The following is a 930,472-nucleotide window of genomic DNA, read 5'->3' as shown; positions in this document are numbered from 1 at the left end:
GGGCCCCAAATGGATGAAATGAAGATGGATACCGTCGATCGGCTCCCTACTTGTTGCGATACATAATTGGAGAGAGCAAGGATTTTTGTTGAACCTACCACGCGCGGTCAAATGACCGTTTTTGAAATTTCCTTTAGAATTTCTTGTATACGAAGTTACTGTATCGTGCATTGACTTTTTCTATAATGTGGATACAATCCATTTTTTTCAATATTCACGACTTTCTGTATCGTTTACTTTACGTTTATCCAATTAGCTAAAAATCTCTTTCTATATTAAGATAGAAATGTTTTTTTGCAGCGGTCATTTGATCGCTCATGGTAGGAATAGGTGAATACATGAAATGTCGGTAGGTTTAGCGTTAAACGTTACTTACTTTTTTTTCGAGATGGATACTTTTGAATTAAATTTCCGTTATTCTCTAAATCTGATCGATCGTCAACATCAATTTCGAGCCAAAAACAATTTTTGGATAATTAAAACGAACCGAGAATTTATCCCACGTAAGTGCGAAGTAACGAAGAGAGAGAGAGAGAAGAGCGTATCCGAGTGGATTGAAAAATCGACAACAGGAGTGACGAGATCGAGTGGGCCGTTTCTCGCGGGTCAGGTGTTCCCCGTATTGTTTTTTCGAGGTGACGAGGGGGAGGGGTGAGAAAGGGTCAGGTAAGACAGCGGGCACCACGCGGCGTTGTGTCAGTGGGGGGCCCCCGAAGAAGGGCCCCGATGCCCGCCCACATCGCGGCGAACAGCGGCGCCCTATCCGATCCTAAAATCCCGATCTTTCGGCCACGATAAACCTACGGCCCGGATATTTATTATTTGTAATTTACGTCGTGAGATCCGGCTCGTTAAGCCTCCACCACAACTTGGAGGCTAGAATGTATCCTTCCTCGTATCGCGTCCCTCCATCGCCGTTTTTTCCAATTTCGAGGGAGGAAAATCATGGGGAGAGGTGGCGCACGATTTCTTTCCCATCTTTTTGCGAAATCGAAAATCGGAAGCTTCCTATTTTCTTTGTTCGAAACAGCGCCGCACACGTCGCTCTCTTTTTTCGGTCGCACGAGGATCGATCGCTTCGTCCAAGGGGATGAGTTGGGTTAATGGACTTTGAGATTTGGTGAGAATTGGGGTGGCGGTAGGAGGAGGCGATGTTGGGGACGGCTCGATTTAACGGTAGGAGACTAATTTTTGTGCGGTATTGGGGGCTGGTTTGGGGAAAGGATTTGGTTTTCTAAGATTTTCGAAAGATTTTCTCAGGATCATCATTTGAAAATTCGATTGATTCGGAATACGTGTTGAAGAAACGTAACAAGAACGTTTGATTGAACAAAGTTGCATCGTAATGCAAAATATAAACATAAAAATCGCCAACTATTAATGATACTTAATCTAAAAAGAAATCAGAATTGTTTGATTTTTTCCTATCGTTTATTCAAGAAACTCAAAAAAAAAAAAAAAGTTGCAAACTGGATCGTTCAAGTTCGGAACAAAAGAGTGGTAAAAAGAAGAGAGGGGAAAAAAAAAAAAAATAAAGTGGAAAAAAAGAAAAGGAAAAAAAAGCGAGAGACCACGACGAGGGGGAAGGGGTATCGAGACAAAAACTGAGAGGCGAGGAGAGAGAGAGAGAGAGAGAGAGAGAGAGGCGTGATGGAGGTGAAGAAGTTTGCCGAAGAGAAGAAGCAGAAGAAGCAGGAGGAGTAAAAGGAGGTGGTGGAGGAGGAAGAGGAGAGTGAAAAAGAGAGAGGCACCGAGTAATTTAATACCGGAAGCGTCTTGAGCGTGACGCCACCCTGAAGGTGCAGGATACGCGTCGAGGATAGGCAGGTAGGAGGTGGGGCAAAGAAGGTGGAGGCGATGGCGATGGTGCAGCCAGTCAGTGGGAGTCGGTAGGTACTCGAGGCCGCCATGCAAGCCGAGCTTCCTTCGTGTGCCTCCTCTGTCTCTTTTCCTTCCATCTTTTTCCACCGACCTTCTCCCTTCCCTCGTTTCCCATCCTTCTTTCCTCCGCGGTGCACACGGGAGAATCGCGTCGCGCCTCAAGCTTCCTTCGTGCTTCTCCGTCTACTTTCCTCCCTTTTAGTCTAGAACGTTCCGTCTTCTACCCAAGTCCAACCCAAAATAAGGCTGTTCCACTGCTCGGCCCCAGTCCTTCGTTTCGCTTATTCTAGATGCAGTTACACGTAGGGATCGGCCGAAAAAACGTACTCCGCTCCGTTTGGCTCGTCTTACAATTAGGGGATTAGGACGTCTGGCTGGGTAACGAGTCTGACCCGGCTCGTCCCCATTCCCCTGCCGCGTCGCCCGCTTCTCCTCGTCTCCTTCCTTCCTCTCATCGCGCGTATATAATATACTTCCTTAAATTTTGAGTCGAGGAATCGTCGAGTGGAAGACTGGAATTTAGATATCTCGACACCCATGTAAAACCGCTGTAAACTTATTCTTCTCCTCCATCTCCGATCATTTCAAAAGTGCTCGAAGAAAAAGCGCTTCCAAACCGCGCAATTTATTCGACATTTCGAGCACAGGAAGCTTCCCTAAGCTCAAACACCACGCTTCTCTCTCCTCCATCATCCTCGCTTATTTAAACACTCCTCCCCTTTCTCTCTCTCTCTCTCTCTCTCACCGTGACACTTTTTTCCCGGACGAGACGAGAGCTTCCTCCGTGCGACTTTTCTCTTCTCCCATCCACCTTTTCCTCGCTCCTCCCCCTCAACGACCGTCGTCTCTCCCTCGCCACGTCCTTTCCCTCTTGCGTATTTCACGTACGTACGCCTCTCTCCGTGGCCGCGTGTGCGGGAACGCCGTTGTGTGGCCGATCTTACGTACTGCGGAGCATGTACACGGCCGGGATGTAAGTACGTACCTACCTACGCCCAAAGGGATTGAATTACCACCGCGAGCCCCTATGTGGCAACTCTCTTACTTAACCTACCGTCGGGAACTGTATCGACGCATTTTTCTTACACGGGGTGTCCCGCAAAGCGGGCCAAGCCTCGCCTCTTTCACCGACCGGTGAATTTTAACTATACCCCGCTCACCCATCTCGTCCATTCCTTTCGATTTACCCGACTTCTACTTGAGGCGTTGGCCGTCGTCGGTTCGGGAACAGGAGGTAACAGGTGCACGATGGTAGGCGCGGTTATTATTTAGGGCGCGTTTCGTTTATGATAAATTTTAATCGAGAGCAAACGGTTTTTTCCAACTCGAAGAATATATGTCGTTGATCGTGAAAATGTCGATGGCTAAGATCGTTTATAGATTACTTGATGGAATATATCGGTGAATGAGTCGTATTTGCTCGTTTAAAAATGTCGGGAAGTCTCAAGGATTCTGGCTGCTTTTTTTTTTTTTTCAGTTTTTCAGTAGAATTAAGGGTATAATTTAATTTATATTATCGAATAAAGAAGGTGTAGAGATATTTCTGTGGATCGTAGGTTGTTTGATAAATGTTCAGGTGAATTGATGATGGAGGGATGACCAAGGATATTTTAAGTTTCGATTAAGGTCTCGAGAAGATTAAGAATTAAGATAAGACCGTGGAAACCGTGTGAAAAACGGCGTTAATTATGGCGTCTAATCCTTCGAAATATTCTTCCATTCTGTCTTATGAAAATTTTGCGTATCACGCTTACACTCTGTTTTCACATGTCTTTCGACACGCGATAAAATTTTCTTTTAAAGATACCATCATCCCGAAGCAAGTATTCTGACGTATTTTACAACGAGGTGAACACAAATACGTTGTAATCGAGTGCAAAAGGTTAATAGAATTCTTGCTTTGAGACTTGTATATCCGAATTATTACGTTACGAGAAAAAGTTCCGATATTTTATTGATATTTGAACTTTATTTCAATAAATTCAATACACGAATTGATAGCGACGGATAAATGATAAATTAATAATTTTGATTGAGCAAAGAAAATTACGTGCGTACAGTATATAGAAGCACGAAAGAGAGATGTTATAACTATTTATGCACCACTACTATCGATTCTATCTAAATTACTCCTTAAAGAATAACAAAAAACGACTTAAAGTCGTAAAACATTCATAAACTAACTAATTTACTCTTAACTCTCTCGTCCACACGAGACACGAAGAATAACCTCTCTCTAAAAAAAAAAACCATAATATATCTTTACATGCTTCCATTATAAAAATTACATCCAAGATATAAATAAATCGTAAATTGCAATAAGATCTCAAACTCCTTCGTAACAATCCTCGAGCCAATCTTATTAAGAAAAATCTTGTAAAAATTTAAAAAATAAAAACTATAATACAAATACTTGCTTCTCGCTTAAAACCACCTAAAAAAAAAAAAATAATAATAATAATTACACCATCCAACCACCAAAAATCTCCAAAATTCTCCAAAATTCTCAGTTTCTTAATTACGTTTCACGCGAACGAAAGGGGAGAGGAGAAGAGAAGAGAAGAAGAAAAAAATAAGCTTGCCGTCAATCTTCACCCCGTGGGACATAATTGAGTTCTCCCGCGCCTCCCAAAGGACCGTTTCTCCCGGAGGAAGGAGGAGGAGGAAGAGGAGGAGGAAGAGAGAGGACGAAGGGGACGCGTAAGCTCATCTCGATCCCTCCAACGGATTCACGGTTCCGCGGACGGGTCTGCGGGAGGATGGATCGTGGCCACGGGAGGACGAGCAGCCGGAGAGGAGGCTGGAGGAGGTGGTAGGAAAAGGAACGGAGGCGGGTAAAGGGGCTCTCACGTTACCTTCGGTGCGGCCAGGTGTCGGGTTACCTCCGACCTCATCTTCCTCCGTGCCTCCGCGAGTTTGCCACCATCGACATCGGCTACGTCTCTACGTCTGTCCTTACGTACGCCTACCATCCGTCCTGTCACCTTAGTTTCGCACATGTCCCGCTTTTTCGCCCGCTCCTTCTCCATCGCCGCGTCCACCCCCTATATATCCGTTCTGGAGTAATAGGTCGAGGACCTCGGGAGGGAAGGGGAGGGCGATAATCGTGTGGAAGGCGAACGATTTCTTACCAACCACGTAACTGGAGGAATTTGGAAGGACGAGTTTGGAACAGTTTGTTATATGTATTGATCGATTGCGTCGCGGGATTGGAGAAGAGGTGATATCGTGGAGATGCGTGGTGTAATTTTGTCGACTTTTTAGAGTAGGTTGTTCCTTTGGGGACGAATATTTCTTGTCGAAGTGGATCTTGTCGAAGATATACGTTTTGAAAGTTTGCTAGTAGTAGATTGTTTCTTCCGTTCTATAGATACATTTCAATTACGAATTGTATATGTAATCAATGTTCATCGTATCGAATAAATTTCTAAATTTCGGGAATTAAATATTTAAAAAAAAAAAAAAAATGGTAGATTCGGGTCAAACAACATTTGGGGAGGAAAAAATCGAACAAGAAGAAATTTTAATCTTGTCTTGATCAAAATTTTCGCTCGAAGAAACGTTTAATTAAGGGTGGAAGCCATGAGGTGAAAAAAAAAAAGAGAGAGAGAGAGAATGGAAAACTTCAAGGTATTCATCGCTTTTGTTTCATCGTGATGTAAACGGAATAGAGGTGAAACAAGTAAAGTATCGATGAAATCATTTTTGACTTATCGATCAATGGTCGGCCCCCTTGTATAATTACTTCAGTGGATAATTAAAACGCACCCCAGCCGCATTTCCTACTCTTCATATCTTCGGCAAAGGGTGTATAATCGATACTGGCATCGAGGGGTGTCCGTAACTGGAAATGCTGCGATCGAAAACCACCCCTTCTATTGTCTCCGCATATCATCCCCTAAATACCCCGCACCCTTCGATAAACAACTGCGAAACAACCTATAGATGTAATAACGATACTTTCGATTACTATTCGTCGGAAGTAGAGATAATTAATTGGGAGAAAATCGTTGAAAGTAAACGTATTTACCTTTATCTTTTTTTTGCAATTCACTTTATACGCTCTCGTTTACATATCGTCAAAAAATTTGGAATCACTATAAACGCATTTATTCCATACAAGAAAGAAGAAAAATATTTATATACGCGTATATATTATTAAATTTTTGGATTGGATTGGATTACGCGTAACGAATCGTCCGTTCTCCTCCACGAGAATTCTTCTCGTAAGCGAAAACGTGTTAGTTTTGATCGACAAGCTTTCGGAAAACATATTATGGGATCGCGTTTGGCCACGTGTTGATTCACGTGCATCAACGAGAAACCACCGCGGTGTGCTTTCGTACATCGATACATGGAACAGAAAGGGAGGACAAAGGGATCGTTGGTATACGCGCTGTGGGGATGTTAATGGTCGAGGGTGTCGCGTAACGAGATCATAACGCCAAGAGGGTGGATCGTGCGAGCCTATCTTCTCGCCGTTCCCGACTTTACTCCAATTCCTCGTCCGCGAGAAACGAGAGTGGCTCGTGTTTCCGAAATATTTGACGAAAACACGGGAAAACAAAGGAAGAAGATCAATTCTTTTTTTCCCCCCGATTAATAGTTAATTCTTTAACCATAATCAGGTATTAATTCCAAAGCTTATTTGCAATCTTTCTTTCGCCAACTTTCAATCGCGCGATATCCACCACAACTTTCGATATTGCTTCATATTATTTCTAGACGCGTTCGAAGCGGGACGATTCCCAAGACAAGGTTGGAGAAAACGTCTCGTAGTTATGATATCGTGGTGGATATCGGGGGCAGCGGACGAAGGTGGAAAGAAGGGGCACCCGTCTCGAAATTGCACGTTCGAGCGCAACGAATGCGACGGCCGAGGTGGTCATGGTACCCTGGCGCGGTACCATTCCTCTGTGGTAACTGGAGAACGGAGACAAGTATCAGTTACGAGGAAAACTTCCGTGCACGCATTAACGACGTCGTATGTCCTCACGTACGACGTACGAGGGTCGCGGCGAGAACAGGTACACAACAGGTCCGAGGGAAGATCTGGGTCGCGCTATTCGGTTAAATAGAGCCGAGTCGAACCGAATCGAGCCGATGCGATACGAGGCGAGCCGAGCGGAGCCGAATCGACTGCTCGATCCGATCCGTTGACTTTTTGGAAAAGAAAAGCGGAGATCGGTGAAATAATTTTCTCTTCTCGAAGCGATGAGAATACGAGTAAAGTGGCGGGAGGATTTTTACCGAATATTTCGGTGTTAATGCGGGAATATGGAAACAAATTTTGGAAGCATGTGAACAGGATCGCGTACATCACGTCGGCACGTGGCCACGGTGTATATTATCTGTGATTTTGGTTTTCGATTCCATAATGCGCCTTTCGTGGTGTATTAAAGGATGAAAGGACGACGAATAAAGGGGCACAGACACGTGGAAGGGAGAACTGGCACACGCGGATCATTATTCTTCTTAACGATCCCCTCATTATCGTGTCGAAACAAATTGATGCTCCTGTTCGCTCTCCTAGATGTTGCATCGTTCTCCTTCGTATTTTCAAAGTTTTTACGTTTCGTTATTTAAGTACACTACGTTAATGATTAACACTCTTCGTTCGCGTAACGAAATGTTCCCTGGCAACGATCAAGTATCATTATTTTCTACACGTTGTCCTCGTGCATTATATTCCCACTCTTGTATCGTTAAATTCGTCTTTCGACGAAATTCAACAATTTTAACAGCTTATCGAGATCATTAATTAAACTGCTGCTCTTTGCACTTCTTCCAAATAAAATACTACCTTCCGAACCGATATTAATCGAATAATATCGTGTTTTACGTTATATTTTGGGGGGAGGGGGCCGCTATTAGGTTATACGACACAAGAGTCCTCGCTATTGGGTTCCATAATTTGGGGGTGGTCTCCTTCGTGTCTCTCACGACGTGGGAGTAGTCGTCCCATGAAACGGGAGTCGTTCGCATCCTCCACGATCAACGAGTTTATTTCCACGATCTGGAACCTGTTACCATCCACGAGGATCGAATCCCAACGAAAAACTGAAATTGAACGCAAGCGCGCGCGCAAAGAGAGAAGAGATTTCATCGCGGCGTGATAATAAATTTACAAACTCTTTCGATTCCCAATGGAATTCTAGACGGACGCCGTCCCCGCGTGAAATCGAAGTCCAAACCGATCAACAACGATCGTCTATTCCATCGTCCCCGAGCCATCAAAAATAAATCCAAAACAAATTACTCGGTTATATAGCGGGAAGAAGTTACAGCCTTCCCCCTTCGCGTTTAATTTCCAACGCGATGCATCGGATGCAATGTCTCCACCAGCCAATTTTCTCCAAATAATTCCCGGCTAAATTGAAAATGCTAATTTTGATCTACATTCTCCGATTACCCCCTCCATTAATTCCAACGATTTTTCTCGTTTCCCTGTTAATTAATACCTAAACTATCTCCTATTCTTGATTAAAAATCTAAGCATATATATATATTATAATACGATCAAATAAACTTTTAAATATTTAATAACTGAATAATATTTGTTCTTAAAAACTGATAAACAATAATAACGATTAATTCATTTCAATTCCGTAAGCCAGGCTCCAGCTTAGCTTAGATGATATTAAAATTCCTACGTAATTAACACAACCACGTTTCGATCCAATACGAGATCGAATTGGCGACTTGACGGAGATCGTGGGACGGATCATACGAGGATCACAATGGCGCGCGTTTCCTCCGGCCGTATTTACGAGTTGTGGCGTTATGATCGCGTGACTTTGGGGACCGGTGCTATTGGTATCCGGCAATGCATCGGTAATGAAACGAGGCAGCGAGCAAGAGGCAATAGTCGTAAATAGCCGGCTACCTACTTACTCGAGAGACAGAGAGAGAGAGGCGTGGTAATTGTTTTGCCAACGTTGGCCCCGTTGTTATTGCCGCGACCGGGGCCCCGACACTTGGATCCATTCCATTGTCGAAGGATTTTCTGGATCCACGAGGATTGACTCGATCTCAGGTTGATGATAACCTCGTGACAATCGCGGTAAATCAATAGGCCGATCTTCGAGATGGACGATAAAACGAACGGTTTTGACACGAACGGCCGATATATAGTTATTAAACGATGCGTTCGGGCGGAATGGAAGAGTGAATGGTAGATAAACGAGGCTCGAAATAGTTCGTGCAAGTGGACGGGCATGATTCGTCCAGGCATGCGCAGGGTTACTGACATTGCTTGAAAATACGTATTACGTATACTTCGACGGATGCATCGTTGGCTCTGCAAATTTTTACATGCATCCCGATTGAAACGCGCACTCGACTTTCATGCCAATATTATCCATCAGTCACTCAGCTCGTAAGCATAAATTATAAGTTAAATCACGCGTTCGTTCATCTCTTATCCACATAAAAGATACAAGATTTTTAGGATTAGCTTCGATCAAAACTTATTATTTGTAGAAAAAGAAATCCGATAAATTCAATCTTGCGATCTCCTCTTGTTGAAAAAAGAACGGATAAAATTCTCTTCTATTTTGAAAAGGACGATGCACCAAAAAAAAAAAGAAAAAAAAAGAAAGCTCTCGTTGTTGAGCAGAGGGATGGATGCCGTATATTTCCAGGGGGCGCCGTGAATTTCCGGTGGTATCTCGATACAATCTTGGCCGTGGTCGCGGGCAAAGATTCTTCTCGATCCGGTCGAAGACTCGCGCGCGGGAAGACAACGTCAGGATAAGAGGAGGAAGAAGAGGAAGAGGAGAAGGAGGAGGGAGGTGCGTGCGTGGAGGGCACAAGAAGGGGTCGAGAGAGTGGCAAGAGAGTGGAGAGAAACAGAAAAGAAACACGCTACACTCTATAAATACGAACGGGTAATTGATTCAGTAATAACTAACTCAACCGAGCCAACGTGAGGCGTCCTCTCTCGTGCATTCCTCACTCTGTTCCCTCTTCGTTTCCTCGTCTGCCTCGTCCAGACCTTTTTCTTTCCTTCTCTTCCTCCTCCTTCTTCTTCCAGTTCTTCTTCTCCTTTTTCTTCTTCTTCTTCTTCTTCTTCTTCTTCTTCTTCCTTCACCTCTTTCCACCTCCACCGATTCTCGCGTGTTCCACGCATAAATATGTATGCCGGTAATAATATAAGCAGCCACGGTGGTGGTGCTGTTTGGGGAGAGACGCTTTCGTATCGTAGGACCCCGGGGTACCATACGTCACGCCCTTCTTCTCGCGCGTACCAACGACGACGACACCGCTATCGATACGTACCAAGAGATGTCGAACACCGACTCGTGGGTAGATAAACTTCGATTTTTCGGGTGTTGCATCATCGGTAATACGTTCTTCCTTCGTTCGTACATTAATAACATTTCACTCGATTGTAATGATACTTAAGAGAATAAGAGATAAGGTAAGAAGAAGCTCCTCTCGAATTGTATCGGCGTATCGGGAAAGTAGCGGACTAGAGGTAGTGAGCCAGGGATTCCCCTAGTTTCAACGCCCATTATTCCATATTCAATTTGTGGGTTAACCGATAATTGCGTAACGCCATTCGTATTCGAGCACAGGCGTATATTAATTCCCCCCCTGCCTCTGTCGTATTTTCTCGGCCATCCGGCTGAAACCGCCCGCCCGCCCCGTGGCCGAGGTTAAACGTCCGTAGCTGGCCAACAACCCCGGCTCGTTCCGTGCTTTCGCCGATCTTTATCTGTTATCCGGTCCCGAGGGAGGCGGCAAGGAGGGCCTTTCCTAGACCCGCCACCGTGCACCACCTCTGCCGCCGCAATTAGAGATACACGGATGCACGGTTATTATCCGTCGGATATGCGCCATCGTTGCGAATATGTTGCATATAGCTAACGAGACACTGGCCAGACTTGATTTATCGTGCTACGGGGTAGTACCGGGGAGAACGTTGAATTTCTATCTAGGCTTTTTTTTTCTTCTTCTTCTTCTTCTTCTTCCTTTTTCTCTTTTACCACCGTAATCGTTTGTTGTTTCGATATATACATAGGGGGAGAGGGGAGAGGAATGGTTGAATTGTATCGATGAATACAATTTTTATGAATAAATATTGTAGGAGGGTTGGCACATGTGAATAATAAAATATGGTTATTTCAATTGATAAAATTGAAGTACGAGATAATCGAAGAAATAATTGATGAAACTATTATTAAGTAAGATGCTATTATATGTATTTTGTAATCTTCTTCTTATCTTAACGTGTTCTCCGCCAATTTTTTTGTGTCGGTCCTCAAAAGAAAAAGAAGAAGAGAGAGATTCGCGACGATATTTTAAAGTGTCGGGCAATAAATAGAGCACAAAACGAAGAATTATAATATGTCTCGAGCTAAATAATATACGAGTTTCAAAGAAACGAGAGGCGTAAGAAAAAAAAAAGAAATGAAATTAACGCATCGCATGCATCGGCGAGATGTTCGGGACTGGTCCGAACGTGTTCGAGAGATAGGTCGTCGCGGGTGGGGATTTACGAGGAACTGGTAGCAGTAATATCTGCCAAATGTATAATTAACGGTGGGCCGACAGGCTGCTTCGAAAAATGCTGAAATTCGAGCTCCCATTGGGCGCGGTCGCTTCTGGGTGGACGAGTGATTTCGTCGCCCCGAGGGTCGGTCGAGAGCATTCCGTGATCGATCCGACGATCGATTGTTCTGCCTACCTGTTACCGATCCTCGAGAAAACCTATTGCCTAAGTATACCGCTTCCTGCCACGTTGACACACGTCAAACCACCTCCGATAACTCGAAATTATTTTGCACCAACCTCTCTCTTTTCTTTTTACTTTATAAAATATTAATCGTATTAATCTTATTATCTCAACGCCATTATCTATCAGGTATTAACACAAGATATCGTAAAAGTTATCTCGTTTAACGTAATCGTTTCCCGCAGAACTCGAATCTCAATTAAAAAGAAGAAAAAAAAAAAAAAAGAAAACACGTAAGAAGCCCATATCAGAACCAATAAGAGATCTCAATCTCGATAAATACCGATATTCTCTCGTCCCGCGTGACAAGAATACCGCGGGACACAATGGGCCACGCGTGTAATACAAACGGCACTCATTAGATCCTCGTCGTCGATGGTGGCTAACAAGACACACGAACGAGGAAAGAGGAACTTCTCTCGGTGGAAGCTCATCAGAAGACGGCCCTGAGCGTTCCGCGGCGAGGAGGGTGAAGGGGGAAGAGAGAAAGAGAAAGAGAAAGATAGGCAGATAGAGAGAGAGAGAGAGAGAGAGAGAGACAGGAGGGGTCTGGCAGGAGCGGAGGCTGACGGGCAAAACTGGTGTGGGGGCTAGGTGTTAAAACACGGTAATTAACAACGAGGAACGGCGTGGAGAACGGACGAGGACGAGAGAGACCACCTCTCGGCCGCTCTCTCGGTGGCTACCAAGATTTACTGCCAAATGGCAGCGTATTTATGAACTACGCCTCGTGTGCACACCACGCCACGTTGTGGGGGACACGTACGAGGCGGAGAGACCGCGTTGTGTAATCACACGTGCGGGACGAGGACGGCAAGCATCGGGGCCCCGGCCGTAAGAAGGGCCGAGCAGTGGAGTGCTAACCGGCCATCGATCATGTTTCGTGGATAGTTAGGAGCCATGAAACATTCATGCACGATCGACCACCCATCGCAGGCCCTCGTCTTTTCGCTCGAATGGGCAAACGCAGCGGCCAGCCCGTTTCCATCCTGCCTGTCCACGAAAACGTTTTCCCGCCCCACACCTCCCTCGACTGAGAGAGGCGTATCCTAGATCGAGAATTCATTAATTGGGGGGCGGGGGAGGGAGAGAATCGATTTAATTTGGATTTGGTTATTTGGACTTTTGGTTACAGCGAAGAAAGTGATTTTACGATCTTTTACGAGCGTTTGAGAGCGTTTTTAGCTCAATCGTGTCTTAAAAATACTTGAACAAATATGGGAACATCTACTAAGGAGATCAATTTTTGGAATGGACAAAACGTCCATTTCGAAGGTTAAAATTAAAGGATACATTATCGCTATTTTCGTGAAAATTGTTGAAAACTGTTCCTATCACTCGACACCATCGACGGTGCACAATCAATGATCTTTTTCCTTTCAAGAAGGAAGGAACATGACGTTTCTCGATTGTCACGGCAACGAAGCGTGATGAACGTTCGTTCGTTAGGGGAACTGGCCGGCGATGGTAACTCTTTCAAACGACGACGCGGGCTACAAACGAGGCCTGTTTAGACGGTCGGAAGAGCGCCGACAGTACGATGAACGACCAAGGAGAAGGGAAGGGAAGGGAACGAAACGAGGACGAAGCTTGATTGGAGAAAGAAAGAAAGAAGGGAAGGAAGGAAGGAAGGAAGGGAGAGAGAGAGAAAAGAAGAAAAAAGGATGGATAACGTAGCCAGGACGAAGAGGACGAGACACTACGTGGGGGATGAAGGGGGGAGGGAGGGCGCGTCAGACCCTTGGGCCGTCATAAACAATAGCAAGGAGTAATTGATTCTCTAATAACTTAACGCGCCAGCACGAGGTGGCCACTAACAGCCTTAGGTAGGCATAATGTATTATAGCCGGCAACAACTCGACTGCCAAGGAGAGGAGGCTTCGACGAGCACGGCCTACGAGCGCCTACGAGATTTAAGGCTCCGTGCCAATAATAAAGCAGCCACCTTGGAAAATGGCAAGAGCCCGGCGAGACGTCGGTCTCGTACCCGCTTTGCGCACGAGGAAACCCACCACCACCACCATCACCACCAACACTACCAACATCTTCCGCGCGATATACGATCTTCCAACGGGGCCTTTCTTCTCGACGACCTGGCAAAAATACACGATTTTGTCAATGAAATATTATCGACGAACGCGAACATCGATGAATCTTCGATATATCCTCGCTTGAAAATTTCTCTTTTCTCTTTTCGATTTTGCAGAATCAAGAAATTGGATTCACAGACGATAGGAATGTGAGAGATCGGTGGTGATAGTATGGATAGCGTTATATTTTTTTATTTTTCTTTCTATTTCTCTCTCTGAATGAAATTCTTATCGTGATCATTGTTTTAAATTGAAATGTCAGAAAAATTGTAGATATTATTTATGATCTAAGATGTAAGAATACACGTTCTTTCGCGTTAACGTGCAAATCTTTAAATCTTTAAATACAATACTCGATATCGTAACTTTGTCCAAATCATACTTTTATTTTCGTATACATATATTTTGAATAAATTTTTCACTAACCTTATCGCGTAGTTACACAATTGTTATAAACGTATACGCTATCAAAAATCATCTGATCCGTGACGAGATGATGAATGATAATTTTATCATAAATTTTTTCCAAAACATATTCTCACATTTACATCGTAAACTCTATTATATATATATATATACATATATTAAAATTAATCTCGTGTCAACGGTATTTTAATTCCTTCTTGAAAACCGTTCCAATTAACCATGTTACATAATTTATCCTCCCCATTTCTCTTTTCATTTTAACAATAAAACGTATCCAGATGAAATTCCAAACGAAACAAAAAAGAAAAACCTATTCCGATTCACTGAAAATTAATTATCTCCATGAAGCGATTAAAATATCACTAACAAAAAAAAATATTCCCTATAAAATTCCCTATCGCGACAGGCAACCGCTCTCGATCAAATGTCGCGATGAAAAGCGATGAAAAATCGCGTTGCCTTCGGCGTGGTTGGGAAAAGGGGCGAGGGGAATCGCGAATCGAAATAAAAAGATGCGAAATCGGGGTGTGAGGATCGCGTACGGCGGCACGGCGCGGTCTGTCATTAAGCCCGATATATCTCACACCGGCAACAACACATCGCAAACAAGAAATGACATCGAAGCCCCGGCTCTCTCGCGGCCATTAACGCGTCTGCGCGTACCTGCAACTTGGCAGAACGGCCTCCTCCACCCTTGGCCAAAGCCAACCCCACGACGCCTCGACAATTCGTGAGAAATCTCACGGTACTCGTCTTGGCCGCACAACGAATTTTTTTCAACAACAAATTATATAGGAAATAAAGACAAATAGATTCTAGATTTATTCGTTTTAGACGTTTTGAGACATGGAACATTCGAAATTTAAATTTAATTTAACGAAATCTATTATTATCTATTACTGTTGTACAATGGAATTTGAATTTTTAGACAGAGATAATAGAGTAAAATATAAATTCCGTAAAAATGAATTTCAATTGAAAGTGATATCGTCGATGAAGAATATAATATTAACGAAATAATTAATTCAGAATGTTTTTCCTTAAGGTTAAGTCTTTGGTTAGTTTTTGCACCGTTAATTACAGAGGCTCCCCTTTTTTTTCGTGAAGCCACCAGCATGCCCCTTTGTCCGCGCGAGTCTGATTTCCGTGCGAATCAATTTTTTTTTTTTTTTTTTTTAATTTATTCTCATGCGCAAACAGACACACGATCCGTTTTCCGATAACCGACAGTCTCCGTACTGTCACTCACGATCTATTCGTCCAATCTTTCCTCGAAAACTCTCGAAACAACGGACACGCGTGTAACAAAACACAATGGAACACACCAACTATATATTCCTTCATTCAAAGATACGATTATCCTTACAAAAGATCGACGAAAGATTAGATATTGAAAATCGATTTCGGCATTTTTGAAAATTAATTTCTCTCTTTCTTCTCCGCGGTACTAGGTCTGAAAATCTCATAAACCTGTGGTTTCTCCCCGGCGCGGTATAATTTAATTCCACGACCAAAATAGGGGATCCTGGATGGAAACGAAAGAATCGAAAGCCCCCCCTTCGTTCGATGGCGTGTCTAACGCTTTTTGACAGTTCCCGAGGCAACCAGGCCTCGCCGTCCGTGGTAACCGCAAAGTTTCAATAAGGAGGCACGATATAAAACCGCTTCTCCACGTATATAGGATGATCGGCCGTGTAAAAGCGGCGATATAAAATAGCGCACAAGCGTGAACGCGAACAAGCGAATAAGGTGTACGTCAACGTGACTAAAGAGGCCTCGTTACCATAATCGTCGATGCAGAGAGAAAGAGAATAAGGTGGCCGGTGTATTCTTAAATCTGGCAAGCCAACACCTAAACACGGTCATCATCGGTTTGCGGTATAATAAGATCACACCGTGGCCGGGGCCCTGAACGAGCCGCTCGTGACCCTCGTACCTGGCGATATACTTACGCCACCATACGCCTCGTTCCTCCTTCCTTCCCCTATACCCATCCCCCCTCCCCCTCCTCCTCTTCTTTTCCGTTTCGTCCTCCCTCCCTCCCTCCTCTCTCTCTCTCTCTCTCGAAGCGTCCGTCGAATCACCTCACCGTGGACCCCGAAGGCAAGAAAAAAACAAAGAGGCAAGAAATTATCGGCGGTTTAAAGATGATTTTCTGCACGGTCGACGCCTGCCCCCTATACACATGTACTTTGTTCCCCTCGTTATTAAGCCTATCTCCGAACGAATCACTGTAATACGCCCGTAATGTGTGACAATTCCGGTGATTTGTATCTGGTTGGCGCGCATGCGGAAGTTACACGCCGCGTGTTCACATTTTGTGCAGTGTGCATAATATACGTATATACACGTGTATTGTCGTGTATTGTCGTGCTCGCGTTTAAAATTTTTTTGCGCTTGTTGATCCGTTATTATCCGTTGAAAAAAATTGGAAGAATTCGGGCTACCATTGATGAATATTGATTGAAGGATCCTTCGCGTACAATCGATTTTCGATTTCAAAACTAGCGAAAAATTAGAAACATTGGTAGAAATATTGTTATACCAGATCCATCTGTACGAAGAAACATATAGGTGGGATAGATTTTTGTCAAGAAGGGATATAGAATGGATACACGATATTTCAGATCGATATTAAAAAGAGATAAGATTGTTAGATCATTTATTATAAATACGAATAAATGTACGATTTTGAACGTGTATTTTTTTTTTTTTTTTTTTTTTTTTTATTATTCTCGTTTTTAGGAAGTAGAAGTTTACGATTCGTTAAGGGCCAATAAGGAGACATTTGCATTTGGATAATTTGGATGTCAGAAAATTTTACGAGCCGATCACCCGGTACCTGGCCGGCACTCGATACCCACGGCACGTCCCTTAGCCGACAGACGAGGACGGAGAAAGAAATTATCGGCGATTTAAAGCTGATTCCTTGATCGGTCGACGCCTCCTCAACCCGGCCATACACCGGGTATTCCCTAGCCTGGTTATTACGGTTATCACTTTCCAATCACTGTAATACGCTCTTAATGCGTGACGATTCAGATGATTTGTGTGTTTCGAGGGGAGGGGAGGGGAGGGAGAATAAAGGGGGCGGCCGATGGGGTTGGGGAACGGGACGAAGAAAATGCGAAAACGCGAGGCGTGCTGCTCGATCACGGAACCATGGTTGGGATCGAGAGGAACGGTGAAACGGATATTTCTTTCCATCGGAACTTGCTACGATCAACTCAAGAAATTTTCTTAAATTAAAAGTTTAATCTCAAATTATAATTAAAAATTATAAGTAAACGATATATATTATAATTTTAAGAATAATTCAATCGAAAGGAATGTACGATATAAAATCAACTTTTTGATTTTGATTGATTAATTTTATCGATAATCGATTATTATTATTATTACTCTTTTAAAAAATATTAGATTCAACGAGGAGAACAAATTCTTCAAACTCGTTCGTTAACGTATTATTTCGAATTGATTAGATTTCTCATAACATAACAGCTGACCGATGCGCTGTGTAAAAAAAAATCCACCAAATCGTTAACGCGAATCTCGATAATGCAGTAAATTCTCCTCTCGTTTAAAATCGCATAAAGATGGAAGAAACTCGCGAGGCATCCCCTCGCGAGAATCTCTCCGTACATTTTTCAATTCGAGTAATACTCGGTACGACACGTACCTCTCATACGAGCGGATCGGTTGAAAAGCCGCAGGAGAATTGAATGGCCGTCTCGCGAGAGGAAAGAAAGCGGACGACGAAGAGGAAAGAAGAGGGAGACACGGTGAAAATGCGAGAGAGAAAAGATTAGAGGAAGGAAGGAAAGAAGAAGGCAACCACCACGAACGACGACGACGACGACGACGACGACGGCGACGAAGAAGAAGAAGAAGAAGAAGAAGAAGAAGATCGAGCAACAAGATCTCACGAGGTATCTCGATAAATCCCTTTCGCTGGACAAATAACGACAAGGCTCATTACTATAAACACGTCTCGCGTGGTCTCTGCGTGTGGCACGTCGGCCTCTCCGTTCCCCGACTATTTATTTTTATATCTACATGGATTTTTTTCGTTATTATATTATCTGAACCGTTCGTTCCTAATCGTGACCGTGGTCGCACACCGTCCGACATGTTTGTCCCCGCGTGCGTGAGCCGCGTGAAACCTCGATAAACAATGTAAACGAGATCGGAATATAAGAAGAACGGGCATCGATGCAATTATTTTTATCACTCGTCCCTCCTCGCTCCCCACCACGTTGAATTTCATTCGACGAGGACCACCCTCCCGTACGATTTTTCGTTTCCCGTACGACCGGCTTCAGTGCCGTGAAGATTTTACCTAAGAATGATCCGTAGGTGTGAATTAATTACAAGGAGAAAGCTTTATCGTGTTGACTCGCGCGTCACGAAAGCATAACGCGTTCGATGCTCGTTGATTTGAGAAGGCGATTAAAGGTCGCGTTACATCCACTCACTGTGTCCCGACACAGGGTGATCGTTATTATATTGCCAATCATGCTCCATTTTTACGAGACATCAAATTTAATTAATCTTCGGCTTCGAACATTTTTCTTTATTCTTCTTCTTCTTCTTCTTCTTCTTCTTCCTCTGTTTTTAGTTTTTATTTATTATCTCCCCCTACTTTTTCATCTTATTTTTCAACTCGTTCGATTGGTTTCGAATACGAAGGAAGGGAATATGTTTGGCATGGTCTCGTTTTGGTTTTGTAGATTACGGCAACAGGGACGAGAAGCCTGGTGCACACGTATCGACGTCGATCGATATGTCAATTAATTTTCATAAGCAGATCCGGTTAAATGGGCAGACACAACCCAATGGGGGCACGTACGCTCTGTTTCGCGCACCTGGTCAGATTCAGGGTTTCCCCTCCTTTCGAATTTTTTACTCTTCTCTCTTTTCTCTTTTTAATCTGTTTCCCTCTATTTTTTTTTTTTTAATTCAATTCGATTCAACTCGGTTCAATTTATTTGCTAATTTACATGTTTACATTTTTACATTTCTTCACTTAAAGAAAGTTAAGTTAGTCAAAAGAAAAAGTAAGAGTGAAAGGGAAAATAGATGATCGATAAAAAGAATATTTGAGTACTTTTAAAAAGTTTCTATTTTCAACAAATATCATACTTGTTCGAAATTAATTTAATTTCCCTTCGAAATTATGCAAAAACCGAACTCCCTTATTCTCAACCTATTTTATATTTCGAATCGATGTTCCCCGGAACAGATGCGAAAAGGCACCACCTGTGCCAGCCTCGCGTCATCTTGCAACTCCATATCGATATACTATCTCGAATCTGCATCATTTTTTAATTACACCATTCGCGCCTGCTAAACAATTATCCCTTAGAACTTCAGGTTCCCTGCGCGCGCCACCTCGTTCTTTCCCTTCTTCTTCCTCTTCCTCTTTTCTCTCTCTCTCTCTCTCTCTCTCTCTCTCTTTCTCCTCTTATTTTTATTTATTTTCACGAACCCTTCAGGATAAATCGTCGAGAAGGGGAAGAATCGGTCGATACTTTGAGGGGCCACGTCTCGTGTAATTTTCATCGAGTGGGTGGATACCCATTATTTCGCATTACAGGCTCCTTACCGGCACCGATCCTCTCGTAGAATCGCGGCCCTATCGCGACTTCGCGTTACGTTCGCACGTCTTCCGCCTGTTAACACGCTTCCCGACGCGCCGCGACTTTAATCTTCCGCGCAGCGTGCAGCAACGTTCGAAGAGTTGGAGAGGAGAGGGGGAGAAACGTTTCTGGTATGGCCTCGACGAAGAGAACCGCACGAACAGGATGATTTTAAAGTTGAAACGGAAAAGTGCGAGATAACGCGCTTCTCTCTTCGCGATTTTTATATATATTCAACCGTTTCTACGTAGATATGTTGAGATATCAATTTTTATACGTTAATGTGATGTTCATATTAAAAAATAATCTTGAATTATTATAGAATTAAGATTAGAATTAAATCTAAAACCAATGATATAAGGCTAATTTTTTAGATCTATTAATGTTTAGATTGTGTAATATGTTATATATATTATCAATTATATTATATTAATATATAGATTTGTTGATAATTATACGTTGATATTAGAAAATATAATTTTAATTATATATTAATTATCAATAGCATAATAGATTTTATATTTTTTGTTTTTGCAATATTTCTAGAAATATAAAAGTATTTTTGAAAATTAATTTTAGAAAAATTTTTAGAGATATTTACTTTAAAAAGATAAGACGTGTATCTATAGAATGTATCTATAGAGAAATTAAGAATCAATACAATGTACATGTAAATATATAAATATTTAGATACATGAAAAGATATATATATATATAAAAGAGATTTCTAATTAGATTTTGAATTGTATACAGATATCTTCATAATAAAGAAACAGATAGATGCATATCGTTTTTTGATTCGATATCGATACACGACTGCCGGAATTTAGCTTTCCTTATACCTGTGAAGTTAGCCATTATATCTGACAAATCCTATCATTACGCTAATAATTGGGATGTCAAAAATAAAACGAATCGGAATATTAAAAAGAGTTGATATTATTATTATTTCAGAATTAAAGTTATTAAAATTAATAATTATAAAGTTATTAAAAAAGAAAATTCGAGAAACTTCCAATAAATTCGGTACAAAAATACGTCGTATATAATAAGCAAACCGGTTGCTTTCTTCTTACCGACTAAAGCAACCGTAATAAATCATTTCGCAACAAGGTCGTCCTTTCTAGCATATCAATGTAGCCACAAGGTAAAGCAAATAATTGATGAAGATGAAGAACGAAAATGAGATGCAAATAAATCAATGAAAACTTATGAAAAATCGATAAGAATTACTTAGACGTCACGTCATAAACTTAACCTATATTAAACATACTAAATATCTAATTATATACATTTTATATACATTATAGCGATTTATAAGGTTCAATATGAAATCTGTAAAATGACAAGTTTTTTGAAAATTTGCAAAGTTTTAAAAAAAATATATCGCAATTTCCAATACAATCGATAAATAGCAAACAAATACTGTAAAAATTTATAACGAATTACAATGAATAATTTAAATTTTGCATTAAAGATTAAATTTTCTAGTAACTCAAAATTTTAACAAGAAACAGCACAATCTATATTAGGGAAACGCTAATTAAAAATTTCTCTATTACTTTTTGCTATATTTTTTTACATACCGATTATCACGAACGAATAGCAAGAAACACGATTCCCATCGTGTCCCATGATGTGCGGCGAGCATGTGTAGAAAGAGAAAAAATGCCGGCACGACTGGTGAAACACAGCGTAGAACGCGAGCGGCGTGGAAGACTGTAGTTAGCGACTATTAATATCATCGATCGGGATCGATAGTTGCCTGCGAGGCGTCATAATGATACGGTGGATTCAACGGAGCCCCATCGATACTTTTTCGATACCCGCCACATACTCATCGTACACTCAACTACAAGTGGCGCCACTAACGATCACTGCGAAATCATATGCGTCCGAATAAACTAACGATAACTTATTTCAAATGATCGCCTAATTATCATTCCATTAATTACTTGAGTCAATTTGAAATAATGATAACTAAAGTGTAAAGAGAAGAAATAGAGTAGTGATGAGCGCCTATAAACGACATGCTTTGTCAAAAACTCATTATCAATGATCTTGTAAAATATTTTTTATAAAATTTCTAATTTTAAATTTCTAAATTTATATTAACAATGAGAAATTAATCAAAAATAATAGTTTTCTTCGTTTATTCATAGAGGAATTTAATGTCAATGATTATGTAGCAAATGCTTTTTTGATCGATCATTAGTTTATTTTTAAAAAAATTGATCAATTTATTTAGAAAAAAAATATAAAATAAATATAATATAATAAATGTAGTAAACGTTTTTCTACCATTTGAAATTATAATAATTAATTAAAGTTGTTAGTTTTAGAAAATCGTGAATTGTATAAAATTGTATAAAATGTTATAATAAATATTATAATTGAAAATATAACAATATAATAATATAATTTTTACTTATTAAAAATAAAAATATTTTTCTACGCATTACGTTAGAAATATTTATAACATTTAAAGCAAAAGATAAACTAGAAAATATAGTATAATATGCGTGGAAATAGAAAAATAGAAACATGTTATAAACTATAAAAAGTAAAAAATACGTGATTTGTCATCAAAAGACATATTATGATATATGATAATTATATGAGAAATAAAAATTCAATATATGAGAAATGAAAAGATTCTTGTATGCATAGAAAAAAATTTTATATATATATATATATATGTTTAGAATGATAATAAATAATAAATGATTATTGATTACCTGTTAGCAATAGTTCCATAATATATAATATATAATAACAACACATTTATCACACTAAAAATTCAATAAATATTTAACAATAAATATTTTTTTTTACTGAATTTATTGTTAAAATATAATTATTTAAGAATACGTTTAGTGCGTCACAACTATCGCGAATTCTGTTACTCGAACTGATTATTAATTCGATTATATTCGATTATATTCGATTATATATCCGAATATATCGATTTATATTTATTATTTTTTTCTTAATTTTACAATCTGTAATATACTAATAATTAAATATTTTTTAATATTAATGTATTGGAAATAAATATTATGTTCTTAATTTTTTAAGTTAAATATATGAATTAATATTAACAAAATTATATAGCATTATATATAATAAAAATTGAATCTAGGGAATTTTCAAACCATTTCACAGTAATGCATCAAGCATGACTTCCGTTTTCGTCCATCTTGAACATTTTAGTTCATAATTTAAACACATAAGGTAACCGAGCGCCCATGGTCAATTCAATCGCGCAAACTCCGGAAAAATAATAAACAAAAGGAGCGATGGACCTTTTCCACCGAAGCTGTCCGATAATGTGTCGTATCGTGTCCTTGCATGTTTAAGTGTTTATACACGTGAAACAGCATCGTGGGGTGAGTTTACGTAACAGAAGACTATACGTTGTTAAAGTAACGTATTGCGTCCTACAAATAACCCTTCTATTTATATTTATTTGAACATTTAGTGTGTAAAATTGAAGAATTTTGAGGTTATATTGACAATCTATGATGGTCGTGTAACAAAAGGGCTCTAATGCATCGGCGTTATCGTAGAAACTTCAATTTCTATATTCAAGCAATTTCACTGAATTTGTGTAATAATATATTCGATTGAAAAATTTTCCTCTTATTGGTTAAAAGTATAAAGATATATTAAATGTATATTGGTATGCAATTTAACGCATTTGCTCCGCCACATTTGTTACTACGAATTTTTAGCCACCCCTTCTACGGCCCCTATTTAAGATCGCATCATACTTACGTGACATGATTATTGATATTCTTTAACTGATAATTTTGTTCTTCTTGCTCATTAAACTTAATAATGAATAATATATTCTCTTTTTTATTTTAAAGGTAAAATCTCATTGTTTATATATACATTATTATTAAATAATCGTAAAATTTTTTAATAAAAATAAATAAACAATATTTTTAAATATTAAATGATATTTACATACATTGTATTTATTAAAGCAAAAATTTTTTTTTATATATATGTATATATAATTTTTAAAAAAAATATATATATATATATAATATATTATCACTTTCTTTTTTCACTTAAAATAAATTTGTTTTCAGTTACAAAATGACAGAAGGTGGTGCAACTAGAATGAAGCGCAATGGCGCTCGTTTGTTTAAAAATCCTCCTCAGCCCCATATGTGTATACAAGACTTCATACAGGTATATTTAATTAAGAAAAAGCTTTAAATGTTTCAAATATTTTTAAAATTTCATATGAATTATTAAATTTACTAATTTTATATAATTATATATTATAAAAATTATTTGTTGAAACTTTAATTTGTTTTATTATTTTAGGGCACTGCTGTCCCATGTTATGTAAATGTTTTATCATGGGAAAAAATTGCAATGCCATTGAAACCTTCACAGCCTGTACCATTTTATGGTGGAATGAGAGTTCGACCACCACGTACAAAAACGGAAGCTGTAATATTTGCAGTAATGGCTAATCCAGAAGTTCTTCGAATTAGTGGTAAAAACGCTCAAGATCCAAAGGTACTTATTCATAATTATTATATTTTATTACATTTATGAATAATTTCTCACATAACTTTATTTTTGCTATAGAAGCGTACCAGTTTAATAGAACTTTTACTAGATTTTGTGGAAAGGATGAATGCAGGCGTAATTTTTATGAGACAATATACAATATTGAAAGATCGGGATATTACTGGTGAATTAAAAGAAGTTTGGAATGCAGTACAAGCAAGGCGAGATATGGAGCAACCTCCTCCGCAGCAAGAAACTTGGATCGACGCGCAGCCACCTGTTCCTCAATATCCTCAGTATCAAGATCATCAACAACAAGATTACACATCACAACCTCCACAATATCATTCAAGTATAGCATATGGTAGGGTAATGAGTAATGAAGGTATGCATTATGAAAGTTATGGTCATCAACCTCAGAATCCAGTTATCTCACAAAACGATCAATTATATCAATCCGGGCAATTAGTACCACAACAGTATCATGGAAACGTTCCTCGGATTACACCAATCGCTTCTAGAGATCGTAGAGATAATATAGTACAGAATATTCCACAACAAAACTGCCCTGCATATCCATCCCAACAGTATCAGTTTCAACAATTGCCTAGGCAAATGGTACCTCAATATGTAAATTCAAATGTTCATCCTAATGCCAGTCTTAATTATGGGCCAACTACAAACTCTAACGTTAATCCAGCTATGAATACGAATTTAGCACCACCTTTTCAACCATATATAACTTATCAACAGCGAATTGATAATGCAATGCATATTGATATGCGCAGAATGCAACCACAACAGCAACAAATACATTTAAATCATGTACAACCTGTTCCACAATATGAACCAGCAACACCATATAATGTTCAAACAAATTCGTCGATTAACGTTCTTACAATTAGAGTAGGTAGACCACACATGGGTGTTGCTCAGAAGAACAACGCTAGTAAAAGACAAATGAATTCTCCTACTCATTCAAAACAATCTTCTTGTACAAATTGCCAGAACAAAGATATGTCCGATAATGGCACGAAACCGAAAAGTCCTGTTAAAGTTTTACAACGGGAATTGCCATCGAATGATCGACAAGATATAAATAATCATATACTCACTACCAATAATAAAATAGGTATCGAAAAAAATTCTATTGAAGAAACAAAGAATATAGTGCAAGTGACTGATTTAGATGAAGAAGTCAAAAAAAATACTGATACTTCCAATAGCGAAACGCCCGAATTACCTAGAAAACCAAATGATACTCATACTTTAGATTCAACGTTAGCGAATACAGAACGAGATACAATGAGTTTTATTGACGACAACACTACTTTCGAAGAGAAACAACAAGAAATAAAAAATACGGATATTCCAAATGGTCAAAATTTATCTGATCAAAAGCATTCAAAGTCAAAAGCGATTGTAATGAAGGGAAACAAACACAAGGAAAATACGGAAAATAACAGAACAATTCGTATTAGATTTGTTTCTGATCAGAAAAACGATAGTCCGAAACGTTCTCAAACAGTTAATAATATTATCAAGAGCGTTTTTAAAATTCATCCAGGTATGTCTGCTGAAGAAACGACAAGTAAAAGAAAAACTAATGGTCAAGCTAAAAATAATTCTAAGATTAATGGTGAAAATGAAGAGATACAGCAAGGATATACAATATTAAAAAAAACAGAGTCTACTACTCAGGAAGAAATAGCGAGCGAATTAGCTCAATTATCCATTCAAGACTGCAAAGATGCGACCGAAGTTAGTCCCGTGCTCTCGTGATAGCCTAGTTTGTAGCTAGTACCAAGTACTAGCTTGCAAATAAAGAGCAGTGAATACAATGTAAATAGATAGAACATTAATCAATAAAAAAAAAAACGAATCTTAAAGAGGGGGACATAAAACAATAGAAATGAATATAATCGTACCAAAATATCAGGACGTGCTTTTGCTGACGGCCATTTATTTTTTGACGAATCCATTCGTCTTCCTTGACATAACTTTGACAAGACGGATCATAATGAAAAGTTGTTTAAATGAAAAAACTGCAAAACTGAATATTTTAAATTAAAAAAATATCTATTTTCTGTGAATGTATGCAGATAAACGATATAAAAAAACTTTTAAAAGGAGATCTTAATAAGATTGCTCCTAAGAAATAAGAAGAATCTCATTAAATGTTAAACGAGTTGAACAAATATTCACAATATAAGTTCAAACAATAATATGAATTATACATTAATATATATTTATTCATCAAGATCCGTCATGCAATTTAGCTTCCAGTAATGTTTATTAATAGTCTTCAAAAGAAAAAATTGAATAATTAAATGAAATAGTGATACGCTATTATAGTGAAATTATAATACATCATCTATATACTGAATGCAAGGAAACTCGACTTTGGATTTGAGTAGATACTCAATACACGTCCGGAATGATAAAAAATCGATTATGAAGGAAGAAAACTGGTTAATACATCTTATTCAGTAACATATAATTTAACGTAAAACATTAAGTCGTTCCCGTAGATTAAATCGAGAAAACAGTTTCACAATGGAATAAGAGCTGGTCATCGCGTACTTACCTTCCAACCATGCAGTTAGTGGAATTACTTTTGGAATTATATCGAGTGGTACAAATCGAATATTTAATACCATATTATGAATCATAATAAATATTAGATTTTCTAGAGTAGTTATTAAGGATTGAATTCGAATTCTTATCTACGCATTAATATTCTGTACAACTTTTTCTCTTATTTTATTTTTCATACTCGTACATAAGATCTTGCGCATAGAAAAGGATTTCAAACATTATATTTTGAAATCCAAAAAGATAAAAAGGAAAAAAAATTTTGTCCACTCGGTATATTCTTTGATAGTACCATTACATTCTAATGCATAGTTTATTAGTTGAAAAATACACAGGGCTGCCAAATCTTCGTGAATCATATCAAAATATTTAGAGAAATATTACATAAATAATTTATTGATTGACCAACTGTTTCTCATTAATTTGTACGCGCTGTTCTACCGCAATTTTTAATTTGCCTCAGAGGCTCTCAATGATTTGTTAAAAAGAAGATAAGAAAGATAAAAATATAACGGTTCATTTTGTCGATATTATGTATCAATAATATTGGAGAGTCAATTAATAAGCTTGGCTTCGTTCACAATGTGCACGAATCGTATCTGTGCATTAGTTGAACATCGAATTAACTGAGGCCTCTGTAAATTTGACGTGCCGTTTTGCATTCTAAATATTACAAAGTACTGCTGCCACGCGAAACGACATCGTCATTTATCAATTTATTTAGCATTATTAAACCACTGTCATGCGTTCTCATAACGCGAATTGCATATTTTGATATTTTAAAAGGATATATTCTATAATTTACAATTAATACAATGATCAAAACTTTTCGAAATGAAACCAAAACAAAAAAAAAAAAGAAAAAACCGTAAAAATTACAAACAATGTCAGCGTGATCTGTCTATTGAGCTAATTAACCTCAATATTTGTTTTGGTCATTCTCCCGATTTCTTTTTTCTTTTTTAACATCAAAAAAAATTTTTTTAAATATGTAGACATTATTTTTTTAGTATATTTGAGGTAGTTTGTTAGTAAGTCTAACAATAAGATCTCAGCTCGTGATAAAATAATAAGTTTGATTATCGGTAATCGTGGCACTGATGGGAAAGGACCAATCCGCAAGACCAGGGTGCAATTAATGATTTCCAGAAGTCTGGAAACAAAGTAGAATTCCTAAAACGAGCTGGTTCTCGAGTGGAAAAAAAGTGCTCGATCTGTTTGTTAATTTTTTTTTTTTTTGTTTTCTTTGTTCTTCTATCATCTTCGGCTTGAAAAAATATAATAATTCAATAATTTGACACGTAGAAACTGTCACGTGCTACAAACAAATATTAAAACGTTATCGTGGTGCGTGCACTATGCATACATATTACAAATATATACACGCACATTCAACATATATACATATACTTATACATATAGAAACATTTTTTCCTTATTTTATACGACAGCACGTTAGACAAGACAAAACATTACGGGTTTCATGTTTAATCGGAGAGAATGCGAGCAAATCATCTATTTTATTATTTTTCGAAAAAGAAAAAAAAATTTACATTTTATATGAATCAGCGCCATAAATGCGTTGTTTTTTTTAAACGATCGTATAAATTGCTCATTAGCAATTTGTCGTAATTACTTTAGCAGTAAGTCTTAAATGCAGCCAATTGTCATTCCCGTCATTGTATTTCGTTTTCTTTTTTTGTTTTAATTTTTTTTTTTTGTCTTGTTCTATTAATTCACAAATACATAATTTTTTTTTGCATACGATAAGAGGAGCGGATGTCAAACGTAACTGAAATCGTTTTGCGTCGAGTTATTTAGTCAATTTTTATTTTAAAATGCTCAAATGACTAAACGTGTCAAAAATGTTACGTTTAATCAGAAAATCTTATTAATTTTATCTAAGAAACTTTATTTACTTCCTTCTCGTCTTCTCTTCTTTTTTCTTTTATTTCGAATACAATTCTGAGCGGCTTGGCCCCTTCCTTTGCCAAACATCCCCAAAGTCCCTCCTCTCATTATTGTTAATAATATGTATTCAGTATTCGTGTTATTTTAGATTCTTATTATTATTGTCAGGTATATTCTGGTTTATTATATCATTATTACCATGAATAATGTAATCTATTATTATTCTATAATACATGGTTTTTCCAAAGCTCGTCTGCTGTTGTTTATTTATCTGTCAAAATTATATTTCCCATCATTTATAAGAAACATTAAATCTATAACATTATATAATAAGCTTCAAAAAATTTAGTTAAATTAACAAAAGAAGATACATTCAATGTGTTATGATTGACATATATGTAAATGTAAATGCAACTTACTTCATGTTCTTATCAACTTTTTACTGTTTAATATTGTATTTATATCTATACATATTGTTTACGCTTAGTTTCTTCGCCTACAAATACAATTACTTATTGTTACAATCAGCAAAACGTGTCATATAAGATCCTCAATTTTAATTTTTGATATTTTGGAGCTATTCAAAATGTGTTAGTATCCTATTTTTTATGTTTTACTTTTTCAATCATCTTTTTTATTAGAATAAAAGATTTATATGATGGTCAGCTTTATAATTTATTACTAAACATTACAACAAAATAATCTACAATATTAATATTATTAATCAAAAATATCAAATCTTTTATTCAATGTGATCATAGATATTGCCTTCTTAAAGTAATATTTAATATAGTTATTAAATATAATAAAAATACAAAGATAGAAATCTATGTTATTAGATATTTCATTCATTCTACATAAATGAAAAATATTTTTTAATTATATTTTTTATAAGATAAAGGATATGTCATATTAATAAAATAAAAGATTTAAATTATTTTTATGAATTCAAGTTTGAGTTTAAAATTTAAAAAGTTAGACGATTTAGTTCATTCTATCGATAATATATTGTTTTGGTGCTGATCTTTATTTCTCATCCTATTTTATCTTTAAAATGTTTTTGAGACATTCAAGAGATAGCGCTAATGGCTAATTTTTATTGTATTTCTATTCTTCTGATTGTCTATATTAATTCGTATAAAACTCTAGAGATGGTGCTGATTTCTATATTTTTATTCCATCTATATCTTTCTTCCACTATTTATTCTTCTTATCTCTATTTGCTCTGCAAAATTTATGCGCTCAAGAAAAGATTCCGATATATAATTAACTTTATTATCTTCTCTTCATGAAATCGTAAATATTTTATTATTATTGTTATTGAATAAATAATAACATTTATAATATATTAATAGTTTGTATAAATTTAGCCTTCATTATATACTTCATTTGTGATTATAATGAACTTATCGATAATATTGTATATAATTCAAAAATAAGGATATAGGAATTAAATAATTCCTAAAATCTTAAACAAAAATAAGTATTGCATGTCATGTCTATCTTATATATCGTTTATGACCATATGTTGTCTGTAGTTTACAATAATATTATACGCGTAGAATGTCAAAACGATGTCGAAAATACAATAGTAGTTACTTTCACTAGCGAACACTATACAAGTTCTACGTGCATATAAAGTTGATAGAAAAGTAAGAGTAAAACATTTTTTCTTTTTTTTCATTTAAGATTTATTTTCACCAACTAGGGAATTCACTCTATCGATAACTTCATCCATTATTTTACCGGTAACCATGAAAATTTGTTTATTATTAATTTCCTTATTATAAATTTTGTTTGAAAAAAATTATAATTTTCTAAATTAAATGAATTTAAACTGTCATTATGTTGAATGTTTTTACAAAAACAATCAATACAATACAATATTTAATCTATTATTAATTTAATATTTATAAATATATTTAATACAATTTACATTTATAAATTATTAGATAATTCATAACACGAAAGTGATTTAAAATGTAATTAAATCACTAGAAAACATACGAGTATTAAAAATCAAATAAAATTACGTATACATATACACTGTAGATCACAAATTTTGTATAAAATCATAATATAAATTTTAAATAAATAAACAAAAATTTATCCGAAATCATAAAAATCTAATCATAATGAAAAATATGGTATTCAATTTTGAATGATATATTTTTAATACATAATAAAAAACTTTTATAATAAAGAATTTGATGTTCGATTTTCGTCCTTCAGATTTTACATATACACATACATATGTACACACACATCTATAACAATATTTATATATATATATATATTTGGATTGCATCCAAGAGAAGGAAGGAGCGAATGAAAAGTAGGAGACTACCTTTCTCCTAAGATGTGCGCTAGAAACTTATTTCTTTCATTTCTTTGCAATGCACGCAACTAGAACGATCAAATAACGAAGACGTGATAATTTTGTATATATTATTTATGCCAAATTGTATTTTTGCGTGATATTTAATCATCTGTTTAATCATCCCCTACACAAGACTTAGTAATACTATATAGTGATCTATGGCAACGTGATATTTTCAGCAAAATGCTGATTATTTTATAGTGTATTCTATGATAAATATATTTTAAGTGAAAGAATCGATTCTGTTATTCCTTTATACGAAAATGAGGGAAAAAAACGAACAAAAACATCAATATTTGGAAAAAGAAGTGGATTTCACAGGTCAGTGTTTTTTTTTCAAAAAGTGCAGTGATGATGATATTTGCTATAAGTGACCAAATTTGTGTTGTTTTGTACCAATTTTTTGTTTTCATTGCTAAGAGATTCATTTTTGTTCCAGAATGATTATTTTGCTTTGCAATAAAAGTATTTGCATTTGATTTTTTTTTTACAAAATAAAAAACTTTAATTTAATATAGATATATAATATAAGTTGATTTTCTTTTTTGTAATATTAAAAATTTAAAATAAAATATAAAATATAAAACTTTATTGTAAAAATTTTAAAATATGAATATAGTAATGTAATTAGCAGAATTTTTTTGCTCTTAGAGATAAAAGTTATTTATATATCGATTTCAAATAAAAAATATAAGTAAAATATGTAAGAATATGTAATTATTAATTATTATTATTATTATCTTTTTTTATATAAAAATCAAAATTTTTTAAGCTTGATCGCATTAAGATTCTACGAATTTCAAAGTAAAAATTTTGATCAAATAATAATTAATATATATTTTCGGCTCGTATTGGATAAAAGAATGAAAAAAATTTATTATAAATCATTACTTCATTTAACTTTAAATAATAACTTTATGAAGGATGTATATAGTATATAGTATATAGAATATAGTATATAGTATAGTATAGTATATATATAGTATAGTATAGTATATAGTATAATATAGAATATATACTTATATATAAAGTTTTGTAATATTTCACAATTCCAATAATTTTTTTCAATTGGAAATTAATTAATATAATAATTTATTATATTAATTATATTAAATTATTTAATATAATAATTTTTGTTTTTAAGCATATTATAGTGTACATTATATTATAAGACTTATCTTATTATATATTATATATCTTAATCATTATACATATATGTATGTATATTTATTTCTTAAATTTATATTTAAGAAAGTTCTTAAGTTTGCTTTATATAAAAATCATGGTTGATTGTTACATAAAAATTAATAGATCATTGACTATAAAAATTTTAAGAAGAAATTAAAATTAAATAATTAAACTCAAATATATTTTAAATTATTATATATCAAGTTATTATATATTTATGATATAAAGATGACTAATGATATTAATGTAATTGGTTAATATTTAAATATATTTAATTAAAACAATATTAACAATAGTATTTAAATACGCAATATTTCTTTGAGTCAAGTTAATATCTTGGATATTATTATAATTATTATTATATTTCTTAATACCTCGTTTTACATATTTCAAAGAATTGCACATAATTTTTAAACATGTAATGCAATAAAAGTGTAAATAGAAATCCACGACTTACTTTTCCTTGATTATTTAGCTATGAATAGTAGTAAATCAACTCGTAATTATTCTATTTTAACACTATTCGACTAATTATTTAATAAACATTAAGTAGGAAAAAATGTTTAAGCAAAGACAATATCGAAATATTGATCGGTGAAAGTAATTTTTTTCGTAACATAAGTGACATAATCTTGATAATTTAACTTTCTAATTACGAATGAGAAGAGAATAAAATATTTGTTTGTAACGTTTTTTTATCGAATATTAAAAATATGTAAGTTGAAATAACAAATGTCTAAAGAAAAAATCAAATACGATAAAATTTCAATTTACAACATTTAATTTATGCATAATTAAAAAATTGTTTACTTATTTACCATTTTGAAATAAATCTCTTGATATAATAATATTTAAAAAAAAAAAATGCACACAATAGTATTTATTCTCTTACAATAAAACGATCGAACATACGATTAGATCGGATAATTTGAAGTCTAAACAAGTTGCATGTCTTCGAAGTTTCGCAATGTCTTATAATAGCTTTTGTATGAAGCAATTTATTGAGTTATTTTGAAAGTTGTTTTCATATTTTTTATTTTTGTTTACTGATATATAATATCGAATAATATAGATTTTGAATCTATATTATTGAAATTCTGAATTACTGTAAGACCTATCTACCATAATTATATAAGCGGCCACATAATATAATCATTTCTTCTAAAAAAAAGTATAATATATAAAAGTATAATAAGTATTAAAAAAAATATAATTTAAATTTAATGTTGTATGTTGATAACATAATAACATCGTAGTCATAATTTGTTGTAAATTATAAATGATATCTTAATGATCAAAAAATTATGAAGAACTTCATTAAAAATCTATTCTTCTTTAAAAATAAAAAATAATAGAATAATTCAATATAATCAATATAATTTCATAACAAGTTTAATATGGACAACATACATATTGTATGCGATTACCATAATGGGCATCCATCATTCTTCTTTATTCCTGTCGCGTCTACTGCACAGATGTACCCACTTTCGATGAGTTTGAATACTAAATGAATTTTGCCGTATCGAATCGAAGATCACTCTACGATCAACATGCGTGAGTTTGTTTTACAAAATCGGTGGACTGTTACGAATTTTGTCAAACAATGATCGACTCGTCCGACAACTTTTTTCAACTAAAGATAATCGATCATTTGTAGATATTCTAACTCATTATATTATATATTATTATTATATATTATATTAATGATTTAATTAATTATTATTAATTATTTGGAAAAATGACACTTGTATAAATAACATAAAATTTATAAAATTTATATAATGGATACTAATGATAAAATGCAATTGAGCTTATTCCACATTTGTATCATAAAATACAAATATTTTATTATAAAATTATATATTTATAAAATTTAACAAAAAATTTTTAGATAATTTAATAAAAGTTTTTATAATTTTTAAGAATTTTATGGGAATTTCTAATTTTGGGAATTTAGGAAATTATAATCTTGGGAATTTAGAACTTTCTAATTTTGGTAATTTAGAAATAATTCAAGGACGGTATAGGACTATAAAGTATAGGATTCGAAGAGAATTAGGAGACTTGAGCTGCAAAACCCAGGTATCCAAAGTCCAAGATTATATTTCAGAATTTGAAAGAGAGTTCTTTTTGTCTGATCTTTTATCCTGACCTTTTGAGAAAAAAATATTTAAATTTCAAGTTTTGAGTTTAAGATTAATGATTTAAACTTCATATAAAAAAAGAAAAATTTTATATGAAAGATACTCATTTATTTACTATTTAATTTATAAATTAAAAATATAATTTACTATTGATCAGAATGATCAAAATATTAAAATAATATTATTAATATTTTTTCATTTAGATGTAGTAGAATCAAAACTGCAGACGTTGTTAAAAGATGGAACAAATACTTTCATGGATTTCGAATGGCTGGAACCAGAATTGCCGTCTTTCTTCGACGAAAAAAAATTTCTTCTCGGTCAACAGATGTTTTATAACAATGCTTTCACCATGATGATTGCCAAACTATGTGGATTGTTATCTTTATTCGCTGTACCATCGATCAAGGACGTTTTAATGTTCACTGGACAAAGTAGCATACCATGCACCGCGTTTCGCAGATATGTATCCACTGTTTTGCATAATTGGATTTGGTATGGAAAAAGAGCCGGTATAGAAAAAGAGTAAGTAATAGTAAAAATTTTTTTTAAGAAATAATTTCAAAGAAAAGGATAATTTATTAAAAAGGATAAAAAACAAAGATAGAAGCTCAGACAAATAATATTTTATAAATATTTAAAGGAAGGAAAATACCAAAAACACATTTGAGATTATCATAATTCGTCGCAAATTTTTTTCCTTTATGATTTTAAATAACAAAATATTTCTTTTTTTGAAGAATGAATAATTTTTTTTTTTAATTATCAATAATTTTTATCGAAAAGAAATATGTTTATCATTTAATTAATCAATTAATTAAAGTATCTTGTATGTATCTTCAAGAAAATTGTATAAAAATTCATCCATCCGAAATGGTTAAAAAGAAAATTAAAAAGTTTTCAAAAAAAAGATAATAAATCCTCTTCGTTGATTCAGTAGCTTACTAATTCAATTTCTTGGAAATGTGAAACGTGTTAAGAATAACGTTTCCTTTAAATTAATTTCTATTTTGTCGCTAGAAATAGCATCTTTATCATATATCTCTATTTATCATTAAATTTACAATTTAGAATTTCTACTAGGCAGATTTAACACGCGTGAAGAAAATTTGATTTTTTTACGAATACTATCTAAATATTCTGCACGCGATAAAAATATTTTTGGAAAGATCGACATCACAGAGAAACATCATTGGTATACGAGGAATCAACAGGCGCAGCACCGGTATTTTAATCGATTTATCTTGCCGAATATAATCCTCTATAAATGATCAGACAGAATAATTTCGTATCTGGGAAAATCCAAAATGTCATTGAATAACAAGTGTACTATAAATATTTTTATACATATAACACAATATTTAAATAAGGAATATTATTATAAAGAAAAAAATTAAACTTTTTTTTTTTAATTTATTTTGTAAATATTGTAAAACGGTTAAGATAATAAAAAGAAAATTGATTCTTAGTTCTAAGCAGATAATTGTAAAATGAATCAAATGTGAATCTTGAATTTATTTAAAGCAAGATATTCTGTAGGATTATTTTCTTTTTTTATCTTTTACAGATTTCTCGAGTCGTTGAAAATTGTGCGAAAAAAACACTGCGTAGCGTTTCGAAGAAGCTCAGAAGCAGGGCTGAACAGAGTCTCGCAACTGGATATGGCATTGGCTCAATTTGGATTCATGGGTTTCACCCTTTTGGGCGGTGACTATCTTGGGGTGAATAATAATTTCGAGGAACTAGAAGGACTGATTCACTTTTGGCGAGTCATTGGCAGTATGTTGGGCATGGAAGACAAGTTTGTATATTCTTCAAACAAAAACTTTTCTTTTTTCATTTTCAATTTATACACCGATTATCGAAAATTTGGATTTTATAAAAAATCATTTCATAATTTGAAAAATTGTTCTAATTTAATATTGGCCAGTATATTTTATGTAAATTAGATAGATATTAGATAAATATTAGATAAATTAATTTTTTTATAGTTTAATACTTTGAATACTTTAATTTTCATAGTTTCTATAATAAAAGTAACTTTGGTAGATAATTTTAAAAAGATTAAAATAGAAAAATAAATTTTTATGTATATAAATAATTAAATATATTTTATATACAGGTACAACTTATGCACTGGAAGCGTTGAAGAAACACTTGCTCTTTGTAGACGACTTCTAGACGAAGTTTTTCTTCCATCACTCGCTTCTAGTGGTAAAGATTTCGAGGAAATGAGTCGTGTTTTAATCAAATCTCTATGGTCCGTGAATCCTTATTTAGATTCAACAGCTTTCGTCCAATTCACTTTTATTTTTGCATCAAGTATTGCTACGAATAATAATCATTCCTTAAAAATAGGTAAACCATTTTAATGATAAAAGTATTAATGATTATTTAAACAACAATTTAAATGAAACAATTTAAATAATTTTCAGCTCCATCAACCATGTCGTGGTATAGCAGATTTATATTGAATCTTCAGTTATTTACACACAAATACTTGCTACCATCTTGCTATTGGTGGTCCAGATTCTTCAGGGCATTCTTCAATAGTCAAATGCGATTAGCGATCTATTTGACGGAAAATTTGCCATTTCTGGCTTTCTGGAACTACGGTATAAAACATTCTTACATCGATATATATAAATATCGCGTCAATATCCGAGCTTCAACCGCAAACGAATAATTAAAGAAGATGTCTTCCTTATCTAAGATGTACATAATTTGAAATGATTATGATTATAACATATAAAACGTTAACTTATTATAATCAGTAAGAGTATATATCAAAAAATATTCTGTGAATGCTTAAAATACAACTTAAGATCGATTTTAAATAGAAATTCGATTTAGAAAATAAGGATTACCATTATAATAATTTTATATTAATTATTGTACCTGCAATACCAACAAGAAAATTCGTACTTAAAGAATAATTTGTATTTAAAGCTGTATTTAAAATTATGTATTGGCTAAATGTAAATACAGATATATTTGTACATACGTATAATATACGTGCTAAATACAATCTCAAATTAAAGCATAACTATCTATCTTCCCGCTAATAAGGTCGAATAAAATGATGAATTGGGATAGATGTGAAATTAGTTTCAAATCAAAGACAATGACCCATCGAGCATGCACAATTCTCGCTTATGCGAAAACCTTAAAAACTGTGTAATTTTTCCACGCAACGTTTCGTAATTTTAGTCAAGTCTGCCTTATCTCTCGCACCATGGCATCTGGTGAGTGTTTCCCTTTCAGATGAATCTACAATACTTATCGTATGAATCGCAAACCTGTCGTTCAACCCATATTTTTATTTATTCACTCGAAACAAGTCGCGACTCGAGACTTTCGTTTTTCGTTTACCTTTTTTGAAGATAAATTGCTCGCCAATATACGTATATATCTAAGTAAAAAATTATTAATCGAATCTAAGATCGGTGTATCCTTTTAAAACTCGAGTTGCAATAATAGAGTTTATATATGTGAATTAACCTTGAATACTATATTGCATACACGACACTGTGACTGCGATAAACATATTACACACATAACTATAAAAACAGATTTAATTTCGTCGGACAAAATACACAAATTTTAAAGGTTATGATCGAACGTCGCATTCTAATTTAATACATTTTTGTAAAAATCGTAAAATTTCTGCACCGATAGAAAGTTAGAACTCGTTGTATACGAATTTGTGATCGTATAATTCGAATAATTGCACCTTAATCTCAGGAAATTATGTTTTTTCTTCGATAACTTCCGGTCAGTATCATTCTCGAACATGCACCACAACGACATCGCATGTCACTGCCAATTTTACAGCGCTTTATTATTTGCAAAATTGAAAGATGAAAAATAGTTTGCGTATTTCTTAGCTGCTATTTAACGAACTAAGTTTTTTTTTTTTCCTTATTAAAACGATGAAATAAATGGAATATCTATTATTTTCGAGTGGCTTTATTGTGCAGATATTGTATGAAGAAGAATATAAATTTTTATTTTTTCCCCCCCTCCCCCCAAAATTTTGATATTTTACAAATAGTTACAAATTAATCAGCAACGTTGCTTCATTTTGATATAAACTGGTGATTCTAGAAGATATTTACAGGTAAAGCAACGAAGATCCACTGAATGAAAAGCGTAGAATAATACGGGAAGATTCGTTGAATGTCGAGTAACGAGGGCAGCCGAAAAAGCAACATAGTATTTAAGAAAAATGCAAGAGTTCCGTGCAACTGTGGATGGGAGGTGAGATTCGGCTATGGTGTCGCGGTTACCCTGGCCATCTTCGAGGCAAAACGGTTTTTCATGTTGATCCTGGAGATATTCGCCGAATGGCAGATCATTCGATTCGCGGGTGGTCTGCGACCAGTCGTATTTACCTTGACGAACGTCAGCTTGGGTCTGCCGACTGCTCTGATCACGGTCCGTAATATACGGAAGTGAGTACACGATTAAATTTATTCCAATATCTTTGAAATTTCAAAGTGAAGAAAAGAAAAAGCGTAATGAAAAATGAATCCTCTGATAAAGTCGTATCCGTCCATTCGATATTCTCTTTTATTTGTTTATCCCTTCTTTATTACACAAATACGATCGTCAACAATTATTTCGTTGAACTGGCCGTCGAACGCTCATCCATTTATTTTTCTCGTTTAGACGAAAGGTGCCACATTGTTGCGCGAAAAAAAGACGAACACTGCAATGCCTGCTTATAGTGATTGCGATATGCGCCATAATGAACGCTGCCACCATAGTCTCCATAGGATATCACATAAGCGTCAGGCAGGAGACATTGATCGATATTTTCAACAATTCGATGCACTTGTACGCGAGTACAGCATCGCACAAGTACGCGATCGACGAGATACAGTTCATCTTTCAGTGCTGCGGTCATTCCTCTTACGCAGATTGGTTCCTCTTTGACTGGCAGGTGAATCCACCATTCAAAAAGGGTAACTCGAAACACGGTATAGCAAGTGTGAACAAAAAATATATACAAATAATATTTAAAATGCAATGTGATATCAGAAATGTAATTCCTTGATCAGGGTGTGGATTATGCCTCGCGAGAGGAAATGGCAATTCACAGTCCGATATCCGACGAAGAATATAGGGATAAAAGTGTTCCGTTTAGCTGCTGCAATTTACATGCAATGTCACCGTGCGAGCACACGCAAATATCGGAAAACGATATCAGAACTATAAACATGAATGGTTGTGTCGAAGTCATGAGTCCTGTTATTCTCAGGATCGTGATCGTGGCCTATGTCATGACCAGCACATTGGTGATCATTCAGTTTTTTTTAGCTTTTTTAATCTCAAAGGTGATTTTAATTACCCTATAAATTCTTATCTCTCTCCCTCTCCTCTCTCTCTCTCTCTCTCTCTCTCATTATATCTTCTCATCACGTATAAATAAAATAGACTGTCATTGACGAAATGCAAATTTCTTGATTAAATTTTCGACTTTCCTTATAGATGATACGGAAACTTTTATGCGGAACGTGTCGCATGTATCGTTTTCCCAAGTCCTTTGCCAATGAGTCTACCAGCGCGTCGTTGGATAGCTCAAGGTAATCGTTCGTAATTTGTTTTTCAAGATGAAAATATATCGCGGTCGTAAATTGTTCAATAATTTCAATCGAATCGTTAAATTTCAATTAAGAACGAGTTACAATTTATCGATAAAACAACTAGAGTCGCGTCGTTTCCGCGGATCCCAGTGTGGTCCAGGGATAAGATAATTCTAGAATCGACGCATCTTCGACGTTTAACATGACAAATGAGACCTCTTATCTCCCCACTTTCAGCTCAGAGACAGAAAGGCGCTCAAGCACATCCTCTTCGAATTGGGAATCACGGCATGCGAAGAAACGCGATAAACGTAAACGAGTCGATAAACAAGTGTCGACAAAAAGCATTTCTTTTAAACGTAAAGACAGCTTGAAAAGGGATTTGAACACCTCTTCCTCACCGTTCGATTCTTCGCCAAAAAGTGGGAAACGTTCTACTCGTTTTAATAAGATTTTCGGTGCCGCCAGGATCAAACCAAGCGCCCACGAGCAACACACGATATCCAAAAAACGAATGTACGACGATGAAACGCGTTGACAAATTTATTATTCACATGTTTATCCCATCCATGTAAATCATATCGCGTCACAAAGGATGTTTTACGATCATTTAGATGGATTTATTAAGATTTATTTATTAAAAAAAAAAAAATAAAAAAAAAATAAAAAAATAAAAGTATTAACAAGTTATACGCGCAACACGCTCGAGTTCTCGAACAAAGAAAAAGTTCAAGAACAAAGAATCGAGAAGATAAGTGTAAAGATCGCTTCTTGGAGGAACAGCTGGCAAACACTGGAAAAGAGAGATTTGATCTTGCAGGTAAAAGCTTAATTTTGAAAGATATTCGAAGGCTGGAGGGAATTCGAGAGGAGAGATGAGATTTTTTTTTTTCCGTGGGAAGAAACACCTTGTGAAAAGAAACGCAAAAAAACATGACATGTGATAAAGGTGTGATGCTAAGACAAGGCTAACTAATCGTCTTTGATAATAATGAAAACAAATTATAATGATCAGAGAAGTTAGCGAGGGAAAACCGCGTTTGTAGTGGGGATCGACAAATCTTCCGTTTAGTAATTCAAGATCGTCCACTGGAGTGCAGTACGACTCAAAGCACTGTGGAAGACGCATTGATAAACCTAAGTTGCATATAAGGCAAGATATTCCTTCGTATCTTTATCGAAACGATTTGTCACAGGTTTGTAAAGTTCTGTCTCGCAGATTTTACAGATGTAGTATTTAACATAAGCTATAGTTTGGTAAGACGTAGGCAATATTGTATAAGTGTACGGTTAGACTATGAATAATGTAAATGTATAAAGTTATCGCTATTGCTACGAAGAATCGTACCGATTTTTGAAATTTTTGAAACCAATCTGAAATCGTTACACGTAAACATGATTCTCAGAATTAATGTTGTTTTCGCATTTCTGCGATAAAAAATTAAATCGAGTTTATCATTTCTGAAATGCATTGGATAATGTTCTTTTATTCTAAATCTTAATATTTGAGATATAATCTACATGCAAAATAATAATAATTTCCTAATGTAAATGAAAGTATCAAAATATATGTATTTTACGACATTAAGATGTAAATAACATTATAAATATTCGAATAAAAATCAAAAATCTTAATTTTATTCGTTTCTTCTTCATATAAGCGCGCGAAATTGCTAATGCTCCCCACTTTTTCTCATACATGTGATCGGTAAATTTCGTAAACATTCGTGCGTCGTACTTCGATCCCCACTACCAGTGATCGTGAGTCTTCGTCCCCTTCGGTTTCATTCGGATTACCAAGCGCGCGTTCGCTTAGTTCACTTAGTTCAGTCGAGAAGCGTTAGCGTGTCAGTAGACGTCGTTGTACTTGTTGCAATCTTTGTTAATAATCGCCACTCTGTCGATATCATAGCATGTGCCCACCAGTTCACAGTCACGTATACGTTTACCTGCCGCATCACCAGCCCCACAATAAACTCGTCTCTTACGGCTACCGTTAGGGTTGCCGTGACATCATATCTAGTTGTGTTTCCTCTTAGAAAAAAACCGGTAACGCCATTGTAAGGTCTGCAAGTTTTCCTTTCGTCCTCTCGTTAAAGAATGTATATCCAGCTGTAGCTTAAACGAAGAATCTCTATTGGTGTGCAGTGATAGTATGATTTTTTTTTGGATATTTTAGTGAATTCGAAATCGCGATTGTATTAGGTGGGTGAGTTTGCACGTGGTAAATGGCAGTGTGCACGAGCATCACAACCTCAAGCTACATATTTTCCGTCCATAGTGGTGCTATTTGATCGAACGTAAACGACAAAGATCAAGAAAAAGAAGGAGAAATAACACGAAAAAACAACACGCTCGAAAAAGAAGCAATCGAGTGAACGGAACAGAAAGATCGGGGACAAGATACGAAATTGCGAGAGCAGCCGAAGTCTGTGTAACGAAGAAGGAAAAACCGAGAAAGAAGATAGACAAAGACAGCAATAGAAATCTCATTTCGACGAGTAACTAGCCACAAGCAAGATGAGCTGCTGCACGAGTGCTCCGATTGTAACCCAAACCTGTGAGACTCTTCTGAGCAAGTGTGAAATCCCGATCATCGACCTCGCTCATATGGGTAAGTTTTCACTGTTTTATTCAAAATTTATATAAATCGTTAAATATTAGCGAGCAATCAATGTGCAACGCTGTGAATTAAATTATGAAGTGTAAAAGAGAAAAGAAAAAGATGTCACAAATCGTAAGATGTCGCATTTAATATCATAGGTCAACTTGACGAAATTAACTGTATTACAAAATTGACATAGCTTAAAATTAACCGCGATGCACAGGCACGTGGCAATACGCGACAAGATATATACACGATATCCTAACGTTCTTAATGACTGACCGTTCCACTCGATATGACTTCACGCAAAAGTTCATGGTTACATCGATCATCGATCACTCGATTGTACATGTAAAGAAAAAAAATTGACTATAAAATATAAAGAACGAAGGTTGATATTTTTTTTTTTTTCTAACCAGAAAGAAGTTTTTTAAATACTAATACAAAGAAACAATCTACACTATATTTCTATTGTAACAGTCGATTTCGTACCGAATGATATTCTATATATACGTGTACTTCTCTAAATATATACTGGCAGGATACAAAATCGTTGGCCTTTCGCATGTATTTTTAAACCGACTGTTTTATCACGTGGAAAACGTGATCGTGTTGTGCACGAATGTTGTTTGGAGAATTCGGAATAAGGAATTTTAAAGTTTCAAAGGGTGACGCTTTTACAGTTGCTTGGCAACGAGGCCAGGCAACAGGCCAGACAGACAAGCAAACCAACAGAAACAGCTTGGCTGTTCACAGTCAGAGGCACCTACCTCGGGCCCAACGATCCGTTGAGGTCAGAGCCCGTCTCACAAAGAAGGGCCCCTCCCTTGGCGCCCTCCTCGATTCATATAGGGTGTTCTGTAATTTGCTATTTATATTTATTTTTACAACAAAGATTCACCATAATAATTAAGAATATTTTTTATAATCCTTAATGTCATTGTTTGGCAAAATTTTTCTGTTTTAAATTTCATTTTTTGTTATTATATTTTTAATATTATACTTCGTAGGAAATTCATTTAAATATAAAAATAATACTTAAATATACTATAATATTTGTAATAATGACAATTAACAAATAAATTAAATCGATTGTGATATCAATCGAATCTTTTTTTTTTTTTTGCTTTTATCTGTTTAATTGATTATAAGCACAATAAACGAAATAAAAAAAATAAACTTTATTTATATAGTCTTTAATAGAATTTAATAGATATAAAAGACATTCTTTATTATCTATAAATCACTTCGCATCATCTGTAATCGAATTGTTATTGTTTCTCTATAATGTTTTGATTCCTTTATACTCGAGAATTGAAAACGATAGTCAAACAGTTCAATAGCAGCTCGGGTGTTCAAACAAGTCATTCAGTTGCTAATATTGATAAACTACATTGCAACAATTCTATTGACAAATACAATATTGACAGTATTAGAATTACAATTATTCATTGTGATTAAATTCTCTAAAATATTTTAAACAGTATTTAACATTATAAAAATATTACTATTTTTAATGTTTAATTGATTTCTATCTAATGTAAAACATTAAAGTTATATAGATAAGTTCAATCGCAGATATTGATCGTGGATCAGTACAAAAATATATGAATTCTCGTACAGCTTTAATAAAACATATTGATCATATATGTAGATGAAAAAAATAGTAACGTTTCAATTCATTATGAAATGTTCCATCGTTTCATTCTTCTCTACATATTCATTTCGGTTCAATTCAACCGTTTCTTTCGTCTCTATTCATACATATATATTCGATGCTGGATGACAGGCCAACGACTCCCGATTCGTATACAGTATCACTAGCGTTTTAGCATCATCTTAAAGAGACATAGTATCGTTCAAAAATGTTAAAATCACAATCAATACGGAAATATCATTGCAGCAATAACATTAGTCATCGATTATGTAAATAATGTGAGTAAAGTTAATTAAAATTCCTGATATATACTTCCTTAGTCATCGTTGATCTCTTTATGTCAGGTGTATATATATATATACGTTGGTTCCTATTAGGTTAGAACTACTTGCTGAACAATGCTTAGAACATGTTTTCCAAAGAAACTGCCATCGAATAACAATTGCGCAAAATCTGTACTACGTACTTAACCTCAATTGCAATCGCGAGAAAATAATTTTTATCAATGCACACAATCGTCCCTGCTTATAATTGGATGCATGACATTGCTTCTTTGTTCTACGCTTCTTATTTCAATTGGCGTTCCCAATTTTACTTTCATCTCACGAAGGCAGCCATAACTAATTATCATCATTCATTAATTATCATCAAGTTCGCATCAATAACTGTCACATGATTGTTTTTTTCGCGATTTTTCAACTTTCTTCAAACCGCTTCCTTCCAAAATGTTCAACGATTTTTGATTAATATTTGTTTTTAATCGATATATATCTGGATTCTGTGTCTATCTGGATATTTTTTATAAGTTTTTATTTCTTACTTCTAAATCGTAATTGTTGATTTAATTTGATCTTTTTATTCATTAATACAAAGTTTCTATAAAGAAAAATCTTGAAAATAATTTTACAGTCCGGAATTTCATCCTTGACAAGATTTTTCAATGATAAAATATGTCCTCTTTTTGACGCATTACATTAACATATATTAAATTGAGGGATACGCGTATATATTATATTATAGTGTTAATTGGAAATAAAATTAAATGTTTCAATACGAACTATATCACGTTCATGAGTTATGTCGTACATATTTTGATCGGGAATCATGCTACAAAGTTATGCGATTCCATTCACTTTTCGCATTGTTTGACTACTATATTCCGAATAGAAACTGTTTGTTCATATCGCACATGTGCATGTACGTACCGATGTAGATGAGCGCTACGCTTTTTTTCTTTTCGTGTGCGCACATTACACGTGCCTGTCCCCCGTGGCCACGATATGCAACGGCGCGAATAAGCGGATGCTTACGCGCAAATCCAAGAATAGACCTTCAGTAATGTAAATTTTTTATTTGTTCGTTACGAAATATCATTAAAATTAATTATTAAATGCATTCTACGAACTGTAGGAAAATTGACTCAATATAATTATGTCGATCAATTCACTACTCATATTTTTTATGATTTTCTGATTATTCATTAATGATATTGTTATTTTTATTTAATAATCTTTCCATGATATTACGACATACATATGATATTGTGACATACATATAATATCAAAATATATAAAAAAATAATTTGAGATTAATAAATACTGCTAAATATAATTTTAGATTTTTCTCCATTATAAGCAATAAATTTAATGAAACCGCTGTATCAAATAATTTGTCCTATGGTCCTCCATTAATTCGCGACCAGTTGATCTATAAAACATCATCGTATATATAACACTTCACACTGAAACAAGTCTAGCAAGCTTTTAATTGTTCCGTGCCAATCATCATGAAAGAATTCGGTCGATAGTGTTCGCGTCCGTAACGGGAAAAACAGCGTGACGCGTGTTTCAAAACCTTCCCACTGAAATGCCGCCATCCTGTTTGTTAGTCCATAGTTCAACGATGAATACTTTTAAACTTTTTCTGTTTGAGGTAACCGTAAAAAAAAAAAAAAAAAAGAGAAAGGAAAATAACAATTAACTTTAACAAAAAAAAAAAAAGGAGTAATAAATCAAACAAATATATATTGTGCATATACGATACACAAGTTACTAAAATAAAATTACTAGAAAATCCCTCTGCTGATGAACTGGAGACATCATAAATTCCTCTCAATTTTATTGATGAAATATATAAATCTTCTTATATAAATCTTTTCTTTATAAAATTTACACATACATATTAACAATTAGATTGTTAAAAACAAGAATATTGCAAAAATATATAATAATATGCATTTATTCGTACAAAATCTTTCTCTCTTTTTTTTTTTTGTCTAATCACATTCTCCATTCCAACAAATACTCCTGAAGTTTTCACATTAATGTCTTTCACATAATCACGGAATGCGTAAAGCGACGAAGACTATGGCGAGAGATCGTTTAGTATCCGGAGAAAATACGTAGGCAGTAAGTTGCAAAATTCGTACTTGCGCAAATACTATTTATCATGAACGTGCAATCAGATGACGTTGATTAGAATCACGTAAATTCTTATTCAAATTATTGATCGAATTAAAGTTTGTTCATTAGTTTATATTAATTATATTTTCGTTAAGCAAAAAAGAATGATTGCCTATAATAACATCTATAAATAAATTACTCTTTATGATGCATCTCGTATTTAAATTGTTTTGTGAATATAAATTAGAAAATGCAATCAAGTTTTCCAAGAATCAATTGTGACGAACAATGGCAACCGGAAGTGATGTGAGACGAATGACCGATAGTATAACCAATGTATAAAAAAAATTTCAATGCTAATCAGATTAAAATTACCAAAAAAAAAAAATTTTATTCTAATTAAATTAAAATTAGCAATTTAAAATTAGGCACGCAATAAATGTGACTATCATAAAGATTAAAATGTGCAATAAATGAAGATTAAGGATAAATAAAGATTTAAAAAACGTCGAAAGAGGAAATAAATAAATAAGGACAAAATAAGAAATAAAAAAGATATAATATCTGTATATATACTTGTTTAACGGAAGATACAACCAAGTGGAAAGGGAAAGGGATGCGGAAAAAATTAGAGAAATTGGGTCATCTTTCTGGAGCAAAAGCTCTGAAAAGAATTGAAATCGTCAATTGCGCGTGTTAAATTGTTATATATGTACTTTCAAGCAGAAAACAGAGAATGGAGCGTAAACAAGGTCGACGGTTACTTTAATCATGTGTTCCAACCACTGAAAAATAATAACATAAAAAAAACATATATTTCTGTATTGAACGTAGCAATTGTTTCCAACATATCGCATCTCTTCTTTTTAAAGTGGCACAATTTACAAACATTCATTTTTTTCAAAAAACTGAATATTTTGAACGTATTAACGCATTATTTTGTAAATAAATATATCAATAAAGATAATAATGATCAAATCAAGAAAAATATCGACATTTTCATGTTTAATCCGATTTCGAATTATATTTAATTCATTTTAATTCTAAAAAGAAAATTTTTGAATCGTAATACCTCCATAAGAAGAATGTAATATTAACGGAAAATTTTACAACTGATAAATTTTGTTTGCTTTCAATCTCAATGAATAAACAAATCGTTAAGATAAATTGAATATTTAATATTTTGCTAAAAGAATATTTAAATAATTTATATCTCTTATAATTGCAATGTAATTGTTTTTATGAAACAACAATGCATATTAAAAACAATTGAAATAACACATATCGTATTAATAAGTTATAGTCTAGAAAGATAATATAATAAGAAAGATAATATTGAAAAATTATAGATGATATTTATTCATCATATTCTGATTCTGTTTATAATGTTTTTTTGAATTTTATCGATTATAAATTTTTATAAAAATTAGCCAATTTATTTCTTTTAAAAATACAAAATAAAATTTTGAAACTAGAAATCGGCAAGATGGCCGACTACCACTCGTAATAAGAAAACTTATTATTCTAAAAAAAATATTCGTCGAATAGTTTGATATTATGTTTCCTAGATACAAATCTACGTGATGATAATGTTCTAAAGAAGTGATGGAACGGAAATTTTATTGGCGCGATATTGTACCCGATCCACCTGTGAAATAATAGTTGCTAACTGAAAAAAAACGTGCCGTATGCTAGCACCAATTATTACTTATTATATTACTTATTTATTCGTATGCGGTTAAAATATTAAGGAATGAATAATGTAGATCATTATCATTGAATTCACTTTCGTCGTACGCTTTAAACTGTAACCAATATTCGTGTTACCTGAAAGTTGGTTTGGTATGGTTACAATTTAATTGAAAGCAATTTCTGTTTCCTATTCTATTACTATTCAGTCTTACTTTATACGCATCTGTTACGCATTTAACTTTCTAATAATAAGTAAAATTATAATATAATTGTATTTAATGGGAGAAAATTAATTTTGAAAAAAACATTTATTTCTCTTTTTAATCATATATTTATACATTAAACGTTTTTGTAAAAAAAAAATATACGATCCTTTATTACATCATAATGCAATAAATGCTTTAATTTTTATAACATAGTTTTTCACGATTTTTTGTTAATAATCATAAACGTATGATCAGTATTATTCCCTTGATTACAACAACATGAATCTTTATTTATTAAGCAATTCTATATATATATAATATTTTATTAAAAAAATTTGTTCTTCATTGAATTTCCCATTTTTCAGAGTATTATTTATTTTATTATCAAAATATTTTATTTTACGTCTACTGTTTTTCAACATAACAATCGTTTTTTGTGATGGATATCTAAGATTTTTATAAGATCTAAAAGAAAATAAAATGTTAAAAAGAACACGAAGAAAAAAAAATTTCTATTACAAAATAAGATTTTATATTCAGGAGAAACCCGATGAAAAATGGAGTCGTCAGTCGACGTCATACACTGCTTAAAACGCACGTAATTTGTTTTTCTTTTCGCACGGTAATCGTATCATAGACAAGATACAGACTAGACGTGATATCTTATTAGGACTTCGTGTTATGTTCTGAAATACCGACCTAGAAAAAAAGATTGTTCTTATATAATTAATTATCTTCTATAATTTACATAGTACGGTCAACATAAGAATTCGCCTCATCATTTGTAAAAAGAAGAATATAGAAATATGTAATATTTTATTAATAATATTAATATTAAAAAATCATCGATAGCACGGAATCTTAACTTTAACCATTATATATATGTATTATATCGATAAAATATACTATAAAATTCCAAAATTTTTTAAATTGAATTTTATAGTATTTCTATTCGATCTATCATTAATCGAATATCATTTAAAAACAATTTCTAGGGTGCACACATGACTAGGAGAAAATTTTCACTAGTTTCTCCTGGTACCGGCAGTCTCACCGATACTTTCGCCTTGTAAAACGAATCGAATATATATGTATACTATATATTGTTACCAAGTAAAGATGTCTTTTAATATCTCGTCTGTCACTGTTTAAAAGAATTGTGTATTCGTCTCAATAGATAAAGACAATTTTGCAGTCTACCTAACTGATAAGCTCATGCTTACTAATACCATTCATTTTGAACGTCATGATACGAATACTATCGAGCACATTCTATTCGTTATATTTTTTTACGTTTATTTTTATATACGATAAAACACGTTATGCCTAACAATCTTTATTGAAAGCAAATGGAATTTTTAAAATATAAAATATTTTTACAAAATTTCTTACAAATCGTATAAAATTAATATGTTATTATATTAACCTTTAAAATATATTGAATAATTTAAAATAAACAATTAATAAAAATCATATAATTTAATTAAATACAAATATGAAATTAAATACAAATAAAATTTATTTAAATATTATTCAAATATTATTCAAAGTTACAAAGTTACGAAGTTAGGGATAACAAGTATCTTATAATTTAGGGATATAGTAAAATTTTCATAATTTAAAGAAGTAATTTACCATTAACACATCAATTTTTTTTTAAAAATTAAGATCTAAGTGAAATAATAAATATTATCAAAAAAAAAAAAGTAGAAATAAAAAAATATTAAACAAAGTAATGGAATTTTCTTTCATAACCATAATATTTAAAAGACTTAATACTGTAAATTGATTGAAAAAAAAAAAAAAGGAAGAAAAAAATTGCAAATTAAATATCACTAGTTAATAGATTAGGAACATTTCTTTTTTTTTATATAATATTTGTCATTCTAATACTTGGTTTCACTATAAGATAAAACAAATCGTCTAGCGGACAATAGATTTTCCAGTCAACTCATAAATTACCTACCCAGACCACGTCTCGATAAGTCAGCGTGTCGTGGTCACGATGGAATGGTAATTTATACTCGAAGGTTCGCGAAACGACCATTTCAACGACATTCTTTTTTTTTTTCTTTTTTTTTTTTTTTGCGCTTGGCACCAACTGTTCGAATTATTCGTTTGCCTTTCGTATGTTCTTCACGTGAACAATGAGTGCACGGCGCGGCGTCTCGAGATACAAGAGTCCAGGATCAACATGATGAGAAAAAAACTCAAGTATAGATATTTGCAATAGATTTCCAACGGCTGATTTACTGCACAGCGATTATACACGATCAGATGCTTAGAAGAGGGGAAGGGACGATTTACGACGGCATGTGACGAAAGACCTTCGCCTCCGTCAGCGCTAATGTTCACGGAAACCGTTGCCATTCAGAGTTTTGCGTGAATTTTCTCGGCATAGCTAATTGATGCGAGCTTAATCATACCGTCTTCATAGATTTATTTTTCCGGATTAAAATCGTGTCTGTTGTCAAAACTTTCGTTTTATGATAATGACTGAAATATAAGAGTAAACAATTTCTTTTTTGATCGCTCATAGGGATAATGAGGCAAAAAGGATGTGGACAATTCCGATAACATTTTTTGTGATAATTACACACGATATAATAGGGAAATTTTTTATTAATCCTTTTTTAAAATATTTAAAAGTTTTTTTTTTTTGATTTAAAAGAAAAGCAAAATTTTCGATTGAAAAAAATTTTAAAAATAATTTTTTTGAAATTACTTTATAATAAACAAAAGTTGCAACAAACTTATTTATCTTAAATTATAAGGTATTGCTATCGAAAAGTGAAAATTTTATAACCACGATCCCTTAACTCCGCCAACTCTCAGTGTTGCATAAGAAATGAGTCACGAATGCGCTTAAACAAGAAGAAAAATATCGAAAATGATCGCCTAGACACCGTCGTTTTTTATGTGGAGAAATAAATCCATCACGGTTACTGCTCATTTTTTATTCATCAAAAGCAATTAACACTTTTGAATGTAATCGGATCATCTTGTTTCGCATTTACCTTCCCTTTTTCGATGTTCGATAGTGAAATTCTTCCTGTATAAATTTCTTTCAGAAACGGTTGGAGAAAATTTTTTAACGTTTTGTTTCATTTCATAAAAAAACAACGAAGAAAAAGTAAAAATATAATATAATAAAGAATAAAAATTTATAAAACAATAAAATGAAACAAAAGAAATGAAAAGTGAAGAAAAGAAAAAAAAAACGATTTATTCAACTTAATCTTATCAGCAATTTATGTCGCATCCTCTACTTCATTTCTTTGTTTAATGTTTTACCTATCACTTTACCTCCGTCGATAAATCTCAGTTTTATGAAACAAAAGGTTTCACGAAAAAAAAGATATATATTTTCTTCAAGATATTTTTTATTATAATACAATGAAAAGCGGGAAATTGAACAGAACAGACGTGAGCGTTATAATAAATCAGATCGTTGATAGAAATTAGCGGTCGAAATGATTTTTTTTTTTGTTGAACCTAACCTAACTGAATCTAATCTGCTATGTGAAATATATGACACAACAATCTGTGACATTTATGCCAGTTATTTATTTCTTTATTGTCACTTGATCTCTTATATCGAGCTTGTCAAATTAACCGATTGTTTAAAAAACAAATCAATTTTAATTTGCCAAAAAAAAAAAAGTGTAAATAATACATAGTTGATCACATAGTATTTCACATTGGATATTTGGTATATTTTATAAAATTCTATATCAATTTTTGACATATAATATATTTATTATTTTATTCTATATTCCGATAGTCTATAATAATTTAAAAAGAAATTTAAAATAAAGAATATTAAAAACTAAGTATATTCAAGAAACATTGAACTTTTGAAATTAACTGTACTAACCTGTTAACTGTATCTAATCTTTATGGATAGTACAATTCAATTCTTTAAATAAAATATTAAAAGTTCTTCAGTTTGCAAAAAAAATAAAAATTCATCATAATCATGATAAGATTATTTTGTAACACGCTAATTGATATGAATAGTTTTATAAAAATTTAATAATGTAACTCGTAAAAGTACCGTTAAAGCCAATTTTAACGGAGATTGACCTGTTCGGTCGGTTAGTATCCTACCTGGATGTTTGTCGAACTATTTCACGGAAAGCAACCAAGATAAATCGAATGCAAATTTTTCCTGGTCCAAATTTATCCTCGTGTTATTTTGTTATCATGATAAAGAAAATTTCGAAAATTATATTGTCTTTTGTATATTATCCTTTTACAAATATTTGATTTCGAAAAAGATTTGAGGAACAAAGAAACGATTTCTTTGAGGTATTTGATAAATAGGAAAGATTAAGTTCTAACTATCAAAGTATTAAATTGCTTGGAATAATAAAATGTATTGTTATGGAAATTTCGACTGATGTTCAGATTGAAATCATAATTTCTTGTAAAGTAGCGAAAAATAAAAATTGCGCAATTTTTTGCAATGGATGGATAAAAATATTTTGAAAGATAGAAAATCTTGTGAAACATATGTTGCGGATAATGGCGAAGATTATTCACATTTTGAGTGAAAAATCAATTATAAAACAACTTTTAGAAGTTGTTTTAATGATATATGTTAATAGACACGCAGAGAATTATAAATATGTTAACATTATTTTCTTAATATCTATCTCATTAATTTTAATTATTTTTAACTATATATAAATAAAAGAGAGGAACAACAGCCTTCGAAGTCTCAAATATCTTTGCGTAATTTCCAGAAACTTGAATCGTAATAAAATAGTTCAATTCTCGTGACAAACATATTCAAAGCGATATAATTGTATTTAGTCGAGTAAAATGTCACACAAATTAAATTGACTTTCTTGTGCGATAACAGATAAAGTTTCGATAAGGAACATCGATCAAAAAGTCTTAAAATATGTGAATTATTGGAAGAGATTTTCAAAATTTCATATCAGCAGAGGCTTAAATAATAATTGTTCGAATGAATGAAATGAAAAATAATAACAACTTGATTCTTTTGAGTCAGTTAACAATTTGAATAATCTTTAAATAAACGATCAATTATTTTTTTTTTCAATACGTTTCATATCGAGAAGAATTAAACTTAATATCGTGTCACGTTAGAAATATTAAAAACAAATTATTAACACTTTTAATACAAAATTTAACGTAGAAAATAATACGTAGAAAAATTTCCAACAGTTTCATCATTATATTGTTAAATCTTTAACAACGCGGTTTCTTCAGTTTGTTTAGTCAAACAATTTCTTTTCCGGTAATTACGTTTCCCTGAAATGTTCAAACGATTTCATATTATTTTTCCGTGAAACGAAACTACAAGGAAATAAAACTGATAACGCGATGCGAGAATTTCACAGAAAAAATTATCTTCCTATTTTTGATTTTTGCACAACGTGGTCTAGTGTATTCAATGTAGGACATAGAAACTCAAAGAAGAAACGGATCTATTTTCTCGTCTCTCCCTTCTCGTCTGCTTTAATCTCTTCTTACTTTTTCTTTTCGTTTTCTGTCTGTCGAGTTGTCACAGAAATAGCAAACTATATGCGAAATACAGGCATTGGGACACTTGAAATCCGAACTGCGCCGATTTTATATTAAAACTGATTTATAAATTTTCCCATTTTTCTGGGATGGATGAAAAAATAGAACAATGGACAATTTTATAAATATATAGAAATGAAAATGATTTGAAAAAAAACGTTTATCAATTAATGCGCAGAAAAATTAATTCATACATATAATGTAATAATGTTTCAAAAATGTATTGCTCTCTTAAAATATCTTATCTGTTCTTTTTTATTATTTTTCGAGATATGTGGATATATTTGAAGTTCGACATTCTTTTACACCAATTTAGAAATACGTTATATATACTTTGTACTTTTAGGCTCTAATTTTTTTTTTTTTTTTTTTTTTGTTTTAATAAAAATCGCAGAAAATCAATGATAAAATTCATTTCAAACATTTCGAATTGTTAAGATCGAGACATTTTAATTAAGGAGAGACAATGCAGAGCTTTCCATTCATCAGTATCAGTTATCAAGCGATAAAGATAGAAATCGATTTAATTGCCGATTATTCCAATTACGATCACCTGGCGCAAAATTTGTTGACGTTGATGAGGAATATCTATAGGTATACTGTGGTGTAAGAGGAAACGTGTTCTTCGCTGTGGATTTTTACACGATCTCTCGTGTCGCGAAATGAAATCACGTTCTCACGAGCGAAGAAGCCCCGAGAAAGCAATCGTCGTCGCCGCGTGGCGTTGAAACAAGATCTGTCGGTGAGCGCATCGTGCGTGAATCGTGATAACATTTCTTATCGGTATCTTGCGAAAAATGAGATCGAGACATGAACTTCGCTTCTTGCTTCAAATCGCACTTTTTTTTTTTTTTAATTTAAAGTTTTTTATTTAAAGAGAATCGGAAAAATCCGTTTTATCATTAAAGCTTACGATTTGTTTTAATTTATAATTAAAAGAAATTTTTTTTTTTAAATTCTTATATTTGTTATATATAATTTATATATATTTTAATTTTTTCCAGCGTAAAAACTAGATGAATAAACAACATTTACATACAAAATTTATAAGGAGTCTAATAGCATAATTGTTTCTGACTGAAAATATGATAGATACGTAAAGTTTAACATTGATAAGATAAAACTTTCCAACTTCTTTTAAAAGAATTTTATTTTCAAAAAATATTAAAAAAATATTTATTTTATTTTTTTTTAGTAAGAATAAGTTTTTCGAATAATATTTTTTCATTTAAAAAAAAAAAATTTTTTCTTAAATTCTAATAGAAAAATAATTTGAAAAGTTTTAAATCTAAATCCAACATTCTACATTTAAAAAATATTAGAGTATCATTATAAAATGATTATACTTATACACAAGTGAGTTAAGATATAAATGTGGAATTTTAAATCACGAGATTGTCATTTCTGCATAGTTTCTTTTTATTCGATTAAAAATGGTTTGGAGAAGTCGTGTCACAGTAAAGATCGTATTATCCACACGATTCTCGCTGTTATTCGTCAATATAATACATCGTATTATAATACGTCATCAAGGAATTTGATCTCTATAAATAATTGTCGTGGAGTTAATTATCACCGTGGCCGTTTAAATCATCCTCACAGCTGAAAATCATACGTAAAACTGCATGTTTTGATGAATATTGAAATTTATAACTTTATCAGAAAATAAAAATGTAATAAATTTCTTATTAAACAATTGCATGATTTCATACTTTGTATTTCGATGTATATATATATATATTTCATAAACAAGCAATTATGCATTTTTTTTTAAAGAGATACAAAAATAAGAAAGAGATAAAAAACGTAGATAAATAATATAAATAAAAGATTCTCAATTCAAAATAAAAAAAAAAAATTACATGAATCAATAAACAAAATGTTATAACTTGTTTAAATTTAAAAAAATGTTTAAAGGTTTTAAAAAATTCTAAAAATATTAATTAAATTAATTAAAAAAGAAAAGTAAAAGTATAAAATTTACCATTCAAAATATAAATAATATAAAAAATTTTAAGCTCTATGTACTAACTTTACTGTCGAAAATTTCAAATTAATTCTAAAATTAAAAACTTGACTTATCTAAAGTTTATCCGTCAATAGATTCTTATAATTTATAAATATCGTAAATTAAAAATAATAATTTGTGAAGGAACGATCTATCCGCTCCATGTATCTTTGAAAAAGATAAAACACAATTGACACCGAGACATTATCGCTCTTTGTCAGCGTAGTTTTAAGAATAAGTTTCCTAAGAGGAAAAATGTTTTCATCTTTTTGCATTCTGCATACCGATAACCGCGTGTCTATCAATGAGTAGCAATGAATGAAAGAAATGATCGATACGTACGGTTAACGGGGTAAGGAGAATGACTTCGTAGTATTATCGTATGTATTTATCGTACGAAAATACTATTATCATAGGAGAAAAAGATATTAAATGATTTTGATACAAGAACACAAATTTGAATACCTATTTTGAATCTTAGAAATTTGAATTTTGAAATTCAGACATTTTGGATGATCAAGTCGAATAATTTAATTTCTTATTTTGACAAAAATAGTTATAAAAAATTCAATTTTTATTTAAGAAGTTTGAATGACGTAAAAAATAAATTTTCCAAAATTGAATCAAAATTCTAATTTAATCGATACGGCAATTAAAAATTTGAAAATACTCAATACAATAACTTCAATAATCAATGATAATCATTTTCAACAAGAAGAACGTGGATGGAAATATCTAAATATATACTTATATTTCCTCTTCTTTTCTCTTTTCTTTTCATTTCTTTTTCCCCGTTCATTCTTCTTATTCTTTCCGCTTTGTTTCTCTAGGGACTGAGAGATGTCCTCAGAAGGGTGTCGTGAAACAAGTGTCTTCGAAACTGGTAAGGGCGCTGTCCGAGAAAGGATTAGCTTTACTTGTCAACCATGGCATTCCGGAATGCAAGGTACGTATTTTCATCGATATTGATTTCGTATAATCGTTGGATCGAACAACGATTCAAATATTATCCATATCCGTTTTTCGTATTGTGCGTATAATTTTTAATCTATATTTATTCTATATTTTTCATCTATATTTATTACAATTTATATATTTATATAGTTATATTTATAGTTATAGATATATTACAGTTTAATATAATATATTATATTTAAAAATTTGAAAATTTGTTGTTTCTTTTAAAATTATTTTAAATTTTTGTATCTAAGTTCAATTACAATTGAACTTGAAATAAAGATTTTGAATCAATGTTCAGATATTCAAGTTACTCGCTATCGCAAAGTACTTACACAAATAATTAAGTTCCGAGAGTTTACTCGACTCGTGCGTCTCAAGCACTTGATTCATTTTAAGTAAGAAAAGTGCTCGACTCAAATTTCGGATACTTGATTCGTTTCGATAACCAGAATATCCAGCTAGGATGTCAACTGCTTAATTCTATAAAATAAACTTCGCCTCACTATTTTATATTCAATCATTTAATTTGATACTAATTTAAGTTTAAAAAAAATATTATATATTTGATAAATTTTACAAATTTTATCATAAATAATTCATCATCATCATAATAATTTTATTAATAATATAATTGAAATATATAAATTCGTCCATTAATAATTTAAATCGATTTAATTAACTATAAATAAATAATTATGTATATATATGTATATATAGAGAGAGAGAGAGAGTTATCAACTAGTTACAAATTTATTAAATAAAATTTTGATAGTCATACAAATTCTTTCTTCGTACTTTCGATCGCATTATATGCTCGATGAGATTTTACCTTGTAACGAAACTCATGTCCTCGGTTAACTTACAAAATTACTCGCATAGAACCAGAATAAAAGAAGTCAAGGCGAAGTACTTACAACAAAAATCATCGAAGAAAAAATGTATAAAAATCATAATTTCAAAGAAGGAAGAAAAGATGTTGAAGAAGATGAAATTAAAAAATAATTTTCTATCATTCATTAAATTATATACAGAATGATTTAAAAATCATTAAAAAATACTTATAATTTATTTATAATAATAATTAATTGTTCGTATTTTTAAAAAAATTATTTGCAGATATATATTATATTTTATATTTTGAATTTTTTCGAAAATATTTTATTCTTTGTCTTTTTTCTACATTTTTATTCTTAATATTTTTTATTCTAAAATAATTTTTAATAGATAATGAAATTTTTTAATTTTATAACCAATTTCCAATTTAATGTCATCAAATCTCAAACAATAAAACTGCACATCTATATGTTAATAAACGATCATAGAAAGAGTTTATCTTTGCCGAGTAAAGAATACTTATATGATATTATTTTCTAAAATTAATTGAAAAATGTTTTCATTTTAAAAACGTCATAATAAAAAAGATTATTATGATCTTAAATAGTTTTGCAACGTTCGGTTTATTCTACATTAACGGAGATTTCACAATGTTTTCGTTATGACAGTATATCATGACGAATTTTTAAGAATTATAAAATGGACAAAATAAAACAAGGATGGATCTTATGATAACTTTGGCGAGACTTCTTATCCTCAAGAAAAATATTATCATAATCAATATATTATATTTTTAGATAATTCATTCAAAAAGTATAATGCGTATGATCTATTAAAAATAGTAGTTCATGTATTTATCCTTTATCTCTTATTTATGTTTAGAATAATAAATTAATTTATTTGACGCATGCATTTCACTTTCGATATTATCGATTAATTTAAAAAGAACAAATACCTGGAATGATTTGTGAATGGATTTCTTTTTCAAGTTTTGTTTCTATTTTTATTTAAATCAATTTCAAATAATTGTCATTTTTTAATAAATTATCTATAATTTTTTTTTATTAATTATCTTTTGTAACACACATATGATACACATTCATTAAAATCTTCGACAATATTTGAAATAGAATTATTAGATATAGTTCTCTAAAAGAAACGAAAAGAAATCAAACTAATAATATAATTCCATTCAATATATATCAAAAATTACTGTATTTTTTTTTATCAATTCTTAATATTAATAAAATATTGCATAAAGGAAATATGTATTATAATATAATAATTTTAATGTATAAAATTTATAATATTATATATTGTATCGTAATAATTTTATTAAAAAATTATTACTATTCTTGGATTTTTTTATATCCCTCTTCAACTCTTATAACAAAATGTCATTTTTTATCTTATATTTTTCATATATTTTCCTTTATCATTTGAATATATATTATGGATATCTTCTACAGTCAATAAGATGATATGTAGGTTTTACGATTCCGCAATTCAGCTGGTTGTGATAACAAAAATAGCACGCATCACTGTGATGAAAAATTCGACGTCATCAGTTTTATCGATATCTCAAGGATATTACCTGGCAAGGTTTCTGATATAAAAATTTTAATTACATAATGCTTGATTCAATGAAATATAATTATAATATACAATTGTTTCTATTACTAATTGTTTTAATCATTAATCATTTAAATTTTTTTATAAAATCTACAATATTATATGTATTTTTATAGATGAAGGCGGCCTATAGAGCTTTCGATACATTCTGTGAACTTTCAGAAGATGTTCGAACCAAATATGAGCGTAATCCTATGGGCAATTACGGATACGTGAAGCCAGGACCATCAAAGTAAGATTTTTACAATTATTAAAAATATTGATTGATTTTGAATCGATTTTATTAAATAACATTATTTAAAATCTTTTTCTACCGATTATTATTATAGATATACCGATGAAAAAGAAGCTCGACATGTTTTCAATGTGATTGGATGTGGAGGAACTCTTCCGGATGAAGAAGTGCCTGGTTTCAGATTAGCAGTCAACGAACTTGCTCGAGATTTTAAACAACTGTCTGCTATGCTTTTAACTGTAATATCACTTTTTAAATTGTTATTAATTTTAATTTATATATATATATATATATATATATATAATATTTTCGAATTTAACAAGATTCAATATTTTTTATATTATTCTTTTAATTATTTTCAATCAAAAACAATAAAATATTTATATTCGATCTTTTTCAAATCATCAAAGTATTTAACCAAAAATGGATTTTTCATTTATTTGGATAAAGAATTTAAGCTTTTTAATTCAAAAATTTTTAAGAAAAAGAATTTTTATGAAATTAATCAAATTCATTTGTATCATTAAATTAAATTATACAATATTGTATATTAAATTATGCAACATTTAAAACAATTCGAAAGTTTTTATAGATTATTTAACAAAAACGAATTTCTTTAACTGTAAGTAACCTTATAAACCAATCTGTCCAACAAACAAACTAACGTGATTGGTTTCTTCGGTTGCTTTACAGCCATTAGGTACTATAAAATAAAAATAGGGGCCAATGTATGTGATCTATGCCTTATAGGCTCTGGCCGTGGGCCTAGAGCAATCCCCTGATTTCCTGCTCTCGAAGCATTCGCGCATGCTGGAATCTGGAAACGAATCAACTCTTCGTCTTCTTTACTACCCTCCTCTTGGTGCACCAGCGCCAGGATTGGCTCGTTGTGGCGCTCATTGTGATTATGGAACTTTCACTTTATTAGCACAGGTAGAAAAATTTATAAAACTTAATAATAAAATGAATATCTGTGATTATGTTTAGCATAAGTTATACCTTTTTCAAAATATTTCCATCTTCAGATTGAGAAGATAACTGTATAATATAATTAAAGCACTTTTGTAAAAGATAATCTCATAATTAAAAAAAATTTAAGACAAATTTTTACAAATGTAATACATATTTAGAGAATATAACTTGTATGGATATTTTTGCTTAAATTTAATTTATATATATTTTTTATTTAAATTTTTTTAATTCATTAAAATATATATTGTAATATAATAAAAGTAATTTTTATAAAATTAAAAAATATTGCTTTTAATAATCTAATTATTTTTAGGATTGCGAAGGTGGTCTAGAAATACAATCTCCATATGGAGAACGATGGGGAAGAGTTGGTCATCTTCCAGGTGCCATTTTGGTGAAAACTGGCGATATATTAGCAAATTGGACAAACAATCAATTACAAGCATTAAGACACAGAGTTGTTGTACCAGAACACTGTGGTCGAGGTCGTCATTCCATTGCATTTTTTGTGCATCCAGATACTAACACTCCTATTGAACCTTTAGATACAAAAATTGTAAAAACTAATCAAGAATCAGCTCCATGTCGTTTACAGAAAAAAAAACGCGGTGTTTTGAATGCGTACCATCATATTCAACGTCGTCTTCGAGAAACTTATGCTTCTTAACACTGTTCATAATTATATATTCTTATTTCTAGATAAAGATATTTTAGAAAAATTATTATTGAAATTTGTACTTTTGAAAGAAATTTGAAATTTTGAATATCAAAATAATATAATAAAATTTTACGTATTTAAAACATTGTTTTTTTTTTTTTTTTTTTTTTTTTTGAAAGAAACTAATTCAGAAATATATCTGTTTCAAAAAAAAAAAAACAAAAGTTTGATTTAGAAAATGATGAAGTATAAAAACTAAAATATCGCATCATAAAACAATAATAAAGAAATTTGTACTTACATTTTGTAAAAATGCATTTTATATAAATAATTTAATTTCTCATTAATAAAGTAGAAGACAATCCAATATTTTGTAATTGTTTATTTTATATTGTCCATATATAAATACAACAATATTAAATTAAAATCCAGGATCCCACTCAATTTTTTTTTTCTGTTTTTTTACATTGATACAAATAATAATATCTCCAGGTTGAAATGATATCATTGGATCTTCAAATCTAAGACCACATTCATGATTTGTTTCTATCGATGGCACTTCTTCTTTTAAATGTCTCATTGATACTAATTTTCCTATAAAATTTTCAAATATTATAATCATTAATTCTTCAATAAAAATATACAAAATATGTATTACATTAGCATTAATTAAATAAAAAAATAAAAGGGAAAATAAAGAATAACATAATATTTATAATAAAATTTATAATAAAATAACAATATAATATTTTTTCAAACTAATAATAATAATAATTAATATATTAATTTTTTAATTTTCTGATATTACCTGAATAAATATTTTCATTTCCCCTTATTACATGATATAATCCAGATTTTAAAAGAATACCTTTAACGCAACGGCAACCTGCAACATTTACTTTTTTGTTTTTATCTTTTATATCAAAGTTTTGCAATACTTTTGCTTCTCCTATATTTGAAAAGAATGACAAATTATTATTATTATATTTATATTATTATAATTATATATTATTAATAATTAATCAATAATTATATATTATTACCTAATATCTCTTCAACATCAACTTCAGGCAGTACATTATAAATTTCTTCTTTAATATTATCAATAAGTTTATATACAATATTATAAAATCGAAGAGATATGCCTCTTTTGTTAGCCTCATCTTTTATCTGTTTAGTTGTATTTACATTAAATCCATAAATAATTGCTAGAAAGATAAATAATGTAAAATGATTCCTGTATTTATGATATTCTTTTAAAATATTTTTTTGTTACCTTTAAATGTATCCGCTAATTCTATATCCGATTGCGTAATAGATCCTATACCATAATGAACAATGTTTAAATGGCATATTGTATCATATGTATATGTATCAAAAATATCTAGTAACGCTTCAACACTTCCTGCCATATCACCTTTTACAATAATATTAACTGCAGGAATAAAATTTTCAATTTTATGTTTTCTATTTTCTTCGGTTATCTTTCTCACTTTTTCCATTAATTTTCTATCTTTTCCAAATAATCTTTTTATTTTTAACATCTTCTTATACTCCTGTAATTATAAAAACATATAAATTTTATTTTCATAAATTATTTTTATAAAATATAAATTTACCATGAGATGTTTTTCTAATTTTTGATCAGCAGCTGCTTTGTGTTCCTTAGCTAAAATTTCAGCACGTTGTTTTTGTCTAAATTTTATAACTTCCTGTAGTATTTTATCATTTTCTATTTCTAATATTTCATCTCCAACATCAGGTAATTCTTTCCATCCAATAATTTGCACCGCTTCTGATGGTTTAGCTTCTAAGATAGGATTACCGGAATCATTAAACATACCTCTTACTTTCGCTGAGGCTATTCCAGATACTATTTTTAAAAAACAAACATTAATGAAAATTAATTTAATCAATTTAATTTTATAAAATTTAATGCAATATATTTTACCTAATAAACATCCTTTTCTTAAAGTACCACGTTGAATTAAAGCTGTCACTAATTTTCCTCGTCCAATATGATTACTACACTCAATAATAACACCTTCCACTAAACCTTCAAGATCTGCTTTTAAATCCATTAATTCAGCTTGTGCAATTATAGCTTCTGTTAATTCTCGTAAATTAATTCCTTTTAAAGCAGATATTTTAACACATTGTATTTCACCGCCAAGTTCTTCAATTACAATTCCATGTTTTGCTAATTCATGTTGAATTTTAATCTGAAAGAATAAAAAAAGTTATAGATTTAAATTTCTCAATTTTTTATTTTTAATTTAAAATATTTAAAACTTTAAAACATAAAACATTACAATGTCAATGTTAGGTTTATCAATTTTATTAATAGCCACAATAATTGGAACTTTGGCATCTTTTGCCATTTCTATACTTTGCAAAGTTTGTTCTTTAACACCATCATCAGCTGCTACAACTAATACTATAATATCTGTTATATGTGCGCCTCTATGTCGCATAGAAATGAAAGCAGCATGTCCAGGTGTATCTAAGAATGTTACTCGTTCTCCAGATTCCAATGTTACTAAAATTCAAATATTAATAATTTAAATATAATTTTATTAAAAATATAAAAATATATTTTTATGCTCATTCCTGTTTTTTTTTATATAATTTAATATATTTTATCACTATTTACATTTCAATAATATTTTAATAAAACTTAATTAAATTAAAATTTAATTATAACAGGATATGATTCTTCATAAAAAAAGAAAATAAATAATAAGAAATACATTTTTTTTTTAATAAAATTTATTTTTAACATTTGATTTTAAAAATATGTAAAGAATTTGTCCATTTAATTCTAAAATTAATATATTGAAAATGATTCAAATTGATAATATTTAAATATTATAAATAGAGATATAAGAAATAATTGAAATTAATATTTAAATGAACTATTATACTAAAATTATGATATATATTATAATATATAATAACTATAATTATTATAATATATAATATTAATATTAATTATAATATATAAATATAATGTATAATTAATATTAATATATATTAATAACTATTAATAATTAATATTAATAACTATTAAATATTATAAAAAAATTTATATCAATAATAAACAAGTAATAATAAATAAGATAATAGTAGTAATAAATCATAATATATTATAAAAATACATCATATTATAAAAATAAATATAAAGAAAAATATACATTAATTAAATCATTACCTAAGTTATTATTATATATTAAGTTCACGCGTACTTGATAAATTTTCATAATCGATTTTCTTGAAAATGAAGTCTTATTTAAAGATATTCTAAGATTTTTTTATTTCTGATTTTTTATAAATAGTCTCATCCTGCTACTATAAATAGAGAGCAATCTATAATAATAAAATTTGAAAATAAATGTTTAAAGATAATTAATTCAATACCAACCATTGAAAGCACCAATACATTGTGTAATACCACCAAATTCAGATTTTGCAACTGATGTATTTCGTAATGCATCAAGTAAAGTAGTTTTGCCATGATCAACATGCCCCATTATTGTTACAATTGGATGTCGTTTTATTAATTGAGATTCATTTGGTAGAGACCTATATAAAATTAAACCATATTACATAATATATTTAATTAAAATGATTAAAAATTGTTGTGTAATAAAAAAGAATAAAAAAAAATTCATAAATTTTAGAAAGTCAAACTAGTCAAGTAAAGAAAAAAAGTTTTAATAAACATGAATCAAAAAATTAATATTTTTAAAGTTATAAAAAGTTATAAAAAAATTTTTTATTTTTTATATTTTTTAAAGCGAATAATTTATTCATTTTGAAAACTGATATATTGCATAAAAACAAAATAAAAATCATTTTATCATTTCTTCTTTTCCTAGTTTTTTCTTAGAATTTTTTCATCATATCTGTCTTTCACTTTTACATATATTTGATATCTTAATATTTAGCACATTTATCTCCTCAAGTAAATAAGCTTTTAGTGAAGATAAAAAATTATAACTTTGAAAATATTAATTTTTTAAACTGTATATATTGACTTTTGCTTTTTTATTTATATATCTATTTTCTATTATATAATAATCATATTAATTCATATTACCGTTTAGTAATATCTTTATATTTTATATTAGTTTCTTTAATTTTTTTTGATATGAATTTGTGTTTCCCACCAAGATATTTTACTATGTTAGTTAATAAAGGCATAGTCGTTAAAATACTATTTTCTTTATATGTAAATTTTTTATTTATAAAATAAAGAACATCTAAAACATCATTAATATCTCTTTTGGCAGAATCTGCTAATTCTTTAACTGTCATCTTATCCCACACTTCTATTACTGGTAATGATTTATTTTTAAATTCTTTATTTATAAAATTATTTAATTTGTCTTCATTAAGTATTGTTTTCAAATCCTGAAAATAATTTTAATTATAAATGTACATTTTAATATATTTATAAATTATATTTAAATCAAAATCATACTAGTTCTATTTCTTCTTTATGTTTTTTTTGTTTAGTAAAAACTGATGTAACATGATAATATTGATGATGAATATGTAATACATTCATGGTTTGTAAAGTACAATTTATATTTTGTTCTCGCCATATAATTTCTATTACTTGTTTTGATAAACTGTAAATAAATTATATTTATGAAAACTATATACAATTCTATATATAAATTAAAATTTTAAATATTTAATAATATTAAATATATTAAATATATTATTAATATATGTTTATATATGTAAATATATATAAATATAATATTAAATATTTAAGATCAATATTAGATTATAAAGGTTATGTTTACGATTTGCGTATAATAAATACAATAGGAATAAACATTATATGTAAATATATATTTATTAAATATTATATAATTTCATAAATAAAAAAATCAAATTATTTATAATTCATAATATCAAAAAAAATACAAAATACCTAGATCGAATATATGTTCTGACAATGGAAGCAGCCATATTTATTTTTACATATTTATACACAAAAAAAGTATTCATGTATTGATATGTTTAATTCACACATTCATAATTTTATATACCATAAAGAAGATATAGAATAAATCTAACATTAACGCACTTTTTGTCTCAAAAATATTAAGATTATTTTATTATTATTCTCAATATTACCGAATCGACTCAGAATAATATTGAATAATATATACAATATTGAAACTGAAATTAAATTTTAATATAAAATTATAATATAATATAAAAAAAATAAAAAATAGAACAAATATTGTTACAGAATTTAAATTATGACTTTTATCACCGAGCAATGCTTGTATCAAAACAATTATAAAATGAATTGTGCAATTAGGATGGGCTATAGTTTTGGTTTCGTTAAAGATAGAGAAAAATAGAATAAAGAAAAAAATTGAATGCTAGTAAAATTTATATTTGTCAATACTAAAAATACATTTTTTTTTTTTTAATATGCAAGAATGTATCGCAACAAGAAGATATTTAAATATACAATTACATATTACATATTAAACTTCATTTTTTTGCGAAAATTGACGCATTATTATCCGTGTCTAATAAATTGGCACCTGAAGAATGCAGACGATAAACTATTAAATATGTAACATATACTATTAGCGGTAATTAATATATAATGAGTTTAACCAATTAATAAGAAAATATATGATTCAATTATATGATTTGTGTTTGGTTGATTTATCTTGCTAAATTCTATATTTTTCCAGGTATATACTTATAAGTATATACTTATAAGGTATATACTTATATATACTTATAAGCAATGCTTATAAATATATATTCAGTATATTCAACAAGTCACTTTAATTCGTTTTTTTAAATTTTCAGTTAAATAAATTTCATATTTTCCTTGAATAAATTATGTATCTCAGAAAACAAAAAATGAAATATTTATATTTTTTAATTAAAAATTAAGATACATTGTAGTTTTTAAAACAAAAAATGATAAAAATATATTTAATTGACATCTTATATATCATATAGTTATGCGCCGTAAAAAATATACAAAGAGAGAAAATCAATTTTATTTTGAAAAGTACTTTAGAAATATTTTTAGAAATATTTTTGAAAAAAATTATTTTTAAAATTTTCATAATAAAAATTCCATTAAATGTTAAATTTATCTTAAATTTATCTATCTTTATAAATATTTATAAAATTATAAAAAAATTATTTTTGAAATTTTCATAATAAAAATTTTATTAAATGTTAAATCTATTCTATATACAAATTGAATTTTAATTATAATAATATTAATTCAAAAAATAATCATTCAAAAAATAATTTTCAATTTAGAATTTGAAAATTATTTTAAATTTTAAATAATATAAATTAATTAAATTAATTTCATAAATTCTTATGATTATGACTATCATTTGAATTACATAATTATTATATTATATGTATAAACAAAATTATGATTTAAGTTAAATATATTACAATTATTTTTTTTAACTGTACGATTTGTTCATTGAATCGTTCATTTTATCAATCTTTGTCAATCTTTATCTCAGAAACAATATATTAATATAAAATCTGAATAATTAAATAAATAATAATAAATTAATATACAAAAAATATATTTTCTATTTTTAAAATTTATTTTTAAAAATACTTCTTTCATATTTTAAAATAATATTTTGTAATTTACTAATTTTCTTAAATATTTAATTTAAAATCTGTTTAGTTGACTTGATTAGTTGACTTGATTAGTTGAACATTTTGATTTTGTCAAGATTTATATCATTGATTATTTGATATTTTATTAATAATATATAATAATTAAATTATATTTGATAAATATGATTGTATTATTTTAGTATTAAATTTAATAATAAAATTTAACTGATTTTATAAAATATGATAATTAATAAGATATATTTTATAATATAAATATATAAATATTGTCAAATACAAATGAATTAAATTTATTCGTATAAATAAGTTTGGAAAATTGAATAATCTGAAATTGGTTATCATCGATATCGATTCTTCCATTCTATGTTGATAATTTTGAAGTTAATTTCAGATCATTTGTACATGAATGTGAACTTTTATACTTTCAACGTCATTGTTCATAAATGGCTAAAATAATTAAATAGTAATGAAGAAAAATTCGAAATTACAAATCATACTTATTTTACAATTAAATTTCTATTCATTACATATAAAACATTCTATTGATATAATTTTTTAATTTAAATTTACAAAATTATAAATATGTCAGACAGTATGGAGCGAGATAAAATTGAATTGTTGACATCTAAAGAAAGAGAAGAAGAGGAAGAAATGAAACGAGAACTTTTAGGTATTTTAGGAACTTTTGAATATTCTAAATTTTATATCTTTCTAATTATTGATTTTGTAATTTTTACATTAATTTAAAAAAATATTTTTTTAAAAATAATTCTTAGATATGAAAATGTATGAAACATGGTATACTTATAAGGATATGAAAGAAATTTTAGGATTCATTAATGAATCTAAAGATATGGCAAATATGGCTAATGATGAAAAAAATGCACAAAAGGTAAATTTATTAATATTAATTTAATTAATATCTAATAAATATAATTTGTTTATTTATATTATATAATTATAATGTTTAATTAATATATAATTTTAAATAATATATAATATATTTTATTAATTGGAATTATATGGATTATACATATTATGTGTATATTGATTGAATCAATATATATATATATATATATATATAAAATATGATTTTTAGGAATTAATGCAATCTTCTAGTGATTGTTCTTCAGAAGTGATGCTCAAGACAAATTTAATACAAGAACTGGAAATACAAGAACACATCAATAATACATCTCAATCAATACATTCACATAGATCTAATCATACATCTCCAATACATGAAAGAACATTAACTCATGATTGTAATTCTGATCTTGCATCTGCTATTGTTGATTCAAGAAATTCTGTATATAGAGGAAAAAATTTGGATAGTGAAGATATATTTATTAGATCACAAGATAACTCAAATATGAGAGATAGCTATTCTCATAATATGAGTAGATATATTTCTTTAAAATTGAAAAATTCTTCACAAGATTCGGATATTATAAATAATGCAGAGAAGAAAATGGACATATATTCTGAATGTGATAAAAAATTGGATCAATGGCAAATTAATCCCCTTGATTCGTGTGTTAGTGAAAATGATGTGCCTTTGCAAGAGCCAAATCGACCTGTAGTTCAAGATCGTATGCCATTTAAATTATGCAAAGATGCACAAACACCTGAAATGCTTGAGAAACTACTGCCTGCATTAAACTTTTATTTGAAACAAACAGCAGAATTATGGCATAGTTGGCATCGTACTACTGATACTAAGTTTCAATGGGGGTCACCCATTCAGGTGGGTACCTCCATTCAATCCATTTCTTACAGATCCTATCATTAACGAATATGAGAAAATAATAGATTTGGAAAGTTCATATTTTGACAATCAATATTAAGTTTTACTAAGCATTTAATTAAGTTTAAAGAGAATTATAGAATGAATTATAAATTTCTCAAATAATAAAATTATTCTAGAATTGGACATTAAATACAATTAAAAATTTGAAAATTAGTTAATAAAAAAGTATTATTTTTCAATAAGATGATCTTATTATCAAAAATAAATAAATATAGAATCTGTTTTGTAAATATAATTTCATTGTTATTCATTTTGTTTTTAAATCTTTTTTTCTGAAAAAAAATTAAATGCTTAAATTTTTATTTTATTTATTTTTCTTTTTTTTTCTAAAGAAAAAAAATGAAAAAATTTTCAGAACAGATTTCTTTCTTTTTGATTATGATTAATTTAAAATTTTTTTATGAAACAGATCAAAGAAAATTCGTGACATTATAAAATTAGTTAAAAAATTATTAAATTTTTTTTAAAATATGAACTTTCCAAATATTTATTTCTGGATATATAAATTAAATTTTTCATAATATAATATTGTGCCATGGAAAATTAAAATTAAAGTTAAAATTAACTATATGCACATTTTTTTTGAGTTTAATGTTAATATTTGTAAAAGTTCTAGAATTACTATTTACAATTTTAATATAAATTTTTATTAATTCTTTTCAATAAAAAATGTGTAACTGGTTATTATAATATATAATATAATATAATATCTCTTTGACATAAATAATATTTGATGTTATCTCTTATGATTAGCAGTACAATGGTTGTGATAAAATTAAACTAATATATTAAAAATAACTTTAATGGCAAAGTTTACATATTTTTTATTTATATATATATATATACCAATAATATAACTTGAAAACAAATAACATTAATACTTTGTATAAAAATAATTAAAGATTATGATTGGTGTTTCTTATAAAAATTGCATTTATACAAATACATGTATTCATAAATGTTTATAAAGAAAAACAGTAATTAAAACTGTAAGCTTCAAACAATCTTTGAATAAATCATATTTCTATAAAAAAAGAATAGTTTCATTGTTATAATTCTAATCCTTCTTTCAACATTTCTATAGGTGGGTCTTACTAAAGATAATTTGGATAAAAAGTCAATAACAAATATTAAGACTGAACAGAATGAAATGGAATGTATAAATAAATATAGCAATGAACGAGCTAATAAACGTAAATCAACTATGATTCTTTCTCTTTCTGATGCAATATATTCTAGCAGTGATGAAGATGAATATATTATTAAAAAAAAAAAAATTCAATCTTATGAAGACAAAAATAAAGAATTAAGTTTAAATAAAATGGTATATACTGCTAAATGCAATGAGAAAAATAAAAATTTAAATCATGATAATATTAGTAAACTTCTTGATAATAAAGAAATTGAACATTTCAAAATGGAACATAAAAAAGAATCCAAAGACTGTTTGCAATCTGAATTACTTTCTTTATGTCCAAAAAAAATTATACCTCAAATTAGAAAAAATATTAATAAAAATATAAAACACATTGTTAATATGTCTCCCAATAATTCAGTAGCACATAATAGCAATGAGAAAAAAAATACAGTGAATTTGATATCTAAGGATAAAAATAATATTTTGACTGATGAAGAAATTCTCATAGAATTAGAAAAAGATAATGAAAAAGTTAAAACATTTGAAGATAATGAAATTAAACCACTACCCATAAAAAATTTTTCATATAGAATAAAAAATGAATGTATAACTTTAGAAAAACTTCAACTTGAGAAACAAAAAAAATTTGAAATTCAAAGAGAAAAAGCTCAAAAAAAAGAAATCGAAGATAAAAAAAAGAAAGAAGAATTATATAAAAAACGAATAGAAGAAGAACAAAAAAGGGAAAAGCAAAGAGAAGAAAAAGAAAAAGATAAAGAAGAAAAAAACAAAAGATGGAATATAGTATATATGAAATCAAAAAAAAAAATTAGCAAAGAAGATGAAAAAAAATTACTGAGTATAAATAAACAAAATGAAATATCAATAGATGATAACAGATTGCTTGAGGTAATAAGTTTTTGTATTTTTTCTAATAATATAATATCACATAATGTTTTATATATTTCATATATTAATTTTTTTAGGATGAAAATATTTCTAAAACTAATGAAATTGAAATAACAGATAATAATCTTTCAAATAATATAAATTGTCCTATATGTAATAAATCTTTTCCAAGTGATAAAATAGAAGCACATGCTGCTGAATGTGAACAATATATATCTGAAAGTGAATATGAAAATGATCTACATTTATTAGAAAGTAAATCATTATCAATAGCTATTAATAATGCCGAAATTCTTGAATGTGGTGTTTGTTCGAAATATAAAACGACTAATGGAATACATTATGAAGAACATGTTAATACTTGTTTACAAAGACAACATGAAGAAGAATCCTTAAATGGTAATAATTTCCATTTTATTTGAAAAAAATATATACAAAATCACAATTATATTTCTCAAATTAACTTATAATTATATTATATATAATTATATATAATTGTATAATTTATAATGTTAATAATATCATATATTTTCAGAATATTCAAGCAATGAACTCGGCAACATTCCTAATTCGCCTATTCGTTGCTACCGACCAATTAGTGAACAAACTGATTCGTATATAGATTATAGAAGACAATTTCCTTCAAGCAGTAAAACACAAATATATTCCAGTAGAAAAAGAAAACGTTAAGTACAATTCCTATCTTTAAAACAACAATATGTATATATCTATATACTGATAAAAAAATTGATATTCTATCATGGCTTTAATAACAATGCTATATCATTAATATCATTGAAATAAGATTAATACATTATAAAACGTACAATTCAAACGTTTTATAAAGAAATATCAAATATAATTTCTTTTGCATTTGTTGTTTATAACATTCCATGTTTTGTAAACATTTATATATATGTATGTATTATGTATTACAATCATATTTTTTATTTTTGATTAAAATTAAGTTAATGTTGATTAAAATATGTTTCTCTATCGAGAATATAAATTTAAAAATGAAGTTTTATTTAAAAATTACTATTTATTTTTTTAATAATACGCACATTAAATTTAAATAATTTAATAATGTAAAAATTTATGTTAGAATATTTTAAAAAATACGTTTCATGCAAAAAACGTATAAGTGTACTGATAATCTAATATCAATTTTTGTAGATCAATTGTAAGCATTTATATTATTATATAATAAAATGTATTTTTATACAGGATTATCATCCTGAATAAAATATTTTATTTACGTTTTGTTTTATTTTACTATAAATTATGAATTAATATATTAATTATATGCAAGTTATATAATCAATTAAATATATTATAGCTGTAATTATAATATTATTCAATATTATAATTATAATTATATATATTGAAATTATTTTCGTATTAAAAAAATATTTTTTTTTGTTATATAAAAAATATGATAAAAATTAAAATTAAAGTATGAATGATAAATTATTTTATGATTCATAAACACATATCTAACATATATCTAATCTCTTATCTAACATATATTTCGAAGAAACATGATAAGAAATTCAATTCAAGTTCGACATTTAAATATATAAGATTTATAAAAATAATATTTAAAAATTATATAATATTAAATATAATATAAAACTTCATTAGATTCTCTTAAAACAAGTATTATGAAAATATTCTTTCAATTTATAATCCTTATATTTTTAATTTATAATGTTTTGACTCTAACCTTAGATGGTTCATGGATAGGTATTAAATATGTTATATTAATTATCAATATATAAATATAATTTATAATGATATTTATATAATATCAATCTTATTAAAATTACATATATTTTTAATTTAGGTAAAATTACAACTGACAAATATGAATATGGTAAGATTTTGCGAAAATGATTATCTGATACAATTGTAATATTTTTTAATCATACATATTTTTAGATATCACATTTCCTGCAACTGTACCAGGAGGTATTTATACCGATTTAAGCAATGCTCATATTATATCAAATAATTTTATTGGATATAATGATTTAACTAATCGATGGATCAGTAATCAATCAGTTTTATATACTAAAAGTTTTTATGGTAATTATAAATTATTTTATATTTAATATAAAAATATTAATATATTTACATAAAAATATTTAAAAAAAAATTATTAAAGTAAATTATTTATTTTATAGTGAATGATACTTTATTAAATGTTCCTAAAATACTATTAATTTTCCATGGTGTGGATACATTTGCTAAAATTCTTTTAAATGCTAAAAAAATTGGAGAAACATCAAATATGTTTTTAAGATATACATTTGATGTGACAAAGGATTTAAAAGTAAGCTATTTATTTTCATAAAATTATTTATAATATTTATTAATACATTTTCAGAAAGGAGAAAATTTATTAGAAGTTTTTTTTTCTTCTCCTGTTAAAGTAGCTGAAAATTTATATAATGAACAAGCATCAAAATATATAATTCCTCCAATATGCAATCCAAATACTTATAATGGAGAATGTCATATAAACCATATAAGAAAAATGCAAGCAAGTTTTGCTTGGGATTGGGGTCCTGCTTTTCCATCAATGGGTATTTGGTATGTTTATATTCATTTCTGTTATTGCTTTATATTAATTGAAAAATATTTTAGGAAAAGTGTAGAAATAATTCCTGTAAATGAAATTTATATTATGGATATTACAATAGATATCCACAAAGAAATAAATTTTTGGAAAATCATGATTACATTATTCTTTGAAACTACTTTACAAAAAAATAGCCAATTTATAATTTGTGATATTTCATCTGTTCTTAATATCAATGAACAATTAAATATTTATAATTCTACTAGTATTAATTTATATACAAATAATAAATATATAAAAAGTACTACATTTCTCAATGTACCTATAGTATGTACATAATCATAAAATATCATTAATTATATATGATATAATTACATAATTAATGTCTAATCTATATATATTTAAAAAAAAAATTTTTTTTATATAGGATCTTGTTCATGAATGGTGGCCAAATGGTTATGGCAATCAAACTCTTTATTCATTAACTGTAACTGCAACTACTTCTACTAATGTTAAACAAAAAACAATACGTATTGGTTTCAGAACAGTAGAACTTGTACAAAAGCCTCTCAAACAAGGATTAAGTTTTTATTTTAAAATAAATAATATTCCAATATTTGCAAAAGGTAGTAATTTTATACCAGCTAGTATTTTTCCTGAATTAAGTACTAAGATGGATACAATTAAACATTTATTAAAATCTGCCAAAAAAGCAAATATGAATATGCTTAGAGTGTGGGGAGGTGGACTTTATGAATCTGAATTATTTTATAATCTAGCTGATGAATATGGAATCATGATTTGGCAAGATTTTATGTTTGCATGTGGAATGTATCCTACCACAAAAGAATTTCTTAAATCAGTTAGGGAAGAGATAATACAAAATGTACGAAGATTAAAAAATCACCCCAGTATTGTTCTCTGGGCTGGAAATAATGAAAATGAAGCAGCTTTATATGATAATTGGTATGGAACTGGAACTAAACAAGTATATAGAACTGATTATATCAAACTTTATGTAAATTTAATCAAGAAAACAGTTGAACGATTAGATTCTACACGACCTTTTGTGATATCTAGTCCTAGTAATGGATTATATACAGAACAATATAATTATACTGGAAAAAATCCATATTCAAAGATATTTGGAGATGGTAAAATATATCTCTTATTTTAATATAGAAATAGTTTATCTTTATTAATAGTTTATTAATAAAATAATATTTTAGTTCATTATTACAATTATTTTAATAATGGTTGGGATATGCACCAATATCCTCGTGCAAGATTTTCATCTGAATATGGATTTCAATCATTACCATCAATATATACTATGTTGCCAGTTGCAAAATCAATTACTGATTTGGATATAGACAGTAATTTTCTTAAACATCGTCAACATTTACCATTGGGAATATTTTTTTTGAAAAATCTTATTTCAAAAAATTTAAAATTACCTAACATTCAAAACACTTTAAAAAAATTTGAAAATTATATATATTTAAGCCAAATTAATCAAGCAGTTTCTGTAAAGATACAGACAGAATTTTATCGACAATCAATGTCGGAATTAAATGAAGTAGGAGAAGGAATGACAATGGGTGCTTTATATTGGCAATTAAATGATGTTTGGCAAGCTCCATCGTGGTCTTCTATTGGTAAATAATTATAATTGAAGATAAGATGTAATATTTAAATCTATTTTGTCATCATTGATGACCTATTTTTTTAGATTTTGATGGGCGATGGAAAATGCTTCATTATTATGCTGTGGAATTTTTTGCACCTCTTATTGTTACATATTATATTCAAAACATGGATCTTTCCATTTATATCGTTTCTGATAAAATATATCCAATAAAAAATGTTACTTTAGAAATGAATCTTTATACATGGAATAGTATAAAACCTATACAATCATATTTTCATTCCAATATAACTATTGTAATTATATGATAAAAATAATCATTAATTTATTTTAATATATAATATATTTTATATATATATATATTTTATATATATATATATATATATATATATATATTATTATGAACTTATAATCAACATTTTATTAATAGGAAGCCAATGCAGTAACTAAAATTGATGATAATTTACTCAAATATTCATGGATTTTAAATTCCACAACACTTAATGAATGCCAATTTAATATCACTAAAAATAATTGCATTACAACACTTACCTTAAGAGATAAAAATGGATTTTCAATAGCACCAAGAAATTATATATATCCAAGTAATCCCCTGAAAAATATTGCATTACCAATAGCAAATATTTCTGTAAGTTTATATTTAAATTTGTAAAAAAAATATTTTAATTAATTATTTTGTTTAACAAATATATATTATTTTAGGTAAAAATAAATGATTATCATTTATCTGAAAAATTCTTTAATTATTTAGATTTTGAAATTGAATTAGTAACAAATAATATAATACTTTTTGTATGGCTGGAAGCTGGTAATATTTGTGGTCATTTTTCAGAAAATGGTTTCCATATGTTTGAAAATACGAAAAAGATTTTATTCCATGCATGTGATATTATTACATCAGAAATGTTAAAAACAACTTTAAAAATTACTACACTTTCTGATACTTATTAAATTGATTCAATTTATCCATTTTTAAATAACTAAATAATTGTTTATCTTCATAATATTAAATTTCATGTTTGTGGAAAATATGTTTCGCGATGTAAATAAATTTCAAATCCAATAAGAATAATAAATATAATTAAAATTATACTAATTATCAAATATATTAAATTTGACATTATTAACTTATAAATTTATTTTTAAATTTCAAATGATAATAAAGTTTATAAGTTATTATTTAAAAACATACAATAATTTTTAATAACATTTTAATTAATAACAACAAAATTTGATATGAATAATACTGAAGTTATCAAACAAAGAAAAATCAATACATACAATATTATAAACAAAGAAATTAAAGATATCATACATTAAATATATACGTATTATTTTGAAATATAATAAAAAGTGTTAATTTTTCTTTTAAATTCTTCTTAAAAGTTATAATATAATTATAATATTTTCAGTTCAATAATATATTTACAATATTAATAAGCGTAAGCTTTCAAAAATTTCTTAAAATTTTTTAATTGTTAATAAGATACATCTATTGAAGAAATTGATCAAAAAATATATAAGCATATTATAATATTATATAAATTAATATACTTATAATAGAATTCTTATTATTTGGATATCTGAATATTCGGAATATTTATCATAATCCGAATTCGTTCTTATTTAAGAATATATTTCCTCAATAGCAATCCATAAATTCGAGTAAGAGCACTAATTTATAATTTCTGTTATAAGCAAAATAATACTAAACTTTACTTTTTTAAAGACTAGATAAATTTTCATATTTCGTAAATTATTTTTTTTTTTTTATAAATTTACATTTTTTTTATTATATTGTATTATATTGTATTATACAATACAATATTATACAAATAATTTTTTTTAATATTCTATTATTTTAAAAATGCAAAATTTAAATATTTTTAGAAATAATTTAAATTTAATTTTTACATAAATTTCAGATTTCAGATAGTTAAGCTTTAAATTTAAAACATTAATTCTTATTATTAGCCTTATATTTTTAAAAATCAATCTATGAGATTGAATAAAATAATTTATAAAAATTTGTTAATTTTTTTTCTACTATTTAACAATAAATATTAATTAGAAAATTTTTTATCAATGTTTAATTTCTGTATATGTGGATATAACTTCTTCTGATGGTGAATGCAAGTAACGGCGACTTAGATTAATTGCTACCATTATACAACATAATAATAATGGACCAAAAATTACACCTTCTACACCTAAACAAAAAATTCCACCTGCTATAGAAAGACCTGTAAGGTAAGGATGTCCACCACTAAAATATAAATATAAATCATTGTATTTTATATATAAATAAATAAAATATGCTTATTTGAATAAAAATTATAATACCCTTTAATTTCCTTGTAGAATTCAGTTACAACAATATTACAAGGAAGAAAATGAAACATGAAAAATAAAATAGCAATCATAGGTCCTTGATTAAACCAGAGTTCTATAGTAGCTGGGATACAAGCAAAATATGCATCCAAAAATGGAACAGCTCCAAGTATTGTTGCAAAAGTTGATGGTAAATAAATTATTTTTACTTGAAATAAATTATGTGTAAACCATGTCCACATGCCAAAAAAACAAGCAAGCTTAAATGTTGCGGTAAAAACTCCAATTACAGCTTCTTGTAATGCTACAGCAAATCTACAAAACATTAGATATTTATATCTATTTTTATATAATATCTATTTTTGTATAATTCGATATATATATATATATATATATATATATAATATATATTATACATACCCCTCAATTTGGAGAGTGCTTATAAATCATAAAATTTATTTTATAAAAAAATTTACACTATATTAATATAAATATATTAATAATTTTAATTATTTAAAAAATTTACCTGTGACAACTAATAGGACTGAATACTGTTGTTAATTCAACAGGTTTATATGTTTTTTCACTAGAACTAAGAAGATAAAAAAGTGTTGTAAAAAACACCACCTTAAAAAAAATTTTTTTGTATATAATATATATTTTAAATATTTTCAAATTATATATAACTTTGATTGATAATTACCATGCTTAGAACAAAGTTAAATACTGCCGTTCCACTCATAAGTATAATGTAAAATAGTTCTGTAAAAATTGTTAATATCACAGACATATTTCCTTTAATTATATTCCAAATGGAATCCAATACTGACATAAAAGTTCCAATATTTTCTTTTATAAAGTTTTGTATACCAGTCATGTTAAATAATTCTAATATATAAAAAAAAATATATATAAATATATAAAAAAATATATATATAAAAAATAATTTTTAATTAATATTAGAAAAATAAGAATTAATATTTATTTTAAATACAAAATCTTACGTAAAGGTGTTTTCCCAAAACTTTCTTTAAAACTTTCCCATACTGAATAAGCCACTGTAACATCTACAGTAGGTCCAATTAAATTAGAATCTGCATTAGACATCATCCATGCTTGATAAAGTCTATCCCAAAGTTCTAAAACTTTTTTTTCCATTTGATCAGCCTTAGCAGCATCTAGATCTCTTACTAAACTTTTTATCTATATTACATATATATCACATGTTATATCACATATATGTCATTATTAAGATATATTTATCAATAATAAGAATATATATATATCTTACTCCATCAGAAATAGCACTCCGTCCATATGTATAAGCATTATCTAATACACTATTAACTGAATCTTCCCAGTGTTCAGGTAACCAATCAATATCTGGATTATTCATTAAAGATGAGTTAAGTATTTCTCCAGTAATGTGAATAAGATGCATACCTTCTGTATAAACCTAAAAAAAATATAATAATATATAATTATCTGTAAAATATGCAAAATAATTTTTATAATAAATTCATTTTACCTGTATTGTTATAAAAATAGAAGTACAAGTAGTAAATATAAGTAATCCAAAAATCACAGCAATTGTTACTACAGAATCAACTGAAGCTTTTAAAACTTTTGTTAATTTTTCATCAATTATGATTCCAAATTTATATAAACCTCTAATATTAGCTGGTAAGAGAGCTTGATGTCTTTCTATACACCATGCTTTTATAATTTGTTTTATAATATTGTATTGATTTTCAATCATTTTCCATAATCCAAAATAATTACTAAGTTGTTTAATGATATAAAAAGCTATAGGAATAATCAATATATATATCATCCATCTATGTTTCCAAAAAAGCATACCTATGCAAGCATATAATGTACCATACATATATTTGTCAGTATCAACTTTATCATTTTCTATATCTATAGATATTCGTAATTCTGTTTTTAATCTTCTTAACAAATAACGATCACGTAATGACATAGAATTAGTAAGAGGTTGCAATTTATTGCTCATTACAGTTCTATTATTTGCATCCAATGACATTGATTTTTTGGAAAATTTTGTTTTTGTTTCTTGGTATTCAGTTTTCTTATCTATATTTGTCTTGTTATCTATATTTTTTTCATTAGTATCTTTTATAAGTTTTTCATTTTTGAAAGATGAAGAAAATGAACTTTGCTGTATATCTGTAGTTAAATTATTTGTTAATGCAAAAGATATTGCTTCCATAAATGTCATATGTTTATCTTCTAATTCTTGATTTTCCATAATAAGTACTACTTCATAAATAAATCCTATTAAATATAGTATTTGTAATGTTATAAATACAATAATTTGATAAGCACCTAATATATTAGAAACATATAAACTAATTATGAACCACATAACAAACGATGTAAAACGAAAATGAATAGAGTTATTTGGTGTCCAATAAATATATAATATAGATAAATATCCAAGAAGTATAAATGTAATCTGAAAAAATTACACTAATATTGATAAAAATACATATTTTATAAAACATTTTTTAAACAATTAAAAATTACCATAATAGTATTGCAAGTTGTTATAAAAAATCCAAAAATAATATTAAATATCAAACATATTCTCCATATGAGACAACTTAATATAGTAGGTGTATAATGATATATACCTAAAGCTAATGCTGTCAATAAAAATGCACTAGCAATATATTTCATTTGTTTCCACAAAAATGATCCTAAACTATCAGAAGCTTTATCTATTATTTGCATAGGTAAAATTATTAAATTTATTATTAAAGGCGTACGAGATATTTCTGCTTTTTCAAACCACGACTGTACGATCGTAGTTAATGAGCATTTGAAAGGGAATAAAACAGAGCCACATAATAAAGCCCAGATTAAAGGTTTTACAAATGGTTTCAATATAATATATAATCCGTACCCAGCCGCTGAAATTAGACACAAGAGAAACAATGCCACGGCATTATAAATGCCTTGTTTTAATGCTTTTTCATGACCTGCACTAAAGTTTGATAGCATGTTAAAGAGGTTATCCATAGGTGATTTCGTACTATCCATCATGAATAAATAATCAACTTGTTTTTAGCACTTATTATTTAATGTTGAATTTTTGTATTACTTAATATCTTGTTAAAAAAAAATTAAAAAAATATTTAGAAAATTATCATCAATTAGAAATAACAAACTGTTGCAAGAAGTAAATACTATATACTACTATGTAGTCATTTATCCAATATTCTATATTAACATGGCGTATATCACCATTATTATCAATAAAAAAAATAAAATGATCAAAATAGATTACATGATAATATATAATAATATTTGTATTTGAAAATTTATCTCTTTTTTTAAATAAAAATATAATAAATTAAAAAACTTACGAATAAATTTTTTATTTCTTATTAAATTTTCTTAAATTTTTTATTTCAAATTAATTAAATTAAATAGTTAATTTTATTTCAAATTAATTAAATTAAAAAATTATTAAGATAAATTTCTTTTTTTAATAAACTCCAGAAATTTATTTTTCACAGTTTGATTAATCATATCATAAAGATATAAAATATTAATTCAACACAATTTTTTGCATATGCACAAAACGAAATTTTAAAAAATAAAACTGTTTTCATATGCAAAATTTAAAATGAAAAGATTTTATTTATTATTGATCAAAAACTATACACCTTAAATATATAAATGAATACATAAACATAAACACATGCTAAAGATATAAATCTGATGTTATAGTTTAATATTTTCGGAAGGTTAATAAAATGACAAAAGTATTATAAGATCGCCTCAAATATTTTTTATACAGTCTTAACCATCTCCGAATTATTAAAAAGCACAAACGTTTATCGCATGTACTTCTTTTTTTTATTTATAAATATGAAGATTATCGAAACGCGTTTCATGAGACAAAGGCATTTGTTGCTTTTAATGAATAAAAGTAAATATAAATGCTTTTTTTGGATATAATTTTATATGATTTTACATTCTTTATTCTTTCTCTTCTTTTTCTTATTTTTAGCTTATTTTCGATTATATTTATGATTTTATTGAACTCAATAAATCACTGCCAGCACGTAAAAGTTAAAAATACTTGATTTAGTGAAAAATTCATTATACTGTATGTGCGTGTATAATACGCTTGTTATTCATGTTTGTTGCAACCAGCGAATAAATCTACCAACACTAATCACAGTATTTTGATCACAAATACGTACGTCAAACATTAGAAATACATTTGAGACATTATGCGATATTAATTATATGGACACAATTATTCATTTGAATTTTTGTAAAACTATTGAACATATTTTATCTGTTTTTCTTCTTACATTTACTAAATAATAATACGTTGAAAAGAAGATACGAAGATTTTAAAAGATAATATTATGATTGAAAATAGTAAAGAAACTTTGACTTAATCACATTTCTATTTTTTCATTTTTTTTATCATTAATACTTATTAAATTTCTTAATAACTGTCACAAAAGTTAATTAATAATCATATAATCATTGGTAGTTGTTTCTAGAATTTGTAGTTCATCTTAAAATGCACCCAAAAAATCATGATTTATTCTATCATAAAATTGCTATTATATTTAATCCCTTAATTTGATTTTTTTAAAAGTATGTTTCATAAATAGGTAAACTACAAAATACTTTTCAAAATGATTATTAATTAATTAATTAACATTAAGATGACAAAGAAATAAACATATCGCACAAGAATATCATATAATCTTATTATTAACATTCATTGCTTTCTCTTTTCAATCATTTCTTATTGTAATATATTGTCGAAATCAAAAATACACGTGATGATTCTTGAATCTTAATATGGACAAGTTATACTTTAGTGCCATCGTCTAATAATAAGCTATGATGAAAACATGTATATATTTTTATATCAAGCATATAAAATAAATTATGAGTTTGTATCTAAATTGTATATTAGGCTATAGAGTTGAATAAAATAATTTAAAATGAAAATACTTTAAGAAACATATTTTGTTAAATAATTGGGATTTAATATTTCTAGCAAAATTACTGATCTGATATACTAACTTATTTATTTCAATATATCAATATATCCAATACTTAAAAAAATATATATTTCTTGAAATATATTGTTAAATATATTGTAATTTATTGTTAGAAATATTATTTTACTGAGCAATTAGACTAACTCAAAAAATCCTAGCCCGCATTTGTTTTTTATAATACAAAATTACTGAAAGGATAAAAATTAAAATTTAATTATACTAATTATTTCTTGAACATAAATTCCCAAAAATGTTTGACAAATGGCGATAAAGTAACTTGTTTATGTAACAAATTAGTAAAAAAAACAATAAATATATATATATATATTTTCCTCTTTTTTTTAATAGCAGTTATTATATAATATATATATATATATATATATATATATATATATATATATATATATATATATAATATGTAATAATAATAAATATAATAAAGCAGTGCATGTAAATTAAGCGCATACATAAAAGTTTATATGGATATGTTTCCAAGTTTGTTATACATTATAAGAAAATTACATTTAAATAATATTTTGCTGATTTTTAACAAATATTTTGGAAATTTAATGATAAAATTGTCCATTTGTGATGTGAGATATTTGTAATTCTTATATAAACAAAAAATACTTTATACCAATATTTCAAATACTTTTTAATTGCGATAATTATAAATGTTATTATGATAATACGAAAAATAATTAAAAATATATTAAATGAATACTAAAATTTATCTTTATAAAATAAAATTTTAATAATGTTTTTATATGTTTAATAATTAAGTTTTGCAAACAAATTATGTGAAATATAGTTTCAATAATCAAAATGATTGCAGTCCAAAATATAAATGAATGTCTTTAAAAATTTTGTTCAAATAAACAAATTATTTTAAAAATATAACAAAACATATTTACAATATCAGAAATAAATGTATCAAAATAATTAATATTATTTATCTAAATGATAAATTTTTTTTATTATTTGGACATTAAACATAAAAAATGTAATATTATATATGTTGTAATTATATATGTAAAGTTTAGAAAGTTGTGTTGAATAAATGTGAAATTGTCTATAATTTTATATATATAGAACAATTAATTATATAATTAATTATTCATAAATATTAAAAGTATGATGAAAATATTACAATGTGACAAATTATTTAAAGATAAATATGTAAATAATATTTAAAAATATACAATTTAAAAAATTGACAAAATACTATTATTTTATAATTTATGTTAAAGAATGAAAAAAATCTGTAATATGTCGAAAAATTAAATATGGAAAGACTTATAATTTTAACAAAAGTTTTAATTATGTTTCTTAAATTATTCACAAACTTTTTCACAACTTCTATTATTAAATACTGGGTAGTTTTATATTGTGTATAAGTGTACATGAATATTATGAGGAGATAAATAATCTCACAACACTAACGAACATTTATTATATAAAATGAAAATTGTTCACTTCAAATTGATGATTTTTTTTTCTTTCCTTTTTGAATATAACTTAAATAGGCAACAAATATCTTATTTACCTACATTTGGAAAATAAATCGCATTTGATACATATATAGTAATATATGTATCATTTTTTAATAACATAAGAGCACTAAAATTTGTCCATTTAGATCTTGAATTTTCGTCTTGTTATTTTAAAGAATCACACATTTATATGTAAACTTAGTCCTGTATTATATGCTTCTATAATAAAAGCACCATTCAAAACATGTAGAGAATTAGTTATTTTTTGCTTGCAATTGCACAATTGTTTGCAAATCAAGAATCGTCTTTTCCAACATTTCAAACCAAGAAACATTAGTCAACGAACATCGCAATTGATTCGTACAATTATTGGTTGTCACAGTATCAATTAAACTCGGAGATATTGTACTGATGTTTGTAGAAATATTTTCTGCTTGAATATTGTTTCTTGATATGGTTTTATCATCTCCAGAATCAGAAGAAGTCATATCATTTACTTCTATTTTGTCTTTTTCTTCGATGTTTATGTTAGAAACGTTTTTTTGCTCATTAAATTCTTTAATTGGTAAATGTAATTCTTTATCATTAGTTTCATTATTTTCATTCACCATAAATTTACGTTTTTTCGTAGGAGCTTCTACTTCCTGTTGATTAGACTCTTTTACTTTAATAGCTCTGGTTCGAGACAATAACGTTTCTAAAGCTGGTAACAAACTACTTGGTGGCTTCAGTCTTGTACTGCTATTGTAAACAAGAGCTAAGGCTCTTAAATCTCCCGTTAATCTATGCGCAGAAGCTTGAATATCTACTGCTTCCACCATTGCCACCATAGAACTAACTAAATTGTCAATAAGTAAGCAAGTTTGTTCAGTCAATACATGGTTAGCAAGTTTTGGAAAGAAGGTCTTGAGAAAAGCATGAATTGCCGGTATCCCTAACGACGATCTTTCATCTAATAACACAGCATCTACATAATCCACTGTATAGGAAGAACAAAGAAGAGATGCAATATGTTTTCTGTCTATATGTGTAGCAGCATGAACATCTAACCATAATCTAGGAAATAAGGCTAAGTGTAACGGAACACCTGTAATCAAATAATTATTATAAACTATTTTACTTCCCAAATTTTAGACAATAAATAATATTTACCTTCAAACCCTAACATAGCACTCAGATTAACTAGTGTATCTGTCATACAATCGTTATTAATTGCTAATCTGCACATTACATCAATGAGTTCATGATATGGTAAATAAAATTCAAGTAAAGCATTATCATATTCTGGATCTACTCCTTTTGATGCTTCTAATTGAGAATGTGGTACTGCCATTTGAACCATTGGTCTAGCAGGTCGAGTAGGCATTTTTCCTGGAGGAGTAGATCTTCTTGGAAGATAAGGACCAGGTGGAACAGCAGCATGAGATTCTTGAAGAGCTGCATGGCAGTGTGATAGCAATGGTGCTAAAATTGAGATTGCTTCAGCAGGAACAAGCATTACAAGTTCTTTCAAAAGATCTATAGCAAGATTTCTCATATCTGGAGGATTGTATGTATTTAACAATGTTGCTAATTTTCGTAGAATATCTGGCCATTCTTTACAATTTGCTAATATATTTCTTGCATCAGGTCCATCTCTAGCAGTTCTGATGCATCGTACAAGTTCCACAATAATGGCTATAAGTTCAGCTAAGTCACCAGCAACATGACATGCTGTGGCTTCATGATACATGATATGCAACATATGAAATGCTTCCAGAGCCATACTTAATCCTCCATTATATACAACATAAAGTCGATCATCATCTGATTCAATCAGAATACTGTAAAAAATTGATTAAATATACCAATTTATAATATAAAAGCCAATAAAAAGTCATAATATAAATATTTTAATTTTTGTTTTGAATTGATATATATATATATATATATATATATATATATATATAAATAAAAAAATATATTATTAAATATATATTTATACCGAAATGCAGAAATAAGTGTAGCCCAACATGATCGTCCATCTAATCCTTGTAAGTACGAAGATAAAGTTCCTCTTCTGAATGATGCAATTTCAGCTTCTTCTTGTTCTGTTTGATCAGAATGTCTTGCAACTAACAATTGCATTAATTTAAATAGTTCATCCACAGCCTATGTAAGAAAAAATAAATTTTTTTTTTAAAAATTATTTTAAAATAATTTTTTTTTTAATTTTTTTTAAAAATAAGTTTTATAAAAAAGTTTTATAAATAAGTTTTATAAAAAAAAAAAATAAAATTTAAATTAATAAAAATCTTACAGTCGAATATTGAGTAGGGTGAGGTGTTATATTTTTGAATGCCCATTGAATATTTTGATGTGCTGCTAATTGTCTTGTAAAAGTGCGTGATTGTTGACAGCATAATCGTAATAAACCATAATAAGCAGGTAACATTACTCTGTTAAATAATACTACATCCTGATCTTCATGATCAGCGCTAAAATTTAAATAAAATTTAATAACTCAAATATATTATTTCTTCATATTATTTCAATTTTGAATTAAATAAATAGTACATACAGTATATAGTTAAATGCAATGTTCTTTGTTATATGAGGATTATGAAGTATAAGAGCAACATTTTCCGGACAATCAGAACAAACATGATACCAAAATAATAATACAGCTTGTTTATTATGATGCACTGGAATGCTAGGTTCAGAAAGTTTTGGATGAAAAAGTGTCCATAAATCATTCAGATATTGTCCGAACTGAAAATAAAAATATAAAATAATTATATAATAATGATTAAAATTTAATATTATATATTATATATTATGAAATACTTACCATTAACTTCTCTGTTTTAGAAATAACACAATATGTAAGTAATGCAAAATAGGCAGTGAGTTTCATTGTACCATGAGTTTGTATATCAATATAATGTCTTGCAGGTTGCAATAATCGTAAAAGTGCAGTATATATTTTATGCAAAATTAAAGTAGCTTCTGGGGATAATTGTAATTCTCTAGATGTATTGCATCCTAAACCTAATCTATGAGCACTGCGATAACCTTGTCTGAAATGAGTCGATGGAACCAATGATACAAGAAGAAAAGCAGCTGCAGAACGAACTCTTTGATTTGAATGTTCCAATAAAAAATGTTGTAACCATGTATCTAATCCTTGTAATACCCAAGCATGTGCAAGTTTACTTCTTGTAACGGCTAAAGCTAGCCATTCTAATGCTCCATGTGGAGCAACTCTGGCTGCTTCCCAAACTCTGCCTAAAATCAATTGAGTCATACATGGCAACCCACTTAATCCTGAGCTTTCTGTTAACAATGTCAATAATTTGAAAAATGGTTGGCAAACATCTGTATGTTTTGTTATAGCTTGAAATATCATTGTTATAATATGTATTGCTAATCTATCATTCCAACGACATAAAGATTGTATCAAGTTTCGTGTTTGATTAAGATTAATGACATCTCGTGTTTGCTGATATAAAAAGGGAAACCCTTTACCTCCTGCTACAGCACTAAGATCTATTGGAGACAATGATAATCTAAAATATAAAAATATAATATGTAATGCAATTCTTATATTAAATAAAATTAACAAATTATTAAAATTTTTAAATTTACCTATGATCAGATCCTCTACTACGTTCAACTAAAGTTGCTATTAAGGTAATCATTTTGTCTAAAGAAGCAGGTCTCAACTTTTCTGTTGGCATAGCAACAACTTCTTCTTCCTCTTCTTCTTCACTAACTGCATCAACAAATTCATGTGTTTTGTGTCCAAGATAAAAATTTATCATAGTTGATATAGCTTGTACTCTTATTAGAAATAACGTTTCTTCTTCACCCATTTTACTAAATTCATATAAAAAACTGAAATATTCAGTAAGATGTTTCAAATGTTGTTTCGCATGTTCCATAAGAGACAAAAGCATTCTTACAAATCTTGTCACGCATGATCGTGTGCCAACCGTATTTACGTCATTTTCTTCATCACAAAGAAGATATAAAGGTGCTTGAGTAGCGCGCAAACGTTGTATCACATGAATACATAACCTTTGGAACATTTGTCTTACCATTTGATTAGGGCATTTGACTAGAATTTGAATTGGCCACCATGAATCTCCAGCCATTTTTTCAAGAAATCTAGCACATGCACCAGCTGAACCATTAAATTGTTTTGTTAACAATTCTACCCACTGCACCATTGTTGGTTTTTCCTTGGCATGAATAAAAGTCTCCATAAAAAACGATGTTGAAAGGTCTGCTGACATTTCTGTTATATCAGATTGTATAGAGAATAATGTTTGTGGTATATATCCACATATTTGCCACATAAATGTAAAGTATGTATGTTCAAATATATTTTTGTCTTGTAAAAAATGCATATTATCTTGCCATATCCAATCTTCAAGTTCTTTATTTAGTTCTAATGGTGGTAATTTATTAGTATTTTTATGAATCAATGAAGAAGATTGTCGTCCATTTGGACTTGAAACAGTAGCTTCTTCTTCTTTTGCTTGATCTCCAGGATCAGTGCACCATTCATAAAATAGCATGTATGCTGAGTTTGTTTTTTCAAAACTAAAATCCATAAATTTATCTGTAACAGAATCATAGGTTTTACTTGTCATTTCTCCACCAAAACATTCTGCTGCTATTTGATTTGGATCAAATGGCTTAACTTCTGCATCATTAAATAAAAACCATTTATCTTTATTAGGAGATGTACGATCTCTAATAAAACTGTAATAATGTCCACCATCAGCTGTACCAGTATGAACTGTTACACCTATTAAATCATACTGATAATGTTCCATTTCTGTACCATCATCATCATTTAATTCTGATTGACAATCACTTTCAGATTTTCTTTTTTCAAAAGCTTTCTTTTCTTCTTGATAATGTTGTGGTATAAGTTTTTTTTCGACATATCCAGACATATCTAATCTTAATGGAAAACTAAAATGTGTATTTACTTTTTCTTTTGACATAGTTCCCATATTAAATGTATATCTCATTGTATTAAAACACAATATATGTGGTAATTTTTTAAAACATGCTCTTTTTTCTGCTCTTGCTTTTTTACCACATTGTGAACATGTATACATATTATCACCCTCCAAAGTATCTTTAACTGTAACTTCATCTAAACTTTCATAAAGATTTCTCATATCAGCCACTTGGCAACGTACAGTATAAAATTCTTCTAGTGTTCTACTTACATGTTCACAATCTAATGATACAACATTATTAGATATTACACCACAAAATAATGTTTTTACTAAATTTTTTAAATCTGATGTCATTTCTTCTAATTTTGATACAAGGTCTATAAAAAATTCAGCCATATCTTTTTGTTCTCCAGTATTGAGAGGTTCATGATTCATGGTATATACTCGGCAAAAACTTCGAGGATTATATGCTTTTCTTTCAGACTCTAGAAGATAAGCAAACATTCTTTGTAATTCTCTTAATGTAAGTTGGTGTTTATTTGCTCTATTACAATCAGCTCCTAATATAGAGACACGTGCTTGTGGCATCATATACAAATGTTGCATACAACTAGCCATATAACAAGTAGCACCTAAATTAGTTAAACCAACATATCCACAATCAGAACGTCCATCTTCATGTGGCCAATAATCCCATGGATATGGAGAATGAGGACCAGGTTTATGTTGAATTAGTAATTTTTCATGAAGAATTCTATAATTATCTGGAGCAGATTTTACAAGTTCGACTAAAAGGTCAAAAGCTGCTGATCTGGAAACTTGACTTTTACATTTTGGTACATGTTTTGATCGAGGATTAGGCAATGCAAATAAAAAATCGAATACTTCATGTAGTAAATTTTGTCCAATTTTCCCTTGTTTACAAGGTGGATTATGTGTCATAATGTTACAAGTAAGGTTTAATAATCCAACTAAACCATCATCTTCTACTGTATTGTGTCGTGTCTCAAGATGATCTCTATTTAAAAGTGAATCAATTACTCTTATTGCTAAAGCTTCAAGATCTATTGTTAAATTAGAATCATCTGAACCTTCTTTAATAGCTTCTTCTGGAAGAGAATCAACTAATCGACAAACAAGCCAAAAATAATCTCTACAAGCAGGTCCATATGGTTCTTTTCCATCATCAAGTACTGGATGTAAATGTAATGGTAAATCTGGTTTTCGATGAGAAGGTTGCATTGCTTCAGCAATTACAAGGTGTTCCAATAAAGTATTTAACATTGGTACAATTAAATTGGAATTAATAGAATTTTCATCTTCAAATCCTGTAGTTCCTAAACATAATTTATATAAGGCTGTGCAAACTTCTCTTCTCACTGCTGGTTCAGGATCTTCCAATACTAATCTTCTTAACCAAGTTTTTCCAAATGGTTCTGAAGATGAAAAAAGATACTGCTTAACTGTTTCATTACTGTGTACCCAACAAACCAATAAAGCCATAGTATAATGTATAACTTGTGATCTTCCAAAAAGTCCTGTTTTGTAATGATTTGGATCTCTTGGTAAAGATGCTTCATTTAATATACTTGTTATTCGAGACATAACAGCTTCAACATTCATCATTGAAAGCATCACTTCGCTTAATTTAGGTACAAGCAATTTATCTGCTTTATTTCGTTTTTTTTCTTCTTTAACAACACCCAAATAACAGAGTTGTTTTAATAAACTAGCAAGACAGTCCTGCTGCCATTCACTACCATCACCTTGTTCCAAGCAACCAGACATAAAAATATCAAATAAATGACGTAAACCTCCATGTTGAACAAATAATGTGGACCAAGTAATATCTTTTTCTTTGTCTTCATGAGTATCGTCTGTATCGACATCACCTTCGTTACCAGATGCAGTAGATGTACAATTCACAACAGAAGATTGATTCGTTGTACTACGTCTACTTAATGATTCTACTATATATAAAGAATACATTAGTTTTTGAGGACTAGCAGGATCTAATAATTCTAGCAAGGTTGTTTCTCCCAATTTTTGAAATCCTCTTAATAAGGTTGGACTAGTTGGTAGTAAAGTTAATGTATCCCAAACTCTTCTCGAAAGTACTTGGGCTTTTGTATGAGGAATTTCCTGTCCTCCTTTGACAATTGTTTTCATAGCACTTAAAGTTCTCATTAATGTAAATAATTGTTCAAAATATTGTGGACGTAATAACAATAAAGTCGGTAAAGATTCTCGAGGAGGTGGTGGCAAAAGAGATGGTGAATCCACATCTCGTTTATTACATCTACCCGTACCATTACCTCGACCAGCACCAGGAGAAATGAATACTAGTTGACCATCTTTAAATCCCATTTCTTGCAATGTCTTTTCATCAAAATCAATAGTTAATTCTTGACCTTGTGTAATCATCCTAATTGGACCATCAGTAAGTAAAGAACCTAGTACTGAACTATTATTTTGACCCGCATTTGTATTGGATGATGATTTTTCTTGATTATTTTGAGTATCATCCCACCACTTAGCAACTTCAGCTCTTAAATCAGCTACATAATCAGTACTAAGAAGAGTGAAACTTGTTTTTTCAGGAATTCCTGCAGGCTGTACAAATATTCTTAACTGTTGACCTTTTTCCGAAGTATTCATAGCTACATGACTACCGGCACCTCTACCCTCTAGTATCCAACGTCGCAAATGATATGCATACCGTTTTCGGAATGCTTCTAAATGTGTTCTTAATAATAACAAAGCTCTTTGTATACAACGTAAACTAGCTTCTTCATTTATTTCCAGATCAGCACTAGCTGCAGCAAGGTGAGTCATACATTGTGAAACAAATTCTGCTTCTTGAGTTAATTGTCTAGACATGTAATATCCATTTAGGTATTGTATAGCTGCCATACTGACATCTGTACTTTTTGCTTTTAATGCAATTCTCCACAAGAAATCCATACCAACTGAATCCACATCTCTTAAAGGTCTGTCCAAATGTGCAGCAGCTAAACGAGCTAAATTACACAATTGTTGAAAAAGACTGAGGCCTGTCATACTAATAGTTTCAGGTGGCAAACTTGGTAATTTACGCATACATAAATGTTTAAGTGTATCCATTCCAAGTGCATGTTGTTCTGTTGATTTTGCTTGACTAAGCAACCAACTAAATAATTCATCTGCACACGTAGAATCTTGTGACAAACATTGCCATAATATGTCCACCTGTTCAAGACTTAGACGAAAACAATCAGGTGAACCTAAAGGTGAAAAAATAGAAGATAAAAATTGTAATCTAACTTGTATTTCCGTTTGATGAGAATATAAACTATTTTTTGGCCCTATACTAGTATATGTTTTCAGATTATTAAAGAAGTGTTTCATCATTCCACGTTCACGATCAGCCCATGTTGTTATTGTATGTGCATCCATTGCACCAAATTGTTGAAAACTGGCAAGTAATTTAGGTAATAATCTTAAAGATACAACTACAGAACGGTTAGTTGCAAGATTTTCTAAACAACCTTCTATAAATTTCATAGGTATCAATCGATCAACATTGAAACAAAGAAGATTACACAAAGCTTTTTCAGCTTCCAAAGCTAAACCTTCTCCTAATTGACCAATTTTATCATCTTGTAAAAGATCCCACAATAATGTATTTCCAGCTTTACATACAGTATCCAAGTTGAACTGAGAACTAACACGTGTTACTGTTTGGCGAATACTTCTTACTTGTGGAGGACGACAAACAGAGCGTCTGATTGTCATTGTTGGATGAGAATGATGAGGATGATAAGCTTGCATTTGTATAGCTGTTAAATGACGTGCAGCTAATTGAGCTAATTCTTCTTCACAACCACTTTCCTCTCCATCAAAATCTGCCATATTTTTTTCACTTTTATTAGATATTCTACTACTATAAGATCCTTCTTCATCTGAAAGCATTTCGTCTAATCCGGAAGGTAAAAATGTAGGTCCAGTCGCATGTACTAAACCTGCAAGTTCTGATATAACAGCACCAGGTCCATCTGCTGCTGCAAGAACACCAGCTACATCACTATCATCTTCATCATGCGAAGTATCTGCAGAATCAGGAGCTCGATCTACATTATGTGCTACTAATGACATATATTTATTTTTATTAGCTCTTCTTAAAAGTGTTGCTGTTGTTGGAACTTGTTGATCACTTGGATCTAAAGCCATTGCTTGTTGCTTTACACGATCTAATGCATCAACATTTTTTGGATCATCAATAGAAACTAATCCACCAGTATCTAAAGTACTGTTTAAAACATCTTCCGGCCTATATTTCATATCTAACATTAAATCTTTAGTCTTTATGTTATTTTCTTCATTAACGATACCTTCTAATGTTTTATCTACAGTAACTAATGAACGTTTTTGAGGTTTTTTCCGTTTTCTTAATACTTTTTTCTTTCTTTTCTCAATTGCAACTGTTTCCTCTGTATTAGATTTTTCTGTATCTGCTTCTGCATCTGATCCACTCTGTTTTTCTTTTATATCATCTTGTATATTACATGTAGAATCTTTTATCGATTCAGCAAAACATTCAGATTTTTCTATTGTAGGATCTTCTCCTTCGTTTGAACTTGTTTGTACAATTGTTGTGCCCATACTTTTTGCTTTAAATGGACCTGTTAATATTTATGTTATATAATTATAGTATTATTAATATATATTATTAAGTCATATAATTTAAAAATAAAAGTTTCAATTATATATGCAGCATACCTTCCCCATCACTACTATCACCTCTTGCTTGTTTTCGTGGTGATGGTCCTTCTGATGGTGCAGGACTAGGTTCTTCTTCATCCTCATCTGGACTGCTTCCATCTATTCCACTAGGATCACTAGTACTACTACCACCAATGCCATTATTACCTCTTAAAATCTCTCTGTTTTTTATAGATAAACCTCTTGGATAACCTGAACCACCTGCTGTCCAAATAAATTTTATCAAAGCAGATGCCAGGAATAAACTTTGTTCTGTATGGTCTTTTGGCTCCAATTTTCCTAACAAAGAGTATAAATGTAAAACTGGAGTTGGAGCCAAATGTTTTACTAAGGGTGCCAATAAATCATATACTGGACGACCGCAGTGTTTTAATTGTGCAGCTTGCCACATAGTATCCATATCCGAACATGTGATTCTACCTTCCATAGCTAAGAAACTTAGTACAATATGACTTTGTTTAATAACCTCTACATGCAAATTTGGTCCAAATATATGAGCTATTATATTATTTTCTGTTAACCAAGCTGCTAAGGCATGGCCCACTTGTTCCACTTCAGCGACAGTTTCACTATTGCAAAGTTCATTGAATGCAGTAATATGAGCATTTATCTGAGCTATTCCTGCTAATCTCATTGTTAAAGTTGTACTAGTAAAATATTTAAATGCTAAATCCAATCCATCACGATCAAAACTTGGTAAAACAGCATCAATAGGATCCTTTACTGCACTCCACATGAAATCTAAGTGTAAAAAACTATTAATTCATAATTGAAAATTAATATATCAAATTATTTTAATTTTATTTATTTCAAAATTTACCTGCCATTGTTCTAACTGCTGGTGTGCGTAATTCTTTATCTGCTAAGCGACACATATATTTCATAACACGACTACGTAATGGTATAAAGAGCTGAATAACACTACCATAATTCAACCAAAGTTTTAAATTACAAATCACTGCAACCATTGAATGAGCAAGACTAACAGGTAATGTGTTTTCCATATCAAAACAAGCAGACATTAAATTAAAACCACCTTGATGACAAAATATAGAAACTGCTCTAATTAAAGGAGCTGGCACTTCTGGGTCATGAGGTTCACAATATCCTCCTTCATCCTTCAAAATAATAAAAAAGTAATGTATAAATATATAATATATTTAACAAATTTATAAATTTTTAACAAATTTATTTAACTTTATTTATAATATATTACTTTTACTGGAGCTAATGGATTAATTGCACCACTATGTTTCATTGCAATATATAGAGGAAAATTTAATAAAAATATTTTTGAAAGAAGATGGAATAGTTTTTCTCTATCTTGTTGAGACCAATTTTGTTTTGTTTGTGTTTCTGTTTGTGCAAAATCAGAGTTTTCTATTTTATTTTCATCTGCTTTTTCTTCTTCTTTTTCATCTTTGGATAATACTTTTGTTTGCTGACCATTTTGTTGTATAATTTGTAATTGTTGTAATGTACATAATACAACACTTTGTGTTAGTCTTATAAATCGATCAAAATTTTTTATTTCTCGATAACAGCACATGCATTGTCTATAAAAATAAATGAAAAAAAATTTTTAAAACAGAAATAATACGATTATATTAAAAATTTAATATATATATAGTTTGTATAAAAATTTATATAAAGTTTAAAAAACAAAAATAAAATCAGACCTTTGCACCCACTGATTAACATAATGTAATGTTGTATCCACATCCGAAATACAAAGTAATCCCAATCCATCTTGTTCCTTTGATGATCTTTCATCATCTAAATATAAATTATAAGTTAAAAACAATATAAAAATTTTATAAACAAAATCAAGAAAACATTCTTATGTTACTACTATTTTTTTTTTATTTCAAATATTTAATCTTAATTTTAATAATAATTACGATTTTTGTAAAATATAACTTATTTAATTATTTTATTATTTTATATATTTAATATTGAAATATATTCGTGTATTAATAGGCTTTAAAATTATATATAAACGATGAGGTTATACATTATAATGTTATAAACGAAATTTTATAATATAAAGTTAAATATAATTATAAAAATAATTTTTATAGTAATTCTTTTTCTAAATTATTTATATTAAAATATTAGATGATGATACAAAACAAAAATTTACAACATGCCCGAGTACAATAGGTTAATATGAAAATATTGTGCATTTTGCTTACAGGAGAGCAGAAGATCGTGAAAGTCAACACATACATCGCACATGGTTTTCTTCCCTTTAGCCTCTGAAAGGCTTTTAATCACGTTAAGTTCATCACTCAATTTCACCACCATCCATTGCAAAAGTTGGTAATATTATTAAACATTTGTATTCTGATTATCCTCAACACTTGATTAATTCGTTAGTCACCATATTGCTTTTTTACGCAGCTGCATTCACTTGCCGCTTACTTCAGATGAACAGCAGTAAATAGCTTTCTATTTTTTGTAAATTTTTCGTATTTACAAAAAATAATATAATAACGTAAAACTATTTCACTTTATTATTGTAGTTTACGAATGTATCTTATTTAAATAATTCCTAAAAAATTTAATCTTATGCTTATCAATATGAATGTCATTATGACAGAAGACAGCTGATCGTCGCCATATTTTATTGAAGTAATATGATATATAAATTATTGTATCAGTACTTCAAATACTACTATTAACATTATACAAATCAAAAATTTATCTTTTTTTATGTACATAAGCGATATAAAATTAAATATTAATTAAATTTTATTTTTTGTAACTTAATATTTGTTTAATTATTTAATTATAGATTTGATTGATAAAATATATAATTTATTTATAATTTATGTTTGTAATATTAATAAAAATTATAATACATTATATATGTGTATATATATTACTAAATATATAAATTTTTCAAAAAATTATGATTATTAATAATTAACTATTTATTGATAATTAGTGATGATATATATAATTAAATAAATATAATTAATAAAATGATATTAAACAAATGATTAAATATAATGATATTATAACAAATAATCTTATTAGCAATAATTTATATAGCAAAAAATAAATGTTATTAAAACTATATCAAATAACTTTAAATTGTTTAAATAGAATAAACAAAAATAATAATAAATGAAATTATTTTTATTTATTATATATAAAATAAATATATTATTATTACAATAATCAAATATTAACTTTAAAAAATAATCAATGCTAGAAACTTAATTTAAAACAATTTTAATTTATCAATTCTTTTAATTTTATTTATAACCTTTAAAACTTCCTTCATAATCTTTAATTATTAAAATATTAGTAAACTTTAAATATATTATAACAATTCATTTTCAATTTTTTATATTTATTATATAATATTATTTAATTAAAAATATTATTTAATTAAACTAAATGACTATATATTCAATTTATAATATCAAGGAAGAGTAAGCAATTTTCTCTACAAAATTTTGATATGGTATGGTAGAAATACAGTGCTTGTAGCGCCAGTTATTCAGAACTATGATAAACAATCTCGAAAGAAGCATAACATCTTGTGCGATTTATAGAATAGTAATTTTTGTGTGAAGTTATTGACTTGTGTCGGGTTATAGGGTGTCGATAAGTATCATACATAAAAAAATAAATTTTAGTAAATAATTGAAATGGGTAGCACAGATAAAGCTGTGATCACGGGTTTTATATGTAGACTTTGCAGCAAAATGAACCGTTTCGTGATCCACATATACGGTGAAGAGGGTGAAAGAATGAAACTTGCTGAAAAAATAAATGCTTATCTCCCAATTACGGTAAATTAATTATGTACTTTTATATTTTTTTAAATCATTTTTATCAATATCATTGTTAATAAAATTTTTATCTTGTATATTTTATATATGACTAAATAAGATTTCAGCTTGTTATATTTTTAATTTTTTTTATATAAAATTTTTAACCATATTTATCAATATTGACTCAAATATAATAATTTAAAGATTAAAAATTGTACATCATGATAAAAAAAAGTTTATTTTATTATGATTTTATTAAGTTTTTTAAATATAATTATTATATTAATTTATTAAAAATTAATTTAAATTACTTATTTATTATATTATATACATATTATATATTTTAAGAACTTTTATATGTAAACAAAGTTTCTAATTTTTTAAAATATATGTGTAAATATATAAATAATATTAATATATAATAATAATATTATATATTAATAAATAAATTTAATTTAAAAATTTAGAAATATATAATTTTTATACTTTTGTCATATAGGTAAACATGAATGACCCATTACCTAAAACGGCATGTCTACATTGTATCGAACGACTAGAAGCTCATCATGAATTAATGGGACAATTTTTGTTAGCTAAACGAAGATTAACAAAGTCATCAACAGTTGCATCAACTTCGACACAAACTGTTGATACTGCGCCAACATCTAGTTCACCTCCATGTTGACATATAGAATTAAAAGCATATCTTTACGCTCAATATTATTAAACATTTTCTGTATCTTATTTGTATTGTTATTTGAATAATTTATTATTAGGAACATAATATTGTTAAACAAAAAGGTATATATATAATTAATCAATTCATTCAGCAATCCATAAAATTATTTGCTTAATTTACTTGTCTTTGATGATTTTATACAATTTTTTCTTAAAATTATTCATTTATTGTATAAACTTTTTATTTTTTACACAAATTATAATTTTTTATTAATATTATAACATATATATAATAATTATTTCTTTGTATTTCATTACTTTTTAAAAAAATTAAAATTTTTTTTTGACTATATTAAATAAAATTAAAATTAGGTATGTTTATATAAATATCTTTAACTTATTTGAATATTAATGTTCAAATTTTTCAATTAATATTTTATGTTATGTATTCTGTATAGTTTTTATTATATATATATATACTTATATATTATATAATATATATATATATATATATAAAAACAAATTTGTAATCATTTTTTAATAATGTCAGATAATATATTGCTTCTTTAACAAATATAAATTGCTGGTGTACAAAGATAGATAGCTATGTCAAATTTCTTAAAATATTAAATAATGTCACATTATATATAATTAAAAATAAATTAAAAATAAGAAATCATTTTATTGACAGATGTTTACTAGCATTATATATTAGATACACAAAATTGTCAATACTAATATACATAAAGTAATCATGTTTCATTTGTTATTAAATATTAATGGTTTTATATATAAAATATATGTATAAAACTATAATAATAAGAATATTTGCATAATTATATCATATTAATATATATTATTATGCAGAGTTTAACAAAATTTGAAATTTGTTTACCTCTAAGTTGCAATATAATGAATAATTTATAATAATTTTCAAAATAACAACTTTCAAAATAAAAATTTTAATTAATTACAATATTTTATATTTTAAAAAACTAAAAATCATTTTAAGAATAATACAAGGATAAATGATATTACTATAATTTGTTAAGATAGGATTTATTTCTTAACAATATTCGCTAACACAATTAAATGTCACGTAGAACAATATTATTGGTTGGCGACACAATCCACATTGTGCTTACTATATGTATTATTTCACATGTAATTCATGATTTACAAAGAGAAAATTTGTTTTTAGAAGATAAGGATGCGTTCGTCACTCAAATAGTTCGTCATTTGTTATATATTCTTAAATATTTTAATATTATTTGTTTTATTCAATATGTTATCATTATTACATAAGAAAAGACAATATAAAGTTATGTATCTGTGATCAATATATGTACATAATAGTTTATTTATATATTTAATCAATATCCTGAAATTAATATCCAATACCTGTATAATATTTTTTTACAAATATTATTGCCTAAATATGTAAAGTACATAATAAAGATAATGATAGATCATAATGAAGTAGCAGACACATATATTCAAGATTTATAAGATAATGTTATATTTATTTATTATTTTTTAAATTAATAAATAGAGATTCATTTAAATAATATTATATTTAAAAATGATTATTTTGACAAAAATGTATACTTCATATATCTAGTTTAAACTATGAAATTCAATTAATAATATTAAAATATATATAATATTTAAATAATATCTTATATAACAAATTTATTTATAACAATAATCAAAAAGAAAAAATATGATTGATATTAATATTTGAATATTATTGTTTGCAATCTTGCTGTTAATTATTTTGTAGTTTATTAAATTGAGTTACATTATACAAATACATTATATTACAATGCTTTTGTATTAAATGTTTTAAACTATTTTCATGTTGTTATTTTGAATAATGAAAACTTTTGAAAATAAAATTTTTTATATATTTCTGATGAGATCATTTATAATAAACAATAAAAAATAATAAACAATGAAATATAAATAAGACATTCTCTGTTTTTATTCTTTTTACGCGAAGTTAAAATACATTCTGTTTATTATTTGATTGAGTGTCGATACACATCGTCTTGACTTCTTAAAACAAATATTTAGCATGTGCTACTGCAAGATTTCTGAAACCATTATACAATAATATATGTAGCTATACTTGTGTGCGATAAACTACTAAAACCTGACTTACGAGTGTCTTTAACACACACGATGTAAAATATGTACAAAGATTTATGGAGCCCAACTCCTAATTTTCTTTCATTTTTCCCCCAATGTATGATCATGTTGTCTGATACCATAAAGCATGTCCGCGACTGATTTTTTTATAAAAAATATATAATATATATATATCTATATAAAATTTCATTCTTTTCTCAGCCAACATGTCTTCGTACAAATTTAATTCCATTCAGGGGTATTTGATTTTGTTTTCTGCAACTTGTTTCTTAAATTTAATTTTTCATTTTCTTTTAATTTAGTACCTGAGGTACTTTAACTCTCAAATAGAAATATAAATGCATCTTTGACCAATTACGATATATATGACGATGAACGTCTAATACCTATTTGATGATTAAAGCACAATGGCAGCAATTTTTCGAATATAATGCAAAAGGCTGTAAATTGATAAATGTTGTTGAGCTGCATTCATGACAATTGCATAAAAATCCAATTTTATGCCTTTTGTCAAGAAATTTAATTTGAAGTACGAATATGATTATTAATTACAATAAATCTTAATATTTTATGTTTAAGAATAACTATAATACGATATTTTATTTGTGTAAATTATTTACATAAATAAAAGTAATTCTTTTTTAGAAATTAAAATTGTGCTATATTTCACATGCATATCAATGTACAATCATCCATTCATAAATTGTTTACGTACATTGCTTTGAATATGATCATTTTTTTTATTACTTTAAAAATTATATTAAATTGCAACATTTTATTCTTTAAATAAAAAATTTCGATCATAAGAGTGCTAAAATTCTAATTATATATATATATATATATATTGTGAATCACTATAACATTACTATATTCTAATATATACAAAATTTTCTATCCTAGAAAGAATGCAATGGTTGTTGACATCTTTTTATCGTCTTGAAAACAGCTCAACTGCTAAAAACTATATTCGAAACAAAAATGATAGACGGCTTATGACAATTATTTGTTCCCAAGATGTCTTTACAATAACACACTATCGGTAACATTTTTCTCAGCCTTTTCTTAAAAAACAAGAATGAACGATGAAATGATCATCAAGTTCGATAATTTGTACTTTGCATCTGAGCAGGTGAAATGACAAATTAAAGGATAAAAATTTTTAACTGTCATATTATGATCTTGATAAAACAATGTACAACACAAAGCACATATGAATATATTTTTTCATTCTGATAAATGTTCCTCCTTTACTAAATCTTATATCTATATCTACAATTTATATTAATAGAGAAAAAATTACCTAAACAATATTAGGTAGATAAAAATTGTCATGAAATCTGCTGTAATTGCAGGGTGTCCATACAGTGATTCTATTCTATTATTTATCAGTGTTGTATAAAAGTTTCTTTAACGCAGATTAAATAAATTAGGATATTTGAAGGCAGCTCATCACGAACAAGCCTGTTGCATTTCTGCTTTAGCTGCCTTTATGGCTAGAACCAAATTAAATACATTTTTTGTATATAAAAAAAATTTTATGTAAAAATTTTTATATAACATTTTATTTATAAAAACACTAAAAATTGAAAAAAAAATATATATATAAAATTTTTACCTTCTCGTTCTCTCCTTCTTAACTTTTTTCTGCGTCTTTCAATAGCAGCAAGTTCAACTTTCACAGCATTATATGTTTTACGTAATTCAGCTAATTTTTGCTGCAATACAGCTATCCTTTGACTACCATCCAATTCAGGATCTATAATATAAGAAAAAATTAATAAATTTTTTTATAATTAATAAAATAAAATTAAAATGGAAACTATCTAACTTTTTACCTAATTCCACATAAAAATTATATTTTGTAGGTCGAGGTGATCTTGATGAGTAATTACTCAAATCAGGAACACTACTTATATTCGTATGATTTGTTGAAGTTGAATTAACTCCACATAAATTAGAACCTTCACTTGTATCATCGCTATCACTTCCACCACCATGTCTACCATGTCTATTACTATGTCTTCCTGTTTTTTTAGTAGTGTTTTTATCACATTCTGAATGCTTTCTACTTCTTTTACGTTTTTTAGGAGATTGTGTTTCTTCAATAGATCGTTTTGCTGGTGGTTTTAATATTCTATCTGCAGAATTTCCTTCAATATTTGGCAATGTATCATCTTCACTAAATCCTGGACCTTTACCACCGCTATCATTATCTGCTTCAGAACTATCACGATTATGTTTCATATTATCCTCCGAAGTTGGTGATGAACCACCTGTTCTTTCTTCTCTTGGAGATCCAGAAATATTGGAAATACTTGAATCAGGTGTAGTTGGAGGAGTATTATCCATTACAGGTGCTGCTTCATTGCTTTCTCTTCTCTGTGCAGACATTAGTGCAGGTAAATGTTGATGATGAGATTGTTGCCTCACACCAAGAGTAGGATTTTGTTGTATAGATAAAGAAACTGGAACAGATGTTTCTACAGTTTTTGGCAATGCCATACTAAGAGTAGCAACAGTACTGCTGGTTGTACTTTGACCAGATGTAGGTGCACTTGCAAATGGCATTTCCATTAGTACTATATTACTTTCTGTAGTTTCAACTTTTGGAGGTGTACAAGATGGACCAGCATTTATTTGTTCTATACTTTCAGTAATAGGTGCTGGTGAACCTGGTATTTCTTCTTCACAAAGCAAAGAATTAATTGTTTCTCCTTCTTCATCTGTTTTTGTAATAGATATTTCTTTAATTTCACTTTTAAATTCACATTCTTGTTGTTGGTGTTTTAATGATTGCATAGATTTTTGTATTTGTAATTGTGAATATCTTTCTTGTGTGTCTTGAAGCCTATCTAATTCTGCTTTTAATTTAACATCAAAATTTGATGAAGTTTTTACATCTTGTGATTCTTCATTATCAATTATTAGCCTCTGTTCAGAATCACTACTATCTGCAGAATCTACCACATCTTGACTAATTATTTTCTTATGTTTTTCTTTTTCTTTTTCTTTGTTAAAATCATGCTCTTTAAATTCATCTTCTATTTTTTTAGATTTATCATTTTCTATACATTTCCATTCTTCTTCTTCTTGTATTTTTTTATGTTCTATTTTAGTTTCAACAAATTTTTTTATTTCTATTTCTTTTTTTAGTTTAAATTGTTGAAGTTCTTCTTCTTCTTGTTTAATTACCACACACATTATTTCTTTACATTGATCTTCATTATTAATTATAATATCTTCATCTTCTTGTTTTTTATTTTCACTTTCAATTTTAGATCCATGTTGATCTTCTTTATTTTTTTGTACAACTGGAATATCTAACTTTTTACAAATTTCTTTTGAAGATTTCCATACAACTTCGGAAATTTCTTCTTCTTTCTTCATATCTTTAGTTTTATTACGAAAAGCCATTGCAGCTGAAAGTTTTTCTTCTATTGTAGATGTAGCTGGTAATCTTGCACTAATTGGTGCTGGAACTGTTACAATTGGAGATGAAACAGGTGTTATATCTAATAATTTTGATTCCAATGATTTTAATTCTGGAGATTGACTATGTAATGGAGATTTAATTATTTCCTTTGGTTCAACAAGAATATCAGATTTATTTGAAACTGATAATGTTGTATCTTCTCTTATTGATTCAATTTGTAAATTTGAATCTTCTTTATTTAATTCTATTGAATCATTTGCATCATTAGAAGGGAACATTTCTTGTTGATATGTAAATAAGTTTTCTTGTTCTGCTTCTGAAACTTCTGCTTCTGATATTATTAAACGATCTTCTGAATCATCATGAGTAGCATCATCATCTCCAGGTAAATCACTAAATAAAAGATCTATACCATTACTTATCTTATTTGTTTCCTCAATGATGGGTATAGGTTTTACTTGATTAAATGGTGGTGACTCACAAAGTTTATCAAATGCTTCTTCACATGTTGTTAATGATGTAGATTGTAATTTATGAGAAGCTAAATTATCTGTAATATCATCAACTCTTTTACTAAATAATTTTTTTACTTTTTTTCGTGAATCAATATCTATTTCTGATTTAGTTTCTTTTATTACTGGTGATACTATTTTTTGTTTCTTCTTAGGACTTTTTGGTTCATCTTCAAATACTCTCTTTTTTATTTTATCTTTTTCTCCACTCGTATCTCGCTTATTTCGTACTTCAAATTCAAATGGTTCTGGTTCTTTAAATTCATATATATCTTCTGTATTATCTATTATTTTAGATTCAGACATTGTTTCTAATTTTGATGATTCTAAATTTTTTTCTGATTTTGGTGAAACTAAAACAACATTCTCTTTTTCTTCTATTTTTATTTCATCTTCTGGATCTGGTTCAACTCTAACAAGTTCTAATTTTACTGCTTTATCAAAACCTTTTAATTCAGATCGTATTTGATTTAAATCAAAATCTCGACCTTTTGGCTGTTCTTCGTCACTATCTGGTTCAGATTTTATACCTTGCGATTTACTAATTGTCCTTCTTAAACGTCTACCTCTACGCGGTTCTTCCAAATTATCTTTATCTTCTTCACCCTCACTAGTTTCCTCGGGTTTTATTTTATCTTCTACTCTATATCTAGCTTCCCTACGTTTTCTTTCCTCTGTAGTTTTAGATTTAGTTCTTGTTTGTTCAGATTCTGTAGTATCTGAATCATATGTTTCACTTTCTTCAGTTTCTGATGGAACTATATCTGCATGTCCAGAAGTTCTTCTAGTTCGTCTTCGATGTTCTATATTGGATATATCATTATTTCTTGTTCGTGTTTGACGATTATTCGCTGGTGTTGCTGGACTTTTAGTTCTAGAGCTAGAACTTATAACAGACAATGGAGTTGTAGATCTAACTGGTTGAGATATTTCTTTATCTTTATCTTCTCTTTTGACCTCTTTCGTTGAAGACGAAATTGATGTAGGTGCAACACTTTGTGCTCGACGTCGATTTTGAGATGTATTTGAATTAGTATTAGAAACCATTTTTGATGATTTATTTATATTATTCGATAAATTCGTACTAGGAGTTTGAGGTCTTGAAGTAGCTTTAATCCGTTTTACTCTTCCTTGAGCTTGTGTAAAATTCTGTGCTATTCTTGATGGTTTAATCCATTCATCATATCTTGTATTCCATCCAGTATAATGTACTAAATACATTGGTTCTGTACCATCTTTCTCCATGTCAATAATCTTTGCTTCATAAGTAACTTTAGACTCATGAGTAGGTCCATAATAAACTTTCAATCTATCTCCTAATTCCACAGGCCCTTTATAACAAGGAGCTGAATCTGTTAACTGTTCATCTGTACGTGACTTTTCTACTTCATATTCTTTTCGTTTCCTTCCTCGTCTTTTTAAATCTTCATCTATTAATCGTCTTTGTTTAGATAAAGTTTTTCTTTCTGATTCTCTTGATGGAGTTCGTGTTTCTCTATTTTCAGAAGGCGTTTTACCTTTTACATTATCATCTTTAGATTTTGATCTTGTTTTAGTAGCATCCTCTTCTTTTATTTTATCATCTTTTTTTTCTTGTCTTTTAAATTCATTTTTCTTTTTTTCTATTACTTTTTTCTTTGAGTCTTCTTTATTTTTAGATTTACCTCTATTTGGTAATGATAATGATGTTGAAATTTTTTGAGATTTTTCACTGGATGATGATTCAGCTTCACCCTCAATATTCACATCACTTTCTTGTCCACTACCGCTTTCCTCAAATTCGTCTTTCTTTTTTATTTTAACAATTTCTTCTTCCTTTATTGGTTCTTTCTTAGCTTCTTTCTTTTCCTTTTTTTCTTCTTCCATAATTTTTTTATCTTCTTCTTCTTTTTCATTTTTAACTGATACTTGAGGAGGTACAGGTGTATTTCTGTCCTTATCTCTAATCAAACTTCTTCCAGGACGTTGTTTACGCATAGTACCTCTTGGATGATTTACCATAGTACAACCTAATTTTCTATAAAAATCTTCAAAAGAGTGTAAGAATTTTTTATAAGCTTGTTTAACCAAATTGTGCGTAGATGGTGAATTTTGCATTGTAAAACTCAGGCGACGCGTTATCAATTTCCATTGATTTTGATTTGTTACACGATTGTAACCTCCTAATTTATAAACGGCACGAAATAATCTATATAAATCTATATCCTCAGAACCAATCATTGGGCAATTGTTAATAGGTGTTCCTCGATCATCCATAAATTTATATAATTGTGCTACAAAATGATCTTTTTCTTCACGTGGTTCGTCATCAGAACTCTGCAAAATAAATAAATTTTATAATATGTGAAAACAATAAATTATAACTATAGAAAAAAAATCTTACATCAGAATCAAGTTCTCCATCTGAATCACTGTTTCCACTTGATACAGAATGCCCAAAAAGAGAATCTCTATCCCAATGAGGAGGTAACTCATTCTTTTCTAAAAATAGTAATGCCTTTTCTACTGCAACCTTCAATGTGCTATTTTCAACTTTGTTGACAAGTTCTTTTGTAAATTCAGTGGCTTCTTTCTTCGGAACTGTATAACTGAATATGCAAAAAATATCATAGTAATATAAAAAAAAAATATTTAAATAAACAGTAATATTGTAAAAATTAATTTTTAATAAATATTTTTTAATGAAAATTAATAATAAACTAAATAAATTTTATATATCTGATATTGCATGTTAGAAAAATTATTAAACATCTCGTAGTTCTAAATAAAAAATATTTTAATGAAAAATTAATGAAAAAAAAAAAATTTAACATATTAATATTATTTTATTTGTAAACTTATCATAAATCGTAAATATATGAATATAATATATGAATAACTTCATATATATCTATAATATTTATGTACTCATATTTTTCATAAAACTTGTTTACATATAAATACAATTTAAACTTACTATCGTGCATCCTTAAATGAGCGCACAAGATAGTCATCTCTTACTCTAATTCTCACTGTATCTTGAGCAGTAGGTGCAACTACTAATCCAGGAAACCAATTATCTTTCTTCTTTTTGTCCCCAAGTTCCACACATACAACTCGTCCAATTTCAGGTTCTGTCTCCATTCCTTCTTTTCCAGTTCCACTAGAACCTGAATCACGAGTTCCTCGTGGAGGGCTATCTTCATCATCACTACTTTCATCTCTTTAATAATAATTCTTTGATAAATATTAATTCAAATTATATTACAAAATTATACTATAAATATTATTTCATTGTACTCACTGTGCTTGTCTAGAGCGCCGTCCTCTTCTACCTCCAATTACTGGATTGCCAAAATGCTCTGGATGTGTCAAAGGAAGTTGGTCCAAAGTTTCACTTTCTGCAAAATGTCGTCCACTTTTTAGACAAAGTGCAGTTCTTCTTAATGTTGTAATATCTCCATCATCAAAAACTACAGTATATTGACTGCAATCTTGGATTTTAGTAATAGTAGCTTCCACATATTCTTTTCTATCTCCATGTTTAGCTTCAACAGCTGCACCTACTCTTAAAGTTCCTTTTATCTGATCATCAGCTACTGTTGCTGTACCCAAACCTTGTTTATAAGTCACTCTGCATTTTACTGATCTTACTACTTTTCGAATTTTTGCTTCACAGAAGGCACCCTTGTATTTAGCACTAACCTCCGTACCCACTGATAGGTACGGTGGATCGTCTCCCTGTAACAAAAGATATATCTATATTTAAGATTTATAGTTTTTTTTATGTATAATTTTTCATGACATACTTTTATAAATATTTTATTATACATTCATTCTCTAATTATAATACAATAATAAGAAATATATTTAAAATTTTAATATTTTGTTATACAGCTTTAATAAAAAATTATAATAATATATAATATCAATAAAATTTTAAGTAATTATTATTAATTTTTCATCTAAATATACCATTAACATCTAATTTCGTTTTAAATTATATTTCTATTATTATTAACGATAACCGAAAAATAAAAGTATCAAAATTGATTTAAAAACATCAACTGTCTTGTATGATGAGCTATTGTTTATGTAGGCGGTCATGCCTCGCAGGTACAGATTATTTTTAAATCGAAATTATCCTACGATAAACAAGAACTTTCGCACGAAGATATTTCGTTGAAATAAAACTCATACTTTGATATCTTAACCACGTTTTCAAAACGGAGTCCACTACGTTCGTGACAGCCTGTCGATTTCTCAGACATCAGGTAATAGTTGTAACCTCGAAGGTACTTTAGGTGAGACATTCGTCCGAAGTAAATGACCTGCGAAAGCGTTGTAACTACATAACAAAAGCACGGATTTTACTTTCTCGGTACGCACGGCAGAAAAAAGAACTCAACTATACAATCTTTGCGCACTTGTTTCTACGTCAACTTTGCTCCCGCCTGTTTCCTTACCAGCATCTTCTAGCGCTCCACGATCTCCATATAAATAATCTTAAGACACTGGGATGTGTATGACATTAAAGTCGAAATTTACATTATATTATTGAAAGTAATAACACAGGAAAAATCACGTAGACACGGAACCTGACCCCTTTCGTCAAACCAACACTTCTCGGCTCGAATGCGTACAAGCTCCTGTTCCCTGCCCATTTCCACCCCGACGCAACTTGTCAGCTAGCCACTCGACTCCTATTGGATGATGTCTTTGCACTCTCTGAAAACAACTGACCAAAGATACGAAATTAAAAATATTATCTTATTGATAAATTATTAATAATTTTAATAGCTATATTATTATGTTAATAAGTTAAGATTTTTCAATAAGGTTTAAAAATAAATGAATATCTATTTAAGATAAAAATTGAAATAATAGAAAGACCGCACTGCGCATATGACAGGGATGTATCAATGTGTTCATAACATCATGATTTGGGACGTTCTATCATTTCTTTTAAGAATATTTGGATAAAAATAATTTCATATTCTCACTATAACAAATATTGGTGTATTTTTTATTATTAAATTTAATGTATATGTATCATATGGATTACCAAAAGTATAAATATTTGTTTTTTAAATAAAATAATGTTTTGAAATCGATATTTTTTTAAAATAATAATTATATGATGTATTGTGCGAAACATTATATAATTTCTATGTCATATAATGATTGATATGATTCTAATATGAAAAACGAATAAAGAATTTATAATTTAAATATATTAGTATGTATAAAATATATTACAATTTCTAGAATATACATCACAAATATTTTTATTATTCTTAAATGTAAAATATAATATTGTACATTCATTAAAATAAATAATGCTAATTTTAATCTTTAAAATATATATATATATATCATATATTATGTATACGTATATATATATATATACTTGAGTATATATATATATACTTATATATATATATATATATATATATATATATATACTTGAACATTCAATTAATTTCTTTAATTGAATATATGTTTATAGATTAATGTATATTATTCCGAGAATTTTATAATATATTATAATTATAATATTAAATAATAAGGATAAAAAATAAGGATTAATGAAGAATAAGATTTTTTTTAAAAAATCTATAAATTTATAAATGTATATATGTAATTTTGACATTAGTTATTTTTTCACTTATTTACAAGCAAAGACAATTATATTTAAATAAAATATTAGTTAATCCGAAACATAAGTTTCAATTAAACATCATTATAAAATCTGTAAAATAAATCAACGAGTAAATTCGATTATTTTCAATAATCACTGTTTGAATATTTGTTGACAGAATCATATTTAGATTTTGCCATGTGCCTTCATGTTACGTTCCTGTCTGTGGTCGTCTGCTGTGACGCGGAACAAAATGGCGTCGAGTAATGAAGTGCCGGTAGAAATCAACCAGAGTGGCATGTGCACAGCAGAGAATTCAGTAAGTTTTAGCTCAATATTTTCATAAAAGTAAAGAGAAAAAATCTTAACAATATTTTTGATATATTAATATGATTACGAGTAATGAGCGATATTTCATAAACTTTTAAAAGAAGAAAATGTTTGAATGTCGTTTGTCATTATAGTTTTCACTATAGCTAAGTATCTTAAAGACAAATTGATTAGCTCGGATTTATTTCTTTAAGTTTCCTAGACATATTTTTAAGAATAATTTTTAATCGTTTGAAATTATTTGTTAATATTATTACAAGAAAATTAGATTACGTTCAATCCTTTGTATGTGCTTGTATTTTTCATATGATAATACAGAAATATGTGTGCGTGTAAAGAATCTCGTTTGATCATTCGATCTTAAATAGACGCCATTCGTTTTGGCGGGCACGTGTACGTCTTTGGTGTCGACGAAAACGAGTATATTTAACGACTTCATCGTTGTGAAGTCTTTAAGTTTTCTGTTACTGATGAACAACATTGTAATTAATTTAATATTAATTTTTATTATATATACATAATAATAATTTTTATTATATTAAATGAAAAAAAATTTATATATTTTAATTTAAGATAATGAATTCATATCACGTGTTTATAGATTTTTTTCTTAATATGTATAAATCCTAATTAGTTATAATATTTTTCATAAAATGAATAATAATTTAATTAATATGTTTAATTATTATAGAAATATATTTTTTTAATACAACATTATATTCTCATCTAATATTGGTAATATCAGTATAATTAAGATATTTTATATTCTTTTAAATTAATTATATATATATATATATATATATTTTAGATTAATTATATATATATATATATATATATATATATATATATATATAAAATTATTAATGATATAGAATATAATATATATATTATATTTTGTCATTAATAATTTTTGTTTTTGTATTATTATAGGTGTCAAAAATGGAATCTATGGAAGTTACAGAAAATACTGCATTAAACAAAGATGCAACACCATCATCTTGTAGGGAATCTATATCTGTGGATGATATGACATCTCGAGATTATTATTTTGACTCATATGCACATTATGGAATTCATGAAGAAATGCTGAAGGATGAAGTGCGTACAGTGACTTATCGTAATTCTATGTATCACAATAAACACCTTTTCAAAGGAAAAACTGTTCTTGATATTGGCTGTGGAACTGGTATACTTTCAATGTTTGCTGCTAAAGCTGGAGCAGCCAGAGTTATTGGTATTGAGTGTTCTAATATTGTTGAATATGCAGAAAAAATTGTGGAAGCAAATCAACTGTCAAATGTCATAACAATACTTAAAGGCAAAGTTGAAGAGGTTTCGCTACCTGATGGCATTGAAAAAGTTGATATAATTATTTCTGAATGGATGGGTTATTGTTTATTTTATGAATCAATGTTAGATACAGTGCTTTTTGCTAGAGATAAATGGCTTCGTGAAGATGGAATGTTATTTCCTGATAAAGCAACTTTATTTATTTGTGGCATTGAAGATAGACAATATAAAGATGAAAAAATAAACTGGTGGGATGATGTATATGGATTTGATATGAGTAGTATAAGAAAAGTAGCAATTAGTGAACCTCTAGTGGATGTTGTGGACCCAAAACAAGTTGTTACAAATGCATGCCTCATTAAAGAAGTTGATTTATACACAGTAACTAAGGCTGATTTAGAATTTTCATCGCCATTTACGCTACAAGTTCGTAGAAATGACTATGTGCAAGCATTAGTCACATTCTTTAACATCGAATTCACCAAGTGCCACAAACGTATCGGCTTCAGTACAGCACCAGAAGTACAGTATACTCATTGGAAACAAACTGTATTCTACTTTGATGAATATATGACTGTTAAGAAAGGAGAAGAAATATATGGTGTATTTTCAATGAAGCCCAATGCAAGGAACTACAGAGATTTGGATTTCAGCATTGAATTGGACTTCAAAGGAGAGTTGTGCCAAGTACATGAGACTAATACTTATCGTATGCGCTGATATCTATCAGATTATTTATCTTCTTCCTTTTATTTCCATGATTCATAACATTGTAATCAAATAGAAATCAAGACTTTAATTATCATTGAATTATATTAGATGATTTAATGAAATTTAATAGTACGGTACAATGAATGGTGTGAATTATTTTAACGTTTTCATCCTTTAAATATAAGAAAGTTAGAGGCTTCCTGCTTAAGAATTATAACGTCCAGAATCTTTGTTAATCTAGTAAGAGTTTGCAATGTGACCTACAATTAAGGAAAATAGAATTGATATACTTAATCACAATTAGTGTACATTTACAAGACATTATTTCATGTAAGTGTGTATTAGAAGTATGAATACTATGATAGTTTCATATTTTTATTTTTTCCTGTGACCATTTTGTATTACATATTGTAAATTCCTGTCTTTGTTTTATGTATAACTTATAATTTTGCGCTATTAAATCATTATTGATTTGATATTGTATAAAATTACCAACTTTTTATTTATCACATTTTTGTACCGTATTCTTAAAAATTAATTTTTTTTTCAAATTTTTGACCTGTAGATTATGCATATTAAACTAAATTTCAAATAATAATTTCCAAATGCTCGTTTACATTATGTATGACAAATGAAAAATTTATATTATATTTTGTTAATTTGATAGTAAATTGAACCTCATTGTTAGTATTATTCATTTTATAAAACCTTTCTATAATTATGTTTGATATTAGTAATATTTATGTTACATTATATTTTCTTTAGTACTATATATAACATTTATATTACTAATAGTATTAATATAATAATGTATAAATATTTAAGATTTTTGCAATAATTTGATAAAACATTTGATGAGTATTAAGTTCAATATTCTGTAAACATTATTTAAAATTAATTCTTTATTAATCTATGTATTGACACATGAAAATTTTATATTTTGTGTATTTTCTTAAATTATCAATTTTCATAACATTGAAAGTTAGAATTAAATTTTTTTAAAAATTTGCAAATATACATTCTATTTCAAAGTTGATAATCATTTTATATAATTTTAAAATTTTAATCCATATCACGACTTCAGACAGAAAATAATATAATATGTTTGAAATATATATGTAAATAAATAGAAAACTTTTTATATTAATTTTTTTTTTAATAAAAAATCAAAAATTCAATTTAATTTCAATACATTATATTATTTTAAAAATTTTTTTTTAAAATTATTAAAATATATTTTAATATTGCTTTTTAAATATTAATATTAAATTAAAAAATAAAAAATATTTATTAAATGAATTAAAAATGAAAACATAAATATATAAGAAGAAATAAAAAATACTTTTCCATAAACAGAAATTAATTATGAAATTTAATATAATATATTATATATATGAAATGTGCTTCAAATGAAGTGGTATATAATATGTCGAAATATATTAAAAAATTTTGAGCAAATAATTGTTTGACATCAATTTATATCAAAAATATATAAATGAATATAAACGAAAAAATTTAATAAATTTTATAATTAGTTGTTATCTATACATATAATTTTTCTCTAAAATAAAAAAAATCTTCATAGCATATGCTGAAATTGTTTGATAATCTTATGTACTAACAAAATGAATGCATATGTGGGTTTATGTGTATACACGCGCGCACGCACGCGCATTTAATATTTATTTCAAGATTGAAAAAAAATAAAAATTATCTTTTTTTTCATATATAATTAAAACTTAAAAGATAAGAAAGTAATTGCTTTTATATAGTTTAACGATTTATATAGCATTTTATAACAAAGTTTTGTACAATTGGCTATATAGTACAATATTATTATTGTAATGAAACCAATATCTTCACACATTAAAGTATAATTTATACAATGATATTAATATTATAATCATAAATATTGTGTATAACTCCAAAAAATTATGAATATCTATAAATCAAACAAAGTTATTAGGTAGCTAAACCCTTCAAACAATTTGCTAATTTTTGCGTTTTATAATCGCTTCTTAATTGTATAAAATTTATTAAAACATTACGATCTAATGTTGCCTGTAATAAAAACATTTTTTAATTTTAATTAATATAAAAAAATTGTTTAATTAAATTTTAATTAAATCATAATATGTACCAATTGATCTCCTGTACAAACTTGTTTCAAATTTTCTGGTTTAACTAATAATAAATTGCATAAAGCATATAAAGTATCAAATGAAGAAGTAACAAGATCTATTTCAAGTTCTTTAACACATTTACGATATTCGTTCATATCGCATATTGCACACATAGCACCAGCAGAATTAAATTGAAACTGTTGTAAATGATCATAAATAACTTTATGAAATCGTACTCCAAGTTCAGTTAGAACATTATTTAAATTTTTTCCATCTAAAGTACTTCGAATATGTCGTATCATCCCATTAACATACTGAACTACTGTTAAACAAGCTGAAGTGCTTAAAGTATCCACATCAGTTTCAGGTTTAAAATCAGTCTTTCGTTGTTCATTTTGTAAGTATACTTTTACCCAACCAATAATAGCATTTATACTTCTATCTAATCCTGTCTCTAATTTCATATCAATTTGATCCAATATAATTTTTTTCTTTAACATGCAATCTCCATGTTTGGGTGTTGATCTAAAAAAAATTATATACTTTAGATGCATTCTTAAAAATGAAATATAAAATTGATAAAATAAATCATACATAATAAGAGGTATCACACTGTCATTAAATTGTTCTTCTAATAAGCGTACAATTGCATTGCATTGACGTACAACATTAAAAAAATGTATTTCAGGTTGAGTTCTACTTTCAGGAATTGGTACACTTTGTAAACCCAATTCTAATGCATAATCAACATGTTCACTTATTAAATATTGTAATAATATTTCAAAAATTTGAAGTGTGTTTATTGGTATTTCATCAGATTTTGATAATAACTGACATCTTTGAAACGCCACTTTACTTCTTTGTAATAAAGCAATTGCAAGTTCCTCTGATAAAAATGTCTCTCCTCCATAATTTTCTATTTGTGCAATATTGATATTAGTTCTTGCACCTAAAACTGCTTGTAGATCTCTTCTTAATTCTTGAAATCCTCCACTCTGCAATTGTTTCTTTTGATGATTTTTAGATTCATAATATTCAATAAGAAGAGCTGCTGATTTTTCTCTTAATGCTTTTATTTCAATACTAAAATATTGCATTGATTAATATTTAATTATTATATATATTATTATATTCTCTCAGTTATTCTATCAACTTACATGATATAAGTATCCAGATATTTTTGAAATATATTTCTAGTAAGTTTGGTAAGATATGTTTCATCAGTACATATATTAAACATTTTTAATTCTGTAGATAATTTCACAGTCCTTGTATATAAATCATATAAATTTTTAAGATACTTATCAGAATCAGTTTTATCTGCTAATTTAGCAACTGCATATTTTTGAAGTCTTAAATGATAAATATTTAATACAAATTTTGCCATCACTTGTTCAGGATTTGTAAATACCTGTTGCATTAACTTGTGATATTTCGTACACATAGGTATAACATCCTGAAAAACATCCTTTCCACCAAATGAACCCATCTGGCTTTGTTCTATAAATGCATCTATGCATTGAGAATATCCTTTAAAATGAGTTAAGACTGATGCTAATTCTCTCATACGATTAGCATCTTCTCTATTATGTGCTCTAACAAATTCTTCTATAAGATTTCTTTCAATTTCATCATATTTAGTAATAATTTTTTTCTTAGCATGTTCAAATTTTTCAGACGGTAATTCTTGTGAAATAAGATGAAGTTTTTGAATCACATCTGCTGCTTCATGTAGCTATTATAAAATAAAGAATTTTAATTTTTGTTTTATATATAATGTAATTATAAATATATAAAACAGATATTTGTACCGATGACTTATCTGTAAAAATTGGATCTGTTAAAGGTCCAGGGCTTAAAAAATCTGAAAAATGTTTCATTAATTTTTGAGCTTCAACAGCTCTAGCTCTTGGTGTATTAACACTTTCTAATTGATCTCCTAAATGTAAAACCTTAGTAGCCACAAGATTTATTCTTTCATCTAATTGATGAAAGAGATCAATAGAATGTTTATTTCTTTCTTGTAATTCAAGTATTTCAAGTATATGTTTTGCTTCTTCATCTTTTAATGCTGTTTCAAGTTTATCACATTTTTTTTGTTGACGTTCTTGTAGAATTTGTAAATCTTTAATTGCTTGTAAAAATGTCTCGTGCACTATTGTAGGATCGAAAAATGTCTTTCCATCGTCTTTTATTGTATCATTAAGTGTTCTCCAAGCAAGTCTTTCAACAAATTCTTCAGGATCAAATGGATCCTGAAACATGATATTAAAAAAAATTATTATTAATATTTTATAAATTAATAATAAAAAATTAAATTTATTATTTTAATATTACAATTTACCTGTTCTAATTCTTTCATATACTGTTGCATCATTTTGATGAAATTCAAATGATAATTATGAAAGTAAGGTTACAATTATATAGTGAAATATAAATATTATTTCTATTGAATAAAAATAATAGAAAAATATATAAATTTTAATAAAATATTATAGGTTATTTATTAAAAACTACAGTTTAACTTTAAAAACATTTTATCTTTCGATTATTTAACTTTCAATGTATCCTATTCTATCTTATATTAACTATACAAAGAAGAACGTATACATTTATACTTACTTTCTATATCAACTTTCTATATCTATAAATATATCAATACAATTTCATATACTATTATAAATTAAAACTAGAAAACGTATTTATATAAAATAAAAAATAATAATTAGTTTTCAACTTATACATGATATTTATTTTTTATAATCATACATTCTACTTATTACATACGTTCTTCTTATGAAGTTTCATACATTATTATTAATTAATCTATTAACTAATATTATTATATTGAAATAAATCCCATAATTACGAAATATTCTTATTTTGTTTCATAAAAAATCTGTAATAACAATACAAAAACAAGATTAATTGCAATCGTAATATTTTTTGTATTTGTACAAAATATGTCTTTTCTCTCTTTTCTTTCTTCTTTTTTTTTATATGATATACAAAGTTTTTTTTGGTATTAATATTGCAGAATAAAATTTTACTAGAGCAATTTGATTTATTAAATTTTATAAATATTTTTATAAGAAAGCAAAAACAATTGACAACGAGTATGTAATACAAAATAATATTAACTAGACTTGAATAATTGATGCAAAAGTAAAGTAATATTGTAGTTAAAAAATTTTATCTTACAAATTCATATGAAACATACTTTATGAATATAGTTACAGAACAAATTATATTGAATTTATCAAGCGCTAGAATATTTTACAAACGATATGACGTATTTATAATAGGCGAATAGTTTCATAAATTTTATGAGCAGCACAAAGTTTAAAAAATTGATGTAACTCTATAGAAATTACCAATTGGAAATGTTTTTATATGCGTAGGTATATATGTGTGTATATGTTCATGTGTGTGTGTGTGTGTGTGTGTGTGTGTGTATATATATATATATATATATATATATATATATATATATATATATATATATATATATATATATATACATACGCATATACACATTTTTGTATGTATAAGTATTACAACTTTTTGTAATAGTGTTGAAATGTTTATTAATATATCATTGTTAAATTATACTAATGAGCACTGAAAAAAGGGAGGCAGCAACGACGGCACGTTTCAATTATATCATTATTCTAATTCTTGTTTATCTCAAGAGTTGGAATAGATGTGGAAAAATGTTTGGGTAATATGAAGAGTAAGAATGACTTGTTCTAAGACAAAAAATATTCAATTATACATGTTACAATAACGCTAAAAAATAAAAGTGCTTATCTTTATAATCACGATACATAATATTACGTATTTTATAAATTCGAATTGCTGTTAAACATATCATTGCATAGAATCAATGATCATCAATGCTATTCGAGAAATTTTTCTATGGTCAATTTTTTGCATTAAATAATTAGCAAGTGAATAATTATGTTCTTCTTTCTTAAAAAAAAAAAAAAAAAGAAAAAAAAAGATAGAACAAAAGTTGTTTTATTTAACTCTATAACAGAGTTGGTGGTCCATAATTAATAATGCTTCACACCTCATTTTTTTTTCTTTAATATAAACTGAAACTTCCACAATCTTTCTTCGTGTAATATCTTTAAGCAGTATAAAACTGCTACCATAAGATGTCCTTCTGAAATTAATAGATTTAACATTAATATACAAGCAGAAATTTTTCAAGTTATAATTTTCAGTTATATTTATGTAATTAATAATCATTATTATAAAAAGAACTTACTTTGGTTTTAGTTGCACAATTACATTTCTCAGCAGCATCCAGATTTAGAAGATTCAATTGGACGTCCATGTTCTATTTTCACTTTATTTGCTGGATCACTGTTACCACTTGATGGAGGACCCACTCTAAGTTTTATTTCTGCAGCCATTGTCATAAAAGCTTGTTCTACATTCATTGCATTTTTTGCAGATGTTTCCAGAAATGGTATACCAAGTTGATCTGCATATTCCTATTTATAAAATTTAAAATATTAAGATAAGAATATATTTTTTGACATTAAATTAATAACAAATATATAGGAATAAAAGAAATATGAACAAATTTAACAAATATTGAACAAATTTTTATTAATTATTATTAATATTTTTTTTATAGATTTCTTACTTTTGCTGTTGTGTAATCAACAACTTTTTTAGTATGAAGGTCACATTTATTGCCGACTAACAATTTATTCACATTATCACAAGCATAACGATCAATTTCTTCGAGCCATTGTTTAACATTATTAAATGTTTCTTGATCTGTGCAATCATAAACAACAATAATACCATGTGCACCTCTATAATAAGAACTTGTAATTGTTCTAAACCGTTCTTGACCTGCTGTATCCCAAATTTGTAATTTTATTGTTTTTCCATCTAGATCAATTGTTCGTATTTTGAAATCTACACCAATAGTACTAATATAACTTTCTGTATATGTATCGTCAGCAAAACGGAGTAAAAGACACGATTTTCCAACTCCTGAATCTCCAATTAAAAGTAACTTAAACAAGTAATCACTGCAAAAAAATATTTATAATGAATAAATAATTATATTTAATAAATTGCATGTATAATCTTAATAATAAATTTTTTATACAATTTGTTTTATTTTTTATTTTAATTTTATAATTTATAATTTATTTATAATTATATTATTATATTAATTATATTTATAATTAATTTTTTATAATTTTATAATTTATATATATTTAATACAATGTAAGATATTATTTTTATCAAATCAAATATTGATTACATATTTATTTTAATTACTATTTAAAAATAATTTTTAAATTTTTTAGAATAATAAACATAAATTCATTAAATAATTAGTCTTTTTATATATATAAATATAAATAGCTTAAAAATTAAAATTTATAACAATTAAAATTAAATGATACAATTAAATCTTGTTTAAATAATAAATAATATATATTTAAAATTATAATTAAATAAAAATAAAATTATATATTAAACTATAATTATTGAATATTTAAATAAAATGAATCATAAAAACATTTAAAAAGATTAAAAAAAAAATTTGTAAATATATATTAAAAATTAAGATTAACTTTTTTCTTTAAAATGATAGAAATATTTTGTAACAATACTTTTAAACAAATATATATTACACAAATTTTTAATAATTATAATAAAAATGTTATTTGCATTTTGACAAATAAAAATGTTCAATAAAACAAATTTTATCTTATATTTTTTTATAACATTTACTAAAATGAATCTTAAATTATATTAATATAATTTCTCAATTTAAAATTTTTAAATTTTAAATAAACAATCAATGAATTAATAAAAAGAGAATATATGGAACAAACTGAAAAAATTAAAAATAAGCACAACAAAAAATGAATTTCTAAAATATGGCTTACGAATATGAACAGCAAGGGAGGGGGAAAAGGTGAATCTGTCAGATAGTAAACGTTAAACAAAACTTTATCACATTAATTCAGCTATGTAATGTATAAATAATTAAATCAGTCTCTTTGATATAGTTCAATTGTTAGAATTATAAATAATTGATTATGTGATATTTTCACGAAATGAACATTCTTAGATACACTTATGCCTGCGCAAAAAGAAGTTTACTCACTACTCGGGATTCATAGTGGACATGCTATGCTTAAGAACACTCTTACTAATATCTGTACTGTTGTTGCGGAAATCTAGAAAATAAACACAATTCGATGAAATCAACAATATGACAATATAAATTCACAGATCACGTTCTTCAATACGAAAGATCTGTAACAATGGCGGTCACGGTAACTCCTCCCCAACCAGCAAATGAAATGTCTACCATTGACGTAATGCCAGAATGGCAGCAGGTGCTGTTTCACTCCCTCTATTTGACGGGACACGAGCGATTCAGTGCAAAATCACGTCTGCGCATTTATCTTTTAAGATCATTTTCTTTCTTTTTATTTTTTTATAATTTTTTAAATTTTTATTCTTCTTCTCAATATATTTTATAATTTTTTGATATTACAAATAAATACAATACTCAATATTCTATACAAACGAATAAATATATTAACTATTTCCATACAAAATCAAAAATTATATTCAATATTTTATATATAACTATAATATATATCATTGTATATATATCTGAAGTCACGACTTTAGAATATACTTTCAAGATATTGTTTCTAAGTATGATCAATATAATAAGTGAGTAGGTACTTATTATATACAGGTTATCTATGTGTGTATATATTTATACACATTTAAAGAAAACTGTTCGTTATTTAAATATCAAAAAATTTTCGTTTGTATTATTTGTAATAAATTATCTATTTTCAGAAAAAAAGTAAATATTTCTTTTATGAAATATTAATATGATGTGACAATGTAAGTTAGTAATTTCTAATGTATATAGATACATTATATTTTTAAGTTAATAAATAATTATTAACTTATATTTTTAAGTTAATAAAAATAAGTTTTTTTTAAATTATATATATATATATATAATTGATTATATTTAAATATTTAATGAGAATTATTATTTTAGCCAATCAGAGTTAATAATGTTTCTATTGTTATTTTTTTTTTTAATGCATATAAATATATTTGTAAAAAGAAAATCTATTATATATTACATTATATTGCATTTTCAAGTATTTGTTTTTAATTATTAATTTTGAAGTTTAACATTATTTAAAGATAGTCTTTTCTTTATTAAAATAAATTTAATTTTTTTTAATGCGAATTAAATATTAAACTATATTTTTAATATTAAATTATATTTTTTTCTGTAGATAAATATTTGTATAAATTAGTATAAATATATGTTGTATGATTTTTATTCACAAATATGAGGTATGAAATTTTATATATATATATATAATATATATAAATACATATGTATAATTATATATATATATATATCATAATTATACATATGTATTTATATTTTAACATTTCTAATATGAAAATTTTTTCATTATTTTTATAATATATTAAATTTATAATAAATTGTGTATTATTTGAAATGATTATTTTAATAAAATATAATTTAAAAATATCTTTTCTTTTTTTTAGAGAAAATCATCAATAAAATTTCTGTATTATTATAAAAAGTGGAAAATTACCATTAATGTCGCCCATATTTTCTAAAAATGTATCTTCAACTGAATTGTTTTTTCGAACTGTAAATGGAAGTAAATTGAAACTCATTGATAAAAGTATTAAAACTAAAAATGTTATGAAATTTGTTTTATATAAAAATATACATTTGAATGTGAATATAACTCTCCTTGTATTATTTGGAACAATAGTTTTATGGAAAACGTTTAATATTTTCATACCATTTATTGGATGTATGATAATATTACTATTGCAATTTATTTCTTTTATTACTTCTGTAAACAAAGGTTTGTTAACTAATTATCATGAACTTTTAGATTTGTGTTAATTTCTATATTTTATTTATAGATACGTTAACAGTAGTAGAATCTGTTGGAATATATACTGAAAGAAGAAGAATATTTTATGGTCTTAATTCTTGTGAATTTATTCCTTGGGATACAATTGTGGATATATTTATTAATGAAGTTATAATAGGAGTAAATATTAAAAATTTATGATAGAAATAATTTTTTAAATATTTACTATTATTATTAATATTTAATATAATATTACTATTATAATATTTATAATACTATTATAATATTTGATATATTATAGATATATTTGAAATATATTGATATATTATACTTATATTTTTAGCAAAAGGTATTATATTATCTTACCATTATAATAAGAGATACATTTAATGAAAAAGATTCAATAAAATTAGTTCCTTTATTTCAAAACTTAATACCTGAAAGAAGATGCCTGGAATATATGTACGAAAAACTAGCTGGATTGATTGGACCCAAAAAAAAGAAAGTTTAACTTTAACAGTGCCTGGTTCATATTGGTTGTGTCATAAGAACAATATATATAAATTTGTTTTTAAGTATCACCATACAACTAGGTAAATGTTATTGATAGTTATTGATATTAGATATATTGAATATTATTGATTTAGTATTAGAATTTTAATTGAATGTATTAGTAATCATTAATTAAATATATTTTTAATGTATATATTTATAGAAATGAAAAGCAATTTAATTTTGAAAAAGAATTAATGAAAGTTATTAGAAGGATTATAAAAAATCAACCTCCTCGAAAACAGCAATTTTGTACAAAAAACCTATTAGTTACTTTCAGTATCCTTTTTTTTAAATAATAAAATAATAAAATAAAAAATATACTTCCAATTTAATTTTTAATTTATTGTAATTTTAAATATTTTGTATTCATTATTAAAATTTTCTTAACTACATTTTATAATAAATAGATCGTACATCATGGACTAGACAAGATAAAATATTTGCAATGATGAAATTAAAAAAACGATCTCTTGTAGCATTTTCTCATGCATTTATATTAACTATAAGACTGTTCCATTCTACAGAAATGGAACAGAATTTATGTAAAATAACATCTTTTCCTTCAGATAATACTTTAATTTATCAAAACGAAAATTCAAATAATACACATACATATAAAAATAAAAATGAGAAAGAAAATAAAAAATGTTCTGAATGTTTAATACATTCTTCTGAAAATAATTATTCAGAAAAAGATAATCAGTATGAAAATATTTTTCAATCAAATAATAATATGGTAAATGATAATTTTAAAAAATTATCAGTGAATGAAGAATCAGAAGAACAAATAACGAACCACGAAGATACAAACCAATTTTATAAAAATCAAAATATATCATTTAAGGTATATATATCATGAAAATAACATTGAATAAAATAAAAAAAAAATATTAATATATAATATTAACTTTTACAGGATAATAATGTACATCAATTATCATTAGAAAAAATTGATAGAAAAAACAATGAATTATTAGATGATAAAATAAAATTAAGTGAGGATAATATTCAAAAAAACTTTGAATACAAAGATGATTTTATAAATAATACTAAAATGCTAAATAATAATAGTACTCTTGATGAAATTAATGCAGATTCTGCAAATTTACCATATCAATACTTAATAGAAAAAGAAATAGAAAATGCAAAACGAAATATTAAAAAATATGGATTAGAAGAAGTAAATAAAAAAAATACCACAAATTATACACAAATAACTACAAATATTATCAAAATGCAAGAGTCATCTTGTCCTAAAAAAAGAAAATATGCATTAAATAATGATTCACGATCTTCTGATATTACAGATTTAGTAATGGAAGGATTAATGTTTACAATTCGTCAAGGGAAAGATGCTGTAGCAGTTATAGAACAGAAAACTAAATTAGAAGTAGATGAAGTATTAGAAAATTCTGAAAAAGTTGAAACAAAGAAAGGTGAAAAATGTTTACGAAATTCTAGTTTGCTTGGTTTAGAAAATTTAATAACAATGATTGAATTACCAAAAAAAAATGAATCCGAAAATAAATATCAAAATGTAATTAATCAAGAATATACTTTAAAAAGTAAATCCATAAACAAACACATATTTAATAATATAAAATATTCTTTAACAAATAATAAAATTAATGAACAAAATATTGCATCTGAAGTAGAACATAAAAAATGGAATACTTGTAATAACTCTATTTTAGCTAGTACTAGTTTTTCATACAATGATAATAGTTTAGATATTACAAATAAATATTGCTATACTGAAACATATGATGATTATAAATGCAAAGAAAATACAAATTTTATTGTAAATAAGAATTTAAAATATAAAGAAGAAAAAGATGAAGAAGAGGAAGACATAATACCTGAAGCATTACAAGATGTAATTTTTCAATCTTCTGACTTATCTCTTAAATTAGATAAATGTGAAGATAAATTACAATTAATGTCAAATAAGGATTTATTAATGGATGATATTGACAATGAAGAATTGAAATCTGAAATAGGCAAGAATGAATTTAATTTTCATTTTAATAAAAATCCACACTCAAAAATATATTTAAAGGATGATCCAAATTACAATTCTTCTGTAAACTCTGTTCTAAATGAAACACAAAAATTATGTAATAATACAATATACGAATCATGTAAAGATACACGCAAATTAAATGTCCCAGTAATTATTTCAAATCAAATTATTACTTTGGACCAAATACCTTTACCTTTACAGAAAATACTTAAAAATAGATTATCAATGAAACAAAATTGCTTAAATAATGAAAATAAAATAAATAAAGACAATATTGAGAGTTGCAATATACAATGTCAAGTAAAAAATAATGTTTCTAACATAGAAGTAGAAAATCAAAGTGCAAATAGTAATATATTAACATTATCCAAACATTATCAAAAATCTATAAAAGATAATAAAGAAGTATATGATAAAAATACTTTATCTCCAATATTAAAAAAGGAGATGAAGGAAATAAAATATTCTGATATTGCAAAAGATAATGTAAAAAAAGAATTACAAGAACAGAAAAATTGTATTAATAAAACAAAATTGCCATTACTTAAAATAAAAGATATAACACAAGAATTTTATAAAGATCTTTCATATTTGCAAAAAAAGAAAAATTTAACAAATCAAAAATATTTCAGATCAAGAAGAAAATCATTAATATTAAATAATACTCATAATGATGAAATGCATATACAAATGGTTAAATTTTTTCAAGATATTACAAGAGGTGCCAAAGTTGTTATAAGGCGCATAAATATAAATAAATATTCATAGTTTAAATGTAAAATGTTAGTAAAGTATTTATTTTTAAAAATAGAAATATAAAAAACTTTAAAATATTTTAATTTATACTTTTAACAGTACATTTAGAATTTTTTGTACATGTATTTCATTTAATAAATATAAATAATAAATAAATGTATATTATTTAGAATAATTTATTATATATCAATTTAATGTTCTAATAACTTGTTAATACAACATGTCTTTTCTCGTTCAATTTGATCCATAATAGCTTTTAAATTATTCAATTTATTTATAGAATTTTGTAATTTAGAATCTAAGTAATTAAAACATATTTTATTTTTATTAAAATTAAGATTTCCTTTCATATATTTGTCTTGCTGCAAATCAGGTACGTCATTTATAATTGATTTTTGAAATTTCTTCAACATCTGCAAAATATATATATTTGATAATTATATATATAATATTTTAATAAGAAGCAAAACTTAAAAAATTAAAAAAAAATAAATATAATATAAATTCATAACAAATTTATTATAAAGATACTATAGAATCTATTATAATCATTCATTACGTTCATATTATTTTTTAGTTTAATAGATTTCTGAAGTTCATCTGCACATCGTGATGGATATCGTTCTCGAGCATCACAAACTTCAAAAACTGCATCTTCGCATTGTTGTTCAATATTGTCTAAAAAATTAAAAAAAAAATGTAATTCTTTCATTTTAACCTTTATTTTTCTTTGTTTTAAAATTTTTACACTTACCCATTGCTAATAATATTTAAATTATTATATTTCAATTTAAAACAATGCTATGTTTAATTAATTTAAACGTAAAAATATATATATTTCATTTAAATGAACATTAACAAATATGTTCATATAATATTTGTATTATAAAAAAGAAAAAAATAAAAAGTAATAATAAAGTATATAACGAATAGAAAATAATTAAAATTTAATGTTATTAGAAATTTAAATAAATAGAAACAGAAATAGGCTAAGTACAAATATTGTTTTCAATGTATTTACTAGAAATGTGATTAAAACCTCGAAAGGATATTTTAAAAGATTTCGAGTTCTCGAATCTCGAAATTTTTTATTGTTTATTTTTATGAAAAGTAACAAATAATTTTATATAAAATTATGAAAATATTTTTATAATACAAATTTATTTTTATTTATCTATATAAATAATAATTCAATTGATTTTATATTTAAATTTTTTAACTAATTTTAATTGATACGATTTCATTAATTCATTATAATAATTTATATAAATTTTCTTTTTTACAAACAAAAGATAACTATTATTATTGGCTGTTATGAACCTAAGATTGGAAAATTCTAGAAATCAAAATTTATTATGATTTTAATTTTTAATAAAATACTATTAAATATTCCTTTAAAAAAAGAGAGAAAGAGAAATAAATATTCTGCATTTCGAGAGTTTCGAGTTTCGAGAATTTCGACATTTACAAAGTTTTGGATTTGAATTTTATATTATATAATTTTTATATAATTTATATAATTTGAATTTTAATATTATGATTGAATTTTATTATATAATATATTTTATATAATCATTATATTTTATGTACAATGATCTTATATATAATATTTTAATATGTTATTGTTTAAGAGATTTATTTGATTAAATGTATAAATAATTAAAATATTTGTATATTATATATTATTTATTTAATTTCATATTGGTATAAAATGATATTAATTTTATCTTCATTGAAATAAATTTTTGTTTAATATTATTTTTATTTTAATCATTTTAAAAAATTATATTTCTTAAAATTGTGAACAAATATTTTATTCTATAAAAAACATATAAACATTATTTATAATGAAAGACAAGTATTGCAAATGAATTAAATATTTTTTTGATGTATAAAACGTATTAATATATTAGTATAGATATAATTAATTCAAAAGTAAATGCATTATTCAGAACTATAAATTAATTAATAAAATTAATTAATAAATGTTCATGTTCACAATTTTTTTTAATTTTTTAATTAATTGTTGATCATTAAATTTCATGACTATTCAAATAGTTAGAGAATCATATGGTCAACGGAAATTGTTAACATCGACATCTTCCGTCCGCGTGGCATTTATTTGATCTTACTTTTGCTGATATTCGTAAAGATGCATAATTTACGGTATACACCGCCATTAAAATTGTGAATGCCGTTATCTATACTGGCAAGAAACAGTTACTTAAAAGTAGCAATTCTTTTTTCTCAGTACAATTAGTGAAGTAGTGAAGGAACATTAAAAAAATCTTATGTTTTTAAAGTTGTCTAAAAATATCATATTTTCAAAATATTAGTAGTTAATTACTCAAATAATGGGATATTTAAAATCTATCGGTACCGTAATAATTTATATCGGTTTTTTTTTAACTGTTATTACCTTTCTACCGGGTATACCTCCAGAAGTAGAAGTTTCCGAATATAGGTATGATATTTATTTTATAACAATATAACTTTTTAATATATTATACACGTGCATAATACATGTGTTATGCATATACATAAATAATTATTATTTTATAATAAATTTTTAAGCATAAAATATCCAAATACACAAACTGAATTTAAAAGTCGATTAGAAGAAATAGAAATATTGTTTTCTGGAGAAGTTAATGGTCCGGAAGATTTTGCTTCATTTAATGGAAAAATATATACTGGTATATATGGAGGTTATGTTGTACAAATTGAAGAAAATCTTATTAAACCACTTGTAAAATTTGGTCAAAAGTGTGGTATGTAATTGTGGTACTAATTATTCGAAAATATTTAGATTTTAATTTTTTTTAATATATTATTATTTTTTATTTTTTGTATCACGTATTCAAGTCAAATAAATTTAATTATAAATAAATATAAAAACTAAAATTTTTATCAAATTCTTTTTAATAAAATGCATATGCTAAACAAAAATGATATTTGTAGATGGTTTATGGCAAGAAGAAAAATGTGGTAGACCTCTTGGTTTAAAATTTAATGATAAAGGAGAACTATTTGTAAATGATGCTTACTATGGTATTTTTAAAGTAAACATTAATACACGAGAATATATAAATATAGTCAATAGTTCTGAACCTATTGATGGAAAAATTCCAAAAATAGTCAATTCATTGGATATAGCAAAGAATGGCGATATTTATTGGACGGATTCAAGTACAGACTTTTATCTTTATGATGGAATGTATTCAATTTTAGCTAATCCATCAGGAAGGTAAGTTTTAAATTTTTAATTAAGTTTTAATTAACTTACATTTATTTTTATAATATGTAAATTTTACTTTATAGACTTATTCGATATAATGCAGCAACAAAAAAAAATGAAGTACTACTGAAGAATTTAGGATTTGCAAATGGTATTTTATTAAGTGATGATGAAAGTTTTGTAATTGTATCAGAATCTATTAGTTCACGTATTATTAAATATAATTTAAAAGGTTCAAAAGCTGGACAACAAGAAATTTTTGCAGAAGGTTTACCTGGTGTACCTGATAATATAAATAGTGATGAGCAAGGAGGCTTTTTAGTATCTTTGATAATCTTAATAGATTCTAATAATCCTTATTTAATTCAATCTCTTATACCTCATCCATATATACGAAAAATGTTATTGAGATTATTTTATTTAATAGAAGCTCCATTTAAATTATTACAAGATATTTATCCAAATTATTATTCTGAAAGAGTGTTACATATATTAGGTTCATTCAATGTAGCAAAATATATACAACCAAACAGAACTTCAGTAATTCTTAGAATGGATAAAACAGGAAAAATTTTGGATACTTTATTCATAAAGAATGTTTCTGATATATCTTCTGCTCATATATATAATGGTTATTTATGGCTTGGTTCTCCTTGGAATGAGTATATTATGAGGATTTCATTAAAACAAGTATTTCCAAATTTAGCAGATAATAAGAAATCTTTAGATATAAAAGAAGAGAAACAAGAAAAACCATTTTTAACAGTTTCGACTACACCAAATGTTAAAATAGAAGCAAAATCTAGAAAATTAACTGGTAAACAAGAAGAAGTTATAAAATCATCTCTGAAATCAACTATTAAAGCACAAACAACACAAAAATCAAATTCAGATGCAACAATATCAAAATCAACAACACCAAAATCTATAAATCAACAATCTAGCAGTATCTCTTCAAAACCATCACCATCATCATCATCTTCAAAAACATCAAAAGAAGTTATGAAAGATAATTTAAAAATTGAAAAAGATGATTCAAAGGAAATTAAGAAAGATAATTTTAACTCACAAATTAAATCTGAAACATCAAAAAAAGTTTCAAATGAAATTAAAAAAGATAACTCCAAATCACAGACTAAACATGAAATATCAAACAAAGATAATGAAGCAAAAATGAAATCAAATCAGCCTGTTAAAAAAGATATTCATGAGACTCAGTTTGGAAAATCTAAATTTGTAAAAAAAGATGATAATTCCAATAAGAAGTAAATCAATGTGTATAATTTGAGATATTTAAGTTCAAAACTGCATTATATTAATTCTTCCATGTTAAAAGTTCTACATTTCAAACATATCGACTTATTTGTTATATTTTATAAAATTTATAATGTATAAGGTTATGTTAGTGTTATAGAATTTATTTCTTATTTATATTTTTCCAACAATGTTAAAAGAAATAATATTATTTTATTGTATATTAATTTTAATATAATTGAAAAATGTGTTAGAGACACAATGATTTAGGTTTGTATATAAAATTGAAAATATCATGTTGTTTTTATAAATCATTCCATATTATATGTATTAATATAATATAATTTAATATACACATATATATAAATACATGTGTATATATGCATTTTGTAAATTCCAATTTTATTTAATTGTATAATGAAAATGAAAGTCAAATGAAAAAAAAGAAAAAATCTATTTTATTATAAATATTTATTGATTTGATATAAATTGGCATTTCAGAAAAAAATTGCATAATATAATAAGATTATTAAAGCAATTGTTTTATAAATGAAATAATTTATATTAGATTACATATTTGTTTATAATATTTAATTAAATTTGTTATTAAATGTTTCTTATTATTATAAAAATAATATAAATCTTCCATTAAATTTTTAATTTCTATTTTTCTATGCTAACTTAGCATATTTTTCTATTTAGAATATGCTATATGTAATATATAAATATATACCTTATAGTTTATCTTTAATAAAATATATATTTATGTAAATTAATTTTGAACATAATGATGGAAAAGAAATCTTTTAAAGGTATAAAGGGATGTATAATATAAAAATAAATTTCCTTTTTTAAATATTGTCTTTTATTCAACTAATTTATAAGAACAAACAAAATTCGAAATCTTTAAGTACATATTTATGATTGCTATATGTAAGACTTTGAACATATTTATTATATTGAAAAAATATGTTTCATTCAGATTAAAATTTAATAAAATAATTAAGGATAAATTTATAATTAATTGTATTTAAATATTAAGTTGTTATACTACAAACATAGGCAATATTGACTTCAATTTATTACTTAAATTTTGTTGGATTTTCCATAAAAGAGTAGCATTTTTAACAAAATGCCAGTGTCCATTTCTTTTTTGTTGTGCCCATTTTTGTGCATTTAACAAACATTTGTAATAATTTAAGATATCTTTATCTTTTATCAATTTTTTTAAAGAATCTTCTGTTATTATAGCAAAACCAAGTTTTGTTAATTCTTTACCAATTTCTATATGTTCCTATATAATTTAAAATTATAAATCCTTAAATTAAAGAAATGAACAAAATAAAAAGATTATTTTTTACCTTATTTTGTTGCATGGATACTATGCAAACTACATAATTTTTTTCTGTAGCTAAAGGTATGAAATTTATATCTTTTCTATTAACAATTGTTTGTAACCAACTGATACCTAGAAATAATTTTAATTAAAATAATATATTTATAGATCTTTTAATCAAAAAATAATTTAATCTTTGCTTACCATTAACTGTTATATCAAGACCTGCTATTTTAATTGGTAAATATTTTGGATTACTTAATCGAGGCAAAGGTATTAATGGCTTATGATCAACCATTAGAAGTGTACCATAATTGGGTTCTATATGTGTCACAGTACCTTGAAGTTGAATTTTTTTGTGTAAAAAACGAGATGGTATACTGGATGGTTTTCTAAATTTAACAAACTAAAAATACAATAACAAAAATATATAAAATTTATAATTAAACAAAATATTATTATTTATTATACATACAGGTTTAATTTGATATAGTGCAATTGCTAAGCTTATACTAGTGATTCCATAACTGAAAATCTGAAATTAAAATTGATAAATTATTATTTGTAAAACAAAATATAGGTTAGAATATACCTTTATTATCTTAGTATTTGTTTCACTAAAAATTATAAATTTTTCTAAAATATTTAATTTTTTTTCTGGCATTACTGTTTTCTTATTTTTTTAAAAGATATTATAATATCTGAAACATGTATATAAAAATGTCTTACTAAATATATACATATATATATTTAATGAAATATTTGATCATTAGTTATTTTTATGTAAATTCCTGAAGTTAAGAAAAGATTAAAATATTATATTTTTTATATAAAAATTTTTATATTATAAATATATTAAATTTTACAATAAAATAAGAAGAAAATAAGAAATATTTATTTATTTTTTAATTTTAAATAAGAATAATATTTTTTTGTAAATATATTATAATTATAATTTGTAAATAATATATTTACAAATTATATTGTACTAAATAATAATGATTATAAATTTAGATCTATATAATTTAATATATAGAATTTTATAATATAATGAAAAATATATACATTTTTTAAAATTAAATCGATAAAATAAAAATATTTTAAACGTTTTTTATTTATTTTTCATATATTTTTCATATATTTTAATCATTTTAACATATATAATATATAAATTTATAAATAATTAGATTACTACACAAATTTTTAAAATTTTTTATTTATAAATTTCTTAATTTATTTTCATTTTTTATTTTTGTTTATTAATATTCATATTCACTTGTATGCTGACATGCGTGAGTCAGTGCGCTACATTGACGTTATATCTAAGTCAAGGCAAAATTCATCATCAAGAAGATCATCAATAACTTTTTGAACGAACATAATACAAAATTAGAACAAATAATTGAAAGCAAATAATCTACAAAATAATTGAACAATTTAAAATACATTATAACAATGTTTTGTAATGGTCAATATTTGGAAATTATTAAGGTATCAATTTATAGCTATTAACAGCTGTCAATTACATTTATATAAATAAAACAGAAGCGATATTTGTAGGCTTCAAATAATTGTTTAGTTACGGTTGTCGTTACTGTTCAAGAAAAGATAATAAAAATTAAAGAAAAAAAAGTTTCTACTAATAAATGGCTTAATCTTGAAGATTGGATAGCATTATATAAAATTTTGGAGAAAGCAATTTTACGCAATTTTCAAACAGAAGAATCACTTCAAAATTTTAAAAAATGCAAATGGAAAAAATCTACAAGACAACTGGAAGTCACGTAAATAAAATTATTTTCTATCATTATTTCTAAAATTAATTTTAATTTTTCTTATTTAAATATATTTTTTGATATATATAAAGTACATATTTATTATATATTGTTATATATTTAATATATAATAATTATATATAATATAATAATATGATAATTGTTTTAATATGATTATTGTATTTAATTTATAATGATAATATATTGTCTTTATTATCTTAATTTATATTATATATAACATATTATCTTAATTTATTACATTGTAATTAAAAAAGTATATACATCAATGGCTATCTCACAATATTTAATTATTATTATTTATTTATATAAATATTTTTATAAATCATAGATACACATTTGAACCATCAGAAGGTGTAAAAGATATTATGTCATTTCCTACAATTAGAGTAAATGTATCTCCTGCAAAAAGAAAATTGACAAAATCAGAATTGCCCAAAGTAATAACAAAAAAAAAAGAAATTTGGAATCAAATAACAGAAAATATAGTTAGAAAAAATTCCAATTATATTCATGAAAAAGATAATTATAATTTATCAAAAGAACCAGAAAATAATGATTTAGTGATGAAGGTATCTATTGATGCAAAAAATGATAAAATAAAGAGATGTTTTCCAATTGAAAGTATTAAAAATGATATATTGGAAGAATATGTGCCAAATGCACCTATGTCAAAAAAATTATGTGCAAATTTGAATTATATACAAAGCAATAAAAATACATTAAAGCAAATTCAAATACTTTCAAATGAATATTCTCCTATGGTATCACAAAGTAAAAAAATAATGGAAGAAGTACAATATATTCCGAATTCTATAAATTCATTAGATAAATCGTATGATACATATGAGCCTAGTGCTACAAGTGTTTTGTATCATCCTGAAGAATATATTCCAAATTCAAAAGGTGTAAAAGCATTCATTGAAGAATATCATCCAGATTTCACTAATAAAACAATGAAATTTGATAATAGTTATGTGCCATCACGTGTTCAAATAACTAACAAAAACTCCAAAAAATTATTTGAAAGACACAAAAAATTACAATCAGAAAAACATATATTAAAACAAAAAGAAATATTAAATCTTAATGAATTGACATGACATCGTGATTTTTTTATATCGGATTAATATCATTTCTAACATAATAGCAGTATAAGCAGTTTATAATATTCTGGCCTAACTCATATATATATATATGTATATATACTCATATGTATGCATAAAGCGTTACATCCGAAGATTAAAGAAAAATATGAATGAAAAAAAATATATTTATTTATTAAAAATATTTTAATAAATAATAAAAGTAAATGTGGACTAAAATATATAAAGATCAGAATATTATATGTAATAAATATAAAAAAAATCTTAATTTTAATATTATTATAATAAAATTAAATTATATTATAATAAATTAATTTTTTTATAATAATTTTCAATAGTATTTCATTATATAATAAGTATAATTTTAATAAAAAGTAAAATAAAGAAAATATTTTCAGTAAAAATATTTGTTTATTATTATTTTATCTTTATGAATATATAGATTTATGGAACCTCTTAATCATTATCTTCATTTTCTGAAGTTAAATCTTCGACTAAATTTTTAATTATTTCAAATTTTAATTCTCTATTTTCTTCTTTGACATTTTCCTGTTCATCATCCATTTGATTAAGTTCTTCATCATCTGTATCATCATCTGCTCCAGGATGAGCAGAAATTTTATAAGATGGATTATTGGGTGTTTGCACCATACCTGGTTTTTGCCACACTTTTTGTGATTCCTATAATATATAATTAAATATTATTTATTGTTTAATAATTATTTTAATAATTAATGAATAAAAAAAATTTAACTTACCTTCATACCACTAACTTTTTCTATATAATAATCATAGACAAATTTAGCCATATGTGGCATATCTTCAATTTCCATTGGTAAAGTTGAGGGAATAGTATTGTTAAGTCTTTCTGTAGGATAATGTTCTTGAGGAAGGAGCTGTAGTTTTAATGGCCGTTGCATTAGCTGAGCGAATGCGGGTGTTAATTCAAAACAATTTTTAAAAAGAGACACTCTAGCAAAAACATAAAGACCAAGACGTGCTCTTGACATAGCAACTACTAATCGTCGTGCATCTCGTAAGTGACCTACAGCTCGTGTTTTTACAAGAGATAATAATATATAATCATTTTGTTGACCTTGATATTTATCAACCGTTGTTACTTTATTTGGTCTACCTATTAAAGGATTGCTAGCACATCTTATATTTATCACATCTCTTATTAAATGCTTTTGTCCATTATAAGTAGTTAATATACTTATTTTATCAGCTGGATAACCAAGAAGACGCATGTACATAAATACAGCTACGCAATACTCAGCTTCAGCAAGATTTTGATAAAAGTAAGCACTAGGTTCACTTTCACCCACTCCATTGAAATCTTCGACGTTAATAAGTTGAAAGTCATATAAAAATCCAGCATTTGCTACTAAATATTCTGGACTATTTTCCACATGCGCGAGATTACCTAATTTCTTGTAACGCCAGTTATATAAATTACAAATACTAGGTCTTGCACGACCTTGACCATCAAGATCAACTGTAGGAACACCTAATCGAACAAATCTTGCAAAAAGAGATTGTTCCATATTTGAATATTTTTGAAAGGCCATATTTTTAATAACTGGTGGTAATTGATGATGATCTCCTATCATTATCCAACGTTTTAATCGATTATATCCATCTTGAGGATTCTGTAATAATAGTGGTATAAAAGTTTCAATTTCTAAAATTTGAGCAGATTCTTCCATGAGAATATTGTCATATTTAAATCCCATATCTACAAGTTCACGTCTTTTAAGGGCAGCATGAGTACAAGTCATAGCAATAACTTTTGCTTCTTTAACTAATAAATATTTTGATCTATCTAAACCAGATCTTAATAATTCAAAAGCTCTAAACTCTTCTAATTGGGCAAAAATTCGCTCTATATATCTAGAAAAATGATATTTGATTTAATTATAAATATAATCTCCTATATAAAATTGTTCAATAGAATACTTACCGGAAACAACTACGTGCAATTTCAAAATCTTCTTCGAAAGTATTTCGTTTAAATAATGGTTTTGGTGCATTATCAAAGAATTTATGAAATGAAAATTCTTCATCTATAATGAAAGCAGAATCATTTTCTGTTTTTTGTCTTTGTTTACTTCTTGTTTCAAAACGTTCCCATCTTGTTAATATTTGATACATAAAAAAATGTCCTGCTGTTTCACACGTATAAGCTACATCACCTTTTACATTTAAAGATTCCTAAAAATATAAATATTGAATACTATATATGAGAAAATGTCTTAATTATAATAATATTAATTAATAATATATAAATAACAAACCTGCAATCTTTGAACTTCCATTAAGAGATCCAAACGTTTAGCTAAAACATAATTAACTCTACCATATCTACTGAAATCTTTTTCAGTTTCTAGTGCTTCTTCTCCATGACCAAGACGTAATAAATGTCTTTCATCAATATCAAGTGCCATAATTTTTTCAAAAAGTTGATTAAGTGCTTGATTAGAATGTGTAACTATAAGTGTTCTTTGATTAGGAAAATTATGATAAAGATTTGAAATAATTTGAACAGCAACATCTGTTTTTCCAGTACCAGGTGGACCTACGACAAGCGTCAATCCTGGTTGCATACCTGCACGAATAGCTTCGACTTGTGTTGGTGTAAAAGGAATTTGATTTCTGCAATAAAATTTTATGTAATATTATTATATTTTATCATTAATCATTATTTTATTATTATTAAAAAAATAGATATTTTTATACTTTTTTGGTTCGTTAGCCTTATAAGGACCTCTACTAGGTGGTACATGAGGTTCAACTTTAATAATTTTCTTTATTGGTTCATTATTATGTTTAGCAACTACATCTTCAAATGTTAAACGAAAAGGTCGTACTAATTTTGATTCTTCATCAGTAGAAATTTTAATTTCGTATTGAGGAAAACTATTTTTTAAATGATTTATGTCAAGAAATGTATCGTTGAAATCCATAGTTGCAATTTCATTTGGCATTCTAGTAAAACATTAAATGTAATTATATAAAATATATTCTAATAGCAATTCTAATATTTTTTTTATTTTAAGTATAACATTTATACAATATAATGTTTATATAAAATTTGTTTGATATGTACCTAGAATAACGAGCAGCACCAGGATCACCATATCCAAGAATTATATCATGCAGCCAATCAGGTACAACGCATTCTGTATTCATAAGTTCTCTTATCGTTTCCAAAACTGCTTTGAAGTTATTTTCTTTAGGTTTACGTCTCATTATGACATTAAAACTTTCATAGACATCTTCACCACCATGACTAGCATTATCCATATCGATTCTGTATTGATTGCAATCTAACCAAACTCTATATGTACGAGTATCTCCAGGTAAAATCGGTCGTGGTTCAGGACCATCTTCAATTACTCTACCATTTGAATCTAACATACCTTCAACTTCACATCCTCGAACAGTTGTTAATCCAACTTGTGGTACAAAAGGTAACTTATGACTATATTTCGTACCTAAATAATAATAAATTATCAAATTACAATTATTTAATTTATTATAACTAATTATAAAGAATATAATAGGATAACCAAAATTTTACCAATTAGATTTTGTGGTTTAACTGTAATAAGGAAACAAACATCATGTTTTCGAAGATTTTCCCATTCAGATTTAATCTCTTTACGAACACTTAAATTTATTGTGACGTCGGCACGTACTCTGGATGGTCTTTTCTCACCAATATTAGGTTTTGCTACTTCAACTACAGCAAACTGTGTAATAGGTTGAGCCATTCTAGCCCAACCACCAAAATAAACACCACCATCCTCTGCTCGCCTACAAAATATAAATTATTATTAACATATCATTTTGATAATTCAACATATATATATACACACATATATATACACATATATATATATAAAAGAAAGTAATTTACCAAGGACTCAGTCGACTTACAGCATCTTCAATATCTTGTCGTATTTCATCTATAAATATTCATATTGTTATTTATTCTATATCATTATTTATTATTATTTAATCAATGATATTAATTTTATACATACAGGTTGATTCCAGCCGAAATAAATTAAAGTTCCTTAATAAATAATCGTGCAAAGTGAGAAATTGTAAATTTAGTTTTGGCAGAGCTAAACAACCTTCGCCAGAAAAATATTCTGTTGGTACAATGCTTTCATTCCAGATGATTTCTTCTGTTGGATAAAGTGGCATTTCATTAAGTTCTTCTAATTGAGAAGCTCTACGCTCGTGACGTGAAATCTAAAAATTTATATTATCTATTACTTTGAATTTCTTATTTTTTTTAATTTATTTATTTTGTTATTCAACTTACCAAAAGTTCTCGAAGAAAGTCTATATCATACCGATACCAATTCTCTTCTTTCTCGCGTTCTTTTGATGGTACCAAACTGAGATAGCTTGCGATTGATCTTAATTTTTCTTGACTAAAAATTTTTATAAACAAGAAATATGCAAATAATTTATAATTTAGAAAAGTATACAATAAGTAGGATTCAAAATGTTAAAGTATTACCTAAGTAAACCAAAATGTTTATAAAGAGCTTCTCTTGTATCAACGCTTGCCACGTTCGCCAGTGCAAAGCTTCGTAAATCCGGGAACTTCGCAAAAACTGCTTTCTGTGCAGAGTTCGAATTTTGTTTTTTGGTTTGTGCTTTTGTATTCCTTTGGATTTAATACGTGAACGCCCATTCTAACGACAATGTTGATGATTTGACAAATAATACAGAAGAATTGTTTAAATGATTCATAACTCAAATATTACAATAAATATTTATTTACAAAAATTAAAATATCAAAATGAATATAAAAAATATAATTTAAAATATATATGCCATTTTTAAATTATCTGATAAGAAAAATTATTTATTATTATTATTTTTTTAGAATTTTTTTTCCTAATGATACAAAATTTAATTTTAAAAATTAAAGAATTTTTTAAGCGTTCAAAATACAGACATAGATATATTTTGTACCTGAAGTGAAGTAATCTTGGTATAATGTAATTGAGTCATATCATGATCAGTGAGAGGATCACCACTTTCTTCATTGATTTCAAATCTGGCATAAAATTTCAACATTTCTAGTAACTGAAAACAACAAATCAACAAAATTTCAATGATAAATAAATAATATTAAATTGTCAAGAATCATTATTTATCGCTATTACTATTTATAAACGATTTCTATCGTCATTCGTTATCTATTTTTTTTATATTTTATTACATATTAAACATCTATCTATTTATTTTATAACTTATATCTTTAATTTGTATTTAATTTTCTTTATCAATAATTATTTAATAATTTGATTATCAAATTATCATTCAAAGTTCATCTTAAAAGAGATGAACTTTATGATGTTGATGAAGCAACAATATAGTTTAATCATTCTTTCATTTTACATGAAAATATTACGTAAAAATATCGTTAAAATATGAGCATGGGTACTTTTGTATTTTAAATAATAATTCAATTATTATTTCGATTATTAATGTAAAATAAATGTATTATTATTTAAAGATATGAAAAGAAATGTGAAATATTTTAAAATTATTTCAATTTTTAGTTAATAGATATTTCTATATTTTTGAGAAACTGTATGTGTTATCTCTTACTGAGTACTTAGTTCATCAATGCTTCATCCACAATTGTTTCAGTACCACGCGCAACGTTAGTGTGTCAACGTATCTAAGCTGCTCTTTGTCGATGTGTTTCTTCGTTATATCAAGTTTTAATTTGTCATACGTTTCGATCAAGTCATTCGTGTGAAACATGAATGGATGAACTAATGGCCGTTTTTTTTTTCTTTTTTGCAAAAAACGATTCAAAGTTGGTATTGTGACACAATGCTATTTTTTTTTTAAGTTAAAGTTATAAGTGATGAAGAAAAATATCCGTTGACATTTTTTTAATGTAATCTTTTGATGGAATGTTTAAATAAAAGAAAACATATTAAACATTAAATTATATATTAAATTATTAAATTATATATTAAACATATATAATTTTTCAAAAATCATTTGACCGAATAGATATCTTAATACAAATGTAAATAACAAAGATTAAACATTGATTGATAAATCTAATCTAAATCTAAATTTTACGATTTGTTCGTTTTAATTTTTCATCAAACCAATTTTTTAAACATTTTTAGCAGTATAATCGATTAAGGGAACTAAATTGACTAGTTAATTATTCGGTGAATTTTGCGGAAACAAATCCGTTTTTTTAGTAAGCGAAGAACAAAGAAATGTGGTAACGAGAATCAAAAATATAATGTTGGACGTGAGTTACAACAGGCACTCGGACACGTTGCCAACTAAAGGTCTGTACATTTCTATTGTCGAATCTTTTTCATCTTGTATATACATGCATGTATATGTACATGTATATAATATATATATATATATATATATATATATATATATATATATATATATATAAATTTATCTCAATTGCATCTAACATTGAATGTTTTTCGAGACTTGTTGAGTTTATAATCCATTGTTTATCCGAGGATCATACATTCATAATTTACTTTCAAATCTTTCGAAATCTCATAATTTAATTTCATTAAAGAAAATTGATATGATTGATAGATATTATAAATAGAGATAGTAATAATATAATTCGAATAATTTCAAATAAAGCAAACATGTTCAGAATTTATATGAATTTTAAGTTTTATATCTATATATCCTGTTTGACACGTAATACGTTGAGAATTTTGTTTATAATTGATGCATATATATATCGTCAGAAATTTTCGACAAATTATTCTATGAAATAATTAATTTTTCTTCTTTATTTGAAGAATGAACATGAAATTTCATGCAAAAATACGTATTGCTTCGTGTAAAAAAACCTGGGAAAGAAAAAATTTTATATACGTTTATGTTTTTTTTCTCATTGATCATGTTGACGTAATTGATAAAAAAGAAGTATCAAAACAAGGAAAATAAAAAAATCATAGATTCTTGTTTCTATGTGCTTTTGATATATTGACAATATAAACAACATTATCGTTTATGATTAAAAAACATTTCGTGTTATGAACTTTCATATATAAACTTTTTTTGCGAAACTATCTCTATACAAATAGGAAATTCTACAATCTCTATACAAATAGGAAAAAATAAAAAATCAGCAACATGTGATTTTATCATTTTCGCGCGTGTTTGAACTCTATTTATTCTAGCCTCAACAAAAGTATATAAATATCGATAAAATTCTCTTTTTCAATCACGTTCAATGCAAATAGTAAATGCAACACGATGCTGTAAATTATATTCCATTCTATTATTCCATTTAACATTGTAATTAAAGATTTTAATGATATAATTGTGAAAAATAAAAATATAATATAATATAAAAATATAATATAATAATATAGAATGTATGCGGCTCAATGAAAAAAGAGCAACGGTTCGTGTGCAAGAGCATTGAAGAAGCCAGGAAGAGAACATAAAGAGCATTCTCGCTAACAGAAGCACTCTTTCTTTTCAATGCGATCGTTTTATATTGCATGCGTGCATATAGTTGACTTTTAACCATTTTTTTAACCATCGAATCGCGTTTAAAGAAATGCGAACTTCTCAATTTATGGTGCGTTTGATATACTAGAATTGCCAATAATAGAAATAATTTTTTGCAATATGTCTTATTAGAAATCTATATATTATTATCTTATCAGAAACAAGAAAATGAATTAATCGTTTTTAAAAATATAGTAATTAATATTTTCTTATGTGTTACTTAATAGAAACAAAGTAAAATACATAAAGTACATAAAAAGGCATAAAAAATATTTTAAAATTAAAAAATCACTTTTCTTTTGTTCGTTTATATATATTTATTTTCATCATCATTAACAAATTCATCGTATTATCATTTATTTTGCTATTAGATCAATAGACACACATATATAGTATATACATATACATATATGTATATATTCTGATAACTAGAAATAAAATAATGGAAACTTGCCGATATACATGAGATTCTTTATGTATATACAAGTTTATCGTATATGTTATCGCAAATTTTTGTGTTTTTATCGTTGAAATGTCACGTTTGAAATAAATGAGCGTCTTTCTTCAGATTGAATAAGATATTAAAGAAGATAGACTTCTAATCTTTATTTATATATATAAGCGAAGAATTGGTGACAAAGATTCTTAATGAAAATTTTTATATTTATAAATTATATCAACATAAATATACATAAAATGTGCATACCCACATAAATATAATTGGAGTATGTTGCAATCTAATCAATATTAATATAATCAGTATAATTTCCATGAATAATGAAAATTTCCGTGAAGATCAAACGTATTGCATACATGATTCAGGTATTTTCAAATTTATTCTTTTCTAGGATTATTATGGATTTTTGTTTTGTTAATATGGACGATCTCATCGAGTCTAGCGATCAACATCAACTGTTGCCCAGACTCAACGTGGTCGTCATCTTCGAAAAATTGTTCCGATGGCACAAAGATTCGTCTTACATGCCCGTCTGATGGATATTACATAATCGATTCTAAAGAAGAAAACTTTACTATAATCGAAGAATATGGGATGCCATGGCTTCAATTCGTAGAGATGAGTCACATAAAATTAAAGGCAGATAGGTAAATCATAATATTAGTTCTATTTTATTCGATATTATTTTCGAGTTCAAAATTATAAGAAAATCTTTTTTTAAGAAGATTTGTTTTGCTTAAGTTTCAAAGAATGTTAAATTATAGATGATCATAATAATTTGGATTAAATTTAAATTAAGTTACTTAATTTTAGCTAATGAAATTCTATATCTCATATCTATATCTTTGTAATAAATGTAATTAAATTTTCTTATTCAATAAAACATAGAATAAAAAGAAAGAAAGAATAATAAAATAGAAGAAATGCTTAGAATAAAAATTAGATAATTAATATATATAAAATTTGATATATAATATATATAATGTTTCTTTTTAAACTTAAAAAATTTTTTCTTTCATTTTTTTCTCAAAACATAAAGAAAAAATAAAATTATCTTTTTATATTTCGCTTTTAAATATTTTGAATTTTTTTTTGGATAATTTTATTTGAATTTATAAAAATATTCTGTATATGTTTAATTAATATGTACGCTATAATAAATTAATTCAATATTCAGTTTCTGCGTGACAAATTGGGAAAACAACTCGCAAGTGGTTTTGATATGCTTCGAAGGCGAACATTACGTGATGTGGAAGAACACATTGTTTTGTATTCTTAGTATCATATCAGCCATATTCTTAATCGCCACCCTAGCAGTTTATGTTTTACTACCAGAATTAAGGGAAATTCAAGATAAGGCGATGATGGCTGTGGTCACGTCATTAGCAGTCAGTTACATTATCCTTTCTGTACAAAATTTAAGATTGTCAGGAGAAGAAGATTACACAATATGTGCCTCTTTAGGTATGATATGCTGATATGAATTCATACAAATTGATTTGAACGATAATTCATCTAAATATTTCTTTAGGGTTTATTTTATATTTCGGATTTATGTCCGTATTTTTCTGGTTAAACATTGTTTCTTTTAATATATGGAGAACAGTTTGGTAAATATTTTATTAAAAAAATATTTAAAGTCCAATTTTTTCCATTTATACTTCTAATATATCTATTAATATATATTTTTTTCAGGTTTAAAGATTTTATAATCGCAGATAAACCACTTTTTATTATTTATAGTATTATTGGATGGGGTGGACCAATGTGTTTTTTAATAGTATCCTTGATCGCTCATCATGTAGATGGAACCCATTTGAAACCTGGTTTTGGAGATAATACTTGTTGGTTTAACGGTAAAATCGATATTTATAAAATATTAATAATTTTTAATAAATCTTATTGTTATTGTCCATATTATTATAGGCCCTGAGCAAACGTGGGTATATTTTTATGGACCAATTGCTATTTTATTGACGTTAAACATTATCTATCTTGGCTTAACTGGCTGGCGATTGTGGCATCAATATAGAGATTATAATGGAAGCAATTTACGATCACTTCGTTTTAAATGTCTGCTTTATATCAAACTGATATTTGTCATGGGTATTACATGGATATTTGAAGTAGTTTCATTTGTTGATCATAGTAAAAATGATTTTTGGTAATTTTTATTTATTTATTTACTTATTTTTTATTTTTTTAAAAGCGCTAAAAATTAATTTTTTTTCAAGAAACAATTTTAATCAAGAAATAATAGATTATTTGATTAATCTCATTTATAAATAATAATTTCTAATTTTAATTTCTAATTTAAATTTCAATCTAGGATACCAACGGATATACTAAATGCATTACAAGGTTTAATAATATTTCTACTATTAGTCGCGATGCGAAAACGTGTCAGAAAACTGTTGGCAAAAAAAAAACCTTGTGGAATTAGCTTTCCAAAATCTTGGACAGCTTACGAAGATGAAGAATGCGAAGAAGTTCTACCTGAAGAAGTTGAGTTATCGCAACATGACTAATATTTGTTAAAACATTTTTTTTTCACCGATAAATGTGATTTTTATTTTTTTTTTTTTTTATATCAACACCGTTTAGTTTGAAATAATCATAAGTAGTGATAAAGAAAAAAATTATATATTTGTTTGTTAATAACAAAGTGATAGAAGAATTGTATAGAATTTATAGAATTCAATACTTTTTTACCATTTACCTACTAGTAACATACATATAATTTTTATAGCTAACGTATTTACTAGAAATATATTTTTTTATAATCTCAAATGAATTGTCAAGAAATAATAATATTTATAATAATAATAATTATTTAAGAATCTCTAAAACATTACTGAGTAATGAATATTGCATTATTATGTCAATTATAATTGTGTCATCAATTGTAATTTTTATAGATATATATATATATATATATATATTAAGAGGAAATCGATTATTATCGCTTTGGTATACTTGTCATTGTAATAATTTTGTCTAATCACTTTATTGTTTCCTTTAAAAACGTTCATATCAAACTTTTTCATAAGTGGCTGACGCAGCATTTATAATGGCGAGATGACAATTCATCTTAATATATATATATATTACATCTTTTAAGTATTAAATAAGTGTTAGTCAAATTCGTTTTTCTTTTTCGAATGTAAATGTTGGAAATTAATAGAATTATTTTTCATAAATTTAACAAATAAAATGTTAAGTTTTTTTTTCAAATTTAATTGATAAAAAAAAGCAAACAAAAAGAAATAAAATGAAAAACAAGATTAATTATGAACGATAAAAATTATTTTAAGCATCGTAACACTAATATAAAAATCGTATATAATATTACTTTGTATAGAATTATATTTTAATATTTTAATATAAATTTTATTTTTATTTTCTATAAAAATTATGATATATTTTATCTTTTAATAAAAGTGGATAACGTAAATCAGATTTAAAAAAAAACGAGAGAGATTTATAGTATATAGAAAAAAAATTAGATTAGTTAGAATTGTAATCTTTTTTATATCAAATTTTTAAAACGATTAAAGAAAACAATAAATATGATTAATAAAATAATATGCTGTACTATAAAGAAATAAATTAAAATGCTAAAGAAACATATATTCAATAATTATCTACATATTATTATAAGTAATATTACTTGACTATGCAAAGATTAAAATTAACATTGTCGTATTTGATATACATACATATATGATATTGTAATGTGATGTGCATGGTGTGCACATCAATGAAACATTAATGTTACTAATCAATATTTTAGTAACGCAAAAAATACTTCTGCAGCAAGAAAGACGTAACATTTTTATTGTTTAGTAATAGCTATATAAAAGATGATTCATATATATCAGTTTATAAACAATTTTTAGATTTTTTTTCTTATATATTATAATTTAATATATTTAATATATAATATAATTAATTTAATATATACATATAAGCATGAATTGCAACCTATTTAAATTTAATTCATAGACATATAAAATAATCTTTTTACAGATTTTTTATGTATAATTATGTAGAAATTATTATTCATTTATAATATAATCTGTTTTGAACTTTCTTTTATAACTTGTTATTTATGAAATATTGTCATTTATATATTATTATACTTATATTAATAAGTATCAATAATATATAATAAGTATGTGTATAAATAAACTGTGTATATATATAATAAATAAATATGTAAATAATAAATATTTATAATATAAAAAATTGATATAAATATAAAAAAAATCAAATTAAATACTATATATTATCAATTAAGTCTTATAATTAATTAAATACTATATATTATCAATTAAGTCTTATAATAATATATATACCTATAATAATCGATTATTAAACAAAATTTCGTATTTTGATTTCCATTATATTCAGCATGAATTCATTTCAATAATAATCATATGAAAAAAAAGAGCAAGTAAATACTTTTATAAAATATAAAAGTATATATATTTATAAAAATATATAAGTATATATATTTATAAAAATATATAAGTATATATATTTATAAAAATATATATAATCGTATATGGATATGATTTTAAATTATATGTTTAATATATTTATATGAATTTTAAATTATAATTTTTGTCATTCATAAAGAAGGTTTACAAAACTAAAATATAAAAAAAAAATGTAAAAATAAGAAACATGAAATAGTTTCAAGAATGATTATCCAATATATAGATGAATAAATGATGAAATAAATGTAAATAACAAAACTATTAATAATCATAAATTTATTATATAAATATCAATAAATCGTTATAAATGACGTTATTATAAATATTCGAATAAAAATAGATCCAGAAACTTGAATAATTTGAGGAAGATGAAAACATAAAAATAATTATAAACATTTTTTAATTTTTATACATTTGTAACATTATACTTTAATATTTTTAATTAATATATTTTAAATAATTAAATTTGATTTCATTATTAATAAAAAATCAAAATAATTATAGTATATCTGATTAAATAATCTATTTTATTATTATTTGGAGTCAGAAAAAAATTGCTCTATTTCCTTCTGGACCTGCTATTATATTTTATTATAATGTATAATAAAATTGTTGTAGAAATTGAATATTATAGAACTTGAAATAAAATTGTAAAATTATCAGAATAGTAAAGATACAAACATCGGAAAAAAATATAATGACTAGTGCAGTGAATGAGAAAGGTAAGGATGAGTAGGGAGGGGCAAAAGGAAACGATGAGACAGCTATAAGAGAGGGGGAAAGAGAGAAAAAGAGAGTAGACAAGTTGGCGCGTGAGCGAATAAATGAAAGAGAAAAAGAGATAAAAAGATAGTGCAATAGAGAATGGGAATGGATGGGATGTGATGTGATGGCGGATATGGCAGGGGTAGGTCTCACTAGGCGGGTAACCCGCTGGCGGCATTGGCAGGTATGGCGATGATCACACGAGAAATTCACCGTCGCGTTGCAATGAACAAGTGAATAATAACGTCATCGAGGTAATCGTAGTCCTCGCAAAATTGATTAGGAAAAACGTTTACTTAACCACAGCCAAGAAAGTTGATTGGCGAATGCAAACTAATGTATGGAAACGAAACAAGAGTAGGAACGGTATTGATTCAATGATATGTATTATCTCATGAGTGCATTATTTATCATCATCGGTGTATTGGGGTTAAATTATCCCCTTCTTGCGAATACCGATGGAAAATCGAATTTAATTAGCGTGGCAAAGTGTTGCGAACACAATGAGCTTCTTGTCGACGACACGTGCACGCCATTGACGGAAACGAATGAGACGGAGTGGAGACCGGAATTTATAGAAGAGGTCAATGGCTTTTCAAAAAATAAATTAATTAAACCGAATTATCAATTAAAGATCGGAAGACCTAAATGTCAGTCTAATGAGCGTCAATGGAATGTATATCATTATCGATCCGGTGACGATCGACTTGCGATATTAACGAATGGTGTCTTACGACATTATACTACTGATTTAACAAAGGAAAAACATGAATACAATAATGTATTTGGATTTGATGCTGCAAGTTCAACAGATGAAGATAATTTTGAAACAGTATCAATTCATTATGATTATCCATTCGGACATTATTGCGCTGACAAAGCAATTTTGAGCAGAGATCGATTAGTAGCGATGTATGCAATGATTTGCGTACCTGATGTAATTGTTACATGGTCAGATACAAATTATTTGATGAAACATGCGATTGATCCTACCTTTCATGCAATATCTATAATCAGTTATCTAATTGTCGCAGTTATCTATTTTGTTTTACCACAACTGCGTGATCTTGTGGGAAACATGATAACTAGTATGACTCTGTGCCTTATAGCTGGTCAATGTGCATCAACAGTCAGAATCTTTACGGAATTTGGCAATCACGTCAGTTTTATGATTGCTGGTACGAAATATAAGATATTAAAAGAAATTTTAATTACACTTTTTAAATTATTTTTTATTACAGAAAATTAAAAATAATAAAATTCCGATTAAATATAACTTAAATAAAAAGCAAATTAACATTTAAATAAATATTTATGAAAATATTTTTTTCAGATACTGTCATGTATGTCTCCTTATTAGCTGCATTTTTTTGGTTAAATGCCTTCGGTTATTATGTATGGAGCACTTTTCGTTCACGAAATGTATTTTTAAGAGTTACTGATGGTAGAAAATATTGTTATTATTCTACATATGTTTGGTGTTCAACAATTAGCATAGCTGGTACTGCAATTTTTGCACATTTTACTTTAGAAACTAATAAACCTATTATTGGCGGAAAAATGTATCCACCTCAAGAAACGATTGGTTGGCTTGGTATTTCTGTACTATTTACATCAATCGCATTTACAATAATGATTGATTTATGTTTCGTATTAACAACCGCGAATAAAATAAAACGAATGAGTACATATGGTCGAATTCATCATAAAATGAAATATAGCTTTAGAATGTTTGTTTTCTTATTTGTAACAATGAGTACTGGTTGGTTATCATTACTATTATCGAAATTAAATTACGAAGCATTAGAATATTGTCATATCATCATTAATTTATTAGAAGCAATTTTAATATTATACGTTTGTGTATTCGGGCAGAGAAGAGTTACATTTTTACTTAGTAAAACGTGTAACTGCTGTAATTCAGGAGAAAATGTCGAGGGTCTTGATTGGGGTGAAGAAATGACTGCCATTAACGCGGGATATTAAAAACTATGTAAAATATTTTTTAATTTCATGAATATTTCGAAAAATATAAAAGATATGAAGATATATCAGATGAAAGTTGTAAAATATTAAAAAGTTAAATAATTTATTTAAATTTGTGATAATTTTGAAGATACATTTCTAGTTATAATATATTTAGACAGTTATTTCTATATATTTAAAATATTTTGATGTCAATTATAATAATAAATAATAAAATGAATAATATAGGTTCAAATTTCAAAAAATTATAGCTTCAAATTTAAAAAATTCGAAATTCATTTTCGCGGTAACTTTATAAGATCATTGCAAAAATAAATAAATGATGCTATTATCCATTTATTCCTCTTATTATCCTATGTTTATCTATATCATCAATCTCTGCATCTTCCGAAATATACTTTATGAAAATAAAAATAGAATATTTGATATATAGTATGAAATTTGATTTGATAATCAATAATTTTAACAACATTATATTTTATATTTTTGAATAAATTTAGTGAGATTCAAAATTTTTTACAAGTAAAATTCTTTATAAGTATTCTTTATAATATAACGTATTTTATATTATAAAATCATATAAAATATTACTCTAATATTATAATTAAATACACAATGAAAAATAAATTATTTCAATTAATATTAAGAAATATACTATCTATCAAAATATCATTTTTCTATTTACTTTAAAATTATTGTATTTGTATTGTATATTAAGTATATTAATATATACTTAATAATTATTATATATTTACTTGGAAATTATAACTTACCTGACCAAATAATTCACCTTCCAAACGATGTAATAAATTGGATAATTGACATCGTACTACTAAATGACAATCATCCATAACAGTATTAAAAAACCGTCTAGTTGGTAATAAAGCTTCTAAATCTATTACTAACTCCAGAAATCTTTCACAATATCGTACTTTATCTGGTAAAAGTAGTCCTATTAAAAAATACATATTAAATTATTATAAGACAAAAAATCTTTATTATAAAAGATTAGATTTTTATTTCTTTCATTTTACCTTCCTCTGGTATTGTTTCTAATATTGTCATAAATTTTATCATCAATTTATGTAAAAATTTACGTTCCCATTCTAACTTTTCTTTATATTCAGGATTGTCTTTTTTTCTTATAACTTTCCAATATTTTCTCCATTTTGGATATTTTCTAAATTCCAATTCTCTTCGACCTTGTTGTAGAGAGATCCACATAGCTAATGACACTAATCGTTTTACTTCTTCTCTAACTAATGATACTTCCATAGAATTAAAACAATGATTCAAGAAAACAATCAATGCTGTTTGTTCTTTTAAGTCAAAATCCATTATACTTTCTTCAAGACATGCTTCTAAAACTTTTTGAAAAAAATCAGAAAAATGTTCTGAATTCTTTTCAAATGCCTCCCAAACTTGAACACGTTCTCGAAATTTTTCATTAACCATGACAACAATAGACATTGTATGTGCACGAGTTGCAATTTTTGCATTATAATTTGGCCATAGAAAATTTTCTAGATACTGACTAAATTCTAACATCATAATTCTTCGAATAGAAAATTTAGATGCACATATTTCTTGAATATAAATATCTTCTACTATTTGAGAATTAAATGGAAGATGTGAATCCATAGTATGTGGTGCCCAATACTTATTTGCTAGCTGTAATTGTTTATTCAAATAAATAAATAAATATATATTTCTTTATAATAAAAAAATAAAATGCTAAATTATAAATACCTGAGTTATACGATCAGCATTAATTTGTTCTACTGTAGGAGCAGGATTATTGCTTTTCATTGTTATTTGATTTTCCATATTGATTTTATTATTATATCAAATTTTTAAATATAAAAATTCATTGATATTTTGAACCAGCTCTGATAAAATGTTTATATAACCTATAAATCTTACAAGTCTTACCTTAGATCATATATACATATGTCTACATCAATATATATAGTTAGTTTAAGTCTGTAATTCTATAATCTTATCGATGAATCTGGTTGGTAGTTTCTAGATAAAGTATAATTTTTTTTTTGTTTTATTCCTTTTTAATTTCTCAATTATTTAATGCTAAAAATATAGCTTAAAATTATGTTCACAAGATTTTAAAGATTTTAAAATTACACATAAAAATTAATTATTTAATGTTTATAAAAAATATAACCTAATTCAACTAATATTAATCAAGATTGACCAATGTTGTGTATGATAATAAATAATATATATTCACATCATACAATTATGCATATAATTATGTATGACATTTATGTATGATCACTTTTTTATATTATATCATTTAAAATATTATTCATTCATATTTTCATTATTCACATTTATTAAATAATAATATTATATATACATTGAATATTCTATATACATAATTATATATGCAGTTTTTATTCGGAACTTATAATTCAGTTGCTCATTGGTTACACTAAAATTTCAATTATTACTATTGGTTAAAGATACTTGAAAATATATATATTATATAGTATATAAAGTCAAATGACTGGGTATATTTACAATTATTTATTAAATTTTTATTTTAAAATTAAATAAAGACAAATATACGGAATATAGAATAAGAATAATAATAATAAGAAATAATAAGAATAAAGGTTAGTATACATTTTTTTCTCTTAAATAAAAAATACATATTTTGTTATTTTTCTTACTATATTTTCTTATATTTATTGATAGATAAATGATTATATATTTCCACACAAACATTCAAGATACATGCAGACTAATAGTATTTATATACTTGAATTTAAATTCGATTTTAATCACTATCGTAATTTATTCAATAGAAAATATTATTAAAAAAAATTGTATATAGTTTTATATATAATTTTTAATTTAAAAAATATTTTTTTTTTGTTATTATAATATTTTCAAAAGTTCTAAAATTTCAATTCTAAAGTGTTCAATTATATATGTTCAAGTACAATTTCTAAAAGTGTTATATCGAAATATTTCTAATTAAAATAAACGTAATGTCGAATTCAAGAAAAACCAAAAGACGTGATAGTGACTCGATAGATGTTAATTTTAAAAGAATTAAATTATCAAATGAAGATAATACTGAAGCAGAGAATAATAAAATTCTCAATGACGCATTACTTGGAAACATATCTGAACAAGTATTGTCAGTAGAACGTGATTTAGTCATAGAATTAGGAAAAATTACATTCCATTCGCCTATAGAATATGTTTATAGTCCACTTGAATATGCGTTTAATATACATACTATGTATGTACAAAAATATTGTAATACTATCAAAAAGATATTGTTTCTTGGAATGAATCCTGGTCCTTGGGGTATGTCTCAAACTGGCGTGCCATTTGGTGAGATAAGCATGGTTCGTGATTGGTTAAAAATTTGTGGTCCTGTGGGAAAACCAGTCAAAGAACAACCAAATAGAAAAGTAACAGGATTTCAATGTAATCGCAGTGAGATCAGTGGGAAAAGATTATGGGGTCTTTTCCAAAAGTTGTGTGGAAGTCCAGAAAAATTCTTTCAACAAGCATATATACATAATTATTGTCCTATTGCTTTAATGAAAAAAAATGGCTGTAATATTACACCAGCCGAGATAAAGGCAGTATTTTTTTTTTTTTTAAATATAATTATATTTATATAAAAATTATATATTTTTAGGGATCAGAGATACAAATATTACATTCTAATTGTGACAAAGCTTTATTAGATATCATTAGAATCTTAAAAGCAGAAATTGTGATTGGTATTGGTGGATATGCAGAAAAACGAGCACAATTTGTAATTCAATCATCAAAATTACCTATTAAGGTGATTATGAAAATTTGAATTAAAGTAGATTTGAAATATATATTTTTCATATTTTTATGTTTTTAGGTATTATGTTTACCTCATCCAAGTCCACGTGCTGTAAATAATAAAAATTGGAGTGAAAAAGCAACCAAAAAATTAAGTGAATTTGGATTACTTGAATGTTTTATATCTTAGATTCATTTTACATTAAAAGTTTAAGAATATTTAATAAGAAAAATAAGAATAAAAAAATACAGAAAATTTTTTGTTTGTTTATCAGTATTGTACAAGTATTAGTTATCAGTTATATCTAATTTACTATATGTAAAATCTATGTGATTGTTTTAAAAATTTATGATAATTTATACTATTACATATGAGTGTATTTGTTTGATAATATTTCTATAAAAATATATAAAGTTTATGTTATTATAATTAAAAAAAAAACATAATGGATATTTTAAGTTGGATGAATATTGCTTTACAAAAGGCAAATGATTCATTACAAGCTGGTGAAGTTCCAGTTGGTTGTTTATTTATATATAACAATAAAGTTATTGCTACAGGTAACAATACAGTTAATGAAACTCATAATGCAACTCGACATGCAGAAATAAACTGTATAGATCAAGTTTTAGAATTCTGTAAAACAAAAAATTTAAACTATAAAAATGTTTTTTATAATATTAATGTTATTGTTACAGTAGAACCTTGTATAATGTGTACATCTGCATTATGTCAGCTACAAGTATGTAACATTATATATGGTTGTGGAAATGATCGTTTTGGGGGATGCATTAGTGTTTTTGAAATACCAAAACTTTATAATTCAAAAACAGTAATAATGGGAGATATTAAAGGTCATGAAGCAATGACTTTATTAAAAGAATTTTATAAAGGTACAAATCCAAAGGTACCTGAATCAAAGGTAAAAAAAAATCATAAAAAAATGCTACAAAAATACTAAAAATTAAACAAAGATTTAATAATTTTTATGACTATAATTGATAATGAAGAGGAAAAACAAAAAATATTATAAAATACTTTTATTGAAAAAAATTATTTTGAGTTGACATTTTAGTTGACTAATAAAAACATAATTTAATTATATTATTCACAAAATAAAATATACCTTTTAATTAAAATTGTAAAAAAAATGAATAATAAAATAATAATTATTAATTTTAATTTTGATAAACAAAAAATTATGAAATTGATCATTCCTCGTTTTTTTTTAATTTTTGTAAATTATTATTTCAATTCATTATTAAAAGATAAATTTTAATTTTAAGTTGGATAATAAAATACATAAATAACATGTCAAATAATTTTAGAATTGATTATATATTGTCAATATTTATATAAAATTGTAATAATTTATAAAATTCTTAAAAAATATATTTATGAACACCATGAAAGATCTAATTCACATTTACCTTGATACCATCTAACAAGTAATTGATTTTTTAATGAATAATCTTTTAATATCATATTTTTTGTCTAAAATAATAAATAAATAATATATATATATATAGTTTTTAATAAAAATAAAATTTATTTTAAAAAACCTTACTATAGGAGGTGGAAAAATTCTTTGAAAATCCATTTTGTTCTGATGTTCTAAATAACTTTGTGAAAAAATCATTTTAATTTCTGGTGTAAAACATGGACTACACAATTGACATTCTACACGAAAACAATCATTACATTCTATACATAATTCTGGTAAAACCATTATATTCTTGTCAGCTACTTCCATTTGTTTTTCCATTTTATTTCTAAAAATTAAAAATATAAATTGAAATTATTTCAATAATATACCTTAAAAAATTTTTAATTTAATTATAAATTTATAAGACCTTATTTTTAAAGAATCTTTTCTGATTCTTTGTCCTATGCCGACTAATGAAAATAAGTTGAATATAACTTGTTCATAAAGTAACTGATTTGCTGGATAATGTGCTGAGGATAAATTTGGAGACATATTTGCCTCCATGATATATACATTTAAATCTTCATCAAGAGCAAAATCAATTCTAATTAATTCGAAAAAATTTCTTTCATTTCCAAAACGTTTTACAGCTTCTATAATATAACTTTCTTTCAACAAGACAATTTCTTTGATTGCTTCATATATATCATTCCAAACTTTTTCTGGATATTTTCCATGCGAACGTATATATGCGTCGAATGAATTTTTCATTGAAAATTTTAATTTAATATAATAATGTTTCAAAGATGGAACATTCCAAATTGGCAAGTAATCATCACCAACTATATATTTGTCTAAAATTTTAGAATTGAATGGGTAATATTTTATAGAACAAAATCTAAAAAGAACATCACCTTTATATGCATATATTCTAAGAGGATTCACAGATGTAATTACAACATATACTCCAATATCAAATTTATATCCATCTATAAGAAATGGTCGCTGTATAAATTCTTGCATAAAAGATCCAGTTTCTGTAACACTTATTTCGCTTGTATTTTTTATACTAATACCTCGATGATTATTCGATTTTTGTATAAATATTTTTTCAGAATGTTGATTAGTATATAAAAGAAATTCTTCATATTGTTCTGGTATTTTAAATGCTGGTAAGATATAGCGACTTTCCGATGTTGATAAATCTACTTTATTTGTAATGTATCCGCAACCAGGAAAATGATTGATTCGCTGATGAGGTTTCAATTTGTTCATACTAAAATTTAAAGTTCTAAATGGATAATCATGTGCCCACAGTAAATCCCAATTATATTCATCATGAGTTTGTTTAAAACCCAAACGTTCTAATACGATAAATATATGTTTTAAATGTCTAATATTATTACTTTTTGTATATATTCGATATAATGGATTTCTTTCTTTCATTTCTAATACTTTTATTTGCATTTTTGTTAAATTTTCTTGGTAGTGTAAAAAAGAAAAAAATAAATAATATAAAATTATTGGACCCACTATAGAATATAAAAAAATCTTTAAAAATGTTTTCATTTTTAAATTAATCATTTGAGTATAGATTGTAGAATAAACATTCTAAAAACAGTTTAATTGTTAATTTAAATAATGAAAATAATATCATTTTAGAAGATTTACAAACCTCTTTATTCGACATAATTAAATATAAAATTCTAATGAAATTATATATATTTATGGAATTATATAATTACAAAATATATATATATATATATATGTAAAAAAACACAATGTATTTGAGATTAAACCATTAAATTGTCATTTAAAGTACCGTTATAAATTTCTCTATATCATTCACTTCTAAATGAGAACATACATTTAAGAATTAATTTTTATAACAAATCGCACATATTATTTTTCAGATATTCTATTTACCGTTTTTTAAAATGACTTTAATAAAATAAAACATGCAAAATTATTTTCAGTAATAAAATTTATTTGGTTTATTATAATGATTTATATACTTAGTATTTATATTATATTACTAAATTATATTTTTTATATAATTTTAATGTATTATATGTATATATAACAATATATATTTAAAATAATTAATTTTAATGAGATATTAACATTTAAATATATTTAAAAATTGGCGGAAAATATATAGAGTATTACTGCCATGGATAATGTAATGTTTGCAAATTAATACATAGATTAGAATAGATTACATTACATTTTCTATTTAATTCATTTTTATTTTAATCCATATTCAAAAGCATTAAGGCTTCTTTACAGAGCTTTGTCCTGATCATTTTAATATTATTGTATATATATTTTTCTAAAATAAAATCAAAATTTTGAGCAATAAGAAAATTTAATAAATCCATTTTTATGAAAAAATTTTACAAGTTTATTTTTATTAAGTTGTAATACAAAATATGTGCATAATTTTTAATTCATAAATAATTCAATTCATACATGAATCTGTATTAGGAATATAGCAATTAAAAAATGTATGAATATAATATATAATGCATAGTAATATTTATAAAAAAATGTCAAGAAATTATTTTTAAAGTATCGTAACAATCGTAACAATATGTTTTATAGTCATCTATATTATACACAAGAATAATTAAATCGAAAAATATAAATTTCTATACTTTATTTTTTATTAGCATATTATATCTTTATTTTTTATTATAATTTTAATTTATATTTTATTTATTGTTTTTATAATAAAATTGGTTTTTAATTTTAACTAATAACGTTACAATCTTTCTATATTGAACGTCACATGTGATACGAAAAATATTAAGGTATTAACAAGTGAATTCAGCATTAAAAAGTATTGCATATCACATCTAGTTTATATCTTATTTGTGACTAACATTGTTTTCGATCTTTTAGATTCTTGAATCGGTGCAGTTATCATTTCAATAAAAAAGAAATGGGTTTTCAAAATATTTGGTATTCGCATCCGCGAAAATATGGACAAGGATCTAGGTCTTGGTAAATATATTATTATTTTTTATTATATTATACTTCAAATAAATAAATTTGTATCAAAAAATTACATGAAATATATTTGACCGCGTGTCAATGTTTTTTCTATACATCATCATATATTTTTTTCAATAAAAATTGTTTTAAAATATTAATTACTATATTATTATTATTTATTATTAATTATAAAATGATATTTTAAAAAAACTTTTCTGTATTTTTTAATATTTTTAATGATAATAAGATAATAACCTCAATATTACAATTAATTATATTGTTATTTTATAGTCGTGCTTGCGCAAATAGACATGGATTAATTCGCAAATATGGTTTAAATATTTGTCGACAATGCTTTAGAGAATATGCTGCTGATATTGGTTTCAAAAAGGTATAAAATTTAATCTTTTAAATTTAAAAATACATATGTCTTTATTTATTTTTCAATTTTCTTTTACAGTTGGATTAACATTACAATAATTCCTAAATTCATTCAAATGTAAATCCCATATAATATAACATTAATTAATGAAATTGATTTTATTGACAACATTATTTTGAAAAATTAAATTATGTTGTATTCTATATAATTATAATAATAAAAATAATTTTATGAAATATCAGTATCATTGGTTTTATTAATTTTTATGTATTTTATATATTTTTATAATATATAATACATAAAAACTATGGTATAAATTAGCATTAAGCAAAATTTTTTAATTAAATAAAGTTAAAATTATCTTAAATTTGAAAATTATATTTTTCAAAAAATTAAATAATGCGTTATTTAAATTTATAGATATATGCAAGATCTTACATAAAAAATCTATTTTAAAATAATTTTGTTTATATTTTTATAAACTGTATAGATTTCTAGAAATCAATAAATAAGACACGATGTAATTTTTTAAGCAATTTCAAGTTATTTTTTCTTTTACAAAAATTTTTATTTCGGTTTTATTAACAAGTTATTAAAGAAAAACATTAACCAATCATAAAGTACGTGCCACTAATGAATTACCAGATTTAAACAAATAAATTAAAATAAATATGCTTGACAATTATTAGATAAAAATTATATCAAATTATATGATTTACGAACTATGAATAAATTAATTATCTTTATTGGTCAAAAATCATTTTTACTATATTATCAGTGATTCAATGATGATTTATTCCCTAGATGATTATATTTTTCTATGTCTGGCAATCTTGCTTTTCACAATAATACTAAATAATGTTTTAAATGTATATACATAGACAGTACAATATATGAGTTATTTATATCTTAAATAAAAAATATTTGTATAATATTTGCATGTATTTTTTAAATGCAAAATATCATGGTATTTATAAATCCTCTACATTATACAAGTCTACTTGGAGATTCTGCATCGTACGTTTGGCGAACTTTTGAAGCAGTAAGTTGCAAATTTATTAAAAAATTTATCATTAATAAAAAAAAATAATTTCTACTTTTATTGTAATTAAAATATATTTAAATGATCTTATATAAATTTTATGAAATTAATTTATTACATTAAAAATATTATAACTATTTACTGATACGATGCTAAAATAATAATAATGATATTGAATTATAAACATTTTTGTTAAATAAAATTAATATAATATTAAATATTTATTCTATGTTGTAATCATTAATTGAATCATTAATTATAAAAATAATTACTAATTTTTTAAAATTATAATATTTGTAATAAAAATTAAAAATTATGAAGTTTGTCCATCTGTTTTTATAAAAAAATTTTTAAGTGATATTAAATATGCAATATTATAATTATAATATATTATTACTTTTAGGAAGTCAAAATACAATTTGTACCTAACAGAATTTATTACTTATAATTACAACTTATATTAACTATTATTTTATATATATATTATTTAATATTTTATATATATTTTATATAAACTTACCTTTATAATTATTGATTTATAACAAATAGTTTTAACAATAATTTGTATATAAATATTATATCAGAAATTGTCTTTAGGCACCCAAATATTTGGGATTAAAATCAAAAAATGAAATAAAAATACCATCACCAATACCGCTATGGAAATTAGCTGCAGATACAGGACCATATGTTAGACTTGCTGCTTTTAGTGGTGCAGCAGCTGTAATTCTTAATGGATATGGTTTTTATAGTAAGATCAAAATTATTGTGTTCTTTTAAATATAATTTTGTTTAGAAAGAATTTTAATTATATAATATTATAACTTAATATAAATTTTTTACTAATATTTTTTGTTAAATATTTTTTAACAAAAATAAATTTTATGCAATCTTTTAATATATTATTTATATAAAATAATTTTCATTTATTATATTTTAGAACAATATCCAAAATATGATGAAATACACCTCAAAAAAGTATTTGAAACTGCAAGTTATTTTCATTTTATTCATACATTAGCAATGTTAGGATTACCTCTATGTAAAAGACCTTTGTTGGTATGTTTAATTTTGATAAAATATCAATACATAATTTGGAAGAATATATTAATTACTATTTCATTATTTAGTCTACAACATTCCTGGTTTCTGGAATAATATTATGCTGTGGAACTTGTTATTATTATGCATTTACGGGTAAGAAACAACATGATATAATAACAAAAGTAGGTGGAATGTGTTTCATAATAGGATGGTTATGTATGTGTATTTAAAATTTTACAAAATGATAATGTATGTGAAGAAATAAAAAGTTAATGAAAAAAATTATTATGTAAATGTAAAAAAAGATTGTTATTATTTTTAAATTTAAAATAAACTATCTATGATTGATATTTTTATCATTATGAAAATATTATGAAACTACTTATGAAATAGTGATTAGAAAAAATATTTTGTTGGCAGGCAACATTTGTATTTTCATTTATTGAAAACTGCTAAAGAAATATAATATGATCTAAATAAAAGTAAAACTCATTTATACTAATGAATTGATGTAAACATAAATTTGTAATATTATTGATATAAGTTTAAGTAATCCTAAACTATTATACATTATATTTGTATTTCTAACTGCATATTTCATGTAGAATGATTTTTGTTCTACATTATGTATATATTATCAACTATTCGTTATTGTTATTCGTTATTAGAAATGTAATGCAAAAATACAACATGTTTTATGTTTTATCATAAAATACATAAAAATTATGAAGTATAAGAATATCGTAGATTGTCAGAAAAGAAATTTTGTATAATGCTAAAAAAAATATTTCAAGGATGGAACAAAGTTTTGAAGTAATCTTATTAATTTTATTTTAAAAATTAAAACGAGAAATAATGATTTAATACCAATTAATTTAATCGCTAATTTATCAATTAAGTTCCATATATATAAAAATAAAAATCAAAAGTGATGTATGTATATATTGATCATTTCAAGTAATAATACACAATATAAATGTAAAACAAATAGTCAATTATTTTCTTTTCTATTTGTGATCAATTCATATTTTCATAATTTTTGTATAGAATCACATTTCTACAGAAATATAAGAAAGTAATGTACCTTGTATAATCCATTTGATACACCAGCTTCGCTGATTTTTATATCCATTCTATTTCGTATTATACAGTTGTCGTACATGTTTCATAAATAGATACTTTGCCTGTAAATAAGTGGATATAAGAATTTTCTTCGATTCATGTATCATTATGATGACTTGATTTGATGATGTTGGCTGCTTTCTTATACAGCTAAGTAAAGTATTAATTGGACTATCTTACCTAGAATAAAAATATCAAATAAGTTTAATTAGTGATACATTGAATAAACTTAAATATAAGAGATTTGCACGTTAATTCGCGCAGTGCTCGCATACTGAGAATTAAGCAGCGAACAAAAGAGATCGATTAAGAAATTAAAACGATAATCGTAAACACGCAATTATATTCGCAGTTATTATATTTTTATGGTGATGAAACATGAGCTACGTTATTAGCGCAATTTTTTTTCTTTTTTCATTAATTTTAACTTGTGATTTTATTACAATTTGCAGTGAGGCATGAAATTGGCGATTTATGGCGATGCTAAATGCACCACTGATATAAAATTTACTTATGTCTAATAGACGTCCTCTCAGACTAAATTATATTTAATTAGTATAGAGTTTCGTAGCAATATCATTTTTTTTGTTACTATTATATAAAGTATTTATATAGACTTGCGCATATTAAACTATATTTACAACTTTTATTAATTATTGTAACACATCAAAGATAAGTTTCCTAGAACAAGGCTGCTCCCATTCTACCTGGTTCATAATACCACAAGAGGAAACTCATAGTATAGAGCTAATGTCATCTTTGCACTTTTTTGAGAAAATATATCACAATCCGTATTTATAAGTAAAAAGATAAACATCAAATTAAAATTTATTTAAATGAATTCTCACTAAAATCAAGAAAAAGATATTTTCGAAAAAGCTCATATAAAGTGCAAATATACTGAGAGTTGAAGAAAACGCGCGCGCAGTTACTTTTTTAAATATTTTAAATGGTGTTTGAAGAATTTTTTCAACCTGGACAATACGATAGCAAAAGAGCAAATGGCGCGCCGGTTTTCCATCCGTTTCTAGGAAAGGTGGAACGAATGTTGTCCTTCTTGTGCAGCTATTCGCAACTTTTCCCGCATTATTTCTAATGTTGTATAATCAGGCAGTTTTAAGTAATTAACACAAGTCATTACAGATGGTAAGAAATCGTCTGTTTTCATAGACGGATCGAACGTTTTACGCACTATTGTTAACGGCGGTGTTAAACTCTTGAAACCTGAAAAATAAAATTTTATTTTTATTTTTTTTTTATGAATATATTAAATATTATATAGTATATGATATTATATAGTTTATATAATTTATTTGAAATTTAAAATTAAAAATTTACCTCCAACTGGTAATCGAGGTGAACCTGTAACAAACTGAACGAACTGCCTTTGTTCTTCACTATTATATTTTGACATAACTTCAAATAGAAAACGAATAGCACGAGAATCTGGTGTATAACCATGATCAGTCCTACAGCATTCCGAAAGTGTTTTCACATCCCATTGTCCACCTGATTGTGCATGTCCACAGAATACAGCTTCCAGTTCTTCAGGAAAGAATAGTCTTAATTGTGATGGTGGGAAAACAGATTCAAATCCTTCCCTAAATGCTTCCATTTGTCTGAAGACACCTTCGTATAAGAACCAATGTACTACCAACTAAAAAATAAATTACAAATAATACTATTACAATAATATAATACTACATGTAATATTATAAGAAAAAAAAAATAACACTATATAATAGAGGGAAAAACTTTAAATAATAAAACTAATTATACAAAAAATTCATGAATTTATTATTACAATACCTTGATATATTGATCTAGGTTATAAGTAGTAACGGGTATTTCACTTCCGCCTTTCCTTAATTCGATATTTTCATAACCCGGTAATTCGAAAACGAGGCCAAGATCGGAAATTAGACATCCATCTAAATTTAGTGACTCTATTAGTTGTGCTTTTTCATGTGGTCTTAATATTTGATCTTTCTCGATTGTTTCCTTTTGTCTAATAACTTGCTGTAATCTAGTAAGAGTTCGATGTACATCAGGACATACATGTGCTAAATCAGCTAATGTTAGCATATGTTCTTCTCCCAATAACCAACGATAGAAAGTTAAACTGAATGGTAAATCCAACTGTAAAAAATTATAAATTTAATTTTATATATATAAATTATATAAAAATTATAATTATAAATTTGAAATCTTTTTATTATTTCTTTGAATTAATCAACAAAATAAATTTATACCATTCTAGAATCATATATCGCTTTCGCCATAAACTTTCCAAGAAACTTAAATTTTGTTTTAAGTTTTGCAAGATGAGATACTTTAGTACTCCATGAAATTGGCATTGGAAAAAGTCCTTGTGGAGCATTAACATATCCTGCCTCAGTAGGACTTGAACTACCATGCCAAAGATCAAGATCAGCACGCTGTAATTCCTGAGAGACTAGAGCATAGAATTCCAATGTTGGACCTAAACCGGTACCAACCTACAAAATAATATCTATAAGATTTACTTTAAAAATAAAAAATAAATTATATTGCAAAGAGCAAAAAATAGACCTCATTAACATATTGCACTTCAAGTAAGGCTTTGCTAGATGCTAAATCTTGTATAACTAATTCTGCTTGTTTGAGAATATCCGTTCTGGAAATGGTTCTTTTTCTTCGTTCTAAACGTGGAGTAACGCGTTCTTGGCTATCCGATCCCGATAATTCTGGAGCGGAATCTAAGAGACGTTGTAAAGCTCTATCTCTATCAAATGATGTTGCATAGAGTAATAATTGTCTTGTTTCAAATGGAAATAAGAATGGACTGTAAATAATTAAAAAATATAATTTAACAAATTTATATTGATAATTTATTACAATTTTCATAATACTTACCATACTGTAGCAATTTGTTGTAACCATAGAGGTAAGTTTCCAGTCATGATCACTAAAGGATCTTGTAGCTGCCGACTTGCTTTTGCGGCTATTTTATTATTAATAAAATCTTGCGGAGAAAGTAAACTTAAACCTTTTAAGTGAGGAAATAAAACACCCCAATGACGATTTAAAGCATGTAAAAGACGTAATAAACATAAACCATCCAATGAGGCATCAGTAATAGTAACTGAAGGTGGCAAAGTAGGTGACAGATAAGGATCAAGTGGACAACGTTGCGGAGGAACTGTTCCTTCAAGCCACAAACTATCTTCTTTTCGTTTTGAACTGATCTTTGTACTTTTTCCTTTGCCTTTGCGGCTACTACTCTGTGAACTTGATCCTGGTTTTGGTGATGTTATAGTTTCTTCTTCTGGTACAGGTCTAAATATATATAAATTATTTTTTATTATTTAATTTTCATATTTTTCTTAAAAAGAAGGGAAAATAAAAAACACCTGTAATAAATTGTGTGAGTCTGTACCCATACAGCATCATGACCAAGTGGTGGCTCACCATCAGCTTCTGCTTCTGAATGATCCATTCCAGTACAACCAAATTGTCTTACAGCTTGATAAACAGTCATATTAAAAGGCAGTACTTCATCTCCAATTAAAAATTGAAGTTTATGTTTTGCTGATCCTTGACTTATAACTACTGCTGCCTATAAATATTATTAATATTTACTTAAAACAGAAAAAAGATTAGACTTATATATATATACATATACATATACACAAACATATATACAAATATTACCAATGTATCATCTATATCATCTTCACTATTATCGTCGTCACTAACCATAGATTCTGCTTCTCGTATTCTACCATATCCACGAACCATTAAATAACGTTCAATTGCTTGCACTAATGCAAGAGGATCTATTTTAACAGTACCCCCTTTCCATTGTTTTAAATTATTACAATCTGGATGTCGTTGAAGATTACACTATATATTATAAAATCAAAAAAAATTGAATTACATTATTACTATTATTATTATTTATTATTTAAGAATTAAATTATACCTTGAGTTGATGTGTATTGAAAAATTTAAGAGCACTAGTGCCTCCACGACCAGCACCAGATCCTGCCGGTAAATCGTGTACTTTTACAGGAAATTGTTCCAATTGTGCAACACAACTGTTTAATTTTGCTACTAGAGCACCAAATGCTCCAGGATTAAGATCAGTAATATTGTTATCCTGATGCATCTAAAAATTGAATACACATACACACACACACACACATACACGCAGATATATATATATATAATGTACATATATACATACATAAAATATATATATATATATATATATATATATATATATATAATATAGAGAGCATATTCTTAAAAAAATTAAATCTCCATTAAATCATGCTACTACATTTATTGATTTTACTTACAGTTGATTCTGCAAACAATTTCCAAAACATGCGAAGGCGATCGTAACGATTACCAGGAGCATCTATAGTAGTGAGGTAGTTGAGCAGAGCTTTGATAAGACCGCTATAATTCATTTCAAACGGAGATATATCACTTTCAAGTACTATATCTCTTAACTCAGTAAGTGCCGATAACATTTCATCCAATTCCTAAGAATACATTTTTCAATTATTAAATATTAAATATTAAATTTATATTAAGATAATTTATACTTACATTAGATTGTAACCGTTGTATGGCAGAAGTAAGCCTGGAAAGAACCGTCATTGCAGGATGCGTGCATGGAGCATCATCTTGATATCGTGCCAAAAATTGAGCAGCCTGTTCACGTACCCACGCTTTAGCTTTATCTCTATTTCCTCCTGTTAGACTTGAATTACTAGGCGGCTTTGACAAACTTGTTGATGAACTTGTATCTCTTTTATCGTTAGCAGAATTTGAAGATGATGATTTTCGACCCCATCTAGCAGGATTAAGATTTCCTAAGAAACGATTATTTTTAGGAGCGAAACCAGTAAATAGAGATTCAGGTTGTTGAGTTTGTTGAGGTGTAGTACTGCCTAGTCTAGAAAATCGACCTTTTTTATTTTGCCGTTTTCTTTTCAAAACATCTCCAATTCTCCTAACAAAATATTTAATATAAATAATATATTATAATATATATTTTCAATATAATTTTCCATAGTATTTTAGATTATACTTACAAATGAGCACTTTGTGGTGTAGTTACATCATCTACAGTAGAATTTAATTCATTTCTAGTATGTGTTTCCATTGATGCAGAAAGATTCGATTTCAACTGACATGTTGCAATTGTACCAAATAATATGTTACCATTCGTTGATGGAGAGGCAATTGGAGATGTAGCATTATTAGACGAAAACATCGTGGTGGAACAAAGCGATGTATTAGATGGACCTGGTTGTGGGCTTGGTAATGATGTACCTAAAAAAAATAAAGAATATTTTATAATAGTTAAAAAATTTAATATACATAATAAGTTAAATAAATTACCAGTACTAGAAGGACACTTGGGTGGTGAAACACCAAGAGGTACTTCAGGATCAGCTAGTTGACGTATTTGATGCAAAACGCCTTCACGATGAAAATGAACCCCAAATACTTGTGGTAATCTTTTCATTAATATGCTTGCCATTTGCAGAGCTCCAATAACAATTCGTAAATCTTGGGATGCCAACATACCCGCTATATGTGATGATACCACTTGATTTTTTAAAACATCCTATTTTAATAATAAAACAAACAAAGTTTTAAATAATTATAATTAATTTTATAGATAGAAATATATGTTCTTATTTATTATATTTGCAATTACCTTAAGTAAATCAGTTGAGGCATAATAAACCATACGTAAAAGAGCTCGAAGACATTTACATTTTACAGCAGGACCAGCAGAACTGCTGTAGACTTCATATAACACAGAGAATAGAGTTCGAATGAACGATACTAACCATTCATTTGTTTCAATTACTGGAGGTACAACATCCATACTAGAAAAATTTATAATAAAATTATAATATTATTAATTATTATAATAATTAATAATAAATTTATTTTAAAAATTAACTTCTATATTTACTTAGATGAACATGTAGGACTTTTTCCTTCTGTAGGATGTGCATTTACTCTACGAAAAATGCTTCTTGCTAATCCAATATCTTCATTAATTTGTTTCATCACAGTTAAATCTATTGTATAAGTTCGACCTAAAGAAGAAAGACAGATTTCATCCTCACCATTTTGAAATGCCATCTGAAAAAATTATTTTTATTTTACTATTTTCTATAATATTTATATAGTACATAATATATATTATTTATAATGATTATAATACCTCAATGATTCTAGAATCAATAGTACTAAATGGATGGCAGCAATGTCTTTCATCGCGCCATTCCCAATGAACATTTTCTTGCTGATTACTGGTCCTTTCAAGTAAACTATTTACACTAAATATGCCATCTGTTGGTAATGGAGGCATAAGTTCTTCGATTAAACAAGTGATTTCAAACCATTCTTGTGGAGATCGCGGTACTAATTCTACATCTTCTGTTTTAACTTCTAATGATCCAGTTAAAAGATAACTTAGTGTAAAAGCTATATTTTGTTGTAAAAGCAGCTGTGCCAAATCAGGACAGCGATTTGATATCACAGAGAGCATTCGCAACACTGTTATGAAATTACTAATGCTATTAACAGGTGGGGTAATCATAAGCTAAAATAAATATATCTTTAGCAATAATAAAAAATTTATTATATTATTAAAATAAAAAAATATATTTTTCTTACCAATTGTTGTAAATTCTGAAGAAGTTCTGCATTAATAATTTTATGCAAAGTTACCGGATCGTGTTGAAAACTATCAACTAAACGACTAAATGCTTGGCAAACACATTCAACACTTTTCTTATCTTGATTTGTTAGTCTACTTGTCAATAAAGGTAAACTATCAGCTACTAAGTGAAAATCATCAGGATGAAGATTTTGACAACAGTTTGCTGTAATTGTTAATGCAGCCCGTTGTGCTGTGATATTAAAAAAATCGACAAATTTTAAACAAGCTGATACTCCTCCCTAGAAATGAATAAATTAATGTATAAAAAATATTCATTTTAAATCATTATATGATGTTTGTTAATAAATACATACTTCATGTAAAATGGTTTTACTATGTCTCCGAGAAAGCATAGCTAATGCTGTTAAACATTGTTCTGCTACATCCATACATTCAATAGATTCTAATTTTTGTAAGAACACTGGAACAGCATCAACTACTACTGTCGATGATCGAGGTAAAGCTTCCATCATGTAAGTAAGAGCACGACATGCATGTGTCATTATTACAAAATTATGTTCTATTCCGAGTAAATTTATTAATGCTGCAACGACTTGTTTTACAGGAAAACCAGCTAATGTATCTTCATTTCCCATAACAAGAATTTCACCCATTCCTATAACAGCTTGTAATTGTTCCCCCTCATCATCAACAGCTTGTAAACCAGCCAATAGCTGTTGTGCTTTAGCAGCTGAAATTATAAAATTATTTTTTAAATAATACAATTTTTTATTTAAAGATTTTTAATTAAAATTGAAAAAGAATGAATTATAAAAAAAAAAATAGAATACCAGAACTTGCACCCATGCTTCTATTTAATAAATGTTGCATTCGTGGTGCTAAAGCACCAAATACATGAGGAGGTAAACCTCTAGCTTCAAGTAATGCTTGCAATCTCCCAACTTCTCCATCATCACTTTCACTATCTCCAGTAGTTCCGGACATTCCAGATGGTCCTCCACTTGCTTAATTAATAAATGATATTGATAAAATACTTCAATTTTATTACTTATATATAAATCACTTGATAAATAATTCGCAACTATCATATGATCAATAACAAATTGTTATTAAATTATTAAATACAATAATACCAATAATATAAAAATATATTACAAATATTGGCAAAATCAATTAATTATTTTGTAGTATTAATTAGTGCCGATTGCTAAATTATTCGGTAGTAAAATGCCAATGTTTATAAGGATGCAATTTTACAGATTAAATATATTACTCGGCTTGGCTTTGTTCTCAAACGGAACAAAAAATTTAAAATAATGGTAGAAATATTACTCTCGAGAAAAAAATAGAATAACATTAAACGATTCCGAATATAAAAATTTATTATTTTTTTTTATAAATTTCTCATTTGTTTATCTTTTTAATTTTGCGAATAATTTCAAATGAAGAAGAGGAGATAACGAATTATTTTTTTTGAATCAAAAATCAGTTGTTTATTAGAAAAATTGAATATGTGAAATTTACCAGTAGCAGATGTAGCTGTAGATGCTAATTCGTCTTCTCCTGTTGTAGATACTAATTGATTGCTAGAAACTGTAGATGAAACAGTTGTTGGAGTGGTACTATTAGTCATAGATTCAGTACCTGACATTACACTTCCTCCAGAACTTCCTTCTATCACTGCCTTTCTTGCACGTGACGAAGAACGATGTCTATTTAAATAGGATATTATAAGATATAAGTATAAAACATGATTTTTAAAATATCATTGATTATCATTTTTAATAAATCTATTACCTAGAGCTTGAACAAGTTCCTGTAGTATCTTTTTTATGATGCTTTCCTGAAGTTTTGTTAATACTTGATAGTTCTTTATAGTCACTGGATAATTTTGTGCGAGAACGTAATATATGTTTGTGCGTTGGATGAGGGTGTGTAGGGTTGGCAGTGGCGGCGGCAGACACAGGTGGATTGGCAGTGGCTGTAGTGATGCCACTAGTGCCTGCCCCGTCATGTGCCAATGCCCCCCCACCACTCTCCACAGAATTACTGGCTGCGTTACCCACTCTGATGCTGGACTTCACACTTAAAACTTGACTACTCGCACTGCTACTTGCGCAGGTTGCACCACCGTGAGATTTTGACCCTAAAATATTAAAATATTTTATTATTATTATTATTATTAATACTACTACTACCATTATTGTTATTGTTATTATTTTTTATTTTTATTATTATTATTATTATTATTATTATTATTATTATTATTATTATTATTATTATGATTTATATACGAAGAATTCAATACTGACTTTTAAATGATCTAAAATTTGATTATTATCGAAAATTATTATAACTATATTAGATAATAAGAAAGAGAGAAACGTTAACATATACGGATAATGGTTTAGTGTATATAAAACAAATTTTTTTAAATATAATTATTTTGAGCATAATTATAGATATCAAATATCTTCATTAATTAAAAATTGATAATAAATATGTCATATATATGTCATATAATTAAATAATATTATATACATATTGTTCTTAATGGAATAAATTTTTTCTGTTTAAGCATGTATTCTTTTTTTATATATATCTATTGCATTTATATTCATATTGTATGTGTTTCTAATAAATATATCCCTATGTTAAACCTAAATAAAAATAACTTTATTGAACACATGCTTTTATCCATTTTTAAATTTCACGAATATTTTTCATTAAAAAGATATGTGGTATTACAAATTGATAATAATATTATATTTATAAATGTAATTAGAAAATTTATTGAACTAATGTTTATATACATATATGATAATAAGAAATAATAATAATGAAAAAATGATTCAAAATAATTGTTATATAAAATAAATAATTGTTACAAACATTTAATTTATACATACAAATTTATTTTTGTTTTAATAATCACAAAGATTTTTTAATCTATATATTAAATGATTAAAATTTCAATTAAAATTTAATAATGTTAAAAATGATATTTGCAATATTATGATATTATTTATTTGCAAAATATAATTATAGTATTAGAAATAATATTCATATATTAATTGCATTGTATATTTCCATACTTGCATATAAAACTTTATACATCTCTCTCTTTTGCAGAGTACACAATGTATTTATATATATATTTTTTTAATAAAGTGCATATACGGAATATATATATTTTTGCTCAACATTATCACAAGTAAACTATATTTACCTTATTAATTTGATACTATCCATCCCATTAAAGTAAATGAAAATATTTCAGATTATTGCACATTTGGATATATAAATTTAACATATTTAGAAATTTTCAAAACTGAAAATAATACTTATTTTAGTAAAAATTTAGATCATTCAAATAATATTCATAAATCTATAAAAGTTGAAATACGTTACTGATAATAATTATTAATTATATACAAAATTTAAATGAACTTTACCACATAAGATTTAAATGAATTATATATATACAATTATATCATTATGTTTATAAGTATTATTTAATACTTAAATGTTGTATTTTAATTTTGGAAAATTCTTTTAAATGCAAAGAATTCAGAATTAAATAAAAAGTTAAAACTCTATTTTATATATAATAAATATTAAACATACATTAGATTTATTTCTCATATTTGTAAATAATTAAATCTATATCTATATTTTATAATATTCTAATTATTATATTGATTTTTACTTTATTTTCATATCTCATGAAATATTTTTATATCAAAATATAATTTCTAAATGATGAAATAACAGAATAAATGAATTTAAATTTATATATATATATATAAATTTCTCACACACACATATATTTCACCATATAGAATTTTAAATAGTATAAACATATTGTATAAATTACATCATATTTATTGTATATGTCTGGAGAAATATTGTCAATCAAATTTGACACAAATAATTTAATCTGATATTAAGTATGATATACTTGCATATGGGTATGGAAAATCAATTTAGAGAGCAGATTTATAGTGATTTGTATTCATTTAAAGATATCTACTCATGAAATTTGTAAGAGAAAATAAGGGTAAGAAAATGTAGTACGAAATGTGTACTCCTTAGGCTTACCTTCTTGATGATACGTTTGTGTTGATATTGGAAAAAGTGCTTTGACAGCAGACACAAATCCTTCCAGACATTCGCTCATCCTCAGGCCTAATGATACAGTCTGATCTATGACTCTTATTTTGGTAATACTTTTTTTCTTTAATTTTAAGATGTGAATCAAATCCTAATCAAATTTTTACTACCCTATACTTTAACCTACTACTTCATTAAATGAAGGTTGCAAAACATATTGTTTTAATAAATAAAGATTCTTTTAATTGATCATGGTACTAAATTTATTTGGTATTATTATACCACATACATTTTGTTGATATCAGTATTAGCATTTTTATTTTTGCATGTTAGAATTATTATTATCATTCTATTTATAAGAATACATTAATTTATAAAAATTTCTATTTAATTCTATAAAATTAAACCATTTAAAAAATTTTTTTGTTTTTATATATTTTAAAAAATATTTTTTAGTTTTTATAAAAAATTTTATTATTTATAAAATTTTAATATTAATTTTTTAATATGTTAATAAAAATTATTTAAAGAATGTACGTTAAATAAAATAAAAATTATTGATAATAAACAAAAATATATTTATATTTTTTTTTAATAGATTAAAATCTTTAAAAAATATTTCTCAATTTAAATATTTTATTAAGTAACTGATATTTATTACATTTATAGCAAATTATAAAACATTATAAATAATGAAGTTCAACTACTAATAAATAGATTAAAAAATAATGTTAACTAATTATATTATATTATAAAAATTATAAATTCATTTTTTGTAAATAATAAAATTTTTAAGATTAAAAATAATTAATTTTTTTCAAATAAAAAAAGCTTATTTTAAAAAAAAGTACATATTAATTAATTATAATCATGTAAAATATATTATTGTTATTAATTATTTAGTTATTATTTATTGTTACTATTGTTATAACTGTTTATAGTTGTTACAATTTTTAAAGTTAAATTTTTAAAGTAAAAAGTAAAAATTAAAAGAAATATATTTAAGATTTAATTTGTATTATGTGTTCACTCAAATCACACATCACATCTCATTGCAACCAACACTTTTTAATATGAAACAAATAAATACACTAACCTCTTCCTCTTGATGTAGATGGATGACTAGTAACTGGTGTAGTAGTTGATGTTGGTACCAAATTGTTATATGACAAGTCCTCTTTATTATTATAACCACTGGATAGTGATAAATTGTAACTATTATGTCCTTGTGATATGGCTTGTGGATTTTGTGGTGTACGAGAACGTGTCCTTGATGCAACACAATCAACAGCTGTTAAGTTTAACTCTGGTAGACTTGTTCTTGCAGTACTACGTTGTCTTGTACTATTTCCACTAATATTATAATTTGATTGTTGAATCTTATGTTGTGATCTCCAATTATTATCTATAAAAAATAATGTAATTTATAATTAAAACTTTAAAATAATAAAAGAAAAAAATAAAACAAGAATTATATTCAATTTATTTAAAAAATATAATTACCTAAATATGATTCTAAGCCACTGCCATGACTTTTACATTCACTTTTTGATTCGCTTTGTACTACTGAATCACTTGAATGTTTACAAGAAGTATTATCAAAAACTTCAGATGATTGTGGATCACCAATAGTTTGTCTACGTCTTTTTTCTTCTACTGTGATAGGAATAGAACCAGTGCTTTGTCGTTTTCTATAACCACTACTACCACTGCTAGAGCTCTTCCCTCTAACTTTAGAGGTGTCTGCTGAAGCACTGGCCGTCTCTACAGACCCCCCTGATGACGACTGATCTTGTTGATCTGCCATAGATTAATCGACTCATGCCACTATTCTGTCTGTAACAAAATAGAAATATTTTTTATAATTATTCAAATAGAATCTTGCAAAATTTTATATATAAGTTTAAATATATATTTTAATAAAATAATTCAAAAAACTATAATAAAGTTCAAAAAACTTTTGACAATATATTTATTATATAATGACAAAATTACTGTCTATAAATGGAAATTAAAACAATAAAAAATCAAAGTTAAAAAAAAATTTTAATTTTAATAATTATACAATAAAATAAAATATAGTATTTTAAAAATTAAAATTAGATGAAATTTTTTATGAAAATTTTATAAATATTATATTTATCTAACTTTGACTAAATTTGTATATTTGAAATTAATAAATAAATTATTCATTACTTAAAAACATATATTTAAATTTAAAAAAGTATATTATTGTTTAAAAATGTAATAAAAATATATATACCTATTTATAAATAATACGTTAAAAGCAAAAAAATATATATGCATAAAATTCTAACAAAGTAGACTAAACAAAAATCATTTATCACGATAAATCAATCTCCATTTAGATAAAAACAACGTAATTAAATAATATAGAAGAAATGCGCAATTAATGTTTTCCTCCACGGTGAAAGAGATAGTAACAAACCCAAGAATCATAACAAACACTACAACTGGTGCCCGTTTATAATATGGATAATGCAAAATTGTACCGTTGACATTATAGAATTTCTTTTAAGAATACTAAAATTACATGGTTGTAACAAAGCCACGAATAAATTCAGTATACTGTAAAAAATTCAATGAAAGATGTAAATAATTATAACAAAGACTCATAAGTGAGCAAGCCACCATTTGCTTGCGAACAAGTAATGGAGGACGAGTTCTTTCTTCATCTCTTTCTCTCTTTCGTTTCTCTACTCTCGTTACTGTATGACCTCAGGTTGAGGTCCTCGAAAAAGAGAACTCTACTTGAATGTACAGGTTTACATCAAGAAAAAAAAATAAAAAAAAAATCCCAAATTATAAATAAGATTACCTGAATGTCGGAAAAACATGCCCAGGGCATTGCGAGAAAAATGTCTTCTTGTCGATGATTTTTATAAGTACAACGTTTCTTATTACGTACGACAGAGAAATGGATTCTCGTGCAAGCACGTACGTTAGTGAGTGGCTATGTGCACAGGCACACACCAAAAAACGCACCGAATGCACTACCGAGGCACACTGAAGCAACTCAGCGGAATGCGACGGCTATCGAGATCGGGTTGGTTAGAATTGGGAAGCTGGAGGACGCTCCGCCCCCATCAGGAAACGTCACACACGAAGTCAACGGAGGTGCGTTCGAAAACACGGTGCCCGCGTGGAGTGAAATCGTAATTCATAACGGAACAGCAGACGTAAAACCGGCGCGAATAGCCATCTTGCTGCAGTTTTTTCAAACACCAACTTTTACTTTCTGTTCATCTATGATGTAAAATTAGCCGCAAACAAATGATCGAATATCAGTGACGAATTCAAATATATAATAGGTTATTCCTAGGTTAAAATATTTATAAGTATATATATATATATATATATATATATATATATATATATACATAGTTTATCATATAATTATGCATGTATATATATTATTGTAATACATCAAAACAATTTTTCTTTTTATATTTTTTAAGTATGCATAATGAAATTATAAATTATAAGTAAAAAGTTATTGAGAACTATTTAGTTTTTAATCAAGTCAAATATAATTTTTTAATGTAATTTCTAATTTAATATTAATGAGTAACATATAATAAAAAAAACTATAAACATTGATTAATATGATGAGGTTAAATTAAGCGCAAATAATAATAAAACAATAATAAAACAACATTTGCATTATCAAATGCAAAATTAATATATATTAATATTAATTTAAATATGTAATAAATTAAATAAAAATTTCATTTGTTATAAAAATTATTAATATATCTATAATCTATCTTACATTAAAATAAACTTTAATGATACACAAAGCTTAATTGATAATCAGTTAATTGATAATTAAAATATATTTTTGAAATTAATCACGAATTTAAAATTTAAACAATTATAAAATTGTTATTTTATCATTTTTAAATTTTCTGCGAAAATATGTAAATTTCACAATATTATAATAAATGAATTCTAGTTCTATTGTTTAATCCTGACAAGTATGTACACATCGTTATGATTGGTTGAAAACCTCGTTCGGTAGTATCCAATTGGCCGATAAGTTAAAATATTTCGCGAATTACGTCAAACTTGTTTGTAATAAATAAGGTATACTAAAATAAAATGAACAAATTTTTAACATTGTTAAAGACAGTATAATTATTAAATATTTCTTGGTCTTTAATTTTACTTAAAATAATTACTTACCGAAAAAGGGAGCTCCTCCCTGGAAGTCGGACTCCAGTTACGCAATGCGATGTACAAGAGGACACGTGAAAATACAGACTGTGCTGTCAAGTCGATTCGAGCGTCGTCTGCTACGATATCTCGACCGAGGATTATACATGATGCAGGTTGTATGGTTGATTCAAGTGAAGCACGTGTGTTTCGTTATATAGCCATAGTATAACCACAGATAATATCTCACTGTGGTATAATGTCTTTCAAATAGTGATTGGTTAATATATATTATTTGTTTTTTTTTAACCAATCAGTGAAATAATATTAAAAATAATATTAATAATATTAAAAATAATATTATAGCTTTTTACTTCATGAAAAAAAAAATAAGTTAAAATATATACTAATATCTTATGGGTATTAATGAAAACTAGCATATGTATTATTTAAATATTATTAATATAATTAATTTAAATATTTAATTGTTGAATAATTTAAAAACTCATTTAATAATTTAAACTCATTTATAATATTACTATTTTGGAAAATGTAAATATCTTTTACATTTTAAAAAATATATTTTAAAAAAGTAAATTTTTGTAATTAATACTTTAATATTTGAAAAAAATTTGTTGTAAGTTATAAATCATTTTTTCTTTAAAATAATACTTATTTATTTATAGTAACAATAACTAATAATGTAATTTTTATGGATAATTCAATTATTTTTCATTAATGCTATATAATAATTGCTTCAAAGATTCTTCATTAATAGTTTGCAAATTATTTGCATTATTATTTACACCACTAAAATTTTGTTCTATATCTGTATTAAATATATTCATTTCCATGTCATATGTTGCATTTTTAAAAGTATCATAAGGTTTTGATATAATTTCTTTTTGTATGGGAGATGATACTCGTAAATGTTCCATTTCTACAGTGGGTGAAGATAATCCATTTTCAAGTGGAAGTATTATCATTGAAAAAAAATCATTTGCATCTTCTTGAAATGGTTTTTCAGTTTTTGAATATATTGTTTTACAAGTTTCTAAAGATTTTTTAAATGTGGAACTATTAGGAATATCAGATTTCCATATATTTTTTGTTCTTTCATTTTTATTGTTTGTTTCTGTACATTCTTCCAATTTTTGTTTCTTATTTGTAATAGTTTTTTCAATATTACTTTCTTTTGTTAAAAGATGTTGGCCTTGAGTATTTATTATTAGCACATATTTATTTTCTTCATTATTTATAATATTTAGCATTGATTGATTTTCTTTTAAAAAATGTTTTTGAGTTTTATATATATCATTGTTTATATCTTGTATATTGGATAGATTTATTGACTTTTGATCTATGGTATTTGTTTGATGTATATTTCCTATTTGTTGTGCTGGACATTTATGAGTTCTTTGACTTACCTATAATCAAATATTGCATTATAAATTAATTAATAAAATGTCACATTTTTGTAATTATGATATACCTTGTATCTAAAATTTTTTCCACATATTGTACATTTGTAAGGCATTACACCTGTGTGAATTCTACGATGAACTAAATATGAAACACGTTGACGAAAACATTTTCCTAAAAAAAAAGGTATGTGAATTATAAAACTATTTAATAAAAAATTAATTTTTTTATATTATATATTATTTTATATTATATTTATTTTTAATTATAAAAAATAATTTATAATAAATTACAAAATTTGCAAATTATAGATTATATAAAAGCATAATTATTGTTTATTTAGTTATTGTATAAGCTATATTATCTAATAATCTAATAATAAACTACAAAACATTGTTATACATACATTGCAGAAACAGAACAATCCATATTAAATTGTTAGTAATAACTGAAAACAAAACATGCATTATTCTAAAGTTTTTATAGCATTATTTTAAACAAAAATTTTATAAAAGTTAACATACCACAAGTTTCGCATGCAAAAGGTTTTTCTCCTGTATGAATTCGTTCATGATTGTGTAAAGTAGATAATTCTTTAAATGATCTGCCACAAGTTGTACATGTATGAGGTTTATCATCTTTATGATATAATCTATGTTTATGATATGATTGTTGGAAAGTAAATGTTTTATTGCATATATTACATTTATAAGGCATTTCTCCTGAATGTAATCTTTTATGTTTTTTTAAAAAATATTTTGTTGTAAACATTTTACTACATATATCACATTCCCATTGTTTAGCTTCATGAGTTTTTAAATGTTGCATTACATGTTGTTCCTAAAATGATAATTTATTTTATTTTTCTATAAAAAATTGTCAAATAAAAATATACTATAAAAAAAAATATTTTAAATGCTAATTAATTATTAATTCTACCTTTTTAAATTTTTTTCCACATGTGGGGCAATTATATTTATTTTCATTAAATATGAGTTCTATTTGTTCACCTTTGGCTAAAGAATCTAAAAATATATATATGTTAATTAATAAGTTTATTATTTGATTTGATTATTTATTAATAAATATTAATATTATAATAAATTACCTAAATTACATCCCATATGTGCTACTCGCATATGTACCATTAAACTACCTTTCATCTTAAATACTTTAGAGCATAAATGACATGAATAATTCTTAAGTAAATTTTCAGGAATAATATTTAAATCTTTTTCATTAATCATATGTACTAATTGTTTATGTAAAAGCAAAATATTATGATCAGGAAAATGAAAACCACATATACTGCAACGTTCAGTCTTTTGTTTTGTTGATGATAATGTTTTTATAAGTTTCAATTGAGGTAATATTTCTTTTTGTTTAAGATTTTCATTTTGATTTTCATTACATGTAATATATAAATTTTCTTGTACATCTTTATTATTAGCTTTTTGTAATGATATGTTAGTATAAGCACTTGAAAATTTATTTATTGTCATTCCATTATTATGAGATTCATTTTTTTCTATTTTATCTGTTATATTTTCATTTTGTTGTTGAGTCTGCATCCAATTTTTATATGTCTGAACACTTTCATATTCTGTTTCTGGATAATTTTGCATATAATTTATCTGTCTAATATTTTGATTAAAGTATTGTGTAGCATAATTTAATTTCATTGTTTCTTGCAATATTTGTTGAGAATCTTTTTGTAATTCTATCTCTTTGTTTTTTTGAAATGTATTTGTTTCTTTATTTTCACAAATTGAATTTTGTTGAGATGTAATTTGAGATGCATGATTTAATTGATTTTGATCAATAGATACTTCTGAATTAAAAACTGGAGATTCATTTTTTGTATGCAAGCTTTGAGAAGACATTGAATTATTTTGAATATTTAAAATATTTTGTGAAAATTTATTTGAATCTGTAATTTCTATTTTAGACACATTCCAATCTTGAAAAATTTCTAAATTATTTTCTAAATTATTAATTGCTGATGAATTATAAGTATTAGGAATAATATTTGTATGTTTCAATGATTCTATTGTATTGTTATTGCTTAAATTAATAGTATGACTAAATAAATGAATAGTAAGTTTATCAATACCAAGCAATACTTCATTACATACAGGACATGTAAGAGGTCTTGTAGCTACACTTATCAATCCTGCTCTCAATGCATCCAATGTTAAAAAACTTGGTTGTGCGCACAAAGGACATGCTAAAAGTCTTGCACACATGTTTCTTACCACTCTTTATTTGTAATATATTTTATTTAAGATAATTAATATTATATATAGTATAGTTTCATATTGTTTCTTTTTTATAAGACACTGTAATTGTTATTATTAATATATATTTAGTGATATAATACAATAATATAAATGATAATTACTCTTTTCATTTTTTTTTAAATCAATAAAAATTAATTTATTTTTGACTATTAAAAATACAGTGTGTGTGAGATACAAATTTAAAGCAACTGATTAATTTAAATTTAACATTGTCATCTATAATATTAGGGTTATGCCTGAACTTGACCCAATAGCACAAATTAAAGATCAAAATCATACCTCAAATATCAATAATTAAAATAAAAAATACAATAGAGTAGAAACTTTTTTTTTCTTAAAATACACAGAATAAAATAAAGTTTTATATTTGACAATTTAATTATAGAACAAGGATTTCAAATATTTATCTGGGATTCTTTTAATTCTTTGTGAAGTGTATATAATGCTTTTGAAACTATATTTAGAAAAAGAGCGGGATATTTAAGAAGAAAATATGATAAAATCAAGGATAATTTTATTAAATTGAAGAAGTATAAAATTTATAATAATATAATATTGTAATAAATATAAAAAATATTTGTTTTAAAATGCTGGACATTTGTATGGTCTACCATCCTTACAACAATATTCTCTTCCAGCAGAAAGATTTGTATTAATCCATCCACTCTTACAGTTTTTAATAAATAAATAAGCCTAATATAAAAAATATATACATATAATTTATCATAACATAAAATTGCATAAGAATATAACATAAATTCTTTATTATGAAACAGTGTAATAAAACTTACCTTTTCCTTATAACAATCACGTTCTATTGAACTACATAAAATTTTAGAACTATTTGGAAGATATTTAATAATCTATAATAAATATTTAATAATTTATAATATATATATATATATATATATAATATAATAATATATAATATAATATTTAATAAAGAATTTGAAATAATAAAAAAATTAATAATGATATTAATAAAATATATATGTAATAATAAATTTATGTTTTTGTGAAATAACTTACAGTATCTAAACATTTACTTATGCAAATTTTATTTCCAATTGGAGTACATGGAAATGTTCCAGGCAAACCATGAATAAGAGCAGGATTTCCTTCAAGTGATTCTTTATTATCTTTTTTAAACTCTCCATTTAAAAAAATTCCACAAATGCAGTTAATTGGAGATTCAGTAGTTAAAATTTTTAAAGTATTATTTAAAGCTTTTACTTTAATTTGATTATCTGCTAATATGGATGAGAAAAAGAAAAGAAATAGTAAAAATATTGGATGCATTTTTTCTGCAAAAAAAAAATATGTTTATGTCAAGTTTTATCTAAGTAATATTAAATAATAATTATAAATAAACAAAAACAGTTTCTAATAATACATAAAATCTATAAGGGAATTATAAATTATTGAAATAATAGAAAAATATATATTTTTCAATTTATTTTTTCTTTTATAATTAATTACATTACTTACATTACATATAATTAATAATTACTTACATTAATTGAGTTGATTATATGAAGTAATGAAAATTATAAGTTATTCACTTGCATAGAATAATAAAAATGAATAAATTGTGCAGGTTTTATTAAAAATGCCTTGTCTCGTTAAGTCAGCAATTAAAATAGGTCACATACTTAATAAGCAATATTTCATAATACTGCAATCATATTACACATAAGAAAACTTAATTTATTTTTTAATAAGAATATAATTGTAATATATGAACATATATATATATATAAAATAAGAAGGATATTTTTATAATAAAATATAAATTTATACAGTGTTATATCTAATATATTGATATTTTATTTAAATATTGACTTTTTAATTAGTTTTGCATTTCCTTTTAAAACTATTTTTTCTCCATTTGCAATACAAATATATTCACATTTCATAATTTTTCTTATAGAAACAATTTGCACTTTTATTTCTATTATATCCCCAGCATAACACGGTGCTGGAAATTTGAAGTTTTGCTCAACTACTATAGTTCCTGGGCCTGGAACTTTTGTACCAAGTATTCCTGATACTAAACCATTAAGTAAAGCACCATGAACAAGATGATTTGATATTTCAAAATGTATTGGATTATAATCACCAGTTAATTTAGCAAAATTTAATATATCATCCTTTGTAACTGTTTTAAAAACTGATATTTCATTTCCAGTTTTTAGAGTTTTTAAAATATCTGAAGATCCTGTGCAATATTTTTTTAACAATTTAAAAAATATTTTTGTTTGCATTTTATTTTATATTTAAGATGATTTAAGTTGTAATATAATTTCTTAAATTATTTTATTTTTTAAAGTTTTAAAATTTTTTTATATTTTAAAATATTTATTATGTATTTTTAGAATTTTCAATTTTATCTTTTATTATAATACAATCATTAAAAAATATTGTTATCAAATTTTTTATACGTTTATTTTTACTACTTGATAGATGAGATATCTTTTCAATTAATTCAGTTGTTACTTCATTTTTAGAGTCAGGATTAATTAAAAATATTAAAGTGGTAATTATTGAAAGTATGGTATCTTCATCTTGTAAAGAAAGTAGTGATGTTAATAATTGAATACCTTGGTTACGTAAAATATATAATTTATTTATTGGATCTAAAATATAAGTTTTATTTTAATCACTATTATCATAATTAAATATATTTTATCAAAATAATAATTTTTGAAATAATTATATACATACCAACACAGATATTACAGATACCTCCTACAGCAAAACGAATTAATTTTAAATTATCTTCTGATAACGTATGAAGAAACAAATCGATTATTTTTAATTGTCTTATATATCCATAATTAATAGGATCATATGCAAAATTAGCAAGATTTGCCAATATTTGCTCCTTTGCATCTGTGAAAATAATAATATTGTTCTAATTTTATTTAATTATTCTTTAATTATAAATAATTACATATTTCATATAAATTACCTTTAGATTTAGTCGTTTTAAATTCTGTAGCTAAAAGTTTTAAGAAATCATAACGACCAATAGAATTTTTACCAGTACGTTTTATCAATTGTTCCTTACTAGTAAACATAAGAGAATAATTTTCTTTTATATTATACAAAAAAACATTACACTTACTAATAATGATTAATATTTAAATCATGTTATTTCGTTAGTTTAAATAGAACATTTTTAATCACTATTTTATATTATAAGCAATAAAGACTGTTATCTACGTTATTATTCAATAAAATATTCTGATTAATATTTAATGCAATAATATAAAGACAGGAAATATTAATTTTATAATATACTACAAAAGACAGTTAAGTAATAAGATTATTCGGATATGACGTTTTAAGATAACATTCTATGTGCATTCAATATGACTATCTAATTTAAATTATAGTCAATGACCGGATGTTATATTGATATAAAATTAATCCTATTGGCAATCGAACTATTTTTAATTTTATCTTGTTAATAAATCCAATCAGCAATTTGATATTCACATCGAACATGGTGTGTGTCTAAGCGCAAAACATTATTTTTAATATATATATATATATATTCTATATATTTACATATATATATAGACATCATTGGGAGTCATGATTAACACGTAGCCGGTGTACAACGTGTCTCTTAACAGTTCTAGCCTAAGTACATAGTGGTTTGATAATTTGTTGTGAACTGCTTGATTTGTAACGTGTCGAATAAAAACAAATATTAATATGTTTATGGCAAATGTTTTTTAAAGTTTAACGAAAATATTTTTCATTATATTTATAGATATAAAAAAAATATGTTGTCAAATAGAATATCCATTACAAATACTAGAAAAGATATGTTTCCCGATAAGAAATCGTCATCTAAGCAAATGAAAACTTCTACATTAACAAATGCTGCTGGTCTTAGTTCTCTCATTACTTTTACTGTTTTGCTACTTGCTTGGATCTCAGGATTTGCTTCTCGATTATTTGCAGTAATACGTTTCGAAAGTATCATACACGAATTCGATCCTTGGTATGTATTTTTATGTTATTATATTAAAATATATATGTATATATTAATAATTTAATGTAGGTTAATATATTTTGTTTAATGTTTATTTAATATCTTATAATAATATATTAATGTATATTAATTAATAATTTTAGTAATATAATAATATGTAATATATTATATTAATATTATATATGTAATATAAATATGTAATATGTAATATATTATATAATATTAATATTATATATTATTTTATAATTATAATATTAGTATAAAATAAAATATTTATAACATAGGTTTAACTACAGAGCCACAGCATACATGGTGCAACATGGATTTTATAATTTTATAAATTGGTTTGATGAAAGAGCATGGTATCCATTGGGTCGCATTGTAGGTGGAACTGTTTATCCTGGATTAATGATAACATCTGGATCTATACATTATATATTACATTCTTTAAATATCCCAGTACATATAAGAGATATTTGTGTATTCTTAGCTCCAATATTTAGTGGCCTTACAGCCATTTCTACGTACTTATTAACAAAAGAAATATGGAGTGCAGGAGCTGGTTTATTTGCAGCATGTTTTATTGCAATTGTACCTGGTTATATTTCAAGATCTGTAGCAGGAAGTTATGATAATGAAGGCATTGCTATTTTTGCACTACAAATTACATATTATCTTTGGGTTAAGTCAGTTAAAACTGGCTCTATTTTTTGGGCTTCTATGACTGCTCTATCCTATTTCTATATGGTATCTGCATGGGGTGGTTATGTTTTTATTATTAATTTAATTCCACTTCATGTTTTTGCATTATTAGTTATGAATCGATTCAGTAACCGTCTTTTTACAAGTTATACTACATTCTATATTTTGGGTCTTTTATTAAGTATGCAAATACCATTTGTTGGTTTTCAACCAATAAGAACATCAGAACATATGGCAGCTGGAGGTGTATTTGGATTATTAATTTTTGTAGCAACTCTCAGGTATGTTAATTTAATATATTTTCAATATTAATTTGGTAAATATTTCTATATAATTTTATTATTATAGATATTTAAGAACTGTACTTACAAAATCTGAAATGAAATACTTTGGAGGAATAGTTGCAGTTACAGCTGGTATTCTTTTATTTGCTTTAATTTGTTTAACTTATGCTGGTGTTGTTGCACCTTGGAGTGGAAGATTTTATTCACTTTGGGATACTGGTTATGCAAAGATACACATTCCAATAATAGCATCTGTTTCTGAACATCAACCTACTACATGGTTTAGCTTTTTTTTTGATTTACATATTCTTGTTACAACATTTCCTGTAGGTCTCTGGTACTGCATTAAACGTATTAATGATGAACGTGTTTTTGGTAAGATTCAAAATAATATTATTTTGTTATAAAAATTATTAATTATTTATTTTACAGTTATATTATATGCTATAAGCGCTGTTTATTTTGCTGGAGTAATGGTACGACTTATGCTCACTTTAACTCCAGTTGTTTGTATGCTTGCTGGAGTAGCATTCAGTGATCTTCTTGAATTGTTTTTTAAAGAAGAAGATAATGAAAGAAACGATCGAAGTAATAATGGTAGTGAAGAAGAAAGTGAAGAAGAAAGAGAAAGGAGTCCTGGTAGAGCATTATATGATAAAGCTGGTAAACTTCGTAGAATGAAACATGAGAGACCTAAAGGCAATGGTGATGGATTAGGTGTTAATCTTCGAAATGGTGTTGTCATTGGTGCATTTATGTTAATGATGATGTTTACATTGCATTGTACTTGGATTACAAGTAATGCATATTCTAGTCCTTCAATTGTTCTAGCATCATATAGTAATGATGGAGGTAGAGCTATTCTTGATGATTTTAGAGAAGCTTATTATTGGTTAGCACAAAATACACCTATTGATGCTAGAATTATGAGTTGGTGGGATTATGGTTATCAAATTGCTGGAATGGCTAATAGGTACATATTATTAAAAAATAATACATTAAATGTTTTATGTTAATATATTTTATAAAATGATATATAATAATATGGAATATTTTCTATTTTAATGTAGAACTACACTTGTGGACAATAACACTTGGAATAATTCACATATAGCTTTAGTTGGAAAAGCAATGAGCTCAAATGAAAGTGCTGCTTACGAAATTATGACATCATTAGATGTAGACTATGTTTTAGTTATTTTTGGAGGAATGATTGGATATTCTGGAGATGATGTTAATAAATTTCTTTGGATGGTACGAATTGCTGAAGGCGAATATCCACAATACATTCGTGAAAGTGATTATTTCACTGAAAAAGGAGAATTTCGCGTGGATTCAGAAGGATCACCAACCCTTTTGAATTCACTAATGTATAAATTAAGTTATTATCGATTTGGAGAAGTAAAGATTGATTATCGAACGCCATCTGGTTATGATCGTACACGTAATGCCGAAATAGGAAATAAAAATTTTCAGTTAACATATTTAGAAGAAGCTTATACAACTGAACATTGGCTTGTTAGAATTTACAGGTAATTCTATAAATGATAATAACAAAATTATGAATTAGTTTTACATACACAAATATTTTTTCTATATAAATTTCTATATAAATTTTGTAAATATTTTTAATTTGACATATAATTTTAGGGTGAAAAAACCGAATGAATTTAATAGACCGACCATTCCAATATCTAAACGAATTGTTACACGTAATGCTAATTCATATGTTAGTAAAAAGGTAAAGATTTTATGTCTTATAATAATAAATTAAAATTTTTATTTTCGTACAGTTTTAATCGTATCGTTTCATATTTTTTAAATTATAACGTTATATAATTTTGAAATGTAGTTGAAGTTGTGGGGGGGGGGACATTAATGTTTTAGACACCACGCCGAAAGAAAGGTTATATAAAAGGCCGGCCAACTATTATTAAAGGACAAAAACCTCAACGAAAAACTACGTAACATACATTATTATCTAATTCATAATAATTTTCAAATACAACTTTTGTAATAAAAAAAAAAGAATTACCGTCCCTTGGGTCTGCCACAAACTATACCTCAAATTAAGATTTTAATATCATTAAAAATTGAATCAATTAAAATATAGAATAAAATAAATTTTCAACATTGAGAATAATTGGAACAATTTTTTAACGAGAATAATCTTCAAAAAGAGGATTTAATTTTACTTATTACAATATATATTTGTTAATTTTCCTAAAATTCATCTTTAAATATTATGTATAATGTTTTTACATATCTCTTAAGTAAAATATAATTCCTATATGATAACAATTTGTAATAAATTTTTATAAACAAATTCACATTTATAAAATAGAAAAATGGTATCATTTTGCATTTTAAAGATTTTTGTACTTAAGTAGTTTTTTAATTTTTTGTTTATTTCATTTATTATTTTATATATATTATATTCAAATTGCAAATTATGAATATGAGCTTTGAATTATTAATGAAAAACATAATACGGAAGTTAATGTGTAAATTTTTGTTATATGTATGTAATGTACACTTAACACTAATAAGAAATATTCACTAGTCAAAATGAACAAAAACATTTATTAAATATCAGCAGGTGAGATCAGAGGGATTAAATACATGTTATGTACACAATTTATTATATACTATTTTTGTTGAACATTTATTAAAAAACAAATTTGTCATTTAAAAGTAATATATTGGATTTCTTTTGTATACTATTAAAAAATATAACAAAAAAAAAGAAAAAAAAATTAAATTTTATGCAATTAAAAATTTTAAATAACATTTTACATTCAAGTCTAAAATTTATTCTTAATTATCTTGATCTAAAATATTATTTCTTATTTTTATTATAAAATATATTATTTATAATATGTATATAACTTATTCTAATTATTATTTTTAATAAACATATGTGTTTAAAAGACATGTTTATGACAAAATTATAATTAAAATAATTTTAGATATACAAAATAGAAAGTGTATATATAATCATTGTATATTTAATTATAAAAAAAGAAACAAAAAAAAATACAGATGAAAAAAGTACATATTATTAAGAATATTATTTTAAATGAAATTCTCCTATATATATATTAAAAAATTTGCAATTATATTACTGAAATGTTATAAAATATAAATATAAATTATAATATAAATTAATATAAATTAATTAAAAAATTAAAATTATAAAAATAATTTAGTATATAAACATATGAAACATGTAAAATAATAATATGTACAAAAAACATATAAAACAATTTATGTAATTTATATATCTATGTTATTGAAAAAAATAACATAATATTTGGATCTATCAAATCTTTTTTTGCAGTAGAATATTAACAATTATAATATTAACAAATATAATAAACAATTAAAATTTAATAAATAACTAATTATTTCTTAATTATTAATTAATAAAAATTAGTTAAGTAATTAAAATTATAAAAAAAATAAATCAACAGGTGGTATTCTGCAACATATAAATAAATATAAATAGGTTATAATTTTAAATGTCAAAATCAGCTGATCATTTTTTTTAAGAATGTGAAATTTATTAATTTTAATTTTTTTTTTTTAATTATCTATTACTTAAGTAATATTTAAATATAAAATATATATATATATATATTTAATATTGATTGTTAATTTAATAATCAAATGTTTAAATTTTAAAAATGATAGAAAATGTAAAAATTTTTTAAATCATGACATTTTATTGTGTACTATTATATATATATATATATATATATATATATATATATATATATATTTATTAATTATATTTATATTATTTTATATTAATTATAGATAATATTTTTTTAGAATATATTAATCATATTTGGAAAAGTTATTTTTTTTATTAATTATTAAAAATGAAAAATTGTTTTATGTTTAAGATTTCTTTAAAAAAATTTTTTTTCATCTTAAATGTTTATTACAAAAATGAAAATTTATTTTAAATCAATTTGTAAAATCAATTTTTTGATTAATTTAATAATAATAATATAATTAATAATAATATTTTTTTATCACTATAAACATTAATTACAATCATATATAATTTAAAATAATTTTGTAAAATAATATAAGATAATGTTTCATGTATAAAGCAATTTATTGAAATATAGAAAATCATACATTTATATAAATCGTATATTATTTTAAATATAATAAAACATTAAAGAAATTAAACTAAAAAATGCATAACTCAAATAATGAAATATTATCACACATATGTTTTTGTTTCTATTATTTTAAAAAAAATTTTCTAAAAAAAAATAAATTAAATACTTATATATGATAACAGTTAAAAGGTTATGTAAAAATGAATAACGAAAAACAATCTAAACGTTTCTAATAGAAATAATCAAAATTTTGTAAAAATATATTTTTGTAAATTATCATATAAAATTAGTTAACACTTAAAATGAGCGTAAAATGTTTGTATACCAAATTCATAATGATAATACAATGAATTCAAAGATTTTTCGCATCAGAAACTGTTCGTGTGTGCAGTGTCCGCCATTTTGCTTTCTTTACATCTGACATGTCTTTCTAATGTTATTATCGATGAATGCTGGAATTTGTGCGTGAATCTTCAATCCCGTTGAAGTGTATTTTGCATGAAAAAGGTCGGATTGCTTCTGATTGGGCAACAACCTCTCTTATTGTTGGGAATAATTTTCATTGTCCCAACCTCGGTTAAACTAAACGAAACGAATCCATAAAGGAAACTTCGTGATAGTATTTGTGAATAGTTTACTCTTGTTATAGGATATAAATATGCTGCAAGATTCATTTTATGAATCTTTCTGACTGTATTATTGAAATTCAATTACAATATTTTGCATAGTGTCATATTACCTATATAAAGTGAACATAACCAAACAGTGTTGATATCCAACATAATGCACTCATGTCAACACTAGAGATAAAATGTTTATTAATATGGCTTTGTCTTATCAGAAATTATCAGAACTTTTAGAATCCAAATTTAATGTTTTGATGTTTCGTGTAATGCAATTATTAAAAAATGTATAGAGTATATTTAATTTGAATTGCTATGCGAGGCAAGGATTATTTTTATCCTGATCTAGCCATGGACTAAGTTCACGCTTATTGCTTGAACCAAGAGAGACTTTGATATCCATCTGACATATTATGTACAGAAATATGCAAATTTAAACTTAGTGATACATAGCTTTAACTCATCTAAACAATTGACTGCTAAAGTATTATTTGCACTTTTGAAACACAGAAATTTTATTGTCATTTAAATATATAAGATTTTTTGTAAGATTCCACTACATAATTTGATACTGAATATAGGTATATAATAGGTAATCAATTTTAATGTTTCTATTAAAGTATAATCCATGACAAAACTAAGTTTTGTACATATGCAGATATATGTAAATAACACAGCCAAATGCACATTAATATTATTAGCATAAGTAGTACATATGACTATTTTATAATTTATTATATTTTGTACAAAAATTCATTTTATTAGTTGTATCATCTTGATGCATATGTAAACATTAATGTGTCTAAAGCAAATGTAAGAAATACCAATCTGTGATATAATACAATAAAAATAATTTTTTATTTTTTTATTCTCAGTATTATGAATTCAGAAATATTTATGTATGGATTTGGATTTAAGCATATGGCGTGAACTAAGTTTTATCTAGATAAGAGAAAAGATTTGGAGGGTTTGAGAATGCAGGTAGAACAGGATACAAGGAAAACGGTAATCAATGAAGGTCCCTATATCCGAAAATTCAAACATGGACAATAAATTAAAGTTTTCGGATCGCTTAAAGGCTTTGCTGAAAACTGAGGTTCGTCAAGATGTCGATCCCTACATTTTCAGTGAACCAGAGCCATTTAGTACACATACAACAGGAAGAAATGTTACAGTAGTGTCATCTAAAAATTCTAAAGTAATGCAAAATTGTAAAAATAATAAAACTAAAGGAAAATGTATGAAACAAAGAATAAGGATAACATCCGTATCAGATGCGGAATTCAAAGTTGTACAAGATCGTGCTGTAGAATTAGATGCTGACTGTAATGTTGGTGGTGGTGGCAATGGTAATGGTGATGGTGAACATATAGATTATAAATTTGCAAAAGCAATTCAACAAAAACAACATCATATTGAAAATTTACAAAGACTAAAGAATAGAAGGCAAAGTCGGGACCATATGTTATTGTATTATCCTAGAGCTGGAGATGAAATATCAGATAGTGATTCTAGTGGAGATGAAATGACAATTTATCAGCATTATTGGTTTTCTGGAGATAATACTTCAACATTGAATCGTTCAGCTCGTCTCTCTCAATTGCGCTCTCAATTGAGACGAAGATTACTTCAATTACATAAAGGTGGAACAGACTCAGAAATTTTGTTACGTGATAGAGCTAGATGTTTATTGGAAGCTGCTTATAAGGATCCTGCATCTACAGCAAGAGCTTTAAGTAGTTCTCCAAGTACAAGCAAAGTAATAGATGGACCACTTTTAGTTGGTGGACTTTGTGGAGCTGAAGGATGTCAACAGACATCTTTGCCCTGTACACGTCATTGTTCTCGTCATATTATGTTGAATGGAGATCAACTTTTATTTGAACATTGCACTGCCAAATTTAGTGATAATACACAATGTTGTATTCCTGTGTTTGATGTTGCACATGAATTACCTCTTTGTCCAGAACATGCAAGGAAAAGAGATAATTACCATCGTAAAGCACAAGAATCTAAACCAAAGAAAACTCGAAAAAAACCAACATCTCCCACAATTCCCAGGCCTAAACCAAAATCTAGGCCAAAGAAACGAAAACGGCCTCCTGTGAATAAACTTGAGACTAATAAAGATCCTACTGTAATACATGAAGAAAGTCAATATTTGAATCAAATAAACTCTAGTGAAAATCAGACAAAAGCTTTGAATAATTTGAATACTGTAGTGCAAGGAAGTTCAAATTCTGCTAACTTAAATCTAGGATTAGGATTAGGTCTTGGAGGAGGACTTAAAGTAGATTTAGGAGATCATGAAGTGTTTCCTTCTCTGGATCCTGCAGAGCACGATTTTGGCAATGTGCTCAATAATTTACCTGCTGATGCTTTTAATGACTTATTCATTGGTAATTATAATATTGTTCCTTTCTTTTACAATATTTTTTCATTAATATTTTATATATAATATAAATTATACATTGATTTATATGAATTTATAATTATTTATTAATTTATTAATTTTATACAAAATGTTAATATATTAATATATATTATAAATATATATAAATAATTATAATATATTTATAAAATATTTGTAGAGCATCAATTATTAAATACAATTAATTAAAATTTACATTAGAAAGAATGAGACCATTTTATCTCTGTTATCTCATCACACATTTAATTTCTATCTCGCTTTATTCAATACAAACTTAAATTATAACTTATAGTTCTCAATTATTATTACAATTTATAATTCATAAATGAGTTTGAATCAATAGTTTTATACTTTATTATAGAAATCAACTTTAATATTTTTTTTGAATTTTTTATATTTGTTTTGAACTCTAGAATTGATTCTCCAAAACTTACAAATATATTAATTATTTTATATAATATTAATTTAATATATATTTTTTATAATTTAGAATTATAAATATACACATATACAAATACGAAATATGTTATTTTAAATATTATACTAAAATCAAAAATACGATTTTCTATTTTATTTTCTATTCTATTTTCTATTTTATTTTCAGAGGGTAGAAATGGGGAATATGAACCATCAAGAGAAGAGGAAGAAGAATTAGAACGAGCATTAGAGGCAGTAGATAAGGATGTACGAAATTTGGAAAGAATGGGACAAACACATGGACTTTTAGAGCCAGCCTTACTGGCTCAACTCATGTCAGACATTGCTTCGTAGCCCCGTCTATTTTATTAAGATAATGATTTGAAAATGAGTTCATGTGTGTTCCTTACATATATAAAAAAAAAAATACTGTTTGTGTCTGTGCTGCTAAATGTAAGATTGTGTTATTAACTTCTGTTGTATAGTTATAAAAATTCAAGAAAGGCAGGGATTGATATACAGCAAGGAAAAAGAAATAAAAATTATCAGTTGTTTAATATAAATTTCGTTGGGTAAAACTACATCATATAGTTATAGATTCATGAAAAAAAAAAGAGATAATATTCTAAAAATTTCATTTTTACTGAAAAGTAATCATGAAAAAATTACAATTAAATATTGTTCTTTTATACATTTTCAAATTATTTTGAATATTGTTTAAAAGTTCAGTTAGAGTGTTTTAGTTATAACAAAATAGATCATATAATAGATCATTAAATATTTTTCAAAATATTTATAAAAGATATAAAAGCCAAAAGACAAAAACATTCTATAAAATAATTCTATTATATTTGAATCTTTCAGGGTACATCAATTCATTTTTATTTTATTACTTTAGTTATGATACAAATTGAAAACTCAATTTATTTAAATACATTTATTAATTCATTTTCGCTAATGACTTTTATTTTGTTTTTAAAATAAAATATAACCCGGAAAATATAACCCTGATCTGCAAGTAATATTCATAAATATTTTGTAAAGATATGATCAAATGATTTTATGTAACTTCTTTAAGTTGTATAAATTTTCTAAAATGTTTTAAATAGAATTAAAATCTTTTATTGAAAATCAGTACACTACTATTTTCACTGTATATTTTGATAAGAATGTAATTTAATTTTTGTTTAAATAGAAGTTAGAAATGTTTTATCAAATTATTTTCTACCAAGAAATTTTGTTTATAAAAAAATAAATAAAATTGCATGAACACATGACTGAACTTAAAAAAAAACTACATATATATATAAATAGTTATTCATTTTTATCACCTACCTGCTGTAATAATATATGCAAATAATTGCAAATAATCTTATTAATATGCATAATGATCACTATCATCATTTTCTTCATTTTGTATTATAATCATGTAGACAAATGTTCAATAATAGATAGCTGTAACATATAATTAAAGATTGAACTTAATAAGAAGTGCCGAAATAGTTTCATTTTTGATATTTTTAGTAATTGTAATATGTTTAAATTTCTTTTGCAGCCTATGAAAAAAAAATGACACGCAATATATTATTTTAATATGCAAAATAATAACATAAAAAAATTAAGATTTAGAAGAATAAATAATTTTAGTAAGGCATAGATTTTGAGAATAAAACTAGATTGCTATTATAATTATAAAGAAAACTAAATCATTTACTGCCATTTAATATTTAAATGATTAAAACTTAACATTCTATTATATGTACATGTAACATTTTCAAATGTATATATAATATATTTCAGATCATATTATATAATTTTAATACATATCATATTTAAAATTAAATAAAAATATTTTGTTCGCTTTGTAAATTATAAATAATTAATTAGATACATTCACAAGTAATACCAAGATTTTAAAAATTTTTGTGAAATCTAGTTTTTATTATCAAAGTTTCTGTGCTAAATATATTTATTATCAAAAATATTAATTTTTGTATCTTATATATGCGTGTCATTATTCATACATAATAGGTTGCAAGGAAGTGTATCTTGAATAATAAATGTTTTAGCTAAATGTAAATCATCACAAATGGACAATGAACTTGCCACTTGTAAATGGAAAAAATACAATATAATTTACAATTTAACCCATATTGGGATTAAATTAATGTCATATATATATATATATATATATATATATATATATATATATATATATATATATATTGATATAATATTGTTATTATATATATATTAGTAGTAAGTAGGTACAGTAATTATTTATATAAGAACAATGCAAAATTTAATCAGAAAACAAATGCATTGCTTCAGATGTACCTATATATGTATCTCCTTGTAAAATATCAACATTAGTGCGCATTATTAAGCATTATTAATTATAATAAGCATATTTTTTACATTGTCTTATTGTACTCAGTTTATCCACCCTTATCACATATCCTTAAAAAGTTATTTTTTAAACATATGTGTCTATATTTAATAATATTTTAAGATAAAAAAATTAATAGTATTTTTATTTACAAATCTCTTTCAATATATGTTACAAATTATTTTAAAAAATAGTTTTTCATATTATGTATTAGTTATTAACATTTGTTTTCCTTTATTTAATTAACAATATCAATATTCTGTACTTATATTCATTATTTCATTCAGTTTTTATAATATTAAATGAAATGCTAATAAATTATTTTTAGAGTAAATTTTTCATAAAATCAAATGTAGGCACATATTTTCAATTATTTAATTGTTGCTAATTTATATTAATATCAATAATTACACAAGAAATAAAACGGTCTTGAAATAACAATTAACCATTGATTGTGTTCTATTTATTTTATTTTATTTTGAAAAACATTCAAGAATAATATTTTATTATTATTTCTTATATATCATATGAAATATTTATTTTAATTATCTCTTGCACATCATAATATGTAATAATTTATAATAATTTTCTTGTAAATAAGTATATATTTATTACAAATAATAAATTTACAAATTTTATTTATTTAATTATAAAATTAATAAAAACTGAAATTATTATAAATAATATCAATTGATATATACTTATATATAGATATATAGTTTATCATAGCAATGTGAATAGTTTTATATTCGATAATTGATAGAATATATCAATTATTTTTATTATTTGCCGTATATAAACATATTATATTATAACATTAAAATTTTTAATTTATTGATAAAATAATATATTTTTAATTTAAACTTGCATAAATATTCTTTTAAAGAATATATCTTAATAATTGATATTTAAAAAAAATTTCAAATTTTTCTAAAAAATTTTAATACAATTAAAAATAATCTAAATTATAATAGTATAAATTATATTATATTTGGATTAAAAACATTTCATAAAAAGATTTTGTTATTAAAACTTCTTTTTAAAATTTAAAAAATAAATATAAAATACGAAAAAATTGATATTGATTTAGATATTTATACTTATAATTTTTAATTTGTTTTTAAGTAATCAATCTAATAATGTTGATACTGAATATGTATCGTATTCGGCACGTTTCTGACGTTTTAATTCTCTCATCAACCAATTCTTTCTTGCTCTTTCTCGAGCAATTTTATAGCCTTTTGGTGATATATCTATAGTTTTCATTGAAAAATCTCGTGTCAGATCAGGTTTAGTTTGAAATAATGGAAGCCTTTGAATTTTTATGGGTATTTCCTATAATATTAAAAATATAATTTAATTTTTAATAAAAACATATACTTATAAACAAATCATATTTATAAGAACTTACTATATCTTGCAATGTATCTTTAATACTTTTTTCATATTTTTTTCTTTCAGATAATTGAATTTTGTCTTGTTCTTCATCTTTTTCTTCCAAGGGCATTAGAGTAATATCATAATTTGCTCTGTTTTCTCCTAAAATTCCTACTTTTATTCCCAGTTCACGTAACTTATCTTCTTCAACAACAAGAGCATATTTTAAATAAAGAATACGTTCATCATCATAATTTTCTTCTATTCCTGTAAATTATATTGTATCATTTTTTTTTCTTTCTTTTTTTTTTTTTTTTTAAGAAAGAAATATATAGAAAAAAATAATACCTAAAGATAAAAGACGATAATCATAATCTGAATATATTAATTCTTGTATTAAAGGAGAATTTCTTAGTAATTTTCTTTTTTCTTGTATTTTATGACCTTGTAATATTATAATATCATCATATAACATATCCTGAATAGTATGGCTTATACTTCGTCTTTCTGCTATGTTATATGTTTCAGTTCTAAATAATCTATGCAATTCTATTTCTAAAATAAATATTTTAATCTTTATTTTATTATTATATTATTTTATTCTTTATAGATATTTTATAATATTTATATTATTATAGTTTTTATTTACCAATTAAACTAAAATATTTGCGTTCTAAAGCTATCCAGACAATGCGATGTGTCATACAAATCAGTACTTCAAATATTCTTAAATCTTTCTCTCCTTGTGATTGTGTTAAAGATGTTCCTTTTTTTCCACCTGTCATATGATGATATTGAATAACATCTTGACATCCTATTATTAAATCAGCATATTCTCTACCTAAAACACAACGAAGATTTTGCATTTCTTCTGCATATCTAAATCTATAACCCTGTGCCAAAGGATTTGGTGCTTTTTTCATAGTAGCTGCACGTTCCTTCATTAATTCTTCCCATGTTATCACATAATATTGAAAATAAAGTATTGCAGCTCTCAAAAAACGATCAACAATTGGTAAATGGAAAAAATTTATAAACTGAGGACTTATGGGACTGATCAATAAAAACATCACAAGATCTTTTATATCTTGTAAAATAATGACATCTGGTTCACCTGGAGATACTTTTCTTAAATAATATCTTCTAAATCGTAACTGAAATATATTTTGAAAAATATAAAATATAATTAAAAATATAAATGAATCATCTGTTTTCTGATATTTACCTTTTCACGTTGACTTAAGGTTTCTTGAAAATTTAAAATTAAATATGCATGTGGACAATACACCTTTGATTGGTAAACAGGATCAGATTTTTGTTTAATTTTTTTAACATGTTCATCTTCAGTCTTTTGTGTACTTATATATTTAAATATAAAAAGAAATTATAATTGTAATAAATATTTGTCATATTTCGTTTATGAATAGATTATAATTTATACAAATTTATATATTTATATAAAATTTATATAAATATATATTTTAATTGCTAGAAAATTTATTACCTTATTAAAATTAATGCATCAGAAATTTCGTCCCATGCAAAGTATCTATCTTCCATTTTTAAATATTAGAATAATAACATTTTATTCGTAATAATTGAATTAGTAAAAAGATAGGTTAATTAATTAAGTAAAAAGCAAATCACTATTCAATGCTGCTTTAATGCTAAATAAATTATTAATTGCATATATGTATATGCATTTCTTCTTTTGTAAATATAAATATAAGTTTAAAAAAAGATTAATATTATGATGTTATATATAAATGTAACATATAAAATATTTAGAAAGACGTAAAGAAAATAATAAATATTCAAAATCATTTTCTTTAGACTTTATATTTATTTTTATATTTATAAAAATTGATATATATAAGAATTTATATCTGTGAAAATAGTTATGAAATTATATATTGTTATAACTTATTTTTTCATTATTAAAATATAGATATAAAGACATTTTATAGGTATTTTAATTATTAAATTTATAAAATAATATTAAAATTTTTTTGAGTTTTCAAAAAAATAAAATTTTTGATTTTCATTTATCATGAAATGATCACTTTTATAATAATACAATTATTTATTATTCACATCATTTATTTACATCATTAGTTTCAAAATTAGCTAAACGATGTTTTGGAAGGGAATTTAATATTGGTTGATCTTCTGCGAAAATTGCTATGTTTTTTAATTGATAAAATGGTACATCATATTTAATTTGCTTCTTTGGATCTGAAGTATAATGATGTATTTTACATCTAACTTTAACTTCTTCATGATTATTGATTTTAATAAGAATATAAAATTCTTTATTTTCAATAGATAGATTTGGTCCAGATATAGTCTTATCTGGAAGAATTATAGCATCTTCAGGTACAATATATCCTAATTTTCGAAACGATACTCTCACATGCCATTTTTCTATAGTCCATGGAATATCCATGGACATTGATAATGATAAATAACACACAGATAATACATTCATTGTTCTTTCAACAAATTGAGAACTATACATAGATAATTTCTTCTTTTCATCTTGGTCTTCAATTAAATATTTTTCTAGATTTTCAGGTGTTGCATATACAGCTAATTTGGGTAGTATCAAAGTTTCATAAGCCTTTTGAGAAGACACTGTGACTTTCTCACCTTTTTCACCAATTTTTTTTACAGTTTCTAGCAAGACAATATCAATTTTTTTTTGTGGTTTAACATTTGTATCTTCTACAAGCTCATAAATGAAATGTTTATGTTTTAACTTTGCACGTGTCTCATATTTTTTATAAAGAGGCACTGGATATTTTCTTTTTAAAATAAACGTATTCTAAAATAACAAATAATAATTATTTATTTTAATTAATAAAATTAATATTTAATTTTATACTTATAATTTGTTGTAAATTAATACTAAATATTACCCGATTTTGTTGTATTAATACATTATTCTGATGCGAAAAAAGTAATTTTAAATAATTTCTACACAATTGTGTATACTTTAACATATTTATTTCTTTGTTGAATACAATATAATTAAAAAGCATATAGGAATCAATATTAAACTACAGTGAAATTGTTTCAGGTTAGGTTAGGAATACTATTATATTTTTGTGTATATATTACTTAAATTGTACTAGATGTATACAACTTGAAATTATTAAATTAAATTATTTTGATATCATTATTGAAATATATAATATGTTTTTATATATATATTAAAGAAATAATAAAAAATTAAATAATTTAATAATAATCTTTAATAATCTATCTGTTTTTTATAAATAAAATTGAATTTATTTTTTAAAATTATATAACCTATATAATGTATATAATAATATAATCTGATCAAATTATATTTGGAAAGAATAAATAACTTTTAACAATGGAAACATTGAATTCACCATCAGATAAAGTTTTATATCAAGCTATTATGGAAATTAAAGAACCAGTGATATTTCAACGATTCTTACAAAATGCAAAAGATGATTATTGTTGGAAATTATTTGAATGGAATTTATCGGAACTTGCTGAAAAATTCGGAGATATTAAATTACCATTTCGAGTTGGTTATAATGCTAAATCTACGGTAAATTGCTATTGCTATCTTATTTATCTTATTTATACTTTTTTTTATATATTATTTTATATTTATATTTATTAGTATAATAATAAATTTAAAAATTTCATATATTTCAGAATCCACAATGGGAAGTAAATTGTCCAACAGTTTTAATGACACTATTAGAATTTATTCAAAATATGAAACTCCATGAAAATCATAAAAAGTGGTATTATTTTGATTATAAATATATGCAAGAATGGTTTAAAAATAAACCAGAAATAATAAATTCAATAAATTGGAAAAGATTTAATATTGATAAAACTGGTGATGATTCTACTATTTGGATTGGAAGTAAAGGAGCTCATACAAATTGTCATCAGGATTCTTATGGTTGTAATTTAGTAGCTCAAATACATGGAAGGTTAGTTTTATAAGTAAAAAGAAAAATAAAAACAAAAAACAATAAAAAAATAAGATTGTTTAATAATATATTATTTTCTTTAGGAAACAATGGTTATTGTTTCCTCCAAATTCAACTAACTTTCTTCGACCAACAAGAATTCCTTATGAAGAATCTACAATATATAGTAAATATAACTTTTTTTGTCCTACTAAGGAAGATGAGACTAATATATTAAAAATAAAAGACACAGCAAAACTAGTAACTTTAGAACCAGGAGATATATTATTTGTGCCTCCTGGTTGGTGGCATTATGTTGAATCATTGGATTTTAGTATTAGTGTCAATATGTGGTTACCAGTATTAACAGATAATATATCAAGAGTTAAAGAAGCTATTGTTAAATTAATAGTAGCTAAAATTGGAAAAGATATCTATAATATACCTGAAATTAATGAAATAGATAGTATAAATTTGGTAATGTATAATAAATATTTATTAGTAATAATGTTAAATTATATTAATATTTTTAGTTATATAAATATTAAAGATTAAAATTAATTTATTTTAACAGCTCAATATTGCTATTGAAGAATGTAAACATATAGAAAATGTAGAATCACCTAATAAAAAAATAAAACATAGTACATGGACTGCCAAAGATTTAGCAATAGAGTATCCAGTTTATGTAAAATTACCTCATGAGCTTAAAATAACAGAATTAGAAGAATTTTTGAAAATGAAAAGGGAAAGATTTTCTGAAGAATATTTTGAAATGTTAAAAGAAGATTCTTCCAAAACTCATATTAATCTACAGAATATTTACTCTTCTGCTCAATGTTTATCTGAAAATATTATCAATGCACTTTGTCATCCTGATGTAGTTAATAAAGTTACTGAATTATTTCTATCCTAATATTTATGTAATATATTGTGGAATTTTCAATTTGTTTACATAAATTATTATCTATTTTTTCATTATTTAATATTTAATTTATTATTAATATTGAATTCATTTATTTTAAATAATTAAAACTTAAAAATTTTATATTTTATATTCATTTGATATTCATTTGATGTTACATTCAATTTTATTGTTTTATATAGAGGTTAAGGTTGACTAGTTGCACAATTATATTTACATATTCTGAGAATATAGATAATGCGTGTATAAAATTGTGACTAGTGATATTTCTGTGATTAATAATGGGTCTGTTAACAGTACTTAAAAAATTAAAACAAAAGGAAAAAGAAATGCGCATTTTAATGTTGTACGTATCTTTCTTTTTATATATCTTTCAATATTTATAGGTTAAGAATATGTTATTGTATTTAAGTTAGTATATATTTTTTTTATAAAATTACATGTATATTGCATTTATACATGTATATCTATATTATTTATTTTAATGATTTTTTTTTATATCTTGTAAAAATATAATTATAGTTTAATATAATATATATATTAAATTATATATATAAATTATAGTTAATATACATATATATAATTTTTGTTTCTTTTATATATATTTTGATTCATATATTTTATATGTTTATAGAGGTTTGGATAATGCTGGTAAAACAACAGTTTTAAAAAGAATTAATGGAGAACCAATCGACACAATATCACCAACTCTTGGTTTCAATATTAAAACTTTGGAACATCGTGGATATAAATTAAATATATGGGACGTAGGTGGCCAAAAATCATTGCGTTCTTATTGGAGAAATTATTTTGAATCTACTGATGGTCTTGTATGGGTAATTGATAGTGCAGATAAAAGAAGATTGGAAGATTGTAAAATAGAATTATATAAACTCTTACAAGAGGAGAGATTAGAAGGTGCAAGTTTATTAATCCTTGCAAATAAACAGGATTTACCTGGAGCATTATCTGCATCTGACATTGCAGAAATTTTGGAATTACCTAGTATTAAGACTCATCATTGGCAAATATACAAATGTTCAGCAATTACAGGAGAAAATCTTGTAGAAGGAATAAATTGGATTGTTGATGATATTTCTGCTAGGATATTTTATATAGATTAATAATAAAAAAGAAATTAAATTTTACAATTTACATTGCTAATATTATAATGTTTTATAATATAATATGTTTATTTCTTATATATTAGAAAGCAGAGTTATTATATAATTATACTTTATTTAAACTATTAAAATTAAGATATTATAAATAAACTACAAAATTCGTTTTTATAGATTCTCTTCCTCATTAGTTTCTTTTATTTCTTTTTTTTTAATTTTTTTATTTTTACTTTTGATTTTTTTAGGTTTTTCTGTTGGAAGTTTTGTATTTGGATATTGTTTCATGTAAACAGATTTTAATAAGCCTTGATCAACATTATTTTTTATACCACTAAATGCAATCATTAGTTCATTTAATAAAGATTTAGATAAGTTTAATTGGAAATTTTGCACCAGTTCTAAAAACTTTCCTGCAATATTAATTTTAATTTAATAAAAGTAAATACTATATCGTTTTTATTTTTATGTACCTTTCGAAATGAGATCATCAGAAAGTGATAATACAAAATGACCAAAATTTTTACGACGTCGTTTTTTTTTTGGTCTCATGGCTTCATAATTGGCTCTTTTTAAAAGTATTGCTTTTACATCTGGACCTTCAATTTTATAATTACTAAATATACCTCCCAATTTAATGTCGACCCATGGTTTACTATTTTGAATTGTTTCAAGTTCTGGTATTATGTTTTTATTTGCCCAAATATTCGTAAGATCTAAAATACGTAGCTGACTTTCTGACGATTTCTCTGGTGTAATTGCTTTAACGAGAGCAAATGCACCATCAGCTTTGAAAGGATTGTCACCTATATATAGTTCCTCGAGTGTTGCATTTCTTGATAGTGCTCTTGCGATGACAGTTACATCATCATTAGTAAAACGATTTCCTGAATATAAAAGCGGTATGCGATATGAACTAGACATTTCATTATTTATTAAATATCCATATTCATTATGTTATATTTTAATAAGAAATGAAGAAATATTAATACTGAAAAAAATCTTAATATAGATATTTGATTTTTATCTTTATGTTACCATTCAGATGCAACTTTTTTAATGTTGAAGATCGCAATAATAATCGACGCAAATACGAAATACATTCTTTTCCTAAAGCGTTCCAAGATAAATCAAGATCGCGTAAAGTTTCATTTTCCTCGAGTCCTTTAATAAATTTCTTCCAAGTTTCTGTTGTGTATAAGGAATTCCAAGATAATTCTAAATGTTTTATTATCTTTGAACAACTAACTAATTTTTGTAAAGCATCTGAACACGATTCATCGAGATGATTGTGATTCAATAAAAGAGTTTCAATGCTTTCATTATTGCAAATTGCCTGTACAAGGTAGTCAATACCTTCCTTACGTAAATTACAATCGGAAAGATCTAATGTTTTCAATGTTTCATTCATAAAAATTCCATCATATAATTTCGCAACACCGTTTGGACCGATTTTACATCCTGATAATAACAAAGTGTGTATTATATTGTTTTTTAAAAGCAGTTCATTTAAATGATAACAGGCATCCTCTGATAACCAATTACCCTAGAACAATTATTTATTTAAGCAAAAATTTTAAGAATTTTTTCTTTTTTTTTTTTCTTTTATACTTTTATAAATTAAGTTCTGAAAATTAAGTAACATTAAATAAAATAAGAAAATATCAAATTACTGTAAGGTTGATCGTATTCACAGTAGGATTTTTCATTAGAGCTTCAGATAAAGGTTTAATGATACGGGAATTGAATCCGTAATATTGTAAATTGATTTTATTAGTTCGTAACATGTCTTCCATTGCTTGTATAGGTCTTATATAGGATGCTTTAACTAAATCGAAAAATTTCATTATACCGTCATCTGCGTAAGAAGGTCGACGTTCCTGAATGGTCCAGAACGCTGGTACTAAACCAGGATCATCAGGGATTGGAAACATCGTATAGAGATTTTGCAATTTCAATCGGGAATCACTGATATCTATGTCTTTAAGACAAGGATGAATGGAACTTTCTACAGACAATTCTTCAGAAACGATGGATTCTTCTTCTGAGGTGATCAGTGTTTTTTCCGATACATCTTCTTCCTTTTTTATATCTATAGATTTAACATTAAATACTCGTTCTTATATTTTTTGTGCACATGAATGATATCCTTTTTCTTTAAGTTAGGTTTACCAAAATAATATTACACCAATCACTTTTTGTAGCTCTTCTTCTTCGATTTTTTCTTCGGCTATATCTTCAAATTCCATTAAAAAATCTTCAAAAATCCAGTCCAGTTCTTCTTTGATTTTCTCTTCTTCTTCATCTTCCAGAAATTCCCATTCTTTCCTATCCCATCCCTTATAGTTTAAATAATAATTTGATACATCTTCGGGATCAATTATATTCTAAAATACATATGATAAATGAAAAATTAAAAAATTAGCTGAAAAAAAAGAAAAAAAGAAGATTATAAAATTACTTGGGCCTTTTTTAAAGGATCCATTTTTTTATCTTCAATTAATTAAAATTTTTGATTAATTTTTTTTAATTTATTTTACCAATAATTTATTTAATATTTTTTAAACATGAAGTTATCACGACTAACGATAACGTCGAATTCTTCCATTGAATAACTCTAATCGATTATATATATTTCCTAAAAAAAAATCACATTCCTTTTCCAGAATTAATTTTACCCTGAAATTTGTCATTTTTCGATATTTTTTTCTTTTCATGCTACTTTTTTTTTTTTCAGACCAAAAAAGATAATTATTTCCTTCATTTGCAACAACATTCATTTTCCTTGATCAAGTGTCATTTCAGATATCAAACATGTTCGATCGTGTTCAAACAACTCTACGATGTAACCATTTTTAAATACCCGGAAATAGCATATTGGTAAAACGTTTAAACGCGTCACATTTCTCTAGTTGACGTTATTAGAGAGTAACCTTGATGTTGTTGCGCTTTCTCAAGGCATATCCCGTATTTGTCGTCGTGAAGGTACTCTTAGATGCTCGTGGTTCACACGGACCTTATTCGGCCAAACAGCTAGGCTGACTCATTTACCGGGTATTCGTCAAGTGACTCTTCTGGGCCATTGTATTGTAATTTCGGCAAGTCGTTCATTCAACAGTCACGCGGTTGTATACGCGGCTCATGTATCGTGGTCAAAATCGCCCTCGATGATCGCCCGATCCTCCTCTCTCACGAAATTGCCTACATACACGGCCTTTGTTAATCTCAGACGCGCTTTCGATGATAATGAACACCGTATTGTACTCGATCAAATGATCTATTTAAATCCAAGCTCGGTTTTGTTGACGAGATCCGGATCCGTCAACCGCTGGCATCGTTCGCCAGCTATATTAGTTTTAAAACGAGTTTTAAAGTTATTCGGGATTATATTCGAAAAATAATGATCGATACAAAAGATTTTTTTATTAATTATTATTATGTATTTTTTATATTTGTTAAAGGTGCATAATATAGTTTTTCGTAAACGCGTTGGAATTGTTAATTAAATACAAAAAGAATGAATTTGAAATTTTTTGATAAATGAAATACTAATATAATATCAGAATTCTGTATATAGACATAATAGATAGACAAAATCAAATATTTAAAGGATTCAAAATATCTCTTCCCATTTTACAATTAATGATAAATTTTATCTTTTATCGTTCTTTGTTACAATCATGATTTCTCTAAATAAATTTTGATACCTTTGCGATTGGCAAACGAATAAATAATTATTAAAATTCCGTATTTATTATCATTATTTTATATTACTCGAATATTACTCGACACTGTTCATCATTTAAATAAGAATGTATTCAAACTACGCGTTGCTCGTTCTGTTTCTCATCGTTGGATCGTGCCAGTTGCTCCCGGAAGGCACGTCTACCTACGATTCTGCGTTCCCGGTGATTTGAATGCAACTTGCGCGGACATCGACTCGGGCTCTCACCACGTGAGAGAATTCGTTCGGTCTGTTGCTGTTCGGGTGCAATAAACCAGAAGTAAAAACGAAACGGTGTCATAAGGGTTGTACTTTTTATTGAAATTTCTTCATCATCATCATCATCATCATCATCATCATCATCATCATTATTATTATTATTATTATCATGTCGCTGTCGTTGTCATAGTCATCGTCGTCGTTGTTGTAAACTTAGGCGGAAAGAAAGAAATTGCGGGACCGGAAGGAGCTTAACTTTATTTACACGCACTCATTCACACTTCCTTCGCGATTATTTGACACGGGATTGATCACAACGCGTGGATTATCCATTAGCTATCTAAATTGGAGACCAGGGACATTAGTTCCGTTGAATTGAAAAACAGAATAAAAAATGTTCACGAGATCGTTATGATCGATCGATCGTATAGTATAATATAGTATAGTATAGTATAGTATAGTATAGTATAGTATAGATTGGAACTATTGTCCATGATCTCTCAATAATTAAAATACAAGGCAATAAAATATAAAAAATAATATAATATAATATAAAATAATATAATATATATATATATATATTTTTTTTCTTCATCGCTTCTATATATTTTGTATAATATTATAGATTTTTTTATAAAATAAACTATCTGTTATAAAAAATTTCTTCCGTTATCATCTTACAGTACGCCCAATACGGTTTTCTTTCTCGTTTAAAGTCTAGTAATACGCGCGTTTCATGCGTCCGTCGTTGCGCGTCGCCATACGCTTGGAACGATATTAAGAGGAAAGGGGAGGGGAGGAAAAAAAAAAATAATAAAATTGCACATCTAACAGAGGGAAGAAAGGAGGAAATAGGATAAAATACAATCCGAAGTGGGACGGGGAATTATCTGGATCTATGTAATGGGTTTATTTACATCATACAACGTTTCGATCACGCGAATGGCTATGCCATATGTCGCATCTTATCGATTCCTACACGCTCCCTTCACCCTCTACGCAGGAAAAATAAAAAAGAATACTTCCTTTTCATTATAGATCGACTCGTGGATACGACGATACATCACATGAATAATTAATTAATTTTTGTGTAATTAAATCACGAATCGCAATGATAGAACCGTGCGTAATCCTACTGATTATTATACGGCAAACGGATGCAAACCGTTGCAAACTAGTTAGCAAACCAAATTGAAGATTTTTCTTAACACGTTATCGTTATCAATCGTGATTTATTAATCATGATTTTTCCAAGAGGGCGCTACGAGGGACTCGATAAATCTTATCGCGCAATAATATTCTCTCTCGCATTCTTTCTCTCTCGTTCGCTCTATGAGTATCACAATAATATCGTCCGACGGAGCGTCCGAAGCCTGCTTTCGCGCAGATTAATTCGCCTACGTGCGCTATTATAGCTCTACAATATCTACGGTGGCCTGCTATGCCGTCACTTGGCCCGTGTTCTCAGCTTCGGATCGTAGGGGAATGTTTACGATTGTAACGCGAATACAACGTCAATAGATCAGGCCTTAAGGCTGTCCGTAAGGGACGACGGCATTTAGAGATGATACAGGCTTAGCGAAATTAATAAGTACAGGCTATGTACATATGTACAGTACGATAAAACAACTCGGCAACTTGTCAATATATAATTGTAGACCGGTCAATTATTGTCGTTGCGTTATTAGCGAGAGACATATTAGAGAAAGATAAAGAATGATGTTTCTCATGTTTAATGAATCAATTTTTTGTTGAAATGGTCGAATTTTATAAATCAATACTATCGGTAAAATAACGTTAAAATAATTCTCCTCTTTCTCTATCTTCCTACATACTTTAATATCTCCCTTCTTTTCGTATCAATTCGCAGAAGGAAAAAAGATTTGAAGTAAAACGCGGTTTCGAGGTTTCTTAATTTTTAGCGGATAAAAAAAAAGGCAGCGCAATTTTATTTTTCGCAATTTCATTTTCTAAAGTAAGCGAATATCCGTTGAATCGTGTATTATTAACCCTTCAGTCTGTTCGTTGCAATTAACCGTTGGCGTAAACACTTGGTACAGCGAGTCCGATAATTCCGTTTCACCATCTTTTCGCGTCTCTCACTCGCAAGTGTTTTTTCCGAATGAAATTTTTCACGAAACATCCGTAAGTCTGCGGGCGTTACACGTGCACCGTCAGTACTTGATGCGGTCCCGATGTCTGATTGCTGCTCCCTTGCTGAGAATACGTCGGCTCCTGCAATCTAGGTTTGCTGTACGGTTTATGAGGCCCTTCTTCGTACGTAAAACTAGCGGTATTGTTCCTGGCTTCTGCGCTGGGAGCTTTGTAAAGTGGTGGCAACCGATGTCTACTCTCGTCCGAGACCATTTCCAAACTCTCTTCGGTTGCACCGAGCGCACCCAACGAAGTTCCAGACAAAGGTCTCACCACGGAAACTCTTGGTTCTCCTTGATCCTGGTCTTTCAAAGGGTTCGCGTATCTCCTAAGATTCTCCTCGTTTTGAAGATTGTTCGATTTTTCGTCCAAATCGCTGCGGTGTCGATGCAACGATGTCTCGCTGCTGGTCGTCGCGGTCAGGCTGGATCTTTGTCTGACCGTTCGAAGATACCACAGTCCACCGAACAAAGCCAACACCAAAACGGTCGCCAGAGCTCCGCCGAGGACGGCCACGTAGCTTCCCGCGCTGCTCGAGTTTACGGAACTCGGTTCGCTGAGCAAGGCCGTCTCCACTTTGACCTCGAGCACGGAGGCCAGAGCGAGTGGTCTGCCCAGGGGTCTGCTAAGGGCCTCGCCTAGATCTCTGGCCGCATCTGCGGCCGCTTCCGAGAATATGGTCACTTCCACTGTGTCGTTATCACCAGGCTTAAGATCGCACAGAAGAACGATCGACTGTGGCCTTCTCGGATCGGATAGAAGTTTTCTCAATCGTCTACAGAGGATCTCTACCGATGTACTGGCGGCCAGAGTGTCTCTTCTTAACAGGATGGTAAGCCTGGAACAGGTTGGGCCCGGCGTGGCTTGTCCAGGCCAACAGGAGGGCGGTGCCGGTAGAGCGGGCGGCCCTACTCTTCTTCCAGTTTCCACGGGGCGACATTCGCCCCATGCTGGACACGGCGGAGCTAGACAACTTTCGTTCGGACTAGGCACGCATACCTCGTGAGCCAGACACGATGTACCGTTCAGACAGTTTCCAGGACCGCACCAGATATTGCTGCACTGGTTCTTCCCGTTACGACATTCGCAGACGTTGCAATCGTCGTCCCAGCTAGCCACCGGGCATCCTGGTCCACCCGCTGTACGAATCTCGCAGCGTATCCCGGTCCTTCCTGGCGGGCAGATGCAAGTGTAGCTCGCTATACCGTCCACACACGTGGACCCAGTCGTGCAGGGATCGCTGGCGCATTCGTTCACGTTTATACGACAATCTGGACCGGTAAAGCCTGGCGCGCACTCGCATCTGAACCAGTTGATCCCGTCCACGCATTTACCCCCGTTCAAGCAAGGCAATGGCTGGCAATCGTCGACGTCTCGACGGCAATTCGGACCCTCGAAACCTTCGCGACAGACGCATCTGTAATTCCCATCGGCGGTGTTCACGCAGGTCGCCCCGTTCTCGCAAGGATTGCTCGCGCACGCCGGAGATGCTATGTGGCATGCTGCTCCCTCCCAACCTGGTGGACAGTGACAAGTGAATCCATCTCCGCGATCTTGGCAAGTTCCACCGTGGCGACAGGTACCTGGTTCGCAGTGTCCAGCGCGAAGAGTACAAGTTTTGCCCTTCCATCCACCCCTGCAGATGCAGGTGAAGTCCGCGACACCGTCCACGCAGGTGCCGTTGTTGCGGCAGGGTGAGTTCGTACACTCGTCCACGTCTGAAGATGAACGATAAGAAATAATTTTATTGAAAAGAGATTTTTCATCGATCGTGATAATCTATTTTATTGCGTTTAACACGTCTCTGCACGAGGAAACAAATTAAAAATTACGAAGTTTGAAACGTCGGATACAATCGCTTACCTTGATCGCACAGATCTCCGGTCCATCCCTCTCTACAGATACACTGGAACGAGTTAACCAAATCGACACACGTGCCACCGTTCAAACAAGGATTACCCCTGCAATCGTTGATGTTCTCGTGACAGTGCATCCCTGTATACCCGGCGTCACAAATGCATCTGCCACCGCTGCATCTACCCCTGCCGCCGCATGGTGTGCCCTCGCTGCCGCACCCGGACTCCTCGTCCATCATGCCGAATTGCGGATTATGGGAGGCTGGCTCGGAACAATTCTTCCCTTGCCATTGTTCCGGACAGTGGCAGTAGTAATCTGTCTGCGTATTGAAACAAGGCGCGGAATTTCTGCAAGGGTTCGGGCTGCAATGATCCTTGTCGATCTCGCACTGATATCCGGTGAAACCGACAGGACAAACGCACTCGTACGCGTTCACCAGGTCTCTGCATTCGCCGCCGTTCTGACACGGCTTCGAGGCGCACTCGTCGATGTCCACGTCGCAATCCTTGCCCGAATAGCCGGCGGTGCAGCTGCAGTGATAATCGTCGACCAGATCGATGCACAATGCCCCGTGTTGGCACTGGCCGATGCAATCGTTGATGTTCTTCGTGCAGTTCTTCCCCGTGAAACCGCTCCTGCAGCGACATCTGAAACGAGGTCGAGATTTTCTAATTAAACCCTTGAAACTATTCATCCGACCGATGTTAAATTTTCAAATCGTAATAAAACATAATAAAACAAATTGTCGCTCGCTCACTTGTAATCACCGGCAAGATTCACACAGGTCAATGAATTTTTGCAGGGGGATTCCTTCAGGGCGCACTCATCCACGTCGAATTGGCAGAGAACACCCTGCCAGGCCGGTGGACAATTGCACACGAATTCGTTCTTCCCGTCGACGCAGGTGCCGCCATTTTGGCAAGGTTGGGAGGCGCACTCGTCTATATCCGTGGCGCAGTAAGGGCCGGAGAATCCAGGGGCACACTCGCAATGCGCGCTCTCACCGAGTTCCCTGCAAGTCGCTCCGTTGGCGCAAGGATTGGAGGCGCAGGGGTTGTCCACCTTCTCGCAGGTCGGTCCCGAGAATCCCTCGGGACAGGTGCATTTGTACTGGTCCGGCGCCGTGTTCTCGCACGTCCCGCCGTTTTGACAGGGCTCGTGGGTGCCGCAATAATTGAGGTCCTGGTCGCAGAGGATGCCGCCCCAATTCGTGTCGCAGATACACTGCCAACTGGAACCGTTGCAATATCCGTGCTTGCAACCAGGGTAGGGGGTGCACTGGTCGCAGAGTTCACCGCGCCAACCGTGTCGACATTTGCATTCGCCGCTGACGTTGCAGTGACCGTGGACGGGGTGGCAACCCTCCTTGCACACCGCTGAAACAGATTAATCGTCGCCGGTCAGTTTGGGAGGATTATTTATACAAGGTAATTGAAAATTGCGCTACTGTCCATCGTATAACGCTAAAATATAACGCTAAAGCATAGAAATGAAACTCTTCTTGAGAAAATAATACGAGAAAATATATATATAAATAGATAGATATCAAACAAAGATCAGAAGTTATTTTTACGGTGATTGTGGTGGTATTGCAATATTGTCTTTTTGCTTTAAATTATTTTGTTACATATAATAAAAAATTATATATTTTTGTTGTTTTAAAATAATATATTTAAATATTTTTTAACTAATTATAGCCAACTTTTGATAATGATGAAAATTATAGAAAAGATACGGAAATCTTATAACTATATATACATTCAGAAAAATGATACGTATATGCGGAATTATAAAAAATTCTTTTTAATTCTTTCATATTAATTATTTTTCACAGCAATATATCAAATTTTCATATTTCTTAGCGAGAGGAATTTATGAAGTTGAAAAAAAAAAAAAAAAAAGAAAAGAAAAGAATTACGTTAATACGAGTGTAAACGTTGAGTCACGGAATTGTAAAGTTCGTTGTAGCTAATTACATTTTTGTTAAAAAATATTGACGGCGCCACGTCATGGCCAGACGTGAACGAAATAAACGACGATTTTCAATTCCGGCTTTTAATGGTAGAAAGACATAAAAAGCGTGTTATAAATTGTTTAGACTATTTTATCCTTTAACCACCTCTTACCGGAATAACCGAAACCACTTAGATAAGACGTATAAAATTAAACACCTTTTAAACCACTGTACCGACTGCAGGTAATTAATCTATCTCCTCTTATATCCGACGTTTCACGTACGTACAAAACTCGTATTCCTCCCTTTCCCTATTCGTTTGCAGGCCCGTTTACAATAAAGATCGCGTATCTTCGGCTTACAATCCGCGAATCGCAACCACCAACGGGGGCCATTTTATTCCCATTCGCCCGTTCTTTCCACGGTGTATATATACCGAGTCTCCCCAATAACGTAGAAAGAAGAAGAGCCACCATCGGCCATAATTCAAGCGACTTTCCAAAGGAATAATCTCGCCGAGACGAACAATAAACGTGGCGCTCCGTAAACGCGGCACAAAAGGCCCCCGTGAATGGAAGTTAAAACACAAACGATTAATCCGCCCACGGCCACGAAAGCATAAGTGTCGGATTATTTTCCACGTTCACCCGACGGATTATACGATCAACGACGTTTCATATATCTCGTCCCGAGGAAACCATTGGCGTATCCATCCGTGTATGACAAAGTGAGCGAGAAACAGAGGAGGAGAAGCAGGGGGAGAAGCGGGTTAACAGGTACACACGTTCGCCTTCCTCTCCACACACAGGTGGCTAAGGATGACGAAATCCAATTTCGTCCACGGTCGAAATGAAGAGAAACGTGGTGTATATACAATGTATCGTATGTATCGTATCCCTGGAAACGAGAGTTTCGTGGCCGATTGTGACGGTGAAACGGAGACGGGAGAAAATGAAACGTGACAGAGATCCGTGGCCGCGGTCCGGAGCAACTCAATTAGCCGGTGGGACAGAAAGACGGATGAGAAGTGACAGAGAGAAGGATTATCCTTTTGACCGTGAAACGAAAACTCACGCCGCGGCGACACACGCGTGCACGCACGCATATACACACGCACACGCATATACACACGTGTAAGGGAGGCCTGCGACTTTTAGCCAGCTTGCCGTCTCTTTACCGTTACACACCGTGGCCCCAAAGAACCGGAGGAATCGCATGTTACACTACGTAGGCTCCACGTAGATTCTACGTAAGTATTTATATATTGTACGGAATATAGAAATGAAAGTAGTCTTAGCTCGTTTCGATATATAATCGATTAGAGAGTTTGGCAAAAATCTTCGGATGAGGAATAGATTTTTTAGAATACTTTGGACAGCGATTCGTATCGGTTAATTAATTACTTTATTGCCAACGTCATTGGTAAACCGGTACAAGATTGTTAATGAGATTCATTCAGATATACGTATTAAATTAATAGTGAACGATTCGTTAGAGGAAGAATCGAAGAATACTGAAAATACTTTTTCACATCATCTCGATTGGAAAACCCTTTGTCACAAATCGGGTGTCAACCGCTTAAATCTATGGATCACTTCTACGCTTCTATTCCACATCGATTATTTTTCAACCGAACAGGATTGCACCGATCACGACGCGTAGCTAGCTGCATATTTTAACCTATGCGCGTATGCGCACGTATTCATCTCCACACAAGACAGGAGTAAACTCTCGAAGGACTCTCGACCCGTGCATCCTTGTGGATTCTTTAATGATTAATGGCCGAGCCTTCTCGTTCTCGCGAATGGACGACCAACGCACGTTTATGGATATTTATGCGACTGCGGCGTGATGTTCCGATACGGTAATAATGATCGATCCACTCGTTCTCTTCCATCCACATTCCACGATTGGCTGATTTCCAATTATTGCGTGGAAGATGGGAACGCGAAGATTTCCCTCGCAATTACGCTCGCGGAAATCGGAAGAAAGAAGCGAGGTCTGCTCGATCAACGGTGGTTAGATGAATCACTCGTGAATTCAACTGTGCTCAACCCTCTTTTTCCTCATCGACGAAGCAACAGGTGCGCGTGGGCGCGAGGAACAGGATCCGCACTCTCGTTACCGACGATTCTCGCTTCGTTTAGGGATTATCCGTCGCCGAATGGAGATATGTTTGAGGGATATGTTTGTTAGTCAGGTAACGTGCTAATTACGAGCTCTTTTGCTCGTGAAATCGAGCGAATCGAGTCAAATGTGCGACGAATAATTTCGTTTCGTCTTCGAACGATTCTCGTTGACGAGTTTTATGGACGACGTGATTTATAAAATGAGCTTTATTGGAAAGTGAGCTTCATAACAATTGTGAAAAGTACGATGATTATTACGAATATTGTAAATTAGTCGTTGATGTGATATGCTGTTAAAAACGAGAAGTTTTCGCTGCCTGTGGATAGGCAACCCGCAAGATTCCTTGCTCGGTCGATACAAACTTGATATAAAAACGAGAAATTTACTTTATTGTTTATCACGAAGGATCAATATATTACAATTATAATATAAAAGCTCGTTAATTTGGAAATATTGGTTTTTTGAAAATCTAACTTTTTCTTTCAATTTATAACTTTAAAATTTTCGTTTCGTATCGAAAAAGATGTTTTTGTGTGTATCGTCTAAGAATCGTTTAGTAACCAGATTTCTCCGTTGAACGGTTACGTGTTAATTAAGAATTGTGAAATTTCTTGTCGAATTTCGGCGAGCTGGTCGTGCGAAAAGCAATTAACAGAGGTTTCACCGCGGCAAATCTCACGAGGTACTTAACGTTTCGCGTGTAGGAACCCCTCGACACATTAACAACATTTCGCCAGTACAGTACCGTTCTTTCGTTGTTCAGGATCTATAAATCTAGCCGGGAACATCTACAGTTACACGTCTATGGAATTTTTTTTGTTAATCCGCCGCCGGTAGGCGAATTAACCTGCTCGATTCATCTTCGTACAACCGCGGTTTCTTTTATTTCTTTATTCCCCCGATCTGGTGAACGGAACAGATGCGAGAAGAATCGGATTACAGGTGAAGGTTCACGACTTTCACGATCCCAACCGTTTTACCTTTGCCACTAGCGCCGATAATCTTTCTGTAGAATGGCTAACGTTTATCTTGCGCCATTACCAATATTTATCACTCATCAAAGTAATAAAAACTATAAACCACAAAAAACGGTGAGTTATAACCTCCTCTACCTTCTTTCCGGATAATTATTCTTTTCTTTTTTTCACCGCGAACTAAACTTTCTATATAAATAAATTTCTTTCCAAGCTTTCGAATTTCTGTCCAAATTTCTGCAATGATAAATAACGGATTAAAGCTAGCTAAAGCTCTTTCAAAATAATCCTTAAACGAATCGAAAGAATTTATTCGATCGTGATTTAATTTCACGCGATCTTGATACCGTGTTATTTGAAATGCGGCCGACTTCCTTCCAATCCTTCCAATCCTGGGTAAAAGAGCATCTCGAACGATTTTACGATCTCCACGGTGAAAAGGGGTCAAATGCAAACGAACGTTCTCGCTATGAGTTTAGAAATACTACGTTGTACTCTCGGAGGAGGAACGGTGTGTTGCATGATGCGGTCGGTGCATAGAACTCGTGTGAAGACGATGCACGAGTGAAATTCTCGTATTGACCTTTCACAGCGCGACAAAAATGCTGGAGCCAGTTCTCTCCTCCTCTCCTTCTCTCTCTCTCTCACCCTTTCTTCTCATCTCTCGTAACCGACCGACCGACCGACCGACCGGTCTCGTCGTCTCACGAGTACACGATTTCCACCGATAGTCCCTAATTGGGATCGTTTGTCCTTTCCTTTTTTCCCCCCTACGTTCGACGAAAGTGGAACGTGTCTAATTGTGATACCGATAATATGATCCTCCTGCATCGTTAAACCGCCGGAATAATTCGTTGTCAAGGGGGATGCGACCCGGTTCGTTTCTTCGAATACATTCTCCGTGTGAATATTTATTGTCTGTGTAGGAGAGGATAGGAAGGTAACGATGCAGTTTTTTCTATAGATTTTCTTCTCGGTTATTTTACAGATATTCGTTTCTACGGATTTTGGAAAACTTAGTTTTATTTTTCTTCGCTAATATAATAATTTCAAACGTATTTTCTGTTTCAGAAGATGGTGATTTATAGATAGATCAATCGATCCACGAGTTAGGTATAATAATTAATTTGAAATTAACAAGGTTGAAAATATTATTTATATATTATTTATATTAAGACGAAGGGAATGAAGGGTAGAGAAATCTTATACGAACATCCTGTACGAATAATTAATTAGCTTTTTTTATTCCTAAATAAGATGTAATTCGATGTAGTTTTATAAGAAGATATTCGTGTAATTTTCTTCGATACGTGTTGCTTGTTCGTGCTCGATTGCCGGTATATATCCAACGCTACCATCGCTTGATCCGTGATCGATCGAAATGTTTTTCTGTTAATAATTCGTTAACAAAATCGTAAACGAAAGTTTTTGCAAAGGAAAATATTGAAACTCAGTCTTCAGTTAACTTCAGTTAACCTATATCTTTGGAACATCCTGTATAAGTCATGAAAAATTTTTTCAATCATCGTGATAACGCGTGTACTTTACTCGCTAGTCTCATGTGTTAACGAATAATATCGAATACCGATGATATTGTCGATAAGAAGAAGATATTAAACAGGAATGCGAAGCGAAACGAGAAAATCTTAAAGTTCACAGTGTCAAGGGAAACTGGCTGCGTCCTCGAGTGGTGGCAACCACCACTTTTCTAAGCCTAACTTAAACCGGGAGTAATTTGAGGGATTTAAATTCGATGCCCGTTTTGTCACAGTTCTTATTATTACCCTCGAAACAATTCGAGAAGCATAGTTCAGTTTCACACGATATCACCGCGCTTGCTAATTACTACTACCACAGAAAAGTCTAATAGTTGCTCGTCCTACTTTCTCTGGCCAGTTTTCAACTATTCGAGCACAATTTAATATTCTTTCGAAATTTAAACCAGGCCTTTGTATCGATACTTCGATCACGTTTAAACGATTATAATTAACGAACGATCGAGCAAGATATTTGCATATAAAATGCGGGAACGATGTGTAAGTAAACACATTTAATGGTATATTTTATATGATAACGATTAAATAAGTTTTTATAATAAATTGTTTATTCAAGGACAATCGATATCTCGAAGAAAAAAGTCTTGATGAATAATTTTTTATGTCCTTATTTTGCAATTAATCTTTGATCTCTGTTATTTAATCATTGAGTTCTCACGATTCATTTTTCTCACGGAGAAACAAAATTATTTATCGTTTCGTTTAAAATTTATAACTTTGTAAAATTGTTTATACATATTGATTAATTATTCCTTACAACATATTTAATATACGATGACCAAGATTGTATTCATCCCGAATACTTCAGACACATGTTTACTTTTTTAAAATTCAAAAAATTCCTATACTACAATTCCTACACTAAATTATATAGAATCATATACGTGGAGAAGATATACTCGATAATTTCGGTTATATCAACTCGCACAACATGAAATACCGATTCGTTAAATAATCGTACTTTCTCTCCGTACAAAAGTAAATCTCTTCAGATTTTTTTGGATGATTTAGGGTCGATAGAGTCGTCGATCTCTTTAAAAAAAAAAAAAAAAAAGAAAAATGTTCTCGAGGGAGGGATAAGACGGGTAGCACGGGTCGGACAAGCGGCACACACGGGGAGACGGAAGTAACGATTAAGCAGCGAAGAAAGAGCTGACGTATTAATCCGGCCAGCATTGTGCGAGGGGATCTGGCGTGATGCTGCCCGCTACCTTTATGCACGATCGTACGACATGCGTCTAACGTCCGCCAATTGAGGCACGCTTCGAGATAATTCGTGTGTTTCACTGTGTTTGCGTATTTGCCAATCAGACGTGCGCGAGACTCGAGGTTTCCGTCCGACAACAGAACGAACACGTGGAACGAATTTTCCAACTACTACTCTTCTTACGAATCGTTGAACCCGTGAAACTGAACACGAACGAAACACCTTTCTTGACAATTTTCTAATACCAATTTCAATTTTCACCTTTCCTTTTTCTAATTTCGAAAATTTCGTTTCGGGTGAAAGAGAAACGCTATTTAACTTGATTTATTTTGTAGTAAAATTTGTAACGTTTCTACAGATTTTCGAAGACACGATAAAGATGAATTTAGAGTTGCCAAGTTATGGTGGTCGATCGACTTTGAAATCTCTGACGAATAAAGCTGAAAGATTTGTTTGCGTTAGATAATATTATTGAAATTACAGGATAAACGTCTATCTACAATGTGTAAATTTTATGCAACAGAACGAGCATTTTTCCTTCCCACTTGCGATTTTTTGCAGCTTGACATTGGAAAACTCGCTTACACAATCGATCCTATGTCCGCTATCGGACAAGATTTATAGCCATACATCAGTTTGTTCTTCTCGATCTCGAATATATATACATCTACTTCGTAACGATCGATAAAATGTATAATTGATTATTTTTCTGATTCAAGATTCGATCGAAAACACGATTGAATCGGGAGAAAATTCGTTCAATTTAAAGGGGAACAAAATTTCCCGTCCATCGATCTCTCGCCTCGATCATCTTGCATTGAATATCGCCCTTTTTCTCGGCAGAGAGAACGAGAACGTATCGTATCGAGACGTATCACCGTTGAAAATTCGAGTCGATCGATCGATCGATCGGCTCATTAAACGCGGAGTCAACGGTTCGTGAGAAAAGCGGATCGCGCGGCTTGCCTGCGACGCGAGATTTCACGCTTCGAAGATCGATTAATTATTCCCTCGGCTGGCGGAGCGAGGGAACAAGAAAAAAAAAAAAAAGAAAAACACGGTGGAATCGTTTAACCGGCGATATCCTGGCAAAAGGCCTTGCGCGACGCTTCGTTGCATACGTAACGAGATCTCGTCGACGACAAAAGCGTGTTACCACGCCGTTTCACGCTTTTTGCCGTGACTACTAATTTTTACGGATATATCGCGTAACGCGTTTCTTTTCGTTTATCCATCCCCTTCGGTCATTCGTGTATCGTTCCGCCCGATTAAGTCGAACGCGTTCTTTGTCTCGGCTCTTAATGCTTCCGGTGACGACGACGATGATTTAATGATGAATCGGAGTTTACGAGGGTTAAGTTAAATATATCCGTTTAATCATTTTCGATTCCCTTTTCCAATTTCTCGCTCCTTCGTTTTACGAAGGAAGTGGTTCCAGATCCTTGTCGATCTTCCTTTTAGAAATTTTCTTCGAGATAGAAATTACCATCAAAATCGCCGACGAATTTATTTCGCGAACGAGCGAAATTGAATTAAGAAACGAATAAATCTTATGGATAAAAATTACACACGTAGTACGAAAGTGGGAGAGGAAGTAACGTTTCAGAATCACGTGTTAATATTCAGAAATAAATCCCGCAATGACGAGAAATTGATGAAAATTTCGTATTGCGTATTAATGGCGTCGATGATCCGATACGTGGCGGATTAATCGTTAATAAATAATCAATTGAAAAGAATTCTATGTTAAAATTAAAGCGAGAAATTTTTTTGAGATTACAACTGCAAGATGCAAGCTTAAAAGTGTAAAAATTTTCGATAAAAAATTAATTATTAATTAATTATCGATGTCACGTGGTTCGAAGCGGTGGCGAAGTATTAGGAGCCGCATAACCAAAAATAGTGGCACGTATTCTCTGTCCTTCTCGCACAATGTTGCTGTCCTTATCTCTGAGAGTGACGTCACGAATACCTCCTTGCACATTCTGCTATACTAGTAGCAAGTTGGAGCTTCGAGCGTCCAAACGCGAGATGGCGCCACCGGTACTAAATTTTTCTATTTATTTACTTTCCTTGTCTAACTTACGGGCAACAAGGAACTATATTTTTCTATATATACGATTTTTATGCTCAAAATATAAAACGGATGAATAATTCAAATTCTAAAAAATTTTCACATCTTCTTTCATCAGATTATATTCTTCTAATATTCTTTTAATATGAAAATCAGACACAATTTTCCTATTAGAAATTTTAATCTTGTTTTTAGAAGAACACAACCGGACGAGAACTTTTTCGTGATTACCACGAGTAAAATTTTTCCTACGAGACGTACACGTGTATTTAAGAGCACAAAATTTTAAATTCTTAATACACGTTCCTAACAAACTACGATTCTCAATATTTGATCGATACAGAATCTCACATTGTGGACACATTGAAAATATCTAGTTTCTCACTGACTTGTTTTATATTTATACACAGTAGTCATACTTTTTCAACGTGCAACATACAGATAAAAAAATTTCATATATGCTTTTCTCTTATCGAATGGCAAACAATTTTTTATCCATCCATGTAAAGTTAACGAAAGAGTGGAAAGTTGAAATTGTTGAAAGTTAACCTACCTATCTCACAGTCGGCGCCTTTCCAACCCTGTATGCACACCTTGTCGCCGTTCTCGTCGCAGGTGTAATGGCCGAATATGTCGTTCCTTGGCCTGCAGAACTTCGTGCAGGTCGCGTTGTAATAATGATCCGCGCACTGGACCCGAACGCGATAAGCTAGATGAGCGTTTCTCCCTTCATGATTGAGAGTGTGCCACGTGGGTCCTGGCAGGACAATGCCGCTGAAACTTGCTTCCTCGATCACGCCTGTGCTCGCCTCGTCTCTCGCTTGCAGGATAAGCGTGAATTGCCTCTGCGAACCGAGAAAAATACCGTATAACGAGCCATTTTATAGGAATCTTATGTGGCCGCTGTATGGGAATCTTCCCAGACTCCTTAAAAATATCGATAATTCTTAAAAAAAAAAAAAAAATAAATTATTATAAATTAAAATTAAACTCGGCTCTTTCATCGGTTTTGCTTCGCTGGTTCTCAACTTGTGGACTATTAAACGATCCTTGCTGTCATTTTTATTCGAGTACTCTAAAGCAATTGCATAGATCGAACGAAGAACGATAGAATCGTAATTTTTATATCAATTTTTCCCCCATTTTTCTTATCTCATCTATATAGGAAGAGTCGTGCGGTTTCGAACCAATTGACGTACGTAACTTTGCACACATTTCCTGAGAGCAGAACACTTCTTGTTCCGGCAAACGCGAATCGAAAATACGGAAAGATGATGTCACGATGTTGTCTAGGGCTGGTTCGAAAGAGGAAGAGAGGTGGTTTGATGAAGGCGGCAATTAACCCTTGCCCAGCTTGAATAATTCCTTGGCCGACGTGGCCACCAGTGGAACCGTTCAAGATGGAGTTTTGCAAATTTACACACGACTCTCTCGACCTTTTGCCTCCCGTATTACTCCCATAATGGGATTATCAATTTTTTCACTTCCGTTTCCCGTCTACTTCCACATCGACCTCTTCCACGTCACAACCTATATATATATATATATACAAGTAAATAAGTACATAGACTCTACAAATTTCCTTTTATCTTTGATGTTCATCAACGACGAATCATTTCTAATTCCTCGTGGATTCGAGATTCACTCGCGTCCTATCACACGCTTCGATCCAAGAAGGATTAAACATTGAATTGCATCAGGATCCAATCCGACGAAAAAGGTAGGAAACGACCCACTCGAGAGTCGCCATTCAGACCAGAAGGGAGGTAAAAGGCGGAATCGGGAGGAAACGCTTTATCGAGAGTGGTGGCAAGCAAGCCACCACCGATAATTACCTCTGGGAAGGGACGCATTTTTCACCTCGACGCCCGTCCTCTCCTCAGCCACAAATCAGAATAATTACAGCCAGAGTTTGCGTGCTCTCCCTCGCGTTGCTCCGTCCACGGCCGCGTACCTCGATTGCCACCACCAATCAAGGCCCGTGAGTGACGGTCGGCTAATGCAATAAATAAATTCCAATCGCGCTGTCGCGGAAGACAGCGGCTATCTGTTCGGGCCGGCAGACCAGAAGCGAAGGTAACCAAGCGATGGATCCCAAAGGGGTATGTCCAAGAAGGTACGTACGATAGAAAGCTGGAAGTGTTCCCCATGGAACCGGTCCCGTGGAAAAGAGAGAGAGACAGAGAGAGAGAGAGAAAAAGATCGCGGCGAACGAGGCGCATCGGTGATCTCGCGTGTACCCGGCTCGTGTGTGCGCGCCCGGTTTAATGAACTCGGTCGGATCTCGTTGGTAGAGACAATGAGAGGAGGTTGGACGACGAGCTTGGTTCGAGGTTCAGCTTCGATTTTTTAATTGGAATCGCAGGTGTTTCGCGTGATCGGTCAACCATTCGGGGGTGGCTTGTGAACTGACAATTAACCCTTTGCGCTCGTGTATAGTCCTACATTTTATTATATATATATAAATATATACGTATAATGTAATTAGATTCTATATGTATGATATAATTCCAGGGACTTTTGTTACTTACTCGATTGGTAGCCTTCTTATTCCCCTCGAGATGCTTCCAATTTCTTTCTTGTTTCCGATTAGTTGCTTTCGATCGGGGGAACAAATAAATATATAACATAATTACATTGCAAGGACTCTTGTTACCTCGATTGGTAACTTTCTTACGCCTCGAGATGCTTCCAATTTCTTTCTTGTTTCTTTCCGATTCGTTGCTTTCGATCGGGGGAACAAGTAAATATATAATATAATTACATTGTAGGGACTGTTGTTACCTCGATTGGTAATCTTTTTAAGTATAAATACGAATTTAATGGGATATCTTCTTTTTCCTATCCCATTTTCAATTATTCCTCGAGACGCTTCCAATTTCGTTTCGTTGCCACCTTCGATCGGCGTAGCGATCAAGGGTTCCTACCAGCGTCACGATACATGTGGGAACCACGTCGTTCCCCCCTCGTCGATCGATTCCTTTTCTGAACGGGCGGTTCAACACGCTCGGCTAACCGCTCGATCGTGACCGCACTGTTGATCGACGAATTAGCGAAAACATTCTCCCCCGCTGGCAGCCTAAATGCTTAGATAACGCGGCTAATGTCGCGCGCCTTTCTCGCGCGACAAATCGCTTCCTAAAGTGGCGCGACACTTCCACCGTTGGAAACCCCGCGCGTTTTTTTGCCACGCCGACCGATTTGGGAGGAAAACGATCGTTGAAACCTGTTCGATGGCGGTGATTCCCCGCCATTTTCGCTCGAGTCCTTTGATGAGAATTCCGCCTCGATGCTTTTTTCTTCTTCTTCTTCTTATTCTTTGGATACGCTTAAGCAACGAAAGTAGAAACATAGAAAAATTGAAATTGATTCGGAATCAATGGTCTCGATAACATTGTTGAACATTAATATGACAAATGTCAATTGAGAGCACGTATTATTGAAGCGAATTGTAACCCCTAAGGGATCCAGAGAATCGTTATTTAATTCTTTGGGTGGATTAATCTTCGACTTGCGTAGTGTTGTTGTTAATTTAAATACAGCATAATTGGATTAAAATATATTGTATTATACAAAAGAGATGTGTAATTAAGAAAAGAAGTTGGAAATCTTCGAATATCCCTTTTCAATATTGCGATTCAAAATAAATGAAAAAAAGAAAAAAAACGATTAGGTCGGATTCTCAAGATGGCGATTTTCAAGGAGAAACTCGTCCAATCCATTTTTTTCCCCAACGTGGAGGCGAAAAATCCTTGGACGCGGGCATAAAGGGCAGCGTTGTGGCCGATCACGGGTGAACACGAGTGTCTCGTGCTAAATGTAAAGTCGGTTCACTCGTCTCTGCCACTACCTAGAGCAGATGAGCGTTAATTGGTGTTAATTGGTGGCTCGCTTGGGGCCCGCCGTTCCCACGCCCGCGACTTTCATTCGTTCGCCTTTTTTTTTCTTTTCTTTTTTTCCCTCGCACCTCGTACATATATATTCTAATTCGTCCATCCGTTCGAGTCGTCCATCGGCTCTTCGTCAGAGCCTTCCTTCCAACGTTGTCCAACCGTCTTAATCGATATGAGTCAGCGTTGGGATCCCGGACAAAATTTCTATTATTCGTGGCGTTCGATCGTGTCGTGTCCCTTCCTCTCCCTCCGTTTTTATCCTTTCTTTTAAGGATAAAGAGAGGGAAAAATGGAAAAATAAATAGCGACAAAGTGGAACAAATTTCTCTAGATTGATTCTTTGAGGGGAATAGAAGGATTCTATTTGCTATTTATTGTCCCTCTTCGTTGGTAGGATTGTAATTAGATGTACACACGATGTATGACTTTCAAAATTGAAATTTCCATTTTCTCCAATCCATTGTTTCCACCCAAGGAAACGGATTTATTTCTTTTTCACATTAATCTTACTCTCGTATCATTTTAAATTAATTAAACCTTTCGATAAGTCTAAAAAGAATTCCAAGATCGGGTACAATCTTGATATAGAGAATTAATTAACATTACAATCGTAACACTCAATTGCTCGTATCTCTCGTAATCTCGTATAATTAGAAACTTCGAAGCGTGAAAGAGTATAAAATATTATACCCGGAGCGTAATTAATTTTCACCAAATAAATAACGTGCCCATCTTGGACGTTACACCTTCTTTTACTTTCATTTACATTCTCTTTCGTCCCATCTCATCCAAGGAAAGTATCCACGACGGGAAAAAGAGATCCAAGTGGATCTCCAGGCGAGCGTAGCGGTGGATCTAGGAATTCGCGTGGGCGTAGCGCAGAAAAGCAGCGTTACGAGCGAATTTCCCCTTTCACCGGGCAAAACAACGTCTCTCTCTCTCTCTCTCTCTCTCTCTCTCTCTCTCTATTCGTAAGTTCGAACGTATTTAAAGAGCGCAGCGTGCAACAGGCGTTCCGTGTAATAAATTATCGGATGGATAAAAGTCAGGGTAAAAGTCAGAGCACCGCGTGTCTCGATCGATCGATCCGGGTCGCGTTGTGGGCGTAGGAAATTCATCAGGTCGGTTATTATTCCGCGAGATGCGGTTCCAGCGAGGGATCAATTAATTAATTTTCTGTCTAATTTATGGTATTTTATACATCGTGGCGGTTCTCGATCACCGATTTACGGCCGTGCTTCGTGATTTCGCACGGATAACGGTAGAGGGATGATGGATACACGTATGCATCTGTAACGATGCGTTACAGATCGGGTATGCATTTATTTCGTATTAAACGCACAGAGGGGGATGCCTCGAGAGATGCGAATGCGGTTGTTACCCGGCTCTCCAGTGTTTGCGCTAGAAATTTTATGGATACTTTTCACTTGCGACGATTACCGTTTTATACAAGCGTTATTTACGATCGTAAATTCTGAACAAACACCGTGGAACACCGTTATTAGTCGCACGGAATGTTATTAGATCCGGTAAGAGAGAGAAATAATAATTATCGTTTGTTAAATAAAAATATAATTCGTTCGTTTAAGAGCGATAAATATTTGAACGAAAGGGGTTGGGAAATTGGGACGGCCGTGAGAATCTTCTTCACACGCGGCGACGATATTATTAACTGCATCAATTTTATATCTTCGATCTTTCAAAATATAGGAAGAAAAAGAAAATAGAGAATCTTTTTCCACCGCGATATCTCTAAAATCTAAATTGATTAACTTTGCTAGATGTACGATATCGCGAGGACAATCTTCTTTTTCTTTTCGTTTCGTTGGGGGAAAAAAAAGGGGTTGGAATCGATTCGAAAATGGATGCGTTTGGCCGCAGCGATAATGAAAACGGTGATTGTAGAAACGACGCATGTCCGAAAAGGATCGGCGGAAGCACGTAGAGGAGGTCGAGGAGCGGCTCCATCTGGCTGTGGTGGCGCTCGCCAGGGACGCGTCGTTACACGTCGATCGTGGGGCTCGGTAACTGCACGTAGATACTTACGCACGCCGAATAGAACGCCTTCTCCTTCTCTATGTGAGGCAACGTGTCTTTGGTTTCGCGGAAAAGATCGAACGAGCGGTACGTGAGGACGCGTACTAAGCAGCGAGCGGATCCAACAGCACGCCCGCAACCGATCCGGGAAGCCTTGAATGGTTTATGCCTTTTGTCGATTTATTCCGCGAGCTTTCCCTCTTTCTTTCTTTCAATGATACCTCCTCCTTTCGTGTTTTATGGCGCTGCATGCTCATACGCGAACGATTAGAAATTAAAATAAATTGAAAACGTGGCCGAGCGAGCGTTGACAATTTGCAAATTTCTTCCCGTCGTAAACTTTGCGAATTCAGATTCCCCGTACGGGGGTCGTGTCGAATATTTCGAATGGTTTCCGTGAAAAAGTTTTACTTGCGCGGCAATAACGCGTGCGTGCACGTGTTCGAACGTCCTTTTTTCCAATTCAATCGCTCGGATTGCTCACCGCAATACTTAATCTTACTCGCTCTACAAATTTATATTGTCAACAATATTAACGTTTATCGATTGGAGAACGTTATCGCGTCTATTCGTTTATTTACATTCGCTCGATCGTGTCCCCTCCCTTCTTTCCTTCGAAGGAAATACGCTCGATTCGAGTTACGCGGCTCGGAAGAATAACACGGCGATTTATTTCGCGTCTCATCGCGCGATATCATTTTCCATATTTTATTTTCCGTCGCCATTTCAAACGCAGGGAAAAAATCCTCCCAAAGAATAGCTCGAATAGAAAATTCTCACGATCCGTACGCTCAGGAAAATCAGCTTGAAGAGATCCACCTCCACGCGCGATAAATTCGATTCCACGGAATTTCGAGGGGAACGGGGGGGGCGGCGATCCTCCCCGAAAGCTGCATTCCAAACAGCTCCACCGTTCAATTACTTTCGAGAGCCGTTTCGAAGGAACGCGAGCCGCGGACGAGGCCGAGGAATCCCTCGGCGGAATTCCGACTTTTGATCGCTTTCGAGCACCGCCGCTGTGTTTACCCTTGACCCTTAAATCTCGCCGCAACAATCGGGGGGTCTCGAGGTCAGCCGTCGCGATGCGATAAATTCGCAGACTTATAAACCCCTCTCCTCCCCCTCTTCTCCGCGATAGAGAACGATTCATCGGAACAAGAAGAAGAAGAAGAAGGAGAAGGAGAAGGAGAAGAAGAAGAAGAAGAAGGGGTTGTTCCTTTGAAAATTCCAACCTTTGAAGGCGAAGGGAAGTTTCGTTCTGGAATCCTTTCCTCGTCCACGGTTCCCAATTAGCCGGTTGGCTAATAAATCTCGCGTTGTCCCCGAGGAGAACCGTGGAGAGGTTCTGGAGAGAGGAGAGAAAAAACGAAGCGAGGAGGAAGCGGAAAGAAAGAAAGAAAGAAAGAAAGAAAGAAAGAAAGAAAGGAAGAGGTTTGGAGAGGGGTCTGTTCAAGCCACTGTTCACAGGGGCACAAGGCCGAGAAGCCTTGGCACGACGATGTCGCGACGAGGAGTCGCTCGGTTAAAGGAGACGGTTAAAGGAGGAGCCGGCTCGCGATGTCGGCGGTGGTTTGTCGTTTGTGCTGGTGTGCCTCTCTACCTGCATATCGCGAGGAACCTGACATTCTTCGCGTTAAATGCCTCCTCGAGCCGAGCTCTCGCGCCCATTTACACGTACGCGAGTTCGTCCCCTTGCGCGCGTGTGTGTGGAACGTGCATGGGATCGAGTAGGCATGCGTGTATTTCGTACACCACGCAGAGAGAATAGAATTTCAGAAGCACAGGTGTACGTTTTGGACAAAGTAAAAACTTTATCGCTTTACGGAAACGGAATGGATTGAGTTTAGGGTATTTTAAGTTTCAATAGAAAGAAAAGAAAAAAGAAGAGAGGAAAGAATAAAAAAAAATCCAAAAAATGATTAAACGATTATGAGATACACGAGTCGCGCTTTGTCCGAACGTTCCATAAATCCAGAAGCCCGCGAAAAGTTGTTAAATATTCAATCGCCATAACTCTTCCGGCCATAAAATCCCACTGGCTAAACATTCGTATTACAATCTCCCTTGAGCGCACGCTCGAGGGAATAATGGCGATATTTCAACCGTGGACGATAACGCATTCAAAAATTGCCTCTAAAATCCGCCGAGGTACCCATACGCGAATTCTTTCCACCGTGGACATAATACCACATAGTACACACACACACACACGATCGCGGATGGGCACGCGAGGTCGCAACAACGAAGAATCGAGACCTGTATACTTACAGGCAACGGAAAACGTGGTTCGGGAGACACGATGGCAACGGCAGCGACTCGTACCACGGGCTAACTAGCGATGGAAGAAGAAGAAGAAGAAGAAGAAGAAGAAGAAAAGGAAGAGGAGGAGAACGAAGAAGAACGATACCACTGCTGCGAAGGCAAGAAGAGGAGGGATCACGAGGAGGAGATTGGTATGCGGTCCGCGCAGCGGGTTCACACACGACCCAAAGCCAGCCCAAAGCCAGTCTGCTTTGAGAAAGAGAGACGAGGAACGAAGGAAGAAGAAGAAGAAGAAGAAGAGAAGGAGGAGGAAGAAGATGGAGAGGTAAGGAGGTAAGGACAAGCTCGCGAGGCATTGCCCAAACCGGGGCGACAGTTTCCTCCTCCTCCTCCTCCTCTTCTTTCTTTCATTTGCATACGCTTGATACTGTACACCTGTGTGCTTCGCTTCGTTGCGTGTCCCTCCGTCACGTACCACACCTGATCAATAAGTTCTCGTAAATCTCCACCGCGGTTAATATCCCCCCCCTCCCCGCATGCCAACGAGGGCAGTTTCGTTTGGCCCGCCATTTTTAATCGATGACTTTCGCCTTTTCTCAGGGGAAGGTTAATTAATAATCCCGGCGAGGCGAATTATGGCCGGGGCTCGGCGTCGAATTAACGAGCCACGTAGCGGAATCTAGATTGAATTCACGCATGTGGGAACGCGGAAACGGGGAAAACGTGGACGAGATATAGAAATCCCTTCTTAGGAGGGGTTATTTCCACGTATGTATGTACGTATGTATGTAACTGTACGTTCGTGGAACAGGATCGCGGGATCTCTAATCGACGTAAGGAACGGAGTGTCGTTAATGTGAAACCGAGGAGAAAAAGTGGGATCGGACGGGATGTTCGATCAAAATTTCTAATTACAGGCCCCGCGTTTATGCGATTCTCGGACGTGCACTCGCGTGTTCATTAGCGAGCAGGGAATTGGAGAGAGAGAGGAAAGAAAAAAAGAAAGAAAGGCGGATGGGAAATTTTTCATACGAGTTGGACGTAAATCTCTTTGATCGGTCGACGGCCAACAACAAGTCGAGGCTGATTGCGATTCCCGCGGGCGGCTGAGGAGCGATTTTGGAGCCGTTCGTTCGGTCGATTAACCGGCCGCCTCGCGCGCATCTCCCTTGACAAATCGATCCTGCTTCCGTATCTGCGTGATTTATTCGTGCTTAGGAATCGTAGCCCTCCCCCCCCCCCCTCCTATAACGAAAATATAAATGACACGCCACGAATATCTCTATCGGTACGTCCGTTGGTTAAAAGCCACTCTCTCGCTTCGATCGTTCTACGATTTCATTCGTAAGAAATAGAATTGACAGGTCATCATCGATGATGAACCGATGAATCCCTCGAGCAGGGAAGAAATAAAACGTATTTTCTCTTTCGATTAATTTTCAACAATTTTCAACGATTGAATAATTTCACACAAATCGAAGAAATATTCGCGCATCCCTCCCCGCGATTTAAATCGATTGATTTTCAACGAGTTGAAAATACACGAATATCGGGCGGCAATTGTGACGTGTTGCGGTCATAAAATTTATACGTCGTCACCGGAAACGATTAATATCCGAATGAATTACTCTGCCGTGTTTCCAAGCTGAACCAAGTTGTCCACACAGATAATTCTAGAAAAACGAGGCCACCACCGGGCCGAGCGAGACGACCGAATGGAATGCGATGTCGACGAAGATGGGTCGGGAGATTGGTCGAAGGGGGAGGGGGTCGGGAGGAAACGAGTCGGGGGGGTCCCGAAAAGTATGCAGGGACCCCTTGGAGCAGAGAGTGAGAGAGGATCGTTTCGGGGGAGAGGACGCGAAGAATACACCTGTTGGATCCTGACTCACGACGATGATCCCCTGCGGGGATTCGAGGCGTGCCCTCCTCACGCTTGCTCCTTCATTTTCGTTCCCCCCGCGGTTTTTATCCATTCCATCCGCCGTCCAACACCGTTTAGACGACTATCGTTTATCATTACACGGCCCATTATCGAGCCTATAATTATCGAAATTTATCACGGAGAAAGGAGGATGGGCACGCCGCTGCTCTTCTCACTCTCTTCTCGTCCGATTCCAGGCTTTTCGCCTCTCTTTCCCTCCGCCCACGAGAATAAGTTTAATCAACAGGAGGAGGGTGTGAATAATGGCGGCGACGTCACCTGGTGGAAGAAGTTTTCGGAAGGTCGGCCCAGTTACGTCGATCAACGGTTTTAAAAGATTCGAAGGCCTTCGAGGCACGGCGAACCGTAACGACGAACTTTATTAAGGCGTGAGAAAGTCCCCTCGAGGAGGTGATTAAAGCCGCCTCGGCTAATCTACTTACACGACGCCGCGGTTTGGAACTCAATAGCGGCTCGGTTTAAATTGAATGATGCCGTTTGACGCGTGACACGGCCGTTTAAACGTCGCATCGATCATCCGATGTCCTTCGGCCACACTCGTCCCGACTTCGAAAATAATTTCGATTTTTTTTTTCCTTTCCTTCTTCTTCTTCTTTTTCTCGCGATCGTGCGACGTGGATATCGATTGATCGAGCAGTTCGAAAGCGGCAAGACTTTTTTCTTTCTTTTTTTTTTTTTTTTGCAAGGATTACTTTTGATTCCAGTTGGGTATATAACGACGATTCGTGAGCTTGAAAGGAACGAAGGATATATATATATATATTTTTTTTTGATTCTAAACTTCTGGTCGATGGTACAAGCTTTCGCTTCTTGATAATACGAATATCATTTATTAAATCGTATACACCGCGCCGTTATTCTTACTTTTTCACGGCTATGATTTATGCGCCGATCGATTATTATTCAATCTTGACGCGTCCAATAACGTTTCCAATAATAAAGCAAGAATATTACTCGTCGAATTATAATGTGTTATTCCAAGCCGGTCGCTCCGTATTTATTCACCCGATTCTTCGATTATAGTATACCATAAATCGTACATTTAATCAATTCCGTTTCTCTTATATGATTATAAATAACCGGTTGAATGATTTTCATAGCAAGAATAAATCGTAATTAGCGATAGAAAAAAATGCACGAATCTACAATAATTATCTATTCTTATACATCGCGTTCTACGACGCGTCAATCGTCTATATGTACATACATATTCGATAGATACAACGATCTCCAACTGAATCATCCAACAGTTTTCAATCCCGTCACCCTCGCGCAAGCCAACACGTTCGTGCCGGCTACTCGCTAATTCAGTCGACACAATGCCCAGTGAGATCCACGTGGGCCCACCAACCGTGACGTCACATCATTGATAGGCGCCCACATTGAAGGATATTGCGCCAAGAATAGACTATCGATCCACCTATTATCGAGCGACTCGTTGCGAAGTGAAAATGAAAATCGACGAAAATCGTGGTCTAAAAAAGGAAGGAAGTCATCGATCCACCTACTTGCGTTTATCCTACGATTTTCTGTTCCTACATAATAAACGTGATAAAATTGACGAAGAATTGCGATTCGACGAGGAAACGGATATTATTATAAATAGAAGATCGAAAAATAAAAAGATCACCGGTACAATAATGAAATAGAGAGAATAGAGAGTCGTCGATTCGAGTCGTCTTGTGTGCAAAGAAAGAAAGAGAAAAGCGAAAATTGGCGGATCCTCCAACGATTGTGGGAAAGAAAGAAGATCCGCGATGAAAAAGAACGGATGGATTCGATGGAAGTCCTGGAATCACGGACAAAGATGGAGCGAGGAACGGAGCGAGTGGTGGAAGAGGACACCGCGAGTATTATACGAGGGGTGAAGAGGGATAGAAACACTCGTTGGCGGAGAAAGGAGAGAGGCGAAACGTGGCGTCTGCTCGAAGGCACACGTAGACGCTGCGGCCAGGATTGTGCAAAAGCACGGCTAACTCTCATCTCCTCTGATCGTTTCCTGTGCCATTATGCTACCGCTGAAAAGCCGGCTGTATTCCCTTCTTACGTATGCCTGTTTACGCCGCTATTGAAATCGCAAACGGAGAAAGTCGAAGGACGATTATTCCGGCGTGGCGTGGATACGTGTACGCGTATGTTTGTTTCTTCCTTTGCTGGTAACCGGTATCGAGTGGCGAGTGCTTATTAACTTCGAGGGCCGCGGTCTTAAACGCGTATATAAGGCGGTTGAAAGGTAGATTACACGGAAGTATAGGGGTATTTCAATGCTCTCCAAATGTCTCGTCGAATCGTTTCCACGGTTTGGAAATAGCGTGCGTTCGATTGATCGAACGATCTTTGCATTTTGTCCGCTTATTCGTAACGCCTTGGTCTTTAGCATCGGTTACTTTTCACAGAGAACTTTCTATTCTACGAAATTTGCACGGTTTTTCATTATTTCGAGTGACAAGTGATTAATAATTTTACTATTTTCGTGAATAGATCATTGAAAATCTAAAATTATAATAGTTTATTAGGTAGTTTATTAGGTAACGAGATTTCAAAATATAAAGATCCTTTTTCTATTTTCTATTTTATTCGCTTATTTGCAACACTTGGTCCTTTCTATTCTATGAAATTTGCTCGATTTTTGATACGAAGTGATAAATGATTAATAATTATACACTATCTTCGCGAACCTAGATCATTGAAGACCTAGAATTTTTCCCTACAACGGTAACGGTAATTTCAAAATGTAAAGGAACTGTGAATTCGCGTTCCTTTTCGAGTTGGAATCGCGAGAAATTTGATTTAGAGGCGCCGCCCCTGCCTCTATTAAACGGCGGCCTCTTGTTCTCATTCTCGAAATCGTTGAAAGGCAACCGAGTGAATCTCTTCTCGGGGGAGGGGAGAGAGGGTTGGGAGAGGCGGCAATTTCGCAACAATACGGGGAGGGGGCCTCGGCCGCACCGTTGGAAAAAGGCTTGCACGGCGAAGGCATCGTATCGCGACGTCGATCGCAAAATTTCTAGCCCCGATTCCTTTGTCGATGCGGGACGCGCGAGAGCTATCGAATCCAAAGGATTTCCGGTCTGTTGCTCCTCTATCGGCGGGTCGTTACGTAGAATTCCAATTCGGTTCCAGTCGCTTGGCAACGCCTTCGCCGTGTTCCTCTACTTCTCCTTTTCTCGGCCGAGAAATCTTTTTCGAATCAAAACGCGAAACTTCTTCGCCAATCATTTCGATCCTCCTCGAAACGATTTACCAAGATTTTTCTGGCGCGAGAAGAAAGAAGAAGAAGATTCGCCACGTCGAAACTTCACGCCTTTTTCTCCGACAAGTTTTTTTTTTTTTTCTTTGAAACGAATATCAATAATGTAAACTTTGGTCGTGTCCCTTTCTAGCCAGAAATTCCTACTCCTCTTCGACGACGTACCTACTTCGAAATTTTCTCTTTTATACAAACTTCCATATATAAAATAACGAGAAGAATCGCGCAAAACTTGCCACTACATAACAACGAAGAAGCTACGAATCGAGGAGAACCTTTACATCACGCACGATGATTCCCTTTCATGGAAATCATTCGAAGTCGGTTTCCAAATATTATTATTATATCGGGACTGGCCGATAATAAAATGTGTTCTTAATTAATTAAAAACGGTTCGAGGGGAGTAGAGAAGGGGGAAGATGCGAGCAACCACCGAGTTGCATCCACCCACGTGACTTGTCACCAGGGTCGGGCCGCTGTCGAGCGTATATAATTACGCTCGAGACGAACGGCCGATTTCGATGAGCGAAGAGAGGATGGTAGGAGGATGCTCGAGAGCCAAGCACGACGACGTGTTTCCGTGCCCAAGAGGTATACACATCGGTCGCAGAGGTATACGTCAAGGGTCCTCCAACCGGGACCTAACGGACCGAATCGAGCTCTGCTTTCTTTGCGCGCCCGCGCGCATATATCGAGAGATTACACAGACGCACACACGCGTCAGACGGTCCAGTAGTGGATTATTTGAAGAGCACCAGCTCAGTGTTTGTATATTTCATAACTCGCTCGCTCGAGGCTGTAAGAGGGACCCATGCGGGAGGGGTCCGTTTCTTCGAGGGGCGACAAAGGGTGGGTCCGATGGCGTTCCCCTCTTCTCGAGGGGCATAAACAGAGAGAGAGAGAGAGAGAGAGAGAGAGAGAGAGAGAGAGAGAGAGAGAGAGAGAGAGAGACCCTTAAATTGCTTCCTTTCCGTGAAGCATTTTTTCCTCTCTCTCTCTCTCTCTCTCTCTCTCTCTCTCTCTCTCTCTCCCACTTTTCGTTTCTTTTTTCTGTCTTCCTTTTTTTTTCCTCTCGTCCTCCTCCTCCCCCCCTCTTTTCGTTCTCGGCGACTAGAACCCGGTTCACGGGTGTGTACGCTTCTTCGAGCATTTAGCGCTGCCCGAGCTAATTCAATTATGGGGCCATGGGCGCGCAATAAAAAAATATATGGAAAGTAAATACACGTGCACGCCGACACGAGATATTTTTTCTCGAGGGCAAGCGTTAAGCGTTGGAGCGTTAACGCCGTGGTATTTTCTTTCTTTTTCTTTTTTTTCGAGCGGGGAATCTGAGAAAAATTCGCGGTGGAGCGAGCTTGTCTTTTCCCGAATCTTTTCGGATAGAAAATGAAAATATGGAAGATAGGTGTTTGTATTAGAACTTGTAACGCGTTTCGTTTCCTTATTGAAGTAATAATTAATTTCTTTAGATGGATATCCGACCATAAATGGAAGTCAGAATTTCAACTCAGGTGAAAAATGTGTGGTACAACGGTACGGATGGTTTAACTTATGTAACTTCCATGATATATTGGTATGGTAATAATTGTAAAATCATTTCGCCGTGTCTGCCTTGAAAAACGGTAAAACATGATTTTCATTACGTCTGCCGATAATTCCGCATCTCCTCGGTGATTGAATACGGTGTAATATATGCACGTGTATAATCGTTTCCGAGCGAGACAATCTCGGAACATTGATTATGATGCCTCTTGAGAATATTGTTTGTCCCCGTTGAAAAATTCTTTTCACGGAGGAAGGATCAATGGACGAAGAAGCTTCTCGCGACTCGAAACGATTAGAAGCGACGGTTGTTGTTGATTTCTCGCCAGGGAGAGAAATTTTACACGATAATTCGCGACCGTGCCGTATGGCGTTATAATCAGTCGACGGGTGAATCGCAATTTCGAACGTTTTTCTTCTCTTCTTTTTTTCCCACTTTTCGACGAAGATCGAAGGTTTCACGAACGCGAGAGTTTCGTTCTCGAGAGAATATCATTTACGCCATTTATGATAATTCGAGACTGGAACGAGAACGCTTCGTTCGTTCGAAACAGAACGAAAGGAGAATAAATATTTTCTCGTTCGAATCGCGAGTCGAGACGAGAATTTCGAGAACAATCTTTTCCCCTCGAAACGATCGACAATTATTTTAGACAATTATAGTAGACGCGTGATAATATAAATAAAATTGGAGTGAAAGAAAGAAAGAAGTATGATCGACTCACCGTCCATCGGAAGGTGAAGTGCAGTTGTAGGGTGACCGGTTCGCTGAGGGTGAAGGTGTTCTGGCCGAGGGCGTGACTAGATACGTTGCCAAAGCTACACGAGCCTATGGCTGTGACGTTCGACTGGTATTCCTTCAAGCAGAGCCAGAAGGCCGTCGAGCACGGTGTCGTGCACGGTGGTAATTCTCCTTTTCCTCCGCCATCGCCTCCCCCGCCGCAACACCTACCGTCCACCAGGGTGCCCCTGTTGTTCGTCAGCGAGAGGATTTGCACCTCGAAGAATCCGCTCGCGTTTGTCGCCTGTTCCAATAATAAACATTACAAATTATTATCATTATTATCCTCTTCCACTTTTAAAATATTATCGTTACGCAATCGAAATATGTTACAATTGCAAACCAATATCTCCAGCGACGAGATCCTCGAGTTTGAGGATCGTTGTTCTTCACGTTTTTCGATATTTCGATATATCGCGTTCAATCGTATCGTATCGTGTTCGCATTATTTTTCGAACGGATTTATTACGGGCTCGTTAAGCGGAGAAAACGATTCGCATTAAACGGGGCACGATGTTTCGTTCGCCTGTTTCTAATGGGCATAATAAAACAGCGGGATTTTCCAGGTTGGGTCTGTGGCGAAAACGGAAGTCTCCGCGGCCCCAGGAGGCGAAAGGCCCCTCGAGTGTCTATTACGAGGCAGCTTCGAACCGACACGATGGAAAAAGTCGTATCTACGGTTTCGAAACTCCGTACGTTTCGTGCTCCATCCGCCATTTTCCTCCAATTACCTTTTACTCGATGACTTTATTTATCACCTCCGCCCGCTCTTCGACAAAAAATCGTTTAAAATCTCTTTGTAAAATCTCGTTCCGGAGAATTTTTTCAATTTCGATTTCATTAAATAAAACGACGACGACGACGACGACGGTCCCTCGAAAATCCAATTCACGACGATCTGTTCCGCGCGAAAGTCCCCTATCCACTTTCCCATTCACGGTCAAAATTGCGGCGATGGGATCGCGCAATCGCTCGCCTCGATGCCGCAACCCGACGCCGCGAATTTACATCGCCTCTCGCTTTTTCCCCACGTATTATACGCGATCAACAATATAAAAGCGGCACGAAATCGTCCCGTTTCGAACGTGGAGAGTCTTCCTTTCCATCCTTACGAAATCCCTCCTCTCCACGTATCTCTCACCTACACCTATCGGTTTCCAATGCACGCTTCTGAATCGGGCACGTGCATTCTACGATGTACACACACACACACACACGCACACATATACAGGGCACGCGTGTATAGCGGTGCACTCATAATGTGTGCATCAGCGAGTGGAAGGATCGTGCACGGGCCCCGGGGGCCTGTGTAATTACCGTAAGAGTAAGATCGAAGGTAGAAAGCGCGGAGGATCGTCTGCTGGCCTTTGCTTTCCACAAACCGCTTCCTACTATGTTATATAACGTTCCTCTCTTCGAGTGACATTTTGCCTGGGATCCGAGCTTCTGCGGTTTCGCGGGCAAAGGAGGTGAGGGCATGGAATGGATGAATCTCGAGGAAATTGAGGAGTAAATTACGGATAATGTCCGGCTGCCGAGCGCAGGAAATGATGGAGCCGTCAGGGAGCCAAGGGGGACACGCAGCGTGCTTCCTGCAGCGCGCGAGAAATCTTTGTTAAAACGAAACTGATTTCGCGTTCGTATCGTATGGAATATGGACGAATTTGTCGTTGAATCGAATTTTTTTTCCCTTTGATTCATCCCCTACGATACGATATAATTTTCAGAATTTTACACGGATAGAGTCTGATCATGATTTGATAAATTGCACGACGTTTAATAATCAAGCGTCGCGAAACATACGATATTTGCGTTTCATCGATATATACTCGTGCAAAAATTACTTTATTATGTTTGCTTGCATATGTGGAATACGCAATAAAAATAGAGGTTTCACTTTTCGAAGCGGTTAATCGGTAACTTTCAAAATAGAAACAACACCCAGACCCGTAGAGCTCGAAAATTTTATCTTGAAAATTCAATCGACGTCGAATGTAATTCATAACTCTTCCCCTCGAAAGAAAATCCCCTCCTTCCAAGTGTATCATTCCGTTCCGACATTCCCTCCTCAGAAAATTCTCACGTTCTTATCTCAACAAAAGACATTCTTACTTTCCTGTTTTTTTCCAACGCGTAACAATTTAACACACGTTTCCATCCCTCGTCTCGTATCCCTGTTACTCAAACAATTTTCCCCAAGTTAAATAAAATCCAATAACACTTAGCAACATTTGCCAATATCTCTTCCCCCCCTCACCCCGAGAGAGAAATACACGCGATTCGCACGTGTTATCCGTGACTAACTACGTTATATTCGCATCACAGCATAAATCACACAATTGTGAACACTCTCCACTCCTATACTCCTTTTATATACAACCGTTTGTATATAAACGTCATAGTTTATGAATTTCCTTCTAAAACAATCGTGACTAACAATCGCGCCGTTGCCACGCTTTGGACACTCTTCCCCCCCCCCTCCCCCCTTTTTTTAAAAGAAAGTAAGAAAAAAAGGAAAACTTTTCCAAGCTAAGATAACACACACCTCCATATGGCGATATATCCGCCTAGAGTCCCTTCCTCCTCCCTCCCAGAATATATCAATCGAGCGTGCAAACGCGGAGCGTGTCGCGCGGCCGTAAAACGGGCAGCGTGCGTTTTCTTTGGCCGTCGGTTCGAGCCGTTTCCGCGCGCCCGATCGCCGTCGTCGTCGTCGTCGTCGCCGCCGCCGTTTACGATCGGAGAGAAGGAACGCGGACCAAAAGAAGGAGCGGAGCTCGTTTCCGCCCTCCGCGCGGAACCGTGTTTGACCAACTCGACGGTGTAACGACCGTCTCTCTCTCTCTCTCTTTCTCCTCTGTCGTTTTATTAGCCGTGCATACTTATTCTGGAGGCACTCGCCGGTAACCCGTTGCCTCCGAAAGCAGCTGAAAACCGTGAACGACTGTTGGCCGGGGTGAAAGAGGAGGGGTGGAGAGAGTTTGCGCGGCCGAAGTTTGCACAGTCCGGTCACGTGCCGACGTGAAATTGGCCGGTGCCGCGGAGATGGCTTTTCAGACCGCCGCCGCCGCCGTCGTCGATGCGGAAGAGCACGGCCTTTTTCAAAACTGGGATCGGTGTACAACACTGGTACGGTTCGATGATACCGTGCATATATATTTATACGTGTGTATACGGGATGTGTATGTTGCGGGGGAAAACGAGGCTGGAATTTTGAAGAGCCGATCGAGGCCGGAGGCCTCTTTCTCACGCGGTCGAATCGGTGAACCTAATCGCGAGGCGACACCACGCGTGATCCGGTTCTCTTATAAAGGATTAATTGGGACGATTAGATGTTCCGTTTTTAGGAGCATTTTCTTTTTTTTTTTTTTTTTGGTTATCTTCGTAGATCGTGGATCGATCGTGATCTTTGGTCTGTACATGTACTTTATTAAATGCGGTCAGTTTCAAAGCATCGATGGGATACCAATGTTTTTTTTTTTTTTTTTTGAAATGATGTATGAAAATGATTTCGTGGAATGATCTTTTTTAGTCTTATTTTTAATAAAATTGTTATTAGCCTCGTCTACTTTTTTTACTTTATAGGGCAAATCTCCATGATTGAAGATTTCGAGAAGTAAATGGAAAAATGGAGGACGATTTTGAAAAATCTTGAAACGAATGAAATTGCAAAAGTTGAAGAAACGCGTAGATTTATACGTAGAACCAGGAAATGACATTCACGTCCCCTCGACGATGTTGGGGTATTCACGAGAAGCAAGGACGATCCGTTATTTTCCCATATGGTCGGGGTCCCGGTCGCCACCCAGGCATAATTGAAGATCTTCAGAGCTGTCGAGAGGTGTAATAAACGTGGACACCTCGTATTAACGTCCACTTCCCATCGTGCGCCGCGCCTCTTCAACAATCACTTTGCCCGGGTTGCTCCCTTTCACGGTTATCAGGTCAATTGTGCGAAAGCTCGTTTTTCGCCGGGGAAATCTCCTTTGTGAGGCGTCGATTGTCTCTTTGGTAACGTTATTTCCCTCGTTAACAACAATCCAAACTAGTGATTACCTCGATCGAAACGAGATTGAAATTATTCGAAGAATAATGATCGCGTATACAAATATACACAAGTGTATATTCGAATATATATTCGTCGTTTTTTCGACGAATCGAATGAGAAGAAGAAAAGACAGAATATCCGCCAGATCAGAATATCGAGCAAAATGGGAATAATTAAAAACCATGATTGATCGACATATTGTTTATTGTTATCATATAATTTGCAAACGGTTGCAGAAGGTTCGTTCGATATTTTTCTTTTTCCATTCTTTTCCATAATATGAAATATGTATACATCCAGTCTGTTCGTCTCACGGTTATAAAAGATTGATTCTTAGGAGAGCAGTTTAGCGACTGTCAAACTGATTGTCGATCGATGCAACCGATCATCGATTTTTCGTGTCCGACTCGTGCGAATATACGCGTGATCGGTATGCGAGGGTACCGTAATACAAACAGACATTAACGCAGCAACCGGTTAAATGCGTAAGGAAACGACGCGGAGAGCCCATCAGTTCCATCAGTCATTAACGTGTCAACTACCTCCAACTACTTAACAACTATCTATTTAGCAGGGACATCGCCCTTCCTTGCAACCAATTCCCGCGCTTATTCGAAATTTCTTACCATCATTTCGCTTGCTTATTGTTTCTTCAACTTGATTTCTGAAAAAAACATTTGTCATCGCAACGAATTTACAAAGTTGTTCCAAAGAAAATTCTTCTTCGTCGAAACTCGAAAAAACTCGAAAGTCGAAATTTCAAGGTTTTTCAAGAACAAAGCTATATCATCTCATATGCGTCCCTCTAAAAAAAAAAAAAAAAAAAAAAAGAAGGGAGATCGGCACGCAGAAACAAAGAAGCGGGATTTCCGTCACGAGATTGATTTCTGGACACCTGGTACACGAGAAGGCAGAGAGTTTTACGCGCCCGTTTTAGGGCCCTTGCCATACGCGCGTATGCACACATCTCTGCTCGTGACTCGTTACGAGCCTCGACCCGCCACGACGACGAGGACGAGCCGTTTCTCTCTCTCTCTCTCTCTCTTGGCCGTCCGTGAGCCGCGCCGCCGCCGATCCGCGGGAGAACAGGCTTTCCTTTCCGCATAGCCAGGACGCAGCGAGGCATACGCTCGCTCAGCCTCCTCTTCCTCGCGTCCAACGATCGCGCCAGTTAATACGAATAACTCATTCGACCGAAAAAACGGATACACTACGCATACTGAGGAACGAGCCTAGCGTATCCTCTCGATCGGTTCTCATGCAATTTCCCCGCGATCCTATGGGATATCGATGGTATATTCGCGACCCTCTTCCCGTCATCTCGTTTATCTTCCCTCGGGTTTTTTATTTTTCACTCCGTTCCCGAGTGTGCACGATGCCGTAAAGCAAGCAACGTGGGATGTCCGATATATAAAATACCAGGCATCCCGTGAAAATTATTACAATGCTTTATTTTTGTACGCGAACAAAGCTATAAATTATCGGATGGAATAAATTTCGGCTTTAGAAAAATAAGAAGAAGAAAAACTCGCGGATTCGTTGCAAGATCAAGCGTCAGAGTTATCGGTATATATATTCGAACGCTTGTATTTCATAAACGCGTTATCGCGTCGTTATTGGCTTCGATTCTTCTTCGAGACGTTACAATACGCCCTCCCCTTATCAGTTTCTATTATTCTAGAATTTACAGGTAATCATCGGGGGATCGAGAGCGATGTACAATAAGCGTCGTATAAAACGGGTCTCGAGAGAATCTCGAGACAATGTCGAACGTCTCGTTTCTTCCTGGAAAATAATTGAGCGCTCGAAGGAGGAGTATGAGTAAGAAGGACGAAGAGGAACGAAACAGGTTGGTAAGCGGGTCTCACGGGAATGGATTATTGATAAAACAAGCTTTATTCATCTTCCATGGCTCTTTCTATGGCCGAGTGCTCTTCGATCAAAGGTGCCTTAATAATAACAGGATGACCGTGTGGAAAACGGCGGCGATCATCGGCGGATAATCGAGGGTAAACGGTGCAACGGGGACGTTCGGTAACACGGGTTAATTGTTATCAGCGATCTCATTAGTGCGAATAATCGGGGAGGGTTACTTACTCGAATACCTGTAATTATGTAAATGCTTAATTAGAGCTGGATGCAATTATGTAAAGGCGCGAGTGGCAAGTGGGCGCTTAATATCTTAATTGAAAACCAGCTAAACTGTTGCTCGTTATGGGAGGAGAGGATGGGGGATCAATGAGAAGGTAGCATTATCGTCGGATACTAATTAGCGAGTTACACTCGCGAATATTTGGAACGCGAGACGAGGGTGAATAATGAATCGTTTCAAAATCAAACAGGAAATTAAGATTTAAGCGCAGATTTAACAGCGGAGGAATCCAATCCTTTCTACATACAGTGCTTTATTACAACAACGCTAAAACAAAGTAAAAAATGGGCTCGTCGTCGAATAAAACTGATCGTTCGAGAGCAACCGATCGAGAATCCCTTTGCAACACAAAGAATGCAGCGAAGGATCGATCGTTCCATCTTCGATGACCATCGAGATCCTCTTCTCCCCCCTCTCTCTCTCTCTCTTTGAACTCGGCACCAAGAAAAAGAAGCAGTCGCTCACGCGACCCAAGTCGAACCGGAAAAGGAGCAAAACGCAAACTCTTCTCTCCTCTGCGGGGAAGAGCAACAACTGACGCGAATTCCGTTTCGAAAATCGTCCCGGGCCCTTTCATTTCATCCTCGAGCACCTAAGTTCTAAGGTAGTAATTACCGGTGGCCGCTACCTGCCCAGCCGAAATAGACTCGATGGGGGCCGCCGAGCACCATTTAATTTCACCACGGACCACGTATCCACGATTGCCGCCTCCTTGCCGAACCGCACGTCTTTTCTCGAATCCTCGAATGTATCTCCCCCCTCGCGGGAGGAGGCCTATACTTAATATTATTCGCTCGGCCCGGCCCCCGTAGATCGGCCGCAAATTACCGAAATAATTAAAAACTGTTAGCTCGCGTGGGAAGCTCCCCCCCTCGCCTTTCTCTACCCTCTCGACTACCGATGATCGAACGAAGGACGATGGATACCCGATTTTGCGATTTTAATCGCAAATCTTTGGAGAGGTGGGTGTGGAGAGACGGAATGAATTAATACGGGTTCCCTTTTTAATCTCGTTCTCCTCTCTTGTTTTCGTGCGAAAATCTTAATAGAGAGAGAGAGGGGGGGGGGAAGGAGAGGCGTTGCTGTTCCGATTGCCGAGTTTCGTTCATCGTGTTTATTCTCTATCGCGCGTCTTGTCGCGTGAAATATATTTGGGCTAAGTTAATTGTATATAATTCGCGTTGGATAATTATTAAACGGGCTTAGGTGTTATTAAATTGATGGAACGAGCCTTAGTTCAACGGATTAATTAAATTACGATAAGATCGGCCAAGACGGTAATTCTCTAATTAGAGCCGTCCTATACGCTTTCGCTCGAATAATATATACATACGTATGAATATATATATATATATATACGTGCTATTTTATCGAATATCGAATAGGTTGTTTAAAATTGTAAAAAAAGAATTAATAACCGTAATTTGAAACGATATCGAAAAAGTATACAAATATACGAAAACGAGAGAAATTTCGAAAACTCGAAAATTTTCATCTCCTCGAAACGAAACCAAGGACGCAGCCGCGCCACTCTTTCTCGTGTTTACCAAATTACATCCAGAGAGGGATCCCCCCCTCCCACTGTGTACACACACACACACACACACATAGCGGGACTCGACGCAATTTTCTGACCGGTCCCTCTGCCGACCGGTCGGAGATTAAATTTTTACCGTGGCGTGGTACTACGATCGGCATTTTCTCAGCCGATTTGAGGAGTAATCGTTGCGTGGGTGTATCGTGTTCCCCGTGGGAACTTGTCGCCGCTACTAAAAACAGGCAGGCTCGATTATCGATCGAGCTTTTGTTGGCCCGGTCAAGGGATGGATGAAACACGATCGACGATCGGTGGGAGGGAGGGGTGGATCATCCAGTTTCCTCAACCTGATCTGCCTGATGGCGGGGATCGAACGTCTCGGCAAGCAAGGAGAGAACAGGTGTGAGTCAAGACACTCGAACGTTCGAGTGTCGACTCGATATACAAAACTTCGTCTTTCCTTCGAAGACGAGCGATTTTCTGCAACGACGACGCTACTCTAAATTGTAATCGAACTGTACACATCAAAGGCTATGACGTTTCCGTGTTGTTGGAAAAATAATTGGCTGCGATACCGTTTCATTTTTAAGAACGACGACAACGATCGAAATCTACGAATTTGTAAAGGAAACAATTTATGTTTCTCCACGATAATCATTGTAATCTTCTTTGTAACGATCGTTCGACGAAGTAAGCTTAAGAAATACGGCAGGAAGAGATGGAAAATATCGCATCGAACCCCTTCAAGACACAAATTTGCCGCCCAATTTTCTCTCAAGATGTTTTCTTTTCAGCTCGTTTACAGGTAAAAATCGAGAGCGGCTTTCACGATCTCTGATCAAGCAGGCGATAGGTCGTTTGCTCGATCAGCGACGATTACACGTTGCGTAAGGAGGCGCGACAGTGACCGATACCGTGCTCGATGCAACAATAAATTAAAAGGATAAACGGGTTTGTCGAAATTGTTAAGATCGAAGCGTTTATCGATGAAGACCGGGTTGATGATCGACGTGAAAATCACGATGCTGCATGCAATTGATATTCGATGAGAGGACCAGTTGGTCGGTCGGCCTGTTGGAATTTTTTCGTAAATTTCGATGGAGACAAAGGGAAATCGGAGCAGAATTCGATATTGGGAAATATTCTACGTATTCAAATATAATGGTTTTTTTTTCGTTGTTGAGCTATTGTTAGAAATTTTTAAGAAGAAAAAATTAGAACTGTGTGGAAATATTCTGGATCGAAATCGTCGTCTCTCTTGCTAATAATAAAAATTGGAAAAGAAAAATTGGAGCTTTTGCAAACGTTTCTCTTTTTTCTCTTATTTTTAATCTTGGATAAAATGTCGGCGAAAGTGTTATTTAAGAAAATGGATGAAAGGGAAAGAAAAGGTGAAACACGTGTGCGAAAAGTGTGCAAGAAGAGAATGTGGCCCGGAGTGAAATGCTTCTATGCTTCAAAAAAAACGGTCTTAGCCAGGTCAGGAGCTGGTACATAACTCGTTGTCACGGTTTTGTCACCCGTTTCCCGCGGACACCCGTGAAATTACCGCACTTCTGCTCTCAAACTTGATAAACGACGTCCACGAGGTATGAAAAAGAACAGTAACCACGGTAACAGCCGGCTTAACCACGGTAAACGCGACAGTAGCCTTTGTCTTTAACTAGCCTAACATACCATGCCCTTTTCTTTCAATCTCGATAAAAACTCTGCTCCGGGTTTAACGCGCGATTTATAAAATCGCTTCCATCTCTATTACCTCGGTTAGCCGTCAATCTTTTATCGCGTTAAAAATAGAAAGAGAAAAAAAGAAAAACAAATTCGGATCGAAAGTTGTTACAAATTATGCCTCGAACGATGCTGCCTCCTATTTAAAAAAAATTCGAACAATCGCGATCCTGTTTCACCAGGAAAAAAAAAGAAAAAGAAGGAAAAAAAAGAAGAGAAAGAATTCGAGATGTTTACTTCCTTCACGTGTTGACGAACGAACTTCATCCGCCCAAAAACTTATCCCTGTTTATCACGAAATTACTCTCGAGTGGTGTGCGCCTCCTCGCCCGGTTCCCCGAACTCGTAAAACCCTTAACCACTTTCCCAGTCGATCCTCCCCTCTTCGTTCCTTGGCCACCGCGTCGAGGATGGCAGAGAAGAAGAAGTAGAAGAAGAAGAAGAAGAAGACGACGAAGAAGAAGAAGAAGAAGAAGAAGAAGAAGAAGAAGAAGGACCCTCGGACACGCACCTGTGCGCCAGCCACCGTTCCAGGCCAAGCAGAGCTCGCAGGATCACGCAGCCGGTGTAACACCGAGCCACGAGACTGTATTATCTGTCTATCTGGCGAGCATCCCGGAGCCCCGAGGCCGATTTTTATAGGAGGTTCGCGTGACCGCCAGGCTAAACGCTTCGCTTTAACCCGCTCCCCCTCCCCCATATTTTCACCTCCTTCCCTTCCAATATTATTCCCTTCTCTCTCCCTCTCTCTTTCTCACTCACTCACTCGCGCGTACAACGACAACCACGTTCCCTCCCGCCCCTCTTCTCAACGCCTGATCTTCCGTCAGAGCGTGGGTCAGACGGATCGGATCTCCGTGGCGGCTGTCGTTCGAATAATTTATCCCTTCTTTTCTCTCTATATATATCTCCAACCGGCCGCCCTATTTGCATTCCCCCTTATCCTTACGGTGCGCTCCCATTCTCATCCTCGACGTGCGTTCTTACTCGTCCTTGCGTCCTCTCCACCTGTTCGAGACGCCTGCATCGTGCGTCTTATTTATCATTTCCGCGTCACGCCACCGATATCCCTCCCCTCCTCGATATTCCGCTCGCAAGTAGATACCACCACTTATCCAACTCTGCATCCTGCAAGACTTCCTGCGAGACGGCGGCTGATAATTGGCCGCGGTGATAGCCGCGCAAGAAGAGGAATAACAAGAACGCGGCCGTATTCGCTGGTTGGGTATGGGAGGGACGCGAGAGAGAAAAAGAGAGGGAGGGATGTAGGTTCCCAGGGTAAAAGCGGAAGCGGCGCGCTAATGCGCTAAACGGGTCGTCGTCGACCGCCGCGGGGCATGCGCGCGTCTTTTTCTCAACCCTTTCTCCCCGCGTGGGGCGCCTCTCTCCTCCTCCATCCACTTTAGTACGAGCTTTGATGAAGCTTCTTCTTTGCTCACCTGGATGTGATTTACTGCCGCCGCCGCTGCTGCTGGGTGTATTTTTCCGTTTTCGGATTATGATTATGGAGGGATCGTTACTTTTATTAATTCGTAGCCTCAGGGCTCTCGAGTCGGAGGAGTCTCCGCGTGGAAGAAGTTGCGATCCACGGTATTTGATAGGATATTTCTTTTTTTTTTCTTTTTTTTTTTTTTTTTTTTTTTATAAGGTCGAAGGACGGATGATTGATCGAGTTCGTAGTCGCGGCAGAGTAATAGAGTTTTCCTGGCTGGATTCGGTTCGCCTCTCGTTTCTGGAAGAGGATTTCTTGATAATGGCGATGTTAAGATGTTAGAGGCGTCCTGTAAAAACCTGGCCGGGAGGAGAGAGAGAGAGAGAGAGAGAGAGAGTTAATTTTCCTCGACAGGGTTATTGAGTTCACTCCAATGAGTTTCATCCGCTGGCGTTGATTAATTACGCGCCAGTGTTTCTTTTTTTTGCGATCTTCGCGAATGTCAATTTTCGTGTGAAAAAACCGTCCCCCGTTTGTGTACATAAATATATCGAATAAGGTGTTTTTTTTTTTTTTTTTTTTTTACGAACGTTTTCATACGATAAAAAATATTTTATCATCGTCGAACATTCTCTCCTCGACTCGCCACATCTATTCTGAAATGGAACCTATTTAAAGATTCGTGATGACCTTCGCGATTAATTCGATACACACTCGTATTCTCGAAATCCAGGATCGTCCTTCGAATTTATTGCCGATTTTAATCGGCGAACGGTAAATAACGAAATGTGGGATAAAACGAAGAAACGAATAAAAAAAATACAGTTTGAACGCCTCGACTCGAATCGAAGCTTCGATCTTATTGCCTAAATGATGGGAGAAGAAATTTTCGGTACAGGATTATTTATTAATTCGAGAGGTGCGCGTTTAGAGACGATCCATCTACGGACCGTGTACAGGCGTGACCGATCTTCCCTCCAATCGGCTTCTCCTCCACGATGCTATTTCTTCGTTCACGAGGAGAGAAGAAGCCGGCCGGCTCTCGATCCATCCTTCGTTGCACGTTGCAAGCCTGGATAATTAAGACGCGCCGACGGTGGAGACGGATGAATTATAATCGAGTCGGACCGAGAAAAATCCAAGACGTGTACGAGCGATTCCACAAGCGCAGATCGATCTCTCGTTGCCGATCTCCATAACGGGGATTTACGATAATTGCGCTCGAATTGCATCCCGTAGCAATTTCGAGCTTGATGGACTTGGTCGAATTTCACGTCGTGGGAGAAAAATCGTGATGGGTAAACTACGATCATCATCGTGTTGCGGGTATATCGCGTTAACAATTCCAAGGAGACGAGACTTTTTCTCTGTGAAAATGGAAAATGGCTATCTTTAAATATTATACACATTTATACGACAAGAGATGGATAAAATTTAGTAATTTCCCTCATCGTCCGAATCAAATGGTACAACGAACGATAATGATAACGATTCTTACCTCTCTCTTTAGGCTAGAATTATCCTTTACTCTCTGAACTAAATTTTAAACACTGCCAAACCAAAAGAGAAGCACATCGATTCAAGAATTTCGACGAATCAAGTTGTCCCCCTCCATCCGATATTAAATCGGGAGAAATTATCCAAGATTGCACACGCATACACAAACACACACACGAGAATAAAGTGACACGTTGGCCGCGGATCGGCGAGGTATCGGTTTCTCGGAATACTTTTCGGCCGGGTTTTTTTCAAACGGCAGCCATCGCGCGCGTTATAACGGTAATTCCGGCTCGGGCTGTAATTGAAAGAGAGCAGAAGCGGCGGTTAATTGCGCTAGGTCGAAATCATGGAGGAGAGAAGCGCCGCTCTTCTTCGAAAGTCATTTGTAAAAGGGTCTCCCCTTTCTCATAACTCGTGCAGCTCGAAACTTTGGGGAGCCCCAATTACCCCCGAAATCTGGGCACCAGGGTTGATCCGAGGCATCGTTGGAAGCACCGTTTCGAGTGGCGCGGAGGCTGTGTTTAGCCGTCAACGAGATTGCGTTTCGCGAGCTCCCGTCGTCCATGTTTTTCGAACAGTAAAAATCTTTTACTCGGGGATCTGGAAGCCGGGTTCGAAACATTTCGAGTGGTTCCCCAGTGTGAGTATCGCCTTTCCTTCTTTACTCGAAGCCTATTACTCGAGGCGGAATATAACGTCTCGAGAGAGAGGTTGTTGGTATTTAAAGTTGTTGTTTACGAACCTCTCGTACGCGAGAGAATTTTGCGACCAGAATCTTATTTTTTTCTTTTTTCTTCCGTGTAAACACTTCACTTGTCACTTGTGTCGTAATATAATGTGACGTATGGTGAGAATCGCGAAATTGGAAACGATTCTGAGATTAGATTTCTGCAAAAATTTCGTTAATCGATATAATAATATTTGTCTCGAGTTAAAATTGTTATCCTAGAACGAGTTCAATCATTAAGTTGATTGCGTGAAAAGAAACGCTTTTCACTTTTACAATTGTATGCGTTGAAACAATTAATTCCTTTTTTGAAAAATACGTAATTTCCCCATTGAAAATAAACGAATTCCAATGTTTTGCATTACAAATGGCCCCCCCCCTTTTTTTCTTTTTTTTTTTCTCAACGCCTTATGAATTTCTCGAAAGCGAGGCTAACATCATTGTTACGTATGTTTTTATGAACGTTTTGATCCTATCTTCCTTTCACAAATTGCTGGTTAGATTACGCGTAATACTTCGACTTATGTCAAGAATTTTAAAGCTTTCACGGCTACGATTCGCCGTTTGCTTATACGAAACTCGCTTCCACGTTCGATATGAATTATATCGCAGACGTTTTGCCTGCATTGCAGCCAACGTATTCCCAGTCGTGGTCATACGATACACCGACATTAGCCCAGTTACAATTCTCGCTTGTCTCTCGTTGATCCAGACGAATAAATGTGTCGTGTGCCTTCTCTAAAGTAAAACGGGATCAACAGTGAGAAACACGCTAATTCCCTTTCCTTTTAATTTTAAAAGCTTCTTCGACACTTCACACATAGAATATGAACGATCGAATTACTCATTCGTACAATACACTGCGATACATACAAATCGAACGATTGTAGCAAAATCATATCGCTATTAACACGATTCTAATTCAAAATTTCCATGGTAAAAGTGGGGAAAAAATTTGCCGATGATTTTCGAACAACCACGATTCGTAAATCGATCACATGTTCGATGGAAAAAGAATCAAAGGGTTGCAGCATTAACACAAAATTCCCATCTTTCCCTATGGCACGAATACACGCACAAATACACGCGTGTAATAACCGGGCAGGGGGATACAAATAAGACCGTCCTCGATTACAACGTGTTACACATTTTTCGACCGGTCCGCAACAATGGAGCGAATACACGGAATAACTCTCCGTCCCCCGGGAGAGGGAGGATAAGGAAGGGAAGGAGGAGGGGAGGGGGGAGCAGAGATGCGCAGAGCGGACGATAAGCGAGTGGTGAGGCAACATCGGCGGGAAAAAAGGTTGCACCGTGTATCCGCTTGATGAGAACAAGAAGCGGGAGGAGGATGATGCTTCGGTGCCGCCCTCTTTATCCTCGCGCAACGACACGAAGAAGAAGAAGAAGAGGAGAAGAAGAAGAAGAAGAAGGAGGAGGAGGAGGAGGAGGAGGAGGAAGAAAAAGAAAGCGGTTCGTGAGACGAAGCGTGCACGGTTTGCACGCGTTTTACGTGCGTGCGCGCGATGCAACCGAGTGCAACCGGTTGCGAGTTGTTTTACCGTTTTTTATAATGTGGATACGTTTGCGACTCGTGTAATTCATTGGGCGGGAGGATGGAGCTGTGCACGATTTCACTTGGTTGCCAAGTTTTGACGTATCCGTGAAGCGGAAAAAAAGAAACTTGCGATTTGGATGGAGCGAAATTACTTTGTTGGTAAATTCGGGGAGAAGGAGGATATCGAGTATGTGGAAAAATATAACGATAAATGGAACGGAGAGCAAATTGTTTTGGAAACGTAAGAATAGAAGAGGACAATGCGTATAGTACAACGCAGAGTGTACACGTGATATGTATCCACTCGTCCAGTCTTTACACGTTCATCGAATAATATTAGCGTCTAAGATAAGTTAATAAACCTCGTCCCAATGATTCATCGTTTCGAGCCGGCCGCTACTTATCTAATCGTTCCACTTTGCGACAGTTTGCGCTTCGTTCACCCTAATGCATGTAATTAATATGTAATCGTTTCTCCTTCTTTTTTTTTTCTCCTCTTCCTTCGTTTATTTATATCTGGCATCGATACGCAGTCTGGTTTATCGATAATTACTAGGCTTATCTCGCGACGTCTTATCGTTCAGGATCGGCGAGTAATTGCTCCGTCTCTCGCGATCATCTGGGTATCCGGTTAGCCGGATTTTTTTTTTCCCCCCCAAATGAGAAGCAATTTGATGGGAGATTAATGCACGGGATGAAGAATGCGTGCATTCTATGCGTGTTTCTCATGCGATTTATCAATAATTATAGATTAACTCTACTTTTAAACAGGGACAAGAGTGTTTCGAAAATAGTTTTAATAATCTTTCAGTCAATCGATATCGTTAAGATCGAACCATTTTCTCGTCAAAGGATCATTATCGAGTTCGAGATTGTTGTCAATTCATTATATACGTTCTAGTTAAGTTTAGAATTTTATTTATCAGATATCGGTCAGAGGGTCGGTCTTGGAAAGAAATCCAAGATTCCAAAGCAAGATCATTAATTTCATCATTTCCAAGTATTCCAAATACATAAGTCAATGAAACCAAAAGGTCGCGTGGATCGGAATATTGATAGGGAAAAGTCAAGTCGAGATGAGACTTTAACTTTCTCCAAAGTTAATCACCTCCATTCTCCGTAGTTAATTTCCTGGTTCGTAAAAAACGGGCAAATTATTAATTCGCGTGTATCGAACCGGCTAAATAAATGCTCAAATTTTTACACATATATTTTATAAATCACGATCAATCGGGAAAATTCGATAGGGATCGACGAAATCGAAAAGCGAGGGGAGGAGAGAGAAGAAGACGTCTCTCTCCGTCGGCAGAGATTACACGGCACGAGTGGAACACGGAAGAGAATCGCGAATAGGGCAGATAAAGCGTACACGTTACCTGTATGAGGTGGGCAAGGAACAGGACGTAGGCGGCGGCCGCCCTCATGTCTTTCCTCGAGGAATCCCTCGACTACCGCATCACCATTCCCCCCGTGGGTCACCTCCTTCGCTCTTCTCCTCCAGCTCTTCTCCCAACTAAATTTTCCAATCCTTTCCTCGTCCTTCCTCCGTAATCCTTCCTATTTTATATATATATACGATGTATGCGTGCGTGCGTGCGCGTGTAATTCCACTCGAACGTAATTCCAACAGAGTTTGAAATTTTTGATTCAGGAAAAAAAAAAAAACACTGTTCACAAGTTCACGAACGATCGATTATCCCGCTCCCGTTTCTCTCTCTCTCTCTCTCTCGATCGTTTAACACTTCACTTGTTCGATGCTTATTATTGCTTCCGGTCCGCGGGGTACACACCTATAAATACGAGCCACTGTTACATATATCTTGTTGAATCTCACGGTTCTCCACTTCGTCGTAAGTATAATAACATCTAATAATATAATCTTCCGTTGAAATTAACGATTTTTATTTTCTCGGTCGAGGACACTATTCAACACTTTGTTTAAAACACTTTGTTTTATATTTATATATATGTAAATATGTATATAATATACGTGATACGTGTGGGAGTAGTATACACGGGGAACGTTTAGAATAGGAAAATTTAATTGCGCGTAGAATATAACGTGGGATATATCGATAGAGAGTCGGTTTTCTCGCGGTTCGTAGAGAGATCGAACTTTCTAACGAGGACGATCCAGGATGCGCGGGACGGGCCTCTGAAGATGTTTACGTGCACTCTCGCGTCGCGACAGGTACACCTTTCCCTCGTACGGTTGCCTTTGATCGTGCGATATCGGTAGGTCGTTACGATCCTCTTCGTTTCTCTCTATCTCTCTCTCTCTCTCTCTCTGTCGGTTCCCTTCTCTCGGCCCGTTTCACCTCGATCGAAAGGTAATTAATCGAGGAGAGCCGCGTCCGTTGTGTTCACGTGACGCGCAACTCGATAAACGCGTCTTCCTGGATCTTAAGCACGGGATAGGACGACGATCGGTCTACTTGCGCCACTCGTCCAAATTATTTTCCAAAAGACACGCGCGATCTCCCTTCCTCCACTCCTCTCTTCTCTCTTCCGTTCAAACTCCGTCGTCGTTGGTTCGAGTAGCACACGTGCTTGTTATTCGACACACCTGCAAATTTACGTGAAATACTTTTATCCGATTCGTAAAGATCGATCGAAAGCTTCGCCTCGTCGCCAGTTCGATCGAACGAAAATCCACTAATCAATTGTTATCCATTCACTCGCGTGAATCTTAAAGGGTTATTATCCAACCGTTATCCACGATCTTCTTCGACCACGGTTCCAATGGTAAAATCCCGTAATTGACGAACTTTCGTACGAAATTCCACTCGAAATTTTTCTCTCTCTCTCTCCCTCTCTCCCTCTTTCCTCCAAAGGGAACGAGATAGCAGCCCTGTAACTCGCGCCGCGAACAGTACTCTTCGAAACGCGGGATGGTTTCGATAAACACGCGCGTGTCGTCGAACTGTCGCGGTCGCCTCTGTCGCCAGATATCGGCGTGTGTCCCTCACCGAACAGAGGAACAGGTGTGTGGATCGCGGCACACGCGCGCGTGCCTCGTGCACGTACGCGCAACCTTTCCACGATTCCACGCGCGTGTGTACGTGTGCGTGGCCCAGGCGTGCGTGCACGGCCACGTATAAATCCACGTATATACTCGCCGCGTACGTGTGTGTGTGTGTGCGGGCGCGATACACAGCTGTGTCGTGCACGCTGGAGCACGGAAACGCAGCACCTCCGCGGGGTACACGAGACGGTCGCTCCGGGGATACTGAGTCGGAGCCGCAGGCCGGCCTGCGGGCCTCCCCCCTCCCCCTCGCCAGACACACTCTCATTCGCTCTCACTCCCTACCCTTCGTCTCCGTTGCACCCGAGCCACCCGTCTCCTTCCCTCCTTCTTCTTCACCCACGGACCCCTTCTTCCTACTACCACCTTCTCCGCGCCACCTCCACCACGGGAGCATCCCACCACCGCCGCCGCTCTTCACCCCGACCCCTCTCCATTCCCTCCGCTCTTTCACTCTCTCTCGTCGTCTCTTGTCTCTCTCTCTCTCTCTGTGTGTGTACGTGTGTCCAGCGTGGCCGATCGTTCTCTCCTCCTCGGTGGATATACGCTCGTGGTGCACGCACGGATCTCTCTAATCCTCGCGGTGCGCGCAACGTTCGCTACGTTCGAGATTGTGTAGAAGGGAATAGGTGTGCGCGCGCACACAGCTGCGAGAGATACTCGGTCTCCGTCGGGATCGCGCGATGCCTTTCCAGAGAACGGCATTACACGATCGTACACTTGCCGCGGATGCTGGATATCCGCGGCGGCGGCGGCGGCCCGCTCGCGTATATCTTCACGATCGGTTTCATCGCGAGCCTTGGTAAACGGCCACGTTGTGTATTCTCACCTTTTGCGCGCGAGGAGAGGTATCGAGATCGAAGAGAGCTCGTTTAACTCGAAACACGCGCTCTCTTCACGACAGGCCCCTCCCTCCTCGACGATGTTAAATCGTGAGGGGTTACGCAAGAGGGGTGGGGATGAAACTCAGGGGGATGAAAGGCCTCGAAAATTACGTATATTCCGATATTTCGGCCCAATAATGAATAATGGATAAAGTGGGTGTCGCGTGTCCACCGTCATTATGTTTGCGAATCGTGGGATAGGAGAAGGTGCCATCGGCGCTGATCGTCATTGAATTTCTGCCCCCGTATACGATGTTCCACGTAATCCCCGTGTCGAGTTATCGGGACGGGACGAAGGGACGGCCGGTTAAATGGCAATAAATTATCACCAGGCAACTGGGCCTCTCCCCGAACACTGCTCACCTCCTTTCTACTAGTCGCGTCTCGTATCCCGGTTACCAGTTGAAACGGAACGATCCGGGGGTGATCCATCTCGTTCTCGACTAAATATATTTGTATATTTATACATCGATAGCTCTCCATCATTCGCCATCATTAATTCGCGTTAATTCGAAAGTAAAATTTGGTTGAATCCACGAACGATGATATTCGTAATATCATCCCCCTCCAATGATTCTCTTCGTTTAACTCGCGTCACGATATGGATGGTGAAATTAATTCTCCGCGTTGCTCGATCGCGTTTAGCCTAATTGCGAAGATCATCCTCGATCCTCCGTCCGTCCATATTCCTCCCCCGTTCGTTCAACGATCCCCGCGGCGATCGAAATTAAATTTTCGCGATTCCTCCTCCCGGCAGCCCTGATCTCTTCCACTCGTTACATCCGGCGAGGTCAGCCTGAAAGAACCTGTATACATATATATATATATACGAGGAGACGATACGGCGCAACATCGAGGCGAGTCGTCTCCGCTTCCCTCTCCGTCTGGCCTGCTCTCCTCGCGCGAGGAGAATCTCTCGAGTCCACGATGGGTAGTAGCGTGCCAGTATGGTGCACCGTGGTCCACGGACGGATGGACGGATCTCCACGGACAGCCCGGTAGTATAGTGGGATACTGGTCTAACTCTTCCATCTTTCCTTCTCTCGCGCGTAAGGCCCCCTTTTTGGTCCCTCTGCTCTATACACACACACACACACACACACACACATATATATCCGTCTCTTTCTCCCGTGGCCGCTCATCCTTCATCTTTTTCCCGTCTGCCTACCGCAGAGAATATCCCTCTCTCCATCTCTCTCATCCACGGCCGGTTGCCTCACTCTCGAGGAGGGCCCGAGGAGAGAAGTTAGCCAGCGGGCATCATGGTGGTGGCTACACCGCTGGCTTCTCGCGTCTTCTCTCCGAGCGAAGAGAGTGTGTGCCCCCCCGCCCGAGGGTCAAGGAACTCCCTCGGGAACAGGTTCACCTCCTCCTCCTCCCTCTACCGTGGTACCTACTTCTCTCCCCCTTTCGCCCCTTCTTCCCTCCTCGTGGCATCGTCTTCTTCTTCCCTCCTCCCACCTTCTGCCGCCCTATGCCCCCTCCGGCCCGTACCTTAGGGTTTTACTTATTTTCTCTTATTACCGCTGGTGGGCATGCGGCCACGCTTAACGCACTCACACACGCTCGGAGGGCGAGCGCAGTCGGTGTACACGCTATCGGCGCCTTGGTCCAGCTCGGAGTCCCGTCAGTCTCTCCCTTCGCCCCCTTCTCGGGAGCCTCTTCTTCTTCTCCTTCTTCTTCTTCTTCTTCGTCTTCTTCTTCGCTGTTTTCACCCCGCTTCTTGTCTCTCTGTTTCCGTCTCTTTCTCCTTAGGTACTCCAATATGTGAGCACATTATTACAGCCGCAACAGAGGCAAGAAAGAGCGAGCATCGCGAGTTTTCGAGGGGGGTTACGCTCGGGATTGGGAAGAGGGGAGGAGGTGGGGCTGAAGCCATGGCGAAACGCTCCACCACGGAGAAAACGCGCGAGCGTTACACACGCAAGGGTGTTTGGGTGAATCTCCGAGTCACAGGTATACGTGTATACGTATCTCTTCTTCCTTCTCGTTCGCGGCTTTGCCTCTCGTTCCGTCCTCCTCCCCTCTTTCTTTCTCTTCCTCTCACATCCTTGTGCCCCGTTCGCTGTCCCAGGCGAACTACCTTCTCGTCAGATACCAGATTCCACCTGTGCTGCCTGTGATATCTTGCCCGGTGCTGCCATGCTCATCCGCCTTGTCCTCGTTGTTCTCTCCCTCGTGTCGTGAGATCCTCTCGAATTCGTCCACCCGCGGCTCGTTCCCGCTCTTTTGTCTCTCTCGAATTCTTTTTCGAGGCGACGCCGAGTTTTCCATCGAACCGTGCAACTAGCTCTTCGTTATTTATTATACGTAGTTCAAATTTTACTTGTTATAATTTGCAAAAATTACCAGCCGTACCGTCGAATGAAATTGGAATGGTATAATATAAGAGAGAGATTAGTTTGAAACGAGGTTGTTTCGTAACGATTCTCGCCCGATTTTGGATACAAGTTTCTCTCGCTTTTCTTTCCTTTTTTTCTGATTACGCTCAATCTCGACCCGCGTTTCTTCAAACGCGTTTCCGGCTCATTTCCATCTCGATTATTCCTGCCAGGTATTATCCGCGGCTCGGTTAAGGCCTACGCGAAATTAAGGCGTAATGGATACGCGACGGGATACAAACCGCGCATACGCTCGAGGATTTTAATGATCTTTCTTCAGGTATTCGTCGGCCGGCTATAGATACCAGATTCCAGTTGGGCCGCCGCCGCTTCGAAATCCGCTTCGTCTTCTCGTCGTCGGGGCTTCGCGAGCGCACAGTTTCTTGCCTCTGGCTTCTACACCGGCTGTCGTGAAACCGCCCTTCGCGTTTCCAGAGGAGTAATTCGACGGCGGTATTTAAAACTGGAGAGAGAGAGAGAGGTTGGAGAGAATTTGAGAGGAAGGGAAGGGAGAAGAAATGAGGAATGTTCCAGGTTAATGGATAAATCGAACGTTTAGAGAGAGCGAGCTTTTTAACCCGACCACCAATTTTTAATTTTAAAATTATTACATTTATCTTTTTTTCTTTGCAATTATTACAAATAAGTTGAAAGAAATAACGAGTGGCGTTCAATTTCGTTATTTACAGACTCGCTGTTACGAACGGGAAAAGGAGAGGCGAGCGAATGGTAAAAATTTCTCAGGATGGAATACTGGTTGATCGATTCCCAACGGAATTTGCATGCGTATCACGAAGTCACGGTGTTCTTCCCGGTTCCGTTAACCGCGAACACACGTCAGTGTGTCCTTTTGACACGACACGTTAATTGCTCCGCAATGAAATCGCGTTATCCGTTACGTAACCGCGAATTAAAACCCGTCTTGATTCCCCGCGCGATTCAAAATCGAAAACGAACGTGCAAATATTCTTAAGAAAAAAAAAAAAAAAAAAGAAGTCGTCGGTAATTAGTATCGGTTCACTGACGACGAACCACGCGGTGGTTCAAATACATACACAGAAAGAGAAAAAAGAGAAACTCTCGCTGTTTATCTCGAATTCTTGCTCGAATTTATCAGATCGAGAAGGTAAAATTCGCGTAATTAAAAATTTGAGGAACGGCGAATCGAAGGAAATGGGGATACGGTTTCTTTCTTCCATCTTACATTGTCGAGTCGTATCGCGACATATCGATTCTCGTTCAGAAAACAGAGGAGAGAGGAGGGGGGGGGGGAGATACGAAACAGAAGGAATAATAGGTTTGTGTATTCAACCGTTGTCGAGAGTCTTTCTTTATAAACATCTAAGGGGACTAATAACACGTCGAGTCTTCTTAGAGAAGAGGAGAGAGAAGACGAGAAAAAAGAAAAAAAAAAGAATGGAGAGGGAATGGAACGAACGATCCTTCCGCGATCAACGGTGTATAATTTCTTTTTTTTCTCTTCTTTCTCTCTCTCTCTCTCTCTCTCCTTTGCCTATTGAACACCTCCTCGATGGGTGATCACGCGAGGACACCCGCGATTTCATGAATTAATAACGCGTGGCCCGGCTAAAAACGTGTTATTCAGCAAATTACACGTCCCTATCGCGCTCGCGCTAACTCCCGCCATGGGATTGGACATGGAGAGGCGATTCGTAGATGCTTAATTGTATTCGTGTCTGTGAAACACGTTCGACTGAAACGCGCTTGACACGCGTTTTAATGCGTACACTATCGTCCATAAGTATTTCCTTCTTTCGAGCTTTCGAGTGGAATGTCGAATTGTTTCGTTTCCTTTCGAACATAAAACGTTTCTCTCTCTTTCTTTCTTTTTTTTTTTTTCTATATAAATCGACGTGGAAAATTGCCAACTTTCGTTCGTTTATCCGTCCATCGCTCGTAGAATCGAGACATTATTAAATATTCGTTCACGTTTTTTTTTTCTCTCTTTTTTTACTTACTTATTTGTTATTGTCTATTAATGGAAAAAAAAAAGTGACAATTTGATAACGCAAAGTATGAAAAGTATCTTTGTTTATTGCTTTATACGTAATATAATTAAACGTTTCGATTTGAATATAATACACGCGTGAAAACGTTTCGTAACAATTGTACGCGCGAATACTTTTCGCTCCCACTGTACCCAAATATACAGCATATGTAAGTACATGTGCTTACATTACACGACTCGATATCGGACGATTCGTCCTCTAATTCGTCCATCCAAGTAAGAAAGAGAGAGACGCGATCGATCGAGGGAAAAGTGGAAGGAAGTGGATGGATCAATCGTCGTTCATCCGGTTAATTCGGACCGATCCGAACGATTCTCGATACGCACGGATCTAAGCGGATCTAAAGCGAGCGAGAGAATGTTGGCGCGCGATCCGAAGAAAAATGGGCCGAATGCGCGGCGTGTAAAGAGAAAAGAAAAAAAGAAAAAGAAGAAAAGACAAAAAGGCACTCGAAGCTTTATTATTGGGTGGTCGGGTTCGAGGCGTGTTCCGAAAGGGGGTCTGGGAGCGTAATGCGCGCGACCAGAGGGGCGACACGAGGGATTTCAGGGTGATGGGGAGGGGGTGGAAAAAAATTTGTAATTACACGGCCGATCACCGAACTTTCTTCCGCGGTGTGTTGGCGTCGTTAACGCGGGGCGGGACACGGACGTTTGCTCGCCGATAATCGAATCATCGTCGATGACGTATCGGCCGACGACGATGCCGGACGATCCGCCGCGTGATCGTTCAATTTTCTGGCGGCCAGTGTTGGCCAGTCATCGCCAGTGACCGGCAACATGGCGAGAGCCGGCCGTTTCGAGAGCAGGTATAATACCGATAAGACCCTGGCTCGGGTTAATTAATGGGAAAAGAAAAGGGGGCGAGAGATAAAGGGGGAGGGGGAGGAGGAGAGTGCTTTCGTGCGTGATTTCGCGTGACGTGGGGAGGGGGGAGACCTCCTGTTCGAGAGGCCACGTGTATGCATATTGCGCTCGTTAAACGAGGCAATAATCGGAGGCAGGATCGGAGTAAAAACTTGGTAGTAAGAGAGAGAGAGAGTGAGTGAATGAGTGAGTGAGTAATCTAATCTGGCGAGCCGCTCGAGATGGGATGGGCCGGTTGCTAGTTTCAGGGGGCTCGATCATTAGGAAGTACGGATATATATTCTTCGTTATCTGTACGCTTTCGGATGTGCGCGGTGTGTATACCTGCTCCCCGTGGAAATAAGAGAGGCAGAAAAGAAGGAGGAGGAGGAGGAGGAGTGGAAAGTCGATCAGCGAATTTTAATTAAAGATTTAACGAGGTAGGGATCTGGGGGATGGACGTCGAAATCGGTCGAGCAATTCGATAATGATTCTCGTGATATCGATTGGAATTCGATCGCGTGCTCCGATTCGTTCGCTAGATTTATACACGTGTAGGAAATGTAGGAGTTTTTGATTGTAAAAATTTGGACGAGAGAGAGAGAGAGAGAAGGAGAGAGAGCTCGATGATTAATTTTAATAATTGTGATTTTTTGGAGAGATTCTGATCGATTCTTTTCTTTTTTTTTCTTTCTTTTTAGAAAAATTAAATTTTGTTAAGCGAACGTGTAACGCAACATTGATTCGATCGAATTTTTATCAACACCATGAGAGGAAAGAAAAATATGATAACCCAGATTTCAGTCCAATCATAAATTAAAAGCGACGGACAAGTTAACACCAACTCGCGTCAACCTGGACGAAGGAGGACGAAATCGATTCGCGATATAAAAGAATCCAATTTATAGAGGCAAACGGTGTTCCACGAAACCGAAAGAGAGGCGAGAGAAGAAAAGGAGGCAGAACGATCGATCGATCGATCGATTTGCCTCGTCGCTTCCTCTCCGGTCGGCCGATCGTTAGTTAAAATCCCATTAGTCCTCGAAGATCGCCGGTTCTCTGGAAGGAAACGGCCGTGTCAGCCGTGTAGCTGCCACCGACGTGATATATCGGGACCGAGCAAACTCCGACTTTTTAACGAGGAACCGTGCGAGACACGATTTTCTGGAAGGATCAACAGGTGTCTCTCGAATACGTTTTCGTTCGAGCTTTGTTCAACAATTATTGGAAGTAAATGATCGGTGTGATGATCGAAAGTGGGCGAGTACAAAATGAATCGTGTGAGAATTTTTTTTCTTTTCTTTTTTTAAAAAAAACCCGCTCGAATTTGCTCGACGATTACCTTAAAGAAGAATAGATGGAGAGAAGAAGGAGGAGAGAGAAAGACTGCAAGCACCTCTAAAACAGATTTTCAGTTTCAAGGGTGTCCGTAATCGCCAGTCGAAACGTGGTGAAGGTACACGTCGGCTCAATTATGGCTGTTCGCTCGGAAAATTGGTCGTTTAAACTGTTGAAAACTGCTCTTCCCGGCAATTTAAGACCGCCCTCTTACGTGGAAAGATCGGTTATTAACGACTTCAACTCGTTGTTCGTTAAGGAACCGAGAAGATCGTACTTGATAAAGGAGCAGGGCCAGCTCCTCCGTGGCGACTTGTAGATCTTAGATTAACCACGAAACTCGAGAGTCGAGCAGAGCCAGAATTCGTTCGAAAGGCTTGAAGGAATTTTCCAGGTATACTCGTCTCCATATTGTCTCCTCCTATTTTCAAACGCACGATTTCTTATCGCGTCGTGTAAATTCCAAAAATATTCTAAACATTGTGAGAAGAGCGAAGATTCCAACGGTTAAGGTGTACCGCTTCTCACTCGAAGAAGCCCGATCAAATTTATTCAGCTTTATAATAATTTCGATTGTTCGAGAAGTTACGAAACCCAGCTAAAAGTGAAACTCCATATTTTCAAACGCACGATTTCTTATCGCGTCGTGTAAATTCCAAAAATATTCTAAATATTGTGAGAAGAGCGAAGATTCCAACGGTTAAGACGTACCACTGGAAGAAGTTCGATCAAATTTATTCAACTTTATAATAATTTCGATTGTTCGAGAAGTCACGAGATCCATCTAAAAGTGAAACGTACTTTTTCTCACGTTTGTGAAAAAGAGCGTGAAGGAATAAAACGTCAATCCTCGAAATTTGTATTCGAACGTCTCTCATCATCCCGTGGAACGTTCATCGTTACCCGGAACTCTTATCTTACATTCTTTTGCCGCGAGACAACGGTCCGAACGCGCGATCGGGTCTCACGCGTATCTTGAACATAACGTCTGTCGGAGTACGGTTTCGGGTCACAACACACGATTGCATTGTGCTGAATGCGGAGAAGTGTCACGTCTACTACCGATCCACTGTGACGTTCCACGGTATTTCGATCATCTCCCTCGTCCGAAAACTCATCGAAATTTTATTTTGAACGCAAGTTGTAAGAGTCGATAGAGATTAAACAAACGTGGAAAGATTCATCCGAAATTTCGTTCGATTGAAAAATTTATATTGCAACTGGTTATCCAAATTAACTCGCTAATGAAGAAAATTACGCAGAACATGATGGATTAAATGGATCTCTGCCTGATGCTTGTTTTCTGGTAAAAAGTAAAAAAACACGGCGTGACATTCGATATTTCCTATATCGAATGAGTAGCACGCGAGAGGTGCTTGAAAGTTGTGACGCCACGCAGGCGCCACCGTCGGAATCCTCGAGATCCTTGAGAAATTCCCGGAATGCGCAAGCGTGGAAAAGCGTTGTTGTCGAGATATATACGGATCACGCGTCGTTAATATTAATGATATAATCAGTCGGAATCTCCGCCGGATTATTATTCGCGAAGATAATATTCACTCGTTTCGCCATTTGTTCCGCATTTGTTTTTCTCGATCCTCTCGAACGATCGGCGAACACACATTCCGTGGATCGTGCGCAATTAGCTCGAATATCACGCGCATAATTTGTTAACTTGTTAGCAGGGACTCGTTGCCCACTCGAGAATTAAAATCGTATTTGAAATTTCCACTGTTGCTGCTGTGGAGAGCGAAACTCTTTGCGATCGTTCGAGAAGATTGGCGTAATCAAGGCCTGGCGAACCCGATTCCCGAGAGCTGCTGCTGTTGTTAAAAGGAAGTTTTATCGAGTCGAAACCTTTGCCACCTTGTCTCTCGCTATATAAATTCATCGATATACGGGAGAGAGCGGTGATTAGTCCAGGTTATAGTGATTAATTCGAGGCATTACAATTGTAAAGCAGGTTGACGTGTATAACGTCAACGTGTGTTGTACGTTCGACGAAGGAGGGAGGGGGGGGGGGAGGGGAAAGGAGAACGTTTCGTTCGCTCCCTGTAGAGAGTAAGTTTTTCCTCGGTTTCGGTGGTATTGTTACGGGCTCGACAAATATCGAAAAAAACCTATATATATATATACTCTTTCCGATATATTAAACGATATTGAATTTCGTTCTCAGATAAATAAATCTGATGATTGATTTATGGGATTCCGATGAAAAAATGAATAAAGTAGAGGATTTTAAATTATCTTTAAACTATCTTTATACAAGTTTACGAGATCGAGGGAGCAAGATGGAATTTCGAATTCAAATTCACGAAACTTCACGAGTTTTTCCCTCTTCTTCTTTTCTTTTTTTTTTTGAAAAAACTTTGTGGAAAAGCGGACAGTTTCGACGGAGCGCCTAAATCCTACGGCGGAGGGCAGAAATCCCGATTCTTATGAATGCCTTTCGGGGTACGTGAGTGGCGTGTGTATCGAGCCAATGGCGACTGGCATCAAGTACCAATCAAAGAATCCCATTAAATTGCAGGAATTTCTTGCCAACCGGCTCCTCTCTTCTCCTTCTCCCTCCCCCGCTCTTTCTCGAGATCGGTTGCATTCGCTTCACTCGAGTCTCAAATACTCTCGCTCGCTCGCGCGCAATCATTACTACCATCACAAGTTTTATTACTTTTGCGTGTGCTTTTTTTCAAAAGTAATTCCTCGGCAAAAATGAATATACTACGTATGTATTATACCGTGGAAAGGGGCGATCATCGAACGAGCAGCAGTTGTTGATTCTCACACGTTTAACGAGGATACCACGGTTTAATAAAGATAAGAAGGCGAAGCGTGGTTGGTTATCGGCGTTGGTATTTCGACGAAACAGTTCGGCGCGTATTTAAATACGGGATGTATACTTATAACGAGAACGGTGGCGATTAAACGTGGCGAAACGCGGCGGAGAAAAATCTTCTTCCATCGTCGAGAAGTGTTTCCATTACGCGGGCGATATTTTATCCCTTTCCCCTCCCTCCCTCCCTCCCTCCCTCTCTATCGTTGCGAAAGGTGCGCAGGCGCGGTTTGTAAGCCGTTTTTTACGGGATCGTTTGTTGTGAAAAAGCGCCCGTTCGTAACGTATCGAACGTAACGTATCCAAGCACCAAGCTACTTTAATTACAGGGACGCGTCTCCGCTAATAGGTCGGGGAAAAACAGCCCTCCAGAGTTGAGTTATCTGGAGTTAAACCGATACATCGTATTACGAATTCCAATTCTTCCTTTTCTCTCTCCATGTTCTCGTCTAATTTTTCGTTAGATTATCGTTGTTCTCACTCCCGATACGATATCGTTAATAACGATTGTAACGGAGAAAAGTAAGAAGGAGCTACAGTTTCCAGTAAGATTCCTCCTCTTCTATCCATCTTCTACGCTCTCTCTCTCTCTCTCTCTCTCTCTCTCTCTCTCTCTCTCTCTACAATTCCACAATTCTCCTTCCTGAGAAAGCTTGGATTCTTCGAAGCGAAGAGATATCCCATGGACATCAATGACAATCGCGAGAAAGCCAAGGGACGAATAAAAGGGGAGAGAAGTCGGTGGAGTATTATTCGTGACGTCTAGACGTTTGCATTGACGCGACAGTCATCAGGATCCTCGTCACCTCACCTCCTTGTCCCATCCTCCCGTCCTCTTCCTGCTTCTTCTCGTCTTCTTTTCTCCCTCTCCTCTCTCTCTCTCTCTCTCTCTCTCTTTCTGGTCCTCCATTCAATGGACCGTTCTTCAGGGTCTTACGGCGGTACTCACGCAAAACGCCGCCACGTGACGGGCATCCGGATCGTCGATGACCGATGGAGATTCCTCGCCCTGCCCCCGTGGACAGGATCGGCGAGTAATTGCTAATTCGGTGCATTGGCCCACGCAAATCTGGTCTTTGTCCTTGCTGGAGGGGACGTGGACAGGCCTTCCAAACTTCAACGAAGCTCTGTTTCCACGCGATGGAGACAAGGCTAACGCAAGGGGAATCCATTTCGAGGTGATAAGTCGAGTGGCGCGCACGGGTGATTTCTGGAATTTTGCAGGAAAACGGATTTTAATTTGGATAAGGAATTGTGCTGGAATTATCGTGTATAGTAACGATTTTTGGAGGATTCTCGACGGAATTTTGGAATTTGGAATCGATAAGAATTTCGATCGATAAATGCGAGATAAAATTCGAGCCGGCTCGAAATTGTTCGTAACGTTCGAATATAAATCTCGAATAGAGAGTGGCTACGCGGGCAAATATATATAAATACATCTTCACCATTCCACAAACACTCGTGCTTAATCGTTTGCGGCTTAACACGGCTTCTCCTGTTTCACGTCTTGCAACCTGACTTACTCATTCCAGACACTTGAAACATCTACACGTGTACTTTCTAATGCCACGAACCGATACTGTATTCCACAAAATGTTGTTATTAAACCAATTGCAAAAAGGAATGGAATTACATCTCGGTCAATAATCTTTGGTTTACATATATGTATCTAGTGTTCCCTATATCTATTCACTTCTAGTTACAATTCACCAGAAATTGATCAACTTGAGGCGAAGAATTCCCAACAAATTTCTCACGATAAATATTTTACAATTTTTTTTTAAAAACAATTAACACGTTTGCTACATTTGTTACAACATTTATTTTATTCGGGTAATAATTTTAATTCCAAAATATAAGTATCCAACAACTTTCACACGCATAAAAAAATTTGCCAATTCTCACAAATCCTTGGTACGTCGTTTTTTTTTTTTTTTTTTTCAGGTGAACGGTATTAATGATTGAGAGAATAACATTGGGCGTTATCCACGATCAATGTCAAGATTACGATACAGTCTCGTTCGCAGTTTCCAATAAGGATCGGCCACGATGTAAATTGCGACGACCACGCAACAGACACACGCACAATGTGGGGTAATCACGTTATCGAGAGGAGAGACGAGAGAGAGAGAGAGAGAGAGAGAGAGATGGTTCGAGCACAAGGATCCCCCATCCGTTGCTCGATCCTCGATGTCGGATCTAATCGCTCGAGTCCGAGAAGCGATGAAAGGAAACGGCACGAGGCCGTTGTTGCAGGCGTTCACGGTCGTTGCGATCGCGGACAGATTAACCCTTCGAGCGGTGGGGGAGCGTGGGTTGAAGGGGTTCGTGGTGAACGCTACCGGTGGTGGAGGCGTGTAGCTAGCCGCGAGATTTGTATGGTGGCGATCGGTTGTCGAGATGCGATTTCGAATAAATTTAGAGATTAGAAATTCTACCGTTTGTTGGTTGGAACAGCCGTACGTGGCGAGATTTGTACCTCGGTGTCGATTGAACCTTGTCCAGATGCAATTTAGGATAAATTCAAAGTGGAAGTTTTTGATATTTGATCGTCAACGAAAGTTTCTTTTTTTTTTTTTTTTTTTTTTTTTCCTCCCCCCTATTCCAACGTTACGCATTATTTTTATTATTTTTATTATTTCGGGAAGCGCGATAAAGATACGAATTTCGACTTCTTCAGACGTTACTAATTAACCGTTGCTTCGAGCGTATCTTCGAGCGAAACAATCAAAGATTCCCTAAAGGCTTCTAAACGCCTTGTGGAGTGGTCGGTCCATCAAGGACTTATCTCGTGGTCGAAGGTCCGGGCCCGGATCCCAAAAAGCACCCCAAAAGCGATATGGGACACATCTGTGTGTTATCTAAATATATCCCCAAGGTGGAAACGGACCAAGACGTTTTAATTAACTAATTAACATTCCTGGTGCCGTACCATCCGTTGCCGAGCCGAGCCTTCGTTATCGGCCGAATCGAGTCCCAAATTCGAGGGGGGGGGAGGGGGGGGGGGAAAGAAAAAAAAAACGAGAAAAAGAAAAATTTCACCAGATTCTTCTTCGAATAATGCTTAAAACTTTTCTCCTTCCGACTTCGTTAATTTCTTTTCTTTCCCTTCCCCTTCCCCCCCCCCCTCTTATTTCCACGGTGCAGGAATTTCGACGTAAATTTTGTCTTTAAATTGTTATATCTTGAGCGGTTTTTAGGTAGTCGAGAGGGTCACGGATACGATATTAAGAGTTAAAAATTGCATAGGCGTACACCGCCACGTTTTGCGCGAGGGAATGATGGCCCTCTCCTGGGGTCCCCTGTGGCCCTCCTCGGGGAGGCCCTGCCGAGGCAAGCTAATCGGCGAGGAACACTGCGAGCACGCTTCGCCGCCTTGGTTCTGCTCGAGAGCCTTCGGGGCTGGTATTAATAAACGAGCCTCGATTCTCTCCACCGGGATTTTCGTGTACCTTTTCGACCCTCGGGTCAGAGACCTTACTCAATTTTATTCTCGTACCTTTACTAGACGGCGTACGCTTTGCCGGCGTACACTTCGTGTACGAGTCGATCGATTTTCTCGAGTAATTTAATTTTTTCGTTCCTTTCTTTTTTTTTTTTTTCTTTCTTTCTTCCGAATAAAATTAATCCATCATCGTCGAATAATATCGATATTCGATATTAATCTTGAGATGCCAATCGCGAAATAAAATATCTTATAAATCTGTTCGACGTTAGAATATCGAAGTAAATATCGAAATTTATTAAATTAAGAAACTCGATGAATTTCCTCGAAGGCAAAAACGGTCCTCCCTTTTTTTCTTTCTTCTTCTTTTTTTTTTTTTTTTTAATTCAATTCGACAAAACCCACACGGGATTCGAGCACGATTCGACGAGTTGACCAAATCGAGGAAACAAGGTCAGAGATGGAAACGGACGGGGATGGAATTAAAGGCGGACGGATCAAGGCGAATGCCAGAGGCGAATTACACCGTGAAGCGATTCGGCTCCTTGTCGTTTATCCTATTCGAAGATTAGCTTGTCGTGGGCAATTACGTCCGCTCGACGGCCGATAGTGACACCATCTCTTTAAATCTCTGACCCGTCCCAAGGGTATTTAATACTCTGCCTTCGACGAGAATCCATCCACTTTCCATCCGGAATGATTTCGTGCCCATCCCTTTTTCTTTTCTTTTTTTTGTCCACGAGGCGGCGAAAGTTGCGCGAACACCGCCGTTCTCACCGCGGCCCTGGCTCTTTCACCTGTCACACCTTGACACTCGTAGGAGGCCGAAAGGCTAATGCGTTCGGCTAACCGGATTACAGGCCACGGATTAGGAACGGTGAAAAGAAGCCGATTTGCCATACGAGGAGGACAGCGACGATTCAACTCTCACGACTGTTATCCTTGTAAACTGTTTTCTCGAAGCGTGATTAGAATTACAATAATGGAATGGAATGATGGTGTCGTCGAATAATAAGGAGGAAAACACTTGGTTCCAATTAATGGTAAAATTAATGGAAATAGTAGGGCAATTTTGTCTTTTATAACGTATCGGTAAAATTTTTATCAACATTCTAATTATACTGTAAATAGAAATGCTCGATATCCTCGATAGAGTCCTATAAGTTTTTTGAAAGAAAGACTGGAACAAGCAATTTCTAAAAATTTAAATGTACTTAAACGAAAGAGTGCAACCATAGGTATTTGATGCATCGAGAATAATCCGTTTAGATGATAAGAAAAAAAAAAGAAATAAATAAATAAAGTGAAAAACGAGAGGCAAAAAAGAACAGAAAAAGAGGAAATAGGTTCAGATGTTGATACAGACATCGTTCGAGAAAATTACCCGGAAATTATATCGGAAACGGCGAGGTTGGCTCGTGTGAAGGGTGAACATTGTGAAAGACGGACAGGTGGCGAGGAAGAGGGAAACGAGAGCAACGATGCGGTGGCAGTAAACTTTATATGGCAGCTTCTTTGTCCTTTCACGAATTTACGAAGCGTTTTTACGGCGGTGGATGCTCCTCGTAAATCGCCGGCACCCGTGTAATATTCCGCTGTAAAAGCGTAAAGGCGAAAACAGAGGGAGAGAAGAGGAAGGAGAGGAGGAGGAAGAAGGTGAGGAGAGTAGTAAAAGTATCGTGCGAGTCGCGAACGAGCATCGATCGCCTTTCTTCGAATCAATTTTCACCTAAGATAAATAACGCTCGTTTGTAAGCGCGAGAATTAGATTCGAAGTGAATCTTCACTAATAATATCCCCAAATTTCGAATTGATTATAATATTATTATCAACCACTGTATATGTAATACAACTTTCTGGAGTAGATTGCAGAAAGAGAAAATTAGAGGAAAAAAAAAAAATGGCACTTTCGAAAGAAAAGTTGTACATTCATTCGAAAGCGAAAAAAAAAAAAAAAAAAAGAATTCTAAAATTGAATTCACTGTGGGTGATTCTCCTGTTAAGAAGAAGAAGAAGAAAAAAAGGGCAGACGGAATCCGATATCTTTTTTTGTGAGCGAACTCGGGACGAGAAGAAAGATTCGTCATCCTTAGAAATTGATACAATTAACGACGGACAAAACGACGGCCAATTCCTTCACGAGCCGCGACGTTCATTCTTTCTCATCGTGTCTCGTCTCTCTTCGTCACGACGCTACCGATATCAATTATAATCCTCGAAATGGTAAGGAAACGACAATGGGTCTCCTTTCCACGAGCAGTGACTAGGATTCAACGACGAATTAATACACGCGGTTGGAGAGAAAAGCGGGCGAGGCGAGCTCGTACGGTTTCGTAAGGTGGCGGCGAGCTACCACTTTTTCTGTCAATTAATATTTCGTCACGGATCAGAGCCGGTTAAAAGGAGCGTCCAGAGGGCCCTCGGGCTTCTTACGGGGGGGGGCCTCGAAACTGGAATATCGAGCCACGATTTTCTTCTACCGGTTTCGATCCCACGGATCCCTCGTCCCGGAGCAACGTTGTTTCGTCTTATTAGAACAATAATAATGGCCCCCTCTCTCCTTCCTTACTTTTCTTCTTACTTACTCGTGTAAAAGATTAGGGTTTCAGATAGAATTCTAGTTAGTTCTATTCATTTCGCATAGTTCGATCCACACGGGATCGAATAATTGTACGATTCGCGAAAAATCGATACAAAATTGGAAAAATTCGGATGACGTAGAGAGGATAAAATTCAATGCCGATAAACGATATTATTCCGAATATTAAGCATTGGGAAATTGAGTGGCACGGATCATCGAGCACGATCGCGATAGACGAAAGAAAGATATTTTTCGTTCGAGCAACCTTGTCGTATTAAACGTAACAGCTTAATTAAACCACGCTCGAATTCCGTAAATCGCTAGATCGTGAACATGTTATTTCCATTTTCCACGATGCATTTTCGCGTGGAAATACGAACGTATCGTGATATATCATGGATGGAATGCAGAAGAGGTAAAAATTTCCTAAAAAAAATTTCGCGAAGAAGGAGCTCGACACGCTCCGCAGCTTACCAATTTATGAACCGATAATGGGATACGTTATTATTTACGCGTAATTACAGGGAGGCAACGATCCGACGGTTGCTTGCACGGGCCGTGGACGTCCGGCTTAATGAGCCGGGAAAAATCGGCTGGCCGAGGATTATTTCGCGCGCCGTTGGAGTACCGTTGATCTTAATCGATCGCGCCGACGAGTGTTGGATCCTGGTGGCTGGGAAGGGCTCATTCTAATTTCTGGTTTATCCGGAGGGGAAGGGTAATTGTACAGGTACAGTTGCGCTCGTGGGATCCGTATTATGGGATTCGCGGATGCACGCGGTTGGAAAAGGTTGATACGTGGCCTGTGAACACGGTTCGTAAGGCAATTTCGAATTCGTTCGATAACGCTTGAATTCGTTGGAGAAGAAGGGATCGAAGCGAATTCGAAGATTCTGTGAGGCGGTTTTATTCTCTAACCTGAAAAAATTCTTCAGATTCTATTTGGATGATTTTTCCTAGACGATATAAGAAATATTCTATTGCAATATTAATTAAATTCCTCGAATACTTAACGCGAGCCAAGTACTTTACGCGCGTCCGCGTGCTTCGGGATTCTGATTTTTTCCAAGAACTTTTCCCCCAAGGATACTCGATAATCGGATGGTACTTTACACAGGCGGCGGAAATCGACGACACGTCCGCATTGTTCGATGATTCAAACACCCGCCTCGAGATTCTTTCTCGCCACTTTCCATTGCTACACGATTCATCGATCCTTTCTGGATGAGCGAACAAGCAAATAGCTTTACCGGTAATCGGTAGCTCTATCCGATATTTCTTCCCTTTTTTTTTTCTTTCTTTTAATTTTATTCGCGCTAACGATACCAACGATCTTCAACTTCCGTGTATCCAACAAACGCGTACAAATACACCGCGGATAAACGTTGAATCGTATTTATTTCTTTAACGAAATTCCGCTTCGTTGCACAACGGTTGTGTAAAATAATAATCGTGGAATCGTTTCCACGCGTCTCGTCTATACCGCGAACAACATCCAAGGACGGGGAATAGCCTTCCGCGCTCAAGGATACTGCTCCTCTTTACGCGTCTCTCAAACCTCTTTCTCAGGTGCATTAAATCGGGGCAAAAGCGTTGTTGCCTACACGCGACGTAGACCGCGCCGTCTCTCTTCCGACGAAAGGAGCCTCCTCGTTCCCTCCTCCTTTATTGCGGCCCGCAATCAGAATGATGCATTAGCGTTCCTCGAGCTTTCAATGCGCCATTGTTATTGGCAATAAAATTGAGTAGCCACCGTATCCGAACGCCTTCGCGACGCGCGTTGCTTTTCATCTTACGGCTCGGTGGCGAGGGTGGGCCGCCTCCTCGAGAGGCGAGACCACGCTTTTATGAAGATTGTGCTTTGATTTGTGCGCGCGTGTTTCCTTTCTCTCTTTTCTTCTCTCTCTCTCTTCTCTTTACGTTTTATGTTTTTCTGATAGCGGCGTTTGGTTTTTAGTATCAATTAACTTCGAGCAATAATAGTTTTCTTCGACGCCGTTTTAGACGTGCCGTTTATTATTATTTTGTCATCGTTGTCCGGTGATTTATTTCAATTTCAGGTTTATTATCTTATTATTGATCAAGATTTTTTGGTAATGTTTTAATTATATACTTCTCCTCGGAGAAGTCTCTATCTCTTTCTCCTCAGTGATCCACTCGAACAGGCACGCTTGCAGCAAGCATCACGAAACACCGTCGTACGCGTACTCTCATAAATATTCTGAAGAAATCAGGACGAAATCAACGAGCGTGTCGCAACGCTTAAAGCTCTCCGCGCGGATAACTGGGTTTTGTAATATACCCCTGTTTCCTCACGTTTATTATTCTTTCGAATATTACAATGCTCACCAACATTGCATTATTAAAAAACCATCAATCAACATCGACAGAATTACAAATTCTCTCGAATTGCAAATTTCTTTCAACGCGATATACAATCCTTCCCGCATTAAGAAAAATTAAAAAAGAGATCAATACTCTCTCCACCTTCCTCTTCACCAAAAAAAAGTTTTCCAAGAATCGAAGATGCCGCAATATTATAATACCCTACAACGTTGCGTTATTAAAAGAACAAACAGCAAAACCGTCAATCGACAGAATTACAAATTCTCTCGAATTGCAAATTTCTTTCAACGCGATATACAATCCTTCCCGCATTAAGAAAAATTAAAAAAGAGATCAATACTCTCTTCACCTTCCTCTTGAGCAAAAAACAGTTTTCAAAAGAATCGAAGATCAATTTCTCTCTAAGTTTCAATAAGATTAAAGAAAAGATCGAATCAACGTCCAAAAACACCTGCGTAGTTCCGGGCTTGGTCGAGGATACGCGTGCATCGATTCCTTTGGCGGCGTTCGGAGGTGTTGCGGGCGTAAGTGAAGGAGGATGGCGAATAGGTGAAAGCAGCGAGATAGAGAGAGAGAGAGAGAGAAAGAGAGAGGTGGGAAGCGCAAAAAGGGGATCGTTCGAGTAAGCGAGGTAGCGTGCCCCGGGGCCCGAGCAGGCAGCAACCGTTGTAAACGGGGTCGTCGGTTGCACCAACGCAACAACAACAACAACAACAACAACAACTAACAGCAAGAAGAGCGACAACAACAAGAAGAGGAGGGCTGCTAGGAAAGGCCTGTCCTTTATGAATCCAGTCCTCATTCAGCCACATTTATGCCGGTAGCTGGAGGCTGTTATAAATAAACCGTCTCTTTCCCTCCTCCTCCCTTTCATCTGTTTCCACGTAGAGGGGAGGAGAGAGAGAGAGAGAGAGAAACGACGTGGAACAGGTGGAGAGACAGAGGTGGAGTAAGAGAGGAGATCGGTAGCCGGAGCGCGGATTCAATTATTCCGCGATTACAGCGCGACTGGTTTGCCCGCTCGGCTGGGTTTCCCCGTGTGTGCCACCGATATACGTTTCCGAGGAGGTAGTTTGTTATAGCCGGGGGCTTCTAAGTGGGACGTTGTCGTCGATGGACACCGTGGAGGCGGGTGGGGCGGCAGGGAGATTGGCCGCTCCGTGAGAATATGCGCGACCGAATAAAGAGGAAAATGCGAGGGACGAGGTTTACGTGGGCCGATGTGTTTTTTGGGGGAAGAATGGATTTTTAAAATGTTTATTTTCTCGATGGAAAGGGAAATAAATATCATATCAGAGAAGAGGAAGTTGTTTGAAACGATTTCTCGTGGAGAAATGTTTGGATTGAATTATTCGTTATTCTCGATGGAGTGAGATAGGGGTGGATTGATTAGTTTCTAGAACAGAGAGGAGAAGCGGACGACGATGGGCGCACGATGGAATGCGGGCGAGTTTCGCGACGCGGTCTGATCGCTGAAATAACGAGTTCGCATTCTTCGCCGTTGGTTGCCAGTGGAAGAAACGGGAATTTTCTGTGTGTTACGAACTCGCGTCGGTTTCGTAAGGATGCCGGGGCGAATTTTTGCCCGACTTACGAGGCAACGAGGAGGCCGCCGCCGCCTTCTCCTTATTTTTCCGAGCAACGACCACACCGATTTTAAACTTCTCCAACGAAGCGTTAAATATCTCTTTATTTCTCCAAGTGAATCTTTCGATCGATCGATACCGGTCGTGGGAATATATATATATATATATATATACGGCATGGTCACGAGAGATTTTGGTCGAGACTTGGACGAGAATGTTCTGAGAATTTTCTCAGAAAGTGCATTACGTGAAAAATGCAGCGGAGACGTTGGATGAGATAATCGTGGCGGAGTGAAAGTATTATTTCAGTAATCGAGTAGGAATTGTTTGGCTCTTCGACGAGTTGAATTCGAGTTGCTCGTATGAAAAAGTTGCGCATCGAGATACGATGGATAAAATAAATTTTTCCCATTCCCCGAATCGATCGTCTGTCTTCATCGGCGATCAATCGTTCGGCCAACGAAGCGCCGATTCCCGCGACGCGGATCATCAATTTCGAATTATCCCGATTCGCGACGGTGCGGCAGGACTTATCATTGCTCGTGTCATAGCCGATCCACGGGATGTGCCATTAGCACGGGATGTCGCGGTCGTACGCGTAAAATCGATTCATCGAGCCGATACTTGGCACCTCTCGTTCATCGAGATCCACTATCCATCCACGATCCTAAACCCTGTTTTTCAACCTTTCCAACCTTTCGTCCTTCCTCCTTCGCCCTTCCCTTCGATTTATCGCTTCTCTCTTAATTAGTTCCCTCGTCGTGGTCGTCGTGGTCGTTGTCGTCGTGGCGCGGCGAGGAAAGGAATAAGACGGGTGAAGGACACGCCGTGGCCGCGAGAAATCAGAGATGGTGACGTGTAAGCGAGGGAGGGAGGCGCGTTATCGGGGCGGGAGCGCGTACAATTACGCGAAAAGAATGGAGGAGTCGCAGGCAAAAGGCCGAAAGGGTCTTTCCTTTCGCCGAGTCGTCGAAAGGATCAAAGAGGACGATATCCGCTCGATGGCCGGCTTCAACCGGTCCTCCCAACGATGCGTCACGGTTTTAACGGAGGAACGAGTTCGGGTGTACGCGGTCAACGAAGGCGTTCCCGCCGTGAATTTGCGTGAAACGACTCTGCGTATCGGTGTGCCAAGGATAAAGGTGGTAGCCAACGGTGAAGGGACCCCCTTGGACGAGAGCTGACTCGTGTGGAGAAAGAGAAGAGAAGGAATCGGAAGGTGGTGGAGGAGGAGGAGGAGGAAAATGAGAAAGAGGGGGCGAGTAAGGAAGGAGAAGGAGACGAAGGAGGTATCGGAGGTAAAGGCAGACAGGTACTCACGGACAGACCAGGTAGCCGAGGCTCGAGCTGTTGCCTCCGCTTTGGGGCCGGGTACTCTCCCCTGGGTAGGCAGCCTTGAGCCAGTGAGACTGGTTTCTGTTTTTGCTTCCATAGTTCCATCCTTCGAGAATCTTCGGCAGCCCGTCCTTCTTCCACTTGGCTTTTTCCCTGGTTCCCAGCTGCCCGCCTCGTTCGCCCGCCATCCTTTTTCTGTCTTTTCGCCTCCGATCCGTGTCTTTCTTCGTCGATATCTTTCACCGCTCCCTCCTCCTCGTTCCCTCCACTTTTTTTCCCCCTTCCCTTCTACTCCCCTTTCCGTCCTCCCCGGCCTTTCTACTTTTTCTTCTCCCTCCCCGACCACGGCAAAACCCTCTTCGTTATCGTGTATCCGGCGCCCACCCACCCTCTTCTCCTCCCTGCTCGAGCAGATTGACACGGGGCAAAAGGGAAAAGTTTTCGGATCTCGCGGTTTTTCTTCTCTCCCTTCCCCATCTTTCTCCTCGTCTCGGGTCGCGCAACAATTTTTAATCTTGCGAAAAAGGGAAAAATGAAACGATACGATACGAAATCGGTTTTTATCGATTATTAATTAAGACGATTGGTGACGGCACACGTTTATAGTTACACATTCAATAAGTATCGGTTTCATGCTCGGCGAGCTCGTTTATTACAACTCGCAAGTCTCCTCCTCCTCCTCCTCCTCCTCCTCCTCCTCCTCCTCCTCCCTGCATCGCTTCGCTTCGTTGTGTATCTATCTGGCCGACGAGTAAATGGCAATAATGAAAATGTCCGCGACACTAAACGCGAAGATCCCGCGCGATCACCGTGGCTTTTAATTACGGTGTGCGGTTTTACGAGTGAGCCGGAATGGATCTAAAAATTCCACGCGTTCCCGCCGAGTGCTCGCAGCTCGTAGATGGGCCCCCCATAAAAATTTCTTCCGGCCAAGTATGACCAAACCCATCCCCTCCCTCCTTTCTCTCCTTCCCCTCCGTTTGCGTTTCCGTCTTTCCAATTCCGTCTTCATCTCTCTCTCTCTCTCTCCTCCTTTGCCTCGTCTTTTTTACCCTCTCCTCTCTTTCCTTTTTCATCCTCCTCCCGCCCCCCTCCACGGCTCTCGTTCTCGTTGTTCTTTTCACTCGTCGCCCTTTCCGAGTGAATTATTCGACGCCATTAAAAAGCCGGAGAAAGAAATATACAAGATGATGTCACGGTGTGCAAGGTTAATTCGAAGATGTTGAGAGGGGAGGGAAGGCACCGGTGTTGTTCCCCCGTTTCAAGAAATCAACCTGATTTATATATCTGGCCGGATTAAACGGATCTACGTGACGCGAAACAGGAATAATCTTTCCTAGGAGATCATCGGCCTGCTCGTGGATCCTCGCGCGCTTCCTCGGTGTCCGATCGATGAACACGTGTTGTTAAAAGTAGCAGAAACGATCGATGTAGCAGGTAAAATCGACAAAAGTTGGTTCAATTGAAAAGCAACGCCTGATGCTCGAGCATGAGAAACGAAATCGAAGCGAAGGCTTGGAAATTGGCGGATAAATTTAGAGGAAGCGATCCGAGCAACTGGTACGTTGTTTGGAAATACGCTTGAATTATCTATAGTGGAAGAAGGTTCATGATAGAAATATAACATTTTCACGGAAGAAGAAAACTCGCCTGTTCGGAAACCGATCGAGTATCGAAATATCGCAACGTTTTCCCAAAAACGTGGAAGAGGAGATTAAAGAGAGCGAGTGGTGGCGCGATAAAGCGATTTCTTCCCCCTCCCTCGAGGATCGTTCCACCACGATCCACCTCCTCCTTCTTGCCCCCCTCGGCTCCGCGGTGGTACACGGCGGACAGGTTGGAACAGGCCCGGACTGTACACCGGATCGGGACTCGTAGCATTCCAGAGTCAGCTTCTTCGTGCACCACCACCACCACCGCCGGTGTGCTCGCCGGCCGTGGCGGAGAGGGGGCGGCTCCTCCGTTTCGTGGCCGCGTGGAATCTGTTCTTCTTCGTTCCGTTCCCTCGTGCACGAGTATCAATGGGGTCCACACAGGCATTAACATTAAGTAACAGTACCTGCCGCATACTAACTGCCGTATTATCGCTCGGGCCGGTTGTCCCTCATTCAGCCCGGTGCCTCGTCACTGTGTAATCAAATACCGTGGACGCGGGACACGAGATTTTTCGTACGTCCCGTTTATGACAGGTCGATGCACGGGGCCAGTCGATTCTTCGCGCCGGTACGCGAAGTGGAGCTGGCAACGTTTCATTCACGAATCCTCGGCGCCATCGGGAATGATTCGGCGAAGAGAGAATCGATCGATTTTTTTTAACACTCGGATGGATGATTATTGGAGAGAATAGCGACGATTTCTTTCACTTTTTCGAAACAACGAGTTTGGATCAATTTTTCCTCCCCTTTATTTCGTTCTCCAATCTTTCTCTTTTTCTTTTTCCTGTATATACGTTTGTGCAGGTTGGAAAGGATGAAGAAGAGGTTGGAAAGAGGGGCGAGAGAGACGAAGGAGTCGTGTTATTTGATTGCTTGCGGTTGGTTGGGGAAAGGAGATAATAATGGAACATCGGGACGACACATCGGGAACGAACGTGAACAGAGTTCGTGATTGGAGTTCGAAGCGCTCGGTGTACACGGGAAAATTACACGGCCTATCGCGTTGAAAATGCGACGCGGGTAAATGACAATTATTAAATGCCTCTTAAATGCCAGTCACGGCAACGTTTCGCGAATGGAAAGAACGTCGCCTATGGGGAATCGGGAGATTTTCTTATATATATATATATATATATATATATTCGATTTTACGTGAAATTCCTTTCGTAAACGAATCTTAATGCTTTGCTTATTATGCGCAGTTATACCAATTTATCCTATTATATCCCTTATTTCCAAAATTTTTTAAAACCATCCGAAATAAATTATCATCGCGAAAACCAAAATGAACCGAATAGTAGCGATAGAAGAGCTACAATTTCTGAAATATTTCGTTTTTATCGTACAAATTACACACGATGAATGCCTCCTCCTCCTCCTCCTCCTCTGACAATGAAAGTTAGGATTATGAAAAATGACCGATCGACTAAGAGCAAACCGGACTTTCCACGATACACGGGCTGACCCCTTTAAGAATGTTGCTCACCGGGGCTTTATCCCGATCACGGTTATTACTTATTGTCGATCTCAAGGAGATTCGCCGTGTGCATTGTTTTATAGCGGAGAGGGAGATTGGCGACGAAGCGATCGTGAACCGCTTGTCGCAAGAGAGCGACGTCTGCCACGGCTGAAGAAGAAGAAGAAGAAGAAGAAGAAGCCGATGACGAAGTAACTCCGCCGCTCGATTGGAAACTCGTCTATTTTTGCCACGATGGAAATAATGATGACGAGAGGGAGGGGGAGAGTTAACGGCGTGGTCAGCGGCCCACTCGAGAGAGGCCTCGTGGATCGTGGATGGATTATTTTGGTTGCACGATCGGCCGGGAATTATCGCGTCGGTGGATTGGTAATTTTCCAACGACCATCCCTTTGTTGTCGAATGGTAATTGGAAGTTGTGCAAGCGGGGAGGAGAAGCAGGAAACTTAATTGAAAAGATTAGCGAGGGGGGTTTTGAGAAAATTAATTTAGGGATAATACGGATGATTCGATGGCAAGTCAAGATGGATCTTGATTAGGCTTAGATTCGATTTAAGTCGGGGTTGAACCTCGAGTCAAATTTTGGCTTTGAGTTTTATTTTTAAATTCTGGATCTCGGTTTGAGGGAGGAGAGGAAATTCGATTAAATCTACCTCTCTTTCTCTCTCCCTTTGTCTTTTATTCCCCAAAAAATTAATCAAAATTTCCTCGAATTCGCAAGGAGAACAAATTTTTATCGATCTTACCGCCAAGATTCTCACGAGATTCGTAGACGATACCGGTTTCACGGAAACAACGTGATTAAACAACAATACAAAAGGCAGAAGGAATCGTCGCGCTACAACTTCCGGAACACGAAAGGGAAGCGAGAACATCACCGATCGCGTTCCAACTTCGCAGCAACTTCGGTCCGATTTATGAAAGAGGTGAAAGCCCGATGTAAATCAGGGACGCTCGCCGCTCAATTAAGCAACAATTTATCGCACAATTACGCGGAATCCGTAAGCGGCTGCGTATTACTCGAACGCGGGAGGAACGGATAGGATCCCAACGACTAGGGTTCCTTCTTTATTCGTTCACAAGAACAGAAAGTTTTATTATCCGTTGAATTGTTATACACCTTTAAAATCGATCGTCTCGCGCGGTTCTTATATTCCAAAGATAATTGCTCGAAGAGATAAACAAAGAACATATTAATTAAACCCGATAATTAGAGGATATTTTTCCTGATATATATATATATAATAAATATATCCATCCTTGAAATATTTTAACTTTTCTTCCTCCCTGATCATCATCGTAATCGACATACCTGTACACATTCCCCCGTACGAGCTGTCCGCGGAGCGAACAAAGTGTCGAGGCGGGTCTCGAAAGCGGATAGGAGACAAATCGTCGCCGAAAAAACCGTGGATGGAAAGCGGGCAAGAACTCGGGCCGCGTATCGAACGCGGTGGCACGGTAATGAGGCAGCCTACACCGTCCTTTCCGAATGCAAGAAATCGAGCCAATATCACGTCATACATACGTAATGGGCCGGCTGCCTATTATCGGGATATTCGTGGACCGCGAACAATCCGCCGATAATTCCGATCTAACGACGAGACGCCGCGTACGTTTGTGGCGCGGTGTGTACATACCGGTTTGACCGAAGAAAGAAAGAAAAAAAAAGAGAGGAGGAGGGAAGGGAGGAAAAAAGAAGGAAGCAAAATGGACAGTGCGCACGGTCACAGAGAGACGCCGATCGTCGAGGTTTGCTCCTAATACGAGCTAATTGGATGCCGAGTTAATCATAGTTTCTCCGCTTGGCGTTGATGCCGCCACTGCCCTCGTCCAATTATCCCATAGGTCTCTATCGGCCATTAATTAAGTTATTTTTAACGCCTTACCGCGGTCGAGAATATCTCGGTTAGAAGCGCGGTGATTTTTCGCGAAATTGTGATTACCTCGCGGGGGGGTAGATTGGGAAACAGGGCGAGTTTTCACTACGAGGTCGGCCTCCTAGCCTCCTTGAATGAGCGAAATGGAAGGTATGAAATAGTGGTGAAATACCATGGTGGTTTTCATTACACGAAAATATTCATATTACGAATTTTGATTGGTTCGTTCAATAGATGTGAAACGAGATCCATTATTTTTTTCTTCAAAAGTCTATTCCTTTTATAATAATCTGTAAAATTAAACAGTTTCGAACGAGCACGATAAAACATTTTACAAAATCTCCTCTTCTAACTTCGTTTACAGTAGCTATCTAGATTTCACTTTTCTCTCTCTCTCTCTCTCTCTCTCTCTCGTAACTCGAACTCGTGAGAGCCTTGGCTCGATTGTCGACGATCATTTTCTCGATCATTCGCCGGCGGCTCGAAACACGCAGGAAACGCATGAATTCTCGGAATAAAGCTCCGGCTATCCGCATCCCGGGCTTATAGATGGGTGACTAGGAACTTTTGGCCCGGCTATTCTAGCTGAACGCGTGAATTGTTGATGGCACGGTCGTAACAGGCGCGAAGAAAAATCCCCGTTGAGCGATCCCGCCGTCGTTGATTACTTCCGTTCGAAGCGGTAGAGGGACGATCGAGTAGAATAGTACGCGACAGACCACAGCTCTGAACTTTATCTTCGACGATCGTTGCATCGCACTTGTACTATCATCCTTTCTCCTTTTCACGCTATGAATATAACGTGTTCGAACATTTCCAAGAAACGTCACGATTCTCCTCGGAAGGAAAAATCGAGTTGATCGTTCGACTCGCGTTGATTACTTCCGGTTGGTTGGAGAGATGGATAATATTTGGTCAACGAACAGAAACGATCTTTTCTTTCCTTTCTTACAAAGGTTTTCACAATCTCCTCGTCTCTCTCTCTCTCTCGATATCTTTTATCTTTTTGCTTCTTTTAAAAAACTCGACAATTTCGTTCGGTCCTCGGGAAAGAGGATTTCACGAATCTCTTACTCTTCTCGCGTTACGTTCCAAACTTCAATATTCACATCGTATCCGACAATACCGCAGAATCGAGCGTGTACAGTTACCCATTCACCGCCAGATTCCTTTCGAGTCCTCTAATTACCGCGTCGCCAATTGTTGCGGTTTTCGTGCGCCACCTCCCACCCCCTCAACAGCCCCCTCACCAGCAGCGAAGGTAATTACAAAGGAGAGCGGATTTCACAAAGGAGCGACACGAATATCTAATTACTATCCCGGTTGAAAAGGCGAGGTTTTCCAGCCTCTCCGGGAGGAGAAGGAACAGGCGTCGAGAAGATTGGACGCGCGGGAAAGCGGACACGTCTTGGCCGCGAGCGGATTTAAGGAGAGATCGCGATCACGATAATACGCTTCGTGATAAGCTGTGATAGTCCTCCTCGCCTCGCCACGAGCGTTAATCGCTTCAAGTTCTTGGAGGAAGTTGAGGGGGAGAGGATCGTTGGAGTAATAACGGGATAAAGAATATGGTGGTGCGAGGTTAGCATAGGATCGTATGTAAACGTCACGAGGGGCGTGTTGGATCTCTTCGTTTCCCGAAACTGGGAATTCGTGGAATAGGTACGTGAATATCAATAACAACAAGTTTAGAAATAATCGTGTACGATCTTGTTCGTTGAACGTAGAAAAATGGATAAAATACGACGTGCGAGAAGGAAATAGCAAGAAACGAACTTTCGTTCGAAAAAAAAAAAAAGGAGTATTTACAAAATTATCCACTTGGAAAATTATTTTTACCTAGAGTTCGAAAATTATTTACTTTACCAAGAAAACCAAACAATCGAAGTTGAAACAACGATCCACCGAGTAGGAGGCAACGGCGAAGAGACATCGGTGATCGTGATTTCGAAACTTGGATTAACCGTGAAATTCCGGGAGGACGCGGGCCACACACGCACGGATTTCCGTTTTCTCGATGATAGGACCTCCGTTGCGCGGATGCCAGCCGACTGAAAGGCGAAGCTTAGTCACGCCAGTCATGCAACGAAACTCACTTACTCTTATCCTGAATTCGCTTCCCACACTGCCGTTCACGCCATCGCCGTCCACGTGGAGGGACTCCCGACACCTGAGCCATTAAGTGTCGTTATTGAGTCTTAATAGGTGCACCGGTCGTTCCCTGGATGCGCTGATTATCGGTTTACCCGTCAACCTACGCCCGTGCACCGGTAACTACGAGCTGTTATGCGTGTCCAGCATCTTACCTTGGGCGCGAACGAGCAACTGTTTCCTCCACGCGTGAGAATGGCCAAAGGGGGACCTCGATTATCGATAGTTATTCAATTTTCGCATTCGCGTGGATTTTTCTGTCGCGTTCTACTACCGTCCCTTCTTTATCGCGGGTAAATAATTTCAACGACCTCGAAGAATTCACAATTACCAATTATCTTAAGCGAATCCTTACGTAAAAACTTGTATTTGTATTTCGATACAAAGTTGCAGGAATATAAGAAATTCTTATATTGAGAATTCGAACGCCGTAACAACTTAATAATAATAATAGCAGGGATGTAAAATTGGAAACTTTGCATCAGTATAACTTTAAAAATATTTAAATAATAACTCGTTAGAGGAAATTATCTTCCCTATCTTCAGTGGTGCGCCAATAGAGAGAAGTAATTAGCATGAACCGTTCGTAATTTGTTGAGGTGTCGAAGCACTTTTTTTTCGAGTATCATCGAGCTCGAGGGGATCCCCCTCGGTTCGAGGAGACCAACGGACGCCTCGAGGCAAACATTTTGCCGACGCTGGCGGCCACCGGTGTAATAACAGAGGTTCACCGTGTGCTCTCGAGCAGCGGTTGATATCACGGCTCCCGTTTGCCATGCGGAATACCTCGTGTTTCGATACGATCGCGGATCGAGTCGCCAGATACCGTGGAAACCAGCGGTACTAGTCCATCGTTTTCGTTAATTTCATACCATATAAACGACACGAGCCCAGAAATAAATTAAGACGACCTCCATAATAAAATCCCTTGTTATTACACACCGAGATATTCCGATTTATAATCGTTGGATATAATTTTTATTACGCATCAGTTATACATACACAATTCTCTTCTCGTTAACAAACTTCTCACGGATATTATTATTCGTCGATCGATCGATCGTGTCACCGGCGTGGATCTCGCGCGGAAGAGGAATAAACTCGTTCACCGATCATCATCATGCTAACTAAGTGGAAACACCGATCAACGGTATCCGCTTCCCTTAACAGGATCCTCTACCCGTTGTCCCATAACCTTAAATAGTTGGCTCGACTTAATAATCGAAATTGCTCCGATCGGTCGGGGAATAACGATCGGCAGCGGTCACGTACCCCGGTGCGGGAAATTTATCGAACGCCGCGGCGATGAACCGGCGATAAAATTCACCACGGATTCTACAAGCGTGGATATATACACGATAAATATAAATCGGTGGTTTTGAGCTTTGTGCCGCGAGACGCCGGCCCCCGGCTAGTATCGCGATTCCTGTTTGCCAAGCTGGATGTACCATCGCGTCCGATACGATCGTAGATCGAGCGGCCAGATATTACGAGGAGGAATATCCCCTCTCTCTCTCTCTCTTCCTTTTTCTCTCCAACACCGCGTTTCCAATGTTCTGCCTGGGAGGAGGGAGCCTCGATCGAGTTTCCAATCGGGGCCCAATATCGGGAGACCCGTCAAATGGCCCTCGTTCCGATCTCAAGAGGGGAGGGGGGGAGATCCGACAGATTGCGCTTTCAGGGCTGGCCACGTCAAAATGGATTAAGTTACGCTCAGCCATTGATTCCTCGCACGCCTCCTTCGATCGATCTACGCGAGCTATATCTTTATTCCGTGCTTGTCTAACGGCTTGTCCCCGACTTTTCCTTTCGGTGTTGCGTCATGGATCGAAGAGTATTCGATTGTTCATCGAATTGAAAGTTGCCGTATATATAGTAAAAATAAGCACGAAAAATGGTGCACGAAATCGGAGGAGATATAATCACGAGAAATGCGACGTCGTTGAAGTCTCTGCAGAAGCGTTTTCACGCCAAGATTTCCAGAGATGCTGAAATAATTGTCATTCCTGTTGCCGCAATGCCCCCTTTCTCTTTCAGCCCCAAGTCGATGGACTTTCCTCTCGTCAACATACCGTCTCATTAGTATCCAACCAAAGCGCGAAAGCCGCGCCTCTAACGCGTGTTTATCCGTCCCGCGGATACTCGGCATTCCTCCGCCAAACGTGCGCATCTATCCCCCAAAAAGGATCCCCCTAAAACTAGTCTAACCTTACGTCATCTATCTCCAACCTCCCCTACAATATATATATATATATACACTTGATAAATATTCCTCGAACGTACGTGTCGAAGAAGTGAAAGCCAGCATCGGCCGCGTTTTAATAGCCTCCCCCCACACCGTGCATTTGACCTGTCGCAGCGACGGAGAGCCGGAGGCGCTCGAAACGAGAGATCACGAGAGTAAATTGGTTCGATTCGCATTAAATCCTGGAATCCCAGCGACACGCCACGTGAATACTAAGTTAATACCTTCGATCCGCAGATGCGATGGAGTCCTCGAACGAGGGCGCCCCCGTATGTTTCGCATCTGGACTAGCGCGTGGAGAAGGAGGAAGATAGGAAGAGAGAGAAGGAGAGAGATGGGGTCGACGAGCGTGAATGGGGAACCCCGGTGGCACGCACCTGTGTTCGTTTTTCAGCGGTGAATGAGATGAGGTTGGGGGAGAAGGAACACGAGGGCTGCGGAAACGTCCTTTTAAAGGGACACGCGCGACCACGCATCTGTCGCAATCACAGCGGCATTGTCAGCACAGCGATTTAAATGGGGCTACCCCTGACCCCTTTGCGCTCCACGCGCCTCCTCATCGCCCTTTTCATCGTACTTCCGCTTTTAGACTCGCCCATTGGCGCAGGTTTTGGCGTGGGCACGATTTTATTAAATGCTGTATTGTCGATGTTGAGCCTGGCTTCAGGACGAGTGGATTCAGGGGGGCGTTATTTCAAATTTAAAATGAAGAAGAAATGAAATTTACGAATATTTTCGATAAGGAGAGTATTTTTCTAAAATTAACTACCAATTTCTTGACAGCTGATAAAAATATCCACGATCGATCGATTTACGTTTCGAATTTTGCTCCGTTTCCGATGAAATAATGATCGTTCAATATCTAAAAATCTCTCAAACCTCGCGAAATAAAATTGAGATGATGAGGACGAATGATGGTCGACGCCAATGAACGATAATTGGCGTCAAAGCTTTGACGAATCTCGTGTGTTCAAGCGTGATCCAGCACGCGCTTGATACCCACGTGCGACAGCTCGTGGACAGCTCGTAATCCGAGAGCTTTTTGCTCTGCCATTCTTTCGCCGCTTCTTTTTCTCCTGCGGCTCTCCTGTTTCCGAAACCCCCCTTTCGGCCAATCTTTCTTCGTTTATCCTCTAAGCCGCGACGTTAACACCGGTGGCGCCAAAACGTAAGACGAAACCGGTGGACCAGTTTGAACGAGCCGCCATTATTACGGGATATCTGCTTAGGTGGAAAGCAAGGAACGGATTAATCTTTGAGAGAGAGTTGCGTTACATAGGTGCCCTGCTGTTAGCTTGAGTTACGACCTCGAGTTGAATCGATGACGATGATGATGTCGCGAGAGAAAATGCAGATGTGGGTGGAAAGGTGAAGGTGGTATTTGGTAAGAGGCAATGAATCATCATCGAGATGTTGAGGAATTTAATTCTTAAAATTTATATCGCTTTCCTTTTTATCCCTTGATTTAAAGTAATAAGACGTTTAATAATATTAAAATTCTACCAAAGTTAATGTTACTATTTGTATACTAATCGAATTGATTTTCGAAATTTGGTATTTTTTTATACCTAAGTCACTGATTGCACAACTCTAATAGACTGTTACTTGTCGAATCAGATAATTTACAGTTAAGATTCTACACCATGTTTTCACGAGATGATCTCGATAATCTTGTAAAACGAGGGATACGATAGAGGGTGTCGAGGGACAATTTAGTTAAAGAGGGGTGACATAAGGGTGAAGGGTAGCGGAGGACACTTGTTGTTTTCCCAGTGGCGACAGACGGCTCTTTTCTACATCCTATCGTCGATCGATAGCGCACCCTCATCGTGCGTAAACCGATCCAGCCGATCGTGAACATCTCTTGGGATTGATCGATGGCTCAGTGTCATATTTCACGGCTTCCGTTTCGCCCACTCGAAAAATCTATAAGGGATCCGTGTCTAACGAAAACGAGACAATTTTTATTGTGTTACTTGGGGGTTGGAAATTGGTGTAACGATGGAAGAGACACGCAGCTATCACACTCGTGTCTACAACTGTTCTTCTTTTCACTTTATTTATGATATTTTTTTTATTCCCCGAATACCTTATTAAATATTATACTTCAGACGTTTCGTTGCCTTTTTCAAACATCTTGAAAAAGAAGATATCGATCTTTAATTTCTATTATTTTTTTTTTTCCCCCCACTTTACAAACGATACTACTCATCGTAACGATACGAGTTAATAATCTTGGTTACAAACAGCTTCGAGAATCCATAGAAGAAAGATACAACCATATTTCTAATAAGACGACAGATACAATACTTTTCGATACGTAACAAGTACCCGTGCAAAAACCACCGTGCATCCATTCAAAACGAGTTAATAAAACTCTTCCATAAGCCATAAATCGCATCGGCGAGGATCGGCGAGCAGGGGGTATATACCTGTTCCACGGGCAAAAACACCTACCAACCGAATCCAAAAGTTGCGGGCCCTGTTTATTCCTCGCGTATAACAGATCGCTTCCGCAATGTTCGCCTCCAGGCAGCGTAACAAAGTTCGGACGAGCGTGGAATCGGTTGTGAACGAATGCCAAATCGATCAGAGGAAATAAAAAGAGGGAAGAGGGATAGGGAGAAGAGAGAAAGAGGCGGAAAAACGATCGTGCACGATGCGTAACGGAACCGTTGATCGATGCAGGGTAATCCAGATCGGTTGTGATCGGTGTAACCCATGGATTCGCGATCATTAATTCTCATCCGGCTCGGTCTTCATCGAAATCTATCATTGGAACGCGCGTGGAAAAGATTCGATTTGGTTTCACGCGATACGAGAGGCATCGTGTAAAGCGGCGATATTGCTCGAGAGTTTAAGAATCGAAGTTACGAAGTTATAATTAATTATTACCATCGTGGCGATGATGGTGGCCAGGAATCTTTCGTGGATGGATTAAACGAGGCTTTGACGGACGATGCATCAAACCGTTTTGATTTTGTACCTCGTTTTTTTCGATGTTGTATCGATTCTTTTCGTGGATCGTGAAAAAGATGTTTCGTTTGAACGGATACGAATTGTTATTTGACGATGTTTACTCGTTTATTTATTTTCTCCAACGCTCGTTCGTCCACTTTTTTGAATTCGATGATTTCTTATAATTTCGTCAATAAAAAAGTTAATTACAAAGTCTTGAAAAATTTTTAATCGCCTCATTAGTGGCCGCTGGATTTTATATATACGACACGTTTAATAAATTCCAACTCAACGGTATCGAGCGAAATGTCGGATACCGTTTCGAAAAAGGCAATAAAGAGCATCATCAAAACCGGACGAATAATAATAAACGTTTACCAGAACTGATTCTGCCAACAGCCACGCATAATTTTCGTGCACCTTGTAATAGCCGTGATCGATCGTTTCTCCGGCGAAAAAATTCAAGAGAGGGAGAAAAAAGAAAAAAAAAGAGGAAAGAAAAAAGAAACATAAAGATCGGCACGAACGATAAAATTACCGTTTAAAACGGATTATGATCCTATTAATGTCTAGATATACGATGGTGTGCGTGTATACACGCGTGTTACGCAATTATCATCTCATGCTCCACGAAACGGCACGCTGAAAGTCTGATCCAGAACGTGAGATCATTTAGAATCGAGGGAGCAATGTCGATATTACGGATATCGAATTATTAATTATCCTAACCTCGAACTCGATAACTTTGCGCACGCGTATCAGTCTCCTCTTACAAAGCTCGTCAAGAAGCTGTCCCTCGTCCGCAATAACGTAATTTTCCCTTGCAACGACGTAGAAAAATAATAACCACTCATTTTATTGATTTTATCGATTTCTCAATTCGATTTCAAGTCCGTTAAAAGTGGCTCGATTCCCCTCTTCGACGAATTTTTCGCAGAAGGAGAATACGCGATGTCATTATCTCTACTGGTATTGCTAAATAGAGGCACGTCACGTGACTACTTTCAACTAAATCAAACGTAATCCTTATCCGATGGTAGTGGGGATAGTGTGACGTCATGTATTCTCCTAATATCACGTGATCGTTTCATAGCGTCACGTGACATGTCTCTGTCCGATCTAGCAACGACAATATTCCGTTGACGATGTCATTATTCTTCCAAGGAAATTCGCTGTAAGGAAATTGAGCTACTTTCAACGGTAGATGAGATAACATGTTCGTACACGGTAACTCTGTTAAATCTGTTCGTTAATTTGACGTGAGTAATAAAAACGATAAAAACAAACGAGTCACGACAGAGAGATATTTGGAATTGCGAGTCGAACGATCGTTAATTATTATTTCGAGTTGATCACCGCGGCGATACGATAAAAGAGATTACGTCAAACGGAATCACGGCCGAAATAATGGTAATAAATGATCTATAATTCATGTTAATGCAGATACAAGTTTATAAATTGTGCTTGACAAGCTCAGTCAGCGCGACCTCGTGTTTCTTCTCGACATAATTCATTCGGATGTTGGCTTCGGGTCCCGGGGAATAACGCGAGCGAGGAGAGTGAGAAACATTTCAGGAGGATTTATTTCGACGAAGTGTCGTATTTAGAGAATCGTTTACGATGCTATAACGTATCCGATAATATTTTACTCGATCGTGAAGTGTCTCTATTCATAATTCAACACAATGGTTTTTATACTTTTATACTCACGTTACGTCGATACATTTTATTACCGAATGACGAACGTTACAATATAATAAAATAAAAAGAAAAAAAAAAAAGAATCACTTTATATTTGAACTTAATTAAAATCAATCGAATAATAATTATTGGTTTAATCCTAGTTTGATTTATAGCAAGCTCTTTCTTCGATCTCGCTGCAAAAATTTACATCAGAAAACATTAATTCGAGTTAACCATTTAGACAATTAACGTAATATTACCGATCGCTCGGATAAAAGAAAACCATTTGCATCCGGACAGAGTCTATCTTCATCGCGAGATAATCGAACTCAGAAACTGCTGCACACTGATCCCTTCTTAACAAATCTTTCTTCATCTCCCCTCACCCTTCTTATCGCGCGCACAATCACGTTCCATCACAATGTATCACATTGTTGCGAACGAGTTCTCCGGCACGAGTTTCACGGATTAAAAAGGGGCACCGCAACGATCGATCTTTATTACATCGTTTGATTTACACCGCGGGCCCAAAGTCATGATCCTCGATACGGGCCCGATATCCGCTCGTGGATATGGCCCATCTTACTTTAAGGCCAAGGCCTGTCTCGTCGATGACTCGTTACACGTCGCGAGGATACGATCCGCGGGCGAGAAGCGCGAGTGCAAGGCAGAATAGAAAAATAAAGAGGGGTCGATAATCATTAGCCGGAGATGCGGGAGCAGATATCGGCCGAGGCAATAACTGCGGCGCTCGATCAAACGAATCCAACGAGATGAGTTTACGTGGCGTGATACAATGCGTCACGATAAATCGACGAATCTCTCTTTTCGGCCAAATTCGTCCTCCTTGTGCATCGTGTGTCAGTTTATAGAGACGATTTTGAGGTTAATTACATTTTGTTTGGCGAATTTGTTGCAATTTTGATCAACCGTCAAATACATTAAAAATGAAATTTATTTTGTTGAGCATGTATTTGTCCATTGTATTCTTGAAACGTTTATGAAAACGATTCTCTACTTTTGAGGTTAGGTTTTGTTTATGCGAGGAGGAATTTAACAATTCTGTTTGGTGAATTTTTTAAATCTCGATCAACTGTTAAACATGTTAAAAATGAAACTTATCAAACATTTTATTTCTCTGTCATAAATTTATTTTTAGGAATTACGGTCAAGAGAACTTATCCCAAAGTGTGCATAGGTCAATTTTTTTAAACCATCCCAATATCCCATTTAGAAATCCCAGCATTTTTACCTCGCTTATCTGAAAATTAATATCCATCATCCTTCTCGAATTCCACGTAATTTTTCAACACCTTCCGACCCGAAAATAACCCGAACCACCACTATATTACGCCTCCCAATGTTGGAACAGGATTCCAACCATTCACCGACAAATGCAAATGTATATCTCCCTCCCTCTCCCCTCCTTTTGACACCCGATAAACCTCGAATCGTATTTCCGCATCGAAAACCGGGCTTTCCACCCGATAATAAAATTTCATAAAGGGTCGACGAATTTTACGACGGCTCCCCGCGGTGGTGGCTGCGGCCCTTGCAGGGTGGAGCGCAGGGGACGAGGTAATTAAGCTTAACGCGCATCGTCTCGCAAGCCACCGGCGATTCCTGTCCGCGGTTGTTTCGCCGTAGGTTTTGCCGCGGCTGCGTTCTGCGGTTTACCGCATGTCCAACACGGCCGCCACGGGGTCCGCGCCTCCATCGGCCATAAACCATCATTACGCTAGTATATACAAGCGCATAAGAGGCATCGCGGATGGATAGCCGCCGCGCGGACGGACAACATTCCCGGCGAAATTTCTGCTAATATTTCCGTGCATCGACGCGAGATCGATCGGAAGCGGTGGCAAATCTACTATAAGTTGAATTTAATTTTTCGAGGGGCTCCTCTTTCTTTTAAAAGAGAACCCGTTTTAAGGAGTTCGAGAGCACGTTTTCGAATATATATATATATATTTCAATAATTGAATTTCGAGCTTTTAACTTGACTCTCGAATCTTTTGTAGCTACAAGGATAGAATTTACTTTAAGAATTATTAGTCAACGAATAAATATTCGTAAATTGAAATTTCATCATTCGAGACACGCGATAATTTTCCATCGTATTCCAATATTCCTAATTACAATAATCAATAAACCAATTACACGTTATAGAGGGTAACTATAAGAGAAAACGGAACTGATAACAGGCTGCCGATATCTCGCCGAAGGCGCGATGTAACGGTTCTAATAACGTGATTCACTGATAATTTCCACCTTAATGGCGTATATTATCCGCAAAATCAACTCCGTTTCCAAGGACCTGTTGAAGGGTGGAACGCCGATAAAACTGGGACCGTTAAAGATCAACATAATTAAACGAGTATTTATATAACGAGGCCGCGTGTACTGCAGCTCGCTACATATTCCCGTGCCGTAAGTAAGTAAGTAAGTAAGTAAGTAAGTAAGTAAGTAAGTATCGTAGTGGAAGAGAGGAACGAAACGATGAAACGGCGGTTGCCGCTCTAAGCGGCCGGAGATAATTTGACTTCTTATCAAGCCTGGCGTTAAGCAGTTTTGTTCATTAAGGAGAGGAGCAAGAAGACGAGCATCTCACTTTCCCTCTCTTTCCTTTTAACCTTCTTTAACACTCGCCGCAATAAAACGTTGTTTGCACCGTAACAGGGCCGGACTTACTTATCAATAACGAGACTATTAAATAATAATGATGGATAGATATTAGTCGCAGGAGCGAGCTTTTACGACTTCAACTTTTATAATACGGGCTAGGTGTTATGGACGGTACTTTGGATTTATAGACGAAGCGAACACTCAAACTCTCATATCTCTATATTCCTCCGTATATCATTGCTTCGTTTCCCTGTATAAATTTCTTTAAATCTCTAAATTTTCCATTTTTTTTTTTTTTCGATCGCGAAAAGAAAGGATTCTCTTAATAAGAGAAAACCCAACTGTTTCGTTTGCTTGTTTTCGAGTCGAAAAAGAAAGTTGCAAATTATTTCGAGATCGAGATCATCGTCGTTATGAAGATCGACGAGGAGGGTACGAAAAAAGGAAAAGGAAAAAGACATACGAACACTCGCGGCGTTCGGATCAAGATTGAACGAAGACGATTCGAATTAACGTTCTGATTAATAAAACTCGATTAATAAATCTCCGTCCCCGGATTTCACACCCTCCTCCTTCGATTAATTTCCCGTAATCGCGTGTTCGTTCGTTGAACAGGGAAAAGAAAAGAAAAAGAGAACCGTCTGTTTCATCACCGTCGATGATTCCCCATCGGTGACAACCGGTTTCCTCGCGATAAAATGAAAAGCGACGAGCTCCTCTCGGCCCACCAATTACAACAAGATATCCCGAGGATGTCGAGAAGGATCGAACGACATAAATAAAACTCTCATATTCGAGAGGAGCGAGAAATTAACGAGGAGCGCAAACAGTTTTCAACCACCATTCTTTCACCACCGACCCGATTTTTACGAGTACTGCGTGAAATCTGGAGGAAGTGGTAGAAGGAAGGAGAGAGAGAGAGAGAAAGAAAGAAAACAACGAATGAACACACACACACACACACATACACACGAATGGCGAGAGAACGAATTTAATTCTCGAAACGATTCGACACGCACCGCGATCGACATTGATCCTGGATACGAGCGTGTCATTTATTCTATTAACTCTCGCACCTTCTCTATCTCTTCCTTCTCCTCTTTCTCATTCCTTCTTTCGCCTGTGCCATTTTCATCCCGATTCTGCCCTTTCTCTTTCGCCGATTTCGCCGCCCTTCCGTTTCCTACGTTCGTTTCCTTTTTATCGTCACCTCGGGAACAGGAGAGAAGAGACAGAGGAGCCTTTCGTCGATTCCACGGTGGTGTTGGGGCCTTCTTGGACCGCCTAGCGTGATCCCGAACAAAAAAATCCCCTCTCTATAACCGTGATACACGCTACAGATTTAATTGGATACCTGCCCGGCTCTTTATTCCCTGCGCTCGTCGCCGCGTTTCTGCCCACGCCGAACCTCGATTCCTGGGAACTTTTGCCGTGTTTCCCCGATAGATCGTTCCTCCTTTCGATCCGGGACGATGAATTTTGGCGGCTCGAAACCAGGTTTACCATCGATCGATCAACTATTGATCGGATCAGACGATTAATAAAAACGTAATTTTCAATTCCGTAGAACTTTTATTACGCTCGATCGAATATTGATCGAATGTTTGTATGTTTTTCTTCATTTCCAGAGATTTCCATCGTTTTTTCATCCAATGATCTGTCTTGTTTAGATCATAGAATTAGATCATGGAGTGCCAAAGTCAAAATAGTGTAGTTTTGTTCAATTGTTGAAAACAGGAAGATGGCTATGGGCGAAATCAATAACGTGTTTTGTTACTTACACAGTTGTTTCGGTATATTCGGTTAATTTCACGTTTTCCAAATCGCAAGATGAAAGGTTGGTAGTGTCGATCGAGCCAACTTTAATCATACCTTGTCGAACACCTTGAGAACGTACGAAACTGCGAAGAGATAATCTCCTACTGGCGCGAGTCTTAATAAATTCATCTCTTCGAGGAGTATCTATCCGAGCAGAGAAGCGATATTCATTTTTCAAAGAAACGGTGGCCATAAATCAATTTATCCCTTTCACGTTCCCATCGTCGAACGATTTTAAAATTCCGAAATGCAATCGTGAATTTCCGTGTTTCGCTCGCAATACGCTCGCCTTCAATCAAATCAATTAGATTATCCCACTAGCCACAGGATTAAAGCGAATTCGATTAAACGCCAATATAATCGTCCTCGAGCCGAAAGAAGAATTAACGAGCATACGACAGAACTCGAAAACTTTCCGTCCCTTTTGTTTGCAGAAAATCCCCCACGCACAGGGATCGATGGTCCAACGAATAATCTAACAGCTGGATACACCGCGTGGTGGATATATCCTCCTACGTGTCGTATCATTCGACGAGAATTGGTGAACAAGCTTGCTGGCTACAAACGCGGTGGCGCTTATTATTGCATGCGCGCAGACTCGACGCATTCTCGTGGTCGAGCGAATATATCATCCATCGAGGGTGGAAGGAGGAAGCGTAGGCAAGATCGAACAATGATCCCCCTCCCTTTTATACAGTTTGTAGAAGCTGGTAGTATTCATCGGTCGCTCGGATTGGATTCAATCCACACGCAGGTGACTCTTCATAAATCATTCGTGGCCGAGGTTCGTGGAAAAAGCAAATTGGTAATCCGGACGAAGCGAACCGGGGCGCGTTTAAATACGGGAAAATTAATGATCGGGGAGGCTAATCCCGCGCCGTATCCAACGCGCCTCGCTCGCTTAACGAGACGATTAATTAATCGGTTATATAACACGGCCGAGCGAAAGATGGCCGCCACTCTCGACGATTTCATCATCATTCCACGACCTATTCGGCTTGACAAATAGCGCACGAATTTCTTCGCCTCAAACCAACCTGTTATTGTTATTGACACATCCGCCCGCAATCCGTATCGACGCAAACTCGCTTTCTCTCGACTTTTTGACCGGGGATCTAGATAATTTGTGATTAATTAGACATTATAAGCGTTATTGATGGGAACATCGGGGCAAGGGCGACGCGGAATATCGCGAGACGGGGACGAGCGAGCGAGCGAGCGAGGATAGACGGACAGACGGACGAGCGTTACGAAGATCGGATCAGGAACGGTAGGTGGTCCATCGGAGGTTCGCCTGCGTCCACTCTCCTTCCAACGCAGACAGAGAGAGAGAGAGAGAAGAAACTCTGGCATCTCCTCGAGAACTCCCGATCTCTTCGAACCGTTCGTCTATCTCTCCTTCTTCCACATCCTCCTCACCCCATCTTTCTTCAACTTCCTCTCCTCCTTCCTTCTCCATCGCGTTCGCTCTTTCCTTCTCCCTCCTCTCTCTCCCTCTTACGCCTCCATCGATCACGATATCCCTATCTTCCTCTTTGTAGCACCTTCTCCTCCTCCTCTTCCAAGAGACTCCACGGTACACGGAACTTCTCCTCGCCTCGCCACCAACACACAGCCCCGCTCGAAAACCGTATACGAGAGGATGACTCGTTGGATGGCTCCACTGGATCCGAGAGAGCAAGCATCGACAGATGGAAGAGCGGGGACCCACCGATCGAATCTCGGCTCGAACATCTCCTTTTTACCTTCCCTCGTCGATCGTACGCCGAATCTTCTCCTCACCGCGTTGATCCGACTCGAGCCGAGGCGCGACTCGGGCGTGCGCGGCCCCCTCCCTCCCTCCTCCCGTCGCGGATGTACCTTTCCTCTTCTTGTGACCCCGCGGGTCGTTACCTCGGGACGACCGGCCATGCCGGTGGCCCGTTGACGAGACACGACCGCCCCTGGGACACTGGACGCAACGCGCCCCGATCAAAAACACGACCAAGTGAACGATCGTCGATCTCCCGGACGAGGCCGCCCCGATGTTTTCGTGTAATTCGACGTGAAACGACCACCGGTTTTTCGACGGCAGCGAGAGTATCGAGAGAGGAGGAGGAGGAGGAGGAGGAGGAAATTTCGATGATGAATTTTGATGGTTCGATGAGTGGAGAATCGAGAGAAGAATGTTGTTGAGAGTTTTGAGTATACGATTTGAGTTTGTATTGATGTTGTATCTGTTTGTGTGTTTTTTTTTTTTTTTTTTTGTAGAGATAATATCAGTTTCAATGATTTGAGATGTATTAGAAGAGAGATACTTTCGAACGGAGATATATTCGTTCGTAAATACGAATCGTTTATCCCGCGGTTAAGTAATTAAATGCAATTGCAATTATATTCTTGGGACGAGAATAGACGACCTTCGTGTTCGTAACTCGATTCTTCGCGGGACGCATCGAGGAATTCCATTCAATAGAAATTCCAACGATACGCTCGCCTCTTAAAGAATCGGACGATACCTGTCCCGCGGCTATGCCCTCGACCCTGTTTCCCGCCATTTTGTCCCGTCGTTTAATCGCTGATATCATCGCTAGAAGTAGCGAAAACTTTCGCAAAAGTCATCGAAAAAATTAAAAAAAAGGAAAACGAAATATAGGCAGACGACGAAGATCTTCAAGATTTTCAGAAATTACTTAAAAAGTATCGGTTAAAATAATTACTCGTTGCTGTGTATACAATATCATCGATATGAGAAACGAGACGAGAACTTTTGGAAGCGTGAACAAATTTTTAACGCAAAAAAAAAAAGAAAAAAAAGAAAAAAAACATTGAAACAACAAAATAATATGGCAAATGGATGAATTAAAATCAAACAAGAGCGGCGTATAATTGGTTATAGAAATTAATCGAGAATTCGAGGCGAAATAATTCGACAAAGAGTCGCGACAGATGTTCCAAGCGAGCGACAGATTGTCGGATCAGAGAGCCCCGCCGATTGGTATTTATTCCATTCGCTCGTCCCCCGTGTGTTTATCTCGATTGAACGACTGCTCGGCTGCTAATACGATAATTCTTATCGGGCGCCTGTTTCGAATGGACGAAAATTAAGCCCGGCAACGCCGACGCCGCGAAATTTCGGCCGCCGTGCGCGGTTAAAGGCGGCTCATCCTTCGTGAACACGATCCCGGTAATCGAGACCGATCGTGGTATTACTATTTTTTAACACGAAACTCGTGGATCCCGTGTAAGCGGATACTGGCACTTTACCAGGCATTGGACATCGCGAAAGCTATCGTTAACGCGAACACGAAGGGTGTATGAGAAGAGATAAACGTCGAATGCTTTAATTTCGAATGCTCACTTTTCGAAGAAAAGTTTCCCTTTCTTTGGGTTTAAACTTAATTAATGGAATAATTCTCGAATAGAATCGCTTAGTCGATTCAATATCGATCTTTAGTATCGATTGCTGGTATAATCTTATAATCGATCGGCCATTTCAACAGAGTTTGTATTAATTTTACACGATATGAGAAAAATATAATTAATCTTTACAATATGCATAATTATCTTTGATCAATATCAAAAATTAGCAATAAATTTGTTATAAAAAAAATTGAGTTATTTGTACAATAATTACAAATATATTTATCGATCATTTTCTAACGCCACAATGATAAAGAAAAGAAAAGTTTAGAAAAAAAAAATAACGAATCTGATAAGATCCTTGTCTCAACGTGAAATCTCCCTACAAATTAACCCAACTTACGCAATCCCAAAGACGAGAGAGAGAGAGAGAGAGAGAGAAAGAGAGGTTCACACGACAAGTTGCCATCCTATAATCAACCGCCATCAACTTGCCCCGATCGCATTCGCTAGGATAACGAAAGATCATCGCGACTAATTGCTCGCTATATTAATCGAGCAACGATTCAACCTCGACCCCCTCGGCGTGCAACGGTCTCAGATGCTCCTTTTTTCCAAAGTTGACGGGCCTAAGGGGAAAAGGCGGTTCCAACGAGCGGATCCGTGTCACAACCGGTGTGTACACGCGCGTATCCGATCGCGCTCCATCTCCACCGCCTCGTTTTCCACGTGGATGGGCATGAGCGTGAATCATCTGGTAGGTGGCCGAGCGTTCACACTGTTTGGAAGGACGAGGAAAGGTGGGTCGGGTTGGAATAGGCCGGTGGACAGCTTTCTCATTAGAGACGAGGCCGATCGCGGCACGGATCTTTGGAATTCCTCACGGAGATGTTACGATTATTGGTCGTTGCGGCGGAAGAGGGAGAGAAAAAGAGAGAGAAAAAAGGAAAACCGGATGGGATGTAGGGGAGGAAACGACGACGGGCATGTGAGGCCAAGCTCTCGTGGGAGACGTTCCTCGGTGTCTTCGTCTCGAAAGGTGTTGTCGCGCGCGAAAATATTGCGTTTTGACGTGCGTGAGTCAGTTTTATCTGATTTTGCAACGCGTTGCAGAGTGGCTCGAAGCGTAGTGGTTTTTCATCGATTTCTTTGTGGAAAATAATACATCGAATGCTTGCAATTTCGTTTACGATTACGTCTAAGATCGGTACGATGTAGGGAAAATTTGAATATCCGAATGTTTAGAATTTGTTAAATAAGTAGTTTTTATGAACTATCTAGGGATTTCCAATGTAATTAGGGATCCCTAGATAGGTTGCTACCATTTAATTGTTTGGAAACGTATTAAAGATAGGATTATCTAGATGAAAGAGGACAGATTTAGATAACGTAAAGTAAAATTTCATAGCTCAATTTGTCTAGCCACTGGAGCCACTTAACTATACGTGTGGGCGTGTGTTATCGTGTAAGTGTCAGCGGACCCTTTCGATCCGATAAAAAGTTATCGATCTAACGTATAATTCTTTTGCTCGGTGATAAAAATTTTCAACACCTGTATCCCGCGTAACAAATATGAACTCGAAATTTAACAGATAAAACTCCATGTTTAACGTCACGATTCGTCTAAAATACAATTTTAGAAGGAAACGACGAGTCGGTCGAGAAAAATGTTATATCGTTTCCTCCTGGCAAACACGTTGGCCAGAATTCATCGAGATAAGTAAGCACGAAGGTATTGCAACGAAGGTATGGAGCAAAGAGGAAATCACTACCGTTCACCGAACTCGTAATTATCGATCGATCATTTCAATCGGTGGTCGTCCCTTCTTCTTCGATGGATTTTACGCTTTTCTTTACCCTTTCATATTTTTTTCTCTCCTGTTTCACCGTTTCGTAATCGTCTCGATTGCCACCTTCTTGTTCGATCGCTACGTGACCGTTCGATCCGCAATTCTCGTTCGACGGTTTACGTGTCGTCCGTCTTTAACCACTTCGCGGTAATTACACGGGGACGTTGAACTTCTACGCATCGGCCGAAAGATTTGCGCCGATTCGAGAGAGTAGTAAATCGGGTTGAGATCGGTGCCCCAGATACAATCAGAAGTGGAGCATGAATTGTGTGAGAAGTAAACGCTCGATGAAGTTGGATCTATTTTTATTCAGACTTTCGAAATCACAATGTTAAGATCGATATCGTTTCAACGAATCTATAATTTTAATTTGTATCTTGTGTATATGATTATACAAGTTTAGGATTAATATCGAAAATTCCTCGATTCTTCTTCTATTTTTTAAGCTCTAAACCAGAGAGAAATATTGCGACAAGAAATACGCTTCTCTTTTTTCTTTCTTTCTTTCTTTCTTTTCCAACAAAGAGTAGAGGAGATGAGAACCACTGACTCAGCATTGCAAGTTGACCGCAAGCGACGTTAGGTAGATCCTTAATGAGGCGTCGATTAGATCGGCCCGATATCCCCGGGATCCACGAAGCATCGCGATGACGAATCGCGAAACACGAGCCCACGAGGATCATTCTTCGACGCAAAACGACCACTCGAACTCTCGTATCCTTCTCCCCTCCCCCTCCTTTCGTTTCTCTCGAAATCTCGATTCCGATTATCCGTCGAAATAAAAATTCTCGTCCTTCTCGCCTAACCCTATAAAAACAGTCGGGTATGCACACGGTACACGCACACACACACACACACACACACACACAAACGAACACGTGTATCGAAAATCTGTACGCGGTCGGCTCGTTGAAACAGGACCCGAGCCGATCGTTGGCCAAGGATCAAACGTGACAGATCATTAATTGCATTTATTGGAGGCGGCGATCGAAAGATCAGTCTCGAGGCGTGGGTCCACGAGGATGAAACGTCGAGGAGGTCGGCCGAGGTCGGAGATGGGACGTGGAAAAAAAGAAGAAGATGGTGGAGGAGGAGGATGAGAGAGAGAGAGAGAGAGAGAGAGAGAGAGAGGGAGCGCATCCTCTGGAATCGGTCGTGGGGCCCGGTTTTCGTTCGGCAGCTTTTACGAGTCCGATCGCGTCGTTATTAGCGAGACGCTTTGTGGTACCCGTGTTCCTCCTCCACAGGTTTCGCGTTTACAGGTGCACGTTATACGGGAGACGGTCTTTACACGATCATTCGAATAAATTAGACAATGGCGGGTTTGGTGGGGGAGAAAACGGGTTCCGGGCCGACGAGATCGATCTTCGAGTTTCTCTTCATTACGCTCTGCATCCGATTGAACCACACTGGGGGACGCGTTGCTATCGTGGATAGCATAATGGGAATGCATCGAGTGGCGCTAGTTCAACGATTTTTCTCCCTCCATATTTATGAACATTTTATAAGAGAAACTTCTTAACATATGTATCGATATACAAGCAAGTATTAATTTTTAACCCGTACTCTCCTGTAATATTTCATGCTAACCTATGGTAATTGAGGAAAATACGTGAGAAATAATTATCTAAAGAGATATTTTATTTTATAAAAAAACGAACAAGATCGTACGAATCGATATAATTTTTTACAAGTGAAAAAATCTGGATAGAAATCTGAATTTTAAAATTCCGCGTAATTTTTCTGAACTCCAATACACGAAATAAATAAGTAAAGAAAAAAAAGAAAAAGAAAAAGTGACAACGTTTCAAAAGGACGGAAGTTAACTCGGGAAATAAAGCGAACGATTTTATCCAGAGCGAGGGCCCTTTCACCGATTCCATTCAATCGCGGTTACTGTTATTGACATAACAGACGGCCGCGGGAAGTCAGAGGCGGCTTCGGTTCGATTTCGAGGGCAAATCGGACTGCATGATTGCCTGGCCAAGTAACGGGAACCCAACGTCGTCAATATCCCCGGCAACCGTTCCTCCGATCGAGTAATTGGCGTCGTAAAGAAGGCGCGCGCGAGAAATCCGCGCCGCGAAAGAAAGAAAAGAAAAGGAACGATTGGAGAAACGAGGCGGAATGAACGATGATTTTCGTGATAAAACAGGCGTTGATCCCTCGTTACACGGCGATGCGTCGTCTTTCGAGGAGGGATTAGCCGAACAGGAAGAAACGGCCCGGATTTCGATCGATCGTAGTTCTCACGAGACCGTTTCGACCGATCGTTTGATGGCACGTCGATGGCTGCTCGAGAAACGAGGAGGTGGCAAAACAACGCGGCAAGAACGTACTCGCGGATGAATTATAACTGTTTTTAAAGTCGAGCCGACAAAATACGTAATTTCCGCCCGATATTGGAACAAAGAAACGGGGAGGAGGTAAAAAGAAGCGGCGGCTTCGTTCTTGTTGTTCTTGAGGAGGCTTTGAACGAGGCTCGAGATTAATTGAGTGGGAGGCGGGGATCGAATTAGCGTAACTGATCATTTTATGGAAATTGTATAAATTCGAATTATCGTCGAATTATCATAGTGTCTTTCTTTTGTTTACGTGGTTACGTTATTCGTAATTTATCGCGTTATCCTTTTAAAAATGAAGCATACACATGAAGCGAACGAAAAAATTACATATATCTTAAAGATTCTCCTATTATGAAAAGCGGATGATACGATCTCGAAGTCGATTCTATGCGTGCGCGTTGCGGAGGGTATAGTAATACACGTTTAACCCGAAATAAGTAGCTCGTTTTTCTTACACTTTTCAATCGTCGAATTTAAATGGAATTTTCTGCCGCGATATTCATCACAACTCGTGATACGAGTAGATGCAAATTTCTTTGAAAGTAATCGTGATAAACGTATCGATCCATTACGTATTTCTTAAAAAATATATACATATACTCCTCGCCTCCCTTAAATTTCGCCTGAAAGACGCGAAAAAAGAAAAAGGAAGGCGAAAAAAAAAAAACTTGGAACTTGAAAATAAGAGAAGGACGAGGTAAAAACGAGGATCCTACACAAGTATCAGCGTAGTAATATTACTCACGGAGCCCCGGTGGAAAAGGTGTTTTAAATAAACGTTCGGGGCAGCATATCGGATACACCTCTACCTGTAACCAACCTGTACCTACCTGTCTGACTGGCCGACTGGAGAGGCAAACGCACGCCTGGTATCTGCGCTAGAATCGTAAAGGCACGAGTTTTACGAGCCGTCCCGTGAAATTAATACACGTGTCTCGCATTCTCTCGAATTCGGTGCCGATTATATGCCCCCCCGCCCCAAGATCCCCAACCCGTGCAGAGACGAGAGGAGACCTCTCCCTCTCCCCCCCTTTTATTTATTTTCCAGTTTCGGGTTACTCCCCACTCCCCTGTTTGTGGCCGCCTGTGTTAATTGATCGCCGGCTAATCCGAAACGCGACAACGCACAGCGTCTCGGGCCCCTCATTACGGTAATGAACAATAAAAGAGGGCCGTGCCGCGTAATGAGCCACGTCTTCTCGTTGCCCTGCCGCCCCCTCGCCCTCTTGTGAGGGGTTTCGAGGGGGAGAGAAGAGGGTGGAACGGGGCCACCGTTGGTAGGCGACTTCCACGTCGACCGGTTGAATAAATGAGCCGCTGATGTGGGTTCGTGTCGAAGAGGAACGACGACAAGCGGATAGACGTTTTCGCGTGGACGTGGATCGCACGATTCGTTCTTATCGAATCGAGGACTTAGATCTGGATTTTGGATTGGATCGTTTCGATTGGTCTGTTTCTTCGCTTGGTATTGCGTTTTTATTCGTTACGATTGTTCGAAGAAAAATTGCAGATGTAGTGGTAGTTTAAGGAAGCGCGGTTTATCGAAATATTTTACAATTATTAATTTAATTCTAGTCGATGGTTAAAGCGGTTAATTAAAAGATCGGCCACCTAATTTTGCGCGAATGAAATTGTCGGGTTTCTCGTGCTCCGTCCATCTCGCGGATATTAACGCAATTAGAAAGCATGGCGAGGATATAGACGTAGCGAAGAATTCGTTACGAGATAGCCCGTACGATTCTTAATAACCAAGTGAATAATGATTTGTATGATTTGTACGCTTCTTATTATTAGCCAGCGATTATAGTGTACGCAATTATATCCATAATTTATATGCACAACGATACCATTTTCGAAGCTTGACATCGACTAAGAAGAAGAGAAAGGAAGATATTTTTACGTAACGATCCTATTATCGGATCGAGAGCGTGGCCGTGCCGGATCCGTTCCGTTTAATTTTCGATCGTTTCATATCGATCAACTCGAGATGACGCATAAATATAAAAGAAAGTGTTCGAGATTCAAGATACAAGATTCAAGATCGGATCGAAAAAGTCTAGAAAAAGTGTCTAGAAAAAGACAACGATCGCGACATACTTTCTATCCACTTTACCCATTAAATGGAAAAAACGGTAGAAAAATTCAACGCGATAAATACAGCACTTAAAATCGAAACGAATCCCTCCCCCTAATCGATATTTTGATTTTTGATAAGCATATACTCGTAATGCAAAAGAAGAGCCGATATTTATTTTCGAAAATATAAATATTTTTCGATGTCTGTTGTACAGAATAAATAAAATCGTGGCAAAAATCTTCTGTTCCCACAATAAGAGATTACTTTAATCGGAGGCTCTCGGAGATTTCGCCGAGATTTTCTCCTCTATCTCGAAGGACCCTCGATGGACTTTTATTGCCCCGAGATCGGGAACAGATAAAACAGTTTCCGAACCCTTTGTTAATCTCTCTGACCGATGATTTTGTAACGAGAACGATCGTAGGCGTAACCGAGGCGATCGATGCCCGTAATTGTCTGGGACGCGGAATGCCCTGGCTTCGGTTGTTGCAACTTTTCCAGATGCCGGACTTGGCATCGGATGACGAAATTGATTCAAGCGTACGATTCCCTCGCGATTCACCCGTTGTGAATCCTCCGCGTTACGAAACGATTTGATCGGGAGCATAGACCCACACTGGTGAGAAATCTCAGCAACGATATCGGTGTCGTTGTTAAAACGTTGTGAAAAATGGGGGCAGAATTAGCAAACTCGTCGAACGCGCGGAAGTGTTTCGAAAGTCCCGTAACATGTGCCACGAGACGTCACAATGAGTCGAGATAAAGTATGTGAGTTTTAAAATTTTTTTAAAACATTGCTCGTTGCTTGCTTTTGATAAATTTGCTGTTAAGAATAATGAATAATTGTGGAAAAATTTAACGCTATGAATTAACGTAGAAAAGTGTCTTTTCACGAATTTTTTATATTTTACGAGATTCAAATTAAAAATTGAATCAAGCCAAGATCGAGAGATGGATAGGGAGAGAAAAAATTTTTTTTCATTCAACCACTCGTTTCCATGGTGTGTATTACGACTCGTAAACAGATCTTAATAACCACGTTCGAAGACAATGGCAAGACACATTTCAGGGAATGCGAAATACCCACACGGAGAGAGATCAAAATGGCGGATGGCGCAACGAATTATCAGATGCGGCTGGCCGGCTTCCGTCTTTTTTAGTTTCGCGCGTTTTCCTCGCGATTAATTCCCAAGATTTAATAAATGTATGTTGGATATAAATAGAAACTGCAGGAAATGAGATAGCAACGGGAGCGGTCTTTATGGAAACTGGAAAACAAGTAAGTTATCCACCGATTATTAACCTAACTTAATCATGTCAAGAATTTTGAATTAAGAAGAGGCGAAGGAACGCGTCCGATGCTCGGTGAATACACATAAATTGTGATAAAATTTCCTAACAACCATGAAGGAATGATAATGAATGGTAACGAGAGCCTGCTCATATTTTCATTCATTCTTTCCAACACCATTTTTATCTCTTTATCCAACATATTGTTCACCTGCGTATATCAAAATTTAACGGTGATCATCCTATTTTCTCTCACTCGTTAACCGATATTTACACTATGAATAGAATAAAACAATACATAAGCGAAGAAGAGTCGATTGAAATTCGTGTATAGTTTTCAAAAGTTTAGCTTGAATTGTAAGAATATTGGATCGATACAGATAAGTGGACAATGACGAGACTGGCTTTGAGCTAAGTAGATATCTGCTCGAGGACGTTAACTAAGATCTGACTGATCTCTGCTGTGATGTATCGATCCTACATTCCCTTTTCTTTTTCACCCCTCGGTATTTCTTCCATCGCCAAATATTTCTATTTGATTCAAATTTCGAATTCGAAAGTATCAACGATACAACATTAAAGATGGTTGTTTACGAATTGGCTGACGGATGGATATAATCTACTGGAATCTGGAATTTGGAAAACGGGTCAGCATGAAACGAACCACCGTGTACGGGGCTCGCAGATCCGATGAGAGATTGAGTGATCGATGGGTGACGCGTTGGATGATATTGGAAGAAGATAAAGCTGAGGATGGAGAGGCCTGGTGCAACCGTTGCGGAGGGCCATTTAGGGGCGATGCATGATTAACGGAGGAAGATGAGCCGAATAGGATCTTCGATGTTTCAGAGAAACCAGAAACGAACGGGGAACAAATTCGAGATCGTTGAGGAAAGGATATCGTACGTGATTATCTTATGGTAGGGGAGAATGATCGATTCTTTTTTGGTTAATTTTCTGCTAATTAAATTTGAAAATTAATCGGAATGTGTGAAAAAAAAAAAAAAGAAGGAAGAAAGTTACGCATGATCGGATACGTTAACGAATGGAGCGTTAATGATCGCGTTTCTAAATTGTATCAATGACGAGAGTCACGATTGTTGCGTTGCGTTCTACGTGGTCTCAACGGTGGTCCACGATCCCTGGAACACGTGAGACGGCGTGACACGATGAATTTGTCACGGGTTTGGGTCACGCTACGTGCTTCAGACTACTTGTTCCGTCTTTTTTCCCCCGTACCCCTAGCTGGCTACGCGCTCCTTTTCTCACCTCGACTACCCACCGTGTAAGCACGTGCGATAAATTTCTCAAATACAGTCCGGCTTTTTATTGTCCACGTGAAAAATATTATAAATCGAGACTCGTCCGTGAAACTGTGAGATTGGTACAAATTCTATTAAGCACAATGTGAGGAAATTTCAGTTCAGATTCGACGGTTTCCTTTTAACGAACATATTTTAGAATCTAAGATAAATGTAGACTAAGTATGCAGTATTATTAATTTAATCTAATTCTTTATTGCTTCCTATATTAGAATCTTAGGATAAGTGAATTCTTCAGTACTCGAAGAGATTTATTCACTATCGTGACTCGTTAAAACGACTCCGTGTTTTACAACAGTCTTTCGTTCAACCGATACGTTGATCCTTCAAGTTTAACGACTTTTGAACTCTCCCAATAGTTGTATTCCTTATCGAACATAATACAAGATACTACAAATCGCGTCTTCCCTTTGCGATAAATCTCTAGTCGCGAGGCTAATTTGCGGAAGTCGAGGACGCGCGAGTCGAAGACCGAGAGGATATTGAATATCTTGCACGACACACTTCGCACTTAATGATCCGTGGAATCGTTCGGACACGATTCCATTTCCTACTTTTGACCAGCAATTAACAGTGTGCTTCCATCTAGCAGCGTGCTCCCGCTGTGTCTTTCATTATTGGGCCACTAAATTACAATCACCGATGCTAAACACGAGTCTGTCGCTATTAATTCGATATTTTAAGCCATCCTCGTGCGGATGGAACGAGGCTACAAAAAACGTCTCCAATTTGTTTGCGTTACGTTCCCCGTGCGAGATATTCATGGTAACGATCAACCGTACGCAAACTCTTTCATCCAGAACACTTGAATTTCCGTGGGACTCGCAATTTCTTCGGACACAGTTTTTATCCTGCGATGGTATTCCTGATCACGTGTAAATATCTTTACTTTTAACACATTCGACGCAGGTGAATGCACACGTCATGAACAAGATACGTAAAAAATGAAAAAAAAAATGTTTTCACGTATCGTTTCGCACACAAGTAAAAGTATGCACAATTATTTTGAATTTCGTTGCATTTCTCATTTCGTTTTACAATTATTTTTTATCAAAAAAACAATATCCGCCGATATCTGGAGATCCGCTTCGATTTTTATTACCGCGAGAAATGTGTTAATCGAGAAAGCTCAACTCGGCCGACAGTCACGTAATTATACAAAAATATCTAGAAATCGACTAATGGGAACTAAAAATTGCTGGTCAGAGATCGGAATTACATTCGAAACTGATTGTACGCACGAAAGAAGCGTTAAATCAAACCTTAAGGATGGTCACGGTTTGCGGATCGGGTTGAACGGCTCGAAAATCGTTCTCCAACCTCGTCTCCTTTTTTTCGAAGCGACGTGGACGTGGACCGAACTCGTGCCAGGGGAGGATCGGGTATCACCGATCTTGAGGGCGGTCGCGAAAAACGCGTGGAAGAAGAAGAAACGATCGATGCCGGGATATCGACGACGATGGTGGGTTGGATACAAAGAGGAATCGGACGCGCAAGCAAGGGCATGCGCGAATCCGCGTCTAATCACGAGTTTAACGCTTTTTACGACGTCCACGAACCTTCTTTCACCGTTCGAGTCGATCGTTTTCCCACAGTCAGCACACTGGTTCTAACCTCGGCTAGGAATCACGGCGGTTCTTATCGCTTTTTCGTACGTTGCTCCTTTTTCTCCAACGTGTGTCTACGATCGTTCCAGTTTACACGATTTCGCATCAAACTACCGAAACGTTATTACTGACCGGGATGAGAAAGAGAGAAACATGATACCATAATTACCGTTCGAAAAATTATTGATTCTTCCGTCGAATAACCCGAAATTTATTGGTTAAAAGTATTTTTAAGTATGGATAAACTTTGAATTATTTATACGAATAATGGACGCCATTAGATGATTAGCCATATTGTATAACGGTACAGCCATATTGATAATTGCAATGAATTGTTCATATGATCAACTACAGTGGGCGCCATCGGATAGGTATATCGTTTAACATAGGAAAATTTTAAATAAATGATCAAAAGTTTATTTCATTCGATTGAAATATAGATTTTGAACGAGTTGAAATAATTAGTTTGATTTTAATATAAGCTCGGTTTTATGTTATAACATGAATAAAAATACTTACATGTTTTACACTCTTCGGAAATTTGCTTCGATGATGGTAGCCAATTGATGTTTCGCACTCACTCATACTGACAAGTCTATCTTGATTTAAAACTTTGTTGGCACGTTTCACTGATTGAATTATGTAGAGATAAACCTATTGTATACAAATAGTTTATACTATCTTTCACTTCACATCTTCTACACCATTAATTAAAACCTAACACTATCGTGTAATTGAAACCATTGATTTAATCGTATTACACTGAACAAGCGAGAATTAGATGCAAGACGAGAATCGATTATACCGATCTATCGAACGTTCGGTGGCAAACTTCGGTTCCTTCTCGAATAGGTATACATAACCTGTCAAACATCAGACAACTGGTAATTATCATCTTTCTATTTTAATCGTTCAATCGTTATTTCAGTTAATTATCGGTCAATATCGTATAATTAACTATTTAACTAAGGATTTAACTATTAACTATAAAATCTACGACTAAAGTCGTTGGTCTCTATTTTGATGGATAAAAATCAGTTCGCGGTCGCTCGAATCAATGATCGCATTATTACCTTAGCCTATAGCAAACAATCCCTGCTTTTTCACGAAGATTTCTTTTCTTGTCCGCGTTCATTCGTGCGCATGATCGATTCCGCATCACCTCGATTTCATCGCGAACTAATGGAAACGAGCACCTAGTCGAACAAATGACATGTTTTAGTTACGTAACCTTGATCTTGATCGTGGTGATGTTTTCGATTCGTGTTTTAAATCTTATTTTCTTTCTTTCTCGAAGTTTTAGATAGGCTGATGTACGAGTTCATCGGATATACATCGACTATGAAAACATTAAAGTTCTAGAATTTCATGAAAATCCATGGCTGTTGCAGACAACTGCGTCTAAATCGTAGGATACGGCAGTTGAAATTTTATGCGATCGCGTGATCACGTCTCCTCCACAAGTTTTCCTGACTCGGATGCAACGGAATGGTTGGTTTCCTTATCGCTAGAATTAGAATTATTATTTTGCGCGAATTATTCGAAGAATCTATGTATTTTTAATCGTATACTGCGCATATTTCGTGCCGAAGTACCTTCTCTTTTTAATATTCCCTTATTCGTGTGTAGAACATAACACGTAGAATGTTAATCACAAATAAACAAAGTGTTAACATGTACTTTCCAAATATCTATAGAAGTAAAAGAATCTTTCGTTCGAAACATTTTAATGAAATTTAATTAAATTCGCGTGTTGCACGAAAGTTGTTTCAATTAGCTTCGTATGAGCGATCGATCTATTTACATTTTGTTACAGTCTGAATATATAATAATCAAAGAATGTTTCTCATGGTGAACAAGAAAGTAGAAGTGCCAAGAGCAGCAAGCTGAATCAGAAGTTAAGGAGTTAACGATTATTTTCCATGGTTCTTAAGCATTAACAAACGAGGAAAAAGTTTCTATACCAACCACTGTATCGTGTTTACAGGTACTGGGCCAACGTGAACGTATTGTAGCCAAGTATACGTTGCGGAGGACCACGGGCAGTATAACACATAAAACGGGCGCATAAACGAGATGCTATCGGAGTTGGAGGAGGTTCCGCGTAATCTATCCAATTATCGTTCGATCAGAGCTGTATCCGTGATTGTTGGGACCCCCAGCCACCGGGAGAAACTTGACTGCGATAAAGAGCATAAGGGATGTCTGCACAGAAGTTTCTTATCCTATATACTCTATTACAAACCGAATAATATCGAGAAAAGCAAAGCAAGCGTTTTAGAGAGAAAAGTAAGTTTTGTTATTGGTTAATTACCTTTGCTTTTTACATTTTTTTACTTTATACTATACAACATGATATAAATCTATATTATTTTGCAGTAAAAATTACAATAAAACATTGTAATAACACTACTAATAATAATTACCGGTAACCAATACAATTTTATCTTTAAAAAAACAATGAATAAGTAAGTATAATTCCTTATCATCCTTTCCTTTTCTTCACATTCATATATTATCCACGTCATTGTACTTACAGATCTTTTGGTTCAGCATATCCACTCGTCGCCATCCAGCTAGTTATCAACGATTTATTAGTTATCGAGCGTAGAACCACTTGCTTCTTCATCGAACTCGATTCACGGTTCGGTTTCGCAGGGTGGGGTCACCGAAGGTTGCGCAACTCGTGGCTATTGCGCGGCGGTGCTGCCTTCCACACGATTGCCACTTTAAGTGCGCCATAATGGCAGTGGGCTCGCTAAGAAGAACGCGATCTTAAGAAACGGCTCACGGTGCCTTAGCACAGGGCTCGCCGTCTGTCTCGGTTTCGCTCGCTCTCTCGTAAGGCTAGCTGTCTCGATCGCTCAGGGCCCCGCGGATGCGGATCGCCGTTGGGCCTTTCACTGGGGCCTGCGGGCTACAGGTCGCGACCTCAACGTGGTCCACTCCCTCTTCCCTTCCCGCCCCTTCGTTCTTTCTCCTCCTGTTTCTTTCGACTCCTTCGCCGCTCTCCATCCTTCTCCTTCTTCCCTCCACCTCCATCCTGCCTCCTTTTCTTTTTCTCCAAACATTTTTACCTCCCTTCTCTCTTACCTTTGTGCTTTACCTAACCCGGCTCCCTTTGCCTACTCGCTCTTCTCCGTCTTCGCTCCACCGCCGTCTCGTTGCCACTCTCCTCTCGTCCCCGTTGTCCAAGATACCCCGAGTCGTCTATTCTTAGTCACTCTCGTTAAACGAACCCAACAACGGTGATCAATGGGAGTTTCCAACGGCTTAACTTCATCCGGTGGATAGATGCATCTCTGGCCGGATAGATTTGGGTTATCGCCGGGCGGGATGTTCGATCGAAGGTTGACAACGTGAAAACGGGTTCCTTTCTACCTTCCTTGGAAATGTAGGAGATGCGCTCCGCTCGTGATATCGACGTAGGTTCGCGACGTTCCCGCGAGAAGAAGCGGCTTGCCCTGATTTTCGAGTCGAGCGCATACGTACATCGGCCGACTCGTGATCACGACCTCCGCGATCGGAAGAGCTTAATCATGTCCCGGGAACGTTGTATATGCGGCGTATACGCGACGAGTGCTATAACTTGGTGGAGAGAGAAGAATCGTTTATTCATTTCAACGTACATATATAGGAATCAATTTTACAGTCGAGTCACTTAATTTCTTCTGACTACGATTAACCTTATGTTCCACTTCTATTTAGTAATCGGAATTTAATCGATCGTTCATCGACCAACGCACAAGAGGATTACGCGAATTTCTCGGCTGCCTCGGTTTTATTTACGCTTCATCACGGTCGCCTCGTTAGGAGGAACACTCGCGGCTGTAATTAACTCTCCAAAGGCTCGCCTTTGGAATTTATGCCGATACAATTTTTATCATAGATTCTGCTACTTCTTTCTAACTGTATACACATCGGATAGATCGACGTATACCATCGATTGAGCTCCGTTATCGTTGCGTAACGAGCTTGAAAACGCACGAGAATGATCCTTGATCGTAGTCCAGATACGTTTGAAAGATTCTTCAGACAATTGTTCTCGAGTGTTTTTTTTTTTTTCAAATTGTGTGTTCGTTTAAGAGCAACAAGTTTTTTTATAAATAATCATATTTCTCTTCATTGTTTATTAATCGACTCCTGCGACGAAACTTTCAGAATACGAAACTCGGTATTAATCTAGACAATTCTCTTTTTCAGATGGTTATCCCCAATATCGAATCGTGATAAATACTTTGAAGAAGAGTTTGCTATAATTTCACTCTCAAGTGGACACGTACCTTTCGACCGCAATTTGTTCAAATAATTCGAAAGCATCGGATATATTAATTTCACGCGGGTGAAGGGTACCCCGCGGTAATTTTCAAATTACAAGTTGGCCGCAGGCGAAGTACAGACCGTGGCCGTTCAGCCACACTGGCCTTTAAGACATTGTCTAAATAATAGTCTAATGGATAAGGTATTCCAGGGCTGGGACCAGGCCGATGGTGCCGCTTCCAAGAGTTGCTGCATTGTGGTTACGCCAGGTACAACGATAGTCTATATTCCCTTACGACTAGCTTCATTCCCCTTTAAAGTGTTTTAGAGGTTCTGGAAGTGGGTGCTCGGGCCGTTTTCTCCGGCAAACTGCCTCGTCTCTGGATCCCCGGCTTGCACTTCATTGGCCGCTCAACGGTCGTTGCTAACCCGGTTCTTGAAGATTCATCCCGTGTGTCTCGTGCCGACGTGGCCTGAGCTCTTATGGTTCCTGGTAACGATCTTTTCCGATAGCTTACACGATTTAAACGCGAGCTGCACGTGCATACACGGTCCGGTGCGGCCGCATAATTTTCAGAACGTATTTACGCGAGGTACTCGAGTGATCATCCTCCGACGGAAGTCCTTGGATGGACGACTTCTCCGATGTGAAAAAAGTGTTCGAAAGGTTAATCTCATTACGAGACCCTTGGGATCGAGATGCGGCCGGAGATCGGGAAGATTTCTCAACACGAGGGAGCTTTGATGTCGGAAGAATTGACACTGGTTATCGCCGGTGAAGCAAATAATCATCTCGACGATGCTCTTTCGAAAAGAAACATAGAAGCTATAGCAGCGAAGAAGCGCGGTAACGACGAGTGGAGATCATAACAGTTACCTTCCAGGAATCAATTGGATCGCGATTGTAAGAAGCAAGTTGTGGTATCGAGTGACGCGAAACCGCCTAAAAGAAATTCAAATATTTTCTATTCGTATTTCTTTCAGCCGAACAGTTATACCAATGCCATTCCCTGTCCTAGACAATCGTGCTTGACAGTTGCAGTACAAAGAAGCTTTCTCGACCACGATCCTTCGAGCCGAAAGAAATTCTCTAATTAAAAACTCTGAACAAGAAGAGGAAGAAACTGACAGAGTTCGTTCACCCGTGTATCTCGAAATGGACGAAAGTTTCACCTCGGAAAGTTGGAAGTTTCGGTACAAATTGTCCTTGAGATGAACCAACTGTCACGTTCATTTTGCCGATAACACATTTCTTAAGAAAATGATTGTTACACATCCGGATTTATCTAGATTTACAAAGCAACATCGTAAAATAAATTGTCAAGCTTAACACAATTCTTCCTCGAACGTTATAATGGCTGCCGCACGATGTTGCTCATTAATTCTGTTAATTTGTGGCGTAATCGAATGAGAATCTGGGAACGTTATCTTCAACTGGATAATGTTTCACGTGTATCATAGCATTACTCTTTCTATGGTTTCTACCTATGAATGGAAGAAGATGAATTGCGTAATGATATTCTTTTTTCTTTTCTTTCTTTATTTTTTTTCAACTCTTTCTTTTATCCTTTATATTATTCGCGAAGGATTATCATACAATGAGATTACACGGATGAACGTCTAAAAATATAACGGGTTTATGACGGGTTTGAACAGTGTCAAGCGGTAAATAATACGCTGTTAATTTGTGGCGGCCATCTGACGCGGGGCTTAGCGCGTTTACTTACGGTTTCCGGCGAGCAAGAAATCGCACCGTCCGATAATCATCTGCAATGTTATCTGGCTCACGATCACGAACCGTGTCCTCAGTCTGATATGGCTAAATTAGTTCTGGGAACGCGATTACCTGCTACCATGCAAATTGAAGTAACATGGAGCGTTACGCCCCTCTGGTTACGTATGTATGCTTGCGTATGTATGTTATTTCTTTATCTGGATTCTTTCCCGGTTGATGTTATTTCCTTACAAATTGATTCTTAATTTTTCAACTTCAGATTTAAAAGGATTATTGCTTCCTCGGAAAAAAATTTGACACCAAGTTTTACGCGCCAACCCAATCGATACCAACCGACCAACTAAAAGTGAACTCAAGTGCACACGGTAGCACGTGTCTTCTTCGTTGCGAGAAAAAGGTACCGATCAATATCATCGATGACATTGATAAACGAAATCGAAATTAGAAACACAAAATTAATCCTCGTAATCTTTTAATAACCTAGCAATAAGATATATGGTAGCAAGGATAACGATCATCCACCGATCGTGCAGGGAAAGGAAGAACTCGAAGAACCACCTACGGCTCCTTCATCGTGGTAAAGATACGCAGCAGAACAAATTGGGGCCCGCCGGGTTGTTTGACAAATTTCGTCTAGCGCCGCGGGAGAGTGCCTTCTAATATCCTCCCGGTTGATTCTTCCTTGTTCTCCGCCATCTCCGTTTCTCCTCTCGCCTTCCTCCTTGCCCTCTGTTCGAGTTGGTCCGCCGCCGCCGGCCATCCTTTAGCATTCGTTGCACGACCACTTTTCTCCCGCTCTCTCTATGAGCGGATCCGTGTGCCCCGTTCGAACGTGTGTTTGCCCCGTCACTGTGTGTGTGTGTGTGTGTGTGTGCACAAGAATCTGCATGCGCACGTATACGTACACAAAGACGGAGGGAACGCTCGTACTGGAGCGTGCAATGCACACCAGCACGATAGGTGGTAGGACTCGGAGGATGAGGCCTTCCTTGGCTCTGAAGAAGGTACCGCTATCGCCCTCTGACCTCTCGAGGCGAGCGAACGAGGCCTCCTTCCACCGGTAATTTTGCCTTCGGTCCCGGCTTCCTGGTGCTACCCAGATCTAGATCATCGAAAATCGAAGACGAGGGTCTCCCCGGTTTCGCGACCAGCCTCGCGCTCTTCACGCTAAGGACGAGCGTACCGGATCGATCTAACCGGCGAGACTCCCTCGAGGAGTGTTTGCACGCGATATTCCGATCGCCAAGAGATCCACAGAGTAGATAGTCCGCTTCTGTTGTCTTGTATTCTTTTTCCTTTCCTCTTCTTGTCCGCCTTGTGTTCTCTTGAAATATCTTGGAACAGAGTTCTCTTCTATCAAGCCTCTTCTCGCGGTGAAAATAGAATACGGTGCTTTGGGTAAAAAAAAAAAAAAAAAAAATTTAACAAAGATAAAAACATTGCAATTCTCGAGGGGATTTTCACACGAATTCGAAAACGTGACATAAATTGGGTATATCTATGACACCGATCACCCACAACATTTCATCGCTATCTCATATCTCTGTTATTCATAGATGCAAACACTTGGATAACGGCTGGAATCGATTCAACGACGCCACGCGTGGAAAGTAAACGGGTCCATCGGATTTTAATGGGACGAATACACTATGAATGAAGGTTTTACCTGGAAAACGGAAATCGAGGGATGGAAGCGGGAGGTGATTCGCAGACTTTTCCCCGTGGGAATGGAACATTTACGAAGTGGCGTGGAGCAGAAGCACTCGCATTCCGAGGTAAATAGCGAGCGAGCCGGCCGGTGCAACAAAAACATCGGACGTTAGGCGAATTCGAGATGAGAAACCGTTCCTTTCGAGAGAGAATTATTCAAATTGCCGATGAACCCGCCAGTTGGAACAGTGTTCCACGGCGAGCACTGTAACAAGTACGTAGAAGCGGCGGGCTGTTCGCGCGCGCGCACTCGAGAACAACTCGAAACGAGGAGCTCTGCAGGAAATAATGTCGTGGGATTGTTTCGCGCGCTATCAAGGTTTCACCGGCTCGTTTCGAGGCCACACGTCCCTCTGGATGTTGAATAAATGAACGTGCGCCTTGGAATATCGCGGAGGAAACGATGCTTTGACGGATCGTAAATCGGATAAACGAATGTGAACAGGTATTTAAACGGAAATGCTCGTATCATTAAGGACCAAGCCGTGAAAGGGAGGCATAAAGGAAATGTCGCGTATGTACGATAATATTGAAAAATTTAAGTAAAATAACTTATTACTTTTTTCAAACAGTGTATTCAGATATACCCAGACAGAAATGGAAGATCTCTATAAAAGGTAATTTATCATAGTCAAAATTTCAAATCCGATTATGGAGTGTAAAAATATTTCTTTTTTTCAGAACTGTAATTATCGAAAAGTTCAGATTCGATGACGTGAAATTGGTAACGTAATTTATTATATTATTCCAAATCACTTGATAATATTCATATTTTATTATTTATTAAAATTATTAAACGTAGAAGAATTTTCGCAGAATATTCGGATCGAAGAACTCGGAGAGAGAAGAACTCGAGGATGATGTTGACTCATTTACGTGTACACGGTCATCGCGGATCGGCTCGATGACTAATCCCGATCCGGACAAGGGTAACCACTTTCAAGCAATACCGAAATAACGGTCATCGGCGGGAAGGCAAATTAACCTGGCCGACTTCGAGACTTCGCTACCGTGGAAAAAATTGGAAATCACAATGGTCGATCCTTAAACGGTCGCGCGGCATTTAATTTTACTCGGCCCTCGTCGTTTTCACCGTATAATTCCGATCGTCGATACCGACGAGCCGCGAACAAAGAGAGGATCTTGGATAAATAGCGGGCGTGCTCGTCCTCCTCCGGTTTCCGCCACGATTTAACGGGAGTTAATACTGTAACAAGGACAACGATTGTCTGTAATTTCTTCATTTTGTCTACGATTGGTGTGTGTACGGTGAGAAATTTATATCGAAAAGGAGCGATCGATGATTATTTCAATTCTATAGATTTTGTTGGAAAGGATATCATGCATATTCATGCATACATTTTATAACAATTATTTATAACTGAGATACGAAAAGATTACGAGGTGAAAAAATGGCCGTCTTATGCAATCATTAACGAGACTTTATCATCCTGTATTATCGAAGAGCGGTTTTATAAAATTCGTTCTTACCTCGAACCAATTAACTGGCGAATTTATATATCTTCCCAATATTATACGAAGCATCCTTTTCTTAACGCGTATATATGCCTGGCATCGATATTAAAAATAAATGGTGTTTAAGAAAGCCGTGCCGATACTCGAGCCCGAAATAAGAACTTTAACTTTCCTGTTCTAAAAGGCAGCACGGGAATTAATAACCGCGATCGCGTAAAACGTAATTAAAAGCAAAGAATATATCGGATAACCAATTTTCGGCTTAACGAGCCTTCTCCTCTCGGGGCTGGATACGATCAAATTAGCGTTTCGGTATTTATTTCCGGTCATCCGGTGACCGTTCGCACGGATTCCCAGACGAAGGTGGGACAAGAAATGGCTTCCAATCTCGTCCGGAAAGTGATCATCGTTGCCTCGAGTCGCACGATTAAGGACGCCGAAGAGAAGAATCTTCAAAAATACCGGTCACGGCCGAGTGTCATCGCTGCCAGGTAGAAGATAAAATCGGCCAATCTGCGCGAATCCCTTCCTCTCCCTCCCCTCTTCTATTCCCCTCTCTTTCTTATCGGTGAACCGATAAAAGGCGGTTTATACGCGAGCACGTTACATGAAGAAAAGGGCGGCGGCGAACAGGGAGGGAAAAAGAAGACGAGGAGGATGGTGATCCCGAAAGGCGGACGAACGAGAGAAAGAGAGACGGCCGTTCGTTTTAATCGCTAATCGCCAATTACCTGGGGCGTCCCGCGCCCCAAACCCCCACAAACATTTTAACGAGCCGCCGTGTCGCCCGGCCCGGAATTTTACTTCTGGACGCTCGGCTTTCAAGTCGTCCAGGATCCGTTTCGGACCCCGCAACCGTATCTCTTCCCTCGAACCGTTTCTCTCCTCCCTTTAACCTGTCTCCCTTCCTCGTCCACGCTCTTTCCACCTGTCTCCATCTTTCGCGTTAGGATTCGAGACTCTAACGTTCGAGCGTGCGTGGTGTGTGTGTGTGTGTACGCGCATGCGCCCGTACCAATTAGCGCATACTTGGACGCGCAGTGTGTTCGAGCGTGGCACGAACGGTCGTCGGTCGGTTTTGGACAGAGATCGCGGAATCGTTCGAATCGTTCCAAGGCTCGTTTCGAGGCTTGGATGTTCTCTCCTCCAACAGGAATTATCGTGGTTCCTGGATGGTTGGAGGTCGTAACGGGGCGCAGACAATGAGCCTGCTCGCTAATAGGAGGCGATTAGTCACGGACCGGCTAAGAATCGAGGTAAAGGTAAAGGAGCTACCTGAGATCCCGGTGTGTTTCGGATAAATGACACCGGGTAGCGGGATTATCGCGCGGGATAGCGGGAAAAAAGGGACGGGTTCAACGGCGGCCAGGGCTTTCCTTTAGATTTTCGTAACGGTTCTGGCGGGATGTTTCACGACGTCAAGATTAAGTGTACACCACTGTGGGAGCTAAGTAATAACTGCCAATGGAATTAGAGACGTTGCACGGTCGCGTATACGCCACCACGGTGGATGGTGTATACGTGACTGTGCCGTGGACGAGATTTTTATCCGATGACGGGGATATCTATAAACACGAAACCGAGATATAGGAAGGGAATGTTTGGATTCCCATTTGAGGAATTCGTCGGAACGAATTATTATATCCGTCGATGACGATGGGAATCCAAAGATAAAATTGATAAGCTTAAATTAACTAAAGTTGTCAATTATTGTGCAATTATCGTGCTCGCGTGATTCGATTGTTCACACACTCGATATGTCACTTTCCATTCGTCAAACCAAACCTCTCTAAAAATTTCCAGTATCAAAATTTTTCACATCACAAGTTTTCTTTTTTTCGTATCAATTATTTTAACCGCTTTAACCACTCTCTCGCTTAATCCATAAATTTCAATAGTTTCAACGTCAAACTACTATTATCGATTTTATTCGAGATGTCCTGCTTCGGTGGTCGCAACGAGCAGATCTACATAATCGAAATACTGATCCACAAGTTGACATTGACGAAGAACAAGATCAAAGATCTCGGTGATTATCCAATAGCGGTGAAGGTTCATTTTCTCGATTTCTCGGTGTTCGAAATAACGAGGGACGAATTTTATTCGGTGAAACTGCCGCCACCAACCGAGGATGGCATCTTTTATTTCATGGTAGGCAGAAGTTGCCTGTTTGTAAAACAACCGAAGGATCTGGTAACGGAATTGCAATCGCAGAATATAAAGGTCGGCGTGTTTCGCGTCGGAGACTCTTACCCCATGGCCGAAACCGAGATAACGTTGCCAGGCTGCATGTGCGACCAGGTGGCGATGGCCATGAACGATCCCCAGAATCTGCCAAAACCGTTTATGGTGAGAGGTAGTTTCAATCTGTTGGACCCCGGCGAGAATCCGTCGGGAACATTGGAGATGGAAATGCGACTGTCCTGTTTGGGCCGATCGATCATGACCCACTACGAGCTGCATCCTAAATTCTTCACCTTTAGGAACAACAATCAGGAAAGGGAGTTCTGCGTCAGACGTCTTCTCCCACCCAGTTATTATCCGGAAGGCGAGGCTAAGGAGGTCACGGAATTTTTGGAGAAAACGACGGTGGACGAGCTGAAGGGGAAGGTGAAAGAAGAACCGGCGAAAAAGAGGGCAAGGAGAGACAGGGGGAGGGGGAGGGGGAGGGGGAGGGGACGCGGCAGATGATTCGCGATTTCATTATGGAAATAGAAAATGATCATCCGGTATAGGAATTCTGTTAACACGGGTTACTATGGTGATCATAAAAGACACATTAAATTAAACGATTGGCGTGGTTAGGTTCGTACATTTATTGGCCGTAAAACGATTACAAAATTAATGGCGCGTTACGGGTAAAAATCTTATCAGAAGTTCCCGCTTTTTTTGCGGTTTGCGATTTTTCATTCTAAATTCTTGTGCAACACTGGCGGGACAAAAAATCGTAAAATGGCTCAGAAAAGGAGAACCGTGAAATCCAAGGGAGAACAGCTTTACATGCTCGAGATATTGATCGATAAAGTGACTTTAAATCCTCAAGTGCCGGATATCAATGTTGAAAATTTTATCGTTTATGTGAGATTCGTCGATTTGCCGGAATGTAAGATAAGCGTCCCACAAAGTGATGATAGTCAGGATGATGATAACAAATCAATCGTGAACGGAAAATCGTGTTTATTTTCCAAAACGCCTAGCTGCCTTATCAGGGCTTTAAGGTGGTCACCGCTGTACATGGATGTGTATTACAAAAACGCGAATTGCCCGCAGAAGAGTGATTTTTTGGGAACGTCGAAAATAACTTTGCCCGCCTGTATGTGTAAACAAATTGTAGATAATCAAAAAAAATCCAACGATTCATCCAAACCATGCATGGTAAAAGATTCCTTCGCTCTAATCGATCATAGCGGGAATAAATCTGGTAGTATAACCGTAATCCTAAAATTATCATGTTTTGGAAGCTCCATCGTCGAACAATTTTCTCTCGCTGGAAAATCGTTTATATTAGAGGATTCGCCATTACGAAAGTTTCTCTGTCCATATATTTATCCAGAAAGTTTAAAGGGTGAAGAAGATTCGAAAGTCGAAGATCCGCGTAAACTGAAACGACCAGACTCACCTCTACGTATCTCGATTGAGAATCCCGCGTTCAAGACCTTAACTATGGCCGAAAAGCTGAACGATTCCAAGTATCGAGAATTAATATACAAAGCTTATCCGGACGAGCCGACATGCTGCTGCCAGCCCAAAGATCGTTCAAAACATCCTATGATATGCCCTTCGGGTTGCACTTATCCTTGCTGTATAAAATTAAGAAATCCCGATGTATTGTTGAACAAAGAGAAGAAACGCGAAGATCCATTGATCGACACTTACTGCGTGAATCGCAGCAGCATCACAGCATTATACGAATTGAAGCAGCTAGAATCTTCGTACAACGTGAAAATTCCCAATATCGAATCTACGAAGGAGAACCGATTTAACACCTATTGCACGAACGCTTTACACTTTCCTATCGAACAAAATCACACGTGTTGCAATCCGACCAGGCTGAAAGGTGGTGGAGACGTAGAACAGATATATCTCGATCCGACCAGCCTTACATGGAACAATTACGACAATGATTACAGTTTGTACAGCGAAAAAAATAATGAAATTCGATTGGAGGGGGGTGGCGGTGAGGATAAAGATATGAGCAGTTGCAGCTGTTCCGGTTCGCCAGTCTCGGTACCGCTGCGGAAATCATTGTCGAAGGATAACGATGTGGTGGCCATCTTCGACGCTTGCGTTCCTCGTCCAACAACGACCGGGGCGACACCTACTTGCATTTGCCCTGGAAAAGATGCCAAGTGGCCTAGAGGAGCTGCAAAATGTATGAAATCGCCGTGCATGGGGATTGATTGTTTGATCCGGGCATTCAAAGATGCCCAAGATTTCGTGGATTCTATTGGAAAGGTGCCAGGATTGCCAGGACTCGGTTTAATGGATCCATCCGAGAGCCCGTATTTCGGCAGAGACATCGACAAAGATTATATGCCCGTGCAGGAACGGCCAGCACCAAAGAAGAAGGGTGTACAAGCAACACCGACAACACCGACAGCTCCTACTTGTACAGCACCGTGTAGCATTCCAGGCAAACCCCCCGAAGATATTCGTGCTCATCTCACCTCTTACACGCCTACGGCTCCCCGACAAGTCACTGTGTCGCCACGGTTGGGAATCGTCCGCGAGGCAATACCTGTTTTACCGGAGGGAGGTTTAACAGTCGCACCTACGTTCAAACATAGGAAGAAGGAGGATAAGAAAGAGGAGAAATCAGAGAAACAGAAGGAGATCGAAGCCACGTCGTCTGCTGTGATGGAAGCGGAGGTGGGTCCTTGCGGTGAACCGAGATGCAAATCGAGGAGGAAAAAGGCCGCGGATAATACTAGCGTGGTCTTGAGTAGCACTCATGTCTCCGCCAAGGTACGGACGGACAAAAAGCGTAGCCCTGTCTCGAAATCTAAACATAAATCAAAGAAAGAGGTTAAATACGCTTCTTCGAAACGTTCCGGAAGATCGAAGCATGACAATACGATCGATATTCAAAAAGATATGCCAATTATACCTGGCCGTCAAATAGCTGCCGGTGGTAAAATGATGGGTCGCGATAAAAGAGGAAAATTTTTAGGGCCCGGTGGAGATCGCACTGTTCCCCCGCATCCGTCGATTCCGATTAGCAGACGAGTAACGCGTTACGTTTACTTCGTTGGTGATTTTTATCCTGGTATCAACTTTGGCCATAGAGATTGTATCGATATACCTATGAGAGTTCCCGCTAACATGGGTTGGTTGTGGAACACGATGGCCACGGCGGGAAAATTAAAGCCGCGAATCGGTTGGAGGCCGGGCGCAATTGGTCGTTATTTGTACGAAATGTTGCAAGATGCAAAAGAGCTTACTATGGAAGAACTGGAATATGAGAAAGGAAAACCGGAGATCGAGGAAAAAGAGCGTGTAAAACCTAAAGGAAAAATTGATCGTGGAAGGATCGATCGTGGAAAGATCGATCGTGGAAAGATCGAACGGAAAGGAGTAAAAATAGTGGAACGGGCAAGATCTTTACCTTCGCGGCAGAAGAGCCCTATGAGACGGCCCAGAACAGGAAGAACTATAAGTTATCAATCGATGCAGAAACAAACGAAGATGGAAGGAGAAGAAGAAGGACCAGAAGCGCCACCGACTTTGCACATCCATAGGAAAGATGGCACTTATTACGTAACGATGTATCCTATTAAACAAGAAACGTCTACTGAGCCGACTTTGTCTACACCGATGAAACCGCTTCAATTCAAGATCGTAAAGAACAAAGACGACGATACAGATGCGACTAGTTCGACGGCATCCGATATGGAGATTGAATTCTCTCCTCCCGCGGCGGTTACCAGGTATCGCAAAAAACCTGATGTCGTTCATGTCGATACTCAAGTTCGTCAACAAGAAATTATAGATGCGTTTAAAGCGGAAGAGTTTAAGAAAAAGAGCAGAAGAGGAGTGAGAAGGGAAAAAAAATTGAAAAAAGAGTCTAAGACTTTTGTTAAAAAATAGAGATATTAAATAGAATACTTGGAATGAGGAAAATTATAATACAATTACGATATGATTTTGATATAAAAACGATTAGAATATTTGAACAGAAAGATTGATATCATTTGATAACGCAAAGATTTATCTGACATATAGTGAAATAATTTTTAAATAAATATTTAATTTCTAATGCACATTTGAGACTGCGCGTTTCGATTTAGTGTTAACCGCGGCATCTACACGTATTTGTTGCGCATGTCCATCGAAACGTTACCGACTGGAGTTAAAACTATCGAATCGAGTGAAATATCAAAGTTTTTACAGTACGTAAAAAATGGATATCAAGACACAAGAAAAGCAAAATGAAAATATAAGAAAAAAAATGCTCGATGTGCAAGAATTGCGTATAGCAAAATGTCCGTCAAATTCACCATGGATCAGACCGGTTAGGATATATTATAAACAAAATGGCGAATACAAAGATTGGGATGTGGTAAGAGCACATGATGGTGTGAATATAATTATTTTCAACATCAGCCGAAAAAAACTGGTATTTGTTCGTCAATATCGTCCAGCATATTTTTATACATTTCTACCTGAGAAATATGGATCGGTAGATCTTGAACAATATCCGCCATCATTGGGTTTAACCTTAGAACTTTGCGCCGGTATCGTGGATAAGAACAAACCACTTGTCGAGATCGCAAAAGATGAACTACTAGAAGAATGCGGATATGAAGCACCATCGGAAGCCTTTAAATATATCATTACTTGCAGGTGTGTCAATGGCAAATTAATAATTTATTAAAATGCTAAAATATTATTACGTTGTACATTAAAAAGTTGTTTAATGTTTTTTCTTATGATATTACACGACATAATGTTAGTGAATAGTGTAGTTCGCAAGTGCATGTGTCATTTCGTTTTTTTTTTTAAATTATATGTATTTCTTCTCTTTCTGCTTCTATTCCTCTGTAAAATGTGTCTTACTAAAAAAAGATAAGAATAAATATATTTATAATTTATCATATTTAGTTATTTATTTTGTTATGGATTGATTGTAGGTATGTTTCCACTTCGGTCTGCAAGCAGACACTCTTCTATGTCGAAGTTACAGATGAAATGCATACTCAACCTGGTAAGTTAATATTATAAATATAATTTTTAAGATTGCTTCGTGATTAAAATAATATATTTCAAGATTAAAAGATGATATAAGGTTCTAAATAAATTTATATAATATTCAATAAAATGTGTTTGAAGAAATTCTGTTTCTTGTCCTTAAGTAATAATTCCTCAAATTAAAGGAGGGGGTTCTGCAGCTGAAGGAGAACTGATCGAAATAGTGGAATTAAGCATTCCAGAAGTAAAAGAATACATCAATTCTGAAGAAGTACAAAGTCCACCATGTTTACTATATGGTGTAAGCTGGTTTTTAGCTAATAAATCTGAACATTGTTCTTAATATCTTTTAAACTTGTTCAAATTAAACATTGATCATATTCTAAATAAAAGCATTATCCTTTAACTGATTTATTTACAAATAATGTGTATGTACATAAGAGAATGTAAAAGAGACGTATGATTAAGTTTGGATGAATTTGCATAAACTAGCATAAAATTAATGTTCAGCCTCATCTTTTGTAAACTGGGAGCTAACCCAAGCAAGACCCCATTTTAAATTAGTTAACAAAAATTTCAATGCCTTGGTCCATTGTTCTTCTGAATTAAATTGAATTCTAAAACAGGAAATATATATTTGTTATTTAAAGATTATAAATAATTAATAAAATATGATATAATTAATAAATAATTAATAATTATAATTACTTGATGGAATAAGAATTTCCTGTTGCAGAATCTTCTATTTTTCCACGATCCATTCTATACGGAAGACAGAATCCGCTGTCTCCTTTTTCTACCTGTTCCTTGAATTGTTGTAAACAATCAAGAAATGCTACCATTGCTGCATCAAACTTTGTATCCCATAAAAATTTGAATCCTCCACTTCCATACAATGGGAGTTCTCTGTGCTGATCTAAAGCTTCAATATAACTATGGTTACCAAATGGCACTAGACGAAAACGTTTAAATGTGAGATTCATTTTTCTAGCAAGGGCCGTTAACAGCAAAGTTGTTTGTCCCCAAGCAGCATTTATTTCACTCCAATCAACCGGTGCACTTGGTAATCTGCCTAACCGGAATGAATTTATAGTTCCAAAATGTCCTGAATGCCATATATGAAATGTAGCATTAAAAACGTTCGTTTTCTTCAATCTCTCTAGTTGTGAAGCAGCATAAGCTAATTGACATTCCAAACTAATTAAATAATTACTGTTAATGAAAATGAATTATAAAGGATATATATTAATACAACATGTTATTATTACCTACGGTATTCATCTTCTGCCAATATGAGATCTCTTTTGTGTTTTGAATATTCCTTCCAATATCTTTCTTCTTCGCTTTGTAACCTTTCCCTTTCTCTTTCCTGTTGAGCTATAGCATTTCTAGTTGCAATTTCTTCTTTTCTCAATGCCTCTAGTTCATTTATCATTCTTTCTTCTTCTGATTTCACATCTTGCAATTCTTTGGTAAGAGTTTCCATTTCTATATCTTCATGACCTTGATGTTGTTGTTCTACTTCTAATTTCTTCAAATATTCATTGTAATCTGACCATTCTCCTTCAGTCATTCTTAATTGTTGATCCATTAGTAATAAAAGACTATCTGTACATTCATCACAGAGTGGATGATCAGCAGAGCTACTGCTACTGAGAATATCAAATAATGTTGCCCGTACCTTAAAAAAAGTACATTGATATTTTATATAAATTAATAAATAAATAAATCAATAAATGAACAAATATATGAATAATATGATATTTAATAATACGGTATAGCAAATGAAAAAATGAACAAATATATATAACACCTTTAAATGATGACTCAAACTTTCTGTTTCCCCAGAATCACCAACTAACATGAATCCATTAGTTCCATTTGCAGATTCAGTTAATTTAAATGGAGGTACTAAATGTTCCATACTTCCAGTTTGAGGCTCTAGTTCACCCATCACTTGTTGTTGGATGGGAACTGTTATAATAAATTATTTATATTATAAATTTTTATATAAAATATATTATAAAACATAATTTATATAAATCCGTATAATACAATAATTATTTTAAATAATCGATGAATATATATATATATATATCGTAAAAATAGTAATTTTTAAAATATAAATAAATCATGATTATCAAAAAATCATAGAATGATATAATTAAAAAATATAATTAAGAGAAAAAGATATTACTTTCATTTTACTTCTTAAACGAAGCAAAATAATTAACAAATCTTATAAAATTATATATTTCGAAATAGAAATTACCTACGTGAAAGTTCAGCTAAAGTATGTTCTCCCAGATGATAAAAACTTGGATCTAGTCTGAGAGGTTGTAGACATCGTTGACACGCAAAACTTACATTACTCTTTATATCAACCATTTTAATTTTTGGCGATTAAAAAATAAGTTCAACTTCCAACGAACTGGTACGCCACACTATTTATAAATACGTATTTGACGCTAGGAAGACAGGGTCAGCTGATTTTAGTTCTATGATGCTCCGCAAGAAGGCGCACATAGTTTACTTATGGCGTCTTTTTGTTATTACACATTATAATCTTATGCTTAATTTATAAGATTCAATATTTATAATTAAAATATAAGCAAAAAAAAAAAAAAAAAGATATTAAGAAAAATTATGAATTAAAAATTATAATAAGTAAAGATATATAATTCATATAGTTTAAATATTATATATACTATAATATAGCACTATAGTGTATTAAAAAAAATTACGATTCTGCAATAAGTTAATTTTTAGAGATAAAATAAGTAAAATTAACATTTATTATAATTTTTAATATTTAATATTATTATAATAAGAAAAACTATAATAAAATTTAATAAATTTCATAAAATATATTTTATAAATATTTTTCAGTAACCAAGTTGGCCAACATTTTTTCAATATTACCCTAAAAATCGGTAGGATCTTTAACCAAATAATTGAAGCTAAAAAAAATTTATAAGATGATAAATAATATTTTTTTTCAATTCCTAAAATTATGAAAAATAAACATAAATTTTCATTTTATGATTTTTGAATTAATTTTGAAGTAATTTTGATTTAATTTTGCGTGATTAAATTGTAGCATATATATCATTTTTTTTTAAGATTATCGAACATTTATGATATCTTATAGATTGAGAAGAAATCTAAGGTTCTTTTAATAAATAAAGATAAAAAAATTTTTTTTCAAATTTATTATTTCTTGTCTTTAGTTTGAATAAGAATAAAAGATTAACGCCATCTCTTGAATTATTTTAGAAAGATATTTTGAAATAAAATAATCGTATTAGCCAAAAAATGATTATTTTATTCTATATAATATAATTTTTATTATTTATTATTAATTAAAGTATAAAATATAAATTATGAAAATAAAAAAAGATAAATAAAAAAAATTAAGAAAACATATATATTTTAGAAATTTTTAAATTAGTTAATTATAGCTACAACTGATGGCAGCACAAGTGTTCTTGTTAAGTGCTACACTCTAGTGGCGTTACTAATAAACTTTTAGTCATAGTTCGTTGTTTGTCGCGCGCTCAAAAAAAATTTTGTTCGTTCTTTTACAGTGTTAAAGTGTTATAAATTATAATTTAATCATTATTATACATCAATAGAAAGTAATAGGTAATTACAATAACTATTTTTCTCTTATTATTTTTTAAATATAATACTTTATTATGATATATTGCTTTAATTTTTCAGATCGTTGTCAGATCAAGAAAAACCGCCATACTTCAAATCTGAAATCGCGATGCTCGAGAAGACATTCACAGAGTGAGTTCATTATTTAATTGTGATATTGATATATGCATGATCTTTCTTATTTCTCAAATATTCATTTCGCAATGTTGTTCGCGTAACTTGTTTATATAAAGTTTATGAATATCGGGGAACATGTTCGAATCAACAGGTAGCTTTTCAATTACATTTATCGCCCTAACTATATAACTTTAACGTTTCGTGGACATTTATCATCGCAGTCCATTAACTACGTCATAACAATCGGTATTTCTTAAATGCAATTATATTAAACTTTCATGTAACTTTAAGAAACTGTGTTTACGTTTCTCTAATAATAGCAACGATCCTCTTGTCATCTTGAGTATTAGATACAATGAATTATTATGCAAGTGTTTCGTTAGTTCTCTTTTCTAACACGATAGTTTGAGTAGCGCAACGAATCGCTGACTCAACTGTCAATCATCTCTATTACGTTAATTTCTGTAGCTATTTTCAAGGGATATATAATAGACAATTTAAAGCTATAAAACATCTGTAACGAATGTATTCTATTTGTAAAATAATGATATTTATCAAAGTTGTACAATAACCATTTTATTGAAAAAGTTAGAATTTTCGAATTATTTTAAATAATCAATCATTTTCGTGTAATTTCAAAACAATATAATTGTGCATACAAATAGACTTCACTAATAATTTTTGCATTATCATGCAAGAATATAAATATGCATCGGTCATGTATGTTAGAGTTTCGTTTATAGCGAACATGACATCATGGAATAAATAAAGTTACATAATATGATAGGTTAAATGCGCATATCGATATTCAGCGCATATGCATTCGCGCACGTGGTACTACGTTTCCACTTATCGTCGCTGTGCGGCGCTATTAAAAACGAATGATAACCAATTACGCGGGAATGCAATTGCGAGCATCTTCCGACGATTATTCCTTGCAATATTTCATAGATCCTATTCGGCAAATTATCATTTATATCTCCGCTAGAGTTCGAAGCAAACCTGTTCGGATATAAGAACTACCATAACAGAAAGTTAATCACACGTTCCGAATGATAAAACAACGAACGATTCTCTTAAAATGCAAGATAATGAATCCTATCCATGATTTTCATTATCGTTGCATTTTAGAACTCTTCCGAATCATAAAAAAGGAATCAACGTACACGCGAAAAAAGCCATACAACGTCCTTGCTTGACGGTTTGCAACCTTGACGCGAATCTTCCTACGCGATTACCCGTGTCATCGACGAGTTTACAATTTACATCGTTCGATTGCAGGCGCAATTGAACACGTGTGAGTGCGTTGTGCGTGAATCGTCGCGTATATCGCGTGGGTGACAGTGGAGAGGGTTACCGACGGAGAAGATCCTTTGAGAAAAGAGAGAGAGAGAGAGAGAGAGCGAGAGAGAGAGAGAGAGAGAGAGAGAGAGAGAGAGAGAGAGATGGAAAGATATGACTAGAGGAAGAAAGACAGAAAGAGAAAGACGAAAGTTCAGGAAAGGGAAAGGGAGAGGAAGAGGTTGAGAAAAGGAAAGAGAGAGAGGAACAGCATGATATGTAACATGAAATAAAAGGGGAAGGAGCGAGTAGGGATTGGAGGGAAGAGTAGCGTAGGGTGGGCGGCGACCGTTTCAAGCGGAGGAGTGCCGTAGGGGCCGATAGGAGCGAAGACCGTTGAGTTTGAGTCGAGGTGAGTGAAGCGCGGGCGTCACGACGACGTCGGCATCGTGGCTGGCCTCCACCAATCCGTCCCTCAGCGGCCATGTTGCTCGCGTACCTGGGGCGGAGCACCGTGGTCTCTTGTCTTTTTACGCTCACAAAGCTTCTTTTCCGCTCGCTCGCTCGCTCGCTCACTCGTTTCCTTCTTCTCGACGACGTCGTGTCCTCGTCTTCTTGTCGTTTCTATTTTTTCTTTCCCCCCTCCCCCCACTTCTTCCTTTATTCTTTTTTTTTTCTTGTTTCTCCTTCGTCCTCCCCTATCTGATCCGCGTACCTTGTTTCTCTTGTTCGCGCTCGCGTTATACTTCTCGCAGTCGCGCTTCTTTGTAACTCCTCTTTCCGCTCGACCACCTTCTTCTTCTTCTTCTTCTTCTTCGGGGGTAGCCGAGCACCCGCATAGCACCTGTGTGACCGGTGACGTAATACAGCTGGTATCTTGACCGCGAGCCGACCCTTTTCGCTTCGGTACACGAACCGATCATGTCACAGTAGCGCAGACCTTGGTGGTTTATGAATCCGCCTTCGTCGAGCAAACTGTTCTTCGATGCTCCACGTTTATATAATTATTCTCTATAAAGTGTTTAACATATTCCATAAGAATTCAACGTGGTTCAACGTGATATGCTAACTGTTTCCTCATGCTACGTTTGCTAAGTTTTCAAATATATCGTATTAAAATAAGCCCCAGAGAAATAAAAGTTTTAATCTTGAAGTCTTGGATTTAAAGAAAGAAAGGGAAATTATTAATTATCTGAATCGAAATTAATATTATCCATTTCTGATTGTTACATTTTTTTAATTTTAATATTCAAGATATAGATATAGATAGCTAATTGCCAACTCATTGGCATATTAGATGGCACTCCTTAGCGATAGATGCTTAGAGATAAAAAATACATTGAATAATCAAGTTAAAATAAACAGGAAACGACGTGCTCATTATATAAAAAAGTAATATCTCATCCACAAAGTCTTGATTGAAATTCATATTATTTTATATTTTTATGATTACCAACTGTTTTCCTTTTCAATTACATAATTCGATTATAAATTATTTATAAGAGTTTATTATTTTACTTTCGTTCGTGTTACCTGTTCAATAGTAATACCACCAATTAAAAGCCGCATACCACAATAATAATTTTCTTCTTTGAACGATTATTTTAATCAAACTTTCAACTTTCGAGTTCTAAAATTCCAAAGATCTAGATCCAACTACGACCAATCTAATCCAAGAAATATATATATATATAACGTATACAAGTATCGCGAATCCAAGCGAGAGGGATCGTGGAATCTTCCCAAGGATTGTTACTTCGACACTCGATAGAATCTCCATTGTAGGAATAGATATACGCGACGGCGGAGAGGAAACGAAACGGTCGAAACGAGAGGCCTCCGAGTGAATTATTCCCCGTCGTGGACACGCGCAATTATTAGGATGCACACGGCCACTCGAGTTTTCCCTCCCCCTCCCCCTCCCCCGGCCTCTAAGACCTCCGCTTGATTTACGCCGCTTTACGCTTCGCTCCAACGTTTTCGCCTCGCCACTCGGAAATAACGCAACCTCCATACTTAACGTTTCGTTTTACGATTACGCGAATCGCGTATAATTGCCGGTGCCGCGAGGCCCGCCGATTGTATTTCGCCTTCGAGCCACCGTCAACTGTCCCATAGATCTTCCCGCGGCGAAACAGAGTCGGGATAATTGCGCGTACGCGGGTACCGCCGGGAAACTCGGCAATTATTGTACACCTAGATGTTCCACACGTTCCACAGCGGATGGAATTCCGTGCCTCGTTACTCCACGCTCCTTACAAATCAATTAGCTCTAGGTGTATGAGCTTTGGTGGAAAAAGGATCGCCGCGGTTTTTCTTCTTCGATCGATGGATCGATGTTTCTAGATCGTTACTTCTTGCTTTCGTGTTTTTTAATCCTTTTATCTATGGATTTAATTACAATTCTTTTAGTTTTAGATATAGTTTTAGACACGTAAGATTGAATTTGTTTCTTTTGTAATTATATATATCGAAAATTTTAATTTTCAAGCATGCGTTAAGGGAGCCTCTTATTCGAGACGTAACTGCAATATGGAGTAGAAATTTGTTTGGTTTGAAACGAACGGTTCCTTGACGTTTATCAACCTCTTTCCACAAACAGAGATAGTATAATTAAATATTATTCGGTTGACACGCACTCACACGCGTAAATATCACGATTGCTCGGATTTTTTTCGGTGCATCGAGGTTTAAGGTAAAGATAGCGATTCGACAGCAGTGAAAAAATACGAAATAAACGCAGAGGAATTCGTCAATATTTGTCCCATAGTTTATTAACCATGTATCGAGAATTAAAATGGCGATTTCCGTCTTCACAATTTCCATGATAATTTTCAAACGTTATCTTACGCTAATTAACTCTTCGCTTCGAAATATAAAAATTTCTCGTTTCTCTATCTCTCTATTTAAAAAAAAATTCCACCGCTGCAAAACCTTCCGAAATCGAAATTAGAATTACATAATATCTCGTCAAATCCGCATTTATTATTGAAATTAGAATCTTGGAAATTTTCCAAGAATCGTGCAGCGAAACTCGCGGGGAAAAATGAAAATTTTTGATCGGAAAATTTTTGACACGAGCCCAAAGAGGGGGAGGTGGTGATGGATCGACGCGAAAAAATGTAGGGCGGGCGACTCGAAACGATACGATATTCGACCGTTTCTATCCGGTGGAAAACGCGGGCGTCCGGGTATTTGCGTAACCCGACAAAATATACAGATCGAATTCGGAGTGATTTGTTTTCTTTGCCGTTAGAAATTTTGTTCGGCCCGTGCTACTAGGTGGCTACCGGGCGAAAATAAACATTTTTCCAGCCTTTTTCGCCCGTTGGAACACGAGCGCGCGCGCGCGGCCTAACAGTTGTACGCGCGTCGACGCGCGCGTCAAATAGTTGGAAACGTGCATAGTCGCATTCATCTTCCAACTATTATCTCATACATAACTCATCTGTTTTCCCCATCAGCCAAATTGCCGTTCCCTCGCGATATTCGACCGATCTCTCAACCCCCGCCCTCCCTACATACACTCTCTCTATTCTGTCAAAACTGCCGCTTTTACATCGATGACTTACGATTGGGAAAAAATCCTGTGATTCCATCTTGTGATTTATTGAAAAGAGAGGGAGAAAAATGTATAGATTTATAGATTCGTGCAAATCTTTTCGAGAAAAAGTTATTTCGATATAATTTAAGATATTTAATTATAACAGTGTATTTGGGAGATCAAATTTTTAACATCTCCTTGTCATTTTGTGACAGAATTTTGAAACAGATGATGGAATCGTAATAGTAAAACATTTATCGAAACAAGTGAGCTTGTAGCTTTATACGGATTGATCAAAGAATGGAACAACGAAGAGTATAGAATCTCTTATCCTCTTCCTCTTCTATTCATCTAAGATCATCTGATCTAATAATTTGTCAATCCCTTATAACTTCCATTTCAATCAAATTTCTCGCTAACTCTTTCTTCGTCCTCGCGCGTTTCATCCTATTTAAAAGGGAAATTAAAATTCCCAATAGCAATCGTTTCTTAATTATCGGCAATCCGTGATGAACCGTGAAACACTTGTGACGGGCACAGCTACGACACATCGAATCACTCGAGCCTCGAGCAGGATCGAGCAGATCGAGTTTCAGGAGTCGGGGTTCTGGAAGCGCTGGGACATCCCGCGGCCGAGCTATCCGCAGTAGGGGTCAGAAACGGTACAGAAGATCCTGACTCCTCTCTCTCTCTCTCGATCCACTCACGGCGGGGATGCTCCGAATTCCGAAAACGAGACTCTGCTCTCCTCGTGGGCGGATCGTGGCCCATAAATACTTGCGGTGTAAACACGAGTCGCCGAATGTTTGGCCAGCCCGGGCCTCGGCCAACCGTGGCACGGATTCGATCGTCTGATGTAAACCCTTTGGTTAAATAAACCGTGGCGGCGTTACGAGCCACGTTTCCGTGGAGCACGCTTGTCCGCACGATTTCCTCGGCGCGAATAATAACGCGCTCCTATTAATTATTAATTTCCCATCCCCATCGAGTGTGGATGTTTGGAGAAACCGCGTGGAGATTTGCGACCATCCTCTGGGAATTAAGATCTCGCTGCCATCGCTTCTCATTGCCGTTGATGGAAACGATGAAAGTTATTGTGGTTACGTTTCATGGAGTACGCTTGACAATCATTCGAGAGCTGATGCTTTCCCGAGCAATTTATTATTCGCGCGACGCGACAATGATTTCTTTGTCGGCCTACGAAGGGAGGAAAAAATATAGGATTCTCATCGTGATTATTGATGAGAATCGAGAGTAAAAGGATATTATCGATTTTATGAGGAGCACAATGAGATGTGCGATATTTTAAATGTTGGTCATTTCGGGTTGCAATTATATAGGAATGAAATTATGAAAATAATTATTTAAATATTGTTGCCGATGATTGTGGAAAATGATTATTGATATAGTATTGCTTCGTCGATCGATTAAAAATTCCTTATTTATCGATCCACGAATACCTTTTTATTATAATCTTCCTTTCAAAAGATTTTCGAATCTCATCGAGTCGTTGTTCTTTACATTTCAAACTTTTAAGAATTTCGTTACGAGAAGATTGGAAAAAAAAAAAAGTAGTGTCAAAAATGTATCCTATTGATCGAATTACGATCTATAAAAAGATCGGTGATTACCTAGAATAGAGATAATGTATAATCGAAATAATAAGGAGAAATTCAAGCGGTCGATACAGGTAATAACGAGGTATTAGAGAATAAGTACGACAGCAAAAGAGGACTTTATCTTAGCAGTCTCTTATCTGATTCGGGCAAAACCGCACCACGGTTGAAGGAAGCAATAAATCATTTTGCATAAAGGAGGGAACAATCGAAATTTCAGGTATTGTCACGCGGCGATCATGAGACCCGTCGTTGCGACACCGAGCGCGAAACGTTCGATCGTACCTCGTATCTCGAGTCGTAATGCCGATTTCTTGGGAAAGGTGGAAACTTTCGATTCGTTTCTGACGTATTTATGCGCCACCGAGCCGATTGCACACTTTCGAATAATTATGGGTAATTCATCGGTAAACCGAGATACGATTTCTCAAGATTGGTGGAATTTTCAATTTATTCCTGATATATTTATTTACTAAAATAAGTTTCTTATCTTACGAATAATTTTACGTAGTTAGCCGTGATTTTATGTTTCTGTTTTCATAATTTCCTTGCTGCATAATTCCGGGCTGCGACAAAAATGGATAATATTCTCTGGATATATATCTAGATATTAGAAATACGCAAATACTCGAGTATTTGATCGTTTATATTGAAAATATCGTTGCATTGATTCGACCGTAATAAAGCATAACGTGTTATATATATATATATTTTTTTTTTAGAGAAAATATTTCTATGCGTCGATATATAAAAAATGAACATTTTACCCTCCCCCCCCCCCAAAAAAAACAGTAATAAATCTTTATTAACTCTCGTATATCTTTATCCTCGTCGGTTACCGATCCTTTAATATTACTCACCCGATTCGTATCGAAGAATCAAAATCACTTACCAAAAATTCCATCTCGTTCACCAAAAAACTCGTATCAACACCAAAAAGTATCCACCAAAAGCGTTGTCTCGATGTTAAACGATCGAGCGATCAAACTCATTATCGCGAAGGAGGAGCGAAGCTCGAAAGAGGAGAAGAATCGCGAGAGGTTTTCGTCGTTCCTTATTCATAACGCGCGCACGTGCAACCGCGCGCGCTTTATCGTGGTCGCAACGATGCGGCGTCGGGTGGGCCTCGCCACGGGGGTCTCTCTCGTCCCGGACGTGTATTTATGGGCGAAAAAATATTTTATCATAATAATAATAATAATAATAATAATAATAATACCGAGATACGTGGCCACGGTAGAATCTTGCCCTCCTCCTCCTCCTCCTCCTCCTCCTCCTCCTCCATCCATCCATCCCTCTTTCGCGGCGCAAATGAGCAGCAGCATCCCATCTTCGTAAAAGGGGGGGAGGGGAACTCGCGCCTCGTTTCCACTCGAAAGATTCCTCTCGAGGATTCCTCTCGAGAGTCCTGGAGGGGCCAAGCGCGATACGTTGGAGCGATTACCGAGAAAGTTATTAGGATATCGATCGAGATCGAGGATTTTTCGCCTGTTTTTACGCCGCGGCAACAACCTCGTGCCACCGTGCGGCTGGGAACCGGTGTCGGTTTGCACGGCGAGGCCGAGACCCGCTGTAAATGCACGCTAACGAAGCATAAAATGTGAGAACGAGCGGAACGTATTACGCCCTGTTTCCTCCTTTTGCTCCTCTCCCTGTGCGCCCTCTTCTCCTCGAGTCGGTTATTACGCTCGAGTCGGCGTTAGATAGGGTTGCAAATAGTGGAAAAGGGGGTCGGAGGGGGGGGGGGTATGGTAACTAGCGAGCAATGCGAACACTCGATGCGATTCGAGGTCTCGCGAGATTGCGATCTTCTTGCTGTTCCCCTGCTCATTGAAGGGGAATTGGGAAGTGAAAAAGTAGCGGGGAAAAGAGATTTGATAATTGGAATCGAAATAGTAGCCGCCTCGTTCGAAATTATTTCTCGTTTGAGAATCGAGGAGGGGATCCTCGATCGTTCTTTCCTCGAAAGAAATTTCACTTATATTACAAATTGAATCATCGTCGTACTTAAAAGTTCTTGTTTATCTACAAGAGGAAGATACGAAAATAGCGGAAAATAACGAACACGCCAGTGGATCTATCCCACAGAGTTGAAAGGGTCGAGGAGATCGGCGACGAGCCTCTCGATCGTCATTAAATCTCGAGAGGTGTTCGGCCGAGCTCCATCAGAGTCAACTAAATCGATGATAAAGGCGCATATTCGTCCCTCTCCCTCTCCCTCTCTCTCTCTCTCTGGTTCGCGCGTATGGTCACTTAACACATTAGTCGGAACGTGTGTACGCAAAGTATCCTCCTCTCTCTACCCGGTTCGAGAAAGGGGAGTAGAGAGGGGGCCTGGCGGTATCGTGTTCGGTTGGTTTACTCGGAACGGCGACGTATGTTCAAGGGAGTTACGAGGCGGACGAGCGGTTGCAGCTGCGACTCTAATTGCGATACAGACTCCTCTCTCGTAGGTATTTGCATACGCGGGAAATATCCTCGAGGCTACGATTATTATTAACTTCTCGGGGCGAGGGACATCGATTTGCCGGGGAATGTTAACCAAACTTTGCCCGCCGACCGCCATTTCGGCGTCGTTGTTATTATTGGTATCGAGTTTATTCGCCGTGATTCGTAATCGTAATAATTCGAGGGGGAAGATAAGCGTGAGTGGCAGTTTCACGAGAAAAATCGGTGGAAATCGAAAATCGAAGATTGGAGGATGATCCGTGTTGGTTTTTTTTTAACGAGGATTATTGATTTCGCGTAATTTTTGATCGATCGATTATCGGGGCCGATTTTGAGTTCATCCGTATAAATAATGAAGATGTGGAACGTCAACGTCCAATTATTGTCAATCGTTGTTCGAATGTCTTCTATATTCTATGTTCTAATTTCATTTTGAAAATATCGTAGGCTTTATCACGTTATCCGTGAATTAATTCGAAGGAGATAAGTAGATACGATTATAGTAAAAAGAAAGTGGATATATTCAACGTTACGAGCCATTGGTGGGCCGAATAAAAATGGCTATTAAAATAACCGAAGTGATTCGAATGTCTTATTTCTATTACGTAAAAAAGTGATAATCGTCCCTTAAGAAAAATTTGAAACGCAGCTACGACAAGAATCGTTGAAATATAAATTTTTTATATATCTTTCTGTATAAATAGGTTTTTTAACCTGTATTTCATACGTGCCATCCACTTACTTATAAGCACAATTACGCTCGTAATATTCGCATTATTACTCGCATTAACGCTCGTAAGAATTCGAATACTTTGCGGTCGATTTGCGGTAATAATATATGAACGTTACTAAAATGTACAAAATAACGATTATGAGCGATATTTATCACCTTGTGAAATCAACAGATTATAAATTGGAATTGTTTGTTTAAAAATTTACAGCGGTATATTTGAATTTTTTTCCACGGATTATAAACAACATTACACTATAGCATATAATTTAGGAGAAATTCCCTCTGATTTACAATTTATAAACAATTCAACTTTGTTCGTTCTTTACATATTTTTTTTTCTTTCTTTCTTTTTTTTTTTTTAAACTTACGAATCGATTCTTCTCTTCGTTAGAAAAATTTACAAAATTATCAAAATCTGCGCACGCTCTTTCCTCTTTTTGATTAAGGAGAGTGAAATTTATTTTACCCTCGATAAAGTCACGAAAAAATCTCTCTCCCAACATCTCGGTTGATTTTTAACACAACTGTATATATCACGGTTAATCTCGTTTACTCGAACCTAATTTCTGGAATTTCGAGTTCCAGTCGTCGCATAGCGATTTCTAAACTCGGATTTTTTGACGGGAGTCGCGAGCGAATCGTAAGCAACCCCGCTGGCGATCGTTAAACATCCATTTATAATCTGACAAGTAGTTTACGGTTTGGCGAAACGCGATGAATGGAGTTGTTTGGGTCGATCCTCGAGGATTCGATGACAATGCTCAATACAATACTGGTACACTGACTGTATCATTAATCATTGTTCGGTGAAAAAAAAAGAAAAGGAATAGCGTCACCCCGATGACGTCACAAATTTCAGATCTTCTTCCTGAGAGCAATGCCATTAAGTTTTTCATTGAGAGAATTTCTTGAAAGAAGAAAGGAAACGACCCCTTTCACTCAACTCGAGTTAACGCAATTGGATATTGGTTATAGGAGACTACTACCGTAATAAATCGAGGATTTTAAAATATTAGCGGCCTTATATAATAAACGGTACAACCTGGTTAAAAGTAACTGTAAATGGATGGATCGTAAATCATCGAGGATTCAATTTTTTTACGATTCATAATTTCCTTTTGTACGATTCGTGGAAACTCTAAAATTGCATTTAAACGATTATATATATATATAATGAATAAAATGCAATGTGGTCAATGTTCGATACAATACCATTAAACACCCTCGAATGATAACTTCCCTTCTTTTCATTTCGATGTACCTGCGTAAAATTTCGACAAGCAATTGCTATTCCCGACGAAACGAAACAATCCCGCAATTTTCGATCCTTTCGATCTGTATTCGTCACGCGAGAGATCGTTTTAATAAACAATGCAGGAAAATAATTTTTCTCGAAACCTCGCACCGTAACGGATGGGGCCCAAGGTGGGTGGAGAGAAGAATCGGTGAAAGAGAATCGGTGAGAATCCAAAGGCTGGTGGTGCAAATGCAGGGTAGGTTTCCACCGTGACAGCAGGTGAAACGTCCGCCCACATTTGACGGCTGCGGGTTACCTTTGCCCGCTTAAAACTGAAATCTTGACCGTAACCGGCCCCGACCAACCCTCCTCGGCGGCCAGACCGATCTCGCGCCGTTTCAAAAAGCTTGGCAAGGGGTGGCCCACCGCATTTTGCCGGCCATTATTCGTCCCTGCGGGTGATCCCCATCGCGCTGCTTTCTCTTCCCTTCCCCTCTCCGAACCCGCGACCTTCTTTTTGTTTCTCTTCTCCCTCACCCCTCCTCCCCTTCCCCTCTCGTCCCATTGTATCCTTTTATGAAGTCGTGCGCAGGCGACCTCGGATGCGATCTTTCGACGACCTATCGGTGTATATCTCGTCTCCCCCCCGCTTCCCTTCCAACTCCAAGAATTTTCAATTTTCTTCCCTATTTTTAACCCCGGATTTTTCACCACCGATTTCCATTTCTTTTTCGCGACGAGATCGAGATTACCTTTTTTTTTTTCTTTTTTTCTTTTTGAAGCGAGGAGAATTTCCTCGGGCAACAAGTTAAATCAAGTGGAACAATTGCGTAAAATGAAGGAAAAGAGATTGAAAAAAGTCTTCGTGGTTACGCGCGAAGAAAGGTGAAAAAAAAGAAGAAAAGGAAAAAGAAATCGAATCTTCCCGTATATCACTCTTGTTATTAATATACTCAACGTCCAATATCCGAAGGTATGAAAAAAAAAAAAAAAAAAAAAAAGAGAGAAAACGAGGTATTTTATTAATATTCCAAACATCGAGAATCGCGTCGAATATGAATTGGCATGATGTAACGTGTCGCGGTTGCTCATTAACATGGTAATCGTCGATCGAAATCTTTCCGTAAAATTCCTCCTCGCCTAAGAAATTCATGCATATTCGTCCCTCTTTCTTTCTTTTAAATTCATCCATCGTGAAGAAAAAAAGAAACGAATCTGTTCTGCAGTTATTTCCTCCGTATCGATTCGTATACACGCGTATAGACACCGATGAGATCAGAAACGATTATTAAAATTCTGTTATCCTCTCGACCGAGAGGAATCCGTGAAACGGTTGAAAATCTAAAAACGATTCGTATAATGAAGGGACGAGAGGGACGGTATTCTCATTTCGAACTCGGTTTCGAGGGGAAACCTATAATTACCGATTGCCACGTTCGAGACTTCATAATTCCATGGACCGACGAAACGGGCACACCTGTTGAAAACAAAGTCGTCGTCGTCGTCGTCGTCGTCGTCGTCGTCGTCGTCGCTGTGTCTAGGAATTCCTCGAGTTCCAATCGAAGATACCTGGCCAAGAAAGAGGGAGAGAGAGAGAGGGGGGGGGAAAGGGAGAGAGAGATGGACAAATTATATTCGACCAGTCACGGCGAAAAATTAATGCAGCAATCCGATCACGCCGTGTAAATAATTGCGTGGACTCTCGCAGCCGGATATCGGAGGATATCACCAATTTCCATATGTAATTTCGAGAATTATTAATTATAATCGGTTGAAAATAACGAGGCCGATCAATAATAGGGGAAGGAATCGTGGATATAGGAATTGGCTAATTTCGAGACAAACTTTTGCGTTCGAGATACGTATGATGGAAAGTATCGAGATATTTGAAAAGTATCCGTTTTTAATCATTTTTATATTATATTTTTCGTAATGAAATTTCAAACCTCTTTTTCACATTCGCGGTCTACATTTCACGAATCATTGATATTATAAATGTTGCATCCAATCATCGAAATTGATCGAACAAAAATTTAAAACGATTCCTGCTTTACATTTTTTTTTTTTTTTTTGCATAAAAACAGAAAAAAGAAGTTTTAAATTTAAAACTCTCTGAAATTTGAAAATCTAGAAGGTAGTATTATTTCGATAATTAATTCTGAAAGAAAAGTAGGAAAGAAAAAGAAAAAGGAATAGAATTAAGGAAATAAAAAGTAAGACAATAAGTAATTTTTTTGAAAACTTTTCGAATGAGAAAAGTAACATTTCTTTTTTCTTCTGAATTTCTAAAATTTTTCAAGTTCCCTCTTTGCTTGGTAAGGTGGTTAAAATTCATCGAATTCAAAGTGTATTTGAGAAATAAAATAGAAAGTGAAAAGCTAGCGGTTAACTCTTGTAAACGATAGGTTGTAAAAATGGTCTTTTGGAAAATCCTCGACTTTATGCCAACGCGGTCGTAGAGGACCTTTTCCCAGGTAAAAGTTGAAAATTCGTAATAACAAGGGATGAAGTGCAACGTTTACAATGGCACAAGGACACGTAGCGCGTTTAAAGCGATTAACGGTACACCATAATCCAATTTATAATCTGAATTGCAACCCGTTCTAATCCTATTACGAAGTCATATTTTCCAAGGATATACGTGGCACGCGGATGGCGTGCTCATGACACGTCATCGGCCACGTTCAGGTATAATAAGAAGACCAGTGTCTCTCTCTTTACTTCAATTTTATAATTATTTTTCTTTTGATAGATTCTCATCGTGATTTTCTACGATAGCTGATCTTTCTATCTTCCGAATCAATCACGAGTAGGATCGATACTAGCCTCTTGCAAAATCTTTGTAAAATTTCAATGGAAGAATTTCGTGAAAGAATTCTGATTTGATTCTTCAACAAAAAAAAAAAAAAAATTGAAGTTTCTAAATAAATAAATAATTATACAACTGAAAAATCGGATTACAACAAGTTCTAAGCGATCCACCACGGTGCAGCCGACGAATTTTTAATTTCTTCTTCGAACAATTTCGATACGATTCTCGACACTCGCGTTACCTTTCGTACAACGCGGTTGTTACAAAATTTCTCCACCTTTTTTTCACCTTACCGGTGATAAAATATTTCGACATGGGGTCTCTCGAACGTCTCTTTCATTATCGAACGAGTCGATACACAAACCGAATCCGACTCGGTGTGAGATTGTTTGGTTCTGCACACGTTGCTACATCCGGAGCCCTCTTTAGGGTTTAGGGGTAAAAGGGAAAAGGAGGGCAATCGCCATTACTCATTCTTGCTTCTTGTTTAAAAATACCGGCCGCGTGAAACATGGACCGAATTGAAAGTCTTCCGCGGTGGAAGAGGACGGGTAGGGATGGGTTTGTCGCGTTTAAAAGAAAGAAAAAAAGAGAAAAGAAAGGAGAGGTGAAAAAAAAAAAAAACAGGAGAAGAGTAGCAGGAGCAAGCAACCCCTGAGTCGTGGCAAACAGGGAGAGGGGCGCATCCGTAGGCGCATGACCCTTCGAATATTCGAAGACGATTAATCATAAGATGGCTGGGAGGAACACGCGTGAGAAATACGAGACAGGGATGTCGCTTCTTGTATCTGGTTCATCAGCTGCGTGCCACGCTCCCGGTGAAGCGAACTCGATCCACCGATTGAACGTGCCGATCCTCCTCTCTCACGTTTTGCCTGAGGATGTTTGAAAAATTTTTTATACTCGCATATCTTTTTCTTTTTTCTTTGTAACGTGTTTTTAATAACGCCCTTCGATTATCTATATAATCGAGGATCTAATTTAAATTGTCTACTCAAAATAAAGAGACGAGATATATCGTCTCGATTAAAACAAATTAAAAAAAAGAAAAATTTGTACAAGTATTCCTCGACCATTACTCGTTCCAACCACCTGCCAACGCAAATAGTTCGAATCATGAAACGAAAACCAAAGCGGCAGAAATCCACCAGAGAATGGTCTAGAAAATGGCGGGAACGCGATGTATCTCGCAGGATTTCCTCTCAGAATTGATTAGTCGTGGCCCAGCCCCTATATATCCCCCTCCTCCCTCCCTCCCTTTTTTTCTCTCTTTTTTTTCCAGCCTGGTAATCCGAGCACCGGGTAGCACCGGAAACGAATCTTATCTGCGGAAGGCGAAAGAGTAAACAACGGAATCGGCGAACGCGCGCCGGTTTCCCTCGCAAACAAACCGGTGCGGGTTTCACTCCCCGGTGCTCCACAGTGCCATGAATAATCGGAACGGCCTCCTCCAACGGCTCTCCTTTTCCTTGTCTCTCGCTCTCCCCTTCCCCTTTCAAGGATCCGACTTTAATCCCGTATGAATATGTAGAAGACCGACTCGACCGACCCTGTCTCTCCATCTCTTACCTCCTCCTCCTCCTCCTCCTCGAGTCGGTGCAACGCCGGTGACTCGTTCGAATCACCGGCCAGGGCTGCCTGCTTTATCCGTGATTCGTAATTAGCATAAATTCGGGGACGAGAAGCGCGAGAAGAGAAGGTTGGTGGACGACGAGAGCGTGGCGACGATTATATGCGAAAATAAAGAACTTAATGGAGCCGTGGTTGTCGAAGGTTTAGGGTTATTGTATCGGGGATATCCGTAAAGGGGTGTTGGTGATGCCCGATCAGGATAATTTATGGAGGAGCGTTATTGAGTTAGAAACGTGGTGAAAATTTCTTTTAGCGAGCAATCTTTTAGCGGAGCTTTTGGAAACGAGCTTCCTCCTTCCTTCTTTCTCCCGTCTTAATCCTTTCTTTTAAAGATTAGCCGCAGGGATGATCCGTGAGATCTTCTTTAAAAAGATTTATTTTCAACGCATCGTTCTCGAATATTCCACGTTAAGGGAGCATTCCTCTACTGTTCAATATTCCAATGCGTGTTGCCACGAAGAGAAAGAGAGAGAGACATATCGATGTCTCGACTCGAAATTTACGGACGATCCCTTTAATAGAGACTTTCGAAGCGATTACGACGCGTAAATACTCTAAATGATGCGTGGCGCCATCTACGCGGAAGATCGGTGCCTTCGACGAAATCGAAGCGAAACGATTTGGAACGGTGTAAAAAAAAGGGGGGGCGACGATTCTTTTCGAAAGGAAGGGAGAGCGGGAATAGAGAAGGGTGAAAGAAATAAAATAGTACGAAGAAGCGTCAGCGTTGGTTCGTGTTCATTCGGCGAAAAGTGGCGCGATTTCTCGAAGCTCTACAGGTGTATCTGCGGGGACGAGATAATAATTAGTCCCCCGATGTCGGGACACCGATACTCTCCTTTTCCTTTTCCCCCTCGTTCTTCCTTCTCCCCTCTCCAACGCCTTTTCCATTCTTTTCGTACACTGCATGGAGGAGGAGGAGGAGGAGGGGGAGGATAATAAAGCGCGGAACAGCGAAGCGGAGTCCATAAATAATTCGAAGCACGCGTTTCGTTGGTAACCGTGCGATAGCCCCTGCGCTATCCCGATAATTGTTTTTATTCGCTCGACCGGCTAATTTCAACCGTGGCCCGTTATCGTTTCCATTAGCTGGCCATTTTTTACGGCAGCGTTTATCCGCGACGAAAATCTGGGATAAGGGAAGGGTGGAGGGTGGAGAGAGAGAGAGAGAGAGAATGTTACGTTTTTTCCGGTTTTGCGATTCGTGCGCAAACTATGGTTGGCATAGGAGAGGGAATCGATACCGCGGGCGATGTATCTATTTATTAATCAAGCGGAATCGATTGAAAAAGCTGGCCGGCCGACTGCATCTGGACGACCGATCTTTCAATTTCCGATTGGGAAGCTCTTCGAAGCTGTTTGTTAACTTTATTGATTCGCGAGACGAGTTTCTCGTTTTTATTACGATGGTAACAGTATACAACGATCGAGCAATTTTGACGAAGGAATATATTTTTCTTTTTTTTTTCACTTGAAACGAGAAAGTGTTGATGCAAAGTTATATCGAATATCGTCTCGTAACGAAAATTCTCACTGCACACACATGCATATACGTAATAATCTCCTTCGTTTAAAGTATATTTTATTGTTATACATTCTTTGAATAATGTTTATCGTGATATTTATCGATCATTCCATGATTACATTCAAATTTCTATTTCACAATCGGCCGCGTAAAAAAAAAAAAAAAACGTACAACGCCAATTATCCGCGATCGAATCTCGCCATTGTGACGGTGAAAAAAAGGGGAAAAAAAAAAAAGTCAGTGTTTACGTGTTTCGCAGTGACAGAAGGATTTCAAGGCATTTAGGATTGCATCTCGCCGGCTTTACGACTGGTCGAAGACGATATTCTCAGGACCAAAGACACGGCCGTGACGAGACATTGTGCGTCCCGTGAAAGAGTGAGAAAAATGTTTAGTTCGGTTTTATTGCATCTAACGGAGAACAGAGAGGTGGTGCCGTTTTTATCGAGCTCTGCCTCCTTACAATGTTTGCATACACGATTTGTCACGGCCATTGCCATGTCGTAAATTATCACGGCCAACAATCCGCTCCGCCGGGATGAAGTGGAAAAACGAAGCGTAGGGAAAGGGATAACTTTTCTCTCTCGCCATTGTGGGACCACGTTCCACGCTGGTGGAATAGATTTTTGCCGGCGTACGATCCCTTTGTGCTTTCGCTCCTTTCCATCCTCTCCATCGGTTAAGATTATTCTTGCTATTTTTCTCTAGTTTAATTTTGACAGATGGATCTTGTACGTATGCTCACCGCAATTTTCATTCGTTAACAAATAATTTTTAATACCCGAATCTTTATAGGAATTTTTTTTTTCTTTTTTCTTTTTATTATTATTATTATTATTATTATCGCTGATAAGTTAATTTAAGAAGGATTATTCGTGCAATTATCTGTTTGCGACATTCCGAGAGAAATTGGAATCAAGTTTTGAAATAATCTTATTAAGCTACGGATCGATTATCGATAAATAAGAGCGTAAAATGTCAAGTAGCGTTAATAAAAATTTCGTCACTCGTATTATAATTTTCCCTTCGAGAACGTTCGGTTCGAATAAATCGAAATATAATATTTTACGATATTTTATTGCTCGTTTAATAATCGGTTATTCACTTATCTTTCATCACCTTGAATATCGTAGATGTTTTTACTCGTAGAATAAAAAGAAGAAGAAAAAAAGAATCGAATCATTTCCGTATCTCGATCGCGAATCTTGCTTGCCCCAATTTCTCCGTTATTTAATCTTGCTGCCGGTTGTCGCTGCAATTAAAATAAAGATATATTTCCTCGAAAATATATATCTATGTAAATCCGTGTAAAATTGCAATCCGCGGCTGAACTCATTAGAATAAACTCTGCCGTCGCGCTCAGTCCCGCGCGTGTAAAATAGTGTTCCAGATAGGAAAGAGCAGAAAGTTTATCTCGGCCGTGCTTCTGCCTCTATAAATAATATTCTGTTGCAACGGGTACGCATCGGTGGAATAAATCCCCGGAAATATTTGCTACTTATTATTTAAAACATTTGTCCAACATTTAATTTCCTTGGTTGGGCGAAAGATCGAGTGGACAGTTTTCACGTAATTCCATGAAGATAGAATCGGTAGTTTCAGGATGTAGTTTCAGTAATTTTATTTAATTTTTGCAAAAAAAAAGGAAAAAAAAAAACGAATGAGAAAAAAAATTTGAACTTGGTGTAGTTCAAATGGTAGTTCAATATTTTGAAATCACACGTATAGAGATTCGGAGAAAATATTTGTTGTTGTCTAAAGAAAAGAAGTAAAGGGAATTATTTATTATTGATGGTATGCTGTTTTTTCGATTCATGGTATGACACGTTGCTAGGATATTTCAAAGATGATGTAATATGTTTATACATCGTGCAAGAAATTCTGAAAAAAATTATTGATTCACTTTTACGTTCTATTTTTAAATAGTCGAAAGAAAAGTTATATTTGCATATCTTAATGAGATATGTTCAAAGATTTCGATATTATAAGGCTAATATTTGCAGTATTTAATATAATTTGTGATTGATAAAATAAAATTATCAGAAAATTCGCTACAATGTATAAACTCTCATGTCATAAAGTACAATTTTATCTTGCACGATAAAAAAGAAAGAATGGAAAAGAGATCGAAAGGAAAAGTTTCTTTTTTTCTATTCTTGGTCGGAGAAGAAGAAGAAAAAAGAAGATATTCTGTGGCCTCTCTGTGTCTCTGCAACAATAGCGTGAAAGATTTGAATATCGAGAAACCGACCGGGTAGCATCAAGTTTCCAACGACAACTATTCGTGGAATATGTAAATGTCTCTTTTTTCTTTTTTCTTTTTTTTATCTAGACATCGTCCTTTCGCGATCCGTTCGACGAGTTAAGCCGTTCCCCGCGTCCTACGCAACCGCGTCGTTTATCCTGTTCCCGATAAAAAAGAACAAGCCAAAGGTCCAACGTGAAAAAACGATGTCGCGACGATACATCGGGATACCGGCCTCCTCTGCCTTCCATCTTTTTTCCAATCGTTTCACCACAACCAGATTCCAAGTTCGACTTAGAAAATTCGAGAAACAGAGGGAGATTGGGAGAGGAACAAAAAAAAAAAAAAGGAGAAAGGCGATGAGAAGGAGAGAAAAGAAGATTTATCTTTTCAGATTTGATACTTTGAATATCATTACTTTTAAATGCCACCCTCTCGAATATTCTCAATCGTCGTAAAATTATCAAGCTCATTACTTTCACTGCGTTGAATTGCTTCTTTGATCGAGAATTTAGAAAAAAAAAAAGAAATATCATCACATCATCTCAAGTATGTAATTTTCATAATTCGAACGAAAAGAGCAAGATAAATAAATAAATAAATTCGAGTTGTCGAACGCGATGAATTTCGTTCCGTTCAAAAAGCCCGGAATGGAATTAATAAATTACGTCATTCAAGGCAGAACAGAGAGAAAGAAAAAAACACCAAAAACTTTCCGCGGGAATTAATAAATGGGAAGGAAATCTAGGGGAAAGAGGGACGGATAGGATAGCCGTATGGAACGCCATGGGATCGCACGCATGCGTCTCGTCCAACCCAGCGGGTGGTGGTGTGTGCTCCTTTTTCTTTTTCTCCTTTTTCTCTTCTTTTTCTCTTCTTTTTTCCCTCTTCTCTTTTTTTTTCTCTTCTTTTCTCTCTCCCCTTCCTCCTTCTTATCCCTCTCTCTCTCTCTCACACAGACTCGAACCGATCTTCTCCTCTTCTCCGGTTGCTCCCTCCGGTTCTTCGCTGCCAGTCAGAAAACTCCTCGTTTTGCCTTCTGGCCTCCCTTCCCCCCTCGGCTCACTTCCCACCGCCACGCTTTCGTTCCTTCGTTCTCCTCGTTTCGTCCCGTTTCGTTCGCCTCTCGATTTTTCGGCCTTCCCCCTCCCCCTCCTCCCCCTTTTAAATAATTGTCCGCCACGGGGGAAGACGAGACGCGGCTTCTCAGGGGCCATCCTCCACCACCGGAGGGATCGAAAGATGCATCGAGATGCATCTCCTGTTCCACGAAGAAAGCGTGGAACATCGCGGATCCTTTCTCGCTCGGAACACTTTCTCACTTCTTACTTCCTCGATTAATATTGAGAGAGTGAGATCGACGGCCGTCGATTCTTCTTCGATTTAATTTAATCTAATCGCTCGTTTTTTCCTTTCTTCTTTTCTTTTCCGTTCAGGAATGGAATTCTTCTTCGTTTCTCTGATTATTAACACCGAGAGAATTAAGTAGAATTGAACGTGTAGTTGAATCCCTCCGTTTTTTCGATAATTTAATTCATCCGCTTATCGATGCACGCTTCTGGATGTACGCCTCTCTCTTCCGTGTGAAAGATCGCGCGCTTTAGATCCCGTACAACACCGTCGATCGTGTAATTTTATTGTTGGAATTATTTTCACTTTTGATTAATAATAAACGATAAAATTAAGTAGTGATCGACATTGAGGATGTTACGTCAATTCTCTTTTTCCTGGTAATTTAATTTATTCATCGATGCGCTTCTTGATGTTTAATTTATGCGTGCTTCTTGAATTGTATCCTATCTTCCATGTAGAATATAAGAATCTACATATATAGAGTATGTAAATCGCACTTCAGATCCTGAACAGCGCGTCGAAGGAATAATATTTTTGAAATATTTTCATTTTTAATTAATATACCGATAAAATTAAATTGAACGTGTCAACTTTCACTTTTTCGATAATTTAATTTATGCATCGATGTACTTCTCCGTGTGTTTCCTCTTCCATAAACACGTCGATCCCTTAATTTTTTTTAAAATTCTTCGCGATTAATAATTAAAAATTAAGTAAAATTGAAACGGAAGATGGATTCTTGAATTGCGTTCCCTTATAAATATGTACATCATTATCGCATTAGTTATCTGGAAGTTTGTTTATTTTTAAGGTAATTTTAATCTTAAGAAATTGATGATGAAACGACTTGTTGTCGATTAATTTTTTAATCAATTTAACGACATAATAAAAGGCGAAAGGATAAATGATAAACTAAAAACATAAAACTTTGTCAAAATAAACATTCCGTAATATCGAGAAGCGATCGAGAAATTTGTCGGGATGAAGAAAAAAAAACCGATATATTCCATCGATGAAATTATTTAAATACTTATTCTCATTGACACGCGCGCGTAAATCCTGATAATCCACATCTTACAAAATCGGCAAATATACTTCAACGACTAATTCTAAATTCTCCCGATTCCCGATCGAAAAAAATTATGATTAACACCGATCGAATCGAACGACGGCATCGTGTCGACATTTATCGCTCGAAATATCACTGCGTGGCCGAAACACCACACCTCCCTCACGAATTTCCAAAAATATTCGGCCGTTAAATCGAAGGAGATGGGCAAGGATGAAAGGAAGAAGAGGAGGTGGATCGAAGATCGACGAGGCGCATTATTCGAGGACGACGAACGTTTCGAATCTTACACGTTGTGCGTAAGAGACGTAGGAAGAATGGGTGACCCCCGAAACGGGGGCCCCGCGAACGTTGACAAAGGAGAAGAAGAAGAAGAGGAGGAGAAGGAGGAGGAGGAGGAGAAGCGCGCGATTCGGTTGGGCGTAGAGCGGCGTAACAGACGAGTAACAAACATAATTCAGAATTATCCCGCGAGGCGGTCGGTCCCTCCTCCCCGTCTCACATATTTCATCCGTGGAAAAAAGGGGTTTTGTCGGGGTGGCCCTGGCCGTGGCACACACTCGTCCGTGCGTAATCTCGTGATTGTCGAGCGTGGAACGAGTACGCGTACGCGTAAACTCTCTCGGTAGAAAAGCGGTGGTGTAAATACGGTCGGTGATTCGCGCGCGTTCGACCTGTCCGGATCTGGATTTCTCGCCGCTCCCGTTATTTATGGAGTGGACCATGGTGGAACGCGAGCTTTCGTGGAAATCGCGATTCCTTTGTACGCGACGACCCCTGCTTCAAAAGAAAGTTTTAGTCGGAAACGAGCCAATATCCAACGATCTCTTGCCATTCTTGGGGAATGAAAAGCTTACCAAGCTTTTTGAAGAAGGTCGCCGAATACTATGTGAATATTCGATTTCGAGGGAAAGTTTACAATTCCGATCATCTAATTTCCAAGTAGATTCTAATTCGATATAGGATATTCTAAAAACGGAGAGAGAAAGAGAGAGAGATCTCGAGTCGATCGTCGAGATGTTCGAGGTTGTTGAGGCATAGCCGGAACGATCGAGGATTACGGACGAAATTAATTGGGGGGGGGGGGGGAGGGAGGAATGTGTCGCAGATGGAGATCCAGATAGGCGTTGGACGCGGACTTTATCATTGCACGCGACTCTTCTTTAGGTAGGTCGACGTCGATCGATGTGTGGCGCGTCTTAAATCCTGGCAGGTGTCGCCCGCACCTGTCACCCGCTACCGTGTACGCCTCGCGACAACATCCACTTTGACCTTTTCGCCCATTTTTTTTCGCCTCGACGCGCAGCTGACCTTCGTTGACTCACGATCAGATAGACTCTCTCAGAGTTGGTCGGGTGTAGCATCGTGAGGCCGGATGTAACGGGTGAGATAAAAGGAGCGTTGTGTGTCGCCCGGTACCGAAAGGGCACAGGATGTCGTTTATCCGTTTCCCCTTGGACGAATTCGGCTTAAGGAGAAGGAACGGGGGAGATGTATGTACTTTACCTAGTTTCGCGAGAATGTATTAACCTCTAGCGTGGCGAAGAGGTTATAGGCACGGTAGAGAGTCGATGGAAATCGGTTTTAGAAATTGATGATATTTCGATATCGAATATGTTGAGTTTCTACGGTATTAATGCGCTATTAAACGAGTTCTTCTGGATCATTTTCGTATTAGAATATATAATTAATTTAATCATGTCTCGTACGTCTTCCTTTGTAAAGGAGATTTTGAAAATTTTTTGAAAATTTCCAATGCCAGAGTGAAATGAAGTATTAATAATGTTAAACGAGTTCTTCTGGATTGAGTATCATATTTTCGTGTTCGAATATATAATTAAAAAAATGTACATACGTACGTTATGATAATGATATATTTCTCGATTAATGAATGTACGGCATTCTAGTCTCGCGACAAAGAGGATATGCAAGAATTCGTTTCAATTGGATTATTAAAAAGATTTTGAAAAATTTCCAATATTATTCGAGATCGAGGCTTGCCAGTATTATCCCAAGATATCGTTCTCTCAAAGGTTAGCCTCGTTCTATTCCCTGTTGGGTCTCACCTGTAAGGACATTGGACACGCCGGTTTCGATTCTATATCGTTTTTACAAATGACACACTCGACTTGTTGGGCACCATCTGCATCCAAAGCGTAGGCGGCCGCGCCAATGTTTGCCTTCGACAGACGTGTCGACGTGGCACACCCCCTGCGCCACGCGTCTATTTTCATTGCTTCTTAATTGTGTTTTCTCAGTTGTGGAATAACCTTCCAGCCTCGTCCACCGATACACTTTTACCCGTGTTTTATCGCCTTGCCTCTCTGCTCGATGTCTAATCGCAAGATACGTTAAATATTGTTCTTAATTCTAATACTTTTCTTCATCGCTCGTACGTACGATGTATGTATCGATGCGTACGAGCAGCAGAGCACGGTCGGTAGAAACGTGTAATTAAGGATCAAGGAAACAGAAATGATTCTTTGATCGATTTACGACGAGTTGCCGTCCATTTTTCGTTCCATCCCGACGACAAAACCCATTCGAATTTTCTCGAAAATGCTCGTATAGACTTTCCCGACAAAATATATATTTACTCCTTACTTTTAGACTTGTATTTTTTTTTTTTCTTTTGCGAAATCTTAAAAAAAAAGTGGACAGATTTACCCTCAAGAAATTCAAGAAACGAAACAAACGTATAAAATTTAATAAGCAGATAACGCGGATATAGCCGACGGTTTAATCGGATAGATCAAAATTATAGCGCGAGAATCGTGCACGTTAACGACAAACGTAATCTCGAACGGGGGCATAATCTGAACAAACATCGTAACCGTGATCCCAAAAATCACTTTCCACTATTCCCTCCCCCCTCCCTATTTAGAAACCGAAACAAACCTAAACACCGCGCACAACCTAGAAAGATAAACCGATACGGTTTAATCTTAATACGATCCACGTTTAATTAGATAAAGGAAAAATTATTAGGCAACCGACCAACTCGCCGACCAACTTCGGCCAATGTATCGTCGGCCTCTCTTTATATAAAGGCTAGAATCTTAGATTAAAGGTGAAATTTACAGAATGGGACAAACAACGTTTCAAAAAGGGGTGTGTTCCGGGGCTATCTGTGCAGCAGGCCGGCCAGCTCTACGGCCAGAAAAGATACTATCCAGGATGTAAACGTTGATTCAGGGCTCGAACAACGAGGAGGGCTCGTTGAACGAGGCGCGGCTTAAAGCAGGGCGCGAGTTTAAATACGGCAGCGGAGTTCGCGACAGCTTTACCGCTCGCTGTAAAACAAATCCTAATCTCTTGACGTTGCTACCGTGCCACTATCTGCTCCGCTTGTTTGCACTGCGAGCGAGCGCCGCCGTAGACGATGGCGCGTCGTATACGGCACACGCGTGAACCCGCTCGAGTTTTCGAGACGAGAGCGAGTTTGATAAAACGATATCCGCGCGGTTACGGCGAGAGGAGGATGGGAGGGCGGGAGGGGATGAGGGGAGGGGGCGATGTTTAATCTCGCGATGGGAGCGCGATGGGCGGGCGAACGGTCTCGAAACAGGTATCGTAAGTGGGCGAGTAAAAATTTTTTGGAAAGAATAATTTCATCGTGATTCTTTTCGTGGCCAGAGAGTTTTCTTTTTTTCGGAATATCGTGTTGTTGGAATGAATTTGGTTTCCATTTCTGGACGTTTGATGAACTCGTTAGAGTTCGATCGAAGAAAATTCGTGGAGAATTTAAAAATTGTTCCTTACTTTGGGATACGTATATTTTTCTGTTCTCTGTTTTGGGTAAAATCGAAGATCACCGAGCAAATCCGCTTTCGATTTCGTTAACTTTCGTTATTATGATTAATAAGAGGATAATGGAGCGAAAACCTCTCCCCCTCCGTCGAAAGAGAAACCACGAGAGAATCGATTCAACGCCACTGAAGATCTTATACAACAAGCTGCCAACCTATCAAATCACTCTCTCGAAGAAATATATAGCGCTTGAACCGAGTAGTCGAGCCGACAAAGAGCGGCGTCCTCGAGGCTAGTTGCGTCTGGACTCATGCAGATGAGCATAACCGAGAGAAACAGGGAGGGAATGGGTGGGACCATTCTCTCTCTGTCTCTCTCGTTGGAAGTTCCCTTGCATCGGCTACCAAGATGTTTATGTAGATGAGCGAACCTGGCCCTCCTCGAGGACCTCGTCGACGAGGACGTGGGACTCTTGGTCGGGGCGCGAACCAACCAACGTTAAGAAAGTTTCGCATAAATATCGAAAGGGTATTTTCGGTCGAGACGAAAGATTCTCTTCCATTCCACCTCGTGGATGGGCGGAAATTAACGTTCGATTCCAGCCTGGACCCTGGTTTCAAAAGGGAACAATTTCAGTAAATCGTTTCGAGAATCGATTATTTTCGTGGATTTCGTCGAAATCAGGTTCGTGCAATACGTTATCGTATTTTGTCGCCGCTATAACGCTTATTCGAGATCGCTTGCTTGCGAATTATGATATTCCGTTTACGACTCGGGCTCCTCCTGGATCGCGTGGCTTCTTCCTCGTTTCGTCACGGTTGCTCGTTGGACGCATCTTTCGTTTCTCTTTTGTTTTGTACACGCGAGGAGTGCGTGCGTGCGTGGCTGTACAACGTGATAATCGGTACATTGTAGAGTTTTTGAGTTACGCGATCCGACTTAATTATCTTTCGGAGGAGTCGTTTGTACAAGAGATATGGAATTAAGGATTTTTCGAGAATAGTATCGGTTATGGCCGCCAAATGATGCTTAACGTCTTAACACCTGTCTCGTTGATATTTATTTTCCACGAAATATGAGATGGGGTTAGGAGTTCGGGCATAAATTCTCTCTCGAATTCTTCGTTGCGTTCGTTCTTAACGACGGTTACCATTTTTTATTTACTTACAGAATACAAAAAAATTCGAGTAATCGATGTTATTAGATTAACTCAACACGGTAATAATTTCGAGACGACGTTGAACATTTTTATTCCTTCTTGCTTGAAGTGAATGGAAACTTGTGTAAATCGAATTATAAAGGAACGACGATATTTTTTAAAAAAATTTTCCATCAATCTCGTTCGACAAATTCAAATTTGATCCCGTTGCTCGTGGAAAGGACCACCGGACGATTCGTGTCTTCGGCGTCACGCCTTACACTCGTCGGCCGACCCCCGTTAAGTGATTCGGCTAATTGCATCGTCCTCGTGACTCTCGGTCCCTCGCCCTTAATCACCCTAATCGCTGTCCGCTAATTATTCGCGGCTCGATTAAAGAGGCAACTGGTTGCATCCAGATCCAACGTCGCAATTTTCTCACCAAATTCGAGATCCAAGAGGCAACGTAAAACTTTTTTATTTTCATCCAATCCTTTTTTCTCTCTCTCTCTCTCTCTCTCTCTCTCTCTCTCTCTCTCCTTTCTCGGATCGTGGAATGTTCGTACGTAATCTGGAGATTTTAATCTGGATCTTGTATTTAGTTTGGATAAACTTAATTTTACTTATAAACTTTAATTACAAACTAAAAGTATCTGGTGTTTTTTTTTTTTTTTTTTTTAATTAATATTTTTTTTACTTTTACAAATTAAATTATTCTTTTCTCATTCTTTTATTTACGAAAACAGAGACGCGAAGAAGTTTTTTAGCCTCGTCTTATATCAAACTCTACTAAAATCCAGTAGCAAAGAATTTAATGGATTTTTAATTGTTTCGGAAACACTAATCGTTCCAAGTTATAATTCTTCTTCGTCTTCCTCCAAGATGAATCATTTATCTAACATAAAATTATCCATTTCTAAGATGAATCGTGCAAGATAGAGAAGCGTTGACGTTTTCAATTGTTTAATTTGAACCGTTGATCGGATATCGTTCATAATTTAATCTCGAAAAGATGGATGAACGAAGGAAGTCTTTTCATCTTCTACTTTAGAGAGAGCAATTAGGAACAATAACGAGTGTGTTTTATGCGGGAATACGTGGTCCATAAATTGCGCCACGAGGCTCGTTCTTATTTTTTAATCGAAATTTTTTGGCTCCTCTTCTAATCCTTACATCTCTGAAAATATTCATCCGAATTAAAAATTGAGTTGAAACAACGACACGATTTGAGATCTGTTGAATTTTAAATCATCTTCGTGCAATTTAAAGAAAGAAATTGTGGAAAATACATGTTTTCGAATATACATGTATATTGGATTTAAAGTTAAAAAATTAGTACGAGTTATTATTATATTATAATATTTCTTTCAATTATTATATTTTACAACGGTAGAGCACGGAGAATTTTTCGAGAATTTTTTCCTTTCTTCTCACGAAACAGTATCGTATGTATAAAGATAATCTCTCGTTTTTCATTTTTCATCGAGAGATATTTTTTTTTTTTTTTTTGTTCTCTTTCACGCCACGATAGACAAAAATCGAAAATAAAAGCGAGGAGGAAGGAGAAACGATGAATAAGGATGAGTAATTCTCAACGAGCAAGGATGAGATTGAATTGCAAAGATAAAATTTGCACTCATGAATTACAGATAGATTAAATTGAATCTTAATTTAGCTTCCGCGCGATCGTAATTGGCGTAGAAATTATCGAGTGAGAATTTCAATGGGCGTAGAATTATGAATCTTTGATATCGTCCTTCGCCACGGTGAATAAATATATGTAATATTCGATAACAACAAGCGATTACGGAATCATCATCTGGCACAATGCATGCGCGTGTCTCTTACACCTTCAAGAAAACTTCAGCTTTGCTTCTTTCCTCGGGGAAAGAATTCAAGGAGCCAATCGCGTTACTCTCTCTTCCTCCGCTTATTTTCGCCTAACGATCGACACGCTCTTCGAGATATCGAAGAAAACCTTTATCCGCGGGTAACTCGCGGGAGGGGGAGGAGTTTTCGAAAAAACAAAAATCTTGACGGGCGAAGTGTCAACGGAACGATAGCCTTCGTCGTAGGCGCGAACAGGATGCGATTAGCATTTTCCATTTGCATATTGACGGGATTTCGAAAAGTTATGAATATTTTACGACCCTCTGGTTGCCGGGCGCGACCCGGCCCATCAACCCGGTCGACGACAATGCGAACGACGTGCGCCCGCTCATTCGTCTATTGATAACGTTATCGCACCGATCGACGCGAGTTGAGCGAATAGATTAAACGAAGGAGAGGATAGACGACGTTTAGCTCGAAACGAGACCGTTCGGTCGAGGAATTTGGAGGCGAGAGATGTACCAATCGTTGGATCCGTTTTAGGAATCACAGCAATTGTGATGGACGTACGATAAGGTCGAGTTCTAGGCGAGTGAGAGGATGACCTTAGGACGCTGATAAGGGCGGGTGAGAGTATCGGCCGAGCTCGAATGGTTTCTCGGTTGGTCGAGAGGTGGCGGTGCTAGGTCTTTTGGCTCGTTCCCCCCGTGGTGAGAGGAAATTTTTCGATTTTTGGACGATTTTTTTTTTTTTTTTTTTTTTTAGTTTAGTTTAGTTTTATCCCGGTATAATGTTTCAAATATGGGAGCGTACTCATTGGCGATGAGTGTACGAGATTAAAATAATTTTCTTGAAATTTAAATCGCGTTAGGGAATAGGGAAGTTGGTCCGTTGTTTCGTTTTTATTTAAATATTTTATAATATTTTAAGATATGATCGACCGTGTTGGAGAAGTTAACGATGTGGGAAAGCATTTTGATCTCGAGATAATAATTGGAATATTATATTCCAGGTTAGTTAAGAAAATTGCAAATTGTTTCATTTTTCAATTAAACGTTCTAATTGATTTTCTTACATAAACATGTTTTATTCTGTATTGTAACGGGAAAAAAGAAAATTGTTTCGTTATATATATTTATAATTGGTTATCGGAATTCATAATGTTTTAAGATTTAACCGACGATTATATTTGAGTTATATATTTATTGATGTTTTACGTTATAAAAATTCATATCCTAGAAAGCGAATGATTTATTTGAAATTTATTTATTCGAATGCAGGAACATCGCTTTCAAATATTATTCAAATTTATCACAATAGTTTTACTGAGTTATATAACGTTCCAGACTTGTTTGTTTATTATATTATATTCTGGAATTTTTCAGAGGAAAGTAATATTAGAAAGTAAAGTTATCCCCTTCCTAATTTCACGTTAGTTTCACCGCGTATAATTGTATAATCCTCAAATAACAAAAATATTATCCCGCGGGAAGAGGGAGAGAAAATAATAATCCTCTTTCCGGCGAAAATATTTTAACATTTAAACAATATCTCAAACCCACGTTTTACCACGAATTAATCTAATATCCGTTCCCTTTGTTCCACACTTTGTTCCCAAAAAAAAGGAATACGTAATTTTTATTACGATCTCTCTCTCTCTCTCTCTCTCCATTGGATTAAAATTACCGATACCGCATTCTGGTAGCTGTGGAAAATCCGCCATCACCGCCACACGCGCGACATCCCACATATCCGCGGAAACCAGCTCGTTAGTCAGCTTAGACCAAGTTCAATTCGGACCGCGTAAAATTGTGATTTGATCCACGGGTAGGGGGTGGAATTCGTGCTATTCGAAACTGACATTGAACCGCGTGCACGTTCCACTTCCGGTACATAAGTTACGCGGCGGCGGCCGTGACTGCCACCAATCAATGTCTCGATTATCGATAGTTTCGGAATTTCATTATCACCGTCGTAAAATCGGGTCGTTATTTAGAAAACTTTCGAACGGGTTGGCAAATAGAGTCGCACACAGGGAGAGACGGACGGTATATTTTACGGTAATAATTAATAGAAACTTGCCACGGTGCTCGATAATCACGTTTTCGATCGTAAAAGATTTTCGTTCATTTTGTTCCACGAAGAGATTCGTAAAATCCTGATTTTTCCAAGTCCAAGAATATCTTTTACATTAATCTTCGTGAGAAAATTTGGAACTCGATGTTTTAATTATTTCGATAAAAGCCAACTTTTGTTTTTCAAACCGATCTTGATTGGCGCAAAGTGTAGAGAAGAGTTTCCGTGGAGCGGAACAATAACGATTCGTCACGCGTCGAAACGAATTCTCGCTCTCGAGGATCCATTAGTCAGAAATCGTCACCAAGAAGGAGCGAAACGAGACGATTCGATGACGTTATCGATGTTTTCGAAATGAAAAAGAAATCCCTTCCTCACGAATTAAGAGATAATCCGAATAAATTCGAATCGCGACATTTCGAAGCGGATGTCGGTTCGAAACAAACGATTTATCTTTCCCTGCGGAGGTTGCCGGCTCGAGAGAATCGCGAGAGGTGTCGCCTGTCATCGTCGGCCGAGAAGAAAAAGACGGAGAAAGACGGGAGAGAAGAAAAAGCGTGGAAGGGTGGAAAGAAAGTGGCGAAAGAGGCGTTGGGAGGTGCTGCCCCCGGTGGCGAGACTGGAAACGAGATGACGAGTCCTCGAACTTTGACTTTTTCCAAGGGAACCGGTAACCAGGTTATGCAACGAGAAGGATCGCCACCAGGTTGACGCGAGGATGCTTTCCAGAGAAGAAAAACGTATTCGTACGATAGCGTGGTATATATAAATTCTTTATCTTTTTCGCCGAGTCTCTCGTCCACCCTCGATTCTCCTTCTCATCTACCAGTCTTCCAAAATACCTTCGATAAGATCGCATCGTGTGTCGTGGATAAAGGGATTTACTCGGTCGGAGCAATCTCTCCCGGATCTCGTCATATTCCTCTCGATTAGCCGCGATAATGTCGCCTAACGAAGGCGAGCGCGCGACAAATCAGCGCGTTACAACCGGAAACCTCGGTGTGTAAAAGTCGAGAGAAGTCGAGAAAGAGAAGTCCCTGCCAAAAAAAAAGGGGCCCTGTTAAACCCGTTTCCCCGAAAATAATTCCCCGTCGTTGCTGTCCCCGTGGCGTTGGTCCGTGCGTGCGTCGGCCGATTCTCATCTCACAGGGAGGAATTCCTCAGGTAGAGAGAGGAGATGGATCAGAAGCGCACGAGTTGCAGGCAGCAGCAGGCTTGCACGGCTTGCTCCTTTTCTCTCTCTCTCTCTCTCTCTCTCTCTCTCTCTCTCTCTTTCGTGGGGCGGAGCACTGTCCATCTACCTGGGCAGGGGTACAAACGCGCATTCTAATAATAATCTATGGGAAGCCCGCTCAAAGGCACGCTCTGGAGAAGGGAGATGGCGAGCGTCGCGCGGCAAGATGGAGAGAGAGATACAACGAGGGAGGTGAAGCGGTCAGGTGAAGGAAAGGTATTAGAGGGGCTTAGCTTGGCCAGAGCCTATTATGAGCGCAGCGGGTGTGGGTGGATGCGAGCGGAGGGGATACGGGGAGGGGAAGCGTCGAATGGATTCGGGCATTTTTCTCCCCGATTCGGGCCCCGCTGAAAGCCGGCTGTCGATATTTAATGCGATAATGTCCCGTCAAGTGTGACCGAACGTCCCCGTTGACTGAGCGGCCGGCCGGCTGACTGATGTCCCGACGCCGGTGCACACGGGCCCGCCGACATGGCCGACTCGTTCTCGGAGGAGGAGGAGGAGGAGGAACCCGCCTCGTCGGGCTTCCGGGACCGCCGTTCACCGCGTGTTTTTCTGGACCAGCCATCTTCTCTTCTCTCCTCGCCTGGACCAGCCCGATCTATTTCTTTCCCCGACGACGTACGGTTTAACGATTTTATTACCGTTGCGATTAGATTTCGACCCGTTTTTGCGCCACCTAGTGTGGAAAGAAAGGCTGATCTCCCTTTTTGTCGCCTCGTCGAATTTATCAGCCTCCTTTTTCTTCGCCCCCTTGCCGCGTCAATCGTCCGATCTATTATATCGATCTGATCTCTCGGAATTTTACCAATTGCATGCATAGACGATTCGTCGAAAACCGCTCTTCCCTTGGATCGATCGCGTCGATCTTGTATCGTTCCTCTACGAGAAGTTTTCTTCGTCTGCGTAGATCTGGTCGAGATCGATATTGTTGGAAAGATCCCAATGTGTTGGATTGATGGAAAGAAGAAAAAAGAAAAGATTCGCGGGATAAACAGAAGAAGACGATAGGACGGTGGGTTAAAAGTGTTGAAGTCGATATCTCTAACGGGGGGGGGGAGGGGGGGCGGTAGTTGTTCATCTTCCAGGAGCCCGTTTTTACTCTCCAGGCCGACGGTGGGCTGGTGCAACGAAAGGGCTGGTGCACGGGATGCGTTTTAAAGAATGGTTTCCCGCGGCGCATCACTCTTACCCGCCGGTTAAGGGGCTCCTCTCCCTCCTTTTCTCTCCCTCTCTCTCTCTCTCTCTCCCTCCTTCGCCCTTTTATCGGCCTGCGTGTTTACACCGTGGGTCTCTCGGATGGATCTTTTTCGGGAAGAGGAGGAGGAGGAGGAGGAGGAGGGGGAGAGAACTTCCGCGGCGTGTCCGTGTCCAAGAAGAACGATCGTCCTGCACGGGCAGATAACTCACTTGTCCGACCGCGTCAAAACAAAGGATCGTGTCACGGGATCTTTGCAAAAAATGCGCGTCACCACCACCGGGCAGGATTTCGCGCAGATCACCGTATCCCAAACTCGGCTACACCTTTCCATCCCTCCAAGGACGAGATAGAACGATTCACCCGTTGTGCTCGTCCCAATTTATCCAAGGAGAAAGTTATTTCGAGAAATAATCTCGTTTTTAAAAGTTACACATGGAAATTGTTCGAAGATGAAAAGTGTAAAGTGTCGGTTCGACGCGTCGTTTTTTTTTTCTGAAATGATTCTGTCGTCAGACTACACGTTTTGCAAAAATACACCTAATCTGATGTCCCGAGGAGGATTAAAATTCGGCGAGTGGCAGTTTCCTTTAAAATGTAAAGTGAACAGGGGATCCAATATTTATCGTTTCCGGGATCCGAAGCGATGTTATATCCCCTTGTGTCATCGGCTGGAAAGGTATCCTCGGTTCTCCTCGATGTAACCACGGCACTCGCCCGCCATAACTCACCCTCGCGTAATTACAGGGTGTCTATCGCACCCCTCCCCCTTTCTCCCTTCCCCCTCCCCTCTCTTCCTCGTTCTCCCTTCGTCCCGCTTCGCATCACGATCCGGCAGCATCCGAATCGGCGTCGAAGCGTGGCTTGGAGGCAGGTACAGGGCGCGTGTCACCTGTTCCGTGACACATCTCGTAAATAAGAGAAATAACATCTTAAGTCGGCTACGCGATCCTTATATCGCGAACATGGGTGTTTGTTGAACGAGGCCGATGTTCCTTCCTTCCTTCCTTCTGTCCCGATCGACTTGGCCTACAACCAGCCATGGATCAAACGAGCGCCATTGCCACCGGCGATTTATGACGCTGTTGCGCGTTCCGCAGTTCCACCTCCTCTTTTTTTTTTTCCTTCCTTCCTTCCTTTCCTTTCCTCTCCTTCGTTCTTTTTTTTTTTTTTTAATTCATTCGCTCTTAAAGTGGGTACACACTCGTCGAGGAAAAGGAAAAACAAGGAAAAAATTCTATTCGCAGCGTATCTATCGTACGTTATTATCTGGGGTACGACGATACGTTATCAGTTCGAGTCAAGTGTTAAGCGTGTAACTGATCATCATCCTCTCGAGTGGATAGATACCTTGGCGCAACTTTGTGTAAACGATAAGTGTACGTCGTGCAAAGTGCGTCGTTGACACACGTCGCCTTATATACAATTTCCACTGTTAGAAATTATCTGTATATAATATAATTTTATCATCGATCTTGAATCCAATCCGCCCGTGCGATCGACGCGGCCGACAGGGACGCGTGCACCTTTTCACGGTAATTTACGCGATTAATAAACGAGACGTCGAAACGAACGTGTCCAACGAATTTGGCCACGATAAATCCTCCTCCCTCCCAATTCTCTCGAAAGCGAGCCACGTACGAGGAAAGAAATGCAACAATTGAGTCGTTCTCGTTATTATCGATTCCTCGATGGATAATTAATAATCGTGGGAGGATCGTTCCTCCGAAGATTGAAACGTTGTAAAGTCTCGGCTACGACGAGTGTCAGATCGATGGATCTGTGAATGCCGCGTCGGATTGTCTAGGAAGGAGATCTCGATGGCCACGGGATGGCCAGTCAGGATGAGTCCGCGCTTTTCGTGACGGCCGAGCGGAGCGTTAAGTGGTTGTCGAATCGGGGATCGAACATTTCCAAATAAAAGGGGCACGGTGGTGGATGATCCCGTGAGGAGCCCCTCGTTCCATCCGATCGTCTCGAATCTGATCGAGACCCACCCACCCTCTGACGTCGCGATTCTTCGGCCGTGACGCGCGCACGTTCATCTTAATTATTCCGTTTCCTATTCCCTTCCCTTCCTCTCCTCGCTTGTTATTTCTTATTGTTCCGGTGGAAACGCTTCGAAACGCTCGTTTTCGTCCTCGAACTCGATGAAACGGAACGATGGAATCGATAAAGAGATATGATTTTCCAACGATTATCGTCTTATCATCCGCGCGAATCGTTTATCGCGGATAACTTTGCGTAAGAATCGCGATCCCAAATCTTCAAATATCGATATATAATTCATTGGATTGGAAGTTTATGAGATTATGGAATGGATAGGAGAAAAGTACGTTATACGGAGAGGAAAATACGAGATCCTCCGTGTTCTTCATCTTCGATCTCATGGAAGGAAGGCTCGATGAAAATATATTTATTCGAGGCTGGATCGAAACGAAGCAGAAAAACCGGCGCGAAAACTTGTGATGAAGAGATATATGAAGGATAGGTGGGTTTTCCTGTCGATATCTGATGAAGATCGAAGCATCGAGAAACTAATTTGTCGAGGGACGAAGAAAGGAAGAAGAGATAAAAGAATGGAAAGAGAGGGAAACGTTTTAACCTACGAAGGAGAAGAGCACAATTGCGTTTATTATTCTCCGTCACCCCGTTGCAAAACGTAGAGAATTTCTATGCATTTGCAAGTGACGACAGGGAGATGCAACGGGGGTTGAGATTTCTCGCGTGTCATCGCCCGCCTGTGTTATGTATATGTGTATGGAGATGCCGCCGTTCTCTCTATTGTCAGGCAAACGCGCCCATTCGATTTTCCATCCGTGGAAAAGAAGAAGACTTCACCGATGGGCGAATTCATTTCGAGCCTCATTTGCTCGCGTTTAAATCTTAATATTTAACATTCACATAACTCCACGAATTAGCATCCTTGTTATGCGCAACCTGTACTCGCGATTTTTCGATATTCTTTGAAATTTATGAACGATTCCAACGATTCTTGAATTTTTTATCCTTATAAACGATCGATCTTGAAATCTATTCTTTCGTGTTAATAGATGATGTATCAAGGAACACACGTTACGTTAACCGATATTTGGTCTAAGGATTTCCAGGATAATTAAATAGATATTAGGTAGATGTGGCGAAATAAAATACAGGGATGAGAAATGTGTGGGCTAACAGGTAAGGTAATTCGGTCTTTTCGGGAAATGTATGGGCCGCCGAGCTTACACGAGAACGCGTCTAAATGCGATGATCCTCCAAGTCGAGATAAGGTAGCCTGCGAACGACCGTCACCAGAAATACGAACGTAGGCAAGGTGGCGGGAAGAGGAGAAGAAAGGTCCCTTGTGGGACCCTTCTTTCTCTTTCTTCCTCTTCCTTCTTCCCTCCGTTCTTCGACCGTTTCCCGGTTTGACAGCGACCCAACAGTAATGAGAGTGGCTGCTTGCATACTGAACGAATCCTCGAGATTCCGATCTCGCGGTGTGTACAAACAATAACGATCGTCCGTCATTTTCTGTCGTAAATCGGCAAGCTGCGCGTGTGCGCTCCCGTTCTGCAACGGTTCAACGTCCCCTTTGTCACAGTCGAATGCGGCAGGACGAAACCATTTGGTCGGCCATTTTCCAACATCTTGGGACGAGATATTGGGTTGAGAAAATTCGTTTCACGCGGCGCGATAATATTATAGAAATTATACAAACGGCAATTAAAATTCTTCCCCACGTTCCTGTGGATATTCGTGCGTCTAAGAAATATTCGATTCACACAAGATGGTTCGACTCGTCTCGACGCATCATCCTGCTCCTCCCCTGCCTTCCAACTTGGAGGGAAGGAAAGGGAGCGAAGAGATGTTCCGATATATATCCACGTTGGGACGACCCCAACCTCCCTCCGGCCGTATGCAGCCGGCCTGCCAGTCATCCACGGGGGTTTAGTCACAGTGGAATTCGGTTCGGTAGGATTTCTGCTCGCCCGTCCTTTGCCCCTGCGACTCGTCTCGGAACGCGGCGAGCGACCAAATTCCTTGTCCATCCTCCGTGGAATTCGCCGAGTGGAATCACACTCCTCTGTGAACCTCCACCTCCTCCAAAATCGTGCGGCCGATCGGTGCGGTATTCGGGACTCGTTAGAACCCAACAACTATCCCGTTTTGATCCGCATCGCGGCAAGGGAAAATGTGATGTTTGATTTGTTCTACGGTATTTCGCTCGGATCACGGATGCTTTCGAGCGTCTCGCCTTCGCGATCGGAACATCGTTCGAGAAATGAAATTTTTGTTCGAGATAGGAGTCTGTTTTTTTTCTCGACGATTTAATTTGTTCTTTTTTTTTTTTTTTAAAAAAAGTGATATGGGTATGATGGGTATCTCGGTTAACTCGGTTCAACTTCAACATCGATTCGAACACCGCAACAAAATATCATGAAAATTGAAGATCGGTTGACGCTAAATGGCTGTCGAGCATGCACCGGGTGCATAACTTCATCTCCGCTACAATTTTCACGCGAAACGTGATCGACGCGCCAATTATATATGCACGATAGAATTTTTTACGGAACATCGTTTTTAAATCGATACTGTCCACCGTACGAGATTTATTCTTCGTCCTTTGCACGCATGCCATTGTTATAAAAAAAAAGAAAAAAAAAAAGAAGGAGCTTATATAATTCCTTCGAGGCTGCATTTTTAACGCTTCGATTTCGCTCCTCCATATTTATTTTCGTTCCTTTAATTTTCATATTTGAATAATGGCAACCGGATAATTGTCCGTTTATGTAATCATCCGTACGCGACAGCAATAACTCAAAACGTTGGAAACGAGGTAGCAACTACGATACGAAAGCGAAAGATGCCCGTTTTATTCCCCGTCTCCTCGCACGATTATAATTTAAATCTCCATTCTCCTCGGAATTGTGGTATCACGATCACGTGCACCTCTCTATCGCGAGAACGGTGTACACACGATTGAACTCTCTCTCTCTCTCTCCCTCTCTTTCTCTCATCGAAAATAAATACCGACATCTCGAAAATCTTGATCCCTCGATAATTATCTCGTTGTATCATTTCGTTGTTCGAGATATAAATTTTCATAACCGTCGTCTGGCGCGAGAAGAACGGTGCGGTGCGAATATTACTCGTTTCGCCAATTTTCTTCCAAGATAAACTTCCTTCGACGATGAAAACGATTCGCGCGCTCATCCTTATCGCTTATAACGATCTCGTCGTTCTCTTTCATCTCTCGCCATCTTTCTCTCGATCGTCGTCAAGAAATCTCGCCAAGAAAAAAGAAAATCGATCTGCACTTTCACGAATTTTTCACGGGTGAAAAAAAAAATCGCGCAACGAGGGAACAATTAGCCGCCCCCTCGATAAGGAACCCCCATTCGAGGGGGGTCCCGGCGATTATTGGCCGGGAGCGCGAAGGCGGAACGTGAAGGAAACGAGCCGCTTTCGCCGTTTTGCACGCTCGTTACCGACAGCTACGAGGAAGGAAACCCTCCCCGAGAGTCGCGCTGCTCGCGTTTTTACGGGCGGCGACGCGGGCCCCGTTGGCCGCAATTACGGCCCCCATCGAGGGAATTTCGCGGAGGAGCGTTTAATGACGAGATCAGATTCCCTCATTCGGCTTCATTCGCGATGGTAATTTATGCCCGGGGATCCCCGCTCGAGAAGACGCCCACGTTAACTTTGTTCCCTGTCTATCACTATTATCGCGAACGCAACGACCGTGAGAGGTGCGCTCTCCGCCGGCTAGATTCCTCCGCGGATAGCAGGAGGTAGGGAGGGGGTAAGAGAAGCTCGTAATTATTTCGACGTTGGAGCTCGTTTGTCCGTTGTAGCGCGAACCACTGTTGCGATTTCACGGAGGAGATCGGGGATAGATGTCGGTAATTTAAAAACCGTGAAACGCGGCGAACGTGTGGAGCACGAGAAGTTTAGCGGATATCGTGACTTAAGATCGATGATCGTTGCTCGTCGATTGACGATTTACGACTTTCTCTTCGAGTTTTGCTTTCGTATTATAATTTTGTACACGGTTTTTTTTTTCTCTTTTCTTTTTTGGGATATATGAAAAAGTGGAAGATTTTTGCAACGTGTTTCCTTTGCCTCGTTTCGATTGATTGGGAAATGTAAATCCTTGAGCTAGGGATCCCTAGATTTTTATAAAATGCGGCTTTTTAAGTTTGTCGAAAGGGCGCGTGGATTTTCAAAAATTCTACTGTGTCTTGAAAAAATGAGAAAATTGAATCCCTTGCATCGAATCGTGATAAATAAAACGAAATAGAAATAGTTAGTGTTGGCTAACGTAAATTTTACAACGCGAGAATGTTACTATCGACACGTTATTGCTTATCCTTTACTTTAGTATTCAAAAATAATTTCATCACGCGATTCAAAATATCCTCAATCATATTCGTTCCATCGCGCTATCCAAACGCCCGACTAACATAAAATAAGAAAAACGTTTAAACTCCAAACCATCCTCCCATCATCTCATCGCAATTTCTCGCACCGGTTTTCGAAATCAAACGGCACTCGACCGAGGCTCGCCTCGAACATCGAAGTGGTGGCCGAACGTCAACCACCGTCCTCCACCTTTATTCCATCTTAAATTCTCTCTTAAATCGGAGGGGATCGAGGGAATAAAATATCGAGCGTGGCCATTTCGCTCAATTATTTAACACTGGAGGCCGATTCGATCGTCGGATAGGACAGGATCAGGGTTGGAAAGGCGATAGAGGCGAGAGCTCGGCTCGCAAAGGGCGGGCTTAATGGGGCGCGGATACAGGGCTCCTAGGGGTGTCGCATTCACGTCGAGTGATCGATCACGGGTTATCCGGCCTTAGTCCGTTATAATGCGCCACCCCGTATACCGGGCTCGAGATCGCGCGTGCTCGGATGATAAATTCGTGAAAGGCGTCCGTCAACCGCCGTGAATAAAATTTGTATCGCGATGGAGCAGGGGATGGCCGTGACTTCGTCCATCCCGCGCATAAGAAGAAACGTGCGAAAAAAACGAAGGAGGAAGAAGGGAGGATTGGAGATTGTTCCTTCGATGCGATTGAAACCGCTGCTTTCGAGGATTGTGCAAAATTGTGCGTTCAAAATGAGGGAAAGAATGTTTAATCGATGTGATATTTTGATTTTAATTGCGACGTGGAGAGTTGAATTAATTTCAAGTAGTTTTTCTTTATATGTTTCACGTCGGGAAAGGATTTTAATGAGAAATATTTCTAATCTCTTGGTGCCGATTATAGTGTAAAAAAAAAAAAATACGATAGAAAAGATAGGAAAAATTATTTTAATTCATTTAAAAATGGCTATAGAAATCGTGATCGTTATGAAATTAATTTAAACGATTTAATAAGAACGATTATTAAACTTTATTAAGACGATTATTTGTAATCTTAAATTTATAAATATTGATAGACTTGTCGAGGATAAAAGAGATTATAAAAAAAAAAAAAAAAAATAAGGAAAGGTTGAAAATTCTTTATATTTCTTTCCTCCATCGTTAATTCATTTAGTCGAGGTAAGTGTCGGGATAAATGATTACAAGGCAAAGTTATTTTTTTCGTAGTTGTTGATAACCGAGTCACGTGACTCGATGAACCTAGCCAAATGCATTAAGCCGTATTCTTTTTTTTTTCCTTTTTTTTTTTTTTTTTTCTTTTTTCCATACATACATGTACAGAGAAAGAAATATATCGTCACCTTGGTTAGCATACTTATCAGACTGAATTATGCGCATGAATACGCCTGTGTATCGCGCAACTATAAGTTGCACTATGCATTTGCACAAAAATAACGCTTATAAAATATCCTTCCTAAGAATGAAATCACGATCTCGAGAATCATTCGCGATACATTTTCTCGGTTAAATGGAGGAGAAAAAAAAAAAAAAAAAAAAAAAAGAAAGAAAGAAATAGAAAAAAATTGCACAACAGTTACAATTAATATATTTCCATTCCAGCGATGTATATAAGATAACTCGTAAAAAACCGCAAGATCCCATATTCAGAAAATTCAACGATCCGTTACTAATAGCCACTCCGGGGGGGAAAAAAAGAAGGAAAAAAAACGAACAAAAAAAAAGAACATCGAAGACGGACATTAACATTCGGCTCAATAGCAAATCCGCAAAAAAACTAGCGACTTTTTCTCGTCACACGAGCAGTGTGCTTCCCAGAATCGTCGGAACGAGCGCGGGCAAAAAACCGAAGCGAGCGAAAGAGAAGGAGGAGGAGGAAGAGGAAGAGAGAAAGAGTGAGAGAAAGAGAGAGAAAAAGAAGAAGGCAAAAAACGCACGAAGAAAATAAGGAATCCACAGGATGTTCGCGAGAAGGAGGGGGAGGAGGAGGAGAAAAAAAAAAAAAAAAACTCCGGTTGTTCAAAGCGTTCGCATGAATGGTCAATGAACAGGGAGGGTACGGCGAGAAAAGGGGGTCGGCGAGTAAGCGACACGGTTTGCTCTGTTTCTTGCGCTCGAGGCTGCTTACGCCGTTGCCCCGTGTTTACTAACAGACCTTTTTTCTCACGGACCACGTCGTGGTTTCCGGATGGCGAGATACTCTCTCGCGAACGCACGCACACACACGCGCGCGCGCCTTCCTTCCAACTCTCGTTGGAAAACCATAAACACGATTACGAAACGAGGGCTGGGCTCGTCGTCGTCGTCGTCGTCGTCATCGTCGAGTGGCGGCCTGCGCGAGGATGAAAATTAGGGAGAGGGGGGGAAGAGAGAGTAGAGTAGAGAAGAAGAGGATCGAGGAGCGTTTAGGAAACGGGGAGCGGAGGGGAGGGAATATTCGGTAATTCGAGAGACATAATCGGATCGGTGTCGCGTTTCGCGAGTTGTTGAGAACGTTGGTCGGGTCAATCCGTTTGGACGAAGAGAGAGAGGGGGAGGGAAGGATCAGCTGTTTTTATACCTGGCTCTTCTCCCTGGATCGTTTTTTTTCTTTTTGAATCATCTCTCGAGGGGGAGGAGGTGGGGTTGGAAAATTGGCGCGACGACGCCTCGTGTCGTTACCGTTTCCCATTGGGTTACGATTGGTAATTAGGTAGAAGCGTATAATTGGCGGAATTGAGTCGGGGAAATGAGGCGGTAGACGGGATGCGGTTGAACGATCGGATGGATCGATTATGTTGGATCATTTTTCATCATCTCTGATCTTCGAAATTTTTATCAGAATTTTCAATCTCCACGCGTCATGTATAATCGCGTTTCTATTAATGTTACGAGTATACCGTTAGGGATTATTATTATTACTATTATTACTATCAATTCATCATTGGCACGATCGATTATTTTTTTTCTTTAATTCGAGTTTGATATTTTATCCCACCTTTGCATCCTCTCGGATTGCAATCGATCCACGCACATCTCGATTTAATTTCCCCTTTGAGTGTAACATTTAGGTTCCATAAATATAAAAGCGTGTCTTGGATGGGCGAGGCGGGATACAGAGGATAGTAGAAGTGTTGGTACGATTCCAATTTTCTTGAATCAAATATCGGATTCTTGCATCGGATGCCAAGATCGGAAATCGGTATTCACGGTTCCCTGGCTCGAAAGATACCAGGATGAGCGGAATATTTTTAATTCAATAATCTAATATACGAAGGAAAACGTGGAAACGTTGGAAAGCCGTCAAAGAATATTTATCTGCCGCCCGATATCGATATTACGGGATGCATGGATCAAGAAAAATATACCTACGTCCTCGCTGTACGGTGATCAATCTCGCGTAAAAAAATAAATCGTGGCGAGGAGGAGAGCTCGGAGAAGTCTCTAAGGTCAATAATCTGCCCTTGAACACCGCCGTCGCCCGTTCTCTCGGCACAATGCTGAAAATATATCGAGAAAAGACCAAGTTTTCGATCCTCGATGATTCTTTCCCTCCGCCCGTTCAAAACTTCGTCTTATTCTTGCTCAACCAATTTGGCCGCGTTCCTCACCCGTCGCCGAATAACGTTCGAGAGAGGACGAAAAGAAAGGCCAGCTTTTCCCTCGAACTCGAGTTTTGGCTCGTTGCCGGCGGATCGAGCGAGAATCGTCTCGGATACGCGGCTTTAACGCCTATACTACGCTCCCACGTATCCTCGGGCCCGTGAAAAACTGGTTGATGGTTTACAAGGACCACCGGCCTCGATAATTCGCCGATCGACAACTCCGATCGTTTTCATTTAACTCCGATGAAACGTTCGGATGAAAAATTACGCCCTGTTTCGTTTGTAATTATGATTAAATACTACCTCGAATAAAATTCTAAATACTCGATATTATTGAAATATATTATAATATATATATAATATATATATATATATACAGGCAATATGATTAAATAGGAGTCGAGTGAAATTAATGGAATGGAAATGGTATAAATTAAAATTATTACGACTCGTATAGAATTTTATTGGATATAATATCGAGTAAGCAAGTATTTTTACGATGTCCGTATATTATTTGGAGAAAAAAATACTTTCACCGATGAAATAGATTTATTACGAAAATTTATTTTCCAATTTTTATTACGCAATTAAATTTAATTTCGAATACACTATATATCGGGATACCTCGAACATCATAGTCTCGAACAATTGACAAAGTAACAAAGAAAACCACGCGAATAATCACATTGGTGAGTCGGTTTGAAAAAATTGTAAGACGAAGGACTCGAGGGCGAAAATCATCGGCAGGGCTAACGAAAACCGTATCACGGGAGATGAAATAATTGGGGTACGCCGCGTACACGTTTCGTCGATGGCTTAACGGTATAGGCATTGACATTGTTATGCCTGTGGGCACAATAGGGGTGACAGTAGGGAGCGGGGGGAGGGGAGGGAGAGGAGTAGGGGTGCTTCGCAGAATTACGCAGGGACAGTGGACGGGTTAGGCCGCGCACCATCCCCCATTGTATCATCGCCTCGGCCGCTATTATACCCCGTGTACCGTTTGGAAACGCCTTCCATCTTAATATAACTCCATTTCCATGAAGCGCGCGCGTTGCTCGTTTCTCGTTCGGGGTTACGTAACTAACGATCGATCGATCCAGCCACGAGAGGCAGACTTCTCGAGAAAGTTCGTAATTCGAATAACGAGTAATTCAGACTACGTTTGATGGTTGAAATTAACTGTTCGCCTCCGCTGATGGCCGAGAGTGGAACGGTTCTCGTATTCTCATCGATTATGGAATATCTCTAATTTTTTATTGCCACGCAAGAGTTTGTCCATTTTCGATTATAATTTTTGTTATCGAGAAGATGTTACGTTGTTACAATCGAGGAGAAAATGTCGAACTTTCGTTCTTTGGAAATTTGTATTTCCATGTCTCTTACTTATTATACGATTGATTAATTTTTTCGAGTAATTTTAAAGAAGGAAGAGTAATTCCGTGATATTATCTTTCCAAATAATATATATATATATATACTTAACTGTATACAATTTCCTCGTTGATCCCTTCGTTTCGTGGAAAAATCGTTCAAATTCGACGAACGGGAAAATAAAGTTTGGGTTGATTTTTATGATATTGGGCAAAGAGTGTAAGCCGTGGCTTCCGTGCGTTACGTAAAAATCGATCATCTTGGGGTATTACGCGGAGTTTAATGGCTCGTGGCTGTTTACCTCGCGAAGGGGCCAAATCGCACGGGGGAGAATCCCTCGTTACTATCGACAAGCAGCTCGGTTCCATCTCGCAGTGTGATTTATTGCGAAATAACAGGCTCCAAGTGTCCCGTGCCAGGTAAAGCCCCGACAATGTCCGGAACACCTACGAATTAACCGGATAAATGGTGTTTCGACCGACGAGAGGGGGGGAGAGAGAGAGATTGGAGAGATTCGCTCACTTTTCATAATCGTTCGAACACGGAACAAGATCGCCGCAATTTTGTTCAATTTTGGAAGAGAGAAGCTTTCCATTGCATCTCGAGTTATTGAGCGAAAAGTATAGATTATTTTTGATCGATAGATGTGACCGTTAATCTCTTGGTTTCGTGTTAACCGCAATATCTTGATTTATTTCGAAAAGGATTGAAATTGTTCATTCAGTGGTAAATTTTTGCGGTAATTAAGATTTCTCGAACAGTGGTCTAATCCCTTTTCAGAAATCTTCTGGTATGGTTTATGGTTATTGGCCATTTATGGTGTTGACCTGTGTAACCAATTTAACCACTATTATACGAAACCGTAATATCACGCTAATTTCAAAGAACAAAAGCAAATATTTTTATTGTATTTCCAAGGAAAATTTATATTGGATCTAGGAAGTTGGAGGTAATAAAATTTGGGGACTAAGTCGAAATAATTTACAATACAAATGTTACTTGTCCCTAACAGGATTAGGCATTGACTTTATAACAAATATAATAGATATTACCTGTGAAGGAAGATTAAGATTATCTAATGCCGAGTTTTAAGCCGAGTTTATAAATCGAAAGGTTGGCGCCCATTGTCCGGTTAAATGAATAGTCGTTTCTCCACGAAACGTGTAATTATCCTATTCTCGTTCGAGAAGCGTATACCAGTTTAAGATTAATGAAGAACGAACACGGCGTTTCTCTGATGTGTTTCCGAATGAATCAATTTAATCCAATTTCTCGATATTTATTGACAAAACTTTTCTCTTTCTTTTCCCTCGTCGTAATTAGCCTTTCATCTCTTCCATCTCTCCATAAAATTCTCTCGATTCGGTCTTGTTTTGAACAAAGGTTCAATCATTTTTACCGCTCTGCACTGAACAAAAGAAACAAAATATTATCGCGCGTATTAACACGCGATAATTAATTGATCATGAAACAACGAATAATCACGTTGGGAGAGGAAAAATAGTAATCGCAGGGAGAGTCGAAAAGCTAACAGCTTTTTGGATAAAAGCGATGGACCAGTTTTTGCTCGTCGCGCTGGTTTATTAATGCAACGGATGATCGTTCCTCGCTTCGTTAAAACGTAATCACGTTCAATTATCCGAACAAAGTGTCCGCCATTTCGGTCGGATAATCGAGGTCGCGCTGTAATTTGAATAAACCACCGCGCGAAAAATCCGCCGATGCGTATCGCGAGGACAAAAACGAAACGTTAACCGACTCTCCGCTTTCATCGTCGGCCGAAAATATTTTCATCCAATCGACTCCTATATATATATATATATATACGTGCCCATTTAACCTTCTTCCAGATGCAATTTTTGCGATTATAAACCAACCGATTATATCCTTCGAATCGGTCATCACGTCGAATATCTCGAAATATTTTAATAAACCTTTGCTAAGAATCCCACGGCGAGAAATATTCGTAAAAGAAGAAAGAAAGGAAGAAGAAAAAAAAAGTAAAAGAAAAAAAGAAGAAAAAGAAGAAGAAAGAGGAGAAAACAGCGAAGAGGAGAGAAGCGAGAAGCGCGAGGATTAAACGCGAAAGCAACGACGTCTGGCCCATCCTTTAATCCGGTCGAATATTAACCAGATTCGCGGCCCTGGTCCTTTCATATTTCGCCGGTGACGGCATCCTTCGACCTCCAATCCTCCTCTCCTCTCCTCGATCGAGAACCGAGAACAGAAAAGAAAGACGGTTCGAAACGAAATAAAAAAAGTGAAAGCAAAAAAAGGAAAGAGAAAAAAGAAAGAAAGAAAGAAAGAAAAATCATCTGCGAGAAATCAGAAAAATGTGGGGGTGGAGGAGGAGGATGATGAAAAGGGATACACGTCGATTCGCGACATTATGCAAACGCGATAGGGACGCTTGTGTACGCGCCACTGTCGCGAAACGCAACGGGGGCAGAGAGCCGTAGGGGTCTGGGGGGTGGAAGTGTGCCGCGCGGGATGAGAGAGAGTCATAAAATCGAGCGAAGTGAACGCCAGGAGGGAGACACTGAGTGATGTCGGTGACAGCCGCCTCTCTGCCCTCCTCCGCCTCCGCCGCCTCCTGTCGCTATTACTCACCCAACGCCGAATACCATTCAAAGTTCGAAACCGCACGTTCGCGACCCAATTCCTGCGTGGAGTCAGCTGTTCGTTCGGTTCATTCAAAGCTCGATCGACCGCCGCCGCCGCCGCCGGCTGGCCGTCCCGCGACCAGACGCGTTGAATTAATAACCGGGGAAATAACAAACAAAAAAAAAAAAAAAAAAAAGAAAGAAAGAAAAAAGAAAAAAGAAAGGCGGAAAGAAAGAAAGAAAAGGGGAAAAAAGGGGGGGGGGAGCTGGTGAAAAAAGGAAAAAGGAAAGAGGAAGGGAGGGGGGGAGGGAGGGGGAAGAGCGAGAGAGGGAAAAAGGAATAGGAGAGGAAAAAAGAAGTGGCGATAAAACGAAACGATGTTTAACGCCGGTCGAGTGTTTTCCCACCACCACCACCACCACCACCCTCCTCTCCCCCTCGATTGCCCTCCTGTGTGTGTACAACACCCCTTTGGCAGAGCGATGAAATACGGCAACGAGTCGAGAATGACAACGTCGATACGATTCTATGAATTCGTCGGATCTTCGAGCACGTTCCAACGACGGGTCTGTCCGACGGCCGGAATTTAACCGAGCATCCGTTATTTGTCAGGATCATCGACTGCGTTATTTAAGACGTCGAGCAAGAGCGACGAAACTTCTTGCCAAGAAGCGGGAATCTCCGCGTCTATTTTACTATTTCTGGCGCGATACGCGCAGTTTTTTTTTTTCCTCTCCTTGGCGAACGAACACGCGTGAAAAATTTCGAATTGTGTTCGACTTTCACTGATCGAATATATATAACAATAGTAATTTTTAAGAAGGTATTTAACGAAACTGTACGATCAGTTCGATCGATCGACACTTTCCTCGTTGTAGTATAGTACGTAGAAGTGGAAAGAACGTTCCTCCGACAAGCGCACCATATCGCATGGATTGTAAATTGTCAATTTCTAAAAACGTAACCGCGATGAGGTACGGCTAAGCTATCACTTGCGTAGTAGTCGGTTTCACCGGCACGGAAAGTGAAAAACGATACGATCGTTTCCGTCCTAGAGCTGCTTCTTCACATCGAGCGCGTAACGAGAAAAATCCGCCTAGGTAAAGATAGAAACTTGGACGTGGATCAGAGAGCGTGGTGGAGAGAAAGTCGAGTCGATTCCGGGGGGCTTCCTCTTTAGCCAGACGCAGGAATCGAAGGCATTTCTCGACGATGCCGTTCGTTCGCCGCCTGTGCCTCGTCCTCTCCTCGTGTGTTCGTCGGTCTCGTTCGTCGTCGTCCGTCGGCGGTCTCGTTGGTAGTGGTGTAGCGATGGCGGAGAATCCCGTGGTTCGCGGTCTCGCCGGCGCGGCGCTGCTGTCGGGGCGGCGTGGTGGGGATGTAGGCGGCGCCAGGGGACGCATTGGCCGCGCTCGGTGGGCGTGACTGCGCGCCTCCCACTCCTTGGCGTAGCGCGGCGCTGATTGACAGTTGGCGAACGACTGCGGACGGCGCAGGATCTAAAACCGCGCTAGGCGCTGCTCTCCACGCTCGCTCGCTCCGCTCTTCTCTTACCCGTGGATGTACCCGGTGCTTTTTCGTGGGGGAAGAACTCGAAACACGCATATTCCCGTGGCTGCCTTTGCCCGCCGGCCCGCGCGCAACATATACACCAACCTTCCACCTTCTGTCCGCCGGAGTTACGAGTGGCACACGCAGTAGTAGTTACGGTTAGGGAGGAGGGTCGGCCGCCGTCTCGCGGACAGCTCTCTCGCGCGTCACCTCTTCTCTCACTCCTCTGCGTGACCGGTTCGTTCGTTCAGTAATCGCCGCGAGGAGGAACGCGCTTCTTCTTCCGCCGCGGACTCCGTCTACGACGCGATATCCGACCGCTTTTCCACATTCGTCGCGTGGAGAATCATCGGTAAATACGAGTCGAACTCGGTTGTGTTTATCGTGTTATTGTATCGTCGTATATATTAAACGGTAATCACGGAGATCTGTTTGGCGCGCTGTTTCGGACGACATTGAAAAGGAAAACAAGAGATAATTCGTGGCTACACATCGAAGCTACTCTCGAGTGCTTGAGTTTTCGTTCGTGTCGCGCGCGAACACGCGACTACGAACGGATCTTCGAATTTCTTTTTCGAATCTTTTCGGATTTAACAACGGTGGACATTGAGACGCGCGAGAAATTTCGCGTAATTTCTCCGTATATATTTCTCTTCTCGACGAGAGAAGATCATCGATCGCGTTCGAAAGCATCGTCGAGATATCGGCGGTTTGGTGTCTCGTGTCCAAGTTCTTTCGAGGCCACACAGTGTGTCGCGCGCGCGATCCTCGCCATCCATTTGTGCTGCTCCGTTTTACCGATCACCAGTGCTATTCGAAACTGCATCGACGCCTCGACTTGGCGCCAATGATCGACGGTGTATCGAAGGATGTAAACGTGTCCTCCACAGTGACATATCTTACCGGTGTTTATCCGTGCCGTTTATTACTGTGAAATAACCAGTAATCCAGTGCATCCTCAGATATCTCTCCCTTTCTCCGACGGCCAACCCGATACATTCGTGGGCCCGATATCCATAGTGGACATCACAGAGTATCCGTGATAACTGAAGATCGTGTGACAAATACGTATGAAATATATATATATATATATATGTATATATATATATATATCTTGGTGACAAATCGAGAAAACAGAAAAAAGAAAAGAATCGTGATTTCTCTTATCCGTCGGGAAACTCGAATACCCGCCCCTTTTAAAATTTCTCGTACATTAACGTTTCTTTAATGCCTTGTCGACCGAGAGAGATCAGCTTGGCCTGGAGAGACGAGTTTAAAGAGATCGGATCGAAAAATTGATTGGGGAAAAAGAAGAGGAGACGAAAGTGAAGGAAGAAAGGAAGAATTAAGAAGAGAAGATCGACGAAGTGGAGGGATAGAAAAGGAAATCGAGCGACGCATAATATGCCGCGAGACTGACGTTACGGAGAGGCACGCTCTCTCTCTCTCTCTCTCTCTTTGGGTGGTGTCCGTACAGCGGAAGTGTGACGATGAGGAAGCACGTGTGTCCGGCCGTAGCCGTGGTCCTGCTGCAGCGTTCAACCGCGCGAGCCAAGCTGTGCTGACGCTCGTCGCTTCGATTTCTCGTCGTCGAGCAGCGTGTCGCCGGTCGACTCGGATCGTCCAAGGACCCGACGGAGGAGCCATCCGCGCAGCGTCCATAGAATTAGAGTGCGATCGAGGGGACCGTCGGGAACGGAGATTCGTTTTCAACATTCTTTGTTACTCGAAATTCTTGTTCCTCGACGTGGAAAAAGGGGAGGATAAGATATAAATAAACACATCGAAAAAGGAAAGAGAATCGAAGGGAAAAAGTGCGCGAACACGGACACGTTCGGCCAGCGACGGCATCTGGTCTTCTTCTCGTCTCTCCCTCCCTCCCCCCCTGCCCTGCCCTTCGTTGTGGATTTATCCTCCGTGATATTCGGCGTAAGGAAATAATCCGCGAGTCCTCTGAGTGTGACGAAAGAAACGGAAACGGGCAAACCGATCGCCGCGATAAGGCGGATCGAAAAGTGGGGAAACCAGTGTGTGTGAAGTGTTCGAGGTTACTTGCTTATACTGTGGGAAAATACAGCCGCTACGGTGGCTCAGCACGCAGAGTTCCCCGGCGCGGCCAGGGCGTTCATGGCGCAGCCAAGGGTACGTGATCGATGATTATACGATCTTTGGGATAGGGATCGAATATTTCGAGACGTAGGCGCGTGGTATATAGGTGTCGAATGGTAGGAAAAGTGATTTCTCTCTCTCTCTCTCTCTCTCTCTCTTTTCTCTCGATAACCGTTCCTTATCCCGAGTAATATGTGAACCGGCCGTGATATATGTTACCTCCTTGCTTCTGTAATTGTTGGGGGAATTGATAGGGAAGTGATTGATACTTGGAAAGTTTCTAAATTACTTTTTATTCGACTAACGCTGTAATGTAACGTAGGTGTCGCTTCTTGTTGCTCTTGTTGTAATTGTTATGGCAGATATCGATCATTGGAAAGTGATAGCGAATACATACACACATATTTGTGATTCGTAATTATTGTCCGCGATAAGCTTCTTGTCGCTTCTTTACATTACGATCGTTGTATCGACGATACCTAGATGAATTACAATGATTCACGCGTGGACGATATGAAGTGTCGTTTCGCCAATTAACAGGTGAAGTTGAGAATCCGATTCCACCCGTCGCTACGAGATGCTGCCCAACTCTTCGTGGCCGGTCCACGCAGGGGGATCGATGCTTAATCGGAGGCAAATGCGTGTCGGGGCGCAGGCTGGCAGGAATCTTGGAAAATACTTGTAGAGGAGAGAGTGTGCTCGATAGAATTTCGTGAAAGTGGTCGATCGGATCGGGTTAAATCGGGTTGGAACAGGAGGCCGTTGGGACGTGTCGAGTGGGATTCGTGCACGGCCGATTTGAAACAAGGGCCTCGACTTTGTTTGGCCCGTAATTGAGCAACTTGGATGCTCGAGGTGTGGTGGAGCTCGTTGCGTAGGCAAAACCGTAACGCTCGAAGGGTGTCTCTCGAGGGATCGTAAGTGTAATTTTATTCTCGACTCCTGGCGGGGAAAAAAAATTTGGTGAAAATCCTCCGAGTTGTCGAACGCTGTGCCGAATTTCACTTCGATCGATAAGGAGAAGAAAAGTGCGCGAAAAAGATTCTGGGACGATTTTATAGGGGAATTGAAAACACGCGTGGAGACGAGTGAAACAATAACACTTGGATGGCCGAGTGAAACTTGGATAAGATACGTGGTTGGAGTAAAAAAAACGAGTGGTCGCGTGCAAGTGCAGTGCCGTCGTCGATCGCAGTGTTGGAGTGGAGAGAAATTCTCGAGAGAGGCGAGGGACAAGCCGAAATTATCATTTTACGTGGATATCGAATATTGACACGCACATGTCGAGCGCCCGCCTCGAATCGATACGCGGTTGACGTTCCAGGGATTGATTACGATTCTTCCTTCGTCGATCGGAATGAACCGAATCCATTTCTATCCGTTGCTCGTTCACGGACGTGATCTACCTCATTTTTTCGCTCGTTCCTCGTCTTGGAAAATCGAACCGACGCTGGCTCGGACACTGGCTGTCCGTCGGATGTGAAATAGCGTCCACTCGATGGTGTTGTTCGATTCTAAGTTTTCGAAATAGGAAATTTGTATTCTTCCGTCGAGACGTTTCTTGGATGATGCAATTTATTTATTTTTTTTTTTTTTTTTTTTTTTTTAGTGAAAATTTGCGGGGAAAGTTTTATATAATGCTTTTTCGTAGCAAGTTTGAATCACAGGTTTTCAACGTTCCAATGTGGACAGTGATTTAAAAAGAAATCTTCTCAAACTTCTTGTCAATGTCAACATTTTATCGTTCGATTGCGCGAATAATTTTGTTTCAATTTGAAAATTGTAAAAGTTGAATTTGAAGATCTTTCTGTATCTCTATTATTCGAGAAACACGTGCCGTTCCCCAAAGAAATATTTTCTTAAGCGCGATAACGCGAGATGCAAGGATAAAATTTATCAGTCGATACCCTCGATCCATCGTGGTGTCACGATTTCCACAGTGGCCGGCTATTATAACGTTACTTCCGCGAACGTTTAATCCGACAGGTTTTCTCAAATTCCGATTCGATGATCGCACGGTTTTATCGAAAGTGAAAACGGTGATATCGGTGTCGATAAAGAGCTTTACGAGATCGCTGATAAGCGACGATCGCTCGCGTGCCAGGCGATTTTCAAGTGAACTACTAACTCACCTTCTCGTCAGTCTCTCTTCCTCGTCAATGTTGCGTTTCAACGCTGTGCTTCCGCGTTATTCTCCAACCGATACACGAATGTCTCATCGTGGAAAAAAATTATTCGATCAAACAGCTCGACGACGATTCCTCCACTTCTTCGAGGAGAATTCGATCGCGTAAAGAGCGAATCGATAAGAGGATCTCTCGAGCGAGCAACGTTCGTCCAATTGGTGAATTTCGTTGCTCTTTGTAAAGTTTGATAAAGTGAGTTATAATCGGATATTTGTGTCACGTTTTAATAATGGATCGTGGTTTTGACCGGCCGCGTTTAGAAATTTTAAACAGCAAGCGAGTTTTTGTCTCGAATGCATAATTCGAGATTCGAGGAAACGTGGAACAGCACGCGTATCGTGAACGATCCCGTGAAATAGGCGAATGAATTTTCATGTGGGAGGAATGTTGAGGTTAGCTTCCGCGGAAACTAAACTATTTGTTAAATATCGCGAACGGTACCTCGAGGCGTTTCGATTAGCCGTGAGATTTAGCCCGGTAAAAATAATTCGTGCAAAAATTCGACGTATTTTATCCGCCTGAATAATGGATTCCGACGTTCTGATATATTAATTCGGATGGAAAAAAAAAATTCAGGTGCACGCGTGTTCTGCCCGACGAATATTGTAAATTGCAGCGATGGAAGAAAGTTCTTTATTAATCTCTCTGACGCATTCATGCGCCGGAATATTTTATGTCCCGCAATATAATCTCACCGTTTCGAACTTTTTAATAAAAATGCGGAACGAAAAGAGAGAGAGAGAGAGAGAGAGAGAGATTCTTCAATTCCATATTTCCTTGTTTTCTCTTTCATTTCGTCCGAATCGCCACGCCGAATGAAATATGCGCTCCCAAGTTGTTGGCCGCCATCTTGGTCATCACTGACCGCCACCACTAACTTTAATTAACCCGTACAACAACGGCGTTGCCACTTATATTTGTCAAACGCGCGACCCTGATCGATATCGAGAGGGGAAAGAGAGAAAAAAAAAAAAAGAAATTCCGTAGAATCGAGAGTCGCGCAACTCTGTTACGCAATCTGTTTGTCTTTTTCGAATCGTGAAAATTATCCATTTCCAATCGAATGGGACGAAATATTTTCTTCCATCGTCAGTTTAAAAGTATCGAGTCTTAGTTTCCCAACGACCAGCTAATTCTTGGTAAAATTTGAGAAAGTATTCCTCAAAAATGTGGTTCGTGCTTCGAGCAACGTTTTCCTCGAAAACTTTTCGTTTGTTTTTCAAAAAAAAAAAAAAAAAAATGTGATTTGTTAATGGTAATCCACTCGATATTAAAAATCGCGGTATCGAAATGGCGATAAAGAGTGCCCTCCACTGTGTAGATCGGAAGTCGAAACGGGGGGAGGGAGGGAGGGAGGGAGGCTTTTGTGCGATTTTAATTGGGATCCAAGAGAGCGTGGAAATAATGAAAGGCGCGGATTGGCCGATCGTACGAAATAACACGGTGCATCGACGCCGTCTCGATCGGTTTCCGCATGGCGGTTCACGTTTTACCGCTCAATTTTCCCCAGCTGCCCCAAATTGCCAAGACACCATTGGCCGCTGCGTGCAGCGCCCGTATGTTTCGCGTGTGTGAATCTTCTCGTTCCACTGCCGCTATCCCAATCTACCACGAAGACGTAATTTCCGCGTTGGATCCATCCATCCATCCGGTTCCATAATATTCGATCGGGTAATTTTGTAGCGTCGTGCGTTTCCCGGAAACGTGAAACCATCCGACTCGTTTTATGCAAACAGGAGAGAATTTTCCTTCTCTCGACCTTCCTGAATTTTTTGCAACAATTGGAAATTGCCAGATTTAGTCAATTTGGTTCTTGTTTATTGTAATTCCAAATTGCGAAGCGATAATTTAAGGATAATTTCGAGAAAAAAATCGGCGTATCTTGAGATTTATTTTTACGAATGACGTTTCTCGGTTCGTCTAGATTATTTGTTAAAAAAAAATAATCTAAACTTTCAATGAAGCAATACCGTGTATTTTACGCAACCTCTCTTATCGTACGTTTTTACATTTCATTTTCAAATTTAAATATAAACACCCATGTAAAAGCGTCGTTAAATAGTACGAGATAATGAATCTTAATCTTAATCATTAGGAAACGATATCTTTCTCCATAAGATATTACTTGCCAGGAAAAAAGTAATCTTCCATCCGTCTCGACGGAGGCGAAGAACTTTGAAAGCGAATTTCTCGCTCCATCTCATTCCATCTCGCTTCCAAATACCGGATTTCTCTTCTGGAATAGGCGAGCGCGATTTCCAGGATTCCAAAAAATTTCCAAAGGGCGAAATCGAATAGCCGCGGATTTTTTTTTTTTTTTGTCCACGCCGTAGCGACGAACGAGCCGTGATTATGTATTTATGGGTATCCATCAATCACTTTCGCTCTCCCGATCGCCGCGGATATCGGCCTTTAGCCTGTGGATTAAAGTCGTATCGATTTCTCGTCGTGCGTTCCATTCGCTGGCCTCGATGAGTCGATCCTTTCCTTCTTTTTTTCTTCCTCTCCTCTCTCTCTCTCTCTCTCGTGTCCTTCTTTCCCTCTCTCTTCTTTTTCTTTTTTTTTTCTTCTTCTTTTTTCGGCTTGGTGTTTCTTCTGGTAGATTTTTCGGGGTAACGGTATACATAGAAGAGCGGCTGGAAGGAAAACGCGGCTGTCGAAAAAGAAAGTTATATCGGGGGATATCTGTCGACCTAAGGCTAACTGGTCGTCTGTCCCACTGGTCGGTGAAATTTAACGGGGAATCTCTAAATATCCTGGCGCGCGCTGTCCGGCGAAAAATATTATGGGCCGGGCGTAATATACGCGATATCGTGTCCCGTGTTTATTTCATGGTCGAGAAAGAATTTAGGTCGGGGGAGGAGGAGGAGGAGGAGGAGGAGGAGGATTAAGGATGTTGGGTGGAACGATCGGTTTTAAACATCCGTCGAATGTCAAACCTCGGCGGCAGTGGTGCATCCTCGTTTTAATTTTAGAAACGCAACTCGCCTCCAAGTCCTTGTATTATTTTCAAATTCCTGTCTCCGCTTGTTGACGAATTTGTTTGAATTATAGACACGGACGATTATTTTCGGAGTGAAAGAATCGTCTCGCCATCTTGGAGCGAGGACTTTCGTTTTTTTCATCCTGATACCAACTCTCGCTTTAACTTTGTTTCGGATTTGTTTCGATCCTCGAGAACTTTCCGACCAATCGTATACTTTTTCGAATAATTGTACATCTGTCGAGGCTAAAAATTGAAAATTTTATTATATTTCGATTATTCATCGATTTTCGAATTATTCAGTCTCTTCTTTCAATCAGGAGACACAAATTCGCGTACATTTGCATTTTCAATCATTCCACATCACGAAGAGAGAGAGAGAGAGAGAGAATTTAATTTTCAATCTTCATTCTCAATTATTTCGAACGTTGATCTCCCTCTTCTAACATCGATTTTCGAGTCGTTCTCGCTTCCATTTATCTCAAGTTCGTTTCAAATAGTGCGCGTTTTAAGACGTTTTAATCGAAATGTTGGTCGACCGAGGTCGTATCGTCCACGGATCTCGGAGCCGATTCGAGGGTTAAAATCGACGAGCTGGTCGAAAAAGAGCGGGCGATAAAACGGGCGATGCACGATGCGCCCTCGAGATAGGCGAGGCACATGGCGTTGTCCCCGATGCATGCTTGTACGTCGCAATGTTTTCCAAATGTCGACATCAATCAGAAAGTAACGAACAGTCGCCGGGTCCTTTCTCTCTCTCTCTCTCTCTTTCCCTTCGTCTCTCCTCTCCTCTCCTCTACCTTCTTTCTCCGTTCTGGAATCTCAGCCATGTTTCTGCGAGCCAAGCCGTATACACGCTCGAGGGCCGTGTCCTTTAGGCTCCATTCACAACTGGTTTCTGCCGATATAAATTTAAATCGAGGGGAGTGTGGCGCAATTAATAATCGATTTACTCGTGAAACTCGGTATCGATTCCAACAAATTGCGCCGTGGATCGGGTTTCAAAATTTGTCGTTGTACGTCAGAAAATGAGGTTAAGAGTTAAGAAGAAGTTTTACTCGAGTTACAATGTATGGTTGATGCAATAACATATCGCGAAATTTTGTAACGATTTGTATATAGATATTTGGATTTAATTTGCTATCGCGTTCTTAACGAGTTGGGGACAAAATGGGGAACGTTATTATAAATGAAAGAGAAAAAAGGAATTTGAGAATATATATAGAAGGAATATATGGAAATGGAATTTTAGAATTTTAATCATTTTCTGAATAATTATCGAATTCAGAATTTACTCGTTACGTTAACATGATAAGTCATGTTGAAATATTGAAAATTGAAATTTGTGAATTTTTAATAATTATTTAATAATTAAAGTTTACACAAGGAAAGAAAAAAAAAACTTTATTTTTCGCGAAAATTTAAATTTGCTTATCGTCGCAATTACTATGTTTTAAAATCTATCGTCACGCGATAGATAGTGTTAAGTTGAAATACTCGTAAATCAATAAAATTTTATTTTCCATGAAAATTTGAATATAATTATCCTCGTAATTATTGAGTTTTAAAAAATATTTTTTCCTTTTCCATTCCATTAGAATGGAATTAAGTTTAAATATTCGTATTAAAAAATTCTATTTTCGATAAAAAAAAAAAAAATCTACCTTCCGTGAAAATTTGAAAATAATTATCTCCATATTCGAATATAATTATCCGGTTCTAAAAATTATTTTTCCTTATTCCGTTCCGTTAAAATGACGAGATTAAGTTGAAGTGGATTCGTATTAAAAATTTTTATCTAAATTGCAGAAGAGAAAAATTGATCGTAATTATTGAGGCTTCTTTTTTCTTTTTTTTTTTTTCTTTCTTTTTTCCTTATTTAAATTTTTCAAATTAAGAAAACGAATTAATCTCGAATAACTCTGGTTGGAGAATAAAATCGTTGCTAAGCGTCACTCATCGGCCATGATACGATTAATCCGCAGCGCCATCATCGCGGACCGCAGCCACTTCTCAGAGGCGTTCAAATATCTATTTTACATTACGCTTCATCGTATTAACATCGACCAGAAGTTTATACAAACATTGCAACTAAGCCTGTAAGCTCAGTCGTGTCGACGACCCGCAGGGTAGCCGGTGACGTTAATATAGGACAACCAGCACACCATACACGATCGCCTTTCAAAAGACCGTTCAATGGAACCCATTTTCATTCCTTTTAAGTTCTAACCGAACCACAGTGACGCGCAAAAATCTTGCGTCAATCAAACTTTCTCTCTTATTCTCCTGGATACATTGACTCCATCTTTTACAAATTGCAATTGAATATCGTTTAAAATTTCATTAAAATTCTCGAAGACGAGAAATTTTACGTTACACTTTCTTTCTTTTCTTTTTTTTTTTTTAATAGAAAAGGTATTAATTTTAAAATGTAATCTCTTATTTATCGTCCGTTTATTCGCACAAACAAATTTTCTTTTCTTAGAGAAGAAAATATTACTTCTATCAATCAGATTATTATACAATGGAAAAATATTCTTTCATTGTTCGGTTACGTAATATCCAATATCAAACTGCTATTTATAAATATTTATCTTCTTATTAATAGAGATTTCTCCGATCTCAGCCGGGAATTAAAATCAACTTAGCACACACTTTTGTACATTTAAATATAAATCCACGATCTAACAATAATATTTCTAAACCACGATATATAATTCACTTTTCCAATAACTGTCAACCATATTTTCTAATTACAACATCTTGCTTGTCCCAAACGTATTAACCCGGCCGCCGATGAACGAGCCGGTGCGTGCATCTCTACCCTCTCTCTCCCCCTCCATTTTATCGAATCAAATTTTTTTCACGGTCGCCCGAGATTAATAGGCGAGTGGAGAACGACTTCGATATTTCTTCCCCCGCGCATTTATACCATTTCGAAATTGATTTCATCGAGGGTGTATAAACGACACGCCGTCCAGTCGCTACTATTTTTATACGCGGAATATGAATGGATTATTGGCAGGTGGCGAAATAGGTAGGTTCGAAAAATCGTGGGGCGGCAGATCAACGATTAATTTTCTCCTCTGTTTCTCTCCTCTCTATCGATCCCGATTTATATTTCCGGCTCGAGGACGTAATCGCGATCGGAGGCGCGCGCGCACTCGACGTATTGATCGCGAAAGAGAGGGTGCCACGCGTCTTCCGCTCGTGTGCCCCCTCGTGCTCTCGCTCGCTCGCCCCTTGTCTTCGCCCACGGTGATTTATACCTTGACGTTTAAGCACACACTCGCCTTGACCTATCCGCTTGCAAATGAGCCACCGTTTGACCACGGTGAATCCTCGTCGATCCGATCGATCCGTCCGTTTCTCTCTCACGGATCGATCCCGTTCTAATCTAACGCGAATTCTCGCCAGCCCAGCCGAGCTCTCTTCTCCATATTTCGCCTCCGATTTCTCGCGTGTTTGTAAATACGTTGTGTTTACATCAACGTTTCACGATAGAACGATATGGGTAATCGTGGTAAATAGATTCTAATTGTTATGATGAAATTGTTATTAGAGGGATTATCAAAATTGTTATTTTGATTTTAAATTTTAATCGATAAAGTCGACCGATACACGAGACGTCCGTTTTTCTTCTGAAACGATTGTGCTTATTCGTGTGAAAAAGAACACGTCACATCTCGTGCGGCCTCTATTTTTTTTTTTTTTTATTTCGTATTTTCCTGAAAATTTTATCCAAATATTCGCGATAATATAACGATATTCTTCTTTTTTTTTTTTTTTATCGAAATATCGATTGAAACTCGAGATAACAAAATTAACTATCACGTATTGTAAGAAGAAAGAAAGAAAGAAAAAAATGTGTTGCTTAAAATGTGTTGATCGACCAATTTTCGATATTCCGCGATATTTTTATTTACACATGTAGTAACACTCGCGATAGAATGTGTTTATGTAAACAACTAAATATGGAAATATTCTTTTTACGTCACTCTACGAAAGACGTTTGATCAAGGAGGAACAAAGAAATATGCAAATGGCGTCGTTCTCAATCAACGGTGTCGCAACGCTTTAAACGTAGATGCGGTTTAACGAGCATCGCGCTTGTCTTAGCGTTTACGTATTCGCGATACAACTCGTCTTACTTTTTCCCTTCTCTTATCGAGTTGTGTATCGTTAAAAATTTCCGGTTACGCGCGCATTTGTCGAATCGAGCGAAAAGAGTAAGCTCTTCAATCGCGTTATGAATATTTCATCGTGGCCGCAGCTGTGGCGCGGCCCGTGGAAATTCATGCCAAATAATTCGCCTCCAGCCATTTCAGACCCGTTTACATCGCGGAATTACCACGCGTGAAAACATTTCTACGTTTAGCGCCATACCTTTAGGATAGAAGTTTTCCATCTCGAGCGCAACATCTCGACTCGATCAACGATTCCTTTTCCGTCCTAACAATCGTGGAGTAATAATTTTTTTTTTTTTTTTTTTTTTCGTATATCTAAATAAAATACTTTCTTTTTTTTTGTGCATTACATCTTTAAATCTGAATTAATTCCGCTCGAATACCTCGCGGTCTCTTTTTGCGTTTGCGATCGTTGTGCTTACGTTGGAATTCGCAATTCGTCGTGTCGTTGAAAAGTTTCCTTCTGTGAAACTATTTTTCGTTGTTATCGATTTTTAAAACATATTTAAGAGATTGCGAAACGATTGAAAAACCTGAATCGTGTCATTCCACGTTTATCGTATATATAAAACGTATAATATAACGGTGGAGCTAAAAACTTTCAAACAAATTTTCCTCCCTTCTTACTCTCATTTTTCCAAAGAGTTTTTTCTCTATTATATGAAAAAAAAAAAATAAATTGGATACGATGGATTACGTTAGTGGATAAAGTCAGCGAGCCAGTCCTTCGTATGTACTTACTCTACTTACTCTCTCTCAGGTTTAAGATATTCCGCTCGATCGATTCCAGTGATATCTTCATAGCTCGGCTTCGTGGTGAATTATTAGACGCCTTGGCTCCTTCTCTCCCCTCCCCTCTCTATCCTTTCTTGGCGATGGAAGATCCATTTTCCTGTTGAACCGTGTCGTTTCACACGCTCCCCGCACACGTTTTCCACGAATTTCGGTCAACGATGGAAAAGTAGATTGGCTCAGACTCGTTTTTCCCTTGTTTTTCAACTTTTTTTTTTTCTTTTTTTTTGGGGGGGAGGGGGAGAGAACTTCGGTTTCGAGGGGTTTGGAAAGGAGGCGATACGATTAAGCGTGTTTCTCCAATTTTTTCGAAACGAAGGGTCGGATGATTCTACGAATTACCAGTAATTATTAAGCGTACATTTAATTCTTAAATTTGAAAAGTGTCAAACCTGTTACTTTACTGTTACTGAACACTGGTCAATCTTTCTAACGATAAGATCGGTAATTCTTGCATGACGAGAATCATTTATGAAACGAGGGTTTTTTTTTTTTTTTTTTCTTTCTTTCAAGAAAAATCGTTCGAGTTATCTCTGGAGTTCTATCAAAAAAAAAAAAAAAAAAAAAAGAAGGCAAGAAATCATGGACGATCGAGGAATAGTAGAAATACCCATCGTTTAAAATTTGCTCGATTTACCCCGGATATTCGAGCGATCAAAGGAGGGACTCCCTCCCTTTTTCTCGATTCGTTTGCAAACCGGATGACCAGCATCGTTTTTTACGATAATGCGGCGAAAACCAGTTCCGAAATCGTTCTCGAAATATTTCGTGCTCTTTTGCCGCGCGCACACCCAATGGCACGAGTCAAATTGGATGGAAAGTCGAAATGCATAGAACGATCTCCGCCATTTCCACAATGTCACTTTCTCTAACGGTTGCAATTAAAGATTCTCGATTACCGGTGTTCCCGTTCGTTCCGCAATCGACTCGTTAATAATCGGCCACTTCGATTCTTCTCTTTTTTTTTTTTTTTCCTCCGTGTCCTTCCCCCTCCCTTTTTTTTTCTTCTTGTCGTAAAATTACCAACTCGTTCAGACTCGACGATCGAGCCACAGTAATTAACAATAATAACCACCGTTTGGTTTTTCGTTTTCTCGGTAATAAGGTACGTAGGATATTAAAAAAAAGGAAAAAAAAAAAAAATCATTGGTTTTCTAATAACAATTGTTGGCGTGCAAGGGAATTTGCTGTTCCGACGTGACTCGTCTATTTCGCGTTTGATCACTTTTTGTAAACGGACTTTTGAACACGCGTTTCGAACGAGTATTACGAATACATTACGAATCTTGGAATCGGATAAATAATTAAGAGAGAGAAAGTTTGAAACAAATATAAATTTATGATACGATCGTCAATATTGGAAAAGAACGTACGAAGATTACGTACGTGAAGATGAATGGAATTTCCTAAATTATTATTTATCGTTGATCGAGGGTATCATTTATAGAATTGCATACCGATTTTCTCGTAATTGAGACGTGCAAGTTACATTATTTAATCGGACACTCGGATCTCCCTATCTTTAATTTATTTTACCTCGAATCTTTAATTCATGCTAACGTCTCCATTCACCTCTGTCTCGAACTCTCGCCTCGAATTCTTGGTGAAACACGATTCCAGAGAACGATCTTCCGGATGAGTTTCTTCTGCTCGAATAGATCTCAACGATTCCACACGCGACATTCCACGCACGCTTACGAAATTCATATTTCAAGCGCGTCGCTATCGTCCAAAGGTTCGCTCGAGCCGTTCCACTTGCATCGCGAGCCAGAATTCCTTTCGCTTTCTACTTTTATCGTCCTCCTATTGGCCGATAAAAATTAAAATCCCGTGCTCTTAAAAATCTTCGCTCTTAAGAGAGCATTAAACGTTGTAATCGCACGTTTTAACGAAAATTAAAACTTTTCCAAAACTGGAATAAGAATATACATTTATACATATTCCAGTTACCCGTGTTTCATTTCTTTCACAATGATGAAACGCAAATCGAACATTTCCATGAAAAATTAGAAAAGTCTATTTTCCGGATGAAACGAATAAAATATTTCTTATGACGCTCGTGAAAGATTATTCTTCCACGTATGTGTACATATAAACCGTCCGTCAAAGCAAGATTACCAGTATCATGCAAAGTAGAAAAACACGTGTACGTAAAGAGAAAAAAGGAGGCAAAGAAGCGGCACGTTTCGCAATAAATTCCTAAGTGTTTTCTCCCGTTATTTTTGTTAGCCCGATTTGTATTTTCGATTATCCGTCTCCCCCTTCCTCCCTCGTTTGACGCCCTGGTTGTCTCTTCGAACAACGGAAATAAATTCCGCTTATTTTTGCACCGCCGCAAACCACCACCGACCATTCCATTCGGGTGCCATGGGTGGAGATGCCTCTCATCATCGCGGAAACAAGGACGGCCGTGTCTTCTATTTTTAAATCCTTTAATAGGCTAAATATCGATGGATTTCGCTCCTTCTTTTATCGAAACGAAATTAACCGAGTTATCACCGTTTGGATCGCGTTTCACTCGCTCTATCTTAATCGACACGGTGACTTATCGCGATTATCGCGATTCGTTAAAGCGGGATAATAATAATAATAATAATAAAAAATGATCGCTGATAATGGTTGGAGTAGCTTCCGCGATATTTCTGAACCGGCGAGTATATACGCGGACTTGGCTGGTAATTGCGTTCGATCGACAAGTTTTTCCTTTCTTCTTTTTTTTTTTTTTTTTTTAACTCGAGTTTTTTTGAGTCGATTCATTTTGTTCCTTCAACTTTGCGCGTAAATAAGTCGGTTCGGGCCTTTTTCTTGGTGGTGGTCGTGATGATTGTTGAAAATTGCGGTCGGTCCAACATGGTTGGCGGGTCGTAAAATTTGTCCAGTATTTATAGTTTGGTCGGTTTTTCTTTTTTTTTTTAGTCGAGTAGTTAATCGCGTGCTCTGCTTGTGTTTTAATTGTCACGAGTGCCGTTTAAGAGAGAGAGAAATGTTTGATTTGAAAAGAGGAATTCGTTCTTTCGAATTTCTTCGAATTGTAAGGAATTTTTTGATCCTTACCAGTGTCGAATATAATATCGGTGAAGCAGCAAGGGATTATTACATCTCTAAAATATATATATATATATCTTGTACAGAAAAACGTAGATGGACAATTCGAACTAATTTTTCCTTTTCTTTCAGTATGACGACGGAGGGCTGCACTCGAGTTATCTCGAGGGCGGAGGTGGAGGAGGTGGTGCAGGGCTGTACGATCCACACGGGAGCGCCCGGGGTGTTCCCGGCCTCCATCACAGTCCACACCTCGGGGGTATGGGGCCTGCACACCCTCAGTATCCACCGCCCCCACCACAGCCACCCCAACACGTTCTCGCGGCGGCGGCCGCGGCTGCAGCATCCGCGGTACCCGATGTCCACAAACGAGACAAGGACGCGATCTACGGGTGAGTTCATTTCTGTTCTTCTTACCTCTTCTTCTTCGTTTCTTCGCCAATATTGAAGAGAAACGAGATCGTTGCATTATAATTTCTTAAAAGAAAGAAAAAGAAATATCTCTTTATTTACGAAATAAAACAATTTAGAGAATCTTGGCAATCCGAACTGAGACTGTGAAATCTTTCCAATACATAAATATCTTTTAACCGTGTAATGTGAAAATTTTTCACGTATAGTAAATCGTTAAAATTGCAATTTCATTTTCATAAAAAAAAAATATATATATATATATAAAATATAAGTGTTTGGTTGATATACAATTAAAACGCGCGGCGCAGAAAATCGGTCGAGTTAAAATTCATTATCAGAAGGGGTTCGGTTAATACTTGACCGTTTAACGCACCGCTCGCGTTAATGCGACCCCTATCGGCATTAATCTGCTCGTAACTTGGCCATACGTCGAGGAGGCCTGGCATCGAGGAATGCGGCGTCTACAATGCGGGGTTTGATAAATCGTAATGAACGCGTGCTTTACATGAAAATTCATGACGCGTTACGCCACTTATTTCTTTATCGCGACACCTTGCTGTCTCTCTCGCTCTTCTTCGAGTCCCCTTACGAGTCGAACGAAACGAAAAATGGCGAACGAATTTTCAACGTTCCGATGAACGCTCGAAGGTAAATATATGTCGAGCAGGTTTTTCTTCCCTTTTCGAACTTTGCTCTCCTCGATCGATAAAAATAAATTTCGAACGCGTGATATTCTCTCCGATCGATGATGATTCACGATCTATAATAAAAATTCACTGGATTCGCGTTGTTCCTTTTCTTTCTTTCTTTCGAGAGAGAGAGAGAAGAGAGAGAGAGGGGACAGCGTCATGCTCGCTTTTCTCCTTGAAACGATTTCTTATAGGGTGTCTCGAGCGAAATTATCTTGCTGCTCGACACGTTCCTCGCTTCCTTTTTCTGTCGCGTATTCTTAACAAGTGGTAGTAAAGTATGGTAATAAGAATGTGGCAAAAAACTTGTTGCATCTTACTTATCGTTTAATAATTAGGCGGGAATGTGGGCGAAGCGAATATATCCTTTCATTTTATTGTATGTACCGATCTTCAAGTTTAATATTCGAAAAGAAAGGATTCGCGACACGTAATTACAAAATTCTTCTCCCAAAGAAATTTCGATGCTTGCTTCGAAGATCCAAGTAAGAACAGATCGAACAAAAAAAAGGAGATCTGGATGGGGAGGGAAGAAAAGATAATAAGATGTTTACGGAGAAAGGTAAAGATCGGGGGAGGGTAAAACCATTGCGAGGGAAACGCGTATATTATATCCGTTTGTGCCTCGTGCCACGCTCCTGAAACAGCCTCCCTGAAACTCGTCAATTGGCCGTTTTAACCAAGCTGCTCCGCCGTGTTCCGTGTGATTTATAGCCGCGAGATGGCCCGATTTCTGGTATACATCCTAGAACGGGAGCCTCATTATTTCGCGCACCCTGTAATTTGTCCACTCGTCGTGTGCCCCGACCCCTTTCCACACACACACACACCCTCCCCTCCCCCTCTGTCGGATTCCTGCGCTTTCTCGGAACGGTTCGCCTCGCCGGCGAGGCGCCGTTACGAGGCGGCGTTTAAACCCCCTTCTCCCAACCCGTTCCTTCATTTCCTTCGCCTTCGTTGATAAACCCGGTTGTTTACAAACCGATCGTTGCACGCCCAATCGTGAATTCGCGAGTTTTCGTCTCCTCGTACGTAATTCATCCGCTTATTTACGGGCGCGTAGAAAAAACGGGTCGAGAATTGTTGGGTGTTAAATTGTGGGTGTTAAACAAATTTATTACGACGGAATGTAAGGAATCGTGATCGAGTTTTTGGAGAGTTAGTCGTGATTTCGAATCTGCATTAGCAACTTCTAGATTTTTCCATTAGAAAAATGGAAATTGATGGGTGTAAAACATTGATGGCTGTGCACAGCGTGGAATGAATATTCTATAAATTTTAGAGGAGGAAATTTAAACCCTCGACACTTATATCTCTAAACAAATAAATGAAATCGAGGATATTTTCGACATATCGTACACCTTCTTTTTTCCTTATATTTAATTATGGGTCTCGTATACTTTCCACGATTATCTTTTCGCACGACAGCAGACAGTCCACTTAGACCTTCGCCATTCTTCTAATTGATCGAATCGTTATCATGGACGGATCGGAGGAAAAATTTTCTAACGGTGATTCTTGCCACGGTTCCTCAGCGAGAGAGTTTTACGTAAGCTTGGCAGAGGGAAAGAGAGAGAGAGACGTAACGCGAATCTGCCAATCACTGCTAGCTCGGATCCTTATGCAAGGAGCATGATTGGCCGAGTCATTTATGGATTAGACGTCTTGCGCAAATCTGTCTTTCTCTCTCTCTCTCTCTCTCTCTCTTTCTCGAACAAGGATTAAAGCGAGGGGGATAACGAACACGTTTCGCGTGGTCCAGCAGGAAGTGGTCAAACGATTTCATACCGTCTTCTCTTGTTTAATATCCCATTTTTCTGATTGACGATAATTAGCGCGTTAGAGTGACGTTTCAGCAGATGAGCGGCTAATGAATATTAATGCACCGTTTAATGGAATTGATTGGTGAGCGCCAGTCTCTCTGATTACATCACGCGCGTTGTAATTGCACGGAAACCCTGTGGAGAAACAGGGGTATCTCGTTCTCGCTTCTCTCTTCTTTAACGTATCCACGAAGGGGAACGATTAAAACGAATGAAGCTACTTTCGTCCCGAAATTTCGTCCCTTTTTCTTCTTTTCGTTTTACTCTTTTTCGATCGTCACGGATCGGTTAAGCCGATTTCTCAATATCGTTCTTTTTCTTCTTTTTTTCGTGTCGGACGTCAGTTTTAACGAATGTCACGAATCGAGGACCAGGACCTGTCTTTAAAGGGATAAAGGTGGGGGGGAGGGGGACAGTTGAAGAACCACCTGTGGAGATTTCGATGAACCGTATCGCGGTTTCCGCTTGCTTATTATCGACGTCGCGCGTTGCTTTTCATTTAAACGGCGATAAAATCGGCTTGCGGTACCGACATATGCAAAACGAGCGAGCGAGTCCGCTTTCACCAACGACGCCTTCGAGGGTTGCGTTTGAATATTTGGAAAAAAAAGTGCTATCCCCCTCCTCGAGATAAAGAGAAAGAAGAATACCTCGCTCTCGTATCAGAGACAATCGTATCGCGGTATTCATTCAGAACGAATCATTCTGTTTAAACGCGAAAACGCGAGGAGGGCTTAAGTTATCGCGAAATCGCCGCAATCTTCCATTTACGCCCAATTAACACCGCCATTCGCCACGGTCAATAATAACCACCGGTCTCTTCTCTCTCTCTCTCTCTCTCTCTCTCTCTCTCCCCTTTCGAAGGACCACGTGCTCGAAACGAGAGCCAAGAGAAAAAGATGAGACCACCGTGCAAAAACCGATGATGTCGACGAATCCGGAATCACCACCGCGCACCTTCGAACGGAGTCAGCGGTGGAAGTTAAACTGGTCGAATCACAGCGTGAAATTGCCGATGGCGGCGTGTGTGTATAAAAAGAGGGGGGGAGGGGGGGAAGAGAGAAAAAGAAAAAAAAAAGAAAGGGAAAAAAGGAAGGGCCGGGTCGGTTAGAAGGGCAAATAGGAGGAGGGCAGGGAATCGAGGGCGGAAACCGCAAAACCGCAAACATCCTCCGCGTCCACCGGACAATCATATCATTACCTTCTGCGGTCCCGTCATTCCGACACCTCGTTTCGACCCGTCATTTGTCATCGACGTTGCACTTTGCCGTTGCACCGCGCTTAAGAGCCCGCGTCCACCACCCGCCATTCATACACGGCTCGTGGTTTTCCTGATTGCGCGAAAGACAAACCGCACCAAACCCCTCTTTTTTAACCAGACCCTGTTAATAAAACCGCTTTTCGTTCCGTCCCTTTCCCGTAAATACGCGTGTCTTTTTTTTTTTTTTCTTCCTTTCTTTCTTTCCTCTCCCCGATCAATTAAGCAGGCTGATGCTCCAAAGTTGTTACTTCTCTTTGAAAAACTCGTCCAGTTGGAGAAAAAAGTAGGAGAACGTTTTATCGTAGCGTAGATATTCGCGGTTTGACGAGATCGAACCTGTGACGATCATCCCGTATATGCGGTGAAAGTGATCGTTCGCCTGGGTCCTTTTTACGTTGCATCCTTAGTTAGTTGGTTAACCGACTGGTGGAAAGTTATATATATATATATATATTTCCTCGATGCTTGTTCCCGATGTGTAAAGATAGAAATTTATCGATCAATAATTTCGAACACGATTACACGTGTATTTTATAAGACATTCGTTTAATTAACACGTTGTAAACATTCCGGTTCACCGTTCATTAAAATTCATAATTTCTACCCTTGGTGCATTCGTGCATTCGAGGATTATATTTCCAATTACGGGGATGATGCGGGTCGAGTCAAGGCTCGAAAGTCTTGTGTGTATTCGTTATCGCAAATTCTGTGGATACCTAGACAGGGTTCGAGCTAGAGTATCGGCGAAACCGAGTTCTTCTGGTTGAAAACACGTGGCTCTAATTAAATCGATAGCATCTAGAATGTAGAATGAGACGAAAACGGCATCGCTCGATTCTCCATCCTCGATAAACACCGCGCGCGTTAATTTCTCGCTTTTTCACGACCGACAATAATCGGTAATATACGTTACACAATAATTAAGCATAACGAGAGAGAGGCTTGGTCGGTGTCTGCTTTTCATCCACCATCCGATCCTCTTCGTTTCGCCCGTTCGCGCGTACAATTAGGCTAATAGGTGAAAATAGAAATCCCTGACGCGATAGAAAACGCAGAACGAAGCGGAGAGAAAGTCTCGAGGACGATGCGGGAAGTTATCCAGATGTTAAATTAAGTTTCGAAAAAGCGGGACGATCGCCGCCAGTTGTGCAGTAATAATCCCATCTCCGAGAACTGGAAACCTTGTAATTTGCATAATTTTATATATCGATCGAGAAATATCACTGCCCACTGTCAAACCACTCTTCTTCTCTACGTAATTTTTTTTTTTTCTTCTCAACACAATTTCCCGAAAGCCATCCATCGAAAACGAAATACTTCTTTTCCCTAACCTTTTCGATCCAATCCTTTTCGATCTTTTAATTTTTCCCTAAACGAACCAGAGAGAGAGAGAGAGAGAGAGAGAGAGAGAGAGAGAAACGTTGCCAATTTTATTTCAATCGCAATTCCCAACGCTCGCTACAGGTCAGCTCACCGGATAACTTCACTTGTCATTTGGAAAAAAATAAAAGCCACAAAAGGGGAGAGGAGGGTTATACGAAAGGTATAAGAGAGTGGTCTAGGTGCAGGGAAGGAAGGAAGGAAGGAAGGAAGGAAGGAAGGAAAGAAAGGGAACGAAAGAGGGCACGAGGATTTTTTTGCCGTCTCGAAGTCCATTGCTCGCGTCGGGCCCCGCGTCAATTTGTCGAAATTCGTTCCGATTCGTTTTATGTCTGCCACGCCGCGAGACCGCGACCCGCTACCATACGTACACAATGCCTCTGAAATGCCTCCGACCACGGTGCTACCACGTATATATCCACCGTGAGCCGTTTCGTCGGGGCCGAATTCGTCTCGAGACCTCCCGAGGACGCGTAAAAATTCGTTCATCTCTGTTTCGATGGTAAGAAAAGGGTAAAGGAAGAAAGGTCGGTTTTCTCTCGTCTCTTTCGCACCCTCTCCTCTCCTCCCTTTCTTTTTCTATCCTATCTGCCGTATCCGCGCACCACCGAGAAATTGTTCGTTTCCCGCTGAGAATTGTTGGACGATTAGAGCGGGGTAATTGAGCGATTAAGGTTGATGCAAGTTGTCAGGGTTTTCGGATGAAATGCGGGCTAGCGTCGAGAGAAGTTCCTTGCCAGTTGGAATCGAACTGGTCTCTCTGTTAAAGGATATCGAACAGCGGGGCAACGCTCTAGTATGGAAAGTAATAAACTGGACTGCGTAACACGTTTATGCAAATTCGCGTTTTTTTTTACGAACGTAACTTAAGAAATTCACTTTTTTTCCCCCTTCTCTCTCTCTCTCTCTCTCTCTCTCTCTCTCTCTCTCTCTCTCTCTCTCTTCATATCGAATATAAGGATATACCACCAGGCAATTTAATAGTCACAATCGACATTTTATTTTGAATATTTATATTCGCGTATTTTTTTTTTTTTTTCGCATTCCTTTACGTGTATTTTTTTACCGTTTCTTATGGATACGCGTAAATTATACGCGTAATAATAGCACTTAGTATTTTCTAGATCATTAACTTTTTAGTATTGAGATCGTTATACACACGCATCTTGCCGGTCTTAGATCGTTGAAATCGATAAATACGAGTGGTATAAAATGTATAAATGGTAAATATAAATTTCGTAACGAGCGTAATAACAATTAATAAAAGTCTCGTTAATCATATTATTGGGAGGCATTACGAGAGGATATTCGTCCGCGAATGTAAATCGTCTCGGAACGATCCATCAAAAATTATTTCCCTCCTTTTGAAGAAAAGTTGAGGAAAAGCAGTTGGAAGAAGGAAAAGTATATGCGGTAAAAATTTGTAATTTATCGCATGTAAATCTTAAGAAAAAAGAAAGAAAGAAAGAAAGAAAGAAAAAAAATACAATACATAATTAAACAATTAAGCGGAGGAAAACGGAAGAGGTAATTAAAATTAATTATTACGATCATCAATAACGCAGATATAAATCCTATTATTTGCAAAAAAAAAAAAAAAAAAAAAAACACGATATATACCTTTATTTCCTTTTCCTTCCTGTTCCAGATTCATTACACCGTATATACCTCGCAACAATTAATAAACCCTCGTTACACGAAACTCTTGCGATCAAGAATGCGCGCTGTACATCATTTTAAATTGTCACGCGCGTATTTTTTTCTTCGAGGTGTATGTACGCACCTTTAAATCACGAGCCACGGTTCCCCACCGGTTGCAACGTACGGTTGCACCAGCATCGGCTAATCTTATCTTATCCGGTGATCCTCCTAATGCCGCGCTCTGTAACTGTGCACGCCGCGCCAAGAACAAGCTCGGAAGAACAAACGTGAAAAATATTCTTTTCGCCCTCGTGATTGGAATTTCCAACTTGGAAGACAAGAAGAAACGTTTAACGTAAGATCGATTATTTACAACCTGTCGATACACCAAGTGCGGTACAGTCGGTCGCAAGAATACACCTTATCTCGCAAACAAGACTCACTTAACCTAAAAAAAAAGAAAAAAAAAAATCCTACGTGAAAAGTGCCACACGAAATTCTGTCTCTTTCTCTTTTGTCTTTTTATCGTAATTTCGATTTTACGAGTTATCGTATCGCACAAGTCTGTTAGGAATATTTCTCACGATAATGAAGCGTAGCAACACGCAGGAAGAATTTTCTAATTTGAAAATTTCTCCTACGTCGTGTATTGATCGAGGCTTGATTTCTCGCTCGTATTTCATTTAAAAAAATTACTTCGTTATCCTTTACATCTCGACGCATAAAATGGGATTACGATGTTTTTTTTTTTAATAATTGTGACCCGTTGTAATTGAGTAAGTCGTGTAAAATATGCGAATACTTTTGTGACCGACTGTAGATAATTAACGCGCGAAATAGAAATCGTTGCGGACGATTTTTATGGTATCGAAGTCGGTCGAGCACACCTTGCTTAATTGACGCGTTCTACGCTTTTTACATGTTTTTCTTTCACCGCGGGCTATACACGAGGCCGACATACGTTTTCTCGCGGACCAATTACTCAATTAGAAAAGTGTCGTTGAGAAAAATATATATATATATTTTTTATGTATGCGGTGTGTGTGTGTGTGTGTGTGTGAAAAATGATACGATGAATCGGCCACAAGGCAACGTGTAAGCGTCGATGAACTTATCGGACAACATTTGCAAGAACGCGAAGCGATCGAGTGCCGTCGGATCGAGAAAGGGTTCACCTTGCGAGCTGAACACCAATCGTGAACGATTTTTGATCTTGAAACTCGTTTCGATTTCCATGCATTTTAATCGGTGGATGTAAAGAATATTTTTTTTTTTTCTACTTTTATTCATTATTATATTCGATTCGTATTGTAAATATAAAAGAAGATTTGGATTCGGTATTATCGTGATTGATATTTTTACTTTAACCTTAAGTGAGTCATACAAGTGAGTACATTTAAGTAGAAAAATATCAAAATTCATATTTATATTGTTATATACTTGTAGAATAGAAATTTTAATACATTTATTTTTCTATTCCTTACATGTATATATGTAACAATGTTACATTCCATTTATATTTTTTAATTGTTCCATTAATTTGTCCGCCTCGTAACATGCAAGAAATGTAAGACGAATGTTTCGAATTACGTTAAAAAAAAATTTAGTATGTAAAATATATCGCGAGTGTGAATAATTTGGTCGATAAAAGAAAAGGAAAATAATATTTTCGATAATCTCTGTTATTTTATTTTATCGTGAAAATGACACGTAATTGCACATAATATCCCAGTGTCGAACACGATTTTTATTCAACCTCGCTTTCACCATTTCGTTGTTGTTTTCACGGCTTGCTTATCTACATCTGTGCACGTTGTCTTTGTCCGCGTTTTAATCGACGATATCGTTTACCGATGCAAGGATAAATATATCGAGGGTCTCGTGTATACATCTCTTGCGTCCCCCTCTTCTTTCCACCGGAAGAAAATTGACCAATTGAAGATTCAGAGAATGAGAGAGAGAGAGAGAGAGAGAGAGAGAGAGACAAGAAAGAAAGATAAAATCGTTGAATAAATCGTTCGAAATATGAAACGGGCTTGTTGACTAGCCACGGAATTAATTAATATCTCGAATTGGAAATACGTTCGTCTCGAATGAGATATCGTCGAGATATCAGTGGTTTGGCTGACTTTTATCTCACATTGGCTTTCTCCTTGTTACAGACACCCCCTGTTCCCGCTTCTCGCGCTGATCTTCGAGAAGTGCGAGTTGGCGACGTGTACGCCGCGCGAACCTGGCGTAGCGGGTGGTGACGTGTGCTCGTCAGAAAGCTTCAACGAGGACATCGCTGTCTTCTCCAAACAGGTAAGCGTATCTATTTCTTTCTCGATATTTTATACGAAATTAGTATTCCACTCGATAATACGTTCGGCGATAAATTAAAGCTGGTTAAAACTGGTGTTAATTCGTCACCGAATTTAGGATTTTAAGAGATTTTTTTTCTTTTCTCTTTTTTTTTTTTTTTTTTTTTTCAATATATCGAAAGGGAATATTTAAATAAAAAATTCGCCAGCGGTGACGATTATATTTCGGTTACACGAGAATTCAATTAAACGGAGATGTTCGAAAATGTTGCGACGAATTATTTAAAAACCGTCGAGTACAAATTTTATCGAACGGTTAATTGCATTTAGGGTAAAGATTAAAATATATTGGAGGGCAATTTTTTTTTTAAATAACATACAATCACGAACACGTATGTGAAAATATATATATATTTTTTTTAATCGCGCGAAAATTCGGTCGAACAGAGATTTCAAAACGTGCGACGGATTTATTTTAAAAAATAAAAATAATAAATTCTATCCAAAAGAGATAATTGAAGAAAAAATGGACGACGAGCAACGTGATTAAATTAAAATTAACGAAATATTAGTAGAAGACTAGCTGCTCACCTCGTAAATCGAAAATTATAAGAAACACCCTTCGTTTCCCCAATTCCAACGTCGTCGTTGCTCAAGGCGAGTGTTCCGTGAGAGAGTGTAGTTCGAAAGTAACCTTTCTTTTTCCAACGAAGAGAATACATATTTAGAAGGGAAGAGAGAAAGAGAGAGAATTTCGGGCCGCTCCAAATGAGTCACGACTCTCTCGACACGTCCTTCTCCCAGGCGACGAAATAACGTTGCGCGGCCATGGATGTAACCCGTGGATGTTTAGGGTCTCTCGAAGGAGAGGTTGGCTCTCGTCGGTTGGAACTTATTTTTAGGAATTCCACCCGACGACGAGCATCGAGCGAAAGATCGTTTCTCATGGCCGCGTTCTCCGTCGTTCTACGACGAGCCGGAAGAAGAAGGCACGGAGTGGAGGTCTGCTTGTTGTTTCGCGTTGTTTCTCCTTTTCTCCTTTACCCTCTCTCTCTCTCTCTCTCTCTCTCTCCTCTCGTCGCCTAGTTTTTCACTCGTTGCTTTTACGGGCCCTCTTCCCGCACAGGTAAACTCACCTGAGGCGAGTCCTGCCAAGGACACACGCGTAGGTAACCGGAGAACCTATATACGCGAAATGATTCCGGGCCTTTTAAAAACACACCGTTTCGCCATCCCCGACCCGGCTCGACTCCGAAAAAGGTCGCCTCTCTAAGATCGGTGTTGGAGCACGTTCAGGTATATATACATCCGTCTCTCTCTCTCTCTCTCTCTCTCGTTGAAAACGTTCCAGGAAGCACGGATGGATTTGTCGTCGAGAATAAATTATCGATTTTTCTTCCTACTTGGTCGTGGCAAAAATAAAGGGAAAAGGGGGGGAGGAGGAGAGAGTTTCAGCCGTGGTGGGATGGAAACGTGAATTGGGAATACGTCGGTCCGTATTTCTCACAGGAATGATAGAATGCGGTTTCGCAAAGGCACGGGAACAAGACCGGTCGGTGGTGTCGGGGTATATTTGCAGTCGGTGGAAACAAAGCAGAGGCGATTAAGTCGGAGCCGGCAGTACGCATACGATAAAAATGTTGCCTTGGTGGTTCTTTGCGCGTTTAGTCGATGCAAACGAATGCAGCACATTTAGATTGAGGGATATCGGCGCCTATGCATATCGCGGAGCTAGATAGCCACGCTGCTCGTGGGTTATCTTTGCATAAAATTGCACTTCTGCCTTCTTCGGCCAAACTCCTCCATCTCTGCTGCATGCGCCACGCTGGCTAATTATACCGTGAACCGTTTCAAACGTTTCCAAGGGGGTTTACGTAGATTTCATTGGAATTGCGTTTTCCTACGAAAAATCAACCACGTACGTCTCTAAATGTAGAGCGTGGTGACACGGTAGCAATCGACCCGAGTCACACTACGAGTAGATAACGTTAAGCCTCTCCAAGTCGCGAGGTGGGATAAGGGGAGAGTTGGCTGCTCTTCAATTCGATGCTACGTCATCGCGAGTTGAAAATAACGCTTTGAAACGAAAAGAAAAAAGAAAAGGAAAGAATCTCTCTATTCTTTTATTCCCGATCGCCTGATTATTCTCGTTAAATCGTTCGCCTATGTTCAACCATCCTATTACTTATCCGCGGCATGTCGACATCACGTCGGCCGAGACAACGGCGCACTCTAACGGAGAGTCCGTTAGAAATTGCGAAATTGACGTGACATTTGCATCTTAATAAGGAGCATAGGATTACGCGGCGAAGCGGGAAGAGGGGGGAAAAAAAATTATTGAAAGAAGGATACCGTGACGTTTCTCCCGGCGAATCGGTGAACCGCGCGTGGTAAATTGCGCGCCGCCTTTTGCTCGACCGTTTCCTTTTCTTTCCGATCTCGCGCCGTACAAACGTATCTCCGTACGACGTTCTTCTTCCACGCGGGGCCTCGTATTTCAACCGTGCTATCGACGCAATTAATTTCCTTTTCTGTCCGTTGGAAGCGAGAATGAACCGTTGGAAAGGCGCGCGAATCGTTGTCCCTCGCGTGTCCGTATCTTCCTCGGAGAAAACCGAGGGGGACCGATTACGTGTACACGGAACTTGGGGAAAAAGTTTCGAAACGAGGAAGCGGAGGTCGTACTCTCTGCCGTAGGACGTGTCCCGCTAATTCAGAGATTACGCGCCGTCCTCACGCGCCGGATAAACAAATTGTCGAGGGGGAAAGGGCCCACGATTACCCCCTGTCGTTCGATATCGTGTCCCTCTCCCCCCTCCCATTCTTGCAAGGAGAGGTAATGAATTTTGATATCCAACCAGCATCAGACGTTATGAAATTTTCCTCGCATTTATCTTCCCGTTTATTATTCTCTTCCACGAGTTATACAAGTACGTACGCGTGTACACGGGACTAAATTCATTTCGTTAGCTCGTACGGTCGTCGATGGGAAGATTACACAGCCGATTACCGTATAGGTAAATCCAAGTCGCCTCGCCCACTCGTTCTTTACTTACCATCGATCTGTCGTCACCGATGTCTAGAGAGGTCGTTTTATAATGTCAGATGGAGAGGGGCCAGGGGGAGGAAGCATGGTACACGCACACCGGCGCGGTACACGTGAAAAGATAAGCAGGTGACAATCCTCTTGCGGCGGTTTTCGAGGCGTGTCCTTCGAACCCTTTTACACCCCGTCGATACTTGGACGAAGATATAGTAGGGCCGGTGCGCGCGACAAAAGGGCCGCGCGCGCCTCGCGTATATACGAGATTATTCGTCCGTGTTTCGTTTTCGTTGCGTGCGCGGCACAGGAGCGGGCGCATGCGCGGTGGCCTGCTCGCAGCGGCCGGCGCATGCGCAATCTCAGTCGCGGCACGACCACCGCCGCTGCCGAGTCGTGAGAAGTGACGAACCGTGACGAGATCGGACCACGTTGGAGGGGGTAAAGAAGGGGTGCTCTCCGCAGCCGGTGGAGAGCGCTGCTCATTTTCTGCCATTGTAAATTGATCTATTCAATGGGGCCCGGCATTATCCCGTGCGGTCCACACATCGTGCGTACTCTATGGGGCCCCGATGCATTCCACACGCAACCAGAACCCCGCGCTCGCTCCCTTTTTGCGCGTTGCCTTCGAAGCTTCGGCTTTGGCTTGTCCGTGTTCAGGCGGTCTGGCCTGCCTGCGACGTAGCAACGTGGCTCGGCAGGAGCGTCCCGCTGTGCCACGTTACGCGCATTGTTGTGCCCTTTTTTACCAGATGGGTCGGCCGTCCCAGTTTTCGTGCCCACACTGGACACTCCGCTGCGAAAATTTCGTTTTCGTCGGCGTCCTGTTGCGCGCCGCGTTGCGCTTCGCTGCGCCGTTTCAAATTAATCGTTCGTCCAAGGGAGCATCGATCCTCTTTTGTTCGGCTACCGAGAGTTTATTCGTTCCATGAATATTTCTCGTCGATTTTTTTTCACGGCCACCGAAAAGAGGATTTAATATTTATCCGTTGACTCGCAACGAGGTAATCGCGCCACCTGAAACGCGTAGGTCGCCCTTCGAACGGTCGAAAACAGCGTGGCCAACAGCGTGGAACGTAGGCGTGTGGAGAGCCATCGCGATGGCAAGACGATGAAATTGCGTTGGGCCAGCTTGTAAAGACAACGGTAGAGAAAGGAGGCGAGTGGGAAACGCCGGACAAGGACCCGTCGGGATTTATTGGTGCAATTAGAATGCACCTCCGGGGGCATTAAACCCTTGTAAAACGCTGGCCCCCGCACTCTGACGGCCTGACTAATGCGACCGCGAGACAGGCACGTCCTCCACGCACGCTACCTGCTTTCCCACTTCGAAGGTGTGGACACTGTTTCCTACGAATTTATGTATTTCTTTCTCTTTCTCTCTCTCTCTCTCTCTCTCTCTCTCTCTCTCTCTCTCTCTCTCTCTCGTCTCTCTTTTAATCGGAGAAGATATTTACGAACAGTTTAGATCTTTCCCCAGTGTGCCAAAGAATTTAGTTCAACTTATCTCGTTACACGAAATCAAACTCTTGTCTCTTCAATTTTACGAGTAGCGACTACTGAATACAAATTAACGCATAACGTTTCAATATTTCGTATCTGATTCGATTATAGCTGTTAATACTCTCGGAATATTCTTAACTTTTGCTTTAATCGAGTACTTTTATTTATCGCAAATAATATATTCGATTATCTATTTATTGATTAACACGTTAAAATATCAAAATCTGGAGATAGCCGTAAATTTTATGACTTTACCTATCAGATATCGATCGTATTCCAAGATTAGAATGGCTATCAAGGAAATTGTAAAGCAAAGGGTTAAACTATTTACGAACGAATCACAACTTGTTTACGCTTATTATTTTTATTCGATCCATATTTCGATAAGCGGATCGGCCAACTCCCTCCCTTCTTCTTCCTCCGATCCCTCGACAAGGAAGAGTGTAAACAGATGTAAAGTCGCATTATCATAATCGCGATAACAACAGCCGCGACGTCTCTTTTGTCGTCAAAGGCGTGATCGTCATCGTTTTCGCGATCGATGCATCGACTTATCTCTCGTAACGCTACCGGTATTTCCATGCTAAAGTTCGATCGGCAATAATCTCGCGATTATACGAATCTCTCCCTCCCTTCCTCCCTCTCTTTCCACGGAATGGAAAAATTTAATAGACTCGCGCTTTATTGCCCGCTTTATTGGCCGCTTATAAAATCGATGCAATTAAACGTGATTACACGGAATTCCAGAGCGTTGAACGATCCCTGGTCGCTCTCGCTTATCGATGCTTTTTGAACGGCGCGCCAGTCGATCTTAATTAACGAAACGTGGCTAGCTTAAGTTGTAAAATCATTCGTCTTCTTATTCTTGAAATTTTTATACGTGGAAAAATTCCATCAACGATCGTTCAACGGGATTTGACAGAATAGAAATTAATTTATATATTTTGCTCGCGAAAATCTGGATCGAGCGCGAACGATTCAAAGCGGTATCCAATATTGAATCATAATCTATAGATTGAGATACTCTAATCCGTGAAACGTAACGAAGTTTTATCGATTATTATCTGATTAATTCTCGTCTCTTCTACGAAGCTTCCAACTAGATTTCCTAAGTCCTGTCCATATGCTCACTCACCTGGCTACCTTCGCTGATCGTTCAATCGTTATCTCTCGTTCAAGGATAGCTCGATTACCCTACGATCCATTTTTAAGTAGATCGCTAGATGGGCGTGCTTCCATCCCGCCACTTGCGTCGATCGAACTTTAAAAATTAATCTTTCATCCTTTCTCGTGTCTCGAAGCAGTTTGTGAAAGAAAAAAAAAAGAAAGAAAGAAGCAAAGAAAGAAGATAGAAAAAAAAAACAACGCAGAATTTCTTACAAAACGAGCCGTGCGCAGCTGCTTGCTTCATCTTCGAAACCTGGCAATTAACCAACTTATCCATAAAAGAAAAAAAAAAAAAAAAGAAAGAAAGAAAGAAAGAAAGAAAAAGGAAAAAAAAAAAACTTTTACAATCTTTTCTCCATCATCCCTCCCGAAAGATTAACTTCAACTTCTTGCCCGATTCTTTCGACGACTTTGTCCAGATTTCTTTACAACCTCCAGGTCAATCTGGTTACCTTGAGTAGTGAAGGTCCTCGGAGAAAGTCAACGAGCGAACGAACTTTAGACGCTGCCATTACATATACATACATATATATCCTCTCGTTTGAGCGTTGCAGGAAGAGCGTGCTGGCTCGACTCGTCCTGGCGTTTTCCTGCCACCAACGTGTCGTAAAGTTTACGCAGGGTGCAATTCGTTTTATTGCGCGTAGACAATCAAGGTTTGGGACTGTTCCTCTAATTCCTCTCGAAGGAAGGAAGAAGGGAGGGGGCCCTTTTATTTTTCGATCTCTCGTCGATTCCGGCCGAGGTACAAATGGGTCGACAAATCGTTACATAATTCCGAAACCCGTGGTTGGCGCGAGAAACGACGACGCCGAGCGAAAAATGGAAGCTTTCACGGCCGGGTGTCGAGGGGGGAGAAACGCACGATGGCCGAGAAGGAAACACAGAAGAGCAACACAGCCACAGTGGTGGAGCAGCTGCTTCGTATATCTCTCGGCAGGATCGTCGCACACACCGCCAACTTGCATACCACGCTGTCCTAAACAGACGTGCCGGAACGAGAGCATTCTCTAAATATTATCGCGCAATATTTTTATCTTGCGCCGGATGATACAGCCTGATCCTCGTGGAATTTTCCTCTGACGTACAATACCATGCATATATATATATATATATATTTATTATTTTTATACGCTAGGCTGTTCATTCTTACCCTCGTTTCGCGAAGAAAAAAGAAAGAAAGAAAGAAAGAGAGAGAGAGAGAGAGAGAGAAAATTAAAGCAAAAAGATGGAGGTAAATGGTTTTGCTCTTATTTTTATCAGGCTCGGGATAGAAAGTGGCCGTTCAATGGTACTGGCTCGATGCTTAATTTCGTTTCATTCCTCCATAAATATGGAGGATCTCGGATATTTAACGGCGGCCAGCGCCACATTAATAGCGCTCGTATCGCTTTATACATATGCATGGACTCAATTAGCTGTCACTCGCAGCCCCCCTGCCTCTAATCACCGTGATACAGTTCGTTTCGATCGAGGGCCGATAAAAGGCAAGCAAACTTTCGCGCGAATTCTCTCCCTTCCCCCCTAGAAACCACTTCCCTCTCCGCGTGAAATTCCTTCCTTCCTATCGAATATTAAATTTTTCCGAAGTAAATGTAATTCGCAACACGTGGAAATAATCGGCGGATAAAATTGGAGAGATGGGGCGAGGAGAGGCTGCTTACAATTTGTAATCGACGTGGATACCTGAACGGGCGTTTAGGCCGCCGCTTGGGGATCGTGGATCGAAAAAGCACGGTGACAGGGCCCAGTGCAAGAACTAGTTCCCCCCTACGAAGAGTTGACAGTATTTTTGTGCGGCTTACAAGACGCCTTCATTATCCATACACCCGATGCGAGAGGAACTCCCATTCAGAATTCAGCCTCATGAATATACGTTCCTCGGGGCCCCAGAATTCTTCGCAATAGTCGCGGGGCTCGACCGGTTAACTCGATTTTAACGTTCCACCCGTTTTTCCGGCCGGATTCCTTCGTTGTCAGTCGGCACGCTCGATTTAATCGTTCGAGATCGCGATTCTCTTCCTGTAACGATTCTTCGAATCCGTTGAATTTTTTCCTTTCTTTGCCTCGTCCTTTTTGGCCTCGATCTTTTCCTCGCGATTTCGAATCGATCTCCTCCTATTCGCTTAAAGAGAATCAATTATCAATCGAATTAGAAAATTCGTTACGAAACGTCATATCGATGAAACGGATATTTGGCACGATTTGATCGAGGAAGAACGTTTCGAATTCGATATTCAATCCCATACGTACGAGCGTTTCTGTCTTCTAATCGGATGGTTTGGCTCGAGAGAGAGAAAGAGAGAGAGAGAGAGAGAATAATCTGGCGCGGATTCCACGAGATTAACCGGTACTTCCATCGAGATTTGTCGTCCATCTCATTCCGTTTTTTCTCCTCGATCCTTTCAGTAAGAACATCGTGGGTCCAATTAAGAGCGGATCCCCCGAGCATCGAACAGACTCGTCCCTTTTGTTTCTAGTCTGATCGTCACTAGGCGGCGCCATGAAAATGCTTGAGAATCTCTCCCTCTATGGCCTCCTCTCCTCTTTATACCACTCTCGGTTTTTCTGTGTTTTCTTCCTTCTCGCCCATCCTGGCCGGCCGCGGTGTTTGCAGGAATTCCATCGCGTTCACCGGCGCGTTTCCGTTTCTACACGTACGAATCGAACAGCGGGGATCCAATTAAAAGAAAGCACGAGTAAAGGAAATCATTTGGATCAGAGAGCGAGAGAGAGAGAGAGAGAGAGAGAGAGAGTCAACAGGTGTAAGGGGGAGATGGAGCGAACGAACAAACGTGCGTACGAGCATATTTGTTGGCCGTTGATACGAATCTATACCCTCTATAGTTTTAATATTCCAATTAACGACCAAGTATAATTATTCAAGATTCTTAGACGTGTGTGTGTGCTCGTCTGTTACAGATCAGACAGGAGAAACCTTACTACATCGCCGATCCGGAGGTGGACTCGCTGGTGAGTATTATTCCCTTAATTTTACGAATTTTAATTATAATATCCCATCTCCGCGACGCAAAGCCAAATTCGCCAAATTTTATTCATACGAGACGTGCTGCAAATTGATAAAAAATTGATCAGCAAATTTTTCTACCCCACTGGGTAAATAATTAAAAAAAAAAAATGTCAGAGTAATTTTCCTTCTTCTTTCGAAGAAAGACAAATATCGCTGTTTTCGTCAAGAAACCTCCCGTTCTTTTTTCTCTATTCCTTCGCTTGTTTGTTAACGTCGTTCAACTTTATCTGACCATCGTTTCGCTTTCGCTCGAAACACGTTCGTTTCGAGGAATGACGGTGGAAAAACGGGCACATTTAATTGGAGCGAGAAAGGAGGGGAACGAGCCCTGTGAAAAATCAAAAAAAAAAAAAAATAACAGGATACAATATACACTCTATATATAATTACTTTGATATCTGATGTTGCTTTGATATCCGATAATTGAAAAAAAGAAGGGAGGGGAGAAAGGAAGGAAAAAGAAGGAGCGCTGGAAATTTGAAAATTACTTCCTCCTCCTCGACGAGTATCCTAACGAGAAGTGAGTTGAGTTATTACTGTGTAGGAAACTGATGGAAAATTCAGTTGGAGGTAAACCGAGTGTGTAAAAGTGAGGCAGACAGCGATAATTAAAAAAAAAGGAAAGAAAGAAAGAAAGAAAGAAAGAAAGAAAAGAAAGGAGAGGAACAGGAGGAGTCGGCGAGTTCGCCTTTGTTTCCTCGTGGCTGGACGCGGCGGCCATTCGAATGGCAGACCTTCGAGGAGAGCAGACCGGAGGAAGAAATATTTCAAACGACCCTTCGCGTTCCCTGATCGAGATAACGGATAGTGGGCTTTTTAAATAACTCGGGTGTATTCGTTGGTGGACGAGGACGACGCGCACACGCGGCCCCATCGATGCCTCGGCTCAAAGTCGAGCTGCCATTATGGATTCCTTTTTCGAGACCGTTCCCTCTGATTCTCATTGATCTTCCCTTTCTTGCGGTGGCTCGTGTTTCGCTATGATTGAGGCTCTCTTTCTTTTTTTTTTGGAAAATGGGTCTATTATCAGGTAAAGTCTTTTCGGGTAGGCAAGTTCGCCCGAGAAGTTCGAGAATGGATCTATACCGGTGATAAATCTCCAATTCATTTGCATCTTTAGATAGAAGAAAGAAGAAATATGTGTCGAGATTCGTAGAAAATTGGGTTGAAATTAAAGATCCGCAAATTGAGGCATGGTAGAAATCGAAGTTTCTTCGTACAAGAACGAAAATTTTCTTCGATTAACCGGTCAAAACTTCAGAATCGTATAAAAATCCCCATAATTAACGTACAACGTATCATGATATAACGCGTACAGCGATGGCCTGGTATAATAATTCGTTTCGAGATCCGATTTCTAATTATCCGCGTGAAAAAGCGACGCGTCGTGGAGTCGAGGAGTTGGCAATATTTCATCATCAAAGTTCGTTCAAGCCTTACCGCGCAGCGTTTTCGTCTGCACGGGGAAAAGGTGTCTCGCGTTTTCGAATACCCGCTCGTAATTCAAAATTGGATATATCGAGCGTGTTAATGGTGAACCGGTGTACGTTGTGTTTCGCGTTCTCCTCCCCCTTTTTTATTTTTCGTTTCCCTCCTCCCCCTCCTCTTCGTCGAGCGGTGGGAAAAAACAGAGAGAGAGAGATAGAGAGAGAGGAAAAAAAAATATATATATATATAGAGGGAGAAGGAAAACGGACGACGGGGATGCATTTCGTTGACGTTGTTCGCATCGTTGGCCTCAATTTTTCAAAATGTCACGCCCGTTATCTGAGCTGTCAGGACGGCATCGGTCCGCGCGCAAACATCCACGCAAGGTGTACCCCGCTCGAATCTCGCGCCGCTGTTGTCACAACTGTCGCTCGGCCCCGATCTGTTGAAACAGAAAAACAGAACGAAATAAAACCAAAAAAAAAAAAAGAGAGAGAGAGAGAGAGAGAAAAGGGAAAAAAGGATTAAAAATAAAAATAAAATTGGAATGGAAAGAAAAAAGAGAGGGAAGAAAAAAAGAATGCGAAAGAGAGGATGAAACGAGCGAGATAAGTGTTAAACGTATGTGCGTGTATTATCGCGTATTATCAACGATGGTGTGTACGATAGATTCGCATCATTAAATAAATGTGAAGCGCGAACGGGTTAGACGCGCGCGTTTTAAATCTAAATTTTAAAAGGAAACTGGACGGTTCGCTGATTTTTCCAGTGACGCGTGCGTTCGTAGAAATTACTGTTATACGTATAATTTCTCGAATAGAGAAATTATTCTATTCTATTTCTTTCTTCGCAATTCTCGACGAATTGTTTTTTCTTTTTTAGACACTCGCGATTGCGGTCGTGCTTCAACTTCTTCTTCTTTTTTTTTTTTTTTTTTTTTTACGGAGGAGAAATCTAATAGAAACATTACGCAAAATTACAGAAATTTTTCGTTCATCGAAATCTTTATGAATAATTCCATCCTCGAGCATTCCAAGCCATTCTAACACGGTCATTATCGATCCAGTTACGCCATTATTGCACCTGTTGCTACAAATGGAATAATGTTTCTTTTGCCCGAGAAGCACCAATAACGCGCGCACATCTCCAACCGAACGCTTCGAAAATGATTCATTGAATCGTCGTTCGTTCGCCTTTCGAATCCACCAATAATCCATAATTCCGTCGTGATGTTCGTCCACCGATCACCGCCGCGGCAGAAGAACGACGATACTTCCCCACCTTCGTCAGGGAACTGGTCCAATTAACGCACGCCTCCCTCAACATTGCAAAAACTCGCGAGTCGAATCCGTTGAGAAAATTTACGAACGGCCACGAGGAAAGTCGAGAGGAGGCCTTGGTCGATCGAAAATCGCATTGGTGGCTCGTTTCACCGGTGCAGAAACCGGTGGCGTGGCTTCATTACGCCCGTGGCAAATCGCAATCTACGAGCAATGAGCTTCTATCGTAAAGAACAGGCACGTAACGTCCGCGGTTTTTGCTGTCCGCGCCCTTTGCCCCCCCTCCTCCCCTTTGTTTCCATCCTTTCTTCGGAAGAGGGAGGGGAGGGAGGCCCTCCTTGTGTTCCACCACGGCTCTCTTCTCTCGGTTCGCATCTCTCGCGCCGTCCACGGCCAGAAACTGGCTTTTTGCCGCGATTATCTTGCCAGAGTGAAGCCACACTCTGTTCTCTACGGGGAGGAAAGAGGGAGAGTGGTCGAGGGTTACACGCACGATGGCCCCGTGCGTTGATCGGAAAGGTCGGCTGGAAACGACGCGGCGACACGATCGAGGGAACGTCGGGGAGCGTGGAAAGGGCTCGAGATGGCGGAAAATTCGACGCAGATGCCGTGCTGGTTGGTCCCCTGTTGGAAAGGTTTTCGAAAAAAGGGCCGAGTTTCACCACCTCGGGGTCCCTCAGGGGTGGCGCGAACAAAGGAAATCGTTGCGCTCTTCGAGTGTTTTCTCCGTGAACCTCGAAATCGCTCGCTCGAATATTTCCTTCGATTTGGGTCGTTTCGATAGGTTCTCGAAAGATTCTTTATTTTACAAAAGTATCTCCCTTCCACGATTTCGTTGGACCTTCTTGTTGGAAAAGAAAAGATTTTATATTCATTGGCATCCTTTTCGGATGCAGCAAAGGTAAAACCCGATTCGATAAAAATATTTTACTTAACGCAATGATGAATAACGTGTTGAACAATCATATTGCGAATACATTTTTATACGAGGAGACACGTTTCAAAAAGAGATATTGTCTTTTCTCGTGTTCAAGACGCGGGAACAAGTGGTCAGAATGAGAGAGGAACGTATCGCAAATATGTCGCTCGCTCTTCTTCCTTCCATTCCTCTTGCCTTCTTAATCTTTAACCTTCGGTATGCAAAACGGGGTCGGGGAGTTGTTTCAGGCCGGAAGAGGCACGTGCAATGGCGGACGAGCGTGCCCGCTCTCTTCAATCCACCGAAGGTCAAGAGTTTCCTTCGAGGTTAAAAGCGAGGATCCTCTCGGTTCGCCCTCTGCGAATCCTTCGACAGCCGAACCGGAGGAACAGCGTGCTCTCTATTCTTCTATTCTGGAATCCGTGTTTCCCGCCTGCCACGCGGGATCTTATCTGACAACCAGACGTTTCTCACGGAACGAAAATATCTAGCCTTTCTTTAAGATTCCTTTCTTTTCTCTCGCTGCCGTCTAATTCCATCCGACGTCTTATCTTTCGTGTCCTCGAGAACTTTCTCCTCTTTTTTTCGGTGCTCGGTGTCGAACATCCTGAAACTTTCCTTGTGCAAATAAAAATGTCCATTTCTCTCGATTTTGCAACGAATATTTCTCGAAATATCGTGAGACGATCGAACACGAAAAACAATATAATTTGTAACATTCGTTCCGTTCGTTAAATTAATTGCAGTGTACAAGCGATTCTCCACAAAAAAAAAAACAACTTTCTCAGAAAAAAAAAAGAGGGAAAAATTCGAAAAATTACTTTTTCCCGCCTTTTTTCCCTCTCACGAGCCGCGGCGAAAGATCGAGGCGTGGTGTAGGCGGCGTGCGAAACGGTGTCTTCCACGCCGAGGTCGCGGACGAAACGAAACGAGGAAAGGAAAGATGAGGCATGCCGGACGTTTAAACTCGCGGAAGAGAGGAAAAGGCGGCGGAGGCCGTTGTTGCGAATCTGTTCCACGAAGCTCGCCCGGGGAAAGGGATCTGCCCTCGTACACGCGCTTTAATAATACTCCCGCCTATTAGCATAAGCGAGAAATGAGCCAATGAGATGCTAATTGCCCCTCTCGCGTTTCGAGAATAATTATTACCGCCGAGAGTACTTTGCATTAGGCTCGCTCGGACGTTGGCCACCGGTCCACCACGCTTTCTCCATGCTGCTCCCGCGGAACGGCGATTTCCCTTCTTCTTCTTCTTCTTCTTCTTCTTCTTTTTTTTTTTTGCACGCGCGAACGCTCCCACGAACTCTTGGCAACGCGTCTCCCTTCTAACGAGATGGAATGCACGTAATGCAGATGTTTCTGGTTTTTTAAAAGTGGAAAATGAACGTCTATTTGATTTAGAGATTTCTAGATTTTTTTATTTTTTAAGTTTATAATATTTGGATTCCCCGATATTCGGGTTTTTGGAAATTGAGATGTTTATGATTTGCAGATTTTTCTCTTCTTTTTTTTTTTTTTTTTTTTTCGTTATACATTCGTCAATTCATTGGTCGTTTTAGATCCACGTGTATTTTTTTAATAGTATCGATCGTTGGATCTTGGATAGGGTAAAAAGAGAAAAGTCGTGATCAATCGTAGTATTTCTTTCTCACGACGCGAAATAAATAACAGCTTTTCTTTGATCCAAATATAATTTCGAATCGTAAGAACAATCTGTGTATTTGAACTTGATCATTTCCTGTGATATTCTACGATATCTATCCAATATAACAGATAACGCATCATGCGTATCAGAAAAATCACGATATCGATACTTACGTTATTCTTCGAAAGAAAACTTGTTATACAAGAGTACTCGTTTATTTCTTTAGTTACGATTATATTCGAGATTCCAACGATTATTTTCCAATACTAGATTAATTTAATTTCTGTATCTCTCTCTCTCTCTCTCTCTCCTTTCTGTTGTTAAAATTTCAAATCTCACATTCTCAACAATACCATTATTCGTTAAGAGGGGAGAGGGGAATGAAAGGAATGATGATCTGTAGTTAACGTCATTGAAACGTACGTTACGAGACGTTAGCTTCCAAAAAATAAATGTCTAACCTCTCTGAAGGTCAAGTCGTTCGTTTCCACGTGGAATTGGTGGCTTCCTAGTTCGTTCCTCACAGTTATCGAAAACGAAATAGGAAGAAGCTATAAATTCTCGGCTAGTCGTTATTTTCTTTCCGTGCTGGTCATCAAACGCAGAGGTTGTTTTTATCAATATTGCAAAATGGAAGAATATATCCATATATCCAATCCTCTGTTAGGCATCTCCTAGCAACGTGGACGAAGAAGTTAATTACGCGGTGAGGGAAAAACCTGTATCGTTCCTGAGCGAAGTTGGGTGAAAAAAAAAAAAAAAAAAGGAAAAGAAAAATGAGACCAAGTGCATCCTTGATGATTAATGATTAAACAGAGAATGTAATAACCACGCGGATAGAAAGAAATATGAAGATCTTCGTGGCGCGTATTTACAAAGCGAGGACGTGGCGTTAATTAGAATTAGAAAGATCTTTTGTGGAACGTTATTTTCTTGCTCTTCATCTCGATCATCTACCAAGAATTTTCATCTATATATATATATATTACGTTTCTTCGAGTTCTCGACCATTTCTAATGATACCGATCCGTGAAACGATTTTTCATTCAATCGTACCCAGGCAGAAATCGATATTTATATTTTTTCGGGCGGTAACGATTTTCCTTCCAGGATCAATATATCGTCGGATTATTGCGTGAAATCGAGGAAAGGAAAGCAAGTGCATCGATTTAATAGAGGCGTGCAAAATAAGTAAGAGCGCGGAAGTGAGTTTTCGTTCGGAATGCATTAAATATGCGCGCGGAATTATTCCTGGGAATACATCGAATGTGAGTCGATGATTTCCGGCTGGGATCTTTTATTCATTTATTCCGTCGTATCGTATTGATTGCACGCCGATCGAATATTTATTAATCGATATTTCCGAGATCGATATTGCACGACCGATTTTTCCAGGCTTCGACGATTTTATCCCAAAATTTTATTTTGGATTACTCTCGAAAAAAAAAAAAAAGAAAAAAGAAATCGAAATGGAACGTGGAGTAAACGGGAAGAGATAGAAATTAATAATGCATATATGTATATATTTCTTCAAATACATATCGCTCGTTTCCATGTTAATCAGTGGAAATTGCAGTGGAACAAGCGTGCATAATTTATGCGTTAATAGGGATTCTTTTTTATTCTCCTTTCCTCCCCCCCCTCCCCCTCCTCCTCCTTTCTTTCTTTTACTCGTAACTTAAAACCTCGCCTATTAAAGGAGGGACAGTAACAAGTTGGCCGTAGTAGTTATTTATAAACTGTCTCTCTGAAACCAGTCCGAGCTCATTCTCTGCCAATTTTTCCGTATTACCTTTTCACACCGTTCACGCATACACGGGCACAAATAAACATTACTCCCACGGTTTTCATCCGATGGCAAGAAAAAATCAATTTTCTCTTCGATCGACGAATCTGACGAATCTCCTCCTCTCCCAGTAGACATACAAGATGGAATAGATGAATCGATTCGTTCGTCAGTTTCGGGATAGTATAATCGAGGACGGAGAAAAGTGAGGACGTTAGAAGCGTGTTTTTCACTTTAGGTTAGTAAAGCTATATATCGTTTTGTGTTTCGTATCTGCTCCATTTCCATGAATAAACCGCGCGAAGCTGGAGGGACGCCACGGTCGGAGGCGGGTTGCAACCTTGCCTCGGGCCCAATAAAAGCGACAAAACGCGCTCGTAGAGCCGGTATAAGAAGAGAAGCGGCACGGTAACGGTACCCTGCGAGCCAAGGATACCCTGACTCGGCTGTGCCGCAAGGATCGGCACAACGAAATCTTTCCGTCTGTTTTTCAGAGGCCGCCTCAACATCGCTTCCCGCGTCCTTTCAAAGATCTCCAAGTCTTATTATTATTATTATTGTTGTTGTTGTTGTTGTTGTTATTCTCGTTAACCGAACGAGATTAATTTTTTACCTAGCTCTCGCGATATTCCAACGCTTTTCCCAATATTTTAAACGTCTGTACGATACTTTTGCACGTTTTCGTACGATATTCCTATGTAATGTCTGAAAATTAATAAGACTCGAGACTCGATTAGAAAGAACGCGCATCGTTATTTTAAAGATCATATGGAATATGTAAGTCGAGAGCAGAGAAAAACAATTCGATCTGGTTACATCGGACACGAAAATTCCTGTTGTTCCGGAGTTGTCCCCCCAACAATTTCAATTTTTCAATCGTATAATGGGGCCGAGTGTCGTCGTTGGGATGGGCAATTATTATTCGCGCAGAATCTGGTCCGAGTAACAAGCTTGCTCTTCGAGATCTGCCGCCGTTCTGTCACGTAGTTCGTTACGAGTCTCGCTCATTAGATCCACGAAGCATCCGATCGAGTAAATCACCTCTCGATCAACCCTTCAAGAACGCGAGGAAAAAAGCAACGCGGCAACGCGCAAGGTGAAAAAAAGTTTCGTTGCGAGGAAAATTGCAAGATTCGAAAGAATATTCTTAAATTAATTAACGACGAATGATTTACCTTAGAATACTTTCAATCCCACATAAGTTTTCTTAACCGAATAAACACAGTGGAGCCTCAAATCCTGTCTTAATAACTTATACCTAGATTCTCTTCGTCCTAAACGTTGTAATATCTCCAACAACGTCTATTTTTACAACACAGATATAATCTTCGTCGCAAATTCTTCGAGACTTTCGTATCCACTTTCCTAATTCTCGAAACGGCCCTCGAATCGTCCCTCAACGATTTAAACTTTCCCCGCGAAACCATTCGACTGGCCGACACGCCATTGTCTTCCCGCCTGCGATACCGGCGGCTCCCGCTTCGTCTCGTTCCTTTTGCGGGCCCGGCCCGCGAATTAGAAATAAAAAGCTGTCCGCGAGCTCGTAGGAGGTGTGCGCCTCGCGGTGACTCCGACTTGGGCCGGGTCGGACGAGAAAAAGAAGTTCCTTCGAAATGGGGAGGAGGCGGGAGGAGGAAGCATGTGTAAAGTATAACGTAACAGAGGGACCTGGCGAACGTTGCCACGCTGGTGGTCCATTATACCGGTCTTCTTCTTCTTCTTCTTCTTCTTCTTCTTCGCGACGAGGACCGGCCGTTCTCGCAACTTTGTGTTTGACGCGAGATGACCCCCTTCCGTTAAATTAGACAGACAGATATTATCGTTCCTCCATAATTTCTTTCCACAAGTGAAAATCCACCATTGCTTTCGAGCAATTGTTCGAGGAATTATAAGAGAATTATAAGAATATACGCGTGGACATTCGTTAAACATTTAAATAATATGATAAGTAACGAATGGCCTTTTTGAAAAATTGTTCTCCAGTTGATCTGATGAATTGCAGCACCGATTCGCAAAATCAGAGTTTTATATATATATAATGTATACACGACGATTCATAGAGTTTATAGATAACGATATCACTGGGTGGACTGGAAGTCATCGTTTAAAACCATTTCCAAGATTTATTGGTTCATTCGTTCGCTCATTAATGGAGCGGCGCGTAAAACATGCAAACTCGAGGGGGAGAGAATAAAGTCGTAGAAAATTACAAACTCTCCCGATGGTATCGCGGAAACGCGAGTATTATTATGGAGAAGAGAATCGTCGAGGAGGCAAACGGACAATTGAGACAACAGCGAGCCGGCGAGATAAAGCGTAATAACACCTATTAGACCACTTCCTATAAAACCATCTGATAGTCACCTTAAAAAAAAAAAAAAAAAAAAGAAGAGGAGGAGGAGGAGGAGGAAAAAAAGAAGAAGAAGGAAGAAATAATAACGAACGCAAACAGTAACGGATGACAGTAACCACTTTGCACAGCTATTCGACCATGCTTGCCCTTATCACGAACCAACTGCCCACTTATTAACGATATTATTAAAAAAAAAAAAAAAGAAAAAAGAAAAGAAAAAAAAAAGGAAACGGCGCGCAAAGCAAACGTTTAATAATTTCCAAACGGTTCGATAACAGTGGAATCGGAAATAGCGAACGATATCGAAGCGAAATATCTGAATACGAAATTATTTCGCGCTGTAATATCGATTAAATTCCGTGCACACGCTTTGGCTCGATAATGGGCGATAAGCGGGGGACCGATTCCTCCCGTGTTCCTGCCGCGTTGTTTACCTTCGGGCAGGTGACGTTGAAAAATAGGTTCACGAGGCACGATCGACGCCTGTTGCGAATCGCGGTGAAAAATCGCGCGCAGGAATTCTACGGCCTCGATCGCATGCAAATCGATGCGCTCGCGCGTTTTTTCCTTTCGAGAACATTGATGGAAGGAAGAAGGGGCCCCTTTCCTCGAAGAGGATTTCAGGAAGGGATTTCCCTTGCATAACCTCGTTTCCTCTTGTTTGCGAATCGAAGAAATGCATATATTTGTATTAATATGATGTTTATATATATATATATTATGTATAGGATGTTGTTGTTTCGAGTGAAATTTTCTTGGCTTATTTTTTTTAAATAAAGAGAGAACGAAGTTTTCTCAAGAGAGGCACACTATTAAATTTACAATTTATTTTGATTTATTGTTACGCAACTTGTGAAGTTTCTCGAAACGTTTCGAGATAGTAGGATATATACGCAATATTTTTAAAGAAGTATGAAAACACCACGTTTAAAACTCACTTGCACACAACTCTTGGTGATAATTTTCTAATAACGATGTTACAATTTTCTTGAATTTTTTTTATTTTTTTATTTTTTTTTTTCTTTACCGCGAATAATACTTTTATACTACGCATTAAAAAACGTTTGAAGCGAGAAGGCGTTCTATTTCGAATACATTTAGATAACAGCAAACGAAACGAGTTTTATCGTTAAATTCTTTGCATATTCATGTATATATATAAAAAAAAAAAAAAAAAAAAGAAGAAGAAGAAGAAAAATAATGCGCATCTCCAACAGTTTCGAGTACAGTCGAAATCGTCAAATCGACAAAAATCAAAGCGAATCGTTCTCGATTCGAGGGTTCTTCTCAGAGACATCAGAGTCACTGGTGGCTTCGTTCGTTTAAGAACGGCATTAAAAATTATTTGGAAAAACGCAGGTGGCCGTGAAGGAAGCGGCGGCGCATGCTCGTTATTCTCGGTCGGTTATCGTAAATCAAGCGCCGATTAACGTAATTGCCGCTCGGCTCGGCTCGGCTCGGCTCGGCTCGGCCCGGCCCGGCCCGGCCCTATCTCCACGGTCTAATCTGTACGAATGTGAAATTGAAAATTTGCGGGATCGTGGAGGAGGGAGAAAGAAAGAAAGAAAGAAGGAAGGAAAGAAAAAAGGAAGGGAAAAAAAAAAGAAGGAAGAAGAAGAAGATGGCTAACGATGTCGCTTCCTGTTGGCCGCCCGAATAAATTTCCATCCTCGGGTCCTCCCTCCAGGCCTCCCCTGTTTTTTGTCTCGCTCGTCCCGCCAAATATGGCGACGCGTGGAAGCAAGTGTCGTTCTGGCTATCGTTTAAGGACAAGAAACACGGGGGACGCGTGTTGTGCAAACGTGTTAGAATAATGCTTAACCGTGGCCGGGCGGATCGGTTTCGTCGCTATCAAGAGATTTATCGTGGAAATATTGGCCTGTATCGAAGATATAAATCAAGGATGGCAGATGGATGGCAAAGATTTATATGCAAGGATGTACGTCGGTTTCCACCGAGTTACCCGCGCAACGTGGATCACAACTATTCAATGGAAATTCATTGTTATTCAACGCGATTATGCGTTCACTTATTTCATTAGAATGAGAATTCTCTTCTAGCATCTCTCGTGCTACTCGTGTTATAACAACAATAACAACAATTTTCTCGCATCAACCTGCTGCCTTTGCGTATATATATATATATTAAACGTTAATTAACATTAGAACGGGAGCGGTGAGGAAGAAAAGAAGAAGAGAAAAAGAAGATATAGTAAAAGTATAAATTTATACGGTTGGTTAAATTTTATTGACTCTTCCAAGCGGTTTAGATTTTCCATCGAGCCCGATCTTGATATATATCTCTGCTGGTCTTTTCTAAAAAAGAATGTTGCAGTGTTAGTTACAACCAAGTAATTATGCAAGATAGAGCATAATTATGTAAAGTACAGTAATTAACCATTATCTCGAGAAATACATCTACCTCGATTTCTTTTATACAAAGTAACCTCGTATTATACTTTTAATAACAAAGTAATCGTTAACTTTTATTATAACCATATAATACACACACCGTTTATTATATCTTAAACGCGGCAGATTTGATCATCTAAATTTTCCAAAGGCCTTCGCGCTCTCCCCCTCCCCCCCCCCCTCCAGAAAATGTTGGATGAATTAATTACATCGTAGCCAACATTTTCTCGCGATACGACAAATTGTGCGGGAAGAACGGGAACAGAGCGACTGGGTCGCGGTTGAACGTGTACAGCCAGTACGTTTTCTCGCGCATAACGAAGTATTAAGATGATAGTGCGGCCTGGCACGGGCCATCAAAACGGCGGACTACCGTCTTAATAGCCCGAGATTTATAGTCCCGACGAGTCGACGGAACGTCACACACAGCCTCCACACCAGGGAGAGAGGGCCCTATCCTCGGCGTAACCTAACCCAACCCAACCCACGGTTCCCGGGTGCAGAAAAGAACGGCCGCGAGGTGTAGGTATAGCGTGTGTGTATATATATATATATACGAGGGACGAGGGAAGAAACACGAGGAGATCCGTGGAGGACGAGGAAAGGTCCCTCTCTCTTTCTCTCTCTCTCTCTCTCTCTGTTGCCACCGATTGCGAGTGAGCCAGTCGAAGGAGAAGAGGGGAGGGGGAGAAAAAAGAAAAGAGAAGGAAAAAAGTGGAAGAAAGAAGTTATCGCCTAGCCTGGGTGGTCCGCGAGGGAAGAAGGAGAGAAAAGGGCCGAGGACGATTTCTTTTGAAAAGGGAAAAGGGAAGTGAGCAATTCGAAAGTTCTAACTTGCGATTACAGTTTTACAGCGAGAATAATTTGGGCTTATGGGAAATTCGTTCGACGATATTCTCGTTTTTATTTTTGTATTGGTTTCTTCGCATTCGAATCCCTCGTTATTATTTTCGATTGAGCCTATTTATTTCCAATTCTGCGAATTTATTATCAAGCTTTTTCGTGGTGGAGGGATCGCGGACAGAATCGGCGAGACGCAGCATGTTTGTCGACGGCAAGTATCGCGCGGCTTAACAATATTTAAATATTGTCGCGTCGAGTGTGTTGGCTCGTCGAACGTGGCAGAGGGTCGTAGATAAACCGTCCCTTGCTTGCACAGCGCTCTTGGCTACCGTGTACCGCAGCTTCTTCAACAATTTCCTTCTATATATACACGGCCGGGGAAACGACGGTTCCTTCGTTTTCCACCGCCTCGTCGAGACGCGCTAACGTACATTTACGTTTCGTCCCACTCGACACTTTCACCCACGTTTTCTTATCTTCCAAAACACGCTTCTCTCTTTTCTCGATTATGCCTCGATCTATGGTTCGCGAACCATTCTATCGAACATCTTCCTTCGAATCACACGTTATATCTCCCTTACAGATTTATCCCTTTATCGCAACTTTTAATCATATCGATACATTCTAAATATATCCACACGTTCGAACACCTCTGTTCCTCGCTCCTCGAAAACTCGCGAAAATGCTTGGGAGGAGAGGCGAGGAAAGGAAAGAGGAAAGGCAAGATAAGACGAGGTAGCAAATGGGCAATGAATAAGTGACACGCGCGATCGTGACAGTGGCCGGGATCGTGGTGGTTGGAAATTAATTAGCGGGGGATGGGGGACGACGTCGGTGGCGTCGCTGTATTTTCGACGCCGGGCACACGAGCACACGACCGATAATGAAGCGGTCGCGAATCGGCAAAGTGTTGTTGTTGCGGAGCCGAGTCGAGGTTTACACGGTGGGAAGAAGACGAGTGTATGCGCGATAGAGGCGAAGAGAGAGAGAGAGGGAGAGAGAGGGAGGGATGAGAAGAGGAGGAGACCTCGGCTCGTAAATCACTGGACATCGATAAGAGTCGTCGCGGCGTCCGCGCGATGTCCCTCGTTAATAATTGATACAATTAACGACCATTCATTAGAGTCGGCCGCGCTCGTGCACACATATGGATGGATGAGAGAAAGGAGAGAGGATTCGAGGTGCGCCGTCACGCGATTCGCTTTGTCGTTCCGAGGTTGCGCTTTCGGATAACTCCTTCTTCCTTACCTTCGATTACTTGCACGTTGGAATCTTGTCAGTCGGTGTTGTTGTTTCGTCTATTTCGTGAATAGTTGTTTTTTTTTTTTTTTTTTTTTTCAGGAAATTTTTTTTACATCAATTGGAATCGATCAATGTTGAATTTGCGTGATGCGAATAAGGGTTGTAACGGACTTGTTGTTTTTTAAGAAATCGTCGTTAAGATATTAATTAATTAGTGGTCGATTAATCGGATAAATCGATGTATATCTTTGTTCTTTGTTTTTTGAGGGGTGGGAAGGGGAGGGTGGAGGGTGGAGGGTTTCTTATTGTATTGGAAAATGTAATAAATTTGACGGTAATTGGGTGTATTAATAATACGGCGATGCGATTACCATTGATATATTATGAATATTATAGATTATTATGCGCTCGAAACGTTAACAACATTATAAAATATATCCGTTCGTGTAACTGTCAGTTTTAGATACGGCTGCATACTTAAATTAATTGCGGTTGCGTTTCTATCAGCTTAGAGGAATCATTTTTATCGGGCTTGTTGCTCGGAAATTAAATAACCCGAAGATAAACAAGTTTTAACGAGTATGTAATTTCATAAAGTTTTTAAACGCGTTTTTAATTTTTAAAAATTAACCTTATCGTTGCAATATTTCATAATGCATCGATTATTCTATCAAAATTCTCATTTTTCTAATTTTAACAACGATCCAATTCGATCGAGAGGAAGTTAAAAATCCTACGTTCCAAAATTCCATCCTCCAATATATGATGCAGAGAAGTTTCACATCCGAGAAGTGAAACATCAACGCACGACGACACTCGCGTTGCTGGAGAGAGAAATCGCATGAAACGCGGAAGAACTCGCAAGTTTCGAGGCGCGATTCAATTAGCTTGAACCGATGGCTCGTTTATCGGTTACAATTATTAAATCATCGAGTCTCGAGTTCCTCCTCCTGTCGCCACCGCGACCATAATTTATTTCGCTTCTTTCGCCTCGCGCGCCGCTTATCCATATTTCTATTTAGCATCACATCGGTCCGCGCGCGTCACCCGCAAGATTTACGACGTCGTAGATCCTCCTTACCGACTGGAAATTCCCTCGAATATCGACCGACCCCTCTTCTCCTTTTCCTTCGATCGAACAACGTTCCCGAGCCCTTTGACCAAACTCGTTGCGCATACGACAACGTGTTCATTTATAACCGTTTCGATTCGACGAAATTCGGATTCGATCGTTTTCGTTCGCGCGTTTATTCGATCTTGTGCATTTTCTCTTCTTTGGACGTCCCTTTTTGGTCTTTCGTTCGTGATCGATTGACACGAGTTGGCGAGTACTTCTTGGGTAAATCGAGCGGGGTATGGAGGAGAAATCGCGCGGTTTGTAGGTGTCGTGGATGACGGGGAAGTTCATTGGCGTAGATTAATAGGCGTCGTTGTCGCGTTAGCTAATTTGCGGCTCGGTTTGAGGATCGGTTTTAATTAGATTGCTGCGTCTTCCCTGGTAATTTGAAGCTTTGTTCTCTCGTTCCCGCTCTTATTATTTATTTATTTTTCGTGAATAATGATTTTTTTGGAGGGGGAACGAGTGGGAGGAGATTTTAACATCCAAACAGGGTGAGGGGAGGGGTTGACGTTTAAATTATTCAACCGTCCAATTTATTTTTCTCTTATTACTCTAACTGGATAATCAACGTTGCATCATCACTGTGCGAAACAAATTGAAAAGAAACCCGATTCTACGTACATTTGACAAATTTGTAAATCTCTCTTGTAGATCTCGAGCAGATGGATGGTATTAACTTTTCAGAAATCGAATGATTTATCTTTATGCAATTTATCAGTTGGCGTCTCGAGTTTTGACTCGAGTGTTGAGCTCGTATTATATTGGAAGAGTAGGTTTCCGAGACTTGTAACGGCCGATCCCCAATTATTTCGGGCGGCGTGTCTAATTCTGAAGTCTCGCGATCTGTCTCGTTCTCTTTAATTCGGGCAAATTAGTTGGCATTGAGGGAGTACACTGGCCGCCAAAAGTTGCCGAATACCGTGCAATCGGAGAAGAAAACCAGCTGCCCGTCCAAAATTTATTCCTATCCATCCTTTAAATCGTTAAATTAATCATTAAATAAATGATACACCAGAAACGTAGAAATTCTTCTTCAAACTTCAAGAAGAATATTCTTCGATCTGTAATTTAAATTTAATTTCGAAAAATTATCAATCATTCACGACGAATCCGAACGTTCGTTCCGCTCATTTCGCAACTCTTCTCCCTTTCGATTCAAAAAATTGTGCACCCCACGATTAAAAATTTTACCTCGTGCCTTTTATCTCTCATTTCTCGATCGACAAAAAACGCAATCGATCCGATAATTCTCGTGTCGCGTAAATGAAAACGTTGTTTCAAAGAGCGAAAATATTCAGGAATCAAAGGACTCGTGCCGGCCACCTTACTCTCGCCTATCCTCGAGTTCATTCTTCGAAGGATAGGCGCAAAAAGCAGAGAGGAAATCAGCGTGCGTGAATCGCCGAGGCCCGACACGCCGCTCATTTAACGCCGCGTACGCGCCCCTATCTCGGGCATGCATCAAATACGCTGGCGAGAGAGAAAGCCCCGTCGAATAACGTTGGAAAAACGTTGGAGGGAGGGGAGAGGGCGAGACGAGAGGATTGAAAGACGGTTTGGGGGCCGTCGCTTCCGACTGCGTCGTCCCTGTCTGCTTATAAATAACACCATCTCCCCCGTTTCTTCGCGCGTTTCGCAGTTTTTCTCTTCCTCTTCTCTCCTCCTCCTCCTCCTCGTCATCCTTGCAGCATGCTGCTGTGCAAGGCTAATTAATATCACGTGATGAGCGATCGCGGCAAAACCTCTCCGCGAGAGATCTTTGGGAAGAATGCGTCGTGGATGGAATAACGTCGTGTTGTGGGGGGGGAGGGGGGGAGAGAGAGGTGGTAGAGAGGTTCGCGTACGTACTGCGAGCGCGTCGTACGCCGATGGCGTTGATGGTGAAAGAAAAGGGCGTGCGAGTTTTAGCGAGATGGATAAATGTGTAACGAAAGAGAGGAATAACAGGTAATCAGAGATCGGTATCGTTGGCTTCTCGTGTGTTTGTCGTAATTTCGTATGAAGGAAAATTTTTATCTATACTATGATTTTTTGTTGAAAATTGCCACGACGAAAGATTTATAAAAGAGAAACAGAAGAATCTTAACTTTCATTCATCCATCAAATATCAATCGCGATTTCTAAGATAGATGTGCACATCAGATGAGATGTTTTTCCAAGAAAATTGCTAAAAAAGAAAAAAATATCAAAATATTGCCAACGAGAGAGCTTGGATGGCTCGAAATTCGAAATCGGATAGAATTTTTCAAAGAAAAAATTGTAAAAGAAGAGCAGCATCTTTCATCAATCGAAGAGAGGATGGCCGGGGCTGCTTGTTTCTCGGATTCGACACGCGAGATCGCGTTATATCGGGTCGTGGCGATCGAGGGCGATGGAAACGCGCGAGCAACGTCGCTGTCCGTATCCGAGTAACGTAGATAACGAAACGGTCGGCGGAGGAGGAGGAGGAGGAACGAGGAGGGCATTCTCCGCTTTCGCTCGGTCGAGAAGCAACAAAACCGCGGCTCTCGGGATATAGAGGACACATTGTGCGCGCGCGGACAAGAGGAACGCGTGGTGGCGAATCGACTGCTCGCCTCGCACCATCTCGTCAACTCGAGCACTCGCGGCCCTTGCGAGTGTTGCGCGTCCGTTCGTTCGTTCGTTCGTTACCGCCGCGATACCATCTTCTCTTTTTCCTCTTCTTCTCCGCGCGTTCTGCTCGCTACGGCGTGCCTGCGCCCCTTTTTTCACCTCGCCCTCCTTCCCCCTCCTCCTCGAGACGAGAGCCGAGCGAGAGAAAGATTCGATTCTCGATCGCAACGATTTCCTTCCCGCTCTTTTTCTCGCTTTTTTCCGCTCCTTCGTTCGAGAAGCGTGGAGAGAGAGAGAGAGAGAGAGAGAGAGAGAGAGAGAGATGGAGATATTTGACTCGTATTTCGAAAATATTATCGAGAAGAATGTTTTTTGGGAAGAGAAGAGAGAGAGGAAGGTTGAATTGGAGAATCGAGTGATGGGGCACGCGAGGCAAAATTTTACACGTACGAGAAATTATATCGAACGCGATACCGCGATATAAAATATACGGTAATAAAACGCAGAGAAACGAGAGGATCAAAGAGGCCATTTCGTTATCGGTTGCTGCATTTCGATAAGGAAAAGAGCTTAGAGAAACGCGAGCAGTTCCAATCGATGTTCTAATAACTGTTTACTACACTGGAACACGCATCGATTAACTCTTCATTTCCAATTACTTGGCTCGGGTAATTGCGAGTAACGAGCTCACCGGCGATCATCGGTTTTCCCTCGTTTCGTTCGCACGAAGGGGCACGAAGACAGTAAGTCTGGGGACACTCTCTCTATACATGCATCCTTAGATCGAAGCATTTAATTACCCCCGATTCGAACGCTTTTATACACGCATTTTTAGAGAACGTTTTTCGATTTCGATATTATAACACGGTCACTTTTCGTTTCGTTATGGGTTCCTTTATATATTTAATGAATTGTCCCATCGCGGGAGAGGAGGACGCGTCGACGATGTTGTTCCTTCATTGTAACTCTCCGCTCGTTTATTATCGCCGAGGGAGATTTCGATAGGAGGGCTCTCCTGTGTGTGTGTGTGTGTGGAAATTGATAAAGCGTGCTGCCTTCGTTATGAAAGTTCCCCCCTCCGATAACACTCGAGATTCGGACATTTTTTTTCTTTCCTTTTCCCGAAATCCCTTCTCCCTATCTCGGGACATTTTAAAAGTAATCTTTTTTTTTTTTTTTTCTTTTTTTATTTATTGCCGAAGCCTCGAGAAAAATTTGTATGCATTAATAATTTCCCCATTACAATAACTCCTCCTTCTCCTCCCCTCCTCTCGATCCAATCATCGACCTCCGCTCGGTCCTTCCTTTCAACGTCCTTCGCCGTTCCTCCTCGCTGAACCACGATTTCACGTTCCACGTTCCATTAGAGGCTGATTGTTCGTATCGCGGTCGCGGTGGACGCACACGTGAGCCGATCGGTGCGTGTACCGAAAAGGAGTACACCTCTCCGCAACACACAGGGAGAGGAGGAGGAGGAGGAGGAGGAGGAGGAGGCTCGTCGAAGGCCTCTCTCGAGTCGCTATCTGAGGGAGCACTCATCGCGGTCGCTTCGTTATCGGCAGCGCGGAATCATAATGGGCCATAATTGCATAAATATAATGTTAATTAACAATTAAGATTGCCGCTTTGCCTAATTGAATCGCCGCTCCTGCAGCGGCCGCGCCCCTTCGCCGCTCGATCGGATTGGAGAGAGGTGGCTTTAAACGTAACGCCGTATCGGAAAATTATGCCGATGGCCGTGGCTCGAGTATGCACACGCTCGATCCCCGGAGAGAGGAGAGAAACGTGACCGTGTGTCGCCTTAGAAAAACGCGTATTCATATATATATATAACACGCTCTGGATGCCGATTCGGAGAAATAAAGAAGAGGGTGGAAGGCGAGGACTCGTTGGTCAAGATCGGGCATTCAAATGAAATCGTGTTTCGAGAGAATTACGAGATATCGCTCTTTTTACCAATTATCGAGAGAAAGGAGAATATATATGAATGTATATTTTTTCGTTGTTCGCGGTTTCTCACTCGAGAGATTGTCAGACCTCAAGACGAGGTCATAATTGAAACGTTTGCGATACATTCGTTTGGATGGCATAAACCTGGGACTCTTTCGTAGATTTCGTTCTAATGAGATCGTATGAGAGAAATATTAGGAAGAAGAAAAAATCGATCGTTCGGATTGTATTATGGGTGAAGTAAAAGCACGGTGAAATTAATTGAAAAGCGTCGAGGTATCGACATACGGTCGTTGAACTGTTAGCAGCATCTATCGATCGTGGACACGGAATTTCGGGGATGTAATTAGCGGCGTGCAGAGATGCAATAATAATTAATTCCCGTTAATCCTCGCGGAGTGAATCGACCGGTAGTCAACGGAGCTTTCCGTATTCCGGGAGAAATAAATGGGGATTCGTGTTCCCAGCGAAATCTTTTGCCCCGATCGAGGCTTCCTATTTTTGCCCTATTTTTCCTAGTTTTCTTCGAGCGGACGAATTTTATCCCGTTATTTTTGTTTTCTTTTTCCAGATGGTACAAGCGATCCAGGTCCTCCGGTTTCACCTCCTCGAGCTAGAAAAGGTGAGTGAATGAACTTTTGCGATTTCACAAATCGTGTATTATTTATTATACGATATGTATTTGAAAAGTATCCTACTTTTACAACGTTATCTTTTCAACTTTAATATCGATTAATTTGGTTTTAAATAATTGGTGAATTAATTGCGTGCGTAATTGTCGCTGCAATAAATTCACTCGTGATTTAATAAATATATATATATAAAATTAAACTTTATTAATGATATTTACAATCTTAACGCTCGAAAAATAAAAATAAGCGTGTGACTTTTGTGATAAGATTTTTGATAAGCCACATCTTCGATAAGTTATTGATACATGTCGTAAATTTTTTTTTCTTTTAGCGAAGATTAAATGACGAGAATAATAAATTTCGTATGTATCATTCAAAATGTTTACGAGCGTTAAGGAATTAATAATTACATAATATATATATATATATAAAAATATCTACAACATAAAATAAATAGAGAATTAATTTGTTAAGCATCGGAAAGATATCGTACTTGCAATTTCCGTGAAATCCTTTTTTTTTTTTTTCACGAGAACCTTGCTTGCTGTCCCCCATCAGATTCACACAACTAGACGTTCTAACGCGATATAAAACAAAATTAACATCTCTGCGTGAAATCAATCGAATACAGATTCGAGATTATATTGCAAAAATAATTTCCACGATTATTTTTTATACTCTCATCGTCAAATACGTTCCTTACCTTAATATCGTACCTATCCACGAGCGGAAAGGCCCTTAATAATTAGTTTCACACACGCGAAATATTAGATTAATAGAACGGAAGCGAGCGCGCGTGGTCCGCTCCAATTGTCGGGGATTACCGGGTGTAGATAAGCCGTTCGAAACGGTTGAAAAACAACTGTTACGGGTGGAGCCGCAATTTTCCGTAATTGTAGTGAAAGCTCGGCCACCACCCGTCCTCGTCGTCGTCATCGTCGTCGGTCGTCGCTCGACTATGGCGTGCACCTTGGCTCCGCTCTCCACAGCCGTAAGTGGCGTCATTTACCTGTCCAATGGCCGCTAGACGGTGCTCCCCGAGTTGTTTGCATTGGAACGGCCATCTTTCTCCACCCGAGGTCCTGATTTTTCTCTCTCTCTCTCTCTTCTTTTTCTCTCCCCCCATTCCCTTCAAGCTCTCCCCTCCTTGTGAACCGGAAACTCGTAAATCGGAGTACATGTGTCGCGTAATAGATTCCACGGAGCGGTTCAAAGTCACGGCAGGAGAGGAGAGGCAACCGTTTAAGCGTGAATTTACGATTTTTATTTTTGAAACGAGATGCGGATATGGATAGGTGAAGTAATAAGTTACGATTGAATAAATTATACCGTGGAGTGGTAATGCATGTTTCCCGGGACGACGAAGAAGAAGTTTGCGAGGTTCCCTCTTATTCTTAGATCGGCGAAACACAACTAAAGTTTCGATTCAGTCTGGTCGGGTTTAGCTATTACTGTCTCGCGAAAGTGCAACTTTCCTGCTTTCTTGAAATATCGAAATACCCTTTCGAAAATATCTTGGAAACGTGTAATAACATATCGATATCGATCGAAAATTGATTTAAGAATGAAAATTAGACGTGTGAAATTCATACGAAGCTCGTATTTTTTTAAAGATTTTCGTCATCGATCGATCAACTTTCGATTTACCCGCGAATACTAATTAAGACGAGGGGTCAGAATGTACGAACGTCGGTCCCAGAGGGCTGGAAAAAGTCGCGGTTCGGTCTCGTGTCGCTGTCCAATCGACGACGACACGAGAGCGAACAGCGGTCGGGATTAATTGAACCGGGATATCCGGTTTAATATTCCGCGCTCGTTCTCGCGTCGTTGCTCCATGAGAGCGGTATAAATAAATATTGCATTAGAAGTACGGCCTCGTGTTTCGGCCTCCCGTCGAGCTTTTTCTCTCCCCTTAACGATTGATAACCGATTCGAAAAGAGGAGAGGGCAAGAGAATGGACGGACGTTTCGTCGAAAGGAAAGAGAAGGAGGAGGAGGAGAGGAGCGCGAGTTTTCGGGACCACGGTTTGCGTGGTTGCAGAATACCAGGGCCCGGGTTTCGGCCCCGTTTTTGCGCCGATATTTTATCATACGAAATAGCGGACATCCATCGCATTTCCATCGAAATGGCAGCTGACGTGGCGGCGCGGCAGCCATTGGAGACCGGCCAGCTCGATCCCCGACCCTCGTGTGTGCGCTGCTCCCTCTCGGCCCGCCTCGGATCGGCCCGCTCGATCCTGCAATTTTATACCAATTTTCCTCATTTGCCGCGATTACATTATTATAAAGGCAGGGGGCTATCCTTACGGCGAATCCGCACGCGGCCCTTTCTTCTTTTTCTTTTTTTTTCCTCTCTTCCTCTCGCTCTTTTTCTTCTCCTTTCTCTCCGTTTATACGCATGTGCATACGGTCGTGCTTGCTCGACCTGGGGTTCTTTGTTTCGGATGATTTTTCGAAGGGAGAAATGATAGGAAAAAAAAAATGTCAGGAATCTTGGAACGAAATATTTGCTTCGGGGCTGGTTTCGAGTCGGGTTGTACAATTTTTCATTTGATCGCGACTTACGTTTCTTAAGAAATTGTTAAAACTTCCATTTTCTTGCTCGTCGAATTATAGAGAATATTAATTTTAATATATATATTCTCGAAACACCTTGTAAAAAGACGTCTTTAATTAAAAGAAAATTTATTAGAAAAAAAAAGAACGGATAAATATCTTTCCATCGAGGGAGCAGCATCACGCGATCGTTGCAAGAAAACGTTGTCAGTATCCGCGATACTCTTACGCTCGAGACACCGACCTTCCTCCCTGTCCACGAGTCGTATACACACCGAGGCGGCAAGAAATCGACGTCGACGTCGTCGTCGTCGTCGTCGTCGTCTCCTGCGGGAAGGAAGGTCCGGATAAGAAACCGTCTCACCGGGATCAAGACGCCAAACCGATATTCAATCCGCGGTCGTGGCTTTTTCCTCCCACGAAAACCGGGCCGGCCACGATTCCAATACGCCAGCCGGTGGATTTATTTCACCGAGATCGGCGTACGCGATATCGGTGGGGCGGGTCTCGAAAAGCCGCGACAAAACCTGGCCGCAATTTGGCACGGTGTGCGCACTGGCATCGGCCGGTAATGAAGATTGAAACGTTGCCTCGGTCCTCGGGGATCGGAGACACGCGGCGGCCTCTTCTTCGAGCCGAGGTCTTGGAGCGAGCAACGAGGAATGCAGCGAACGCGCGATCAAGAAGATTCCATAAATATCTGGAGCTCTCCTCGAGAGGAGCTGTAGGGCGGACGGAGGACGAGAGTGATAGGTGAAGAAGGGAGAGAGGCGATGAAAGGGAAGAGGAGGATGGAGTACGGGTGATAGGAGGTGGAAGAAGAAGAAGAAGATGGACGGAGCTTCGGATAGCTGGAGAAAGAAACGGAGGATGGAAGGGAGGAAGAAGGACGGAGTACGAATAATAGAGGCGAAGAGAGAGGTTGTCGAGTTGAAAAGAGAGAAAGGTTTCGTACCATTGAAGCATGGTAGCCCGCGGTGCTGCGCTTCGTGCATTTAACATTTTCGAGCCAATCGCGTATTAGCATAATTACGTTTTGCAGAGGGAAGAGGGAAAAAAGGACCGTCTTCTTGTATCTCGCTCCCTTTTCCCTCTCTTCTTCCACTCTCTCTCTCTCTCTCTCTCTTTCTCTCGAGTCTCCCTTTTCGCGTCGATCTTCGACGGTTGCATTGCAACTTCTCTTCTCTCCTTTCTCCCTGTCTGTTCGTGCCGTATGCAAGACACACGGTACGCTACACGTTATCGCCAGTTAGAGAGCGGTAAATTTCTTATGGGGGTATTATGCGGCGCATACCGGCCGAGATTCATACAGCGAACATCCTCGTACCACTCGGTCTTACCTGGCTCGCGAACTGGTTCTGCTTTATACCTAGCACTCTGGGGACATCCGCGCGCTTCCTCCCTCCTGTTGTTCCAGCCTGGTTTTCGTGGACGTCCCGATGGGCGGGACATCCGGGTCGACTTCCAAGGCTGTTTACCCTTCGCCCGCCATTTTAATATGGATCGTTTTGCGGGGATACCTCGGTTTTTGGGGATTAGAAAAGCGGATTTGCGACTTAACAGAGCGGTTGATGGGGAAGAACGGGTAGTTAAAGATGAGTTATAGGGTGTAAAATTGTGGACGGGCGTAGTGAAGGTTGATGAAGGTTGATTTTTACGCACGTTCCAATTTGGCCGAGAGAATTTTACCGTCTAAGTTCCGTGTATTTACGAAACGAGAAAAAACGAGTATCGTTAGATAGATAACACGAAATCGATTCAAATATCGAGCAAATATGAAACAAGAAGAATCGCAAGAACCGGTGTGCAACCCCTTGCGAGACGATTGCTTTTCGAAACGAAAACGAATCGCCTCCCTTCGTCCGGCGAAACGTCATCGACAGGCTGCGGAAGGAGAGTTGCAGTCGTTGGTAGGCACATACACGCACGCACACCCGGTATATATGGCTATCCTGTGCGTGCCGTAAGGGGTAGTCAGGTTGTGAATCGGGGCACGGTAGAGGAACCGAGACAGACACCCCGAAACCTTCATTACCTTCGGCTTCAAAGGAGCCCATTGTGCCGTAAATGGGGTTCGCTCCTCTTTCCTCCTCCTCCTCCTCCTCCTCCTTTTTACTTTTCTTCTTTTCCTTTTTTTATTTCTTACCTTTTTTTCTTTTTCTTTTTTACTCCTTTCTTCCCTTCCCCCCCTCTTTTCCCTCGCTCTGTTCCTGCGTACCCCGGATCCGTTCCATTCTTCGGCCCGTTTGCCTTTCCGAGACGCCGTCAACAGAGGGCGAGGAGGAGGAAGAGGAGAAGAGACACTTGCCCGCTCGTTTACGTAAATTCTCGAGTAATTTCGAGTGAAAAGGGGGAAGGGGGTTGGAAGGGGCGTACGAAGGGGGAGGGGGAGGGAAGAGTGTAACGTCGCGGAACCTCCCCTCGCGCGATCGAGGGGGAGGAGAAAGGGGACGGAGAAAGGAAGAGGGGGACAACGGGCCGTTTAAGAAGTCTTTGAATCGAGAACTCGTTTCGAGCCCGCGGCTCTCTCTCTCTGCCCCTCGAACGACACGCTTCTTCCCCCTTCCTTCGTCGTCCTCGCTGTCCCTTCTTACCTATACATCCACGCGGACTGGTCTCGAACTCCCTCTCCCGAAGATAGCGGCCGATCTAACTTCGTGGCGTGGACGAATCGAAGAAGGGAATTTTTACCAGCGAGATTCACTTGTATCGAACAAAATCGAATCGTCTCGTGCGTCGCGTAGATCTCTCGTTGATATCGAAATTTTCGGTCACATCTGAAAGGGATTTCGATCGATAAGACGTTTCTTTACGAAAATCAAACGTACGATTTCAGCGACACAGTCTGGACCGACTCCCGTCCGCGCGGAGCTTGTTAAATCGGCCATAAAATGGGAAATAATCTCGAGTTACAGGCGGGTGTTGTAGCGGGTGATATCGTGAACGCGACTCGTCCCTACGTGGCGCTTAACACCGGCCACCTTCTTCCGGTAATGGCCTCGTGGTGTCGCGTGTACTTCGCGAGGGAACACGAGAAGCGTTCCGCGGAGGACGCGATGAAAGCGATACTCTTCGCGGGCGAAAACCCTCCTCCTCCTCCTCCTCCCCCTCTGTTCCTTTTATTTCGGAGAGGAGAGAAAATTTACGGCCGCGGTTCATCCGCGGAAATTAAATACCGCCGGATAATTCCGTGGAGGAGGAATCGTGGAGGAGGAAGGGAGAGGGGGAGCTTTCTCCACCACGGTTCGAGGATGGGTGGAGAGGAACGAGCAGGTCGAGGAGGAAACGGTGATCCTTTGAGACACTCGATATTTTCCTGGCCCTTTCTCCTCCACCGCGAACCTCCTTTCTCGTATCAGAAAATCCGAGAAGCTCTCTCTCTCTCTTTCTCTCTCTTCGTGCCAGCTTCGATGAATTAGAAGATGCCAAAGAAGTGCTCGGCTGCCTAGCGCGTATCCTTCGGTCTGGAGGAGAGGGATAGGAGGATATAGCGTGTCAACCGTGCGAAAGGATACGATGCGATGTGTGGAAGAACGATCTCCAGAGTTTGAAACAAAAAAGAAAAAGAAAAAGGTTGTTGTTTTTGGAATTTTGAGAAACGAGCTTGAGAAACGTATTCCCCAGTGATGGTCAACTTGTTTTTTTTTTTTTTTTTTTTTTTGATTACGAGTTACATACGTGTTAGGATCGCGAGTATCGCGTGTCTTTTAGACACGATGTTCGGGGAACGTTGACAAAGAAGAAGACGGTCGAGAGACCTTTTTCTCGCCGCAAGAAGAAGTTGGAGCAGAAAATGGACACGCCGTTTCTAGTAGAAGTCGAGTGCGTGTTGTCGAGGACCCGAGTTTGGATCCTGTGTCAGAGCCCGGTTAGGATGATCGGTCTGCGGTGTAGGGTGACGCGATTCAAAGGACCGATAGATGGCAAAAACTTGCGTCCGCGGTGCATCGTATCATGTTCTAGATCATGAGCTTCGAATACTGGAGAAGTTTTGGCGATATATATGTAACCTTCCTCGCTCACGTGAACCGATGCGACCTAACCACCGCTTATAATCATTCGCTTGTAACTCTAATAATACGAGTATCTGAAAAACAATATATATCGAGTATATGTAGTTAATGGTCATGTGGCGCTAGTGTCGCCAGCCATCTTAGATCCTTACTGTTCCCTTATTAAAATCTCGATACGATCTTTTACGAGCCAAAGATTGGACGTATAAATCCGTTAATTTCACTTCTTCGAAATTTTTTCATTTAAATTCCCGCACGAATTCCCCGAGAGCAGTCTCTCTCGATTGTTAAAAAAAAAAAAAAAAAACCAAGAAATAAAGAGATCCGCGGTCGTGCCAAGTTGGAAAAAACGATTTTTGCCGGTGATTGGGGTGTGTTCCGAGTGCGTGTACGAGCGGTAAAAAATGGCTCGATAACCGTGTTCCCGTGCGCGCACGTACACAAAGACGGGTGTAGGTGAACGCTTCTCAGCGTCGTGGCCGGGCCTTCTTTCGGCGATTCGCAGGAGAAAGAGGGACGAAAAGGTGGAGAGAGAGAGAGAGAGAGAGAGAGAGAGAGAGAGAGAGAGAGAGAGAGGAATATGGGACGAGGAGGGGCCCCTCTCCCTCCCCCTCCCTGCACCGTTTCTTTTCTTCGGTGAGCATTGTCGGCCGGTTCGACTCGACTCCCGGCGGATCAAATTCTAACCAGTCCGGCATTATAGCTGCTGTCCTTCGAGCTCTCTCCACCGCCCTCTCCCGCCGCCCTTTTGGTCCCGCGTTAAAGAGAGTCTAGTCATCTCGAGGAGGCATTGTGTTACCGTGGCATGCCACTTGGAACAAAATTCTGGAGAATCTCTCCTGGTGCTTACGCGTACACAGCTTCCTTTGTCGGTTTCGACGAATTTATCCAAGAAAAATGTAAAAAAGAAATGTATATATGTAAAAAGAAAAAAAAAAAAAAAGAAAGAAGAAAGAAAAAAAGGAGAGCAACGGAAAGGAGGAACTTTAAACGTATAGAAATATACGATATGGCACCGTGTTTCAAGAGAACGAGCCCGTGTCCCTGGATCGGTTTCGCGTCCGATCAAGCGTCCTCTCGCATACGCTTAACGCGTGATAAACGCGTGCATTGTCTACGGTGGTGTCGGCCACGGCCTTCCACCATTGGACGGTGCCGCCTACGGCAAAGATGGCCGTCTTCTCTATTACGTATAAATGCCTAATAAGAAGAACCGTCGTACAAGTATCTCTACTACTAGGTGGATAGGTTGCCAGAGAGGCAGCTAGCCCCAGCCAGTCTCTCCTCTGGAAGCTCGAACCAAGAGGGGAGGAGGAGGAGAAGGAGAGGTTAGGAAGAAAGCGCGTGTACGCGCTTGCAACGAGGGAAGACACGCCGCGCCGCCTCGTAATGCGCCTTCCTCCTCCTCCCCCTCCCGTCCTCTTCTACCCATCGATTTACATATAACAAGATAAGCGTTTTTATTTGCTTTTGCTTATATAATACATTTTTTCTAAACCGAATCGAGCGACCAGAGGCCGAGGCGAGCCTCGGTCCAGGGGCCGGCCAAGGGGCAAGGTAAGAGGGATCGGGAGGAGGATGAACCGTGAGGAGGACGCTCGAGGACCGGGTATCCTATAGGCCTGTCAGACCTCATTTGCATACATAACATTCTGGTCGACTGGACACCGGTCAGACCTCCTCGCTCCGTCTCGCTTCTGCTCGGTATCCGAGATACAGGGTGTCTTCGTTCCTCGCTGCTGGACCGCTTCCACGGCCTCGAGATGCAACCAGCTCTCCTCGCCGGCTTCCTCCATCTTTGTGTATCGATACCAGCGTTCGTATCGGCCTCGCCATCCCGCGCGGCCCTTTTGGTACCCGTTGCTGAAAATACCGGGTGAAACGTTTTACCACGAACGGACGAACGAACGGATCTCTCGATCAAACGAAGTGTCGTTTCGGACGAAAGTCGAATATCGAAAATCTCGTTTCGAATAGGTTGGAATATATGTATAGGGTCGAAACCCATTCGTACGATAATGGACAATTACGATTTTTTAATTCGAACGAGTTGTCTAATTCGAACAATTGTTGTTTTCGCAGGTGCACGAATTGTGCGACAATTTCTGCCACCGGTACATCAGCTGCTTGAAAGGGAAAATGCCTATAGACCTAGTGATCGACGACAGAGAGAGCTCGAAACCGCCCGAGATGGGGAACGGTTTGGACGGTGGCGGGCCGAGGAGCACCGCGGACAGCACCAGCCACACGGACGGAGCCAGCACGCCGGACGTCGTGAGTACCTCACCATCGTCGTCTTATTATCCGCACGACGCGATCACCCCCCACCATCACCACCACCACCATCACCACCATCACCACCAGAGCCAGAATAATAGTAACAGTAATAATAATCACGCCGGTATCGGCAGTGCCGCCACTACCACCCCCTTGCAATTGAGCCAAAACCAAAGCCAAAACCACCACCCTACGCCGCAGTCGAACACCACCACTACTACTGCTATTACCCCAAGTAGCGCCGCCACAACTCCCAACTCCCTAAAGCGTACGCACCAACAGATGATGATGGCAGCCGCGGCGGCATCCGCGATGGCCACCTCGCCGCACGCAGCCGCATCCGCGCCCCCTGCGCACGCGCACGCCGCCCTCGCCGCCTACCACACCATCAGCTCGGCCGTTTATCCGTGCTCGTAATAGACGACGCGACTTCCGTGCCGATACCGCGAGACCTTTTTCTCTCTCTTTATCTTCCCCTCTTCCGTCAAATTCTTCTTCTTCTTTTTCTTCTTCTTCTTTCCATCGTCTTTCCATCGTTTGGCAGAGAAGAACATCCCCTCCCCAATTCTGATCACCCTTCTCTTTCACGATCGCGTTTCTTCGAGGCGATCGACCAAAATGGACGCCTCCAATTTATCCTCCATTCATCCCTTCGCTCGTTCCTTCCAACGATTTGAAGCGAGATATCGTACGGGTGATGAACCGTGCGTCGCGATGGTTCGATCGCGACTGACAGTGGCGCGAACCACCGTGGACGCGCACCGTGGGCGCCCTCTTCGCTCGTCCTCGTGCCTCGAGGTCACGTGTTGTGTGCACGTCCGGATCGAACGTAAGCCGCGAGAAAGATGTGTACCCTGGGTATATAAGTCGCTCGACACGGACGCGTGGACGGAGCTTCCTTCGAGGTCGTTCTCTTTTTTCCTCTTCTTCTTCTTCTTCTTCTTCTTCTTCTTGAAATACTCGTTCTTTTCTTCTTCTTCTTCTTCTTCTTCTTCTTCTTCTTCTCGATCGAAATATCTTCGACCAAGTCTCGGCCAAGATCGATCGTGTCTCGGGGGGGGGGGGGTTGCAAGGGTGTCACGAACGGGTGTCTCGGGTGATGCATACGATAAGCCGCGAATTGTTGGACTGGCGCTACTTGTCGGAATTTCCAGTACGTTGCTAGCGAGTTGTACCGCTCCGAGCAATTGACGACGAGTGTTACTCTGTTTGGCACTTGGCTGGCTTTTGAGTTCATTCACGTTACGTTTCTTTTCTTTTCTCTCTCATTTTCTCTCATTCTCTCTTTCTATCCCTTTTTCTTTCTCTATCTTTCTCTATCTAATCTGTTGTTAACCGTTGCTCAAGAGAAAACCGTTGTTCAGATCGGTTCAGATCGACACGTTGTACATATAATTCTCTACACACGATCTCTCGAACGAGGCCTCTCCCTCGTCTTCGATTCGTCTCGAAATCGAGAAATTCTTAAAAAAAAAAAGAAAAAGCTTCCGATTTCGCTGCGAGAAATCGGATTATATCCCAAAAATTATCCATCGTTATCCGGATGTGCCCCCCCACCCCACTTCGGAAGTGGTTCGCCACTTGTTTGTTTAGGTTTCGCTTTCGTGGATCATTACGTAAGATCGCGTCGTGGCTGCGAGGAAGAAAACGCTTCTAAATTCGTCCCGAGCCAGAGAGACACAGCCGGCCAGCCACGTCCGATGACATCGATTTTCGGCCGGTGTTCCGCTTTCAAAACACGTCCGGAGGTGTCCAAGCCCCTCCGAGACCGCCTTTTCGAGGTCCAACCAGTCACGATGAGCTATTATAGCCGAACCGGGACCTTATGCAATCGATTCTGCATCTCGTCTTCGTCGTTCTGGGTCGCGCGCTCCCTCCTCCGTACACGCTTCTCCCTTCGGTCTTTATCTCTTCGACGGCATAGCACGTGGTTCGCGTGCTCGAACCGACCACGCTTCGACTCTCTCTCTATTTCTATCTCTATCTAACCCCTTATTCCCTCCCTTTTTTCGAAAAATTTCCTCCTCCTGTTTCTGGAAAAACAGAAAGGTCTCTCGAGGTACGGCACACGGTGCAAGAGAACGTGAAACAAACAACGGGCATTAATCGAGGAGAGAGGAGAACGGCCGCGAATGGCGAGGGCGCACGGTGTGAGAGAAGGAAAAGGAAAAAGAGAGAGGAAAAAAAAAAGGATCGTTAGGAACACGCGTTTCGAGGATTCTCGCGAACGAGGCGTTGACTTCTTCTTCTTCTTCTTCTTCTTCTTCTTCTTCTAGAAGATCACTTAGATTAGTAGATTAGCTAGATTAGTTAGATTTCCATTTTAGGTTTTCGCCGTTGCCCGAAGGGTCTGTGCTTTTAAATCGATCGTTCGAGGATACAAGTTTCTTTTTTTTTTTAAGTCATATACGATATTTTTAACGATATTGACGGGCCTCGAACGAGATTATACGTGGCAGTACATATACGTTTTTAAATATACGTTTTCTTTTATCTTTTCTTAACAAATTTCGACAAATTTTTCTCGCACATTGAGACTGATGATCATTTTTTTTTTATTCACGGGACGGAATAAAAAGCAGCGGGGGGAGGGGGAGGGGGATCGCGTTTCTTTCTCATTTTCTTCGTCTTCTTCCGTTCTTTCCTTTGCTTCCCCCTTTCTCGTTTATTCCGCGGGATATCTCGGATCACGCGATCGATAGTATCGCGGGCGGTAGGCGTGTACACGACAGGCGTAATGCCGTCTACGCGGCGTCTGCCTTCCGGATAGCCTGCGTCCAGGCGTGATGGAAGGTCGTGTCGTGGATGGACCGCGTCGAAAGGGGAAGAAAGATGAAAAAAGAAAAAAAAAAGGGCGCGAAAACGGAGAGGAGGAAAAGAGAGTAGGGAGAGAGAGAGCGTGTGCGAGAGAGAGAGAGAGAGAGAGAGAAAGCAGGAAGGTGTGACGGAGAGGACGAGTGAAAAGAGAAAAGGAAAGAAAGAGAAAAAAGAAGGACGAGACACGAGAGAGACCGTTCGCGGGTATCGGGTATCGTCGCGAGCGATCGCTTAAATTCATTGCTGAAAACTGAACCTATTAATCGTGATCAAGATATACGTAATAGGATGTAAGGCTTAACGATGCGCGACAAGATGAATTTTGTGTCTATTTTTAAACGGGAACTTGTTCGAGTTATTCTCTCTAATTTAATAAGAATCGCGCGCGTGAGGAGAAAGTGAGAAAGAGAGAGAGAGAGAGAGAGAGAGAGAGAGAGAGAGAGAGGAGGAGAGAGAGAGAGAGAGATTGTGCGATCGAGCGAGTGTAATGGACGGATGAAATATTTCACGAGAAATGCTCGTGAAAAATCGTTTAGCGATGGTAGACGTAAATAGTTTCTAACTTATTAGTAGCTTTCGATTAGTGGTTACCGAGCAGAATGAGTAACTGATCGTTCTAACATGACGACGGGTGAGAAGGGCACGAAGGGACTAAGTTATTAACCCTTTGCACTCGAAGATTCTTTTCGAGGAAGTACGATCGATACCAAAGGTGATGAAAACCTTTAGAAATTAACGTAAAAACGACGTGGACTTGAATTTCTCGTGTTAGCGCGAACATTATATTAACTGTCTCGTTTTTAAATTGCACAATTGCAGAATTCTATTCGAGGAATAAATTACTTTGATAAAAATACTTCGAAAATTTTGAAGATAGGAAGATATAGATACTAGATACTAGCTTGACAGAGTGCAAAGGATTAATTCTATTGCGACAGATCGACGATTTCATCCTGCTTAAGACGCCTCCGATAGATCCTGCATCGTTTAAAAAAATTCCCTTTCAATACAAACAATATTAATATATATTTCATAATAATCGACAACGAAACTCGAAGAAACACGTCGGATCTATCGATCTATCTTAAGCAGGGTTGGATGATCGACGAAGGAAAACGCGGTTAAAAAAATATCTCCTCGTGCGAGGAGAATTTATACCATATTTATGTATGTATACGAGCAACGAACCGCGTGAAGGAATAGCGAAGAGAGAGCCGAGAGCCGAGCGAGATGCCCAGAAGTCGTACGCGATCGAATTATCCAACCACCAGAACAACTAGGTCTCGGTACTCGTAACTAGGGAGTTGTGTGAGGTACAAGTCCTGGCCGGCAGGGCGCGCGAGGTCCACCCCCAATCCCCGTACTTAATAAAACCCTTGAACATTGTGTTGCAACAAAATATATAAATACATATATGTAAGAAAAAAGAATGATGAAAGAATATATAGAAAGTGAAAAGATAAAATTTCTCGTCTTATCTATGTATCATATACACGGATAAGAAGGAGAATCGAAGGAGGCGAGGAGAAGGCAAGAAAAAAAAGGAAAGAGAGAAACTTCCTAGCTGGTGCCCCCTAGAAATAAAACGAGCCTCGAGAGCTCATTTGACCCTGGAATTAGAATAACCTGCAACATGTATATCAATTTATATGTGATACACCGACACTCAGGCATATAATTTAAATATTTATATACATATAAGGATAACACGATTCGTCATGCAAGATTTTTTTAAGCAAATAATTATTATACACATTATACGTGTTTCGATTTTTGTGATTTTTTTTTAATAAAAATCTAACGACACCGCACTTCTTTTATTTTTCTTAACGATCAATATCGAAACAAATACGCGGATACAATACAGATATAGATTACAAACAAATACTTACACATTGTTATACCGTACATGAGCAAAGTGCTTGCGTACACTTATCATATATCGCGGGTCCACTTGTCGATGACAAGGTGCGTATGAAACAGGGTGAAGGGCACCAGACCGGAGGACACGTTCTCCAAGCTTCCTCCTTCTTCCTCCATCGAGAAACTCGCTGCGCCGACACGATTCGGCACGGTATTAAAATCGAGAAGGAGACTAAAAAGCAAAAAAAGGATGAAATATCGATATATGTCATATATTGTATGCATCAAAGGAAAATAAATAGAATAAATGCAAGGGTGTGTACGGAGGTTTGGAAGGTGGGCTTCGGCACCAGTCGGTCGGAACCCTAGTTACGAGTGCCGAACCTAGGGTCGAGAGACACCAGGGATACACTGGGTCTCTCGGCTTCTCTTTCATCCCCACAAGATAACGATACGACGGATGGAAGCCACCATGTCTGAAGATAAAAATGTGGAAAACCGTGCTCATAATCGGTGTTCTCCGACTGTGTTTTTCTATTCGATTCTAACGATTGTATTTGTACGTAAAACAACGCTCAATTTTTACATATTACGCTTCGAAGCAATTTTTATATGTCCCGCCACGTTTGTTCGTTGATATATACTTATTATTATTATTATTATTATTATTATTATTATTATTATTATTATTATTATTATTATTATTATTATTTTCTCGACAATCGCGCAGAGTTGTACTTTTTTTTTTCTTTTTTTCTCTCTTATTTCTCCGTATCTTTACGCGATTGTTTCAATTTTTGTTTGTTTGTTGCGTCTTCCATTTAAGGATCGTTCGAACTTCGATCGATTCGTCGACAATCGTTTCTTTGTAAACGCGATCGCGTAATAAGAACGCGTAGGTGAATATTACGATTCATCGTTGATGCTGCGATATTCTTCATTCATTGTTTTTTTTTTTTTGTATGTACTCTCTTTTCGTGTTGTTTTATCTTTTATTTTTTTATATTTTTTTTATTTCCTTCGAACGAAAAGAGTTTCTGTACTTATTATAATTATGGAATATATATATATATATATATAGATATGTGTATATATATTCGGAAAGAAATGTTGCTCGCTCGACCGTCCGCGCGAGGATTCGCTTCAATTACGCTTATCGAACGATCGACCGGACGCACGTAACACGCGGAGCGTCTTCTCGAGCGCGTTTCTCGAGACGAAAATTGCACGTATATAGATGAGAATGGAACCGACGTGAATACATTGTGCCATAAGTGCAGAGCAGGCGCTCGCGCGTGCGCTCAGACTGTGTACTTAATTATCGTTAATCGGTATTCTTCTATTGAACTGTTCAAAGATGCGGAAAAAGAAAATTTGTCAATCGACCACGGTCCCTCGAGAGTCGATCCGCTGTTTAAAAAAGAAGGAGAGATAAATTCGAGGACGAATGTTTTTCTTGTAAAAACATTATGGCAATTATTTCGGTTTCTTTCTTCTGATCGTTTTGAATATTAGTTCGAGGAGAAAGATCGTACGTTGATTGTTGATGGATTATTTTGAAAATTTCGTTGTTCGAAATTTTTAATAGCATCAAGATGTGATATTGGCGAAGAAGTAGAAGAAGATTCTTTGAATTTCTTTAACCTTCATCGTTTGATAAAACGATCTTTCCCACCGATCTAATAATTTTCATCTCCATAACAGCGATTGCTCTCGTTCGACCATGATCGAAACGGAGATGCTCGGTCGATGTAGCTTGCGTTTCACACGTGCTCTGTACATTTATATTATTTTCCACCAAGCGTGGCCAAATTCGGGCTTCTGGCCTCGGGAGAGAGGCAAGGAGATTCTCGATCGGCGCTCGATCGATTCCTCCTTCCATCCAGGGTGAGAAAAAAACAAATCTTGATCTTGTTTGTGGAATGATGTCGCGATTTTTATGTATTTAATGTATATCTTCTTTATTTCTTTTTTTTTTTTCTTTCCTTCGTCGAATAGTTTCTTTTTTTTTTTTTGCGCATTTTTCCTACTTTTTTTTTTTTTTTTTCTCTTTTTCTCAATTTTCTCGTTTCGTGCGAGATCGTTGTTAACGTTTGTCGGGACGAGACTTTGTACGAGCTTTATCGGATGAGTTTCACGAATCACGTACCAACACTTTAGAAGGTCGCACACAACACGCACGCGCGCCAATCACGATGTGCACGGTTACACACACATACACACACACACACGCACACACATGTAACACACGCAATTACGCACACGTGTACACATAGAGAGGACACGCACACGCTGTTTCAATTAAACCGAGGTGCATAATTATAGACGCGCGTCGAGAGAGACGAGAACATCTCCTATTGTGTGTTTCTCTCTCTCTCGGTACCACATCGACGACGGATATTGCGCATGTATGTGTGTTTACAAGATTTACCTTAAAAGAAAAAGAAAAAGAAAAAGAAAAAAAAAATTTAGGCTTAAGGAACGATTTGGATGAGAATTTTTTCGATGAACGTAGAAGAAAGAGAGAGAGAAAGTGAGAGAGAATGAGAGAGAGAGAGAGAGAGAAAATAAAAGAAAAGAAAGATGGAGGGAAAAAAAGAAAAAACGAAGCGACAAAACGAAAATTTGTGCAGAACACTCACCCGAACAACTGTATACGATTAGCATTACATAGCGATAATATATTACCGATAATTGATAATTGTTTAAACTATTGTCTCAATCAACGTATTTTCATTATAAATAAATGTTAGCCTTGTTGAGTTAAAAAAAGGATTAAAAAGAAAAAAAAGAGAAACTGAATAATGAGTTAAGAGAGATGAAACAATACTATATATACATATATACATATATATATATGTATGTATATATATATATATATTTATTCACTTTTTGCCCGGCAATTTCCATCGAGAAACAACCGATACCACCGAGATCACCGGCCGAGATACGAGCTCGCTCTCCAGCTCCTCTTTCCCTGTGCATGCAGAACACCTTCGTGTCCATTTTAATTAAAGCGTCAACACACACACGACGGCCCTCGCGTCGTCGTCATCGTTCGCCAGATAACGCCACGAACCACCACCCTGGGATTCCTCCTCGTCGTCGTCGTCGTCGTCGTCGTCGTAGTCGTCGTTGTTCTTCTTGGTCGTCATCGTCGCGGTCTTCGTCATGGTGTCGTGCTCGTCGTTGGCTGTGTGTAATTGCGATCGGGTTTAATTAAATTCCCTCGACTCGCCGAAATCGACTCGTCGAAATCTGCCTCGCAACGAAGGGTGAGAGAGAGAGAGAGAGAGAGAGAGAGAGAGAGAGAGAGAGAGAGAGAGAGAGAGAGACATTTCGTTTCGACGATCCGTTTGACGATCCTGAGGCGCGAAATCGCGGGAAGAGGGGGGGGGGGGGAGGAACGCGATTCCTCGAACGATAAACGCGGCCGTCGAGGTTTCGAGCGAATTAATTAATTAAGCGACGCGTAGAGACGGAAATTTCGCAGGATTCGAGAGGCGAGGAAGGATATCTTCTATCGATCATCGTCGATAGACGAGAAACCATTCTCTGGAGGAGGAGGAACGAGGAACTTCGACCTGCACACCGTTGGACGCGACGAGGGAATATTAGGAGAAGCTCGGCCATAAATCTCGGTTAACCCTCCTCTAATAAATATTTAACCCTTTAAATTTGCAACAACCCTCGGCGCGTGTACCGATTTGCATAAGACTTCTATTTCATTTACACATCGCATAATTGAATATTTAAATTCAATTGGCCGTCGTTACGCGCTCGCTGTCCCGGAGCCGCAAAACTGCAGTAAAACTTGTAACGGGGCCACTTTCCATTCCCCCGAAAACTCACCCCCCCCCCCTCCAGGTACGATCTCTTCCTACGAGGAACCACCACGTCTCGTTGCCCGCCCTTCCAGCGCCCCGATCAACCCTTCGAGAATATTTCGCAACTCCCTCCCCCTCTTCCTCCCTTTCGAAGAAGGGGATCGAGGGGGATGGACGAATTCTTACGTTGGAGCGGAAGAATGCCTCCCCGACAAGAGAGAGTCTGTATTTATAATATAATTCGATGCGTGTCTTGGTTTTTATGGTTCTTTATTCGTCGTAGTATCACCGTTTTTGATGGAGCGGATTAAAGGGTTTGTTGTCGTGGATTATTCAGCTTGCTACTAATTTACGTTTATTTTTTTTTTTTTTTTTTGATTAATGGCGTCGCCGTCTATGAACGTTTATCATCGAATACGTCTGTACGATTCGAAAAAACTAAGCTAGACCAGCATGAAACCACAGTTTTTGTCTAAATTTATTTGAACGGTTAGTTAAAAATAGAGGGGGATAATAATCAATGAACTCTCATTCGTATTTCATCGGATCTGCATAAATGATGCCCCGCTGTAAGACACTTTAAAGAGTCTGATTAATAATTAACCTCTGACGAGATTGACTTTTAATTCCCAAATTCCACGCCACCACAGCTCGTTACATGTTTTAATATTAAAACTCGTAATTAGGCGAATCTAACAATAAGCCACGTTTGATCTCGCCGTGCGAAAGAATGAATGGCAATCACGTGGGCCGAGCCGCGTAGTATATCCGTGGCCACGTCGCGAATTTTCGACGTTCCACTGGCCAAATTAAAACCGAACCCTCTCCGGCCCCTCTTATTTTTCTCATTTCTCCTCCTCCTCCTCCTCCCCCTCCCCCCAAAATATTTTTAGAAACGTTTCATCGGGTGACGAGCGTATATATCCGCCACGTGTCGAGACCCGTTCGTGTTTCGTGGTGAATGTCCTCGCGTCTTCCCCTCCTCCTCCTCCTCCTCCTCCTCATCATCATCATCGTCCTCTTCTCCTTCTCCTTTTTCCTCTTCTTCTTCTTCTTCTTCTTCTTCTTGTGGTTCGTAACAACGATCTCCTCTCTGAAGCGACATCTGGTGGTGTCGCGGTACGTATATGGCCGTTAGCACTTTCACGAAAGGGATTACCATTGTCACGTTATTCATGCTAACGATGATCGGCTGAGATCGGTCGCCACGATAATCGCCGTGTCACTAAAATCGAGGAGGCGGTCATTGTGAGCGACATACTGACAGCATAATAAATTATACCTTTCCTTCCTCCTCCTCTCGTCTCCTTCTTTCCTTCGCTTCTCCACGCGTTCTCCACGCTTTTCCCCGCATCGTCGCTTCCTCCGCCAAGCCAGTGTACGTACCGCCGTCGTAACGCGATACAAGACAGCCAGGCACACCCGACCCGCGACGATAATCGCGAGGACAGCAGCCGATTATATCGCGGCAAATCATTTTTTCGCCGCTGTTTTAGCGGACTTAACCCGTTTAACCGGTCGCCATCGCTCCAATTGCCAGCCTGAGAAGAAATTAACGGCTTGGCAGGGTACGGGCCCCTCTCCCTCTCTCGTATAATATTCGTTCGTGTGAAACGATTATTGCTCGAACGTATCGGTCTTTCTTTTTTCTCTCTTTATGTATAAGCTTTGAACAATTTATCGATCGGCCAGTAGGGTATCGATCAGCAGGACAATCTGAATCTTTCGACCTGCCTGTTTATACTTTCCAAGAATTTCACTCGAGACAATTACTCGTATTAATATAATAAAGACGCTTGTCGCGTTTACCGAGAAGAATATGGCTCGTATGGACAGGATAATTTCTGTGCCAATCGACCTGTCGATAATACGATTCTTATTACGCGCTGGCTAGTATAAAGGGGGATGAATCGAACACATGTATAATACATATTCCATTTTGCATATTAATTAAGTCGCAACATCGGTCTCTGTGTGTGTGTGTGTGTATCGAAACCGCGCCATCGTTCCCATTTCTCATCCGAGATACCCAACAATACACGTATACACATCAGTTGGCACCTACCACTTAAGCAATTTTTCACGACGATGTATGTGCCGGGACCGACGATTATTCAAAATATCCCGCCACCCCGGTTTCCTAAACCCTCTTCTCCGCTTCTTTAAAATTCGTGTTCGAGACAACGCTTTATTCCAAGTATTTTTGAGCACCGAGTGAGAAAGGATTCGCGATCCCAACTATTTCAATTCAAGAAAAATGTAAATACTCGAGTCTCTTTTAATATCAAACACGCAATATTTCCAATTTCCTTCAACCTTTTCGTGTTCGAGTTTCAAGATCCATCTTGAAACGAGGAAATACATTGAATTTTTTTCGGGATAAAATTACAATTTTCGAAAATAGGATTATTATCGCTCCAAATATAATCGTCGAACGATAAGAAATATTTACTTCCGCGATAACCATTGACGCAATTTGACGAGGAAACGATCGACTGCTGCTATTGTTCTCGTTTTCGTCAAAAAAAAAAAGGAAAGAAAGAAAGAAAGAAAGAAAGAAAAAGTGTAATGCGACGTCAAAAAATGTTATATTATACTTTCGACTATCGATCGTAGCTGCGTGCTCGTACCAGGTAATATTCATAAATCGTGGACGAAAGCGCGGCTGCTGATGGCCGGGGCCGTCGTTTTTTCCCTCGCTTCTAAACCACAGCAGCCGCAAAAGAAAATCCGCTCGGAGCGCCGCAAAAACCGCGCGATGCAAACGGTCTGGAGAGCCGCGTTCCCACACCCACGCGGCCATGAGAGCTCTTCAAAGGTGTACGGCCATCCGCGTTCTTTCGAGTTCACAATCTCAATAAACGTGGCGAGTCGAAGAAGGATCAATTTCAATATTGGTCACCTCTAGAACGTATTCAGAACGATTCTATTCGTAATAAATGACGTTTTCTTCTTCTCCTTCTTCTTCCTCCTCCTCCTTCACCGATGTCTTCCTCATCATTCAAGTTTCTCTTCATTCTTAATTCTCTCTCTCTCTCTCTCTCTATTTTCTTCTCCTTCGTCATCCTCGTTATTTTTATCGCCATCCTCATCCTCCTTCGCCACCATCATCACCTTGTTAATCGGCTTCCTCGGCCTTTCCCCCTCATCCTCTTTATCTTCGCCTTTATCGGTTGTCTCCATCGTCGTTGACACGCGTGCATGACGACCATCTACGGGCGTCACGTCACGCGATGTCAATTGTAAATCCACCCGTCTCGTGGAAAATTACCGATCGCGGGAGTAGACGGTGAGCAGTTCAGTCCCGCGCGTACACGTGCCTCTCTATAATCCTGAGAAAAGATAAATAACGCTCGCGTATCGCGTCCATTCTCCACTTCAATCTCCGACCCGTTCTACTCTTTCAACGATACATTCTTTCAATTCTCACCTTAAAATTGTATCCTATCGATTATTACACTATCTATATTATTCTAATACATATCAAAACGATATATCAACACCAACATCTCTATTTACGCAATCCTGTTAATCTTATCCCCTCGATAAATTCTACGAATAAATACGCCAAAGAGAGAGATTCCACGATTCTACCAACCCTCCCTCCCTCCCTCCCTCTTGAACCTAAACCGTTTCTTTCGAAAATTCTTGGGAAACGGCCGTGGTCGCGGGCGATAATAACATCGGCAGGGCGGCTAGCTACGTCAGCTGGGGATGTATATTTTCATAATGTAATATCGTTGCGCCACTTAGGGGTGGACTTTCTGTTCTGCGGAGGGTGGCCGTCGAGCGGATGCCACGCACAGCGGGCGTCAACGCAAGGGGATGAACGAAGAGGGGAAATGGAAATAGGAGGGAGACAGGAGGAGATCTCCAGCCCCAAATACAGAGAGAGAGAGAGAGAGAGGGGGTGGAAAGTGCGCGAAGGGTGTTTTGCTGGTAATTGGTGCCAATTTAATCCTGCCCTTCGCTCGACGTGGCCTGTATTAACGGTAAGGGAGGCGCGGTGGAGCCTCGACGACGAGGGTGGAGGGTCCACCCTTCCCACGCAGCGGCGAAAACACGCACACGAGCGCGCGTCACGGCCACGTGCTCGCCTCTTCTCCTCCTCGCCAGGAGGGATGAGCGGCGCAAACACGGGGATGCGTGGTGGTGAGAGGCCGCTAGGAAAATATAATTAACGGTAATCGGTCGCGTATATGGCTCGGATTAACTTTGGAGGGGCGGCTGTCGCGTCGAGCGACCCTCTTCTTAGTCGATCGAACGAGTTTTCCTACGGGATTACGGGGTCGGCCGCCTTTGTTCCGCTTCCGGAAAATTGCACCACGGACTCGACACGAGTTCTCGACGAGGTCTCGACGAGTGATTTTTTTCCCCAGTGCCGCGATTCATTGGTGTGGCGGATATTCCGCGAGAAACAGAATTGTTCGACGATCGTTTGAAAATTTTGTGTAACCCGTGCGATTTCGTGTCGACAACTTTCCACGATATATAATTGGAAGATACTTGGGAACGACGCTTTCCAGTCCTCGAAAACTCGAACGGAACGAATCGAGTGCTCAAGGTCGGCGAGGAAGGAGCCTCGAATCCGAGGGCCTCCCTCCGTCCATTGTTCCGGAGTCCCTTTTTGACCGGTCGGACGGACCAGCGGCGTGTATACAAAGTTATCCGCGAGTCTTATTCGGAGGGACGAGGCTCCCTGGTTGATCGGTGGGAGGAGGAAGAGGTGAAACCGAAAGGGATTCGAAGGGGCCAACACCGTGGAGCGAACGAGATGGAAAGGAGGAGCTGTCCAAGAGGAGAAGAAGGAGCAGGAGGAGGAGGAGGAGATGGCAGAAGATCTTGTATGCAAATTCCCTCGGTGCATCTCCGTGGGATCCGTGGAGGATTAACGGGCCGGCTCTCATGAAAGGAAGAGGGCGAGGAGGGTGGGAGAGAATCGGTGCCTCTCTCAACCTTTATGTATCTCTCTGCTCGCTCTCTCTCTTTCTCTCTCTCTCTCTCTCTTCACCCCGAAAGAGGATCGTCTCGCTGCCGGTCGTTTCGTCCTTCGATCCGCTCGATTCGACCGAGAGGACAGCCAAATAAGAGAAGCAGCGCTCGCTCCGGCTAGTCCTCGGAGAAAGAGAGAGAGAAAGAAAAGAAGAAGAAGAAGAAGAAGAAGCTTCGAAGACGAGCGGAACGAAGCCCAGTGGACATGAATTCTCGTCGTCGTGGCTTCGATCCGCCTTCCGATCGCGCGGAAACTAGAAAGCGGGTGTAACAGGTCAAAGGAAGAACCTTCTTCTTCTTCTTCTTCTTCTTCTTTCTCTTCCCCCTCGTCGCGTTACGCCTTCTAAGATGTAAACTCTCCTCGCTCGCACGAGGAGAGCCGCATACGCGAGCTTGCTGAGGCCGAGGCGCGAAGATTCTTGGCATCCTGACCGGTCTTTCCGATAAACCGGAGGGAGGGGAGAAGGGAGAAAGCGTAACGAGGAGGATAGGTTGAAGGAGGTGCGAAGAAAACTATTTGCCGAGGATTTTTGCTCGATTCAACCCGTTAGATATACGATCGCGAAAGAACCGCGAGAGGCTACGTGAGCCGCCTGCTTGAGCGGGAAACCTCTCCCCTCGTATTCGTATACTCGCGCGGAGTACACTTTATCGCCTGTGCCGCAGCTCCTTGCGAGAGAGAGAGAGAGAGAGAGAGAGAGAGAGAAGAGGACAAAGGAGGCGTTTCGCGCGATTTTCTTTCAAAAAAAGAACTCGTGTTCCACGAACGTTTCAGTTTTTTGTCTTCTCGACCGTGTTGGACGATGTAGATTCCGCCGCGGCCAGATCCTTCTTTACGATTTTTCTGACACCCGCCGTTTCACGCTCTCGCATTCCTCGTTCTCCTCGTTCCTCCCCTCGCTCTTTTTCTTGCCCATCCTCCGAATCGGGAGTACCGCCATCCCCTTCTCCATCCCCCACGTTTCTTCCACGCCGACTAATCGAACGTGTCGCGAAATTAACGCGGCATTACAACGCGCCTCCTTGTTAGAACCTCGTCGTTCTCTCTCTCTCTCTCTCTCTCTCTCTCCCTCTCCCTCTTGGTTGAGAGAGCCGGTCGACCGCATAAATCCTATTAGGGGATCAGGTGGGAGCGTACGTGCGAACACGCGCGTTACCGGTGCTCGAGTTTCGAGACGTTTCCCCGACTCTCAGAGACGCGAGGCACGTCTTAGCCGCGCCGGATGCATTCGAGAAATCGGCGACGACTTCCTGGCCGATGGGATCGGGAGGAATGGACGGACGCTCGATTTTTGCTCGCCCGTGTTTCGGGAATCGCGAGACACCGTATTGGATTTCGCCACGCAGACTATTTTAATTGGGTTAAATAGTTTAGTTTGGTAACATTAAATGTAAATGGTTAAATGTATCTGTGAAAAAAAAGAGAAATGTCGTTAAATTTTTGTTTACGTTAAGATAGTATATATTAATGGAATATCTTTGGACGAAGAAACGTGTTAAATATATGTAAATCGAAAATAATTTGTAAGTGTTTTAAAACGGTGTTCACCGTTTCAAATTCGTCGTCGAAAATTCTTGAGCGATGTTAAAAAGTTTCCACGTCTTTAATTGAACTTCACGTTTCAATTAAAACCACTTGTCCATCAATTTAAACGTAAATTATCATAAAAATTTCCCTGTTTCTCGCACGCCACTCATTACTCGAGACGAATCGCGGAGATATTTTCAGAGATTCCCGGTGCTAAAGAAGTCCCCCGTTGAATCCGACGAAAAATTTAACGAAACTCCATTTTAGTTCCCCCCTCCCCCTCGTTCCCTCTGTCCTCGTCAAATTCTGTCTCGTCGTCCCTTCGAATTCGAGCTCGCTCGTGCTTTTTACACGTCGCGCATAAGCAGAAGAATCTCGGGCGAGCGTTCATTGTCTCGTAGATATTTCCAGAGAATCCAACGAGAACGCCTCTGAATTATTTTCAATGGCGGGCACCAGACAGTTTTTCTCTCCTCTCGTCGCTAGCTCGAGAAACGATAACCGTGTTTCCCAACCGAGAGCGGCTTCGAGAGAGTCACGATGAGTTCGTTTTTCGACCTCAGCCGGGCTAAATATAACCCGGTCGCCGCTTCAGAATTCGTTCGGCCTGAAAAAGGGAACGCGCGCCACGAGAATCTCGAAAAATCGACTCGTGCTCTTTCTCGCCTCCCTCCCAAAAAAATTCCCCGATCCCTTTCGAAATTCCATCGAATTTCGAAACCATTTCCCGCCATTTTTATATACCAACCGTTTCGAGGCGAGAACAGTAAAATGGAGGCGAATCATTCGATCGTGAAGTAATTAAATCGAAGTAATTATTCGACGACGATTTTTCATTTCTTTGAGGCTTCGTTTTCGAGCCTTCTTAATGATCTTTGATTAAGAAAAAATCTTTGAATTTTCTTCAAGCACGAATGCCACCGGCACAACTGATTTACCGTCGCTATATTTTATAAAACATTCTGACAAAAATATCAGAAACTTAGATAGACTCGCTAAAGAAATCGCTGAAAATAGTCCGTTTTCCCGTTTGGAAACAAATTGTGGCTCGTATTACGGAAGCATGGACCGTTGCCAGTGAATTTTCTTCTCCATATACTCGATCGAATCGCGCGTGATTTTTTCCCCTTCAACCAGCCGCGATCTTCGAGCTCTTCGAGCCCACGAAGAGAAAAAGGTGAAAGAATTTTCCTTATTCTCGATTCATTTCGGATCACATCCTGCATCGCCGAGTCTCCTCCGCCGATTACGCCCGTCGTCGTTTCACGGCGACTCGTTCAATCGATCGAATTCCTTGCGAGTCGATCGTCGAGATGATCGGCGTGACTCGAGAGCCCGACGACGGCCCGGTGTTAAGTGGTACGTTTGCCCTCTGCGTGGCTCTGTCTTGTAACACGTCAGCGCAGCCTGATTTCACGGGTGGAGAGTTCAGGCAGCGCCAGTGAGGGACGTGAGTTTCGACGTTTCGCCGCTCGTCCATTTGCATTACGTTCGGCAAAGAGAGAAACGAAAGGGTCGGGCGAGCCGATCGCGACCTTAGCCTTCCGCTCTGCCTTCCTTTCGCGAATAGAACAATGGGTTTAGCGATTTGCAACCCCTGCAAACCCCTGTTTTTCTCGGGGCGAATCTCGTTTCGAATCGCAACAGGGGAAATGTTGTATACGATATTAGGCTCGAATCTTTAAATCGAAATCTAATATTTTTGAAGATAAAACATTTTCGATATTTTTTTTGAGATACAACAGCTGTTGTAGCGAATCAGAATCTCTATTATTCGGGCCACTAACATTCCAATTTTATAAACATTCAATTTTTATTCTCGAAATTTTCGCTCCTATCTCTCGAAATACACACAATTCCTCGTCACAATTCACGCTTTTCCCCAATAACATTCATCTTGGAAGAGATTAGAAATTAGAATTAAATTAAACCTTTTATCGATTTCCTCTTCGATCTTTCCTTTCGTGGAAGGAAATCCAGCGACGATCGTCGGATTGTTAAACGATTGTTGTAATCGGCCGTGGCCGCCGCGGGAGACGTGGATGTCGTCGTCCCGCCGATTTGGCGACAAAACACGCAGGCGAAGCGCGACGACAATCAGCGTTGGTCCTCCGCCGCGCGAGTATTGAAAGACGCGCCGCTGAGAGGATCAGTCAGCCGGCCTGGTGCGAACCACGTCCACGATCGCGACACGATCTTTTTCTTTCTGTCAGCGTCGCGTGTGGGCGTGGTACTTTCTCTCTCTCTCTCCCTTTTTCTTTCTTCGTTCCTTTTGTCCACGGAAAGGACCTCTTCCTCCCGTGATCTCGCCTTATCTGACCCGCCTTATCTACGCCTCTCTCCTTCTCTATAACCTATCGCTATCTACGCGAGTTTCATCATTCAACCAGATAGGACCAAGTGCTTTCCTCGGTGGACGATTTCTTACTACCGAAATCAAGAATCATTCAGACGAACGTTCGAGGCTTACACTGTTTATATTCGAGTTTTGTTTTGAGGAATGTATGTATATGTACATGTATACACGTATACCTTTGTTCCGTCGCTTGTCGCTGGTTGTTCACTTTTATAAACAATCGGTTGGTATCGCGGATAAACTTTCCAATACGAACGTTCGCTTTTTATTGAAAAAAAACAATCCTCAATTTTATCGCAATGGAAAAACTATTTTTCGCGCGACGATGTTATTATTGTTATTAATCGCGACCCTGGGTGTAGAAAAAATTAACCCTCCCTTCGTTCTCGTGTCACCGGTATTAAGAATGCGAGAAAACTGGTCTAGCGATAGAGGATCTCGGCCATTATCTCGGGAGCAAGCTGTTCCCACAGCGACCTCGATGCACCGCGAGGGCGCATTTGTCATTCACGAATAGGCGTTAGATCTTGGGTGGTCATCCGGGGCCATGGAGGGACGGACAGGCGTCGAAGTCTTTTGCCTTTGCTTATCTTCTTCGACAATGGGCCCAGCATCTCCGATTGGGCCGATAACTTCGCCCTGACGAGTGCTCGTGACTCGTCCATTCCGGAGTCGAGGAGAAATTGAGGAATCCGTTTCTTCCGATTGGCGACTCGAAATGCGTTTCGCTCCAACATTCGTATACTTTCTTTCTTTCTTTCTTTTTTTTTTCTCGCGTTCTCTCAATTTTTCCACGGAGAATAGATCCACGAAGAATTGCTCGAATTGTCGTGAACAATTGTGCAACGTAGTCACATCCATCCAATTGCGTGTGGTAAAAAGAATCTTATTACGAAATCTTTGTCTACTCGAGATAACGAGTTCAGATCTTCGAGTTTGTTCAAGCATCGACCACGGAGTCTCAAACCCGAGTAATCTCCCAAGAATAATAAGAGGAGAGAAGATTTTAATTTTACAACCTATCCTATCCAAACAAAGGAAAAAAAAAAAAACTCTCGTTCAACAAACCGATTTAATCCAAATCGTTGTGTAGCGTTATTTAATCGAATGACGTTTCTTTTTTAAACGAATTTTTACTTACGAAGAAACGAACAATGTACGACAAAAAAAAATGTACGTAAATATTTCGAGCATTAGTATTAGGAGCATCGTTAGGAGATTACTAAAAATCTTGTCATTCCTTGTAATGTAAAAAAAAAAAAAATGAAAAATATACAACACTGACCGACCAAATAAAGGATTAAAAATTTCATTTCGTTCCATTCTCTCACACGAAACCAAACGTATCCATCCCGTATATCTTCATTTATCAATTATTTTATTTTCCTAATTATCAGAGAGCGAAGAAAAGCGTTAGCACGATAAATAAATATTCTCGATGGATGGGGAAACAAAATGTTTCCGCACGAAACAAAATCTCGAGAATCGATCGAACAAAGAAGAAGAAGAAAAAAAAGGAGGAGTGGGAGAATTCAAATTTCATCCCTCTTTCTCCACGGCTTTCCTCTCTTCCAGGTAAGCAGCGGCAGGTGCGTGTCTCCACCGCCCTTGTCTTCCATCGAGGTTCTCGCTAAGTGGCCGCTCGCGTGACACCGAGCTTAAGGATAAACTTAGAGAGTTGGCGAAAACTTAGAATGCCCGGCCTTGCTGCGGAGGAGAGTTGGCGCACGTGCATGCACGCCGCGCGTCCCCCCCTCCTCCTCCTCCTCCGCGGCCGCCTTTCTCGATGCCCGCCGCGCCGATCGCGGATCGCGATTTCCTCGCGCGACGCCCGCTGCTTACGAAGCCGCGCGGCATCGTTTCATCGTCCCGTCATGTACGGTGAATCATAACATTCTTGTTAATTGAGGATTTACAAACGCATGTGCCACGAGATACGTTCACCCGATGGATTTCCTCCTGATGGATTCTTTTGAAGCGGCCCGCTTTGTTGTCCTCGCGATGGAGCATCTCCTCGCCTCTCTTCTTCTTCTTCTTCTTCTTCTTCGCCTTGCGTGGTTCGTGTTGTTTATCGTCTCCTCGAACGAGAATCGATCTAACCGCAGTGGTAGCTTTTGTCAACTTTCTGGCGTTCAACGCCAGAGAGATTTGGATTGAAAATTGGAGCGGAAAATTTTCTCGTACGAATAATCGCGTGTGGCTCGAAAGCTGTACGCGTTTCCACCTCCTCGAGAAGTGGAAAGTGCCGGATACACGGTTGGCACCGCGCGATTGTCGCCAGGGAGATTTATAATACAGCGACTCGTTTAACAGCGAGAGTCGAGACTTCAAAGAGTGATCCTTCCCCACCGAATAACGCAACGAGTTAACGCGAATTGTCGCAAATTTGTCACGTTTCGCACGATCGAATCTGTTGATTCTTCACTTCTCTTTCCTGCTCTCCCTCTTTCCGTTCGATTCGAAGAGGAAAATACGAATTGTTGCTGAGATAAACGCGGGCAGAGACGTCGGTGTGTGGATTCATAAATCTTATAAATTCATTCACCGTTTCACGCATTTCGTTCCTCCATTCATCTTGGCTCCGTTGTTTCGCCCGTTAACCGTGATCGATCGTTGAGGCCTGCGATGATACTTCATTGTCCTCCCGATCTTCGTATTTTCAAATTTTCTATTTATCCGAAAATTCAACGATAAATTATCCGCAACTCTAGGAACATTAATCGTTCACCTCCTTAATATCCCCGTCGTCTAACCCGATTATCTTTATCAATCTCTCTCGTTAGAATTTTTCATTTCTTTTCTCGACGTCTCTTCTTATTTCGCTCAACCCTTCTCAAACTTCGACCACGCTTCCTCCTCCAATCCCTTGGAAAGAGGCTAACCTCAAACTTTCCTCGGTCGAGCGAGCGAAAGAGGGAACGGGATCATCGAAACAGCTCGATGTCTATATGGAAGTGTGACATCCCGATGGGTTATTCCTGTCCGCTTCGGCGTCTGCCCTCTATTAACGCGCGACTTTCCCCTTTCTCCTCCTCTTGCCTCTTGGGGGAGGAAGAGGAGGGAACGGGGCAGGAGAGAGGGAGGCGTGACGTTGGACGAGAGGAGGCGAGAAGAAGAAGAAGAAGAAGAAGAAGAAGAAGCTTCTTGTCAGAAATAGTGGCGGTTCCCTGTCTCCGCGCCAGCCACCACCGATATCTATTCCGGCCGCTGCAAAACAACACATCTCTGCCCGTGGCTGGCCTAGGTATCTCGAGAGAGAACACGGCCACGTGGGGGAAAAATATCGCGAATCTTCTACTCGAACGTGGACAGCGAGTGGAACGATCGATTTGTGATCAAAGATAGCGAACAGTCGGATCGATTGGAAAATTTGGAACAGCGTTTCAATCACGTTGTATTTTTCTTTAGGCATTCGCATTCTTGAATCGCTCGATGATGAAACATCGAGGAAAAGGAAAGAAAAAAAAAAAAGAGGAAGAAAAACGTCGGCGGATGAATTAATCCCGTTGAAAATTTGCGGGGAGATAAGCGGGGCTTCGATCAACGAGCAATCCGATTCCTCTTAATTATGTTAATACGCGTTACGTGGAGTGGCGCGAGCGCGGGCAATTAAGTTGTTACTCGGCTCCGCGTTTTACGACCTCGGTGCTCGTAATTCAGTCGTTTCGTAGCATCTGATTTGCCAAGGTATTTCCCCTTTTACGCGTGCGCCACGCAGCTGCTCTCGCCTCCGCGTCCTCTAAAAAACCATGGCGCGATGAAAGCGCCAGAAACTGCCGTACCTGGCCTCTCCGCCGTCTCTTTTCGCGCAGCTGTACGGAAGAGAAAAGGTTCCGTTCTCGGAGGGAAACGCGAACGAACAATCGATTCAGTAGTCAGATCTCTCGTTAAGGATAATTTTTGAGATCAAGTTAGAAACGACGATCTTGGAATCTTGAAATCTTTATGGAAAAATTCTTTAAAAAGAATTCCCTTTTCGAAACTTACAAGCTTAAATTAATGCTTTGTAATCTTGAAATTTCCAAAAAGAAGAAATTGCCTCAGTCTCTGCAACCCCATAACGCTCTGGCCGCAACCCCAACAAAGTCGTCTCGCCAGGAACGACGGAGGACAGGAACGGTGCACGCCATTAGGCCTCGAGGTCTCGTGTTTCTCTCCGCTCGGGGAGCAGCTTGTGTAAAGAGAAACGAACGCGGTGGAAACAATGTAGGTAACGCGGCGAAGGTTAGGGGCGTCGTAAATCAAGGGAACGAGCATCGACGCCCGTAAAGTCATCGGCCACGATCACTTCTATCGGCGAGGATGGTGGGAGAAACGATTAGGCCACGAGGCGAGGCGAGGAGAGGAAAGAGAAAGAGAGAGAGAGAGAGTGAGCGAGAGCCGGAGGCCGAGGCCTCTTCGTGTTCAAACATTCTCCTTTATTGCACCTCTAAACCCCGCCGTGGGGCGATCCCTGGATCGGGACCAATGTAAATCTGATGATCGCCGCTTCTCCTCTCCTTATGCCTTTTCATTTAGGCGCTATCTCTTGTGCCCAACTTCTCCGTCTCTCGATCACCGTCGCCGGCGATCGAGGAGAAAGGTTCTATCCAGAGGAAGAAGGGTAGCCGCCCTGATTCCTTACCCCGTTTGTACACACCTTTTCATTCGGGTAATACATCCGTTACCTATCTCTAGATTACTTTTCTCGGATTGAAGAAACGATCTCGTGTTATATTATTGTTTAGGGTTCAAGGTACAGCTGATTTAACTGGAGTTCTTCTCTATTTTAAATGTCGGAAGATCGATTAAAAAAAACGTTTAATAAATATGAATCAATCTTCTCAAGATTCTCTTTAAGATTCCTTTATTATTGCGAGCTATCCACGAAAATATTTAGAATTAAGTGAAATTTCTCATCTTGTAGAAGATCCGTCTTTCGTCACGTTGCATCGTAATAAATGCAGCGTGTATATTATACGACAATAGAGTAGTGGTAATCGAGTTGATCGGCTCGAGAGGGAGAGAGAGAGGAGTGGACAGATACAAACGGGAACCTTGGCGCGGCAGAAATCGGCTCGTTTAATTTTATCGTCGGAAAAAAAGGGAGTTCCGCGGAGAACTGTGTAAAAGCGCGGTGCACGCCCGTAGCCACGGGCACGGTAGTAAGTATGTTAATGACTCGTAGGCGACACCCTTTAGATCTAGACGTCTCTCTGTGCCGTTCCTTTAAGCTGCCGTTACGCTGCCAGCGAATAGTTCAGCATCAATCCCGACGTCTTATTATAACGTTATTAAAATAACCGTCCCTCGCCAACTTAGTCCGCGATTCCTCTTCCTCCCTCCTCTCGAGCTTACGCGAATCTTGGCTAGAAGAAGAAAACTCTCGATTCGGGATTTCTTAGGAAACTTTCTGTCTATCGTCGTGTTTATTTCTTTTTTTTTCTTTTTTTGCGAAAATTCGAAAATTTCAGCGGGCAAAGAATAAATGAATATTCCGATATTGATTTTATTAACGCTCGATATGATATTACGAGATTTTAATATAAGTTTTGAACAATTCATTTGTAGAAGTGGAGGAAGAATATACAATGTGATATCGAAACGATATAGATATCACGTGAAAAGCTTTATATAATGTTATAATTTTGTACGAGTAAATAGTAACACGTGGATAGTAACAGATACTATTTTTAATAGTATTAAAAGTAATATATAATGTTACGGTATATAAATAATAAATATTAATAATAACGATTTTATTTCTTAAACTAATATCTCCGATCGTGTATTCGAATTGAATATTAAATCCACGTTACACGTGCGCAATTCTTCTTTCGAATAGCATTCTCAAATACAAATAATGTTCTTAACTTCGATCGAATGTTGAACGATGAAAATTATTGGCTCCTTTTTTAAAATTTTCTCTCTGTCCACAAATTCCACTGATGTCCGCTAAACAGCTTATTTCGTGGGAGAGATTTTTTTCCAAGTAAAGTGGCGTAAAAAAAAAAAAAAAAAAAAGAAAAAAAAGAAAAAACGGAGTAAACGAGCCTCCCGTATCCCTCCCTCGAGAGAAAATCTCTCTTTTTCATTCACCGGGCGCAACCCGCCCCCCGCTCCCCCTCCATTGAAAAATATTGCAAATTTCCTGCCCTTTCGCGCGACACCCCGTGCAATCAGCCGCGAAAAAGATAACTTCCCCTCCAAAACTCTCGGCGGGAGCGTATTTTTATCGTGTTTACGAGTTCATCGACGTGTCACGTGTCGTTGACACGTCGTCATCGTTTGCCTATTACCGTGCAGCCAATTACCATGGTTAACGATGCCAGGGATTTGCTTTTATCGCGTATCAGATATCACGTGGCCTCTTTATCTGCCTTTTCAACGAAAGGGTTGCGAACGTCTTCTTGCGAACAAGATCTCTCTGCGAACGATCATCGTGTTATCACGGATTCGTCGGTGGTTTCGTTAAGCTGTGACGCGATTTATCTCGCGTGTCATTAACTTGTAACGATAGCGTAATAACTTATTTCAAACATCGGAGAATTTCAATTTGTCCATTGCGAACAACGAAAAACTTGGCAATACCACATTTTCCCCCTCCAATTAATTCCAAAGTTCCGACCTTTCTCCCTTTTTCGATTCCTCGACGAGTCAACGTCCCCCGCCGTCCCCTCTCCATTATAAAACTCGGCACGCGATCGAGGAATCAATCGAAGGATTAAAACGAGCCAGCCACGTTTTCAACCAGCGTTTTCGTGTTTTCCTAAACGTCTCGAGACGACGACGTCACACATGGGCCAGAGAGAAACAGATTCTCTCCAGCGGCGGTTTCCCCATCCCTCCCTCTTGCAAATCGTTTATCCCTCTCGTGGCGGGCCTTCTACACGGCGGATATTGTATTACAGGCTTGAATATTTAACAAGGCGGGAGACACCTCGCCACCGAGGGATCGGAAAAGAAGTTTCTTCTCCAAGCCCTCCTCTTCCTTGGAGGAGGTGTACAACCCTAATTCTTTTCGCCTCGATTTTCCCCGATAGGGAGAGGACGAATTTTCTCTCCTCCTCTCTTTTCTTTTGGGCGAGAAATCTCAGACGATACGGTCTCTTATCTGCCCCCAGCTACGCTTTACACCAGCCTCGCGAACTGCTGAACCACGGCGGTTGGTAAATCGTCGATAGTGGTGAATTATTCATCCACGAGGCGTTCCCTTTTAACACGGGGCCTCGTGTTTTGCGCCTGTTACCCTGGCGTCCGCCTTTAAACTTTCACCAGAACGTGAGAGGCGACGCGAAATTTCTTTCGGTGACTAGCTAAGGTAGGTAGTTAGGTTGGTAGGTAGGTGAGGTCGTCTCTACTTTTAATGGACTGTTTTGACGACACCTGTCTTAGGGGATAGATCCTTGCACGTCCTCGAGGGGCGGTGACGATTTGTCGAGACACCAAAGAGACAATCCGTGGGACGTTTTACACGTTCGCCTTGGGGGGGATGTAAATGTAAATGTGATTGACAATGGAGAAGAGAGGAGAAGAATGGGGAGGAGGAGGAGGAGGAAGGAATAGCGTCAATTAGCGTCCCTTTCATTTATCGTTCCTTCGTTTCCTCTTTTCGAATTCCGTTTGACGAATTGCACGTTTGCTCTAACATTTGGTAAAATTTAATCGTGGAAATAATCGGATTCGAGTTGTTAACTCGTCAATATATTTGGTATATTGGATCGATTTGGTTCGATCGTACACGTAAAACGGTAAATTTACGCGAGTAAAAAATAAGATTCAAGTTAATACGAATTGATGTTATCGAATGACACGAAGAGAGAAACGTTTAATTATATCCATCGTAATAATTAATAATTAATTTCGAAAGATTTATTCCAAACTTGACTTGATTCCGGACGTTTATATTTATTTTAACGAGACTTATAAATGATTTAGTCCGCGCGATTTATCCTATTCGAAGGATTAAAATTCGTTAATAAAATTCATTCATAGATCGCCTCGAGAAAGGTGACAATCTTTTTACAGTACAATGTAATTTTTATTCCTACTCAATTTAATCGTATTCAATTTGTATTCGATCGTTTGTACTAATTTTTATTTGTATTCAAAGACTAAAAAAAAAAAAAAGAAAAGAAAAAACAATATTTTTCATCGTCGTTCCTCGAAGAGTAAAAGAGAAAAAGGAAACCGTTGAAATTGCAACGTATGCGAGTTTTTCTGAAACTCGTAATTTTCGTCGATCACCTGTCCTATCGATAGAAGAATTTTCTGAAAAGGAAAGAGAGGGAGGAGGCTGGCGCCACGTAACTGAGAGAAGCGAAGCGTATCAACCACCCATCCCCGCATCGGCGAGCCCTTCGTGCAACGCCATAAATCACCACGACAAATTTAATTATCCTGCTGTCTGCGATAAAGCCCGGCGCGCATCCTCCTTGTTGTCTAACTTCACCTATCTTGCAAGCCCTTTAAGCTTTCGCCCGCCTCTCCCTCCCCACCCTCTTTCCCCTCAGTGTTCTTTGCTGGAAATCCGCGAGTGAGAGCTGTTGCTCTCCTCGAATTCGTCGCGAGACCAAGCCTTTTCGTAAATTGGAAGTCGAAAGTTTTCGTTTCTGCGTTCAGAAACGAAAAAACGAACAAGTTCTTCGCGAGTCTTCTTCGCGGGGATTGGCCCGCACGAAACGTAGGAATGTTTGGTCGATAGTTCTTTCAATTTTTTTATTCCGAGAAAGAATTAAATTCTCTGCAAATTGTTTTTTCCCCCCTATATTTTTATATTCAATTTAATTTATGACAAATAAACGAGAAAAAAGAATTTCATTTTTTTAATCCTCTTCCTCGAAACACTTTGCTCCGGAAAAATTAGATTTTTCAAAGGGTTATTATAATTTTTATCGCGCATTTAATTTATCGAAAAAGGGATGATTCGTTTCGACGAAGCATTGGCACTTCATTCTGGAAAAATTATACACTCTTCTTCCCCTTTTTTCATCACATTAATCATGAATGAATGAATGGATCGTCTGATGGGATAAAAAACGTAGACAGAATTTCGAATTCCCTTTTTCATCGTGTTTTTAAAATTTTCTTCCAAAGAGATCGAATTCCGAAACTATCAATTACGGAGATGTTTTTATAGGAAAGATATAATACCTTAGAATATCCAAGATTAGAGAATTGCGTGACAAATTGCCTTGGTAAATTCCCCCGTAATACGCGTTCTCGTTTCTAACCAGTTAAACGCACGAACAGTTTAACCGGGGACCATTATTGCCATTATTGTTTATAAGTTCTCCGGCTAATGAAACGTACCGGTTGGGACGTGATTTCCGGTTTCATCCCCCAGATTACACGGTGGCCCCTCGTTTATTCGGGTATATACACCCCGAGATTATAACAACTTGTTGTCCCTTCGATTAATCGAAATTCACGTTTATCCCTTTCTTGTAGTAACCGGCCCCTATCTACGCTTCTTACGGCTGGCTTATCCAGATCGTAGATATCGGGGACCTGAATTTACCTCGGTTTTACCCCGATTGCCTTCTTCCTCTCAAAAATCGAACCACGCCTCGCTCTATCACGATATCTTCGATTGCTTTCCCCGCGATCATTCTTGGAATCATATCGAACAAGACGAGAAATTCAATTATGTACGTCTTAGGTAAGAAACACCAAGAATTTTATTATCGTTTCTTTTTTTCTTTATTCTCGCTTCGTTATATTTTCTGCTCTTTCATTTTATCTATCGATTATTCGCGTCAGATTCGAAAAAATATTCCTAAATAAAAAAAAAAAATAAATCCGATCGATCTTCCAACCAAGTTCAAGTAAACCAATCTTTTTTTAAGAGGAAAAAAAAAAAAAGAAAAAAGAAAAAAAATTGGACGAAGATTCTGCGACATTCTTACACACGCCTTCACACGCATGGCCCGCGAGAGGATGCGGGATTACGAGGATCGAGCGGTGGCCACCCCCGCCCCGATTAATCGAAATTCACGTTTATCCGCGGCCACGCCTAACCTACCTTTCGCTCGAGAGCTTACCGAGATCACTATTAACCGGGGCCGGGATAAAGCAGAGGGCCGGGTTCTTATCTGTCCTCGTCGCCAGATAAATTTCGCGGAGGGCCCCGCGGATTAGGTTCGTGCGGATAGTGCATTCCGTTATCGGCGCCGTTGCAGCGCCCTGCCACGCGCGTCTCGTTGCCGGACACGCGATTAGGGCGACACTTTGTGCGGGTGCGTGACCGGCTGCTTCGAATTTCCTCCACCTACGTGCAAATTCCAAGTAATTTTAACCGCGAAAATCCTTCGAGAGAAAAAAGGAAAAATGACGAATCGTGATCGTGCAACATCGTAAAACTAAATCTTTCAATCAATCGAGATCAATTGTCACCGCTCGATCGAACTTTGAAATTTTTCCATCGGTGTGCAATACGAGGTTAAAATTTCACAACGAATCTTATCGTCCAAAGGAAGAGAATCCACTGCTCTTTCACGCGGTTTCTCCCTTCATTGAAATCGTAACCGCCTCCGCACACACTGCGAGATTGGCATAAGGCAACTTGGCCGAGCTCTCTCATTGTCCCCCGCTCTCATTATAATACGATTTTCAACCCGTTTGAAGCGGAGGCTGCCTGAGCGAGGAGAAAGAATAATAAAAAAGAAAGAAAGAAAGAAAGAAAAGCGTAGAAGAAAAGTAGAGAGAGAGAGAGAGAGAAGAGGCCACGTTGTTGCGCATACGCGCACGCAGATCGGTGTACGCACGCCGACCACGCGCTTGTATACCTGTGCGCTTGCAAAGGGGGAGGGAGGTATAAAGTGAACCGGTGGCAGCGAGCACAATGCGCCGTATCAAACAAAGCTGCTGCGCGCACGGGACTTCCATGGAAGTGTGGGTGGGTGCGCGAGGTGTAGTATTTCTCATTCAAATGATCCTCTCCAGAACTAGCTCTCCCTTCCCTTCCTTTTCGTATTCCTCCTCGTAACCCTCTCCTTTCCCTCCGCTACACTCCTCCTCTAATTCCGGATCGAGCATCTCGCTCGAGCTGCTGCTGCTGCTTTTAATCCACATCCCAAGCATTCACATCTTTCTGTTCTGCTCCAGTTAAATAAAGAGTGGTGCGCTCCGGGCCTGTTGCATGCGCAAACCCAGCGGAGAGAAGAGGAAGGAAGGGAGAGGCGTAGTAGTAGTAGTAGTCTGGCTAACAACCCCTTTTTGCCTAGATCCCGTTTCGTGAGCTTCCTCCCGCGACCATTGTACCGACAACTTTTACCCCCCCACCTGGTAGGTGGCCATTATTCGAGTCACATATCGAGGATACGGCCGTGATTTTCGAGGCTGATGCCATTTTGTTCCCCGTCGGACATCGGGGATGACGGGTATTATTCGTCGCGGAATCGAGCCGAGCCGAGTCGAGTCGAGGATATATTCCATCACTCGATTAATTCTTCGTTTCCTTTCGTGCTTCTCTGCGGCCTTTTCCACGCGAAAATTATTCCCAACGACGAATTCTACGACATTCGTTCGATTTTCAGACTCACGAATACGATACAAAGTACTTCTCTCGCTATTTCACCCGTTCGTCCAAGACTTCCGTCACCCAACCGCAGGACAATTCCATTGACACGTTTGCATCGAGCGGACACTGACTCCCTTTGCCGACGTCGATCGTTCGGTCACAACACACGGAACAACCTCCATCCATGGTGGAATCCACCGTGTCTCGGACGTGGCATTCAACCGCAAGAAGCGACTCTAAACGGATTTCCAGACGCGCCGTTCACTAATTCCATTGTGCGAAATCGTTGCCCGCAGTAAAGTGTTTTTCGCCCGGGATTGTCAACAGTTTCCCCGAGGAATCGGCGAGGAAGGGCCAGGTTTCGACCCGGCCCTTTGTCGAGCGGAAAATTCTCGGAAGGATTCGAAAGGAAAATAGATGGACGGTGCACGGGGCCTGGAACACCCCCGCTGCGCGTCCCATTGTTCGAATTCAGGCCCCTCTGACCTGTTTTCTACGAGCCGGCTAAGCCGCCCCGTGCTTTGCCTCTGCATTTCAAATCTTTCGAAAGGATTTTCCCGGCGAGGATCGAAATTTTCTCCATCCGAGGGGCGTCGAGGGGACAGGCCAGCCAACGAGTCTTCCTTGTCTTTCCACGAGAACAGCTTCTTCTGTCCGTCTGTTTTTTTGACTTTCGGTCGAAATTTCTTCTCTCCTCTTCTTTCAAAACCTAAAAGTTTCAAACTTAGAAGAATATATATAAATCAAGAATCGTCCAAACCCCCCTCCAAAATCTAGAACGAAATTCCAGGTAGAGAGGGAAACAATCTATCGTATAAATTCGCATTCTCCGAAATTTCAACCACGATCTCATCTTCGATCGAATCACCGTGCGAAAAACAAGGTTGAATCCGGTGGTGGAGAAACGATCGATGCGAATACGCGTGCACACGACGGTCGGTAGCCCGATTTCATAGCGTGGCGGATTATCCATCGAGGCCGCGATTATATACGGGGTGGTCCATTGTCGGGCGGAAATTACGGAAACGCAAATTGGCCGGTGTGACTGTGACGGGCGCAGACGTGGGCCACGTGCTGCCACGTCGCCGCCGTTGCGGTTCTGTAATCAGTAATGCCGAACGGGGTTGGAGAAAGGGGATGGCGAGATTCGGGGCGGATTTCTAAGCCGTAAGCCCCGCTATTGAAACGATCAACCCCCGAAGGCTGTGCCACGACCATTGCATTTCGCCAATTACGCGTTAACGATGCGCGCATACACCAGAAATTCCCTTTCCTCCCAGATTCCTGCCGGATAACTTCCTCTCTTTTCGAGGAGTTGACTCTGATAAAGTCTGTCAATTCTTGGCCCTTTTGATCTCCTGTTTGTTCATCTTTGTGTTTGTTTGATTTGGTGTCGGTCTGGTACTTTGGATTAGAACTCTGCTATTATTTTTTCTCACGCACATGGAAAAGAATTCTCGCTTTGGATTTGAATAAATGTGCCGAAATTTAAAATTTTTTATATGCTTCGTTACGATAAAAAAAAAATAAAAAATTAATTCGATACGTTGAAAGTACGTAGGATGAAGTAATATAGTTTTCTCGATGTTTTATATATATATATAGTAGAAATATATAGTAGAAAATTAGAATTGACTTTGTTGACAGGAAAATTATCGAGTGTTTTATACAATATTCAGTCACGTCATTTCGTGATCGATCGATGAAGGATGAATATTTAATCGAGAATTAATTTCCAAGTGTTAATTATTCCCGGATAGTTCCTTCTCTGAATAGACATCAATTATTTCCTTTCGTACGAAGGATTAAGCAAATAATTTTCACAAGTTAGATATCATCTTGGTGGAATATTTCTACCTCTACTTGTATATATCGTTGCATTCTTAAATTGAGAAACGATATCCCTGGACGTTTTTATCACCCGACACGTCCTATCACGTTTGCGTCTTGATTTTCTCGATCTTGATCTAATTATCTAATCATCGTACATACAATATCATTAAGTTGATGCATGGTATTTTTAATCGAAAAAGAAAAAATTTGTAATGTAAATCGTACATGTATCAATATACATTACGTGGAACATCTTCCAAAGGTTCGAAGGCAAGTACAAAACTTGTTGTACAAAAATTTATATATATTTTGTATTTAAATTTCTAAAAACCCCCCTCCACGATCTAACACCAATCAAACTTCTTTTTCTTCCTCGTCATTTTATAAACTTTTATATGCCACTTTTATATCAAAAAAAAAAAAAAAAAAGAAAAAAAATCGAATCGAATATAAGAATAATAATAAAGTTCGTTCGTTCACTTTCTACATCTCACCAATCGCATCGACGAAACGTATCCGTTTCAAAAACACTGTTTGCAAAAGTCAGTGGCAGACAGGCCGTGGAACATCGCAAGCGTTTTCTTCTCCCATACGGGGAGGCCGCTCCATTGTCGTCGCCCTCCGGTTTTTCCGCAGTTTTTTTCAGTGGTGTCCCCCCCCCCTCGCCGTCACTCGAGGTTTATCCCCGAGCCAGTGGGGCCAACCCCTCGTGTTTGCGGATCCACCCGTAAACGCGTATCGCCCGATCGCATTACCCGACGAGACTATGAATTTCAGAATGGCTGGTAATTGTTATTGCGGCGACCTTGAAACCCGCTTCCAAGAATCGACCATGTATGAAAAGGACGTATATATTCGTGTGCGCAACGTATTTTGTCGACCGTCTTTTCCCTCGTCAAATCCAGAGAAATACCGGTGAATATGAATATCCATTGCGTTGAATCGCGTTGATTGATTGGATTCGTATACAATTCGTTTGATAACGTTAGATCTGTTCGTATTCGCTCGTTGTCCACGAGTTTCTTAAAAGTATTTTTAACTTGCAACTCGGAAGCGTTATTAATCGATAAGAAATTTCTAATCTCATCGAGTCGTTCACATCGAATAACCCGAGTGTTTCGTCCGAATTTCAATATCGACAACTTGTGATCCATCGATGATCTATAAATAAATAATCATTTTAATCATTTCTGAAATTCCTAGCAAAGTTGATCGATCACTCGAAATCGATCGAATCCTCTTTATCGGGCAATCTGCAGACAAGTGCATCGTGATTTTCGGCGAAATTTTCGCAAACTTAACCGTGACCGATAACCGTGGAAAGTCAGAGATATCGGAGGCAAGGCCTATCGTTATCGTTCGGTTATCTAATCGGCATCCGATGATCCACATTGCGACGAATAATTCTAAGAAACGATCAACAAGGTCGCGAATCGATTGCTCAGAATGAAAAGAAGCGAAGAGATAAAATAATTCGAATGTAAAAAAAAAAAAAAAAAAAAAAGATTTTATAAACCAATGATTTATCTATTTCGAATAATTTGTTGGTAATAAGCAATGTATTTCAATTGCAAATTTCTCTGCATCGTTGTTATACGTAATTGTTTCGCGTTATAGAAACGTTCAAGAATGAAATTATATAAAAATAATTGGAATACGAATATCTGGGTTCGCAACATACGTTACGTCTAATTGATAATTCGAGATTGGTCGGATCAAGATGAAAATTAGAAATAGATGAATAAAAGCAATTGGAACGAGAGGTGGGTCCAAGGGTACGTTTCCGGATAGATACGATCGACGTTCGATCGATGACTCGACTGTCGACAAACGTTCGGGCATCGAGTGGCTATCACGGCCGACTGATTAATTCCGCAGATAATCGATCGAAATAGACGCACGGATTCGAATCGAATACCGCCGATCCGTGGCCGATTGTTTTCACGCTCACGCGTACACCCTGTTATCTTTGAAACTCTTCCTGATTCGATTGCGACAGATACGCAACTCGAGTATCGAACGAAATTTTTCTAGATTCCACCGTTTTATATATATATATATACATATATATGTATACATTTTTTTGCTTTTTGTTTGGACGCTTGACGGTTGGATTTGTTTTCGATGGATTCATCTTCTGTTTTTCGATACAAAATTGTTTGCATCGTATTTTATATCTTTTCCAAAATATTATGTCATTGGAGGATAATCTAAATATTGATCAAATATTATTAATCTAAATTATTTATTAACAAATTTTGAGTTGATATTCTCGATAAGTAAGAAGTAAATCGATATCGATCGTATCGTATAATTTACGAAGAAAATAAAACGCAAAATCAATATATAAAATCTGTCTAGAAATTTTAAAAAGAGACAATATATTAAATTAGCATAAAATCTAGGTTCGGTCAGGAAAGATAAAATTTCTAATTGAAATGAAATAAGAACTAGGTTGAGTAGCAAGAATTATTCAATTACGAGATTTTCAGATATTACCTTCTCGAATTTTCGGTTCGGAAAAAAATAATTCGAATTACGGGTCAACGAGGGTCGAGTTAGCGAATTGTAACTGTATCAAGTTGGCCGTGACACGGTCGTGCATAAATCACTTGTGCGGTCTAAGAAGCGTCGCCGACAGAACGCATTCTCATGCGCGTTAAGAAATAGGCGAGCGTAATGGCACGATTCGTGTTTATACAAACACGTGTTCATACTTCATCTTCCATGTCTAAAGATTGGATGTGGACAAAATTTCGAAAGAAGTGAAGAAATGTTACTATTTTATTTTAAATTTTTAGAAGCCTTTAGAAAAATTGAATGATAATTTACAAAAATTACGCCAAGTTTGACGTGGCAGGAAATAAAATGAAATAAAATAAAACTATCGTATATCATCATTCTCTCTTTCCCATAATTTCTTTCCCTCGTTTCGAACAAACTGATCTACTTCTAATTTCAAACTCTCTCATTTTCGCTCATCTACTCACAATATCTCTTTCCACGACTTTTGCAACTTACCACGGCGTAAATAAACATTTTAAACGTCGTATCTGCGCGACAAAAAATCCGTAATTACCACGCTGCAACCCCTTAAAGATCAACCCTGTGCTTCGATGACTCGAAAAATTTCTCCACTTACGCTCGCGCGAAGAAAATTCAACTCGTCTCGCGATCGAGTGATATTTCGACAAATGAAATTCCAACAGAGCTCCAAAGAAAGTGCAAAGTTGCAACGAGCGCTGGTGTTGCATGCACGCCACCTTTCTTTCGCGTCCAAGGGAAAATTTCAAGGGTGAATTTACGATGGTCGTGGCGAAGGAGGAAGGGGTGGGGGGTTGTGAATCCGTGATGCGGAGGAGGAGAGGAGGGCGAGCAGAAGCTGATTCAATCATGATAATTCCTCGAATGAAATTTACCGCCGACCATCACGCACGTAGAGCCGGTAACGTAGAGGGTGCTCGGTAATCGGGGGATGCTCGCCACCCCCTCCAACCCACCAATCTAATAATACCAATTGACTCGAGCGGCCGGCGAATGCTCGATTTGCGGTCGGCCCCTCGTCTTCTTCGCGGTCTACGCTCTTATCCTGTTAGCCGATGCTGGTGTTCGAGAATGGTGGATCCACGAGGGGGGGGAAGGGGGTTCTGCCTCTTCCTCCTTTCGAGGCGAGTCGAGTGCCACTTCCGGCTAAAAAGGGTTTCACTCGATTTGAATGCGTCCTCCCGGGAGAATTCGATTTTAACGGCCCGTGAATTGGGGATGAGGAGGAAGGAGACGCGGATTATTTTCTAAAATTAAGATTGCCAGTTGGAGATAGATCGAAGCACTGTATTCCTAACGTAGAATAGTCGGTGAAATGTCGAGGAATATCGAAACACGGTCGACAATTTTTTTTTTTTTTTTCGAAGGAAAAGTAAAGAAAGTATCGGAAGATTTGTAAAAAGTCACGGCAAGCCGTATCTGGAATTAAAGAAATTGAAATATTAATAGAGATGATAGAAATTGTCGAAATCAATTATTCGATGAACGAAATTTAAGAAGGTCTTAAATTTCGAGAGAGAGAGAGAGAGAGAGATTCTAATTTTCGATTCGATCTGCTCCCGGTTTCTCTGCCCCTTCGCATCCTACCTCGTCGTTTATGCACCCTCCGGTACGTTCTCGACATGTTGCGCGCATTGTCGATAGTCAAATGCATAACAGGGTACGGTGTAAAGGCGGCACGCATGGATGGTCCAGGTCCCAGCCAATGCCAGATGGGTGACTGATGCGACCAGTAACCCCGCGTCAACGTGAAACGACGAGTCGAGTGACAGGGCAGACCGCCCGGGACCGAGTCGAGGGTCAAGTCGACACGATATTACATTTCCTGCCGATTTATTCGAGACTAACCAAGTAACCAGCCCCTTGGCGAACGTTCGTCCCTTCGCCGATCGAACGAGGCCAAGCTTTTTCTTCAAAAATAACCTCGATAATTAAAACATACAATTATAATCAAAATTCTCGAACAAATTTTCGAATCAAATATCCTTGAAAATATCCTTCTTCTTCATTTATAATTAAAATTTAGAAGCGGAGAGGATCAATCTTCAGAATAAAATCGAATAAACCAATAAAGAGTTGCAACCGATAAAGCAACGTTCGATCGACGAACTGCATCTCGCACAACTTGCACGCGTATGCACGGCGACAACGCGTTACACGCTCGCTTCCGCGGTTCGTTTCACGGCCCCTTCGAGTGTCCGCAGCTGTCACGGAAAAGTCGGTTGCGCCTGCAAACATTCCTTTTTTTTTTTTTTTTCCTTCTTTCTTTTTTTCCAAGGGGGCCTTTCCTTTCCTTTCATTGTTACGTGACGGTGGATCGCGGAGCCGCCAGAAGAAACGATCCCATTCTCGTCCACGAGAATGCGATCATCCCCGTCAACCGACTATCTAAACGGACGAAAGAGAGAAAGGCGACGGAGAGAAAAGAGAAATAAAAACCAGTCCTCCCCTTGGACGGGGTCTCTACGACGTTGCCATTCGACGAGGTAACACCTTCGAATGTACACACGCGCGCACAGAGGTACGAAACACAGAGGGGTTGGAGAAAGGGAAGCAGAAGAGAGAGAGAGCGTCTACCCTCCTCGGAAAGCTCGCTTAGGGCAGGTCTGCTGCTCGATTCAACCGAGGATTCCCGCTATAGTTACCCGCCGTTTTCTGCGGTGCCCCCTAGCCCAGGACGCGAATAATGACGTAACAATGGCCGCCGTGAGCGCACTACAAAAACAGCGGCCATTGTGTGCGAGGCGAGGAGCGCGGGTTTTCTTTCTCTCTCCTCTCTCTCTCCACCGGGTAATGTGATTACACGAGCGTGCACGGCCGCAACGCTTTGCCCGGTGCTCCAGGCGATTGACAGTCATCCTCGTTAATGGTGTTTTTAAAAACAATATCCACGTGCCGACAACACTCGGCCCGAGAGTCAAGGGGCTGGATAACTTATTCGCGCCACCCTTCGTGCTGGGATGATTTCTCGTTTCGTAAGGGGATTAAGGTTTTTTCTTTCTTCGGTCGATCTATCCTTGCTTCGATTCGGTTTTCATTCCGCGGCAGAATGTGGAATATTATCGGGGATGGGATATAATATTTCCGGTATTGTTGTCCGGTTAACACGAGGTTTGGAAATTGATTGAGCGAGTACGAGAAGTGAAAGAAGTGAAATTCGAGTGGATGAAATTCCGCTTTACAGTTTTTCAGCCGCGCGGAAAGGAAAGTCGAGGTCGCGAGGTGCTCGACTCGTGATCGTGAGCGAGCGCATCTCGATTAATTACCTAACCAAAGCGGCGCGCCCCTTGCGTCTTCATTATGTAGGGCAGTGCCCGTTGCAGCCGCCTTTCAAGCCGTTCACTCTCTTCCCGCGAATGGAGATCGGCCGTGTCGCGGCCAATTTCACCGTATTCCGATCACGTGGTGAGCGTAGCTTGGAAAATCGCCGGCGTGTCGATAAGCTTCAGAAGATCCATCCGGGTCCCTTGGCCGGGGACGTGTTTTAATTACCCGCCCGACTACTGGTTTAATTAACGCCTCATCGCTTTCTTTTTTTTTTTTTTTCCTCTTCTCCTCTTTCTCTTTTGTCTCCTCCTCTTCTGGTGAAATCGACGCGACTCGATGAGAATACCGCACACACGGTTTTTTTAATCCATTCGGTGGTTTTGTCCTTGGGAAGTGATTCCGTATTCCTCGGGGGTTTCTTCGTTCTCTTGAATGTCTCTCGTTACATTCATGGAGCGTCAATTTCCCTACACGTTAATCGAAGTATGCCAAATGTGCCTTCGTTGCAATCGTTGCTTCTTTTTTCTCTCTCTCTCTCTCCTTTTATTTAAAACGTCCTCGTTCCTTCGGTTTGCAACAGCATTATTGCGATTTCGATTTCGGCTCGAAGGTCACGTTTTCAGAATTCATCGGCGATCCTAAAAATATCGTGAATATAATGCCACGTAACGTAATTGGAAGTCTTGAATTTTATAATGAACGCCTGTTCAATCTCAACCGAGGCTTAACAAGTTTCCCTTTCCTCCAAGGATAAATTCGAGATATCGAATTAACAAGTTTACGGATCGAGAGACCTGTTCGCATAATTCCACTCGCAATCTCTTCGATCTTTCGAAAATTCCTTTCGATTCCGGAACCGGATTATCCCCAATTAAAGCGAGCTCATCGACGTATTTTTAAATCCCTGTAACAGAATCTGGCGTGACTCATCCACATCCAACGGAGAGAGATCTCCGTTACAAATCAAAATTCAACGAACCGAGGCGAAATTCCATAACACGTTGATCTATATAATATTTCATCGAGCCAATCTTTGTTCTTAATTTTTCGAGAACGGTAGCAGCGATTTTCCCTCCTCCTCCCGCTTTCGAGAGGCTTTCACGCTCGAGGAATCACGGCTATCGCGCATTTTCCATGCACGTCGTGCCGTAATAATCCTCGCTCAGCCTCGCCACTCCTTTCCTCCACCGTTTGATCCGCGGTGGCTCGTACTCGCGCGTGTCACCGGCCTGGCTGCTGAACTCGGTGCCGTGTCCCGCTTCCACGCCGCTTTCTGCCCGCCAGCCGACTATCTCGCGTCCGCTCCCGTGAACCTGGCAACGCGGTAATTTCGACCTCGATGTCGCGAGTTCCGCGACCGAGCCTCTTTCTGGCCAAGCACCGTGGAATAGTGCTTCTTGTCACACCGATTCGCCTCACCGGTTTAGTTCCTTGATGAGAAATTATCGTGAATCTCTTCTATGTAATCGTTCTTTTAATTACGATGATTGGATATACTTGGATCCATTTTTTTTTTCTCCACGTCTCCTATGGAATTCTAACGTTTGAATTCATTGTCCGTCGAAAGGATTTTTTGTAAGTTCGATTGAAGTTGAAGAGCGATGAAGTCGAGCGATCGTTTCGTAGTAGAGTTTATTTTTACAAACATAAGCGTGAAAGAGTGGAAGAGATGATAAAAATGTGTAGATTTATAAATTTTAAGATTTAAGGATTAAGGAGGGAGAATAGAAATGCGATTCGAAAGTATCCAAAGTATGCGGGACGATGAAATGAAATTCTCGATGCACCGCATAGAGACGTGTGACTAAATTCGGTATTTACACGCACTGTAAACTTGGGTGACGAACGGGGAAAGCTTTATTAAGACGAGACTCCCCACTTCGTAGCGAGGTATAAATCTCTTGGTAACGTCGCGGCTTTCCGCTGCTTGATTTGTGGCCGTGGTTTAAGCCGCGATCGTCTCTGGTGGCTTTTTATCCGAAGCGTGGAACAGCATCGGTAGATCGCTAATTTTTATGCAATTAAAACATTATTGCATTCGCGTAAAAACCAATGAACGAATCTTTACTTACTTTTTTTCACGAAAGAAATTTTACCCCATCAAAACCCGTTCAGAACGCGAGAGCAAACTGTGCCCTTTAATTTGCCTTTTGTTTCATCCCGATATCTCAATCGGTTGCCGAGATATAACGATTCAAAGTTTACACGATATTTAAAGACTTGACGCGAACATTGTGAATGGACTCGGTCACCTATATTTTTTCCTGGAAATGCGTATTACGCTCTTCCAGGAATCGCGTATTACTTTTTTCCGGGAATCGATTGTCGCTTATCTTTAGTTTGGGATAGGCGAGTGAGGCGAGGTGCGAGCGAGAGATCCGAGTAAGGGACAAGGACGGGGATAGTAAACGATCAAAAATTACCCTTCTCTTTACACGACGATATCTCGGGAACCGAAAATGGTATCGAGATGAATGAGAGAGCGTTTCAAAGGGGAAGATTCCGCGCTTCTAACGATCATTCGTCCATCGATCGAAAGTCGTTACTTTCGGAATTATAACGGTTCAAAGTTTTTCCTAATTTTAATAAGTTTCGATCGATTCGTTTGAGGAGAACGGTTTAAAAATTTATCCATTTCTTTACACGACAATATTTTGGGAACGGGACGTCGTATTGAGATAAATCAAAAAGCGTTTTAAAAGGCAAGGTTTCGCGCTTCTAACGATCGTTTACTCGTCGACCGGATATTGCTATCTTCGGAACTATAGTGGTTCAAAGTTTTAAAAAATTACGAGATATATCATAGAGATATTTTAATCGATTTTTAAACGTATAATAACTGAAAAATAATATTAAAAATTATTTTGAAAGACCCATCTCTTAAACAGCTATAAACAAATATTTTTGAGTTGTTTATGTAAAATATTTGCATAAAATCTGCAATTATTAAAAAAAGAAAAAAAAATCAATAAATATTCCCAATTATTCAATCCTTTTTTTACGAACATCATTCTTCATTTTTCTATTTTCATAAAGAGAATTTTAAATCGCCTCGGTTTTATTACATTTTTTACACCGTTGTAAAATGTCAATCTATAAACCGGTGCCATTTATCACTGAAAACGAGTTATCTTCGATATTTCACGCTACCATTTAACTACCAAATTTCTTCTCTCCTACGTATTTACGTGTTTTTATTGGGAAATATTTGAATTTTATTTCTGCTACTTTATTTCCCAATATCGAATATTTTTAATTTCGTTACAAATTTTCGACTTTCTATCGATATATCGGGGACAATTCAATTTTCAACTTTCTCTATCTTATTTTACGATCGCATGAATCGTCGCAAAATTAAATCCATTGCAAATTCCCATCCCCACAAGAGTGTTTTGATAACAAAATCGTCGCGTGATAGAACCTTCCCGTAACAAATGGCCAAAAATTGAATTTATCAACCTTTATATATATATATATATATATATACAACAAGTATATTCCCACGAAATAGACGAAATGTTCCATCGTCGAAATTTACTTTCTTCGTCTTTATTTCACGATCAAACTTCACGATTTCGCAAATCCAAATATCTGTTTCTTTTTTTTCGTTTCAAACGCAAAATTTCCCAACGAAACTTTTCTCACTTCGCAAGAAAAGCTCCAGCTTTTAAAAAAAACCGTGAATTTCCAAGTTTGGAGGCGGTTGGTGGCGGTCACCCCGTTAAAACCGAGGCCGCGGTTTTCTCCTCGATTTTACAGAGGCCGGCCGGCCGTGGTTGATATATTTTTCTTCGCGGTCCCGTATCGCCGTGTAAACCCAATAAAGAGGCGCGAACGAGCGTTGGCCACACACGACGGCGAGAACGTTCGGACGCCGTGTTCCATCCTCGCGAGGAGAACGTTTCGTTTTCGAACGGGCGATACAACGGACAATAAAAGGATTCCGGTGATCGGGCGGTGGAAGAACGGTTTCCACGAGCTGCTGCCTGCCTGCAAACAAACGGGGCCGGGATTTTCTCTTTTATAACCGGGCCAGAGCGGTTCACTTCGCGGAAGCCGCCGCTTATCGGCCGCTCCCGCTTCTTCTTCTTCCTTCTGGATCAACAAACGTGCTGGCGTGTCGCAGCTTTTGCACCCGTCCCTCCCTTTTCTTATTCGGTTTAGATTAAAAGTCCGCATTTAGCGGATACCTTGCGTCCGGACCAATTGCGTACTGTTTTTCCTCGAAATAATCGATGATGAAATTCAATCTATATATATATATATGTGGAAAGGTCAGAAAATCAATCGGGAAAAGCTTCCAATTGCAAAATTGAGTAATTACTTCGATTACTTTGATATCGATTTGAAAATAAACAGATTCTTCATTCTCCTTCTCCGTATAATAACATATAAATAGAACAGAATTTATGCAATTAATAAATTTATAAATAAGATTGTAACTATCGGATGGCTTTTTACGTAACGATAACTCGAATAATACTTGCATTCTCTCTCTCTCTCTCTCTTTCTCTAATTTCTTCAAACGCGCGCGAAATTGTGGAAAAGATCGGTTTCCAATTTCCCAGGAAACACCCCTCGCGATATAACCACCCTCGTAATAGCCGGCTCGCGGAAATTAAACGAGATATCGATCTAGCTGTTTGATATCGCGAGTCGTGGAATCGCGCACGCGTCGATATTAACGAAGGCGTGTAACGAGCGTGGTGGATTTCACGCGCGTGCAACCCCACACGTCGGATGAAACGCGTTCCCGTTTCGGATATGGGACTGAACCGGCGCGATTGCACCGGTTGCTTCTATTGTAATAATAACGACGCGAGAGAGAGAGAGAGAGAGAGAGAGAAGAGGGGGATGGCGGGTGGTCAGCCACGCGGCCATGAACGATTTCTCACAAAGGTGGAAGGGGAGGGCACGGTTGGAGGCCGGCTGCGAAGTGCACAATATCGTCAAATTTCATTATCGATGCAATAATGCGGCCTTAATTCGCCTTAGAAAACTACGGGTTGCTCTCTTACTCCCGGTGTCGCGGTTCGATGCTTCCGTTCCGCGTTCAATGGCACCCTGGGACGTCCCGGGGGACCTCTCTGGTTCGGAGCGGCTCGAAAAAAGGGCCACGTATATGTGCGTGTGTGTGTGTGTGTGTGTGTGTGGGAGGACCCCCCCCCCTCTCCCTTTCCGGTGCGTGATCTTTTTTTCGGTTTTTGTTCTTTTCGCACTCGAGGAGAAGAAGGTTGCGCAGAGGGTTGAGAGAGGAAATGATTTGATTAATGGAAGGAGGAATTGAAGTTCGATTTTGAGAGAAGCTTTTTTGATTTCGCACGTATATTATTGGAATCTCGTTCGAGGAGATATTTTTTTTTTTTTAGAAGAAATTTACTTCGACTCACCCATCGCAGGATTAAATATATCCTCGATAGATACGCGTTCCCGCGTATCTATTATTGGTGCGATAATTCGAGGATTTATTAGGCCGTCACGCGCGATCTTGCACTTCAAAATCTGGCTAATGGATCATCAATTACAGTTGGATTATCGTCGTTTCGGGAATTGGGCATCGGCTGGTGATACGTCGGAAATAACGCGCGGCCGATTTGTATTCGCTCGTTAGACGTTTCAAGGAATCGTGGACGCGCACGTAAGTAGGTTAGAGACGTGGAAGACGGGTCCATCCGACGGATTTAATTTCGCCTGTTGATTTCTCGGAATCGTTCTACGTAGATCGAGAGCCAAGCCTCCTTCGAGAAAACATTCCTCTATATATTTCCCTTATACTCTTATCACGATGTTTACGACGCATACGTAATTGAAAGATCATTCGTTCCTCGCAAAGATTATTATCTAAAAAAGTAGGAAGGAAGAGTCAACTTTGCTAGCTCCTTTCAAATCTAAGATATTACAATTTTAAAATTCTCTTTACCTCTTTTAAAAACCTCTTTCGACCCGTTCAGAAACTTCTCTCTCTTCGAAAATTGTTCTCGAATCTTCCCCCCCTCCAAAAGAAAGAAAGCAGAAGAGAAGAAGCCCAGTCAGCTGTTTTCTTCGCAAATCCAGCCTCCCCAAACCAAACGAGGGGTTCGTTTTAAATCGATTTTACCCGGGTTTTTCCGAGGGCCAGGTAAGCCTCCAGCACGGCGACGTTCGACGACGTTCCGCTTGCGACGTTTATCTCGATGGAACTGGCTGAAAGCGGTAACACAACGAAAGGGACAGGGGAAAGGAGAACCGCGCTGACCCCGTGTACCTCTGTCGTGTGTACACAAACACGGTGTCCCCGCGCTATCGCCGAGGAGATGTTTAATGTTTTCGAACTGTTTGAGAATAATATTTACTCGCAGCGCGCGCTGCGAGGACCTTGGATGGCTGCTTCCGGTTTATGCTCGCGTCCCAACCTCGCGAACGTTCTTATCGCGCCTTCCAGATTTCCCGTACAGTCGTTGATCATGCACGCGCGTGCCTCGTCGTGGACGTTGCGGATTTCAAAAGTTAATCGTGTTAATAGTTTGCCTCGCCTCGAGTTTCGTGTTATACGTACCGTTTCGATTTCGCGTTAGTGTTGATTTTCGATAGTGATCGAGTTTTGATCGAGAACGTGCCAATTCACTCCGCTTGAGTAAGTATTTCCAACATCCTTTTATATCTTTTCTGTGTCGTATCATTCCGCGTATAAGGAATAATTTAGACGTGAAATGGATGGAGGGAAATTGATAGAAAGATGGCGAGTTTTAAATTTCATTTCGAAAGGATCGTATAAATACGATTCTTCGTTGAGAACGATTTTTGAGAAGCGTGTCAACGATCCCCCTTGGAGGAAACAGCTTTCCGACTTCTTCGCACAAGCTGTTCGCTTCTCGATGAAATGTCAGGCGTGTTCGAGGGAAATGGAGTTGGCCGATTCCACGAAGGTCTGTTGTCGAGCGTGGATGGAATATCGAGCCCACCGAAAGGTGCACCACCTACGAGCAACCTTCACCTACGAAGCAGGCTGCACGCGAGGTAATGACAGCGCGGTGCAATTACCCGCCGTGACTTGCATTCTCCACCCTCCGTGTCACGATGACCCGCTACTTTCTCTCTCTCTCTCTCTCTCTCTCTCATTCTGCGTTATACTCATCCTCCGTCGAGAGAATGAATTTTCACAATTTTACAACCTGAGTGACACCGATTTTCTCGCCTTCGATCGATCGATGTTCTTGGACAGAATAAATCCATCCTCGTTTCTTCAAAAATTTCAATAATTTTGGACGCTTCTCCACGCGACGACTCCCCTAAATCATCGAACTCGTCGGATCCTCCCTCGAATTAGCCTCTCGACGACGACGATGATGATGACCGTGGATCGGAAACATCCGTCGTCTGACACCGCAACGAGCGATAAAAAGAAAAGAAAAAGAAGAAGAAGAAGAAGAAGAAGGAGAAGGAGACACGGTTAAGAGGCGACATTGGGTGCTTACACCCGAGAAACGAGCCCTCGTAAACTTTATCGTTTGTCGTTGCGGGAGCGAGAGGGCCGATAAGAAGAGGAAGCAAGCCCGACACTCTTTCCACCGGGAGGATTGTCAAAATAGCCGATCTTTATGTCGCTTTTATAGCCGCTCCACTCGTTACGAGCGTGAAATCCAACCTCTTCCGGAGGACACGCCAGCCTCTCCACGCTTCCTCTCCCCTCTCTCTCGAATTTTTCGAAAAACTTCGCGATAACCGACCGTTGGCGGCGTCCTTCGTTCACACGAAACACATGGCGAGCAAACGGGGCGAAGGAGAAAGACTTTTACCCCACGGGGGGCCCACGTGGCTTTCCGTATCGTCCGTGGTTCGAGTTACAACTCGGGTCGGGAAGGATGGAAAATGTATATCCCCAGCCCTCTCCTGGGCTACACGATATACATAGAATTTTTCGAAGGGACCGGCTTGCGGTTAATTAAGACGATTCCGGGTAAAAGTTTCGCTTTGGGAAAACTTGGAGGTTTTTGGGAATTTTTTTTGGGAATGGAAAAGAGAGGCTGGGATACTCGTTATCGGGGCTGTCGATCGTTCTTGTCCCGGCTTCTTTGGGCAACGCATTGTTTCCGATCCTTGATCGACAAGATACAAGGCTTTCGAGGTTTTCCTTCTTGCACTGGTTGCTCGGGCTCGTTAAGAAAAATATATCCTTCTTGAACAGGAATGGAAAGAAATCCGTGAGAAAAGATACTGTTCTACGAGGAGGAAGGAGGAAGAATAAACGAATTATATCCAGCGATTTGCGAAAAAGGGAAGAAAAAGGCGGGAGAAGGTTGGAAGAGGGGGGATCTTTTCTACCATTTCTCGGGCAAATCCCGTAGATGGAAGGGCGGGAGGCGCGTGGCCAACCTGCAATTATTACGCCGCGGCTCCTTTCAACCGAGCCCAGGACTGGACCCATAAAAAATTCTGTCTGCGGCGAGCCGCTATCGGGACAGTGGCCGGAAACGTTCTAATTTCCGACAAACAGCGCCACTTTTTCCCGCGGCCCTTCCGCGCTCCCGTATCGCCTCGTTGTGCCGGTTTTTGTCGCCCGTTGGACGACCTACTACCTGTTATTATCGCGTGTCGGTCCAACGGTGAGAACATAAAGCTGTCGGCCAACACGGACATCCCTTTGCCGTCCAAAAAAATATTAACACACATGCTTTCCGTTTAAACGTTTATGCGAGCCAGCTTCGAGTTTCGTTTCTTCGAGTTTCTCCATGTACGTGTGTGAATATACGTTGGAAGAAAAGAATATCGTTCCATTTATCCGTGCAGGTATCCGAGACAATTATTGAAATTAGGAGAAGTCGAGTGGAAACTTATTAAAAATTTATTATCTCTCTTCAAGTTGCAACAGTGTTACGACACCTTTAAACTATTTAAATCCATCCTCCGATCTAAATTAAAACCTTAAATTCCACCGATATTTATAAATATCTCACAATTTTCTTTCCGTTCTCACGAAAATGAATATCTACTTCAATGTTATTACGATTCGTCTGAAATCCATTCCATCCATATTTAAGCAGCTCCTTTTGCCGCGAAAATTGGGTTTGGAATTTGTTTAGAAATCCGATCCATGCCTCTTCCCACACTTCCCATCCGTGCCGTAAAACCGCGTAACTCAATAACATTACGGCGATGAGAATCGTGGTTGGAATCGCCACTTTCGCGACACTTTCTCCCGAAGAAGAGGATCGTTATCGCGTAAATTTCTCGCGTCATCGGGACGGGTCCACGTCGCATTCCACGTTTTAATAACGACTCGCCGCGTTTTATCGCGGTTTCTCCTCGTAAAAGGCGGTGGTACGCAAATTCGATGATCGACGCATTTATCGACGCCTCGTTTCGAGGGGTGGGAGGAGGGGGCCGATAACGGAGGGAACGGGCCTCGACAGGGGTGGGCCGCGTCATTCCTCCTCGGGAAACCAGGTAAACACGGATAAGATCCGGAGAGAACCTCTTTGGAGTGGGCAGGTGTCGGTTGCCCACTTTCATCGCACACTTCTCCTCCTCGAGCTTGTTCGGCTATGAAATTATTTCGAGTCGAGTGTACCGTCCTCTCTTCATCGACGTTTCCGGTCGTACGTTATTTTTTCCCCTCCCCGACTTCCCTTCCGTTCGACACTTGCCACGTGAAACGCGTATGGCGTGTTTTAACTCGCTCGTTAAAAAGGAAAAGGAAAAATTAGAAGCGAATATCACTTCGACTCTTCCAAAAGTGGTTGGACTCTTCGTTCGTTCCGCCGTTACACGTCTCGATGGCCCTCTCGAGAGCCCTGTTAAAATTAATTACGAGTTATCAAGCGCGACTCAAAGGTAAACGAGCAAAATCGTCGTTCCGGCCGCCATTTAGAGACCTATTCCGCAAGGGGGATGATAACCGTCCCCCTCGGAACGAAAGTAAGAAAGAAGATGCCTCTGCCTACAGGTTGCTTGTCGTATCTCGTCGTTAGAGGCTGGCTCAATTGCTTCGATGAATCTTCAATTAGAGGGTCCGCGGCAGTTTCAACAACCGGGCCTCGTGGGGTGGTTAATGCGCGGCCGCGATAATATAGGATCGGATAGGGCGGCGTGGGCGAAGGAATCGAAAAGAGGAAGACAGGAAAAAGAAAGAAGAGAGGGTCTGGGCGATGCTCGGGCCGAGATAGCGTAGAAATTCGGTGTGGATCGGGCTGGAAGCGAAAGGGGGGCCCTCGTTAAATACGCGGCGCGTATTTTCGAAATCTCGATCTTGGAAGGGAAAAAGGGAGCTGCTTCCTCGAGCGCAAGCTTCCTGCGCGTCCATCCTGCGATGCACCTTAACGATGTAATTATACATTCCTCGTACGGTGGCCGTTCGTTCGCGGCTCGATCGTTCCTGGCTTAATTGTCGCGCGCATTAAAGCCACCACAATTTTTTGCGTATTCGTGAAATTTACGCGAGACCAACCGCCCTGCTACTCGCCCTCCGCGTCGAGCTTACCTCGTCTTCTATCTCTCTGCGCGTTCTCGGGTCGGTGTTCGCCGATCGAGAGACAGAGAGAGAGAGAGAGAGAGAGAGAGAGCAGAGAGAGAGATCCCTCGCCCATATTTGTGTGTCGTGGAGGCTCGTTAAGTGGAGTGAGCGCGACGAGGAGAGGAGGCATTAATGGCGGAGGAGGGAAGAGGAGGATCCGTGGCTGGGTAATCGGGAATTAATTAAAGTTTATGTCGCCGTTGTAAACGTTTATAACTGTCGGGGGAGGGGACAGGTGTTTTTATCCAGGCACGTGCCTAAGAAAGAGACTCGTTTATTACTCTCCGTTCCAGTCTTCTCCCTTTCCGCTCCGTTCCAGTTTGCTTTTCCCTCCCAGATGCCTGGCCTCGTGAAATATTTAGAAAAATCGGGCGGACGAAACTCGTGCTCCGTCGTAGCAGGGAGCAACAGGTTGGCGCCGATATCGCGGCCGCTCGCGACGAATTTATTACGCTCGATTTTCGGAAGGAGAGCGTGAAGGTATCGCTTTCGCCGATTTCGTCGTTCGAGAAGGAGATAAAAAACAATATATATTCTACGTATATTTCATCGAAAATAACGCCGCTCGTTTGAGAATGAAGAAATATATATATATATATCTCTCTCTTTCTCTCTTCCGCCTCCTTGTCGATAGCACCTTTTACCCACACTTACCAACACAACTAATAACCAAATAAGGAAAAAAAAAAAAAAAAGAAAGAAAGAAAGAAATCCAAAACGAATGAATTTCGAAAGAAAATGATGGAACGACACGTTAGCTAAAAATACCGCTGTAATGGTATTCCGGGACAACACGTAGCATCCGGGTTATCGGTCGCTGGAGTAATTCGTTGCTGGAGGCGAGCGAGAAGCGCGGTAGCGCGACAAGAGACGTCTCGAGACCGTGTTACGACGCGGCCATAAACGTTTCCCCGGCTAATATTGAATTATGATACCGGCGTTGTAGGTACATACTCAATAAAATATTAAATTCCGCCCAGATAACCGTGCACCACCGTTTATCTAACCTATCCTCCATTAAAATCCAGTTCCCGAACACTGTGGCGATACCCGATAAGAATATTTAATTGCCCCGCGTGTGTTAGGGTCCAGAGAGAGAGCGAGAGAGAGAGAGAGAGAGAGAGAAAGTGAGAAGAGAAGTCGCGCGATAATTAGAATAAGAACCGCGTGGTGTTTTCGGTTGCCACGTGGCTCGTTTGCATACACAACGATGGATCGTTGGAGGAGGAGGAGGGAGGAGGAGGAGGAGGAGAAGGGTTTAGGCCACGCTCGCTAAACTTGCGCAATCTCTTATCGGGCAAGCGCTATCCTTGCGCCGCGAATACCGGTTGCAACACCTTGTAATCCAAAGATACATAGTTAGCGGAGAAACGAGCTTTGACTTTCCTCTTTCGTGCGGTTAATGAACACACGTAAGTCACTCGCAAAAGTCGCTTTGTACATCTCTTAACGAGTTTGAATTATCAAAGTCACGGAAGTCTTGGCCCGAGTATACTACTTGTGCACGAACGAAAGTTTCGTTATCACGATCAACGAGCATTTCTGCTTTAACGAAATTGTTTTCGGTGTGAACGAATTTTCGATTCGGAAATTTGATTCGTATATTTTCACGTTTACCAGAAATCAGATTAAGAATAGGCTAGATCGTAATAGGTTCTTCTTTTCTCTTCATCGCGTTGATAATAAACCCACGATAATTGGAAACTTTGGTTCGAGTGTGGATATTCGAGAAATTACTTGTGATTTTGCCGATTTTGATAAGAGAGAGATTTCGTCGATCGTTGAAGGATTAAAATTTGTCAAAAAAAAAAAAAAAAAAAAGGAAGGAGAGGAAAACCCGATGCACGGATAAGATATAGGAGAAAGGGGAATCGAAGAGGAATCGCGAGAGCGTAAACTCGTATTCTCGTTTAAGCGGGAATGGTTCGTTAGGCAGAGCAGTTTTTCTGGGCTGACTCGAGGAGGAGTTTTTCGAGGCAGCTGCAGGGCTACCACCTTCTGCACGAGTCGATCCTTCTTCCTCTTTCTCGCGTTCCCTTCTTCTCGTCCACGAGGCTCCTGGTCGACACATGGACGTCGAAAGAGAAGGACGCGCGAAACGGAGGCCCTTCGAAGGGGAAAAGGCCTTCGGGATTCGCCTCTTCTTAGAGAAACTTTGCATACCGTGCACATCGGCCGCGGTTCTTCCACATTCCTCGCGACCTCTTTGTCGCGAGCTAATCTTATTCTCCGCCGTTTCTCGCCTCGTTCTGTTTCTTCTGTCATCTGGAATTCCTACTGGGCTCCAACGGGGCTCGGCTCGAATCGTTTCGTCGCGGCCACTGCGCCGATTCTCTACGACATTCTCTTCGTTTGAGAAAAGAGAAGAGGGATGATCTGGATGAAATTAATCGATCGATCATATCGATCATTTAATCGTTTGAGGGTGCAAGGGAATTGATGAAATATTATTGAGAAGTAGTAATAATAATAATTTAACGTGTGTTAGAAGAGAAATTATTGTTTATCGAAAAATTGAATGTTCGAAGGAGAGATTTTCAGTGTACAATGAATGTCTAATTGAAGTCTACTTTTACTATACGGAATGTATATTTATCGTGTGTGAAATTAACCGAGGTAAAGATTGTTTATCGAGTGTAAACACGGAAAGATTGATTATCTGGATATTGAAAGGAGAGATTCTTAATTATAGTGAATGTCTAATTGGATTATCTGCTTGTTGTTCCTGCGTATATGTAAATTGAACTGATCTAACCAATGACTGGTTTGCCATGGTGAAATTATACTAGAGGTGATAACTGGTTATTTAATAATTAGACCAATTTTCATAAATCGACGCTAATGAGTCAGCTATCGGTAAGACTGTAATTCATAAGATAAGTGGGAGATATATTGGAAAAATATTCATATAGATCGGTCCCATCCATTCTTCACGATCAATTTATTTCGCATTCCATTGTTTTAGATACACACATTTATATATATATAAAATATAATCAAGATTATCGCTCAAATTTTATAAAAGTGTTTATTATTTCTGCTCGTCACAATATTAATATAAGAAGTATATAGCACGATATTATCGTAGATCACAATGTATTTTTATATATATTTTGAATAAATTATATGCTCGATGTGTTATATCTGATAAGAAAATATTGATTTAAATTAATACATTCTCAGCTATACATTTTCTCAGCTACACCATTAAGAAACAAACATTTCTATTAATAAACTCCCAATTTTATTGCTTATAAACACACAGCTATACCACTTGATATGCGCATACATTAAATAATATGTACATAAACACATTTTTTGCGTAAACATATTATTCATCGATATATACGCATATTATACAAAGATTTTCGAAGACACGGCCGATTATTAAAACAAACTTTAAACGAGTTAAAGAAGAAAAATTTTATCAGAGAAAAAAAACTATCCAAATACAACGTGCAGTTATTTTTTTTTTCTTTCTTTTTTCAAAGAAACACAGAGATCGGATTTCAAAAAGAAAAAAAATCGAGGAAGTGTGACCGCTAGGCTCATTTGACGAGGGAAAGAAGAAGGAAAAAAAGAAAAAAAACCGTGGTTGAAACGGTTTCAATGGCGGACGAAGGGAAAGGCAAAGAGGCGCGCGTTTCGCTCGCGTAGCATTGCCGATTTGCATAGGCTAATGAATATGTTAAATCAATTTCACAAAACAAACGGAGGCCAGGCCAGGCACCGGTTGCTCGCTCGCATAACCAGAGGCCTGTTATTATTGTAATTGCCGCGCGTGCAAAACCGTGTGTGGAAAATGAGCCTAATGTGACGTGTGCGCGGGTGGCTTGGCCGGCGTTCGCCGCTTTGACGCGCGCGGGCGTGCGTGTCACTCGCACGCCTCGATACTTTGACTCTGCCAACCTTTTCGACCCCAATAGAGAATAAGAATCTGCATGATTTCTTACTCTCTTCTCGTAAGCTCGTACGTAATGCGAGACTTTTTATAGATTTTATAGTTAGAAACGCGTAAAACTAATGGAGCGATTGGAAATTGTATAATGTAACTCGTTTCCACCGGTTATTACCGGTAATTAATATTCAGAATGGTGCTGGAATGGTGCTTTCCATTCATTGCTAATTTAGTGGAAATTTATTATGGAAAAATACGATTACGATCTGGATGATATTCGTTTTTCCGATCGAATCTGCGTTTATTTCGAGGAAATGTAAAATTGATCGTTCGATTGAAATATCGGGGAACGTTTTCGCTTTCGAGGCGTGAATTCGGTTAGATCGATGGAACGTTAGACTCGTTTGCTACCCGAGCATTTATTAAATCGCGGCGTTGGGAATCGTAAACGATTCTTCGCGGTGGTTTACGAGACTTTCTAAGGAAAGGTAATACGGGGCATTAGGAAACCGTCTGGCCGAGTTTACGAGCCCTTTACGAACGATCCGCGTTGCGAAATAAGAGATCGTTTCGCTTGTCCGGGCGCGATCAAGTCTTGTAATCGGTGTCTCTTCGAGAAAAAAATTTTTTTCTCTTTATCTCTCTCTCTCTCTCTATATATATATATATATATATGCTCCTTGAATACTAGGATCTAGGGATTACTAGACGTTAATTGCGCCCTCTTGCATAACGGAGCATGACGTTTCGTTGATTCCGTTGCTACGCAATATCGATAAATCGTTTTTTGCACAACACGCAAAATTTTGAAAGTAAATGGTAAATCGACTTGTCGTTGATTTTCTCATTTCCCCAGTTCCCAAATATAAAGTTGTAAATTCTCTGAGAATTGTGCGAGCAACCTTCAAAATTCTGGTTTACAAATATCTCATCTACGTCTCAAAAGTGACGAACGTTGATGCGAGAAGAAGATGCAACAAAGAGTGTACACATTTTCTCTTGGAAAAAGTTCTCTCTCACGGAGGAGTCGGCTAGCCTAGAATAGACACCGGGGAAAATCGTGGAATCGTTGTGCACGTGTCGAGAGCATTACGCAGACCGAGCGTGTCATTATATCGTCATTAAATCGGTGTGCAGTCTTGATGCGTCGTTTTCGGTAACGACCTGGCTCGTTCCTAGCCAGAAGGGAAAACCGCCGTTACGGAAGTGGCGCGCGAATCGTCTTCGAGTCGATTGAGGTTAATGCAAGAATTAAGGAAAACGTCTCTCGGGTTTAGCTCGCCTGGGTGGCGCGCTACACGCGTAAACGTACACACGCGCGCGCGCACACACACACCGAAGGCGAAGCTGAAGCGCGTCTCCTTTAACGAAATAACAACTGAATTCGACTCGGTTCGCTCGCGCGAGAAATTTTACGTGACACTTTCTTTTTATGACGTTTTAATGGCTGCTAACTTCCACCGCGCCGTTACGTCGCGCTGTTTGTTTTCTACTTGTTATATACGGGTGGCCCTCGTAATTCTCCCTCCAGCCGCTTCGCCTCTTTATTACCACAAGTGAGAGAATATTCCTCCACGGTGAGTCAGGGAAACTGAAACTTGGAGATCGCGCGAAACACCTATCGAGGAGAGAGAGAGAGAGAGAGAGAGAGAGAGAGAGAGAGAGAGAGAGAGAGAGAGAGAGAGAGAGAAAGAAAGAAATCTGTGAAATGCTCATCTGAGAGCAGTGAGCGATGGATGGGTGATGATACAAAGATGCGGAACTATTCGCGCCATTAACTCTTTCCGCGATGAGTAATCCCTCGAGATAATGCAACGTAACGAGAAAGAAAGAAACATCTCGGATGATATTCATACGTACGCGTAACATGTTCCTGGAAATCGATCCGATCCGATTATTTATTATTTCTAATTTGCAAAAATTACTTATCTCGAATAAAGGTAAAGGCGAAACATTCCACTGGATGCTGGTAACAACCGTATAACCATCATCATATTGCATACGAATCTCTCTCGTCTCGTCGAGAGCCGAGCATGTTTTTATAGATATCTATACAACGTAGCCGAAGCCCCTTTTATTTGTTGTTCTTAAAAATATTATTAGCCGCTTAATCGCCGATTCGTAGCGACTCGAACGGCTACAATTACAGCCTCTCTCTCACGAGAACCGCCCATTTCTGTACACTCAAATAACGAACATAACGAACTCCGAATATTTATATTATTCCCTAATTCCCCGATATCGTTGCTCAACTGCTAAAAAACCCAAAAGGGTCTAAAAAAGAAATAATTCAAAGGACGTAACCGATGGAATAATTAAAAAAGACGCCGTATACCGGCTTTACCCGCCCCCTTCTTGTTGCCAACGATACGGATCTCTCTCTCTCTCTCTCCCTCTCTCCCCGCGTTCTCGAGCCGCGCGTATTTCTTGTAAGAGACTTAACGACGTTAACGACAAGACAAAGAACGAACGGCTAGAACGAGTAAAGATAAAAATGGCCGCGCGATTTCCAGCGGTGTTCCTCCACCCGGTCGGCGCTTTGATTCTTTTTAATTGCGCGCGTCGGTTGATCGAGAGCGGCGGAATAACGTTCTCGGGGGCCTTAATGAGAGGGAATGCTAAAACGGCCGCGGACCCCGGCCCATTTAGCGGCCAAAAATTGCGGAATACCGGGGACGAGAGACCTCCTTTCGCGCGAATCGCGCTCCAAAGATACGTTTCTCGAACCATGTTAATGTTTCTCCAGATTTTCGCCCTCTCTCTCTCCTTCGTCATCCTACTACCATAGGCGTTCCTCTTCTCGTCCACCTTCGCAAGTGTACCGGTGATAAGAACGTTCAAAGAAGCTCGAGGACGTATCTTTCGAGGGATATTAACGCTACCGTGACCGCCCACGTTACACGTTGCCATCGAATATATATATATGTGTGTATATGTGTATTCGTTATCGGCCCCCTTTTCTCGTTTTGCTCGAAGATATTCGATCAGCGGAACACGCGAAACGCTTTAAAACGCGTCCCATTATCGATTTTCGGGGGATCGCGGGGGAAATGAAATTCATCGAGATAAAAATTTCTTCCTCGTCGCCTCTCGATTCCCACTTTTCAAGTTACGACTTCCTGTCCTCCATCAAAAATAAAATTGTTATTGCCGACCGTTTACGTACCACCACCGCTACTTCTACTGCTATTACTACTACTACTACTACTATCACTATTATTATAGTGTTTGGGTTCGTTTAACCCAGTGACCGACACAGGCAACTCAAGCGAGCTGAGTGAGAGAGTTAGATTATTTATTAGCGTATTCTTCTTTTATCTTCTTTCCAAAGTCGAACCAAACAATCTTTTCTTCTCCACGACACGATTCTCTTGGCGTCGATCAGGATCGTTTCCATCAGAAAATCGTTACCGTTTGTTACACGTGTTATTTACGTATCGTAAACGTCGTCTAACCCAGTGACCGACACTGGCAACAGCATCTGACAATCAGATGAGAGAGAGAGAGAGAGAGAGGGGCAGAGTGTTGGTGGCAGCAACCGTAGACGGAATTGGGGGGACGCGTTAGACGGTTGGGCGGATGCGTCGAGTAATGTGCTTCCGGTTATCGAACGCCGTCTGAAGGTTGGGAATTTCGGTGTTCCGCTGCGATGCAGACTCCTCTTGGCCGGCACCTGGACCTCTCCACACGACGTGTCCTGGACGAGGTCCTGATTAAACAGAGCAGCCAAAGGAAACATCTGTCGACGAAACGTTTGTATGATTTTTCGAACCGTTTACGATATCCGAACGAATGAAAGAAGAGTTTGGAATATTCGAAGGCGATTCAAAATGCACAATTTATCGTTGTTGAATGGTCAGGTTAGAAGGTTGGATCAGTTTTATTCATACTTGCGAGAATTTTAGAGTAAAGTTCTGGTTAGAAGGGAGAGAGGATTTCGTAAGAAGGGTGGATCGAGGGGAGAGTGGAATAAAGCGGTTTATCAAACCGAGTGTTTGCTCAATAATAAAAGCCACCGGTCGCGGTGTTGTAACGACGACGAGCCGAATTATCGGCGTGTCGTAACAATTGCTGCGGGCTGATCCCCGTGGAATTTTACCGCGTTGCATCTCTCTCTGTACGAGGCTTGTGTCGTGAAAATTGTTTGAGAGAAAAAAAAGAATAGAAAAAATAAAATTCGCGACGAGTGAAATTTTCTTACACCTTCAAATATTTCCACGATTCTCTTAAACGATTCTCTCTCTTTTATTTATTAAGAGAAAAAACGATTGCTATCGCGTTGAGATTAAGCGATTCGAAAAATAGAGAGTAGAAAGGGAACGACGACCATTGGCGAGTTAGAAACGAGGGATCCGATAAAAGCGAGTACGGGCCGCCGCTGGTAATCCATAAAATCGACGTTACATCGTTTCTAAGGCGAGGTTAGCTGGCCGATAGAGTGCCCCTTGTTCCGCGGCTTTACGTCGTTGTAAACACGAGAGTCGGCTCGCCCCGGCCTTGTCGGCCGAATACGCATTTAATTAAAGGCCGTGGACATAATCGTAATATGATAATTATATACGGTGTCGCTACCGTACGCCGATCAAGCGGGCATAAAACATCCTCGCGCGGAACACTTATCTTAATCGATTCTAGATAGATGAACACGACCGAGCGCACAATTCATCGCTCGTTTTTCCGCGTTGCATTCTTTCAATTCCTTCTCGATCGACGTTTTCCTCGCGACCCAGCATTCTTTTCCTTTTTTTCTTTTCTTTTTTTCTTTATTCCGCCCGAAGAATTTCATGGGTACAGGTTTTCGATCGAACGATAAATCTTATCCTTTGATAAATGATTATCTCGTGTCGCGATTTTCGTATTAAGAAAATATGATAATTCGGATATTTATTATTTTAGAAATAATTAAAGCTAACGACACTAGCGACACATATCACCACTCGCTATAATAGATACAATAATACGACACGAGAAGAATAAATGTATCGAGAGAGAGAGAGAAAATGTATCGTCAGTCACTAGCTCATCAATATTAAAACAAATGGAAATTGAGGAAAAATTCCGTTCGATCCGAGGAGAGGAATATCGTTACAAATAGAAACACCTTCCCGATAAGAATCTCGGGAGGATCTTTCCTCGTTCGTCAGTCGAACGCCGTACCATTTCGCACACGCTGACGTTCCTTCTTGCTGGATATCTCTGGATCGACCTTTACGCTGATGTACGGTCACTTTTCACGGATTGGCAGTTACGGTAGTCGGTCAGAGAGTATCCTCGTTCTCCTTTCTTCTCCTGGTCTTCGCTTTTCCCGGATCAGTGTATCGGTCGGATCAAAACTGGAAAACTCACTGCCATATCATTTTGAAGAGAAAGAGAGAGAGAGAGAGAGAAAAAGGAAGGAAACCAAGTTGATTCTCGTTCAACAGAATCAAACGCGCGTTCATCGGCAATCTTGTCTTCGCGTTTTCTGCGAAGGGAGAGGATTTTAGAAAGCGTGACAGACCGTTGGTTCGACCTCTGTAATTTTCGAATATCGAACTCGAGCGATAAAACGCCCCGCTTCTGTAAATTTCTTCAATTCGATGGAGAGATCCTTCTTCTCGCGAAATAAAAAAAGGAAACGTGGATTTATTATAACCGATGTTGACGACGATGAGAGAGCGGAGTCAGCCGGGTCGGTCGGACGTGAAATCGAATTAACGCTCGCGACTATGCACCTGTTAGCGATGTTTACCTGGTCTGCGGCTTTCCTGGGAGAGAGAGATGCGCGAACACGCGCGGTGGCCAGCGCCGTAATAATAGGTTGGCGTGCGAGAGAGCGCGTTGCGTGTGACAGCGCACAAGCGCAGGAGGCGCGCGAGAAAGCGGTCAACCCTGTGGCCACTCTCTCCTTTGCTGTTGCTTTCGTGAATTCGAACTTCCTTCGAACTTCCTGGCGGTCGCGACACTCTCTTAGATCAAATAATAATAAATTAAATAATATTCGAAATCGAGGCTCGATGCGCTTAATGGACAGATAAGATTTCGAATCTCGTTTGAATCACTTCGTTGAAGCGAAAAGAAAAGAGAAATTGGAATTCGTTTGGTCGATGGACGATAATATAAAGAAAAGAGAAGAGGTAAATCCCTTTTCTCTCCTCGGCCGCAAACGAGGAAATCTTGGCGATATTCTCACGAAAGGGAACAGAACGGTCTCAATTACCGGAGGCGAAACCGGAAGCAGCGGCGGCGGCTCTGTTATACGGCGACGGTCCATTCATTCGTCGGTCGCGACACGAACGCGAGACCCTCGGCCGCCTGTTCTTCCTGTAAACGGTGCTCGCCTCGAGAACTCGACCACCGCTCAATTACGATCTTTATTATTAGCGTGCTACTCCAGTCGCCGTTCATTATGCCAACCTCTTCTCTGATAACGAAACGCATGCACGGCTAATAATGACCGTTTATCTCGACACGCGGCCTCGCTCCTCGCCCGATCGAACCGATATACGCATACGATTGTACATTGCCCGGAAACGGGGCATTGAACGGGCCAGAATGAAAATTCTTTCCTCGTTGAATGCGTGATCGATAGATAGATTCAATCGAATTCCGTCCGTTCGAATTCTATTTTGCATCAACATTCGCGATTAATAATATTCCATTCCTCAAACCAGCTGGGATTCCTTCCTTTCTAAAAAAAATGTTTCACGCGCTCGAATCTATATTTGATCACTCGTGGGAGATAGGCTGGCTGATTCCACGAGTCTCTGAATCGTGGAGGTGACACCGCAGGAGTAACAATTTGCATCGCGAACCGTACGCACTCTCCCGATTAAATATGGATGCATTTTGCTTGTACGGATATATGTGCCGCGAAAAGGGGGATGTATCCCTTGGCGATCAAGGGAGAGGGCACGTGACACGGGTGTGGCAACCGGTGAATATATCCGAGGACGAAACCGGGTGACAGACGGCGAACCGCATGTCATGGCCTCTCCGGTTCGCCTTATCGCGCCTCTCTATCAGATCCACCCTCGCTCAGGGGTTGCGGGTCGCCCTGATGACGGCGAGAGTTGTGCTTTCTGGAAATATTCGCTCGTGCTCGCTCGGCTCATCGATTTTGTTCGTCCGGAACCAGATTTTTCTTCTTCTATTCGCCTTCTTCGAGGAATCTTATTTGGAAATTGTCAAAAGTTAATTTTTAGAAATCCGAGTGAAAAGTTATTAGAATGTAAATATTTGATCTAATATTGATCTCAGTGGTGTTAGTTTTCTCGAGGATTAGAGCGTTATTGAGAGAATGGAAAATAGAGCGATCGAGATTTGTCATATTCTTTAATTGGAAGTCTTTTTTTGAGCACAATTTGATTTAACGTTTTTTCCCACGAACAATTTCGCGCCTGGAAAAGTAGCATTTTCATGGTCCGTCGGATTTTGAGAGACTTTTGCCGTTACCCTCGATCATGTGTCCACCGTATGTGTACCGTATTGGTATATGTCACACGATGTCTGTGTAAATGCGTTAACATATGCGAACGGAGTGGTTGCTAGTCGAGGTTTCTTTTCTCTCTCTCTCTCTCTCTCTCTAGACCATCAGTGGCTCTCACGAATTTCTTTCTTCCACTCCACCATTTAAAATGAATTCTGAAAATATATCCCTAACGACAATCGCAAGATTTTCTTCTTAAATTTCGATAATTTTGTCAATTAATCCAAGATTCGTAAATTTCCATCGATGGCCAACTTTTAATTTTATCACATCCTCCAAAAAAAAGATATCCACGTTCAAGAATCCAAGGAATTATCATCTGCGTTCTGTCCGTCATATACGTGGCAGCCCAAACGAAATTCCATCAATTTTCCACCCAGTTTGAAAACATTTCCAAACGCCATTCCAGAGATTTCACCCTAATGCGAGGCAGCAGGTGCAACTCGTCATCGAGGCCTCCGCAAACAGCCAACACGCTGCATTTACCTCTCGTTAAACCGCGCCAAGCAAAGCATCGACAGGCATGCATCCTGAATAATTTTCGGATATAAACGATCTCGTTGTTGAACCCGGCGGAAAGACAAAGCTGGACGTTGCGTCTTTAACGACTCGAGACCATCGCACCCTCGATTATTTTTCGCTAATGAACGCGTATATAATAGCGTAGTAGGAGGGGGCTTGGGTGTCACTGTCCACCGCCTAATGCGATCGCAGCTCACGATAAGATGCTCGCCTCTTGGCAATCGTTAGCCTCTATGTACGCACGCGCCCTCTTTATTCGCTCGCGCGCATGCGCCAACGAAAAAAGATTTATTCCTCGCGCGCCCTCTCGTTAAAGATCCATCGATCTTGATTGGCCCATGTTTCTAAACGTTCGATTTGCATTGTAAATCCACGCTATCTATTCGCGGGGAGAGAGAGGGAGAGAGAGAGAGAGAGAAAGAAAGGAGAAAAGATTGGGAGAAAATTGGGTACGCAAGGAGATGGTCGATGGCAGCGTCGAAAGATTGGATAATGCTTGATTAAGGATAGTTGTTGGAGTAATATCGTCGTTGACGATATCGAGGTTTTAAAAAGGGTGTCGAGTAATGGTAACGCTGTCGAGTGGATTATGCGAGCGAGACACTTGAAGGGGGGACACTTTTTGAAGAGGCAACGAACCACGGTTATTGATATAAAATCAAAAGATACGTTTGATATTTATTATCACCGGACGTGCAAATACATAATAATCGTCTGGTTACTGGTTTAATGGCGCCATGTGCCAAAATGATGGACAACGACTCGCTCGTTGCCTCGTTCGATGAGTTTTCGTATTCGAGAAGGGAGAGGAGGCGGAGAAAAAAATCGAGAACCGCAAGGGATGGGGAGAAAAGGTTGTTTATCGATGGAATAATAAGGGAGAGAGAGGAGAGAGAAAGGGAGTGACCGCCTTATCCCGAGGGAGGCGAACGCAACACGGGAAACCAATTAGCCGAGGAACGCCGCCACCGTGCCACTAGATATGAGCCCGAGAGCGGTTCGTAGCTTCTGCCTCGACCTTGTCGTTATACACCATACCGGTCTGGTTCCTGTTATCGTTACCTGCGAGCCTCGTAGACGAAGCGTCGATCGACGTCGTCTCTTAAAATCCTCTGCCCAGATAGGTAACCGCACCACACCTCATGCGGGTCGATCAGTTACCTCCTCCTCCTCCTCCTCCTTCTTCTCCGTTTTTTCATCTCTGTTCGCGATGCAGACGTTCTCCGTAATGAGATTTTATCGTCAAAGAGAATTTTTCCCTCTCGACGATGTGGGCTCCTCCATAAAGGAGAGTTTCGTGGGGATTTTAACGATTAATATTTTATCGTAATATCATGCTGATGATAATACGGGCAACATGCGTAATAATCGTCTATCGGAATAAAATTTTAAAATTAAAATTACTCGTAACTTGGATCGAAACAAATAAAAGGAGATGGTATTAGATGGTATCCTGTAACGATCAAGAACGATCGTTAATCGCGGGTAGAATCATCTCCTCGAATTTTCCATAATAAAATGATCGTCGACAAAGCTGTCGACGATTCGAAACGAATCATCGTCACGAATCGTTCGATCATCCGACAGCAGTTTAGCCAACCGTGGATAAGATAACGCGAATCGCTCGGATCTTTTTACTCGTTTTCGCATGGAAACGATCGCGTTGCTCGACCAGTTTCGAGAAGTGGACCGGCGACGAGGAATCGGCGGAGACGAGATGTCGCGAGGACACTCGAATTGGGAAGGAAGGAAGGAAGGAAGGAAGGAAGGAAGGAAGGAAGAGGGGAGAGGAGACGATGGTTTTTCACCGGGCCGCCGAGGTTTTTTGAACGAGGAACGATCATTTGGGAGTCTAATTTATACGGCGGCTAAATTAAAACGAATGCGTCGGCCTGGGCCGCGTCTGCGAATCTCTGCGGGTTCCTCGGCGAGAAGGAGCGTCTCGCATGCGAGGAAAAAGAGGACGAGGATCCCCCGGGGAAAAGAGAGAGGCGACTATATTGTGATTAGGGAGGAATGTTGATTAGATCCATCAGCTGGTCGAGTGTTGGCCCTCCTTCCTTCCTTCGCTCAACCTTCTTGAAACTCTCTCTTTCTCCCTCTCTCTCTCTCCCTCTCTCTCACACACGTTCCATTCCGACCGAGAGAGAGTCTGTTTGAACCTCGTGAGGTTAGATTTGTTCACAGAGACTCGTGTGAAACTTTGTGCTCTGTGAGAATTTTATTTTTTTTTTTTTTGAATGAAACTTTATTCACAAGGTTGTTCGCTCCAGACAAAGATTAGGAATTTTTAAGATTTCCTCAATTTGATTTATTATTACGAGTATGATAAGATTTCTATTAAAATTAATAGATGAACATTGTAGAATTATATATATATATATATATTGTATATCGTATTCATAAAAATAATATGCACGGAGAGATAATTAAGGCAGACGGATGATTTTGACGAAATTTATTTTGACTTTTACGATTTGACGCGAGATGAGATTACACGCACTTATTTACTGTCATAAATATGTAATACGCTTCAGTTTGCGTCACGGGTCAATGCTTCGTCGTGTTGATAAAAAAGAAAAGGAAGAAAAACTAACTCCGAATGAATAAGGACAAATTAAAGAACCTCCCGCTCTTTTCACTAATATTTTAATCGATTCATCGCTCAACCGATTCATCCGTACGTTCGATTCCGTATTCCGCGCGCCGATTGCTAGTCGAAACATGGCGCCATGACGTTCCCTCACGAACAAAGGCTAAACACGCGGACATTACACACCTAAACACGAAACATCGAGCATGATGCGGAATGTCAATACGTAATTGCTCCGCAATTTATCACGTTCGTGCATTCCTACCTCGCAACGATCGCATGATCGATATTTCTAAAATTAGATAAATATAAAGATCCATGGAAAATTCATCTCCATAATCCAACCTCTTTTCCTTCATCTTTCTTCGAGAGTTAGAACAATTTGAATGTAAAACTCTTGCAAGTTGTCCTCGACTCTTCAATTCCATTTCGCGAAAAATGTTTGCACCATGTTAAATCGCTCTCTGACAGTATTATTCGCGACAATGACTGTTTCAATGACGAATAAGTCGAACCATCGAAAATAACTCTCGAAAATTTTATTCCTAATTTTATTTCACATCCTTATTTCGGGTGGGCGTCGAACAAAGCGCAGAATAAAATTAGAAAGACAAAAATTCCCTTTGATCCTTAACCCTCCCCCTTCCCCCCTCCCCTCTCTTTTCTTTTCATCTTACAATAGTCAGCGTTTCTGCGAGTGAGCGTCGAGCGAAGCGCAAGCTCACTTCGCGTAGGTTTCGATAGGTGTGAAATTAACTCGATGCAATAAACGTCATCGACAAGCTGCTCGTTTTGAAATAATTGAACCCCGGATCGACGTGCACGTGTCCGTTTTATTATTTATAATCGCGGTTTGCGATCGCCGCCGATAAAATGGCGTTGATGGATCGTAATGGCGAGCACCGGTGAAACGGTCTACCATATTGTTCCCGAAGAAAATTAATGTTTCGTTTTTTTCTTCCTTTTTTTTTTTTTTTTTTTTTTTTTCTCCTTCCCATCCCTCCGATTTATATATATATATATATATATGCGGGCACGAAACACGTGCAATCGCGATAGCGCCGTTTAAAGACGTCGTTACCTTCGTTACAACAACTTTTGCGCTATTTGCCGATCTCTCTGTCGTCAATTTCTAACGTCACAGATAACGAATATTCTAGGAAGTCGTAAAGTTGCGTATCTCGAAACTGTAGGACCGATAGTTTGGCCGCTATCTTAACCTCAACCTTCGCCGCAAGACTTTACAATAACTTTCGATGTTCTTTCAAAATTTCCCCTCCCCAAATTGGCGAGCATTGAGAATTCGATATCAAAATTATCAATTATTGATTTCAATCCTTCCAAGATTTCAAAACAATTCCAAAATATAAAATTAACTCAATCGAGAAATCAAAAATTCCTCCCCTTTCCATAGAAAAGTTAAAGCCGGTCCAAGATATTACTCAAAACCCGTGGTTTTGCGGCCGCCACTTCCGGAATTCCATTACCGCGGAAAATGTAAATAATAATTGTAGCGCGCTGACATAAGCGCAAGATAATCCGTGGAGCGGAGGCGCTGGCTCGGCAATAAATCGTAATTTATGATCGCTGTGGACGGCCTCCGGTATCGTCGAGAAATTCAAGACCGAACCGGGACCCCTGTCCTTCTCTCTCTCTCTCTCTCTCCTCTCGTCTTCCTCTCGTCGTCGGCCTTCTCTCAACCGGCCAAGCCGACGATCATTCCGCGTCGCGCCCTCGACACTCGCGCTATCGTCGTGGCCGGCCTCCGCCTCGGCCTGTTTCTCCGCCTCCTCTTCGAGAGACGACCTAGACAGGCCGACAACCACCGCCGTGAATTCTCTCCAATGAATCTTGCCTTGCCTTGCCTCCTCCGCACGCGCCTTCTCCTCTCCTCCTCGTCTCATTTGGTGAGAATTCTCGCCCTCCCCCCGCCTCCTTCTTCCTCGTGGTCGCGCGACGTCTGCGACGCTTTCGCTTCGTGGCAGCAATAAATTAATCGCGAGAGAGAGAGAGAGAGAGAGATTTACGTATCTCTGACCGTAAACCAGTCAACGAGAGTAACGCTCGGCTGCTAATTACATAATTATACGACGGCGTTATGCATTACGACGACCAATTAATACGTGCATGGTACAATGACTGAGTGAGGAGCGCGTAAGTCATCGGCTGGCGATCGATAACCGCGCTTCGAATCCTCGGTGATCACCGTTCTTCCGTTCTATCTGTCTGTCGCCCCTTCTTCTCTCCTTCCATCCTCTGGAAAGCGAGAGGAAAGATCGATGATCGTGGAAATTGTCGAAATCGCGGATACACGAGGAATAATCACTGCGTGGTTATCGCGCAGTTGGTTTGTTTCTGTCTATCCGAACGAACGAACGAAGCTGGAAATTTTGTTTCGAAAGAATCCTTGCTTCATTTATATTTGCGTATATAGATATATATAGGCTGTAATGAGAATTCGTGTTAAATACTGGAATTGTTATCGATTAATTATGGCCAAGAATGCCATATTCGCACCGATGACCAGACGTTCCAGATCCGTTGACAGATTATCGATCAATTAGCGGTACTCGATCACTACCTCCACACGCCTCATCCAAGCGATAAATCTTTGTCGCAACGCGTAATAATCTTATGCAATCTTATGCATGCATTCCAACTAATATTCCATGCCTCTTTGACGTTTTGTATCACGCGTTGTATCTTGTTTCTCCGATTCTGAATAGAATTCGGAATAGAAAGCGTAATCTTTCTTTTTCAACAACACCCGGCTAATCACAATTTCGAGTGAGAGAAGAAGCCAATCGAGGAGATTATTTAAGAAAAAAGATATGATATGTGTAACACAGAGAAATTCGTATCTTCGCGACGATTCTCGGATCGACGGGTTATTTAAAAAAGGCTGAAATGTTTCACAATAATAAATACGATCATCGGTGTAGCCGGTGTATTTCCACACAGTTTCGATGAGATCACGCGTTTACTCCTTTCACTCGTGATGATAGCGGCCCAATCGGTCGGCCCCGGTTTCGACACACAGATCACGCCATCATCGCCGCCTTTTTTCATTTTCTTTCCATCGCCTCTCGACCCCGCCAAGTTTTCCGTGGCCAAGGGGCGGGGTGGGGAGGAAGCGCGGAGACGGCCTGAGCGGGGGTGGAATATGAGATGCGGGCAAACTGATTTATTTAAGGGGGCAGACCAGACATCCGGTTTGTCGAATTACGCTTTAAGAGCGCCTGTAGACGGAGTGGTAGATAAAAACAGTGAGATGGGCAGATGAGAGAGGAGGTGGAGGAGAGAGAGGGGAGGGTGGGAGAGGGAGAGAGAGAGAGAGAGAGAGAGAGGCCGGGCAACGAGGTGGAACGAGACCGCGTATGCCCGTCGACCCGTTAACCGTTTATCATTGCATCGACACGAGTCACGCAGCCGGACCCTTGCCTGTCCATTTAAAAAACGAAAAAAAGACCGGCGGGACTTTAGTAGGAAGTGACGTCACCCTGGGCCAAAATCCACCTTCAAACCGTTTTGCCACCATATACACCATTGAATTCTCCTTATACGTGTGTGCCTCCATGGGCAGCGTGTGCGATCGCCACTTACCAACTGTTTATATAAACACATATCGCACCGTGGCCGGCATTCGAAACGTATAACGGGTGAGAGTTAAAATAAGATACGTGTCTAAAATCGTTAAATCGTTGAATGGATTAAGAAAAAAATTGTTAGCATTTTAGAAGATGAAAAATTGTGAAAATTGTGCGATTGAATGATGCCCTTTGAATACGAATGGGTTTCGATAGAGAAATATTTCGGTTGATAAAATTTGGGATACGAAACGGGCACGAAAACGATTCGTTATCGAATATCTTTTAGCTCTTTTAGCCTGGGAATAAAATATAATTCTAAAAAAAAAAGGATCGTCCCGAATTCCTGGGAAAGTATATTTTCAAATAAGCTCACCCGTTACATCGATTCCATTGACCACCGTGATGAGTTCGTACGAACAATTGACAAATGGCAATCGCGTCCACTGTCGTTCGTAACGAAAAAAAGTTACTAAGAGTACAAGTATGTCCTTAATCCATTCACTTCAAGGTCACAGTTTAGTCGCTAGATTTAGAAATTTAATCTTTATCACCTTAAGTTAATCTCTCTCTCTCTCTCTCTCTCTCCGTGAGATTTTCGAGACGTTAATAACTCGATTTCGCGAGTCCACTCTAAAGCAACGTCTTTCTTTCTTCGTTTCAAAGGGATAGATTTTAATCGATTCGTCAACACGTCCGGATTAAACTCGGCGATCGCGGCCGACAAGATGATCCTCGCCTCGTAGGTGACAATGACAAGCGTCTCACCCTTTGTTTCGTACTTGCTGCTAGTAGGAAGCAATCCAGCGACAACCGATGCATTATTAATGTCCCCCCATTCCCGCTCGTTCCCGCTCTTGTATATACTCGGTCGCGCGGCGTACACTATATCCTCTTCGTGTCCGGGGAGACGAGAGCGATCGCGGGCCCCTTCAAATGAAAATTAAGACGTCCCGGACGAGAATTATGCGTTGAATTAATTGGTACGTGTACGAACTTGTGCCTATTCAATTTTCCTTCCCATTAAACCTAGATTAATCGTGTCTAATCGGGGCCAACATCGATGATTATTTATATCTTCACTTTTCCGTTTCCTTGTGATCGTGGATTCATCGATCCACTTCTACAATCGTATCGTGCGTTGGAAGTTGCTTCGATCGAAGCAAGGAGATGGATGGATATTTACCAGGAGATGAAAAAAAATGTTCTTTTAAGCTTTTAGTCGAAGTCTAATCAATTGCTAATATAGCGCAAGAATTATTCGCCCGTCGAGTCGAATCTCCTCGAAATTCAGAAATTTCCATCGGGCAGAAAATTCCTCTCGAAATCCTCTTCGTTCGAATTTCAACGACATCCCCCCAACGGTTTCTTCGTCGTTTCTTATTTCAATTCTTTTCTCTTTTTTATTTTTATTTTTTTCATTTTTTTTCGAACGTTTCCTTCATCGATACACATCGCCCCTACTCACGCGCGCGGAGTGCGACTCTCCGACGCAGCAGGAAGGTCCTATAGATTTGACCGTGTAACGATTTTAACCAGATACGACCAATCGAGAGAGGGGGACCGGAGTCGGGTACATTATCGCGAAGATGACGCCTGTGACAGCATGTGGGAGTCAGCTGTCACTCATTGTTGCCCCGGCAGACGTGATATATCCAGACATTTCGCTCCGTGATACCACCGGCCTGCCTGGAATTCTTATCCTACGACCTCGGGCCACGATCGATATACCGTTGCTTTTCGCATAAACACTTGGAACAGGGATCTTTCTTCGATCATTTCTCTCGTACGGTACAGAATTCCCTGATAAAAAGAAACTGGAAATTTTCGATTTTCGCAAAAAATATACATATATATGTGTGTGTGTGTGGTACTTTTTTTCGTTTGGATTATTTTATTATTCGATGAGCAAGAGGGAGGGAGGGCGGGAGGGAACGAATTTGTATTGGAGGTGTTGGATTCGTATTACACGTACGGTTTGTGGAATAGAAATGCGCACGAGCAACGTGTCACAGCCGGATTATTATTTTGCTTGCGTTCGATGCGTGTGATGGAAGGAAAGTTTCATGACGTGATTGAGAAATGAAGCGATCGATTCGAATCGTCCGTTTCTTCTTCGGGGATCCTCTTTTATTAATATTTCATATTCCGTCGATGCACGCTCGTATACGATACCTTCATGCGATTTTAATACGTCCATTTATGGAAAAAAAAAAAAAAGAAGAAAAAATTATCGACGTCAATTATACTCCCTTCTCTTTTCGTATATTTTCTAATATTATCAACGAGATATATTATTCCAACTTTAATTTACAGATAATCGTACGATTTTAATCCTATCGAAAGTACAGCATATCAATTTACCTATCTTTGAATACATTTAATAATGCAATGTTCGACCCAATGTCAAAAGCACGATCATAAAAAAATTCCATCGGCAAAATTATTCATCCCTAATAAAAAAGAAAAGCACGCGACATTTTCTTTCGGAAGAGAAAGCTCTTATTCCTCGAGAAATCAGTAGATCTCTAATAGATCTATCGCACGAACAAAACTAAAACGGAACAATTAGGCTGCCCCGCGATGAACACGAACCGGTGCCCCCCTCCCCTCCCCCCCCTCAGTATTCCTCCCCCTTCAGTATTCAGTGGTATTCCTCGCACGGGGCCAGCAATTTGCCGTGTGCGTATTTTCCCGAACGGGCTGGCTCGGGCTGATTATCACACCGGCTACACACGTTGAATAATCGAGCAGAGAGTGGCGGGCCGGGAGAATATTCACGGTGTTTGGCGCGCGTATCGATTCGTAAGGATCGCGCGTCCTCCCCCGATCGTTTATGCGGTGGGCATTTTCGTGGCGGTGGTACGTGTGCTCCGCCTTTAATCGAGATCGAAATCGGCCCGGCGGCGGCGGGCCCCCCCGTCAATCGTCGCCGATGTTCACGGCGTTGGCCCGTGGACGGTATTGTAACTGCAACGGTATTGTAGTTGGCCCGCCTAAACGCGAAACAACCCTTTCTCCTGCGGACGTGACCGCGGTGTTCGTGGAGAGAGGGGGACTGATGTTTCGAACGATCGTGTCGCGCGATTTCCTCGTAGTCGTGGTCGTTGTCGTGCGACGAGCAATTGTTGTGTTTCTTTTTTTTTTTTTTTTTTTTTTTCGAACGTACGCTCGAAAACGCTTTGTCTGTTGCAGAGGCCACCCTCCTCGTCGCTGTCGTACCCTGGCGCGGGTGGTAACGAGGACGCGCGCAGCCCCGGAAGCGGGGGCACCCCTGGACCCCTCAGCGCACAGGCGCCCGCCAGTTTGGACTCCTCGGATCCCGGTAAGTGATTTTGTGCGATTTTTTTCTTCCTTTTTTTCTTTATTTATTTATTTAGAATACGGTAGTCGAGAATTTTTAAATTGTGATGATAATCGAGGCTGAAAGAGGAAGTGGATATTTGTGATGAATGTGTAGAGGAAGAGAAGGAAAAGAGTTTTTGTTTAAAAACTATTGTATATTTACACAATTCAATGAAGTAGATATATTTGTATTTGATTAAATAATTGGAATTTGGAAGCGAAGTAGGTTGAAATAGTGTGATAAATGGCGAGGAATTTGATAACGAGAGGATTAAGTAGAAAATACAATTTTGAATCCGCATAATATAATAATGATGCTAGTTTCTCCCGTATCGTAACAAGTTGATAATTTATCGTGACTTAACTCGATGCAACTCTCTATAAATCCTGTAAATGGATGATAGTTTGATAATTGCCAGCGATAATAAGACTGAAAGACTAGATCCTTAGGTATCATCGAGGTCCAGAAATCACCAGATGAATTTACTAGCTTCCAGCAATTCGATAACAGATCCCAACTCAATTTAGTTACCTATTAAATTACCATATCTCCGTTTTTATCCACCGAGATAGTCATTAGATTTAATCTGTCACGATTCATGCTCGCTCCGTCCACCGTTAATCGCGATCGACGTTTCAAACTCGAAACGTTCGATAAGGGAAACGTCTTAATTTATTCATCGTAAAAATTTTAAAAAATTGCGGGATCAATAATCTCTTAAAAAAAATACAACTCGTTAAAACACAACTCAAACACAAATACCTAAGTAAATAAATCCTTTCCAAATCCTTTCACTTTCTTCCCACGAGATTGATACACGTTGAAATGAATCTTTCGCATCAATTAATGTTCCAACTTTTCGTTTCATCAACCGATTTATGAAAAATTTATCTACCATAAAACTCCGCGTTTATTTATATCATAAATTATTGTTACATTATAAATCGAGTAGAAAATTAAAAAGAAGAGGTAAGAGGAGACGAATCGCGCGATAAAAAAAAATAAATTATTCTACTAATCATCGGTGGATTTCCCATCGACGCTCGTCGAATGTTTATCGATCGCACGAGGATCGAAGTGGCGTGGATCGTGAGAAGGTTTCGAATGGATCGATCGGCGCGGATCGATGGACGAAACGCGGTCCCCGCGTGTACGAGATCCATGGCGTTCTTCGGGGCTTGGCGCGTTAATGACGATATCACGCGACGAGAAACGGCTTGATGACAATCAAGACGCGACTCGTCGGGACCCCACGGACCTTCTGCACGCCCTTCAAATTTTACGAACACCGACGAGCGCGCGTCAACACTGTCAAACACGCGGCAATGCCATCGTTCGGCCTAATGAGCAACTCGTCGCATTGGCGTAGCCTAACTCTCTTCCTTCTTTCTTTCTCTCTTCCTCCCTTTTTTTTTTTTTCATCGTTTCGAACCACGATGAAAACGAGATGACGGATTTGAAAAGGTAGCGAGATTATCCTTGTCGCGTATCTGTTCCGGATAATTTTATTCAAATTGACAAATTTGCGTGTCTAGGTTTTTTTTTTTTTTTTTAGCGATTAATTTACACGCCGCACCTGCTCCCTCCAAACTTTTATTACCATTTTCTGACGTTCCTTTGAACCTTCTTCCTCCTCGTTAAATTTAATAGTTGTCCTCCAACGATCTCGTCGAAAATTTCAACTTTCTAAAAAAAGAAAATTCCAAAAATTTAAAGAGACAAATCCTTTCGCTTCTTTCTTCAAAAAATCTCTCTCAAAGCCACGACTAAAAAGTAGACGACCGATTCGCTCTTAATATGAACTTTGATATATTTCGTGCATGTCTGCCTCGATTTTCACTTGTGTTTGAACACGGGAAAGACGAGAGAGAATAAACGAGAGAGAATGGAGAAGCATCCCAGAAGCTGAGTGGTGAGGCGCGCCAATGGTTGGCCGGGTTCAGTCAGTCACCGGAGGGTACACAAGTTCACGACACCATCCCATAAAGATTCATTAAGATCCGCCGTCTCTATATATTCGTTGTGTCGTGGCAGCGTTATAGAGCCGCGTGGCGTGCCAGTTTTCTCCCTGTCGCGCGTGTGTGTGTGTCCCGCGTATAGGTGTGTACGCGTATACACGTCCTCTCACTTTTACGCCCGTGTGTAAGTGTAATACACGTCGAAACGATTGATCAATAACAATCAAAAGCGTGCGCCACGTCGATCAAGTAGGGACGGCTCGAGGAAATCGTGTCGCGGTGTCTTTAAACGGCGCTCTCGTTTCATCGTCCTCGATTGCGATCTGTCGTGATAACGTGTTGATAAGATGTTAGATCGATAGTTTCATTTTCCATCCATCGTATGCGACGAGAGATTTCTTTCTCTTTAATTTTATACTTTTTTTCCTCCCGGCAAATATTGGATTTCGAATAAAGTTTAAAGCATTCCAAAAGAATTTTCGCGTTGATTCTTGATTTCGCGTTTGAGGCTTGAATTTAAACGATCGATTAGATTTACGTTTGGAGAGTAATATTATAATAATTTTGGTTTGAAACTTTGAGACTTAGATCGAAGATAATTCGTTAAAGATTTTTCTTTGGTATTGGATAATTCTAGAAACACTTCTGTTACGTAATATTTGACGATTCCAGTATTACCTGGAAAACTTTCACTTCGCCATTTTTACGTAGCACGGTTGTTATCGACGGTTTCGAAGATCCGCGTATTTTCTATTATAGCGTCTTATTAGTGCGATCAAACATTGGAAACTGGTGTCGATGAAACAAAATTGGATTTGTCGTAGAATCAGTATCCACGAGAATTCGAATTTTAGTTATATCGATAAGGATCGATCATCCTCCCCCTATATATTTTACAATTGATAAAATATAAAGAAGTGAAAACGATCGACGATATACATTTCGATATTGCACCCATTCCAGTTGATACCGTTTCTCATCAAATATTTCGTAACTCAATCAACTAATATCAATATTAATACCTAGAAAATGACCAAATGAACCATACACAAATTCCAAAAATCTTATGTTTCCTCCATTCATAATTCAAAACGACGATCAAAGCAACAACAATTCTATTAAAAAAAAACCTGATCCAAATCTAATCATCGAACGAGAACAAATTATATTCAACCGTGGAATGAAATAAAGATCGGAAAACGCTCGCTATCCATCGAGCATCTCCACGTTCGCCACGATGATGTCACGGATTCTTCTCGTTAAAGGAAGATCGCGTATTTGTCACACGGCTTTAAAATTCATCGCACGATGAGAAACGTGGGCCGTTTCGTGACGAGATTTCGATCAGGCACGCTCGCTCTCTCGATTCGCGCGTACAGAAGCTACGTACCCGTATTAATTAACCGATGCTAAACGGTAACGCAACACCCGCGAAATCAAACTTTGTCTTCGCGTTTCACCGCGATCAGCACGCGAACCGTGCCCTTATCCGCGACCGTATCTCGTACCACCTCGTCGGGGAATACAGCGATCGTTATCCCATCGTTAGCCAACAACGAAATCACAGCGATTAAAACGTTCCTCGACTCGTTGTCCAAGGCTTCGGCCGATCTTTTCTTTTTTTGCGGCGGTCGATTGCGAGACAGGGACGGATGCAATAAAGGGGGGACGGGAATAGAAAAAGAGTTGTATTGAAAATATTATTTCACTAAACTTGAACTTTCAAAAATTTAAAAATCCGAAATTTTTTTCATTCCTTTCTTTTTTATTCATCGTGTTTCGCGAATTACGCTATTTTTTAATTCTAATTTATTCATCATCTGAAAGGATGAGAAATAAAAATAAATCATGAATAATGAATAGATTGTGAAGTAAAATATATCTCGTTATTTTTATTAATTTTAACATTCACTTATTTTTCTTCGTTCAATTATCGGGGATAATTATTCTGATTGTTCAAGTGTACGAATAATTAAATTATTTATCAATCGACTCGAAAAAAACGAGTGAAAAGTATACTTGTGATTCGTTATGTATTTTATATATCTGCCTCCTTGATCCGTCACTGGCGGGAGAACCGGATGGACGCGAGGATGAGAAGACACGCGGAATGGAATTCTAACTTGATGAATCGTAGCCTGCGAAAGAATTTTCACGTATAAAAGAGGAAAAATGTTCTCTTCTCTTCGTGTCGAAACATGCTGCAAAAAGAGACTTTCTCCTCGATTCGCGTGCTGATGGAGAGAGAGAGAGAGAGAGAGAGAGAGAGAGAGAGAGAGGAAGTTGTTTCCACGTTGATAGGTTAATGCGTCACTCGAATCGGGGAAATCGAGGGGTTGACGTGTTAACTTTTCCAACGTTAGAGGAGAATTAAATGCATCGATCAAACGTCTCTCTTACATTACCATTCCAATGAAACAACGCTTGGAAAAACTTTGCGACAACAGCTTATTCTTAAACTGTGCGACGATTAACTTTCTACGAATAATATCGTTTCAATTTATCCTATAGTAATATCTAGCTTCTTTATTATCGATAAAAACGTGCAGCGTTCATACCATACGATTGAGAATCTCTGTTCTAAATGTTGTTCAGCGAATCGATTCTCCTCGGTAAACGAGGTAGCGGTCCGCATGCTATTCTCTCGTTAATCCTCAATTACAATATTGTTTATACCTGAAACGAGCTAGAATATCGCGAAGAGCAGAGTCGCGATCCTTAAATCGTCCTCCTCCGCGCGTAGAGATCATCACACGCATTCGTTTCAAACGTTTCGACCAATTTTTCTTTATCGTCCGATTCTTTGGATCGTTTAGTCAGTTTAATTCGATTCTCGGTTGCCTAAGCTCTGCCCCAAGTTCAGATAGGATCGAGGTTGTCACCGACGGACAAGGGATTTGCTCGGCGGCCATTCCAGGCTTTTCTTCGCCGTTCCACCGTCCCTGTCCATCGGTCCTTTTCGTCGTTTCCCGTCTGGCCCATGGGCTCGTTAACGTGCCGGCTTGTTTGCCGTCAGATATCATCTTCGACCGGGGGTCTTCGACGTTGCGTTGCCCTTGTCCGCGGCCGTGGAACCTAATTTCTCTCCAATTCTTGGATCCACATCTCTCTGGACACCACTCGGTTTCTTCGATATCGGAATACCTGTGATTAATAAGTTTCGAAACAATACGATTTCAAAGTATACATAGATCGCGAAAGATTGATTGGAGGTAGTAGGAGTTTTCGGATTGGAACAAGATATAATTTAATAATTGTAGAGCGAAGCGGCGATGAAATTTTAAAAAGACTAAGAAGAAAGAAGCGTCGCTGGTAGAATTTGTAAAATTCTGGAACGAGGTGATTGAGAAATCGCGGGAAAGGATTTAAAAATAGCTAGGAAACGAGTTATTGTAATTCGCTATTATAATATAAAAAAATAGAAATAATATTCTTTCCACGATGATATAATAAATCCATTAATTTTATGCTCCGTTTCCCACTTCTTCGCGAAACTGGCACACGGATGAGTCACGATTGATCGTATCGATTCCGTATCGATCGGCGCGACATTGACGGTATTGAAAAATGAAAAACGTCTTCAACGTTTTTTTCTTTTCCAACGATTTCAAAAATTCGACCTTTGTCGAGGATGTCGGTCTTAATTGGGAAACGGGACGATCTCTCGCCTCGAGCCGCCTCGTATCGATACACGCGGCGTCGTTGGGGCGGAATATTTTTCCAGGACACGATGGAAACGCGTGTCAGCGTCACGTGGGAAGAGCGCAGACGCGGCCATTAACATATCGTGTCGCAATCGCTCGCGGATAAACACGTTCGTTCTCCCGCCGAGGCTAGAAGAAATGAGATTCTATCTCGTCTAGCTGGTCGATCGCGATACGTCCTCGATGAACAAAGCCCTCCTCTCAGAACGGTCCCGTTCCTTCGACTCCTTTGCTTTGTTGCTCGTCGTGAGAAACCGTCAATCGTTGCAATAAAGCCTCCGTACTCGATCCTCTAGACGTTAACGTCGTGCGTCGTGATCCGACTCAGATCGTGGCGAGTCAGATCGTGTTGCGAAAATTTGAAAGATTTTAATTTCGATCTAATTTCAATTCCCCTCGAATCCCCTTGGAAATCGGTAGTAAATCCAAACGGATTTTACTTTCGATCTCTACAATCACCTCTGCACATTTCAATTAAATTTTAAAATAAATAACACTCTTTATTATCCCGTTCTCCAAGATTTCCATCTCCGTTCTGTCCGTGGAATGGTCCCAAACTTCGATTCGAATGCCCGGTTTTCTCGGCTCGGAAGAAGGGTGGGGGAGGGGGCTTCGTTAGCTTAACAAGACGTCGATCTACGATCTAAAGCAGCGGAAGACCTCGAAACAATCTCCCCGCTCTATCGATCCCTCTATCTGCGGAGAGGGAGGGGGAACGGACCCTCCCCGCCTCTGCGTTTTTTTCCCGCCATATCCTCCCGACTTTAAAGAGTTAGATCGACCCTCTCGATTCGGCGGGAACGAGTCCTGTCAACCGAGAGGGGGGGGGGCGTCCTCTCTTTCTTCTCCTCTTCCTCCTGCCTATTCCTAGACTGCCTCTTCTGGCAACAACTCGTGTTTCCCTCCTCGACGTTTGCTGTGCCAATACTTTCCTTCCTCCGTTGCTTCTCCGAGGATAAGAGAATCCTTAATCGACGGTTCGTCGACTTTCGACTCTTCTCCTTCTTCCCCTCCTCCTTTTTCTCTCTTCTTCTCCCCCTTTTCTTTCTCGTGTCGAAGGAGGGAAAAAGTGTGGGGACCAGATATCCTCCGGTTTCTGACAACTATCTGGTGAGAACGAGGAGGTCGAGAAGAGAAGACGGAGAAAGAAAGAAATAAATGAAGAGAGGATCGAGGAAGAGTGTGATACGAGAGAGAGAGAGAGAGAGAGAGAGAAGGGAGCGAGGAGGATAGGGGTGAGAGCGTGTTAAAGCGTGTACGGGGACCAAAGATCACGGAGAATTCCTGGAAATCGGCGCACGTGGGAGAGGGAGGCAGAGAGAAGGAGGAAGATAGAAGTAATGAGGCTGATTCTCTGTTTTCTGTGTTTTCAGCGAGCTGCGGTATCGGCCGGTTATCGAGGCCTTCTCTTTTTTTCCTCTCTCTCTCTCTCTCTCTCTCCTGTCTTCTTTTTCTTCTTATTTCTCTCTTCTTTCTTTCGTTCGTCCCTCTCTTTTTTCTCCTCGTCGAACTTCTGAGCCGGCCATCTTCCGCCCCCGTGTTCCCCGAACGGGGGTCCCTCTTTCGAGTTTCCCCGGCGCGGCATAATGAGGCCTTCATGTCGTGAACTTCTGCGCCTTGTAACCCCTTTTTCTCTTGCCGATCGGCCTCTTTGCGTAAAACCTCGTCGAACACGGGCCCCGGATACCGGTCGCCTCCCTTTCCACGTGTCTCTGTTAACCGCGGTTCAAGAATACGTATTCTCTCCAGCCCCTGGAATCTGTCCCTGGAATCTGCTCGCTTCTCTCTCTCTCTCTCTCTCTCTCTCTCTCTCTCTCTCTCTCTCTATATGGATCGAGCCAAGAGATAGAGATATTTTATTACACGGGATAAAGATCGTTCGAGATTACTCTTGGAAGCGTATTTATCGATACTATAAGGACGATATTCGTGCAAGAAGTGTTACATATACGTCTCGCTCGACGTAGTTTCTCTCTCCGTAGAAACGAACGAAGCATGATTGTGTGCAGTTTGAATAAATTTTTTCTCAAGAGAGAGAGAGAGAGAGAGAAATAATTAAACAAAGGTTTGAAGCGATATTTTTTTTATCAAAGTTATTATACACGCTTCGATTCTTCCACAACAGATTGTTCGCTCGACGTCTTCTTTATCTTCACCTCGATTCATCCACACTTTCCTGGTTCACGGTTCACGTACCGAAAAACGAGCAACCGATAAGCGAGATGAGTGTGATGGCACGTGGGGAGCGCAGATGCGCGAGAGAGGATCGTCCGTGTACAAAGTTTACGATCGTGCAACAAAGCGGCGGTCCAAGCCATGTCACGACGACATTGGAGTTAATCGGCGCGTTAATGAATAATAAAATCGCGCGTCAGCACGGTGGCTATCGATGGCTCGCGGTTCGATAGCCGGGACATGACACCCGGCGTGGAACTCTCATTAATATTACTGTTTACTATGCCGTTTAATCGCGGATTTTTCTTCCCTCTCTTCCTCCCGCCACTGTCAGGGTTCATTGATTTGAATAATTCCAGATTATCGCGCTTCCTCGCCCGGTTCTCGGTAAAACGTCGGCCGATCGTGGCGCAAAAATTCCTTTATCGGTCGCGCGAATCGCTGACCGCGAATTCTTCGGCAAATGGATCCCAGATTCCTCGCTTGAGAATGCTGATCAACCGATTTCAATATCAATTTCTCCTTTTCTCATGATTTTTTTTTATTCAATTAGTAATGACGTAATTGTGAAGTTTTTTCTTTGGAAAAAGAACCGTTCTTCGATGCATCTCATCCTTGTGTACGTTGCGTAATTTCAAATTTTTTCGGGTATGTAATTTAAATAAGCAAAACAGCGATATTGTTCCCGACGATAGAAATTTTACAATAGATTTTTTTTAAAATCTTCCTGGATTTAAAAAAAAATTTACTACAAAATCAGAACATCCATTTTATACAATACATCATTTCGTCCGATTCCATCGTCCTCTTTCGTTCAAAAAAATTCCATAGGTAAAAAACTTGGCTGTTATAATTGAACATATTTCGATGATATGCTCTTTTCCCGAAAACTCTGGCCTCCCGATAACATCTAATATCTAACGGCAAAAATGATCGTTCAAACGCGCGTGCAACGATATAAATCTCGCCTCGTCCCACGGATCCGGATTGTCCGGATGGATGCGCGCGATATCGCGATACCCCCCCCCCCCTCCCTCCGCCCCCACCCGATTCGGCCCGACTAATAAAAACGCGACGACGGATGAAAAAATGACGGGGCGATGCAGGAGGATCGCAGGTGAAACCAGCAGCCATGGCCGAGGCTCGTCGAAGGCCGCTCGATAATACGGCCATCGATAGCATGGCTAGATTTGGCAATCGCGCGTAATTGCATCGATATTTCACATAAGCGGCTTAATTGATTTTTCTCTCGCTGGTCGGCCCGTTCGTTCGCGAGAGGGAAAAGGAGAGGGAGGGAGAGAGAGAGAGAGAGAGGGGAGGGTGAGAACGAGAGAGCCCTGTATTTACGACTATTTTTAAATCAGCCGGAATATACGCGCGTTTATTAGGATACCGATGAAACGGGTACGAAGGTAAATATTCTGAAATTTGCTGCTCGTGTACGCGGCCGATAAATAATGCAGCTTGCGTGTATTTAGTTTTGTTAATTATTGCTGTTGTTATATACGCGCTCGCTTGTGTACCGATTGTAGCATGCGCATGCGCAGAAATATTTGAGGTTATGTCGATGCGGAGATCTACCACGGTTTATTTATTGGTATGTTTGTTCTGTAGGATTTGACGAAAGAGTTTAAAGCGGAGAGAAGGGAATTGCGAATATATATATATACATATATGAAATTCTGTTTCGCGTACCAAGTGTTTGATTGAAAAGGGAAATTGGATGAAAGAGGAATTGAATCAAGCGATGATTGTACGTAGAAGATTTTATATCTGTTATCGAACCATTGTCCGTTATTAATAGTTTAATGTAATAATTATTCTATCATCATTTTGCAGTTGATTGACAGAAAACTTCGACTCAAGATATAATTTTATTATTATTAACCCCTTGATTTATAACCTCGAACCACACTTGCGGCAACAAAGGCAAGATTATATTTCTATGTTTAGTCTAAACTCGAACAAGTCTATTTTCCATTCTTCGATCCGGGAATTGTGAAATAAAATTTTATCTGTGCCGCGCAACTGTTGTGATACCCTGACAATTATGAAACAGGATTAAGAAGAAAAAAAATATTTTCACAGATAAAGTGTCAATTTCAAAACTCGCAACGCGACGCAATTCCATTTTACCAAAGAGGTCTCACCAAAAATTTTCCATTCCAACTTCCACTTTGAAATCGATCTTTCCATCCTTCCCACCAATATATCCTCACCTTTCTCGCCCAAAAAATTAAAAACATTCACGAATTTCGAGAATCGTACGAGAACACGGGAGAAGGACGCGAGGAGGATCGGGCTAAAATGTCGAGCAAGGTCGCGTGCTCGTTCGCGGAACGCCGTCCAATTTCGTGTCGGCGATTTTTGTCCGCTTTATTGGCCGCTTCCGAGAAAGGAAGACCACGGTGTCCCTTGGCGCGTGTAGCCGTTGATTAACACACAATGTGACAGCCCCACGGGAAAAAGAGCGCGCGGATCACGCATGTGTTATCGATTCATTGGCGAACATCCTCCACGACACTTGCACTTGTACGTCCCGCGACGCCGCTGTCGGCCTCCTTTGATCACGGATCCACGGCCGCGACCCGCCTCTCCTCTCGCACGCCCTTAGAAAGTATAATACTCGAGCAAAACGGTAGCAAATAACGAAGCTGGTTTTTCCTCGCGCCGGAACATTGTTCCCGCGCAAGCTTTCACTCCCATCATTTTTTCCATTCCTCCCTACGGGATACTCGTCGTATCTCTCTACGGAGAATCGGAGATTTGCGATTCCTTGAGATCTTTCAAGATCCAATAATTTTTTAATATAATCGTTTTCATATTTGCAACTGTGTAAAATTCGTTTCGAGAATCGATGGATCGAACTGGGTATACCGTGATGGGTATATCATGGATTCGTGTATTCAAATCCATCACGTACAAATACGCAAAGAAACTTTCTATCCCATCCTGGCCGGCAAATTATAACGTTACAATCGAATCACAAAGCAAGAGTTTACACGCGATTAAATTATCTGTTCAAAGAATCGAAAGGATTTCAACAAGACAAGTTGGATGCCTCGATCCACGATTTCCATCGGTAGCTGGATCAAGGCCATTTTTCAACAACGCGACAAAGTGTTTTCTAATTCTAAACGCCGGATTAGACCTTGGCGACGACGGGGATCGGCCAGGATCACGCGATCCTCGCCGACCACCGATCTGTCTCCGTAATTTATTCCGTCGCGGTTGAGCACCTCTGACCGACAGCTGTTCAGACCACGTAAGATAACCTAACTCTGCCCCCCTCTCTCTCTTTTTCTCTTTCTTTCTCTATGCTCGCGTGCGTGCGTATTGACGTAGCAGTTTGGATTTTTTTTCTTTTTCTTTTTTTTTTTCAAGTCGTCAATGCCCAAATGGCCGCCGCCGACGTCGCGGCCTAGCTCCCTTTGATTGTCTTCTCGGAAGCACCGAGATTCTTTCTTCCTGTCAGCCGGTTAGCAGATCGGTCACGAATTACCGTGAAAGTCTGCTCGATGCTTGGTAAGGAGTTCCTCGAAAACGTTGGGAAGAAAATGGATGCGTACGGTCGGATCGATTTTTGCGTTGCGAATCTCGAAGCGAGGGAGGAGAGGAGGACGAGATTTCGAGGATGAAAAATTCGAAGACGATCTTTTGGATCGCGAGTTCTGATCTTAAGGGTAGATATTACTATGATTATTCATACGATCGCAACGTCGATCGAGAGTACGATGATTGAGAAATATTTGCTGCTGAATTGTTGTCGCGTTAAACGAGTTGTTCCAATTTACGATAGAAAAGATGGATTGGAGCAAGATCGTGAGAGTGAATTTGTGAATTGTCGATTACTTTATTATATATATTTTTTAATCGAGAATCGGCAATTACAATTGTGCACGGGTGCACAAGTGACGAAAGGATTGCCGAGGCGATACGCTCTCTCGTTTTTTTTTTTTTTTTTTTTTTTTTTATTTTCGCTTCAGATGAAATTTTAATTACAAGTTGTCGGCGAGTTGAAGCAGTTGCCGACAATTGTAAGAGGCAATTTATACGAGTATTTGATTGTAATATTAATAATAATAATAATAATAATAATAATAATAATAATAATAATAATAATAATAATGACAAAACGGATAATAATAATAATTATGTCGTGACTGGTTATGCAAATCATAGTTTCGATAAACTGTGTGATGGAGGATCGAAGAGATGAGATTTGATTAAAAATTTGTCCCATCCTTTTAAATATTAAATATCGAATTGCCGTTTCTTCGATATCTTTGCACATTTTTACAGACTATACGCATTCTCCACATTTGTGCATATTTAAGTTTCCCGTAAATGCACAATCATCCTCGGCCTATTGACGACTCGTTTTCCACTTTAATGGCAAGTTAATGGAAACGTGTTTCTTCGTGTTCAATCTCGATAAGAAGAATCTTTTGCGAAACGTTGTTACCCGTAACTAATTCGTTTAATATGCCAAGTCTAATCTAATGTTCGATCGTCCTATCGAGGAAAGCCACTTGGATAACAATTCTCTCAAAACAATCTTCGCGAATAATTACTCGTATACTAAAAATAAAATCTTCTAATCTCCCAAATTAGCATCTAATCACTGCATTTAGCGTCTAAAGAAAATTCTAAAGGATTGCTGAAACGAATCAAACGAACCAAAATTGAAAAAAAAAAAAAAAAAAAAAAAAAAAAAAAAAACTCGCGATTTCCAAATAATCCGAATTCAACGAAGAACGAAATTTTACCTTTTCATCTATCTAGATCTATATTCTATATCCTTCACAATTTTTTTTTTTTTTTTTTTAATTCGTTTCGCTTCGCAGTTTCCAATTAATTAACGAAAGACGAGAATTTCATTTTACACAAAATTTTACACCCCCGGATAAAATCCATCATCGCTTTACTATATCTCGTGCATACGAGAGAGAAGGAGAGAGATCGAATCGGGAACGACAAGTATCTCGTGGTATAATAATTTTCCAAAATATAATGTAATACGACGAACGAAAGAATACTCTCGATCCAGCTTTTATCTAGTCCATTCCCTCGCGCGAAACTCGCGTTTCATAAGCGTCGCTCGATCGACGCGGAGGATGTGTTTTGCCCGTTTTATCGTATGCTAATGAGGCGGTCCGCGCACAGTGACGCAGATGCGGTCGCTATTAATATAATTAGCATAGCCGGCACCCGGATTATACAATATTTTTTTTTTTTTTTTTTTTCTCTCTCCTTGCTCGTGCCGCTAGGAGAGGAAACGCGAACTCTCGGTGTCTCGCGTGCACGCGAGTTTTATATGGTAATTAGGGAATCGATTGCGAGCGTGATTGCGATCACGGCGGTCTCGAATCGGCCGCCTTACGCTCGGCCACGAACGCTAATTAGAGTCGAAATCGGAAAATTGACCGTCCCTGGTATCGGCCGGCTCAAACGTTTCCCAATCCTCCGCTTTTATCGTGCCCCCTCCCCTCTTTTGCTCTCGAAACTGGGGAGGGAGGGATTAATCCCTAATTAATTAACGAAACGTGGAAACAGCGTGCAACACCTTGTAGCCAAGGCTTGATGTTGAAGTAACATTAACATTCAATATGTACGAGAAATGAATTTTAATTCGTTAAATGTTCGAAGGTGTTTTGTACGAAGGTACGTTGTATGGTTACGTACTACTGGTTTTTGGAGAAAAATTCAACTTAATTATCGATTTGATCTGAAAGCGGCGGGGAGATTTCGTGTGTAGATATTGCGAGTGCGAATTTTTGCGCGGATTTGTTGCATTTTTCATCATTCGATTCAGGAAAACAACGTTTCGGCATGACGTGAAGATACATAGTGTGATACAAGATTGACTCGTGCAAGGTATTAAATATATTTCCATAAATTTCCTTTCGACGCGAATCTCATAAATTTTAACTCGGCCATTACGAAATTTCTGATACATATCAAGCCATAACAATTTCATCCTCAAATGATTCGAGAAATATCTCCACGTGACAGATAAACGATACCGTGTAAAACACTCTTAAATATTATTCGCATCGCAAATCTGTCGGAATCCATCTTATTCGTATCGATCATCAGAAGTACAAGAAAAAAAAAAAAAAAGAAAGAAAAAAAATATCCATAAAATCTATATACTACTTCTACAATCCCCCGTTAGAATTAGAAATCGTTGCGATGATCGATCGACGAAAAAAATGATCAAACTTTTTAGAGTTTCGTAAAATACCGCAATTTTTTAAATACGTAATATATAACTCCTTTTCTTTTCTTTTACACCAAAGAAATATTCTCGAAAAAAAAAAAAAAAATTGTAAATCGCAAGGCCAAAGCGCAGGCATCCAACATGTTCTCTATTTTCGGCCAAGCTTCCAAGATCAAGATCATACTACGAGGCCGTACCGAATCGACAAAGTTTAAGGCGAGTCCACCTTTGAACTTCTCGCACGTTGCCCGCTATCTCGTCTAAACAAACAACTTGTTCTTCCTCGCTCTTTTTTTCGCCGATATTCTCCGAGTGAGATGGCGGTGATGAAACGCGAATGAAAAACGACAATGGAAGAAGAGGTTGGAATCGCGCGCGATAACGGAAGACCGGACCCGTGTCAACGCTCCCTCGCCTCGTTACACAAGCGGGAACAGGCAGGCAGGTCGAGGTTTTGATTTAACGATTTCTTGCGGTGCACTCCTTCCACGCGACCGCCACGAATCGTCACGGATACTTACTAAGACGCCGCTCGTAAATCGCCTCGGTCCTCGAGAGAGTCCTCGCGACACCTCGTCCAAACGTATTCTTCTCGAGTTTATGTCCGTGCTGGCAGTAAAATCTTATCCTCTCCGAGATAGCGAGACCCCTCCCCTCCTCTCTCTCTCTCTCTCTCCTCCCGAGCACACCTCGTTCGATATCCAACCATTCCGGAAGTATATACGCTTCTTGGGAAGCGCCATTTTCCCTTCTCCTTTCTCGCGAGCATTTTACGTATCTTCTTTTTAAAACATCTTTCTTTTAATTCCGTTTAAATTAACGAAGCGAACGCATTATCGCGTTAAGGATTTATGTGGATAAAAGAAAAAACGGAATGAATAAATAAATAAATAAATAAATAAATAAATTGTAGAAAAGTTTGGTCAAAAGAGGGATCGAAGGAGAGAGAGTTCCCTTCATCTGAGGGAGGAGAAGCGTCTCTCGGAAGGCGCAAACAGCATTTCGTTCTAAGAGAGTCTGAGTCGTTCCTAAGCTTTTCCGCAAGGATTCACACGGGGTGGGCAGGGTTGAGTGGCCACCCCTTTTACCGCCGTTCTTTCTCGCGTGTCTTCCCTCCTCCCCCCCCCCCCGCCTCCTTCGCCGCTCCACCACGCGGAAACAGCCCTATCTATGCTTCCATCTTGTCTGCATTCCTTGGGGTATTACTCGGACGGGCGTAGCACGATTTTCCTTCCGAAGCTTCTTCGCGAAGTCGACGCCTTCTCTCTCTCTCTCTCTCTCTCTCTTCCTCTCTCCTGTGTTCTCTCTCGACGGAGAGAGCCGCGGCTGGGCCGCAAACTCGTTCAAATCCCGATGCGGACCCGGGAACAGCGCAAACCCATTACGGATTCATCGTGCGCCATTAGCTAATTCTTCCCTGCTTCTAACGTCTTCCTTTCCGCGCTCCCTTTTACCGCCGTCCCGCTGCGGTTTCCCTCCTCCCGAAGGAGCTCTTCGTCAACTCCTTGGCTCTAGGGCTCCTCCTTTCAGCGAGCCGCGCCTCGCCAAATCGCGATTTGAATTCGGTTCGATTTTTGTTTTGAAAGGGTTGGAGGAGAGAAATTTCAAGGATAGATTTAGAATCCATATTCGTGAAGTTTACGATATTGTTATCTTTCAGTTTTATAAGCATTATCGTAACGATAATGGATGAAGAGAAAAAAAATCTGAATTTTGAATAATTATCCATCCTCGAATCCTTGGGATCGAGTGAAAAGAAAAATTGATCGCCACACCTTTGAGAGAGAGAGAGAGAGAGAGAGGGAGAGAGAAAATGGAGACGAGGAAAAAATAAGGGAACGGAACGAAAAGAGGGGAGGGGGAAGCCGCGCGGCTCGTAAAGATGCGAGACGCGGCGCGAGTAAACTCGACTCGTCTCGAGACGCACGCTTTAGCATTCGCCGGAACGAGCGAGGACGTGCCAGATTTTCCATCGTGTGTACGGCCATCGAACAAAATTGCTTGGTGGAGGAAAGATCGGCTATTCGGTGGAGGAAACGGGGAGGGGGTGGGGGTGAGGCGCGCACGATGGAACGAAAGTGCAGTCACCCGGAATAAACGAGGAGGAGACCCGAAGTTGTTGGTCGAAGTTCACGAAGCGAGAGGAAGAGAGAGAGAGAGAGAGAGAGAGGCCGTTGAGGAGGGGTTGGGAATGAGTTTGCGTCGCGGCGGTGATGAAACTTTGCCGTGACGAGAAAGAGGGTCGGTTGTCACGCCGTTCCCTCTAAACCCACCCCCTTCGACCGCTTCGACGCCATTTCGAGCTTCCGCGAGACGTTTCTCCCCGTTTCAACAAACGTTGGACAACGTTGCTCTTGATTTTTTTTTTCTCCGGCTATTCCGTGTTTCGTGAATCGGTTTTCCATGGAGAATCTACATTCGTCTGCAAAAATATTCGTAACGATTATAATATTTCTCCTGTTTTCAACGATATTCAAAAATCGCGATTGTATCTCGTAACACGCTCCCCAATTTTTCGAAAAAGTATCTCCTCTTCTCTAATAATATTTCTCTATTATCGTATCGAAATATCGAAATATCCAGGAATAAACGTGATTCGAAAAATTGGAAAAAAAAAAAAAAAAAAAAGGAAAAGAAAAAAGCGAACGAGATTCATCCTGTTACTTTTTCACAAAATTCCTCGAATCGGCCATTAAACGGAGCGGGAGTGGATAAGCGGTGGATAGGATTGGAACGAAGTTTCGAAGCATCGGATCTCTGAAGGGTTTCACGAGGGACCACACATCACGGTCAAAGGGCAAAGATACCTCGGTGGGCACATAGATACGAGCGCATAGATATATATATATATATATATAAAGGAAAAGTATGACATATTTTTGCGAAGCTCGTGCGCGTGAGCATGCTCGAGCCGCGAGTACGCGTCTACAAGCGTCTAAATATAGAGCGTGACTCACGACGAGGCGCGGATACGAGAGGAGAGAAGAGGAAAGGAGTCGTGCAAAAATACAGAGAGAGCTGAGTGTCGTCCTCCTCGAGCCTCGTGACGAGGAACTCGCGCGCGTAACCTCGACGCGTCCCCGCATTTTCTCCGTTCACCTTCGTGTCGCTTTCCGTTCTTTTTTTTCTTTTCGAATCTCGCACCGTCGATATCCCGCGCCGCTCACTGGTCAACTATTTTCGATCGACATGTTTTGTTCCGCTACTTCGATAAGTTTATCGGTATAAATCGATCCTCGTAAAGATATCTCGACGAAATTTTTTAACACCCCGATCGACTTTCCTATTTCAGAAATAAAATAAAACCGTTTCGCTATCGTCGAATTTCAGATGCGAATTTTAGACGCGCGTCTTATTACAATTATATCTATTCGATCGTGATACTACGACCAATGAACAAGTTCTACAAAGTCACTTATTTCGCGAACAAATACCTTTTAATCAGCTTCATGAAAAACTGTTCGTTCGCACCAAGAAATGGCACCCTCCAAGAGCATCCTCTTCTCTCGATGGTTCCTCGTCGTAACCCAATTCCCAAAGAGAGCGCTCCTCTCTGTCTCTCGAACGAAACGAGATCCACCGATGATGGTGGATCGGTGGTGTATCGTGTGACGCCACGCGCGTATCGCTCGAAACGAGGGGTTCGACTCCTCTCGTGGAGGAGACGCGGGCCACGGTCGACCGCGCGGAGGCCAGCAACGGAAACCGCACAACGATTGAATCCTTGGGGATAAAAACGGGGACGCGCAAGGTGGAAATATAAAGGAGCGCGGTCGGCGGTGGTTAAACGAGCCTTTTTTTCGACGCGCCGAGCGGACTTCATCCTTGGTTTACAAGCGTGCGGTCTACAAAAGAGGTTGCCACGTTGTTAAAATGACCGCAGAGCTCGCCGCCGGGGTCGGGCGGATGGAAGCGTGCTCTCGCAACACGCGACGCGTGCTTGAAAAGAGGGTGGTGACGTTCGGCCAACCCTTTTCTTCGATGCAAAGGAATCGAAGTGGAGAATCACTGGACTTGGTTCTTCGCTGTTCTCGAACTTGTTCTCTCAATCGATTTGATCGTTATAGAATGAAGGAATGAAGGAAAATACGTATTATTCGTTGAAAAGCGTACTTTGAAAACTTTAATTCGAATTTAATTGTAACTTCGATACTCCGGTTCTACGCACGAATCGAATAATCTTTGGAGTGTACATCAACGACATGATGTTCATCGATGACATCTATATATATATAAAAAAAAAATAAAACTTTCATTAATCCAAATATAATAAGGGATTAAAACGTACACGATGGATTCAAAGTCGATTCTAATCAGATTAAATGATCCGAAGCAATGACAATCCGAGTTGAATTATTTAACTTAAAGGAGAAACCACCTTTCCACGTGAGATATCGAATCCGATCAATTTTATTTATCGGCCAGTTGTTAAAATTAATTCGCAACCGAATTCCAGCCGCGAGTCAACGAGCCTTGGCGAAACTGTTTATCCGACCTTAAGACAATTACCACCATCACCATATTTATACATCGTATTTGCATATATTACGTTCAATCGTTCGAATCTCCGCCGCATTCCTCGATTTGACGATTGAAACCTCCGTGTATGTGTATTCCAAATTCGAAGTAGAAACACGTTCGTTTCGATGTGAAACGCGTTTGCAATGGCCGACCCGATGGAAAGTGCACGGGCTCTCGATCGATGCGTTTCGAAATATCCGACAGCTCCTCCTGCTTCCTCCAGACGCGAATAGATAAAGCGTTGGAAGGAAGGGGTCATTTGCCCGAGGAGGAGCAGTGGTGATCACAGGTCCGCGAAAACAAATTGCTCGCGGTTTCGAAATACGGAAGGCGAAACGATAACCGAAAGACAAAGTTCACCCGCGCCTCCTCCTCCTGAGATAACATCCGGCATCGACCCAAGATAAGTCGTCGAACTCTAACGTAAGCGCGTGAACGCTCTTTCGTTTTAAGAGCCGCGTGGAGAGAGAGAGAGAGAGAGAGGGAGGAACGTCGTCCTCCTCCTGCGTGTACTACGTAAACGAGGCGCGAGGTAATCTTATAAAGCATCGATTTTACGAGAGGATAATTCCGCGAGAGAAAGGGTACCTTGTTGTCCCACCCTAGGTTTTCGAAAAGAGGAGGAAAAAAAGTATTCGAATTCCTCGAAATTGCGAGGAGCAGAAGGAGGGAAGAGGAACGAAAAACCGCTTTCGAGTTTTATCGGGGCGAGATAAAGGAATCAATTACACCGGAAAGTGGACTTGTTCGGACGAGATTGTGTATCTGTGGATTTGTAAAAATGTGGTTTATAGCTACGGTAAACATATGCGCGAGTTATGGCCAGCCTGCTATCTCGGAACAAATGTTCTAACGAATTCTTCGGCTTTCGTGATTTCTTTCTGGTTTAATGGAAGAAGGAAACACGTATCATTTCTCTTCTAAACGATACCATTGATCCATAATAATAACGAAAATTTTGGACGAAAAGAGCTGGAGTGTAAACGATCCACCTTTTCTTTTCTTCTCTATTTGTTACTCGTTACATAGACTGCCAACAAGATAAATCTACCAAGATTTTTTATTTAACTTCGTGATTCCAGAAATAGAATTTTAAAGAAAACGTGGCATCGATACGATCCTCGGAAACGTTCCTAGAAACGTTCCTACAAAAAAAAAAGGAAAAAAAAAAGAAAAGAGAAAGAAAAAAAGAAGAAGAAAGTTACCATCTCGCCTAAATATTCACATCCTCCACGCAACATCGATTCCCCGAACACGAACACCCGAGCCTCAGTTTTCCACCGGCTGCTTACGTCTTCGAAGTAGCGTGTGGCAACGCAAGAAACTCTGAAAACCGCAAAGTACGGTCGTAAATGGTGGGTCTCGTGCGCGTTTTCAGCAAGGGGCGCGAGAGAAGTGGCGAGATCGTCACGCGTTGAATAAGACGCGGGAATACGAAGGGAAGGGCGAGGACAGTTACGCGGGGTGTTCTTCACTGGCGGGTTGATATTTTTTGCCTGACCGTCCCTCGTCGCCGTGACTTTTATTGCGTAAACGCGACGTCAAGGGCCGTGGCTTTCTCATCTCATTCCGGCACCGAGTCGATGCGCCATCTGGTGCGTCGTCCGGTAGCCACGCGATTTTCGAACCATTCTCATTCGATGGACGATTCTCTCGATCTTTGAGAAACGTATCATCGTAAACGATGTTGATCAACGGGACGAATCGATATTAGATGAAAATTATCGGTTGCGGTACAAGTACGCGTACTTGGAAGAGAGTTCGCAGAAGAAACTAACGCGGTTTCCGACGAGATTCCCTTTCGCTTGGCTGCGGTGTCGAGGGTGGTGCTCTGCGGTCGAGAGAAAAGAACATCGCCGGCTGAACGAGGTATTCCTTGGAATTGTAAGCCGGCTTGTTTCTGGAACAGATGTTACTGGTGTGTGGCTGCTCCCATAAACACGCTCTTTCGAAAGATATCGGCCTTCCCCCCCTCCCCCCACCCTCCCCGGCCTGGTTGCGGATAAACTTGACCCTTTATAGCTTCTTTAAACTGGAGTAAGAAGAAGTTTCGAACGAAGGTACGAATCGTGGAAATATATTCCAATAGATTGTTAATTATATCGCAACGATTTTTTGATCGACTTCGAGGATGAAAATTTGTTCGGAAGAAAAAAATTAGAAACCTTGATTTCGATGCAAAGGTCGGGCAAGATTTCTCGCGAAGTTTTTTTGAATATTTTGAAAAGGATCGAGAGAAATGAAACGTAAAATGTTTCTTTAAAAATGTTGATAATTTATCTCGGTACATGCACGAAGGATTGGAAAAGGATAGTGGTAGTTTATCGATTGCTTAGCCAAGGGGACTTATTGGCGTCTGGAGAGGAGGTCTGGTCCCGAAAAAGAAGAAGTCGAAGAACTGGGTGGAAACTCGGTAATAATGAAACTCACTGATGTGTATGATTGAAAACGCCGGGGACCCGGTGAAATGGTTCAGCGTGGAGGGTCGAAGTCGAGGAAGGGACGTGGCGCGCCATTACCGTCCCCGTAATGCCGTTACGTAATTGCGTTTTTCTCCGCGCTTATCGCGCCATTTTTCGCGAGTTTCACGAATGCCTTTCATTTGAATAAACGTCTTCGGTTAACTACGTTCCCTCGTTGTTTAATTCGAAATTGAATACTCGTATAGATATTCCCAACGTTTTAAAAATATACGATAGTTTTTTCCTTTTTTTTTTTTTTTAATTTACTCTCAAAAGTATCTTTCTCGCATACTTTCTGTTCGGATTATTAACAATTATTAACGAGAATGATACGTATGAAAAATTGACATTGAAATTCAATTTTTTCTTCGCGAAAGATTTGGCAAAGGATAATTATTAGCTTATAACGTTAAAATTAAAAGAAGAAGAAAAGGAGAATATCGTTACGATAAGTTTCCATTTCAAATACGCGGCGAGGATGGTCGGATGAAGCGGGTAATACACTTCTTATTCGCGAGGAACTTTTTTTCCGGCAAGAAACGGGTGCTCGCGGATTTACGGTTATCCGAGGAGGAAAAAGAAGTGGAGAGCGTGTTCCCCGCGCGGAAGGAGAATTTCATTAGTCACCGGTCTTTTTCGCCGGGCTTGTTTCGCCGAGCCGATTTAACGCGCGGATGAGAAAAAAGGAGAGACGTCGGTGGTGGTCACGGCTCGTTTCCCTCGATTGATTCGTGACAAGGCGCGAACGGGACAAGACCGGCCGCTAAACGCCTTCGCGCGATTCCCGCGAGTAAACGCCGCTTTACGCCCGTTTCGTCTCGGAATATCAAACCTTTCGCGCTTTTACATGCCGTTTAATATTTCGCCGGTTTTTCCATCGCGCGCGTGTGTCTCGTTCCCTTGCTTTCATGGAAAACGTATCATTCCCCTTCTCCACCCTCCCTTTTGCCTCCTGAAAAGTTTGAAAATTTGTCTCGAATTTCTTTTCTTTTTTTTTTTTTTTTTTTTTGGATAACACTCCAGTCCAGAATCTTCCTAAAATCTATCATCTTACGTATCGTTAAGAAAGAAATTTTTATATATCATCGGTTCTAGATTAGATTAAGCAGAGGAGAGGACCATCCTACTTTCTCGTTAAGGAGAGCAAGAATGGTGGGTGGGCCGCGATGGAAAAGTGGCGAACGAGAGAATCGTCCCCGTGACTCGTGACGGATTCCCGCGATCCGTCACATCCATGCATCTCCTCCCCCCCTTCTCCATTCGTTGCCCTTACGGCATCGGCCGCCTCTCGACACAACGTCGATCCCGATACAATGAAAAAAAGAGGGAGGAAGAGCTCAACCACCCAGTTTCTGGCCACGCATCAATGCTCTCTTTAAACCGACCTGCTTCTTCTCCACGCCACTCTTGTCCGCCCTTTTTCGCCCCCTTCTTCCTTCCCATTTTTTCCCATTCGACGAGGTGAATGGTTCCGTGTCGAGGGGCTTCGCGCGAGGGGGGAGGGGGATAAAGCAGGGGGCGAAAGGGGGTTGCCGATACCGGGAGGGGGGGCGCTCAGAGGTATCTGAGCCTGTCCGCCTGCGAACGTTGCATTGTGTGTCACTTCTTCATTCATTCCTGATTTTGCGGTCGGCTTGCGTGGCGAATCCGCAAAAACTCTTCGACCCCCTCCTCCCCCTTCCTCGTTCCTCCACCGAATTTCGTCACCGCTCTCTCCGTCGCTCCTCGACGATCGTCGTGTTTCCTTTCTCTTCTCCTCCCCCCTCGAAAAGTTGTTTTTTCTGATGAAGAGAACAGTCGAACGTGTGACGAACTGCGAAGGATCGTGACGTTATTTCATCGTCCATATCGTATACTCTTTAAAGTTGAAATATTCTTATCTAGCATTTTTTTTTTTTATTTCGAATAAAGATGGAAGGCTCGCACGCTTGCATTTTTTTGGAAATTTTACTTACGAGAAATAATTAAGGTAAGGTTTGTGAGCGTATTCCTTCTGCGTATAACATTAAAACATTAAAAGATTCATTAATCTACTGTTTTTTCTTCTTGTAAAAAATTATTCTCGGACAAACTTTTCTGTCTATATCTTTTTGATTCGTTGTATTTATCCCAGGAAGAAGGGTTAGCAGGGAAAAGAGTTACTATGATGATATCAAAAACCATCGAATTAATCGATTTTATTCTCATTCGTTGGAAACTCCTCTCGAGAATGGATTCGCAGAAAATTGTCGTTTGAATTCTGTAAGATTCGATCGCGTGGCAATCGGTTTTCCATCGTCATCTGTCGTCGATTCGTGTGACGAATCTTTGTTGGCTGCATCCCTTCTTGCCATCCCCGCGATAAAATAGAGGAGAAAGGAGGAGAGAGAAACGAGGGCAGAGATGCTTGGGCAACGATGTTTGTTGTGTCGAGTAATCGAGCGTCGCTCGAGTGGACGCTCGCCAGGTTTGCTTTTGCTGAGAAAACAAACTGTGAATCTGGTCGGGGCACGGTGGAGAGTTTCTCTGGAGAGGAGGGAGGTCCCCTCGAAGGGGACAACTGGCTCGTGATTGGGTCCATTGAGGGTTTTCAAATGCGCAGGCGATCCTTTCCGATCGTGGGAGACACGAAATTCCTTCGTCTCCTCCCGTCTATGAGAACTTGTTCACGTATCTCGTGTTGGAAATTCTTTTTTTTCGGATAATTTTTATTTCGCGCAACTTTTCATCCAATCCGAAGAATTCAGATAACACATTTGATATATTTCAAAATTGGATCTACCTTCCAATTAATTCCTTCTTGATTGATCGTGCTATTAGCAAATATTTTGATAAGAGCATCATTTTGTCTAATTTTTTTTTTTCTTCGTATGTAATTGGCTTTAGTTAGAAATTATTAGAAAAGTGTTATCATACTTATTATTATCCATCCGTAGTGACCTTGGGCACTCCGTGGATCTGAAAGAAAAAAAATTTACGTATTAAAATTGTTTAGCAAGAAGAATAATAAACATAGAGGTACAAAAAGTTTACATATTAAAATTGTTTGGTAAAAATGAAATAAATATGAATTCCTCTTTTTTCTTCTCTCCCCTTCTGTGTTTCAAGATTAATATGCGTTATTAAAAAAAAAAAAAAAATTAAAAGAGAGAGAGAGAAAGAGAGAGAGAGAGAGAGAGAAAGAGAGAGAGAAGTAAAAAAAAAACTCATTTGAAATTAAATCGCAATGCAAAGTTGGAATAATTGACATCTTTATGTAACGAGCATGAAAAATACAAGTTTACATCGTTGACAACGCTTGTTTTTGCGGTAATTACTTAACGAACTTTCGAATATTCATCAGAATATTTTATAATAATAGCCGAGTCGACGATGTTCTCCGAAGGGGAAAAAAAAAAAAAAAATAGAGTATATTCTAAGCGCGATTACGTTCATTAACATTGCTAATCGCATTTTTTCCCGCGCTTCATTAATTCACAATAGATTCACTTCTCATCGATGAACACTTGCGTCACATGATGCTTCCCTTGTCGATTCACATTTTGCCCGACAATCTTTCGATAGCAAATTTCCCGTTTCTCGAGATTTCTCGAGCGAAGGAAAAACGAGGATTTCTTCGATTTCGATTTCGAAAGGTTTAAGATCACGATCGATTATATTCCACTTTAAACGTTTTTTCCCCCTTTTTTCTTTATCCGGACCGCGTTTTAATAGGCAAAAAATATGATTTAATACTTAACATGCAAATTACTTCGCTATTAATATAAAAATTATATATCTTCCATGGATCGTTAAATCGCGTATCGATCGATTCCAATGATTTATAAGCGACCTATCGTTTGCATCTCATTGATCTCCATTTATTATTCGTTCATATTCAACGAATAAATCTCGTATTCAAACTACGAGTGAATTATATCGTAGATTCTCTCTTTCGATTTATACGATTTTTTTTTTTTTTTGGATAAACCAATATTGATTCGACAACAACAATATCTTTATAGATAATAATACCGTATCGTTAATTCTTTCCATTATCACATCTCTCACCAGATACTTACTCGATAGACACTTGATCGAAACAAAATCGAAACGAATAAAATCAGTTATAAATTATAAATTCACAGAATCCACTCCACTTCTTATACTTTTCTTCATCTTCTCACATCGACATCGCTCAACATCCCTTGAAACACACGAAGGGCAGAAGCATTCCAGCACGAGGCTTACCGCAGAGTACAAGCGTCGCAGAGAAAATCCTCCGCGTCGCGTCACCAGTGTTTCCGCTCTGGCATTCACGGGGAGCCCGTGGCCCCGGCCTCGCAACCCTCTCTCACCCTGGGACACCGCGATAAGAATGAAACGGCGGGGCTCACAATGAAGGTGTCGTTGCAGGAAATTATACAGCAGTTAGACGAGTCGGCCTCTCCCCCCCTCTCTCTCTGTCTTTCGCCGTCTCTGGTCGCGAGCAATTGTCTCCTACGCCGGTATTGTCTTCAACGGAACTCAGCCTCTCCCTTCCTCTCTCCCTCTCCCCCTCCTCTCTCTCTCTCTCTCTCCAGGGATCTAACGAACCGCTTGTCTGACACCGAGCGGCACAATGAGAGATCTAATCGCGGGTAAAGTGCTTAATATCTTAAGGTCGGCCGAGAGAGACCTTACCTCCTCCCCCTCCTAGGGGATGGTCCTCCAGGAGGGGCGCCCGCGCGAAGATTTCCACTCGGTTATGCCGCGGGATATCTGATGAAGAGGACGCTCTCGAGTGACAGCCAGTGGAACTTTGGCGAAGTTGCAGGTGTCTTGAGAAGGTAGATAAGCGGGCTAGGCGCGCGACCTTGAAATGAATTTTTAGAGGGGGTGGTTTTTCGGGGGAGGAAGATGGGGGAAGCAGCGTAAAATAATTTTAAGGGGTATTATTTATTGGGTTAACGAGAGTATGATTATTTTATATTAATTTGTTCAGAGCGGGTAGGATAAAATTAATGATATCGTTAAATAATATTTCTCCTCGATCGAGATTAAAAAAGACACTCTCCTCGTTTGCGAAAATATTTATACGATATCGAATAATCTTGCGCCAACGTTTCAATCCATTTATCCCGCGAAAACAGGAAGAAACCGTGAATCAAGCGTCATTCATAAACGCATCTCGGTAATTAAACGACTTAAAAAGGGAGAAAACAGCGAAGCCGCGAGTCATCGACCACGACCTCGCGCAAGAAGCGGAACCCTGTTGCGCAAAAAGGCGGCCAAGATGATCCTTCTGATTACGTTTACGTAGATTGCAATCAGGAGTCCGCGAATTCATCGACAAAGAGCGCTTAATGATCGCGCGATAAATGGTCTTCTTTTATTTTTCCATTTTTCTTTCCTTTCCTTTTCTTTTTTCTCCTCTTTTCCATTCCATTCGGTTAATTACCCGCCCCGAGTAATTCTTTTCTCAGTTCCGTGTGCCCTTTCACGGAGGAAAGCAAGAAGAAAAGCAAAGCGGGCAGATGCGTTCACGCACAGGAAAACAGTGACTTGTAATACTCGGGACCAAGATGAGAAGAAAGGCTGAGAAAGGAGGAGGGGAGGGGAAGTAGTTTCGTGCCTACACCTGCCGCCTTGGCAAATGAACCCTTTTGTCTCTACTCGCCGAGTCATTAGGTGTGTAGCTGGGGGCCAGTGCGCGGAAGGGTTGAACCCGACCGAGAGAGTGATAAAAAGCAGGGGGGAGGGGAGAGGAGAAGAGGGTGGGGGTAAATCGCGAGCGTTGCACTCTGATCCGGTTGTTGATCCGCGCGACGGATCCAATCGCGATGGCTGATTTGCGTATTAGCCCCTGGCGGACGGATCCCCGTTTGAATTCACTATTTTTAGAGCACCCTTGGTCGAGAGTTGCAGAGTTTAGGGATGTTTATTCTACGCAATCGCGTCTGAACATATTTGATCTTGGGATCGAGGGATCAAAGTTGGTCGGAGATCACAGTTGCGCGCATTGAGGCTCCTTTCGATTCGTTCGACGAATTGACGAATATTCGAAATATTTCTATCTCGAAACACCTTACGCATCGTTTCGTGTAAAATTCTTTTCCCATCTCTTCTTATCTCTCCGCGACAGCACGACGAAGGGAAGGAAAAAGAGGTTCCCAGAGAAGAGGTAGCGGGTTTCGATGGAATAACCGCTTGTTGTAGTTTGCCTCGTACGCCTAATATCGTAACCATAATGATACGCCACGTGGAGAGAGAAAGAGAGAGAGAGAGAGAGAGAGAGAGAGAGAGAGAGAGAGGGAGAGAGTTACGACTCGAGATGGGAGGAGGGAGGGTGATGAAGAAAGAGGGGAGGAAGATGGCGCGGAGAAAAGGCGTGTGCGCGTATGCAAAATCGCGTCGAAAGAAATGGATGGGTGGGACGCGCGCGTGTATGCAAAAATTCTGGTTTTCGGCCGGCCCTCCTCGCTTCCTCCTTTTTTTCTTTTCCTCCTCCTCGTCCTAGATCCCAGCCAACCCCCTGTCGCCCGATCCTCTCTCGTTTCTTCACCTCCCCCGACTTGAATTTGCAATTCAACCAGGCCTCGACGAGTACTCGCACGCGTACGCGGGCCGATCCTCTCGCGATCTCGCGCGATGCACGCGTCGCATAATGAATAATAATCGCACGTAACGTGGAAAGTGGCACGCCACGGGGGATGCACCGTCATCGTGCTGCTCTTCCTCGACTTATCGACCACCTCCTCGCAATTTCTTTCCGCGTGACCATCTTTCTCTCTCTCTCTCTCTCTCTCTCTCTCTCCGGCTTGTCGTGGTTCACTTTTGAGCGTGGCACACGGTTTTATTGCCTTCTTTTTTAATATGCCACGAGCCGAGACACCCACCGCGATGGTATGAAATTGAACCTTAAATATTCTATGGAGTGGCAACGCCGTGAGAATGAGGGGGGTCGCGGCCTCTCTCTTTCTTTGATACAGTTATATAAAGCATCATTACGAGGACGAACGACGACTTTATATTGCCATCTTCGCGGCGAGTTATCCTCCCTACTGAGAATCCTAACTTTATTAACGGTTACCCACACCCTCGAGGTAAGAAGGTTTCCTGGTCGGTTACTCCTCGCCGGGGGGGATGATCTTTTTTTTAAACTTCTAGCTTAAATCTTTTCTTTTCTTTTCTGGTTTATTATCTATGAAGATCTTTCTTTATTAGCGATAAATATCGATTCTAGAATCTACAATGGTTCAACTAAACACGATACACGTTTACACATATTCAATTCAACGTTCGAACTGTTTTTTGTTACACTTCCAAGAAAGAGAGAAAAAACACCGATCATCCCAGAAACTGATAAATTAATAATTAACATCTCGAAGAAGTAATAATAATAATAATAATAACACCTCCGATGTTGATCCAACGAGAGGAGAAAACTATTCCGCGCGATTCGATTAACGCGTCGCGTTCCACGGAGCAGGGCATCCCCCATCGATGGGGGACGATGGTCCACGAGGAGGGCCTTAATTTCGCGCGGCGCGATTAAAGTCTGTTCTTCTTCGAGGTGAAGAAAAGAAAAGAAAAAAAAAAAGAAAATTCCCTCCTCTGCTGCCATTCATCGGCTCTGTTTACACGAGGGCGCGGCACCGAGTAATTTCTTTATTTCTTTCTCAGGCGGGAGTGCGAGGGCGTGGAACCCTCCTCTTGCCCGGTCTTGCCTTCGCGCCACCATTTGTTTTTATCAGAGGCTCCCGGGGGACGTTAACAGCCACCTGCCGGTTACCAAACCCTCCTTTCCAAACCCCCGTTCTCGTTTTCACAGGGACCGGCCTCGTCTCCTTTTGGGGGAGAGGGAGGCGGAGGACCCAAGGCTGGAAAAGGCTCTTTCGTCGAAAGAGGCGAGGGAAAAAATGGCACGCGTGTCACACGTCGCGCTTCCCATGATTACGTTATTTCCTCGCGACTCGCATTTATTATTCACATCCGTCCCCTCCCCGCCTCTTTCTCTCGTTTCTCGAAACTCTTTTCCCGAACCTGGTCGACATAACTTTGCCCTTGTCAAATTGGAACGGGCTCGAGTCACGTAATGGTTTTCCTTCCTTTCGCGTTTAAAGTGAAAAGAAGGATTTAATAATCGATGTATATGGTGAATCAAGTTTATGGTATTGTTAACAGAGACCATGGCAATCGAAATAGCAACGAGAGGAAAAGGAGATCTCGTTCGAGCACCATCGTTTGGTCAAAGTTTTGGGCATTGACCCAATGTTGAAAAAGTAATTAATAATCTTGAATAAAGTAACATTTAATCGTGGCTTATTATCCACGTTTTTCATATAACTTGTATAGACTGTTTGGCATTACAAATCATTCTGTGATTAATTTTGTCAATAGTCAATTATGCCAAACGAAAATACCATCGCGCGACACGAAGCGGAGTACTTTCCTGTTTGCCATCGATTTCGTTCGAGGAAGATAGAAAGAATCGTTCCGAAGTGTTGGATGATCGAAAATTAAGTCGATCGCAGCCTAGTTTACCGAAACTCGTGACGAATCATCATCTCATCGCTCAAAGCGTGAGATTGAAATCTCCCTCGCAGCGTGCTCGATGCGTTGTTACGCGAGGACAGATCCTCCTCCTCCCCGGTGCAACGAAGATACGAAGAAGAAGTCAAGGCCCGCATTAGGAAATCCCCAGGGCAAGAGGAGGAAGAAATCGGCCGGTCTCCCTTTCTTCTCGCGTGGAAGAAGGAAGAGGGGCGGGGAAGGGCACGATTCCCTCTATCTCGAGAAGTGTCACCCATGATGAATAGTTGGCATGAGCAAAAAGAATGCTAACCGCGTCCCTCGAAGAAACGCCAACCCCCTCGACAACCTCCCCCCCCCCCAGCCCCTCTGTTTCGTTAGGTTCGCAAGGCGGAACAATCCTCTCCGCCGATTTCACGGAGAAAGGAGACTCGCGAGCGGGGATGAAGAAGCGAGGACGATACTATCTTAATTAAAAGTTGCCAATTCATTTCGACTCCAACCACCCCCCTCTGCACAAGAGACATCCTTCTGGGGATCCCGCTTTTGTCTCTCGTTGGAAAGAGGGGAGGGAGGGGGATGAAAAAACTCGGGACACGTCGAGAGATGATAATAAGAAGTTTTCGCCCGCTCGAGGAAATTAAGTAAAAGCGGCGGCTTCCCTTTTTCTCTTTTCTCCACGACGATTCGTCCAGGGTGGAATCCTCTCCTTTCTCGACTCGTTGCTCGATTCGTTTAAAATCGTTGAAACAAGGGTTGAGGATGAAACAGGGTGTCTCTTTGATCGGTGGCGACTCGGTTGTATCGGGAAGCGCGGTTAACGGTCGAGTGGAGTTGCTGGAAGGAAGATCTTCTGGCTGGATACAGTTAGTCTTGGAGGGAGATAATTATTCGCACGCTTTTTAACGAATGAAATTTTAACGATGAAAGTTTCAAGATCTAGAAACAATTTCAGATTGTTCTCGATAAAGAATCGTTTACGAAACGATGAGGCATTTGTTTGCCTGGAAAGGGATAATTTTAACAAATAGCGATTACCATTCCCTCCCCTCTTCCACCATCTTTGGCTTTTCGCTAATTCTCACCCTCTCTCGTTCCCGTTAGCTACTTTACTCGCTCTAATTACGAATTTTTCGCCGATGTCCGCCGCCAGGTAATTTAGCCTTCCAATTTATATAAAATATCGCGCGGCTAATGAAGCAATTTGAGGCTGTCTGCGCGCCTAACGTATGGAGTCCGGCCTCGCTTCGTTGTAATGGAGAGAATGGGTGGCGGGGGTGGGCTTTACTTACAGAGATACCCCATTACCGCGGCAGGCATTAACTTTCCAACTACGTTTCCTTGTTCTCGATGAAAATCTCGAGTCGACGGTAGAGAGACGGAATGCGATATTTTCCCTTTCGTTCCAACCAAGTCCTCCCCACTCTCTACTTTTACTTTAATTACCTACGTATAAATAAATAATCCATTTTAATTATCCGCGCGTCTTTTTTCTTTTTTTTTTGGATTATACGAAAATTCGAAGAAATTTTTTTTTCTTTCAATTTCAAATTTTCCCTATTATTTAAAACTGGAAACTGTAATTTCTTTTTACAGAGAATAATTATTTTTCAGCGTAGAAATTTTTTTCCCCCCATCTCGAACTCTCTCTTTCTCTCTTTTTTTTTTTTTCCAATTATAGCGTGACGAGTAAAATGACGAGCGATGAACGGAAAGGGCGTGGAAAATTTTTTTTCTTTTTCTTTTTCAAAATTAAAAATAAATAAATCGCAAGCGCCTCTCTTGACCGCGTTTCCCCCTCCCCCCCAAAGCGGGCAGCATCTCGCCGGATTTCGCGGGCACCGGTCTAGACACCGCGCGCGGGTCGCTTAATTGAGAGCGAAGCACGGCCGTTATTCGTGCGCGTGACAGCGTGAATTATTTATGCACGCGTGGACCACGTGCCGTCATTGACGCGGCCGTCACGCCGACGAAGAAGTCGTTCAAAACGACGAGAGGTGCTCGGCCGACTCCTGCTCGTGACGTTTTCACACTCTTCGAGTGCCTCGAATAAAAAAATAGTCTTATCGCGAAAATTCCCCCCTCGCGTTTCCACGCTATCACGTCGCATCTGAACCGAGAGAACCGATTCATTTTATGATCCTTCCTTTCTTCCGCTTGTGCAACTGCTTGGATTAAAAAAAGAAAAAAAAAAAAATATTTCTTTCTAACTTTAGAAAGAAACTTTGCTTCTATAATCGTGTCTCACTATTCCATCATCTCGTATACGAGGATTATTCGTCGTATATATTGGAATCTTTTCTCCTTCTTCAATAACAATCGGATCGATGTTATTGTTATACACAAGAATCATCATCGTGTACGTGAAAATTCCGTGACTTCTCGTACGTGGAACGGAAGGAAAAGAAAAGAAAAGAAAAGAAAAGAAAAGACAGAAGGTTTATGATAAGTCTGTGATCGAAAAAAGCGGCATATTCTATCGGCCATCAAATCGAGCTTAATGCTCCGATGGCTTGGGCTATTTGTATACACTCGCCCGCTAATGGAGTAGTTACAACGTGGCCGCGACAACACGCGCGAATATAAATCGACGATAGCCGGCAGCAACCGTTTAACGAGTGCCAACGTTTCCTCCAGACGTGAAAGCATCGCCTGTTTACGACGCTGCATAATTCCTTACTTATAATCCCATCGTGTCCCCATGAAACGAGCAATTATCGCGCGTGGATCGTGGAGCCGGCGGTTCCGGTTCTTCCGTAATTCTGCCGTCTCTGCTCGTTAATCTGCGCGTTCGTGTCCACGGCCCCTTCGTAATTTCAAACATCAATCGTTACGGGTTTCATCGGACAAAGTGCTCGTTAGCGATTTTTTTCGAACGAATCGGTTACTGGTTTTGCTAGGAACGGCTCCAAGTCGTGTATATATATATATATATATATATATATATATATATATATATATATATATATATATATATATATATATATATATATATACATATATATATAAATCGTAATTTACATACATCCGTTTTTTAAAAGTTGAGTCAATTTTTGAAGAATTTTTTCGTATCGTTAAATCTTCGTGGGAAGAGGATATCTTATCTTCGATTTCAAATGCGTTCTGAAAACCGCGCGATCGGTAATATCGTCAATAATTCGTCGATAATTACATTATTAATCGTACACGGAAAAGATTAATTCTTCAAAATACGATCTACGGATCTTTGCACGATCTCTGCACGATCTACGGATCTACTACGTTTCCCTCGCGTCGTATGTGACGATAAAAATCGAACGATACAACACTGAAACACGAGAAGAAAATAGGAGGGGCGATGTATCGGGTCGCGTTATCAGTTAATCGCTTCGAGGCAAGTTGCTAGAGAAGGAAGTTTCTCCATCGTGTTCCACTGACCCACACTGCAGCATCGCCCAAAACGCATCATAACGCACGGGTGGCACGCGAGAGTCGGTTCATAAAACAGCGATCGGTTCCTCGTATCGCGGCCGGTAGCAGGCTACTCTTTGAAAGCGGGTAAACCGTCCGCTCGTAAACTTGATCCCTGTATAATTTTCAATCGCCCAAGGATTTGACGACCTCGTCACGCTCTCTCCACCCTTCGGCCAGAATCCTCCACATCCTCGTCTTCGTCTTCCTCCTCCTCCTCCTCCTCTCCATCCCGCTCGTGGGGGGAGATAAGGGAGGAATGACGAGGTCGCAACGACCGGTAAAAAGGTGATCTCGGCCGGATAATGCCGGGGGTGGAGGTGCTCGAGGAGGTTCCCTCTTTTCGCCCCTCCTCCGTCGAGGAACGCCGCTGCCTGCGGTGGCCGTAAAAAGACAATACCGCGCCGGCAAAAGAGTCTTGCCACCAAGTGCCATTACGAGGGTGGAGCACGCGTCTCTTCCTTTCCTATCTCCTTCTTGTTCTTCGTCTACCGCGTATACAGAGAAGTAGAATTAAAATTAATCGGCGGCAGGATTATCGTATCGATTCTTTCGCTTCTCGAAACGGAAGGAGAAACGATTATCTCTTCTTTATAGAAGGATGACCACCTTCAATTCCTCGAAAATCATACACGAGGATCGTCTGACGACGTGCACGCATCGGCACGAGCTGTGAATATATATATATATATATAACGCGAGCTTATGCGCCATTGCTTTCTCTCTCCCTCTTCCCCTTCCCTCGCGCACGAGGAAGAATTGAATTTTACGCCCGAACGGTTTATTTACCGATGCCGATCCGATCCGCATTCTCCTCCTATCATTCGATTCGTGGGAATGTTTGAAGCTCGTGACGCGAACAACTCGAAGAACGAAAGAAAGAAAGGAAGGAGGGGGAGAAAGAAAAATATATTCGATGAAGTATCGAATCGCTTACGATCCGGGAGAAAGAAGTTTACGCGTTTCTTTTTCCTCCTGTTTATCGAAGAAAGAAAAGAAAAAAAAAAGAAGGAAGAAAAAGTCTAAACCGAGTCTAAGTTTCGAGATGACCGATATGGAAATTTTTTGCACACGAGGCTAATTAAATAAAGCTATGTCCCGTTTGAGCCGATTAAAATCTTCGCGCGGCTAGTTTCTCCCCGGCCGAGATTTATCTTCGATCGCGTAACTAACCGAGTAATTCTCTTTTGTTTCAGGTAAGTGTGAACGACTTCGTTTTCTTGCGTTGAACAACCGGGGACGTGACTCCGTGTATATGGATCGTGAGTACATATACCCCCTTCTCGCCCAGCTTTATTACAATTGAGCGTAACATGGGCTGCTGATCGCCGCGCCCATTTCTGCCGCGATTACTTCAATCACGTCGTGGAATCGCCAGTTGCATGTACAAGCCGCACTTAGTTAAACGTTTTTTGGAGATTAAAACGCGCGATTAAAAAGGAAGATCACTTTCTTCTTGTTCTCCTTTTACTCGAAATATCGCTTCGAGCGATCTTCCTTCCTCGATTCGAAATCAAATTAATTTGAAATTAAATAAATTTTTCGATCGTTTCGAAAAAAAATATGCAAACAACTTGGAAATATTCGAGTAGTCGCGCGGTTAAAGTGGTAAAAAATGGCTTCAACGTTCGGAACCCTCTCTTCCCTCCCCCCGTCGCGTAATTTTCTCCCCTCAATAATGGCTCAAAGAAGCGTCGGCGCGATCGACTTCCCGTCGAAGCCCTAATGGCAGTCGGAAATTAAAATGCGATTCGAGGAGCTAGCTCTTCTTCCTCCCCCCTTTCTCTCCCCGCCTGCCACCCTCGCGAGGTGATCGAGGAGAGCGGTGGAGAGGTTGATCGCATTTAACTTGGACGCTCATCCAAGTTGATTTCATTAAACGATAACCGGGCGCGCAACTTTAAACCGAGAGTACGGGCGCATACGGAATCAGGAGGACTCCTCTTTCTCCTTCTCCTCCTCTCCTTCCCCCAACCGAGGAGGAGGAGGAGGAGGAGGAGGGTCGGTGTGTTCCGAGGCGCGAAACGAGGGCGGTTCCGAAATAGTGCAGAGGCGATACATTAACGACCCCGTAATGACATCGGCGCGGAGGGGTGGTCGACGGTGGTGGAATAGATAAAAAAGACATTAGTCATTCCGTGTCGGTGTAATTGCGTCTAGTCGCGATTCCGACCCCGTGTTGCTACCAGGGGCTTTAATGAGAACCTTTTCTTTCCGAGGGAGGGCCGATTCGATCGTTGGATGGAACGCGATGGTTTATGGCGTTTCGCTGGATATTGGAGAGAAGGGATTGTTCGCGCTCGAAAAAATTTAAAGGTGTTGGCGTGGAAATTTTTGCAGACTTTTGTTACAAGGGAAAAATACAAAACTCGTCTCTTTTTTATATAGTTAAATTAGGATTGCTAGTTATTTTATACGATATTAAAATTAATCGTTACGATTTGTATTAAATCTCCACGGAATGCGCGTGATATGCAAAAAAATATTTGATCGACTTTCAAAACATATATCTCGTTCTGATCCATCGTTTGGTAATGTATTCACGATGAAAAAAAATCGACATCACTTTTTCCTCCCGAAATATCCTCACCGTTTAATCGATCGATCAGATCCATCGATCAAACGAAGGGAGGAGAAAATTCCTGCGTGTTCTCCATCCAACGACGTTGTTAGCGGTCCTGTTACCATTATTCCGTCACAATTCCGGGGAGATTTATCGAGTTCGGCGGGTGCCGTGGGTGTTACGCGGTTAAATGTTAATGACGTTGCGTCCAGGTGTCGGGCTCGCTGGTAATTGATTCAACCCACACGGGATCCACCGTGCAAATAAAGAAAGAAAGATTCTGGTGTCGCGAAGTCTGACTCTCGTCCAACCGTGTACCTTTTCCCGTGTAGCAAATCGTCGATCTGTTCCCACGTTTTCTCGCCATCCACGAGCGATCCACCTTCCACGACGAGAGACGTGGGACGTCTAGCCACCGGTCTTGCTCATCCTTAACTGCCTCCCATCCGATCGTGCCACGTTGGATGGATACTTTTCCGAGAGAGGTGGTTGAATGTCGACGTCTATTATCTCGGAAATTTTACATACTCGCGCGAATGGATTAATGACCGCGTCTGGAAATAAAGTTCCTTCGTGTCGGAGGATGTGTGTTGCGAAAATTTGTGACTGGGTCGATTTTTGCTTTCGATTCGTCGCTTTTATAACGAAACACGATAAATCCGCTAATTAAAGGAGAATTAAGGAGAATCGAATCGATGTTAACAGAATTGATCGAATCCATGTTTTAAATCTCAGGCAGCGAGAAGGAATCGTCACAATCCTTAATTTATTCCAACCATCGATTATTGCTCGCAACATCAAAAAAAAAAAAAAATTAAAATTCACGTTATATATATATATATATATATATATACGCACAATAAATATGCCCACCATTGTTCATCACAAGAATAACGAAAAGTAAAGTAAAATTTACGCTTCTATCACCGGTCTTCCCGTGTCGAACAATCGACGAACCTCTTAAATCCTCTCTCGTTTACCGGCGTACAAGCAACGGGGACACACTGTCTACCTCGTTACCAGGTAGACAAGTTGACAAGAGTCTGTATCTGTAGGGGCAAAGTCTAATTAAACCGAGCAGTCGTGGATCACCACCGCGTGGATCAATCCGCGAACGATTCCCTTCCCTTTCTCGAGGCTTCGAGCGATGGAAAACCTGCCGATAAATTATCATCTTCTTCTCGTCTCGAAACGGTGACTGTCGCGGCGCCGTTCGTATAACGGGGGCCGCGATGTTAATTTAATTGAATGGCCGATTCACGTAAATGATCGCCGATTTATCGTCGTGGCCGGTTATTACACGCGCCTTCCGATAATCTTCAACGTCTTTTCGAGGAGGGGAGCTACGTTGTCGTGGCTTTTCATCATCAAGCGATTTTGTGATGAGTCGATTCGGAAGATTCTGAGTCTTGCAGCAATGGCGTAAATCGTAGGAATCGAAGAATCACTTTCGAGAATGTTTAATCCAGATCCTCTGGAGCCAAGTTTTTATCGAATCCTTTTATCGACTCTCGTCAAACATCGAAGAAAATCTTTTCCTTTCCCTCGAACGACCCCACCGCCACGCTCTCTCTAATCGACGCTCGACGATCGAAGAGGGTGTCAAGAGGTTATAGGGAATAGGAGGCAGGATAAATCGCGGTTATTAGCGCGAGATTACGCGGGTTTGCGCTCAGATTGGGGGGAGGTCCAAATCCAAAATCTATACGTCCAAGGAGGGGTGAGGCGAGCACACGCACAATTTTCCCTCCTCGTCCCGGTTGGCCATCAGTTTCACCGGCGGCCGGACGAGAAATAAAGACGGGGAGCAACGCCAAGGAAGGAAGGAAGGAAGGGGAATGTAAGAAGATTCCGACGCGTGCACATTGTTAGGGGAATCAGATTAGCCGACGAGGCTGATGTATGTGCTTTCGCCTGGTAACGCACCGTGCCCAACTCGCGCCACGTCTCCTCCCCCTCTTTCCTTCTTTTCATCCTTCCCCCCGCATCTCGCGATCTATCCCCCACGAGTGATGGGGGGCTAATACCCCGATACCGGGCCACCTCCTGGATTAAGATCGATCTCGCTGCGGAGTAACTCTTAAGCACCGTCCATCGTCCTAATACTTCTTTTCACGGCGCCAGGCACGCCGTGAACTGATACATTATTCCATCGTGTTCCTCCGTGTAATTACGAGAGCTGATCCTGGATGGGGGTGGGTCGCGGGGAAATAGAATTTTCGAGATTCGGTTTTTCGAGATAAAACGTTTCTCGGAATTGGTTGGAACGAAAGAAGGAAGGGAAATTTCGTGTTTCTTGATATCGTTATATTCTCGCCAGGATAATCTCGCCACCTGGGTGTATTTTCTATATATAAGACGATTCTCACCGGAAACAGGGTCGAGATTACTCGGCCATCCGCGGAATGAGGATTCGAGCGAAAACAACGACACCTTTCTCCCAGCCCTTGTGTATCCTCTCGCGCCTTGAACGCCTCGAACGTCGTAAAGGTAGATTAGATTATCGCGTCGCAAGGAAACCGGAAATGGCCGCCTCCACGGGGAAAGAAAAACGGGGCTCGAGGAACAAGCCGCGCTTTTATTGTCTCCGGTTTCTCGGCGGGAAGGTGGGCCTCGTTTTTCGTTAATAGGTGCCGAATCGACCCACACCTCCTCTTCCTCCTCCGCCACTCTTCTTCCCTTCCCTCTCTCTCTCTCTCTCTGTCTGGTTTGGACGAGAAGTTGGCGTAGAAGCCGGCGGTGTTCGAGATAACGGGCGGGGATCCGGCCAGGTACAAATATTTGACCGGTTAACTGGCTCTGATGTTTACCCTGTTAGCCGCGCTCATGGCCGTCGCGGTGCTTGTCGGCCTGTGTTCGTTGTCGGCAACCACTTCCTCGTGTGTATATTCCCGCGACGCTGGTACACACGTCGCGATAGTCGTAAGACCGTGTGGGATGTGTGCCGTCTGGATAACGCGCGATCGACGCCCTCTCCTTCCAGCCGAGAGGAGAGCCTCCTTTGTAAGGATGCTTCCTTACGGATGAATCCTGATCGACTTGACGACGATGATTTCGATCTTGGAGAGATGCGCGTCTCTCGTTACCGAGATTTTCTCCTTTTCGAGTCTCCATTGTTTCGACTAGTAATGATGCGTTCTTGAAGAATCGAAATCGAGAAGGTGTAAGAAATTTACGAGATAGAAAGAATTGTGGATCAGAGCGAGACTCGATCGTTCGCTCGATGGAGGACGATGAGTCCCGTTTCGTCGAGTAGCGGGCAAATATGTTCAAACACGGTCTAGCAACAAACTTGTGCAACACTTGGACGGACCCGTCTGCCTCGTCTTAAGCCAACAGGCTCCGATGCCAAGTGCTCTTCACACACGGTCTCGTGCCTCGTGACGAACCAACGAACGTGACTTCTTTTTCCTTTGTCACGCGCCCTGTGTATCTAAACAGTGTTACCATATCGATTTTAATAAGCGACTATAGCCGCTCTGCATAAGATGCTGTGTATCGTATTATATATTGGATTATATACGATTGGATTCAAGTTGTTCTGCACATCGATTTTATTGTTATATTTCTCCGGAGACGTAGGCCGCTGACGATCTTCTCTCGAGCACATCGAGGAGTCGCCCGTAACGAAAGGGTTGAGGCAGATTCGCTCATCTTCGATTGAAATTATTTCACACACGAACAAATTCCAACGTTCTGATTCGTTTGGAGAACGGCAACGATCACAAATCAGCCTCGTAACGTAATTAACCGCCGTTTTCGCACCGAATCCTTCTCGAGCGAGGAAAAAAATCCGAAACTCATCCGCTTTCGTAGCATGCCGGCAGTTCTTAACATGGAAACGTGCCGTCACACGCTCGCCAGATTTAATCAAAACGCAAATGCCGCAAATGTCGTGGTGCGCGTATACACCGCCGGTTAAGAGAGGTTTTCGCGCGCGCCATCGAGCCGCATGCCTCGCCATCTCGTACCTGTCTTCGAGCTACTCACGACGAGGAAGCCTCGTAAAGAGTCTCCGTTATCTCTCTCTCTCTCTCTCTCTCTCTCTCTCTCTCTCTTTCTCGTGGAACGACGATAATAATTAAGGATTGCCGGTGAACCGGGACGTGTGCATACGTAGCGAGCTTATCGAGGCGAGAACTACACTCTGTTCTCTCTCTTTCTATCTATCTATCTATCTATCTATCTATCTCTCGTCCTCTGTTTATTTCGAGTAGCGTGGCCGAGATGGAAGAGTCGAGAATAAGGAAGGAGTTTCGACCGAGGAGGAACAAACTCGGTTTTCGAAAGGATAGTTTAGGATGGATGTGAAAGGGGGGATTTTTGGTGGTTCGACGAAGTTTGATAAGGAGCGTGGATATTTACGGCCACATACGTTGACGAGTTCGAGTATTTATCGGCGAGGAAGTGTCTTTTTTATTTTTTTTTCTTCTTCGAGAGGTTTTCGGTTACGGGTCTTCACTTTGTTTAAGATTTTCGTCTCCCTTGGTCTTGGCTTCCACTGTTATTAGGGAATTACAGCGGTGTTGGGTTGGTGAGGGTGCTCTTGTTGAGACAGTTCATATATGCTCCGGAGGAGGGACAAGTGTTCGGCGTATTGTTTACCTTGAAAACTTTGCCTTGGTCCAAACCTTGGAAAACTCGGGCGAGGGGGGGACCATTTTAGCCGTAGAAATTTACATAACTCAACTCGCTGGTATAATGACACTCGACTCTTCCCACCCAACTTTCCGTTATTATTTCGAGTTCCTCCTCCTCGAAGCAATTACTTCGAAAGGGATGTAATGATTGAATAAAAATTGTGAACTCTCGTTCCGAAACGAAAGAAATTGGAGAGGCGAAAGAAAATACGGATCTTCTTCTACGCCAGTGGCCTCTCTTCGAGAATACTCTCGTCGCCCTCGTACCGTTACCTGGCCTTCCTTCGACCGAGAGAAGAGGCGAGGAAGAGATCTCTGATTCGTCGCTTCTCCCGTTCGTTATCTTTCGCAGGTTCATGCCAGCGGACAGTTAAGGTCCCCGGATGGATGTTCCGCGCTATAAATTCGACCGATATAAGCAGAGGCGGGGATGGATGGGGGCGCGAAATGATTCGAGATGGTTAAGCGGAGGTGTGCCGGATCCAACCTACCTTTTAACGCTCTCTCTTCTCTCGTCCACCCCTGCGATGGAACACGCACGCAGTCCATTAACGGGAACACCTTTTCGTTCGACGGGGTCGTTTTGATTGCCCCGCGAGTTATTTTTAATCATTACATTAGAATTGGTTTCTCACGTGTGTGGAAACTTATCCGACTTTGGCATTTTGTTCGATACACGGTCAAAATTATTTTTAGAATCTGACGTAGAGAGATTCTCTACGAGTTACGATCGATTACGAATACTCGAATTCAATCCGTACTTTTACTCTCTACTCGAGAAAAATCGTTCAGCGAATAACTACTCGTCTCTCCCCAAGGAGAGGCGAGATTTTCCCACGTTTTTAGGGGGGGTTTATCGTTCATTGCCGCGTGAATCGACGCTCCCGCTCTTGTCTCGGCCCCAAATCTCTCGCTATCTCTACTCCCACGCGAACCTGGACAACCTTCGGTTCGACAAGCTGCCAGATATCTTTGATCTCCAAGGTGCTTCTCCCCTTCCCTATCTCTCTCGTCTCATCTACTTTCCTTAACCCCCTCAACCCTTCATGAATTTCTCCACGGATATTCATCCGTCAAACGGAATTGTTCAATTTTCAGAGAAAAGGAAATGAAACGAAAGAAAATTCTCCTCACCTCATCGATACGTAAAGAATCGCTTGCTAAGAAACTAAACGTGAAAGTCCTGAAAGGTACGAAAGAAGAGGAGAACGTGGGGGGGGGGCGAAACGCGCGATGTCTCGAAGGTATAACCACAGCCACGCCCCAATTAGGTTGAAGCAGACGGTTTACGGGTGTAGGTATCGCACAGGACCGGTATTTATGATGAGAATGTCCGCACCTGTGGTGACACTCGCCACCGAGCGGCCAGCAACCAACCCCTCCTGGAGCAGAGCGCAGAGTGTTTTATGGCGCGCAGATAGCCTCACGCACACCTTCCTTCTTGGCATTAGCTACAGCCAGGTGATATATGACGCGTATATTGCTCTTGGTGAACGCCACCTCTATCCACGTCGTCTCTTATTTCTGGGATACCCTTTAAGGGTTTTCCGCGATGAACAGATCCTCGAAACCTGGATCGACTGGTGGAATTTTGGAAAAATATCCATAATTATTTCCCTTCCCACGAATGAAATATAGTTTCACGAAAATTGTATCACAGACGAGAGAGAGAGAGAGTCGCTTGGCGTAGGTTCGTGCGTAGGTTATCCGTCCATCACTGTCGAGAAAACTCCCCGAATATCCTTCCCTCGGAAGAAAATTGACGGCTCGATATCTCGCGAGACCCTACATGCCATTAGAAATAAGGGAACAAAAGAGATCGTCCTACTGGTGTATCCCGATTAAGTGAATTAGTGGATCCCATAACTCATATACACACGCGCACACACATCTAGATAACGAAGATTAACGATGATTATTTATTAAGTAAAGTAAAGTAAACTTGTCGTCGTTCGCCTAGCTACCGGAAGATTAACAAAAAAAGAGAGATTAACATTAACGTCGTTTACGAAAAAAATTTGAATCGACGAAAAAAAAAAAAGGCTACTTTTGTTCCCGACGGAAGAAAATAACCTACACCCTGTTGGCGAAAGACACTTAAATCGATAGCAGAAAGTAATCAGGCCGATGTTCCGCGTCGCTCGCCGATGAATCACGCGTGTCCCCGTCCGCTACAAGTTGCAATTCGATTTCGAATCGAAGGAAGGATCTCGGAGACGAGAGGGAGGAAGGAAGGAAGGAAGGAAGGGGAGTCTCGTGAAGGAGCGCGTAAAACGCGGTGGAATGGGGTCCGTTTTCCATCCGTTTCCACGGAGTATCAGCTCGCTATACGCGCTTTAATCGCATTCGAACGCAATGTCGTGGAAAATTTCATTGGAGCGGAGGCGGAGATGGCGAGAGGATCGAAACAGAATGGATCCCGCTGCGACTTTGTCTCGACGTTGCGGGACCCCCAGCCGTGTTTCATCGAGAGAGAGAGAGAGAGAGAGAGAGAGAGGCATTTGCATATCCACGGCTGCAATCGCGCAGCGGCGGCCGGAATCTTTTTACGAGGCCGCGAATTATGGCGTTACGATATCGGCGCGTACATGCGCGCCGATAAATGTGTGTATCGCGTATTGCTCCTTGCCCGGGATATCTCCTCGTCCCCGTTTCGCACGGTCGAGCCTCTATTTTAAGTCGGGGAAGGATCGCGAAGCGACGCGTTCCGTTTCGAAACCCGCTTCGTTATCGTGTATACCTCGAAACGGCGATTTCTTTTATGCCGGTTCGATTACGTGTGCTGGATCGTTAAACCGTTGCGAATATCGCGTGGATTATTTCATACACACGGATTGTGAAATTATCGGTCCGAATGGGATTTCGTATTTATCGATCCTCCACTCGTGAGAGGAATTATTTTTCTTTCTTTTTTCTTTTTTATCTGTCTTTCTTTCTTTTTCGAAGAATATATATTCATTTTAAGAAGTAAAAGGTGCGAGTATTTATCACGCGCGTCGAACGTGTTTTCTTGTAACACGTTATTCGCCGTAACGAATAATTGTATTTCGCGTTATTATAAAGATCGTGCTATTCGGCTCAACGGTACGTAGCCGAGGATAGAGAAAACGAGTCTCCAATTATTCTTGGATTATCTCTTTTTTTTAGAGAAAAAAATAATTCTCGTTACGATATATCTTTTTCTTTTTTTTTTTTTTTACCGAGAAGAAAGAATTATTCTCGAATTATTCCGTCCGATATTCGCCCGTATAACAATCTTTTCAATCCGTGAAGCGAAAATTCTCGAATCGAAAACTACCGCCACGTCTATCTATCCGCGGAGGTGAAATCTCCGTGTTGGAAGGGTGTGACACGGGTCGTCTACAAAAATGCGGAGAACAGGTAATTCCAGGCATGTCGCTGCCATCGCGGGAGAGGAATCCGTCGCGAGGACTTTCGTCATTATTCGAGCCGCGTACCGTTTGATGCCGTCGTTACACGTCGGGGCAATGAGCGTCGCGAAGGTGTGGCCGGCCACAGTTGCGTTTAAATCATTCTCCCGTACACGCGCCGTTTTATTTCGAACCATGGTGGTATCGTCCATTAACAGGCGCCACGGGGACATAACCTCGATCTTTGATCCGCGTTCTTCTCTCGATTCTCGGCATCGATTATCTCTGCCGCGAATGAAAAATGCTCGACCCCGTGATCGACGAAGTGGAAAAATATCTGTGCGCGGTTTTCCACGCGTTCCACGCAACGAAGAAATGGTTAACGTTTAACATTGATTCTTCTTCCGTACGAGAAAGATTGTTGTCGAAATTTTTTTCGAGCTCAAGAAAATTTCGAGCGGAGTAATAATATTATGGGGAACAAGAACAAGTTGGATATTTTTCCAGAGAAAGAAGCATTACGAATCTTAATAGCAACAGGAAACGCGTAACACCGCAGGATGTTACCTTCCCTCGCGCCTCGGTGCAAATAAACCGACGCGGCGAAGTCTGAAAGAAATAGCAAGGGGGATGTCGAGTGGATCGGGCCTGCGCGCATTTACATTTACAAGCAGACTGATTGAATCTTGATTGAAAATCCACTTAATTAAGTTAACGACGCGCCATTATATTTATCTCCGACGAACGTATATATATATATATATATATATATATATACATATAAACACCTTCTTCCTCTCCTTTATCTTTATCCTTTGTTAACAAATCGACATTCTTAAAAAAAAAAAAAAAAGGAAAAATTAATCTTTCATCGGCGAAGGAAATCGACGTTCCCATCGCTCTATACTCGAGAAAGAAGAAGAAGAAGAAGAAAATAAAAACATCAAGCTCAAACATCGTTCCCAGTTTTCCAACCGGGATAAAATCATTATTCTCTCATTACTCGATACTCGCCGTAAATAAATCCCCCCCCTCCCCCCTTCCCCCCTCCTCCCGATCGAGTCTCCTTAAAAATCGAGAAAATCGCGGGGAAAAACACCCTCCTCCCTCGTTCCAAACGAGGAATTCACCCCCTTGAACGGGTGGAACAGGTGGAAGGCGCAAGAACCATCCATCCTCCCCCCCCTCCCCCTCCACGAAGAAGCCATGCGAGGGGAGAGAACAGCGTGTGTCGCTTCGGCGAGATAAATCTGGTCGCGAGGCGAACATCCCGCTATGGCCGCGCATTCTTTCGACAGCGCAAATATCGATCCATCGATACCACCCAATGCGGTGAACGGCTGCACGCCGGCCCCGCGATTCCATCGATCTCGATCGATCGATCGATCGATCCCTGTTCGTCAGAGGAGAGAGAGAGAGAGAGAGAGGCGAGGCGGACAATTTGCAGGATCGTTGGGTGCGTGCTCTCGCACCCCACCACCGCAGGAGGAGGAGGAGGAGGAGGACTGGCCTTCGGAGGAGGAGAGGGCGCGCAAAAAATCGATCGTTAATTGGGATCAAGACGTAACCCCTCGAGCACGCGGACGTATAGGGACATGGCGCGGTAGTTACACGTATCCCACAGGTACCCGGGACGGCTGCCTTCTGCGGATCACGCGCGCACACACGTACGTAAGCGCCGCTGCCACGGGAAATAACAAACGACGTGCGATCCTAATTAATTACTTGTACCGCTAATTACTGTAATTATATGTTGCCACACCCGCCCGACCGCCTGTTTCTCCCTGTCCCTCTCCTCTCGCGCCCCCTTCGATGCCTCGTTGTAGTATCTCTCTATCCGTCTACTAGCTTCCTCCCTCCCCCTCTCGTCGCTCGGTTTGACGGAAGGGGGAGAGGGAGAGGGAGAGAGAGAGAGAGAGGGAGAAGGATTTGTTGCGCGCCGCGATGTTTATTTTCAACCCGAGCCACTCTCGGGTAAATCTGCCCGTAATTTCTCTCGCGTGTCTTCGCGCGTTACCAAACCGCCGCCGCCGCCACTCGTTTCATCCTTTCCGTTCCTCGATAACGAAGGGAGATAACGAAGGTGAGTTCGTTCCGACGCACGCTCGTCAACTGAGGGACTAGAGAAATCTGTTGATATAAATAATAATTACGAATCGGTTATTAATTCATTTTCGAGGAGGGGCACGATTTTATCGATTATTTCTTTTAACGAGTAGAGGTCGTTTTCGAAGAAGAAGGTGTAATATTGAAAGGTGAATGATCGGAATCGAATTCGATAAAAATGGATCGGGAGCACGCGTGTGGACACACGGAAGTTTGGAAAAATTTCGACTCGCTAAATTGGGAGCGGAGCGCAAGAAATATGAGAGCGGATCGATGATCGGGGGATAAGGGATCGAGGGCGGTTCGCAGCCGATCGACAGGTGACACGGGCAAAAACCGATTACGAAAGAGGGCCGTGCGCGTTTCATACTTGGCCTGATGGAAGGATCTTCCTCGTTGCGTTGAGAACAAGCGAAGAAAACGTGGGACGCAGCTACCCAGAAGAAGAAGCGCGCGCAAGGGGGAGAGAAAGGAGGGAGGGAGCCGTCGTCCGTGGCTTTGTCTCCAATTAACCGACCTCCACCGACAAATTAGGTCGCGTCTGCCAACGTGGTTGTAACGATCGTGTGTACGAGCTCGGCTTCTCTCGGACCATCCTTGGACTGGTAGGAGAGGAGGCGCGTCCTTGAGAGGCGTATGATCGATCGATCGATCGATCGGACGATCTTCCACTTGTCCCTCGGTTCGCGGGGAAAACGCTGCGCTCGAAGAATGAAAGATGATCCGAGGTTCGTGCAGGATTCTTGCAGGGGAAAAAGAAGGAATGATAATCCTCCCCCCGCGGTCGTATAAAGCGCGTGGAAATCACTTTTCGAAGCGAGTCTGTAATATCTGTATTTCATTTCGCTTAAAAGGATAATGCTTTTCAATGAGACTTTGTTTTAAACAGCAAAATCAAGTCGAGTCGAGCTTTCGTTTGAAGAAAAATATATATATAAATAGTATCGACGATTTGAAGAATTCAAACTACTACGTTTGAATACGCCATCCAACGAATCTAATGTCGTTCTAAAAACAATTTCCATCGTTTCACTCGCGAGGATAGTTAACTCGTGAATAACGCTGGCAATTTCTATAGTCCGAAAAATATATAAGATTGACGTAGCTGGAAAAAAGGTGCAAAAAGGCGGGCATGTCTCGATGCCTGAGAACACGACTCTTGTAACGGTGGTAAGCAAGAAAGAAGGAGAGAGAGAGAGAGAGAATCGAAGACCAGTTCCGGGCAGACAGTGTGGCACGCAGAGTGGTATATTTGTGGCATTAACCTCTCGGTGGTGTGTATGATTGGGCCGGCAGATGTCACTCGTTATGTAAATGGCCGAGTGTTTACGAGGAGACACCTCCGGTAACTAGCTCTCTCTCCACTCGCGGCTTCGTCGTAATGATGCGCTAGAAATGTCTTCTCGCCTTTTTGCGCCGTCCTCCCGTTTCTGCTCGTATATATCGCCCCTTCGCTCCATCTCGTTCCTCTCATCTTTACGCTCGTTCCTACTCGTTCGTCAATATCCCTCGATCAACGATTCTGATTGCTTTTACCAGCTAAATAATCGTCGATGCATTACAGACGGAGCCTCTCGATTCTATTGGCGCCCGTGAAAGGTTCGTTTAAGTTTTCGACTTTTTCTCTGTTCTCTTCGTCTCGGTTCAAAAGATCGGTTGCTGAGAAGAAGCAAGAAGTCGAGAACGTTTTTTGCTTGATTTGGAAATTTACATTTATCGATTACGTTATGATTACATAAATCTCTGAATACTTTTGTTAATGTATGTTAATGTATTCCTTTTGAATCATTTGATTTTTTTTTCACAAAATTTCATAAGCTCAAAAGTGAAGAATGAGAAGATTCGATTGGATTGAATTTTATTGTAATCAACGAATGATAGTTATTACTTTCATGTTTCAACAATTGGAAGTTGAAAAATTGAACGATAAGAAACGAAAGCTTAAAGCTGAATCGTTTCGTCCAATTCCTTCGCGATTTTCGATTCTAAATAATCTCGTTTGGTCAATAGACTCGATTAGCCGCCATTAACCAACACTTCCAATCCAAATCCTGTATTTATAGAACGCGAATTCATTCAACGTGGATTAAAATTGAAAACTTCTTCAAACGTCAAAATTAATTACCACTTTATTAAATTTCGACTTTCACTTGGTGGAAATGGAATTTCACTAGAAAGATTTAAATTCTTACACCAATGTCCAATTTCCATTGATGCACTTTCTTCCTGAATTATGCATTACCTGATTCTTTATTTTTTTAATCGCCATTGGCGAATCTATTATATGATTTCTAAAAAAAAAGAAAAAAAGAAATCACTTCCTTATCCATCTTGTTTCATCGAAAAAATTTTCTTTCAACATTGTCGACGGATTCAAATTCTCACTGATATTAGCAAAAATCTCACGTTAATTAACTTCGAGTCGGAACGATTCGAGAATTCGTCCTCGAACTGGCCACTGGCAAGGTTGGCTCCTCGTTGTCGCGAGATCGTATCTGCTCGATGACGCGGCCAACGATGATCCTCACGAGGGAGGACTAGGCCTCGATTATTTCCAATTTTTTCAAATAGCACTTTGCGTCACGTATCCATCATTATTAAACGAGTTTGGTTAAATCGTATTCCAATATTCGGTATATTCGTCTCTCTATGCACGTTATAGAAATAGAAATAAAAAAAAGGTTCACTCCACATCGTGCATAGCAATTCCCAGAGTGCAAGAGCAAATGCTTCATCCAAATACAAATAAATCGTAAAATAATTTCATAACCAGTTCAAACGTAGCCGGATGAGAAAATTCCTCCATCCCGAAATACTCAAACTCGCAATATCTTATATCTCTTATTCACTACACTCCAAAAAAAAAAAGAAAATAAATAAATAAACCTACGATCCGAAAAACGGGAAATAACATCGATTGTTTCGTCTCAATAACGAAATAAAAAAAATCACGATCCACGAAGTGGTTTGATCATCGCAACACCGGTTATCCGTGTAACGAATAAAAGGGCCAATAAACCACGAATTTTCAGATAAACGGGAAGGTTTTTATTGTCGGGAGGCCATAAATAAGGCCTGGTTCCCTGGTTGGTAAATAGGTATGCACGGTTGAAGAGAGGTGAAAGGAAGGTGTTCGCGATATCTTCTCGCGAGAGGGCGGGGTGTGCAACAAGGGGACTTGGCGTCTAATTGCGTTAGATAGGGAAGGCCTTATTAATAACCTTCGCGACGCGGGGATTATCCCGCTAGGAAGATATCCAGAAACGAAGGAAACGAGCGGAGTGGAGAGCCGCGTGAGAGCCTGGAGATAGTGGACACGGCATTTCACTTAATGATAACCCGTCCCTCCTATTCGCTCCTCCCTCGCTGACCTGGACGATCCTCCTCTCCCGAGGAGGACCGCGGGAGGACTGTGCACTCTCCGATTCTTCTGCCTTGTTACGTCCGCCTGTCCTTGCCATGCCGTATCGTCAGCCCGATCTGGACCAACCTCTCTCTGCGAATATTCTTTCATTGATTTCCCTTTTTTTCTTTTTTTTTATTAGCAGCTACCAAATGTGAATTGTGTATTTGAATCAACAGTTGAATTATCAGATTCTTTTGAAATTTTAAATATTTCTCGTTTCTTCCGTAATAAACGTAGGAATTGTAAAGAGCCAGACCACAACCAGATGCAAAAGAGCGCATAATTAAATCGGATTAATTGTAACGCGAAGAAACGCTCGGTGACAAAACATTTTAAACTTGCATTGGGAAAAATCGTAGTTTCTCACGGTGAGGGCAGGCGAACGCTTACCAGGCCTATCCAGGGTGTGTCAGCGACTCGATCCTTTTTCCTTTTTCTTTTCTTTTCTTCCATTCTCTTTCCTCGAAAGCCGGGGATCCTTTCGTTCTGGCCGCGGCAGGAGAGCCGACATAACTCGATACTGGATTTGCATACGCGTGTGAAATCGCCTCGGTATCTCGTTACATAGTATCCCCTCCTCCCAGTCATCTCGTTGTCTTCGTCCCGATACTGTTCGACGACAAAGAGCCGTCATACCCCCGTTGAAGATGGTCGATGCAACATTGACAAACTAGGTATGCAAATACACGCGGGGCCTGCGATCAAAAGTCGTGTAATGGTATGGCCACCATCAAGGCGAATGGCCGTGGCGTGGGTGGATAACGGACCTACTCTCGCGTCCTACTCTCTCCTCCCTTCCCGCTCTTGGGAGAAATTGCAATTGGATTCGAATCCAACGAACGCTGTCCTGTCCCACGTCTTCGAGACGATCGTCAAAATGCACGAGCTTTCCAAAGTATTTATCAAGATGGATCCTTGCCGATCGATCCGCGATCAATCGAACGATCGTCGTCGGAGGACGAGTGACGATGTCCTCCATCCTCAGTTTCGTTTCCTCCGAGGAAAGGATTCATAAAACGGGTAGGAGGAGGGACGATAGCATCGAACAGAAGCCTCCTCGTTGCGCCTCCTAATTTCGCCATATAAACCCGACCGGTCGGTTTCTCGTCGAAACGCGAGATTGGATCCCCCCGTCGTGGAAAACGGTCGGTCGTAAAATTTCAGAATCGCGGAAAAGATTCATCGGGATCGTTACCCCGTGCTGTTGGTCGCTAATTGCCCCTTCAATCGTGCTCGAGGGGGGAAGGAAGGAAGGAAGGAAGGAAGGATCGTCCGCTACCGGTCGGTCGGTGGAAAAACGATGGTCGCTCGTAAAACAACGAAATCGTAAAGAACTCGTCTCGGGGAATCATTAGTATACAAGGTACGAGTGGTATCCGAGGCATAACTAAGCGGGGTGGCAGCCGCGCCACTTATCGTCCACTCTCCGCGGATAATAACGCGACGAGGAGAAAGAAGAAGAAGAAACTGCCTTCCCTCCATCTTTCCTCCCCCTTTTCCACCACGGTTCACGCGTCGAGGTGGAAACGGTATACGCGCGGCGGTCGAGGATTCCTCGCGTTTAACGCGATCAGACGCGCGCGGAATGCCCGCAAAACCGATCGCTAGGCGAGCATTTCGCCGCGCGGTGGATCACGTATTCCTCCTCCCCGCGCGTTCGTAAATTCGGAGTATGCGGCGAGCAGCTCGGTATTTTCGCGCTATAATTGATTTCTTATTTACCGCGGCGCGAACCGTTCCCGGAAGCGGCCCCATTTCCAGGATCGCCGGAGGAACGAGGCGATGCTCTTCGCTCGCCAACAATTCGAGATTTCTTGCGACAGTTAAGGGGGATGGGTAGAGTAGGTAATGGTAGGTAGCCAGCGCGAAATTTTAAATCGTCGCAGGGAGTTTTCTACTTGACGTCGAGAAAAGAAAATTCATCTCGAAAAGAATAATCACGTATCCATTGCATCTCCTTTTTCGCTTTTCCAATTCCTTGCTCCCGGGGCAAGAGTACAAAAAGCGAGTTGTCGATATGTAAAATTATCGCATCTGGATTTTTTTTTTTTCTCCAAACACACCAAAATTCTCGCGTTTTCCTCGATGCTTCCGTGCATGGGTGGAAGGGAGAGTGGCGACCAGAGAGAGAGAGAGAGAGAGAGAGAAGGGGCAGAGCCGTCGTGTTGCATATTTTACATTCTGCTGACGTTCGTGGCGGGCACAGTTCGTTCCCGTACACGCGGAGTGTCGGCAAAAAGTATGGTGGTTTGGAGGCGAACGGCAGGACCGAGGGGGAGGGGTGGGGAGGGGAGAGAGGCCCGGGTCACCAGTTTTGTACTTTTTGCACGGCGGCGGTTGTCGGTGGTTGCGGCGGCACGGCTCGGTATGCGTGCCAGGACATCTTTTGACCCGCGAGGACCTCGTCCCTAATTTGTGATTCCATTCGTCTCCGGCCGCGCACCGTGAGCTCACCTCTTTCGCCTCTCACGAGATCGTTCCCACTTAGCCACCGATTCTTCCACTCGAACTTGTGGAGTGGAAATTTTTCCATCCATCGACGAATATCGTTAATCGTTACTTCTTAAATATCGATATTCAATGGTTCATAATGGGACGAGATGGAGCAAAAGTGGCATTTTGTTGTTTGTTACGTAAAGGATCACCTTTAATCCTTATGTCTGTACAGTATGGAAATCTGATAATAAAATTGTGAGCTTGAAATACGTCGTAAGTATTAATTCGACGATTCAGCGTGGAAAATATTCGAAAAATTCCTCGCTCATTTGTTGATCAACATGTTATCTAAGATTTAACGATTATTCATACAAGTTTCCAAATTCGTTGAATCGATATTCTCTGCGTAAAATTAACGCATACTTCTGTAAGGATTTAACGACAAATCGAAGATGATTGGTCAAATTGGTGTGAGAGAGAGAGAGAGAGAACTCGAGCCCGATTGTTATAGAATCCTCGAGGCAGCAGAGTATAATAAAACAGTGCTTCCATTTAATTTATGAAATTAATAATGAGGATGGTGAACGTAGTGGCGTTGCGTAACGCGAATGGATACGTGGCTTAATTAGTAGTTACAGTCCATTACAACGTCTTGACGACCAACGTCTTCTCCCTCGGCAATTCCACGGATAACGTTCCACCACGCGGCAAGAACTGTCGGCGCTAAATTGGAAAAGATAATAAAACGAGTTTACGCAGCCTCTTCTGCGGCATGATTTTTCCACCGTTTCGTCCGACAAAATTAACGATGGGATTATAGCAGAATCGAAACGATTCCGCTATTCACAATACGGCACTTCGTATTCTTCGATGCGTTTGCATTAAGAGTTGATCATTAATCATTCACGGTTCAATAATATATTCTCCACGCTTCGTGGCATTAGCCGTCTATGCAATTTCCATATTCGACTCGTTGCTAATTCTACATCGAATCCTTTTAAAATATATATATATATATGTATATACATAAATAAAGAAGGAATCGTTTGTACGTACAGTTTTATCGAGAATTTTATACTTTTTAGTTAATGAAGTACGGTGAAATTTCATTTATACGAATTATTCGAAGCCTATCTAAGTCTATTATCTGAATTACCGACGAAAGCTTCGTGATAAAATATTATATAATGGAGGATATCTTCGATACCTAACAAGATAAAGAATTAATCTAAATTTCAGCCAATTATTGTGTAAATTTAATTTGAAATTCTCTCGTGCGGAGAGCTAATAGTCATAATCATAATCACTGTATGCCCGATTGAACTTTTAATTGAAATTTTAGGAAAATATACGCTACAATTAATACAAAAATGTATATATAAAAAAATTGCTTTCTTAAATTCCAGATAAATCGGATTCTTGTGATGTAAGAATTCAGAAATCTACGAATTGTATCTCGCGACGAATTTAACGAACGAAATTCCGTTCGATCAGTCTCGAAGCAGGAGAAGCCGAGTATCGGTATCAAGACGTATCGTCCGTCCGGTCGTGATCGCGTTCCTGGATCGTTGGATCATCGGGGCTCGGTTTGGCCGCGTGTTGGCCGAATGTCGGTGGCCAGGCCGGTCCGAAAATTGTATTTAATATGAAATAAAACGCATTCCCGCGTGCTGTGCGTGCCAACGACGACGAGGAGGGCATCGACGCTGCCGCATCCTCTCGCGGCCATTGTGTTTCTCCTGTTTGCTCGACTCGCTCGGACGTAGGTATCCACGGATCGTCGCGGGTTCTCAACCTTCGATGCTACTTTCTTCCCGCGTTTTCCCGCTGCTGGCCTCTCTTTGCCCGGAATTACGCGAACGCAACGCTCCCCTGTCGTGCGCCTGCCTCTCTGCGCGGAAATTTCCCCCGAAGAATTCTCGAGCCGTGTTCGATCGCGTTGGAAAGGAAGGAAAGAGGGTGGAAATTTTGCAAATTTTGTCGAATCGACGGCGAAACAGAAAACTGATAGATGAATTGACAATGGATGATGGAGGTTGGATCGAAATTGAAAAGCGCGTCACGCATCTAATATACACGTGCAATGAAAATTATTCTACGTATTCTAACTCACGAAGAATCGGTTGTACTCCAATTTTGATTGGAGGGAGAACCCCTGCCCGGTTGACGTTTCTTCCCCGTGCACAGGCATAAAACGGGCGTATAAGCGTTGCGTATCCCCGAGAGGAGGACACACTGTCGCCACCGGTAAAAACACTATTGAGTTAATCAACTAATTTATAATTAAAATTCCACGCTGCGAGCCGGCGGGAGTCTCCGGCCGCCACTGTCTCGCCGCGAGCCGCGCAAGAAGCGGAGTCTACGGGCCCTCGTCTGGCCATCGGTTTCGCGGTAATCGCCGTCAAATTCATAGAACACCAATTAGCCCCTCATCGACGCCCGTCCACCGGTCCGTTGCCTCTCTACTCGGCCAAGCCTCGAACGCGGTTCGAAAAAGTCGACCTAGTTCCGATGCTCGAGTTAGTTTTAGCCTCGTTCCGGCTAGCGGTTCCTCTCCTCCTCGTGCCTCGCGCGCTTTTTGCCTCGATTCGGGACTCGAGAATTCGGGGTGGTAGACGATTTTCGGGGAAAAGTTTTCAACGGCCAACTTTTTCGCGTATGCACGCTGGTTTCGTTGTTTTCTTTTTTTTTTTCTTTTTTGCAGAAACACGTTTGATACACGTTTGTCGAGATAAATCGTGTGGGATAGATCAAAGTGGAGCAGAGATGGGAAGTTATGATTTGAGTATTTATTAAGAATTTTTCGTTGTACCGATATTTGGTTCGTTCGTTTCGTTTGGACGAGGTTTATTTAGGAAACGATTTTGTTTCTCTATAAATATGTTTGCGTACTTTTTCCCATGGATTTGTCTCGAGGATAATCCTCGACATCGTTTTCCACGATACGGGGAGAAAGCGGGATTTTCGCCTCGTCGATTTATATTAACCGCGATCGAGAAAAATTGGCGAGAAGCTGTTGGAGTGTCCAGGAAGAGGCTAGAAGAGGTAATGAAGCAGCGATACGGGCGATGCCGCTTCTGTAGTCCTTGTCACTTGTCATGGTCCGACGAACACGTTCCCGAGATCGCATTAATTACGCGTATTAGAGCCTCCCGTTTTCCTCCCGCCTATCTCGCGCCACCCACATGGACGCAAGATTCTTGCTTCCTCGCTCTCTCTCTCTTCCCCGCCGAGGTCTTCAACCTCTCTCTCTCTCTCTCTCTCTCTCTCTCTCTCTCTCTCTCTCTCTCGCCTTTCTTCTCCAATCGTTTAAAATTTCAAAAATTTCTTCGTCTTTAAATTACCCACCTAACCTTTAAATTTTACCATGATCGATCAACTTCAATTTCCCGAATGATCTCTCTACTCTTCGATTTCCCTTTCTTTCGAATCATCGAGTCTGCTCGAATAATCTTCCACTCCCGATCCTTTAATATCCACCATGATCTCACGGGACGAGAGAAAAAACAAAAGTGGCGGAAAAGCAGGGCTCGAAGCGGAAGATTCTGCCGCGTTTCGAACGCGAGAAACGAGGGGAGCAACGGAGAGAGAAAAGAAAGAGAGAGAGAGAGAGAGAGAGAGAGAGAGAGAGACGGTCGAGGAGTGACGGACGGGGAGGCGTCGGGCCCCGAACGGGCATAACGAGTTTTTGCCGTTGGAAATTTGTTAAGGGGAATGTAAAGAGAATAAGTGGCGATTCCCTTTCTCCCGTCGTCCCTTCGTGTCCGACCGTTCCCGTGCGGCGTATATAGGAGTGCGTCGGTCCCAGCCGGTCGCGGCCTGACTCGGTTGATTGACTCCCGGGAATTGGAGGCACGGGATACCAGAAACGAGCGGCGCTAGCTTAGCGAGACTTAAAAAGGAACTGGAGCCCGTGGCTCGCGTATGTCTTTTTGCGATCGCGGCGACCCCCTTTAACCGAGCGCGCGGGGATCGACGTGCTCGCGTTTCAACGCTGCCTTTCGGCCCCTCAGAAACGATCCGATCGCCGACCATCGCTCCTGCCTCTGCTTTTCCTCTCTGCCGACTCTACCTTCGTCCTCGATATCTAAGCCCTCCTTCCTTCCTTCCTTCCTTCCATCCATGGGAACCGATCTTTCCGTTCCTTTACCCGTTTCGTTCCAATCAGGAGGGAGTTCAATCGTTCAAATTCTTTTGCCTGGCTGTCGTAGCCAGAGGGATCCTCCATGTAAATCGTGGAGAAGGAATCGCGTTAATTGGAGCGATTAATCCGGGAGGGGGGGAGCCGCTGTTCCAAAGGAGCGGGCTGAAAAGTGATGGAGGGGGGTGGCTTTTGTGCGAAGCTACGGGTCCGAGTGAGACGTTAAAGTTATACGGCGGTCGTACGTTTCGCCGGCTCTCACAAATTCCCATTAGGCGCGATCCCCGATTCTTGGGACGGTGTTAAACGGGCCGGCCACCTTTTTCGCCCGGGATCCGTCCCGGCACCGGCGTGTCGGATTCGGCGGATTCCAGAGCGGATTCGCTTCTCGCGGTCATTGTCGCCGCTCGTATTAGCGGCCCGGCCGGCTCGGGAGAAGATGGGAGATTAATTAGGGACGATGTTTTAGGGGCAAAAATGAGGCGAGGCAAGAAGCAGCCACCATCGAGGCGGCGGCCGCCTCGTCTCTCGCGCTAACTAACCGGCCAACGCCGCTCATCGGCCAACCGTCCGCTCGTCACCCCCTCACGCAAGAACGTGCTACAAATTAAGCCCAGATCGGCAGAAACCATCTCGAAAATTCGCCTCGCTCCTTCGCCTCTCCCCTCCTTCCACTTTCTTCCTTTTCGATCGACCGTGACACCAGTCATATATATATATATATATATATAAACTATACGTTTCTATAATGTAAATCTTGCGATAAATTTCGATACGATGTCGTATCTCCAAATGTATGAAAAGGCGTTTTCCGCTAAATTGCTTTTCAAAATTATATCCATATTCGAGATCATGCTCGAGCATGTGGAACAAGTTTAAGAATCTCGGCAAACTTGAGATTTTTGGATCTACGTAATGGAAGATACAGGGTGTCGCCAGAAGCGATTCTCTGGGGGAAGTCGAATTCCAGAGGGGATCGAGTTCATACGATGATCTCGGCGAAGAATTTTGAAACGGTCGGTTTAGGGAAGACCCATGAATACGTCGGCGGCGCAGAGACGCGGGGCCTCTGTTTTGGCAACGTCGGGGCGATTATCGTCGAATTTATCGTGCTCGTTCCGCGTCATCGTGTCATTCATCGCGCTGACTATTCTCACTCGCTGGGCCGCTTTATAGACGCGCTGCCAATTTTCACCCCCGACCTGTCTCCATAATTTTTCCCCATATTTTACACCGTGGCTTTTTCCGTTTCAACCATCTTCCTCCTTTCTCCTTTCTCAACTTCATCTCGATCGTATACATTTATTTACTATGTTTATGTAATTCTTTTTTTTTTTTCTTTTTAACTTTAATCAACATGTTGTTAATGATCAGGAAAAACACACTTTCCACAAAAATTCACACGTATTCGATTCCATTAAAAATTATTTCGATAAATAAAATTCACAAAAACTTGATATTTATATTATATTAATGCTAGAAGTAGATTGGAGGAATTGTCGACAATCGTTTATCGATTCGTGACGATCGGAGAGAGAGAGAGAGAGGCGCTCTAATGGATTAGTCGAAGGCGCGCGAAAAATCCTCGTTCTCTCGCTGCAACTATGCTATGTAAATGCCGCGTGAAAACGCACACTCGCCGCTCTCTCGCGTTTTTCCTCTCGGTCGCGCTATCTCTCGCGCGAGGGGACACCACGGCCAGGAATAACAAATAGAGATGGAGGGGCGTAGATAGAGCGCCTAGGGAGGATGCCGCGTGTCCTGCCCACGCACAGATTATCTCGAGGAATTATGAGTGACCGCTTCTAGGTTATGCAAAGCCGGTTATGCGGCGCATCGACGCCGCTCGTCCGTGAAATAGTTCTGGATGGATCGTTGAGAAGAGCGACGACGATCGGTCGGATGTTGGGCGAAGGGTTGGGTTTCACTTGGAAACGAAAGGAGAGTTTCGTGGTCTCTCGAGAGAATTTATCCCGTGAGGCATCATAGTCGAGATAATAGTGGCCTTCGATGAATAGAAGGAATTAAATTCAAATTTTGCGGATCATTAATTCTATCGAGCACGCCTTGCCTTTCATTTCTTTTTCTAAAATCGACGATACGAATATTCTCGAATATTCTTGAAATATTCTTTTTTAATCGTCGCATTTCTATTAATTTCTCAAACAATTGGATCTCGAAGCACAGTAGAGATCCCGTTTTCTTCTCCCCCTCTTCTGTCTCTCTTAGCCGGTTCCATTATTTTCTTCGCGTGGCGGAAAAACAAGCGAATCGACTCTTCGTCCCGACTCTTTCGTCGTACGTTTCAATTAAACGTAACAAAAGACGATGATCCGCGCGAAGAAACGCGGATTTTCGCATTTTTACAAGAGAGTCGGGATCGGGTATACTACGGCCATAACGGGTAATTGCGACTTTCATCCTCGTTGCCTTATGGCGCGAGCACCATACTTCCACAAGAATGCCATTCGCGCTCTTAATTCCCTTTTGCACGGGGCCCACGGAAAGTGAGTTTTTTTGGCCCTGGAGCGGTCTTTAGCGCCGCGGAGGCAATTAGCCAGGAATTAGCCGTGCGTTCTCCCTCTTCCTCCTTCCATCTCGCTTTTCTTCTTCGTCGTCGTTTCGCTCCTTCCTTCGATGCGACAGAGAGAAAGAGAGAATAAGAAGAAGAAGAACGCGTATTTTACACCGAGATGAAGGAGAGGAGAAATGTTATCGAACGATCGTCGTGGAAAATTCGACTCGACCTCTCTTGTTCGACCTTTCTTCTTCTTTTCGAATTCTTCTCGCTGCCCATTTCCATTCCACTTTTTCGCTCTTTCGTTCTTTGCCTCCGCGGTTCGCGGTAAAACGCGGATCGTCGGTAAGCTCGACACGATCCTTTCGGAAATCGCCTCTCGCGCACTTTAATGAACGCAATTAACGAAGCGGTTCGCGTTACACTTGCGACTCTACGGTTTCTCATATCGATACGAGACCCGGTTCGAAGAAAATGGCCTCACCAACGATTTAACGTCGGGTTCGGATGCCTGATCCGTCACAACATCGCGTAATACTTTGTGTAATTGTTATGATAAAATTTTAACGATAATATCGAAAATTAGCAAATTAATTAAATAAAACGAGAACGTTTATTTTTATTCTACGCGAGTGTGTTGATAAAGTTTGGATGACAAACTTATATCAGAAGAGGAAAATAGATGAACGCGTTACTTTCAATAATATTACAAGCATTGCCAGCTTCTTAACGATTTAATTGATACAAAGTATATGGAGGGAATGACAGAGGTTCTCTCTTTTGCTCCACGATCCTTCTTCCCGTTTCACGTTTCTTTGTATGGCGCGCGCCGTAGCAACGAGGCGGCTTAATTAGATTAATTAGATTGCAGCCGCGGCGGATCGCGCGCGTCGTTCCGAGATCTGTCGTGATCCGCCTTCGTTACGTTTTCATTTCTAAGCGATTCGTTATATTCGTCCAATTGGATTCCTCTGAACATCTCTGTCTTCTTGTTCCAGTGAATCGAAATCCTTCCTTGAACATGATTATTCTAATAATTTTTAATTTAATTATTATTTTAATTATTATTCTAATAATTTCGATATAAGCGTTCAAGGGAAGCATTTATCCCGAAATTTTCGTAAAGCACGATTAACTGTCGCTTTTTTAAGAAGACAATTTTTGAAAGGATTCGAAAAATTTTCGTGAAACGTTTTTTCGATCGTTCCGCCGATTCATTCGATCCCGCGCGATTTTTGTCGCCTCGTTCCTATCTCTATCTCTCCGCTATCCCGCATTTATAGATAAGTTTTTTTTTTTTTTCTCTTTTTTTTACAGGCGCGTGGTATCGGTGGCGCGCGTCAGCAATGCTAATTTTACTTTAAATCATACATCAAAATCGTAATCTAGCGGGCGGCGCCGTGGAATCCTTAACGATGTAATTAATATGTAAACTGTAAAATCCTGTACACGGTTCCTATAAATATGTATGGGACAGATCGGCCACTGCATTCTTCATTATAAATCGTAACCTTCGCCATTTCTCTCTCTCTCTCTTTTTCTCTCTCGATCGAGTTCCACAGCAAATCGTTTCCACGCGACGCGAGCTGAAATTTCCTTTGATCCTGTATTATCAACAACGATAATAATCGAGCGAATGTCGTTTATATATTGAAATGCAAATGACAAATATATATTTCGTACGCGAATTAACATTGTTGCGAATCTCTTTCTTTTTCCTCTCCTTTTCTTTTTTCCGTGGCCCCCGAAGAAACGCCCCCGAAGTCACGAATTATCGCGGATAATTCATTCGGTCGTATTTCAAGCTCGTTGCGCGGTCGCGCGAAGTAATTAATATATAAATGGCGAAAGCTGGTGCCCGGGAACGGACGCCTATAAATATTTATGCATTGTATTATTCAGCCGGTGAAACGAGGCGGGTAACGGCGACTCTGTGCCGCGGGTAATCTCGAAGAATAGAAAAGGCGGATTGCGTTGGGTAATAATTTTGCGAAGAGAGAACTGCGGCAAGGAAAAAAAAAAAGAAAAAGAGAAGAGGAGAAAAAAAGGACGCGCCTCGGGATAGAAGCTGCGAATTGAATCCGTTGAACCTCGTCGCTTTCTTTTGCTAGTCGATTTGAAAATCTTGACATCTATTCCATCTTAAATCCTGAATACAAAGTTTATGGAAAATTGTTTTCTCAAGTGTCCTAAATTGGATATCGAAAAGTTTAAGTTTGAAAGACTTGAGTCCGTACCGTTTTACGATTATCGAAGACGTAGCAACGTTTCGAATTCAACATCCAAACATGCCAGGCGAGATTTCATATATATTCTTCCAATACATTTTTGATCTCCAATCTTCCAATCGGATCAACGCAGAATCAACAGAATTTTCGACTTTTCAATCCTTGATTAAGAAGGGAAGACAAATGGAAAGAAAAAAAGGTGGATCGAAAACCTAATCGTTGCATACCATAACGTCCTCCATTAGACGCGCGATCTTTTCATCCTTTCCAGGAGAGTCCTTTTGACAGAGACGCGCTGCAATCAGCGCGAAATACGCTCGCCATGTGGCGCGTTTAAGCGTAATTACCGGCCATGCTTCTAAGTATTCATTAACTGGAAGCCCCGTGTGTCCCTTGTGGGAGAGACAGGTTAGATCGATGCAGGCGCTGGATCGTCGTCCGCATTGTGTCGAATCGGCCGCGACTCGATCATCCGGCCACTGCCTTGGGATAATTAAAAGACCATCTCGGGAACTGGTGTTAATGATCCTGGGAAAGTTGGACGAGCCCTTGTCGCTGAGAATCTCTTGTTCCCTAGTATCTAATGGAAATTATACTTGGTGTTGCAAGCGAGTTGGGGAGGGAGGATTGGAAGCTCCTTCCATTTTTTTTTTTTTTCCGTATCTAATAAAGTTATCAAAAATGCAAACAATTTGTTAATCGCGACAATTTTTTAACAATTGATGTTATATACGCGCAATCGTAACGACGACGTTCGAACACTTTTCCTTTTGAACGTTAGAAGAAAAAAATAGAGATAATCGATAACGAACGTTTCCAGCAATCGAGAGTCTATCCAACAGAGTCGTATATATATATACATATAATAATCGAAACGTTATTATTACTACTGGCGCTTTCATTTACGCTGATGGCAATATCGTGTACAACCTATATAAACACGCGTTATAATAAAATAATGATCGGAGGAAATTGATTCCCATACACTTGTTATCTTTCACCCAACGAATCGTTACACGCCGCGACACATAATTCGCGAAGGAACGAGCAATCGAGAGCCGATAAGCCGGCCCATTATCCATACCATCTGGAAGCGAGAGCAATTTGAGAAACGCGTTGCATTTACGCGCACCGGGGAATGACATCCTCCTGATCGCATTAAAATACCATTTATGCGCATTTACGGTCACGGTATAACTGCCTACTTTCACCCTACTTGCGAGCCAACGTCCAATCAACTCGGCTACACCTGCGAGCCTCTACCTCTAGCCACGTTGCTTTCTCCTTATCCATACAAATACCGATATACGCTTTATCGCCTCAACGCGCCATAAAATCTGCATAAGGGTAGCACCGGAGGAGGAGGAGGAGGAGGAGACACGGAGAGGAAGGTGTGTTAATTAAAAAATTCAGTAGCCAGGGTAAACGAAGAAAATTAAATTTTATGGGGACGCGGTTAATCCTGCGGTGTACACGTATTTATTGGCCATCGGTCCTCCGCCATCGAATCCTGACGTAATGGGGACGATTTTCGAGGAAGACCGACCGATAAGCAACCTCGTCTCTTTTTACGACCGTTCTTCCATCTATCCTCCTCCTCCTCCTTCTTCTTCTTCTTCTTCCCTCTTGATCCCTGTTTCCACCCTTTTTCACCACTCGTCAAACAGAGTAAACGGGCGGCTCGTTCGTCGAATCGAGCAACAATTAGGATGCAAATCCAAATCGGCGCGTGTTAAATTTCACTCCGAATCCCCCATTCTCTTCCACTTCTCCGCGCAAAGCCGTAAAATTCTGTGCCTGTACGTGTATATAAATTAAAAAGGCGGAGGGAAATTGGCTCTCCTCTCGATATATTGATCGATAATCGAGATAATTGGATATAACAAGCTGTTTTTTTTTCTTTCTTTCTTTTCCTGTATCTTTTTTCACTCGGTAACCGGTAATTAATTAAGAGTTTAAAGAGCTCGTTCGAAGAACAAGGTTTGGACACGATGTATAAATCGAGAATATTCTCGTTCACGGATTTTAAAACCGTCACGTCGTAAATATGGGCGCGGCAATAAGGTGATTCTATGGGAAGAAACGGACGTTTCGGATCCGATCGAAACGACAGACAGACTATCGCAACAACTACGGCGAAAGGCGTCGCACAAGATACAGAGATTCTTACGAGCGGAAATACGGGAGTATTAAAGTCGGTTTTTACATCGGCCGGGAATGGATACGAGCCGGTTAACGTCGATCGTTGCGAGGATTTTCCAACGTTCCTTCTATCGCCGGATTCCCCTCCTCCCCTAATAGTGATTCTTACGAGTTTCGAGGCATCGCCCGAGTTTCCCGTGCGGTACCCTTAAACGACTGTTTTGCTCGGAACGGTCGCGAAAACTCGTTTTTACCCGCATTGTAATATTTAGGAGGCGATAAAGGTATCGGGGGATTTCGTGTAGGATGGGTCTTTAAAAAAAGGGATCGATATTTATTATGGATTTTTTTCTTCTTTATCAATCGTTCAGATCGAAGGAACGACCGGTGGATTATTTATCGGAATAAAATTTGACAGTTTCGTTTTATTATCACCCGTTGACTTTTTATCGAATTGATTTATTTATTTTCGATATATTACACGTTTATAATCAACGCGAATTCAAAAATCTTAATCTTTGGTAACGCGATATTGGTAATAATAAAATTTGCATAAAAGGATACGTACGTACAATTTCTTCGCTAATATCTGATCTTTTCGTGTGAATAACACGGTGAAGAGAATTAAGAGGGAATAATCGTGCGTAAAAGCCTTAAACGAGATGGAGAAATCTCGCGATAAAGAAAGACAAGGAAAGTTCGAATCGAATTTCCCCGTTTAAATAGAAATATCGAGCATGAATCTCGAAGATCAAAGAGGAGAACGGAGAACGCTTCCAATTTTTTCTCGTCCTTCCACTGGATGGAAACTCTGTCGCATCTCCCCTTTTGGGATGTACGCGTTCTTCCCTCGACCAAGTTGCGGTCGCTCAACAAATAGATTACGTGCCTCGTCGAGGGTTTTCCAGCGGGGTTGTGTCTCCCACATGCCACTCACGTATCGTGCCATCCCTCTCGCCATTCCTCCTCTCTTTCTCCTCTCGAAAAATTGCAACGCGTTAGCCCGAGATCCGCTAAGCATTCCATTATTAAATCTACGCCCGTATTACCGTATGCCGCGAGAAAGGGGGAGGGGAGGGGGGGGGGGCTCGAGGAGGGGGCCGATATCGAGATTCAACGCGCGTCCAAGCCATCGAAACGGCACGGAGGCTAGGCCGATTCCTCGCCGTGTGAGTGAGAGAGGTTTGGCATAGATTAAGCGTAATAACTCGCTTCTTCGATAACGTGATTTAATTCCAACGTTTCGTTCCAACGCCTCTCCATTTCCATTTCATTCCATGGAGTGCGTAGAGGAGGGGAGAATTTCGATCGATCGAGGATTTTTGACCAACTTCGAGAATGCTTCGGATTCTTTACCAATTTCTTTGGAAACGTTGTCGCGACGATTCCATTCGAGGAACAAAAAAAAGTAAAAAAAGGAAAAGGGGGTGGAGGAATAAATTTGTATCGAACGTTCGATCGCGTTGAACAATCCGTGGAAAGAGACAGACGCGAGACAGAAGTGGAGGCGATTAACATCGGGCGATATGTTCTCGGAATAAATTACCATTGATTCAAGGCCGTGCAAGTCGCGAAATTAATCACGCCCTCTTCCACAGATTCGCGCCGAGGATCCGCGGATTTAATTTCCCATTAGCGTGGTCGCACGTTGCACGTCATTAAGGTTGTTTATTTGCCGATCCGTGAAACGATCAAGAGCCGGGCAAGCGGAAACAAGATGGAAGCGTTTCGTTACAAAGAACGTTTGCGTATGAATCGATCTCGTATCACCATTCGCTCGACCGAATTTTCTCGCTCATCCGACACGTTCAGTGTTCGTTTCGAAAATCTAACGGAGTCTGACGAAGGATCTATCTTAAAGGAATGCGTTGATCATCGATCTACGAAAAACAGCGGATTGCCAATCTGATTTTACATTCAAATATTCTCTCTCCCTTGATTCTACTTGACCTCCTCCAACTTACAACCCCTCCTCTTCTTCGATTACGTGTTATACAGTTTGTACAATTATTCGTTCGACGAAGAGCAACAAAACGTGAAAGAGGAAGAAAACGTTGTTGCATCCGATCCGATATCCCAGAAATTTCCCCACCGAAATACTTCATAAATTTTCAACGCCTCGCCTCTCCCTTTCGCGACATCACCGTGCAAAAAATCACCGTGTTCCTCTTCGATCCTTGTTCGAACAAATCTCCAACGGTGTGTATAAAACTCGACTCGAGCAAAATGAAGAGAAAGGAAAGAGGGAAGGAAGGGAGAGAGAAAACAAACACGGGAGAGGGGAGAGAGAAAAAAAGAGGAAAAAGAAAAGAGATAACGATAAAAAGGAACCGGTAAACCCGTTTCTCGAGCGCGATAATCACCGGTCCGATCGGGCTTCAAATTTGACAGGGCACCCGGTCGCGGCGGCCCGCCTGCCCTGCCTGCTCTCCCCGATAAATCTCCTCCTCCCCCTCCCCCTGCCCTCCTCCCTCTCCGCGTGTCGACCGTTCGATCGGCATGCCTCCGTCCGTGGAACGGGTCACAGAAGAACGGTTCCGGCGGAACGATTTACCCGGCGAAACGGGTGGAACCGCCGCGAAAAACCGGAACGTTCTTGACGGACGGGTGGCTAAATCGACCCTAAAGTAGTGGCAGCACCGTCACAAGCCCGCGCCGCAAAAGAGGCGCGGGAGAATCTCCTTCACGGCTTCGAGATCCCTTTGCGGCCCTCGAGAAAGGGGAGGAGAGTCGCGGGCTGCCTCCCCTCCTCTCCGATGATCGGCTGCCTTCCTCCTCCTCCCCTCCCTCCCTCGACGATCAGAAAAAGTTCGCGCCTGTGATCTCACCGCGCGGCGAGGATTCGGAGTTGTTTATCTACTTATTATGTCAGAGCGGGCTAATTGGGCATATTTGGGGAGGATGCTCGGTGGATGCTCGCACGTATATATGATATACCATGGAGTGTGGTGTATAAAAGAGGAGGTCTGTCCCCGCTGTCCCCTCGTCCGCGGCACGGTTGGCCCACGTTCGTGGCATTTCGCGGGGGATAATATCTGGGCACGGAAGAGTGGAGTGGACGCAAGGAGCGGTGGTTGGGCAGGGCCTATGGCTGTCGGGGCCCCCGTTCGCTCGAGGCAAGAACGGTCGCATAACTTTCGACGATCATGACTCGACCGCCATCCGTCTTTAGGGAACTATCGCGCCATCGAGCATCCCGTTTCTCCGCAGCTCGTCTCTCTCTCTCTCTCTCTCTCTCTCTCTTCGTCCTTCGCAACCGTTCGTCTCCACCAACCGTTCGGCCACTCCACGTGTTTTTCAGACGGTTCTGGTACCGTCTCTCCGTGCCCGGCCTTTTTCTTTCTGCATCTTCCCCTCGATTCCTCCGCACCAGCTGCCCTCCCGGCCCGGTAAGATGCATCGCTTCATTCCGCGCGAGCGGACGCAGATTTTCGAGGCCGCTACCGGACCGGAATGTCACGAGCCGGTGGGGCTTTATCGGTGATCGATCTTGAAGGGTGCACGCTCGCCAGTCGAGATCGCCGTTGATCGTGGAATCAGCCGCGCTGATACCGTTCCCCCGTCGAATTCCTGACAGTCGTTCACGCGCCACTCCGTATATATCCGAGGCGGATTGCGTTTTTCGAGCGAAAAAGGGGCCCGGCAACAACGGTCGGGGAAACGTGAGATCCGTGAGACCGTTCCTTCGAATCCGACCGGTCGCTCGAAGAGAATTTTTTCGAAAATTTTCGGCAGCGATTGCTTCCTCTTTCCACGTTTCTTTTCTTTAAATTTTCTACGCTTTGAGAGAGAGAGAGAGAGAGAGAAATTCATCGAGTCGAGAAAAAAACTTATCGAAGGAAAGAATGGAATTAGCTCTTAATAAGAAATTCAACGCGTTTCGATGATCGATCAAAGAGACGGAGTTTTATCGTCGAATCGTCCGAGGCGGATTCAGTTTATTAATATGATTTATGCAGGGAGGTGAATACGCTTCTTTGAAGCACGGTTCCTTCGAACCCTTCCTTCCGCCTCGTGTCGAATCGATCGATCCTTGTTTTGCTTAACCGCGAACTCGCGCCTGCTCGAAAAGGGGGGATCGGTACGGGTTCAAAACAACGCGGCTCGTCGATTCGGTTCCCTTTGTGAAACGGAATTCGAGCTTCGGATTATGCCGATAGCCCGGCCCTTTTTCAAGACCGTGCCTAATCGCGCCACGAAATTTCACGTCGCTCGACCACCCGTAATTGTAATTGATTGATGTGCCGTGGTTGAATAAACCGGTTGCAGTTGTAAATGCAAATTGATTCGTAAATGTCGGACATGTCTGTAACGTGACCTTCTATTTTGATTTATACCCACAACACGCAAATATAGATTAAAAATCTACTCAATATATAATCCCTCCTCGCCTACGATATAAATTTCAAATTATACTCCAACCCTCTTTCCAACCCCTCTCCCCGTACGCGTCAAAATCGAGAAGAAAGAATCATCTCTCGAATCTACCAATCAAAATGACGTTTTCACATTTTTCTCTTTTCTTTTTTTTTTTTTTTTTTTTTTTTACAAACTCCTCTCACCTCTTAAGAAACTTATTCGCAAGCAACTCATCCATATTCTTCTTCAACGTCCCGAGACGAATATTCCTCTAAAACTATTCCCCGAAACGCGCGCCATCGACTCCCCTCTCCTTCTCCTCCACTATCCATAAAGGAATTAACGACTTTCTTATCGCGAGCGGCCCGTGCACTCCGTCACATCGAGTGGAGGGAGTGGGAAACGGGCACGAGGATTTATCGTACAATTAGCACCGTTTATCCGGCGGAGCGTAAACCCGAAAAGGGCAGCGGATATATAACCGGGCGACCGGTTTAACGACATCCACACGACGTCCGCGCGCAGATCGCGGCTTCGAACGCGGCTCGCAACTTAATAAGCCCCCCCTCCCCTTGCAACCCCCGCAGGAGTCGAGGCGCGGAATCTGGTCCGCGTCACGCAGCGGGCCGACGAGCGAAGCGTGTAAACGCGGCGGAGATTCGGTGGTCCACCACCCCCTTCCAGCCGGGTTTATTGGTCGGCGTCACGCGATTTATGCGCCACCGCCGGTTATTTCGCTCGACGAAAGAGGGAACGGGATGGAAAATTTGGCGGCGCGCGATTATCATATTCCTGTGACGTTCAATTCTCGATTCCCTTCTCGATCCCGGCCACGGGATAAATTGCCCGCTTATCGCCGCGAGTTAGGGGGAGAGAGATCGCGATACGATAGGCGGAAACGTGGTTTTTGTTTCGACTCGCCTCGTCTGCCCGCCGTTCAATTCAAAACCCGCCCCGTTTCGACCAGCTTTTTTCTTTTTAACACGCGCCGAAAATGTGCAAAACTCGCGTAGAACCCTTTGGAACTCATTTTGTAATTGTAATTGTTTCGACCGAGTGAAAAACGGAGCGAGACGAGATCGAAGCAGAGAGAGATCTTAAAACCGGGTCTTATCCGCGTCTGTAACGATTTTTCGAATAATTGAAATCGACGTGAAAATGTTTTGGATATATATATATATATATGTAACGCGATTCTTTTCTATATTATACAACAAAGTTGAAGAGGGTATATAGGGAAGAGCGCGCTAATGAATCCGCTAATTTCGAGGTTTGCGATCGGCCGGTTTAAATAAACAAGCGATCGGATGGCGGGAAAAATTTATAGCTACGCGGAGCGACTAGGAATCGGACGGGGCGGTCGTAAACGTTTGAGTTACGATCGATTCGGTCGACCCGTTCAAATTCCTATAAATTATACTTATAGAGCCGGGAGAGGGGGGGAAGGAGAGGGGGAAGAGGAGGGGTGGGGAGGTAGGTAGGGGAGGGAGGGAGGGAGGGAGAGGAGGCAGATTCGATCCCCGCAGAAACGATAACTGTAATTTCGCGCGACTATTTACCCGCGTATTCGAACACCTCCTCGACACCGTTCGCGCGCTCTTCGCTCTTCTTGAAATCGCGAGAAACTAACGCAAAATCTCAACCCCATCACGGATTTATCCCACGAAATAACTCCCCCCCTAACCAACTCCTTACACGGATACACTTCTTCGATAAACTTCTTCCGATCCCGTGATCGTTGTAATCGCATAAATCATTCGGGGAGGGGGAGGGGAGGGGGGGGAGCGCGAGCGTGATATAAGCGCGATATTTTCGCGATATTTTATATCGCGAGTACCGGAGATGTTTGATCGATGCTTAATCTTTCAAAAAGCAAACCGGTTATCCCGATAACGGTCGATCGATGCCTTCCATTCATCGTCTCGTAAATCAATATCGCAATATCCGCTGAAACAATCTTCTTCCGTAGCCTTTCCGCGAGTAAATAAAGGATCGCGCCCTATCGAAGATTTAAAACACGCGGTTGTAATTTCGCCTGGGCAAAACGGGCAACGATCTATGACACAAAGTTCCACCGCAATTACCCAATTCGACTCACGCGAAGCCCGCCATCGACGCAAACTTAATACACTCGGCCCTCGGCTGCCCCGTAAAAACATTTCCCTCTGTGCACGGCACGTACGTAGATCCCAACAGGCAGGATCTGGAGGCGAGAGAGCGAATTCTCTCCTCGTCCATCCGTGGATGGACCACGTATACACGCGCACACGGACGACCATACCAAGTTGGTCGGAGGGAAGCGCGCAGATCCGCACGAAAGTGGCGAGTGGTCAGCGTCGAATACCAAACGAACGAGTGTCCGCCCTGCGGATGACGGTGGCGTGCCGTACATAAGGTATGATCGTATCCACGAAAGAGCGAAAGAGAGAGAGGGAGGGGGGCGCGAAAAGAGCGGGGGTCGGAGCAGGATGGGAGAGGAACGAAAGGGAGCACGCGACGACGATGGAATAAAATGGAATAAAGAAAGGAGGAGGAGGAGGAGGAAGGAGAAATTGGCGGCGAATCGATACGTGGTTGCATCGTCCACGGTCCACGTCCCCCTCGGGAGCGGAACGGACGATTTCCCCGGGTCGCGATCAAAGGGAAGGCCGCACGTACGCGTAAATTCTCACCGTGTAATATTTCATGAGCCGTTTCGCTTTGTCGATGGCCGTCCGCGCGAGGAATAGGGAATGCGCGGCCGAATGTCCGTGGCGTGGCGCGCGTCTCTTGCGATAGGCGAGCCAACAAACTCGGCCTCTCGCCCGTTCTTTCGCCCGTCTCTTGAAAACGGTCTGCTCTCGCCACGGAGAACCGGCCAGAGGGGAACGGAACGGCCCCGCCAACCGGCCGAAAGGGGGATAATTGCACCGGACACGATCCACTGTCTCGAGGTCTCTCACGCGAGACAGGAAGGCGAAGGAGGAGACCAAGCAATGGGAAAAAAAGCAGGGAACGTCGGCCATTCGCGGACGTTCGCGATGAATCGGCCTCGATTCGTGTAATTCTCGACCTCTCTCTCTTTCTCTATGTCGATTCTCTCTCTTCTTCAATTATAGATATATACATATGCATCCGTGTGTACTCATTAGGGGAGAGGGAGGGGAGAGGGAGGCGGGTAACGGGATAGGACGATAGAAAATTATAGAAACGAGTATATAGGATCGAGATTGGAGGAGGAAGATACCGAGGGGGTGAATCGAGGAAGGGGGGGGGGAGAGAGAGAGAGTTTTAATCGCGTGGGATCTCGAAGCGCGAACAAACGACGCGTTCGCAGTTACAATGACGACGTGAGGTATGGAGATAGCGATATATTAGGCTTGGTGATAAATCGTAAATAATATAATAACCAGTCTCGAAAGCTGCTCTCGCTGTCATTCAACGGCCGGGACCCGTTGAGCATAATGCGCGATTCATACGCGTGCGGCATATGTTGCCGGATGACGCGACGTTGGCGCGGCGAGAGAGATAATCGTTTAAAGTTGCCTGGGTATAACGAACGTCGTCGCCTTTTCACGATACGGCAACGAACCGATCTCCCACGAATGTTTACAGTGTTTGCGATCGCTTCTCGTTTTATTTACCTCGATTGTTTTCTCGACTCGAGAATCGAAACGAGATTAGACGAAATAATTTTGAACTTACATTCACGCGAACGAAACTTTGACGTTTCGTATGAAAAATATATATTTACAATTACACTCAGAACGTGGACAAAATCTAATTAAAGTTCCTTCGTTAGTTTTACTTCGATATTATAATACGATATCGAAAAATAGCAGTTTAAACTTTCCTTAATATTATAATAGAGGTTAAGTCGACAAGTAAGTAAGTAAGTTTCTACGATTTATACGCTAATCGATGATTGGAAAATTTCTTAGATGATTTATCACCACGGCACGTTTGCGGTTAGATGCAACTTATTGACCCAATATTCCTCGCAAGCGAATACTTCACCAGGAAGTATGCTCGTCGAGAGACCAATGGAATCGATATCTCTGTATAATTTCCCGCCCACTCGCACGAGATAACACGAGCACGAAATTAAGATCGAAAGACATTCCTTGGAAATTCACTTCGTGGATTCCTCGAGACTCCGTTCTCTGTCCAAGAACAACTTCGTTCGCTTCGTGTCCTAAAATTTAGAATGCAACTCTGGTTGTCATCGTCGTTCAACTTCGTACGCTGCATCCGAAATCGGCGACGATTTAAGGAAATTCAGACCGCGAATTTCACCGATGATTGGATGCAACGGCCAAGGTCGCTTCAATTCGAATTCCCCGCCCGCTATCGAAAATTTCATTCGGAATTCCCCGGTTGCGGGAAGAGCCTCCTCTCTCCGGATCTCCGCACATCTGTTCCGTGCGTTTCGCGGCCGATGCATTTAGAAAAGCATCCCCAGAGTGAAGGGAAGGCGGAGGCTACGCTTTAGAATTCACGTGGCGGCGTTGCACGACTCCACCGGCCTCGCGAGCAACGTTCTCGTGCCTCGCATCCGCGACCGTTTCTCCGCTTCTTTGCTCCAAATCCAAAGATTCCCCGGATTCTTTCATCTCTCCGCCTTTTAAATCCCCCTTTTACGATCCAAAAACCTTGAAACGTGATCCTGGAGAATCCTTTCCACGGACCCCGTGGCAAAGTGAAAAATATCCGATCGAAGGAATATCGATCGAAAATTTTTCCTTTCTTTCTTTTTCTCCGCGTGACATTCTCGTAACATTCTCCGCGCTTTCGACCAAGACGAAAATTATTCGTGGACGCGGATAAAATCGATTTCGAGTGGCGGCCATCAACAGGCAATCACGAATCACGAACCGTTGCACGAACCGGAACCGACAGGGACGCTCGCTTATCCGCGGCTCGTCGCCGCCAACGTTCTCCACACCGTTCTCAAGGTTTCTCCCGCGCAGCGGACGCGTTCACGTAACGCTCGATGCAAATCACAGCTGCGACAGGTGAACGCGCGCACCTCCTTGCGAGAGCGCAGCGTGACGCGGCCTGATCTCTTCGTTACCTCTTCGAAAGGGACGGCGAGTCACGAGATGATGCACGAGCGTCGGAAGCACGCTGGAGAAGGAGAAGGACGAGAGAGAGAGAGAGAGAGGAGGAGGAGAGATACATTCTGGACGTGTAGGAGCGCGTTGCGCAATTCCACGAGGAACGAGGCGAAGGAGAGACGCGTCCAACGAGGATAAATCGTTCGCGAGCGAAGTGCGTCCGAACAGGAGGAATGGGCGCGATCTTGGGAGAGAAAGCCGATTCTTATCGAATCGAGCAATGGGGGATTTATTTTAATTCCGTTATTCCGTTCTCGAAGCTGCTCGCCTCGAATCTTCGCGTCCGTTTAAAGCCGCCTATTGCCGTGTTAAAACTTGTAAACGTCGCGTTCTTATATTCCGTTTCAATAACGGCCGCTAATTCCCCTGGAAATTAATCGATCCCCCGCCGATAATCGAGGAGAGGAGAGGTCGAAACAGCCTGTCATCAGACCGTGTTCCAACCTTAACGACGTCGCCTCGACTATCACCAAGTCGCTTCTCGAATTAAATCGCGGTATAATTTTCGAGCTTCTTTTTCACCTTTCCTGTGAATGGACGGCTGGATCGAGGGATGGATCTATTCGAATAAGTCTGAGATGGAAAGAGAGAGAGAGAGAGAGAGAGAGATGCAAACCCTAGCGGATCTCCCCCCTACCTCGATCACGCCCAGGCTTTGGATGGCTGCGGCTAGCAGCGCGTCAACGCTCCGTTCGTAAATTCTCGGCGGACAAACTGGCAAGAATAGTTCGCATAATTCTTCAAGGCCTACCAGTTTTGACGGCGGCAGGCGGCCTATCTTGGCACAATCTCTCTCTCCCCCGCCCTCTCCCTTCCTCCTTCTTTCCAGACCCGTGCTCTTCCTCCTCCTCTCTTTTCCCCGTCTTTATTTTTCTCCTTTTCGACTCGTTCTCTCCAGGCCGGTACGTCAGCATCGGCTTTGACTCGCGCGACCGACGGAACGTCTCGAGACCAGATCCTCGTGGAAACAGGGAAGGAGAGGCTGGAAGAATGCGGGTCCCAAAGACCGGAATATAGCACGCGGATATGAGGCCGCGGTGAAAGTGGATTGTTGTAACGGGCCGAGCGTTATCGAGCGGGTAGATATCGCGAGTAGAGTCGAGAGGATTCGTCACAGGCATAATAAGAAGAAGTTGTACGTGTTTAATTATTGGCTGATTAAATTGTCCATAAGGAGGATTATTAAGATAAAACTTGTCTTTTGCTCGACGACCGCCCTAGTCGATTAATTTCGAGTTCCTCGAAATTGTTATTATTTAGAGCTGTTTTCATATATATTCTTTTCGATCCTGCTGTTTCTCCATACGAATCGAACGATACGTTTTGTGCGAATCGTGATTTTACTCGGCGCGATATTAGTCGTACGCGCGCAGTTTGTACACGTGAGCTTGCGATTAACAACAACAAGAGGATTGCGCAATGGGCAAGCCGAGTCGTGGATGATCGCCGCAGGTGAACGGCTCGCGGATGATCGGTCAGGAGTTATGCCGTTTAACTGTGTTTAACTGTTTATTCAAACTGATGGCGATTCAAGGTTAGAGTGGATCGATTGTTCGCACGGCGAGGAACGCATGCTCGAAGATCGCTATCGTGAAAAAAAGAAAAAAAAAAAAAAAAAAAAAAAGAAAATCCTTTAGATGTTAATTAACTCGGAAATTGTAAATCTCCTCGCGGAATCTATTCTTCAATTTCTCGTCGCGATATGTTTATGATGCGTTAAGTATAAACCTCTGGTGTTAATCGTTTATCGTTTAAAATTGTACATTTAAAATTGCGCGCCATTTTAGCTTCTGCGCATTAATTATCCAATTTGCGACGCGGCTAATTCGAATAAGTCGCGAACAGCGATTACAACAGATGCGAGGAAAGGGAAAAAAAAAAGAAAGGAAGAAAGAATACGTTCTTCCTTCTTTCCTTCCTTCCTCTCTCTCTTTCTTTCTTTTCTTTTTTTTTCCTTTTTTTTTTCCCCCTAATAGCTAAAGCTCCGCAAGTTTTTTTTTTTTTAACTTTCTATTCAGATTCGAGTTATTCGGTCCGCTGTACGTACAAAGCAAGTTTCGAAACGATACACGCTATGGGAGCGGAACGCGGCGCCGTGTCGAATCTGGTCCATTCTTTTTTTCACGGTCGCGCGATTCGAAGGTCATTGTAACGCGATGTGCCGAATTCGCGGCACCGTGACAAAAGCTGGTGGAAAAAAACCACTGGTGGTTTATCCGTCCTTGATACGAGGCTGCCCAATTCGCAGAATGACATCACCGTGCACAAGAATGGAGCATGCAGAGGAGAATAAATAAATCGCGTTGCTCGAGATCACCGGCAATAAATTGAACTCCCTCCGAGACGCGTAATCGCGAGATCTTCCAATGATCGTTATTACCTCTCCTGTACTGATCGATCTCTTGCCTAGACTTGTTCCGGGTACTAGCTTATTGCGTTAATCTATTCGTCGACGAGTTCCTTGTTTGAGATCGCTGCAAGCGACAAATTCTTTACGAATGGAGAGAGAGAGAGAAGAAGAAGAAGAAGAAGAAGAAGAAACGAACGAAACGAGATAATCCAAGTTCCAGAAACTTTTTTTACTCGCAAATATTCTTCGATTCAGAGTATCGCCATTTTGATCAAGATTCGCTGCAAGATCGTTATGCAGCGTAGAAATTTAAATAAGACACGTAACTCGTGGAATCGAATCGAGCGAGCGTGTAAATGGCAGATTAACGTCTCTCTCTCTCTCTCTCTCTCTTCCCCTCGCGTGGAACAAAGGCGATGTTTTGCGAATAAGATTTCCAAGAATGTGCAAATTAAAGCGTTGCGCCATTTTCCACTGGCTGCAGACCGGTGCGCGCACCTTGAAATCCTCGCGTTACTGGTTAATTCGATGGGAAAGGATGTGTGGGGCCTCCCACAAACACTGGTAGTCCCATTGGGTCACGGCCTCCTCCACGGATTTTCGCATTGTGTGCACACAAAAATTCGTCGCGGACGGTTCAAGGATGGGGGCAAGCGAAACGGCTCCGACGCATAATTTCGTTATTGAGGGACGTAAACGAGCATCGGTGCGCAGCCCCAACCTCGTTTGACCCCGCACCTCGTTCGACTCTCGTCGCGTGACACGTTGTAAATCACCCACGGGGCCCGGCATGGTAGCGATACGTGCCTGACCAGTTTGATGGCCGCGGCTCATTGACGCGGTTCCTCGCCGCCCCTCTCCATTCAGAATTCGTGGGTGCATCGAACATTCGTGGCCGCATCTGCTCGCTCTTCGATGCCATCATCGAGCAATATTCTCGAATTCTTCTTTTTTTCCACCTTCAAATTCGAAAAAAAATCGTATAATAAACTCCTTCCGATTTTTATTCCGAATCGAACGAGGAAACGGACTTGTGAGATATAAACTAGAAATTGTCTAAGGAATAAATGTATATATATACATAAAATATATAGGAAATATTTAATAAAAGGATCAGATATCCGTTTCGATAGAGAGAATCGGTAGCGCGAAACGACACCGAATATGGCATCTAAAATGATCCGCTTTAATAATTTCGTGGCGGCATAGGTAAGCGCGCGCATTAATGCACACACACACACACACACACGCAAAACAGAAACTGCGTCTATAATGTATTCTGACCACGTGGCTTATCAACCGTTCGACCGAATGAACTTATCGAGGAACTAGCTCGCCTCCCGTGGCCGCTCTCGGTACCGCGAATAATCCCGACCGGCCGTGAAATATGGCGTTAATTCCGATCTCGGCTACTGATTTAGACGGCACCGATTTGCACCGCTAATTCGTTCCACGGTGTGCATTAACCTTACACGATCCGCCGAGGGAGTCACGCATTTAACCTTTCCACCGATTCCATCCCGTCCGCTTCTTCTCAATTATATTATCCATCCTGGCAATTTTATATTTGTATCGTTTTTTCTCTCCCTCTCTCTCTAACATCGTCCAAACACGGTTTTTCATTTTTCCATGCAGAGAGAAAGAACTGTCTCTGTCGCATATTTTATCGAAAATCGAGAGAGTTTTCGACTTTTTTCAATTTTTCGGCAACGAATCGAGCGCCGCTCTTCTCCTTTTTCACTCGTCGTCGTCAGAGCCATTACCCTACCCAGTGGTCCGCCCACTAGAGCAGCGACTTCTAGCTTCTCTGCCTCGACTTCTACTCCCGCTCTGCCCCGAGATCGTGGATAACAGTTATTAGGGGCTTTTTATATATAATGCGCGCGTATGCCTCGGTCCCATGCCTCTCCGTCTCTCGCGTCTCTCGTTCCTCGTCGCTCTCTCCAGGTTCGCGGCAACCACCTATACCTGTACCACCCATACACGCTATATAGACCGGCCGGAGTTAAGAAAGGAGGACGGAGAAAATAAAACGAGGAGGAGGAGGAGGAGAAGAAGCTCCTGCAACGTTGCAACCGCGGTAAGCGTATGCGTAGGACACTCCCAGCCACTTGATTATATATAATTATCGGCATTTTAATAACTAATCATTTTCCTCGGCTCCTTCTTCCACTTTTTACTCCGCAATTCTGGGGAGAAAGGAGCAGCTTCCGACCACGAACTCCGCTACCGTATCTCCTCCGCTCCTCCTCCTCTTCGTCCCTCCCTCCCTCGTCCCTGTACGCATCGTAATCACGCCGGTTTCTTTGCTTCCCGAAGAAGAAAACCGAGTAGATCGAGCCGATAAAATGGTGGATATATCGGTCGATGGTATTTCTGGGTCAGACGGTATTTTTCAATCAATTTGGTCATTCGATCGAGAATAGCTTTCGACGAATAGCGAATTCCAGAGAGTCGATCTCACGAGCGGGGAAGGGGAGGGAGGTGTTAAAAGACTCGAAGGAAGCTCGAATTTTTAACGATAAGACGCGAGAGAGAAACGGAGCGAGGAGTTAGCGTTATCATAATCGGGATCGGCGATTTTTTTTTTTCTTTTTCGGTAAGATAAGAGGATTTAGAGATTTGATAAAAATAGAGCGGAGAGACCGTACGGTAGAAGGCTCGGGACAAGCACCTGCTGTACGAGAGTTGTGCAGGAGGCACGCAACGTTGGCGAAATCAGATAAGCAAATTATTAATAGCCAGACACGAAGCGGTTCGTAACGAGCTGGTAGAATGCGAGGAAAGTTAACGAAAACATTTCTCCTGTTATTTCTCATCGCTCAGTCGTTAACCCTCGTATCCCCAACTTTTTTCTCGAGATCGAGATCCACTTTTGATTTCACGAGCCTGTACATTCATAACGACCGAATCGATCCGAGTATCGAGCAACGATTTTCAATTGGATTCGATGAAATCTCGCTCCCAAGATCAATAATTGCATTATCGTTCAAAATTATCGAAACCAAAGGTGGGATCGCATCGATAATTTCGCGATAACGTCGATATCGATTCGTTAAGAGAGGGGAAAAATCGCGAATTGTACGCATCGGCCGCGCGAGGGTGCGCAAGGAAGCTCGGCAGGGGTCGCGCTCCGAGCCCCGGTCGTAAATATCCCCGGAACGTAATTAAAAGCTATCGATTTGTCGTAAGCCGCGTAATTGCACGAGTTACTACGCGCTTCGAATAATCGCCGCTCCCGGCTGGGAAACTTCGTAGGGCCGCGGCAAAGGAGATAACGGAATATTTACATATTATCGCGGAGCCCGCACGATCCACCTACGCTCGTGCGATCAACCTCCGTCAGCCTCCGCAAAGGGGAGAGGGATTTCAACCTCTGCCGAACCCGGGAGAGATTCACGAAATCGATCTTTCCCGCTTCCTTCGAACCGAATGAATTTTTCACGAGAACACCGTCGATCGTTCCATTTCTCTTTGTTCAGAACTTTTCGACGACTCGAATGGATAGAATTTATACGTGAATGTAAAACCATCGTAATGGATTTGACGAGGTTTGATGCCACGAGAGAGAGAGAGAGAGAGAGAGAGAGAAGAGCGTGCCGTGAGTCGAGAAACGCGATACGGCTAAAATGAGTTTAGGGGGTGGGTTGGCGAAGGTCATATAGATTTCAGGACACCCGACACCACCGAATCGGCCGGGGGTGGAGTCGGATCGCTCGTCTCTCCGCTTTCACGAACGCGAGGAACACGTGTCCTTAACCACGCGATGCTTAATTTCATCGGTCGATGAATATTAATCTCCATCTTCCTGTCGCGCAATCGACGCCTCGTCGAGGATCGGTCTCGATCTTTTTCTCGAGGAAACCAAGCTTCAGCTCGGCTCTTCGATAAGTGGATTCTTCGTTCGCGCGGTTTTTTTATATTTACCGAGGAAAGAAGGTGTGTGACCAAGGATTATAAGTCGTGATACCGATTCGATTGTCAAAGACCAGTCGATGAAGAACTGTACCAACTGATTATTAAACACGCGGCTGTGGATTCCAATCAGTACTTCTTCCTCTCTACTCGTTATTTTCTCACCTTATTTACGCGACACGCTAAGGGAGACGCTAATTGCAGAGATATTAATGGTTCGTGCGTTATCTGGAGCTAGACTCTGAGATTCTTTTTTTTTTTTTTCCTCAGTTCTTGATGAAGACCTGAGGAATCTTTCCACGGTGATAACATTAGGCGGTTGATTCATCGTGTACGCGTGTACATCAGGCTGAGAAGCGTGGTGCGTTCTTACGGAAGCGCGCGGACAAGGAGCAATTTAACTCTGTCTGCGGTCGGAGCGCTTTTGTCCTCGCTAAAATCTCATTTGCGTTTTAATATCCTCGGGTAATTTCTGTAGCGGTGTTCGCAGCCGGTTTCTGGAGGGTGTCAGGAATCCCGATTTCGAAGGCGAGTCACGTTGAATTAAAGGCCACGGCTCGAACGCACCAGTCGACGAATTAATTTTCTCGCTCGATTGTGCAATCGGATTTCCCTGGTGGTGTGGCGAAATTTTCACGGGAAATTTAAGGAGGAGTCGACTCCTTGGGTCGAGCTTTATCAAACGTACGCGCACGGGAATGGTTACCTCTCTTTGGCGAGGATTCGTGCGTAGTCTTCTGCTACGAAAAGTCCAATCCACCCTTTCCTCGAAACGTATAAATCACTCCTCATTCGTCCTGTACGAAACGTATCTCGCTGATAAGGCGTGTAATTTTATCAGAATCATCCTTTTCCTCGTGGAAAGTAATTGACGAGCGAGGATAAATCTTGAAGAGATTTATCGCTTGAATCGTGTTAATTAGATACGAATCGTAATTACGTATTCAATATTTCATTCAACTCGAAATAAACGTAAAAGGAAAGCGCCGATCCGGATATCCAAATATGCACGGCTCGCGGAAGTATCCATTCGAAAGAGGCGATTTGCTCGCGTATCCGTGCGTAGGGGTGACAGTGGGGTCGGGTAAATGGTAAATGTAAGCAGTAAGCCATTTTCCAGACGATGAGGCGCGAAGCCCCGCTCGGCCTCTTAGCGCGGGTAATCCCTGCTTTACCAACCGAACCAGCCGAGGGAAGAAGCCCCAGACTCGCACCTGCGGGTGGCTTCTTCCCCCGTGGCGCAGCCCATATTTAATATCGTTTCATCCTCCTCCATCCCCGCCGCCATCGACAACCGCTGGAACTCGTTTCCCTCCTCGATCAATCGACGTTTATATATATGTCGTTGCTCGACTTTTTGCGCCATATCCCAGGTTTAATATCGGGCTTATTCTCGCTTCGATTATCGCCGTTAATTACCCTTCTTAATAGGTCGCGATAAGCGAATGGTATCAATTAAAATTAGCGTCGCGATAAATTGTGCAGCGGAAAAAAAAAAAAAAAAAAGAAAAGAAGTAAGCCGGATACCCAATTACCGAATGGCGCGTGCGTGAACAAATTAATAAAGCCAATTATCGTTGAGCGCCACCACACGTTAGTCATGCCTCTCCCTTGTGACGTTCGCCTCGATTGTCCACGATATCGTTGCTCCGAGAGTTCGTTTCGCGGGGATCGGCGTCGACTTTCACGCGTTGCGGACTCAAGGACTGTTCCTTGGCTGCGGCCAGGCCGTGACACGAATCCGTGCACGGTTTCCTGTTTCCAAGTCAAGTTCACTCGTCCCCGCAGCGATCGACCGCCTCTTCGTGTATTGGAATAATCGAGGAGGCGGAGTTTGCGAAGGGTGAAGAGGGTGAGCAGAGAGTGACGAACGTTTCCACTCCGGTTGTTCGTCACCGATCGTTATTTGTTCCGTGGGAAGTTGATCGATGGCGATCCGCAATGGCGCCGTCTTCTCTCGTTTTTTTTTTTTTTTTTTTTTTTTCCTTTCCATGTCGAATTGGAATTTCGATCTCGGTTTTATCAAGGGTTACGATCGTTGATCGAAGTTATCGAAGGTATCGAAACGAGCGCCTGAGGATTCCCTCTCGTGTCTTGGGAAAGTAATTAACAGGGAAACGCGCGCAGGTGGAGACAAACGCGCGCGACCTCGTTAACAATATCGGCGAGCAGAGGCAGAGAGGAAAAGCACGGAGAGGAAGAAGTTTTGCCGGCCAATTGCCCGTGACAAGCGCGATAAGAACTCAATTACCGTTTTATCCAATTGCGCTCATTTCTTTCTGGCGCCATTCTCTTCCCTCCACCACCACCACGATTTTTTCGGCCACGATGGGAACGGAAAACGCATTCCAACGTTTCCCTCCGAGCTCCACCACACGCGCTTCGTGCTCCCAGTTGCGACTTTCTTCGTTCTTTCTCACATTTTACAGATCAACGTCTTTCAACGGAGGAGGAAAAATATGGAGTGGAGAAAAGTCGGTTGAAATCACGACCCACGATTTCTTCCTCCCCGCCCCTCCTTCCTCGCGAACGTTGATCAAAAGTTGGGGGGGGATTGGCGCGAAAATGAAAATCCCCGTTTAATTATTTATCATTTTTAAATCGCGCGCGCGCGCGCGCGCTAATTTATGCGGTGCAGCTGTGTAATTCAAGTCCAATTACTTCGGGGATCGGGAAATTTTGCGGTAATGAATATTTATCGAGCGGAACCTTCGAGCGAACCTGCACGCTTACTGACCAATGAAATAAATCAAAATACCCTGGCGCGCATCGCCTGGCGAAGAGGAGAGGAGCGGAGAGGAGAGGAGTGGGGGTAGGGGGTAGTGCCACGAGGGCAGAAAACGGCGATGCCGTTTAAACAATGGGTAACGCGGCGCTGGTCGGTCTGCGCTGCATCGTTTAACGTGGCCGGCCCAACAATACCATATCTTATTCAATCTGGCCGCCCGGCTAGCGTTGCCAACGTTTCTAAGAGGCATTGTTCGGCATCAACAGTTAGCCTTGATTCAAGCAGATGTTGCTCGGGCATCGAGTGCGTTGCCACGTAATTAGCGGCGCGTAATCTGGCCGCGTGGCAACGGCAACGACGCCATTACGGTCCCGTCGGCCGCGAACAATGAGAGATACAATACCAACGAGACGACGATTGTATAAACGGGGCAAAGAGAGAGAGAGAGAGGGGGGGGGGAGGGCGGGGGAAGAGAAAGAGAAAGAGGCTACTCTCCTCCTCGCATATCGAATCAATGTTCCTCGTGAAACCGAGTCGCGCCGCGCGACAATGCTCCTCCGTCCTCCGCCACGCCCTCGCGTCCACCGTTTTTTCGTCTTCTTGTTAAGTGAAACGCAGCCAGACACATATAGCCCAACAGACCACCACCTGCTTCTCCGGGAATGGAAACAGCTGAATGGGGTCTACGCGCTCGTCGCGGTATAATCTTCCCGGGAATAGAGGCTCCTTTTAAGCGGAAACCTAACGACAGTTAGGGACGTAAGGGATGCTCTTTTTTCCCCTCCCGTTTCATTTTTCTTCTTCTTCTCTCTTTCTTTCTTTCTTTCTTTTCTCTTTTTTCGGGTGTGCGACTTCAGAGAGGCGGCGTGTGAAATCATCCGAAATGAGAGACACCCTGCCTCGAATGGATCAGGGTCATCGGTGGAAATTTCGTGGGAGAAAGTCAGGGTGAACGCATAAATTAAGCGCAGTTGGTGAAGATACTGGGTGGTTATACGTTATGCCTTATAGTAGACACGTGTTGCATGCGGTTACCGCTTCTGGTCTCGAAACGGTTTGCCTACGGGAAAAAGAAAACACGAGATTCCCCCCCTCCACGGTTTCTCGATCGAACTGCAAGAACACGAACGCATGCGTAAATAATGGTACAACAAATTCCACGTTATACAAAATAAGTGTATGAAACGAAAAAACTTCTCTCCTTTCTACCTTCTCAACCGAAGATTAGCTCGATCGAAAAAAAAAAAAAAAAAAATAGAATAGATGCATCGATTCGATCCCTCTCCCTCCCCCCTACCCTTGGATCGTAGAAACGAACGAACGCATCGAATCGACGCGACGCGGCAAAGATGTGTGCACAGCGTATGCTAAACCTCTCCCGATTCGATATTGACATTTCCCCTTCGCGGAAAGGCAATTTTTCGTCGAGGATACACGACTATCGCGTTAACGTTGCTCCCGCGGGAGGCTCTCGTCAAAGGGGGGGGGGAGGCGCGCGCCACTATCCGCCCGCCCGGGTATTCCACCCCCTCGCCCTTCCCGTGCACGACCGCGGGGCGGTTGAAAGCGTCCACGGTCCACTATCTCGCGGACAAACAGATTTTAATGAGTAAAACGGTGCGGCCGAATTGCATCATGGCGTTCCCGCGAATTTTACGGGCGTCAAACCTTTCGGTTCCACCCCCTGGCTGCTACCCCCACCGACGTTTACAGTCCCGCCATAGCCATCCATAGTTTATATCGCACCAACACGCGGCCCCCGCGTAATGGCCGTCCGTAAAATATTTATCGCGGAAATTAGTCGCACGATGATGTATGTCGCCGAGTGTGCGCGCACACGATCGAATCGCGCGCGCGAGAGCCACCCTTCGACACCGCGTGTGCAACTTGGAGAGAGATAGCCGGCGCGAAAAAAGAGCTGTTTTCTTTCCCTCGAACGAATTTATCTCGCGAATTAAAGTTGTTTATAATTGAAGTATTTATAATTAATGACTAACGACTAATTTCGCGTCTTATTTCGTTTGTTTCAGGTAAGTGTCGTTCAGGCAGATATGTCGATTCTTCTGAGAATTGGTGTTCCAGTATCGTAAGTTTTCTCTCGATGGAAAATTTCCGAAACGAACGTGTTTTTCCGTGGTTAAATACTGGCGCGAAGAATTTGGTGCAATCGTTTCGGATCGCCGACCAAGCACTCGACGCGCAAGAATGCAACAATTGGCGTTAGAAAGAAACGGGAGAAACACGAGACTGCCGGTTACGGGATATGACCGACGAGGACGCGAAGGAGCTCGAGTGGCTGATATTAATGAAATCGCGGGTCACGCGACCGGAACATTAGACCGAATCCGCGGCGGTTATATCCCCGCTGGACGGATGATTCATCGGAGCGAAAAGTAATCCGGTTCTATCGTTCTATTTAATCCTTTCGTCGTCGAACGAACTCGGATCTCGACTCGATCTCGTGAAAAGAGATCTCCCCTCGAGTTTTCCACGTACGTTTCCGTACTCTTCCGTCTTTCGTGCAACAGCCAGTTAACCGTAATCACGTGTGTTTACGCTCGTGAAAAGTTTCCTCGGTCGTTCTGTTGTTCTCTTCGTGGCTCTCGAGGCTTGTTATTACGAGCGAGTCGTACGTAGCGAGGAATAGAGTCGTGATGGGACCGCGGTAATGTCAGGTTGGTCGAACGTCGCAAATTACGACGGAAAACACGGTATTAATTAGCGATTGGACGTTGTTTACCAGTCACGAGCACGGGAACGGTATTGCCGGGTGAGCCTTTTGCTATTACATGCCATTTAGCTAACGGTTCCACGTGCACCGCCACGTCCCCATTATTTTTACAACGCTCAATCGAGGAGAACCCGTGTTGCGCAGAGAGGAACGATCCTCTCCTCCTCTTTCTCCGTTCCGTTCGACGCCGCCGGACCCGCCACCGTCCGACCTACCTTCTCTTTCTCTTTCGTCCGATTGCGATCGATCGTTAGCCTCCTTCGAGCGAGAGGAGCGTCAACCCGAACGAACGTCGTCGTTAGTTCACATTTTTCGCCGCCATTTTTTTCCATCCTCCAATCGTTAATGGCGACGCGAATCGAATACACGGCGCGCACCGGACAGCAGGGTAATTAGGGGGAATCTGGTCGAATTCTGGACGAGCGATTCTTCTTTTTTTTTTTTTTCTTCCTTTTCTTTTCTTTTTTCCACGATTCGACGCGATTCGAATCCTCCCTCATCGTATATCGCATCGATGGAACTCGTCGAAATTTCCGGTTAATCCGCGGCCTCGGTTGTGTTGTGCCCCGTTTCGCGGGGAAGGGGGGGAGGGGAGAGGGGTGAACAAAACGAAATTAAATCGCGCGTCGGCCCCGCGTTAATTAATACGCATTGGCCGCGCGTGTGTCGATACGTAATACGCGATCCCGCAATATGTGTAGTAGTTTCTAATTAACGGTAGACATTGCGATCGATCCAATAAAAGTAGGCAAATAAATCGCTGATACCCTGTCAGTACGGTCGACACGATAAATCAGTACTTTCGGCCAATTATACCCGAATGTATGCTCGCGCCCGTCTCCCCCTCCTCCTCCTCCCCCCCCCCTCCCCGCTCGAAAAACAAATTTTGAGCAACAAGCATCGATTTTGATCTCGAATTTATTTAACGCCGATTAAGCTGTGTATCGGGATATATTCGCTATTTATAATGGCCGGCTATCGCGTTATAAATAACTGTTCTGTTTATGCGTTTGCGCGCCCGTTTTTAAAACATTAATCTTCGCGTCATTAATGTCCGATTAAAAGAACGAACGAGAGGAGGAGAAGGAAGAAGGGGGTAAAAAAAAAAGAAAGAAAGAAAGAAAGAAAGAGGCAAAAAAAAAAAAAAGGCAGTATAAATAAAACGGAAGGGAGGAGGGAAAAAGAATATACATGACAGGCATGAACGTTTGCGCGTGCTTTTACACGAGAGTACATTCCAGACTAGGGAAGCAGGGGAGGCACGATTTGAATAAGCAGCAAAGGCGCGGTCGCGGAATCCGCAGGGGACATCAACTTTTCCCAACCTCCTGACGTTCAACGTGCTTACGGATGCAGCATTAGCATCGAGAAGCGACAGAAGTTAAGCTCGCCGTGTCATTTCGATGTCTCTTTAGCCTCCCTCTCCACTTTCGCTTCCATTCTCCACTTTCTTCCCGAGTTATATATATATATATATATAAAAGTAGTTGTTATCCCACGAAACGAATCGATGTCGTAGCCGATGCATTTTAAAATTGAAGCTACGCTGCGCGAAGCTGGCGCCTTTCCGTCATCGCCAATGATGCATAAACCTGGATGAATTAATCACGAGATCCTCGTCGAGGAATATAAGATCCTTTGGACGGGGCATGATTTGAATACCAAGACCTTTCGCGCTCTCCAGGATTACGAGATTACGATCTGGGAGAATTGGCAGAAGCGGAATGTCTACGATATCGATAGAATTTCCACGATACGTTCTACGTGCCCCACTTGGAATTCTACCTAGATCCTCCCGCTCGATCGAGCGTTCTTAATGCGGTGTCCGCTTTAAACCGTTTCCAGCCTCGTCGCAATTCTCATCCCCGTGTTCGTGTTTCTCACGAACCCGCTCGCTTTTCCCAGTTACACCCTGATCGTACCGAGCACCAATTCATCGATGCAAGTTATATCTGTCCGAGTTTTCCTCCCGATCGGGCGGAATCCCGAGATCGGGAATTTTATTCGAGCGATGAAAACTCGAAGGGCGGTTGACGAAGGGTGGTCGTCGGTGGCACGCATCGATTCGAGGTGTAAAAGTTTGACCGACGGTAGGAGGGGGGAGGGGGAAGAGGTTCGTTCGAGGTGCAATGACGTAGGGCGTCGGAGGAGGCGTTGGTGGCGCTGAGCTCCCACCGGCGTATCGATTCCTCGATGCCAGGCAAGGAAACCAACCCTCACACACCCTCCGGTTTCCTCTGCCTTCAACCACCGCCGCCACCACCACCACCACCATCCCCAGGCGGCTAACTCAGCCCTCTCTTCCCCTCTTTCCGCCCACCCAGTGAGTCGGCCCGACCACTCACCCCTCCTACTCTGCCACCCCCATCTTCCACCCACCCGAACGTCGAACGGAGCCCTTCCTTCCTTCCTTCCTTCCTCCACCGCCGTTTCTCTTCCCAGCGACGGCCAACTTTCCAGATATGAATTAACAGAGTTACGGAGCTTCTGCGGCGGCCGAGCTTCGAGTTATGCGGCTTACCAACTTGAGAACGTCTCCCGTCGTTGCTCTCCTCCCTGTTTCTCTCCGCCACGTACCGCCACGTACCTCCCTTCTCGTTCCAGGAAGTAAGCAAATCCGTTGATCTTCGAAATTCCATTCCTTCCGCCGTATCCGATATTTCGATCGCGTGTACAGCGCTTTTGATTTACGATACGATCGCTCCATCTTATGTACATGCCCATGTCTCTTTTTTTTTTTTTTTTTTCCTTTTCATTTTTGTACGCGTGACACGCGTACGACTAATAGGGTAATTAAGTCGGACAGCGTGGGAGTGGTGACTCGTCACGAATGCTGATTATCGCCGTACGATGCCGTAATCTGTCACGAGATCTGTACATTCGACGGAATCCCGTACACCGATAAACTCTCCCTACCATCTCCTCTTTTCTTTCTATCTATCTTTTTTAAATATCTTTTAACTTCCCATTGTTTCGCCATCGAAACGAAACGATCGACCCGCCGTCGTCTCTCGACGTCCGCGATGTCGTCATCGGCGCGCCCCTCTTCCACCTTGTCCGATCATTAAGTCTTCCCCCTCGATGGTGTTTGCGAATCGAGCGCGAGCCCGTGATTTCACCGGCGGTGAACGGTCACGTCGGCTACGAGATTAATGCGTCCTTCAAACCCTTTCTCTCCTCGTTTGACCCTTGCACGGTCATAGAAGCATCCGGCTGATAATGCCATTCCGCGGCACTGGGTTAGTGCAAGCACGCGGGTGCAATTTCGAGGAGGAGGGGTTTCCAGAGAGGGAGGGAGGAGAAAGCGGAGAGGAGAACGAGAGGAGACGACGGGTGGAGGAACGGAGGAGGGGGCAGTCGTAAGGGATGCGCGGGCGGCGGCGGAGAGAGAAGGGTTTGGGGTATTAAATCATAGAGCCGGAGCGCCTGCCGCCGGTTTACTGCCGGATAAAACGCAGTGACTGTTATGTTATGGACCACCTGTATGCCTCTCGACCCTGAACTCTCTCTCTCTCTCTCTCTCTCTCTCTTTCTCTCTGTTTCTATGGCTTTGCTCGCTCTCCCGAGCCGACTGAAATCTATATACGTCCGCAAAACAGCCCTCTCGCGACGCGACATCGCTCCAGATTCGTTGATCTTTGAAATTCTCCCGAAATTTCCCGCTCGTGTCTACCGTTTCCACTTCTTGTATATCCCCTTGTACACATAAACGAACAGAGCGAATCGGATCGAGCGAAAACCATTTCTCTAACCCAAGCTTAAACCTGTCGGAATCGGGAAACGGAATTCGCTCGATGATCGGCCGATAAAAATTTGTCCGTGGCCGACACGCGAGTGAAAAATAGCGCGGAATCACGCGAGCCACGAAGCTAACAGGCGTTCAGGCTCGCCGGTGGAGGCTCGTCTCGGTAGTAATTAACGCGTCGCCCTCTCGACAGGTCTGACGTGCGAGCGCTTCGGAAAGGAATCCGCGACGGGAAGCAGCCGCTTCTCACCTAGTCTGGACATCGACTAGCGAGAAGAAAAAAAGGAGAGAGAAAGAAAAAAAAACGGGCTGCCGTGCATCGTGGAAAAGAGCAGGAAGCCCGTTTCCCTTGCTTCGATTCGCGGTTTTCTTCGTTCCTATTCCGCGGCGATTCTCTCGCCCTCTCTCGCACGTCCTTGGGGCCGAGTTTTTCGTTTCTCCGCCGAGATCGGTATCCGCGATTATATTATAAATATACATGTAACTCCGTTCGTCGTCGAGGGTTCCTCCCCCCCCCCCCCCCCGTTGGCGTGGAGACGGACGCGGTACACGAGCACCGTCCTCACGTGCGCGAGATACCTGTGCCGAGGCAACCGCGCGCGCTTATTCAGTGCACGGTCACGTGTATTGTATATGGCCGGTACCATATCTGCCTTCGTACCGAACGTACCTCGTGCCTTCCCCCTTATCTCCTTCCCCTTCGTCCTTCCCTGGCCTCTTCCCCTCTTCGAGGCATCCTCGCGTATGTATGTAGCCACAGCTCGCGGTATTAAATACAATAAAGACATTCAATGGGAATTAATCGGATATCTACGTATCTACCGTTCACTCCGGGCCGCATTGTTGCGCCGTGGTCCCGTGACGGCGCGCGCGCTCCTCTCCTTTCTCCCCGCCCGTTCTTCTCCTCCTCTCCTCCCCCCACTGCTCCGCTCGCTGCTCTTCGTATTTCACCTTTTTGCCGGCCGAGCCGCCGGGTCGAATGGAGATATTCCGCGGTGGAATAATATCGAGCCGCGTTTTTAGATGTGCGCATCCAAAGCGCTTCGATGCCGTCGTTCTTTCTCTCTCTCTCTCTCTCTTTCTTTCTTCGAACGCGCCGTTTCGAGAGCCAGATGGAGAGCTCGTCGAACACGACCACGACGAGAGACCCTCGTTCGCATTCTCGCGTGAGCGACGTACGTACTTGCGTACATACGTCGTGCACGAGGCGGATGCTTAACGAACCCGTCTCGGGCGAGTCGGTGCCGCTGCTTTTCGAGGCAACCGGCCGGCCGCTTTCGTTTTTCTGGCCGGGAAAGAAGCGACGCAGACCGCGCGTACCTGCGCCTCCCTGATACGCAACGTCGACGGGGAAGATTTTAATCTCGATCGGAGAATTAATTTGGTGCCTTGTAGGGAATTGCGCTCGAGGAATCGTAACTGTCTTTAATTCGATTATCGGCTGCCTTCTATCTTTCCACGCTCGCATTCGGATTCCTTAATGTTTTAATTATCCCGGTAACGAACCCGGCACGTGCATTATTTCCAATTTTGTCGTGAAACGGGGAACGGCCCTTGTTTCCCGACACAAGGGGCCGAATAACAACCGAATTTACATCGAATTCTTTTCGTGTTTCCGTGAAACGGTTATCAAAAAACGAACCCTTGATCGAATTTCTTTCTCGAGATATTTAACCGATTAAGATCGTCAAAGAATCGTTATTTCCTTTCTAGAAAGTTAGAATGTTAACGTCGCGATTAACGTATCGATCCTAGAATTAGAAAATTTTCACAAGATAGAATCGATCCCACCCCAATGGTTCTGTTTATATATCGGGCGTTATCGAGCGTTCAAGTTTCAAGATCGTTTCCGGGAGCCATTAATGTCCGCGAATCTCGACGATTATACGCGGTTAAAAGTTTTACACGTCGAAGGTTCTTCCACACGTAAGCAACTTTTCCTCCCTCCCGCCGGGTATCGGAGCACATCTTTCGTGGCAACCCTTCCCCCGTACGGAACGTACGGCTCGCGAGCAACTGGCGTGCAAGTTCGTCAAAACTGTCAGAAGTGCTCGCGACGGACGGAGTTGCACCGCGCATTAAACTTTGAGCCCGTGTTCCAATTCTTGCCACCTGTTTATAGTTAGCCAGGCCGCGCGCGCGCGCGGGCTGAACAACGCTAACTATCGATTGTTCATTACTGTCGTGAACTTTGCGGCGAAACTTCGCCTTCGAGCGTCAATCGGCGTCACGTTGTAACGTTACACCCCGGCGGAGGGGGTGTAGCCGCGATGCGAAGAAAGCCAACTGCGTCTAATGACGGTATACACGGGGTAGAGCTACGTGGAAACACGATGAATGATAAATGTAAGGCGGTCGATCAACGAACACGAGGTAAAACACTCGTCCCGACCAACGGATTCATTATTAAATCCTCGGGCGGAGGGAGGGGGAAGAGAAAGGGGAGAGAAACGGGAGATCGTCGTTGCAAAGTCACAAGAATCGTTCGCGAGCCAAGTTTCGAAAAAAAAAAAAAAAAAAAAAAAAAAAAGATAAAAAATTCGTGTCGATACGAAAAGCGTCGATACAGTTGGTAATTGCAAGGTTGGACGTGGCTTCGTCTTATCGAGGACGAAGATTCTTTCTTCGTCCCGTTGCCTCCGCCCTGCTGCTGCTGTTACAATTATTATTCATCTTATCTCGGTCGATTTGCATTATATTTAAATTTAAATACACCGAGCCAGCCGAGTTGCCGCCGCCTTCTCCTCCCCACCTGTCGCCTCTCGCTCCCTCCTCTCCTCGCCTCGTTTCTCGGAGCCGATGGGGGCCAGCTCGCCACCCGCTGCCTCGTAACTCCCCGCCGTAATTGCAGGCCACGCGAAAACAATGCCGAAGTCGATACGATCACGTGACCAACTCGAAATAATTCCTGCCCGTTTTCGGCCAGCCGAATCGCGTGGAACCCCGTGAGAGTTCCGTCGGCCTCTCTGCCTCCAGATTCGATGTTTCGCTCCTCTTTGTTTTCGCGTCGGCTGCCAAGGGTGGAGCGAGAGCGATGGTTAATTAAACGAGGGTCTCGGGGCAATCAACTCGTGTCTGCATATAATTTCGTGATTCTTCCTCCTTTTGCTCCTCCTCCTCCTCCTCTTCTTTTTTCCCGTCCGTGTCGTCTCGTACGAAGGGAAAACTTAACTTAACAATTTCGCGAGACCATAAATAGAAACGGAAACGCGGCTTATTTACATTACTTTATACTTTTTTCTCCCTTCTCTTTTTGCAAGAACAAGAATTCGCACAAAAATTTTCACGATCATCCCTCCGTCATGATTCGAAGGAATATCAAATCCATGATTTCCCGACGATTTTCCCTTCCCCTCTGTCTTTCTTCGATCGACGGTCCGATCCCGGTAACGCGCCGGGGATCGTTCGTTCGTCGGGATCGTCATAAACATATCGACTATCATTCCCGACCTAGCTCAACTGAAACATTAGCGGCGGAACGACGTCGTAAATAACGTTCTAAGTGTAGCGTCACGGCGCGGATTGTCTGCACAGAGCATGACCGACCTAAGGGAAGTCCTTGCTGGAATAACGAGGCAGTAAAAGAATTCGTACATCGCGATCGCGATTCCGGGCCACAAAGTATCGAGAGACGCTTCTCTCCTCTCCAATTCGTTCCATCGTATATGTATATATATATTATCTATGTACGAGAGAATTTTGTATTTCTTTTATCCTTTTTTCATCGCTGTACGCGCTTGATTCGTGCAAAACGTTCGAGGAAGAAACGAATCGAAGCTTTGCTTCCAGGGAACGCAAAAAAAAAAAAAAAAAAAAAAAACAGTATCGCTTCTTTTAACCGTTTAGAGGGTACGGGAAGAAATAAGAAGGTGACGGAGAAGGGCGTCGGCGATAAAGGTGACGTAGGGCGTCGCGACGTCCGTCAAGCTGCGCCGGTTGGTCCTCCAAACCAGCTCTGCCTCCCTCGTCTTCCATCTTCCTTTTCTCACCCTTGTTCCCGAATCTCTCTCTCTCTCTTCTTCGCTCCATAGGTTACGAAGAGAGAATCTTCCACCTCCCCCCGTCCACTTTCCTTTCGTGTCTCTCGGCTGAAACGAGCGAAATGCTTCTCTCAGGATCAAGGAAGAGCGCAGACTCCAAACGGCACCGGCGACCCCCGTGAATGGCGACCCTCACAAACCAATCGTATTCCCGTTTCCATCCCTCTTCGCTGCCGGAGGAGAGACTCCAACGGGAGTTTCCCTCCGCGCAACCCTGTCGACGTCGTTACTGTTACCCGGCCTTGCCCCTCTTCGTCTTCCCCTCGCCACGTCTCCACCCTTCGCAACACACAACCATCATCCAGCACACAACGTTTTCCCGAGCTTAAGGCTCGTGTTTTTCGAACGCGATCCAGTTCGCGTATCGGCGAAAAGGAACCCTATTTCATTCCGATTCGGAAAAATTTGGCCCGATGATTAGCAGACGATACGAGAAAGATATCTACGATTGTTTCGCATTTTCCATTCCACCAACGGTCACGTATACGGCAGATAGATGCTTCTGCTTCCGTGGATAGGATAGGAGTCTGAATGTATATACGTTGGAAGGAATCGTCGTCGCTCAACGCGACCGTTTATCGCCCGTTGCGTAATGGAAACGTTACCGCTTTGGCCGACCATATTATTCGGATCTTGATCGACACGACGGGGCATGGTGACCAAGCTACGATTTGCAATTATTGTCGGCACTGTTATCGACGCGCACCTGTCGTGTCGCTTCGCTGATAGCCGACGCGCGACTTAACGCACTGTGTCAGTCATGTGACGTGCTTGTACACGCTTGTTCACAGACGCCTCTGACTGTGAATATATAATTTCCAAAACGATCGTTTCCCTTTCTTTCTTTCTCTCTTTTTTTTTTTTTTTCTTTCGAATCCATTTCTATACATGTATATCCTCTAAAGTTTCCCCAAATGTCGCGACACGTAATAATGGATATTGCGGGATCCGTTTCCCTCGGTAATTGTCTCGTGCGTCGATAACTTGCCGCCGATATAAAATTTATTGTCGAGAAACGGCTGATCACGTATATCGGACACTCCGTTATCCCGTTACTGTATTTTTAACTGATATTTCTCGAGAAAAATCGGTTCTACGGAAAAGGAAAATACACACACACACATACAATGTAAGCGCGTTTCTTCCTGTTCGAGATACATATATCGTGTGCACGTGTATAGGTATCGGAGAACGGGCGCAGGCGGTGTATCGGGGGCGATATCGGAACGGGGCTTCCGGGCAAAGAAACATAAAGAAAGCGGGGGGCGCGCCTCCCGGACAAAACAGCTGACGCCATGGCTGCCGCCAACTTCGTTCCACCACCTCCTTCTCAACCTCCTCCTCCTCTTCCTCCTCCTTTTCCAGTCTGCCTTTCCTTTCTTTTTCTTATTTCTTTTTTCTTCGGGCCCGCTTTCCTCCTGTTCCGCCGTCGTGCCGCCCGAGGGATTTAAAAACAATTCGGTAAATTGCATCCCGGTCCGGAGAGAAACGGAGAAATCGGGCTGAAAGAAGACTAGTGATAGTAGGAGGTGGAAAGGGGGAGGGGGCGCAGTCAGTATCGTCGTTGCAGCGGCGTGATATCGCCCCGGATCCTTTCTGCCACGAAAGTAATTAATGCCGGTGAAGATACGCGAGTTGAGCTGGATTCTTTTCCAACCTCCTTTTCCTTCCTCCCTCTCCGTCCTCCCATCCAAGCGGTGTTTGCGAAAGAACGGCCATCGTTAAAAATCCCGCGGCGCTTTTTAGATCGCATGAAAACGGACGTGAAGGGATCTTCGGTGTGTTCCGGTGCACGATCAGGACCGAAGATACCGGCCACCGGAACATTGATAAAGTGTCCATACTATTTGTACCGGCGGCCTGTCGGAAATAAATAGCCTTCCAGCTTTTCTTCGGCCCGGGCGAAAAAGCTGCTCCCCGGTAGTTAAAAATCGTTGAATTCCAACTGGCAAAATAATTCGTGAACCATTACGGTTGCACGATTTATTTTCCGTAGCGGTGACAATCCGGGTCGCAATACGCTTCTCGTGGAAAAGATGTTGCTTTCTAATTTCGTGTTTGCTTCTTTGGGAAATTTTATCGCGTGCATAAATTGTATACGTGTAGTTTTAATCGTTCATATTCGAATATCGAACGATATCGTGTTACGAAAACGTAACGGGGAAAATTGTACTTTTATTGTTTGAGTATAATTTTTCTTTCTTTCTTTTTTTTTTTTTTTTTTTTGTAGCTCAACAAAAACGAGGATAATACGATGCATATTATTTAAACCGTAAAGAGTTAGTAACTACGTTTAACGTTTCGTCATTATTATTACATCGATTTTCGTATTAAAGAAATATATCGTACGAACGATCGACTGCCACAGTCTATTAATATTAAGACCTATTTCCACGGTGCTGCGACAAAGAAGTGGCTCGAGCTGACGTAATTTTATTACGTAGGGGCTTAAACGTTATTACGCGCGAATAAATGCACGAAAGCAGAGGCGAGGCGAATTGATTGGCGGGTGGGCCTAAGCCGAGCCATAAGAATGCACCGTCGGCGAGGCCTTTGTGTCTCGCGTTTTAACAAGCCACGGTGCATAAATTAATCCAGAAGCCCGATATCGTTTGATTCGCCGCTGTGCCGCCATGTCCGTTCAAGTGCACCCACCTCTCTCTCTTTCTGTCTCTCTTTCTTTCTCCCCGTCTGCCTGGCACCGTATTTACCCTCCCCCCACCGGTTATACTGCTTACCTGCCAATACACGGTGCACTTCGTGTGTAATACCTCGCGCACCGTGCATGCACCTTATGCATCCGTCTCGATATATACTTTTTATGGCTGCTATACCTTCAATGGCACTCCCTTTGACGTCTCAACCGCCGTCCTCTTGAAAGGCTAGCTCCTTTTTTCGTAATATCTTCTCCATAACATTAAGATTATTTATGGTCCGTTGTACGCTTGATAAGAATTCGCCAAATTTGAAGTAAAGGAATGACGAGGAAAACTTGTAAAGAGATGAACTTACTTGTAAAGAGATGAACGCTCGGAGGATGATTGGTTGGAAAAGTTTACCATACTTCTTTCACTTATTTTTAACTTATTCGTGAATACCTGCACAGTTAAAAAATTTCTTAAGATCGAGGGAAATTATTATTTTTTAAACATCAAAAAAGTTCTCGATTGTTTGTTATTCGTAATGAGGTTAGGAAATAAAAGAATCTTAATTATAGACACGTCAGACTCGGAATAGATTTACAGATGATGTTCCGAATTTGATTTATATGTTTATTTGATAAGATCGTTATCATTAATCGATTACCTGAATATAAATTGTGTTTCGTTTCTTGTTTTGATAATATCGGAACAACCTTTCGCTGAACGTTTATCGAGTTTCGTTTAGAATCGTTTCGTTCGTTACTAAATATTCATCGATATATTTATCGTCGTTAAAGAATTTCTTTTTCCGTTTTACACAACACTTTAAACAAATATTTCCGTGATGTTATTTTTTTTATTACGTTTTCCAACTTTTATAACGTTTTATAACCAACTTTTCCACTTCTTTTCCACTTACACGAGTTTCCGTAATATCGATATGAATCGATATAATACATAGGCAATAGTTATTCGATTTCTCGAGATATAATCGACTCGCTTTCCACGAAGTAATAACGCGAGATAGAAGAATTATTTATTGTTTTTTTTAACTTCCTTATGTTCTTTAAATTCAAATATCGTTTCTTAATTTATTATTTTGAAAGGTTAAAAGGTTACTTACATACATCGATGTGTAATCATCGCAAGCGAGAATAACGCCACTGAATCCCATTAGTTCGAGAAGTTGCCGATACGCGGCGCATTGTCTGGATCAGTGTATAGTTACCGTATCGTTCGATAGTTGGCAGCACAGGCAAGGCGCGCTTCAGTCGTGTTACGTGCAGCAGTGTGAAAAATTCGTTAATTGTTTTAAAAAAAGACTTGTGCAGTGTCATTCATCGTCTTGTGTTAATCGATTAATAATCCTGAAGGAACACGTTAACGGTTAGATAGACAGTTGTGTCCAGACAACGCTTACAGATTAGTTATCTGTGTCGACGCAATGTAAGTACTCTTATACCATTTACATATGTACGTAGAACGTAGAAAGTGAAAACTTTTTGATAAAACTACGATATATTGAGTAGCACTCACTCGTCGATTTAATTAATATTCAAGCTCGATGAGCTCGTAAAAACGGAATTAATACAGTATAAACGTGCTTTACATATTTTTATGTATATATCTCGTAAACGAATCCTCTCGGCGTTCCTACTATCTTTCGCTTCTCCTTTTCCGCCATTGTTTGGCTCTTCGTCATTGCTGCGCCACCGCACGACCGATCGGTCGTCCTTTTCAAATATAAACACAGTGCATTTGCATGTTTTCCGGATTTAATTAGCTTCGATGCGATTATTAATTGCTCGCGACCGCGGGAATGGTCGTGCGTCGATACGCTTGTCCTTTCTCCTTCCCCTCTCTTTCCCCTTCTGCTCTGTATTTACAATTTTCGTTCGTAAATAACAAACCGTGGCGACGCCGCGGGTCGGATTTTAACGAGGGAATTAATAATCCGGTAGAAAGAGGGCTATGGTCTGAGGGTGGGAAACGGAGGGAGAGGGGACAAAGAGGGGAAAGGACAGAGAATAGGAAGGCGGGCAAATTCAAGCAGGCATACAGAGAGAAAAGTAGTATGTATATAACGACCATAATCGCGTGGCTATAAGTTTTATGCCGACGGATTGACCGCGTACCGAGGAGACCGCTGATAAGTCGAGTCAGTTGTAAATGGAGCTTTTCTGTGCATTATTTCGAACGATCGTTATTCGAGATCGAAGATACCGGTGAATTGCAAGGAACGTAATGCTTGATCGTCAATGTGGAAAATTCATTGAAGTTGCAACGCATTCGACGTGGTATGCGCAATTTTATTTTTTGTTCTTCGATTCCTTGCACAACGTATTGCGATAATATTCCATTTTTCTTAATTTAGAATTTTATATTGGATTCTTGCTATTTTTACATCAAAATTTCGTACATAAATCTTCTCCTATTATTCGATCGAATCTGTATAATTTGCGCAACTGGAAAATCCAGTGATTCAGGGTTTTACGTCTTGGTCAGGGCAACGCTGATGTGTTTTACTTGTTCTCCGCGTGCGTCGAGCGACGAGTGGTTTTGTTTTTTGGCTGTAATTCAAGCCGCGGCGTGCAGGGTCAGTCTACCGGGACCGGCGAGATAGTTTATCATCATTTAGTCCTCCCGACCTGCCGCAACATTTTAAATCTCTCCTATCTCGGCCGTGTGTCGCGCTGGTCGAGGACATATGCTTCGCATACGCGCTAGCACTTCCTTCGTATCTTTTCTCGACAATCACGAATTAGTTTTTGCACTCGTTGAAACCTCTTCTCGTCGCTCGGACGATTTCGTATCGCGATAAAAAAATTTTCAAATCAATTTGAAGAATTTCGAAAGAAAAATTTCGTTTCCTTCCCCTCTCTTTTCCCAAAAACACCGCAATTTCAAACGATCGAAGAAATCGATCGACAAGCCCCCAACTGGAAGAGAATCATTGCTGAGAATAAGCTGGCGTAAGAGCGTTCCGTTCTAAAAGTACCGAGGCTACTCTCTCGCGTCTGTCGCAAATTCTCCCCGGCTCCGTTTCCACGTGACATTAATTCCGTAGCAAGAGCAAGAGGAAAGCGTCTCGACGATCGGTATATAAACGAGATATAGACGCGATCCGGCGGGTACATAGGCGGAGGCGGGGAAGGAGCGGGGCGGGAGGAAATTGAGGGGTCTGGGAAAGGGGACGTCAAGCGCCGTCGATTCGCCCTGAATTTACGCTAAGTGCACCGCTGTTGCAGCGACGGGACCGGTAATTCGGAGAACGTGGTCCCGGGGTCCCGGGGGCGGGTCGTAGGTCGGGCAGGCAGAGTGCCAGAAAGAGAAGAGAGAATCGTGGCCGTGGGTACAGGGCCATACGGGGTGGTGCGGTTTGCATCCTCCATCGTCCGATTCCTCCTTCCATTCCCTCCCCTCCCCCCTCCCGGCCGCCTCCTCTTTCTCTCGCCGCCGTTTCCACCTTCTGCCCGCACATGCACCGGATTCGGCATTGTAGCGCTAATTAAACCAGCGCGTGTCACGAGTCACGAGCTGACATCACTCCGTGATTCCTGACCACCTCCGACCGCCCAACCATCCACCTTCTGTGTTCCGTACGCTTCTCTCCATTTCCCTCTCGCTTCCCTCTTTCCATCTCCTCCCTCTCTCTCTCTCTCTCTCTCTTCGGTTCTCTCCGTTTTCCTCGCGCTCTCCGCTACTCCGTATTCGTCCCTCTCCCCTCCTTCCCCTGCTCCACGCCATGCCACACCACGCCGCGACTGGCTTTTGGCTGCCATCGATCAAACGGCCTCCGCTGCGGGCTGCGTTTATAACTCGGCGAACAATCGGACGTGAATACGGATAGGGAAGGCCAACGGGGATCCGTCGAGAATTTCCCTCGGCCTGTTTTCTTCCGTCGACGCGACGATAATTCACCCTTTCGTTTGTTGTTTCAATGGAGGCCGGCTAGCGATTTCGGCCAGTCTTCTTCTTCTTCTTCTTCTTCTTCTTCTTCTTCTTCTTCTTCTCCGTTTTGCGAATCCGGAATAAGATCGGCGATAATTCTGCTGATATAAAAATAACCGAATTTTGAGGTGCTTCTACTCGAGGGACACCTTGGCGAACCACCGTGACGAGGCAAACTCGTCGTCGTGGAAACTTTCATCGTTCAGACGTCTTCTATTTGTACATTCCATTAGGAGCGAATCCTAAAAATGGATCTATGCTTTCGTCAGGGATACCCTATTATTAACGACCCCCCCTATTTTAAGATCTTGCGTTTCTTCTTCTTCTTCTTCTTCTTCAAATTCCTTCCAAGTTTCGGTTTATTATGTCTGCTGACGTATCTCGCTCAACGATATCTCCCGTCCGTCTTCGTTTCCGATATCTGGAAACTTTTCTCACGACACAACACCCATCGCGAACACCCCATGCTTATCGAGTCTACGTTCTCGAATCTCGTCTTCTCCCATCTTCGAAAGATGATCCCGAAAGAATTACGGAAAAAACTGTGATCTCTGTAATAAGTCGATCTTTCACTTTATCTTTAACTCTCGACAGATTCGTCGAGAGTGAGGATTACTCTCGCGAGCAGTTCCCGCTTTGCGAAAAAATAACCGCTCTCGTGAGTTTCGCTCTCAAATATACATACATACATTCGCATCCCGATAAAAATAAACTCTCTCGTCTCTCTCTCACACACGACCCTGCCTTCGAACGTGACCACTCGTGGCCAAGATTCGAAGCATTACATCCGCCACTCTCCGATCCTAGATACGATTAGACGACCGCTCAAGTTTGTGCTTTCCGCTCGCGGTTAAATAAAACAAAACAAAAAAAAAAAAAAAAAAAAAGGGAGGGAAAAATTAGCGGTTAAAAAATTCAGGCTGTTGAACGGCTGTTTCCCGATTTAGCCGGCGAAAGGTGGTGGCGAAACGCGACAGCGGCCGCGCTAAGTGGCAACGTAAATTCGTGCATTCGTCGGGGGAAAAGAGTGTTAATTGTGGATTTGCGTTTTATGGAGGAAGTCGCGGAAGTCGTGGTTCGCGAGTTGCCCGCCGCTCTCACCTGTCCCCCACCCTCTCCCTCCCTCCGTTGAATTACGTTAACACCTTTTCGCCCGATGTTATCGGCCAGGCCTCGCGTTTTCTATTACGCGTTTAAACGGCGATCGCTCCTACGTTTCTCAGCCTACGTGTCCAGGTATGCGTGCACGCGCCTACGTGTTCCTTCGAAACCCGCATTTTCCATCCCTCTCCGTCTCCTTATCTTTATTCCTCTTAATAACGTCCCTTCCATTCGGAGCGCGTTTTTCGCTCTATCGCTCGCGTTTTCGATCGCCCCTCTTTCGAGGATCGTTCCAAAGAGAAATTCTATCGAAAATTGTCGTTTATACTCGACTCGAGGCATGCTCGAAGATAGTCGAACGAGAAATTAATTTTTACGGTTGAATTGGTCACTTTTACGAAAGGAGAGCATGGAATAATTATAATTATGGTGATAATTGGCGCACCCTATTCGAAGCGAATCATCGAAATCTTGAGAATCCTGAGAGTAGCGATTGAGAGATTATCGGATATGAAGGAAGAAGGAAGCGCAAAGGGATAATGGTTGGCGGCGGGGATGGCGAAAATCGCGCGGTGTGCTGCTTAAAATTAATTACTATGCCAGGTCCGGCGAGTGAAGTCGTCCGGCTCATCCGACAGCCGGCAGTCCCATAGCGGCGCGCAACCCACCGGCCATTACAAACTACGTCCTGTTTATCAATTTGAATTCGAAAGACGAGGTTCGGGAGACGACGAGTCCGCGGCCCCGCAACAAATTACGTTTATCGGGCGTCATTAATCACCCGGCGTCTCGAACATCTGCGAGCGTCCCTCTCCTCCCTGTCTCTCCCTCTCCCATCTCTCTTCCCACCACCTCCTCCGCCACCGCGAGCGGAGAAAGACACCGTGAAACATGAAAATGTAAACGACGCGACGAGGCGAGCAATTCGTGGAAAATTCTGATCTCTTTATCGCGTGTGATCTTCCACTCTATGCTTGTTGAATGATTAGAAGGGATTTTGATTTATCTTAGCGTATGCTCTTTCGCCCCCTCGATTTATTCCAAGATCGCTTAACAGATTGTAAATACGCGGATTCTAACGCGCCATCGAAAACTCCATCTTTGGAGGAGGAAGATGCACGCGAGGAGATTGGAGATTTATTATTTCGCTTATTTCGATTATACTCGAGGTGTAATCGAGACGAGGAAGATTGTAGGGAAATAATTGTTTTTAAACCGACTTTTTCAACGCGTATATCCATTTCGAGACACGTGGAAAATAAATCTCGCGCGAGTAACGCGGTGAACGGTGCGGGTCCGGCGAAGGAGAAAAATAGGCGGGGAGGAGGAGAATGGGCGAGAGACGTGAGAGAGGAGAATAAAGAGAAACGAGCGAGGAGAGATACAAGCGGCGGCAAGAGGAGAGCAGGTGCAAACTTGGCCTGTCAGGAAGTCGCTTACAGCTCGAGGACAAAAGCTTCCCGAGGGACTCGTGCACGGTTGGAAGCGAGGCTAGGGACGAAGCTCGGTCTTCTCCGGATAGAGAAGATGCCAGCCATGGAAGAAGGTTGAAGGTGGCGCGAAGGGTGGGGCGAGCCTAACTGTGAAATAACAGGGTGGCCTCCTCAACCCTCGTTTCGGGGGGATGCGAGTCTCGTACGTCACTTCCTTGGAAAGAGGGCGGTGTCTCAGGGTTGAAGCAGGTTATATTGATTTATTTATATCGAGGACGCAACCCCAATACGATGGGGTTATTGGGAATGTATCTGTATCCGGCCTATAACCCCGTCTGTGTTTCCTACGGATCTGACGGATCCCGTTTCTTCCTTGCTTTAGACGTTTATCCGTGATGTTCTTTCGATTCGTTCTTTCACGATCCACGTGTATCGAGACGAGATGCAAAAATCGCGAAATAGAAACGTTTATCATCCAAAGAAGTAACTTGTTTTCGTTATGTACGCGTGATCGTCGAGTATTTTAAAAAAAATAGACGATCCATTATATCCAGTAAATAGACAATTTTCAACTTTGCAAGAAGCTTATTATCATTTATTGATATCTATTGGAAAATAAACAAGTTACGAGTGGATTGGATTATAGGTCATGTTTTTTTTTTTTTTTTTTTTTAGATATCGATACATATGTCAATAATACAAACAATAATCGTACGATTTGATAATTCTAAAAATTTTTTAAACGATATTTAAATTATATTATAAATATATCGGATATTTTATAAATATGTCAAACTCGTTTTGAAGAAAGATCGATTATACGGATGCCCTCGATGAATAAAATTTTAACGAATGGGAAACTAATGGTAAAATTAAATCCATATTTCTCAATTCCGGAAATAACAAGATAACGCGAGGAGAACTTGGCTGAGAGCAATCTAACGCATGTGTATTATTACGTTTTATTTTCGCGTAACCCTCGGCCGAAACGGGATTCCGAACGAATTGCAAAACCGATGACAGACTACCGAGTGAGAAGCAGCACGACGCAGGGAGAGGCTGACTCATAAAAAGAGAGCAGAATTGTAATTGAGAATATCCGTGCGATTGGCCAGCGAAAAAGTTCAACGAACGCTGAAACTGGAAGCACGACACTCGTTAACACAGAATGAATCAGTGGCGGACAGCGGAGGACCCGATACCGATGAGAGATCCGCGCTGCTCGAATTACATTCCAATTTACAATCGTCGAGCGTGCGATAGTCCGTAAAAATAAACCGTGACGAGGGACGATGGTCGCCTCGAAACGTATCCCTCTCCTCACTTTTCGTCCCCGATCGAAGAGGGAAAACGAAGACGAACATCATCCCTCGATCCTCGAGATCGGCTCACCTTCTTCTCGATACGCGATTTCAACCTTCTCTCTCTTTTTCTCTTTCACTCTCTCTCGTCTCATCCGCTACACACGATTCGACATAACTGTCGCTAACACGCGAGCCCCGAAGTTAACCCGCAATTTAGCCACGGAGCGATCGTTCAAAAGAGACGTCTCACTTGATGCCACTTAACCAACGCCCCTCCCCCGCTCAGGCCCCGGACTCGTGCTCCGTTTCCAGATGCGACGATTGCTCTCCTCTCTCCTCGGAACACGGAATCGGCCGTGATTAAAGTTTCAGGGGCGGAATAATTCATGACGCGGTTCGAGCCGTTTCAATGAATTCGGATCGTCGCTTTCGCTGCGTCTCGTTCGTATGGATCGACTTATATACCCACGGATTCAATTATCTACCGCGAATCTATCGCGTGCGGAAACGCGTTCGATTAATAAAACGAGAAAACGATCGAGCCGTGACGGAAATACGAGCAAGGCGAATAAAAATAAATAAAATTCGGGATCCACGCTCGTTTATTCGCTCTGCGAAAGCGATGGAGGGCGTTCTTAGACGAGTTTTAGAAAATTCCCACGATAAATCACGGTTACAGAGTTGACGGGGTGACGCGTATGATTACACCCTGTCTCTTAGTGGCCATAAATTTCTTCAGCGGCCGCTCCACCTCCGCGCTCTAGGATCCTACAGGTATTCCCGGAGTCCCGTTTCATCGACGACGACTTCGGGGATAACTGTGACGCACGGTCTGCCAGTGTTTAATGGGTCGGCAACGGCCGACTCCGAATAATCCTGATGTATCGTTTATTCGCTCGTTCCTGCTCCGAGCGTAGAAAGGCGGGATTCCAACGACGATGGAGGAGCAGTCATCTCGCTCCCTCCCTTCCCCTTCTCCTCCACTTCTTCCCGCGGATCCATCTACCTGCAGAGAAATCTTTCCCTCGTCTCGCGATACGTTCCCTCGTCTTTGTTCCGAGATATCTTTCGACCAATGTGTCGCGTGCAATCCGTATTAGAACGGAAAAGCTTATTTCTCTCCCGTGGAATCGTTGCAATCCTCCTACCCCGTCGTTAATGCGAATTCGGCTGCTTCTCTTCCACGACTAACTATTATATATTTCGAATGGCTGGTTCAACCCTGTCATTTATCTAGGCCACAAATTAACACGAGCAAGCATAACCGTAACGCCAGGTTAAACGCACCTTTTCCTCGGGCCCTGGAATTAGAGAATCCCAACCCCTAATTTCAATCATCCTCGAAACCGAACTCGAAAAGGAAAGACCCTCCCGTTCTCGAATCCTTTAAATCATAGCGTTCGATATTTTTCACAAAAACGCACTTTTCTCATTTTGTATGTTTTACACGTATCCGATTGGAAATTCAGCTGAATTTAATCGATCCGTACGACTAGATCGTTATTCGTTATACCGTGGATCAGACACACGAAGGAGGAGGATACCTAATATCGGCGCGCCTGGTCCACCGGTCTCCCAAGCAATTTTCTGCTTTTCAAGAATATAATTTTCGCCGGGGGATGGTCGCTATATTTCCGTAGATAAGACTGTAGCTCCGCCGGATCCGGCGGCCGCCCAGCCGAGACCCTACTCTCTCGTGTGAAATTACTTCGCTCCGCGGCTTACTCTTATCCCCCGGTGCCACCCTTTCTTACCGTGTATCCTCATTCAGCCGGGGATCTCCTCTGGAAATAAAGTAGATACCTTTCCTATTTTCGCATCCGGAAAATTGCAATACCTCCGCTACGAGACTCGCCCCCTTGTCCTCCTTATAAATCAGCCTCGCGGTCTCCTCTCGCGTTAATCGCGTGTCGCCTTCGATCATTTTCTCTTCTCATCCTTCCTCCTGATTGCCTAATGCGTAATTTCTCTTGAAAAAAAAAAAAAAAAAAAGAAAAAGAAAAATACGATTTTGCTACGCACGAATCGAAAGATTACTCTTAGAGTGGAAAACAGCTCGAAATGGAATACGAACGATAATTTCGTATTTCATTTTTTCTTTTTTTTTTCGTACGTGTCAAAATATCATGTTCGAGAGAAATTTAGAAATGTTCGTTTTTTCTATCACGTGCAAAAAAATTAAAAAAAAAAAAAAAAAAAGGGAAAAAAAACCGTTTCCCCACTTCGCGAGTATTAATCGGGGACAATTTAATCGTGAAATATACGGGATACCTGTATCCGTTGTTTCAGTATATCTGTCGTATCCAACGTTACCGCCCCGAGGATTCGTTCGATACATTCCGGTAGGCGGTGAATCCGTTTGAGCGAGTACCGGCTCTTAACGCAACAAGCTCTCCTCGCGCGTTTATCTAATTATTATAATTGCGCGATTATTCTTGGCCGGAGGAGAGGCACGGCAGGGGTGAGATCGCATGTGCCGGGCCCATGTGCAAAAAAGAAACGAAACGAGTAACGGGATATATATGGAGCAGCACGCGATAGAATCTCCCCGAGTTCGAAGTCGTGATGCGAACGATCACGAATTCTTCGCCCTCTTTGTGCATCGGCCCTCGCTGCATTCTTTCCACGCGCGCACGCCGCTCTCTGTCTCCTCGTAATAACTATCCCTTTCGACAATTTTTATACACACGAATTTATTTCTCCTTCTACCGAGAATTTTCTCTCTCTCTCTCTCTCTCTTTCGCTCGCTCGCACACAAGAATTTCCTTCTTCCTTCCACTCGTGTTGCGCAGAAATATTTATGCATTTCATTAAACCTCTCTCTCTCTCGGAGGTGATTCGACTCGTTTCTGATATCGTTCACATTGACACGATGCAAATCCCGTATACACCCCGGTACCACCGTTGGTCGCGCCGATCACGCGACCGCGTGCTTGTTCTCCCTCGCATACGTAGGAGAGAGAATGAGAAAAAAAAAAAAGAAGAAGAAGAAGAAGAAAGGAGGGGGGGAAAAAAAAGGAAAAGAACCGGTCGAGGGGGTAATTTTGCTTGATACGAGGTTGTATGGAGAGAGTGATTAACGGTGAAATCGATTTTTTTCTTTGCTTCAGGTAAATGGTGTCCGCGTAGGGAATGGAGTTCGCCGCCGGACGCGCAACGAGCGGCGAGCGATGCGCGTCGTGGCGTTCTTTACTCTTCCGTCTTCCTCGGTAGCCCCGGTAAGTCTCTACCTAAACTTCTCACTCTTCTCTCTCTAAAAACTTTTCTCTTCAAACCCTTCCATCGGAACATCTCCAACCGAAATACTCGGCTCGTACTCTTTTTTTCTTAACCTTTCCCCGATGCTCGAGTAGAATTGTGATTTTTCTCCTTAACCCCTAACCCTTTCTGCTTAACTCTTGATAACTCAACTCTAATTCTGTTCGCGATCTCGCGAACTTCTTCTGCGAATCCACGCTCTTGCTACGACGAGATTCAACGGAGAATCGGAAGAATCTCTAATCCCGTGGATCCGGCGGAATCCGATTTTTATAACGCAAAAATTCGTTTCTCCTCGTCTGCTTCGAAGAAAATTCGCGCCTGTTTTTCCGCAAAATTTCACGAAGGCCGGGTAGAAACGGAGAAACGTGTGCAGACGGTTGGTCGAGCGCGGTGAAACACGCGCGGTATACACGGCCTCCTCGGTGGGAGGAGCGCAATCGTTCGCGGCATAAACAAGTTTTAATCGTGCCTCGGGCATTCGCCGCGTTGAATAAATATTGATATCGGGTGACGCGACGGCCAATCAGAATCGGGGCTTATAAAGCAAGCCGCTTACACCTCCGCCTGTCTATCGCGCCGCGGCGCGTACACGCGTTCTCCCCCATGTTCCCATCTCGACGTGTTACAACATCGCTGCTTATCTCCGATATTCTCGGCCGCGAAATATCCGGAGAGGAAAAAAAAGGAGAAGAAAGAAGGAAAGAAAAATTGGCCGGGGACAAGAGGCGATGGTGGGACTCGTTCGTTGATTATCCCCACGTTCGCTGCACAACGAATATATTGGCATAAATCATTCGATTTTAGAGAAATGGAAATCTGAATATTTATAACAACGCACGAGAGTATATAACGCTGTATTAAAATTTCAAATTGAAAAATTTCACGTTTCTATCGGTATATATATATATATACAGGAAAAAAGAAAAAAGAAACGTTTATTTCCAAAAAAAAAACTACTCAAAAATCGGATCAACTTCGTTATTAAAACCGATCGTATTTTCGAACATACGATCACATTTTGTCAAAAACACCGCTTATACATATATACTGGATAAAATTCAAAAAAAGTGAGATTCGAAAAACTCGAATCGAAAACAGTGGCTCGTGTAAACGTGCGCGTTAGCCTCGTTAGCCTCGTTTGCCACCGGTGGCCGCGATCTCTCGGTGGCGCGATGATGTCGAGCATCGATACCTATCGATACACACGTCCGATTCCCGCGGAAACGATCGGCGCGAGCTGTCCATCCGTACGATTTCTCCTTTAATTAAATTACGCGGCCGCCAAGGAGGGCCCCGATAAGTGGGGAGGGGGGAAGGGACGTAAATCACTTTCAGTCGATAACTAATCGAACGATTCGAAACCGGGAGACGTCCGCTCCGTCGTGGAAGACGTCGGGGAGTAGTATCGCGCATGCGCTCTCTTTCGCTTCCCTCTCCCCTCTCCCCTCCCCTCCCCCCTGTCTCGCGCGCGCGTTCCTCTTTATCTCGCCGGCCCTCTCTTCCTCTTCGTCCGAAGGAGCGCGGAGAGAATATGAGCGAATGAGCCGGGGAGAAGCTTGGCGGAGTTGGCGCGACGACGGGGAGGAACGCGGAGTGAGGGAAGCCGGGGAGGGTGGACGGGTGCGGGAGGGGCAACGGCGGAGGGAAAAGGACGGAGGGAAGAGTCCGGGTGGACGAGGGAGACGGACAGAGGGCAGGCGAAAGAGGCGAGAGAGAGAGAGAGAGAGAGAGAGGGAGAGGGCCGCGAGGCGTCTCCATGGCAACGAGGCGAGGCGGGAATGCGACGGTAACCATGGCAGCCGCGGGTTCCTCTCTCGGACCGACCTGTCTGTCCCTCTTTCTGCTCCCTCGTCCTCCTCCTCCTCCTCCTCCTCTTCCTCCTCGTGTTCGCCTCGCTCTTCGTACGAGCGGACCTCTTCTTTTCGCCCACGGATTCGGAGCCACGACGGATCCGCAGCGAAGAGAGAGAGAGAAGAAGGTGGAGCGCGCACACAAACTCCGCTCGTGGACCTCGGGATACGCGGTTCTCTCTCTCCGAGAAAGCTTCTGCGCTTCCTTTTTGCTCTTTTCCTGCGTCCACGATCTTTCTCCCCCTCCCCCTCCCCCTCCCCCCCACCTTTTTCTCTCGCGACGACAATCGCGGCGATAGCAATGGCACACACTCGTTTTATCGTTATATCGTACCGGATAAACCGAGATATCGACTCGTGGTGGATAAATATATAGGAGGGGGGAGGAGGGAAGGGGGACGTGATCGAGGTTTAATCGTAATTACTGCGTGTGAACTGCGCCGACTTTGAATATATACACGGGGGTAGGAGGAGGGGTAGGGGGAGGGAAGTTTGATGGACGGGTGGTGGAGAACGGGTCGGGTAAAAAGCCGGTTTAAATAATAGTATAGGTTGTTGGTAATCAAACAGCGTGCGGGGAGAAAGAAGGAAAGGTGGATTTAGTTCACCCAGTTTGCGATATTCCATTTTTCGCTCGCTCGAGGCACGGTCGATTGATGAAAGTACAAAGGTTAAGAATGATTATTCCGCGTTTCTCTCTCCCCGTCTCTCCCGTACCGGGTAACCCGGTATCCATTCGTTAAAACGTCAGCCTGTTCCGCGGCGCGGGTGCGTTAATATTGTCGTTTAAAAAGCGTTACGGGGCGCTCGCATTAATTAATCGAAATACGGAAACGGGGGATAAATTTTATCTCGGCCGCGCAGCTCGACTGTTAATAATGAATCGTTAATGCTAATTTTTGATTTATGCGTTCATAATCTTTCCCTCCCCACCCCGCTCGGGGAAGGGTCTCGCTGCGCGGGTAGATCGCGCTGGACCGCGCACGGTTTTTGAACGCGGCCGATACCGGTGACTGAATTAAACGACCGAGCGGAAGCGCGGGATAAATTTTGTTGCAGGATGCAACCGGTTATTAATAATGACTATTTCCTAGCAGCTCGTTAATAGAACCGCCGCCAACGATTGCAATTTACGCCCTCCCCCCTCCTTTCCCTTCACACCCACCTTTTCACCGAAATTTCGAAATTTTCTATAATTTCCTCGATCACCCTTTGTTCGCGTTCGAAACGCGAATTTCTGAGAATTTCTCCATCTTTCCACACGAACCGAGCATTCGAAACTAATGGAAACGTTCCCGGTAAATTCGCGCGAAAGCCTCGGTTCCCCGCACTTTGAATTTCCACACTTGGAGCGAAGACGAAGAGCGTGGACAGCCGTTGAAAAACCACCGTGATGGCGGTGCGTGCGCGCGCTTAAACGCACGTAGTTTAAAAGCCATCGACATTCTTCGACACGGAAACGTGGCTCGCCGTTCAACCAGAGTAGAAGAGGGAGAAAGATCGGAGACGCGGGGAGCGAAAACTCCGCGAAAGCTGATTATGTATGACTGGCGAGGAATAGCGCGGGATTCCAGGCGTCGCTTAACTCCCGATACGCCGACCATTTCGCGGACGAGAATCGAGTTTCTTCACCGACGACAGCATTAGCGCGTCCACGTTATCCTCAGCTATATATTTTCGTCGGCCAATCCATTACCAGCCGGCACGTTCCCCGTCTAAGACGCGCCGACGTCTCTGTTATTTTCAGTTTCGTTCAAATCGCGTCCGTCTTCGAATTCGAAACTATTTTCTCTCCCCGTTAGATCCGAAATTTTCGCGACACGTCTCCCAATCGACGCGCGAATCGAATGACTGACTCGGCGTCGACCGCGCCGAGCACACGAGTAGGGGGGATTAACGCGCGCCAAAACAAAACTCGTTTCGTGCCTCGTTCTTACTTTTGTTTCCTCCCATTTCTCGGAAATTTCTCGCTTCGTAACATCGACGAATTCCTCGTTTATTTTGTTTATATCGATAGACGTAACGACTCTTCGATACGACACATCGAGTTTCGAATCGTTCTTTTTTTAAAGAATAGATCTAAATTTCGACGAACGACACGAACGCGAGAAATATTCTTCTTTTTCTTTTTCTTTTTCTTTTTTTTTTTTCTCTCCATTCGTTCACCGTTAAGCAGCACGAGAAAAGCCGTTTATCGCGACGATATTGGTTATATATATTCGAACTGGGTCGCCGAAAAATTTAAGCGACGGCTAAATCGAATACCCTTCCGAAATAAATATAGCCATGGAGAAAGAAACGTTGGAACCGCCCCCCACACGGTGGAATTTCGGTGTCAGCGTGCGAGCGGATAAATTACGACGCGGCCTCGTACGACAAATTCGTCGAGATTCCGTCGAAAACCTACTTGACCGTTCGCTCACCGCAGATCTCGTTACCGTTCTTGTCCCGGGGTGGGTTGTCGGTCGAGAGAGAAAGATATAAAAGGGCGGAAGGGTGAATCGGGAATTCTCTCTGTTTGGTTTTTCGTGAATCGCATCAATCCCCTCGCCGCGGAGGCGCGGTGCTAACCCGGGCCAACCCTCTCCTCCTTCGCCACCCTGAAACCCATCCTGCACACGGCACAGTGTGCTCCCTTTTCCGGCGAGTGTAGCGTAATGTAAGGGTTGCGCCCGCGTCGACGGTGTTTCGGGGGGGAGGGTGAGAGAGAGTTTAAAACCCCTCGGGGCTTGAGGTCCAGGCCGGTTAGATTTATCGGATGTTTTGGTTGGCGGCCATTGTTAGCCGCCCTCGCTCCACTCTCTTTCCCTCTTTCAACGTTCTCTACGACCAGTGGCGTAGAGTCGATTCCAATAACTCCTCGTTTTTTTCTCTATTCCTTTCCTTCCTTTTGCCACTCGAGGGGCTGCCTTCGTCGAACCGAAGGGAGGGGGGCGGATATCGAAATTTTGCGAGATAGCAAAGACGTTTAAGAATTCGTCTCGTCTCTTTCGATCCGCGTTTATCTCCCTTCGGATCACATCTCGTCCGTTCTTCTTCTCCTTATTCTTATTTTCGATCGAATTACATTTTCAAAATCTAGAAGGGGAGGAGAAATTTTGTATTATAGAGATACGGAAAAATCTCGGATTGTTACGCTATTGTTCCGTGTCTCCAGCGCGAATAACTCGTCCCGGTTCGAGCCGATTCTCCCGTTAACGCGGATCTCCGTCAACCCCTCCGCCTATTGTGCACCACGGTGGTTTGAACGATGTTCGGGCTCACGGTCCACGACCCTTCGGTCCAACCCCTCGTACCAACCGCACTCCTCTTTACCCATTCTAACCGGTACATCGCGATCCGCCCGAGAAAATCGTGGAACGCTGTCTCGCTCGGTGATCGATGCGGTCTTATAATTAGCTCGCCTTAAAAGCTCTCTCTCTCTCTCTTTCTCTCCGTTCTAATTGCAGCCTCTCCCTTTGTACCACCATCACCGCTCTCGAACTCTGTGAAATATCCGTGAGGCCATCCCTCGAATTTCTCCAACTTCATCGACGTCCGATTGAAACGTTAAACACCGTCGTCGTCGTTGTTCCATCGCCTTCGTGAATTCATCATCCATTCCCTCCGTCATTCTCGCGAGAGAGAAGTTACAGCGAGGAGGAGCACAATAGCCGGGCATTCGTGGCGAAGAAACGAGAGAAAGAGAGGAAAGGAGAGAGAGAGAGAGGTTCCTTCGGTGCGGCCGCACAGGGCCACCTCGTGTTCTTCGATTAGCAGGAGACCGACCCGACCATGACCTCTCTCCTCTCCTCTCCTCGTCCGCTGCGTGCCATAGGTGGAGAAGATTCTCCGGCTCTTTCATTCTCTCCCTCTCTCTCCCCCTCTCTCTCTCTCTCTCTCTCTCTCTCTCTCTCTCTTTCTCTCCCCCCCGTTCCCTTTCCGTTTCTCTCGTGCTCCATCTCGCGGCACTGATTGGACGATCCATCACCGGTGCCTCCTCTCTCGCTCCTTCTCGCTCCCCGTCTCCTTCTTACCCTCGCGCCTCGACCCTTACTCGCAAGTTTCCTCTGGAACCATTCTTACGGAGGAACCGGACACACGTTCATGAGCGTATATATGTACGTATATACGTACATACGTACGTACATAGGCGAATACATAAGGTAGCGAGAGGTATTCGCGGAATAACAGTGTCTCGGTATATGAGAATCGCTTGGTCCAATGTATTTCACTTTTGTGCTCTTGTTTCGTGGAATTTTTCCCTTTTCCAGCGAATTCCTCGCGATTTTGCAGGGAATCTCTTCTCGCGATGTTAATCGCAAAGTTATTGCTCCTTTTCTCTTTTTTCTTAAAACGCTTCTTACGACACGGAACGAATTCAAAATTCACTGGTTTCGTCCACGAGTTTCGAAAGGAAAACTGTTAATTGATGCGTATTTGTAATATCGAGTCCGCGTTTCGTTCGTGATTACATATTCGCAAAATTTAATCGGTCAAAAATAAATAAGAAGAGAAACAGAATCGCGCGGATGTTGTTGTCAGGATTAATTTATAAATTGTAGATCGCGGTTGTAGATCTCTCGAGGAGGAAAAGATCGTTCCTTTCAATTATTCCGTTGGACGTGATATCGGCTCGATGTATTTACGATTGCAAGCCGGCCGCCCGTGTGTACGCTCGATCGTACACACGCGGTCACTCGGCAACAGGAATACAGGCGACTCGCATACCGGCGACCATCGCCTAGAGGGTCGGCCATTCTTGCGAGAGGGTGGGAGAGGGTAATTGGTTCCCATGGAGGCAGAAAACGCCTCGCTCGAAAACGTCGTCCCGCTCGAAACTGCACGAGGCCGTGAGTTGGAACACCACCACTGGGCAGCGAAACGAAGATACGCGTACATACGCGTTCTTATTACCGTTCAAGAATGAAAATTTCCCTCTGAAAATCATCGTGGAATACGGAATCGAAATCCCTTTATCCTTTTCTCGTCGATAGGAGGATAACGAGAACCCTTCCGGTTACGGTCGGCGAAAAGAAAGAGGCGAAACGGTAGAAGAAACGGACCGAGATAGAGGGAAGTGGAAATAGAGGTGGATCGGTGGAGAGCGTGGTTGGGGAACAATCGAGAACGTCACGTGACGATACGCCGCGGTGGCCGAAAGAAGAGGGAGCAGGGAGAGGAAGTAAGGGAACGAAGAAGGAAGGCGACAGGCCGATAAACGTGATACACGTCCGCGGGGATATAGTATGCACAGGCGTGCCGCGCGCTATCCACGCTCCGTATTCATTAGTTCCTTACTCAAAGGCACGGAAATAGTTCCGGAGTTGCGGGAGGCACAAAGCACAAAGCTCTGTCGCTGAACAATGAGAGATAGCGGGAGGGGGAGGAGGGTGAGCGAGAGAGGAGAGGTGGAGTCGTGTACACGTAACGGCCGAGGAGGGAAGAAAAGAGGAGGAGAAGAAGAGGAGTGCAGATTTCATGAAGTCGAAATATAGGCACAATGGTTTAGCCCGGCGCGAGAGTTGCTTGCACCCGTTTCCTCTCTTTCGTTTCCCTCCCGCTATCTACCTTGTTTCTTCCGCCCCTCCCTGCAATATTCATACGCGTTGAATATATTAATGCGCCGAGAGATATGTAAACCGTGTGTGACTGGGAATCGCGCGAGCTCTCCTCGCTGGAAGTAAGCTCGGTGGGAGGTGTGGCGGGGTGTGCAATATTAGTGAAATGTGTCTCGGAGCCCATGTGCGACTCCGATATTAAACAGCAACCGTCGTTGCATCTGCGTTTCCCGTCTACGTCCATACGTGTTTCCACGTATCGCGCCCTCTCTCCCCCCTTCCTCTTCCCTCGCAGCCGTTATCGACTGCCTCCTCGAGTCGCGGTCTTTATTCTCACGATTTCGTGAGAGGAACGTCTCGAGGAGTCGCGACGCAAATATATTCGAGATACTTTCTCGAAATATGAAAATCCAGGCGGTTCGTGGTTCGTCGTATTCGTCGAAACTCGTAACTGTTTCTTGTTGTCGCGTCATCTGGGGATAACGGCTAATGGTTAATCCTCTCTCTCTCGCGCGATCAGATCGTTTTTTTTTTTTTTCGAGAAGTGATCCTTTTTCCCGCAACGTGCGGCGAACACGATTCTTCTATCGATTGTTCCGGTAGGAAAGCAGTTTTAAAAAATTCTTCTGCCGGAAATGGTCCGTTTCTCGCACATCTCGGGAGAAGCATCGTGCGCGCGCCAAAGGACAAAGGAAACATGGTGGAATAATTAAAACGCGGAATTTACGAAGGGACCGAGAGAGCGGAGTCTGCCGGCTGCGTCATCGGGCGACAAAGAAACGGGAGAGGGCAGAGAGCGTAGCGTAGGGAAGGGAAGAGCACGCCGGGAAAATATACACGGAGAAGCGAAGAGACAAAACGGAGAGGGAAAAAAGAGAGAGAGAGAGAGAGAGAGAGAGAGGAAGAGAAAAAAGAAAGGAAGAAAAAAATTGTGGAAGAGACGAATATAGCTTGAAAGTGTGCTAGCTAGGAGGGTGAGTGGAGGCTATATGGAATAGAGAAACGTGGGAGGGAAGGGTGGTTTCTCGATGTAGCACGGTACAGCGCGGTACAATCGGTGGTACCGGCACATGGGCACACGCCAACTTTCTCTCTCTCTCTCTCTCTCTCTTCCTCCGTCTCTTACCCCTTCGTCTTCTCTCCGCTTCGCTCTCTTTCTCTGCCTCCACCTCCAACATCCACATCCACCTCGAACGTGCCCCTGCACGGAGTTCTCTCCCAACCTACGGCCCAGCCCCGGCAGCGGCAGCAGCAGCAGCACCCAACCCAGACCCTAGGGCTGTCAAACGCAGGCCGAATCTTCTTCTGCTCGTGACAGCCTGGAAATGAAGAGAGTGCCCCCGCGTGGCGTATCCTACCCGCTTTCCTATGTACGTTAACGCGCGTCCTAGGAATGTACGTTCCGTTCTCACACGCGTGTCCACGTTATCCCTTTAACGTATACGTGGGCCAGGGCCTGTGTGACGAGCACGAGTTCAACCGGAGGTCGCTGCCTCCTGTCTCTCCCTCTCTCTTTCGTTTCGCCCTTGTTCTTTCATTACTCCCTCCTCCCGTGTCTCCCTTTTAATTTTGTCTGCGTCTGGATAGATTCATTCTTTTTTTTCCTCTCTCTCTCTCTCTCTCTCTCTCTCTTTCTTCCCTCGCTAATTCGTCCGTAATTGTTCTCTCTGTCGATTGGAGTTCGCAAAATTGCTCGACAAAGGTGGATCGACTTTTTCTCCATTTTTCTGTATTTTTTTTTTTCTCTCCTCCTTCTGTCTTGCTCGAAGAGCTAAAGAGGACGGAATTATAATCCGATTGTTGATATATATTCGAACGGGATTTTCGTATTTTTATATACTAGCAACAGAGTCGTTCGCACGATCGAATACACCTTCGAACGAACCGAACTCGTCGTTACCCGTTATTATTACGGATTGCAGTTTGCATTTTTTTTTTTTTTTCAAAAATTCGAGCGGCTCGAAACGCTCTCTTGGGATACTCTTTAAAGGATGACTAAAGAGGGGATCGGAGGGATTCTGCCCACCGATTACGAAGCGCTTTTCGAGCGCGATCATTAGCGCAATTATTATTGTGTCGGAGCACAATGCGCGCACCGGCGTCCCCGACTACAATGGGAGCCTACGAAGGTGAAGAGGCGAAGTGGATGGAGAGGGCGGTAGACCGTGGTGGAAACAACGGGGCACGGTAAATTCTTCAGACTTTAACGCGAAAATAGAGCGAAAGTTTCGCGCAACCTTTCGGGAATGGGGGAGGGAGAGCACTGCCGAGCTCTCCTGTCACTCCATCTTTCGGATAATTAACAACGGGTTCGACCCCCTTTCGAGGAAAGTTCGTTTCTGCAAAAGTCGTTGATAAACTTTGCGTTCCCACCGTATCATCCTCTCGCGACAGGAACGATATCGTTACATGGAACGCCTTCGCGATTCCCCATCTATGCCGACTCGAAAGGAATTCTCGCTCGTATCCTTGAAACAGCTGGCAACAGACAGGAACAATGTTTTCGAGAAGTGCCTGCAGGTACCTTCGGCGTGTACGTATAACTTGACCCTTCTGCGTCGAATAGTCATCCGAGTATATTTCTTCGACGTTTCGCCGTGGTAAGTACGTTCGATGCTCATTGCTAAAGGGATACTGGCGGAAAGAAGGTAGGAGGGGGGAGGGGAGGGGTATATCTATTAGAACGTAGCCGCCACGATGCGTTTACATCGTCGGACACAGGAGAAGGTTGGCGTATACCTCATCCGATATTGCCGGTACGTTCACCGTGTTATTACAGAGTTACATTCCATCGTACACGGAATCCGTCGCGTTCGATCCACGAGTACAATGATCTTCCTTGTTCCCGCTTCTCTCTCTCTCTCTTTTTTCCATCGTATCGTGGCCATTCGACGTCGCGAATACCTTCTCTTCGTCGGGCAACACGTCGAATTCTCGGCGACACAACTCGGGGTCCGCGTATTCTCTCGTATGTTCGTTCCTTGGAAAAAAATGTTATCGATGGTCGTCGCTCCTTTCGCGAGATAACGGTCCACACTTTCCGTCCGTTTTATCATTGTTTTATTACGCGTACGATATATGCCTCGCCCACGTCGATATAAATCGAATTTCGTATTAGAAAGAACGTTCATCGTAACTTTCAATTCGTATACAGGTGAGGATCCTTTTTCTCTTATCACACACGCTTTTCCTCTGCTTTCTTGTCGTTTCAACGTGGATTCTTTTCTTCTTCCGTAATTGAGACCACCGGATCCTCCCTCTTCATCCCCGGGACAAGGGACCAGAGACGAGAGAGAGAAAGAGAGAAAGAGAGAGAGAGAGAGAGAGAGAGAGAGGGCCAGCACAAATTATTATGCCAGGCCAGATGGGTCTCTTCCTTCTCCTCTTATCTCCACGCCGACGTGTTTCTCACCCCGCCCTATTAGTTGCCCGTGTCCCGAGGATCCATACGACCGGTGCCCGTTTTTTCTGCGGTGTCCCTCGTGGCCTGCGACACGGCTCGTCGCGCGACCGACCCGAAAGGTTCAACCGGCTCCTCTCTCCCTCCCTCTTCCTCCCTCTCTCTCTCTCTCTCCTACGGGTGAAATACTGCGACTCGATTTCAACACCTTGGCGTCGTTAATTAGCCGGAGCCACTCGACTTTTATTCCGGCAGCATCCTCGCCCGTTTAATTACAACCGGCGTCTACTCGGCACCCCGGAGGGGGTGCCAGAGGGTGAAAGAGGTTGAGCGCGTGTGCTACACGCTCCACAACTACCTGCCGGACGTGACACCGACCGAGGTCTCGCGACTAACACGCGCTCCGACCACGTATCGACACTGGTATCGCCGGCTATCAGTGCCATATATATATATATATATGTATACGCGACTCGCTCGCTTCCAGACCAGTTTTGTTACCACGTCGACTCGCTCCATCTTCGAGATTCGGTAATGAGAGCCCTCCAATTCTTTCATCCGCATAAATTTATACGGCCGATCTCGTTGTATATATATATATATGTAGATATTATTCTTCCTAATTTGAGATTTTATTCGAAAAATCGCCACGATAAATACTGTTCAGAGAGAGATAGTTGTTAGAAAGAGAGAAAGAATCGCTCTCACGATTTCTCGCCACGCCACGTCCAAACATGGTCCACCCCTGTAATCGCTCTTCCGTGTTTGTTTGTTGTTCTGGTTTAATTCTTTCGCGTGTACAGGCCGTGAAGGGGTCCGCGGTATAGGTCAATGGGAAACTAATTGTCGACGTTTCGAGGGTGCGTGTGCAGGGGGCTTTCCGCTGCTGCTTGGAGGGTTGATTCGAGGGTTGGTTGAGAAGTCCAAGCACTCGACGAGAAAGAAAGAGAGAGAGAGAGAGAGCTCCTCGTGGAGAAGCTGGACGATGAGACCAGACGGAGTGTAAGGGCAAATGAGAAGGCTCGAGTGGAGCGCTCCGACAAACGGATTGCCACGACCGAGAGAAACAATGCGATTCCGCTTTCTCCTCAACCTTCTTCTCCCTGACAACAACTCCGTCCCTGTTCGTGTAACACGCCCCTATTTCGGCCATCCTCCCTATATACACATCTATACATGTGTGTATGTATATCGAGAACCACAGGTTCGATCTCTCGAAACGTTTCCAGAGATCCACCTTCCATTTTATTTTATATATATCGTCGAAGCTAGCCACCCGCGATAAAGATGCCAATATCGATGAAATAGTGGTGCGTTCTATGCATTAAGGGAATCCAGAAAATCGGGGGCGTGGTAATGGAGGACAGCTACCATCTGGGGCTCCGCGCATATATTTATGCCCGCGGATCGTTGCTGCATCGTGAAGGCGGCGTGAAAAAATTCTCAAAATTGCACCTCGCCCCGGGGCCACCACTTTACCCACAATGTTTCTTAAGCCTGCGACGCGTAAAGTACCGATATTATGTATTTATTATAATACGATCCAGTCTCTCCGGATCGAGAGAACCGGGCTCGCCTCGCCTCGCCGGGAGGAGGGATAATCAATTTATCACTGCAGGTGCCTCCGCGCATTTACATACACGCGAGGACGACGCTGAGCCGTCGCTCTTTTCGCATTCTCCGCGCGGTTATTCGCGCCCGAGTACAAATTGCCGCGCTGAAACCGCGATGCAAATTCGACTTTCTTTCGATCATCTCACTCGCGACTGATCGGTCGAGAAAAGTATATTTCGTGACTGTTCGTCGATTTCAATGGTGAATCGAAGAATTTTTCTTTTCGAGGTGTATGTTTCGATGGGCGGCGTTCGATCGGAGCGTTCCTTTTAAACGGAAGGTAATGACCTTGCCCGCTAGGAATCGGGACGGTTTATAAATTCGTCGCCTTCATTAATCACGCGAGAGACAAGGGTCGTGGAACCGAAATAGCCTTTTACGTAACCCTTCCACGGAACGTTGACACGGCGAGGATCAACGTCCCGAATCGTCGATCCAATCGGATAGTTTCTGGCTGGATCGATATTTAGCGACGACCGCGAGACGACGAGCGTTTGCCGCGTCCGTCGAAAGTTGTCTGGATCTGCTTAATCCGGGATCGTTGAAACATCAGAATCGCAGTATGAAGTTTCACTTTCTTGGCTAATTAAATTTCACTCGAACGACGAGACATGCATGGCGATCGATTTATCAGTAATTGCCTTTAAATTATCCGATCGCTGTTAATCATTAATTAAATCTCGAGTCTTGTAAATATTTATAATCTCTCCAAGTCAATTCTAAAGCACGTTAAATTATCAAAGTATAAATTTCAATCAATCCTTCCAATTCGATCAATCCTTGCATTCTCCTATCCTATCGATATTTTACCCGTCCTCCTCAAATAGAGTTGAGATATAAATAATCCTTCCAACACGCCCTTTAACGAAACAGGAAAAAAAAAAAAAAAAAAAGAAAACAACAAAATTAAACGTCCACTAAATTTTATGGACAGATAAAAAGCCCTCGCTCGTACGTTTCGCAAATTTTCCAATTTACTCGCGCTTTAGACGCGCCATAAGAGGAACGCATCTTTCCTCAGTTAACCCATCATTCGGATAAAATGCCGGGGATCGCGGAGCATCGATTACCCCCATCGTGACATCCAATCCGTCGTAAACGATCATCTTTCCTCGATCCTTCTCCTCGCCGTTCTTTTCCTCGCCGCGATTCCAACGACGCGAGGCCGACGGGGACCGGGGCCGGGTAAAATAATCGTAAAGTAACGGAAGGTGTTGCCCACGCAACCACGGTTCCCCGACCGATGTTACATACCGCACACCTACTTCTTCTATCTGCATATCGGTCGGCCAAAGCCGCACACCGCTGCTCCTCTCTCTCTCTCTCTCTCTCTCTCTTTTCTCTCTCTCTCCTTCCTTTCGTCCCTTCTTTTCGCTCGTTTCGGCCTCTTCGTGAGATAGGCGAAGTGCCGTGCGAGGCGGCGTCGCCATAAGGGGTTAGGTTTACGAGCCGAGAGCCGGGTGTCGATATCGTGGCGGTGTCGCCGCGTGTGTGCCTGACCTCGCCACTTCACAGATCCGTGGTGGACGCGTGTGTTGTTTGCCGTGGCGATCACGCGAAATCTATCCGCCCTGCCGGTTCTACCGTCGCCTAACAATCAACCGTTTCGCCATTACGCTTCGCTTTTTACGCTCCTCTACGGTCGAACGAGTGATAAGAGAAAGGGAGCGGATAGAGAGGAGCGAGGCAGTATTTCAGGATGAATAATCATCCGGCCTTTTTACGCCCCGTTGTCCCGCGCGGCTACGGCTTCGATTCGAGCGAGCTTCGCCGACCGGTGACGTTTATTAGAGGACCGATACACAATCGTTCGGGATCTTGTCACGAGAGGGAAACAACGGATTCGTCCAACAATTTCCTATGGATCGCAGTTATCGCTGTGATTTTTTTTTTTTTTTTTTTCTTTTACAAAAGAATATTTACAAAAGAATCGAGCGACACGATTAGAAATATACGTATAATGTGAACGGCGATTGTCGTAGAGAGCATCGGTTGCGAACGATTTTTCTTTCTTGCTCGAGACACTTCGAAGATCCGTGTTACGGCTCGAGGGCGTACGAAATTCGGTATAGCTCCGTGTCGTCGTTTATACGCGGTGCTCGTTTTTGTCGCAGCTGTCGCTGTTTTGTCTGCGATGAGCTTCTCCACGGAGCCTCTCCTCTCCTCTCCGACTCCCGAACCCGCGTTTTTGCCGCTATTTTCGTGCCGTTAAAAATGCATCCATCGGGAGACGTCAACGAGGCCATTCGCCATCGCGTCATCGACCTTTCTCGTATCCCCGAAGACCGATACTCTCTCTCTCTCTCTCTCTCTCTCGCTCGCGCTCGTTGTTGACGTCCAGTATCGACTCTGACATCTCGAACGAATACACCCACAAAACGTGTCCTCTCCGTTTCTCTAATCGTTCCAATCAACCGAGTCGTTCGTTTCGAATTTCAACGCCCACTCTTCTTGCTCCTCCCCAACCAGCCTTTCTTATATACACCCTTCCTATATATATATATATATACACGAAAATAATAGAAACTAATCGCAGCTGTCCCAAATCGAAGCGAACGCGTTACTCTTCCGTTGGCCTCGACCGGATCGGCAAAGTCCCTTGATGTCCCGCGCGGGCTTTACACGGCGTTCATAAAAAACGAGTCGGCAGCCGAGGAGGAGCGCGTTTCGATCGGGAATTGAGAGACGAGCGTGGAAAAAAGATAGAGACACGTTGCCCCGGGGGTTAGACGTACACGTAAGATGGAGTCTGGTTTGATGGAATGCTGCCTCCATCCCAACCGCCCTCCCCTAACTTCTGTCCTCTCCCCTTCCCCCGAGAGGTGTTCACCACCTCTCTCCTCACCTTCACCGGTGCCGGAACATGTGTGCGAGGCTGTGTTAAGACGACTCTCCTCGCGTTTACGAAGCCTGCTGGCTGGCTGGCTGGCTGCTCGTAGAGAGAGAAAGAGCAAGAGAGAAGAGAGAGAAGGATAAGCTCTCGAATAGCCGGAGAACGATCCGTATCCACCTAAGGCCAACCAATGAGACGAACCGCCATATTAGGCGGTTGTATATGGCCTATCCTCTATGCGCCGTTCCGCGTATGCTTAAAATGGAGATAATAATCGCGGCGCGCTGATTAGACGGCTGTCGCGGATTTCCAGGTAGCTCTCGAACAGCGCCGTTCACGGCCTACCCTTCGTGGTGGCCGCCGACCACGACGACGACGACGACAACGACGATTGTCGGTTGTTCCCCACGTCGGTAGAGAATCATCGTGCACGCTTCTTCGCCGTTGATGGACGTCGTTCCGTGAACTCTTTGAAACCACCGAGTTGGCGCTCCAACTTGTTTCTTATTAACCCCTCGGTACTTTGCGCGGCGCACCGCTGCGGTGCACTGTTATTTGCCGAATGGGCTCGCTTATGCTTGTATCCCATTTTATAATACGCAGTGGATGGGGATATTTGGAACGTGAGAAAATCACTGAAGCGAAGCGCGAATGGAATTGTGGCATGTTGCGGACACTTTTTCTTCCGTTTCATCTCGATATTTTCCCTCTTCTAATTCGGAAATAAGCTCGATACGCGAGAAGATTCGATCGAGATTCGATTCTTATCACTCGCTCGAAGAATATATTTTTCGAGGGAAAGATTTACAACGAGATTTATAAAGCGGATTGGATTTCTACCTCGAGTTTAAGGATACCCGCGCCGCGCATTGGGTAGAAAAATTTTAATGACGTTAAAAAAAAGAAAAAAACTTGTCGTCGACCGTGCCACGATCTCTTGAACGAGCAAAAGATAGATCTCGTGCGAGGCATTGTTCGATAGGGCATCGGTGGCCCAACGAGATAGCAGATCCGGGAGAGATAAGCGCTCTCCGGATGATGTATCGCCAGCGATGCTTCGCTGCGCCGGTTGATCGTAAGTACCGACCTGGTGCTGTTTTCCGGCTAAGGACCCTCGAGATTCGATACAAACTGTTCCTCCAAAGTGGCTCTTTCGCTTTCACGATTCGAAACATCTTTTATATTTCGCGTGCAACACTCCTCACCCCTTCTATCGTCAACAACGCTATCGAGCAGCTGCGCTTAAACCGCGTTTTCGATATCGCGAAATCTCGACGATTTGCAAAATTGGTGAAAGTTTTTCTCCAAAAATTTTTCGTGCGCCGAAAGAAATTCACTCGTTGCTTCGTTCGGCCGACGGACGCCAGCCGAGCCTCCCTTTCCCGCTTTCGACAAACTTTCCATTGTAGGTTCGACTACAATCCCTGACGGGACGGTCACGCCCCCTTAACGCGCCCTTGCCCCACAGGGATGTAAGTCACCGGAGCACTTAAGCGAGTTGAGACGAGGCTCGCCGCTAAATAACGCGACGCGTCGTCCAAAAGGCGAGCGGCAACAAACTGGCTTTTTGTACTCCTCCTCCCTCGACCATCTTTCCCTCATCTTTCCCTTCAAACTTCTTTCTTCTCCTCTCGAACGGAAACTCTACTTTGTCCCTACGGTTCGATAATTTTCGGATTTCGATGGGAGAGAATCAATGGAAAAGGATCGTCGTTTAAGATTTTTCGATTCGAGCCGTGAAAATCGAAGATCAAGAAGTTTCAACGAAAGAACACGTTCACATTCAGAACCGAAAATTAACTTTCGTCGATCAGCTTTGTCGATGAAAAATCAAAAAATTGTATTTGCACGCGATGGAAATACTTCGTCCATCGTCGATTACGAATAATTCGGGGAATGGAAAATCATCGTTTCGTTTCGGTGAGAAATTCTTCCATTTCGATCACGAGCACCCCGAAGAAGAAGAAGAAGAAGAAGAAGATTTCAACGTTGCAGGGAAGGACGATCGTCTCTCTTTCGGGGAAAAATGCTGGTGCGATGGAATTCGAGGAAATGGGAAACGGTGCGCGTAAATCACATTTACAGCGTTGGCAAAGTTATCGACGGGTTTATGGGAAATTAAAGCCCCGCCGAGCGGACCGCAAAGTCGCGTCATCATCGTCGCGCGCGCGCCAGAGAGGGGAAGAGAGAGATAGAGAGCCGGCCGACTTGTGACTGCCGGCCTGGTTTCGATCGTGATTGCCGAGCAGCGAATTTGTCGCCACGTGTTTTATTGTACGATGAAATTGGATGGAGAGCCGCGGTCAGGATCGGAGGCTGCGGGGGAGGGGGCGCGAAACCGGGACCGTAATAAAACGGACGCGCGTGCTAAACGTGTCACTCAACGTGTCACAGATAGATGCGGAGCCGCGGCAACGATTCAGACTCCGGCCCGTAATATCCACCGGGCAAGAGTTTTGTTTCTGACGAAAGCGGAAATTGCGTTTGGGAACAGGTTACAACGCAACTCGTTACAACGCAACCCGTTCCGTGCCCCGGGATCGGCGGGGCACCTCTCGTTCTCTGATTTTTCTCAAACTCTTCCCTCCCTATCGCGATGATTCCTTTCTTTTTTTTCTTTCGTTTAAAATTTTTAATTTTTAGAGGCTACGAATCATCGAACGATCGAGAAGTACGTGTATATTTCAAATTGTTCGATATAGAGATTGCGAATAGTAAATTAACCCTTTTGCACGAAAAATGTGCACGGTGCTCGAGAAAAATCGTCGCGTTAACGGTGTTTATTGAAAAAGAATTGATGATAGAAACAGAATATCCATACTATATATTTTCCAGAGAAAGGTACTCGACGTGCGATAACTCCAATCGTCATATCGTAGGATACGTGGCATCTTACGCATCTTTCGCGACTATAGTAGCGAAAGGATTAATAGAAACACAAAAGATTGTGTTGCACGATACAATACTTTCTCCATATCACAGTTCGAAACAGTGTCTGTCACGTTCTGTCCTATTATTAACGTTAATAATAACAACAACACGTGTCGCGATGAAATCTCTCCTCTCTCCTCCTCGATCCTCCTCCTTCCGTCGCGAGCACGCGACATCCTTTCTCCTTCCGTTCCTCCTTTTCCTCCTCCCCTCTCCTCCCAGTATAATTTACGATCCCGCGTTGATAGTAGAAAAGTCTCAGACAGACAGCGCGTATCCAAGTTCGTATCGAGCAAACGGTGCCGACGGATACCCCCTTTCCTTCCTCGTCCCCGAATTCCAGTTGATCCAAGTTAACCGGCCACCTAATACCGTCCTCCCCTCCTCTCTCCGGGTCCACGAAGGCCGGATTCTCCACCGATGTTGGCCGTTGTCGGGAACCCCCTAATGGCGATGCCGCGTCGGGAACGCGGCTTCGGGCAAAAGGGAGCGGGAGGGAGAAAGAAAGAGGTCGGGCCGGCGTTGGACCGGTCGGTTGGAGCGACGGTGACGGGTCAGCATGAATAATGTCGACTCATTATTCTTTCGGGGAGGGGATTTATCAGGTCGAAGTACCGATAACGCGCGCTCTTTTCGTCCGCCTCGTTCCGCCGGGGAAGATGCGGCCCGAGATAGGTATGCATTTATGCGCGTTGGCGGAGGATCGAAAGAGGGAGGGAGGGGTGCAAGTATATCGGTTCGAATATAACTCCCTCCCCCTCTTCGCTTTCGACTCCTCTCCCGCATCTAACCCAGTCTCCAACCCTTCTTGTTCCCATCGGTCCCCTCTCTCGTGTCTCTCTCTCTCTCTCTCTTCTCTCCTCTCATCGTGCTCGTAGCTAGAGCCGGTATCATAGTTGGGAGAGGTTCGCGCTAACAAGACGACGGGCCTGCGGGCCAGTGCGCGCGCGGTGAATTATGGGCCCGTGCGCGTGCACGCCGTTGTGTACGCTCGGGACATGTGCGAGAGAGAGAGAGAGAGAGAGAGACGCAATATCGCGCCTCGTCTCGTTGGGATAGGATATAGAGGGCATAGCGTAGCTGTCGCCAGTTTTCTGGCTCATTACTGGCCACCGGCGCCCATTTCTCTTCCACCTTCCTCCTCTCCCCTCGTCAGAAGAAACGTGCCGCCGTTGGAAGCCGAGTTTCGCATTTGCCGAGTCGCGTCCAGTAAATGCGGTTGAATTTCTACGAGTCTGGATCTATCGAAATCGAATTTCGTTAATTGGTCGATCGGCGGCCACGAGCAACGTGTTAATCGTGCTTGAAATTGAAGAGGAGAGAAAGTCGTCGGTTCTATTTCTCTCGAACGTGGCGCGTGGAATCGACGAATGTAAGCGCTTGCTTAAAGTTAGAAAAGAGTCGATTAAATATCGGCCTGCTTTAACCCGATCCGATTCTCCACAAAGTTCGAAGATTCCACGGTCGTAACGTGTAAATATAGTAAAGTTGGATGTTCCGTTGGGGAGTTCGCACCCGATTAGGTTATAAATATGCGCGGCGGAGAGGGCCAACTGGAAATAAACGGGAGTTAACGCGTCGTGATGCATGACGAAAAGTTTAAACGCGTCGCGACGCCGCACACGGTGACAAAAAGTAGATCTTTTGGCTCGAGCTTCCCATCGCTTCGCCCCGCGAAAACCTTCTCCCCGCTCACTAATTCCAGGGCGAAAGCCGATATGTACCAGTTCGGGACACGTGCTCGTCACATGTACCTCGGGACCCATCCCGCGTACGTCAACCGAGAAGAGAAGTCGGGGCAGACGCAGAAGAAAACGACGAAAACGGTGGCGCATCGCCATTAACGCTTTTATTTCCAACGCGTAGCAACACCGATTTTACTTATCCCTTCTCTGTTGATCAACATTTTGCTCGAACGTACTTTTTTATTCGTCGATTTGACGATAGAAAATTTAATGCAAATTTTTATTAAACGTGAAAAAAAAAAAATTCATTTTCGATCATCCCCATTTTACAATTTATACATCCTGACAATTTATTAATCTCGAATCGGGGAGGGAGTAAGCAAGTATATTCAAATATTGTTTCATTTAATTATACCCGCAACATCTAATGTATAAGTATATTTCGATATAATATAGTCACGTTGAAAAACGCTTTGTAACAAGAAACGAACCGAGTTCGAACGATCGAACGTTAATTAAAATTTGATTCGTATCTACATTTCCGCACTCTCTCTACCGTGGAAAAATCACGAATCTCGTTTCAAACGGTTCCCTTAGCATAGAAATCGCGTTTCCTTAATGAACGTTGGAGCTCGTCAACGAGATCGTGACGTTCCCATCGACCAAGGCTTCGAATCGAAACGGAGCGATCGAGAGTGAGAGAGGGGTGTCCGCGGTAGGTGTCGCGAAAGGGGTCATCGCTGGTGTCGCGTTATTAATTCGCCCCGGTAGTCCCAATTAAGACGGTGGCTCACGTTCTGCCTGTAATTATCATAGTAACAGCGTCGTTCCTAGCGCATCACCGAGCCCGCAGCGTCGCAGCCCTCCCGGTCCCGTGGCATTAATTAGTGCAATCTCCGTACGTGCCTCACTACCAGCATCGTCCACGCTGATATCTCCCTTTCGCGGTTACGTTTCACGTTCCATTCCCAAGCTCGATCCACGCTGCTCATGGCTTTTCACGCCGACTGTCCGTTTCAAGGCGATCGGGATCCGAATCGCGTGTATTTTCGAGCCAACACTTAGTGTTTAGGAATGCGAACTTTTTATTCAGTGGAAATGGATACAGCATTTCAACTTAGTACCTTTGTTAAGAACGATCATGCTGCGATCGTAATGTCATTGATGGCTTTTCAGACCGATTGCTCGTTCTCAAGACGATCGTGGATATCGAACAGATCCGAATCGCGTATTTTCGAGCCAGACTTGGTGGATCGAAATATGCTATGCGTGTTTAGGAATGCGAACTTTTTATCCAGAATCGAAATGGATACAGCATTTCAACTTGGCATCTTTGTTAAGAATCGTGCAGCGGTCGACTCGATCGAAGGCTGGCACATCCTTGTCCCATTCAATTTCTAGAAATTCCCATGTGCATCCTCCAGAAACAATCTCAACAATCTCGTTACACGCGCGGTTAACGCTCGCATTAAACGAAACCCCCTTCGGCGAGAAGCGCTCGGTGGATGGATCGTTACGCGGATCCATCCACCTAACATAAATCCCCGCCGCGATTTTTATGTTAATGTCCTCCCATCTTAGCCAGGAATCCGACTCTTTTCACCGAATATCCTTGCACGCGAACGACGCGTTAACGAACAGGAACCACTCTCTCGACCGATCACTTTCTCTATCGCCACACGTGTCCAGGATCTATCTCTCCATCGCCTCCACGCCGCGCAATCGTAATCGGCCTCCCTCTCTCTCGACGACTCACGCCGCGTCATCTCGCGTCACGGGACACGAAGCGTCGATACAAATCGGCGATTTATCACGTAGATTGTTACCGGATAAGTATCTCTCCTCCTCGCGGCGGATCCTCGCGCGGAGACGCCCGATGAATCGTAATGCGATGTGCCCCGCCGCGACGCGCGCCCGCCTCGCGTGTGCGTGCAGCGGCGCGCGTACGACCGCGTCGTAATTGATATATCCATATACGCGGAGCCACCTATGATCTCCTCCGGGCCCTCCTCGTGGAGGAGCCGATCGATCTGTATTCATAGGTCGTACGGCATAAAATATACCCGGCATGTCCATGAATCAGATAACTGTCACAGCTCGTACGCCGATGTCTCAATCAACCGCGAGGAACAAGCTCGAGCTTGTTCCTCGCCCTCGCAACGACCAACGCGCTGTGTCCCCGACCGCTTTATTTCTCGCTTCTTTGACATCGATGTTTCCTCCTCTTCCTCCTCCCCCTCCCTTCCCCCCTCTTCTATTTTTATTTTTTTATCTTTCGACCGGATCGGGATTTCTCGCTCGCTGCCTCTTTGAAAAAGGGGGGGATTTGGATTTTGAAATACTTTCGAACGATATACAGATGGATAGAAATAGACGTACGTACACGTGCGGTGAGAATAAAGTTTAAAGGTGAGGAGGAAAGATCGTGGAGATCGGTTCGGTGATCGTCGTAAATTACGTTGTAGATCGAAGTTCGGATAGCTTGATCGAGAACGGCGTAGAAAGCGTGAAAAAGAATAAAAAAGGAGAGAAAAAGGAAAGAAAGGGAAAGATTGCGCAAGGAGGGAATGATTATGAAATTTGGAAAAGTCGTAGGGTGGGGGGGCTCGTTCGAGGCGAGGAGTGCCAAATAATTTCGAGGAACGAAGAGACGCGGGGACCCTCGTTTACGATGCTCCTATTAATACCTTCTATTTTGACTCGGTCGAAATAAGTGGCATCCAACGCTTCATCGTTGACGAGCGGCGTCAGGTGTCGAAAAATACGCGTTTCTCTTTGACGCGCTCGTCGTTTCGCGCCCCGTTTTCCCAAGTTCGCGTAAACAATTATCGAAATCGCTCGTCCGATTCAACATCTTCTCCCACGCTTACAGAGAGAAAGAGAGAGAGAGAGAGAGAGAGAGAGAGAGAGAGAGAGAGGAGGGAAAAAGAAGAGAGTTGGAAACGAGATTTCGAGGAATCCAGAGATTCGAGCCGTTAATCCGTACAAATTCGGTATCCTCGTCCCTTCGACTCGTGTTCCTCGTGTGCCGTGACGATGACGATAGGTCGGTATTTTCGTCTCCGCTGCCTTCGCCTCTTGGCGACGTGTCTTGCGTCATCGTGGATACAAGAATTTCACAAAAGTAGACTCTCTCTTTCACGTCGATTCCTCGGTCGCGCCACGAGTTCCACTTCTCCCGTCGTTACGCAATTATACACGGGAATTTTTCGATCCAGTGTACATAATAAGCGAGTAATCCACGTGATCTATGCGACAGACAGGCAGGCAGGCAGAGGCGAAACCTTCGTTCTACGCTTCGTATTAATAATAATAATTCCTCCCTCCATCTTCATCCGATGATCTTTATTTTATTACCCCTGAAAAGCATCGTATCCTGATATGAATCCCGATATCGAAAAAAAAAAAAAGAAAAAAAAAAAAAAACACTCGTCTCCCGATAATTTCGTAACGTTTTTTTTAAATTTCAAGATCACGCTTTTCAACGAGCTTTTCAACTTCTCCTCCTCCTCCTCTTCTCTTTTCCTCGAGGATAATCGAACCTCGGCGATCTTCCTTCCACCCGAATAAGGGATAGCCTTATGGGGGTGCGACGAGCAAAGCGTAACGAGGTCGTCCGAGTGTCGTTTAAGCGAAAACGGTTAACGGGCGCGTCGCACTAAATTATCCCCGTCGCTCGGCTCATTTGTAAGACAAACTTACCCGCGAACGCTCGCCGTTGGCCGCGATTTTCGTTTGCCCGGAGGGAGGGGGAGAGGGGGACCCATCCTCCTCTCAGCCTCCTCCTCATCGCGCCTCATCTCTCCCACAATCGCCGATTAATCTCTTGGTTAAGCAGATTCTCGGATTAACGAGCGGGCCGCCACGGCCACGCTCGATACGATCCTCAGGCCGCGAGGAAATCGACCGAGACGATCTTTTCAACCGCGTCGCGGAGGAGGAGGAGGTCGAGGAGGGGAGGAGGCGGCGGAAGAGGGCTGGCTACGGCGTAAAAAACGGGGGTGGGAGAATCGGGGGGAGGGGAGAGGGTGAGGAGGAGCCGCATTTCATCGCCGAAAATAGTCGGGGAATCGGGCGAGGAAGAGAGCCGCGGCGAAGTCGGTATAACTGGACTGGAGGACCCTGTTCTCGTGGAACGAGAATAAGCGTGTTTTGGTGCGTTGACCCCTTCCGTCATTTCCCATCCAAGCGTGAGGGAAATTCTCTTCTGAAAAGGTGGAGGAGGATCGTGTTTATCGCTACGATCGATTTGTTATTTCTTCGTTTTTTTTATTTATTTTATTTTTTTTTTCTTTATGTAATCTTTGTCGGATCGTAATTCGGATGAATTATGCACGCTTTGGAATTACGCAAGGGATGGCGAGGGAGTTCGAAGGTTGAGAAGAATCCTTCATTCCTTTGAAGGTTCCGAATTCGGGATCGTCCCGTAAAATTTGGGACTCGTGGTTGTTCTGGTTAAGTAAATGGGAAAGAGATGTACATATATCGCGTATAATCGTTTCGGAACGATTTCGCGAATAACGGTTTTGGATAATCGAATTAGAGCGGTTGTCGATGGAAAAAAAAAAAAAAAAAAGTAGATCGTGCGATGATGAATGAAGGAAGCGCTTTGTTGTGTTTATTTTTTTATAACGTTTGAATCTAAAACACATCGGAGGGCCGAGTTTATTTCACGAGTTTGATGCGTGGAAAACCGCGTAAAAATCCAACGAACGTTTATTGCAAATATTACATCATATAGAAACATGGGATATTAAATTTTCCACTTAACGGCATTCACTCTTTATATCGTTTGTTTTTTGCGTGACGTTCACGATGTGTTTTGAAAAATGAAATGTATATATAGGTATGCGTGCGCATGTATCGGGCAGGCATGATTTAACTCCTTTCATATATCACATTCGCTAAATATCGATAAATAAATCGCGGCTTTAACGGGCCAATATTTTGTCATACTCTAACGACACTGCTCGCAATTTACCTCAAAATAATGCAGGAACGCTATTACATTTTCCACGTTAAATCTTTTTTTTCCCCCTCCCCCTCCCTCGCTCCCCCCTCTCTCTTTTTCCTTTTACACGTAATCCCGTCGCATCGAATCTTGCATCTTTTATTCTTCAAAAGTTAAATGGAGATCGCCCCCTGTAGATGATTCTCGAAACGATTTAAAAAAAATTTCGATAAACTTCGACAATCGACGAGCAGAAAAGGAAAAGAACAATAATAAACGGTTTAAAAAAAAAAAAAAAAAAGGAAAGATCCGACGAACCCAAAATTAGACGAACCCTCCACACGACAATGAAACGTGACACCCACCCAAAATCACCCTACAAAACGATTCTCCTTTTCCTCCTTCCCTGACACTCTCTCTCTCCCATCCGCTCCCTGGCCACTCGACACGTTCGCGTACCAGTGTGACAGCAAATAAATGTCTCGGTATCCGGTATACACGGTTCTACCTACACGCCGGCACAGAAGGTCGAACGTGGCGCACGTTTCGTGAAGAGTTCGAAGCGTATCCGCGCCGCTGGAGCGAGCAGCCACCGAGACACCGTGAAGAGGAGCGAAGAAAGGGAAGTGGAGGAGGAGGAGGCTCATCCGAACAGGGTCCTCGCTTCGTTCGACGGGATGGGAATAAGGAGTTTATTTTCGGTGGCCATATGCGCGGTTTATTTCGACGATCCGTGGCGGTCACCCTCCAAATAGAGATAGAGGCTCCTTCGGTTCAGACGTATTTTTCTATGCCTCTCCCCCCTCCCTTTTTTTTCTTCTGTCATCCATCCACACGCGACTCGATCTCGATGAGAATATAGAGGGAAAAAAAAAAAAAAAAAAAAAAAAAAAAAAAAAAGAAAAAATGACGGCACGCAGACCGTCATGACATTAATTGCTACCTGCCTACCTGTCTGAATTATCGCGTTATCGTAGCGTTTAAGCCTCTCTCGTTATCCGTCCCACCGCTTTCGTGGGATACGTATGCAGTTTTGCTAATGATCACGTGTACGACCGCCTCATTAGTTCTCGATCACGATTATCACCGCCGTTTCTCCTTTATTATTTTCCTCGACCAATCAACCTAACCTATGCGCGCAACCACTCGCCCAAATCACTCGCCTTTCGATCTCCTCGAACCGGATACTATCCTTTTCCGCTCCATTTTACGCACGTAATATATACATCGTTACATACGCGTGTAATTAACCATTCTTTCTCACCGAGGGACTCGATGAGAAAGAAAAAAAAAAAAAAAAGGAAAAAAGACTTTCGCTTCCTTCGAGATACCGTTATCGGCGGAACGAGGCGTAGCGCCAAGACAGAGAGGAGGCTGTTTCGAAGGCAGTCACTTGCTCGGCGTGGGGACCGCGTGTTTTGACCGTGTCCGCTCCTCCTCTAGAAATAGCGTATAGTCAGGCCGACGTGAGACTCGGCTTATTCTTGACCCATCGGCTAAGTATAGATCGCGACAGCTCGAAAGAAAGAAGGCAGCCAGATGAAGAGGAGGAGATGAGGGGCGAGGAGGAACGGGTACACGCGTACGTGTTTTCTGCTTTGGGGGGGTGGAGAGAGCCCGGGGAGGAGGATGAGGAGGAGGAGGAGGATCGGCCGCGTCTTCCGATGTTCCAACGTTGATGGAGCGAGAAACGGCGTAAACGTATAATTGGCTGCACTTAAATCTCTATAACGCGGCAGTAAAAATGCAGGGTGCGCCGCGTAAATCAACACGAGGACGATATGGACCCCCCCTTCCCTCTCTCTCTCTCTCTCCTCCCCCCAACCCTGCCGCGTCGCTCGTAAACGCGTCGCGGAAACAACCGTGCACGCGTGCACCCGCGCGTGCAATGTGAACAATTTTCGCGACTTTCCCCTCCATTTGGAATTTATACGCCACGCGTTATATTTCGTTTCGTCGACTCGTCTGGCCGAGTTTAATCTCTCCTGTCCCCGGAGAGGGACACTTGTTACTACGCCGACCAGATCACGATTATTTCTCACCGCGAATTCGAGGATATTTGAGTTCCATCCGCTGGGGATTGATGAATTAACGAATGATAATTGTTTAAACGCAATTATCTTCGTATATACAATTTGGTCACAGAAGAATAATTCCAGAGTTGGTTCGTTCTCAAGAGCAGGGTTATCGATATCATCTTCCTTCAGCTTCTAGCGGCGCTTCCAGACGCTTCGTGTGTCTTCCGGTTTCTTGCTCCAGGCAACTGAAGTAAGTTCGTTTTTCGATGGGATTAGTGTCTCTCTCTCTCTCTCTCTCTCTTTCGCGCGGAAATGAGAAATTCCTGACGAGCATGAGCCCGAGCTTCTTCGACCGATACGTCAGGGCATGGTAACGGCGGCGTACGATCGGCCACGCTACATTAACTCGATTCACCGAGTAAATTAACTGCAATCAGGGGGACGGTGCGCTGGCCATTCCGTTATTCCGCTAGCCGACCGTTCCGCGCGCCTCTAGACCGCTCTATTCTGCCTCCGCCTGCCATTACGGGCCGTGGAACAACGCGGCAGAGAAGAAGGACCTAACGTCGTTTTTTGCGACCACGAGGACCGCAAACACCCTTCTCCCTCTCTCTCTCTCTCTCTCTCTCTCGTTTATTTGGACGAAAACAAGCGTTTCTCCTCGATCGAGAGAGAGACGACGCCGCCGCAGACTTCTGGCTCCTTGTGAACCGAACCGTGATCACGCTCCAGGCGATGACGTGATTTCTTGATCGTTATTGCTCGATTGCACGAATCTTACTCTTCCCATTCTAACATCCTCGCCGATTCTTGCGTGCCGTGATTTCTCGATCTTCGAAGAAGAGGATCCCCCGATAATATGGATCGCCAATCCACGAGAAAAAGATAGGATTCAAGCGACGAATCCACCGAGCGATAGAAAAGCTTTGGAAAACAAATCGAAACAAGTCTTCCATCGTGGATCGAAGGCCGCGGGATGTTCAAAAAAAAAAAAAAAAAAAGGAAAGCAAAGAAAAATCCCCCGTCATCCTTAATTGAACATTCCGGCGCACCCCTCGTCCATTATTCCGGTCGATGGGACGGTGGCGTATCCCGCCACCGTCAGATCGGGAATCTCGTCGGGCAACGAAATCGAATGGCAGGTGGTCGACGAGGCTTGATCGAAGTCGATCGCTTTTCCCTCCAACTCTCTCTCTCTCTCTCTCTCTCTCTCTCCCTGGAATCCCCCACGAAATCGGCGAGGAGGAATACGCAGCCACGATTTCCATCCATCCATCTCCCCGTTTCCGTTCACGACGGACGGACAAATTTTTCCTTCCCCGTGCTGCCCACCCACCCCGTACGAATTCAAAGTTAATCTCGGCCACGGGGCCGCCTTCTCTCGAGAGGGGTGGGTGGGTCGGGCGCCCCCGGGCGACCTGTCATCGTGAAACCCATGGGAGCTCACCCATGATCTCTCTGTTACGATAGAACCTTGGGAACCGGAGCCTTGGGCACCACGATAAGGCTCGGTCATTTATAATCCGTCCGCGTAAGTAGCCTGTTCTCCTTCCGCGGCAGAACGGAGAGAAAGAGAAAGAGAAGAGAGAGAGAGAGAGAGAGAGAGGTATAAAGGGAACTTCCTCGAACTTCCGCCGGTTCGAAACGAGATCGGGCACACGCCAGGTGAATTTCGATTCGGATCGGGATAGCACTCGTTCGATCGCGACTTCCGTGCGCTATTTTTAGATAGCGCGGTTCAAATATGGATCTAACGCCTGATCGTAAGGGGAACGTTATCCTCTTTGGAGGAGGCAAATAATTTACAGAGTTAATTATGGAATCGTGTAATGATTGAATCGAGTTGATTTCGAATAATTTCCCGGTTATATATTTGAATGATAAATTATTGGGTTCGTCGTTGAAATTTTCTCCGTCTCTGGTTCGATCAGGGAGAGTTTCTGCTCGCTCCTTGAGAAAATGAATGGAAATTACCTGTTAAAATGCCTCTTCCGTTGCAATATTCTTATTCTTATTAATACACCCTTTTAATACTGGAAACAGAAGGAAAGACAAGACATCATTCAGAAACATACAACGCAATCACAATCGTACCTTGCCTATCCAATTCGTCTCTCTATTTCCTCTCTTGTAAACTTTATCCAATTCGCCGTACCGATATTCGGATTTGTTTAACAAAATTTATCGAGTTTCGCGAAAAAAAAATATCCTTACCCCTTCCCCCGAGGCCGTCAATTTCACGCGGCCGCGCTTTCGACGAGAGTTCATCATCAGCTCCGGTTCTTAATTAATGCGAAGAATGGTTCTGACGGAAGAAAGAGAGAAGCGAAAGAAAAGGGGGGGGGGCGGGGCGCACGTTTAGCCAGGGAGAAATACCTGGAAATGGCTCCCGATAATTTATAAAAATGATATTTGCCTCGGGAAAGCGTGACCCGTAAGCCGTCTTAATATCTCTCATTACCGTCTCGCTGCTCCTAGGTCCCCGGTGACCGTGCAATTAAAAAGCTAAGATTGATAAATGACGGGGAATTAATGCGGCCAAGGGGGATGAAAGCGAGGGGGATGGGGAGAGTCGGATCGGGGCTGGAAACGTTTAGGGGGGGCCGAGCGAAAGAGGGACAGGGGTGATTGCGGGTGGCTTAATGGTGTTTGTATGCATGGGAACCGACCTATAGGGGGGAGGGGAGGGGGACGAGGTGGTTATCGTTCTCGGTCTGTTTCGCGCCCGAAAATCGGGACGTGGTTTAAACTGTGCTCGAAAAATCTCACCCTCGATAATAATGCACCCTCCGTGATTTATCGTCTTTTTTATCCTCCCCTCTCCTCTTTCTTTCTCTCCTTCTTTCTCCCTCAATAGTTTTTCTAGATACAAGTTTTTTTTTCTAAAACTTTGGAATTTTTGGAATTAGTAGGACGATTAACAAGATCACGGTTTTTGATTATTCGCAGGTGACGCGAGTAACGCGAGTATCGGAAGCGGCGAGGGTACCGGCGAGGAAGACGACGACTCGTCGGGTAAGAAGAATCAGAAGAAGAGGGGTATCTTCCCCAAAGTGGCGACCAACATCCTCAGGGCGTGGCTGTTTCAACACCTCACGGTAAGTGGTACAACTTTCGTGTCTTTCGTCACTTTCGTCGATCCCGACGACAGTTCAGTTTCGTCCACACGAAACGACGTCGTTCATCGTCCTCATCATCTTCGCGCTCTTCGACTCTTCGAGGTTCTTCTTTTTTTTTTTCGATTGTTACGAACAAGGGAGGGGGTGAAACGATAGGAAAACTCGTCGAGTATAATCCTAAATATTTGGCAACGATTATTCACTTATCAAGGCCCGGTTAAAACCGGAGCGGGAGCGAAGATAAACGACGCGACGAAACGGCGTGGCAAAAAGAAACATTTCCTAAATTGCTTTTACCCCGGCGTCGGAGTTAAGCTCGAGAAAGGAACGAAGGGAAAAAGAAAGCGGAGGCGAAGATGGAAAAACGCGTTCGGAGGGACGTACTAATCTCCTAATGCCAAGATAAGGAGCGGTGGCCGCAGTATGGGTGCCTCTTCCTCCCTCTTGGTAACCCCGCCGCTGTCCCCGACTCTCTTTGCCCATCTAATGATTCACGAGTAATCTGAACCGTAAAAAGCGCAACGCGATTAAAGGAAGGAGACTCGAAAGGGAGAAGAATGTAGCGCATTTTTGTTCTCCTTCGACGTTGCGCAACGACGTTATCTTTCTGAGGGGAAAAAAAAAAAAAAAAAAAAAAGAAAAAAGAAATCCAAAAGCAGTACTTACTACACGTTTGCAGATTTCTAGTAATCTAAATTTTAACCCTTTGCGCTCCAACGATGACTTGGATTGATGCAGCAATTCGAACGACAATATTTATTTATGTTTGATTTTTTTTTTTAAATTTTATAAAGTCTAAAGTATAATCTTATGAAAATCTCGTAATAGAAAAATATATTATCAAATGGTTAGATTTTCATCTGAAATAAGACCGTGATCTCGGATCGAACTATTTTCGGGGTTAGTCCGAATTTGACATTCGTGACGATAGAAATATTATTTTCAAAGTTTCCGAGTTTTGTAAGCGCACTTTTGAACTGTAATGAAATTAGTTCAAGTGGAAATGAATTTGATTTTTCGTTATTGAATAATGAAATTATTTCCATTCATTAAGAAATTGACAATAAAGGGAAGGAAAATAGTGATAGAAATATGGATGTAGTATAAGAAGATGAAAAATAAGAATAATAGACAATAAATGAGAAACACGTTATTGGGATTGTAAGATTGTTTGCAACGATATTCTATTGTGATATTTCCCCTGAAAAACCGAGGATGCTTCTTAGTAATTACTTTACTATTAAAAATATCACGCAACAATATAGATTTTTAACATTCAACAATTTAACATTCAATAAATCATCTTTCTTTATATACAAAGATAGATAAGATATTAAAATATAAAAGTTTCATACGTTAATTTGAAATCATTTTAAGTTAGCTAAGAAATTCGCCATTGTTGATTCGCCCGGAGTGCAAAGAGTTAACACAATTGTCATTGTCGACGCGACGGGTACGGTCGAGAGAATCACCCCGTACATTGTCCCTCGGATCACGGACACCCCATAGATTTCGAGTGTGATCAGGTTACCTTGCGAGAGCGGTAATCATATTGCAGCTCGGTTAATGCCATTACCGCACGAGGAGGGGAGGACCTGGGGAGGGGCAGCCACCCTGGAAACCACCCTGCAACCAGCGCGCCGCCCCCGTTACCCTGCTCGCCCAGCTTTCTCCACGCTTCTCCACCGCCGGCTTCGGCAACCCCTCCCCTCCTTAACAACGTGTATTGGATATGACGTCGGGGATAGTGGGTTCATGGTTTAATGCATATACGCTGTTTGCGCGATGACGGTATCGCGCTCGTGAAAAGACGAGGTTTGGTCCAACCCGATACGCGACCAACTCCTCTCCTCTTGTTCGCGTTTAATCGCGTTCTCCTCGCGTTAACGCCGCGACGCTTGAAAGGATTTTAATGTAACTCGAGAATCGCGTGTCCCCACCGGTGTGATACCGGTGTCGATTTGATTCCCTGTCCACGACCGATCTTCGCGAAATTTTATTACCCATCTGTCGGCGGGCAAACGATTATCGGTGAACGATAAGGAACGAGTGGACACGATCTTATTAACGTGATATTTGGAATGGAAATATACGCTGAATACATTAGGTTGAACGCGTAGCGTGGCGATATCGCAATTTAGAAAGGAGAGTTAATTATTAATAGTTGGGAAACGAGCGTAGTAATTAGTTATCGACCGTTGCGCGGATAGAACGAAGGAACGAACGTAGCACGAATATAAAAATTAATACTTTCTCCTCGTCGATTATTCTCTCGTCGAATTACGATACGACTTTGAAAGGAGTTTTAAATCTGTCCCGTGTTATTACGCGAAAATCGGGCGTAAAATGTATTTGACGTAATTCGAGATCCGAGTTTCGAGATAAGAGATAAAGGTAAAGTGTTAAAGAGACACGTGCTCTTTCTTTCGTAAAATTGGTGACGAGAGGATCGTCGTGCTACGATACGAGGTATTCATTGCCAGAAATTGAAACGGTTTTTCGTGACGGTCGTCCCGCTCAGACATTCGTCTCAGCGTTATTACGAGCGATTAAGCGAGACTATACCGCGAACCAGAATTCATTCGCCGCGGTGGATACATATTACGGCTTAAAAGAGTAACTGACTCGAGCCAAGCGTGTATTCACTCGAGTGCCAGCTCTCTTAAAGACCTCCTTCCGACATCCCCCTTTTTCCACCAAACGAATTACGGCCTCAACAGTCTTGATTTAGCGTCCTAATCTTTCTCTCGCGATGACTTACGGCCCCACCAACAAGGGCTAACGTCCCCCTCCCTTTCCACCCCGCGAGACTCCGTTTCGCCTGTAATTATCGCGGAACAGATGTCTGAAACGGGTGTGGCTCAATCACGATGCAACTAGCTCCTCGCCGATTTCGCTTGTATTTTCGTTCGAAGTTATTCCATTATGTTTTCGAATTTCGTCTTTAGATGGACTTTTTTTTAAGATATTCCCGTTAAATACATACATCGCATCTGAAATAAATTCGTTTACAATTCATTGATTGCAATCTATCGACCAAAGTTCTCGTGTCCCAACAACTCGAGAAGAAGAAGAGAAAAACCCAGTTAATAAACGTCTCGCAATATGCGACATGTAACCAGCCGTGCCTGTTTTCTTTCCATTCGGTATTCGTCTCCTTTGAACTCGAACGTCGGCCGAAACTCAGCCACATTTTCCCCCCTTTCCCCTCGTCTACGACCGCGACACGCTTTTTATCCTATGCAAAACTATGTATGTGGCCCGCGTACGATTCCTATCCCACCCCTCGCCTCTCGCTCTTTTTCTCTCGGCGCACGTCAATGCGGAACGCGAGCCGGGGATTGGCGTTGGCTTTCTCGAACGAGGACAGGTTATTGGCGAGCTCCGACGAATTCCTTGGCGCGGGTCGCCGCGATTTCGAAATGTTTCGGGGTGAAATGTTTCGCCGTGGTCGGTGGCCGGCTAAGATCTGGAATGATCCCGATGAAAACGATGCCCCCTCGAGTTTCGCTTTCACCGTGATAAATTTACCATCGCGAGCTATATTCAACTTCCCTTGATTTATCGCATCTAACGCGATTCGTTCTTCGTTTCTCGTTCAACGAAGGAACTAGAGAGAAGAAAAAGGCGGATCCGTAATCGAGACATTCAACGGGTCTGTGTCTCTCGATTTCGATACACAAAAGAGAAGCCGAGAAATCGCGGAAGGAAAATTGTGTGAAAAATTTACCGGGAAAATCGGTGGTTGTCGGTGAAAAATCGCTTTCGGGGAAATAGTCCGTTCGAGTAGCGCAAAGAAACGTTCGAGTCTCGGTGATTTATCCGTCCCCCCGGAAGAAAATGAACAATTTAGACGTCTCTAAAGGTGGGTAGAAATGGACGGACGTTAATTCGATACAAGGATGTTGAAACGGCGGAGGACGTCGTAACGACGTCAGAGTAGCGAATCGTTCCGGTTGTTCCGGGAGAGAGGTCGAGAGGCGACGTCTTTCTCCGTTGTTCTCACCGCTTTCGCTCCTTCTCTCTCCTCCTCCCTCTCTCCCTCCCTCCTTGGCTGTCATTTTGAAAGCCATCCCGACGGCCGCCCCTCACCGTACGTCTGTCCGAGCAGCCAGCGTACCAACCGACCGACCGACCGACCAACCAACCGACCGACCGACCGACCGACCGACCAACCAACCAACCAACCAACTCTGCGACCCTCCCCAAGTTTAATTAGACGGAAGAGGAGCATACATCATGGTCGACTCCGTGTCCCGACCTTCCACGCCAGCCAACTTGGGCTTTCCAGAATTGTGGCCACCGACCTACTATGCCACTCCTCTCCTCTCTTCTCCCGTTTTCCTTCCTTCCTTCCTTCCTTCGCCACACCGTTGCTCCGGGACAACACGATGTTTCAAACGGCTCCACTCTTCCCCGGAATTGTCCTCCTTTTAGGATTCCGTCTGTGTCCTCCGCGTCTGTGTGTACGCGCGTCGCGTTGCAAATTATTCTACCAGACACAGCCAAAGTACGCAGAGGATCTCCTTCTCTTGATATCGGATCAGGATTATTCTTCGAATAATTCCCTTATTTCCTATCGCGTCGAAGAGGCGGCGAAGATTTCGAGGAAAGGATAGAAATTCGTTACGAAAGTTTGCCACTCCGTTGCGAGTAGCGTCGCGTAACAATCGCGCGTGGCGATAACGCGCAGCTTTGGGAAGAAAGAAGATGGAGAGAGATCGAGTCGACGTACACACACACGCATTATATATATGTATATATATAAAATCCATTTTAATTTACTCGGAAGATATATCCGTCTAGCTTGCAGTTTCCTGCGACCTCCCTCCTCCCTCCCCACCCGTTTCTCCATTTTCTACCTTCTCCGCTTTTCTACGTTCGCTCCTTCTTCCCTCCTGCTTCACCCCCTGCGTCACCCTTATCCCTAGACACCGCGGGAGGAGCGCCTTCTTATATCAATGGAAGCATTTCGCGAAATTACATTTGCCAGTTACGCGCTCTCTTCGCCGTTTCACGTATCGAGTGGCGCCTCGAAACCTCCTCTCTCTCTCTCTCTCCTACCTCGCCGTCGGTCAAATAAATTTCTTCGGGAACGAGGTTTCGTTCAGTTTTCGTGCCTTCTCTCGCACGGTCTATGAATGTTTAAACGAGAGGAACGTTTCTCGAGAGAGGGATGAAAAATGCTCGTTTAATCCCGGCACGATTAATTCCAACATTTAGCCTCGTTTCCAGTCGAAATTCGAGGGGAAGATAAATTCGATCGGCGTATATATAGAAAGAGAGAGAGAAGGAGAGGGAGAAACGAAAACGCGATGATTCTTATTCCGTGTTTCGTGTTGTAACACGAGAACGGAGCATAGCATCGCGGCAATCAATAAGCCATCTAAGGCAGGTAATGCTGCCTACGGTACAAACCGCAAACCGGCAATGCCATTATCCGCGCATGCACACGTACGCACGTACACACGCGTGCCTCCATACCGGAGGCCACAAGCTGAGAGATGCAGTTTCATCAAGATCGATAATGAACCGCGTTTCATTTAGCGTATTGCGCGCTGCCATTCCAATATATCTTGCCGCGATCTTTAATTCATCCGTATCGCGCGGGCCGATCGGATCGGGACGCAGCGTGAAGCTGCCAACAAAAAGGGGAGATCGATCTGACGCGTGGCTGCATTCTTCCACGTTCGATTTTACTCACTGTGAAACGAGTCCATAATCCCGGCCTTTTTATCGAATCCGCCATTTCGCTTCGGACATTTCGTTTCGTGCTCTTCTGTCCCTGCCCCTTTTAACCCCCGATTTTTCTCCAAATTTTCGTTATTTTAATATTTACAACCGTCCAGTTATTGTTTCTTCGTGCTTTATTATTGATAATCTGATTTTACGTACCGCGATCTCTATCTTTATCCAGCTTGATTGGCAAAATTCCTTTTCGAAGAGAGAAACATACGAAGAATACATTTTTTCATTGAAAGGATTCCAATTCAAGAAAATAACGCGAAAAAGTGATTGAAAGCACTGTGATGCAAACGAGTAGTCATCAAGTATCAACATCCATCCAAGATCGCATCACAATCTTTTCTTCCCGCCCGCATCAAATTCTCCATCCACGGAGAGAGAACAAATTCAAGCTCACCTTTCCAAACGATCAAACTTGACGAGGATCGTTCACGAAAATCGAGGGAAAAACGGGGGATTCCCTCGTTCGCGGGGATTCCCAACTCCTCTCCTGCGGACATCCCCAACCCGTCGGCAGTTGTCGACGAGTAGTCTCGAAACGTTTTCACGGAAACGGCGCCCCCGGAAAAGACGAAGGGGAGGGGGAGGAGGGGAGCCGGCCTTAGCCCCGGATATTTTAAACAATTTGCATAGACAATGATAGCGGCCGTTTTTTCGCCCATAAAGGGGCTCTCGACGGCACTCGAGTCGACGACTGCCACGACCCGCCAGCTGGCTGACTGCCGCCCCTCCTCCCTCTTCCACTACCCAGACCGTTTTATGCCGCCATAACCGTAGCGCGGCATGGCCCACTTAGATCTCCTATCTCGCCGTGGCGTCCGCGTACACCGGCTGATATCTATTGTCCTCTCTCTCTCTCTCTCTCTGGAACCCACCACCCCTCGACCCGTTTCCGCCCGTCCTTGCCGATCGCTGGGTCAAGGTCTCTCCGCGAATCCGCCAGATCCGGCGTTGGAGGAACGACGAGCTCGTTTCGTGGAAGCTTTTAGGTGGAGCGCCATGGGAGGGAGATCGTTGGACAATTGTTTGGCGGCGAAGGAACGAGATTCCACGACCGTTGTCACCCTATCGGCTCGAAAAGGACGTGGAGGAGACGTTTGCATACATCGAGCGGCAGTTTTCCGCTCGAACAAATCCTCGCGCCGCGTTCCGCCTTCGACTTTACCGCGGTCGGGAAGTCCTGGTGCCTCCCCCTCCCCGGCCGGTGTTCCTTTATTCCAACGTGTCCCACCATCGTTTTACGATCCGTATACTACGTATCGGGGGATTTTTTTCACTGTGGAACGAGATTTAGGGGTTTTTTTCTTTTTTTTTTCGTTTCCTCGAATGGAATTTAAAATTGATTTTTGCCTCGTTCCCATAGGAATATCCCTATAGGATTGTTATAACATACGTTATTACGTTATTAAATACACGCGACTGATCGACTATCGAAGAATTTTCTTCGTTTCGCGTAATTTTTCAACCGAGCAACGATTATTTCTGGCAAATTTGAAGTGCGGAACGTTCGAATTTTAAAATCCAGAATTTCGAGGCAATACATATCCTTTAACCCGCTTCCTCAAAGCGAGGAAAATACATTAGAGGGGTGAGGCAAGACGACGTAATTTCCTCTGTCTCCGTGTTGGTAGCCCGGTCAAAGGGACGTTTCCGTGTCCTCTCGGTTGTCCTTCCATCGTCTGGCTTCCAGGTATCCCTCCAACCGCGTCCCTCGTCCCTACGGTCAACCTACAACCTTCAACCTCCTCCTCGGTTGGCCCCTCCGGGGTACGGCAACCCCTTCTGCCTTTTGGTTCGTGCTCACTGGCGCCGCCTCGCCTCGCATTTGAATATAATACTTGGCCCTCGTCGAGCGACCATCCCGGGTACCGAAGCGAACTGTAATTATGTTGATGCGCGGCCATTGTTGCGTCCATCCTGGACGCCCGGCTGAATGCCGAATCTCCTTCTTTCCCTCTTTGGAAAGGCCCCCGCTCTCGCCCACGCCGCCGCTACGGCGAGAGAAACCGAGACGATTATTCTTCTATGCTACGTTACTTCCACCGAAACGTGCAACACGACGAAGCTGGAAACTTAGAGATGATAGCCTATTCCAGAAACATGTGTATATACTTTCGCGCAAAAATTTTTCGAAAGGTACGAGAGCAAAGTTTTTCTGAAGGGAATAAAAATTTATATTCAGATATATTTTATATAAAATTGCGCGAAACGACACGCGTCGCGATATAACGATGATTCGAAAGCTAATCCGGGCTTCTCGATCGATCGATCGATCGATCGATCTTCCAATTTCAAACCGAAACTACCGATCCCCGTGCGAAATTAATCGCGAGCCCAGTTTTCCGGCAGATTAACCGTCCGAGCTACGAAACGGCGGTCGCCGTGTGTCCGGCCAGGGGATGATTAAAAAAAAAAAAAAAAAAAAAAAGAACAAAAAAAAAAAGAAAAGAGAAAAAAAGGAGGAGGATTCTTAAGAGCAGGAGCGGATAATTGCAAAAACTGCACGCGGTTAGCTGTACCTCGGAACGGACGTGTATCGGCGGCGTGGAGAGGAACGGCGGTGCATCCCGGGCGAGCACCGGGTTCAGTGTCGAGAGCCAGCATCCCCGTCTAGGCGAAAGGGGTGGCGCGCGCGGACCCAGGATTAGACTGTCGCCCCACGACAGGGTAAGCCCCTATTTTTGCGAAATTTATCGCCGTTAATCCCTCACCCTCCTCACCCTCTCTACCTTCTCTCCATCGTGGCCGTTGTTCTCGTTCTCCTCTCTCTCTCTCTCTCTCTCTCTCTCTCCTCTTCCTCCTCCTCCTCCTCCTCCTCCTCCTCCTCCTCCTCCTCCACCTTCGCCCTGCACCACCACACCGCCGTTGCAGATCCCACCCGGTTGTCGATATGAAAAATAATAAAATGCCGCGTCTTTATAGTCGCAGAGGCGCGCCCTTCCCTTCACCCTCCCGCCACTTGGCCGTCCCAACCTCTTTCAGCCGAGCGGCGGTCCAGACTCGTCGACGGGTAATCCCGGCCGGGATTTAAAACATTCGTATCTTGAATATGCATTCATAGGTTTAAAGCTGGCGTATATCCCGGGGCAAGGGGATAGCAAAAGGGGAATAGAAGAGAGAGTCGTGTCGCGTGGTAGAGATGTGGATGTGCGTCTAGGTCCTTAGGCGCGTTAAGCGGCGAGCAGAGCCCCGGTATTACCTCGGCCACTCATTAGCCTTTCTGCTCCTACTTGTCGCTCCACGTAATCTCGCGTCCATCCGCCCACCCCGGCCGGGGCTTAACTTTGACGCAGCGCCACGTCGCTACTTCCGGGGCTATCGCCTCCGCTATCCTTCTCGTGATCCTCGTTAGCCTCGCGATGCATACGAGGCGTCCACTTTTCGCGACATTCCTCGCCCCGCGTCTTATCAGATCCCACGCGGTGAAAAAACAGCAGCCGGGTTAAAGTTGTTCTCCATTCTCTCTCGCGGTCGCGGCCGACGACGATTCTTTTACTTTCGAGGCGCGAATCCCGCGTCGAGAAGATTCGTCAGGGACTGCTTTCGTTACAGTTTAAATTAATCCAATTACGCGTGCCGAGGAAAAGCGAGGAATCCCGTCTCGCCTCTCTCCTCCTCCTCCTTTCCTCGTCCGCTCTCCTCGGACTTTAAAGGTTTAAGCCGAATAATGGACGTAAGGTCAGCGCGCCGTCATCCATATGCAAAACCTGGCGCGCGGCGGCAAGGATTAGTCACGGCGTTTTCGAAAGGATTTCTCGAAAGGACGTTGAAATTTACGCTCTCTCCGCGACACCTTGCGGATCCATACGTCCGTTCAATCGATTGCGAGAGTCGGTCGAACGAGGCAGGATTCGTTCGTTCTCGCTCCCGAGGAGGATATATCGAACGCGTATACACCCCGTCCTTTCATCAGCATCGAAACCTCGATTACGGTTAAGAGGACTCGCTTAATAACCGCTTAACGTCCCGCACTTATCGCGACACCGAAATCGTGCAGCCGCGGCCGGATCTCGTGGGAGCGCGGCGGTGGATTTATGGTCAACAGCCACGTTGCCCGTGAACTAGGCTGAGGATAAAACGTGCCTTCTCCTTCGAGAACGCCTCGAATTCTCTCTCTCTCTCCCTCCACCATGTCGTTAATGATCCTTCTGCGAATGGCGATCCCATTAGAGAGAGCCGACTTATCCGCGATTCCCCGTGGACCTCTAAATCCCTCATAGCTGTCCGAGCTCTGAAAAATATCTCGATCCTGCGTTCACCCGCGATGTCCCGTTCACCCGCGATTCACCCCGTGATCTGGCGTCTGGAGCCTGTTTCGTGCGATCGATATTCTAGCTAGCCAACATCTAATTTTAATCGGTATCGCGTCTACCGTTTCGATCGGCCAATCTATCTCTCCTAAAAAACTCCGTAATTCCGTGCCTCTCCACCACTCTCCCTTACAATAGGGACGGACGTTTACGCGGTGAATTCGATCGCCGATCGACAAAATATCATCGACTCGTTTTCAATCGGTTTTCGTGTAATGATAAAGGCAGGAGGGGGGAGGGTGCACAAAACACCGGAAACTCGGTGTGTAAATTATTTACAGGCGGGCAACGAATTACGCCGGAAGAGCGAGCAAACGTGTCGTGCAATTTCTATATCGCGTAATTAACGACGAAACGTTAATTAATAATCGCCGATAATAATAATGGCCGTTGACCCGTGAGCGCGCCAACGACCGACTTCGCGAGCTTGGTGTCGGCGTTCGAAGGAGCGCGAAAAGGCTCGCCTTTCCCTTCCCGCGAGAAGTTTCTTCTCTCTCGAATCCCTCGAACGTGTCCCCACGAACGCGTGCCGAGCGAACGAGGTGACTCCGCTCGAGCGAAGCGGAGGGCTCGCCGCGATTTTTGCGGCACCTTTTGCAGCCGGCGCGCGCGCGCGCGCGCACACACACACACACACACACACGCCGTCATCGCGATTGGACGGTTAACGAACCAGCGAGGCGAACGAATCGCCGTCCCGATTCTCCACGCGGTTTCTCCTCGCGTTTCTCGCGCGCGAGCATCCTCCTTTTATCGGATTGGGCGTCCGCAAGGGGCGGGGAGGGGGCGAGGGGAGAGTCGCTTCACCGGGTGAACAGGGCTCGCACAGTGGATCCGGATTTCACGGTCTTCAGGCGGTATCGTTCGTCGCCTCTTCCTTTTTCTCCTCTCCCCGCCGTTTCTTTCGCCGTTCTTCACCGCTGCCGCTTCTCAGAGCCGGGGCCGTTTCGCGCTCTCCTCTCCATCCTTCCGCCGGCATATTTTACGCGCACGCTTGGATATGTTTGTAGCCGTTGGAAATGATTCGAGAGAGAGAGAGAGAGAGAGAGAGAGAGAGGTGGTTTTTGCGTTTAACGCAGCCCGCTCGATGGTAAAACTTCTCGACGAGTACAAGTTTTATTATCACCGTGGTGTATTCGTACGTATTCGATACTTATTCATTCACCACACGTGAAGATCGGTCAACGTGAGATCGAAATTGATCGCAATCGATTCTCGTCCATTTCCTCCGATTCGTTCTCGAGAAAGACGGATCGAATCGAACTCGTGCAGTTCTTCCACGCGAAGAAAAGAAATTCATCCGCTCGCCTCGTTTCGACGCCTCGAACAGGAGGTAAAAGAGGAACGATCCACACGCTTAGTATCGCGAATCCTCGGCTTCCATTAACGTGTATTACACGGAGGAGAAAGCTGGAATTCGCGGGGATACGAGGCTCGAGGGTGGTCGAGCGTAGAGACGTGGAAACAACGTGGGTTCCTCGAAATGGGAGTTAACCGGTCCGCAAGACGCTTCAATTGCTGGAAGCCGCCGAGGAACGAGCAGGCGGAACGCGTCTCTCTCTCTCTCTCTCTCTCTCGCGCGCGCGCGCGTCCCGCTCGACCATCCTTTAATTCAGGTTGACAGGTGAATTCCACTCCCACCCACCTCCCCCCTCGTGGCCCACGACGCCGCCTATCCCTCGGGGTAAGATAGATCCGTTCCCGGGATTTCCTACGGGATCCGGCGGATCTTATATCACCGACGGCCATCTCTATATAAGCAATCCCGCCGCCCCCTTCGTCCCGGCCTCATCCGAATTGCCGGTAGCGCTGGCATTCGATCTGCTGGGAATCCAGAAACATTTCCTCTCCGGCTAATGCGCCGGAATTACGCAATTCTGGCTGCGCCGCTGCTCCTCTTTTATCGGAGAGACGGAAAATCCCCGCGCGATGGAAATTGGAACGTATCGATCACGCGCACGCCCTTCTTATTTTTCTCCTTTCTCTCTTCTCTCTCTCTCTCTCTCTCTCTCTCTCTCTCTCTCTCTCTCTCTTTTTCTTTCTTTTTTTCTTTTTCGTTTCGAGCGCCTCGAAACTTACGGTTAAGTTAAAGTTAACAGTTTTATCCGGCCGGAAAGAAGATATTCACGCTTGTACAATTTTTATCGTTCGTTTCTTCGTTTAACCGTTTCGTTATTACAACCAATTATAGTCGTTCTGCATAAGATGCCGTGTATCGTACGATTGGAATTATCGAGCATCGAGTATCTTTCTCTGGAAACGTAGCATCGATATTGTTATTGTCAATTTTCTTTTTTTTTTTTTTTTTTTTTCAATAAACACCGTCAAAGTTACTCGAGTTGTGAGGCGTAAACTGACCATCTTTCCGACATGTGAACACCGTGCACATTTTTGATGCTCGTTCAGCGGCGGAGAAGTCGGCCGTAGCGAAACGATTAATAAGAAGATAGAGACGGGTATTAAAATCTACTACTAAACTCGTTCAAGGATTTTTTCCCCTCTCTCCTCCTCAACACAAATACAAAAACAACGATTCCCCCGTTCGAAATTAGTTACCGATCGAGGCCGAGATCTCGGCCGTAACGATACACCCCTGATCGAATCTCCGCATTACGACCACCCCTCGATCGTCCGGGATACCGTCAGATCGCATTAATCGCGACCCGGGTGCATGCTAATTGGAGAAAAATCGACTTTCTCCTCGGCCGGCTCGTTGCGCGGATCGACGGCGGAGAGGGAACACGGCCAGCAGCCAGATAGGGATCGGCTTTCGCTCCTCGTGAACGTGAGTGGTAGGCAGGTACGCGTATGCAGGCCGCGGTGGCGGGGAAACGAGGAGCAACGATTTTACAAAGTGCCTATCTCGACGCGAGCCCTCAACCCCCGTCCTCATTCGCTTTTTCCTCTCCGCACGCACGATTATGCCGGCGCATTATCCGCGTACGTGCGTCGCGAGTACGTGTGGCCTCGCCGCGCGAGTGTAAGTACCTCTTCCTCCTCCTCCTCTTCTTCTTTTTGCTCGGAATGCGCGCTCCCCCCCTCTGCTCGCTCTTTCCCGCTTTTTCTCACGAGTGAAATGCCCGTCGTCCGGTGGGTCCGCGGAGGACGTGGTTGGCCAGGCAAAGAACCATTAGTCATGATTAGGCCGTTGACATTGACGCCGTGGCTCGGACGCGAGCCTGTGGCTTCGCAGCCGCAGATGGAGTCCTTTGATACACGCGAGGAGCCGGCTCCGCAATCTTCCAACCTTATCTTCCACCTATCTGCCGGCAACGGTCGAAGCCCGCTCCTATGATTTACCGGTGTTATTCGGCGTTCGTTGGTTCGCGGAACTGAATCCGCGGCTCTTTGTCCAGTGTGGTGGAGGATGGCCATCCGGGAAGAATACGAGTCCCTCGAATACGAATCTTTTCGTTCGCGTGGCGATTAGTTCTCGCTAGAATTTTAGTTTTCGTTCCATCCTTTCCTCTTATCGAGGATGGCCAGTGTGTAGCGAGGAGGTATGAGAAAGAGCGTAGCCACGCGGGTAACCTTATACAATCGGGCGGCAAAACCGAGATAGGTCTGGCCCCTTACGCAGCCTCCTTTACGTTATATTACACGAACCGTGTCGGATTACGGGCTGGAAGTGACTCTGGACGTGTCGCCTATCGTCCTCTGCCAGCATCGATCGCGGTCAAACGCGTCGAGGATCCTTCCCTCCGTCCTCAAGGTCCATCCTCATCCTTCTCGATCTCCTAATCGGTCTCTCACCGAACGATGTACGAGAGATAGGGAGAGATTCACTTTTCGAGGATCAATCTTCCGTATCGCACCAGGATCATCTAATATCTTGAATTATCGCCGCTCCGTGGATTTGCATGCTCGACGAGAACGATTCGACCAACGAATCCGCAAATTCGCTTCGCGAGGCGAAGAAGACGAAGAAGAGGAAAGAAAGACGGTCAGAGTCCTCGAGTCCTCCGAAGAGAAAGAAAGAGAGAGAGAGAGACGCCGAGGGGCCGAGTTTTTGCGGCCGCGTATAGCGATAGTCGGGCGAGAGGACTCGGCGAATCGCATTCCAGTGTCTTTCACGGGCGAGAATGAGCAGCGGGCCACGAGAGAAGTCGGCGAGAGAGCGTAGAAAACATCCGTGGCCCGCGCCGGCTCATCAACGCCTCCGGCTTCGCGGCGAAACCCATTGGCGCCCCGGGACAATGCCATCTGCATTCCGATCCCGAGGGCGAGAAAGCCGACCGACCGACCAGGCCTCCGAGAGATCCTCTCCTTCTTTTTCCTTCCTTCTTTTCCTTCCTTTTTTCTTTCCTTCTTCTTTCTTCTCTCTTTTTTCCTTCTTATCCACCACACAGCGATTTCGAAGCGACGCGCGCCACTGAATCCTCCACGCCCGGCTTGATGAATTCCGGTTTAATGTTCCCCGTCCGCGTTCTTTCGCCCCGTGGAATTTATCGGGGAAACCAGAAACTTGTCCTGGGGGCGGGAGGGGAGGAGGTGATACGTGCGATGTACGTTATGGGAGAGCGCGAATTTTTTCCCCTTGTTCTCGCGCGTGGGCTCGCGCTTGCAGTTGGCGTTATCGAAGGCGGACTCGAAAAACCTTTCCTTTTCCTTTTTTTTTTTCTTCCCCCTCGTAGAGGAGGAATTTCCAAAATGAAAACGAACGAACGAAGGATGGGAGGATTTCTATCGAATCCCAACAGGCCGTGGAAAAATCGTGCGTTTGAAACTGATCGATACGAGAAATCAACGCGAGTTTCATACCCATACTCGAATAAATGTATAATTTCCTCTTCCCTCGCGACCATTCGACTCGAACAAACGCGCGCAGCGAGTAAACGAAAATTGTGATTTATATCAGCGTCGTCGAACCCGGTGAATTCCACCGTGCGAGGGGTGGGGAGGGGACGTAAATGAAGCGTCTAACGACAATCGAGCGACAAGAAAGACAGACACTTCGCTTCCCCCGCTCAACTTCAACCCGTGCAGGGGGTGAGAAGATGGTGGAAAGGTGAGCGGTGGCGGTGTTTTCGCGCGAAAACAGGCCGAAAATACAGGTTCCTCGTTACTTCTCCTTAAACGGAAACGCGAGCTGCAGAAATGGACGTTCCGTGTCCCTGTTCCTCCCCCTCCTTTTCGAAGAAGCCGAAACTTCTTCCAGTCGAGCGAAGGAAAGGAGGAGGAGAAAGGGGCGACAAGGTCGAGGGAGGGAAAAGAAACGCGTGTGTAACGAGGAGGAGGGAAGGAAAGGTTGGCGCGGATGCGGCGAACGAAGAAAGGGAACGAGCGAGGTTGGGAGAGGAGCGAGGAGAAACACAGATGGAGAGAGGAGGGGGGTGTCGAGGGTGGGCTCGTGGGCGCGGGAGGGGAGCGGCGGGGTGGAGGGTGCTCGTGGAGATTTATGACAGGCGTTAAGCAGTAATGAAATTGCTCGTTGCTCGTTCCTCGAGGGGTGTGGGAGCCGAGCCGGGACCCACACGGGGTTTCGACTCGGTTGTTCGAGGCGCACGAAGGCGCTCGGCCGACTCGTGAAGGTGGAGAACCCGGGGGGGGAAGGAGGGGAGGAGGGAACACTAGGTGAAGAGGGTTGGTTGCTCGGTGCAGTGAACAGAGAGAGAGAAAGAGAGAGAGAGTCACGTGGCGCAATTACCTCTCGCCAGCTGTGTATCCACGCTATTCTTCCAAGGACTTTTAATCGCGCTACCCTTCCTGACTTCTCTCTCTCCCTCTCTCTCTCTCTCTCTCTCTCTCTCTCTCTCTCAGTCTCTCATTGTCTCGTGTCGTTTATCGCGTGTCGTAAAGATACGAAAATGCAACGGCTTCCCGGTAAATCCGCGCGGTTCCCGGTCGACGCTCTATCGAGCTCACGAAACGAGCTAAGGAGAGGAGAGTTTTATGAACAGTGGCGAGGAATCGCGGCCGGTGTTTCAACCGCGCGATCGCGAACGCTCGCGTGAATATACCAAGTCTTGCGAGTTTGCTACTTACCGTATTTCAGGGAGCGAAGAGACCGAGCTTTTCGATCCGATCTTCCTACGTGCAAATTTCGAATTTCTCCCGGTTCAGAAATTCGTTCCTCGAGTCGAGTAACCGGAAGAGAAACTTTCTTAATACGGAGAAATAAATCGATGTATAATCTCTTTTAATAGAATCTATTCTCTTGGCCAGTAATTATTATAATCGAGTCATTCTCGATCGGATTACTTTCGCTGCTCGCGAATATCATGAATCGTTCGTTACCCCGAAATTAACGATAAGATTGCACGAAAGAAAGGGATCAACCGTTTGCAGCGTCGCAGAGAGCGATTTGTCGTCGTCAGTCTTGGAAGGCAAGGCGCGATCGAAGGAAGGCTCTTTCTCGCACCGGCTCGGATCCGTTTTCACCGATCGGCCTGCAGTTCGGGTTACGGAAACGATCCGACGTGAGTATCGTTGAGCCGTGTTCTAGACGGAATTCGACACGGAGAAGAGAGAGAGAGAGAGAGAGAGAGAGAGAGAGAGAGAGAGAGAGAGAGAGAGAGAGAGAGAACGGGTCGATCGATCATCGGGGCAGCGATCTATCCGAAGATCGTCGTCCATTTCTGGCGTTGAGCACCACCTGTGATCCGCCATGCCGCTTTGTCGTACGTAGGGGACGATCATCGTCGTCACTTTTCTACGTACGATGCGAATTTTTGTTTGGACAACCGGCCCTTTGTTCGACGTTGATCCGCGGCGGGGAACCTTTTGTGAGACCGAACGTGGGTGTCGTGAACACACGAACCCATCAGAGGCTGATCACGTTCTCGACAGCGTCTCTTGAGCCAAGTATTCGCGGCGGCCTCGCTTGTAAGCTCTTCCGTGCTATTTTTTTTTTTCCTTTCTTTTTTTTTTTAGTCCGGAATTATAAACAACGAAGATTATTACGTCTGTTTTATATTCGGTGTAAATAGTAAGAGCGAGAATAATCAGACGTATAATTGTAATTTACTTAATTAATCGTTAATATTAACTTTTGTTAAAAGTACTATTGTCTCGCGAAATTGTAAAAACCATTCCAAGCAACGAGTTTAATTAATCATATCGATCAACTTCAACTTTGCCTTTCGACGGACAGCTATATCGAATTTATTGAATCGAGTTCTCAATCGAATCCATTCTGCTAAGATACTCGATTTATATAGTCAATTTATTTGCAAGAAATAAAAATCTCGATCCAATTGGTTCTGGCGTTAATTGTTGGGGAAATTGAGAATTCTCTGATGTTGGCGCGTTTTCGAGGTAACCAGGGGCCAGGGTGAGAGCTCGTATTTGAGCTCGGTTTAGGAATTCCGGCGTGTAAGAGGGTACCCCGGGGGCAGCACCCTCCGGATATCAAAAACTGTTACGAGGGCGAGAAACGCGGGAAGAAAAAAAATTCGTCGAGGCAAACGAAATACGTATCCGCATCCGACCACAAGCTTCCATTTCCGGTGCCCGCCAGACGCTGCCCCCGTTATATTTCCGAGACATTTATCCCAGTTTATCCTCCTCACGGAGACGGTATCGATACGAAGATTGGAGAGAGGGAGTCCGAGGTTCCACTCCGAGGGGATGGTTTCCTCCCCGATAGACCCTTCCAGATACCTCGAAACCGGTCGATTTTACTTATTCATCTGCTTATTTATAATTTATACATACAACACGATACCGTATCTATGAATTTTTTTCCCTTTTCCTATTATATCGATCAAAAGTATACAGTAAAAAAGAAAATCAATCGCGTTACGTGACGCAGAATTTCAATGATTTTAAGTAAGAATTTTGAAAGGAATTCGTTTCAATTATTAAAATCAATCATCGTTGGAGATAAATTTCGAGGTAAAGTAGGTTTTCGTGGTTGTGCACGACGTGACACGGGACACGGATAGGCGAGGCGATGAGCCGCTTGTTCTTTAATTCGAGCGCTATTACTAACCAATGTTCGTCGCCGGCTTATTGCGAGGTGGCTCATTTGCATTTCTACGTTTGCGAAACATATCCGAACGGCGGCGTCACGCACGTGCGTGTCGCGCGTTCGTGCGCGTTAGAACGGAATGGAGAAAATGGTGGAGCCGAGGAGAATGGATACGCGTAGGGACATTGGAGGGCCCGAGAGGAGCGCGTTGGCCAACTCCGCCGATGGTTATGGCAAACGGCCAATCAAATTCCATTCTCTCCCAAGTCGCCAGATGACGTCGGATAAATATGCCTGGCCGCCGCTCGTGACCCTTGCCACCGACAAGGGGAACCCCGTCGCGAAAAAGGGACCACCGTTTATCGTGGTTTATCGCTAATCGACTCACGACTACTACTCACGGCTAGTTCCACGATGTTAATTAGATCTGTTCGCCGAGGAATGGAACACCGGTTCCGCGACTGTCGACAAACCGCCTGTCCCCCTTCCAAGCCTCGCCTCGTTTGATTTATCAACGCCGCTCTTTACGAACGCTGAACGTTCATACTCGAGTGCCCAGTTGTTGGCACTTTTTATCCTTTTTATCGATCAACATTTTTCCAAATCTTAAAAATCCATTGAGCGAAACACAGCGCTTAGAGCGCGGCTCTGCCCTCGGCTCCTCGCTTGGAACAGCGAGTGCGGGCAGGTGAATAAGTTGGCGGGGACGGACGCGTCGCGGCTGCTGTTCGTCGGACAGGTCTCCTCCCGAAGCCGGTGACGTGCTTCGTTCCCCGAGGGATAGGAGGAAGAAGACGAAGAAGAAGAAGAAGAAGAAGAAGAAGAGGAGAGGAGGGTTCGATGCATCGGGAGCTTTAACGGGAAATAAATTTCGAAAGCGACACGCGGCTCTTCGGCCTCGCCGCGACAAGAGAAGTGGATGTTTTCGAGGGCGTCGCGCGGTGCATTGTTTGCCGTGAGAACCCGCCGCGGAGAGATGCGCAGAGAGATATTGCGAGGAGATAGAGACAGAGGAGAGAAAGAGGAGGGAAAGGGAGTGAAGAGACAGCCGGAGAGAAACGGCGGAGAAAGGGAGGACGAGGGGAAGAGAGGAGAGAGAGAGAGAAACACAGAGCTCTCCGGCATCGATCTAGTCGTCGGGGTTCGGCCGGGGGCGGAGCAGGGACACAGGTGCTTCTCCGCGTCTACGGGCTTAGCGTCTGAACCACCAGCCCCAGAACCACCTCTGCGAATCAGCCTTGATAGCACCGGCCACTGGATCCTCTCGGGGAATCCGAATTAGGCGAATACCGTTCCACCCTTTCTCAGACGTCATCCCGCGTGCGTGTATTCCGCGTGTCCTCGATAATTCATCGAATCCGTTCTATATATATATAATGTGTGTGTGTGTGTAGGATGGATTCCTATAACCCCGCTTATTAACCCCGTTAATAACACGAATAAATTTTGAAAAAACAATACTCTTCGTGCACGTGATAGAATTATTTTTCCATTATTCGTATACACGCTGATTCGGACAAGAGTTAGAGGAGAAGAGGAACCGTTTGTCGAAACGTGTAAATTGTTCTATATATATATATGCACGTTTTCTATTTTTCTTTTTTTTTAAATTATTGATGGCGAATTAAAACGGAATCTTAAAAATCTGTTTTTACTCGCTCACGGTTCAGGGTAGAGGAGTCCCCCTTGGAGCGGGGATCGCGACAATTACGGGACGTCCGAGAGATTTATAGGCACGGTGCAGGGAGAAAAAGAGCGTAGAAGCGCGGGGGTTAGGAGCGGGATCGAAGCGGGCCAAACTTTCGAGAGCGGGTCCCGTGAATAAATTAGAATTCGAGTATCCGCGGTGATGTATAATGTAATGGATACCGGGGCAAGCAGGGGAGGAGGAGGGTGAGACACGGGAGAGAGAGGAGGGAGGACCGGCGAGCTGATTAATTATTTTTGTTTAAACCCGAAACTAACAACGATCGCGGCCCGAACGGATTCTCGGAACAGAAGAAACTTCCTTCGCGATATTTGATGCTTCTCCACCAGGAGAGGAGGCGAGGCGACGCCTGCCCGTGATCACCGGGGCCCCTTCGGGGCCCGTGCGGTCGTCCCACGACCCGTCCCCTCCTCCGATTGATGAGATTTGGAATCGAATTCCTCCGATGAAATCGTAGATCACCGTACAGCTTCGACACGTTACATCTCTCCGATTAAATACGTTCTAAGAAGTTCTTTTTCTCTTCCTGGTATCGGTGGATATCTTGTATCTCGATCCTACTCGAGATTTAGCGTACTTCCGTATCGGTTCACTTCCACACGGAGGAGTAGTACGTGCGTTGATTCGATGAATATATATATATATATAGTCGTATCGCCCGATGGATGGAAGCCGACACCGATTTCGAAGGACTCTATTGGTGTCCATAACCAGACGTTGCGTAATCGTCAAGATACGAGGTACACGGTTTTGCGTTTCCTCCGCGAATAGACGGATCGAATGGACGATTTGTTCGTCCTTCGGTTAGTTTCCACGCGATCCGATCCAGTTACCTAGCCTTACACAGATGGATGGATAGATTTCTCGCTCCATTTTCCCAGCGAAATAAAAGATTTCATTAAAAAAACCTTTATAAACGCGAGTCTATTCCGATCTTTAATTTCCATCGCGTATATGTACGCGCGCGTTCCCCGTGATATTATCCACCTCGGAGGTGGACGAAAGTGGCGCGTTTTTACGACGAAGCGCGGGGCACGGGCCTCTGAGAAATGATGGAGTCGCCTCGCGGAGGAAATAAGGAACCGAAATAAAAGGAACGTCGTGGCGCACGGAGGATGAGGAGAAATAGAAGGAGAAGAAATCGAAGAAGGAGAAGAAGAAGAAGAAGACAACGACGACGACGACGACGACGACGACGACGACAACGAAGAAGAAGAAGAAGAAGAAGAACAAGAAGACGAAGAAAGGGAGAAGGAGGTGATGGCGGAGTAAGGACGAAGAGGGGTGGAGGAGGTTGAGAGGAGAGAGAGCTCGACTCGGAGATCATCTGCCGCTATAACAGGCTGCCAGCTGGCAAAAAAGTCAAACGCGAGGCTCCCTTCGCTATGCGATGCTATGTTGATGGTGTGTCGCTGCTTATTTTCAACCCGCTGCCTGCATACCTGGTTAGATCCGAGAGGGATCTCTGAAATGTTCTTGGCTCCGATCCGAAATCATATACCACTGCCTTTCATCCCTCTTACCGTTCCCCCTGCTGGATCCGCCGATCTCTCTCTCTCTCTCTCTCTCTCTCTCTCTCTCTAACCACCGCCTCTCCTTTCTCCCTTTCCATCCGCCTCGTCGAGCTCGTCGCGTTCGTCGTCCTCGACCGCCCATCGTTGACGCCGACGACATCGCGACCCGCGTTTTCCGCTCTTTTCCGCCGCGCCTACCCGCCGCAAATTTGTCTCTGTACCCGTTTATTTATTCGACCGCGGTCGAACCTCCGCCCCGTATCGGTGGCCCGACAACCCTTGTCGCGTGTGTCACGCCAAAGCCCGCGCGAACGTGCTAATTATAATCCTCGATGGGCGCAATTGATCGCGCGAGCGCGCCCCTCCTCCACGCTTCCAATTAAAGCCTCGATCAAGGCGTCATCGCGCCTGCGGAACCCTCCATTTTTCCTCGTCGATCTCTCCCTTTATTGGTTCGATCAGACCGATATCGTCGCCAACGATAACGCGATAATTGCGTTATACGAATTACACCCGATACCCGCCACATTTCCACGAGTTCCACGGCCAGAATTCCGTCGTCGAATTCGAACAATCTCCCCATCAATCGTCATCTCACCGCGAGAAAACGAACGGAGTTCGAATTTGACCCGAGTCGAGGGATACGAGGATTCTCGTTCTGCAATGGAACAGGTTTCGGAATCGGTGAAAAAAATCGGTTTCACCGTTTTCAACCCCCTTCGTTGCGCGCAATCTTATCGTGGCTTTTCTCTCGCCTTCTCTCGATCCCTCTCGATGCGGTAGCCTTGAGGTGAGGTGGCGTAGCCTTCCACTTAGCGGGAGAGGGAACGAGAAGAGAAATCGAGGGAAGGAGATAAAGAGAGGGAGAGAGGTGAGAGAGAGAGAGAGAGAGAGAGAGAGAGGTAGGGCAGCCAGTCAGGCAACCCCTCCTGCCTTGATCCACCGTTGTACCCGTGGCTGGTCGGGGGTGCAGTAAGGAGAGGGTGGGGAGGGTTCGAGCGGAAAGGGGTGCGGGGCACCCCCTGGCTAGGTGGTAGAAGGGGTGTCGTGATAACGTCACGCTCTGACAGAGTGCCGCTGCTATCGCGCCGCCACACGCCGCCAGAGAAACAAAATGGAACCTCCGACCGACCGACCCTTCCCGCACCGACCACCACCGCACCCCCTCCCCCTTTTGCTTCGCCTTCCCGTTTCATCCCTCTCGACGAGCCACACGATTTCGTCCAACCTCCACCTCCGACTTTTCTCTCTCCATTTCCAGAACGTTTTGGAAAACTCGTTGTGTTGTGTACCGTGAGGTGCTCGCGAAAGAAGAAAAAAGGAAAAAAGGAAAAGGACAAAAAGAGGAAAAGTGGAGAGCGAAAAAGGGAGAGGAAAAAAGAAAAGAAGGGGGGCGCGAGACGGGGCAAGGACATTGCCGCGTATCCACCTTTTCCAATCGTCCCGAGGCGCTCGAGATTCGATTCGGGAGATTAATGATCGGGACCGGAGGATCCGGACGATCTTCTTCGAGAGGAGAAGCCTTTCCTCGAGCGGCCCCCGGGCGACCAGAGAAGGCGAGAGAAGAGAGAGAGAGAGAGAGAGGGAGAGAACGAGGGACACCGAGATCTTGTCTGGATCGGGGTTGGAGAGAGGGTTGGGGAGAGCTGTAAGGAGAATGCCGGTGATATACAGCGACGCCCGATTTGATTCCCTGATCGCAGGGAAATGATAGTCTTTCCGAAAGATGCCGGTTAATCGATCGCCATCGGCACCGATACCTGCGAATCTTCGCAAGGTTTCTCGATTTTTACCGAAGCGTAGTCCAATTTGCACGATTTCACGCGATTTCTCCCCAATTTTCTCCGTCTTTTCCCTCGATATTATCGATTTAATTATCGCAATTCCGCCCGAGCTAAAGTCAAAAAAAAAAAAAACGTTGACTTGAATCTATTCGTTTCACTCGCTCGAATATAAAAAAGAAAAGAAAAATGGAAAAATCACAGATGCTACTTGGTAACGCGTTAACGTCGGACCCGTTCCAAAGGAGCAACGAGGGCGGGGGACGGGGAGGGACGGGATCGATATGACACGTATACGTGCACGCGGCGCTCTCCCGGTCAAACGCACGCACAAGGTCGAAAATTCAGCGGGGGCGACAAACGGCGGGCGGAACAGGCCGATTTTTAGGCCGCGGCTGCGAATGATCGGCTCGCTCCCGGCAAAGGCCGCGAATCGCGTACATCAAACGCGCGAGAACGCGCAATAAATGGGAAAGTAAGCGGTATTAATTCCGGATAATTGTGGGAGGGGGGAGGAGGAGGAGGAGGGGGCCCTCGGGCTGCCAGCCCTCGGGCCGTGTCCTCTTTTGTGCCCGCGAATAACAGGTGCGCGTGTCTCTGAAAAGCTTGATTTTTCAACCGTGCCCGCCCCCGCCGTGGGTTCACTCGCGTGCATACTCGTGGTGGCGAAAATAAAGAGGGAGGGGCGAGGCTGTAATTAAAACAAGAATGTTAATTACCCTTTGCGTTTATTGCTCGGCTGGCAATACGAGCGCACGCGCTCCAGACGAAGAATCGAGTCGTTCCTCCGTTTCGCGAAGACAACGGTATCGACACGCATTCAATTGGCGAGCGAGTGATTGTTCCAATCGTCGCGTCTTACTTCCACGGCTAACGAAATACGTCGAGGTAATTCGCGCGTAAACGATCCATCGTAATAAACTCTTTGCACCGCCCCCGGTCGTTCTCTGTCGGCTCCTCTCCACGGATGATTTCTCGTTTCGGAATATTCAATATTCCTTCCAGGAAAGCGACCGTTCGGACCGCGTGGGATCCGGCGAGCTGTTGGCAATTTATGTCGACGACAGACCCGGGACCGTGAGTGTAGCTGGGATAGAAACTTAGTCGAAATCGACGAGATACTTTGTTGCGTGGTGCGGTTAAACGGTTCCCTCCCGCGTTCCGTACGCGACCGTACAAAGGAACAACGTGGAATGGAGCGGCGAGAGAGAGAGAGAGAGAGAGAGAGGGGCTAGGTCAGCCGGTTGGCTAAGGTCGAAGGGTCGTAAATACGGGTCCGAGTTTCGAGTGAGCCGGATGATTTATAGAAACTTAAATCCCCGGGGCTCTCGTCTCACCTCTTCTTCTTCTCGTCTGGCGTTACCCCTCTCGGGACAAACGAAAACGAGCCGCGTGTCTATCTATCTTTTCTCCATCAACGCCGGAACACGGACAGGAGGAGACGCGTTCGGAGGCGGGAAGAGACGATGGAAGAAACGTTGGTCCGCGAAATAGAGGGAGAGAATGGTGTCTCTCTCTCTCTCTTTCTACCGATGAAGACTCTCCCTCCTCCCGGCCAGGAGAATATTTAATTACAGCCTTGGCGAGATAGCGAAGGAAGGAAGGGGAAGAAAATAACGCGGCGGGGGCCCATCTCGAGCGGATTCGGTTCGAGGGCGCGCACGCTCCTCTGTGTTTACCTCGTACTTCTAATTGCTTCGGCCTGGTCCACACTCTACCATTACCGGAGATCGCGTATCTCTATGTATGCAGCTCGCACCTATGCAACCCGTCGCGCCAGTGTGTTCGCCGTTTTATCGCGTTAAACCGCGCTCCCTCCAAATCCGAGTCTCTAAGTAATAATTATTGAAGCCTTGTACCCCTCGGGGTTGAGAGGTTCAGAGTTTCGTGGATTCGTCCAAGGGGAGAGAGAGAAAGGGAATATTACACTCCAAAATGCATCGCGGCTGAATTCGCTCGATCGTTTTAGAAAGTTTCATCAAGGATCGTACGATATCCGATTGAAAAGAATTTCTTCCATTGCTCGTTGGATAATAATCGAACGAATAGAGAAGGGTGGAAAGTTTCAAATTTTCGTGGAGAAAAAGAAGTTTCTCTTCGTGGCGAAGAAACACGCGTGTGGAACGATTACCGCGTTGGGTCGAGCCCAAGTACAGACATCTCGGTAGGTTGCGTTAACGCGGTGTTTGTGTTGGTGAGGAAAAGGGGTACGGCCATGTTGGTGAGGTGGCCAATGGCGCGCAGAGCACCTGCCTCCCGTCTCTCGCGTGTTTCGCCGGACGTGTGCACCGGCACACCGTGTGGGCGTGCGTTTGCACGCGTGTATGCGTGCACACCTCGTGGAATTGCGCGCGTGCGTACGTGCACCGTCACAACCGCACAACCGCTGTAAACATCGCGCGCGCACTTCTTCTTCATGGGCGCTTACCACGCTGCCATTGTCGCACTCCGATATCGACGCATCGATCCAACTTCGGGATAATTCCACTCGATCCTTCGATCTTTCCCTTAATTTCCAATTTTTCCATTCCAATTTCTTTTTACTCGTTTTATCCGCGTGGTAAATGATACGACGTTTCTCACGTTACCGATCTTCGTGATTCTCGCGTTTCCAATTTGTACGCCGCCTCGATCGAGAGTCGAGAGAAAAAGAAGAAGAAGAAGAAGAAGAAAAAAAGAACGTTTAATCTGGAATTCGAACGGCAACCGATACGATCGGTGGATCGAGGCGGAAAGCAGACACGTCGAGGATCCGTGACACGTGTAATTATCCGCGCGATTTCATTCGTACGCGTAGATCGGCCCCGTCTCGTCCGTCGTCATCGATAATTATGCGCGAGCCGATCCCGATCCCCTGATATCCTCGCCTTCGAGGCGCGCACAAAAGCTTCATTCGCGACGAATTCCACGGGGATAAAAGTGGAAGGGAGAAGAGAGAAGAGGAGTCGAATCGAACAAGGTCGATCTCCGAGACGTCCTCGGTATCGTTCCTCGCCAATTACGGCGGACGTCGATGGAATTTATTCGCGATACACGCGTGCCGGCCAGCACCAGCTTGATTAGAAGAGGCGTATCGATCGGGAAGATCGATCGTTCGTCTTTGACCCACTTTTTCTACGCGACGGTGGGTGCAACGTCTTCTCGACCAAGTATCGTAATATGGAAGAAGGTGAACCTCCTCGCGAGAATTTCTTATCTTAGCTCTCGTATCGTTTCCTTGATTCACCACTGACTTCTTAATGTACATTCTTATCTTGTGAAAGATCACTATCGTTTCTAACTAATTCAGAAGAGCTGGAAAGATTTCCAAGAAATTGGAAACCAGTGATATCTATAATAATTCTCCGTTGAAGAAAACTCTCGTATCATTTTCAATCATTTCTTCCTCGCATTTCTTCATCGCGATTACGATCCATCGTAATTAATCGGCCCGAGATTTATTCCTTTGCCCGATTTTTCTCTACTTTGCGATTACGTAACTATTAACTATTAAGGCGTAAGTAATTTTCGTGAACATTGGTCGGTATACGAATAACTGTGGCGATCGTCGGGATGGTAAATCGTTTTTGAGGAGAAAGGGACGAGAGGAAGGGCGAGGGAATGATAGGGAAAAGGGAGGCGAAAAGAAACAATAACGAAAAAGAAAAGAAAAAAAAAGAAAAAGCGAGCCGCCTCTGACCGGAGAGAGAGCGAGGTCGGGGTACCAGTTAAAATCTTCATTGCGGTCGGCCATTCTTCTCCTCTCGGCTCGTCTCGACTCCACCTGGTGTTTTCGCGCTTTCTTTCTTTCCTTCTCTCTCTCTCTCTCTCTCTTTCGTGTATTTTGATGCTCTTCTTCTTCTCCTTCTTCCTCTGCTCGATCGTTCGATCGATATGATGCGCGCGTGTTAAAGTCGAAACCTTGATACGTAGATTCGAAAAGTTGAGTCGAAGGAGGTGGTAATTATTTTGGCTCGATTCAATTTTCAAACGATCGAAAATAAGAATCGGAAAATTGGAGAACGGTTCGAAGGGTCGTGTCGCGTTCGTGTCGTGTCCCCTCCCCCCCGTGCATCGAGACAGTCGGAGCGTGCATCTCGTCGTGCAGCCGCGTAAATAATCGACTTTATTAATCCGCCGGACGGGTAACAAATAGCGCGCACATTCCACCGTGAAATATTCTAATAGCGTTTGCTTTATACACCACATAGTGGACGTAGTTTATCGCGAAATCGCGGGGACGTCCTCCTCTCGTCGACGAGGAGGAGGAGGAGGAGGAGGAGGAGGAGGGCGATCGTTAATGGGCCTGCGGGAAACGAGTCGATTGTGGAACGCCGACCATTAAGAATTAATAAGGGCTGAACAGGCCGGGACAAGATCGATCCAATTGCCCCGTAGCATAATTGGACGGCAGTTTCTCGTAAAATTGTCCGACTGGAAAACTGTCGAGCGAAAGAAAGGATCGAAACTCGGCCGCGGTTCTCCGCGTTACCGGCCACCATAATAATTCCCCCGTGATTTTTATTTGGTCCCGTTTCATTGCACGGGATGGCCTATGGGCAGCCAGTACGGTCTGTTATTAGCGTCTGGTGCTCGCCGTTATTGCCGCTCGGCTATACGCGCCACTCCTCCATCTTTCTCCTCCACTCGCGTTTCGTCCAGCGTCCTCTCTCTCTCATCGTCCCTCTCTCGGTTCACCATCGGCGAAATGGTGGTGCACGAGGTACGAGAAGAAGAGAGATTGGTCGGACGGGAATCCTTCTGCTGGAATCGGCGCCATGTTGGACGTCTACAGGGATACCGGACGAGACGTTGTCCGCGACCAGACTTAATACTTATACACGCTCGTCTACGTTCACTTTTCGGGGGAGCGAAAATTTTTCTTTGTCCCTTATTATTCCACCCGTCTCTCACCGTCCAATTATTCGTAAACAGTAGTAGTAGTAGTAGTAGTAGTGGTAGTAGTAGGGAGAGATACTCTTCAGAGACTTTCTTCAGAGGCAATTTATAGGTGACGAGAGAGGAAATATGGATCATAAAAGAAAGCGCGGACGTTGAGAGGGGGGAAGGGCGATCGGCTCGAGCGAAAAGGAATATCGAGCGGACGATCGAGAGCGCGCGAGCCGTTTGGTAGCTACCGCGCGCGTTCCCGCTACGAAAGACATCAGGTTTGTTTTACGGCGCAGTTAAATACGATTTAGGTTTTAATTAAACCTAACTCGGAGCGAGCGAGGGGGCGGGCCCGTCGACTCGACCGTACGAGACTGGCGGCGATAAAATATATATACGTAGACGCGTATATACACCGACCGTTTCACTGCCTCTCGTTCTTGTCCCTCTCTATTTTTTCTTTTCCCCTCTCTCTCTTTTGGCGTTCGATTGAAAACAAAGGGAAGAAAGAGAAGAATATATATATATAAAACGAGAAAGGAAAGAAAGGGAGCGAGGGATGGAAGGAAAAAGAAGAGCGCGCGTTCCTGCCGATAAACGGGCAGGAAAGCTCGTAAAGGCCGTTTACTGGCAGAGGTTGGCCACCGCCCTTCCAGAACAACAGTTTCCATCCCGTGGATCGGCTTAACGCGATCACGCGCGCCTCGAAACGATCGTATCGATGGGTGATCGATGCCGTGGTATCGCGGCCCCGTCTTTTCGCCGAGGAATCGTAATTTGCCGGGAATCGGCTCGAATGATCGCGTGCGATCCCCGGCGAGGAGCAGAAATTACGATGTGTAATAGAAAGGCGAGAAGTGGTTCTTACCTTCCAGCCATTCACGACTCACGCCAGCTCGACCTCTCGCCTCATCATCATCATCATCATCATCATCATCCTCATCCGCAAGTAGGAGGAACTTGAAGAGCGAGGGACGAGGGTGAGATATTCGAAGGGGAACCCACCCCCTCCACCCAATTACGGCGGGGATTTCGCGATCGGAACGTGGCCAAAGTCCTCCGACAGTTGGTAGTTTAAAATTATATCTCCGGTCGAAGCCGGTCGGGTTTCGAGTGGGGGGAGGGGTTGGTCGAGGGGGGATGGTCGGTTAGTCAGAGGCGCGAGGTGACCGCAGCCACGGCGTACAGGGTTTGGCGTAATGCACGCGTATGACGTGTGCGGATAATTGCAGTAGTTACAGCCACGACCGTGCAGCCATGGTGGCGGCGGCGCTGGCTGGTTGTTCGGTTGGGGTTGCTGTGGCAAAGGGTGTCACCAGTCCTCCCCACGGCCTCCTCCTCCTCCTCCTCCTCCTCCTTCTCCTCCTCCTCCTCCTCCGCACCACTAATCAAATTCAAATGCATATACCTAACAACCGCTGCGCGCAGAGAGTCGTGCCGTTGATGAAATTATGGTCGACTGCACTCTGCACACCGCCGTCGTTCACGTCGCGTCACCGACGCGATGTTCCGTTTCTCGCGTCATCCCACCATTTTCCGAAAGAGAAAAGATCCGAGCGCGTTCTCGAAGAGGAGGCGTCGTCGTATCTGGTTCTGGCGGGATTAAAAATCGGATGGTCCGAAATCTATCGATCGCGGTAAAAATCGGGCGTGAAATTCGATGGCTCTGGCCGACGGTAATTGAAAGGGGTGGGAGGGTAGGAGAATACGTTGCGAGACGACGTTGCGTTACGCGACAGCGAGGCGGAGAGCGAGTGAACAGGGAGGAGGGAGAGAGGATCCGTGGAGGGACAGGAGGAGTGGTGGAGGAGAGGAAGTGCATCGTCGGCGATATCGTCTATGGTCCACGGCGTGCCGGTGCACGGTGCAGTGATGCACATAATGGGCGGGATGTGCACTTGCCGCAGGAGCCAATTATTCGATACGGCGGCCGCTCGCTATACGTGCCGCCGCTATCTCTCGCACGCATCGCGTATGGGCCCCTGGCTAACTCCTTCCTTTCCAACCCGATTTCGTCTCCCTCCCTGTCCCCCTTTTGTCCGCCTTCTCCTTATTGACAAGCTCGCGGGCCCGGGACAAAATGATCAGCGGAGGGATGATCGATCGTGGAACGCTTGAGAGAAAGAAAGACGAGTTTTGACTCGGGTTTGTTCTCGAACAGCAGCGGCCAACGTGTCATCGATACGCGTTGGACATCCGTTTCTCCTTTATCGAACGGTTCCACCGATTATAACGCGAGGAGAATTTTAATTACAGGATTTACGATTTCACGATCTAATTATAGAGATTATTTGAAGGGTATCCGATCAATAATGACCCGTAACTCGATTACATTACGAAAATTTCCCGAAATTTGAACGAAAATTGAAGATACTTTTAAATTCACCAATTCATCGTCACGCAATTTCCCTAAAAGGAACGAATGAATTACAACGAATTAACAACAAGGTGTTTCTTTCTACTGTATCGAACGATGGATTCCCACAGAGTGGAATTCACGATAATTCAGAGTCGAGCCTCTGTCAGGATTTAACGTTAATGGATATGAGAAGTTGGCGGAACCGCGTGCGAATCAGCGCAAGAGAGAGGGGAAAAAATCAAACTTGATCCTCGATGGATGCCATCACAATACCAAATCACGATCCACCCTCTTCCTTCCCTCTCCCTTCCTCGTCCAACTTCCTCGCGGTGGACGCGCTCGCGAGGATGTCTCGCCAACAATGGGCAAAACCCTTCAATTGTATTGAAATCCCGGTCGAACAAATGTGCGGCCAAATTCGTCAATAAATCTACAAGTCAACCAGGAGCCGCCTCTCCCCCACACCGCAGCTTTCTTCTTCCAGAATGGCCGTACTTCTCGTCGCTTCTCGAAATCGAAATGTTCGTGTATGCGTATATATATATATATATATATATATAACATAGAAGCGTGGCGACGACGTGACGTATACGCGTACGTGCTCGGGTATACGGTCGGGAATAAGGAACATATTAAAATGCAAGCCTTTGCGAGCCGAGCTGCTTCCCCCCCCACGTAGCGTTCTCACGCGAGCGCTAAGCGATAAGCGCCATTTTGCCTGACGTCGTCGATGCGCCAATTCTTATCCTCTGGCATCTGTTCTCGGTCCCATACATTATGCATCCTCTTTCGCGCGGATCGCGCCTCAGACAGGCAGGCCCTGTATGTGGAAATCACGTTGCACTTGGGGAATTAATTCCAAGGGTCTCGCCGCAACTGGTTCCACGATGAATGGAGGAATCGGGTGTGGCAACGTGTGTGATTCGAAACGTTTCGAATGATTCGTTCGATGATGAATAATATCGGATTGCTTCTGTTTTCTTTTATTAAAGTAACTACAATTCGAATACTCGCGTAACGTTCCATCTCACCATCTCGATATAAAGAGATTTTTTTGATTCTTTGGATTCGAATTTTTAAAATCGATCACCAGTCGCCTCCAACTCTGGTTATAATTTCGGCTGTTTTACGATCGGTTGTTGCGGGAGGAGGACAGTCACAGTCGAAACAGACGGATGGGGTAGAGATGAGATCGATTCGGAGGAGTATGTTGAAAAAAATGGGGTAAAGCTTGAAACGGTTTACGCATCTGATAGAAGCGAATGGGTCTCGAGGATTCGGTCTCGTGAGTCACGTTGAGCCACTTAACGTAACGAGTTCGATTTGTCCCGCGTGCCCTTCGCTTTATAAGCGGCGTCCATATATACGGGAAAAATCGTCCTCCACGGTAATCGAGGCGGATGCGTGATGCAGGACGCACACGTGGCCGCACGGTTCCCGCGGGATGTTGGGCTCGATCGTTTCCTAAGAGCTGCTTATGCAATTTTGATGACGCTCTGTCGATTCCTGCCACCATTCTGGCGCCTCTTCTGCTAACTGCGAGCCCATATAAACGCGTCTACGTGATATTTATCGGACCCTCCCTCTCTTCGCAAGCAAAAGTTTTCGGGGGAAATGGATGAAATTGAATTTCACTTCATTTCTCCATTCTTCCTCTCCAATCTTCCTCTCGACGAGAACAAGTGCAAAACATCGATAGCAGATCCAAAAATTCTCCTATCCTTCTTAAAGTTATTTTCCAAATTTCTTCCAAATTGTTAACGCTTATCCATCGACTTCGAAATTTCATCCCTCGTTACGATCCTCTCAATTTTTTGACGAGATAATATACAATTATACAGTTCGCTTCTTCCTTCGTATCCATCGTTTCGAACTCGATAAATTTTTCGCATCTGTCGCGTTTCCAATCATTGTAAAACCCCAACAGAAACGACGGCCCATAAACCGATCGGGGAAACGATACGTAGTCGGTGAAGGAGGTGCGTGGATATAGGTATGCATAATGCAGAACGTAAGAGAGAGAGAGAGAGAGCGCGCGCGTCAGATCGTAATGGACGCGATGCGTTATCTGAAAATGGTTTTACAAGGGCGACGCATCGCCCCCATAAACCGGGGGGGGCGGACTCGTAGCGTGGCGCGAAAGGGAGGCAGGCGGAATAGAGGTAAGGTCCCGTCGCGGGGAAAAGCAAATCTTCGAACACGATCTTCCTCGCCTCTCCGCGGCCTCTCCACGACTCTCGAGGCGCTCGTACGATTCGCCGAAATTGGTTTCTCGTTCCCGAATTTATAATTTTAGATTGAGAAAGTTTCCACATCTTGTGCCGCCGTCTCGCGCGTTATCCAATTTCGTATAAAAGTGATGATTCAGTTCGCTCGCAATAACGCTTATATCACGATTAATGGCTAAGATACGAGACATTTACGCATTTCTATTCGAGTGGAAAAATTTAATTTTGCACGAGGATCATTCCAACGATAGTCGTTTCTACGAATCGAAATTGTCGAAAAGAAAAAAAGTGTCATCATTCCTTAACATGTGTTATGCACGTGGTAAACAGTAAATAAAATATGCGGATTTAGCTGAACGAGTGTATTCTAATTATACGTAAATGCGCGTATCTATTTACAAAACATTTGAAGAGCGCGTATTGAAGATAAACGAAAAGATACCAACTGTGAAATAGTGATACTGCTGGCAACGTTCAATAATAAAATTATAAATAAAATTTCAATGAACTTTATATATTCCATAACAACATGACACCAAGTTCTTTTTTCACTTGCTATTCCATTTACATTTGTTTATCATTTGTTTGTCAACTAACTGACTAACTTTCCAGAAGCGAGTGATCGTCAAGGGATTTCACGTGAACGCGGAAACGTGAAAATCACTCGCGTATTTATCAATCGTTGCCGCGATAAGAAGCGTTTACACGCGCGAGACCGCGGGGCGTCTCGTAATCCAGCGCATGTTCTTTTCTGTTTACGAACGCAGAAGAAACGAAAGCGAAAAAAGAAGATCCCGACCCCGGTGTACCTGTTCCTCGGAGGAAATTAACGAACATATACTCGCGATTCCAACCTGCCCAGCACGCCTCCGTTTCTCTCTCTCTCTCTCTCTTTCCGTCTTGCATCGTCGATCGATATTGTTGCCCGTCCTCCTCTCTATCTCTTCCCTCTCTTTGTCTCAGATCTTAATTTACGGCCGGGTTATCAACTCGCGGCTCTACTCTTCGCTTTGCACCACCACAGAGACTTGATCTCTGTCACCGTGGTGACTATCGGCGCCGTGGTAATTATCTTCGTTTTTCAACCACTCCTCGTTTTTAATATGGCAATATCCATTCTATATAATATATCGCGGTCTAACCAGCTTCCAATTTCGCGTTTCAAGGAAAGATTTCCTTATATCGAGACAGAGATTCTCCTCAAGATTCTCTTCATCGACCAATAATAACAATAATAAATATTTACACGTGTGTGTTAATAAATTATCGATTCAACGCAAACAAACGCATCGATAGAATTGAAAAATTCGAAGGGAGCGAACGTGTTCTCAACGAAGGTGTGTATCCATCGAAGCATACGCCACGCCTTTTCGACAGTTTTCATTCGGACGGAATCCGCTCTCCATCCGCTCTTTCACGAGAAACAAGTTCGACTCGCGTGACGTTCGCCGCGAGAGAGGCCGCGCGAGACGTTATCGGCCGGACGGGGCTCCGTAAAAGCGTGTTTCGCGTCCTCTCGAGTTTCCTTCGTTTCCTGCGTATGAATAAGCCGGGGTTACACCCTCCGGCTGCCGCGAGACACCCTTTGCCCGAGCACAAAGCTCGCTGCCTGCCGGAAAACTTCTCGTGTGTCCCTCTTTTCCCATCTTCCGCCCGACTCCTCTTCTTCTTCTTCTTCTTCTTCCGTCGACGAAACTCCACCGTTCATTTAAATTACGGTCGTTCGCGTTGTCCAAACTCGCCCCATCTGGCTCCTCTTGTTACGAGCCGTAAATGGAAGCCGAGCAGCAGGATTCGAGAGCGCACTTTTCATCGACTGTCATTTCGGAAGATTGGCCGGGGATTTCTGATTTCATCCTCCAAGAATTGATCGAATAATCCTGAAATTATTGAATGAAGTGAATAATCCGATTTATTTTCTATATCGCGTTTAAAAACGCGCGAGAACTGGATTTTTCTCGCTAGATTTCAATCATCAAAGAAAGTGCAAAAGTTACGAGAAATAAACTGCAAGCCTAACAAGATTTTGTCCCGAATATTCGTAATAATCGAAACACTTGAATTAATGAGCGCATAATGGAAGCAGCGATTAATACAAAGCGAGATCGATCATATCGAAGGCGCATTCGCACAAACGTACACCTCCTCGTACCGAGCCTCCTCCTCCTCCTTCCCCCGTTCCGTTGCAGGAGAGAACACGGGACAAGGCGCGCACTTGTACTTAATCGACTTAATAATTTAATTACACGGGCCGTCGATTGTCGTGAGCGAGGTCGATCTCGGAATGGGCGAACTTTAATACACCGCCGCCGATTTGCATACATCTTTCTCTCGTCGATACGGAACCTCGTGCGCTCGATTTCTTGCCTTACAACAGCGGCCGAGCACAAAAACACCGGGTTCTGTCCACGCGAAATTAGCATACCGGTTTATTAATCACACCCCCTTCCACCCCTCTCGATCGACTTACAAGCTTTCGATTCACCGAGTACAACGAGCATTCTTTTCTTCCTTTTCCTCCTTACAGTGCGTAAAGGATTCTTCGCCGAATTTCTCGTCGAAGAAGAATCTCCGATTTTTCTTTTTCTTTTCTATCGTCGTATGAACGTAATCACGTGTGTACGTAACTTGGTTATTATCTGGTTATTTCTCGTGCTCCGTTATTATCATTGATATGCTTAAGAAAGATGGGCGAGAAGAAAATGGGCCAGAGAAAAAGAATCGTCACGAGGCGTGAACGATTGGACAGTAAAAAGCGAGCGAGCATCCAACCAACGTTTAATGAGATATTACCATCGAGAACGATCGATCGAGAGGAAACGGAATGGTCGTTGAGAACACGTTCTCGTGTATCGATTTTTCGGATAGGATAGGGTCGCTTAAAATCAACTTAACAGGTTCCAGTGACGCGCTGGATTGACGTGTCGTGAACACGTGTTTTTCCTTTTACGTGTTCGGTACGCGCGTATCATTTCGGATCTTCACGACGAGCTTCTATCGATATATTTATATACGTACGCGTATATATCACAAGAAACCCGAGTTGTCTCGTTATTACTCTACTAATCCTACCTTTCTCTCTTTCTGTTCCAGGTGAGTACCCAGAAACACGTTCGATTCCGATGCTCCTTCAATCTCGATCCCCCCCCCCCAGGGATCAGGATTAAATTTCGGAGGTATATGTATTTACAAGGGAAGTAAGTAGAAAGTGCGCTCGATCTCTCGCTCGATCGGGGTCGTTCGATTCTTAGAATATAAGGCGAATCACCGATGCGAAAAGTAATCGGGACACCCTCGCAAATCCCAGCTCGATCTTTCCACCAAGGATTGCCCTCTCTCTCTCTCTCTCTCTCTCTCTCTCTCTCCTTCCTTCTTTCTTACGATAGCTCTTGCCACCGTCTCTCTCCCGCTCTATTCCTGCCCCGTGAATCTCCCTATATCCGAATGCAATCTAGAACGCATTTTGCGGCCGTCCTGCAGGACGTATACATCTCCCGGCGTATTATGGAATAGAATGGAAGGAAAACGGGATGTGGAAAGCGAGTGGAAAGAGTAGGCCTCGGAGGCTCATAACCCCATCAGGGTTTGTCCCAGGGGCGGCATAACACACCCCCGGCCCTTTCTTTTGGCCCGAGACCACCTCTTGCGGTCTTCAGATCCAGAGAACTAGTCTTCTTCCTTTTTTCCTCCTCCTCCTCCTTCTCCTCCTCTGGATGGAGTCTCTCTGGAACAAGTTTCTGGCGCGAGGTTTCCAGAAAAAAGAGAGAGAGAGAGAGAGGAGAAGGTACCAGCACCATCATCCTCGGGGTGGTTCACGAGGATTGAAAAGAGGCCTTAGTTACCCACCAGAGACCCGACCGCGTTCCGCGAATGGAATGAATTTTCGTATTTTCCGCGAGGGCACCACCCCTCAGGAAACTCGTTATTAATTTCCCGATATCCGCGGGGAACTTGGCTTCTTTGCTCCCTCGTCCGCGATTTTTCTGCCCCTCTCGCGAGGGAACGAGATTCCACGAATCGAAAGGCGGGCGGAAACGATGGCGCGACGTATTCGTGAAGAAAGAAAAAAAAAAAAGGAATCTTATCTCGCGAGAGAATGTTCGTGGTATCGTTAAACCTTCTCTTTGTATCCTTTCCTTCTTCGTCACTTTTGATAAAGGAATTTTTGCCTGCGCAACATCGATGTATCTCTATTCCTCCGAATAGCCAACAGCCAAAGCGGAGAGAAGCTTCGAGCTTCTAAATTTATTTAGAAACGATCGAGGGAGCCGCTGTCGATGCTATTCGAGGACGAGGGGAAGTTCTTTGAAGCGTTGTGAAGAGTATCGGAAACAAAGACGGCGGACAAAGGCGCGGACCGTGCTCCACACGTTACTCCTTCTTCCTTTCCTTCTGTTCTCGGGACACTTATTTCTCTCCCCCTTCTTCTCGATAAAAAAAAAAAAAAGGAACGAAAGGCGAGAAAGTACGCACGATCCTCGCCTTGGGGCCGTCCAAGCCCGATAATGGAGGCCGCTAATAAATTCACCCGTTAATATAAAATAATCGTTAAATGCACTTAGGACATACTTACTCCGCCTCCGGCCACCGCCATCATTTCTTTCTTTTTTTTTTTTTTATCCAGATCGTCTTTCGACTCTTCCCCCTCCTTCTCTTCGCGGGGGATAAAAATAAAAATGAGGGGGAACGAAATGCTGGTTTCGGCGCTTCGACCGCAAACACTTCGTCGAACTTTATGCACCCGCCACGATATTCTGCTACACGCGCGAAACGCGGTGATTGAGGTTTAGTGGATTTCGATGTAATACGCGAGAGAGGTCCACTCTCGTGACGTACGGCCGGCCGCGGCTCACTGACCTTCTCTACTGAAAATTCAGGAGATGTTTCACTCGCCGTGGACACCCGTCGTCCCCCGATAAGAAGAAGCGTGTTTATTAACGTGGTCGCGTGAATCATACCTTCCTGCCTGCGTTTTCCAAGTCTTGGAGGGGAAAGAGTAAAGAGGTTGTAGGAAAAAGTTAATTGGATGGTATTTTTTTCGTTTGAGAAGGATTTCGCGTGGAAATTTTTGTGTTCTCTTAATAGAGGGGGAGGAGGGGAATAGTATTGTTCTCCTTTATATGATTTATTTTAATTACTTTTTCCTTGCTAACGATCTTCGTTTATCGACATCGTCTAACAAAAGTGCACGTGCTCGTAAAAATTCACTTTCTCGCAGCTTCATCAAAAAAAAAAAAAAAACTGTTGAATTTCTCTTCCTTCGTCCGTTCCAAGCTCGAATCGAGCGACAGATTCGCAACATCGCGAAACATCTCAAAAGACATTCGTCTCGTTTCTTCGCGAGTTCTCTCTCGACTTTAAAACACGATGAACCGAGGAGGGTGGGGACGAGGGGAACTACGTTCGCAGAAAGTAGTTTCAGCAGCGTAATTCAGTCGCGAGATCCGCGAGCTTTTATTGGCGCGGAAGCCGTCTATTTCCGTTTGGCGGTCGGTTTCCAAACCCGCGCATCGCGTCGTCGACACGGGATGAGCGGCCGTGCAAACTGAAACGTTAAGACGCGACGCGGTTGACACCGGCTCGTCGCGATGTATCAAAGCGTGCACGCATCGCTGCCACATTGCACGCTTTTCTGCGCAACAGAGTTTCGAGAGTCGAAACGCGACCGTCTCGCCCGTTTCCTGTTCCCCCTCTCCTCCATCCCTCTTTTCGTATTCGGCCGCTCGCCCCTCTTTCCGTCTCGTTACGCGTCGCCGGAACCCCCCTCCCCTCCCGCCTCCCCTCCTTTTTCGAGAACGCGGTGTCTTCGCAAATGTTCCACTAATCGAATTAGAACGAGTAGAAGAGACGAAATTCGAAGGATAATCGAGCACGTCTTCGAGCACGTTGATTGTATTCTGCCTCGAAACTCGTCCCTTTGCCGTTCTGAATGAATTCTTTTTTCGGTTTATTCTTTAGATTCCTTCGAACGATGCGAGAAAGGGATCCTTTTCATCATTGACACGTTTGAATTATTCTTTCTATTCGGTGAAGTCAAAATTTGGTCGATTTTTCCCAAACCGGAAGGGGCGTTGTTGACCGATCCCTTTCGCGACAATCACGATCGTTCGGACGAGATTCGAATCGCGCATTTGCAACGAAGTCTCGAACGCGACAGAGGCAGAGCAGAAGACACTGAAATACGGATACCGGCTGTCGCTTGCCGATCCTTTCCACTGGTAATTTCCTGCGGCGAGCCGCGTTGCGACGTCTCGCGGCCGCCGATTCGACGGTGAAAAGGAAGCTTGTCGCCCCACCGTCAAAGTTAATCCCTCGCCTCGTCTCGAATCGGCCGAGAGAGAGAGAGAGAGAGAGAGAGAGAGAGAGAGAGAGAGAGAGAGACCGTGAGCATAATTCAGGGATTCGTAACTTTACCCCTTTCACGTGTTCCCTATCGCGGAGAAACTCCGCGGGGCAAGTAATTTCCGGATGACGGTGATATATAGGATGACTCCGGCACGGAAAGTTTTCGCGCACTCGAGAGCGCAAGCGGGATCCCCCTCCCCCCTCTTCCCCGTACAAAGTCCGCGCGGGAAAAACGATCTCTCCTTAATTATGATCGAGGGTACCGTGGTTAACGAACCGGAGCCAGGCCGCCGCTCTTTTCGATTCTTGCCGTCCCCCGAAATCGATTCCACCCTTTTCTTTTCTCACTCGATTCACAGGGGATCGATCTTTTTTTCCATTATGAAAACGAAATTCTGGTAAATAAGAAAATTAGAAATTTCTATATCATCATCGTAGTAAATCGATCTTCGAATTTGTCACGTTCGAAAAAAAAAAAAAAAAAAAGAAGAGAAATCATCGATTTCGAAGGATTCGCAATTCGAATCACGTGCTCCTTCTCTAAAAAAAAACGCCGGACGATAATCGTTCTCGCGGGATCGAAAGCTCTTAATTAAACCCCTCTCTCGATACAGGGTTTCTCTCATTATTCGCGGGTAATCAAACGGAACAGGCGGGGGCCGTGCACGGGAGGATAATATACCTGGTGGGCAGGCCGGTGTATCGCGGGATATATACCTCGGAGAGAAGTTGGCGGAAGAAAGACGGAGGGAGTCTCGATTCGCGCCTCATTGCCGTCTAACCGAGAGCCATATCTCTTTGTGGAAACACGAGCCCATGCATCTCCCGCCTTCACCCTGTTCATCTTCCGCGATCCGCGCTGGAAGGCCTTCCTCTAACGAACTCGACGTCCACTTAGGGGCCCCCTGAAAGGAGCCTCGTAACGAGCCTCCCTCCCTCCTCTCCCCTACCTTCCATCCCCGCGAAACTCGAACCGTGGACGCTCGCGTATAATTCGACGCGTGAACGCGTTATAGGTGGTGCGAGGAGAAGACGGCTGACCTAATATTTTAATAAAGCGGAGACCACGGCCACCACTCGTAAACTAACCTGCGCAAAGAGGAGGAGCGAGGTGGTGGATCGTGATGTACGGGCAATCAGCCGTACATTAATGCAACACCGCCCGCTCCACGCTCTCCCATAAACTCGTATTTATATAAAGCTTGGTAGGGTAGTAGTGAGGGTAAATCGAAAAGGAGGATAAGAAAGGAGGGGGGAGGAAATAGGATAGAAATTTGAGAAATTTGGAAGAGGATAAATCGAACGATAGAATTTGAAAAAGGAAATAAGAGAAAAGTGTGTGTGTGTGTGTGTGTGTGAATCTCAAACGAGATAAATCGAGGGAAAATCGAGGGAGAAAGGGTGGAAAAGATGGAATAAAGCATTCGTATATCGACGAGAAGAAAACGATATAGTAAAAGAGAGTAAAAGTTAGGAATAAGAGGGAAATAAGCGGTTGACCGATCGGTGTACTCGTTACGCGAGATACACTACTGGAATATCCACGCTGGTGGATATTCCCCGATGGTTATCGATGAAGCGCAGGGATACGCGATCGGGAGTGGAGTTGTACGCGCGCATTCGTTAGCGCGATCCTTGTTCCTTGTCCTGTTTAAAAGTAATGAAATATTAGCGGTAATGTAAGCACGCCGGTGTGCACCACCTTCCAGCATATTTATGAAGCGGTTATCGGCGTTACGAATCGAGGCGGGTTCGGGAGAAGCTCACGCACCGGCATTGAATTCAGTTTCTATATCACGCGCCGATCCAATTACACCGTTGGTAGCCCCGCTGAAAGGGCTTCCATTCTCGACGCTCGTGCTATATGTACACGGCACCGCGGAAAAATGAAGCGGTCCCTCGTTTCAGCTGCTCTCCCCTCACCGATATCGCCGGTGCTAACCTCTCGAATGTTGTTCCTTTCGATACAAAACGCCATCTCCTTTCGAGTCGATCGTGAACCGTATCGAAACGATATCGTCATCTATCCTCAAATCTGTCAAATAGATATAGATAGACGATGCGTTCTCTTTCCAACATTTTTCAATCGCCCGTATCTTTTCAGTAGAAAGTTTAATCAACGTTCCTGTCCTTCTTGAAACAAATTCGTCGAATGTAAAATATATAGATATAAAGATTCCAATCGAATTAATATTAATCGGTGCATAAACGGTGAAACGAAGTTCTTTCAAAATCTTCGCTCGATCGATCATTATTCGGATTGTTATTCATAGGAGGGCAAAGGTTTTCTTGCGGGCCAGAAATCAATTCGATGATCATTAGAATATTTACTCTGGCCGTTGCCCGATTACAATGGGACCATGGGGTGACCATCGTTACAGATACCGCTAATCAGAGCGAATCACAGCCGTATCGCAGTGCATCATGCTCGCGGGATACGGGGAGAGGGGGGAGGGGGAGAGGTAGGTAGAAGTAGGCAGTAGGTGGAAGGGGTAGAGGGCGGTAGGAGGGCTGTGGGTTGCCCGACTACTGTGCAACGGCGGAGGTGGTGGATTTCGCGTTACGGCCGACCCATTATTATTCATATATTCCGTATCACGTCTGTTCGTACAAACCTAGAGCGAGCGTCCACGAGCCATAACAGCTCGTCGTCGTGCCACCCCCGTGAAATAGCCTCAGGTACACCTACACAAACAACCACTTTGCGTCCTTCGAGATCGAGCTCTTGAATATTCTGTCGGGGCTGTTTACCTTCCCTGTTAACCTCCAACCAGGAAATTGACCGGATCGTTCAAACTTTTTCTTCCCTCTGGATAATTTTTTTTTCCTCTCTTCTCTCTCTCTTCGATCGACGATTGGTTTATCTCTCATCGACGATACGCGTATCATCGTAATTCAAATTATATACACTCGCTCGTACGCGGTGGAACGGACGAATTGGGAGATAATTTCTGTTCGAATGAGATTCGATTTATTTTTTTTTTTCCTTTTTTTTTTTTTTTTAATTTAATCATCATCCACGCCACGCGGAATCAGCATTCAACTTTACGAAGGCGACGAAGGCGAAAAAAGCATTTACGTACGTGCAGCTCGAGAGAGGTCGAATGTGCGGTTCAGGATGCAGAAGGAGGCTGTGCCCGACGGTAATTGCCGTAGGGACTGGCCAGAGCCACGATTTGCCGGGGACCAGACCGCCCGCGCCACTCGCTTTCTTCTTTTTTCTCCCGCTCGTTATTCTCTCTCTCTCTTCTTTCTCTTTTCTCCTTTTATTCCCTCCTTTTTGCCTCCCTCTTTCTCTCTCTCTTTATATATATATATATATATATATATATATATATCCTCTTCGTAGCGTGGTTACTAATTACGAATCGCTGCCTCGATCTCGATAGGCGGCTGGCTGTCCGTGCACCAAAATTGCGTGTATTACTTTTTGACGAATCTCCTCCTCTCCTCCTCCTCTCGGGAATATTCAAATTTCTCGATTCTCGAGGACGAGATCGTAATGGGTCGGTGATACAGTTATTAATTGCAGATTGCTGGTTCCATGCCGCGATGGACGGAGATTGCATTTTACGAGGTTCGAGGTTTCTTTTTCGAAACGTTATATCCTCTTTCGAACGCTCATGCTGTTCTATATGCTATTCCGTGGAAATTTTTACGAACATTTGAGAAGGAAATTAAACACGTTAGCGTTATTTCAAATCTTTGTACAGAGATTCGTGTTCGTCTACGTTCGAGGCTACGCTACGAAAGTTTGACAAAGTTCGTTGGTGAGGTTTGAAGGAATTTAGATTTTACTAAGTCTTATCTTAGCTGAAATTGTCGAACACGTTCTTGCGTTTAATTGCAACGATATTTGATTTATCCCTGTTACAATTTTACTTCGTGTTCTCTTTTTTTTCTCGGCTCGAAGATGTACACGCATTTCGCTCGATCCTTCTCCATTCGAGGGGCGGTTTCGTTGATTCGAGGCTCGGCCCCGCGAACGTCACCACCGAAACGTAGGCCTAAATAAACGTCCTCCTAGCGAGCACCTGCTGCCCACGAATTTCTTTATCCAGCTGCGCGTCTATAAATCGACCGGCCAACGACGCGCGCGAGCGTATCTTAGAGCACCGACAAAGGTCCACGAATTACCAGCCTTGTACACACAATCGCGTGTCCCACGCTTGTCCCCGGTAAAAACACGCACTTTTAACAAATTCACCTCTTTGCGAATCCCCGGCCACGGGGATCAAGTTAATTAAAATTACTCGCGTAGAGGAAGAAAAAACGAGAGGGAAACATTCGTTCGCGATATATAATATTTCGTATCGTCGATAGCTCTATTCCCCTCGAACGCGTTAGCTCTACTGTTCCGTTTGTTATCGGTATACGGTTATAACGCCTCGCTCTGTTTGACTCGTGCGTTCCTCGTGCTTCGACCGATAAAATTTGTAAATAAATAAATTCGAGCTGTATCAATGAGTCATACGTAATGTAATGTAATCTTCTTGCTTTTTGTTCGATCGAAATAATTTTACTCTAACTGTTTCATACCGTAAAAAAAAAAAAAAAAAAAACTGAAGAAAATTTGTAGCAAATAATTAACAACTGATAGAATAATACGAGTGAATTCTTTTCAAACGAAACGAAGGAGAAGAGCAAAGTCGAATAATCCCTCTCCTTGAATTTACAACGCCGCGTCACTTCCTGGTTGGTGGCCCTCTCTCACCCTCGTAATCCTAGCTAACCTAAGTAACATCTCGCAAAGAGGATCTCGTTGGTTTTCGCACTTTCCCACGCGATGGCGCTCGTGAGTTACGCGGCTCGAATCCGATCTTCATCAACCGAGGCCTTCCCCCCCGCTCCCACCAGGGTACGCGCGTAAAACGTCCGCGATGCCCATGCAAATTTCTGCGTGGGGGTCTTTGTTGGCCGGGGGGATACGTGTTGGCCTCGGAGGGATACCCTTCTTTCCGGCCCCGCAGGGAGATAAATAATGGTAACGCGACTCCGCGCGATTCTGTCTACCTTGCGTCCGTCTTGTTTGCATAACCAGCCATATCGGTGTGGGACGCGCCGCGGCTTAACCGAATCAAAGCTCGAGTGGCCTCGACCATCCTCCTCGTTCGTCCTCCTCCTCCCCGTCCTTTGTTCCCGCTTTCGACCGCCACCGCTTTTTCGCTTCGTACGTCGGTGAACTCGTCTCCGAAATCGATTCTCGATCGTCGAGATCGCTTTTTCTTCCCTCTTCTTTCTTCTTCTTCCGAAACGAGGATTATACGCGTAGCATTTTTCGTGAAAAGTGTACAACAAGCTGGCAGAAAGGAACAGGAAAGAACTCTCACGAACTCTGTCCTACGATTATTCGAATCGATCGTTCTTGAATTTCGGCAATTATCATTGGCTCGCAAATGTCTGGAGGGAGATGGCACGAGCGAGTTCGAAGAGAGGGATGTTTATGGCGCGCGTATCGCGATCGGTGAAAAGCATCATCTGTCAATAACTTGGGCCGATAAAAAGCGAGACGAAGAGAGGGCGAGGGGGGAAATTATCGCGCGGGCAGGAAGGAGAAAACGATACGGGTGGGGCGACGGTGATTGGAGGTAAAAGCAGAGCGGTAAATTTTCCTCGAATCGCGCTCACTCTTCGCGGCCGATTGGTCGCGGATTTTCGATTTTCGCGTCCGGAACTGTGTTGTACACACATCAACGTGGATAGTGGAAATTCATGCATTACGCGTAACCGTCACCGCGGGCGGCAGCCATAAAACAGGCCGCGGATTATCGAATGGGGCTTCGCATAAAAATATCCGGCTGTCAATCTCCGCGCTCACGCGGTCGCCTACCTCCCGTCGATCTCACTCCTTCGCGTTATTCCCCGCTGCCGCGTGGCAAATCGCGTTATCAACTCTTCGTTTCCGTGAAATCGCCCAACGGTTTGATCACGGTTTTCCGAGAAATTTCTTCTTTTTTCTTTCCCTCGCCCCCCCTCCCCCCAAACGAAAATGACGAAATTTACGCGTTTCGAACGGAATTAACGCAATTATGCGGATCGTTCTGATTCTCCCGTTCCACTTCGTAATTCGTTCAACACGTTCGCCGGCCAGCGTGATTCAATTGAGCTTCTCACGGGGCCCAAATGTTATGTATGTCGGAAAGGCAGAACGTAAACGGAGTAGCGATAAAGTAGTTTTAATATTTTAAAAGAAAATTTAGTTGTTTCAAGTGTCTCTGCTTCTACTTCTTCGTTAATCTTAAGTATTTTGAATATAAGTCTCTGATTGGCTGTCCAACTTCAACTTAGTATTATCGATGGAAATTCGTAACAATACTCTCTTACGTTATCACACACGGTATAATTTTAGATTTCAAATCGTATAAAGACGCAGAGTGGTTCGCTAACAGATCATACTCTATTGTTCTTAATATATTGCGCTTATTCCATTAAATTTCTTTTAAAATTCCGCTTTAACACTCGTATATCGCCATATACTCGCTATCCATTTTATTATTATATAATTACATACATACTTTTTAAACACAAGTGCAAAGGGTTAAAAATCTTATTTTCCTTGAACAAGAAGACGTCACCGCGAACGTGTTAATACGTGATTCAACAGTAATCGTAAAGAATCGAATTTCTCTTTAGATCAGATTCCCGATCGATCGGAATTCACTTTTCTCCTCACAACGAACGAATAAAATTCTAAAAAATCACATCCATCCCCAATCCTCCTTCCCGAAAAAACATCGTGGGAGCATGCTCGGTCGCTATTCACGGAACGTTGTTCCACGTTGTTCAGTGCGACGATCCCGCGCTCCTACGCCCCTTATTACGCCCCGATTCCTTTTTCCGTGCCAACGTTTTTGCCTCCTTAAATCCCAGACCCCCTCCCAAATCCCCGCCAGTATCCACCTGGCCAAGTATCCTACTCGCGGCGATCGTCTTCAACGACATACCGCCGCCTCGATATATAACCGCCGCCTCCTCTTGTCGAAGCCATCCCCCGATCAGGACGCGATATCCCGGGCGAGGATAATTAAACCATCGTTGAGCCGCTATTGCGGGAGAAGGAGGAGGCGGTCGAAGAAGAAACAGAGACTTCAAAGTCTTGGCGATTCGAACCGTCGTGGCGCACTCGCGAGGCAAAAAGCACGCGAGTCGATCCGCGGCGCGCTGTTAAAAGCGGCCGTAAGAGTACATAAACAACACTGGGCGGCACGACGGGACGCGCTAATGACCAGGATATTAAATAACGATAATGATCCCGTCAACGGGATCTCTTTTTCTCCCTCCATCGAGCCAACGCATTCGACGAACGATCGAGCGGATGGGTTCGAGCCCAGGGACTCGAATCGCGAGTCGATATCGAATTCGAATCCAGGAGGAGGTGGAATTCTGTCGTGGTTAATTGAGCCGAACGCGTTCGATGCGTGTCGCGAAATGATCGACTTCCTTTCCCTCCGCCCCGAATCCTCTTCCTGTTTTTTGTCCCCCTTTATCGCGTGAGCATCCTTCTACTCGATAATAAACGCCGCTCGTTTCGTTTCACCTTCGTGATTTTTTCTCCTTTTTTTTCTTTTTTATCAACAACCTTCTCTCTTCTCTCTTTTCGTTCATAGATCGTTAAAATTTTTCATTCTAGTCTCTGGATTGCGAGATAAAAATACGAGAGAGAGAGAGAGAGAAGGGGTGCACCTAATGCGCGAGTACTAATCGATCGATATATAAAAAAAAGAGAGGGAGGAGAGGAGGGGATAGAAAGAAAAAAGGGAAATAGAAATTGGTGTGATAGAGGCGCGATGAATAATTGAAAAAGGTTCATCGATTGGGGCGCGTTGGTTGGCGCGCATTAAGCGTTGCATCAGATAACAGGAAGCGGCGGTGGAAGGCACTCGAGATTGGCCGGTTCTTTCGAGCGACGATAATCGACCGGGCTCTCGTACTCTGTTTTTAGTAATTACTCGGCTGGCTCTCGTCGATAAGACAAGATGATCGATCGATCCGTGAGCGGCGTCCGCGTGTCAGCTACTTGCGGCCGGCGATAATCATTACTCGCCTCGTAAGGACGTTTGAATTATGGATCGCGGGTAATTAAGCTATCCTCCTCCCGGACAACGCCTTTTATATCGACGTCGTGTACGCAATACGCGAAGCAACAGGATGTATCTCGATATCACGGATAGAGGGAAACAACAACCTGTGCCCAACTTCCGTTCCACCATTCACCCATCCATTAACGTGTCTCGATGCTATTTAGCATTATCCGCTTTTAAATCCTCTCCCTACGTCTTTTGGGATTCAAGATGTGAATTTATGGGGGTTTGAAACGAGTAACGAAATTTACGCATTCAGGATACAGCTTTTCGATTAACAACCAGCAATTTTTCAATGATTCTCGAAGCTTTTTTAATCATCACGATTTCGGATCGATGATGATCCTTCGACACCTTCGATTCTCTCCATATTCGATCTCGATCGAGATCGAGCTATACCACGAATCAAAATTTCTATGAAATGGCGTGAAGGAACGTTTCGTTCGCTGTTAGCGGCAGATGGCAACTTCCGGTTGTGGGTTGCAGCGTTACACGAGTTCCCGGGCAATTGATCCATCGTGCCAGGTAGCCAAGTGTGCACCTGTGCGGCTTGCAAGTCGGTGGATGCAACGCGAGCCTGGTCCCGGACAGGTGATTGTCAGTGCCCCGGGCGACGCCTCGAGATCTTCATAGTGCGTCGGTTCAACCGGGTGCAACGAAAATGCGGCGTCGAAGCCGACGCTGACGTGCGTGATAGTTACGTGCCTTGGGCGTGATGATCAGAATCAGCTGGGAAAAGAATCGTGACATCCACCGTGATTACGCTTGGTTAATTATCGAAGCTGAATTTCCATTTCATATCTCGAATTCCGGACTTCCACTAATATTTCGTGTAGAGTATTTTTGACCGATGATTTTTATCTATTATTAATTAAAACCAAGTTTCTGCTAGCTAGAATTTAAAAATTTTAAAATTCGTCGCGAAACCGTTTCGAAATCCTCGTCACTTCGAGTCCAAGCTTTTGGAAAAAAGTTGCGAAAAATCGATTTTGCGAAACGTGTGCACATCGACGTATTCTAGCGCGCAAGTTTCAAACGAATCAATGCCCAACCGATTAATTGAAAAAAAATAATTGTTTAAAGAGATTGATAATCAATATATCGCTCGAATGCACACAGCTAATAAATATAGCTGTAAACTTCAAGAAATTACTGTTCGGAATTAGTCGGGATTGCAGATCGAGATCTCGGAGCGATAAAATTCCACGGATCTTCCGTGAAAGTTCGTACGGATATTTGCAAGATGGAGCGACGATAAACGCGCGATTACCGCGCTTGGGAACGAGGGTCCACGTTGCGCGTGAAACGGGACGAGTCCAGTTCGTAAAATCGAATGGACACCGTTTTTATTACACCCTTCATTGCACGTTTAATTTTCCGCGTTATGAAGTCACGGCGCGGCTTCGATTTCCCTTAACGCGCCGCTCCTTAAATATTTTAATTCCGCCGATCATTGCAAAGCTGTTACACTTTAAATTATTGCCACTTATCGTTTATTATCATCGATATTGCGGCGGTATCGTGTCGTCGAAGGAGGATCCTCGTTGCACGAAATATTCAAAAACACGTCCGCTTGTTTGTGACTCAATCTTATTGATTGCCGGACAGACGCTTTTTTCTTTTTTTTTTTTTTTTTTTCCTTCAACGATTCGTTGTGGATCATTGCTGTTCTCTCAACACAATTTTATTCTCCTCCTTCGGAGAATATAGTTGAGATTCGCGAGCGAAATGATACCTTTGTATCATCAATTCGACAGACAAGACAGTGTAAGATCGGTGTGATATCTCATCGGATTATCGAAAAGAATTCAGACAAATCGTTTGATAGAATTTTGAAACAATTATTGTCGTTAGTTGGTTATTGCAATGGTGAACAATAAATAAGAAATATACCGATTGAGGCTGAATGGATATATTTTGGTTATATACGCGTGAGTGCACGTGTCGGGCTACTGAACAACTGAAGATCGAAGATAAACAAAAGGATGCCAACTACGGAATAGTAACACTGCTAGCAACGTTCAATAATAAAATTATATATAGATAAAATTTCACTGGACTTTATACCCTATAACAATTAACCCTCCGAAAACGAAAACATTGCCTCGAATCGACGTAATCCGTAATAATTAAGAGCCTCGATTATCGCGGTTGCCTATCGTTACACGTGGAACCGCGAGATTAATTCCGCGTCTCGAAAATTCCTGAATTCCCTCTCCCCGCGCGAGAGTTATATTACAAGCGCAAACAGGCCGTGTACACATGCATAAATATCTTAAAAAACACGGGGGGAGGGGAGGAGGGGGGTTTCGCTCGCGGCCACTTCCGTGCCCGTTGGCCGATATTTATTGCCGGGCCAGGTTTAAAAATGCGTTCCCCGCACAAAAGAGAACGAGGCGAGCGCGCGCACGGGCAACGAGAGCCGAGGAATTTGTTCCTATTTGTTTGAAAGCGTTATGCAGCTGTCAATGGGTCGAGCGGCGAGCGTATGCATGCCCGGAACGAGCGGTCAACACTTTTCTCGTGTGCGCGCATCACGATCTGTTCCATCCGATCGCGTCAATCACTCAAACTCTTCGACGCGCGCGGGTTATCGATAAGCCTCCTCCGCCCGCGCCCGCATCCACGGCTCTCCATCCACACCGTTCCGTGTCCTCATTATGAATATTGTATTTTATGATCCCGCGTTTTCATTCGTATTTTTCTCTCTCTTTTTTTTTCTTTTTTCTGTTTTTCTTTTTTTCTTTTTTTTTTTTTTTTTTTTTCCCCGCCCTCCCCGTTCGTCGATTACGACGCTACGATTCACGGAACGAGAATCACGAGCGTGTTTTTCGGGGGCGTTGTAATGACGGACGTTGATCGATTCCGCGTTAATTCTCCGCGAATTTTTGATACCCCGGCTATCCGAGCTTTACTTTTTTCGTTTTGATTTCGCGCGATCCCTTCGATCGAAAATTATTATTATATTATCCGAAGGTGAAAGTAGTATTTCAAAATTGAAAACTCTGAAAATTTTATTCTCTCTTGATTCTAATCTTGATAATATATCTTCTATCTATTTTTGCCAAATTCTTTGACATCTCTCGCGAGAATACGAAAACTGCAATCTGCAACGTGGATACGAAGATGATCGGTTCATTACAATTTTTTAACGAAGAAAATATCGCGAAAATTGCGCGTTTCATTCTCGCTTCATTCAAACCCTACCTAATACGCGTCCTCGCCAAATTCTTGGATGGATCCCTCGCGAAAAAAAGGAAAACCTCGGAATAAATTAATTGCCCAAACTAATCCACCTCGACAAATAATCCACCCGTCTTTAATCTCCGCACGCTATCGCCTGATCCTTCGTCACGAGTACACAGATAGAGACGTCACTCGCAACATCTAGCAAGATCTAACCGAAGGAATCGAGGCAAGAAGAAACGAGCAAACAGAGATAGAGAAACAGAGAGGGAGGGGGGGGGGAGAAAGGGAAAGGAGAGCAAGTGGGAAAGAAAAAGAAAAAGAAAAAATTCGCTCAGCCATGCAACCTATGAAGCGGCACGGTTAAATATTCAAATTAATACGGCACGCTCGCGATACGCCACGATAACGGTCCGTCCGACTTTAGCGATTCGGCTTATCGGCCTCGACTCCTCGCGATGGATGCGAATGTTTGCGTGCTTATTCATGAAAGGAGCGGGGCGATAACGGCCGCCTCCTGTCATTCTTTATCGGTGGGGCCACGCCGTTACCTCGGCTTCAATAATTCCGGCCCGCTGTCGTGCCGGCTAGCATTAACATTGTCAGGTAGGTGTTTTCTCAAGTACGTTTTCATACGTTCCGCCACGTCATCGCGGGGATCGCGAGCAACTTGACACAAAAATCACGCACTCGTAACGACGCCCGACGTTTCGTAATCAAGTACGAGAGAGATATTTTAATAGGATTGAGAATATAGGATCCTTCCAATATTAACGTTTCTCTTTCGATTTAGAAATTCAACGATCGGAAGGGGCATTGATTTTTTCACGCGTGTACTCGATTCGAGAATTAATACTTGGAAGATGAAGCATACTCGACATACCACGTAGATAGATGATTGTACTGTAACCAATTAACGAACCGAGATATCCGTTTTTTTTTTTTTTTTCTACGCAGAAATCTCGTCGCAAGGATTCCAATAGCACGCGAATCGCGAATTCACTCGCAGCTCGTCTCGATGGTGGAAAAATTGCGCGGGAAGGGATCGAAGGAAGGAAAATGAAAATCTCGTTTTCGCGATCGGCCATTACACGGCACGAGGCGGGTCGTTCCGTTGAACACGGGCTAATAGAGGACCCCGTGGGGTGGCGGTACACGGTTCGAAGGAGAGGGGAAAAAAAAAAAAAAGAAGAAGAGAAAAAAGAGACAGAGGTCGGTGGGATCTCTCCTTGTAACCCTGCTATATAGCCCATTTCTGGCTCCCGTATATGAGGCTATTCGCGCGTACCTCGACGACTAAACGAAGTCACGAATCCCCTACGAGGGATGAAGGGCTGTCGGCTGAAAGGGGTTGGTGGCCGCCCTGCGCCGGGTTACAAGACGAAATAAATACAATATTATGCAAACGGGCGGGGCTGATCGCGCTCGGCAAAGCCTCGAGAATCTCGGGAATCCCGAATAAATTGACACTAAACGCGGAAGGGTCCGCCAACCCCCCCCTGTTTCCCCGAAGCGAAGCGCAGACCAAGGCGATCGTACGGGCGCGAGGAGCGCCGGAAATATATATCGACGCTCCCGCAACACGCCGTATCCCAATATCGTCTAACAGCTATTTCGTTTATACGAGGTGAAGGGGAGAGAGGGAGAAGGGAGCGGGAATGTGCTTTTCCGGAATCTATGCATAGACGACACTCCGTTGTGTGACGGAGGGCCGTTTCGTGCCATCCTCGTATCGTCCCTCGTCGTATGTAGGTTCTCCTTCTTCTCGAGAATGCGAGGATCTTTTCTTTTCTTTTCGTTTTTTTTTTTTTTTTTTTTTTTCTATCGAATGAATATCGACGAAAAAATTTGTCCCCTTCTCTCGATAAAATATTCTCCTTTCGTCGAAAATGATATTTCCTTACGATATTTGTGAAATACGTATTTATGTTAATCCGATACGAATCGATCCGGATGCAATATTATGTTACATCGTACAATAGAAGAAGAAAATGGAAGTTGTCTGTAAATAAACACGCTCCACGCTTCTGAACTTTTATATCTTCCTATAATTGGCTACGATAAATTGAATAATCGGGACAGGATCTAAACCAAATATCTCGTAGTACATAGTAATTGACGCGGTCGTGGCAGGTGACAATTGAATGGTGACATTGTATAACGTTATTAAATAAATGCATCCGCTGAATAATAGAATCGACGATGTATATAATTTTTACAATTTTAAAATAAAAGATTCTGATATCCAACCTCTACGTCGAATACAATCTATAATTTTTCAATCCGCATCGATAATATTACGACGATTAAATCAAAAAAAAAAAAAAAAAAAAAAATGTAAAATGAAAAAGAGAGAAAAAAGATTTCGAAAAAAGAAAGAGGGTTAAATTCTTCCGACAGCGTAGCTATTGGTAAGGATCCACAATTTTTCTGGGAACATCGGGAAAGAAGAAGAAGAAGAAGGAGGAGGAGGAGGAGGAGGAGGAGGAGTACGAAAACGACTCTCCTCGTTATCCTCGACAGATGGTAATTCGATAGAAAGTTCGGCTCGTGTTTGGATACGTTCCCGTAATTTATCGACGCGCGGATGTTCCGTCGTTTCGGGGCGGTTGTTCCTCCGCCCGTAATTTCTCCCATTTTTCGCCGTGGGCCCCTGTAACGGCGTAAATAGCCGAGGTATCGTATAATCATCTAAATTACGATCTCAGAGCGTGGCGATCTCTCCGCGCTTCCCTGCGCCACGAGGGGGATCGAAGGGGGGTAGAAACGGTCTCTCGCGGGCCCCGCGTCGATTCTAATCTCCCTCCCCCTTTATCCACCGCAACCGCCCCGCTCCAACGTTCGAGCGGACAGTAAACCTTCCAACGAAATGGCACTCGCCGCGAAGCGTATCCTTGTTACCGATACCGGTAACGGCCGAGGACGACGGCCATTCCCGAGCAACGCCAGGCCCTCCACACGCGTATATACCAGCCCGACTCCCACGCTTCCTGTTCCCGGACAGTCCAATTACTTCTTCCTTCTATTTTTCCTCCTCCTCCCCCTCTCTTTCTTCTTTCCCCTTTCACCGTGGAAAAAAGTTGGTCGGACGCGTTCCCCCTCGAAATATTCATCTATACTACACCTGGGTGTACAGCAGTTATTTTCCTTCCTCTTTGTCCAGACAGATTCGACGAGATCGATCAGATTTGTATTTGCAGAGGGGAGAGTAGGCTTCTGATTCCAACGGAATTGAAACACGGGACACGGGATCTTTTTATCTCGATTGTGGATAAAGTCGAAATTGGTCGCATTTTGCGAATGTGAAATTTGCAAAGAAAATTCCGATTTCGATGAAATTCGGGACGAAACGTGCGGTTTCTTTTAACTCGTAGAAAAAAACTACCAACTCGGTTCTCTCTCGTCGAAAGAGAGAAATTCTCGTTCCACATTTCGTTAGAATCGGGAGCACGATGGCTTTCGATCCATCCCGTAAAACTCCTTACGATTTTGCTAATCGTAAAAAGCTTATATACCCGAGGCTGAGCGGCTCGTAAATCAGGAGTTGGCTTGCGAAAACGACGAGGTATCGCGTGGCGGACGACGGCCTAGAAACGCTCAACAACGTTTGTTGTTTCGCAACAAAGTTGTCTGCCATCCTTATCTCGGTGGCCGGGTTGTATACCGATACCGACGCACCGACGCCGATATAAAGCCGGTCGATCGGCGCGCGATCCCACGTTCCACGCCGACGCCCGGCCGCCCCTCGCCGCCCTTCTCCTCCGTATCTCTCGCCCCGATTTTCCCCGTGTGTCGTTCCCCGCACGCGGCATCGTACCGCCAAGATTATACGGTTTAAATGGATAATTAAATAGCAACGAAACTGACTGAAAGACTGACTGGGGATGATTGCCGGTTAGCGGCGCGAGCATGAGCGTGGAATCGCCGCCCGCAGGCCTGTTCCAAACAGGGGGAGGAGGGAGGAGGGGGGAGAGAAGGGAGGTGGTTTCGTTATTACCGGGATCCTCCCGGCGTCGCGTCTAAACCGAGCGGAAACGTTGTAATTATCCCGATTCCCACAAGTCACTCGGCTCGCTTCGGTTCCGATTCACGGGGAAAAGGGGCAGCCCCTCCAAAGGGGATTTCGTTCGTTCCCTCCCCCTGTGACTTTCGTGTCTTTCGACTCGAACAAGGTTCCAAGGTTGGTTCGCGCGGACGATATTTCGCGTATTTCTCTTCTTCTTTTCGAGTATAGCATTAATCGATCGGAGTAAATAAAAGATGTTGGTGATGGTCTTCGATACTTTGCGGGATTTTCAAGAATTTCCCCGACCGTTATCGATCGAAACTACGATTGGAAACTGGTTGTTGTTCCATTAGAGGCGAACTCTGATAGGCGAGGCGAGAATCCAATCGCGAAATGCGAGTAACTTGGACCAAGTAATCAACGCCTTCTCGGATGCTCGATCAACGAGGTCTCTCCCCTCCCCGTCCAAACAGCCCCATAACGAAATCGCAGGTGCGCAGTTTGCCGGGTCCATTAGCCGGCCAGTTAATCGCGGGTCTTCCCTTCCTCTCCTCCTTGTCGGGGGATTAGTCGGGGGAGTAGCCGTCAGTCGTTTCATTAGCGCGACCCAATCAGCCCGATACGGCCCCAGGACGATTCTTGGGGGCGCGGGACGAGGCCTAATCAATGAGAATTGGGAGACAAAGCCGGGTCACCGGCCCGGGTCAACGGTCATCTTCCGGGTTGTCGCCACGATTGAACCTTGAACCACCACGCACGACACAATGAGGTAGGTGTGTCGCCACGTCCCCTCGCCTCGTCTCCTCCTTCACGCGCCCTTCCACGCGTTCGCTCTCGACGAACAAGACCCCGAACGTGCGCCTCAAGGTTCGAGGGGTACGTGCGCGCGAATATGGACCCCCTCCTCCCCCCATGCTGGTCAGGGTCGCGTGATAATGACAGGGTTGGGCGTCGCACGGTGATTGAGGTGGCCGTGTCACAGAGACCCGCTTCGACCACGCCCCGCAAGTCGCCGATTCGCATCGATTCCAGGCTCACCCTTCTCACCAATCTCTCTCTTTAACAGCTTCTCCGCGATTGTCCAAGATAAGAGATCGTGTCTCTTTACACGTATTACATCCCACGTTTCCACTATATTGTTGAAAATGGAATTTCTATAAAATGTTTTCATCATCAACCTCGATGGCGTTCGACGATCGGCGCGAGCGTCGTTTCATCGATTAATATTCATCCCTATCCGGCGATCGTAGGAAAAATCGTAGGAAAGAGCAAGTCAGGCTGGAATTTTTCACGCCGGAATGGCTGATTATCGAGGGAGCGCGGCGGGCGCGATGACGAGGCAGATTCAGGCAACCGATATCCATCTGGCAGACGGATGCACCGCGCGGTGTCGTGGCCGGGGTCAACATCGCGGCGGCATACCATCTTTGGGCTTGGCTTATCTCGTATCGTTCGAGGTTGCCGGCACGAATAGCCGCCAGCATACTCCTCCATTGGCATTCCATTGTGTTTCGCCCGTAATTACACCGAGAGAGAGACGCGGCGCGTTTTCGTTCTCTCCCGATTCTAATCATCGCGTTCCCCCGATGACGATCCATTGACAGTAGCTCGAACCAGCGCGTCACGTCGAGAAGAGAATCCATTCGTTTATATCCGCGTGGCAGAATGTGTGGAGGTGTTCGAACGAGTTCTTCGAAATTGTGTTTTCATAGCTGAAAATTTCACAATTCTTCTCTTGTCTTCTTGTTTTCTTTTCGCGATAGAAAAAAATTTTAAACAATTCAACATCGAGCATCTTCTTAATAATTTTTTTTTTCTTTTTTTCAACGCGTGTATAACGTTTTCGTATAATAACGCCGTACAAATGGACACGTATCCGAGGGAATCAAGCGATGATCTCCCTTTTATCCTCCGATTCCGTGCGCGGAGAGTTTCATCCACGGATGGGCCACGACCGTTCGAATTTTCGCGCGGACGATCTTCTCCTCTTAAAGGAAATCCCGTGGAAGTCCTTTCGACGTGCGCCAGCCATTACCTCCCCCTCCACACCTCTCTAGCCGCTTGCAATAACGGCACATTAGAGGATTTTAACGCCGAAATTGAATAACCCCCGAGACGGTAACGAAGTTATGCTCGCTCATGGAAATGCCTTATATAGCCATCCACCGATGGAACGAGACAGTCGGAATGAAGGTATTAGGGATGAGTGACGCGCCGACGTCGCCTATTTCGTCTCTCGTCCCGGCTTCTCGCATCAGCAAAGACCAAGCTCCCCCTCTTTCTCTCTCTCTCTGGTTTCTCGAATCGGTCGACCGTGGCGCGAATGCTCTCTTTCCCTCCCTTTTTTTTTTCCTAAGAGAATTATTCCAAAGTGTCGAACTTACCGCCTGTAATTCTTCGTAATTTTCTCAAATCGTTAAAGAATCAATCAAGATCATCGATGCAAAATATTATTATTCCTCGAATCGTTGAAGCAAAATCAAGCAATCGAAGCAAACCATGATCGATTGTATACACGTATATGATCTCCAACGATCCTATAAATTAACTCTAACATTTCGGGTCCGAATTGTAACGCCTTCGACACCGAGGGTGAAACGGAGACGCGCGATGACGAGGCGCGATCCCACGCCCCCAACGCCCCGCTCGTTAGTCGGAGTCAGCACCGATCGTCATCGACGTGTCATTCGGGGTGGGACGAAGAACGCCTCGAGTGGAAAGAGGACGGGAAATCGTGCTCGCCCGTCCTCCGACATCCACGTCCTGACGCAGCATCGAGAGGCCGGCAAATTGTCGCGGCCACGTACTTGGCCGATCGACTCTGTTACGATCCAGATATTCTTCGTGACAACCGGTCCCCGTATCATCCTGCCCGCTTTAACGAGGATACGCGTGCAATTGGCCCGCGAAGACGCCGTCCACGAACGGGGGATCCCGTCCTCGTTATCGTGCCTCGACTTTGGCAATTCCGCGGGATCCGGTCGGTCGGCCGCTTATCGGTCGACGATTAATAACGGGCTCTCGCCTCGCTTCTCTCGGTTCCCTATGATTTATCGACCAGGCTATCCGACGGAGAAACAGGTTGAAACATTGCGCGATGCTAATACGAGCACATTGATTATTAATAGACGTTGTTGAAATTGGTCTTCTTGTTCTTGTACCTGTGGGATGCACCGCTCCCTAATTCCTCTCGATTAATCTGACCGCGGAATCGTTTCGCCCGTTCCTTTCTCACTCGCGTTGATTCATTATCGTTCAGGTCGATCGGCAGACACTTGTCGATTCCCTCGAAGGAGTTCGTTTTCTTGAACTTTCGCCAATACCGTTGTGAGTGATAAAGATTCGGGATGAATCTTCTTCGAGGGGAAGGATGAATTTGTGTCACGAACGAGAAAGCGAGCACACCTGTGGATAAGGGAGTAAGAGTGGAGTAAGAATTTGGGGAAGGTGGAGAAAAGTTGAGGTGAACGGCCGTTTCGTACTGATTTGAATTTGGGCCACGAACGATCTCGTCGAGAATCGTCTTAGGGAGCGGTTCGGTCGGCGAAAAGGGCCACGGTTATTTCTACGTCTTCGAGGTATCGTGCGACGATAGGTTAGCGTAGCACCACGAAAAGGGGTCGTCTCGAGGCAATCGGGCTAAACTACCGACTCATTTACACACTTAGCCGGCCTTCCGCCTCGCTCGTTTCTACCCCAGACATCGGGCCGAGACCGAGAACGGTTTTCATATCGTCTTTTTATCGCTCGTTCTCGTTTTATCGCTTGTTTAGCCGCGCCATCCGCTTCGACGATCCTGCGTCGTGTCTCCGAGTTGTGATTCATCGTGATTCTTTCACTCGTGTTTCGCGTTCCAAGTTTATTTCGAAATTATTTACTTGCCATTAAATTTCATCAAATTAGGAATTAAAAATTCGAGATTATCAACTCATTGGATCCACGTCCATTTATCTATTGAAATAATAATTGCAGTACGATTATCTTCCAATCGAAATAACACCAGCATCGAAGATTCTCGATTTTACTCTTCCCCCCAATCTTTCTCGACCAATTCTCAACATACCCTCACCTAACACGACGCTCGTTTCTTAATCGGCGAACGGCCGAGAGAAGTCGAGAGACGTCTGCAAGATTCATTCAATTCGCCGAATGTTACCTGCAACTTTCTCGCGAGCAATACTTTTAGCCAGTCAAAGTTGCGCATCGTCACTGGTGGCCCCTGTTCGGGTGGTGGTGGTGGTGGTGGTGGGGGGCAACCCTTCGGTTGAGAAAAGCATGGGAAGGGTGGGCAGAACGGACCGCCGCGAGCACTTAAGACTATTGTTTTCAATGTAATTGGATAGCTGCTGCCTTCTCTCTTTCCCTCTTTGTCCCTTTTACTTCCGCCCGCCTTCCGTTCCGCCAGCCACCACGATCCCAGACGAGGGTAGAAAGCAGCGAGCCGCTCGGTCCCCCGATGTAGCTTCAACAATTATCTTGATTGTTTTATGCATACACCAAACGAGGCGACCACGGAGCAAGATCGGTTGGATTTTCGCGAATGAATGAAACACGAGTGGAAAACTTCTTCAGACTTTTTTCTTCTCGATCAATTTTTCCTCTCCCTCTCTCGGATTATTATTCACTCCTGCACCTTTCTTTCGATTTCTTCTCGACCAACAACCAAATATCTTACTTACGAGATATTCAAAATTTCATGATTCTAAAATCATCTACTCTTCGTCGCAGCTATTCTTTTCCTAAATTTCGATTATTCCCTCCTTAATTCATTCCCGAAAATTTGAAATTTCCATTCGAACCCACACCACCGTCCACAACCTCCAAAACTGTAATCACTGTCCAATTACTCGCGTTACCCGATCCGTAGGATGGATCTTCGATTCCGCGATCCATCCCCGTCAAATCCGCAACCACGTCTCAATCTCCCACCCCCACTCGGCCTATATATACTGTATATACACATATGCATGCATACATACATACATATATATATATATACCCCAGGGTATGACGTTACGCCACAAATGGAGAGAACGCTAGCTGGCAAGATCCGATAGAAACTCCACGGGCAGACAATGCTCTCGGCCGATTTAATTAGGATAAGAATCGCTTGGATCGAGTATACACGGCCGCACAATGGGCTTTCACGTTGAAAGAGAGAGAGAGAGAGAGAGAGAGGCCACGCTTCTGGTGCATGTATACCATGGCTCGCCTCCAAGAAACATGATATACAGAGGGGCGGTGGGTAGGAGGAGGAGGGAGGCGGACGGGGTTACAGCGGTTTCCAAAAATACCGCAGGCTTGGGGAAAAAGTAACGAGCGGCGGGGGGTTGGCGGGGGACGCGAGGCCTGGAACGTAATACCACGAGCGCCACGTGCTAATTATGTAAAAATATGATGCGGTTCGGCCCGCTTGCGGTGCAGCCGCGGGCTTTTATGCGCAGCCGGATCACGCGAGCGCGCGCAACTTTTGGCATCGGCTCGTTGGGCCCCGATACTCCGCGTCGAATTTAATGCTCGCGCACGAGCCGGCCTTGAATTACCGCGCCGAGCGTGTCGCGGAACCAGAGCCTGATTTAATCGACCGCTCCAAAGGTCGTGCGTCGCTTTACGTACGCGTTTGCCCGAGCGAGGAAGCCACGGTGTGGTGCTCCATGTCGCGAGGTAAGAGGTCGTTCGTAAATAGTTTTAGTTTCGGTATGATTCGAATGAAAGGAAAGGAGGAAGGAAATATTTTCGATCGTCGAGAATGAATTATTAATTGGAACCGGTTTTGGATCAGGTTTCGAAAAGTGGGTATTTTTTTCGAACGCGTTTGTCTTGATCGAGCGGAAAGGGTTTTGTTTGGGAAAGAGAGCGGTTATTGTTACAATATCGTTTTATTGAAACACTCTTTTCTTCCATCCGAACGATTTGGAATGGAATATTTTTTGAAATGGAATAGATACGAATCTGGGTGTTGAAAAATTAGTTGAATCGATGCCGAATCGAGCGTTATTATCTTTATTAGAAATACTTTTGCAAATCCTTCAATCGATAATTTTTAAAGTATCTCTTTAAAGAAATTCTATCCTTACTTTATTTTTATCGATACGAGGAAAATATGAAGTGATAAACGTTAATACAGAAGAATGAAAATGGTTTCAGATGGGGTGGTTCAGTTAAAATTATATAAATACAAAATGTAGAAGTATGACTCATAGCCAATACTGTTCAACATTCGTGTCCCATTTTTTCGGTGATAAATGGATTCGTGGCCATCGCGATTTGTTCCCTCGCTTTACGACGACTTTAATATCGCGATGGGAGTTAATACAAGAGATGAGAATTAAGATGCACGACGCATCGTCCCCCCGGGATTAACGTTTCGTGTACCTCGCGTAATATAATTAACGTGATTATCCGTAGATCGCGTGAGTCGCTTTTTTCTCCCGTTTTTCTTATTCATCATTCACGGCATATGACCCGTGATATAATTCGACAGCTACTACCATTTCAATCTTGCGTAAAAATTCGTCTTAAAATACGGATTTGTTTAATATCGAAATTATTATAATCAATCTCTACGCTTATATCATTCTATTCGTTTCTTTCCATTTTTTTTAAATTACATACACATTTTATTCGCGTCCCGAAATAAATTTAACGCGAGCGGCAAAGGGTTAAACGGGACGTTAATATCGCACACGATCATCGAAATTAAAAATAAATTTAAACGCGTTTACGCACGAATTAGGGGCGATGGAACGTTCCAAGTATCATTTTCAAAGGGATCAACATCGGTGGTGAAGAAGGCGGTTCGCGACAATGTTTTCGTTCTCTCGTGCTTGCGCGCGCGCGCGCGCACTTTGGGGCACGTGTCGTTCGTCTTCCTGTTGCTCCGGGCGCATAGGAGAGCGGCGTTGCCGCAAGTGCGAAATTAATGCGAGCAGTAACTTCGCTGGAAGAACGATGAGATTTATACACGAATTTATGGACTCGCGCAACAAGACCGATGGAATAACCGAGGAGTGCATCATTTATGCATCTAGCTCCGCTTTCGCCGCCGCGTCTTTGAGCTGTTGCCAATGCCATGCTGCTCTCCCTTTCCCGCTCACGTGTCACGCCGCCCCATTTTTCCCCTCCCTCGCCCCGTGTACAAACGTGTTCAAACGCGTCGTATCGAATTTTAACGCGTGCGTATCTATGTATAACTCCAACCTCCTCTAGCCGAATTAAAATTCAATTTTAATTCAATCTCGTAACCGGATACCCTTATATCGGCCTCCGATCTCGATTTTCAAAAATGATTCGTCGCAATTTACGCGATCGGACGCGATATATCTTCCATAATAATAATAATTGTGATAGGGAAAGTCTATTCGAACGGAATTCCTTCAATTGATTTGACTTTTTTCCACAATAATAACAATCGCGCAAATTCTTCTCTCTCGTCGTGGAATTATTTCGGTGACAAAGTAGAGGTTGTTATCGCTGCTGCTCGTTCGGAAACGAGTTTCTCGAGAAAAGAGAAGGGAGGGAGGTGTTCATACGCGACAAGGGAATAATTTATAACGACCACCTCGGAACGAGCGACAAAGTTGCGACGACCTTTCCATTAAATCCCTCGCTCACCGGTAAACCTGTCGTTTTCACGGGCTTTATCGTCGCCGATCCGTCGATTTCCTTCAATAATTCGCGACACAAAGATTATCTTGTAAACCGCCTATCTCCGCCCCGTCCCTCCCCTCTCTATTGACCTCTCTCTTTCCCCGTATATAGTATATCTCGAATGGCCTCTCTCTCTCCCCGCCCCCCCTCCCTCTCCTCGTAAAGTCCATCTTCCTGAAAGCCAATACGAGGGTATCGCGCACGATGGATCGCCGTGTGTGCATCTGCATCGACGCGACAAAACGCGATAAAACGTGGCTCTCTTCCGTTACAGTCGAGAGGTAACGATCCTTCTTTTTTTTTTTCTCTCTCTCTCCCCCTCCACCACTTCCTTCTCTTCTTCCCTCTATTTTTGTCGTTCCTCCTCTCTTCTCTCTCTCTCTCTCTCTCTTTTTTCGTCGTCGTTGCCCAGCAATAAATAGTATTTCGCAGGTGCGTCCAGACGACGCGACGCCCTGTAATGCGAATGCCAGATAAAAGTCCCCCGTGCCATCTATGCGCTCTGTGCACTTACCTGTTACGCGATAAATCACTCGATAAATTGTTTAAAAGCATAGACCGGCGGGGAACGCGGAACGGCCGGGCTTTGCCCTCGCTTCGACGCACTGTCGTCGTAAATAACGCGTAAGTTTTGCGACCGGGCCTCCCTCGTCTCGGACACGAGCTTCGTAGTTCGTAGTCGTTCAGAGAAAGATGTAACGCGGAGAAATTGGGAGGAAAAGGTTTTTTTTTGGATAGGTTTAGATCGTTGTTTAGGATCGATTCTTTCCAGGATGATGATTCCTTGAATTTGCGATCGTTCGTGGAGGGAGATTATATACGTTTCAGAATTTTGAACGAATTGTTAAGGAAGAATCGTAGGTTTAAAATTTACGAGCAAGGAGGAAGGGAGGGAGGGTCAAGTGGTCAAAGTGATTTAATCTTTAGTACCTATATAATAACGGTATGTAGTTGATAAAAAATTTTTAAATTTAAGTTCCAATAAAGGAATTCCAACGAGGGAAGATGGTAAATCTGTACGAACGATCGAGAGAGAAAGGGACTGTTGAGAGCGATTTTGCCTTCGGGAGAGGCATCGCAACGAGGTTTGGAGAGAAATTTTACAGGGATACTTGGATATAATAGATAGTAATGAGAATGATTTATGCCGGAAAAATATCGATTGGGGTTTATAGACATTATAAACGTCCGCGAATTTATGATTCGACTCGAAACGAACTTGTTTTCGAACCCCACTCGTTTATTGCTCGATCGTACTCTCGAAAGAGTTATTAAATTATTCTTTTTCTCCTCTCTGTTCCAGCATCCGTACCCCTCGGAAGACCAGAAGAAGCAATTGGCTCAAGACACGGGGTTGACGATCCTTCAAGTTAATAACTGGTGAGTGCAGTAATTCGATTTGCCAATTTACTCGATTCGTTGTTGCGCGTTTCGAGGAGTTAACGTAATCCCAGCTGAAATCGAGGACACTTTCCCAACCTCTGGTTCGTATCTCTCCATCGAGATACAAATTTCCTTCTTTATATCCCCGGTTGCGACAATGATATGCAAGTTAAGTCGGTTAAACGACAACTCGATCAGCTAAATACGTCGATCGCGCGAAATACGAGGAATTGTGTTGAGCACAAGGGGAGGGGACGCGCCCGGATTTCGAAATTCCCGCGATATCTGTGCCCCGCTACTACTAGCCATTAAGACGGGGGCATTGTCGTGGATTCCTGGCGTGCCCCTTGTCGAAGATAAAGCCACCGTTTCAATGGGTTTTCGCGTTCCGTTCCGAAGGAAAACGACCAACGAGCCAAGCGGAAAAGAATTTGACGTATCGGCGTGTCGGGCGTGGAATTCAGCAATTCGATCTCCGCGATTTATAGTCGTTAAGAGGATAGAATAGCGCCGATCCTGGAAACCTTCCATTTCTCCGAAATGCGTGAATATTAATATTTTTCACGTTTGAATTTTTACTCGAATTAAAATATCTTTCTTCCACCTTTCACCTTTCGTAAAATTCTCAATCACTCCCCCCCTCCCCCCTCCCTTCCCCTCCCCCCAATGTAGCATCGATCGACGATCACGAGTTTCTCCTTTATTACTCCTTTATTTATTTTTCTCGTTGTTCGATTCGACCACACGCGAGAGTAACACGCGAGGAAACGAATATTTCCCCCGCGGATTTCGACCGATAAAATAAAATCGTAACGCAGCCATCGTATCGACGGCCATCCTCCATCGACGTAACGAGACGTTCCGGGAACGTATATCTATCGTTGCACGGCTTGCAGCCAGGTAGGCGGCGAGCAGCTTGTAAAACGTTTATGACAGTCCGCTTTATGCACCTTTAATCTCGGCGCGAAGTGCCGTACCGGATTATATTAGCCGCTATTATGTACCGATTTTACGATTTTCGTATCTGGGCCGTCGACGGAGGGAGGGAGAGATTTCCAGAGACAACCAGCCTTCGATTCCAGCCTTTTCCTTCTCCATCACCGTCCTCTTCCCTCTTTTTTAATTCTCTCTCTCTCTCTTCCTTTCTTCTTGTCCCTGTTGCTCGAGAATCCTTGTATCGAGACCGAGGAGAGTACCGTAAATTCAGTGGAATTTTGACGCTACCGATAAACGCACTCACGGGCGCGTGTACTTGGCGAGGATTTTCGGTTCCCGCACGCCATAAACGCGATAGCGAAAAATGCGCGACAACGCGATCCAGCACAGGATTCACCGCCAGGATCTCGATCGAACAGGTTAACCGGCTAACCTCGTAGGTAGGTAGGTGGCTGCATCCGCTTAGAATGCGGTTGCAGGTGCGGCTGATAAGCGTCGAGGAATTCGAATTCGCTTCGAATACCTTCCAAGAGTTCTATAACGTTTCCGAGTCGAGTAAATCAACCGTTGCTTCTAAAATTTTCTACTTCGTTCGATAACTAAACTCGTGCAAAATAAATCGAATCTTAGAGCGAGAAAAAGGTCGTCGACGAGAGATAAATTATATTACCGTTCCAAAAATCCACACGATTCGATTTTCGATCGAGAGCAACCGAACAATAATCGTTACCGAGAATATTCCAGGAATGCGTCGTTGATATACGAAGCACGTTAAATCTCCACAAATCTTTCCTTTTTCTTTTCTATTTTTTTCACTCTCCATCGATTAAAAAGGAGTAACAAGAGAGAAGAAAGAAAAAAAGTGAGGTACATGCTCGAGATTCCAAGCAACAAGATGGCGAAGTTACATTTTATGGTGATTCGCGTTACCTCGCGGCAATTTGCCGTGCGCGGAATGCCGGTCGAAACGATCGCAATTAATAAAAGGCCGGTGGTGCCTTCGTCCCTCTTATGATTCATAATGATACGGTTAATCGTTCGAGCGCTGTTTATGGGTGAGCCGGAATTAGTCTCGCGGGATTTAGCTCGCTCCTTTCGTTTCGTTCTCGCCGGAAAACGCCAATTTAATTGCTCGATCCGCCATCTCGGGACTATCGTCGATCGAGCGCGTGTGTCCCGACATTCGAGAGACGTTCTCCACGTTGTTGTTGTCGATGCCGCGTCCTTTTACGACGAATCGATAATTTAGCAGGAGATTGGGAAGGGGGACGATGATTGGAAGCGAGGGTTTTTGCTCGTGGGTGGAATATCGAAGGGGATGGCGATTTTAGGGTGTCGGGCGAGACGTCTACTTAACGTTATTGGCCGGAATATTTCTTTTATTTAGTGGGTCGGTGTGGTGGATAGGGCCGCGGAGTATACCGATATAATAATTTCTTTCTCGATCTATAAAACGGGTGGGATATATTTAATCGGGATGGTAAATTAGATAAATTGAATTTCTTCATTCTATATTATCTGCAAGAAACGTAAATTCTTATTATATATCGTGATTATTGAATTATCGTTAAACGATCTGTTTTTCATTTTCATAATAATAATAATATAGAAAGTTGAGTTTATCGTATCGTATAAAAAAATAAATACGAAATATATATTTCTAGAGTCACCGAAGAAGCTAAACTTTCCTTTCCTGTCGCTTCGAATACTTACAAATAACGAAATATCTTTGGAAAGTAAAAATTCTTTGGCCGGATCCATCGTCGTGCGAGAAAGGACGCCTCTCTTTGGAGGCGCGTCGTTGAGAAAAGTTAATTCCAAGCGATCCGTTAGGGAAGGGTTAAGACGAGAGCACCCTCGTGCAAGCTTAGTGCGTCCTGTCCCGAAGAAATCCCCCGTTTCTTCGAGTTGATCCACAATTCTCCTTCCACCCCTCACCTCCCTTTACAGAGGACGGGACTCTCCCCTCGCCTCGTATCTCGCCATCTTGATAGATGTTTCCGCGTAACACCTGCGCCAGCATCCGAATTACACCGGTCCCTGTTTACCGTGATGTTTAAGCGTCCCTCTTCACCCTTCCGCTCTCGAACAACTTCACGGAAAATACGCGTCTCACCCCTCCTCCCCTCGTTGTCTCTCTCGTTGAAATTTCGGAAGGGGGGAGGAAGGGATTGGATTCGCTTCAACCGAAATCCTTTTCCTGGAATAAATTCCAGGAATTATACAACGAAGATAAATTGCAAGGTTTTTTTTTTTTCTCTCTCGGACAAAACGGATAGAAGAAACGGATTATTATTATTATTTCGAAGAGGAGTGATATCCAACGAAAAAGAGATAAAGAATCGTAAAGAATTCGAGGACAGTTCGTTTCGTCCAATCGAGACGAACTTTTCGTCGCAAGTAAGAAAATTTAGAAAAAACGAAGGAAAAACCGGGGAAAATATCTACGTAAAGATTCCTCTTCGAACAAATTCGAAGAATTCCCTTTGCCCAAATCTAAAAGGAGCCCGTTCAAACACTTGTTATCCGCTTCTTCTCACTTAGACCCGCGACGATCCATCGTAAACTTTCCCTCCACCCACCTTTCCCACCAACCTCCTCCAACCTCCAATTTTCCAAGAACAACATCCGCCTAAATTATTCCCGCAGATCCGAGAAGGCCGGCCGCCGTCTCAGGTTCACTAAACCCCACCAAGGATCGAAATAAAATCCTCGTTCCCGATGTCGTCCAGAGAGGGGGGGGGGGGAGGGGTGAATCAGCTGACGGGTGGCCGAGGCCGGATATAAAATGCGAAACGAATTGCCCGACGTCCCCTCCCTCGTTCCACGTTTTGTCCGTGCCATCTGCCCGCTCCGCTTCGCGCTCCTTCCCTCGACGCCACGGAGACGCGGGTGGTTTGCGCCGCCGTATAAATAAAATCGTCGCGACGCCTCGTCCGAAACGTCCATCCCCGACTCGCAACTATAACAAGAAAACGCACGCGCACGCAGATAGAGAAAGAGAGAGAGAGAGAGAGAAGGTGGCGGTAATTGAACACAAATCAAGTGTAAGAAGACTGGAAGGGGATAGGGAGAGAGGTTAGGATCGTGATTTTTTTTCGATTCGGTTGATATTTATTCGGGTGCACGTTCCAGGGACGCCCACGCGATGCCACGATAATTGCTAGGCCGCGCCGGTCCCGAACGGTGTTAATCGCGCGGCGAGCGGAAGGGAGACGCATGCATCTGGTGGCGAGGCGGGCCGGGCGGAATTTCTGGCAAGGATCCCTGTTTACAAGCCACCTCGTGCCGCCAATATTTTCTCAGGCATCTGTCCATATCGCTGACGTTCTCCCGCCTCGTAATTAACCGTAACCGGTGTCCACGCGCAAATTAGTAGCGCATAACTTTTCGCTCGGCTCCGAAATAACCGGCGACCGCTTCTCCGCATTCTCTCGCCCCGGCTTCGGGAGTTTAATTAAGTCCATCGTGCCTCTCTCTCCTCCTCCTCCTCCTCCTCCTCCTCTGAGAAGACCAGAGAATTACGTAAAAACGGTAAACTCGCCCTCGGCCGCGGTTGCTTTCTCTCCGACGTTGAAGCTTTCTCCACCGAGTGTTCCCCGCGAGGGGGAAAAGATACCTCGCGAAACTTAAACGAGCGGGAAGCTCGAGCGAAGGTACGGCGGAAAGAAGGAGGAGGAGATTTTTTTCTTCCTCTTCCTCTTCCTCTTCTTCTTCTTCTTGAGCGAAAGTGCGGGCCGTGATGTATGCTTGGCGTGGGTGGGCAGGTATAAGGGCGCACGTAGGCGGGCCCTGGAGCTTACGAGGCTTGCACTTGCGCGGCGGCGAAGTGTATGCGAGAGCCACGGCAATTTCTTCTCTGGCGCGATAAGTTTCGTGATATATTTCGCCGGGGGAAACTCATGTTTCCGTAATGCAATTAGAGCGTGGCCGTTGCACCGGTGGAACGTTGCCTCCGGTGGACGAAAAGGGGTGCCGCGCCCAGGGACGACGGTGTTGGCCCGCTTAGAAACGGTCCCCAGCTCTAATTGGAATAACTCGAGACAAATGAAATAATTCGTGAAATAAAACTCTCTCCCACAGAGGTCCGCCCTCCCTTTGTCCCTTTGTCCGCGAAGGAGGAGGGTTCCACCCCTTTCTTCCAAGAGTACTTCTTGCAAGATTCGCCTTGTATTCTTTGTCTTTCTCCCTCTCTCTCTCTCTCTCTCGGTCGGTTTTCCTTTTCTTCCTTCTTCGCGCTTCCTTTCCCCTCTACCTTCGCCCACAATTTTCCGTCACATATATCAGCCTGGACAGTAGTTAGAACCGTTGCCAGCTTGTTACCGTGTGTTACCCTTCGTACGCGTGCTGACTTACCGGTTGTATCGCGGGGATGAAACCGCGCTCGAATTGAGTTCAAGATGGAATTTATCCGAGCGACGGATATCCGTTAGTTTCTTAAAGTAAACAGCTCGATTAATCTCTCAGATCAGAAAGAGTTTCTTCTCGATCTTCCGTTTCTTTTTATTTTTCCACTCATCAAATTTCGCGATAAATACGATAAATACGAATCGATTCTCGGTTCACACTTAGATGCACCAACGTTTCGCAACGAGAATATTAAAAAGTTACTTTCACCTTATCGCGTGTCCGTCACCGTCCTTGACATTCGTAAACGATTTTTGTCGTTTTCGAGAAGGAGAAACGTATAATTCGCACGATCAAATGCCAAATGGAAGCACCAAGTTCGAAACCAGTTCCTCTTGATCCTTGTTTGCGCAGCATGATGCACGACTGTCGACTACTTCCGTCGAACGCCGTCGTGTTTCACAGTGGCGCAAATGTGTACTAATATTTCTGCTAATTTAACCGTACCCTCCCCACCGTCCTGGTATCTGGCTAATAAACCAGCGGTTATTTATCGGTCTGCCCACCCCCATTCCTGCGCCTCCCGCCCCACGTGCGGTGGCTGCCACTTAGGCCGTTTATTTCGACGTCGCGTCCACCGTTTCTCCCCGCCCCGCTCCACACCGATTTACTCTATTTCGCCGAAATAATTTTATCGCCTAGGCCGTACGTTTCGTCGACACCTCCGCCACCGTTGACGACCGTTACCGCTTCTCCAGACACGCTCGAAATAAGTTTATCAGTACGCTCGTTCATCCGCCTGTCCCCTCGAACCGCGTTGCGCAATTCGCGACGCGTTCGACGTTGTTTACTCGTACACGTTTATCTCCTCGCTTCGATGACGGTTGAATCGTTTTTGTCGCCGTGCCTCGTAATCTTGTCTTCCAGCGATTCCACGAAGGAAAATGTTTACTTCTTTTTTCTTTCTTCACGGTCAACTTTAGAGATTTAGATTTCTCTTCAGCTTTGTTCTTCGCACGAATAGAATGGAAATTTGGAGTCGTAGTAAAAATATCTCGCCAATACATACTTTTACTTTGGATTTTTATTTTCCACGCAACGCGTCAATAGTAGCGATAAACAAATCTATAAATAATATTCAAATCACCGAGCACAAAGAACACGCTCGAATGATCCTTTTCTTTCAATTCAGATTCTCTCTCTTACTTTTCGTACAACATGATCATACATCCACGATACATCCACTTTGAAAATGAAAATTCTCAAATTAACCCTGTATCCATTCCCGCACAGAGAAAGTCACGAATAAACCGCACAAATCTTGCCAAAACTTAAAACATCGTTCGCTTTACACTTACACTCGCAACAAATTTACACGGGTTTAGAGTTTGATTCGTCGATCAATTTCCACAGAGAGAGGGAGAGAGAGAGAGAGAGAGAGAGAGAGAGAGAGAGAGAGAAGAATCGCGCGTGGCGCCGCGTGAGACTTCCTTTCTTTAACATCGCCTCGGAAATAATTTTATCGGCCAGGCCATTTATTCCCGCGCCGCACCGAGGCGTTTTTCCTCGCTTCTCGCGCGATCCGCGCGCGATTTGCTCTATTTGAGCGGCGGAGGTTGAAATAATTTTATCACTTACAGCTGCACCTCGGCTCGCCCTGTCTTAAGAGGATTTCGATGTTAACGGAGACGAAGAGCGATTTCGCCTAAGCCCCCGAGACGACGCTTAATCACCGCTCGAAATTTACCGTCCTTCCTTCGTTCCTTCCCCCGAAAAAGTCCGCTTGGCACACACCTACACGATTTCCACGGCCAAGAAAAATGCCACGACTCTCCAATCGATCTTCCATATTTACAGCTCGTTTTCACAAAGCGTTTTTGAAAGAATTTTTCGAAAATTTTTGCACCATTTTGAAAGTAATTGTCCGCTTCTCGCGTAAATCTCGTAGCTCTCAAAGATTCCATAGACTGTCGCATACGAGTGAAAATAAGAATATCGTGTAATAACACAGTTCTGCAAATACTTTATAACAAAATTACAAGTTTAAGCTTTGCAATTCGTATCGAATTCGTACCTCATTTTTCTACTCATCCGCGCGCTAACTAAATCCAAGCACCGACTACTACTGCCCAATCCTCTTATCAAATCCATTACACGCAAAAATGTGTATCCACGAAGATAATCCGAAAGGAATTGCTTTTCCTGCTTCCCGTTCCTCTTTTACTATTAAAAAAAAAAAAAGAAAAAAAGGAGAATCTCCTCGTTCTCGAAGCAACAGCACCATCCATAAAGCGATTTCGCATGCGAGGTTCTTCGCGGGCAACGACGTGTGTACGATCCACCCCCTCGCGTCTCGCGTCGTTGTCGCGGTTCCTCGAGCGGATCGTTAACATCATAACTGTACGTCGGACGGATAATTTAGACCGCTGTAAAACCACCGACCGACCGCTCCTCCCCGATGCTCGCCGTCTATATATATATATTGCATATACATATACACGCCTGTATTATGCACCGGCTCGTGCACGCGCTTGAGAGATCCGCTAACGAGACGTTTCGTTTTACAAAATCGTCCGGGACCCGGGAGCCACGCGAATGGGGCCGTAAATCCCGGGGCCGGATGTTAATATCCCACCCTCGCGGTTCCTACTTGCGCGCCGCGGCCCGCAAATATTGTTGCGCTCGGTCCACGCGCGGATGTCGCAGTTTTCAGCCCGGGATGGCCGTTAAACGTCACTTGCGGGGGAACTAATCTCTTTTACGCGTTCCGCGAAAACGTGGCGGGCCAAACTCTCGGCTAGGCTGTCACTGCGATGGAATGATGGCTGGTTAAATCATCCGTGATGGCCGAGCGCCATTCGCTCGAGGTGGCAACGCGCGTTTTCGTCGGGAAGGAGGAGGTTTCGCATCTCGGTTTAAACGTGGAGACGGGGAAATTGAATACGTGCGAGGGGATAGGGTTAGGGACAGCGAGCGACACGTTCGATTCGAATAATGTAACGAGGGATAACGAGTAGCAGCTTTTAAGATTGGATACGTTTCGGATTGGAGGATATGTTCGAGAATGTCTGAGACAATGGGTTGTGTTTTTTTTTTAGATGATCGTTTTTGGTACGATTGAATTTATGATTTCTCTTTAAGCGAACTCGTTCTCTTCGTGGGAGGGAGAAGAGTTTGCATTTTTTTAACAACCATATCCGAATGTATATATCATAATTTTGATTATTCGATAAGATCGATGCACGACGATTCGAAAATATTAGGTTTTTAAAAATTTTGGTATGATTGGATCGAATTTATGGTTTTTTAAGTGAACTCGTCTTCTTCGTAGAAAGGAAAAGTTGGAGGGGAGGGGGCGAGTCGTTTGCATCCCGTGTAAGCGGAGCGATTCGGTTCGAAGATTAGGCGATTCGATTAGCCGGGAGGACAGGCGATTCGCCGCAAATGAGCTCGTTCCGAAGAATCCCTCGGAAGAAGCCCTTCGTCCCGTTAGAGAAAGATATTGGATTTTTGTGGTCACCGAGTTAAACGCGAGAGAATCGATCCTTTAAACCAACGCAGCGTTCTTCCAATCTTCAAACAATTATCTTGAATTATAATCTCGAAGTAGAATCGCTTGCTTTCTTCGATTGCTCCAATTTATTTACTTTCTTCTCCTTTTCTCCGTCCAATAAAACGCGATCGGGAAAATTCTTTTTCTCCATCGAAAAGGGAAGCGAAATATCACCCAGAAATTCACGCGCGGAAGCGTGTCGGACGCGTTCGAAGACGGGATTTCTCGAAGGATCAGCAGAGATCCGGGCGCGTGACAAGGATCCAAGTTAGCTGGATCGAGGTGAAATTCTGTAGGGTAACCGAAGACCCCGTGCTCACGCTCGGCCGAGTCGAAAATCTTGGGACGGCCGTGTGCAAGCGACTTGTCAGCGACGCGAGAAAGGGCCGCGAGGAGGTGATGGAGTGACGCGATACGCGCACCGGTGACACCGCACACCCGGCTGACTTACGGGCCCTGCCATCACCTGCTCTTACAACGTACAAACGAGCCTGCACACCGTCGAGCTTAATTCGCGACGCGTCCGCACGAGTTGGCCGCGATTGATGATGCCGCGATAAAAGTTGGTCGGGGGCGAGGAGCAGGAGGAGGAAGAGTCGAGTTTCGCTCTCGGGAAAATTTGCCGAGGTATTGGCTCGAAAAAAAAAAAAATTTAGATAATTTAGATAATCAATCTAATCGTCAAAGAGCGAAGAGAAGAGAATCCTTTGATAAAAATTCGTCGAAAGTGTCGTTCGATTACACATAACGAGAGGATGATCGGAGTTGGATTGAAGAATGATTCGAATGAATCGCATTGTTGCATTCCTCCAGTTTCATCAATCGTAAGCAAATCGTAATAAACGGGGACGAAGGTGGTCAATAATCGATAACTAACCGACCGACTAGAAGAGTGACGGTTGACGAACGGCGCGATGCAGCGAAAGCATCGGGGGATCCAGAAATCCGTGTCGTACCACGTCGGTGATTCGGACTCATTGGCCGGCCTCGTGTAACAATCTCATTTACCCGTTGCTCTCCACCCTCGGGCTCTCGGCGGCGTCTCTCTCTCGTCAAGCCTCGGATCCCCTCGCGCCATCGCCCCGTGTCCCGTATAGGGGAACCCTCTGGGGGCCGTGAGGGGTGGCCAGGAGTCGGATATCTAATTAGCGGGGTAGCTGATCGGTAATTACTACGATTAATCAATCCGTTTTCCATTTGTGCGCGTTGTGCGCGCTCGGCCGTGCGGAAGGGAGAGGAGCCGCGAGCAGGAGGATGGGGGGGGGGCTCTGGGGTGGTTCTGGGCGGAGAAACGCGAGAAGAATAGGCGTTCGAGAGGGAAAGGGGTGAGAAGAGCGAAAAGGGGTAGCTTGTATGTACCACCACGATTCTCGTTCGTTTCGTAGTTTCGGATTGTCGCCCGCTTCCGGTCAATTAAATCCTCACAATGGTGGCCCACCCAGCTCGCTGCTCCTCCGCTCGCTGATCCTTCGCTTCTTCCCGGGAACAAGGGATCTCGGCCTGTGAAAATACGTACAATTGGTCGATTCGTTTGCACTTCGGTTCGATATTCGGGATATTCGAGGATCGAAGGAAGGGAGGATCGATTACGAAGGGAAGGAGATGAAAATGCTGCGAGTGAATCCGATTAGATTTATTATTGTTATTCGAAGAAGGGAGGAAGAAACGTGGCTCGGTTTCGAAACGAGCTTCAATTACACCTATACACATCGTTTTCTCGACGACGATTTGCGTGGGGAGAGGCGGGAGGGCTGCTCGTCAACTGGAAATCGAGTTGAATTGCGTTCTAATGAATGGATCTCGCCTACGCGATTTCGAGCCCAGTGGAAATTGACACCGATGTGCGGAGGGAGAGGGGAGGGGGGGGGAAGGGAAGAAACGGAGGTGGAAGAGATCGGTAGCGTTACGAGATTGACCGGGTCAATATGCATACGTTTCGACCCACTCGACAAACTTTTTATTGCGTTACGCCGTGCGTTCGTCGTCCCCCCTCCCCCTCTTCCTCGGCTCGCTTTACGCTCGTTGAGATGCTGCGTTATCAGTGGCGTAGGCAGCGGAGGACATCTTTCGATCGACGAGAACGAGTCGGATTAATAAATACGCGGAAAATAAATTTCGCGATCGCGTTCGAAGAGGCAACATATCTCGAAGTATAATTTTTATGAAAATTTAATTTAATCTGGAAAAAGTCTCGAAAAAGATTTGGAAAAAAAGAAAAACGCTTTTCAAAACTCTTTTTAAAAATCATCTAGAAAATCAGACGAGAGCTCTCAACCGAACCTTCGCAAACCTTCTTTTCATTTCGAGTTTTCGAATATTGGGGAGAAAAAAAGAAAAATCGTGAAAGAAAGTGAATACGATACGCCACTGAGGGGTGGTTCATGGGATCCAGTTAGTAGAAACAGTACGCTAATGTGATATCGAGAGAAAGAGAGTCGCAGCTACTCGCGTGACAAACTCTCGAAGGGGCGTCGAGGCATATGGAGCGAAATCTCTTGATGCCATTAGCCCCGACTTTGTAAATAGTTTTCGCTGGAAGAATAACAGCGCGCAGGGGTCGTAACCCTAAACCCCTGTACAGCTTCTATTCTCCACGAGCGTCGACGCAGCGAAGAACAACAACACCCTCCTCGAACACCGAAAGGAGCCGATTGTGATCGATCATCGAGGGATAGCTCCCTCGCTCCCTCCCTTTTTTCTTTCCTACGCGCTCGCTCCCTTTTCAGCAAAAGGGTTGAAGTTGTCCCCAAGAAGGGATCCCTTATTATTTGTTATTTGTTCTGCGCGAGAAGATTATCGCGTTATTACGCGGGGGCGAGTCAAGGGTGTTCCTCCGTTGGGATTTGGCCGCGCTCGAAGACGCGCAAACACTTGGCTTCTCGAATTACATTCCTCGAATTAGGGTGGATCCGCGATCTTGGTGGAACGGTGGACACGTGTCACCGAAATCCTCGAGGACAGGGCTTATAGGAACGGGAGTTATAATAATCACTCCTCTCCGCGTTAATTCGTTTCCTCCACGGGATAAATATCTCGTCGTCGTTTTATCGTTTGTAAACCGTGCCGTACTCTTTGAAAAAAGGGGCGGAATATCACCGTTCCAAAAAGAAGAAAGGAAATGGAAGAAAGCACAAAGTTACCCTCTTTTCCGATTAATCTAATCCACTCGTCCCCCTTGAAAAAAAAAACAAGGATCAGGATCCGTTGGCAAGCGTCCTAGTTGGCCATACGCGTGCAACCAACGCGCCGTTTCGAATAATCTGTGAGCGTGACGTAGACGTGACGCGGTTTTCGAGAAGGACGAAAGGGGATCGGGCGAAACGCAAAGGAAAAGGAGGGAGGGAGGGAGGGAGATCGACGAGCGGGCGGAGGACAGCGAAGGTGGAGAAGATGGGCTGGCCGCCTCGAAGGCTCGGGAGAAAAGCCGTTGAACAGGGACAATGCTTTCATCATTGCCGCTCTTTCTTTCATTCCCTCCGCGCCGGAGGTGGACCGCTCTCTTTTGCCCTCTCCCCCTCCCTGTTACCCCTTTCTTTTTACGCTTTTTTGCCCGCAAAGGATCCATTGTCGTTGTCGGGTTGTAGGTGGGTACCGTCAGCCGGTAGGTATCAGTGTCTCTACGCGGGCCAGGGTTGGGGGATGGATGAGTTTTGTAAAAGTCCCTTCTCTTCTCTTTTCCCCGGCTCTTTTGCCGGGTGTTTCCCCTCCCCCTCTCCTTCCGAGCCGGGCTTCAGACCAGCCCTCCATCGCGGCCAGCCCCGGTGCCAAGCTTTTAAAAGGCAGGGACGGTTCCTCTTCCTTCCACGCCGCTTTTTGGCCGCGATTATGTGCGCGCTGCTCCTCCGGCTCCGGATGACGAGAGCACAGGGCCGTGGAATGAGCACCGGCTCTCTCGTGGAAAGTCGTCGAGCCACGGACAAAGTCGTATCGGTTGAAAGGAGGAGGAGGAGGAGGAGGAGGGTCGCTTTTGATTCTAATTCGTTGTCACAATACCTACCGCCGTTTCCTCCCCCCGTCCACCCTTGCTGCACCGTTTCTCTCTGTTCTCAAAGTCGCTTTCGCAGACGATATTATTTTCTGCTTTGAGCGGCGGTTTCGATGATAAAATTTAGGAATATTACTTAAATCTTTATTAAAATGTTAGCGCTTGAATATTGAATTAATATAGGATATATGTTGAACTTATCTTTTATTTCATCCCGATATCTGAATTTAAGATTATGGATCCACGATCAAGTGATCTATTTCTTCTCTGAAAATTTTTCATTCTTCTCTTCGTATCTCGTTGTTACTGTCTTTAAGATAATTTAAGTGACCGACGAGAGAGGAAATAATAAACGTTAAAAAATTCTTTACGCGATAATATTTCCAGAATTTATTTTGGGATAAATTCAAATGCGTTCCGATGATCTTTCATTTATTGATTAGAAATTATTAATTTTCACAGTTACGAAAGTTTAAAATCATCCATCATTTCGAAGCATTTCTTCATTTCAAAATCTTAATGATAATTTTCCATCCCTTGATGAGGAATCATTACCCTCGGAATCTAAGTTCCAAGATTTTTCTTAATTTTCGAATCGATCGAGAATACAATTAAAATCCCCGTTTCCTCCCATAATTTGATCTCCGTTCAGGTTAGATGGAGCCTAATTGCCGGCGCTCGTTTATCACGCGACACAGGGTCCGGCCGACTTCCCTTCCCTGCCCCGGAACTGACAAATCCTCCGCTTCCATCCGACGTGTCTCCCCCCTTCATCCGAATGAAGACGTCTTTCGGTGTATTACCTCGCGATTGTAGGATGATTGTCGTCGTGGAGCCCCGCGGGAGGCCGGCAGATGTTTCGCGGCGACCCAATCAGACGACCCCCGAAGCGGTGCGCGACAATCAACCATCAAACAATCTGCCACCCTCCGAGCGCTCGGTTGCTTGGCGAACCGAAACACAACCCTTCACAGCCTTTTCGTGATCACAGCCTCAAGTGAGCATATGCCTTCGCGGCTGGGACTGATTATTTTTCACCTTGCACGAGGAGGGTGCAACGCTGCCCTTTATCGATCTTTGAATAAACTTTCAGGAAAATAGGATTTTAATCGGCGCGAAGATCCGTCTTCGATTCGCGTCTCCCTCTCTCTCCCTTCTTTTCGACGGAGGAGGGTTCCATTTCGCAGCCAATGTCCGCTTTAAGCCGGTTACTCCTCCTTTTACCTCGAGGTGGTAACTTTTAATTTCCTTGGAAGAAAGGCGATTCTAATTTCCCAGCGTGCCGCGGCGTGTATATATATTGCGGAAGTTTTACCGGTCCGACTTCATATTGCTTCGCGGCGGCTGACTTAACGCTTGTCTACCTAGTTTAGCGTCATCCCAGGCCCGTTATTAAAGACTCCGCCTAGGAGTGTTATTACGCACCGGGGGCAGGTTATTACGATGTTGCCCGTGAACTTTGCGCCCACGGATTCCTCTCTCGGCTACGATAGCCCGATGATGAATCGTTCGCCTCTCTTTCGTCCCCTCCCCCCAAACGAGTTTCTTCTCCTTTAATCCTGTTCGCTCCCTCTTACATCCTCTTACGTCCTCCATCCCCGCGTGGAAAATCGGGAAAAACGGGAGTCACCCCGGCGATTCAGAAAATTATTACTCGAGGAAATTTGCAGAGATCGATCAATCCCTGACAACTGGATTCGCTAAATGAGACACGGATCTCGACGAGCAATATGCACTCGTATGTCTCGATGAAGAGGAGAAACACTCTTTCGTAACGTAACGTAAGATGTGAATTATTCGTTCGATTGTTAAGTTGGCGAGGAGAATTCATTTGTTTGACGAAACGTGAGAAAGGAAACAACAAAGGTGTAAGAGTTGGAGGTGTCGGGCGGCAGGAGAAGACCGACTGGTTAAGGATCCACGCGTTCCGGTATCTGATGCGGGAGAGGAAGGAGAGGTCTCGCGTTATGGCGGTTGTGAAGTCCTTGCTAGGCCATTCGGAAGCTCGGTTGATGGCCTCGGTGTAGCCGTTATTGTCTCAACACGGTATCTCGTAACGTTATCCGGCTCCTTATAGCGCCGTTGACCACACGTTCGATAACAATAGTCCGGGAATTTGTTAAAAACGTACGACTTTCACGGATTCTTCCTTCTCGAATTCCATCCTCTTTTTCTTTTTCTTTCTATCTCTCGCGCTTTTTCACCTGCGTTCGTACGTGTATCGAATGGTTGGAAGGTGATTCGCGAAAAAAGGGGAAAAGATAACAGGGATCTTTATTGGACCCGTACGTTACGGGGAGCGGCGATGGCTTCCGTCTCGACGGTGTCTAAGTTAAGCGGATAACAGTATATTTTCGAAGGAGGATCACGCACCTGCGTTCCACCGCTCGAATTTTCCCCTCGCTTATTTTTCCTGCAAACTTCAACCCTGTGATCGAAGTCGAGAGAGTTTAATTCGAAACGAAGGAATAGTTCTGGATTTCCTTTTATCGATCCGCGTGTTAAAATTTTCTTTTGGATAACGTTGGTCATTCGAGCAAACGATCATCGGCCTACGTTGGATCTGAACACCAATACTTGTCCGTGGCGCCATCTAGCTTCTCGAGGAATGATATACCACGTATACTTCTTCTTCGGTTAAATATCAAAGTATCAAAGTCAATACCAGAAAAGAGAGGAAACGAAATTATATAACACATCTAATTTAATTCTGGTCTCGAAAAATGATCAAAGATGGAAAATAAACGATCGAAAATATCGATCCACCCACCGTTCAAAAATCCTGTCCCGTGATTAATACCTATTCTCGACACGGAGAAAGAGAGAGAGAGAGAGAGAGAGAGAGACACTCGCTCGTCATCCCTTCCTGAAGGGTGGAGGGGGCTCGTTCGCCTTTATTAATTACACCCCCGGCAACGGTGTGAAGCACGGTAACTGGATTGCATTATATTAAATTTATCATAGTTTTCACCTCCCGCTCGGTATTAGATCCACGAGCCCTCTTACTGGGAAACAATTTACGCTAATTACAAACGCTGCCTAATTATACATCCGACCTATCCTTCCTTCAGCCCGAAATCTCTCGCCGTGCCGCGGCAACCCCTTCTCTCTCTCTCTCTCTTTTCATCCGCTTTCGGGGAAGAGAGATCGCAACCCCTCCTCTTCTCTCGTTACAGAGGAAGCGCGGAGGGACGCCATTTATAATGAAGGTTCAGCGCGAGCGTGTACGTGCGTACACCTGGGTTTACCTAACCTCTTCCTCGTGGATGCTGAAATTGCTACGTACGCGCGCCCTCTTCCCCATAACCGCACCACTCGACCCAGTTCCATCGATTTGATTCCCCACGGTTTCTCGAACGATTTCACCCTCCCTCCCTTTCTGCATAACCTCTTATTGGTCCACGCGGGTAACGAAGTCGTGGCAAGTCGAGCTTTCGGGATTCGAACTTTCCCCCCAAACTTTTTAATGGATCGCCGTGGATCAGAACTATGGTTTCGGACGCCGTAGTTCGCTCGCATTTGCGGCTCTCGCATGCGACACATTGTTTGGTTCTGATCAGTCGTGGGTATTTATTTTCGGCACGAGAGGATACTGATAATAATATCGAAGTTGAGTTGTTCAAATTTTTACAGTTTTATCTTTGCAGTTGTTGAGTTGGCGAGTGGGTTTTTGGATTTCGAAATTATGATATTCTTCTTTTTCTTCTTTTTTTTTTTTTTTTTTTGGTTGTTTTAAAGCTGGCTTAAGGGGGGAATTGTTACTCGTTATTTTCGATCATCAAATTCATAAAACTGGGAGAGAGATTTTTTTTTTTTTTTTCTTTTTTTAGATTTCTCTACACTTGAAAAATTGATATACTCGTTGGAAAGGCCCTCATGCCGAAAAGGTGAATTGGACAAATTCAAATCCTCCCAATTTTTAAGAGGTTTAGGTAGTCAAGTTTCATTCATTGTATTACAGTTTTTGTGTATCCAGGTTTTTCGCGATCCCGTTCTATCCACCGAATAGTCGAACAAGTGCTTTGTAACTGCCAGATTGAAAATGACACGATTGATATAGATTGAATTGGGCGCGGAAATAGCGAAAGTTGGAACGAAAAAGAGAGAGAGAGAGAGAGAGAGAGAGAGAGAGAGAGAGAGAGAGAGAGAGAGAATACCACAAAGTAACAACCTCCCCACCCTTTTTAATTTCCAAATAAAAATTCGATAATGAATCCCATCGAGATCTCGCGTCGCAAACGTTCATTATCGAGGGTTTATTTATGCAAATTGATTCCATCCCGATATCGCCGAGAAACGGGGAGGAGAGCGTTCCTCGAGAACGCGGCCCCGCGGTTGGAAAATATAACTAGGGTAACCGAGCCCCCTCGGGACTTTGCATGCGAATATTTTCAGATTCGGGAATATGCAAAGTCTTTGGAAGCTAGCGATGGGGCTCGAGGGGAAGAGGAGGATGCCCGTTTATAATAAAGCGCAATATCCGAGGATTTCCTTAAGTTGCATATTCAATGATTTCCTCGGAGACTTCGGTCGTTCCATCCGAACGGAGAGGGTGGAAAAAGGAAAAGAGAAAGGAAAAAGGCGGAACGCAGGCGAAATTGGAATCGTTAAAACCGAATTATACACCTCCCTCGAGCGGAGCTTTACTTTACTCGATCGAGTATCGCGTTGTATTAATCATCTTTCGCCTGAGCTTTCCTCTCTTTAACCCTTTCGCCACTACGGGCGACTATATGCATAAGATGCCGCATATCGTATAATATGAGTTGACGATATGACGATTGGAGTTATTGCACATCGAGTATCTCTGGAAATGTAGTATCAATTTTTTTTCAATAAACACCGTCAAAGCAACGATTTTTCTTAAACACCATGTTTCGTGTAGCGACTCGTCGAATTTCTCAATCACAACACTTATCCACGCAACACTTCCAACAATTCCAACCCGATAAACATCGTTCTTATCTCGTTCGTTCTCGATCGCAGAATATCATAAATCCTCTCCGGAGGAGGAGTGCATTAAACCCTCGCGAACGTGCCATTCCCCCTCGCGATCGCGTTAAAAAGATCGGCAAACCGCGCGCGCCCACATCCTACCAATCCTCTCGACGACGAGGAAAGTGTCGTCGCATCGCTTCCCATAACGATCGCAGAAAGAACGAGAGCGAAAGACCGAGAGAGAGAGAGAGAGAGAGAGAGCAAAGCCGAATCTGGTTCTGGACGATTATGCGTGACGTTGGGGGTCGAGGCGGGTCCGTTGCCGTGGGTGGCACCGGAACTCCAATTCAGCGTTGGTTCCAGCGGGCCCCCGATGGCCCATGATAAATATTGTTTAGCCCCGTCCGACAGACAGCCAGCTCGGTGAGCGGAGGAGGAGGAGGAGGCCCTGGCATCGCGGTGCCACCACGGATGCCACGTTGTGAACCGGGTGAGTGATGTCCAGGCGCGCGCCTCCCGTCAACGGGGATAGGTCGGCGCGAAGGAGAATGATGATGACATAATGACGTCCCGGTGGGCGAGCAATAGCTGACATCCGCCACCGAATATTCTAAATCACTTGCTCGTCGTCGCCTTCGTCTTCTTCGCCGTCGGAAGGGGTCCCGCCACGTCGTTCCTCCTGTCGTCGGTGTCATGTTCGCGTCCTTGTTCCACGTCATTCCTTGTTTACGAGAGGAACGGCTGCTGTCGGCGGGCGGAGCGAGAGGACGTCACTCGGTTTACTCTACGCTCGCGGTACACTTGAAACTCGCGGTTGAATATTTTATCGGGGATTTGTTGGATTGCCTCGAAAATATTTCATGCGAGCTGGTATTATATCGCGGATTACACGCAGCGTTGCTTGTTTCCGATCCGGGGATGATTTCGAGGTAAGAGGAGGGATTGGCTCGATTTGGAGAAGGAATTTTTCCGGTAATTGGGAAAGATGGATTTTCGATTCCGTGAAGAAAGTTTCTACGAGAAAGACACGAAAGAAAGATAGGGTAGAATTTTAAAGAAGTCTTTTAGAATAAAAAGTGTATATAGGTACATTTCTAGAGTGATAATTCGTAGAGTGGTAGTACACAACGAGATAATCGATCGACTGAGATTACTATTGCGTCATATCCGTATCAATCACGTATCGCGAGTTAAGTTAAAATCTACAATCATCGAGGCAATAAAGGGGATAAAGATCCATCGACGTTTATCCGGATCGATAAAAACTTGTTTCACGAAACTTAGAAACGGCAAGTTTTCGTCGCGGGTGAGGAGGAATCGACTCGCGCGGGTTCAGCCCGTTAACTCCGATGACGCGGCGTTATTGCCCGAGTCGTTTAAAAGTGCCAATGCGGTTGGCGAAGAATAAGGGGAGGTATTACCTCTTCTTACCCTCCCTTTCGTCTCTTTTATCCCTTCGACCGTGTTGCCGGTGCAAAATGTGTCGAGGGTAAGTTTTCACGGTATCGTGAAAACTCCTCTCTCTCTCTCTTCCCCTTCATCCAGAGGGCGAGACCTGGGAGGGGGGGTCTATGAAAAATGATGACGCGGCGCTTGTAAAAGAAATGAAATCGGGCCGAGAGAGAGAGAGAGAGAGAAAGGCCGAGGGTTGGAAAACCGAACGATCGACCGAGGGAGTGTATTGCTTACGTTCGAGGAGCGTAGAACAAAAAGGAATAAGGTCTAATTCGACGTGGCAGCGAAATAACAGTCGACCCGCTTTGAGAAATGATCCCTTCCCCCTCCGTCTCCTCCATCCTCCATCTTTCCGAGGCCAGGCCTTTTTCGTTAAACCGTTCGAATGCTTGGTACACGTTAATCGTTTTTCCACGATCGAAAATTCGTTCGATCGTCTCGTTGTGAAGAAAAACCCGCCGCGAGACGCTTTACATTTCCAGAGCACGTCCGATCGAGGCGTAAAGACTGGAAGAAGGAGAGGGAGAGAAGCTATTTCCCGTAAAACGATCACCTAACCGGACGAGCGGACTGTAATCGGCCTTCGTGGACTCGTAAACACCGCGGGCTACGGCTATAATCCAAACCCTTACCTAGCTGACCAGAAACCACCACGGTGAGGCCGAATCACCCCTTAATGGGTCAGGTGGCCGACATTTCGATTCCCACGGGGGTAGTTCGCCCTGTCCTGGACTTGTGACGTCATCGAAGTTTACCGCATCCCGAGTCGACTCGGCTTTGCAAAATGCAGCCGAGGGTATGCGTCGTTGCACGACGGGGCGAAGGGAATCGTTGAGAAACACGTTTTATTCGCGAGTCGATGGTGGCCTCAGAGAAATTTTAACGGACGAATTTCGCCGGATTCATCGTCTATGTTTGACGTAACAACGAGAGAGAGAGAGAGAGAGAGAGAGAGAGTGGAAAGGAGAAGCCTAGACGCGTTTTGACAAATCGTCCTTTTTCTCTCCCTTCCCGTTTTTTTTCTTCTTCTTTTTTTCTTTTCTTTTCTCCATCTCCTGCCGAGAGCCCGCGTCTAATTCCCCGGAATGTTTTCGGCCGATCTCTCGCTGCGCTCAGCTTGCCCCCGTCCACCGTCACAAAAATTTTCTTCCTGCGTTTCGTCGAACGCCACCCGGTCGATCCCCCGCCTGTCCCTCGTGTGTCGAATTTATTCGCGATTCCGTGGATAGATAGCCCGTGTCTTTTTCGGTGTCTGAATTTCTTGGACTCGTCCGAGAAACGATGAACGTGAAAATATTTCGGGATTCCTCGAAGGTTTCCCCTTAATTAGGAGATTAATTTATCTCCGTTTAATCGAAGGAGGAAAAATTATCGCGATCAGATAAGAAACAGTTTTTGGGAGATTTTTTTTTTTTTTTTTACCGAGAACGAAAGAATGTTTTTACAAAAATTTGTTCGGTAAATTAAAAGTATTTCCAGTAGATGGTATCTTTAAAAAAAAGCCACGTGAAAGTGATCTTTTAAGCGAAGATGTTATGTAACTTTTTTCTACCAACGTCTCGTTGATAATTTTCACAACATTTTTTTCGATTGTTCTAAAATTTTCTAGAATTGTTCACTTTTCGGAAAACCTATTATTAACAACCTTGAGTCGAGAACCTTTTCTTTTTCTTTTTGTTTTCCTTTTTTTTTTTTTTTTTTTTCATTTACACCTTTCCCCCAAAACGCATCTTTCGCCGACACATTCAGATAAAACGGAGACACTTTGTGGGAAGGGCAAACAAGCACGATAACTTTTCTTTCTTTTTAGATGGTCCGAGAAGACGGTCCAATTACAAAGAATAATAGAGACGAGGTAGGAGAGTTTGTCCGCGAGAAAGTTTTCAGGTTTTGGCGGTGGGTACGGTAGAGCCAAAGCTTGTCGTCTCCCCTATTTTCATTTCCCGTAGCAATAGTTCATTAAAAAGGTGTTTCAGGGGCAATTCCGTGAGCTATTAGGTAGCCTCTATCACTCCTCCGGGGGCCATTTCTTTCCTCCCTCGCCTCCACATCCCCCACAACCCTGCACACCCGCCTACTACGGGACTACGGATTCAGCACGGACGTTGCGATATAGTGCGGCACGCCGGGATACCGGAGGAAACGAGAAAAAGAAGACGTCATATCGTAATACGAGGCCTCGCGTCTAACCCACCCCTCCCGATTTTCCTTCTCTCAAAACGGCGGAGAAAGGACGAAGGAATAAAAAAATTGTCTTGAAATTTGCTTGGATTTTCGACAGTTGAGCCAATCGGTATCACAAATTCTAACGAGTCGAATTGATGATCGGTGAAATCGGAAACGGTGAATACCTCGATCGAGGTGTTTTTTCATATCGGGGGGGGGAGGGGGGAGGGAAGAAATCGCAGTAGAAAAACAGTGGAAAATTGATGAGAATGAAGGCATGGTTCGAACAACCCGAGATGAATTTTCGAGAGAGTGAAATGGGGTTTGGAGGGCGAGGAGGCTCGGTGCGCGTCCGAGTTGATAAGACCTTCTCGAAGGACGGAGGCGAGAGGGTGGATGGAGGGCAGGGCCATTTATCACGCGGTGGGACCAGGTGGAGGGAAAGGGAGAGAAGAAGGGTGAATGGCACGAGCGAACCAGGCGAAGCAATAAAGCCTGAAGGGACTCGAGTTCAAAGAATGGGCATGGAAGGTGCGATTCGAGAATGTAGATCGTCCTCGGTATCCGCCCGATTATTCCTTCGGATATTACTTTATACAATCCTCGCGATTTAATAGGCCTGGATTGAGAAACGGCCGCATTAATTCCCGCTGCTCGTCCATCGCTTCCGTGAAATTGAATCTTCGCCGCTATGATTTTTTTTTTTTTCAAGGCCCTGGTTCAACACCCTTTTGCGCCCCTGCGAGAAGAACGTTTGTCGAATCGTCCATTTTAACAGAGAGACTTAAAAAAATATTGTTTTACAATTATATTCTAGATCGTTCGTCGAAAAATATCGAAATACGAGAAAACAATCGTGTAGAGAAACCTTGGAGAAAACTTTCATTTTCCCTCTTAACAACTTGTAAGATCGGTTGTGCACGTACATCGAATCACAGGAAGATAAAGGAAAAGGGAATTTTCTTGCTTGGCGAACGATAGAATAAGGAACCGTACGAGATTTTTTGCGTCTCGGTTTTTCCATAAATCCTCGAAACGTGTCAAGAGCCGGCATAACGAGGCGATTACGCTGTCCCCGCCATCCCCCTTGGGTCCTCCTCCCCCTTGTCCACGAGCAAGGGTCCCGAGGATTTCGGATGGGCCGCACGAAGGAAGTCGCCTCGAGGCAATAACGCGTCATCTCCGGAAGGGGCGTTCGTGTAATTATACGGTAGCTAGCGACTGCCCTCCACCTCTCCTCGCCCTTTCCTTAACCGTAAACTCGTTGGTCCCATCGGCTACCGGTCTTCTTCCCTATATAATACGCCCTATCTCTCGTAACGTAATAACGGCGCGGCCTTCCCCCTTCCTCCCTGCACGTGAATTCTCCCAATTGCTTCGATTCGATCCACGATAACGTTACTTTGTCCAGACGCTCGTTTCGAGATTGATTTCGAGACGAAAAATTCGGCCGCGATGTGAAAATCTCCACGGGAGTTGTTGAATTTGATTTCTCGTTAAGGATTCTTGTCAAGGATGGATAACTCGTCACCGAGTTCAAATGTCGCACGATCGTGAAAGCTTAACTTTAAGATGATCGTAATTTATCTGAATTGGCGGCTCGTTCAGGTATAATTCGATATCGAAATCGATGTCACCGATTATTAAAAAAAAAAAAAAAAGAAAAAACCAGAAAATTCCTTGTGACGAGGATAGTACAACTGAAAAGCTGAGAGAATTATTCTCGAGGGCGTTACTCGAGTTTCATTGTCGCCTCCCGGTTTTTCTTTTCCCCGGATTTCGAGGCGGATTTCCAAATGGAAGGTTACGATCGCGGGGAGCCAGTAAATTTTCCCTCGCGAATTTCGAGCGCAGGGATTAGACGGGCGGGGGGGGGGGGGGGAAGGGATCCAAGTAGCGTTGGTGAAGGCGAAAAAAAGAGATCGCCTCGCAGACTAAACAGATGGTATAAATTTTAACTTCGGCCGAGAGTTGGCCGGGCGATGAATCAGACTAATCGTCTGCCTCTTAAACGCACTTTCGCGCGTTTCTATTTAAGGCTTGCCTTCCTTCCCCTCCCCTCTCTTGGTGGCTGGCGGTGGCTCCGCTTTTCAATTATTCCCCATTTATATAGAAATTCCTTACCGCCGAACGACACTTTGTCAATTTGGAGTGCAACAGGGAGCGTGATTTTCCGGCCAATAATTTTACGAACGCATCTCAAAGGCGCACAAGTGTCCCGTGAAACAGTTTCTGGCACTTCGCGAGAGCTGTCTATTTTCGTGATTATGGCTCTGGTACACACGCTGGAAAGTGTGTGCTTTTGAACTTGGCTTAGGAGCTGGCATTGTTATTCGAGATTCGCCCCTTTGCCGCTCCTCCTCCTCCTCCTCCTCCTCTTTATCATTTATTCAACGGGTAATATTCTGGCGCGGTTCAATCCAATTTTAATCCGTGGGAATCATTCGATGTTGATGCGTTCTTTTTACTTAATTTTTTACTTTTTTTTTACACGCGAATATGTACGAATATTCATCCAATACGCGTTGCTCTGTACGAAACACTGTTGTTCGTTTTTAATATCTCAATTGTTACCATACGAATCGTTCGTATCGATAATCAAATAACAAAATCGAGATTTATTCGATTAACGATGGATAAGCGTGGCGGGGAAGGAAGCGACGATCATCACTCTTCTTCGAAGATAAAGGCTGGTGATGGCGGTCAGGTATCGAGGTTTGGTCGCGACCAAGAGGGTTCGTTAAATCGACGTGTTCGGGTATTGTTGCGAACTATTTCGAGATCGTGTGATCTCGGGCGCAACAGCTGCGCTATCTATCACCAACAACGATTCGGCGATCGTGTAACGGCGCCGCTTCTGCCTCCGTTTATAGAGCGTAAACCGAGAAAGGAAGCGATGCATTGGGCGGGGGGAGGAGAGAACGGAGAGGCTCGTGCCAGGTCTCTGATCTTCAAAGTATGGGCGAAGCTTTTATCCTGCGCTAACCTGTCGCCGTGACACCTCGTCGTCCCGGCGACACGTCTGCTCTTTGCAAATCGTATTTCCTGTTCGCTCGCCTCGCTTTGACGCGCCCTCCTCTTTGAGCTTTTGTTTAGGCAATTCCCTCTAGTTAACAGGGAATACGGGAGGAGGAGGGAATTTCCCCGTTCTCGACGTTGCCCGAAAACGCATCACGTGGCCGGATCACGAAACGATTTCGCCTTTCTTTCGATCTCCCCCGCGCGCACGCGTGTTCCTTCGTGCGGGCTCTTCCCCCCGCGTATACATCTCGAACGGTGCAACTGTTCCGGGTCCATCATGCGGTCAACCGTCGCCCATTATTCTGTTCTTTACGACGCTACCGGCAATCGTAAATGCTTGTCGAACGTGACGTGAAACAGATTACAGTTCCGTCTAACGGTCTGGAAACTTTACGGTTACCCTCCAAAGATTCTAATCGTTTAAACCGGCCTCCTTTTTCTCTCCTAAAACGCAAGCTACATTTTTCGTATATATATATATGTGTGTATGTATGTGTGTATATATACATTCGAACGTAGCGATAAAAATATTGAAACACTCCCTCCGTGAAATCTTTCCGCCCTTTGAAAAAAGGGAACACGTCTCGAAATCCAAAAGAGAGGACAAGGAACACCGTTGTCGCATTTTCCACTTTATTAAGCCTCTCGCGAGCCCCACGCTTCCTTCTCCCCTCCCCCTGGCGAGACCTTCGACGGCCCCGTGAAATCTCCCGTTCTCGCAAGGGTTGAAAATACCGTGGCTCGGATCGAGGCGTGTTCCCTCTTATCGAAGTGAAACGAGACTCCGCGCCAGGAAAGAAAATGTAAATCAGACCTTGGAGGGTTAGGGGAAAGCGATGGCGTCCTTCGCGCTTTCTCGCGCTTCGCCGCCGGTCGAAAGGCGGGGGGAGGAGAGGAGTGGTAAGAGGTGGTGAAAGGGGAGGTGTCGATCGGTTATACGGGTGTGCGCGTGTCTGCGTGTTTGGTGGAGAACGGTCCGTCGATGCAAATGCAACTCTCGTCGGGGGTTGGTTGTTTCGTCGCCCCGTGATATATCGCCCCTCTTGTGCGCGAAACTCTCTCTTTTCAAACCCGTGCCTCGTCTTCGTCCCGCCGACGAGGCGAGGACCGACGTATTTTCGAGCCCCAGGGGCCGGCGTTCCTCGCTCTCTCTCTCTCCGCTTTCGACTACACGTCCGTTTCTTTTTTCCTTTTCCTTTTCGTCTTTTTTCTTTTTTTGCTTCTTGCCTTCTCCCCACCCTTTTCTCTCTCTCTCTCTCTCCTTTTTTATATATACATCCCTGGCTCGAGGGAGAGCAGGCTTTACGCGGAGTTGGACCAACGCCGCCTCTGTATTAGTTTTTACGAGGATAATACACAACGCTTAAAGGGATAAGGGATTAAACCAGCCTGGACATAGCAACTGACCACCAATCCCTTTCGAGTATTTCGCGCTGCTACCAGTGCTACTTTCCACCTGTGCGGTCAAACTCTTGCGTATTCCACCTGCGAGTTTCGTATCGTGCAAGATGTTGTTCGGAAGAAACCGCACGTTTTATCGCGTTTCAGGGGTTTCGACTACTTTCAGATGAAATACTGTTTCATCATTTACAATGAATGAAATTGAGGTAATATCGAGACGCGTGTTTAACTTTTCCAATTCTGTAATTTTAATAACGTCGTTTCATCGGCGGTTTTTCGTTAACAGATTTTATTGTTACGATAAAAGTAATCGATTTTCACGCACGTAGAACGTATACATCTATGTATAATTCTGTCCGGAGGGAAAGCAGAAACCCTCGTTGCACGGCGGCATAAGATATTGAACAGGCGAAACCGCGACACTTCCATCTCGCAATGTGTTACGCACCTGTGCCGTGTCCCACGGAGACAAAAACCGCCGGGGATACGAATACCTGAAATATCGTCGCCGAATTTTCGACAAAACGGGGACAAGGTTTTCTCTGTCGGAAACATCCCACGCCAGGACGGGGCCGGGGAGGGAGGGTTTTCGCGGCACGCACTCCGTAGAAAGACACCGTAATACGGCGGGGGCCTCGGCTTGTCACGTGTCCCGTTATTTATGAATGTAACTCGCACCCTGCACCCCCTGGTTTTTACTTCCGTCTCGCGAGAGCTACGACCCTGAAACGCCGCGGGATGCGGGGGAGGGGGTGTCGTGGTGGACCGGAGCAAAAAGAGAGACGGGGAGTGGGGATGCGGTTTAAGGAGAGGAGAAAATGGAAAGAGAGAGAAAGAGTAAGATCCAAAGTTCGGTTGTTATTTATGACCCTTTTTCCTGGGAACAACCGCGACTTTCGTAAAAGCGCGATCGCCCTTCGGTTTTGTTTCCTCTCGATTGTATCGGTTTTGCTCGCAAATTGTTGCCATCTTTTGAACGTTTGAATTTTTTGGACCGACTTCCATATAATCGTTTTATTTTCCTCTCGTGAACATGATCCTCTCGTATCTGATATTATTATTCTTAACTGACTTCAATATTTCGTATGACAGAGGCAAAAAAGAGAAGAAAAAAAATTCTTAAAATCCTCCACAACAACGATCTCAACGATCAAACTTATCGCAATTATTTCGAGAAAGGAGAGGGGATGAGATCACGATTCGGAATGGAATCAATTCCAGATCCGCTCTGAATTATTTCCAATCCTACAGAGCGGCCGCTCTGTCAAGGAATCTGACAATTTTACCGGTTACGATTTTACTCGTTCTAAAGAGAGAGCGTGTTTGGGAGGCACGCGGATCGAGGGGGGTAAATATTGCAGTATGCACTCAGCGCGGAGACAGGATACACACGGAGAGAGAGAGAGAGAGAGAGCGGATCCACCCCACCTGACTGGTATCCGGCGTCGGCCAACGTCTATGTATTAGCGTCCGCATATATTATTTCGCGGCATAGCTGGCGTGCATGCTGCGCATAACCGAGCGTTCCGTTGTTTCGCCGTTGTACGTGCATCGCTCTCTCACGTGATAGCGGAATACGTGGCACGCGCAGGTACCTCGAGGCTGGCTCACCTGGAAACGGGACTTCGATATCGGCGTGTGCGTGTTTTCGAGAGATCTGAAAATCCGCGGCGCGCTTTCGAGGCGATGAAACGCAACGACGAGGGTGGTCTAATCGTGGCAATCGATGGAAATAGCGAAACGTTTAATTCGTTTCGTAGCTTCGAATTCGTAGTTTCGAAATTGAATTTCGCGAATAGATCACTTTCCTCTCTTGTCCTATGACCGATTATTCTCGTCAGAGTAATAAGACAAGCTTCCATATATATTTCGAACGAATTACATCGATCTTCGCGTTAATATTATCCACGCGAGAATTGAAAATTTTCTTTTCTTCTTTTCGATCTGAATCGATCGATTCCGAAGGAGCGAACAGCGGGGCCGAGCAACGTGGAAGGAATTCGTACGGGGAAATCTACGGCAGACGGGTGATTAGTCTCGTCAGTTGGTTTGATCGTCGGCCCGAGATAAAACGCGAGTCGCGGTACAAGCGCGCGATGCAAAATGCGCTCGTTGCACTTCTCTGCCCGCGGTGTGCACGGCTCTCGTACAATGCGGGCCTCGATGTAAGACAATGCGGCGATTATCTATCCGTCCTCCTCTTAAGAAGGGAACGCTCCACAGAGAGAGAGAGAGAGAGAGAGAGAGTATGCGCGGCTTGTCGACACGGCTACGGCCACCTAAGACATTATATTAACATGCGAAGTAGGCTCGAGCGTTGTCCCGCCCCGACTTTCTGCCTGCCGCGTGTTCCTCCTGGTGGAAAAGAAAAAAAGAAAAGAAAGGAGTCGTGCGAGGTCGTGGTCCCGTGTCGTGGAATGGCGAATGTTGCGCTCGCTGCTTCGAAAGAAGAGAATCTGGGTTAGCGGAGACGATGAGAATAAGGGAATACGGATCGACTCGAGCATCCTCGAAGAAAATAAAGGATATTGTATCGTATATCCAGTTACGTTTATTCGAATCAAACTCTCGAGAGTTAAAGTCGAACGATTTTTATTAATACGACCGATGAAACATTTCGAGAGGATAAACGAAACGAATTTGGAACGAAGGCTCGAATCGAATCCTCGATTCGACCAGTCATATCGATAACCCCGCACCACCGGGGACGGAGGGATAATTGAACTTAACGAAGTGTCTGGCAGCGTGGAAACGAATTCGTCGTCGAAACGCGATCCGCTTCCACACCCCACGCGGCAGTTTGCGACGACGATCCAAATCCAATCTTCCAATCGGAGTCAATTACAGGCTGACAATGGCCGGGGACCTAGCTGGCTGCCTAAAACGTCAGACTCCGTGCGAAGAGCGACGGTGTCATTTCGTATACAAACGGGATTACGCGATCTAATTCAACCGGCTGACAAAAGGCCGACAAAGAAAGCCGCGAAAGTGGAAGCTGGGGTCGTGTCTCCCGGTGTCTTTCTATTACCTTCTCCCTCCCTCCCTCCCGTCATTCGTGCAATTCCATCCGGGAGGGATACTCCAAGGCCAGGAGATCGAGGAGGAGGCGTTTATTGAAATCGGCTCTCGACCTATCTAACTTTGAAAACTGGATCTCGAACGAGTTAAGGGAAGCGTGGCGTGTGGCGGTTCGTTGGATTCGTTTTCTTTTCGGAATTCTACGTAATTCGTTTCGGAACGATATCGATAACGATCTTCTTTTACAACGAGTTAACGATACGATTCCCTCGTGCTGGTATTTAAAAGCAAAATCGTCTTATCGATTCGGAACGGAACAGTTCGAGATAATATTTTGCAATTTATTCATCTTGGAGCCACTTTCGAACGAACGGCACGCTTTTGGCCCACGAATTTCCACCGATTTCCTCTACTCAACGAGACGAAACCGAGGCGAGATCGATACGCTGGGTTGGAAAGCCGGCCAACTTTCCGTACATTTTCGTCAAGTATTCACGATCGGTCTCGCGTAATTTAGAATCTCGCTTTTGTTCACGAACTGGGCGCAATTAAACAGTTTCGCGGGAAAGGAACCTGCTACGAGCCAAATATCAGCGATTCCTGAATCGATCGTGTTTCGTGAGATCGTAAACCCTATTCTCTTACGTATCTGTACGCTTGATACAACGAAAGAAGAAACTATTGTCTTTTCAATTTTCGATATTTGTGACTGTTTGAATTACTATTATTGTTATTGTCACAATCGAAGAGTTTTTTCGAAAGATTCCGCGGCAGATCTCCCCGTTTGGATGATCATCAAACGATGAGTTGAAAGAAATTAAATCACGTTGAAATTAACGTGAAATTTCGATTGATGAAAGAATGAAACGCGCGAGATTATTATCGGGGTGACTGGGTCAACGTGTCAGTCTCTCGTGAATTCGTGAAAAAGCGTGGTCATCGCGGGATGACGCGGCGAAATTTCGCGCGCGATCTCGGCCGCGTTCACAAGACATAATCGTTCCCCACGTTTCACCAATCGTCGATATTCGTCCGAGTTCGGCGCGCTAATTACACGGTTTCCGATATAGGTTGGCGCGTATAATCGACTCGTGGCGGCCGCTCGAGAAGACGGCGAATAATGGCGGATCGATCGAGTCGATTAACCGGGGGCGGGCAGGGAGGCGAAAAAGTGATCGTGGACGGGTTAGAATGCGCTATGAAAACGGGTAAAGACAGTGCGCCATCGGCCGCTTTAATTACTTTCTTATCTGCCCTCTCTTTAGCCGCTCGTCCCTCTAATGGCGTTTCGTTTTTGCGTGATTTAATGGCAACGGGTGAGCAGCCCGTTCCTATCCTTCGAACGGTGAAGGAAAAATCGTGGGGAGGGCGGTCGTTACCGATGAAAAGAGTTTCCGTTAATGGTCAACCACGGAGTAACGAGTTAATCGTCCCGTTTAAATGGAAATTGTACAGCCGGAAATTAAGAACTCTCCTCGAGAGCGAGAATTTACACCTTCCTTCCTTCCTTACCTTCCTCTCGTCGAGGGATATATACGTTTGGAAGAAATACGCTTTATAATTAGATAGATCAGATTAAAATTATACGAAAATCGAAGAGTAAGAAGTTACTTGCGATATATATATATATATATATATAAACTCGAGGATATTAATTTTCACGCGAGAAAATCCCTGAAAAGAGTTTCCGATCCAACGACCCGAAATATTCCTCAAACTGTCGGCACACTCGAGTATCGCGTTCTCGGTTTTGCGATTAATACGTTTCCGTACTTTGCGGCTCGGCACACAGAGAGAGAGAGAGAGGGAGAGAGGGAGAGAGCGGAGGTAGAACGGCGGATCGATTCCTCTGGACGATAGGCGTTCCTTTCGGTTTCTTGCGGGGCCCCGGTGCATTTTTATTGGGCTCGTGGATCGCCTATGAGATCGGTTCGAGGCAAAAAGGAAGCGGCCGCAGCGGCGCGTCAGTGGCCCCCATGGTGAATCAAGTTGTGTGTGTCGGCCGTGCGGCAGGGGGTCGGTGGCCGACAGTATCACGGCTCGACCATCGCTTCCATAACGCTCTCCACGTCGAGCCACGTCCTGGTCCACGCTCTGAGAAAGACCACCGATGACCGACGCGAACAACGTAGTTGGATATCGTCATCGATAATCATTAGGTCGGATGGCGTGTAATTGGAATAAAAATGGTTGGAGAGGGGAAAAAAAGAAAGAAGAGAAGAAAGGAAAAGTAAGCGTGGTCCATTGTGCGCGAGGATTCGAGAGAGAGAGAGAGAGAGAGACGGTTTATAAAAGGAGGGGAAGTTGGCGAAGAGAAGAAAGTCGCTCTTTGGGAGGGGAAATCGATGTATTAATAAAATCGAGAAGCGAGAGAACGGCGGTCGGTTTCGGCCTCCTTCTTTCTTCCGCGGTTGTTTATTACGGCGGGCATTTATCTTGTCGTAGGTGCACGCATGCGATGCCGGCCTCAAATGAAAATTTATGAAGCGCGGATTGGCCGCGGAATGGAAGCGGAACCCGGCGAGGACGAGGCGACGGAATTAAGTCGCCTTCCGGATGAGTTATGACATCTTGAACGCGGTCGGTCTCTCGATCTCCTCCCGCGCGATAAACTAGACTTCGGCTTCGCGACATCCTCGTTGCCTATATCGGAATTTTTACTCGGATGCGCTTTGTCTGATAAAAAGAAAAGAAAAAGGAAAGAAAAGATAGATCCACGCGAAAATGAATTTTTAACAGCCGTAATAATATATAATAACGGGATAAAAATGGCATCCAATTCCACGAAGCAGAGAGGCAAACAACGACCAGTTCTTCCAGTCCTAACATATTCCTCTTCACCTGTTCCCTTCAACTCGCTTATCATCTCTATAATCGTAACAATGACCAGCTCCTATTCATCACCGAGTCACTTGTGCACGAACCGTATCGCATCGTAAGAAGCGTTCTTTTTGCCGGAATGCTTTCCCCCTCCCCGCCCGTGCTATTCCTCAACAACCCTCCTCCTCGATCCAATTCTATTCAACTGGATCAGCTGGAGGAGCGCATAGTTGGGGCGTCAGGTGAATTTTTTTCTGCGGTAGGACGGAACCCTCGGAGAGGAGAGTGCATCGTTAATAAAGAATACGCCTTGGGCACGCATACCATCGTGCCGTTCGCAGCATCTCGTTATTCGATATTAATAACGAGCGGAGGCAGGCAGCGGAGAGGCCCGACTCTCCCACCCCTCCATGGTAGATTTGAATCATTATAATGATCCCGCTCGCTACCGGTTAAAACTTAAAACATTCTTTCGGCGCGAGGAAGGAAGCGAGAGAGAAAGAGAGGGGGGAGGGCGGGGGAGGGGGAAGCGCGTTCTTTCAGACGCCCCTCCCCGGCCATTTCGTACTTCTAATCACGTGCCTCTCCCCGTCGGGGTTATAAATGATCCTTTGCTTTCGTCTCGTGCTCCATCTTGCACGACGTCCCTCCCCGCGACGCGTCCTTTTTTTCGCCGCGAATCTCTCGATTCGTACCTGCCCCCTCAGCTTGCCGATGATTATTGAGAGGTACGCCCGTCTCTTGTTTTGCCACGATTCCACGACTTTTGTTTTGTCCACACTGTTATCCACGCTCCATCTTTCGTAAGAAAAGACGCCGGGGGGGGGGGGGGAAGGGGATCCATGTCATTGAAATTCAGGGTTTTGGATAATTGACAATCGAGAAGAACGTCGAGAAGAATTCGTTGGAAATTCGTTCTATCTCGTCGAAGGAATTATTTTTAATTGTTATTATTATTTTTTTTTTTCCGAGATATCATCGTTCGAATCTTCGATCGTAGAATCTCGTTCCACTTCTTCTTCTTCCTCTTCCGAATATTCGAGCGCAACATCATCGGCATTGCCGTAATCCCGAACGAGTCATCGTCGTCCGTTTATCCATAACGGTGCGCGATCGCGTGCATCAAGATCGAGCACACGTCTATCTACACACACACACACACACACACACGGTGGACGGGTCACATTCCACGCCGCATTATTTCCTCGCTCGTAGCGTGGACCAACAAAAGGAAGCTCCTTTGAAAAGGTACCTCATCCTCCTCTCTCTCTCTCTCTCTCTCCTCCTCCCTCGACGCAGCTCGATCTTTTCTCCGCGTTTCTTCTGCTCCTCGTTCCCGGACGGGCCCCTCATTAATAGCATTCACCGGAGGAGATTCCAGCTTGATCGCGTTGCACCGGGCGATATTCCGTCCTGCTCATCTGACCGCTGCCACGTTTAAGGTTTCTAACGAACTTGGGATGATACATGGGTTTGCCGGATTAGGCCGCCTCGGGACGCACGCTCCTCCCCGGACGGATCCCCGCGCGTGTCCTCTTCGGTGTCGTCGTCGACGTCGGCAGTATTTTCGGATGCTCGATGTTCCCTTTCCAAGTGTTTCGCCTTGTCGTGCCTCTTCGAGGAAAATTCTTCTCGCGATTGTGAAACTGTATAATCTGTTTGCTCGATCAATAAGAAGAAGAAGAAGAACGATGATTTGTTTTACTCGGAATTATCTTTACGAGAGAAAAATGAATCGAGAAATGAAACGAATTTTCGAATTCTTTCATTCAATTCCAATTCCTCTCTGGGATATTCACCAAGATCAATCTGCATCCCAAGCACGTATATCTCGTGATATGTTTTAAAAATATCCAACACGCGAAAGAGATAGGCCTGAAAAAAAAGGAACTTAACGTCCACGTATATCCAATCAAACGTTGACCCGGAGGAAACCCGCTCTTCCCTCGCGAGCTTAACTTAAAATCAACCACCTCCGATGCACTTGGGAAAGAAGGTGTACTCGTCGTGTACGTACACCCACACCGTGGCCTGGCGGGGAACGACGGGGGGTCGCGTGATTTGTGGCCGGGCCGAGAAGTCACACAGCGGCTGATATATTTTACGGGCCTCCCCTCCCCTCGCGCCTCCGCTTCTTCTTCTTCTTCTTCTTCCTCCTCCTCCTCCTCCTCTCTCGATCAGCACCACGCATACCCTTCTCTCACGGCGCATCACCGTGGGGCACTGCTGTTCGTGGCCCGCGAGGGGCCAGCAGCCGACATTGTGCCACATACACGACCGGTCAGCCGCCTTTACACGCGGCTACATCGTATTTACATGAGAAAGGAGTCGATCCTCTTCTCCCCCTCCTCCTTTTCCACCCCGTTTCATCCAACGTCTCATCCCGCGACCCCGTTACGATCCCTCACAAGGCGCCCCTCGATGCTCCCTCCAGTGTAAACACGGTTCATCATTATCGCCGGGGAGCCTATATTTCAAAGGGCACGGCGCTCGCCTCTTTACGCTTGTCCCCCGTCACTTTGGACACGATCCTCCTTCTCCTCCTTCTTCCTTCTTTGTCGTGTCCCTTGCTATTTATAAGAGGTTTGTTCGGGAATAATCTTAGCCACGATTAATTTCCACGTTCCGTTTTCTTCTCGCTCGAGGAAATCTTGGAAATAAGGTTTTGGGACGAATTTGAAACGCGTATCTCTAATATCCTGGCGTCGTTACGATCGTACCATTGGAAGAAAAGAGATTCGCAAAATTACCAAATTCGCATCCTCCGACATCCAAATCGAATCCTCGACGCACAATAACGAGCACGAGCACAAGACACTTTCACGAACGGATTCGTGTCGAAGGGAGGAGAGAAAGTCGCGGCCCCTATCATCCCCGCCGATCGTAACTCAAATTACCGATGAATCAAGGATTATATTGCAGGAAATCTCTCTCGAGCGGGTTAAAAAAAGCTGACGAGGGCGTTATCGGGGTCGAGTAATCGCGTGGCAAAGAGTGGGGAATGGTGAAAGAAAGAAAGAAAGAAAGGAAGGTAAAAGAAATACAATCAAAGGCGTGCATCGGAGTAATCCAACGCGGGACGGGCTTCACGCTCGTCGATTATCGTTATCGCGGGCCCGATGCGTGCTCCCTCGGCGGGGCTCGAGGGTTATAAAAGAATTTAGACGCGGTCGGGTATTATCGGGATATCCACGGCGAGATAGCGGGGGGAACGGTGTTGGAAAGACAGGTTGGTCGCCGCGGGGGTCTACCGCGAGGAACGCATGCACCGACGAGCGGAAGAATAAGAGAGGAGGAGGTGGAAGTGGAGGTGGAGGAAGAAGAAGAAGAAGAAGAAGAAGAAGTGGAGGACGAATGGAGGTGGAAGAAGAAGAAGAAGAAGAAGAAGAAGAAGAAGACAAGGCGGTCGCCTTCTCGAACCTATATACCTATATGAACGCCGCTCTCGCACACCCACACGCTCGAATCGTGTCTACACGTGTGTACAGTATGTATGCACTTGCGTTTTTGCCTCGCCGCTTTTTAATGCTTTTATGCCCACCGCGGACGAGCTATCGGGGATCTCGCGTCGTAAGTCTGGAACTTTATGTTTACGCCGGCTAACCTTCCTCCTTTACCGTCCTCCACCTTAACTTACGATTCCCTCGCATGCCCGCTCGCCTTCGCCTTGCTTGAGACGTCTCGCGTCGTCGTCGTCGTTCCTCGTAAGTGTTGCACGTTTTGTTTCTTCTTCTTCTTCTTCTTCTTCTTCTCTTTTTTTTACGTACTCTCGTCTCTTCTTCCTTGTTGTCGTTCGACAACGATAGTGGCGCCCCTGCTACGTAAACTTACTCGAGTTCGCGCGGAATTTCTTCCTCGCGATATAAATTTCTCGAATCATTGCGCTCATTGGATAATGGGGCTCGATTTGCTTTCGATTGATTTCTCTATGGGAACTTGGAGAACGCGTCCATCCAAGCAAATTCTATTCTTTCTTCTCTTTTTCTTGAGAAATCGTTATCGTAAAGAACAGCATGATTCATCGCGTGCTTCGCGGCCGGATCGGGACAAAGAGCTCGATAACTAACTGGCGCACCGAAAAATCATTAAACCTTCTCTCGTTACTCGGCGCGAGAGAGATCCGCCGAAGAGTATTAATAATAAAGCTTCATTACACCGCGGGAGACGTCTGGCAAGCCTACGCTCGCGCAGAGTAGGATGGCCGAAGCGTACTCTCGCACCGATGCTACCCCGAGATATCGATATCGAGCTCGAGGACGGGGAGCCGAGAGAAAGGCGAGAAAGGAGGGAGAGGGATGAGCCAAGTCTGAGGGAAGAGGGGCAAGCTATAGACACCCTCACGGAGCCACTAATGTATGTAATTGATCTATTGTGCGATGCATTAGCCCTACGGGTACCAGATACGTTATCCTCAGCCCCGATGCTAGACGTTCCCAATGATGGTCGTGAAGGAATGGAACGATCTTGATGGAACCGGGTGGAAAAGGGATCCCCGGACGGGAAACGGATTCGGCTTATTAGTCGTTTTCGTCATTGGATCAGGCTAATGTACGCGATCCCGATGTTTCCTCCGCTCTGGAGCAAACTGGAGCAACCGTGGTGAAAAACTTGAACTTTTTATTTAGGTTGGTTGGAGAGGGAAGGCAAAAAGCGTAATAGAAGGAGACTATAAACGAGAGGCTCTGTTGTATACATCGTATTTACACGTTTTTGTTACCTCTTTCATTTAATATTAGAGAAGAAAGAAGAACTTCGGTCGTCGTTTATATATATTTCAAATTCGTCGATAGAATTTTGGGCGAAATATCGGATTTAAAAGTTTCAACGCGGGACAGAACGATCGGCGTTGAACCGCAATTTGCGGTTTCCCAGTTTCTCGTGCGCTCCACTCGGCCGACTCGCGAACTCGTCGCATCCGGCAACTTGGTTTCTTTCGAATCGAAAGGAAACCACGGCCGCTGTTATTATTTCCCTGTTTAAGGCGAGACGATGGCGCAGTTAGGCTTGTCGACACGTCACCTCGCATGACTCAAAGCAACCTCGTAAGCTCTTCTCGTCGGGGGTTGGACAAGTGAGTGTTTGTGCGGTCTACCGCATACGGCAAGCCCATTGACATATTTTGACTTTGTCACCCTCCCCGCAACAACTCGTTCCACCCTTCTTCCGCGTTCTCCTCCTTCTGTTTTGCGGTTCTTTTCCGGTTACGGGTTTAATGTAATCCCGGAATAGGATTTCACGTGTAACGCGCGTGCGAGTTTCGAGGAGGAAGGAAATCGAATGCTCGGCGGCCAACAGATGCTCGTAATTGGAACAGGATGTCGCAAATTACGCCGTCTTAGAACGAGCTCGCGATATCAAGGCGACGCTGCTGCGCTGGCCAATCGGCCGTACGAAATCGCCGGAAACTCTCTCTCTCTCTCTCTCTCCCTTTCCTCTCTCTTTTGTTTTCGCCCACCGTTGTTCCAATTTAAACTTCGATTCGATGCCGTCCCTGCTGCTTGCTATCCCTTGCGAAATTTTCTCTTTTTCTCCAACTTGAATAATTGAACTTTCGTTGAACAAGCAAATTTGCTCACGTGCTAAAGTCTAATCTATGATAAATTAAAATTTGAAGTAGCAATAATCGATTCCCTTCGTCTCCTCGTTTATCGCGCAAATTAACATTTCCGTTCGTCACGAAAGCATATTGTAAAAATATAAATTCAATCGAACGAGAGAAACGTGAACATTTCCACATTTTCAGTCTGGATGCGACGGGTCCATCCGCGAGCGGAAATCCTCGAACGGTCCTCCATCCGGAGAGGCGAGGCGAGGCGAGGCGAGGCGAGGCGAGTGCGTGGCCGGCCGAGAAAATCTATTATCTCGAGTTGATTATGATTGCATGACTGTGAAATTGGTCGTGGCGAGCGGGGGGAAGGGAGGATCGTGTAGGAAGCGGCCGAGGGACGGAAGAGGTGGTGGAAGCGGGCGCGGGCGCGTTGCATGACTCCTCGTTTCTCGACAACAATCGTAACTAGCTTTCGGTAGCGGGCGTTTCGGGGTGGAAGCACGCGGCGTCTTCCCACGTCACCGTGACGGACAGACAGGGCTGACGGAGTGACAGGCAACGGGTCCGGTAGCTTGTATTTTATTCAATGGCCCCAACGACCGAACAATTACCGGCCACGCATCGCACAGGATGCGCGCAGATTTCGCCTGCGGGATACCTCGATTGTGTGTGCACGACCGGTAATTATCGTCGAACGATGCGATTCGAGGAGACACGAATCCACCGATGCGCGACACGGTTAATCCCCGGATTACCACCGTGCTTCCATCGAGTTCCGCTCTTTCGTCGCCTCGAGGAACGCATAGATTGACGAAACGGGGGAGGAGCAACATGTTTTTTTCTTCGCCATTCGAGTAGATCGAAAAGAAAATCTAAGAAAAGTCTAAGGACGTCGGTTATCCAAAACCGAATCCGTCCGAATAATGATCAATCGTTCGAACGTAAAATGAGTTACATGTATTTGGACTAATCGAATTATTTGATATTATTTAATATCTACATTTACCCGTTCAGCCGCTTGGAGATTCGGCCGGTTTCGGATTCAAGCCGGCCGACGCTCCGCATAATCTCGCGCCCCGTTGAAAAATTGAAATAAAAATGTTCACACGTTACCCCGGGCCACCATTTCTCCAGTAGCAACGAGAAAGGAATCACGTCCCTATTTCCTTAATTACGGTTCGGGGGGACGTCCGTAACGCGGTTCCCTCCCCCGCGATACTCCCTTTCAGCCCTTATCCGCGGCCATTATGGTCTCTCGTGGTAACGAGGAAATAAAAAGCGCGAGAGATGAAGGGGGGAAAGAATGGTGGAGAGGAGGGAGGACACGAGGACACGGGTATTGGAAGCCGTGGAGGAGCGTCGCCGCGAATAATTGGACCGCTAAAACGAAACTCCTTGTTGAAAACTCGGCTCGGTTTCCCGATGGATTAACGCGTCGTCGGCCCTTTGTTCCCGAAATTAGGATGCGGAAGTGGATTTCCAGTTAGTCGTGACTTTTAGTGGCGTCGTCATCGCTGTCTTTTTCCTCGTCGCTTCGGGGACAATGGCCGCTTTCCGCTCTTTCCTCGGCGACGACAACGCGCTGCCGATGAAATTTCCATGAAGAGCACCGCGACGACGTACACCATTCCCCTCCTCCTCCTCCTCCTCGTTTTAATAAAACCGTGCCACGAAAATTCGCCGAATTCTCTTCGGCGATGGACAGGAGATCGGCCGCTCTCCCTGTTCGAGAACGCCACGCTCCATCGCGTTCTCCCTCCTCTTCGTCTTTTTTCGCGATGTGCCCCCGCTCGTCGCGCATCGCATTCTTCTATTTCACCGTCGAGAAAACCAATTTCCTGGTACCTAAATTACGCGCGCTTCCGCGCCCACCGCCCACCACCGGCCGGATAGAAAGAGCGAGAGAGGGAGACAGAGAGGGAGAGGAAAAAAAGCTCGCTGTAATATCGCAAGTTTCCTCTTCCCGTCCCCCTCCCTCGTCTAGCGCGTGGTTCACGTTGAAGCGCCGCAGGGACGACGTGCACGGCTGGTGAAGGGAAGAGGAGAGGCGCGAGAACAGGGTTGGCTCGGGCAAAAACCTTAATTTGAAAACGTCACAGTTTAATTTAAAATTACGTAAGTAGGGGGAGGGTTGCGCGCCCTCTCTTCCGCCGATCCTGCTCCATCCACTCCTCCCTGTCCTTTTTTCCTTTCCGTCCCTCCTCTGCCGGCCGGGCTACCTGCTTCCACTCCATGCTTCTTGCCTCCCTCGCGAGATTCCACCCGCCCCTCGCCGCACGCCATTCTTGCGATCGTGGTAATAATAGCTCGCGATTCCGCCTCCTCTCTCTCTCTCGTATCTTTCGCCCGTCAACGATTATTCGGGGAGCGCAAGAGAAATTCACGCGGAAGATCATTGGGAGGGGGTGTATCGTATCAAAGTCGTGGCTAAACGTGAAATCCTTCGTTTACGTTTCTGCTATGTAAATTCGAACGAAATCCATCGTGTAATTTTTCCCTTTTTGGCAGATTTGGCAGAGGTGAAGTGATTAACTTGGCGAAACGAAATTCGAATTCCGAGAAACTGGATTATTCGTGAGTACGAATCGAAGAAAGGGGAAATATCGAAAACACGGAGCATTTTACATTTACAACGATTTCCAATTATACTGTCTTTACTTTCTGAACGGTAAGCAATTTCGCAGCCGTGGATAATTGATCGCCTCGGTGTCGATAAGGGATAGGCGGTCAATAAATATCGTCGAGAATGGTACACGCTGTCGCTCGTCCCACATCCAATTATTTACGAACCCTTACTTCGGTGGCGACGAAGCGGTTCACAACAACAAACGTCCAATCCCTCTCTCGCCTATCCGCCATATTTTCTATCTATCTCAGGGAACATATGCAGAAGCCCCAGGTGGCAGGTGAAAGGTTTCACCTTTGTTTCCACCTATGATGATTCCATCGACGGAATTCAAATGGATGGATCGAGGCGAGTCGCGTCTCGCAGCTGCCTCGTTCGAGCTTCCCTTTCGTAGGCAAACCAAACCCTCTCGAAGTGGAAATATTTAATGCTTCGTGGAAAAGGGTTGTTCGCCTCTATTTCACGTTGCGTTACGCGCACACGTTGGAAGATTATCGGGCGGCGACAGGGCCGGTCAGAGTTACAACGCGCGCCCCGATTATTTAGTGCGAGCATCGAACGTTGTAAATTCGTAGTGGCAGCGTAGGTGAAATCTATGAATCGCAGGAAATGGCCGTTCGTTCGGGTTTCGCGATATGTGATCGCGGCGAGTTTTTGCGGGACGGGGATGGAGTTGGTTCAGGTGTTGCTAGGTAAAGGTGACGGGGATGAATTATGGAGGATGTGAAAGGTGTATTGGATTGGAAAGGTGTTGCGTATATCGGAGGAATTAAATGTGAAAATTTTAAATTTACAAACGGGGAGAATAATTATTTTTATTACATTTTAAAATAATGGAGAATAAAATTATTTCTCGGTGGAAGTGGTTTATAACAAAATTGTGATTATCGCTTGTCAGCAGTTGTTGATGGGCAAAATTTAATAGTTGAAGTTTACGAATGATTCGATAATTATAGAATACGAATAATTATTTAAGATAAATTCTGGAACTCTAGCTCTTTTCAAGAAGAACACGATTTGAGCTTCGTTACTTCGTTACTTACTTAAGTATATTTTGATTGAAAGTTAAGCAAGTTGAACCCGTTCGTGCAAAATATCCACAATAATTGTACTTTCGGAATTCTTTCGGTGCGTTTCGTGAAAGATAAACACTTTGTCCCAACCAGATGGAATGTCGAAGATCGCGATAGGCCTAGTGTACCTACCACGCCGTGGAACCTGATACGAGAATCCGATGGAAGGCATCTCGCGAATTTGCCGAACAGTACGACTCTCTCTCGAATCTTCCCTTCCTTTTTTCCCTTTTCTCTTTTTTCCTGTACTCGAGACCGGTGCCACCATCAACATCATCTCCTTTTTATTCCAACTTCGTTCATTTGTGTCGCTCGTCCAGGCACTCGTAAAACTTCTCGATCCACCATCAAGAGTTTATTCGTGCGTGGTTCGACGAGAATATCGTGTCCTTGACCCCTCTCGATCCCGCGGAAAAAATGATTCCTTTGATTTCATTGTTATATTCGAGTTTTCTTTCTAATCTCATCGTAGAAGAAATTCTCTCGTTCTTCGTTTTTTCTTTCCTTTTTGCAAGTAAATTTCCAAGAAATTTTTCCCAAATTTTATTTTCCTCCTTAAGTTTCTTTCTTTCTCGCTACGAATGCGTTTGCAAAGAACGAACGAAACGAGAGGGGAAGAGGAAACCTTTCTTTCTTTCTCTCGATTTTTCTTGTTTCCTTCCTCGACTATTCCTTCCTTCCTTCCTTATGTCGCCTTTCCACGAATGTCTCGCGAAAGAGATTCGCATCTTACCACGGTGTTCCACCGAGGCGGTGGAACACAATTATACGGGTATCCTGGAAGGATCGTTCACACCCTTTGCTTCGTTTGCTCGGGTTCGGGTTACTTCTTTTACCGACCAACTTCTTCTCTTCTTTTTTTCCTCTTCTTCCAGCGAAGAACCTGGTGAGAAAGTGTCCCTCGGTTGTCGTAAAAAGCAATCCAGATCTCATCTCGGTACATTCGCGTTCCTTCGACTTTTTGTATAATCTTTTTTGACTCGCGTTTCATTTCATTCGATAGATATTATTCGTCCAACGAATATTTCATCAATGCCATTATCATTCTCTCTTTTCTGTTGCAGGTGAGTAATAAAACAATGGATTTTTCAATGCCACTTTCATCGCTCGTCTATCGGTAAGATAAATTTTTATCCCATTTCCAGTAGAATTCTAGAACCAAGCCGGGAATAATTCTTCCAAGTTACACGCGCGCGCGCGCACACACATATGCACACACGTTCGCTTCGGTTTTCCCGTGGTCTCATTTTCCGTAAACGCGCGATAGTCGGCACGATGACTGTTACTGTTTATTCGTTGCATTAATAGGGCGGCGAAGGAAGTAGGGGTTGCACATGTTATACGATGTTTCCGTACGTAGTGAGAATAAACATGTCCGTGCCAAATAATGTGTCAGAGAGGCGGGGGGTTTTCCGTCGGAAGCCATATTTTCTTTCCGTTGACGTTCGCCAGGGTGATTCCGCTCTCGCTCTTTTGCTTTCCTTTCTTAAAACTACAGAATTATTATCGCCCCACGCTTATTTTTCTTTCTAACGCTCGCGCGAGCAAATTCTCGAATTACGATTACAAACGTATACAACGTTGATTAACCTTTTTTTTTTTTTTTTTTTTACAAACAATTATTTACGTTCTGTTCGAATATAATATTATTATAGAGATTGTTGCACAATTCTCGATTCGAATCTATACAGCGGCGAGAACGGTTGGAGCGAATATTCCGCGCGGATTGGTGGCAACTCGCCGCCACTGCCGGTCCCCCGTCGAATCGTACAATGATCGTTTAATCGGGCATGCGGCAACCGACAATCGAGGCGGCGAACGACTCGGCGCCGATCTCGTCTTCCGCGCAAACGAGCACCGAGCGGAACGGGCCGTTTCAGCCCGCCGCAATACGCGACCCGTTCCCGCCTACCGGCAGGAAACGCGAGATCGGCAGAAATCGAAAACTGCACACCGTGGACAAACGGGTGATCCACGGATTGATCGATCGCTGCCCTATATCTTTTCTTTTCAATTCAAAATTGGTTATTAATCGGTGAAAGGTTGACTCGCGTGGAGTTTAGTTTCGATTTTGTTCATCATCCTTGGAGGGAAAAGAGAATTTTGAAGGATTATTCGTTCCGAGGTTAAATTTTCGATCGAGAAAGGGGAACATGTCGCCAATACTTTTTTATCATCGTTGGGAAAACAGGGAAAATTCCAGTATTTCCGCGTTATTTACATCGCGTTACTTAAAACCTTCGTCGCCTTCGATATATTTTCAAACTCGATATTTCACGCGCGGAATAAAAGAAGCGGAAGTGGACTTTCGTCCCAACCGCGCTTTTCATCCCGTGTTTAAATACACCATTGGTGGTGGTATTTATCGCCGTGTGTAACAACCGGTGGCCGGGGTTGAATCGTAGCAAGTGGAGCAGATGGGACGATAAATGCCATCGAGTGTAACGGATTAACGAAATCACCATATCGCGGAAGACGAAGTTCCTGGGAAGCGGCGCCATATTTCTTCGAGAGTTCCGCGAGAGGCCGGGACACTGGCAGCATAAGGTCGCGGGCACCGTATCCGCGTTTCCGCCGCCGATGTGTTCGGCGGAACAACGAAGGGCAACGACGATGATTCAGAGATATTTATGGGGTGCAGAGTGTTGCCGCGCGAGCAAGAAGAAGGCGTATCGCTCGAGCAGAATTACACCATGTCGGCGATGATATAACGCGCTTCACCCTTCTCTCTCTCTCTCTCTCTCTCTTCTCCATTGCTGGAGACCTAGTAAACTCGAACAACAAGAATTCTCCGGATTCAAACTTGTTTAATGCGATGCTCTCAGATCGTCTCTTGTCCCACCCTTATAATTTTCTCGAGACACGCGTGTCAATTTTAATTAATTAGGAGGTTTAAAAAAAAAAAGTAGCTCGAATTTTCCGTGTATTATAATTGTTAGGCTTGGTTAATTTTTGCCTGTTGTGAGGAGATCAAGATCCCCAAGTTGAGATTAAATTTCGTCACGGATAGATGATGCATGCCCGTCACGAGAGAATTCTTCTCCTCTTCTCGTGCGACGTGAGCAGGGATACGTGCAACTAGGTAAAGTTCACCTGTTCGCCAGATGGTCGAATAAATCTCGAAAGGCGGGTCAACATCCTCTCCTGCGCTCGTCATACGGCTTCCCTCCTCCCCGGAATGTTCTCCACCGGAGGAACTCCAATAACTTTGGGCCGAATTCCTGCCCCCGGAACGAGGGCTTCTGTCGGTAGATTTGATCTAGGAAATTCGGAACAGGGCTGAAATGTGCTGAACCGTTGGATTAAATTAATCCTGCTGGTCGGCTGTGATCGACACGCTTCGTGTTTCGAGCATTCTTCGCACCGACCGCTTCTGCGTAGCAACAATACCGAACTGAATAAAATGACGGTATAATACCACGGTTAATCCTATGATCGAGATCTCGTGTAGAATTTGTTAAAGTTTTTGAGAAAAAAAAAAAAAAAAAGAAACTGTTGTTCCTGCGAAAATCTTGTTTTATGAAATGAAATGTATCGAAAGAGAGAAATAAAGTTAGTTAAAGGAGTGAATTGTCGAAATTTTTCCAAATATATCCTTAACAAAATTTCAAAATCTCCCGTTGAGAAGTTCCGTTCCGAAAACTTTATTTTTCTCTTTCGAGAATATTTTATTTCGAACAAACTTCTTGTTATCTAAGAATAAATAGATAAGATAGATTCTCACGAGTGTTTATCCTTCTATCCTTCTATTATATTATTTCGAAGATACCGGAAGAAAATAAATTTGTTTTCGTCCTCTTTCTTCGAAAAAACTTCGTCTCACGAATTATGAAATACAAAAATATTATCGTTCGAGGAAAGGGAACCGGGATTAATCGCGTGATCATCGAGATTGAAAATTAATTCGCGGTGACTTACTTGGTCGTAGACGGAGAGGGGAGGAGGGATCGTTGAACACGGTGAAATGCGGATCGGAATCGGGCAGAAGAAACTCGCTCAACTGAAATCAGCCGAATCACGCTGACGCCGCGTGTTTATTCCCGGACAGTTCTTCCAGGCGAACGATCTATCACCCTCGTGTACACGGTGTGATCGCAGGTGCAGTTTATGAAACGTGATTTATCTTTACCGCGTCGATCTTATTTACGCGATCCGCGAGCGCAAACAACCACGCGCCCCTCCCACCCCGCCCCGACCGACCATCAAAACGGCCGCGCAACACGCGGGGATTTATGTCGGAGCACGTGGCTCTTCCGGTTCTGCTTTTATTTGCCGGACAAGTGTTGGGATCGGGATCGCTTGTACACCGCTGGTTACGCGTCTTCATTTTTCGCTCTTGTAATTAATTTCCATGTATCGTGAATTTTTATTAAATCTGTACCGTGTTTCGGCTCGAATTTGAAAAAGTTAATTAGAATGGTTTAAGTCTCGATTCGTCGTGAAAAAAGTAAATAAATAAATAAATAAATAGGGTACAAGAGAGTTGTTCTGTCGAGAAAATTTCTAATCTTAGGACAATTGTTATACTATTCGTTTGAAGTATAGGGAAAACATTTGATTGAGTCGTATTGCATTTATATGACGAGTCAATAATCATTTCGTGACAATACTAGGGACAAATTTATTTGATTTATCGTTTATACCTTTTCTTTGAAAAGATATCGATATTTCATTAAGATGTGATCCGAGATTTTTGAAAATTTTCGATTTCTTTCGGTTTATTTTCCCACGAGAAAATCACTCCACGATTTTGCAAGAATTGGAATGATCCGTATTTTTGGAATCTAACATTTCTGGCACGAAATCGTGGCGCGAAAAAATTGACGAAAAACCGTAGCGACAAACGAATCCGAGAGAAAGAGAGAGAGAGAGAGATCGGTGGCCACGGAACAAGACGTAGTTTTTTGAGGCGGGCCATTCACGGAATATCCACCGACTGGCATCCCCCGTCGCCAGCGATTTGTCAAAACCGGCGTGGCGCCTGTCATTCGTCTCTTTACTGCGCGATCGTTAACGTGAAGGAGGAGAGAAGAAAAAGAAGAAGAAGAAGAGGAAGAAGAAAGGAAAAACGAAGATGGAGACGGAGAGATTCGGGCAAAAGAAAGACAAAGAAACGAGGTGGATCCACGATATTATCTCTTCCATACCGCGGCGCAAGTTCCCCGTGGCACGGCCCCGGCCCCCTGGCGAGCGCTGCGTGTGTTAATTTGAATCGAGAGAGATTACGCGGGGACTACCCGCGGCGAGCAGCCATTTTGTATCAAAATGTCGATAAAGGAAGCCAGTGGCCGACCCTTGCGCCGATCTAAAATCCGTCTCCTAATCGTCGATTCGCTCCTGCGCTCCGACCTTTTCCTCGCTTCGAGAATTTCTCTTCTCTGATTTATTCCAAGTCGATTCGAGGTTTTAGGTTAGCTTGATTTTGCTCCAACAATTTATGACACGTGTACTGAACGTTAATCTTGCTAAAATTATCTTTATATGTATATATATATATATATTCAATGATGGGGAATTCTAGTGTTAAATATTTCACATTGGTGATCCCTAGATGTATAGTATAAGCACTAGTCTCGAGTTTAATGATTTCTATAGTGATAATTAGGTGTTATTCAATTTCTTCTATCGTGATACGACAACGATTCGATCTCGCAGTATTTTTTTTTTTTTTTTTCCAACAACGCGAGATACCGCATCGAGGTACGAATATTACAAATTCGCCAATCGTGTCGCCACGGTAACGTACGCTCGCCATATATAATTCGGCGAGAATAAAGTGGAGATTCAGTGTGTAGTTTCGTTTTTCGAAAACAGGGTTGGGCGGAAGAGATTTTCCCTTACAATGGAATAGAACTGTTTTACATCCAACCGGAAGATAACGATTCCCTGATATCTGTTTAATTATCTAAATTGTATTGTCCCTTATTCAAGGCTGAAAAGCACGCGACCTAGACGACCTGTACGCTTTATTTCAACCGATAGAAACGACACGTCATTCCGTCGTTTTCATTACATTTTTCTAACATCCCCTCCCCTTACTAACTCCTTACCAACTCACCCTATCCAACCGATAATTAAAACCTCGTTGGAAAAAACGACGAAATTTTCCACCGTATCCCATTTCCTCCCCTTTCTTGACACTTTTCGCGCGTTATTTATCGCGAATTCCCTCGTACAATTCCCTCGATTTATTCCCTCGTACTCTGAGAGAATCGGATCTGTTGGAAATCGGCGCGTTGGAGGGGAGTGCGGTATCGAGACAGAGATTCCACCTCCACCTCCGGTTATATAGAACGGCGGGATTTGTAATAAGAATGTCGACGTATAAAACTGTCAATAACCGCGGTGACCCCAAACGTAATTTCGAAGCGCGTACTCTCTCTCTCTCATGGTTGCAAGAGGAGAGGGGCGGTAGCTGGCCACGCGGTGGATGGAACGAGCAGAAGAAGAAGAAGAAGAAAAAGAAGAAGAGGAGGAGGAGGAGAAAGGAAGAAAAGCGAGAGAGAAAGGTATCGAAAGAGAGAAGGGCAAAAATAAAAAAGCGTGAGAGCGAAAGGATGGGACGAATCGAACGAATCGAACGAAAGGGACGAGGAATAAGCGGGCGGAATGTGAGGAAAGTTAGAGAGAGAGAAAAGGAGGGTGGAAGAGAGGGAAGAAGGAGAAGAATCCGGGAGTAAGAGAGCGGAGTGACGCGCGAGAGAGCGCCTCTGCCGGGGTTATATGGAAATGTTGGTCAAATATATCATTCCGGCTTGACAGTGCAATTCTCTTATCTGCCTCGCGCCGCCTGCCGCTCTACCCCAAACCATCCAGGGGCGGATGGAGCCGCTGGTGGAGGCGAAGCCGTGCCGGGGATGGGGATGCTGGATCGGGGGCTGAAGCGGCCGATAGAGGATCTGCAAACACGCTGCCGTCCCTCTCTCGCTCCCTTCCTTTCTCATTCCGTTCGTCTCGTTTCTCTCTCGATTCAACCCTCTTACCCTTCTTCAACCTTTCTCCATTCTCCGCTCTTCTCCTCTTCTCTTCCACTGTTTATCTTCTCTTTCCACCACGTATAAAGGAGAATGATTCAACGAGATGACGGAGTGCGTGGAGTAGGAAAAGTATGATGGAATAGGAGTAAACAATGGAAACGCAAATTGCAAGACAAAAAGGTGGTGGTTCTCGAGGATGTTGCTGGTTTTACCGCTTCATTTTTTGGAGAACGGAATTAGTTTGGATGGCGTTACTTTTCTAGGAATTAATCACGAAGAAAAAGATTTTACTATTACTATGCTGATATTGATAATCGTTCTCTTAATAATCCATACTTGAAATATTTAATTAATCGTTCAATCTCGATAAAGTCCAAATCAAAAGAAGAAGAAGAATAAACGTAATCGAAATAAAACTTACTTACTTTTGGATTTGGAGAATCTTCGATTAAAGAAACATATAAAAAAAGAGGAGAAAAGATCATCGACACGCAACGACAAATCAATTTTTAATCGGGGAAAATTTCCTTCAGAATTTTTCCCTCGTGCTACGTCTCGTCTCATCCTCCTCCATCAGCCTCGATCGAAGTTCCGCCCGAAAAGTGGCCACGCGAGACTTATACATAAACATGGTTGCACACGCGCGCGTTTCGAGCTGATGTATTGCCGGCACTACGTCTCCTCGCGAGTAAACACGAAAAATCGGTCGACGACGATAAGGAGAGAGGCTGGGCTGAATTTCACCGCTTGCCTTTTTCGCCATTTCCGAGAGGAGAGGAGAGGAGAGGAGGTGTAGTGGCGGCTAAAAGCCCGGGGCTCGTTTCTCGGGGCTCCGTGGAAATGTATGCACGTGGCCGTGTTTGCCGGGCTGGAACGTGACGTGATCGATCACCCGCTCGTGAAAATTAGGCCCGAAACGTTCGCCGAGTTCTCGGGGATTCGGCACCGTCGTATTCCCCGCCTAGGAAGCGAGCGGTCCGCTCGAGCGGATCCCATTGACAAATAGCACGACAGCGGGGAATGCGTCCCGTCGAGACAGTGGATACCACGTTTGCGCCAGTTTTCCGAAACCTGGAACGCTTGATTTTTTTTTATCCCGGATAAAAGCTTTTTTCGTACAGCTCCGAATACCCTGAAATATCGGGATTTTTCTTATTAAGCAGATTTCGAAAAGTTGTTTACAAATTCGTGGAGAAGAGATATATATTTCTCGATTGAAAAAGAAGAGAAAAATATTCGAGCTCTAAGATGAAGCTAATACGAATTGGCCACGAATTCGATGAAAGTTATGAAAAATTTAAGAGAAGAATTTTTTAGAATTTCAAAATGAATAGAGAATAATCAATTCTTTTTTCCTCGAAACGTAGAAAATATTCTAAAACAAAGTTTCGCCGAACTATGAACTATTTTAAGATTTAATACACGATGTTTACGCATAAAGCTTAAAATTCTGAATTAGAAAAGACGGAAGAAAACAATTAAACAAACCGGAGGAAATGTCTCCGCCATAAAAGGAGCGATAAAAAGGGTGCGGAAGAAACACTCGGCGGGGGATCGAGATAACGCGAAACTTTTTAAGGCTGCCCTGATTTGATTCCGCGCGCCTCTCCCTCCTTTATCCAAAGTTATAAGAACCAATTTAAAAATCCGGACTCTATCTCCGCCTCTCCCTCTCCCGTCCACTTGGCCGCGAAACGGGCCACGCATCCATCCGAAACTTAAATCCCGTAATCTTAGTTAAAAGAGGCAATTATAGAGCGAGCTACAAGCTCAGATACGAATGGACCGATAAGGGAGGAAACTGATCGCCTCTCCCTCTCTCTCTCTCTCTCTCTCTCTCTCCTATCTCGCTTTGCCTCGCCGGTTGGAAAATAAGGTGTCGCTCTCTCGCTCTCCACGGTTCAAAAGCCGTGCCACCCTCCCTCTCCTCTCGAACGACGAAACTTTTCGAGGCGACGAGGTGTTTCGAAGTTGCAACCGCGACACAAAAGCTCTTTTCTCGCTCTCTCTCTCTCTCTCTCTCTCTCTCTCTCTCTCTCTCTCTCTCTCATCCTCCGCCCTTTCTCCGCTCACCTTCGGCAATAATAAGCGTTTCTATTCTCGGCCGGGATACCGTTAGCCATCTTAGGTGGCACGCCACTCCGACCTGGCCCGCGCTACTCCTCTCAACCGGGCTCAACCGTGAGATGTTTATTTGCGCTATCTATCACGGCCGAGATAACAAGACTGTCGCGGAACTATGCTCGCGAGGTAATTACGCGGGAAATCGAAAGTGACGGGCCACCACGGCGGTATCCCGTGACCATCTCCCGCGAGATTTGTACACGTCGCTTTGCCCGTTTCGATGTGCTCGATTAGCCGATTCTTCCTTTCTTTCTTTTTCTTTTTTTTTTTTTTGTTTGCTTTCCCCCCTCCTTTCCGTTTCGAGTTTCGTCCTCTTTTTAGGGATATTCGGGGAGTAGAATGTAATTTGTCACGTCGGCGCGATACGCGGTTTTTGTTCCCAGTTGGCTCCTCTCGTTTCACGGATCGCTTATCGTTTTCGATGAGCCTTCCTTCGAGTCGATATTAATAAGTTTGGGGAAATTGTGACGAGAGATGGAAAATGTAAGGGGATTATTATTGGATAGGAAAATTTTTTTTAAGGATTCTAAATTTGAAGTATCTCGTCGAGGAAGAGAACAATTTGATAATTACTCAATATAAAATAAAATCTTTCGAAAGGAGAAATAAATAAATAAATAAATTCTCAGCAATGAGGGAACAATCATCCAAAGTGATCATCCGTCGAGCGGCAAGATTCGGATCGGCAGCCACCAGTGGAAAGAAACCAGTTCCCTACCATCCACCATTGCCAAGGATCGTATGTCGCCACCGAGTTGACAGATCGCTGACGCTCACGAAAGGGTTCCGTGACAGCCGCGCTATCGTGATTCGACTCCACGAAATCACGCTTGATCCACGCCACTCTCTATCCTGTTCCTGAGAATCCTCCTCGGTGTATCCCCTTACCCTTTCCCCTTATCTTATCACATATCGATTCCTACCAACATCCTCCAACCAATTTTCTCAATTCAAAGCTGATCTCCGAAACTGAACAATTAAAACACGATTGCCACCCCTTCTCGCATGGACAAGAGAGAGAGACAGAGAGAGAGAGAGAGAGAGAGAGAGAAGAAAAAGGAAAGAAAGAAAAGAAACAACAAAAGAAATAAGAGGAGAATTTAAACCGGCAAATCGGAAAGTGGGAAAAGAGAGATGGAAAAGATAGGAGGAGGACGAAGGCTCGAACGAACGAAGCGCCATCCTTTCACGGACGAAGGTATACCGGGCCATTATTTTCTGCAGTATTTTAACAGTAAAACCCTCCGGATTCCTGGAGCCATCGTATCGATTCCACCAGAAGGAATCGACCGGTAACCGAGGGAAGGGAAGGGGGGAGGGAGGGAGGAGGGGGGACCGCCGCATGGGGGTGTGGCACGAGACGTAGGGGAAGGCAGCTTCGCACGAAGCTTTTCCTGCGATGCAATCTTTGAAAGGAGAGCCGCGTCATTACGTCGTGGCGGTGGTTCACGGGCCATTGCCCCACCTCCCCTTTCCGTACTACGACCCTCCCCCCCCTACTCCCTCTCGTGCCCGGCCAAGCTTCTCTTTTTCTTCCTTTCTCTCGTTGATCGCGAGACCTCCCCCCTCGTTCCATGATTCCACCAGGGGGAGGGAGGGTGGAAGAGAGGAGAGAAAGCCCCGTGCTTACCCCGGTTTTCCCCGATTCCGTCCGGCCCAATGACACATGACTCGATATGCGACAACCCCATGCGTCAACCCCGAAGCCCCCGTAACGCCATTTAAGCCATTCTCTCTCTTTTTCTTTTCCTTTCGTGAAAAAAAAGAATATAATCTAACGATCGTTGGATATATAAAATAACACGTTAAAATGGACACGTACGCGAGAATTCTTTAAAATCAGTTGATATCGCGCGAGCGATATATACGAAGTACTCTCATCCAGATCGTGGATAATTTCTCAGATTTTGGAGAAAGAAATGTAATCGAACGTTACCTGATACACTCGGCTACATTTTTCGAGTTCACTGCCGTTTTTCACCCTCTCCTCCTCCTCCTCCTTCTCGTTCGCCGCTTCATCTCGATAATGAAGCCACAAAGGAGAGGCCTCCACTTACCCGCGAGCCTTCCTTCCCGCTCGCTCGTTACGTCTCACGCGCGCACGCTCCTGTGTGCGCGCTCCTCCGGTTTCTGGGTGGTGCGTCCCCGCGATACCCGTGCTAACAAGGTCCACTTGGGTGGCTCGAGCTTACCTGGTCGTTTGCTCGCGGGTAATATTACCGCGAGACGTTTCTCAAGCGAATCGGAGAGATGTTTAGCCTCGGTGGGTGGAACGGGTCAAACAGGCGCGCAGCAGCCCTCCTCGAGATTGCCTCGAGTTGCACAAAGTTGCGTTGCGCGCACATTGCTATCTCTCTCTCTCTCTCTCTCTCTCTCTCTCTCTCTCTCTCTCTCTCTCGAGGAGTTCTCGGCCTCGGCGACATAAAGATATTACGCTCGGTGGTATCGGTGGTAGGGCTGCGCGCTCTTTTTCTTTCTTTTTTCCTTTTTTTTTTTTCTCTTTTTTTCTCTCGTACTTTGTTGCAGGGCACAGGAAGGCTCGAGTAACGAGCGCATGCAAATCGTTGCCACGACCCTATCAGTTATTTTTTTTAATGCCGGCTTGATGCCACCGCCGGATTTATCCGTCTCCGCGGTCGGCCAGCCCTCCCTCCTCCTCCTCCTCCTCCTCTCCCCGTATCCATGGCCGAACTTTATGGAATATACGTTAACGATTCCTATTGAAAAGGGCCCGCGCCCGATTTATGGAATTCTCGTCCCGGCGACGTCATTGTTGTGTCGCTACGTTTCGATCCTCTCCCTCAGGGAAATGATGTATGGAAATGCGAGGCGAGGTGTCGTCACAGCGAGGATTATTTCGCCGTGGAATGTTGTTATTCCGCGCGGTTTATCGACGCGAATCTGGATGGCGAGCGTCGGATCTCGTAGATTCGTCTCTGGATTCGAAATAATGAATGAAAATGAAGTTAAACTCAAATGCACGAATTATACGATTCAACGGGAATTTGTGTAATTTATTTATCGTTGTTTATATTAATATATTTATGTTATATATATATATAAAATTGATGAAGTTGATAATCACAAATCCTACGAACTTTTGTTCATTACCGTTACGATTTCGCGGTTATTCCAGGCTTACATGGACGGGAATCAAGGTCAGAGTCGTAAAAGCGAACGACATTTCGCTCGAAAGGGGATAAGCGTTGTGCGTGTGTCGTCCGATCGATGCGATCGTCTGCGAAGACGTCGGTTTCGGATCTCTCTCTCTCTCTCTCTCTCTCTCTCTCTTTCAACCCACCTCCCCTTCTCTCGACCATAAACGCAGTAGTGGGCCCTGGGTGCAAGCTCCGGGGTTTATTATCAGGCCGGGCTCCCAATTAAGCGGCAGCAGCTGTGAAAATTAATGGAGCACAGCTTTTAAGATGTAATTGGGCACATTCATAACTCAGGGGTGGAAGGAGACCCGGCGGAGAAAAAGCGCGGCCAGTTGCGGGTAGGAGGGGGAGGGGGGGGGATGGCCAATCTACCCTGGCGCAAGAATACACTGTTGTAATTGATACAGCTATATACACGTCTCTTTTTTCTTTTTTTTTTTTCGTTTTTTTTTTGTTTTTGTTTTTCTTTATTCAAGCGAGATGCAAGCTTCGACGAAACATTTCTAATCATTTTTTTTTTTTTCTTCATTTCAAGAACAAAAGAACGAGCAGAATTCCATTTGTTGAAACGAAATTTTCGTCGAGTCTCGATTAAATGAATTCTAATTTTATTATTGGTAATTTAATTACACGAAAGTATAATCTGTATAAATGAAAAATGATGTTTTAAATCCGCTCATCTAAATCTGAACTTCGGACGAAAGCCTTGAAATGCATGTAGCGCATTTATTTATTTATTTTTTTTTTATATCCTATGCATTTCACAGATTTCTGAAAATTTGAAATTTCTCAAAAATAAATCTTTGGTCGTTGGTCAAAATTTCGCACGTCGTTGGACGAGAAGAGCGAAATTTCATTTCGATGGCGGGAGAACAAGCTGATCCCAGTAGAAAAGTATAACAGGAAGAAGAGGAGACGAGGAAGATCGGAAAGGAGCGGTGGATGATCGGGGAACGGTCGTTGGTTCCGCGAGATGGTGATAGCGACGATGTAATAATACCGAATGACGCAGCATTGTACCGTCTCTCTCGCTTCCTCTCCTCGGGGGATACGAGGTTCGAAGGGGGTGGCGAGGACGACGTCGGGGTTGTACGCCCCTTCAGACGCTCGTAAACATTTCGTAAATTTGCTCCACAGGTGTGCCATCGCGGCAACTAAGCCATCCACGCCCGACCGAATTCGCCTATTTACTTGCGCGACGTACACCCCCGCAACTACAACAACCACCCCTTTTCTGGAGCTCGTTATCCCTTCCGGTCTGCTGATCTTTGTCCCGTAATTGCGACGTCTCGAGTATTTCTTTTCCCTCGGCCGCCATCGTCCGCCCGGGACACTTCGCTTCCGGATGGAAAATTGCGTTCCGCCCTCCTCCAATTTCTTATTTTTCTCCGGCAATTTCCGCAATATCGATATCGTTCCAACTCTGCCGCTTCTTTTCCAAATAATCCACCGATCGCAAACTTTCGCCCAATTATTTCTCCATTAATCTTCAACTTGGTCTCTCTTTATTAATCTTTTAAAATTGCGTCGATATTCGTCTGTTTCATCAACTTTTTATTATCACTCTTATACATTGTTCATCAGTAAATCTATTATAACAACATCTCATAATTAAATATCTATTTAATTCATTTTAACTATCGAAATAGCCTTACGTATTATTTACGTATCCTATCTTATCTACAATTCCTCCCGTGCAATTTCCCTTATTCTGAAAATTGAGCTGAATCAAAATTTCAAAACAAAGATTACAATCTTCGATCGTAAATCCTATTCTATTTAAAAATTCGACGCCGAGCTACGGTTTCGACGAGATCATTACCGCAAACTTCCTTCTGCAAATCATCAGTCACCTTACCCGAACACCCACAACAACAACAACAACAACAACAACAAAGGTTAGCCGATACACGTTTCGCGCGGCCATAGATTTGGTTATAGGTGGGCCGTGACGTCGGGTGTGCATCCATCGGGATGTATACGAAGGTGGTCGTGGAAGGAGGAGGAGTGTGCGCGGCAGAAGAGGTGGAAAAGGACGGCGCGGAGGGCACCGTTCCGGAAACTGCGCGCGGATGTTTGCTACGTACACGTCGTGCGAGCAATGGCGGCGTAACCCGCTCCACGCAGAGTGATGGAGAAGCTTCGTGCCCGGGATACCAGTTTCCGGTTCGCTTCTTCGCCGATAATCTCGATCCTGCCCCGCCGCACCTGCGTCTCTCCCCTCCTCTCTCTCTCTCTTTCTCTCTCTCTCTCTTTCTCTGTTCCACGAGAGAAGCATGTAAAAATAGCGCGAGCCTCCACCGGGAAGAAATATGTAAAACAGGAAGGCCGGGCGCACGCGGCACGTACGCCGCTGCATTTCTTGTTCCCTCGCCTCCCTCTTTCGGCTTGCACGCCGCTCTCAAATGAGATGGCCGGAAAAATTATGATTTCGAGGCTGCCTCTGTGGGACCGTAACTGAAATTTGATTCGGAGGGAAACGTTTCCAGCAGAGCTCGTGGATGGACGAGTGTTGCATCGTCGAGACGGATACATAACTCGTGCGAATTGAATTTTCGATTTTTGTGATCGACACGTTTCTATAAAAATGTTAAAATTTTAATTCTCGCGTTCGAGAAGATTATGCATATATATCGGCAATGTATTTATTGGAAAAAGTTTTTTACTCGAATTCTTTTACGCGGTGAAATTATTTTCACGAAGAATCGTTGACTAAATCGTCGATTTTAAATGATTGTATCAATCGTATCTCTGTTATCAATGCGCGCGTCATCTTCTATCGTGCATCCACGGATGCAGGTTTCTCCACGCAGAATACCGAGAGAAACGTTAAAGGCAGCGTTCGGTCTGCGTTATTCCCTCGTGGCCTCTATTAGGAAAGTGTGATGGAGTTTTGCGAGCGCGATTACACACAAATGAGAATTATCCCCTCCGTGACTCTCTCACTCCCTCCTTCTGTCTCCCTTCCTCGCTCATGGTTTGAACGGGAAAGGGTTGGTTCAACCCTTTCGCTGCCGTTACGCATCTCCGCTCGTGTGTGGGATAGATGTCGCGTATACTCGGTTAACATCGGTCGACAAGGGCGAACAATGGATAGAAAATTGCTTTATATTCCGGTTCCTAATACGTTCGGGGCTTTCCTTCTTTCTCGTGGGGAATCGCGTCTACGATAACGTGGCTGCTTTTATACTTTTATTCAATCTAAAAAGATCATTTCTTAAAATCGTTATTAAATTAATCGACATGGTAAGATTCTAATAAATTTAATACAATCAATTATTTATCTTTTATCTCTCAGCTATTTCACGAATACTACGAACGCGCATTTCATCGCGTTCTCGCCGCCCGATTCGAGAGAAAAAATTATTCAAACATTCCTTCCCCCGATCGAAATTCATTCGTTCGTTTCTCCACGCAGAGAAGAGTATATATTAGATTTATAGCCGGCCGATGCAAATAAGATCCACCGCAATTCTTTCTTCTCCGTGCTCGCCTAATCCCTTTACGACGTTCCTCCCGACCGAAGTGGGGGAAAGGAGTTCGGTCATCGGCGGGTGTTCGTTCCAATCGCCTCGATCGAATCTCAAAGGCTTTTGCCCCTCCACACCCCTTCCAACTCCCTTCGAAGCTTTCGTTGTCCCACGCTTGGGGGGCACGCGTCGTGGGACGTCCACACGTTTCAGAAAGGAGGCGGTGAGCTCGTTGGGGGGGAGGGTGGCTCTCGCGCGTTATTTAGCGACAATGTGTCGCGCATAGAAACTGCCCTCAAGCAGCCAATAAACGGCGTGGTGGGCTGCTCTTCCATCCTCGGCCTTGGGGGCCAATTTCGTCAGATTTCAGGAAATTGTTGTTGCGTCCAGGAACGGTGTCGCGTGCTGAATCGACAAATCGTTGAGTCACGAACCAAGTGCCGTGATCTCCTGGTCTCCGTCCAAGAGTTACCGCTTCGATTCGCTTATTGTTCGTTCTTTCTTTTCTGCTCGAATTGGAATTTTTCTTCACTGGAAATTTATCGAGCGGTGGAATCGAGCGGAATTACTTGCGATCGAAAGATATCGATCGAAGATGATTCGGATAGATCTGTAACGTTCAAAACGTGCGAAAACGTGATTAATTCACAGCTACTTATTTCACCGACCTCTGGTATCTAAACAATTGTTTCACGTATCAAACGATCGTAATTACGTAAATATATTCGTAAAAAAAAAAAAAAAAAAAAAAATAACGAAATTCGACGAGTCCGATCGTTTCCGAATGCAATAATTTTTAAAAGCCAGCAAACACGTTTCCAAAACCCCGCCCGACGACGCATCTCCCCGCCATCTCCCCTCGATCCTCGCTCATACGTCAATCTCTCAATTCCCGGACATTTTTCTCCCGATAAAACCCGAGATCCACAATTTCCACGATCCTCGTCCTTCTCAATAACCGTCCGTCCACGGCCAATCCAAACGTGTGCTCCCACGATCCCCTCGAATTTCCTCCGGCCACCGACAAGAACAACGCCGTCGGTGGCGATAAATCGGCGAATCAAAGCGTCGCGGTAAAAGCGATCGCAGTATTTCCCAAGGAGGGCCATGCATCAGCTGGCCCGGTCGAATTATCAAAACAGGAAGCGATCGATCTCGGTGGCAGGAAGATGTATAACGAGGATCGAGCGGCGTGCAGAACAGGTAGACGGAGAAAGAGAGAGAGAGAGAGAGAGCAGAGGGAACGCGTCGAAGCCAAAAACGAAGCTTACCCCCCAAAGGGCCGGTTCCCCTATTAACTCCCTACGTGCCGCGACGGCTAAATGTTCCCTTTACGCGGAGATAATGAAAATTACAAATAGCCCAGCGGCGTACGTGCGTGCACACGGACAACGTGCCACGGTCCACGCTTCGAATCTCCACGTCGAAACTTTCCCCGATGAGAGTGGACCTCCAAGCCGCGCCCTCGACTTATATATATATATATATATATATATATATAGGAAATTGTCGGCCGTTATATTTGGTTGAGGGGGGAAGGGCGGCAGGAAGCGAGTCATCGCGTGGAATACATTCCAAGTGCCGATAAGTAGATTGGCTGCAGACCGTGTTCCCTTCGCTGATTCCGCGCAATTGCGACTCGCCCTTCCTTCGTTCTCCTCGTTTCGTCGTTATCTGGAGACAAATATCCCGGAGATCTGATCGAGTGTGCGGCGGTCGGAAGGGTTGCGAGGGTTCACGGAATTGCTCGGATACGCGACCGAGCCTTTTTGGTGGACTTGGATACGACACGTCTTAATGGAACGATTGAATGTGAAATTATCCGAATTATTCTTGAGATCCTCGATCGATTATCCTTGCGAATATTGATTTTTCCTTGCTCTTGCGTGGGAAGAATGGCAGTTTCACGATTATAATAAACTTGTTTCTCCGAGTGCGATGAGAACAACCGTCGGTCCGACACCTCGAACGCGGGGATGAAGAGCAACGCGTGGCAGGAGGGAGGGGTAGAGGCAATAACGCCCGCGCGTTGCTGAAATTAGTTTTCCAGATAATCATCTCACGGCATTGTGCGTTACGTCTCGTAGTTTCCTGGACGGGCGAGAAGGGGTGGAATCGTTTCGAGGATGGGGTGTTTCGCAGGCACGGCCAGCGAGCACGAGTTGAAATATAAACGCGAATTAGCGCGAAAATTAATTATGCGAGGTAATTCCCCTCCCCCTCCCTTTCCTTTTATATGCATCGTTTCTCCTTACATCGTTTTATTTTCTCACGATTTTCCTTCGTTGGTTTGAATGGTAAAAATCGAATTATTTCTGCAATTTTTCTATGAGAGAAGAATCGAACAATCGATATACGATCTCTCTTTCTTCGTTCGGTAAATTTAACGAAATATAAGAAATCACGGAAAATCAAATTTTTACGAATGCGATTGAAAAGAATGGAGTTTGAATAAAAATTTTTTTCTCTTCAATATCATACCTCGGATATTTTGTACTTTTTCGCGTAGTAGATTCTCGTATGTCCGAATTTCGCATAAATCCAAGCACGAATTACAAAATTTCTAGTTGATCCAAAGAAATTCTCAAAGAACCGAAAGAGACGGTTTAATATAAACGCAATAAACGAGAATGGAAATAAATAATTTTACAAGAATATGCATAAAGCAAGTCGAACGCGAGAAACGCAGAGGGTCTTCGAAGCTCGTCATTCTCGGATCTAGAGTCGACTAATCGGCGATTCGTTCTTGCTCGACGAGAGCAAGGATAAAAGAACAGAGGAAGCACAGGCGACCCCCTCCCTATTTCGGGTCCGCACCCCTTCGAGCATTTCGTGGCGTTCCCGGTGATTAATGTTGCCGAACAAATTGTCTAGAAAAACATGTCGTAGCCGGGGCATTTCCCGCGCGTGCACTGCACCCTTTATCTCTGTACCCCCGGAGCCACCCTTATTTCCCTCGAGCGTGCGGAGGAGGCGCACCCCTGCACCCGATTTCTAACCCCGCTTGTACACATGCTCTGTGTATACATGCCTGCATACATACATTACGCAGATGATATCCTAGTAATCCGATTTACTTCGACTTCGCTATCAACGTCAATCCCTCCGCCATCCAGCTTCGGCTAATTATACACCGGCCTTCGCCTCCCCTCATCCGCGCTTAACGAGAGATTTCGTCGAGGATCATTCGGTGACGATCGATCCAACCTTTGCCGAGTGATGTTCGATATATATATATATATTCATATATGTTTTCACAAGCGATTGATGAAAAGTATTTGCGGATACTAGTTTCGTTCGAAAGCATTTCCAAGTATTTTTTAAAAAATTCGAATTCTTCTTCTAATCGTGTGTATATATATATATATTTAAAATCTATTAACACTAAACCTACCGACATTTCACGTATACCTATTCCTATCATGAGCGGTCAAATGACCGCTGCAAAAAAAAAACATTTGTATCTTAATATGGAAAGAGATTTTAGCTAATTGGATTCGTAAAGTAAACGATATACAGAAAGTTGTGAATATTGAAAAATGGGTTGTATCCACATTATAGAAAAGGTCGATAAGTCATATGGCGATAAAAAATTCTAAACGAAATTTCAAAAACGGTCATTTGACCGCGCAGCGGTAGGTTCAGTGTTAAGAATCGATTGATTAGATTCTTGATTAAATTAATTATCAATTTCTTACTCTCAACCCTTAAAATTTCGCTCTGTTTTCGTCTGTTTATTAAATTAAATTCATACTTCGAATATACATACTATAAATATCCCAATAAATTCGCAACTACATCGAAACACTTTTAGCGAGACTCGAAAAACAAATTCTTCCGCAAACGTCGCGACGCTAAATCATGCACGCTCCTCGATCTCACGTTTCACACCGTATACACACATTTACATATACGTAGTCAGTTTTCATATCCAGGTTGCCTGCTATTAGAATTCTCTGCCCCGAATTTATTCGAGCCCGACTCGAAAACAGGTGAAATCGTGAGAAGGGAAAATATCGGTGTCAGTTTCGGTTACGAGAGCGTTCAAGCGGGGACGAGTTGGTGGAAGAGGGGCGGGGGGAGGGGGGCGGGTGGCAATGGCGCGAATCCTCCGGTAATTTGTAATTCGCAGGTGGGAAGAGCGGAGAGATGCGAGATACCGGGAAGATTTAGTGGAGAGGAGCACGGCGAACGAAACGGACACGCCGTTGCTTGTCCGGCCTTTTTGCAAACGATGTACCGATGTCGCGCGTGACTTTAACGAGACGACATTTAGAATCCGCCGCAATGAATTTTTCCTCCAACCTTTCCCTCCCGCGCCCTTCCCTTCCCGCAACCCGATCCACCGATCCACACACGAACACAGAGAGAGACTATTCCCGCTTATCGTCGACGCTTATCTCGACGCTTTATCTTTGTGTATATATTAGAAATTGTTCAAAATCCAAATTGTACGAAATCCTCGCGATAATTTGAAAATAATTCCCTACGATACACGAGTCATTGTGTTCGAATTTTAATCAAATTTCTCCCTTCCCGATTTCTTCTTCCCGCCTTTCTTTAGCCAGTCCAAGTCGAGATGCTTGGGTTCGAAGGGGGCTGGGTTCTCTCGAAGAAGGGCGGCGAATTCGATTATTATCGGCGCGAAAATATACGAGGAAGAAAAGAGAGGGGAGAGGAGAGAGGGTGGAAACACGAGCGAAGAGAGAGGAGGTGGAAGGAGGAGGCGGGAGGCTGGTAGCAATTTCGTGGTATTATTTACATCTTCCGTGGTCGGCTCTCGCGGTCACCGACGCTTTATACCTGATCAGCGGACACACGGCCGGGTATATAGGCACCTCTACCTGTATACATTTCACCTTTTCGTAGGTAAATGCGCGGGGTACCCCGGCCGTCGCATAAAGCCCGGATTTTATTACAAGGGGATTCAAATTCCGCGCACACGGCGTGGGCCCCCATGCCGAGGGAGGGGGGAGCGAAGAAAACGAGAGAAAGAGCGTAGTAGGAATATAAAAAAATACCTGGCGGGCCCCGGTGAATCCTCCCGCGGTGTAAACCCATAAACCACTCCCGTATTCTATTTCTCGCGGATAAAAATTTCGATCTCTCATCCCTCTTCTCTCTTCTTCTTCCTCTTCTTCTTCTTCTTCTTCTTCTCCGTCTCGCTCTTCCTTCGTTCAACTTTGCACGTTTCCTTCGTTCGCACTCTTCCTTTTTCTCGACGAGTTTGGTTTTCGGTAAATTGTAAATTATTGCTAATGGTATTGGAAATTTAATATTATATATGAACTAACGCGCGTCGTAGTATTAGTAAAATTATGATTTTTTTTTTTTTTTTTTTCTTTTAAGGAAGATGCAAAAATGCGAAACAGATATATCTATAGTTGAAACCGTTACCAACCGTAATACTCCTTACAAATAAGTTTATACGAAATGCGTAAAAACTTTCTAAGATTCCTCGTTGGAGAAACAGAGACGCGTGGAAAAATGAAGAAACCACCTTGTTTACCCTCTTATGATGATGTACAAGTTTCCATTTTCGTTTCTTTCGAAAGGGTATCTCGAATCTTAAGGGTATCAAAATTGGTGAGCGGCAAGAGGCTGGCGCGAACAAAACACGCGTGCCACGACACGAGCAAGGGAAGAACGTCATGATGAGAAACGTCCCGGACGCGAGGTTTCCACGCGCGAGGCGGAGATGTAGGGAGAAGATTTGACGGCGGTGGAGATGGTAAACGGGGCGCTTTAGGGCCATCCAGAGGACGAGCGGTCAATCTAAACGACCCCTTATCTCTCGAAAGCGCGGGCCGCCTCCGACAGCCTTTTTCCTCCGGTTGAAATCTGAATAAAAAGCGGGCTGGTTGGCTGGCTCGAGTGAAACGCCGAGAGATCGCCGAGATCGGGAATAATGGGTTCCTTTTTTCCTCCGGGCCTGGTGGACGGATGGCACCGCCACGGTTTTAGAAGCCTAAACAACCGCATTTGCCTCGGGAACGGTGCGCGCGTCTGCTTTATTGCCGCCACGTGCCCCTAAATTTTCTAGTGGCGAGAGTCAACCGTTCGTCCGACTTCCCTTCTGATTCGCCTCGTTTTTCTTCGATGGAATTTCTTTTTTTTTTTTCTAATTTTGGAATCCGATAATAATAAGTCCTCCCTTCGTTCCTGAGAAATGAAGAACAGACGAGGGTGGAGGAGTGGAAGTTTTCGTTGAATCGAATTATTCTTCTTAATTGTGGAGGATTTCGATGCGTTCGAACACTTTTATTTTTATTCTTGGTGTTTAACGTAAGAGCAAAGAAATAGAAATTTTTTCCACCCGAACTTTCTTCGAATTATTCTTTTAATTAGAGAAATTAATTAGAGAATTAATTAGAAATTAATTCTTAATTAGAGAAATTAATTTCTATTTCTGATCTTTCGATGTGCACAGCAGCGTGATCGGTAAGAATTTTTCCTCGCGATTAAATTGAATTACTTCTCTAATTTTCTGGAGGAAAATTTTGACGTATTTAAGAATCACTTTATATATTTCTGGGACTGATGTAACAAGTGTATACGGGATAAAATATGGAAATGAAGATAGAGGTAGTTGAAATGGAACAGATTATTTGCATAGTATCGTATACATTGGTCCAGTGGAACTGCACAAAGGAACTTCATAAAATATAATTTACGATATGTTTTACAATAAAGATCGTGTTTTATGCAGCGGTGTATAAGGTATATGTAAATTTATAGTCTGTCTAGGTATAATCTAGCCGCAGCTGTTTGTAATTTCTTGCTCCTAGCCTCCTAGTGGAACGGCAATTTTTTTCTTTTCTTACAACTGAATTGAAATTGCAGTCCAGGGAATCATTCCGGTACAGCTTCTACTACCACTTTTGCTACCTTCTTCATAATTCCAATTCCAAACATCAATAACAAACATTTCTTAAATTTTAGCCACTATTCCAACCACGAAATCAATATTCTTCCAATAAAAATTTTTATCAAAACTATCTCAAAACTTGATAAATAAAAAAAAAAAATACTCTTCTTCTCGCGTAAAAATATCTAAGATATATCCACAAGATATCATCTCTGAAATCAGGATATCTGTTTAGAATTAACCCACCTCTCATCACGCGATGAGAAAGACGCGTTGATCGTTATTCTCCAAGATGTTACTCCTGGTCCCGCGATTGCCGGGGCCACGAAGACCGAAGGGGTCGGCAGTTTATAACAGCGTCAGCAGTTGGTACACACAGTGGCGGAGAGTTTAAGAGACTGTTACAAGCTGACGCCTTCGTCGGGACGCCTTTGGAGATGGGGTGGAAATCGGGCGACGAGGGCACGGGAAAAGTAGAGGGTGTTAGGCGCGGCGCAACCGGGTATCAACCCTCGACCCGGCGACGAGATGAGTCTGACCCCGACGACGAGGTGGCCGGTGACAATCGGCTCGAGTATCCACCCCATAACGGGGGATGCTTGCGACAGCTGTGGACCCAATAACTTGCCCCCGCGAGCCTGGATCGGCCGTTTGGAAGGGCGACAACGTTCGAGGTTACCGTTCCTCCGACGGTTCTCTTGGTTCCTGGAATTCCAGATTGAGATTAATTAATTCGACGCAATATGTGATTCGATGATGACGATTTTCTTACGAGACGTTATTTTATGTTATTTCAAGTTTAATTAAAGAGATCCAAAATTTGTTGTTGTGGTTTTCGTAATTATTGTTGCTACGTTTAATCGAGCGAGAGTCCCGTTGTTTTAAAGGCTCTTCCAAATATTCTTCTAACGGCTTTATTTTCCTTTTTGATTTTCCTCGATTTATATCGATCGATACGATGCATCGTCCTTCGTTCAATTCGGCATCGATGTATACCCTTTTCATTCCCCCTTCTCTTTCCACGAAAACTGTCACATCACGCTACGACCGACAATAACAACAAATCCCGTATTTCCAACCCGTAATCCCAATAACAAATCTGGAGGGAGGGGAAAAAAAAAAAAAAAAAGAAAAAAAAACAGGGTCATCGAAAACGGCCCCGTTTCATTCAATAATCCCTCCCCATCCTCTTTCAATCACCTGAGACCGTCCACTCATTCCGTCCTCCCTCCCTCCACCACCCCCTTCCGGCTAACCCGAAAAAAGCATCGAAGCGCCAAGCTTGGAAAAATAAAACTTCCCCGAACGAACGAAAAACAAAAAAAAAAAAAAAAGAAAAAAGAAAAAAAGAAACAGAGAAGAGACCGAAAAGCCGTTTCGAAAATCGATCGTACGTTAAAAGTCGGAGCGAGAGAGAGAGAGAGAGAGAGAGAGAGAGAGAGAGAGAGAGAGGCGAAAATCGGAGCGGCCGAGTCGCGTCGGACGTCGAACATTTTTTTTCCCGGGGATCCTTTTATTGGCGGGATCGTCGAACCGCCCATCAACATCAGCGCGAAACGGCGGGGGCCGCGGCTATCGCGCTACGGAACACGATTTAGTGGCGACCCCGGCAAAACAATTATATAAATTCCAGGGTGAGGGTGAGGGTGAGGGAGGGGTGGCCGGCCACGGAGGTCGGAATTTTCGGAAAAACCGTCGCGCCACGGCCATAGATTAAACGCAGCCGAGCTGCACACGTCGATGCGACGCGGCCATGCGGCTGCAGTGGCAACGAGCGGCGGGAGCTATCAGTGACACGTCGCGTGTTAAATCGCTTTGTTGACACACATAACCTGTCTACGCGTATCCGATACGCGCGATCGCCGCGCGCGAGCGTGCTACGAGCGCAACACCCCCTCGAGCCACCGCCGCCCAGAGAATTTTCGGCCCGCGCATTTTTCCCCATCTTTTGCGCGATCCTCTCTCTCTCTCTCTCTCTCTCTCTCTCTCTCTCTCTCTCTTCTTTTTGGCGGTTTTCTCTTTTTTTTTTTTTTGTTTTTGTTTTTCGTTGGTGTTTCGAAGTTTTTCGTCGAATGGGTTTTTTTGGGCGGGAGGGAGAAAGAGGAGGAGTGTTTGCATAACCGTATTGCTCGCGTCGATTTTTTGATTTGTTTTTTTTTGGGAAAAACAATGGTTTTTTTTTTTTTAGCCGCGCTCAATCGGGATAAGTTCGATGTTGGAAGAAACATGGAATACGGAATTCGATAATTCGTGGATTTCGAGATATTTAATATCTACTCTAGAGTTCCAATATACGATCCATTTTTCCTCCTCAAAGATCCTTTTAGAACCTTCGTTTCCTATGTAATCCTATTTAGGTAAAATTTAAACTTCATAAAACTGTTCGAGATCAATCAGGAAATCGAAAATATTATAGGAAATTCGTCCAATTAAATCAATTGAGAGAGAGAGAGAGAGAGAGAGAGAGAGAGAGAGAGAGAGAGAAGCAACACCGATCGATTTCACCCTGGCAGAGGGCGTCGAGTTTTTCAATATATCCGTGGGCGGCGGGTATCGGCCGCTAAACAGATCATAAAGTATTGATAAAATCGGGGATGCCGCGGGATAGGCGGCGGGATACAAATTTTCGATGTGGCCGCGCGGGCCAACCCCTAAATTCGGCCGCGCCGCCCCCGCCCCGGCCGCGATTTCGCCCGCAACGCCGCCAGGAAACCCGATTACACGGTGGAAGGATGCTCACGGTCTACAATGCTCATTGAATTTGTCGAGCGGGGAATTATGTATCGCGGGCTCGAGAAGGGAGAGCGGAGAAAAGGCGGGAGATGGATGGGGAGGGGGGGCGAGGCATGAGAGGCGAGGTAGAAATTCAACCGATCGCCACAATGAAATCGCGATCTCGATCGAGAAAAAGAAAAAAAGAAAGAAAGAGAAGAGAGCGCGAGAAAGAAGGATACGGTAGAAAAAGAGAATGAAAAGGGAGAGAGAGAGAGAGGAAAGGAAGGGACGAGATGGAAGGAACGGTGCGCGAATCGAGCGCGCATTATATTCGGATAAAATGATTTTATCGATCGTAAATGCAGCGGTTGGCATCGCCGGCTTATGAGCGGCTGGATTTACAACCACCTCCTCGATATGTCGTCCGTGCTAGGCCCGCGCGGACTTCTCTTTCCCTCCTCTTTTTTGGCGCAACAAAATTGTCGTGAAAGGCGCGCGTTTCGAATGGCCGCATAAAAATTCGACGTGGAAGAGCCTGTTTTATGACTCTATCGGTCGCAAGCAACCAACTATCGTCCTCTCCTCTTGGATAACCTTTCTCTTTCTCGTCCTGATTTCGACACTGAATTCTAACCGTGCACGGCTAAACGATATCCCTCTTCCGTTTCCAATACGTTCACGTATTCTCGAAAATACTCAAACTTCTCCCTATATTTCTTAGTATTGGCAAACTTTTAAATAAATAACAAAGTTTCAAACTTTGTTACATTTTTATTATTATTCACAACCTCTCGATGCACGAAAGGAGAGTGGACTTGAGCGGTGAAATTTTTATTCGAACGAAGCGACACGGAAGGAAGGGTTCTTCGACACGGCGCAGGTTTCGCGGATTCACCGACAGCCGAGATTCGATTCATTCTGTAATGGGCAATGATCACGGGGACGGCTGTTCGATCCTCGCTAATGCGAAAGCTCGCCGTTCGCGTCGCATTAGTCCGCGGTTCTACGTACACCGGCGAAATTGATTACCAATACCAGCTCTCGGTCTGCTGGCCGGGCTGACTATCGCCGGCCGTGTTCGTGCAGTAATGATGTTTTGATGCGAGGACCCCGGTGCACCGCGCGTATCGACTGCAGTTAACTAATGGAAGCTCTCCGATAATTGCGAGCGCCGCCGGAGAGTAAATGTTGCCAGCGCGACAGTAATCATCGTTACCACCGCTGTTCTATCACACCGCGAAACGAATTCGAGCGGTGCCACCGCGTTGAGAAACTCTCGACGGTGCACGGCCATCGTTTAACGCGATCGAGCTTGCACAATTTTTTTCTCAAAAAAACGAATAACATTGAACGTTTTGAAAAGTTGGATCGAGTATTCTTCCTCTCTTGATATAATGATTCTGTGGTAATATTATATTAGTTTCCACGGAGGAAAATGGCGAAGAATTCGAGGAGGAATGAATTAATACGAAGAAGTATCCTTTATTTGAGAAAATTTGTATTGTAATAGTTTGTTCGAAATTATTGATACTGTTTAAAGGAGTTCTTCTATATTCTGTCTCTCTTTTATTCGTTACATGGTTTCCTTCATACGAAACCGTATGAATCGAATCCGATAGAGTATGTAGATCTGCACAAACAAATTCGAGTATTATTCATATATGCGAACGGAGCTCGCTAAATTTCGTCACGGTGCCGGAAAGTTATACGGGATACACCCTCTGACTTTTATGCCTTTTTCGATGTCATATGTTCTTCTCGTTTCGCTGCCTAACTGATGAACTTGAACTTGACCGATTCGAACAATTTCCATATATACGTATGTTTAAGATACATTCGTATCTAAAAAAACGATAATTAAATCGAATTTCTTCCATAATAATCGATAATTGCTCATCCCACGGAGAGGGCTTCGTTAAGCATATTTATAAAGATATTCCAAACCGAATTTTTTGAAAAATTCAAATTCGAAAGGATGACGGCGAGTGTGAGAGTCAGTCATCCAGCTTTTCATCCAGCCCCTCGCGTGACTGGGTTTGTTTCACGCCGCGAAACCTAGACGCCCCCCTCCGGTTTCATAATCAAAACTGCATTAAAATCCTGAAAGCGGCGACGAGGGCGCGTTGAAAAGTGTTTTGTCATCCCGTGGGGGTTGGCGCAATATGGCCTCTCCCTTAACGCTTTCCAACGTTGGATCCGTCGTAAACCGATAATTTTACCGGCCCATTACGATCGTTCGCGATAACGAAGCCGTAAAAAGCGCATCCGTGAGCTTCGAGAGCACAGACGGACTATCTTAAACGCGATAATATAACCACGATAAAACTAATTTCCCACATGGAAAACTCGACCATTTTTGATTTAGATAGGCATGAATTTCACTTGTGAATTTCCAATGTTTTAATATCGATTTAATCTACTATCCACGATACGATAATTGCTAAGTGTTTGAAACAACATCATAAACCTTTCGTATTACTTTATTTTCACCGATCAAGTAGCTAAGACAACGTAGCAATATTTAATTTCTAATTTCTAATTTACAATATCCAATACAGAAAGTAAGAGTAGAAGAAAGGAATCAGAGAAGTTATGATCGATCGAACGTTCCAAAAACGAAAGAAATCACGATACTTATAAATAACCAGCCCCATTGGACGAGGAACAAGAGATGACAGGACCGTTTGCCAGCCGCCACCTCGACTGTAAAATTTCATCCTGTCCGTTCTACGCGCGGCGGGCTTAAGTTTTCCGGTTGCGAAGATATTTTTACCGGTTTCCAACCCCCATTCCGCACGAAAGGGCGAAGGAAAGAGAGAGGGAGAAGCGGTTGGGCAGTTGCCATCCCCCCTCTCTCTCTCTCTCTCTCTCTCTTTCCCTCTCCTCTTCTCTCCGTCTCTGTTCTTGTGCGCGCCATTGTTCGGGCGATATTTCAGTTACGGGGGTGGTCGGCAGGAGGGTGGGCGCGGGGGTTGGCAGAGGTAGTCAGCTGGCTGTGACACGCTGCCTACGCCGCCAAAGGGGAACCAGAGGCGTTTAGGAGTATTTGGGGGCTGGAAAGGGGCCCTCGGTTTATACAAGCAGGGATACTCTTTCATCCAACGATATCCGAGGCCTTGACTTTGAGGGGAGGCGATCCCTCCCGCGCGTTTACACACCCGTTGCCCTCCACCTCACGAGACACTCTACTCGACGATTTCGCGTTTCGTGTCCACTTTGTGTCCACGATTTCTTTCCCTTTCCTTCCCTCCCCCTTCTTCGTCGATGAATTTTTGGCCAAAGTTGAAGCGTTTGCGTTATTATTTTCGTATTCGGTTTATCTTTCATCAAGATGAAAGATCTCGGAGGTAAAAATATCTTTTATATATATATATATATATATCTCTTAATCCCACGATATTCCAACTCCTTCCAGTAGTTGCTCCTCTCCAGTTCCTGTTAATTAAACTTCGAGTCGAAGGTTTCCGCTTTCGAGGTGTTGGCCATTCGCGACTGGGCGAGCGCATCGAGGCAGAGTTTAATAATTATTATTCATAAGACTCTGGGGCGGCCAGGAAGCGGCCAGGCGTGATACCGAACGCAAGAAAGATGCGACGCGAAACAAGAGGGGTTGCAGCTGCCACCCTCTCTCTCTCCCACTCTCTCTCTCTCTCTCTCTCTCTTTCTCTTCACCCATCGGAACCATGGTTTTCTACGATGAGAAGGGGGTGCGTTCACGAGTCAGTCGAGCAGAAACCCAATCACTTCCGGCGTCTGCGCCCATTAGGGCGCCGCGACGCTGACGTTGGCTGACGTACGCCCTTTCGCCTGTCTTCCTTTCTCGCCCACCCCCTCCTTCTTCGTTCCTCTTCTTTCGCGGCCTCGAACCGCCTCTCCACCACTCGGTTGGACCTCTACCAAACTCGAAATAGACCGCAGATCTATTGTTTGGAAAGCGCTCGCACGGAAGCTCCTTCACCGTGGCTAATGACGTATCGAGGATCCTGCTTCTTTTCCTCCTCCTATCGATAGACGTTCGCCGACAACGCGTTTCCTTTTCCCTTCGTTCTTTTTTGTTTCGAGAATATAACGAGTCGCGTGTTTCTCGAAGAATGTATTCGTGTTAATTTACAGTCGTTGAACTATTATATTAGAAGTGTTTTCTGTAGAGAAAAATCAAGAGAAAAATTGTTAGATTTCAAATACAATTCGTACGTCTATATAATTATATCGTAAGGCGATTTTTCATACGTAATTTCGTAAATAAATTCGCTTACGATTCTTTTTGCTCTTTGTATACGATAAAGAAAATTAAAAAACTCGATTCGAATATCACGAAGGATCGTTCGTCAGGGAAAAAAGAAGGAAAGAAAAAGTGAAAAATTTTCAAGAACGGAAGACAGTTCGAGACACCTGCACGAGTAGTTCTCTTTTCGAGCGTGCATTTCGCTCGGCCACTTCGTCAAATTAACATACACGATTCGGGCGGAAATTACGTCCGACAATTACCGACCTTACGCCGATGAAATATCGACGGTGCCCGCCCAGAACTCGGCCAAATTGAGATGAACGATACATCGACGTACGTATACGCGAATGCCGGCCGAGCTTTCGAGCTTTATCAAGCCGATCGGCCAATGCCCGCCGCCCATGATCCACTGATCTACATAATGAGCCATGAATACGTCTGCCCTACCTGACTGGCCTATCGTTATCTCTGATTACCCGAATAGATTTCTTGTCGTTGCAGCTAGCCGATCCCACCCCAAGCCAAGGGATGGCTAAATGACCGATGTTGGACGAAGATTTCGTTCCCTCTCCTTGTCATCAGACCTCCTGATCTCGACCCTATTTTTCCACGTTTTAAGTTAATGCGCGGCTTGCATTCGAAATGCACGATGGAATAAATCCAGAGAGGATATTTTTAAATATTTCTCGTCCGAGATGGCGGTTTTGGAATGCGAGGGACGTTGATTTTCTTATCGGTAGCCAAGGAGGGTGGAATTAATGATGGAAACTTGGAACGGACGATAATTGGAATGGATACTTGTTTCCGTACGATTTAACTGTTCTTGTTGTTGCTGGTGTCGCCACGTTTCTGGAACATTACCAAAAATCGTATTAGTCAAACGTTGGACCGGTTATTTAAATCTGTTAATTTTCGCGTGCCTTGAATTAATCCGTAACGTCTCGCCATATTTCGAATTATTTAATCACGATATTTAATGAAAATATATATACATATAGACAGAGAATTTTTCCGAATTTTTCTTCCAAATCCGACGAAGATTGCATTGCAAAATCGTATACAGATATTGTTCGATGAACGAACGACGAAATTATATCGGGTAATAAGTTCGATATTTCGATATTTTGTTCGTTTCTAATTCGCACGTTTGATCTTTGTTACAGGTTCATCAACGCGAGGCGTAGAATCGTCCAGCCTATGATCGACCAGAGTAATCGAGCCGGTAAGACGAGCCCAATTCTGTCAACAGACCCTTACACACACACATACAACACCGAAGACGCGTATAATTTCATGTCACCTGTGCCGGGCATGCATCACGGATACGTTTATCCGGCTTATCACGAGGGTTACACTCCCGGTCCTTATCGGTTGACGTAGATCGATGCGTTCTAACGAAGGAATCCTACGCGCGCCCATAAGGGCTCATCGAGGATTCGATGCCTCTTATTAACCCAAGATAGACACGTTGGTTTAACATTAGACCTTATCATCCTATCGAATAATCGTTCTTTATTAAGCGACTTATCAATAATAAACGTATCACGTTCAATCCTTATAATCTTTATAGTAAATTGTTGTAGCAATTGTTTTGTATCCTTGCTTTTTATTAATATTTTAAGATTTTTCTTAATCATTACACGAAGAACAAACACATGGTGAAAACTATCGTATTCGATAATTTTGATAAATTTTTTTTTTTTTTCAAGTATATTTTATTTCGAGTATATATAATATAGATTTTAAGATTTTACTTTATCATCATTTGTATCAATAAGCGTAATTAATAATAGGTTTCTCAAGGTAGACGAATATGATCTAAAAAATTTTTGATAATAGATTAAAAATAGGCTAAACTTCTAATCGTTCTCTCCCTTCGATATTGATATCCTTTACTTTTAGAACGTTTTTCGGTTATTCTTAGAAATTTTTAAATCCGATTAGCTTAATTTAGCCCGTTAGTATCCTCTCTCTTTGTAATTGGATGATATTTTCTTCTAGTTTCATGTTTCGGATTATTACTCCATTACGATTGATTTATCACCCGTTAGATTGTAAGATCGATCCCCCAGTTTATAAATGCTAGAGAATCAAATTTGAGAACTGGCAATCACGTCGCCCGTTAATTCAAACCCTCAACCCTCATCCGTGTAATGTAATCCGACGAAGAATTGACCGCGACGTGTTGTCCGTGCGAGAATCATGTAATTCGGCTGCTTTGGAAGGAGCATTTCTCTCAAGCGCCGTTTCTCTTCTCCACCTTGATCATTTATCAATAAACGAACAATCTGAACCAATATTGTACACGGTATATACCCGTTTTTGTTTCTTTGGCGGAAGCCAATTATAACCTCCCCGTGACTCGATTATCGTCGATCGTAATCGCGCGTTTCGTTCAACCTCTCCATTTTCTGTCTCGTTAACGATACGACTTTGAAATTCGTTTCGTGCACTTTGTCATTTCTGTCTCGAGAAACAGACTTAATCTTAATCTGGAATGGTGGAACAAGATTGATATGAAATTTTCCTTCATTTTTTTTTCTTTCTTTCTTTTTTTTTTTTTCTCTTTTGCTATATATTTGTTTCCAGATAAAAATTTTCTTAAACGAAATATCATATTAATCTACGATCTTCGATTAATCTACGATTGATTCAAGTTGAACGAAAAAAAAAAAAAAGAAAAGAGAGAAAGAGGAAAGGAAAATTACAGCAATTCGAAACAATTTTTATCTCTCGAAAGGAAACGAAATTCAAGCGGGCGTACGCATTGGAAATTCTCCCTCGCCGGTATTCGTAAGCGGGAGGAAAAAAGCGGGTGGAAACACGAAAGGGGGTGAAGAAAAACACGGGAGCCTCCGGTTTCCGGCCCGTGTAATCTGTAAAGACGTCGCGTTTACGAGGAGAGAATCACTTCGTTTGCAGTAAAAGGCGACAACAACGGTTACCTAGTCCCCGGTGTTAGGGTTTGTAACACGGTTTCTCCTCTCTCTCTCTCTCTCTCTCTGCTCTTCAAGGGTTCAAGGGTCCGCCTAGTGATTCGGATGATGGCGGGAGGGCTCGTTCCGTCGGCCGGGCAAAAGGTGGATAACGTTCCGGATAACGTTCGGATAACGGCGGGATAATTGGTAGCGGTGATCAGACCCGGTTTTACGACCAGTCGACATGCCTCTCAACCCTCCAGTCAACCCCCCGTCTTTTTTCCACCTTTCCCTCGTTACGCTCCTTTGTTTCCTCCTTTCGAGGACGCGCTCGAGGAGGAGGCTCGACTCAACGAAACGAAAGAGGGAGAGAGAGAGAGCTCGTATTTTTACGACTCGCTCCCTCATAAACACCCACCGAGTTACGGATTTTTCGCCACGACGATTCCGTGCTCTCGGACCGATTTCACCGGTGATTTAAGAGGGAAGATATAAATCGACGAGTGTGTGTGTGTGTATATATACATATATATATATATATGTATCCTCTTTTACTTGCTGAAAAGTTTACTTATTCCTTATTCCACGTTTTAATGTTCGTCAAAGCTGGAAAATGTAAAAATAATTCGATATAAATTGAATCGACCTCAATAAAAGCGTGGCTCAAAAATTAACAACATCTCTACTCGAATCCTCCTTAGCTGCTGGTGGCTGCTCCGCCACCATTTAACCTCCATCCATTTCTTAAATCGGTAATATCCGGAATAAACCGAGAGCGTGTTTCGCTAGCAAATCACGACACCAAGGGAAGGGAGGGAGGGAGGGAGGGGGGGGCGATACGTGGAGCGTGGTGGTAATTCCGTGGTGGCGAGAAGGAGAGGAGGGGAGCTAACGAGCCGAAATGTCGCCGCCCGTATCGGGAGTAAAGTGGAAACTCGTGTACGGTTAGATTGTCATCCCGAGTCAATCCTGATCACGGCCACTTCGCAACCCCTTTTCCTTCGCCGTTGTACCACCGTTTCTCTCTCTCTCTCTCTTTCCTAGACAGGGAGAGGAATTCGCCTCTCTTCGAATTGAAATCGATGGCCTTGCGTTTCGCGAGATCTTGCCCTCCGCCCCCCCCCCCCAAACGAACGAACAAACACACTCCCTCCCCCCGTGGTGGAAGCGTTGTCGTCGAAGCGCTTCGTTCGTTCACGAGACGCTCGACGAGGGAGGAGAAAAATTTTCGCGAAACTCGACGTTCTCGAAGAAAACTCGGCCCTCGTTTTTCCGATTCCTCCGGGAATCGGCATCCGGGGGGGGGGGCATCGTTCAACCCTCCTCCGTCCAGGATGCTGGACGATCAGCAGTCCATTAAAGCTTAATAGCCGGAGCATTAGGCCCCTGGGCAGATTTTGCTCGAACGGAAGCGAGATAAATGCGTCTTTCAAATCAAGCTCCCCCGTCGATCGTATCGGCCTTCTTCCTTCGACTTTCGGCCGGCCAGGTGAGAGGTCGGTTCGCGTTTCAAACGGATCGATAATTGTCCTCGTACGTATCCGCGATTCGCGTGTCTGATACTCGCCTCGGGACTCATTAATCATTAAGGATGATGATCTATGTGCCGCGGGATATCAGATTCGTCGAGATCGTTTCTCCCGTTAGCTTTCATTTTCGAGATGTAACTTCGTATGGTATTAATATCTGTTTCTTTTTTTTTTTTTTTTTTGTAATTAATGCGTCTTATATTTATTTTTATAATAAATTATACTTTTTCCTTCCTAATCATTCGGATAAAATTTTCTTCCATGAAACCATTAATTTAAACAAGAATTCAATCTATCTACTAACAATTCCTAAAAAAAAAAAAAAAATAAAAAGAACACTTGTTTCAAGTAACGAGACGATGCAAGCACGAAATCCCATTTTCCTCCTCTTTCTCTCAATCGCTACTCGAACACCGTCATTTCTCGTTCTTCTTTTATCCGGAAATATTACCGGCCCATCTCAGCCCAGAGAAAGAATGCGCCAAGGAGAGGGGAAGAGTAGCTCGTTCGAATTGTATTAGGCGAGGCCGCTAATTCAGAACACGTTCCGCAACAACAACAACAACAACAACAACTCCGAGAGAAAGGATTTTGTCGGGAGAGGATTCTTGTCGCGCCTCCTCGTGTCGAGCTAATGACGCGCGTCGTCCGCCCGATCATCAATCATACTTTCATTACGCAGCTGCTCCGCATTGAATCCGCGTGGCCCGCGGCCCATTCTTATTATTCCCCGACCATATCCATCCTCGTCTCGCGATCGTCGCGTTCTTGCGTCCCGCCGCAATCAGTGATTTCATGCCTCCCTTCTACCCCATTCCAAACAAGGTCCAAGGGGAAGAATAAAATTGAGGATTGCACGATTTTGGCTCGGGTTGATCGAGGATGCATGTACATGGATCGACGAAAGGAAGGAGGGAGAGGAGTGTGTAATGGTAAAGATAGGGTAAAAATGCGTTTGAACGAAGAGAATAGAATTCGTATAAAGTGTGTTTCGATCGATGAAGTGGGTAGGTAGATTTAATAATAATAATGGCGAGTATCGAATCATCTGATCGATTTAACTCGAACGAGAAGATAATTCGTAGGAATCGTATCAATCAGCCACCGCGTATCGCTGTTTAAAACTTGCTCGACCCCACTTCCTATTGCTAAACACGGCAGAAAAAGGCAATTTTCCAGTAGTAACGGGGAACTCCCTTATACTGATTCGGGAGATCCCCAACGCGTGTCTCTCTCTTTGATCGCGAGGAGGGCACGATATAAACCTAATAGAATCCGGATCCGGGGAGACACGGAGGCAGCTTGTACGTCGTAAAACGATGCGTCGTGGCTTTATACTTTATAGTTGGAGCGAGTTGCCCGTGTCTCGTGTATCGTGCCTCGCCATCGAATGGGGAAGGATTTAAAAGGGATCGTGGTTTTACGGCCGAGTATTAGGATAGCGGCGTTAAAACCTCGTACGTATCCCTTTACCGCTCTCGAGACGAGTAGCGTGAGCATTGCTAATTTTACACTGTGTAATTTCGAGCAATTGGCTAAATCGCGATTAACCCACGCTGGGCTGGGTTTAATAAGATTCAATACACCTTCTTTCTTTCCTCTTTTTCTTTTTTCTTCTTCTTTGTATTTCTTTTGTATTTCATTCATTATTTGATTCATATTTCTTTAAAAGAAGAAGAAGCTACGAGATTTTTCAATCGTATCAAATTTGCAAAAAAATTCGATGATCGCATGTATGGATTAAATTTCAAAATTTTTTTTTTTTTTTATTAAATATTTTAAAAGTAGCGAGCATTGGTTCTACACATCTCGTCGCATCGAACACTCGTCCCTGCACCTGTCAAATTTTTGAAACGCCGCGCCCCACCGATAGTTTATTGCGAATGATCGGTGGTGTTTTCACACGTTTCGTTGCCTGGCATTCCAATCAGTAGATTGTGGAGCTTTGATTTTGTAACGGCTCGTAATCGAATTCAATTTACACGCTGGCCATCCGATTTGAAAGTGTAATGTAATATTTTAGAAGGGGAGGGGAGGGAAAGAGGATGTCTCTGTTTTTGAACGACGCAGCAACGCAGAATCGACTAATGGGAATTGGCGGTCGCGTTCCAAAAACACCCGCCCCCTTCCTCGCCTCCCTCCCTCCCGATCATAAAGCTACGTCGAAACGCAGAAATTTCTACATTGTTGCCTACGTACAAATTGGATGGATTCTGAGAAGAGGAGGCGAGCGAAATTGACGGGGGATGCCACTAAACGGCCATGATGCTAAACAGAAGTTACGCCTGCGAGCGAGCTCCCTTAAATGTTCCGTGGAAATCGCGTAAATTTTATCGCGAAAATATTTCATTCTCGAAATTAGTTACTATTTTGCAGATTTTTACGTAGCTGAAACTAACACTAATACAAAAATATAATCATCATTCAAAATTATGCACTTTATATCGCAATAATGATCGATCGTTGTATCGAAATTTCGAATTTCGAGGAAAGAAAAAAAAAAATGTGAGAAGAAATTTTGTTGTTAAAATTTGCTTTAAAAAGATACGAGGATACGATATACCATCTTTTTGCTTCATCCCGATATCGGTTGCCAGATTATGAACGAGTCTATGAATAATCTATATTTTTTTCTTTCCTGAAAAAAAAAAAACGTTCTTCCAAGAATCGTATCTGCCACTTGTCTAGAGTTTGAGATAGGTCAGTGAGACGATTAAGAATTATCTTTTTTTCTTTACACGACGATATCTGTCGAGAGCCGGAAGAACGTATCGAGATAAAGCGTTTCTTAAGCGTTTCTAACGATCCTTCACTCATCGAGCGGAAGTCAGCGTCTATTTTCAGAATTGTTTAAAAAGTTTAAAAATTTTTCCCAATCTCAATTTCAAGATACATTACAAGTGCAATAAATACGTTTTCAAAAATATGTTTCTGCGAAAGTTTACTGCTCTAGGAATTATCTCGCGCTCGTTCTCTTTGCTCGTTGACCCGACGTTCCAACGTTGAACGCACACCACAACGTGGAATCGTCGTCTCCTTTGCGTGCACGCGAAACGACGCAGTAAAAACGTAACAGCAGCCCCGAAGTACCGTAAAGCTGTGACCGTACGGCGCATTTCGTAACGATGCCGCGATAAAAGGAAGCCGGCCAACCTTCCAACTCCTGTTTTCCCTTCGTTGAACAAGCTGTTTCCGATACCGCCAACTCACTCCACGTTTTTCATCGCCTATTCTATTGAAATTCCTAGATCGGAATTCTCAACTGGCTGTGATTATAATCGTGATACCAGGCAGGAGTACCAAGTAGTTGGTAAGAAAGAGAAAATTTTTCTTTCATCCTTCGAAACTTTTCTGCTACGAAGATTATAGAATATCGTTATATCGTTTCTAAACGATTCATTTCAATTTTACGCATTGGTTGAAAGAACAACGGAATATCGGAACGAAATTCTCGGCGATTCGTAGACTTTTTTCCGAGCGTTGTTGCTCCGAATAAGAGAATAAATCCAAAAAAATTCAAAATTTCGAAAGGAATTTTTCTCATTTTTCCCTCCGTTTCCAACCAGGTCGTTCCCTCCAACGCGAATATCGCGAATCGTCTTCCATCGCGTATCCAATAAACACGACTGAAACCCGCGTTCGACTTTACGAGGGGCTTTCGATTTACGCGTACCGAGAAACCGAGACCGCGTAAAAGAGCAAAGGAATTGGCGAGGAGTCGACGACGACTCCGTCCAAGATATCTTAATTGCCGGTTTTGCTTATTATTCGTTCGGTAGCCAGGGGTCAACGTTAGCTACGAGAGTTCAGAGCCATAGATCACGAGGAAAGGTCGGTTTCGTGTCGACTCTACTCCCCGTCTCTTTTCCACCAACCTCTCCAAATTATTCTCTCTCTCTCTCTCTCTTTCTCTCTCTTCCTTTACCACGTTTTCAAAACTTCCTCTTCACGCTCACTTTCACGTAGAAGCTTGGCCTGTCGTTTACGATCGGCTTCGATCGTAGTTTCGTTTTTTCCCCATGCTGTCGGAGATCGACAAACGAACGTCCGTGACCGTCGACTTTAACGGCAATCCCTTCCAGAACCAACTTTCGAGTAGAGTATCCGGCGATTAGTGTTTAATTGGCCGGCTTGTTTTTAATTCGGCCTGGTCGCGTGCGTGAGACGTAATCGCGTTACAACTTGATCCTAATCGGATAGGGTTGGTCGATGCCTGTTGCGCGGAAGATAGATCTTTTTTCTCTTTCATTGTAGACCCTTTAAATCCCGGCTATTTCGATGTGGCGTGAGATCGTTTGATGGATCGATTAAATATCCAGCTGACGTACTCGAACGAACGTTTGTGGATGGAGATATGGATGAATCGATCGAAACGTGTTTCAACTGTATCTCGTGAAAATCGATAACGAATTATTAAAAGTTTCGTTTCGTGTCTCTTCGTGTCCTTTCAATGAAGGACCATTGATTTGTTTGAAAACGAATTGCGATATCACCGATCTTTCGGAACTATTTATTAAAAGCACGTATTTGTATCGTGAAAATTCCACTTGAAACAATCTCTTTAAATTCGAACGTTTTCCGTTCGAAATCCCAAGTGAAGAAAATCGGTCCAAAAAAAAAAAAAAATCCATCAACCCTAAATCAAACGAAACGATCGAGGATCAAAAGATTTCCTCCTTCTTCCTCCTATATCCCCGTCCCTTTCGCGAGATATCCCCCTCCCTTTACGAATCACCTCGCGGTCCATTCGTTACGCGCTCGCTGAGAGGTCTCGGTTGATAACGGCGCCCCCTCCCCCTACGGATAGTTGCAAAACGCTATCCGACCCGCTCCACGGAAAGGGAGAAAGTGGAAAGGTCCCTGTAAGCTCGGGGTCCAGTTTAGTCGTAGCTTTATGGTATATCCACTCGATCTCACTTGGTCCACATCCATCCCTTTTGCCCTGACCTCCCCACAACCTCCCCTGGGTGGGTCTCCAGCCACATCCGATTCCCCTTTTCTCCTCCGGCTCGTTCTTCCCGTTCTTCGGCCTATCCTCCTCCCCCACCCCTCGTCTCCCCCCTTCCTCCTGCGTCGTCCCTTGCGCGCTGACCATCAATCAAGCTTGTCAATTTGTAATGGCGATTCTCTGTGTCCATCTCGGGAGAGCGGTCCAGACACCCCAGCCCACGCTCTCTTCCCTTCTTCCGTCGTCTCGTCCCCTTCCTCCTCCACCCCTCCGCCCGGCGCGGTTCGATCTCCGCGCCACTCTATATCTGGCCAACTCGTCGAGGAGGAGGAGAACGAGGATGGGGGATGGTGAAGGAGATTCCTCTCCATCTCTCTCTCTCTCCTTCCATCCGCTTCTTCCATCCATCCATCCCTATCCTTCTCCCTTCCGCTCTCTCGTTTCCTCCCCGACGGTGGCTGGACACCACCAACCCGGTGGTAAACGTTCCACTGATGGGATATCGGTAGATGGAGAAAAAGAGAAAGAGCCTCCCTTCCTCCTCCTCCTCCTCCTCCTCCTCCCCTCGTCGTCGAGCGTTTCCACCGTACTCTCCCTCCTCCCTGCTCGCCTCGTGGTCCACCTCGTGGCGCGCTAAATAAAATGGATGTCCTGGGGTCGGGAATCGGGAGAAATTGCGAACACCCCGTACGTCACCCACACCCTCCTCATTCTCCTCCTCCTCCTCCTCCTCTCCCTGGGAACGTCATCGAGAGCGCCGACGTCGACTACTACGGCGTCGACTTCACTTTGGATTTGAATCGCGAGAGAGAGATAGGGGGGGGGGGGGATTAAAAAAGGGGGCTTGTCGAGAGTTTTGTGTTTGAGAGAGTAAGTTTCTGTTTGCTTTGTTTTCTCCCCCGTGAATGGGGGCGCGATTTAGAGAGATCGCGGTCAATTCGAGATGGTTTTATTTCCTCGGCTGGTAATCATAAGGGGGGTTAGGGCTGTTCTCCATTTTTGTTTTGTTTTAGGAGATTATTGGATATATATATATGTGTGTGTGTGTGTGTATATACGCATTTTCAATGGAATCTACGAGCATGATCCTCCCCTTCGAGTTTGAAAGCTGTTGAACGTCTTGCGAGCAAATTTACGATCGAAATAAAATCTATAACGAGCTATCGATGATCCCTCCGTTGGTAATTTGCAAAAATTGCATAAATCTTGAAATTCACTCGGTGAAGAATTCTCTTCTTCCCTAGCAGAGAATATTCCGACAAATTGCTATTTCTTCGTTGCACCCTTCATCGTGTCGCGTAACATATTCTTTGACGAATAAGTGGCCATATTTCATTCCGTTCTAGCCTTCTATGCGGAGAACAATCTTGGGGACAATTGGAAGGAAGAGAGACAGGGATGATTCTCCTCCTCTCTGGATAGCCTTCTCGGCTATATAAGATTTCTTCTTTTTTTTTTTTTTTTTTCTTCTCCTTTTTTTCTCTCTGCGTTTCGTGTCACGTAGACGTGATATAGAGTTACTTAGAGAGCCGATCCCTCGCACATTACGGCCCCAATGTTTGAAAGGTGGCGTGGATACGGCTTCTTATACGACATAGATCATACGTTAATTGAAATGGGGTGCAGGGGCGCCAGTCGTCGAATACAAACGACCGACTTATAGAAATGTTATTATTTGCTCGGGGATCGAGCGGAACTGGGACACGGCCGGCTTACTCGCGGGAAATTGCACTCGGCTGTATTAAAGTCTCGATCGACTAGCGCGATTTTCAGTGGTTAGAACGTAATATCGAGCCGACGGGGGTTAACCGGTCACGAAGGGTTATTCGACGGTCCAAGAATTCGGTTGCAAATTCTCTTTTTTTCTCTCTTTCGCGCACAATCGTTTCTTATATGTCTGTCTATCGAAAAATCGATATCCCTTTCATTTCTCGATAAAGAAGGAGAGATAAAGAAAGAGAAGGCGATACTTCTTTCTCCTCAACGATTCTCCAAGATAATCGTCCTTTTATTCTCTTTTTCCAACTCAATATCGAAACATCCCGATCACCATAAATCATCGATCAAGATTCAGAATCGCCGTCCTCCCCCCATCGACGCAACGCGACTAATTTCCTCCCGGCGAAATCCGTTTCCATGTAAACGAGCCAAGAGGTCCATTTCGTTACCGGTTACGTATGTACGTGTACCATAAACCGACCCGTTGGGGTGGCTCCTCGAGCACGGAAATGAAGTCTTGGACGGTCACGATCGCTATGAAAAGATAAGGTCCGAGTTCTCTCTGGGTTCTAGCTGGACACCGCCCACCCTTCGTCCATCCCCCTTTCCATTCGCCTCCACCCTCCTCCTCTCCCCCTCTTTCTCGTCTCCTCCAACTAGATTTTTCATGCCGTGGATCGCGTCCGGTGTATCAAACCCCTCCTTCCCCTGCTCTCCGTCCAGCGGACTACCACCGCGTATCACGGGAGGGGTGGACCTATCTTATCGGCGTGGCCATAATAGCCTGTTCTATCTCATCTCGAGTCTCGTTGACCGTTTACCCTCTAGACCACTTTCGCCATCAAGCCTCCATCCGCGGTAATGGCGAGCATGGAAGAAACCTGGCTCGCTTCGACAGACAGGGGGAGGGGGTTGAAGGGGAGGAGGAGGAGGAGGAGGAATGATATCGTGGAAACGCATCGACGCCCGTTCCGAGCCGGCTGTTAAGTCGGCTCCTATCGCGCCCTATCGGGGTGGCTTTTCGATACCGACTCGTCATGAAGGGTTTTTTCTCCCCTCTTCTTCTTCTTCTTTTTCTTCTTTTTTCCCCTTGATTCATTCAGAGTTTGAGTTTCGTTGAAGGACGTTTGTTATCGTTGTTCGTTCTTCCTATGTGAAAAGGAATTTCTTCTGGATGGAAAATAAATCTCTTGACTCGACTCGCTCGTCATCATTCGAGAATTCATCAGAATTTATCCCGTAAGAAGAGTTTTGTAAAAATTAACTTAAAAATTAACTGAAAACTTGTTATCCCGAATTATTCCGAAATTTCAAGCAACGTCATTAACTCGAATTTCGAAAATTCCTTAAAAATGTTCTGCAAATGTATTATTACTTTCTATTCTAATCGTTCAATTCAACGTTAACAACGTTGGGTCAGAGAGAATGGTGCAAGAAAATTCGATGCAAAGACTTTTGAGCCACCTACTCGAGAGTATTGCTTACAATTAATCAAAGAGCGAAACGAATGCGAGTATAATAAAGGGTATCACGGGGCAAGAAAGTCGAACGTCGAACCCAAAGTTCACTCGTGGCGTAGTTATTTCTACGACATTTAAACGACCAGCCAGCCACCGTTCGGCTTTATTTATGCCCGTCGTAAGGAGAGATACTTCCGACGTTTGTGGCTCTCATAACCTCCCTTTATTGACACTGTTAAGAATGCTCTGTGTAATACAGAGCGGATGCCCCCTGACCAAGACTGTTGCATCCGCTCGCCTCGTTAAAATCCACCTTTTGCGCGCATTATTATTTCAATGCTCGTACCGACTCGGCTCGCACGCTCGATGGAATTGGAAAGGAAATCGCGACGACGCTTGATTCTCCAGACGCGTTGATTAATTGACCAAGGTGGCGAGTGATGCTTCTTTCTCTTTGCTGACGTCCACTTTGATTCCCCACGGGACACGTAATAAATATTCAGAGGGGGATGCGATGCCTTCGATCGACGTTAAAAGCTGGTTTTCGAGGGAGCTTTCGATCATTCGTGGAATTCTATATCTCGAGTTAAATATACCTTAAAGATGTAATAAAGATTATCATCGAATTTTTTGAAGAAGCTTCATTCGATTTTTCTTTCTTTCCTTTTTTTTTTTATATTCATTTTCAAGATTATTTTAATTCTTCTATGTATACAATTTTATTGGACTACAAATTATGAGAAATAAATATTTTTGTCAATAATAATGAAAGTAATCAACAAACAAATGAGATATGATTCGACGATCGATGCTGATCAAAGTTTGTTTTTTTCTTAACGTTCCAACGAGTAAAACTAACGCGCCGTCTCAAACGTCTTCCCTAAGCGCTCTTTAACTTCACTTTCCGCATAAACCGTTTCCCATAAACATAAAACAACGTTCTACCACCCTAAGTATCCCTTAAAAACACTCTCAAAATCCAACCTAACCGATCCCTAACCTTCCAACAATTTTCCATCCCCCGATCCTCGACGTTTCCCATCCGTCGTTTGATCTCGACACGAGAGTTGTCGAAAAATTGGCACGAAACAATCGTCTAATCCCGATTTCGAATTCGAGGCCAGGAGGATTCGTTTCGATCGTCGTGCACATGTCGACCCGCACAATCCCCCGGAGAGAGCGGCAAAACAGCGAACGTCAGGTTTAGGTCCTTGGTCCTCCTTAATTATCATAATTTATAGCCAATCGGTTAATTAAAATATCTAAATACCGTATAAGATCCGATAATATATATCCGTGGCAGTCTTGGTTGTCCTACCCGCCCTCGTCTCGTCTCGTCTCCTCTCCTCTCGTTTCGTACCTTATAAATATTAAATGTTTTATGGACCTGGCAATACTCGTCCCCTCCCACCCTCTCTCTCTCTCTCTCTCTCTCTCGACCGATGCTTGGCCGTTCGTTCCATCATTAATTATTTATCGCGTCAACCGAGGAGGAGCCAGTCAGCCGCGAGCGCCTCTTCGGGTTTTATCGAATCGCCGCGAAGGATTTCAGCTGATCTCTCCCGATCCGTCGATAGAAATTTATGTGGAGTCTCTGGTTGAGGGTGGAGAGAGAAAGAGAGAAAGAGAGAGAGAGGGAGGGAGGGAGGGAGGGGTGAGAAGGTTGGAGGAGGGTTGAAGAAGGGAAAGGAGGAAAAGGAAAAAAGGAGGAAAGGAGGATGGAGGTTGAAGAACTGGGTTAAAATATGCCAACGCTCGAGTCTTGAGGGGGAGGGGGGTAAATTAATTTCGGCTTGTCACGGGGAGGACATCCATAAATGCAGTAGCTTCTTTGATACCGCGTATACGTCGTTTATACGCTCTCTTTGTTGTTTCTGTATCTCGCTCGCTCGCTCGTTTGGAGATTGTTCTGCAACTTGCACAAGGGAAAAAATCTGCCTTGTAACGCTGGTTGCTTGTGCATTTAAGTAAATAAGTACTTCGTTGCTCCCGGCGAATCGATATCGCTTTCGTCGATTAGACGTCGGATATTCTTGCGTGAAGTTGTTAAATGTAAACGAAAAAAAAAAAAAAAAAATGATGGAATTATTGATATACTTGATATATTATTGATATATCAATAAATGTAAATAGTTATACTAGTTCAATTTGTCTGTTCAATCTTATGTACGTTCAAATTCAATATTCTTTCAAAATTTTTTATCACAAAGATCAATAATATCGTTAATCGATCTATCTATTCTTCCTTTTTTCCCCTTAAATTTTTAAAAGAGCTTTCGAGAACTTTCATTAATCGTTCGATTTTCACCGCTATTTCGAATCGAGGAGCAATTTCGAAAGGCAGCTCGATGGATTTCCCCGTTTCCCCCATTAGATTTTCCTCGAGATTCGATCACCATCGGCCGCATCTTCGATGCAACGGAGCAACCCTCGAGTCGACGTCCACGATATCCTCGAGCGTAGAAAAGTACCGAAACAGTTGGGCGGGGGTGCACGTTAGGAAAGGGAAGTTGCTTGCTGGAGACAGCGGAAGAAAAATAGCGGAAGTCATCGACCTCCAAGGGGCTATATATCAGAGGGTCGCGGAGGATCGTGTGCGTCCTTGTTTGTGTGCGCCTGTTTCCACTCCTCTCGCGTGTACACGTGGAGACGTTCGTACGACGAGGAGAGAACGAGCGGTGAAGTTAAAATCGACGAAGAGAGGGGGAGGAGGAACACGAAATCGAAGCGAAATGCGAGAAGCGGGGAGAGGGTGGAAGGAGGATGAATGGAGGAGAATCTAGGATAGTGGTGCAAACGTTTCATCATCCGTACGAAGGATCACGATGACCCAAAGTTCACCGTTGTTCTCCCCGGATTCCGGTCCCCCGGATTTATCTTAAATGAGACTCCCTCGAGGCTTAACTCGGCTTGGCAAGGCGACCGCCTTGTACTCGCGCTGGGGTATATTTCTGATTGATTAAATTCCTGCAATTACGCCGTGTCGTATATCACACCCCGGAGAGGTTGTTTCAAGTCCTGCCGGGAAGGCAGGATGGTCTCGCCTTTGCAAGGGTATATTCGTTGGAGATAGTTGTGCCTTCGAATCGAGAGAGGTGATGTTAATCCTTAAATCAATATCTAAGATATTACAATATATTTAGACAGTTACTTTTGAATTTAAGTCGATAATAAATGTTTTTAATACCACTTTTGAATACCAATTTTTGCATTTTTTCCTTTCCAAAGTTATCCTATGAATAAATATTAACACTGTACGTATAACGAAATATTTTAAGCTTGAGATATTGCATAGAAAAATCTTGATCGGATACACACGATCTTACATTTCCCTTCTTCCCATACTTACTTTACTTTCCACTTGCAGTACAGTGACCATCTACACCTGCCAAAACCATCGTAAATTAGTTATAAGAAATGCAAGGATGCAAAGGACGGGTGGACCGTGACGATGCCAACCGGTTTCCGGAATCGTTTCCATTAGCCGTTTTAATCATACCATTTACGGATTCGTAGCGCGGACCGACAATGGCGCGGAGCGAGTCGATTCGGTAGAAATTCATTGTGGAATCGTCACGATACACACCGGCCTCCGTGACACCGATATTATTCTCTCCTCGGCCGACGACGTTATCTTCGATCGCCGTCGAAACGAACAATGCTAGGAAACCGGCAGACGACGCGGCGAGAGAAAAACAGAGAACGCGAAAGTAACGAGAGAGAGAGAGAGAGAAAGAGAAAATAACGCGGAGGAGAAAGAATGTTAAAGAGAAAAGAGAGAGAGAGAGAGAGAGAGAGTGGAAGAGAGCAGGCAGCAGGCGGATGAGTTATTAGATCCGGCGTATCCGGCGTATTGCGTCGCGGATGACCAATAGTTTCATCGAGGGATTGTTGAAGGTTCCGGGCCACATTTCCGGTTTCCGCTCGACGAATCACCCTTCTTCCCCCCCTCCTCTTCTTCTTACTCGACTCTCGGAATTTGCTTGGCCGTGAACGTACGGCCAAGGCTAGAACGCCAAGGGATCAAGCACAGCTCCCCCTGCTACCCACCAACCGTGACGATTCTCCTCGTCACGCTCTTCCTCGTTTCATCCCTCGAGGGTAACACGATCGTAGTTAGATCTTCCTCCTCCTAGACTCCCCCGTTACTCTCTAGTTTCGAATTCGTTTCGAATTCGTTTCTTCAAACGAGTTCCAATCCAAAGTTACGATACATAAAGTTCTCGTACTTCGTTCTTAACCCTTTCGCTACGGATGACTTTTCCGCTGAACGGAAATCATTACTTCGACGTTGTTTATTGCAAAAAAAATTGATGGTGAAAACAAAATATCGATACTATATTTCCAAAGAAAGATACTCGAATGTGCAATAACTCCAATCGTTATATCGTCATACCTCAGTGGCATCTTGTGCGGACTGACTATAGTCGCCCGTAGTAGCGAAAGGATTAATTATCGAATAATCGCTCTTACTGTAATCCTAGAAAGGACTCTAGAAATTCTCATATCGTATATATATATATATACATATAGCATTCCCAGAGCAGTCGAGAGGACCACCATTCACGGTCCTTGGCCCTAATTAAGTCGTCAATTCCAGCAGCGGGGAAGCGCCGGAAGTAGCGCAAGACGCAGGTCCAACTTTACGGGCTGCTTTAAATCTTGGCGGTAAACTTCGTTACAACGGTCGGCCACGAACTTCTCCCGAGAACTGATGCTCGTTACTTGGACCGCTCATATTTATCACCGGCTCTCTCTCCTCCACGCTGGTGTCCCTTCTTCCGCGGTTTTCGCACCGGCGAGAGGGCCTTCCGGCCAACTATGGTTTCTCTCTGCGGAGGGCTCGAAACTCACCGTCGTGTCGCGTGGAACTAAGTTCGGAAGCTCGGTTTCGTTCACCCCTTTACCTCTCCCGCAAGGATTCCACGCTCGTCTACGTTTGCACCCCCTAGAGGTCTCTCTAGGCCTTCGACCTCTTACCACGGTTCCGGATCTACGTCTACGGAAACGCCATCCAACCGGTGGGCCGCGACCATAAGTTACTAATGTTGTTCCCGTGTTGGAGGGGCGAGAGCAAGAGCCGCCTCCCCGCGCCCCCGCAAACGGATTTCGAAGTTTTACCTCGTTTCCGTGGGGATTATCTTGCCGAGGTATAATAGATACGCTTTAGCGGCTGCTCCAACGTGTCTTTCCGTGTTTCGCGGTTTGCTCGAGCCGGCTGATCAGGCAAGGGAGGAGACAAGTTTCGTAACGGGGGGACGAACGATGGGATCGCGTAAGGTTGCACGCGTTTTTCCACCATCGACGGGGTACGTGATGGATTCTAGAAAATTAAATAAGGGATTACGGAGAAGATGTGATGAAATTGATAAAGATTAGCAAAAAAGTTGTTGGAATAAATATAAATTTATCGCGGTATTATTCACGATCATGTGAAAGTATATATGTTCAATTATATCAGATTATCATTATGTACTTGTAGAAATTTGAATTTGGATAAAATTATTAGTGTTCCTGTTATGTTTCTTACTTAACGTTAATGCATAGATAAGGCAAAATTGCCGCGATTTTTTTTCAATTTCGTCGAATTTCATCGGCCCGAGATACGTATGGATGGAGGACCGTCTCATAAATTCCGTCAGTCGTTTCTGCATCCGCAGTGGCTCGCATAATTTATCATCGATGCACAGTTTAACGCGTCCTTACTAATCAATTCGCTGGCTATTTATTACGCGATCGGCCAATTTGTAATCGTCGCTAATTCGCCCATTATTCGATTCTATAAATCGTTTGTACGTCAAGGAAACGGAGGCTATTGACACTTCCCTCCTCCTCCCATATTTATCCAACGAGAAGAACTTCTTAAACTCGGGAAAAAAAATGACTCGAAACTGTTATTTTTACTTGATTCGACTCGAAGTTAAGAAACGGGACGCAATTTCACACAATTTGGGGTCCGAGATTCAAATTTCTCTTCCGGATCGCGTTGACCCCTTAAACGACACCTCGAAGTTGCTCCCTGGCGCATCCTCGACATACTTTCTCGCCAGTTGCCGTGTCTGCAATTAACCTCCTCCTCCTCCTCCTTCTCCAAAATGAATGGCCGGCCACCACGGTATTGCACTCGTAGCTTCGTCTTAAACCTCCTCGAGGAGGGTCGCATCAGGAACAAGTTCACGGATTTACGCGTCTCACCAACACGTTACATCCAATTCTCCTTCTTACCTTTCATCGCTAAACTTCGATTAAACGTTAATCTCGACCGTGTAGGAAAAGTGTTGGTTGCAATCGTGACGGAGGGTTAATTGTGTGAAGTGGTATCACGAGACTCAAAGACACAGGTAAGAAGCGCTGCTATTAAGGCTATAAGAGATCATATCTCACGATGGTTCGTCTTCGTTTATTAAAGCGGAGAGGAGAGATCCTCTCTTTGTTCCTTTCTCTCTCTCTCTCTCTCTCTCTTTCGAGTTTTTTTGCAAATCGAAGGTCCAGTCTGGATAAGAATCTGACGATCCAGGAGATATCATCGATCCTTTTGTTCTTGCCTCGATAGCGGTCGATAGCCCAGTGAGAGAGAGAGAGAGACGATGTATAGGTTTAATCGTTGCGACGTATGGACGATGGGCTGGTGAGTTGTAGGATGGCTCGTGAATTCGAACGATTGTGGATACAGGTGGATGCAGATGAGATATCGTGATTGTCCTTCGCTGGATCGTGTACGTTTGTTTGTCCATTTGTATTTTTGCAAATTTCTCCCTTTTCTTTCTATTAATTGCAATCACGATTGATTAGAAATTTCACTTTTTTCTTTTTTTTTTTTTTTTACATTTTGACATCCTCGAATTCAAATTTTCTTTCGTCCCATTGATCCTCTTGTAATTTTCAACAATACATTCAACAGTTAGATTCTTTTTCCATTCACAATTTTATTATTAATAAAATCGAATCGATACAATTATCCGATCGTATCGTGCATTACATTGAAATCCTCTCGCAGAGAAAAACACATCTCATAACGGAATATTAGAGTTCACCTCTCGTATGAAGTCATTATCGACTATCTTTACAAGACCACGACTACCAATCTCCTCGATCATAACCATCCACCGAGGAACACGAGTACACCGATCGTTTTACAGCCTCTTACAGCCTCATCCGCGCCAAGAAGACAACGAGAATCGCGACGAAGCTATATATATATATACGATATTATCCATCGTCCAAGGATGGAAGACGAGATCCACAAGAAAATAATTCGTTGAAAAGAATCCCGCTTTCCGCCAATCAACGGGAGCTTGGAACGATTATCGCGGGGGGGGTTACCACGAAACGATTCCTCCGTGTATCTTTCACGAGCCGCGCGGAATGCGGCCTCTCTAGCCGTTATAGCCGTCCAGATATCCCACTAACGAGGGACGCGCGCTTGTAGTGTGATTAAACCGCGCTATAACGCAGCGGGACGCCCGTCGCTCGGCCGGCCACAATACGGGAAATTAAGGAATCGGCCACGCGGGAGGCGTTCGAAGGAAACGCGAGGGATGCGCGTGGACCGAGCTCTCTCAAATTGGCGCGTCGTTACAACCGAATCTACCGTTCGATTATTCTCTCGCGAGAGAAGAAGAAGCGCGGAACAAGTATCTGGTAAATGGATATGTGCTTGTACTTCTCGTTGAGATTTTCCTTCTTTTCCCCGTTCGTGAAGATTTTCATCGCGAATGAAGTTATACTTTGCGCGTGAACGTTGCGTGGATGAAGTTTCTTTTTGAAATTCTTGTCGATCGTTCAACGTGTTCTTACTTCTCGTTTTTGCACTCGCGTGCCAGAAAACACACGATGAAATAAAGAAACGGAGGCGGAATCGCGGTTGCGATCGCTTAAAAATTATTTGCATACCTATGTCGGTGGCCTCCCCCCTCCCTCGTCAATTCCTTGAGTTCTTTCGGGGGGAGGGTAGAACGAACGAATCCCGCGGGGAGGTATGGAATTCGCGGGAGAAAAACACGCGTCCGAGGAAACGGAAGAGCCTGATGGGACGGATGAAGAGTGGGGGATGGCAGAAGAAACATTCGCAATAATTGTGATTTACGATAGGGTTGAGAACGAAGCAAACCTCGTCGAGGCACTCGCGTTGTGTAGAACTCGCTGCTCGTCGAATGGAACGGCGATAAACATCGCATTCTGATTAATTATCTAATTAATTTATTCTTATTATCAAGTTTCGAAAACTTAATAATAAAAAGAAAAAAAAGATACTCGAGCGAGTTAAATCGTACCTAATTTTGGAATACATTTAATTTTAATTTCATTCCTCCCATCGAATCTAATTTAAATCTAAAATTTCAAGTGTTGAGTAGTCAACCGTTTTTATCTCTTGTAATCACGATTTTATATATTTTTTCCTCTTTTCTTTTAAATTCCAATCACTCGAATCTACAATATCTCCGATGGAAGAAACAATTTCTCGCGAAATAAATCACGGGATATTTGAAATTACTTTCTCGCACATCCATCCATCCATATTATCGCAATCTCTAGCACCTCGTCCATACACACCGCCGCCATTTATCAACACAGAGAGTGAACAATTACCCGCATTCTCAGAAGTATTTTTTTTTTTTTTTTTTTAGAAAACTCGATGCAACATCACCGATCCGTTAAAAGGTGTTTCACGAGCAATAAATAACCGTGCACGCATATCGAGAAATAAGCTCTAGATTCGGCGTAAGAAAGGATTAGAAGAGTAGTGTTTGGCAATGGCCAAGATTTAGAGATGACTCTCCTCTCTCTCTCTCTCTCTCTCTCTCTCGTGTTTCTCGTTCTTCTCGTATTGGTGCCCGAGGGTAGGACGCAATCAGTGGCCTTGATTTATCGCGGCAATATACATTAAGATACCGACATTAAAACTAGGGGAGCCTCCCGTGGATTCCTGGCTCCATTACCGCTTACGAAAAGAGAGAGGAGCTTGTCGTCGCCCGAAACGGTTTAGTCTATGCTGACGCACGAAGATTGAATCCCGGTTTCCCCTTCCCCCTCCTGAACGAATCGTTGGCGTCGCGCGTGCTTCCGTCCGTTTCCAGATATTAGAGGCCCTGCAGAATGAATTCTCGTTCGCAGACAGGATGAATTCTATCGATCAAGGTGACATGAACGCGTCCGCGATATAGTCGATATCGATACGAGCAATTTTATCATTTCGCCTTTTTGAAATATCGATCGATCTCGACTATTCGCCATTTAACACAGCTCGTTGGATCCTACTTTTTAAACGAAGATCGCGGAAGAGACGTTGAAATCGCGTTATCGTACTTTTGAAATTTAATTCTATCTATTTTGAACTCGCCTCACAATCTCATTAAAATCAGAAAAACGGACTCACTCGCGTGTATCCACCTTCCAAACAATAACAAACATCTCGGCCAGAAATTTAATAATTATATTCATAAATAGAAGCCGAGAAATATACATTTACAATAATCTTCTCTCGACTGTCCATCCCTATCTCTTCCAGAAACAACAACAGACTTCGAATCACGTCTCTTCGCGCGATCTTCGTTTCGAAACATCGTTCGATTTCATCCAAGAGGCGAGCGAGTCGAACCGTGTTACTCGAAGGGAGCCGACGAGCTTTTCCAACACCAGCCCGCCGATTACAGGACAGCGATCTAACCGTAGTAACGTGTAGTGTTTCCGCCATTGTCCGCAGGTCCTAGCGGGGCGTACAGTCCCGACCCGACGATGGGCTACATGATGGACGGACAGGCGGCGAGCATGATGCACCGGCCGCCCGGTGATCCCACCTTCCACAATCAGTACCATTACCCGGAGTACTATGGACATCACTTATAAAGGTACGTGGGAAAAGTAGCTCTCCCTTGCACGAGGCTTCACGTACGTGGGGTTTGATTTGATAATCGTGTCGGTGACGGGCGACGATGACGATGGAAAGATTGATGGCCGGAAACGAAGATCGAACGGCTGGTTAAATTGGTGAACGTTGATGAAAATACGGGTTTAGGGGGTGTCGAGCCGAGTTCGTGAAACGTTCGCTTCTCTGGAATTATCACGAATTATCCTTGAACTTTGTTATTGTTCCGTCCCGTTATTATTCTTGGATCCATTTCGATCGATCGATCCAAGTTTTTGAAAATTTTGAACGCGCAATTCAAGAAAATGGATCATCCAATTGTATGATTAAGAAAAAAAAAAGAAAAGAGAAGAAAGAAACGGGAGCAAAGTCCGCCATTACCGTGGAAATTACCGTCAGTGTTCGAGACTTCCGGGTGGCGAACGATCGGTGGCCAAGAAAATTACAGCCAGTCGAACGGAGTCCGTAATTTCTTTCCATCGTCGTCCTCGGGGGAGGGGAGCGGGAAACGGTGGCCCATTATTAATACGAGGCGATCTGTCACGTTCCAGCAGTAGTCGCAAATGAAGGTAGACGATGGAATGACGGTTCTTGCGGAACGGGAAACGTAGCAGCGTGACGGAAGCGCAGCGTGCTCCGGTTGGCGTTAGAGCGGCAAGGTGCAACGGGGGCAACGATTCGCGTCGCCTTCGGCTCGTGATCGACGCGAAACAGGCGAAGAGGAGGAGGAAAAGGAGGAGGAAGGTGCTCGAGAGCCAGGAGCGCACGATGCGGACAGTCGAGGCGGAAAAGCAGCACGGCCGTCGGTCCGATTCTGGAGGAGGCGGAGGAGAAAGAAGGAAGAGGGAAGAAGAGAAGAAAGAGGAAAAATCGTGGTTTCGAGGTTCGATGGAGCTTCGAGCCTTCTTCTTTTCGGCGAAGAGGAAAAACTGGAGGAGCGATGGGGGTGTGTGGACCGAGAGGCTTGTGTTGGTACGCGTGGAACCGGAAGCAAGATGGAGGAGGGGAGAAGGAAGAGGATGAAGGCGCGGCTTGGTACAAGAGGGGAGGAAGAACGGAGGAGCCGCGAGGAAGGGAAATTCATGTGATTGTTCTGTGTACAAATGTCGCGGTGTAATATTGTAGTGATCGAAGAATTTAAATGTTAAATTTTAATACACGGTCGCGATCGAGCTATTATTAATTATTAAAACGATTATTATTAGGAGAAGGAGAAGGAGGAGGAGGAGGAGGAGGAGGAGGAGGAGGAGAATTAACGACGAGGTAACCTCGAACAGAGTGATATAGGCAATTTCTAGCGGGCATGTGTACATTAAAGGGGTGGTAAAAACGTAAAAAAAATTAATATTAATAATAATAATAATAATAATGATACAAATAAAGATAAGGTTTAAAAAAAAAATGTAAAACGAAAGTGGTAGAGGGGAGAGTTACGAGAGGAGAGGGGGAGAGGGAAAGAGAAAGAGTGAGGGGAGTAAAAAGTAATGAATAAAAAAATGCGAACCCGGTGCTCCCACGGATCCGTTATACGATAATAGATAGGTGTTCACGTGCTTCACGAGAATCGACGAGAAATAATGGAGATTTTCTAGAGAAAAAGTGCGGACACTGCGGAGAGGGGATGGAACGTTCGATGGGACGAACGTTGGAATTCGACGTACGATCGAATGCGAATATATATGTATATATATATACACACACTCACGCGCGCGCGCAGATACGCAGATCCATGTGTATAGATATATACGGGTAAATAAATAAATAAAAAAAAGAAAAATATATATAGAGAGAGAATAAAAAGAATTTTAGATGCGCGATGGGTGCACGTTTTAAAAATTGACGGATGGAAGATGATATAGAAGAGAATTATAGGAGGATTATAAGATCGGTTTTAAAGATATCGTTGTTAATACGAGAAATTGCGCACGCGCGTGCGTAATCGCGAAAGCGTGAGCGCCAATGCGAAATGCGGAACGAAGAGAGCGGAGAAGAAAGGACCCGACTCGTAAAGGAACGTAAAGGGGCAAACGTGAGGAAAGTGAAGAAAAACAGAGGGGAAGAAGAAACGGCGAGAAAAAGAGGAGAGAAGGGAAAAAAGAAACTTTTTTTCTTTCTTTTTTTTTTTTTTTTTTTTTTTTTTTTAGGGCGTGAAGAATGAAATCGACGCGTGTGCCGGACTCGAGCGTCGACCACATTCACTTGCATATATATATAGGTGACATTGAAATTTGTACAGTTATTAATTATAAATGAATTTACTAATTAAAGGAGGAAATAATTATATATTATAAATATATACATAACTGAAGTAACATGTGCCCCCCCCCTACCCCCCTACCCCCCCGGTTGTAATATGTGTATATATATATATATATATATACACAAGCGAGCGTTTTAATTGGAAACGAAATAAATAATTGGGACGATAATTATTCTCGTGTGTGTTGTGCCGTGTTCTACTGGTGTGTGCGCTACTGGGATGACGAAGAAGACGACGCGTTGGAAGAAAAAAAGAAAGGGAAACGAAGAGCGGAGGGAGAATAAAAAATGAAAGAGCAGGATAAATTACGCTTGACAACAAACACGGGGAAATGGCGAGTGTGTGTGTATGATGAACGCGAGAGAGAGGATAAGTATATGCGAACGCGATAGTTGATGAGGGATTATATATGTGTATATATATATGTATATATATATTTATATATACATATATATAAATATATAAATAGAAAAAAAAAATATAGATACCTACGAGTGGATCGGACGGTTGTTCATCGTGACACGGCTCGATGACACACGGTCAGATCCCTCGTCCCCAACCCGATCCGACTCCACACTCATGAGAAACGATACACACAATCATCTGACCACAAGCACACACATGCATACACACAAGTCATACAATAGAAAGGAACAGAGGCGCGCATGAAACGAGCGTTATTACCTGAGCCCGCCACCGTCTTCTGTGCGCACCGTCTCGTGAAAATGATTAAAAGGAAAAAAGAGGAAAAAGAAAAAAAAGAATTCGAAAACAGAGAGTGATCGAGAGAGATCCAATTTAATGCATGGCGTGTGAAATAGTTAATATAGTCGTGGCCATGGCAAGCGCGAAAAGGATGGAAAGAAACACTGAAAATTGGCAAGACTCCATATAAAACGCGAGAAAGACTCTCTCTCTTTTCCTATCGTTTCTTTTCGTTCCTTCCGAGGAGAAAGGTGAAAGGGCGAAGGTAATAAACGAAGAATTCTGTGGACCAGATAGATCCTCGGCGAACGATGGAGGATGAATCGGGAAAGGCGAGCGACAACGAAGAAAATCGTTAATTGGAACATTGGTTGGTTTCTTTCGTTCTCGTCTTCTTTGCTTTCCTTTCCCCATCCCTGTTGTCCTTCCTTTCTTAGATTAATCAAAGTATAGCGAAATATATTTTCTCGTATCTTGTTACTTTATAGATATATATTTATATAGATAGAGAGAAAAAGAAATTTAATAACGGTAATTCTTCTTTCCTTTGTTCTTCTTTTATCACTTCGCCCGGCTTGATCGATTAAAATATCCTAGGAAGAAAAAAAATTAGAAATTATTTCGAAATCGTTTGCAAAATTTGCACGAGCTTTCTAATTTCTTTACGAAGAGTAAAAGAAAAGTCGCGTGAAATTTTTCCGAAAAATGAAGAAACGACAAATAGGTATTTTAACTTTTAAGAGGGGGCAGTGAATAAAATTTATAGAAATTATAATAAATAAATGTTCATCTCTTGTTTAAGCGTTAATTTCGTTCCGTTTTTTTTTTTTCTTTCTTTCTTTCTATTCGCTTCGATTCGAGACGAATTGGCCCGTTGAATCCCTTCGATTTCACCATCGAAAAGAGAAGAAGCTCGTTGGCTCGATTTTTGCATCGAAATGGGGAAGAGGGAAGGGAGGGGGTGAAACTCTCGAGGATCGTAATCGAACGACGCCGCATCGACGTGGCTCGAGCAAGGGGGAGGGGAAGAAGATCGGAAACCAACGAGTTCTCGAGTATTGCCAACGATGCAAGATCGACTGTATCTTCGTTGAAATTTTCTCGTTCTCTCCCGAGAGAGAACAAGGTTGGGAAAAAACGAGATGGAATTTCTTGCGGAGGATGCCACCCCGGCGAAACTGTCGATCGGTGCTCGAGAATCGATCCGAAGTTCCGCAGGGGTCCTCGGAAACGATGCAGCTCGTGAATGTAATCGTCGTGTACATTCGCGTGGAACGAGTCTTGGAAACTATCCTCGAATCTTATCGTCTAATAAAAGATCGCGAAGATGCGATGGGCCACTTCGATCTCTCACTTTCCCTCCACTTCTCGTTTCCTTATGTTAACCATACCTCGTCCCCTTCTCCAACAATTCGAAAGCCTCGCTTCCATTCCCTAAAGATTAAAGAAAAAACGTTATTAACAAAAATTCTCGAACGAATTTAAGAGAAACGGGGAAGCAGAGCGAAGGGAACCGCGCGAAAATTCAAAATCACTTGACCCGATTATCTTTCAACGATCGAATAGAACATTCAAACAAAAAAAAAGGGGGGATTAAAGAACAAAAAAAAAAAAAAAAAGAATGAGAGAGGCTTCGAAGAAAAAAAAAAAATAAAAGGGAAACGAGTGAAACGTAGAGCAAAACGAGACAAATTTTATCGATATTTTCAATACGCCCGCATACACGCAAAAATCTTGTATAAAAATTTTAATGTAAACACACTGCTCTTGCCGTGAACCGTGGCGTTAAGAGGAAGAAAGTGAGACAGAGAGAGAGAGAGAGAGAGAGAGACAGAGAGAAAGAAAGAATCGATGGTATTATTTTCTGTTCGTTCACTCTCAAAGGGAAAATCGTTCGAGTATCGATCGAGAAATCGTTTCTTCCGCGAAACGATGACTCGATTCTTTCCTCGGCGCCACGGTGTAGCGGCGTATTAGTATACTGAAAGAAAAAAAAAAAAAAAAAAACGATAACCCACGTATACCGAAAGACTCAGGTGCGAGAGAAGTCAGTTATAAGGTCCTAGTTAAATTTGGAGAAAATTCCCGACACTCGTCGAGATCCCATCGCGACCGATTTCCTGATCGGTGAGCGAGCACGCGTGCGTTGCTCCTCTTCACGAGAGCGCTGCGATCGATCGTGCGATCCTCCGTCCTTGAAAATATTGAATTTTCCGAAAGACTCGAGTTCCGGATCTCGCTCGAAAAGCGAAAAAATGTAAAAAAGAAAAAAAAAATAAGGGGAAAGAAAAGGAAAAATAGAAAAATGGACGAACGAAAAAATATTTTATTTAACACTCCTCTAGGTTGAAATTTCTCAAACGACCTGGTTACCTGGATATACACGGTATACGAGAGAGAGAGAGAGAGAGAGAGAGAAAAAAGAAAAAAAGAAAAAAAAAGAAGAGAAATAGTAGAATCTCGCGCGCGCGTTCGAAATCGTCCCGGGGGCTACGACGCGTTTTTTAACGTTTTAAACGCGACCGAGTTTTACCAATGCTTTTTAGTCAAGCGTTTTTACACGGGGACCCAGAATTTTTACCAGAAGTTTTACCGAATGAACCAATTGAATCTCGTTCCCAGAAAACTGGTTTTTTATCAGAAACGTCGATGTAAACGTATACACATGTATATATTTATATATATATATATATATAAAACAGGATGATTCACTCGTTGATGAATATTTTGAAAGTAAGAACGTTGTTTCCCGCTTAAACATAGCGATCTGATCCAACGACGATACATAGCGATCTGATCCAACGACGATACCACAAGATAACGACGCTATTACAACACACGCGGATATATCGTATCGCAAAAGTTGTTATTACCAGAGATCATCATCGTATTACGATTATTCTTTCAAATTCATCGACGAGAGAATAAAAACCTGTACCTGCTCGTTGAGGCAATCGTTGGGACGATCGTTACGCTACGCTCGGTGAATAACAATCTTGTTGATTAAATCGAATAATAAGAGACAATCATGGAAAACAAGAGCAACACGGCGAGGTTGGAAGCGTTGGAGTTCGAGAACGATCTTCGAAGGAGGCGGCGCATTTTTACGAATTCTATTTGTTGAACGATATATTGTTTAATTTTGTTGACGGGCCGCCTCCCATTTTTCCAGGATCATTCTTGATCCCGCATTCGTCCCGTCGTCGTTCCGCGCACATTCGAGAAATTTCAACGAACGGAGGAGAGGGGAAGGGGAAAAAAAGAAAAGAAAAGGAAAGAAGGAAGAGTCAAATCATCTCTAAAAATCTTCTAATCTCTGGCCTAAAATTTAGCGAATCGGCGAGTAAAAAATAACAGAAATTGCAGAAATTATTTTGGACCGTCACTTCTTTCCGCGCAATTGTCCTCGCATTGTGCAAAACTTGTGATGAATCGATCGATTATTATTTTTCCAATATCGAACCAAGATCGTTTGCATCGGGAAGGAAATATTATCGTCGTTGCGTCGATCGCGTGTCGGTTCATTCCTCTGTGGCCACGGTGTGGAGCGCGACGCTTTCGCGGACGCTTGTCGTCGTCGAGCGCACGTCTCCGTCTTTTTTAACCCCGCTCGCTGACACATCCATCCCCGAGAGTCGGAGAACGCGATCAATATTTTCGTGGAAATGCCCGGTGACGCGTTACGCGGCGAAGAAAAGAGGGAAAGGGGGGGGGGGGGGGAGAAAGAGGGAACGTGGAAAAAGAAAGGAAAGGAAAAGGAAAGGGAAAAAAAGAAAAAAGAAAAAAAGAAAAAAAAAAGAAAAATAAAAGCAGGATCGCACGAACGATTAACGAGAAGAGCCTATACACAAAAGGGCGCGAGATGTATAGGCGCGTGGAAAGGAAAGAGGGAAAAAAAAGGGGGGGAGAGAGAGAGAGAGAGAGAGAGGAAGGAAGAGGAAGAGGAAAAAAAAAGGGAGTACAGCGGTTTCCGGCGGTTTACGAAGAAAGAGAGTGATGTGAAGATGGCGGCGTACGTTTTATTGGCTGTTCGTTTTTCTAAATGAGTTCACCCGATTGAATGAATCATCGCCTTAAAAATGTATACGAAGTAACAGTAAGGTATCTAAGTAATAATCATATTAGAGGGTAAAGAAACTTAAAAAACAAAGATTTTATGAGCGACGACGAGAGAGCGGCTATGGGGCAACGAGAGAGTGAAAGAGTGCGCGTGCGCGTGTGCGTGTGTGCGTGTGTGTGAGAGAGAGAGAGGGAGAAAGAGAGGATGAGAGAGTGAGAGTGATAGTGCAACGACGCGGCGTAATCGAGATGCGATCGAATGAAAAACGTGAAGTGAGGAGCGAGTGGAACAAAGAGCGAGAGAAAGAGAGAGAGAGAGAGAGAGAGAGAGAGAGAGAGAGAGAGAGAGAGAGAGAGAAGGCAGAAAAATGGGAAAGTAATGTATAATTATCGTGTATAATTACGGGAAGAATGTTAGCAACCACGTCGCCTGCGTTGGCGGCTATGATCGTAATGACGAGAGGCGATAATATATATATGGAGACGTGTTTGTTGGCCGCTTGAAGATCGCGGACCATCGTCATTACGATCATCGAGTGGTGAAAACGATTACGATAACGCAGATGACGATAGCTGATAACCACGATACGATGCTGCTGCTGATAATGATGATGATGATGATGATGATGATATACGATGATGATTATGATTATGCTGATGGTGACGATGATGTGTATAGTAAGCTAAAAATTTATTATATCGGTATGGAATCAGATTTTTTCAACTGTTTGCGTATTGACGACCTATTGACACCCTTTAAGTAAAAAAAAAAAAAAAAAAAAAAAAATGCGAGATAAAAAGGAAGATATAAAGAGAGGGAAAAAAAGGGGGGGAATAAAGAAAAGAACAAGGAGGAACGGCGAATAAATTACAGGAATCATAAAAAGAAAAAAAGAGAGAAACGGAAAAAAGAAAAAATTAAGTATGAAATATATCGAATCGAACCGTTGTGTTCTGTGTGTTTTCAGTGAAAATCGGTCGAACAAAACAACCGTTTCTTCGATCGTTGTTCCACAATGATTGTGATAACGCGACGACGCGGAAATTATACGCGTGCACGGGGGTTCGTTCCTCCTTCGACCCCTCGAGAAGATCGGTTGGGGGGGCGAGGATGTTCGTTTTGATCCCCCGCGTCGATCCACGTAATATTCTCGCCTCTGGAGAGAGACGACGCGGATGGAAGCGATGGGACAGGGCGAGCAAAAAAAAGAAAGAGAGAAAGAGAGAGAGAGAGAGAGAACGAACGAAAAAAGAAAAAAGGGGAAAAAAGAAACGGAAGAAAAACACAGTGAACGGAAACTGATACCTGTCGATGTAAAATATTAGTATTAACGTAACGTGGGATTACGTGCACACACGCGTCCATCCGTTAACAGAGAAAATGTGTCTGGACACGCGCGTACACGCGTCCCCGGCTTTGCGTGAGAGGCGTATCGCAGGCGTCTCGGGCGTATATAAGAGGGAACAGAGTCGATCAATCGCGTGAAAATTGGCCCGGATCGATTGTGTTCAAAACACTCACGGATCGCAACGTGATGACGATGAAAGGAAGGACGATGTCAAAGGTGGTCTATGTTAGAGAGTGTCCATTGTATAGTGTTTTTTTGAAACGTGAGCATTAAATGCTACATCTTGTGTACGCCCTCTTGTGTATCATTTCTTATTTCTTGAATCAGCTCGCGTGGAAACGCGTGGACGCTCGAGTGATGCTCGACGTGAAAATGAAGTTTTTTTTTCCTTTCCTTTCTTTCTTTCTTTCTTTCTTTTTTTCACGAAAGGTGGTGATCTCGCGAAAGAGAAATCGTCCTTCGATTTTGTTGGAGCATCACGCGCGCGTCGCGTTTTATCGCGAGATGACAAACCCATGCACTCCACCTCCTTACGTCCCATCCTACGAGAAATTTACGGAAACTCGGTTAATTCTGCGCTTTCGAAAACCGATTCGAGATGCCTCGAGACCGATTACATTTGAAATGGGAATTTTCGTTTAATTCTATTTCGTAATTTCAACCAAATTGAAACCGCTATTGTTCGAAACGAATTGCACCGGATTCGATGAAACCTTCACATCCAATTCCTTCGCAGTGGAATTCTTCCACATTATTCTCAGAAATAGCCGAGTTCTCATTATTTGTACAGAAGCAAAATCAACTTTACACTGGGTATTTTAACTTCGACAGCCTTTGAGAATTCACCTTCCTTTCTCTCGAGGCAGGTAAGTTTTATTATTAGACTGCGATTTTCACGCGAATGCATTTATTTTTCATAATGTTTGCATATTTTTGCATATTTTATATAATTGCTGATGCTCGAAAATTACGAAATCCATAAAATCCGCTTCGTTAATCAAATAATATAATCAAATTCGAATCAATCTATCAAATAAAAATCTAAATTATTTTAATCGAAAGGCTTTTTCAAATCTCATTAGAATACATCGGATAAATACTTCCGCGTAATTTATTTTAAAAACTCGATTAAAAATCCTATTAAAAATTAAGAAAATTATTAAATTATTAGAAGCTTACCTTTTGCTAAAATGCTTTTTTTCCATCTCGACACGACTTTCACTTTCCGAGATAAACACCGTGTAAAGAAAAAATTAATTTTTAGTGATCGTTTACTAATCTCCTTCCTTGCTATTATTCAAACTATTTCCCTCGCGCTTCGTTTCACCGATCTATTCCAAACTGACTCACTCACTCGTTGAAGCGAGAGTCGCGTTTCTTGGAAAAAGAGCTTTCAATACGCTTTTTCTCGAAAAATATAGGTCACCGAGTCTCAAACCCGTTCCTAATCTTCCCTTCCACCATCTCGAAACTTTGAATCCTTGTGTATGGCCAACAATCGATCGCCCCTTCGCGTTCACGTTTCTCGCGTCGTGAAAAATCAAAAAGTTTCGTCCGGTTGACTTTCGCCTGTTCCCGTGTCTCGCGAACCAATTAATGCGAGATTCCACCATGCCTGGATTCCACGATTCGAAACGATTCGACTCCTGGCACGACAAGGTAGACGAATAGTCGTTAGCGAGCTGTCGATGGGTCCGCTTTGTTATCCGGCAAAGGTCGTCCCTCGGTCAGACTGAAAAAACGAAAGGGTGCCGTCGATGGTATAAAACACGCGTTCGCGATCCACGTTCGCATCCCCTGGACCCTGGTGGTCCCTGCTCCTCCTCAACCCCCTCCACACCTCCACCCACACCCCTCTTACGTATATATATATATATATATATAAGCCCGGTTCTGAAATATGATAGGGGGCCGCGTATCCACCACGTAGGTGCCAATTACCGTTGATGGTTATTCCATGGAAATGGACCTTGTTACGCGAGTGTCGGGAATCAAGGGGAAGGCACCAATTATTTTCGCTGCCGTCGATGCTTTTTGGCGGGCGTCAGCGACGTGAAAACGCCGACTCGACTCTCTGTCGTCGACGTTTTCCACCTTATAACGAGACAAATCGTTGATATCCCCTCGCCAGGATATCCCCTTTCTTCCCATCCCTCCCTTCTTCGTCGCGACAGTTCGTTTCGCTGCGTCGATTGTTTTTTTTTTTTTTTTTTTCCTTCTTTTCTTTTCCATCCTACCGCGGGGGTTGGTCGAGACCATCGAGGCGGATCGAAGTAACGCGTGGGTGGTTTCGAGCGAACCGTGGCTCGAGTAATGGTAGTAGCGCGACCAGTGGAAGTCTGAGCGATCAGTGGTAGGGGGAGACGCGCGAAACTTCGAAGATTGGGAAAAAGGGAATAATTTTAATTCGGATATAAATCTCGTTTCGTTATAAATACATTCGAGGGAGGAAATTGCCAGACAGCAATTTTCTTCTTCTCGAAGGGAGGGTTGATTATCGCGGACGCTTGAACGCGTTGGAAAGTTTGTCGTACGAAACACAGGCTACTTCTCTCGTCAGAGACACGGTTGAACGGCGTTAGGAAGTCGGCAATACATTAGACGAGAGGCCCGCGAGCAAACAATCTCGTAATGGCAGCACGGCACGGCTGACTGGTGGCGCAGTAATGAGATATTAGACTCGAGACTGGCCTGCCAGAAGGGAGTGGCCACTTCGGGGTAGTAATGCGCGATAGGCGGCCGTTTATGCCGTACGAGCTCGAGGGTCATTATTAGGGAGCGATGCTAAGGGGCTGGTATCGTTTTCTCTCCTGGGACGCGATTAGGATGTTGTTTTCCTCTGCCCAGTTGCCCGTGCAAGTCAAGAAGTCCTCCTCTTGTTCCTGAAAAAACAGCATTCTCATACGATATCATGTATCATGTATATATATATATATATAGTATATACGACTTAAAAAGTACGACGTTCTATGTAAATTTTTCAAGAAACAAACAAGAACTTTGTCTTATTTCGTAACAACGAAAGGTGAGAGTAGAAAAGAAATATTCTTGGAAAATACGTTTTCCATTATTTTCCTGATAAAAAAATTACCGACAACTCGAGAACTTTCATTTCGAAACGGATCGGATTAACGAGAGCCAGCTACACGTTCATCTCTTAAACCGACGTTTCCACTCAGTCAGCATATTCATCGGTGAGCATATTCTCGCTTCCACGCCGTTATTTTTCAGCGTTCGCCTTCCGAAGAGCCGAAAGCGCGAAACAATGGACGGTTTTATTCGTCCTTCAATAAACATCAATTCTTCCATTCTTCTCTTTCGACGATCCCCTGGGGTCGAGCGGACATTACACGCATTAAAATTTCACATCTACTTCACAATACGCCTCGAATAAATCAGACTATTCGATGAAATAGAAGATATAATTTCATCAAAGTCCTCGACGCGCGCGCGCTACTCCTTTGTGAAAAGTCTCCATCGACGAGTACAAAGCGAATATCCTCGCTCGCGTTTCTCGAGAAATAACGAGGTAAACAAATTCGATTCGCACGAGCACGACTAGTCGTCAGCCGACCATTTCAAGATTAAATTCATCCCCTCAAATTCATTACTCTCTCGCATCTTCCAATTCATCGTAACAAAAGATCTTCCTTCCCCTTCCTTCGCATCAAAGTTCTCGACGGATGCTGCGTCAAAAAGATCAAACAATTAAATCATTTCACGCTCTCGTCATTTCAAATGGATAACGAAATCCAAAATAGGCCACCAGTGGTACGTTCACGCGTTGGATCACGATTGTCATAAACATTTTCGTTTCGAGTTTCGACGAGATCGATCGAGATTAATCGGCAGATGATCGAAGAAAAAGGGAGAATCGAGCTAGGATATCGCGGGCGATACGACGGTCGTGGCCGGCGGTCGTCGTCGCCACCCCTTCCACTCCCCCTTCTTTCTCCACCGTCCGCTTCCCACCCCATCCCACCCCCGCGCGGACAAATGGGTGTCCCTGCATATGTAAAAGCGGCGCTGTGTTCGGCTCACCCTCGGTCAGCCATTTGTCAATGTCAAGGCGCGAGCGCCGTATCCATGGAAACACCCCCGGCCAGCCGGCAGCGGCGTAAGCGAGCGAGCGAGCACGAGCGAGTGAACGAGCCGAGCGGAGCCGTGGGCGACCCTCCGGTTTTGCGCGACTACCACCCCGCCGGCACAACGCAACCCCCGGGCTTCCACCACCACTCAGCCGCCCGGCTACCACCCTTTCGCCGACACCCACCCCCGCGGACACCCGCGCGGCGCATGCCCACGGGGAGACCCGCCACGGTTCCTCGTTTCGCCACCCTCGCCGATGGGGGCGCCTCAGGACGCGTAGCTTTTGCGCGGAACGAGTTTAGTTTTCTCTCGAGCGAGCGAGCGAAATTGGAAAGGCAATCGATTCGCGATCGATTGGTTTTGCGATATTAATAAATAAATTAGTTTTAGTTTAATTTCATGATTTTTCTTATCGGACGGAGATAGATTCGTATCCCTTTTCTTTTATATACGTTCTTCTGTTTGCTTCGAGAAGAAGTAATTTAATTTTCGAAGTGTATGATATAAGTAATGTCTCTTTGATCGAACATTTAATTCCACGGGGCGTTAAGGGTAGGCGGTAAGATCCGTTTACCAAAGCGATTCTTCTCTGCATACGCATATATACACGGAACCCGCGGTCGGCGATGGTGGAGAACGGTCGTCGGTCGGTGTACGGGTGGCTGGATGGCAAGACAGCTCGCTTAAATATGCAGGATGGGCGGCGGCGGCGGGCAGCATTGTAGCGTGCTTGTGGCGCAACGGGGTGAACTCGCTACTGAGGGAAACGAAGGGGATGAACGGGAGAAGGCGACAGAGAGGGACGAGTCGAACGGAACGAGAGAAGAGAGAGAGAGAAAGAGAGAGAGAGAGAGGCGAGTCGAAGGAGAAGCGAGACGCGCTCGGTCGAGGAGCTTGGGTTGGAAAGAGGGAGTCGTGAGGGGATTGAAGGGCGAAAAGGATGGTTGGAGGAGAGCGAAGATGGGTCGCGGGCGCTTGCGCAGCCCGTAATGATTGACTGGCTCGCTGGCAGCCAACAGACAGACGTTCGCCCACCAGACCGACCGACTCACCCCTCCCGGCTCGTTCTCCATCCCCCTCCGTACACCCTCGCCCACTCTCTCGAAACACCCTCCGCCAGCACGGCCGTGGCGTCGTCCCCGGAGCAGCCTCGCTCGAAAAAACTCGCGATACAATGCACGACTGCCACCCCCGCCCGAATCTCACCCCACCTGCCTCGGCCACCCCCACCAAACCTTTCCTCTTTTCTTCTTTCGCGGATCGAGCACTCCGGCTATCCTCCTCCCTTATCGCTACCCTTTCAACCCTTTTTTTCCAGCGCAACGTTGGGTCGCTGTGTTGCGAGCACTCGTGTGCGGGATACGTACAAAAGCCGGCAGATAGCTCGGCCATTGAATCTTTAAAGGTCGACTTGCCGGCCCGGTGTATCGAGGCGTGTTACCTGCGCAGAGTGGAGGGAAAGGGGAAGGAGTTCCAAGTGGCGGTTATTGCAAGTTTTTGAACATGTGTTCACAAGAGCAGGTTGATGTTTATTCGACTTTTTTTCTTTTTTTTTTTTCATTTTTCGATTGGAATTGAGAGACGAAGTAGATAAAGTAGATATGTTTATACACGATGTAACGTTTATTGTCCCCGTTGATCGTTCGATTAAATTGTAAATCGCGTTTCAAAGGAAGTTTCGATTGTTACGATAAATAAATGTTTCTCTGTGAATGTTTAAGCTTTATTTTTCTTCGCTTTAAATAATTTCTTCTATTATCCTCGAGGATGATTACGGGGAGGAGGATCAAATGGATCCACGAGGCGTTTCAAAGGAACGCTTTATAATACGAAGAAGAAAGCGGCCAATTGATTCTGACGAAAGATAACTTCGTAACAACCGCGATCCAAGCTGCGCAACACGAGCCTCCCAAGTATTTTAATCACCCTTATACATTCTCCCTTTTTATTCTCCCTTCTCTCCATCGAAATTATTTCGCAGCAATCGAATAAATATACACTCTCTGCCTCTTCTCTCCCTTCTCTTCTCCGCGTCAAAATTAAAAATCTATAGAAAAAAAAAAAAAAGAAAAGAAAAAGAAGAAAAAAGAAACAAAAATTCAACGCGATAAAGACACGATTTTTAACGCGACCGAACGGTCGCGTTAACCGAGCTTAAAGCTTAATGAAAAATCGGCGACGGATTTACAATGCGCCATTCTCTCTCTCTCTCTCTCTCTCTCTCTCTCTCTCTCTCTCTCTCTCTCTCTCTCTCGCCGCGAGTGGACCCGGTCCACGAAATTAAAATTTAAAATAACTCGCGGCCGATACCGCGATGAACCAGCGCGAAAGGAGTGGCGAATTTATCGCCGGATTACCGTGTAAATATAAAAACGGTTATTCGCAACTTTTCGACGCGAGAGCGCGGCGTGCGCGCGCCACCAACCCTCCTCCCCCTCCCCGCATTACAGAAATTTACAAGCGTTTAACTATGAACGCGTTCACATAATAAAATCGGCGCGAGTACGCGATCGCGTAACGCGGTTTGCAGAACGGATTAACGTCGTTCGTTTAAAATCGTCGCGCGCGTTATCCCGCGGATTCGCGCTTTTTACCACCCTCCGTCCTTCCCCTCCCCCCCCCCCACGTTTTTACAATTATGCATCCGACGCGAAAAACGAACTCGATGCTTGATGATCGCTCGCGATAAATTTCTGGGCGCCGGTTTTTAACGAGGATCGCAACGCAACGTATGGTTGTTTACGCGGAAATGATACGAGAATTCATTGATGCGTCCAATTGAAAATGAATGCAACTTGGTGATTTCTTCTTCTCGAAGAATGTGATTCATCGATAGGATAATTTTATATTTATATGGAATAATCGAAGAGACACTTCATAAGTTTTTAATCGATTCAATTCTTTCCCCTTCTACTTGGAATAATGTAAATTTCGAAAAGAATTGAACGTGCGTTTCAAAACATTGTTGAGACAAACAAGCCGCGACGAGAAATCGATAAAACTCCAAAACCTTGGCCCCCGACCATCACCCCATTCAGCGAAACCATTCACCAATAGCCATACGATCAATCATCTCATTCATCCCTCCCGCGAAAACCAAAATCTCCTTAACGATCTTCAAATCGTCTCCCGCGAAACAATAAAAATTCACGTCTCTATCTCTCGAAAAAAAGGCCGCCCATTCACGTAGCGCAGAGAGCTCGAGCACGGCAGTGCAAAGCTTGCCTGCATATTTTACCATTCCTCCATCCGGCCGGCCGCCTATCGCGATCGCCTTGTCCGCGGAGCCTCGGCGCGGAAAGTCTCTCAGAAAAAAGCGACAGAGAGAGACAGAGAGAGAGAGAGAGAGAGAGAGAGAGAAGGACACAACGTCGGTCCACAACGCGTTATTCCCTCTCTCTCTCTCTCTCTCTCTCTCTCTCTCTCCTTTTTTTTTCTTTTTTTCCCCTCCCCGTCGTTTAATCCAATACCGGCCAGGCGTCCATCAAGCCGTGGCCCCCGTGGTCGCAAAGGTTTTGTCCGCCTCGGTACGCGCGCGCCTCCCCCGTAAATTCGCGCGAGCCGCGCGCAATGTTCTGCGTGTCGCATAAAGCGTAAAACCAACGTGAATTACGGTAGGATCGCGTTACAGCGGCCGCGGGGTACAACCGTTCGACAATTCCCCGTGTCCTTTGCCCTTTAGAAATTCATGTAATTTTTTGCCGCGTTGCACGGACACGCCAATTTTCCCACGGACCACCGTCGCGACGATCGAGAAATTTAAGGCCGAAACGGGCCCGGCTGTAAAACACGCGGCTATGCAATGTTTGCAACCGAGAGAGAGAGAGAGAGAGAGAGAGGAGAGGGAGAGGGAGAGGGAGAGAGGAGCAGAGCTCGCCCCGCTCGATCGTTACCGGGCGTCTGCGCGCGATATTCTTCCACGGCTAACCTTTCTCCCCGTTGCTTTCTTTTTTTTTCTTTCTTTTTCGGTTTCTTTTCTTTCCTTTTCTTCTTTCTTTCTCTCTCCTCCTCGCGTTCCCTTCTCTCTTTCTCTCGCGTTATTCTGGAGGATTGGATATCGGAGGTGGCTTTTTCGGAACGAGCGATTTCTTTATCGCTCGGTTTCCTCGAGAACGGTGATGGAATACGGGGAGAGGGGAAGGAAGAGAGAGAGAGAGAGAGAGAGAGAGAGAGAGAGAGAGAGTCGAATACGGGGTGCATAAACATAAACGAACACAGGCGAGCGAATATTGGTGAGGTGAAAGTGGTCAGATCGAAAGAGAGGAAAGAAATGATCTCTCGAGGCGATAATTTGTAATTTAATCACTTTGTAGCTACGAACGTCCTGAATAGAATAATCTTGTAATTTTTATTTATCGCGAGAACGATAATTTGAATCCACCGCGTGTGATCGATCGTTCAAAGCAAAAGACGTTAAGCGGATATCACTTAACCGATGATGATGACGATTCCTCGTATAATTCCATACGTGAAATTCTTAATAATCGCGCGAACCGAAACAGAAAAGAAAAGAAGAAAGAAAATCCATTGGTCTCCTTTTCCCATTTCACCCGACTCCGTGTCCCCGCGAAAAGGGAGAAAAGGGCACCCGATCCACCCCTCCATACCACCTCGTTCGACACCCGTTCGCGAACCACCTCTTCCTCCCTTTTAATCCACCAGCTCGCAATTTCTCGGCTCGAAGACACGGAATCAGGCAATGCTCTCACGGCCGAATGCAATTCAAATGCCGTTTCCGTGCCGGTTCATCGAGAGGGGAGGTGCAGAGGAGTGGAGCAGAGGTCGTTGCTAATTGCGATCCTCGAACACGGCCGGCCGGAAATGGAGAAGAGTTGTCGCGAATGGACGGGTCTGCTCGTCTGCTCGCGTCGTAGGCCGGTTTCCGCACCAGGTATTCGTGTCCCCGGGTCGTCCACGGGATCGTCGTCGTGCAAAACCCGTTTCCGCGGTTCCCGGCCACGGAAGCCGCCGATAAATCGGTCCTTCGCGCGGCCACCACGCTGGAATTCGAGTGCGAACGAATTTGTAGGCAACGCGGGGTAACACGGGCCCGAGCCACCGCCGTAAATGGCCTTACAACCTCTCGCCGAGTGGCCGGCCGAGGGGGCAATTAATCGCGCGGCATTAAGCGCAAATGAACTTTTGCTCCCTCGCCTCGCCTCGCCACGCCGAGGCGAGAGTTGAAAATCGACGAGGAAGATTGGCGTTGCTTCCGGCTAATCGACCGTGAAGTATATCTAGGGTGGCCGCTTCCAATTGCGATTTCTCATCAGGCACGGGTTGTCGAGAGCTTTTTCTTTTTCGGTTTTGATAAGAGATGTGCTCTTCAATGATCTTTTTTGGATTTGTGAATTTTCTTTTTTTTTTTTTTTTTTTTTTTTTTGTTATAATAAAAGTAAGTAAAGTGATTTCTATAAATTTCTTTTTAAAATTATACGATAAAGATGGACAGATAGAAACTAGAATTTAACGGGATTAAACGCTATACTTTACGCTATTCGACGGAGAAACTCCCGCGAGGGACCCGCGTCACACAGATCTTGACAAATCGTCCCATCCGTCCCGCGTTCGAGGAGCTTCGAGGAGGCCTTGTTAACGATCGTTTAACGATGCCCGTGGTCCGAATGTTCCGACGATTGTGCGACGGCAAGCGAGAAAACCGCAATGTCCCACGAGCAGCCAGACAGTTATCGCGTCTTTGATGGATCTCGAATCGAGAAACCATCTCGCGTATCTGTAAATAAAATTCGCATAATTATTGAAAATTTGTCTTCAATTGTTCGAGTCGAGTAACATCTTTCAACGATAATCGCTAGGTTCAAAAAATACCATTATTCCGTAATTAATCTCAGATTAATTACTCCAGCCTTTTCTTTCTTTTCTCTTATTCTACAATAACTCTTATCCTTCCGAATTACCGTCAATTTCTAGTTCGAATTGTACAACGCAAATTGTATTTGAAAAAAGAAAGAAGAAAAAGACTCAAAAATTTTTCTTTCCACTCTAAAATTCAAAATTCATCCAATCGAACAAAAAAAGAAAAAAGAAAAGAAATAATTGAAAAATTTAACAAAGCGCCTTTCCCTTCCTCCTTGAATTAAGCAATCCGTACGAGTTGAAGGAGCATAACGTGGCGAACGGATCGAGGATCGTGGTGGTCGGAAGGAAAAGAGAAATCAAAGGATCGTCTAGTCGGCCAAGGGGACAAGTTTATAGTTCCCCGTCACCCTCGACGAGGAACCACCATTCATTAATAGCTGAGTCCCTGAGTTAGCCTGGTACGACGTCGTGGCAGCCCCGGACCGTCGCCAAAGCTCGGCCGGCTTTATGGCCGTTTAATTGGCCGAGATAGACGACGATATATTATTATGCTAATTTTCAAGGAACTTCGCGGCCACGGGAATCGTTACCGGGAGATTAAAGGCCCTATGTGACATCGCGCCGTTAATTACCGCATTGAACATAGACCGCACGATGTTAGCGGCTTATCCGGCCTTCCTGGACTATTTGTTGTCTGTTTACACGGGGACACTCCAACGGCCTACGCCTACACTCGAAAACAACACGGAGGATCCAAGATTCTGATCCTAATTATGAGGGGGGGAAGGGGCCCAGTTGTAATTCGAAACTTTGACACCTCGTCTTCTCGAGCTGTTTCTTTAAAAAGTTGATTATTCGTGAAACAAGAAAGTTTTTCATTCTCTTCGAAAAATTTAAAAATCTTTAAAAATACGAGAGTACATTGGAATATAAATATCGATGGAATAATTCACGATAATCGTTCTTATCGAGAGTGTAAAATTAAATTTATACCTTTCGAACAAATTAATCATGATGATCAACCTTCTCGATGTTAAATTCTTATTAGTGGAGGCAAACGATAATTTGTGAAAGCCACTCCTTCTTTTCCCAAGCTATTTTGCTCGAAATCGACGCACGAGATCCAATTAGTTTACCATTATCGGTTTACCATTATCGGGGGTCAACGATCCTCGCTCACTTTGCTCGCGAAGAAATATCACACGATTCCTTTTTCGATCCTTTGAAATCTTACCGAATGATTTTCGTTCTGGGACGAAATCCAGAAATCGCCATCAGCTATTCCTATAGCAGAATAGCAGGGGCGAAAAACTCGGGCTAACTCGCATCTGTATCAATTTATGCTGCCAACAACGCGGCCGGTGATAACGGAAGCGCCTTGGCTATCGGGCGGAAGGGAGATAAACTGCCGGAGGAATCTCGCTGCATGACACGGAGGATGTTTGTGTCGTTCGACACATTGCGCTTCCGGGATTGGATCCCACTACGATTATTTATGTGTTTGAAATGGTGAGAAGCAAAAATCTAAAAAAAAAAAAAAAAATTCTAAATTATCTTCGAATCTTCGATCGAATCGATTTCGTGTAAAATTAATGGAATAAGAAATTAAGATTTCTGAATATAAAATCTTGTGTTAATTACATTCTTTAATGTTGAAAAATATTTAAAGAAGATATGAATAATTCAACGGTAATAATAATATTCGATACTAATTATATTATACGAATAAATCATCGAAAATTTATGTTCGATATTGCGAAAATTTTCCTTAATATATTTGGTGACGATGCGAATTATTCATATTCTTAATAATAATCCAATTCCATTAACGTAATCGTAAAATAAAAATAAATTATTGGAATTTTGTTTCAGTAAATTTTATTCCGTAAAACTATCGAATTATTCGACGCAGACTAATGATCGATTTATCGTAACAATATTATTCGAAATCTTATTCGATTTATATTAAAATATTTACCTTCAATATTCCATTTTTCATGAAAAATGCCAGCCAATAATTATCGCCTCTCCATCGTCTCCATTCCAGATTTGTATCCATTCGATACTACGTCGAAACGACAAATGAACTCGAGCTCGGATTTTGCGCGTCTTATATGTAAACACAACAATCGCTACGTTACAAGAGGTGACTCAGCAATACAAATCTTCGCTCCACGGAGAATACGATATAATCGTATTAGAAAATTCGTAACAGAAAATTTTGATCGAATATTATTATAAAATCGTATATTATATTTTTATATTGTAAATTTTTGTTTTCAGGAATAAAGAATTATAAACGCACTCGTTGTTGTAAAACACTCGTTATTTCTTTTTAACTTATAGATCACAATTTCCAAAAAAAAAATTGCATACAATCTTTAATAAAATTATTGATAAATTATAAAATACCAAATGATTCATTCCATTCGATTCCCTATCGCATCCAGCCTGAACGGAACAGAGAATCATCTTTCCACATCCAATTTTACCACCTACAAAAAATTCTACAGAAAATAACGAAATCGCAAACGCAGCTCACTTAATACGAACACGAAAGTCTCGTGTGGGGCAATCACCCCGTTTCTCGCCCTTATCCGGAACTCTCGAGGAGGACTCTCGAAAATTCCAGAAACAGACCCCTTCTTGCAACCGAATTCCACAGCGATTCGTCGCCGCTTTCGCGCGACTTGAACACGGCGGAGAGATGCAACCTCTCCTCCCTCGAAACAAATTGTTTGCGCGGTCTAGGATGGCGTGTATTCGCGTCCCTGGAATGAGTAATGGCGGGCTGGCCGGGCCGAGTGAATCTACGACTGTGAAACCCTTTGGAAACGACCGTGCTGGAACTGCCAACTGGAAACTGGCTGAGGGGCTTTAACGTAACGGAGTAACCGCGATTGGCGCAGATGGCGTGATCCTGGTCTCGCTGTATGCGTGTGTGTAGGTGTACGCGCACGACACACCGCCCTTCGGCCCTATTCCACGAGCTTTACCATCGTCCTTCGCGAAAACTGCCGCACTGGTAATTTAGTTCGAACTCTTTCCCGATCGGGAGCAGCAGGTGTTTCTCGCGGCTCGATACACACACATATATATATATATATATATTTCGTTTCCTGTTGATCAACGGGATCAACCGGCCCTTTTTATTGCCGGATTTGAAATTAGCATTTTAAAGCCAAGGCAAAGGGAAACGTAAATTGGAGGAACATGTGCAACAAGGGATATCGGAATGATTTATTTGCAAGCTCGCTTGATTCGGCGTTTTAAGTAACGAATCCCTTGCCTCTTGAAAATTCAAGTAGCAGGTAGAATTGATGTAACAGTAAAGTATTGTTACGAACATTACGAGAAATTCTGGGATCCGTCTAACTTTTTTATTTCCAAAAGTAATCCCCTCTCGGCAAATTCTCTTCCTTTAATAAACAACTTTTCCAAATTCCGGCCCGATTAGGGAGGGGCGTGTAATAAAATTTCATAAAATTCGTGCAATCTCGGAGGATATTAGGCTAGATCCCAGGGAAATCGAGGATCGGCCTCGAACGAGGCGGCGGAATCGAAAGGAGAGGGAAAAGGGACAGGTGATGGCCGGCGAAATTAATGGTCGGGTATCACGTGTAATCCTGTATAGGACAGTAAACAGTGGCGGGGAACTCCCTTTCGCATTCTTATATAACCATAAATTATGATCAAAGCCTATCGGGGGTCGGTGTATTCCCCTCCAGGATTACCGGTGGCAAAACGAAAGCGGCTCTGTTACGTTATGCAGTCTTGCCTCCTATCATATTTTTCCACATTCTCCTCCGCTTTTCTCCCTTTAATTGCCGCAATTACGTTTCAAACGAACGAACGATTTCGCTTCTAATTTCGATCGCGCTCGCGATACGAGCGAATCTCGCCCGATTAATCGGCAGAGAAATTAACTCGAGGATAAGATATCGCTTCTCCTTCTATCGTCCTCCTCGTAACTCCTCGATTTTTCGCACCTGATTCCAGGCCACGTTTTCTATTAACACGTGGATCCAGATCGCAGTGGCTACCTGCTGAACCGTTACGATTTCCAACGAGGCTGTATCTCGTTTTTAGATAGATGTTAACCGATAAATTAAACTTGTAACAGTCGATTTTATTATCGCATCGAATATAGTGTTTAGTTAGTGAGAGGAGTGATATAATTAAAGCGTTCGAATTAAAGGAGAGATCGTAGTATTGGATTAATTAATCTTGACCAGAATCGATTAGAGTAATTGGAATTTTAAATTCATTTCAAGCTTGGAAAATTGAAAAACAGACGAGCAAGCAGTAGCAAAAAGTATAGATATTTCATTTTAAATTCCTCCACTTGTCATTTTTATAATACACCAATAACATATATATGCCTTTCGTTTAGAACATCCTCTGGAAAAATGTTTCCAGATTTCAAACGATATTAATCGAATTACTTTCTTTCTTCAACGACAACACTTTCTCGATTTCACGAAAACTTGACAGCCCTCCGCTAAACGGGTTATATCGGTTTGCATCGAAATCACGCGCGTCAGGGGAGCCAAGCATTTGACCATTGCATTGCACGCGCCGCGGATCCATCTGGGTGCAAGTAGTCGAATATCTTTTGACCGGGACAGGCCAGTAATCTCCCGGTTAATGAACGGGCGACAACGCGCGTCCTGATAGACAGAGACGACGATACAGGATTATTAAACGGTGGTACGTCATTGCGTGACGCCGGTCTTGCGACGCGTGGCGCCTCGGCTTTCTCTGCGTGCCCAGTCCCGTGGATACGTTACGAACCGACGATTATGTCACTTCGATAACGAGGATGGAAGGCGGCCGCAGTCATTTGTAACGTGACTCTGCGGAAATCACGGGAACGCGGGAGGAATCGCTGTAACAGGGAGAGGGGGGAGATGGGCTTTCTCTCATCCCCGTGTCCTCCTGTCTCCCTTTCATCCGTTTAATACAGCCGAGTGTCTGTCTTCGTCTTTCGTCGACGAAACAGTCGACTGGTACACACGATGGCGTGCTGCGTCAGGTTCCTCTCTCTCTCTCTCTCTCTCTCTCTTTCTCGGCTAATGATATTAGTGTCATTGATAGTTGATGCGATGTGTGTCGAACAAATATGTATTTATTGATTTCGAGGGGCGGTTTCGGGGGAAAGGGTGAATTGGGGAAAGGAGAGCGAAAGAGAGTGGGAGAACGAAGGGGATGATGAAGAAGGTGTACAAAGGAATGGAAGATCGAGAAGAAGGAAGGGAGATGAGAAATCTTGAGAAAGAAGGGGATAAAAGAAGTAACAGTGAGAAAGAATAAAAGAAAATGTAAGAATGAGAAACACACGCAAAAGAAAAATAAAGAAGGAAAGGCATGTACGACGAAAAAAAAAGGGGGTGGAGACGTTTACCTAGTTTAGGGAATCGGTAGGAAAGGGTTGGCTGTCTTGCCGCTGAGCCAAGAGCCTGAGTGGCTTTCACGCTGTCCGATATTAATGGCTTCCAACCGATTCGAGCCAAATGGAATGGCTAACGTGTAAATCGAGAATGTTTGCGCTGTCCCTCCACGAGAGAGAATACTCCCACACGTGCGACTTGTCGCCGAAAGGGGATGTTCGATTGCTATACGTACCTGTATTTAAACCATGGAGAACGAAGAAAATAAAGAAGGATAATATCGAGATTCTTACTTTACACACACTTTAATGTCAAAAATCCGAATAATATTTGGAAAATAATTCTTCTATCCCCAATTTAAGTTACTTAGAATTCGAAGATTCCAAAAACGTCCCATTGAACGAACTTCACGGGGGGGAGGAGAGAAGGAGAAGATACTCGTGTATACACGAGATGGAAAGGCGAAGAGGGGGTCGAAGAAGCACTTTGTTGTTCCGAATGCGGGAAGAGAGTATCAGAATGGTAAACGAGTCGTGTCCATTAATCACTTTTATAGCGGCCCACTGACGCAAGTCACCGCGCGTGTGTGCGAACACTGTGTAAACCTGCGCGTGTTCCCTTTTCTTTCTTCTTCTCTCCTCTCGCGTTTCCGCGTTCGAGCACCGCTTCAATCGACCGCTAATAGGAGTATTGGTTCTTAGATCCATTTAGAGGCGCGCGGATGGATGACGCGGCAAGTAATAATGCCTCCTTGCTTCCATCTCTGACAAAGAGCGAGGAATTCCGTGCATCGTGAGCATCTATTGAAACGATATTTCGTTCTTCTATTCATTCGAGCGATACTTTTGATCAAGAACGAAATCGAGAACGGATTTCAAAAAAAAAAGAATCCAAATTGCAATACCTCGATCGTCTCAAAGATCGTCTTATCATAAATCTTAGCATAAATAACGAACTAACTGACTTAACTTCCTTCGCAAAACAAATAAGTTTCGGTTTCGCTCGTTTCAGTTTTGGAAAAACTGCGATCCGATTCCTTCCCCCTTCGTTGAAGAGGGCTGCCGGATTTTCCACGCTCGTCAGGCCCCGAACAGAGAGATACACGCCTGTCAGTCGCCGCTTTGTCGGCGCGCCTATGTTGTTTTATTAATAAAATTCATAGAGATCCCCGTGCTGGTTTCCAAACCAGCCGAGGAGGGCCGGTCTGGCAGCCGGAACGAAAACGAGAACGAGTCGAAGAAGCGAGCGATGCGGGGGACGGAGGGGGTAGGGCGATGGCGAGAAGGCAACAATAACGGTGACAACTCTGATTCAATAAAGCATAATGTCTGGACGAGGAGGAGGAAGGGTGGGAGCGAGGAGGGTGTCCTTTCGATGGTACGGGGGAGGAGAAGGGTGGAGGAGGACGAGCAACGACACGACGAGGGGTTGCCATTGATATCAACATAAATCACAATAGGAATTTGTATTACAGTTACGGAGGCTTGGTGGATAGGAAATAAGGAATGTAATAAAGAAAATGGCCGATCCTGGGGTTCTTCTTCTCTCCTCGCGAGAGAAGGCGAGCTATCGCCTTTGATTTTTCAAAGAATATTTTCCCGGGGATGAATCCCGCTCATTGTGCCCGTGAATAGAGCCGTTTCGAGTGTTTTTTTTTTTTTTTTTTTTTTTTCTTTGCCTTCTTTCTTTGCCTGGTTCACGGAGTTGCCAGAGGGTCGAGGAATTTGTACTCGAGACTTTTCGCCGAGTCGAGGGAAAAAGGAAACGATCTATTCCCCCAAATGTGCGCGTGGATAATGTTTATCGAAGTGGGTAGGACAGTGGATCGATCGATATTGAATACGTATATCATACCTCAGTCATCGAATTTTGATGTATCCGCGCTCGGTGTAGGATAAACGCTCGATATTTATCGTTCGCGCTCGTATATTTATAATTTACGAGGGGGGTGTCACCGGCCGCCCTGCGAACTAACCTTCGAAATTTTGCGCCAATATTTGACCGCGATAAATCCACCATCGGCGACCAACTTACCTCCAAACATTATCCGTCACGCCCCCACTGAACCGTTTATAAATAAAACTCCCCCCTCCCCTCGACTATCTCTCGACTCTATATCCTATCGCGTTAAACAAAGGGTTAAACAATCTCCTTTCGCGCGATCGTAACGTGGATCGAATTGCTCGATGCTCGAGTTGAGGGACGATTAAAACGATCGATTAATAATGTTTTCGCTATTTCTCTCCTCCTCCTTCTCTTCTTCTTCTTCTTCTTCTTCTTCTTCTTCTTCGTCACGAGGCTGATTATTATTAGCGGGGAGGTTGCGTTTGCGTAATAAACGGGGAGAGGGTAGGGGGAGAGGCGGGGGGTGGAGAGAGAGAGAGAGAGAGAGAGAGAGCGAGGAAGCGCACAAACGCCAGACCCCTTCGTTGCACGGAACGAGACGTTGGAGGGTAGGAGGGAGGAGCGGAGTTGGGGAGGTGGTCGAGGGGGGGTTAGTTCAGAGGCGAGGAATGGGGAATTGTAATGAGCAGCCCGACAGTTACAAATGACAGGACGGAATTCGCGAACTGCGATAGAACCCAGCTTCTGCCTAAAGGCCGCTTTACACGCTCGGACGGAAATGTTTCGTCCGTTGCAGGGCAATTCGACCTTACCCAAGGTCGTAACTTCATCCTCTTCACCCACGTCCCATCGTTAATATTTTCACCTATCTCTCCCTGTCCCTTCCTATTTCCCCTTTTCTCTCTCTCTCTCTCTTTCTCTTTCAAGCTTGATAATTCGTGCACACGAGGAATTATAAAATTCGTACTAGGAGTATACTTGTGTATTCAACAAGGGTTGATTAAATTTCAACGATGCGTTTTATTATGGATGGTCGGTGATAATTTTAGTTTGTTAATTTTTTCCTTTTTCTTTTTTTTTTTTTTTTTTTTTTTTCTTTCAGAGTCAAGTAGTATCCACTTTTTGTTTCCGGCTCGTAGTAATTATTTTGCTCTGTTAAGAGCGGAGTGGAGAAACAGATGAACGTGCGTTGTTTAGAATTTACTTTTTATTCTCTCGCATTCGCTGTTTTTATTATTATAAACCTTTTTATATTCCTTTTCCAAATTAAATTTTTTCGATCGTTGTCTCTTCGCAACACGATAGTTTAATTAAAATATATTTTTCCAATATGAAACGAATCCACGGAGTATATAACAAACCTTTTCTAATTTAATCTTGAAAAAAAAAAAAATATCAGCAATCGAAATATCAAAAGAAGAAAAAAAATACTATCCTCTTCGAACATCTTCGTTCGAGATTTCTCGTTCCCGAAACAATCCGATACGGTTCTATAAATCGTCGAAACCTCGAGATGATTCACGCTCTCCCCCTACCCATTGTCAATCTCCTCGAGTATAAACTCGGCGGGAAGGAGAGGCAACATTTCTGCTTAACACAAGTTGGAGAAGGGAGGAACAACCACCCCTGCCGAGTAACTAAACGGTGTTCGCGCATTCCAAACGGCCCGGGCCCGCGCTCCAAACGATAAGGTATGCCGCTAACGATGCCGTGGCCGCGCGAGTTAATGCGACGAGGACGAGGAGGACGACGACGACGAACGAGGACGATGTTCGGCGAAACATCCTGGGCCGAGCACCTACGAGGAATTCCGCGATTCCGTCGGCTGCCACAACCGGCCGAGACATTCCGAAACTGTCGGAACGAGCCGTGGAACGCGGGCTTACGCGATTAAACTCCGGATGACGGAGGGAATTTCCGCCGGATTATTTCGTTTAATCGTTCAGACGATCGTGCTATTTCTGAGGAGCGGATATTGGGAGAGTTCGTGCTTCCAACGGGGGTGGGTGAGGGAATTTCTCTCGTACCTACGGGGATGAGTTGATTCAACGGTTCTCTTCTTTCTTCTTTCCCTTCGAGGTGGATGTTGTATCGGTTCGGAATTTGCGGAAGGATGCGATGTGGATTTATTTATTTTACAAGAAAAGAGAGACGAAATTTCGATTCAGATTTTGTTCGAGATTAATGCAACGGAGTAATCATCTTTTATTTTCTTTTACGCTTTGTTATAGATAGGATAGAGATTTTTAAAAATAAACAGCGTGTATACGTTGTTGATTCAATCACGTTGCGTGAAAACAATAGTCGCAAAATCTTACATTGCCTGGCATCGTGCAACGTTTACTATTCACGAATCATTCGATTTATAACAATTAAAAATTTTCAAAATATGATGTAACCAACATTTATAATTAACCGGATTATAATTAAAATCAAATTAACCGGATTCGTTACATGACAAACAAAATTCATTTAGCAAAAGGAAAAAAATCTGCAATCCAATCTCCGAACAGTAACAGTTTCCTAAAAGCCGACATCGCGAAAGTATCCCTGCGAGATGCAATGGAATAGCGGAAAATTCTCGATAACCTACCCTACTTTTCCGGCCGATCCTCCCCTCGAACAGGAACGTGCGAATAAGCGAGCTTGAAGAGGACAGCGGATCTCCTCGAGGAGGCGAAAAGGAGGCGAAACGTTCTAATCCCTCGGGGAAGCGGAAGCGACGTCATACGAGTGGATCCGGAATCTGATTCGGAATAAACGGCGCGAGGAGACGTTTTGCGGAGGCTGACACGAGGAGAAAAAAGAAAGGGAGGAAGGGAGAAAGGAGCGGACACATTTCGGTTGCTCGCACGCGCGAAGAGGTTGGCCTGGTAAGGAATAACTTTTTATCGGCCTGTACTTGTGGCCACCCCTCTCTTTCTTTCCCTCTGCGGCTTCCAAACAACTTTATTTTCACAGTCGGGTGCGTTGTTTCGTGGATTCGTTTCTTCGTGTTTCACGAGTTATTATTTGAATTTTTATCTCTGGTGAAATTGTATCTCGCGTGATGGTTGAGTAAAGAATTAGAAACGAGAAAATGTTTTTCCATTCATAGAATATTCACACTTTCGTGGAAAGTTTTAAGAAAGTCTGGTAGAAACACACAGCGGCGAGAAACTGTTTTGAGCGGCCTCGTATTTATCATCTCAGAAAAATTCAAACTTCTCGTAGATCGATGGGATTCGCGAGAAATCGTGCTATTACTCTTCACGGTATTAACAGCATAGCACAGAGCGTGGCATTCCAATTAGATGATACCTTTTCCCCGTTATTATGCTATAACAAACGCTATAGCGAAGACGATTGAATTTAAATATCGAAGATAAATAAATAATTATATTATAAAAAATTTATAATATTAAGTCACAGAGACGAATGAGAGGAGAAAGATGGTCGGTGGCCGAGGATGCGGTCGAAGATCAGGCAGGCCGGCAGTTGGACTGGTCGAACGAAGAGAGAAGGTTGGACGAAAGCGAGCAAGAGCGGAGTGAGGAGGAGAGGGGATGTAGCTCGTGGACGAAGAAGCAGGGTTCGGTACGTAGCAATATACGGGAGACTTAGCCGTGATAAATCCTTATATATGAGGCCGCACCGCTGCGGCCCTCTATATGAAACTCCCTCCGGAGCGCCCCACGGGATTACTCTTATACCTCTCTGGCCGACCTATACCGGCGAAGAAAAGTCGCTACGTTGCTACGCGGACCCGTTGCTAGAAATAGAAAACAAATGAGAAGTCAACGGTTCACGCTCACGTCCGGAGATCCCTCTCTCTCTCTCTGGTAATCGACGGCTGATGGGTCTAGGGATCTCGCTGATGGTGGCGCCACCTGAACCGTGCCGATAACTTTATTTTCGTTGATTTATAGGGAAAACCATCTCGAATTTTTTCCACAAGAATCGCGAATGTTTCGTGTGTTTATATTTTAAATTAAAAAGATTGAAAAGTGTTCGTAATAAATTAAATTTCAAGTACTTTCGTATATGGGAAAAATAGTATATATATAAAACATTCGTAACTGTAACTCAGTTTCTGCGCAAAGTACTTACAAAACACTCTTCCACCGAGTAATTACTCGAAGAACGAGCACGATAAACGAGCAATGACGCAAGTGAGAAGAGGAGAAGCGGAACAATGGTGTCATTTCCGGGGAAAGTGATGGACAGTGGGAGGGCGTGCCTTTAGGATCGTGTTTTCCACAGCGTTTCGAGTTATAAAGATTCGTATCGGTGATAGTGATTATCCCGGATGGCGACATAATCGTTACGTCGTTAACTCTTAACGGCTGCGTAAGCCTGTGGCATCGCGCCACTCCCGTCGCAAAACCGAGGCCCGGCATTTTGTTTTATTGCGTCGCGTCGAAGCAGTCGTGCCAACACCCTAAAGAGTGTTTTCCTCTCTTTCACCGTCAATTACGCGCGACGTTTACGCGGCCCTCTAATCAATTCCGCGCACCCCTCCCCTCGAATGGCGGGAAAAAGGAAAAAAAGAATAGGAATGGGGAAAAGCCTCTTACTGTTCCTCCCAGATATTTTCTATCAAACCTCGATATTCCACGATTTTTTTCTTTCTGTTTTTCCATTGTTCGCCGATCTCGAACTTCGTCGAATACGAATTTTGACGAATAATCGAAGGCTGTAAAAGTTGGAGATAATATTTTTGGATTTGTTAATCCAATCTAACGTTTCTTTTTTTTTTTATACATATATATATTAAATATTGAATTCTTCGAGATTTTGATATTTGTAGCTTTGTCGAGAGTATAATATTAATCAAAATTTGTCAATTTCTTTTTATTAATTTGTTCCTTTTATCCTTTCGAAAGTTTTCCTATTAACGTTACCACAATAACGTAGTATTTCACACAATATGTCGAACTATATTTTGAATTGTACGAGAAAGTATTCGAATTTGACGTTACAATACACAACGATCGATGGGATTGATATTAAAATCGTATTCAAGCACACGCATTCGCTTATTTTTTTGTCAATAATTTTATAAACTCGTCAAATTTCGTTATTCATCGTGCCCGACAAACCTAATACTAAAGAAGATAAAAATCAAACGACTTAAATATTCATAAAATTTAAATCGAATCAACAGAAAGGGAGGCAGCCTCGTCATAAACGTCATTAAACCCGATCCTTCGCATCCGATCAACACGATTCACACGCGTTTAACCCTCATCTATTTCATTAGAATTACCCCTTCCTCCCTCCCTCCCCCCCCCCTCGTTTCAATGCACGTCAAAGCGAATAAAAAATCGCGGGTCCGGCGTTTTTTACCCGAGAAATTTACACGTTCATCGACAACCGATTCCCCCGCATCGGTAACAATGGCGAATATATACATTAAAGAAATTTACACGATAATACAGCGCGATAATAAAAGAGGGGGTGGCGGAGGGATACGCCGAAGAATTAACAGCGCGGCGCGACAAAGAATTTCATAAATATTTAAAACAAAACGCGGATGGGGGGAGGGGGAGGCGGATACGACTATACGATGTAAATTCACCGTTCGACTGTTCCAGGGGGTGGGATTTTTCGCCTCGCGCGATCCGGCGCGCAACGGAGCGCGATTAAAAATTAGCTGAAAATCCGATATCGTTCATTACATCATATACCCGCGACGCGATTGTTTTTATTTGATGCTTCAACGCTCACGGTAGCCGTTTTAAATTATATAGAGGATGCATTCGACGCGGCCGCGCGTGTGAATTCGACGTTTTTATTTGAAAGCTGATTCGCTTTTCCGTCCACCGCTGCGCTCTCCATCCTCCCTTCCTCCTCCTCCCCCCCCCCACCTGCCCGCCGCGTCCGACTCTCCCTGCGCGCCTCGCATCCCCTCGAGCTGGATGCCCACCGGCAATAGTGGTGGTGGTGGCGATGGCGATGGCGATGGCGATGGTGGTGGTGGTGTGGCACCGTTGAAATTTCCGCGCTCGGTGATGCGTATGACGTATGTAGAATATAAAATGCGCAACGTATTACCGAACAATTGCCAGCCGATAATACATTCGAATAGACGTCAGTGCGTGTCATTAATGGTTTCGCGATTTTCCCCGCGAGTTTTCCAAGGATCACCGATTCGTATCGTTCGTATCCCTGTGTAAAACGGTCATCAACGTTGGCAGGGATATGCGTATACGCGTTTCTTTTATTTACACGCACGGGGATGAATTTTGGATTCGAGGCAGAAACACGAAGAGAGAATCGAAGCGATTCGAGGTGGTACGTACGTATTTAGCTAGGGTGTACGGTGATCCCTGTGTCTCTGTGTTTGGAACCACGCTTTTTTTCTTCTGTTCTTTTTTTTTTTTTTTTTTTTTTTTCCGAAAACGAGCAGAGGAGAGGAGAGCGCGAGAGAGCGGTGGGGGGAGGGTGGAATTAATCGTCGGGCATTATCAGAAAAATTACCGGACTGTAAAATTCACTCTGCGCTCGCGTTCGAAACACTTACCGCTCGTAAAAACGCTCCCGGAATGGGATAAAAGAGAGCGATCGCGAGGGGATGGCGGGGTTCGGTCGGGGTGGATAGAATCGAGGGAGAGAGAGAGAGAGGGAGAGAGAGAGAGAGAGAAAGCTGCGTGTGCTTCGACGAGAACAGACCGAGCGAACAAACAATCGAACAGCGCCGAAAATAAAAATGGAAAAGCAAAAATGGAGGAGAGAGAGAGAGAGAGAGAAAAAAAAGAAAAAGAGAACGAGGAACGAAACGAGGAAAGGAGAGAGAGAGAGAGAGAGAGGCAAAAAAAAGGAAATACAAAAAAAAGAAAAACCAAAAAAAAAAAGAAAGGGCGGAGAACATCAACGCGTAAAATGTTTGCCGTTGCGACGGACGTACGGTTATCGCGCGTTGGCTGCGATTTTTGGTACACGGATCACGGTGTTGGTGGTGGTGGTGGTGGTGGTGGAAGGCTGGAAAATCGGCGAGGGGCACGCGAGAGAGGGTTGAAAACGGGGAGAGGATCCGCGAAAAACACAGGGTGGAGGAGAGGGAGGGAGAGAGGGTGGAATCAGAGAGAAATCGAACGACAATAATTATCGTGAAAACGGAATATCTCGGTGGGCAAGGGATGCGTGGGGGGGGGAGGTGGATGGGGAGAGAGGGGACAGACCAGCCGGATGTCATTCCCGGTCGCGTCGTTTGCACCGCGTGGGAAGAAGAGGGGCACGAGGGAACGAGAGAAATGGAAAGATCGGCGAAGAGAGAGAGAGAGAGAATCGGCGTAAAACGGATCCGCGAAAGGGAGAGAAGGTTGGGAAGGGAGGAGGACGAAAAATCGGTGGATCGACCCTCTCCTTCTCCCCTTTCGAGAGAGAGAGAGAGAGAGAGGGGGGAAAGGATATACGCGAAAGTTTTGCAGAGCTGCGTGGCGCGTTCGGCCGTGCCATTGTGTTCGTTATAATTAAAAACGCGATTCGCAATTGCAAATTGGAAAATGGGAGAGCGCGTAGCAGCGGGCGGCGTTGTTTATGGGCTGTTCATTGATTTTTATGCGCCGAAATTAATGACCGACCCGCGATTTCGGGGGCGTCCGGCGTATAATCGGGCAAAAGTGTGTGTAGCACCTATGGGTGCCGTTACGCTCTTTCCACCTCGCTCCTGCCCACGTATCCCGCACACGTTGGAAGGCCAGCGTAAAAAGGCCGGAAGGGATTCCGGACAAATGCAAAATTTCCACCGCGGCAACGAATAAACCGAACAACGATCGGCGCACCGAGGCCAACCGATCGCCATCGATACCTTATTTTCCATAGATATATCCACACATCCACAGGGGATCGGGGGTGGGGGGGGGAGGGAATGTTAAATGATCGCCGACTCGTTTCGGACGAACGCTCGCTGTCCGCGGTATTTTTGATTTCACGATTCGAAATTTTTTAGAAATTTTTAGTTTCGTTTCAGATTTTTTTTTTTTTTTTTTAAGACGATGATGAATTCTAGTCGTCGTCGATCGCAAGCTTTGGTTCAAATTTTCCGCGGGTGTAAATTCACCGGTTCTGGTTAAATATTTGCGTTGTTTGCGTTCTCGCGAGGGGCGTGACGGTTTTTCGGATTCGGCGTCGATTCGCGTTTGATTTTGATTTCGTTCCCCGAGAACTGACCCCGTGTGTGAAAATTACGATCGACGGTTACGGGCGGTCGAATTACGATAATAATTCTATCCACGTGCGATTAATCCTCGTTCGACTCGACCACGTCAAATTGACGCGTTGATGCGAATGTAAAATGTGTAGTTTTTATTTTTTTCACTCTTTTTTTTTGTTTTTTCTTTTTTTTGTAAACGACACGAGTTACCTTTTACCTCGTTTTTCATTTCGCGACAAACAAATTTACGCGTACTCTGGTTTCTTTTTATCTCTTAAAAGATAGAGCGCGTAAAATGCAACGAAAATTTCAAATTTTTTAAAATTATTTCAATCCGATAATCCTGTATTAACCACTCTCAAAATTGAGAATACAAACGGTTGAAACGAAGGGGAAAAAGCTAATCTAACGGCTAAAATATTAAAAATTCCAAAATTCGGACAATTGGCAAACATTGGTATCCGATCGACGAATCTGGAATTCGGGAGGAATCCATCAAATAGATTCGTCCGAGGCGAGCAGTGCAACGATGGCCCGATGAATGTTTACCGTGCGCGGATTGCGTTTGGCACGGGGTGGAAATATTACACGGCGCGCATTGTGCCACAGGCTGCTCGGATATCACTTAACAAACGTTATACGGCGCAGCGCGATAAGTTTTTATGGAAAACGAGAGGACCGGAACCGGGCGTGGACCACGTTGATTAATAGAACGGGCCCCGGCTGACTTTTTATTGGCTGAAGATGAGCGCGTCGATGCGCGATAAAAACGCGATAACGCCACACGGTTATTATTTTCCACGGGGAGATACATCTGCGCGGAATGCCTCTCCCCTTTTTCTTTAATATTGCCGATGAATCGTGTCTCGTCCTCTCCTTCCCATCCAACCTTGATTTATCTCTTGATAATATCACTTTTTCGTTTTTTCTTTTTTTTCTTTTTAGGAGAAGAAGAAGAAGAAGAAGAAGAAGAAGTCGGGTTGAGTTATCCAAAAGGCGAATCTTTGTTCGATCCCTTTGTTACGTTCGAATAACGTCGAGTAAACGATTTATTTCTTAGTCATGTTTGTACATGTTTGTTGTATTTTGTCAAAATTATTGAAGAAGGATACTTGAATTCTGATCGATAATTTCGTTTACAATTTGAAAAGAATTTGACACGTTTGGAAATTGTAATTTCAAGAAAAGTTAAAGTGTTCGTTGATCAACATTGACTATCTATAAAAAAAATAGAATTTAATTAAAATATTCAAATATTTTACTCGATGCCAAAAACATGTGAAGTCCATCCAATATGTAAGTTAAAACAGATTGAAATTCACAAGGTTTAGATTAAAGTTCGAAATTCGAAAGAAATATTGATACTTTTCAATATGAAAACCTCATATCATTGCCCGATATTACAGAAATCTAGTCCAATTCAATTTGAATTTCACCTCCATTTATCGTGCCAATTTATTCCTTTCCGATATTTAAAAAAAAAAGGAAGATATATCCTCTCTGACTTCCCTCTCTGATATCCCTCAAAAAAAGTAAATCACATGAAACAGCCATGATGAAAAAAAAGAAGAGCTTCAATTAACAGTACGATTACTCAAACTCTGCCCCCCTCTTGTCTTCTACTCACCATGCATCGTTCGATGTACAAAAAGTAGTACATAGCATTAGCCCGAGAAGCCTATAAATCACAATCGCCACGATGAAGAAGACGATTTCATCGCGGAGAATGGGCGAGCGTCGTTTAAGATCTCTAAGCTGGCGGTGTACGGTAGCCGGGTTTCTAAGTAAGCACAAATCCGTGATGATGCGCTCGTAAAAGCGAGCACGTTTACGGGCGCTCCAGTGGAGGAGGAAGAGTGTCCCTCCAGTCCTAAAAGTGTCGCAAGAGGGTGGAAGGGTGGGGCCAAAGCCTCGTGGTCGTCATCGAATACGCGGGATCCTCGTTCACGTGTCACGTTACAACGCGAACTTATGTCGGCCGGACGGCCGAGTTTTACGACCCGCGCCCTCACCTTGTGTACGCCCGCTACGTGGAGGCCCACACCAGAAAATGTCCACCGTAAATACGGTGTCGACCCGGTTGTGTTGCGCGTCGAGATGCTTCGTTTTTATTATATCGTAACCCGTGGCGGCGACCTTACGGCTCTCTGATTGATAAAACTGAGATGCCCGTTTCGATGGTGTCTCCGACGACGACGTTATTTTTTTTTTTTTTTTATGTCGCCGTGAAATTTCGCTGGGATTCATTCATCATGGAGGAAAGATGGATTTAAGGATATTTGTAATTTGATTTTATTTTTCTTCCTTTTTTTTTTTTCTCCTCTCAGATTATGTTGAAAAGAAAATTTTAGGGATATGATCTCGTGAGAGATGGATAATAATGGCGAAACACTCTTTTTATAACTTACGTTTTTTGATAACGAATTGTTCTATCCGAAAAGATACTCGAAAAATGATGTTTCTTCGTAAAAGAAAAAAAGTTAAGATTCCATAACAAAAATTTGTACCAATTCGCTTATAAATCAATCTTCCCTTAACATAAACATTTAAAATCTGAATATCTACACGATTAATCCGAACGTCTCTCAAAAGTCTTCTCCACGGTCTTATTCAACGGTGTACCGTCGAATATCTTCCATCCTCCTCTGGTTCGTTTCATCGAGTTTGAGAGGGTGAGAAATATCGCGGAACCATCGACGGGGAACGGCGGAGGAGTTCTCTTTCTCGTGAACGCCGCCGAAATTCAGGATTAGCGGAAGTGAAAAGGCGATCGAGAACCGCGGCCGCCGCATTGAAAGCACTTTTCGCGGCAAATGTTCCGTGACGGCGTACGACGGTTCGCCACCGCTCGTCCCTTCGGTGTCCACCCCTAAACAAATTTACGTTCGCCAGGGAAATAAATGCCCGCCAATGGCCAAGGCCCTTACGTATTCCATTCGCGGGGATCCTCGAGAAATCTCGAGCACGCTGTATTTTCCTTGGAGCCGGTCGCCACGCTGTTATACGTTCTGCTCGGTTAAACACCATCCTGGTTTTCTACGTGCGATCTCCCCTTCCCTCCCCATAGAGAAATTTCGAAATCGCGAGAAAGGATTGGCAATTTTCTCGTGCGTAGATCAATTTGAATTACTTTAGAAATATTGTTTTATAATTTTTTTTCTTCTTTTTTTTAAGTATTTCGTTTTTATCTTTGCAATATTTTCGATGATGTACATGATTGTACATAGGTTGGTATTTTTAAACGTATTTAACACGTTGTTATGTTAATTTGATCACATTGATTACATCTGCAAGATGAAAAATTTCGAGAAGTAAAAATTTATTGTGAATCATAATTATTTTTGATGATGATAGTGGTAACGAATTTTGTAAATTTAATTTCTTTATATTAATGATTAATAAATAAAAATCGTCGGAATAGATAATTTGGGTATTGGAATAATTTTAAATTTTCTCTGAACATTGAAAAATTCGACGTATTCTACCTACCTAAGTCGTTTAAAAATAAATAATCGTGAACCTGAAGAGAGAAAAATTTGACGAATTTCCAACCAGAAGATTATTCGATCTATTGGATACACAGATACACGTTGATTTCGTAACAGAAGCATTCTTTCTTAAACGAATAGATATAAAATTCTTGACCCGAGAAACCCTATCCTCGTGAGACGAACAGTCCTTTCAGATCGAAGGTGATTCGTCTAATCTAAAAATCTCGTCGTCGTCCATATAGAATTTCTTCGGGTGTATCGAATTATTTTAACCTGTTCGAAAGGGAACGCTTGTTTCCCTTAGAAACCGTACTAAATCATAGTCATCGAGTTCTGTATCTCAAAAATTATCGTTATTAAAGTGATTACGCGATTATCGAATTGATACAATTTTCAATTTCAAATGAATATTTATAATCTTTTTCGATCGACTTTGAATAGCTCTGAATTGAAAAGAGGAGATTTCGTCCTCTCTTCTAGACGTCTTATCACCTGTCGATTCGAGTAATATTTTAAAATATTATTCGAAGAGCAATATTCGCCGATGGATGTACATTAATTAAATCGAAAACTAATTTACATACGTCTGTCTAATTGTAAGACGTAGAAACGTTACGAAAATATATAATATAAAAAAGCAGAGAGAGAAAGAGAAAGAGAAGTTGGATTTTATTCGAAGATAATAATTCACTTTTCACAAAGAACGTCGAAAGTATTTTTCGAGCAATTACCCATCTCAACGTCACTTGCCTTCGATCCGCGTAAGAAATCCAATTACCATGACAAATAACTTGACAATCAAATTATGCAATCCTTATTATTTCAGAAATGATACAATCCATTCTACACCGTTATATCATATTTATAAACTTCACAAAATACAAAACAAGTGAAAAACATCTTTTCACCTTTCCCTCCAGTTCTCACTCGTCATCACCCATCGAAAATTAAATACATCCATATATAATGTCCTTCCATTCTACTTCTTATCCTCCCATCTTCTTTCTCTACGTATTCTCGATAATCGACTCGACTCGTTTTCAATCTAACGAACGAAAAACCGAGGCGAAAAAAAAACTAACTCCGAGTCCATCCTCCATAACGACTTCTCCCTTTTCCATAAAAAAAAAAAAAAAAGAAAAAGAAAAACAAAGAAACGAACATCCGCCTACGATTAAAGGCACGCCGGCCTTCGTTCGTTGAAAAGATACACAAAGGCACCGGTGACAACCGATCACAAGTGTCGCCGTTGTAATGCAATCGGGCGAGCCGATACCGATTTTAATTCACCCTGTCTTCCGCCATGCAACACGGCCGTCCTCCGCACACACTCGCGCAATTCGTTGCCCCCGCAAAGAATAGGCGGAATAATTATTATCCTCGAGACAAAGTAACGGGGGAGGGGGGGTTGCCTGAACCATCGCGGTATCATCCAATCGACACCAGATCCCGCGCGCATCGCGATCGAATAACGAAGCCCTGGCTGCACGATCCGCGTGGACGACGATCCGCCACGTCGAAAACGAGCGAGGCCGGACTTCTTTTGATGTTGCCACGCGACGAACACGGACATGCAACACCGCTCGCTGGCAAACTCATTTTCCGAACCCTGTCCTCGGCTGTCCGCGGATTACGTATTTTCCATTTCTACCAATCGACCATCCCCTCTCCTCCCCATTCCCTGTCTACCAGCCTCGCTTGACGTATGCTTCGGTTACTTTACAAACGACAAAAACCGATTCGCAGACACGTGTTTACATGGAGGAGGAGGGAGGGGAAATTCGGGGGTTGGTTAAAGGGGGGGGGGGGGAACCGGCTCTCTTTTCAGGAACTAATTAACGGTAGACGGTTCTCTACACGGGAAAGGAATGTGTCACGGTTCCATGTGTTGCTCGAACGGAAGATTCCTATCGTTGGTATGGATTTATCGGGGCGATTGTTGTGCCCGGGAAAAAGCAATTGGATAAAAATATTATATTTATTCACGACTGCAATGATACTTACAGTTATTTCATTCGAGTAATGAATTATTGGAGTAATTTGTTAAAGTGACTCTATTCTTCAATCGTTAAAATTTCACCCGGTAATTTTCATGATGCTTTCACAGTTGTGCAATTGTAGTTGTATCTGCTTGTAATATTCTCATTAATCTAGATGTTGCAGATGTTGCAAAATAAATGTTATTTTAGTCTCAAATATCCGTATCAAAAAAGAGCAATTTGGTTTGAAGCGTAATACGTATAAATAAATATTAAAATTTAATTTAATTTTATTATATCTTTGATGCGAATGATTGATTTCTCAAGCAATATCGTGACATAAAGAACAATCTCTCGTTACAAAATTACCCAATGTTAACAATCAAAAAATCGCCCCTTTTCGAAATCGATTCGAGCTCGCGTCGAAACATCGCAAATTCCGAAAGCCGAAACGCGCTTCCCTCCTCCTCGGCAAACTAGCGACTAGTGAATATTCGATCCACGTCCAGTCGTTTTTCCCACCGCATCGATTAACGCCTATTTATAGTAATTTGGCGCGGAGCCTTCGATTTCTTGGAAGAGGAGAGCCAGCCAGAAGATAAGGGATCGTCCTTGCCTCGCAACGCAACGTTGAACGCATTCGCAATCGTACGCGATGAATCCCTCCTCCCTTTTTTTCTTTTTTTTTTTCCCTTCCCTTCATTTTTCTCCTTCCTCCCCCCCTCTTGGTCCCACGCTTGGGCCCCCCACACACGGGGCCCGTGTCTTTCTCCGCGCGTTCTGGCCACGCACACACCGTGGACTTGCGGATTCGCGTCATGCGGCTACCGGGAAGCCGGGCGACGTCCTGCATTGCGATGCGACGTGGTGCACCGTCGTCCGTCAATCATCCAGAGACACGTCCCCGTCATCGCGCACTCTGCATGTAATATAACCAAACACCGGGACCCGGCCTCCTCGATCGTGTAAACAATCCGTGTTTCCACTCGCGCCCCCTCGAATTTTTTCGCGTTTATTGGAAACCGAACACGCGAACGCTTTTCGGGTTTGGCAGCGGTTCCCCGTGGCTTCTTATCTCATTATTAATTCGTTGGAATGCAGAATGTGCGCTTAAATTTATAAAGAGAATCGTATTCCCGGGGAATGACGTCGTAGAGCAGGACTGACTATGAAATAAAAATCCAACGACAGCTAATCCAAAGAACGCGGAAACGCTTGACGATTTATATAAATTTATATAAGCTTGTAAAATATAACATATTCGAATTATGAAAGAATCGAGAGGAAGGAGGAACGCCTCGTCAAGACGTATCTCGAATCGATTTAATCGGCGACACCACCCCCTCATTTCACCCCCCGACTTTTAATCCCATCGCTATCCTACGACTGTCCATACGAATCGCGGCGCGTATCTGTCACCCGGGATCGAGAAAGGAAGGTGGTGGAATTTTCACCGCTTCGAGAACGGTGTACGCGTGCATGTCTATTGGCCCGATCGGGGGTGGCGTGGATGAAAAAGGACGAGGCAGGTGACGTACAACGCTCCGGGTAATTTTCCATCGCGATGGGAAACAACAAGCGTTCGCCAGGCGACACGGGACCACGTGTAACCGAATATTGTCATGAACGATCGAGCCGGCGGGGTGGCGTTTCACCCTTTTCGTCGTTCCTCCTTTCTCTCTCTCTCTCTCTCTCTCTCTCTCTCTCTCCCTCTCCTTTTTTTTCTCCTTTTTTTCACTCGCGTTACGTAGCAGCAACTACGTAGCAGGAACGAAGACTGTCGGATCCGATTGAACGGGTGACGTGAATCCGCTACAGGCAACATTACGGTAAATTCGTTGGCTGGTTATACCGGTTGGCGCCGGCTTCCTCGCTTGACACAATCGACATTGCATTTAATTCCGTACCTGTCGTATTTGCACGCTGTAATCCGATATATTATACGATCACGCCCCTTTTATTTAGACGCTCGGAGGGCTTGCATTATAAACGGACGATTGGCCGATTCCTCTGTGCCTGTGAGGATCGAGCGACGTTTGCGTATCTTGCGAAATCGCGCCTCGAGCGCTGATATTTTGCGGATCAAAGGGGCTGGTTCAAAAGTAAACCAAGTAATAAATAGGAGGAGTTGAAACATCGACGATTTATACCGAATATCGGAGAAGTAGATAGACTGAGGTAAAGCAGATGCTATCAACTCGTTCATAATTCGCGTATTCTCATAGCACGATTTTAAAAAAACACGTTTAAACTTAACAAAATTCCCTATCGCCAACGCCAATCCTGGTAAGTTCGCGCCGATCAAGCGGATCGTGCGCGACATCGATACCATCCCAGAATCATCCACGATCCCGTAATGATACCCTTTGTCCGGAGAGATCCTCCGGAGGAGGAGACTCCTTCTGGACGAAAAAGGAATAACCCAGAGGGGCCCTCTCTTTCTTCCTTCCTTCCTCTCTCAACCCTCCTCTCCGAGGTGGAAGGAGGACAGAGCGGAGGAGAAGATGGTATCGGATCGCGGGCGAACGGAACGTTGTTACATTCAAATTAGAGTGGACGACGGTATGCGTAGAGAGAGAGAGAGAGAGAGAGAGAGGGGAGTCGCGTCGGGTCGTTGTCGTCCCGGGTGTGTGCGGTGCGCTTGCACACACGGAGGACTGCGGAGGATCGTATTCAAAACAGCGGGAGGCTCCCAAGCCCTCGAGCCGTCATGCGATCTTGTCCTTCCACAACGACCGGGTCCCATCGCGTCTCCAGCCGGAATTTCAATACACTCGTATATTTAACGAACCCTCTCTCTCTCTTTCTCTCTCTCCGCCAACCAACTACTCCAACCTACCCTCCTCCTCCTGCAAACTTCTCCTTCTTCTTCTTGGTTTTCTTCTTCCACTCGTTGGATCTTGCGCGCTAGTGGATCGTGAACCGGCTTCCTTCTCTGCCCTACGAGCTCTCCTCGAGCCTCGTTCGAGGAGAGAACACGGAGAGAACTCGTTCGATACGACGTTCGGATCGACTTTTTCGTATTTCCCCGTGGCGAGGGCCGAGACGAGGCGGGGAATTTATCGCCGGTTAAACGGGCCCTGGCCGCATCGACCGTTTCGCTCGTGATTTGGTGGACGTGGATCGGGCCGGTCACTCGCGGCAAGACGTATCGACGAGCCGTTTCGCGACAGGAAACGTTTGGACGCTCGAGGGCCGAATAAGGGTGCGGAGGGTTGGTCGGGCGAATAATGGGCGCTTCGTTTCGACGTCGTTTCGATTCCATTCGAAATTTTATCGATTTCCAAGGTGACGATGTATTAAGAAAGGAATCTTGTGAGCTAAGCATTCGTCACTTTTGAACCGTTTAAATCGTTGACTTTTTTATTAAAGTTAATTATGATAAAGAAAATTTGAATAAAATATTCGTGAAAACTGCCTCTTAATTGGAAAAGAAAAATCTATCTTTCTCTTCGAAGCTAAATTTTTACCATTTGACAGACGAATCATAATTTCATTCTTCCATTTCAACAATTATAATCGCATCCCTACGATTTAAACGTAGAATAACGCAGAAGATATGACTGGTGGATGGAACCTTACCCCTTAACAAAAATATTCACAACGTTTCCCCCTCCTGTTTCAAATCTGACAATCGAATTTCTACGATCGAATAAATAGTGTAAATCGAAAAAAAAAAAAAGAGAAGAGAGAGGATAATAAGACGCGACGAGCAGAGGGACGTGATCGCAATGAGAAGGCGCCCTCGAAGAAAGTTCGTCGCGTCCTGCTATTCGGCCATTATCCGTGCGTTGCCCTTCCCGACAATTAACCTGCGCGCGTTACTTTGCCCGCCTCCCTCGTAAAATCCGTCTCCTCGCGTGCCACCAAGTTTCCGCGAAAGGGAGGACGCGGTCTGCATGTCGCCGATCGACAAGGTCGTTCCTTGCCGATCCACGCTCTTCGCCTCGTCCTCTTCGCCCGGTGTCTCGCCGACGCCGCCGTCTGCTGTGCTTCCGCTCCTCGAATATTTCTCGATCCTCCGTTTCCGCGCAGACACGGCCGTCATCCGATCAACACTCCTCTTGTCCACTTGTCGCGTCGCGTCTCGCGCCCTCTTCCTCGTCTACCTGCGAGTTTTCTTCACGAGTTGGAAAATTACGGATGGGAGAGGAGAGGCGTGAATCACTCGGCTCGGGACAATGTACGAGTTCAACCCTTTGCTTATCCGCTTTTAATTCACGAGATCCCCGTGCGCGGAATTTGGAAATCGATGACGAGCGACGTGCTCGACAGCCAATCGTTGAAAAAGCGAAACTGGTTCAACAATTTCGAGTGAAATTACCTTGAGCGATCAACTCGTTAAAAATGATCGAACAATTATTTATTCGTAGCTGTCGTTGTAGATTTTTCGTGTAATCTCCACATAACTTTATTCGGCCGCGAAAATTCAAAGGGTAATTGTTCGAATCTATACTCCTTTTTTATTCTCGAGCAATGTTCAAGCAAGGATTTGAAAGTTCGAAAATTTTATTTGTTGCAACTTCTCAAATTCGAAAGGAACAATTTTTTATACATGTTAAACAAGATTTTTTGCAATTGCATAAGAGAATTTCTCTTTTACTATTACGATTAAACAACGATTGCAGGGACTGCTCGATCGAGAGAAGAAAGGAAACGAAATGTTCGATCGGGTTTGAAAGAAAGGATACTTCTTTTCGGAAGAATGGGTTGGGATTTTTCTGGGTTCAAACCTGGCGAAAACGAACACCGTTCCCGATCTCGAGCGTATTTCTGACAGAGAACGTTACGAGTTTTCTTCGGGCAAAAAGGAGCGGAATCGCGTTGGAGGAAGAGTGACGCCCCTCGAATAAAGTATGGCTCTGTTTACCCGGAGCTAATGGCCGTCGGATCGACCATCGTCTACCACGTAACCCGACTCACTACTGCGGTTCCTTCACGTTTTATACCTCCACTCGTGAACGAACACAACGAGGGAGGGAATCTCGTTTCTCGAAAACAATATTTTGTATTAAAATCCCCCTTCGAATCTTCGTTGTTGCGCGCAATTTGCATCGATTAAGATATTATATTTTAATAATAATAATAATACGAGTATCTCAAAAGAAAAAAAAAAAAAGAGCGATTTTTCCTTCGTTCGAATTTAAATAGCAAATTTTTCCATCGAAATTCAACCTCTTTCACAGTTTCCATATAAATTTTTATCGCTTCTACTAGTTTCACACGTAAGAATATATTTTATACAATAGAGGAGAAATGTGTTTGCCGTGGCTGTAGGAAACGTTATAACCTACACATTTTACGCAACGAGTAATATAAGAGAGCCGAGGATGGAACACATCGGGGGCGATAAATCGTGATTGAAGGTATCTCGAAGATCCTACGCGGAGGATGCTCACGTTTCCAGGCGTTGTGATGTCTCTGTCCACCGGCACCGTGGGCATACATTGTCTTCGCCTTCATCTGGCCACCTCTTGACCCACGTTTCCATACGATCACGCTCGCTAGCGAAAGATACGAACGATACAAAAACTGGATGGAAAAAAAAAAAAAAAGAAAAAGAATCCTCCCTCCACAAAATAATTAAGAATCGAATGAAAGCTCGAAAATAAAACGAAACGAAACTCGCTTTTCCCTTTAAACCTCCCTCCCTCCCCCTCCTCTCCCCCCATTCATCTCTGCGAGGATAGCCAAGAATTTGCATAATTTCGCATCCCCGCATGAACGATTGTAATTTCCTCCTCACGCGTTTCCTACCCCCGGCCCGAATTCCAGCGTGGTGAAAAATTTCTCAAACATCCATAAATTCGGTGGGATGAGAGTTGACCTTGTTTTCGCAGCACGTCACCGCGTTCCAAACCCGGTGCGGCCGAATACAAAGGAAGGAGGGGAAGGGAGGAGAGAGGGCCAGGAAAAGAAAAACGGAGACAAGCCGTTTGTTTATAACTTTCACTGGCAGCACGGGCAGAGGGGGCTCTTTGCATAACACCGGCTGCGACCAGACAAATGGCGATCGTTTGGACGCGAAACGTCGGAAGTAATGGCTGCCCTTCTGGCCCTCTTTTTCAGCTTTTCCAGGCCAGCATTATTGCCACCCGTGTCCCCCTTTTCCGCCGCCCAAAGTACGAAACACGCGCGCACGTGCACACGAACACGCGTGGAGGCGGCCATCAACGAAAACCGGGCCGGCCGCCAAACAAACCATTCGTTATCTATAATTGCGAAAGGTAACATTTTTCTCGTTACAACATCCCGGCGGCGGGATTAAAAATATGGAAATACCATGGTGGGTGTAACTCGAGCGCAATTTCCGCGCTCAACAATCCCGACAATGAGCGGGGTAATTAATTCTCTTACAGAGGAGAACGCACGGGCGAAAGGCGCTTTGACCGGATTTCAACGTGTCTTTCGATCGTTCCTTTCGGGGATCTGGCCACGTTTCTTCCGTTCGTGGAAATTGTGCTTCTCTGTTAATTGCGCGTTCCGTATTGTTGCATCGAAGAAAATTATTGCTTGGATTGGTTTTTTCTTTTTTAGAATTATTTTGCTATTCGTCATGTGAATTTTTATGTTGCAGGTTTTCCGCTCTGCCTTGGGTCGAATTTTATTTATTTCGAATTTTTGCGGAGAAATTTGTAAATCTAAAATTATTTGAATTTTGTTGAATGGAGATGAAAAGAATTCGAATCTCACAGAAACGTATAAAATCACGCTTCCTTTTTTTCGTTTTAGCGTTCGATCCACCGGACCTCTTGAGCTTGACAGGACCAGTGCGCCATCACTCCGTTTGCCTAATGAAATTGACAAACGGAATATATATATATATATAGAATACATCGTGTAATGAGGACACGTTATATTATTTACTAAGAGAAAAATTATAAAAGTGTAAATGATGACTTTATATTTTATAACAACATCTCGATAAATACAAATTCGTTACTTGTATAATTTTTCATAAACAAGTGAGCGATACGTGAAACGTAACATATTGAAAATATAATAACAAGCGCAGAAAAAGTTTCATGACGAGTGTCTATCACTCGTCCCCACTACTGAAGAAGGATTCGTTTGTTTCGATTCTCAATCCTCTTTCTCCTCTCGCTTTCCGTCTTATATTTACACTTGTTCTACAAGGTACAAAAACCAAGCCGCGTTATGATCACTACTCCACCATTCCATATTTCTATTACAGATTTAACAGAATTCTAAATCAAAAGGAGAAAAGATCGATCGAATCGAACACGAAACATCATCTCTTCGCAACATTAAATTAATTACGCGATGAAATCAAGTATTTGTATCAGAAAATTGTTTAAAAATCTACAAAAGAAGAAGTCTTCCTCGTCTCTTCACCACATCTCTCATCGACATCCTCGCGATAAATCGGGAGGGTCGGAGGCGCGTGTCCGTCCGCTTTTCACGGCGAGGGCGAAATGGAGATGAGGACCACCGTGAGGCGACCACGCGAAACCTTTTCTCGACGTGTGTTTCGATGGTGATTTAATGCAACGGTGTGCAGGTGTGCCTGGCTCTGGTCGGCTATCACGCGGCTCGAAAGGCTGTGTCCCACAATGGGGGAGAATCGAGGGCCGAGAAGAGGCGCGGTGCATTTTGATGGGGCCGATCATCCGGCCCCCGTGGCGGCGGCGGTGTGCCTCGCACAATGAGACACGTATCATCCTTATCCTGCCACATCTTGTCACGGAGAACCGGAGCCATCGTGTCGATTATAACGATTTGTTCGCACCAGCGGGGGCAGGCCTGACCGGATTGCCAAATCGCCGCTTCTCAGAAAAATCGGCGGAATCGCGATTCACGTCAGGCAACGACGATTTCGGTGTCGATCGACGGGTAATCGGCCATTCGACGCGCACGATGCTTTCTTAATACGCGAACGTTACGAGCACATTTAAACCTCTCGAGCTGTGTGGAATTTTGTTTTGCTGAAAGCGTGTTCGAAACCGAGCGCACCCATTCAAACAAAATCTATTTTAATCTTGACGAAACGAGAAAAATTCAATCGCCGAAACGATTACTTTTCTTTCGTTCGTGCAATCGAAACGATATATCATTCCTTTCGATGCAAATCTTCTCAAAAATTCGCTTAATCGATGCAAATTTTGTTCCGCAAAATCCTTTATCTTCGAACATTCGAAAAAATCACGGCGAATAGAATTCTTCCTCCCCCCCTAAGCTTTCATCCATTCGCGCCATTCCGCGCGCATCCCTCGCCACCGAATCGAGTCGGCCATCAATCTCCTCCGTGGACGCAAAAGTCGGCCCGGTCCGAATATTCATTCGATAGCCGGCGACGCCGTCGTCCCTCCCAGTCAACTGTCAATGCGTCGACAGCGCGGGGGGGGGGATAAAGGAGGCGGGTTGAAAGAGAGGCAGCTAAGATCCGCGGAGTCTGATGTATTTATAAGGAGGAGGATTTGCATACGATGCAGCAGATCGCGAGCCGGATAGCGAGGAGCAGCGCGGCGCGGCGAGGATCTAAGATTCAAAGAAGCTTTGTGCCATTATATCCTGCCAGTCCTCCTCCACCCTCTATCCCCGTCCTTTGCCTCGCCCGTTTCTCCGTCACACTTTCGCCCGGCTGGCTGGGCGCCCTGCCAGCTCTCTTTTAGCGGGTGAAATAGCGGACCCCGTGCTATATTTCTTGTTGCGCCGCGATTCGCGGCCCCCACACGTTTTCTCTTCCTCTCTACCCGGGGCGCCCAACCTCCACCAACCGCAACCGTTTCCCTGATTGGCGTTGACTTATGAAGCGATCGCTTTTCGCCGTTTCAGTTTCAGACTATCTCCGCCATCGTGGGACCGTTCCTCCCCTCTGCCTTTCTCTATACGCTCGTCCAACGAACCAGCCTTTCTACATATAACGTTTATTTGATTCTCGCTAGTTAGAAAGTTAGTTGACAATTTTTCCCAGGAATTATATTGGAAAAATATAATTATTTCGTTAGACGATATAGCATCTATAATAACGTGTTCGATTGAATAAAAAAAGATTTTGTGCAGACAATTGTTGCATACATAATAAGGCAGAATTGCCAATATTGTCTAATAATTCGTAAACGATCGTATATTTACCTTTCTATGAAACGAAGAGAAAAGAGATTAATCCGAATCGATAGGATTTCCAATCCAGAGGAAAAAGAAAAAGAAAAAAGATTCAATGGGCGAAGAAAGGTGAATCGAAGTCGGCGAATCTAAGGAAGGCGCATCGATCGGCCGATCGCAAAGAGGGTCAGATATAGGCCCCCTCGACCTCGTCCTTCGACTAGTACGCGGCCGTGCACGGTCACTGGCAATTAAGGGACGGCTAATTAATGGGTAATTAACGGTAACACTGCGAAAAGGAGACGTCGACGAGCTCCCCTACACGGGCCATCGGGTCCCCTGTGTCCCCTTCTTCTATCTGTTCCCGCGCCGGTATCTCCCGGTGGATACCCTTGATCAAGGTGCACCTCCTGCGTGTGCTGCTTTCTTCTTGCTTCCTCGCCGGCATTGTTAATTGTTTGATCGACAAGATAACGACCGCGTCTTACATGCACCGCATCTCTTTAACTCTTCCACGCTTCCCTCCGACGGCTTTACTCCCACTCTGCCCCCCGTGCCCCCCTCCTTGTCCCCGGCTTCGAGAGGCCCGCTTTGGAAACCCGCCTTCGCGCACCGATATCGCGATCGTCCGCTCCTTATCGATCGGTAGATTAGACCGATCGCTCCACCTTATTCTTCCTTTGTCTCGCCGCTCACCGAGATTGGAAAGTTTTTAGGCCTGCCAAAGTCCAATACGTTTGTAAACGTCTCGAGATGTTTTATCCTCGAAATATATTTGCAGAATTAAAGCGAGAGTTAATTGTATCGCAAAAATGGAGCGAATTCTCTATTCTCAGAATTATTATTTCTACCTCAAAGAAGAAGAAAAAAATAGTATTTCAAAAATAAAGCATCTAGATCGATCCTACTCCTTTTCCATCATTCAACATCAATTAACACGCGCTCGCCTTTAATTGCCGCGATCGATTCGCATGGTTTCCGTTTCCAAGGCAAAAAGGACACACCGTTTGCACGATAACGAGGCTTGGTAGCGCAAGTACACGCGCAAAGATCGATTGGCCACCGTTAATTGGCAGGCATCGACTCGCGACGTCAACCCAAGAGCAGGCCGATACCCTGCGGTGTAAATAGATCCGGACTCCACGTTAATTAGCCACGATGAAACGCGAAACTTGGGCCCGCCTATCCAGGCCCCCCTCTCTCTCTCTCTCTCTCTCTCCCCACGATCGACTCTCATTAAGATATTCGACGGGCCGTTTCTTATCGGCCGAGTGACAGCGCTCAATCAAAGAATCAGGCCCGTCCAAGCCTCGTGTTGTCAATCACGAGGGGGGCCTTCTCTCTCCCTCCACGGGGAGGGCCCACGCCGCGAGGGTCCGTGCAGCCGCGGCCGTATCTTCATCCATCTAATCGCGGAGTAATTGATATGGATGAAGATATCCCGGCCACGATCTTCGTCCAACCACTCCCTTTTGTCCGCTGCGCCCCTTCCTCCTCTCTTCCCACGGATTAGCCGCCACGTTTCCTTCTTTATGCGAGATCGAAGAATGGGGGAGGCCGATTGATGGATTCTAAGCTGGTAATTAGGCGGAGAGGGATTGATTGGCGAATTGTTCGCGATAATGTATGGGGGAAGAGGATTCTAGAGAAGAGAGTCCACGGTTTTGGGGATGTTTGTTGTGTAGGTGATCGTTTCAATATTGATAGGTAAGGTAGAGAAATATTGGGAATTTTTTTTTTTTATTATGATTTAAGAAACATCCCTGTTTCTCAGTTAATTAAGAATGAATATTTGGACGTTTGTATGTTTAACATTGGAAATAAAATTAATTCTTAATACCGACGCTCAAAATTGTTTACTTCGGAATTGCTGAATTATTTATATCGTAATTCGTCCATTGTAATTGGATATTATTATCGCTTCCACTGATCTTTCGATTAATGAATATCCTCGATGTTTCTTCCGATAATTATTTTCTTCTTCTTCTTCACGTTTCTTCTAAATATTTCCACAATTTATCGCGAAACTCAAACTACATTTTGTGGAAAATAAAAAATTTATTCTTTTCCTCGTTCGCATCAGAGATAAAAAGAAAGATTCGTATAAACGATATCTACCACGTATAAAAGAAGATTTTCGCGCCCAAGACTCCGCACCGTTTCTCCTCCCCAACAATTAATTAACGCGAGAGGAACGAACGCGTCTCCGATAATCACCCATCGCTCGGGCTCGAAATAAAATCACGAGCCAAAGTTCCACGAATATTCGCAGAACGGCAATAACGTTCTCCGCGGAGAGATTATCACCCGGAGCCGCCCCCTCCCGTCTGCAGTCGTTAATTAGACGAAAATTTAATTTCAGCCTTTGCGATCCCTTAAGTTCTCGGAAACCCGAACGAACGAAGTGCCGAAAGTTACGGGGAACCGAACTCCAAGGGAGGGAGTCGAGTCGAGAAGCAGAAGAGAAGCATAGAGAGAGAGAGAGAGAGAGAGAGAGAGAGGTGCTTGTTAAACAAATTTAATATTCCCAGGGCCACTCGTTAAAATTTCTCCCCCAACTCGAGAGAGAAGACCGGCCACGTGAAAACTTCCGTGGAAACTTGCATCAGCCCGGAAGGCACATCAAGTTCGTCGTCGTCGTTTTCCTCCACCGCGTTCCAGGTGTTCCTCCAACCTCTCTCTCTCTCCCTCTCTCTCTCGTAGGCTCGATCTCGTAGCCGAGGCCTAGGCGACGGAGGAACGAAGTGGAAGTGGCTTTAAACGGGTGGAGAGCAACACCTGGGCCACCGCGAGGAGGATGCTGCGAGTTGAGGAGGGGGAGGACGGCTCGAGGCGGGGGTGGCACGGATACGCGGGGTGGTTAGACGATGCGATGCCGGGGCCAGACTTAGGAAGTGGCGTCGTCGAGACGCCGTAATTTCTGCCACCCTTGTGCCAACCTGACGCCGCGTGCCCTCCCCCGGGATATGCATGTAAGTTTTCCCCCGCGGCGACACCTACCTTTCACGCTCCTATCCTATCCTTCCTATCGCATCCTCATCCATCCGCAACGTCTCCGCTCCTCGAATCCTGCCCGCTCCAAGGGATAAGAAGGGCGCTTTGCGCTTGCTGCTTATGCGATGAATTTTTTAAACAATTATAGATCTTGCGTTTCTTTCGTAACGTGACGTATTCAAAATATTCAATTTGGAATGTTATATATGCGTAAAGCGTAGAAAAGGATCGGAAACGAATGTGGACGGTGATCGAAGAGATGTTTATATCCGATATTCGTATATACATATGGATTACTTTCAGATATTCGTTTCGACACAATGGATTGTTTACAACGTTCGCGCTTCGTTTTCTCACGGTTCGAGGAACGGAATCACAACAGAAACATTCGTGGGACAAATCATGGACGATTTCCTTCACTTCTCCTCTCGCTGTTCTCGGAGAAACGATCGGAACAAATGTTCTATCGTTTGAAACCAGGAGGATCGAATAAATATCGAATCGTTAGCGAGTCGTTCATTTTCCCATTTTTTGTATCGCAGAAGGATCGGCTCGCGGAAGAGGCAACGAAGAAAACAGGTTTCTTCTTCGGCGCCGATTCGTAAATAAAGTTGGCAAGCGGCGAATTGCGACCATGCACGCCCACGTAACTTCCATAATGGCGCAATAATTCGATTGGCGTGGCCAAAGGTGAGGGAATCACGGGGGTGGCTCGCGATCTTTGCGTGTAGACCGGTAGTAGTCTGTGCTTGGATGATCGAACATCGAGTGGATGAAAGACAAAGTGATGGTATATGCGATGGTATTAATCTATAGTTCTAAGATACTTTCATTGCGTCGGATTTACTAGCAATTAAAGTATACAACCAAGAATAATCATAATTTTCCCGATTTTAATATATTGATAATTGTATATTGTATATGATCAATATTGAGAATAAGTCAACAGTAAGTAATTAGTGGTATCTACAATATTTCTAGAAATTATCTGTTTCAAATTTCAAATAATCGACGTATACGCTCAAAATAGAATAAAGCCAATAATAATACATTTCTTTTTCTAGAAGAAAACTGCCCTACACGCATGTAAGACATCTATTCCTCCGAATAAATTCCCTTCGAATCATCTCCAACCGATAAAATCCGACCATAACATCTAATCACAATTTCATTCCTTTCTATTTACTCGAATCTCACCCCCTCTTCTTCCCCCTCATTCTCGAGGGCGGCAAGTGCCGCCGTTCGGTAGCAGAAGCGCGTTAAAGCTACATCAGGCCGTCGACTGCTACGCTCGGAATACTATCCGCATAGTAGGTCGACACCAGGTCTGACTATGCGAGGCACGCGAGGGAACCGCCTGTAAATTTTCCCCGAAATGAGAGTGTCACCAGCGACCCTCCCCTCCCTCCTCTCGAGGATCTTTCCCCTCCCTCCTCCGCGATAGAACGATCTACTCCGTTCCGTACCGCATGAATTCTAAATGAGATTCCGCGTCCCGGGCCAAAAGGGACCCTCCCACCACCTCCTCCTCCTCTCGCCCCTCTTCTTTTTCGCGAGTCGCTTTCGCCTTTCACACGGTCGACCGCGAAGTTCCTCGCTCCGTTTCGGATGCAATAAATTCGTCAGCGAGGGGAGAGGCCGGAGTCCAACGGTGGAAAGAGATCCGTCGATGAATGCAGGGAACGACGGTTCTCGAACTCGGCAGGAAATCACGAGAATGTAAAGTGCCCGGGAGAACGTACCGTGAATCGGTAAGAATATTGCGCTCTGTTTGCTTGCGTGGATATGGATACGTGTATACGGGGAAGATTGTTGCGGAATTCTTAAATGGGACGCGTTTCGTTGGGACGGGGGAGAGAGAGGGAGAGTAGGTTGATATAGAGTAGAGATTTCGAAGATTTCTATCCGGGTGGTGGGATAATATCGGATGCGTATTCGAGATTTTTCTTATTTCCTTTTCTTTCTGATTTTAAATATGATCGCAGGGTTTGAGAATATTTGATTCAATAATTGAGATCGCGTTGCGTATCTTTACAGATGATGATGAGATGGAATTTTCTAAATTGATCGCAACAAAGTATTGGTAAGAGTTGATTTTTTTTTACCGACCTATTTCAAATGATTTATATACAAAAACGTTTCGAGATGCGATATAATAATTTTTTAATTATCGGAGTATATTTTATTATTCGGTGTAAAAATGTTACTGCATTTAGTTGGGGAGAGTTGAACACGAGAAAAGGATTGATAAAAATACACGAAGAAATCTGAGAGCGACAGGTCTCAGATGGAGTGGAAGTGGATAAACTTACAGATGTAAAAGTGTGACACGATGTACTAGCGCAAGATCGACAATGACAAAGTGTACATGCAAACTTCAAGCCAAGAAGAAGATGTAGAAAGTGCATGGACACTTTAGTCGATATTCTTTCCATCTGCAGAAGATCTATTTTCCTATCTTATAATACAACTGTACATACAACTGTAAATACAACTTCAGACTGCACGTTAGCAAATTTCTTAAGCACTATCTCATCCTCCAACAATATCTTACGGGAAGGAATTCATAATTTACAAAATTTCAAAAAAAAAAAGAAAAAGGAAAAATTAATAATCAAAAAACCAAAATTACTTCAAACTCTCAAACAAAATTCAATACTTTCCACATATATATATATATAATTCTATATTTCAGGCTGGAAGAGCAAAGCAAAAAATTCACGTACCGACCATTCACGCGCAGTTTCACGCGATTTCGTATTCCTGCCAGGGAGAAGCTGGACGCTGTGGGACGGTGCAAACAAGTTCCCAAACCTATTTCCGCTCCCAGAACCCCTCTCACTCGCGTTCTCCAAGGAGTCATGGATCACCCTTGACGCCCTGCCAACTCGTTGTCGTATGATAAACGCCTGATAGCCCTTGTTTCCACCAAAGAGCCTCCTCCGACGAGATCTGCGACTCCTACCCCTTCCTCTCCTTTGTGCCGTGGCGCGTTGCTACGCATAATTGTGTATCAACAGGGCCGGCCGTGTGCGGTCGACTCGATAACGTGACGAATACCGGTGTACCGACCCCCCTTTTCAACCCCTCCTCTCCCCTCCCCCTGCGCCGTATCATCGTTGGTGGCGATGAACGACGAGTATCGAGTGTCGAGCAACCGTGTCACGACATTGACGAGATGATCGATCGGCTGGGAACTGGGGGCTCGAGGGAAACGCACACCTCGTTGGAAAAATATCCGCGGGGCCATGGCCTCTTTTATATATATGGGTTACCGTGTCACTGATGCAGTTCCATCGGATATTCGGATAAAAGATGATCGTTTATCCTTTTCGAAAATTTTCTTTCTCTCCCTCTCTCTCTGTCTCTCTATGTTCATTTTCATCCGAGTTTTTAAGCGAAACGAGTGGAGAGATTATTTCTTATCGGTACTTTCTTTGTTATTTAATTCTTTCGTGTTCGAGAAACGTTTTCGTCGAACGAAATGTAAATGCGCGTGAACGAAATAGTAAATTAACTTTGTAAATTTGATGAAAAAAAAATTTGAAAAATCGTATCGCCAAATAACGATATCGAAAAATCGAATCAACGGTTATTTTTAAATTAATTTACGTAATCTAATCGAAACTAACAGCTAGCCGAGGAGATGTATTAAAATCGGTATTAAACAGTATGAAAATTCGATTTCACGCGATTAATCGGGAATTCGGCGGCGATATAAAACGAACTGCAAACCGTACGAAACAATAATTCACAAACGGGCCACACCGTTCTCATTAACAGCACCGCTAACTGATAATACGAAACGACCACCACCAATTATCCCGATAATTCACGTGACACCGAACGATAACGTATCATCCCTCTGCGTTCACCCGTTTCAAAATCGTCCCCACCGCGTCCACAAGAATTCCCACGATAAGTTACGGACAAATAACCTGAACAACTTGGCGCAATATCGAAAAGAGCGCGTGACGCATCGCAAAGAGGGTGGCGCGGTATACGTGATAGGTCGTAGGGGTCGTTTCTTATATTTTCGATCGTTCCTTCGAGAGAAATCGAAGGAAAGCCCGCTGCTCGACCTCGGCCTCGCTCTTTATCCAAATCCATTATCATTTATACTTATGCATAAAGTATACCTTTCTTAATAATGCAAGAAACGCTCGATCGCCAGTTCACGTTTTCACAATCAACGAGCTATTTATTGAGAATCGTTTTCGAAAATTGTTTCTTGCATATTTTCATTAACAATTCTCTCAATCCCATCCTTCCTTCGGATAAAATCCATTTAAAAATTCATCGAGATTTATTTTTTTCTCGCCATTATTCCATTATCCCTCGTTTATTTCTTAATAATTGCGTTCAAAGAATTTCTCTGATAACGCGAAAATCATAGGGCGCGATATCATTTTGTCGCGTAGTGTAACCACGCGAAAAGTAGCGGTGTGCCGAGTCGAGGGTCGCATTTTCCACCCCGCGCGCTTTCTGCGGCATGCGGCCCACGTTTCCCTTATTTATCGTTTCCCGATGCTTATGTTTTACTAGGCCGGTCCGTGGCACGGTACACGATAAGGCTGGCAAGGGTGGAATCACTGAGAGAACCAATAACGTGATGTATTATACATAATGCATGGCCCGTCCCTGCTCATCCCACCTGTGTGTACACGACGTGCACGAGCACACCGGTTTTCCTGCACACCACGAGGAGGCAGTAAGAGGACTGAGGGGATAAGGGGGGGGGGGACGATAATGGATCGTCGCGAGAGACAAATTCGATTTCGGATGCTCGCGTTCCTGCGGATCTATCTCGCGGGCAAAGACGAGCGGACAAACGAGCGTGGATGTTTCGAACCTGCCTCCTCTTCTCTCTCTCTCTCTCTCTTTCTCCTTGTCATCGAGAGGACTTGATTGATTTTCGTCGATGGGCCTCTGACGAAGGGGGAGAGGGAGAGTGGATAAAAAGGCGCTTCCCGGGTTCCTTGATTGTCGAGAATGAGGGAAAGTATTGGTTGAATATCCGTGGATGGAGAGTGTCGAGGTTAATTTCGGGTGTTTAAGAGGAAACGAGATTTCGTTTTTAGGAGTTTTAGGCGTCGCTTGCATGATTGATTCATCGAAGTGATTCGCATGATAGAAAAACTTTAAATTTCAATTGAATTCTTTATAATGGTTGTAACAGATGTTGTCGAACGAGTATACGATGTGCGAGGTTCTGATCTAATATTTAAGGGATAAATTGGATAGGTATCGAAAAAATAATAAAGCAAGGTTGGAAGAAGCCGTTGTTGGAAGTTGGAAAGTAATAGCTTCTTGACTTTTCCTCACGTTATAAATCAGAATCCGAGGTTCGATCAATTTTCATTTATCCTGTTACGGCTTCGACCCGATACGAAATTGACGCGCGTTGAATCATTGATAGATTTATATCGACCGGCGTGTTCGATACATTAATATCGCACTCCTCTGAAAGATTCAAAACGACGACCCCGATCCCGAACTCGATCGAAACGCTTTAATACGCTTTCTAATAACTCTGGACGGTGAAACGACGATTTCCTCGAGGAGAAGAATCGACGAGGAATCGTTTCGTTCCATAAGGGTGGGACGAAAGAAAGAAAAAGAAGGAGGAGGAGGAGGGGTATATAGCCGGTGGTGGAAATGCGGGGGTGTAAGAAGAAGGGCACCCGCCTCGAAATAGCTTTGCATTCGAAATACTTTAATATAGGAGAACGCATAACTCAAAACCGTTCCCTAAATCATGGGTCTCGATTCACCTCGAGGCTGTGGATGTTTCAATTTCCTTGAGGCGCAATCTGATAGTCTCTACACCGGCCGCGGGAACGGAGGAAACGGAAAGTGAAAAAAAAAAAAAAAAAAAAAAAAAGAAAAAAGAAAAGAAAATCAAGGATCGAAGCGAGCGGGGAAGAGGAGAATTTTTCTTTGGCTTAATTTCTTCGTGACTGTTTACGTTAGATTATATTTGAGGTGGAATTCGAACATGAACAATGAAGATATCTCTTAAGAGTTTAAGTTTCAACTACGGGAAAGAAGAACGAAAAGATAGGCGAAAATTATTACACTGTCTCGTACACGGTGTGCAAAATACATAATTCTCACGATAACAACCGTTCTATAATTTTCTTTATCGGCAATAGTTACAACGAGTTTCAACGATACGAAGGAGCATAAAAATACCTGATCTACATAATCCACTTTTGCCACTTTTACGTATATTACGTACGTATAATTCTCAAGGCGACACCGTTCCTCATAATTTCATCAATATAATTTCAAGATACTTCATTCACGAAAAAAAGAAAAGAAAAAAGAAAAAAGAAAGAAAGAAAAAAGTAGTTCTCAAAGTGACATCGATTCTCCAATTTCCTCGATCGGCAATAATTAATCGCAACGCTTATGCTGCAAGAGGAAATGGAACAAACACAAGCACGTGCGATTGGCATCTTGAGATGTCCGTGCACTTTCACACGCGTTATTCGCTTCGAAGCGAGCGAGTTGAATTACGCCGCCGCTTAATTATGGCGGATGATGGGTCCGGCAAGGGTGAAGAAAAAGAAAAAGCGAGAGACGAGAGAGGAGCCGGCCGGCTCCTTCCATTAGCGCACCCTTGATTACTTTTTCTCATCTCGGCCATCTAAATAAATAAAATATCGGACTCGGTCGGGCATCATGGAAACGGCATCGCGACGCTCAGAGATAAGAGATAATGGAGAACGGAAGAAGCTGACTTTATTTAATTACGCCCCGTCCCGCGCGTCGCCCCCGGAAACGGACGCGTGGTTATCTCGTTTCTTTTCATTATTAACGTTGAAATCGACGATCTCTCGTCTTGGCCTCGTCTCGACACTCGAAACAGTCGGGAAATATGTATGAGAGCGCCCCGATTTTGGCGGCGCGCGAGACGATTCTGCTGCTTGTGCAACTTCGTTGTGTGTTGTTTTTAATTTTCACGAGGAAAGGATAGAGATTGTAATATTGGTACAGATATTTTAAATATAACTTCTTCGTAATGCACGTTCAATATTTCAAACTCGAGAATTCTATGATTTTACAGGAAAACTGGTTCTGGTTTTGCTTGGTAACAAATTGATCGATCATCATCTTTCGTGAAAAACTCATTGTTACTTCCGTAATTGATTTAGAAGAAAAGAATTATCGTAATCGTAATTGCAAGCAACAATAATAACTTATATCATTTCAATTCAACAATATTATATTAATTAAACACGAAACAAAAATAAAGAATTCCTCAATCTAGAAATACGATCTAGAACTCGATCTATTCTCTCAAGATTCGGTCGAAGTGAAGGGGAAGGAAGAGAAGAAAGAGGAAGGAGAAGAAGAAAAAAATCGACGGCGCGTTTAATTATCGGCCGAAATTATCCGGCAATTTTTTGCACGTAATGCATGAATCATCGCGGCCTTCTGATTGGCCATCGGGACGCGTAATGGCCAGGGCGCGATTTCGTCGATCGGTATGCAAAGTGGCGCGAGCCTACCCCCCCGTAAATCACCATCGGCCTGGCCATACGGATTCACCGTTCTTTCGTTCGGCCCCCCTCCCATCCTCGCTCCAACTCGAACCAACCCCCCTATTATCACGCCTGGCAAAAATAAGGCGGCGAGAGCCTTTTCCTCTGCCCGGTTTTAACGAGGCCCGGGCGATCAATGTAGACTCTTAAACACCCCGATTAGCTAGCTGTCACGAGCAGCCCACCCTCGCCCTGCCCCGCCTCGTTCTTTTCTTTAATTCGTTTTTTTTTTTTTTCATCGAGCCAGGGGTAATTAGGGTGGTGGCATCCTCCCACGCAGTCGCTACTCCCTCGTCGTCGTCAGCCAAACGATCCCTCCACCCCTCTTTACACCGGCGCGAGTTATCCATTCTTCTTCCACACCCCCTCTCCTCCTTCGATCAACGGGGAGGCGAGAGCTCCCCGTTTTAATGAGATTTAAGACTCTGTTGCCGGCTAAATTTTCATAAGGCTCCCCTCACGAAGACGCGGCGGCCCGTTCGAAATATTTTCAGAATCGCGAGGAATTTTTTTTGCATTTGGGTTGCTTGGCTTCGTGAACATCGCGATTTGAATGTCCACGATGTGGCAATAACAATCTTTGCGCAAATGCGAATCACGATTCGAGAATTGCGCAATCACACAGTTTATCCTCGGTGTTAAATTTCATGATTCAGTTGTCATCGGCATATGCACAGTTTCACGAGTCGAACCGCGAGCATCCAAGTTTTACAATCTATGCCGCGCCAGATGTTGCGAGGAATCGTCTATATCGCGTTTCGCAAGTCTAAAACAGGCAAACGCGTAGTGGTTGCTGTATGGTCGAGGGTATTCACCAACATCGAGTCGTATGACTTAATAATAATGCCGCCATGCATCCGTAATAAAGTTGCTCGTTCTATAACCATCTTCAATGTGTACGTTTCACGATCCCATTAATAATTAATCAGCCTGCGCCGAAACTCGAAAATGAAGAACACACTTCGAACCATATCTCTTCCCATTTACTGAATATACACGTGCCTGCGTGTATATTTTACACGTAACAATCATGGAATTTATATGGGGCGAGCGAAGAATAGTTAGATAGAGTTGTAAGAGAGTTGCGATATCGATCAATCACTCTTTCTCTTAATAACTTTTTCTTCTATCGTATCCTCTCAAATCGAATGGAAATTGAAAATTCATAATCGACACGTTGGATACGTCAAAATTTCATCCGTGTATGTAGAATCCACGAGGGCCCGTGGTCAAAATATTCGAAGATTGGCGAATCAAAGGCGAAAGGAGATTCCCTAAGAGATGCCCTCCCAGGCGAGTGGAAAAGGAAAGGCGAAAGGCAGATTAGGTACGGCGTTGGCATTAGCAAGAAACGTTCCCCGTCCAAGAGAATTCGTCTCGCGGCTTAACAACCAACCGACTTAAGGCAACCGCGCCGCGACAACGGATTCTCATCTCCGTGTCTCTCTCTCTATCTCTCTCCGTTTCATCTCGTGTCCTGGCACGGCTCTTCGTCTCCGTCTGGTGCTCGGCCAGGAACACAGAGCCGTGACAATCGGCTGCAAATGCATCTCTCCCCCTCCTCGGAGGCGGTGTTCAGCTCGATGCATCGGCGATGTGTCACGTCGGATTACCGGAGGACGAAGCCCCGCGCGGCTGCCTCGTGAACCGCAGGCATTACTCCGGGGCTCCCGTGGCCGCCTCGTGTTTATCCCACGAAATCTCCCGATGAAAATGTCACGCTAAGTGGCCCCCGCCACGCTTTAACGTCCATTAGGAAAATTAAAGGACGAGGGCGTATGTGTATCGTGGTTAATTGAACCTTGGCTAAAGTCTTGGGATGCGATGAGAAGGAAGGTGATGGGATGAATTCTTACGTTGCGAACGAAGATTTTTAAAATTGAAGAGAAATATTCACATTATATCGCATTCGTATAAAATCAATAACGATTCGATTTTTCGTTTAAAGAAACGGAAGGTGAAACGAAAAAATTTTTGCCGTCAAAATATAGTGAGAAAATAGAGGAAATCGTGGCATTCATGTTCCTTTTTGTTTCGTCGCAATATCTTGATCGGTTGCTGAGATATAAGGTTTCAAAGTTTCCATGATACTCGAGATCGCGCGAGGATTATGAATGGGTTCGCGAGTCGGTGACCTATATTTTCTTCCTGGAAACGCGTACTACGTTTTTCTAAGAATCGCGTCTCTCGCCTTGTTTAGGGTTTGGGAGAGATCAGTGAGACGAGGCGCGAGTGAGAGGTGGCGGCAAGCGACGAGAAAAGGGATAGTAAACGATTAAAAATTACATTTTCTTTACACGACGATATCTCGGGAACCGGAAGTCGTATCGAGATGAATAAAAAAGCATTTTAAAGGGCAAGGTTTCGCGCTTCTAACGATCTCTCGTTGATCGACCGGAAGTCACTATCTTCGGAGTTATAGAGGTTTAAAGTTTTCCGAATTTTAATAAGGTTTAATCGAATGTTAAGTTACATTCTTGGCTTGTCCCTGAACGTTCTGTTGCTAAATTCATATACGTTTTAAAATCTTAAACGATACAAAAATCGAATATAAAACAATTAACAGGAGGACACCAATATTCTATCGAAATTTCCAAACGAAGGAAGATCATCGATCAGAGGCGACGTATCCAAACAACGGTGGGCACAGTTATTTTCGACTTCGGTTCCACTCTTCTCCCCCGTGTCGCCGTTAACTTATACCGAGGAACGTGGCGCGGTTGCAACGTGAAACAATGCTCGTCGATAGCCGATATCGAATCCGAAATGGAACAGCGTAGCGGTGGCAGCCACCAGCCGGAGCTTGGAACCCTGCTATCGGAATTTACTGCCTCGAAATTTCACGGTGCACCGCTTGCTGGAATCGCTTTGGTGGAGAGCTTTCCTCCTTGCCTCCCACCCTCCCCCCTCCTCTCGCTCCTTCATCCTCTCCTACCCTCTCCACACCGTGTTCCAGAGGGAAGAATTTCCGCGGGGCGACAGTTTAAAGCGCAAGACAGAACCATGGCGTTGTACATTAGCATTCCGCAGCTGCGACGACGTTTTTCACCGGAGGCTTGACAAAAGGAAAGGTACGCTCGTCCGCGGCGATCAACCGCGCGAGAACTGGCGCGAGAGGAGAGTAACATCGAGAATCGGCCGTACCGAGGGGGTGCGTATCACCCTCGAAGGAAGTCGCGGAATTCTTGCGTGTTTCTCTTTTCAAGAAAAAGAGAGAAAGAGAGAGAAGCGTCCGCTTGGAAATTTATACGGATGATATATAATTCGCGCAACGTTGCATTTTACGATCATAGAAGAATCTTCCGTTCGGATTTTCGCAATTTTCAGAATTCGTTGAACGATTTAAAGCGTCACTTTCCTTCCAGAATATCACGACGAATACGCGATACAATTTTCCGCTCAACAGAGCCCTCAAAGTGGAGGGGGACTAAGTTGATCGGGTGACTTTTCGGTATCGGCCCCTCGATCCCGGCGGATCGGGACCAGGCAAACTTTGCCATTTTCCGCGTGGCACGCAGCAGGTGGGGCCGCGCCGCGAAACGGCATTTCCCCCCCAAAGCGACTAGCAGGTAGCGTCAAAGTGTCGCAATGCGGTACAGAAGATCTCATACGTGTTTTATGGGCGTTGTTGTGTAAACCTCCCGTATCGGTATATGAACGGTGGAGAAGGGATCGAGGAGGGGTGGCGGAGGGCTGGTCGATGGGATGAAACCGCGTCTACGACGATGGAGAGATCCGTGTGCTCCACGCCACGGGACGAGGTGAAACGAGAAATACGGGCGCGCGCGCGCATATACACGCTCACGGGGGTGGATCACGGGGGAGGAGAAGTGGGAGGGGGGGGGAAGGGAAACCGGGATGATAGCGAGGTCTGATTACGTATTTACTAGGAACGGAGGCAGAAACGGAAGGGAAAATTCGCTCGGTTCCGCGGTTCCACGGACGGCTGTGCGACTATTTGAATTATGCATGGACACGGGTTGCCTACAACGTGTATTGTTTGCGCTACCCCGATCTACCACGATTCTTGAGGCTTCACCGCGTGCACGTATGACTTGGAAACACACAACCCGCTCGTCCCACGGTCGCCGTTTCGAACTCGAATTTAAATTCGGCCATCTCGCGCGGTCACGCTCGTCCCCGACCGAGGCGATGTCTGCGTTACGCGTGAATTTCCCACCAACAACCCGCTTTTCAAAAAAAGTGTTTCCACCTATATTTTCCTTTATTTTCAATCATACGTAAATACGAGCAAGGCGGTAGTTTTTAGTAGCTGCTTGAATTCTTTATCAAGAGGCAACGCGCTCGTTGAAAAATGATGAGATTCTACCGAAGTTTAAAGTAGATTAGAACTCGACAAGATAAGTTTCCAGGTAAATATATATTTTGCGCGGGTATAAATCGTCGACTCGTACGCATAGATATACACACTTGTACACGCGAGTGCAGTATGTAATTATTGCACGTGACTTTATATGTAATACGCTTTGTTGCGTAGATACCGATAACGTTGATGTAATAAATAGAAAACGACGAAAAGTGAAGAGAGCATAAATCAAGATACCGGCCGTACCTTGAAAAATATATATACATATACGCAACACTTGCAAGAATAATAACCTTTATACATATATATACGTATATTTGCGCGTAAGAATGAAAAAGGTGCCGTGTCCCACGCTGCTCTACTCGAATACCACGGTAGCCCCTCTCCCTCCCCCTCCCAACTTAAACGTTGTTCCAAAAAGTCCAAAACACGGCTTTCCCCTCGGCTCGAAAAAGGAGAAAAATTTCTCAACTGCGCTTAACAAGCCAATAAACACCGGCTCAATTACAAAACCACCGTTCCATCCGCGATAAAATTAACGAAACACGTCCACCTGATAAATTTTCTTCGGTGTACCTCTCCCTATACCTATCGGCCGGAAAGCATAAAAGCATCGCCTCGCCTCGCCTCGCCGCGCCGCGCCGTGCCCGTGGTTCGATTAAGTATCGCCGATCGAAATTTATAAAAGAACCGTCGGCGATGGAGCAATTTCGTTTCAAGCACTCGTTAGCGGGAAGGTTGTTTCTGGCGCTGTCGTTACCGGATCGTTTCACGATCGTTTGAGGGATCGGGTAGAGGGAAGGGGGAGAGATCCACGCGGCGCGGCTACCGGATCCATAACTCTCGACCTCGCATCGAGACGTTTATCCGGTCTGCCGGTTTCGATGCAAAGGTATTAAAGTGCCGGTAGGTGGTCCTCCTCCCCCGCCCCTCCTCCCCACCGAGAGGATAAAAATGTACACGGTCCCGGGGGTTATTGGCAAACGTATATCGGAATGAGCGGGCCGCCTTTGCCCGCGAGATCCGTGCCTCCCATCTTCTGGAGATATTCGATGAATTATTATCCACGGGGACGGTACGCTGGAATTCATTCTGGTCTGCCGTTTCGCTGGAAAATTTTCCCAGTATTTTCGTCTCGAGGATCGAGGGAATTTCGGTGATTTCCTTTTCTTTTTTTTTTTTTTTTTTTTTTTTTGTTTTGGAAATCGAGTATGTAAAAGATGCGATATTGAGTAAAAGGAAAGGATAATTGATTGAAAATTCGATTCATCTGTCTAAATATATAACGAACCTGATTGAAAGTCGACTCGACTCGACTGTTCCGAAGTAATGTTTCTTGCTAACAAGGAACAACGATTGTTAAATAAAATCTTCGGGATTGATGAACGATGACAACGTGTTAAAAAATCGATTGTTATTATTATTATTATTATTATTACACAGAAGAGACAATAATCTAAGAATCGTTCTAAACTCGTCTACGATATTGTAGAAAATATAGCAAGCAGTAGTGCAGTACGCGAGGCAAAAGTCACCAGGAATCACGAAGCGAGGAGGGCGAAGAAACCGGTTGTTGCTCGCGCGAGGCAGTCGATCACGAAATAGCTCGAAACTTCGAATTACCCACGATTACTCCGACGATTTAAACGCGTCGTATCGTATCTCGTTGCGAGCGAGGGAAACCATCGCTTTCGCCGATATATTTTCTCCTCTCGTCCCCTCTTGGAACGGAAGGGGGAGGGGGAAAAAAAAGGCACGAGCGGACCGTTGACACCCGAGATGGCCTTTGGTGAAATTACTTGAAAATTCTGACCGCGACACGCCGCCGATGGAACAGCCAGGAAAGAAGGCAGGGGATGGAAAAAGGAGATACGCCTCTCTCTCTCTCTCTCTCTCTCTCTCTCTCCGTGGAACATCCATGGAAAACGGTATCAGTATGCGAGCTACGATTCGGCCACATCTCGCGCTCATCCCTCGACTTATTGCGGCTTAACTCCCTCCAACTGGCACACACGGCGTCGTATTCGTCCCTGTGACCGGTCGCTAGCACCCTGAGCACATCCCCGAGCTACGAGCTCGCGCGGAGCTCGAAGAGACCCGGGTCCCCGCCACACATGTCCGCCTCGCAGCCAAAGCCTCTAAATTGTTTCCATCATAAGTCCAGATACTCGTGGCGCATATATATACACCGGGATAACCTTCCTCCGCGCCACGAAAGGTGCTCGTGAAATACGCGAGCCGCTCCTACCATTAACCCCCCCTCCCTGATAAGCCCGAACGAGTAAGGCAGAGAACGTTTCTGCCGCTTTATCCGGATCATTTTTGGAGATCCTTGGGTGGCGATCGATGGCTGGGGAGGATGATTATTTTTTTTTTTTTTTTTTTTTTGAATTTTGGTCGATCGAGTCGCGGTGATCATTGGTGACTTTGTTCGTGATACTTGAATATTAGGATAGGAAAGATTTGAAAATATCTTCGTCGAATTTAATAGGAAATTGAATACTAATGGCAGGCTCAAAGGGAATTTTTCTGATATTTTATTCGAATGATTTTCGAAGAATCTTGGATGACGAGGATTATTTCTCTTTGAATTTGTTCGATAGAATCGTCGGTCACTTTGTGATATTTGAATATGAGGGTAGGAAAGATTTGAAAATATCTTCGTCGAATTTAATAGGAAATTGAGTACTGAATGGCAGGTTCAGAGAGTGAGAAATTTTTCTGATATTTTATCCGGATGATTTTCAAAATTATTATTTGAAAATAATACTTGGAGCTGGAAGATTTTTCATTTAAGAATTGAATTCAATGTAAGATGATTTTCATATATTTTCAGGTATATATATATATATCAGATATATTCAAAGAATAAGAGATGGAAAACGTTTCTTCATCCGGAGGTAATTTGTCTGTATTTTCTCTGAACTCGAAAGAATCTCGGTTCAAAGGGTGAGAGATGGAATACGTTTCTTTGTTCGGATGATTTTTAAAGATTTTTTGGTGTCGATCAATGAAAAATATGAATAATATAATAAGATAATAAGTATCCACCAATTGAAACTGGTCGAAACTGGAAGATTTTTCACGTTTGAAGCATGAAAACATTTCCCATTCGTTGAGTATTATTATAACAAATTTTGTATAATGCTTTCGTGACTATTATTATTATTTATACACCGTTTGTGGGGAAAAAGATTAATGACAGCAAATTTTAACAAACTTCTTCGCTAATTTATAGTGCGTGTAATTTAAATTTCGTGTTTTATGCAGAATGAGCCAGATACAACTAACCATGAGATTTTCCATGCAAAAAACGAGTGAAATAAAATCCTTTCGTACGCTGCATAGTTTCAAATTCGAGATAAAAAAAAAAACAACCGATTAATCTCTTAATCAAATTTATACTCAACTCAATATCCATTCGCTCAAAATTCATCATATTTTTTCCTCAATTTCAAAGACTTACTTTTCCAACTTATTCGTCTGAGGAAATATAAAATTCGTAAACGATTCGACGAATAATCGAATCAAGTCACACGTATTACTCACACACCATGAACCGTCTCTCAAATCAACACCAAAAAAAAAGAAAAGAAAAGAAAAGAAAGAGAAAAAAATTGCGAAGCACAGTAACAAAAGGAGGACGATCCTTTTGTTTGCGATGTATCCTCGTAGGTCGAGCGTAGGAGTATAATCTAAGAAGAGGATCCACGTCGTTTCCCGTGGCGCTCTCACCTTGGACTTTTCGAGTGGTGGAAGGGCGTCACGGCGAGTGAAGACGGACGTCGCGACGCTACCATAAATCCCGAGCTTACCCGCCGACGGAGCGCGTCCTTGCTTCTTCTTCTTCAGGGGGTGTGCGCGCCTCCTCGCCTCCTCCGGAACGAGCGACGCTCTGTCTCGCCGACGCCGCGAAACTACGAGCGACCAACTCGCTCGTCGTCGCGGAAGGTTAACTCCTGGCCGCTCCGAAACTTCGACCACGTCCTCCACGAGATTTTACGAGGCTCAGATCTAGACGGTTTCGTTGTTGCGCCTTGCTTCCAGCTTTCTTCGATCCTCCTTTCTTTCTTTTTTTTTTTTTTTTTTTTGCGTTCGAGAAAAGTTTGGAGGAGATTTTTCGTTCATTCAGAGCGAGGAAGGAAATTAGAGAAATTTCGTTGGAAAAGCGAGGAGATGTAACGAAGATGAAGAACGAACGTTGGAAGGGCGTTCGAGGTATTTCGAAGAAAATTTGGAAAATTTTCTTTTTTGCGTTCGTTAAGAATTTTATTGAGGAAATGGGAAGAGTCGTTCTGGATTGGAGCTTTCTTGGAAAAAATTTGGAATACGTTTTGTAAAGTGAAAGCAAAATGGAGTGGATATGGACAGCTCTCGTTTTCGAAAACTATTTTGAACAAACTTTTCGTATTTTTGCCGTCGAAATAAGAGAATCGTTCAAATTAAAATGATAATTCTTCATTTAACGACGCGTGATACAATACGAAACCGTAATAATAAATAGACACGTAGTGTCTACCGTTGATTCTTATCTTTTACCTTCGAATTTCCATTTTCTTGCTGGTAACCAAACGTTTTCTTTATTACGATGTATGTTTATTACGATGATTCACTGCGCGCCAAAAATACGGTATAATAATTGTTAATTACGCGGAGTGACAGGTGCTCGTTGCTTTCGCTATCGAGCAGCCATCGAATTATTTTTCACGTGGGACCGCGAACGAGTAACGAGCCACCTCGTCGATACAATTAAACATTATTGCATTGGGAGAACTTCATCAATGGTATATTCGAAAATATACCAACCGAAAGCGCATCCTGTGCGGCCACTTTTTATCGAGTACGTAAATATAAAACCGGGATTTCGGGTAAAATTTCATTCACACGAACCCCCGTCCCTAACTTACTACGTGCCGATTATAATCTCTCCATATTAAAATTTCGAATTTAAAGGGTTGCAAATAAACCAATAAACCACAAGAGTCGCGACAATGTTGGCCTATCCGCGAGACAACCATGATTCGATGCATACATTTAATCGAACAATCTTTTTCTTTTCTTTTCCTTTTCTTTTTTTTTTTTTAACGCGAGCAGGAGATAAGTGGTCGAAGGGATGAAAAGTGGTTGCGATGCTAGCCAAGGATAAGGATGCGTTCTTTTTTTTTTTTTTTTTTTTTTTTCAACTGTAAACTAAATCTACCTGGTTAGCAGGCTATCCCTTCGTTGGTGGAAAGTTTCCAGCGATGTACTCGTCCCCGGAGAGCCCGGAATCCACCACCTATTCACGGTCTGGATATTATTCGGGACGAGTAGAGATACGGAGCGCGAACTAGCGGGCGAGAAGGGGTGAGTCGCGGTGGTAAAAATACCTCGAATTATGAAGGCACGCCTGGCCATTACGAAACAAATTAAAAACTAATTAAAACAGCCCCGCATCCCGTTCTCCTATTCAACGATTTTTCTTGGGCCAGCAGGCGAATAAACAACCCCTCTCCTCCCGACCGGAGAGGAGTAGACGAGGAGATGTTTAAACAGGAGTGAGCGAATTGGGGGATCGTATTGAAAAAGTTTGCAACGTTGGATGTTGTTTTTTTTTCGTTTTTAAAGAAGGGTAAATTTTAATTTATCGGTATTCGGCGTGTAATTTTTCTCCGCTATTAAAAGACGGGAGTTTTAGTTGGAAATTGATAGATCATAGATCGCGATAATTGGATTTTTCAATGTTTTTGAACGCTGAATGAACGAACGCGTGATCTCGTGAAATTTAGGGATGCAACTTTATAAATCGATGAAAGAGAAAAGTTTTTATTTTATCTGATATTCGTTCGAATAAACGGTCGAAAGAAATAGGAAATTTAATTTTTCCCAAATTAAAATAAGTCCACGATACCGTAGTTCCAATTTTCACGCCGATATTTCCAACCCTTTTTGCTCCGCGCTCGTCGAACACGGAGGAGGGAATTTTTTCGATTTTCCCGTCGCGTGGGACGAGAAAAAACGTTACATGGAGACCGGTACGCATCTGTTCGAACACGGGAACGTCGGAGCAAGGGTAACGTATGTGACGTCCACGAGACGACGTTAATATTTGAAAGCCATCTTCCTGCTGCCTTCTCATCCTCCGCCTCCATCGTTTCCACCCCCACGTTCTCCGTCCCACGCGGAGTGACACCTCTTGTACGAGAGAGCGGAGCCACTCGACGATTATTTATTTATAGGCAAATGAAGTGGAGGCTTCCATTAATTGATGGGCTCTCAGTGGCCGCCAGTCGGAGGGATGACGTCTATCATTTTAATTTACCGCGTCGTTATTAAATCGTCCCTACCAGCGCGCGAGGAACAGACTCGCCAACAGACTGCACACTGCGGAAGGGAAAACACACGCCTTTTACCCTTCACACCCCTGTTCTCACTTCACACGAATACGAAAGTACGAATATGAAAGTTAGCCTCGATATACGCACACACACACATATATATATTTTCTCTTTCCAATTCTCTTTTCTTTCTTTCTTTCTTTCTTTCTTTCTTTTTTTTTTAATCGTGTTTTTAACCGCTTCATCCACCACCCTTTTTTCCAGCATCCTCCTTGTTTTCGTCACTCCTCCACCCGTTTTTCGAGAATGACGTCCCCGTTTGTTTCGCTTTTTCGGGAATTATTATCGCGGGAATTACCCTAGGCAGATATTCGTAAACGTCACGGAGGTGTGAATAAAAAGCCGGAATGCGGGGTTTATGGGCCGATCAAATGGAAACTGTTTCCAATGTGTGTAATATGTAAAAAGGACCGATAAAGTTGCGTTCCACCGTCGATACACTCGGTTTTTACGTGTCCGGGGAGAAGGGAGCCAGCTTTTAACGGCCCTCCGAAAGGGTTCGCTAATTCATCATTAAACGATCCATCGATAAACGAAAGAGTCTTCTCCTCTCCTCGAAAATATTCCATGCTCTCTCTCACCACTTCGAAAGAAGAAGAAGAAAGAAGAAAAAGAAAAGATCCTTCTTCGATTTCATTCCCCCTTCGTTCGTCCCCTAAAACTGTTACAATTAATTCCGTCGAATTGGAAAGAGCGCGTCCTCTGCAGGAGGACTCGAATCCTTCCCACCGCCGATTAGATCCGGAAAAAAAAAAAAAAAAAAAGAAAAAAAAGAAAAGGAAAGAGGAAGAACCCTTCTCGAGACGATGGAATGGCAAAAACTCGCGCTAATTCGGCGAATTCGTCACCGTGAAGGATTCGAGAGGGGGTGGCGGAATGGTGGGAGGCGCGGACAGGGGTGTCGTCCAATGACACGCCGGAAATATTTGGCAGTTGATGGCGAGTAGTTGGCGCGGGGGAGGGGGAGAGTGGGGAGGAGGGGGGCCGCTACCTCCGGCTTGTAATTAAAAATGTCTCCCGACCCCTTCCGCCCTCCCTCGGCCGTGGCCGGTTTCGAGGCGGCACCGCCGGGGCTGTCTAACGGGAATGCATCGGCGGGACTAATGAAAAACCTCATCGGCGTGTGTGTGACGCTAATGAGAAAGACAGGCGGCGAGGACGACAGCGGCCGATTGAAATTCGCGAAGGAACGAGCGCCATTTTCGGATGAATAAATCGAAGGCGACGAGGCGACACGCTTCTCTCTGTGGACAGTTTTTATGATATATAATCTCTAACGGTGACGAGAGAGAGAGAGAGAGAGAGAGAGAGAGAGTCTTCTCTCCCTCGGTTCAGCCGGGCGTGACAATAATCCAAAATCTAAAGAGAAATATTTATCGAGGGGTGGCGCGTAGCGTCGCGAGGGAACTCGCTCGAAATTTGTAAGATCGAGGCATCTCGATCGTAAATCTACCTCGTCTCGTTGCGTGCTTAACAATTGAATTTAATCCAGCGCCGCTCGATTCGCCGCGGCATTGTTTCCCCCCCTCCCCTCCCCCGGATACCACACACGGGGATAGACTACTTTCGGGACATTAATCTGTTGGCTCGTCGAGTTCTCTCGCTACCCGATTCGACGTCCCTCCGATTTATGTAGTTGAATAAAATAAGGATATTTGTTCGGCCGTGTGATTTAGACGTAACCGCGTTACATAAAGGGAGGGGGAAGGGGGACGTAGATTATCACCCCCCGAATCGGTGATCGGTTTCGTTGATGCCTGATTTGTTGGGACCAGGGGGTGTATATTCACCTGGAGGATAATAAGAGAAGCTTAAAACCGAAGCTACCACTACTACCCCCTCCCCTAGGAGGGGACAAAGACAAACGCGCGTATAGATGGACACGCGTATTCATCATTGGAAATACAAAATTCTCGTAAAGAACTCTGTATACACGACGGTGGCGTGCATATACCATCCAAGGTTTTTATTTCACATTCGGACACAAATTACGAACAGTCGGATTACCGTTTGACCGTTCAGCGGGGATGAAAGACGAAGAAGACGCAGCCTGGTCGTCCAAGGATCGTTGGAGGAAGCGAGGAAGCGCCAGGCTGGCTGGTTTCGAGTTGAATGATGCGGAGGCGGTAGTGACGTCATTAGCAATTCCGATCTTGTCGGGCGGAAATTATGTCCAGCGCGATGCGAGCCCGCTCTCAATATCCTCCCGCTGCGAAGGGGGCCAACAGTGAGAGAGAAAGAGAAAGAGAGAGAGAGAGAGAGAGAGAGAGAGAGAGAGGACACCACGCGTACGCCACGTACACACCGTGAGAGGAGATTCCTTCGCTTCCGGTTTCCGGCACGGGAACGGCCACGCCGTGATTGGCTCCCTGACGGATCCGACGAAGCAGCGGCCGGAACGATATCGTTCGCCAGATATAGAAGAGCTGATTGTCACTTGGCCAAGCCACGATGCTGAGACGGTGTGTGGGGGATAATTAGATCGGATCCACGTCACGTCCCGATCGATGCGGTTCAGGGGGAAAGGTGTTACTTTGATCGGCCCGTTCTTCGAAGGATCGAACGGTGAACGACCCCGTGACGGAATGGACGACGGTGTTAATGGGATAGCGTTTCAGAGTAATGCCCCCCCTCCCCCCGCGATCCTTCGAACTGATGCTCCCCGAAGAGGTTGTACTTTTTTATACGGATTTATCGGTAATTTATCGAATTTCGTTGTTCCATTACGTGCGCATTAAGAGGCACGAGTAAATTGGACGAGATCGATTGAAATTGAACGAGGATAAAATGATATTTCATAGTGGAATTGAAGTTTGAGATAATTGGATAATCCTTGTTGTTGATTTATGTATTCGTGATTTTCGTAAACTCGAACTAAAAGAGAAATAGTTACGTTAATTACATCACCTATCTCGAACAATTTATCGAATTTTAGCTTTTCGTTGTTCTACACGCGTTGGGAGGAACGAGTGTATAAATTGAATGAGATCGATGAAAAATTTCTATTCTAAAAAAAAAAAAAAAAAAAACTTTCAAGAATAAATTACCTTCGAGATTGAATATTTGGAAACGAAGGCATCGATTACTCTTATCGCTCCCTACGTGCATCAGACGAAAATCATTTGGGCGAATAGTGTTTCTTAATCGAATCAAGAGAATATCGGGCGAATTTCCGTAAAATACGAATTGCTTTGAACGAGCCACCGCATTCACCGAGTTGTCCATCGAACTAAGGCACGAAATTGAAAGCCCGTACAATTCGATCGGATCCGATGAGGCAGCGCGAAGAGGCAACGTCGCCGTTACCAGATAGAAACGTGATTGTCAGTCCGTGTTCCGCCTACAGGATGCGGCGCGAGACATTGTCGGTAGATAATTGGATCGGCGAATCGGTACCCATCGTGCCACTTCCAAGCCGGACAATGGGCCAACAAAAGAGCTAGTTTCGTGCTCGTGTGTCACCGGTGGAAAGATGAGGGACGTTCCATCAGTTTCCAGACGATTCCACGCCCCGAGAAGGAAAGTAATTAAAGCGTCAAGCATCTCGTTTTCCATTCGCGCGTGAAAGTATTAGGCAAGAATATTGATATTAAGGGGAAAGAAACAGTTGCAGAAAAATTCATCAGGATTTCGTGGCAATAATGTTCGATCGATCGATCACTTCTACATGTTTGTGCTTAAAAATCCGCTAGTGGAGCAAACATTGATGCGCGAAAAGATTCACGCGCAAAACGAGTATTCGTGTTGATCAGATTACGAATTCTGGATTGGTTCGCTTATTCGAAAAATATGGGAATGGAAAAATCGGTTGACTTTACGATACGGTCGATATCTGTTATGATTACAATTTCGAGCTCTAAAATATATCTTGTCCTCACAATCCCCTTTAGATTCATCGAATCTAATATCCACTTTCAATTAAATCAAACTGTTAAACTACTTGGCTCTCCAAATATACTAATCCACGATATAAATTATCCACAAACAACAACTATCCACGCTATCAAACAAGGGATATCTTGTTTCTTCCATTCTGCGCGAATTCTTCAAAAGTTCTCTTGAAAAGTTGAAGAAATAGGGAACGACGGACAAATCCGGAGGACCATAACGCGAACCAAGGAGCAATCGAGTGATGCATACTCGATCGACTTTTGACCGGTCGGTCGGTGTGGAGAAGCAGCATCCTTCCTATATAACGTTGTTCCAACAAGGCTTGAGTTATCGTATTGGACTCGAGGGAGGAATGATATTTTCGCGCGAAAAGCTGAACGCCGAATATAATATATGTCCGACGTTGGAAAATCGTAGGACGCAAGGAGGAAAAGATATTCCCGCGAAATCCCGGCTCCCTTCCCCTTGGGGATCCACGATCGCGATACGAGGGATCGACAGTTCGCCGTCCACGCCGCCCGTGAATGCACGCGCATCCACTTTCCACGTGATTTATGCCAACGGTTAGTTTCCCGTAATGTAACCAGAGAATTGTAACGTGTCATGCTGGAAATTCGATCGTGATACATGAGTTCTCTCCCTTCTTTCTCTCTTCTTCTCCTTCGTCTTTTCTCTCTCTCTCTCTCTTTCTCTTTTGGATTACATAAAGAATAATCGAGGATCGGGGATGAGGTGATGTTGAAACTCGCGAAGCTTGATTCGTTCGAGTGAGCGAATAAACATCTTTTTTTTTTTTTAAATTGAAAATTGAATATACTGGAAAAATTCGAAATACCAATTACTACTATCCCTACCGAACAATATAAAATAATATAAAACAAATATTTCTATAAAAAAGGAGGATAAAAAGGGGATATATTATCGAGTCAATCATCTATCTAAATTGGATTTAAGTGACATGCAGCGTTGAACATCCATCCGGAATGAATCGTGGCAAGCAGCATTCGATAACCGTCGAATTTTCCACTAACGATGGCGCCGTAACCCAAGCCACTCCTTAACCCAAAACGACAAAGCAGATGGAGAGGCAAAGGTGCGTTCACCGGTCCGCGATCCGGTCAGATAAGGGATCCAAGTTTTAACGACCCCTGCCCACTCCTCGAGGGCCTGGTCGGCCGTGGAACTCGCACGAACTCGGACTCGGGTTTTCGCACCTTGCGAGGCCAGGTTATTTCCGGTAATGACGTAAGAGGCAGGACGGAGGGACAAGACACGGGAGAGGAACGACATCGAGAGAGAGAGAGAGAGAGAGAAGGAGAAGGAGCGGAGCCGGGCACGATGCTAATTTTCACGCGGCTCGAGCATTAATTCTAATTAAATATGTGCGCACGAGGGGCCACGGCGAGATAAGCGGGACGAAAGGCAATTTGTACGGGGACGCGGTCGGTTTCCGAGATAAAAATAAAGGGGGGGAAAAAAGGAAAGAGGAGAGAAGGAAGGGAAGAGAAGAAAAAGTTTCAGCGGAGGAATACCCCGGCCATTCCGCCTGTCTCATCCTATATCCCCCATCCCTCCACCACGAGCAACCACGAGCCGTCCTTCTTTCTCCCTGTTGCTCCGTTTTACTCTCTCCGCCTTTTCCTCTCTCTCTCTCTCTCGACCAAGAGTGAGGGGGAGGGGGAGTTGATCTCTCCACGGGGTGAGTGAGATGTTTAATCATTCGGTAGATTGAATTCACGGATCAGCTCGGCTCGCCGCTGAATATTTTTGCATCCGATGTTTCGCAAACTCGAATGTCCCACGGCGTCGACTGATAACGCGATATCTTCCTCTCCATTGTTGGAGCGGAGGAAAGGATTTTATACGTGTGTTTGTATGTGTGTAGGAAAATAGGAATTTTATTTAAACTTCAAGTTTGATACTTTCGTAGAATGAAAAAAATTCTGCTTGGGATAGAAATTTTTCTGAATCTTTCAGCTTTATGGACGATCGTAAGAATTTTGCGAAGAAAATTTCTTCGACTCTTCTCCCGATTTTTTACCAACCAACTATAAATTCCAAAGAAATTTTCTTCCTCCCGTATTTTATCGAATCATTGATGAAGAATAATATAATTCGTCGACATTTCTAAATTCCAAGATTCTTTGATTTCCTTGTTATTCGTAGATGAAAGATGTATGCAATATAAGCCGGCATCGATCGTCGACGAGGGCCAACGAGCAAACGTTTAATCGGGGATGGGACGTAACGAATGTTTGCTAATTCCTGGTTTAACCCGATGACTTTTGGCGAACAGTTACGGAAGGAGCTCGATTAACGAATGGGAGAACGAAGCCGGAGAATTCGAATTAAGGATCTTAATAAATATTCAGACTCCATTAACTCGCGGTCACGGTGAAAGGTATGGGGGAAAACGGTTGCCGAAGTATTTCCTCTGCGTTTGGAGACAACCCTTAAGCTTCTTTTCATTGCAGCCAATTTCGAAGGGGAATGGTTGGATGCTCGGAGACTTTATGTTCATTTTCCGCGAATTAAACGTAGCTTCTTCGTAATGAATTTCTTTCCAGTTTGCTCGATGGAAAGGAACAATAATCTCTTCGTTTATAATTTCGATTGATAAACACGTTGTGACGCGTTATAAAATTAAAGTAGATAATTCAAATCAGTAATCAAGAAAATGTATCGATACGCCGAACAAACGGATAATAAAAGATATAAATTAATTGTTAATATTATAACACAAATACCCAAGATAGTCGTGAAAAATTATATTATCCCGTCGTTGCCCTTTCGCGACATCGTATTCACGAAGATCCCAGAACGATAGAACTAACAAGTGCAAGTAAAACCTTGCAAGTCAAAGTTCCTTTGTCAAGTTCTCGTTTCGCGGGACCAAAACGGCAACTCGTTCCATCATCCGCGCCCATCCCACCGTTCGTTCGGAGAGGAAACTCTCCGAGGAACAAAGTCACAGAAAAGCGCAAAAAACTTGGCCGAGAGTATCGATCGTTCACCGGTGGAAGCAATATCGAACTGACCCGGCGATATATTAATCCGTGGCCGGTCTTATCACGCGAATTTCTCCAGGATTTCGGCTGGAACCGTGTGGCCCAAGCGTGTTTACCGTGTGACACCGCATCGGTCCACAGAACCTAAAATATATATATATTCGTGGGCGTGGGCCGTGGCAGCAGTTGGTTCACGGTCGCTAGGTCGAGAGGCCATTGAGTTACAGCTCACCGCTATTGCGGCCACCGATGTTTCTTCGAGACCGGGTATATCCAGTGGTCGAGATTTTATTTTATTCCTCGCCGGAGAGGAATTAATTCGTTTAATAACGATCACGAGAAAAGAATAAAATTCGAATGACGTGCTGTTCGTTTCTCACTTTAATGTTCACTCTTTAATATTATACAGGAAAATAGTTTTTTCTCAAATGAAAATTACTTTTAAATGGACCATTTAGACTCACAGATTATTATCTCTATCTGTTTTATAAAATATTCTGTTGGTTGGTTATGCAGTGGTGAACAATAAATAAGAAATATAGTGATTTAACTGAATGGATATATTTTGGTTATACGTGAGTGCACGTGTCGGGCTACAGAACAGTAATTGAACAATTGACGATCGCGTATCGAAGACAAACAAAAGGATGCCAACTACAGAATAGTGACACTGCTAGCAACGTTTAATAATAAAATTATAGATAGAATTTCAGTGAACTTTTATACATATTCTATCTTCATTCGAACGAAACATTATATAGTTGCTCGATCGATGACGTCTATATTTCACAAAACAAATTATACTTATTCTCAACTCAAGTTCATACATATACCGTAAATTAAATTTCGATATTCTTCTCTAAAATTCCGAAAAGAAGTCACGAGTGTTTCAAATAGTCGATTCATTCCTTTCTCGCATCTTTTTTTACAACGAACCAACGAGCCAAACAAGTCATTAAACATTGGAAACCGATAAATCAACGACGAAATCAACTGTCAACCGTAGTATCCTTTGCTCCCGCTTCACTTCTGCCCCCCTCCCCTCCGATACACGATAAACTACAAGATAGAGGTATGGATCCTCGCCCCTCGGTGAAAATTTATGGATCGCGCGTTTTATCGATCCCGGTGTCCCGTAATTTTTAAAATCCGCCGCAAACGGTACACAGGCATTTCGAGTATTTAAAGCGTTCTGTAATTACACGAGCGTGCGATGGAGGGGGTGGGTCGGCCCGGGGGGGTCCAAGAGTGGAGGGAGGGAAGGAGAAGGAGGGGCGAAACAGGCGAAACGAGAGTGGAGAATTCGAGAGACGAGGCGCGAAGGGGGGAGGGGGGCAGAACGAAGCAAACGGAGTTAATTTACCGGGATGTCGCGGATCCCTCTCGCCCCTCTGGCCCCCCCGAGGGGGCCCTGCTCCTTCTCCTTTTTATCTTTCTGCTACGTCGAACCGGCTGCGTTTCCCGCGATAAGATCTATCCGGGCCTCTTTCTCTCCTCTTCGAGATCGAGTTGCAGGAGGTCGAGAGGCGACCGACTCCAGCGACAAGATGCAGGTTAACTCTCTCTCTCTCTCTCTCTCTCTCTCCTTCTCGCGCGTGCACGAACGAAGCTGTCCCGGTAGCCGGAGCCTTTCTTCTCGATTTCTTCGAATATTTTTCCAAAGCTTTTTAGCGTTAATTTTCTAGATCCTAGCTTTGGTAATTATTGCACGAAACGCTATTGAATTTTCGCGATAGATTTTGAAAGTATATTGTGTCGCGTTTGAGACAAAGATCGAGATGAATCCTGTGGTAAAATTTTTGGATTTTATATATAATTGTAATCTTTTTCTAGCATCAAGTAAATCCAACAAACGAATCGTATAACGGGCCAAACAGGTGGAGAAAAGGTAATTGAACCGAAAGGAAGAGATCCAAGAATTAGAGTTACGAATTCTCGACTCGGTCGACATTTAGCCCTCGACATGTTTCAGGAGCGCATCCCGAGCACGTTAATCAAACGACAATGGGAAGGGAAGGCACGAAAGTGTCCGCGTGGAAAAGACGCGGATTCCAGCGCGGGGAAGAAAAAAAAGGGGAAAAAAAAGGAAAGAAAAAGGAGAAAACGAAGAAGAAACGGCGCGCTACCGTAAATTCGAATCATCTCATCGCGGATCCGGCTGCTGCTTTATAATGAGGTGCACGCACCTTCTCCAACCTCCACGGACTAGTTGGTATTTGTTTCTCGTCAGAAGTTTGCATACGGCCGTGTGCGTCAAGCGAACAGTATGCAGTATGCAAAGCAGCCGGGATAGGCGCATCGTGGTCTGTCGTCCTTCTGCCAAGATAGCCAGGGATTACCGATCCAAGACGCGTCAACTTATAAGGATTTCTCCCTACGAGTTGAATCGAAAATCCTTCTTTATACGGTTACGCCCGTCTTTTCATTCTTCAATGTCTTGCCTCTCTCTTTCTCTCTCTTTCTCCTGCGCTCCTCTCCTCCCCTCCCCCCGAGGTTGGTATATGGAACAAGGCGGTTAATTATCGCGGCAACGTGATCGGACGAACGTGGTTGAAACTCGAAAATTCGATTGGATCAGCTTGGATTCAGTTATTTTCCCTCGGTTTTTTGTTTTCTCTTTATCCCCGTATTGGAAGTCGGATGGGAGAGTCGAGCGAAGAAAGTTGTTGTCCTAGAGCCGATGAATTATTGATGCCTGATCACTGTCTGGGACATGTTCCTATTAGAAAAAATTCTCGGAGATACGACATACTAAACAGCGTCTGACTGGATGGGATATACCCGTTTGATTAAACACGTTTCGACTGGAGAGGAATACGTTCTATTCGTAAGCAAATACCAAACTTCGAAGACTTCGTGCGAGCCTCGAAGGATCTCGAAACGAACATCTTATTATCTTTAAAATCTATCTACACGAGAAACGAGTGTGCACGCTTTACAAAAACCAATAATTTAATCCTTCGCTTCCCTTCCAAAACCATCTCTCGAACGAGAGCTGAAAGAAAGTGGTCGATCCTCGTGAACGTGCATCACACCGGTTAAATATCTCCCCCCCCCCCTCGATTTAAACCGTGTCCAGGAGGAAGACGAGGGCCGGTCGAGATTTACAGCGATTAATTCAGGCACGCCAGCTGTGTTTCCCGATCGCGTTGACGCCATCCACGTGAGGTGGTTGAGGGTGTCGTCGTCGTACAGGAGGAGAAGATCGGGGCCAACTTCAATATTTGAGAAAGGGCCGTGGAATCCCGCCACGTTATCGTGTTCACCGGCACACGGAAATCGTGGGTCCGCGTGCGGGTCGAGCAACCGTCGCTCCTCCTCGCCGACTACCGAGATTTACAATGAGTTTCCGGCACAACCTGGAAGGAAGTTTGCTCGCGCCAGGCCACGCTCGTACCAACCACGCTACATAAACGTTATCGCGGACGTATCGCGCATTCGGATCTCAAACAGCCCTTCCGCCAATGCGGAGACGCTTTCGTTCGCCGCGGCTGCACGCAACGCGCGCGAAACGCGAGACGGAAAAATATATCGTTCCGTATGCCCGTTCATCCCGAACCCTCTTCTTTCTCCCTCGCCGTGTTCTCCGCAATGTGATACCTTATTCTTTTCATCGTCAAATTTCTTTCTCGAAGACGTGAAATTTTCCCCGAAAGGAATTTCGAAAGACTTAATTACGAAATTAATAGAGAGGCGATGTTCCATTCTTTCTCTACATCATTTTAAATGAAATTTTGGAGCAATCGTATCAAATTTTCTTATCAATCTCTCCGATCCATGTGCTCTTTCGATACAAAGGGACACTTTCTCAGAAACACAGTTGACCAGTGGAGTGAAATTATTCGCCTAGAACGGCGTTGCAACATCTCGCAATAAGTTTGATGGACGTTTCAATTACGGGCGAAAATTGATATTCAATTAAAGTCGGGTAATATTTAACGCCACTTATATCCACCGTGTCTTCGCGTTTAATTATTCGGATCGTAGTTCATTCCTCGCGTCAATATATACGTGGCGAACAGGAGGCGCACTCCCCCTCCCCCGCCCCCCTCGTTTGCTCGTTTCAACATTCGCGACGTAACCTTCGGCCGAGGCAAGCGTTGTTCGAGATTCCGAGAAACGTCTGTGGAGGTTAGGCGAAATGTCAGATGGGAAGGTTAAACGTGGATGTGATTAAGAATGTAACATCGGATGCTTGCGCTTCCATCGCACGGAAAGGTTGCCGGCAAGAAACAATCTCCCAACGATCTCGATCAATCTCTCCTCCTCCGAGAGCCAGTTTAATTCGAAATTTTTCTCTCCTTCGAGTCGATGAATTTCGAATCTGAAATTTTCCCAATTCTTTCTCTTTTGCCCCTTCATCCAATTTGCTGGAAGCGGCTCATACTTGACAAAGATGCTCGTGAAACTCGTTTAAGCTCGAGAATCGATGAAATTAAACGTGGTTTATTTACATATCTCAAATGATAGATGGATCGAGTTGAAATTTACGTATCTTAAGGAGAGTATGAGATTTTAAAGTTTGTTCAAATAATCGTCCAACGATACGATTCTTTCTCGATCAAGCTTCACAATTTTAATTAATTGCGAAGATCATCTTCGATCCAAAGATATCCCCTCCATAAATCTCTTTCCTCGATTAAGACGAGGAGAAGACGAGGTGAGACGAGACACGGCTTCTGAAATCGTCGAAAAAAGAAAAAAGGGAGGAGAAAAGGATAATTGATCGTGTTTACACGTATAAATTTATCTCGACGCGAGAACAATGATCGAATCGAAGGAATAAATCTTCGAGATTGTTGTTCAGTTGACTTAGTCAATTGTTTTGCCATTGACACGCTACTTATGCATGTTATATATATATATATACATATTCAACGTTATCCTTGCCGATTTTATTTATCGCGCGAGTGAAAGCGAACGTTGACGTGTCACACCGGCTAGATGAATTATGAATTTTGAAAATAAGCCGGCTGTCCGGGAAATATATCGATCGATCAATGTCAAATCCTTCAGGGTCAATGCTGAAACGGTGCCTCTTACGGCGTGGACACGCGTTTCCACTTACACGCGGATTAATTCGTTCCACTTTCGCGCTTCCGCAACTCGTTCCATCCTCTTTGACCCCGTCTTCGAGCTGTTTCAACGCTCCTCTTCGATTCCTCTTTCTCGAGCGTTCGAAGCTGAGAGATTCAATTTCAATCTCGATGAGCTAGGCAAATATTAAACGCCAAATTTTCAACCTGGATTTTTCAGGATAATTTGTGCGTGTGATTTGGTCGAGAAGATTCGAAGAAAGATTTTTTCTATTTTTTTTTTTTTTTTTTGATAAGCTGGTTGTAAGCTAGTAAAGAAAAACGTTAAATATCAAAGAGAATTGAATAAAGATCTCTAGGATTTCTACATATAATTTGCAATTGAAAAAAACTCGTTTTAACTTTGATTTCAACGTAATTATGATATAACAATTTTATTGATAAAGATTGATATAATTAAAAATTCTGTGATATTATAATGAAATATAATGTTCTTAAATTTAACATTTTAGATTTAATCAATCTTCGTATTGTTCTAATAACCGTGCGAATTTCAAAAAAAAGGATATATGAAACAAGAAACAATTTGGTCAAAAAATGAAATAAAATTAACGTAATGAAAGAGCGGTTTAGAAAATCGCGCTCAATCTCGTACAAATTAACGTAGATCACACGATTAACCTAATTCTCCCTGTTAGAAACGAAGAATTTACGCATCGAGGCTGAGCTCGAGTCTCTTCGTATAAACCCATCAAAGTCACTCGTTGGCAAGTCTCGTTCCCAGGCCTCAATTATCGCGAGCAGCGAGGCAATCTTTATTTTCCATCTTCGCGACATTCTTCAGAAACCTTGCGATCTTTCGACTCTGAATTTATTTCGCATCAGAATTTACCGAGGAGATACGATCCGTTTTCGTTTCGAGAGAAAGAAAGAGAGAGAGAGAGAGAGAAACCTCCTGTTAAAATCGCAGAAGAGTTAATTAAAGGTTGCCACGCGGCGAGACATATCCAGCGATCTTGGCCGCGTATCTAATCTGAAAATCTCGAAATAAGCCTCTGGACGAGGTCTCGGAGGCAACGAGATTAGCGAGTTGGCTACACGCCGGTTGGCGATCAAAGAGGAATAACTATGCTCTTCGAAAGTGGATATTATTTATGAGTATTTATGAAAAAAAGATTTTCTTCTCGAATTAATCTAAATTCGATCTTTATGGATTTCGATATAAATTTATTTTTCATTAGTTGATATTGTTAACAAGTTTTCTTCTTTATATTTCTACCGAATCGATCTTTCTCTCTTTTTTTTTTTTTATGAAAAAGAAAGATTCAAAAGAAAGATTCTATCGATTATGATTGTGAATTCTACCTCGAATTAGATTGAAAAGCGACGAAATTCGAAATATTTTCGTACTTTTCGAAACACGATATTTGATCCTACTACGTGGAAAAGTTAATTTTCGAATAAGAATGAAATTCAGAAAATTGATTTATCAAAGATCAATCCTCGCCTTTCTTTTCGATCGTATCTTAGGATTTAGATGGTTAATTAAGTCTCGAGTAGGTCGTACGAACGAACGTGTCATCGTAGAGGAAGAGAAGGGAGAAAGAGGGTGAAGAGGTCTGAAGGTTTTTACGAGTCATAAAGTCACTCGTGCGTCTCACGAGTCGCTTCCGAAGAGTAGGACTCCCTCTTCTATTCTTTCCAAGCCTTCTGACCTCGCGCACGGGCTAACTGATAATAATGCCGTTTTTTATTGTACGATAACCCTTAAATGCGCCGATAAAACGACGCTTTATCGCGTCGAGAAAAAAGAAAAAAAAAATAAACCTCCTGGTTGCGGTTCACTGTGCCGGTTTCGAAGGGAAAGTTGGGAAGACAGGTGAAGAAGAAGAAGAAGAAGAAGAAGAAGAAGACCTCGATCCTTTTCACGCCGCGTTGAGAAACCGTGAAGGATGGTTTAGACGTTGTAAAAAAGTTTGGGCTTCCGTGTGATTTATGTACTTTGTATTTTGTCCCGATATTGCGGGACGCGAGGTCTGTTGAAACTGTGCTACAACCTTGTTTTACGATTGCCGTTTGACGAAGCCGAAAGGAAATGGAGTGAATCTTCCAGCTCTAAATCACACAAAGTACCTATTCTCGCGTTCGTTGCTGATGTTCGAACAGGTGGAACAGAATTGTGTTCCATTTAGGTATTACAAATATAGGTATATTTCAAATTTCTCTCCCCTTCTCTCTCTCTCTCTCTCTCTCTATTTCAAACATCTGTCTCGTCTCGTCCAATTAATTATTCTTCGAATTTTTAAAATTTTCTATTCTTCGTTTCTAATATTTTACCTCGTAGAATATATTATTCTATGTTTCTATAATTTTAAAATATCAGAATATATCGGAATTTTCTTTGTTCAAAGAATCATTTGTCAATCACTCGTTCTTTCTCAATAGTTAAATTCCATATCGAAACTATTATCTTTACTCTTTCGATCAAGCAGCGACCAATTACATCAAAATTTACATTTTTCTAAATATTTAACAACTGCATCGAATATGATTTTTTCAAGCATCGTCGTCTCATCACCATCCACAATGGAAATCGCTTTGCCTCGATTCGAATCGATACTCGCCGCTCCATCTCGCGGCGCTCAAGGGAACTATGTTCCGTTCTCCATCGGAACATCCGCCAACTCGCCCGCTATCCTTGCCACCATTTTTGCCGCGGGCCTCGCGATTTATGCGATAGCTTCGTTAATATGTAATGAATATTAATTATTTGCCAACGGAGGCGAACGGGACGACGGGGACAAGACGGGGTGGAGGTCAGGGAGGGGGCGAAGAAGGCGGCCTACGGTATCGTAATTTGTAATCTGGCGGCGTGAAGCGTATCCACGCGGTCTTTGCATCGATATGAGGCATCGCTTCGTTATGCGTAATGAACCGTGCAGCACGACCATGCAGCGACTGAATGAAAAATTTTCGGTCGCACGAACTGGATTGGAATTGATCCGAATTTTATTTTTCCCTCTTGCACCTCGATCGTTTTTTTTTTTTTTTTTTAAATTTCTATATTCGTTTTATTCGAACTTTTCGCTTTTCAATTCCGCATCTTTTTATTCCGCGTAATTTTATAAGCGATACAATTTTTCTATGTTTCAATCGCATTCGATCCAAAATGATTGCAATCGATTAAATTAACCAATTTTTCCCACCCATTTCTCCAAACTCGCCATTTGACGAATTTTCATTAAAAAAAAAGAAAAGAAAAAAGGGAGGGAGAAGAAAAAAAATAAAGACCACGGTACGAAGCTCGCCTTCGTAGTCACACACATCTCGACACCAATACCTGAGCTCCTAAATACTAATCACTGAACCGGAGGCTCCACTCAAGGGAAGAAGAAGAAGTAACAGGCTGCGGGAGAAGACGACGAGGAGGAAGAGAGAGAGAGAGAGAGAGAGGAGTGGAAATTGAAGCTGGAGCACAGGTTGGATAAAGCAACGGAGGAAAGAGGAGGATGATGGAAGAGAAGAGGAAGAAGGCAGAGCAACAACAGCAGCACGGGCCAACAGTTGGTGCTCGGCTGTATTTTAATTATACCGCAGGCTGCGCGAGAGCCTCATCCAATCTCGTTGGCCCTCTCTCTCTCTCTCTCTCTCTCTCTTCCTTTCTTCCTTTCTCCCGCAGAGTTATCGTTCGCTCTCCTCTGCACTATCCCCGTGGCCTCAGTCGGCCTCTTCTGGTTTCGCAGGCAACCCGTGGTATACCGCCGAAACGCGAAGAAACAAAAGAAGAAGAACCGCGGTGGACGGCCCACCGCTTCAGCCCCCTTCAACCACTCTCGTCTCGCTGCGTAGCCTCTGATCGTTTCTGCTATTCCCTTTTAGGAACGAGAATTTTTACGCGAGCAAGAGAAAAAAAGGAACGAAAGGTTCCTTTCGAAGGAGGATAGAAACGAAACGAGGAGAGGGGGGATAGTAAAAGTCGAGTTCGATGATGAGAACAGTTCGAATCCTTTCAACAGAGAAATATCGAAAATTTCTTCAACTTTCATCCGAGAGAGAATTCCTTTCTTTTATCAAAATTTCAATCGAATTAACATTCAGCGATGATGTTCAGCATCCACGATCGAACGACGAATAAATCATCCCTGCAAACTTCGAATCCTCGATTCTACGCAAATTTTCAGATATCCGCCAAATGATTTATCACCGCTCACCCCAAAGGATTCTACCTATTTAACCGACTCGATTGAAATCTGGACCACGAACGTCTCTCTCTCTCTCTCTCTTTTCTCCGTGTATAAATCTTCGTCGAATCGCAGCACGGACGTTTCCTCGTGCATGTAACCGGCCTTATTATTTCACGGTTCGAGCATACTCGTTATACGCGCTTTGCGTGGCTCCGTTACCGGCCAATTTGGTCGCGGCCTCGTCTCCTGCCATCTGTTCGCGGCCCCCGCAGACAGCGGCGTTACGCTTTAATCCGCGGAACGAGCTCGTTTCGGATAAACTCCTCGTTTAAGTGAAACTCTAACCGCCTCTAACTACTTTGCCTTACTCTTAACCTTTCGAGGAAACGATTCCCGTGGCGAATCGAAGGCGTCGATCACCAATACTTTTCACAGATAATCCAAAGTTCGAACGATTTTCGCGAGTAAATTTTCTAGTTAAGATGAAGGAAGTATTAAAAAGAATGTATTTCTAATTTAATAATTTAACATTTTTCGTACGTTGTTTATTAATACATCTAAAACACCTTTCTAAGCCCTCGAATTACAATAAATTCTTGAAAAAAAGGGGGGGGATTACTCTTAGGAATTTAAAAATTTTCCATTTTATCTAAATCTCGTCAATTTTTTCGAGAAAATTTCACATTCGAGATCGATACACGGGCGGAAAATCTCTTGCGATGCAATTCCAAAGATAGATCCGCGCGAGGAGGTGGAATGGCGCGAGCACGAGGGAGGGGAGGAGAAGAGGGGGTGGTGGTAATTTTTTCCGAGCAGAGGCGAGAGGAAGACGCCGAAATGATATACAGTTGTTTGGCAAGATGATACGGGGATCCTTTTCATCCGGTCGTCGTCGGTTGTCGTCGGCCACTCTTTTACAACGCTCGTACGCCACGGCCCCGGCATCAATCTCGTCATTAGTCTTCCTTTTCCTCGCTCGCTTCTTGCCCGAGTGTCTTCTTGCTAGAGAGACTCCACGAGTTCGAGTTATTGATAATTTGTCACGCGATCCTCGACCGCGGCCCATCCATCCTTCATCTCGCTGCGAGGACCGTTATTCCTACGGAACTTCTGCCAGATTTTGTCGTCACGCGTTCCTTTCTTCTTTCTTTTCTTTTCTTTTCTTTCTTTTTTTTTTTTTTTTTTTTTCTTTACCCGCATATTACGACGATGAAACGAATCGGGCGGATCAACGACCCAGACACGATTCACACAGATTAGCACGACATCTCTTTATTATTTGCGATTTTTCCGGACGATGAATTTCTTATTAGTTGCAAAATGATTTTTTCTTAGAAGATTATTTGTATCCGTTAACCGTTCGTATATAAAGCTATGCATTGAATATTATGGATTTATTGTATTAACAATTTGTGCGTGACATGTCTAGAATCCTGGAGAAAAACAATTATAATGCAATAAATTAAATGGATATTATTTAATATCCAGCTTGACTCGTTCCAAAAAAAGAAGAAGAGCGTTGTTACGTACGTAGTTTACTTTATCTCGTAATAATTGGATAATAAAAGAAAGATTACAGGCAGATTATAAAAAATGGTGAACACGGTTTCAAAGAGGGAAGAAAACGAGATTCTCGAAACGAATCGAATGGCAGAGAGCGAATAGTTTACGAACGAAGGGTTTTCAAGTTGTTGGAGAGTCGGACGTTCGATTATCTTTCGCTTTTTCGAGGGGAAAAAAGTCAAATTCGCGGTCAGTTCGATGGATGGAGAAAAAAGGAAGCGAGTGGAACAGCCGGTGAACGAAGTGAACACGGGAGGAACACGCCTTCCCCGCCCTGAAACGCCTCCTGTCCGTCACGCCGTCATCCCCCTTCTTTCCGTTTTATTCCCCACCGCGTGCCCCGACATTTTTCGTGAACGTCTACCTACCTGGACATAATTACAATTGACGAAACGTCGGCTATCTTTTGATCAATCGACGTCTTTCGCTGATTTTCTGCTGTTCGAGAACCGAGTCTGGCATTAAAAATCCAGGGGAGGATGGAACGAAGGAGGAGGAAAGCGAAAGAAAGAAGATTCGAAATGGAGAAAAGGTTAAAAGTTACGATCTCACAAAATCAGGAAATTAACAATTATAGTTGCAAGACTTCTTTCGAATGAATTAAACAATCGTTTTAATTTTGTAATCAATCTATAAATTTCATTTTTACGTATCGTGGAATTAGTATTTTAATTTTAAAAAAGTGTTTAATTTTAATAAACGTGTTTGCGCATCTCCTTTTCATCCTTTTAAACGAACCATCCGTACCGTTAGCCGCGTTTCTCGCTTTTCAAAAATTCATCAGCCATTCAACCTGCGTTTGCCCGCCAACAAAAGCGTATTCAAAGCGTATGCCCGCCATCCAGCCCCTCTTTAATTAATCAAAATACACGAATAATCTTACTTATCTACATTAGCATCTCTTATCATCTAAATTTGAAAGAAATAAAAGAATATTCTTTTCTCGCGATTCCTACTTCTGTCGATAATCGATCAATAAAATTATCTTTGTATCTAGAAAAAGCGCATACTTTAAAAAATTCATTTCATTGATAATATTCTCTCAAATTTTTTCTCATCCAGCGTCGAATCGCAAGAAGACGAAAGAAAGGGAAAAAAAAGATTCACAGAGAACGGAGCGAAACGATTCGATGCGAGGGAAACGGGTGTTTCTCGATTCCATGATTTAGGGTATCGTCTCGAAAGTACCACTTTTCTGCCATTCCGTTACCAGCCCGATCCCACAAGTCATTTCCACACCTAGGAATTAGGAGGCAGCGAGAGAAACGGGTGGTGGCCCTCGAAACGAGACGAGAGGAAGGGAGAACACGAGCGGCACGAGCAGCCTGCTCGTTCGTGATCACAGCTGTGCACCACGAAAATTGCAGCGTGCGAGGCGGCCACGAACCGTTTTCGACCGTTTAATCGCGATAATGGGCAGGCCGCGCGTATACGGAACAAACTTGCACGGAAGATTACGATGATCCCGCGAACGAAGCGGGGAATAAAAGTCGGCGAACGCTTGTTATATTTGTCGGTGTCACTTGGGAACGTCGTCTGATTATGGGTGTCGTGAACAAGGGCTTCGTCTCTCCGGACGGTTGCTTCGAGATATTACGCTACCGTTTTCTACCTTCTCATTTTTTTCTTTGAAGAGAGAATTTTTTTAGCACTTCTTGGATGATGTTAATTCCCAAATTTCGTGGAACATATATACGATTATGAACGAATATATGACTGAATTAATAATTAAATTGTCGACGAAATCTTATTACATTGTTATTGATGTGTTAATAAATTTACAGCGATTCGATATAATTATGATTTTCTAGTAGCATTCTAATAAAAAGGGTTATTATTTATAACGAAAAGAAAAAACAACGACAAATACATAACACAATTTGAACAAACACAATCGATCCCTCCTCTCGCGTAATTTAAAAAAAAGAAATCCCATATTCATTTCCTACTTACAAACCATGCGCAAACCATTCCATCCGATCAATTCCCACGCGAAATAACGTAAACAAACGGAGGATCGGGACAATTCTAAAAATTCCGTCGCCGAATCCTCTGACGAAGCAGAAATAAGCTCGACTAATGATCCAGGGCCCGATTCGAGCACCACGATTCGAGACACCAGAAAGAAGAAGAAGAAGAAGAAGAAGAAGAAGAAGAAGAAGAAGAAGAAGCTCGTAGGAGAAATGGAAGAAAAGGAAGAGAAAGGGCGAGGGATCGGTTTCTTTTCGACGCGAGGCCGCGGATGATCAGGTCGCTGTTGATGGTCGGCGGGGTGATCAAAGATCCCAGCCTGCGCCCTTACGAACCAACCGGCCGAGAAAGGGACCAAAAGAAGGAGAGGAAGGGGAGAAAAATGGAAAAAATATCGCCGTGGTGTGGGAGAAGGCGGCTTCGAGGTGGAAGAAAGTGAGAGAGGAAGATGAGACGAGGGGAGGATGAGGCGACAACCCGCGTGACCAATCTGACGCTAAATCAACTGACGTGCGCCCCTTGCCTCGATCACGCGTGCACGTGTACCGAGCGTGAGGCTGTATAAGCGTTGCGACACGCACCTCTGTCGGTGAAAGATTTTTTCGAGAATGAGGATGAAATGGGATAAGGAGACGGTTTCGCGTGGGCGTACGGGTTAATTGATTTTCGATATTGGGCGAGGACACAGGTCGAGATAGGCTTTTTGCTTACTTTTTGAGGAACCAGTTCTATTTGAGGATAATGAAGACGGGATTTTACGTTTGTTGCGTTTCTTACTTCCTGGAGGTGTGAAAAGAAAATATTTCGAGAGTTTTTTAAGCAAATTCGAATACGTGGAAAATTTGATAATTCTCGTGAAATCGGTTCGTGCAAGTCATACTTTGAAATTTTTCGAAGAAGTCTGTCAAATTCGATCCGATATTTATTATCGAAAGGAATAATAATAATTTAATCGAATTTCATCTGATGCGTGTCGATGTTTTCCTACCGGAAAATACATGGGTATCTTTTTATTATTCCTCGTGCGATTCGGTGCGTGCGCCGCGCGGAATATCACCGCGCTTTAAATATTTGCCCGCACGTTCTTTCGGGATCCCCGTTCATACGGGGAATAACAAGCTCGAGTATCAGTCGTTTCGGCCTTTCCTTCTTACCCTCTTTTCCTTCTTCCTTTCTTTCTTTCGCACACCGATAATCGTGCGGAATCGTTGATACGTGAATTATGCAAATTGCACTCAGAATGCGTGCTCGTCGGCGAATTCGGGCTCGATTAAATGTAACTGGCGAGAGCTCGAATTGGGTACAAGGGAACAACAAATTTGAAGAACCGAATTTAACCGGATAACGAGTCGATTAGTGTTAAAAAAAGGAGGGGAATTGAAAAAAAGGAAACGACGACTGATATTCTTTGAGAATTCTTGCTTTCTGAAATGTACGTGAAAGTGTTTTCTTGAATTTTTTATTTTTTAAGAAATATTTTTCTTTTTTAGGAAACTGTGAATTAATTTCTTGATTAAAAAAAAGTATTTCTTCTTTGCAAATAAAGAATATTCGTTTCTCGGTGAAATAATTTACTAATTAATTAAGCAATGTGGATTATATCAACAATCATTATGATAAATTTTAAAGAATTCTACATCGATTGATCGAAAAACGCGACTTTCATCGCGAGAAGATTAAAAACACTCATATGATGATTAAAAATTTGTCTAGTTATAACTATTATTCCATTAATCAAATAATCGAATAAATTCCGCAAATATTAAACAATAAAGAAGAAAAATATTATTAGAAGAAGATGTTAATTGCGAAGGAAAATTTTCTCTCGTGGCGCTTGTCTTCGACGCGTGGACGCCACGATCGAGGATTAAGAAGAAATAAGAGAAAGAGAGGAGCCGGGTCATCCGGTTGAACCGCGGAATTCAAGAGGAGACGAGGAATGCAGAAGCGTTTCGAGCGATCGTTCGATAAATTCAGGTCTCCCGCGTGTTTATGGACTCGTGATATACTAGAAGGAATTATTATAATGTCGCCGTTTACAATTTGTACGTGTTGTTATTGGCCGGGGTATCTCTTCGTTAATCGGCGGAAATTCTCTGAGAGTAGAAAGCGGATTGCTGAAGATCGACCCTCGAATAAAGGATTAAACGAGAATTACGACTCGAATGAGCGGTAAGATATTGTGTCTAAAATTATTTTAAAAAACCGAGTTATAAAGACGATTAGCCTGAAATTAGGTGGAAATATTATTTCTGTAACGATAACTTGGCATCATTACTTACTTCACAATGTAGTAAAATGGAATTTAAGATAATTTATTCAAAGAATAATTGCTTATTTATTCTGCGAACCTATTGGTATTGTAATAAAATTACGATATTCGATTTTGAATTAATTCAAAATACAGAAGAAATAACTTACAATTGAAATAGCAGATTGAAATAAGGCAAAAAAAATTATATATTTGAAGAAATTTCTGGTACAAAAAAAAGAAAATATCTACTTTTCACGAGCTACGAATTTTAATAATTATGTTGCATAATTAGTTACGTATTAAATATAGAATTGATATAACTTGTTCGAGTTGTTTCTCCGTTTTCCGCGAAAAGATTTAAATTCGATCGGGGAGAAAAAATTACAGGAAACATCCACGTAATGGGAATGAAAAAAAATCGGTATCGAAAAGGAAAAGGAAATCGTGAATGACAAGACGCATCGGAACCGCTTCGAAACTCTCGGCGAGGAGATAGGTAGGAAACGAAGGGATGGGTCGAAGATTAAGAAACGGAATCTCTTCGCCCGTGTTGCAACCACGACCGATAAGACTCGAATTTATCCGCGTGGATCGGTCGCAATAAATTCGGATCAACGAGGCTAGCCGTCTCCGAATTCGCATCTTAATACGATCTCGCGAGCGTAGGAACGAACGACGAGAGTTCGGGCGAAAGGATCTTCTGAATGGAGAGAAATCCTCGATTGAAAGAATCCTCGTTTCTCCTCTCTGACCGTTGAGAAAAGGAAAAAGAAGAAGAAGAAAAAGAAGGAAGAAGTCTCTCGATCGCGAAATCGAGAAAGAAGAGATAAAAATACTAAAAGGGGAGAAAAATAAGGAGAGAGAGAGAGACGGAGAGAGAGAAAGGAGGAAAAAAGGCGAGCAGGAAGGCGCGGCGTAGGTTGTTGGCTCCGAGAGGAGAGATTTTTCAAAAAGGAAATTATAAAAGCGGACTGGAAACGGGAGGGGCGGCTATAAAGAGGGATCTTTACGAGACACGGGGCTGCACGGGGCCCCGCTCTCGAACAGAAGAAGCGCACGGGACCTGCCGTGACATCTCGACGTTGTTTATCGAGTTACGGAATTCGAAGATAAAATCGTGCCAGCGAAGCGGCTCGCCTCTTCTCCTCCGCTCCGCTCCGGGGGACGTTGCTTCTCGTTAAGAGATCGCGAACACGCTTGTTCCGCCGCGTTAGATGCCCGCTCTTTGTCGGATACTGGCATTGTCTCGCGGGGATGCTCCAACCTTCCTCCTCCATGCTACGCGTGAATCCTTCTTTTAATTTCGAGACGTCGAGAGAGAAAACTTTCGATTTCGATTTCGCATTGGTAGGTTTTTTGCGCAGTTTCTCTGCTCGTCTGGATCTCCGACTTGGATCTTTCCAATTTTAATTCCGCGTTATTAATAAGTAATTAAATTTAAGTTTGTTCGAAAATACGAAGAGAAGGCGTGCACAGACAAGGGATCGATTGACCCGATGTTTTAAAATATAATTCGGTCGTGTGTTTCTTTGCAATCGTGAATGTGGTACATTGATAAAAGTGCTCGAAGGAAGTGTTACAATGAGTTGCTTGTTTCGAGAGGCGAGAAACCTATTTGTAGAGTTGGAACGCAGGAAGTGGAGCGATAAAGGGGGCGCGAAGAATAATTAAAATGTAACAAGAAGCTGTTTACCGAAAATTCCAACGGAGTGGGCGAGCACCATGGGGACACCAGAGGGTGTAAATTTCCCGGGCGGAGAATAAAGTACCGGTAATATGCCTGGACTCGTCCGTGGGAAAAGATCGTCGTCATTATAAAGATAGAATTATACTCTGACGATATTAACTCCGCAGAAGCACTCCGCAATTTCCAGAACGATAAATAACCCTCCTCGGTTCAAGAGATACACTCGACGACGCTTTTATTGCGCGTCACTTGAAATTTGCGACTGTTCCACCGACAAATCGCCCTTTTTTCCTTTCCTCGTACACTTCGATCTTCGCACCATCGAAGAACGCGTAGATCCTCATTACCCCTTTCTAATATTTCCCCTCCTTCTTCCACAAATAATTAATAATATCTTTTCTTCTCCGTGAAAATTAAGAATCTTTCTTTCTCCCGGTATCGCGGTATTAATATTTCAAAAATTAAAAAAACATAAATAAAAAAAAGGAACGAAACGATCAAAACGGTCAAATACGAATTTAATTACATTCGAGGTAAATCTTTAGAAATACGCGTGAGGCCGTTCATCAAGTCAAGAGTATAAAAAGGAATAATAAAATTTAATGTACTTACTTTTTCAGTAGCCGTTACTCCGAACCCTTTCCCTCCATCCAGACGTTTTAAATTCTTCCTGTACATCAATTTGTTACAAATTCCTACCGCTTCTCCTCTCCGCGCCGCGATTCTTCGCCATTTAATTCCTTTTCTTGCCACCGTTTCCTCAACCCCCGCCCCTAGAAGCTTCAAATTCCTACCACGTTTTAATTTATCGCCTCTTCAACCACCAAAGGTGCTTCAGTTTTTTTTTTCCTCTCCTTCCCTCCCCCCCCCCCTCGCTCTCCTTTATCAAATTCCTTACGCACTTCAATTTATCGCCATCCCTTCGTCGCGATTATTTTCCACTCCTTCTTCCTTCCCCTTCCTATTTCCATTTACGTCTCGCGACCTTCCATTTCCACCTCGCTCGCCATAATATTCGATTCCTCGAACGAGAAAATCGAAGCGCAATTACATCGCGGCGCAATTTATCGCGATCGCAATGCACAAAGTAGCAAGATATCGCGCGAGACCTCTTCTTGTTTAATCCGCCGATTACGATCGTGAACGGACATAGGAACGCGCGGGAAATACTGCCGCTAATGGAGCGGATTTAATTCGATCTTGCCTTCGATGTTTCGAGGATATATACACGGACTGAGCATTCATTCGGTATCGATGGGGATAAGATTCGCGATTCTTTGAATTTTCGTTCCGTGGAATCGTTGAAAAATTAACGAAGAAGATAAACGAAACGATCTTTCTTAATTTCATTTCAATTCGTGCATACACGTTAAAAACGCGTCACGATATTTGAAGCGAATATTTGTCCATTTCTTTCAATAATCGAATATATATTCAATCATTAGCTCTTCAATCAGAGCTTCTTCTTTCTTCCCAACAAATTTCTCATCCTCAATTATTCTATTTAAAAGTATCTATTGGTTCGTGTCGTGAACGAAAGTCTAGAATCAAGTCTAGAATTCGAACGATTCTCGGCAAAATTCCGTCCTCTCCCATTAATATTCCTAGACCATAATCCCTCCCTCCTTCCATAGCGGGCCCTCCGAGAGCGAAGTCCAGCACCGGTCCAAAAAAGAAAAAAGAAAAAAAAAAGAAAAAAGAAGAAGAAGAAGGAGAAAAAAAAAAGGCATTTTTCCAAGCCGCCAACTCACTCGCCTCGGAGAGACGGGTCCTCGAGCCCGATCCGGAATTAACGAGGACAAAAGTCCTCGAGTTCCGAGGTCCGATCCGTGGTGCAACAAGAGGAGAGCTCGGAGGGGCTCGCATTATTTCCTCGTCCACGGACGTTAATTCCGTTGGAAGCGTGGAGGAGAGGAATCGAGGCTTCGATCCCACGCTAGTCGGACTCGCTTCTTCCCTCCCTCCCCTCATAAAATCGCCGAAAGGAAGATTTTTAATTGGCATAGGGAGTCGAATGGGAGCCACGGTCGCAAGGGTTGCGCATCAGGGATGGAGGGGGAGGGGGGGAGGCCGAGAGACGAAAGGAGGTGGAGCCGTTGTGGAAACGTTGTGGATCGTCGCCACGGACACGATTTCGTGGCGGAGGATTCCGTGTGGATCCGGCCTTCGATATTTCATATTTACGACGACGTACCGGTTGGTATAACGTGTATCCAATGGACGAGGAGACAGGGGTCTTCCCCGGTGCTTTAATAACCTCTCGGCTCCCTTCTCCACCTCCACCTCCTCTCTCTCTCTCTCTCTCTCTCTCTCTCTCTCTCTCTCTCTCTCTCTCTGTCTGTCTGCCTCGTATCGCAAGGGGATTATATACCGTGGATTAACATATTGACGCGGTGTTCCGTAGGAGGATCCACGAAAAAAAAAAGAGGGAGCGATGGAAAAGGAACGAGTTACTAAATCACCCGGGCCCGGGCCACGAAACTATTCAACCGAGGAATTGTTATTAATACCGATGTAGTATCAACCCGGGCTTCGTTCATTCGGCTGACAGACATGCGAGTCCGGCTGCCTCCGCATCTCCGTGATCTCGCTAAAGAATCTCGTTAAGGAGACGAGAACTTCTTCTAATTTTGCCCGACTGGCCGTTGATTGGATCGATTCGAGGGGCGTGGGCGTTCGTTTCTTTTCTTTTTTTCTTTTTTTTTTTTTTTTTTTTTTTTACAGAGAATCGTAGAATCGTTGGTGGCGCGCCAGCTGAGGGAGAAAATGAGGGATCGACCGGGCTAAATTGGCGCCCCTTCGATCGTTCCTTCGATCATTCTTGAAATGGAAAGCATGTTGGACATTTTTGTAGAACGGAGGTTGTACGCGTCATCGATAGGACAGATTGGATTCTTTCGCGAATAAAATCAAATTTTTACAAGAAGGATGCTTAAGAAGTCAATCATCATCGCAACAGTCAACTAAGGTGGTGGATCTGTTAAAAGTATTTCGATTGCAAATTGCAAACTGGTTGCTCGAAATCCGCTCGTCATCCCAGAAGACGAAGGACAGCTCCTGACACCTTGCGTCGCTTCTGGGTCGAGTTATCCGCTTGTTATTGCGATATCGTTACCGAACTCGGTGAAAGTTCGGTCCATTAAAGCGAGCTAGCCTCGTAACTCGATAATTTGACTCGTCCGTATACGAATCTGAGACGAGCCAACGATCGAAAGAATCGAAATTGTCTCGATGGAAACGACAACCGAAACGAAAATTATTCTCCAATTATTCGAGAGAGGCGGAAAGCTGAAAGATCCCCACGGAATTAACGAAGCCGGTCCGAAGAGTAACGGCCGTTCTCGCGTGGAACGAGAGGAGGGCAGGGCGAAAAGTGTGCGTGAAAGCCCCCGGTGATAAATGATAGAGCATACCGGGAGGCCCTAGAAGACCCGCAGACCCAGAGACCCACTGAGCGGATAAAGGACCAAGCTGCCTTGTCTCGGCGCATATTAATGGACAAACATAATCGCCGCATCTCAGCAGGAGCCGGCAGCTGAAATATCCGCTCGTTGCTCTGCCTCCTCTGCCTCGCGCCTGCCACGGCCTGGCGGCGGCAGTTCCTCGCACGATGCCAGGAGGCGACGTTCCTCGCCGCGGAAGTGGTCCTCGCCTCGCCTCGTGTAATCCGCCTATCCTTACCGGGGTGAAAGTGTGTCTGAAAGCGCGTTGGTGCTCCAAAAATTTACTCCGAAAGAGAGAAAATATTACTCCACTCGGTGACAGTGTTGAATATACGAGTGCCCGTGTCGAATGTGTCGATCGAAGTGAAAAAATCGAAAGTAGGATCGTCTCGTTCTCGATCGAGATGGAAGTCGTGGTGAAAGAGAAAAAAAAAAAAAAAGGAAAAAAGAAGAAGAAGCCGAGGAAGCAAGCACGCCCCAAAAACGATCGTAAAATCTGGTCGAGAAGATCGGCGATACTCGATCGCTCCATACGCGAAACGAGTTACGAGGCCCTCGCCTACGGTAAACATATAACTCCGCTTGTAAAGCGGCAAGTAACCGGTGGCGCAACGATTCCGGCCGCGTACAGTTTCGGCCATTATTATGCTCGTTTTACACGTCGACGACCGCTTCCCCTCCGCTCGGTAGTAGCGGTAGTAGAGCGAGCACGGTGGCGCGCGTACGCGAGCCGTACGATAACGCTGGACGTCGTCGCGGCAAGTGCCGTTTGATTACGCTGCCCGCTATCAGCCGCTATAAAGTGGATGGAAGGCGGGCGTTAAAGCCGCCTCCTCGGGCCCGCCTCTACCTCCTGTGCACGATCCCCCACCGTTTTCGCCGTCTCTCACCGGGAGACGCTACCAGACCTGCCGCTAGCCATGAAGTTGGCCGCCAACCTGGCGTTTCGCCTCGCCGGAACTGGCGGACGATCGAGAGCCAACGGCCACGTAACACGCCATTCCACCGACACTACGCCTCTGCTCTTTCGCTCCCCGTATCGATATCCCTTCCCCCCTTCCTTTCGCTTTATCGATCCTTTCGATTTTTCTTTTAATTAGCACTCTTCTACTCGCCTCGTTCTCTTGAAATCATTCTTGAATTTAGGGAATTGAGTCGAGTCGATGTTTACACTCGTAAGAATATTTTCTCTGTCTTACGATACGATATTCTTAAATAATAAAAAAATAGCTCGATGCGAATTCGACAATTTAAGACGTACGATCTGACGATAGAATATTTTTCAAAACGAAGAACCTGAAAGAGATTATTATCCGACGCAAGAACGAATATTTATTTAATAAGTACGTAATAACACGTAAATCGATATATCCTCAACGACAATTTAATACAAAACTCGAGCTCAAGAATCTAACCGATAATTTGAAACATTCTTTTGCACGAGAAAGTAGTAAAAAAATCTCTCTAGCAATCGTACCATTTCCACCACCTGTCCAAAATCCTCCTTCTCCTCCCGCAATTCCACCGTTTCCTACCCTTCTTCCACGACCGACCATCCCTCTCTCTCTCTCTTTCTCTCTCTCTGCCCTCCTCCACCCTCCCCACGCTCCCTCCTCGCTCGCCCTTCTCTTCCATCCCTGTCGATCGTTCCCGTTGGCAGGATCCCTCCGTCCTTCCATTCGCTCGAAACCGCCTTCCACCGCGTGCAAACTCGCGTACCCGCTTCGCCGTGTGGCCCTCGCGGACCTCGTGCGTGCGTGCGTGCACGTCCGGGGGTTTAATGGGCCCAGCTAATGACTATTGGCCGGCAGACCTGGGCGGGACCCGGAGAACTTGTCCGCTCGTGCACGGCCGAGCGTATGTGGGGCAGACTCGAGGGATCGAGCCTCGAGCAATATTTCCTTCCCTCTTCTCCGATCTTTGCTAGGGATGCGCGTTGAATAGATACGGAATCTCGATAGGCAGACCGCGTTCTGTTTACACAGAAGAACGAAAAGAAATTTTATCGTTGAAGATTAGCCGAGTCGATATTTTATTTCAATTTATAACGATTGTGATCGATCTTACGTGGAACGATTTCGAAGATCTATATCTATAAGGGATATTTTCTTTCGGTTCTAAATTTCTTTGATAACGTATCAGGAAAAAGAAATATTCGAAATAGAATAGGCAAGAAAGTTTCACTTTGATATAACGACATTTTGTTAATTAATATCTAATCGATCGACTTGTTCGACTTAATCGTTAAACTTTCGTTTAACGTATCCCCTGGATCGTGCACGAGACAATTTTACAGTGTCAGAATTCCCAGTGATCGTTCCTCGAACGTAACGAACGCCGGGAACGCTACATTAATATCCAATTTCCATAAATCTTCCCGCGGCGGCTTCTGCTCTGAACGGTGGTGCTTATCAATAAAGGGCCGCCATCGAGGGTTTCTAACGTGCTCGCGCGCGTCTCGACCGCAATATCAATACCATCGAGGAGGGCAACAATGCCAAAGGGGCCGATAAAGGGAGCGAAAAAAGACGGCTGAGGGAACCGAGAGGAAGGAAGGGGAAAAAAACGAAGAAACAAAAGGGAGAAAGAGAAACGGGGGGAGGGGGGAGGGGGGAAGAGGATAATACGAAGGAATCGGTTCGAAACGAAAAAGAAATCGATATTCAAAGTGCACACCCCGGGAACGGGCCGCGCCACTCTAATTTCCCTCGCGATCAAAGCGGTCGTCCGTTTTAATGTCGTGCCACGACGTCGTCCTTTGGAGGAGGACCGTAGGACGTGTAGGGCCTCCTCAAGGCCCAGTGGTGGTGTCGGGTCTTTTACGACGTGATTTACATAGAATGGCCGACTGCCGGGGCGTATATCGGCGGCATTAGAGTCTCCAAGAAGAAGAAGAAGAAGAAGAAGAAGAAGAAAAGGAAGAGGAAAGAAAGAACGAAAGAAGAACGGAACGGAAGAGACGAGGAAGATGGTGGTTGAAAAGGAAGAAGATAAGTGGGGAGATGGAAAAGGACAACGGTGTTGCCTTGCTCGTAAGTCAGTAATACGGAGCAGACGCGTAGCAGACGCTGAAAACATCCATCACGCTCGTGGGGCCTTATCTCCTCCCGTAGATCTCCGCTTCATAATTACATTCTCGCCAGCTCGAACAGTCCCTTCCTCCGCCCTCCCCTCCTATCCCAGGAACCAGCTCTCTCGCGCCACCGTATCACGAGATACACCCCTTGTACGTGCACCGATTAAGCGGAAAAATGCGAGCAGCTTGGCTTCCACCACCGCCTCTTTTTCCACCGATTTTCACCTAATTTTGATTAATGGATCGTAATTGGAAAATCGCCGCTCGAACGAGTCTCGATTGTTGATGAAAATTCGAGTCCCCCTTCTTTTTTTTTGAGCCGCGTCTACGTTCTCGCGAAAATATTTATAAAATCGAGCGCTGATCTTGATCAGATATTCGTATTTTCGATGGAATTGAAACAACGTTCGAGCTCACTTTTCATATTTTTTCTTTTTTTCCGATCAGGGAAGGTTTAATTGGGGGAGAAGAATGAAGCGAAAGAAAGGGTCGGGTAACTTTTACGGAAGGGATGAAACAACCAAGGCCTTCTTGCCTCGCTTTTATGACTCTAGGGTTTACGAGCGAATTGCTAGTCGAGGAGGGTTGTTCGTAGGTGTTGATTTTGAAGAAACCAGTTTAAATATTCGTATATAGATTATGAAGATTTCCTACCTACTACTAATACTAAAATAATTGTTCCTTTTTTTCGTTAACTTCTAAACTTGACTCACAACAAATTTTTCTCCTCTCCCCAATAATCCAATAAAATTTCGAGGCAGAGAAAGATGTGGATCCGGGGACCGACATCGGGCAGAATTGTGCACCGGCTATGAGAGCAGCTATTAATCACAACGATGCACGAAAGAGCTCGTCCCAAGAAGGATAACCCAATAACAACTCACTAGAACACGATACAACCGCGACGATAAGCGCGCGTGCACGATCTCGCATCGGTTCCTTCTGCAAGATCGAGACAAATGATACCGCCCCGTTATCTCATTATGCGAGAGGCTAATTTAAGCGGTACCCTCTGAAAATTCTTTGCCGATAAATCGACGATACCACTGGCCAATAATTATCCGTAATACGCGCGATTACTTAACCCGGCATCGGGAGGCGATTGTGTCGACTGTGTCGGGTAAATTGGTACGGAATGCTTGATATCCGGGCGAATAATTAGCGTTTGACACGAGAGTTCCCCGCATCCACGAGCCCGAGATACGAAAAAGATATTGGAGGAACGATTGATAAAGGGAGAGACGAGAGATTAAAAATTCGGGGAACGAGAGATAAGGATATGGTTGGGCATGACAGGTTTCTTGTAATCCTGCAATTTGCGAATTCCTTGTAATCTTGTAATTTATTTAATTTATTGGTTTCGTACGCGCGTACGTATGGTATTTTAATTTACCTCTCTGTGGAGAGAGGTATGCGGTCGAGGTATACGTGAATTTTTCAAAGGGGGAAATTTTGTTGGAAAGGTGGAAGCTCTTAAGAAAATGAGAAAGTTGTTACATTAAGGGATGATGAAATAGTCAGAAGGATGATACTGCTAAGCTCGTTTGGCAGAATTTGGCTCGGTTGGAATGTACCGTGTTTTAATATTGGAAAGCGTGATGTGAACGGTAATGGAAGAAATGAGAATTGGAACGGAATCTGACACGAGGAGACTGACACCCGTGTAAGAGGATTCGTCGGTGTAACTATCTGATTTCGTGAAATAATAATCGGAAACTAGAAATGAATTCTTCCGTTCATAGAACAATTATTATCAATTGTTAAAAAATTCAAAGGAAAAGAAGTAACGATACCACGATTTTTAACTTTTAATCATTCGTTGTTATGAATTAAAATTTCATTATATTCCATATATCCTCCTTATTGGATAAGTGATTAAACTAGAGACGCCATCATGTAATTCAAGAAAAAAAACATATATATATATATATATAAAATTCGAAAAATGAGTAATTAAGAAAATTTTCCACCACGAATTTTTCCATTCTTGATTTGAACAGACGACATTCGATTAGCTTACAAAATACCACGAACAAAAGTAATTTTCGATTTGCAAAAATTACGATCCACCTTCCATCTTCCGTTGTTTCTTTATCTCGTCGCGAGTTAACCCTTTTCGCTTTTAACCAACCCTCGCCCAACAACGAGCCTAAAATTCACGACGGCCAACGCATCGGCCTAAAAATACAACTGGGCCGGCCCCGTGTCGAAGGGCGCGTTCTTCCAAGAAAAATAGGAGAAAGGTGAGGAAGGGCAGGTGAGGAGGCCGATTAAAGTTTCAGCGACTCGTGACAATAACTACAACGCGAGCGTGCCCCCCGCTCATCTAACATTAACATCTAGCCGGTCGATAAGCTGGCTGGCAACGATAGCGGGCGGGAGAAAGAGAGAGGGGTCTGGTTGCTGTGGTGCGACGAGGAGAGAGGATCGAGCCCACGGCGTGGGCGGAGACAATAATCGACTGGATAACTCGTTTGTCTTCTCGCCTGGCTGTTCGTTAGGGACTGTCTATCGCAAATATCGTGCGAGCACGAACGTATTTACCGACGTCCCGGATTGGAGTCGTGAGTATGAATCCGGCCTGGGCGAAATGGGAAAGCGAAATGACGATCGGTACCTGGAACGAATGAAAAGAGGGATTGTAATTTGCATTGCTCGCCAACTCCTAGCTCCTCCCTAACTCCGCGCTCCGTTCGTTCCTCTTGATTAGTTTAACAGTCACGCGCGGCAGAATGTGGTGCAAGAGAGGATGTTGTTGTTGCGCGCCTTCATGTGGGATGAGGGATTCCGTTGCGCGAGCGATTAGTCGGTTACCGGCTCTTCTAATTATCGTACGGTATTATTCTACGAATATATCGAGTTTTTAACGTTGAATTGAATCAATTTATCGAATCAATTTTTGTATTTTTAACCCTAATTCCAGTATCCTTGTCGTAGAATGCAAGGAGGAGGGAGGATTAAAATTGGAGAAAGGGAAATCGAGTTTTTGTACGAGATTAGCGGACGCAAGTATCGCCGCGAATTCTTTTTCGTAGAAAGCAGTTACAGATGCAAATTGGAAGCCCGTTTAAATACTCGTGGCTCTTACTTAATATCCAATCATTTTTATTGGAAATCATATTGCTTGGCAAGTTCACTTTCGAACAACTTTTCAGTGCTCGAGACAGACAGTAATCTCCGTATTTTTTTTTTTTTTTTTCGAATCTAGTTCGGTCTTAATGTCGCTTAAGTATGTTTTCCTCGAATTTCATGCTTGATGAAAGGCGAACAAGAAAAAAAAAATGATTTAATTGATATAATTTGACATCGTAACACACGCAGATCCAAAAAAATGTTAGATACTAGGTAACTGTTAATGTTAATTTTAAACTTAACTCCTATTCGGCGAAACTTTCTACGAAAGGAATTCATTTTTGCAACATATCGCGATATCGTCGTCCACGATCTTCACTCCACGTACGAAACGTGCACGAGCTTATACTGGAGCGCTGCTCAAATCGATTTAAATTACAATTAGGAAACGACTTCCTTAATTGGCAGACAGCGCAATAAGTCCAATTATATTTCGATAATTAGCATATGGCGCCGCGAATATCGCGAGTCGATCGTGCCTCCACTTCCGTTTCTCATCGATCCTTCACACGATGCATACGTTGGCCCAAGGTAAAAATAGTCGCGCGAAACCCTTAACGATCGCTTGTCGAAAATATATTTCACCGAGTTTCACCGGGCCCTCGTCCTTTTCTTTCATTCTCTCTTTCTTTCTTTCTTTTCCCCTTTTTTCTTTTTTAACGTCCACAGGTGATTTCCTGGTGGCGTGAGCGGCGGCCATCGCGGCGCGGGCGAGCCTTGCAATTTTTGTATTTGCGGGAATATTTATAGCGGTACCGATGAATTACCATAAACAACGCGTCGAAGAAACTCAAAAATTGCTGTATTTAAGTATGAAAGGGGGGATAAGTTACCGTTAGCATCCGTGTCGAGGCGCAGTGCTGCCTCCTTTCTTAAGAACGATGTTTCTTTTCAATTTTTTTAAATAAAAAAATTAGCCTCGTCGAAGTTCGATACTATATTATATAGTATATTAGAAGATTTTCATTATTGGATGAATTTATTTATGGAAATTGTATGAGAAGGATTTGAAGGAAAATGGAATATTCTAACAATGAATGACGATGAATATTGTTGAATAAAGCCTCAGGAAATTAAAACAATCGTTATGAATGATTGTTCGTGCACGGAATACGTTGGAATAAAATTAATTTTTGATCAAAATTGATTAGCGACGACGCTGAGATCGAGACGACCAATGTTGGACAATGTAGAAGAAAATTTTCATTGTCGGAGCATTAAAAAGAGATTTTCATAAATAGAAATGTGATGTGAATTTATCTTGGAAAAGAAAATTGATCAACGTTAAGTTTGTGATTGAATTAGGAGGAAAACGGCGGCTTAAATTGCAAAAAGGAAAAGTTATTAAATATATGAAATATTTAAGAATGCTAATAAACGTGGAAAAATTAACGTCAAAGGAAATATATGTCGAATGATTCGACAGTATATATATTTTGGAGATTTATGCTCGTACGATGTTTTGATAAACAGGGATTCACAAAGCTTTCATGTTTGAAATATAGCCACTCAAAGTTATTGAATTATACGATATTAAGCGATCTCCATTGACGTGAGTTACACGTCGAATTCGAAGAATCTTGTTGTGTTTCCAAAGATCTCATAAAAGTATAAATTAATCCATACGAGATGTGACGTATATAATACGAACGGATTATAAATGCAATAACTTAAAGCCAATTCATTTCATCGATGAAAATTTCATTTACCCTTTTTCCTCTTTCATCGACCATTTAATAAAACAAAAACACTTGAAGTAATCAGCTTTAAATAATTTAATATACTTTCAATAATTACGAAACAAAAAATAAAATAAAATCCATCATTTTTTTCAAAGATACAGTAGCCATAATAAGCATCCTATAGATTAAACTATATATTATCCAAGAGAATAAACTTTCCTCTCCTTAAAGAAACTCACGCGAGTATTCGAGTTTTATCAAACTGATCGAGATCGAGACAAGTCTCTAAGCAAATCGTTTAAAAAAAATATTCTCGAGCAACCGAGAATACGAGGCAATGAGATTTTCCACGTGGTTTCGAAAGGAACGGCGGTGGTTGAATGGCTGACCTAACGAGCGGTAGCCGTAAAAGGTATAAATCCGCTTTACTTTTCGTGTCCCGCGCTGGTCACGCACCGCGACTTGATGATGATGAACTTCACCGAGGGTTCAGCCTCGAAAGTTCCCTCGTAAAGTCGAGCTTTAATCTTGGCCGGTCGTTGCAAAAACAACGCCAATCGTTGTTTCGAATTTTCTAATAACGGCCAAGTAAAAAAAAGAAAAAAAAAAGAACGTGATTAATTTTGAACGCGAAGTTTTTCGCGACGTTTGAACGATCGTGTTTCATTGGACGAGCGAGAAGATTTATTTTCTTTTTTTTTTTATTTTTTATGGTAAAACGAAATTGAAACGTTTATATTATTTGAACGAAGTGCGAATCGTGTTAACTAATTATTTAGGAGAGAAATATGGTAGCGTTGAGATTTTGTAAAGATTGTGCGAAGGAATATCTTCTTATTGTTGCGTTATTAGAAAATTTCAAATGAGGTTTCCTGTTTCTTTAATCAGTTACTTAATTGCCGATATAAATTTGAGAAATTGAATAAGATGTAAGATCAGAATGACGTATTTTGTTACGACTTAATTTAATGTATATTATACGAAACGATAATACACGATATAAACGAAATTTTATATTTCAACAGCCACGTTCTTCGATCGTACAGAGATCGGAAGGTTAATTAAAGATAGTGATTTCCTGTTTCGCACAAAAATTCACATTTCTTTGAACATTCCCTATTCAAAATCCATCGTAATCCTTGAGTTTAATAACCTCAGGTATACAGGTATAGAGTTTCTGGTATTCCTCGATAAAAACTTCCTTGAAATTGCCTGCTACATTCCTTTTCAACCACATTCCTCTTCGAAGAAAAGAAAAAAAAAAAAATATCGAGAATCACGAATACGAATAATCGTATACGAATGATTGATACCATCGATTATATTATATTTCCACGATTGAAAACGACGAATTAACGGTGGTTAATGGTTAATTTTCCATTTAACGGTGTCGCACAGTGTCACGCTCAGCTGTGGTTAACAATGCGGCTGCACAACAATTTCTCTGCGGTTCAAAATTACGAAATGGAGGCCAAGCTCTGGAAAAGACGACGAAACTGTTCACGATCGTGTACCGTTCCGATCGCAATGCATTAACGTCAACCTTATCACCTCCACGCTCTCAGTCAGCGGTCGCGGCGAGACGCGTACGCCATTGTTATTACCTCCACGATTATCCTCGCCTTCACTTCCGCCATTAGCATGATCGACAGCATTATTATTCCCAGCGTGCATTTTTCCAGCGAGTTCCTTTCTCGTTTGCATAATTAGTATTGCGTAAAACGCGCGGACAGTTCGAGGCAAAGGGACTTTCGCATTCAACCGATGCAACGGCGAACGGATTCTTTGCGCAATCGAGTTTTATTTTTTCTTTCTTTCTTTTTTTCTTTCTTTTTTTCTCTCTTTTTCCCCCTCCTTCCTCCCTTTCTCGGTATATCTTCCCCTCTCTGTGTACTTCGTGCGAAATGATTATTCGCAAAAATCGAGAATGGTCGATGCGATGTGGCGATGTGTCGTTTTGATGGATGAAAAACTCGAGGACGTCGATATGATTTTTGTAATTTTGCGATATAGTTTCTTTTTTTTTTTCTCTCGTTCGAGTTGATGAAAGCGGGAAAGAAAAATTCGATTCTTTTACGTATTCTGATTCACGAAAAAATATGTCAGAAATGCGTCTGATTCAGAATTTCTAAGATCAAAGAACTGGAAAAATTAGTTTGATTGAAATTGAAAGAATAATAAATTATTCGAGATAAAAATAATAATTTTTAAAGATACACGAATAAGGATAAGGAGTTATGCGTCTTTGTTACAGCTAATTATTGTTCGACAATCCTTTATTCCTTATTATATCTTTCGATTTATAAAATTGTACGGTTATTAAGTTATTAAACCTTACTCGATCTGAATTATTCGAACGATGAAAATTTCCCTCCATTCTACTGTCCCGATATTAATCTCGGTTGCATTAAGAAAGGAGCGGATAAAGCGTTTCGATCTCGAATCGATTCGAGATCGAGCGGGGCCGATCGATAAATTTCGTACGCTTTCGACGGTTCCCGCTTTCGTTATGGGGCCCAACGTTATCGATGAATATTTATGAACGCAATTTGCAAAGTGGTGCGTCCATACGACCGTGATTACAATGAGCAATGTACGTATATGTATATATATATATATACAGATGTATTTCTTTTTTCTCGACATCATTATTATTTTCCTCTTTCTCTTTTCTTTTTGATTTTTTTTTTTTTTTTTTTTGTTCCAATCGCAGTTTTCCATCCTCCCAATTTTAATCGGCAGCGAGTGATATTTATAGCGGTGTTATCTGTTGAGTGAAATTGAAAAGCTTCATCATGCGTGACAGTGGCAACGAAACCGCGATCGATCTTTATATTTATTATTATACACGCGAAATTAAATATCGAACCTATCCTCGTGACACGAATCCCTCCCCTCCCCGTAAATCGAACGCGGGATATGCCCCTCTCCTCCCCTCTCCTCCCTCCCCTCCCCCCCTTAATGGAACGAACATGGAAAAATTTTTCTCCGCCATATATATATATATATATACATGTATAAAATTTGATAATCAATTAACGGCCCACGAGGGGCCGTTGAATTAAAAACGGAACGACGTTTTTAAGTACATTGTATCGATTGTTTAACAGTTGCCGGCGAGATACGATAATAATAATCTCTCTTGCCGGGAAATAAAACGCAATTGGAACGATGTGAACACATCAAATCGTAATTATTGCCCGCATTGACACGTAATTTGCAGCTTCGAATATCTTTTTCCATTTACAGATGTAATCTACTGGTCGATGGTTTTATAAACAACACGCTCGAAACGCGCGGATTCCATGGGGAGAGGAGAGGAGGGGGAGGGGGGGAAGGGGAGAGGATGGGAGGAGGGATGGGGTTGGAAAAAAAGAGAGAAAAGAGCCACGGTGGCTGTCGATTTGACTCGGTTATATTGACAGTTCATTAAATTAAACGTTACGCGGGAACGGGAATCGACGTGAAATGTCAATAAAACGCGAAATAGATTCGACTTAAATTACGCAATAACGTTTCTTACGCGCGCGCTCTCTTTCTCTTTCTCTCTTTCTTTCTCCGTCCAACCAACGGAAAAATTGAAATCGATTATTATTTCAGTAGTTGGAAATACTGCTCGTGCCTTCCATGCCAGTGTTTGATCTGTGTTTCAAACCGCTCGCCTTGATTTCTTCATCTTTCTATCTCATCGTGTCATTTTGTGCATTATCAGACGGTTTAAAAAATTTGATTCGCGATGTAATTATCAGATTCACGTGACGCTTTATCTACGTATACTCCCGATTATACTCGTTTTTTATACTCACGAACATTCTATCAGATGTGAAACTGTCCTCCTATTTAATATCTTAATAAACATCAATGGTACAAAAAATTATTCGATGGATGATTGTCGATATTAAAATTTTATAATCGAAGATTATCGAATTTAAGAGATACACAATATTGTAAACTAAGATTTAAGAGTATAATTGTAAAATTGACTTTGTCAGAGGTTGATCCTTTTGTCAATATTCAAAATTTATCACCCAATTTCTCAGATTTCGTTAATTTTCTAAAACGATGAAATCCTATATTTGGAACGAACGAATCGATAAGAAACGTGAGAATAACGATGACGATGCAGTTTCTTTTAAAAAAGAAATAGAACGGTAAGAAATTTTGTCCAAGAGTAAAGAGGTTGTTAACGTAAGAGTTTAAAAAGTGTCGCAATTAACAAGTGCGATTTACGATCAATGACGAGAGTCGTGGTCGAATAAGGTACATATCGGCGGATAAATCGTTCGTCGCGGCAAAACGTGAGACAGAAACGTTGAAATAATCGTAATATCCCCGATGATCGATGGATCCTCGAGCTCGGCGTTGTCATACAGTTCGTGCGACGAGGTTTCTATCTGTAGGCCGCGATCGTTCGTGACAGGTATAATTCTATGTGTAACTGCGCGATAAAAATGCAATTAAAAATGTTATTTCACGAGACTTGGATGGAAAACATTTTTGGAACATCTTTAAACGAAATCTTTAATTACTAACAGTATTGTTTATACTATCTTCAATTTTCTCCAATAATTAAAATTTTACGCTTATTAAAAAGTGTCACGAGATTCAAGTATTAATAATATCATAGCATTAAAAATTAAGCAATTTGTAGAATTAATATAGAATTAATAAATATATAATTAAAATATGAAATTTCACAGATACCTGCGCGAGAAGCATTCGAAAAATCTTTCGTTTCCAACTGTAACTATATTATTTCGCTAAATCCAACTGTTAAATCGTTAAAACTACTAGAAATATTTGCGCATTTATAGAAAATACTTTTAAACAAAACGTTCAAAGCAAGTAACACGTTGAATCGTCTATTAATCACAATTCTCTCGCATCTTATCCCCGATTAGAACATAACCGACCCTCCATCGCATTCTACGTAAAATCGAGCCTTATTAAACCTCCCTCCTACCCTCCCCTCTCTCTCTTTCCCGAGCTCTGCGTCATTCGAGGATGTTCTAAAACTATCCAAGACGCTCGGCTCCCTTGAAATAACGTCCCAGGGAGATCCAAAGCTCTTACGGTTGAGGAGAAGGAGGAGGAGGAGGAGGAGGAAGAGGTTTCGAAGGAAGTGGAGGCGTGAGAGGCGGTGGCGAACCCGTGCACAGACAGAGAGAGAGAGAGAGAGCCCCGTGGAATGTAATCACAGGATTCCCTAGCGATCCTTCGGGATGCAGGTGGCCATCTTGGATTCTTAGCCCAGGGTGTTCGCCCGCCTTATATATATATATTGTTCATTAGGCGTTGACAGTGACAGCGGCGGCGGCTTCTATTTCTGAGTGCTCACGTGGCTCGTGACTATGTACCTCGTGCGCCACCCTTCCACGCTACTCTCTCTCTCTCTCTCTCTCTCTCTCGAAATCGCTTACTAGCCAGACCATGAAAACGGCTGCGGCCACGAAATAAGTGTGGCAGGGTGAAGAGGTTAAGGTAAGTTTCCTGTTACCACGTGCCTGGCCTCGTATATGACTTTGGCGTAAACTTGCATCGTGTTTCTTGCACCCGACGCGGACCAGATATTTACCGGCCCTTAACCCTCCGCCGGACGTAGTCCGCTTTCCTCGCGCCGATTTTTCTCCATTTTTGTGGCTTCGACGTAACGAGCTTCTTCGCTCGCTTACGTGTATCGATCTGGAATCTCGACTTCAATAACGGTGTCGATCTTGCAAACTTTGTAAGAAGATTGTGTCGAGAAATCATTGTGTGTATGAAAGAGAGATGTGAAACTAAGACACGATAGAGAAAAGGAGGAAAAGGATTTTTAGAGAATGTAATTCGAATAAGTTGTGCACGATTATTGCGAATTATTAATTCGCGTACGAGAAACGCTTTTAAACTTCGCATCGATCACTATGTAGATTTTTCTCTGGAACTAACTAAGTACCAATTACGAAATTCCGTGGCAAAATGGACAAAATTTCACTTGCTTATTTCGTAGCAGAATACCAATATCCGGTCTAAACATTAACGTTTATACTCGAATATAATTGCCAGGATACGTATCCAGCTGTTGCCACGGATAACCAGCGGAAACATCGGCGTCCGCCATCGCGGCTCGTTGAATTCGCGAATTCGCGAGGCATCGGTTAATCCCTTTTTAATTAATCCCCGCCACCAAGCCGGATTACGGATAGGAACACGATTGGACGAAATTGTTTCGCACTCCTTTCCCTCGCTCCTCTCGTTTCAACGATTTTCGGGAGAGGAATCAAGGATTTTTATTTCGATGAAAGTGGAGCACGCTTGGCCAATAAATAGGCAACGATTAAAAGGCCGTTTTCGAGCGTGGAACGTGGTGGAAGAATGATCGTTCCTTCGGTAGCGGGCAGATTTGTTTATCAGCTTATCGACCGTCCGTTTCTTGACGTCGTAAGTTATATCGTAAAGCGAAACCGGTTCGGAACGCGGCTCCAGCTGCCGGCATGCCGCGATGAAGTTGCATTCTCGTATTCATCGATGCATAACGCTGAACGGTAAACTATCGCGATCATCATCGATAGACGAAAGAAGGATCGGGGAGGCAGGCTTATGAAAGTCCTCGATGAGGAGCGTGAGCAGATTTCTTCGGGATGAATGTCGATAATTTATGACGAACGACGTAATTGAACCTGATATCGTGTTAATTATATTCGTTACCGTTGATACGAGAAATCGGTCGTGTTTTGATTTATAAGTCGTTTATTCGAGATTTTCATTGCGTTTAATTGATAGATACACATATATGTGTTATTCTAACTAATAAATAGTTTTCGTGTTAACGCCATTATGATAATTTATGCACGAGATTTTCTTCTTCTCTTTTTTCTTTCTTTCTTTCTTTTTTTTTTTTTTTTTTTCATTGCTAATAAAAAGCTTCATATCTAATCCGTGTTAAAATACAGTGTGTTAGATTTAATATGTAATTAATAGATTGATACACGACACCGTGCGAATCAAATATTGTTATTATTATTATCGTGCTTATCACGATAATAAAAGAAAAAGAAAAGAAACATCAAAAATTTTCAATCGGCTCTAATTTACCATCCAAATAATACAAAGCCAACGCACTTGATGAAACGTGCACACAAAGCAAACAGCCACACAATCCCCCTTCACGACTATTAAATTCTCTCGCTCAATTTCAAATAATAATCACCGCGCTTTACCCTCCGCCTCTCTCGTAAGACCCAACACGATTAAGAGGCGTGGAAGAGGTAGATGCGTTTCTTGGCGCTTTCCCGGCCGAATAACCGGCAAGACGATGACAGGAGGGAAAAATGTGGCTCGTAAAGAACGGCGCAAATATGCATGGGAATTGCATGCGCGGGAGGAAGCGTGGTGGCCGCGAGAAAGAGGGTGAATTCCATGGGAAGAGGAGCGGCGTGTAGAATAGACAGGAAAAAAAATTCGGTAGACAAGAGGGTGGAACAAGGATGAGATGGAGGAACAATCCTCTCGAGCTTCCACGAACGAGGCTAAAAACGAGTTGCATGCTTTGCACGTTAAAACGGTTCACCCATAATAACTCCCCAGGATTTTTGTCGCCGGCTTTAGTTGGAAATTTTACGAGGGACTCGAGAAATTCTACTGGGGGTATGCTTAACAACGAACACCCATGAGAAGATCGGTAATAGTTGGTGAATAAAAATTTTACTCTCGAAATTTTTATTCCGATAAAAAGAGGATCTTTTTGTAAAATCTTGAGAAAAGGGAGAAATTGCGAAACTCACCCTCGTGATTCGTGATTTTCACGGATCTCGAGTCAAGGCCTCTCGCGTCGACTTTATGAATATTTCAGCCGGATAAATTATTAACATGATAATTGCCTCTCGCAAAGTGGCTCTTTTCGTTACGCTAACGAACGCATCTCCACATCCCGCGATTCATTAATGTCATAAGTACAATTAACGAAACTTGTATATATATATATATATATATAGAGAGAGAGAGAGAGAGAGAGAGAGGCGGATAGATAGAGCACGACCGATCGTGATAACGGCGACGAAATAATTTCTTACTTTTTCCCAGATAGAAATATAATGAATAGAAATTTGCCGATCCAAGGAAATAATCATTCTCCTTCATCCAACTTTCGCAAGCAAGTATGCGCTTAATTTTATTTTCACACCTGTGTGAATCTTAATTCATTGCAAAAGGAGGCAGGCAAGGGAGAGCTCCAACCAGGATGTTGAAAGAACAAGAAAGGCAAACAATCGCGAAAACAGTCCAATAAAAATTGAGACGGCCCCGATTACGTGCGCCTGTTAGAGAGTGTCAGCCATGATGTCCGTAACCAGTGTTATCAGCGTTGCTTTTATCAGCGCGAGCGTGGCGAAATTGTGCAATTCCCCGGCACGAGCGGCGGCCCGTATTTTTATTTAATTAGCGAATTACACGCGTCCCGAAGCAATGGAAACGGTCGTTTTTTTCGATCAGATAACGAGATATTTATACGAAACGGATGCGACTGGTCGAAGAATTATGAGTGGGGAATGCTTCTTACTCTCTCTCTTTCTCTCTCTTTCTGTTCGCGTATCACAGAAGTCTGAGTTCAATAATGTATTCTGATATTTGCAAAACAAATAAATGAATTTGAAAGCGATTCGTTTCTGGGAACTGCGAGATAGAGGAGGTATAATAACATACTTTTCGACGACACGTGGATTTATATATGCGCTTAGCATTGTTTTGCGAAGCCGAAAAACAAAGCCATTATTTTCTTTCTTTCTTTTTTTAAATAATCGTGTGTGTATGTGTGGATTAAATACCACGGCTTGGAACTATTTTAACTATCCATTGTGTGAAAATACAATTTCACGAGTCGATTGTAATCGTATGAAAATCGGCAAAACAATAATACAACACCGTAACATACATTTATTATTGTTCACCAGACAATCTTGGAAAACGGATTCTTGTTAAAGGAAATTTACGGTATTTAACCCGGTTTGTTTGAAATTTATACTTTAATTGGAAACAATGATCGTGAGATCGTCTTAATTTTGTTTTACGAGGCAGGAGATGGATGTTAGCGATCGTTTCGTTTCGAAATACGATTAAGACTTAATTAGTGGAAGATGTTGAGAGACAAGAATGTTGAAAGATCTAGGGTATCGTGTAACTCTCGACTTGCCTGTTTTTCTCTTTTCTTTTTTTCTTTTTTTGTTTAATTTTTTAATTTCCTTTTCCTCAAAAATGGACTGGTAATTAGAAGGTAAGAAGGGAACTGATTAATTATTCCTCTCACTTAGGATCAGATACCTATGCAATATTATCACAATTTATGGAAATGAACCGCTGGCAATGCTCGAACGTCTGGAATCACTCAGTCTTAAGAGTTCATGAATATCTTATTAACGCTCGTGGAATTAGAGATCATTAAAGATCTACATATTTCCACTATTAACAGACGGAAACAAGAATTGATAAAGCATATATGGTGTGTAATTTGTTACAAGGTTTATTCAAACTTGTTTATACACGTTCTGTTTAAATTCCTTAGAAACTTCTTATCGCAGATATCCGCTATATTAATAAATTATTTTTCTAGATGCAACTTTATGTACTCTTTATGTACTCTTGTTTACAAAAGTGTTGCTGTACGTTTAATCGGCCGTCTTCAACGCAAATTTTTATTACGTAAAAACATATAATAGATTTCTTTCTTTGATTTTTTAATTTTTCAACTCTTAAAAAAAATTTCAAAATTTCCTTTCGCCAAACATGACGAAAAGACAATGAACGAATGAACGTATTACATGTTCGATGCGTCAAAAATAAATAAATTTAAGATAATAATTTCACTCACCGTATATTCCCATCCTCATTGTACGTTAAGCCTCCTAATCAATCTCCATGATGCTACACGTCTACACGAACACATGATCCATGTGCACGATCATTTCTCTTAATTCTCAACTCGATATCAGTATCCTTTACTTACAGGCGGGCGGATACAGAAACCAAGGCGTATACGCGGAAGTGTAAGAATAAGAAGGGAAGTGTAAACAAATAAAATCCGGATGGTACGGATTGAGCTCGGAGCTAATCTTGTTACAGTTATGAATCGCTCGTGTTCGTGATAATATCTAGTCAGGGACGCGCTTTAATTCTATTCTCGCCTCCACCGATGAAGCTTTCTCTTGTTCTCTCTCTCTCTCTCTCTCTCTTTCCCCCTCTCTAATTCGCTTTAATACTTAAAAATCCCCTTTAATAATTAATTTAAAATAATACCATCGTCGCTTGGAATTTCTATTTCCAGTAAAATCGTCGACGATCGTTCCGATGATACGCGAGGATTGAAAAATATCCCGCGATACGAGTCACGAATCGCAAACGTGTGTATAACGTGTTTGTTTTACCGGTAATTGGATCATCGAGGCGTGAATACATCGTTTACAGTTTTCGATTATCTATACCCATCGGGAAATCATAAAGCAGGGGGCAGGAAATTAGGGCCGATCGGCATCGAACGAATACGAGGAGTACCGTGCCACGATCGGTACGCCACAGAGTGTAACGAGGTGAGACTTTTTCGAGTTCACGGTGAGCGCACGAAATCGTCCGTTCTCTCGCAATTCACACCGGAGTTGAGATAATAGACTCGTAACGTTTCCGTTCGAGCAAACGGATCGTTCCACGGGATTCACCCCGGGATCTGGTAAACATTCCGCGTGTGTTTCTTAATACGTCACGGTTGAAACGATATCCACCAGACGTTAGACCACCTAGGAAGCTTCGAAGCTTCTTATTTCTAACACTCGAATTAATTCGGCGATGTACGTAAGTGTAATAATATGATGATAAGGGTCTATCCCTGTGTGGAAATAAATCGTTTCTCCGATCTTGAGACTTGAGGCAAATTAATTATTTATTTATGCTTGAAAAATTGTATTTCTCGAGTACATAAATATCGAGGACAATGTTTAGGAAGTATTAAGTCAACGCGTATATAAAATCTTTCGACAAAGTAACAGGACAGGTTACATCTTAATACAAGTTTTTTTATATATGATCCTATATATCTTTCTCCTTGTAATTTTGCCTTTCAAAATTTCTTATTATATTACCCTCCTGTATTTCTTTTATCTAAACTATTCTATCTTTGATACATTACAGTGATATTTCATTATAGTGAATTTTTATGGAGTAATGAAATTTAAACGAAAACAGGTTTTCTTTATTTTATTAATCAAATATCGTAATGCACATATACTATACATACATACTAGATATATACTAGATAGTGTATTTATCAGGGAAAAAGAATCGAAGATCTGTCTCGAAAATGATACATTTAGAAAAGGTTGAAGACATTTAAGCAAAATAGTATTTCATCATTCGAAGAAACTCGCAGGTTTCAAGAGAATCAAAATTTCGTACGGATCAAAGACGGAAAAAAGATGGGGGAGAGGGGAACGCTCGTGAAAGGTTCGGCATTGCCCTTCGAGGAGTCGAGTTCTCGGGCCTAGCGTTAATTAGTTTCGCCCGAGTTAATGACTTTTTCCCCGCTAATCAGGTAATTCCGTATCTCTTTAAAATAATCTCGCCGCTCGTCCACTAATGAAATTCTGAACTCGTTACTTACACCCTCGCCCTTTCGCCGTTTCCCTTTCTGCCGGCGCCCCTTCTCCACCTTCTTCCACGAACCGATGGCGGCCGAAGAAGAAACTCGCGAAACGAAAGGGCCACCATTCAACGGGAGAGGCACGTGCAAGCATCCGCCCGAATTTTTCTTCCTCTTCCTCTCTCCCTCTCTCTCATCCCCCCTTCCCGCACACCCTTCCCGCGAAATTAAGATGGCGGCGGCGTGATGAAAAAAGGGCGGATTTATGAAGCACCGTTACCCTTCTTCGCACGCGCCACGATTATTCGTGAAAATAAGCCGCTGCTAAAGTTCGTTTAATGGTCCCACGATAATTTTACCTCGATGAGGATGGTTTGCCGGTCGACATTAATCCTCGAGAACCTTGGACCCGTCGATTCTGTTCATTTTATATTTTATTTAACTGTTTCTCACTCTGAAACTTATGGATGAGGAATGTTATAAAGTGTTATAAAGTGATAATAAAACGATGTGTAAAAATTTCGACTAACTACGAAATTTATCGCTGATAATAAAAATTTTTTATAACGTAATTAATAACTTTCGATAAAATTCGTTTAATAAGAGGGAGTAAAAATCGTTCGAAATATCTCCGAGGAAAACGAGCGAGTGGAACTGAATCAAAAACTAATAAATAACGCAGGCCCGTTCGATTACGAAAATTCAATCGAGGCATCGAAAAACTGACAACCCTTTATTCGAACGGCACTTTACAACGATGTTTTCCAGATTTCCAGCGTCAACCGGTGACAATTCCACCTCCCATTTCTCTCATCCGGTGCATCAATCCCCATAAATTTTTGTATCGAGCAACATCTGAACTGGGACACCACGAATCCTCACAAACATTTCATTCGATGACCATAATGGTCGTGGATTCGAGGTATGGTAGCAACGCATTGGTTACGAAGAATCGGCCAATTTTCTCCAAAACCCCACCTAAAACGTTCGCGTGATCATTCGCGTGATCGATGCTTCGCCTCGCCATGGAAATCGGTTTAAACACCCCTCGATGTTTCATTGCAATTTGTTCGTCTGTCTAAAATCGGATTAAGTTTCCACTTTTAGAGAATCGTGATGATAATTGGCGTTAATGAAAATGAATTGTTTAACATTATCTTTTTATAATTCTTCAAATAAATAAATACATGTTGAGGATATAATACGGAAATAAAATAACTGAAAGATAAAACTTGCATAAAAAACTTGTTCTATGTTAAATTGCAATTAAGTTATTTCGTTATCATTGTATACCATAGAATTTTAATACAGGAGAAGCTTTTTGAAAAGCTATAGAGCCTAAAGAGGAAGGTACAATGGTAGAGAAAACTATCCAATTTTCTTTCCCTCTCTTATCTTAGTCTCACACTTATTCGATCAAACTCTAAGACGATTTATCGAAATCACTTAAAATATAAAACTTTTTAATATTCTTTGAGAGCAGAACATCGTAAATTTTTTTTCACGAATCTACAAAGTTGAATTTAACTTAACAATCACGGGAGATATAGCGTAATTAGCGTTCAAAGGATAGAGCACTTTCACGCGTAGAAACGACGGGAGATTATTATATTCGCGTGTTATTTTTTTCGCATAACAAGACAGTCGCTATAATGAACTGGCTCGTGGCACGAGAGGGCTGACGATCGCCATCTTGAACTAACCGTGTACGTAGCGGCCACGCAGGTGGTGTGCATTATCCGTCACTCACACGTGTACGATGTATACAAACGGTGAATTCACCATGGCTTCCCACCATGAGCATGGTAACGAGGGTATGATTGCTCTGGTTGGTCGACGACGATCCCGATCCCCTCAGAAACTAATCGACACACCTCTTTAAAAAAAAAAAAAGTCTATCCGGGTGATAATCTTCTCGATATCTCTTTCAATTAAAGAATGTTTGAAAAACAATTAAAGTCTGTTTTGAAAAAACGTGTCTCTTGGAGTGAGATTTATCGTTCCACTTGATACTCAAGATTGCAAGGTTATCCGGTTTTACGAGCTTTCCCAGAGCGTGAAAATAATAAGGTGATAACGTCTTCGTAGTACTATCTTCAATCTAATTAATCTCGAGAAATAAAAAAAATTATGTTAGATTCTCTCCTCGAGTCGCATAAATCAAATTGCTATTGTTATTTTATTATTATTTTACGATCCTCCTCAACTCGAAAATAATAACAAGTCATAAAACGATTAACCCTCCATTTCGAAACACGTGTCGAATTTACATCTCGTACAACGTCTCAAAAATACGTTCCGATCCAGAAATGTGATGGTTCGTTTCAAAAACTCATCCAATCGTTCCAAGACAAGTTGCGTTTTATCCAATGCCGATTTAAATATTCCGGTGTGCGGAAACACATCGGGGCTTGGTTCCACCTGGAATCGAGAGGATCGAGAACGGAAAAGACACGACGAGCGCTTAATCACCGCGATAACAGGATCGTATCAGGCGGTGATTTCCCCCTACGACGGGGACGAAATTTACGAGAAAGCAGGGCGATAGATCGCGCGGATCCGGAATAAATTCGCGGGACGTCTAAAGGCGGGAGACGTTCGAGCGGGCAAAAAGGGGAGAGAGAGAGAGTTTTCCTCGGCTATGAAGATTCAGCCTCGTGCACAGCCGAACAGACTCGTCGTCCCGTCAATGTGAAACATCACCGGTGCCACCCCACAAATAGAACCGACGGGATTTTCGTTGCCGCGTGCTCGAAATACGCGTGTCACCCGCGCCGACGTTTACAATTCTCCTAGCCGCCCGAGAACGACGTCTCACTCCTCTCTTTTTCCCTTCCCCTCCCTTCCCACCTTCATGCATAACCGTCACTCCTAAGATTTGCCCCTTTTCCACGGATAAACGGCGAATCAAAGATCGTATTTCCGGTGTTGACGAGGAGGAGGAGGAATCGCGCTGTGTTACGCGTCGTGTGAACGATGATCTCGTTGTCGTCGGGATATTTGTGTTGCGTTGTCTGAAAATTAGATGAAAATAAGGTAGTGAAAGACGGGAAAAATAGTGGACGTATATCGATCGATCAAAAAAAAAATTAATTGGTTCATTTTTAGTGATAACAGTATACAAAATGAGTAAAATTGAAAAGTAAATTAGATAGATAGTTAATTAAATGAAGATATTGATATATTTTATGTTGACTGAGCGGTGAAACACAATAAATAAAATATACGGATTTGGCTGAATGAATATATTTAATTATACGTAATTGCGCGTATCTGTTTACAAAACATTTGAAGTATGCGTATCGAAGAAAAACAAATAGATAAATAAAATTTCAGTGAACTTTAAATTCTATAACGTTTTATTATGCAACTTGGTGTTATCGAAAAGAAAAATATGAAAAAGTGAGAGAGATTTTTTAAAGAGACTACTAAAATTCTCCAAAAAGAAGGTTTATCCATCCTCTATCTACCAATCTATTCACGTCCACTGATCACCTCTTCATTTCGCCGAACTACTACAACATAATACCCCTTCCATATACCCAGACAGATTCTCAATCGTTCTTACCTTTCAATCCTTCTACCCACGAGCGAAATCATCCATACGAAACGGCATACCATCGAGTGAAAAGCTCGCTCACCGAACTCATATTCGCCCGTGCACACTCGTACCAAACGCCATTCCTCTTTCCACCGCCTTCCCTGACAGCAATCACGCAGAAACTCCAAAAAGCGGGGGCCAAGCGCGGGCCACGACGGCCATTTTACCGGGTTCGGGGGAAACGGGCCAGTAGAATTCTTCTTCCGAGTACGTCAGCATAGTTCCGTAACGCGAGGTGAGGACAAAAGAGAGAAGCGTCTTCCTTGATGAAGGACGAACGAGGGGGCCGAGGAGGGCGAGGAATGGAATTTCGCCGACGAATTCCGGAATTCCAGCCGGCGTCTTCGGCGTCGCACGAGGGATACGATCCTCTCTCTCTCTCTCTTTCTCTCTGCAATATACATGCACGTACGAGGACGCGTCCCGAATAACCGTTTACCGTTCAGCTTAGGAATGTTACGAACCGTGGCTTGGAACCGCCACGGGCTTGCAAATTGTTCCCACGTTGCACGGCAGCCGTTGTCAAGAAATTTCCCAGGGGACCTTCACCGATGCGCACCGGCATACTGAGCGACCAGATCCGACAACTTCCAACGAGTCTGTTCATTGCGCTCTCGTTCGAAGGCCTGAGTTCGATCTTAGTCGGAGAAATTTGGATTGGAAAGAAGACTGCGTTGAGAAATGCGCAGAATCCTGGAGACTATAGAAAAATTTCACTCGAAGTTGGAAAATGGAGGAAAGAGAGGAGAATTCTGGAGAATCTTTCGATGTTTCGTTCGCTAGAAGAAGTCGTAGATCGTAGAAGTTAGGAAAAATTTTGGAATTGGAGAAACGAAGGCGTTGAGAGCTCTCGAATTCGAAAGGAGTTGGCTTAAAGAGACACCGAAAATGTAAGAGAAAACGTTGAGAACGTTCTTTGTTCTATCGATCACCGTTGAAACCCTTTATCCGCACCTCCATCGACATCTTCCCACGAATTCGAAACCTATACATCTCCTTCCCGAGAGAGAGAGAGAGAGAGCATCATCCAAGGGAATCCAGAAATTACAAGCTGCGAGGACAAATCCATCCACGGATCGATCAACCTGTGCAAGAGAGGAAAAAAAGAGGGGGAGGCTAACGAAGCGCGTGCAGAAAAACGGGCATCCAATCCATCGAAGCCGCGAAGGGGACGCTGTCCTAGAACATCTAGGTCTCGCGTGTGTGCGTGGATATAACGGATCGACCGGGCACGGAGAAGTTAGTGGTCGCTGTCCAAACGGTTGAGAAGCTTATATAGGCGGCGGCCCAAGGATCGGCCATTCGGTCGTCCGCGGGCTAATCGGGAGGGGAATTAGATGAATATCTTAGCTGGAAATCAGGAGGCCGACCGTGAACGCGAGCGCGCCGGATCGGCTGTCGGACAGAGACGGAAACGGCGGAAAGAGAAATGGCGGAGAGGAGTCTTCGGCCTGTAATATAGTAGCCCGGCCGATCGCAATAACTTACTTTGAATAAATGAAACGCCGCGCGAGCGGCCGTTCCGAACGCGAGTCAGGTTTCGCCGGACGAGCAGCGGCAGCAGTCCTTCAACGGGACAATGTTTTAAGCGTTTCGCCAAAATAAACGACGACGCCTCCCGATACCAGCCGCCCTACGGGCCCTGTCAACGTCGTGCCCGATCTAGGATATCCCCTTATAACGTAGCGACCGGACACCGCCTCAGCGGCGACAGTTTCTCTTCTGGATCTCCACGTCCGAGCGGAGGATCGATGGAAATTTTTATTATTACGATGTATTTTTTATTTCCTTATTTCTTCGTATTTTTTTACCATTGGATCGTCGTTTTTCGTTCGATCTCTACGTTAAATAAGATATTCGGAATATCGAAAGAAAAAAAAAATGCGTGATCGATTCGATTACATTATTACGTAAGGAAATGTAATGGAGGACAATAATCTATGGGCACATCGCGTTGTCTGAATATATTAATACGAGTCGCTAGTAAGTAGATTAAAACCTTCGCGCTCGTACACGTGTATTATTATAAAGGAAACGATAATGATATGTTGTCCACTTACGCATCAATAAATTGAATCATCGAATGAATTTATTATTATCGTTGACTTATATTCCCTACCTATAGTCTTCATATATCTTATAATTGAATTAACTTATCTTGTTGAATACTTTGCAAACAACTGCTGAATATGTATTAATTACGCGTTTATGCATTCAAATAAAATTTAAATGTGACATGCGAAAAAAAGACTCGCGTCCATAAAAATATAATTTTTGCGCAAAAACGCTACGCGAATTACGCTAATTAGAGATGGTAAAATTCATATCTCAATCGCACACATGCGAAACGCGCAATCAACGAACAGGAGGCATCGTTTCTCGCCGTGGTGGATAGGCAAGAGGCGAAACAAAGAAACGCGATAATCGTGTCTGGTGCTTGCGTAATCGATTACTGTCGAAGCCTGTCCAAACATAATAGCGTGGAAGTTTGCAGCGCCAGATTTACGTATAGAGGCCGCGCTGCCTGTCAAAGTAGAAACAGACCGTGCGGGTCCTTGGTGAATTTACGAGACAGCCGGGCCATCTTTTACAGAAGAGCAACGCTGCAGGATTTTCAGCCATTGTATCGGCCGAGGCCTGCCCTTTGATAAGTCGCTGGCCTGACTAACGAAGCCTAAAGGGAGCTCGCCGCTTTTCACCCTTCCCTCCTCTTTCGCAACTCGCCCATTCGTTTTCTCCTTCTCCCTTTCTTTCTTTTTTTCCCTTCTTCTTCTCCTTCTTTTTTTCCTATCTCCTCTACAGCTCTCAGGTGACTCTCCGGATCGATTTCGATCGATGGACAGTGACGTGACGGCCACTCGCACCGGTGAAGCGTGCTCAACGAGTAATTAAGATCGAGAGAAGACTTTCGCGCGGTAGCTTGGTTCAATCGGTTGATTACGAATTATTAAAATTAAAGTATTCTTTATTTTCATCTTTCTTTATACAGCTTGCCTCTTTTCTTTTACGTTTCTCTTCTTTGCGATTAATTTCGTAAAGTACAAATTTTTTAAAATTCTTCCACTTGTTGTAATCGTAGATACGAAAAGTCCAAGAGAATTTTCATCAGTGTTCAAACCTTTTAAATAAGACAAATCGTATCCAACAATTGTAACAATTTTATTAATCATCCATATTTGTATAAATTCTTTTCAGATATATCATAACAACGTCTGCCTTCCTTTGTAAGATTCTCGATTGCTCGCTACCCGGTTGTCGCCGAGGCCGTTAAATCGGATTATCCAAGGACAAGGTGACTAGACCAGCGATATTAACTCGCGATTCCATTTTAATTTTCTCGTGGCGGAGCCACCGCAGCGCGAGATATCCCGTCATCGGATCAATCAATATGCTAACGAGCGATTTGGTGGCCTAGAAGAGGGTGAGATGGGCAGAGGAGGTGGGTAGGAAGAAGGGTAGGAAGAGCGGAGGAAAGAAACGGGTGGAGGAGAGGCTGATCGGTAATCGAAGCGGACTCGCCGCCGGGGAACCTTCCACCTTCTCCGCTTCTCGGTATCTCTTTTGAATGTGCGCCGGCCAATTAAAATAATTAGCGACGAAACGAACGAGACCGAGTTCACTCGCCGCGATTATAGATACAGATACGGGGGGAAAGAGATCGAGACGAATGGATACTATGGAGAGAGAGGAGGAGGAGGAGGAGGAGAATCGGAAAGGGAAAAACGATGGGATGCGTTATTTACCGTGGATCTGATTTAATAAGCGCTCGTGTAGGCAGCGTGTAGTTCGTTACGCCGAGAGGAGGAAAGGCGACGCCACGCGCGGATCTTAATGAAAATCGCGCCGTTCCGAGCGGAAACAGGACGCTGATGAATGCTGGCAGCTCGTCACGTCTCGTTCTCGTTGAGAATCCTCGTGGATCGATCTTGGACGAATATTTTTTTTAATGCGAGTTTAATTGAGATTGAGAGATTGCGATAGAAATTTTGAAAGTTATCAATTTTCGCGGGCAAAGGAGGACAATCGAGGATCAGCTTGTTCTTTTCGGAAAAATCCGGAGGAATTATTCCGATGTGGCGGATAATTTGAAAATTATTAATTCTCGAGGAATAAATGGTATTACGGAAAGGAAATGATGGACTTAAATCGGAGAGTGTTATATATACAAGAAGGTGAGGGTATTTTGAAAGGGTATCCCGTTTCCTCAGAAGGTAGGGTTTTTAGAAACCGCAACCGAGAAGTAGGACTCTGACAGTGAGCTACTGGAGCAGATGGATCACCGTTATTAGTGGGTTCGGCAGAAACAGTTTCATTTTCGTTATTGCCGGCCAATTTTACAGTAGTAAAGTGAAATTAAACGGGAACGTGTTATTTGGATGGTTCTGACAGACGCGGCGGGTACCGATGATCGCCCTGGGCGATCATACATAATCCTTTAATATTTTCTAGCAACGTACGATGAAAAGTTGCGTTACTAGAAAACCGAGATTTCTATTTTCATCGCCGTGTATAATTAAATCCTGTTTTTATCTATCTCGTTTAATAAATTAGTCAAATGACATGCAATTTACATGTTTCAAATTTAAGTAGAAAAATTGTGGTAGAAAAAAATATCGTCTCATAAAATGACCATTGCAATCTTGTTCGAATCAAACTACTTTGAGTTCAAGCTAATACTTAATCTTGTATGTTAAAAACAATATAAATATCACGTATGAAATTCAGAAAAAGTTAATTTAACTTAGGAAAAACGAGTCGAATAATTTTATTAGTATTTTCTTCTTCAAAAAAGGAATCTCGATTTCGTTCGAAATTTACTTCAATTCGAACGAAATAGTAATAGACTTCAAACTGTTCGAATCGAAGATAAATCAATATATATTCGGAAAACAGACGCGCGATTCGATAATTCTCATGGGAGCGGAAATCCTTTGGCAACTCGGCCATCCTCAACAAACAGATCCCTCCTCCCTTTCGTTGAAAAACCGCAAACCGATCGTACGTCAAAATTTCGCTATCGGCGATCAACGTCTCGCATCGATACCTCGAGGCAAGGATCGAGGCAAGGGAACGGTTCGACTGGTTCGATTACAAAGCGTTACAGGTGTACAGAAGCGATTCCCTCGGCGAACGGATCCCGTACATATTTCACTATCATCGTCCAGTTACCGGCGGTGTCTCTTGTGCGCACACGGCGTAGCGGCCCTCCCCTGTATCTCGTCCAATCTCTTCGCGCAAACGTCTCAACTGGCGGCAGGCATAAATCTTGGTTCAGCCTCGGAGGAGCCAGTGCCTGAGAAGCAACGTGAACGACGACGACAACGTACAGCCAGAACCAGTAGACGAGGAGAAAGAAGAAGAAGGAGAAGAGACAGGCATGGAATTCACGGCAGTAGCTCGATCGAGGAATACAATCGACGATCACGTGGCTGACGGAAGGCGACCTCTGGCGCTCGGAAGTTCGTTCCAGAACGCGACCAATGCGAACCTGGCGGCGAGGCCGATCCACAAAAGCTTCAGAGCTCCGCCTACGTCGTTGCTCGCCCTCTTCTCCTTCACGGTTGTTGTTGCTGTTGCTGCTTCGGTGGACAGTCGCCACCCGTTGTTCTCTCTTCCCAGTTCCAGTAGTAGTAGTAGTAGTAGTAGTAGTAGTAGTAGTATTCTTCCTCTCATCACGCGAAGAGAATGCGGTCCCCCTCGTTTCGCTAGCATTCAGGCCCATGTCCTGCCCTCTGTCCCACCCCGCCTTCGACTCGTGTCAATTAATGTCCCTCTTCGTACAACGTTTGCACGGCTACCTTCGCAAGCGTAGCTTCCTTCTTCCAACCGCCTCCTCCAACGGCTTCCCCTTAAACCCTCCGCCGTGGATTGATCGATGGCCACGGTGCCCGCGATGAATTGGGCCCCGTCGCCGCAGTATTTTTCGGCGAACCCTTCGAACACGGACCACTCCTCGATGAAGGTTGTCCTCCGCTACCGCATCTCGAATTTCTCGACGCCAACTAGATGACTCGTCTATGATATTTCGTCGTTCCTTTCCATCAGATCGAAAATGTGGTACAACGAGTAAATTAATACCCATAATTATATTTTCTAATAGTATTTCGTCGCAGCATTCGTATCTAATTTAAAATTTCGGGTCAATTCTAGATTAGATCGCCTCGTAAAGATGGACAAAATATTTTTGATATTTTTTTCAAAATATCAGAAAGTTCCATTTGAAAATTAATTTTCCAAGAACAGATGTGGCACGGGATCGATCCCCGGGAACGATTGAGAACCAATGGAAATGGAGGTATCGAGAGGTGTTCAGTGTCGATCCAGGCGTCCCAGAACGATACGCTTTCGCGGGTAAACCGGGCTAATGAGGCAGTTTGGCTGCGTCAGGGGGCGCCGGTTATATTTTTCTTTGACGCATCGAAGCGCTTGTCCGACTGTCCGTCCATCCATCCAGATCGGAGGGGCTTCGTGGCAGGGATCCAACCTCTCTTTCCCCTCCCCTGCTCTTTACAGGAGCAGCACGAAGACGGGGAAGGCGGACATCGTGGCGAAGCGAGAGATTGACGTGGCACGCTGTCTCGGTTGACAAGAATGTGACAAGAACCAAACTGACTTCGCTGTCCCGCTCGTTTCGAGCGCTCGACGTAGGCGGCGGCCTCGCCGAAATTGCTCGTTCTTCTTATTCCCCCGGCGCCCGTGGAGAAAAAAGGGGAAACACGGCGGACTGGATACGTGGTGTTCCAGCGCCACGAATTATTCGCACGATCCCCGCCACCGATCTCACAGATGCTGATGCTCCTTTCTCTGAATATTCTTCTGAAACAAGTCTCTCGAAGATGAGATATTTGTTTGGGAGAAACGACAATTGTCGTGATATTTGAATTTTTGTACGTTTTAAAGTAAAAGTAAAAGATCGATAATTAATTGGAAAATTTAACGAAGAAAAGGATTTAGAAATTAAATATTGCAAATATTGTAAAGTATCTGAATGCAAGATTCGAAGGAAAGAAAAAAAAATACGCACTCGTGCTTTTTAATTTTAATGGCGAGGCATCGAATTGACAGCAGGTGAAGTTCGAAGTTTGCGCGATGAATTTAACACGAGAAGATGATATCTCTCGTGTACATTTGTCAGGGAACATGACAGCGCATCTTGATACTCGCGTCAGAATTTTTTAATTTTTGCCTCATTGGAATATAGTCAGATTACAAACCATTCCTCCGTGAACACGATCACGACCATTCATTGACCGAAACTGCAAACCAAAGTAACGAAGCGCGGTTACAACTATTATTAATGAAAGTAGCGTCCAGACTAGGAGATGTGGGCAGAGAAAATGGCGCGTGTCGAGCAACGAAAAACCACGTCGCGTATTGTGACCACCTGGGGTGCAACGTTGCACCGATCGTTTCGCCAGTTTTTCTCGGTTATTAAGAAACCATCAATCTTGTCGACCGATTGGATCGCGCCACAGGGTTCTGATCGTGTTCCTCCTCCGTTCGTTGCCCTTTCCTCCCCGCGTTATGCTTACACGTACCAGAAACACCGTCTATTCGAGCTTTATCCTCGCCACGAGAGCCGCTCGGGTCCCGTTTCACCCCCTCCTCGACCTTTTTTCTCTCTTCCTCCTTCCTTTCTCTCTCTCTCTCTTACTCTCTTCCTCTTTCACATCAGATCCTCCTTTTTACCAACTGGATCTTCATCCGGCCGGTCGATCGGATCACCGGAGACCGGTTAATCATTCGAGAAGGGAGAGAACGTTATGGGTTGTAAGCGAGGCTGACAGATCGACAACGGAACCGTAACGTCATCATTGTACCCCGGCTTTTTGTCTCCTGTGTAAACATCCGCTTCCATCCGTGTCCTGTTCCGAGGATCAACCGTGGATTCAACGTGGATCCCCTTGGACAGGAGTTGAACGATGTTCGAGGAGGACCTGTTTGGGAATCGTGATCTTGATACTCTTCGAAGGCTTGTCGAAAGGATCGAGGATTAGGGTTGGAAGGCGTTGCAGGGCGTGAACAGACTTCTTGGGGTAGTTTCGTGTCACGATTATCTTAAAGATACCAGTGGCTTGAAACCAGTATTGATCACAGTATTTATCGTGTAATTTAAATTTCTTTTTTACGTTTAAATTGTATTATATTTGAAAATTATTAGATGTGTTATTGGCAATCGACCAAGTGCAAGTGACTTTCATTCTCTGAAAGCGATTTAGTTAACAGTTAAAAATGTCTCTTTATTGTTTTTAATTTGACTTAATATACGGCTTCAATTGATCCGTCACTCGAAAATTTAAACAACAAATATAAATCAATGATTGATCCTCCTTAATCCTTTAAATACAATATACATCATTTTTATCAACTTTCAAAATTGTACAAATCAAAACAATTGATAGTACAAACTCAAGAATTCAATAGTACAGTTGATTTTACCTCTCCGATTAAATATTCTTATACTTAGCTTGCTCGTTTCCCTCGATCAAAAGTAAATCTTGCTTTGGGGAAATCGAAAAACAAGAAAAAGAAGAAGAAAAAAGAAAACCCCTTAAGAGGTATCCCCCGATCGAAAACGCGCGTCGAGGTGACAGGATTGCTCAAGGTTGTCGGCCATTCGTCGACGATTCAAGGTACGACATAAAAGATTATCGATAATAACGTCGTTTATAGCGGCACGTACGCTTGTATCGAATGCACCGAGGGAATTTCTCGAGAGAACGTTTAGCGAGTGGGATACGTGACGGGAATCCATCATTCGAGGGCCTTCGAGGGGGCCTTGTTCCGACTTGAGGTCCCAAACGGCTCGAAAAAAAAAACCATCTCTCTCTCTCTCTCTCTCTCTCTCTCTCTCTGACTCTGTCTCTCTGTCTCTCGTCGTCTGTTTATCTCTGTTCCTCGAGCTTGTTGCGTGAACGCGTACACGCGTACGCGTGCAGCCAGGAACGGGTGTCACTTCCAGTCGTGTCACCTGTCAAACGTAGAACTTGTACCACGAAATTAATCGATCCGCAAGCAGATAACGTCACAGAATCCCCGGTTTCGCTAGAAATTATACGTACCCTACTAAACGGTTGGTGTGAATGTTACAAAACAGTTTTTGCGCAAGAGCCGATGATCGAGCGAATTTTATAAACACCTGTCGTGATCGTGATCGAGATACGATTGGCACGAGGAACGATTGCATTTGCATATGTATATATATATATATATATATATATATATATATATATATGAAATTATGAGAAGGGATTACGTTTATTAAATTTGATATTATCGTACGGATAAATCAAGTACCTACTGAATTTATTAATCGCGTTTTTCCCCATTATTTCTTTAATTTAATTTATTACATTTATCGTAAGATTTTTCCGTAACTATCGTACACCTTTCTCGTTACGCTTTCTATCTCTCCATCATTCTCTCCGATTAATCCTCGAATCATTGATTGATGAAAAATTGAATTACTTTTGCAAACGAGGCGACATCGATATAAAAGAAATGAGAAATGCAATTAATAAAAAAGAGATAAGAAATAAATGCAAAAATATTTTTCCTTCGCATATCTCCATCCCATCTTAGTATCAAACCTTAAACCCTCATCTAATTAACCTGCAACAAAGATTATCGTGTATCTATTTCAACAAAAGGCAAGTCCAACAACATCCTGAAAAAATTCCTGAAAAAAGCAATTACTATTAAAAAAAATATATCTACATAGAACGAGACACTATCCAAACCAAACGTACATAATTCAACGGAGAGGGTTTCCAACGCTGTTCCCGCAATAAGTATCAAACGGACGACGCGAATCCATCATCCCCAACGGACCCAGAACCGCGTTTCGGTCCCCTGACGCGCGGGCCCGATGCGAGTGTCGGTTTCACGACGCGCGATTCCTGTCTTACACAAGCCGGCTGTCAATTCGAGTCATGTCAAACGTCAAACGGCCATCTCAACGTCGCTCGAAACGAGGCGGCTACCGGTCGCCCCGATTCGGGGTCCTGGATTCCATTCAAGGGCCTCGCCACGAAATTTCACCGGCGGGGCGCAAAAAAAGGCCGAAACGGAGCCTCACGGTCGAACCTATCCCCGAAGCGCACACTTTCTTCGACGAGAGAGAGAGAGAGTCGTGGAACGAATCCGTTCAGGGCCGACGACTCAATTCCGACGGGAGGAACCGCGAGGCTCGCGACGCGTATTAATTGCGGGCTACGGCGCGTGTAATTAGTTTCGATTCGATATGATAATATCGGGCGATATAGGGGCCGATTCGCGGCCAGATATCGGGCGTCGCGCGTCCCCCTGCCCTCTAATTATTGATATGTGTGTAATTAAATACGAGCGGAAGGGAGGGTGAAAGTTTCACCCTGATTTTGTAGTTTTAATTGCTTAGAAATTAACGAAGCGATGGTTTCGAAGAGGAGTGGAGATTTTTGAAAGTTTGGCGCCATGGAAAGGAGAGGATTCAAGTTACTCTGTAATTTTGGGCTGTAATTGCTAATTATTGATATACGTATATGTAGTGAGTGGAAGGGGTGAAAGTTTCTCTCTGATTTTGTAATTGCTTTTTAATTTTAATTGTTTAGCGAAGCGACGGAGAGGAGTGGAGATTTTTTAAAGTTTGGCACCATAGAAAGGGGAGAATTGAAGTTCCACTTTAATTTTGGAGTGTAATAAGTGCGAATGGCAAGGGGGCAAAGTGAAAAGTTTGACGTCGAAGATTTTTGAAAAGCGAAGGTTTGATCGATGCAATAAGAAAGAGAGGATTCAATTCCTTCTCCATCAGTTTTTTTATTCAGATAATAGAGTATTTCGCATCGTGCGCAAATTTATGCAAACAACTTCAAAAAATCTTGCTCGAAGCTGAAAATTTGCGTTCTAACAAGAATTGAAAATAAGTTAAATATCAGTTTAATACTGATTTGTATCCTAATTCAATTATAATTCGATATTCATTTTTGCTCACTTTGATACTCAACTACGTTTCCATTATCATAATAAATGTAAGACGTACAAAATTACTTTTGGTAACCCAGAGCGTTATCAATCCAAAAGCGAAAAAAATTGACGGGTAATTAATGTTAAACAATATATTGAGCTACTTGCAATGATGAAAATCGATTTGTCCAAGCTTGACCGAATATCAAACAAAATATCACGTGTGCGATAGGAATCTGCCGAGCAGAAATATCAGCAACGCGCAGAATCTGAAGAATCCTCCATGAGTGGCGTCCCCTAATGAAGCGAATCATTTAACCGAACGACTCGACCGTTCGAAGATGCACAGCACACCTTGGCGGTAATCTCTCCTCTCGGCTCCCATTGAGACATCGCAACTCTTAATTGCGTACCACGAAGAAGTGACCGAGACGTACTCGAGGGTTGGTGCCTCGAAGGGGGGTTGCTGCGCCGCTAAGCGAGTGGAAGAGGATCATCGACGTTCGGCGCAAAAGGCTCGTAAATCGTGGCAAGCCAATGGGACGTGGCGATGCCACGGCCTCGGCCCACTATTGGCGGCACCGTGCAAAGCATCCGGTTCCAACCGGCTTGTCC

General features: G+C 40.9%; 43 protein-coding genes and 7 long non-coding RNA genes across 125 annotated transcripts; 28 read left to right on the top strand and 22 right to left on the bottom strand.

Annotated features, from left to right (window-relative positions):
- The first annotated feature begins 20,650 nt into the window (after positions 1 to 20,650).
- On the top strand, positions 20,651 to 22,188 carry LOC147658147 (uncharacterized). The gene is made up of 2 exons (XR_015291145.1): positions 20,651 to 20,922; positions 21,382 to 22,188. It is a non-coding gene; the product is annotated as an uncharacterized LOC147658147 (long non-coding RNA).
- An 850-nt stretch (positions 22,189 to 23,038) lies between these two features.
- LOC100863903 (uncharacterized) lies at positions 23,039 to 29,061 on the top strand. 2 transcript variants are annotated; one of them, XM_012490776.3, is made up of 4 exons: positions 23,039 to 23,164; positions 23,876 to 23,978; positions 24,117 to 24,314; positions 24,387 to 29,061. In XM_012490776.3, the coding sequence occupies exons 2-4, from the start codon at positions 23,883 to 23,885 to the stop codon at positions 26,088 to 26,090; spliced, it is 1,998 nt and encodes a 665-aa protein (XP_012346230.2). In that variant the 5' UTR covers positions 23,039 to 23,164; positions 23,876 to 23,882; the 3' UTR covers positions 26,091 to 29,061. The 2 variants fall into 2 exon arrangements, with proteins under 2 accessions (XP_012346230.2, XP_086761008.1); XM_086904882.1 differs by lacking the exon at positions 23,039 to 23,164 and adding an exon at positions 23,185 to 23,647.
- A 1,245-nt stretch (positions 29,062 to 30,306) lies between these two features.
- Positions 30,307 to 37,564, top strand: LOC100865086 (uncharacterized). Of its 6 annotated transcripts, XM_086904874.1 has the most exons (7): positions 30,345 to 30,466; positions 31,047 to 31,515; positions 34,391 to 34,467; positions 34,733 to 35,054; positions 36,097 to 36,330; positions 36,652 to 36,887; positions 36,965 to 37,564. In XM_086904874.1, exons 4-7 carry the CDS (start codon positions 34,786 to 34,788, stop codon positions 37,213 to 37,215), a joined length of 990 nt encoding a protein of 329 aa, XP_086761000.1. In that variant the 5' UTR covers positions 30,345 to 30,466; positions 31,047 to 31,515; positions 34,391 to 34,467; positions 34,733 to 34,785; the 3' UTR covers positions 37,216 to 37,564. The 6 variants fall into 6 exon arrangements, with proteins under 6 accessions (XP_012346301.1, XP_086761001.1, XP_086760999.1 ...); XM_086904875.1 differs by lacking the exon at positions 31,047 to 31,515 and having other exon boundaries at positions 30,328 to 30,466; XM_086904873.1 differs by lacking the exon at positions 34,391 to 34,467 and having other exon boundaries at positions 30,338 to 30,466.
- Positions 37,565 to 37,655: 91 nt separating this feature from the next.
- On the top strand, positions 37,656 to 40,793 carry LOC100867021 (uncharacterized). The gene is made up of 6 exons (XM_003696419.4): positions 37,656 to 37,774; positions 38,637 to 38,983; positions 39,201 to 39,474; positions 39,593 to 39,868; positions 40,023 to 40,117; positions 40,355 to 40,793. The coding sequence occupies exons 2-6, from the start codon at positions 38,709 to 38,711 to the stop codon at positions 40,653 to 40,655; spliced, it is 1,221 nt and encodes a 406-aa protein (XP_003696467.1). The 5' UTR covers positions 37,656 to 37,774; positions 38,637 to 38,708; the 3' UTR covers positions 40,656 to 40,793.
- A 409-nt stretch (positions 40,794 to 41,202) lies between these two features.
- On the top strand, positions 41,203 to 61,901 carry LOC100864251 (uncharacterized). 5 transcript variants are annotated; one of them, XM_086904881.1, is made up of 7 exons: positions 41,203 to 41,313; positions 42,399 to 42,731; positions 57,074 to 57,189; positions 59,832 to 59,901; positions 59,999 to 60,143; positions 60,655 to 60,837; positions 61,190 to 61,901. In XM_086904881.1, the coding sequence occupies exons 3-7, from the start codon at positions 57,084 to 57,086 to the stop codon at positions 61,541 to 61,543; spliced, it is 858 nt and encodes a 285-aa protein (XP_086761007.1). In that variant the 5' UTR covers positions 41,203 to 41,313; positions 42,399 to 42,731; positions 57,074 to 57,083; the 3' UTR covers positions 61,544 to 61,901. The 5 variants fall into 5 exon arrangements, with proteins under 5 accessions (XP_086761007.1, XP_086761004.1, XP_086761006.1 ...); XM_086904878.1 differs by having other exon boundaries at positions 59,786 to 59,901; XM_086904880.1 differs by lacking the exon at positions 41,203 to 41,313 and adding an exon at positions 41,881 to 42,322.
- Positions 61,902 to 77,546, bottom strand: mIF2 (mitochondrial translation initiation factor 2). Of its 6 annotated transcripts, none has more exons than XM_086904870.1 (11): positions 77,092 to 77,546; positions 76,836 to 76,896; positions 65,634 to 65,947; positions 64,956 to 65,116; positions 63,847 to 64,073; positions 63,486 to 63,756; positions 63,154 to 63,407; positions 62,811 to 63,090; positions 62,578 to 62,742; positions 62,343 to 62,483; positions 61,902 to 62,128 (listed from the first exon to the last, which is right to left on the bottom strand). In XM_086904870.1, the coding sequence occupies exons 3-11, from the start codon at positions 65,849 to 65,851 to the stop codon at positions 61,956 to 61,958; spliced, it is 1,890 nt and encodes a 629-aa protein (XP_086760996.1). In that variant the 5' UTR covers positions 65,852 to 65,947; positions 76,836 to 76,896; positions 77,092 to 77,546; the 3' UTR covers positions 61,902 to 61,955. The 6 variants fall into 6 exon arrangements, with proteins under 6 accessions (XP_086760996.1, XP_003696214.3, XP_086760995.1 ...); XM_003696166.4 differs by lacking the exons at positions 76,836 to 76,896; positions 77,092 to 77,546 and adding exons at positions 66,018 to 66,168; positions 66,480 to 66,921; XM_086904869.1 differs by lacking the exons at positions 76,836 to 76,896; positions 77,092 to 77,546 and adding exons at positions 66,018 to 66,168; positions 66,480 to 66,921 and having other exon boundaries at positions 62,403 to 62,483.
- Positions 68,569 to 78,854, top strand: beta-Man (beta-mannosidase). 2 transcript variants are annotated; one of them, XM_086904866.1, is made up of 17 exons: positions 68,569 to 68,864; positions 68,971 to 69,086; positions 69,294 to 69,941; positions 71,089 to 72,051; positions 72,129 to 72,450; positions 72,587 to 72,736; positions 73,898 to 73,927; positions 73,993 to 74,139; positions 74,238 to 74,386; positions 74,441 to 74,646; positions 74,701 to 74,962; positions 75,063 to 75,789; positions 75,865 to 76,293; positions 76,368 to 76,579; positions 76,714 to 76,932; positions 77,007 to 78,554; positions 78,666 to 78,854. In XM_086904866.1, exons 1-16 carry the CDS (start codon positions 68,777 to 68,779, stop codon positions 77,253 to 77,255), a joined length of 4,917 nt encoding a protein of 1,638 aa, XP_086760992.1. In that variant the 5' UTR covers positions 68,569 to 68,776; the 3' UTR covers positions 77,256 to 78,554; positions 78,666 to 78,854. The 2 variants fall into 2 exon arrangements, with proteins under 2 accessions (XP_086760992.1, XP_086760991.1); XM_086904865.1 differs by having other exon boundaries at positions 74,441 to 74,962.
- Positions 77,154 to 82,020, bottom strand: LOC100866780 (transmembrane protein 245). Of its 2 annotated transcripts, XM_031918314.2 has the most exons (9): positions 81,186 to 82,020; positions 80,164 to 81,114; positions 79,927 to 80,091; positions 79,640 to 79,838; positions 79,339 to 79,523; positions 79,162 to 79,262; positions 79,056 to 79,073; positions 78,648 to 78,950; positions 77,154 to 78,570 (listed from the first exon to the last, which is right to left on the bottom strand). In XM_031918314.2, the coding sequence occupies exons 1-9, from the start codon at positions 81,702 to 81,704 to the stop codon at positions 78,387 to 78,389; spliced, it is 2,625 nt and encodes an 874-aa protein (XP_031774174.2). In that variant the 5' UTR covers positions 81,705 to 82,020; the 3' UTR covers positions 77,154 to 78,386. The 2 variants fall into 2 exon arrangements, with proteins under 2 accessions (XP_031774174.2, XP_086760993.1); XM_086904867.1 differs by lacking the exon at positions 79,056 to 79,073.
- Positions 82,021 to 82,680: 660 nt separating this feature from the next.
- LOC147658146 (uncharacterized) lies at positions 82,681 to 87,081 on the top strand. Its single transcript, XR_015291144.1, has 3 exons — positions 82,681 to 82,869; positions 86,545 to 86,740; positions 86,821 to 87,081. It is a non-coding gene; the product is annotated as an uncharacterized LOC147658146 (long non-coding RNA).
- Positions 84,998 to 97,340, bottom strand: puf (ubiquitinyl hydrolase 1 puf). The gene is made up of 12 exons (XM_086904863.1): positions 97,106 to 97,340; positions 96,590 to 96,686; positions 96,127 to 96,466; positions 95,731 to 96,028; positions 94,908 to 95,651; positions 88,819 to 94,810; positions 88,022 to 88,739; positions 87,752 to 87,942; positions 87,491 to 87,668; positions 87,176 to 87,342; positions 86,344 to 87,014; positions 84,998 to 86,278 (listed from the first exon to the last, which is right to left on the bottom strand). The coding sequence occupies exons 1-12, from the start codon at positions 97,215 to 97,217 to the stop codon at positions 85,446 to 85,448; spliced, it is 10,341 nt and encodes a 3,446-aa protein (XP_086760989.1). The 5' UTR covers positions 97,218 to 97,340; the 3' UTR covers positions 84,998 to 85,445.
- Positions 97,341 to 97,517: 177 nt separating this feature from the next.
- On the top strand, positions 97,518 to 99,763 carry LOC100865559 (uncharacterized). The gene is made up of 2 exons (XM_003696184.4): positions 97,518 to 98,716; positions 99,198 to 99,763. The coding sequence occupies exons 1-2, from the start codon at positions 98,573 to 98,575 to the stop codon at positions 99,381 to 99,383; spliced, it is 330 nt and encodes a 109-aa protein (XP_003696232.1). The 5' UTR covers positions 97,518 to 98,572; the 3' UTR covers positions 99,384 to 99,763.
- A 656-nt stretch (positions 99,764 to 100,419) lies between these two features.
- Positions 100,420 to 110,156, bottom strand: htk (AT-rich interaction domain hat-trick). Of its 2 annotated transcripts, XM_086904864.1 has the most exons (8): positions 109,861 to 110,156; positions 109,652 to 109,782; positions 108,756 to 109,192; positions 108,429 to 108,674; positions 107,856 to 108,060; positions 103,363 to 107,788; positions 103,143 to 103,283; positions 100,420 to 103,020 (listed from the first exon to the last, which is right to left on the bottom strand). In XM_086904864.1, the coding sequence occupies exons 4-8, from the start codon at positions 108,593 to 108,595 to the stop codon at positions 102,977 to 102,979; spliced, it is 4,983 nt and encodes a 1,660-aa protein (XP_086760990.1). In that variant the 5' UTR covers positions 108,596 to 108,674; positions 108,756 to 109,192; positions 109,652 to 109,782; positions 109,861 to 110,156; the 3' UTR covers positions 100,420 to 102,976. The 2 variants fall into 2 exon arrangements, with proteins under 2 accessions (XP_086760990.1, XP_012345992.2); XM_012490538.3 differs by lacking the exon at positions 109,652 to 109,782 and having other exon boundaries at positions 109,918 to 110,129.
- Positions 110,157 to 111,270: 1,114 nt separating this feature from the next.
- Positions 111,271 to 114,110, top strand: Art1 (arginine methyltransferase 1). 2 transcript variants are annotated; one of them, XM_086904857.1, is made up of 2 exons: positions 111,271 to 111,411; positions 112,353 to 114,110. In XM_086904857.1, exons 1-2 carry the CDS (start codon positions 111,301 to 111,303, stop codon positions 113,430 to 113,432), a joined length of 1,191 nt encoding a protein of 396 aa, XP_086760983.1. In that variant the 5' UTR covers positions 111,271 to 111,300; the 3' UTR covers positions 113,433 to 114,110. The 2 variants fall into 2 exon arrangements, with proteins under 2 accessions (XP_086760983.1, XP_086760984.1); XM_086904858.1 differs by lacking the exon at positions 111,271 to 111,411 and adding an exon at positions 111,773 to 111,904.
- Positions 114,111 to 115,061: 951 nt separating this feature from the next.
- On the bottom strand, positions 115,062 to 118,365 carry Sec10 (Exocyst complex component Sec10). Of its 2 annotated transcripts, none has more exons than XM_086904845.1 (6): positions 118,169 to 118,365; positions 117,358 to 117,801; positions 116,704 to 117,281; positions 116,141 to 116,629; positions 115,564 to 116,071; positions 115,062 to 115,484 (listed from the first exon to the last, which is right to left on the bottom strand). In XM_086904845.1, exons 2-6 carry the CDS (start codon positions 117,424 to 117,426, stop codon positions 115,386 to 115,388), a joined length of 1,743 nt encoding a protein of 580 aa, XP_086760971.1. In that variant the 5' UTR covers positions 117,427 to 117,801; positions 118,169 to 118,365; the 3' UTR covers positions 115,062 to 115,385. The 2 variants fall into 2 exon arrangements, with proteins under 2 accessions (XP_086760971.1, XP_086760970.1); XM_086904844.1 differs by having other exon boundaries at positions 117,891 to 118,178.
- Positions 118,366 to 119,290: 925 nt separating this feature from the next.
- Positions 119,291 to 122,261, bottom strand: Rab1 (RAS oncogene family member Rab1). The gene is made up of 4 exons (XM_003696179.4): positions 121,695 to 122,261; positions 120,204 to 120,600; positions 119,820 to 120,048; positions 119,291 to 119,714 (listed from the first exon to the last, which is right to left on the bottom strand). The coding sequence occupies exons 1-3, from the start codon at positions 121,715 to 121,717 to the stop codon at positions 119,848 to 119,850; spliced, it is 621 nt and encodes a 206-aa protein (XP_003696227.1). The 5' UTR covers positions 121,718 to 122,261; the 3' UTR covers positions 119,291 to 119,714; positions 119,820 to 119,847.
- LOC100865679 (uncharacterized) lies at positions 121,967 to 126,986 on the top strand. 3 transcript variants are annotated; one of them, XM_086904843.1, is made up of 8 exons: positions 121,967 to 122,275; positions 122,408 to 122,455; positions 123,149 to 123,480; positions 123,542 to 123,672; positions 123,937 to 124,085; positions 124,208 to 124,323; positions 124,455 to 124,891; positions 124,964 to 126,986. In XM_086904843.1, the coding sequence occupies exons 3-8, from the start codon at positions 123,204 to 123,206 to the stop codon at positions 126,836 to 126,838; spliced, it is 2,985 nt and encodes a 994-aa protein (XP_086760969.1). In that variant the 5' UTR covers positions 121,967 to 122,275; positions 122,408 to 122,455; positions 123,149 to 123,203; the 3' UTR covers positions 126,839 to 126,986. The 3 variants fall into 3 exon arrangements, with proteins under 3 accessions (XP_086760969.1, XP_086760968.1, XP_003696233.4); XM_086904842.1 differs by having other exon boundaries at positions 122,154 to 122,275; positions 123,836 to 124,085; XM_003696185.4 differs by lacking the exon at positions 121,967 to 122,275 and having other exon boundaries at positions 122,312 to 122,455; positions 123,836 to 124,085.
- On the bottom strand, positions 126,987 to 128,906 carry LOC100865440 (uncharacterized). Its single transcript, XM_086904862.1, has 3 exons — positions 127,581 to 128,906; positions 127,386 to 127,504; positions 126,987 to 127,239 (listed from the first exon to the last, which is right to left on the bottom strand). The coding sequence occupies exons 1-3, from the start codon at positions 127,582 to 127,584 to the stop codon at positions 127,018 to 127,020; spliced, it is 345 nt and encodes a 114-aa protein (XP_086760988.1). The 5' UTR covers positions 127,585 to 128,906; the 3' UTR covers positions 126,987 to 127,017.
- Positions 128,907 to 128,991: 85 nt separating this feature from the next.
- LOC100864136 (adipocyte plasma membrane-associated protein Hemomucin) lies at positions 128,992 to 132,174 on the top strand. The gene is made up of 4 exons (XM_003696173.4): positions 128,992 to 129,290; positions 129,401 to 129,597; positions 129,788 to 130,073; positions 130,148 to 132,174. The coding sequence occupies exons 1-4, from the start codon at positions 129,181 to 129,183 to the stop codon at positions 131,331 to 131,333; spliced, it is 1,779 nt and encodes a 592-aa protein (XP_003696221.1). The 5' UTR covers positions 128,992 to 129,180; the 3' UTR covers positions 131,334 to 132,174.
- Positions 132,161 to 134,196, bottom strand: LOC100866425 (mitochondrial inner membrane subdomain organizer). Of its 2 annotated transcripts, none has more exons than XM_086904860.1 (6): positions 133,931 to 134,196; positions 133,247 to 133,355; positions 133,130 to 133,189; positions 132,859 to 133,060; positions 132,680 to 132,786; positions 132,161 to 132,612 (listed from the first exon to the last, which is right to left on the bottom strand). In XM_086904860.1, the coding sequence occupies exons 2-6, from the start codon at positions 133,316 to 133,318 to the stop codon at positions 132,364 to 132,366; spliced, it is 690 nt and encodes a 229-aa protein (XP_086760986.1). In that variant the 5' UTR covers positions 133,319 to 133,355; positions 133,931 to 134,196; the 3' UTR covers positions 132,161 to 132,363. The 2 variants fall into 2 exon arrangements, with proteins under 2 accessions (XP_086760986.1, XP_086760987.1); XM_086904861.1 differs by having other exon boundaries at positions 133,720 to 133,974.
- LOC100866312 (uncharacterized) lies at positions 133,932 to 135,957 on the top strand. The gene is made up of 3 exons (XM_003696413.4): positions 133,932 to 134,145; positions 134,215 to 134,438; positions 134,779 to 135,957. The coding sequence occupies exons 1-3, from the start codon at positions 134,110 to 134,112 to the stop codon at positions 135,548 to 135,550; spliced, it is 1,032 nt and encodes a 343-aa protein (XP_003696461.1). The 5' UTR covers positions 133,932 to 134,109; the 3' UTR covers positions 135,551 to 135,957.
- Positions 134,617 to 152,851, bottom strand: LOC100872938 (RNA helicase aquarius). The gene is made up of 15 exons (XM_003696162.3): positions 152,573 to 152,851; positions 151,858 to 152,494; positions 151,597 to 151,775; positions 140,552 to 140,665; positions 140,091 to 140,194; positions 139,890 to 140,001; positions 139,603 to 139,816; positions 139,476 to 139,524; positions 139,137 to 139,372; positions 138,663 to 139,050; positions 138,293 to 138,541; positions 137,851 to 138,208; positions 137,517 to 137,767; positions 136,312 to 137,446; positions 134,617 to 136,234 (listed from the first exon to the last, which is right to left on the bottom strand). Exons 1-15 carry the CDS (start codon positions 152,648 to 152,650, stop codon positions 136,010 to 136,012), a joined length of 4,329 nt encoding a protein of 1,442 aa, XP_003696210.1. The 5' UTR covers positions 152,651 to 152,851; the 3' UTR covers positions 134,617 to 136,009.
- On the top strand, positions 141,229 to 147,663 carry LOC100864368 (G protein-coupled receptor Mth2). The gene is made up of 7 exons (XM_086904856.1): positions 141,229 to 141,903; positions 143,962 to 144,217; positions 144,748 to 145,034; positions 145,102 to 145,180; positions 145,266 to 145,426; positions 145,497 to 145,734; positions 145,900 to 147,663. The coding sequence occupies exons 1-7, from the start codon at positions 141,855 to 141,857 to the stop codon at positions 146,096 to 146,098; spliced, it is 1,269 nt and encodes a 422-aa protein (XP_086760982.1). The 5' UTR covers positions 141,229 to 141,854; the 3' UTR covers positions 146,099 to 147,663.
- Positions 148,474 to 151,158, top strand: mthl5 (G-protein coupled receptor Mth-like 5). Its single transcript, XM_003696181.4, has 2 exons — positions 148,474 to 150,015; positions 150,171 to 151,158. The coding sequence occupies exons 1-2, from the start codon at positions 149,220 to 149,222 to the stop codon at positions 150,821 to 150,823; spliced, it is 1,449 nt and encodes a 482-aa protein (XP_003696229.1). The 5' UTR covers positions 148,474 to 149,219; the 3' UTR covers positions 150,824 to 151,158.
- A 249-nt stretch (positions 152,852 to 153,100) lies between the features above and the next one.
- Positions 153,101 to 156,044, top strand: Smug (Single-strand-selective monofunctional uracil-DNA glycosylase). The gene is made up of 4 exons (XM_086904859.1): positions 153,101 to 153,456; positions 153,539 to 154,440; positions 154,500 to 154,649; positions 154,716 to 156,044. Exons 2-4 carry the CDS (start codon positions 153,835 to 153,837, stop codon positions 154,824 to 154,826), a joined length of 867 nt encoding a protein of 288 aa, XP_086760985.1. The 5' UTR covers positions 153,101 to 153,456; positions 153,539 to 153,834; the 3' UTR covers positions 154,827 to 156,044.
- Positions 155,083 to 156,044, top strand: LOC105736321 (tRNA-specific adenosine-34 deaminase catalytic subunit ADAT2). The gene has a single exon (XM_012490357.3). It carries the CDS (start codon positions 155,083 to 155,085, stop codon positions 155,596 to 155,598), a length of 516 nt encoding a protein of 171 aa, XP_012345811.2. The 3' UTR covers positions 155,599 to 156,044.
- Positions 155,957 to 158,317, bottom strand: TTLL15 (tubulin tyrosine ligase-like 15). 11 transcript variants are annotated; one of them, XM_086904855.1, is made up of 6 exons: positions 157,739 to 158,278; positions 157,140 to 157,339; positions 156,978 to 157,052; positions 156,491 to 156,905; positions 156,205 to 156,409; positions 155,957 to 156,131 (listed from the first exon to the last, which is right to left on the bottom strand). In XM_086904855.1, the coding sequence occupies exons 2-6, from the start codon at positions 157,336 to 157,338 to the stop codon at positions 156,033 to 156,035; spliced, it is 993 nt and encodes a 330-aa protein (XP_086760981.1). In that variant the 5' UTR covers position 157,339; positions 157,739 to 158,278; the 3' UTR covers positions 155,957 to 156,032. The 11 variants fall into 11 exon arrangements, with proteins under 11 accessions (XP_086760981.1, XP_086760980.1, XP_086760977.1 ...); XM_086904854.1 differs by having other exon boundaries at positions 156,491 to 156,917; positions 157,739 to 158,236; XM_086904851.1 differs by having other exon boundaries at positions 156,491 to 156,917; positions 156,978 to 157,339; positions 157,739 to 158,317.
- A 643-nt stretch (positions 158,318 to 158,960) lies between these two features.
- RpS29 (ribosomal protein S29) lies at positions 158,961 to 159,683 on the top strand. 2 transcript variants are annotated; one of them, XM_003696154.4, is made up of 3 exons: positions 158,961 to 159,069; positions 159,352 to 159,451; positions 159,521 to 159,683. In XM_003696154.4, the coding sequence occupies exons 1-3, from the start codon at positions 159,008 to 159,010 to the stop codon at positions 159,527 to 159,529; spliced, it is 171 nt and encodes a 56-aa protein (XP_003696202.1). In that variant the 5' UTR covers positions 158,961 to 159,007; the 3' UTR covers positions 159,530 to 159,683. The 2 variants fall into 2 exon arrangements, with proteins under 2 accessions (XP_003696202.1, XP_012345814.1); XM_012490360.2 differs by lacking the exon at positions 159,521 to 159,683 and having other exon boundaries at positions 159,352 to 159,457.
- A 552-nt stretch (positions 159,684 to 160,235) lies between these two features.
- On the top strand, positions 160,236 to 162,233 carry LOC100871470 (transmembrane protein 256 homolog). Its single transcript, XM_003696151.4, has 4 exons — positions 160,236 to 160,484; positions 161,082 to 161,235; positions 161,425 to 161,543; positions 161,615 to 162,233. The coding sequence occupies exons 1-4, from the start codon at positions 160,395 to 160,397 to the stop codon at positions 161,756 to 161,758; spliced, it is 507 nt and encodes a 168-aa protein (XP_003696199.1). The 5' UTR covers positions 160,236 to 160,394; the 3' UTR covers positions 161,759 to 162,233.
- ctrip (E3 ubiquitin-protein ligase ctrip) lies at positions 161,937 to 177,781 on the bottom strand. Of its 7 annotated transcripts, none has more exons than XR_015291137.1 (26): positions 176,303 to 176,751; positions 174,967 to 175,299; positions 174,560 to 174,868; positions 173,452 to 173,538; positions 171,148 to 171,496; positions 170,875 to 171,062; positions 170,181 to 170,354; positions 169,704 to 170,080; positions 169,344 to 169,628; positions 168,889 to 169,269; positions 168,634 to 168,806; positions 168,370 to 168,544; positions 168,048 to 168,276; positions 167,738 to 167,978; positions 167,250 to 167,655; positions 166,994 to 167,182; positions 166,615 to 166,800; positions 166,344 to 166,535; positions 166,043 to 166,248; positions 165,546 to 165,968; positions 165,222 to 165,474; positions 164,903 to 165,148; positions 164,460 to 164,789; positions 163,989 to 164,307; positions 163,625 to 163,874; positions 161,937 to 162,830 (listed from the first exon to the last, which is right to left on the bottom strand). XR_015291137.1 is itself a non-coding variant. In XM_031918305.2 (25 exons), the coding sequence occupies exons 2-25, from the start codon at positions 175,268 to 175,270 to the stop codon at positions 163,678 to 163,680; spliced, it is 6,219 nt and encodes a 2,072-aa protein (XP_031774165.2). In that variant the 5' UTR covers positions 175,271 to 175,299; positions 177,670 to 177,781; the 3' UTR covers positions 161,937 to 163,677. The 7 variants fall into 7 exon arrangements, 5 of the variants coding, with proteins under 5 accessions (XP_031774165.2, XP_086760960.1, XP_086760961.1 ...); XR_015291138.1 differs by having other exon boundaries at positions 161,937 to 162,712; XM_031918305.2 differs by lacking the exon at positions 176,303 to 176,751 and adding an exon at positions 177,670 to 177,781 and having other exon boundaries at positions 161,937 to 163,874.
- A 510-nt stretch (positions 177,782 to 178,291) lies between these two features.
- Positions 178,292 to 181,817, bottom strand: LOC100866194 (uncharacterized). Of its 2 annotated transcripts, XM_086904840.1 has the most exons (6): positions 181,641 to 181,817; positions 180,170 to 181,400; positions 180,001 to 180,086; positions 179,586 to 179,901; positions 179,132 to 179,235; positions 178,292 to 179,066 (listed from the first exon to the last, which is right to left on the bottom strand). In XM_086904840.1, the coding sequence occupies exons 2-6, from the start codon at positions 181,305 to 181,307 to the stop codon at positions 178,365 to 178,367; spliced, it is 2,346 nt and encodes a 781-aa protein (XP_086760966.1). In that variant the 5' UTR covers positions 181,308 to 181,400; positions 181,641 to 181,817; the 3' UTR covers positions 178,292 to 178,364. The 2 variants fall into 2 exon arrangements, with proteins under 2 accessions (XP_086760966.1, XP_012345807.2); XM_012490353.3 differs by having other exon boundaries at positions 180,170 to 181,811.
- Stt3B (catalytic subunit 3B of the oligosaccharyltransferase complex) lies at positions 179,178 to 189,414 on the top strand. Of its 2 annotated transcripts, XM_086904839.1 has the most exons (8): positions 179,178 to 179,247; positions 185,143 to 185,376; positions 185,652 to 186,350; positions 186,418 to 186,728; positions 186,786 to 187,326; positions 187,424 to 187,885; positions 188,004 to 188,094; positions 188,241 to 189,414. In XM_086904839.1, exons 2-8 carry the CDS (start codon positions 185,156 to 185,158, stop codon positions 188,319 to 188,321), a joined length of 2,406 nt encoding a protein of 801 aa, XP_086760965.1. In that variant the 5' UTR covers positions 179,178 to 179,247; positions 185,143 to 185,155; the 3' UTR covers positions 188,322 to 189,414. The 2 variants fall into 2 exon arrangements, with proteins under 2 accessions (XP_086760965.1, XP_031774166.2); XM_031918306.2 differs by lacking the exon at positions 179,178 to 179,247 and having other exon boundaries at positions 185,156 to 185,376; positions 188,206 to 189,148.
- On the bottom strand, positions 181,859 to 183,942 carry LOC100866082 (follicle cell protein 3C-1). The gene is made up of 4 exons (XM_086904841.1): positions 182,876 to 183,942; positions 182,391 to 182,665; positions 182,153 to 182,224; positions 181,859 to 182,054 (listed from the first exon to the last, which is right to left on the bottom strand). Exons 2-4 carry the CDS (start codon positions 182,658 to 182,660, stop codon positions 181,944 to 181,946), a joined length of 453 nt encoding a protein of 150 aa, XP_086760967.1. The 5' UTR covers positions 182,661 to 182,665; positions 182,876 to 183,942; the 3' UTR covers positions 181,859 to 181,943.
- On the bottom strand, positions 182,802 to 184,582 carry LOC147658145 (uncharacterized). Its single transcript, XM_086904974.1, has 4 exons — positions 184,333 to 184,582; positions 184,086 to 184,253; positions 183,729 to 183,997; positions 182,802 to 183,616 (listed from the first exon to the last, which is right to left on the bottom strand). The coding sequence occupies exons 1-4, from the start codon at positions 184,439 to 184,441 to the stop codon at positions 183,188 to 183,190; spliced, it is 975 nt and encodes a 324-aa protein (XP_086761100.1). The 5' UTR covers positions 184,442 to 184,582; the 3' UTR covers positions 182,802 to 183,187.
- Positions 189,415 to 190,460: 1,046 nt separating the features above from the next.
- On the bottom strand, positions 190,461 to 191,590 carry LOC147658144 (uncharacterized). The gene is made up of 2 exons (XR_015291073.1): positions 191,229 to 191,590; positions 190,461 to 191,150 (listed from the first exon to the last, which is right to left on the bottom strand). It is a non-coding gene; the product is annotated as an uncharacterized LOC147658144 (long non-coding RNA).
- Positions 191,591 to 191,985: 395 nt separating this feature from the next.
- On the top strand, positions 191,986 to 195,451 carry l(3)L1231 (zf-C3Hc3H domain-containing lethal (3) L1231). The gene is made up of 2 exons (XM_012490802.3): positions 191,986 to 193,511; positions 194,148 to 195,451. The coding sequence occupies exons 1-2, from the start codon at positions 192,125 to 192,127 to the stop codon at positions 194,312 to 194,314; spliced, it is 1,554 nt and encodes a 517-aa protein (XP_012346256.2). The 5' UTR covers positions 191,986 to 192,124; the 3' UTR covers positions 194,315 to 195,451.
- A 1,350-nt stretch (positions 195,452 to 196,801) lies between these two features.
- LOC100865959 (protein phosphatase 1 regulatory subunit 36) lies at positions 196,802 to 199,679 on the bottom strand. The gene is made up of 6 exons (XM_031918308.2): positions 199,231 to 199,679; positions 198,952 to 199,084; positions 198,376 to 198,880; positions 198,075 to 198,281; positions 197,761 to 197,993; positions 196,802 to 197,684 (listed from the first exon to the last, which is right to left on the bottom strand). Exons 1-6 carry the CDS (start codon positions 199,284 to 199,286, stop codon positions 197,478 to 197,480), a joined length of 1,341 nt encoding a protein of 446 aa, XP_031774168.1. The 5' UTR covers positions 199,287 to 199,679; the 3' UTR covers positions 196,802 to 197,477.
- Positions 199,680 to 199,789: 110 nt separating this feature from the next.
- Positions 199,790 to 201,279, bottom strand: mRpL9 (mitochondrial ribosomal protein L9). The gene is made up of 2 exons (XM_003696153.4): positions 200,645 to 201,279; positions 199,790 to 200,550 (listed from the first exon to the last, which is right to left on the bottom strand). The coding sequence occupies exons 1-2, from the start codon at positions 200,765 to 200,767 to the stop codon at positions 199,822 to 199,824; spliced, it is 852 nt and encodes a 283-aa protein (XP_003696201.1). The 5' UTR covers positions 200,768 to 201,279; the 3' UTR covers positions 199,790 to 199,821.
- Positions 200,809 to 202,645, top strand: HSPBAP1 (HSPB1 associated protein 1). The gene is made up of 4 exons (XM_012490791.3): positions 200,809 to 201,309; positions 201,420 to 201,706; positions 201,790 to 202,162; positions 202,260 to 202,645. Exons 1-4 carry the CDS (start codon positions 201,106 to 201,108, stop codon positions 202,599 to 202,601), a joined length of 1,206 nt encoding a protein of 401 aa, XP_012346245.3. The 5' UTR covers positions 200,809 to 201,105; the 3' UTR covers positions 202,602 to 202,645.
- On the top strand, positions 202,457 to 203,904 carry Arl2 (ADP ribosylation factor-like 2). Its single transcript, XM_003696152.4, has 2 exons — positions 202,457 to 202,956; positions 203,245 to 203,904. Exons 1-2 carry the CDS (start codon positions 202,892 to 202,894, stop codon positions 203,732 to 203,734), a joined length of 555 nt encoding a protein of 184 aa, XP_003696200.1. The 5' UTR covers positions 202,457 to 202,891; the 3' UTR covers positions 203,735 to 203,904.
- On the bottom strand, positions 203,830 to 206,506 carry LOC105736271 (uncharacterized). Of its 6 annotated transcripts, none has more exons than XM_086904811.1 (7): positions 206,190 to 206,494; positions 205,917 to 206,115; positions 205,402 to 205,820; positions 205,085 to 205,274; positions 204,767 to 204,916; positions 204,202 to 204,615; positions 203,830 to 204,141 (listed from the first exon to the last, which is right to left on the bottom strand). In XM_086904811.1, exons 1-7 carry the CDS (start codon positions 206,211 to 206,213, stop codon positions 203,900 to 203,902), a joined length of 1,638 nt encoding a protein of 545 aa, XP_086760937.1. In that variant the 5' UTR covers positions 206,214 to 206,494; the 3' UTR covers positions 203,830 to 203,899. The 6 variants fall into 6 exon arrangements, with proteins under 6 accessions (XP_086760937.1, XP_086760941.1, XP_086760939.1 ...); XM_086904815.1 differs by having other exon boundaries at positions 204,535 to 204,615; XM_086904813.1 differs by having other exon boundaries at positions 204,767 to 205,274; positions 205,901 to 206,115; positions 206,190 to 206,506.
- Positions 206,244 to 207,478, top strand: LOC147658143 (uncharacterized). Its single transcript, XR_015291136.1, has 2 exons — positions 206,244 to 206,608; positions 206,687 to 207,478. It is a non-coding gene; the product is annotated as an uncharacterized LOC147658143 (long non-coding RNA).
- A 271-nt stretch (positions 207,479 to 207,749) lies between these two features.
- Ser (protein serrate) lies at positions 207,750 to 310,100 on the bottom strand. 6 transcript variants are annotated; one of them, XM_086904804.1, is made up of 8 exons: positions 310,000 to 310,100; positions 309,688 to 309,789; positions 309,446 to 309,580; positions 237,232 to 237,531; positions 222,131 to 222,422; positions 212,440 to 213,058; positions 211,689 to 212,329; positions 207,750 to 211,543 (listed from the first exon to the last, which is right to left on the bottom strand). In XM_086904804.1, the coding sequence occupies exons 3-8, from the start codon at positions 309,509 to 309,511 to the stop codon at positions 209,832 to 209,834; spliced, it is 3,630 nt and encodes a 1,209-aa protein (XP_086760930.1). In that variant the 5' UTR covers positions 309,512 to 309,580; positions 309,688 to 309,789; positions 310,000 to 310,100; the 3' UTR covers positions 207,750 to 209,831. The 6 variants fall into 6 exon arrangements, with proteins under 6 accessions (XP_086760930.1, XP_086760931.1, XP_012345952.2 ...); XM_086904805.1 differs by lacking the exon at positions 310,000 to 310,100 and adding an exon at positions 253,346 to 254,535 and having other exon boundaries at positions 309,446 to 309,817; XM_012490498.3 differs by lacking the exon at positions 310,000 to 310,100 and having other exon boundaries at positions 207,750 to 211,342; positions 211,409 to 211,543; positions 309,446 to 309,817.
- LOC100871507 (uncharacterized) lies at positions 309,720 to 321,663 on the top strand. Of its 19 annotated transcripts, none has more exons than XM_086904822.1 (13): positions 309,721 to 309,810; positions 310,318 to 310,417; positions 310,743 to 310,823; positions 310,914 to 311,215; positions 311,306 to 313,455; positions 313,507 to 313,679; positions 313,764 to 314,090; positions 314,171 to 315,097; positions 315,181 to 315,318; positions 315,406 to 315,498; positions 316,478 to 317,248; positions 317,313 to 317,355; positions 317,448 to 321,663. In XM_086904822.1, exon 13 carries the CDS (start codon positions 320,043 to 320,045, stop codon positions 320,796 to 320,798), a length of 756 nt encoding a protein of 251 aa, XP_086760948.1. In that variant the 5' UTR covers positions 309,721 to 309,810; positions 310,318 to 310,417; positions 310,743 to 310,823; positions 310,914 to 311,215; positions 311,306 to 313,455; positions 313,507 to 313,679; positions 313,764 to 314,090; positions 314,171 to 315,097; positions 315,181 to 315,318; positions 315,406 to 315,498; positions 316,478 to 317,248; positions 317,313 to 317,355; positions 317,448 to 320,042; the 3' UTR covers positions 320,799 to 321,663. The 19 variants fall into 19 exon arrangements, with proteins under 19 accessions (XP_086760952.1, XP_086760948.1, XP_086760950.1 ...); XM_086904829.1 differs by having other exon boundaries at positions 309,722 to 309,810; positions 313,130 to 313,455; XM_086904820.1 differs by having other exon boundaries at positions 309,762 to 309,810; positions 310,224 to 310,417; positions 313,130 to 313,455.
- Positions 320,776 to 324,367, top strand: LOC116414914 (uncharacterized). Its single transcript, XM_031918496.2, has one exon. It carries the CDS (start codon positions 321,060 to 321,062, stop codon positions 324,192 to 324,194), a length of 3,135 nt encoding a protein of 1,044 aa, XP_031774356.1. The 5' UTR covers positions 320,776 to 321,059; the 3' UTR covers positions 324,195 to 324,367.
- Positions 322,297 to 325,701, top strand: LOC100871118 (uridine diphosphate glucose pyrophosphatase NUDT14). Its single transcript, XM_003696748.4, has 3 exons — positions 322,297 to 324,950; positions 325,238 to 325,311; positions 325,481 to 325,701. Exons 1-3 carry the CDS (start codon positions 324,508 to 324,510, stop codon positions 325,636 to 325,638), a joined length of 675 nt encoding a protein of 224 aa, XP_003696796.1. The 5' UTR covers positions 322,297 to 324,507; the 3' UTR covers positions 325,639 to 325,701.
- On the bottom strand, positions 325,691 to 327,832 carry Atg6 (Beclin-1-like Atg6). Of its 2 annotated transcripts, none has more exons than XM_003696747.3 (5): positions 327,572 to 327,832; positions 327,109 to 327,269; positions 326,564 to 326,976; positions 326,004 to 326,492; positions 325,691 to 325,912 (listed from the first exon to the last, which is right to left on the bottom strand). In XM_003696747.3, exons 1-5 carry the CDS (start codon positions 327,681 to 327,683, stop codon positions 325,795 to 325,797), a joined length of 1,293 nt encoding a protein of 430 aa, XP_003696795.1. In that variant the 5' UTR covers positions 327,684 to 327,832; the 3' UTR covers positions 325,691 to 325,794. The 2 variants fall into 2 exon arrangements, with proteins under 2 accessions (XP_003696795.1, XP_012345958.1); XM_012490504.2 differs by having other exon boundaries at positions 327,568 to 327,811.
- A 986-nt stretch (positions 327,833 to 328,818) lies between these two features.
- hth (Meis homeobox homothorax) lies at positions 328,819 to 808,014 on the top strand. Of its 5 annotated transcripts, XM_086904801.1 has the most exons (14): positions 328,819 to 328,940; positions 329,019 to 329,090; positions 392,717 to 392,976; positions 401,955 to 402,096; positions 410,728 to 410,778; positions 430,959 to 431,009; positions 439,671 to 439,862; positions 508,145 to 508,274; positions 613,317 to 613,424; positions 643,239 to 643,387; positions 706,406 to 706,482; positions 778,076 to 778,134; positions 799,169 to 799,334; positions 799,906 to 808,014. In XM_086904801.1, the coding sequence occupies exons 3-13, from the start codon at positions 392,846 to 392,848 to the stop codon at positions 799,330 to 799,332; spliced, it is 1,254 nt and encodes a 417-aa protein (XP_086760927.1). In that variant the 5' UTR covers positions 328,819 to 328,940; positions 329,019 to 329,090; positions 392,717 to 392,845; the 3' UTR covers positions 799,333 to 799,334; positions 799,906 to 808,014. The 5 variants fall into 5 exon arrangements, with proteins under 5 accessions (XP_086760927.1, XP_086760925.1, XP_012345953.1 ...); XM_086904799.1 differs by lacking the exons at positions 328,819 to 328,940; positions 329,019 to 329,090 and adding an exon at positions 376,040 to 379,424 and having other exon boundaries at positions 799,190 to 799,334; XM_012490499.3 differs by lacking the exons at positions 328,819 to 328,940; positions 329,019 to 329,090 and adding an exon at positions 376,040 to 379,424.
- On the bottom strand, positions 372,989 to 373,954 carry LOC147658142 (uncharacterized). The gene is made up of 2 exons (XR_015291075.1): positions 373,650 to 373,954; positions 372,989 to 373,573 (listed from the first exon to the last, which is right to left on the bottom strand). It is a non-coding gene; the product is annotated as an uncharacterized LOC147658142 (long non-coding RNA).
- LOC147658141 (uncharacterized) lies at positions 801,451 to 819,720 on the bottom strand. The gene is made up of 4 exons (XR_015291131.1): positions 819,612 to 819,720; positions 818,627 to 819,157; positions 817,302 to 817,547; positions 801,451 to 810,606 (listed from the first exon to the last, which is right to left on the bottom strand). It is a non-coding gene; the product is annotated as an uncharacterized LOC147658141 (long non-coding RNA).
- On the top strand, positions 819,002 to 819,937 carry LOC147658140 (uncharacterized). The gene is made up of 2 exons (XR_015291132.1): positions 819,002 to 819,142; positions 819,681 to 819,937. It is a non-coding gene; the product is annotated as an uncharacterized LOC147658140 (long non-coding RNA).
- Positions 819,938 to 930,472: the final 110,535 nt, after the last annotated feature.

This window comes from Apis florea, unplaced genomic scaffold, assembly GCF_048593485.1.
Source record: "Apis florea isolate Af1SG1 unplaced genomic scaffold, ASM4859348v1 contig_2350_pilon, whole genome shotgun sequence".
NCBI lineage: Eukaryota > Metazoa > Arthropoda > Insecta > Hymenoptera > Apidae > Apis > Apis florea.
This window is presented reverse-complemented; position numbering and strand designations above follow the sequence as displayed.

Excerpts from the sequence above, each read along its gene's own strand:
- LOC100863903 (XM_012490776.3), top strand. The coding sequence starts at position 23,883 with ATGACAGAAGGTGGTGCAACTAGAATGAAGCGCAATGGCGCTCGTTTG. Across the intron at positions 23,979-24,116 it reads GTATACAAGACTTCATACAG|GGCACTGCTGTCCCATGTTA; the intron begins GTATATTTAATT and ends TTATTATTTTAG. Across the intron at positions 24,315-24,386 it reads AAAACGCTCAAGATCCAAAG|AAGCGTACCAGTTTAATAGA; the intron begins GTACTTATTCAT and ends TTTTTGCTATAG.
- LOC100865086 (XM_086904873.1), top strand. The coding sequence starts at position 31,458 with ATGAGGGAAAAAAACGAACAAAAACATCAATATTTGGAAAAAGAAGTG. Across the intron at positions 35,055-36,096 it reads AGAGCCGGTATAGAAAAAGA|ATTTCTCGAGTCGTTGAAAA; the intron begins GTAAGTAATAGT and ends TATCTTTTACAG. Across the intron at positions 36,331-36,651 it reads ATGTTGGGCATGGAAGACAA|GTACAACTTATGCACTGGAA; the intron begins GTTTGTATATTC and ends TTTTATATACAG.
- LOC100867021 (XM_003696419.4), top strand. The coding sequence starts at position 38,709 with ATGTCGAGTAACGAGGGCAGCCGAAAAAGCAACATAGTATTTAAGAAA. Across the intron at positions 38,984-39,200 it reads ACGGTCCGTAATATACGGAA|ACGAAAGGTGCCACATTGTT; the intron begins GTGAGTACACGA and ends TTTCTCGTTTAG. Across the intron at positions 40,118-40,354 it reads GCGTCGTTGGATAGCTCAAG|CTCAGAGACAGAAAGGCGCT; the intron begins GTAATCGTTCGT and ends CCCCACTTTCAG.
- LOC100864251 (XM_086904878.1), top strand. The coding sequence starts at position 42,638 with ATGAGCTGCTGCACGAGTGCTCCGATTGTAACCCAAACCTGTGAGACT. Across the intron at positions 42,732-57,073 it reads CATCGACCTCGCTCATATGG|GGACTGAGAGATGTCCTCAG; the intron begins GTAAGTTTTCAC and ends TTGTTTCTCTAG. Across the intron at positions 57,190-59,785 it reads ATGGCATTCCGGAATGCAAG|ATGAAGGCGGCCTATAGAGC; the intron begins GTACGTATTTTC and ends GTATTTTTATAG.
- mIF2 (XM_086904868.1), bottom strand. The coding sequence starts at position 66,556 with ATGAATACTTTTTTTGTGTATAAATATGTAAAAATAAATATGGCTGCT. Across the intron at positions 62,743-62,810 it reads ATTAGCGGATACATTTAAAG|CAATTATTTATGGATTTAAT; the intron begins GTAACAAAAAAA and ends TTATCTTTCTAG. Across the intron at positions 62,129-62,342 it reads AAATGAAAATATTTATTCAG|GAAAATTAGTATCAATGAGA; the intron begins GTAATATCAGAA and ends AAAATTTTATAG.
- beta-Man (XM_086904865.1), top strand. The coding sequence starts at position 68,777 with ATGTCAGACAGTATGGAGCGAGATAAAATTGAATTGTTGACATCTAAA. Across the intron at positions 69,942-71,088 it reads AATGGGGGTCACCCATTCAG|GTGGGTCTTACTAAAGATAA; the intron begins GTGGGTACCTCC and ends ACATTTCTATAG. Across the intron at positions 72,737-73,897 it reads TTCCAGTAGAAAAAGAAAAC|GTAAAATTACAACTGACAAA; the intron begins GTTAAGTACAAT and ends TTTTTAATTTAG.
- LOC100866780 (XM_031918314.2), bottom strand. The coding sequence starts at position 81,704 with ATGATGGATAGTACGAAATCACCTATGGATAACCTCTTTAACATGCTA. Across the intron at positions 81,115-81,185 it reads CAACTTGCAATACTATTATG|ATTACATTTATACTTCTTGG; the intron begins GTAATTTTTAAT and ends TAATTTTTTCAG. Across the intron at positions 79,839-79,926 it reads GGAGTGCTATTTCTGATGGA|ATAAAAAGTTTAGTAAGAGA; the intron begins GTAAGATATATA and ends TATGTAATATAG.
- puf (XM_086904863.1), bottom strand. The coding sequence starts at position 97,217 with ATGGTGGTGAAATTGAGTGATGAACTTAACGTGATTAAAAGCCTTTCA. Across the intron at positions 87,015-87,175 it reads ACACTTATTTCTGCATTTCG|TATTCTGATTGAATCAGATG; the intron begins GTATAAATATAT and ends AATTTTTTACAG. Across the intron at positions 86,279-86,343 it reads TGCTATGTTAGGGTTTGAAG|GTGTTCCGTTACACTTAGCC; the intron begins GTAAATATTATT and ends ATTTGATTACAG.
- LOC100865559 (XM_003696184.4), top strand. The coding sequence starts at position 98,573 with ATGGGTAGCACAGATAAAGCTGTGATCACGGGTTTTATATGTAGACTT. Across the intron at positions 98,717-99,197 it reads ATGCTTATCTCCCAATTACG|GTAAACATGAATGACCCATT; the intron begins GTAAATTAATTA and ends TTTGTCATATAG.
- htk (XM_012490538.3), bottom strand. Across the intron at positions 108,061-108,428 it reads TCATTTAAGGATGCACGATA|TTATACAGTTCCGAAGAAAG; the intron begins GTAAGTTTAAAT and ends TTGCATATTCAG. Across the intron at positions 103,284-103,362 it reads TAATTTTTATGTGGAATTAG|ATCCTGAATTGGATGGTAGT; the intron begins GTAAAAAGTTAG and ends CTTATATTATAG.
- Art1 (XM_086904857.1), top strand. The coding sequence starts at position 111,301 with ATGTTACGTTCCTGTCTGTGGTCGTCTGCTGTGACGCGGAACAAAATG. Across the intron at positions 111,412-112,352 it reads TGTGCACAGCAGAGAATTCA|GTGTCAAAAATGGAATCTAT; the intron begins GTAAGTTTTAGC and ends GTATTATTATAG.
- Sec10 (XM_086904844.1), bottom strand. The coding sequence starts at position 117,923 with ATGATGCAACAGTATATGAAAGAATTAGAACAG. Across the intron at positions 117,282-117,357 it reads TTTTTACAGATAAGTCATCG|CTACATGAAGCAGCAGATGT; the intron begins GTACAAATATCT and ends ATTTTATAATAG. Across the intron at positions 115,485-115,563 it reads TTTGTACAGGAGATCAATTG|GCAACATTAGATCGTAATGT; the intron begins GTACATATTATG and ends TTTTTATTACAG.
- Rab1 (XM_003696179.4), bottom strand. The coding sequence starts at position 121,717 with ATGTCCACTATGAATCCCGAGTA. Across the intron at positions 120,601-121,694 it reads TCCACTATGAATCCCGAGTA|TGATTACTTGTTTAAGTTAC; the intron begins GTGAGTAAACTT and ends ATTTTTTTGCAG. Across the intron at positions 120,049-120,203 it reads TTGATTACACAACAGCAAAA|GAATATGCAGATCAACTTGG; the intron begins GTAAGAAATCTA and ends TTTTATAAATAG.
- LOC100865679 (XM_086904843.1), top strand. The coding sequence starts at position 123,204 with ATGTCGCCCATATTTTCTAAAAATGTATCTTCAACTGAATTGTTTTTT. Across the intron at positions 123,481-123,541 it reads TATTACTTCTGTAAACAAAG|ATACGTTAACAGTAGTAGAA; the intron begins GTTTGTTAACTA and ends TTTTATTTATAG. Across the intron at positions 124,324-124,454 it reads AAACCTATTAGTTACTTTCA|ATCGTACATCATGGACTAGA; the intron begins GTATCCTTTTTT and ends TATAATAAATAG.
- LOC100865440 (XM_086904862.1), bottom strand. Across the intron at positions 127,240-127,385 it reads AACTAAAAAATAATATGAAC|ATGTTGAAGAAATTTCAAAA; the intron begins GTAATGAATGAT and ends TATATTTTGCAG.
- LOC100864136 (XM_003696173.4), top strand. The coding sequence starts at position 129,181 with ATGGGATATTTAAAATCTATCGGTACCGTAATAATTTATATCGGTTTT. Across the intron at positions 129,291-129,400 it reads GTAGAAGTTTCCGAATATAG|CATAAAATATCCAAATACAC; the intron begins GTATGATATTTA and ends TAAATTTTTAAG. Across the intron at positions 129,598-129,787 it reads AAAATTTGGTCAAAAGTGTG|ATGGTTTATGGCAAGAAGAA; the intron begins GTATGTAATTGT and ends TGATATTTGTAG.
- LOC100866425 (XM_086904860.1), bottom strand. The coding sequence starts at position 133,318 with ATGCCAGAAAAAAAATTAAATATTTTAGAAAAATTTATAATTTTTAGT. Across the intron at positions 133,190-133,246 it reads CAAATACTAAGATAATAAAG|ATTTTCAGTTATGGAATCAC; the intron begins GTATATTCTAAC and ends TTTTAATTTCAG. Across the intron at positions 132,613-132,679 it reads TATCCATGCAACAAAATAAG|GAACATATAGAAATTGGTAA; the intron begins GTAAAAAATAAT and ends TAAATTATATAG.
- LOC100866312 (XM_003696413.4), top strand. The coding sequence starts at position 134,110 with ATGTTTTGTAATGGTCAATATTTGGAAATTATTAAG. Across the intron at positions 134,146-134,214 it reads AATATTTGGAAATTATTAAG|GCTTCAAATAATTGTTTAGT; the intron begins GTATCAATTTAT and ends CGATATTTGTAG. Across the intron at positions 134,439-134,778 it reads ACAAGACAACTGGAAGTCAC|ATACACATTTGAACCATCAG; the intron begins GTAAATAAAATT and ends TATAAATCATAG.
- LOC100864368 (XM_086904856.1), top strand. The coding sequence starts at position 141,855 with ATGTTGGACGTGAGTTACAACAGGCACTCGGACACGTTGCCAACTAAA. Across the intron at positions 145,181-145,265 it reads AATATATGGAGAACAGTTTG|GTTTAAAGATTTTATAATCG; the intron begins GTAAATATTTTA and ends TATTTTTTTCAG. Across the intron at positions 145,735-145,899 it reads CATAGTAAAAATGATTTTTG|GATACCAACGGATATACTAA; the intron begins GTAATTTTTATT and ends ATTTCAATCTAG.
- mthl5 (XM_003696181.4), top strand. The coding sequence starts at position 149,220 with ATGTATTATCTCATGAGTGCATTATTTATCATCATCGGTGTATTGGGG. Across the intron at positions 150,016-150,170 it reads CGTCAGTTTTATGATTGCTG|ATACTGTCATGTATGTCTCC; the intron begins GTACGAAATATA and ends TATTTTTTTCAG.
- LOC100872938 (XM_003696162.3), bottom strand. The coding sequence starts at position 152,650 with ATGGAAAATCAAATAACAATGAAAAGCAATAATCCTGCTCCTACAGTA. Across the intron at positions 139,051-139,136 it reads TAAACCACAAAATCTAATTG|GTACGAAATATAGTCATAAG; the intron begins GTAAAATTTTGG and ends ATTATTATTTAG. Across the intron at positions 137,768-137,850 it reads TGGAAGTTCAAAGATTGCAG|GAATCTTTAAATGTAAAAGG; the intron begins GTTTGTTATTTA and ends TTATATTTTTAG.
- Smug (XM_086904859.1), top strand. The coding sequence starts at position 153,835 with ATGTCGAATTCAAGAAAAACCAAAAGACGTGATAGTGACTCGATAGAT. Across the intron at positions 154,441-154,499 it reads TTACACCAGCCGAGATAAAG|GGATCAGAGATACAAATATT; the intron begins GCAGTATTTTTT and ends ATATATTTTTAG. Across the intron at positions 154,650-154,715 it reads CATCAAAATTACCTATTAAG|GTATTATGTTTACCTCATCC; the intron begins GTGATTATGAAA and ends TTATGTTTTTAG.
- LOC105736321 (XM_012490357.3), top strand. The coding sequence starts at position 155,083 with ATGGATATTTTAAGTTGGATGAATATTGCTTTACAAAAGGCAAATGAT.
- TTLL15 (XM_003696155.4), bottom strand. The coding sequence starts at position 157,647 with ATGATTAATTTAAAAATGAAAACATTTTTAAAGATTTTTTTATATTCT. Across the intron at positions 156,410-156,490 it reads AAAGATTCTTTAAAAATAAG|AAATAAAATGGAAAAACAAA; the intron begins GTCTTATAAATT and ends TTTAATTTTTAG. Across the intron at positions 156,132-156,204 it reads GAATTTTTCCACCTCCTATA|ACAAAAAATATGATATTAAA; the intron begins GTAAGGTTTTTT and ends TTATTATTTTAG.
- RpS29 (XM_003696154.4), top strand. The coding sequence starts at position 159,008 with ATGGGTTTTCAAAATATTTGGTATTCGCATCCGCGAAAATATGGACAA. Across the intron at positions 159,070-159,351 it reads GGACAAGGATCTAGGTCTTG|TCGTGCTTGCGCAAATAGAC; the intron begins GTAAATATATTA and ends GTTATTTTATAG.
- LOC100871470 (XM_003696151.4), top strand. The coding sequence starts at position 160,395 with ATGCAAAATATCATGGTATTTATAAATCCTCTACATTATACAAGTCTA. Across the intron at positions 160,485-161,081 it reads TTTGGCGAACTTTTGAAGCA|GCACCCAAATATTTGGGATT; the intron begins GTAAGTTGCAAA and ends AATTGTCTTTAG. Across the intron at positions 161,236-161,424 it reads TAATGGATATGGTTTTTATA|AACAATATCCAAAATATGAT; the intron begins GTAAGATCAAAA and ends ATTATATTTTAG.
- ctrip (XM_031918305.2), bottom strand. The coding sequence starts at position 175,270 with ATGGCAGATCAACAAGATCAGTCGTCATCAGGGGGGTCTGTAGAGACG. Across the intron at positions 168,807-168,888 it reads TTGATTCTAGAATCATTGAG|ATGGCATTTCAAAATGGTGA; the intron begins GTATTATAATCA and ends TAATTTTTTCAG. Across the intron at positions 166,536-166,614 it reads TCAATACACATCAACTCAAG|TGTAATCTTCAACGACATCC; the intron begins GTATAATTTAAT and ends TATAATATATAG.
- LOC100866194 (XM_086904840.1), bottom strand. The coding sequence starts at position 181,307 with ATGTGTGCAAGACTTTTAGCATGTCCTTTGTGCGCACAACCAAGTTTT. Across the intron at positions 180,087-180,169 it reads ACATATGGGATGTAATTTAG|ATTCTTTAGCCAAAGGTGAA; the intron begins GTAATTTATTAT and ends ATATATTTTTAG. Across the intron at positions 179,067-179,131 it reads GAAAAAATTTTAGATACAAG|GTAAGTCAAAGAACTCATAA; the intron begins GTATATCATAAT and ends ATTTGATTATAG.
- LOC100866082 (XM_086904841.1), bottom strand. The coding sequence starts at position 182,660 with ATGCATCCAATATTTTTACTATTTCTTTTCTTTTTCTCATCCATATTA. Across the intron at positions 182,225-182,390 it reads TAAGTAAATGTTTAGATACT|ATTATTAAATATCTTCCAAA; the intron begins GTAAGTTATTTC and ends TATTTATTATAG. Across the intron at positions 182,055-182,152 it reads GTGATTGTTATAAGGAAAAG|GCTTATTTATTTATTAAAAA; the intron begins GTAAGTTTTATT and ends TTTTTATATTAG.
- LOC147658145 (XM_086904974.1), bottom strand. The coding sequence starts at position 184,441 with ATGTTTACTAGTAAGGAACAATTGATAAAACGTACTGGTAAAAATTCT. Across the intron at positions 184,254-184,332 it reads TAAAACGACTAAATCTAAAG|ATGCAAAGGAGCAAATATTG; the intron begins GTAATTTATATG and ends TTATTTTCACAG. Across the intron at positions 183,998-184,085 it reads TATCTGTAATATCTGTGTTG|ATCCAATAAATAAATTATAT; the intron begins GTATGTATATAA and ends CTTATATTTTAG.
- Stt3B (XM_086904839.1), top strand. The coding sequence starts at position 185,156 with ATGTTGTCAAATAGAATATCCATTACAAATACTAGAAAAGATATGTTT. Across the intron at positions 186,351-186,417 it reads ATTTTTGTAGCAACTCTCAG|ATATTTAAGAACTGTACTTA; the intron begins GTATGTTAATTT and ends TTATTATTATAG. Across the intron at positions 188,095-188,240 it reads ATTCATATGTTAGTAAAAAG|ACACCACGCCGAAAGAAAGG; the intron begins GTAAAGATTTTA and ends TTAATGTTTTAG.
- LOC100865959 (XM_031918308.2), bottom strand. The coding sequence starts at position 199,286 with ATGGAAGATAGATACTTTGCATGGGACGAAATTTCTGATGCATTAATT. Across the intron at positions 198,881-198,951 it reads CCTTAAGTCAACGTGAAAAG|TTACGATTTAGAAGATATTA; the intron begins GTAAATATCAGA and ends AATATATTTCAG. Across the intron at positions 198,282-198,375 it reads CAAATATTTTAGTTTAATTG|AAATAGAATTGCATAGATTA; the intron begins GTAAATAAAAAC and ends TATTTATTTTAG.
- mRpL9 (XM_003696153.4), bottom strand. The coding sequence starts at position 200,767 with ATGCTTTTTAATTATATTGTATTCAACAAAGAAATAAATATGTTAAAG. Across the intron at positions 200,551-200,644 it reads TATTAATACAACAAAATCGG|AATACGTTTATTTTAAAAAG; the intron begins GTAATATTTAGT and ends TTGTTATTTTAG.
- HSPBAP1 (XM_012490791.3), top strand. The coding sequence starts at position 201,106 with ATGGAAACATTGAATTCACCATCAGATAAAGTTTTATATCAAGCTATT. Across the intron at positions 201,707-201,789 it reads GTAGCTCAAATACATGGAAG|GAAACAATGGTTATTGTTTC; the intron begins GTTAGTTTTATA and ends TATTTTCTTTAG. Across the intron at positions 202,163-202,259 it reads AAATAGATAGTATAAATTTG|CTCAATATTGCTATTGAAGA; the intron begins GTAATGTATAAT and ends TTATTTTAACAG.
- Arl2 (XM_003696152.4), top strand. The coding sequence starts at position 202,892 with ATGGGTCTGTTAACAGTACTTAAAAAATTAAAACAAAAGGAAAAAGAA. Across the intron at positions 202,957-203,244 it reads GAAATGCGCATTTTAATGTT|AGGTTTGGATAATGCTGGTA; the intron begins GTACGTATCTTT and ends ATATGTTTATAG.
- LOC105736271 (XM_086904810.1), bottom strand. The coding sequence starts at position 206,213 with ATGGATCCTTTAAAAAAGGCCCAA. Across the intron at positions 206,116-206,189 it reads ATCCTTTAAAAAAGGCCCAA|AATATAATTGATCCCGAAGA; the intron begins GTAATTTTATAA and ends TATGTATTTTAG. Across the intron at positions 205,275-205,401 it reads TGAATACGATCAACCTTACA|GGTAATTGGTTATCAGAGGA; the intron begins GTAATTTGATAT and ends TAATTGTTCTAG.
- Ser (XM_086904804.1), bottom strand. The coding sequence starts at position 309,511 with ATGAGTGAGTGCGAAACATCAATTGGCTACCATCATCGAAGCAAATTT. Across the intron at positions 237,532-309,445 it reads TTCCGAAGAGTGTAAAACAT|GCGACAAACGCGAGCGGATT; the intron begins GTAAGTATTTTT and ends TTATTGGAACAG. Across the intron at positions 222,423-237,231 it reads ACTTCACCTTCCGATGGACG|AGGCAATTCACGCTTATCCT; the intron begins GTGAGTCGATCA and ends CTCGGTTCGCAG.
- LOC100871507 (XM_086904826.1), top strand. The coding sequence starts at position 320,043 with ATGTCCTGCTTCGGTGGTCGCAACGAGCAGATCTACATAATCGAAATA.
- LOC116414914 (XM_031918496.2), top strand. The coding sequence starts at position 321,060 with ATGGCTCAGAAAAGGAGAACCGTGAAATCCAAGGGAGAACAGCTTTAC.
- LOC100871118 (XM_003696748.4), top strand. The coding sequence starts at position 324,508 with ATGGATATCAAGACACAAGAAAAGCAAAATGAAAATATAAGAAAAAAA. Across the intron at positions 324,951-325,237 it reads AAATATATCATTACTTGCAG|GTATGTTTCCACTTCGGTCT; the intron begins GTGTGTCAATGG and ends GATTGATTGTAG. Across the intron at positions 325,312-325,480 it reads TGAAATGCATACTCAACCTG|GAGGGGGTTCTGCAGCTGAA; the intron begins GTAAGTTAATAT and ends CTCAAATTAAAG.
- Atg6 (XM_003696747.3), bottom strand. The coding sequence starts at position 327,683 with ATGGTTGATATAAAGAGTAATGTAAGTTTTGCGTGTCAACGATGTCTA. Across the intron at positions 327,270-327,571 it reads TACTTTAGCTGAACTTTCAC|TTCCCATCCAACAACAAGTG; the intron begins GTAGGTAATTTC and ends TTATTATAACAG. Across the intron at positions 326,977-327,108 it reads GTTTGAGTCATCATTTAAAG|GTACGGGCAACATTATTTGA; the intron begins GTGTTATATATA and ends ACTTTTTTTAAG.
- hth (XM_012490499.3), top strand. Across the intron at positions 402,097-410,727 it reads TCGCTGTCTTCTCCAAACAG|ATCAGACAGGAGAAACCTTA; the intron begins GTAAGCGTATCT and ends CGTCTGTTACAG. Across the intron at positions 439,863-508,144 it reads GAGCCAGCACGCCGGACGTC|AGGCCACCCTCCTCGTCGCT; the intron begins GTGAGTACCTCA and ends TGTCTGTTGCAG.